The sequence below is a fragment of the Pleurodeles waltl genome, chromosome 12, assembly GCF_031143425.1.
Source record: "Pleurodeles waltl isolate 20211129_DDA chromosome 12, aPleWal1.hap1.20221129, whole genome shotgun sequence".
Classification (NCBI taxonomy): Eukaryota; Metazoa; Chordata; class Amphibia; order Caudata; family Salamandridae; genus Pleurodeles; species Pleurodeles waltl.
Window position 1 is genome coordinate 236,693,507 of NC_090451.1, and position 977,600 is coordinate 237,671,106.

Sequence of the window (977,600 nt, forward strand, 5' to 3'; positions counted from 1 at the left end):
GATCCCGCAGGCTGGTCTGTCGGCACCCTGACCTATGGTAACAGCATCCCTTACCCAGATCTTTCTAGAGCTGGGATCTCTTCTACTTCTCATGATTTTAGTCATTCGAAGCAGTTATCTTCATAAGTTGTGCTCTCATTTTTCACCTCTGGGTATTCCGCTGCTCTCTGGTAGTTCGCGTTGAAGTGATGCACAAAATCTTGGGAAATCATTCTTTTGATCACACAGAAATACATGTACACCTACTGTAAACACCAACATGGAAAGATACAGAGTAGGAGTCTTCAGGACATTCAGAGTTTACCTTCCCCACATGACTTTACATTTGATCCAACATGGGCAACTACAGCACCAAAGGCTCCCAGCGCATGGGCAGGAGTTGAATTGGTGCAATGATGTAGTGGCGTTACAGCATGTTCTAAATAATCTTATAGTCGTGCAACTGTAGACAACAGCCCCTGCGTGCTCATGTAGCTAAATATCGGGCTACAGTTGAAGTCTCTGGAAGTACACAACATGGTTGTCAACAAAGTTGCCAGAGGTTCAGTACTCAATCAGCTCTCATCGAGTGAGCCCCCTTCAGCCTACCGAAGATAGATGACTGCAAGGAAGTGAATCATGAGGACATGAGGGTGCAATGATTACATAAATGAAGAGCCCGTGGGACTCCTTCCAGAGGGGGCATGAGAAGGGTGTCACCAGAATGCATCAAATGTTTGCCACCGCATTTGCAGTCGCCAACTATGGACCAGATATTGACAACTCAAACGGTTAGGGGTACCCGATTCCCACAGCGGAAGCCATCCCTAGAGGAGGTAAGGAAACCTCAGTGGGAAAAAGCAATGGCACAGAGGATCAATGCCTGCTTGCCCAGAGTGTTCCCATACGGGAAAGTTTTTGTTTTTCATATTCACCTGTCCCTTTAATGGACACAAGCTGCTTTAAAAACAATTCAGTTTCGAAAAGCAAATAGAATAAGAGTGATCTTCCGACCCTTGCAGGCCACCGTCCTTACACTTGCAGCCGTACAGAGGGGGTCCCAGTAGTGGCGTTGTGAACCTCCCACTGTGGTAACAGGCGAAGGTGGCGTAGTGGCCTGATAGGCTGCCCAGCTTGATAACTCGAAATAAATTACTAGTTGAATGTGGAGGAAACCCCCTTCTACAAGCTGTGTCGCAAAATACTTTTGAGTACAGAAGACTTTTTAAGAAGGCAAAACACCTCATTTATGAACAAATAAATATGTACAATGTTTGCGAACATCAGGGGGGGTTAAGAATGAAAACAGATAATGGAAGGGCTGATGCTGTATTAAACACAAATTGTGAGAACGTTTGGAGGAGGTTTCTTTGCCCCTCTTATCCTGGCCTAGGGGGTCAGGAGGGCTTTGTGTGCCACCCCTGTCCAGACTTGGAGGATGGTGTTTGAATTTCCAGGGCTTGCCCAGAGGCTGAAAGCATCGAGTGAGCCATGGCCCATTAGTATAGTGTGGGGGAGGGCGCTCTTTGCCACCCCATCCTTGTCTATTGGCTGGAGGAGTGTGATGCCTCCTTCCTTCCACCAGATTGGGCAGGGTGTGTGCCAGCTTCGGCCTTTTAGCGAGATGGGCTCTAGCAAAGACTTGCCTGCCTTCGGGCTAGATAAGGAGCGTAAAATACCCCCCACTATGGTACAAGGTCCAGGGTCAGTGTCATAGGACACTGTGAATGGGGAATGAGTCTGTGAAACTGACTCTGAAAGCCCCCCCCAGAGAGACAGGACACTTATCACGTCATCCATTTCACTGGAATGTAATACTACCCTGGCACTGATGATACGTCATATGGATGGAAGGGTGGGCCACTTCAGTTGGGATGACACAGGAGAAGCAAACACTGAAGATCCAGTGGAAGAAGGAAGCATTTTCTCACAACTTACACCAGACTTCTATAATGAAGCTCGAGTCAAGAATAGCTCTAGTACTGATCTCCCAAATCTAACAAACCATACAAGACGATTGATTGCTATTGCACTCACTGTAGCAAAAATTTGTATATTACGACATTAGAGAACACCACAACGTCCTACACATGATGAATGGCTTATTGAAATGTATAACATGGCATCATTTGAAAAGCTGATTTACAGATTGCAAGATAATGTTGGGATTTTCATCCAAATTTGGAAACCCTTTCTAGCTATTACATATTCTATTAATATTCACACGTAAACGTTTTCTCATTCTTTGTCTCCTATCTTTATTAAGACATTTTTATTATTGTTTTGAGTCATGCTGTTATTAAGACAGTTGACATCTCACCCATTAACACTGTTATTTTAAGTAGGGCTTACTGTTCACCAATTCAACACTGTTGAATTGGCAGGAATATCTGCGTTTGAAATGTTATATATGTGGATTTGAATGATATTACTATCTCAACTGTCTTCTAATAACCTACAATATATGGTTTAATACATATTGCATAATTCTTTCTTTCCATATTTTCTGTTATAGGTCTACTTCTAAGAGTTAATGCACAGTTGGATGCCTTATAAATAATCTTATATATTGCATTTATTGATATATGTATAATGTTTTTTTTTTTTTTGTGTTTAGAAATCTGAGAAGTTAATATTTCATAATATTTTTCATATATGGCCATAATTTGATGTATTGTTTCTCTATTTAACACAGTCTGTATATTGACATGTACTTCTCAATAAACATATACAAAAAAAAAAAAAGAATAGCTCTAGGACTGAAGTTTCCAGGTAGAAGCACTATACAAAGACCGCACAACAAGTCCTTAGGAGAAGCGTTAGAGAACTGGACTGCGCTCGGATACCCCCTCCTTGTTTTCACAGGGCAAGATAGGGTTTCCGATATACGCCACCCTAGTGAACAGTATCCCTGCTGGATACTGGGGAATGCTAATACCTAGTTGCGCTTTTTATGTGCAACTGGACGAGCCTGTGGGGAAATAGATTTGACTGTCTTCAGTGTTAATGTAGAACTCAGGAGAGGTCCATTGAACTGTGAAAGAACCTCCCATCTCTGCAGCGGAAAGGATTGACATAATACACTGTGAAAGGTGAAACTAGAGTCAAGGACAACCCTGCCCTTGAAGCCTTTATGAGGAAATAAAGGACTCGGGGGAGAAACTGTAAAGAATCTTCAAAGAAATACTGCTTGCTTCTGTCCTGTCTGACAAAGAGAATAAAATCATGTCCTAGCGAGTACATCTTATATATCTTTACCTGTCATTGCTTCACAGCCATTAACATTTATTTCAGCATGGGGACATTAAAGCCAAACAGCAGGGCAGGCCAGGGCAGCAGATCCTAAGCAGGACCACTGCCTTAGTCCTCTCTAGGAAAAAATGTCCAGCATACCGGCTCCCCACTCCACTGTTATCTGCGCCTCCTGAGCTCCAACAATGTGCAGTGAGCTCCACGGCAGCGCCATCTTGTATCTGCAAAGGTGGGCAGTAAAGCAGATGCCAGGGCCAGATTACCAAATAGGCAATGTAGGTACCGGCCTATGCACCCCACTCCTTTTAGGGGCCCGCGACAAGCGATCAAAATAATATTGATTAAATCTTGAAAGAAAATTACAATCAAACTTTCTTAAATTGTTTGCAAAAGATAGAAAAAATGAATCAACTCAAAGAAACGAAAACTTTATATTAAAGACTCTATAGAGTTGTATTAATGTAATGTACCCATTAACAACTTAAAGTACATAAACCATAGACATCAGATTCACATAACAGCTTGCCTCTTAAAAGCTCATCTTCTGTCAGTCTGTAAAAAACAAATCGGTGCAAACTAGTACGTGTAATGTTTAGTTTTGTGTAATAAAATTGGTTGACTATAAATGTGGGTTAGTAAAATTAAAAACGTATTAGAAAATAATTTGCGGTGGCGGCCCCGAAATTTCGGCTGCCTAGGGGCCACCACAGGGTTTAATCCGGCACGGGCGGATACTCTCTGCCGCTCAGCGCCTAGCGCATCCTTATGAGGCTGGGTCAGCCTTTCCCTCCTCCGGGACATGTCTGGGAAGGATGTTAGCCCATGAGTTTACCTGAGGTAAACCCCAATGGGGGTTGATGAAGCAGAAAATGAAGGTTTTGATTTATTAACGCATAAACGTAGTGCTGAAATAATCATGGGTGATATTAACCGAATTAATGTAGATTGTACGGGGACAAAATGTGCCCTCAGAGTAGTTTGCCATCATTTATACGCGTGCTTTATATAACGTGGTGTATTAGAATTGTGCTAGTCCGACATAATCATAAACGAGTGCTACGATTTGCTTATTTGAAATGCCTTAGCTTAGCATTACTTTAGCGGAGGCTTTGGCCTAGTTGCCTGGTCTCACGGTTTAAATGTTCGTATTTTTCCACTGTGCTATTAAACGTGTATTTCTGCTTGAAGCTGTACTTTTCCACAGAGACTGTTCGCATGCTTATCTTAAAGTTGGTGCCAGCATGGCATATTTTCTCTTAAATTCAAGGTCGGCTTGCAGGTGCGGACAATGGAGCCTCTGAGAGTAAGCTAATCGAGAAACAATGTTGCAAATTGCGTACCCATCTCCAAGGATAATGTATGCTTAAGTAAAAGCTTGAGAACTGTCGTTTTTGATTGGTCAATTTGAAGCTAACCTATGAACCCTCCAATGGAGACCCTACTGGACTTGAACTGTTGTCTATAAAACCCAGGTGCACGAGAGGGGAGCTCTCTCTATCTTCGGACATCCCGCCATTTTGACTTCGTAGCTACTATGACCCATTTTGCTGCGACGCCATTTTGAGAGATTTTGATGCTTTCTCTAGTCGAGAGAAAGAGACTTTAATGATTCTTGCCCTACAGACTTTAACTTTGATTTGCCCCTTTGCATGAAGTAGTAATCTTATCTTACCGCCGTGAGGCAATTGCCCCGTTCACCCCTGCCCCCTTTGTCCCGTCCCATGCTGATCGAGAAACGGTACCTGTGAGACGAAGACTTCATAGATTGCTGATTGGAATTGGTAATTATGAAAGGAAATTGTAAAATTGCATTGTGTTTCTTTTAGGTAACCAACTGCTGATTTTGATAAGGACCCTAGCTAGGAGTTTTCTAAATTGATGTTGCCAAATCGTTTTTTGCATGAAGTCCCACATGCTGATGCTAATTTGAGGTTAGACGAGGATTCCATATGTCACACGATGCAATTGTAGATCTTGTTATGCTGACTAAATGTACGCAATTAGCCCATTACAGATTATCGTATTAGTGCTTTGCATTGCCACTATCGAATGCCTTGTGATTCAAATGCTACATAGATTACACTTGTTTCGACGATATGGACAGCTATTAATGTTCATTTATGTTTATCATTTGGTGTTGAGACACATCTATATTGTGCTAGCTTTGTTAATATAGGGAAATACATTCACTAACTTTGCAATAAACTGGTGTGGTTATTCCTGACTGAAAGGTCAGGGTTCGCCGAAATGTATTCTGGATTAATTGTTAAGTGTTATGTTGTTCAAGGTGTTGCTTATGTTCGTTATTGATTATCGATAAGGGGGGATTGATCGATTAAGAGTACAGAGAGTTCCCACATAGCCAAAAGATTCATCGACCTAAAGAGCATCCGAACGCAGGTAAATTGGTACCACGTTCCGCTCTATCAGTAGATGGTAGCAGAGGACGGTTTCGTCTTTTGGGACCCTGTACCATTAGAGTACATGGTGTCGAATTAACGGTTACGCATTTTGAGACCCCATTCAAAAAATTGAATTAGATTTTCCTGGATAAAACTGATTGACAAGATGATGATGGGCTAGGTCCACCGCGACTTTCCCGGGATCTCGAAGCTTGCGAATGGAGAGAAAGGAGATGTGGAATCAGCGTTGGCGGTACTAGTGATGGTATGAGTGAAGTTAGGGTTTTGCGCTTGCACAGCTTATTGCCGCAGGGTGTGTGAAAAGGTTGCGAGGTTTTTTAAGGATAGCGGAGGTGCGACTCCGAGTGTAGAAGTAGAGAAGTCGTCGAACTTCATAGAGTTAGCGGAGGTGCGGCTCCGAGTGTGAGAGTAGGGAAGTCGTCGAACTTCATGTGCGTGTGGCGCTTTGTGCATAAAAAGGTCCACGTGGTTGTTGTTGTTGAGACGGGCCCTGCGAGGTCAAGAGACTCCGGAGTATGTTGATCCATGTTGTGGTCTGGGCGGTTTAGTAGGTTGATCGGGCGTGGTCAACGAGTGGGTACGTGTGTTAGGGAGTGAGAGGAACTTCGACTTCGGGCTTTGACAAGATTCTAAGTGCACTAGAACAGATCATTGACAAGTTGAGAGTAGGTCTGCGGGTCAGATTTGCTTGCGAATGTGGGGATTGAGAAAGACGGAATAGCGGCCGAGGCTGGTGAAAGAGATCGAATAGTGGCCGAGGTTAGTGAAAGGTCCCTAAGGTCCTGAAGCGATTATGTTACCCTTCCTGTAGTAAACCGACAGATCTGTTTTAGTTTTTGGTAGCTCGCGATACATGCAAAAAGTTGTTACGGAGGAACTGAGTGAAGGAGGATTAGCCGCGAGGCTTTGTCAGCCGCAGTGTGTGTGAGTGTGACGTCACTAAGAGCCGCGCTGGGATAGGTTGGTTGGAGAGAAGGGTCGCGCACGGATTGGACGCAGTCCGTGGCACTCGATTGGAAGGGGAAAGGCAGGTGAAGAGTATTCCGGGAATTAAAGTCACCTATTGATTACAAATCTTGTGGAATAACAGTGATCTATTGATTATAAACTTTGTGAATTAAAAGACGAGAAAATGAAATTCCTTAAAGCATTTAGGAGTGCGATGAAGGGGGAGACTTACATTAAAGCGAGCGTAGGAGAGGAAACGCCGCCCGAGGGTACACCAGCTTACATTGTAATGGAGGAAAAAGGGGTAGCTCCGTGCCTTTGGCTAAAACAATGGCACAAGTGGACAGAGAAACATGGGAGCGTAGCATTCCCGATACATGGGACATTCAATATAAGGGTCCTAGAGAATTTGAGATTCACGATGTATGACATGAAGGTACCTCCAAGGCCAGCACAGTTTGAGGCTCTAGCAATATGGGAACTCATGGCTAGGCAGCAACAGAAAAACAAGTTTGAAACAAGGATGAGGAAGGTAGAAAAGACACTAGCGGATGCTAGGTGGGATAACGCGCAGAAGGTGTGGAGGTCAGATGTATTGCAGGGAATAAAATTGTTCCCCGCAATTACTAAAGATGAAGAGGAGACAGGTAAGAAAGCTACCTGTAAGACAGACAGGAAGTGTTCCAAGGACAGAGAGGACGAGGAAAAGTTGAGAAAAGAAGAGGAGCTAGAGGATGAGGAATTGATAATGGAGTTGCTGAACGACCGTCCACCACCTTATGCAGAGAATGGACAAGGTCCAAGTACCAGTTCTGCCCCTCCGGCATCGGTACAGAACAGGGAAACGCAGAATACAGGAGTACCATCAGGATCTAAGGATCCGAGCTTACTGCTCACTCCACAGATACCGCAGGTCAGGAGAATGTATCCAGATGTGCCCGTGTTGAAACCAGCAGAACACTATCAGCCGCAGATGTCAGGGTACTACAGCAGTGATAACAGTGGAGGAATGATTCTAGATCCAACCGTAAGGGGCGTACAGAATGGTTACAACCCAACAATGGCACAAGCTGAATCAACTCAGTTTATGATGCCTCAAAAGCAGATGCAGGGAGGAAGTGTTCATGCTCAAATGACGGGGAGTCAGATGGGCATGCCGGCAATGATGGCCCATAATATGGGGATGAACATGCCTCAGAATATGGGAAATGGACAAAATCCAGATGCGATATCACTACCCATTACTGTAGGTCCAGTGGTACCTTTGTATAGTCAGCCTAACTTAGGTATGAGCAGTCAGGGACAGATGCTGCAGAATGGGACAGAAAGAAGGTGCATAGAAAACATTCCAGGGATACCTCCGATAGCAGCTCAGCCAACTGGGTCTGGGTCCTTGATGGAGTTTAGTCCCGTATGCGCTCAGTCAACACTGGTGAGGTCGAGCCCCCCACTGATAATACCATTAACATCGAACACTGAAAAGTTGCCACAACCATCGATGGCAGTCGATGTGAATGCTACACTGATGGGGGTAAATGCGCAACAGCTGACACAGTGGTTCAACAGTTTAAATTCCACACAAAGCTCAGACAGTGGGAATGGAGACGATTACTTGAGCAGGATGAGGCTGAACATGGAAGCACAAGAATTGGTAGAAGGGAATATGGGTGTGAACAGGTTAGAATCCTACACGGAAGAGGAATTGAGGTATCTATGTCCAAAGATCACGAAAGAGGTAAACAAGGTACATAAAAGTTTGCAGGAAGTAGCAGACAGGAACGGGATTGACATAGGCAAGACGAAACACTTGAGCAGGAGCTACAGGTTGGATTTTGGGACCACAGATTTTGAACACATGAGATCAGCAGGCATGAAGGCACACCTTAGAGAATTGTTGCAGAGTGCCCAAGTGTGGAGGTGCTTAGACAAGTGGGAAAGCAGATGGGTAAAGAGGAAGGACAAGAGGAGGGACAGTGTTACAGAACACAATGAGAAAAGACCACAGAGCAGCGAGACCGTAACCATGTTACCAATGAGGGAGACAGCAGGAGGAAAGTTAGTACATGTACCATGGCACAGGAGTGATATTCAGTCTTTTACGAATGATTTTCCCAAACTGAGGGAGAAGCCGATCGAATGGTATCAACAGACTGATAGGTTTGTGAAGCTTGCCAAATGTCTCTGGGAAGACCTGAACACTTTATTCGAGATTGTGGTTCCGGCAGATTTGTGGGAGGATTGCAAAAGGGCTGTAGGTTGGCCGACAAGTGAACCAGAGAGAGACAGAGAGACGGGTGCGCCATCGCCTATGGTGATGTGTCTGTACTATAAGGTGATCGAACATTTGAAGACGAAGGTTGCCGCCAAAAATGTGGATTGGCAGAAAATTGATCGAACTGCCCAAGAGGCTAAAGAATCGATTCATAGTTACTATGAGAGGTTGTTGAAGGCGTTCAAGAATTACAGTGGCACGGAAGCAATCGAGGCGAAAGATATGCTTCATTTTGTGTTCAGATTTGTGGAAGGGCTGAGACCAGATATAAGTCAGATGATAAAATCTCATTTGATCTGCTGGCAGTCGAAACCGATTGATGAAGTATTGACTTATGCGAAATACTGTAGCGACGAAATTGAGGTGAAACAGAAAAAGCTGAAAGAGAAGGTGATGATGATGCAGCTTAAGGCGGCTCAGACAGGCTTGCAAGGTCTGCAGGGACTGCAAGGGTTGCCAGGGATGCAAGGGTTCCAACAGCAGGTACCGCAACAGCAGCCGCAGTTGCAGGGAGGCATGGTGTTTCAGCAACAGCAGCCGCAGTTGCAAGGAAACATGGCGTTTCAGCCACAGGGCAGAGGCAGAGGTAGAGGAGGTTTTGTGAATAATGGTCCGGATTTGAACACTGTTGTGACAGGTGTGCAGGCAATGAAGAAAGTGATGCCGTGTCACGCGTGCGGAAACGTAGGTCATTGGAAACGCGAGTGTCCGATGGTGGTGCAGGAAGGTGCAGGTGCAGGTGTAGGTGTTGGTCAGCAAAACAATGATGTCAATGCATTTCAGACAATGAGAGGACCGAAAATGAGAGGTCTAAACCCAAATTTTCAGACCATGAATCAATTGCAGGGATTACAACATATGCAGCCGCAGCAGATGCAGATGCCCCGTGTGCAGATGACGCAAATGCAGCCGATGCAACAGCAGTTACCCTTGGTACCTAATCAGCAAATGCAAATACCTTTGGCACCAATGAGTCAGCAGCAAATGATGGTTCCTCCACAGGTAACGGGTCAGGTAATGAGCACAAATGGCACAGTACAACAGTTCCCATTACACAGTGAGAGTGGAATAAACAATGTATGGGAGAGTGAAAGCTCAGAAGAGGAAGGAGATTGTGTGCTTGCGGCATCCCTAGAAGTTGATCAAAAGGGTCCGTACGTAGAGGGAAGAGTAATGGGTCATCGCGTCTCATTCCTGGTTGACACGGGAGCCACACGTTCAACTGTTAAGAGCAGTGAAGTACCAAATTTGCCACTCTCAGGAAGGACAGTTCAAGTGGTGGGAGTAGCAAACAGGCATCTGACGAACCCAATAACAGATCCGATACCAGTCAATATTGGTAACTATCAGGGGGTACATCAGTTTGTAGTATGTGACTCAAGCCCGATTGCACTGTTAGGAAGAGACCTATTGTGCAAGTTGGGTTGTTCGATAATGTGCTCGAACGAGGGAATAACAATACAGACGAGCAGTGATGGGGAAGAAGAGGACAGTATAGAGGGCGATGAAATAGAAACAGTTGACGAAGAATATCCTCTGATTTGTCTTTTACCAATGATAACTGAAGAAGATATCCCAGCAGAACTACGGGAAACAGTCGGAGAAAAAGTGTGGGACATGACAGGGAAAGAGGTGGGATTGATGAAAGGAGTAGAACCAGTAAAAGTGATGGTAAAACCCAATGCGATCTTTCCCCAGACCCCACAATACCACATGCCACAAGATACCCTCATGAAAGTTGCCCAACTTATTGACGAATTCGTGAAGCAGGGAGTACTGAAAGAAGTATTAAGCAGCCCATGTAATTCACCGATAATGGGACTAATAAAGCCAAGTGGGAAAGTCCGACTTGTACAGGATTTGAGGAAAATAAATGACATCATAATAAAGTGCTGCCCTGTCGTACCGAATCCAGCTGTGATAATGTTTCAGATCCCTTGCGAAGCTGAGTGGTTCTCAGTCATCGATTTGTCACAAGCATTCTTTTCTGTGCCTCTTCATGAGGACAGCCAATTCCTCTTTTGTTTCAAATTCCTAGACAGAGTGTACAGTTGGTGCCGAATTCCTCAGGGGTTTTCTGAGTCACCGTCGATATTCAATCAGGTTCTAAAGAAAGACTTGGAAGAGTTAGAGTTGCCATTCGAGTCAACCCTAGTACAGTACATTGATGACTTACTGGTTGCATCAAAGACAGAAAGTGGCTGCACAGCCGATACCATTGCTCTGTTGAACCATTTGGGAGGGAATGGACACAAGGTGTCTCCTTCCAAACTGCAGTTCTGTCAGAAGAAAGTGAAATACTTGGGTCACCAGATAGAGAAAGGGTCACGGAAAATAATGTAGGAAAGAATTACAAGTGTACTTCAAATGAGTCCACCAAAGACAAGGAAGGAGGTGAGGAAGTTTTTGGGAATGGTGGGATACTGTCGCCAGTGGATTCCCAACTTCTCGTCTCTAGCAAAGCCTTTACTGAAATTGACCCAGAAGGATGCCTTGGATCAGATCGAACTGAAAGGGGATGAGATGGATGCTTTTGTTGAATTAAAGGAGTGCATGTGCAGGGCTCCAGCTTTAGGTATGCCTGACTACACGAAGCCTTTCACATTGTTTTGTCATGAACGTGATGCATGTTCTTTGTCTGTCTTGACTCAAGCCCATGGTGGCGTAAACAGACCAGTAGCGTATTTTTCAGCTACTCTGGATCCGGTTGCAGCAGCACTCCCAGGGTGTTTGCGCGCCGTAGCAGCAGTTGGTATCAGCCTCACTCAGAGTGAAGGAATAGTGATGGGACACCCAGTAACAGTCATGGTCCCTCACTCAGTTGAGATACTTTTGACCCGCTCCCGAACACAGCACATGACTGGAGCAAGACTCACAAGGTATGAAACGACTATTCTGGGCTCACCAAATGTGCAGCTGAAAAGGTGCACTACGTTGAATCCAGCTACCTTGCTTCCTGGAGAAAATGCTGAAATTGAGAACGCTGAAGACGTCGAGCATGACTGCCTTCAGGTGACTGAATTTTGCACAAAACCCCGACCGGACATCAAGGATACAAAACTTGATGAAAATGACCAAATTCTTTTTGTGGATGGTTCATGTCTAAGAGATGGGGTGGGAATTTTGAAAGCAGGATATGCTGTATGTACTGTGACAGGGGTCTTGGAAGCGGGATGGCTCCAAGGAGTTTATTCCGCACAAGTAGCAGAACTTGTAGCCCTTACTAGAGCATGTCAATTGTCTGCATTGATGAAAGTCACCATTTACACTGATAGCAAATACGGGTTTGGGATTGTGCATGACTTTGGACAACTGTGGTCACAGAGAGGTTTCCTGACTTCTTCAGGATCCCCAGTGAAAAATGGGGAGAGAATAAGGGAGTTGTTACATGCCATTCAAGTACCAGCTGAAGTTGCAGTGGTAAAGTGCAGTGCTCACACGAAAGGACAGGACTATGTGTCTCTGGGAAACGCCTATGCAGATCAAGTCGCAAGATTTTGTGCCTTGAACTGTATATTGTTAAGGGATGATTGGAATACAATAAGTGAACCAGAACTCGAACCAGCTGAAGCATTTGCCTTAAAGGTCGTAGATACAATAGAAGAACTAAAAGCACTACAAAGTAATGTCAGGGAGGATGAAAGAGATTCCTGGATTAAATCACAATGCATAAAAAGACAAGACGAGCTATGGGTTTCACATGAGGGAAAATTTGTTTTGCCAAATAGTCTCTTATCACAGCTTGCGCGGTTCTATCATGGGCAAGCTCACCTAGGGAGAGATGCCATGATAAGATTGTTCAAAACTGATTGGTTTAACCCCAGATTTCGCCAAGCTGCGGAAGCAGTTTGCCATCGATGTGTCACTTGCCAACAGATGAAGCCAGGAAAGGGAACAGTTGTGAACGCGAGCCACATTGGTAGGGCAAGCGGTCCTTTTAGCCGAATGCAGATGGACTTCATTGAGATGCCTGTGCATGGAGGTTTAAGATATGTGTTGGTGATTGTGTGCATTTTTAGTCATTGGATTGAGGCATACCCCACACGTAGAAATGACAGTCTTACAGTTGCCAAGCTATTATTGAGGGAGTTAATACCACGTTTTGGATTCCCGATCTCTTTAGAATCAGATAGGGGAAGTCACTTCAATAACGAGGTGATGAAGTTACTTTGCGAAGCACTGAACATTGAGCAAAAGCTGCACTGTAGCTATCGCCCTGAGGCATCAGGACTGGTGGAGCAGATGAATGGTACGCTGAAATCGAGAATGGCAAAAATATGTGCATCAACAAATTTGAAATGGCCTGACGCATTGCCCTTAGTGCTAATGTCAATGAGAAACACTCCGGATAGAAAAACTGGATTTTCTCCGCACGAAATTCTCATGGGCAGGGCTATGAGACTTCCTGCAGTTCCCGCAAACATGCTTTTGAATATTACCGATGATATGGTGTTAGACTACTGCAAAGGTCTGGCTGACGTGGTTCGCTCTTTCTCTCACCAGGTGGAGGCGACCACCTTGCCACCGATCCAAGGTCCAGGACACGCCCTGAAAGCAGGTGACTGGGTCGTGATAAAGAAGCACGTGAGGAAGTCGTGTCTGGAACCCCGTTGGAAAGGCCCTTTCCAAGTGATCCTGACAACAACTACCGCTGTGAAGTGCGCGGGGGTTCCCAACTGGATTCACGCCAGTCATACAAAGAAGGTGTTGTGCCCCACAGATGAGGAAGTTGAAGCGCTGAAACTACCAGTGCCTGATAAAACGGTGCCGAGTGCTGAGACAGAACAAAAGCGAACTGAAAGCGAACAAGCAACAGCAGGAGAAAAAGAGATATTATTGGAGAACGAAGAGTCCGACTCACTTGGGGAAGACCAAGGAGAAAGTTCAGACAGCGACGACGAAGCTGCAGGTGACAAAGAGCCTGAAGCAGCTGAGGGTAGCAAAAAGCCTGAAGCAGCTGAAGGTGACAAGGAACCTGAAGCAGCTGAAAGTGATACAGAGCCTGAAGAAGGTAACGGTGACGAAGGGCTCGAAGAGAGTGAGAAGGCAGGAGAGCCTGAGCAGAAGGGGGCTTTCCCAGAAACAGACGATACAGAAAAAGAAAAGGAAAACGTGACTGATTCCCCTGAAGGTGGGGACAAAGAAGAGCAGAACGAAAGAGTTCAAACCTCTACAGAAAAGGTCGCAGGTCCATCAAACGGACACGGTGCAAAAAGAAGACTAAGTATCTCACCGATAAAAGAAAAGGGTAAAGAAGGTTTGAACGAAGGAGGAAGGCCGAAAGTGAAAGAGAAAAGAAAGGAAGTGACTGTCGTGGAACAATCGTCAAGTGAAGAAAAGGACTTGGCGAAGGAGGAGAGTGCCAGCGAAGCAGAATCAAAGAGAGAAGCAAAATTGAAAAGGAAAAGGATACCAAACAAGAGGTATTCCGGTCCTGAATGGGCATATGCAGTCAATGATGATTGGACTGATGAGTTTGTATCTCTAAGCATCGAGAACGAAGAAGAAGAAGAGATACAAATAGAAAAGAAAAGTTTCATAGACTCTGTTGATTGAAACGGAAGTGAATGGTATTGCTTGCTGCAATATAACGTGAGACAAACAACCAGCTGAGACATTGCTAAACCGAATTGAGACAAATGCTACTAACCGAAAAGTGACTGGCCTTTTAAAGAAGACGGTGTGAACACTGTGCTCGTTCAAGCTTTGTAACTGAATTGCTAAGTAGTTTCATTTATAAGTGCTTCTAGCTCTCTGATTCTATACAGATCATGCCTGGGTACGCTATGCAAAACAATAGAAAGAAGTATTGTAAATACGTGTGTATAGGCTTAGTACTAACATGTGTACTAATAATAATGGCAATTGTGTTTGGAATGCATGGAAAGGGTGAGAATGAGACTATTGCTGCTTCTACTATTGTTCCTGTTACTGTCACTGAACTAACACCATTGAAAAGGCTAGCAATGGATGAGAGGCTCTTGCATGATAAGAAAGAGCTTTCGTATAACGTTTTCTATCGCTTACTAACAGAGTATGTTGAGACTATGGATGCGAAAGATTGTTATGTGTGTACCCAGATACCGACATCAGTAAAGGAAGGGGTGACTTATCACCACATGCCTCTTACATATGGGATTACATGTAGTTTAGTAATGTCTAGGTTTTATGGTCAATCTAACATACAGTATTTTTTCTCAAATTATGATGTTACCTTTGCTTATGTTCCTATAATAGCGCAGCTAAGCGAGACTGCAAAATATTGGGATTACAAAATTATGAGGGACTTTTTCGAGCCAATGCAACCTTTTGAAACGGCTCATGCTCATAGGGAGAACCTTACTTGCTCCGTCTCTGCTGTAGAAATAAGCTTTTTAGATCGCACAGATGATAGAAGGGCTCAAATGAAGGCGAAGTTAGAAAAAGAACTGCATAAGAGGACTTCAGTAGACAATTATGATTTTGCTGCTATAAAGACACAAGGGAAAATAGCTTTAGATGCTTGGCATGTAGGGAAGTTTTGTATATATCGAGGTGAATCTTACTATGACAATATTTTTGTAGGAGCGAGTGAATGCAAACATACGTTTATTTTTAAGGCCAAATGGACATTCATGATGGACGGACTTGACCCTGTCATTCCAGGGGTGTATTACATTTGTGGGCATAATGCCTATTATCGTCTTCCAAAGGGATGGTGGGGAAGATGTTATTTGGGTATAGTGTTTCCAAAGGTTTATCAACTGGATGACATATCGATGATTGAAAAGACACCTGGATCCCATCGTATCCAGAAAAGAGAGACCGCAGCTGCTGTGGTAGGTGATATATTTGGAGCCATGATTCCTTCATTAGGGGTTGTGCTGAATTCCATCAAAATAAGAAAGTTGTCTACTATAGTGGATAACATGCTGACAAAGTTTTCAGGTGCTATAATCCTGATGGATGCTGAACTTGCAGCGGAAAGAGCTATGACTCTTCAAAATAGGCTTGCTTTAGACATTCTTTTAGCAAAGGATGGAGGCGTTTGCAAAATGATTGGTGCACGTCACTGCTGCACCTATATACCCGATAATAGTGTGAAAATTAAAACTATGCTTGCTAATCTAACAAAAGAAAGTGCAGATTTGAAGGAACTGAAAGAACCAGGAGTGTGGGAAAAGGTTGGAAAGGGACTTGCTTCAGTGGGACATTGGATTGGGGGAATTTGGAACGGAATATTATTGAAAATAATAGAAGGGATATTAATAGTGATAATTTGTGTATTTGGAATTTGGGGAATAAAAAGGGGAATAATAATGATTATGGAGAGAATTAAAAGGAGAAAGGAGGAGAAAATAATGAAAAGAATGGCAGAAGAATACAAAGAGCAAACTAGGGGAACTAAAAGGAAAAGGGAGCTGACAGAATTTTAATGGGATAAAATTTGTGGGCTAAATTTGTGTGATGACAAGTAGTCATCAGAGGAGGGATTGATGAAGCAGAAAATGAAGGTTTTGATTTATTAACGCATAAACGTAGTGCTGAAATAATCATGTGTGACATTAACCGAATTAATGTAGATTGTACGGGGACAAAATGTGCCCTCAGAGTAGTTTGCCATCATTTATACGCGTGCTTTATATAACGTGGTGTATTAGAATTGTGCTAGTCCGACATAATCATAAACGAGTGCTACGATTTGCTTATTTGAAATGCCTTAGCTTAGCATTACTTTAGCGGAGGCTTTGGCCTAGTTGCCTGGTCTCACGGTTTAAATGTTCGTATTTTTCCACTGTGCTATTAAACGTGTATTTCTGCTTGAAGCTGTACTTTTCCACAGAGACTGTTCGCATGCTTATCTTAAAGTTGGTGCCAGCATGGCATATTTTCTCTTAAATTCAAGGTCGGCTTGCAGGTGCGGACAATGGAGCCTCTGAGAGTAAGCTAATCGAGAAACAATGTTGCAAATTGCGTACCCATCTCCAAGGATAATGTATGCTTAAGTAAAAGCTTGAGAACTGTCGTTTTTGATTGGTCAATTTGAAGCTAACCTATGAACCCTCCAATGGAGACCCTACTGGACTTGAACTGTTGTCTATAAAACCCAGGTGCACGAGAGGGGAGCTCTCTCTATCTTCGGACATCCCGCCATTTTGACTTCGTAGCTACTATGACCCATTTTGCTGCTACGCCATTTTGAGAGATTTTGATGCTTTCTCTAGTCGAGAGAAAGAGACTTTAATGATTCTTGCCCTAGAGACTTTAACTTTGATTTGCCCCTTTGCATGAAGTAGTAATCTTATCTTACCGCCGTGAGGCAATTGCCCCGTTCACCCCTGCCCCCTTTGTCCTGTCCCATGCTGATCGAGAAACGGTACCTGTGAGACGAAGACTTCATAGATTGCTGATTGGAATTGGTAATTATGAAAGGAAATTGTAAAATTGCATTGTGTTTCTTTTAGGTAACCAACTGCTGATTTTGATAAGGACCCTAGCTAGGAGTTTTCTAAATTGATGTTGCCAAATCGTTTTTTGCATGAAGTCCCACATGCTGATGCTAATTTGAGGTTAGACGAGGATTCCATATGTCACACGATGCAATTGTAGATCTTGTTATGCTGACTAAATGTACGCAATTAGCCCATTACAGATTATCGTATTAGTGCTTTGCATTGCCACTATCGAATGCCTTGTGATTCAAATGCTACATAGATTACACTTGTTTCGACGATATGGACAGCTATTAATGTTCATTTATGTTTATCATTTGGTGTTGAGACACATCTATATTGTGCTAGCTTTGTTAATATAGGGAAATAAATTCACTAACTTTGCAATAAACTGGTGTGGTTATTCCTGACTGAAAGGTCAGGGTTCGCCGAAATGTATTCTGGATTAATTGTTAAGTGTTATGTTGTTCAAGGTGTTGCTTATGTTCGTTATTGATTATCGATAAGGGGGGATTGATCGATTAAGAGTACAGAGAGTTCCCACTTAGCCAAAAGATTCATCGACCTAAAGAGCATCCGAACGCAGGTAAATTGGTACCACGTTCCGCTCTATCAGGGTCCTATGTCAGCTGACCTTGTACCGTCCCGCCATGCAGCCTAGAGGCAAAGAAGAGAGCAGAGAGAAGGGCCGGGGGGAGCGCGTGCCTTCTGCGTGCAGCTTGCGCGCGCCATTCTTACATTAACGTTAATGTTCATGAACAGTTCCCGGGAACGTTCGCGAAGCTTCCACCAGTGGCGACCCGCAAACGTCACATTTATTAACAAATAAACGAACAGAAAAGGGTCCGGCCCGGGTCAGCACTGGTCAGCTGGACTTCGGTTTACAGAGAGAGTACAGTAGGCAGCTCCCCTTGGTGGCACTAGGCGGCCCCAAAACTGTGCTTAATGCTGCCATCAGCTAGGGTTCAAAGGAAGGAGGTTAAGGGGGCTCCACCTATGAGATGAAGGATTGCTCGACCAATGGCCGTTTCCCCTCCGAGGCCCCACCTGAAGGACTGCCCCGGGGAGCACGGGTTGGTAGCCGAGGAGCTGGGGAGTGCCGCGGAGTTAGTGGTTCCTCGTTTTTTTTTTTTTTGCCAAACAAAAACTACAAAAGAAACGTCAAGGACAAAGAGGAAAAATCCATCTTCCCCCAAATACTGCGCCTACGTGTTTAGAACCGGGACACATTCATAGTCCCCTATTACCGTACCCCCGTTTTACCCCCATCTTGACCCCTGTTCTTTTCTCAAACTTCCCACTTTCGTACTTTCTCTCCGACCTGTCAGGGTGTGGACAACCTCACTCGTGCCCTTATTCTCCGATCCTCGTGTTTACCCCACCCCTCCTCCTTCACCGACCTCTTTTAATAAGGCATCAGGGCCCCTAGAAGTAGACAAAAGATGACAAGTCACACAAGGGAATGAGTGTGTTTCTGCAGTAGTTTTATCTGTGATGTAATTTTATTTTTTGTCTTTTTTTATGGGTGAGCACAAAGTGCTCCGTCCATTCTGTAATCCCTCTTTGGGCTTGAAACAACGCCCATGTCACCTCAGTCACTTACATTGGTTCCTGGGCTTGCCTTTCAAAATCCCCTTGCTTTCATTTGTGAAAGGCATGCATAGGTCATGCCTTTTCCGGTGTTTAGCCCACCTACACAGCACCGGTAAAGTACCAAAAACATACGAGGCTCCGTGTTTTCACTCTGGAGTCAGCGCTGCGTTTTTTTTGCTTTACAACGCTAAAAGCTCTAACTCGAACAAATGCGAGACCTGTTGCATTGAAAATGCTTGTTTGCTGTATGCCTTACAAACTGGTCTGACTGTACCTTGTATGTGGAGGTGCAGCATACGTCAGCACAGGGCTGCGTGTTTTTCTCTGCACTGTAGTCGTTCACTTCTTTATTATAAACATATGATTGCATCCATGTCTTAGTATGTACTGTTGTTTTGTCTAGTCTCTTTGTGTATGGAGATAAAAGTACAAATATAGGTATTTCATGTAAATGTTTCTCTTGTGGCTGCCTTTTTCTATGCATGTGATTGTGTGCTTGCATGAGTTGTGGGTGTGATTTTCTGTGCTTTGGCGTGGACACGAATATCCTTATGCTGGTGGGTTTATGCTCGGCCTGTGAGCATTTGCCTCTGTGACTTTGTGTGTCCGTCTGTGTTATAATGTTGTGCCTTTGTGTTCATGGCTATGTCCGTGTTAGTCCTTGCAGTATACGCCTATGACTAGACTTCCATGTCCTTTGGCAAATAAACCACTCCATGGAGTCCATCCCTGATTCAAAGGACAGGTGTCCCTCAGCCCCCCTTGATTCAGTTTCTGTGGCTTCTTTAACCAAAACAGACCTGAAAGGAAAGCCTGAATGAATTCAGACCTTGTTTATTTGTCAATTAATGTACTATTCGACAGTAAACAAAAGACATTTTGTCGGGAGGAGGATGTCCAAACAAGGATAGGCTTTCCACTCTTTATAGGTGGCCTAAAGAACAAACACAGGCCACCATGCTTCATGAATGGTAGAACGCCATCCCTGTTTCAGAGGCCTTTTGTGTGCGCCCAGCTGCTGCCGCAAGTATGTGCGGTATTAGTTTCATTGGAGGTTACCTGGACAGGTCCTCACAAGGTCAGAGCTCTCAGAGAAACAAAGGCAAGGCACTGGAGTCCAGGAGTCAACTCATATTTAGAAAGCTCCTACTCTAGAGCGCAACGATGAATGTTGGTGGTGGTACTGTGTTTTTTTTCTGGATCAGCCAACTGTTTATTGAAGGTTGCAATGCAGTTTCGTGTTTGGAGCATCAGAAGATTGTGGCCAGGTCATGTTATGAGTTTGTGAGGCGAAAGCTGGACTTCAGCGAAGCACAGATTTGGTGTGCTGAGAAAGGGGGGAACTTGGCTCTGCCGCAGAGTCTGCAGCATCAAGACGCTCTTAAGAGGCACCTGGAAGAAGACGAAAGGTGGTGGATCGGGTACACGCAGGAGTCAAAGGCACGTCGTCGGAGCAAAAGAGGCCACGGTAAGAGAGAGTGCTGTCTTCACTGGAAACAAAGGGCTCAGGGTTGAGTTTACAAGATGACTAAATTTCATGGGGCATAAAGCTTCATTCTATTTCGTGTTTCTTCAACCCATTAAAGTATAGGGGTATAGAGCAATTGAGGTGAACCAGGACTACAACTCCCAGGATTCTTTGGCATGTTAGGTAGAAAACTAACCTGCGACGTAGTACCTCTGATGATGGTATGGAAAAACGAGAAAGGGGTGTGCACAGCAACGCCGCAGGGCATGAGGCGAAGTGCTTGTTTCTACCGACAGAGAAACATATATTTACTGCCTAACCGCATTTGTTTCTCCCTCGTATTTTTCATAGGCAAGTCGGCCACTTAGCCTCTAACTGAGTTACGCCAGTGTCTAATAGTTACGCCACAGTTTCTAATGGAGTTACGTCACACTTATTCTCTGAGTTACGTCACAGTGTCTAATAGTTACGTCACGGAGTCTCTAACCGTGTTACGTCAGAAAGTCTCTAATGAGGTATGTTCAATGAATCCCGTTCTGTTTTCAGAACTTGTTAAATGGCGCAATTTTACACCAAACCTTACATTGGCTTACTGTTTTGGGAAAGAGTGACCTTGTGGTTCTGCCTTCAGCAAATCCAGAAGGCATGCGAGTTACAAAACTAATGCCAAACAAGTTGTACAAGCTGTGGTCGACAATTAGCAATTACAGCCTGGTCGTGGGGTTTAAACTCAGTATATACAAAAAGGGAGCAGGCGAGAAGCCGCCGTTCTGGGAACAGAGTGAAAAACAAAACATGCGCCAGCCTAGGCACCGCCTTCCCACACGGAGAAGAGGGGGCAAGAGTATTACTAAACTACTGAACGCAGTTCTATAGCGCCCTCCTGCGGCGCAGCCTTTCCTTTCAAAGGTCGACGAACAGGAGAAGCAGCAAAAATCCCTTCAACAGGTTTGTAAAACAGCCTGCCCACCCTTTCTGACCTAATGGTAGAGGTCCATGCTCCTCCAGTCACAGGTTGTGTTAAGTCAGGTTTGTGATTTTTGCTCTTAAATAGTTTTTATAAGTAGACATTACATTCCGGGTGAAATCTTCTGTATCCCCCGCACACGTGATTCCAAGGCAGGAGATATTTGCCCATTTGTTAATTGGACATGTGCTATTTGCATTACGTGCCCAAAATATTTGACCGCAATTGTTTTACGAGTATAACCTGGCAAAACTCTTATTGACAAATCGAGCGAATTTCCCCTTTTGCACAACATAGGAGGTGATTCCATAGTATGCAGTGTGGAATTTTGCACTTTGGAACACGTTCCAGGATGCACAAATAGGAATTCCACATTATTTACCACGGAGATCCGCACTGAGTTTTATCTGCCACACATTTGTGGGCGGATACTGTTATATAATTTACACAGGAGTGAACAAGACATGTGTCATTAGCGCCTGGACAAATGCCGCCTGACTTGGAATGTGCCATGGATGACATGGAGTGAAGTGTCCATCCGATGTCTGAGGCGGGTAAGAGTAACACAACATCTACAAAAACCCTTTCTGTCCGCTCCACGTGGTTCCATATGTGCACCAGCGAAGCCGTCTTCACACAAGCCAAGGTCTCGGGCGATACCAGTAGATAGAAGGAGTGAAACGAAGCTGAGCCCTGCGTGAAGACTTGCAGCGTCTCGTGCATTCTGTCACAGAACTGTCGGCATCTGAGCTCCATATTAAGGCTAATGGTGGGTGTTGATCGAGGTCTGCGCTCTCTGTGGACATCCGAGTGATCTGCTGGCTGCGGTGTCCGATATCTGCGAAGGCCTACTCAGCCTTCATCCATCAGAGGTCCGTAGACTGGGCACCATAGGAATGGGAAGCTAAGCCCTGTTCCAATAACATCCTTAAGGCTACTGTCCTAGCCCGCTGTAAGCTTGTAAGATATCTGCTGGTTACGGGTTCTGCCACTCGAAGCCCTGGTCAGCCACTATCCTTCCAAGGCTGAGTAGCATTACATGGCAGTCATAGCCCGGGTTCCATCGCACACCCATTAATGGTACTGCCAGCATTCTGTCTTGCACGGAAGTACTAACTCAGTATCCCCAATAAGAGGGCAGACACTGCATACCTTATGGAAAGGGGGGACATTCCTACCCCAGCATGAAGATGCCTGTTTATCAGGGGCGGCTGGTGTTCAAGGGCTAGGGGGCTGCGCCCCTAGCCTTTTCTGGCCTCTCTAGTGAAGCATATATTTAATTACATGATGAAAGTAAAACATTTTCTGCACAACATTTTCGGAGTTAAAGTTGTGCACTTTGAAAAGCCCCACTGCGCCTGCGTCAGTATGTGGCTGAAAGCTGCACAGTAGGGCTGGTAGGGCTTGCCCACGCAAAGCCCTTACGTTTTCTCAGAACGCAGTGACGTCCCTGGCTTATCTCCTTCTCCACCAGAAGCCCTGATAGTAAACAGCCTGGAGCATTTTTTGTTAAGCCTGGGTTTCTGAAAACTTCATGTCACTCCAATATTATTCTCCACCCTTTCCTGTTTACTCAAATGGTGGGGTGTGATCAGAAGGGTCTAGGTACCAGAGGTCACATTTTATTAAAGGAATGTGGCATTGCGCAAAGAAAATCCCCTTTTCCTGCATTACAAGCAGTCTGTGGCAGAGAAATGGAATAAATACAATAAATAACTCAGTCTAGGGCTCTCTGGGGGACAGGAGTGTGACCTGAAGACCTCAAGTCATAAATATGCCAAAGACAACCCTGCACACAAGTAAGTTGGAGCTCTATCTTTTTTAAAGACAATAAGAAAAAAATCTGTTCTCTCAGCTCTCATCTCCTTTCACTGCCTCTGTAGGTGATTTCGTCTCTCAAAGGCAGTAATGGTTCCAGTAATTTATCATGGCTAGTTATTGTTTTATTTCTTCTGCAGACTAATGACATGATATGTCATATTAAACATGTAATCTGCAGCTCAAGTAAACGTGTACCTTTTATCACTGAAACTGCTGGATACTGGATGGGTGAGGCAATGTGTGTTTGTTTGAACGTGTTTGCAGGGCTTGACAGAGTAGCTGAGAAAATGTGGGTGTCTGTGTGTAAGAGTTGTGTGAATGGCAGTGGATGACAATGTGGATGAGTAAATGGGTAGGTGACCAAAGGCAGTGGGTGAGTAGGTGAATGGAAATACGTGGGTAGTGAGGCTCTCTCACAAGGTGCAATTCCGTTTTGTATTTGTGCCCCACCACTGCTTCCAGTCACCTGCCACCACTGCTGTTTATCATGCTTCATGCCCCACACAAGACTGATTTCAATGGGTTATCCTGTCACCAGGTGTGGGATGTTGTGTGACTGGCTGACTGGGGAGCGCCTCCAGTCATAAATATAGGCGCCACTTGTTTCTTACACCCACAATGGTGGAAAAGATGCATTCGTGGTCAAATATGCTAATGTCAGATGGAATTGAAAAAATACTCAACATTGGAGACACTATCTTCCAGGGAGAACTCTGATGCTTAGCACAGAGGAGCTTTGTCAAATGAATGCTGCGTCCTGATTAATAGATACATTCCTGGAGGCTTATAATGTAAGTCAGATTCTGATCGGTCAGTTGCTCATCTCTATCAGCCTCTTAAGGTACCCAGAAATATCTCGTATTGGGATTCATGTGGATCAGGGCAGACGCTTGCAAGACTGCAAGTCCTAGAATCCGGCACCTGAAGAATACCAACTTTACACCCGGGTCTTAAAGAAAGCCAAGCTACACTCCAGAGTCTAGATGCTTATCGAAAAGTAAGAGTTATTTTATAAATATCAAAATCCACCAGCATACATTGTGTACCATAAAACATGAACTTTAGCAAAACTGACACTAAATCAAACCAACTACTGAAATGAATCCAGGTCTGAATACAATGGGTGTGTGGAAGAACCCGAACCTACATGCCACCAGTAGAACCCTGGAGCTCTGGTACACCAAGCTTGACCCGCAGTGCACCCTGAACTGTCCCTGCCACTCCTGAGGTGGGGTCCCAGGGCCCAGTTCATGAACCTTTGCTTGTCAGACCCAGAAATAAAAAGAAACCTCGAAGGTGGGTTGTACTCGCTTGGATCGTACTCAAAGGCAATTATGAGAAGGATGTACAAGCTTGACCTACACACGACACAAAAGCAGCACAGGCGACAGCAAGCTGCAGGTCAGGTGGCTGCGGCAGCAGTGCAACGATTTATTAGGTCCAATCTAGTGCTTAATTTGTAAATAAAAAGGTGCCGGTGCCTAAATCCCTTGTCGTAAACACGCGGCTGCTGCAATTAAACGTGGTAAGACGGAATACTGAGGCGGCGTAAACCTGAAGCCATCTCGGGCGTTTTTAATCCATATAAAGCCACTCCTTGCCCCTTCTGCTCACTCTTGCAGCTTTCTACTTTCTCCCTTTGTGACGCTTTCTCCGTCTTTCCTATATCTGTCTTTGCTCGCAGCAAATGCTTGAGGCAGAAGAAGCCCCGGCCCTCAAAAATAAGTGCCGGTGCTCAGCACCGGAAACAATAAGCACAAATTAAGCACTGGTCCAATCACATACACACACAACAGGCACAGCACAGGTGGTTGCAGTGTGTACATCCAGCCACACACACAGCTGGTAGAACGTGCAACTGCAGTCCTAGCTTCAGGTGTGGTGGCAGCAGCGCAAAGATTTATTACATGAAACACACACACACCATAGATGACAGCACAGCGCACATTCTGCCACACAGAGAACAGGAAGAACGTGCAGCAGCAATACAAGCTTCCCTCACATACTTAGTAATGGATGCGGTAGCAACTCACACACACCCACCCATCCCCATACCCACGTACAGCGTCAGCAATGCACACCTCGCTCTACAGTTCCGAAAGTGTACTTAGGACTTGAGGGTCTATACGTTTTTACATGTAGGTTTACTCACATCTAAATCTATCAGTGCACCTAGTTGTAAATCTATATGTTCATTTACGAGTGTAGATTTATACCCAAGTGCAACCCCGGTGGAGCCCCCTACACAGGATTTAAGAATGTAAAGATCTACTGGTAACTTTTCACACATAGATGGAGATTTCTGCCACCGTGACTAAGATCTGTGGGAAAATATAGGGAAAAATATGAAAATGTGTATTTCTTTGTAGAAAATTATTAAACGTGTTTTAAAATAAATGTAAAATATGTCTTATAAATCTAGACATTTTAAAATAGATATTTACAGCACATTAACTCATTAAATTATAAGTGTATTGATAATTAGCCTATTAAAATGTAATTATTTAATTTATAAATATTTCTTCAAGAAACATTTAAAAAATCCCACCCATTCACATTTTTATTTTTACTCAATATGTATTACATTTTGTAAAACGTTATACACAGAATGTAAATATTTTTTTAACAAAAGTTTAAAAGTTTAATTTTATTTTAAATAACGTTTATTATTAAAAATTAAAATAATTATTTAATAGTTATCTGTATTTTCTAAAATATGTATGTATTTTAAACGTGAAAATAATGTATTTATTTAACCATATTTCCTAGAGGGTGTTATTTTAAGTCCCTGCCTATATTATTTTCTATAGGAGAATGTTGCAGTATCTGTGAGATACTATCCGTGGTGCTCGATTTACTTCAAGGCTGGAGTACATTTACTACTGTTTGCCACCTTTAGGGACGTGGTATCTTTAGATGTGTAGTCTGAAAGGTTCTTTAAATTGCAAGTCTAAATATTCCCATTTTCAGGAGTTTCCTAAAATGTAAATTATTGGATTCTGACTACACAAAGAGGATGTGTGTTCCATAATCTCGGACTATGCCTCCTGGGGATCTACCTTCATATTTCTTCTGCTAGAATTAGTAGAGATGGGCCCATCAGCCAGCCGATAAGTGAAGTTTTCTTGCTGGGGTGTACTACCACAGAGCTAATTTTTGCAGGCCCTTTGAACCTTTTTCCCAGAAAGTTGTATGAGTGATACAGAGATACCTAACTTGCTCCCGGTTTGACTAGAAGCCAGTATAGAGCTTTCAATGCAAACTTGAAATGGTCTGGCTTGTGAAGATTAAGGCACATACTAGCTGCCTGATTTTGAAGCCTTTGTAGCCTGACAATGAACATTTTGAGGCAACTGGTGTAGATAATGTTACAATAGCACAATAGGGACAGGACATGGGCCCTGGTCAATTTTACCCGGTCGCCTTTTTGGAGTTATAGAAGTATTTTGCATAGTGGTTGATGCCTTTGACCAGAGCATTGACACAAGGAATGCACTGTTCTGAGTCAGGGTATGCCCAGGCTGCCAGACTGGAATGTGGTAGAAGGAGGGGGTCCTGTGACATGAGGGCAAGTTGAAGGGTAAAGAGAGGGGCTCACCATTTCCCACTAGGATGGCCTTTTTTCTTGGTCTATACATGCAGAGGAAGGTCTCATTCATCCAGTGGATGAAGAGATCCCAGGAAGTGATGTTTGTAGTGTTTGGGATGTTGTCTAGCGGTAAATGTATTTCACTGTCATCTGCACACGTCTGAAAGTTTATTTAGTACTTCTCAAGAGGCTGTGCAAGAGTGCGTACATATACATGAATGAGGAACAAATGTAGCTTAGGTGTGGTCCATGAGAAATGTGGAAGATATTCCTATATTGATTGATAGACTGCGGCTAGAAAGGAAGCATTTGACGGAGGATAAAACAATGCCGACTATTTCAGCCCATTTTTTTACCTATAAAGCAGTTCAGTGTGGTCCGCATTGCCATAGGCCACAGATAAATTGGGGAGTATGATTTTTTTTTCTTATCTATATTTTACTTACCCCCCTCCCCCCCTTAGATCATATAAAAACATGACCCGGGAGGGAGGGAGAGAGACTGGTCTATATTTCAATAGGGAACAGACATAATCTCCCTATAAGGAAAGAACCAGCACACCAGTGTATCCTGTGCCCGTAGTACTCCCTGTGACTGGGTCCAGAACAAGGGGGCTAGATCTCACGAATAACAATTTTGTTTTTTTGTTGGACCTTCAAACGCTGTATTAGTGTCAAGCTTCATCCTCTGGTCTCAGCCTGGTCCCTATAAACCAGGAGGGGCGCAGCCATTTCTCAGGGGGCATTTTTTGATATTGTGGAATGGGAATTAAGAGAATAAAAATACCTTGATCATTCCAGTTCAAATGGGTATCTTGGGGGAGATTAAAAATACAAGTTTATAAGGTGTCTAAAGGGAATTAGTGCCCCTACACCTCCCTTGTCAACATGTCTCAGCCTTTTTAATTGGCGTCTTAGGGTCCTAGGCTTTCATCAGGACGTTCAGAAGACACTGCGTTATGAATTATCACGCAGTCCTGTCCCTAAAGTCTGGGCGAGCAGAAGAACAACTATTAACATACACTGTCATGCAGGCTTACTTTCCCTGAGAAGTCGCGCACACCCCAGTGCCCTAAACATATCTGGCTATTTGCCTCATTTTTTGGAAGGCGGGCAGATATGCCCCTAGAATCAAACCTCCACCAAGGGAACCATTTCACTTATTAAGCTACTGCCAGTTGTGCAAATCACAGAATTACGTATCAGTGGTTTGCGACTGTAGCTGCAGGCATAAATCATTACTTAAAAACCGACACCCTTCACGGGAGGGTATGTTTCACAAAGTGGAAGCTTTCTGTTAGAGACTACAGCTTCTACTAATATTGACACACACAGAATTTAGGGCCATAAGTACGAACACATTTTCCCATAGACACAGAATGGGTAAAACCCTTTGGTACATTTGGGCCTTAATTCCCCAACTAATACCTGATGCACAGTGTGAAACTGGATAAGTAAATGCCAGGAAAATTATTCTAGCAACACAAATTCTAAAACTGACTAGAATCCAGAACCAACGATCATACTTAAGATTACACTGTTGGGTATTAGCACTCCCTTTACATTCAATCCTAACTTACATCAGTCAGTGCACGTTTATCTACGAGGGGCAAGGATCACTTTCACATCTCCTTCTCGGGGAAGGGTCAGGAACACGAACAGAAGAGATGCTGTAGAAAGGGCCGAAAAGGTATGAACCTTAAAAAGACAATGAGGGAAAGCGCCATGGCTGTTAAACGAACCACTTATGACCCATCAGCATGCCAATGCAATGACTGACCGACGACTGTCTTCATATTCAGAAATGTCTAAGTAGAAGGAATATATTTTCAAATGTACTGAAAGTAATCTACTAGTCTTTACAAACTGAATTTAAGCATATTGAGGCATCACATTCAGCACTGTAATGAACAGCAGCCAATACTATGGCCCAGTGTTTCCTGACAGCACTTAACTATGGCTGCAAAAGGACAGTAGATCAGAGAACTAATCACTGAGCTTTCACAGAAAAGCATCTGGAATGGTGTAGCTCGAGTAGCAATGTGCTTTGTTCGTGGGTTGTATGGTGGGAGACTGGCCACCCAAGCGGCCTGACCTTGCACGGACCTTTATTCTCGTGCACCGAGCCTTGTTGGAGGTTCATATTGACCCTGTTCTGCAGCTGGACGCACCCCGAGCACAGTCCAAGAGTATCAGTGACCTGCAGTATCAGGCATAGTGCTTGTTTTTCGGTGAGCGACCCCAGGTACAATACAAGTACGTTGAGTTAATATTCTATCGCAATCATCCCTGAATCACGCTACGGGTCCAGGGGCGGTAACTGGATTACACAGAGGTATATTTCCTTGGCTTCCCCTGGTCCTACCGTGGCTTGAAATCTTTGTAGGCCGAAATATGTCAACAGCTGTTGGAGAAGCCCAACAAGAATGATCAACAACAGATTAAGGCATAGGTAGGAGGATTAGCAGGTTTTTGGTCCTTCTTCCCTGTAATGCGAAGGACTACCTTTAGGTGGATTGTGCATCAAAAGCTTTGGGACAGTCACCTTTGGTATATAAACACAGGAAGCATCAACGAAATCGATGGAACATAACAATGTTTGTTGTTTACATTTGTTTGTATTTTTGTGATGACGAATTGGATTAACACAAGCGCTGTATATAATATGTGTGATTTGGATATACAAATGTTTTGAAAAAAACATGATGTCTGGTGGCAATTCATGGTGTCATTGTTGAAAAGTAAAAAATCCAATAGATCCCCTCTTGTTTCATTGGTTATTTGTTCAGTTTCAAAGGGGTTATGTAGGCAAACCTTATATGGTAGTAGCTCTAGTAGCATTGCAGCAGATCTTTGCCAAGGTAACGTTTCTGAGAACATGGTGAAGGCATCTTGACAAAATGTTCTTTTAACAATAGAAGCCCCCTTCACCTTGGGCATCTTGTCTCTTCCATGATAACTGTGTAAAGACCCAGTGGAACTGACCTATTGGGGGTTGAGAGGCAAACTTGAGCCAGTTTTGAGAGCCACCACTGTAGATAATCAAGCTGATGGCCTCAACTATATTATTCTATGTGAAACAGTACCCAAATCCCAGTACAACTTATTTGTGATTGTGCTTCAGAGACCAGCAGATCTCAGTGTATCCTTTCATGACCAAGTATGTCCTTGCAGAGTTTAGCTGCATGAAACTTAATAAAATCACTATTATGCATGACAATGATCCCTTAAATTGTATTGAAAGACATTACAATAGCCAAATACCAAGTATCTTTAGTGTAAAACGTTATCATTTTTGCAAAACATTTCACCTTCAAAAGCTGCTTACTTCTCCTGTTTACCGCCTCAAGATTCATCCTACCTCACTTCCACATCGCACCTAATCATTATGAGATCATATCTCGCAGATAAACCGGAGCAATCTCTATAAGGATACGCCAACAAACACACATGCCACACTCTCAGGTCTGCGCGCTTCCCATTGTCTAGTCCCCCTACCCACTCCACTATTAAAGTGGGATTTACTTCTTTTCAACTTTTGAGCTCCTACCTGTGTTGAGGTGATAACATGTTCTATATATAAGATCAAGGTATTCAGCCTTTCGGGATTCTTTTGGTGTTTGTTCTCCAAGGGGCGGTTGTGTCCAGGTCACCGCCAGGTGGCGTGTGTTGCTCGGGCAGTAAGAACGCCCAAACCTGTGGAGGGAAGCCAGACACGAGACACAGACAAAGGAGGTAAAGAGGCAGCCAGAGTCGTGCCCAAGGGGCCGCAGTATGGCAGATACGCTGGGGCCATACTGGGGATGCTCACATTACAGTGGCAGGACCTTCACAGGTCACAGGAGGAGCTCCCTGTCCTTCACACAGCGTTGCTACTACGGTGGCGTGTTTGCTAGTTTGTCGAAAGGAGCAGTAGAAGCAGGTCTGAGTCTGGACCATAATTCACAGATAAAGAAAATATTGAGACCGCACATGTATGTGCGCAGCAGGAACAAAACAGTAACGGCTTTCTCCGCCCTGCGTCCAGCTTACTGTTAATAAGTTAGAACCAAGGGCCACACTCATGGATGAGGCAGGGAAAAAGCAGAGAATACTTACCAGAGGAACTAGCAAGCAATTGTTGAACAAAGGGACTTATATAACAAACCGGAATAGAAAGAGCACGAATCTAACCAGGAAATCCCAAGAAATGAATAGAAACGGCTTTGCTCTGTTTCAGACTGTATTTTTGTCCAAGACTGCAGACAATGTTTGTGCCCTTTACCACTCTGCCTTCAGAAGTGTCACCCGCTGAGCCGTGCACTCCGTGTTGCGCCTGCGTCCTCTGTGATCTGTGGCGCAGCTCCCAGCGGCCGGCCATCTTGACACCAGCAAGCAGATACTATTATTATTGTCAACAGACTACCTGCATATACACTTGTTCATTTGTCTAATGCATACTTGTGCTTAATTGGTATTGTAGTGTGCACTTAACTGTTTGGAAAGGGAATATTGCAGACTGGTGTTCTCTAAGACTGCGCCCAGAGAGGATCTGAAGAGGCCCAGAATCCCATGCTCTCTTTTTTCCTTGTCCCAGTATTTCACTCTGCTTTAGCATCTGTCTCTGTACCAGCAGAACCACACTCTGAAGAGCGAGCGGATTATCATCACTCTCTGCTAAACATTTAATGTGAATCCTAATATCTGTGAAATGAAGAGAACGTCTGGATTTTCTAAACGTGTATCTTGCTTTTCACTCTGCAGTTTTATCAATCAAATCAAGATCGAATTAAGCTGCGTTACCTTATCAGTTGCCTTATTGGACCTTGCCTGGCGTAGGCGGTCTCTCCTACCATAAACTCGGATGTCTAGCCTGACTCTTCTGACTTACTTTTAAGAAGTTTGAACGCACTGCTTTGGCGGACGCTGCCGGAGAAGCCTTTTGTGATATTCAGCAAGGCGGAATGGATGTTGTCACTTGTGTGACTTGTTTGCGTCAATTGACAGCTGTAACTAGAGTTGGAAACCTTAAAAGACACTGTTTCATCTAGGGCTAAACGAGGAAATAAAGGATTAGTTGGTTCATTAGAAACAACATTTATGAACTTATTGATCAAACATTGTTAATTGAATATAAATTACAAGCGAGACAAAAAGAAAGAAGGAAAGAGGGAGTTACCTTGCGTGGCCGTTCAGAGTTTACAATGGATTCTTTGCTACCAGACAAACTATTACAAAGAAGATCTGAACAAGGTCCATAGACTAACAATAAAAAGGAATGTTGCAAAAGTCTGGCTGATGTCTCTATTGTGGTTACGCAAGACATAAGATTTAGGGCATGTTTTCCATTTTGGCAGATGGGATACTCCGAACAAAGGTGACGGATACGCCGCCTGCCATATTACAAATGCATTATATCCTATGGTACTTGTAATACGGTGGACGGGATATCTGACACGTTTGGGATGTATCCGATCAGCCAAATGCCAAATCAGGCCCTTAAACTGGTGCAAAAAAACCTCAGAAGCGTTTAGGAATAGTCCAATAATCTCCTGAGAAGGAGAAGAAATCAGTGCTTTCGCTTCATTATATTGGATCAAACATGAATGTTGATAATCATTTGTACCTTTCAGTGACTTTTTTGAAAATGGGAAAGTCATTAGCATTTCAGCATTATTGGCTGGTGGCTGTGGAATATATATTGATCAGGAATGCCATAACGCATAACATTCTAAAAAGATCAACACAGCTCATGACATTATTCAAGCAATGAATAGTTCTTTCATTTCAGGCCAACACGGAAAGCTCCGTCACCATTACAAGTCGCCTCTCTAGATCGTACGGAAGTGTTATCTTTTGAAATCATTGCCTCTCCTGATTATGCAGTTATTGTACAAGAGGCACTGCCCATACATTAATTATGTACAAGAATGATATCCTTGTCATTAAAGCTTTGTCAGAGTCATTGGTATGATTCTAGGAGTTACTGGTCACCTAATGAGTGGTAATGTTAACTGCTGCTAATCTTTCTTAAGTGCCACGTATTTGCCACGCCTGTTCTGCAGTCTAGGTTTACCTCACCCCCCCCCCCCACAGAGGATCACATTGCTATATTCCGAGGTGGGCACAATTGCTTCCTTGGCAGGTATTTCTTCTGTAATGGTAGGAGAAAAGGCGACCCTGAAAGAAAGTTTCAAATCTACAGGGGCGTGGAGGCGAAGATTCTGCTGAACTTCCACCCACGGCTGCCAGGAACAGTAGAGACTGCATTACTCAAGGGCGTGAGTGTAAAAGAAACTGCAGGACATGGCACTAAAGCCCCAATAGTAACACCTCTAGTCCAGAGGACAAGCTCTGCTAGTAACTCTTCCTCTGCGAGACCAAAGCAGGCGATCTGGATGCGCTGCCTTCTGAGCTCCTTCACAACTACTCTCCTCCACCGTAGATTATTGTTTCTCCTCTGCAATTGTTAAAATGAGAAACCCACTTAAACCACTCCCCTCTTTGTGCCTGCAGTACAGTAACAATAACTCATTTACATACATGCATATTTCATTTAAGAAGTATGATCACCATGTACGGCCAAACCATCACACGAAGTAACCCACGCATGTATGCACTGCAGCTCTTTACATTCGTACAGCATCCCAACTGTGCATCACAGTGAATTCTATAGTTAAATGTCTCAGGACTCAATGAGGGAGCGATGGACATAGTGGAATAATCTTTGCCTCTATTATGTCCTTAAAAGAATGTTAACTTTCCTTCACAACAGCTAGGGCATTTTTCATTCTATGTCATAACTAGAGACTCCGATTATGCTTATTCAAAGCTTCTATACCGGCAAAGTAGCCATCTCTGGTTCATCGTGAGCCCCTTGCTTTGGCAGCATCAGCAAGGTTGGGTCTCTATGGGCCTCTTCTTTCTGCAACTCAGCCGTCAACATCTCATAATCAACACCATGGAGGAATACAGTGCCAATAGAAGAAAAAGAGGGAGCAATAAAAAACAAAAGATGGGTAAATAGTAAAGGAAAGAAGGAAGCAATATTGAATATAAGGAATGGTGAGAAGAAAGGGAAGAGTGGAGGAATGAGTGGGTGGATGCATGTGTGGGTAGATGGATAAATGGGTGAACCTATGAGTGAATGGATAGGTGGACTGAAATGTGAAAGGATGGATCAGTAGATGGTTGACAGACGGATTAGTGCATGAATGGGTAAGTGCACAGAGAGGTGAAAGGATGGCAGAGTAAATGGATGGATGAATAGCCAGATGGACAGGTAAAAGTCAGAGAAAACGGATGGATGGATAAGTGAGTGGGCAGATGTAAGGATGGCAGAGTAAAGGGATGGTTGGTGTGGGTGAATAGTTGGGTAGAGGGTGAAGGGATGGCAGAGTAAAGGCATAGATGGATGTGAGATGCACAGGTAAAAGGTGTCAGAGTAAAGGGCTGGCTGGATCGATGGATGGATAGGTAGAAGGATGGCAGAGTAAAGTGGTGAATAGGTGGATGGACAGGTGAAACGATGGTATAGTAAAGGGATGGATGAATCAGTGGACGGATAGGTGGAAGGATGGCAGAGTAAAGGGATGGATGGGTGTATGTATGTATGGGTGTATGTTTGGATGAATAAATAAATGGAGAGATGGATGGCAAAAAAAGATATACAGGTGGATGGACGGGTGAAAGGATGATAAAGGGATGGATGGATGAACAGGCAAAAGGGTGAGTGAATGGGTGTAAGAATGAATGGGCGAGTGAAAGGATGGCAAAGTAGATGGATGGATGGCAGAGTGAATGGAAAGATAATGGATGAGTTGCATAGTGCATGAATGGGTGGACTGATGGATGGCAGAGTGGATGGATGGATGGGTGAATGGCAGAGGAGATGGATGGATTGATGGATGGCAGAGTGGATGGATGGATGGAAAGGGGAAAGATTAAATGATGATTAAAGAAACATGGATATAAAAATATAAAGGTGAAATAGTGGATGTTAGCGGGTAGATTGAAGGGTGAAAGGATGAAAGGCTAGATGCCTGGATATAGTGGGACACACTTTAATTTTCTGGCTACTCCCTTGGTTTAATGTAAAACGTCTTGAAAATATAATCAGAAGAACAGTCTGCTGATTTAAAATATCTTCCAGTCTAGCTCCAAGAGAAGGTGCTTTTGAAGACAAGGCACTTCTGGTAGAGTAAGCACTAAACTTTGATGTATCAATCCCTGCCTTCTGCATCACCTGATGACCCACCTAGCTAAAACCCATGATGATACTGCTTTATCAGATTCTATGACTGAAATTAGTAACTCAGGGCCTAAGGTCTCTTGATGCATTCTCATGCATTTGTAGGCATTGCACTATACATAACTTTGGGTTTCTAGGGAATGATGGATAAAGAACTGCCCGAGTCTTGGGCTTGGTACACCTAGTGATGGTAAACAAAACTCTTTTAGTGGTGAATGATCACCATGATATGTCCAGGCTGTTCTGTACCTTTTGTGAGCACTAAAAGCCCAGAAGTGTTCAATGAAGAAAGAAGTCTTCTCCACAAGCCAAAGCAGAAGCCCTTGTTGCCTAGCCATGACAGTCAGTAGACTACCCACAACCATGGGATAGAACTCCCTGCTCAGACCTTCGAAGGATGGTCCGGTGGGAGGGAAGCATGACATTAGGTCACAAGACATCTCCAGAGGAAGGGGAAACCAGGGTTGTATTTTCCAAATTAGGGTCACCAAACTCAGCTCCGCTTGTTGATTTCTGGTCTGATTCAATGCTCTAGTTATCAGTATGAAGGGGGAAAAGGGACAGTTGAGACCTCTGCTCCAGTCCTCTAGAAACATATCGACTTGATCTCTGGGTCTGATCTCCAGCTGAAATATTGTGGAATTCATGCATTCAGTCTGTAAGCAGATGAATTTCTGACCGGGACACCCAGTTTGCAGCATAGTTGACGAAACACCTGAAGTTGGAGAAACCCATTGCTAGAGTCCCACAGAAAGCATGAATTCCAGTCTGCTACTGTATTAGATTGCTCTGGGTTATGAACCACTCTAACACACACTTCCTTCTCCAGCAGTAGTGCCAGAACTCCTTGGAAAGGTCCTTCAGAGTCTGGGATCTGGTACCTCCTATCTACAGCAGGGATACTGTCCATCTTCAGGAGGTTGCAACAATTTTATCTCTTGTTTGCTAGACTGGTTTGGGAAACAGTCTTTCCAGCTGTTCCAGACAACTGATGTAGAGATTCAGTTCCTCTTGAGACCATCCCAGACCCACCATCTGACATCTGATTCTAATATGATATCCAGAAATGAACCAAAGATTGCCCATTCCATGCCTCCATGAGATTCAGCAACAAAATAATTAGCACTAGGTGGAATTTTAATTCTGCAAGTGTAATTGGGGAATTTTGATGACTTCATAAATCCGCCAATCGCTGAGTGGCTGAATTTGTTTTCTTTCCAGCAACACAATGACAATATGAACAGCACAAGGCTTTGGCATCCTGGCGTCCTGTATTATGATTTCCGGTCACTAGGAGGACATCCAGGGAGATATTAAGAACACAGGTCGTTGCAGTCAAAGGGCTGCTTCCAGAGTAAACTTTCTACTCAATCTGATGCAAAATCAACTTTCAACTAGTTTTTCAAGTAGGTATTCTACCCGAAACCCTCGTTCACGTAGTTCTTCTTAGCTTGAAAAACATCTTTAAAATTGTACTTTACTTCTTTAACAGGAGGAAGTGCCATAGAGACTCCAACTTCCTCTTCCTGTCCAGAAGGCTCTTCCTACTCCTTTGTACATCCATTCGTCACTTTTCATTAGGATTTGGAGGGAAAGGATCACTCTTTTTGTCTGCAATCCCTGTGCGAGCACGCATCCACACCCACACACACATATAGTGATTTTTAATTTTCTTTGTGTGAAAAAAATCAAGCAAGTTAAAGAATTTTTGCAAAGTTTGTTGTTTGTTGGAGGGCATGCACCAGTATTTTTATTTTTACCTTTTTTGTTCCATTTTTAATTTGATTATGGGTAGCCTGGAGCTGCAGAGGGGGCCTATTGTGGTTTAACCATTTTAATTTCTTTTGAAGGGAAAACATTTGCACTTGTTTGGGAGGTTTAAAGTACTTTTTCTCAATTTTCCTGTGTGTTGTTTGGAGCTCAAGCGTCACAATGTGCATTTTCTGTCTCTTGGTGTAACTTCTCTGAATCTTGCGGAGTTTGTATGTAACTCTGTGTAATTCCTCAGAATGAGATTCCACGAGTTCTATCCAGGCCTACAAATCACCTCTGTCTTGGCTTCATCCCACAGTGGAACCTCCTCGAGTAAGAGAGGCCCTTCTAAAACTTTTTCAGCTGCTGGTCAGTGCTGTAATGTAACAGACCTGGAAAAATAGCTTGTATGGAAGATGAGAAAAGCCCTGCTGTCTTGGCGATTGTGAGAAAAAGGCAATCCCTTTTCACCACAATCACCTTCCTCAATTTCTTCTTCATTGAGGTGTTCTTATGTAGAGGCAGGTCCAGATTCACTGTCTCAAGTCTATGTTGAAAGCAAGAAAGTTCATCTTTTTCATGGGATCTAAGTCTGGCTTCTCCAGGTTGTAGGAAGCTGGCTTGCTGTGTGGTGGGTACCTAAGATATCTACACCTTCTATCAGGTCCAGGTATCCCCTCTTAGTGAAGTGTAGGCAGTGTTTAGAAGCCAGGCTCTCTAGAGGTAGCTGTGAATGAGCAGCCAAGGCTTATCTAGGAGACATGCAAAGCTCATACAATACCACTGTAGTCACACAGCACATAACCATGAAAGAAAACACTCAGTTGTACAAAAATAAAGGTACTTTATTTTTGGAACACAATACCACAAATTACTATAAGGGCATCCCTCCAATAGGAGGTAAGGAATACACTAAATATATACACTAGTAGTCAGACACAGGCATAGAAAAGGTTAGAAATCAGTGCAAATAGCAATAACCAATAGTGACAATAGGGGGAGCCCAAACCATATATTAACAAAATGGAATGCGAACACAGGACCCCCCACCTAGGTAAGTGGGATGTGTAAAGGCGATCTGGGAGTACTAGAAAACCAGAGAGGGAAGTAACAGGGTACCCCTCAGCGACCGGGAAAGCAGGAGTAAATCACTGGATCTTCCCCAAACCACCCAAAAGGAGACAAAGAAGAAAAAGAAGACACCCAGACAAGACTGCAAGAAACCAGCAGTGGATTCCTGTTGAGAGAAGGGACCAAGTCTAAAAGTCACAGTGGAGCCCAGGAGGAGTAGGAGCTTCTGCCCACCCAGCTGTACTTGCAGGAGTTGGTCGACGGTGAAGGAAAACAAGTCAGCACTGCAGCCCTGGAGCCGGAGAAGAGTTCCTGATGGATGCAGAAGATGTCCCACGCTGGAGTGAAGGTTGCAGATGGGTGTCGGTGCAGGAATTCCACCAACTAGCCTTGGAAAAAACAACATCGCGGTTAGTGGGAAAGTGGTGATGCCAGGGGCCAGCAAGGCCAGGGAGATTCTACCCAGGAGGGGGAGTCACGAGAGACCCCAGCATCACAGAGAGTCCACAGGAGCAGAAGTAGCACTCACAGTAGTCCCACAGGATGGGGGCACAGAAGTTGCCGAAGGAGCCCACTCGGCACTAGAGGAAAGGATCCCACGCCGCAGAAGAACCACGTAGAGGGCTGAGTGTCACAGGAAGGAGTGCTGGGAACTGGAGCTACACGTCGCCTGAAGATCACTTGGAGGAAAATGCAAACAAGCCTCAACAGCTGCAAGAAACGCGGTGCATGGGGGTACTGTCCTGCGTGGGAAGGGAAGGGCTTACCTCCACCAAAATTGCACAGCCAGCAGAGAGGACCAAGAGGACTACTTGAGACCACCACTCGTGATGTAGGATCCAGGCAGCTGAAGATGAGGGGAGATCCATGCAGCCGGTCGTCGTTTGCAGTAGGTGCCTGCGGATGCAGGGGAGTGACTCCTTCATTCCAAGGGAGATTCCTTCTTCTTCTTGTGGAGGCTGAAGAGTTGCTGTCTTCTAAGGATGCACAGCTGGAGAAATGTTGCAAAGTTGGCAGGAGCCGTGGAAACAAAGTTGCAGAAGAGTCTTCCTCATTAGTTGCAGCGTTGTCGGTTCCTGGTGGGTCCAGTCACAGTTCCAGTGGCCAGAAGTCGAAGTGGAGGTTGCAGAGGAATCCTGCTGGAGTCTTGCTAGCCGAATCTGAGGACCCACCCCAGAGGAAGACCCTAAATAGTCCTGAAAACGGGATTGGTCTCCTAGCCAAGTAAGCACCTATCAGGAGGGGGCTCTGATGTCACCTGCCTGGACTGGCCACTCAGATTCTCCCAGAGGTCCCTGCCAACATTGGATTCAAGATGGCAGAACCCAGGGAGCCTCTGGAGGAGCTCTGAGCAACCCCCCTGGGGAGGTGATGGACAGGGGAATGGTCACTCCCCTTTCCATTGTCCAGTTTTGTGCCAGAGCAGGGACTGGAGGTCCCTTAACTGGTGTGGATTGGTTTATGCGTGGAGGGCACCAAATGTGCCCTTCAAAGCATACCATTGGTTTGGGGAGGCTACCCCTCACACCTATTTCCAAAGGGAGAGGGTGTTACCTCCATCTCCCAAAGGAAATCCTTTGTTCTGCCTTTCTGAGCTTGATCAGATCAAGCAGCAGGAACGCAGAAACCTGTCTGAGGGGTGGCAGCAGGCTTGGGCCAGAAAACCCTGTAAGACTGGTAGTAGCAATGCCGTGGGTCCTCTAAGGAGCCCCCAGAGTGCATGGAATCATACGTCCAATACTTGCAACAGTATTGGGGTATGATTCTGACATGTTTGATACCAAACGTGCGTAGGTTCAGAGTTACCATTGTGTAGCTGGACGTAGGTAGTGACCTATGTCCAATACACGCTTAAAATGGCATCCCCACACTCACAAAGTCCAGGAAAATGGATCTGGAGTTTGTGGGGGCACCTGTGCTAGTGCAGGGGTTCCCTCACACACAGGTACCTGCACCCTGCCCTCTGGGCTGAGAGGGCCTATCATAGGGGTGACTTATAGTGACCCGGTGCAGTGACCTGTAGAGAAAACGGGTGTATGCACCTGTTTCATGCAGACTGGGATGGCAGGCCTGCAGAACCCTTTGCATGGGCTCCCTATGGGTGGCAGAATAACTGCTTCAGCCTATGGGGATCCCCTGGAACCCCAATGCCCTGGGTACCACGGTACCATATACTAGGGACTTACATGGGGGGGCCAGTATGGCAATTGTGGGAAGAAAAATGTACAGTTACCAAGCTAGAAGGTAGAGAGCATAACCACTGGGGTCCTGGTTAGCAGAATCACAGTGGACACAGTCACACACACTGACAACAGGCAGAAAATGGGGGTAACCATGCCAAGAAAGAGGACACTTTCCTACAAGGGTTGATTAGGAAATCCAAATCTTTCAAAAGAGAAATTACCTTCTGTGCCTGTTACAGTCTGTGTGTCTGGTTTGTGCAATGAATATGATGTCATCTAGATAGATGATCAATCTGCAACCTTATGATAGTTAACCATGCCATTACCGGTTTGAGGGGTTTTAAGAAACACCATAGTCCTGACAAAAGGCTGAATGGGAGAATCTTGAATTCCCATATCTGATCTTTTCAAATAAACTGAAGAAAATGTCTTTGGGGGTAGAAATATTGAAATCATTAGGTAGGCAGCTTTCAGATGCAGCTGGATCAGCCAATCCTCCTTCCTGAAGGCATGCCTTAAGAGATGGATTCCTCTATCTTGTAATGCCTGTAGACCAGTCATCCACTGCACTCCCACAGGTTTATGACTGGTCTTAACCCATTGCCTTTTTCCTGGCTAAAAAGATGTTACTTAAAGAACTTATTGGGTGTGAAAATGATTCTTCTATAGCCCCCTTGGCCTTCAGGCTTTCGAGTGTTTGATCTATTGGGGAACTGGCGTCCTCTGAGAAATCTTTAGGTGTTGGTCTCTCTGTTTGAAAAGGAGAGCCCCAGAACTCTATTCTGAATCTCTGAAGCACATAGAAGACACATGCACCTGAATAAATCTCCATCTGTCATTTGTACAGACATTCTGCTGTCCTTTCCCATAGTTTTATTATGGAAGACTATGTAACTCTTACCTGTAGAGGCTGTGGATCCTCTGGGGATACCTGTGCCAGCTTAGCCTCAATTGTTTTCTCCTTATTGGGAAGACTGGAGAGTAGTTTTTTGTTAAGAACAGTTATTTTTTCTTTCAACCTAGGATCCTCTGGAAAGAAAGGCCAGATGAGCATCCGCATACATGTACAGCCCAGCCAAAAACCCTAGAGGAGAAGACCCACTTCAGGGAGGATTGCATTTTTCCAGTGCCACGAAGACTTCCACAGATGTAGACAGGTCTTTTACGAATGCCTCCTCGAATAAGTTGCCTTTTGTTTCAGGTCCTGCCTCTGATGAGGCTAGCTCACGCAGCTTGGAGTTCAATCTAAGCAAAATTGCACATTCACGCTCTGTAGACAGGGCGCAATTGACATTGACCAACAGCTGGGTCCAGCTTAACAGAACCTCTAGATCTACTGTCTCTCCTGACTGCTCTGTCACCTTGTTCAACTCTATGTCTTTGAAATCAGATAGGTCCTTATGTTGATCCCAGTCTTTGGAGGGAATTGCTGTGCGCCTTTCAGTCTTTCTGGCGCCACCAGTCCAAGGGATGCCAGACCCTCAACCACCTGGACTCTCTATCAGAGTCATCTGATGTCAGAGGAGCAGTATGTCTCTGGTTGTGGTTTGAAGCCATGTCAAAAAAGGCCTCTCTGGTTGCCAGACACATGCCACTGGTACCTGCCACCTCCTCCAATAGTCCCCAGGACTAAGCATAGGAGCTTGCCAAACAATTCCATCTAATTTGAGGGTCCTTCAACCCTGGTTCCTGGAGAACCCATCTGCACTTGTGGGGTACATCTCAAAGGGAACACTCTACAAACCATGTTTGGTTGAGGTGGAGTGCCTTGCAAATTACTGCAGACTTTTCAAGGCCGACTTAACCAAATTCAAAACCACCAAGTCACTCATCAAGGCTAAATCAAAGTCCATACCATAGGATTGAAGAAGCCAAAACTGACTCAGGTGGGTGTAACATGGAAAATGTGCAAACAACGTATTAGAAATAAGGTCTCTAGTTGGCAGTGGCTTTCACCCTGTACAAGTAGGAACCCTCACTATAGTCAGGGTAAGGGAGTCAGACAGCTAAAATAATCCCTGCTCACACCTTGGTAGCTTAGCAGAAGCAGGTAGGAGGTTGGGAGCACACAGCCTCACATCCCAGCACAGTTTGCCCCTTTGCATCCTGGTAAATGCAGTTCAGAGTTAGCGCTTACTTGAAAATTATCTGCAGTTTTGCACCAAAGGTGGTGCAGACATTGCTGTACATTTCTAGACACATCTTTCTGGGTTTAGCCCTTCATCAGTAGAGAGTAGAGAACAAAGAAAATTGATCTGGGGTTGATGGAAATGCCGCCAAAATCCTCTCAGGTCAAATACCACTCACAGGCACACAAGTGCATCTCCAAAGCTCGTCAGCTCACTAGCTCAAGGGAGCCTTTTAAACAGGTAGGGTGTTGGGAGCACACTGCCTCACATCCCAGCACTGTTCGCTCCCTTGCATGAAAATTTCTGGGAAGGCAGAATTTAAAGCCAGCAAGAGGCTCAGTTCCGCAACACAAAAGACTAGAAACAGCAGCAGGAGCAGCGCACAAGCCAAAGGGAAAAGGAGGCAGGATCTGTAGGGCACAATGTGCTTATACCTTTTTAAAGCAACCAACAGTGGCTGTTATTGATAAGTGGTGGGGAGGGGTGGGGTGATGTGGGCGGTATATAACAAATAAGATATAAAAGTACTTACCTGCCGGCCACCGTCCAGCTTTATCTGCTCTGGTCCTGACTCCTGATTCCCCAAGGACTGGCACACACTGCGCAGGCTCACTGATGCCACTGTTCTCATGCTGGTAATACTGTTACTAGCATGATAGCAGCACCGTGGTTGGCCTCCGTAGTCTAGTTTAACGCTTGCTCAGGCCCTGTGCCTCTTCTCTACTAGGCTATGCAGCACAGCCATTTGGAGAGAGCCAAGTGCGCATCTCCGTTTGGCTGTCCTTGGACAGCTGGCCAAACCGACATGCACATTTACTGTATGCACTACTCCTCTCCTTGCTGTCATAATGACCCCGCCCCACCCTAGACTCGGCTGGCTCTAGCCCTGTAAGAAGAATAAAATGATTAAATGGTTTTATTATTTTATTTTTCACTTTTCCCTCTACTGGCTTTCAGCAGGGTGGACGATGCTCCTCTGTCATAACAGAGGAGCCCCCGTTAAATGTAACAAAAAACAATTCCCTGGCTTTTTGTTAAAAGACAGCTAACCTGGGAAGGTTAATTCTGACTGCTGAGATGCCTCGGCTAAAATAGAAGGGAGGGAATCTCCTGTGCTATGATGCCATGGGAAGGTGAGATAGCACAACAAGCCTTCTTGCCAGGGTCCTTGCTGCCTGAAAGAAATGTGAACCGCCAGATGCCATACTGGTGGTCAGTGGCGGAGGTGGATGCTGCTCCACCATCACTGCCACGTCAGCCAGACACCGCCATGCCTATTATGATGCAATAATAGGTGTGGCGGTGTATAGAGACGAAGCTCTGCCGGCGGAGCAGCATCCAGGGAGCCCGTTCCCTTCCAGAGGAATGACACGGAAAAGGTAAGTGCTGTCCGAGAGGGAAGGGGTGGGTGAAGTCCTGAATGGAGGTGGGGGGGGGGGATGCTGAGGGGGTTTTGGGGAGGGTCTACAGGGAGGTCAGGGGAGGAGAGGTGGGGTTTTGATTTTCAGGGTTCGGGGTGGGGGGTCTAGGGGCTTGGGGGTGTGGGTGGGTTTGTGTCAGTGGTGGTGGCTGACGTGTACATACTGGTGACAGGAATGAGAATTCCTGTCACCAGTATGCTTTCCGCCAGGGATTACCTGGCGGGGTATCCCGCCATGAAATCCCTGGTGGAAATGAGATCATTATCACACCGGTGCACTATGGTCGACCACCGGGTCGAAGGTGGCTACCTTCAGCTTGGCGGTCGACTCAGCCCTGGTGATGGGTGGTAGGGAACTGGCTGCTTTGCAGCCAGTTCACTACTTGCATCATTATATGGCGGTCGAGCACCACCATGCCGTCGGTGGTCATACCGCCACCGCCGGCGTGGCAATGCTTGACCACCAAGACCATAATGAGGGCCTAAGTGATTTGTCCAGAATTACAGTAGGTTGAATCGATGCCCAGACTCAAACCTGGCTCCCCAGTTCTACAGCTGGCAGCTCTGAGCTTAACGCCTCATCCTGGGTATAGGGAGGGAAGCAAGTAAAAGCCACATGAAAGCTCGGCTCATTATGGGCTTAAGGCTCCAACTGGACTGCGTGCTGAGCCAAGCTTCAGGCTCGAGCTTGGATTGAGTTTTCAGTAACCCGGCCACCTCTTTTAAAAATACACACACTCTTGCCCACTGCACCAACCAGGATTCAATTCTATGTCTCTCTGGTTACAAACACAGACATTTGCATTGATCACATTAACCAACAGAGGTTTCATAAAGGTAAAATAGGACATTTCCCACTTATTAGTTTAACTCTGCATTTATTTTTATATAAGGTGCGTGTTGTTTTATATGCAGATACCTGAAGGTGAAAGACCAACAAAAAATAGTTACAGAAAGTGTTGCTCTTTTTGGCCACGCCTTTGTCCCTGCCCCCGCGCTCACTGCCCACCCCAATGTACTCAGAATCAGTGTCCCCAGACTATTTTTTAATGCACTTCGACCGCTGGACGATACACAAGTCGGAACAACAGCAGCACTAAAGCCTGAGAGCGCAGCAACGCTACAGCAGAGTAAGAGAGTAACCAGGGCTGTGCAAGCTCAAATTGGTCCAATCACAAAGGGGCTAATGAACTCATCTTCTTCCAAAGCTAAATGTCTAGGTGTCACGGGCGATAATAAATCCCTGTACCGGTTAGTGGTCAGATGGCGCCACCCAGTGTTCAGTTCACAGACGTGACCGATTGAGGTTTGTTTTCAGTGCATTATGTTTGCTTGGTTGGTAAAGTCTGATTAAGCTCGTGATATTAATGTCGAGAACTGACTTCAGTTTTCATACGTCATCTACTACTAAAATTCCTGTCCCATATTTGAATTTTTGCTTGAATTTCCATGAGAGCGTGGCTGATAGTATAACAGCTCCATAGTACAGCGCTTCTGCTCTCCCCATATTTCTTCCAGCATGGCTGGGATGTATCTTAGAAAGTTACTTTGAACATGGCATGGCCGATGACATATTTATTTATGTTAAGTATGTTGAGTGATAGAACACACTTGCAATGACTGAACCACATTTCCCACAAATCCATACCCGATAGCGTAAAGGAGATTAGTGGTGCAATATTTTCTCACATGGCCTCATTACGAGCGCACAGATGTACTGCGCTTCAATAACTGTTACATAGCGCAGTTCTCAACTTAGAGCATCATCACCCCCCCTAAAACTGCACCAACATCGGCCTGAAAATCCCCTAAATTCCCAAATAAAAACAAGAACTGACCTTCCAGATTTTCTGCACCAACAACAGAGCTCAGCCAGAGCCCATTTTATTTCACCCGGATTGACACTGTCACATCCAAGATACATTTAGCCAAGATTTCAGCCCAAGGGACTGTTTCCTGATGAAATAAAATTGCGGCCGCAACTCCGTTTGGCTGTCCTTGGACAGCAGGCCAAACCGACATGCACACTTACTGTACGCACTGCTCCTACCCCTGCTGTCATAATGAACCCCCCCCCCACCCTAGACTCGGCTGGCTCTAGCGCTGTAAGAAAAATAAAAATGATGATGAAATGGTTTTATTATTTTATTTTTCACTTTTCCCTCTTCTGGCTCTTGGCAGGGGTGGACGACACTCCTCTGCAATAACGGAGAAGCCCCCGTTGAATGTAAAAAAAACAGTTCTCTGGCTTTTCGTTAAAAGACAGCCAACCTGGGAAGGTTAATTCTGACTGCTGAGATGCCTTGACTGAAATAGAAGGGAGGGAATCTCCTGTGCTATGATGTCATGGGAAGGCGAGATAGCACAACAAGCCCTCTTGCCAGGGTGCTTGCTGCCTGAAAGAAATGTGAATGTGTGCATTTGGTTTATCAGGAAGGCTCCTTGGAAGCCGGTTTTTGGCTTTAATTGTTGGAGCCACTTGAAGCTTTTGTGGTGGCAAAGGTCTTTTCTTCTTGAAAGGTATTATAAGAGTGCTAAAGGTTGAGCTGTGGAGTGTGTGCTTTTAGGGAAACTTACTAAAAATATTTGCACTAGTTAAAGTCAGACTACGCATTACTAAAATCTATGTTTTGAAAGATTTTTTTAACATTTAAATCTAGTTTCTTCTGTGCTTTTCTGTCTGCCAAGTTCATAATGTGTGTAATACAAGTTTTACATAATGACTTACAAATTCATAGTGCTTTCATCACAGGCTGGTTCCTTGTATCACTAAAAATTAGAAGTGGGAGAGCTAACAAATTAACAGGGATAATCAAGCCAAAATCCGGTCAAGGGTCAGGCTCAGATCTTAGAGCCCATGCACGAGCCAAGCCCTGAAAATATTTTCTACGTAAATCATAAAACAAACATCATATAAAATATGAAAAAGTTTCTTCACATTTCAAAAATGTGTATTTCTTTAACATGTGGAATCTTTGACATTAACAGGACAAATTATAGCACTGCACAGAGAAGTTTTGTACAACTGGTAGTCTAAACTTACATATTTTAAATTGTCTTTACATGAGATAATGAAGGAAAAAGTTTGGCATAATATTTTTTTTTGCCCAAGATCACACAATTTACGCAGGAAAGCCACAATTTATTCAGGTTTTACTTTGTACAAATCTGCCAGTAAATGGGCATTGATTTGCCTTCCTTATGTTAAGGCTTTGCTTTTACTTCCTAGTACATATCTTTGTAGTTAATAAATATAGTGCAAACTCAACCCAAATTCTGCGTGCTTCACAGAAGCCCCAGTTACATTTCCAAATAAGAGGTCACATGCATTGTTTATAGGCATGGAGGAGATTAAGGCCCTTATTATGATCTTGGCGGTCCAAACAGTGGACCAGTGAGCTCACCACCATGGCAGGACCGCCAGTGCCAGCGGTTCTATGACCGCCATATAATGGCACTTGGTGGCACATTGCCATTGATGGCGATGTAAACCGAAAGACGCCATAGTGGCAGTCAGTGGCAGAGGTGGATGCTGCTCCACCCTCACTGCCACGTCAGCCAGACACTGCCACACCTATTGTGATGCAATAATAGGCATAGCGGTGTATGGAGAAGAAGCGCTGCCAGCGGAGCAGCATCCAGGGAGCCCATTCCCTCCCGGAGGAGCGCCACGGAAAAGGTAAGCGCTGTCGAAGAGGCAAGGGGAGTGGGGGTCCTGAACAAAAGCCACATGAAAGCTCGGCTCATTATGTACTTGAGGCTCCAACTGGACTGCGTGCTGAGCCAAGCTTCAGGCTCGAGCTTGGATTGAGTTTTCAGTAACCCGGCCACCTCTTTTAAAAATACACACACTCCTGCCCACTGCACCAACCAGGATTCAATTCTATGTCTCTCTGGTTACAAACACAGACATTTGCATTAATCACATTAACCAACAGATGTTTCATAAGGTAAAATAGCGCATTTCCCACTTATTAGTTTAACACTGCATTTATTTTTTTATAAGGTGCGTGTTGTTTTATATGCAGATCCCTGAAGGTGAAAGAACAAAAAAAAATAGTTACAGAACGTGTTGCTCTTTTTAGCCACGCCTTTGTCCCTGCCCCCGCGCTCACTGCCCACCCCAATGTACTCAGAATCACGGTTCCCAGACTATTTTTTAATGCACTTCGACCGCTGGACGATTCACAAGTCGGAACAACAGCAGCACTAAAGCCTGAGAGCGCAGCAACGCTACAGTATGAGTAAGAGAGTAACCAGGGCTGTGCAAGCTCAAATTGGTCCAATCACAAAGGGGCTAATGAACTCATCTTCTTCCAAAGCTAAACGTCTGGGTGCCGCGGGCGAAAATAAATCCCTGTCCCAGTTAGTGGACAGATGGCGCCACCCAGTGTTCATTTGACAGACGTGACCGAATGAGTTTTGTTTTCAGTGCATTATGTATGCTTGGTTGGTAAAGTCTGATTAAGCCCGTGATTTTAATGTCGAGTCCTGACTGCAGTTTTCACACTTCATCTACCACTAAAATTCCTGTCCCATATGTGAATATTTCCTTCAATTTCCATGAGAGCTTGGCTGATAGTATAACAGCCCCACAGTACAGGGATAACGCTTCTGCTTTCCCCACATTTCTTCCAGCATGGCTGGGATGTATCTTAGAAAGTTACTTTGAACATGGCATGGCCAATGACATATTTATTTATGTTAAGTATTTTGAGTGAAAAAACTAAAAACACGCTTGCAACGACTCAACCACATCTCCCACAAATCCCCACCCGACAGTTATATATCCCATTTGTAAAGGAGAGTAGTGGAGCAATATTTTCTCACAGGGCCTCATTACGAGCGCAGAGATGTACTGCGCTTCAATAACTGTTACATAGCGCAGTTCTCAACTTAGAGCATCATCACCCCCCTCCGACTGCTCCAACCTCGGCCTGAAAATCCCCTAAATTCCCACATACAAACAAGAACTGACCTTCCATGGCCTTCCAGATTTTCTGCACCAACAACAGAGCTCAGCCAGGGCCCATTTTCTTTTACTCGGATTGACACTGTCACATCCAAGATACATTTAGCCAAGATTTCAGCCCCAGGGACTGTGTCCCAATTAAATAAAATAGCGGCTGCAACATTCCTTTGAGGTTGAGACCAGCCAATCAAATCTTCCCTGTGGCGCGTGAATCTGCGAAAATCCACAGAAAATATGTGGCGCTAGATATCTATATTTTTTGGCCCTAAATTACCCCAAAACTACTGAACGGATTTACATCAAAACCAAAAAAAAGCATGATGTATGGAACAGAATCTAGTTTCATGCCAAATTTGGTGTAATTCCGTTCAGCAGTTCGGGCTGAAGGCGTCTAAAGAATTGAAAATTCCCATGGACACAAAATAGAGAAAAAGTGTTTTGGGACCCCCCCCCCTTTATTTCAGCCTCCCAATTCATGGATCACCCTGAAACCTTTAAGACAGCAGCTGAACTGACCAAAGTATACATTTTGAAAATTTCGTGAAGATTCTTCAAGTGGTGCTAAAGTTATACATGGACTGGGAACTGGAGTTCTAAATGTAGGAAGGTGGCTCTCTATATAGTGCACAAAAATGAAGTACACTGTGCTGAGAGTTCAGTGGATCCCCAAAGGTTTGCAGAGGCAGCAATGGATAGGTCTAGTGCTGTTTTTGTACCAATTTGGAAAACTAATACTTGCTTTTATACATGCTTTGAACCGAATAACTTTGTTATAAGGTAAGCATTTTTTAAATTACAAATACTTTACTGTTTCCAAAATCTACACTCAGTGCAATTTTCAGAGTCTTCAGTGTTATCCTATGGGAGGAAAACAAGATTGTGATTTCACAGGAGAGTACACGACTTACGATCCCAGTCTTCAGGGTTTTAGACAAGCACGGGCAAGGTGCAGGTTTGGTACCAAGAGTGCAACCACAGCGGTAAGAGGGTGGCTGGGTGCAGAGATCAAAGTTGAGGTCGGTGATCAATGTTAATCAATGCAGACTGGGGGGATGATGGCGTGCTGCTCCCAGGTAAGTACAAGCGGTGTGATGGGTTGGTTTCCAGGTGTTAAGGCAAGCACCGGAGAGGCCACAAGGCAGCCCCAAACTTACACCCTCAGCGGCACAGGGGCAGACGGGTGCAGAGTGCCAACACAGCATTGGGTGACCAATGGTATCCAATGGAGACATGGAGTATCTGCTGCAGAGCTGCTTACCTGTGATTAAAGCGGGGTCAAGAGTCGATCTTCTGGAGTTGAGGTAAGTACAAGGGGGGCCACAAGGCAGCACCAAACTTACACCCTCATCGGCACGGGGCGGCCAGGTGCAGAGTGCCAACACAACGTTGGGCGCCCAATGTTGTTCAATGGAGGAGATGACTTTCAGAAACAGACTGCGGACTCTAGCCCGTAGAAGTCAACTCACAGCTGCCCAGATAAGTTGAGATGCCAGGGGTTGTAGGGGCACAGACGATGAAGCTCTCCAAGGCCCAGGGGCTCCAAGTGCAGAGGTGACGTTTGGCGTCTGAAAAAGCTTACCAGGCAGGTCGCGGTCAGGGGAAGTCCTCGGATTTAGGCTGTAGGCGTTGATGTGAAGTCCGGCAGGGGTCACCCCACAATGGACTCTTTTCTTTTTTTTAAATCTTTTTATTGAAAAGACAAAACTGATGCTCAGTATACAATGCATGGTTTGAGATACATAGGATATGGTCAGTACAATCGAATAACATAGTGGCCCTAACAGGTATAACAACGTAAGATGACCTAGGCACTTAGAACTTCCCACAGTGCGGATTAATCTGTGTAGGCGGTCGGCATCCACATCCTGGAAATTCCTCCTCCTGGAGCCCCCCTCTCTCCTCGGTTAACATTCTGTATTTCTGTATGACTCCCATCCCGACCATACCTTCTCATATTTCTTTGGCAACCACGATTCTCGTAAATGACCCGTTCTGCCAGCTGACACCAGTCCATATCTCTTTGCCAGTCAAGGATCTCAGGAGACCCATTTCCCCCCCAAAACCTTGTAACATTTTGCTTAGCCACCCCGCCGCCATGCACATCTGATGCTTGGGCCATATTTCCTCCCCTGTAATATGTAATAGCAGCCACCTGGGTTCCAGCGGTATCTGCAGGCCCGTTACCTTGGACATAATTTGTGTTATTTCCCTCCAGAATTTCTGTATCATGGGACATTCCCAAAGGATATGGAAAAAGGACCCCATCATGTCACATCCCCTGGCACAGTCGTCCGAGGTGCACCTCCCAGGCGGTTCAGCAGTGTCCTGGAATAGTATGCCCTGTGCAGGACTCTCAGTTGTATTAAACTGAAACGGGCCCTTATGGCGATTTCCCTAGGGCTCTGTGTCGCCTCTGCCAATCATCATTCTCAATAAGCCCAATATTACCTTTGCAGGCCGTCCTGAGATTCTGCATGGGGTATTGAGGATTGTTGAGCAACTTCTTATAGCTTATGGAAATGGCCCCAGTCACATTGGGTTCCTAGAGGAGCACTTCCTCCACTGGTGCAGACTCCTGAAGATGCTCCCCCTCTGGGATATGGCCTCGCAATGCTTGTTTTAGTTGCAAATATCAGAAACTTTCGGAATCGCTCATGCCACATTCTTTCTTCAGATTTACAAAAGGCAGAAGCGATCCCCCTCTCCAGATGTCCCCCAAATAGTCTATGCCAATCAGCCCCCATCACCTAAATCCTTTCAATTTCCCTACCTCGGGCAAAAGACTGCTGCACCAGATAGGCATGCGGCTTGTCAGCTTGTCCCCCCAGCCACCCACGGTGGACTCTTGGTTAGACGTGCTGGGGAACATTCACTGGACTGGTGGGCCACTTGGATATGGGCCGGGGTGTCAGGTGCAGAGGTGGTTCCAGGTGGCGGTTTACCGGTTCCTCAGGCAGACTTCTTCTTCTTTGGAGATGGTTTCTTCTGGACAGGTGCGCTGTTCACAGCAGTTCTTGGTCTTTATTGAAGGAAAGCAGTCCTCCCAAGGCTCAGGAGGTTGCTGGGCTGCAGGACATTGGTCTTCTGGGTGCAAGCTTTTTTGAAGGCTGCAGACAGGCCGGTTGGGCTGGGGCCATGTTAGCTGGCATCATCAGCCTTCTCTGCTGGGCGTCTTCTGTTTCTTCTGGCTCTTCTTAGGTCGACAGGAATCTAATTCTAGGGTTTGGTGCCACTTAAATACTGAATTTAGGGGCGTTACAGGGAGTGTCAGGTGGTAGCCAATGGGCTACCCACCTTTAGGGTGACTAAACCCTTCCTATGACTACGTCCTTTGGGAAGTGGCATAGCCCTAACCCTATTGATCTAATTCCATCCATGCAAGATAATGGAATTTAAAAAGTGGTGTCCACTTCATCTAGGGGCACTCCTAGTTTACTTATTTTTCCTGCCAGTCAGAACTGGAGGTCGGTCCTCCACCATTTGGAGAGGCCAGGGTCACATTTCAAAGGCAGCAAGTCCTTTAAAGCTCCCTGTCCAACCTGCCTGGGAAAGGAGGTCACATTTCTGCCCAGAGCAGCCTTTCTTCTGACCCTCAAGAGCATTGACTCTCACCTCATGGAGCCAGAACTCTGTCTGAGGTGGCTGTAATGGTTTTGACCAGTCAGTGCTCACACTATGAGGTTTTCAGGGGGCACCTCTAAGGTGCCCTCTGAGTGCATGTATTAATAAATCCATCACTGGATTCAGTGAGGGATTATTAATATGAGATCTTTGGTACCAAACATCCCTATTGTCAGTGAAGCCATCATGTAGCTGGGGAACATTTAATGACCAGTGTCCAGCACACGTACCAAAATGGCTTCACTGTTCACTTACTATGTCTGAGAATCGATAAAGACATAGCAGGGGCACATCTGCTTATGCAGTTATGCCCTCCCACGTGATATAAGGCTGGAAGGCCTGCTAGAGAGGGGACTTACACATATTGGATGCAGTGTAAAGGAGACACGGTACACAGGCTGTGTGCCATGTTGTGTTTTAGGTCTGCACCAAGACACGCAGCCTGTGAAAGCATCACTGGGTGCAATTAGTGAGGGAGTCTCTGAGGGTGGCACAATTCATGCTGCAGCCCCCTTGGGCCTTCCTTTAGTAGCCCATGCCCTAGGTACCAGGGGTTCCATTCATTAGGGACTTCTAGTGGTAGCTAAATGTTTGCCAATTGGGAAAAACGACTAAGCAGTCTTAGGGAAAGAGATCTGGCACTAGGAACCTGTTTAGCAAGGACCAAATACACTGTCAGTCGAAACTGCACCAGAAACCAAGCAAAAAGTGTGTGTGTAGGGGGATAACCACGTCAAAAGAGGCACTTTCCTACACTAAAGAAATGGATGTGGAGTACTAAAGTCACTGGGAGCTGAATTACTAAAGTCTCCATTCACTAGGGGAGTAAATACTGAAGGCATGAAACACTGGAGAACGGGAACAGGTAACTGAAGGACTAAAGAAATAGGGAGTTGGAAAACTAAAGTTACTAGGAAATTAAGTCCTAAAGGCTGGAGTATCCCATTCTCTCAGAACTGGATTGTTAGATGAACATGAAACTGGAGGAAAACAGGGGGACTGGAAAGAGAAATGCTCAAAACACAGCATCCAGCTCTAGGTAAAAGTTTCAGGGAATGTAGATTTTAAAGCCAGGTAGAGGCTCATTTTGGCAACACAAGAGACTAGAAGCAGCAGCAGGAGCGGCACACAAGCCAAGGGGCAGCAGGACAGGGCCAAAGGGAAAAGGAGGCAGGATCTGTAGGGCACAATGTGCTTATAAATTTTTTAATGCAACCAGCAGTGGCTGCTATTGATAAGTGGTGGGGAGAGGTGAGGGATGTGGGCGGTAAATAATAAATAAAATATAAAAGTACTCACCTGCTGGCCACCGTCTGTCTTTATCTGCTCTGGTCCTGATTCCTGATTCCCCAAGGGCTGGCACACACTGCGCAGGCTCACTGACGCCACTGTTCTCATGCTGGTAATACTGTTACTAGCATGACAGCAGCACCGTGGTTGGCCTGAGCGGGCTAGTTTAACGCTTGCTCAGGGCCTGTGCCTCTTCTCTACCCGGCTATGCAGCACAGCCACGTGGAGAGATCGAAGTGTGCATCTCCGTTTGGCTGTCCTTGGACAGCTGGCCAAACCGACATGCACACTTACTGTGTGCACTACTCCTCCCCCTGCTGTCATAACGACCCGCCCACCCTAGACTCGCTGGCTCTAGCACTGTAAGAAAAATAAAATGATTAAATGGTTTTATTATTTTATTTTTTACTTTTCCCTCTGCTGGCTCTCAGCAGGATGGACGACGCTCCTCTGCCATAACGGAGGAGACCGCGTTGAATGTAACAAAAAAAAATTCCCTGGCTTTCTGTTAAAAGACAGCCAACATGGGAAGGTTCATTCTGACTGCTGAGATGCCTCGGTTAAAATAGAAGGGAGAGAATCTCCTGTGCTATGATACCATGGGAGGGAGAGACAGCACAACAAGCCTTCTTGCAAGGGTGCTTGCTGCCTGAAAGAAATGTGAATGTGTGCATTTGGCTTATCATAAATGGCTCCTTGGAAGCCGGTTTTCGGTTTTAATTGCTGGAACCACTTGAAGCTTTTGTGTTGGCAAAGGACTTTTCTTCTTGAGAGGTATTGTAAGAGTGTTAAAAGTTGAACTGTGGATTGTGTGCTTTTAGGGAAACTTAATAAAAATGTTTGCACTAGGTAAAGTCAGACTACATATTACTGAAATCTAGATTTTGAAAGCATTTTTTAAAATTGTAATCTAGTTTCTTTTGTGCGTTTGTGTCTGCGCATTTTATAATGTGTGTAATACAAGTTTTACATAATGACTTAGAAATTCATAGTGCTTTCTTTCACAGGCTGGTTCCTTGTGTCACTAAAAATTAGAAGTGGGGGAGCTAACAAGTTAACAGGGATAGTCATGCCAGAGTCAGGTCAGGGATCTGGCTCAGATCTTAGAGCCCATGCACGAGCCGAGCCCTGAAAATATTTGCTATGTAAATCATATAACAAACATCATATAAAATATGATAACGTTTCTTCACATTTCAAAAATGTGTATTTCTTTAACGTGGAATCTTTGACATAAACAGGACAAGTTATAGCACTGCATGGAGAAGTACTTATCAAAAGTGATAGCTTTGTACAACTGGTAGTCTAAACTTACATATTTTAAGGTGTCTTTACATGAGATAATGAAGGAAAAGGTTTTGGCAAAATACATTTTTTGCCCAAGATCACACAATTTACGCAGGGAAGACACAATTTTTTCAGGTTTTACTTTGTACAAATCTGCCAGTAAATGGCCATCAATTTGCCTTTCCTTATGTTAAGGCTTCGTTTTTACTTCTTAGTACATATTTCTGTAGTTTTTAAATATAGTGCAAACTCAACCCAAAGTCTACGTGCTTCACAGAAGCCCCAGTTTCATTTCCAAAAAAGAGGTCACATGCATTGTTTATAGGCATGGGGAGATTAAGGCCCTTATTATGATCTTGGCGGTCCAAACAGTGGACCAGTGAGCTCACCACCACGGCAGGACCGCCAATGCCAGCGGTTCTATAACCGCCATATAATGACACCTGGTGGCACATCGCCATTGATGGCGGTGTGAACCGAAAGACGCCATAATGGCGGTCGGTGGCAGAGGTGGATGCTGCTCCACCCTCACTGCCACGTCAGCCAGACACTGCCACACCTATTATGATGCAATATTAGGCGTGGCGGTGTATGGAGACGAAAAACTGCCAGCGGAGCAGCATCCAGGGAGCACGTTCCCTCCCGGAGGAGCGCCACGGAAAAGGTAAGCGCTGTCAGAGAGGGAAGGGGGGTGGGGGTCCTGAACGGAGGTGGGGGGAGTGGGGGATGGTGAGAGGGGGATGGGGAGGGCCTACAGGCAGATCAGGGGGAGGAGGTGTGGGGATTTGAATTTCGGTGTTCAGGGGGGAAAGGGGGTCTAGGGGATTGAGGGTGGGTGTTAGTTGTGTCAGTGGGTGGGGGGGCTGGCGTGTCACATACTGGTGACAGGAATGAAAATTCCGATCACCAGTATGCTTTCTGCCAGGGATTACTCCTGGTGGAAATGCGATCATCATCCCACCGGTAGTCTATAGTCGACCACTGGGTCAAAGGTGGCTACCTTCGCCCTGCGGTCGACTCAGCCCTGCCGGTGGGTGGTAATGAACTATCCGCTTTGCAGCCAGTTCACTACTTGCATCATTATATGTTGATCGAGCACCGCCATGCCATCGGCAGTCATACCGCCACGGACGGTGTGGCGGTGCTTGACCGCCAAGATCATAATGATGGCCTTAGTGATTTGTCCAGAATTACAGTAGGTTGAGTCGATGCCTAGATTGAAACCTGGCTCCCCAGTTCTACAGCTGGCAGCTCTGAGCTTAACGCCTCATCCTGGGTATAGGGAGGGAAGCAAGTAAAAGCCACATGAAAGCTCGGCTCATTATGTACTTGAGGCTCCAACTGGACTGCGTGATGAGCCAAGCTTCAAGCTCGAGCTTGGATTGAGTTTTCAGTAAATCGGCCACCTCTTTTAAAAATACACACACTCTTGCCCACTGCACCAACCAGGATTCAATTCTATGTCTCTCTGGTTACAAACACAGATATTGCATTGATCACATTAACCAACAGAGGTTTCATAAGGTAAAATAGGACATTTCCTACTTATTAGTTTAACGCTGCATTTATTTTTATATAAGGTGCGTGTTGTTTTATATGCAGATACCTGAAGGTTGAAGACCAACAAAAAATAGTTACAGAACGTGTTGCTCTTTTTAGTCACGCCTTTGTCCCTGCCCCCGCGCTCACTACCCACCGCACCGCATTGTACTCAGAATCAGGGGGTCATTCTGACCCTGGCGGTCATGGACCGCCAGGGCCAACGACCGCGGAAGCACCGCCAACAGGCTGGCGGTGCTTCCTGGCCAATTCTGACCGCGGCGGTAAAGCCGCGGTCAGAAAAGGGAAACCGGCGGTTTCCCGCCGGTTTTCCCCTGGCCATAGGAATCCTCCATGGGGATTCCGACCCCCTTCCCGCCATCCTGTTCCTGGCGGTTCTTACCGCCAGGAACAGGATGGCGGGAACGGGTGTCGTGGGGCCCCTGGGGGCCCCTGCACTGCCCATGCTACTGGCATGGGCAGTGCAGGGGCCCCCTAACAGGGCCCCATAATGATTTTCAGTGTCTGCTTAGCAGACACTGAAAATCGCGACGGGTGCCACTGCACCCGTCGCACCCCAGCAACTCCGCCGGCTCCATTCGGAGCCGGCTTCATCGTTGCTGGGTCTTTCCCGCTGGGCGGGCGGGCGGCCTTTTGGCGGTCGCCCGCCCGCCCAGCGGGAAAGTCAGAATGACCGCCGCGGTCATTTGACCGCTGTGCGGTCTTCTGGCGGGGGAACTTTGGCGGGCGGCCTCCGCCGCCCGCCGAAGTTGGAATGACCCCCTCAGTGTCCCCAGACTATTTTTTAATGCACTTCGACCGCTGGACGATACACAAGTCGGAACAACAGCAGCACTAAAGCCTGAGAGCGCAGCAACGCTACAGCAGAGTAAGAGAGTAACCAGGGTTGTGCAAGCTCAAATTGTTTCAATCACAAAGGGGCTAATGAACTCCTCTTCTTCCAAAGCTAAATGTCTAGGTGTCACGGGCGATAATAAATACCTGTCCCAGTTAGTGGACAGATGGCGCCACCCAGTGTTCAATCCAGAGACGTGACCGAATGAGTTTTGTTTTCAGTGCATTATGGATGCTTGGTTGGTAAAGTATGATTAAACCCGTGCTATTAATGTCGAGTCCTGACTGCAGTTTTCACACTTCATCTACCACTAAAATTCCTGTCCCATATGTGAATTTTTCCTTCAATTTCCATGAGAGCTTGGCTGATAGTATACCAGCTCCACAGTACAGGGATAACGCTTCTGCTTTCCCCACATTTCTTCCAGCATGGCTGGGATGTATCTTAGAAAGTTACTTTGAACATGGCATGGCCAATGACATATTTATTTATGTTAAGTATTTTGAGTGAAAAAACTAAAAACACGCTTGCAACGACTCAACAACAGCTCTAACAAATCCCCAGCGACAGTTATATATCCCATTTGTACAGGAGAGCAGTGGAGCAATATTTTCTCCCAGGGCCTCATTACGAGCGCAGAGATATACTGCGTTTCAATAACTGTTACATAGCGCAGTTCTCAACTTAGAGCATCATCACCCCCCTCCGACTGCTCCAACCTCGGTCTGAAAATCCCCTAAATTCCCACATACAAACAAGAACTGACCTTCCATGGCCTTCCAGATTTTCTGCACCAACAACAGAGCTCAGCCAGGGCCCATTTTCTTTCACTCGGATTGACACTGTCACATCCAAGATACATTTAGCCAAGATTTCAGCCCCAGGGACTGTGTCCCAATTAAATAAAATTGCGGCTGCAACATTCATTTGAGGTTGAGACCAGCCAATCAAATCTTCCCTGTGGCACGTGAATCTGCGAAAATCCACAGAAAATCAGTGGCGCTAGATATCTATATTTTTTGGCCCTAAATTACCCCAAAACTACTGAACGGATTTACGCCAAAACCAAAAAAAAGCATGATGTATGGAACAGAATCTAGTTTCATGCCAAATTTGGTGTAATTCCGTTCAGCAGTTCGGGCTGAAGGCGTCTAAAGAATTTAAAATTCCTATGGACACAAAATAGAGAAAAGTGTTTTGGGACCCCCCCTTTATTTCGGCCCCCCAATTCATGGATCACCCTGAAACTTTTAAGACAGCAGCTGAACTGACCAAAGTATAGGTTTTGAAAATTTTGTGAAGATTCTTCAAGTGGTGCTAAAGTTATACATGGACTGGGAATTGGAGTTCTAAATGTAGGAAGTTGGCTCTCTATATAGTGCACTAAAATTAAGTACACTGTGCTGAGAGTTCAGTGGATCCCCAAAGGTTTGCAGAGGCAGAAATAGATAGGTCTAGTGCTGTTTTTGTACCAATTTGGAAAACTGATACTTGCTTTTATACATGCTTTGAACCGAATAACTTTGTTATAAGGTAAGCATTTTTAAAATTACAAATACTTTACTGTTTCCAAAATCTACACTTAGTGCAATTTTCAGAGTCTTCAGTGTTATCCTATGGGAGGAAAACAAGAATGCGATTTCACAGGAGAGTACACGACTTACGATCCCAGTCTTCAGGGTTTTAGACAAGCACGGGCAAGGTGCAGGTTTGGTACCAAGAGTGCAACCACAGCGACAAGGGGGTGGCTGGGTGCAGAGATCAAAGTTGAGGTCGGTGATCAATGTTAGTCAATGGAGACTGGGGGGATGATGGCGTGCTGCCCCCAGGTAAGTACAAGCATTGTCAGGGGTTGGTTTCCAGGTGTTAAGGCAAGCACCGGAGAGGCCACAAGGCAGCCCCAAACTTACACCCTCAGTGGCACAGGGGCAGACGGGTGCAGAGTGCCAACACAGCATTGGGTGACCAATGGTATCCAATGGAGACATGGGGTATCTGCTGCAGAGCTGCTTACCTGTGATTAAAGCGGGGTCAAGAGTCGATCTTCTGGAGTTGAGGTAAGTACAAGGGGGGCCACAATGCAGCACCAAACTTACACCCTCAGCGGCACTGGGCTGCCGGGTGCAGAGTGCCAACACAACGTTGGGTGCCCAATGTTGCTCAAAGGAGGAGATGACTCTCAGAAACAGACTGTGGACTCTAGCCCGTAGAAGTCAACTCACAGCTGCCCAGATAAGTTGAGATGCCAGGGGTTGTAGGGGCACAGACGATGAAGCTCTCCACGGCCCAGGAGCTCCGAGTGCAGACGTGACGTTTGGCGTTCGAAAAAGCTTACCAGGCAGGTCGCGGTCAGGGGAAGACCTCGGATTTAGGCTGTAGACGTTGATGTGAAGTCCGGCAGGGGTCACTCCACAATGGACTCTTTTCTTTTTTTAAAATCTTTTTATTGAAAAGACAAAAACGATGCTCAGTATACAATGCATGACAAACAAGATATGGTCAGTACAATCGAAGAACATAGTGGCCCTAACAGGTATAATAACGTAAGATGACCTAGGCACTTAGAACTTCCCAAAGTGCGGATTAACCTGTGTAGGTGGTCGGCATCCGCATCCTGGCAATTCCTCCTCCTGGAGCCCCCCTCTCTCCTCGGTTAACATTCTGTATTTCTGTATGACTCCCATCCCGACCATACCTTCTCATATTTCTTCGGACAACCACGACTCTCGTAAATGACCCGTTCTGCCAGCTGGCACCAGTCCATATCTCTTTGCCAGTCAAAGATCTCAGGAGACCCATTTCCCCCCCAAACCTTGTAACATTTTGCTTAGCCACCACGCCGCCATGCACATCTGATGGTTGGGCCATATTTCCTCCCCCGTAATATGTAATAGCAGCCACCTGGGTTCCAGCGGTATCTGCAGGCACGTTACCTTGGACATAATATGTGTTATTTCCCTCCAGAATTTCTGTATCATGGGACATTCCCAAAGGATATGGAAAAAGGACCCCATCATGTCACATCCCCTGGCACAGTCGTCCGAGGTGCACCTCCCCAGGCGGTTCAGCAGTGTCCTGGAGTTGTATGACCTGAGGAGGATTCTCAGTTGTTGTAGGAAAGTACCATCTTGCCTGGCATGTTACCCCCATTTTTCACTGTATATATGTTGTTTTAGTTGTATGTGTCACTGGGACCCTGCCAGCCAGGGCCCCAGTGCTCATAAGTGTGCCCAGAATGTGTTACCTGTGTTATGACTAACTGTTTCACTGAGGCTCTGCTATCCAGAACCTCAGTGGTTATGCTCTCTCATTTCTTTCCAAATTGTCACTAACAGGCTTGTGACCAATTTCACCAATTTACATTGGCATACTGGAACACCCTTATAATTCCCTAGTATATGGTACTGAGGTACCCAGGGTATTGGGGTTCCAGGAGATCCCTATGGGCTGCAGCATTTCTTTTGCCACCCATAGGGAGCTCTGACAATTCTTACACAGGCCTGCCACTGCAGCCTGAGTGAAATAACATCCACGTTATTTCACAGCCATTTACCACTGCACTTAAGTAACCTATAAGTCACCTATATGTCTAACCTTTACCTGGTAAAGGTTAGGTGCAAAGTTACTTAGTGTGTGGGCACCCTGGCACTAGCCAAGGTGCCCCCACATTGTTCAGGGCAAATTTCCCGGACTTTGTGAGTGCGGGGATACCATTACACGCGTGCACTACACATAGGTCAATACCTATGTGTAGCTTCACAATGGTAACTCCGAAGATGGCCATGTAACATGTCTATGATCATGGAATTGCCCCCTCTATGCCATCCTGGCATTGTTGGCACAATCCCATGATCCCACAGGTCTGTAGCTCAGACCTGGGTACTGCCAAACTACCTTTCCCGGGGTTTCACTGCAGCTGCTGCCAACCCCTCAGACAGGTTTCTGCCCTCCTGGGGTCCAGCCAGGCTTGGCCCAGGATGGCAGAACAAAGGGCTTCCTCAGAGAGAGGGTGTTACACCCTCTCCCTTTGGAAAAAGGTGTTAAGGCAGGGGAGGAGTAGCCTCCCCCAGCCTCTGTAAATGCTTTCATGGGCACAGATGGTGCCCATTTCTGCATAAGCCAGTCTACACCGGTTCAGGGACCCCTCAACCCTGCTCTGGCGTGAAACTGGACAAAGGAAAGGGGAGTGACCACTCCCCTGACCTGCACCTCCCCTGGGAGGTGCCCAGAGCTCCTCCAGTGTGCTCCAGACCTCTGCCATCTTGGAAACAGAGGTGCTGCTGGCACACTGGACTGCTCTGAGTGGCCAGGGCCAGCAGGTGACATCAGAGACTCCTTCTGATAGGCTCCTTCAGGTGTTGCTAGCCTATCTTCTCTCCTAAGTAGCCAAACCCTCTTGTCTGGCTATTTAGGGTCTCTGCTTTGGGGATTTCCTTAGATAACGAATGCAAGAGCTCATCAGAGTTCCTCTGCATCTCTCTCTTCACCTTCTGCCAAGGAATCGACTGCTGACTGTGCTGGAAGCCTGCAAAACTGCAACAAAGTAGCGAAGACGACTACTGCAACTCTGTAACGCTGATCCTGCCGCTTTCTCAACTGTTTTCCTGGTGGTGCATGCTGTGGGGGTAGTCTGCCTCCTCTCTGCACTAGAAGCTCCGAAGAAATCTCCCGTGGGTCGACGGAATCTTCCCCCTGCTACCGCAGGCACCAAAGAACTGCATCACCGGTCCCCTGGGTCTCCTCTCAGCACAACGAGCGAGGTCCCTTGAATCCAGCAACTCTGTACAAGTGACTCCCACAGTCCAGTGACTCTTCAGTCCAAGTTTGGTGGAGGTAAGTCCTTGCCTCCCCACGCCAGACTGCATTGCTGGGAACCGCGACTTTTGCAGCTACTCCGGCCTCTGTGCACTTCCGGCGGAAATCCTTTGTGCACAGCCAAGCCTGGGTCCACGGCACTCTAACCTGCATTGCACGACCTCCTGAGTTGTCCTCCGGCGGCATGGGACTCCTTTGTGCAACTTCGGGTGAGCACCATTTCACTCCTCTTTGTAGTGCATGTTCCGGCACTTCTGCGGGTGCTGCCTGCTTCTGAGAGGGCTCCTTGTCTTCCTGGGCGCCCCCTCTGTTCCCTGACGCAATTGGCGACATCCTGGTCCCTCCTGGGCCACAGCAGAATCCAAAAACCCTAACCGCATGACTTGCAGCTAGCAAGGCTTGTTTGCGGTCTGTCTTCAGGAAAACACTTCTGCACGACTCTCCACGGCGTGGGGGATCCATCCTCCAAAGGGGAAGTTTCTAGCCCTTGTCGTTCCTGCAGAATCCTCAGCTTCTACTGTCCAGTAGCAGCTTCTTTGCACCCACAGCTGGCATTTCCTGGGCATCTGCCCACTCTCGACTTGATTGTGACTTTTGGACTTGGTCCCCTTGTTCCACAGGTACTCCAGTCTGGAAATCCATTGTTGTTGCATTGCTGGTTTTGGTCTTTCCTGCAGAATTCCCCTATCACAACTTCTGTGCTCTTTGGGGAACTTTAGTGCACTTTGCACTCACTTTTCAGGGTCTTGGGGTGGGCTATTTTTCTAACCCTAACTGTTTTCTTACAGTCCCAGCGACCCTCTACAAGGACACATAGGTTTGGGGTCCATTCGTGGTTCGCATTCCACTTTTGGAGTATATGGTTTGTGTTGCCCCTATCCCTATGTGTCCCCATTGCATCCTATTGTAACTATACATTGTTTGCACTGTTTTCTAATACTATACTGCATATTTTTGGTATTGTGTACATATATCTTGTGTATATTTGCTATCCTCATACTGAGGGTACTCACTGAGATACTTTTGGCATATTGTCATAAAAATAAAGTACCTTTATTTTTAGTATATCTGTGTATTGTGTTTTCTTATGATATTGTGCATATGACACTAGTGGTACTGTAGGAGCTTCACTCGTCTCCTAGTTCAGCCTAAGCTGCTCTGCTAAGCTACCATTATCTATCAGCCTAAGCTGCTAGACACCCTATACACTAATAAGGGATACCTGGGCCTGGTGCAAGGTGTAAGTACCCCTTGGTACTCACTACAAGCCAGTCCAGCCTCCTACAGTTGTACACAACTGAAACGGGCCCTTATGGCGATTTCCCTAGGGCTCTGTGTCGCCTCTGCCAATCATCATCCTCAATAAGCCCAATATCACCTTTGCAGGCTGTCCAGAGATTCTGCATGGGGTCTTGAGAATTGTTGAGCAACTTCTTATAGCTTATGGAAATGGTCCCAGTCACTATGGATTCCGAGAGGAGCACTTCCTCCACTGGTGCAGACTCCTGAAGATGCTCCCCCTCTGGGATATGGCCTCGCAATGCGTGTTTTAGTTGCAAATATCAGAAACTTTCGGATCGCTCATGCCACATTCTTTCTTCAGATTTACAAAAGGCAGAAGCGATACCCCTCTCCAGATGGCCCCCAAATAGTTTATGCCAATCAGCCCTCATCACCTAAATCGTTTCAATTTCCCTACCTCGGACAAAAGACTGCTGCACCAGATAGGCATGCGGCTTGTCAGCTTGTCCCCACAGCCACCCACGGTGGACTCTTGGTCAGAAGTGCTGGGGAACAGTCACTGGACTGGTGGGCCACTTGGACATGGGCCAGAGATGTCAGGTGCAGAGGTGGTTCCAGGTGGCGGTTTCCCGGTTCCTCAGGCAGACTTCTTCTTTTTTGGAGATGGTTTCTTCTGGACAGGTCCGCTGTTCACAGGAGTTCTTGGTCTTTATTGAAGGATGGCAGTCCTCCCAAGGCTCAGGAGGTTGCTGGGCTGCAGGACATTCGTCTTCTGGGTGCAAGCTTTTTTGAAGGCTGCAGACAGGCCAGTAGGGCTCGGGCCATGTTAGCTGGCATCATCAGCCTTCTCTGCTGGGCGTCTTCTGTTTCTTCTGGCTCTTCTTAGGTTGACAGGAATCGAATTCTAGGGTTTGGTGCCACCTAAATACTGACTTTAGGGGCGTTACAGGGAGTGTCAGGTGGTAGCCAATGGGCTACCCACCTTTAGGGTGACTACACCCATCCTATGACTATGAGGGTCATTCTGACCCTGGCGGCCGGTGGCCGCCAGGGCCACCGACCACGGGAGCACCGCCAACAGGCTGGCGGTGCTCCAATGAGCATTCTGACCGCGGCGGTTCAGCCGCGGTCAGAAGCGGAAAGTCAGCGGTCTCCCGCTGACTTTCCGCTGAGGATTCTGACCCCCCCTACCGCCATCCAGTTCATGGCGGGAAAGCCGCCATGAACAGGATGGCGGTAGGGGGGGTCGCGGGGCCCCTGGGGGCCCCTGCCGTGCCCATGCCAATGGCATGGGCACGGCAGGGGCCCCCGTAAGAGGGCCCCAAAATGTATTTCACTGTCTGCCTTGCAGACAGTGAAATACGCGACGGGTGCAGTAGCACCCGTCGCACCTTCCCACTCCGCCGGCTCGATTACGAGCCGGCATCCTTGTGGGAAGGTCGTTTTCCCCTGGGCTGGCGGGCGGTTTAACTGGAACCGCCCGCCAGCCCAGGGGAAAACTCGTAATACCCGCCGCGGTCTTTTGACCGCGGCGCGGTAATTTGGAGGGCGGGATCCTGGCGGGCGGCCTCCGCCGCCCGCCAGGGTCATAATGAGGCCCTATGTCTTTTGGGAAGTGGCAAAGCCCTAACCCTATTGATCTAATTCCATCCATGCAAGATAATGGAATTTAAAAAGTAGTGTGCACTTCATCTAGGGGCACTCCTCCTAGTTTATTTAATTTTCCTGCCAGTCCTGCCGTCAAAAGTGGGTTCAAGAACTGGAGGTAGGTATCCTCCACCATTTGGAGAGGCCAGGGTCACATTTCAAAAGCAGTAAGGGCCATATGTACGAACACTTTTTCCCATAGACACAGAATGGGTAAAAACCTTTCCTACATCTGGCCCTAAGTCCTTTAAAGCTCCCTGTCCATCTTGCCTGGGAAAGGAGGTCACTTCTCTGCCCAGAGCAGGCCTTTCTTCTGGGCCCTCAAAAGCATTGACTCTCACCTCAGGGAGCCAGAACTCTGTCTAAGGTGGATGTAATGGTTTTGACCAGTCAGCGCCCACACTAGAAGGTTTTCAGGGGGCACCTCTAAGGTGCCCTCTGAGTGCATGTATTAATAAATCTATCACTGGATTCAGTGAGGGTTTATTAATATGAGATGTTTGGTACCAAACATCCCTCTTGTCAGTGAAGCCATCATGTAGCTGGGGAACTTGTAATGACCAGTGTCCAGCACATGCACGAAAATGGCTTCACTGTTCACTTACTATGTCTGAGAATCGATAAAGACATAGCAGGGGCACATCTGCTTATGCAGGTATGCCCTCACATGTGATATAAGGCTGGAAGGCCTGCTAGAAGGTGGACCTACACATATTGCATGCAGTGTAAAGGAGACACGGCCCACAGGCTGTGTGCCATGTTGTGTTTTAGGTCTGCACCAAGACACGCAGCCTGTGAAAGCATCATTGGGTGCAATTAGTGACGGAGTCCCTGAGGGTGGCACAATTCATGCTGCAGCCCTCATGGGCCTTCCTTTAGTAGCCCATGCCCTAGATACCAGGAGTACCATTCATTATGGATTTATACTGGTAGCTAAATGTTTGCCAATTGGGAAAAACGACTAAGCAGTTTTAGGGAAAGAGATCTGGCACTAGGAACCTGTTTAGCAATGTGCCAGTGCATTGTCAGTCAAAACGGCACCAGAAACCAAGCAAAAAGTGTGTGTGGGGGGGTATAACCATGTCAAAAGAGGCACTTTCCTACACTAAAGAAATGGATGTGGAGTACTAAAGACACTGGGAGCTTAAGTACTAAAGTCTCCATTCACTAGGGGAGTAAATACTGAAGGCATGAAACACTGGAGAACGGAAACAGGTGAATGAAGGACTAAAGAAATAGGGAGTTGGAAAACTAAAGTTACTAGGAAATTAAGTCCTAAAGGCTGGAGTATCCCATTCTCTCAGAACTGGATTGTTAGATGAACATGAAACTGGAGGAAAACAGGGGGACTGGAAAGAGAAATGCTCAAAACACAGCATCCAGCTCTAGGTAAAAGTTTCAGGGAAGGCAGATTTTAAAGCCAGGTAGAGGCTCAGTTTGGCAACACAAGATACTAGAAGCAGCAGCAGGAGCGGTACACAAGCCAAGGGACAGCAGGACAGGGCCAAAGGGAAAAGGAGGCAGTATCTGTAGGGCACAATGTGCTTATACTTTTTTTAATTCAACCAGCAGTGGCTGCTATTGATAAGTGGTGGGGAGAGGTGAGGGATGTGGGCGGTAAATAACAAATAACATTTAAAGTACTCACCTGCTGGCCACCATCTGTCTTTATCTGCTCTGGTCCTGACTCCTGATTCCCCAAGGGCTGGCACACACTGCGCAGGCTCACTGATGCCACTGTTCTCATGCTGGTAATACTGTTACTAACATGACAGCAGCACCGTGGTTGGCCTGAGCGGGCTAGTTTAACGCTTGCTCAGAGCCTGTGCCTCTTCTCTACCCGGCTATGCAGCACAGCCACGTGGAGAGATCGAAGTGCGCATCTCTGTTTGGCTATCCTTGGACAGCTGGCAAAACCGACATGCACACTTACTGTGTGCACTACTCCTCCCCCTGCTGTCATAATGACCCCACCCTAGTCTCGGCTGGCTCTAGCACTGTAAGAAAAATAAAATGATTAAATGGTTTTACTATTTTATTTTTCACTTTTCCCTCTGCTAGCTCTCAGCAGGATGGACGACGCTCCTCTGCCAAAACGGAGGAGACCACGTTGAATGTAACAAAAAAAAATCCCTGGCTTTCTGTTAAAAGACAGCTAACCTGGGAAGGTTAATTCTGACTGCTGAGTTGCCTCGGCTAAAATAGAAGGGAGAGAATCTCCTGTGCTATGATACTGTGGGAGGGAGCGACAGCACAACAAGCCTTCTTGCAAGGGTGCTTGCTGCCTGAAAGAAATGTGAATGTGTGCATTTGGTTTATCATGAAGGCTCCTTGGAAGCCGGTTTTCGGCTTTAATTGCTGGAGCCACTTATAGCTTTTGTGTTGGCAAAGGTCTTTTCTTCTTGAGAGGTATTGTAAGAGTGTTAAAAGTTGCACTGTGGAGTGTGTGCTTTTAGGGAAACTTACCAGAGTCGGGTCAGGGGTCTGGCTCAGATCTTAGAGCCCATGCACGAGCCGAGCCCTGAACATATTTGCTATGTAAATCATATAACAAACATCATATAAAATATGATAAAGTTTCTTCCCATTTCAAAAATGTGTATTTCTTTAACATGTGAAATCTTTGACATTAAGAGGACAAGTTATAGCGCTGCATGGAGAAGTACTTATCAAAAGTGATAGCTTTGTACAACTGGTAGTCTAAACTTACATATTTTAAGGTGTTTTTACATGAGATAATGAAGGAAAAGGTTTTGGCAAAATACATTTTTTGCCCAAGATCACACAATTTACGCAGGGAAGCCACCATTTACTCAGGTTTTACTTTGTACAAATCTGCCAGTAAATGGGCATCAATTTGTCTTTCCTTATGTTAAGGCTTTGCTTTTACTTCTTAGTACATATTTCTGTAGTTTTTAAATATAGTGCAAACTCAACCCAAAGTCTGCGTGCTTCACAGAAGCCCCAGCTACATTTCCAAAAAATGCATTGTTTATAGGCCTGGGGGATATTAAGGCCCTTATTATGATCTTGGCGGTCCAAACAGTGGACCAGCGAGATCTCCGCCACGGCATGACTGCCTATGCCAGCGGTTCTATGACCGCCATATAATGACACCTGGTGGCACATTGCAATTGATGGCGGTGTGAACCAAAAGATGCCATAGTGGCGGTCAGTGGCAGAGGTGGATGCTGCTCCACCCTCACTGCCACGTCAGCCAGACACTGCCACGCCTATTGTGATGCAATAATATGCATGGCGGTGTATGGAGATGAAGCGCTGCCAGCGGAGCAGCATCCAGGGAGCCCGTTCCCTCCCGGAGGAGCGCCACGGAAAAGGTAAGCGCTGTCCAAGAGGCAAAGGGGGTTGGGGTCCTGAACAGAGGTGGGGGGAGTGGGGGATGGTGAGAGGGGGTTGGGGAGGGCCTACAGGGAGATCGGGGGGGGAGATGTGGGGATTCGAATTTCGGTGTTCAAGGCGGTAGTGGGGTCTAGGGGCTAGGGGGGTGGGTGTTAGTTGTGTCACTGGGTAGGGGGCTGGAGTGTCACATACTGGTGACAGGAATGAAAATTCCTGTCACCAGTATGCTTTCTGCCAGGGATTACTCCTGGTGGAAATGGGATCAATATCCCACCGGTAGTGTGTGGTCAACCAGTGGGTCAAAGGTGGCTACCTTCGGCCCTGCAGTCGACTCAGCCCTGGTGGTGGGTGGTAGTGAACTGGCTGCTTTGCAGCCAGTTCACTACTTGCATCATTATATGTCGATCGAGCACCGCCATGCCGTCGGCGGTCATACCGCCGGCGTGGCAATGCTTGACCACCAAGACCATAATGAGGGCCTAAGTGATTTGTCCAGAATTACAGTAGGTTGAATCGATGCCCAGACTCAAACCTGGCTCCCCAGTTCTACAGCTGGCAGCTCTGAGCTTAACGCCTCATCCTGGGTATAGGGAGGGAAGCAAGTAAAAGCCACATGAAAGCTCGGCTCATTATGGGCTTGAGGCTCCAACTGGACTGCGTGCTGAGCCAAGCTTCAGGCTCGAGCTTGGATTGAGTTTTCAGTAACCCGGCCACCTCTTTTAAAAATACACACACTCCTGCCCACTGCACCAACCAGGATTCAATTCTATGTCTCTCTGGTTACAAACACAGACATTTGCATTAATCACAATAACAAACAGCGATTTCATAAGGTAAAATAGCGCATTTCCTACTCATTAGTTTAACTCTACATTTATTTTTATATAAAGTGCGTGCTGTTTTATTTTTAGCCACGCCTTTGTCCCTGCCCCCGCGCTCACTACGCACCTCACCCCAATGTACTCAGAATCAGTGTCCCCAGACTATTTTTTAATGCACTTCGACCGCTGGACGTTACACAAGTCGGAACAACAGCAGCACTAAAGCCTGAGAGCGCAGCAACGCTACAGCAGAGTAAGAGAGTAACCAGGGCTGTGCAAGCTCAAATTGGTCCAATCACAAAGGGGCTAATGAACTCATCTTCTTCCAAAGCTATACGTCTGGGTGCCGCGGGCGAAAATAAATCCCTGTCCCAGTTAGTGGACAGATGGCGCCACCCAGTGTTCAGTTGACAGACGTGACTGAATGAGTTTTGTTTTCAGTGCATTATGAATGCTTGGTTGGTAAAGTCTGATTAAGCCCGTGATATTAATGTCGAGTACTGACTTCAGTTTTCATACGTCATCTACTACTAAAATTCCTGTCCCATATTTGAATTTTTGCTTGAATTTCCATGAGAGCGTGGCTGATAGTATAACAGCTCCACAGTACAGGGATAACGCTTCTGCTTTCCCCATATTTCTTCCAGCATGGCTGGGATGTACCTTAGAAAGTTACTTTGAAAACGGCATGGCCGATGAGATATTTATTTATGTTAATTATTTTGAGTGAAAGAATACACTTGCAACGACTGAACCACATTTCCCACGAATCCCCACCCGACAGTTATATATCCCATTTGTACAGGAGAGCAGTGGAACAATATTTTCTCACAGGGCCTCATTACTAGCGCAGAGATGTACTGCGCTTCAATAACTGTTACATAGCGCAGTTCTCAACCTAGAGCATCATCACCCCCCTCCGACTGCTCCAACCTCGGCCTGAAAATCCCCTAAATTCCCACATACAAACAAGAACTGACCTTCCATGGCCTTCCAGATTTTCTGCACCAACAACAGGGCTTAGCCAGGGCCCATTTTCTTTTATCCAGATTGACACTGTCCCATCCAACATACATTTAGCCAAGATTTCAGCCCCAGGGACTTTTTCCCGATTAAATAAAATTGCGGCCGCAATATTCCTGTGAGGTTGCAGTCAGCCAATCAAATCCTCCCTGTGGCGCTATATCAGCAAAAATCCACAGAGAATCCGTGGCGCTAGATATCTATATTTTTTGGCCTTAAATTACCCCAAAACTTCTGAACGGATTTACACCAAACCGAAAAAAGGTGTGATCTGTTGAACAGAATCTAGTTTTGTGCCAAATCTGGTGTAATTCCGTTCAGCAGTTCTGGCTGTAGGCATCTAAAGAACTGAAAATTCCCATGGACACAAAATGGAGAAAAAGTGTTTTGGGACACCCCCCCTTTATTTTGAGCCCCCAATTCATGGATCACCCTGAAACTTTCAAGACAGCAGTTGAACTGACCAAAGTATAAGTTTGAAAATTTTGTGAAGATTCGTCAAGTGGTGCAAAAGTTATTGGCAAAAGAAAAAACGTTCCATCTATGGAAAAAATGGTCCTGACTATAACTACATTGTGGCGACCACCATTAGGTAATATATATATACATACTGCATTCACTAGTTGATCCATTTATCATTTGTGCTATGTGCGTTACAATACTACCCCAATTACTCGTTACTGCTGCATCGCCTCCTGTTTCCTAATAATACATCTCAGGCAGACCCCATGAACCACAGAGTTCTGCACCTCTAAAAAAACTTCCATACTATACTAAAATTGGCCTCTGTAAAATGCTGGGCTGTTCCTTGGAGTACCTAAAATGAAACACCTGACTATGCCTGTGGCAACCCTGAAAAAATTTCAAACCAATTTAAGGTTTTTGGTATTGGATAGAGTACACTGAGATGTATGGTATATCAGCTATTAAGAATAAATAGGTGCCTATGTTTTCTCTGTGCATTCCCAAATACACCCACACAACTGTGGAAGTCAAAGTCATGCACCTGCCCTAATCCACCTTGTCAAAATATTGTGTGCAACAGCCATTAAATATTCTCTATTTTGATTTATTTTTAAATGTTCTTTAATTGTTGTTCATAATAACACTAACAAAACATTCAAGCGAATATGTTCTGTCCCCCCCGAGGCCCGGCATGCTACAAAAATTGTACGTATATTTGTCACATAGCAGAGTGCCCAGATGTATAACAGCACGCTCTTCTTATGCAGCCCAGCATACTGAGAAAGTGCATCTCTGTGCATTGCTGATGACCAACTCGCACCACACTTGAACAGTTGCTCCCCCCAATCAGGGGGTTCTGTTATTCAAAGGGCCCAGTAATGTAGCAATCATTTCCCCCCACTCCAAGTCCTCCTTCACTTTGTGTGTCTTCTCGTCAGCTTAATGTGTTGTTCATCTGCCAGGGCCCAATCCTGTAAATCTTTTTGTCACCTCCCAAACTCAGGTCGTCTTGGAATAATTCTCCTCCTTGACCTTCGTCCATGACCAATGAATCAAGCAACCTATAAGACAATTCTTTAAACTTTACTATGAGCAAAAACACTTCGGAACATATTTCCCTTTGTAGTTAGTATCTGCTAAAAAATAAACATGCAAGAGTTCTTAACTTAAATACTTTCCATTATTACTGCAAAGAAAACTCCATCTCATGCTTGGTGGATCCTGTAAGGTGTTTATTGAAGAACCTAATAGTGGGTGAATAACAGTTACTACCAACAACAAGATGCCCCATATACCAGGAAAGGAGACATGCTCTCCAAGGAGAGCAGAACTCAAATACACTCTATCACATGTAGTTTCTAGTATCAATCACATGACAATATTCACAGAAAAAAAATACGAGGACATGCCTAGCTGAGCTCACGAGTAGTAGTAGATGGCTTTCATGAGTAACAAAAATGTAAAAGGTCTTGGCTGAGAAAGCTGCTTTGCAAATTTCACATCTCGGGTATCCAGGTGCAACACACCTGTCTTGGAGGCAGACACATCCAGAAGGAAAATTAGCATGAGCATGAAAACATGATTGCAGCAGGTTACAGTTATGGTAGTCTGAAATAAAGCAATGGATTCTCATCTCACAGGAGATACCTCTTAAAGAAATGAGAATTGATCAACCCTTTTTGATCCAATCATAAATGGAACTGCCACTAACCTCTGGAGCCTTTAGTCAACTTTGTACTGTAGTAGGTGCTGTTAAAGGTTCTTCCATTATAGGACGCCAATCATAAGCAACGCCTCTCCAGTTGGTCTTCAGCACCATTTATGTTTCCAAACATGGATACTGTAATTCTCTTAAACAATAATTGCCCTGAATGCCTCGAAATTCTTACACTCTTTTGGCCTCCTGGTAAATACCTCCAAATCCTTACTGGTTCCGACTGGAACTCACCTCTGGCACTCCAGTATTCCAATGAAACGCCTCTCCTTCAATTATTTGAGATTTCACATTTCCCTGCTCCCTGATCTCACAAGACACCTTAACCTGACCCCAGTGGCCACCCGAATGAAAACTGACTTCCAGACCTGGGCGCGGCTTCCCCTGCACAGGATGGGTTGCATTGCCTTCTTCAAAATTATGATATTCCCTCACTTCTTATACATATTTCAGCATATTCCACTCTGGTTTCTCCCAGAGCTGGTTCCATGTGCTTAACTCCACCCCCCACTCTTTTCTTTGGAAGGGGTTGTCACTCCCAGGTGGCGTTCCTTAATGGTTGCCAGTCTTTGTACGACGGTGAGCTAGAAATGTTGGATCTTCGATGCTACTACCTGGCCGCCCAATTAATCATTGTTAATGAATGGTTTAGGGGTGGGTGGGATGAGCCCTCATATCATGGGGAACTTTCCTCCCTGGGATTTGATTACATTTTGGACATGTTGTATGGCGCCCCAATACCTTGCAGCTTGCCTGACATCACTTGCATGAACTTCCTTGTTGGCGATCCGCATTGCGATTTGTAGGCTGGAATTTAAGGTTGACGGGGATGACTCCTCTCTGGAGGGGGCGCTGGCTTTACCACTCATCCGGCTTGGAGAGCTTCCATAAACGGGGCCCAATATGCATCACGGTACTTGGAGACGTAGTTTTGCTTCGCTAATGACTGAGCTGAAACACTCATGCACTGACAAAAAATCTCTGGAATGCGCTTCTTAGTCTAAGGAAGACATTTATCACTTCACTTCACAAGGTTCATAAAGGAATTTCAGCACACTGAAGGCACACATTTAAAAATGGTCACAGCAATGAAAGGAAAACATGTACAAATGATTCTCCAATGTAATATACACAGCAAATATATGTATCTATATGTATGTGTGTGTATATATATATATATATATATATATATATATATGTGTATATATATATATATATATATATATATATATATATATATATATATATATATATATATATATAAATAATATATCACAATGCAAAGCAGATAACAAGAATTAAAAAGTATGCATCACCATGAGGCAAGGGCACATTTGCTTCATCTCCCTCCTATCAGCATCAGATCGCCAGATCCCAGATTCGATCGGGGAGAGAGAGAGAGATCAATTATCCGCTTGAGAAGAATGACACACCCCAGCGTCCTGAGCATGTCTGAGATCTGAATCACTCTCGGTCCCCGGTCCATCTGGTCTTGGCCTCTTATACTTTGAATAAACAAGAGAGGGAAATTCTAGAACCTCTCTCTCACTGCAGACGTTTATTATTAAAAAAATGCTGATTACTTTAGACCAGCTTTGAAAAGAACACGTAGGGACTTGGCCACAATCCCAAGGTGCCCCTTCAAAACAAGACTGTTCCCTGCCGTCTTAGTACATTCTTATCAGCCTAAGTCCTTAGTGGGAAAGAACACGAAAAATAAAAACATGAGCAAATTGTACAACATGGAAAATTACTTACTGCTTTTAACGTGGTGGTGGCTTATGCTAAAATAAAGTCAATAAGCAAAATGAAGCTGGTGGTCACTAATGTGATGTGTGCTGCTTTGCTAAGTGCAACGTGGAGTCAGTGGTCAAAACACGAATAGCATTACAGACGTCTGGGCCGGGAAACATATCTTGTCCTTCAAGACCTGCAGACTCGCTACAAGCTTAATCAGACACAATTCCATAAATATCTGCAACTCCGCCACACACTCTTGGCTAACATTTCACCTTGTACTAAGACACCAGAATTTAGTCCCCTAGAGGCTAATCTGTTGATGGACCATCTTAGGGGTGGTGCTACCTCCAAGGTCTAGTAGGCCCTTATTGAGAATGCCCTGCATGGTTTTGATGCGCTCTGGCGGGAGATGTGGGTAGGTGAGCTTGATGAGGCAGATTGGAGGGAAGTTAGTTTAGCCCCGTGCATGTTGTCCATCTTCACACGTTTTCGGCTGATTCTGCTCAATTATCTTCATACCACCTATCTGATTCTTATGCGCTGGCACTGCACTTGCAAGATCTCTCATCTGGCATGTTTTTTGCTGTTCTGAAACACTGGCTTATTTTTACAATGTTGTCTGAGCCTGCTCTGTCATCTCTGTACTGGCAGCGTGTGCACAGTGAACTCTTCAAGGTTCTGGAGCACAAGCTTGATCTGATCCCCAGGGTGGCGTTGATGGGCATAGTTGATAAGGTGGGTGGTTCATGGGCCGACCGCACATTCGTGGACGTTGCCACATTGGTTGCCAAAAGAGACATTGCCTGACAATGGACTTCCCCCAATGCCCTGTCTTTGCTGGAATGGAGAGCGAGAGTGGACTGGTGCGCCCAACTTGAGAAGTCCATTTACATTGCCCGAAAAAATATGACAAGATGTGAGGAAGGTGGGGGCATACTATGGTCTGGGACTTTAAGGCACCTTTGGGTGCTCTGTGCGAATGTGGAATGTGATTGTCACTGTACTTTGGTGGATCCAAATGTAAAACTAATAAAAATAGTGCTAACCAATAAAATATTCGCTCCGAATATCTGCATTAACAGGCTTTTTTAACTGTTTGATCATCAAGTCACCTCTTGTTGAAGGATTGCTCAGCAACAGCACTCTTTCAAACTGTTTGATTTTTATAACACCAAAACGTTCTTGTACTAATTCACTTAAAAAAGCAAAAACATGATGGATCAGCATTCCAGTACATAATTATTTTACTCTCATCAGAGATCAACATAATCCTTCTCCAACAGAACAGTCCAGCTTGAACTGTCCAATGTCAAAGTCCGGTCTAGATTTGCTTGTGTTTCTGACTAAGATTGATATGCATATGAATGCTTACCATTTGTAGTGGTGCAGTATGCAAAAAAATAGACTGGAATGCAGCTGAGCGACGAGACCTTTTGAAATCATACCACCCATCACCTTTTTTTTTTACTGTTGTGCTAATTCAACATGTTCTTTCTCTCACCTCAGTAGCTGGCATTAACTGACTCCCCTTCGCCAAGAGTCAAGTCTCTAGCAATGATTCCTCTTTCACTGCTGAAGAGGCTTTCATGCTAAGCTCCTCCTCTCAGGGCATTCCTCATGTACATACTTTCTAATCTTTTGGGTAATTTCATTTGACCTCAGAGACTTTTGTTCATTCCTGCTCTGTTTATACAACATCTGATCCTACATATACTACACCATCATCACCCTCTTCTCTCTCATCCAAAAGCTTTAAAAAGCAGTGCATTCCATGACATTTGACCTTTACTATACATACTTTACATTGCCCATATCATCTTACACTTTAAAGTTTTCTTGGCATTTTGTCCAACCTTTGTAGATACAAAAGTGAAACTCTCTTCTGTAGACATATTGACAATACAACCTTTAAGAAGAGTGATGCCCCTACCCCAGGTGGGTTCCAAAAGAGCCACGATGGCAGTCAAATGTAAATGGCAACATTATAATTTTCAAGAAGGATAGGGTCTCCCAATAAGGTCAGAAGTTGCATTTAAATGAAGCAGGAACATTTCGAATATGACTATGGAAATGACTTTGTTACCAAGATTATGGCCCTTGTAATAAAAGGTAAATGTTGTGTGAATCACTGTTCAATCATTTTGTTGGCCAACAGACATATCACTATCATGTCCTGTTTCTCTCTCAGGTATGAGCCACTGGTTCAGAAACACTCGATACCTGATCCACGCGCGCTGCAACCAAATCTTCAAGAAATCCTCCACCCTCCTGCTCAATTTTGACATGTGTTCACAAAAATACTTTTTCATCTGCCAGTTTGGTAAGTTATGGTCTGCACCAGCGCTAGCTTTTAAGGCGTGAAGATTAATTCAAGAGTAAAACTGTGGGTGTGTGGCTGGCGACAGTGCTGGATGCCTGTCATGACTAATCTTGAAGGGTTGTCAATTGTGAACATTATTACTGCTTCTGATTGTGCTAGAAATCAGAACCAATGCGCAGAAGCAGTAGAATGGGTGAGATGTGTATTTATTATCCGATTTCTTCAGATGACGAAAATATTGAAGCAAGGGATTGATGATGCGTCAACGTAATGCACTCTAACTCGCTATGTTAAAATAAAAGCTACTCCTCACCAAAATAAGGGATGCACTTCATATGCAGTCAACAGCCCCTAAATACTCGTTGAAGGATTGTGTCCAGTTGCCCCATCCCACAGAACCACGCCCATTATTCGATGATGTCACCCCACTCCCTCCACAAAACGCTTCCAAGAATGATGAAAGCCACTCACTTCCATGTGCATACATCAATTTACATCCAAACTGCACTTTCCAATACAGGCACCTCACCACTTTATGAAAAACAACGTGCTGTATCTAACCAGGGTGGCATCATTACTTAAAGGTTCATGTCCTAAGAATCACCTCCAGAACGAGGCAGCTGGGTAGGGATTGGTGGAGCCCCAGTGAAACGGCATGTTGCTACCTCCCTTTCCTGACAAGGGGCCGTGACTCAGACGGCTAAGGGCGTGCAATGGACAACGCCTGATAGTGCCCTGCTACTACAGGTGCGTAAAGTAGCACCTTTTTCCCATGCAACATTGCCTGAACATTATGCAAAATTAAGCATATTATGTGAAATGTCCTCGGCTGGTATCTCACGAGCAAACTGTAAAGGAAGGAATATCTCACATACAAACGTCAGGTGAGATAGTGGGTGGAAGATAAACTGTTTCTTGGATGTGCCTTTACTGTTCCTATGAGACGTTTTCTGCTGGGCCCGGTCTCCTATGGACAAAAATAACACAAAATTAAATTCTAAATACATTTTTGGAAATTGGTGCAATGCTTGCCCGCATAAATTGATTCTCCTAGCACTACTTGTTAGTATTGACATGCTAACGCGTGGAGACAGAAAGCAACTGAGCAATGTAACCAGCTCTGGTGTGCACGGATTAAAAACCTTCGCTCGTCCCATTGTACCCAACTCTGTTACTGCTGACTGCCTAACTGGTGCACCTATAAAGATGTAATGCTTGCTCAACAGCACTACATGTTCTACGTATGACAAACCTATAAGGAGATAGTATATGCTAAGGCAAATATTATCACTGTTCCTAAAACACACCAAATACCGAACAATTTAGAAAGCAAACTACAATGTGTATCTCCAACTTGTGCTCCGTTGCCATTAAGGCTAAGACGGTGCTAAATACATTTCGAAAGAAAATAAATAAATTACTTTGTACCCCCAAAACGGATGTCACATGAGGCCAACAAGGACTCATGTATCTACTGTATAGTGTACTCACATCCGGGGTGTCTGCTGGAATTTCTTCGATGAGCAGCTCAATTGAACCAGTCAAACGAAGGTTGCAAAAAAAAAAAAAAAAACATCTATCCCTCCCAGACATCTAGGGCCAGATGTAGCAACATGCAAAATTGCGACTTGCAATTTGCGAGTCCATCCGACTCGCAAATTGCAAGTCGCAATTTGCTATGCAGTACGGTGTCTCAGCCACCGACTGCGACTCGCAATGGGGTCGCAATGACCCACCTCATCAATATTCATGAGGTGGGTCGCAATTTGCGGCCCCATTGTGAGTATAGGCACTCGCTATCATGGAGGCCTGCTGACGTCAGCAGACCTCCATGTTCGTGACCTGCTTTTAAATAAAGCAGTTTTTTTTTTTTTTAAGTGTAGCCCGTTTTCCTTCCTGGAAAACGAGCTGCACTTAAAAAAAATCCGAAACCTTTAGTTTCGGTATTTTTTCAGGGCAGGGAGTGGTCCCTTGGACCACTCCCTGCCCTGAAAAAATATTTTTGGGTCCAGTCACAAACTGGAAGGGGTCCCATGGGGACCCCTTCCAATTTGCGAGTGGGTTACCATCCACTTGAAGTGGATGGTAACTGCGATGCCATTTGCGACTGCGTACGTGGTCGGAAATGGTATTGCATCCCACAGCGACTCACAAATAGGAAGGGAACACCCCTTCCTATTTGCGAGTCGGAAATGCATATTGCGAGTCGGTAACGACTCGCAATATGCATTTCTGCATGGCAAACCCACGTTTGCGACTCGCAAACGGCGATTTTCGCCGTTTGCGACTCGCAAACGGTTTGCTACATCTGGCCCCTAATTCTTAGAATCACGCGAATTAAGCACTGACTCATGAATCCCATCTCTAATGGTATCTACATTACACGCTCCGTTTGTATATGAAATCTTGACAGCAAGTAAAATAATCCAATGGATGAAGATTACAATGGATGAGAGATTTTATGTATGACTATCATGACCAATTGGGGATGAATTGGCAGAGATCTCTAATGGGGGTAGAAGAAGACCTTTTTAGGAGTAAATGGATGAGCTGACGCAGTGTGCAGCCAGCACTTAGCCTGAGTTGTCTTTTTTATATATACGTGGTGTACCGGGTACTGCCAACAATAAATACTTGCAGTATCTATGCCCAACCTTAAACTCTATACCTTTACAATTAACAAGGCCTATTTTCACAACTGGAGTTTTTTTTGTCCTGGCATTATACCAATGCAAAATGTCTAATACTAATCTCATATTAACAGAGATCCCTCTGTCAAGTCTTTCTGGCAGAGAGTGGGAAGAGAACCACTGGTGCAGCCATCTCTCACGTTTTGTTCATGAATTAAATTAAATTAACGAATGAATGAAAATGATATTTGATAAGTGCACGGTTACCCCAAACAGGGTATCCTGGTACTAGTCCAAAAGAGCAAGTACCATCCCTCGTAGACTGCTCAATAAAGAAGGAAGCAAGGATGCTAATAGAAGGAACGCCTATGTGAAGCACAATAACAAGGTCTTAAAATGCTTCCTAACAATCGCCTCATTTTCCACTCGTCTTAAGAAAAGAATGAGCTGATGTTGAGCTCTGGCTCCTAGAACAGAGAATGGTCTTCCACCTCTGGTAACCAATCTGAAATCGATGATCCGTAAATGTATGGTATTAGTGGGTCTTCAGATAGTTTGGGTCTCATACTGTGTGAAATGGTCAGAAAGATATTTCAGACCAGTTTGATGAAAGGCTCTGAAAACAATACTCTAAGATTTAAGCAGGATCCGCTTCTGCACTTGCAGCCAATGGAGTACCCTCAGCCACTCGGATGTGAAACTCCTACCAGGAAGTTGGAGCACCACTCGAACAGCAGCATTCTGCACAACCTGCAATCCCTTGATTAAAATATTTGGGGATTCCCAAATAGCGACTGTTGCAATAATCAATCCTAGAAGTAATTAAGGCATGCACAACATTCTTCCTGGCCACTAGAGGGAGAAACTCAAAGAGTTTTTGAAAACTTTGCTAAGAGAAAAGCCGGTTCCAGACAATGCCATAACTTGATGACGGAACAATAGATCAGTGGCACTTCAGGTAACAGCAATTTATTCAACTGATGACTTGCGTAAGACAGTGTTTAAAATTTAATACAGAACCGAAAGAATTCTTATCTAGGGACAGGATCAGTTGAGTATTGTTTGCACATGAAGTAGTGGTGATTAAAAAAGAGTCAATGAAAGAGGCCGGCAGAGATATGTATTCATTGACTGAAGTAGGGCTAAGAGATGAGCCCTGAGGAACTCCATACTTTAGCACATTTTCTCCTGAAATAGTGACCATCCTGCTTCCTATCTTCCAGAAAAGATTTAAATCATGACCAACACAACCATAAATTCGGATGTCAGTGAGGCGCTGCAAATAATCGTGTGACACAGTGTTGAGTGCTTTATGGAGAGGGAGGTACTGGAGATACCCTGTGAGGTCTCTCTGAAAGGACACAATGTATGGGGAGTAGAACTAGCAATGTAGACTAAGCAGAATAGAAATGAATGACAGATTTATCAGTCTGAAGAGAAGAGTTCAATAGAAGACTCCAAGATGTGTCTTTGAGACACGGTTTAGCCAAAAGACCATCAGTAAGACATCTCCATTTAAACCTTACATCCACAAGGCATGGAGTGCGGAGACAGTACACGGCAAGAGAAAAAAATATTAAATCAAATGGATATCTCTGTGAAAGGGTTTTAAGGGGATAAATACATCAACAACATTAATAAATATTAATATGAATAATTATAATACACCATTCTAGTTTTCATTATTCTTGATATATATCATCATCATAATATATGTCATCCGAGACACTTTGTTCCAGTCCTAAGCATTACATTCTTAACCTAATCCATTCTTGGAGTCATATAGGTGGCTCACCTTAATTACACCAATATGATGGAAGTTCCAGGGAGGTAAGGGTTGAAGAAGAAAAACTGGGCCTAGACATGATGTCCCTAATGGCAGGTAATGATCTAGAAACCACAATTTGCAGCAGTCTCTGACCTGGTTATATTGGGGAGAGGGGAGCACTTTTGGAGAGTAATCTGAGATGGATGTGCTTTGATTTGGAGAAGAATGAATGAGTAATACAGAGGTCGAAAAAAGGACTAATATGGCTAATCTGCTACGGATCTCGCAGTAGGTTTATGAATTGTTTGCATGGTTTGGTTTACAGTGGTATTGCCAGTTTGTCTTTTTACAATGTTGGACATGCAACATCAGACTTGTTTTTTTAAATAAGCAAGTTGGGCTGATGGAGCTGTTACTTCATTAAGTCTGAAGGTCATTGACTATAGACAACTGACGGTCTGGCAATCTATACAAACGACTTGTGCATCAGAACACCCCCATGCAGACTTGCCACAATTCAAATTCCAGACTGATATAATAAATGTGGCCACACGCAGATGTTTCCAAAATAATAAATGTTTTCCTTTCCTTTGTTTATTCTTTTAAGCACCTGCTGACCCTGCGTTCGAGGCCGCTCCCTCTGTTCCAGCACCAGTGCCAGCAGCTGGACATCAACCAGGTGAGCGAATGCAGATCGTTTAGCTGCTGTCAGTTACCTACTCTTGGTAAACCTGCCCAATAACGTCCTTTTACCAACTGAGCAGTGTGTACCACTCTAGTTTTCAGGCACAATGGAGCTTTTTGAGGCACAGAGCAATGACTGAGAACCAGTGGCCTACTACTGTGGTCCCAAACCTGTGGTCTGGGGACCCCTGGGGGTCTGCAAAGCCTTCTCAGGGGGCTTGTGACTGCTTAGAAAATTAAATAATATTGAGTTTAGGTCCCCAGCGGTCAGTAATAACACTCTGGGGGAGGTTCCCTGGGTTCCAGTAATGATAAAGTGGGGGTCCACAGAAGTCAAACGTTTGGGAACCGCTGGCCCACTGCATGTCAGTGCAGCATATTTAGGGCCAGCATATTTGCTGACAGATCTCGTTTTCTGCTCCCCCTTACTTAAAACCTGGAAGACCTGCTCCAGCCATGCTATCTTCAGGCCAACACAACATTACCAGGACAACCACAACTCTGAAGATATGCTTTAGGAAATCACATCCCGCTGGTCAAAGAAAGCTTAAGGTACAAACGCTTTACATCCACTAAGCAAAATATTATATCGATGGACATGCAATGAGAATATTAACATTGGTTAAACCCAAATATAAAATGGGAATAGTTCATTATTTACTTGATTTTTTTTTTAGCTACTCCCAATGTTGCCTTTAAAGTCCTCCATGGCATGTCCCGTTCTGGGGTCTATTTCTATTTTTTAGCAACACACTTAATTGATTTTTATGTTACCACAGTAAACATAACATGTACAACTATTCCCAACATAGAAATAGGAAGAGCACATTGCCTCGGAATACCCATCATTACACAGAGTTATCTGGGTCAAGATGAGATCGAGGGACATCACTAAAAATGTTGTTTTCATTTATACTGGACATGTTTTCGTTTCTACAGTTATTTACTAGACTGATTTATCTGAGATAAAACTCACATGCTATACTCAGTGATAAATGAATCGTTATGATATGGATGAACTACACACAGTGACAGGACAGCTGAGGGAAAATTGAGCATCCTTAAAACAATGTCCCAGATATTCAGTCATTTTGCCTTGTCGCTCCTAAGTCCTGCTACCCTTGGCCCATTTTTGTAAGTCTTTGTCTACTGGAGACGTCTCGTACCTAATGAGACTCAATACTCAGGGGGTGATTCTAACCCTGGCGGTCGGTGTTAAAGCGGCGGCCAACCCGCCAACAGGCTGGCGGTAAAAAATATGGAATTCTGACCCTGGCGGGAACCGCCAACACAGACAGCCACTTTAACACTCCGACCGCCACGGCGGTACAAACAAACAGCGCGGCGGTCACCGCCAACAGCCAGGCGGCAGACAATGTACCGCCCACCCTATCACAACTCACCAATCCGCCACCTTTTCCGGGGCGGGAGCACCGCCGATAAAAACACGTCGGAAACAGACTACGAACGGGAAAACGCTCACCACTACGCACTCCAGGAGGAAGGAGGACAGCATGGAACCCGAATTAAACATCCTACCTGCTCTCGTCTACCTTCTCATCTACCACGAGTACGAAGTCCGGCGCAGACGACAACGGTGAGTACTGCACCTACGACACACGGGAGGGGGGAGGAAGAAAGGTTACGGGCACACACATATGCGCCCCCCCCCAACTATGTACACACCAATGCAGAGCAACAAGTCACAGTGACACCACCCAAACACCCCAGAAAAATGCTAGGACATAATCAAATTTGGAATAAATATTTATGTACCAAAAAGGTCCTGAAAAATATCGTACAACCATGAAAGATATTCACAAGAAAACAAATGACATACACATCAGTGTATAACTGAAGTAACAAGTCCTGCACATCCTACGAATTCATCATGTCCGTGGGCCAAAGTTTTGAGAAACAAGGGCAAAGCCCACACAGGAGACCTGAGTCCTTTGGAGAGAACACTGCAGGGGCATCAGATGTAAAAACTACAGGCACCTCAGGGGGAAGGGAAGGGGGGGGCACCACAGCCACATGAGTCCACGACGCCAGATCCACGAGGAGCCACCATGCCCACTGTACCATCCTGGGGAGTGCAAAGCCACAGTCTCTCAATGTCTCTACAGTGGGTGGGCTGCCCACTGTACCATCCTGGGGAGTGCAAAGCCACAGTCTCTCAATGTCTCTACAGTGGGTGGGCTGCCCACTGGACCATCCTGGGGAGTGCAAAGCCACAGTCTCTCAATGTCTCTACAGTGGGTGGGCTGCCCACTGGACCATCCTGGGGAGTGCAAAGCCACAGTCTCTCAATGTCTCTACAGTGTCTGGGCTGCCCACTGTACCATCCTGGGGAGTGCAAAGCCACAGTCTCCCAATGTCTCTACAGTGGGTGGGCTGCCCACTGGACCATCCTGGGGAGTGCAAAGCCACAGTCCATCAGGTGGATGACAGTCTCCACTGGTCAAGGAGGAGGCATGGTGGGCACAGTGAACCATAAACAGAGATTGAGACGACGGTGCCCAGCGGAGCGGTGCTTCACAGGAAGGGCCCAGCGGAGAGGTGCTTGAGAAGAAGGGCCCAGCGGAGAGGTGCTTGAGAAGAAGGGCCCAGCGGAGAGGTGCTTGAGAAGAAGGGCCCAGCGGAGCGGTGTTTGAGAAGAAGGGCCCAGCGGAGAGGTGGAGAGACAGCGGTGCCCAGCGGAACGGTGCTTGACAGGAAGGGCCCAGCGGAGCGGTGTTTGAGACGGCGGTGCCCAGCGGAGCGGTGCTTGAGAAGAAGGGCCCAGCGGAGCCGTGCTTGAGAAGAAGGGCCCAGCGGAGAGGTGCTTGAGAAGAGGGGCCCAGCGGAGCGGTGTTTGAGAAGAAGGGCCCAGCGGAGAGGTGGAGAGACAGCGGTGCCCAGCGGAGCGGTGCTTGAGAGGAAGGGCCCAGAGGAGAGGTGGAGAGACAGCGGTGCCCAGCGGAGCGGTGCTTGAGAGGAAGGGCCCAGCGGAGCGGTGCTTCAGACGGCGGGGCCCAGCGGAGCGGTGCTTGAGATGAAGGGCCCAGCCGAGCGGTGCTTGAGAGGAAGGGCCCAGCGGAGCGGTGCTTCAGACGGCGGGGCCCAGCGGAGCGGTGCTTGACAGGAAGGGCCCAGCGGAGCGGTGCTTGAGACGGCGGGGCCCTGTTCAGCGGTGCTCTTCTCCACGGCGGGCCCTGTTCAGCGGTGCTCTTCTTCACCGCGGGTCCTGTTCAGCAGTGCTCTTCTGCACGGCGGGGCCCAGTTCAGCGGTGCCTATCTTCACCGCGGGCCCTGTTCAGCGGTTCTCTTCTGCACGGCGGGGCCCTGTTCAGCGGTGCTCTTCTTCACCGCGGGCCCTGTTCAGCGGTGCTCTTCTGCACGGCGGGCCCTGTTCAGCGGTGCCTATCTTCACCGCGGGCCCTGTTCAGCGGTGCTCTTCTGCACGGCGGGGCCCTGTTCAGCGGTGCCTATCTTCACCGCGGGCCCTGTTCAGCGGTGCTCTTCTTCACCGCGGGCCCTGTTCAGCGGTGCTCTTCTGCACGGCGGGGCCCTGTTCAGCGGTGCTCTTCTCCACGGCGGGCCCTGTTCAGCGGTGCTCTTCTTCACCGCGGGCCCTGTTCAGCGGTGCTCTTCTCCACGGCGGGCCCTGTTCAGCGGTGCTCTTCTCCACGGTGGGGCCCTGTTCAGCGGTGCTCATCCAGCAGGTCAAGGGAGCCAGACCTGGCCTGGACTCCCTGCTCAGTCGCCCTCGGACCGTGACATTTCGGGACCCTTCGGGGACGGACTCCTGGCCTCCTTAGTGTCCTCCTTCCCAGCTGGGATGTGGCATGTGGGGTCCACCTTCTCCGCGCTCCTGCTGCCCTTCCGCTCCTTTGATGGGGCTCTCAGGCCCTTGCCTCCCCTAGATGGTGTGGCTGGTGAAGTGGCCGCACATTGCTCCTTGGGGGCAGCCCTGTTGGTCCTCGCACAGCGGCCCTTGTTTTTGCGGGTCCTCTTGCCGGGTGGGGGGCTGGACGTGTCCTTGCTGCTGATCGATGTGTCACTGCTGGCAAAGGGTGGGCTCCAGAACCCATGCACAACAGTGACACCCGAAGCTGGGCTGGTGGTGGCTGCGGTGCTCTTGGGACTCTTTGAAGATGGATGGGGGAGCTCATCGGGGGGAAAGAGGTCAAGGTTAGCCATGAAAAGTTTTTTAGGGCCAAGGTAAAGGGTAGGAGAAGTGGAGATGGAAGTGGAGGTAGAGGAGGTGGTTGGAGGAGAGTCAGGTGTGCTGTCATTGGGTGAAGGTTCTGGTGCTGTAGGCTGTCGTGAGGTGGATGGCTGTTGGGTGGGTGTCTGCCTGCGTTTGTGTGTCTTGGAAGAGGGGGTGACAGACACAGTGGGAGAGGACACAGGGGACGTGTAAATGGCAGTGGGGGTGGTGACTGCACGAGTGTGGACTGTACTGGAGGGTGAGGTGGTGATGGAAGCACTGGCTGATGTTGGGGTGCATCCAGGTGTGAGTGTAGACGTCACAGGCAGGGAGGAGGGAGACGAGGAGGAGGGGGACACAGGGGTGGCAGTGGCTGTTGGCATGTCTGCATCTGGGTGTTGCTTGGGTGAGTGTTTGTGGGATCTGTGGTGCTTGTGTTTGGATGAGCTGCTCTTGGGTGTTGAGGTGTGTGCAGGCTGGTCTGATGGTGTGGATGGGATAGGCTGAGGAACAGGAGACAGAGAAAGGCTGGAGGCAGTAAGAAGAGGGAGGCTGGAAACAGGGACAATGGCTGCCGTCAGTGCTGAGGCCAGAGCAGTGAACGCTCGTTGATGGGCAGCCTGACCCGAATGAATGCCCTCCAGGTACGCATTGCTCTGTTGCACCTCCCTTTGCACACCCTGGATGGCATTCAAAAGGGTTGTCTGCCCAACAATGAGCGTCCTTATCAGGTCAATGAGCTCCGCACTGAGGGCAGCAGGGGCAACAGGGGCAGGGGCTGAGGTGCCTGGGGCGAAGGAGACGCGCGCCTTCCTGGGCGAACGGGCACGGAGCGAAGACTGAGGGGCTGCTGGGAGGGCGGGGCTGGTGCGCTGGGTGGCGGCTGTACCTGTAGAGGCGGCGGCACGGATGTTGCCGCCACCGCTAGGGAGCTCCCATCCGAGGACGTGTCGCTTTCGCTGCTCTCACCAGCGGTCCCCGTCGTGGTGCTCCCCTCGCCCTCCGGATCACTGGTGCCCTCGGTGTCTGTTCCTGGGACCACCGGGGCATTGTGTCCTGCAGCTCCCTCGTGCTCCGATGCCAAATCTCCTCCGCCTGATGATGCTAATGCACACATGCACAAGAAGATGAAGAGAAAGGGTGGGGGGAGAAAAAAGAAGACCAAGGTTGAGTGCATGCAATGTCAACACCGTTGGCGGAGAGGACAGACACAGGAGCCTATGGCACTAAGCCGCGCATTCGGGGTACACTACTCAGTACTACTGACTAGGACAACAGGCCAAGAGACGTCAAAAGCGCACATGGGAGATGCTGGGCCTTCAATGGCTGTACTTGTCACCCTACCGAGGTGGGGGCCGGGGGCACAGGGCCATGCCTAAGGGAGAGGACTACACTACAGAAAGCGCCCTGGCCTAATGTCACCCACAGCCCTCCTCCCCCACCCAGACGCCTCCACTGCGCAGAAAGATAGGAGAATGTGCTGATACTCACCCCCTTGTCTCTGCTGTGATGTCTTAAAGCGCCCATCCAATTCTGGGTAGGCCACCGCCAGGATCCGGGACATCAGGGGGGTCATGGTGCGACTGGCACCCCTCCTAGGTTGGGAGGCCATCCCCAGCAGTGTTTCTGTGGTCTTCCTTGTTCCGCAGCGGATGTCCTCCCACCTCTTGCGGCAGTGGGTGCCCCGTCTGTTGTGGACCCCCAAGTTCCGGACTTCCTTGGCGATGGCACGCCAAATCTCGATCTTCTGATGGGCGCTGACCTATTTGACATGTACAGGGTGGAAAGGAGGAAATCATCAATGACCTGCATGTTAGATGTGATTGGCCCCCCCCACCAACTTTGCCATATGGCACATGCTCTCATCTGTCGTGCGTTGCACTCCTCATTCGCCCCCCACCCCACCAACTTACATCCACCCCAATCCACACAGGCATAGCCCATTCTATGTGCACCCGGTGTACTCACTTGTTGGTCTGGAGGACCGTAGAGTAGCGCATACTGGGGGAGGACCCCCATCCACGAGCTTCTCCAACTCTTCAGACGTGAAGGCAGGGGCCCTTTCCCCAGTCGCAGCAGCCATTGTATCTTCCAGACCGAGGTCACAGCAGCACTTGCAGTATAGGTCCTCTCCTGTGGATGATCAGGTCTCGAGTGATTAAGCAGATAGAAAATGGCGGTCACGCCCGCGGCGGTGCGTACCGCGGCGGTGCGTACCGCGACCGCCGGCGCACTTCGTCATTGGCTCCTGAAACCCATAGGCTTCAATGTTAACCAATGCGGCTTTGCGCCGCGGTCTTCGACCGCCTACCGCCACGGTGTGCCCCGCCAGCGCATTGACCTCACATCCCATTGTCCCACTTTACAGGTCAGGCAGCCGCCATTTCAAGGGCCTACATGGCTTAATTTTGACTGCGACACACAGGCCTAGGCCTTGCATTGCCACACATACACGCCTTTCAACCCATTGCCATTCTTTAACTGTGCAAGCTGTCTGTACGTACCTGTGGTTTGGCTGACTCTGTGCTCCATGTTGTCCTTCCTAGGCACCGTCCGCTGGGACTTGGGATGAGAAGGAGGAATCCTCGCGTGTACCGACCGCTGGTGGACCTGTCGACAATGGAAGAACGCCATATAATACTTCGATACAGACTTGACCGTGCCACTATCCATGAACTGTGTGCCCAGCTGGAGCCATCCCTGATGTCCCCCATCCGCCAACCCACAGGGATTCCCCCTCTGGTGCAGGTTTTGTCAGTCCTCCATTTTTTGGCAACTGGGTCATTCCAGACCACAGTGGCCATGTCATCTGGAATGTCTCAGCCTATGTTTTCAAAGATCTTGAGTAGAGTGTTGTCTGCCCTGATGAAACTCATGCGAGCTACATCATTTTCCCAGAGGAGGGTGACTTGCCTACAGTAAAGGGTGATTTCTATGCCCTTGGACATATCCCCAACATCATTGGTGCCATTGATGGGACCCATGTGGCTTTGGTACCCCCAAAAGACGATGAGCAGGTGTACCGAAACAGAAAAAGCTATCATTCGATGAATGTCCAGGTGGTCTGTTTGGCTGACCAGTACATCTCCCATGTAAATGCCAAGTTCCCAGGGTCAGTGCATGACGCGTATGTGATGCGAAATAGCAGCATCCCCTATGTGATGGAGCAGCTACAGAGACAACGTGTGTGGCTAATAGGTGACTCTGGTTACCCCAACCTGCCTTGGCTACTGACCCCAGTAAGGAATCCCCGGACCAGGGCAGAGGAACGGTACAATGAGGCCCATGGGCGAACTAGGAGGATCATCTAAAGGACCTTTGGCCTCCTGAAGGCCAGGTTTAGGTGCCTGCATATGACTGGGGGATCCCTGATGTACTCACCAAAGAAGGTGTGCCACATCATCGTGGCCTGCTGTATGCTTCACAAACTGGCATTGCGACGTCAGGTTCCTTTCCTGCAGGAGGATGGTGCAGATGGTGGTGTTGAAGTAGCTGTGGAGCCTGCGGAGAGTGAAGAGGAGGAAGACTCAGAGGACGACACAGACAACAGGGACAGAGTAATTGAACAGTATTTCCAGTAGCACACAGGTAATAATCACCCATGCCATTTTACATTTCCTGAAAGCCTCCTGCATCTCAACTTTGTCGGTTTCCCCCCAGACCTATGAACATGATGTTTGATTTTCCCTTCCCTTTTCTGTGCTGTATGAGCCACTGCGTGACCTCGGCTTGGTTGGCCCATGGACTAATGCTAAGTTACCTCGGTATGTGTAATTCACAATGTTCACAATACGTAATTGATATGTAATGTGTCATACATTTGTAAATAAGACAGGCTGAGTCCTGATTGATTTCAGTGCAATGTGTGATTTATTATTAGTGCATAGAGATTGGTACATGATAGTGAAACAGTGATGGGTGGGGGTGGAGTAATGTCCATGGCGGAGTCCAGTTCTCAGTCTCACAGGAGCATTGTCCATATGCCTGTGGCAGGATGGAGCAGGGGCAGTTCACGGTTTGACAGGGTGGCAATGTGGGACAGTGGGAGGACTTCAGGGGGTATGTGATGCTGGCGGGTGACTTGACATCCTACTCTGTCGGTTTTTTGGATCTCAGGCTCCTTTTGCGGGGCGGTTGTTGTTCAGCAGGAGGTGGGGTTCTGGTGGCCTGTCGTGGTGGTGGGGCCTCCTGTCCACTAGCGCCGGCGGAGGTGGTAGGCTGTTCCTGTTCCTGGCTAGTGACAGGGGCCCTGTGTGATGCCACATGGTCCCGAAACGTGTCCTCTATGCGGTTCAGGGCCTGGACTATGCTCCCCATAGCGGTTGAGATGTTGCTGAGTTGGTCGCTGAACCCCATGTAGCGTTGCTCCTGCTGTGCCTGGATCTCCTGGAACCTGGCCAGTACCGTCGCCATCGTCTCTTATGAGTGGTGGTAGGCAGCCATGATGGTGGTGAGGGCCTCTTGGAGAGTGGGTTCCCTGGGCCTCTCCTCCCCCCCCCCTGTCACACAGCAGCCCTCCGAGTTGCCCTGTTTCCCTGGGCCTCTGTCCCCTGGACGGTGTGCCCACTCCCACTGCCCCCAGGTCCCTGTTGTTGTTGGGTTGGTGGGTTACCCTGGGGGCCCTGTAGTGGTAGACACACCGCTGCTTGACCTGTCCTAGAGACAGAGGCATGGGCCCGCTGGGTGGGAGCTGTGCTGTTGTTCCCAGAGGGGGTTGGGTCTGCAGTGGCCTGTGTCTGGGTGAGGGGAACCGACTGCCCAGAGGTCCCCGATGGTCCGGGCTGGTCGTCAGGTTCCAGGTCGACAGAGCTGCTGTCATCACTAGTGGCCTGTTCCGGGGGTGGGATGGACATTTCTGGTCCCTCCTGACCGGTGTGTTGTCGTTCGGGTCCTGCATGGGGTAAGAGGGTATGGTTATTGTTTCTGTGTGTGCATTAGCTTGCGTTTTATGGGTGCCCTTGTCCCCCAGTGCTGGCATTCCCTTGGGGGAGGTGTTGTGAGGGTGTTTTGGGGGGGGGGGGGTTATGGGTATGTGCAGTGGTCATGCTTAGGTGATGGGTGTCCATAGTTTGTGGGTGGCATGCAGGGGTTGGTGTTGGGTGGGTTGTGCTGGGGAGACATTCTCAGGGAGGATGTGTGCTGGGGGGTGGGGGTGAGGGTGGGGGTTAGCATGCTGGGGGGGGGGGGGTGAAGTGGTTGGCCTTGTACTTACCAGAGTCCATTCCTCCGTGTACTCCAGCGAGGCCATCAGGATGCAGGATGTTGAGTACCTCTTGCTCCCATGTTGTGAATTCGGGTGGAGTGGGTGGGGGTCCCCCGCCAGTCTTCTGCACTGCGATGTTGTGTCGCGAGACCATCGAGCGCACCTTCCCCCGTAGGTCGTTCCATCGTTTGCGGATGTCCTCTCGATTTCTGGGATGCTGTCCCACCGCGTTGACCCTGTCCACGATCCGCTGCCAGAGCTCCGCCTTCCTTGCTATGGTGGTGTGCTGGACCTGTGAGCCGAAGAGCTGGGGTTCCACTCTTATGATCTCCTCCACCATGACCCGGAGTTCTTGGTCCGAAAAGCGTGGGTGCCTTTGTGGTGCCATGGGGTGGTGTGTATGAGGTGTGGGGTGGTGTATGTGTGATGTGTGTGTTGGTGTGTGGTGCTTTGTGCTTCTATGTGGTGTGTGTGATGTTGCGGTGTGCCTCTGTGTGTCTGGCTATCTATTCTCTGATGTGTCTCTCTCTCTCCTTCGTCTCTGGTTTTTGTTAGTAGGGGTTTGTGGGTGATGTGGGTGTGTGTTTTATATGGTATTGGATGTGTGGGAGTGGTGTGTGTATGTGTTTCAGGTGTGTGCCTTTCAAATTGTCCAATGTGGTAGGGGTTTGTAAAGGTGTGTGTATTTTGACCGCGGCGGTGTGTACCGCCAATGAAATACCGCGGTTGAATGACCGCCGCGTGGATTTGCGGGTCATAATGGGATGGGCGTATTTCTGTTGGCGTGGCGGTGGAGGTTTGGTCTTCTCCAGTTTACCGCTGGCCACTGATGTGGCGGACTGCAGTGGAGGGCGGATTTTCGGAGGTTTTGCAGTTGTGGGTCAGAATGTCCGTGGCGGCTGACCGCGGCCGCGGCGGTATTGTGGCGGCCTTCTGACCGGCGGTAAGCGGCTTTTACCGCCAAGGTCAGAATGACCCACTCAGTGTGATACACTTCCCACTGACATCAATATTGTGTTTGTAAATGATGTAATTCAAGAAGGGGGCATCCAAACTCTCTGTATACGTTTGTGGTAGATCAGTTACAGTCTACTGTTCCAGAAATTGTCGAACAAGAGCTACATGCCCTGTTCTCAGGGCTGGTCTAAGAACCAAAAGCACCCTTGACAGAAAGGTTAAAAAACAGCACACATTTTGCTTTTTCCCTCTCTGAATCTTTCTCTCTCACTCCTTCCTACCTGCTGTGCTTGATGCCATAAGCCCCGGGGATCCGGAGAGAGTGACTCATGCAGCAGCATATGCCTTAAAGCTGGCCTCCAATTGCTCCAGCCCTTTGGAGAAATGCCTGCTAAGGTTAATGGCCAGTCCGGCCCTGCCTCTTCTATTTTGCACCCTCCATTAGTCATCCCATATCTATTTACCACCAATTCTTTATCTTGCCTATTGCCTTAATAAGGTCCTGCAGACAATGATTAATGAAGTGTGAGCTTTAACAAAGTTTCTAATGCTTACTATTACTTAACGTCCACAGTGCAGTGTCTTGCAAGTTTTAGGACTGAACCCTTTTGGCTCCAAATGGACTACGTAGCAGTGTGAAGCAATCACTAGAATAGAGGTACACGCAGAGCAATAAAGACGTGTGATTTACAGCTCCGTGTGTGGCATAGCCATTGGTGGATACTTAGGTTGGGGAGGAGGTAGGGGATAAGTAACCCAAAGAAGGACGGTGCTCTCCCAGAGAGTTTGTCATGGTCCAAGCAAACTGGCTGTGAGTGCAATGTGTGCCTTCGTCAAAGTGGCGAGTCGACGGTTGGCGTATGTGGAGTCAAAGGTCAACTCCAGCCTTTGTGAAGCTTTTGAAGATAAAGGAAGGTTTACTGAGAAATCTATGCATATTTGGTCAAGAAACTATGACCAAGGCCATACTAAAAGGTACAGCACTGTCACACAAAATAAAGTTATACATAGTATGGAGTGTTACCGCTAAAAGTGGATACAATCAAGATTACTACGTGCAGTTAAAGACAAATATAATTCACCAAAGAAAGTTGCAAACTGAAGCAAGGCAGAGATCAACCAGGTGTAAGAAAATGCAAACTGACGTGTAGAGAGGAGGAAATAAATAACTCACCGAGCATGCTAAAGAGAGTCATCATACCACAGCATTCGACGGAGTGGCTCAAGGAGAAATGCTCAGGGTTGTACTTACAGAGCTGTCCATACTCGAAGCAGTTGCCTACCAGGCTGCCAAGTGGTGCTCAGAACAAATTCTTAGGTCTTCAAATAACAAAGAGTTAAAGGCAGCAGTATGATTCATTAAAAATGTAATCATGCAGCTAAGAAGACACATTCCCAATTAATGTCAAAGAGGATCCTGAGGCCCACATGTCAAAGGACTCCAGAGAAACTTTGCCTAAACATGATCATCAAACAGCACCAGAGAGCATGCTACTTTCAATGTCAGTAAATTCCACACTAGTTTACAATGCTGACTCCTTCCTGAAACCCCCACCACCATTTGATACCGCCGAAAAGCAAAATATTGGCAAAAGATGGACGGCTTGAAAGTGACATTTCAGGATTTTATTGATGCACTTGAAGAAACTGATAACAGAAAGATTATCGATTATCTCAAAAATCTTGCTTTTGATGGTGTGAAAGAAGTTATAAAGAAAATGCTGAGAACTGATGAATAAGTCACATACCATCAGATTAAAAATGGTCTGAATATCAAGTTCAATCCAGCAAAAACACGGAGTGTATCTAGTCTTTCCAGAAATTGATTGATGGTTTCACCAAATCTTTGATGTTCTTTACTGAAAACATATCTTTCAATATCAAACACTGTAAGTTACATTAATTTAATGACGAAGAAGCTATGGGTCTTAGAGTTATTGATGGACACTTGTCAGATTCATTCAGACGATGAATGCTGAGAGAAACTCTTAGTCTGGAACAAGTGCTGATGGCTGCCAGAGCTGAGGAGCGTGCTGAAAGACAAGCTGCTGATATGGAGGCCGATGGTGCCCAAAGCGAATCAGTCATAAGTGTGAAATGCAAGCCGAAGCAAAAGGCTGAAGGACACAAAGTGATGTCTACACGTAAAAAGAAGTTATGTTTTAGATGTGGATTTTCATTGCCACACAAAGGTAAATGTCTGGCTGTTGGACAGATATGTAAACCCTGTGGGAAAGAGAACCATTTTGTGACAATATTTAGAGCAAAGGAAAAAGTAAGTGTGTCATGACACAAAGACAAAATGGCCGCCAGAACGTTCCCAAATCAATATTCAACACGCATCCACAAGGACAAGTTGCAACATCAGTCGCTGCAAATTGATACTAAACAAAGTTGATTGTCATCTAAATCATCGTCAAAGAGTTCTTCTGCCTCAATATCAAGTGAAAGTGAAGAACATGGTCGTGCTATGTTGATGGTTACCTCAGAGAAACGTATGCATGTTGGACTGGTTGCATGTGAAGGAAAATGTCAGTCAAAGAATAGTCGAGATGCCAAAGGAACAAAATCATACAAACACTAAAGATTACATTGAAAATAAATGGTTGTTCAGTACAAAAGATTACATTGAAAATAAATGGTTGTTCAGTACCTTTCATTATTGACAGTGGTGTGTCGACAAACATCATGCCTGAGGAGAAATACAATGAGCTATCTCCATTAGCGTGACTTACATTGAAGCCAAATTTTATACATGGGCTGCATCGAAGCCCCTAAAAAGTCAATGCTAATTAATAGCGACAGTGAACCATAAGAAAATGAAAGTGAAAGCAACAATCCAGGTCCTTCAGAGTGCAGCGTCAACTGCCTGTTTACTCAGCTTTAATACAGCTGCTAATTTCTGTGAATTACAACATGAATGCTCATCACAAAATAGTAAGTCAATTTCCTTTGTTGTTTCATGGTTCAGGAAAGCTTAAGACTATGAAAGTAAAACTGCATAATAATGAAGATATCTGTCCTTTTGCTCAGAGACATAGTCGAATTGCTTTCCATTTAGAGAAAGATGTTGAAAAAGAACTTGAATTGTTACTTAAACGTGTCTCCCAAAGTGGTAGTGCCCAAAAAGGACAGTGAAGAAGCCGTATGCATCTGTGTTGACATGCGTCAAGCAAACAAGGCGACTGAACGACAACGACATCCAGGTCCACACATTGCTGACATGATAATGCAATCGAATGGTGCAAAGATCTTTTCTTGCCTTGATTTAAATAAAGGTTCTCATCAGTTGGGACTTGAAGAAAGTTGCAGGTACATTACTACCTTTTACACATGTTGGTTTGTTTCAATACAAAAATCGGCTGCAGAACTTTTTCAAGACATCATTTGACATATCATACCACCTGCTGTGAATGTGTTCAACTATGGTAATAACATTAGTTTTCAAAGCTACATAAAAGGAGCACAATAGAACTCTCACATAGTATGTTGTTTACTAAGTGACGCAGGATTGACTTTGAATGCAGACACGTGTGAGTTCAACAAGACAAAACTAGAATTCTTTGGCCATATCTTCCCTGATGAGGTTATGACACTGGATCCTGCAAAAGTACAATCTCTGTCAAATGCTGATCCCTCACAAGATATTTCAGTGGTATGTTGGCGGGGCTAACTACTGTTCGAGATACATACAAGATTTTACCACTGTTAGTGCTCCATTACTAGAGTTAATGAAAAAAAAAAGCTTTTTTTCAATGGCCACAAGAATTTGAGAGAAGTTTCAAGAGGATTAAACATTCCATTGAAAATGCTACTGAACAAGCACACTTTAATTCAAAGCTTCATACAGAGGTTGTTACTGTTACCAGCCTGGTCTAATTAGGTGCTTTCCTTGCAAAGCATAGTGGACATCCAAATGTTTGACAGAACATTGTGACCTATGCTAGTAGAAGTTTGTCCCAAACAGGACGTGCTTACTCACAGCCTGAGAAAGAAAGTTTAGCCGTGGCATGGGCTTGTGAACGTTTCAATGTATTCTTATACGGAAAGCCTTTGAAGCTGGAAACTGATCATCAAGCTCTACTGACCATCTTTGGCAATCCAAAAGCGAAATTGCCTCTTTGCGTTGAACAATGGGGACTCTGATTGAAAGAATATGATTATACGATTGTACATTGACCAGGAGAGGATCAGAATTCTGTTGACTACTTTTGGAGACTGCCTATACAAGGTCACAATTTTCCATCCAAGATGGCTGAAGCCTGCATTAATTTAATTGTCAAGTCAACTTCACCAGCTGCTCATTTCGTTAGCCCAGATTATCACTGCCATGAGCCATAATAGTGACAAGAAGTTGAAGGACAGAAGCAACTGCCTTTCTACCCATCTTACTCAACATACTCTGAACATGTCAGAACTCCCTAACCATGCATGGGAGAGAATAGCCAACAATTTTTTCAGTCCAGTAGACAATGGATATCAACTGATGATGATTGTTGATGAATACTCGTGGTTCCCTTTAGTTGAAGATCTCTCATTGAAAATGAGATCAGTCATTGAAAATGTTGATGGCATCTCTGTTATTTGGACATTCTGGGCATTGTGAAGTCTGATAATGGCCCACCCTTTAACAGCAAAAATTTCAAAGAATTCATGGAGCATCTGAATATAAAGAATCAAAAGAGCACAGCGCAGGACTTGTTGAATGTTTTATGAGTTACGGTTGGCGTATGTGGAGTCAAAGGTCAACTCCAGCCTTTGTGAAGCTTTTGAAGATAAAGGAAGGTTTACTGAGAAATCTATGCATATTTGGTCAAGAAACTATGACCAAGGCCATACTAAAAGGTACAGCACTGTCACACAAAATAAAGTTATACATAGTATGGAGTGTTACCGCTAAAAGTGGATACAATCAAGATTACTACGTGCAGTCAAAGACAAATATAATTCACCAAAGAAAGTTGCAAACTGAAGCAAGGCAGAGATCAACCAGGTGTAAGAAAATGCAAACTGACGTGTAGAGAGGAGGAAATAAATAACTCACCGAGCATGCTAAAGAGAGTCATCATACCACAGCATTCGACGGAGTGGCTCAAGGAGAAATGCTCAGGGTTGTACTTACAGAGCTGTCCATACTCGAAGCAGTTGCCTACCAGGCTGCCAAGTGGTGCTCAGAACAAATTCTTAGGTCTTCAAATAACAAAGAGTTAAAGGCAGCAGTATGATTCATTAAAAATGTAATCATGCAGCTAAGAAGACACATTCCCAATTAATGTCAAAGAAGATCCTGAGGCCCACATGTCAAAGGACTCCAGAGAAACTTTGCCTAAACATGATCATCAAACAGCACCAGAGAGCATGCTACTTTCAATGTCAGTAAATTCCACACTAGTTTACAATGCTGACTCCTTCCTGAAACCCCCACCACCATTTGATACCGCCGAAAAGCAAAATATTGGCAAAAGATGGACGGCTTGAAAGTGACATTTCAGGATTTTATTGATGCACTTGAAGAAACTGATAACAGAAAGACTATCGATTATCTCAAAAATCTTGCTTTTGATGGTGTGAAAGAAGTTATAAAGAAAATGCTGAGAACTGATGAATAAGTCACATACCATCAGATTAAAAATGGTCTGAATATCAAGTTCAATCCAGCAAAAACACGGAGTGTATCTAGTCTTTCCAGAAATTGATTGATGGTTTCACCAAATCTTTGATGTTCTTTACTGAAAACATATCTTTCAATATCAAACACTGTAAGTTACATTAATTTAATGACGAAGAAGCTATGGGTCTTAGAGTTATTGATGGACACTTGTCAGATTCATTCAGACGATGAATGCTGAGAGAAACTCTTAGTCTGGAACAAGTGCTGATGGCTGCCAGAGCTGAGGAGCGTGCTGAAAGACAAGCTGCTGATATGGAGGCCGATGGTGCCCAAAGCGAATCAGTCATAAGTGTGAAATGCAAGCCGAAGCAAAAGGCTGAAGGACACAAAGTGATGTCTACACGTAAAAAGAAGTTATGTTTTAGATGTGGATTTTCATTGCCACACAAAGGTAAATGTCTGGCTGTTGGACAGATATGTAAACCCTGTGGGAAAGAGAACCATTTTGTGACAATATTTAGAGCAAAGGAAAAAGTAAGTGTGTCATGACACAAAGACAAAATGGCCGCCAGAACGTTCCCAAATCAATATTCAACACGCATCCACAAGGACAAGTTGCAACATCAGTCGCTGCAAATTGATACTAAACAAAGTTGATTGTCATCTAAATCATCGTCAAAGAGTTCTTCTGCCTCAATATCAAGTGAAAGTGAAGAACATGGTCGTGCTATGTTGATGGTTACCTCAGAGAAACGTATGCATGTTGGACTGGTTGCATGTGAAGGAAAATGTCAGTCAAAGAATAGTCGAGATGCCAAAGGAACAAAATCATACAAACACTAAAGATTACATTGAAAATAAATGGTTGTTCAGTACAAAAGATTACATTGAAAATAAATGGTTGTTCAGTACCTTTCATTATTGACAGTGGTGTGTCGACAAACATCATGCCTGAGGAGAAATACAATGAGCTATCTCCATTAGCGTGACTTACATTGAAGCCAAATTTTATACATGGGCTGCATCGAAGCCCCTAAAAAGTCAATGCTAATTAATAGCGACAGTGAACCATAAGAAAATGAAAGTGAAAGCAACAATCCAGGTCCTTCAGAGTGCAGCGTCAACTGCCTGTTTACTCAGCTTTAATACAGCTGCTAATTTCTGTGAATTACAACATGAATGCTCATCACAAAATAGTAAGTCAATTTCCTTTGTTGTTTCATGGTTCAGGAAAGCTTAAGACTATGAAAGTAAAACTGCATAATAATGAAGATATCTGTCCTTTTGCTCAGAGACATAGTCGAATTGCTTTCCATTTAGAGAAAGATGTTGAAAAAGAACTTGAATTGTTACTTAAACGTGTCTCCCAAAGTGGTAGTGCCCAAAAAGGACAGTGAAGAAGCCGTATGCATCTGTGTTGACATGCGTCAAGCAAACAAGGCGACTGAACGACAACGACATCCAGGTCCACACATTGCTGACATGATAATGCAATCGAATGGTGCAAAGATCTTTTCTTGCCTTGATTTAAATAAAGGTTCTCATCAGTTGGGACTTGAAGAAAGTTGCAGGTACATTACTACCTTTTACACATGTTGGTTTGTTTCAATACAAAAATCGGCTGCAGAACTTTTTCAAGACATCATTTGACATATCATACCACCTGCTGTGAATGTGTTCAACTATGGTAATAACATTAGTTTTCAAAGCTACATAAAAGGAGCACAATAGAACTCTCACATAGTATGTTGTTTACTAAGTGACGCAGGATTGACTTTGAATGCAGACACGTGTGAGTTCAACAAGACAAAACTAGAATTCTTTGGCCATATCTTCCCTGATGAGGTTATGACACTGGATCCTGCAAAAGTACAATCTCTGTCAAATGCTGATCCCTCACAAGATATTTCAGTGGTATGTTGGCGGGGCTAACTACTGTTCGAGATACATACAAGATTTTACCACTGTTAGTGCTCCATTACTAGAGTTAATGAAAAAAAAAAGCTTTTTTTCAATGGCCACAAGAATTTGAGAGAAGTTTCAAGAGGATTAAACATGCCATTGAAAATGCTACTGAACAAGCACACTTTAATTCAAAGCTTCATACAGAGGTTGTTACTGTTACCAGCCTGGTCTAATTAGGTGCTTTCCTTGCAAAGCATAGTGGACATCCAAATGTTTGACAGAACATTGTGACCTATGCTAGTAGAAGTTTGTCCCAAACAGGACGTGCTTACTCACAGCCTGAGAAAGAAAGTTTAGCCGTGGCATGGGCTTGTGAACGTTTCAATGTATTCTTATACGGAAAGCCTTTGAAGCTGGAAACTGATCATCAAGCTCTACTGACCATCTTTGGCAATCCAAAAGCGAAATTGCCTCTTTGCGTTGAACAATGGGGACTCTGATTGAAAGAATATGATTATACGATTGTACATTGACCAGGAGAGGATCAGAATTCTGTTGACTACTTTTGGAGACTGCCTATACAAGGTCACAATTTTCCATCCAAGATGGCTGAAGCCTGCATTAATTTAATTGTCAAGTCAACTTCACCAGCTGCTCATTTCGTTAGCCCAGATTATCACTGCCATGAGCCATAATAGTGACAAGAAGTTGAAGGACAGAAGCAACTGCCTTTCTACCCATCTTACTCAACATACTCTGAACATGTCAGAACTCCCTAACCATGCATGGGAGAGAATAGCCAACAATTTTTTCAGTCCAGTAGACAATGGATATCAACTGATGATGATTGTTGATGAATACTCGTGGTTCCCTTTAGTTGAAGATCTCTCATTGAAAATGAGATCAGTCATTGAAAATGTTGATGGCATCTCTGTTATTTGGACATTCTGGGCATTGTGAAGTCTGATAATGGCCCACCCTTTAACAGCAAAAATTTCAAAGAATTCATGGAGCATCTGAATATAAAGAATCAAAAGAGCACAGCGCAGGACTTGTTGAATGTTTTATGAGCATGCTAAAGAAAGCAGTAAAGAACGCAACTCTTGAGAAGCTCAGTCTGAAAACAGTACTAAGTTCTACTCTACAAGCTCATCGTTCAACACCTCACTGCACCGCAGGTGAAAGTCCTGCAATTTTGATGTTTGGGAGAGCAATGGCAACCAAGTTACCTCAATGGACCACCAAAAGGGACTTAGTTAACAAGCAGAAAATGAGAGCTTACGCTGACAAGAGGTGACATGCAAAAAACATAACATTTAAAAAAGGTAATTGGGTGATTGCCTGATAGAAGCGTGTAGGAAGCTGGCTCTGTATATACTATATCAAAATGAGATATAGTGTGCACAGAGTTCAGGGGTTCCCCAGAGGCCTAACAGAGGCTAGAGTAGATAATACTAATGCTCTCTTTTGTGGTATAGTGGTCGAGCATTTAGGCTTATCAGAGGGTAGTGCAAAGCATTTGATTTACACACACAGACAATAAAGGAAGCACACACTCAATGACCAACTCCAGGCCAATGGATTTGTTTATAGCAAAAATATATTTTGTTACTCTATTTCTAGAACCACAAGATTCAAGTTGCAGGTAAGTACATATGCAAGTAAGAATTCAACATATGTATCAATGTCACTTTGTTTCAAATTGACAGGTTATACGTTTTTCGAACAAATAGCAATAATCTGTTTTAAAAGTTGACACTGCAATTTTCAGAAACAATTCCTTGGGGGAAGAAATGTTAGTACAGTTTTGAGGTAAGTACAAGACTTACAGTTCCAGTGTCCGAGGGTTAGAATGTCCACAGTTTGGTGTTCAAGTTAACCCCAAACACCCACCACCAGCAACATGGGGCCAGCCTGGTGCAGAGGTCAAAGTTGAGGTTGATTTAACATGGGCTCCTATAGAGATTTGGGGCGGTCAGAATCAGGCCTTCTTCCAGGTAAGTACCCACGTCTTCAGGGGCAGACCTGGGGGGTTTAGAGGAGCACAGGGCCCACAGGTCAGCACCAAACACACACCCTCAGCGGCGCAGGGGCGGCCAGATGCAGGGAGAAAACACAGCGTCGGGCTCCCAATGCTTTCCTATAGGGGGACCCTGGAAGACACAAAGATGCTGCAGGTGAAGTTCAGGGAAACAAGAGGCTGAACAAGGAACAGGGCTGTCTGCTGGGAGTTACTGCACCCAAGGTCGTATTCCCCAAGGCCAGGGGGCTTCGGGTGCAGGGGCACCTTTTGGCATTGGGAATCTTCGTCCGGATCTGTCACGGTCAGGGAGGCCCTCTGGATTCAGGCTGCAGGTGTCGTCATGTTGGACAGGAGTGGTCAACCCAGGGTCGACACTAGGTCAGAATCGCCTGGGGACCAGCTCTAGTCTGTTGTACCACATGGACACGGGCCATGGGCACCAGGTGCAGAGTGGGCAGGACTCGCGGATTTGGGGCTGTTCTGGAGTCCTTTGCTGGTGTTACTTTCTGGACAGGGCCGCTGTCCACGAGAGTTCTTTGTCCTTTGAGGTGCAGGCAGTCCTCTTGAGGCTTTTCAGAGGTCGCTGGTCCTGCAGGATGCGTCGCCTTTTAGTTGCAGGGCTTCTGTAGTTTGAGACAGGCCTGTACGGATGGGGCCAAGTCAGTTGTTGTCTTTAGGCTTCTCTGCTGGGGGTCGGCTTAGCAGTTCTTCTTCTTTTCTTCTTGTTTCTTCTTGAGGTCACCAGAAATATGACGAGTTAGGTTAAGGGAAGCCCTTAAATCCTGGATTTAGGCATATTATAGGGGTCAGAGGGCAGTAGCCAATTGCTACTGTCCCTGAGGGTGACTACACCCTCCCGGTGTCCATTCCCTTTGGAGAGGGGGACACAGACCTAACCCTATTGGTCCCTGTCATCCAAACCAAGATGGAGGATTTTGCAAGGCAGGGGATCACTTCAGCTCTGGACACCTTAAGGGTGGTCCCGGCTGAAGTGGTCACTCCTCCTTGCTTTCCCTAATTTTCCCGCCGGACTTGCCCTGAAAAGTGGGGCTTCGTCCAGGGGGCAGGCACCTCTACTAGCTGGAGTGCCCTGGGGCACTGTACCAAGAGGCCTGAGCCTTTGAGGCTCACCACCTGTTGTTACAGTTCCTGCAGGGGGAAGATGTAAAGCACCTCCACCCAGTGCAGGTTTTGTTTCTGGCCACAGAGTGCACAAAGGCTCTTACCCCAGGTGGTCAGAAACTCGCCTGGAAGTGGCAGGCTAGCACAGACTGGTCAGTCCTGCACTAGACGTATGGCTGAAATACAGGGGGCATCTCTAAAATGTCCTCTGGGTGCATTTCTCAATAAATCCAACACTGGCATCAGTGTGGGTTTATTGTGCTGGGAAGTTTGATGCCGAACTTCCCAGACTTCACTGAAGCCATTATGGAGCTGTGGAGTTTGTAATGACAAACTCCCAGCCCATACACTTTATATGGCCACACTGCACTTACAGTGTCTAAGAATTGGACTTAGAAACTGTAGGGGCATATTGCTCAATCAGCTATGCCCTCACCTGTGGTATAGTGCACCCTGCCTTAGGGGTGTAAGGCCTGTTAGAGGGGTGACTTACCTATGCCACAGGCAGTGGTTTGTAGGCATGGCACCTTGAGAGGGGTGTCATGTTGACTTTGTCTTTGTCTCCAGACCCATCACACACAAGCTGCAAAGGCAGTGTGCATGTGCATGGTTAGGGGTCCCCCAGGGTGGCTTAATACATGCTGAAGCCCTTGGGACATTCCCTGGCCACAGGGCCCTTAATACCATGGGTACCTTTTACAAGGGACTTAACTTTGTGCCAGGGGTCTGCCAACTGTGGAAGCAATGGTACACATTTTGGGAAAGAACACTGGTGCTGGGGGCTAGTTAGCAGGATCCCAGCACACTCTCAATCAAGTCAGCATCAATATCAGACAAAAAGTGTGTGTGGGGAGGGGAAGGCAACCATGCCAAACGGGGCCATTTCCTACAATGTGCAAAAGAAAATCTGATGCTCCATATAATCCTGAACCATTTCAAGGGGTGGCTATCAAAGGAAACATGGTGGCTGCCCAGCGTCCTGGGAAGTTGGTTATCAGAGACTCTTCTTACTTCAGGCCTGTGATTAATCGGTCTTCAACTCGATATATATCAAAACAAATCCCTTTCAGGGTTAGTGTGCTGCATAAATTATGCAAAAAAGAATTGAGAACTCTGGGTAGTTCCCAGGTTTAGGTGGAGAGCAGCTCCAGTAAGGAGCACCCTGCAACACCAGTGACACTCTAGATTTGCTCACCTCAAATGTCTGTTTATCTAGCAAAGTTTTTAAGCATAGGATTAGCACAGTGCTATCCACGCCGAGCTAGATAAGGACAAAGGCCCATATTTATACTTTTTGACGCAAACCAGCGCTGGCTAACGTCATTCCTACGCACCATGCGGGCGCCTTAATTAGGATTGACCTTAGCCGGGGCTGCGGGCTGGTCAGAGTAAAAAGAAATGACTCAAACCAGGCAGATCGGCGTAGGGGAAAATGGGAGTTGTGCATCAAAAAATGGTGCAAGTCAGGTTTGAGTCAAAAATCATGGCTCAAATTGGACTTGCGCCATTTTTTGACGCACAACCCCCAATGAAATGACTCCTGTCTTAGCAAAGACAGGAGGCATGCCACCTTGCCCAATGGCCATGCCCAGGTAACTTCTGTCCCCTGTCCATGGCCATTGGGCACAGTGGCATGTAGGGGGTCCCAAATTAGGCCCCCTATGCCACTTTAAAAAATAGAAAAATAATACTTACCTGAACTTACCTGTACTTACCTGGGATGGGTCCCCCCATCCATGGGTGTCCTCCTGGGGTGGGCGAGGGTGGCAGGGAGTGTCCCTGGGGGCAGGGAAGGGCACCTCTGGACTGCTTCCATGGTCTGAGACCATGGAAGTGAGCCCACAGGTCCCTTAACGCCTGCCCTCACCCAGGTGTTAAAAAACAGCGCACATCAGGCTGTGCGCCGTTTTTTAAGTCCCGCCCCCTCCTGTGCATCAAAATGGCGCAGGAGTATAAAAAAGGCACACAGGCCTTAAAGTCATTTTTTGGACGGGAACGCCTACCTTGCATATCATTAACGCAAGGCGGTTTCCCGCATCCAAAAAATGATGCACACTGAGGTTTTTTGACGTCCGCTGGGTTGGGCGTCATAGTTTAAATATGGGGCAAGGTTTGCGCTGAATGTGCGTCAACATTTTTGACGCACATTCAGCGCAAACAGAGTATAAATATGCCCCAAAGTCTTTTGCCTTTTGTACAGCAAAGTCTTTAAGCATAGGTTTGACACATTGTCAACCTTGCCAACCGGTAAAATGACAAAAGCCATTTACCACTCCAGGCACAGTATTACAGCTTTGGACCGGTAAAATACCATCCAAGCCAACCTGGAATGAGTAAAAGGAACCCCTGACACATGTTTCGCTTTCATTAGAGCTCATCAGAGAGATTTAGCTTTGTCCAGACACAAGGAAGCACCCAGTATAAGTCAAAACAAATCCCTTTCAGGGTTAGAGTGATGCATAAATTATGCAAAAAAGAATAGAGAACTCTGGGTAGTTCCCAAGTTTAGGTGGAGAGCAGCTCCAGTAAGGAGCACCCTGCAACACCAGCAACACTCTAGATTTGCTCACCTCAAATGTCTGTTTATCTAGCAAAGTTTTTAAGCCTAGGATCAGCACAGTGCTATCCACGCCAAACTAGATAAGGACAAAGGGCCAGATGTATGAAAGCATTTTGCATTCGCAAACGGTGCGAATGCCCGTTTGCGAATGCAAAATGCCATTTCAGAATGTATAAAATACATTCTGAACGCAATTTTAAGGAATCGCTAAAATAGCGATTCCTTAAAATTGCGACCCTGTTTAGAGAGTCGCAAATTGCGACTCTCTAAATTAGAAATCGCAAATAAGGATTCCTTATTTGCGATTTCTTAGCACATGTATGAATCCATTCCTAAATGCGATTTTGGCATTTAGGAATCGCTAATTACCACCAAGTTGAACTTGGTTGTAACCATGTGCAAAATTTAAAAATGCATTTTTAAATTGTACATGTAAAGCACACATGCCCTTTTGGCATGTGTGCACCTTACATGTCCCCCCCAAAAAATCTGGGGTGCAGCAGAAGGGGCCTTAGCCCCCCAGCACCTTGGGGTTTTGCATTTCCAAAATTGCGATTGCTGGTTCAGAAATCGCAATTTTGGAAATGCAACAAATTCGCAGACAAGGGCCAATAGGCCCATAGCTGCGAATGGGGCCGGTATCGCAATTTGCAATTCGGTAATAGCATTTGCGATTTTTAAGAAATCGCTATTACCGATTCGCAAATGTGATACATGGCACTTTGCGAGTCGGAAATAGCGATTTCTTAAAAATCGCTATTTCCGAATCCCAAAGGGCCGTGATGATACATCTGGCCCAAAGTCTTTTGCCATTTGTACAGCAAAGTCTTTAAGCATAGGTTTGACACAGTGTCAACCTTGCCAAGCTGCAAAATGACAAAACCCATTTACCACTCCAGGCACAGTATTACAGCTTTGGACTGGTAAAATACCATCCAAGCCAACCTGGAATGAGTAAAAGCAAACCCTGACACGTGTTTCGCTCTCATTAGAGCTCATCCAGGTTGGCTTGGATGGTATTTTACCAGTCCAAAGCTGTAATAGTGTGCCTGAGACTTTAGGCTCCGCTTAATAAACCTAATGACTTTCTTTTCTTCAGCATTCTGGGAATTGAAGTACAAATAAATGGACAAAGGCACAAGTGGAATTTCTACAATTAGTTCAGTATTCTAGTGCGATTCTTTTTTTGCTGCTTCTTGTACAGTAATACAATCTGCCATATTTTCATTGGACAATATATTTATAATTAATCTTTAAAAAGAATGTAATACAAACAAATGCAGGTTATTATTGTAGCTTATTTAACTATTCATTATTTTAGTTTGTTGTTTATTTACTTTTTTGGGTGTTACTATGACTGTCGCCAGCATGCCTGAACCTCCACTATTTGTATTAAATGATGAAGTGAAACCCTCACCCTTCCATGGAAAGAATAGATGAAGTTGATTAATTCATATTTAATCGCAATTAATAAAGAAAAATGTTCCCCTTTAAGAAAAAAGCATGTATTTACATAATTTAGGAGTAGAATTTTTTTTTGAGAATCTTCAGTGACCCATAGAAGGAGGCAGAGGGGAAACACGGACTTTCTACCAAATCACGCACAAAAAATGGAGGCTCATTACGGGGCTGCAATAATATATTTTTAGAAAGGTATACTTTCTTGAATATGTTCCCAGAGACCATGGCTGAAATGGCCACTCCCACCTCGTCAGCTGGTAAAGGTTGATCCATCGTTTGGGTCTCCGAATGTGATAGTCGAGCGAGGGGCATTTCATGCAGGAAGTGAGGGTTGGGCTCAGCCTCTAATCTAGGGGCTGCAGTATAAAGGCGGCTGTAGTATTCTGTGAATGTTTGCACAATACCCTGAAGGGTACGGTGGGTATAGCTGTGCTAATCTGTTATTTCTGGTATTACCCTATTCGCCTGTGCATGAGAGGCCAGCCAGTACAACTTACCATTTTTACCTCCCCACTGGTACACCTTAGACATCGAACCGCACCACATTTGTTTTGCTGCCTCAAGTGACAGGAAGCAGATCTCTTTGTGCACTAGTTCTAGTTGTCGGGGATGTCTTCATGGAGGTCAGCAGGAAGGTGTACCTCTCAGCGAATGGCACGGGCCTCGAGTTGAGCTATCTGTTAGGAGCAAAAGCGCTCCTGTTCTCTAACCTGGCCTTTGGCGTGGCCCCTAATAACGGCTTTACTGGCCGCCCACAAGGGTCCAACTGATTGCACTGATCCCTTGTTGGTTTGGAAATAGGCTTTCAGTTCACTTTTCAGTTCCTGTGAGTATGACTCATCCTGGAGGTACCAAGCTTTGAGACGTCACATGGGGCGTGGATCATCTTTGGGGGAACCAATGTGGAGGAGAAGAGAAGCATGATCTGAGATTCCATGTGGGAGGTTGTGGACCTGGGATAACATGAGGCAGTCAGCATCCGGCATAAAAATAAGGTCAGTGCGGGAGTGGCTATGGTGCACTCCGGAGGTGTGAGTGTACTGGCGATGTCGAGGGATCCACAACCTCCAAACATGGCAGAGATCAAAAGCACAGGGTCAAGTCTGAATGGTGACAAGCACCAGCCTGGCGGGAAACAGATGGAGCACCTGTAGCGTCCATGTCCGGTACTGTATTGAAGTCACCTCCAATCACCGTGAGCCCTTCAGGGAGGGCCAACAGCACCTTGGAGAGGTTCCCAAGGAGGGCATTTAGGGCTGTGGGAGATGCACATGCACATACACGGTTAATAGTTCATCACTCAACAGCCCAAGTAAGGGCAAGGTATTGACCCCGTGTGTCTCTCACCTCCTGAGTGACAAACAACCGAAAGGAACAGCGTAACAGTCACTCCTCGAGAACCTCCTGCTTGCCCATAATGATAGACTTTTTCATAGCCCTGGTGCGCTAGGAATGGACAATGATTCCCTATCAAGTGTGGCACGCGTATCTCAAAACCACAGCACGCTTCATGCAGTCTAGTAGCCCATTAACATTCCAGCACAGTACATGTAAAGGTCCCATGTCTGTGTAGGGATATTTCGCGTCCCGGCCAGGAGGGAGAGTCATCCAGGTCAGTCACCCATTACATGTGTTGAGTGATAATGTACCAAAAGTGTGCTGTAAGAATTGCGACCCAGTTGAGTAACTGACTGTTGCAGAATAAAAGCTCACAAAGGAACAGAAACCAAAACATAACATTACGCAAATTCATCACCCCATCAATTTCTCCCACCCAATACTTCCACCCCAGAAGCATCTGTCGCATGACCTGCAGAGCGGCTGTTCCTCAGTGAGCCATGTCCAGGACTCCCCTGAGGTGTCAAAGAAGTGGGTTTTGCTGGCATATTCAAACCTAAGTCGGGCCGGGAACAACAGTCTGTAGGAGAGGTTGAGCACCTGGAGTTTCTGTTTGACTGCAGCATACGAGAAACTCTGCAGTTACACCTCTCTGGTGTAGTCTGGAAGGATGAGTACCTTTGCATTGCGACATCTGAGGTCCAGGGGGGAGTGGGCTTCCTGCAAGATGAAGTACCTGTCTTTGAAGTTGAGGTTACGGGCGATCATCGGTGTATGTGCCATAGGTGTCAGGGCCCTCTGTGCCCTTTAAAGGTCAAACCAGGGTGACAGTTGATCTGGAGGAATCCAAGATTTGATCCAGGTTTCGATGAATTTGGCAGCCTGTAGTGGGCTCCAGCCCATTGGGTATTCCCACAAAGCATAGGTTGTTACGCCTAAAGCGGATTTTGGCATCTTCAGCATGGCAGTAGAGTTCCACCATGTGCGAGAGGAGTCAGGAGACCTTGGACTTCAGGTCAGATTTGTAACATCATCGTCTACTGTGGGCAGAAGATTCTCGGCCTCTGTAATTCTACTGCACAAGTCTTGATGTAAAAGGGCCACATCGACATGCACCTCTCCGATCTTAGTTTGCATGGCTGCCTGAGAGGTATGCTTGGGAGCTATGAATTGCTTGAAGAATTGCGGCCAGGTCACCTTCTGATGACAGCATTTTATCAAACATGAATTCTGGCACATCAAAATGATTGTACAGAATATTACAACAGAGTCATGGGAATTAAAGAGACTTGTTTCCAGACTGGTAATGCAGTTTGGGCCAAAAGATCTGAGGTTTTTACTCAGGCTGACTCTGAGTTTAGGGGACCCTTTATGGTTGCCCAGGTAAGAAAAGAAAGTTGGAAAATGGGCAAGCGTTTTATGAACCGGGTCAGTCATCATCAAGATCTAATAAGATTTAAAACAAACAAAATCTAAAGATGGGTAGAGAACACAGAATGTTTATAACATCATAGCAAGCAAACTGAATTGTGCAAGAACTATATCATGAAATAATGTGAGTATAATCTAGCTGACCTAGGTGAATGTCTTCCACATGCATATTGTTATAATCCTTTAAAGCCTTAAATATCTGTCTGTTTGATTATCAATTAATTTTGTTATATTTTTCTGTTTGCTGGTGTTTGGACTGGTTAACAGATGTGCTATAATCTTACCATTTCCTTCAGTTCTTTCTCTTTCCGGAAACTCCCTTCCAATTTTAGAATGTTAAAAGTTCTGTAAAGTGGTTAGGTGAGTGATTAGGGTGTTGTGAGGAATTAAGACAGGACTATCTTGGTGAGCTGCAATAAAGCACCCTCCTTCATGTGTCAAAGTAATTACTAGTCCTTAAATCTAGACAAATGTGAGTAGGTAACAGGTCTATTTTTCTATGTGGTAATGGTGGAAAGTTCAACAGAGATAAGGGAACAATTAATGTCCTCACCAGGTTTGTAGTCTGGTCCTTCCCAACAAAAATAACCATGGGACAGCTTACCGAGTTCAGGTTTCTATTGAGGCTTATTTTGGGATCCACAGCAGTTGGCTTCAGACTCCACTTCATCAGTCCTTGTCCATGCTCCCAGAACTGGCACTCAGAAGATATGGTGTTGGCACAGACTGACAGAGAGGAGACTGTTTATTAAGTAATTCAACTAAATTTAGGATTGTTTGGGAAAGATCTATGTGTCAGGCAGTTCTCTGTCTCATGTGATGATCGTAGTCCGTTGCTGAAACACAAGTTATCCCTGAAGAGGTGTCTTGTTCGAATGTTTACTGAAGAATGTGCTCTTCAGCCAACTGCTCATTTATAGGTAGTTTGCCCTTTGAAGGGGAGTATATAGGCTTTCAGAGTTCTTCAACTGTGTTTGTTCCACCCTTCTGGCTGTTGAAGGACCACGTTGCATTGGCTGCACCTTAGTTTACAGCCTTTTTTTCCTGGAGGTACTTGTGATCTGCCCTCAGAAGGTCCTGTGTATAGTGCACAGCATTTTAATGCTAATTTACTGTTTCCCCTGAGTCAGTGAAGAACTTTCAGAGTAGGGGTTGCGTGGTCTTGCTTCCTTAGGATACAATAGTTACTCCTTGTATTGTATGCAGTGAAAATGGCTTAAACAGTGCTGACGTATTGTAGTGGAGGGAAGATGAGAGCCCTGGTTAGGTAGACACAGTGGTTGACCTGGAATATTGTGAGGATCTTTCAGTGCAGGATTGGTAGCTTGTTCTTTCACTGCTGCAATGAATTGTTGGAAATGGAAAGTTAATATTTAATAAAAGATTCTAAGGTTCTCATGGTTGAGGAGTAGAGCACCTTCCTCAGACAATATTCTCTTTTGCAAGGAATTCACTTTAACCATGTCCTTTTTCAGGTCTTCCAAAACCCCTTCGACAAGTCAGAGATGACAGTGAGCAATCATCGAAGCTAAGTAAGGTGAGTATGATGACCTTATGCTATTATAAAATTAAACAATTTTAATACATAAAATACTTGTATTCAAATCCAAATCAATGAACTGCAGCCTGTTTAGGCCCTTGTAATGAGTGGCCCAGTATTTGGTGTGATATTTATTGCATCTAATAAAATCCAGTTCCGTTGGAGTCGAAATTTATTGGGTCTCATAAATAGAACCTGTTTCAACTTTTTAGGGAATGACATGCAGGTCTCGGTGCACACAGCGCCAAACTCTGTATGCTCCAGTAATTAAATGGCATTTTTCTTCTGCTAAATATCCTAAGGTCTCACCTGCAAAAGTTCACCTGGGGAAACCTCTGGGAATATGGTGTAAGCTACAAATTTATAATTCCACTAAGGGCTTTCACAGGAGTTACCATATGTATCGGAATTATACTGACCACTTGTTATTGGGGCACTAGTCTAATATTTAAATCAGTGGTTCCAAACTTTTTACTTCTGTTGACCCTCACTTTATCATTATTGGAATTTGGGCACCCCCCTAATGAGTCATAACTGAAAGCTGGGGACCTAATCTGTTAATATTATTTAATTTTCTAAGCAGTCGCGGACCCCCAGGGATCGTCAGACCACAGGTTGGGAACCACTAAATTAAAGGAAGACTGGCCCAACATATCAGCCCCTACAAGGGACTGCAACAAAATGTCCAGCAGGAACAGAGCTGGACAGATTGGACTTAAAAGAAAGATAAATGCTCTACATGATTTACTAGATTCAACAGGTCGTCCTGTGTTTATGTGAGTCTTCCGGATCATTCTCCTACAGCCACCTCTTGAAATGTATAAGGAGCATACTCATTAACTCCCGATTAAGCAGGACTGGAAAGACCATTCCACCTCTGGCATTCCCCCAGGAGCTGGACGGTTACTCGTTCTCATCCTTAAATCCATGCACAGAGGCGCTCTCCTCGTTACCATTCTGTGTGCCTTTGCAGGCGCTCTCTTTTAAAACTTATCTCTTCATATAAAATTCTTATTGACCTCCTCTGGGCTCTCCACCATTAGAGGCCGAATGCTTCCCAGACGTGTCCTGTGGAACCATCTTCCTCAATACCAGAGTCTCATTTTAGAGCGCCTTGCATTCAGGAAAACCCTAAAAAAAACGTTTGCTTGAGAAAGACGAGAAATAAGTTGTGTTCTTATGTTCTTGTCTTCCGTTTGTCCCTATGTTCTGGGAGGCTAAAGCCTTATGCTGCCCATTACAAATATCAAAAATGAATATATAAATCAGTCATGCTTCTTTATTCTTACGTTAGGGTCGGACACTTATTTTTTACCCTAGGCTTGCCTGGGACCGTGGCAGCGCCATGATCCCTGCTTCTTCACCTTCCCTCCCCAGGGCTGTCCCTCAGCTGCAGTCGCGCACGCGCACACCGTCACCCGCTGCCGCGAGCTTTCGTCAGCAGAGAACCGGTGATGCCTTGCTCTGCCAAGTGTCCGGGATTGCACGCCGGGCCACGCACAGGTTTAAAGAGGTGGGGCAGCCCATGCCTGTTGCCCCCCAGCCCAAAGGTATACCGGGGGTAACCCGCAGGGCCCTGCAACACTATTTCCTAAAAATCCGGTCATGAACCGGTACGGACAGGCCATAGCTAGGCCCACGAGCTGCAAAGAATGCGGGGGCACAACTTACCTGCGAGAACCAGGTTCCCGGGTCCTATCACGTTCATGATCTGACAGTGTTGGGGCGGCAAAAGAGGGTGACCTTTCAAGTCATTTTGCCTTGTTTTGTGTGGCTGGCAGGCCTAAAGGTTATTCCCACATGAACACGTAAGTTATTCATGGTAATAAAAGTGTACATTTTTATTGTTCCAATGTTGATAAGTTATAAATTCAGTAGAGTTAAGAAACGCATCACGCCCACTTATCTGAAATAATTGGATGAGGCACCATTTAATCAGAAATGTTGAGGGTGGACAGGATGCGCACGCTGTGTGGTGTCTATCCTTTGGGTTAAACAAATTCGTTCTTGGAAGGAAGCTTAAATGGCACTATAGAGCTTTCCTCTTGGGTGGGCAGAAAAACGTTTTTTGTAAGGAAGTAGGACCTCGGTGACCATGCCGTGACTCAACTTGTCACTTCTGGAATGACCACAGACACCGCTGCTGTGTGGCACTGACTGCCAGTCCCACCACAGCTCCTGAAATAAATGCACAGCCTGCTGGAACACTGTAATACCCTGACTAGGCCTGCACAGTGGGTGCTGCGTTGATGGGTGACAGAGTGAATAGCATGTCTCTCCACTTAACACTCTGGGAAAACGTTAGTCTCTCCAACCTTTTAACTGGTTGAAGCAAATAGACTAGGCCTTGGATTTGGTTTCAGATTCTACCTCAGGCTCCGAGAATCAGGCTCCATATCAGGTCTGTGGTAGCATCAGTGATCAATTTTTCCTTATCCAATGGATGATGTGGCTGCTTTGAAGGGTCTGGGCTCTCATGACCAGGCTTGATGACGTTAATGATATCTTAGCTCACTCCTGTTCTAAACCCACCTCGCCATCATGTTGAGGTGGCGATTGGAGTGATGGCTTTGTTTCATTGTTTATGATCTGTGATATTTGTTTGATCATGAAAACATTCATCTTGTCTCTAGCTCCTTCTGGGTAATAATCATCCCTTCTCCTAAGCAGTGTGGAACTTCCATCCTGGGTTTTGATCCATGACCAGAACCAGATCCTGTATGTGCACCGTTATGTATACTGGTCTCTGGCTCCTCTGTCATTATCCTGTTTCACTTTTGTTTCATGCTCCAGTATAAAACAGCAGTGATTGGCATTGAGGGACATCTGGGATGTTGTCCCACTAGCTGCCTTCCAAACAGCAGTGTCGCAGGAGTACATGACACAGTGCAGTGAGATATATTCTGAAGAAATTGTGCATTGATCAAGTATCTCATTTTCGTTTCTCACAACTCCTATCTCAAGGGCTTTGTTTAAGGTTCTCGTGTATTGTTCAACCTCCCCGTTGGCTTGGTGCCATGAGGGTGTGATCTTTCTGTGGTGAACCCCAAGGTGCTGTATCTAGCTCTGAGCATCACTGCTCTGGAATTGCAGACTGTTGTTCGTTTTTAGGTCAAGCGAAAGTGTACGACCTCTTGTATACTTTTAAGTATACTTCTTCTGTGGGATGCCAGCTGTTTCTTTCATTAGTTTCAGTGTCATTTAAAAATTCTTGTTTGCTGGTGATCAGTCATGCCTCTTTGACCTGCCTTCTTCTGTGTGGGAACGGGGACCACCCACTGTATAATTACGCTTTGTCATGTTTATCTGGTCTGTAGGGGACTTTTTAAACTTTATTTCCTGCTCCTATAGAGGGCAGAACATTCTTCCTCTGAGCTTAGCTGTAAACAAGGCCATAAATCAGGCTGTTATCATGGTCACATTTGGTCTTTGTGGGCACTCTGCACCCCCCCCCCTTAGCTGCCTGGCTCCCGCCCTTCCTTGGCTTAGATTTTCACGAAGTGTGCCTTCCTGTGTGCTGAGAGCAAGGATGGAGGATCGCTTGTAATTGCTTATCGCCTAGGCACCGAGCTCTACCAGGGCTCTGCAATCCTTAGAGACAATGCCCACTTCTACTCCATATTGGGATCCCACTCGTAGCTTTATCAGTGCACCCCAGTTCACGGAGCGCAGCTGCATCAGCACACTGCAGTTCACACACTCCTAGCCCTCAACCCTGCCAGAGCCAGGAACCCCACACACGCTGTCTGCCAGAGCACCTCAGTTCATGCATTCAGAACAATCTGCTGCTCCAATACTGGGACCTCAGGTGCAGCTCCATCAGTGCAGCACAGTTCACACACTTCAAGCCCTCATCCATGCCAGGAACCCCACACACGCTATCTGCCAGAGGACCTCAGTTCTCGAATTCAGTACACACTGCTGCTCCAGTACTGGGACCTTAAGCACTTCTCCAACAGTGCATTGCAGTTCACACACTCCAAACCCTCAGCCGTGCCAGTGCCAGGAACCCCACACACGCTACCTACCAGAGCACTTCAATTTGCGCAGTCAGTACACTCTGCTGCTCCAGTACTGGGACCTAGGGCACAGCTCCATCAGTACACCACAGTTTACACACTCCAAGCTGTAAGCCATGTCAGGAACCTCTCACACGCTGTCTGCCAGAGCCCCTCAGTTCTCGCAGTCAGTACACTCTGCTGCTCCTGTACCGGGACCTCGGTGCAGTTCCATCACTGCACCGCAGTTCACACACTCCAAGCCTTCCGCCATGCCCGGAACCCCACATAACGCTGCCTGCCTGCCAGAGCACCTCAGTTCTCGCTGTCTGTACACTCTGCTGCTCCAGTACTGGGACCTCAGACGGAGCTCCATCATGCACCGCAGTTCACACACTCCAAGCCCTCAGCTGTGCCAGTACCAGGAACCCCCCACATGCTGTCTGCCAGAGCACCTCAGTTCTTGCAGTCAGTACAGTCTGCTGCTCCAGTACTGGGATCTCGGGCGCACCTCAGTTCACGCACTCCAAGCCCCTCAGCCGTGCCAGTGCCACAACCCCACACACGCTGAATGCCAGAGCACCTCAGTTATTACAGTCATTATACACTGCTGTACCAGTACTGGGACCTCGGGCACAGCTCCATCAGTGCACTTCAGTTCACACGCTCCAAGCACCTCAGTTGTGCCAGTGCCACAACCCCACACATGCTGTCTGACAGAGCACCTCAGTTCTTATAGTCATTATACACTGCTGTTCCAGTAATGGGACCTCGTGCTCAGCTCCATCAGTGCACTTCACTTCACACACTCCAAGCCCCACAGCTGTGCCAGTGACACAACCCTACACACGCTGTTTGCCAGAGCACCTCAGTTCACTTTGCTGTTCCAGTAATGGGACCTTGGGTGCAGCTCCCTCAGTGCACCTCAGTTCACACACTCCAGGCCCTCAGCTGTGCCCGTGCCAGATCCGCACACACACCGTTTGCCAGAGCAACTTAGTTCTTACAGTCAGTACACTCTGCTTTTCTAGTACTAGGACATCGGACGCAGCTCTATCATTGCACCTCAGTTCCACCTCTGCGAGGTCACTTCTTTTCCCATATTGGCCCGCTGATATACAGTTCCATCACAGCAGCTCAATTCTAATATTCAGTTCCACTGCCAAGCCAATACTGGACCCAAAAGAGTAAAATACAGCTCAGCCAGTGCACCTCAAGTCTATCATCCAACACCACTGTTAATGGGAACCATCACCGCTCCCCCAGAATCCATCAATTCTAACATTCAGTGAACATTTCTTCTTAGTACTAAGGCTCACACACACCTTTCAGGACTCCTCGCTTCTGTGGTTCAGAGGCAATGCCACTCCCATATTGGTCCCCACTTGCAGCTTCACCAGGGCACCTCCAGGTTAACACTAGGCAACACCGGTGCTCCAATACTAGGTTCCACACATAGCTCCATTAACATACCTCACTTCTGACTTTGGGTGCCTGTTACTATTCCAGTACTGCAGCCCAAATACAACTCTGTCAGTGCACCTCAACCCTAACCTGCAGCGCCCCATTATTCCAATACCAGGAATTACACAGCGCTCCGTTTCTCATTCCTCACCCACCCACTGCCGTTCTGTTATTCCAGCACTAGGCCAGGGCACAGCTCTGTCTATACCCCAATCCTGATCTGGAGCGTCCCAATATTGCTGTATTGGGGTTCACATACAACTCTGCTAATGCACCTCCTGCTGTTCTGCAGTGCCCCTTGCTGTTCCACACTGACTTCTGTTTGAGGATGTGGGGAGCCAACTAACGAGCCAGTTAACTCTATTCCTAACTGCCATCTTTATTTGGGAGGGTCTGTTTCACCTATCTCACTCGCCGTTCTTTCCTTTAATCTGTTTACACTCAATGTTTTCTTTCTTCCCCACTTTTCTCTTTCCAACTCTTAATATCCACACATTAACAGTTTTGCTCTTTCTTTTAACTGTTTATTTCAAGTCCTCTCCTTTTTTTATTTCCCTCTTCCTCTTCCTCTTTCAAACTCACAAAAACTTGGTTATTTCTTTCCTTGTTTCTTTCCTCTTTTTTTTTGTCTTCATCAGGCGTTCATTCTTTCACAATTTTTTTTCTCTTCCCTTCACTCTTTGTTTGTCTTTTTTATTGCTCTGTGACTCGGTATGTGTCCATTCACTTTTTTTTTTTAGATCTTTCTTTCTTCCTTTCTTTGGTGTTTTTCTTATCTTTATCTGTCAATTCACATTTTACTATAAAACTCTCTTTTTCCCATCTGTATATGGAAGCCACAAGTTACTTGTCGGAACCAGAAGTGTCAAAGTGGTTTTCCTATTCTGTGTCTGTGGGAAATGGGTCAGTACATGCATGCACTGGTTCTTTTGTTGCTTGTTTCTCTCACCAGCTCTCTTTTTTCTCTAATGTTCATTCTTCTCTTTCTTTTCACACTTCTTTCATTATTTTCTCTTTTTCTTTCGTCCACTAGCCTTCTTTCCTTTTTTCTTTTGCCTCACACGTTTGCTCTATTTCTTCCTTTAGTTGTGTTTTCATTTTCTTAATCTTTCTTTCCTGTCTTTTGTGTATTTCTTTGCGACTCCTTCTCTTTCTTCCTTTTGTCTGTTGTATTCCTTTTGCTCCTCTTTTTCTGCCCCATCCCCTTTCTCCTCTCTGAGGCCTAGTTACCAATGGAACAACAGGTACAGTGGCACCAGGTTCCAATAATGATAAATCGGGGTCCACGGAAGTCAAAAGGTTGGGAACCACTGGACTAAAGGGAAAGAATACCGTCTGGGGTGATCCGGGTAAACAATGGGAAGTAAGTGGAAGAGGAATACAAGGATTTGATCTATTTTTTCACATGTCAATTCGATGTTTCTAAAAGTAGCTTGCCTCTAGGAGAGCTGATTCACTTCAGTTGCTAAGTATGCATGTGATGGTTCAGGATTATCATAACAAAGGGGGATGTGCTGATTCACAAAGCTAATTGTACATTTAAGTTTGACACAACTTTCCAGGAGTACTTTTTGGACACATTTTTGAATTTCTATTTCTGACAAAGTAGAGGTATGGCTGCATGCAAAATTGCACATATTGTACAATTAGTCAGGGCAATGGCCATCACCTTCGTAATGGGACTTATTTCTGTTTTTTTTAAACGTCCATGGCGATAATGATATGTTTCCACGTAAAAATTGCCTTCCTTTACACCCCCATTATCTTTGGAGGACTTAATTACCTCTTCCAAGCCCATACAAATATTTATTTACTTCTAGCGTTGAAGGTGTGCACAACCTAATAGAGCATTCCAGATAAACAATGACCACTCTCCATCCACCCTTTTCTCTGGCAGTGCAACAAAAATCTATCAGTGAGTAAATGCTTTTAGGAGTGAAAAACCTAGGTGTGCGAATTTACAGGCAAACATAGTATTTTGAATCGGCCCCAATGAATCTAAAGTGAAGCATATACGGCATGCATCCAGTAGTTATCCTGAAAATCTAGCATGGCCCTGGCTTTCATAATTCAGAGTGGAACGCCCCGGTGTATTGTTTGTTCTTCTTGGTTTTAACTGGCTGTCATGGAATGGGGTTTATTTGCGTTTCAAGCCATACGATAGATTGCTGGTCATGTGACCAAGATGAGGTCTCAGGTTTGGGTTTCCTAGGCACGTGCAAAAGTAGCTCATACAATCCAAGCTTTTATCGTTGCGTTCTGGATCGTTTTGTCAAGATTTAATAATAAACTTTAAAAAATACTATAAACAGTGCCGAACTGGGACCCGAAGTCAGCCTTGGTAAAAACTTTAAAATCAGTCCTGGTCGTTTCCTCCTCGCCCGCTTTCTCCTCGCTCTCTTTCTCCTCGCTCTCTTTCTCTCGTGAAGTCCCACACGTGCCTGGTATAATTAATTACCTGTGGAAGCTGGAGAAAGCGACAGAGGCAAGAGCTGCGCCCCCTTTCCCCAAAACTGTCCTCCAAAAGCTCTAGCGCACCAGCGAAATTCCTGGTGGAAAAACAGCCAGTCCGGGTCTGCCTACAAATCCCAGAATGCAAAGACAAACCTGAACTGGATGAAGCTACTACCTGAGAGCCCTTAACGGGAAAGAAGGGAACCCTTTGCAACAAAAGACATTGATCCTTGTTTACCATGTTTAATTGAACTTGTTCTTGTATTTTTCCCTAAATAGTCTAATTGGAATACTCAATGGAAAAAATGCAGAAGTTTGTACTGTCGACCCCCTCGATCAACAGTCTCCGATCCTGACCTGAGCTCATTTCAGGCCAGCATTCAAATTCCTTTCGTCACCGGAAATGCACAAGAGGCCCTTCAGGTAAGGCTGCAACCTGCAGTACGGCACCAGGCTTGGGATGCGCATTGGGGTAAGGAGGTGTGGAGTACGTCGGACCCAAGCTGCAGAGGAAAGAAAGATAGGTGATAGGAACGAAGAAAGTTAGTGGGAGAAGTGGGAAACCTAGTTGTATGTCATTTCATAGAAAAAGGTATACATTAAATAGCATTACTGAGAATCCTTTTCATGTAAACTGTTCAATGGAAATTTGCAGGATAAATGGCATTTACCCTTCCATAGAAACCGATTCAAAGAATGTCTTTTTTTTCGAAACTGAATTCTGCATGATTATCTTTTAATGTGTAAGTAAATGTAATGATCGAAGATCTTACTTTCAGAAACATTTTTGTCTGAGCTATTTAATTGCGTGCTTTACTTTAGAAAACAATGTTTCGGATTTATATATTTTGTATTGTCAAACAAATACTTCGGATGATTTAATTTGTTAACGTTCCACATAGAGATAGATATACTTAATCTTTTGAAGGTCTACCTAGTGCCAGACCACCCCTTGGTATAATTGTGTGCTAAATAAATACAAGATTAATTAATTAATTCATTCATTTATTCCAGTGTGTTTGCTATTCTTCTAGATTGTTATTTTAATACCAATAATTTTTACTTTTGTGTTTTTCTCTTATTCGCTATTTCAGTTTTTGGTTTATTTTCATACACTATAGGTTACAATAGTTCTGTAGTTGGTGATGTTTCTATTGTAGGCCCTGTTTTATTAGGGACTCAAGGGTCAAGTCATCTGCGTAGAACACACAACTAATCTTCGTAATGTCTAGTAGTAGTCCAGGGATGGTGGTTCATCTGAGGTGACTACCAGGACATTAATGTTTAAGTTAAGCAGTGTGAGAGTAAGGCAGCTGTTGGAAGTAATACGCCTCAACGAGGTTGTAACAGTAAATTTATTCTTCTAAACTGGTACACCATTAAGCACCCTCTAGCCGTCCGCTGCCATTCTCCATTTGATCCATACTAGAACCCTCAGAAATATAAGGGGCATATTTATACTCTGTTTGCGCCGAATGTGCGCCAAAAAGTTTGACGCACATTCAGCGCAAACCTTGCCCCATATTTAAACTCTGACGCCCGACACTGCAGACGTCAAAATCCCACTGTGTGCGTCATTTGTTGGAGGCGGGAAGCTGCCTTGCGTTAATGATATGCAAGGTAGGCGTTCCCGCCCCAAAAATGACTTTAAGGCCTGTGCGCCTTATTTATACTCCAGCGTCATTTTGACGCACAGGAGGGGGTGGGCCTTAAAAAACGGCACACAGCCTGATGTGCTCTGTTTTTTAACGCCTGGGTCAGGGCAGGCGTTAAGGGACCTGTGGGCTTGGAAGGAGTCCAGAGGTGCCCTTCCCTGCCCCCAGGGACACCCCCTGCCACCCTCGCCCACCCCTGGAGGACACCCATGGATGGGGGGACCCATCCCAGGTCAGTACAGGCAAGTTGAGGTAAGTATTTTTTTAATTTTTTGAAAGTGGCAAAGGGGGGCCTAATTTGGGCCCCCCTACATGCCACTGTGCCCAATGACCATGCCCAGGGTACAGAAGTCCCCTGGGCATGGCCATTGGGTAAGGGGGCATAACTCCTGTCTTTGCTAAGACAGGAGTCATTTCAATGGGGGTTGTGCGTCAAAAAATGGCGCAAGTCCGGTTTGAGGCATGATTTTTGCCTCAGACCTGACTCGCACCATTTTTTGCCGCACAACCCCCATTTTCCCCAACGCCGGCGCTGCCTGGTTTGAGTCATTTTTATTTTTTACTCAGACCAGTCCGCAGCGCCGGCTAACGTCATTCCTTAAATAAGGCGCCCGCATGGTGCGTAGGAATGGCGTCAGCCGGCGGTAAAATTTTTGGTGCAAACCATTGCTGGCGCTGGTTTGCGTCAAAAAGTATAAGTATGCTGCTGCATGCCAGTTCCATATCCCAATCTCCTGCCCCTTAAAATGCAAGTAAACCACAGTAGCAGCTTTTGTTTCACATCTGGGTTGTTTGAAGAGGTCTGTCTCTGTCTTTTTTTTGTGCTACATTCTGCCTGGGAGTGCATTCCATTGATGTAAAGATATTCCTTTTTTATGGGTGCCTGGGATTCAGCCTGTCTGGCCAAGTTTTTGGGGAACATCCTGAGTAGACGAACACGTTGAATCGAAGTTGTAGTTTGAAGATGCTGTTTCTAACTTTTTTGTTGTGATCAGGGCTGGCTTTAGTGCTGGTGGCACCTGTGTGACAATCGTGTTTGGCGTCACCCACCATTGACCTTCTCCACTTATTCCATTAATACCACCCTCCACCAGTGCCCCTCTTCTCTCCATAACCTCTCTCTCACATACATTTAATTTGTTATAGGACACTGGTTCGGGGTTGGCTTTACTAATAAGAATGTGCATCTACCCAAATGAACCATTTTTAGCAACATTAAGAATAGATAATGAAAGACTGGGTAAAAAAACATAACGTCCTAACCTATATAATGCAGTTTGTGTGCAGCTCTTTAATGCCAGTTCATAAGTCACTGGTCTATATCAGGATTGTAACTATTGAATGCTTAACAAAAGGATCTCTTTGACAAAAGCAATAACCCACTGAGCTATCCACATAAAATACAGCCCAGTGATCTGCATGGTACCGTTCTTCGCTGCAGGCATGTTATGCACTACTTAATGAGACAAACAGCCACTAGACATAACTCCATCTCTCTCTAGCAGGAACATTAATCACCAGAGTTATCTTGACATTTTTATAGCTCCCTGAAAACTGCTGGACGCACAAGGAGCTCTGCAGCAGGCGATTTTGAACCCACAAGGTATTCAGAGAAAAAAACTCATTGTGTATTTCTTGAAATGTTAAGGACTTGAAAGACAGGGCCCAGTAGGCGCCTATTTCTTTTTTAAACAATACACCCAGTGCTTAATGCCTATCCCACACAAAGTCACTTCTCTCACACGCTCACATAAATACACACTCTCTCTATCTCCCTTGGAACATACTGCCCATTAACAGGACAGGACCTCTCTGGTACTGTTTACACACCACTCAACACTAATGAGTTGTCCAAAAGAGTCCAGGTCCCCTGAAATGAGTTCCGCTGGAGCCCATCAGTACAAATTAACCGCTGGTTTTTAGCTGAGGATATTGGTCTACAAGATGTTTTTCTTTTCCTTTGAAGGTCGATGTTTATTTCTGTATCTTATCTTTCATTTAGATCTCTGCCTATCACAACATTTACCCAGACTTGGAAAAAACAAGTTTCTGACTTGAATGTGGAAGATCTCCTTGGTGTAACTGAGGGATTCATAATACACACATGTTAATGGCTGCTTATTGCTGGAAAGTCCAACGATAATGTAATCAACGTATAGGTCTGGGCTTCTTTTATCTAATGTTGGGTGCATGGGATAGGAGGAAAGCTAATGATCTGACCTTTGTTGCTTATGTGTTGTATTGAATGTCGTATAATTGAAGAACTGGTTAATGATGTTGCATTTGTTGAATGAGTTGAGATTATGATCAGTATCCGGAGTAACACAACCTTTCATGATTTCAAAGAAGTGGTTCCATTTTAAGTTAGTTATGTGAAAGGTTTCTTTGTGGTGTGTTTTTCTTGACTGAGGGTTGAGGCAGCTGACAGGTGCCCCAGTGTACTGGTAGCAATTTTAGCTTGACACCAGGGTAGCTGTCATGTGCTTTGGTCCTTATTTACTCACATCATTTTCAGGGAGGAAGATGACTGACACAATTCCCATCTCTCCGGATCTCCTGTTTGCCATTGTGAACAGGACACTGGGCAGCTACCATTTGCCTCAGTTCTTCTCCTCCCAAGAAAGGATGTGTGAGAATAAGAACCGGGACAGTTAAATGTTTACTTGGGGAGATCCATGAGAGGTTACACGTAAGGTTTTCAGGGGCCATCACAACTGCTCCCAGGTTTTGGGGACAGCAAAGGATAATGACCACCACCTTACTCTTGGCCAATATCACAAGGGAATCGATAATAGGATGCCCCAAGGTCCCTTGTGCATGGCTGGGGTGGGGGTAGGTACCACAGCTCTCCCTACCACTAAGGGCCAGGATAGGGTTGGTTCCCTGCTATGTGGTGGGCAGATCCAGCACAGCCATCCTTCCTCTGCCCTCGCCCCTCATCTTGAACCAGGTCAAAGGAATTTGTTTGTACCAGCAGTCCGCATCAGATGAGGCTGACATACTTTGAAGCTCCCTGGTCCTGGCCATGCCTTAAAGATTGGAAGCAAAGCCCTATTACCTGTTTTAATCAGTCCCTGCGTGCTGTGACAGGCCAGGTATAATTTGTGCACAAGTAAGAGGGGCGAAAGACCACCTACTTATCGAATGTGCAGCAGCGAGTTTGCTTTATTACAAATGAGACCCTTCTCCCTCATATAAAGAACATGCTACTCCATGCCTACCAGTTGTGACTGGTGAAGTGTGTATTGTTTGTAGCGAAACAATTAATTTCATTTGCTTTCTCATGCTTGGTCTGTGAGAATCTTGAAGTTTGTGATCACGTTCAAGGAAAACAAATTGGCACATTTTTCAGAGGTATGCCAGTCAGTCACCAAACCTGATAATGCATCAAGTTCTTTAGGCCTTCTGAATTTGATTGGGTTTTCTTTCACCAATATAGAACATTTTCTTGATACATTTTTATATTGAAATTCCTTTGCAAACCATTTATACTATTAATGTTTCTTTTGTTTGGTTTGGTCAAAGTGGTACAAGGTATTGGTAATTGAAAAAATGGTTTTCCCTATAGACTTTGACCACAGAGGTTAATGCCTGTGGGGTGCATGTGTGCATGTGGCATACATTTTTTATGCATTATACTATGTTTTAATTTACTGACAGGCAACCGAACAGCTGATTACTGACTTTAGCGATATTGCTGTAAGTGTGAGATCGGTGTCAGCAATTGAGGAAGCTGCCGGCATCCTGAAAAATCTGACAATCAATTCACAGGATCTTTCCCCTGATGCACAGGTAGTGTATACTAACCTACTATATAGACAGAAAGCCGGATTCTGACTTGCAGTTAACTCCTTCCTGCAAACTCAAGTGGAATAGATGCACTTTTGTTAATGTTGCACAAAAACATTTTGAACTTAATCAAGTGTGCAAGCTATCAAAATGTAAACTTCGGCAGTTTAACTGGGCAAATTGAGGCAGGGCAGGTCTTTATTGATATTTGATGTGTGCTTCATTTTGGGTAATATTTATAGCAATAGCTCTATTTAAAAAAAAAAAAAAACATACAAATCACCATGAAAATCATGTGAGAAAATAAGACACTTAGTGATTTTCTTGGGACTGCATATTGTGAGGCTTTGTTCGTTTTTAAACATACTTAACACTGTGTTGTAATTAATGCATGTATTGAGGCTTTCAGGGTACACACCCTCCTAGGATGCTAAAGAGCAGTGGTTTTTAACCTGTGGTCTGGGGACCCCTGGGGATCTGCGATGCCTACTCAGGTGGTGAGTGACTGCTTAGGATAATAAAAAAAATAACAACAGATTAAAGTCTATTAAATTTAGAAAAGTTCCCACCTTACAATTAAAATGAAAATTTAGAATATTTATGTTTGCTTGTGAATTAAATGAAATATTTCATGATTTGTGTATTTGTTTGATGAATGCTTGTTTCTGTATTTTTGTGTATTGTTTGGAGGTTCAAACCATTGAAGTTGCTTAAGCTGCATTCCCCGGCTTCCATTAGCTGGTTTCCATTAATGACTTAGGAAGGGTCACTGGATTCCATTAATGATTCAATGGTAGTCCCTGGATTCCAATAATGATTGAGGGGAGCGTCCATAGAAGTTAAAAGGTTAAGAACCACTGCTGAAGAATAATGCATATTTTGAGGTGGAGGTAATATTTCAAGCTAATGTGGATGGTTTGGGAGGAACAATGGAAGGAGGAGAGAACTTCAGATTTCGAACCAAGTGCAGGAGAAGCTGAGGGGTACCTTATTGGTGGGGAACAAGATTTTCCCTGCAAAGTGGTAGAGTGCATGTTAATAACAGTCTGGGTCTAATTGAGTTTTAGGATGCAGGGCGCTTAGCCTGAGAAGGCTTGTCTTTTTTTCTTTCCTTCATTGCACTTTTTGATTTCTATTCTGATGATATCATTGTTTTGTGTTTTGCAATGCCACTTGTGATGGAAATGATTCCTTCAGGTATTGTTGTGTGCTAGGTGCTACCCCATTAAAGGTAAAACACCAGATTCTAAGTAAAATGAGGATCTGTGGAGATAGCCAGTGCATGTCCACCAGAATGGGTCAGAATGGCTGCAGTGCGGTCCTACTACTTTAAACTTTTGAGTCTGCTGTCGAGTTGAAAGTTGGCGATGCCAATGAGTAGGCTGTTGGCACTATGCGGTCTAGGTTTTCTTTATTATGTGAGTTACGATGAAGGTCCATGTTGATGATCAAAGCAAGTCATAGGCCGTATAGGAAAAGTTGATTGTCAATCCATTCTCTTTCCTGACAGAAAGACAATCCTGATATTAGGTGTCTTTTGGTGCTTTTGACAATGAGGATGAATTTGATGTTTGACAGTTTCTGTTTGAGGCTGGCAATCTATATACCCAGGTCTGGATGAGGGTCAGTCAGCCTTTGGGATGACTAATATTTAAGGTATTGCATACATAGCAACATTTTAGGAAAGTGGGAGTTTAAAAAAAAATACTTGGGATAAACAATTTTCCCCATTGACTTATATTCAAGCAGAGGCAGTCTGCCTGAATCCGGTCTGTTGGTGTGTATGGTGACAATCAGCGTTTCATTTTTGGCAGTTTAATAACAGCACAAACAAAAACAGAGTTCTAAACTCTGTTTTTGTTTGCCCTATATAAAACCGCCAAAAATAAAATGTTGAAGCCTGTCAAATACTCCGTGTCCTCCTCCAAGAATTAAGGACAAAGTATTAACCTTTGATGTCAGATGTAATTCTTGGAGGTGGAGATTGGAGCGTCCGTGACAGGCATTAATTAACATTTTATTTTTGTCATTTTTACAATACCCCGAATCCGGTTTCTGCATGCAGAAATCGAGAGATGGGAGACTAGCCTTGCAATCGGTAGTCCCCTGCCTGAACCGGGAGGGTTGGCATGTATGGTATTGACATTTGCAGATAGTGTTGTTTGTCCTCAGCATACTGGTGACTTTAAATTTAGTGATTGCCTAAGATCACACAGATGTTCCATGTAGATGTTACTGATCATGGGGAGAAGATGGATCTTTGGGACGCTCTGCAAGTTCTTTTCATATCCTGTGGTTTGGAGGTATCCATCTGAAGGACTGGGTGTCTGTAGAATATCAGGCCTTTGGTTCTCAAAGAGGCCTTACATCTCACTTGAGGAACTCCCTGTATCGGGGTGTAGTGGACCAAAGAGCATGCACAGTGAAAGTGGCTTTTGAATGACAATAAGGTCTGTCATCTTTGCAACCCAAAAGTTTTCTTTTCTATGCTGCTTCTTTTCTCATAAAAGGATGAGATGATGTGCGGTGTTAAAATAATGCATTATGTATAGTAGGCAGCTCCTGTCACAGTACTAATGAATATGTGCCCTGACTATGTTATAATGCACCTCATTTTGTATTTGTTTGCAAGGTTGAAAGCAGCCAGACCCTCCTCTCCCTAGCTAAGCAACTGACCAAGGCGCTGACCCTAAACAGCAGTGTGTTGGACCAGGCTGCCCCAGCCGCCACAGAGCTCTTTCATTTGTTTGACAACATAATGAAAGCTTTCAGTATCAACTCAAGTAGCTGGAATTCAGATCAGGTAGGAATCTACAGATGGCACGGTATTCATATGATGTATAATGCAGATCTGTCTATGCACATAGTGCTGTTTTATTGTGGCGTACAGAGCAAGATTACAATACTAGTCATAGACAAAGAAACATGACAATCATTTTTATTCTTCAGCACTGTTCATGAGATATGAAAAATAGTGACCAGGAGAAAGAAGTGCCAAGTTCTGCCAGGTGTGCAAGTTGAAGGGGAACAACAGAGAGGCATAAAGCCTTCCTCCAGCAAGCCAACATTACCATAGACCTGTGGATTCAAGGCCTTAGTAAAGTCAAATGTGATTGTGGAGCAGTATGTACCTGGTTACTGTACGCTGTAGATGCTGACTGGAAAAAAAACAGGAGGCATACCTAGAGAAAATAATCTTTTAATACTCTGCTAACCCAACCTCACATGCTCCTGTTACCACTCAGAAGTGTTTACTATTCGTGTGAACATTAGTGAAAATGGGTTTAACTTCCCTAGAGTTGGCATACATGGCAGCTTGGTGGCTTTGTTCTTCAGGCAAGTCTTGCAACCATGTGTTAAAGGGTCATTGTTAGGGAGAAGATTAGATGGATTTGTTTTCATTGTTTATTACGTTTTCCACTTTAGTGTAGATCTTGTACTAAGCAATGCATTTGGGCTCACAGACATTAAGGGCTTAACTTGGTCTGTGGTGGGTCGGTTTCCAAGCTGCTGGAGCGGCAGATGCACTGCCTCTGCCAGTCCATCAACATTTTAAAAGTTTTGTGTCGTGTCAGGAGGAATATTCCCCAAAAGTGGTTCTGCCAACACAGCAGGAGCATTTTTTATGAAACTGTCAGTGCCGGACTGGTGGGCATGTCCTGTTGGCCAGGTCTATATTAATAAAAATAAATTGTCAAACAGAGGTTTGTTCAAAATAAAAAAAAAGAAACAGCAATGGTCTGAAGAGAATCTTCTGGTCACAAAAATCTACCAGATAAAGTCAAAATCGCCAGCTCTGCTACCACCCGCTGTGTCCGGCACATGCAGAAGATCGCCTCCTCAATTAAGTCAATACATTTGATACACAAACGTTTCAGCTACTCACAGGCTGTTGTGACGGAAAAATGCCCCTCTCATGGTGACGGACATGTATCCCTGCCCTGAGTGCCCTAGATGTAATGATGTCTGGATCTCTGGTACAGATTTTTTTGTCTGGATCCCTGGTACTGATTTTTGTTGTCATGGGTGAACACAGATCATGCGTGTGGGCCATGACATAGGCCTGTCTCCAGGATTTTGGTCTCTTTTGGACCGGGAGGGGTGCCCAGAGCACTACCCTTATAGTGGTTAAAGGCCACTGCCTTTGCCAAGAGTTAGGCAGCATGAGCGTGGTTGTGGCAGCATATCGTGTAGTAGTCTGTAAGAGTGAACAAGCCCTTTTTACTTGTGTCACTGAAGTGAGGCCTATGGTCTGCTGCTGTGTGTTTAACTCACCCTTGGCCTACATCAAGTTAGTATGTAGTGCTGAGCTGTGCTTTTGTGTTGTCTATGCATGTGCTGGTTGTGTGTGTGCCTGTGAATGATACAATATATGGAAGATTGTGGGTTCCATTTTGGGAGACCAAGGGCTCACTTGAGGAGCATGAGAAGGTAGAGGAATTCATCCAGACAGATTTGAGGATTGCTGGGATTCTGTGAACTGGGTGGTACACACCCTGGAGAAAGGAGAGCCAGGCTCTTCAGTAAATTTCAAAGAGTGCTCATCTGACAGATTGCTTACCTTGGAATAGTCCCCATGCATTAGACTGGATCTGGACGTTTTGGAGCAATCCCTCTGCACGAGGGTAGGTGGCTTCACTCTACTTTGCATGGCACAGTTGATGTCATCCACGCTGGAATTGAAATGTGCACACAGCCTATATGGGTGAAACCCCAACTTGCTGACCTCAGTTCCTTCTTTTCTGCGCCATCAACATGGATCCGAAGGCCCCCATGAGTGCACCATGAAACTGTTGGCTGCTTGCCATGCAACATCGTGCCACCCCAGGTCCAGTTCGAGAAGGAGGTCTTGGGACAGCTCCCTGAGTCTCTTGTGTCGATCCTCATCATGATCCTGAAATTTTTCTGATAAGTCTCATAAGAAGCGCTCTTCAACTTCTTCGCGTCGATCCCACTCTTCGGACAACATGAGGAAATGATGCCACAAAGCCAAGCCCTACTCACAGGCTGTTCCTACGCAGCTGGCTTCTAACACTTGGTCTGCTCTGCACTTCCGAAAGTTTCCCAGAGCAAGGGTGACCCCTACCCAACTACAGGAATCCTACGTGGACATGAGCCTCATCTTTGAATGGCTGATCCCCTCTGGAGCGCTTTTGGGCTCCATGGTTTCCGGAGAGCCTACGACTGGAGCTCCGCTAGCAGGTCCTCTCTCAGCACCAGTCGGCTCCTCATGATCTGTTGGTGGATCCGGATTGGCCCTGGCCGCTGCTTCGTGACCTCCTCTGGGGACCATTCCAGTGACGCTGTTCCCAGCACCATTGATGACAATGAACCCATAGTGATTCTGACTCTGATACAGAGCTGGACCAGTGTCGCTCAATGTCGGCTCCGGTGCTGGCTTGGTCCACATGGCCTGAATTGGAGATAGAGCTGTATTTCTCTGAAGGGCATACTGAGGAACACAATTGAAGGCGATCCGAGGAGCCCTATGGCTATTTCTAACCCCTAGCAGAGTCCATGGCTGATGCCAGTGGTCTGGACACTGCAGCAGACAGTAGCCTCCTCTCTCCTCCTACAGTGGCTATGGAGGAAGGGGCTTCTTTCCCGATGATGGCTCAGAGGGTGACTGAAGTCCTACACCTGATGTTGTCTACGCTTGAGGGCAAGACTAACTTCTTGACAGAGTTGCTTCAACCCAAGGTATCCGCCTCAGAACCCTTGCCACCCTTTATTGAAGCCTTCACAGATGTCCTGCATCGTGTCATGGGCCAAGCCATGCACAGGCACTCCAATGCATAGGACGATTGCTTGCCGACATCACCTTGCTACCAAGAATCCAGCCTTTCTCTCCTAGCACGCCACTCCTGAGAGCCTGGTGGTCTGTGCTTCAACCTCCAGAATAAATCCTGGTGGCTTCTCAACCTCAACACTGGATAGGGAATCCAAGAGGCTGCATACCTTCTGTAAGAAAATGTTCTCTTTCACCAGCCTAGCACTGCGGTCTATGAACACCACATGCTTGTTGGGCCATTTTTCCCACATGGTGGGGGGTTTGGTAGCGCAAGTGCTGCCCATTCTCCTGGAGGCTTGGGTCATATTCTCTCAAGATATCCCTGATGGGAGAGATGTGGCAAATTTCACAATTGGATGCAGATTTAATATGACAGACTCACTTGGCAGAGCCATTGCTTCATTGATGGTGCTTCGATGTCATGCCTGGCTGAGGACTACTGGCTTTTTGGGAGATGTCCAGGCATTCCATATGGACATGCCCTTCGAGGGCACTTGCCCCTATGGACATGCCCTTCGAGGATCCTTGCTTGTCCTTCTTTGTAACGATTCAAAGACAGTAGTGCCACTGCCAGGTTGTTGGGGTTCACCATAGCCCCACAAGAGCTACAGGACGTCTTCCATGGCTGTGGCTATCACTCCATCCATTTCCCCCCCAGCCACCGTGACCAGCAGGCATTGCAGTCCTTCCATGGCTGCGAACACGGCTCCCCCAAACCTGTGGGAACTAGAGCCAGCGGTCGACCCAATCTGCCCCCCCCCTCCCACCCCAGGAACTACAACTCAAAACCTCTTTAGTTTGCTATTTTTCCACCACGGGCACCCGGTTTGTGGCAGGATTCAGTATTTCAAATCATCCAGCAGTGATAAGCACTCCCATTCCAAAAGACTAAGCCACCCATGCCACCGTCCTTTGATCTGCTGACAGAGGACCACCTCTTGCAATAGGCAGTATTGGCTGTTCTGGCCAAAGTAACCATTGAGAGGGTACTGGCATCAGCAGCAGGTCGTGGTTGCTATTCCAGCTACTTTCTGGTGCCGAAGAAGGATGGAAACCACAGTCCCCTAACAGACCAACGCCCAATCAACTACTTCCTGAAGAAGGAAAAATTCAAGATGCTCACCTTGGCTCAGATCGTATCTGCCCTCGACCTTGGAGACTGGATGGTAGTGTTGGACTTGCAGGATGCTTACTTCCATATTACTGTACTGCCTGCCCACAGACGGTACCTGTGGTTCATGATGGGTAATGAACACTTTCCGTTCGCCATGCTCCGCTTTGTCCTCACCAGTGCCCCTCTGATGTTCACCAAGGTGATGAGGGTGTTTGCAGCACATCTGCGGAGGTTAGGAGTTCCAGCCTTCCCCTACCTCGATGACAGGCTGTTGAACACGGGATCGCCCCAGGCAGTCACCTCCCACCTCCAGACTACTGCAAACCACCTGCATTCAATGGGGTTTACTGTAAACATGCCAAAGTCACACCTGACTCTCTCTCACATGCTCCCTTTCATCTGAGCTATTCTGGACACAGTTCAGTTTTGGACCTATCCTCCTGAATGGCGAGTCCAGGATATTCGGGCTATGATTTTGATGTTTCAGCCCCTATCCTTGCTTTCAGTGAGACTGATTCTGAGGCTGCTGGTCCTCATCGCCTTCTGCATCCTGCTGGTAAAAAATGTCCATTGGCATATGCGGGCTGTGTAGTGGGATTTAAAGGTCCAGTGGGCACAGCATCAGGGGAATCTCTCCGACTTGGTCCAGATATCGGAGTGAACTGCAAAAGATCTGCAGTGGTGGTTCACGGACCACAATTGGGTCAGTGGCAGACCTTTCTCCTTTCCTTAATCAGAGCTCATAGTGGTGACAGATGCATCATTTCTTGGTTGGGGTGGCCATCTGGGAGAGGTTGGAGATGAGGGGAATCTGGGGTCTGGGCCTGTGTTCACTTCCCTGTACCCCCGGCCCCTTTCAAAGAAGGCTTGGGCTGCTCAACACCACACTGCCACTGGGTGTCAAGTGCTGAAGGGGTACTTGGCTAAGTTTCTTAGGATCCATAGAATGTCGGGTCCTAGGACATCAGGAGTAAAAGATGTCAACCCCCACAATTGGGCCAGTAAATCCAGGTTCCCCCCTAACCCTTTAAAAGGGGTATTGACACAGGCAATACATGCAGCACTATTCATTATTCATTGTCAACCAAATTCTTGGTAGGTTGGCTGTAAGGTCATAGTAGATGCTTCTTTTAAATTGCATTCAAATTGAGTTAATGATATCAGTCTCCGGTAGAGTCACTTCTGTGCCAATTAGCCTTTGGAAAGGAATGGCCATGTATGTCATCCGCACTGTTGCATCATGCACAGCTTCTTAAAGATACAACTTTGAAAATATACATAGACAACAGCTATCTAGTACATAAATTCGGAAGCTAGTAAAACCCAATGAAAATTTCTACTTTTTCATCAACAAGATCATAAGGGTCACCATGCTTCTGACATTCAACTCTGGTAGTCACAGTTCATATGACTACCCAAACCAAGGCTGCCAGGTGAATTCTCAGCCTCAATGTCTTCATGATGATTTGCTCCAGAAAGAAAGCAAATCAATCAAAGAGCCTAATTCAGCTTCACACCACCCTCCCAGGACCCTGTGATCCAGCATGCCCACTCTCATCACTAACCCAACCACAAAAAAAATCGAAATTCATGATCACTGTCAGAACCCCTTTGAGAGTGCCAAAGGGCACACAGGGACTACTGGGCCCAACCGTTGTGGTTGAGACCTTTTAATCTGATTTCCCATGGCCTGACCTACTATGAATGCTGTGCAACTGGGCCAAGTACCCCCTCTGTACTTGACTCTCAGTGGTAGCTGTTAATGCAGGAGTCAAAGGCTCCCTCTGGGTGGAAGTGTAGATACAGATTAATTAACACAACTCATAACTCAAATGCATGCAGTAATATCAATAAATTAATCTCCAATCAAATACTTGCTTTTCTATGAAAAAGAAGAATTTTATTTCTAACTCTGCACAGGCAAAGAGATAATGACATTCGTGAGCAGCAAAGTCCCCTTGAAGTTGGGGCTCTAGTGTTTGTCAGGCAAGTCCCTGTCCAACCTTTTCCTTGTAATGTGGACAGGGTTATTAATCATTCACCGGTAACCACCTCCAGGGAATGCTCACTAGTAGACCGTACTCAAGAGTTCCCCTTTGACTCTTAGGAATTAATCCAACGTATAGGAGTACCTCCAGCAGTGAGCCCAACAGGCTGGATCCGAGTCTATCCCACTCCTGCAGCACAGAGGCGTTCATGTTGTCAGTGGGTGCCCTGATCCTAACCAAACCCTTGCAAACTCTGATCCTGTTCGGCGAAGTTGGGCTCGTGGCAGCACCCATCAGATGCAGGCTTTCTCCTGACCGGCACTACCGGCTTTCCCCAGTGATCGGAGATGCTCCCAGTCTGCATAGACATGGTCAGTCAGTGTTTCCCAAATGTGGTGAGTGGGTTGGTCTTCTAGCTCGTGACCCAAGCTCGGCAAGGGTGTGAAGTCTTCCTTGACATCCTCGAAGATCCTCTGAGTTTGATCGGGGGCAGATCTTGATGCATGGGCTTGACCTGCTGATCACAGCCTCCCTCTTGTCCCAGGCAATGGCCCGAACTATTTGGCAACTTAGTACAAGTCACCCATTCTGACATACGGGGTTGCCACGGTTCCTGTGAACACAATCCAGTCTCCTTCAATGCAGTCACCCACACCATGGCGGCCCCTTTTGGCATACGGAGTCGCCACTAAGGTGTTCACGAGTTCTGGCACGCTGGTCAGACAGTTACTTCAACTGTGGCCCTCTGACATACTGGATCACCACAACAAGGCATTCCAGGTTTGGGACTACCTGCACAGCGCCCAATACATGGCACAGTCCATGCAGCCCTTTTCTGACATACGGGGGTCACTGGATCAATCCTTTACATGGGCACAACCTGTTCAGTGCATAGATGTATCCTCACACCTTGCACAGTGAGTCCTCTTGGTAGAGCTTCCCACTGGACCTCACTTCCTCCAACACTCACCTCTTCCTTACAGGGCGTGTTAGAAATGGGGTTTTTGGTTGGCAGTTAGGTTGCCCTCTGTCCAAGCAAGAACCCTCACTCTAGTCAGGGTAAGTCACACACAATCCAAAGTCAGCCTGTGCTCACCCTCCGGTAGCTTGGCACGAGCAGTCAGGCTTAACTTAGAAGGCAATGTGTAAAGCATTTGTGCAATAAATCATACAACACCATAGTATAACACCACAAAAATACACCACACAGTGTTTAGAAAAATATAGAATATTTATCTGGATAATTGTAGGTCAAAACGATCAAAGTTGCAATACGAATTTGTAAAGATATCACTGAAAAGTGATATTAAGAGTCTTTAAGTCTTTAAAAGCAATAAAGTGTCTTTCAAGCACAGAGTACCTGGTTTCTGGTGGGAAATCTCCTCCGAGGGCCACAGGAGAAGAGATGCGTGGAAAAAGGGGTGTGTGCGTCGTTTTCCGCTCAGCACACACAGACTTGCGTCGTTCTTTTCCACGCGGGGAAGTCGGGCGTCGTTTTCCGGCGCGCAGACAGTCTCTTTTTGTGGATCGCGAGGATTACCAGATGTCCCGGGTCTGTGCGTGGGTTCTCCTGCTTATTTTCCGGCTGCGCGTCGTTCTGCGGGGCTGCGCGTCGAAGTTTCGATCTCACGGTAGGCGTCGCGTCGATTTCTCCTTGGAAGTCGGGCGTCGTTTTCCTTGCGAGGCCGTGCGTCGAAATTTTGGTCTCACGGCAGGCGTCGCGTCGATTTCTCCTTGGAAGTCGGGCGGCGTTGTCCTTGCGAGGCCGTGCGTCAAAGTTTCGCACTCACGGTAGGCGTCGCGTCGATTTCTCCTTGGAAGTCGGGCGGCTTTGTCCTTGCGAGGTTGTGCGTCGAAGTCTCGATCGTCCCGAGGGCGTCGCGTTGATCAGCGTCGGTGTGCGGCGTTTTTCTTGCCGCGAAACAAGCTGTGCGTCGAAATTTTCGGCGCACGGAGCGTCCACGTGAAAGGCAGAAGTCTTTTTGGTCCTGAGACTTCAAGGAACAGGAGGCAAGCTCTATCCAAGCCCTTGGAGAGCACTTTTACAGCCAGACAAGAGTTCAGCAAGGCAGCAGGCCAACAGCAAGGCGGCAGTCCTTTGTAGAAAAGCAGACAGGTGAGTCCTTTGAGCAGCCAGGCAGTTCAGCAAGGCAGCAGGCCAACAGCAAGGCAGCAGTCCTTTGTAGAAAAGCAGACAGGTGAGTCCTTTGAGCAGCCAGGCAGTTCTTCTTGGCAGGATGTAGTTTCTGGTTCAGGTTTCTTCTCCAGCAAGTGTCTGATGAGGTAGGGCAGAGGCCCTGTTTTATACTAAGTTGTGCCTTTGAAGTGGGGGTGATTTCAAAGAGTCTCTAAGAAAGGCACCAAGTTCCCTTTCAGCTCAATCCTGTCTGCCAGAGTCCCAGTAGGGGGTGTGGCAGTCCTTTGTGTGAGGGCAGGCCCTCCACCCTCCCAGCCCAGGAAGACCCATTCAAAATGCAGATGTATGCAAGTGAGGCTGAGTACCCTGTGTTTGGGGTGTGTCTGAGTGAATGCACAAGGAGCTGTCAACTAAACCTAGCCAGACGTGGATTGAAGGGCACAACAAGTTTTTAGTGCAAAGAAATGCTCACTTTCTAAAAGTGGCATTTCTAGAATAGTAATATTAAATCCGACTTCACCAGTCAGCAGGACTTTATATTACCATTCTGGCCATACCAAATATGACCTTCCTGCTCCTTTCAGATCAGCAGCTGCCACTTCCACAGTGTATGAGGGCAGCCCCAATGTTAGCCCATGAAGGGAGCAGGCCTCACAGTAGTGTAAAAACGAATTTAGGAGTTTTACACTACTAGGACATATAACTACACAGGTACATGTCCTGCCTTTTACCTACACAGCACCCTGCTCTAGGGGTTACCTAGGGCACACATTAGGGATGACTTACATGTAGAAAAAGGGGAGTTCTAGGCTTGGCAAGTACTTTTAAATGCCAAGTCGAAGTGGCAGTGAAACTGCACACACAGGCCTTGCAATGGCAGGCCTGAGACAAGGTTAAGGGGCTACTGAGGTGGGTGGCACAACCAGTGCTGCAGGCCCACTAGTAGCATTTAATCTACATGCCCTAGGCACAGGTAGTGCACTCTACTAGGGACTTACAGGTAAATTAAATAGTCAATCATGGATAAACCAATCAATAGTACAATTTACACAGAGAGCATATGCACTTTAGCACTGGTTAGCAGTGGTAAAGTGCTCAGAGGTCAAAAGCCAACAACAACAGGTCAGAAAAAATAGGAGGAAGGAGGCAAAAAGTTTGGGGATGTCCCTGTCAAAAAGCCAGGTCCAACATGACCCCCCACCAGCCTAAAGCCAGGGGAGGACAATCACTATCCTGATGTACTTCCCTGTTTGAGGCGACAGAACAAGGACCCAGGCCCACAACAGCAGGGGCATGCTCCAGTTCTTCGCCTTCCTGACTCCAATTGGATCCCTCTGTCCATACTCTCAGGGCCCACTAAGCCCATCCATGGGGAACCTTTCTCCTTTCCTGCGGATCCCATCTGTGCAGCACCTAACCTTACTTTGCTCACAGATGTATCCCAGGAGCAGGATAGTACCCCCATGACCAACATAGTGGTGTTGCCCACTCTACCCCTGGGGTGTGACATTTGTCCCCTCCCCAGGGATAACTCTGTCCACCCGGACAGCAAGCCACAGTGATTACTGACAGCTGCCAGGGATGAGAGCCAGGCCCCAGGCCTCTCAAAGCTCTCCAACCACTGTGGCTGTGGAGAGTGGGGGGCGGTAGCCCCAGGTGCTGGGCACCCTTTAACCACTCTCCCTTCCACCAGGTCAGGGATGACAGCCTGAACCTGGTCCTCCCCTCTGGGGCTTTGTACCCTCCTTCCTGGAGCGGTACCCCCAGAGTCCAACATGGCCAGGGGGCTTACAGAAGTCGCCCTGTACCATTCCTCCACCAGTGCAGGGCTGTTAACCTGCCACTGGCCCTCCAACCTGGGGTCTGTACCTTCAGGTGGGACTAGGGCCCGGGGTGAGGCTTCCCTCCCCCTGCCCTCCCTTCTGGGGTCCAGCACCCTCCAACTAGGAGTGGCCTCCTCAGAAGACAACATGGTAGGGGCACTGTTATCAGTAGCCCCTCCCTCCAGGTCCAGGGGGACACCCTGAACCTGGTCTTCCAGCCCAGGGTCTGTACCCTCAGACTGGATCACCGCCTGGCAAACCAGGACTTCCTGGGGGGCACACCTACCCCCCACCAGGTCAGAGTTTAACCTCTGCACCTGACCATTCAACTCAGAGTCACCACCCTGAAGTTGAACAATTGCCTGGCACGCCAGGACTTCCTGGAGGGCACACTGACCCTCCGCCAGGTCAGAGTTTAACCTCTGCACCTGACCATTCAACTCAGAGTCACCACCCTGAAGTTGAACAATTGCCTGGCACACCAGGACTTCCTGGAGGGCACACTGACCCTCCACCAGGTCAGAGTTTAACCTCTGAGCCGGGTTCCCCAACCCAGGGTCACCGCCCTGAGGTTGGGCAATTGCCTGGCACGCCAGGACTTTCTGGGGGGCACACCTACCCCCCACCAGGTCAGAGTTTAACCTCTGAACCTGGTCATCCAACCCAGGGTCAACACCCTGAGGTTGGACAATTGCCTGGCACAGCAGGGCTTCTTGGGAGGCACACCTACCTCCCACCAGGTCAGAGTTTAACCTCTGAACCTGGGTATCCAACCCAGAGTCAGCACTCTGAGGTTGAACAATTGCCTGGCACGCCAGGACTTCCTGGAGGGCACACTGACCCTCCACCAGGTCAGAGTTTAACCTCTGAACTGGGCCATTCAACTCAGAGTTACCACCCTGAAGTAGAACAATCGCCTGGCACGCCAGGACTTCCTGGAGGGCACACTGACCCTCCACCAGGTCAGAGTTTAACCTCTGAACCTGGTTCTCCAACCTAGGGTCACCATCCTGAGGTTGGACAACTGCCTGGTACACCAGGGCTTTCTGGGGGGCACACCTACCCCCCACCAGGTCAGAGGTTAACCTCTGAACCTGGATATCCAACCCAGAGTCACCACCCTGAGGTTGAACCATTGCCTGGCAGGCCAGGACTTTCAGGGAGGCACACCTACCTCCCACCAGGTCAGAGTTTAACCTCTGAGCCTGGTTCTCCCACCCAGGGTCACCACCCTGAGGTTGAACCATTGCCTGGTATACCAGGACTTTCTGGGGGGCACACCTACCCCCCACCAGGTCAGAGTTTGACCTCTGAACCGGGTTAGCCAACCCAGAGTCACCACCCTGAGGTTGGGCAATTGCCTGGCACCCCAGGACTTTCTGGGAGGCACACCTACCTCCCACCAGGTCAGAGTTTAACCTCTGAACCTGGCCATCCAACCCAGAGTCGACACCCTGAGGTTGAGCCATTGCCTGGCATTCCAGGACTTTCTGGGGGGCACATCTACCCCCCACCAGGTCAAAGTTTAACCTCTGAACCCGGTTATCCAACCCAGAGTCACCACCCTGAGGTTGAATCCTTGCCTGGCATGCCAGGACTTCCTGGGGGGCACTCTCACCCCCCACAAGGGACACGCCGTCCCCAAGGGCCACACAAGAGTCTGGTTGGCGCAGGTCTCCCGACCTCTGCCCATCCGGCAGAGTCTGGGTTTCCCCCAAACCAGAAACGGTCTCACCTGGGTCATTCCTGGGGGGCTCTGCTCTCAGAGCTGACCCCTGACTTTCAAGATCCTCCACTGGGGTCTGCCACCCCCTCTCAACCCTATGTCTGGACTTCTGCACCCCCTCACTAGGAGTGGTACTGCCAGACACCAGAACTGTTGGGATGCTGTCTACCGTCATCCCCCCAAGTTCTTCTGCCACTGCGGGGCTTCCCTCAAAAGGTGGCCCTACGGTACAGGTTAGGCTCTGAGACCTACCTGGGACACTATAATCCTTTCCCACCTCACTTGGTCGGGAACCACCTAGACCACTCCCTTCAGGAGCACCCCCAAATGCCTCTTCAGACTCTCTGGTACTCACCCAAAAGTCTGCCTCCACTGTAAGTTCCCTGGGGTCAGAGAACTCACACTCCACCTGGTGTTGGCGTAGCTCTGGAAAATAAGGACCAGACATATGCTCTCCAGCAATTACATCACTCTGCCCTTCACATGTATTAACCACAGTACCCTTCACCCAACCACCTAGTAACTCAACCTTGGAAAAGCACTCTACTTCACCCTCCTGAGACTGGTGAGACAGTATCTGACTGTCCCTGACACTCAACCCAAACTCTTCTGGGATGTCTCTACACTCTATGTCCAGGACGTCCACCAGGGGGGAACCCTTTTCTCTGTCACTCTCTGCTAGAGTCAGTAAAGTGTCCCTCCCCCCAGTAGGAATATGACTCCCTGTGCCAGTTCCCCAATCCTTCTCAGGGACCCTGTGCATAACGGGAACTACCTCATACCCTTGAACCGCCTGGGGTGTGTCAACTCTCTCCTTCAAGTTGGGTACCACATCTCTGGGCTTGTGCCCTTCTTCAGCAGTACTAGATGCAAGATTTTTGCTGCCACCATCTGAACTGGACTCAGCCCTTCCGGCCTCCAGTTTCAGCTCTTTACAGCTCAGCTCTTGAGCTGCAATCTTTTCTTCTTCCAGGGCTAAGAGACTTGCTGCCTCAGCCCTTTCAATAAACTCATCTAGCTCTTCCATCCACCGTGCTTGAGCCATGAGCCATTCTTTTTTCACTGGGTCTCTTTCCTCATCTGAGTCGTCCTCCTCCTCCTCTGAGGGGTACTTAGTCATTTGGTTTCTTGCTGCCTCTCTCTCTGCCCATCTGTCTTCCTCCCAGACTCTGTAGGCACGTAGCATCTCTGCTTTAGTAGATCTCTTTGCTACAGGAAGGCCACATTCTCTGCAAAGCTTCCTTAGGTCAGCCTTAGTGAGGTGGTCAGTAGGCAAAAAGAATAAGTAGGTAAGCGATCCCATTCTGATAGGATCTTACCAGCAAAAACCAAAATCCAAAGTCCAAAATATCAATAGTATATCCAGGAGGACATCAGAGACCAAAAGTCAAAAAAGAGATAAAAAATCAAGTTGACCTTCAACTGTGGGTAGGTAGTGAAATACTTAGCTACTGTATGTCACTGCACAAACACAAGTCCTATCCTCACCGCTGATCACCAATGTTAGAAATGGGGTTTTTGGTTGGCAGTTAGGTTGCCCTCTGTCCAAGCAAGAACCCTCACTCTAGTCAGGGTAAGTCACACACAATCCAAAATCAGCCTGTGCTCACCCTCCGGTAGCTTGGCACGAGCAGTCAGGCTTAACTTAGAAGGCAATGTGTAAAGCATTTGTGCAATAAATCATACAACACCATAGTATAACACCACAAAAATACACCACACAGTGTTTAGAAAAATATAGAATATTTATCTGGATAATTGTAGGTCAAAACGATCAAAGTTGCAATACGAATTTGTAAAGATATCACTGAAAAGTGATATTAAGAGTCTTTAAGTCTTTAAAAGCAATAAAGTGTCTTTCAAGCACAGAGTACCTGGTTTCTGGTGGGAAATCTCCTCCGAGGGCCACAGGAGAAGAGATGCGTGGAAAAAGGGGTGTGTGCGTCGTTTTCCGCTCAGCACACACAGACTTGCGTCGTTCTTTTCCACGCGGGGAAGTCGGGCGTCGTTTTCCGGCGCGCAGACAGTCTCTTTTTGTGGATCGCGAGGATTACCAGATGTCCCGGGTCTGTGCGTGGGTTCTCCTGCTTATTTTCCGGCTGCGCGTCGTTCTGCGGGGCTGCGCGTCGAAGTTTCGATCTCACGGTAGGCGTCGCGTCGATTTCTCCTTGGAAGTCGGGCGTCGTTTTCCTTGCGAGGCCGTGCGTCGAAATTTTGGTCTCACGGCAGGCGTCGCGTCGATTTCTCCTTGGAAGTCGGGCGGCGTTGTCCTTGCGAGGCCGTGCGTCAAAGTTTCGCACTCACGGTAGGCGTCGCGTCGATTTCTCCTTGGAAGTCGGGCGGCTTTGTCCTTGCGAGGTTGTGCGTCGAAGTCTCGATCGTCCCGAGGGCGTCGCGTTGATCAGCGTCGGTGTGCGGCGTTTTTCTTGCCGCGAAACAAGCTGTGCGTCGAAATTTTCGGCGCACGGAGCGTCCACGTGAAAGGCAGAAGTCTTTTTGGTCCTGAGACTTCAAGGAACAGGAGGCAAGCTCTATCCAAGCCCTTGGAGAGCACTTTTACAGCCAGACAAGAGTTCAGCAAGGCAGCAGGCCAACAGCAAGGCGGCAGTCCTTTGTAGAAAAGCAGACAGGTGAGTCCTTTGAGCAGCCAGGCAGTTCAGCAAGGCAGCAGGCCAACAGCAAGGCAGCAGTCCTTTGTAGAAAAGCAGACAGGTGAGTCCTTTGAGCAGCCAGGCAGTTCTTCTTGGCAGGATGTAGTTTCTGGTTCAGGTTTCTTCTCCAGCAAGTGTCTGATGAGGTAGGGCAGAGGCCCTGTTTTATACTAAGTTGTGCCTTTGAAGTGGGGGTGATTTCAAAGAGTCTCTAAGAAAGGCACCAAGTTCCCTTTCAGCTCAATCCTGTCTGCCAGAGTCCCAGTAGGGGGTGTGGCAGTCCTTTGTGTGAGGGCAGGCCCTCCACCCTCCCAGCCCAGGAAGACCCATTCAAAATGCAGATGTATGCAAGTGAGGCTGAGTACCCTGTGTTTGGGGTGTGTCTGAGTGAATGCACAAGGAGCTGTCAACTAAACCTAGCCAGACGTGGATTGAAGGGCACAACAAGTTTTTAGTGCAAAGAAATGCTCACTTTCTAAAAGTGGCATTTCTAGAATAGTAATATTAAATCCGACTTCACCAGTCAGCAGGACTTTATATTACCATTCTGGCCATACCAAATATGACCTTCCTGCTCCTTTCAGATCAGCAGCTGCCACTTCCACAGTGTATGAGGGCAGCCCCAATGTTAGCCCATGAAGGGAGCAGGCCTCACAGTAGTGTAAAAACGAATTTAGGAGTTTTACACTACTAGGACATATAACTACACAGGTACATGTCCTGCCTTTTACCTACACAGCACCCTGCTCTAGGGGTTACCTAGGGCACACATTAGGGATGACTTACATGTAGAAAAAGGGGAGTTCTAGGCTTGGCAAGTACTTTTAAATGCCAAGTCGAAGTGGCAGTGAAACTGCACACACAGGCCTTGCAATGGCAGGCCTGAGACAAGGTTAAGGGGCTACTGAGGTGGGTGGCACAACCAGTGCTGCAGGCCCACTAGTAGCATTTAATCTACATGCCCTAGGCACAGGTAGTGCACTCTACTAGGGACTTACAGGTAAATTAAATAGTCAATCATGGATAAACCAATCAATAGTACAATTTACACAGAGAGCATATGCACTTTAGCACTGGTTAGCAGTGGTAAAGTGCTCAGAGGTCAAAAGCCAACAACAACAGGTCAGAAAAAATAGGAGGAAGGAGGCAAAAAGTTTGGGGATGTCCCTGTCAAAAAGCCAGGTCCAACAGGGCGCACTGGTCTTGGCAAGCAAACAGGCTCTGGTGCTGCAGGCTCCAGAGTAGGTGGTCTTCGTTTCCCTGGGTCAAGCCACCTCACCCAGCAGGGAGACTAGCAGGCCATGGCCTCAAGTCCTGGTCACAAGCAGAAGTTTTGCAGATCTTTCCCTATTCACACAGTCCGTCTGGCCACTCAGCAGTTGATACATTTTGGGGGTGTCAACCTCCCCTTCTACAGTCCATTTTCAGACACCAAATGTGATTCAGGGTCTGAGTCTTTAATGTTTTATGTCTGGGCTCTGCTTCTTTTGAAGTGTACACTTTTCTTTCTCTTTCCTCTTGAAAGGCTGTCTGCCACAGCAGGAGAGACTCTGAAGATGATAGTCCAACAACACAGGCTATGGGAATGACTAGACTTCACATCTGGATGTCACCCACAGTGATATGTGCAGCAAAAGATTAATCATTGCCTCCCAGTCCCATTCTTTATGATTCTTATCAGCCCCAACTACTTCATGAAATGTGTCCAGGCCCCTTACTTGTGACCCATCAGGAATCAAAGAGCACCCTTATGAAGTGTAAAGGGGAAGTCTCTTTCTCCCTTCCTCCAGTGTGTCCCACCCAGCTCACAGGAATGCAGCAATACACAAATCTGTCTTCACCAGACAGGCCATGGCTTTCCAAAATGGAACCCAGGATCCTTCATGTAATTTACCACTACAGCCATACATGTACTTAGTATGTGTGCAGGACACACATACTGTCCAGCACTGTTACCTCATGTATTGCACCACCTCAGACACATACATTCAGCGCACACATTCAGTCTGTGTTCATTGTTCAGCACTGTAGCTTTTTGTACCGTACCATAGTGTGCTATTTGAAAACAAACACACTTTCAGAACAATCATTCAACATGTGCACACTGCTCAACTTTTCACCCTGCTTGTATAGTACTTCCTGCAAGCACAAATAAACCCAGCACATGCTGTGCAGTGCTGTACAACTACCTGATGTAGGCCAAGGGCGAGTGAAACACAAAGCAGCAGATCTTTATAAAGCTGAGTGAGCCTGTAGACCTCACTTCTGACACATGGTAAAAAGTATCTGTTCACTCCTACTGATCACTACACGGTATGCTGCCACTACATTGCGTGTGCTGCTTAATTCTTGGTGAAGATGGTAGCCTTCTCCCACCATGAGGGCAGGGCTTAGGGTTCACCCCACTATCCATCGAGACTGCAGTCCGTGACACAGACCTGTCTCATGGCACTCACGCATGATCTAGGTTTGTCTATGACAACAAAAATCAGCATTAGGGATCTAGACAACTGTCCAGTTGCACATTCAGGGCAGGGGTACACGTCTTTTACCATGCAGATGACTTTTCTGTCCCAACAGGCACAAAAATAGCAATGTTTTCTGAAAGCTGTGGAAGTCCCTCCTCTCCTTGTTAAAGTCACTGACGACCATCCTACTAACTGGAAACATTGCCCCTTTCAGTATTGTTACGAAATCTTATCTTGATCACCTTTGCCCCCCCACCTTTCTATTTTTCTTCTGATCTGGCACATTGCTGGAACACTGTTTAAAAAGGGATAGAATGTCTCCCGTTTGTTAACCTGATCTGTGAGGACAAAGTTGATTTTATTTCTGGGCTAAACTAGACCCCCAGGTTCACCGGTTTTGGTTTCAATTCAGAGTGGAGGGGTTATTTCACAATGTGAGTAACTTGACTTAACCTAAAACACTTTTTTGACACAAAAGTTGTTATTTGCGTAGATGATATTTACAAGATTTTGTGTATGTTGTTTTAATTTTTCCTGCATTTTACGGTAATAGGAAATTGTTAGTAAAATCATTGTTAAGAGAAATATCCGCACAGTAACTGGTGCCATTAATTTGTTATCCACACCTTACTCGATTAATGTATGTTTTATGATTTGTAGATTTAATTTTTAAAACAGCGTTATCACTGAGGTATGATTTTGTTAGTATTGTTCTGTGAAACTTTACTGTTAAGTAAATTCCCTACTGATCTCTGTTTTTTCTGTAAGGCAACCCATCTTTCAGGATTTAGCATGCTCTGAAGTAAACCTGTGTAGTAAATCCAAGATTACCAGGGCAAACATACCTGCATTTAGAGCAACTATGCACAATGGAAGTGTTTCTGGGAACGTCTTCAGAAAATGCAAAGATTTATGTTTTAGTGCAAAGAGAAGAATCTTGAAAATTAGAGCGCTAGGCAGGGAAAGGGTGGTGTGAGCCTGGTACATGTGTGGTTTCCTCTATGTTAACATGCACTTTGTTCGCTTCTGCTCTGTGATGCAGGTGGAGCAATTGCTGCATTCCTCACTTGAGGCTCTGGAATATATCGAGGCAGCATTTCTTCTGCACAGGGGCAGTGAAGGACCATCCCTGACAGTTGCTTCGTCCATTTCCAGCATGATTGTCAGCAGGTAATGCAATACGACTTTCGCCAGTTACACAAAACCCAAGGCACTTCAAGCAAATATAACAAGCACCAACTCACAACACTGTGTTCATACCTGAATTGTACCAGCAGTCACCCAGTTTGAAGAAAATGATGAATGGTTAATATTCACTGAGATTTGACAATCTTCACCAAACAACGCACTGAATAAATAGGACAAATTAGTCCCTGCAAAAGATGCCAGCAAGCCATGATTAAGATTAAAAATCACAGATGCTATAAAAGCAGACCATGCAAACCAAACCTTCTTTGCACCCAACAAAAACATTATCAGTGAGTAACACAAAAACAAGCTCCTAAGTCAATAGGAGTAAATGCATTGAATGGAAAGGCAAAGTAATGTCTCCAACTAATGTGATATGTTAGTGTTTAATGTAGATCCACACTGCTAGCCTCATACAACATTTCTGTGAGTAGATAAAACAAATACTTGCACAGATCCAATCAAATCACACTTTGAGTTTGGGCTTCATTTAATGATGGACAGTACCAAAAATTGGCAGATGCCTCACCCCCTACCTCTTGGCTTCCCGTTCTAATTTAAAGGTGAAGGAACTGATTTGTTTCTGATACTGGAGCCTGAACCTTTTTCGCCTTCAGCAGCACATTTGCAGCAGGCTTGCCACTGCAAAACCCATAAACGCAGTGGTGATCGAAGCCTGAAAAAAATATTCTCACGTAAGCCTGTATGTGTGACTCATTGATCTTTATAGCCTTCACCATAAACCTAGCTTTTTCAGGTCCCCGTACCATTCACTATATTAGCGACACTAGCCAGCCTCCCAAAAGATAAAAAACAAAGGTTGAAATGTCCAACACCACAACAATCTATAACATTACCTAACAACCCACACTCCGCACTAGATAATGTAACCACCTTTGCCTTCAGTAGAGAAAAGCGAGCATGTATCACAACCCTATCTACCCGGCAAATGAATACAATTGAGTGTATGATCATTTTTCCACAAAAGGCAGGTTTTGTGTTAACACAACACTTTGCACACAATTCATCATATTTGTAACATCTTTATTGATTATTGTTTTCCACAGGGAGAAAGAAAAATAACAGCTAGGCACCATTTTTCAGTATGCATGATTACATCCATTTGTAGTATATTCATATGCATCCTATTACTTTTCGTTACTTTATTGTCTTGACATACTTTCAGCAACAACTTCCGTAATCACATACCGCTTCTCAGATTGATCTGTTCCACAAACTAGGGCCTTAATGTGCTACTATGCCACCCCGTATATTTAATGTCCTATTTGTAGTTCACTCTTCAATTTCTAACAGCGTTCTTACTTTTTCCCTGCAAAGGGGTCTACACTTTTAGCCCTTTCCATTCCCCTAGAAACTATCATTTTAGCTTTTTTTTAATTATGTTTCAGGAATTCTTGTGTCACAGGGCATTGTCAAGCTTTGGAGGAGTGCTGCTAATGTATTAAGTCCTGTACTAGTTTGTTGTCCCTCCAGATTTTTTTAATCAGTCCCTCTTCTGCCACTGCCCATTCTTGCCCGTCTTTCATTCACGCATTCACTGTTGGCCCGGTGTGTAGCTATATGACACTTACTGATTATTGTCCGAAGTTTCAGAATGTTTTATTTCATTTTTTGTCCCCTTTGGTATGGGAGTCACGCCCATTAGCCTTTGTTTAATTACGAGAGTGGGCAGGCCTCCAGTCAGTGGATGCACTTTGTCCATCACAACTGACTCTCCATTATTTTGTTATTACTCTAGTCTCCTACATCGTATGTAAGAAACCTGATCCTGTTTCCCTACATCTAAGACATGTTGATGCTTTACCAGGGCTTATTCTCCCTAGCTTCGCAATAAGTAAGTATATTCTATGGCAGAAATGGAATTGCATCAACGTAAACCATGCATTTCTTGACACCTTTTTAACACACTGGCCTACTTTGATGCCGTTTAAATGTGTTTTTAAATGTGAAAGTCCTTCTCAGGATCCTCCCTGTCTTGAACTTTCCTTACTGGTTAGATATAAAAAACAATACTCAATTACTGAGGCTGAAATATGAGAAAATGTATTTCATTCTCCCCAAGGTCGCCTTGATCCCTCATCCACAAGGAGTGAAGCGGGCTACACCACTCTTAATGAGGATCAGCCCATCATTTCTATTGCTGCTTTACTCTGATTACCAGTGTCTCCTGAATATATCACAAAGCCCTGTGTACGCCACAAAATCAGAAAAAGCTCTAGCACTCGCCAACCCACTGCCCTTACCATCATAGATTATGGACAGCTCTCTCCCAACTGTTCTCCTCCACTGAAGCTAGTCTTGAAGAAATGCTTCACCTCTTAGGAGGCCGAACACATTAAAAGGACTGTCCACTCTTCCCACTGGCCATCACAGCAATCTAAGCAGAGATCCTGGCCACTCCGTATCCCAGCAGCTCCCTACTGACAAGTGAAGCCCTTGCAACCCAGACACATTCACTGATCAGATCGCCCCTGTATCCTATAAAGGACTTTTGTGACCCAACTGCCCCTAACCATTGCTGTCAAATATCGAGACCCACACAGGAAAGTTTTCAGTGTTGGTGGTTCACTTACTTTACTTGTAAAGTAAGTGAACAAAGTGAGAGAGGCTTTGCTTTCTGTGGGATAGCTGCGTGGGTGCCTGGATTACCACGTTTAAGTAATAAACAAATGTTGTTTAGTGTGAGAAGAAATTCTGATTCGTTGAGTCTTTATTGAGGCTTTTTTTTATTTTTTATTATTTTGTTTACGAGCAAGTTGTGTTTTAAATGTGAAAATGTCGATTAACTTTTTTTATAACACTTATTTTTATAAGAAATGCTGCTGCCGTTTTAACCGTTAAGGGTTAACAACAAATTAAAATAGATGCTTTGCATAACAGTTAATTTCAAACAAATACAGTACACTATAAAACTGTACAACAAACTACTGAATACATCTGCATGTTTATTTGGTGAAGGTCTGATTTCTGAACTTGTCTGGTGATGGGTTAAATGAAATTGGGAAAACAAGTATTTCAAATACTGAATTAGTTTAGTACTGCCAATAAATATGTTGCTGCCAAGCACTCAAATGTCGCTTTGTAGTAACAATTTGGTCAATATATTGCTTCCTCTCATAGAGGTGTGCTCCATTACAACAATCCACCTTCTCTAGCACAGCTCCCACCAACACCTCCTCTCCGATGGTATAGTCTTCGCTAGGTGGTCACACAATCTCCCTAGGGCAAGGATTCCCAGAAGGCCTTTGAGTAACACCCAGTGGATTTCTCCCACATGGTATGGATTTCTCCCACATGGTAAAAGCCCTGCCTGCCCCTTACAATTCAAAGACATCTCAGACAGAGTATTTGCCTGGTGTACTCCCAGATACCTGATAATACTGAAGGGAGAGCAGAGGTTGAATCCTATTTGAAAATATGGGGTTATTACAACCCAACACTAAGGCCCTGATTCCACCTATATGGCAAATTCGATTTTGTGTGCAAACATCTATTTGTATCCAAAACAGGATTCCTAGTCGGTGTTGCTCATGCACTAACTGCATATGCTAAGCTGTATTTGCCCATGTGCAAATTGATTACCGCCTGTTACGTTCTCACATGTTGTGGGCAAGCAAGATCGGGCAAAAATCTTGTTGGTAAAAGCTGTGAAATTCTAAACTGTGCACCCAGGATTGCTCTCCAGGAAGCACAAAACAGATTTTCGCTCCAGTGCAAAAACGTGAACTCTGTGCTATTTGACAACAAGGTATAAACCATTTTTTTACAGTAGTAAACCTGTGAGCAAATAGCTCGAGGTGAACAGTTTGCACATAGACATAAAGCACCTAGGCAGTTATCAGCATGGCAAATATTGTTCAAAGAGGAATACAGTTTTAGGGTACCAACAAGAGTTTGCACTCAAAACGGAATTAGCCCTGTAGTTGTACGAGACCCTATATGTTTCCTATGAGCTAAGTCTTCTCCATGTATTCTTATTAGAACTGTGCACTCTTACATCCTCGCTTTCTGCCTGTTTATATATTTGCAAAACACTATAAATATGGTTCACTTACTCTGCATTACCTTTACTCTTTTATTATCCAATGTGCACTAGTTCCTCAACATCTTTTAGCTCAGATGTTTTTTACACTCCATATCAACTCTGAACACTGTGAAATAGATTATGCCCCAAAATGTACCAACCTCCTCAATGCTTTATTTGCCCTCAAAAATAAATGCAAGAGCCCAAAGCACTTCTTAGGAGCCCACTACCAGTGCTGCTAAATGCAGCGACTGCCGATTATCAAACCTGCTTAGTCTGGATTACCTCCTCATTATCCTTCCTCGTCCCATTCCTAACGTTATGGAGTGGATATGCCCATTCACTCCTCATGTCACCATTCGAAAGCTACTTCTTCCCTTTCCATGAAAGGGAAGAAGGACATGGAGCATACATCCACTCCCATCCCTGAGAACTTTCTGTTCTTTTTTTGTGCCCACTCGTGACCGATGCAACTTATGAATATACAGAGGGGCTAGATATGTGTATATAAATATATATCTATATATCCTAAGTGACAAATCAATTAATCACTGGGGACAATTATTGTCTTTCTCATTCCAAATATGAATTAGTTTTTTGTCTCTCTTTGTCTTACTCTTATAAATGAAATACAATTTAAACTTGACAACACTATACACATGACTACGTTTCAAACATTACACAAATAAACATATACAATTAGCAAACAAAATTATAAAACAATACTAAAAAAGAAAGGAATAATTTTTTTAGCACTGAAATCTTTCCTTGAATAAGCTGCTGAACCTTTTTTCGGCAAACAGTCTTATAACTTGAGGTAATGGTATTTAGTATTGTATTTTCTGAGGTTCTTTGTTCCTACTACTTATACACTATACCATCTCATTTTCATTGTTTCATTATTCCATAATTTCAAGAACATTCCTCAAAAGTGTGGTCGACGCGTTTCGGCCTTTCGACTTCTGGCCTCCTCAGGACATCAAAACCAGTGCCTTGTCTTTAAATGTGGAATTTCCTTTCATAGGGCTTTTACTCAAAGCAATTGCCATTCCTTTGGAATCTTTCTTCCGTTTCAAGGTGGTACTCAGTATTGCTTTGGAAACGGGCATCAAACGCATGTAAAGCAGTGCTTTTTAGCCGGTGCTTCCTGGACCTTACAAGTCGACCGATGGGCAGTAGTGGCTGCTTGGGCACCCTTCCGTTCATATGGCGTTAAAGTATGTGTTTTTTTCTAACTTATACTTTTCCTATCTTGATGCCGGTGCGGCTGCATAGGTGCAGCAGTTTGTCTCTTTATTTGTTTTGCAGCTGCTTGGGCACCATGTTTCTATTTTTCAGTATGTGCTGGAGAGGGGTGTCCGGGTGGGCTGTGCCCTCAGGCGGTTTCCTCCCTGCTGGGCCTGGTTGCAGTTCCTTGTAGCCCTTGGCAGGGGGATTACCTCTTGGCCTGGTGGCTACCTCTCCCTGTGCTGAACTCAGAGGAGTGCTCTTGCTCATCTGGATGGCTGCATTGGCGCACCTCTGTATGCTTCCCTGGGGTTGTTTTGGCAGCTCTGGGAGGCCTTTTGCTTATTAAAATTAATGTGCCGGAGAGGTGTCAGGAGGGCTGTGCCCTCGGGTGGTTGCCTCCCTAATGGGCCTGGTCACGGCTCCTTGTAGCCCTCGGCAGGAGGATTACCGCTTTGCCCGGTGGCTGTCTCTCCCTGTGCTGGGCTCAGTGGAGAGCCCATGCTCATCTGTGTGGCTACGTTAGCGCCGCCTCTATATGCTTCCCTGGGGTTGTGTGACTGCCGTGGCGCCATTGTTGGTCCCCTGAGGCCTTTCACTTTTTTAGCCCTGTGCCTTGCGTGTGTTATGACACAGGTACTGGTTTCAGGGGGTAGTTCCTGTCGTGTCTGACCCTCAGGTCTTTGCTCATGCTATGCTCTGACACCACGCACAGGGCACTACTAGGCAACATATTTTGGTTTGGTCAGCTGTGTTGGGAGTGGCCTCCAGTGGGTTCCTTTTTCTTACCCTGTGGGGTTAGGGGTTGCAGTCTGGCCTCCTCCTTCTGCCCTGGTCCCTGTATTTCCCTGCATTTTTGGTGAGTGCGCTGGTGCTGTATTTTCTTCTTGGCCACTTCCCTGGAGGTTTGTTTTCTGTGCCCATGGTGACTCCTTATCTGGTGGCAGGTTACAGGTTTCCTGCCTCTTGCCAGGAGTCACCTGTGGCCTAATAATTGAGGTCACATACCCTCACACTGATAGTTATGGTTTCTACTCCAGGTGTGTCCATGGTCGTTCTCCTTCTCCTTCTTTATGTTTGGGGTGCTTCCGGCTTCTGGTGAATGCTCCCTGGGTCCCTTCCTCCTGGTGTTATCTTCTTCTGTAGCTTTCCCTCAGGAGACTCACACTCAGAAGTGACACCGTCTTTCACCTGCCTTACCCCCCTACAGGGGTGTGTGATGATGGGGTTCGGAATCGTCACCCACTGTTTCTGGTGTTCGTATCCAGGCCATGGTTTATCCGCTGTGGGTCTCTGCTGGTTCTGCCTGGTCTGTTTCTTCTCTCTCCCCTGTGTCCTCCAAGCAGTCTCGTGATTATGTTGGTGTTGATCTCGGGTTCGCAACTTAAGCTTTGGCTAAGGGGAAGTATATTCTCAAGGAGGACTTGACTTCCATTCTGCCTCTGTATCTGGAGCAACCTTGCACTAGTGGGGTGGTTTTGTCAATTCCAGCGTCCTTACATTCCCAACCTTTCAGTTATCCCTACTGTTCACTCCTTGTTGCGGCATAAATGACTGGATCATGAGCTAATCACTGTTTCTATTGATAACAGGTGGAGGCTGCCCTCAAGGGCTCTCACACTGGCCTCTGTCTCTCCTTGCGGTGTTTTCAGGAGTTTGTACTTTTCTGTCTTTGGTCACGGATTTCCACCCCTCTGCCATTTGGGACGGTGTTGATTTTTCAGATTTGCTGTCCTGTGTGGAAGTACTGGCTAAGTTCTTTCTGACATTGCCTTTGTTCCCTTTGGGGTTTGGCTATGGCCACTGACAGTTCTGTTTTGGCGCGTTTAGGAAAGTACCATCTTGCCTGGCATGTTACCCCCATATTTCACTGTATATATGTTGTTTTAGTTGTATGTGTCACTGGGACCCTGCCAGCCAGGGCCCTTGTGATCATAAATGTGCCCTGTATGTGTTCCCTGTGTGATGACTAACTGTCTCACTGAGGCTCTGCTAACCAGAACCTCAGTGGTTATGCTCTCTGATTACTATCTAAATTGTCACTAACAGGCTAGTGACCAATTTCACCAATTCACATTGGCATACTGGAACACCCTTCTAATTCCCTAGTATATGGTATTGAGGTGCCCAGGGTATTGGGGTTCCAGGAGATCCCTATGGGCTGCAGCATTTCTTTTTCCACCCATAGGGAGCTCTGACAATTCTTACACAGGCCTGCGACTGCAGCCTGGGTGAAGTAACGTCCACGTTATTTCACAGCCATTTACCACTGCACTTAAGTAACTTATAAGTCACCTATATGTCTAACCTTTACCTGGTAAAGGTTGGGTGCTAAGTTACTTAGTGTGTGGGCACCCTGGCACTAGCCAAGGTGCCCCCACATCGTTCAGGGCAAATTCCCCGGACTTTGTGAGTGCGGGGACACCATTACACGCGTGCACTATACATAGGTCACTACCTATGTATAGCGTCACAATGGTAACTCCGAACATGGCCATGTAACATGTCTAAGATCATGGAATTGTCACCCCAATGCCATTCTGGCATTGGGGAGACAATTCCATGATCCCCGAGTCTCTAGCACCGACCCGGGTACTGCCAAACTACCTTTCCCGGGGTTTCACTGCAGCTGCTGCCAACTCCTCAGACAGGTTTCTGCCCTCCTGGGGTCCAGCCAGGCTTGGCCCAGGAAGGCAGAACAAAGGACTTCCTCAGAGAGAGGGTGTTACACCCTCTCCCTTTTGGAAAAGGTGTCAGGGCTGGGGAGGAGTAGCCTCCCCCAGCCTCTGGAAATGCTTTGATGGGCACAGATGGTGCCCATCTCTGCATAAGCCTGTCTACACCGGTTCAGGGATCCCCCAGCCCTGCTCTGGCGGGAAACTGGACTAAGGAAAGGGGAGTGACCACTCCCCTGACCTGCACCTCCCCTGGGAGGTGCCCAGAGCTCCTCCAGTGTGCTCCAGACCTCTGCCATCTTGGAAACAGAGGTGCTGCTGGCACACTGGACTGCTCTGAGTTGCCAGGGCCAGCAGGTGACGTCAGAGACTCCTTCGGATAGGCTCTTACCTGTGTTGCTAGCCTATCCTTCTTCCTAGGTAGCCAAACCTCCTTTTCTGGCTATTTAGGGTCTCTGCTTCGGGGAATTCTTTAGATAACGAATGCAAGAGCTCATCAGAGTTCCTCTGCATCTCTCTCTTCACCTTCTGCCAAGGAATCGACCGCTGATTGCTCTGGATGCCTGCAAAACTGCAACAAAGTAGCAAAGACCACTACTGCAACCTTGTATCGCTGAACCGGCCGCCTTCTCAACTGTTTTCCTGGTGGTGCATGCTGTGGGGGTAGTCTGCCTCCTCTCTGCACTAGAAGCTCCGAAGAAATCTCCCGTGGGTCGATGGAATCTTCCCCCTGCAACCGCAGGCACCAAAAGACTGCATCACCGGTCCTCTGGGTCCCCTCTCAGCACGACGAGCGTGGTCCCTGGAACTCAGCAACTCTGTCCAAGTGACTCCCACAGTCCACTGACTCTTCAGTCCAAGTTTGGTGGAGGTAAGTCCTTGCCTCCCCACGCTAGACTGCATTGCTGGGTACTGTGTGATTTGCAGCTGCTCCGGCTCCTGTGCACTCTTCCAGGATTTCCTTTGTGCACAGTCAAGCCTGAGTCCCCGACACTCTAACCTGCAGTGCACAACCTCCTGAGTTGTCCTCCGGCGTCGTGGGATCTTCTTTTGTGACTTCGGGTGAGCTCCGGTTCACTCCTCTTCGTAGTGCCTGTTTTGGCACTTCTGCGGGTGCTGCCTGCTTCTGTGAGGGCTCCATATCTTGCTGGGCGCCCCCTCTGTCTCCTCTCGCAATTGGTGACATCCTGGTCCCTCCTGGGCCACAGCAGCATCCAAAAACCCTAACCACGACCCTTGCAGCTAGCAAGGCTTGTTTGCGGTCTTTCTGCGTGAGAACACCTCTGCAAGCTTCTTCACGACGTGGGACATCCATCCTCCAAAGGGGAAGTTCCTAGTCCTCTTCGTTCTTGCAGAATCCACAGCTTCTACCATCCGGTGGCAGCTTCTTTGCACCCTCAGCTGGCATTTCCTGGGCAGCTGCCCAATCTCGACTTTGTCGCGACTCTTGGACTTGGTACCCTTGTTCCACAGGTACTCTCATCCGGAAATCCATTGTTGTTGCATTGCTGGTGTTGGTCTTCCTTGCAGAATTCCCCTATCACGACTTCTGTGCTCTCTGGGGAACTTAGGTGCACTTTACACCTACTTTTCAGGGTCTTGGGGTGGGCTATTTTTCTAACCCTCACTGTTTTCTTACAGTCCCAGCGACCCTCTACAAGCTCACATAGGTTTGGGGTCCATTCGTGGTTCGCATTCCACTTTTGGAGTATATGGTTTGTGTTGCCCCTATACCTATGTGCTCTCATTGCAATCTATTGTGACTGTACATTGCTTGCATTGCTTTCTATTGCTATTACTGCATATTTTTGGTATTGTGTACATATATCTTGTGTATATTTGCTATCCTCATACTGAGGGTACTCACTGAGATACTTTTGGCATATTGTCATAAAAATAAAGTACCTTTATTTTTAGTATATCTGTGTATTGTGTTTTCTTATGAAATTGTGCATATGACACCAGTGGTATAGTGGGAGCTTTGCATGTCTCCTAGTTCAGCCTAAGCTGCTCTGCTAAGCTACCTTTTCGATCAGCCTAAACTGCTAGACACCTCTTCTACACTAATAAGGGATACCTGGACCTGGTGCAGAGTGTAAGTACCCCTTGGTACCCACTACAAACCAGGCCAGCCTCCAACAGCGTGGCATCGTCTTCGGAGTTGGAAGGTTGTTTCCTCATGCATGCCCTTCAGTGTTTATAAACACTTTGGGGATGCACTGGTGGAGATCCTTGGGAAGTCTTTTCAAAGTCTGAAACGTGTTCACGCCTTCTGTCAGGAGCCTAAGTCCTGGGATGGTGGTAGGAGGCATATGGATCTGTTTAGGGCACATTGGCCTGATTCTTAGGCCCCTTGATCCAGGTTTCCGAATAAGGGACCTCAGTCAAGGTGTATCCCCCATCATTCTGGTGTTCTGAGAGGTCCTGAACATCCTTCATGACTAGTCCACCTCCCACCCTTTTTGTCCAGTCGGGAGGCGTCTGAGGCTGTTTTTTCATGTTTGGGGAGTTTCAGTCACTGTCATTTGGGTTCTTCAGGTGGTATAACAGGGTGTTTTTCTGGTCTTTCTCCAGAGTTCTGGATCCTCACTTCCTTTGGACTACCTAACCTGGGGGTCCTGCGTGGAAGTTGACAGTGGCGGATGGTTTCACCTCCCTGGTCCTGCAACAGGCCCTTCTTGCTGTTCCTCCTCTGGTGAGGGGTTGTGGTTACTATTACCATGTCTTCTTGGTCAGGAAGGCCACAGGGGATTTTCAATTGATCATCGACCTGCTGTTCTTGACTCGGTATGTCCCGACCCTTCACTTCCAGATGACCACTTTGCATCTGGTGAATTTGCTAGTCTCTCTGGGGGATTTCATGCCCTCAATCGATCTTCAGGATGCCCGTCACCACGTTCTGGTGACTCCGGCTTCCCAGATGTTTCTGAGGTTTGCCAGGGGTTCCCTACACTGGCAGTCCAGGGTACTTCCGTTTGGCCTGCAGTGATGCCCCGCCTTTTCCCCGAGGTCCTTGCCTGTGACTTCTTCGTTCCCGGGGTATCTTGGTCCATCTGTATGTCAACGTTCTGCTCCGTGCCCTTCTCTGAAGCATTCTCTGGCGGACATGGCTTCCACAGTGTCTCTGTTGCAAGACTTCAGTTTCTGTTTCCTCCCTCCGAATCTTGCCTGGCTCCTTCTCTACAGCTGAAGTATGTTGGTGCCTTCTTCAATACGGCTCTGGGGGCCGTGTCCCATCCTGCCTCCAGGTGTGCCCGGCTGCTTCTGTCTCTTCGGCATCTACTGATGATGCAGGAGGCCTCTGCGAGGGTATGGCTACAACTTCAGGGTCTAATGGTAAGGTGGGGTTTTTTGTGAGGGTCAACCCTGTTTTTTCTTTTTCTTTACCTGTTTGTTGCTTGTCCCTGTTGTTGGTTTCTGTTGTGCTACTTTGTTGCCTCTTTGTTTTTCTTTTAGGTGCCAACCTTTGATGACGTGCCTGGGGCGCATCTTTCCTGGGCCCGATTGTGCATCGTGTCCTGCTTCACTAGACCTCTGTCAATGGCAACTGCACAGCCATTATTGCTGTTTCTGCTTCCATTAGCTTGGCTCTCTGCGGGTGTTTGCATCCGCCTTCCCTGGACCGCGGCTTCCCTCTTCAATCTCTGGTTCCTCTGGCCCTCACTGCCGATGCCAGCAGCCTGGGCTGGGTGATGGGCTTTGGGGACCCTTACTGCTCAAGTTCTCTGGACTGTGGAGGAAGGCTTGTTGTCTTTCCTCGACCTCCTTGTCTGCCTCTTGTGTCTTGGGTGGAGTCCATTCTCCTCAAGTTCCAGGCTGTTCACTTTGGAAAAACCTGTAGTCTAGCGGTTCTTCTGAGTCAGGTTTTTCCATATTCCCTGGAGTTTTTTCTTCACTCCTTAGGTGTTCACACAGCTTTGTGATCTCTGGGGTGTTCGGAGGGTGAATCTCTTCACTACTCCCCTGAATGCCTTGCTTCCCCTCTTCTTCTTGTTGGTCACTCTGGGCGCTCCGGGGACTGATGCCCTCTCTGGTCCTTGTCCTATGGGTCTTCTTTACGCATCTCCTCTGATTTCCCTGATCCCGCGGTTTCTGACTCCTCTGCTGCAGGACAAGGTGGAGGTAGAGACAGTGTTGGTCCTTCCTTTCTAGCCTCTGGGGCCTTGCTTCCCTCTTATCTCTCTCCTGGCTGTGGAGCCGGAGTGGTTTCTTCCTCTGGAACCATCCCCTCTGTCCGTCCCTCTTCTTCCTTTGCTGTTTCTGGCCCTGTTGCATCTCTCGATTTGGTGGTTGAGTGGATGGATCTCGTCTTTCGGTTCTTTCTCTACAGGTGTTCCCTCCCACCTGTCTTCTAGATGGGTCTCCGCTGACTAGGCATATGCGCTTCATTGGAGCTCCTTTGATGCTTGGTGCCGGGTGAGGTCTTTGTCTCCTGGTTCTGCCCTTGCCTGCTATTTGCAGTTTCTTCCGGTGGGTTTTGATTCTTTCCATTACTGCTCTGGAGCTTCAGTGGTTGTCTATTGGGAGTTTTTCGGGATCCCTGGGATGATTTATCCTCTACTGCATACCTGGCCGCTCAGTTGTTTAGAAGTTTCTGCCTTCCTCATCCTCCAATTCTGGGCCCCTTTCCCCCTTGGGAGCTTCACCCTGTGTTTCCCTTTTAAAGTCCCCTCTGTATGAGCCCCTGGAGTCAGTGTCCCTTAAATTCCTGCCATTACCACTGCCAGCCATTTGGGGAAAGTTTATAAATCTGGTTTACCATCATCCTTACCTTTTGTGTTTTTGATGACCAGGCTGTCCTTTCTTTGGATCCTCAGTTTTGGCCACAGGAGGCTTTGGTCTCTGTTCCTTCTTTGTCTCTTTTGGATGTTGTCTGTGTTTGACGATTAACTGGCTAGGTCTTTCAAGTTTCACCTCTCTGACCTCCTGTTTGTCGACTGTAGTACCGTTAGGAAGAGCGAGAAGCCCTCTCCCTCTGCTTAGTTTTGTTGGATTAGGTCTGTGATTTTTTATTTTTTTTCTCGCTTACCATGCCCTGGGCAAGGAGGCTGCAGGGGTGGAGTTGCGGCCCATTACACAAGCAGTGGGGCTCCCTCGTGGTCGGAATGGTCCGGTGTTCCACTCTGGGACATTTGCGACACTGCTACGTGGTCCTGTTCCTCCGCTTTCGTTACCCACTACGGCTTGCATGTGGCTCAGGGCTCCAAGTTTTCCTTTGGTTTGATACTCCTGGTGTCTGCTAATTCCCTCTCCTCACTGGGGTCCTTTAGGTTGAGTCTGTTCCTGTCCCTGAGGGTAGTATATGTTTGGCTCCTGGTTTTTTGCTCTGTTGGTTCACTATCGTTGGTGTTGCACTACTTTGTGTCCCTTGAGGTTCCTCGGGGGCTGCTGAAAGTGGTCTTGCTTGGGCATTCCTCCATAACATTAGGAATGGGACACGGAAGGATGATGAGGAGGTAATGCTCGGATTACTTACCAGTAATCTTCATTACTTTGATTCTTCCTTCCTCGTCCCATTCCGTACCTCCCTCCCTCCCTCCATGTACTTTCATGTGCCGGTGATGTGGTGCCTGGTGATACACAGGAAGTTCTTAGGGATGGGAGGGGCTATAAGCTTCTTGTCCTTCTTCCCTTTCATAGAAAGGGAAGAAGTAGCTTTCTAAAGTTGATGTGAGGAGTGAATGGGCACATCCACTCCATAACGTTAGGAATGGGACGAGGAAGGAAGAATCGGCGTAATGAAGATTACCCCTAAGTAATATGAGCACTCCACCTCACGCCTCTTTATTTCACTGTCCTACCCATTCTCTTTATTTCACACATACAGTGTAGGAAGCTGGCCTGGTGTGTGGTGTGTACCTGAAGTACTTGCACCTTATACCACGTCCTGGTATCCCTTATTAGTGTAGTGTAGGCAGTGTCTCAAAGCCAAGCTTTCGAGAGGTAGCTGTGGATGAGCAGAAAAGGCTTATCTAGGAGGAATGCAAAGCTCATGCAATACCACTGTAGTCACACAGCACTTTCACACATAAAAGAAAACACTCAGTGTTACAAAAATAAAGGTACTTTATTTTAGTGAGACAATTACCAAAAAAAGTACTAGAGAGGCAACTCTACAATAGGAGGTAAGTAAAACACCAGATATGTACACTAGTAATCAGCAATAGGCATAGAAAGTGATAGAAAACAGTGCAAGTGCAGATGGACAATAGTGTCCCTAGGGGGAGCCCAAACCATATACTAAAAAAATGGAATGCAAACACAGGTCCCCCACCTAGATAGGTGGCATGAATGGAGGCGAGCTGGGGGTACTAGGAAATCCCAGAGGTAAGTACCACAGTGCTCCCTAGCGACCAGGAGGAAAGGAGTAAATTACTATTTTTTCCCAAACCACCCAAAAGGAAGAAAATGCAACACCCAGACAAGACTGCAAGAAACCAGCAGCGATTTCCTAAACAGGAAGACCTGTGGAAGAAGGGGACCAAGTCCAGAAGTAACAGAAGAGTTGAAGAGGAGTGGGCGCTACTACCCACTCATCTGTGGATGCAGGATTTGATCAACAGTAGGACGAAGGCGGTCAGGAATGCAGCCTTGGAGCAGGTGGAGAGTTCCTGGAGGATGCAGTTGATGTCCCACGCCAGATGAATGATTGCAGTCGGTTAGTGGCGTGGAAAAGCCACCAACAAGCCTTGGCAAAGGCAGAAGTCGCAGTGAAGCAAAAGTGCAGCTGCTGGGGACCAGCAAGGTCCAGGAGGACTCAACCCACGGTGGTGAGTCCTAGGAGGACCCTAAGCAGGGCAGAGATTGTAAAGAAGAGGAGGCAGCCTCCACAGGAGACCCACTGGATGAGCAGAGGAGTCCTGCTGGAATCTTGCAAGCCAAATCTGAGGACCCACCCAAGAGAGAGACCCTAAATAGCCCTGAAAGGGAGATTGGTCACCTAGTCAGGTGACCGCTTATCAGGAGGGGGCTCTGATGTCACCTGGCTGACCTGGCCACTGAGATGCTCTCAGAGGTCTCTGCCATCCTTGGATTCTAGGTGGCAGAACCCAGGGGCCCTATGGAGGAGCTCTGGGCACCACCCCTGGGGTGGTGATGGACAGGGGATTGGTCACTCTTCTTTCCTTTGTCCAGTTTGGTGCCAGAGCAGGGACTGGATGTCCCTGAACCAGTGTAGACTGGTTTATGTACGGAGGGCTACAAATGTGCCCTTCAAAGCATACCAGTGGCTTGGAGAGGGTACCCCTCCCAAGCCATGTAACACATATATTTCCAAAGGGAGGTGGTGTTACCACCCCCCCACCCCCTCCCCCCGTCCAAAAGGAAATCCTTTGTTCTGCCTTTCTGGGCTTAATCTGTTCAAGCACCAGGAGGGCAGAAACCTGTCTGGGGGGGGGGGGGGGGGTTAACAGCAGCTTGGGCTGCCCAGGAAACACCAGAAGGCTGGTAGGAGTAATGCTGAGGGTCCTCGAAGGAACCCCCAGAGTGCATTGAATCTTACTTCCAATACTGGCATCAGTATTTGGGTATGATTCCGACATATTTGATACCAATTATGCCTAGGTTTACCATTATGTAGCTGGAGATAGGTAGTGACCTGTGTCCAGTACACGCATAAAATGGCATCCCCGCACTCATGAAGTCCAGGAAAATGGAACTGGAGTTTGTAGGGGCACCTCTGCTAGTGCAGGGGTGCCCTCACACACAGGTACTCCTCTGGGCTAGGAGGGCCTACTATAGGGGTGACTTACAGTGACCTGGTGCAGTGACCTTATTGAAAAGGTGCATGCACCCTTTCACGTAGGCTGCAATGGCAGGCCTGCAGATACACTGTGCATCGGCTCCCCGTGGGTGGCATAATACATGCTGCAGCCCATGGGGATCCCCTGGTATCACAATGTCCTGGGTACCGTATACTATGGACATACATGGGGGCACCAGTATGCCAAACGTGGGGTGTAAGTAACAATGTTACTAAGTTAGAAGGGAGAGCGCATAATCACTGGGGTCCTAGTTAGTAGGATCCCAGTGAACACAGTCGAACACACTGACAACAGGCCGAAAATGGGAGTAATCATGCCAGGAAAGAGGGTACTTTCCTACATACAGGGTCTGTTTAATCCTTGTTCTCTCCCTTTGTCACTATTTCTATCATCCTCATCTGTTCTCCTATTTCCTCCTTTCTTTTTTTCCTGTGGGGCAAAGTCTAATGATGAAAAATAAGCCCTGGTTCCCAAAAATGAGTGCTGGGTCCAACCACCAGCAGCCGCCAACTCAGATTAAGCATTGAGGCTTAGACAGAAAAGGACCTATGGTGAAGAACTCTGTGCCTATGACAATATGATTTGCTGTAACGGACCGTGAAACTAAATAGTATTTTCACTTCCGACAGGCATTCAGTCAACAGTGGATGAAAAGCAAGACAAATCAGAGAAGCTACATTATCGAAAATAATAACACTTATGGGAAGTATAGGGAGTCCTTGACCTCGAAGAATAATTGATGACCAAAAACATGACACAATATTAGCTAAAAGAGCTACGTAAAGTAAAATAAGGCTTATATACAGGAAACACATGGATGGTCCTTTGCTGAGGACTCTGTAGCCGTCTGGTGCTCAGACTGGGATGTATCAGTGTGTGGGAAGTGTGATACACTGATGTGGAAACCACGAACAGCGTAAAGCCTTTGAGCTGCCATTCGCTCCGTACAACATTAAACACATGCTCTAGCATTGGGGTACACTGTTATATTGTCCTCACTTTCTTTTATTTGTCTGTAAATTATGAACGAATCTGAGTGTTAGAAAGAATGAATCACAAGAAGTTCATTGTCACGTGTTTTGATCTATCCTGCAAAACACTGATCTGCTTTTAAGAACCTTCACCAGGTGGTGCAATTTAATTAATTACAACTCCTCTTAAAGATGACATTACTCAAAGGTGTAATGCTAGATTACTCAAAGGTGTAATGCTAGAAAGTGGAAACTTTTACTTATTATGGGTGAAATATGCCTAGAAATTAACAAGCATAGAAATTAACTGTTTGTTCCCAGTGCCACAGGATTTGGTTCAAACCTACGTAGACTATGACACAGTTGTCAGTGCAACATCTTGAGCGTGATTAGTTGATATTTGCCACAACGTATTTCATAGGTGAGTCTGCAAGAATTTGGGATGGCATGGAGTGACTCCTGGCTTTCGTTTGGAAGGTTTCACTATACTTGGCAGCATTCCTGCCATGTCTGTGGGTCAGTTTGCTGCTGTGAACTTCTAGGAACCGATAATAAAATTTTCCTCTGTGTCAAGAATGAGTCTGGCACAGGATAAAGTGAGGGGAAGGCAGGACATTGGTTGGCAAACACACGTAGGTTTAACAAATGTAAATATTAAAAGTAAATAACACAGTGGGTACTTAAAAATCCGACCAAATATAAGGAAATGTTTTTTTTCATAGTAACAGAAAATACATTGGCTTATGTGCAATTGCTCCATTTTATTTTTATTTTTCGTTTACTTTGGAAAAATAAGCTTTTGAAATAATGACCTACCTGCACCTCCAAATAACTGTGAAGAAGACTCATACATTTCTTCTACTTTACCTAAGAGACCTTCCACGTGGATAAACAGGGGGCTGATGTTTCACCAGTTGATCAAAGAAGGAATGAGTTGGTTGTTGGGTCTATGTTGCCCTTGTGCACACACTGAAGTAGAGAAAATAGTAAAGGACACATAATCAAACTTTTTCTGTTTCAGGCAGAACACATCTACGTTTCATCTTCTCCCATACAGAACTCCAGAACCAACAAACTGTCGGGTCTCCTTCCCAAGCAGCTCAACTCTGAGAAGCCTGCTAAGTGAATATAATGAAATTGAGGTTCGGGTAAGTCAAAATTCAGACAAATTTAGCCAAGAGGGAGATGTACACTTTAAGGTCTCCCTTTTGTCCATCCTAAGGTTGGAAAATAATATATGGCTGCTCTCAGCCTTTGACCTTCATCTACGAAGTCCTTTTCTTTGAAGTACAGGAGTGGTGTCTGACTTTTATACATGAATGCCGAAGTCAGGAAAGATTTCCAAGTTAACAGTGGCTTTGTAAATGATCCTCTTTACATAGATTGCATGCAAATTGACCACAGGAAGATATCCTTGAACCAAATATGATTCTTGCTCTTTTTAAGCGATGTTGGGAACTCCTGAAGTAGCAGAAGCCATAAAGTTTTTTGGTTTGCAGGTCAGTGATATAACTCAGCAATGTGATCAGAGGTGGTGTGGTCTCTTTCTCCTGTGATATTTGCAATGTGGGCTTGTGAGCGATATGTATATATGCTGTACAGTCAGCAGATGAATCCTAACTGGAGACAGCTAGAGCTCAACATATCAGCAGTGAGATCATGCTATATCATGGACAAGAAACAACAATCATTCAAATATATATGTGAAATCCTACACAATAGGAGATTACAATTCAAATGTTTCTTGACACTAGTACAGCTACATTTCAGATTAGAAAGAAACCAACTACATTTTAGTATGGGAAAATCACCCCAGGGCCAGCTGTTCAAACATTCAGCTAGACGTTACAGAGTGGCAATTTCACGGGCATTCATAGCATATTTATCTATTTATGAAATTTACATTTACATAGCCAACTAATCATTTACAGGTGCTGTCAAGTGAAGTAAAAAAAAAAAAAGGCAGTTATAGGATAAAGTGCAAAGTAGAAATGGACCCGGTGTGTGATGGGCTCTAGGCTAGCATTATGAGATGATACAAATTCAGACAAACCAAAATCTTATTCAAGACTGTTCCCCTGGTGGCAGGTGTACTGTTAGTTTGCTGAATAAATTGCAGTAGATGTGATCATCCTTCTTTAAAATTTAGCCCATGGCAAGAGCATCTCTATTAGATGAATATCCTATTTCCGAGACTTGGATTATCTTTTGTGTTAAGTAACACATACACGCCCAGACACTGCAAAGGGGGAAGTTGAAATAGTAATGTAGTTTTAAATAGACAGAGGAATGGACAGAAAGCCACAAATTCCTTTCTCAGTAAGACGCTCAAGCAATTTGAAATCCCACAGGATGATGACCTTTTAGATTTAGGGTAATGGTAAGGACTTCTGTAGCATAGTATAGTTGGCATATAGTTTCCACTGGATCACACCAGAATCAACTTTGGCACCTCACTGTATTGCTGCACAGTGCATGGTGGGTGTGATGGAGCAGTCAACATTCTAGTAGCAAATTGCAGCTAGCCCCCTTCGTAATTGGCATCTCTGTTGTGGAAGAAGATTGATTAAGTGTGAAAGTACTTCAGTAATTGTCCTCGAGTTTCGTAATGCTCCATTTCAATAGGTACCAAGATCTCAAAATGAAGAGTTTGAAGTAAATCCTGCACTTTGGAAATGTTTCTGGTAGTTAATAGGGTCCTAAGATCAGTTTAGACATAAGGTTGAGATGCTTCTATAAGCTTTTTCTCTTGTTTTATGCATAGGGAATGCATGAATGTTTATGAGGGATTTATGGCTAACATGGCTGAGGCTGATTGTGGCATCACTATACTTTGTGCTTGGCTATAGTGTTACTCTGTCTGCTTTGTCGTATTATCTTTGCATAATGGTATCTGTCTGATTTTGTTTATGCTTTTACTTTCAGTATTTTGATAGTTCCCAGTGGATAAGATAATTTTCTGAAAGGTAGGGGTCTCTCTCTCCCTCTCTCTCTCTCTCTCTCTCTCTCTCTCTCTCTCTCTCTCTTTCTCTCTCTTTCTCTCTCTTTTTCTCTCTTTTTCTCTCTCTCTTTCTGTTTGGGTTTATGTCCCAAGGTTTGGAGTGCATGCCTTTCAAGGTCTTAGCATGGTTAATAATGAAGTTACTATGTCATTATATGGGAAGCAGAAGGATTGTTGGTTGCCTGTTGAGTTTTCAAACAGTTAGGGTCCGGTCAATGCCAGTTGTGCTCTTTTCAACAAGTGGTCTAAAAGGCATAGACCAATGTGGTTAGAATTAAACTATTGGGTTGGGTAGAGACGAACTAGCCATTTGACACTTGGGGTGGCTTCTGGTCATAATTGTCTCTTGATAGAATAGTGTGACTAACATGGTGAGGATTATCATGGTGGTTGCTATTACAGAGAGTATGAGTTATAGCACAGAGAGTATTTTGGCATGTGAGGGGACCATGGTCTGGGATCTGTCAAAGGAGTCCCTTATTTTGACTACTGCTTCTTCCTGACTTAAAAACCTTAAATAATCTTGCAAGTTCTATCGGATAATTTACCTTTAATCCAAGCCTTTAAAAATTGCATTCATGTATGCTTTCCTTTTCAGTCTCTGCTCACCTCTTCCCATCAATTCAAAACCATTCCACCAGAAAACTTTCTGCTGGCAGCCCTTTTCATCAGGACTGAAAACTGGTATCCCATTTGATGCCTCAGCATCAGTTAACTAATGAATGGCGTTGTCCAAATAGGTACTTTTTTATCCAGGGACCTCCCAAAAATGTCACAAATTCACCATAATTGGGTTTGACCATCTATAGGCCTTTGCTGCCTTTTGGCTTGGTTTGCGCTAATGGCATACCATATGCATACATCCATATACATACAAATGTTGGTACAACACCAGCTTAGATGCAATTGTAAGAAGGGACTCTGCATATTTAGGGGCATATTTATACTCTGTTTGCGCTGAATGGGCGGCAAATGTTTTGACGCACAATCGGCGCAAACCGTGCACCATATTTTAAACTTTGACGCCCGCGGATGTCAAAATTCCTCAGTGGCGTCATTATTTGGATGCGGGAAACTGCCTTGCGTTAATGACATGCAAGGTAGGCGTTCCCGCCCAAAGAATGACTTTAAGGCCTGTGCGCCTTATTTATACTCCTGCGTCATTTTGATGCACAGGAGGGGGCGGGCCTTAAAAAACAGTGCACAGCCTGATGTGCGCTGTTTTTTAACGCCTGGCTCAGGGCAGGTGTTACAGGACCAGTGGGCTCACTTGCATGGTCTCGGACCATGGAAGGAGTCCAGAGGTGCCCTTTCCTGCCCCCAGGGACACCCCCTGCCACCCTCGCCCACCCCTGGAGAACACCCATGAAATGGGGGACCCATCCCAGGTAAGTACAGGTAAGTTGAGGTAAGTATTTTTTTTTATTATTTTAAAGTGGCATAGGGGGGCCTAATTTGGGCCCCCTACATGCCACTGTGCCAAATGGCCGTGCCCAGGGGACAGAAGTCCCCTGGGCATGGCCATTGGGCAAGGAGGCATGACTCCTGTCTTTGCTAAGACAGGAGTCATTTCAATTGCGGCAGTGCGTAAAAAAATGGTGCAAGTCCGGTTTGAGGCATGATTTTTGCCTCAAACTTGACTTGCACCATTTTTTGACGCACAACCCTCATTTTCCCCTACAACGGCGCTGCCTGGTTTGAGTCATTTTTTTTTTTTTACTCAGACCAGTCCGCCGCGCCGGCTAATGTCATTCCTTAAATAAGGCGCCTGCATGGTGCGTAGGAATGGCGTTAGCCGGCGGTAAAAGTTTTGACGCAAACCAGCACCGGCGCTAGTTTGTGTCAAAAAGTATAAATATCAGCATCATCTTCACTGGCCAAATTCAGTATTGCTTGAAGTAAACAACCTGGCAATTTCATAACAGTAAATGGACCTTAGAACAATTCGACCTTTTTATTTTTTAATATCCAATTGAAAGATGATTAAGGATTTCCTAACAATAGTTGCCACATTTAAACAAGCAAACGTCTTCAATTCTTTTTACAGGTGGACTACAAGTAATTTTGCCACCTTTGACGGGACAGTTCCAGAAACTTGGTCGTGTTCGGTGATTTCCTCGTCAACCTCTTACCTCTTGATGTAGAACCAGACATGATTGTTTCCTTACTTTGCCTCAGGATGAAACATAATATCAGCCAATAACATGTCTTGGGCATTGCTAATATGTCCATCGTTGTCTAAGATATCCTTAAAAACAGATACATAGATTGAGATCTAAACATCTTGATAAAATATTCCTTTCCTAAAGTATGCTTTCTGCATTTGAACTTAGGCTAGCATACAAGAGGGATCATTGGTGCGTGTCATACTTCAGAGGTTTATCAGATCACTTCCACTCAATCAGTCAAGGCTAAGTTCTGTTTAGTGAAGGGATTCTGGTTGTACATTTTACTGTTAAAAAGGAAACTCAACACACTGCTGGTATCCTACAGCAGAGGGAACAACACAATATCAGTTTCCTTATGTTAATTTCCTAATAATCATCCTGCCACTGCAGCCTACTATGGCCTATATTTAAGGTTGAGAATGTTTAATACTCTCAAATAGCTTTTGTTACCAATTTAAAAACTGCAATTGATTTTTTAAGAGTTCTATTGTATCATAAATAATTGTTTTGAGCTTTGCTTTTTTGTTTGGGAAACCAGGGATTATTAGCATCCATGATCGATGACTATGCCTCCAGTGAATTAGAGTTAAGGTGACATAAATATCTACACATGTCTGTTTCAGAGTTATTTATGAAAATATGTTAGGTTCTCAGGTGGATGCGTTCATTACTCCTTGTTTAATCTGTGCCCTTTGGGCAATCAAACCAACACATTCTTACTTGCTAATTGGCGCAAAAACATTGGCAGCAAAACAGTGAAGCAAAGGGGAGCACAATTTTAAAACTGAATGATGTTTATCCTGGACAATCTTTATTGATCTCTAATACAGAAAACAGTTTTCCAAGGGCATTCCACACACCCAGAGTGAACAGTTTACAGGATTAAAATTTCTCTCTTCCTCTCCGTGGACTGTGCAGTTATCTGCTAGCAGCAAATCAATTCCCTCATGGGGTTATGGAGCTTAAATGTGCAGACGCATATATCCAACTGCACTTGCTAAAGCAGATCAAGGTTTATTGATTAATAACTGGTAAGAAATGGGGGAGCTAGGCTGACTGGAGACGAGGATGTTGGTATCTCCTGGGGTCTTTTGAAGGTGGCTCTTAATTTCTGCATCTCAGTACTTCTCCAGAGGGCATTTAAATGCTAGACTGTGAATGCCCTGGGTGTTCACAGTAGAGCTTCGAATGGAGCACTTGGTAGTCTGCTCTAACAGTGTCAGGGTGTGATCACCTTGCTAATCTCTGATGTATCAGCATGAGTACGAGAGCTTAAGTAGGTGATGACTGATGGTGACGACCCCATAGCATCACTGCATGGAGAGAGAGAGTCCCAGTGACGTGGAGTGTGACTGTCTCAAGTGATACCAGCAAGCAACCAGTGAATTGTGAAACTTTAGAGTGCCATGGCTGAACCGGAGTTACAGCATCTTTAAAAGAAAAATAACACACAAAATATGTGAGGAGCATAAATCATGCTGAAGGAGTTGTAATGCTGACCTGAAAGGCTTTATAGCAGCCATAAGCTACCCTGACCATTGGTTTGTTTATTTCTAGGGTTACTATTTCTCTGAGTACCCAGTGCCTGTAATTTAAAGTGTACCTCAAGAACTGCAGAACGTATTGTGCCACCATGAGGGTGACAAAGCAGAGCAAGACTCCTAGCCTGCCATTTCTGGATGGCAGAGCAGTTGTTGAACTGCTAACTCAACTTTGCCATTTAAACTAATAAAAAAGTCCAAACTTCCTTGTTAATATATTGGTCGGCCTTAAAGTAGGCCTATAGAGCCCTAAGACAGGGTGCTAAATATATTTTTAAAAAGTAGAATATGTGGTTTACAAGTTCTTACAAAACCCCCAAACTGTAGTAAAAACTGCCCAAATTGTCGTTTCTACCATAGAAAGGCTAGTGGCCCCATTGGCTAGTGCAGTGATAGACACTGACAACATAGCTGTGCTAAATTCTAAATGAGACTACTGAAGTTGGTATTTCAAGGTTTCAAAAGAATCATTACTTTAAAGCCAACTTGATGTCCAAGTCGAATTTAATGTAACTTCTAAGTGAATGGCCACTTAAGAAAGTTGGCACTCAGTTACCCAAGTTTTCAAGTGACCGTTTAGAGTTGCTGTCCTCGAGTTAGCCTTCTGCCCTCCTAGAGAGATGCGTGAACGACTGTCGGCAAGGGACACAAAAGGCCTGCTGTTGGAAGAGGTGTTACCTCTCCTTGGCAGGCAGACCAAACAGGGGGTGAGCCCAAAAGTCGAGCTTCGAAGGGGAAGCCACCTTTATAGAGCAAACACTGGATACATGCAAATGGGGTGTGGGGGGAGGGAGGGTTCGGGTTGGCTGCTCTTTTGTTCTGGTAAACAAGTTGGCATTGGGGACAAAGAGGAGGAAACAGTTGCCAAACAAGTTTTTGCTTGGCTGTATAGCTCTTAGGTAGCTATAACTCTAATGTGGTACCAATCTCCATACACTGTAGAGAATGGTTCTACCATATTGAGAGTAGGCAGAATATTGCATTCTGGGATAGCTAGATGCCACACTTTGCAGGAAGTAGTCATCAGGCAAGAAGGGAGCCGATAGCCCATTGGCTAATAGTCACTGCATCCCCAAGGGCAAGTTGTGGGCATAAAAGTGGCACCCTTCGCACCCAGACCTCAGATCACATCTGCACCAGAGAGAGGACCGAAGAAGGACTGCCCTCCTGTTTCCTGGACCCAGCAAAGAAACGCTGCGCCAAAGGCTGGACTGGCATATGCTAATCCTGAGGCTAGCAAAGAGGACTGTGCCTGTGGTGCTGTGCTCGAGGAAAGGTGCCCGAGTCCCAGACAGAAGAGTTGATCTCCAAAAGTCAGTTGGCTTTACTTCCTGTTACATCTACAGGACCACAAAAGCTGATGAAGCCTGCGTTGGCAAGTTGGTAGCCACAATCACTTGATCACCACTGGCAGCTAAAGTGCAGCCTGAGAAACAGAATCTGAACACTCAAAAGTTGCACCCTATTCTGCTGGGCCTGGGAGAGTCATTGGAGTGCAGTTAGGTTGCCCAAAAGGGACATAAGCCTCAGTTAAAGGGAACCGTTGGTTTCTCTGTAACCGGAGACCAGTAGACCAGTAGCAAATGTTTTTTGTCTGAACTTCCCCCAGATTTTGAGAGGATCAGCCTCTGTGGCCAAAGTCACCCCACCATGTTTGTGGACCGAGGTGTGGCCACAGGAAAACCCATGTCAACCAGATCAGCATACTCTGCATCTTTCAGCATCTTGTATCCCTTGTGTCAGGACCACTCAATTGAAGTCTTTGCTGGTTAGCCAAGGAGCCTGGAAATAGACCTGAGGCTGCTTTGATTGCACGGTAACTGTGCTGCCAAGCCTTATTGCCCTTGTGACTTATTTTTCCTCCCTGCTGGGGTTAGTTGCCTAAAGCGAGACAGAGTAACCGAACATAACTTTACAATAGTTTTCAAACTAAAAGCAGTAGTTGCCAATGCTTACTTGTGTTTTGAGTGGAAGTAAATGATGTATGTTTTGCTTAATGATTTATATCTCAGGAACCCTTGGTTTACTCGTTTTGGTGTCCAAAAGTTCATAAAAGTAAGATCTATTTTTATAAATTGGTGTTGGATTTATTCTGTGTCCCTTTTCTTTCTTGTACAGCTGTTATGGTTCTTCTAAATGCTTTAAATGTGTTTCTTTGTTTAAGTCTGCTCAAAGCCAGAGCTATTCAGGGCTGAGCTTAGGTTTTACAAACGAGCATTGCTGGACCCAAGACAGGTTTGTGAGTTTACTACACAGTAAAGATCATACAGTCACACCAAATACAAAGCCGCTTTCCTCACAAATGTATGTTTGTTTTGAGAAGAGATGATAATAAAGGTTTAAACCTATAGGTTAACAGGCGTGCTGCATTCAAAACAGTCCTTTGGGAAACAGGATGTCTGACCTCACCAATGAATATAAAATAGGGTCTTTTTTTAAACTGGTTAAAAATTTGGGCATGAGGCTAAGACATTGATGAAAGAAGTTCGAAATTTGAAGGTCACAAACAAAAACTCAAGTGTGATTTTCTGAAGAAAGTGCCTTGTGGTAAAGTTCATCATAGCTAAAGAGAAAACATCTGTTATACTGTTTAGCTCAGGCTTCTCCAGTGAGTAGCTCATGAGCTACTGGTAGCTTTCCAGCTATCTTGGTAGTTCTCGTATGTCTAGACCAGCCTACTAAAATAGATGCTTTTGCTTGGTTGTATATACATAAACCAAAATAGAGAATCTATATTTGATAGGAAAATTGATTTATTTTCATAGCTCATCTGATATTTAGGGACGAATGGTTACAAAAGGTATTACCTTGCATATGGTAATCTTGCATATGGTGGCAACTAATGTTTTCTTTTCTGATGTGGTCACCGTCAGAACATTTTAGTAGCTGCTGATGAGTTTCACTAGCATAAGTAGTTTGTATTACAGAAAAGGTTGGAAACTCCTGATGTAGCTGCTTTTACTCCAAATCGCCAACACCTCATGCTTTCTCTTTCCACAATACTCAAATTGCGGGTACGCTCAACCCAGTGAGTGACTTCTGGTCACCCTAAATATCTATGTTGGTCTGATTTTAGTAGGCTTTGCCTTTTTTAATTAGCCTTACACTGTCCAGTCTAATTATAGGTGTCCAGTTTAACTTGAAATTTTACGCGACAGTGTCTGTGTCCTTGGAGTAACACCCAGACTGTGCTCCTGAGTGAATTCTCATCCAATGATTCCACATGTCTGACCCACCCATAGCTCAGAATAGCGGAAGCCTCCCCTATGTTTTTTCTTCAGTTAGGTGTGACTGGCTGGTACATCTTCCAGTGTTAATTGGTGCTTTCTGACCTAGTTATCATGTTTTGTTTTGAAGATGATCCCAGGGTGCGATTGAAACATCAACAGTAATGGTTATGAGTAGTAATTTGTTCTGTATCACTTGTGAAGAGCTTTAAATCAGTGACTGAACAGGGTGGAATATTTCTAAGGACTCCTCAGTATCTTTATTGCTTATAAGCACGCGTCTACACCCACTGGTTTATTTCAGTGAAGCTAAAAATTACTGACTGATTTTATTCCTATAAAAACGTTACCCCAGCATTTATCCATGTTTGCAGAGTTCTGTTTTATTTTTCTTCTGTCTTGATGTGAATCCAAGTATTCCACTGTCAACCTATAGATTTGTTATCTTCTATCATATATGGCTCCTAGTTCATTGTGGTTGAAAAGAAAGCTTCTGTTTGGTGAATTGGACACATACTCACCCAAGAAATGTTGTGGGCATTCTAACTATGTACATCTGGACCAACTATCCTCTACAAGATGTAATTAGATAAAGATCTCAACAGCTTTATACAATATTCCTTTTGCCTTAAAATACTTTTCTGTTGCCTACCATAATTGGGGCTGTTGGGTAGTATCATACATACAATGCTTACCATAATCAGTGTAGGAAAGTACGTTCTTTTTTGGCATGGTTACCCCACGCTAACCAGGACCCCAGTGACTGTGCGGTCTCCCTCTAAATTTGGTTGCTTAGGACTTAGCACACCCCACAATTGGGATACTGGTGCCCCCTTATAAGTCCCTAGTATATGGTACTTAGGTACCCAGGGCATTGGGGCACCAGGGGTTCCCTAGGGGTGGCAGCATGTATTGTGCCACCCATGGGAGCCCATGCAAAATGTGTCTGCAGGCCTGCCATTGCAACCTGCGTGAAAAGGTGAATGCACCCTTTCACTACAGGTCACTGCACCAGGTCTCTGTAAGCCACCCCTATGGCAGGCCCCACTAGCCAAGAGGGCAGGGTGCAGGCATCTGTGTGTGAGGGCATCTCTGCATGAGCAGAGGTGCCCCTACAAACTCCAGCTCCATTTCACTGGACTTTGTTAGTGCGGGGAAGCCATTTTACCCGTGTTCTGGACACCTGTGTCCAGCTACTCCATGGTAGCTCCTAACCTGGGCATGTTTGGTATCAAACATGTCGGAATCACACCCCAATACTGTTGCCAGTATCGGTTGTATGATTCGATGCACTCTAGGGGCTCCTTAGAGGCCTCCCAGCGTTGCTCCTACTAGTCTTCTAGGGTTTTCTGGGCAGCCATCGCTGCTGCCACCCCTTAGACAGGTTTCTGCCGGCCTGCTACTTGACCAGCTCAAGCAGAGGAAGGCAGAACACAGGATTTCCTGTGGGAGAGGGAGATAACACCCTCTGCCTTGGAAATATGTGTTACATGGCTTGGAAGGGGTAGCCTCCCCAAGCCACCAGTATTCTTTACAGGGCATATTTGGAGCCCTTCTTGCATAAACCGGGTTTCAGCAGTCCAGGGACTTCTGGTCTCTGCTCTGGCATGAAATTGGACACTGAAAGGGGAGTGACCACTCCCCTGTCCATCACCACCCTAGGGGTGGTGCCCAGAATTCCTCCAGGTGGCCACTTGATTCTGCCATCGTTAATCCAAGGTGGGCAGAGGGTCCTGGGAACATCTGAGTGGCCAGGTCAGGCAGGTAACGTCACAGCCCTTCCTGATAGGTGGTCACCCTGCTAGGTTACCAATCCCCCTTCCTGGGGTATTTAGGGTCTCCCTCTCGGGTGGGTCCTCAGATTCAACATTCAAGATTCCAGCAGGACTCCTCTGCATCGTTTAGTTCATCTTCTGGCCACTGGACTGAAACTGGACCCTCCAGTAACCGTCAATCTGCAACTCCAGCGACGACACCGCTCTGCAACATTGTTTTTCCTGCTCTTTCCAGCAACTGCAACATTTCCTTGGCTGTGCATCCTCTGACGGTGATGAGTCTTCAGCCTGTACAAGAAGTAAGGAATCTCCCTTGGAGTGAAGGAGTCACTCCCCTGCATCCGCAGGCACCAGGAAAGTAGGCCAGGAAATCGTACTCCTAGAAAATATGTGTGTACTGCATTTTAACTTAAGCACGTATGCATGTGTAGATTTGCTCATGCAAAAATCTGTTGAGCATTTACTAGTTCACTTTCCCCTCCAACTGCTTTTTTCCCCATCCCTGGAAGAAGTAAATTTCCAACCTTTCTCACTATGGGAAATTATAGAAGAGCTGGCAGAAACCCTTAAAACATGCAAGTTAGTAGTTTTGCACAGACTCAAAAGGACATTCCAGCCCTGTAACTATTGCGTACCGCTACCTCCAGCCCCAGTATGTAGATCTGCAGAAAGGTGGCCAAATATGGAAATTGCTAGTATTCAAGCTATTCTATTATATTAGCAATGACACAATAAGAGAGGCTATTATCAGAGCTCTTATATAATGAGATTGCTGCCATAATGTGTCGCCGCACTTCATGGCACCAAAGGGACAAGTACATTTTTTTTTACAGGACAAGTACATTTATGAAGCAAACTGATCCATGGACAATTTGATATTTTATTAAATTCCACACCCCTGTTAAAGCACAAAAACACAGTTTTCCTAGCAATGTTCCATATCAAGCAGTTTCACCTGAACATAGAGTAAAAATGCTCTCAGATTTACCAAAAGAACCAAACGCTCTGCATAATGCTGCCCTTCCTCCAACATGGAGCACCCCCCCCATTAACAGTTGTATCTAATAGAGACTTCTAGCTTCAGATTCCTTACCTTAGAATTTCCTGGCATCAGCTTGGAATCCGGAAGTTTTGCTGAGCAATACCCTTGTGCATGCCATCAGGTGGCATTGTTCGGATCCGCTTGGCGTTGTTGGATTGGTCTGTGATTTCACAGCATCTATAAAGGTACCACCCAGGCGTGTCTACATCAGTTCTTTCCCTTTCATGCCGGTTAAAGGCCAGATCCGTAATCGAGGTACCTTCTGTCTTTTGCAATAGGACTTTTTTTTCTTTTACAAAGATTTTTCCAGTCCGTGCAAGATGACATATAGAAAGACTGGGTTCAAGCCGTGCAGCGCCTGCCACTGCGCCATGTCGGTGATGGACCCCCTTAAGGTATGTCTCTGGTGTTTGGACCAAGACCACGACTCAAAGTCGTATTCCGACTGCTGGGCCATGCCTCCGAAAGCGTTGAGGGAGCGGTCCCTAAAGCTCATGGCAGCCCGGCAGTCGACATCGGCTGGCGCGACTCTTCAGAGGTCATGTGCCTGGTATAGAAGGAGGTCGTGGGACTGCTCCAGGAGCCCAAAGTCCCACTCGAGGTCCTCCGGGCACTTGGGGAAGAGGCACAAGAAGAAGAAGAAGAAGAAGTCAAAGCGGACTTCACCTTGCTCGTCAGCGGATGAGGCAAGTCTGGAACGTCGATGTTCCAGGCATGGTTACACAGAGCCAGGGAGGACTTCGAACCTCCCCCCGTTTCCAGAAGCCGGAGCGACCCTGCTCAACTCAGTTTTACAAGCCCATGTGTCTTGTATTTTAGCAGGCTGGCCCCGCCTGTGTGCTTTTGGGCCCGTGGGGTCAGCAGGGGCCCCATCAGGTTTCACGCCGGCAGATTCGGCCTCTGCGTCAATGGGGTTGGATCTGGAACGATGCAGAGTCCATACAGTCTGCCGCCCGTGGCATCGCTCCCGACATCGGCGTTTCCTGCGCCGCCAGCGAGCGCGAGCCCCATTTTAATACCTGATAATCTGGAGCCGGAACAGGGTCGTACGACGGCGCTAACAGTCACCAGATCATTCCCTAAGCCTTTCTATGATCAGCCAGACATTGGTGAGGAATGGGTGGGGTCTCGGACCCTCTGGAGTCTCAGTTGGAGCAAATGGACTGGTATGAGGAGTTGGGAGAAGCCAGCGGCCTGGACTTCTCTCTAGATGTTGGCATGCTCTCACCTCCTACTGTGGCTACGGAGGAGGGAGCATCATATGCTATGGTGGTGTGTAGGGCAGCTGAGGTCCTGGACCTAGATCTGCCTACGGTGCCAGTCAGGACTAACCTCCTGACTGAGGTGCTTCAGCCAGGGGTTTCCACATTGGAACCGATGTTGCCCTTTAATGAAGCCCTCACGGATGTTCTGCTGGGGGCGTGGTCCAAACCCAGCACAGGGGTTCCTGTAAATAGGACAATTGGCCACTGTCATCGCATAGCTCCAAGTGATCCTAGCTTCCTCACACAACACTCCACCTCGGAGAGCTTGGTGGTCCATGTCCCATGGCGCCTTCCCTTCTACTTCCCCAGATAGGGAATCCAAGAGGATGGACCAGCTTGGGAGGAGATGTTTTCTTCCTCCAGCCTTGCATTGAAGTCCGTAAGCGCTTCATGACGTTTTTTCCCATACTTTATGAGATATGGTGGCGCAGGTGCCGCCTCAGGTCCTGGAGGGTGTGCGGGACACTCTCTCACAAGCAGTCAAAGATGGGAGAGATACAGCCAAGTTTACTATGAGGTGTGGTTTGAACACAACTGACTCGCTGGGTAGAGCAATTTAATCGATGGTGGACCTTCGTCGCCACGCCTGGCTTCGTACATCTGGCTTTGCGGGGTATTTCAAGGCAAAGGTGGACTCTGCGCTAGAGCGCTTCATGGATTCAGCCAGGTCCCTTGGCCACCCCTCGTCAACAGTCTGTCTTGCGTCCCTTTCAAGGCTTTGGAAGAGGTGGGGTACCACGCCAGCCACCGTACTCCGTCAGGTTAGCATCCTGTGCGGGGACAAGATTCTGGTACTTTCAGACCCAGAGGGTCTGGCCAGAAGTCATCTACCACCCAGCCTCCCTCCTCCACCACACCCAAGTCCTCCTATTGTGATTCTGCAAGACCACATGTGTCCAGTTGGAGGGAGGATTCAATTTAATCTCCCTCACTGGTGGTCCATAACATCGGACAAATGGGTCTTATAGATCATACAGAAGGACTATTCCCACCCACCCCAGTCTTTCCCTCCCTCTATGCCTCCACTAAAACAACGGCTGATGGAGGATCACATAGTCTTGTTCCGTGAGGAAGTTTCGGCTCTCTTGGTCCAGGGAGCCATAGAAGGGGTCCCGGTGTCAGAAGTAGGCTTTGGTTGTTATTCCCACTACTTTCTGATACCCAAAAAGAACAAGGGTCTTCAACCTATTCTAGATTTGCAGGACGTAAATCTCTTCCTCAAAAAGGAGAATTCAAAATGCTCACTCTGGCTCGGCTCTTATCTGCCCTTGACCAAGGAGACTGGATGGTAACGTTAGACTTGCAGGATGCTTATTTTCACATCCCCAACATGCCTGCCCACAGGCGTTACTTGCGGGTCACTGTGGGTGTCACAAGCACTTTGTGTTTACTGTGCTCCCCTTCGGTCTCACCAGTGCCCCTCGTGTGTTCACCAAAGTGATGGTGGTGGTAGCATCTCATCTGCTCAGGCTAGGGGTTTGTCTTCCCCTACCTCGATGACTGGCTGTTGAAGGCTCCTTCGCACCAGGCTGTCGTCACTCACCTTCAGACTACAGCGAACCTCCTGCATTCGCTGGTATTCAATATGAACGTGCCGAAGTCACACCTGACTCCCTCTCAGAAGCTCCCTTCCATTGGAGCTGTTCTGGACACCGTGCAGTTTCGGGCTTATCCTCCCGAGCAGCGAGTCCAGGATATTTAGCTTACGATACCGATGTTCTGACCTCTATCCTGGATTTCGATGAGTCAGACTCTGAGGCTGTGGGGCCTCATGGCCTACTGCATCCTGTTAGTCAGATATGCCAAAAGGCATATGAGGGCTTTGCAGTGGGACCTGAAGTTTCAATGAGCACAGCATCAGGGGAATCTCACCGACACAGTTCAGATCTGGGAGGGAACTGCAAAAGATCTGCAGTGGTGGTTAGTGAACTGCAGTTGGGTGAGAGGCAGACTTCTCTCCCTTCTGCATCTAGATCTCACAGTAGTGACAAATGCGTCACTTCTGGATTGGGGCGGCCATATGGGAGAGGTGGAGATCAGAGGCTTCTGGTCTTTGGCGGAATCTGGACTCCATGTCAACTTACTGGAGCTCCGGGTGATCCGACTAACATTGAAAGCATTTCTTCCTTTTGTAAAAGGGAAGATGGTGCAGGTGTTTATGGACAACACTACCACGATGTGGTACTGCAGCAAGCAGGGCGGTGTGGAGTTGTGGACCCTTTGTCAAGAGGCCATGCATCTTTGGACATGGCTGGAACAGAAGGGCATAACCCTGGTGGTTCAACACCTGGCAGGTTCTCTGAACACCAGGGCAGACTGACTCAGCCGTCGATGCCTAGCTGATCACGAGTGGTGTCTCCATCCAGAAGTGGGACAAGGACTCTTTCAGCAGTTGGGAGAGCTTTGGTTAGATCTGTTCACCTCCGCAGAGAATGCACAAAGTCAGCAGTATTGCACGTTGGAGTTTCCAAGGCGGCACTCACTCAGCAATGCTTTTCGTCTTGAGTGGAGTTCAGGCCTCCTGTATGCCTTTGCACCCATACCACTTCTGCCCAGAGTTCTCAAGAAGATCAAGAACGACCAGGCCCAAATAATCCTGGTGTCCCCCGACTGGGCAAGGAGAGTCTGGTATCCAGAGCTTCTGAAAATGAGCATTGATCCTCTGATCAGGCTGCCCCTTCGAGAAGATCTTCTGTTGCAGTAGCAGGGGAAGGTTCTCCACCCAAACCTGTCAACTCTGCACCTTCATGAGTGGAGATTGAGCGTCAACAGTTGACAGCCTACGACCTTCCTCCTGGAGTCTCTAAAAGTTATTCTGGCAGCCAGCTCTCCCTCTGCTACAACGGTATACACCTGCCGTTGGAAACGATTTGTAAATAATTGTACAGAAAGATCTATTGATCCTCTTTCTGCTTCTCTCTCAGAAATTCTTATCTTTATCTTATCCCTTGCCCAGCAGGGCTCTGCCTTGGGCACTCTCAACAGCTATCTTTCCCCCACTATTGGCTTTCCTTCGGCTGCCTGATCAGCCTTCATTATTCAAGTCACCTATTGTACATAGATTTTATTAAAGGACTTGTACATATCTTTCCCCCTATGCCCTTAGTTATGCCTCAGTGGGACTTCAATCTAGTTCTCACATTTCTGATGTGTGCTCCCTTTGAGCCATTACATAACTGTCCTCTCCGGCTGCTCACCATCAAGGCAGCCTTCTTAGTGGCAATTTCATTTGCCACGAGGTTGAGTAAGATGCAGGCTCTCCCAGCTAAGCTGCCATATCCCACCATGTTCCCAAGCAAGGTGGTACTTGGAACTCGTGCCTCTCCTCCCCAAGGTGGTGACCATAGTTCCCCCGAGTCAAAATATCACCCTGCCCACTTTCTTTGCTCCACTCCATCTCTCTAAAGAAGAGGAGCGACTCAACTGGCTGGACCAAAAAAAGACCTTGACCATACAAGATTTCCAGGTGGATGACCAACTCATTGTGGGGTATGTGGAAGAAAAGAAGGGTTAGGCAGTGGAGAAACTAGCCATTCCGCGCTGGGTCATTGCAGTAAGCTGGCTCTGTATATGCTATATCAAAATGAAGTACAGTGTGCACAGAGTCCAGGGGTTCCCCAGAGGCTTAATAATGGCTAAAGTAGATAATACTAATGCTCTCTTTTGTGGTAGTGAGGTCAAGCAGTTAGGGTTATCAGAGAGTAGTGTTAAGCATTTGTTGTACACACACAGGCAATAGAGGAAGCACACACTCAATGACTAACTCCAGGCCAATGGTTTTTATATAGCAAAAATATATTTTGTTACCTTATTTCTAGACCCACAAGATTCAAGTTGCAGGTAAGTACATTTGCAAGTAAGTATTCAACATATGTATCAATACCACATTGTGTCAAATTGGCAAGTAATACGGTTTTCACATAAATAGCAATAATCTGTTTTAAAAGTTGACAGCAATTTTCTGAAACAGTTCTAGGGGGGGAGAAAGGTTAGCACAGTTTCGAGGTAAGTACAAAACTTATAGTTCTAGTCTTTAGGGATTAATTGTCCACAGGTTGGGGTTTAAGTTAACCCCAAACACCCATCACCAGCAACACGGGGCCGGACGAGTGCAGAGGTCAAAGTGGAGGTTGATTTAACATGGGTTCCTATGGATGCTGGGGGCACTCGGAATCAGGCCCGCTTGCAGGTAAGTACCTGTGTCTTCGGAGGGCAGACCCGGGGGGTTTAGAGCACCGAGGGGGGCCACAGGTCAGCACCAAACAAAAACCTCAGGGGCGGCAGGGTACAGGGTGCAAACACAGCATTGGGCTCCCAATGCTTTCCTAGAGGGGGACCCCAGGGGACACAAGATGCTGCAGGCTAAGTCCAAGGGGTTGGTTCTGGGAAACCAAAGGTTGGACAAGGAAGAGAGCCGCCTGCTGGATGTCGCTAGACCGGTGGTCGGATTCCCCAAGACCAGGGTTCTGTGGGTGCAGTGGTTCCCTTGGGCGCTGGGTATCTTCATCCGGTTCTCTCACGGTCAGGGCAGTGCTCCGGATTTAGGCTGCAGGCTTTGTGGTGGTTGACAGGAGAGGTCAACCCATGGTGGACACTAGGTCAGAATCACCTGGGTTTCGGCACCTGGACACGGGCCATGGGTGTCAGGTGCAGAGTGGGCAGGACTCCCTGATACCGGGTGGTTCTGGTGTCCTTTGTTGGAGTTTCTTTTTGGACAGGGTCGCTGTTCAAGGGAGTTTTTGGTCCTTTTGGGTGCCCGCAGTCCTTTTGAGTCTTTTAAGAGGTCGCTGGTCCTGCAGGATGTGTCGCCTTTTGGTTGCAGGGCTTCAGAAGCTGGAGACATGCCGGTAGGGCTGGGGCCAAGTCAGTTGGTGTCTTCACTCTTCTCTGCTGGGGGTCGGCTTAGCAGTCCTTCTTCTTTTCTTCTTTCTTCTTCTTGAGGTAGCCAGGAATCTGACAAGCTAGATTCAGGGGAGCCCTTAAATCCTGGATTTAGGGGTGTTGCAGGGGTCAGCGAGCAGTAGCCAATGGCTACTGTTCCTGAGGGTGACTGCACCCTTCCGGTGTCTTCTCCCTTTGGGGAGGGGGACACAGACCTAACCCTATTGGTCCGTGTCCTCCAAACCAAGTTGGAGGATTTTGCAAGGAGGGGGTCACTTCAGCTCTGGACACCTTAGTGGTGGTCCCAGCTGAAGTGGTCAGTCCTCCTTGTTTACCTGATTTTTCCGTCGGTCTTGTCGCCAAAATTAGGGCTTTGTCTGGGGGGAGGGCATCTCCACTAGCTGGTGTGCCCTGGGGCACTGTCCTTAGCCTTTGAGGGTGATGGCTAGGTGTTACAGTTCCTGCAGGGGGAAGGTGTGAAGCAACTCCACCCCGTGCAGGCTTTGTTTCTGGCCATAGAGAGCACAAAGGCTCTCACCCCATGTGTTCAGAAACTCATCTGGAAGTGACAGGCTGTCAGACTGGTCAGTTCTGCACTAGAAGTTTGGCTAAAACACAGGGGGCATCTGTAAGGTGCATTCTGTGTGCATTTTTCAGTAAATCCAACACTGGCATCAGTGTGGGTTTATTGTGCTGGGAAGTTTGATAATACGCTTCCCAGACTTAAGTGAAGCCATTATGGAGCTGTCGAGTTCGTAATGACGAACTCCCAGCACCTATACTTTATATGCCCACACTGCCCTTACATTGTCTAAGAATGGATTTAAACACTTTAGGGGCACATTGTTCAAGCAGCTGTGCCATCAACCGTGGTATAGTGCACCCTACCTTAGGGCTGTAAGGCCTGCCAGAGGGTTGACTTACCTGTGCCACAGGCAGAGGTTTGTAGGCATGGCACCCTGAGAGGGGTGCCATGTGGACTTTGTCTCCCCACCAGCACACACAAGCTGCAAAGGCAGTGTGCATGTGCTTGCTGAGGGGTCCCCCAAGGTGGCATAATACGTGCTGCAGCCCTTATGGACCTTCCCTGGCCACAGGGCCCTTGGTACCATCGGGGCTTTTTCACAAGGGACTTAACTGTGTGCCAGGGAGATACAAATTATTGAAGCAATGGGTACAGATTTTTGGAAAGAACACTGGTGCTGTGGCCTTGTTAGCAGGATCCTAGCACACACTCATTAAAGTCAGCAGCAATATCAGGCAAAAAGTGTGTGTGTGTGTGTGTGTGTGTCAGGGGGGTGAGGGGGTTAACCATGCCAAAAGGGACAATTTCCTGCAGTCCTTCTGTGCATTACGATCTGCTATGCATTGGCCAAAAAGCAGCCTCAGAAGGCTCATCCCACCTGGAACAAGGCTGCTACCACTGTACTAGCACGAGGTGTTCCAGTCGTGGTTCTCTGTAATGCAGCAACGTGGGCATCACTCCACACTTTTGCAAGACACTACTGCCTGTATAATCAGGTCTGTAGAGGAGGGCATTTTCTACAGTGCATTCTAGTATAAGGAGATTTGTCCGCAGCCCACGGCCAGGAGGTTATGGCCTAGGTATCTATTCCAAGGTAAGGAATTTGCAGCTAGAAGTCTCTATCAGATGAACAAGGTACTTACCTTCGCTAACACATTATCTGGTAGAGGCTCTATCTAGCGGCATATTCCTTAAACCCAGCCATACCTCCCCGCTCTGCGGTCACATCTGATAGGGTCCGGGATTGTCCCTTTCAAGGACCTATTTTTTGCACAGACAAACTGTTAGTTCTTTGTATGACTCTGCACTTCTGGTGTGGGAGTTAGTGGAAAAGGAACTCACGTACGCGTGCCTGGGTGGTGCCTTTTATAGGTGACTGTGACATCACAGACGGCTCCAACAATGCCACAAGGATCTGAACGACGCCACCTGACTCCGCACGCAAAGGTATTGCTCAGTATAAGTTCCGGATTCCAAGCTGACGCCAGGAAATTCTAACTAGCTGAGTAATCTGCAGCTAGTTAGTCTCTACCAGATAATGCGTTACTGAAAGTAAGTAACTTTTTCATTGCACATGACCTCTTGTCCATCATACACCTGCTAAAATCAAGAATTTCTCAATATATCAAACTAAGGGCTTAGTTTGCTAAAGTTTTGCAAGGGCACTCGTGGCGCAGAAGATAGCATCAAATTATTTACCCTTCTAAAGGTCTGTGTGCTCCACACTACATTGTATTGTCTTGCATCAGCATCAGTAAAAAAGGCCCTAAATATGGTCAGTCACTTAGGCCCTCTGCGGCCATCAATTCCCTAGGTATTTAGTACATATTTCAGTAAATTCATTGCACCACGAAGTGAATTTTACGAGTAGAAATTTCAGATGGGGCAAGTGTTTGGGCAATATAGTGTGGTAATATAGTGTGGTACTCCCTGCAAAGTAGATGATCACAAACAAACTGATTACTTTTTGCTATTCTCATACCACTTGCAAGTTGTTCCTAACTTAGAAATGCTTGAAATAGTACTCTTGTCAAGGGCCGTATTGAGAGAGTTTCCCTTCTTCAACTGGAGAACCTATATTCCAATAACTTTGAGTGGTGGGGAAGGGTGTTCTCAAACTCCGTATTTTCTCCATATAGAAACAAAAAAAGATGTCCAGTGTGGTCGTGCAAAATCCTGTTACATTTCTGAATGCTGAACTTTTATTTGGTGTATATTTTGCACAAGTGCATATGGAAATACCTACGGGTAAGATTTAGACACTGAAGGGTGCCCCCCCCCCCAATCTATCAGGGTGGCAGTCATCGCCTCCCCTTCCCTGGTCCGACTACCACACACCTAGCTTCAAGATTACCGCCAGTCTGTTGGAGATCTCTTTTTTTTCTGGGAGTCACCATCCATAGATGCACTGAAAGTTTGATGCACGGCCGCGTCTTTTAGGCTGATGTGCACCAAAGGTTTTTGTTTTCACAAACAAACTCCCAAATCAGGAATACGTTTATGAAAAATAAAAATAGAATGGCCTCTACACTGTGGGAAATTTCTTCCAGGGTATTGGGCTCATTATGTGTTTTTACTGTTCGTGACTGTCAAGATTTATGTGGTAGTCAGGGACAGAAAGAAAGACATTATTTCATCATCTCTAAAAAGGATGGGTGGTCCTGATGCCCTTACACCGACAGCCACTATTCTGTCAGCCCGTCAGTGTACGTTTTCCAACAGCAGAGCCTGTGGGGAGACCTCCATTGGAAAACAGATAGTCTGCCCAGCATAAAGTAGAGAATGGGGACCAAGTGTTTGGTTGATGGTATACTCCATTACATTTGTGGTGGAATAACTTGCCTGCCAAAATTTAAATAGGGCTTCAGTTGTTGTTTTCCAGGAGTATTTCTTGAATTCTTTGAGAATTCAGTGAAAGTGGTAAATTTGCTAGAAATATAGGTGTTATCTTATTGGAGCAAAGTAACTACTATTTTGTTGTGCCTCTTGGGAGTTGGTCCCCATGTTGATAAGCACTGATGTTTCCTCTCAACATACTCTTTTGTATCTCAAATTGTAGTTATTCTTCCTTTTTTTCTTGACTTTTGCATATTACACTCCAAATGCCCATATACCCTCGCGACTTGCAGCAGTATATGTAAACGACTTACAAAAATGTACATTGTACCCCACTGCCAATATCAAGGAATCTGGGTCCACCTTTCAGACAGATTGAAGTGTTGGTGTATGGGAAGGCCAAGACCGAGACAATGATGTTTGTCAGAACATGAAGGTTGTAGTCAGTCTGGAATCTACTGTGAACACCATGATTGCCTCCATTTTATTTAGCTTATTTCTACTTTATAGCCTGACTTCAGTCTTTTATCTGTAACAGAACGTTTGACATTTCTAGTGACATTCAAAAATTCTAAGTTCACCATGGCTGCCTACTATCTAAGCTGACGTGCTTTTGTCATTTTCATCATTAACCACATGGTACCTTACCAGTGTATACTTACCTCCACAATATTTTGGTTGTCAGTATTTTCATTAAAATATTATTGTAGTGCAATATTTGTGTAGTCTGTTTTCTAATGTTCAACCATTGTGGTACCTTTTCTCAGGTTTTATAATCTGGTGTTTGATGATATAAGGAGTATAAGCACTTTTTCAGTCTGGATGAGTACTTGGCAAACATGCTGGTAATACGTTCAATGTCTCAGACAGACTATGTTGGAATGAAGTCCACGCCTCTCAGGTGCTATCTCTTTCTCCTCCAGGTGACTGCTCTGAACTTCAACCCCTTCAGATATGTCAGTAAGAAGGAGATTGTGGGAAGTGTCGCCGGCATAGCGCTCAGCTCAGAAGAACTATTCATTGAAGTCCCCAGCATACCAGAAGCCATTGAGGTGTGTTTAGCGTCCGGGTAATCTGAGGGTGGCTGGGATCTGTAGGGCTAGACGTGATCTTGTTGTTTATGAGGCCCAGAAAGTTGCTCTTGAGCGTGAACTCTGATCTTTCCTGTTTCCATTGCCTACATGGTTTACAAGCACAGGTACCCGTGTGTCTCCCACCTACCTATTGATTAGGAAAATAAAGAAACCTTACTTCTATCTAGGCAGTACCTGCTTCCTTTTACCTCACCTCAGCATCTTCCTTCAGAATTGGAACCCTGGTCTTTAATTTGATGATAAAGGACATATAATTCAACTGGCATTCATAAGTCATGATACTGTATAGCGATCGCATCCCATGAAAATGGATATCTTCGTTTGTGGCTTACTCTGTGCTGTATTACATATTGTTCCTGTAAGGAAATCCTTGATAACATTTACTTATTTGGTGGATATGTTACCAGACCCAGTATTCTTGTATATGATGTCTAGATACCAGGGGAATTCCTAGATGCTGTGTGAAGATGAATGTGTTTCTCCTGTTCAGACTGCCTCTTCTTCCCTTATATGGCAATTTATTCCCTTAGATGACTGCTCTACTCCCATGTGAGTGATTGGCTTCCATGTGATTAATCAGTTCCTGTGATTGCCTTTCTGTCAAATGTCAATCATGCTATTGTTACGTTTAGGCTCCTGTGTGACTGCTCTTTTCCAGCATGATTACTCTTCTTCTTGTGTCTACTCCACTCTTCGGCACTATCCACCTTATGTGAAACTCTTCTTCCCTTTCATATATGACTTCTTTTCTGCTATGCGACTGATCTCCTCTTAAATGACTGCTCTTTTCCTCTGGTGAGACTGCCTTTGTCTTCTGTGACTCCTCTCCTCCTATGTTGCTGTACTCCTTTCTTGTGATTGCTTTCTTCTCACATGACTACCCTGCCTTTGTGAAACGGCTTTCCCATTGTGTGGGTGCTCTCCTTTCCTGTGACTGCTTTTCTCTCATGAGACTACCCTGCCCTTGTGAGACAGTTCTCCTCTTGTATGACTGCTATCCTTTTCTGTGATACCAGTGCGCCCTGTGACTGCTCTGTTTGTAATTGCTCTTCCCACTGTCCTCTTCTGTGACTGCTCTCCTTGTGTGTGACTAGAGTCATCTCAGCTGACAACTAAACTTGCATGGTTGTAGATGTAGAAATGATGTAGTGCCAGAGCAGCTGACTCTGGAACCTGGCGACCCAGGTTTCAATTCTGGCCTCTTCACTTGATTCACTATTATATCATTCTGAGTACTCTGTGTACCCAAAAAATGAATTTCATGTATGAAATATATCTGTGTAATCTCCACTTGATGTACATGATCTTGTAAATTGTCTCCTAACACCCAGAGTAAGGTACAGCTCTCCGTTGTTTCCTAGCTAGGTTTGCGCTATGTAAATACCAATGTATACATATAATAATATCATAACACTTGCACTATAACTGACTTCTTCCCAGTTGGCTCAGCTCACCACATGTGACTGCTCTCATTTGACTTTCCAGATTATATTAGCCAGAAATGAAAGCACTTCTGCCTCTCCTGCATGGAGACGTGTCCAGATTGATCAGCTATTAGAAGTTGGCGTGAATGTGACGTCGGAGGAAGATTCTGTGGTCGTCCATATAGAGCCAGAGCTGCTTCTTCCAGTTGTACTTTACCTGGGATTCCAGTATGCACCCAATAGCACCCACTATGACGTATATGACACATTCCCTGATAATGGTAAGGAAGGCCTATTTTAGAGAATGCATGCTTGTATCATCATAAGTGGTCTGATTTTTCCATTGTCAGCAAAGAAAATTTGCTGATCTTAATTTTTAATTAATTGCTGTTTTCAGTATTGCTTACTGACCCAGACACTGTTTAATAATGAAACAGTATGAAATAAGAGAGAGGTTCATGCAACAACCAATCACTACCCTCAAAAGTAAGCTTCTGGCTGGGCTGACCTCATTCATCTGTGTGGATAATTATCACACCACACTCTATGAAGGTTTATCTTTCACACTAAAGCACATAACACTGTTTTCAAGGTCATTGTGCTCAAGCATCCATTTTAGCATTCTTGCCGCATAATCTAATCATAATCTCCACTTTTTTGCATGTCACAGCATTTCAAGTTTCATTTTGGGCAGAGTAACAGGTATAACTCCAAACATCATGTCCACCTTGGGGAAAAACTCTCACACGCACCGCTGCCCCCACTCCATGGTCTGCACCTTTAGAAGACAAAACCATTCCATCTGCTTTGTGTAGATTATGAAGATGCCTTCCATAAATGCCCACACTGCTCTGCAAAAGACTCACTTAGTATATCCATCTGATACAACAACAATCAGCCAGTCAGCAGCATCACTTGAGTTCCAGAGAACTTGCCCAGTGCAAGGGCTCATGTCTTGAGTTGAAGCATATGCCCTCAGAAACTGCCTCCCACTTGAGAACACCTCCTTGTCTTCCATTTCCCGCTTTAGAAGAAAATAAAACTGAGCCATTCATGGAGTAACCCCTTGATTTTTTTTTTTTTTTTTACAGTACCATATGAATTGATGTATGGTGAAAATATCCTTAAAAATGCTTATAACTTAAAATATAGCACCTTTGACACCTCATCAGAAACCTCAAACCCCAAATGTTAGGCTTACGAAACTCTTCTTAACAGCCATAAATTATCATTTGCTCGCGCAAGAATGTGAAGCTGTATACCCCACTGAGAAATAAATCTCATATGTGCCCTATCTTTTTTTAACGGGAATCATTCCAACCCTTTTTGGTCCTTTGTACATATAGGCTGCAGGTATACACTTAGGTCCACTCTGCAACATTTTAGAAACTGAAAAGCACACAGGGACTGAGTGGCAGGTATCCGCACTTTCAGACCTATTCAGGAATATGCTTATGGATTAGCTGGGTACATACAAGCAGCATTGTCTTTTGAGAGGCAATTCAATGTGAGCTACAGGGACTTTGTGTTTGACTCACCATGACTTGTTAGATTTGCTGCCTTCGTACTAGGAAAACAAAGGATGCACAACGGCATTCATTCTTAAGAGGTTTTGTAGGGCCTCTAGCAGGATATCTACAGCTGACTGTAAAATTGCATTTACCACAAATGATGTGTAGGGAAGAAGGGATGAGAGATTCAACTGTATCACAGACGATAAGGGAAGAATGGAAGGCGGAGTGAGATTTCGAGTTCAGAAGTGTAATGAAGTTCACCAAATCGGGGCCTGAAGAAAGTAAACTGTTAAGTGATTTAAAAAACTTTCATAAGACACAACAAACTGATTTAGGATGGTATGCTGATGCACGTTGACAACATTTTCTCTCCATTTGGCTTAAGCAGGAACATTTTTCAACAATGTCATGAAGCACATTAAGGTATGTCTGCAACTAAAAGGTTTATCAGAAATATTGGCGGCCAGCAATGGATGATTGTGTGGATGGTTTGTAGACACTACGTCAAATGTTTGAATAGCGGCACAGACATCTGAGGCATGTAGAGTAAAATCTAAATCAGTGGAAGTGCCAGAGGTTCCATAGAGTCTAGTGAGGGTGAACATCAATTGGCAATTTGCGATAATTTTTCTGTGGTAAAGCACGTTAGGGCCTGCTTGGAACCTCCATTTTTAAATGCACATTTTAACTTATAATTTATTTTTTGTTCGTAACCTTTTACATGGCTTTTCATTCATATAATAATGTACTGAGAAATCACTGTACATTGCTAGTTTCTTGTAAGCATTGATGACATCTAGTTTGTACACTCCGTCTAAGGCTGGGCAATGCCCTAAAAATTCTGATTGTCTATGGAGGCAGCTCCATGTCATTGTGTCAAGCCTGCACCTCTAACACAGTGTGGCACCCATGGTACTTGTGGTATACAACTGCCTCTACGCCATATTCATCAGAGGAGCACTTATGCTGGGTTTATCCTGGAAAGTGGCATGCAGTGCACAAGATGCAGCTTGGCCAACACTGATCCTGATTCTGACCTCTACCCGGCACAGGAGAGAGAGCCTGCACTACACTAGACCGGTTTCCTGGCTTCCTGGTACATCTTGCCCAGGTATGGGGTTTGGGCTGTCCCAATAGAACTGACAGAGGGTACTCCCACTATGCTCTCAATAGTGTAGGTAGTAGCAGATAGGAGTGCACCAACACAATAATATAACCATAGTTGACCTATTTATATTTTTCACCATTTTTGTAATGCTGGTTTCCATGCTTTGTCTAGTTTACCTGATAATGAAGCTCATATTTTTTATGCAAGAATAATATTGTTGCAATAAATGCTCTAAAATAAATTTTCGCATCTTTCTTGTGTCTCATCTTGGGTACATTAAGTGACAACGAAATGATAGATCCGTTTCTATTGTTTCCTTGGTAATCTAAGTAGTCATGTTTGAGGTTGCAAAACCTATCTGGTATTCTAGTGTGTTTAGGGAATCAGACAGGGCACTGTGAGCTAGCTCGGTACCGTGTCTACATTTCCTGATGGTATACTGAGACTTTGTCCCTATACTCTGACGTTTATGTTGATCAGATAAACAGTCCTACTTGATTTGTAGGAACTGTATAATATGGTGGTCAGGGTGATGAAGGAAATCTTTTGGGATTGTGTTAGTGGTGGATTACTTTTTTGAAATAGCTGGAGATAAGGATTTTAGAGAACATGACTTCAGACATAATTATTGAATTTGTGGATGATGTGTTTTCAAGTGAAGGGTTTCCTGAATGCATTGTTATATGCAATTTTGGAGCACTTGCATGAGGAACTATGTTGATTGATTAGGCATAGTGCATAAGAGTTTCCATTTTCCATTCTGAGGCTAAAGGTGAGGTGTAAGATTCAACAAAATTCAATGATAGCGTTCAGTTGATTCACAGTAATGTTGAAGTAAAGGTTTCCAGGCAATGTTGCTATCATGCCGTACCACCAGCCATCTGGTTACTGGATGTTTGCCATTCCAGTAATTAAGCATATATCTGGATCAAAGTCCTATGCTTTGTGGTTAAGAAACTTACTGAGAAGGTTGCTCAAGCTGCTGTCCGAGAGCAGATGGAGGCTAAAAGGAAGATGAAGCAACAGAAGTGTAAAACTAAGGGGAAAGTAACAAAGGTGGATTTTTGTGTTGGACCGTTGTGCAAGCAGGGAAACCATAAAGTTGAGGTAAAGTAACTTCAGAGTGGTCATCTCCCCAGGAGTGTGTGCAGCTTCTTAAAAGGGCTGTCAAAGGAAAGAGGGGCCAGGTGTGGAATTTGTGAAGAGTCTTCTTATTCAAATGTGAACTGATTGATTTTAGATAACTAGGAGGAGGATGGATGTAATATGCTGGATGTGAAATTTCTGGTGGAAGGCGGCAGTGAAGGGAGAAATGGAACAGGTATGAGTGGATCTGTGGGTGTGTCAACTGGGGCTAGGGAAAGGACTAAGTGAACATTTTCTGGATTTCTCCCCAGAATACAACCCAAGAAAGGGGTTTCCAAAGACTTAGTCAGTGTACCAACATGAGATAGAGAAGTCGATGGGCTGCAACCTCTCACAACTCACTGAGCATAGCATAAGTAAAATGTGCATTATATAACTATCAGTGCTTTGATGCGCACATTAATAGTTAGTGGAACACAAACCCACTTTCATCATGAATAGACACACTCAAGAATAGTAGGAAGCAAGAATTATATTTTAGAAATGTACTAACTTCAAAAATATAGTCCTAGTGCACACAAAATGTTACTACATAAACACACAATACAGAGGCAAGTATATCACTAGGCAGAGCAAAAGAAAATATTGTAACATGATGGTATTTTCAAATTTCTCCACTTTGCAATCCCCAACCTCTCACTTCCCTCAGCTAACTAAGCTATTCTTAGGACAAAAAGGTTTCATAGGTGATCTTGCATACTTTTTCAGATTAAAAGAAAATTTGTTCAATAAGGAGACATCTGTTGTTCTTGTCTCTGTGCCACATAGACTATGTTGCCCTCAAACAGGCTGTTAAGCCTGTCTGAAGACTCGGTGTGCATTTTCTGTAGCCTTCAGCAAGGAAAGTTGTTAAAACTGCTGTGGGACTCCCAGCCTGGAGTCCCTGGATCAAAGTTACATTCTGTCTAATAGTGTTTTATTCCAGTTTATATACTCTGTGTGAACACTGTTGAATATTTTTAAAATAAACAATAAAAACCCCTTCTGGCATTTCACATATGTATATTCCATTAAGCACCATTTGCTGCTTAAAAACAATAACAAGAAGTCAAGGTATACGTTTCTGTGAAACCTTGTAGACTGCTTAAAAACAATTTCTGATGGATACTTCTAGTTCCAGATTCCTCACCATGTGAATATCCTTCAGTTGACTGACTGGGAGCATGAACTTTGAAGTAGTACTCCTGCGTGCTGGCAGATGGAGTCGTGTGGCTCCTCACTAATGTCGTTCTGCTCTGAGAGTAATGAGTAAAGCCATATATAAGCACCATCCATGCGTGCTGCTGTAATTTCCTTTCTTCGTGGGCCTTCAGATGTCGATCCAGGGCTTTCCTTATTGTTAAGGCTACAAATTTCATAAAAATGTACTAGTGTGTAAGGGAAAATATCACCCTCTAAGACGACAGGGTTCAAACCATGTAGGGACTGATGCAAACAGATATCTGTGGCAGACCCTCACAAATTGTGTCTTTAGTGCCTGGTGATTATAACCCACTATATGACGAGGATAACTGGTATGAAGAACTCCAAGATGACAGTGGTCTAAATACTTCTCCAGATACTGGACATCTATTTCCCTTGGTCCTGCTATGGAGGAAAGCACCTCGTTCTCAGTCTTTGGGCCTGATTTGGAGTTTTGCTGAGCAGACTACTCCATCACAAATGTGACAGGTATCCCATCTGCTGTATTATGGTTCCATCAAAGCCTATGGAAATCGTAATGTGGCAGAGTAACCCCTCCGACAAGCTCTAAATCAGGCCCTTTATGAGGAGCCAAGCTTTCGTCCACCAGTTAAGAGGCAGGTTGCTTGTCGCCATCATCTGGTACCAGATGACCTAGCTTTTCTTATGCAACATCCAATGCCAAAGAGTTTGATAGTACAGGTGTCCACCAGCAAAGTAAATCCCAATGACTTTCCTACCATTCTGCCTGATTGTAAGTTGAGATGGATCGAGACATTTGGCATGCAGATTTTTTCCTCTACGAGCTTTGCTCTAAGGTCAGTAAATACTAGCTCTTCCCCTGCTCCTTGGGTCACTGTGGCACCAGTTACCGGCTATTGTACCTTACTGGAGGTAAACCTTCTGGCGGGATGTTTAAACACCAGGGCTGCTGAACTCAGCTGCCGTTGCTAAGCAAATCATGAGTGGCAGTTGCACCTGGAGGTGGAACAAAGCATCTTCCAGCAGTGGGAAAAACCCTTGCTCAATCTTTTTGGCACCACCACCAAGGAGCAATGTCAGCACTTATGCAAGTTTAAGTTTTTAAGGCAGCTTTCGCTCAGAAAACCTCCTGTCTAGAGTGTAGCTCTGAACTTTTGTATGCCTTCTCTCCACTGACTCTCTAGCGCTGAGTTCTAAAGAAGATCACAAATGATCCGGCTCAGGTTCTAGTGGCACCAGATTGGGTCACAAGAGTGTAGTACCCAGAACTCCTGGGCATGGAAATCTGTCCTCTAATTAAGCAGCTGCGTCTGGAAGATATTCGGTCACAGCAGCAGGGCAGGGTACTGCACCTGAGCTTGCATAATTTCTATCTTCATGTTTAGAGATTGAGCTTTGCTCGTTGCCCTCCTTCAACCTTCCTCCTGAGGTTATTGATACCATCTTTGCAGCGAGGCATCCTTCCAAAACATCAGTGTTCGTCAGTCATTGGAGAAAATGTGTGGATTGGTGTGCCACTTGACAAACTGACCCATTGCAATAGTTGTTGTCTAAAGTTTTGTTGTTTGTTTTGTCCCCGGCCCACCAATGACCTCTTCTGGCCACTGGTAACAGTTACTTATTATCCCTTTCAGTCTTTTAGTGGTTTCCCGATCAGCCCTCTTTATATAAATCGGCTGTTGTAATGAGATTTGTGAAAGGTTTGCAGCATTTATTTCCCCCCAGATGTTTTATGATGCCTCAGAGGGACTTGAATTTAGTCCTCACATTTTTTTATGTGCCCTCTCTATTAGCCCTCCATTAAGGCTTCCGGTGTTGAAAACCATCTTTCTTATCACCACAACATGGAATCGTGAGAGAGCGTCAGTCTCTTTCTCTTAACCGTCCTTATACAGCATTCTTTCTGGATACGTTGGTGTTAAGTACCCTACCTTCCTTTCTACTGAGAGTGGTCACTCTGTCAGGCAGGCTATCAACTCTTCTTAAACTTTTAAATAGATCGCACCAAAGAATGTTGGGTGGACAATAATCTCTTTCTAGGGTTTCCTAGAACCAAAAAACGGCAAGGTAATGCAAAAATGGACCATCTCTTGATGGATTGCTCTCTGCCTAAATATCTGGTTCACATTAGCTAAGGAGCAGCCCCCAGAAGGCTTAAGGGCTCATTCCACCAGAGCCAAAACTGCCGCCACTGTGTTGGCATACGCAGTGCCTGTTCTGGATAATTGTCAGACATGGGTGTCTGTACACACGTTCACAAAGCAGTACTTCCTGGCAAGTCAAGCCTATCTAGAGAGGCATTTTGCCCGCTTGGACCTGCAGAACTTTTTGATTTGAGACAGTTCACAGACCCACCATCTTGGGTGGTAATTCCATATCAAATCATTAACATTTATAAAGCACGCTACTCACCCGTGCGGGTCTCAAGGCGCTAGGGGAAAAGGGGGTTACTGCTGCTCGAAAAGCCAAGTTTTTAGGAGTATCCGGAATGCGGAGTGGTCCTGGGTGGTCCTGAGGCTGGTGGGGAGGGAGTTCCAGGTCTTGGCCGCCAGGAAGGAGAAAGATCTCCCACCCGCCATGGAGCGGCGGATGCGAGGGACGGCAGCAAGCGCAAGGCCAGAGGAACGAAGGAGGCGGGTGGGGACGTAGAAGCTGAGGGGTCGGTTGAGGTATTCCGGTCCCTTGTTGTGGAGGGCTTTGTGTGCGTGGGTGAGAAGTCGAAAGGTGATCCTTTTGCTGACTGGGAGCCAATGCAGGTGTCTCAGGTGAGCGGAGATGTGGTTGTTGCGGGGTACGTCGAGGATGAGGCGGGCCGAGGCGTTTTGGATGCGTTGCAGGCGATTTTGGAGTTTGGCTGTGGTCCCAGCATAGAGGGTGTTGCCGTAGTCCAGGCGGCTCGTGACGAGGGCGTGGGTCACGGTTTTTCTAGTGTCGGCGGGGATCCAGCGGAAGATCATGCGGAGGGTGAGGAAGCAGGCGGAGGACACGGCGTTGACTTGCTTGGTCATGGTGAGAAGAGGGTCCAAGATGAAGCCGAGGTTGCAGGCGTGGTCTGTGGGGGACGGTGCGGTGCCGAGGGCCGTGGGCCACCAGGAGTCGTCCCAGGCGGACGGGGTGTTGCCGAGGATGAGGACTTCCGTTTTTTCAGAGTTCAGCTTTAGCCGGCTGAGCCTCATCCAATCTGCGACGTCCTTCATACCCTCTTGTAGGTTGGTCTTGGTGCTGGCGGGGTCCTTGGTGTATCATACCATAGTATCTATTCACAAGGTGAGGAATCTGTGGTTACAAGTATCTTTCAGAAGAACACATTCCTTACCTTTGGTAACCATATTTCTGGGGTATAACCTATCTAAATGCAGATTCCTCACCAACCCTCTCACCTTCTCGTTCTGTGATCTGGAGTCTTTATCTCTAAAAAGGTCCCAATTTAGAGATCTCCACATGGATGATGCCAATCCGCCAATGGGCTCTGTGCCTGAGGGTGCAGACAGCCTGCCATTAGCACGTGTGGACGGTGCTTATATACAGCTCCATTTATCACTTCCAAAGTGAAATGACATTGGGGTAGAGGCACATGACAAGACTTGCCTGCACACAGGAGCACTGCTTCAAAATTTCATATTGAGTCTGTTGCCTCTGGAATACTCGGAAGGTGAAGACTATGCAGCTCTATAGGGTGACCACCAGAAACATTGTTACTGAAGATAAATAAATTGTTCAACTAGAAAATCGAAAATTCATGATAATGTTAAATTAAGCACAAATGTAAACAGGCAAGGTAAAATATCAGATTGTAATTAAACAAATATTTTAACAACATTGATAATTACGCATTTGTATTTGAAAATAGGCATCTAAGTAAAGAACATGTATAATTCAAAAGGGGGATACCGAAAACAGAGTGATAATGAAGCTTTTCACAAATTATATCGTGTATGATAAGCTAAACTATGAATATATATATATATATATATATATATATATATATATAATATATATGTTCGATGGCATGTGTAGCTGCAGATACACATGCTTTGCACATCCCACCATCTAGTGTTGGGCTCGGAGTGTTACATGTTGGTTTTCTTCGAAGAAGTCTTTCGAGTCACGAGATCGAGGGACTCCTCCCCTTTTGGCTCCATTGCGCATGGGCGTCGACTCCATCTTAGATTGTTTTTTTTCCGCCATCGGGTTCGGACATGTTCTTTTGGCTCCGTGTTTCGGTTCGGAAAGTTAGTTAGAATCTCGGAAAAATCGACGGTATTGTTTGCATTCGGTATCGGGTTAGTTACTACAGATCGACACCGATTTTTGAAGAGCTCTGGTGGCCCTTCGGGGTTTTTTCGATCCCCCGTCGGGGCCTGGTCGGCACGGCCACGTGTCTCTTCAAGACTGATGGAACGGACCCCATTCCGATTGTGCCCAAAATGTCACAACAAGTATCCGTATACAGATCAGCACCTGGTCTGTAACTTGTGTTTGTCTCCAGAACACAAAGAAGAGACGTGTGAAGCCTGTCGAGCGTTTCGGTTGAGGAAGACATTAAGAGACCGAAGAGCAAGAAGACTGCAAATGGCGTCGGCGCCAACAGGACAAAGGCATTTGGAGGAGGAAGAGGAAAGCTTCTCCATCCAGGAGTCGGACTCGGACGAGCTTGATCCCGAAGAAACACCTAAAAACGTGAGTAAGACGTCGAAACATAAAACTCACGAGAAGACCACGAAAGCCCAGGGGACGCCACCGCCAACAGGCTATGGCTTAACCCGTAAAATAGGTGACCGACCATCAGCACCGAAAAAAGGCACGCTTGTGTCGAAGTCATCTGACTCCGGTCGAGATACCGGCACACAGCAATCTCAAGCCCGAGACAGCGGCTCCGAGCAAGTTCGGCACCGAGACAGTGGCACCGAAATGGGTCGGCACTGAGAGATCACGACGCCGAAAATAAAGAAAGTGTCGTCGGAGCCGTAAAAAGGCTACCGAAAAGGTTTCCATTCCGAAACATCCAGCATCAGAACCGAAATCAGGTTCCTACACAGAGGAACAGGGATTGTCCTCCCAAATGCAAGGACATAAGTTCGGACAAGAACTAGAATCAATGGAGCCAGACTACACTCAAAGGAGGCTCCACATTCAAAAGGACACAGGGAAGATAAGCACTCTTCCCCCAATTAAGATGAAAAGAAGACTTGCCTTTCAAGAAAAGGACAAGCAGCCACAGGCAAAGGTGGCAAGACAGACAACTCCGCCACCATCAATGCACACATCACTGGTAGACACTCCACCACTGATGCAATCCCCAATGCATACCGCAATAAGTCAAGACGATCCAGACGCATGGGACCTTTATGATGCGCCAGTATCAGATAACAGCCCAGACTGTTACCCAGCGAGACCATCCCCACCTGAGGACAGTACATCCTACACGCAGGTGGTCTCAAGGGCAGCAGCTTTTCATAATGTCACCTTGCATGCAGAACCGATTGAGGATGACTTTTTGTTTAATACACTATCCTCCACTCATAGCCAATACCAGAGCTTACCTATGCTGCCGGGAATGCTAAAACACTCCAAACAGGTGTTTCAGGAGCCTGTGAAGGGCAGGGCCATAACTCCAAGGGTGGAGAAAAAGTACAAGCCACCGCCTACAGATCCTGTGTATATCACGCAGCAACTAACACCAGACTCTGTGGTAGTAGGGGCAGCTCGCAAGAGAGCAAACTCTCACACCTCGGGAGACGCACCACCTCCAGACAAGGAGAGTCGCAAATTTGATGCTGCAGGGAAAAGGGTTGCAGCACAAGCAGCAAACCAATGGCGCATTGCCAACTCACAAGCACTTCTGGCAAGATACGATAGGGCTCATTGGGACGAAATGCAGCATTTCATAGAACACTTACCCAAAGAGTTCCAAAAAAGGGCACAACAAGTGGTGGAGGAAGGACAAAGTATCTCAAATAATCAGATACGGTCAGCAATGGATGCAGCAGATACAGCTGCAAGGACAGTAAATACTGCAGTAACAATAAGGAGACACGCATGGTTGCGTATGTCAGGATTCAAGCCGGAAATACAGCAAGCCGTGCTGAATATGCCTTTTAATGGACAGCAGTTGTTTGGGCGGGAGGTGGACACTGCTATAGAAAAACTTAAAAAAGACACGGATACGGCCAAAGCCATGGGCGCACTCTACTCCCCACAGAGCAGACGCACATTTCGCAAAACACAGTTTAGAGGGGGGTTTCGAGGACAAGCTACAGAACCCACAACCTCACAAACAAAGCCCACTTATCAAAGTCAATATCAGCGGGGAAGTTTTCGGGGACAATATAGAGGGGGACAATTCCAAAAGAATAGAGGGAAGTTCCAAAGCCCCAAAGCTCCTCAAAATAAGCAGTGACTTCCAAGTCACAAATCCCCAACACATAACACCTGTGGGGGGGGAGACTAAGCAATTTTTACAAACATTGGGAGGAGATAACAACAGACACTTGGGTACTGGCAATTATCCAGCATGGTTATTGCATAGAATTTCTGAAATTCCCTCCAAACGTTCTACCGAAAACACACAATATGTCAAAACAACACATGGATCTTCTAGGACTAGAGGTCCAGGCATTGCTACAAAAAGGAGCAATAGAATTAGTACCAATTCAACAGAAAGGAACAGGAGTTTACTCTCTGTACTTTGTCATACCCAAAAATGACAAAACACTGAGACCTATATTAGATCTCAGAACATTTAATACCTACATCAAATCAGACCACTTTCATATGGTGACATTACAAGACGAAATCCCACTGCTCAAACAACAAGACTACATGACAACACTAGACCTAAAGGATGCATATTTCCATATACCAATACATCCTTCACACAGAAAGTACTTAAGATTTGTATTCCAAGGGGTACATTACAAATTCAAGGTGTTGCCATTCGGAATAACAACTGTACCAAGAGTTTTTACAAAATGCCTGGCAGTAGTAGCTGCGCATATCAGAAGACAGCAAATACATGTGTTCCCGTACCTAGACGATTGGTTAATCAAAACCAACACACTAGAACGGTGTTTACAACACACAAAGTACATCATAGAAACCCTACACAAACTAGGTTTCTCAATCAACTACACAAAGTCACACCTTCACCCGTGTCAAACACACAATACTTAGGGGCAACAATCGACACAGCAAAAGCGATTGCCACTCCAAGTCCACAAAGAGTACAAGCATTTCACAATGTAATACAGGTCATGTATCCAAACCAAAGAATACAAGTCAAAATAGTAATGAAACTCCTAGGCATGATGTCCTCATGCATAGCCATTGTCCCAAACGCAAGATTGCACATGCGGCCCTTACAACAGTGCCTAGCATCACAATGGTCACAAGCACCGGGTCAACTTCTAGATCTAGTGTTGATAGACCGCCAAACATACACCTCGCTTCAATGGTGGAACAATATAAATTTAAACCAAGGGCGGCCTTTTCAGGACCCAGTGCCTCAATACGTAATAACTACAGATGCCTCCATGATAGGGTGGGGAGCACACCTCAATCAACACAGCATTCAGGGACAATGGGACTCTCAGCAAAAACAGTTTCACATAAATCACTTAGAACTATTGGCAGTATTTCTAGCGTTAAAAGCATTTCAACCAATAATAAGCCACAAACACATTCTTGTCAAAACAAACAACATGACAACAATGTATTACCTAAACAAACAGGGAGGAACACACTCAACACAGTTGTGTCTCCTGACACAGAAAATATGACATTGGGCGATACACAACCACATTCGCCTAATAGCACAGTTCATTCCAGGGATACAGAATCAATTAGCAGACAATCTCTCTCAGGATCACCAACAGATCCACGAATGGGAAATTCATCCCCACGTACTACACACTTACTTCCAAAATTGGGGAACACCACAAATAGACCTGTTTGCAACAAAAGAAAACGCAAAATGCCAAAACTTCGCATCCAGGTTCCCACAAGATCAGTCTCTGGGCAATGCGTTATGGATGAGTTGGTCAGGGATATTTGCATACGCTTTTCCCCCTCTCCCACTCCTTCCATATATAGTAAACAAGTTGAGTCAAAACAAACTCAAACCCATACTCATAGCACCAACTTGAGCAAGACAACCGTGGTATACAACACTACTAGACCTCTCAGTAGTGCCTCATATCAAACTACCAAACAGACCAGATCTGTTAACTCAACACAATCAACAGATCAGACACCTCAATCCAGCATCGCTGAATCTAGCAATTTGGCTCCTGAAGTCTTAGAGTTCGGACATTTAGACCTTACACAGGAATGTATGGAAGTCATAAAACAAGCTAGAAAACCAACCACTAGACATTGCTATGCAAATAAGTGGAAAAGGTTTGCTTATTATTGCCATAATAATCAAATTCAACCCTTACACCCATCCACTAAAGACATCGTAAGCTATTTGCTACATTTGCAAAAGTCAAAACTAGCTTTTTCATCCATTAAGATACATCTTACCGCAATTTCAGCTTACCTGCAAATTACCCACTCATCTTCACTGTTTAGGATACCAGTCATAAAAGCAATTATGGAAGGCCTAAAAAGAATTATACCACCAAGAACACCACCAGTTCCTTCGTGGAACCTCAACATTGTCTTAACACGACTCATGGGGCCACCATTTGAACCCATGCACTCATGCGAAATGCAATATTTAACATGGAAAGTTGCATTTCTAATTGCCATCACGTCTCTAAGAAGAGTCAGTGAAATCCAAGCATTTACCATACAAGAACCATTTATTCAAATACACAAGCATAAAGTAGTTCTACGGACAAATCCTACATTTTTACCAAAAGTCATATCACCGTTCCACTTGAATCAAACAGTAGAACTACCAGTGTTCTTCCCACAGCCAGATTCTGTAGCTGAGAGAGCACTGCATACATTAGACATCAAAAGAGCGTTAATGTACTACATTGACAGAACAAAACAAATTCGGAAAACAAAACAATTATTTGTTGCTTTCCAAAAACCTCATACAGGTAATCCAATTTCAAAACAAGGCATTGCTAGATGGATAGTTAAATGCATTCAAACCTGTTATCTCAAAGCAAAAAGAAAACTGCCTATTACACCTAGGGCACACTCAACTAGAAAGAAAGGTGCTACCATGGCCTTTCTAGGAAGCATTCCAATGACTGAAATATGTAAGGCAGCCACATGGTCTACGCCTCATACGTTTACCAAGCACTACTGCGTGGATGTGTTAACAGCACAACAAGCCACAGTAGGACAAGCAGTACTACGAACTTTGTTTCAAACAACTTCAACTCCTACAGGCTGAACCACCGCTTTTGGGGAGATAACTGCTTACTAGTCTATGCAAAGCATGTGTATCTGCAGCTACACATGCCATCGAACGGAAAATGTCACTTACCCAGTGTACATCTGTTCGTGGCATGAGACGCTGCAGATTCACATGCGCCCACCTGCCTCCCCGGGAGCCTGTAGCCGTTTTGAAGTTGATCTTCAACATTCGTAAATTTGTAAATATATCACTTTAAACTACATTATGTACATAAATGTTTACTCCATTGCATGGGCACTATTACTATAATACACAACTCCTACCTCACCCTCTGTGGGCAAAACAATCTAAGATGAAGTCGACACCCATGCGCAATGGAGCCGAAAGGGGAGGAGTCCCTCGATCTCGTGACTCGAAAGACTTCTTCGAAGAAAAACAACTTGTAACACTCCGAGCCCAACACTAGATGGCAGGATGTGCAAAGCATGTGAATCTGCAGCGTCTCATGCCACGAACAGATGTACACTGGGTAAGTGACATTTTCCATATATATATATATATATGTTATTTATGTGTAATAATGCTCAAACAGTCTCAAAAAATGAATCTGAAAGGGATTAAAAAGCACAAAGCTAAATATTTATATAGACAAACAGTAGCTGCTTCAGATTATGGCCCTCGTTATGACAATTGCGGTAAATACCGAATACCGCCGCAGTGACTGCTGCCAACATTCAGCCGCAGAGGCGAACCTCCGTCCACCATATTATGACACACACACACAAAACTGACAGAAACCAGCCACAACCACAAGACCGCCACAACCACTGAACGCCATAAACTGTCGGAACTAGCACCCATACCGTTACGCCACCAAAATAACGCCCTCCAAATAATGACCTATGAATCACCACAGTGGACATTCAACGGCGGTAAACCATTGGCGGTGGGAATGGCTACCCAGATACAAAACAAGACAACATTGGCCAGAGCAAAAAAACAAACTTGACACAATTACACACACCCCACACACCAACCAACGACACTAAAAAACACCCCCACAACACTCACAAACCTTTACAAACATGAGAAGACTGCCACAACTTGCCACGCCAATCCCATAGACAACTGCACACACATACCACAACTACCCAGTCATCCGTCACGCACCACACACCCCACCACATCACCCTCTGCACAACACACACACACCGTACAACACCCATGTCCCCACAAAGGCACCCCCGTTTCACTGTTGAGTTGCGGGTCATGGTGGGGGAAATAGTCAGGGTAGAGCCACAGCTGTTCGGAACACAGGTACAGCAAATCTCCATTGCAAGGAAGATGAAACTATGGCGGAGAATCGTGAACAGGGTGAATGCTGTGGGACAAAATCCACGCACGAGGAATGACATATGGAAGAGGTGGAATGATCTACATGGGAAGGTGCGTTCCATTTCAGCAAGGCACCAGCTCGCCATTAGGAGCATTAGTGGTAGACCCCCACCTCCTCCTCCACAGTTGGCAGCATGGGAGGAACAAGTCTGTGCAATTCTGCATTCTGAGGGACTCACTGGAGTAGCGGGAGGAATGGACACTGGTGAGTCACCATTTACAACATATCACCCCTCCATACATACATGCCATTTCACCCTGACTCCCTTCATCCCACTCCATCTCACACAGTGCACCACCCCAATTACCACACCTAAATGGCAACCCCTGCATGCCATACCCACTGCAAGCACATCCCTTCCAGCTCTGCATGCACACCCACCACTAATGCATGCACAGCATGTAGAATTACCAATCCCACAATCGATAACCACACACTACCAAAGGTGGGAGGACAACACCAATATCATTGTGAAAGCTAGGAATGTGGAATATGTCACAGACAAGTACCCTAACACATCATTTACATCCCCACAGGTGCCCCAGCCAATGTCAGCGGCGAGGAGGTGCCACAACTACCCAGTCCCCCACCAGAAGATGCCCCTAGTGATGACAGCAACTCAGGAGGTCTGGATGAACTCCCTGGCCTATCTGCCACCACTGGTCAGTCGGCTACCCCATCCTACAGCCAGACCACTGCAGAGCCCCCTGCCACCCCTCTGAATCTAACACCACAGCAGCCAGGCGACGCCCCCAGACCTCTGTCCCCATGACACGTCAATCTATAATGTGCCTACCTGTACGGGGACGTGATTCGACAACACGCAGGCAACACAATGAGGGTCCTGGTGTCAGCGGGAGTGGGCACACCATTTAGAGGACACGGGCACAGGGAGCCAGGGACAGGCGGAGGACAGCTGCGCACCATGGGGAGGACAGGCCCAGGGAACCAACTGCCCAGGAGGCACTCACAAATGTTCTGGGGGGCACACCAACAATCCCAGGACGGGATGGGTCAGGTGCTCAACATCATGCAGGAGAACTAGCAGCTGCAGGGGCAACACTACGAAGAGGACAAGCAACAATTGCAGGCCTTAAATTACACCATGGCCTCCATTGCAGGGGTGCTGGGTGACATGGCCAACATCATGCAGGAGTACACAGCACACCAGTGGGCCCCTACCACTAGCCAGTGTACTGATCAGCCCTCCATATCTGCTGCAGCTAGTGGACAGGAGGCCCTGCCACAGGACCCACAGGCCACCAGAACCCTTCTCCCTGCAGAAGGTGAACCACCCCACAAATGTTCCCTTGGACCCAGACAGGCACCAGAGACAGTTACCAAGACCACTGCCAGGAAATGAGCCCCTCCAGAATGTCCCCCTTCTGTTCCACTGTCACCATGTCCAATTTGAACTGCCATTGCTCCTCTTCATATGGCCCACTGGACCTGTGCTACAAACAGACAGCCAGTACATTGGACTTTTTCCAACCATCACCCCACCCTATTGCACTTTGCATTGTATACATAATTTATTAATGAACAACCTTGGACACAACTTGAGTAATGGTGCTCTATCTGAAGGAAATGTACAATGTACTTAACTGCATTGAACTGCATGATCCTGTGCAAATGTCCTGTAATGTGTTCATCCATCCTACATATGTGTCTCAGCAGTCTGTACACATCACAGCATTACACTGTTGTAACCACACCAACATCTGCAATAAGGGAAGGCACAGGTGACAGTCAGTTGGGATTCAAAGGTAGTGACTGGCATTATCCTACAGCCACACAGCACAACACTTAAATGGAGAAATTCATGGTTCAACAGTCTTACATGAGTGTATTTGGAAGTACTGCTGTATGATGTGTCCTGTTGTCGACATCCTCCTCTTCCTCTTCCTCACTGTCCTCCGTGTCCACTGCTGCCACAGGTGCATTGTCACCCCCCTCCTCCTGCAGATAGGGAACATGGTGTCTGAGGGCCAAGTTGTGCAGCATACAGCACACCACAACAATCTTGCAGACCTTCTCAGGGGAGTAGCATAGGGATCCATCCATCAGATGGAGGCACCTTAATCTTCCATTTAGGAGAACAAAGGTGCGTTCAACAATCCTTCTGGTACGCCCATGAGCATCATTGTGCCTATTCTCAGCCCCTGTTCTCAGATTCCTAACAGGGGGCAAGGGCCAGGACGGGTTTGGGCAGTCGGAGTCACCTGCAAGGAGTGAGGGACACACATTAGCCTTGCACAATGGCATGAGGTTTGACTCCTGTTTGCATACACTGACATACAATGGGTGGGGACTCAGGCTCTCCTATAAGCCACACTCTGTTCCTCTGTCGTCGTGCCATCACCGGTGGGACACTGCTATCATTCAGGACAAAGGCATCATGCACAGACCCAGGATACTTGGCAGTGACGTGGGAGATGTACTGGTCAGCAAGGCACACCATCTTTACATTGAGTGAGTGGAAACTCTACCTATTCCTGTACACCTGTTCATTGCCCCTGGGGGGACTAAGGCAGTATGGGTGTCTTCAATGGCCCCAATCACATGTGGTATGTGTCCCATAGTGCAGAATCCAGCCTTCACAGTGGGCAAATCATCAACCTGGGGAAATGTGATGTAGCTGCACATGTGTTTGAGCAAGACAGCCAAAACCTTTGCAAGCACAATCGAGAACATTGGCTATGACATTCCTGCAGCCAAGCCCTCAGTCACCTGCAAATAACCTGTTGCCAAGAAAAGGAGCACTGATAGTACCTGCACAAGTGGGAGTAATACTGTGGTGCAACAGATAGCAGGTAGCAGATCTTGCTCCAGTTGTGCAACCAGCTCTGTGATTGTGTCCCTGTCCAGACAATAGCTGAATATGATGTGCCTGTCCTCCAGTGTAGCCAAGTCCACAAGGGGTCTGTACATGGGTGCTTGCCTCCTCCTCCTATCCCTCTGCAGTGGTTGCTACCTTAGAGACCCAAAAGTAAAAAAGGAGTGACAACAGGGCCTATGGACACACAACATCAGTGTACACAGAGCATGCATGTATGTTGGACACTAGAATTGTCTAGGTGTGTACAGTCAACACCAATTAGGCACTTTTAAATTCAATACACGAGTACTAGCAGTAGGAAATGGCAACCGCCTGACCTGTATGCAGGGACAGGTGGAAGTGACCTCACTCTGCCAGCGTTAGGCCTCATGGCGGAAGGTCGTCTGCACCTCCGTGCAATTCCTAACATGGGTCTCTGTTGAGTACAGGAACCAATGATGATCAACGCCAGCAGTGACGGTGTTCACCGCAGCAGACGTGGCCACCATTTTCTTCCGACTACTTCACTTGATTCCTGACTTTCCACTGGACTACATCTCTATTGCGTGTGCTGCTGTGACCTGTGTCTGGTACCTGCCATTGCCTGTGCTACAGGGGAAAGGGCCCCTGCCTTCATGTCAGAGGAGTTGGAGAGGCTAGTGGATGGGGTCCTACCCCTGTATGGGCAGTTGTATGGGCCTTCAGACCAACAGGTGAATAAATCATGGGTACGTTGCATGCAACATGGCTGCATGTAGATATCTGTGTGTGCTGGCAGTGTGTCATTTGGGGTGGGTATGGCTGCAGGCAATGTGAATGAGGAGGTATGGGCATGTGTGTGCTTGATGAGGGGCAAATGCTGTTTGTGGGCCATATGTGTGAGAGGCTGGATTGTATGGTTCATGGTGTCCCTCTGTCTGTGTTTGCTCTGCAGGTCGTCACCCATCAGAAGAAGGGGTTGTGGCGTGCCATCGCCAAGGACGTGCAGACCCTGGGGGTCCATAGCCGGCGGAGCACCAACTGCAGGAAACTTGGGAGGACCTGAGATGCTGGGCCCAGAAGATCGCGGAGGCCCAGCTGGGGATGGCCTCCCAACGAGGGAGGTGTGCCCGTCGGAGCCTGACCCCCCTAATGGCCCGCATACTGGCGGTGGCCTATCCAGAGCTGGATGGGCACTTGAGGGCAGCACAGCAGCCATGAGAGGGTGAGTATAGTGTGTGCCATTCATCATTTGTTGCCTGGCATGGGATTTGGGTGCAGGTTTCTAGTCAGTGGATGCCCCAATATGCTGGTTTAGCCATTCCTGCATGGTCCAGCTTAGGTATATTGGGTGGTATTCATGTTTTTATTAGCTAGGTAGCTGGCTTTCTATGGCAGACAGGGCTTAGTTGGTCCCAGTAGGTGTGCAGATGGCAGTGTTTGGCTCCTGCCTGCTGTAGTACCTAGCCAGTGGTATGCCAGTGTGGTCCAAACTGCCCATTCTTAGTCCCAGTGAGTGATAGTGATGTGTATGCCTTCTGTTCTGTTGGTGCTGTCATTTACCCTGTGCTCTTTCTTTCTCCCCTCCTCTCCTTTTGTCATCCTTTTCATGTGTGCATTTGCATCATCTGGCGAAGGAGCAGGGGAACAGGTGAGTGAGGGAGCTGCAGCCCACGGGTCTCAGGATACAGAGTCCACCGATGCCGAGGGGACCAGTGGGTTGGAGGGTGAGGGACGCACCATCGGGAGCTGATGCAACTGACTCTGATTCATCCTCCGATGGGAGCTCCCTGATGGTTGCGGACCCCTCTGGGACCACCCCAGCAAATTCATCTTCCACCTCCTCCTGTACCAGCACTGCCCTCCCAATAGCCCCCCACCGAGTTGCCCGTGCCCGCTTACCCAGGAGGGTGAGCATCTCCTTCGCCCCAGGCACCTCAGGCCCTGCTCCAGTCAGCCCTGCTACCCTCAGTGAGGAGGCTATTGACCTCCTGAGATTCATCTCTGTAGGGCAGTCAACCTTGGTGAACGCCATCCAGGGGCTGGCATCCCACATGCAGCAATACAGTGCCTTCCTGGAGGGCATTCACGGTGGCTTGGCAGCCCTACAGAGATCGTTTCAGGCTCTCGCCTCCTCTCTAACGGCAGCCAGTGTCCATGTTTCTTCTGTTCCCCCCCCTCCACCTACCTGTTACCAGTTCCTGTCTCCTCTCCCCCCAACCCATGCCACGCACACATTCTGACAAGCATGCATCCAAAACAACAGGCAAGACTCACACAGACAAACACAGGCAGCACACTTCAGTCCACAAGCACACACAAACCCAACACACAGATGCACACACAACATCAGCCACTGCCTCCATTGTCTCCCCCTCCTCCCTCCCAGTCACATCTGCACTCACACCTGCATGCACAGCATCAACAGTCCCAGATCCTGCCACCTGCACAGCATTGCTGACAGTCACCATGACAGCAGACCCGCAGACATGCACACCACATGCGCAGTCACCACCACCTCATGCAGCACACCCACCTCACTTGCAGACACCACCACAACATCCATCCACACGTCCTGTTTGACCTCCCCCACCCTGTCTACCCCCCAAAGTTACACAAATGCTCCCATTCAGACCCTCAACAGCCATCAATCTCACACACGCACACTGTCCATGCACCTGCACCCACGTCCAGTACACCTCCTCCTCCTAAAACCACTCCCTCTACATCCACTCCCATACCTCCTCCCACAACCTGCCCCATTGGTCCTAAGAAAGTTTTCCTTTCTCGCCTTGACCTCTTCCCTCCTCCTCCCTCCCCCCATCCTGCCTGTAAGAGAAAAGTCTTCCCCCCCCCAAGCCCAGTACTGCCAGCACAAAATCAAGCCCTGTTCCTCCCCCTGAGACTTCAGCTGCCACTAAGGGGCAAAAGAGTGGCAATCCCGCCCCAAGCCCACTCCTCCGCCCCCGAAACGGAAGGGCAAGGACCTGTCCCCTCCCAAGCCCAAGGGCCCGTGCGAAAAACAACCCACCCAAACCTCCCCCTGCCCCCTGAGGTGCCTGCCTACCGTTATCATGATGCCCCTGGCCAGTGAAGTGACTGGGATGTCAGGAGTCAAGTTGGGCCTTGGACGTTGCCCTGTGGCATTGTGCTTCACTTGGACTGGCCCATGGCCTTATATGTAAATATTTGCATTTGCAGACCAAAGGTATGTGTCAGATGGTTCTGGGTGTGTGGTCTGTGTATATTGTGTGTGTGTGTGTGTGTCACTCTCCCCTCCCTCCCTTGTCTGCTAGGCGGATGTACTCACCGTCGCCGTCTTCGTCGGCGTTGATGCTCCTGGACTGCCATTGTGTTGTACAGCATTGGGAAGACTTCCAGTTTTGGTTCCATGGCGGCTCCTGACTCCTCTGTGTCCCTCGAGGTGAGTGTCTCCTTTTATATGATGTGTTTCCACCAGGCTTTTGGTGGCGTTGCTGCCGCCCCGGAAATCCTGGTGGCCTGCTATCTCATAATATGGTGGGCAGATCTTTGTCTTCCGCTTGCCTGGAGATTGTAGCGCACTGGCGGTTGGGGTGGTTCATTGGCTGTCTATGGGAGGGATCGCCACCATGGTCATAATTTGGCACTCATTACCCCCGGCCTGGCGGCGGTACTACCGCCATCGCCAACATGGCGGTAAGCTGACCGCCAATGTCATAATGACCACCTAGGTCTTTTAGGTTCGCATGGTTCTAGGAATACATGGACATTGCTAAGCTTAAATCTCTGAAGAAGACAATATAGATGATAATTCTTCTTGATGATATACTTTAGTGATGATTTATGAGTTTATGATGATGAAGAAATCAAAGAAATCATATGTCTCCCAAAAAATGAGGACATTGAATCTATAGATGAATATGGTGTCAAGGGTGTCAATGACAAAGTTGAAGCATTTTTCAAAACAACACCAATTGAATCTGAAGACACAGAAACTGTCAGTGATCTGATGCTTACTAAAGTAGGCCCAGCAAATGACACAAGTAGTGGCACTTCAGCATTTTGATTATGGGCAACTGCATTCCAGTATGGTATGCTTTGGAGGGCCAGGCTACGTCTTGTATGCATTCTGCTGCTCAAATAATTTCCCAAATGACAAGAGACATTACTGGTGGTTGGTTCCAGTGGGCTATCCAAGTAGAGTATTTAATAACAATTCATATGACAAAAAAAGCAGGTCTCACATGAGGAACTTAACGTTTGTGAACTGACAAAGTTCATTGTTTGCATACCCTGTTCAACAAGTCTCCTCCAAAGTGGAATGCCATTCCTTCACAACATTGGTGTTCAGTTTGAAGAAAGTAATTTTCATTAACTTTGGCATTCATGCTGGTTTAATTTCTTCACTAAGAAAAAAATAAGAATTGCACAATAGACTATAGGAAGTGTAGTTGCCATTCCACCAAACAGTTTTGAAAACAAAGAAATCAAGAAGTGAATAAATTCAAAAGCTAGTTAATAGGCCAGTTCTTATGATCATAAAAAACATTGACTATTCCTATTGTGACACAATCTAGGCGCCCTTCTAAAGCCACATGGTTAGGATTTCTAAACTCCCGAAGCAAGTAAACAGTCAGTACACCAGTACAAATTAGAAATCCAATTTGACTGCAACCCATACACAGCACACTCAGCGATAGTGCACTGGAAGTGTTTGTGTTAACGATCAGTCCCACAAGATTAGTTCACGTACACTGGAACACCAAACACTCTTTTGTTAATGAATAACACACTAAAAAAAGCATTAAGAAGCAGGAGAGGTACTTTAAAAATGTTATTTTAAAATCCTTCTCTAGTGCATAAATATGAACAGTAACCACACCGAATGCACAGAGAAGTGCAGCAGTGCATATCTTGGCCAGTGGAGCAGCAATAACATTTGTAACACGGTTAAACGAGTTCTTAATATCTTAACACTCTAAAGCTAATTTCTAGGTGCTAAGCTAAATTTTAGCCGACACAGTAAATAGCAAGCCTGTAGTTTGAATTTCGTAAAATGAGTTTACAGCATATCATACCTAATTTCCCTAAGAACATAGCAATTCCTCTGTTCTCTGTCACAGTGCCTGAGACTGAAAAACAGTGCTAGGCTGGAAGTCACTTGTCTGCACTACGTCCGGAGTCACCACCGACTAAGGCTGGTTGGCAGTGCTGGTCTGGCTTGATCATCCAAATGCAAAGTTCCTCTACTCTGTGGTCATATACCTGAGTTTATGGTATCTAATTCCCAACGTACCCTTATATTTATATAACAAAATTGCTTTTGCAGACGCTAAAGTATTATCTAGGCTAAACAGACATGGCAATAAATGCATCCTCTCGATTTACATGCTGCTTATAGGCTCCTATATTTAAAACCACGTCAGCATGTACAGTGAGTGCCCATGATGTAATGGCAGTGTCCATAACTGAAAACAATCAAATATGTCCGCCTAGACAGTAAGCAAACATGATGCCAACATTTCTATGCGTATCTAAAAATTTCGCATTTTCTAAAAAGAGATAAAGGAATCTCAAAGCAAGCACAGGATTAAAATAACAGAGGGTTAAATTGGAAGTATCATGGTGTTCTCAACTTCGGTGGATTAATTAGGAAAAACGCATTTTGAGACAATGACAACATCATAAAAAAATGTGTAGCAAATCTTAAAATTTACATATGAATTGATATGTAAAAATCCTGCATATAAAAAGAAAACTCATACCATTGTATGTGCATCAATAGACTAGAAAGCAAACCGGGCAAAGCATGGTATTTCTGACTAATGTGGCTGGGTGTAAACTAAATAAAAATAGGAAAACATTACAAGGGTACAAACTGTAATTTTTGCACACACTTTTATTTCAGAGAGGCAGGAACAATTCTTTCTCTTTCATGCTGGAAAGTGCTTTTAACTTTGTTCTTTTTTTCCCATTCAGTCATGGGCTCCTGTTGTCTCCATATCCAGGGGTCTTTCTCAAAGATGTCGTGGCACCTTAAGTGGCATAAAAGGGGTCAAGACGACAACCCTTTATTTTCGGTGTGGCAAGTGCTGGTGCAGGAGATGGGCATGTGCACTGGAACAGCTCGTATATAGCCAGGAATTCTAGAGAGAGTGACAATTCCTGTGGATCAATTCCTGTTGGAACAGATGGCCCATCGTATTGAGCACACTTTGCTATTGGCAATGTCAAGATGGGTTCTTGCAAACAGTTTATGCACCAAAAATTGGTCTCACTTGCGAGGCATTTACTTTACAGAATCTTAGAGCCCAGTGCTTACAGTCAGCCACTCATATCCAAGTAGAATGCCTGGTTTTGCTTTTCATTTGATAATCGAAAATTCATGTTGTTGATTGAATCTGGCTTTTATTTCACAAGTAGAAGGAAAATTAGATTTCCTCAGCCAATGAACCGAAGAGGATTTGGAAATTTGCCAAGCATACTTTGAAACAGTGAATGGAAGAACAAAGGAGTAGATCCAAAACAATCTTAAACAAGGTAGTATGCCAGATTCAATGCTTTAAAAAATGCACTATGCCATTTGTGTTTAACAAATGGAAGGTGATGCGCATAAAATCTGCGAAATGAAAAGGATACTGAGTTTGCAGTAGTTTTTGAACCTTTCATGCAGAGTAGGCTGTTTTAGTCAAAGGTTTCTGCTCCTGTGGGTAGAAGGACCTCTTTCTACATTATCACAGCAAGTTTCTTTAAGCTTATCAAGATGCATATTATCAAGATCTATTTTGAGCCAAGGAACATTTTCAAGAACCCTACTGGGGGTCTGGGGGGAGGTGAATTCAAGGTTATACCACAATATTTTGGGTTTTTTGCTACAATTGCTACAGTTAGCAAATATGGTTGGCCACTGGCCAATCTACAGCATGTTTCATTTGTAATTAACAAATAGGAACCATTATTTAGGATTGTGTTGTGTGCTGGAATGGATGAAACGTGCATCTAATAATTTACAGCTTAAGCCTGTCTTCAAAAGGTTACAGACTCTTTGTAGAGTAATGGAATCGTAGAGGAGTGTGTGATTTGGAGGAGTGGAACATCCAGCAGTATTTATGAATTTGAGATTGTCATGGTGAAACAGTAAATGGCAACTCCTACACATGGTGAAGGAAGGTTTTGTGCTGGTCGTAAAAGACATAAGCCTTTATTTAGAGGTTCGAGGGCTGATGACATTACAGTGCTTAAAGCTTATGGTTATTTGGAGAATGTTTGCATGCCATTGACAGTAACTTTAAATGAAGCTTGCATTATCTGTCAACTTCTCTAATTCCTTCAGCAGTTTTTTTCTGACTGTTTCTACGTTTCATTATAAATAGCGTAACCTGCTGCAAATATAAAATGTTTCATTTTAACCTGAATGAAAACCCAGGAGGAAATCATTAAAATCCATATGCTCACTAATTATGGTCAAGTATTCCTTCACAGCCTCAAGGCTGAAATGTACTAGCTACCACTGGCACAACTCACATACACTGTATGTAGTAAGAGTAATAGATGTATATTTATTTTACCTTGGGTCTAGGTGGTTACCCGCCCCGTTAGTCTTGGAAATAAATCTATGCATGCATGCATCAATATCAGTTGGCCATTGGGCTAGTCATTCGGGGTGTAACCGGGTCAAAATATGAGTACCATTCTGGATCATGTCATTTAATTCAGCATCTGTAATGTTTTCTTCCCTTCCCAGTTTGGAAACTATGTTTAATTGACTTTTGGAATTGAGATTATCTTTAAAACTCTAATGGTTCTAATTCCCAGACATGTTGTCTGCTGGATGGTTTTGTTCCAGAAAATATTTTTTCTGGGGATTACGCATGTCCTAAATAAGGCTTCTTTGCCTGGATTTGCCAAAACATTTGTTATTAATTTTTTTTTCAATACTTATAGCCTTGTATATTGTGATTTTCAGCAACTTTATGGAAATATATCAATTTGTGATTAGTAATCAGTTTTTTTTAATGTCTTTGTTTTATTGTGTATAATAAACTGATGGATTTGATCTATCAGCAATATTTTGATAATTTGGATGGCTATTTTATATATATATATATATATATATATATATATATATATATATATATATATATATATATATATATATATATATATATGTTCGATGGCATGTGTAGCTGCAGATACACATGCTGTGCACATCCCGCCATCTAGTGTTGGGCTCGGAGTGTTATAAGTTGTTTTTCTTCGAAGAAGTCTTTTTCGAGTCACGAGATCGAGGGACTCCTCCCCTTTCGGCACCATTGTGCATGGGCGTCGACTCCATCTTAGATTGTTTTCTTTCCGCCATCGGGTTCGGATGTGTTCCTTTTCGCTTCGCGTTTCGGAAAGTTAGTTAGAATCTCGGAAAATTCTACGGTATTGTTTGCATTCGGTATCGGGTTAGTTACAACAGATCGACACCGAATTTTGAAGAGCTCCGGTGCCCCTTTGGGGTTTTCGATTCCCCGGCGGGGCCTGGTCGGCCCGACCACGTGCGTCTTCATGGCTAATGGAACGGACCCCATTCCGCTTCTGCCCCGAATGTCACAACAAGTATCCTTATACAGATCAGCATCTGGTCTGTAATTTGTGTTTGTCTCCAGAACACAAAGAGGATACTTGTGAGGCCTGTCGAGCGTTTCGGTCGAGGAAGACGTTAAGAGACCGAAGAGCAAGAAGACTACAAATGGCATCGGCGCCGACAGGACAATAACACTTGGAAGAGGAAGAAGAAACCTTCTCCATCGAGGATTAGGACTCGGACGAGGTCGATCCCGAACAGACGCCAAAAACCGTGAGTAAGACGTCAATACACAAAACTCACGGAAAAACCACTAAAGCCCAGGGGACGCCACCGCCAGCAGGCCATGGCTTAACCCGAAAAATAGGTGACCGACCATCGGCACCGAAAAAGGGCACGCATGTGTCGAAGTCATCCGACTCTGGTCGAGATACCGGCATAGAGCAGACTCGACCCCAAGACACCGGGTCAGAGCAATCTCGGCACCGAGAGGGCAGCACCGAAACGAGTCGGCACTGAGAGATCAGTACGCCGAAGATCAAAAAAGTGTCGTTGGAACCGAAAAAGACAGCCGAAAATGTTTCCATACCGAAACATCCGGCCTCGGAACTGAAATCAAGTTCCTACACAGAGGAACAGGGCCTGTCCTCAAAAATGCAAGGACACAGATTCGGACAGGAACTAGAGACAATAGAGCCAGATTACACTCAAAGAAGGCTCCACATTCAAAAAGACACAGGGAAGATCAGTACTCTTCCCCCAATTCGAATGAAAAGAAAACTTGCCTTCCAAGAGAAAGACAAGCAGCCACAGGCAAAGGTGGCAAGACAAGTAACCCCGCCACCATCTCCACAACGCTCACCACAACCATCACCGGTAGCCACTCCACCAATGATGCAGTCCTCAACTCATACTGGAATGAGTCAGGATGATCCCGACGCATGGGATCTTTACGATGCACCGTTATCAGATAACAGTCCCGACTGTTATCCATCGAGACCGTCACCACCTGAGGACAGTACAGCCTACACACAGGTGGTGTCAAGAGCAGCGGCGTTTCATAATGTCACCCTGCATGCAGAACCTATTGAGGATGACTTTTTATTTAACACACTATCGTCCACACATAGCCAGTACCAGAGTCTCCCTATGCTACCGGGAATGCTGAAACACTCCAAACAGGTGTTTCAGGAGCCTGTGAAGGGCAGGGCCATTACTCCAAGGGTGGAGAAGAAGTACAAACCGCCACCAACAGACCCTGTGTACATCACGCAGCAATTAACACCAGATTCAGTGGTAGTAGGGGCAGCTCGCAAGAGAGCGAACTCACACACCTCAGGAGACGCACCACCTCCAGACAAGGAGAGTCGCAAGTTCGACGCTGCAGGGAAAAGGGTTGCGGCACAAGCAGCCAACCAATGGCGCATTGCCAACTCACAGGCCTTGCTGGCTAGATATTATAGGGCTCATTGGGACGAAATGCAACATTTCATAGAACACTTGCCCAAAGAGTTCCAAAAGAGAGCACAACAAGTGGTGGAGGAAGGGCAGAGTATCTCGAACAATCAGATACACTCAGCAATGGATGCAGCGGACACAGCTGCTAGGACTGTAAATACAGCAGTGACCATACGGAAACACGCATGGCTGCGTACATCGGGATTCAAGCCGGAAATACAACAAGCGGTGAAGAATATGCCATTTAACGGACAGCAGTTGTTTGGGCCGAAGGTGGACACTGCTATCGAAAAACTCAAAAAAGACACAGATACGGCCAAAGCCATGGGCGCACTCTACTCCCCAAAGAGCAGAGGCACTTTTCGAAAATCACAGTTTCGAGGGGGGTTTTGGGGACAGAGCACAGAACCCTCAACCTCACAAACAAGGCCCACTTATCAGAGTCAATATCAGCGGGGAAGTTTTCGGGGACAATATAGAGGGGGACAGTTCCCAAAGAGTAGAGGGAAGTTCCAGAGTCCCAAAACTCCACAAAATAAACAGTGACTTCAACGTCACAAATCCTCAACACATAACACCAGTGGGGGGGAGACTAAGCAAGTTCTACAAACACTGGGAAGAAATAACAGACACGTGGGTCCTAGCCATTATCCAGCATGGTTATTGCATAGAATTTCTACAATTCCCTCCAAATGTCCCACCGAAAACACACAACATGTCCAAACAACACATGGAACTCTTACAACTGGAGGTCCAAGCGTTTGTGGCAAAAAGATGCTATAGAGATAGTACCAATTCATCAAAGAGGAACAGGAGTTTACTCCCTGTACTTTCTCATACCCAAAAAAGACAAAACTCTAAGACCTATATTAGATCTCAGAACACTAAACATCTACATCAAATCAGATCACTTTCACATGGTGACACTGCAAGACGTGATCCCACTGCTCAAACAACAAGACTACATGACAACACTAAACCTAAAGGATGCATATTTCCATATACCTATACATCCTTCCCACAGAAAGTACTTAAGGTTTGTATTCCAAGGAGTACATTACCAGTTCAAAGTGTTGCCATTCGGGATAACAGCAGCGCCAAGAGTTTTTACAAAATGCCTGGCAGTAGTGGCTGCTCATATCAGAAGGCAGCAAATACATGTTTTCCCGTACCTAGACGATTGGTTAATCAAAACCACTATGCAACAACGGTGTTCACAACACACAAAGTATGTCATAGAAACCCTTCACAAACTAGGTTTCTCACTCAAATACAAGTCACACCTACAACCGTGTCAAATACAACAATACTTAGGAGCAACAATCAACACAACAAAAGGGATTGCCACTCCAAGTCCACAAAGGGTACCGGCATTTCAAAACGTAATACAAGCCATGCACCCAAAAGAAAAGATACAGGTAAAATTAGTGATGAAACTACTAGGCATGATGTCCTCATGCATAGCCATTGTCCCAAACGCAAGATTGCACATGCGGACCTTACAACAGTGCCTAGCATCACAATGGTCACAGGGTCAACTTCAAGATATAGTGTTGATAGACCGCCAAACATACACCTCGCTTCAATTGTGGAACACTATAAATTTAAACAAAGGGCAGCCTTTTCAAGACCCAGTGCCTCAATACGTAATAACAACGGATGCCTCCATGATAGGGTGGGGAGCACACCTCAACCAACACAGAATCCAAGGACAATGGGACACTCAGCAGAGACAGTTTCACATAAATAACTTAGAACTACTAGCAGTATTTCTAGCGCTGAAAGCATTTCAACCTATAATAACCCCCAAACACATTCTTGTCAAAACAGACAACATGACAACAATGTATTATCTGAACAAACAGGGAGGAACACACTCGACACAGTTGTGTCTCCTGGCACAGAAAATCTGGCATTGGGCGATTCACAACCACATTCACCTAATAGCGCAGTTCATACCTGGAATTCAAAACCAGTTAGCAGACAATCTCTCTCGGGATCACCAACAGATCCACGAATGGGAAATTCATCCCCAAATACTAAAAACGTACTTTCAAATGTGGGGAACGCTGCAAATAGACCTATTTGCAACAAAAGAAAACGCAAAATGCCAAAACTTCGTATCCAGGTACCCACAGGCTCACTCTCTCTCAGGGCAATGCGTTATGGATGAGTTGGTCAGGGATATTTGCATACGCTTTTCCCCCTCTCCCACTCATTCAATATCTAATAAACAAATTGAGTCAAAACAAACTCAAACTCATACTAATAGCACCAACTTGGGCAAGACAACCTTGGTACACAACACTACTAGACCTCTCAGTAGTAGTGCCCCATATCAAGCTACCAAACAGACCAGATCTGTTAACTCAACACAAACAACAGATCAGACACCCAAATCCAGCATCGCTGAATCTAGCAATTTGGCTCCTGAAGTCTTAGAATTCGGGCACCTAGACCTTACACAGGAATGTATGGAGGTCATAAAACAAGCTAGAAAACCAACCACAAGACATTGCTATGCAAATAAGTGGAAAAGATTTGTTTATTACTGCCATAATAATCGAATTCAACCATTACACGCATCTGCTACAGACATCGTCAGCTACCTACTGCACTTACAAAATTAAAAATTAGCTTTTTCATCCATTAAAATACATCTCACCGCAATTTCAGCTTATCTGCAAATTACACACTCAACTTCATTATTCAGGGTCCCAGTCATAAAAGCATTTATGGAGGGTCTGAAATGAATTTTACCACCAAGAACACCACCAGTTCCTTCGTGGAATCTCAACATTGTCTTAACACGACTTATGGGTCCACCTTTTGAACCCATGCACTCATGTGACATACAGTACTTAACATGGAAAGTAGCTTTTGTGATAGGTATCACATCTCTCAGAAGAGTAAGTGAAATACAAGCATTTACTATACAAGAACCCCTTATTCAGATACATAAGCATAAAGTAGTTCTACTAACAAATCCTAAATTCTTACCTAAAGTCATATCACCGTTCCACTTAAATCAAACAGTAGAACTCCCAGTATTGTTTCCAGAACCAGATTTGGTAGCTGAGAGAGCATTACATACATTAGACATTAAAAGGGCACTAATGTACTACATAGATAGAACGAAACAAATTCGCAAAACAAAACAATTGTTTGTTGCATTCCAAAAACCTCATACAGGGAATCCAATATCCAAACAAGGCATTGCCAGATGGATAGTTAAATGCATTCAAACCTGTTATATAAAAGCAAAAAGAGAACTGCCTATTACACCAAAGGCACACTCAACTAGAAAGAAAGGTGCTACCATGGCCTTTCTCAGAAACATACCAATGACTGAAATATGTAAGGCAGCCCCATGGTCTACGCCTCATACATTTACCAAACATTACTGTGTGGATGTGTTAACAACACAGCAAGCCACAGTAGGACAAGCAGTATTACGGACTTTATTTCAAACAACTTCAACTCCTACAGGCTGAACCACCGCTTTTGGGGAGATAACTGCTTACTAGTCTATGCACAGCATGTGTATCTGCAGCTACACATGCCATTGAACGGAAAATGTCACTTACCCAGTGTACATCTGTTCGTGGCATGAGACGCTGCAGATTCACATGCACCCTCCCACCTCCCCGGGAGCCTGTAGCCGTTTTAAGTTGAGAAAAATTAGACTTGTACATTTGTAAATTTGTAAATATATTACTTTTAAACACATTATGTACATACATATTTACTCCATTGAATGGCCACTATTACTATATACAAAACTCCTACCTCACCCTCTGCGGGGAAAACAATCTAAGATGGAGTCGACGCCCATGCGCAATGAAGCCGAAAGGGGAGGAGTCCCTCGATCTCATGACTCGAAAAAGACTTCTTCGAAGAAAAACAACTTGTAACACTCCGAGCCCAACACTAGATGGCGGGATGTGCACAGCATGTGAATCTGCAGCGTCTCATGCCACGAACAGATGTACACTGGGTAAGTGACATTTTATATATATATATATATATATATATATATATATATATATATATATGTATATATATATGTTTGATGGCATGTGTAGCTGCAGATACAAATGCTGTGCATTATCCTGCCATCTAGTGTTGGGCTCGGAGTGTTACAAGTTGTTTTTCTTCGAAGAAGTCTTTTCGAGTCACGAGACCGAGGGACTCCTCCCTTTCGGCTCCATTGCGCATAGGCGTCGACTCCATCTTAGATTGTTTTCTTTCCGCCATCGGGTTCGGACGTGTTCCTCTTCGCTCTGTATTTCGATTTGGGAGAGTTAGTTAGTTATCGGAAAATTTGACGGTATTGGTCTCGTTCGGTACCGGTTTAGTATTAGCACATCGACAGCGAAGAAAGAAGCGCTCTGGCGGCCCTTTGGGGTTTCCACTCTCCAGCGGGGCCTGGTCGGCCCGACCGCATCCATCTTAAACCTCATGGACCAGACCCCCTTCCGCTTCTGCCCCAACTGCCACGCAAAGTATCCTTATACAGACCAACACTTGGTCTGTAATCTGTGTTTGTCTCCTGAACACAGGGAGGATACTTGCGAGGCCTGTCTGGCATTTCGATCCAAGAAAACACTACGTGATCGAAGAGCTCGAAGACTCCAGATGGCATCGACACCGGCCAAGCACATCGACGTCGAGGAAGAAGAGAGATTCTCCATTCTCCATTCGGACTCGGACGAGTCCGAAAGTGAGCAGCCGAAGACGCAGCAACAAACTGTGAGTAAACCAGCCACGGCATAGACTCACTCAAAGATAATCAAGGCCAAGGGGATGCCACCACCAACAGGCCATGGCTTAACCTGAAAACACGGTGACCAAACATCGGCACCGAAAAAGGCCTCCCAGCAGCCGAAGACATCCGACTCCGGTCGAGATACTGGCTCCGACCCAACTCGGCACCGAGAGTTCGGCACCCCGAAAGTCAAGAAGGCTTATTCGGAGCCGAAAATGACTGTTCAAAAAGCTTTGGTGCCAAAACATGCAGCCTCGGAGCCGCAAACAGGCTCCTATACAGAAGAGCACGGCCTTTCAACACAATTACAAGAGCACAGATTTGAACAAGAACTGGGCATGGGAGAGCCAGACCATACCCAGAGGAGGTTGCACATACAAAAGGACACAAAGATCAAACGCAAGCTCGCATTCCAGGAAATGGAAATGCAGCCAAAAGTGAAAGTGGCTAAAGAGAAAACACTACCAAGGTTCTCGCCACAGCAATCTCCATTAAATTCGCCACATCTGTCCCCGGTAGCAACCCCACCAATGATGCAGTCGCCGACACACAGGGGGATGACCCAAGATGACCCGGATGCATGGGACTTGTATGATGCACCGGTCTCAGACAATAGTCCCGATTGCTACCCGGCAAGAGCAAAGGCACTTTTAGGAAGCCTCACTTTAGAGGGGGGGTTTCGTGCCCAAACCACAGAGCCTTCCACCTCACAAGTCAGACCCACATATCAGGGCCAGTATCAGAGAGGAAGTTTTCGAGGACAGTATAGGGGTGGATAGTTCCCTAAAGCAAGAGGGAAATTCCAGAGCCCAAAAACCCCACAAACCAAACAGTGACTTCAATGTCACAAACCCCCACCATGCAACACCTGTGGGGGGGAGACTTACCGCATATTACCACAACTGGGAACACATAACTACGGACGCATGGGTCCTAGCCAATATCCAACATGGTTATTGCATAGAATTCCTACAATTACCACCAGATGTGCCTCCAAGAGCACACAATATGTCCAAACAACACATAGACCTGTTACAACTAGAAGTCCAAGCATTGTTACAAAAAGAAGCAATAGAACTAGTACCCAACCATCAAAAAGGAACAGGTGTCTACTCCTTGTATTTCCTAATTCCAAAGAAGGACAAAACACTGAGACCCATATTAGACCTCAGAACACTGAATCTTTACATCAAATCAGATCACTTTCACATGGTGACACTTCAAGACGTGATTCCCTTGCTCAAACAACAGGACTACATGTCAACATTAGATCTCAAGGATGCATATTTCCACAAACCTATACATCCTTCCCACAGGAAATACTTAAGGTTTGTAATCCAAGGTGTGCATTACCAATTCAAAGTGTTACCATTCGGCATAACAGCCCCAAGGGTATTCACCAAATGCCTTGCAGTAGTAGCCGCTCACATCAGGAGACAGCACATGCACGTTTTCCCTTACTTGGACGATTGGTTAATAAAAACCAACACTCAGCAACAGTGTCTTCTACACACACAATACGTCATAGAAACCCTACACAAACTAGGGTTCTCTCTAAACTACCAAAAATCACATCTACAACCATGCCAAATACAACAATACTTAGGACCAACAATCAACACACAAAAGGGGATTGCCACTCCAAGTCCACAAAGGGTACAAGCCTTCCAAAATATAATGTTAAACATGTACCGAAACCAACACTATCAAGTGAGGTTGATAATGAAACTCCTAGGCATGATGTCTTCATGCATAGCCATTGTCCCAAACGCAAGACTAAACATGCAGCCCTTACAACAGTGCCTAGCAACACAATGGATACAAGCACAGGGTCAACTTCAAGATCTAGTGTTGATAGACCGCCAGACACACTTCTCGCTTCAGTGGGGGAATCCTATAAATTTAAACCAAGGGCGGCCATTCCAAGACCCAGTGCCTCAATACGTGATCACAACAGATGCTTCCATGATGGGGTGGGGAGCACACCTCAACCAGCACAGTATACAGGGACAATGGGACGTCCACCAAAAGCAACTGCATATAAATAATTTAGAACTGTTTGCAGTGTTTCTAGCATTGAAAGCATTTCAACTACTAATAACCCACAAACACATTCTTGTCAAAACAGACAACATGACAACAATGTATTACCTAAACAAACAAGGAGGGACACACTCATCACAACTGTGTCTCTTAGCACAAAAGATTTGGCATTGGGCGATTCACAATCACATTTGCCTAATAGCACAGTTCGTCCCATGGATTCAAAACCAGTTGGCCGACAATCTCAGTCGAGATCACCAATAAACAAACGAATGGGAGATTCATCCCCAGATACTACAAACGTACTTACTACGCTGGGAAACACCAGAAATAGACCTATTCGCAACAAAAGAAAACGCAAAATGCCAAGACTTCGCATCCAGGTATCCACACCCTCAGTCCAAGGGCAATGCGTTATGGATGAGTTGGTCAGGGATATTTGCTTACGCTTTCCCCCTCTCCCACTCCTTCCTTATCTGGTAAACAAATTGAGTCAAAACAAACTCAATCTAATACTAATAGCAGCAACCTGGGCCCGCCAACTGTGGTATACAACACTACTAGACCTGTCAGTAGTACCTCATATCAAACTACCAAACAGACCAGATCTGTTAACTCAACACAAACAGCAGATCAGACACCCAAATCCAGCATCGCTCAATCTAGCAATCTGGCTCCTGAAGTCTTAGAATTTGGACATTTAGGGGGTCATTCTGACCGCGGCGGATGGCGGTCGCCGACCGCCACGCGGTTCCCGCCGAAAGACCGCTCCGCGGTCAAAAGACCGCGGCGGTCATTCTGGCTTTCCCACTGGGCTGGCGGGCGACCGCCGAATGTCCGCCCGCCAGCCCAGCGGGAAACACCCTTCCCACGAGGACGCCGGCTCAGAATTGAGCCGGCGGTGTGGGAAGGTGCGACGGATGCAGTTGCACCCGTCGCGAATTTCAGTGTCTGCTAGGCAGACACTGAAATTCTTTTTGGGGCCCTCTTACGGGGGCCCCTGCAGTGCCCATGCCATTGGCATGGGCACTGCAGGGGCCCCGCGGCACCCCCTACCGCCATCCTGTTCCCGGCGGGAGAACCGCCAGGAACTGGATGGCGGTAGGGGGTGTCAGAATCCCGCGCTCCGCCGCCATGGAGGATTCTCAAGGGCAGCGGAAAGTCGGCGGGACACCGCCGACTTTCCGTTTCTGGCCGCGGCTGAACCGCCGCGATCAGAATGCCCAGCGGTGCACCGCCAGCCTGTTGGCGGTGCTACCGCCGACCATCGCCATGGCGGTAATTACCGCCAGGGTCAGAATGACCCCCTTAGACCTTACACAAGAATGTATGGAGGTCATTAAACAAGCTAGAAAACCTACTACAAGACATTGTTATGCAAACAAAGGGAAAAGATTTGTTTATTACTGCCATAGTAATCAAATTCAACCACTACATGCTTCCGCAAAAAACATTGTAAGCTACTTATTCCATTTACAAAAATCTAAACTAGCATTTTCTTCTAATAAAATACATCTCACAGCAATATCTGCCTTTCTGCAGATTACACATTCAACATCTTTTTTTAGAATCCCAGTCATCAAAGCATTTATGGACGGTTTAAAAAAAATCATACCCCCGAGAACACCACCAGTTAAAGGCAGTAGGATTGGACAAACCTAAAGAGCAACGCAGGTCCTTCTGTCCTTTTCATCGCTGCTACGCCATGCAGAGGGTTCAAGCCCCTCAATGGGCCACTAAGAGGCCTCACCAGCAGTACCAGCGGCCCTACCAGCACCAGCGTAAGGTGCAGAGGGGACGATCAGCCTATCAGTCCACTCAGAGCACCCGACAGCCTACTGCCTCAAAGCCCTGAGAATTTCCTCCCTCCAACTTCGTTAACCACTCCGGTGGGGGGGGGGGGGGGGAGCATCACCAATTGCCTGGTAGAGTGGCAAAAGATTACAACAGATGCTTGGGTCTTAGGCATTGTACAGAATGGATATTGTCTCAGATTTTCATCACCACCTCCGGCCATCCCGCCAAAGCAGACGACTGCACACCTTGATCTCCTAAAGGCGGAAGTTTCCATCCTCCTCGAAAAGAGAGCAGTGGAATCGGTTCCCCTCAGCCAACAGGGGAAGGGTATCTACTCAAAATACTTTCTCATCCCAAAAAAGGACAAAAACGAATTCAGACCCATTCTAGACCTCAAAACGGCCAACAAATGGATCCGAAAGGAGAAGTTCAGGATGCTATCCTTACACCAGATATATCCTCAGATTCGGCAAGGAGTCTGGCTTTGCTGAGTGGATCTACACAATGCGTATTTCCACATCCCCATCGCAAAGAAGCATCGGAAATTCCTGAGGTTTCTGGTAGGCCAAGATCACTTCCAATAGACAGTCCTACCATTCGGTCTCAAGTCTGCTGCCAGGACCTTTTCCAAGTGCATGGTGGTAGTGTCAGCTCACCTTCGGAGGAAACGAATCTTCATATACCCGTATCTCAACGACTAGTTAATCAAAGCGTCCACTTATGCAGAACCAAAACGGCATTTCCAGATGACCTGCGACCTTCTGTACCGATTAGGTCTTCATATCAACTTCCAAAAGTCAACGACAGTACCTGTCCAGAGGTTACATTACTTAGGAGCTACCATAGACACGCTGCAGGCAAAAGTGTGTCCTTCAGAGGAACGACGCTCATCTATTCTCCGGAAGTGTCGGGATCTCCGATCAATGCATCACCCAACAGTGCGGACAGTCTCTTCACTTCTCGGATCCATGGCATCCTGCATTTACCTGACACCCAACGCTCGCCTCCGCATGTGTCCGCTTCAGGAATGCCTGGAGGACCAGAGGAATCAGTGGTCGGGGAGCTGGGAAGATCTGATTCGCCTCTCCACTCATGCAATCATATCTCTAACTTGGTGGTGCTCTCCAACCAATCTCTTAAAGGGGATGCCATTCCTGGCACAACCTCTGACACAGACTATTGTGACAAATGCCTCTCTCCTCGGATGGGGAGCTCATATGGATCACCTACAAATACAAGGCTGATGGACACAGAAAGAATCGTTATATCACATCAATCTCCTAGAACTACGAGCGGTGCACCTAGCGCTCAAGGCTTTCCTACCCTCAATCACAGCAAACAACTTGCTGGTGCAGACAGAGAATACCACCACTATGTTCTATCTGAACAAGCAGGGGGGCACCAGATCCAGAATCCTGTCTCAGGAATCCCAGACAATATGGCACTGGCTCCTAGCCAGGAAATTGAACATAGTGGCTACCCATCTACCAGGAGTTCAGAACAGTAAAGCGGATGCCCTCAGCAGAGTTCTAGAAGAGAACCACGAGTGGGTGCTCAACGAAGACGTCACTCGAGACATTTTCCATTTGTGGGGCACTCCTTCTATCTACCTATTCGCCACAGAAGAAAACAGGAAATGCCGTGACTTCGCCGCCAGGTTTTACCACCCACAGTCGCAGGGCAATGCTCTGTGGATAGACTGGTCCAACAAATTTCTGTACGCCTTTCCACCGATTCCACTGATCCCAGCAGTCCTCCTCAAACTGTCGATGACATTAGCCACAATGATCCTCATTGCACCAGAGTGGCCGAGACAGTGGTGGTTCCAGAATCTTCTTCAGAGATCACTCCAGCCCCATCTCAGGCTACCCTGCAGACTGGACCTCCTGACGAAGTTCGGCAGTCGAATGAGGCATCCCAATCTCTCATCATTGAATTTGGCGGCATGGCTCCTGAGCTAGTACAGTATGGTCACCTCAACCTGCCACAGGATTGTATGGACATTTTAAAGGAGGCGAAGAGGCAGTCTACTCGTTCGGCGTACTCTTTCAAGTGGAAAAGATTCTGCATCTGGTGTTCTTCTAAAGGGATAGGTCCTACATCTTGCAAATAAGGTGTCATTCTGCTTTACTTGTTGCATCTGGCACGATCGGGCCTACAGCTGTCTTCCATAAAAGTGCATTTGGCAGCCTTAACTCTTTAGAATCCCAGTGATAAAAGATTTTCTAGAGGGGTTAAAGAAGGTCTTTCCTCCAATTAGACGCCCTTCGCCACCATGGGAACTTAATGTGGTCCTTTCACGTTTAATGCAGCACCCATTTCAACCCATACACAAGGCATCCCTCCAACACCTCACTTGGAAGGCAGCCTTTCTAGTAGCGATCACTTCAGCGCGAAGGGTCAGCGAAATCAAGGCCCTCTGTGCTCACGAGCCTTACACAATATTTCATTCTTCCAAAGTAGTCTTACGGACACATCCGAAGTTTCTACCTAAGGTCATATCCGACTTCCACATTAACCAGTCAATTTCCTTGCCCACGTTCTTTCCAAACCCTTCCACCCCAGCTGAGAGGGCTCTCCATTCTCTAGATGTTAAGAGAGTATTGAAATTTTACCTAGATAAGACCAATCCTCTACGGAGAACTACACAACTGTTTGTTAATTACGGATCTGTATGTACTGGTTTAGCCACCTCCAAGCAATCAATAGCGAGGTGGATAGTCTCTTGTATTTTATTGTGTTATCAACTAGCTAAGAAAACCTTACAGGGTAAGCCTAGAGCCCATTCCACCAGAGGAAAAGCGGCTACCACTGCTCTATTGCGCAATGTTCCTTTAGCCGAAATTTGTAAAGCTGCAACTTGGAAATCAGTTCACACCTTAACTAAACATTATGGTCTAAATTCGGACGCTAGAGCAGATGCTCAAGTAGGCCAGGCTTCTCTTAGAAACCTTTTTGCTTGAGAACATATACATAGATTACTCTAACTTCTCCTCTGCGAGTTTTGGGATGGGCTTGGTATTATATTCTAAGCTTATGACTATACATGGAAATCCCCTACGAGAGAAGGTATGGTTTCTTACCTGTAACTCCAGTTCTCTCGTAGGGGTATTTCCATGATAGTCATAAGCAACCCTCCCTCCTCCCCGGGGGAGCAGTTAGATGTCATGATTACGTTTATTCCGATGGTCAGCCAGTGACTACCTGCAAAAAGAACTGAGGTAACAGCCTCTCTTTAGGCATGATGGAATACTGGAGGACTGGCTGCTCTTAAAGGCACAGTATCCTTTTTCTTCATTACTAATGGTAGCCTATGGACTACACTGTTCTGCACTCCTTCTTAGAGGTTTTGTGAAATAAAATAAGTTTTTGGAAGTAGTTGGTCTGGAAAATGACTTTCTTTGTCAAGCATTTAATGTTTTTATTTCAAGGACATTCTGAATGAAGAAGCTTGAACACTGTAGCCCTTCCTATAGGGTGCTTGGGAACATTCTTAAGTGTCTTGACAAGCCTTCCTGAAGTAAGGCGAACAGGGACACTTAAGAAGTGATATTGGATAAAGTGCTTCGGGGTCCCCGCAGGCGGGTGGGGAATTATTCTACGCATATGACTATCATGGAAATAACCCCTACGAGAGAACTAGAGTTACAGGTAAGAAACCATACCTTCCTCTTTTCCTTGTACCCACGTTGGTTGCAGCGGCATCCTCCCTGCCGGTGGCTCTTGCAGAGGCTGTTCTTAGAACTAGCTTCTTAAGGTTTAACTGCCACTCAAGATGGTGGCCACAGATCCTTGTGAGGTCAGCGCTCTATGTGTCTACCTTAGTCTTGTGCTGAAGCTTCCCCTTGAAGAAGCTGAATTGTTTCCTTCTTCCAACAACTGGCTTTCGGCTTTCTGAGGAGAATTTGTTTTGGCTTAAAAGAACCTCAAGCAACTGCAGTAAGGAATCCTTTTGTATGATTTCCAGACTTGCCAGTATAAATATGTACATATATATTCAAGAACTCTTTTCTTTGCAGACTTGTCAGTCTTAGAGACAAACCTCAGTGTTCAGACTAATTCCTAGAGACTGTGATTGAGAAAACTGAACCTTGAGAAGGAGTTTTCGTTTGCTGTAAAATACATTATTAGTTTGTATATTTGTGAACTTTTGCACTGTTCTCCAGAGAACCTTGGAAACCTCGGACTCCTGGAGAAAAGAAGATATTAAGTTAACATTGTTTTCTTAGAGCGAGGCTAGTCTCTCAAAAAATCCAGATTAGGAGAATGATAGAATTGGGTGAATGTGAATGGCTGAACGGTTGAATGCACAGTAGGAATATACTTATTTATGCTCTTATCACCCAACTGCAGGTCCTTCCTTTAAAGAAATCCCAATAAGAAGAAAGGTGCAGGTTTTCAGAGAGACACACTGAATAACCTATCTTCAAGTGAGAAACACAGGCTGGATCTGAATCTGAAGGCGGTCTCTCTTTTTCTAATCCCATTCCCCTTTCCCCCTAGCGGATGCAGAGCTCAGATAATCAGTTAAAGTCTGAGCACACATCTGATGGAGGGAGTTGGGTAAAAGGCATCTGCACCTGTGGAAATTTGATATAATGGGTAATCTTCTGACAAAACCATTACCTTTAGCACATTAATGACTGGAGCGCAGGTTCTAAGTGAGAACACAGAGTGTTGCAAAATATTTCTGGTAGACTGGACCTCAGCCCCATTAGGCCTTGTATATAGTACCGGGGCCTTAATTTTTAATCATATAGAGCACACAGTATTCTTGAGGCATGAACATTAGGAACAGGACAGGTGTTCACCAAGGCCCTTTACATCAATGCGCCAATTGTACTCTTGGCCTCTATAGATGATTTGGGGTTATTTATGCTGCTAAAGTGTCTTCATTCTACAAACAAAGCAGGCAATCAGGACGTAGAGGGCCCTCCATGTAGATACTATAGTAGTTGAGGAAGCCCAAGTGTCTCAAATATAGGACTTCAAAAACATTGTTAGGCAAACCCTCACCCACCAACCTAGGTAACTTGCCTCATCATTTTGGTATGCCACATGTATCCTAAATTATTATAGGGACAAACAGGCTATCTGTTTTTCAGGGACTACTTTTTGAGGTGAAGGATGGGGTCCAATAAATTGAGTTAAAAATCCCAGTAGTTGTTCCAGATCATTCTTTATTCTTAAAACTAAAGGGGTGGTTAAAACACTTTATCGGGTATCCTGTAGCCTAAATGCCTTCTTGCAGACGGTCAAATTCATGATGCACACGTAGGCCCAGGTTCTGTTGGCCCTGGATCCAGGTGATTGGATGGATCTGCAGGGAACCTACTTTCATGTACCCGTCCTGCAATTAGACAGATGCTACTTGTGTTCAATGGAGACCAGGAGCATTTCCAGTTTGCTTTGCTCACCTTTAGCTGCACCACTACTACTCAGATGTTCACAAATGTGATGGTTGTAGCACACCTTCAGAAGTTGAGGATTACAGTTTTCCCTTACCCCCACAACATGCTGTTGAAGGCAGGATCGTAGACCACCTCCAGCCATCAGGAAACAACCTGATAGCGCTAGGGTTCACTATCAACATGCTGAAGTCACATTTAACTCATCTGCAGGGGGTCCCTTATTTTGTAACCACCCTGAATATGATGTAGTTGTGGGCCCTACCTCCACCACAGGCCTAGGACATTCAGGCTATGATTCTGATGTTTCAACCTTTGTCCTGGGACTCTGCGAGTGGTTCCGTGGTTTCAGGGCCTCTTAGCATCTTGCATTCTGCTTGTCAACTATACCAGTTGGCATATGCCAGCTCTGCACCCTGAAGTATCAGTAGCCACTGCCCCAGGGACACCTATCTAATTTCATCCATGTTTCAGAGGAGACTGCAAAAGACCTGAGGTGGAGGTGGCGGCTCAGCCACAGTTGGAATGGCAGCAGAAGCCTCTCCCTGCCTCACCCATTGTATGGGGTGGTGACAGATCCATCACTACTGGGATGGGGAGGTTATCTTTGAAAGATGGTGACCAGAGGTCTCCAGATCAGAAGGGTTGTGAGCTATTGGCCTGGTGCTGAAAGCCTTTCTATTGTACATGAAAGGAAGGCTTGTTCTGGTTCTCACGGGCAACATCACTGCCATGTGCTGCAATAAGCAGGGCAGGGTGAGTTCCTGTGTCCATGGCAGGACTTGAGCTGGTTGGAGAAGGTTCCTGCACCTGTACTTGCACAGTCTGCACTTCCATGCATGGCAATTGTGTGGTGGAAATTAAATGAATTTGATTTCCCTTCTGAAGTAGTGACTGCCAGGTGTCCTATTTAGTCTATTCTGTCGGGTGTTGGATCAAGTTTGTAGCCTGGTATGGCACCTGCAATAATGATTTCTTGCGGGCCACACTGTTGGATGTCCTTTAGTTCTAGCCGAGGAAGGACTTTCATTGAGCACCGTTAAAGATTATCTGTCGGCCTTTTCAGCATTTTTATGTTTACTGGACCAAACATCCTTGTTCAAAATACCCTATTTGAGGAGATTTTAAAAAAGGTTTGACTTATTACCTTCGAAACCCTTTGTGATGCCACTGTGGGATCTTAATTTGGTTCTTTCTTTCCTCATGTGCACACAATTTGAACCATTACTTAGCTGTCCGCTATGTCTTGTGACTCTTAAGACCATTTTTGTGGTCACAGTGACTTGCTCGCCTTTTAAGTGAACTCCAAGCTTTCTCTGTGTAGCCGTCATACACCACATTTTCCCATATAAAGTGGTGCTGAGGACCAGGACAGACTTTTTATCAAAAGTCGTGACTGCATTTCATGTTGGCCAGTCCATTACTCTCCCAGCGTGCTGTGCTCCTCCTCACCCCTCAAAAGAAGAGAAGGGACTGCTTCGCTGGACCGCAAAAGAGCTTTAAACTTTTGCATTAATCGCACCAGAGGCCACTGGGTGGATGATCAGGTTTTAGCGGGATTCTCTGAAGCAGCCTTTGTAGGGATTATGGTCTTACTCTGCCAGGGCAAATGCGGCTACCGTTGATCTTGCATGCAGAGTGCCTGTCCTTGACATCTGTCAGGCTGCAGTGTGGGTATCGGAATACACGTTCACAAAGCACTACTTCCTTGACAGTCAGGTCCGATAGTATGAGAATTTCACCTGTTTGGTTCTGCAGGACTTTTTGATCTGAGCCATTCCTCAGGCTCGCCACCTTGGGAGGTAGTGCGTTGGTATCAATTCTAAAGGTGAGGAATCTGTAGTTAGCAGTATTCTTTAGAAGAACAAATTGCTTTCCTTCAGTAATGCTCTTTTAGGTGAATACTGTATTTATAGACAGATTCCTCACTGCCTTTCCGGTGCCCCATTCTGTGGAATGGTCTATTTCCATTTTAAAAAGTCAAAATGTAGGAGTCTGCACACTGGTACCTCTGTATATTGATGAGATCTGCGTCCAAGAGCATGGGCAAGGTCAAGCAAGAAACTGGCAATGATCCATAGTGGTGGTGCTTGAATGCGGTTCTGTCGTCACTTACGGGACAACGAAAAGTCAAGGTGTAGTCACACAGCGGCAAATCTAGTCTGCTTCCTGGGGATAGCCCAAAGGTGAGAAATCAGTGGCTAGATAAAGTATACACTAGAGAGAGGGTGACACAAGGTAAGTAACATTCATGTGAACATATGGAACAGAAAAGCAAATTTCCTTCATCATCATGGTCACATTTTGAAAATATCCCAGAGAGACTATAAACTTCTATAAGGAATATTACTTAAATATTTTTGAATAAATGAATTAAAATCAGCGAAAGGAAACTGGATGTAGTAATTTCCTACTGTGGTGTACAAATACCTCTAACAAGAGCTAAAAAAAAGAAAAACTGAATTCACTATACAAAAATATCTGCTCTATTTCCAGAGCAATGTAGTCCTCATTTTCTTTGTAGACTGGCATACCTGTCAGCAAATTAGGTAGGCCATCCAGACAAAGGAGTGGGTGGTGACAAAGGTTGACACGTAGAGGCTTTCGACATTTACAGCTACGTTTTGCTCATGCTAACTGTGGAATAACTTACTCTTTTATTGGTTATGTTTGTTGTGAATCGTTCTCTCTGCTTGAGAAGTTTTCACATTCACAGCCCCGGACTATGCTCCTGCAAAAATGACTACAGCTGCTACCTAGCTGGCTCCAGCTTCCTTGAAGGACCAACTAGGCCAGTGCTGGATGCTTTCACCATCCTGCAAGGGTTACAGATATATGTCCTATACACGTTGCCAAGCGTTTTAGTCATTCAGACTGTGCATTTTTCTCTGTTTGAAACATTTCGTGTGCTGCCCGAGAATGAGCCGTAGAGGGTGTCAAGAGTGCATCAGGGTTCCGAGACACCATGTTTCTTGGGTTGGTCCGTCATTTCGGAACCCTATTCATTGCCATCGTCCTTCGTATTTCCCGGGGGACGTCACTGACCATTGCCTCATGTTTGCTCACAGCAGGAGGATACACCTGGGTGCTCTCACCCGCGCTGCTGCGGAATGGGACCGGGTACTACACCGTGACAGCTCAAGTGACCAACAGCAGCAGCCTGGGAGAAAAGACCCTTGTGAACTACTCCATCAGCACCTTCGCCACTCAGTGTGTCTTCTGGAACTCGACCCTCGACATTTGGGAGCACCAGGGTTGTTCTGTAAGTAAACACGATTACTCGCCAACCTGGTGTCTAAGTGGGAAAAGTCCTGGCTGCCCAGGGGAGGATTTCTTTGGTGAAAATAATTTTGTTCTGCTGTGTGTGAGTTAGCTGGCAAGACATAAGGACGAGAGTATGCAGAGGTCTAATGCATTTTTGCTAAGCTGTCACAATTTCTACATCTATTAGTTAACGGAGGGTGAAAGGCCTCCTCAGGGTATACCTAAAGTCAATGTTTTGACTAGGGAATACTCTTGAAAATGCCGTACACGCTAGCACTTTTTTAAGTGTAAGTTTGGAGAACCACAAACCGCAATCAACATGGATCGAGTTTCACAACTGAGTTTTGTCAACAAATCAAGCACTCAAATAACGTGAAGTACGTTGAGCTCTGCAATAAGAATAGATAATTAAGTTTCACCATGATTGTTTATTACAAGTTAATTTGGTTTACAGAAGACAACATCGGGTTAGTAGCAAATCAGGATAAGAATGTGTATGCTTTGTATAACATGCAAATCAAAATTTATCAAAATCATATAATCCAGAGGATGATCCACTATGGAAAGGACAAAGGAACGTCAGTTCTCTCTTTCGGGAGAGTACTCCAAATATCTTACTCCTCACTGCTCTAAGCTCCATCAACGACTCCCTGAAATCCGATCTACAATGTATGAACTTAGAACACATAATTCTAACATTTACACTCCTACACACAGTTCTCATAAGGCTATCCAATCAGGTTAAAGCAAGATGATACAATTATGTGCTCATTAAGTTCCCAGGTCTTTTACAAATACAGGCTTCTATTAGGGTTCTTCAAACTTACACTATCTGTAACAAGATGAGATACATGAACCAAGCTATTCTAAGCAGGTGTCACCTTGAATCCGCCAGTCATTAAAACAATATATGGTTTTCGCAAAGAAAAGAAAACATTTCTTCACATGGCAAAGAAGGTGAAAGACTCCAACTCGCCTAGAAATTGTGTTCATGCTCATGTGCCACAAAGCAATGTTAAATTCAGGTCTACTTTAACTGTAGCCAATCTAAATGTGATTAAACATAATTTTTCTCCTAGAAATAACATTTGCCTTTCTATGTGTTAATGTTATGTTGATGCAAAATATTTAATTTAAAAACCCTTTTCACAAATGCTTCGTCTGCCTGTCTGTCCATCTATATAACTACGAGTAACAGTATAGATAGAAAACGTTTCTCTTAACTGAATCACTTTAATGTTTCTTGATTTCTGTTCCTGTCACCTCTAAAAGCTGTCAAGGTCAGCTAACTCTAAGGTCCATACAAGGGTAGCGATCAAACATTTTGATTTCTAAACTCAAATTCACTAACAATGTAGGAGGTGAAAAGTAGAGACAGCTTAATAAAACAGACTTACACATTCTCGAAAAAATCAACCTGAGCTTTTAGGAAAGTGACTGATGTTCCATTAATGTCTATTAGATTTTTCAAATGCATCAAAACCTTTAAAGTGCCTGCATGGTTCTATTTTTTAACAGGAGCTCGATTCTGGGGCACATAGACTAGGTATATTTTTTTCATCTCTTGTCACAATCTCACCCCTTCATTTGGAAGGGGTCCTATATGTCCCAATCTAAAACCTTTAAGTTTAATTTTATTTGTGGGCTATTTCTTTATTCTGTTATATATTTTTTCTATATATGTATTATACCCTATCCGTAAATTTTTGTAAAGCACGTCAGTGTAAATGACTAACGACTAACTGCCTCATAAAATAAATACATATGTTTCTCAACTTTGAGATTGCCTTAAGCACAAGTTTAATTATTGGAATTGAGTGAACTTCCCAGAGTTCCCTGGGGTGGCATTCCTGTGATAAGGTCCAATAGGTCTGAAGCATTTAAACCTAAATTGAGAGAGATTGTAACTGACGGAGTGCACGAAAAGGCATTGCATAGATGTTTTAATTAGCGGCAGTACTAGGAGGATTTGGCCACAGTTTTAATAAGCATCGGCAAAGCCAATTGGTCTCTGGTTCATTGTGCTTGCGCCTGTGAAGCCAGACAGGTGCAGGTTCGCATTTGTGCATGTAGCCACAAAGAGCTGGCAAATGGAAAGGCAGGAAGATGGAAAACAGCGTCCCCTGAATTTTTATGCATTTATACAATTGGAAGTGGAAGAATAGGTAAAAAAGTCAATAGCACTAGATGAAAAAAAATACTCCTCTTGGCTAACCACGTTCTAGTTCACAAAGGTAGCAGCCAATGAGTGAAAGGGGCAGGTTAAAAAAGGGCAGACCTAAAGCACTTTTGTAGGTATACTAGAAACAGTCAGTCTGGACAGACATCTGCGTTTTCAAACCCAATCCTGAAAAGCCTGTTATGAAGAGTGTGAGCAGTGCCTAATGTCTGGCAGCCAACTAATGGTAGTAAGGAAAGAAAGGTGGGTGCCTGGGAAGGTTAAAGAATGTGAGTGTGGCACAGTTGCTGATTTTGCTCTGTAGGTGAAGAGGACTACTCTTGGAGACCTAACAGCAGGTTGTTGCAACATTGCTTATGAACAGTGTAAATATATGTTTAATACATAAATCAATTGGCCTGGAGTTAGGCATTGAGTGTGTGCCTTATTGCGTGACTGTGTGTATACATCAAATGCTTAGCACTACTCTCTGATAAGCCTAACTGCTTGACCACACTTCCACAAAAGAGAGCATTAGTATTATCTACTTTAGCCTCTTTAAAGCCTGTGGCGATACACTGGACTCTTTGCACACTATGCGTTACTTTGGTGTAGTATATACAGAGCCAGCTTCCTACATTGGTGGATTGGCGGTGGGGTCTACAACTTTGCATTTGCTGGGCTACTCAACCAACATCTGATTACATGACTAAATTCCAAAATTGCCTTCAGATTCAAATGATTTTTTAATTGAATTTTTTTTCAAATTTAAAAAAAAGTCCTGCGAGGGCCTTGGTTAAGTCCCTTTTAGCGTTTAAAAAAATGTTTACAACGTTATTATAGTTAGGGGTAAGTAACTAGAAGTAGTTTTAGTTACTGAAAGAAATCCTTAACCTTAGTAACATAGTGAGCAGCTTAGAGGACATGGTTTTGGACCTCAAACTCACCCCTTACCTCCATCTCTAAATGAAAGAGTTAAGGTCTCTCTGCAGTCTCAAAAAGATTAAACCCGGTTCCAACCCTACCAAGATTCAGCTCCAGGAGCTTTTGGCAGAGTATGCAAAGGAACACCATACCAAGAAGGATGATCTCCTCTCAGATGGGGAAGAAATTAGGGATCAGGAGGTTGACTCCCTAACCTACCTCCTAATCTAAATAGGGAGGACAGGGCCTCAGTGCCCCTGACTCCACGGATAGTGCTCACAGGGTGTGGGTCTCCCATAGGGAAGTCTGGTTCCTCTGGGAACACCGAAGGCAGCCTCAGTGAAGAGGACCTCCTTTTAGCAAGGATGGGCAAAAGACATGCTTTGGAGAGACTGCTCCTGGCTAAACAGAGGGAGAGAGCAGAAATATGTCTAGTACCCATTAATGGTGACAGCAACCTAATACCTAGGCCAAGAGAGCAATCTTGTGACCCTAAAATCCCCAAAGGGATTGCCCCAGAGTATGAAGATGGTGATGATATCACCAAATGGTTCACAGCCTTTGAGAGGGCCTGTGGAATGAGGAAAGTGAAAATTTCTCACTGGGGAGATCTCCTTTGGGAACGGTTCACTGGTAATGTAGGGATAGACTCCTCACACTCACTGAAGCAGATGCTGAGTCCTGTGACCTTATGAAGGCTAACCTGATTGAGGGCTTTGGACTCACCTCTGAGGAGTATAGAATTGGGTTCAGGGGGGCTCACAAAACCTCAAGTCAGTCCTGGGTTGATTTCATAGGCTACTCAGTAAAACACTAAATGGTTGGTTAACTGGCAGTGAAGTATATGGCTATGATGGGCTCTATAATTTGTTTATGAGAGAATGCATCTTAAGTAAACTCTTTAATGAAAAGTTGCATACATTTCTGGTAGACCTAGGTCAATTTCTCCCCAAGAATAGGGAAAGAAGGCAGACCATTGGGTAAAGACAAGGGTGACCAAGACTTCCACTGGTGGGTCACCAAAAGAAAGGGGTTATAAATCCCCATCGGGGAAGGGTGGTGAGACACTTAAGGATAAAACTAAAGAGTCTTCTAAAGGCCCCCAAAAACCTGCTCAGGGGGTTTGGCCCTGAACCTCTTCACCATCCACTTATGGCTACAAAGGTAAAAACATTGATCCTAAAAAGTCCTGGTTTTTCAACTGAAGACAGAATGGACAGCAAACTGGAGACTTGGCCTGTCCAAAAAGGAACCCCCCTAGTGCTGCACCAGCTAGCACTGATATAGCCAGTCTCCAGGTGGGATCTACAGTGTGCCCAGAGCAAATCAGTATTCACACTGAATCTATTTTAGTCACTGAGGGTGGGGTAGATGTTGCAGTTCTTGCTGTCTGGCCCCCTAATATGAACAAATACAGACAGCATACCTTGATTAATGGGACTAGAGTAGAAGCCCTGAGAGATTGAGGTGCCAGTGTCACCATGGTGACAGAAAAACTAGTTTCCCCAGAACAGTACTTGGCTGGACAAACATATCTAGATACCAGTGCTGACAGTGTGACTAAGGTCCATCCGATGGCTATTGTGACCTTAGAATGGGGAAGGGTTACTGGCCTGAAACAGGTGGTGGTCTCTTCTGCAATCCCGGTTGAATGTCTGCTAGATAATTACCTTGAGTCCTCAGCCTGGACTGAGGTAGAACTCAAAACATGTGAAGCCATGCTTGGAATCCCTTGTAGGAGGCTGGCCTGGCTTGTAGTGGGTACCAAAGGTACTTACACCTTGTGCCAGGTCCAGTTATCCCTTATTAGTGTAGAATAGGTGTTTCTAGCAGCTTTAGGCTGATAGAAGGTAGCTATGGCAAAGCAGTTTAGGCTGAACTAGGAGACATGTAAAGCTCCTACTATACCACTTGTGTCATATGCACAATATCATAAGAAAACACAATACACAGAAGTACTAAAAATAAAGGTACTTTATTTTTATGACAATATGCCAAAAGTATCTCAGTGAGTACCCTCAGTATGAGGATAAGATATATACACAAGATATATGTACGCAAACCAAAATTATGCAGATAATAGCAAAAGGAAGTAATGCAAGCAATGTAAAATTACAGTAGATTACAATAGGAGCACATAGATATAGGGGCAACACAAACCATATACTCCAAGAGTAGAATGCGAACCACAAATGGACCCCAAACTTATGTGAGCTTGTAGAGGGTCGCTGGGACTGTAAGAAAACAGTGAGGGTTAGAAAAATAGCCCACCCCAAGACCCTAATAGGTAGGTGTAAAGTGCACCTACTACCCCCAGAGAGCACAGAAGTCATGATAGGGGGATTCTGCAGGAAGAACAAACACCAGCAATGCAACAACAGTAGATTTCCAGACCTGATTACCTGTAAGACAAGGGGACCAAGTCCAATAGTCGCGACAGTGTCGAGAGTGGGCAGGAGCCCAGGGAATGCCAGCTGAGGGTGCAAGGAAGCTGCCACCTGTTGGAAGAAGCTTGGAGTTCTACAAGAACGAAGAGGACTAGGAACTTCCCCTTTGGAGGATGGATGTCCCACGTCGTGAAGAAGCTTGCAGAGGTGTTCCCAAGCAGAAAGACCGCAAACAAGCCTTGCTAACTGCAAGGGTCGCGGTTAGGGTTTTTGGATGCTGCTGTGGCCCAGGAGGGACCGGGATGTTGCCACTTGGATGAGGAGACAGAGGGGGCGCCCAGCAAGTCAGGGAGCCCTCACAGAAGCAGGCAGCACCTGCAGAAGTACCTGAACACAGGCACTTAGAAGAAAAGTGAACCGGAGTCCACCCGAAGTCACAAAAGGGAGTCCCACGACGCCGGAGGACAACTCAGAAGGTTGTGCACTGCAGGTTAGAGTGTCGGGGACCCAGGCTTGGCTGTGCACGAAGTATATCCTGGAAGAGTGCACAGGAGCCGGAGCAGCTGCAAATCATGCGGTACCCAGCAATGCAGTCTAGCTTGGGGAGGCAAAGACTTACCTCCACCAAACTTGGACTGAAGAGTCACTGGACTGTGGGAGTCACTTGGACAGAGTTGCTGAGTTCCAGGAACCACGCTCATCATGCTGAGAGGGGACCCCGAGGACCGGTGATGCAGTCTTTTGTTGGCTGCGGTTGCAGGGGGAAGATTCCGTCGACCCACAGGAGATTTCTTCAGAGCTCCTGGTGCAGAGAGGAGGCAGGCTACCCCAGAGCATGCACCACCTGGAAACAGTCGAGAAAGCTGTCAGGATGAAGCGATACAAGGTTGCTAGTAGTCGTCTTTCTACTTTGTTGCGGTTTTGCAGGCGTCCTGAGCAGTCAGCGGTCGATCCTTTGGCAGAAGGTGAAGAGGGAGATGCAGAGGAACTCTGGTGAGCTCTTGCATTAGTTATCTGGTGAGATCCCCAAAGAAGAGACACTAAATAGCCAGAAAATGAGGTTTTGCTACCTAGGAAGGAGGATTGGCTACCAAGATAGGTAAGAGCCTATCAGAAGGCACCTCTGATGTCACCTGCTGGCACTGGCCACTCAGAGCAGCACAGTGTGCCACAAACACCTCTGTTTCCAAGATGGCAGAGGTCTGGGACACACTGGAGGAGCTCTGGGCACCTCCCCTGGGAGGTGCAGGTCAGGGGAGTGGTCACTCCCCTTTCCTTTGTCCAGTTTTGCGCCAGAGCAGGGCTGGGGGATCCCTGAACCGGTGTAGACTGGCTTATGCAGAGATGGGCACCACCTGTGCCCATCAAAGCATTTCCAGAGGCTGGGGGAGGCTACTCCTCCCCAGCCTTCACACCTATTTCCAAAGGGAGAGGGTGTTACACCCTCTCTCAGAGGAAGTCCTTTGTTCTGCCTTCCTGGGCCAGGGCTGCCTGGACCCCAGGAGGGCAGAAACCTGTCTGAGGGGTTGGCAGCAGCTGCAGTGGAGACCCCGGAAAGGCAGTTTGGCAGTACCCGGGTCCTGTGCTAGAGACCCGGGGGATCATGGAATTGTCCCCCCAATGCCAGAATGGCATTGGGGTGACATTTCCATGATCTTAGATATGTTAAATGGCCATGTTCGGAGTTACCATTCTGACGCTGTACATAGGTAGTGACCTATGTTCAGTGCACATGTGTAATGGTGTCCCCGCACTCGCGAAGTCCCGGGAATTTGCCCTGAACGATGTGGGGGCACCTTGGCTAATGCCAGGGTGCCCACACACTAAGTAACTTTGCACCCAACCTTCACTAGGTGAAGGTTAGACATATAGGTGACTTATAAGTAACTTAAGTGCAGTGGTAAATGGCTGTGAAATAACATGGATGTTATTTCACTCAGGCTGCACCGGCACCCCAATACCCTGGGTACCTCAGTACCATACACTAGGGAATTATATGGGTGTATCAGTATGCCAATGTGAATTGGTAAATGTAGTCACTAGCCTGTTAGTGACAAATTTGGAAAGCAGAGAGAGCATAACCACTGAGGTTCTGGTTAGCAGAACCTCAGTGAGACAGTTAGGCATCACACAGGGACCACATACAGGGCACATACTTATGAGCACTGGGGCCCTGCCTGGCAGGGTCCCAGTGACACATAGACTAAAACAACATATATACAGTGAAATATGGGGGTAACATGCCAGGCAAGATGGTACTTTCCTACATCCCTGAGATGGTGTGTGTAAAGACTAGATCACAAAGCCAAACAAAGGGTGAAAAAGATGTGGTGGAGCCTGGAATAATGGCCCAACCTTCCAAGAGAAAGGACAAAAAGACCGGAGGACCAGCTTCTCAACAGCAAAAAGCTCAAGACTCCTTTACTCAGGAAAAAGTCTTACCAAACCCAGAGGGAACTGAGCCCACGGACCTTGAACCTTTTCAGGTTGAGCTCTTGGGCCCAAGGTGACCCTTTAGGGACCAGCTGTACCAGGGACAGATAACCTGTCTCTCTCTTGAGGGCCTGCATCAGCAAACTGCTGCACAGTGGCCAGAGGCGCGCCAGAGGCAAGCCCGTCTGCGCCCGTCCGCGCCTGGCCCGCGCCCAGCGCCACGACCCCTGGTCCCCAGCTCCCCCAAGCCCCGCTGATCCGCTACGACCCCACCACCCTCCACGCCCTCAACCCAGGGCGCTCCAAAACCTGCTTCCTAGCTCACCCCAAACGCACCCATGGACCCTTCGCCTGCAACTCCTGCAAACGCATCTTCCACCACGCAACTACCACGACCACAAGCCCACGCGCCATCAACCACCTCAAGTGCATCCTGATCAACGCTCGTTCCGTCCACAAGCACGCCGTTGAACTTTGGGACCTCCTGGACTCCACAGCCCCGGACGTCGCCTTCATCACGGAGACATGGATGAACGCCTCCTCTGCTCCAGACATCGCTACCGCCATCCCCGAAGGCTACAAGATCTCCAGAAAAGACCGCACCAACCAAGTAGGAGGAGGTGTCGCCATCGTCTTCAAAGACTCCATCAGCGTCACCACCTCCACTGAAGACTCCCCTCTCGCCGCTGAACACCTGCATTTTCAGATTCGCACCGACCCAAGGACCACCCTCAGAGGATCCCTCGTCTACCGTCCTCCCGGACCTCGCGCCTCTTTCAGCGACGCCATCGCCGACTTCATCTCCCCACACGCCCTCGCCTCACCGGACTACATCCTCCTAGGCGACCTCAACTTCCATCTGGAACAAAACAACGACCCCAACACCACCACCCTGCTCGACAACCTCGCCAACCTCGGCCTCAAACAACTGGTGAACACCGCCACCCACATCGCCGGACACACGCTCGACCCTATCTTCTCCGCCAGCAAACACATCTTCTTCAGCCACACCTCTGCCCTACACTGGACCGACAACAGCTGCGTCCACTTCACATTCCGACGCGAGACCTCCCACCTCCGCACTCAACCCACCCCTCGTCGACAGTGGAACAAGATCCCGGAAGAGCAACTCTTCTCCGCTCTCGCCGCCAACCAACCCACCCTCACCACCGACCCCAACGACGCAGCTCTCAACCTCACAAACTGGATCTCCAACTGCGCTGACAACCTTGCTCCCCTCAAACGCACGCATCGACAGACCAACACCAAAAAACCTCTCTGGTTCTCTGACACCCTCAAAGAATCAAAGAAAACTTGTCGTGCCCTTGAGAAGGCCTGGCGCAAGGACCACACCGCGGACAACATGACCGCCCTCAAGAACGCTACACGCGAACACCACCACCTGATCCGCACTGCCAAAAGGAACTTTTTCACCGACAGACTAGACAAAAACAGCCACAACAGCTGAGAACTCTTCAGCATCGTCAAAGAGTTCTCCAACCCCAGCGCCAGCGCCAACGCCGTCACGCCCTCACAGGATTTGTGCGAATCCCTCGCCACTTTCTTCCATCGCAAGATCAGCGACCTCCACGACAGCTTCGGACACCAGACCCAACCCTACACCACTGAACCCGCTTCCCCGGACATCACCCTCAACAACTGGACCCACATCAACACGGAAGAAACCAAATCCATCATGAACTCTATCCACTCCGGCGCCCCTTCGGACCCCTGCCCGCACTTCATCTTTAACAAAGCCGACGACATCATCGCCCCGCACCTCCAGACCGTCATCAACTCTTCTTTTTCTTCTGCTACCTTCCCCGAATGCTGGAAGCACGCTGAAGTCAACGCCCTACTAAAGAAACCTACGGCTGACCCAAGCGACCTGAAAAACTTCCGCCCCATCTCTCTTCTACCTTTCCCAGCCAAGGTAATAGAAAAGACCGTCAACAAACAGCTGACCACCTTCCTGGAAGACAACAACCTGCTCGACCCTTCACAAACCGGATTCCGAACCAACCACAGCACGGAAACCGCCCTCATCTCAGTCACAGACGACATCAGAACCCTGATGGACAACGGTGAAACAGTCGCCCTCATTCTCCTCGACCTCTCGGCTGCCTTTGACACCGTCTGTCACCGCACCCTAATCACCCGCCTACGCTCCACCGGGATCCAAGGCCAGGCCCTGGACTGGATCGCCTCCTTCCTCGCTAACCGCTCCCAAAGAGTTTACCTCCCTCCGTTTCGCTCAGAACCCACCAAGATCATCTGCGGCGTACCTCAAGGCTCATCGCTCAGCCCGACACTCTTCAATGTCTACATGAGCCCCCTCGCCGACATCGTACGCAAGCACGACATCATCATCACCTCCTACGCCGACGACACCCAACTTGTACTCTCCCTCACCAAGGACCCCGCCAGCGCCAAGACCAACCTACAAGAGGGTATGAAGGACGTCGCAGATTGGATGAGGCTCAGCCGCCTAAAGCTGAACTCTGAAAAAACGGAAGTCCTCATCCTCGGCAACACCCCGTCCGCCTGGGACGACTCCTGGTGGCCCACGGCCCTCGGCACCGCACCGACCCCCGCAGACCACGCCCGCAACCTCGGCTTCATCTTGGACCCTCTTCTCACCATGACCAAGCAAGTCAACGCCGTGTCCTCCGCCTGCTTCCTCACTCTCCGCATGCTCCGCAAGATCTTCCGCTGGATCCCCGCCGACACCAGAAAAACCGTGACCCACGCCCTTGTCACGAGTCGCCTGGACTACGGCAACACCCTCTACGCCGGGACCACCGCCAAACTCCAAAACCGCCTGCAACGCATCCAAAACGCCTCGGCCCGCCTCATCCTCGACGTACCCCGCAACAGCCACATCTCCGCACACCTGAGACACCTGCATTGGCTCCCAGTCAGCAAAAGGATCACCTTCCGTCTTCTCACCCACGCACACAAAGCCCTCCACAACAAGGGACCGGAATACCTCAACAGACGCCTCAGCTTCTACGTCCCCACCCGCCCCCTCCGCTCCGCTGGCCTCGCACTTGCTGCCGTCCCTCGCACCCGCCGCTCCACGGCGGGTGGGAGATCTTTCTCCTTCCTGGCGGCCAAGACCTGGAACTCCCTCCCCACCAGCCTCAGGACCACTCCGCTTTCCGGAGACTCCTAAAGACTTGGCTGTTCGAGCAGCGATAACCCCCCCTTTCCCCCCTAGCGCCTTGAGACCCGCACGGGTGAGTAGCGCGCTTTATAAATGTTAATGATTTGATTTGATTTGACAGTAACAGGAAGATGTCTGTGGCTCCCACAGGGTCTATTTTGAGGAGGTACTCCTGTTCACTCAGGCCAGAGACCCCAAACGTGGTGCCACTAGGCTAGTGGTAGTGCCTCAGCAGTTCAGGGAGTTCATCCTCACACTAGCCCATGACATCCCTGTAGCTGGACATCTGGGCCAAGCCAAAGCTTGGAATAGGTTTGTCAGCCATTTCTATTGGCCCAACATGTCACAAAAGATGAAGAGGTTTTGCAGCTTGTGTGTCGCCTGCCAAGCCAGTGATAAGGCAGGTGGCCATCCAGAGCCCCCCCTAATTCCACTACCAGTGGTTGGGGTTCCCTTTGAAAGGGTTGGTGTGGACATAGTGAGTCCACTTGAACCACCCACAGCCTCACTCAGGAAATCAGTATATACTGGTAGTAGTGGATTATGATACCAGGTATCCTGAAGTAATTCCCCTTAGGTCTACTACAACACCTGCAGTACCCAAAGCCCTCATTGGTATTTTTAGCTGGGTAGGGTTTACTAAGGAGGTGGTTTCTGACAGTGGTGCCGGCTTTATGTCAGCTTACCTGAAACACATGTGGAATGAGTGTGGGGTGACCTACAAGTTCACCACACCATATAATCCACAAACCAATGGACTTGGTTGAAAAGTTGAACAACACATTGAAGGGCATGATGACGGGGCTCCCTGAAAAACTCAAAAGGTAATGGGATGTCCTTTTACCATGCCTGCTTTTTGCCTACACAGAGGTGCCCCAGAAGGGAGTAGGGTTTTCTCCCTTTGAACTTCTGTTTGACCATTGTGTTAGGGCTCCACTTCCTCTTGTGAAGGAGGGTTGGGAGAGACCTCTCCATGAACCTAAGGAGGATGTAGTGGACTATGTAATAGGCCTATGTTCTAGGGTGGCAGAGTACATGGAGAAAGCATCCAAAAACCAGCCAACGGCTCCAGAAGCAGTGGTATGACCAAAGGGTTTCACTGGTGGAGATTAAACCAGGGCAGAAGGTGTGGGTTCTAGAGCCTGTGTCTCCCAGGGCACGTCAGGACAGGTGGAGTGGCTTTTACCTTATCCTAGAGAAGACAAGTGAGGTCACCTACTTGTTAGACCTGGGCACTTACAGGACACCAACAGGGCTGTTGTAACCATACTGATGTTGAAAATCTTCAGATGGATCCCGGCCGACTGCCGCAAGATAAGTCACCCACGCCCTAGTCACAAGCAAGCACGACTACGGCAACGCAGTCTACACCAGCAACACGACAAATAACATCAGGAAACAAAAACTCATTCAAAACACCACCGCCAGACTCGTCCTGAACCTCCCCCAACAGGAACACATCTCCCAATACCTGAGACTCCTCCATTAGCTCCCGGTAGAAAAGCGAATCAACTTCAAACTACTCACCCACATCTACAAGGCCCTTCACAACATCGGACCGGCCTACCTGAATCGCATCTTTTTCCATAACCCCGCCAGACTCCTCTGATCCGCCCAGCAGGCCCTAGCCACCATTCCATGCATCCAAAAAAAACACCGCCGGAGGAAGATCTTTCACCTACCTCGCAGCCAAGAGCTTGAACAACCTACCCCGCACCTCTGACAAAGCCAATTATTCACCATCTTCAGGAAGAACCTTAAAACGTGGCTCTTCGAATGAGGCCCAGACCCACCACCTGCGCCTTGAGACTCTCACGGGCGAGTAGTTGCGCTTTATTAAAACTGATTGATTACTGATGAGGATCAGGAAGCAGAGAGTGAACCTCTCCATGACCTTCTCTTTCACAACCCTAAAGATGGGTCAATTGATGGAATTGTCTACTCAGACACCCTCACTGCCCAACAGCAGGCTGACTGCAGGCAGGTATTGCAACAGTATGCATAGCTCTTCTCCTTAACCCCTGGACAGACACACTGGTGTACCCATGATGTGGACACTGGAGACAGCTTGCCTGTCAAATCCAAGATCTAGTGGTAGTCTGACCCAGTTAAGGAGAGCATCAAAGTTGAAGTGAACAAGATGCTGGATTTAGGGGTTATTGAACTGTGTCACAGCCCCTGGGCTAGCCATGTGGTCTTAGTCACCAAGACCCATCCCCAGGGTGGAAAGAAATTAGGCTTTGTTTGGACTACTGAGGTCACAACTCTGTCACAAAGACAGATGCTCACCCCATACCCAGGGCTGATGAGCTTACAGACAAAAAAAGGTGCAGCAATGTTTCTTAGTACCTTTGATTTGACTGCAGAGTACTGGCAAAATTGCATGGCACCAGGAGCAAGAGAAAAGACTGCATTCTCCACCCCTGGTGGTCATTATCAGTTCACTGTTATGCCCTTTGGTTTAAAGAATGCCCCTACCACTTTCCAAAGGTTGGTGAATCAGGTCCTTGCTGGCTTTGAGTCCTTTAGTGCAGCATATCTAGATGGTATTGGTGTCTTTAGCTCCTCCTGGCAGGATTACCTGGTCCACGTGGGGAAGGTTTTGCAGGCTTTGCAATCTGCAGGCTTCACTCTTAGGGCATCCTAAGATAGGGCAGGGCACTGTTGTATAATTGGGCCACCTTTTAGGTGGAGGCCAAGTGCAACCCTTACAGCCCAAGATCCAGACAATTCTCGACTGGGAGGCTTCTACAACCTAGACTCAAGTCAGGGCATTCATTGGCTTGACTGGATATTACAGGAGGTTTGTGAAGGGGTATGGATCCATTGTGACCCCCTCGCAGAACTTACCTCTAAGAAGATGCCCAAGAAAGTTAACTGGACGGTTGTCAAAAGGCCTTTGACATCCTGAAAGAGGCAGTGTGCTCAGCACCAGTTCTCAAAGCTCCAGACTACTCTAAGCAGTTCATTGTACCGACAGATGCCTCTGAACTTGAGATAGAAACAGTGCTGTTCTAAACCAACGATGATGGCCATGACCAACCTGTTGCTTTCATTAGCAGGAGGTTACTCCCCAGGGAACAGCGTTGGAGTGCTGTTGAGAGGGAAGCCTTTGCTGTGGTTTGGTCCCTGAAGTAGTTGAGACCGTACTTTTTTGGTACTCACTTAATTGTTCAGGATGACTACAGACCTCTCAGATGGCTTATGCAGATGAAAGGTGAGAACCCTAAACTTATGAGGTGGTCCATCTCCCTACAGGTAATGGACTTTATGGTGGAACATAGAATTGGGACTGCCGATGCCAATATAGATGGACTTTGCAAGTTGTTCCACTTAGACAATGAAGACTCTCTTGAGAAAGGTTAGTCTCATTGTCTTTCGTTTGGTAGTGTGTTGTGTAGGGAAGTGCCCCTTTTGGAATGGTTATCCCCCACCCCCACTTTTTGCCTGATATCTGATGCTAACTTGACTGAGTGTGTGCTGGGGTCCTGCTAACCAGGCCCCAGCACCTGTGTTCTTTCCATAAACTGTACCATTGCTTCCGCAATTGCCACACCCCTGGCACATAGGTAAGTCTCTGGTAAAAGGTACCAGTGGTACCAAGGGCCCTGTGGCTAAAGGCTGCAGCATGTATTTTGCCACCCTAAAGGACCCCTCACCAACCACATGCACACTGCCATTGCAGCTTGTGTGTGCTGGTAGGGAGAAAAAGGTATAGTCAACATGGCATCCCTCTGTGGGTGCCATGCCCACAAACCGCCGCCTGTGGCATAGGTAAGTCACCCGTCTAGTAGGCCTTACAGCCCCAAGGCAGGGTGCACTATACCACAGGTGAGGACATAGCTGTATGTGCAATATGCCGCTACAGTGTCTAGGTCCATTCTTAGACATTGTAAGTGCAGTATGGCCATATTGAGTACATGGACTGGGAGTTTGTCATTACGAACTCCACAGCTCTATGATGGCTTCCCTGAAGACTGGGAAGTTTGGTATCAAACTTCTCAGCTCAATAAACCTACACTGATGCCAGTGTTGAATTGAGTGAAAAATGCACATAGAGGGCATCTTGGAGATGCCACCTGTATTTCACAAAACACTTTAGTGTAAGACTGACAGGTCTGTGCCAGCCTGCCACTAACACAAGTTTCTGACTCCATGGGATGAGAGCCTTTCTCTCTGGTGTCAGGAAGAAAGCTTGCTCTGCAGGACCTGCAACACTTGGCGGTGAGCCTCAAAGCCTCCTTCCCTGTGTTACACTGCCTCAGGGCACTCAAGCTAGTGGAAGATGCCTGCCATTGGCTACTGCCCTCTGACCTCTGTAACGCCCCTAAATTTAGTATTTAGGGGTACCCCTGAACCTTGCTCTTCAGATTCCTTGTGACCAGAAAAGGAGAAGGATTAAAGAGCCGCACCAGCACGGAAGACTCTAGAAGATAACTGACTTGGCCCCAGGCCTACCGGCCTCTCTGAGGCTTCAAGAATCTTGCTACAAGAAGATGACTTGTCCTGCAGGTCCAGTGACCTCTACAACCCCCCAGAGGACTGCATGCCTTCCCAAGGACCAAGATCTCCAGAGGACAGCAGCCCTGTCCACAAAGAAATCTCCAAAAGGACTCCAGAACCACCCCAGATCTGCAAGTCCTGCCTACTCTGCACCCTATGCCCATGGTCCGTGTCTAGATGGCCTACCGGTCCAGAGAAGGTCCCCAGGTGATTCCGACCTTGAGACAACCCTGTGTGGACCCCATCTGACCAACATGACAACACCTGCAGCCTAAATCCAGAAGATCCCCCTGACCTCTGCCTGCTCCGGTTTTCCTGACTCCTAAAGGTACCCCTGCATCCACAGCCCTCTGGCCTTGGGGAACCCAACCGACTGTCCAGCAACGTCCAGTTGGCTCTCCACTTACCTGTCCAGATGGTTGGTTTTCTTCAGTTAACTCCCAGGACGACACCTGCAACATCATGTGACCCCCCCAGGGTTCTCTCATTGAAAAGCATTGGGTGCCCGATGCTGTGTTTGCACCCTGCACCCGGCCGCCCCTGTTGTGCTGAGGGTGTGTGTGTGGTGCTGACCCATGGTCCCCCCACCCCCGTGGTGCTGATCTAAACACCCCAGGTCTGTACCCTGAAGACGCAGGTACTTACCTGCAAGCAGTGTCTTTCTGAGCTGCCCCATCTCCATAGGATTCCATTGGGCGCCCGACACCAACTTTGAACTCTGCACCGGCTGGCCCTGTGTTGCTGGTGGTGCACCCTTGGTGTGTTCCTAAGCTTTGCCCTGTGGACACCGTAACTACAGAAGACTGGGATTGTAAGTCACGTACTTACCTGTGAAATGTGTTGTTACTTTTCCTCCCCTAGGACTGAATTGCTTTCTATGAGAAATTGCACTTTGTCTACGTTAGAACATGAAAAGCTTTACCTACCTGTAAACTTTTTTACTTGTGAAGTCTAAACAAAGTGCATTTGATAATTGAAAGTGATACATTCTTGAAACTGTTCTTACCTGCAACAAAGATCCCTTTGGTTCTTGAAATAAAGTAAAAAAGTATATTTTTGATTCATAAAAGAGTTGTCCTGGAGTTAGTCATTGAATGTGTGCCTCATTTCTTGACTGTGTGTATACAACAAATGTTTAGCACTACCCTCTGATATGCCTAACTGCTCGACCACACTTCCACAAAAGAGAGCATTATTATTATTATCTACTTTAGTCTCTGTAAAGCCTGTGGGGAGCCACTGGACCCTGTGCACACTATACTGTACTTTGGTATAGTATATACAGAGCCAGCTTCCTTCAACCTGGTCACTAATGTTGGGAGGTAGCTGTCTGAAAATGAAGGCAGAGCAGATTTTCCTAATATTCAGTACCCATAACCTGGTGTCTAGGGAGATTATAAGAGACCCCAGATACATGGTGGACTAACACAGCACTCCAAGGTTGATGATGGAGGAGTCTTTATTACTTTTGGAGGAAAGACATGAGTCATTTGATTATTTGGGGAAATATTTAATTTTGCTAGGATGTCAGCCTGAGTAAAGGAGGCTTACCGAACCCTGATATCTGTGCCTTAGTGGGATATTGTCGATTGACGGTGGGATTAGTAAGGACAGGAAGGAACTAAAGATGTGTCTGTCATCACCAAATAGCAGCGTAGAGGGAAAAGAGGAAATGACCCTAGAATGCAGGTGTCAACTACTGGAAGGTGTATAGAAGGGAAGTGTGATGAACACTAAGTAGCCTAGTCACAAACTGCACTGTGTATTATGTTTAGGAGTACATCAATGGCATTACTCACTTACTACAAAATGCTGTTTGCAAACCTATGTGCAGAGTCCTCTGCCTCACCAATCTTTTTCATGCAGCGATCACTACCACACATGTGGAGCTCTCCGCACTCACTGATATACACTTTAGCAGTAAATGTGGGTTGAACCTAGATGAATGACTGGAAAATGCTAAATACTTACTGCTAAATAGTAGGGTTTAGAGAGGAGTAAAGAGAGGTTTAGGGCGAGCTAAGCAGGGGTTTAGTGATGGATGAGCGCTGTAGGAAAGTAGCCTCTTTCTAGCCTTGTTACCCCCACTTTTGGCCTGTTTGTGAGTATATGTCAGGGTGTTTTTACTGTCTCACTGGGATCCTGCTAGCCAGGACCCCAGTGCTCATAGTTTGTGGCCTAAATGTGTTCCCTGTGTGGTGCCTAACTGTGTCACTGAGACTCTGCTAATGAGAATCTCAGTACTTATGCTCTCGCTCCTTTTAAAATTGTCACTGCAGGCTAGTGACCATTTTTACCAATTCTGATTGTCACACTGGAACACCCTTATAATTCCCTAGTATATGGTACCTAGGTACCCAGGGTATTTGGATTCCAGGAGATCGCTATGGGCTACAGCATTTCTTTTGCCACCCAGAGGGAGCTCAGACAATTCTTACACAGGACTGCCACTGCAGCCTGAGTGAAACAAAGTCCACGTTATTTCACAGCCATTTTACACTGCACTTAAGTAACTTATAAGTCACCTATATGTCAACCCTCACCTAGTGAAGGTTAGGTGCAAAGTTACTAAGTGTGAGGGCACCCTGGCACTAGCCAAGGTGCCTCCACATTGTTCAGGGCAATTTCCCCAGACTTTTTCAGTGCGGGGACACCATTACACATGTGCACTATATATACGTCAATACCTATATGTAGCTTCACAATGGTAACTCTGAATATGGCCATGTAACATGTCTAAGATCATGGAATTGTCTCCCCATGCCAAATCTGGTATTGGGGTGCCAATCCCATGCATCCCCGGGGCTCCAGCATGGACCACCCCGGGTACTGCCAAACAAGCTTTCCTGGGTTTTCATTGCAGATACTGGTGCAGCCAACCTGCAGACAGGCTTCTGCCCTTCTGGGATCTGGGCAGCCCAGGAAGGCAGAACAAAGAATTTCCTCTGAGAGAGGGTGTTACACCCTCTCCCTCTGGAAATAGGTGTTAAGGGTCAGGAAGGAGTAGCCTCCCCCAGCCTCTGGAAATGCTTTGAAGGGCACAGATGGTGCCCTTCTTGCATAAGCCAGTCTACACCGGTTCAGGGATCCCCCAGCCCCTCCTCTGGTGCGAAACTGGACAAAGAAAAGGGGAGTGACCACTTCCCTGTCCATCACCACCCCAGGGGAGGTGCCCAGAGCTCCTCCAGTGTGTCCTAGACCTCTGCCATCTTGAATGCAGAGGTGTGTGGGCACAATGGAGGCCTCTGAGTGGCCAGTGCCAGCAGGTGACGTCAGAGACCCCTCCTGACAGGTGCTTACCTGACTAGGTTGCCAATCCTCCTCTGATGGCTATTTAGGGTCTCTCCTGTGGGTTTCTCTTCAGATAACGAATGCAAGAGCTCACCAGAGTTCCTCTGCATCTCCCTCTTCGACTTCTGCCAAGGATCGACTGCTGACTGCTCCAGGACGCCTGCAAAACCGCAACAAAGTAGCAAGACAACTACCAGCAACATTGTAGCACCTAATCCTGCCAGCTTTCTCAACTGTTTCCTGGTGGTGCATGCTCTGAGGTCTGCCTGCCTTCACCGTGCACTGGAAGCCAAGAAGAAATCTTCCTTGGGTCGACGGAATCTTCCCCCTGCTAACGCAGGCACCAAACTTCTGCATCACCGGTCCTCTGGGTCCCCTCTCATCTTGACAGGTGTGGTCCCTGGAACACAGGAGCTAGATCCAAGTGACCCCGACAGTCCAGTGGTCCTTCTGACTAAATTTGGTGGAGGTAAGTCCTTGCCTCCCCACGCCAGACAGTAATCCTGTGTACTGCGTGATCTGCAGCTGCTAGGGCTTCTGTGCACTCTTGCAAGGAATCCTTCATGCACAGCATAGCCCAGGTCCCCAGCATTTCATCCTGCATTGCTAAACTCGCTGAGGTGACAACCGGCTTCGTGTCACCCTCTTTTGTAGTGTTGAGACGACCGCCGTGCTCAGATTGCTTGAACACCTGTTCAAGTGCTTCTGCAGGTCCTGCCTGCTTCTGCGTGGGTTCTCTGTGCTGCCGAGGGCCCCCTCTGTCTCCTCCTCCAAGGGGCGGCCTCCTGGTCCTTCCTGGGCCCCGGCAGCACCCATTTTCTTAAACTGCGACCTTTGCAGCTAGCAAGGCTTGTTTGCGGTCTTTCTGTGTGGAAACAACTCTGCATCCTCCAGCACGCTGTGGGACATCTTCTGTGCAAAGGAGAAGTTCCTGGCATCTTCTGTTGTTGCAGAATCTTTGGCTTCTTCCACCCGGAGGCAGCCCTTTGGCACCTTCATCTGGGGTTTAGTGTGCTCCTGCCCCCCTGGACACTTGCATGACTCTTGAACTTGGTCCCCTTCCTTTACAGGTCCTCAGGCCCAGGAATCTGTCTTCAGTGCTTTACAGTCAGTTGTTGCCTTTGCAGAATCTCCTTTCATGACTTTAGTGTTTTTCTGGGGAAGTAGGGTAACTTTACTCCTAATTTTCAGGGTCTTGGGGTGGGGTATCTTGGACACCCTTAGTGTTTTCTTACACTCCCAGCGACCCTCTACACACTACACTAGTCCTGGGGTCCATTCGTGGTTCGCAAGCCACTTTTAGAGTATATGGTTTGTGTTGCTCCTAGGCCTATTGCATCCTACTGTACTCTACAGTGTTTGCACTATTTTTCTAACTGTTTACTTACCTGATTTTGGTTTGTGTGTATATTGTGTGCATTTTACTTACCTCCTAAGGGAGTATATCCTCTGATATATTTTTGGCACATTGTCACTAAAATAAAGTACCTTTATTTTTAGTAACTCTGAGTATTGTGATTCTTATGATATAGTGCTATGTGATATAAGTTGTATAGTAGGAGCTTTGCATGTCTCCTAGTTCAGCCTAAGCTGCTCTGCTATAGCTACCTCTATCAGCCTAAGCTGCTAAAACACTACTAATCTACTAATAAGGGATAACTGGACCTGGCACAAGCTGTAAGTACCATCAGGTACCCACTATAAGCCAGGCCAGCCTCCTACATTGGTGGTGCAGCAGTGGGATAAGTACTTGTAACTGCTTTACCACTTTGTCATTGGTGCTTTTCATAAGAAAAACATATACCGAATACTTCAGAATATACACAGTTAACCTAAACAGTTTAACTTTCTTTCTTTAAACTTTCTAAAAAGTTTTAGAAAAGTTTTGAAAAGTTTTAAAAAGTTTTTCTCTTTAAAAAAAAAAAAAGTTTCTAAACTTTTTTCTCTGTGTCCTAAACCCTTTCTAGCAGTCATGTTTGCAGTAGAACTTATTCCCACAGTTGTCCAGGCAACCTATGGTAGTTTAAACTTTAAAAGTTTGAGGGGTCTCTGCATTGAAAGAGGTTTAAGCATTGCTAGAACCAGTCTGGCCCATCCCAGGATCAGGAGGTAGAGGAGTGGGGAACCCAGCAAGACTCAGAGGAGTCCCCCGAGGATGCTGGGGAGGGTTCATCCAAGGACCTGCCATCTAACGGGCCATCTAGTGACACTGGTAGTGGGAGGGGGTCACCTTTCACTCCTAAAGGCCAGGTTACTAGAGTCCAGCCAGTTAGAGACAGGTCACACTCTGCCAATTCCCACATTTCTTCTGTGTCTCAGAATTCCCAGGCCTCCCCCCCCCTGAGGATAACTCTATGGAAAGGGAACTCAGAAAGCTGAGGTTGGAAGAGGCCAGGCTGAAGCTAAGACAGCAGCAGCTGGCCTTAGACAGGGAATCTCTAGATGTAGAGAGAAAGGCAGACGTTTGGGTTAGTTCCCCATGGTGGCAGCAGCAGTGTTTTGATAGCAATCCTGTGAGAGAACAAGATTCCAGAAACCTGCATAAGATAGTCCCCCCTTACAAGGCGGGGGATGACATTAACAAGTGGTTTGCTTTACTTCAGAGGGATTGTATGGTACAGTTGGTCTCTCAAAGGATGTGGGCTGCTATCTTGTGGCTATCTTTCACTGGTAAGGGTAGTGATAGGCTCCTTACTGTCAGATAAATTGATGCGAATAATTACAGAGTTTTGAAGGATGCACTCTTGGATGGATTTGGCTTAACCACTGAGCAATACAGGATTAAGATCAGAGACATCAGAAAAGAGTCCTCTCAAGACTGGACAGACTTTGTAGACTGTTCAGTGAAGGCCTTGGAGGGTTGGTTACATGGCAATAATGTGACTGACTGTGAAAGCCTGTATAATCTAATCCCGAGAGAGCATATTTTGAACAATTATGTGTCTGATTTGTTGCACCAGTACTTGGTAGATTCAGATCTGACCTCCGTCAATTGGGAAAGAAGGCAGACAAATGGGTCAGAACAAGAGTGAACAGAAAAGTTCATACAGGTGGTGACAAGGATGGCAAAAAGAAAGATGGTGAAAAATCTCAGGATAAGCATGGGGATAAAGGTAAACCTAAAGATCCTTCTTCACATCCTAAACACTCCTCAGGGGGTGGGGATAAATCATCTTCTTCCTCTTCTTCACAACACACACACACACTAAAAAGCCTTTGTGCTATGTGTGTAAAAATAAAGGCCATACGCCAGGGGATAAGTCCTGCCCAGGTAAACCCCCTGAGCCTACCACCACTAATACATCAAACTCTAGTGCCCCTAGCAGTAGTGGTAATAGTGGTGGGACTGCTGGCAACAGTCAAAATAAGAGTGTAGTTGGGTTCACTTTTGGGTCCATCATAGAAACTGGGGTAGTCAGTCGCAAGGCAGTTTCTGTCACACCTGGTGACATTGACCTAGTCTCCCTGGCTGCTTGTCCCCTTACAATGGATAGGTACAGGCAGTCAGTTTCAATAAATGGTGTTGAGGCTCAGGCCTACAGGGACACAGGTGCCAGTATCACTTTGGGGACTGAAAACCTAGAGTCTCCTGCACAACACATCATTGGACAACAGTACAAAATTATTGATGTCCATAACTCCACTCAGTTCCTCCCCCTAGCCATAATTCAGTTTAGTTGGGGTGGAGTTACTGGCCCTAAGCAGGTGGTAGTATCACCTAGCTTACCTGTAGACTGTCTCTTAGGTAATGACCTAGAGACCTCAGGTTGGGTTGAGGTAGAGTTTAATACACATGCACGCATGCTGGGTATCCCTGAGGAATTGCTTCCTCTCATTTCAGCTGAAATGAAAAAGCAAAGGAGAGAAAAAGGCCTGAAAACTCAGGATCGTTCTCCAACAACAGGTAAAAAGGGCATCAAAGTATCCCCTACCCACCCTGCCATTAAGAATACCATTCCTGTGGTGGGAGAAACCTCTCCTGGGGTGACACCTGTACCAAGGGAACCATCAGCTAGCACAGCTGTACTCCCTGAGGTAAAAGTACCTCTCTGTTGGATAAGTAATATTGGTGAGAAAAAGTGCACCATTTTAGTTAACATGGAGCATCCCTCCAACCCTCCCAGGGAAACTTTAGTGCAGCAACCCTGCACTGCCTCACAACACTTAGGACAGCAGCCCTGCCCTAGTGTGGCGCTTATAGGACAGCAGCCCTGCCCAGCTCCAACTCAAGAGAAACAGCAACCCTGTTCTCTCTTACAGCCATATGGACAAAGATTTTGCCCAGCTATGGCTTTATTGAGACAGCATCCCTGTCTGGCATTCACATCACTTGATATAGGCCCAGTGGACAATCCCCACTGCTCTTAACTAAAACATACTAATAGAAACTCTGAAAATATAACTTCACATTGTTGGCTAGCTATAAAACTCCAACAGGGTGGTTTACATCCCGACAGGGAACAAACCATATAGTGGATTGTTGGAAAATGGGTTATTGGTAAGGGCAGGTAGGTACCTACACTTAGCAATAGGCCACTAACCTCCACTAAGGTCCAGTTAGGTCTCAGTAAATTAAACCCAGCTCAACCCTTGGTAGCTTGGCAACAAGCGACAAGGCTTAACTTAGGAGACAGAGTGTAAAGCATTAAAATATCACAAAACAGTAATTAAATAAACACAGGAAACAGTTTAAAAACCCAAAACCAATTTATAAGAATAGATTATATTTTTATCTTTAAAATGATACAAAAATGAATCAAATCGGATAAGTGGACCCGGAGATATGAATTTTTAAAGAATTATTGTTTTTTTAGCACCTAGAAACAAAAAGCGCCAATCAAGTCATCTGGTTGCACCTCGACCGGGGCAAAGTCAAAGTTTAAGGCCGACCACGATGGAGCCCTGCTCGGCTACAGCTCGCGGGAGGCCTCGGTCAAAAGTTTACCTTCGGGCTTAGTCTCTTTTCTGAAAATGTATTTTCTTCAGCGGGACAAACCTGCCAGTCCAATCTGACCTCCTGGAACTCTTCTCCGGATACGCATCGCGGGAGCCCTCGGTGGAGATTTTTACCTTCGGACTTAGTCGTTTTTTTGAGGTGAAAATCCTTCGACCGGGGCAAACCTGGATCTTGATCCGATGTCCCTGGAGCCCTCCTCGGATACGCTGGCTGGGAGGTCTGGGAGGTTCTACCTTCTGACTTAGTCTCTTTTTTGGTGATTTTCTTCACCGGGACGAACCCACAAATCAGGCCGGGTCGCGGTTGAGGCAAGCTGGCTAGAGTTGCCGCTGCGGGTCGGCCCCTCTATGGAGCTTTTTTTCAAAAGTTCTCCAAACTTCTGGATCTTCTCCCAGATGTTCCTTTAAGGTTCTTTTGGGGTCCACAGCTCACCCCAACAGTCCAGAAGCTCTGAGATGATCCTTGGGGGTGTGGACTATAACTCTCAGAATGCACCTGGCGCAAACTCTTTTTTGGCCACTGGGCAGTGGTCAGCTGGTTGATTTCTTCAGGAGTTGGTGCAGAGGACTCTGGTTAGCAATTTTTCACCTGTAGCAAACAGGGAGTCCCTCCTTGAACCAGTTGAAGCCAGGCAAAGTCCTTCTTGTGGTGAAGCCCAAGTGTGCAGCTGGTGCAGTCCTTCTGAGTGCAGGTTCCAGGTGCAGGCCAGGGGTCCAGAAGGGCAGTCTTTCTTCTTCTGTAGTTCTTCCTTGTTGGATGTGGTAGGGAACTGAGGTGTGGGTGCAGGTCTGCCAGTTTTATCCTTGCTCCTGGGTGAAAAACAGGGGGGTCCTGATTCTCCAATCAGGTGCAGGGTCCTTCCCCCTGTGATGGCCACTTCCTGGGAAGTGTGGCAAAAATCAAACCCAGGAGGCAACATTCTTCAAAAATCCATCATGGCTGAATCTGATTTTTGGAGGTTACATCTGGCTGAGCCCACCCGCTGGTGTGGCTAAAAATCATAAACACACCACTCTCCTGCCCTCTCCTAATCTAATCAGGGGGGCACCTGGTTGTCTGGGGTTGCAGGATGTGGGGGTGTTGCTGGGGTGTGCCAAATGTCCTTCTCTGCCTTTGAAGACCAGTTTGGCAGCCCTCCCCCTTCCTGCCTCACCATCTGCTGAGGGGAGATTCCCTCCCACAGGCACATCTCTTTGTGTGAAGCCAGGCCACTTCACACCTCACCCAGAGGCTGGCCAATCAGAGCACAGCAGCAAAAACAATGCAGGGTTGAACTTGGCAACTTTTCAGGTAAAGTTTAAAACTCTTTACCTGAACAAGTTATATTAAATCCCACAACTGGAAGTTGTGGGATTTATTATAACAATTAATTTGATACCAAACTCTTGGTATCCATTACTTAGGGCTTTTAAAATTAAAATAAAGTCTCCCCATTCTAGCCTATGGAGGCCATTCACTACAGTGAGGGAAAAACTAATTTTGCCTGTTTTTCCCACACCAGGGCTTATAAAACTATTTTTATAAGGTCCCTGCTTATAGTTACATGCATGGCACACAGCCCCAGTGGCACATAGGGCACACCTTAGGGGTGACATATATGTAAAAATAAGGTAGCTTAAGACTTTTGAACTACTTTTAATTCCAACGTCGAAGTTGCATACAACTTTAACTTAAAAGCAGCCAGCAAGGCAGGCCTGCCTTTAAGATGACACTGGGCACCTCAGCAGTGCACCACCTATGCTGTGGTCCCTAAATCTGCATGCCCTACCATATACTAGGGACTTATACGTAGGTTGACTTAGCCAATTATAATTAGCCTAATTTGCATATTGATTTTACACAGAGCACAGGCCCTGGGACTGGTTAGCAGTACCCAGGGCACCATCAGAGTCAGGAAAACACCAGCAAAAAGTGGAAAATGGGGGCAAAAAGTTAGGGGGCCGCTGCAATCAGCCCTGTTTTCTCACATGGATGATAAAGGGAGTAACCAATCTATTGCAGAGCTACTCTTCACTTATCACCACTTAGACAATAAAGACTCAACTGGCCAAGGTTAGCCTTATTGTCCTTCGTTTGGGTGGGGGGGTTGTGTAGGAAGATAGCCTCCTTCTAGCCTTGTTACCCACACATTTGACCTGTTTGTGAGTATATGTCAGGGTGTTTTTACTGTCTCACTGGGATCCTGCTAGCCAGGACCCCAGTACGCATAGTGAAAACCCTATTTGTCAGTGTGTTTTATATATCTCACTGGGATCCGGCTAGCCAGGACCCCAGTGCTCATAGTTTGTGGCTTAAATGTGTTCCCTGTGTGGTGCCTAACTGTGTCACTGAGAATCTGCTAACCAGAATCTCAGTGCTTATGCTCTCTCTGCTTTTAGAATTGTCACTGCAGGCAAGTGACCATTTTTACCAATTCTGATTGGCAGACTGGAACACCCTTATAATTTCCTAGTATATGGTACCTAAGTACACAGGGTATTGTGGTTCCAGGAGATCCCTATGGGCTGCAGCATTTCTTTTGCCACCCATAGGGAGCTCAGACAATTCTTACACAGGACTGCCACTGCATCCTGAGTGAAATAACATCCATGTTATTTCACAGCCATTTTACACTGCACTTAACTAACTTATAAGTCACCTCTATGTGTAACCCTCACCTAGTGAAGGTTAGGTGCAAAGATACTAAGTGTGAGGGCACCCTGGCACTAGCCAAGGTGCCTCCACATTGTTCAGGGCAATTTCCCTGGACTTTGTGAGTGCGCGGACACCATTACACGTGTGCACTACATATAGGTCAGTACCTATATGTAGCTTCACAATGGTAACTCTGAATATGGCCATGTAACATGTCTAAGATCATGGAATTGTCCTCATGCCAAATCTGGTATTGGGGTGCCAATCCCATGCATCCCCGGGGCTCCAGCATGGACCCCGGGTACTGCCAAACAAGCTTTCTGGGGTTTTCACTGCAGCTACTGCTGCTGCCAACCCACAGACAGGCTTCTGCCCTTCTGGGGTCTGGGCAGCCCAGTCCCAGGAAGGCAGAACAAAGACTTTCCTCTGAGAGAGGGTGTTACACCATCTCCCTCTGGAAATAGCCTCCCCAGCCCCTGGAAATGCTTTGAAGAGCACAGATGGTGCCCTCCTTGCATAAGCCAGTCTACACCGGTTCGGGGATCCCCCAGCCCCTGCTCTGGTGCGAAACTGGACAAAGGAAAGGGGAGTGACCACTCCCTGTCCATCACCACCTCAGGGGTGGTGCCCAGAGCCCCTCCAGTGTGTCCTAGACCTCTGCCATCTTGAATGCAGAGGTGTGAGGGCACAATGGAGGCCTCTAAGTGGCCAGTGCCAGCAGGTGACGTCAGAGAACCCTCCTGATAGGTGCTTACCCGACTAGGTGGCCAATCCTTCTCTGATGGCTATTTAGGGTCTCTCCTGTGGGTTTCTCTTCAGATAACGAATGCAAGAGCTCACCAGAGTTCCTCTGCATCTCCCTCTCCGACTTCTGCCAAGGATCGACCACTGACTGCTCTAGGACGCCTGCAAAACCGCAACCAAGTAGCAAGACGACTACCCGCAACATTGTAGCACCTAATCCTGACGGCTTTCTCAGCTGTTTCCTGGTGGTGCGTGCTCTGAGGGCTGCCTGCCTTCACCGTTCACTGGAAGCCAAGAAGACATCTCCCTTGGTTCGACGGATTCTTCCCCCTGCTAACGCAGGCACCAAACTTCTGCATCACCGTTCCTCTGGGTCCCCTCTCACCTTGACGAGCGAGGTCCCTGGAACACAGGAGCTGGATCCAAGTGACCCTGACAGTCCAGTGGTCCTTCTGTCCAAATTTGGTGGAGGTAAGTCCTTGCCTCCCCACGCCAGACAGTAATCCTGTGTACTGCGTGATCTGCAGCTGCTAGTGCTTCTGTGCACTCTTGCAAGGAATCCTTCGTGCACAGCATAGCCCAGGTCCCCAGCATTTCGTCCTGCATTGCTCAACTTGCTGAGTTGCCCACTGGCTTCGTGGGACCCTCTTTTGTAGTGTTGAGACGACCGCCATGCTCAGATTTCTTGAATGCCTGTTCAAGTGCTTCTGCGGGTGCTGCCTGCTTCTGGGTGGGTTCTCTGTTCTGCTGAGCACCCCCTGTCTCCTCCTCCAAGGGGCGACCACCTGGTCCTTCCTGGGCCCCGGCAGCACCCATTTTCTTCAACCGCGACCTTTGCAGCTAGCAAGGCTTGTTTGCGGTCTTTCTGTGTGGAAACAACTCTGCGTCCTCCAGCACTCCGTGGAAAGGAGAAGTTCCTGACATCTTCTGTTGTTGCAGAATCTTTGGCTTCTTCCACCCGGAGGCAGCCCTTTTGCACCTTCATCCGGGGTTTAGTGGGCTCCTGCCCCCCCTGGACACTTGCGTGACTCTTGGACTTGGTCCCCTTCCTTTACAGGTCCTCAGGTCCAGGAATCCGTGTTCAGTGCTTTGCAGTCAGTTGTTGCCTTTGCAGAATCTCCTATCAAGTCTTTAGTGTGTTTCTGGGGAAGTAGGGGAAGTTTACTCCTACTATTCAGGGTCGTGGGGTGGGGTATCTTGGACACCCTTAGTGTTTTCTTACACTCCCAGCGAGACTCTACACACTGCACTAGGCCTGGGGTCCATTTGTGGTTCGCATTCCACTTTTAGAGTATATGGTTTGTGTTGCCCCTAGGCCTATTGCATCCTATTGTTTTCTACAGAGTTTGCACTACTTTTCTAACTGTTTACTTACCTGATTTTGGTTTGTGTGTATATTGTGTGTATTTTACTTACCTCCTAAGGGAGTATACCCTCTGAGATATTTTTGGCACATTGTCACTAAAATAAAGTACCTTTATTTTTAGTAACTCTGAGTATTGTGATTCTCATGATATAGTGCTATATGATATAAGTGGTATAGTTGGAGCTTTGCATGTCTCCTAGTTCAGCCTAAGCTGCTCTGCTATAGCTACCTCTATCAACCTAAGCTGATAGAAAACTACTAATCTATTAATAAGGGATAACTGGACCTGGCACAAGGTGTAAGTACCATCAGGTACCCTCTATAAGCCAGGCCAGCCTACTACACGCGCCCACCCACAAAATAATAATCCCATTGCTATTCACAAAATTAACTTCTAAAGTTACTGTGGTTGAAAAGGTCCTAGAGCAGTCGGAAATATTCCAACCCAGCCACAGAAGGCCACTAAGAGGTCCTGCATCAGAACTCTATAGAAAACAATGGGGGAAGGGACTAGGTTAATAAATAACAATATATATATATATATGTGTGTGTGTGTGTGTGTGTAGTTTAATGTTCACAATTTGTATATAAATAATAATAAATACTTATTATAAATTGTTTATTAATACACAGATTTTCTCTTTAAAAGAATATTATTTTTTTTAATGAAAAATATTTTAAATTAGTTCTGTACAAATATTTTAATCATTGTTATTACAAATGAAATATAAATCATTTTAGTGCATGGGATTTTTTAAAAAATATTCTTTGAAATATTTATTAATTAAATAAGTTTAAATCATTTATTTCATGACATGGTAACAGTGTGCTGTAACACTTTATTTTATTAGTTTAAGATTTAAACTACATTTTATAAATTATTTTACAATTCTATGTTATAGTAAATATTTGTCATTTTTTAAAAGTTTAATACTCTTTTTTTTAAATTTGCCCTAAAGTTTCCCTAGTGGGGAAGGTCTCTGTCTGCATTTGAAAAGTTTGCACGTGTAAATCCTGTTGTAAGATTCTCCACTCCCTGAATTCAGGGGGTGGAGACATCTAGGTCTACACTTTGGAGTAATTGTCACTCGGAAATGGTGAACAGCGAAAAAAGTGTCAAATTACTTCAAAGTGCAGTAGTAGATTTACATGTGAGTACACTTAAATATGTGAATTTACCTTTGTGAATAGGGTTCTTAGAGATGAAGCATGGGCAATCTAAAATATGAGAGAGAAGCAGAGTTGGCAATATCTTGGGAAGCCAACATTGTGTAACGGACCATGTCATGCACATTTGAAAGATCGAAGCATTGGAGGATTCATTAATGTGGACAAGGTTCTAAAGCTGGACTTTCTCCAATTGGGGTGCTTATAACCAGTTGGCATATGAACACTAGCTTGTTACACTTAACTACTTATGAACTCAAATTCTGGGTGTTATATGTCAGCAAAATGTTCATGCTCTCCCATCATTTGATGTGATGTTGATACCTTATTCTTGATCTGCAGGTTGGACCGAAGACCACAGCGAATGCCACTCAGTGCCTGTGCCACCACCTTACCTTCTTTGGTAGCACATTTCTCGTCATGCCAAGGGTGGTGGATATCAGAGACACAGTCCAGTTGTTTGCCAATGCTGCCAACAATCCTGTTGCAATTATTTTTTTGGGGACCCTTGCAGGCTTGTATATCCTTACTGCCATTTGGTCGTACATGAAAGATAAACAAGACAGGACCAAGGTAAGAAAGTGTGTTGATGGCTGTGAGTTCTACAATGCACATGTCTCACTTGATAAGTGCTGGACTGTCCCAATCATTTCTCTCAATGCATGTTAACTTTCAACTCAGCGATTCTCAAACATTGTCATTTTCCAAGGGATATGCTATGACTAAACATGATATGTTTATCTTGTTTACCAAGCCTGAAAGAGAAGGTCCTCATATTCAGCATCACAAATTCTCCGTTAGGTCTGTGGACGTACCAGGGTTTAGGAGTAATAAATATGTGATGGTTGCATTCTCCATTCAAATTTTACAGAGAAATATCAGTGACTTAATAGGCGTAGAGAATGGATTTCAACCACAGTGAAGGTCTTTGAAGAGGAATACATAGGATTCAGTTTGCATGGTAAAGGGAAGTCTTACGTTGAGATAGTCTTTCAGATAAAGCAGGAGATGGACTTTGGAAGCTTGTGCGTCACTCATGCATACAATGCTGAATCCTTTAACTCCAAGGTCAATGGTGCGTATACATGGAAAATGAGTTATCTTTGTACTTCTAATATTGCTGTTACGCATGTGGTGGACTGATATTATCAGACCACATTTTGTCAGCCAGCAGTCTCTTCCCATTCTCCAATGTACTCAGATTACGATCTTGTGCATGGCTAATCAAACCTTCTTTGCGGAAACCTGATACATTCTGCAAAACCTTTTTATTCCTTACTATCCCTCTGGGCATCTGTGCTCTGGCTCTAAACTAGTGCTAGTCATGCGTGAGGCAGTGGCTAGGCTCCTCATGTCCTGGTTTGAGAGTTTAAGAACGATCTTCAATTTCACCTGCTTCAAATAACTTTGTCCTTGAGAAGGCGCTCAAAACTTACCTTTTTCTGCTAACCCCATTCACACATCTTCTTTTCTGAACTGCCAGATTTTCTTTCACTCATCCTGCTTTTTTCATCTCAACGCCTCACAGAGTCCAGTCCCCTTGTGCCATAATGTCCAGCAGTGAATCAATGTATTCTTTTGCAAATACACAAATCAAGTCTAATATCGCAGCTAGGAACTGGGTAGTGATTAATGTAAGATGGCCATTGTTTCCAGATCACAACTACATTTTATTCCTAGTTCTGTAAAGGTTGATGGAAGTGCATCAGACCATCGATTGATGGTTGAATGGGCTTTGCTTAGGGGTTGCCAGGAGTAACAGCTGCAACCCTTGTCCTGCCCTTTAATGCCCATAGCCCTGCTCTTGTTACTTCTGATCAAGGGCCATCAAGGCAGTGACAGAAACAGGAATTAAATAGAGCTTTAGGAGCCCTGCTTTTTCTCCTGTTTTCACTCTTTACCCATCTTAGAGTCCCCAGCAATAAATAAGTTGCTGTTTAGTGGCTACAGTTGGGTGAAGGAATTACCCTGTGATGCCTTAGGAAGCAAAAGGTCATATAATGAAATTTCTGGTACACTAAGCATTATGGTGAATTAACATGCATGGATGGTTACAGTCAATCACAGTTATACAATTCTAAATATAATAGTTCAGAAAATCTTCCATCAGTTTAGGCGGTCTGCGTACACCTGTACCAGTCATTTTGTAGTGAGTGATTTCCATGACATAAACATGGAAGTCACCATTTAGGTGAAGTGTCCTATGGATTCCTTATGTTTTATATATTTTTTTTATTTCTAAAAGAACAATGGAAGATGGCACATATATGTTCATGGTCAAGTATGCGTGGAGCATCTTGGATCACGTGAACAATGATAAGTCTGAAAGTAAAGTCATAGCCTGTCTTATGCAGTGTTTCTTGGTTATTTTTGTATAATGGATTACCACAAGTTTATCCAACATTGGTCCATAGCAAATCAGTACTATATTCCCAGGCTTGCTGTTGGCTAAACATGCCATTTCTGTTTTGCTTAATTGTTCTGTAAATATATCTCATATGGTTATCCTGAAGCTATGCATTGGCCCACACCAGACACCATTGGCTTACTACATTCCATCTTAGTTTGCTATTTTTGAGTTTAGTTGTGTGAAGCACAGTTTTTGGGGGAATATTGTTGCAATAATAACAAGAGTGTGTGGTATTATCAAAATAAAATTGTTTAACTGCACAGTAGTGAGGTAACTGCATGGTTTAATGTGCCTAACCTGTAGGTTGCAGGTTTAAATCCAACCTGGTTCAACTAACTTTTCATCCTCTCCAACATGATAAAATAAGTACAGTTGAATTGGGTATTCTCAACATGTGTTGCCGGGGTAATGCAGGGCTACATAAAAGCATTCTGATATAAATATGATTAATATTGAAATAAAACGTAATGTGAAAGAAACAAAAAGAGAAAGCTCTTCCAATGTAAGTCCAGGTACAAAGGGATCCTAAGCCATTTAATGGTGAGTTCTCATCCTTAGCCTCTGACACAGTTATCTGATAGAGATTTCTAGCCACAGATTTGTTGCCTTAGAATATTCCCCAAGCATCAGCCTGGACCTGGCAACGTTTCAAACAGTACCTCTGCTCCCTAGTACGTGGCATCACAGTGCTCAGCATCTGCATGTCAGCTTCACATGAAGTGACACATGCGGTGCCTATATAGGTACCACCACAGCGCGCTGACATCAGTTCTTCTTTTTCCGGTCATGACGAAGGTCCCGGGCCTGTGCGCAGAGTTGCTTCGGCCGCTCGGCATCATGCCCAAAGTCGTCAGGTAAGTTCTATAAGAAGTCGAAGTGCTCATCAACTTCACCGCACCAGTCGAAATCTTCCGATGAGATGTGAGAATGGCATCACTGTAAGCTCCACTTCCATGTGGAAACTACCTCTGTCGAAGTAAGCCTCAGCAAGGCCTACTAGTGCAAGGGGTTTGCCATTCTCTGCACAAAGTGCTCAGACCATATAGGAAGAAGTTGGCACAGAAACTGAAATAAAAGACAAAGTTTATTAAACCTCATGAGGTGGTACCACAGTTCAAACAGCACCACTTCGGTAATGTTTGAAGTAGCACACTGACCTAAGAGAGCATTGTCCTTTTATACCCACGCAGGGGCTAAAAGAAGGTGGTACAATTATAGAAGCAAGACTTATATACATATAAGGTCATATGGAAATGCACAGTCGACAGGTAGGAGGGGCTAACAGTTTTCAAGGACTAGTAGACACATTACTGTTGGTTACTAATTACTAACAGCTGCAGACCTTACTGGGCATGTGCAAAGTGGGAGATGCTAAATATAACTTGTCACTAGACAGATTTTCAAGAGTAGTTAACAGGAAGGTAGGGCAGAGCACATGGCAGCATGTGGCAGAGAAAATGGCTGCCGTGAATACAAAATGGATTCCGCAAAATGTTCACAATAGTTGCTAAATACAAGATGTCTTCTGCTAATGCTTAATCTAATCGCTACTAAATTACAACAGACGACCCTTTCAGCATTAGCTGAAGACATTTGTCTTTCTGGGATAATCTAAATATTAATCTTGTATATTTATGCTCATCATTTCAGCTATTTCCTTATCTAACATGTGTTGTGCTTTCATTTCTGTAATATTTCTTTTGGTAGGCATACAAGCAGTAATACACATGGAGCAGAACATTGGACCACATTGAATACAGATACAGCATGTGAAAAATATTGTAATCATTACACACATCATAGTCAGTAGTTTTCAGCCCCAAGCGGAAACAAGAGCCCAAAACCATCCAGAAAAAGTCCAAGTACCAGTCTCTGTGTGAATTTCTGCAGAAATTTTATGCAATTTAGATATTGCATCATATACTGAAGGTGAGTGATCTGGAATGAAAACATAGCAACTACTACCGATGATGCGACATGCACCACCTCGATCAGCTAATATCACATTTAGTACCATACGATTTTGGAGCGCTACAATCCTCGCAATTTGAAGCTCCTCAGTAATATTCCTAAGTGCCAGAGCTGCCTGATTGGTAACAGCTTCCACAACCCTAGTCAATCGTCTCACTTTCCTACTGTTTAACGCAGCACCCACAAAGTAGAACAACCCTAAATTAAAATCAACATATTGTTGCAGGCTAGTGTCCGTTTGGTCTACCTCATTTGTACTTATTGTCCTTTTATATCTATTTTTAATGATGTAATTGACCAGTTTAAAATCTCGGTGATATGATGCAGGTGCCAAAAACACAGGGGGTACTAGAAAAGATACATAACACACACCTGACCACCCAACAGGTAGTTGGTAATATCCATAGTTACCACAAACAAAATATGTATTATGTGAAGCTGTACAACTACGATTATTTACACCATCAATAGTTAAAATCAAGGTACAATCGCTTGTCCCCACTGGAATTCGCCCAATGCTATGTATACATAAATCTGCTTTAGTTTTTGTAACAGAAATCACAAATTGTTCTTTCTTGTCAGAGTCTCTTATATTTGTGAAGACATATGGTATTGAAACATTGTCCGGTTGATACTCTTCCCATTCCCATTTAGTTCCTTTGGCTTGGGGATACCCATCTTTGTTTTGGTAGCATGTTTTATTAAGGCGAAAAAGAAGTCTGCCCTCTGTACGTTTTCCAGATGCAAACAAAAGAGTATACCAAGCTTGACAAGAACCATTGTGTGAAAACAGAAGAGGAATGAAAGGTGTTCCTCCTCTCTTTTAATGCGCAGGTATCATTCCACATACCCAACAGTTAGTAGTATTTGTAGCATTATGAGTATGATATAACATCTGAATGAAAGTATTATTGAAGTACGATTGACGGTGCTTCTGCTCCTGATAGGGAAGCAAAAAGTAATAGTGATCCTCTGGTACTGGAGTAGTGGCAACAAAAACTCACGAGCAGGAGCCTTCTTTTCAACAAACCAGGTGATTATTGCTATAACCACCAAAACAACAACAAACCCCATAGTACTAATGATCACTTTGTTATTCATTTTAGCAACAGTGATAATCAACCCTTCCAGAAATTTATTAAAAACAATCGTTGGAGCTCTTATCCCTGGGCAGCCGCTGATTTCTTCACCATGGGCCAAGGCGGGTGTCACTACTCTAATGCATGACTGATCCCCCCCCCCCCCCTTGCCACATTGGCTGTCCGTTTCACTAACCCAGGGCAGTAGCTCAACCAGTTTTTTTTCAGCACTACATATTCTTTCCTTGGTCTCAAATTATATTGCGATACTCCAGAAATCGTATGGTCCGGGACAAGCTCCGCAGATTCATCAGGTTTTATAGCACGGCCTTTCTCCGTAGTCAAGATCTCTCGATGCTCGGTCAGCACAGCAGGTTCTTCTTTCGGATTGTCACTCGAACTGCTGTCCTTGTCACAAGGAGCACCTGCTCTGGGCCTCGCCACCTTGGTTCCAAGCTGCTTGATCTTTCAAAGGACTTAATCATCACCTGGTCACCAGGTCGGAGTTCATGGCCTTCACCTGTAGATCTGTCAGGAAGTGCTTCTCGAACCTGTTGATGAATAGAAACCAAATTGTCGGTTAACTGTGCCAAATAATCATTCATCAGGAACACAAGGTACATCATATACAGAATTTGGCTTAGGAACTCCCCAAATGTTCATTGGCCTTCCAAATACTATTTCATAGGGGGTAAGGCCTGTTTGAGAGTGTGGCACTGACCTAATAGACAATAATGCTAACAGTAATGCATCCGGCCAAGTTAAAGATGTGGAAGCCTGTATCTTCGCTAACTTCAGCTTCAAAGTAGCATTATACCTTTCCACCAACACTGCTGATTGTGGGTGGAAAACCGCGCAGAACTTCTGTTTGATCCCTAATCCTTTCAGGACATACTTAATAACTTCTCCAACAAAATGAGGTCCGTTATTCCATAAAAGTCTGCAAACATCAAAATTCTTTCAAAAGCACCTTCGCTGTGGTAATGGCAGTATTATCCTTTGTGGGGTACGCCTCTATCCATTTACTAAAGACACATACCACCACCAAGACATACTTTAAATTGCAGCATTCAAGCTGAATATAATCCATTTGTAGAACTTCGAAAGGTGCAGTTGGTGTAGCAAACCCTCCTGCAGGAGTTTGTGTCCCTTTTCCAGGATTGTATTGTAAACAGATCAAACAAGACTTTACTACTCTCTTAGCTGTACTGGAAATTTCTGGATGCTCCCAAACTTGCGTAAGCAACTTCGTTATTGTTGAAGCTCCAACATGTGCCAGCCCATGTGCCATCTGAACCATAGGTTGTACAAAATCTATAGGCAATTTCCATTTATCCATGTGACAAAACTATCCCTTCACTCTGACGTATTGACATAGCTGTTGCCGCAACTGAACGAAAACACCCAGGCAACGCTCGAGCGACCGGATCAAGGACTGCTGAAAAATATGCACAGTGACGCTGCTTATCGCCATGTGTCTGTACTAAAACTGACAATGCACGTCCATCTTTCTAATGTACGTAAAGTGCAAAAGGCTTTGTGTAATCTGGAGTACCTAACACTGGTGCTGAACAAAGGGCTTGTCGTAGTTGCCGGAAAGCAGTCTCACATTCATCTGTCCATGGGAGGGGCATTGGAGTATCTTTAGTCAAAATTGCTAGCAAAGGTTTGACCATGTGTGAAAACCCTAATATCCATTGCCTACAAAAAGAAGTAAGACCAAGGAATGCACGAATATCTTTCTGAGTAGAGGGTACTGGTGTGTCTAAAATAGCTTGAATACGATCTGATGTAAGTGCACTATCCTGCTTAGACAAAAGGTGACCTAAATAGATTATCTTTGGTCTACAATATTGCAATTTCTTTTGTGATACTTTGATGGTGTGAAGCAAGAAAAGAAAGTAAGGACAAAGTGCACTTTTCACATTGCTCAGGGGTATCAGCTGCCAACAAAATATCATCGACATATTGTATGAGAGCCACACCTTCAGGCAAAACAAAAGAATCAAGTTGTCGTTTTAACGCTTGACTATAATTACTAGGACTCTCAGTATAGCCTTGAGGAACTCTGCAAAATCTATATGATCATTTATTCAAAGTAAAATCAAACACATATCAGCTGTGAGGATGAATAGGGATCGAAAAGAAAGCATTCTTCAAGTCTATCACAGAGAACGTAGTTGCTGTTGGGGGAACCAAAGTAAGAAGTGTTGTGATGTCAGATACCACAGGATATTGTGGTACTACAATCTTATTCACTTCTCGTAAATCAATAATGAATCAGTAAATCCTAGTATTAGTATCCTTTTTCAGAATAGGAAGAATCGGACTGTTACAAACTTTATACAGAACTTCCTCAACAACTCCAACCGCAATAAGATCAAGCACAATTTGTGTGAGTGCTTCTTCGCCCTCCTTTGAAATTTTGTATTGAGGCAAACGTGGCAATACAGCTCCCTCCTTGACACTAATATGTACCGGTGGAATAATCATTTGGCCCACAGCAGTATCTGAAGTAGCCAACAAAGTACTAGGGAGTGAAGCTAATGCAATATCCTCTTTAACAAGACAAACTCTTTCCATCACAGGATGATTAGCATTCAAAATAACACGCACCCCTTCAGGAGAGCATCGTATTGTAGCCCTGAAATACTTGAGCATATCAAGACCCACAATATTGTCTGTTGAGTTTGGAGAAAGCAAAAATGGACATGGAGTAGTAAATTTATCAACATGGAATGCAAGTGGTTGTGACAATGGGCTAGAGGAAGGTGTTCCATCGAAACCTATCGATGTAATGGTTAAGCCAGACAGGGGAGCCCTTGGAACCAATTGTTTAGACAAGGCGCTACGAGTAGCTCCTGTATCAACCAGAAACTGATCAGTAGAACCCAAAACATGTGCTGTAACAAAGGGACCCCTCTGATCTACTGGAACTTCAACTGATTCCTTACCCCATCCTAGGCAATCCTATGCATAAGCAGAATCTTGGAAATAAGGCTGCACATAGTTAGACATCTGGTATTGGTTCCGTCTATCAAAAGTGTTAAACCCATCCTGCCCTCGTACATTAGCATCAACCCTTGCATGATCATTTGTGCTTCTTCTAGGCCCTGAATATCCTGAGCGATTCCTCATTTGTCCCCGACCACGTGAACACTGCTGAACACGTAGTGCTGGACATTTGGCAGCCCAATGCCCAAATTTCTTACAATACACACACTGATCAACAGACAAATTCGAACGAGTGTAAGAAGAACCATAAGATCCACGTCCACCTCTATCACTACCTCTAAAAGGCGGACAATAAGCTTGAGCCAACTTAACCTTCGTCTTTAATTCTTTAATCTTTTTATCCTTGCTACCTTTTGCTTCTAATTCCTGATGTTCATAATACTGAGCCATAGTCAAAAGAGAAACCGGAGTAGAGGTAGTCCATGAACTTTCACTAGGTTTTAGACGACTAGCTATTCCTGGTAACAGATTTGCGACATATTTATTGACAAACAAATGTCTGCCCGTATCATCTGACAGTAACTGGCCGCTAAAATCATGAAATGGTTCTTCAAAGCTTGTAAAGAAATCAGAGACCGATTCATCTGCCTTTTGCTTACAAGACGCTAAAACAGTAGAATCTATCTTTTTAGGGGAAATAATCGTTTTTAACTTAACTAATATGGCTGCAGGAAGATCTAGAATCAACTGATACGGCTTCTGCGCAGGTTCCCTATCCCGTCCATCTGTTCTAATTCTTTCCATGACGCCTGAAAAACTACACGATCATCAACTTTACGAACAGTTCTCCACATATCTGGCGGTAATATCAATCCGAAAAATAAATCAATGTCAGCCAAAGTCATAGTACTAGAAATAATTGCTCCCTCAACTTCCTCATAAAAGGCGGCTGGATTTTTCTGCGGGTCAGGTAATGCTGTTTTAAGTGCCATTACATCTGCCCTATTCCAAGGAGTATACACCCAATTATAAATAAAATAACCCTTAGCATCAACAGAAGTTTTATCATCACTTGTACCCGATCCTTTAGGAGGAACATAAAAAGGCACGGCCTCCCGCATTGGTTTTGCGTGAACTATCATAGTCTTATCTGTTCCGAAGATGGAAGCTTGCACCCTGCCGGTCTGAGATGTCCATGCAACTACGTCCACGGCCCTTTTCTCGTCTTGCAAACGGACTGCCACAACACATAATTTCACCAAACGCCTGATTGCATCAGCCACCTGGGAGAAAACAAACAGAACATCACGCATTTGCTTATGATCAGCTGCTACATCATCTGGCTCTAACTCATCAGAATATTTCCGAAATAGTTCAATAACTTCTGTGCCAAATGTCTCAGTAAAATATAGCTGCTGCTTTTCCATCCACCCTTTCATGTTGTCTAAAAGTTCAGAAGCAGAGACAACGCTATGAATTGCTTTACGAACAATAGATCTAAGCTCAGACGCACGGTCAGCAGGCAACATAGAGCGACTGTCTCGTATCTTCTGTTGCTCCGAACCGGAGATCTCAGCTAACTCATGAGGGACAGAAGGAACGACATACAGAGGTGGAGGGCGATCTAGTAACAAAAAATCATTGTGCGGTTTATTAAGGATAGGATAGAGAGGTTGCCGAACAGTGTATTGGCCAATTACCTGTAATTTACATTCTTCCTCTTCTATCTCCTTTAAATCGTTTATTTCTTTCTTTCTCATTTCCAATGCTTTCACATATACATTCTTCCGCTGTTCTTTCTCAAGCAGGGCTTGCTCACGCTTCATTCGTCCACGCACTTCCTTCTCCCACATTCGTACACAGTCAAACATATCTTGCCTAGACCTTTGCTTACACATACATTGTTCCACATACTCAATCTTTCGCAAATCAAATGACCCATGCATAGGCCAACGAAACTCAGGATCAGCACAAGTGTATTTATTCCATAATGTGCTGTACATTATAGAAGAAAGACCATGTTTAACGTACATATCTCTATTGGGCCGGTTGCGATTCTTCCAAATTGGTACCATTACAAAAGCAACACATCCTACGAAGTGCGCTAAAAACAGGCATGCCAAAAATAGTGCAGAATATGCAGTATTATAATCAAAGTAGCACTTAAGGTGCCGTTCAAATCAAAATTAAATTGGAGAAAATTCTCCTCATTACCTGCCTATGTAAATTGCAATTTATATATCAATTCAAAGGACACAAATTGACTAGTCACCCAAAACACGAGAGCCACAGTAAGCGGTGAAACAAAGGCATCAAAACCCACAGCAAGTGCCATAAAACGGCTCTTACCAATCAGAGGGCGTCCAGGTTCCAACTGCCAAGTTCTAAAATCGACCAAATGGTCACTGCACGACGAATGAACAAAAAGGATCTTAGTCGAGGACGGACACCACCTGGATGGTCAAATCAGAAAGAAGGGAAAAACGCCGTGGTTGCCAAGACTCGGGTCTCCTCAGGCATTGATCGTCTGCAGCGAGATCCCAATCCTTCGTCGCGACCAATCCGTCAGGCGTCCGAGTCGCCGATGAGTCCCTGTTTGGTAGCCAATTTGTCGAAGTAAGCCTCAGCAAGGCCTACTAGTGCAAGGGGTTCGCCATTCTCTGCACAAAGTCCTCAGACCATATAGGAAGAAGTTGGCACAGAAACTGAAATAAAAGACAAAATGTATTAAACCACATGGTGAGCACATGGCAGCATGTGGCAGAGAAAATGTCTGCCATGAATACAAATTGGATTCCGCGAAATGTTCACAATAGTTGCTAAATACAAGATGTCTTCTGCTAATGCTTAATCTAATCGCTACTAAATTACAACACCTCCAAGAGTTTCCTGGAGCTGGAGAGACCCCAACTCTCTATTTCTATGAGGCCATGTACATCATTATTGGGCAGGCTGACCCCTCTAGAACACCTTTGGTTCCTGTGGATTTGGCAGATGCTAAACTGGATTTAAGTCAGCGGATACGCCCTCTGTGCCATTGATCTGGTTCTGAATCTGGAACAGTTTGATCGCAAGACCACCTCCTTCCTCAGAGCCTTTTCCAGTGACATAATACCTGGCACTTCCAAAAGCCCACAGCACTGCTGACCTTATAATCAAACCTGACTTAGATATAGAGCTGGATCAGCATTGGCCGACATCAACTCCAGTGACAGCCGGTACTCAACATTAAGAGTAGGAGCCAGCGTCACCTTTCTTTGACAGGCTTAGAGAGGAGTATGATTGGGAGGGGGTCTGAAGATCCTTATGGCTACATCATTCTTGAGTAGACAGAAGATAACTGTATCAGGGACTGGCCGATGCCAGTGGTCTGGACACCTTCCTAGACACTGGTCTTGTCTCTTCTCTTTACGCTACCTTTGTTGGCAGTCAAGACAAATGTCTTGACAGAAGTGCTTCAGCAAGTAGTCACCCCCACAGAACCTCTTCACACATTCATTGAAGCCCTCTCAGATGTCCTGCTTGGGCCTGGGCCAAATCCTGCACAGGAGCACCTGCACACAGGACTATTGCCCGTGGCCATCGCTTCACTCCCAGCTTTCCTCACCCAGCAGCCAAGCCTGGATGTCCACCTTTAATGTTTCCGCCTCCAATGCAATTGTACTGCAATTGGAGACAATTGCAGTGTCTCCACCTCCAATGTTAACCCTGACACGTTCCCTGACACACCACCGAATAGGGAGTCGGAGAGGATGGACTCCTTTAAGAAAAGGATGTTCTCTTACACCAGCCTTACACTGCTGTCAATGAAAATTGTGCGCCTTTTGGGCCAATACACCCACACTGTTTGGGATTTGGTTGCAGAAGTGCTGCCCATGGGCTTAGAGGAGGCCCAAGCCATACTGACACAGGCTATTGTTGATGGCATGGATGCTGCAAAGTTCATAATTCGCTGCAGACTGGATGTGAAAGACTTGCTAGGCAGAGAGATTGCATCGTCAGTGGCACTTATATGCCACCCCTGACTGAGGTCTACTGGCTTTTCGGGCGATGTTGAGGGCTTCCCTCTTGGACATGCCCTTAGATGGCACCCACCTCTTCGACGCCAAGGCAGATTCCAAGCTTGATCACTTTAAGAACAGCTTGGCAACTGCTCGATCCTTAGGCCTCTCCATAGCCCCACACCAACACCATTCTGCCTTTCTCCCCTGTGGGGGATACCACCCGTGTCCATTCATGCCCAGCTGCCAAAGCCAAATGGTTCCCCATTCCTTTTGAGGCCGTAGGCGTGGCTCCCACAAGCCTTATGGGACACACAGCCAGAGTTCTCTCAATTCCACCACCACCCTTGCAGCCACAGCCTCGAAACCACTTTACTTTGCTCTTGTTCTATCACAGGCAACCATTGGGTAGTAGGATCCACCATCACCTGCCCCTCTGACTGTCCATAACATCGCATAAGTGGGTACTACAAATTGTTCAGCAGGGTTTCCTCATCCCTTTTCTAAGAAACCATGCCTCCAATGCCACCATCCTCAGACCAGCTGATGGAGGACCCCCTCTCCCTGCTCGGTCAGGAAGTTCAGGCTCTTTTGGTCAAAGTAGCCATCGAAAGAGTGCCTCTATAAGAAGTAGGTTATGGTTGTTATTGCTGCTACTTCCTAGTGCCCAAAAAATGACAGAGGCCCCTACCCTGTTTTAGACCTGCACCCTCACAATTTCATCCTGAAGAAGGAAAAATTCAAGATGCTAACATTAGTTCAGGTTCTGTCTGCCCTCGACCCTGGAGACTAAATGGTAGCTCTGGATTTACAGGAGGCCTACTTCCATATTCCTGTCATGCTGGCCCACAGGCTTTACCTTCGGTTCATGGTGGGCCACATTATCAGTTCACTGGGCACCTTTTCAGCTTTACCAGCGGCCCCCTCCGGTGGTCATCAATTTGATGGAAGTGGTTGCAGCTCTCCTCTGGAGGTTATGGGGTTGCAGTCCTCCCCTACATCGACGATTGGCTGTTGAAGGTGGGCTTGCTGCAGGAAGTTGTTTTCCAAACCCAGACTACAGCAAACTTTCTGCGTTTGCTGGTTCACTACAAAAGTGACGAAATCTCACCTGACTTCTTCTCAGATGCTCCCTTTCATCCGAGCTTTTCTGGATACAGTAACGTTTTGGGCCTATCCTCCGGAACAGTGAGTCGAGGATATTTGGGCTATGATTCTGATATTTCAGCCTCTATCCTGGATTTTGGTGAGACTGTCTCTGAGGCTGCTGGGCCTCATGGCCTCCTATATCCTGTTGGTAACACATGCCTGTTGGCATATGCAGGCTCTGCAGTGGGACTTGAAGTCCCAGATGGTGCAGCATTTAGGGAATCTCTCCGACTTGGTCCAGATATTAGAGGGAACTGCATAAGATCTGCAGTGATGGCTGAACCACGATTGGGTCAGTGGCAGAACCCTCTCCCTTCCCAAATGCGTCACTCCTATGATGGGGCCGCCATCTGGGAGAGGTGAAGATCAGAGGACTTTGGTCTCCCTGAGGAGTCTCAGCTCCACATTACCTTGTTGGAGTTGATATCAATTCACCTGGCACTGAAAGCATTTCTTCCTTCTCTCAAGGTAAGGCTGTTTCAGTTGTTCAAGAACAATACCACTGCCAAGTGATATTGCAATAAACAGGGCAGGTTGTGGGTTCTCTGTATCTCTGGGACATGCCTGGAACATCAGGGAATTTCGCTGGTGGTTCAACATCTGGCAGGCTCTCTGAACTAAAGAGCGGACAAACTGAGTCGTCGATGCTTAGTAGATTACAAATGGTGTCTCCATCTAGAGGTTGTGTAAGGTCTCTTCCTCAAATGGGTGAAACCTTGGTTAGATCTGTTGGCACTTCCAAGAACACACTTCAGCACTTCTGTGTGCTGGAGTTTCCAAGGCAACTCTTGAATTTCATCTCTTGTGGAGTTCAGGCCTCCTGTACGACTTTCTGCCGAAACCACTCCTGCCATGAGTTCTCAAGAAGATCAGGATAGAACCGGTATTCAGAGCACCTGAGCATGAGTATCTTTCCGATCAGGCTGCCCTCGCAGGAGGATCTCCTGTCGCAGCAACAGGGGGTTACTGTACCCAAACCTGCGCACACTTAAACTTCATGCATGGAGTTGGAGCAGTGGCAGCTGACAGTTTTTGCCCTCCCTCCTGAAGTCTGTGATGTCATTATGGCAGCCAGGCGTCCCTCAATCAAGACAGTGTAGGCCAGCAGTTTGGACCAGTTTGTGGCTTAGTGTGCTTCCAAAAATGTTGACCCTCTTTCTTCACCCATGTCTGAGGTTTTGTTGTTTGACCTTTTGTTAGCCCAGCAAGGCTTTGTCCTAATCACTGTTAAAAGGGAACCTTTGAGCCATTTCAGCATTCTTGCGGTTGCCGGATCAAACCTCCCTGTTCAAGTCACATGTTGTGACTTGGTTTCTGAAAGGATTACAACATATGATTCTCCAATACCCTACTTTTTTATATTTCTTTGTTGGAATTTTAAAAGTACAAAAGCAGGTCACATATAAGGCAAATAGAGAGTCAACATTGTGGTCCACAGCAAAAACATTTATAGATCCATATTATACCATTGTTGCAGGCAAAGTGTCGATAGAATACAGTAAATGATGACGTGTTGCACCAATAAACCATCATAGCAAAACAAGTCAAGCCACTACGATACGTGCATTAGAAGAGTATGCAGTAACATATACAAACTGAAACATTAACAAATAATTATAAACATCTGACTTGGGCCAGAAAGGCGGCAGATGAGGCATGGGCAAATCATTGCAATGTAGGTAATACATGTAGTAGAGACATCAGGGTGGTGAGGGGTGTATGGGGGGTGCGGGGGCTACAAATCAGTTTATCCAGATTCCCTCTGTTAAGTGGGAGAGGAGGAGAACAAGTTCCCTTGTGCAACCGCTACCAGGGCCTTCAGCAATCTTACGCCGACTGGCATAGCAGATTAGGGAGCTGGTCGGTTCATTTGTCGAACAATTTGAGTACATATGTATCCCAAAGTGTAGTACCCCCTTCCCCTCCTCTAAGCTGTTGGTCACATGCCATAGCGTCCGCCTCGGCTACTTCCCACTTATGAGCCACCTGGAGCCAACAAGTGACTGTGAATATCTGCACAGCTTTCCAAGCCATTGCAATCAAGTGCTTAAACAGAGTCAAGGCCAAGCCAACCAGTTTTGTTTTTTTATTCTTTTTATTTGCAAACAGCGTGAGCTCAGCATACAGTAAATACACGGTTGTAAGAATGGCAGGACACTTACATAAGAAGGCCCAAAAACAATTTCAAGCATAGACATATCACTTGTCAGACAAGAACATAGGCATAATATAGGTGGTCCATCCAACCACCCCTGGCTCTCCTCACCCCCTCCATTCAAACCTCCCAGTAACTGCACCAGCTGCCCCAAACCGTGTCCCATTTCTTGGTGCAGCCCCTACTTTGGTAGACCACCTGCTCCTCCGTTTGACACCAGTCCATGTGGGACTCCCAATCTTCAATGCGTGGTGGAGCAGAGGTACCCCAGACCTTCGCTACATTACACCTGGCCACAGCTGCCGCTACCGCCAACCAGAGCAGCTGATACTTTTGACAGGGCTCCTCTCCTGTAATATTCAATAGAACTAGCTTAGCCTCCGGGGGACTGTTTTCCCAAGGACTTTGGTCATAATCTGTAACACTCCAGTCCAGTAGAGTCATGTAGATTGACATTGCCACAAAATATGGTAAAAGGTGACTTCCTGCCAACAGCCCCTCAGGCAGAGTGCTGACTCCCCCCTTTCCACCCTAAGTATGAGCACCCTGGAGTAGTAAGCCCTATGGAGAATCCGTAGTTAGACTAGTCGAAAGCCTGCTTGGATCGCTACCTCTCTAGGGCTTTGTACAGCCTCTGTTAATTCATCATCCTCCAAGATTCCAACGTGCCTTTTTCATCCCTCTCTCAAGGGGGTGAGAGGGACTGGGACGTTATTCATTATTTTCTTATAGGTCATCGAAATGGCCCCTTCCCCCAAAAGGGCTGACAAGTGGCGATTCTCCAAGGATGCTACCTCTGGCAGCTGTTCTCTCTCCAGTATGTGGCATCGGAGAGCATGTCTGAATTGTAAGTAGCTGCAGAGTTCAGTCTTCACCATGTCATACTCCTGATGGAGGACCTCAAAGGTCACCATTTCATGGCCCTCCAGACATCTCCAAGGTGTTCCAGACCTATCAATGCCCACAGGAGGTCGCCATTCCACAATGGAGTCTGTTCTCAGTTTTATTTCTCCCAGCCCAAATATTTTGTGTCCTCCTGCCATACCTGTATCACTAGCTGGGTGTGGATTGGCAAGACTTGCACAAGTGAGCCAGTTTCATATAATATTTGGTGAGTTTTATTTGCTGTGTTACCCCCAAGGAGGCACAGAAGGAGATCAGGGAACAGTTGTATATCATCTTGGACACGTGTTCCATTACTTGTACCCATACTCGCACCAGTGGCGGGCACTCTCACACCATATGTTTAATGGATGCATTGGGGGTGGCTGCACTGTGAGCAGGCTGGAGTCACCCCCGGGAACATTCTGTGCAGCCGGTGCAATGTAGGTGGGCATTGCGTTATATGCGCTTCACCTGTTCAACTACCATCCCCCACTGTTTCCCTATTAGTGCTGCACCTAGACTGTCCTCCCTTCGGGGCATACCACATCCCCAACCTGTTGTGCTTTGTAAAGCACCATGATTGCCCTTCAGCCCAACTCATGTGTGAGGAAACATTGTAGCCCAATATGGAGTGCTGGGTCGTCCTGCCCCCAGCCCACGTACTTCTGACTGCTAGTACTAGTGCATTGTAGGCCAGGAAAAGGCTGGCTCCTAGTCCCTAGGTGTCTTGCATATCCTGGAAGATCGTAGAGTGCCCTCATTGTAAAGATCACAGAATCTGGATACCTCTGCCTCCCACCATGGGGGCCGATCGCGTGCCTTCTAGCAGCGCTCTTGCTGTGGCTCTACTCCACAGTGACACCTGCATGGGGTAGGGAATATGCCCATGCCTAGATTTGATATATCTGTTCCAGCAGAGCTTAGCTACTTGCGCTAGTTTGCCTGGGTCCCCTAGTCGTGCCCCTGGGATAGAGCAACCAGTCCAGTATTCCCATATCTCCCAGTTCTTCATAAATTGACCTACTGTCTCCCAATAGGTCTCTAGCCAGCCAAGGCATGGGCCATTGCAGCTGTGCTGCTTCAAAGTAAAGCTCAATGCCCGGTGCCCCAAGGCACACTCCTGGAGTGGACACTGAAGTATGTGGATCACGACCTGTTTCCACGCTCTGCCCCATACCAAGTCAGATTCCAATCCTCATAGGTCTTTAAAAAAGGTTCTAGTCAGCATTACTGGTATCCCCGCAAAAAGTATAAGAGCCGCGGGAGAACAACCATCTTCGCAATACATGCGTGGCCCATGGGCAAAAAGGGCAAGCACTTCCAAAGGCTCAAGGACTGATGTATGGATGTCAGGGCACTACCACTGTTAGCATCAGGAGATCTTTATCTTTGTGATTTATATTCAACCCCAGTTATCTGAAAGTTTCAAAATGCTAAGTGAGCTGACCAAGCTCCAGAGCTTCCTAGTTATTGTGCTCCATCTGACACTGGGGAAAGATACAGAGCTTTCCCCACTTATCACTAAGGGCCGCTGTATTGCTGAAGAGGTCTAGTAAGTTATTGAGGGCTGGCAGTGTACGCACGTGGTCCCATATGTACACCAGTATGTCATCTGCGTAGAGGGAGACAGTGTACCATTCTGAACCTACGGGTATACCTCAGTCAGGCCCCCTGGCTCATAGCAGTGCGGCAAGGGGCTCTATGGCCAGTGCAAAAATTATGGGTGAAAGGGAGCATCCCTGTCGGGTACATCTCCCTGTTTTAAATCGGCGTGGTATATGATGCCCAGTAGTCATCCCCCGCTTGTGGTTCTGTGTAGAGCAACGTAACCTAGCTGAGAAACTCAGGATCCATTGAAATGGCTTCCATCACCAGCATCAAATAAGACCAACCAAGAGTATGGGACGGAAGGTCAGCAGTCCCTGCCAAGGCATCTATCATATGACATAACCGCTGTGTGTTGTAGTAGGTTGTTCGTTGGGGAATAAACCCGCACTGATCCTGGTGGACCAAAGAGCGGAGCATAGCAAGCAGCCTATTGGCAAGTACCTTGCTTAATATTTTATAATTAATGTTCAACATTGATAATAGGTGGTAGAAGTCCACCTTAAGGGGATCCCTGCCAGGCCTAGGTAGCACTACTTTGAGGGCCTGTCATAGGGAATCAGGGTGTGCACCCGGTTGATGGGCTTCTTGGTAGACCTCGAGCAACTGAGGGGCAAGGGTAGCTCGAAATGTTGCATAATATTCCGCAGGGAAACAGTCTGTCCTAGGGGTGTTGTTTCAAGTCATTTGGCTGGTCGCCATTTGGATCTCCTCTATCTGCAAAGGGTGCTCTAGTTCCAGTAAATGCAAAGGTGTCAGGTGAGGGAAAGCGGTCTTGCAGATGAAGTCCCTCATGCCAACTGAGGGTGTTACAGGGGGGAGAGTTCCCCTCTTCATAGTATTGGACAGAAACCTGATTGATGCCCATCTGGGTCTTTACCGTATGTCTAGTGGAGTTGTGAATCACACCCATCTCCAAAACCTTCATCATGCCCCAATGAGGCCTAAACCTAGTCTTGGCTTTCCTTATGTGCACACCGATTGAGTCCTTGCACACTTGCCCTCTTCATTTCTTGACCATTAAGACAGCCTTTCTTGTGGCCATTACATCAGCCAGGAGGGTTACTGAACTGCAAGCACTTACTGTGCATTGCCCTTAAAGGACCTTTTCCCCCCCCTAATCTGGTTCTAAGAACACGTGCCCTTTCCTGCCAAAACTGGTAACACCTTTTCATGTCTGCAATACCATCATATTGTCTACCTTCTTTGCTCTACCTCACCCTTCCAAGAGGTGAGACTACACCACCTGGACCCAAGAAGAGCATTGTCTTTCTACATTGATCATACCAAATAGTTCGGGGTGGACAGTCAAATCTTCATTGGGTTCATTGGCATGAAGAAAGGAAAGGCTGTGCAGGAAAGATCCATCTCACAATCTATTGTGTTGTCCATTAATTTCTGCTATGCATTGGCCAATAAGAAACTACCCAAAAGCTTGCATGTTCTTATTACCAGAGCAAAGGCTGCAACCCCTCCTTTAGCTTGCGGAGTCTCTGTCCTGGACATCTGTCAGGTGGCAGCGTGGGTGTCTCTGCACATGTTTACCAAGCACTACTGCCTAGACAGTCAGGTCCATCGGGATGGGCACTTTGCCCATTCGATCCTCCAGGACTTCCTGGCCTAAATCTGTTTGCAGATCCACCTCAGGAGAGGTATAGCTTAGGTATCTATTCTAAAATCTGCAGCTAAAAGTCTCTGTCAGATAAACAAGAAACAAAACCGTAACTGATGTCAGTGTGCTGGGGTGGCGCTTATATAGGCACCGGGCACATCACTTCTGGTGCGGATGACAATGACACAGAGCAGAATGACACCACCTACTAGTACTCAAAGGCACTGTTTGACAAGCTTCTGGATCCAGTCTGACGCTTGGAGAATATTTTAAGATAAGGCCAGAAAATGCGTTTCCGAAGTTAAGTAACTTGTTCTTCTCGTCTGTACAGGTGAAGGTCACCGTTCTTGCTGACAATGACGCAGCCCATCATTCCCGCTACCTGGTTAAAGTTTTTACTGGATATCGCAGAGGTGCCTCCACAACTGCTAAGGTTGGTACAGTTAGTATCCCTTCTCACCCATTCTGTTTGCTCTGGTCCACAGTGTGACAGAGTGGAGATTTGATAGAATGTTTTGACAAACCGACCTCAGCAGCCGTAGGAAAGTAGATATCACAGTATACTTTTTGCTGTTACAGGAGAATCTTCGCCATTTTATTGTCTCTGGCCTCTCTTCCTGGTGTCAGCTGGAATATCCATTGACATCTGTCTTTCATGTTTTCCAGGTGTCACAAGCAGTACTATTTCTCCATGTGACATAAAGTGGGTTTCTCAATCTGTGATGGGGCAGATCCACACCACATTTTGAGAATAACCACTGGCTATGTAATTAAGTTCTATTTTAGATCAACTGTATGTGTATCTCATGAAAAAATAGTGTATCTGAAATGGCGTAATTGTTATTAGTAGTATAAGGCAACTCTTATGTTTCATCACATAAATAGAACCATTCCCCATCTTCCTTTTAGTGCTTCAGTTCAATCTGTTGGCTAGATTTGTGGGAATAGTTTTTAAATGAACATTTTGCTGCTTCCAGGTCATTGTTACACTTTATGGTGCAGAAGCACAAAGTGAACCCCACCACTTGACTGATCCTGGGAAAGCAGTCTTTGAGCACGGAGGGGTAGACATCTTCCTCCTCAAAACTTGCTTCCTGGGTGAGCTGCACAGCATTAGACTTTGGCATGACAATTCGGGACTGAGCCCTGCCTGGTAAGTGTCACTTTCTTCTTTCATGTGCAAGTGGTTTGATTTTGCTCCTATTAAATGACCTGTATTGGTATTGCTTTGGTTTTTGTTGGTAAGGCCTGTTGCAGGCCATAAAGGACAACTACAAGTAGTCTATGAACAGATGAAGAAGTAAAGTGTGTAGGGAATTGCCTGCCCTATCTGCATATACTGGTCTTCTCTGAGTGGGTTAATCAATGTGGGACTTGGCAGCTACATTAGGATCTTTGATGGATGGAATGAGGTTCTATGTTTAGCTGTGTAAACCCCACCGTGGCCTATCCCTTTGGTCACACTTTCCCTTGATGGACTCTCTCTGTTCATTGATCTCTTCATTGTCCTTTGGAGTGTGCCAGTTCTGCCAAGTGTCTTCCAGACATAAATGGCAAATCTATATTCTGTTCTGAAATGTGTATTCAGTAAATGCAAGTTCTGATGGGCACTTCTAATTGTGGATTCCTCACCTTGTGAATACTTCCAGGCTCCAGACTGGATCAGGAGATTTTTCTCAACAATTTCCTTACACTCCTGTAAGTGGTGTAGCGTGGCTTTGGTTCTGTTGTGTCTTGGAAGGCACATCGGGCCACAAATAACTGTCACCTTCATGCTTTGATGTCCTTTTCTTTCTTTCTGCACCTTCTGACGCAGATTCTGAGCTCGATCCCTCAGATTATGTCACTTGACAGAATACTTTTTCAAATTTTTTTCCAGTGTGCAAGGGACTTACAATCTTATGGCTGCTGCGCTGAGATAAATCCGAAAGTCATCTGGGACCATGAGGCCAAGCCTCAACCAATACACTGCTGAGCATCTCAGGAAAGCTCCCAAAGCCCGGTCAAAGTCAAGGACACATTCTCGCTCTGAGGCCGTTACTGAGAGAGGTTGTAATCCCACCCTGGATGTTCAGGTAAAGTAAAAAATCAGAGAAGAAACATAAGAAGTCAAAGTGCTAGACCCTTTCTTCCCATCACTCTTGTCAAAAGAAGCTGCACCGATGTCGGGGGACGCCTCGGTCTTGATCTCCAACCATGAACAGATTCTCTAGCTAGCACCGATTCAGCCCAAGTTCCTGGGGCCACCGGTGATACTGCAGATCTAGGCCTTCAAAGGGTCTTTGTTGTGGATTTTCGGTCCCCTACCATATCCCTCTGATGTGCCTTAAGGCCCCACGCATCCAAGGATGCCTCCATTCGGGTTATCACCAGTGGATCCGTCCCTATCACCAATTTTGCTTCTCAACCCCATTATGGGTCTGCCCTGATTCCACGACCAACGCATGCCCTGACTTCTCATACAGCACTGAGGCCTGCACCGGCCCCTTATGCATTGACATGCCTTTCACTGGAGGAATAGCCTGTAGTCCAGTGGGAGTCTGAAGTGAATCCCACGACGATTATTACAGATATGACGAATTGCAACTATATAATGAGGAGAAATTTGCTTTGGACGTCCCGGAGGCTGTTTGCATGGATGCTTCTCATGTTACCACCTGGCACCTCCGAGTGGTGTCTGTATCTTTTGCAATGCTCATCAGGAGGCCCGCATAAGCCCTCGTCCTCCAGCTACCTTTAGTGGTGGTAAGAAACAGAGTCCTCACAGAAGTCCTGCATTCAGGGCAGATCTCCTAAGAGCTGGTCTTCCCATTCAGTGAAGCCCTCACGGATACTCTCCTGGTACCTGGGGAAAGCAGGATCTTGCAGCCCTCCTCTTCCAGCAGTAGACACATTGACAGACAACACAGGATAGCTCCAGGGGAGGGCATCCTTTCCTGTCTAGCACCCAACACTGAAGAGTCTAGTAGTTCAGACTTTCAGAAGGAGACTAAACTTAAATGCCTTTTCCACTGCCCCTCCAGACAGAGTCCAAACACTTGGAGGCATTTGGAAAACTGATGGTCTCCTCTACCAGACTTATCTTCAGGGCTGTGAATTCAAGTTTACTCCAGGGGCGCTACTCACACTTATTATGGGACATGGTGAGTAACATTTTGCCCACGGTCCAGGACGATCTCCGAGCCAACCTCCAGCAAATGATACTTCTCGGTCAAGATGCAGCGAAGTACGTAATTTGGTCAGGCTATTGCTAAGAGTCTGGTGCTTTAGCACCATGCATGGATTAGATCTACAGGCTTTTCAAGCAATGTCCAGGCATCATTAATTGACATGTTATTTGTTGGCACATCATGGACAATAGAGACTTTGCCCTTGAGTGCTTTTTGAAGAGTAAAGCTAATGCATGCTCCATTGGTCATGCACCACCCATACAGCAGTTTCCCCAGCAGTATCACCCCTTTGAGGGTTTAGAATAAGCATCCACCAGAGGCAATGTCCACACCTGCCTCCGCAACAGCAGAACCCGCAAGCCTTTCAAGGTAGAGGCCGGGGATCTGTCCGATAGTGTCCAGGCCCAAAGGGGCAACGCTCTACTCAGTCCCTCCCTGACCAAACCAACACCCCCTCGCCTCCAAACGTTTGCTGCTGAGAGACCCCTGAAGGACATTATTCAACTTCTCCCCGAAGAACACCGAAAGAGAGCTCTGCAGGTAGTAGAGGAGCGACAGGCAATAACAAATAACCAGATAAGTTCAGCACTAGACTCAGCTGACACAGCCGCAAGAACCATAAATACAGCAGTTACCGTTAGGTGCCATGCATGGCTTAGATCATCAGGTTTTAAACCTGAGATCCAACAGGCTGTCCTCAACATGCCCTTCAACCAACAGCAGTTATTCGGCAGACAGGTGGACACAGCCATAGAAAAAATGAAAAAGGATGCCGACACGGCCAAAGCGATGGGAGCGCTTTGTTCATCCCAATACAGGGGGACATTTCAGAAACCTCAGTATAGGAGGGGTTTCAGACCACAGCCCCAAGAGCCATCCACCTCACGAACAAAGCCCTCATACCAAACACAATATCAAAGAGGGGGGATTTCGAAGGTCCTTCAGGGGGCAATTTCCCAAATCCAGGGGAAAATTCAAATCTGCAAAGCAAGCCACTAACAATAAACAGTGACTTTGCCATCACCTTCCCCCAACACACATCCCCTGTGGGAGGAAGACTGAAAATGTTCCACAATCAATGGTCAAACATCACAACAGACACATGGGTACTATTAATTATCCAACATGGTTACTGCATAGAATTCACACATTTTCATCCAGATATTCCTCCCAAAAGCGCACAAACTTTAATCGCAACATCTGGCAATGTTACAAACAGAGGTGCAGGCACTGTTAACCAAACAAGCCATAGAACTAGTGCCTCATCATCAAAAAGGAACAGGGGTCTATTCCCTGTACTTCTTATTCCCAAAAAGGACAAAACGCTAAAGCCAATATTAGATCTCAGGACTCTCAACCTCTACATTCAATCAGAACACTTCCACATGGTGACACTACAAGATGTAGTCCCATTTCTGCAACAGGGAGAATACATGTCAACACTAGATTTAAAAGATGTGTATTTTCACATACCCATCCATCCAGCTCACAGAAAATACCTCAGGTTTGTTATACAAGGGAAACATTACCAATTCAAGGTATTACTGTAGGAAGTTGGCTCTGTATGTGCTATTTCAAAGTAAGGAATAGCATGCACAGAGTCCAAGGGTTCCCCTTAGAGGTAAAATAGTGGTAAAAATAGATAATACTAATGCTCTATTTTGTGGTAGTGTGGTCGAGCAGTAGGCTTATCCAAGGAGTAGTGTTAAGCATTTGTTGTACATACACATAGACAATAAATGAGGTACACACACTCAGAGACAAATCCAGCCAATAGGTTTTTGTATAGAAAAATATCTTTTCTTAGTTTATTTTAAGAACCACAGGTTCAAATTCTACATGTAATATCTCATTTGAAAGGTATTGCAGGTAAGTACTTTAGGAACTTCAAATCATAAAGATTGCATGTATACTTTTCAAGTTATTGACAAATAGCTGTTTTAAAAGTGGACACTTAGTGCAATTTTCACAGTTCCTAGGGGAGGTAAGTTTTGGTTAGTTTTACCAGGTAAGTAAGACACTTACAGGGTTCAGTTCTTGGTCCAAGGTAGCCCACCGTTGGGGGTTCAGAGCAACCCCAAAGTCACCACACCAGCAGCTCAGGGCCGGTCAGGTGCAGAGTTCAAAGTGGTGCCCAAAACACATAGGCTAGAATGGAGAGAAGGGGGTGCCCCGGTTCCGGTCTGCTTGCAGGTAAGTACCCGCGTCTTCGGAGGGCAGACCAGGGGGGTTTTGTAGGGCACCGGGGGGGACACAAGCCCACACAGAAATTTCACCCTCAGCAGCGCGGGGGCGGCCGGGTGCAGTGTAGAAACAGGCGTCGGGTTCGCAATGTTAGTCTATGAGAGATCTCGGGATCTCTTCAGCGCTGCAGGCAGGCAAGGGGGGGATTCCTCGGGGAAACCTCCACTTGGGCAAGGGAGAGGGACTCCTGGGGGTCACTTCTCCAGTGAAAGTCCGGTCCTTCAGGTCCTGGGGGCTGCGGGTGCAGGGTCTCTCCCAGGCGTCGGGACTTTAGGTTCAAAGAATCGCGGTCAGGGGAAGCCTCGGGATTCCCTCTGCAGGCGGCGCTGTGGGGGCTCAGGGGGGACAGGTTTTGGTACTCACAGTATCAGAGTAGTCCTGGGGTCCCTCCTGAGGTGTCGGATCTCCACCAGCCGAGTCGGGGTCGCCGGGTGCAGTGTTGCAAGTCTCACGCTTCTTGCGGGGAGCTTGCAGGGTTCTTTCAAAGCTGCTGGAAACAAAGTTGCAGCTTTCCTTGGAGCAGGTCCGCTGTCCTCGGGAGTTTCTTGTCTTTTCGAAGCAGGGGCAGTCCTCAGAGGATGTCGAGGTCGCTGGTCCCTTTGGAAGGCGTCGCTGGAGCAGGATCTTTGGAAGGCAGGAGACAGGCCGGTGAGTTTCTGGAGCCAAGGCAGTTGTCGTCTTCTGGTCTTCCGCTGCAGGGGTTTTCAGCTAGGCAGTCCTTCTTCTTGTAGTTGCAGGAATCTAATTTTCTAGGGTTCAGGGTAGCCCTTAAATACTAAATTTAAGGGCGTGTTTAGGTCTGGGGGGTTAGTAGCCAATGGCTACTAGCCCTGAGGGTGGGTACACCCTCTTTGTGCCTCCTCCCAAGGGGAGGGGGTCACAATCCTAACCCTATTGGGGGAATCCTCCATCTGCAAGATGGAGGATTTCTAAAAGTTAGAGTCCCCTCAGCTCAGGACACCTTAGGGGCTGTCCTGACTGGCCAGTGACTCCTCCTTGTTGCTTTCTTTGTTCCCTCCAGCCTTGCCGCCAAAAGTGGGGGCCGTGGCCGGAGGGGGCGGGCAACTCCACTAAGCTGGAGTGCCCTGCTGGGCTGTGACAAAGGGGTGAGCCTTTGAGGCTCACCGCCAGGTGTTACAGCTCCTGCCTGGGGGAGGTGTTAGCATCTCCACCCAGTGCAGGCTTTGTTACTGGCCTCAGAGTGACAAAGGCACTCTCCCCATGGGGCCAGCAACATGTCTCTGGTGTGGCAGGCTGCTGGAACTAGTCAGCCTACACAGACAGTCGGTTAAGTTTCAGGGGGCACCTCTAAGGTGCCCTCTGTGGTGTATTTTACAATAAAATGTACACTGGCATCAGTGTGCATTTATTGTGCTGAGAAGTTTGATACCAAACTTCCCAGTTTTCAGTGTAGCCATTATGGTGCTGTGGAGTTCGTGTTTGACAGACTCCCAGACCATATACTCTTATGGCTACCCTGCACTTACAATGTCTAAGGTTTTGTTTAGACACTGTAGGGGTACCATGCTCATGCACTGGTACCCTCACCTATGGTATAGTGCACCCTGCCTTAGGGCTGTAAGGCCTGCTAGAGGGGTGTCTTACCTATACTGCATAGGCAGTGAGAGGCTGGCATGGCACCCTGAGGGGAGTGCCATGTCGACTTACTCGTTTTGTCCTCACTAGCACACACAAGCTGGTAAGCAGTGTGTCTGTGCTGAGTGAGAGGTCTCCAGGGTGGCATAAGACATGCTGCAGCCCTTAGAGACCTTCCTTGGCATCAGGGCCCTTGGTACTAGAAGTACCAGTTACAAGGGACTTATCTGGATGCCAGGGTCTGCCAATTGTGGATACAAAAGTACAGGTTAGGGAAAGAACACTGGTGCTGGGGCCTGGTTAGCAGGCCTCAGCACACTTTCAATTGTAAACATAGCATCAGCAAAGGCAAAAAGTCAGGGGGCAACCATGCCAAGGAGGCATTTCCTTACACAACCCCCCCCCAAACGAAAGAGGATGAGACTAACCTTTCCCAAGAGAGTCTTCATTTTCTAAGTGGAAGAACCTGGAAAGGCCATCTGCATTGGCATGGGCAGTCCCAGGTCTGTGTTCCACTATAAAGTCCATTCCCTGTAGGGAGATGGACCACCTCAACAGTTTAGGATTTTCACCTTTCATTTGCATCAGCCATTTGAGAGGTCTGTGGTCAGTTTGAACTAGGAAGTGAGTCCCAAAGAGGTATGGTCTCAGCTTCTTCAGGGACCAAACCACAGCAAAGGCCTCCCTCTCAATGGCACTCCAACGCTGCTCCCTGGGGAGTAACCTCCTGCTAATGAAAGCAACAGGCTGGTCAAGGCCATCATCATTTGTTTGGGACAAAACTGCCCCTATCCCATGTTCAGAGGCATCAGTCTGCACAATGAACTGCTTAGAATAATCTGGAGCTTTTAGAACTGGTGCTGAGCACATTGCTTGTTTCAGGGTGTCAAAGGCCTGTTGGCATTCCACAGTCCAGTTCACTTTCTTGGGCATTTTCTTGGAGGTGAGTTCAGTGAGGGCTGTCACAATGGATCCATATCCCTTCACAAACCTCCTGTAATACCCAGTCAAGCCAAGGAATGCCCTGACTTGAGTCTGGGTTTTTGGAGCTACCCAGTCCAGAATAGTCTGGATCTTGGGTTGGAGTGGCTGAACTTGGCCTCCACCTACAAGGTGGCCCAAGTAAACCACAGTTCCCTGCCCTATCTGGCATTTGGATGCCTTGATAGAGAGGCCTGCAGATTGCAGAGCCTTCAAAACCTTCTTCAGGTGGACCAGGTGATCCTGCCAGGTGGAGCTAAAGACAGCAATATCATCAAGATAAGCTGTGCTAAAGGACTCCAAGCCAGCAAGGACTTGATTCACCAACCTTTGGAAGGTGGCAGGGGCATTCTTTAAACCAAAGGGCATAACAGTAAACTGATAATGCCCATCAGGTGTGGAGAATGCTGTTTTCTCTTTTGCTCCAGGTGCCATTTTTATTTGCCAGTACCCTGCTGTCAAGTCAAAGGTACTTAAGAATTTGGCAGCACCTAATTTATCTATGAGCTCATCAGCTCTTGGAATTGGATGAGCATCTGTCTTGGTGACAGAATTGAGCCCTCTGTAGTCCACACAAAACCTCATCTCTTTCTTTCCATCTTTGGTGTGAGGTTTGGGGACTAAGACCACTGGGCTAGCCCAGGGGCTGTCAGAGCGCTCAATTACTCCAAATTCCAGCATCTTGTGGACTTCCACCTTGATGCTTTCCTTAACATGGTCAGACTGTCTAAAGATTTTGTTTTTGACAGGCATGCTGTCTCCTGTGTCCACATCATGGGTACACAGGTGTGTCTGACCAGGGGTTAAGGAGAAGAGTTCAGGAAACTGTTGTAGGACTCTCCTACAATCAGCTTGCTGTTGGCCAGAGAGGGTGTCTGAGTAGATCACTCCATCTACTGTGCCATCTTTTGGGTCTGATGACAGAAGATCAGGGAGAGGTTCACTCTCTGCCTCCTGATCCTCATCTGTTACCATCAACAGATTCACATCAGCCCTGTCATGGAAGAGCTTAAGGCGGTTCACATGGATCACCCTCTTGGGGCTCCTGCTTGTGCCCAGGTCCACCAGGTAGGTGACCTGACTCTTCCTTTCTAGCACTGGGTAAGGGCCACTCCATTTGTCCTGGAGTGCCCTGGGAGCCACAGGCTCCAGAACCCAGACTTTCTGCCCTGGTTGGAACTCAACCAGTGCAGCCTTTTGGTCATACCAAAACTTCTGGAGCTGTTGGCTGGCCTCAAGGTTTTTGGTTGCCTTTTCCATGTACTCTGCCATTCTAGAGCGAAGGCCAAGTACATAGTCCACTATGTCCTGTTTAGGCTCATGGAGAGGTCTCTCCCAGCCTTCTTTAACAAGGGCAAGTGGTCCTCTTACAGGATGACCAAACAGAAGTTCAAAGGGTGAGAATCCTACTCCCTTCTGTGGCACCTCTCTGTAAGCGAAAAGCAGACATGGCAAGAGGACATCCCATCTCCTTTTGAGTTTTTCTGGGAGCCCCATGATCATGCCTTTTAATGTCTTGTTGAATCTCTCAACCAAGCCATTAGTTTGTGGGTGATATGGTGTAGTGAATTTATAAGTCACTCCACACTCATTCCACATGTGCTTTAGGTATGCTGACATGAAGTTGGTACCTCTGTCAGACACCACCTCCTTAGGGAAACCCACTCTGGTAAAGATACCAATGAGGGCCTTGGCTACTGCAGGGGCAGTAGTCGACCTAAGGGGAATAGCTTCAGGATACCTGGTAGCATGATCCACTACTACCAGGATATACATATTTCCTGAGGCTGTGGGAGGTTCTAGTGGACCAACTATGTCCACACCCACTCTTTCAAAGGGAACCCCCACCACTGGAAGTGGAATGAGGGGGGCCTTTGGATGCCCACCTGTCTTACCACTGGCTTGACAGGTGGGGCAGGAGAGGCAAAACTCCTTAACCATGTTGGACATATTGGGCCAGTAGAAGTGGTTGACTAACCTCTCCCACGTCTTGGTTTGTCCCAAATGTCCAGCAAGGGGAATGTCATGGGCCAATGTTAGGATGAACTTCCTGAACAGCTGAGGCACTACCACTCTCCTAGTGGCACCAGGTTTGGGGTCTCTGGCCTCAGTGTACAGGAGCCCATCTTCCCAATAGACCCTATGTGTTCCATTTTTCTTGCCTTTGGACTCTTCAGCAGCTTGCTGCCTAAGGCCTTCAAGAGAGGGACAGGTTTCTTGTCCCTTACACAGCTCCTCCCTTGAGGGTCCCCCTGGGCCTAAGAGCTCAACCTGGTAAGGTTCAAGCTCCAAAGGCTCAGTTCCCTCAGAGGGCAGAACTTCTTCCTGGGAAGAGAGGTTCCCTTTCTTTTGCTGTGTTGTAGTTGGTTTCCCAACTGATTTTCCTGTTCTCTTGGTAGGCTGGGCCATTCTTCCAGACTCCAGCTCTACTTGTTCACCCTGTGCCTTGCATTGTGCTCTTGTTTTCACACACACCAGTTCAGGGATACCCAGCATTGCTGCATGGGTTTTTAGTTCTACCTCAGCCCATGCTGAGGACTCCAGGTCATTTCCAAGCAGACAGTCCACTGGGATATTTGAGGAGACCACCACCTGTTTCAGGCCATTGACCCCTCCCCATTCTAAAGTAACCATTGCCATGGGATGTACTTTTCTCTGATTGTCAGCGTTGGTGACTGTGTAAGTTTTTCCAGTCAGGTATTGGCCAGGGGAAACCAGTTTCTCTGTCACCATGGTGACACTGGCACCTGCATCCCTCAGGCCCTCTATTCTAGTCCCATTAATTAAGAGTTGCTGTCTGTATTTTTGCATGTTAGGCGGCCAGACAGCTAGTGTGGCTAAATCCACCCCACCCTCAGAAACTAGAGTAGCTTCAGTGTGGACCCTGATTTGCTCGGGGCACACTGTTGATCCCACTTGGAGACTAGCCATACCAGTGTTACCTGGATGGGAGTTTGGAGTGGAACCTTTCTTGGGACAGGCCTTGTCTCCAGTTTGGTGTCCATGCTGTTTACAGCTATGACACCAGGCCTTTTTGGGATCAAAGTTTTTACCCTTGTACCCATTGTTTTGTGAAGAGGCTCTGGGCCCACCCTCCTGTGCAGGTTTTTGGGGGCCTGTAGAAGACTCTTTACTATTTTTATTTTTGGTTGTCTCATCACCCTTCCCCTGGGGAGTCTTTGTGACCCCTTTCTTTTGGTCACCCCCTGTTGAAGTCTTGGACACCCTTGTCTTGACCCAATGGTCCGCCTTCTTTCCCAATTCTTGGGGAGAAATTGGTCCTAGGTCTACCAGATGCTGATGCAGTTTATCATTGAAACAATTACTCAATAGGTGTTCTTTCACAAATAAATTGTACAGCCCATCATAATTACTTACACCACTGCCTTGAATCCAACCATCTAGTGTTTTCACTGAGTAGTCAACAAAGTCAACCCAGGTCTGGCTCGAGGATTTTTGAGCCCCCCTGAACCTAATCCTGTACTCCTCAGTGGAGAATCCAAAGCCCTCAATCAGGGTACCCTTCATGAGGTCATAAGATTCTGCATCTTTTCCAGAGAGTGTGAGGAGTCTATCCCTACACTTTGCAGTGAACATTTCCCAAAGGAGAGCACCCCAGTGAGACCTGTTCACTTTTCTGGTTACACAAGCCCTCTCAAAAGCTGTGAACCATTTGGTGATGTCATCACCATCTTCATATTTTGTCACAATCCCTTTGGGGATTTTTAACATGTCAGGAGAATCTCTGACCCTATTTATATTGCTGCCACCATTGATGGGTCCTAGGCCCATCTCTTGTCTTTCCCTTTCTATGGCTAGGAGCTGTCTCTCTAAAGCCAATCTTTTGGCCATCCTGGCTAACAGGAGGTGATCTTCACTGAGAGCATCCTCAGTGATTTCAGAAATGTGGGACCCTCCTGTGAGGGACTCACTATTTCTGACTAACACAGTTGGAGACAGGACTTGAGGGGTCCTGTTCTCCCTATTTAGGACTGGAGGAGGGACATTGGCCTCCAAGTCACTAATTTCTTCCTCTGTGATGTCATCATCAGAGGGGTTGGCTTTTTCAAACTCTGCCAACAGCTCCTGGAGCTGAATTTTGGTAGGTCTGGAGCCAATGGTTATTTTCTTTATATTACAGAGAGACCTTAGCTCCCTCATCTTAAGATGGAGGTAAGGTGTGGTGTCGAGTTCCACCACCTGCATCTCTGTATCAGACATTATTCTGCTAAGAGTTGGAATACTTTTTAAAGAATCTAAAACTGTTTCTAGAATCTAATTTCAAACTTTTAACAAACTTTTAAACTCTAAAAGACAATGCTAAACAGGGACTTAACACACAAGGCCCTAGCAGGACTTTTAAGAATTTAGAAAAATTTCAAATTGCAAAAATCAATTTCTAATGACAATTTTGGAATTTGTCGTGTGATCAGGTATTGGCTGAGTAGTCCAGCAAATGCAAAGTCTTGTACCCCACCGCTGATCCACCAATGTAGGAAGTTGGCTCTGTATGTGCTATTTCAAAGTAAGGAATAGCATGCACAGAGTCCAAGGGTTCCCCTTAGAGGTAAAATAGTGGTAAAAATAGATAATACTAATGCTCTATTTTGTGGTAGTGTGGTCGAGCAGTAGGCTTATCCAAGGAGTAGTGTTAAGCATTTGTTGTACATACACATAGACAATAAATGAGGTACACACACTCAGAGACAAATCCAGCCAATAGGTTTTTGTATAGAAAAATATATTTTCTTAGTTTATTTTAAGAACCACAGGTTCAAATTCTACATGTAATATCTCATTTGAAAGGTATTGCAGGTAAGTACTTTAGGAACTTCAAATCATAAAGATTGCATGTATACTTTTCAAGTTATTGACAAATAGCTGTTTTAAAAGTGGACACTTAGTGCAATTTTCACAGTTCCTAGGGGAGGTAAGTTTTGGTTAGTTTTACCAGGTAAGTAAGACACTTACAGGGTTCAGTTCTTGGTCCAAGGTAGCCCACCGTTGGGGGTTCAGAGCAACCCCAAAGTCACCACACCAGCAGCTCAGGGCCGGTCAGGTGCAGAGTTCAAAGTGGTGCCCAAAACACATAGGCTAGAATGGAGAGAAGGGGGTGCCCCGGTTCCGGTCTGCTTGCAGGTAAGTACCCGCGTCTTCGGAGGGCAGACCAGGGGGGTTTTGTAGGGCACCGGGGGGGACACAAGCCCACACAGAAATTTCACCCTCAGCAGCGCGGGGGCGGCCGGGTGCAGTGTAGAAACAGGCTTCGGGTTCGCAATGTTAGTCTATGAGAGATCTCGGGATCTCTTCAGCGCTGCAGGCAGGCAAGGGGGGGATTCCTCGGGGAAACCTCCACTTGGGCAAGGGAGAGGGACTCCTGGGGGTCACTTCTCCAGTGAAAGTCCGGTCCTTCAGGTCCTGGGAGCTGCGGGTGCAGGGTCTCTCCCAGGCGTCGGGACTTTAGGTTCAAAGAATCGCGGTCAGGGGAAGCCTCGGGATTCCCTCTGCAGGCGGCGCTGTGGGGGCTCAGGGGGGACAGGTTTTGGTACTCACAGTATCAGAGTAGTCCTGGGGTCCCTCCTGAGGTGTCGGATCTCCACCAGCCGAGTCGGGGTCGCCGGGTGCAGTGTTGCAAGTCTCACGCTTCTTGCGGGGAGCTTGCAGGGTTCTTTCAAAGCTGCTGGAAACAAAGTTGCAGCTTTCCTTGGAGCAGGTCCGCTGTCCTCGGGAGTTTCTTGTCTTTTCGAAGCAGGGGCAGTCCTCAGAGGATGTCGAGGTCGCTGGTCCCTTTGGAAGGCGTCGCTGGAGCAGGATCTTTGGAAGGCAGGAGACAGGCCGGTGAGTTTCTGGAGCCAAGGCAGTTGTCGTCTTCTGGTCTTCCGCTGCAGGGGTTTTCAGCTAGGCAGTCCTTCTTCTTGTAGTTGCAGGAATCTAATTTTCTAGGGTTCAGGGTAGCCCTTAAATACTAAATTTAAGGGCGTGTTTAGGTCTGGGGGGTTAGTAGCCAATGGCTACTAGCCCTGAGGGTGGGTACACCCTCTTTGTGCCTCCTCCCAAGGGGAGGGGGTCACAATCCTAACCCTATTGGGGGAATCCTCCATCTGCAAGATGGAGGATTTCTAAAAGTCAGAGTCACCTCAGCTCAGGACACCTTAGGGGCTGTCCTGACTGGCCAGTGACTCCTCCTTGTTGCTTTCTTTGTTCCCTCCAGCCTTGCCGCCAAAAGTGGGGGCCGTGGCCGGAGGGGGCGGGCAACTCCACTAAGCTGGAGTGCCCTGCTGGGCTGTGACAAAGGGGTGAGCCTTTGAGGCTCACCGCCAGGTGTTACAGCTCCTGCCTGGGGGAGGTGTTAGCATCTCCACCCAGTGCAGGCTTTGTTACTGGCCTCAGAGTGACAAAGGCACTCTCCCCATGGGGCCAGCAACATGTCTCTGGTGTGGCAGGCTGCTGGAACTAGTCAGCCTACACAGACAGTCGGTTAAGTTTCAGGGGGCACCTCTAAGGTGCCCTCTGTGGTGTATTTTACAATAAAATGTACACTGGCATCAGTGTGCATTTATTGTGCTGAGAAGTTTGATACCAAACTTCCCAGTTTTCAGTGTAGCCATTATGGTGCTGTGGAGTTCGTGTTTGACAGACTCCCAGACCATATACTCTTATGGCTACCCTGCACTTACAATGTCTAAGGTTTTGTTTAGACACTGTAGGGGTACCATGCTCATGCACTGGTACCCTCACCTATGGTATAGTGCACCCTGCCTTAGGGCTGTAAGGCCTGCTAGAGGGGTGTCTTACCTATACTGCATAGGCAGTGAGAGGCTGGCATGGCACCCTGAGGGGAGTGCCATGTCGACTTACTCGTTTTGTCCTCACTAGCACACACAAGCTGGTAAGCAGTGTGTCTGTGCTGAGTGAGAGGTCTCCAGGGTGGCATAAGACATGCTGCAGCCCTTAGAGACCTTCCTTGGCATCAGGGCCCTTGGTACTAGAAGTACCAGTTACAAGGGACTTATCTGGATGCCAGGGTCTGCCAATTGTGGATACAAAAGTACAGGTTAGGGAAAGAACACTGGTGCTGGGGCCTGGTTAGCAGGCCTCAGCACACTTTCAATTGTAAACATAGCATCAGCAAAGGCAAAAAGTCAGGGGGCAACCATGCCAAGGAGGCATTTCCTTACAATTACCCTTTGGGATAACAACAGCCCCCAGAGTATTTACAAAATGCCTCGCCGTAGTAGCAGCATACATAAGGAGACGACACATGCATGTATTCCCACATCTCAACGATTGGCCAATAAAGGCCAACACTCAAAAACAGTGTCAATATCACACACGTTATGTAATAGATACCCTACACACACTAGGGTTTTCGTAAATTTATCAAAAATCACACCTACAACCATCCCAAATTCAGCAGTACTTGGGAGCTACACTCAACACTCAAAAGGAGCTTGCAAGTCCTAGCCCACAAAGGGTGCAATCATTCCACACCATGTTGCCAAAAATACAGCCAAATCATCACTACACAGTTCGATTTGTGATGAAACGCCTAGGCATGATGGCATCATGCATCACAATTGTCCCAAACGCACGGTTACACATGCGGCCCTTACAACAGTGCCTTGCAAAACAATGGTCGCAGGCACAGGGTCATCTACAACATCTAGTGTTGATAGACCGCCAAACACACTATTCGCTTCAGTGGTGGAATCCCACAAATTTAAACAAAGGGCGGCCTTTTCAAGACCCTGTGCCTCACGCCATTCTCACAACAGATGCATCAATGATTGGGTGGGGAGCACACCTCAACAATCACAGTACACAGGGACAATGAGACAGCAAGCAAAAGCAGCTACACATAAATTACTTAGAGCTGCTAGCAGTCTCTAGCATTAAGAGCCTTTCAACCTCTTCTGGCTCACAAACACATTCTTGTCAAAACAGACAATATGACAACAGTGTACTACTTAAACAAACAGGGGGGAACACACTCATCGCAACTTTGCCTCCTAGCACAAACAATTTGGCATTGGGCAAATCACAACAACATTCACCTAATAGCTCAATACATTCCAGGGATTCACAATCAATTAGAAGACAACCTCAGTCGAGATCACCAGCAAACTCACGAGTGGGAAATACATCCCCAGGTACTACAAAAACACTTTCGTCAGTGGGGGACACTAGACATATATCTGTTCCCCACAAACCAAAACGCAAAATGCCGAAATTTCGCGTCCAGGTACCCACACCCTCAGTCCAAGGGCAATGCTCTATGGATCAACTGGTCAGGGATATTTGCTTATGCTTTCCCCCTCTCCCACTCATTCCATTTCTAGACAACAAACTGCGTTAAAACAAACTCAAACTAATACTTATAGCACCAACGTGGGCACGCCAACCATGGTACACCACACTGTTGGACCTCTCAATAGTACCTCACGTCAAGCTCCCAAACAGGCCAGATCTGTTAACACAACACAAACAGCAGATCAGACACCCCAATCCAGCGAAGCTCAATTTAGCAATCTGGCTCCTGAAATCTTAAAATTTGGCTATCTAAACCTTCCAAATGAGTGTATGGAAGTCATAAAACAAGCAAGAAAACCTACCACTAGGCAGTGTTATGCGAACAAATGGAAAAGATTTGTTTTCTATTGCCAAGCAAAACTCATAACTCTCCATTGGATGTGTCCATACAAGACATCGTAGGATATTTACTCCACCTACAAAAAGCAACTCTAGCTTTTTCATCCATCAAAATACATCTCACTGCAATTTCTGCTTATTTGCAGAACAAACTAACAAAATCCCTATTTAGGATACCAGTCATTAAAGCATTAATGGAAAGTCTGAAACGAATCATACCTCCAAGAACTCCACCAGTACCCTCGTGGAATCTTAATATTGTACTTACATGACTTATGGGCCCACCATTTGAACCCATGCACTGTTGTCAGATCCAGTTCTTAACTTGGAAAGTAGCATTTCTAGTGGCAATCACTTCAATATGAAGAGTTAGTGAAATACAAGCTTTCACTATTCAAGAACCATTTATACCAGTACACAAACATAAAGTTGTACTACGCACAAATCCCAAATTTCTACCAAAAGTCGTCTCACCATTTCATTTAAACCAAACAGTGGAACTCCCAGTCTTCTTCCCACAGCCAGACTCAGTAGCAGAAAGAGCACTGCGTACATTAGATATAAAAAGAGCTCTAATGTATTACATCGACAGAACAAAACCATTCCGTAAAACCAAACAGCTGTTCGTCGCATTCCAAAAACCCCATACTGGTAACCCTATAGCCAAACAAGGCATGGCCAGATGGATAGTGAAATGCATACAAACTTGTTACCTGAAAGCTAAAAGACAACTGCTCATTACACCAAAGGCACACTCTACTAGAAAGAAAGGAGCAACAATGGCCTTTCTAGGGAACATACCAATGACTGAGATCTGTAAGGCAGCCACTTGGTCCACACCTCATACTTTTACCAAGCATTACTGTGTAGATGCGTTAGCAACACATCAAGCCACAGTAGCACAGGCTGTGCTAAGAACACTATTTCAAACAACTTCAACTCCTACAGGCTGACCACCTCTTTGGGGGAGGATTACTTCTTTGTAGTCTATGCATAGCAAGTGTATCTGCAGCTACACATGCCACCGAACGGAAAATGTCACTTACCCAGTGTACATCTGTTCGTGGCATGTTCCGCTGCAGATTCACACGCGTCCTCCCTCATTCCCAGGAGCCTGTAGCCATTTAAGTTATAATTAAAAAAAATTACATTTGTATATAAACATTCCTTTACTTAAACTTTGTACATACATCTCTATCCCATTACATGGACATTTTTCTATTCTCACTCTATCACTCCTACCTTACCCTCTGCGGGAAAACAATCTAAGATGGAGTCGATGCCCATGCGCAATGAAGCCGAAAAGGAGGAGTCACTCTGTACCGTGACTCGAAAAGACTTCTTCGAAGAAAAACAACTTGTACCACTCTGAGCCCAATACTAGATGGCAGGAACTGTCCATAGCATTTGAATCTGCAGAGGAACATGCCACAAACTGATGTACACTGGGTAAGTGACATTTTCCATTTCTGCATGAGCACGCAAAACAACTTGTGAAGCTGAAATGTCACAGACATAGATTTCCATGATAGAGTATTATAGACAGACATGAGAGAGAAAGTGTTACCCTACTACTTCTTCGCCCCCTATCTCTCTCTCTTTCTCCAGCTCTCCCTCTCTTTCGGTATAACATGAGTCCCTTTGCTCTCAAGGTTTAGTACTGGAAACATTTTCCTATACACCTTCATACTGAGATAATTCCACACTCTACAGCACTCACACGACATTGTCGTAGACAACGTTTAGATGAACTCCTAGTTCTTATAATCCTTCATTTGTATCTCCACCCCCTTAGAATTCCAAGGTTATTTGATGATGTTTTAGATGCCTTAAAATCTTGGTGCTTTCACCTAGTTGGTAACGTGACTGCTTTGTATTCTTCCTTTCTAACATGACTACTGGACTCCGAATCACACCAGGATTGTTTAAGAAAGGTATTCAAACCCTAATTCACTTGGGGCCAGTCCCTGACGAGCCACCCTAAATACCCCACCATTTTGCATTGCTGAATTTGCCTACATGGCTGGGGTGACCTTGAAGAATGGAAAGCTCTGACTAAGGCACAAGATAGTTGTCAAGTGCACCGAGAGGCAAAAATCTCTTCATGATAGGCTTAATTACTGACTGGAAACATATCTGTGCCTGACCTTTCATGCTTCAGCAACTATAAGACCTTCAGCGATTGCTTCTAATTCAGTAATCAGGGTCCCTCCCTTGTCTTCTGATGCCCTCTATCCAATGATTTGAGTTGTTCTGATGGTCAGGTCTTACTGCTGTGACTTGGCAGCCCCAAGAAAAAAGCGTGGATTGCATCATCAAAAAGGCAATAACTAAACCAAAGCAGGCCATAAGAGTCTATCTCTACAATTGTTAACCATCAAAGAAAGTCTTGTGGTCATATACTTATTGCAGTTCTACTAAAATTATTTGTCAAACAACCAGGTTTTCTGGAGTCTGCGAAAAGGCTCCTATGTTAGATTCATGGAATGTGATTTCCACTATTTGGAGCCATATAGAAACAGACCTACCACGTCATGCCCAGTATATCATTAAGGGAACCCAAACCTACAACTTGCCACTGCAGTGTAAAGTTCTCAAAGCAATGGAATGTCCAAATGTGTCTGCCAGAAAGGAGAAAAGGTTTGATGAAAAACCTGATCCTTAAGTGCACTGCTTTAAATTGAATTATGTTTGTGACAGTCAACCACAACCATTTTAAGGTTTTAATTTTTAAGAGACCAGTTCAGTTTTTCAGACAAAAAGGATTTTGGTTGTCCCATTTTGACTATGCATGCTGCACCATGGACTCTGTATTTGCAGAAAGACCTGTATCAATCTACGTAATTTGAAACTAAATTGAATAGGTGTTATCCATGTTAAGAATATATGGGGCGTTCTGGGTGGGGCAAGTTTGGCGAAGATGTTTTAAATGGAAGAAGTGCATCTTTGTAACAGTTTAAAGATTCCAGGAAAGACCTGGACCCAATTGAGCACAAGCATTTTAATAACAACAGGGATGAATCTGTAAAAAATAAGAGCAAAGGTCCAAAGTTCTTCTTAGGATCCGGCTGCTTTTGCTTTCTCAGCAACTTGGCTGGAACAGGCATAAGGGAAATGGAAGAAAGCTGTCTGGGTTATTTGCATGCCTACATTTAAAACCATTTGTACAGTGTGGGTGAATAATTCCAGACGTGCCAGAACAAGACCTGATATCAGGTAGAGTCACGGAAAATGCCTGGCCTTTAAATGCCTTCTCCAGGTCACAGAAATGGTTATCCACACACTTTTTTCAGGATTAAAGGCTTTAATAAAGAGATTCACTTAATGAACAACTTCATATAAAACAAATTATAGCAAATTAATACCATATCCTTAAAAGTGAAACAATTATATTTTAATTTATCATGTACTAATACGTGAATCAGAACAGTTTAGTTAAGGAATAGGAAGCACCACAAATACAAAGTTCATAGTTGAAGCATATATATAACAAGCATTGGTTTAGCCGATAGGTCTCATCTTTTGGATGTGAATGCAGGTTTACTATTTTTGCCTTTTTTGTGTTATTGTTTAGCATCTTGCATAAGCAGACAGATATCCTGGTACAGAGCAATACACCATAAATATTTTTATTTTTGCAGTTTTAGGTAGTGCAAACTCGACTCGAAGGTATTGGAGCGCTTCACATGAGCACCAGTTACTTTACACAAGGACATAATAATTTTTGGTAGGCACGGAGAGTTTAAGTGGTTTGCCCAGAATCATGGGATATTTGGCATAAAAAGCATGATCTCATTCAAGAAAATGTTAAGAGTGCTGTGGGAACCAACACTTTGTGTTTCACACACCTACTCCCACATGGCTGTCTACTGCTGTAGGAAAGTACCATCTTGCCTGGCATGTTACCCCCATATTTCACTGTATATATGTTGTTTTAGTGTATGTGTCACTGGGACCCTGCCAGCCAGGGCCCTAGTGCTCATAAGTGTACCCTGTATGTGTTCCCTGAGTGATGACTAACTGTCTCACTGAGGCTCTGCTAACCAGAACCTCAGTGGTTATGCTCTCTCCGCTTTCCAAATTGTCACTAACAGGCTAGTGACCAATTCACATTGGCATACTGGAACACCCTTATAATTCCCTAGTATATGGTACTGAGGTACCCAGGGTATTGGGGTTCCAGGAGATCCCTATGGGCTGCTGCATTTCTTTTGCCACCCATAGGGAGCTCTGACAATTCTTACACAGGCCTGCCACTGCAGCCTGAGTGAAATAACGTCCACGTTATTTCACAGCCATTTACCACTGCACTTAAGTAACTTATAAGTCACCTATATGTCTAACCTTCACCTGGTGAAGGTTAGGTGCAAAGTTACTTAGTGTGTGGGCACCCTGGCACTAGCCAAGGTGCCCCCACATCGTTCAGGACAAATTCCCCGGACTTTGTGAGTGCGGGGACACCATTACACGCGTGCACTGTACATAGGTCACTACCTATGTACAGCGTCACAATGGTAACTCCGAACATGGCCATGTAACATGTCTAAGATTATGGAATTGTCACCCCAAGGCCATTCTGGCATTGGGGAGACAATTCCATGATCCCCTGAGTCTCTAGCACAGACCCGGGTACTGCCAAACTACGTTTCCCGGGGTTTCACTGCAGCTGCTGCTGCTGCCAACCCCTCAGACAGGTTTCTGCCCTCCTGGAGTCCAGCCAGGCCTGGCCCAGGAAGGCAGAACAAAGGACTTCCTCAGAGAGAGGGTGTTACACCCTCTCCCTTTGGAAAAAGGTGTCAGGGCTGGGGAGGAGTAGCCTCCCCCAGCCTCTGGAAATGCTTTGATGGGCACAGATGGTGCCCATCTCTGCATAAGCCAGTCTACACCGGTTCAGGGATCCCCCAGCCCTGCTCTGGCGCGAAACTGGACAAAGGAAAGGGGAGTGACCACTCCCCTGACCTGCACCTCTCAGGGGAGGTGCCCAGAGCTCCTCCAGTGTGCCCCAGACCTCTGCCATCTTGGAAACAGAGGTGCTGCTGGCACACTGGACTGCTCTGAGTGGCCAGTGCCAGCAGGTGACGTCTGAGACTCCTTCTGATAGGCTCTTACCTGTGTTGCTAGCCTATCCTCCTTCCTAGGTAGCCAAACCTCCTTTTATGGCTATTTAGGGTCTCTGCTTTGGGGAATTCTTTAGATAACGAATGCAAGAGCTCATCAGAGTTCCTCTGCATCTCTCTCTTCACCTTCTGCCAAAGGATCGACCGCTGACTGCTCAGGACGCCTGCAAAACCGCAACAAAGTAGCAAAGACGACTACTGCAACCTTGTATCGCTGATCCAGCCGCTTTCTGGCCTGTTTCCTGGTGGTGAATGCTCTGGGGGTAGCCTGCCTCCTTTCTGCACCAGGCGCTCCGAAGAAATCTCCCGTGGGACGACGGAATCTTCCCCCTGCAACCGCAGGCAACACAAGACTGCATCATCGGTCCTCTGGGTCCCCTCTCAGCACAACGAGCGTGGTCCCTGGAACTCAGCAACTCTGTCCAAGTGACTCCCACAGTCCAGTGACTCTTCAGTCCAAGTTTGGTGGAGGTAAGTCCTTGCCTCCCCACGCTAGACTGCATTGCTGGGTACCGCGTGATTTGCAGCTGCTCCGGCTCCTGTGCACTCTTCCAGGATTTCCTTCGTGCACAGCCAAGCCTGGGTCCCCGACACTCTAACCTGCAGTGCACAACCTTCTGAGTTGTCCTCCGGCGTCGTGGGACTCCCTATTGTGTCTTCGGGTGAGCTCCGGTTCACTCCTCTTCCAAGTGCCTGTTCCGGTACTTCTGCGGGTGCTGCCTGCTTCTGTGAGGGCTCTCTGACTTGCTGGGCGCCCCCTCTGTCTCTTCATCCAAGTGGCGACATCCTGGTCCCTCCTAGGCCACAGCAGCATCCAAAAATCCTAACCGCGACCCTTGCAGCTAGCAAGGCTTGTTTTCGGTCTTTCTGCGTGGGAACACCTCTGCAAGCTTCTTCTCGACGTGGGACATCCATCCTCCAAAGGGGAAGTTCCTAGTCCTCTTCTTTCCTGCAGAATCCACAGCTTCTACCATCCGGTGGCAGCTTCTTTGCACCCTCAGCTGGCATTTCCTGGGCATCTGCCCAATCTCGACTTTGTCGCGACTCTTGATCTTGGTCCCCTTGTTCCACAGGTACTCTCGTCCGGAAATCCACTTTGGTTGCATTGCTGGTGTTGGTCTTCCTTGCAGAATTCCCCTATCATGACTTCTCTGCTCTCTGGGGAATATAGGTGCCCTTTACACCTACTTTTCAGGGTCTTGGGGTGGGCTATTTTTCTAACCCTCACTGTTTTCTTACAGTCCCAGCGACCCTCTACAAGCTCACATAGGTTTGGGGTCCATTCGTGGTTCGCATTCCACTTTTGGAGTATATGGTTTGTGTTGCCCCTATACCTATGTGCTCCTATTGCAATCTACGGTAACTTTACATTGCTTGCATTACTTCCTTTTGCTATTACTGCATATTTTTGATATTGTGTACATATATCTTGTGTATATTTGGCATCCTCATACTGAGGGTACCCACTGAGATACTTTTGGCATATTGTCATAAAAATAAAGTACCTTTATTTTTAGTATATCTGTGTAGTGTGTTTTCTTATGATATTGTGCTTATGACACCAGTGGTATAGTAGGAGCATTGCATGTCTCCTAGTTCAGCCTAAGCTGCTCTGCTATAGCTACCTTCTATCAGCCTAAGCTGCTAGAAACACCTCTTCTACACTAAAATGGGATAACTGGACCTGGTACAGAGTGTAAGTACCCCTTGGTACCCACTACAAGCCAGGCCAGCCTCCTACACTTGGTTTCTTTAATTTTGGCAGAACATACATTCCTGACTCTGCACAACGTATGAAGCCACTATATGACTTAATATGCCCTGATTTTACTAGCAGACACTTGACAATTGAGCGCACATGCATCCTTAGAGAATTGCAGCAGGACATGCTAGAAGCCAATCACTTGCACACCCATGACAACTGAATACAGGGAAGTTTGTTATCAAACTTCTCAGCACAATAAACCCACACTGATGCCAGTGTGGGATTTATTGAAAAATGCACACAGAGGGCATCTTAGAGATGCCCCCTGTATGTTAACCCTACTGCTAGTGTACGGCTGACCGGTCTATGCCAGCCTGCCACTTCCAGACGAGTTTCTGACCACATGGGGTGAGTGCCTTTGTGCACTCTGTGGTCAGAAACAAAGCCTGTCCTAGGTGGGAGTGCTTCACACCTCCACCTCCAGGAACTGTAACACCTGGTGGTGAGCCTCAAAGGCTCAGGCCTGATGTTACAGTGCTCCAGGGCACTGCAGCCAGTGGAGATGCCCGCCCCCCTGACGAGCCCCCACTTTTGGTGGCAAGTCCAGAGGGATAATGAAAAAAACAAGGAGTCACCCCCTCAGCCAGGACCACCCCTAAGGTGTCCAGAGCTGAAGTGGCCCCCTCCTTGGGAATTCCTCCATCTTGAGTTGGAGGATTAGGACCAATAGGGATGGGGATGTGTCCCCCTCCCCCAGAGGTATTGGGCACAAGGAGGGTGTAGCCACCCCCAGGGATAGTAGCCATTGGCTACTGCCCCCTGACCCTAACACACCCCTAAATTTAGTATTTAGGGGTGCCCCTAAACCCACCTCTTCAGATTCCTGATGACATCAAGAAAGAAGAAGGACTGTTGAGCTGAAAACCCTGCAGAGAAGAGAAGGAGACAACCACTGACTCTACCTCAGCCCTACTGGGCTGTCTCCTGCTTCAAAAAAGCTGTAAAAGACGAAGCAACGGGTTCTGGAGGACCAGCGACCCCTGAAAAGCCTCCAGAGGACTTCCTGGATCACTGAGGACCAAGAAACTTCTGTGGACAGCTGTCCTGCCCATCAAGAAGACAAACAAACCATCTTTAAAGGAACTCTCACCTCACTACAGAAGTGTGAGTCCAACCTACTCTGCACTCAACGCCCCCAGCCTGTGTCCAGAGAAACTAACTAGCCAGAGAGGATCCCCAGGTGATTCCTACTACATGTCCTCCTTGGGCTGACCTTACCAGACCCCCACAACGACGCCTGTAGAGGGAATCCCGAGGACCCCCCCTGAACACGAATGCCCAGGACAAAGATTTCTGTCTCCTGGAGAAGCACTGCACCCACAGCCCCCAGGCCCGAGAGAAACCGACCACCAGTGCAGCAACGACCAGCAGGCGTCCCTCACCCTTGCCCAGTCGGTGGCTTGCCTGAGGAGCCCTCCTGTGCCCTGCCTGCAGCGCTTAAGTGACCCCCGGGTCCCTCCATAGAGTTCTATTGAGAACCCGACAACCTGTTTGCAAACTGCACCCGGCCGCCCCTGTGCCGCTGAGGGTGTGGTTTTTGTGCCTACGTGGGGCCCTAACAGTTCTCCTTCAAACCGCCCTGGTGTGCCCTCTGAGAACATGGGTACTTACCTGGAAGCAGTTCGGAACCGGAGTACCCCCTGTCTCCTTAGGGGCCCACATTATTTTGGCTCCTGTTTGACCTCTGCACCTAACCGGCCCTGTGTTGCAGAATGTTTGGGGTTGTCTTGAACCCCCAACGGTGGGCTACCTAAGCCCCGGAGATTGAACTTGTAAGTTTGTTACCTACCTCGAAAACTGTATTTTACTTACCTCCCTCAGGAATTGTTGAAAATTGCAGTGTCCACTTTTAAAATAGCTTTTTGCCATTTTAAAGAAAACTATGTACATTGTTGATTCCATTCAAAGTTCTAAGTATTACTATGCAAAGTACCTGTCATTTAATGTACTTACCTGCTAAATGAATCTTGTGGTTCTAGAAAAAAATTAACAAAATAATATTTTTTTACATAAAAACCTATTGGTCTGGAGTTAAGTAATTTAGAGTGTGTTTTCACTTATTGCTTGTGTGTTTACAACAAATGCTTAACACTACCCTCTGATAAGCCTAACTGCTCGACGACACTACCACAAATAGAACATTAGTATTATCTATTAATGCCTCTGTCAAGCCTCTTGGGGAAACCCTGGTCTCTGTGCACACTGTATCTCATTTTGATATAGTATGTACAGAGCCAGCTTCCTACATCCGCTCCTCTAGATGTCCTCCCCTTGACAGATATTGTGCTGTCATTTACAATGATGGTTCAGCACAACTAGCTATAGGTACCAAGCATCAATATTCAGCTGCTTGCGCAGCTGTGAGCGGAGTCATGAAGGATGGAGTTTTCCACCCTCACAATACCTACATGCAGACCTTAGGGAACTGCACAGCTCAGCTGGCTGAACTCAAAGACCTTATCTTAGCGCTAGAACACACAGAGCCAGGATTACTGACTTTGATAATCTGTGACTCATACTACTGCTTCCCTTCCTACAATGATTACCTTAATCATTGCTGATTGAACGGGTTTAGAGACTCCAAAGGGAACACCATAAAACACAGAACTCTGTGGGGGAGGGTGGCTGATCTCAAGAATAAGCTACCTTGTGTCCATGTAGTGCATACATTGGGCCACCAACGTGTAGGAATACATGTTATTGGCAACACGCTGGCTGGCGAAGTGACCAAATTTGCAGTAGCTACGGCTTCTGTGGCTGCACTGACTCGTTTTCAGATGAGATTGGATGATGAAATTCTGACTGGCATGAAAGCTTCGGCTGAAGGCAAGCCTCTTCCAAAAGCTTACCCTACAAAATACTCTTACAACATCAGTGCACATAAAGTTGCCTATGCAACAATTCCTGGAGTTGGAGATCGAGCAATCGAGAGATTAGATCTAATAAAAGCAGCACAAGAGGGTGTTGCTTCTGCTCATGCTGGTATTTCAGCCACAGTAACACTCTCACAGAAACGCTTCTGGGGGCCAGGTCTATACAAACAGACAAAACAGTATGTCCTCTGTTGTGACATTTGCCAGCAAATTAAGGGGTCCAACATCAAACGCTCACCGCAGACATCCCTGTTAGTGTCCAGCAAGCCACTACAATGTGTGTACCTGGACCATTGTGGTCCCCTTCAACTTGATGGTGCATTCAAATACATCTGAGTCGCTGTCGATTCTTGTTCAAGATTTTTGTGGGTATGGCCATAACGGTCAGCTGATGCTCGAAGTGTTATAAAAGACTTGCTGATCTTTATCAGTACATACGCAGTTGCGTCATTCCATTCGAACGAGGGCCCTGCATTTGCCTCTAAGGCATTCAGGGACACCATGGGGACGATGGGTGTCGAACTCCATTACGCCTCACCATACCATCCCAAGGGAAATTTGGTTGTGGAGAGGAGGAACAGTGATTTAAAGCAGTCCTTAACAGCTAGAGTATTAGGTTCTGGCTGCAGTTGGCTTCATCACCTATATGGGGTCCAGAGAGCACTGAAGAATCTGCAAAGACGGTCCTTGTGCGGGGGGTGCACTCCATATGAGGGTCCCTTTGGGATACCTATGTATGTCCCAGATCTTGATGGCCCTGGTTTGGTGGTAGCAGATACACCTTTTGACATAAATGAACGTCTGACTGTCTTAGGGTACCAGAACTGTAATCTTAACACTGCTGCCTGGTTCCAAAGCAAACTGATTCATTTCCATTGATGACGTCGAACTTCACCACGTGGCCGATCTTGCACAGTAGACCCAGAGGTCCCTTGGGTAGTTCCCGATTCCCCTTTCACTACCCAACAGAAATAACAACATTACTTCTGACTACACAAGCATGTCCAACGATGCTACAAATACCTCCTCAACCGTGGGGAGGGCGAAAAATGAACTCTTGCAGATTCCAGCTACTAAATCAATGACAAATCCTATGCAAGATTTGGCTGTTTTCCACACTGACACAACACAGACTGACAACCCCGTCTACTATGAACCTCCTCGCGTTTGCAGAGACTGCTTCTGGTTACTTCATCGACATAGATGATTTTTCTTCAGACTCATCCACTCCTGTGATTGAAAATGTTTCAAAGACACGTAAGCTGTACCTATGGCTTACAAATAACTATTTAATTCACCCATGGAAATATTTATGGTTCTGCTGGATACTTTTAGCATTGTTTCTATGGATTGGATTTGTGACTGTGTTCTTTTTACTTATAAATGGCCATTACCTTCCTGAACGCTCCTCTGTTGAGCCAGTGGATGAAGCCTTAACTCTGTATCATTCCTCACATAAGGTCCGAAGAGGCTCGTCCCTTGTGTACATTTCAGCTTTACCTATTCCTGATGGGATTGTATGGGACAACATTTCGTTTGATGTATACTGGCCTACTGAGGTCATTCAAATTCCATATTTCTTCAAAATGTCTGACTGATGTAATTACACCTAGCGTTGTATCTGATGATTGGGATGTCCAGACAGTTGATTCTATGTTAACTGAAATTAAGGACTATTTAGTATTTGAAAGTGATGATGTTTACAGAAGTAAAAATAATTATGGGGAAATGTTCTGCTATAACAACTGGGAACATTACTACCTGCACAGTGCCACTAGACATAGACCAGTACTTAACTACACACAGTGGGAACACTGTTCGGCACCACCTGTGAGGAGCCCAAAACAATATTCAGATAAATTTGCTTTTTTTTCTGGGCATGACACACAACATCCATAGTCATATTATTTTATATTACCTCCTTCAAAAATTAGGAAGATTCTGGTAACTGACACAAAACTGATTTATTCAGATTCCTTTGTTTCCCATCTTGCAGTTGAAGGTTAAGAAGACTGGAAGAACACTATTGATTTAAAGAGTGCATGGGGAACACAAGATTGGCAAATACAGGGTAAGGAAGCTTTGTTTAGGGCGTGCCTTATTCCTGTGCAAATTATCTTTTTGAATGACACCATTCAACAGACATCCTGTCTGGGGTTAGCAAAAATAAATGTACACGCTCAGTATCCCCACACAGGCAAAGTTTAATAATTGGTGATCCTTCCTGAATGTCACTGAGGAAGAACTGGATGCAAAGGTCCAGGCTAGTACCGATAACTCTTCACTTTCCAGTCCCGGCGGGTGATTGATTCGACCAACAGACACAAATGGGTGTCAGGCATGTTTTGTGAATTCCTCAGGGGGTTTCAAGATTAGCCTGCCAAACCCTTGCTTTGTCTCGGGTCAACACACAGGTATAGTTACAACATACAGCGTGGGTAAACTGTGCTAACAGTGGGTACAGGCTAACACATTAGCCACAGTTAAGGAACATCTTAAGACTCTTTCTGAAGGCGTAGACTTGCAGGACTTCTTGTTTGGTCCTAGAAAGCCACGCTCTAAAAGATTAATCTATGTCATATGTAATGAGATCTGGAAGCTTTCTCAGATAGAAGCTGCTGGGCATTAAAGGCAAATAGATAAGGAAAACGTAGAAAAGGCTTTAGCTTTTGTCGACAACAACATGAACACTCTGTCCAGCAGGATTTATTCCCTGACAAACATAGTATTGTCTGCGATAGATATCATTCAGACAGACATGTCCCTTTTAAATCATGGGCAAAGTCAGCTGCGTTCCATCATGCAGTTTGGTTGGACGTTACAGACTTTGAATAATGGCCGATTTCAATGGAAGTGCATTAACGGTAGTGAATTGTTCACTTCTTTTAATTTATCCAAGGAACAACAGACAATGGCTAAAAGGGAAGTGAGTTTCACCATGCTCCATATAGAGAAGTTAGAGAAGTTGCCTTTCACAGTTGCAGAGAGTCCTGCAAAAGTATGGCTCCTACATGGCATTATTAATCTGCCCATTTCCACTTTTCATTTTTCGATACAAATGTCTGAACGGCGAAACAGAGGTCTTTCTTAGCGGAAGCGAATGCAAGACTACTGTTAGTCATTCAATGTTGACGACTGTTTGTTATATGTGCTAAATGACACATATTCACACATCAAAAATGCACAGCATACTGGAGATCATATATTGTTCATGCCAGGCCTGAGTAGCTCATCTAGTCATATTTTACTCCCTGGCATTCTGGGGCTTTCTTGCACTTAGGACTGAAAACAAAACTACAAATACCAGATTGTGGTGGTTAAAATAAGCAATCTATAAATTACTGTTGTCTGACACAGAACAACTTAGGTGGTCTGGCAATGATATGTCTCATTTGAAGCCATACCATTTAAACCGGAAAGGGTAGACCCATTTTAACAAATCGTGAACTCGTGGAAAAGAAAGATGATGGTTTCACGAACAAAGCATACCACCGGCCCTGCTAGAAAAAAGCCACATTACATTTTTGAAGAGTTTAAATATGTAGTAAGCATCTTCCTGGCTGTATGGCTGGTGGCATTTCCTTGTGTATGTCAATATCATAAACAAGGGTAAGTTATCAGTGTCCATGTGAGCCCAGAAGCCATGTGTCATGTGAGACATATGTAACCAGTCCTGACTTTTTTGACATCTGCACTTTACATCTTGTGTGTTTTTTAATTATTAGGACCTCAGCACTCCAGCAAAAGTATAAAGGACATAATTGATGATTTTCCAAATATTTAGTAATTGTGGACCAATCTTTAAAGAAAACAAAACAAGTTCCTTTAACGCCAAGAGCTGACACTTTGCTAACCATACAGCAGATGTAGGACTTATCATGGTCCTGTAAACAGCTATTATTGCTGTATACTTTTGGAGTTTTGAACTCGTCCATATTGGGGACATAACAGAAGAGATGGTCTTTGGACCATGTGTAATGACTGATGTCTACAACATACATCTAAAACACAGCTTTCTCACACATGACTGATTTACATCCAAAAGGACTCATCACTTTAACGTTCTCTACCTTGAAAAAGTCACTTTGTGACGAAACATGTGTTGGCTGTTATTGTATGGATTGACTATGAAAAATTATTACCAGTGGCTTTATGTGAATGAACAAAGTCATAAAGGACTTTCATTGACATGAATAAACCACAAGGTCACAACAAGAGAAGATTTGCGTTTTATTTTCTCTAAAGACTTGTCCAAAATTACTAAATATTTGGAAAATCATTAATTATGTCCTTTACTTTTGCTGGAGTGCTGTGGTCTTAATAAAATACATGCATGTTGTGTAGTCTTGTGATGCATACTGTTTTGTCTCGAAGAAGTAAGTCAATTTGACCACTTAGCACCACAAAATATTTCCTTATCTCAACGAGAAGTGCTTCCACGTTACTATTACTACCATCATCTTTTGTTTTTTGATGCAACGCTTACAATGTTGAGATCCAAATAAGTCCTCGAATGCGAAACAAGTCCCCTAATGCAGTGAGCCGCTGGTTAAAAGCAGGGTTAAGTTGTCACCCGTGAGAAGGGCCCTTGGAAGAAACACATGTAGTGCCCATTAGATCTCTCTCCACCTCCCTGCTCCCTCGTTTTGTATGGTGAGTCACTGCCAGCATCTGAAAGACCCAAAAGTGGTGGGATGGGAGAATGAGTGACAGCATATACTCTGAGCTAAGGATACTTAGTTGCTAAAGTGCGCAACACTGCTTTCTTCTGCAAATGGAGGCGTGGCAAAGCAAGAGAAACTCTACGGGTGGAGGGCACTGGAAAAATGTGCAGTGTACTACAAACAGGAAGCATCCCTCCCAAGTGGAGGTAACATTTCTGGTGCGGTAGGGGAAGTAACTGCAGATCTGGCTGGCAAGTCCAAAAATTTAGAACACAGTTAAATGTGCACAATAGGACATCTTTGCCCCACAGTCCTCGAAACAATACCACTCCTCTGCAGAACACTACCACACAAATGTCTTGTGCTGAAACACACTATTGCAGCATCAAACTTCTCCGAATATCCAAAGTCCTTGCAAATGCCTCAGTTAGATACTTACACATAAGAGTCCTGGAAGTGCATATGCTGCAATCGAAATCCCAGTAAAAAGGTAACACACACGAGAATGAGAATCAGATGCCTTCTGGGCAGTGGCGGCTGCCTCCAATCAAGTGTGATGGGCAGGGGGATGTGGCAAACTGTTGGGGTGGGGGAGATAAAAATGAAAAATAAAGACTTACCTGGCGCTCTGGTTCTGTCTGCCTCAGTGCTCCTCGTCGTCCTGGCTGGCCACCACTGGGGCAGAAGTACAGGCTTCCAATCCAGACTTTGCTCTCATGCTATACCAAGCATGAGAGCATTGACAGGATTGGCCTGAGTGGGCTGGTTTGATACTCGCTCCGGCACTGGGAGCCTATGCCATTTCTCCAACTGGCTGTGCAACACAGCTGGTTTGGAGAAATGTAAGTGTGCATTTCGGTTTCGCTGTCAGTGCCCACCACTCCTCCTCCCTATGGTACGCCCTAGACTTCCATGGCTCAATCAGACAGTGACAGATAAAATGATCATAAAATTATGTTATGATCATTTTATTGTCACTACCTGAATCTGAGGAGGGTGGCGACACTCCTCCGCTATTACGCTTCTGGGATGAAATACAGTAAATTCTGGGCTGAATTTGTCACCATGGTTCAAGTTCCCATTTTCCCCATGTCATGCAGTTTACCTTCACTGCGGCAGGGCGCTCACGATCCACTTCTTTCTCTCCGGGCTACAGAGAGCATCAGGAAGCCCCCTCACCATCCTGCAGAAAGGGGCAAATCCACCCAAACACTGCACAATCCCACAAACATGTATGCCCCAGAGGTGGCCTCGAAGCACTCCAAAACTGAAGCAAGCAGAGGGCAGTTCACAGGCTCCAGGTGGGGGTAAGCTGGACAGCGACATCATGGCATGTGTTGGTAGGCACCAAATTCATGCTACTGATAAAAATGCACCTGCGATGAACAACAATGTAAAGAATTCTTCTGAGGGGAGTGACAGTGTGAGAGAGTGAGAGGGAGGGATGGAGGGACAGAAGGAAGCTGCACTAGTACTGGCCACACTGCAGAAAAATATATATTTATTTAATGCCCTAACCAAACAAAATGGCGATCAGAAACTAAATAAACAAGCAACAGTGGTAGGAGGGTGATTGTGGGTTGGGACCACAAATGAGATAAGGACATGATTTACAGCCATGACCATGTTTGCTTCGGAAAACCAAGAAATACAACATTACTCCTACATGAGCTGAGGCAGTCAAAAAAAGTAGTGCAGCGAAATTAACTTAAATGGCCAGAACTGAAATGAGACATGTAACAGGGCCAGTTTCCAGGGAGGAATCAACACACCAAAAGGAGGGACAAATAGTAACGATCCATCACTAAAAAGCAAGGAATATCTAAAGTCACATGAAGGAATGAATGAATAGTAGTGGGAGTGGTAAAAAGTCCACATAGCTAAAACAGCATGTCTCGAAGACAAAGCGCATGCGCTGTCTAGGTGAGACCTAACAATTACCAAGACTTAATAATTTTGAACAAAAAGAAGAAAGATGGTCTTTGACATCGTTAGACAATAACAGAGGTCTCCGAAGTAACAAGTGTGCAGAGAAGTCTATCACGATCCATAGGCTGATAGCAGACTAGAAAATTATCAGAAACTGATAATAGTCTTAACTTATATATAGAAGAAAGAAAAAGGCTCAGCCAGACTGGCCAAAGTTTGATTATTTTGAAAAACGTGCACAAAGTCCAAGTGTAACACATTTCAGGAGAAATGCATCAAAATGAGGGTGAATCACAGAGCAGCAACCAATAAGATTGATGCGCAGGCAGGAAGGGTGGATGGCATCCAGCTCAGGTTTCGTAAAATTGCTGGCCACTGTATCCAGTGGTGCTGGTTAAGCCCAACCTTTTCATGCATTTCCTGGTTGAAAGAGCTTGTTTGCTCAGTGTTACCTCAGCTCCTGGAGCCTTCCCCCATATTTTATTCCTATTTAGCTCAGCATTTACCACAATGAGATTTTTCCAGCTACAATAGCCATGGGTGAAATCAAGTACGTCTGAACTATACTCAAGTTTTTTTCGGATTTCTATCATACTGTAAGGAAGGCCAGATACTTTTTTGATAGGATGAAACGCATGCTCAGGCAGAAAAGGCACCTATATACAATGAAATTTACTGCCAAGAAATGTTGTAAAATAGGATGGGATTTTCAAGGTTATGCTCACCTAATTATTAATATTCATGCAGTACTTTTCAAACTCCACCACTTTTCTATGTGACAACTGCCATACAATCCATGATACCAAGATTGTCTACGTAAAGCAGGCACAATATGTGGAAAACATCAATTTTAGGAGAAAATAAGTAATTAACTGATAGTGTTTTGGGGAGGTCGGCAAGATAAAGAGCGAAAATAATTGAGGCCATCATACAACCTTGCCAGAACCCATTGTTAATGCTGAAAGGTTGCCATCGGTATCCAACTCTACTCTGGCCCAATATCCACTGTGGAGATATTTTCATGTCCCCAATAAAGTACCCAGAATTTCCATACTTTACAGTTTGTCCGACAAAATCTCTCATTCAAAGGTAGCCTGAAAGTCTACAAATCAAGTATAGAAAGAGCCCCAGTTTATAATGCTTTTTGGGCAACAGCCTATAGGATAAGACTGTGATCTATAGCAGAATGCCTAGGCTTAAAGCTGCTCTGTTCCAATGGGAGCAGATTCAGCTCTTCACACCATTGTGAGAGTGCCCGAAACAATACTTTGCTAGAAATTCTGGCTCACACATCCATTAAACTAATTAATCAGTAGTTTTTCGGGTCTGCTAGATCACCCTTTTTAAAGATTTGTTGTATTATTGCCTTTTGACTTCTCAGGAAAGGTCAGAGCAGATATACATTTGTTAAACATAACTGCATAGAGATTTGCCCACCATTTATATTAGTCTTTATTGTGAGTGCCTGCTGATCATCCAGTCCTGTGGCTCTAGCCAGTTTTGGTTGCATAATAATGTAATTGCAGGTTCTGAAAATAAGGAGAGTAATTTGGGTTAAAGTCTTCCTCATTCCTGCATTGTCTTTCCCTGCATATACTGACGTTCAGTGTTCTACCCAACCCCCTCCAGATACCATACTTTCTGTTCTTACACAACCCAACTATATTATTGTAATTTTCTATATTTAGCATTTGCAGGACACTCTATTTCTAATCTCCAGTGTCTTCAAAATATGACTGTGAGATTGGTGTTGGCTCTCCAGAAACTCTATTGTATCTTTCAGAGTTGGCAGAACCTGAAATGTTACTCGTTAAACAAAGAATTCACTTGAAAGCACTCAACTTAATTCATTGAGCGTTTTATAACTCTGGTCACATTTCTGTCCCGCTTTGTGGTCTCTTACAGACTAACCAGATGTATACACTGTAGCTCTTCAATATTCCTAGACGTTTCCTGCTTCAAATGCTAACAATGTGATTGTAAACCATTCTGGGTTCCAGGGCCCGTCCTTTGGACGACCTCCTACGGAGCCTCTAAGGTTTTCCACCTTCTTCATGTTCTCCATGCATGGTTACATTTCACTTTTTGTAATGCTTTAAAGTATTTTTTAATTTTTGAGGTTTAGTTAGTTTCATCTTGACTTCTTCCTTCCATATTCCATTTTCGTTCCCAGCGCCACAATGACGCTGTGTATGTGCTCTTTATAAATAATAATAATAACAAATAATAATAATAGCGTCCACTCCTGATACTCCCTTGACCTGATTCCCTGACTGGAGTACAGGTCCCAACGAGCTAACATTATATCTGGGTTTTCTTCAATCAGTGGGTAAGTTTCCATCTACCGAATTACTTCTGTACATAATTTTTGTGTTGGTTTGTATTAACGCTGACATTACTCATGTCCACATATGGATTCCGGGTACAGAGCTGCTTGTATGTTGCCTTGTCTCAGACTGCAAATTATATGTCCAGTTCCGCAAATCGTCAGGTCTGTTTTTTCTCTATTTTTCTTCCTCCATCTTACAGGTACGTGAACAGGATAATGGTAATTGACTTGGATGCTCAGCAGAAGTGGCATTTCCTGTGTGATTCTTGGTTAGCAGCAGACATTGACGACTGCCAGCTGGATAGGGTCTTCCCAGTTGCTTCCCAGAGGGACATCATGTCATTCAGGTAGAACTTACTGTCCTCTTCCCTTTTGGGTGTGGAGGCTGACATTCCCATAAACTGATTGCTTCTTTTACGCCTATGGTTGCCACTGCTTTAAAATATACAGAGCAGCTTTGGCTCTGTGCAGAGCAGAAGTTCTCTCCTACCTCATGTTACAGGCTGTTTTAGATATTCTTTCACATCTGATGGAGTACCTGTATTAAATGAACCTTCTCCAGTGAGTAGCTTGTGAGCTACTGAAGGCTGTCCAGCTACCTGTAAGTAGCTCCCTTGCATGTACCCCACCCTACTAAACTAAAAGTTTTTACTTTGATATATATATATATATATATCAATCAAATTTTAAAGTGTGTATTCGAGATGGAAATGTGTGTATGTGTATATTTCCTTACCTACTAATCAAAAAAACTATGAAAGTGTTGTGATATGAAATTGACTTACTTGCCGTAACAAAATGAAAGCATTCTCATTATACATTTGCAATTTTCATCAATAAAAGGCAACCGTACTTAGATTCCAACTTAAATACATTGGCAAAGAAGCATTTTTATATTTTAAGCTTTTTCATATTCCATTATTGCAGTTTGAATGATCTTGAAACCCAGGATAACAATAGAAAATGCCCCTAGTTTAATTTATTTTCTGAAACAGTAGAACACTTCTTTGCCTATGCCCCTCAGTATTGGACTTGAGAAATACATCTCTGTAACAACTTTTTCTACGTGCGGGCGCAAGGTCACTTAAAGACTCTATGCAGTTCTGTTTTGCTCAGGAGCGCCAATAAATCCATTGGGTGTTTAATTTTTTTTCATTGGTAGAGCTGCGTCTAAAGGGCCAGTTCAAATAACCCATCTTTCGTGCTATATATACATTATGAACATGGATTTGAATTATCATTCATGAATGATTGATAATATTTTTTTATATTATTGGAATCATTAGGTTGTTTTGTTATTTAAGATATTGTATTGATTTTTACCTAGCTACCGACTAGATGTTTACACATTAAATTCTTTAACTCATAGCTTAATTGGATAGAGAAAATAGTATTTTTTTTGATTTGTATTTTACTGCAGCAAGCTCTTTTGAAGCTTTTAGTCATTGCTCAAAATGCAAGCCAGGCCTCCCTTGTTTACACATAGTTTCACAAATTCATCCACCAAATTTAGTACCCGTAAGTTGGGTAGTGTGCCATTAATATGCATTCTTTATGTGGGATTTTCATTGTCTTCTTCTCTTGTTGACCACTTTTTGGACTAAATCCTAGAAAAAAACACAGTTGTGGAGAGTTTTCCCTTTGATCCAAAGTCTCTTTGGTGCTGTCCAGGTTTTTGAGAATCTTCCACATGATATAGCGCTGGAGCGGTCTACCTTTCCACAATATGAAATCGGTTGCGATGTTAGAAAACGGAATCACTTGTACTTAAGCACATCTTTGTGCGCTGATCTGAGAAACTGGGTAATGTGGATTACTGGCAGAGCTCATATTCTCCACCTTTGGCTCATATAACACAAATAACTACAGCCGCTCTAGGGCTGTTGATCCTGCCTTTTAATGAATACCCTGTGTTACAATGATGCAATTTTGAAGTCTCATAGATTGACCAACCATTGCAAAATATTTCTTTTGCATTTGTCATTAGGTGAAAATGTCATTATTGCATGTAATTTGGTACAAACATTACTGTAAAATTGCACCATGGCCAATGCACTCTATCTTTTAAAAAAATAGCAACACAGAATTGTACAAGGAATTTTCCATTTATGGTGATAAAAAAAAAAAAAAAAAAACTCTGGCATCATCGCACACTTCGTAATCCTTAAATGTTGATGGAAAATTGCACTGTAAATGGTAGAATTAATGTGATGCAGAAATGTTGGTGGAAAAATACACCAGTGCTACGTATGTAGTATAGAAATGTTAGAGCAAGTTTTCATCAACATTGGTGCAATCTGTGTAACCCTACCTTTAAGGTTCGGTGTGTACATTACATCTTATCTGGGCACCTGTAACCTTGTGTTGTGTTTTCCTTCTCTAGTTACTTGATGTCCTCAAATTCAGTGGAAAGGCTGATGAAAGATCACCTGTGGCTCTCAGTACTGACCCGATGTCCTTGGAGCCCATTTACCAGAGTCCAGCGGCTGTCTTGCTGTATCACTCTTCTGATCTGCAACATGGTCATCAACCTCATGTTCTGGAACATGTCTTTGGACAATGATCTGCCGGGTAAAATATCTGTGGTGTGTGCACCCAGGTCCTGTTGTCTAATGTCTATCTGTATCAATCTCCCAGAAATGGACAAAGCAACTTAAAAAAAATCTCTAATTAACAATTCATAAACCCCCTGTTTAATTTGTACTTAAATGTACTTATTACATTTTAAAATTAAAAAAATAAAGATATTTACTTTTTAACACTAATTACCTACTTTTGGTCGCCAGTAGGTAGTTATAGTTAGGACCATGTTTTCATAGAAAAAGTGTTTTTTGACTTGCCTACATCTTTAGCACCGTTTGTCGAATCTTCACAAAAGTTTCCAAAAAAAGAGTGCCAGTGATTCTTGTTGTGCACGGAACGTTTGGTGGTAACCCGTCAAGCGGGAGCCGAGAAAAAGGAGGGGAGTTAAAAAAGTTGCGTTTCCCATGTTAATTCCCAAAGGACCTTTAGATACCACTACAGCCCAAACCGCTGGACGGAATACACCAATTTTGTCAGTAGGCTACCTTTGGGTACACAGATTATACTTTCGCTTATTTAGTATGAATCTGTACAGTAGTTTTGGAGATATTAAACAGTGGCGGCTCCTCTGTTTGGGCAGAGGAGCGTTGCTTGCTGCCAGCAGCGGCAGCTGCAAAACCTTTTAAAGAAAACGATAATGAACTATGTTAATTATCGTTTTCTTTGAAAGGGACGAGGCCACGGGGTGACGTGCACTGAGTGGGAGTGCTCAACTCTCCCCTGTCACAGCGCATGTGTATTTCGCCAGCTGTCTTGGACCGGACAAACACACATGCATTGTAAGCTGTGTTGCTGGGCTTGAGAGAGTCTGCACAGGCTCCCAGTCTGCCTGGGAGCGCCCTGGCTTGGAGCTCCCTGCCAATCCTGACGCTGCTCTGAGCAGCATCAGGATTGACGCAGGGCAGGCTGGGAGTCTGTGCCTGCAGCGAGGAGTGTCGAGGGACAGAGCAGCGACGTAGGAGGTGTGTGATTTTCTTTGTTTTTTAAATTCAATTAAATGTTTATTTCCCCGCCCCTCCCTTGGCCCGCGAGCTGCTACTGATATTAAAGGGAAAACAAATTTGTATATCTGAGACTGCGACATGTTAGTGAGACTTGCAACATATTCGTGAATGCACGCGACAACAAAGATGCTGTGACTGGCTGGCAGCAATCTGACTAGAAAGGTGCGGCCACCAACTTAGAGAACAGGTTACAGTCCCCAGGGCTGAAACATGGCATGAAAACTGGCATAAGTTGTCAAGGTGGGGTTACCCTGACACCAGGGCTGTTATATAGAGGACTATGGAAGTCCAATTATGAGCTTATAATAATATTTGTTGCGGCTTGCAATGTTTGCGAATACATTGCAATGGTCAGCGCAGCCCCCGTCTAACGTTGCAACAAAATCACGAATATCGGTGACAAAAAAAGAATTCTGTCATACATACACTTATTAATTCAGTCACAGGAATACTCCGAGGGTCATGCCCCCTTCAAAGAACTACTGAGAAAGGCCCAGTAGCAATCTAATGCACCCATTCATACTCTAAAACACCCATTTGTAGACCTAGTCACACTCATACACCCATTCACAGATCCATTCACACCCTGACGCTCCCATTCACAGACGCAGTTACACCGTCATGCACCCATTTTCATTCACTCACACTGTGACGCACCTATTCACAGATACACTCACGCCCTGATGCACCCATTTTCAGACTCACTCATACGGTCATGCACCCATTCACAGATCCGCTCACACCCTGACGCGCCCATTCTCAGACCCATTCACACCCTCATGCACTCATTTGCAGACACAGTCACATTCTCACACACCCATTTGCAGACCCAATCACACTTTCATGCACCCAATCGCAGATCCACTTAGACCCTCATGCACCCATTCGCAGACCCAGTCACACAGTAATGCACCCATTCACAGACCCAGTCACACTCTAATGCACCCATTCCTAGACCCAGTCACACCTTTATGCACCCATTCACAGACTCAGTGACATCCTCACACACACATTCACAGACCTACTCACACTCTCATGCACCCATTCACAGATCCAATCACACCCTTATGCACCCATTCACAGGTCTAGTCACGCCCTCATGCACCCATTCATAGATCCACTCACACTCTGATGCACCCATTCGCAGACGTAGGCTCACTCTGATGTTACCCGTTCACAGACTCACTTACACCCTCAATCACCCATTCACAGATCCAGTCATACCCTTACGCAACTATTTGTAGACCCAGTCACTTTCTCACGCACCCACTTACAGACCCACTCAGACTCTCATGCACCCACTCACAGTCCCACTCAGACCCTCATGCACAGACTTTCACACCCAGACACTCTCACACCCAGAGACACCCTCTCAGACCGCGGCCAGGCGGAGTACAGAGGAGGCCTTGGATTGTCCGTCTCGGCTGGACTTTCTTCCCAGTCCGTACCCTGGGCAGATTCTAAGGCCAGTTGGACCCCCTGGCGTGAGCGGCCCTGTGACTGGGGGCGGTGTGGCCCGGCATGCCCTGCTGCACTGTTTTTGGAGGGGGCCTGAGTTGCTTCCCCCTTTACTGGCGATCGGCCTAAGATTGGGGCATGAGGCGGCATCGGAGGATGGTGAGGAGTGGGGGCCCGGGTGCCCAGCATTGAATGGTTGGCTCTCGGCTGCTGTGGAGTTGCTGGGGCCGGCCCGGCAGACTGCAGCACTTGCTGGAGGTGAGACGACGGAGGTCTGGCACTGGTGGAGAGTTTTCTGCAGCCCGGGTGCGGAATTGTGTGGAGGAATCTGGAACCTGTGATGCAACATATATCTAACATGCCTGAGACGCATGAGGTTTGGGCTGGTGGCAGGAACACATGGACATCATAGTGGCCCGTTGTTGTACTTATTTGGGGCCAGGTGATTGACTTGTATTACTTGAAAGGTGTTGCAGTCCAATGGTGCTTCATCTCTGCTCCTCTCCGTCAGGTACGGTGTTCATACATCCTATTATTTCTAAGTTGAAGGTGAAATGGGGCGGCATCGGCAACCTACTGCATCGCAGGGGGATACTATGGAGCAATACACTACACCTACCCCATTGCCGCAGTGCCAGACTTGTTTAGGAGGGTCTGGAGAGGTCCTGGACACAACGGCTACTGCAGAGGAACCCTCACGCGCTGAACTTTTGGCTGCTATACAGGGCTCTTGGGTAGCTCTTCAGGGTAAGATAGAAACAGTGGCTGTGTTGCAGCCTGAGAGGCTATATAAGGTATTTGTGGTGGAGCGTGCGCACATGGCTCTGGTTTCTCTCCCTAGGCCTGGTGCTCCTCCATGGGCCATCATTGCACACCTTTTGTAAAGATAGGGTTTTTATCCTGCGGACTGCTCGTGAAAATGACAAAGCTGTGCTTGAGAATTGCAAAATCTCCATATATCCAGACTATACGAACAAGTTTCAGACCTCTAGAAAGAGGTTTTTGGAGGTTAAGGCCAAGCTTCACGCCATGAATATCTGATATATGTTATTGTATCAGTCACACTTGAAGGTGCTGTCCAGGGGCAAATTGCACTTTTTTGAACGGCCTGAGGAGATCTTGAGATGGCTGGAGCTGTGGGACAAGGTGGTCTGGGACGTTCTGGGCGGTCTGGCCTGGGGGCTGCTTGTGCTTCTGGTGTGGATGGCACAGACTGGAGGAAGCGTGGGGGGAGCTAGATGCAGGCTTCTGCGCAGAGGAGCATCGATTCTGACAGTAGAATTGAAATTCAGCAGGATGGTACTATGGCTGTGGTGGTTCCTGAGCTGGCTGCCGAACTTACTGTGGCGTCTGATCAGGGAGTGGAAATGCTCTCTGTTGACACTTGATGTTGTTGGTCGTCAGTGGATGCTGCTCTCTGAGATACCACTGGGGGGGGGGGGTCTGTGCTCGGGTCTGAGGCGCTTGCCTTTCATAGTAAGGGGTATTGAGATCGCAATCTATATGGCTTCAAATGGGCACTTCATAAATCTGTATTAAATGATGGGGGCAGTGCTTTTCTTAGGCTATGAATGGTTAGGTTTACAGGCACGGCATATTTTGTATCCGGGGTGGGGGTTACTTCCACTGTGGTGGTAGGGTCCTGGGGTGTTGGGGCGTAGGCTGTTGTCCTGGCAGAATTTGCACATATGGATCTACAGTATGTTTTGATATATCTGTTTTACTGTTTATCCGGGGTGGGCATAGGGGTTTAGGGTTACCACGTTCATGCAGGTTTGCATGTGTTTGATGTTTATGGCAGTAGTGCATGGTTGTATGTGGGATATGCAGTAAGATCTTGTCTTGTCTGCTCTTTATGGGAGGGAGGAGGTGCAAAGGGGACGGAAGATATGAAGCCTTAACATGGGTCGACAGATCAATACACTGACATGGAATGTCAGGGGGCTGAAGAGATACACTGTGCACTGTAGGGTGCATTCCTTCCTAAGGCAACATAAGGTTCCTATAGCTTGTCTCCAGGAAACTCACATGACAGAGGAGGAATCGCACAAACTGGCTAAGAAGGGGCATGGTCAGGTGTTCTCCTCGTCCTTTTCCTCGTATGCAAGGGGTGTGATGATATGGATTGCCCCCAAAGTCCCATTTACACACGTCTATAGTGAAGCAGATGTGGAGGGGAGATATGTACTTATACAGGGCAACGTGCCTCTTAACATTCTTAACACATATGCACCCAACATAGATTATCACTCTTTCTATGATACTGATACCTGAGGTGCTGGGGGAGGGGGTTGATGCTCCTCTAATATGGGTGGGAGATTACAGTTGTATATTGGATGGTGAGAGGGACCACTATCCGTCTAAATTGGACACTGAACCATTGATGTTGAGATCTCTCACAGAGGTAATGCACAGTTTGGGGCTTTGGGATGGGTGGAGGGAACTCCCATCCATCCACCTGTCACTCTAAGATGCATAATACATATAGGGCCTGATTACAACTTTGGAGGAGGTGTTAATCCGTCCCAAATGTGACGGATATACCACCAGCCGTATTAATAGTTCCATAGGATATAATGGACTCATAATACGGCTGGTGGTATATCCGTCACTTTTGGGACGGATTAACACCTTCCTCCAAAGTTGTAATCAGGCCCATAGTCGGCTGGGCCGTTTCCTCCTGGGTGGAAAGACTTGTTCACAGGTGTTGGATGTTAAGCATCCGGGGAGGTTTTTGTCTGATCATGCAACGGTATTGATACAAGTGCTGTGGGTATCTGATGCCAGGGTGACACGCAGCTGGCACATTCCTATGAATTTCCTGACGGCTGCTGACTGTTGTGATAAAATGGCGATTGCCCTTATGGACTACATGGACTTGAATTGGGGCACGACCAACTCTAGGGGAATGGAATGGGAAGCCATGAAGGCTGTACTGAGAGATGTTTGCATAGGCACTACCTAGGGGGTATCTTGCTAGAATCCATGCATCAGGGCATCGTCTGCTTAATGTTTAAGCCTGGGAGGGACCTTTGTGACCCCTCCTCCTATCGCCTGCTCACCATGCTGAAAAGTGATGTCAAGATTCTGTGTAAAATATTAGCTACTCGGTTACTTGGAGTGATCCGGGGCTTGGTGCATGACGATCAATGTGGTTTTATACCTGTTCGTAGTATGACTTATAACTTATGTCGCTTGGCACATGTATTGCATGAAACCAGGGGGGCGAAGTGGTGCTAATATCGTTGGGCCTAGAGAAGGCTTTTGATACAGTGGAGTGGGGCTACTTAATGGCGGTGCTGCGAAGAATGGGATTAGGCCCCCATTTTTGTGCCTGGGTCTGTTTGCTGTACACTGCTCACTCTGCACGCGTATGGGTGGGCAGAGAACTTTTGGAATCCTGGTAGATTGGAAGGGGAACCAGGCAGGGGTAATAAAAATAAGAGTACACTGTTCTAAGCAAAGCAATAACGCAAGGAGACCTGTGGTCTCAGGAGCTAGAACCCTCAAGCATCACATTGGATGGCTAGCATCATCATTGGGAATTGCTCCTCACCAGGCTGGCACTGCAATGCCTAGTGGGCACCCCAGTGTGGGGGGGCGCTCAGCCAAAATAACGTGATGCTCAAAGTCACCATCAAAAATGTGCTAGAAAAGATTAAAATTGGTTATTCATCCATAAAACACCATCATTTAATCAGACTAAGATACCATGGATGAAGACCAAGATTAAAAAATAAAAAATCGAAAGACAAATGAGGATAATGCTCAAAGTCTTTCTAAGGTGAATGATCTAATCAAGGATCCTTGAAACTAAAAGGACCTCAATTTCACTGGTCGACATGTTTCGCGTCTATTGGTCCAGCCGGATCCATTGACGCTTCATCAGGACCTATACAGTTCATTAGTGGAAGAGAGTATCACAAACAAGGATACAAAAATATCCGTTAACTTCAATTAAAGTTAACTGGTTGACACAGGTAACCTAGGAAACAAAAGAACAATAGACAAATGTCGAAAAATCGAATAAATTACATAAAAGAAACAACTAGACAAGGGGCACCACACATCAACATATGCTTACCGATCCCTAGTCGAGATCAGGCTCCAATGGGTGGTGCATTTCAGAGACTCAAGGTGACGCTACATGTGATTAATGACAACAAAATGTTAGGTTGGTAGATGAACCAAACAAGGCAAATGATATCTTGTTATGCCAAAGTGGTCAATCACATAGGAAGTAGTCGTATTATGGGACAAGAAGTGGAATAAAAAAGTAGAAGAGGTTACTGCTGCATATTGTCATTACCGCTGAAACGTGACTGATTGATAAATTGAAAAAAGTAAAGATCTATCAGTGGTCGGTCCATTTATACGCTATGTTGGATGTTGCCCTCCAAATGGCATATATTCTTATAATGTCGATTAGCCAAATGATCAAATGCGAAAAATACAGATCTATCAGTGGTAAATCTATTTTAAACAGTATTCATACACGTCCACGTATCCAACGTGATTACACCAACCAGAAGACACTCTGGGGCCTTCCTCCTGGGGTGGGCCACCATCCCTGTGGGAATTGCAATGTATGTTGTCTGACCAGACATTTTACTAAGCTGGATTTTGACTCCATTGGGCCTTGGTATCTTAAAAAACATACTAATTGTAATACCAAGAACTGTATTTACATGATATCGTGCCCGTGTGATTTACGTTATATCGGGATGACGTCCAGATCGGTCAAGACACGTATCAATGAACACAGGAGTAACATTAGATGTAAAAAGATCACTACCAAACTTAGTGCTCATTTTTTGGAGATCAATCACTCCCCCGACGACCTGTGGTGGGTTGTCATTGAGGCACCAGCAATTCGCCCCGATGACTCGAGGGCATTGTTTAAGATTGAACAAAAATGGGTTTTTAAATTAGGGACACATTTAAGGGGTCTCAATGATGACATCCCTTGGACCTCCTTATCATCATGAATTTTAGGTGACTCGCTATTCATGTATAACTCCGCCTCTCACAGTGACCCTTTCATTAATCTGATGAGATTGTAATTATTCTTTCCCCTTCCAAGTCATGAGACTTAGACCAGGAAGATAATTATCTAACATGACGTAGCAGTACTTACGTCTTATACATGGATTATTTCCATCAGTTGTATTCATATCTCTTCATAATGAGACTTTGTCTAGTTAGTTCACCGGTATGCTGCCTCGCAAATTATAGCGTACTGGATAGCACTATTTATAAAAAAATTTAGTACCCTTCTAATATGATGTCCTGCCTAACAATGTTGCGCGGTCGGCCCTTAGCTATTCAGCACCTTTATTACATTTCCATTATATGCTTCGTTTTTATTGTTGTTCGTTTTTTAAACGATTTTCCTATTTGTGTTCTGTGTGGCAGCCCATTACCTATGGGCGCCATTACATAGGGATTATTGATCAGTCACTCGCTAATTTCAATAATATAATTTTTTCCTTCCCCGATAAATTACTTCCTCATGAAAGAATTTGGCAGCCCTCTAATACGGACAATCAAAAACAGTCCGTCTGAGGATGAAATGGATGACTATTAGGCTCCCTTAATAATAGTCCATTGTTCGTCCCTGACACGGACGCGGCCCTCGGTTGTCCTTCGTCTATTTTTACGAAGTGACGTGTTCGTGAGCAGGCTTTGCCGCCTCCATTTAAAGCCCGGAGAACGTCCGATCCGGTTGTTTACCGGGTCGCGCGTTTTCAAGGCTAGGTTCAACAAGCTGAACCAGGGACGACTGTGTGAGTAGTTCACTTAATAAACAGCATTATTTGGTGTGGATTATTATTAACTATTTAACGCCCATCCACTGTTTTTATCGATCACTTCATGGACACACCCCGCTCACCTTATGAATTTGCTATTTCGGGGTTTATGAATGAGATGCAATCTCAAATTAATTGATTTGTACCTATCTTGTTCCTAATGAGTTTTCTCCCTTATCCTTTTTCTCCATAATGTTTTTGTGGGCTATTCAATATTTCTAAGAATATATGCCACTTGTAGGGCAACATCTAATACTGTTTAAAATAGATGTTCGATGGCATGTGTAGCTGCAGATACACATGTTGTGCATAGCCCGCCATCTGGTGTTGGGTCGGAGTGTTACAAGTTGTTTTTCTTCGAAGAAGTCTTTCGAGTCACGAGACCGAGGGACTCCTCCTCCTTTGCTTCCATTGCGCATGGGCGTCGACTCCATCTTAGATTGTTTTCTTTCCGCCATCGGGTTCGGACGTGTTCCTTTTCGCTCCGGGTTTCGAGACGGAAAGATAGTCAAAACTTCGGAAAACTACGTCAGTATTGTTGCGTTCGGGATCGGGTTAGATAGCATCGACACCGAATCGGGAAGAGCTCCAAAAGCCCTTCGGGGTAATTTCGATCCCCCGTCGGGCCTGGTCGGCCCGACCGCGTGTAACGTCGACACTGATGGAACGGACCCCGTTCCGATTCTGTCCTAAATGCCACAATAAATACCCATATACAGACCAACACTTGGTCTGTAACTTGTGCCTGTCGCCCGAGCACAAGGAAGAAACTTGTGAGGCCTGTCGTGCGTTTCGGTCCCGAAAAACGCTCCGTGACCGGCGAGCCAGAAGATTACAGATGGCGTCCACGCCGACAGGACACCGAGAGTTCGAGGAACAAGGAGAAGAAGAGGAAGCCTTCTCCATCCATGAATCGGACTCGGAGGAATTCGACGTCGAACAAACTGTGAGTAAGACGTCGAAACAAGCACAACACAAGAAAACAGACAAGGCCCAGGGGACGCCACTGCCAACAGGCAATGGCTCGACCCATAAAGTAGGTGACCGTCCATCGGCACCGAAAAAGGCCGAACTGGTGCCGAGATCGTCCGACTCGGGTCGAGACACAGGCACGCAGCAATCTCGGGACCGAGAAAGTGCTGCCGAAAAAGATCGACGCCGAGACAGCGGAACCGAAGCTGCTCGACGCAGAGACAGCAGCACCGAGGAAGATCGACGCAGAGAAAGCTCGACGCCGAAAAAGAGAAAATTCGCCTCGGAGCCGAAAACAAGCAGAGACACAGTTTCGGTGCCAAAACGACCAGCAACCGAACCAACTGCCAGCTCATATACAGAGGAACAATCACTGTCCTCTCAAATGCGCAGACACAGATTTGAAGAAGAGTTACAGACCACTGATGTAGACCACACACAAAAGCGGATCTTCATACAAAGTGGGACAGGGAAGATCAGTACTCTTCCCCCAATCAGGAGAAAAAGGAGACTTGAGTTTCAGCAAGAACTAACACCACAAACAAAAGTGGTGAAAAAGGTAACTCCGCCACCCTCTCCTCCACCTGTAACTCATATATCACCGGCACAGACTCCGTCCCACTCACTGGCCCACACCACCATGAGCCAAGATGACCAGGACGCTTGGGACCTATACGACGCCCCGGTATCAGATAATAGTCCTGAATCGTACCCTACCAAGCCCTCACCACCCGAGGACAGCACAGCGTATGCACAGGTGGTAGCTAGGGCAGCAGAGTTCCATAACGTGTCATTACACTCAGAACCTGTCGAGGATGACTTCCTTTTCAACACCCTCTCCTCCACCCATAGCACCTACCAGAGCCTGCCTATGCTTCCAGGAATGTTGAGGCACGCAAAGCAGATCTTCAACGAGCCGGTCAAAAGTAGGGCAATAACTCCAAGGGTGGAGAAAAAATATAAAGCACCGCCCACAGACCCTGCTTTCATCACCTCGCAACTGCCACCAGATTCAGTTGTAGTAGGGGCAGCTCGCAAGAGAGCAAACTCGCACACATCAGGCGAGGCGCCACCTCCGGATAAAGAAAGCCGCAAGTTCGACGCAGCTGGAAAAAGGGTCACAGTACAAGCTGCAAACCAGTGGCGCATCGCAAACTCTCAGGCGCTCCTAGCGCGATATGACAGAGCCCATTGGGACGAGATGCAGCATCTCATCGAGCATCTACCCAAAGAATTTAAAAAACGGGCAAAACAAGTGGTTGAGGAGGGACAAAACATCTCCAATAACCAAATACGCTCCTCTATGGATGCAGCGGACACAGCTGTAAGAAAAATAAACACCGCAGTGACCATAAGAAGGCACGCATGGTTGCGCACATCTGGCTTTAAACAGGAAATTCAGCAAGCAGTGCTCAATATGCCGTTCAATGAAAAACAATTGTTCGGACCCGAAGTGGACACGGCAATTGAGAAGCTGAAAAAGGACACTGACACAGCCAAGGCCATGGGCGCACTCTATTCCCCGCAGGGCAGAGGCACTTTCGGAACCTTCCGCAAAACAACCTTCAGAGGGAGGTTTCGGGGTCAGGCCACACAAGCCAGCACCTCACATTCAACACCGTCCACCTACCAGGGACAGTACCAAAGGGGAGGCTTTCGGGGCCAGTACAGGGGAGGACAATTCCCTAGAAACCGGGGAAAATTTCAAAGCTCAAAAACCCCTACAATCAAACAGTGACTCACAAGTCACTCAACCCCTCCACACAACACCAGTGGGGGGAAGACTAAGTCAATTTTACCAATCTTGGGAGGAGATAACAACAGACACTTGGGTCTTAGCAATTATCCAACATGGTTATTGCATAGAATTTCTCCAACTCCCTTCAAATGTCCCACCAAAACCACAAAATATGTCAAAACAGCATTTAGACCTTCTGGAACTAGAAGTCCAAGCATTACTGCAAAAGGACGCAATAGAATTGGTACCATGTACACAACTAAACACAGGAGTTTACTCACTGTACTTCCTAATACCAAAAAAGGACAAAACACTGAGACCAATCCTAGATCTCAGAACACTAAACACCTACATCAAATCAGAACACTTTCACATGGTCACGCTACAAGACGTGTTACCACTGCTAAAGCAACAAGACTACATGACAACCTTAGATCTAAAGGACGCGTATTTCCACATACCGATACATCCCTCGCACAGGAAATACCTAAGGTTCGTATTCAAGGGAATACATTACCAATTCAAAGTGTTACCGTTCGGTATAACGACCGCACCAAGAGTATTTACAAAATGCCTAGCAGTAGTTGCTGCACACATCAGAAGGCAGCAAATACACGTATTCCCGTACCTAGACGATTGGCTAATCAAGACCAACTCCCTAACAAGGTGTTCACACCACACAGATTATGTCATACAAACCCTCTACAAACTCGGTTTCTCCATCAACTATGCAAAATCACACATTCTGCCGTGCAAAACACAGCAATACTTAGGAGCGACAATCAACACAACAAAGGGACTAGCCACTCCAAGTCCACAAAGGGTTCAAAATTTTCACAAGGTTATACAAGCCATGTATCCAACACAAAAAATACAGGCAAAGATAGCATTAAAGCTCCTAGGCATGATGTCCTCATGCATAGCCATTGTCCCAAACGCAAGACTGCACATGAGGCCCTTACAACAGTGCCTAGCATCACAATGGTCACACGCACAGGGTCACCTCCTAGATCTGGTGTTGATAGACCGCCAAACATACATCTCGCTTCTATGGTGGAACAGTATAAATTTAAACAAAGGGCGGCCTTTCCAAGACCCAGTGCCACAATACGTGATAACAACAGATGCTTCCATGACAGGGTGGGGAGCACACCTCAATCAACACAGCATCCAAGGACAATGGGACGTGCATCAAACAAAACTGCATATAAATCACCTCGAATTGTTAGCAGTATTTCTAGCGTTAAAAGCATTTCAACCCATCATAACTCACAAATACATTCTTGTCAAAACAGACAACATGACAACAATGTATTATCTGAACAAACAGGGGGGAACACACTCGACACAGCTGTGCCTCCTGGCACAAAAGATATGGCAATGGGCAATTCACAACCACATTCGCCTAATAGCACAGTTTATTCCAGGGATCCAGAATCAGCTAGCAGACAATCTCTCTCGAGATCACCAGCAAGTCCACGAATGGGAGATTCACCCCCAAATCCTAAACGCTTACTTCAAGATTTGGGGAACACCTCAAATAGACCTATTTGCAACAAAGGAAAACGCAAAATGCCAAAACTTCGCATCCAGGTACTCACACAGACAGTCCCAAGGCAATGCTCTATGGATGAACTGGTCAGGGATATTTGCGTACGCTTTTCCCCCTCTCCCTCTCCTTCCATATCTAGTAAACAAATTGAGTCAAAACAAACTCAAACTTATACTAATAGCACCAACATGGGCAAGACAACCTTGGTACACAACACTACTAGACCTGTCAGTAGTACCCCATGTAAAGTTACCCAACAGGCCAGATCTGTTAACACAACACAAACAACAGATCAGACATCCAAACCCAGCATCGCTGAATCTAGCAATCTGGCTCCTGAGATCCTAGAGTTCGGACATTTAGACCTCACCCAAGAATGTATGGAAGTCATAAAACAAGCTAGAAGACCATCCACTAGACACTGCTATGCAAGCAAATGGAAAAGGTTTGTTTGCTACTGCCATAATAATCAAGTTCAACCATTACACGCATCTCCAAAAGATGTAGTGGGTTACTTACTACACTTACAAAAATCAAATCTGGCCTTCTCTTCCATTAAGATACACCTCGCAGCAATATCTGCATACATGCAGATTACCTATTCAACTTCTCTATTTAGGATACCTGTCATTAAAGCGTTTATGGAAGGCCTGAAAAGAATTATACCACCAAGGACACCACCTGTTCCTTCATGGAATCTCAACATCGTTTTAACAAGACTCATGGGTCCACCTTTTGAACCCATGCATTCTTGCGAAATACAATTCTTAACCTGGAAGGTTGCATTTCTCATTGCCATCACATCTCTAAGAAGAGTAAGTGAAATTCAGGCGTTTACAATACAAGAACCTTTTATCCAAATACACAAAAATAAGGTAGTCCTAAGAACCAACCCTAAATTTCTACCAAAGGTTATTTCACCGTTCCACTTAAATCAAACGGTAGAACTACCAGTGTTCTTCCCACAGCCAGATTCTGTAGCTGAAAGGGCACTACATACATTAGACATCAGAAGAGCACTAATGTACTACATTGACAGAACAAAAGAAATCAGAAAAACAAAACAACTGTTTATTGCATTTCAAAAACCTCATACAGGAAACCCAATATCAAAACAGGGTATAGCCAGATGGATAGTTAAGTGCATCCAAATATACTACCTTAAAGCAAAGAGAGAGCTGCCCATTACACCAAGGGCACACTCAACCAGAAAGAAAGGCGCTACCATGGCCTTCTTAGGGAATATTCCAATGCACGAGATATGTAAGGCAGCCACATGGTCTACGCCTCACACATTTACTAAGCACTACTGTGTGGACGTGCTATCCGCACAACAAGCCACAGTAGGTCAAGCCGTACTAAGGACTTTATTTCAGACTACTTCCACTCCTACAGGCTGAGCCACCGCTTTTGGGGAGATAACTGCTTACTAGTCTATGCACAACATGTGTATCTGCAGCTACACATGCCATCGAACGGAAAATGTCACTTACCCAGTGTACATCTGTTCGTGGCATTAGTCGCTGCACATTCACATGTGCCCACCCGCCTCCCCGGGAGCCTGTAGAAGTTTGGAAGTTATCTTCAACATTTGTACATTTGTAAATATATTACTTAAACCTTAATTGGTACATACTTATTCATTCCATTGCATGGGCACTATTACTAACACAACTCCTACCTCACCCTCTGCGGGGAAAACAATCTAAGATGGAGTCGACGCCCATGCGCAATGGAAGCAAAGGAGGAGGAGTCCCTCGGTCTCGTGACTCGAAGAAAAACAACTTGTAACACTCCGACCCAAACACCAGATGGCGGGCTATGCACAACATGTGAATCTGCAGCGACTAATGCCACGAACAGATGTACACTGGGTAAGTGACATTTTCCTTACCACTGATAGATCTCTATTTTTCGCATTTGATCATTTGGCTAATCGACATTATAAGAATATATGCCATTTGGAGGGCAACATCCAACATAGCGTATAAATGGACCGACCACTGATAGATCTTTACTTTTTTCAATTTATCAATCAGTCACGTTTCAGCGGTAATGACAATATGCAGCAGTAACCTCTTCTACTTTTTTATTCCACTTCTTGTCCCATAATACGACTACTTCCTATGTGATTGACCACTTTAGCATAACAAGATGTCATTTGCCTTGTTTGGTTCATCTACCAACCTAACATTTTGTTGTCATTAATCACATGTAGCGTCACCTTGAGTCTCTGAAATGCACCACTCATAGGAGCCTGATCTCGACTAGGGATCGGTAAGCATATGTTGATGTGTGGTGCCCCTTGTCTAGTTGTTTCTTTTATGTAATTTATTCGATTTTTCGACATTTGTCTATTGTTCTTTTGTTTCCTAGGTTACCTGTGTCAACCAGTTAACTTTAATTGAAGTTAACGGATATTTTTGTATCCTTGTTTGTGATACTCTCTTCCACTAATGAACTGTATAGGTCCTGATGAAGCGTCAATGGATCCGGCTGGACCAATAGACGCGAAACATGTCGACCAGTGAAATTGAGGTCCTTTTAGTTTCAAGGATCCTTGATTAGCTCATTCACCTTAGAAAGACTTTAAGCATTATCCTCATTTGTCTTTCGATTTTTTATTTTTTAATCTTGGTCTTCATCCATGGTATCTTAGTCTGATTAAATGATGGTGTTTTATGGATGAATAACCAATTTTAATCTTTTCTAGCACATTTTTGATGGTGACTTTGAGCATCACGTTATTTTGGCTGAGAGCCCCCCCCCCACACTGGGGTGCCCACTAGGCATTGCAGTGCCAGCCTGGTGAGTTGCAATTCCCAATGATGATGCTAACCATCCAATGTGATGCTTGAGGGTTCTAGCTCCTGAGACCACAGGTCTCCTGGCGTTATTGCTTTGCTTGGAACAGTGTACTCTTATTTTTATTACTACTGTTGGCAGGTTGTACACTGGACCCGAATACTCCCGGTCCCTCTTCTCTTTGTTTAGAACCAGGCAGGGGTGCCAACTGTCACCTCTTCTTTTCACCTTAGCAGTCGAGCCACTGGTGGTCTGGCTTCGTGAGGAGTTGGTGTCCTGGGGTGTTCGGGTGGGACAGGTTAACCATATTGTCTCGCTATACGCCGATGATGCATTGATATACCATTGATAGAGCCATGTGTTTCGGTGTCCTTGTTGCTAGGGGACTTTGGGGCTCTATCTGGTCTTCAGGTTAATAGGAAGAAGTCGCTTCTGTTTCCTTTGGGGTCATTATGTGGTGCCCTGTTGATGGATTTGCTGGTGGTGGGGCTCAGGTGGGAGCTCAAAAGTTTTAGATACCTGGGTATCTGGGTCACTCATACTGTGTAGGTGCATGTAAGTCATAATGTAGAACAGGTGGTGACTGGTCTGGAGCGTTCAGTTTCGTTTTGGAATAAGCTACCTCTCTGTGATGGGGAGGGCAGCTGTGGCCAAAATGGTGTTCTTGTAGTCGTGCCTTTACCTTGTACAGAATTTCTTGTTTCCATTAGCTGCTCAGCTCTTTGATCATCTGGACAGCTTGTTGATCTCATTGGTTTGGGCTGGGCATTGTAGTAGGTTGGTGTTGTCCATGCTACAGAGGGACATGCTAGACGGAGGATTGGCTATCCCTAATATCAGGCGCTATTATGCAGCACACTTACAAAATGCTGCAAAGTGGATGACTCAGTTGAACCACTGGGAGAAGCGACTACTTGCAGGCATGGTGGGAGGTAAGGCGTTGATGAATGTATTGATGACGGGTTGTCGGTCGGAGACTGCTGTTCCTTATCTGGTCAAAGCTACTGCATGGATTTGGGAGCAAGCTGTTGAGAAAGTGATTTGAATCGCCCCATTTGATAGGGAATTGAAGATTTGGGACTTAGCCCCCTTTAGAAATATGGATACTTTAATTCCAATGGATGCTTGGAGAGTGGGAGGCTGTCTAGTGGCGGGCGATTTATATCCCAATGGGGAGTTTATCTCCTTTCAGGAGACGTAGAATAAGTTTGGATTGCGTGTTGGTCAGTTTTTGCAGTATGCCAAGATGGAGAGTGTGATTCGGGAAGTCTGGTCTGGATTCCCGGTGGCCCCACCAACATCTAAGGTGTTGAGTGGGCTGATAGATTGGGGCATTGAGTCTCACTTGATTACCCTGTTTTATAAAGCACTTCGAGGTGATTAACCAGATATTGTGTGTGCAGCGCCCAGGGCTTGAGATTGAGAACTGGAGGATGCCTTATAAGACGTGGACTGGGATATGGCGCTATCGCTGGGCAGCACGGTCTCTTGTAACAACAGGTTTAAGCTATTGCATTTTAATTTTGTGCACCGTGTGTATCTTATACCTGCTTGCCTTAATAAGATTGACCCAACTAGAGAGGCCGGTTGCCCCAGATGTGGGGAGATATGTCCTTACTTTCTCCATTTGGCTTGGTCCTGTAGGCAGGTGCAGTGATTTTGGTGGGAGGTGGTTCAAAGGGTTGATAGGATCATGTGGTTGGGGTTCGTAGCAACACCTCTGACCTGCCTTTTAGGTGTAGTGCGAAGACCACGAGGTAGGCATATCCATTATAGACTTGTGCAACTCGCACTGGTGCTGGCTAAGCATAGGGTGGCTATAGGCTAGATGAGTGATCGGAGCCCATCCATTCCTTACTGGATCCGGGATGTACTGGAATGGGGAGCTGCTGAAGAGCAACACATGAGGATGAGACGCAAGGAACAGGGGACACTGGTGGACTTAATTGCCTGGGAACACTATTGGAACGCTTCACAGGCGTGGAGGGATCTAGTTCTGATGGGAGCACTGATGATGATGGTGACTAATGGAATGTTATGTTGGTCATACCAGGTGCCAACCAACTGTGGGGATGTTGCAATGCTGGTAACTATTATATATAAACAAATTGGTTACATAAGGATGTCCTTGGGTAGGTGAGGCTGGGGGTATCTGCTAATGTAATGATTGGTTTTGCTTCATGATTCTGTCTGTATATGTCCTTTGTCCTCCACTCACGGGATAATCAGATACTGTGATGTCTCGCAATGATATGCACTACACTGTTTTTTGTTGATTATGCATATTAAACTCAATAAAATAGTTATAAAAAGAAAAAAACAAAGGTTACAGGGACATTATAGTTAGGCTTGCATTTTAAATGTACAAAACCATAGAAATTCAACTGTTAAAGTTACTTGAGATAACTATAATTCGTGCCCTAATGTGACTATAGCTCGCTCCCTCTCTATGGGCTACTAATTACCCCACAAATTACGACACTCATGCCATCTTTAATAACATCATTGATAATACCAATGTAGTATTTGCAGTAAAATTTTGGACAAAAAAAAAAAAACTGCATGGCGGGTCTCGATTTATAATTACATTAGGGCATGAGTTACTTGAGGTAACTAGAACAGGTGAATTTCTATGGTTTTGTATGTTTAAAATGTGAGCCTAACTATAAGGACCCTGTAACCTTTGGTTTCTTTTTTTATATATATATATATATATATATATATATATATATATATATATATATATATGTTTGATGGCATGTGTAGCTGCAGATACACATGCTTTGCACATCCCGCCATCTAGTGTTGGGCTCGGAGTGTTACAAGTTGTTTTTCTTCGAAGAAGTCTTTCAAGTCACGAGATCGAGGGACTCCTCCCCTTTCGGCTCCATTGCGCATGGACGTCGACTCCATCTTAGATTGGTTTTTTTCCGCCATCGGGTTGGACGTGTTCCTTTTCGCTCCGTGTTTCGGGTCGGAAAGTTAGAATCTCGTAAAAATCGTCGGTATTGTTTGTGTTCGGTATCGGGTTAGTTACAACAGATCGACACCGACTTTTGAAGAGCTCCGGTGGCCCTTTGGGGTTTTTTCGATCCCCCCTTCGGGGCCTGGTCGGCCCGGCCACGTGTCTCTTCAAGGCTGATGGAACGGACCCCATTCCGCTTCTGCCCAAAATGTCACAACAAGTATCCGTATACAGATCAGCATCTGGTCTGTAACTTGTGTCTGTCTCCAGAGCACAAGAAAGATACTTGTGAAGCCTGTCGAGCGTTTCGGTCGAGGAAGACATTAAGAGACCGAAGAGCGAGAAGACTGCAGATGGCGTCGGCGCCGACAGGACAAGGGCGTTTCGAGGAGGAAGAAGAAACCTTCTCCATTCAGGAATCGGACTCAGACGAGCTTGATCCCGAAGAAACGCCGAAAACTGTGAGTAAGACGTTGAAACATAAAACTCAGGCCATGGCTTAACCCGAAAAATAGGTGACCGATCATCGGCACCGAAAAAGGGCACGCTTGTGTCGAAGTCATCCGACTCCGGTCGAGATACCTGCACACAGCAATCTCGGGCCCGAGACAGCGGCTCCGAGCAGATTCGGCACAGAGACAGTGGCACCAAAATGGGTCGGCACCGAGACACCACAACGCCGAAAATAAAGAGGGTTTCCTCGGAGCCCAAAAAGGCGACCGAAAAGGTTTCGGTACCGAAACATCCAGCCTCGGAACCGAAAACAGGTTCCTACACAGAGGAACAGGGATTGTCCTCCCAAATGCAAGGACATAAGTTCGGAGAAGAACTTGAATCAATGGAGCCAGACTACACTCAAAGGAGGCTCCACATTCAAAAGGACACAGGGAAGATAAGCACTCTTCCCCCAATTAAAATGAAAAGAAGACTTGCCTTTCAAGAAAAGGACAAGCAGCCACAGGCAAAGGTGGCAAGACAAACAACTCCGCCACCATCTCCACCACCATCAATGCACACATCACCGGTAGCCACTCCACCACTGATGCAATCCCCGACTCATACTGCAATGAGTCAAGATGATCCCGACGCATGGGACCTTTATGATGCTCCGGTATCAGATAACAGCCCAGACTGTTACCCTGCAAGGCCGTCGCCACCTGAAGACAGTACATCCTACACGCAGGTGGTCTCAAGGGCAGCTGCTTTTCATAACGTCACCTTGCATGCAGAACCAATTGAGGATGACTTTTTGTTTAATACACTATCCTCCACTCAAAGCCAATACCAAAGCTTACCTATGCTCCCTGGAATGCTAAAGCACTCCAAACAAATATTTCAGGATCCTGTAAAAGGCAGGGCCATAGCTCCAAGGGTGGAAAAGAAGTACAAGCCACCGCCAACAGACCCTGTTTATATTGCGCAGCAATTAACACCAGACTCTGTGGTTGTTGGGGCAGCTCGCAAGAGAGCAAACTCTCATACCTTGGGAGACCCACCACCTCCAGACAAGGAGAGTCGCAAATTCGATGCTGCGGGGAAAAGGGTTGCAGCACAAGCAGCAAACCAATGGCGCATTGCCAACTCACAAGCACTTCTGGCAAGATACGATAGAGCTCATTGGGATGAAATGCAGCATTTCATAGAACACTTACCCAAAGAGTTCCAGAAAAGGGCACAACAAGTGGTGGAAGAAGGACAAAGTATCTCCAATAATCAGATACGGTCAGCAATGGATGCAGCAGATACGGACAGTAAATACTGCAATAACAATAAGGAGACACGCATGGTTGCGTACGTCAGGATTCAAGCCGGAAATACAACAAGCCGTACTGAATATGCCCTTTAATGAACAGCAGTTGTTTGGGCCGGAGGTGGACACTGCTATTGAGAAACTCAAAAAAGACACTGATACGGCAAAAGCCATGGGCGCACTCTACTCCCCACAGAGCAGAGGCACATTTCGCAAGACACAATTTAGGGGAGGGTTTCAAGGTCAACCTACAGAAGCCACAACCTCACAAGCAAGGCCCACTTATCAAAGCCAATATCAGCGGGGAAGTTTTCGGGGGCAATATAGAGGGGGACAATTCCAAAAGAATAGAGGGAAGTTCCAAAGCCCCAAAACTTCTCAAAACAAGCAGTGACTTCCAAGTCACACATCCCCAACACATAACACCTGTGGGGGGGGAGACTAAGCAAATTTTACAAACATTGGGAGGAGATAACAACAGACACTTGGGTACTGGCAATTATCCAGCATGGTTATTGCATAGCATTTCTCAAATTCCCTCCAAACGTCCCACCGAAAACAGACAATATGTCAAAACAACATATAGATCTTCTAGGACTAGAAGTCCAGGCATTGCTACAGAAAGGAGCAATAGAATTAGTACCAATCCAACAGAAAGGAACAGGAGTTTACTCTCTGTACTTTCTCATACCCAAAAAGGACAAAACACTAAGACCTATATTAGATCTAAGAACATTAAATACCTACATCAAATCAGACCACTTTCACATGGTGACATTACAAGACGTAATCCCACTGCTCAAACAACAAGACTACATGGTAACTCTAGACCTCAAGGATGCATATTTCCATATACCAATACATCCTTCACACAGAAAGTACCTAAGATTTGTATTCCAAAGGGTACACTACCAATTCAAAGTGTTGCCATTCGGAATAACTACTGCGCCAAGAGTCTTTACAAAATGCCTGGCAGTAGTAGCTGCGCATATCAGAAGGCAGCAAATAAATGTGTTTCCATACCTAGACGATTGGTTAATCAAAACCAACACACTAAAACGGTGTTCACAACACACAAAGTACGTCATAGAAACCCTACACAAACTAGGTTTCTCAATCAACTACACAAAGTCACACCTTCAGCCGTGTCAAAAACAGCAATACTTAGGGGCAACAATCGACACAACAAGAGCGATTGCCACGCCAAGCCCACAAAGAGTACAAGCATTTCACAATGTAATACAGGTCATATATCCAAACCAAAGGATACACGTCAAAATAGTAATGAAACTACTAGGTATGATGTCCTCATGCATAGCCATTGTCCCAAACGCAAGATTGCACATGCGGCCCTTACAACGTTGCCTAGCATCACAATGGTCACAGGCACAGGGTCAACTTCTAGATCTAGTGTTGTTAGCCTGCCAAACATACACCTCGCTTAAATGGTGGAACAATATAAATTTAAATCAAGAGCGGCCTTTTCAAGACCAAGTGCCTCAATACGTAATAACTACAGATGCCTCCATGATAGGGTGGGGAGCACACCTCAATCAACACAGCATTCAGGGGCAATGGGACTCTCGGCAAAAACAGTTTCACATAAATCACTTAGAACTATTGGCAGTATTTCTAGCGTTAAAAACATTTCAACCAATAATAAGCCACAAACACATTCTTGTCAAAACAGACAACATGACAACAATGTATTACCTAAACAAACAGGGAGGAACACACTCAACACAGTTGTGTCTCCTGACACAGAAAATATGGCATTGGGCGATACACAACCACATTCGCCTGATAGCACAGTTCATTCCAGGGATTCAGAATCAATTAGCAGACAATCTCTCTCTGGATCACCAACAGATCCACGAATGGGAGATTCATCCCCAAGTACTACACACTTACTTCCAAAATTGGGGAACACCACAAATAGACCTGTTTGCAACAAAAGAAAACGCAAAATGCCAAAACTTCGCATCCAGGTACCCACAAGATCAGTCTCTGGGCAATGCGTTATGGATGAGTTGGTCAGGGATATTTGCGTACGCTTTTCCCCCTCTCCCACTCCTTCCATATCTAGTAAACAAGTTGAGTCAAAACAAACTCAAACTCATACTCATAGCACCAACTTGGGCAAGACAACCTTGGTACACAACACTACTAGACCTCTCAGTAGTGCCTCATTTCAAACTACCAAACAGACCAGATCTGTTAACTCAACACAATCAACAGATCAGACACCCCAATCCAGCATCGCTGAATCTAGCAATCTGGCTCCTGAAGTCTTAGAATTGGGACACTTAGACCTTACACAGGAATGTATGGAAGTCATAAAACAAGCTAGAAAACCAACCACTAGACATTGCTACGCAAATAAGTGGAAAAGGTTTGTTTATTATTGTCATAATAATCAAATTAAACCCTTACACGCATCTGCTAAAGATATCGTAAGCTACTTGCTACATTTGCAAAAGTCAAAACTAGCTTTTTCATCCATTAAGATACATCTTACCGCAATTGCAGCTTACCTGCAAATTACCCACTCAACTTCACTGTTTAGGATACCAGTCATAAAAGCCTTTATGGAAGGCCTAAAAAGAATTATACCACCAAGAACACCACCAGTTCCTTCATGGAACCTCAACATTGTCTTAACGCGACTCATGGGGCCACCTTTTGAACCCATGCACTCATGTGAAATGCAATATTCAACATGGAAAGTTGCATTTCTAATTGCCATCACATCTCTAAGAAGAGTCAGTGAAATCCAAGCATTTACCATACAAGAATCATTTATTCAAATACACAAGCATAAAGTAGTTCTACGGACAAATCCAAAAGTTTTACCAAAAGTCATCACCGTTCCACTTGAATCAAACAGTAGAACTACCAGTGTTCTTCCCACAGCCAGATTCTGTAGCTGAGAGAGCACTACATACATTAGACATCAAAAGAGCGTTAATGTACTACATTGATAGAACAAAACAAATTCGGAAAACAAAACAGTTATTTGTTGCTTTCCAAAAACCTCATACAGGAAATCCAATTTCCAAACAAGGCATTGCTAGATGGATAGTTAAATGCATTCCAACCTGTTATCTCAAAGCAAAAAGAGAACTGCCTATTACACCAAAGGCACACTCAACTAGAAAGAAAGGTGCTACCATGGCCTTTCTAGGAAACATTCCAATGACTGAAATATGTAAGGCAGCCACATGGTCTACGCCTCATACGTTTACCAAGCACTACTGTGTTGATGTGTTAACAGCACAACAAGCCACAGTAGGACAAGCAGTGCTACGAACTTTGTTTCAAACAACTTCAAATCCTACAGGCTGAACCACCGCTTTTGGGGAGATAACTGCTTACTAGTCTATGCAAAGCATGTGTATCTGCAGCTACACATGCCATCGAACGGAAAATGTCACTTACCCAGTGTACATCTGTTCGTGGCATGAGTCGCTGCAGATTCACATGCACCCACCCGCCTCCCCTGGAGCCTGTAGCCGTTTTGAAGTTGATCTTGAGCATTTGTAAATTCGTAAATATATCACTTTAAACTACATTATGTACGGACATGTTTACTCCATTGCGTGGGCACTATTACTATAATACACAACTCCTACCTCACCCTCTGCGGGTAAAACAATCTAAGATGGAGTCGACGCCCATGCGCAATGGAGCCGAAAGGGGAGGAGTCCCTCGATCTCGTGACTCGAAAGACTTCTTCGAAAAAAAACAACTTGTAACACTCCGAGACCAACACTAGATAGCGGGATGTGCAAAGCATGTGAATCTGCAGCGACTCATGCCACGAACAGATGTACACTGGGTAAGTGACATTTTCCATATATATATATATACACATAATATTGCACATACCCCAGCCTCACAAAAACCTCCTTATGGCCCTTCCGATGTTGGTACGTGTAAGGGTGTGAGGAACCTGTGTATATCCAAAAAGCCAGCAGCCATCCATCGAAGAAATATGACACCAGAGTTTATGCTGAAAAACAATTTAATACAATCTAGGAAGAATGGACGAAAAGCAAGTCACCAAACAAGTTTCGGCACATGGTCTTGATCACCAGTGTTGGTAACAGTACAAAGAATTTAAAATGCAGAGTCGTAAAACTAACAAAGGGTTGAGAAGAAAAACAAAATCATTAAAAATGGGTACCATCTTGGAAAGTACATAAAGGCATCTAGTCATCTATGGGTTACATATACATGTGGCTTGTTGTGCAAGTCATTTAACAGAACTAATTCAAGTAGTACATCAAATCACAATATTCCCATAATCATGTTCCAAGCTGTTTATGTCCAGCAGTGTAGGTCACCCACACTACATTAAATGGCACCAGTATCGAAAACTAACAAAGAAGTGAAAAGAACATACAGCTCATTAGAATTGGTGCCATCTTGTAAAATAGAAATAGCATCATGTTGTATATGGGTTTACACAAATATATGCATTACTGTGCAAGGTATTTCTAAAATTCACACAAGGGACATGATGTTTTTGTACATTACATCACATTCTGCCCAATAGTCAAATTTTATGTTGTTTGCATCTAGCAGTGCTTGCCCTCCATACTCCACCAGTGTAAACAGAGAAAGTAAGCTTGAGGTCATATGTTGAAAGACCTTTTGTTTACTGGGCATATAGAGCTCTCAAAGTTCTGGTATTCACCAGTGCAAACTAGCACCTACCTTACAAAATCTGAATGACAAGTGATACATTTCGTGAAGGCTTTAGGTTTATTAGTCATAGGCATACTGTATTTACTCATGTTTGCACTTATTGCACGCTTACCTTTCTTACATTTGTAGAAACCATTTTTCTTGGTTGTAGATGCCACTTGCACATCAGTAATCTTATTATTACTTGGTTTATCTCTGAGAGAGCTATTTATCCTTAAAACAAAATGGAATGATTCATAATACACGTAGCCAATTGATTATCTGTTTTTAAATGTTACCAGTTGGGTGAAATGGGGTGTATCCCAGACCACCGAGTCTGTTCAGTGTGTGAAAAAGGTTTCTCTATTGAAACAGGTTCACATCACAGGCATGTCGCCTTAGAAAACTACAACCTCACTATTCATACAATCACCTACACTTCTTACCCTCACCCCTAAGCCCCACCCCTTACACCTATAACCATCAAAACTCTACATCATGATCTACTGCACTCTGTAATTGCATGACTTAAAATGTTCCTTCCTTCTTAACAGTAAATCTGTTAACATCTAATAAACTTAAACTTCTTGTGACCTCTGACTTTCTGTAAGTTTTCGGTTTGGACTTGTTCAGACCTTCTCACACATCCTGTTGTGCCAATGACAACAAAAATAAACTTAATTAAAGCTCTGCAGACGTTTGGGCCAGAAGAAAACATCCCCTGACTGTATCTGCCTCCCGCTGTCTATGCTGTGTTCCCTTCTCTACGTTCTTAAGGATTTGTACAAAAACTCTTTCACTTCCAACAGGTATAATTCTATACCATACGTTGAAAGATGAACTCTAGTGTCCATAAAAAAAACTCCACTGTCTCATATCAAAAACGTCTCATTTCTGTGTTTACTTTTCTCCTGGCTTTATCTGTAGTAGGTGGTCTACAGGCCCCTCTCCAACACCTCCTAGGAATCAACTCAGTCCTGGCCGCACAGCAAGCTGACCATAATGCCTTCATTTCCTTGAAGTACTTCAAGTCCTTTTTCATTGCTTTGATCAACCCTAATCATTTTTCAATCAATAAATCATTTTCCCAAAGATGAATGATCAAACTGTCCGGGCACATTCTGTGTCGCTTTAAGCGGTTAAGAGTGGGCAGCAGTTCAATCCACTGCATGCCCCCTTTGCTATGCCATGTTACTGATAATGAAGAGGTGTTAAAACCAAGGTTGCATCCCCCAGTACTTTTCCCAGCTTCCCGATCTGCCCATTTGACAGAAGAATGACCCACGATCAACACTGCCAGTCTGGCAGTCAACGGGCCTGGAACCAAACCTAAGAAAAGAAAATGGTGTAAACAGCAGGCATGGGAAATTATAACACATTACCAGCATCCTGCCTCGTATATCTCTGAGAACAATCAGATGACCATCTCCCCAAACCCATAATTTGTTCCCTAGGTTAACCCTGCCTACCCTCTTCTATCACTGCCCCTATATGGAAGGAGTCGGAGTCATAACCTGTACGGAGCAAACCTAGACCCCTAATCACTATTCTCAGCACCACCAATAGTTGAAAATCTGTGACCCACTCTCTTTTAGCATGAATGAATGATGTAACCGGCATATGAGCCTGAAGCTTTGTCCCCCACGCTACTATGCATCCTGTCTCCATGCCAAGTGCCAGCAACCTGACCGTCAACCTTTAACCTCTCTGGTCCGTTTTGAAGCAATATAATTGGATTTATGCACCTTCTGGTCTCAAAGTAGCATCTTCCCACAACAGTCCATTGGTACTTCTGCCCACCCCCCCCCCCCCTCCCCAAAGCTTTGTTGCTCTAAATGCCCAGAAGAACATTCACATCATTAGTGTGGAAAACAAGATGCTTTTGCTAGTTGATGAACAAACATCCAGCACACTATTCACCGCCCTGCACAAAACTGCCATATACCTGGTTTCCTTTTGCACCCTCAGCATCCTTGTTCCCTTGCCCAACCTTCCAACATCTTCTTCGACAATTCCCCTGCCAATGGTGCATAACCCCAACGTAGCTTGCCCATGAATGCAATACCTGTAAAATTTCCCTCCAATTGATATTCTAGACAGACCTTTCTCTGTAAGGCACATGTATGAATTGTACTACATCCTCCACCCTTTCCCACTGCCCCGAATTACGGCATGCCCCCTATCCCAAAAATTCATCCTATGCCTGGTACTATGCTTTACGGGTAGACTCAGCCAAAGACCAGACCTCCAGCTGAAACATCTTCTGTCTCCTACATTCCATAACTCCGGGGGTATGCAAATTCTGTCCATGTCTGCCTTAATGGCCAGTCTATAAAACCTCTCCCACTGTGAATGAGACAAAGAACCACCAGTGCCATTGCCCACACCAGGCACTGCCTTGCATTAAACAAAATACCCTGCTTCAAACATTCCAACACAAATACCCATAGAAGTTTGAGCACCTGCTCATCCATAGCAGATTGTCTATTTACTAACTGAACTACTGCCATATTGTCCAATCTGAAAACCACTTTCCTGTGCTGCAACAAATTCCCCCACAGAATCGCCACCACCACCAATAGAAACAATTCAAGGATTGCAATGCTGCGGCCCCCTCTCTTTCAGTGGTCTGGCCTCTTTTCAGCACACCAGTGTCCCTGCCAGAATTCACCGAAAATGATGCCTCCTGAAGCATCAGAATAAATGTGCACATCCCAGTCCACCTCCTGTTGTGCCATGATAGGAATTGAATGAAAGAAATCCAAAATGAAACACCACATCCTTATATCCCCCTTCACACTTGCTGACAAGCGTGAATGATGATGTGGCAGGGACTGTCCTGATAACGCTAATACTAATCTCCTACAAAAAGTCCTCCCTGTCCTGATCACTCTGCAGGCAAAGTTTAAGTGATCCAATAGCACGTGAACCTCATGGACCGTGTCTTTTGGTTTGGCCAACATTATGTCCAGCAACATCTGCATTCATATTTCCATGGTATGCGGCTATAGGTCTGAATCTATTTTATCTTAAGTGGATAGCATTGTGTGCCCCTAGTGGTTTGTTTACTCCCATGTAGGGGAGTTTTTTGATCTTCAATTTCTTACTCTCCTTACCAACCCCTCCTCCTTCTGCTTTACGCTTGTCCCAAAGGCCTTCTGTTACACCACCTTCAGTTGATGTGCTTGGCACCTCTGGCTTCTCTTTTTCCTTCTCTGTCATGCTGATCTCTGTCACAGTAATCTTTTTCTCCTTCTGAGGAAGCATACTCTCGCCTTCTGTCCCCACCCCATGTCTTTGACATATCTACCTTGCCTTGACCTTGCTTCTCCCAGCTGTCGCCCACACCCCGCATTCCTCCCCATTCACACCATTACTAGGCCCTGTGTGTATGCGTTCTCGTGCTCTTACCAGACGGTAAGGTTGTTGCCCACTCCAAAGCCTGTCCCCTTGCCAGTGGAAGTTGCCTCTGTGCCCCTAAGATGTCAACGGACCTGATGGATGCCTTATAAGGTGCTGGTAAAATATTACTGGACATTCATTTAACCTAACCCCCCTCTTGTCCAATCCGCCCCTCTGCTTTACTCCACCCACCCTGACCCAATGCACTCTGCCACTCCAGTTCCACAATCTCAACCTCTTCGATATCAGCCTCATCATAATCCAACTCCAATTGCTCCTACCACACTGACCCTTCAGTACGTTAAATGCATTAGCCACACCCTGTGGCACTTGTCGCCCTAGTGTTGGGCTAAATTGTACCTGCTCCTGAGGGGCCTTACCAAACCCTCTCAGAGTGTCTCTGGAAGTGGGCCACTGTGAATCAAGAAGTCCCCTTTCTGAAAGTCCGATGTCTCTCCATAATTCCCTTTGGCAAGGCCTCCCAGTACCTTTGTGTGCCACCCTGGGGCAGGTCCAATGACTCTGTCCGGCTAGCCACCTCGTGCCATGCCTTCTTTTGTTCTCAGGGTGGGTGAGCCAAACTAAGGTCTCCTGAGGCTGCCGTACACGTCTGGTGGGTACCTGCAAAGCATAAGGTAATTCCGGTGTGCAGCGCCATGAAGTCTGAATGCCTTGAGACTAAGCATGACCCCCAAGTCCCTCCCTGCCTGACATATGTAGGCCACAATACCCCCCTGAAACTGAAAGGGAAAGACCTTTTGTAACCCTTTTCTTGTTCCTGGCATATATTTTGTGCAGCCTTGACACTTCTTCGACTTCCTCCACCTCATCCTCCTTGTTGCTCCCCTCTAACATGGCAACGACCAACACTGACGCCGGGCCCCTTTGCACCATGGTATTCTGTGTGTTGGGTAAGTCTTGAGCACGTCCTTCCCCTTTACATCCGCAGTTTGGTCGTCTTCCTCCCTTCCCAACACCATGTGTTGCCATTTTGACTGCATGCCTCTCCCCCCATCCACCATGACCTCTCAGTTGAGTGGGAGCCACTCTGCGACTCCTTACATCTACCTGGGCTGTGGATGCACCAGGTATACGTGCATGAGGCAGGGATCATGCCAGCACTGCCATGGCGACCCCTCCTGCTGTGTGCCTCGCCGGCCAGATCACCTGAGCAGGTGCGCCGCCTCCTGCCAGATGATGCAGGCGCCCGGCCTCCCGCAGAAGTTTCATTGCCTGCTGAACTTTTGCTTCCATCGTGAGTACTCTATCTCTAAGACTGCCAGACTAAACACCACTAGCTTTACCCTGCACTGACCAAAGTTACAAAGTTGACTTAAGGCTAACAGGAGCCAAAATGACTCCATATAAAACCCTTGGGGTACATAGTTTAACAGATGTAGCCCACACAGCACAGTTCACTAGATCGCACTGTATTCCACCCGTGCCCCGAGGGACAGACCTCCTTGCCCTCTGCTGTCCCCCAAAAAAACGATTGTAAGAAATTGGGGCATTAGATGGGTGGCATGAATACCCATGTCAAGTAAAAATCCCAATCCTTGTCAGGGTGAACCCCATAAAGTCACTAAATTAATCTGACTTCAACCCCATGGTAACTATGGCACAGAGCAGATTGGCTTAATTGGGGCCATGCTTAAAGTATTAATGTAGTACTAAACAGTAATAAAGATCCTAAATTGGATTAGAAAACTAGAGTAAAATTTAATAAACAAAATTACAAAAATCTAACAAGGTGAACTGGAGATGTGAATTTTTTAATTTTATGTAGAATTAGCACCAGGAAGCACAAAGTGCCAGTGGTAGTCAATGGTCATGGTAGATCAGGACAAGGTGCAGTTTGACACTACCCACCATGAAACACAGGTCAGATACACTAACCTGGTTCATCTTAATTAAAGTTTTTACCTTCTGACTATAGTCCTTTAAGTACCAATCAGTCACAGGTGTATACTTCTAAAGGTCCCCATGACCTCAGGGGAGGCACTTAGAGACTCATAGTTTGGCAGACAGAGGCCAACAGGAGGGTCCAGTTGTTGTTGGCCATCTGGGCAGGAAAAGGCATCTTGTAACTTGATGTGTCCCTGTAGCTTGAACAGGAGGTCAGTCTTATGACTCTTGGAGTTCACTCATTTATCCTGAGGACAAGGAGAGCAGGTTTAGTCTTCTATGGTCTTCTCAGGTCTCACACAGTAGTTTCAGTCCTCTTCTGATCTTCTACAGGTCCAGTAGTGTTCCGAAGTTAATGCGTGATGATGCCACACTCATATCTGGTACGACCTAATGGGTGAGAATGACCCCTGGTGATGCCTAAACATGGGGTAAAGGTTTCTGGGGCCATCCCTGCCCATTTCGGTTATTTTCCCTTGGGCTTTCAGGACTGGGGCTGGAGGGGAGCGGGGCTGTACTTTATTAATCCTAATGCCATCCCACACCTAACACTAAAATCCAGTTTTAGGCAGTCCCTGTATCCCAACAAACCCAGAAACACAGCTATGGTAGGGCAGAATTGATCTTTCAGCAACCAGATAATGGATACACTTTGTTTTGGCATTCTGTTTCTCTCTATTAACATGTGCCACCAATGTCATATGAAAATCTCCAGCAGACCCGTCAAGCAGGTCGCAACACTCCTGAGGAAAATACCGATCCCCATGCTGAAACGCTGTTAGGAGCCGCCTACCTTAGACGTGCCATAAAGGCACCACATACACAGGATCCATACACCACATGCACTATAATGTAGACCAAAACTGGAAAAGTTACAACCTGTTGTTTGTAAGCACTGTGATACTTTATCTGCTCACCTGCGTACCTAGCACATTCAGGAAACAGTACCACAGGAGGAGAGTGTTATACACATACAGGCGATGCAAGAATGTATTAGACGTCATGTGCAATGCATATAATAAGCGGAATATCATGGCAATGCAATGTGATATGACACAACGTGCTGTACTGCTGCACCCTGCATTGTTATATCATGGATTCCACTAACCTGTGCTGTGATGTGTACTATTTCATATGCAGAACCCAATAATGAAAGTATTTTTTAAAAAGCAGGTCTTGACACTTCAGCAGGATCTAACACTGTGATTTCAACAAGAGACCCCCTATGATGATGAAAGCTGGTCTGGGTGAAACGACAAAAAAAGGATGTAGTCCTGGGTGTTAGCTACATCTGCTACTGACAGAGTAGGCCTCTTCAGAATTAATCAGGTCCTTGGGCCAGTCCACTAGCCCCACAACTGAGGCCGTTTGTCTCTCGCCTGGGAGCAACTTCACCCCTCATCCCCGCCCATTGGAATGCTAATTTGTGGCTGGCAGAAAGGAGTGAGCAAAATGCAGAAAAGGCAACTTTCTCACACCAGTGTTTCTGTAAGAGTCTTCTGATTTTCCCTACTTCTTTATGTGGTGACATTCAAATTTGTCTTTTTATCACTCTTTCTAGGGATATTGGGCATTACCAGAAAGTTATTACTCTTCTCTGTACCGACTAGCTGTTCCTGTTCAAAGAGTTCATCTGAACTGCTTTTTCTCCTGGCATTGAGCAATTTCTACCCCATGACGAATACTGTGAATCAGACTAATAGGGTGACTGCTATAGGCATGGAAACAACTATTAACTGCAGACGTCTTTCTGAACATGCAAGCCACCAATCTGCCTTTGACTGTACTTACTTATAAATTAAGAAAGTCAACAGATTCTCTGTCAATTGTCCTTGTGAACAGCACATTCAAATCATTCCCATTGAGTAAATCCAGATAATTATATGCTTGCTGTGTTGAGCCCCTCAGAGTAAAAAAGGTAATCAATATACCAAACCCACATCACAACATGCTCATTATCATCTCAGATTTACCTGCAACCTCCTTCTCCCACAACCCTTGATTAACTTTGCATAGCTGAGCACAAAGCATGTCTCCATTACTGTACCCTTGATCTGTTTGTTTTTGTTGCTGTTAAAAGAGAAAAAGGTTTTTAGTCAAACAAAAATATATCATGTCAATCAACATCTCAATGGGTAATAATAAGGACAAAGGCCTTGCTCACAAAAAGTGTGTACCGGCCCAAATACCCGGGTGATGGTTGATGCTCATGTGCAGGCCATTGGCATATGATGTCATGAGTAGAACTTCTTCCCAAGTGATACCTTCAACATGGGATAGAAAATCACCGTTGTCCTTGATATAAGATGGGAGAACTGATACAAAGAGCCAGAAAAAGAAGTCTATGCACTTTAGGTATTCTCCAGACCACTTTACCCTGGAGAAACAATGGGTCTCAGTAGGTAGTTTGACATGTTCTTGTGAAGATTGGGAAGAAGATACAGAATAGCTAGCTTGGGATAATCAAGCCTAAGGAACAGATATCCTTCCCATTCTATCAACCCCCTGTCTCTCCCTCCCAACAGTAATTCACTGTACTGTTAGTATAAGAGGCTTCGGTTTTACTAATATGTAAATAGCAGTTCACGTTCTCCAGGTGTCTGAGACTTTCTTCTAGATACACCACCTTGGGAATAATCACTGTGTTCCCTCCCTTGTCAGAGGGCCTGATGACTGTAGCATACACGTTCTGTAGCATTCGAAGTGACCTGCATTGAATCCAAGATAGATTATCTGTAGTTGGCCTTCTGAACCTTCTTAGTGTGTTTTTTTTTTTTAATTCTGGACTACTACCTCATGATAGGAGACTATAACATCAATATAACTCATAATATAGCTCACCTTAGAACTATACAATTTTTTCAACTTCAGTTTTCGTATAACACGTAACAGATCAATGTGACTTTGGGTATAGTCAAATTTTGCCATCGGGCAGAAAAGTAAATCATACAACAGTTCATTCTGTGTATCATCACTCAGTAATGTTTGAGATACTTTTATCGCCGTTACTTAAACCCACCATTCATTTTTGTTTGTCTCTGACCCTTTATTTCTAATCCTGTGGAGGTTTTCTGCCTCAATCTTGTCTTGTCTCCTTTTTTTGTTTGGCACCACTCCTTCATTTTGGATAGTGTTTGTTGTTAACCGCTGCCTTTGTTCATGGCTCAGAATTTGTCTAAGATAAATGTTTCTCATTGTAATCTTATCAGGTATGCAGATGGTGCTCCCTTCAGACATATCACTGTCACCACAGATTCTGATCCTAGTTTTGTGATCGCTATATCTTGTCTAAGTTGGTTGATGTTTTTCTTGCCGTTCTTTGTACACTGTCATATTTTTACTGAAAGTAAGGATCCTGACCATCTGATAATCCTTTAGGTCGTTCATAAATGTTCTCATTACATATCAAACATCTTTATTCAGCATGTGCCGTAAAACCATTTAAAACATTTCAATATACTTGCTTGTAATTATTATATACAATAAATTGATATGGTATAAAAATTCCATATCAAGCAAATTCAAACAGGATGCATCAAGTGCATATAGAAAGATCATAATTAAAGATTCTACAGAAGTTTCTTACAGCTCTAAAACAAGACCTAAAAGTGTTATTTTTTATAACATCAACTACTAGATATCTGAGTATAAACATTTGCTGCATAAATCCATTTAATACACTGCTTTAAATGCTCATACCGTTTCCTAATGACTAATGTGCTCTTGATGGAGTTTAGAACTGCATAACATATGTCTTCAGAAGGCAATTTTTGTAATACTCCAAAGCTGTCAGGAATTGTCTGATTTTTGCCTTGCGTAACACAGGAGCTAAAAAGGAGGTTCTTGGATCAGAAAATAGTGGGCAGAATAGCATAGAGTGACACTGCTCTGTTCCACTACATTATTACAATGACAATGGGGTAGTTCATACTGCCAAACACATTGTATCGGGCAACCAACCTTAAAATGTACTACATTTCATCTAAAAAATTTAAGATAAGATCGGTAGGTAGAATATTCAACCCATAATAAATAAGATTCTGCGTTTTTGACAGGTGACACTTTTAGATAGTTCTCATTCAAGCAGTTCTCAAGAAAACATCATTTCACAATCTCCTTCGAGTTTATGCCAAGGTTTTGTGGATTGGAAAACATTTCTTTTAGAGCCAGTTTCTGGAAGGAGTGAAAGCAGTCGCCGCCTGGATGAAAGATATTTGCCTCAAACTGAACTCAGACAAAACAGAAGTCCTCATCCTCGGCTCCACACCCTCCGGCTGGAACGAGTCCTGGTGGCCCTCTGCCCTCGGAAATGCCCCCACCCCCACTGACCACACCCGCAACCTCAGCGTCATCTTAGACTCATCGCTCTCAATGGACCAACAGGTGAGCGCAGTCCCATCGGGTTGCTTCCACACCCTACGCATGCTTCAAAAATCTACAAGTGGATCCCCACCAAAGCCAGAAGGACAGTCACCCAGGCCCTTGTCAGCAGCCGCCTCGACTACAGCAATGCTCTCTACACCGGAACCACTGCCAAGACCTGGAAAAGACTACAACGCATCCAGGATGCCTCCACTCATCTCATCAAGAAGGCCCCACGACACAGCCACACCTCTGCCCTCCTTAGAGACCTATGCTGACAAGAGAGTCACCTTCAAGCTCCTGACCCACACCTACAAGGCCCTACATGACGCCAGACCAGCCTACCTCAACTACAGACTCTTCTTCTAAACTCCCGTCAGACAACTCCGCTCCGCCAACCAGGCCCTCTCCAAAGTCCCCTGCATCCGGAAAACCACAGCCGGAGGAAGATCCTTCTCCCTCATTGCTTCCAAGACCTGGAACACCCTCCCCATCCACCTCAGGAAATCTCCCACCACGTCTCAGTTCAGGAAGGACCTCAAGACCTGGCTCTTTGACTGATTTTCTTCACCACCTCCCCACCCTCCCCCCACTTCCCTTCCTCCCCCAGCACCTTGAAACCCTCACTGGTGAATAGCCGCGCTCTACAAATCCCTGATTGATTGATTGATTGAAGGATGTTTTAAATATGCAAACCAAGGTATATTATTTACATTGTCTAAGGATAGGCAATCTGAAATACATTTCCTCTCTAGCCCCGCATCTGGGTTCTGCCAACATTTAATCCACAGGAGGAGTGGAGGAGTGGGGCTACTCCTATCAGATTCTCAACATGAAAGGAACACCCAAAGCCTTGTGACAAACAAAATTTGCAGAACTCTTTGGAACAGCAAGCAACCTACGTATAAAACCATTTTTCATACTTTGTTGGACACCAACTTTGCATGACCCCCACACTTCTGCCCATACAGAGCTGTTGAGATACATTCAGTTTTATATAGGGTTGTCAACCCTGCTATCAGTTTATGTTTTAATTTATGAGCAAAACAGATTCAATAATTCTGCCAAATTGTTGAGTTTTCACTAAAAGAAGAGATTTCCACAAAAGATGACCTAGATGTTTGCCCTAATTAATAAGAATTGTCTTTTCACTGGATAGTCCCCCCATTTTAAAATGCTTTGTGTAAGTACTTGGGGCCCCAAATGCCATTATGTAGGACTTATAGTAATTCGCTTTTAAATCCAGGTCCAGCAAAAAATCCACAAAATGATCCAACAACCCCTACAAGCCATTTTCTGTTCTGGAGATCTAAACCACATGGTTTGCGTATAGGAGGATTAGAATCAATTTGGCTCCCATTCTTGGCAGATCCCTTCCTAGCCCTAATAAATGTTTCTTGATTCCATTTATATAGAGCAAAAAGAGAAACAGGGCTAGAAGGCATCCTTGTCTTACTCCTCTTAATGAGTCTATGTAAGATGTTTTCTCACCCTTTAGTCCATAGTGCACCATTATTTTCAAATCATAATGAAGTTGGCATATTAAATTGATGCGTTCTAAATTATCCCCCATATTCTGCATTATTTTTCACGATCGACTAAATCAAATTAACTCGTTAAATCGATGAAGGCCGAATGTGGAGCCCCCTTTTTACTGTCACGTATTTAGTTACTACAAGGTGAAGATTTAATGCTTGTTCAACTGTACCTATACTTTGTTTAAAACCAAACTGGACTCTTGACAGGCTATTATTATCTTCTGCCCAAGTCCCCAATGGATTTGAAATTACTCACCCCCAGAATTTTTACAGTTGGGTCGATAAGGGAGATTGATCTATAGCAAGCTGGTGTTGATTTATCTCCTTTTAAAAAAAATGGAGACTATAATGGCTAATCTCCAGGACTCAAGAATACAGGCAGACACAGCGCTCTGCCAAACATTTGTTAACACAGGGTCCCATAATCGAACATTTGATTTGAAAAGGTCAACTGGTACCCCGTCTGGGTGTGGCACTTTCCCTGGGGTGGACTGATTGATGGCCATAACTCTTCATTTCAGTCTATAGGAATGGTAAGAGTCTGTGAAGTTAGAACTAAGGGGGGGCATCTGCTAGGGCCATCACTAGCCTGTGGCCATCTTTCATGTGGCTGAAAAGAGTAAAATGTCTTGCCCATTCACCTTTTGGAGTCAAACATTCCCCCTTTGGGGTATTATGATCAGAAAAGAAGGGGTGATTTCTTACCTCCCAAAACTTAGTACTATCCTTTAGTGTTGCCCCGGCTAATAAATCCTCCCAAGCTTTGGTTCTTATCTTCCTTTTCTCTTCTTCTAGAGTTCTCTTGTAATGGTGCCTTGCCTCTTGTACATCAAGTAGGGATCGGGAGTTTGACTTTAGAGTAGATTTCAGGTGGTTGTGTGCAGCAGTATAAGCCGTACTAAACCATTGGTGTAATGGCAACTGATGCTTAGGTCTTTTTTATGGTTAATTTGTCTGCAATTGCTCTGCACAAATATTCAAACTCCATTAGTATAACAAAATAGCTTGGTTTTTCTGATAAACAGACCCAGATAGATTTCAAAATTTTAAGAACCAACTTTATCCCACTTCACTCTTAACCCTTTGTTTTTTTAGTAAATTAGCTTGTGATGTTTGTCCTCTGAAGTTGTCTTTAAATTCATTTTTTATTTAATAGTCAGCGGCTTATGGTCGCTGAAACATTTTCAGACAATATTCAAATCCAAAATTAGTAGGGAAATTTCTGCAGATATTAATACAAAATCAATAACGCTTCCTGAAGAACAACCTGTAAATATCAGGATAGTTTGACCATTCCTTGGTAAAATATCATGTGTAAAAATTAAATCATATTTTAGTACTAGGTCATTCAAAGCGTCCCCCAGCATTGTGTTTGTCCTACTGACACCATTTTCTGAAGGAAAACCACATATGTGTCTGTCTCCCACAGAACATACTGAAATGTTAAACCTCCCCCCGCAACAAAACAACTTCCCTATTCTAGTACAAAAAGAAATTCTCGCAAAAATTAGCCAGATCATCTATCATATCACACAAACGTTGGTTAAAAACATTTAAAAAATGAATCAACAAAATATCACTCTCCCTGTCAAGGGGTATATGAGAGAGCTAAGATAATACAGTGAAGATGATTTGTGTGAAATTTGGGGAGTTGTCATTTGAGTTCAGAAAAGAATAGCTAAGCCCCCCCTTAACCCCCCCAGCCAGTGAAGGAAGAGCTGGTTAGAACAAAGCATAGTAACTATCTATGTAAAAGGGCTCAGTCATCCAGGATTCTTGAACACATATGATGCAAGTGGACACGCAACTTATACAAATGTTTTTTTTTATCTTGATATGAACACCTACAATATACCAGGAGACCAGAGTCAAACCTTTAGAATACACATCTAGGCCAGAAGATAAAATATCCAAGCGGGCATATAATTGTTGTTGCTGGCAGCAGATTTTATCTCCATGTCAGCTACCAGAGTTTTAGACTCAATAGGAGAGGGGAGTCAATCAATTATGGCCAGGTCACTCACTGCTTTAAAACTATTAGATATGGGAAGGTTTGGCTGATGCTGGACATGTAATGGAATGGCTTGCGTACTCTGAGCTGTTGGGCAGTTAAATTGGCTTGGAAGTGACTGTTTGTGTAAGAAACCAAGAGACTGAGCTCGGGCTCCCTCACGGCTGTTGACAAGGTAATTCAGGTGGTGTAACAAAAAATGAACATAACCTGAATCTTTAAAATGAATCACAATGCAGTCTTCCTTTGAAGTTTTTCTTAAATATCCGACCCAGCTCACCCTCCGAGCATACACAATGTTGTTGTTCAGGTCTCCCTGAAGCCTAGATTTTATACTTAAACAATGTGCAGTCTTGCAAATTAGTTCGTCAGTATCTTCACTTTTCCCTGGGGGTAAAAGTGGAGCATTTTCCAATATCACCACATAGGGGGTGCTCTCGGGTGGCAGTTGCAGGGTTCCTTCTTGTTCACCTACTTGAGCGTTTGCATAATTGTGACCCCTTGCCCTAGGCATATCCATAGAGTTATCTCCCAATGTTTACTGGGTAGGGTGGAGAGCCATGCGCTGTGTTTCTCCACCAGGAGCCATACCTGCCCTAAGCTTAAATAGTTTGTTAGAAGAGTCCCAGATTACTTCTGTTGGTTCCGCACTTTGGCAACTATGTGTTTTTGCGAGAGACTCTTGAGAGAGATTACTAATGGTTTGATCCAACTCAGCCTTGATAAATGTTGTGATCTGTCCCTCCATTTTCCTATGGAAGTAATTTCATGAGAAGTCCAGTTTAAAAAGGAAATCTCTCAGTAAATCGTCCCCCAAAGACATATGGCTTTGTATTTTTGAGGTGTTTTCTTGGTTTTGTTTAACACTATCATGATCACTGGTTTTACTCCCTTTTTGCCCTGCAATTGTTTTTGGTTTATTCTTTACTTCCCTTTTCTTTTTTTGATGGTGGAAGGCTTGTTATCAAAGAAGACCCTCCATTTATAGGGTCTTTGTTAATACCCGTTGAGTGTATACGAGGGTAAAGCGCTTCATTTGGTGCTGATGTGCCATGAGCGGGTTGCACAATGTCAGAAGAACTTGAGGTAGAGTGTAAAGTTTTTTTTGGGGGGGGGGGGGGGGAGGTAAAGGGGTTTTCATTTTGCTATTTTGAATAACCACAATTGGCTCTAAGGCAGTTGTTAAGCCAGTTTCTGTGGTGGCATCAATTCTTTCTCGCACTTGTTCTAGCTCTGATGATATAACTCCCATAACCATAGTAGAATAGTTTGTAATTGTTCCCTGGGGGCACTACCTTTGTTCATAGAAGGTGCAAATTTCCTTTTGCCCGTAACGAATAAGTCCTTATAAAAGCCCTAACTTCTTCACTAATATCAAAATCCCTCTGCCAGTGTTTCAATTTTTCGGCACAAAGTAGGTGGGCCAGCCTCTTCTGGACAATGACAGGCAAAGGTGGACCTGCTCTTGGCCCGGTCTTTGCCCGGGCTCGTGCCTGGGTGCGTCCTTAGCCGCAGGTGCCTTCAAGTGCTTTTAGAGTATCAGTGTAGGTGTGCAACCTCCTTGGTGAGTGGAATCATGGGGGATGAAGTCCCATCCCAGGAATTGCCAGGAATGTGCATTGTGGCAGGAAAGTAGTGCAGCCCTTGTCCCTGGTGCCCTCAAGTGCTTTTAGCGCATCAGTGCAGGTGTGCCCGCCACCTTGGTGAGTGGAATCCTGGGAGACGAAGTCCCACCCCAGGAATTGCTAGTAATGTGTAGTGCGGCAGGAATGAAGCAGGTCCCGCGCTTCAGGTGCTTTCACCACTTTTAGGGTGTCAGGCAGGTGTGTCCACCTCCTTAGTAAGTTGGATCCTTGGGGCCCAAGTCCCACCCAGGAATTGCCAGGAATGTGCAGTGCAGCAGGAAAGTAGGGCATCCCATGCTGTGGGTGGCTTCAAGTACTTTTGGTGCATCCGTGCAGGTGTGCCTGCCTCCCTGGTGAGTGGAATCCTGGGGGACGAAGTCCCACCCCAGGAATCTCCAGGAATGCGCAGTGCAGCAGGAAAGTAGTGCCTCAGTTTAACTTCCTTTGCCTTGTCCAGTCTTTTATTCATCCTATCCATAAATTCATCAATACATTCTTTGTTGTCACTTTTCTTTAACTCCACAGTAATTTATTCTATCGCTTGTAGTATTTTGTCTCTTTCTCTCAACACATATTTCACTGAGGTTTTTAGCATATATTTGGACCAGTTCTCTGATTTGACAGCCCACTAGTTAAGAATTTCGGCATCAGGGTTATTGTATAAAGGATTGGTGGTTATTTGCACATTTACAGCATCCACCTGTGTCGCTGTAAAACATAGGCTTCAGGAGTAGGACTGTGCCCTAAGGCTGCAGCTTATAAAACTGCAATAACATTGTGCAAAGTCTGTTTTGGCATGAGAAGGACCCTCCTTTATACGTTATGTCAGTCACCTGTAAATGTGCGTTGTCACACAAAAGGCTGGTGCTTAATATAAAAAGTGAGACATTTTAAATATTAAGTATAGTATGCTTTGCAGTTATTAGCTACAAAGTGCTATTTTTCAATCTATAGGCTAATGTTTTCCCTTTGATGAGATCTAACTGCAAAGAAAATTACTTTTTTTAAACTCTGGTCAGGAAAAGGCCGGAAGATTAATTCAGAGTTTATTTTTTAAATTAATTGACAATCTGATTCAATGATAAAGGTAGATTTTTTGCTAAATATAGTGTAAAAGTATCATTGGTGCCTGAAGTCTGGCATTAGTAAAGCAGTTCCTGTGTTTATTTCCTCCAGTGACACTAAGTGGCAACATAATGGGGCACATAAAAAGGTCTTCCATTTAGAGAACAGAGGATCTTTGCCACCAGGAAGTCTAGAAGGAGTAATTATTGATCACTTATCTTGGGGTGGCCAATTTAGGAGTGGAAAGAAACAGATGGTATCACAAAGGAACAATCTGAGTCCGACATGACACATGATTATGCTAAACATGGGGTCTAGTGTGAGAGAGGACGTGAAACTGACATCCTTCTAAGAGTTTTTGTCTCTACTACCAGTTAGGTGGAAAACCTGTTTCCAAAACAGTTACAGAAGGATTTGCAGGAGTTGACTCTTAGCAGTAATATTTTTGTCTATTTTCACTTTTGGAGCTCTGATTGGAACCCCCCCATGGAACTGAAAGTGTTTGCGTGTGCCTGTACCATTCAGACTGTGTGCCCATAATCAGTTGTTACATTGTCTTGCTTTAGGTGAAGTTAAATTGACTGTGACCCAACTCCTCATCAGTATACAGACATCTGTCATCCTTCTACCGGCAAATCTGATAATTGTATACATGTTCCATCTCATCCAAGTACATCTGAAGGAATTCAAGCACCTTCGCACCAAGATTAGTGTCTCTGTGTGCCCAGAACCCATGCCGGAGGTACCTGCAATAGAACGACTTCAAGAGGTGAGTCTACACTGCCTGGTGGTATCGACAAAAGTTTGTAAACCACGAGGAGGATGAGTGACTCCCTGTAAAGATAAAGAATTGTGAGAGAGGAGCAACCCCTCACTAAAAAGTACAATATATATAATTGTGAAGAATAAACATTTATAACTTGGAATATTAGAGGACTGACTTAAGGCCTTACTTCAGGTTTGGTGTACGGAGTACAGTACGTTAAGATGGTCTAGGACATTACCTCCTCCACCCTAACAGACTAACCATCTGCCAAATTTAGAGATGACCGCCGCCTTAGAGATTATCTCCATATACTGATTGAACTTTGATTAGAGAAATCTGGACTTGGACTTTGGATCATAGCAATCTTGGAACAAAAATCAATTAATTCTACTATTTGGATTTGGACAGTGATACTGTAATTGGGGATTATGTTGGAAATAATCCTATTAATTTTCAGAAATATATGACAAAACATTACCTATGTATACTGACTTATGAGTACTATTATTTTTCATGTTATAATGAGTGCCTCTTGTACTTTATATACTGAAAAGAACTGCTGTCATTGTGTTTCCTTTCAGTGTACAAATGTTTGGTGGATGACTGCCGTCTGTTTTGATGGCCATTCACCAAACTTTTCAAAGGTTTTTGTGTTTCAGAAACAAACTTGCAAAGCGCGAGCCTTGTTTAGGACTCGATAGGCCTGCCTTAGGTGTGACTTTTATAAATTAAAAAAACAGATGGTCTGAACTTTTAATTATTTTAAATGGGTAAATCGAGTTAGTTCAGAAACTGCTTTGCCAGGCAGCAACAGCAGGCTGGGGGTCATGCTTTGCTTTGTCACCCTTGCGGTGGCACAGTAAATGCAGCAGTCCACATGGATCACTTTAACTTACAGGTCCCTAGGTACCACTGGTGCTGTAACCTGGAGCTATATGTAAGTTACCTTATGTCAATAGTGGTTGAGCCAACCAGACATAAATGTTTTAAGGGTCAGAGCAGTGGCACTGAGGCTTGTTTAATACACTCTAAATCGAAAAACCAGCAACATCAGTCCAAACTTTTGAGGGTGATCAAGCAAAAAGAGACAATCTCTTACACACTTTTCACCCTAGATAGGGTGAACAATGTAATGACCTTTCTCCAATGCCACCACCTCCGTTGAGCTTTTGAAGGAATTATTCTGTCACCCAGGCCAACGGAGCTCAACTGGCAGAAAACTTAAGGTCCACCTGTCTCTAAATGAGGGGAGCAGACCTAGGGTTTGGACGACAGAGTTCTTCGACACGTTTGCTGCAGAATAACCTGTACACCAAACTATAAAGCAGACTCTCAGATTTTCTCTTATGTTAAGTTACTGATTATTTCTATAGCCGGGTGTAAGGAAATTCCTCTTTGGCATGGTTGCCCCCTGACTTTTTGCCTTTGCTGATGCCAAGTTATGATTTGAAAGTGTGCTGAGGCCTGCTAACCAGGCCCCATCACCAGTGTTCTTTCCCTAACCTGTACCTTTGCCTCCACAATTGGCACACCCTGGCATCCAGGTGAGTCCCTTATAACTGGCACCCCTGGTACCAAGGGCCCTGATGCCAGGGAAGGTCTCTAAGGGCTGCAGAGTGTCTTATGCCACCCTGGGGACCCCTCACTCAGCACAGACACACTGCTTGCCAGCTTGTGTGTGCTGGTGGGGAGAAAACAACTAAGTCGACATGGCACTCTCCTCAGAGTGCCATGCCAACCTCACACTATGGCATAGATAAGTCACCCCTCTAGCAGGCCTTACAGCCCTAAGGCAGGGTGCACTATACCTTAGGTGAGGGGATAAGTGCATAAACACTATGCCCCTACAGTGCCTAAGCAAAACCTTAGACATTGTAAGTGCAGGGTAGCCATAAGAGTATATGGTCTGGGAGTCTGTCATACACGAACTCCACAGCACCATAATGGCTACACTGAAAACTTCCCAGTACAATAAATGCACACTGATGCCAGTGTACATTGTATTGTGAAATACACCCCAGAGGGCATCTTAGAGATGCCCCCTGAAAACATACCCGACTTCCAGTGTGGGCTGACTAGTTTTACCAGCCTGCCGCACACCAGACATGTTGCTGGCCACATGGGGAAAGTGCCTTTGTCACTCTCTGGCTAGTAACAAAGCCTGTACTGGGTGGAGGTGCTTCTCACCTCCCTCTGCAGGAGCTGTAACACCTCGCAGTGAGCCTCAAAGGCTCACCCCCTTTGTTACAGCGCCACAGGGCATTCCAGCTAGTGGAGATGCCCGCCCCTCCGGCCACGGCCCAACTTTTGGCGGCAAGGCCGGAGGAGATAATGAGAAAAACAAGGAGCAGTCACTGGCCAATCAGGACAACCCCTAAGGTGTCCTGAGGTGACTCTGACTTTTAGAAATCCTCCATCTTGCAAATGTAGGATTCCCCCAATAGGATTAGGGATGTGTCCCCCTCCCCTCAGGGAGGAGGCACAAAGAGGGTGTAGCCACCCTCAGGGCTAGTAGTCATTGGCCACTAACCCCCAGACCTAAAGTATTTAGGGGCCCCAAGAACCTAGGAAAACAGATTCCTGCAACCTAAGATGAAGAAGGACTGCTGACCTGAAGCCCTGCAGGGAAGACGGAGAAACCAACTGCTTTGGCCCCAGCCCTACTGGCCTGTCTCCCCACTTCGAGAGAAACAGCGACGCGCTCCCCAGGGACCAGCGACCTCTGAAGCCTCAGTGGACTACCCTGCATCTAAAAGGACCAAGAACTCCTGAGGACAGCGGCCCTGTTCCAAAGAAACCAAAACTTGCAACAAAGAAACAACTTTAAAAGGACTCCATGTTTCCCGCCGGAAGCGTGAGACTTTCCACTCTGCACCCGACGCCCCCGGCTCGACCTGTGGAGAAACAACACTACAGGGAGGACTCCCCGGCAACTGCGAGCCCGTGAGTAGCCAGAGTTCACCCCCCTGAGCCACAGCGATGCCTGCAGAGGGAATCCAGAGGCTCCCCCTGACCGCGACTAGTAAAGACACTGCACCCGCAGCCCCCAGGACCTGAAGGAAGGATCCGACCTCCAGTGCAGAAGCGACCCCCAGGTGGCCCTCTCCCTTGCCCAGGTGGTGGCTACCCCGAGGAGCCCCCCCCTCCCCCCCCTTGCCTCCCTGCATCACTGAAGAGACCACTGGGTCTTCCATTGAAACCTATTGCAAACCCGATGCCTGTTTGCACTCTGCACCCGGCTTCCCCCGTGCCACTGAGGGTGTACTTTTTGTGCTGACTTGTGCCCCCCCCCCCCGGTGCCCTACAAAACCCCCCTGGTCTGCCCTCCGAAGACGCGGGTACTTACCTGCTGGCAGACTGGAACCGGGGCACCCCCTTCTCCATTGAAGCCCATGCGTTTTGGGCACCATTTTGACCTCTGCACCTGACTGGCCCTGAGCTGCTGGTGTGGTAACTTTGGGGTTGCCTTGAACCCCCAACGGTGGGCTACCTTGGACCCAACTTTGAACCCTGTAGGAGGTTTACTTACCTGCAAAATTAACAAATACTTACCTCCCCAGGAACTGTTGAAATTTGCACTGTCTAGTTTTAAAATAGCTTATTGCCATTTTTGCCAAAACTGTACATGCTATTTTGCTTATTCAAAGTTCCTATAATACCTGAGTGAAGTTCCTTTCATTTGAAGTATTGATTGTAAATCTTGAACCTGTGGTTCTTAAAATAAACTAAGAAAATATATTTTTCTATATAAAAACCTATTGGCCTGGAATTGTCTTTGAGTGTGTGTTCCTCATTTATTGCCTGTGGGTGTACAACAAATGTTTAACACTACCCTCTGATAAGCCTACTGCTCGACCACACTGCTACAAAATAGAGCATTAGAATTATCTATTTTTGCCACTATCTTACCTCTAAGGGGAACCCTTGGACTCTGTGCATGCTATTTCTTACTTTGAAATAGTGCATACAGAGCCAACTTCCTACATCCAGCTCTTGCCAAATACTGAGGGCCTCATTGCGAGTTTGGTGGTCCGACCGTCGCCTTCCAGACCCATGGGGAGGAGACCTCTGCGAAGCTGGAGAACTCCCCCCTGCCCTTTCACAATGTTTCCACGGGGCTGACTGGCAGACACTTCAGTATTAGGAGGTTTCTACTGGTCAGCCCAGTGAAAACCGTGTGACAACACTGAGGAGCCGAGGCTGATCCCGTCTCACAGAGGGTGCCCCATCACCCTCAAAATCTGCACTGTCTGCTGTAGCAGACAGTGTGCATTCAGAGGCTGCTGAGCAGGGGAGCCCCTCCCCTACCCACAACATGGTTGTGGGAAGTGCAGGGGCCCTCCTGTGGCCCCCAGCACTGCCTTCCTGCCAGCCTTTTCATGGCAGTGACCCCACCATTAAAAAGGCCGGCAGAAAGGGAAGTTGTGATCAGTACAGCGGTACTGAACTCCGAGCCACTGTGGCTGACCACAGCTTTTGACTGCTGCCAACCTGTCGAGATCCGCAATCCTGTCAGAGGTGGCGGTCTTCTGCCAGTCTGACTGCCAGGGTCGTAATCTGGCGGTCCGACCTCCAGAAGTGCAGCAGTCTGACCGCCACTGCGAGTTTGCCGGTCTCATGATCACCAAACTCGTAATGAGGTCCTTAGTCTCTTGCCACTTTGTAAAGACTTTGGTCTGTAGTTGTGATTCATCTCCGCTGTGGGATTATTACTGGATCACATCTTGAGATGGATGGTTTGATTTGGACAGTATGGCCTAGATCCTAAAAAACATCACCATTTGCAAGGGGGTTATACATAGCTATGGTAACAAAAGTTTAACTTACTAAAACAGGTTATTGTTGTCAACCATTCAGAACTAGCACTAAACAAATAGTGTTAACGACGTACCCACAACTTAGGATAGAATACTGAGAAAGTAGCTAATATATGTACAGTACTTATGTTAACTTTACTTTTATCAGCATGGCTCATAAACCAACATATTTCCGGTGGGGAACAGGTTGGTTAGGGCAGTACTACTGTGAGTAAACGAAGTTAGTGAATACATTGGCATTGTTAAATCACTCAACAGCTGTCTCATATTAAGCATAGAGAAGAACAAAAGCTAAATATTCTGTTGTGCACTTGACATTCTACCTATCCTGTAAACTAGCAGCTCTGAGATGAGATCTGCAGGCTAACTCCCAACAAGCAACATAGGTTTACATTTTCAGAGTAATGGGAGGCTGGTGGGAAAAACACTCTTTTGTCTAAACCTGCCCCTAAGTATGCTGATAATTCATAATCAAGTACGACACTGCTTTTTACGGGGTTTCTCTGGTGTTTTTTTTAGCAGTGGCATTGACACTCATGTCCACGAAGGGCATGAGTTTTAACCCAAAGAAAAGTTAGTGGAAAAAAGAAATGTGCATGTTTCTCGGCTTCTGTTGAGAATACAAGCCTTGTCTGCTTCCAGAAAGTAATAGCTTAGCTCTGTAATTTAAGGCATTTTTAAATGTTGTATCCTATCTTTCCTCTGCCTGCATCCAGGATCTGCGGGAGACGGTGCACTTTCTCTATTTGTATGTGGTTCAAGTGCTGGGTGTGACCCCGGAAGGCGTGGAGAGCTTTGACAGCATACCTGAGCTCATTAAGACATTATCTTACCTTATCCATTGTCACATCACTGTCGACGGTACATCTGGGGAACAGCCGCAAATAGACCCCCTGCAGTTGAAAGGTATGTTTTGGCTCATCATACTGACATCTGGGTACCAGCATGCCATGGCAAAGGGGCTGAGCTCTATTCGCGTGCCAGTAACACTACATATAACATCACTGACTGCCACAGTGGAATTAGGGTGGGGGCATGTGATTCTGGAAAAAAAGGATGATATTGGACAATATGAAAAATACACTGCAGGGGCGGAAGAAAGAGAATCAGACCTCCAGGAACAGAGGTACAGGGAAATACCAGAATTGATTCAGGTAGAACACTGCTCAGAATCCCAGGAAGGATTAGAGCCCAGTAACTGATCTACACAGCACAGTCACTCCCCTGTGTAAGGAAAAGAGAAGGCCACACTGCTAAAATACAAGCTAAAGGCTCTTTAAAGAGCATCTACACATGGGATAGTATCAACATACATCACCTCCACCAGCCAGACAATCACCCATCAGTGCAAAGGAAAGGCGGTTAACGTCCTGTGAGGTATGGGGTCCGTGGGGCCCCAGCGTATGGGCTACATCGCATGGGTGAGTCGGGTAGTTGGAGTTTTAGAAGACATACACCTCCATTGTGATGTACCTTTCAGGCATAACTTACATGGGTAAGGATGGGCGGTCACAAGACTCCACTCCCACCCTAGGCTCATTTCACAACGCACTTATTCATTGGGCCAAAACATGTCCACAGACATCCCCTCAGGAAGGTAGGAAAACCCACATTGAGCGACAAGCTTGCACCAAACTGTTATGAGGTCAAGAAGTTATTGTCAACCATGCGCTGCACTACAACAGCATAACAAAAAGTACTAATAAGCTGCTATGTTGCTCTTGCTGTTGCTTATATTACAAGCCAACCATACCTGGAATAGTTATTTCCTTCAGCCTGTCAGGGTTGTAGGCACCATTACTGCAGTTGGTGCAGTCGTACTAGGTCCAGGGGTGGAAGGGACTCACTCCATTTCAATTGTGGCAGTCTTTTACTCGCCAGTCTAAGGATATGAGGTCCATTTTCCTTGATTGCATTATAGGGCTAATGATATTCCTGCTGATCCATTCCAGCCTGGCAGTCAACCCAACGGTTAGGGTATTTACACTTACAACATTAAGGATGGGCTTGACGCAATTATACACTTGTGTATTCAATTGTTCTGTAGGGTCCATTTAGTGCGATAACCAAAGGCAGGGCAAGGAAACGTTGTTGTCTTTGCCAAGGAAATGGAAAATGGCACCTCATGGACTCTCAGTAGATCAAAATTGTAGCTGAGAATCAATGAAAAATTGTGATGTGATTCAGTGTTACCCTGGCATAGACTCTATTGGGCTTTTCCCTTCATGTGTTTAGTAGGCATTAGGATCATAGTTTGGTGTGGACTCCTGGGTTTGTATTAGAGTAAGTCTCCTGGGGAGAGGGGGCCAAAGAGCTACGCCACATGATGGCTACCTCTGAGTGAGGTTCCGTTGTTGGGTACATTATCCAACATCATCTGTGTAACTTGGATAAACTTTCACTGACCACTTCTACCTACTGGATTCCCTGCTGGTGTGAACCTCCAATGGTAGACGTTGTGCTGAGCTGTGGCTGCATTAGGGCAGACTGTGGTGCCTCTGGAGGAGTAGGAGCAGAGCCATTTTTGGGCCTCTGCGGCCCATTTTTTGACTGCCTGCCAGTCACTGAGCTGGGAAAGGCTGTGGCTGTGCGACTGAGGGACACCTGATCGATCAGCGCTGGGGGAGCTTGTTATGAACTGCCTCTGTTGACTAAACTCTCTGCTGGAGCGAACAGCCACTGGTAGCCATGGGCTTTGGACGCACTAAAGTGGCCACGTCTAGAGGTGGGGGAGGAAGGCTTTCTCTTGGCCCATGCAACCCATGTATTGAACAACCACCTGGGCTTTGGGCTTAAAGAGGCACAGCAGCTGTCATTGGGCAGCCTGCAGCACCTGAATAGAAAGTCCCTTTGTGAAATTTCAAGATAGCTCTTTTCGAAGTCTGATGAGGTGAGGTGACGGTGGGCACGCTGCAAATATAGCTGCTGTTTGACCTATTGGCCTCAGGGCCTGGAATCAGGAGGAGCGAAGAGAGGGACACCTATGGCCTGGCTCCTGCAAATGTGGATATGCAGGGGAGATCCAGTTGCCCTGGGGGCCCACACACCGAACAAACTGTTGTCTGCTGTAATTTTTAAACCTCGCCTATGTTGGTCATCTAGCAGCGCTTCATGTTGCACCTACAGCCAGGTTGCATCCTGCTAACACGGCCTGCTCATGCCACCCTGGGTGCCTTGAGGTGAGGCAGGGCCTGACACTCCTTTGCACAGGGCCAGTGGCCCAGAGCCCAAGGTGCTGCTCTGTCAGCGGTGCCCCAGCTGTTGATCTGCTGGCCTACACTTGCGATGGTGAAACTCAATTGCACCCAGGCTAAAGTGTTTGACAAAAAGCACCCCTCCAGGCCTCTGAGTGCTGTTGTCGGGCCAAATGTTTGACCACTTATGGCCAAAATTATGGACATCAAATCACTGCTGGCTGATATGCAGCGCAGCCCTAGCACCATAGATTCCAAGATTGACATAATAACACATCGATCAGATCTCATGGGTGACAGGAAAGACAAACTTGAGAATAGACTCATACAAAGAATATCCAACACTGAAGATAGTGCAGCCACAGCACTGAGCAGTTCCTCAAGTTGGTATACAGCATTTAACAAGATTGAGGTTTATGTGGAGGGCATGCTTAGATTCCTCTTTCATGATCAGCTAGCTGACTCCAATGTTCTATGTGGAGCACACACCGGTCCTTCAACCCTCATCCCCAGCACACCCAATTATTGCCCATCTGTTGCATTTCTATGATTGCAATTCCATCCTGCAACTGGTGAGGGAAAAGGATGCCTTGCACTTTGAGGGCAATAAGATCTCGCTGTTCCCTGATTATGACTTGACTGTACAGGCTGCATGACTAGCCAAGAGATTATGACTACTAAATGCGGGCCTGTCCGACCCCATCGCCCACCCACTGACGTTCCAAATAAATGTTGATGTAAAACTCAAATTTTCATTGTCCCTAAACCTGCCCTGAAGTTCTTCCACAAGCATTCACCTAAATCCCTGGACAGGCAGGTGGCTGAAGAGCATGTTCCTGTTGACCAGCTTAGCAACAACAACTAGCCCTGACTGCCGTCATGCCTAAATATTCAAACTTGCTGGCTATGACACTCTGGCTGCCTGCCTTCTGTAAGCGCTTGGGTCATGTAGTTCGTATTTCATTGTCTGCTGCGGCCTGCCCTGGGCTGAGTAAGCTGTGTTCACATGTGATTTACCTGCTCTCTGTCAACTCACACGTTCACTTGTCATCCAGCCCAGTTGGGTTGTTCACCCTGCTCTCTGAGATACCCCCAAGATTGTTCCCACCTAGATAAAGGAGACTTCAATTCAAAGTGTTATTCTTTTCTGGTTGGGTTTTTAACAGGAGGAATACTTCTTCAACAGTTTAGGGGTGTTTAGGTGGTTGGGTGGGGGAAGAAGGGGATCAGGGGGAGGGGTATTTGTTGGTTGTGCTACTAGTTGTTCTTCCAGGCCAGAATAACATAGACCATTCTCTCATGATGTTCATGTTCGCCCCTTTGGAGACCATGTCTAGACAGCCGCGGGGCACCATGGCGACTAACTGGCATCAGGGTGACCTCTTACCAGGCAACCCAAGATGACAGGGACCACAGTGCTGTCTTGGAATATCCAGGGCATAAACTGCTGCAAGAAATACACCTCACATAACACACGACCAAGAGACTGAAAAGAGGGATAGATTGGAGAAATACATATGTCCACCTATGCTTGTGTCATCGCCACTGTGGTCCGTATCAGAATGCAGTGGCGCACCTTTGATTCAACATGTGACCATGATGACTAATATGTAAATATCTGATACAGACTTCTAGCTGCAGTTTCCTTACCTTAGAATTCCCTGTCGTCAGCTTCGAATCTGGAGTTTTTTCTGAGCACTACCCTGCGTGCGCGCAGTCGGGCGGTGTCATTCGGATCCGCGTGCGTCGACCAGCTCCGCGTGCGTCATCAGCATCGTTGGAGCCGTCTATGACGTCACGATTGTCTATATAGAGGCCGTCTCGGCGCGTGTACGTCAGTTCTTTTCCTTCCGCACCGGTTAAGCGCAGTTTTATAAAGAGCTACCCTGCTTCGACGGTTTGTTGACGCTTTTTTGACTGTTTGAAGTCATGTCTTCGAGAAAGGGAGGATTCAAGCCATGTGGTGCGTGTCATCGCACCATGTCGGTGACAGATCCGCCCCGTGTTTGTCTTTGGTGCCTGGAGAAGGACCACGATTCCACCTCATGCTCCGACTGTCGGGCCATGGCGCCGAAGGCCTTGAGGGAGAGATCCCTTAAGCTTCTTGCGGCCCGACATTTGTCTTCGGTCAGCGCGACTCCGCGAAGGTCACGGTCCCGCAGTAGGAGGAGGTCGCGGCACCGCTCTCGGTGCCCCAAGTCCTCTTCCTCGCATTCAAGGTCATCCGAAGGTAAGAGGCACAAGAAGAAGAAGAAGTCCAAGCGGACTTCGTCTTCGACACACCCGTCGGCCAACGAGGCGTCTAGGGAACGTCGACGTTCCAAGCGCAGTTCTGCAGAGCCGTCACCAGGGTCGACTCTGCGTCTTCCCCCCTTTCCGGGGACCGGATCGACCCCCGCTCAAATAAAAGAGTTTTATGAGCCCATGCGTCTCGTTTTTGAGTGGGCTGCACCCTCGGTTGGGTCTTCGGGCCCGCACGGTCAGCAGGGGCCCCTTCGGATTAGACGCCGGCGGCTTCGGCCTCGGCGCCGTTGGGGACCCCAGGATCCGATACCGGATCCGGACCGGCGCCGGTCTCTCACAGTCGACCTCCTTCGGCGCCGGGTCCGACATCGACTATTCTGCCACCGGCGCCCACCGGTGGCAGCCCCATCCTTATTCCGGATGATCCGGAGCGACGTCGACTCCGACTTCGACGGAGACAGTTCGGCCCAGATCATTGTCTGAGCATTGTTTAGATCAGCCAGGCGCAAGAGAGGAATGGGAGGGGTCTGAGGACCCTTTAGAAGCTGGATTGCAACAGGACTGGTATGAGGATCTAGGGGAGGCCAGTGGACTGGACACGTCTCCAGATACTGGTATGCTCTCTCCTAATGTGGCTGCGGAGGACGGTGCTTCTTTCGCTATAGTGGTGCGTAGGGCAGCTGAGGTCTTAGACCTAGATTTGCCTATGGTGCCAGTCAGGACGAATATCCTGACAGAAGTGCTTCAGCCGGGGGTGTCAACAACAGAGCCGTTGTTGCCCTTCAATGAGGCTCTTACAGACGTCCTTCTGGGTACGTGCTCCAAACCCAGCACAGGGGCTCCTTTGAATAGGACAGTCAGCCGCCGCCATAGGCCTGCTCCCAGCGACCCTAGTTTCCTGACTCAATACCCCACTCCTGAGAGCTTGGTTGTCCAAGCTTCTACTTCCCGTGGTGCCTTCCCTTCCGCTCCCCCAGGTAGGGAATCCAAGAGGCTGGATCAGCTTGGGAAGAAGATGTTTTCTTCCACCAGCCTGGCATTGAGGTCCGTAAACACCTCTTGGGCCATTTTTCCCATACTTTATGGGATACGGTGGCACAGGTGCTGTCCCAGGTCCCGGAGGGCGTACGGGACACTCTCACCCAGGCTGTCAAGGACGGGAGAGATGCAGCCAAGTTTACGATCCGGTGTGGTTTGGACACGACCGACTGGCTGGGCAGAGCGATTTCATCGTCAGTGGCCCTACGTTGCCACGCCTGGCTACGTTCTACTGGTTTTTCAGGGGATGGCCAGTCCAGCTTGAAGGACATGCCCTTTGATGGCTCTCGCCTTTTTGGTGAAAAGGCAGACTCCGTGATTAAGAGGTTCAAGGATTCTCGAGCCACGGCCAGATCCTTGGGCCTTTCAGCGCCAGCACGACAGCAGTCTGTCTTTCGCCCATTTCGAGGCTTCGGAAGGGGTGTGGTACCACGCCAGCCACAGTTCAGCCACCGTCCTCAGGCTTCACAGCATCCCGGAAAAGGACGTGGTCGTGGTACCATAAGACCCAGAGGGTCTGGCCAGAGGTCGGCAGCCACACAGCCCCCCTCCACTGCGCCCAAGCCCTCCTAGTATGGTTTTGGGGGATCATGTCCGTCCAGTTGGAGGAAGGATTTGTTTTCATCTCCCTCACTGGCTTTCCATCACTACGGACAAGTGGGTCCTGCAGATCATACGGAAGGGCTACTCCCTTCCCTTCCAGTCTTTCCCTCTTTCTATCCCTCCGACAAAGGAATGGCTGATGGAGGACCACCTAGCTTTGCTCCTCGAGGAAGTTTCAGCTCTCTCGGCCAAGGGAGCCATAGAAAGAGTCCTGATATCAGAAGTAGGCAGTGGTTGTTATTCCCGCTACTTTCTGATTCCCAAAAAGAACAAAGGCCTACGCCCTATCTTGGATTTAAGGGACGTCCGTCTCTTCCTCAAGAAGGAGAAATTCAAGATGCTCACTCTTGCTCAGGTTTTGTCTGCCCTAGACCAAGGAGACTGGATGGTAGCGTTGGTTTTGCAGGATGCGTATTTCCATATTCCTATCCTACCAGCCCACAGGCGTTACCTGCAGGTTCAAGGTGGGCCACGAGCACTTTCAGTTTACTGTGCTTCCTTTTGGCCTCACCAGTGCCCCTCCGGTGTTCACAAAGGTGATGGCGGTGGTGGCAGCTCATTTGCGCAGGTTAGGGATTTCAGTCTTCTCCTACCTAGACGATTGGCTGTTGAAGGCTCCTACGCCCCAGGCTCTCGTCACCCACCTCCAGACGACGGCGGGCCTCTTGCATTCGCTGGGGTTCACTATAAATGTGCAGAAGTCACACCTGACTCCCTCTCAGAAGCTCACTTTCATCGGAGCTGTTCTGGACACAGTGCAGTATCGGGCTTATCCTCCCGAACAGCGGGTCCAGGATATTCAGGTTATGATACCGATGTTTCGGTCTCTATCCTGGATCTCGGTGAGACAGACTCTGAGGCTGCTGGGACTCATGGCTTCCTGCATCCTGTTGGTCAAGCATGCCAGATGGCGCATGAGGGCTCTGCAGTGGGACGTGAAGTTCCAATGGGCACAGCATCAGGGAAATCTTACCGACGTAGTTCAGATCTCGGAGGGGACTGCGAAAGATCTGCAGTGGTGGTTAGTGAACTGCGAGTGGGTCAAAGGCAGACCCCTCTCCCTTTCCCAACCAGATCTAATGGTAGTGACAGATGCGTCACTTCTGGGATGGGGCAGCCATCTGGGGGAGGTGGAGATCAGAGGTCGCTGGTGTAAGGAAATGCCTCCTTGGCATGGTTACCCCCTGACTTTTTGCCTTTGCTGATGCCAAGTTATGATTTGAAAGTGTGCTGAGGCCTGCTAACCAGGCCCCAGCACCAGTGTTCTTTCCCTAACCTGTACCTTTGTCTCCACAATTGGCACACCCTGGCATCCAGGTAAGTCCCTTGTAACTGGTACCCATGGTACCAAGGGCCCTGATGCCAGGGAAGGTCTCTAAGGGCTGCAGCATGTCTTATGCCACCCTGGGGCCCCCTCACTCAGCACAGACACACTGCTTGCCAGCTTGTGTGTGCTGGTGGGGAGAAAACAACTAAGTCGACATGGCACTCCCCTCAGAGTGCCATGCCAACCTCACACTGCCTATGGCATAGATAAGTCACCCCTCTAGCAGGCCTTACAGCCCTAAGTCAGGGTGCACTATACCACAGGTGAGGGCATAGGTGCATGAGCACTATGCCCCTACAGTGTCTAAGCAAAACCTTAGACATTGTAAGTGCATGGTAGCCATAAGAGTATATGGTCTGGGAGTCTGTCATACACGAACTCCACAGTGGCTACACTGAAAACTGTGAAGTTTGGTATCAAACTTCTCAGCACAATAAATGCACACTGATGCCTGTGTACATTTTATTGTGAAATACACCCCAGAGGGCATCTTAGAGAAGCCCACGGAAAACATACCAGCTTCCAGTGTGGGCTGACTAGTTTCGCCAGCCTGAAACACACACAACATGTTGCTGGCCACATGGGGAGAGTGCCTTTGTCACTCTGTGGCTAGTAACAAAGCCTGTACTGGGTGGAGGTGCTTCTCACCTCCCCCTGCAGGACCTGTAACACCTGGCGGAGAGCCTCAAAGGCTCACCACCTTTGTTACAGCACCACAGGACATTCCAGCTAGTGGAGATGCCTGCCCCCTCCGGCCATGACCCCACTTTTGGCAGCAAGGCCAGAGGAGATAATGAGAAAAACAAGGAAGAGTCACTGGCCAGTCAGGACAAACCCTAAGGTGTCCTGAGCTGACGCGACTCTGACTTTTAGAAATCCTCCATCTTGCAGATGGAGGATTCCCCCAATAGGATTAGGGATGTGCCCCCCTCCCCTCAGGGAGGAGGCACAAAGAGGGTGTAGCCACACTCACGGCTAGTAGCCATTGGCTACTAACCCCCCAGACCTAAACGCACCCCTAAATCGAGTATTTAGGGGCCCCAGAACCAAGCAGGACAGATTCCTGCAACCTGAAGATGAAGAAGGACTGCTGACCTGAAGCCCTGCAGAGAAGACGGAGACACCAACTGCTTTGGCCCCAGCCCTACTGGCCTGTCTCCCCACTTCAAGAAAAACTGCAGCAGCGACGCGTTCCCCAGGGCCCAGCAACCTCTAAAGCCTCAGAGGACTACCCTGCATCTAAAAGGACCAAGTACTCCTGAGGACAGCGGCTCTGCTCCAAAGAAGAAACAACTTTGCAACAAAGAAACAAACTTTGAAGGACTGCACGTTTCCCGCCGGAAGCGTGAGACTTTCCACTCTGCACCCGACGCCCCCAGCTCGACCTGTGGAGAAACAACACTACAGGGAGAACTCCTCGGCGACTGCGACCCTGTGAGTAGCTAGAGTTGACCCCCCCCCAGATCCCCCTCAGCGACGCCTGCAGAGGGAATCCAGAGGCTCCCCCTGACCGTGACTGCCTGCTTCTAAGAACCCGACGCCTGGTAAAGACACTGCACCCGCAGCCCCCAGGACCTGAAGGATCTGACCTCCAGTGCAGAAGCGACCCCAGGTGGCCCTCTCCCTTGCCCAGGTGGTGGCTACCCCGAGGACCCCCCCTTGCCTGCCTGCTTTGCTGAAGAGACCCCTAGGTCTCCCATTGAACTCCATTGCAAACCCAACGCCTATTTGCACTCTGCACCCGGCCGCCACCGTGCCGCTGAGGTTGTACTTTTTGTGCTGACTTGTGTCCCTCCCCGGTGCCCTACAAAACCCCCCCTGGTCTGCCCTCCGAAGTCACGGGTACTTACCTGCTGGCAGACTGGAACCGGGGCACCCCCTTCTCCATTGAAGCCTATGCGTTTTGGGCACCATTTTGACCTCTGTACCTGAGCGGCCCTGAGCTGCTGGTGTGGTAACTTTGGGGTTGCCCTGAACCCCCCATGGTGGGCTACCTTGGACCCAACTTTGAACCCTGTAGGTAGTTTACTTACCTGCAAAACTAACAAATACTTACCTCCCCCAGGAACTGTTGAAATTTGCAATGTCTAGTTTTAAAATAGCTTATTGCCATTTTTGCCAAAACTGTACATGCTATTTTGCTGATTCAAAGTTCCTATGATACCTAAGTGAAGTACCTTTCATTTGAAGTATTGATTGTAAATCTTGAACCTGTGGTTCTTAAAATAAACTATATAAAAACCTATTGGCCTGGAATTGTCTTTGAGTGTGTGTTCCTCATTTATTGCCTGTGTGTGTACAACACTACCCTCTGATAAGTCTACTGCTCGACCACACTACCACAAAATAGAGCATTAGAATTATCTCTTTTTACCACTATCTTACCTCTAAGAGGAACCCTTGGACTCTGTGCATGCTAATTCTTACTTTGAAATAGTACATACAGAGCCAGCTTCCTACAGCTGGTCTCCGGCGGAATCCAGGCTCCACATGAACTTGCTGGAGCTTCAGGCGATCCGGCTAGCATTAAAAGCATTTCTTCCTGTTGTGAAAGGGAAGGTGGTGCAGGTGTTCACGGACAACACTACCGCAATGTGGTACTGCAACAAGCAGGGCGGTGTGGGGTCGTGGACCCTTTGTCAAGAGGCTTTACGTCTCTGGACATGGTTGGAACAGCAGGGCATGACCCTGGTGGTTCAACACCTGGCAGGTTCTCTGAACGCCAGAGCAGACAGACTCCACCGAAAATACTTAGAGGTTCACGAATGGTGTCTCCATCCAGAGGTGGCGCAAGGACTCTTTCAGCAGTGGGGTGAGCCTTGGTTAGATCTGTTTGCCTCCGCAGAGAACACGCAATGTCAGCAGTTTTGCACATTGGAGTTTCCAAGGGGGCTATCGCTAGGCGACGCTTTTCGTCGCGAGTGGAGTTCAGGCCTCCTGTACGCCTTTCCGCCTATACCACTTCTGTCCAGAGTTCTTAAGAAAATCAAGAACGACCAGGCCTAAGTAATCCTAGTGGCTCCGGATTGGGCATGGAGAGTTTGGTATCTAGAGCTTCTCAAAATGAGCATCGGTCCTCCAATCAGGCTGCCTCTTCAGGAGGATCTTCTGTCGCAGCAGCAGGGGAAGGTTCTCCACCCTTACCTGTCAACTCTGCGCCTTCATGCGTGGAGATTGAGCGGCGACAGTTGATGGTTTATGACCTCCCTCCCGAGGTCTGTGACGTCATTCTGCCAGGCAGGCGTCCCTCTACTAAGTCGATCTACGCCTGCCGTTGGAAACGCTTTGTTTCGTATTGTACAGAGAGATCTATTGATCCTCTTTCTTCTTCTCTGTCTAACATCCTTTTGTTTATATTGTCTCTCGCCCAGCAGGGTTCCTCCTTAGGGACTCTCAATGGCTATCTTGCAGCCTTATCGGATTTTCTTCAGTTGCCCGATCAACCATCTCTGTTTAAATCACCTATAGTACAGAGGTTTTTGAAAGGGCTTGTGCATCTATTCCCGCCTGTGCCTTTCGTTATGCCCCAGTTGGATCTTAATTTGGTTCTTACCTTCCTTATGTGTGCTCCCTTCGAGCCCTTGCATAACTGTCCTCTCCGGCTGCTTACTATTAAGTCAGCCTTTTTGGTGGAAATTACATCTGCCAGGAGAGTGAGTGAGCTGCAGGCTTTATCTTCAAAGCCACCGTATCTCACGATATATCCTGACAAGGTAGTATTAAGAACTCGTGCATCTTTCCTCCCCAAGGTGGTGACCCCTTTCCATCTTGGTCAAAACATCACCCTGCCCACCTTCTTTGCACCACCGCATCCCTCTAAGGAAAAGGAGCGTCTCCATCGGCTGGACCCAAAAAGCGCGTTATCATTCTACCCTGACCGCACAAAAGAGTTCCGGGTGGACGACCAACTCTTTGTGGGGTACGTTGGTGCAAAGAAGGTTCGGGCAGTGCAGAAACGATCCATTTCGCGCTGGGTCGTTCTCTGTATAAAAATCTGCTACGCTTTGGCAAAGAAGCAGCCTCTTGAGGGCTTGAGAGCTCATTCTACTAGGGGGAAAGCTGCTACCACTGAGTTAGCACGTAGCGTTCCGGTGGTGGACATCTGTCAGGCTGCAACGTGGGCTTCTTTGCACACGTTTGCAAAACACTATTACCTGGATAGTCAGGTGAGAAAAGAGGGGCATTTTGCCCGGTCTGTTTTGCAGGACTTTCTGGTGTAAAAATCTCCTTCAGACCCACCGTCATGGGTTATAGCTTGGGTATCTATTCTAAGGTAAGGAAGTTGCAGCTAGAAGTCTCTATCGGATGAACAAGTTACTTACCTTCGGTAACGAGGTATCTGGTAGAGACTTTATCTAGCTGCAGATTCCTTACACCCGCCCAAGCCTCCCTGCTCTGCGGATATTTTTCTTATGTAGATTATATATATATATATATAGATATGTATATTTTTGATCTTGGTATTTTTGCCTTTCTTAAAGGCATGAAAGAATTTTTGCTTCAAACAGTCAAAGAGGTAAAATCCATAATGGTTGGTTCTTTCATGACTCTGCGCGTGGGAAGTTGTGGAAAAAACTGACGTACGCGCACCGAGACGGCGTCTATATAGACAACCGTGACGTCATAGACAGCTCCAATGACACTGACAGCGCACGTGGAGCTGGTCGACGCACGTGGATCCGAACTATGCTGCCTGACGGCGCGCGCGCAGCGTACTGCTCAGAAAAAACTCCAGATTCTAAGCTGACGCCAGGGAATTCTAAGGTAAGGAATCTGCAGCTAGATAGAGTCTCTACCAGATACCTCGTTACTGAAGGTAAGTAACTTGCTCTTCTGTGGCATCCTTACAGGTAGTAGGGTAACTATTGCGAGGGTGTAGGGACAAATATAGTCTCCCCTGACTACTTCTTAACCGTATGCCATAAAATCCTTAGTATGGGGACTTTCTATGGTTATCTGGGGCTAGTGACTTCAACTCTGTACTCAACCTAGACCTTGAGGTCTAGAGGTTACGGAAGGTGCTCCTGAAGCTAAAATGAGAGAATATTTTCTGTAAATCACACTATCTTTCTCAACTATTTGAGAATGAAATCAGACATTCTCAGTAAAACATGTAGGAGCCGATCGCCAGTAGAGTCCCATGTGCTCTACTGCAGCCTGCAGAGAACAACTAGAGTGTTAACAGTCTTACTTATGACCGAAGTGTGGCACACCTGAAGCCACCTTAATTGAATCAAACTGGTAAAACTTAAAACATTTAATTTAGAAAGGAACAAATGAGGCACTTCATTTCGTCATAGAAATTGTGATTAGTGGTGTAGAAAGAAAAAATATAGGAAGGTTTGAGTTCTAAAATAGCTTCCTGTTGTACTTCCATTTAATTTAGAAAGGAACAAAATGTGGGCGTTTAATTTGTCATAGAAATTATGGTTTGAGTTGAAAAAGTAGCAACATTTAAGTGAGTTCTCAAATATCTTTCTCTTCTGTTTCATTAAAACATTCTGACATGCGGACTGAAACATGTACTTTAAACACCACCAGCAGACTACCAGTTAACTCCTTGGTGATCAGCAGCTTACAGTGTTCTAATGAGCAACCAGTGTTCTAATGAACAACTAGAGCGCTAACATTCTGAATTTACGCCAAAGTGTCCCACATCTGAATGCCTTCTTGATGGAATTGAAGTGGAAAACTGAAAGGATTTTCTACTGAGGCTACTGCAGGAAATTAGGGAGCCAGGCCCTGCCTCCAAGGCCACCCCTACATGCATTACAATGGTCATCTTACTCAACGTTAGAAATCCCTAGAAATTCACTGTGAAGAAAACAAAGGTTACCGGGGTGTCATAGTTAGGAGATAAAATTAAAAAAACCTCCGAAATTCACTAAAAAAAGCAAAAGTTACAGGAAATGTATAGTTAGGTTCAGATTTTACATGCACAAAACCATAGAAATGCATTTAGTTATTTCAAGTAACTATAACTCATGCCCCAAGGTAACTATAACTCATACTCGTACCCCAGATATTACATCATTAATGACATTTTCTATTACATGATTGTTAATATCACTGTAACATTTGCAGTAACATTATTGAAGAGAAAACTGTTGTAGTGGGGAAGCAAGTTATAGTTACTTTAGGGCACAAGCTATAGTTGCTTGAAATTACTCTAACAGTTGAATTTCTGTGGTTTTGTATGTTTAAAATGTGAGCCTAACAATAACGTGCCTGTAACTTTTGTTTTCTTAAGTGAATTCCTATGGTTTTTAAATTCTGTTTCCTATCTATGACATCCCTGTAACCTTTGATTACACGCACACACACACTTCAAGGGTACTTATTTCATCGGAAACAGGGCAGAAAATTAAAAACGTTCTCTTTGGTGATGAGGTGTGTAAAGGCATTGTTGAAAAAGCATAAACCCAGAATGTCTGGCATTTTATACATTGTTTTCAGAAACTTATTTATAAAAGAATCAGTTGAGAAGGAGGCAAAATATATGGAAGGATGCGTGTTTGAATTGCTTTATGGAAGCACAGCATGTGTTGTTAAATGTTTTTATTGTATTAGTAAAAGCAACAGTGTTGCATACAAATGTAGTATAAAGTAATACTAAATACAGTAAAATATCTAAACATTTGGTATTATAATATATATTTAGCATTATATGTCTTTGATAGTATGTTATATATTAAAAGTGGTAGGTCGTATGGTAAACTATTTATGTACAAGTCTATTTGAAAAGTGCATGTTAAGGTGGGAAAAATATAGTGGGTTGAAAGATGTTCACAAACTTGAGAAATATACAGAAGAGATGGCACAAAGGTAATAATAAGTGATGCTCATTTCTACCCCTGTTAAATCGTGTACTGGTGCTGCATGCGGGGTACATGTTGTTGAGTCTACTGTGAGGTTGCATATGATGCTGCTGTGTATCCTGAAACTGTCTTTGTGTCAGGGAAGCTTACACTGTTGCTGCCAAAGCTATTCCTGCACTGTATGTTAATGAGGCTTTGTGGGCACTTAGGCCCTGATTTATACTTTTTTTGCTCCGCACTTGCGTAATTGTTTGACGCAAAAGCGGCGCAAACATACAAAATGCAATTATATTTTGAATCATCACGATTAGTGCTATGAATGAGGAGGGGACGGAAATTGCAATGGGGAGGGTGGGTTGAAAGGGAAGAGCTAAGGACCAGTCACAACAGCAGTGTAACATTCCCTCACACACAGGGTTGTGAATGTATGTCTGTCCTTGTTTTTTCAGAGTGCATGGGTGTCTGCATGTGTGGTGGTTTGTGTGTACACACAAAAGCCTATAATAACTTTGTTCTCTTTGCATGTGTATTAATATCAACCTATGCGCATCAAATGAACAATAGCCAAACCTTGTTGGTTTTGTCATTGCTTGTTGAGACATGATACAGAGGTCTTTGCCATTAGGGTCATTAAGCCTTTTCCTGACAGGTTCCCTGCCCTTCCTGAGCTGCACAGCTGATAAGTGAATGACTGCCTTAGGCCTGCTGGCCCGCCAGAGGTGAACCTAGCATGTGACTGACACTGCCCTAGCGCTCCCTGTCTGTCAGGATTGGTCTTGTCATGTGACTGACCTTATCTGAGCCCCTTTGGCTTGCCATAGGTTCACATGACTGACTCTGCGCCAGACCTACAGTTGGGCACAGATGTTTGACAGTCAATTGACTCTGTCACAGCACCTTTCAGAAGAGCATCTGACCCGTGACTGACAGTCCCACGGCCTGAAAGGAGGGCAACTAACGTTTGAGAGTGATTAGCCCTTGCCATTCAGGCCTACCAAAGATGTAACAAAATTTAGAGGAGTTCATGCACCTGCTGTTGGAAAAATACACAGCTTTAAGATATGAGGGTCGGCGCCCAGCGTCCTCTCGATCTAACATCGCTATATGGCAGAGGTCTCCAAACTGGGGTGCCTCAAGTGACTCCAAAACAGCTGCCTATTCTATAGAAAGCAAAAACCAACCAGTTGGAGTGGGAGGTAAGCCTGAGATGGCACATATTTTGAGGAATCAGCACCCAAAGAGATTGAAAGAACAATGACAAAGCCAATAAATCTCGCCTATGGAAGAGCTAGTGCCTTTGCCAATGTGTTTCAGCCATGTTGAGCTCCAGCGTTGCTGCTGTTCAGCATAGCTAATAGTTAGTGCCACAGAGGGTAGGGGAGTGTCGTAGAGTGAAGTGGAATAGAGTGTTGTGTACTGGAGTGACACAGAGTGGTGTTACATAAAGTGGCAACACTGTGTTCTCTCCGCTCACTTCATGTACTACAGTTTTAACACGTTATAATTGAAATAGATTCTCGTGTGCTGTCTTGAGATGTGCAATGTCTCAACCTGCACTTAATCAAAACCAAAACTACATGCTGATGGTGTAACCACTGATCAGCTTCCTGACACACTGTTGCCGCAACCCAGCGGGTTCACTGTGTGTTAATAGTTCCACAGGGTTTAAGAGGTGAGTGGCACCAAATATTTGGCCTCAACTGTACATAGTTTTGGTTTTGTGAAGTAGCTTGCAGTGGAGTGGCATAGAGTGGACTGGTGTAACGTGCATTCATGTAGAGTGTTATAGTTGTGTAGAGTGCAGTGAGAGAGAGCAGCGGCATATAATTCAGCTGTGCACAATGCAGTGTTATAGAATGCAGTGGCATAGATTAGAGTGTTGTTTAGTAGAGTGCAGTAGCATAGAGTGCAGTGTTGCAGAGTAGAGTGGCATAGAGTGGAATGGCATGGAGTGGTGCACAGTAGAATATAGAGTGCAGTAGCATAGAGTGTAGTGCTGCAAAGTGCAGTAGTGTAGAGTGGAGTAATGCAGAATAGAGTGGCATAGAGTGCAATGGCATTGAATGCAGTAGTGCAGACTAGAGTAGCAAGGAGTTCAGTGGTGTAGAGTTCAGTGTTGCAGAGTAGAATGTTGTATAGTAGAGTGGCGTAGAGTGTAGTGGTGTAGAGTGCAGTAGTGTAGAGTGGAGTAATGCAGAATAGAGTGGCATAGAGTGCAATGGCATTGAATGCAGTAGTGCAGATTAGAGTAGCAAGGAGTTCAGTAGTTCAGTGTTGCAGAGTAGAGTGTTGTATAGTAGAGTGTCGTAGAGTGTAGTGGTGTAGAGTGCAGTGGTGTAGACTGGCATAGACCACAATAGCATAGAGTACACTAGTGCAGAGAAGACTGTGATGAAGTAGAGTGCAGTGGTTTAGAGTAGAGTGGAGTAGAGTACAGTGTAGTAGAGTAGATTGTTTCAGATTGGGGTGGTGCAGGGAAGAGTGCAGTGGAGTAGAGTAAAAAGGTGTAAAGTACAGTGACATAGACTGCAGTAGATTAGAGTGGCGGGCAGTGGATTGGCGTAGAGTGCAGGTGCAAAGAGTTGAATGGTACAGAGTAGAGTGCATTGGCGTAGAGTGAAGTGGCGTAAAGTGCAGTGTTGCAGAGTGGCGTAGAGTGGAGTTGTACAGAGTAGAGTGGAGTGGTCTAAACTAGAGTGGTGTAGATTGCAGTGACGAATAGTGCAGTGATGTGGAACAGAGTACATTGGCTTAGAGTAGAGTCCTGCAAGTTACAGTAGTGAGGTGTGGAGTGGTGTAGAATGGAGTAGAGTGCAGTGGCGCACAGTTCAGTGGCATCTAGTGGTTTAAAGTGGAGCGGTGAAGAGTACAGTGCAGTTGCGTGGAGTGGCGTAGAGTGGAGTGTGCAGGGTTTGATAGCACACTGCCTTTCCATAAACACATTTTCAATTGAAATGACCATAACTTTTGCACATATACAGTTTCACTAACAAAACTATACAGTTTATAAATACTTGCACAGTTCATTTAGGTATTTTTATATGCTAGAAAAAACCTTTCCTACCCCAGTATCCAGCAAGATTGTCACATAAATTCTCTCATGTTGAAGTCAGAGAAAGAAAAGTAAACACCAAGCTCCTTTGGAAGACTAAGCCTGACATTTGACCTCTATCTTTGAATGCACAGCACATTTGACAGTATAAGAACAAGATTTTCAGGCCTGTTTACAGAAAGGAGCACTTGTGGAAGAATGCAAGGACATGTAGCTGTTTTGCTCCTTAGGAGAGACACTCACTCTGGACAGCCCTAAACAAATAAAGCCAGCAATTCAAGAGCCAGAAAATGTGACTTACAAACCACAAAGCCAATGGTAAGCAACAGGTGGAATGCATTCCCAGGGAAGCTCTCTGAATGGCCCCAAGATGTCTTTAGCAAACCAGACTGCTATGCTGTCTGGTAGACTTTGACCTAAAAAGCAGCTGTGTCTAAAGCCGTTGCCAAGTGGTCTTGGTGGGGATGAATGCAGTTAGGCCACACCTGCATGTTACACTACAGCCCCCATTTTACCCTTCTTCTCTTTCCATTTCTCTTTTTGTCAGCTTGGTGCCCCATAATCCTTTACCCTAAGACTTTTCGCAGCAGCTCACAGGAGTTAGCAAAACCGCAAGCACACACTCTACAAGTGCACAGAACCAGACTGAAACATTATGGCCCCCATTAAGAGTGTGGTGGTTGGACCGCTGTAGACAGGGTGGTCCGACCTCCCTATTATGACCGCTGTCTGACCGCCAGCACGTCAGGTTGCCGCATGTCAATTGCCTGGCAGGCTTGGGATTCGCAATCGTCCAGGGAAGCGCTGCAAGCAGCGCTGCCCTGGGGATTAAGAGTCCCCTTTCTGCCAGCCTTTGCATGACGGTCTCGCAAAGGTTGGCAGAAAGGGGGTTTCGGGGGCCCAATAGAGGCTCCTGCACTGCCCATGCACTTGGCATGGGCAGTTCAGGGGCCCCCATGGACAGCCCCGTTGCACATTTCACTACTGAATTACGCGCAGTGAAATGCACGATGGGTGCTGTCGCACCCGACCCACCACAACATTGCCACTGGCTTGATTACGAGCTGGTGTCAATGTTGTGGTGAGTTTTCCGCTGGGCCAGTGGGCGGAAACGCTGTTTTTGCCCACTGGCCCAGCAGAAAACTCCTAATGTGGCGGGCAAAAGACCTCCATTACTGGTGGTCTTTTGCCTGCTGCAGCTTCGGCGGTCCTATGAAAGGACCGCCGAAGTCGTAATGAGGCACTATGTGTTACCAAAATATGCAGGAGGCAAAGTAAACCCCATCTGCATGCTACATGGTGCATTATGGGCCCCTACCTTTATGGCTGCGTGTGTCCTGTGCCCAGGGCTAGATCCTACTATCTATCTGCAGTAGGACCAGAAACCTGTTCATGAGATATGCTGATGCAGGGCTCTTGGTGCTCTGGATCTGCCCTTTTACCGCCACAGCACAACACAGAAGCAGAGGGAAAGACATTCTGTCTTATCCCTTTATGGGCTGTAGCATTACTTACAGCAACAACATCAGATAGAGCAAATATAACTGTTTTTAGAAAAATGCCCGAAACTAGAATAATGCACAAAATTATTTTGATAACCAGTGAGCATCATAGGTCTGTATACCCACTGACAAACACAAAAGGGTCATTGTCTCTGCTTCTCATTAAATAGGGCCACAGTCACATAAGCATTTTGAGTATGTTAAACAGTGCCCCAGTGGTACTACATCAGATAGAGAGATCTAGCCGCAGATTCCTTACCTAAGTATATCCCTAGGCGTCAGACTGTACGTGGAATTTTTTTGAGAAGTACCCCTGGGCACCAGTAGGTGGCATCATTTGGTTCTGCATCAATGTCATCCATGCAGAAAGTGATGTGTGCCGTACTTATATAGATGCCACCTCTTTACCTGACGTCAGTTCTTTCCTTTCTGCACCCGGTAGCGCGGACCCGATCTGATCTACCCCTCAGTCACTTTTTGACTGGATTGTTTCAATGTTTTGACAAACTTTTTTGAGAATTTTCTCCTGGTGTGAGTTCATGTCACCCAAGAAACCAGCTGGTCACGGGCAATTGTCGGTGATAGACCCCTACTTAATGTGTTTGGGGTACTTGAAGCGGGACCACAACTCCAAGGCCTGGGAGGACTGTCGCACCAGTAGGTCTCGGGAAAGTTTCCGGAGCCCATCACGGCGTTTATCAGCACAGTCAAAGTCGGCAGAGATTGGGTATGTCGTACAAGCACAAGAAGTTGAAGAGGTCTTCAACTTCACCGTGTCTGTTGAAGTCTTCCAATGAGACACAGGAGTGTTGCCACTGCAGGCCCGCTATTCTACAAAAACTGAACGCAGGTCAGCTCCCCGCTTCCTTGATTTTGCCAGAGTCAGAGCGACCCCTGCCCAGCTGAAGAAGTTTTATGAGGCCATGCGCCTCATATTTGGGCGGCCCGGCCCCTCTGGAGCTCTTTCAGGCCCCATGGGCATGGGAGGGGGTATTGGACCCACGGCAGAAGGTTCACCATCAGCACCAGCAGATCCCATGGATCCCTTGCTTGTTATGGAGCAGAGCTGGCCATGAAACAAGGCGTTCCTCGGCATCCGCTCCAGTGCCAACGCCCCCAGTGTCGCCAACACCCCTAGGCAGAAACATCCCCATTGTTATTCCTGACTTCGACATTCAGTCTGATGGGTGTCATCCAGAGCTTAGTGGGAGACGAGTGGAAGGGGGTCTATGGACACTTATGGTTACCAGCACCCAGTAGAAGAACAGGAACAGGACAACCTGTATGAGGAACTGTCAGAGGCCAGTGGGTTACACACCTCACCTCACCTGACACTGGCCTGGTCTCTCCTCCCACTTTGGCTATGATGGAGGGAGCTTCTTTTGCAATGCTGGTATGTAGGGCGGCTGAGGTCTTGGACCTTCAGTTGCCCATGGTAGCAGTCAAGATGAACATCTTTACTGAAGTTCCTCAGAAGGGAGTCTCCTTTTCTGAACCTGTACTCCCCTTCATTGAATCCCTTACAGACATCCTACTCATGGCCTGGTCCAAGCCCTTCTGTCCCCTTCCTTCTCACAGGGGACAGGAGTTGGCGTTTCCTGATGGTCTGGTGGGACTGATTGAACATATTCGAATGAGATGACCTGCGCTGCCACAACAAAGACACAAGTCTTTGCGTCATCTGTTTTCTCATTCTGCTTTAGATAACGGTCCACGAGCAACATCAATTTGCATGGGATCTTCTTCTGTGGAGGCTGGTTTCTCTGGTTGGTTTTCTTCAGGGCGGCGTGCAGAAGAGCGCATTGCTACTGGTTGGGACTGAAATTGGACCTTCGTTTCTGCAATCTACGTTCTCGTAAACGGTAATCAATATTAAGTGCCCGGTCCATCAGTTATTTCAATGATTCTACCTAGGTGGAATGCACTAGTTCGTCCTTTATTTCGTCTCATAGCCCTTGACGGAAGAGTGTCACAAAAGTGTGTTCAACCCATGTGGTTTCAGCCGCTTGTTGTTTGAAATAGGTTATGTAAGTCAGGACATCCTGATTCCTTTGTTGTATCTCATATAACGCCTCTTCTGCGGCGGCTTCCAGTCCAGGTCTTTCGAACATCTGTTAAAAGGCTTGAAAAAAATCTGAATAGTTGTATGATAAAGAGTCATTGGCAGCTACCAAGGGGGTTGCCCAGGCTAAGGCTGGGCCAGACAGGGAACTTATCAAATAACCAACCTTGGTCTTATCCTTGGTAAACTGAGAGGGTCGAAATGCAAAATACACCGTTAAAGAGTCCAGAAATCCCTTTAACTTGCTGGGATCTCCAGTATAATGTGGTTTTGAGGCAGAGATGGTAGGTACATCAATGGATCGAGACACCAGAGCTTGTCTCAGAGCAGTATTTTTGGCACGCAGTTGTTGTAATTCCTGTGCCTGTTGCTGTATGGTATAAAGTATAGACTGTGCAGTTTTCACAACATCTTCAGGTGGTCCTTCCATGGTTCCAGAGCAACGCAGAAATGTTTGCGTTGCAACCTGTCACGACCTGAATGCTTCTTGCCGCTTTAATCTGCCAGTCTCTGGGCACCACCAGGTTTCTTGCTTGTTCTGGATTGACCAAGGTAGGGGTGACCCCTGTCCACGCCACCCACCATGGAACTTACAGCCCCAGCCACCACCCTCAACACCTGGACCCCCATCAGCTTCGAAGAGACCAGAATCACCATGAACACCATCCACTCCGGCTCCCCCTCGGACCCGTACCCCCATCACATCTTCAACAAAGCCGACGCCATCATCGCCCCCTATCTCCAGAGCATCATCAACAGCTCATTCGCATCTGCCACCTTCCCCGAGAGCTGGAAACACGCAGAAGTCAACGCTCTCCTCAAAAAACCCACGGCTGACCCCAACGACCTGAAGAACTTCCACCCCATCTCTCTTCTCCCCTTCCCAGCCAAGGCCATTGAGAAATCTGTCAACAAGCAACTGACCAACTTTCTTGAAGATAACAACCTGCTCGCCCCCTCTCAACCTGGTTTTCGTGCCAACCACAGCACGGAAACCGCCCTCATCGCAGTCACCGACGACATCAGAACCCTGATGGACAACGGAGGAACAACCGCCCTCATCCTCCTGGACCTCTCGGCTGCCTTCGACACCATGTGCCATCGCACCCTAATAACCCGCCTCCGCTCCACTGGAATCCAAGGACAGGCCCTGGACTGGATCATCTCGTTCCTCTCTGACCGAACCCAAAGAGTCTACCTCCCGCCCTTCCGCTCAGAACCCACCGAGATCCTCTGCGGCGTTCCACAAGGCTCCTCGCTCAGCCCTACCCTCTTCAATATCTACATGCGCCCCCTCGCCAACACCGCTTGCAAACACAACATCAACATCATCTCCTACACCGACGACACCCAGCTGATACTCTCCCTCACCAAAGACCCAGCCACCGCCAAAGCCAACCTGAAGGATGGAATGAAAGACGTCGCAGAATGGATGAAGCTCAGCCGCCTGAAGCTGAACTCAGACAAGACGGAGGTCCTCATCCTCGGACACTCCCCATCTGCCTGGAATGACTCTTGGTAGCCCACGGCCCTGGGCACCTCACCAACCCCTTCAGACCACGCACGCAACCTCGGATTCATCCTGGACCCCCTCCTCACTATGACCAAGCAAGTCAACGCCGTCTCGTCTTCTTGCTTCCACACCCTTCGCATGCTCCGAAAAATCTTCCGTTAGATCCCCGCCGAAGCTAGAAAAACTGTTACCCATGCCCTCGTCACAAGCCGCCTGGACTACGGAAACACCCTATACGCAGGAACCACCGCAAAGCTACAGAAACGTCTCCAGCGTATACAGAACACCTCCGCTCGCCTCATCCTCCACATACCGCGCCACTGCCAGATATCCGCCCACCTGAAACACCTGCACTGGCTCCCCGTCAACAAAAGAATCACCTTCAGACTCCTCACCCACGCACACAAAGCCCTCCACAAAAGGGGCCCCGAATACCTCAACAGACGCCTCTCGTTCTACACGCCCACCCGTCAGCTTCGCTCAGCCAGCCTCGCACTCACCACCGTCCCGCGTATCCGCAGAACCACCGGGGGAGGTAAATCCTTCTCCTACCTGGCGGCCAAGACATGGAACTCCCTTCCCGTTCACCTAAGAACTACCCAGGACCACCTCGCCTTCAGCAGGCGCCTCAAGACTTGGCTCTTTGAGCAGCAGTAACCCCCCCCCCAGCGCCTTGAGACCCTCAAGGGTGAGTAGCGCGCTCTATAAATGCCTTGATTGATTGATTGATTGACTACTACATCATTCATACACAACATTTACAAATCACATCCTAACATCTCAGTCTGGTTTAAATGTTCAAAATTGTAACTTAGCTTGCATACACCCATCTTCATGAACACATTCATGTACTCCTAGACTCATTTACAACATTATTTTTATTTAATTTTTAAACAACACTATGGATTCTTTTAAATCTACATCCCTTGTCCTTTATTATCATACTTATTTAATCCACCTTAATACCACATTTCTCAGCCTTTACAGTGTAGATGGAGAACTGTATAACATATATGAAGAACTCTGTGGTAGGAACAGAGTTCTCTGTCTACTGCGACAAGCGAGATATCACATACAGGAAGTAATCCATTCCCTAGCCATCCAGGGACTGCTAAACAATCCTCCATCCTGCGGCTGCTTTGAATCCAGATTAAGCTACCCCCTAATAAAAATTCAAATGTTCACCAAACAAGTAAAGGCAATCCTCACTCCAAATAAAGTCACTAGGTCATGATATTCAGCCTGAATATAATTAAGTTGTGATCTATTGACTCAATTTTTACCTATGAAAATGAAGTTGTGTATATGCTTGGTGGGTTAATGTTAGTTGTTAGTTGGTTAACTGATTTGGATCGGCCTTTCATTGGCTTATGATAGGCCTCTTATATCCTGCAATCTTGTTTACAGATATATTACTTTCCAGTGTATTTCATTTGCATTTGGACTGAGGATTTACTTTACTTGTTTAGTGATCATCTGAACTTACTATTTGTGACAGGGATTCTATAACGTATTCACAGGCATGTCACTTTGTCTCTGTGCTGAGGCTCTTGAACACAGTAATTGATGATAATTGAGTACATGAAATGTTCTATTACAAATATTTGCCATGACGTGCATATAAATCACAAGCAGTGCTATTATAATAGGTAATCAAATATTGAGCTTCCAGTCATGCATATTCTCCGTTGTGGCACCAGGAGATAATGATGCTATGTTGACTTTGTTTTACTATGTATTGGCTTCCTATATATTTTGGTGGCATTTCTGTTTTCATATCAAGCATACAAATATTAGTTTGAAAAGTTGTGTGTCTTTTGTGTTTTTGGTAAGCATTGTAACCACTGTTAGAAGAGTCAGCTTGATTTTTAGATGCATGTTTGAAAAGGGGATTTGCTATGTGACATTGTAATGCATTAGTATTTTATATCAGATATTTCATTTACGTGAAGAAGTGGACATATTCACTTATTAATGTGTTTTAACTTTCCTTTTTCAGTTGGCAGCCAAGGAGCAAACAGTGATCAACGAGCCCCTGGGCACAGCAGAAGGTGGGCCTCGTCCACCAGACAGACACAAGATGGCAATAACAGCACCACCACAGAGGAAGAGGGAGCAACAACTAGCACAAAAGGTACAACTGTTTTGAAAGTCACTCAGTCATAAGCCAAGAGCCTCTGGGCAAGGCTGAAGAGCCATCCAGGGACTGCTAAACAATCCTCCATCTTGCTGCTGCTTTGAATCCAGATTAAGATACTCCCTAATACAAATTCAAATGTTCACCAAACAAGTAAAGGCAATCCTCACTCCAAATAAAGTCACTAGGTCATGATATTCAGTCTGAATATAATTAGGTTGTGATCTATTGACACCACGTGGGGGTCATGTAGCTGGCCACCACATGCCAGCATCAAGCAGACAAAGGCCTTGGCCAACAAGATATACAATCAGGAGCACGCCCTCCATCATTGTGTGAGCAAATAAGTAGTCCCAAATGGACTGTAGATATCCCTAGACATGTATTTTTAGCCTTTCAAAAAAATGCGTAAGTGACCAAGGTAGGAAAACTATTGTTCCCTAATTCAGAACTGGTAGGCAGTAAAACAGCTGAGCAGGAGAGTAGATTATACAGTTTCAAGGAAATGTTAGTGAGTACCTCAGAGAAGCAACAACACCAAGTGAGTCACTGGCAACAATGCCAAAAAGATCAGCCATGTTTCTTATAATCAATGGTCTTGTGACAGGAGGGGAGCTGAACAAAGAGAACAGGACTACACTTACAATGCAGAACTCACCTACAGATTATTTATTCTTGCCCTCAACCCTTACGCCTATCCATTGCTGGCTGCTGTGGCTGCCTTATACTTAAAACCTCATGCTGTGCTCATCACTATGCTAGGTAAAATGCTTGAAGTCTCACTATTGTATAGGATCACCCTAAAGATTTTTTTGATGTCAGAAAGTATCGCTCACAAACTGTACTAATGGTATTTGCACTTTGTTGGGCCTTTCCGATATGCCAAAAATAGTAAAGATTACATTATAAAATATTGACATGTTTTGCTGCTTTCTGTTTGTGTATTCATCAGGACAAGCATAACCTGGGGATTTATCAGATTACCCTTTCAAATACTCACAAAATGTTTCATTCACTGTGTGGGTTTTGGTAAGGCTTGATACGCTACAGTTTGATGAAAACAGAAAAACAAATTAGTAAATCATTACTGTCAATCTCTCTCAGATACTTCAACGGCCAGCTTGTCCTTCCAAGCCTTAGCTTCAGTGACCATAAACAGCGGATTCTTAGAAGAGCACCTTAATCTGATAAATCTGTGATTGATATCTCATACCCACGGGGAACTCAATCTATATACCACTTGGTGTGTTAGAGGCTTGCCGTCTTCATGTTCCATATATCCAATAATTATTGTGCTCTATATGCATTTGCCTATGGGGTATAGGTGGATGGAACTGAAGTCTCATAAAAGTCCTTGTTTAAATCCAAATGAGAATATCTTCAAATTAATTGTTTTTTTTTTACCATATTATGCCCATTGTCTTCTGTATGAATAAAAATAATAAATTAGTTGTGGTCACATTAACCTTAGACCTTCCTTGTATAATAGGTTAGCATATTCAATACCTTTTAAGAGCATTGTCTCAACTCTGTGATGAAACAAAGAATGTTGTCCCATTAGTGATGTAAAGCTCCTCGCTCACAATTATAGTATGGCATTATGGTGAAAAATGAAGATTTACATGTGGAATAATATTGTTAAGAACCGTTTTGACTCCTATACTTCAGGCATCATGAAAGACCCAAGAACATAGTAGGAATGCACCATCTAGGTGCAGGAAGTGAGAAGGACCCCAAAGGGGGGTCTTAAAAAAATGTGGGCCAGGGTTCCACCAAGCAAGAGGTCTGTAAGTCCTCAGGTGGAAGGTTTGTATGTGCTGCAGGTAGGTTGTTAGTGGGGTTTGTAGGAGCAGAAGGCCTTTCATGTTGCAGTTGAGAGTCACATGCCTTAGTCCTGCACCGGCACCTGTGCTTTATCCTCCATCGAGACATGATCCTGGTGCATCTTTGCTTTAGCTTAGACAGATGTTTGGGTGCCTGTAGGCTTAAGTGCAGTTTGAAGAGAGTTCTGTGTAGCCGATACAAGCATCCGTGGATTAGTAGCTGCAGGCTGAGAACTTGCATTCTGTAGGAGTTGCCTAATAGGGAAGCTGCAGTCTGCCTTAAGATCTTTTCTCAATTATCCCGGGTAGGATTTAGTCTCTCCTCCTTCTCCTTTTGTACTGTGGAGGCAATAGACAAGGCAGCTTGGAGGAGACTGCCCACCGTCCTCTGCTTGTGGTCGGTAGGGCATTATTGTGAGCCTCTTAATCCCTGGGGGCGAAAAGGAAAACATTTAAATTAATAACTCCCACATTAGAAATTGTGTATATCCTGAGAGATTATACATTATTTGAGATCAATAGATGACAGTTTATCATATGTAAATCAATAGATGACAGTTTATCATATGTAAATGACCGATAACAATATTAGATATTGTTAATTATTGGTTATTATATGACCAAAGACGTAATATAAATATCTTACTTGCCTCTGCCACAGATGTTTCCTTTTTGATGGAACCTTAGTTGTCATCAGATGAACTGGGGTCTTCCACAACCGTGACAGACATGTTCCCTAGATTCATCAGCTATTGTTAAAAAAGGAAATAATTAGATTAGTTTCAGTGTGATTGAGATAAAAAAAAAATGTTTACAATAATTTTCTCAAATCAGTAAAAACTTTATAGATGCAATACATTTTGTTAAGAGAGAGAAATTGGTTAGTGGGCAGCTATTAGCTAGAAATGGCAAAACATTTGTTTTGAAATTGCTGCAGATAAAATTTCATGCATTGTTATCACAGACGTACTTGACTAAAAGACAGTGGCTGTTGGTGACATACAGAAATGGTGGGGCGCTGTACAAGCAGACATTAAATTACAAAGCAAAAATAAAAGTTTGATTTACCTTGCCCTGCAGCACGTCCTCAATCTTCTCCCTGGCTCTTGACTCCTCCGAGCGCGAGGTCCCCCAACAACTCCCTTATCCAATCTAGACACTCCTCTCATGCTGTTAAGCAGCATGAGTGAAGCTTCTGGATTGACTGGAGTGGGCTGGCTCAGCGCTGCTGGAGGCCTGTGCCTGCTCTTCACCTAGCTAAGACAGCTAGGTTGGAGAGGTTTGAATTGCACATATTGGGTTGGCCGTCGCAATATTGCTGGCCAGACCAACATGCGCACTTCAGACTGAAGTGTCCACTTGTCACTGTTGCCAATCAGCAGCAATGACCCACCGGTCCCACCGTCACACTCTGTTTGACTGGCAAAGAGTAATAAATAAAATGGTAACAAAATCATTTTATTATCATTTTATTTTTTACGATTTCTGCACAGCAGTGTGTGTGTGGGGGTAATGCTCCTATGGGGGAACCGCCGCTGCTGACAGATGGACAAATTGCTGCTTGCAGGATGTCCCCTGATGTTTGATGGGTGGGACATAATGGTGACATTGAGGGCTGTTAGATCACTGAAGCTATGAAGAAAAAAAATATACAGATACATATTAAAAGTGTACACCAACAGTATCAGTGTATTTTAAAATATCTGTCATGCACATGACATAAAGAAGAACATAGAGATATCCTGAATCACAGCTAGTGGGATATGGTGGTTGTTATTAGGCATATGCTGACATGAGATAAACTGCAGAGTAACATGTGTTCAAAATATAACTTACCAAATGTATGCAATGCAGACTTGGGTGGCTAGAGTCGGTGATAAGGGACACATAGGAAATGGTTATTTACTTTTAGTCCTGATTCTATTGAGAATGAATCTTCATTGAGGTCCTAAACAATAGAACAGTACTAGCAGCATGCAATGATCTCACAAATATATATATATAATATATATATATATATATATATGTTCGATGGCATGTGTAGCTGCAGATACACATGCTGTGCACATCCCGCCATCTGGTGTTGGGCTCGGAGTGTTACAAGTTGTTTTTCTTCGAAGAAGTCTTTTCGAGTCACGAGACCGAGGGACTCCTCCCATTTTGACTCCATTGCGCATGGGCGTCGACTCCATCTTAGATTGTTGTTTTTCCGCCATCGGGTTCGGACGTGTTCCTTTTCGCTCCGTGTTTTGGGTCGGAAAGTTAGTTAGAATCTTGGAAAAATCGTCGGTATTGTTTGCGTTCGGTATCGGGTTAGTTACAACAGATCGACACCGAATTAAGAAGAGCTCCGGTGGCACTTCGTTTTTTTTTTCGATCCCTGTCGGGGCCTGGTCGGCCCAGCCACGTGTCTCTTCAAGGCTGATGGAACGGACCCCATTCCGCTTCTGTCCAAAATGCCATAACAAGTATCCATATACAGATCAACACCTGGTCTGTAACTTGTGTTTGTCACCATAACACAAGGAGGATACTTGTGAGGCCTGCCGAGCGTTTCGGTCCAGGAAGACACTCAGGGACCGAAGAGCAAGAAAACTGCAAATGGAGTCGGCGCCGACAGGACAAGGGCGTTTCGAGGAGGAGGAAGAAACATTCTCCATCCAGGATTCGGACTCGGAGGAGATCGATCCCGAAGAAACGCTGAAAACCGTGAGTAAGACGTCGAAACAAAGAACTCACTAAAAGACTGCCAAAGCCCAGGGGACGCCACCGCCAACAGGCCATGGCTTAACCCGAAAAATAGGTGACCGTCCATCGGCACTGAAAAAGGGCAAGCTGGTGTCGAAGTCATCCGACTCCGGTCGAGATACAGGCACGCAGCAATCTCGGGCCAGAGAGAGTGGCTCCGAAAAGATTCGGCATCGAGACAGCGGCACCGAAATGGGTCGGCACCGAGAGGGCACTACGCCGAAAGCAAAAAAGATTTTGTTGGAGCCGAAAAAAGCAGCCGAAAAGGTTTCGGTACCGAAACATCCGGCCTCCGAACCGAAAATTAGTTCCTATTCAGAGGAACAAGGACTGTCCTCACAAATGAAGACACACAGATTTGAACAACAATTAGAGACAATAGAGCCAGATCACACGCAAAGGTGGCTCTTTATTCAGAAAGATACAGGGAAGATCAGCACTCTTCCTCTAATCAGAATGAAACGAAAACTTGCCTTCCAAGACAAGGACAAACAGCCACAAGCAAAAGTGGCTAAACAAGTAACACCACCACCATCCCCACATCACTCTCCACAACTATCACCGGTAGCCTCTCCACCAATGATGCAATCCCCAACACATACGGGGATGAGTCAAGATGACCCTGACGCATGGGACCTTTACGACGCACCAGTGTCTGATAATAGTCCTCAATGCTATCCCTCGCCACCAGAGGATAGTACAGGCTACGTTCAAGTGGTATCAAGGGCAGCAGCATTTCACAATGTCAGCCTTCACTCAGAACCCATTGAAGACGACTTCCTTTTTAATACACTGTTGTCTACGCACAGTCAATATCAAAGTCTGCCGATGTTGCCCGGAATGCTAAAACACTCCAAACAAGTGTTTGAGGAGCCTGTCAAAGGGAGAGCCATTACTCCAAGAGTAGATAAAAAATATAAACCGCCACCAACAGACCCAGTGTACATCACACAACAGCTATCACCAGACTCTGTTGTAGTCGGAGCAGCGCGCAAAAGAGCCAACTCTCATACTTCAGGAGACGCGCCACCTCCAGATAAAGAGAGTAGAAAATTCGACGCAGCAGGCAAAAGGGTGGCGGCACAGGCAGCAAACCAGTGGCGTATTGCAAATTCGCAAGCTTTGCTAGCCAGATATGATAGGGCCCATTGGGACGAGATGCAACACCTTATTGAACACTTACCAAAGGAGTTCCAAAAAAGAGCGCAGCAAGTGGTAGAAGAGGGACAAAATATCTCCAATAATCAAATTCGATCAGCAATGGATGCTGCAGACACAGCTGCTAGAACTGTCAACACAGGAGTAACAATAAGGAGGCATGCATGGCTGCGTACATCAGGATTTAAACCAGAGATACAGCAAGCTGTGCTGAATATGCCATTCAACGGACAGCAGTTGTTTGGGCCGGAGGTGGACACTGCAATAGAAAAACTTTAAAAAGACACTGACACGGCCAAAGCCATGGGCGCACTCTACTCCCCGCAGAGCAGAGGCACATTTCGAAAAACACAATTTCGAGGGGGGTTTCGAGGGCAAACCACAGAAGCCACAACCTCACAAACATAGCCCACTTACCAGAGCCAGTATCAGCGGGGAGGTTTTCGGGGACAATATAGAGGAGGACAGTTTCAAAGAAACAGAGGAAAGTTCCAAAGTCCCAAAACTCCTCAAAACAAACAGTGACTTCAAGGTCACAAATCCCCAACACATAACACCTGTGGGGGGGAGACTAACCAGGTTTTACACACATTGGGAGGAAATAACAACAGACACTTGGGTCTTAGCAATTATCCAGCATGGTTATTGCATAGAATTTCTCAAATTCCCTCCAAACGTCCCACCGAAAACACACAATATGTCAAAACAACATATAGATCTTCTAGGACTAGAAGTTCAGGCATTGCTACAGAAAGAAGCAATAGAATTAGTACCAAAAGAACAATTAAACACAGGAGTTTACTCACTGTACTTCCTGATACCCAAAAAAGACAAGAGCCTGAGACCGATACTAGATCTCAGAACATTAAATACCTACATCAAATCAGACCACTTTCACATGGTTACTCTACAAGACGTAATTCCACTGCTCAAACAACAAGACTACATGACAACACTAGACCTAAAGGATGCATATTTCCATATACCAATACATCCTTCACACAGAAAGTACCTAAGGTTTGTATTCCAAGGGATACATTACCAATTCAAAGTGTTGCCATTCGGAATAACAACTGCGCCAAGAGTTTTTACAAAATGCCTAGCAGTAGTAGCTGCACATATCAGAAGGCAGCAAATACATGTGTTCCCATACCTAGACGATTGGTTAATCAAAACCAATACGCTAAAACGGTGTTCAAAACACACAAAATATGTCATAGAAATCCTACACAAACTAGGTTTCTCAATCAACTACACAAAGTCACACCTGCAGCTGTGTCAAACACAGCAATACTTAGGAGCAACAATCAACACAGCAAAAGGGATTGCTACTCCAAGTCCACAAAGAGTACAAACATTTCACAATGTAATACAGGCCTTGTATCCAAAACAAAGAGTACAAGTCAAAATAATAATGAAACTACTAGGCATGATGTCCTCGTGCATAGCCATTGTCCCAAATGCAAGGTTACACATGCGGCCCTTACAACAGTGCCTAGCATCACAATGGTCACAAGCACAGGGTCAGCTTCTAGATCTGGTGTTGATAGACCGCCAAACATACATCTCGCTTCAATGGTGGAACAGTATAAATTTAAACCAAGGGCGGCCTTTCCAAGACCCAGTGCCACAATACGTGATAACCACAGATGCTTCCATGACAGGGTGGGGAGCACAGCTCAATCAACACAGCATCCAAGGACAATGGAACATACAATCAAAAACAGTTTCACATAAATTACCTAGAACTGTTAGCGGTATTTCTAGCGCTGAAAGCATTTCAACCCATGATAACCCACAAATACATTCTTGTCAAAACAGACAACAATGTATTACCTAAACAAACAAGGAGGGACACACTCAACACAGTTGTGTCTCCTAACACAGAAAATATGGCATTGGGCAATTCACAACCACATTCGCCTAATAGCACAATTTATTCCAGGAATTCAGAATCAATTAGCAGACAATCTCTCACGGGATCACCAACAGATCCACGATTGGGAGATTCACCCCCAAATACTGAACACTTACTTCAAAATTTGGGGAACACCACAAATAGATCTATTTGCAACAAAGGAAAACTCAAAATGCCAAAACTTCGCATCCAGGTACCCACAACATCAGTCTCAGGGCAATGCGCTATGGATGAACTGGTCAGGGATATTTGCGTACGCTTTTCCCCCCTCTCCCACTCCTTCCATATCTGGTAAACAAGTTGAGTCAAAACAAACTCAAACTCATACTAATAGCACCAACATGGGCAAGGCAACCTTGGCACACAACACTACTAGACCTGTCAGTAGTACCTCATGTCAAACTACCAAACAGACCAGATCTGTTAACACAACACAAACAACAGATCAGGCATCCAAATCCAGCATCTCTGAATCTAGCAATTTGGCTCCTGAAATCCTAGAATTCAGACACTTACACCTCACACAAGAATGTATGGAGGGCATAAAACAGGCTAGAAAGCCTACCACTAGACACTGCTATGCAAATAAGTGGAAAAGATTTGTTTATTACTGCCATAATAATCAAATTCAACCCTTACACGCATCTACAAAAGATATAGTAGGATACTTACTACATTTGCAAAAAGCAAAACTAGCTTTCTCTTCCATAAAAATACATCTTACTGCAATTTCATCTTACCTGCAAATTACGCACTCAACTTCATTATTTAGGATACCAGTCATAAAAGCGTTTATGGAAGGCCTAAAGAGAATTATACCACCAAGAACGCCACCAGTTCCTTCATGGAACCTCAACATTGTCTTAACATGACTCATGGGTCCACCTTTTGAGCCCATGCACTCTTGTGAAATGCAATACTTAACGTGGAAAGTTGCATTTTTAATTGCCATCACATCTCTAAGAAGAGTGAGTGAAATTCAAGTGTTTACCATTCAAGAACCATTTATTCAAATACACAAAAATAAAGTTGTTCTACGAACAAATCCTAAATTTTTACCAAAAGTAATCTCACCGTTCCACTTGAATCAAACGGTAGAATTACCAGTGTTCTTCCCACAGCCAGATTCTGTAGCTGAAAGAGGACTACATACATTAGACATCAAAAGAGCACTAATGTACTACATTGACAGAACAAAACTAATTCGAAAGACAAAACAACTATTTATTGCCTTTCAAAAACCTCATATAGGAAATCCAATTTCAAAACAAGGCATTGCTAGATGGATAGTTAAGTGCATTCAAACCTGCTATCTTAAAGCTAAAAGATAACTGCCTATTACGCCAAAGGCACACTCAACCAGAAAGAAAGGTGCTACCATGGCCTTTCTAGGAAATATTCCAATGAACGAAATATGTAAAGCAGCAACATGGTCTATGCCTCATACATTTACCAAACACTACTGTGTAGATGTGTTAACTGCTCAACAAGCAACAGTAGGGCAAGCTGTACTAAGAACATTATTTCAAACTACTTCAACTCCTACAGGCTGAACCACCGCTTTTGGGGAGATAACTGCTTACTAGTCTATGCACAGCATGTGTATCTGCAGCTACACATGCCATTGAACGGAAAATGTCACTTACCCAGTGTACATCTATTCGTGGCATTAGTCGCTGCAGATTCACATGCGCCCACCCGCCTCCCCGGGAGCCTGTAGCCGTTTAGAAGTAGATCTTAAACATTTGTACATTTGTAAATATATTACTTTAAACTTCATTATGTACATACGCATTCACTCCATTGCATGGGCACTATTACTAGCATACATAACTCCTACCTCACCCTCTGCGGGGAAAACAATCTAAGATGGAGTTGACGCCCATGCGCAATGGAGTCGAAATGGGAGGAGTCCCTCGGTCTCGTGACTCGAAAAGACTTCTTCGAAGAAAAACAACTTGTAACACTCCGAGCCTAACACCAGATGGCGGGATGTGCACAGCATGTGAATCTGCAGCGACTAATGCCACGAACAGATGTACACTGGGTAAGTGACATTTTCTATATATATATATATATATATATACATACCCAACACGTAGTTTCCACTCCTCAGCAGGCCAAATTGTGACAGGCGTGGAAGAGCCTGTAATCCATTTTAAAACACCAGCATTCTCCATACATAGAATACCACACACGAGCCCAAGTACGTCTGGGAGGTGATTTATTTGGCTGCAGCCAAAGATTGCCCAACGTGTTTTACGGACCACTTACCCTTGCGACACGGGATGATGAATCTTCACGAAATTTTCCTCAAAAAAAGTGTGCCCAGGGATCTTGTTGTTCATGGTAAGTTTTAGGGTGATCCTTCATCAGGGGGACCGAGAAACAGGGGGGGCAAAAAAAGTACATTTCCAATTTTAATTCCCACAGGGATTTTGAACTTGACCACAGCCTGACCTGCTGTACGGAATTACACCGAATTTGGCAGAAAGGTAGCTTTTCGTCCAGAAAAAAAAGCCTTTTTGTTATTTGCTATAAACCCATTCATTAGTTTTTCAAATAATAAAAAAAGCCAAATTTGTAAATCTGGAGGTGCAAAGGCTTTGTGAATACTCAACATCTTTTGTAGAGATTCGATTGGCTACCAACACTTCAAACAGGAAGCACTGGCAGACATTTTGAGACTCTGCTTCAGTCAAGTCTAAAAAACAAACATTAAAAAACAATGGGGCCGGGTTAGGGATACCCTGAGCCCTTAGCCTTGGTGCAGGGGTCCTCCAGGGACAAGGCTTAAAAGCATATATTTTTTTTTAAGTCACAAGTGAGTTCTCCTGCACTTTTTATTTTGCCCCCAGCTGAGCCAGGTTCTGGGGGCATTCCTCCCTGACCCCACCAGAAGCAGCCCCAGGATTGCCACCTCCCCAGGGCAAATGTACTTAAATAAATGTGGGGGACCCGCTGTGCACCCCCCTCACAGCCTAAGGGCCACGATCTCCCCTGGGCACTGCAAATTATCGGGCAGACCCGCTCGGACCACCCACACCCCAGGGACTGCCCCCTTCCCGGGGCAAAAGTTGTTATATTAATGGAGGGGGGGACCCGTGCAGCCCCACCCGTCCTGAGGACTGCCACCTCCCCAGGGCTGAAATAAAATAGGGGGTCTGTTACGGACCCTTGGCTGTAGGGACCACTACCTCCCCAGGGCTAAATTAAAAGATGGAGGGGTGTTGCACAGCCCCTCTCGTGAAGCCATTTATGGCCCTGGGGACCACCACCAACTAAGACCAGCTCTCACTACCTCCAGAGATGCCCACCTTCAGGAGGTAATGATTTGCTTTTGCTTAGTGGGAGCTGGCAGCTCCTGCCAAGCAAAAGCAAACATAACTCTGCTTTCAGCAAGCGGGAGCTGTACAACAGCTCCCGCTTGCTGAAAGCGGATTTTTAATCTCTTTTCCTGCACACAAATATGTGTACAGGGAGGAGCTATGTCGGCTCCTGCATGACTTAGGAGCTGGCTGAGACCATAGGGAGCATTGAAACTTCACACCCCCACGGTCCCCCAATTTAAAAAAAATAAATACATTTCTCTCGTAGGGGATTTCCATGTATAGTCATAAGCACTGAATAGTTCCGCACGCCTACGGGGACCCCGGAGCACTGTTCTGAAGTGTGTACTTAAGTGTAGATGTTTGCCTTTCTTGAAAAAGGCCTGTAAAGTCACTTAAGAATATCAATGTGCAGCCTAGAGGAAAAGCTACAAAGGCCAAATTGTTCATTCTTTTGGTTGAAAAAAAGGAAACTGTAGTACAGATATACCTTTAACACATATTTATTCTAGAAATGTAGTAGAAAACATCTTTTCCAACCTTTTTTACAACTTCAAAATGAGGATGAAACAATGCAGGGCAGTGTAGCCCATAGGCTGCCATTATACAGAATGTAAATAGAGCTGTGCCTTTAAGAAGAGAAAGTCTTCCTGTATTCCATCATGCACATCAAAAGGCAGTTGCCTCAGTTCTTTTTGTAGGCTTGTAATATGACATGAAGAAATCTGAATATCTCTTTCATTAACAATATCATTATTATTATTATAGTTATCATCATGTCAACTCCACCGGGGAGGAGGGAGGGTTGCTTATGACTATCATGGAAATACCCCTACGAGAGAACTGGAGTTACAAGTAAGAAACTATTCCTTCTCTCGTAGGGGATTTCCATATATAGTCATAAGCACTGGATAGATTAGCAAGCCCATCCCAATAACCGCTGTGGAGTAGACAGAACAATAAAGAAACAATAAATCACGCAAAGAGATTCTTAAGAGAGGCCTTTCCAACCTGAGCATCTGTCCTAGCATCTGAATCAAGACAGTAATGCTTAGTAAAGGTGTGGACAGATCTCCAGGTAGCCGCTTTGCATATTTCTGCTAAAGGAATGTTTCTCATCAAAGCAGCAGTTGCTGCCTTCCCCCTAGTAGAATGGGCTTTAGGCCTGCCATCGAGGGATTTATTTGCTAACTGATAACTGAATATGATACATGAGACAATCCACCTGGATAAGGATTGTTTGGAGGTGGCCAGGCCTGTTCTAACTGGGCCATAGTTAATAAACAGCTGTTGTGATTTGCGCAAAGATTTTGTTCTATCCAAGTAAAATTTTAAAACCCTTTTTACATCGAGAGAATGTAGGGTTCCCTCAGCAGAAGTAGATGGATTTTGGAAGAAAGTTGGTAAGGAGATGGTCTGGTTTACGTGAAAGTCTGAAATGACTTTAGGCAGAAATTTAGGATGTGTTCTCATTACTACTTTTGAGGAATGAAAAACCGTATAAGGTTCCTGAGCACAAAGGGCCTGGATCTCACTGACCCTGCGAGCTGAAGTGATTGCAACCAGAAAAGCAGTTTTCCAGGTAAGATGCTGGAGGGATGCTTTGTGTATTGGTTCAAAAGGGTGTAGCATCAGACACGAAAGGACTATATTAAGCTCCCATGGATGAGATGGCTGTCTAATAGGAGGAAAAACCTTTTTTAAACCTTCTAGGAAATCTTTTATGATTGGAATTTTAAAGAAGGAAGATTGGGAAGGACCTTTCCTATATGCCGTTAGAGCTGCCAGGTGTACTCTGATTGATGACAACTGTAAGCCAGACTTCACCAGGTTTAACAAATATGGAAGAATAGCTTCTTCTCCACATGTTATTGGGTCACAGTTCTTGTCCAAACACCACATGCAGAACCTTTTCCATATATATATCCGTACATATCCATCCATACATATGAAGAGTCCTTCTAAAAGCCTATCACAGCGAATATTGTCTGAATTTTAGACAGCATGTAGTACCAAAAACCTCTTCCCAAAATAACACTGTAGCATCTATAGCACAAAGGGTGTATGGGGGCAGACTATGTAGTTCCCTGGAATGATCACCACAAAGATAATAGAAGTGTGTTCTCAGTGACGTTCCTCTTACTCTTGAGTGAGCTGACTGCATTCCAGAGGCTGGATCTGTAGGGTAGGAAAGGCAGAGCGTAGGAAATGGGCTATGCTTATGTACTTGCTGGATTGTTGTGAGTCAGAGGTCAGGTGAATGCTGTTTCCCTATACCTTTCTATTCATAGTTTTCCATAGCAGAGGCGGAGATCTATGGCTAAAAAAATCCGGCTGTAAAGTTACTATAGCAACTTTACAATGATACTGCCTTGCGCAAAGGGGTGCCGACTCATACATTCTAAAACTGGGCAGAGAAGTCCACCTAGAATTGAACTGTGCCTCTGGGTGAAGATCTCTGCATAGTGATAGATAGAAATCTACTTAGGCGTAGATCTTCAACAGCCATCAGTGCAAGGTTGGCACTTTACATCTCAAGAATGACAGGCCCTCCTTACAAACTCTGAGTTACATTCTGATCCCTGAACCAGAGTTTGCACATGGATCAGAATTACGCATTGTGTGATTATTATCATACCTTTGCAGTTTTAACTCTGGTGGGTTCTGACATTTTTCAGGGGAAGAGCCTTTGAAAAGGAAAACCATGCGGAATTTGCTATGCTTACGCCAATACTGCATATAATGCATATAATGACTCATGTCACACTCGCAGTGGGGTAGAGGTATTTACCACATGTAATAAAATATCACATCCTATTTCAACCAACTTGTTAAGAGGGCCTAAGAGTCAACCAGTGGTGTGTGCTTATCAATATACGAATGACACTTGCAAAAAATGAAACCTTAGTGGGATTACTGTTTACGCTTCCTGTGTAAATAGCATTAGCTGTGTGAGATACTCCCTTAATGATGGTCTCAAGTGTGAACTTTCAGCAGTCAGTGTTAATATGGTGGGTTGCTAGCTAGCATAGTTCATACTGTGTTCTAATCCAGATGCCAAAACTACAGCAACATTTTTTTTAATGTAATTTCAGTGGTCAGTGCTCGGCATCATCACTTCCTTTGTTACCTTAAGAGAGCACTAGAAATGCTGCATTCGGATATCCAAAACGTAAATCCAGCCAGGATGCAAATCGCTTCCAGATTCGCCCATTTCAGCAGCCAGCTTGCGAAACTCACGGAGGACATTAGGAACAAAACCCTGCTGCCTGATATTCCATCAACAAGGTAAAGAGATTGCCCAAAGAACTTGCATTGAATGCCGACCCACTGCTATGTTTTTATGCTCTGCACGAGCTCCTGTGCTCTCCCATGAAAGTCTGCCCAAAGATGTTTTAAGGCATGGCCAAAGTGGGCTCTGGCCCAGGGGCACCACCTTTCTAGGGGCCCCACCATTAAGCTTTCGGGACAGTCCCAGATTGTTAAGTTTTAACCCCTTCGCTGCCAGGCCTTTTCCCCCTCAGGTGCCAGGCCTGTTTTTTTGGCTATATGGGGCAGTTTGCGCTTAGGCCCTCATAACTTTTTGTCTACATAAGCTACCCATGCCAAATTTGCGTCCTTTTTTTCCAACATCCTAGGGATTCTAGAGGTACCCAGAGTTTGTGGGTCCCCCCAGTGGAGACCAAGAAATTAGCAAAAATACAGCAAAAATGTAGTTTTAAAAAAGAAAATGGGGGAAAAGGGCTGCAAAAGAAAGCTTGTTTTTCCCCCTGAAAATGGCTTCACAAAGGGTTTGCAGTGTTAAAATCACCACCTTACCATCTTTCAGGAACAGGCAGACTTGAATCAGAAAACGACATTTTTCAACACAATTTTGGCATTCAACTGGGACATACCGCATTTTTACTATTTTTTGTGCTTTCAGCCTCCTTCCAGTTAGTGACAGAAATGGGTGTGAAACCAATGCTGGATCCCGGACAGCTAAACTTGTCTGAAAAGTAGACAAATTTCTGAATTCAGTAAGGGGTCATTTGTGGAGATCCTACAAGGTTTTCCTACAGAAAATAACAGCTGAAATAAAAAAAATATTGAAAGTGAGCCATTTCCCTCCACGTTTTAACTTTTTCCTGCGGTCAGATTTTCAAAAGCAATATACTGTTACATCTGCTGGACTCTTCTGGTTGCGGGGATATATAGGGCTTCTAGGTTCATCAAGAACCCTAGGTACCCAGAGCTAATGAAGGGGCTGCACCTTGCAATAGGTTTTCATTGTATACCAGGTATACAGCAATTCATTTGGTGAAATATAAAGAGTAAAGAATCGGTATCAAGGAAACCTTTGTATTTCCAAAATGGGCACACGATAAGGTGTTGAAAAGCAGTGGTTATTTGCACATCTCTGTATTCTGGGGTCCCCATACTAGCATGTGAATTACAGGGCATTTCTCAAATAGACGCCTTTTTTTACACACTGTCTCACATTTGGAAGAAAAAAATGTAGAGAAAGACAAGGGGCAATAACACTTGTTCTGCTATTCTGTGTTCCCCCAAGTCTCCCGATACAAATGGTACCTCACTTGTGTTGGTAGGCCGAATGCCAGCGACAGGAAACGCAACATGGACACACCACATTTTTACATTGAAATCCGACGTGTTTTTTTCAAAAGTGCCCAGCTGTGGCTTTTGGCCTCTAGCTCAGCCAGCACATATGGAAACCTAGCAAACCCATACATTTTTTAAAACTAGACACCTAGGGGAATTCAGAATGGGGTGACTTGTGGGGCTCTCACCAGGTTCTGTTACTCAGAATCCTTGGCAAACTTCAAAATTTGGCAAAAAACACATTTTCCTCACATTTTGATTATGGAAAGTTCTGGAATCTGAGCGGGGTCACACATTTCCTTCTACCCAGAATCCAGCCAAGTCATTGACAACTGCTGTGTTTTTTGGAAAGTGCCTAGCTGTGGATTTTGGTCTCTAGCTCAGCCGGCACCCATGAAAACCTACCAAACCTCTGCATTCTTGAAAACTAGGCACCTAGGGGAACCCAGGATGGGGGTAACTTGTGACGCTCTCACCTGGTTGTCTTACCCAGAATCATTTGCAAACCTCAAAATGTGGCAAAAAACTATTTTCTCCTCACATTTCGGTGATAGAAGGTTCTGTAATCTGAGAGGAGCCACAGATTTCCTTCCACCCAGCATTTCCCCAAGTCTCCCGATAAAAATGGTACCTCACTTGTGTGGGTAGGCCTATTGCCTGCGACAGGAAATGCCCCAAAACACAACATGGACACATCACATTTTCTCAAAGAAAACTGACCTGTTTTTTGCAAAGTGCCTAGCTGTGGATTTTGGCCTCTAGCGCATCCGGCACCTACGAAAACCTAACAAACCTGGACATTTCTGAAAACTAGACACCTAGGGAATCCCAGGATTGGGTAACTTGTGGTGCTCTCTCTTGTGTTGTTACCCAGAATCCTTAGCAAACCTCAAAATTTGGCACAAAAAACACTTTTTCCTCACATTTTGGTGCTACAAAAATTCTGGAATCTGAGGGTAGCCACAAACTTCCTTCTACCAAGCGTTCCCCCAGGTCTCCCGATAAAAATGTTACCTCACTTTTGTGGGTAGGCCTAGTGCCCGCAACAGGAACTGCCCCCAAAACAGTACGTGGACACATCAAAATTATCAAATTCTAAACTACCTGTTTTTGCGGGGGGAACCTGCGTTTTTGGTCTTGGGCTCAAAAGTGGTCTAGGGAAACCTACAAAACCCATACATTTCTGAAAACTTGCGCGGATCCCCCAGTGTTATTTTACCCAGAATCCTCAGCAAACCTCACATTTAGCTAAAAAATCACACTTTTCCCACATTTCTGTGTGGGATCACCGCAACGGCACAAATTTCCTTCCACCCAGCGTTCCCCTCAGTCTCCCGATAAAAATGATACCTCACTTGTGTAGGTGGGCCCAAATGCCTGTGACAGGGAAGAGCCAAAAGCATGTCAAAATGAAGGGGGAACCAAAGTTGGTCCAAAAGGGCAGTTTGAAAAAAACGTTTAGGATGACAAGTGGGGCAGACTTTTTATCGGTATAGATGCAATGGTGCTGGGTGGTAGGAATTTTGTTGATTCCTGCAGATTCTAGAAGGTTCAATCACAAAAATGTGGGGAAAATGTGTGATTTCAAGCAAAGTTGGAAGTTTGCAGGGCATTGTGGGTAGGAAAATGGTGCGGGTTGCATGTGAAGCACACCACCCTGGACTCGCCAAGATGTTTTGTTTTCAGATGTGTCTAGGTCTTGTAGATTTATCTACATGGCAGTGTCCCAAAGTCCAAAAAGTGCAGCCCTCACCATTCCAAGTGGGATGATTTTGAGAGGTGAGCAAGCTCTCATGGCCCAAATGTAAAACCAAAACCCAAAATAATCAAATGTCCTCTTGCCTGCCATGGGAAAATATGTTTTAGTGTGCAAGGGAGAGCTGAAAGACCGTTACCCCCTTCAGTTGGGGGTGGGGGCATAACCATGCCCATGCTGGTTGGTAGCCACCACCCTACTATTTTTATTTTTTTATTTTTTTTTATTCCTAGGCATCTAGAAGGCTTTCTGCCCCCTCTGCAAGTGGTTGGGGTATGGAGGGGGGGGGATAATTGCCGTATTTGCCTACCGGTGGGCGAACAGCTTTGTCCCCATTTATTTGGGTTGGGGATATGGCCATATCCCCACCCTCTTTTAAAAAATAATAATAATCTTACCTGATCTCTGCTGGGCTTTCTGCCCCCTTTAAGGGTAGATTGTCTTTACCGTTGGCCATTTCTGCCCCCTTTGGGGGCAGATCTGCCTATTTGTGTAATAATGTGTCCCCATGGGGAGTGACCTTTGCCCAAGGGGCTGCCCCCAAACAAAAAACACACACACAAACCAGTCCCTAGTGGCTAAGTGGCTTCTGCCCCGCCCGGGGGCAGATAGGCCTACCAGCTTGTGTTTACCATAGGATGTTAATTATGCTACGGCTGATACTTCCTCTTGACTCCTAATGAGATTTCAAACACAATTTAAAATACTTCTTATGTATTGGTTTCTATACAAATGTACAGATCAATAAAATAAAGGAAAGCATCCCGCAAATTAATCCTCAAATTTATCCTCTAGTGACTGTACAACACAACCAGCATATGGATTGGCAATAGGAGATTCAGCACAAATAGACTCAGTTATATGTAACACATATTCAAAATAGCTAATTACAAATGACCTTATAAGTTATAGCTTAGAATAAGTATTTTTGCCTAATTGATTTCAAAACAGGAGTGACTGTTAGAACCCCTCCCCCCCCCCCCAAATACTCTACCAGCTCCTTTTAGGCATTAGGTAATTTGTGAAGAACTACTTCTGGGAAGTCCAGATCTAGGCCCTTACTCTGTGACACAGCTGTAGTGGTGCATGCCAGTATTTCCTTGTGTGGATCAGACACTGTTAATAAAAGAGTGACCTGAGAGAAAGAAGGTGGTAATCTCTTTTCTCGCAGAAACTACCCACCCTGCATTTGTCTCTCAAAGAGTGTACCTTGAAGTCTTATTTTGCTATGCCCTGATTCCCCTCACAATCAGCCTTCATCCCCCTTGAAGTCCACCACCTCTACCTCCCCTCTTCTGTTTTCTTTCTGCCTGCTCTGCGCCCTCTTGCCTCACTTGGCTGCTCAATAGATATGATATCTACTCACAGCACACTATTTCTCTAGTGACCTTGTTATATACTGGAGAAGACTGTAATCCACCAGGCTTCTTCTTCATTCCCTTTTCCAGGTCTGTCTTCCCTCACCTGTTGCCCCTTTCCGGTCCACCCTGCCTCTCTTGTGTGCATTGAGGTGACCCTATAACCCACTCATACCTGGATGGAAACCCAAGCAAAACTGATGAGAGCATTGCCTGTTGAGGAATTCAGGAAGTTGGGATACATTTGCCAATGGTACGTTTCAGGCACACCCCACCATTGCCACTAGAATATGCTCATGTGGGGTGAATGAACTAGCATGCATTCAAAAAGTTATCCTGACAAGAAAAATGCACATTTTATCAGAGACTGATGAGGAAACAGAGTGAATCAGTAGGAAGGAGGAACAAACTTCTTTATTTGAGAGTTTGGGGAAAACGAATCTGGGAGGAAAATGAGGTGGAGGGTAGAGTTGCCATTGTTTTACCTGATGTCTCAGTAGACACGCTGCACCTTTCAATCTTTCTCTGTGCCCTTTGTTTGTCTTGACTTCAGTCATTGATCCATGCCGCATTTCCTCTACTTCTTTAATTTGTAAGATGGTCTTTTCTCTTTCTTGCAGTTTGAGGACTGGATTCCCGATTACAGATTATACAGGGAGTAGGTCCCTCTCGAGTCGACTGCCTGAATGGTTTTCCTACATTTGCTGGTTCATCCTGTTTTCTATCAGTGGATTTTGTGCATACTACTTGATACTGCTGAGCATGACTTTGACCAAAGAGAAAACCACCAGTTGGGTTATCTCCATTTTGATGTCTCTCTTCCAGAGTATCTTCATCATGCCACTAGTCAAGGTAAGCAGTCGAGCAGACTCCATGTGTACTGGCAAAGCTAATATTATCTTCCTTCCCACAACAGTGAAAATGTGTTGAAGTGTCAATGTATTATTTGGGCGAGTTAGTTTAATACATCATGTTCACTAGGAAGCCCTCAGGCTCTGCCCCACAAGCTCTGAGGGTGGCATTGTTGGTTTAGTGTCACAAGTACAGTAATTTCCCTGGATAATAAGAATTTCCCTTCCCACTTTTAGCTGCTCGTCTACCTGTGGCCTCATAGAGTTCACCTTGTCACCATACACATGCTGCTAGGGATGAAGAGGTACTCCATGAATTAAGAAACAATAGTTTCCTATAATCTCTTCAGGAAGGTATCCACCAAAGCAGTCAGCGCTAACCTCATGTCATTGATCATGAAAATCCATTCTTTGTGTGTCAAACAAATGAAACCAATGTATTTCTTTACCTATTGCATGTTTGTAATACCTTGACAGAAAGGCGAGTAAATAAATGTTGCTGGGTACAGCTTGATTACATGAAATTTGACATTGTAGACGAGGTTCCAATTCACTTTTCAATCATGGTATTACTTACACACCAAAAAACAACAACAAGGAGTGGCAAATGTGGGAGATTCGGAGGAAGTACTCCTGGTCCCGTGTGTAAAGCTCCCGACAGTCAATAAATCAAAAAAGGTACACACGGTTCCAAAAATGCCAGAAGGTTTCTTTCAAACTACGTGGTTCTGCATTCAATGGAAACCAAAATATTCGAAGCAAGGGCCCTCACTCACCTTCCGGTGACATGCTTCATCATAGGGCCAACCTCCTTGTCAGGCCGGCACTGCAATGCCTGACGGGCCCCACACAGGGGCTCTTTGCCGGAGATCTTTTGGAAGTGATGCACAACCGGTCAAAAACATTGTGAAGGATTGGTGTAAGAATGGTTAAAAATGACTAGAGGTAACAGATTTGTAAATTTATTCTAATGCTGAAACCTCTGACATGATTAAAAACAATACACAGGGATATGGTAGATTAATGTCTACACTCCCCATATAAAAGTAAAGTAGTATAATTACTAAGTCTCATGATCGAGAGTAGTAAAAAAGGAAGTAAACACAGGATCCCCTGTGTTACTCAATATCATAGGTCAACATGTTTCTCGCCTTTTTTTAGTCACTAAATGATCTTAATGCGATTCTTCAGGACCTTAGTACATACCTAATCCTTTAAGCAATTCGGACTTCCACAATACGGAAATCCAAAAACCTAGTAAAAACAGGAAAGAAAAAAACCAAAGTCAAAGCATCTCACAATAGTCAGAGGTGGTGTGTTCACAATATCCAGAGATATTACCCCACACATTTGTGAGGAATCCCAAAAGGTGCCATGGGACGGAGGTACAACATTAGTAAAGTAAGAGAACCAATTTGGCAAAGACATCACAATGCTTGCCCTCCAAATATTAAAGGTAGGGCCTCATCGGGGAGACTTCAGGCTTTGAAAATCCACTATGGTCTAAATATATACACAAATATATACATGAAAGAACCACACAGAGTTACAAAAATAAAGGTACTTTATTATGGTAACACAAATACTAAAATACTGTATAGGCAATACTCTACTAGCAGGTGAGTAAACACACTAATATATACACCTTATTTATCAGGAATGGGCATAGAAGGCAATAGAAAACAGTGAAATAACCGTAAACAATACAGGCCCTTGGGGGAGTCCAAACCATATACTAAAAAAACGGAATGCGAAAAGCAGACCACCACCTTGGTAAGTGGAATTTGTAGCAGGGAGCTGGGGGAACTAGGAACCCCAAAAGGTAAGTACCAGAGTGCCCCACCAGTGACCAGGAGAGAAGAGGTAGGTACCTGGTTTTTCCCAAACCCACAGATAAACTTTGTAAAAGGACTGTGCAAGACCCAAGCAAGATTGGAAGAAACAGAAGAGGACCTGCAAATGAAGGGGACCAAGTCCAGTTCCAGTTGGAGTGTCCGGTTGGGGCAGGAGCCACTACACACCCTTCTGGAGATGCAGGACCAGGTCGACGGTGAAGACCAGGAGTCAGCTATGCAGCACAGGAGCAGGACAAAATTTCCAAGAGTGATGCAGTCGATGTCCCACATTGGAAGAAGAGTTGCTGTCCGTCAGTGGTGTGGAAAAACTACCAACAAGCCTTAACAAATGAAAGAGTTGCAGAGCTGCTGGGGACTAGGAAGGTCCGAGGGGACTCAGCCCAAGAAGGGCAGTTCCAGGCGACCGTCAGCAGTGAGGAGAGCCAGAAGTTGTGGACGCAGCCCCCACAAATCACAGGCAGCAGGCACAGAAGTTGCAGTGAGGCCGACTCAGCACACCTGAAAAGGAGTCCCACTTTGCTGGAGCAGCAGGCAGGAGGCAGTGCTTTGCAGGAAAGAGTGCTGGAGGTCGGGGCTACACGAAGCCTGAAGATCCCTTGGAAGAAGAGACAGCGAGCCTTGGTAGCTGCAAGAGCTGTGGTGCACAGGGATACTGTCCTCCAATCAGAGGCAAAAACTCACCACCTCCCAAGTTGGACAGCTGGTAGAAGGGACTGAGGGGACCACTCAAGTACAACACCTGTGTCACAGGATCCATGCAGAGTTGCAGGAGAGAGGATCCACACGGCCTGTCGTCATTGCAGTTGGTGCCTGCAGATGCATGGAGTGACTCCTTCACTCCAAGGGAGATTTCTTCTTGCTTCTTGGTGCAGACTGAAGACTTGCCGCCCTCAGAGGATGCACAGCTTTGTAAATGTTGCAGTTGCTGGATGGAGCTGGAGAAACAATGTTGCAGAGCGAAGTCGTCGCTGGAGCTGCAGACTGTAGGTTCCTGTGAAGTCCAGTTGCGGAACAATGGCCAGGAGTCGAAGTAAACATGGTAGAGGAGTCCTGCTGGAATCTTGCATGTCGAATCTGAGGACCCACCTTGAGGGAGACCCTAAATAGCCCTAAAAAAGGAGCCCGGGAAACCCCTTCAAACTGGTAGGAGCAAAGCTGGGTGTCTTCTAAGGAGCCCCCAGAGTGCCTGGATTCATACAGCCGATACTGGCAACAGCATTGGGGTAAGATTCCTACATGTTTGATACCAAACATGCCCAGGTTCGGAGTTACCATTGTGTAGCTGGACATAGGTAGTGACCTATGTCCAGTACAAAGGTAAAATGGCTTCCCTGCACTCACGATGAAAATAGAGCTGAAGTTTGTGGGGGCACCTCTGCTCATGCAGGAGTACCCTCACACACAGGTACTTGCACCCCGCCTTCTGAGCTAGGAGGGCCTGCCATTGGGGTGACTTACACTGACCTAGTGCAGTGACCTGCAGTGAAAGGGTGCATGCACCTTTTCATGCAGGCTGCAATGGCAGCCATGCAGACACATTTTGCATAGACTCCCATGGGTGGCATAAGACACGCTGCAGCCCATCGAGAACCCCTAGTGCCCCAGTGTCCTGGGTACTTAGGTACCATATACTAGGGACTTACCTGGGGACACCAGTATGCCAATTGTGGGGTGTACTAGCCAGGAACAACCACATTTAGAGGGAGAGAGCACAGTCACTGCTGTCCTGGTTACCAGAATCCCAGAGAACACTGTCAAAAATACAGCAGGGTACTTTCCTACAGTCCCTAAAGCTTCTGGTGGGCTGGCGCTCAGTCGAGAGGAAGGTCCAGAGAATGGTTGCGGAGCCCCCGTCGTCATCGGCCCATTCCAAGTCCTCAGGGTGATTGGGTAAGTCAAGGTACAAGAAGATGTAAAAAAAGAATAAGCATTCTTTGATTTCACCCCGTCCATTGGCCAAAGAGGTGTGGGTAGGGAAGCATCTTGAGGATGTCTGGCTTTTTGGGGGATGGCCAATCCACCCATTTGGACATGTCCTTTGATGGCACCCATCTCTTCTGAGCGAAAATGGACTTGGAGCTCGAGCGCTTCAAGTATCCTTGTGCTACGGCCAGGTCCATTAGCCTTGCGCCTGCTCTTTGTCCCCCTCAGTCTGCTTTTCACCCATTTAGTGGCTATGGAAGGGACGTCCCGCCACGTCCTTGTCCCTCTAGTCACCATGTCACACTTGCTGCCCAGCCTCTGCGTGGCCGGGGATGTGGAATTCCACACGGCCGCCCTGGACCCAGGAGACTGGATGGTAGCGTTGGACTTGAAGGACGCTTACTTCCACATTCCTGTACTGCCTGCCCACAGAAATTTACGATAGGCCACGAGCACTCTCTGGAATTTCTTGGGTATCTATTTTAAGGTAAGGAATCTGGAACTAGAAGTCTCGATCAGATGAACAAATTACTTACCTTTGGTAACTCCTTATCTGGTAGAGACATATTCTAGTTGCAAATTCCTTACCGATCCACCCACCCTCCCTGCCCTGTGAACTGATTTCTAGGAGCAGGGACTTCTCTTTCAGGGCCCTAGTTTTGATGCACCAGTGGTCGGTATTCTTCATGGCTCTGCGCTATTGGCATGGAAAGTCATGAAAAGAAACTGACATCAGTGCACTGGGGTAGTGCCTATATAGGACTCATGATGTCCTATCCGGCACACACGACAATGGTCTTGGAGCCGACCAGTGCCACCTGATGGCGTGCAGGGGTACTGCTCGAGAAAAATCTCCATAACCAGACTGACGCCTGGGGAGAATTCTAAGGTAAGGAATCTGCCTTTGCCAGACAAGGCGTTACGGAAGGTAAGTAACCTGTTCTTCGTAGGTTCACTGTTTGAGTCATTCACTGACATCGAAGTAGAAGTCCCATTGTACCATTAAATAACAGTATAGAACATCACTATAGGAGGCATTGTTAAAGGACATTCACTTCAACAGCTTATCACATCATTAGAAAAAACTCAAAGTCTAGCCAATCAGGCGACAGCACCCTTTAGAACCCTCATCAGAGAGGCTCCAGTCCCTCAGATTGTCTACTGCACGTTGTGTGAAGGGAGTCTACCTGAGCTCTGCTCAATTATCTCCATTCTGGTATTGTAAGAAATACATATTTGTGATCTTATGTCTGAGACATCTAAACAGGGCTCTGTAGACATTGTAATTCTTGTGGGAGGAAAATACTTCACTCAGAGGACCCCCACCAGGATTTTATTTACTGCCTCTACCCTCAGCATAAGGTGAAAGACTGTAAGATCTGTTGCACCTTCTTTACAAAAATGACGATGAGGGAGGCTTCTTCTGTGGCTTCAGAAATTTAAATCCAAAAAGACTGTGAGTTTTCAAGAGGACAGGGACACTTGGTCAACCTCTCATCAAAGGTCACATAAGAGGGAAAGATCCTAGGACCATTAGCCTTCACAGAACCTAGAAAAGTGTCCACAAATACTCAGCATGAGTCTGTCAAGGACACTTCTAAAAAGAGAAAAAAGCAGAAATCTCCTCTGAAAAACTTAACATCCTTTAAGGTCCGCCGCTGAACCGTCGATGGTGAAACCTACTGCTATACTAAAATTCTAGTCAATGAGTTTGTCGTCGATGGCACCTCCTTCGATGATAACAAAGACAGTTGCTACACTGACATCTATGATGTCAGCAACGACTACTACATTGACGTTGGCTTCCAATTTGGCATTGGCGTTCATTCTATCGATGAAGGTCTTGTCGATGAAACCACTGTGGACACCGCAGAGACAACCATCAACAAAGGCCCTGCTGCCGACCTCGATGATGACCCTGTCGACAACGGCCTCGTCTACGAAACCTCTGCCACCACTGAAAGCTATGAGGGGCTCACAACGAAGTCGTTGACAACAATAAACATTTTTTAAAAACTCCTCATACTTCAGAAAACACCTCTCCCAGCAAGATGTCTTCACTTTCTCAAAGCCACCTTTTAGACTTAGAGGAGTCAGAGGATGAGGGACCATATGGGGCAGTTCACAGTCCTTCAGAGCTCAAGGTGAAGTGCCAAGACGAGGATGAGGAGGAAGAGCAATATTATGATGACTACTACAAACGACCAAGGTGTTCTGACAGATCCAGCCACCACAAAGAGCACTTTGATCTCTGTGACCAGTCTCCTTTGCAGAAAGAGATTATACAAGTGCCTCTATAATTGTTGCAGGACCTGCAATGCAGGTTGCAAGACTATCAGAGATGGTTTCCAGAACCTGCTCAACCATTTTCACCTGAGCAGTTTACTGCTCCACTTCTGCCTCCATCGCCAAGGACCTCTGGGCCTATTCCGCCGCCAATAATGCCAGGATGACCCCGGCATCCAACATTGCGGCTCCTGCAAGAGAGGATCCTTCGTCATCAGAGGACGATCAGGAGGAAGGAGAGATTCCTGATGTGCTTTCACACCTGGAATAGGACTACCTAATCCCTACACAGTCTCTGTTGCCCCTTACAACCAGTAGATTCCGCTCCTGAAAATATAGATTGATTCCATAACTGATAGAGAGAGCTGCAAGGAGGTTCCAACTTCCTATGACCATCAGTCGGACTGATTTCTCTAAGACTTCAAAGAGCCAGCAAGAAAATATATGCATGCCATTCTTATAGTGGACTACATCAGGGAAGAGAGCACAAAGCTAATGCAGAATCCAGCTACTGCGGCGGCTGTCTTACCAAGAATTGCCAAAAATACAAGGCCCAAAGGATTTACCAGTCTGTTTAGTGGGCCATCCAAAGGTGGACTCTGTTATCGCACAGGCAGTTCAGCTCCATACGAAAAATCCTTCTACTCCTGTTGCAGACCCACGGGAGGGAGACGCCTAGATAACATATGCAAGAGATTCTCATTGATGTCTGCAATCACAGTCTGTGCAGCTAACGCCTTTTCCTTGTTGGGTCGGTACGACCCGCAGATGTGGTCTGACATTGGAGCACTGATAGATCTGATGTCAGAGGATAGAATATTTGAGGCAAGAAAAATCCTTCAGGAAGGAGAGAGGACGTCTTCAGAAATAGACTATGTGATGGACATTGCATCTACTAGATTCCGGCAGCTAGCAGAAGAGGCAGTCTTGAGGGGGCAAAGATGTTTAAAGGCGACCTCATTCAGGCCTGAGATCCAATAAAAAATACTTGACATGGCTTTTGAGAGGGAATCCCTTTTTGGCAAGCATGTCAGCGAGCTGTTGAAGACCATCAAGGTGGATGCGGAAACGGCAAAGTGGTTAGGGATACTACAGTTCTATGAGGTGCCCTTTCGAGGAGCATAAGGTAGAAGGCTCTCTACTTATTGAGAAAGTTATCAGCGCTTCCAACAGCCATATCAGCAACAATACCATCTGTATTATCAACAGCAGTCCTATCGTCCACCACCTGCAGCAAACTACAACAAACAATGACCTCACCAAAAGCAAGCCCTTCAAGGGAAAGAGGCATGCATGAAGCAGTAACCTTTCTCGACTGTCGGCTACATCCAACCTCTCATCACCTGTGGGTGCAAACATGACCAACTTCTTCCATCACTGGTGGGAAATAACAACAGACAAAATGGTATTAGACCTTGTCATCTATGGTCATACCCTAGAATTCCTCAAAAGACTGCCAATAACTCTTCCAAGGGAGTGCACCCACCTCGTCTTTACTTACTTTGGAAAGAAGCCCTCACCATGGTGAGCAAAGGGGCAATAGAAAAGGTGTCCCAATCTCAAAAGGGAAAGGGTTTCTACTCCCATTTTTTTCTTATCGGGGTTAATGACAACCAGTTCTAGATCTCTGGAAGTTAAACAATGCTTCTGTATTGTCACTATTCCGGACATCCTGCAACTCCTAAACCACGGAGGCAATATGAAAACTCTGGATTTACAGGATCCGTACTTCCACATCCCAAACATCAAAAATTCTTGAGATTTACAGTAGCTGGCACTCATTTCCAACTCAAGGTTCTTCCATTTGGCCTCAAGTCAGCCCCACACATTTCCTCCTGTGGTGGCTTCACTGAGAAACAACAGATATCAGGTATTCCCATACCTAGACGACTGGCTGATAAAGGCACCAATGGCAAGACAAGCTTTATTCAGCAAACTGTGAATCACTGTCAGTCATCCCAAATCAAAGACTACTCCATCAACAACCATAGTGTTCCTTGGAGCAGCTTTGGATACCATCCAAAACAAAGCCTTCCTATCACAAGATGAACAGAAGAAATTCCAGCATTTGGCCCTAGAACTGCGAACAAAAAAGTCAGTTTTGGTGCATCTGTACAAGTCTCTCCTAGGGATGATGTCTCCCCTCGCCCTCCTAAAGATGAGACCTCTTCAAGAGGAACTGGACAAGCAGTGGAGACAAACAATCGGATCATTCGAAGACCTGGTAAAGATTACACCAAACATGATAGCAACTCTGAAGTTGTGGTCACGACCAGACCATTTTTTCAAAAGCCTTACATTCCTGCCTCAGGTTCCCGACTATGTCATTACCACAGACGCTTCCCTAGAAGGTTGGGGCAGTCATCTTCAAGACTTACAAATTCGAGGAAAGTGGTCTGCATTTCAGAGGGCCATGCACATCAATCAGCTGGAGCGCAAAGCAATTTATCTCAGCCTTCAAGCATTCTTACCAAGAATAACATGTGCCTCTGTGTTGGAACCCACAGACAATATCGCCAGCATGTCAACAAGCAAGAGGCACAAGATTGTTACCTCTTTCCAGGAAAGCGCAGGAAAACTGGAAATGGACAATAGCGCACAGAATATCTCTCAAGCAGAACACGTTCCTGGAGCAAACAACATCTTGGCAGCCGCGCTAAGCAGGATGAAGGACACCTGCCACGAGTGGGAGCTGGACCAATTCACACTCAACAAGATCTTCTCTCTAGAAGGCAAACCAGCATTGGCTCTGTTCACGACAAATGAGAACCACAAAGCCCAGTTCTTTGCAAGTAGCCATCCACATCCAGGGTCATGGGGGAATGCCTTTTCCATCTGATGGTCCAGGATTTATGCATACGCTTTTCCCCCAATACCACTCATACTAAACGTTCTCAACAAGATCAAAGTGAAGAAGTGTTGAATTATCCTCGTAGCCCCCAGGTGGCCCTGGCAACATTGGTTTCTCGGAAATCCCCCTTGTATTGGAATCCACCCACATTTGTCTGAAACCATCACAAATGCTCTTAACAATGTCCAAGGCCAGGTCCTTCATCCAGACCCGACTTCTCTCTACTTATGCACATGGCTCCTGAATTCCAGGAATTCCAACGCCTAAATATCTATCAGTAATACGGGAACATTCTCTTGAAGGCTAGCGTGGATGCTACGACAAAGACCGAGATTTAAATGGAAACGTTTCTGCATTTGATGCTGGGAATTAAACCTACATTCTCTTCAAGCAATACGGCCATATCTCCTTTCATTGGCTCAGTCAGGTTTGGTGCATGCCTCTATTAAGGTGCTTCTTGCTGCAATATCAAGATACAATGTTCAGCACACTGTCTCTTTTTGTGCTTCAACAGGATCATCAAACAATTTATGAAGGGATTGTTTAGAGTTTTCCCCCAAGTGGGAGCTCTATTACTGGACTGGCACCTGAACATAGCCCTTTTGCAGCTCATAAAAGCTCCTTTCCAACCCATACACAGAGCAGATCTTGAGTTCCTCACCTGGAAGATCGCTCTACTCTCAGCTCTGACGTCCACCAGAATGGTTCGCGGGATACAGGCTTTTACAACTCAAGATCATTCCTTTCGCTTCATAGATAATGCTGTAATTCTCAGGCCCAATACAAGGTTTATCTGCAAGGTGCCTTTGGATTTTCATCTCAACTAGCCAATAATATTGAAAACTTTCTTCCCGAATCCAACATCACCGGAAGAGACATCTCTGCATATACTGGATATCAAACGATATCTTAACTTTTACTTACATCGAACAGAACACATCAGGATGACAGATCAGCTGTTGATCTCATATAAAAAGTAACCATTGCTTGATGGATTTCAGCCACAATCCAGTTTTGCCACTCAAAGGCTGGTAAGCCTTTGTCAACTAAAATCAAGGCTCACTCAACCAGAGCAGTGTCCACATCAGCTGCTTTGTTCGTGGCAGTGCTTTTGGAGAAAATATGTTGTGCTGCGATGTGGAAGAACGTTCATTCATTCATGCAGCATTACTGTTTGGAATCGGCTCAGCGCAGTGATGCAGCCGATGGACAAGCAGTGCTTCACTTTTTTATTAAGATGAGCCTCGGTTAGTTTAATGTATTTCCTTCTCTAGCTCTATGTAGTTAAGTATGTAATAGATTATTATTATTATTGTTGGGCGTGTCTAAATAGATTATGTTGCCCACATCCGTAAATTGTGTTCATGCTATAAGTACAGTAACTGCTTGCTACTCGGATTTAAGCATGTGTATCTATGAAAGATGCAATAATGGAGAAGAAAATGAGTTGTCTGTAACTGTAGGTCTCCGGGAATTGGTATTTTTCATCCACCATCCTTTCCTGAGAAGCTCCCCTTAGCTCTCATCGGTTTATATCACACTTGTGCTGGAAAATCTGAGGGACTGGAGCCTCTGTGATGAAGGTTCTAGAGGATGCTGTTACCTGATTGGCCAGGCTTTGGGTCATTTTCAGTGATGTGAATAAGCTGTTAAAGTGACTGTCCTTTAACATTGACTTCTATGTAGATGTTCTATACTGCTTTTTAATGGGACCGCGGGACTTTGTCTTTGACGATGAGCAATGTTTAAAATATGTGAATCTATGAAAGATACCAATACTGCAGAACTGCTGTTACAGCTAAATAACTCATTTTCTTCCACATGTTCCTTCATCCTTCACTGACCACACACAACACAATAAGTTGGACATATGGATGTTGATTCCCCAAAATACTATGTGTAGCGGAAGTGACATCATATGCCCGTCAACCCTCCAGATTACTCTACGGGAAGTAACTTCATATAGACTTTGACCCTGGAGACATCACAGGAAGTGAGGTCACGTGATTTTTGACCCTGATGGCATTACTAGAGTTGCCTCCACTGACGTTAAAAACCTATAATATGTGATAATGAACTAGCTTACGTCAACCACATACACCTCATATTTAACATACAGCTAGCCCCATGTCAGCTATGTGCATGTAATGCAGTGCCCTTTTATATGTGGGCACAAACCTATTTCTACCAATCCTCCTCGCACCTGTATAAACTGATTACTCTTGCACTTATAGGCCCACGCTGTACCTCATTATAGCTAGACTCCACTCACCTTGAACACTTTGCCATTTCACATAACTCACACATGTTCCGGGCAAGGTTACAGCCACTATTCTTTACACACACAGCCAGGCACACATTTGTGCCACAACACATGTAACACACACAAGCAGGTTCCTAACACAGGCACAGCCAGGCACACATTCCTAAAACACACGGTCAGACGTATAGACCTTAAACAGACAACTACACACACAGGTCTAGATACACCTTTTGAAGGCTCCTAGCAGCTCACACTTTCCAAAGAAGCACACATTTGTTACACAACCAGAACAGTTAAACATACATTCCTAGTAAACAAAGAGGCACATAAAACAGACACAGATCTAATATGCACACATTCTTACCACACGCAGGCATAAACATGTTCCTAACCCACACACACTACTTACACTGTCAGTATGAGACATATGCACCCATAGCAGGAGAGTCAGACATTCTTTCTCTTCATTTCCCTCATTCACATACACACACGCGTTTTCTCCATAAGCCTTCAGGTATCTTCATTCCATGCATGAATAGTTCATTCATTTCAATTTTTTTTTTAATTGTGGCACTTGTAATCATAGATTTCTTCTCTCTCTCTCTCTCTCTCTCTCTCTCTCTCTCTCTCTCTCTCTCCCTCTCTCTCCCTCTCTCTCTCTCAGGTATTACTTATATGAGGGCCATAGCCAGCAGTATAGGTTGTGTGAAATATGGTCCGAGGAATGATAGTACCATGAAAGTAGAGTCTACAATTCTGTCTCCCGAAAATCTAGGAAACATTGTGCAATATTATGACAGTTCAAGTACACCATACATATTTATGAGTGTATTCTTTCTTGAGGAATAATTGGGCATATGTGTGGCCAACGATGAATTTCAAAGTGTATTGGGCCAATATCATTGGCATTCCTGAATATAATGTAATTACAACTTTATAGGGTGGTATTGAAGAATAAGGTGCGAAAATTCGTGCACTTGTTTACAGATGTTAACGTCAAACACACTGAAACTGTTTCATTGTTCAAAACAGGCTAACATTTAAAATAACTTTACAGAAACCTCGGTGAGGGGGAAGACAGCAGGGTCTCTTCAAAATTATTTATTATCAGGCGTTGCTGAAAACTGCAATTTTATACCTGATCAATTCAATTTGCCAAACCTGCCTGCATTTTTGACATGACTCGCTCAGGATCCAAGTTTATTTTAGACAGATAGGTTTGTTTGTATTACCCGAGTTTCAGAAACCTCAAATTCAGAACAGCATTGACCAGCTTGGGACGGGGCTGCTGCTGAAACTCATACTTGGGAAAGCAGAAAGGTGGGGGAAAAAACTATTTGCAATCATTTAAACATTACACAGTGAGGGATAAATTGTAAGAACTCAGGCAGGAGAGAGGCCTTTATTCTAAAGGCATTCTCTCCTGCCTTTCTTTAGCACTCTTGCACTCTCCGCTTTACACTTCCGTGTAGAGCATTTATTTATTTTCTCCTCGAGCATATTGTAGGCCAAAGTTAATCTTCTTACTGAGTGGGAGAGGAGCCACCAGTGCCTTACTGCGCCCACAAGCTTCCACGACCTTTAGGTGTTCCTTGGCTCTCAAATAAACTCGGCTTCATAGCTTTGGAAGCCATTTGAATGCATTTCTGTATTTGCAGGGAACCTTTGCTTTCTCTTGACCTTCTGCTGTCAAAAGTCGCAAGGATGGCACCAGGGTTCGCAAAGGGGAAGCCAGGGGTCACAAGTGCAGCCCCTGGCAACCCCTAAATGACGCCCATGCTTGGACAATAGTGGACACAGCTAAAAGGGTTTGGAACAAGTGAGAAAGTAGAGACACAAGATCTCACCACGCTGCTTCTTCCCTCTGCTGGGCACTGACGTCGGGGGGTTGCAGTGGGTACCTAAAGGTACCAGAAGATGACTCAATGCCCTGCCATGGGGGCACTGCATCTAACCTTAACAGTACAAATATACGTAAAGATACTCCTGTGTGACCAGCTCCTTGTGTTCTTTGTATGAAACTGAAGAATAACATCAGAAGTGATTGTTGAAGTGCTCTTCTGCCCTCATCTGTAGGCACAATAACAACCTCATGCTTCTTTAACATGCCCCTTCTGGCGCTGAAGAACTTTAATCCTGACTTGTCTCTTGTACAACTGGAACATAATGAACATTCATAAATATTCTACAGATCCTAATATAACAGCACACGAATCACTTACTCATTAGCACTTGTACCCAAATGCACTTTCATATATATGCATGGCATGAGCAATGACAGCGTTATGGAAAATATTTCCATTCCACTTCAACCCACGGTTTATAATGTTGTAAATCCCCAAAATCTGAAACTACCAAACCAAATGTCCAAGCGTTAAGTTACAGTTCCTTATCCAACACATCTTGATTCCAGAATAATTCTCTGTATCAGAAATACTCTTCACAAACATTTTATGGAATTAAATATTCTCCCGAATAATCACAGATCCAAAGGCAAGGGTCCAGGCTGCAGCAGCATGGTTGCACGGTTGCCCAACAAGAACACCATGAGACACAAAGAAAGGTATAATCCACATTCTAAGATAGCTGACGCTATCTCCAAACATTGTGAACATTTAAGGAATCCTCAGAAACAAAGTGTTGTTATTTGGGGTAATTGCGTACTGAAATCTCCACAGGTCAGACACAAACCCATTGGGGTGGGAGTACCTTTTTACAGTCAAAAGAAGAGAGTGCGCTAGCGAAGTGTGCCACACTCAATAGTGCTAAGCTGGACATGTGCTGGTTCTTGTTTGTCTGTAACAGTGTGGGCCGATTCTGCTGATTTTGAGGAATAATGCTCTGGGATGCTGTGGTAGTTGTGGAAGTTAAAATGTGGCATTTGTTGAAAGAAACCCACCCCTAACACACTCATGCAAAGTCAGATAGGGCAATCAGGCGCTCTGACGGATCAATGCGTGGGCCGTTTGTGAGCCTATTTTATAGTCTGATGGGCCGGTGTATGCTGTTGTTTTCTCTGGTATTAAAAGAAATATTGTCTGCAGCAAGCTAAAATTCATGCAGTGTACCATACATTGCAAAACACTTCCACTGCTTGCCATCACAAGTTCAAAACCGCCCAAGTTTTCAAACATGGGCTTTTAGCTATAGAATTCACTGAGGGGGGCGCTTTTATTTTTGAGCCCAGGCCTACTTTCTGTCCCTGTCTGACCATTTTAGCCACTATGCATGCTTGGTACAGTATGAGGATGCCAATACAACATTTTCTAGGGCTGTTTCTTTGATTTCCAGTCTTCCTCGGCTTGCCAGCCTCAACCGCTCACATAGACATTTTGTAAACACATAGGGGTATTTTAACGACTGTATTGAAACAGGCATTGCTTCGCGATTGTTGTGCATATATCACTGTAAAATGTGGATTTCCAGTTGTTTACATATCTTTCAACCTGACCCCAGCTTTGGCAGACAGGGGATATGAGGAACAGGAACAAAGTATCATCATGTGGGGTGTTTTATGCTGTAAAGATCCCGCATGGTATCCCAGTGTTCAGCACTCCATTGCTCCCTCGTTAGATCTGTTCTATACAAATACCATCATATTTCATAATCAGCTTGTGCATATGTTGCTAATGGACATGAAATTATTTTTCCTTGTCCACAACATTTTGTTAAGCAGGGAAGGGAACATTGATAGGTCACCAATAGCCAACATAACACAATTTCTTCCTCATTCCTTTTCCCCTAGTATACAGTGCACCTCAGCTTGCATTGCAAAGTAATTTGCAGTCCTCACTCAAGAAAATCATAACACGAGTCAAAACATAGAACTAATCCTTCCATTTTACCACACAGACGACCGCTCTGACAATCATCCAGATTCGAGTGCTGAAGAAAGAAATCATGGAAGACGCTGGAGAAGAGCAGCAACTTCAGGAGGTTCTCGCAGTGCTAGGTATTGCTCATGATTTCTACGTCTTTCTTTGTGGCCATCATTCAGTTATCAAATATACAAGGTTAACTCTGAAGGCACCCTAAACTTGCCTTCGAATTTCCTTAACAAACACTCCTTGCCATCTCAACTCACTATTAGTCCATCACAGATCTCTCCACCCAATGGCAGAGAATTAATCACAAATGTCTCAACCGATGAAGCTCGCACTCATCACATTACAGATCTCACTGTTCAAGTGCCGCACAATTCAGTAGAACTGCAGTCCATTACTACATCTAGACAGCAACATGTTATAATCCATAATAGATATGCTTTCTACCAAAGCAGAATAATGCCACCATCTCCAGATCACTCTGCATCTAATCTTGACCGTCTAACAATCTTTGATTTGCTAGAAATAACCACTCAGTACAGCTGAGATCTTCTCTCTCAGATTTTTCAGTCTTCTCCAAAGGCATTTAGCCATCATACCCCTGTCTATGACAGTTTTTGTCAGCCCTTTACATGTCCATCCTATACACATTTATATAGTGTCAATATACAGTTACTCCTGAACTTGCCCTTACACATTTCACTTAAAGATGCAATGGGCTGAGATGCCCTGTTCCATCAATTGCCTGTATTCCAACCATCTCAGCATATTAATTCACTTCAGGTCCCTCAATCAATCAATCAGTCAATTCATGTTTGTATAGCGCGCCACTGTGGCCCCTAGGGGTACTTGGGCGCTGCCGGTGCACTCTCTCTGTCGAAAAGCCAGGTCTTGAGTTTCTTCCTGAAATCTGCCAGGGAGGGTGCTATACGAAGATGGAGGGGTAGTTCGTTCTAGGTCTTCGCTGCGATGTAGGAGGGGATGATCCCCGCTGTGGGTGCGAAGGATGTGGGGGGCAGGTGTGTATAGGCTAGTGAGGCAGAGCACAGGTGTCTTGCGGGTAGGTGGAAGTTCAGTCGATGATTGATGTAGGCCCATCCTTGATCATGCAGAGCTTTGTAGGCTTGTGTGAGGATCTTGAACTGGCCCCTACATCAAAATCTCTGCAATAAAGTTCAAACTTTTACCCATCAGCATAGCTTACATTCACACATGCCTAGCATGACACAGCACACAAGCTTCATAAACTATAAGCCTCAACTACCCGTACTAAGCATCATTGGAATCATGACAATCCAACATCCTTAAACCCACAAGTGCCCTCACAATCACTCAAATTCTAACACACCTCAGTCCACAAAAAACTTGTCACAAACCACCAGCATGCCCTCCATTCCACCACACTACAGTTTACCAATTTACATCAGATAAGACCTAATCAGTGGAACAGGCCACACTGTACTAGAAAGCCATCCATAACTAACACTTCAGCAGACCTGAAACCTCCTTTACTCAAACCATGTAATTAATCACGAACCTCCCTCCAAAAACGCATTACAATCCACGAGAAAGACTGACGTCTATGCATGTCTAACGTTTTGAGAGTTTTGGGGAGTTGTCGAACAAAGGAAGCATGATTCAAATTCCAGAATGCCTACGGATTGATAATGAATGGCACCACATTTTGCCATTTTACTTTAAAGGCAGAGTGCTGAAGTGAATTGTGGAAATGTGACCATGTTACTTTTTTAGTGTGTGTTTAAGGTTATGGGTTCATTGACACAGGCGTCTCTGGTAGCACCTGTAGCTAAAGGAAAGGTATTATTTAGGGATAGTTAGAAATTGAAGGAGTGTAAATGTCACATATGGGAGGAGGTGCTCTCAGCAGTTCTATATAAAAAAGTTATTCTTAAAAAAAAATAGGAACAGAAAATGTTGAATCTTTAAATAAAGGTATGGATATTTGCTTTTATTATTTAGTGGCAGTTTGTGAAACCCTTGTTTGCAGTATACTTTCACTTTTTTGTGCTTCCCACTCTCCTACCTTGCCAACGCACACTGATTTGTGCTACTAATTCGGCAGTTTAGGTGCAATGTTCATTTCTTTTTTTAAGGCTTGTGACCTTGGTTTGTTTTTCCTCATAATGCCCGGCACTTAGAAATGCAGCATGCAGATCTTGCTTCCTTCAGAATCAGGGAGATGGCAGTAAGGTGCAGCTGTGGGCTGACAGATGCAGTGTGGTGAACACCACCGCTGAATATCTCTGTTGTACAAGGGGGCTTGCAGGGTTTTATGGCGCTTCCTCTGTATTCGTGATAAACCCGTAATTTCTATAATCTTGAAGGATGGTACTTTAAAAGCACCATTTATTTAAAGGATAGTTGTTTTACGTATTCTTCTTTTTTAAGAATCTGTTAGTCCATTTTTGTTATAAGCATATGTCCTGTCATCTACATTTAGTAACCGCAAAATTGTTAGTAATCTATGGTGACCAAGACATTATGTAACCATTGAAAGATGTGTTTGGATATGAATTGTTGATGCATTTGATTTTTGAACAGGTGGGTTAAAAGCCCTAGGTGATGTTATTTCATGCTGCTGGAAAAGAAGTCTTAGGGGCCTATTCAGAGACATAAATTTACTCATGTGTAAATCTACACCTGCACAGAAGTGTAAATGTACACTTTTGCACTATTTACCATTTCCAAGTCTAGATTTACACCTAATTGTAAATTTACATGTCTCCACTCCTTCAGTTCAGAAGGTGGAGATACCAAATACCGAATTTAGAAGTGTAAAATTACTAATAGTAACATTTTGCATTAGGTGATGATTTTGGCCACCGTGGCAGAAACCTCCTTATTGAAAAAAAGGAAACATTTAAACTTTTATCATTTTTTGAAATATTAAAAATATTTTTATGTTAAATATAATTATAAAGAAATTTAAAATATTTATTTTTATCCTAGAGAAGATAAAATATTAGAGCACAGTAACTGTTTAAAAATACATGTTTATTAAATATTTAAGTAATTTAAACATATTCATGTATTTCATAAATATTATTTTTAAACAAACTGAAAAACATCTTAACCTCCCTAGCATTCATATTTTAAAGTAATATTTAGTACATTTAAGTAAGCCGTCTTTAATGAGGCTTTTTACATTTTAGTAAGTTTTAATTTTAAAAATGACATTTTTATTGAATAAGGTAACTAATAATTTTTAAAATAAAATATGTAATTATTAATTTTGTACATCAATAACACTAAAAATGTAGTTATATAATTAAAATGTTTAAATAAAATTTCCTATAAGGTGTTATTTTAATTGTCTACCTCAAATATTCTCTATGGGAGTGTGTGGCAGTACCTATGAGTGGCCATGTGTGGTGCTAGATTTACTCCAAAACTAGATTAGAATATATGAATGCTTATTTTGGGACCTTTAAGAATGTAGTAACTTTAAAAGTGTAGTTTGTGAATAAAAATGGTATTACTCTTTTGTGAGTATGTGGTTGTATCAGTGTGTCACTCCATAAACGCCACCTTAATTTTCCTACACTCCTCCCATTTTAGAGCACGTACTCCCTATGTACTATGACTCCCACTGGCCCCTCCCACATTTATACTTTAATCATATACTTAGAGATGCAGAGAACTCCGCTACGTTTAGGGGAGATTTCTGCATAGAAAAGATAGACGAGGCATAGTTCTTCGCACATAGGTTTGTGAATAGCATTTTGTTGTATGTGAGTAATACTACTGTAGTACTACTTAAGGTATTAAAAAATATACTTTGTGAATGGGCTATTTTTTTTATTTGGAGGCAACTTCTTGCGTGAGCTAAGTATTTTTATTCTACGATGAAATTCTTGGTGTGTTATCAAGGCATTCTTCAGCCGTACACTCCGGACACCCTAATATCTGCTGAATTTAGTGCTCTGCTTCTGAGGATCTGGAAAGTTGTCTAGAGCCTTGAGGTGTTTTGTTGATGCAATATGAGAAAGTATATATTTAGGAGCAGCTTCTTGAAGAAAGTACCACTCTTTAGGCTAGTTATTTTTGGGTGTATCTGTCCACAGATAGTGTTAGCACTGCCCATCCCATGGAAATCTGATACCCATTTCTAATTAGGTGACTGACTAATTACCAGATAATTATGGTTTTGTATATTCAGGAAATCTGTAGCGAGCTGGTCGTTAATTTGGCCTCAAGAGGATTATATGTGGGAATATCTGCAACAGTAGTAAGTTATATGAGCCTCAGTTGCAATCAGAACAGTTGATTGGACAGTAGCCCAAATTCCTCTAGAATTTTGCTAAATGTTTTGAACAGATTAGTTCTTATGTCACCTGGGTATGTTATTCCCAAAGTATTACACCCATGAACCCCTTGGTGTTTTGTAACATCTGACAGAAGAGCACCCACCCACAGAAGCGGATATTCATCGGAGACATGATTTCCATCAGACACATGCCGGTGATGAGTCATCAATCACTTCTGATGATTGATATGAAGGAATTCTGGTGATGAGTCATCAGACATATGCTGGTGATAAGTCATCAAACACTTCTGATGCTTCATATGAAGGAATTTGATGTCTCCATAAACCACTTGGCACACAGTTCACAAACGGAGCAACACTTACTTTTATCAATATAAACAAACATGCAATGTAGTGTTCATCACAAGTTAAAGGGACGTGCTGTGCTGTAAACACATTTATGACATATTTCATTGTTCTTCATACATGCTGATTAATTTTGTGAGGGTGCAACAAGAAGCATGCGTGTGTGAGTCCTAACAACCACAAGGAATGGAAGAAAGTATAGACAAATTTGTGTCAAGATTAGGTGAACTGTCTACTAAATACCAATTTGGAAGAATGACTCAGTTAATACAGGAACCAATTGTCCGTGCAGTGTTGAAGCAAAAAAATGCAAGAAAGGTTATGGGTGGCAAAAAGTCCAGCGTTAAAAGATTCTATTGAAATAGCGAAGATAGTGGAACAGTCTGAACACTACATGAAGGAAATGGAAAAGAAAGACAAAGGAAATGATTATAAAGTTGATGTTACTAGCTTAAGTAAAGAGGGTAGTGATGTGGTAGCAAGTACTAAGGGGTATACGTAAATGTAATAACAAAAGTGCATATATCAATAACAAAAGTGCATATAGCAATACGGACAAATCTTTTAGTAAGTTGTGCACTAGGTGTGGAAGCAAGTTTCACAACACAGTCGAAGGCGTGTTATGCTTTAGGTAAGGAATGCATAAAATGTGGGAGAAAGGGGCATTTTGCACGTATGTGTAAAACCAGATCTAACTCTAGAGTTGGAGTTGTTCATGAAGAATGTTTAACATTGGAGGAAGAAACAGATAGAGTTTTGTCAGTGGATAACAAGATAGAAGGGAGTAACGATTTGGTCAGGCCACCCAGACCGAAGGCAAACTTTATGGTGAGGGGGTGGAGTATCCAGCTAATGGTAGATTCAGGGTCATTGTATACCATCATACCCAAAGAAATGCTTATGCTAGTTGGCCTAAGGGACGCCTTCTACCCAAAGACATCAATCCAGGTGGCTACCAGGGTGAAAAGATATATATAATTGGTTACATGTCGGCAAAGGTTGAATTTAAAAAGAGACAAGTAGAGGGAAGGATTTATGTAGTGACCAATGGCCCACAATATTTGGGATGGTATCACCAATACGACCTACACATAAAAGTAGGCCCAAGAGCGCATAATAGGCTTATGCTAGAGAGGACATCACTCTTGATAAAATTTTGGAGGAAAATAGGGAGGTTTTTACTGACAGATTAGGAGAACTTAAAGGTTATGTACATAAATTGTGGTAAGAAAGGATGCAGTTCCGATTCAACACAAGTTGAGGAAAGCAGCTGTTTCGGCTCGTGAGGAAGTACAAAAAATGATTTTAAATATGGCACAGGAAGGTATATTCAAACAGATTTAAACATCTAGTTGGAGCTCTCCGGTTGTCATTACGGAAAAATCAGATGGTAGTTTGAGACGTTTGTGTTGATCTCCGTTCACTCAATCCAAATATTGATTCACTCAATCATAATATTTTAGTAGACAACTATCCTTTACCTAACATAAATTAATTGATTGTATTGTTACAAGGGGGAAAATATTTTTCTAAATTTGATCTTCGGCGTGCTTACCACCAAATTAAATTACATGATGATTCCAAAGAACTTACGGAATTTATTACAATGGAAGGTGTTTTCCAGTTCACGAGGTTGCCAAATGGTCTTGCCTCAGCTGCGGGGGCATTTCAGAGGATGATGAGAGAAGTATTTAAAAGTGTAGACAATGTTATTTATTTTCAGGTTGACATTCTAGTTTTTGGTGACAAAATAGAGAAACATAACAGCATCTTAAAGTGAGTACTGGACAAAGTCAAGAGAGCAGGCCTTAGATTAAAGAAAGAGAAATGTACATTTTTGGTTAATGAGATTGAGTAGCTGGGTTATACTCTGTCCGAACAAGGGGTGAAAAAAAAATAAAGTTTGTTAGAGGCAATCAGAAACGTCCCTTTCCCCCAGGACAAAGATCAATTAAGGTTGCTTCTAGGACTTATTGATTATTATTTGAAATTCATAAGGAACTTTGCTGACAAAACAGAAATTCTAAGGAAGCTTTTGCGCAAACCAAGATATAAAAGAGGATATGTGCGAAGCAAAGGTGCTGGTACCATTCAATGTGAATTCAAAAACTATTGTTACAGTTGATGTAAGTGTTATTGGTTTGGGGAAATCTTGTCACAGGTACACAGTGTAAAGGAAAAACAGTAACATTTTTGTCACGATCATGGACTAAGAAAGAAACTACTCTGTAATTGAAAAAGAAACTCTTTCTGCTGCATGGGGTATCGAATATTTTAGAACCTTTGTGTGGGGTCAGAGAATTATACTTCACACGGACCATTAACCATTATTAAGGGTGTTTTTGCCGGGAGATAATGGCAAATTGTTTGCATGGTTAGCCAGATTAGCTTCACGATTGCAGGAATACCAATTTACAATTGAGGTAAATACCAAATTACAATTTACAATATTCCAGGGTGGCGCAATGTCCAGACAGACTGTTTATCTCGTCTAACACAAGATTGGCAGAGGTAGACAAAGAACGTGTGCAAGAATGTGAAAAAGAGGAGTGGTGGCGAGTGTTGAGGATGTAATGGAGTGTACCCAGGGCATATTGTCACATGAAGAATGGTGTAAGAGTACGGAAGATGATGAGGGTATGAAAGAAGTAGTTAAAGTGATCAAAGAAGGAGGAAAGAGAGAAAGAACAGTGAGTGTTCAGACTCCGCCTTTCTTAAAGGTGTTGGAAGAATTGTCATTTATTACAAAGGATATTATTGTGAGGGAGGACAGATTTATTCCTCCTGAAAGTGTAAGACACAGATTAGCACATGAAGGACATTTAGGCCATACTCTAACCAAGAGAAGATTGAAGGAGAATTTTTGGTGGCCTGGTGTTGTGGACAACTGGGTTAAAAGATGCATAGATTGTAAGGCAAGTGAGAAAAGATTGAAAGTAGGGAAGCAAAACACAATAGGAGTACATCCAGACCCTGGAAAAGCTTGGCATACCATATGCATGGACTTTTTTTGCTCATTAGGTGGAGTTGTACCTTAATTGAAATGTGCACTAGTAATGGCGGATGTCCACTCTTAATGGTTCACTGTTAAATTCTTGAGGGAGATCACTACTAGTAACACTATTAGAGCAATGCAAGAAGTATTTTGGGAGGAAGGGTGCCCTGTAAAATGTATTACAGATAATGGGACAAAATTGGTATCAATCGAGATGGAAAGATTTCTAAAATCTTGTGAAATATGCCATTCTTGCACCTCTTTATATAATCCACAGGCTAAACAAATATTTGAAAGATGTAATCGGATGGTGAAGGGTGTTATTCAAATGCTTTAAGCAGTGGAAAAAATATGCACACAATGGTGAATGATTTGGTATGGGCTTATCGCACTACTAAAACTGGTGTGACAGGCATGATACCATTTGAGGTAATGATAGGTAGGAGGGCAAGCACGAAAATCAATCCTGCTTGGATGTATGCATTGCTTGACGGGGAAGGTGTAATTAAAGGTGAGGTGGGGACACCTACCTTGAATTTGGGAGGGGTTATAAAAAAAGGGATTTGGTGAAACTAAGATTTGGGCGTGTAGAAAGTGGTCTTAAGAAATTCCGTGGACCATACAAAGTTAAGGAAGTGCATGATTTTCGTGTTGTGTTGGACAATGATGAACGGTGGAATAAAAGGAGAGTAGCCCTATACAGTAGAGGTATCAGTGGGAAAGAAAGGGGAGTTGATAGAGTTGATTGTGAGAGATGTAGCAGCTTTTTTACTTAAGAGTGATGAAAAATTGTTAAATGGTAAGGAAACAGCAGGAGAGAGCTGTAGTCAGACACTGAGTATCAGTCATGGAACTCAAACCAGAGAGGTGAATTCAAGGTGTTGTAAACTTCTGAATTACTTGTATGATTATGTTATATAATTGTCAATTCATACAAGAGTGGTGAACCTAAGTTGTGTTAGTGTAGTATAGATAAGTTTTGTAGCTGGTCAGAGGAGTATGCATGTTTCTTAAAGTGTTATAACTTATGTAGTGGTTTATTGATATATGCATGTTATTTTTTGCCATGTGGGCTGGCAAGGGAGCTTCTTTATTCCTGTGCTCCACTTAAACTTGGAAAATAAAGCAAAAGAACAACACCTACCTTCGTTTGGTATTTTGTGTGAGAAATTCTGGATCTTGACAGTGTGTCAAGTTATTATTTCCTCTCTGTAAAACGCTTTCCATCTGTTTTGTTGTTAATAGCATCCAGTTAGTGCTATGAATAGCATTAGGGTAGAATTGATTCCATGAGCCCGGGTGCAAGGAAGGAACATGGCCCTTTGACTCAAGATACACCAATTTACAGGGTTCTCCGCAGGCACCGGACATGGCTCCGGTGCCACAGAGATGTCCTTACAGAATTTTCCTGTGTTAACATGCGGCATCTGGCACATAATTGTTAGCTTTAGGACCTATACCTATAATGGGCTAAGTCGGGACTATTTACATCAGTTAACAATGATTGCCTTTAATTAGTATTGCGTGGAAGTGGAACATTCGAATAAGTTTGACACAAATCTGGCTTATGTTGCTGAATGCCATTTGAATTTCATTACGCTGCAGGACGTTGCAGCTGCACAGGTACCGAAGTTTGGAAGTGCTTTCTGCCTGGCATGAAGTGTGCGCGGCTCGCTCAAATGTTGGGGTACAATCTCTGCAGCCAGGACTTGCTGTCTGAAGTAAATGTGCCCAAAGTAAACATATTTTACCAAGTATTAACCCGCAACATTTGGGGCTGCCAGTGCTTAATTTGTAAACAAACGTGCCCGTGCCCAAAGCCCTCCTCTGAAACACGCGGCTGCTGCAATTAAATGCGCTAGCACGGAATACCGAAGCAGCGCAATCCTAAAGCCACGGAGGGGCTCTTTAACCCCTCTACACCCACCTCCTGCCTCCTGCCCCTTCAGCTCACTGTCGCAGCTTTCTGCTTTCTCTCTTTGTGACGCTTTTTCGTTTTTCTCTTCCTCCGTCTTTCTCATCTGCGTCTTTTACTTGCAGTAAATGCTTGAGGCAGAAAAATAAGTGCCAGCCCTCAAAAATAAGTGAAGTTGCCGCCCCCCCCCCGTCTCCCCACCGGAAACTACCGGCTCAAATTAAGCACTGGTGGCTGCACATGCAAGTGACTGGATGTAAACGCAGACTTGTGAATAGAGACACATGTAGCACTGAAAACCCTTTCCCATTCTCTACAAGCCAATGCTTCTTGTTCAGCTTCATGACTCGTCAGGCACCTCCAGTGACTGATCTGGCAATCCGTGTTTTGTCACTGTGACTCTGATTTCACACGTGAAGCTTATTTTGATGTGTGGCTTCCTCTTCTGTTAAATATGTCCATAGCAACGCGCTATCGCGCAGGCTCTTCTCTTTATGAACTGTGACAGCGTGGCTTTTTTATTCCAGCTGGCAGGAAGCCTGACATCTTTCCTATAATGAACCGGTTTCAAAGTAATGCCGTGCTGCTGACAGAAAAATACATGCAGCGCTGTATGGTAGCATTGTTATCAAATTTACTTCCATCATCTTATTCGTCATTTCGGTGGGTGGGTGGGTGGGTGGTGGCGCCGCTAAACGCCGCCATATGGTGGAGTGGATTTTTTGCTGCCAAACTCGACCAAGCGGAGCATTGACTTCACTATAACTTCAACAAAACTTTGCAAACTTCACCAGCGGAGTGGTATTTTACCTCCAGCCCTTACTTATAACCCCCTCATTTATCTAATTTGTTAAGAATCTTTCATATTTGGCTGCCATGAACATTTCCAATAAATATTATGCAAGGATAGATACATTGTTTTGTAGTATTCAGTAGTAATACCAATGGTTTCTGGGGTTTTCCTAGACTATAATTGTCCGATGGCTTCTACTTTCTTGTCCGCAGTAATGTCCTGATTCAGACCATTGCGTTCCGTATTTTGTGACGTGCTGACAGGAAGTCCTCTCAACATGTTTCTGCAGGTCCAAGTCAATGCGGCATGAGGATTTTCACTCTCTTTGGTCTCCCAGCCTAGGTAATAGTTTTTGGGATACATTTGTTTCCTCAAGTCCAGCTTCACCTTTCCATAGATTTTGTGATTCTATAGGCTGTCTCGTGCCCCTGGGCCGTTGTTTGGCATTTCTTCATGGATCCTGAAATTGTGGACTGTCATGTTCTTGGCCTACAGTCCTCCATCTCTCCAAGCAGCCTTAGATCGTTTTGGGTGAGAGAAAGGGCCATATTTTCACTTCAGAACTTTCTGTCTAGCTAGGAAGGCATAATGTGGTTAAAGTTATGTTTTCCAAGTTCTTTCTTTACCATTTTGAATGTACATCTTTGTTGTTTTACTAATTGTGTGAAACATGGGAACAGAAGCACTCTTGTATTATCCGGAAGGAGGGGTCCTGGGCATAGGCAGCCCTTTTGTATGTCGTTATGTCACAGATGTTGAATGTTTATGTAACTATTGTCATTGACACTACACCTGGAATCTGGAGTGGCAGTCGGGTTTCTGATTATCCGTTCTGTATAACAATCTGGTGAACAGACATTGAATAACTCATTACTTAGTTTACCCTCACCGAATCCTGCCTATCTAACACATCCCTTAAATTGAACCGCATCAAAAACAAACTAATCTTCATCACCAGCAACTCAAAGAAGCCTAAATCCTGGCTAGCTCTCTGAGATGAAAATGGAGGGATTCATTTACTAACTGTCTGCCAATACAGAAATCTTAGTATTCATTAGAACATCAGAAGCAGCTACCTCTGCACCAGGAAGATGAAAACTGCATGATTATCAATTCTCAAAAACTTCACACCATACTTCCCCAAAGCCAGCAACTGAGCCCTAGCCCTGTCCAAAACTCTACAAACTCTGGTAATTCTGGCACTCAGCTAGTTTCAGTGAAGACTATTTCACACACCACTGCCTGTCCCCCTCCCCCAGTGGCCAAAAGAAAGAAAGCTATGTCCCCCAAAACTGAGGATCTCTGCTCGCTACCCCATTAGCTTGCATCTTAATCTAAACCTGTTGCATCACATGTAAATCAGTTACAACCAATAGTCCCCCCTACCTAGCTACATGAAAACACAACTTTACAGAAGGCCACTGTAACACAAGAAGTCACAGCTTTGTTGCAACTACGCCAGATTGGAAATCAAGAAGAGTAAGAAACCACACTTTCTCATGTTATGCACCAAGAACATGCAGCAACATGCCAATGTGCATCATGTTTACTCTGTTGATTCTTCATGCAGAAAGGAGCTAAAATACATCTCTTCGAGGAATACTTAATAATCCTCTGATAAAGGAACACAAGCTTCCCATGGGCCTAAATGTAAAACATCTGCCTCCTAAATTAAAACCATCCTAAATCATCCCCACCACTCTACTTTGATTAGTGCATTGCTTGCATGTCATATTCGTACTGTTCAATACATACCGGGACCTTATGCAGTTCTGGTAGCATGTACTATTATAATGAAACCTGTTTGACTTATACATATTGTCAGGGTTTCTGATCTTGTGGGTACTACTTTGTCCCTTGCCTGTCCTAGGTCCCTCTGTGCCCGAAGGGTGCTAGAGGGAGGTGCCTCACGTAAACTCAATGTGTTGGTCTGTTCTCAGGTCATGCTTCTGTATGTTATAGCTGTGGCTGTAACAGAATTTGCCACCAAAATCTGGTGGATCTTGCAAAAAAGGAAAATAGGAGGAGAAGGTGGTATGTTTTCCTTGAAACCGCAGCATCACGCAGCAAGCATGGCTTCAAAAGCCTCTTTTTATATAAATTAAACCAGGAAGTATCTAGAAGCACCATTATTGTGACATTTTACTATATTAACAATAAAAATCATTGACAGTTGATTTTGATTATAAATATGACAAGAATGACTTTTACAAATATTGCTAACTCACTGCCTATTACAAGCAGTTTGCTGACTTTTTGTTAACTCAGCTGATGCCAGTCCGGGGACCACTAGTCACTTTTGGCACCCCTTTTTGCAGCCCAGCGAGGAGGTGACAGAAGATCACTGATGGAAGGTGTGGCCACACAAAGAACAGACAGGCTATCTCTATTTATGTTTTGGGAAACACTTGTCAGAGTAAGGGAGAGGGAGAGACTTATCAAAACCAACACACACAGAGACATCCTCTGTTTTGTGTCAAAAAGTACAAGGGACACAGCCCCACTGAGTGCTTTTGAAGCAGCGAGGCACCTTACTACTTTGGGAGGGATGACGAGTGACTGGAATGAGTCTGTTTCTCTTTGACCATGAAGGGACTAGAAAAGAATGGTGCATGAGAAAGTTAGGAAATGGGAGGTTAGACAAGACATTACCATTTTGAAAGGCTGTGAAAGAGAGCCTTATGAAATTGATTTTGTCATAAGTCTCGAGAACTCTAGATCCTCCTTAACCAGTTTTTAGGTTTGGCCTGCACAGCGCCTGCGCTGTACTTGTGACAAAATTTATATTTAATATAAATCACAAAAGGGGCTTACATCCCGCCCTCGCTTTTCCGTTATCTGTGTGCTTGCCACTTACTTTTCCTCTGTTTCTATTGGCTGTAGCATACTATTCCCTGTAGATCCTCTGTGTGTTTCTCTCATCAGTTTCCTTTTGGCCAAGTACTGTGTTCATCCACTTTGGTGGCACTCCTTTTAACCGTCTCAGCCTGCTGTCACTACAAGACCTACACCCTTGCTTTAAAGTTACAGCACTGGCCAAGTGCCACGGGCTCAGCACGTGGAGATCTCATGATCCCAGTTCTATGTGATGGGAAGCCAAGCTCTGATCACAACAGCACTCACCAGTCTCCCCGGGTCAAAGCACACTCACCAGTCCACCTGGGGCCGAAGCAGGCACTCACTTGCTTGTTTCGAATCTGTTTGCCTCCTGCAAAATGTGCTTATCTTGTTTCTTCTGTTTGTGTTCAGAAAAATAAGCAAATATGATTGAACTCCCAACAAATGTGCTGGACATGCTTCAGGTACTTCTGGGTGATGTAAATCACACATTCTGTTCTATCTTAAGATTTGAACAGATCAGCATACAGGATGGCTGGCACTCCTTTGGAACGCACAATTAAAATTCATTCTCATTATGCATTCCAAGGCAGTGCCTGCCATTTTGTTTGATTCCACTGTAGCCTGTCACTGTAAAATCTCATCATCTGTTATTTTGTAGCAAAAACATTCTGAGGTGCGAGACACGGCCGCACCAGGCCTCCTCGTTGCTTTCACCTAGTCAGATGAACGAATGGGCGGGGGACATTAGGGTTTTAAAACTGCAGTGCGCTTTCACCACCTGAGTGAAAAAGTTTCTAGCTTACGGGTCAAGAATTTTCAATTCTATTAAGGACACGGAGGAGAAGATTATGCTTTCTCTTTCTTTACTGAAAATTCACAGCAGCCAATTAAAACACAATAAACAAAAAACTTAATCTCCCAAGATGCTCTAGTCCTTGTATCACGTGCACCAATCACAGTATGTGACCTTAGTCTATATAATGCTTAACCCCAAACGTCATATCCTCTTTCTTTGACTAAACCAGTAACTTTAACTCCTTTCTCAACAACCTCTTCTGCAATGGATGAATCGGAACCTCAACCTGTAACAGAACGTCCAACGAAGGAAAAACCAGGTGGAACGTCAAGTCGACTTCCCACTCATGGAAAAGAGTGGATCTTTAACACAACGATATCAGGATGCAAAGACCATCAAGAATTCTTCTGATCCGATCCTGGAAAAAACAGTAAATACAGGCCGGTAATATTCTCATAACGATGGAATATATTAACAATCATAAGAATATTATCATTTTAAACCGCAATATAACCCACTGGGAGGGTCTAAATGAATAAATTTCAAAACATAAAATATATAAACATCATCATTATTCATTATAGGGTGGGATAATCCTCGCCTCCGTGTCCTTAATAGAATTGAAAATTCTTGACGCGTAAGCTAGAAAATTTTTCATTCTATATCAGGACCGGAGGCTCGGATTATGCTAGTTCAAAGCTGACCCATAACAACAGAGGCCACATCTAGCACCGGTTTAAAATAAAACTTACGAAAAGTATCCTCAGACGACCAGTCTGCTGATTTCATAATGTCTTCTAGGCTAGAACCTAGAGAAAAAGATTTAGATGCCATGGCTCCTCTAACTGAATGAGCACCAAAATGACTAGTATCAATGCCTGCTTCATTCATAAGCCACCTTATCCACCTCGCAAGAGTGGCAGAGGATACTGGCTTGAATGGTTTCTGTAATGCAATTAAAACCTGTCCATTCATGTTTTGCCTAAACTCTTCTGTAACCACTTCATAATCCTTAAGACACTGTACCACACATAATTTCGAAATTGTCTGGAAACCAGGGATAGGATACTGACCTGCAATTATTCTTAGTTCTTCTGGAAATATTAAATGTTACACCTTCTGGAGAATAAATTCTACCCGATAAGTCTAATGCTCTAACATCTGACACACTTTTACAAGAGACTAAACATAGCAACATAGTTAATTTGGCTGAAAGCTGTTTACGGGATAAGTATTTATTACTGGGCCAAGAATCCAAGAATTTTAGCACAATGTTTACATCCCAAAGAACTGAATATTTGGCTTGAGGAGGGTTTGAAAAACGAATACCCCTCAAGAGCTTGCATACCAAAGGATGTTCACCTACTGGTTTGCCGTCTATTTGTGTATGACCCGATGAAATAGCAGACCTGAAATTATTAATGGTCCTATAGGCCAGTCCAGAAGAAGCTAATTCCGCTAAAAATTGATAATTAAATCAATACTTTACTCCAAGGGATTAATACCCCTTCCATTGCACCAACTATCCCATCTACGCCATGCAGAAGCATATCTCTTGTGGGTGCTATTTGCCCATGCTCCTTTGATATAGTCTTTAGCTTGTTGCGAAAGTCCTGGGGTTTTCCATCTTGACCTGACACCCTCCATGCCATCAACGTTAATCAAGGGATGTTGAATGCCTTCCGGACTCAACAACAGGTCCTGACGAGGAGGAATGAGCAATGGAAGAGCACACGCTAATTGGAGTGCAATAGGCAATCAAGGCTGAGACCTCCACAATGGGGTCACCAGGATCAGGTCTGCCTTCTGCCTCCGCACTTGAGACAGGACTCTGGGAATCTAGAGGAAAGGGGGGAACACATAACTCAGGACAGAGTGCCAATTCTGTAAAAATGCATCCGTCGCTTCTCCAACTGTAAAACTTCGGGATCTGAGTGTTGAGGCGAGACGCAAACAGATCTATCTCGCAGCAACCCCATTCCTGGACTATCTGTTGATAAATCAACGGATCCAGTTTCCAATCGCTGGGATCCGACAGATATCTGGAGTTCCAGTCTGCTACTGTGTTCTGAGCCCCTGGAAGATATTCCGCCATTACCACTAATCTGTGACTCAGACAGTAATACCAAAATTCCTTGGCTATCTCTGCAAGAACTCTGGATTTTGTTCCTTCCAGCTTGTTGACATAATGGACTGCCGAAATATTGTCCATTCTCAGAAGAATGCAGCAGTCTGTCTTGCTCGGGGATAGACTCTTTATTGCAAAGGACCCCGCCAGGAGTTCCAAGCAATTGATGTGTAGATCCTGTTCCCCTCTTGACCAACGTCCCCCTGTCACTAAATAGCCGCAGCAAGCTCCCCAACCCCACTGACTGGCGTCTGACTCTATGACAATTTCTGGGTGAGATCCGAAGATGGCCCTGCCATTTCATGCTTCCATGTGGTGAAGCCACCACTGAATCTCCTCCTTGACCTCTGGGGTCAGAGGAATCAGAGCCGAGTAACTCAACCCTTGTCTCAAGTATTGGATCTTCAGTCTCTGGAGAGCACGATAATGCAATGGGGCCGGAAAAATTGCTTGAGTGGATGAGGCTAACAGGCCCACCAAACGAGCAATATTCCTTAGAGAAATCGTCGACCTCAGTAGAGCCGATCTCAACTCTCTCTTGATGTTGCGAATCTTCAACGCAGGAAGAATCAACTGAGAAAGAATCAAATCGATCTTGAAACCCAAAAACTCTATCACTTGTGCTGGTTTCAACAATGACTTCTGCGCATTGATAAGGAAACCTAAATCTTGTAACAGACTGATTGTCCAATTCAAGTGTGTCAACAAAGTCAGGGAGTCTTGCGCCATCAGTAGGATGTCGTCCAAATATATGATAAGAAGAACACTCTTGGTTCTCAACCATTCCACCACTGGTCTTAATAGCTTTGTGAAACACCATGGTGCCAAGGATAGGCCGAAGGGGAGAGCTGTGAACTCCATCCAATGACCCTTCCACTGAAATTGAAGGAACCTCCTGTGAGGAGCAAAGACCGAAATTGAGAGGTATGCATCCTTTAAATCTAACCGCACCATCCAGTCTCCTTCTAGAAGGATATCTCTCAGCATGTGAATCCCTTCCATCTTGAAGTGTCTGTACACTATCCAAGAATTGAAGTCTTTTAAGTTCAGTACCAGTCGATGACCTCCTCCCTTCTTGTCTACTACAAAGATGGGATTGCAAAACCCGGAAGGGTGAGGGGTTGCATAGATTACTGCTCCTTTGTTTAATAAAGTTTGAACCTCTAAATCTATAAAATTCTGATTTTCTTGGGAAAAAATAGGAGGGGATACCTGGATCGGGGAGCTGATAAATTCCAGGTGAAAGCCTGTCACAGTCTGAATAACCCAAGGATCCCCAGAGATCTCTTTCCATTTGTCCACAAACAATCTCACTCTTCCGCCAAGCGTAACTTGTGAATGGTGAATAATGCTTACCGGTATAGGAGGAGTCTTGGATAGCTCCTTGTTGTCTACGATGTCCCCTGCGGAATCTGGAACTCCCTCTTCGGGGACTGGAAGGGTAGAACGTGGTATCTGTTTGGTCTCCGGACCAATTACCTCTACCTCTTGGTTAATAGTTTTGGGGTCTGTTGAAACTACCTCGGCCGGGCATTCGTCCGCCATAACGCCCAGCCCTGATAAAAAGGCCTCTTCTGAAAACTTTTTTGAGGGATAACTGAGCTTTATCGAGCGTGGAAAAAGTCTAACAAAATTTTGCAGTTCTTTAATGAAGGACGAGCCAAAAAGAGACCTTCGGCTGACAGACCCGCTTCTGACGAGGCCAAGTCTACTAATTTAGGGTCCATTCTCATGAGTATCGATTTTCTGCGCTCAGTGGAAATAGCACAATTTGGGTTACCCAAGAGACATACTGCCCTCTGAGCCCAACCTAAGAGGACATCCGTGTTAACAGGGGTGTCTGACTCCTTGGAAGCGACAGCCAAATCTAATATTTTTGTTAAGGGTCCTGACAAATCCAGTAATTTATCTTGGCAGAGGCGCCACGATCTATCTAAACCTTTCTTGGGGTCTTTCGCGTATTTTTTCAGAAATGTAATCATGGTAGGATCAATTTCTGGAGTGTTAGTCACATTATTGTCCAAATCTGGTCTAGGACATTCTGCCTTAAGTCTAGAACGAACCTCTTTATCAAAACTTTTTCTTATGTTTGCGTGCACATACTGAGCAACCTCCGAAGATGGGACCCAATTAGAAGACCTAGGGTGCATAATATCCGAAGGATCGAAGTCTAAAAATTGAAGGGCCGTGGGCTGTTTTTTGGCTTTTTTACTGGCCGCTGGTTCGGTTAAGTCATCCGAATCGGGGTCATCAGAATCCCCAGAGGAGGAAGAATCCTGTTGAGTGCTGTAATTATGTTCCGCACTCCTTTTCCTACGTAGTTTTTCAAACATATCTGCATGTAAATCACCAGCAGGCTCGTCCCTTATCAGGTTTTTAGATTTAGACTTGGACTTAGAAGGTGCCCTAGGAAGTACTTCTTCCACTATGGAGGATGCATTGCCAGCCATCCAGCCCTGGGATTGGGCATATTCTAATAATTGCCCTGAAAATGGGCCAAGCGCTCTCACCATGGCATCATTAACTGACTGTTGCACTCTGGAGTCTAGTGCCTCAACCAAATTCACCTCTAATTGGTTGTCAGTATCCTCAGGGTAATACCCTGCATCCTGGTCACTCCACTGAGCCATAGATATTAATAATAAATTCAATTTAGTCAGAAAAATACAGGGGGAGTGGAAAAACCCCTACAGGCACTTACACTGTATATAAATATATATATATATATATATATATATATATATATATATATATATATATATATATATATATATATGAACAGGCATATAGCAAAGGTATAGATATATAAATATATACAAGTCAAATAACAGTAAATAGTGGAGGAAGCTGCCTATATCCACCACTCTAGGCAAAGCCTTGATTTGATTTTACAACCCAGCAAGGATTTAAGCTGGGCGTCAGGGGGTGCTGAAAGTCTCTGTATTTCTTTTACTGCAATCACGATGCCTCGCGCGCTGGTCAGAACGAGCCGATCTCCATGAAATACACCGGGAAAGGAGATCGGCTTGTCAGGATCGCGCGCATTGCAACCTTCATTGCAATAGAAGACAGACTACGCGTTTTAGCGCGTAGAACACTTCCGCTTCGCTCCACACTTAATCGGTGGATGAAAACACCGTCAATACTCGGTGAGAAGCCGAAAGTACATTAAATAACACAGTGAAGCGAGCGGAAGCGCGTCGCTATAAAGAATTAGCATACAACAATCAAATACTGTATGAATACTTTACAATAAAGTGAAACGAGAGATAAATGTTACTTATCTGCTGCGAAGCAGCAAAGAAAGAGGATATGACGTTTGGGGTTAAGCATTATATAGACTAAGGTCACATACTGTGATTGTTGCACGTGATACAAGGACTAGAGCATCTTGGGAGATGAAGTTTTTTGTTTATTGTGTTTTAATTGGCTGCTGTGAATTTTCAGTAAAGAAAGAGAAAGCATAATCCGAGCCTCCGGTCCTGATATAAAATTGATCTAAGCCTTCAATCTGTGGCGGTTTACTGATCCCTTGAATATTTCATGCAGTTCTGTGTCACAGCTGTGCAAAGGTTTGTTGCCTTATGTTTTTTCTAGTAGGGCAGAACTAGCTTTATCAGTGGTACGTAGTAAACTAGAAGAACGAGTAAGCAGAAACGCTTTGTGTTGTGAATGGGTTATTCATTTCAACCTCTGCTCCGCTCCTTAAATCGATTCTGTCCGCAGCTTAGCTTCAACAGTAAGCTCCACCTCTCTTGGAAACGAAGCAGTCATCACATTCCGAAGACGCTCGAGAAGGCAAAGCAACACTACATAAGCCTTCCCTTTTAACAGAAATATTTGGCAAATTAAAATAAAATCTGAATCTTTGAAATAGATATTTTTTACCAAATACTTGTCATTACCAGTAAAAATCATTGATTGAAAGAAACATCACCTTCATTTATTGTGTCACTATGAAAAGAACAAACACAATTCGTTATAAAGGTGGGACTTGAACCAGGATTGTGGACCATAGTTTAAAAAAATCCCATAGGTACTTCTTAGTTGTGAACCAAAAAGTTTCGAAAACAGACATACTGAGAACTTCACGCACACACGCCTGTGTTCACTGACATTGTTTCCCCACTCTCTCGGCTGACGAAAACTTGTGTTATTTCTGCACATTTAAAAACGTGTTTTCACAAGTGCACAACCACCATTATGAAGGCCCACGACTCATTCCGTACAGAAGCACTCTCCGAATGATATACCATCTTTTCTGACTACAGAAGTTAAGAATGCAAAGTTGAAAATGGGTTTGGAAAGAAGGTGCAATGTACCTGCTGCTCATGTAAACCGCCCCGGTACCTTCGATTCTAGTTCCTGCTATATATGAAAAAAAATGCCCTCGGAGACCTCAACACTCCATTTGTCCCTTTAAGTAATTTCCCATTTAATGAAGCACTTTGTTTCTGCACTAAACCCACACCAATCATCATGCTTTGAGGCACTTTCACCCTGCACTCACACTTATCTACCTTTATTCAATCCCTCACACTATTCTACCTGCACTCATACACTGATCTCACACCGCCTAATGTAATATTAATCCCATAGGCGAAACCTAATGCATTTATCATAGGCCTGTCATTGTTTTGGTGTTTGTGTAATCATTTGGTTGTATTCTTTTAATCTAAATTGACTGATTTATTTTAACTGATGTATTTCATAACGTTAATGATCTACTTGGCACCATTAGTCACATGCAGCATGTGTATTCTCTGCGAAAGAAGCCGTTTCTGCTTGTGCCCGGTGCAAAGGGTGAGCTCATGATTCTTGACAAAACCTAGTGTTTACTTCTAGGTAGAATATGACTTTACTTGTGTGGGATCTCAACCGCTGCTCACATCAAGATGAGGCCACTCTCTCTCAAATGTTACCAATTCACCTTGAGCCACCTGGATTTCTCGAGGGGATATTTTGCTTTGACAGCTTCCACAAAGGTGAAACGTTGATTTGGGTTTGTTTCAGTGAGGACTAAGATAACCTTAAGCAATGGGACTACTCAGTCTCAACCACGTCACTAAAATATTGGGTCAGGCTACCTACTAACCCTTACATCCATTCTTGCATGTAGTCCACTGACCCCTCTCCACCTGGCCTTGTTGGCTGACTGGTCCTGTGTCTGTCACCCACAATGCTGCAGCTCATCTCAGTTCTGTCTCTCATGAATCTCCCTAGTTAGCAAGGAGACACCCCCGTCAAGAGGAAGTTGTAGTGTTTGGAGATTTTCCCCTGAGAAGGCTTAGAGAGGACCCCAGATCAGGATCTTTCCCACTTTCAACCCTCAATTACAACCTGGGAGGAGGTCCTCTCAGTTCCCCTCAATTTCCAGCTGGAGACCTCCTTTCAACGTGCCAGTCTTTCAGTGGACACAGCACATTTGATCACAACACGTGTATAATGAACTGAGCATATATTTGTACTACATAATCAGCCTAGTTTACATTCGATAACATGCTGAAAAATTCAAAATGAGTAGAGTGCATTATGGTAATGGCTAAGAGGGAATTTCATTTGAGGCACTTTTGTTTAACAGCCCCTAAACCCCCCCCCCCCCCCCCCCCCCCCAGCAGTCCTTTGCACAGCTCACTATCATCACCTGAAGTACAAACATGCCCAACTTGCTGTCTCTTAGTCAGAAACCTTTTCACACCGTTTCACAAGAGCTCTTCCTCAAAGATGTGCCACATTCAACCGACTCTAAATGTTTATTAAAGACCTCACACATCCAACACCCTACCAGGTTACATCTGATATGTCCCATCACACTTCATTTGAAAAATCCCCCAGGTAGAGTTTATTTTATTTCTATCATAAACTTCTCACACAACCAACTAATTACTTCTGCCTCACGAATATATATCACTTTCTCAACAGCTGATACAGCATTAAATCCAGCACAAACCACATCATAATTCTTCAGCACCCATTTCTGACTCCAGTTTCAGGCTCTCCCACATCTCATTATCGCTCAATCTGCCATAAACCTATGAGGGGTGGGTCAGACAGGTCTTGAATTATGTGTTTCCTATATAAAGGAGACGTGGCCTTGCAGTTTAGATCGGATACTCCTTTTGAGGCAATTTGTTTGTGGTTTTTGTCTGTCGCTAGGGCTACAGTGAGTACAAAATGAAGGAGTATAATGAGCCCCAGAATAATTACTGGATATCACCTGGTTATCTTTGTTCTTCCACGTCCGGTTTATAGGCAGTGGGTAATATCGTTTGAAGCACTGCGAGTACAAGGGTACATTCTTCGCAATCTCAACTTGCTCGACTGCAGTTTGAGATCCCCAGTGGGTAAAAGTTGAAAAATAAAGGGTATTGAACATGGGTCTGTTTGGTTGCACAACCTGAATTGAGACCAGGAGAATGGGATTTGCTCCTATTCAGCGTTGGATAAAAAGTGATCCTGGCATTATTCCACACCCACTGCCGGACCTACTTTTTCACTTATTATTTTTCAGCTCCATAATTTTAATTCCTTCTACAACTGGGGCTGATGATTGTTTCACTTGGGATGGACATCGTAAACACCTGTGCAAAACTATTTTTATGCAGTTTATAACTCCCCACAAACTATTTGATGCACATTAACATTTCTCTTTTTTTTCTTTTCGTTCCTATTTCCTTGCCCTATGAAACGGCTGTATATGTGATCTATCTTGTGTGTTGCTTTCTCACAGCCAAACATCCTGACTGGGAACTATCTGGTTGGAGAGACCCAACAAATCCTATCTACCGACCCCCTCCTATTGGCAGCTTCATTGATCGCAGAAAATTGGCCCAGAGGGAGAAGGAACTGTACCGCTTCATCCGGGACTTCGTTGGTATGGCAAATTATTTTTTGCTTTTGGTTGAATGCCTGCTCAACCTCTGCCATGTTAGCGCGTTGGACCTTATTTGATTTCTTATCTTTCATTTATAAGGGGACGTTTTAGAGGTTCGGTGGACCTTTTGACTACACTAAGAGTGGTTCCCACCATGAACCCCAAATTTAACAAAATTTAATCTATAACTTAAATAAACCACATCAGATATCTTTGGCGTCGGTAATGCCAAAAATAACCACACCTTATATAAATCTTAGAATGTTTATTTCCCTATATTAACAATGCTAATGTCATGGAAATTAGTCTCAAAACCAACTGATAAGCATTTAAAAACAACACTGATTGACCAAATCTTCTAAAGAATCTCAATTTAGCAAGGACATTGATTACTAAACATTCAACAGTCACAGTACAAATTAAGAGCAAGAATAACTGTGCAACAGAGATTTCATACATTTAGATTCAGCAAAAGTAATGACATCAATTGTTACTGATAAAATTGCAAACATTCTCTGTGGGTCTCCCTAGATAACCTTCTGATTAGAAAAGCTTGTTTGGGCTTCATGTGAAAATATATTTTGTCAAAGTTAATTTGGAAAACATCTAACTATGGCTCTATCAGAACAGCGGTTGGTACCTAGAAACAAGGAACATAATCTACAACAAATACATTAGCATTTTGTTACACCTCTCCTCAATAAGGATCAGCATGCTGTGAATCTCTTCGTCAGTCGGACATCAGCTCAATCAACAGCAGCAATCGGACAGTGAAAGGGGAATGTTCAGAATCAGGGACTCTAAGCTCTCTGAACCATTTAGCATCAAAGTTAAGGAGTAAAGTTAAAGACAGGAACTATCATCAGGAACTTGTTCAGCTCCTCAGACAGAATAAGAACAACTCTCAGGAAAAGTCAACGTAGGAAGTCAGTAATGACAGTAGCAGGAATGCAATAATACTGTCTTCCCTAGGTGCAGTCAGGTTGAGTTAGAATCACCTAAAAGGTTTTTCACGCTCCTATTGGTCAAAGAATCGTACATTTACCATTAGTCCAATGAAGGTAGAACTTCAGATGTGAGATATAACTAAACTATTGTTCACAGGTCAGTGATTGGCTTCTCTTCTCCTGCTCCCAAGGTCAGACTCGTCAGGTAACAATTTTTGTATCCATCCGTATTCCAGTCAGTGCATCCATTGTTAGCTCCTGGGAACATCACTGTCTCACGCTTCAAACTATACATTGTTTCTATCACTAGGACAAGATTTTCTAGCAAGCATTTCTCATGAGAAAGTTAAAAACATCTGTTAACGTTTGGTCAACTGAGCGCATATAATACATGTATTAATTTCTTCATGCGTACATTTCTCACTGTATTATTTTTATTAAGCAGTGGAGCTTAACGTGAGGCTGTGCAAGTAGGCCCAGACCTCGCTAACTTAAGGCCTACAATTTATAAAGCAAGATACATAACATGCAATCGTTAATATAAACCTCTAATACATTTGTGTTAATACGAATACTTCAATTATTTTTTTTAATATGCATTTTAATAATAACGCTTCGTGATTATTGGTGGCCACTCAAGTGGGCACATTTTCCAAGTTGCACGATTTTCTATGTTAGCCAATTGCTATACAAACTCTTAACTCAAAAACTCAAAATACATCAATATGTTTTTAGTTATAAACTCAGCGCTCACAGCCCCACACATCTTTGCTATAGGGATTGTCAATATTCATACTATTTATGTTTTCAATTTGTGCTTGACAAACACTACTTCGTTTTTCATGAAAGTGTCTGCAGTTTAGTTTTTTGGGATATTGGTGGTACTCTAGCTCTTAATAGAACATATAGCTCAGGTACCATGAAACGATACTGACATATCAAACAATGGAAACCTACCTTGCATATCAGGAAGTCAGTGAAGCTGACACGACACTCTAGTAGAAACCTACATGAAACACCATGAAGTAAGTGATGCAGACATCACACTCATTGAAAGAAACCGATTAGATACCATGAAATAAGTGATGTTAACATCATACTCAGTGAAAGAAACCGACCAGATACCATGAAATAACTGACACTGCCATCGCACAAATGAAACGGGCTGATTAAATGCCATGAAGTAAGTGATGCTGACATCACACTCATTGGAAGAAACTAATTAAATACCGTGAAATAAGCAAGGCTGCATAATGCTGGGTGAAATGCCCTGTGGAATCAGCTATGCTAATCTTCACAATGAATGACTAGATATAATTAATGAATGGCCTATCAAATATTTCATGAAATCTGAAAAGCTGGCACAACAAGTATTCCAATGCCTAGCGCTCAAATCAGTGGAACTGATTACCCACTTTTACAAAGCTCTAAATCAACAAGCATTGGCAATGCCAATAGGCCTGGCTTTAAAGGTATGTTGTATGGTAATGTGAAGTGTTTCAAACAAATAGCATGTGAATAGATATGTATTTGTGTGGAAGCAAAGAACAGTAGAAGAACATTAGTGTAGGTTGAAAGGTCATGTGACATTTGCACTGTCAAGCCAGACCTAAAATTTCGTGTAGGTTAAATACTGCCCTTCTCCCATTTGTGCTGTTGACAGAGAAAAATACAAATAAATTATCTAGTCATCTAAGACACTTAATAGCCTTCCAATATCGTGTGTGCCTATGAAAGTTCAAACTCTGGCAGCTGGATAAATAAACAAATAATCACAGCTAGTGGAGGGCAAGCGCTTTTTTGTAGGAGCACACATCTTTTGCCCAATCAAAACATTTACTCATGGCTCACGACATGTGGGTGGAGCCAAAGCTGGTCAGTGTCAAACCAGACCTTAAAGTCTGATATATCATCAGAGTTACTGATGTACATGATATATATATATATATATATATATATATATATATATATATATATATATATCCCAGCCAATATTGTTCGATGTAAAACATCTCAGATATCATGAGACCTGAGATGCAGTTTTTCAATATCACGACTCTCAGTGCACTGTTTTTAATGGTACGCATCAGTCTTTCTGCCCACTTTTAACTGGCTCACTCGACTATGTGTCTCAGTGCCGAAACTTTTAAAGCCTAACCTCTCTCCATCTCTCTTCCTCTAAGTGAGCAGGTTTTCAGCAACACATCTCTGTCCTCTTCTCTTATTACTCTATATTTCGATGGCTGAGCTCTGGCCTTCGCTCTCAGTACACTGCTTTAGAATGTGCCCATTACTTACCGATAATGGCATTACACCTAGTCCTACTCCCTCGCCTTCCTTACAGTTACTAAGGAAGGCAAGGGAGGGACGGGAGGTAATGCACGTGTCCATGTTTCTCATTGCGCAGTTCATAAATGGAACACTGATTGACATTTCTCTCAGTGCACTGTTTTTGAATGCCACAGCGTTCTCCAACTCACTCTCTTGCATACATTTTTAATCAAACCTCTCTGTCCATATCCCTCAGAGCACACTTTTAAATGAAGTTTCTCTCCCAGTGCGTAGCTTTTCAATGTACATCTTTGTCCATCTCCACAAGTATTTGAATGGTACCTGGCGGGCCTTCGTTTTCAGTGCACAGATTTTGAATACTACATCTCTGTCCAGCTTTCTCCATGCGCACATTTTCAACAGCAGACTTATTTTAGCTTTATTGGTGCAAAGTTTTTAATTGGCGGAAGTACCTTTGTCTATCCATCTCAGTGCACAGATTTTTAATGACAAGTCTCAGTGCAAAGGTTTTCTCTCATTGAACAGTTGTCAAATGGCACGTCTCTGTCCATCTCTCTCAATGCACATTTTTGAATGGTGCCCCTCTGTTCATCTCTCTCGCTCACAGCAGTTTTTGATGTCATGTCTTTCGCCATTTCTCTCAGTACACTGATATAACACAGCTTTTTCATTTCACTCTTAGTGGACAGGTTTTTCAGGGCATGTCCCTGTCCATATCTATCCGTGCACACTTTTTAAGTAACACACATATCTCTCAGTACACAGCTTTTCAGTGACATGTTTCTCTCCTCTCTTGGAGCACAATCCTTGAATGGGTATGTCTGTCTTTCTAAGGGCACAGTTTTTGCACGTCATACATGCACCTCAGTGCACAACTCCTGAATCTCACATCACTCCCCATCCCAGTGCACAGTTTTGAGTAGCATATCTTTGTCCATCTCTCTGTGCAGTTCTTGATTAGCTTGTTTATGTGCACCTCTTTCACAGAGCATAGTTTTTCATTGGCGAGTCTGTGTTCATCTCTCAATGCACAGTTTTTGAATGTCACGTCTCTTACCATTTTTTCTCAGTGCACATCATCTTCCTGGCTGTCATAATGATCATTGCGTACGCAGAGAAGAGTCCTAATGGGTTCTACTTGAACCGGGCAATACAGCAGAGCTTCACCAGCAATTTTGACAAGGTCTTAGACATCGACAGCTTCTATAGTTGGGCCAACAGCACCCTCTTTTCCAACCTCTACGGGACCTATCAAGGTATGCCACCTCATCTTGACTGTATGCCTGGTGCTTTTGGGAGGCATGGTTCGACTCACCTAGAGGTAGTTATGGTAATATTCGAGACCTTTATCTTGTCGTTTTTAGTCCTGCCCATTCTTTTCATTTTCATTCCCTCTGATTCAATTAATACGACAGTTGATCTTCCAAAAGGGCATTTTTTTCCATCAACACCTTTGCTTCTGTTTTGTGCTGTTTACAAATCAGTGTTTAATGACATGCTCCATCCTTAAGTTTTATATAAGCTGTACAATCTTCGACCCTTCAGGCCAAAGGATTTGTGATGTCAGTTCCTGTGATATCATGGAAGCTGTAGTGAAAGGGTGCATGAAGTAATTTCCTGGTGAAATCCTGCCACTATGCTTAGCAACGTTTCAATGGTCTTCGAGTTTTAGGTCCCTGGTTCCCATACAGCCCAAATCATTAGCAATTACACAAATTCTAATTGCCTTGCCCGTACAATGTGAGAAGAATCAAGCCATCAAAGTGCTGAAGTGCACATCTCACCAAAATACATGTTCACAATTGATACTGATAGATGCTGCTGTTCACAACCGTAACAGAGGAGAGAGGTTGAAAATGTTTGGCTGTACTAGGTACCTAGCCTGGTAAAGCTCGCTCGTGCACACAATTAGCAAATTGCTGGTGGGCAGTGGGAAATGTTGCACCACTGATAGGTGTGCCTGACTAACATGAGCAGTGAAAGTCATACACTATCAACACTATGGCCCTCATTCTGACCTTGGCGGGCGGCGGAGGCCGCCCGCCAAAGTCCCGCCGTCAGGTTACCGTTCCGCGGTCGAAAGACCGCGGCGGTAATTCTGACATTCCCGCTGGGCTGGCGGGCGGCCGCCTTCAGGCCGCCCGCCAGCCCAGCGGGAAAGAGGCTTCCACGATGAAGCCGGCTCGGAATCGAGCCGGCGGAGTGAAAGCTGTGCGACGGGTGCAGTTGCACCCGTCGCGTATTTCACTGTCTGCGCAGCAGACAGTGAAATACATTTAGGGGCCCCCAGGGGCCCCGCGACCCCCCCTACCGCCATCCGGTTCCCGGCGGGCGGACCGCCGGGAACTGGATGGCGGTAGGGGGGGTCGGAATCCCCTCGGCGGCGCAGCTAGCTGCGCCGCCTTGGAGGATTCCAATGGGCGGCGGTACACTGGCAGGTGACCGCCAGTGTTGCCGGTCCGACCGCGGCTTTACCGCCGCGGTCGGAATGCCCATTGGAGCACCGCCGGCCTGTCGGCGGTGCTCCCGCGGTCCTCCAACCCGGCGGTCATGGACCGCCAGGGTTGGAATGACACCTATATTTTCCACTAAGCCCCTAAAATGCCTGCTGAGGAGATTGCTTCTTTTCTCATCAGACTGATGGAGCACATTCAGAACTACAGTTTCAACAACTTGAATTGTGAAGAAGCCCTTCGGTCTCAAATCATTGCAGGTTGTACGTATGTCACTTTTCTTCAGAAACTGCTACAAAGCCACGAAAGCTTGGCAAAATTCTAACCATGGCCAGAACACCATGCACAGCTGAGCATCAAGCTGAGATTATGCGCTGGCACAAACATCGCACTCTATGAAATGAGTCAGTTAACCATGTAAAAGAACAGCGGTATGAGACGTTTTAATCCAGATACGTGCTTTTGTTGTGGTTTCCACCTCACACATACACAGGCCTGCCCAGGCATTCTAAGCACATGCCAGGGCTGAATAAAGATTGGTTGCTTTCAGAGTGTCTCATAGATTCAAACAAGAGGGTTACCTTCTAATAAAGCTACTTCCCCACCGTGAACAGTCAAAACTCACAAGCGCAAGAACAAATCTACTTCTCAGTCACCGTGTAGAGTCAGAGAGATTCAATGACAGGACCAGAGACTTCGGATTATGCTTTCTCTTCCTTTACTGAGAAAAACACAGCAGCCAATCATTGTTAAACATACAAAAAACTATGTATCCTAACATTCCCAGTAGTCCATAACATGCCCAATCCCAAGCCTGCCCTGCATATAAATGTCTCTGCCTCCTTAGTCCTTTCTCTTTCTTTACTGCTCGCAGCCAGAGAGAAGTACCCAACATTTTTCACTGTCATATGATCTATATTTTAAGTGATTTTATTGATTTAAATGTACGACAGTGGAGCAGGAGCGGGGTTCTGAATAGCACTTCGCTGAGGACTCTGTTCCTCCAATTATCCACTCTCTACATGCTTTGCATACGCCTTTTCTGTTGCGAGGTTTCTCCCTCGGATCGGCGTTTGCGTGTTCTGGCATAACTGTATTACCCAAGCACACCCGCTGGGTGCTCCGTACTTTTTGAGAGTGTGGCTGGCCTCTCGTTGAGGCCAGACGAGTGCTGGACTGAGAGGCTTGTCCTCTCTCTATATCTATACATGCGCATCTGCAAGACGAACTCTGAGGTCCTTTTCTCTCTGAGTTTCGTCAGTTGTGCAGCGTGTCATGTTCCTCCGTGATTAATACAACCTGAGCGCCCGGTCGGGCACAAAAACGATTCAAGGCTTTGCCTTAGGGGAATTTAATGTGCAGGTGTTCCCTCCACTCTGATGTGGATAGTTTTGAGAGTTTGTGCTCTCTTTTGTGATTAGGAGTTTCTTCTCATTTAACCTGCAAGGTTTAAGACCCTGAGCACCTCCAGTATCTCACCATGCCTCAGGGGTGAAGGAGAGGTGACAGTTGGTTCACAGTTAGGTCAGTACTTTTTTACGGTGACAACGCATCCAACAGATTAGATAGATGGTCTGTACTGCACTTCTAGGAGACTTGCGTCCGGGGAGGAGGGTGGGTTGTTTATGACTTTGATGAGGGCACCCCTGGAAGAGAACTAGGATTTACAGGTAAGTAACATATCCTTCTCTTCCAGGGGATCCTCATCAATAGTCATAAACATTGAATAGATTAGCAAGCCCATCCCTTATCTCTGCGGACTGTCTAATAGAAGTGCAGGAAAAAGATATACACTATGCAAACAAATTTCTCAGAGACGCTTGACCAACTTGAGCGTCCGCTTTGGCATCTGAGTCTAAACAGTAATGCCTAGTAAACGTATGTACAGATTTCCATGTAGCAGCTTTACAGATTTCAGAGATTGGAACATAATTAAGGAGGGCAGCAGTAGCCGCTTTTCCTCTTGTCGAATGAGCCTTAGGCCTAGCCAATAACTGTTTGTTAGCCAATTGATATGCAGCAACAATACATGAAACAATCCATCTAGACATGGTTCGTTTTGAGGCTGCATCGCCTGTTCTCATATGTCCGTAATTTACAAACAGGTGGTGAGATCGTCTAATCAATTTGGTCTTATCCAGGTAAAATTTTAGCACTCTTTTCAAATCCAGGGAGTGCAATGCTTTCTCCGCTGGAGTATCCGGATTGGGGAAAAAAGTTGGTAGTGATATAGTCTGATTGATGTGGAAATCCAACACCACCTTCGGTAAGAATGATGGATGAGTTCTTAGAACAACTCCATTTTCATGGAAAACCGTGTGCGGTTCCTTGGAGGACAAAGCCTCCATCTCACTGACCCTCCTCGCCGAAGTAATAGCTACGAGAAAAGCTGTCTTCCACGTAATGTGTTGCAAAGAAGCTTTGTGGATAAGCTCGAAAGGAGGGCCCATGAGTCTAGATAATACTATGTTCAGTTCCCATGGAGGCGAGGGTTTTCGAATGAGTGGAAAAACCTTCTTTAAACCTTCTAAGAAATCCTTGACTACTGGCATTGTAAAGAAGGATTCCTGAGAAGGTGACTTACGATAAGCTGTAATGGCAGATAAATGTACCTTAATAGATGACACTTGCAGACCTGATTTCCCCAGATGGCGCAGGTAAGACAATATGACCGCCTCCTGAGCCAGAATAGGATTCTGACCCTGCTGACGACACCATATGTAGAATCTTTTCCACTTGAACGCGTAAGAGCGCCGCATGGAAGGCCTTCTGGACTCCTTTAAGATGTTCATGCATTCAAGCGAGAGCCCTAGATGCCCATACTGCAGGAATTCAGGAGTCATGCCGTCAAGCTCAGAGAGGGTAGGTTGGGGTGAAGAATCTTGCCTCCCAGCCTGCAAAGAAGATCCGGTCTGCACGGCAGCCTCTTGTGCGGTTGTTCTGACAGGTTGAGGAGATCCGTGTACCAGAACTGACGAGGCCATTGAGGGGCTATGAGAATCATTGTGGTGTTGGATCTGTAGAGTTTGTTTACCACCGCTGGTATCAGGGGAATCGGTGGAAAAGCGTAGAGAAATAACCCTGACCAGTCGATCAACAGGGCATTCCCTCGAGACCCCCGACAGTAGAACCTGGACGCGAAGTCTGGGCATTTTTTGTTTACCTCGTCCGCAAACAGATCTAACTGAGGCTGACCCCATTGAACGAAGATGTCTTCGACGACCTCGTCGTGAAGAACCCAGTCGTGGGCATCCTCAAGGGTTCTGCTTAGGAAGTTCGCCTCCACGTTTTGCTGCCCTGGGAGGTGAATTGCTGTAAGAGACATTCCCCTCGCTATGAGCAATGCCAAATGGATTGAGACTCCTGAGACAGGAGCTGGCATCTCGTCCCTCCTTGCTTGTTCAGATAATACATTGTCGTCGTATTGTCCGTCTGCACCAGGAGAGACTTTCCCTGAATCGATGGAGCAAATGATTTGAGAGCCAGATGAACCGCTCTGAGCTCCAGCAGGTTGATATGGTACGACTTCTCTTTTCTGGACCACAAGCCCTGAGCTTGAAGGGAACCCAGATGAGCTCCCCTGCCCTGAAGCGATGCATCCGTTACCAGAGTGTCGGAAGGGATTGGATGGCGAAAAGGAACTCCTACTGACAGGTGATGACTGCGCATCCACCATTGTAATGATTGTCGCGCTCCTACCGGAAGAAGCATTCTGTCCTCCCAGTGGCCTGTGTGTTGATTCCAGTTTTCCCCTAGAGCCTCTTGAAGACGTCTCATATGCAATCTGGTGTTCGGGACAATGAAAATGCAAGAGGCCATGGAGCCCAACAGAGATGTCACCTGACGGGCCGTAGGCGCGGGGGAACCAAGAAGATCGCAACACCGCCTCCTTATTGATAAGTTGTTCCTCCGAAGGATACACTCTTTCGAGCTCTGTATTCAGTATCGCTCCCAGGTAGTGGAGGGTTTGTGTTGGGATGAGGGTGGACTTTTGGAAGTTGACTTGCAGACCTAGAGATCGGAAAACACTGAGCACAATGTCTAGATGTTTTTTCGCCTGTTCCTGAGAGGAGGCTTTCAGTAGCCAGTCGTCTAGGTATGGCTAAATGAAGATTTCCTGCTTCCTTAAATGCGCCGCTACCGTTGCTACACACTTGGAGAATGAGCAAGGGGCAGATCTTAGGCCGAAAGGAAGCACCTTGAACTGATAGTGTTGGGAGGCTATCACAAATCGTAGGAATTTCCGATGTTTGGGAATGATCGGGATATGAAAATACGCATCCTGCAGATCTATGGAGCACATCCAGTCTCCTCGATGTAGTTTAGGGAAAATCTGATGAAGAGCCAGCATTCTGAATTTTTGCTTCCGTATGAATTTGTTCAGCAGCCTCAAGTCTAGAATCGGTCTGAAGACTCCTTCCCGACCCTTTTTTTCTACTAGAAAATAGCGGGAGTATACCCCCTTTCCTCTTTGAGTGGCTGACACCTTTTCTATTGCTCTTTTCTGTAACAGGGCACAAACCTCTTTGCGTAGTAAGTTCATGTGAGCAGGTCTCAACTTGGTTGGTGGCAAATGAGGTGGAGGTTGTTGGAAAAGAAGAGAGTATCCACTCTCTACAATGTTCAGCAACAATTTGTCTTTTGTTATGCCATGCCACTCGTGAGCAAACGCTGTGATACTTCCCCCAACCGGAGTGGTTTACGGTATTAAGGGAAGCGAACCCTCATTGTTTTGTGGGGGCTTTGAGGGTAGACTGCTGAGGTCTGCTTGATCCTCGGTCTTGTGTGGCCTTGCGAGACTGGAAGAGAGGACGTCCTTGCTTTTGTTGAGGTCTTTGGGACCATTGAAGGGTTTGAACCTTCTGTTGGAACGGGCGCCTTTCGTAAGGCCTGTACCTCCTTCTTTCGAGGCCCACTGCCCTCATTGTGTCGACCTCCACCTTCATACGTGCCATCTCATCATCCGTGTGTGTTCCAAATAACGAGTTTCCAATAAACGGAAGATTCATGATACGCTGTTGCGCTTCCTGCTTTAATCCTGTGAGCCTCAGCCAGGAAGATCTTCTCGCGCACACCCCATGCGCGTATCCATGTGCCGCCAAGCCTGCACTGTCTGCTGCTGCACTGATGATTTGATTGGACACCAGACTTCCCTCCTGAAGGATCTTCTGAAAGTCCTGCCTGTCCTCTCTAGGCAGCTTTTCCGCAAATCTGCTCAGCGAGTCCCAGAAGGATCGATCATATCTGCCTAGGAGTGCTGAGGCGCTGGAGACCTTCATCATCGACGCCGCTGTGCCACACATCTTCCTCCCCAGAGTCCAGATGTCTACTCTCCTTGTCCGGTGGAACCGTAGAGAATGACGCCACTGAATGCGTCTTGCAGGCTGCGGCTAATATGACTGAGTCTGGTGATGCATCAGCCCTGAGAAACAAAGGATCCTGATCAGGGGCCTTGTATTTTTTCAAGTTCCTAGCGGGAGCTGAACGGAGTTTTGCTGGCGTTAAAAAAGTCTCCATGGTTGGCTGGAGAAGACCAGGCACGAGTGGTAACAACTTCTTTCAAACCGTCCTGTGTTGCCGGGTTTCAAAGATTACTGACGAGGAGGTTGAAGGTTCCGGGACATCAATATTAAGCTTTTGTGCTCCCCTGAGCAGCACCTCATTGAATGTTGTTATGTTATCCACCGGGGAAACTCTATCTGGTGGAGAATCCATCAGAGTCGGGGAGTAACCTCTTATGGAAGACCTCGACGATGTGGACTAAGAAGGAGACCTTCTGTGATGGTGCGACCTTGACCTAGACCTCCTCTGGGAGCGTGACCTGCTCCTAGATCTTGTTGTAGTGCATCTATTGGCTGACTGGCGAGACGTAGAACGAGCCCGTTCTTAATGCACCGTTGGCGATGGTGTCCTCGGAAGCGATGCTGAATACATCCGCAAGTATTGAAAGTCTGGAGAAGCAGGCGCCTTGTTAAGACTCTCCAACCACCTTGGCGATAGGTTTATGGGCGAGATGTGCCCTGACGATGTGGCCCTTGACCGTCTAGACGATCCACTCCTTATGGAGACCACTGGACTTGGTGGAGTGACATTCTTGTCAGTCGGTGGTTGCTGACGCCCTTCCCCTTGAGAGATAGGCAGTACCTGTCTCGACGTCGAAAGGTGTACCGACGTCGAAGGAAGTCCCGTGGTCTGCTCAGGTGTCGACGTCGAGCGCCTCAATGGTGATCAATGGTCCCTTGAATGTGCGTGGCTCGACGTCGTATGCTTCGCCGTCGAGTGATGGACCGCTGACGACGGAAGCCTCTGCTATCCCCATTGAGGTGATCTTGATGTCGTCTTCCATGCCGTCGAGGGGTGTGATGCCCTCGACGGCGTACGAGCACAGTGGTGCTGGCTCAACGTCGATCAGTGGGTTGCCGTGGACAGAGATCTGTTGCGATGATGGCTGTGCGCCTTCGACGTCGTATCCTTAGACGTAGGTCGGGTCGCCGTTGACGGCGATATGCGATGATGCGAGGGTGGCAGCAATGACGTCGACGGGGAACAGACAGGTACCTTCTTACCAGCTGACGTCGATCTAGCCTGTCTCTCCTGAGAATTGATTGACTGCCTGGGAAGCGAAGAGGACGATGTTTTCTGCCTCTCATGAAGACCATGAAGTCTGATTTTCTCTCTGTCCTTCAGAGTCCTTTTGGACATGTTTTTACAGTGCCTGCATGTGTCAGGGAAGTGGCTCTGAGGCAAACACACAATACAGAGAGAGTGTGGATCAGACTGGGCCTTCTTCTTCCCACAGGAAGGGCACTTCACAAAAAGAGAAGGCATTTTCCAGTCAGGAAAAAAATCCCCTCACTCGAGTGAAGGTAGAAAAACAATGTTTTTGAATATTTTCCTGTGAAAAACTCAGAAAAATTGAGAGCTCAATGCTCCAGGATCCTCCCAGAAGAAGCCGGAAAAAAGAACTGACCTAACTGGGAACCATCTGTCACCTCTCCTTCACCCCTGAGGCATGGTGGGATACTGGAGGTGCTCAGGGTCTTAAAGGCACGATGCCAAATTTTGTGGTTCTGCTGTATTAACCTGCATGCAGCCTATGGGCTAATAATGCTCTATTGTTTTCAATGTATTTTTTTCTCTTTTTTTTTCACGTGTTGCTGGTACTTCTTTTTCTGTGCCCGGTTATGGGGCTTTGGAATGTTTTTTTCTTGTAATTATAAAGGAGAGTGTTTAAAAAAAAAAAAATAATCCATAGAAATAAAGCATTTTAGCCTGTTTATCAATATAGTCTGCATTGCCGTTATACACATGTATACATGAATCTGGTATGAAAATTGTCTACTAAAAAATGCTATATTTTTCATATATATTTCATACTTATACATGTGTGTTTTTGTATATGCTCCGGGATCCCCGCACAGGGGCGGGAATATTCAATGTTTATGACTTTGATGAGGATACCCCTGGAAGAGAACTAGGATTTACAGGTAAGTAACTTATCCTTTTGGGGCACATTCTGTGCACAGTGCCGTGGCTTCCAAGTCGTGTGGTGCTGGTTCTCGTTTAGAGGATATTATGGCTGCCTCAGATTGGTCTTCTGATACTACATTTAAGGTCTTTTATCATAAGCTTATTGTTGATGTAGGTTGTGTTATAGTTATCAACTTTAAACTCGTATAATCCGAAGCCCCCGGTCCTGGCATAGAATAAAACAGTTTTCAGCTATTGCGTCACGATTTTTCAATTCTATTAAGGACACAGAGGGGAGGATTATCCCACCTTTTTGAAGATAAGAATTATTAAATGTGTTCATAATTAAGATATTACTGTTATAATTCATATATGATCATTTTGCATGTATTATTGAGATGCCCACCCATGTTTTTTTTCTTGATAGTCAATGGCAGATTATTAGCACTGTTTCCTTTCATTAATAGGATCGGGTAACAAGGGCGCATGAGTACCAGGAGGGATGATAGTGGCATGAAACGCACACCAGGGTTCAGTTGGTGGCTTCAATTCATTTTCTGAATTTGAGTAGGAAGAATCCAGTTCTTCCAGTGCAGGTTATCTTGTTCAGTTATTGCAAAGAAAGAGGAAGGACTAAGGAGGCAGAGACATTTATATGGAGAGCAGGCCTGGGATTGGGCATGATATAGACTACTGGGAATGTTGGGATACGTTGTTTTTTTGTATGTTTAACATTGATTGGCTGCTGTGTGTTTTTCAGTAAAGAAAGAGAAAGCATAATCCTCACCTCTGTGTCCTTAATAGAGTTAAACATTCTTGACCCTATAGCTAGAAATATTTTTGTTGTCACCCTCGCAAGCTCTTCGTCCGATTCAGTGTCATCAAAAAATAATCTGTCACGCAGAGCCACGTTATTCTTTATCAGAGAGAGTGTCCTCACAGTTTAAGAAAACTAGTTCACAGAACTCAATTTTGATATTGGAGTGAATTTGTGCCATTATTAATGTCATGACAGACATTTGTTTGCAAAACTACCTGACAAACCTACTTTTGTCATCTGATGTGCGTATTTATTGCTGGGAGCATGGGGTGATAAAATTGCATGCACTCGTTTCTAATTCAGACTACTTTGGTGTCTATGTAGGTACTGGCACAGGTGCCACCTGAGTTTCAAACCTGCCATCAAAGTGGGCCTTCATTTCTTTGCCAACTAACTGTGAGTGAGTGAGCTGTCATAGAAAAAAAGTTCAGTGGTGTGCCATTAATTATACAAAAACAAGTACAGAAAGTGAACTGCAAGTTTTTTCAAATTGAATATCATTGCGACTGTAGAGGGATCCATACAATGGGGATCCGCCATTGTTCTGGTATTGAAACACTAGGGTGGATGCAAGATTGGTATGTGTGGACATGCATCAACCTAATCTGCTCATCCAGCTTGTGAGACAAGTGATTCTGCATATCTAGGACATGATATATCAACAAAACAAACTCACATGGTCAGAGAAATTACCATATGCTTTTGAACTGATCTTGGCTGAAATCACAAACTGAGTACCTGGCTTACTTGGTTCAAACTCTCCACACCAGAATTCTTGGGGAAGTGAATCTTCTTGTTCTTGGAGGTCTTCTTGCCCATCAGGACACTAATTTTAAAGGCTTGCATAGGAGTATTGCTTATGTGAACCACAGTCTGAAAGAGCGGAAAAAGAACACCTGACAGCATGAAAAAGAGAGTCTGGTGGTAGTATGGACCTGTGAATACTTCCACTTCTTTGTGTATGGCAACCTATTCACTATTGTTAAGGATCATCAAACTCTGCTTCCCATCTTTGGTGACCAGAATGCAAATATACCCCTTTGGATAGAAAGGTGCGGTCTTCACCTGCATGAATAATTATCCATTGATAAACCAAAGACACAAATGTGACTGTTTTTGTCTCCAGAGTTCCCCTCACTGGATCAAATATAATTCCTCCAGTTACTGAAGAATACCCTATCTATGTCATCAAACAAGCATAACCTTGTGCCTTAAACAAAAGAGATATCATTTGTGCTTGGCTAAGGGACCCAACCCTGCAAGCTGTGGCTGATTTAAATGAATCGCAGAAATGAATAAACATTGCCAAACTCACAAGATGCACACACAGACATTTGAGAGATCTCATGAATGTTTGATTTTCTAAACGGTGAGCATGCTATCAAAATTGACTCCTTCTGAGAAGGACTCATCAGATCACCCCATCTCCCTTCAAAAACAAGTAGTAGCACTGGCTCCTGAGAGCGGCAGAGGGATAAGTGGTAACAAAGAGACTTCCATCTCACAAGGTCTAGCTCCCATTTCTGGAATGCCTGTCAAATCCCGTGGAAAGAGAGAGTTCCGTATCTCGTGCCGGGAAGGAGGCTGCAGTTGACATTTTTGCTCCCATTGCCACAGGACAATATCTACTAATTGTATTGGATGAATGCTGGCACTTTGTGAAGGTGATGGCAGTCTCAAGTACTGAAGCAGATGTAGTAATACCTGCACTTAACATTTTTTCCACTTTGCCATTCCAGCCATTGTGAAATCAGACCGTGGCCCCCCTTTCAATTAAAAATTATTCAAAGATTTTGTTAGTCACTTAGGCTTCAGACCAGTAAATTACTCTGATTTGACCCCAGTCTAACATCACTATAGAGCTCTTCATGGTGACAATATAGAAAGCACTTCAAGTAGCAAAAATGACCAAGTTTCCAGTGTCTGAAATCACCTGTTAGACACTTTGTGATACCGAGATACTCCACACAGTACAACCAGTGCTTTGCCAACCAAACTCATGTTGGGACAGAAAATACAAATTAAGATACATCACAGAAAACCCTGATCCATGTCTGCAGCTGGAAGTATTACCTAAGATACTGCAAGAAAAGAAGAGATGAAACCGTTTGCAGATAGGTGAAAACAATCTCAACTGTCTTGTTTGTGCTAAGGGGATTCAAAACTTGCCAAGTACAAGACTTCTTGCAGAGATGGACCAAACTTCGACCTGCAACCATCTGTGGTGACAGAAACAAAATGATCCGTAGTCACTGCCTGCATTGAGAGATGGACTCGTCATCACCTGCACCTCCTCATACTGTTAAACTTTACAGGGCAATCCCTGTGAACTGTCCGCATTAGAAAAACGTTCAGATGCAGATTTGGAACATGAATATTTATCCGACTTACAAACATAAAGTGATGCTAAGACTCCACCTGCTCATGTTTCCCCAATTTCCAAGATTTACTCTGCTTCTCCTGCAGTCTCTTCTCTTGCACTCTCTTTTCGTCTGCCTTTCATTCCCTAAAGTGCATCTGCTTTCTCCGCAGGAACACCAGGCCTCCAGAGTGACTCATTACCACCATGGGCTAATGTAAATTTGTATATATGTTGTGTTTGGTGGTGTAATGTCTTGGTATTCTGCCTGGCCTGGCGTCATTTCTGCTGTGCAAGGGAAACATTTCTCTGGTGAGTTGAAAATGACTGAGAGGCTAGAGAAAGAGGTGGCTGAGGCGTAAAAGATCTCCTAAGGTCCTGCCGATGAAACCAGTGCTCACCTTATATTCAAGTAAAGATCTCTGAGACGTTTTTTAAAGCCTCTGTCAGTTAAAAGGAACCTCTCCATGAAAATGAATAAAATACATTAATGTGGAAACTGCCTAGCCTTTCTTGTATTTACTAAATGAGTTGGGGTTTCCTACAGCCCAGTGCATTTAAAGGCAGGTACTGTCTGGTGCTGAGCACCTGCACCTTTGATGGATACTTCTCCCTGTGGATCCTTCACCTGTAGCCTGTAGCAAAACCCCCAGGCATCAGACTGGATTCAGAAAACTTCAAAAACATGGTGTTGCAGGTAAAGGGTGCTGGACTCAGTCGGGACCAGAAATGATGTCATGCGATGCTCTAAGACCATAAAGCTCCAGAGCATCATCGTCAGTTCCCTTTTTGCCGCGCCTCTGAATCGGATCTATAGCTTCAATCTCTGAGGAATTTCTGCATACAAACATCACTAAAATCAGTACCACGTCACCTATCAAAAAGTCAGGTTTTAAACCCTATAAAGATTGAGAGGGACAGATGTCCATCACAGACCCCCAACTCAGTCTGTTTGTGGTGTCTGGGGGTCTGACCATGATTCCAAGGCCTGTTCCTCATGCCTCAGCCTCAACTAGAAGGCCATCAAGGAACAAGAGGTCAAGCTCTTTAGGCTAGGGTGAAGAACGACCGTCAGCATCAAAAGCGTTCTCAAATTTGTTTCCACTCTCCATCCTCCTCATCCACCAAGCAGGGAAAACACCATAAGAAGGCAAAAAAGCACTCAAGAGGTAAGTCTCCCATAGGCTATCTCACAGGACCTTTTCCCACGTAACTGGAGTTGGTCAAGAGACCACCTGAGGATCCTCAGCACAGCCTTGCCATTCCACTGGGGCCAGCTCTGGGTAGACAGCCACAATGTCCTGTGCCTTTGGTGCCAGTATCCATGCTTGAGTTTCCGGTGGTGCAATTCCCCAAAATTCCAGGCTCTGGGCTCGGATCTATCAGTATTTCTGAGCACCATGTACAACTTGTTCACAAACGGGTCAACGCTATATGGATTTCCTTCTGGTCCTTCAGCTCTTCAGTGCCACAGCTGAATCCATGGAAGACACCATCCCACCACGATGTCCATTGTTGCCTGCTCCACCACCTTCAAATCTGGAGCCACCGACGTTGAACTTTGGATCCGGAGGCACAACGTTTGCTTGAAGAGGAGGCTTATAGTGCATGCTTCTACAAAAGCTTTGGCACAGGCTCTGACCCTGTGCAATGTCTGCCCTGTAACAACCCAGACTAGGACCCCCTCCAAGAATTTTAAGTGGCCTGGATATCTGATGGATATCTCATCGGAATTGGCCATGAAATTCCCAATTGGTCCACCAACACCTGAGGTCGTGTCCCTCCATAAAAAATGCTAAAGGCTGCCAAGACTTTGGATTTGCAGCACTCTTTAGCTCAGACAAAGACTAGCATTCTTACGGAGGTCCTTTTACCATCAGCAGCCACATCAGACCCCTTACTGCCCCTCTATCAGGCCTTGCTGACACCTGTCCTGGTGGCTTGGTTCGGTACCAGGCAGCCTACCATTTCTCTCCATGCACCCATCACCAAAGAGCCTGGTTATTCAAGCTTCTTGCTCCAGTACACAATTGTGTGGTGCATTCCCTAGAGCACCTTCCGATAGGGTGTCTAAAAGGCTAGAGGCTTGGGGCAAGAAAACCTCAGCAGAATGTATGACACTGAAATCATTAGATGCCAATTGCCATCTCGCCTGTTATACCATTGCCTTATGGGGCATGGCCCAAATGATGCTGCCCACATACCCGCAGACATGAAGGAGCTTTTTCATGAGACCATCACACGCTTCTAACAGTATCATTAAATCAGGGCTTGACATAGCTGACTCTATAGTCGTGTCATGGGAACCACCATTTCCATTCATTGGTATGCTTGGCTCCAGACTTCCAACTTCGCCTAAATGTCCAATCCAGTTTTATCGACTTTCCCTTTGACACAGTACTCCTCTTTGGTCATAAAGCGGATTTGACGCTGGAGTGTCTGCCACCATCTAAGGACTTTTGATCATTTTGCCCCTTTCATTTCTTTAGCCGAGGTTCTGCCTTTCGTCCCAGGAGGCAGATCTATAGAACGGGGCAATGGATCCACATTACAACCTTCCTTTTTCTATTCCCCCTCACCGCTATCTAAACAGACCTAGTTTGTTTCTCTGACCTCATACAGAGCCTGCAGGAAGGTGGGTGTCCTATTTTCTTTCGGCCTAGAAGGCCATTACTTAAGAGAAGCAGATCACAGAAAAGGGTTACACCCTTCTTGTTCTTCAGGTTCCTATATCCATTACACCGTCTCACTCTTCCCCACCTCAAGATAATTTGACCCCTTTCCAGCAAGAGGTGGTAGCTCTCCTACTGAAAGGGGCAGTGGAGTTTCTGCCAGGCTAGGAAAAAGCAAAGGAAGCTACACGTGTTACTCCTTTGTAGACCTCAGGAGCCTGAACTTCTTCAAAAAGGAAAAGTTCAAGATGCTGACCCTAGCTCAAGTTCTACTGGTGTTGGAGCTTAAGGACTGAATGGTGTCACTGGACTTGAAAGATCAGGATGCATACTTCCACATTTCTATCCTGCGGTCCCATTGGAAGTATTTGTGGTGGGTTCTAATCATCTCCAATTTGCAGTACTGCCCTTTGGTGTGATATAGCTACGGTCTTCACAAAGGTGATGGCAGTGGTTGCAGCCCATATCTGAAGGCCAGGCCGACCGATTTTCCTGTACCTGGACAGCTGGCTCATCAAAGCCAGTTCACCGGAGAGGGTGTTGCATACTTTGCAGTCAATGAGGTCTCTGCTACTCGACTTGGGCTTTTTTTATCAGAGGCCAAATCTCACCTGTGGCCCTCCCACAAACTCCAGGTCATAGGGGCGGTATTAGACACCAACCGTCTCTGGGCCTTTCCTTCCCACAGTCACTCAATCAGTGAATTTCTAAAGAGCATGGCTACTCAAAAACTTTCCCAGCACTGAAAGGTGAGGGACAGCAATAGCTTAAAAGAGACAGGTTTTCAACAATCTACGGAAGTCCAGGAAAGAGGTACAAATTCATATTTTTAAAGGGAGAGAGTTCCATAAAGTAGGACCTACCTCCCAGCCTTTAACATTTATAACTAGGTATAATAATTAATCGTTGACTTCCAGAATGAAGGGGTCTTTTGGGAGAATATCATTGCACCAGTGTTCTAAGGTAATAAGGGCCACCATCATATAAAGCCCTGTGTATAAAGCATTAAAATGGATCCGCTTCTCTACAGTCAGCTAATGAAGGGAAGAAATCTGAGTGACAACAGAGGAATGCTTAGGGTCACGGCAAAGTAAACGTGCAGCAGAGTTTTGTACAATTTGAAGTCTGTAAAGTTTTTTTAGGGGCACCTACATAAAGCACATTGCCATAGTCCAGCCTAGATACAATTCGAGCCTAAACTACTGTTTTTTATGCAGAACTAGGGAGGAGTCACATCATTTTCTCAAGACACTTAAGAAATCAGAGACATCCAGGAGATGGTTCTGTTCTTCCAACAAGCTGCAAGAGTTTCAGTCCTGGGAGTCTTAAGATTCCTAGGTCTGCTGGCTTCCTTCATTCTCCTGGTCATGCGCCAGTGTGGCACATGAGGCCCTGCAGTGGTAGCGCTGAAGGCATTGGCTCCAGTATGGGGGAAGACCTTTCCGACTCCATCATGATCTCCCTGTGCTATGGCAGAAGAGGCTTGGTGGGGGGCAGAGGTGAACCTGACACATGGGATGGCCTTTACTTCCTGTCCCCCCATGACAACAGTAGTGACTGATGCCTCCACCCTGGGGTGGGTAGCTCATTTGGAGGATCTAGAGATCACAGGCCTCGGGTCACTGGAAGAGCAGATTTTTCAATATACTAGCACTGCAGGTGGGAGCAGTTGGTGCTCAAGGCCTTCCTCCCCTCCATCATGGGTTACTCTGCCCAGATCTTGACAAGCAGGGAGGAGTGGGGTCTCACCTTCTTTTACCTGAAAGTGTTAAGACTGTGGTCTGGGGCACACCGCCAGGGGCTCTGGCTAACTGCAAAATACCTGTAGGGGTCTTTGAATGTCAGAGCTGACAGCTTAAGCCAAGTTATCTTGCTGATCATGAGTATTATCTTCTACTGGAGGTAGTCCAGAAATCTTTCACCTATTGGAGTACCCCTCCGGTGGACTTGTTTGCCTTCTCAGAAAATGCTCAGTGCCAGCAGTTCTGTATCTGGTGAGGGGAGCCTTTGTGAATGCTTTTCAGTTGAGGTGAAACTTTGAGCGGTATTACATGTTTCCCCCCATATCCTTGATTCCTAGGGTACTGAGGAAGGTTTGCAGGACAAGGACTTTGACATTGTACTGAAATGGCAAAGAACGGTATGGTATGCAGACCTCCTTCGTGTCGCCATGTGTCCCCCACTTCACCTGCCATTCAGCCCGGATCGTCACTCCCAGTCGGGAGAGAATGGTATTGCATTCCAGTTTTCAAGGCCTACATGCTTGGAGATTAAGTGGGGACAAATGAGTTCCTTTCAGCTGCCAGCAGATGTAGTAGACGTCATTTTATCGGCGTACCGCACATCCACTAAGTCACCTATTCCATCAGGTGGAGCAACTTTGTTGGTGTATGGACAGTGGTGTGGCTCGGGTGCAGGTCAGATTATCCCAAGTGATGCAATTTCTACTGTCCCTGGCTCAGAGGGGATGTACCATTGACTGTGTGAAGGGCTATTTAGCAACCTTGTCTGCCTTATTCTGTCTTCTAGATTAGCCATTCCTGTTCAGTTCCCTTGTTGTCATGCCTTTTCTTTAGGACCTGACTAGCAGTTTCCTCCATCTCCTTTTGTGGTTTATCAGTGGGACTTTGGTTCTTCCGTTCTTAATGGAGACTCCGCTTAAACTTCTATATAGTTGTACAGTTCACATGTTGACCCTCAAAATCGTATTTTTGGTTGCAGCCACATCTGACAGACGTGTCAGCGAGTTACTGGCCCGTCTGTCATGCTTCATTCACTACCTTCTTTCCAGATAAGCTGGTGTTGTGAACTAAGGCTCCTTTCCTCTGAGGTGGTCACTTTCTTCCACCTTGCTCAATCCATTACACTTCCGACCTTCTACCCTTTTCTCATCCCATGAAGGAGGAGGAAAGTTTTCATTGGTTGGATCCTAGGCGGGCGGTTGATCACTACCTAGACCGCACTGAGAAATATTGGTCAGATGACCATCATTTTGTGGGTTATTGTGGAGCCAAAAAAAGGGAAAGGCGGTTCAGAATTAGGTTCTGTCTGCCCAGATCATACTATGCTCTAATACTTGTTACATCCTAGCCAAGAAGGACCCGCCTGACGGGATCAGGCCCCATTCCACCAGGGCTAAGTCCACCACTTCTGCACTAGCTCTGGGTGTCCTGTTGCTGAAATCTGTAAGGTGGAGATGTGGGCTTCCTTGAAAACCTTTACTGCCGTGATGCAGAAGTGTGCAGGTACAGACACTTTGCTATATCCTCTTGCAGGATTTATTTGTTTAATTCCTCCATCAACCCTCCTAGGCAGGGCATTGCTGTGAAGTCTGTTCTACAGGTAAGGAAATCTGCAGGTAGAAGTATTTATCAGAAGAAAAAGTTACTTATCTGTGGTAACGATCCTTCTGGTGTGTACTCTATCTACTTGCAGATTCCTCACCAAATCTACCCTCCTCCGCTTGATGGATGACCTATAGGGAAAGTTAATAAGATCCAAGTTTGCAGTACTCTGGCAATTTCTCACAATTGAGTCTTCCTGTCACCAAGAAAGATTGGAAAAAGTGGAGGAAAACTGACATGGATGCTCTGGGTCGGTCTCTTTATGTCCTTTGAGGTGTCGCCTGATATCACTTCGGACCCAACTTAGTCCAGCAAACGCTATCAGTGACATTGTGTCTTTGAAGTTTTCTGGATTCAGTCTGACACCTGTGTGTTGTTCTGCAGGTAGATAGAGTATCCACCAGAAAGATTGTTACCACAGGTAAGTAACTTTTTCTTCTCAGCAGATGTTCAATACTTTTAATGGGAGAGTACCCACACTTTTATGTAGTAAACAGCTACTCTGGGATAGTGAGTACCTACACTCCCATTTTTCCATTTCAAGCTCTGTTGTGGTCCTAAGATCGAAATTGATTCTCCACCCTTGACAATGCTGCCTCTCTCCTTGGCAGGATTTATCGCAGATGGGAATTCGTTCCTGCTTGGAGGTGCGCGAATTCGACAGCTTCGAATTATCGATGACCCCCGTTTCTTATTTCACATATATAACATTGAGGATGAAGCCGACTATGGTCCAGGGTGGACCTCGTTACCTCTGAACAGCACAAATGAAAGTTTGATATGGCACTATCAGACTGAAAATGAGCTCGAAGGGTACCCCATCTGGGCAACGTTTGCCGTTTACTCTGGGGGAGGATACGTGGCCGAGCTCGGTGCAAATTGCAGCACTGCAACCAGGTGAGAAACAAAAATAAAAGGTCAGTCACAACGACACCAAAGAGCGGGTGAAACTAGCAGAGTAGGAAAAAAACTAATACTGTGGGATGAGTGGGTAGATTGGGTGATACAAGGCCTTTGAACTGTATGAATCGTAGTCCGTTCCCAAGCCCTTCTGATTTCAGCAGATTAGAAAATTAAGACATAAGAAGGATTAAAAGGATTTGATGAGGATCACACAATTATGGCTAGTTAGAAAAGCCAGTATACAAACACATCTATTACCCATCATCTGTCTTCCTCGTCCCACGCCTTATGAGTTGAGAAGCCTCTGTCTCCCACATAGAGGTACTAGCATGTATAATTAAACTGAAAAGAACAACATCTTAGTCCTATATTTATGCCTATTCTCCCATCACATATACCTTCATTTCCCTCCACCCTTCCTGTTTTGTTTACTGTCTTTCACAGGACTGCAAGGTACAGTTTGTATATATTTATTTCACTGTTCTTTGATTACTGTTTTTGAATTTTATTTGTAGCCCCTCTGCTGAGCATTGTAGTATCAGTGCGCTCCCCATTTATGTGCTGGGCCTGAGGTGGGGGGACTTTTATCGCACTGATTTGCAGGCAGAGGGGGGACCACATGGTGTTGGTGCTCCTTCCCCGCTTAAGTGTGTCTAGTTGAGCAATGCATGATGGGGAAAGGCTGCATATGCTGGAATTGGAGACCAAACTCTTGGGTGATTCAGGATTTACTCTCCAGAGCAACAGCATAAAACAGGACCTATCTGCTGCGTTAGCATGCTTATTCTTCCTGAAATTAGTATGGAGTTGCACAAAACTATTTGCAAGGCCTATAATGTGGTTCCTCCTCAAGAGGAAATACTGCATGTTTCAAGGGATGATTTAGAGTCCATTATTAAGCAGCAGTGGGTTCTGCCTTAAAGAAACCCTTAACAGGAATGTTGATTCAGATAGTGATATGGATGCAGGTCCTAAAGGGACACTCTCCATTCCCTGCTGTTCCCCGCTTTCTCAATATAAGGTATCAGATTGACCATTTTACTGCTCAATTTCTGCAAGTTCTGATGGTGAACGCTATTTTGTCTTCAGTGGCATCCACCTCTAATCTGGCTTTGGAGGATGCTTTTCTTCCTGATGTAGCATACAGAAAAATATGTTTACAAAAAAAAAAGAGTGTATGTGAAGGCTAATTTCTTGTTAGGAGTAACACTTATGCAGCATACACATCTCAAGTTCTTCTTAAGGACTTCCAATCCATTAAGGGCTGACTTAACTAGGGTTCTGGTTACCTTCGTATTTTAGCTAACATGAAGGTTCTGGTTTACTTGTTGTTAGATGTGTCTTTCGACTCTGTGGTCTGTTTCCTCTTCTGCTAGAGCACCAGTTCTGGGTAGAAGATTACTTTGGCTGAAGCCTTCAAAATAAAATGGAGGCTAAAGATCACTGGTACAAAAGGTACAATTTACAGCAACACAGGAAGTGCAGGAATTATTTGGAGAAGAACTGAAAGACTGTCCATAAATCAGTGAATGAACATATTCTAAAACCATTTCAATTATTTTCTATAAAGAAATCATTTTTTTGCAAAAGAGAATCCTGCAAAATCAGAGAGAGTAAAGGACTCTTGGCTGGGGACTTAGTTTGGAGCAAAATTGTAGCTTCAAACCCCACAGTCAGAAGAACATAAAAGTGACTATATGGAAGTAGGGGAAGGTTAATGAATTTCCATAATGGGCAACAATATTTCAGGATGCTTGGGCCCTCTAAATTATAAGAGATGGATATTGGAGCAATTTATATTCAATGTTCCCTGAACTTTTAGGTGGATGTGTTAAGCCACGATCTCGTGTCCTCAGTAATATTCCATCTCTCTCAATTCTAATTCAATCAGATAGCTCCTCTTTGGAGTTCTAACAATGCTTCCTTATTTCTGCATGGAGATCTTGTATTCACAAGCCTATGAAGTAGAGGCCTTCTCAAATCTATGGCTAAGGGAGTTAACATGTTAATTTCCCATATTTCTGCTCTTCCAGGAGATGCTTCACAAGATTCAGGAGGCGAGACTAACAGTGGCTCTGATAACCCCATTCTGACGCCTGTGGTTCTCTCAGATACTGCAGATGGTGGAGGACCCATTTTGCCTTCCATTAGATTCTTCTCTTTTTCAATTTCCGAGCCTATTCCTGGAGGTTTCCAGGAAATCAAGCTTGATGACTTTGAAGTTGAGTGAGAAGGTTAGAATCTTTAGGCTGCTCTAAACAAGTTGCATTAGAAATTCAGTCATCCAGAAAATCATCAACATTAGCCTCATATGATAAACATTGAAGGTCATTTAAAGGCGATGTTCAGAAAATGTTTCAATCCTTTTGGACCTGGCCTCATCGTCAGTAGCCGTCCAGTGGGCAGCATTACAAGCTTTCAGGTGACAGATGATTTGACTAAAGTCATTCCTCTACTTTCTGATCTCCTGAGACATTTCGGACCAGAAAACCAGTAGTCCCTAATTCAATACCAGCTTGGGATCTCTCAGCTATTTTGAAGGGTGTGCAGTAGACACATTTTGAGCCATTATAGACAGCCACGTTTCCATAGTTATCAGCTAACATACCCTTTTTATTAGACATCGCCTCAGCTAGGAGTTTAAAAGAGTTAGGCTTGCTTGTAATTATCAGGAAAGAGTATTAAATATGGATAAATAGAGTGGAGTCGGGACCATACCCAGAGTTTGTGCCAATACATTTTCTAGGGTGATCCTTTCTCAGGAGACAGTATTACCAGTTTTTGAATCAGCAGATGTTACAACAACTGCATTAGACGTCAAGAGTTTTTTTTTTTTTTTAACATACATTGAATGTAGCAGATCCTTTAGAGACTCTAGTGCCCTTTGTTGTTACTTATGATGCTGCCAACAAAGGCAAAAAAATCAAGTAGGTTGGTGAAGCTGGCAATTCTGCAAGTAGACAAGTCAGCCAATGTTGAGCCCTCACTAAATGTCCAAGAATTATGTACCAGGTCAGTCTTGGCATCTTGGGCAGAAGCTGGTGGAGCATCCTTGCTTGAAATATGAAGGGCAGAGACTTGGCCAAACCCTCAAACATTCGCTAAACATTATAGAGTTGATTTAAGTCAATCCTCAGAGAGAAATTTTGGTTCTGTGATCATGAAGTCAGCAATGAATTAAAGTGATATATTTATAAATATATACTTTTTCAGCATAATTTTTTTAGTTGGTGCAAATTATTATGCCTATGGCATCCTCAACTCTTAAGAACTGGGACAGATGATGGATTAACCGCTAACTGCAGCCTCACAGGGGATCCAGTCTGTCAGACAGTCAGGGGAGCTGATGTGATAAGCTGTGCCCCAACTTTACTCACATTTTAGCTGGTAGTATTGGGATATAGTCCTGCCACCCTGTGTCATAATCTCATGATTTCCCAATCCACCCTTTCTCAGAAGAGTGTCTGTGTTCAAAGATGGCTCTCTTTTTTAAATGACTGACTATAAATCTCTGTATCTGCTGCCTTTGTGCGTCTCTGAGTTACTAATCAACCTCTATTACTCTTGCCTTCCGCTTGTTGTTTTCCAGTGTTCTTGGCTATATTAAAGAGAGCGCCTGGCTGGATCGCCTTAGCAAGGCAATCTTTGTAGAGTTCAACATTTATAACGCCAACGCTAACCTCCTCTGCGTCACCACGTTAATACTGGAGACCAACGGCATTGGTAAGTGCATTGCCAACAACAAAGCTGATCCTGTTGTGCCCAACGCCTAAACCACACTGTACTCTGCCAGGGTGCAACGCAGGTCCCTGCAGCCCGAGAGGTGTGTCTGTTGGCAGCAGGTGATGGACTCATCAGGGTTCCCCCTTGAAACCAGTGACTGTGAATTTCCTTGAGATATGGGAGACTCAGGCTTCCCTCATCACATTCTGCAGGGTGGATCTATCATTTTGCATAACGCCTCTGTCCTCAGTCCTAAACATCAATATCTTCTCCACAGTTTCACTCATAGAACCCGGAATTTGTAACACCACATGCCTAAGCAAGAGCCCACCTAGTTTTATGTTATGCACCCAGTCTAAACTTTTAGTTCTGTGTACATTTAAATGTAAGTGGTTATCCGTACTGTCCTATGCACTAGATACATAGAGCAGTACTGTGAGGTAGGTCATACAGAGACCTACAGAGCAGACAGAAAAGGAGGTCTCAATTTCTCACCGAGGTGAAGTGTGTTCTTTGAACTTTTTGCATGCAACTGCAAATCTTGGTGTCTGCGTACCTAAATACAAAATCTTTATCTAGATTTAATGTACATACAGTTTCTTACTCCAGATGTCTCCACCATGCCTAAGTCATGCTCCCCGTATAGACAGACACATTCCTATATAAAACATCTCAGTCACAAATAATGTTTCAAATAATTCTGTGTGCACTATTCCATTCTATTATTTGAGTGTAGGCAAACGTTTTAGAGTTGGCCTGTTGCTCTGTAATTCATTAACTACTCATAAAGGTCCTCTCCAAGTCTCATTTATTTTGTTCATGATTCCAAGAAGTAGATATCCACCCACATTCTTAATTTCATAAAGAGCATTAATATTTCAGTGCAGTGTGAAACCCTTTTCATGATTTTAATAGCTTACCTTCACATATACCTCTATTTTCACAGACATTGACACCAACAGTGTCCATAATGGCAGATTGCCTTTTCACTGAATTCTAGGGTTCCTTGCTCAGTGAACAGTTTTAAAGACATCTCACCAGCATTTCAGTGAAGCTTCACATGATAGAATTACTACCCCCTTAGCCTATTTTAAGCTCTCTGAGCCATTACCACGCATGCCATTATCACACATGTGATATAATATGTTGTAAAGTAATACACTACATATTGCATAACATAATGGATCTTTACCAAGCATTTTTGTGGTAATTAATATGTAAACATATATTACAGGGGACATTGACAGGGGATGGTGCACAATGTCACCGAGGTCTGCTAACCTCTGTGCAACATGTTCTCTCTTCTTCAGTACATCCCAACAAAGGCATCAGCATGCTTCCAGAGTGTGAGTTCTTGTTTATTCCAAAGGCCAAAAGCTCAGCGTGTTCCAGCTATATACTAGCCTTGATCACGATAGCAGATCCCACGTTGAGTTTCCCTTATGCACACCACCCCATGATGTTTCCCTCTGTGGAGATGGAAAAAATACTTAAACAATTAATATTTTTTCAAGAATTTCTTGTGGTCTAAATGATGGTCTGCTATATATATAACAATTCTCTTTTCCAGAGCCTTTGAACAAATTGATGTGGGTTGCGCACTGGGGTGTTATTCATGATGTGCAAATTGTTAGTTTTGTTCAGTCAGCATTTGAAAAATTCAACAAGTACAAGGTGATCTGCCAAATTAGAATGTATTCAGGAGAATGTAACTGAGACTGCAAGAAATACTTGGAAAAACTATGAGTTGTTTGGAGTTGTTTGAGTATTCTTTCTATTTCTACTAAGGGAATGATCACATGATGTTGCACATAAGGGAAACCCAGCAGGGTGTCTGCCATAGTGAGCAAGGCTGATGTATAGCCAGAAAGCATTGAGCTTTTGGTCTTTTGGAATAAACAAGCACTCACACTCTGGAAGCCTGCTGATGCCCTACTTGGGACATATGGAAGGAGAGTGACTATATATATATACATATATATATATATATATATATATATATATAAAACACCTGAAAATTAAGGGATGTTATAGTTAAGAAATATAATTTTTTTTAAAGCATCAGAAATTTACTGAACAAAAACAAAGGTTAGAGGAACATTATAGTTAGGCTCGGATTTTACACACACAAAACCATAGAGTTTCAGCATTTATAGTTGAGCTAACCATATCTTGCACCCCTGTAATGCACTGCTCACATATTACTTCACTCGTGACATGGTCAGTGACATCACTGATGACATCTCCAATGACATCACTGATGACATTAATGACATCATTTAGTAAGGATAAGTGATCATAAAAGTTTCTGAGACTTAAAAGATATATACTCAGCTACAGCATAAGTTACATTACTATTCTTTCTGTGCTACTAATGAGTGATAGTATTTCTAAAATATGTTATCTATAAACCCATTTTTAAAGCGGTTGCACTGTTTATGAGCAAACTAGCCTCTACACAGACACGTGTCCCATGCTGATATATGTGAAAGGTAGTGCTTTGCGACAGTCTAAGCTGTTTATTGAGACTTCACTTCACAGTGATGGCTCATTATAGTTATGCTTTATGACCTGTTTCCTTAGCCCTCTCTCCTTTGTGATGAATAACTGTAGTAGTAGAAGACTGCAATAAATTCATCTGTCACTAAGACCTTTCTCTAGTGTGATGACACTCATAACAGCCTGACTTCTCTCCTCACTCCTTTCTTCAGGATAAAGAATAATTTTACTAGTGGTTTGTGACAGAGTGGCCTGTCTGGTAAAACCTCTTTACTGATCGTATATTGTAGTGGTGTAGGAAGTTGGCTCTGTATGTACTATTTGTACAAAGTAAGAAATAGCATGCAATTGTTCAGTGCAGGGCTGACTGGTCTGTGCCAGCCTGCTGCTGAGAGACGAGTTTCTGACCCCATGTGGTGAGGGCCTTTGTGCTCTCTGAAGACAGAAACAAAAGCCTGCTCTGGGTGGAGGTGCTTCACACCTCCCCCTGCAGGTACTGTAACACCTAGCAGTAAGCCTCAAAGGCTCAGGCTTTGTGTTACAATGCCCCAGGGCACTCCAGGGCACTCCAGCTAGTGGAGATGCCCTGGACACAGCCCCCACTTTTGGCGGCAACTCCAGGGGAGATAATGAGAAAAACAAGGAGTCACCACCCACCAGTCAGGACAGCCCCTAAGGTGTCCTGAGCTGAGGTGACCCCTGCCTTTAGAAATCCTCCATCTTGATTTTGGAGGATTTCCCCAATAGGAATAGGGATGTGCCTCTTTCCCTGAGGGAGGAGGCACAAAGAGGGCGTATCCACCCTCAAGGACAGTAGCCACTGGCTACTGCCCTCCCAAACCTAAACACACCCCTAAATTCAGTATTTAGGGGCCCACCAGAACCTAGGAAACTAGATTCCTGCAACCTGAAGACGAAGGACTGCTGACCTGAAGCCCTGCAGAGAAGACGGAGACACCAACTGCTTTGGCCCCAGCCCTACCGGCCTGTCTTCCCACTTCAAGAAAAACTGCAACAGCACCACGTCCCCCAGGGTCCAGCGACCTCTGAACCCTCAGAGGACTACCCTGCATCTAAAGGACCAACAAACTCCCAAGGACAGTGGCCCTGTTCCACAAAGACTGCAACTTTGCAACAAAGAAGCAACTTTTAAAGACAACACGTTTCCCGCCAAAAGCGTGAGACTTTGCACTCTGCACCCGACGCCCCCGGCTCGACCTGCGGAGAAACAACACTACAGGGAGGACTCCCCGGCGACTGCGACCCTGTGAGTAGCCAGAGTTTACCCCCCTGAGCCCCACCAGTGACGCCTGCAGAGGGAATCCAGAGGCTCCACCTGACCGCGACTGCCTACTTCAAAGAACCAGACGCCTGGTAAAGACACTGCACCCGCAGCCCCCAGGACCTGAAGGATCCGACCTCCAGTGCAGAAGTGAACCCCAGGTGGCCCTCTCCCTTGCCCAGGTGGTGGCTACCCCGAGGAGCACCCCCCTTGCCTGCCTGCTTCGCTGAAGAGTCCCCTGGGTCTCCCATTGAATCCCATTGCAAACCCGACACCTGTTTGCACTCTGCACCCGGCCTCCCCCGTGCTGCTGAGGGTGTACTTTTTGTGCCGACTTGTGTCCTCCCCGGTGCCCTACAAAACTCCCCTGGTCTGCACTCCTATGACGCGGGTACTTACCTGCTGGCAGACTGGAACCGGGGCACCCCCTTCTCCATTGAAGCCTATGGGGGTTATTACAACTTTGGATGAGGTGTTAATCCGTCCCAAAAGTGACGGTAAAGTGACGGATATACCACCAGCCGTATTACGAGTCCATTATATCCTATGAAACTCGTAATACGGCTGGTGGTATATCCGTCACATTTGGGACGGATTAACATCTCCTCCAAAGTTGTAATAACCCCCTATGTGTTTTGGGCACTGAGCTGCTGGTGTGGTAACTTTGGGGTTGCCCTGAACCCCCAACGGTGGGCTACCTTGGACCCAACTTTGAACCCTGTAGGTGGTTTACTTACCTGCAAAACTAACAAACACTTACCTCCCCCAGGAACTGTTGAAAATTGCACTGTCTAGTTTTAAAATAGCTTATTGCCATTTTTGTGAAAACTGTACATGCTATTTTGCTAATTCAAAGTTACTAAAGTACCTAAGTTAAATACCTTTCATTTGAAGTATTACTTGTAAATCTTGAACCTGTGGTTCTTAAAATAAACTAAGAAAATATATTTTTCTATACAAGAACCTGTTGGCCTGGAATTGTCTTTGAGTGTGTTCCTCATTTATTGCCTGTGTGTGTACAACAAATGCTTAACACTACCCTCTGATAAGCCTACTGCTTGACCACACTACCACAAAATAGAGCATTAGAATTGTCTCTTTTTGCCACTGTATTACCTCTAAGGGGAACCCCTGGACTCTGTAAGTACTATTTCAAAGTAAGAAATAGCATGCACAGAGTCAACTTCCTACACCCTGCATGCAACAACAAAGCATGGACACCCATCACCAAAGCATGGCCACTGCACATACCCATACACCCCCCCTAAACCACCATCACACAAGGTCCCACACAGGAATGCAAGCACTGCGGTACACGGCCACCCACCGATTGCACACCATGGCACACACAGATGTAATAAACATCCTTTTATACCCCTGCAGGACCCCTACCCAACGTCACCGGACAGGAGGGTCCACACATGTCTACACCAGCAACAGAAGAGGCCCACAGTGATGACAGCAGCTCTGTCCAACAGATGACCAGCCCGGCCCATCGGTAGGCTCATGGGAGCCTACCACCAGTCCCAGGAGACGATGGCAACAGTACTGGCCAAGTTTTAGGAGACCCAGCGCCTGCAGGAGGAACAGTATTTGGGCTTCAGGGAGGAACTCAGATCCATCAATTCCACCCTGGGCACCATTGTAGGGGTGCTGAAGGAAGTACTCAACACCAGGAGGGACACTGTGGCACAACAAGGGGCCCCTGACACTGGCCTGGACGATGAACTGCCCACCACCTCTGCTGGCGTTAGTGGACAGGAGGCACCGCCACAGGACCACCACACCAGCACCCCACCCCCTGCAGAGGGAGAACCACCCCGCAAACGGTCCCTGAGATCCAGGACAAAGACAGAGAACGATTCCAAGACCCCCGCCAAGAAATGAGACCACCCTGAATGTCATCTTTCTGTCCCACTTTGTCACCCTGTCCATCCTCAAGCTGCCCCAGCTCCACTTCCTATACCCATTTGGGAAATGCACCTGTGAGACTAATAGACTGGACTCTGCCATGGACATTTCTCCACCATCACCCCTGACCATTTTAAACCCCCTCCAATATTGAGCACTTAAATAAACACCCTTGACGCACAAAACAATCTAGAGTCAGTCTGTGATTTCGAAATAGTGTATTAACAATTACAGTGGCAAAATGCTATATCAAATGTAATGTCAACATACCTATGTCACACAGCTCTAGTCCATGAGGAAACAAAGCAGATGTCACCCAGTGGGACCCACATCTGTGAAATCGTAAGGAAAAGTGACAACTCAGTGACCATACACTGGGTGAAAAGGACAGACAGTAGAGAGGTAGTAGTGTTCAAGTACATGTAGTAGGCAGGTTTGTATTCTTACCTGTGTCTCACTGGAAATATTGCAGGATCACCGAGTTCCTGTTGTCGATGTCCTCTTCTTCTGCTTCCTCGTCTTCACTGTCCACAGGCTCCACAGCTGCAACAACACCGCCATCTGGACCATCCTCCTGCAGAAATTTGGCCTGTATGAGTGTTGAGGCAAGGCCTAGGTATGTGTGACGCAGTTAAAAATTAAGCCATGTGGGCCCCTGAAATGGCTGCTGCCTGACCTGTAAAGTGGGACAATGGGATGTGAGGTAACTTCGTTTGCATTGTACACTGTCGCGGTAGGCGGTCGAAGACCGCGGCGCAATGCTGCATTGGTTAACATTGGACCCTATGGGTCCCAGGAGCCAATGACGATGTACGCCGGCGGTGACGGTACGCACCGGCGTGGACGTGACCGCCATTTTCTATCTGTTCAATCACTTGATACCTGATCTTCGACAGGAGAGGACCTACACTGCAAGTGCTGCTGTGACCTCGGTCTGGAAGAGACAATGGCTCATGCGTCTGGGGAAAAGGCCCCTGCCTTCACATCAGAGGAGTTGGAGAAACTCGTGGATGGGGTCCTCCCCAGTACACGCTACTCTATGGTCCTCCAGGCAAAACAGGTAAATACACTGGGAGCATGCTGTATGGGCTATGCCTGTGTGGAGTGGGGTGGAAGAAAGATGGAGGGGGGAGATTGAGGCGTGCATGAAACGATGGTGAGTGCATGTGCATCATGGCAAGGGTAGGGATGGTGGCCAATGACTGTGACGGTGCAGTTGGTAATAACTTTTCTTTTCCCCCTGTACAATTCATGTAGGTCAGCGCCCACCAGAAAAAAGATATTTGGCGTGCCAAGGACGTCCGGACCCTGGGGGGCTACCACAGACGGAGCACCCACTGTGATAAGAGATGGGAGGACATTCGCCGCTGGAGCAAGAAGACGGTGGTAGCCCAGCTGGGGAAGGCCTCCCAACGTGGGAGGGGTGCCCATCGCACCATGACCCCCCTGATGTTCAGGATCCTGGCGGTGGTGTACCCGGAGTTGGATGGGCGCTTGAGGGCATCACAGCAGCCAAAAGGGGGTGAGTATACTCTCATTCTGCTGATTTTGCACGCTGTGGAGGTGTCTGGGGGGGGGGGAGGTAGGCGGTGGGATTCCCTAGGCCAGGGCAAGTGTGCTAGTTAGGTCCCATTGTTCTGGCAGACCCTGTGGCACCCCACCCCACCTGTGTACAGTGCCAAGTACACCTAGTCAGGCTCCTGAGTCATCCTTGTGTGCAGATGTCGGCCATAGCCTTGTAGGCCATGTCCCAGGGATTGAACAGTGGACACCAAGTGCGCGGCGTAGTGCAGGGGGCTTCTGTGTCTGTCGTGTCCGCTAACGGTAGCGGGAATGCATGCACTCAACATGTCTTTCCTCTGTCGTCGTCCCCCTTTTTGTGGTCTCCCTGTTCTTGTGTACATTAGCATCATCAGGTGGAGGAGCAGTGGCACCGGAGCAGGAGGGAGCTGCGTCCCACAAGGCCCTGGAGGGCGACACTACGGACTCGGAGCTCACCAGTGGGACGGCGGGTGAGGGGAGCTCCACGGCAGGGACAGGAGCTGACACCAGTGACACAGACTCGTCCTCTGATGGGAGCTCCCTTGTGGTGGCGGCAACATCTGTGCCCCCCGCATCTACAGGTACAGCCGCCACCCCCCCCTACTAGCACCGCCCTCCCAGCAGCCCCTCAGCCTTTGCCCCGTGACCGCTCACCCAGGACTGTGGGCATCACCTTCGCCCCAGGCACCTCAGCCCCTGCCCCAGTCACCCCTGCTGCTCTCAGTGAGGAGGCCATTGACCTCCTAAGGTCCCTCACTGTTGGGCAGTCTACCATTTTGAATGCCGTCCAGGGTGTAGAAAGGCAGTTGCAACAAACAAATGCATTCCTGGAGGACATTCATTCTGGTCAGGCGGCCCTTCAGCGAGCTTTTCAGACTCTGGCCTCAGCACTGATGGCAGCCATTGTCCCTGTCTCTAGACCCCCCCCTCCAACTTCCTCCAACCAGACCCAATCCCCTGTACCTCAGCCTATCCCAAGCACACCTTCAGACCAGCATGCACACACCTCAACACACAAGGGAAGCTCTGGCAAACATAAGCACCACACATCCCACAGGCACTCACGCAAGCATCACACATATGCAGACACACCAACCACCACTGCCTCCACTCTGTCCCCCTCCTCCTCGTCTCCCTCCTCCCTCCCAGTCTCATGTACACTCACACCTGCATGCACTACATCTACAGCCACTACTTCCATCACCAGCACACACACCACCACACCCCGCTCATGTGCAGTCACCACCCCCACTGCCATTCACACGTCCCCTGTGTCCTCTCCCAGTGTGTCTGTGATGCCACCTCCTAAGATACACAAACGCAGGCACACACCCACCCAACAGCAATCCACCTCACGACAGCCTCCAGCGCATGCTCCTTCACCCAAAGTCACCAAACAAACACCTCCTACAACCTCTTTCTCCACTCCCAAACCCCCTCCAGCTACGCGTCCCAGTGTTCCCCAAAAACTTTTCCTGTCCAACCTTGACCTCTTTCCCTCACCTCCCCCACCCCGTCCGTCTCCTAGGGCCCAACTCTCCAGGTCCCAACCTAGCACCTCAGCCACAACATCTCCGGGACCAGTGGTGCCTGTAGTCACCGGAATCTGGAATGCACCGGCCACCAGGGCAGCCAGTGTGGCACGGAGCCACAGCACAGACAGTCCCCCACCTGTCAAGCATCAAAAGTTGGCCAGTGCCCGTCGGGAGAGGGGGAAGACTCCAGCCACCAAAGCCGCTCCCAGGCGTACAGGTGGGAGTGTGGAGTCAGCTGCGACACCTTCCAAGGTGGGGAAGGGCCACAAGAAAGTCAGCAAGTCTGGGAAGAGCAGCACGGCGGAGAAGACCGCCAGCTTCCCCGCTGCCCAGGAGGCCACCGCCACCAGCCCTGCTGCCCAGGAGGCCACCGCCAGCACCAGCCCAGCTGCCCAGGAGGCCACCGCCAGCACCAGCCCAGCTGCCCAGGAGGCCACCGCCAGCACCAGCCCTGCTGCCCAGGAGGCCACCGCCAGCACCAGCCCTGCTGCCCAGGAGGCCACCGCCATCATCCCCGCTGCCCTGGAGGCCACCACCAGCCCAGGTGCCCAGGAGGCCACCGCCACCAGCCCTGCTGCCCAGGAGGCCACCGCCAGCACCAGGCCAGGTGCCCAGGAGGCCACCGCCAGCACCAGCCCAGCTGCCCAGGAGGCCACCGCCAGCACCAGCCCAGCTGCACAGAAGGCCACTGCCAGCACCAGCCCAGCTTCCCAGGAGGCCACCGCCAGCACCAGCCCAGCTGCCCAGGAGGCCACCGCCAGCACCAGCCCAGCTGCCCAGGAGGCCACCGCCACCAGCCCTGCTGCCCAGGAGGCCTTCGCCAGCACCAGCCCCGCTGGGCCATGAAGGACCGCCAGCACCAACCCCGCTGGGCCATGAAGGACCGCCAGCACCAGCCCCGCTGGGCCAGACAGGACCGCCAGCACCAGCCCCGCTGGGCCTGACGGGACTGCCAGCACCAGCCCCGCTGGGCCAGACAGGACCGCCAGCACCAGCCCGCTGGGCCAGACAGGACCGCCAGCAGCTGAGTCACTGCAAAGAACCCCGCCGTAACAAGCACCGCTGAACAGGGCACCGCCCCCACAAGCACCGCTGAACAGGGCACCGCCACCACAAGCACCGCTGAACAGGGCACCGCCGCAACAAGCACCGCTGAACAGGGCACCGCCGCAACAAGCACCGCTGAACAGGGCACCGCCACCACAAGCACAGCTGAACAGGGCACCGCCGCAACAAGCACCACTGAACAGGGCACCGCCGCCACAAGCACCGCTGAACAGGGCACCGCCGCCACAAGCACCGCTGAACAGGGCACCACCGCCACGAGCACCGCTGGCCCATGAGCGCCAAGGGCACTGACGCTACTGAGTCCGTCACGAGCAGGATGAAGCACTCTGGGCACAAAGCCCCCTCCAGAACCAGTGGAGTATCACATCCACTACCTCTGTCCTTGGCAGGATGAAGCACTCTGGGCACAAAGCCCTCTCCAGAACCAGTGGAGTATCACATCCACTACCTCTGTCCTTGGCAGAATGAAGCACTCTGGACACAAAGCCCCCTACAGAACCAGTGGAGAAAGGCATCCACTTGAGAGACTGTGGTTTTGCACTCCCCAGTATGTAACATTGGAAAAACCACCCACTGTAGAGACTTGAGAGACTGTGGCTTTGCACTCCCCAGGATGGAACAGTGGGCAACCCACCCACTGTAGAGACTTGAGAGACTGTGGCTTTGCACTCCCCAGGATTGCACAGTTGGCAACCCACCCACTGTAGAGACTTGAGAGACTGTGGCTTTGCACTCCCCAGGATGGAACAGTGGGCAACCCACCCACTGTAGAGACTTGAGAGACTGTGGCTTTGAACTCACCCAGGATGGAACAGTGGGCATGTGGCCCCCTCGTGGATTTGACGTTGTGCACTCAACCAGCTGAGGTGCCCCACCTTTCTCTTCCCCCTGAGGTCACTGTTTTATTGCTATCTGATGCCCCTGCAGTGTTCTCTCCGTCATGTTCGGGGATTGAGTGTGGGCCTCGCCCATACCATGTGGGCCCAGTGTTCCACGGACTTCAATGGAGCACTACCTGGACTACTATTCTTGGTGTATATTTTGCTTATAGTGTGTGTGTATATATATTTTTGCGTACTGGGTTTTAATATATTACAATGGTTTCACTCATTTTCTTTGGTCTTTGCATTCTTCCGGGGTGGGTTGCGGGGTGTAACTGTTATGTATCATGCTGTATTAGTGTGTGTGTTGTCGTGGGTGGGGGTGTTGCGTATTGCGTGTGTCCCTGTTTTTTCCCTCCCCCTCCCCTGTGTCGTAGGTGCAGTACTCACCGTGGTCTTCACCGCCGGCGTTCGTGCTCCTGGTAGAGGAGCAAGAAGATAAGGGCTGGCAGGATCTGGAGCTCGGGTTCCATGGCGTCCTGATTCTTCGTGGGGTGTGTAGAGGTGAGTGTTTTCCCTTCGAAGTCCTGTTTCCGCCGTGTTTTTGTCTGCGGTGAATCCGCCCCGGAAAATATGGCGGGTGGCGGATTGGTAGGTTGCGATACTGTGGGCGGTACATTGTCCTCCGCCTGTCTGTTGGCGGTGACCACCAAGCTGTTTGTTTGTACCGCTATGGGGGGTCTGAGTGTTAAAGTGGCTGTCTTTGTTGGCGGTTTCCGCCATGGTCGTGATTCCATTTTTTTCCACCGGCCTGTTTGCGGTTTTATCGCCGCTTTAACACCGACCGCCAGGGTTGCAATGACCACCATAATGTCTCTTCATAATTCAACAAAATGTATTTCATTAACATGTGGAGGCTTTGACCTTAATATGTCACATTATGAGCGCATTGAGAAGTACTTATTAGAAGCGATAATTTTTAAACATAAACTGGAACAAGTTACTTAGCTTTGCTAATACCTTATCTAGTAGAGACTATCAAGCCACAGGTTCCTTACTTGCGAACTTTTTTGGTGAGCAGAACCCCTTCATGCCAGTAGGTGGCATCGTTCAGCTCTGTGCTGCATCGTCAGTGCTAGATGTGAAGAGTACAGTACCTACATAGGGGCCACTCAAGCAGTCTGCCGTCAGCTTCTTTTCACTACTTTCCACACTAGAACCACCGAGCTGCGGGAGATACTGACCACTGGTGCGGTAAGCTAGGGCCCTTAGAAGGAGAGCAACCCTTAAGTTTGAAATCTTTCAGAGTGGGTGGTACCACCACTTGATGTTGGTGGTGCCAAGGGCACCAGAACTGGATTGATCGCCAGTTAAAGTGGAGGTTGATCAACCAAAGTAGTTCCAGAACTGTTAATGGATCCTTGGGACCGGACTGGCTCCAACAGTGAACCCACCAGTGGAAGCCCAGTAGTGCCCTGTAGGAAGTTGGCTCTGTATGTACTATTTCAAATTAAGAAATAGTGTGCACAGAGTCCAAGGGTTCCCCTTAGAGGTAAAATAGTGGCAAAAAGAGATAATTCTAATGCTCTATTTTGTGGTAGTGTGGTCGAGCAGTAGGCTTATCAGAGGGTAAGTGTTAAGCATTTGTTGTACACACACAGGCAATAAATGAGGAACACACACTCAAAGACAATTCCAGGCCAATAGGTTTTTATATAGAAAAATATATTTTCTTAGTTTATTTTAAGAACCACAGGTTCAAGATTTACAAACAGTACTTTAAATGAAAGGTATTTCACTTAAGTACTTTAGGAACTTTTAATTATCACAATAGCATGTACAGTTTTGGCAAAATTGGCAATAAGCTATTTTAAAAGTGGACACAGTGCAAGAATCAACAGTTCCTGGGGGAGGTAAGTAAATGTTAAGTTCACAGGTAAGTAAAACACTTACAGGGTTCAGAGTTGGGTCCAAGGTAGCCCACCGTTGGGGGTTCAGGGCAACCCCAAAGTTACCAAACCAGCAGCTCAGGGCCGGTCAGGTGCAGAGGTCAAAGTGGTGCCCAAAACACATAGGCTTCAATGGAAATAGGGGTGCCCCGGTTCCAGTCTACCAGCAGGTAAGTACCCGCGACTTCGGAGGGCAGACCAGGGGGGTTTTGTAGGGCACTGGGGGGGACACAAGCAGCCACAGAAAGTACACCCTCAGCGGCACAGGGGTGGCCGGGTGCAGAGTGCAAACAGGCGTAGGGTTTTCAATAGGAATCAATGGGGATACCCAGGGGTCTCTTCAATGATGCAGGCAGGCACAGGGGGTTCCTCGGGGTAACCACCACCTGGGCTAGGAAGAGGGTCGCCTGGGGGTCGCTCCTGCACTGGAGTTCAGTACCTTCAGGTCCTGGGGGCTGCGGTTGCCGTGTGGTTTCCAGGCGTCTGGTTCCTTGAAGCAGGCAGTCGTGGTCAGGGGGAGCCTCTGGACTTCCTCTGCAGGCGTCACTGTGGGGGCTCAGGGGGGTCAACTCTGGCTACTCACGGGCTCGCAGTCGCCGGGGAGTCCTCCCTGTAGAGTTAGTTTTCCGCAGTTCGAGCCATGAGCGTCGGGTGCAGAGTGGAAAGTCTCACGCTTCCGGCGGGAAACGTGTGGTCTTTAAAAGTTGCTTCTTTGTTGCAAAGTTGCAGTCTTGTTGAACAGGGCCGCTGTTCTCGGGAGCTTCTTGGTCCTTTTAGATGCAGGGCAGTCCTCTGAGGCTTCACAGGTCGCTGGTCCCTGTTGGATGCGTCGCTGTTGCAGTTTTTCTTGAAGTGTGGAGACAGGCCTGTAGGGCTGCGGCCAAAGCAGTCGTCATCTCCGTTTTCTCTGCAGGGCTTCAGGTCAGCAGTCCTTTTTCGTCTTCAGGTTGCAAGAATCTAGTTTCCTAGGTTCTGGGGTGCCCCTAAATACTGAATTTAGGGGTGTGTTTAGGTCTGGGAGGGCAGTATCCAATGGCTACTGTCCTTGAGGGTGGCTACACCCTCTTTGCGCCTCGTCCCTGAGGGGAAGGGGGCACATCCCTATTCCTATTGGGGGACTCCTCCAAAACAAAGATGGAGGATTTCTAAAGGCAGGGGTCACCTCGGCTCAGGGCACCTTAGGGGCTGTCCTGACTGGTGGGTGACTCCTCCTTGTTTTTCTCATTATCTCCTCTGGACTTGCCGCCAAAAGTGGGGGCTGTGTCCAAGGGGAGGGTATCTCCACTAGCTGGAGTGCCCTGGGGCATTGTAACACGAAGCTTGAGCCTTTGAGGCTCACTGCTAGGTGTTACAGTTCCTGCAGGGGGGAGGTGTGAAGCACCTCCACCCAGAGCAGGCTTTGTTTCTGTCCTCAGAGAGCACAAAGGCTCTCACCCCAGGGGGTCAGAAACTCGTCTCTCAGCAGCAGGCTGGCACAGACCAGTCAGTCCTGCACTGAAGGATTGGTTAAAATACAGGGGGCATCTCTAAGATGCCCTCTGTGTGCATTTTTTTAATAAATCCAGCACTGGCATCAGTGTGGGCTTATCATTCTGAGAAGTTTGATACCAAACTTCCCAGTATTCAGTGTAGCCATTATGGAGCTGTGGAGTTCGTTTTTGACAAACTCCCAGACCATATTCTGAATATGGCCACACTGTACTTACAATGTCTAAGAATAGACTTAGACACTGTCGGGGCATATTTCTCATGCAGCTATGCCCTCACCTGTGGTATAGTGCAGTTTTTCTAGAAGTGGGGAGACAGGACGGTAGGGCTGGGGCCAAAGCAGTTGGTGTCTCCGTCTTCTCTGCAGGGCTTCAGGTCAGCAGTCCTTCTTCGTCTTCAGGTTGCAGGAATCTATCTTCCTAGGTTCTGGGGGCCCCTAAATACTCAATTTAGGGGGGTGTTTAGGTCTGGGAGGTTAGTAGCCAATGGATACTAGCCCTGAGGGTGGCTACACCCTCTTTGTGCCTCCTCCCTGAGGGGAGGGGGGCACATCCCTAATCCTATTGGGGGAATCCTCCATCTGCAAGATGGAGGATTTCTAAAAGTCAGAGTCACCTCAGCTCAGGACACCTTAGGGGTTGTCCTGACTGGCCAGTGACTCCTCCTTGTTTTTCTCATTATCTCCTCCAGCCTTGCCGCCAACAGTGGAGCCGTGGCCGGAGGGGGCGGCATCTCCACTAGCTGGGATGCCCTGTGGCGCTGTAACAAAGGGGGTGAGCCTTTGAGGCTCACCGCCAGGTGTTACAGTTCCTGCAGGGGGAGGTGAGAAGCACCCCCACCCAGTACAGGCTTTGTTACAAGCCACAGAGTGACAAAGGCACTCTCCCCATGTGGCCAGCAACATGTCTGGCGTGTGGCAGGCAGGCAAAACTAGTCAGCCCACACTGGAAGTCGGGTATGTTTTCAGGGGGCATCTCTAAGATGCCCTCTGGGTGTATTTTACAATAAAATGTATACTGGCATCAGTGTGCATTTATTGTGCTGAGAAGTTTGATACCAAGTTTTCAGTGTAGCCATTATGGTGCTGTGGAGTTCGTGTTTGACAGACTCCCAGACGATATACTCTTACGGCTACCCTGTACTTACAATGTCTAAGGTTTTGCTTAGACACTGTAGGGGCATAGTGCTCATGCACTTATGCCCTCGCCTATGGTATAGTGCACCCTGCCTTAGGGCTGTAAGGCCTGCTAGAGGGGTGACTTATCTATGCCATAGGCAGTGTGAGGTTGGCATGGCATCCTGAAGGGAGTGCCATGTCGGCTTAGTCATTTTCTCCCCACCAGCACACACAAGCTGGCAAGCAGTGTGTCTGTGCTGAGTGAGGGGTCCCCAGGGTGGCATAAGACATGCTGCAGCCCTTAGAGACCTTCCCTGGCATCAGGGCCCTTGGTACCAGGGGTACCAGTTACAAGGGACTTACCTGGATGCCAGGGTGTGCCAATTGTGGAAACAAAGGTACAGGTTAGGGAAAGAACACTGGTACTGGGGCCTGGTTAGCAGGCCTCAGCACACTTTCAAATCATAACTTGGCATCAGCAAAGGCAAAAAGTCAGGGGGTAACTATGCCAAGGAGGCATTTCCTTACACTGAGGATAGCGTGGGGTCCTTCTCTGTGTTTTCGATCATGACTACCACTGCCTCTCATAGGGAGGACGGCGGCGTGCCGGACTGTAATGCCTTGTTACAGACCTCATGTAGTCTCTTAGCTAGGAGATCTGTATGTTTGTGGTAAACTTCCGCAGGCAACCTATTACTGCCCAGGGTTTTTGCTGTCTTTTGGGGTTTAATCGCCACCATTACCTCTTCTTTAGAAAGCGGGGTGTCCAGCGCGTCTCTGGAGTCCAAGTCTATATGAGGGAGTGGTATATTTTTCAGACATTCTGATATAGTCTCTGGTAGTGGAAGTGATCGCTCAGCATATACTTCACATAGATGGGTGTAGAACGCCTTGTTAATTGCTTCTGGGTTTGTACTTGGGCTCCCGTGTCAGCATGGAGTGACAATACTATAGGGTTGGGGATTCTCTCTGGACTACTCTAGCTAACAGTGCTCCTGTTTTATCTCCCTCCGTGTGTAGCTGCTGCCTATAAGCCGCGTACTGGTGTTTCTCGAGGCAGCAACAATCTTCCAGTAGGTTGGTGCACGCTGTATGCCTTGCCATACGGGGCAAGGGGGAGCGCTGACTCTAAGCGACCCAGCTCTTTGTCATGCACCTTGATGTCCTGCTCTAATTGACGTTAAACCCCACAGGACGTGGAGACGCAGACCAGGACAGTTTTCATGGCTTCTCATTTGAGGGTCTGCTGGCGGTTGAGCCCCAGTTGTCGGTGGAGTAGTAGGAATGTGAGTCTTGAACCGTCTGTCCAGATGGGGAATCTGCGAGGGCCTCCACTTTGAGCCGCCACAAGGTTATGCCCGGTGATCTGGTTCTCCACCCAGGTTCAGCAAAAGAGGCGAGTGGTCTGAGAGGTACCTGAGCAAATATGTGACATCTGTCATTCCCATTGCTAACACGGAGGGCACAAAGCAGGAATCTAGGTGGCTAGATGTACGTGTCATTGGAGTGTAGCAAGAAAGCAGTTACATCGTAGGGTGCCTCTCACACCAGATGAACGTGGAGACTCAGGCCATCTATTACATCTCAGACTGTTGCGGTGAGACGGAGTTTCTTATTAAGGTGGGGGTTCCCAGTCAAGCTCCCCATGCAGGACACAATAACAATCTCCTTCAAGAACCACCTCCGCCCCTATGAAGTGTGCCGCCTTAGCCAGGACGTTGGGGAAAACGTTTGAGCACTCATTATTGGGAGCATAAACATTGATAAAACATAGTTCCTGACCATCTAGGGTCCCATGGAGTATGAGATATCGCCCTTCCGGGTCCACCAAGTAGGTTAGAAGTTTAAACGGCACCCTGGGGCTAGCCAGCTAAGCGTCACGGGTGCATAGCCGGAGTACGAGATGGCATAAAGTTGCCCCCTCCAGGGCTTACTCAGGTTGGGGATACAATCCCCCCCATACATGCGTCTTCTGAAGGAATGCAATGGCAATCTTGTAGCGTTTCAAATAGGCGAACAGTCATCTACGTCTCTCAAATTGGGCTAGATTCCGAACATTCCAGGTAATCAATTTATTTGTAGCAACAGCCATGCTCTGTCCAGTTCAGCAAAACTCCACTCAGCCCACCACAACTGTCCATCTCTCAGCCACAAACATGCAGACTCCATCAATCCTCCCCAGTGGTTGCAGACATACCAAGGCAGTACCAAATTACCCAACAATATTTTAACAGCATGGCTAACATGTTCCCCTAGATCCCCCCCACCCTGTGGGCAAAGTGTCCCACACACCCAGTCTAAACCTAGACAAGATGGGTGTTAACAAATCCCTCCCCATACCTTAACGTCAATCAGGTGAGACAAACAGTAAATAAACAACACTCCCACCCAATCACATGTTACATCTTGTGCTCCACAGGAGGTTAGGTCATCAGGGGAAGGTGTAAGGCCAAAGCACTCAAGCCCGCCCCTGTGTCACCAGCCTCTAAGAAGCGGCATCTCCGTCGGCGCATACATGTTGGTTAAGAAAAGATAAGAACACATCATTGCAACAAGAGGAAAAGTCAAGACGATCAACTCACAGTGCATAACTATTCTCTGGAGCTATAGTATTCATCATGGTCGAACTGTGTCTCAGCACAGGGAGGCCAAGGGGAGATGCAGGCAGATCACGGACATAGGCTGTTCTCTGACCCACAGTGAGTTCTGCGTCAGCCAAGGTTTAGACCCGGGTCCAGTTTTTATCGCCTGGTCCTCTTGTCAGTCCTGGGAGTTCTCCAAAGAGTCTGGTACCACCTCCACAGTTTGCAAAGTACCATCAGGGCCTAACACTGTTCTCTCTGATCCCCGACCTCCATCAACATTTCTCCATCTGCCCCAACGTCACCTGGGGTGAGGTAAGTGGTCTTGTGTGGCAGTCTGAGATGAGTCAATCTGGGACGGTTCTTGAGTGAATCTGTTTCCCTACGAGTCTAGTCAGCCATTGACATTGTCCGTGGAAATGAAAAAGAGGGCCTTCCCCTCGTATTGGACTCTCAATTTTGCTGGGAACATGAAGCTGTATTTCAGGTTGAGGGTGTGTAATCGATTCTTAATGGATATAAAGGTTTTCCTCTGTTCATGCACACTTTGGGTGTAATCACGGTAGACAAATATAAAAATGGCCCTCGAACAACAAGGAACCTCTTATACAGGTGTTCTGAAGGATTGTGTCTCTATCACGGAAGTTGAACATACAGGCGATGAACGCCTGTGGCGGTGCCGCAGGTCTTGGTGGCAAGGCAAGTGTCCTATGTGCCCACTCAATTATGAAAAACCTTGACAGCTTTTTGGTAAGAACTGTTGTTGTTATCCTGTCTTCCAAGAATAACTCAGAGGATTCTCCCTCTGCCTGCTCTGGAGACCCCACAATACGTAGATTGTTCCGGGGGGGGACCCTTCCTCTGAGTCTTCCATGCGATCATCCAAATGTGTTGTCTGTTTTTGCAGGAGTGCTAGAGTGTCTCTGAGGGTACTGACCTCCCTCTGTGGGTTACTTACATCCTGTTTCGTAGTAGTCACTTGTTTTGTCACTTTACATAGGTCAACCCACAGCAAGTTGATATCGATAGATACAGAGGCAATCTTATGTGCCAACTCTTCATCGGATGTTTGAACAGGAGCCATGAGGTCTGTCCGAGAGGGACCTGCCTCTGGTTGTATCCCTGCACCGGCTGGCCTGGTCTAATCACACATCTGGTGTTCTACAGGGGGTGGCTGCGTGTAATTGAATATTTTATTTGTCTGGGAGGCTTAGTGTGCCGCTTTTTCCCCATGATGGAATGTTTCTGTCACTGTGGTTTAGAGGCCCGGGTGCTCCCAGTCCGGGGGGGATCGGTGATTCCAACAGTATTCTCTGTAGTAGGATCGGCTGGATCAACTTGTCTTGGCATATCGCTCTCGCTGACCACTGGGCCCCAACCCTCTCAGTGACCTTCAGCCCACAAAGTTCCTAGGAAGCCATCTTGCGATTTCCATGCCTATGCTGTGCACTCTTTTTAGTCCCAACAGAACGTCCAGCAGCAGGGGTCAGAGACCCAGAGGGAAGGCCCCACAGGGTATGGGTGCATGAGTCTGTCCTGCTGAGCTCCCCAGGTCCTCATGGACATTCAAAGGCGGTTCACAGGCCCCCGGAAGTAGGCCACACGAGCCTAGATGCAGAGGGCTGTTGTTACGATGGGGCCCTAGGCTGTCAGTGTTCCTCATGCACGCTGCCACTCTGGTGTCCAGGATATGGGACCTGTCCGGCTAGCCGGGGTCGCTGGGCTCCTGGTGCTCACCATGAAGCCTATGGATCTCCCTTCTGGTTCCGGGCACATGCCACCCTGCTCCCACTGGGCACACGTAGAAGCTCCTGGTCTATTCACCTGCCGTCCCTCTGCTGTCACTATGAGGAGGGCGTAGCATGCAAAGGTAATCAGTTCCATTATGGTGTCTGTGGAGCCCCTCCGTCTAGTGGGGGGGGGGCTCTTGCACTCACCCTCCCGCACCACTCGGGCCTGTACGTCTCCTGGGCTTCTCAGATGCCCTGTACTGGTACTCACCGGGGTTCACCCCAAGATCCATGGTTCATCCTTCTTGGTTCTGTGCACCAGCAGCCCCACACCCACTGGGCACATGTAGAAGCCCCCAAGGAACTCACCAGGCCGTCACTTTGCTGTCACTGTGGGGAGGGTCTGCCATGCGAAGGGACCGAGAATGGTGTCTAAGGGGTCCCTGCAGTGAGGGGGGCCTCCTGCGCTTACCTACTGCAACATATGGGCCTGCATTGGCTCCTGGCCAGGATCGCGCGGTCTCGGGCCTGCCACCTCATACAGCAGCCTAGTGATTGCCCTGTTTCTCTGCCTTCTCTGTTGTTAGCGTCTCAGATCGGGTCGGGCGAGGATGTCCGGGAGCCCTCTTCAGTTGTCACGCTCTGTCTTGAGCGGACCAGCAGCCCCCGTTCCCCTTCATGGCATCTCGGCAAGTGGGGCCATTGGGTCTCACTGAGCCCTGGTGGGGCGCCACTACTCCACTGCAGGTCCACCATCCCACCCCCCACCCAACTGTTTGGGGAGCAGGCCTACCTCTCACAAACTCAAACTCAGGCCCGCTCAGTCCGTCCATGATAAGTTGGTGGCTGGGGCCTTGCCCGAATCATGCATGAATCAGCTCCGACCCAGAGTCAGAGGGGTCCCTTGCAGCACTGGGTCTGGAGGGCAATGCCACAGAGTCTGGGGGTCGATTCCCCTTAGGATTATTCAGGATAAGGGCAGGATATATTAGATGCCAGTGGGAGCGTCGAGAGAAGCGTCATAAGTCAGCCATTTTGCTTGGCCAGCCCCACTTGGGACAGTCAGCCAGATTCAGTATAGCCTCACAGGATTCACTACTACAGATCCATCACAGATGGAACAGGAACCTACTCCCTGTCTTGCCACCCTCATTTCACCGTAGGTGGAATGGTAGGCTTAGTGATACTTGTAGTGACAATATGATTCTACAAACAAAACAATTTACATTAAATGCTTGTATCTTTCGAAAAAATTGTGTTCTCTAATTTTAGCTGTTTTTTTCGTAGTATTTTACTGCTGTGTATTTTACCCTTGTAGGAAGTTTCACCAACTCAGCCGACTTGCAGGTGATGCAACTATATGACGACTACACAACATTCAGCAAGATTTTTAAGATCAGCTTTGGGCTGCTAATTCTCTACTACGTCATCCTCCAGGTGAGTTGTTGTGTCTGAACCGCAGCGACACCTGATCACAGACTATGGTGGACCTGCCCACTAAAATGTATATTTGTTTTCCTGTCTCACCCCACTTATCCCAGTGTACATGTGGTTGTCCTTGCCATCATGAGAGCTTGGGTCTTTCAAGACAGATTATGGATTTCACCATCCTTTTGTACTAAACGTGGGTTAGGCTGAACAGTCTTAAAAATGTATTTGCCACATATTTTTTCCTCTTTCTGGGCTTTATTCTACTTCACTTGTAAGGATTGTAATGAGCAGCAGTAGGACTATATTTATTGAGCATTACCACTAAAGAATCTAGAGAATACAGAAACATTTCATTGTCAGATGAGGAACTTTGAACAAAATGTTATAGTAGAAGGTAAATATGCTAGCATCAGCTGGTAACAGTCGTAAGTAGGTGAAAACATTGTGATCTGCCTGCGGAATCGGCATGCATGAGAAGGGACATGGAGGCCCTAAATCTGGCGCCCATACACAAGAGTGAATGATGTGGCATGGGAAAAAGTCCAGGGATGGGTGTAACGGGAGACACAGGGAGGAGGGTGTAAATAAAGACTGGGTCGCTAGGAAAACCAGAGGCCCACAGTAGGTTATCAGGCGGATTGACATAGATTTGCTTAGAGGCAAAAATATAGAGAACCAATGTGGATCATTTCTGCTGCTTGCACAATAAGGGAGTTAGCATGGCTTTACTTGATGATGTTTTGTATCGAGAAAAGCAGTAGCGAAACTGGTTTTGACTGTTGTGTTAATACATAAAGGTGCTGAGTGAAGTACGCTTTAATAATCCTTCAGTCCGTGTCTTTTGTCTTGTTGCATGGACCTTACTGACATCTGTGGGATCAAACTTGTTTTGTTTCACCAGTGACATCTCAGTATAGTGGTGTTGCAGGGGGGAGATGAGAGGTGCCAAGCAAACCTTCAGTTGAGACAAATTGTCCCCTTAAACATGGTGAATGGTGACACTGTAGGACTTGAAACCTAACCTGACGTCATCAAAATATGCAAAATTCACCATCCACATTGGCGGGGATCAAGAATGGATAAAAGGAAACGTATTTTTTGTTGTTGTTTTTTTTAACTGGGTGGCCCATGTACCCAGGAGCCTTCTGTGACCAGTAGAAGCAACTAGCAACCTGGGCAGAAACAAAGGTTTTATAGTAATATATTTTAGAAGATGCCTGCCTTTGGGATGGAGGCTGGTGTGGAGCTTGAACAAACTGCAATGAATTGATGGATCTTTGGTAGACCTTGTAATGAAGTGCAGTTATCCACCTTGTATTGTGTCAGTGAATCTAGTATACACCCTGATTGACGACAGTCAGAGGCATGTCATGTGAGATTCCTCTAACAACCCCAAATTTACACAGGGAGTCCATCTGAAGGAGCAGAAATGGAAATATTTCTTGAAGAAAATGAATCAGCTGGACCTGTGCATTATTGTGATTGGCTGCTGCATGTGCGGCCTTTACGTAAAGCGCATCGCACTGCGGAAAAGGGATATCGCTCGTTGCCAGCAGAACCGGAGCAGGTGAGTGGAAGAGTAACCTTCACACTGTGAATTTCTGAGACAGTGGGAGTGAGTATCAGGGACCCAAGAGCCATGCAAAACCTGAAACAAGATTTTGAATACTATAGGTTGTTATTGGATAAAGTTCACAACTATGAAAGCTATTCACAAAAGCTGTGAGAGCCAAGAGAATATACAACCAGTAAATCTGCTCTAGACACTTAACACTTTGGATAGCATCTAGAGCAACCTCAAAGGCCTGACCCAAGCATAATTGCAGACTCCAACCATTGACGTTTTTGTCTCTTGCTCTTGTAAAGTGTATAGGGACAAAAGAAAGGGTGTTTTAGTTGCTGGGTACTAGAAAGTACCAAGATTATTGGACTGCACTGTGTTCTGCATCCTCTCCCTTCCCCCTCTGAGTACATAACGTGTTGCCTATTCCCCTCTTGTGATTGACACAGTCCCTACTCATGGTGTGGAAATGGGTAGACTGCTTTCTCATACTCTGGCTCCTTTCCTATGTTTCTTTGACATTTGTATGAAAGAGATGTTGCTGCCACCCATAATATTGCTCCTACGCAATGCTTTTGGAATTTTCTTTTCTTTTCATAAACCGATCTAATAAATAATTATTTTTGGAAACAAAAATACCTGTACATGGAAACATCCAGTCTAACACTCACTTACTGAAAACTTTTGTACCAGCACTGAATAATTTATTAAAACAAATCGTAGTAATAATCCTAGAAGTCCAGAGTCTTAAGAGCCCACAGCGAGGGTGAGGTTGCCGAATACCAGAGTTGTCTATTCCTAATTTCACCTCATGTATCTTTCTTCCACCACCCTACACTCCCTATACTCTTTATTTCACTGTTCCAAATTCTTTTTCATCACATATATTTCACGTTGTCACTGTTTTTCTTTCTCTTCATCTCTTTTTTTCCCCCGTTTCGACTCTCTTGCTCTGGGTTAAAGTTTGAAGATGAAAAATAAGTCTCAGTCTCCAAAAGTGCCTGAGTCCCTTTTCCTTATTGTAATTTTACTTATGTGGCTCTTACTACCCCTGACGAGGCGATACAATGCTTTTCTGCGAGTAGCACACTACTCCGGAACCCAAAAAGGATTCATGGTGGATTTATGTAGGTAAATATGAGGATATGTTACAGTCAGGATTACAAGTTGTGAAAGTCACATGCCCTTCATAGATAACTATACTATATTGAAAGGGTTGCAATTTATGAACTGCACATAACATCAGGATCTGTGTTAAAATCAGTAGCATAAATCTGTTATCTGCTTTTACAAGGTGTGCTTTGCAAAAAACACATTAACCCTCTGTGCTACTTTGAGTCAAAACTGTGACCAGACAAAACTTTGATCACTTCAGCAAGCACATTAACCACCAGTGTTATCTTACCATTACTGGTATTCCATAAGATTTACTGGACACACAAAGATCTCTGCAGCATGTGCCCTAAGCCTAATAAGATATTTTAAAATGTGGTCTTTGCTACCAGTTAAGCAAGAACAGATTTACTGTCACGTTTCTACCTGTTGTTAATTTTTCTTGTTTTTTTAAATGTATAGGTTGACTGGTAGACTGGTTTCCTTGACTCCTCCCTGGTGAATTGTTTGACAAAGTAAAGATTTTCCAACTCTGTCACTGCTTTAAGGATTAAACACAGGGCAGTAGCAACGCGCAAAACTTTTTCAACCCTGGGACGTAGCTTTAAGGGGGTGCTCCATCCCATTACCCACCCTCAATCATTTTGTAGTCCGGTCTTGGCTGTCACGTACCCCTCACCTCAAATAAGAAGTCTGCGGTAGTGAAGAGAGTCCACCCCAATCACCTGTCAATCAACCCTGACGCTCTGCAAATACACCAAGCATCATTGTTTACTTCTCAGGGGAAAGGGAGGAAAGGGGAGAAGAAAAGAGGGTTCCCTGGTGTTCTATGACTTGGTAGTGCCTATATTCAAGGATGCTTTGTTTCAGACGGGTAACAGTTTAAGGGGATGGATATCTTCAACTCAAGAGACCAAGCAAGTCTTATGCATACAAAGACACATAGGACAAGGGTAAGAAATATAACCAAGGTATTTAATAATGGCACTTCACCCTTTGCCAGTTACCTTTTGTGGATTTTTAGGTAGTCTCCAAAAGTAATTCCCAGGATAGGAGTGCTTGTGTGAATAAGTATGAAACTCCTCAGTTACGGACATGCGGGACTCGAGTGGAGAATGATAAGCAAAGAAAAAGTAAAAAAAACTAAGGTCCAATCCTTTGCATGATAATGCAGGAGGCCATATGTCAGGATAACAGCAGTGACAACACAACAAAGGAGGTAATAGAGCGTCTTGGCAAGGTGGGAGGGTTGGACGCTTGGCACACTACTCAGAAGAGCTGGGGCGTAAAATTGGATTGATACTGAAAGTCGAATCGACCTTCTTCAGCAACAGTGACATCAGACTAAGTTTTGATGGGTGAGCCTCTATATTAACAGGGAGAGCTGGGCAAAGGGTGTGGTTTGGTTCTACGAGCCTTGCATGAGCAGAGCCATGAGAATATTTAAATAAATAAAGCTATTTAAAGTATGATAAAGTTGCATTGTAGGAAAGTACCATCTTGCCTGGCATGTTACCCCCATATTTCACTGTATATATGTTGTTTTAGTCTGTGTCACTGGGACCCTGCCAGGCAGGGCCCCAGTGCTCATAAATATGTGCCCTGTATGTGTTCCCTGTGTGATGCCTAACTGTCTCACTGAGGCTCTGCTAACCAGAACCTCAGTGGTTATGTTCTCTCTGCTTTCCAAATTGGTCACTAACAGGCTAGTGACTAAATTACCAATTCACATTGCCATACTGGTACACACATATAATTCCCTAGTATATGGTACTGAGGTACCCAGGGTATTGGGGTTCCAGGAGATCCCTATGGGCTGCAGCATTTCTTTTGCCACACATAGGGAGCTCTGACAATTCTTACACAGGACTGCCAGTGCACGTCCACGTTATTTCACAGCCATTTACCACTGCACTTAAGTAACTTATAAGTCACCTATATGTCTAACCTTCACCTGGTGAAGGTTGGGTGCAAAGTTACTTAGTGTGTGGGCACCCTGGCACTAGCCAAGGTGCCCCCACATCGTTCAGGGCAAATTCCCCAGACTTTGTGAGTGCGGGGACGCCATTACACGCGTCCACTGTACATAGGTCCCTACCTATGTACAGCGTCACAATGGTAACTCCGAACATGGCCATGTAACATGTCTAAGATCGTGGAATTGTCACCTCAATGCCATTCAGGCATTGGGGGGACAATTCCATGAACCCCCGGGTCTCTAGCACAGAACCCGGGTACTGCCAAACTGCCTTTGCGTGGTCTCCACTGCAGCTGCTGCTGCTAACCCCTCAGACAGGTTTCTGCCCTCCTGGGGTCCAGGCAGCCCTGGCCCAGGAAGGCAGAACAAAGGACTTCCTCTGAGAGAGGGTGTAACACCCTCTCCCTTTGGAAATAGGTGTGAAGGTTGGGGAGGAGTAGCCTCCCCCAGCCTCTGGAAATGCTTTGATGGGCACAGATGGTGCCCATCTCTGCATAAGCCAGTCTACACCGGTTCAGGGATCCCCCAGCCCCGCTCTGGCGTGAAACTGGACAAAGGAAAGGGGAGTGACCACTCCCCTGACCTACACCTCCCAGGGGAGGTGCCCAGAGCTCCTCCAGTGTGTCCCAGACCTCTGCCATCTTGGAAACAGAGGTGTCTGTGTCACACTGGACTGCTCTGAGTGGCCAGTGCCAGCAGGTGACGTCAGAGGCTCCTTCTGATAGGCTCGTACCTCTCTTGGTAGCCAATCCTCCTTCCTTGGTAGCCAAACCTCCTTTTCTGGCTATTTAGGGTCTCTGCTTTGGGGAATTCTTCAGATAACGAATGCAAGAGCTCATTAGAGTTCCTCTGCATCTCCCTCTTCACCTTCTGCCAAAGGATCGACCGCTGACTGCTCAGGACGCCTGCAAAACCGCAACAAAGTAGCAAGATGACTACTAGCAACTTTGTATCGCTTCATCCTGCCGGCTTTCTCGACTGTTTCCAGGTGGTGCATGCTCTGGGAGTAGCCTGCCTCCTCGCTGCACCAGGAGCTCTGAAGAAATCTCCTTTGGGTCGACTGAATCTTCCCCCTGCAACCACAGGCACCAAAAGACTGCATCACTGGTCCTCTGGGTCCCCTCTCAGCACGACGAGCGTGGTCCCTGGAACTCAGCAACTCTGTTCAAGTGACTCCCACAGTCCAGTGACTCTTCAGTCCAAGTTTGGTGGAGGTAAGTCCTTGCCTCCCCACGCTAGACTGCATTGCTGGGTACCGCATGATTTGCAGCTGCTCCGGCTCCCGTGCACTCTTCCAGGATTTCCTTCGTGCACAGCCAAGCATGGGTCCCCGACACTCTAACCTGCAGTGCACAACCTTCTGAGTTGTCCTCCGGCGTTGTGGGACTCCCTTTTGTGACTTCGTGTGGACTCCGGTTCACTCTTCTTCCAAGTGCCTGTTCAGGTACTCCTGCGGGTGCTGCCTGCTTCAGTGAGGGCTCCCTAAATTGCTGGGCGCCCCGTATGTCTCCTCCTCCAAGTGGTGACATCTTGGTCCCTCCTGGGCCACAACAGCACCCAAAAACCTCTACCGCGACCCTTGCAGCTAGCAAGGCTTGTTTGCGGTCTTTCTGCGTGGGAACACCTCTACAAGCTTCATCGCGACGTGGGACATCCATCCTCCAAAGGAGAAGTTCCTAGCTCTCTTCTTTCTTGCAGAACTCCAAGCTTCTTCCAACAGGTGGCAGCTTCTTTGTACCCTCAGCTGGCATTTCCTGCGCTCCTGCCCACTCTCAACACTGTCGCGACTATTGGACTTGGTCCCCTTGTCTTACAGGTACTCAGGTCCGGAAATCCACTGTTGTTGCATTGCTGGTGTTTGTTCCTCCTGCAGAAACCCCCTATCACGACTTCTGTGCTCTCTGGGGGTAGTAGGTGCACTTTACACCTACCTTTCAGGGTCTTGGGGTGGGCTATTTTTCTAACCCTCACTGTTTTCTTACAGTCCCAGTGACCCTCTACAAGCTCACATAGGTTTGGGGTCCATTCGTGGTTCGCATTCCACTTTTGGAGTATATAGTTTGTGTTGCCCCTATACCTATGTGCTCCTATTGCAATCTACTGTAATTTTACACTGCTTGCATTACTTTTCTTGATATTACCTGCATAATTTTGGTTTGTGTACATATATCTTGTGTATATAACTTATCCTCATACTGAGGGCACTCACTGAGTTACTTTCGGCCTATTGTCATAAAAATAAAGTGCCTTTATTTTTAGTACTTCTGTGTATTGTGTTTTCTTATGATATTGTGCATATGACACCAGTGTTATAGTAGGAGCTTTACATGTCTCCTAGTTCAGTCTAAGCTGCTTTGCCATAGCTACCTTCTATCAGTCTAAGCTGCTAGAAACACCTCTTCTACACTAATAAGGGATAACTGGACCTGGCACAAGGTGTAAGTACCTCACCTCTGGTACCCACTACAAGCCAGGCCAGCCTCCTACATGCATTCAGAATTTTTAAAAAGTGTATTTTTGTAATATGTGGAAGCTTTTCTCCTTAGTACTTCAGATTACACCACTGCAGTTCTTAAAAAGTAATAGTTTGAAAACATGAATTTAGAAATATTGAGGGATCCCCCATGCTGATAGATCCACTAGCGAAATCACACTGAAGTATACGAAAAAGTGATGAATAGAATGCTTGGAAGTACTCTGGTGGTATTGATTCCAGGGAAAGCTGTCTTTTGACTGGACTGCTGAGATATAGTTATGCCAAGAATAAGAACATGAGAATATCTCCTGCTAAATGTCAGTGTCAACCTTTTGAGGGCATTGTGTGCGTCTAGCTTCTAGCATTTAGTGGTTTATCTACTGTAGTTTGTGAGAGACAAAACTTCATTCCCATTTGGGCTCTTGAGTTCCATGTCTAAAAGATTTAAGTAACAGGCTTAAGTATTGATCAGCTTTCATTTGTTACATCACAAAAAGTGCTCAAATGTACTCATGATAGACCGGCTAAACATACGTATGAGGTCTTGAGAGCTGATGTCACTTCTTAGGATGTCACCTCCTGTAAGGTCATGGTTTGTTATGTCACTTCCTTTAATGTCATGCTCCATGTCACGCACCATGATATGACTTGCATATTGCCTTACTTGGTTTTAATCCACCCCCCTTCTGTTTTTGAGACTTGTGCCCTGAACAGATGGCTGGTATTTTTCTCTGGCAGAAGTGGTAAACCTAAGGACAGATATGGCATTTATGATTTAATAAATTCCCATTTTCTTTTTCACAGCTTCCATCTAAGGTCCCAGACCTAAGCACCCTCATGCAGATACCCCATTCTTAGAAGACTTAGATTAATAACATTCATGGGTTTCTCTGCATTCCTCACAGCGTCTGAACAATTGATTAATCTCCTGTTTTGAGCACAGTATCTGAGCTGTGTTGGCCAAATCCAGCATAGCACCAATTAGCTGTTTGTTATGAGTTGTAGAAAATTAGGGCCTGATTCTAATGTTGGCGGGCGGCGGGAGCCGCCCGCCAAGCGGGAACCGCCAGAAGACCGTACCGCGGTCGAAAGACCGCGGCGGTCATTCTGGGTTTCCCACTGGGCTGGCGGGCGACTGCCAAAAGGCCGCCCGCCAGCCCAGTGGGAAACAGCCTTCCCACGAGGACGCCGGCTCCGAATGGAGCCGGCGGAGTGGGAAGGTGCGACGGGTGCAGTGGCACCCGTCGCGTATTTCAGTGTCTGCTTAGCAGACACTGAAATACATAGTGGGGCCCTCTTACGGGGGCCCCTGCGGCACCCCCTACCGCCATCCTGTTCCTGGCGGGAGACCCGAGGATGGCGGTAGGGGCTGTCAGAATCCCCCGCGCCATGGAGGATTCTCAAGGGCAGCGGAAAGTCGGCGGTACACCGCCGACTTTCCGTTTCTGGCCGCGGCTGAACCGCCGCGGTCAGAATGCCCAGCGGTGCACCGCCAGCCTGTTGGCGGTGCTACCGCGGTCATTCGCCCTGGCGGTTTTTACCGCCAGGGTTAGAATGACCACCTTAGTTTGGTTAGTATTAGTGAGAGGTGGGTAATTGCCTATTTGGTAATGGCTGCAAATGCAGGGATGGAAGACTGCAAGGAACAGAAGACCACTTTAGCTGGCATTCATTTTCGCAATGTTCTGGCATTGTGATGACTGTCCATTCTGCAGATCACTGCCAAAATAAATGGTATTTTGTAAAATAGGATTTGGGGTTTAAAGAGCTCTTACGGAACCGCTAAATGCCCATTGCCCTGTGGAAGCTGGATTGTGAGAGCGCTAGCGGTTATACATATGTATATACTTGTGTAAGGAAATGCCTCCTTGGCATGGTTACCCCCTGACATTTTGCCTTTTGCTGATTCCAAGTTATGATTTGAAAGTGTGCTGGGGCCTGCTAACCAGGCCCCAGCACCAGTGTTCTTTCCCTAAACTGTACCTTTGTCTCCATGATTGGCACAACCCTGGCACCCATATAAGTCCCTTGTAACTGGTCCCCTGGTACCAAGGGCCCTGATGCCAGGGAAGGTCTCTAAGGGCTGCAGCATGTCTTATGCCACCCTGGGGACCCCTCACTCAGCACATACACACTGCTTGCCAGCTTGTGTGTGCTGGTGGGGAGAAAATGACTAAGTCGACATGGCACTTCCCTCAGAGTGCCATGCCAACCTCACACTGCCTATGGCATAGATAAGTTACCCATCTAGCAGGCCTTACAGCACTAAGGCAGGGTGCACTATACCACAGGTGAGGGCATAGGTGCATGAGCACTATGCCCCTACAGTGTCTAAGCAAAACCTTAGACCTTGTAAGAGCAGGGTAGCCATAACAGTATATGGTCTGGGAGCCTGTCATACACGAACTCCACAGCACCAAAATGGGTACACTGAAAACTGGGAAGTTTGGTATCAAACTTCTCAGCACAATAAATGCACACTGATGCCAGTGTACATTTTATTGTGAAATACACCCAGAGGGCATCTTAGAGATGCCCCCTGAAAACATACCCGCTTTTCAGTGTGAGTTGGCTAGTTTTTGCCAGCCTGCCACACACCAGACCTGTTGCTGGCCACATGGGGAAGAGTGCCGTTGTCACTCTGTGGCCAGGAACAAAGCCTGTACTGGGTGGAGGTGCTTCTCACCTCCCCCTGCAGGACCTGTAACACCTGGCGGTGAACCTCAAAGGCTCACTCCCTTTGTTACAGCGCCACAGGGCATCCCAGCTAGTGGAGATGCCCGTCGCTCCGGCCACTGCCCCCACTTTTGGCGGCAAGGCTGGAGGAGATAGTGAGGAAAACAAGGAGGAGTCACCCCCCAGTCAGGACAGCCCCTAAGGTGTCCTGAGGTGACTCTTACTTTTAGAAATCCTCCATCTTGCAAATGGAGGATTCCCCCAATAGGATTAGGGATGTGCCCCCCTCCCCACAGGGAGGAGGCACAAAGAGGGTGTAGCCACCCTCAGGGCCAGTAGCCATTGGCTACTGCCCTCCCAGACCTAAACACACCCCTAAATTAGGGGCTCCCAGAACCGAGGAAGATAGATTCCTGCAACCTAAAGAAGAAGGACTGCTGACCTGAAGCCCTGCAGTGAAGATGGAGACGACAACTGATTTGGCCCCAGCCCCACCGGCCTGTCTCCCTACTTCGAAGAAAACTGCAACAGCGACGCATCCAACAGGGTCCAGCAACCTCTGAAGCCTGAGAGGACTACCCTGCATCTAAAGGACCAAGAAGCTCCCGAGAACAGCGGCTCTGTTCAAGAAACTGCAACTTTCTGCAACAAAGAAACAACTTTTAAAGACCACACGTTTCCCGCCGGAAGCATGAGACTTTCCACTCTGCACCCGACGCCCCCGGCTCGACCTGCGGAAAACTAACACTACAGGGAGGACTCCCCGGCGACTGCGAGCCCGTGAGTAGCCAGAGTTGACCCCCCTGAGCCCCCACAGCGACGCCTGCAGAAGACATCCAGAGGCTCCCCCTGATCGTGACTGCCTGTAACAAGGAACCCGACACCTGGAACCAACACTGCACCCGCAGCCCCCAGGACCTGAAGGAACCGAACTCCAGTGCAGGAGCGACCCCCAGGCGGCCCTCTGCCTAGCCCAGGTGGTGGCTACCCCGAGGAGCCCCCCCTGTGCCTGCCTGCATCGTTGAAGAGACCCCCGGGTCTCCCCATTGATTCCTATTGAAAACCCGACACCTGTTTGCACTCTGCACCCGGACGCCCCTGTGCCGCTGAGGGTGTACTTTCTGTGCCTGCTTCTGTCCCCCCCCGGTGCCCTACAAAACCCCCCTGGTCTGCCCTCTGAAGTTGCAGGTACTTACCTGTTGGCAGACTGGAACCGGGGCACCCCTATTTCCATTGAAGCCTATGTGTTTTTGGCACCACTTTGACCTCTGCACTTGTCCGGCTCTGAGCTGCTGGTGTGGTAACGTTGGGGTTGCCTTGAACCCCCAATGGTGGGCTACCTTGGACCCAACTTTGAACCCTGTAAGTGTTTTACTTACCTGTGAACTTAACATTTACTTACCTCCCCCAGGAACTGTTGATTTTTGCACTGTGTCCACTTTTAAAATAGCTTATTGCCATTTTTGTCAATACTGTACATGCTATTGTGATTATTTAAAGTTCCTAGAATACCTGAGTGAAATACCTTTCATTTAAAGTATTGTTTGTAAATCTTGAACCTGTGGTTCTTAAATTAATAAACTAAGAAAATATATTTTTCTATATAAAAACCTATTGGCCTGGAATTGTCTTTGCGTGTGAGTTCCTCATTTATTGCCTTTATGTGTACAACAAATGCTTAACACTACCCTCTGATAAGCCTAGTGCTCGACCACACTACCACAAAATAGAGCATTAGAATTATCTCTTTTTGCCACTATCTTACCTCTAAGGCGAACCCTTGGACTCTGTGCACACTATTTCTTACTTTCAAATAGTATATACAGAGCCAACTTCCTACAACTTGCATGCAAGTTCCATAATTTAGGAGACGCCTTTTATCACCCTTTATTGTGCGCAGTGCCTGCCACTTTGCCCAGCACATGCTTTAGACACCCACAATTACCTTTGTGTATCTGGCCGAAAGATTTTTCCCTAGCCAGGGATACACCTTTTTGGTCATGACTAAAAAAGTCCTTAAAAATGTTTAAACAGAAGTTCTAACAGCTAGATTCCTAAGTATCATCTCTTACCAATCATCTTAGGCTTTCAAGGCTTTGAAAGGGAAGGAGCGTTTTTTAGCTAACACTTTTTTTAAGGAGGATTCAGTTCCAAACTCAAGTATACCACCTCCTCAAAAACGTAAAAAAACTCTACATGGCTCAGTTTGCGGGACTGTAGTTTCGTAGCGTGTGAGCCTGTAGATAGATGCTTATGCTCTGCATACTCCTGCCATCTAGTGTTGGGGGTCTGACGTTTACAGCTTGTTTTTCTTCCAGCAAGTCTTTTGAGCCATGAGTTATAGTGACTCCTTATAGTTGGTAACATGCATAGGCACGGCTCCATTGTTAGATTGTTTTTTCCCCATCATATTACATATTTGGTGCCGGAAGCATCAAAGGAGTTTGCATTCGCAAACGGTGCGACCCGGTAAATTCCACCGCTTGCGAATGCAAAATAGCCTTTCACGATGTATGAAAGGCATCACAGTCCAACCTAGGGAATTGCAATTTCAATTCTGTAAAATTGCAACTCTGAAGAGGGAATCACAATTTGCGATTCCTTAAATAGAAAATCACAAATAGGGAATTCCTTGTTGCGATTCCCTATGCAAATGTATCTAGCATTTCCTAAATGCAAACTGGGCATTTAGGAAATGCAATTACCACCATGCATGTGTGCGCTTTACATGTGCACAGTTTTTTGTTTTTTGGGGGGGGGGGGGGGGGAGTTGCATCGAAGGAGGCCTTAGGCCCTCAGCACCCTTGGTTTTGCATTTCCCAATTTGCAAATTCCTAAAAGGAATTTGCAAATTAGGAAATGCAAAACCATTCGCACTTATGGGCCTTCAGGTACATAGGAACGAATGGAGTATCATTCACTAATAGCGATTGTGAATTTTAAGTAATTGCCATTAGGGAATCAATATTTTGTTACATTCCAATTTGCATTACCTAAATAGTGATTACCTAAACTTTGCTGTTTAGGTAACGCATAATGGAACTTTGATACATCTGGCCCTTGATGCCTAACCGCGCTTACCACTGGGCCCATTCATTCACTCGACTCATGTTATCAGAAGGATTCCCTGTGTTGGATCTTTGATCCAGTTTCCTTTTTCGTCGACACCCATTAGACAACGAAATCCCTGCTCTATTGGACAGATCAGAGCAGGGGCCTTGGCACCTGCCTGGGGCCTTCCACCCTGTGCCAGCTGTACCTGGCTGAAGAGCCCTAACTAGGGAGAAATTCGTCCTAGGTTGCTTTTGTTCTGGTTCAGGAATGGCCTGGATCAGCAGTTCAGGCTGGGTTGTTCACATGAGGAGCTGAGTCCAGACCGATTTGCATATGGCTGGGTCCAAACTGAGATGGCATGGTGAGTAAAAAAGGAGGGATTGGGACGCGACACCAAGTGATTGCCAGTGGCTGAGAATATTTAAAGCATTCCATCCATAACCTTGTTTTTGCATTTGCTGCCTTAAGTGAGAAAGGTATGCCCTGATGTAGGTCCTGGGCTCACTGTGACACTGGAACCAAGCCATACATGGCTGAAGAGCCCTAACTAAAATGCCAGAACGTCTCCCAGACCCCCCACACCCACAATCCATGGGCAATGCTCTGTGGATGAACTGGTCAGGGGTCCTTGCATATACTTTTCCTCCTTGCTTCTCCTTCCACGTGTGGTCTGGAAGTTTCAGGAAACATCATTCATTGTCATCCTGGTGACTCACTGTGGGCCAGACAAATCTGGTTCTCAACCCTCCTTGAGATATCCGTTGTTTCCCGCAAGAGGCTTCCCAACAGGCTAGATCTTCTCACTCCGAACAAAGGCAGGATCAGGCACACCAACCCAATAAACTCAATTTAACACTATAGGCCTGATTCTAACTTTGGAGGACGGTGTTAAACCGTCCCAAAAGTGGCGGATATACCACCTACCGTATTACGAGTCCATTATATCCTATGGAACTCGTAATACGGTAGGTGGTATATCCGCCACTTTTGGGACGGTTTAACACCGTCCTCCAAAGTTAGAATCAGGCCCTATGTCTCTGGAGGTCCTAGAGTTTGGTTATCTCAATCTTCCTTAACAATAGATAGACATCCTGAAAGAAGCATTGAGACCCACTATGCCATCCTGTTACACAGCTAAAGGGAAGAGGCTTGTCCATTACTATATGTTTAAGCATCTGAGCCCTTTGGAACCTACAGTCCAGGATATTATGTATTACCTTCTCAATTTGCAAAAATCAGGCCTGTACACTTCCATTTGACTTCACTTGGTCGCAATTGCTGCCTACATGCAGAACAGGGAACACTCTTCTTTATTGAAGATCCCATTTATTAAAGCTTTCATGGAGGGACTTAAATGGTGTATGAGGTTGGCCTGGCTTATAGTGGGTACCTTGTGGTACTTACACCCTGTGCCAGGTCCAGTTATCCCGTATTAGTAGAATAGAGGTGTTTCTAGCAGTTTAGGCGGGTAGAAGGTAGCTATGGCAAAGCAGCTTAGGCTGAACTAGGAGACATGCAAAGCTCCTACTATACCACTTACATCATATAGCACTATATCATAAGAAAACACAATACTCAGTTACTAAAATTAAATGTACTTTATTTTAGTGACAATATGCCAAAAGTATCTCAGAGGATACCCTCACTTAGGAGGTAAGTAATATACACAAATTATATGTACACAAACCCAAAACAGGTAAGTAACAGTAAGAAAAGTAGTGCAAACAACGTAGAATCACAATAGGATGCAATTAGGTAGACATAGGTCTAGGGGCAACATAAACCATATACTCCAAAAGTGGAATGCGAATCACGAATGGACCCGAGACCTATGGGAGATTGTAGAGGGTCGCTGGGACTGTGAGAAAACAGTAAGGGTGTCCAAAATACCCCACCCCAAGACCCTGAAAAGTAGGAGTAAAGTTACCCTACTACCCCAGAAAGACACAATAGTCGTGATAGGGGATTCTGCAAGAACCACAAGCACCAGCACAACACTGAAGACGGATTCCTGGACCTGAGGACCTGTAAAGGAAGGGGACCAAGTCCAAGAATCACAAAAGTGTCCTGGGGGGCAGGTGCCCACTAAATCCCGGATGAAGGTGCAAAAGGGCTGCCTCCGGGTGGAAGAAGCCGAAGATTCTGCAACAACGAAAAGGGCTAGGAACTTCTCCTTTGGATGGAAGATGTCCCACGGTGTGTTGGATGTTGCAGAAGTGTTTCCAGGCAGAAATACTGCAAACAAGCCTTGCTAGCTGCAAGAGAAGCAGTTGAGGTTTTTGGGTGCTGCTGGGGACCAGGAAGGACCAGTATGTCGCCCCTTGGAGGAGGAGACAGGGTGGGTGCTCAGCAATTCAGAGAGCCCCAGCAGAAGCAGGCAGCACCCGCAGAAGTACTGGAACAGGCACTTAGAAGATCTGTGAACTCAGAGTCACAAAAGGAGGGTCCCACGACGTCGGAGTCCACCTCAGCGGGTTGAGCACTGCAGGACGGAGTGCTGGGGACCCAGGCTAGGCTGTGCACAAAGGAATCCTTGGAGAAGTGCACAGAAGCCAAAGCAGCTGCAAATCACGCAGTACACAGGTTTGCTGTCTGGCGTGGGGAGGCAAGGACTTACCTCCACCAAATTTGGACAGAAGGGCCACTGGACTGTGGGAGACACTTGTACCCAGCTCCTGTGTTCCAGAGACCACGCTCATCAGGATGAGAGGGGACCCAGAGGATCGGTGATGCAGAAGTTTGGTGCCTGCTTTGGCAGGGGGAAAATTCCGTCGACCCACGGGAGATTTCTTCTTGGCTTCCAGTGCAGGGTGAAGGCAGACAGCCCTCAGAGCATGCACCACCAGGAAACAGTTGAGAAATACGGTAGGATGAGGCGCTACAATGTTGCTGGTAGTCGTCTTGCTACTTTGTTGTGATTTGCAGGCGTCCTGGGACAGTCAGCGGTCGATCCTTGGCAGAAGTCGGAGAGGGAAGTGCAGAGGAACTCTGGTGAGCTCTTGCATTTGTTATCTGAGGAATAGCCCAGAGGAGAGACCCTAAATAGCCAGAAAAGGAGGTTTGGCTACTAAGAAAGGAGGCTTGGCTACTGAAAGAGGTAAGCACCTATCAGGAGGGGTCTCTGACGTCACCTGCTGGCACTGGCCACTCAGAGCAGTCCATTGTGCCCCAACACCTCTGAATCCAAGATGGCAGAGGTCTGGGACACACTGGAGGAGCTCTGGGCACCTCCCCTGGGAGGTGCAGGTCAGGGGAGTGGTCACTCCCCTTTCCTTTGTTCAGTTTCGCGCCAGAGCAGGGCTGGGGGATCCCTGAACCTGTGTAGACTGGCTTATGCAGAGATGGGCACCAGCTGTGCCCATCAAAGCATTTCCAGAGGCTGGGGGAGGCTACTCCTCCCCAGCCCTTCACACCTATTTCCAAAGGGAGAGGGTGTTACACCCTCTCTCAGAGGAAATCCTTTGTTCTGCCTTCCTGGGACTGGGCTGCCCAGGCCCCAGGGGGGCAGAAACCTGTCTGAGAGGTTGGCAGCAGCTGCAGTGGAGACCCCAGAAAGGCAGTTTAGCAGTACCCGGGTTCTGTGCTAGAGACCTGAGGATGCATGGAAGTGTCCCCCCAATACCAGAATGGTATTGGGGTGACAATTCCATGATCCTAGACATGTTACATGGCCATGTTCAGAGTGACCATTGTGACGCTACATATAGGTAGTGACCTATATGTAGTGCACGCGTGTAATGGTGTCCCAGCACTCACAAAGTCCGGGGAATTTGGCCTGAACAATGTGGGGGCACCTTGGCTAGTGCCAGGGTGCCCACACACTAAGTAACTTTGCACCTAACCTTCACCAAGTGAGGGTTAGACATATAGGTGACTTATAAGTTACTTATGTGCAGTGAAAAATGGCTGTGAAATAACGTGGACGTTATTTCACTCAGACTGCAGTGGCAGTCCTGTGTAAGAACTGTCAGAGCTCCCTATGGGTGGCAAAAGAAATACTGCAGCCTATAGGGATCTCCTGGAAACCCAATACCCTGGGTACCTAGGTACCATATAGAAGGGAATTATATGGGTGTTCCAGTGTGCCAATGAGAATTGGTCAAATTAGTCACTAGCCTGCAGTGACAATTTTTAGAAAGCAGAGAGAGCATAAACACTGAGGTTCCGGTTAGCAGAGCCTCAGTGATACAGTTAGGCACCACACAGGGAACACATATAGGCCACAAACCTATGAGCACTGGGGTCCTGACTAGCAGGATCCCAGTGACACATATGAAACACACTGACAACATAGGGTTTCCACTATGAGCAGTGGGGCCCTGGCTAGCACAATCCCAGTGAGACAGTAAAAACACCCTGACACATACTCACAAACAGGCCAAAAAAAGTCGGGGTAACAAGGCTAGAAAGAGGCTACCTTCCTACAAATGGTTTATCCCACCCAGTGTATCACCTGCCCCTGTATGGAACCTTAATATTGTCCTTACCAGATTCATGGGCCCTTCTTTCAAACCACTACAATCATGTCCCTTACAGTTCCTCTACTGGAAGGTCGTCTTCCTTGTCCCTCTTACATCCTTAACATGTGTTAGCAGGCTGCAGGCCTTCACTTTACAGAAGCCTTTCTCACAAGTTCATAACAATAGCCTCAGGACTAACCCCAAGATTCCTCCTAAAGTGGTATCCCTCTTCCACCTCAACCAGACCATCGAGCTCCTTGTCATTTTCCCTCAGCCACAGTCCGTGCCGGAAAGGGTCCTTCACAACCTAGATGTCAAGCATGGTCTCATACATTACACTGATTGAACCCATTCCTTTCGCAAGTCTCAGCAATGTTTTGTTGTTTTCGCCAAACAGCACGAAGGCAATGCTGTGTCTAAGGTGGGCATTGCCAGATGGATTGTTAAGTGTATCCAAACCTGCTAAATTAGGGCTGAAAGAGCTTTTGCAGACCACTCCCAGGCTGCCTTTGACATGAGAGAAAGGATCCACTGTGGCTTTCCTTGGAAATATTCCCACAGCTGACATGTAAGGCAGCCACTTGATCTGCTCCACACACGCTCACCAAGCATTACTGGATGGATGTTCTAGCACACTATTGGACCTGGCCCTTATTGCAGGGTCATCCCCAAACCTTTTGGCCTCCTCCTCCTCCTATTTCTCTGACCACTTTTTGTTGGTTCTAGGACTCTGGGCACTTTATCTCTGCTGATCAGTGTTAAAGTGCATGTGCTCTTCCTTCTAAATTTGATATGATTGGATTACACCTGATTGGCTTATTTAATTTACCTGTAAGTCCCTTGTGCAGTGGTATCCCTTATACCAGTGGTTCCCAACCTTTTGACTTCTGTGGACCCCCACTTTATCAGTACTGGAACCCGGGGACACCCACTGAATCATTACTGGAATCTGAGGACCCCCCAGTGAGTCATTACTGGAAGCTGGGTACGTAATCTGTTCATATTATTACATTTTATGAAGAGCCGTGGACCCCCTGAGGAGGCTTCGCGGACCCCCAGGGGTCCCCGGACCACAGGTTGGGAACCACTGCCTTATACCAAGGGCCTGTAAATTAAATGCTACTAGTGGGCCTGCAGCACAGCTTGCACCACCCACAGAAGCATCTTTGCAAATCTATCTCAAGACTGCCACTGCAGGGGCTGCTTGCACAGGTTACTGCCACAGGGAGCTTGCATCTAAAGTTACTTGCCAGTCCTGGAACTCCCCTTTTACTACATATAAGTCACCCCTAAGGTAGGCCCTAGCTACCCTTGTAGGCAGGGTGCTGTGTAGGCAAGAGGTAGGGCATGTGCCTAGTTGTGTGGCCTGTCGGGTAGTGACACACAGCCTATTTGGTTTCTCACTTCTGTGAGTTCTGCCTTTCTCATAGGATTGCATTGGAAGTACCCTTTCATATGGCTAAGTGGTATTTTCTGATCTATGAGGGGTTGCATGGGCATGTTTGGTATGGATGGAATGGTAGTGAGAAATGCTGCTTACCGGTGTAGGTGGATTTTTTATTACCATGGTAGAAATGGCACTTTTTGAAAGTGGGCATTTCTCTGTGCTTATAACTGTGGTGTTTTTGCAGCTTCACTCCGATCCACATCTTGGGTAGAGTGATAGCTGGGCTTTGTGCATACTTTCCAGACAGCCATCACAGAGGGAGGGTGGAGGTGTAATAGGAGTACATCTGCATACTGAGTGGCCTTTCTGGGCTGGGAGAGGTAGTGGTGGGGCGCACTTGCATTTATATAGGTTGTGCCCTGTCCTGACACAAAAGGCTTGTTTACCCCTTACTGATGTCTGGAGCCAGTGTAGAGGAGAAGGGGCATTCCTGTAACTAGTTAGAGCTGGTTGGAACTGTCTCCTCACTTCTAGAAGCTGGACAAAAGGAGTATAAGTATAGTGGTTGTTCCCCATGTTTTTTAGACACTGATGGACTTTGATAGACTGGGCACTAGGTGCTGGAAGGGCTTGCCAGAACCGCCTTGAGACTCCCCTGCTGTTGTGCTGACCTGTGGCCTGCTTGGTCACTTAGAAGAACTGCCACTGCTTTCTCTGGACCCTTGTGCTGGCCTGCTTGTCTGGGCCCTTCAGCCTTGTGCCCCCATAGTGGTCTCCAGGGGCTGGCGATGACCCCCTTTTCCTCCTGCATTCCTATCCTTAAAGCTCTTGACAGGCGCTTTATAATTAATAGCGTGTCTAGGAGCGTGAAGGGCGCTCTATTTGGTCCCTCCACCACGTAAAGGGTGCTGTTGCTGTGATTCAGTCAGCTTGGAGGTGCCAGGAATCGACTGTGTCATCATGGCTGTGAGCCCCTCCTGACACAGGATACTCTCTGGCAGCCTCTCATTGAGGGCAAACGAAGTGCTCACCCCCCAGGGCACAAGCGCGCACTTCCTTCTGCTGGTGTCACTGCTGTGACCCGGGCGGGTGAGTGGAGCCCAGCGCCTGAGCGAGGAGGCATGTCCTGCTGAGCCGTGTCGTTCTATGAGGAGACGTGCAGTCTTTGACAATGGAGGAGAGAAGGAGCTGACTGGAGTCGCCCTTCCCTCCCCTGACAACACCGGAGAGCCAAAGAAGGCTGACCTGTGCCCGCGAGAGTCGTGGACTGGGTGGGGGGACCTTTTTCCTCCCCCTGATGTTGCTCATATTGGGAGGGGAGTCCTTGACTTTGAAAGATCAGCCCTCGAGGCATTGTTTGTGGGCAGCATACTACGGCTGACAGAACGGAAGGAGAACCTCTACAGAGGTCTCGTGCTTGCTCAGCCACCCTTGATTACTGCATTACCCCTAAGAGGAGCCAGGATCTCCTGGATTGGGACAAGTTTGTCCCTCTTTTCCCTTATTATTTTTGTATTGTTCGCATAACCTGACTCGCACTATGTGTCATGCTTACCATGTTGGGGGGACGGGTATATGTTTAGAAGGTGTATTGCAGAATTGGTGTACGCCCTTAATTGTTGCAGACGTTCAGTTCTTTAGTTACATTCTTAAAATCTTTGTGTATACATTTTTGCATTGTCACAATAATTTCCTATCCACTGCTCCTTTTCTATGCTCATCCATTGTGCAGAAAATAATCTAACAGTGGAGCTGGTGTTCAGGTGCATTATCAACTAATCGAGAAAGCACTATACTTTGGGATTCGAAAGACTCTGAAGAAAAACGGGTTTTAAACATCAGAGCCCTACACTAGATTGCAGGAGTATGTAGAGCACGTGAATCTACATCATTACATGCTGTGAAGAGATGCTTACAGATTAAGGAACTTAGGGCCAGATGTACAAAGCGTTTTGCATGATGCAAACAGCGAATTTCGCTGTTTGCGCCATGCAAAACGCGCATCACGATGCTCATTCACATTTTTTGAGTCGGTAACCTGGTTACCGACTCGCAAGATGGGAATGCGACTCGCAAATAGGAAGGGGTTTTCCCCTTCCTATTTGCGATTCGCATCGTGATGCAGAATTGCTTTGTGACCGCGAACGCGGTCGCAGAGCAATTCGCAGTTAGCACCCATTTCAAATGGTGCTAACCCATTTGCAAAAGGGAAGGGGTCCCTATGGGACCCCTTCCCCTTTGTGAATGGCTCTAAAAAGATTTTTTCAGAGCAGGCAGTGGCCCTGTGGACCACTGCCTGCTCTGAAAAAATAGAAGAAAAACGTTTCATTTTCTCGAGTGTATTGCAACTCGTTTTCCTTTAAGGAAAATGGGCTGCAATACAAAAAAAAAACTGCTTTATTAAAAAGCAGTCACAGACATGGTGGTCTGCTGTCTCCAGCAGGCCACCATCCCTGTGAGTGCAGCGAATCGCAAGGGGGTCGCAAATTGCGACCCACCTCATTAATATTAATGAGGTGGGTCTTTGCGACCCCTTTGCGATTCGCAGATGGTGTCAGGGACACCATCCTGCAAATGGGTTTGATTCGCAAACCCATTTCTTGGTACATCTAGCCCATATTCCTTTATTTACATTGTATTAATCAAGCAACACTCATTACAGCAGAGCGCTTTTGCAAAGACCACTAAAGACCAGACGGTTTTAAAAGTAACCTCAGGAGGACCCACCTTAGACTTTTTTGAGTTCCACGTGCTCTACCATCAAAATTTCTGAAATCATGTCCAGGGCTTCAGCCTTTAGGACCACTGAGTAGGGGGCTAGAGGGACTAGAGCAAGAGAAGAGACTGTTTTTATTCATGCACACTATTGTCCTCCAAAGAGCTGAATGGTCTTACCCAATTTTTCCTGATGGGCAATTTTCAAATTAGTATGGGCACAGATCCTGGAGGTGTTGCATGAAGGGGACTGGTTACCATCTACAAACCTCTAAAATACCTATGTTTGTACTCCCGTAAATAAGGAGCATCAGGATACCTCAGTTTTGACTTTGCGGGTTCCCCAGTGAGTTCAGACAACTCCCTTTGAGTCTTTGTTCAGCTCTATGAAGGTATTGTCTTTAGTGGTATACCACCATTGCCTGTAGGTGTACACACATACCCTAAACTCAATGACTAGCTATTATGAGCATAAACTCTAATGGATACAGTCAAAACCCTATAGCACCATTAATAACTACTGTTCATCACTAAACATCAGGAATCTCAGCTAGCTCTAGCCAAAGACCTGGGTTTAATGGAGCTGTACATTTCTCCTCTCCCAAAGAGTGTAGATTTATTGAAGCACCCTCAAACAAAGATCTCAAACATCAACATGGGGGTTACTGAGGCTCCAGAGATTCCTGGCATCTCGCGTCCTTGTGGTTCTACTAGTTGGATAAACACATATTGCAACTAGGGCTTATTTAGTTAAAAGGAATACGTGGCAGGGTCCGCTGTTAATGCCTGCCTACAAGTTATTTCACATTCATTGGCTCTCTGTAAGTTTAAGTGCTGCAAAATGCTTGCATATGAGTCACAGGGCTTATCATGCCAGCAGCATCAGTTAATTTACACTGAATGTTTAACCACAAGAACCTGTGCAGAAAAAGCATGTCCGGCAGGTAGCGTGCATTTAAGTTCCTGCATCGGACCATCAATTACTGTCCCAATAAGCTATGCAATTTTGGCATGTTACTCCTCCTTCTCCATGATACTTCTCCTTCTCTGTGCACCCTTTCACGTTTTACCGCTGAATTCAAATGTATTAAATTCCAGCACTGTTTTTATTTTGTCACTGATGGATGAGGAATGATGCCTCCAGACAGATCGGCCATTAACGTATCAGATATTTGGTCGTACTTCAGCAGACTCTATTTAACTCTAAGCCTGCTGTGTGTTCCAACCGAATCTGGACCATGGCAGTCAAGTTTAAAATTCATATTTGGTATAAGGAGAGATCTCTCAGTGGTAGATAACAAGGGGTCATAATCACTCTTTACCCTTTTTTGTACCTTTATATTCCTTGCAAAATGCAAACGATCTACGTTGACAAGTGTATAGTCAATCATGCTTGCCTGTTTCCCATGCCTAATACCACTGAAGCAAAAATATCGGAGAGAGTTTGACCATTCAGAAATCCATGCCCTATTTGGAATCACATCTGAGAAGCGTCTTCCTTGTTTGGAACACCTGCCTATAATAACATGAGAAGAGGAGGAGCCCAAACCTCATATACAGCTATATAGGCTGGGTGGCATTTGTTTACTGAGAGATTTGCTAAATCCCGGATATGGAGAATTGTTTGTTCTAAAACTCCATTTACAGAGACTTCCCTCATTATGTTTTTAGGGGGTGGGAGAGGCAATAGATATTCAAAATTTCTAATGGCTCAAGAGTTCCTTCTATTTTGGTTGTTGGGGCCAGTCTCACATGTTGAGTATTGTCAGCAGCTGTCTTCAAGGTCATTTGTTGCAATGTTCATTCAGTTAAGGTAGATATCCAAATTAGTAAACTACCACTAGACTTTCCTGATTTTGTCCATATTGCTGTTAGGTGGTACGTCTTCATTCAGCCACCTCTCTTGGAAGCAAAATATATCACAATGTGCAACAAATTCAAGCCACTTGTGGGCTCTTACGTAGATTTTAGACCATAGGTATGCCACAAAAGTAGAAAAAAATAATTTTCCTTCTAATGAACTAATCCTCCATTTTCTGCTCAAGTGGCATAGCCTTGGTGGTGTTAAACCTCAGACCACGAAGATGTTAAGCCTTTTGAGCACAGAGCAGACAGAAGCCATGACCACCCATTATTATTGTTGGGGATCTCTGTTGTGTCTCCTGTAGCATTTTGGATTTTAACAAATCTCCTGTAATATTTTTACACAACAGTAAACAATGAATCATAGCTATGCGGGAAATGACAAACACAGTCAGGTTTGTGCTCACTGATAATACCAATGCTCATTATTTGAAACTGGTCTGTATTTTCTATGATTATTTTGTCCCCTATCTGGGACTTGATTTAAACCTCTGTAACCTGGGGTCCCCCCTTGTCCCAAAGGTTTCTTTAAGGTTTGACTGGTTCAATACCATCAGTACTTACCAACTTTAAAGATGGAATTGAAAGATGATACTAAGGCCCATATTTATACTTTTTTAGCGCCGCATTTCCGCCGCTTTTTGATGCAAAAATGGCACAAACTTACAAAATACAATTGTATTTTGCAAGTTTGTGCCGCTTTTGCGTTAAAAAAATGACGCAAATGCGGAGCTAAGAAAGTATAAATATGGGCCTATGTAGCTGTGACCTATTCAAAGAGTTGCATTGAGTTTCATCCCTTAAGAGATATGTACATTCAGTCAGGCACAGTTGTTACTTTTGCTTTCTGTAAATCTGTTGTATTCTCATCTCTTGCAATGCTTGTCACAGATTTAATTAATGGTCTTGACATAGGAGTTAGCTTACATGATGGTGTCTGGCAAGGACATACATTAGATGAAACATTAGCCCTAACTGAATTTTGACTAGTCTGGCCATTTGGGAACACTAAATTAATGTTGCGCCAGGTAGCTGTTTTGCTAGAAGCTCCATCCTAGTAATTGGCTCAGGCATGGTTGTTACCAGTGGCAAACACATCTCAACTTGTGGTCACGTGTGGAGTTACTTTTAGTAGCCTCTCTTAGGAATAATGGGTATACCTGAAGCAGTTGCATAGGTTATAATTGTATTGGAACCCTGCTATTTGCCCCCTGGTTTATACTCTTCAGTGGCAGTTAATCATTTGCTTTTTTCCTTCATTGTATCCTCAAGCACAAGTTGATAATCCTGAACTTATTGCACTAACTGTCTCCGTGCATATATTTCATTATCAGCTTCTTTTATTCCCCCACACCTTTCTTCCTAATTCCTTTTCTTTCAGGAATTAACCCTAATTTAGTGCTTAGTGAAGTCTCCTTACATTTAATTTCTTCCTAGTCACCTGCCCACACCTAGGCGCAACACCTTTGGCAATATGGAAGGCGTGTTGCACAATTCAGATTTACGCATCTTGATCTGTACTGCCAAACCTCTCTCTGATCCAGTGCTAACTAGAGATTTCAATATCAAGGATAGTATTGTTAACACGTAATATCATCCTGACAATGATTTTTCCAGTAATGACAAAAAAGAACAAAGTATATTCTGTAGTGTTTAAAAGTTCTCAGGTCCTGTGCTTCCAGTCGTGATACAGATGTATCCTTTGGTACCGGATAGTCCAACAAATCGAGTGTTTAATTACTCAGGGAAGCACCTAACTGTGAGTTAGTGGCCTTTTTTCTGCCTCCCCTCTAGTGTATGAAGGTGAGTTTTCTAAACCAGCCATGCACTTCCCTCTGTCCATTTGACAGCAGTTAGGACTAGTAGATCTGGTAAATGAGGGAGGGCGTACTCTGTAATTGGGGAAGATTGTACTAGGGGGAGAATGGGATGGCACTATAGAGGGTGGTGAGATTGAGAGGGCTACAGAGGCACTCTTCTGATAGACTTCTAACTGCAATTTCTTCACTATAAAATTCCCCAGGCATCAGACTGGATCTGGAAAATCTTTAGCAGTACCTCTAAGTGCTGGTAGGTGGCATTGGTTGGTTCAGCACATCAAAAGTGACATTTCTACACCCATATGAGCGCCACCTTGGCACTTTGACATCCGAGATTTTCTTTCCACACCAATAGGTGGATCCAGAGATCTACCCTGGTAATGTTTTGAACACTTTTTACGAGCTTTGGTCCCAGTGTGCGAGGGACATGTCAACGGGGTTTAAACCATGTGGAGAATGTCACTGTCAGATGTCTGTTTCTGATACACACTTGGTTTGCTTGTGATACCTGTGGGCGAGCCACAATCCCAAGGCCTGCTCCAGCTGCAAGTCAGTGAATCCGAAGGTGGTTTGCGAGCGGGTGAGGAAGCTCCTGATGGCACGACCGAAGAAGGCTCCATGCTGATTACGGTCCATCTCCTGTAGGAGTCGTTTCCGCAGACATTCGGCTTTACTGTCTAAGACTTCTTCCTCCAAGTTGGGACGCACACAAGAAGAAGTTGAAGCGTCATTTGGCTTCCTCGTCCAAATACTGTGGTTCTAGGGCCCGCTCCTGTGCACGACCACCAGATTCGAAGTACAGACCTTCTCCGTGCTACCCTGAATCCCCCGAAGCCAGAGCAATTCCAGCCCAAGTTAAAGAATTCTACAACGCCATGCATGCCATATTTAGGCCACCGACTTTCTCTTGTGAGCCATAAGGCCCCATGGAGCAAAGAGGTGCCCCTTCTGGGATACTGTCGACAGGTTTGCCCCCAACACCAGTCGGGCACTCTAGATCCCACCCCATGTTCTGGACTGACAACATCCCGGATGCCTTCTTCCACCCTGGCTCCTTCCATTCCGGTGCTGCCTCTGACACCTCTGGTGCCTCTTGATGATGTATCCATCGTTATTGCTGACTTGGAACTGACACTGTCCTGGTGCCATTGGACGGTGATGCCAGCACCCCCCTAAGCACTGCCTGCCCCTGGACTTAATGCCCCTTGATCAACCATACCTTCCTGAAGGGGAGATGAGAGGTAAGGTTTGGTCCTCTACATAAGGACTCTGAAGCAGCAGAAAACTGTTATGAAGAGTGGGTGATGCTAGTGGTCTGGACACCTCACAGGACTCTGACATGCTTTCCCCTCCATTCCCTGTGTCAAAGGATGGCACATCCTTTGCCGCAGTTAAGTTCAGGGGAGCAGTGGTCCTTGACCTTCAGCTGCATGCTATTGAGTTCAGGACCAATGTGTTGATGGTGGTGCTTCACCCAGGAGACGGTTAGGCTGAACCACTGCTTCCATGTAATGAATTCCTCACTGACGTTCTCCTGTGGGCCTGGGCCAAACCTTGCACAGGGGCTCCTGTGCATCGCATGATTCCCTGACGCTGAGGCCTTGCCCCAAAAGACCCAGCCTTCCTCTCACAACACAGCTCCCCACAGAGCCTGGTCGTTCAGGCCTCAATGTCAAAGGCCAACCCTGATGAGTTCCCTTCCACTTCCAGGAACAGGGAAGTGTATTTTCTCTTCCACCAGCTAGGTTCACGGTCAGTTAACACTATATGCCTCTTGGGCCAGTTCTTCTATTCATTGTGGGTCTTGGTTGCATGCTTTCTGATGAGGACCAGGCTATCCTCAACCAAGCCTTATTGGATAGTCGGGATGCAGCAAATTTTGCCATTTACTGTGGTTGGGATACCATCAACTGACTTGGCAGAGCCATGGCTTCTTACCAGCGACCTTCCGGTGTTCATGAAAGTGATGACGATGGTGCATCCCATCTGCGGACGTCGGGGTTCCAGTATTCCTCTGCCTCGACGACTGGCTGTTGAAGGTGAGCTCGCCGTAGGGCAGTCATCAATCACCTCCAGACTATGACGGACCTCCTGCATTTGCTGATGTACACTATCAACGTGCCAAAGCCACACTTTCTCTCAGATTCTCCCTTTCATTGGAGTCATGCTGGACACAGTGCCATTCCACACTTATCCTCCAGAGTGACGAGTCCAGGATATTCAGGCTATGATTCTGACATTTCAGCCTCTATCTTGGATTTCAGGTGACTTACTCTGAGGCTGCTGGGTCTCATGGCCTCCTGCAGGCTACTGGTGAAGCATGCCTTATGCCACATGTGGCCTTGAAGAAATCTCTCCGACCTGGTCCAGACAATGGAGTGGACTGCACACGATCTGCAATGGTGACTGCGGACCCGTGATTGGCCCAGTGACACACCCCTCTCTCTTCCCCACTCAGAGCTGACAGTGGTGACTGACGCATCACTTCCGCGCCACCTGAGAGAGTTGGAGATCAGGGGACTCTGGTCTATGGTGGAATTCCAGCTCCACATCAACCTCTTGGAGCTGAGGGCGAATCACCTGGCATAGAATGCCTTCATCCCATCCATCAAAGGAGTGTTCATCGACAACACCGCCACCATATAGTATTGCAACAAATGTCGTGCGGTGGAGCTGTGGATGCTTTGCCAGGAGGCCCTATGCCTCTGGATTTGGCTGGAGTGCCAGGACATCTTCCTGGTCCTGCAGCACCTGGCAAGCTCACTGAACACCAGGACGAACATACTCAGCTGTAGGTACCTCATGAATCATGAATGACAGCCACATCTGGGGTGGCACAATTTCTCTTTTGTGCAAAAGAAGACCCTTAGCTTGATCTGTTCTGCTCTGCCAAGAAAGTGAAATGTCAGTACCTTAGCATGTTGGAGTTTCCAATGCGTTTCTCAACCTCAGATGCCATTGTCTTGAGTAGAATACGGGACCACTGTAACCCTTTCTGCCAATACCACTTCTGCTCTGAGATCTCAAGAAGATCAGAAGTGACAGAACCCAAATCATTCTATGGGCTCCATATTGGGCATGGAGAGTTTGGCATCCTGACTTCCTGAGCATGAGCATCGGTCCTCTGATCAGGCTGCTCCTCCAGGAGGATCTCCTGTTGCAGCAACAGGGCACAGCACCCTCCAACTTTATGCATGGAGATTGAAAGGCGACAGTTAAGTTTTTCATCTTCCTCCCGAGTTCTGGGATAGGTTTGTGGCTTGGTGCTCCTCATTCCAGGTGGACCTCTGTTGGAAGTGTTTTGTGTAAGAAACTGAGCTCTTTGCTCATGCACTTTGTTTCCCCTTTTAGACTACTGATGCTGTCGTTTTTCATCTGAAAGTGCACTGAGGCCTGCTAATCAGACCTCAGTGCCAGTGCTCTTTCCCTTAAATTGTACAGTTATTTTGTAATCCCAGTTGGCAAGGACCTTACCATCCATGTAAGGCCCTGGTAAATGGTACCAGTGGCACACAGGGCAGGGATGGTAAAGGGGACACCAGGGCTGCAGCACTGATTGTGCCACCCTGCTTAGCCTAAGTAAAAGCAAAGCCTGCAGAGCTGCCATATCAGCCTGCATGAGCAGTTTGTCTGCTTGAGTTTGACTCTGCCCACACCAAGTGCAGGCAGAGTCCCTTCACTGCCCATACTACTGGTCAGTCATCCATAAGGCAGGCTTCCTATAGCCCAAGAGGCAGGGTTGCACTGTGTTATGAATGAGGACATCTATGCAAGAACATATATGACCGTGTGGTAGCATTTAAAACGTAATACTATCACAAGTGACTGGCGCCTTATAGGATAACATGGGCTTGTACCTGGGTAAGCCCCAGATGTCTAGCTCCATGATGACCCAACAGATTTTCCCCATGTCTGGAAACAAATACCATCCTTTTTAACCTTGAGCACGATTCTCATGGCGAAGATTAGCCAGCATGGACCCTGGTGGCGTCCTTAGAGGATGCCCACCAAGTTGCCCACTTTCTCTTGCCTTGACAGGCTCCCCTGAGCCATTTGATTCCAAGACAACAGTCTGCCCTCCTGCTAGTTGTGCTAACACTTCCCCCAAGGCGGAGACAAAGGAACTGAGCAGGGGGAGGAGAGGAGGTCACACTGCCACCTCCCAGGATGGCTGTGCTTACAGTAATCAAGGAGGTGAGCCTGAAAGGCTTTTACTGCCCTTGATATGTAATCTCTTGTCTCCCACTCAAGGACAAATCCCTTCCCGCCCTGTCCAGGCTGACAGGTGGGATAATTAGTTATGCAGGAGGCGTACACCTTTAGGGTGGGCTAGGAGGTCTGTACAGCCAAGGAAAGGTTCTGCCATCTTGGCAAACCCTGAATTAGTGGGTTCTGAAAAGTGACATACTCCCACAGGAAATCATCACTTCAAGAACGGACTAACCACAGGGACCAGTAATCATTGTCCCTCACACCCTTAACGCCCCCCAAAAACAGGATTTAAGGGGCTCCCCTGGCACTAGAACCTCAGTTCTGACTTTGGATCAGAGAAGAGGCACAGAGAAGATTCTTTCACCAACAACAGGAATTTGGACTCCACCGCAGCACAAAGAGAGGACACTTAAGTGCCCTCTGGGGACCAAATACTGGAACTGTGTGTTTGACATGTGCACGTGGCAAAAGCTCGTTGCCCGCAGCAAGAGGGACTCCAGTGGACGTCAGAAACTGAAGCAGACTCCCCTGACTGGTGGAACCAGAAACCTGCAAACTGCAGATGAATTGTCGTGCTGTGTCACAAGAAGTGCAGCCTGTCAGGCCCCTCTTGTGTGAGTCCAAAGAAAATCAGTGACCTGCACCCAGGGAGCTGTAGTGAGGCTCACGCCAAGTTTCAAGCCACTACACCATTCCTGTTGACCTCCAGCCAATGAAGTACCCGTGGATTACTTTTGCAACTGCCAAGGGTTGTTGGTCACCAGCCTGGTAACTGATCCATCCCCCAGATGTCACCAACTTTAGAGCACTCCCAGCAATAGTGACTGACATCTGCAACAACCCCACTGCTGAGATCCTGCATCCTGAAGAAGGCCACTTTGACTAAGTGACCAAGCATCTTTGGGGCGACCCTCTCATGATTGACAGCTGTAAGGCCACCTCTGCACTCAGAGCCAACAGACGTGGTGGTGGTGGAGTGCCAACTGTGGAGCCCAGGACCTGGGACCCCGAAGGCCTCTACTTGCCGAGGGTAGAGTGTACCTCCATCTCCAAGTATGGTTTTGCGGAGTGCTACAACTTTGATTGACAGCACTTGTGGTTCCCAGTCTTTTCTAAGGACAGCAAGGCTACCTCTGCACCCGGACTGCCTGGGCGAGGCAAAAAGGTACTGTCTATAGAAACTTGGTCTAGGGACCCCTCATACCTTAACCCAGGTGAGTCCCATGGAACTCACCCCACAAGTGACCGATTGCACACTCTTCTTTCCCCCATTGACTTCAGTGGTATTTGTTTGACAACTAAAAGTGAATCTATTTTTAAATGCTTTAAAAATCCACAACTCCAGTTGTATGTAATAAATCAAAGTTCGTTTTGGTGTCTAAATTAAGATAAAAATCTGCTTTATTGTTCTAAATTGGTGTTGGATTTTTCTGAGTCGTGTCAATTACTTATTGTCCATGTTGGTGTTGTGAAATGCTTTACACATGTTCCTCTAAGTAACCCTACTGTTCTTTACCACTCTACCAGGACTGAGCTAAGGTTTACTGTTGTGAACCTGAGTTCCTCTTCTGTGTAATGTGTTAGTATTACATGGTAAGACCCCCGCGGTCATACTACATAATACTGCCACCTTGCTACATTTTGTCTTTAGCCTGGCAAGGCTTTGCCCTGGGCACTGTTAAGGGGTACCTGCCGGCCATTTCTCGTTTCTTGAACATGCCAGATCAACCCTCCCTGTTCAAGTCACCTGGTGTGACTTGCTTTCTGAAAGGCTTGCAAAACTTGTTCCCTCCTATCCGTTTTCTGATCTTCAATGTGATCACAGTCTGGATCTCACATTTTGCATGTGTGCCCCTTTGGAGCCCCTAAGCAGTTGTTCTATGTGCCACTTAACCATCAAGATGGTCTTCCTAGTGGCCATTACTTTGGGCAGGAGGGTCAGTGAGCCTCAAGCTCTGTCGGTTCTCCCTCTGTATATCAGCTTTTTTGCTGACAGACTGGTCTTCTGGACATGTGCTTCCTTCCTGCTGAAGATTGTCACCCGCTTTCATGTCAGCCAGAGGATCACTCTACCTTCCTTTTTTGCTCCACTTCATCCTTCCAAAGAGGAGGAGAGATTCCATCTTTTGGATCCTAAGCGATCTCTTTTGTTCTACATTGATCACACTAAAGACCATTGGGCGGACGAACAGCTCTTCATCAAGTTAATTGGAGCCAAGAAGGGCAAGGCTGTGCAGAAACATAATGGATTGTACTCTGCATTAACATCTGCTACACACTAGCTAACAAGCAGCCTCCTGAGGGTTTGCGAGTCCATTCCACCAGGGCCATGTCAGCCTCTACTGCATTGGCACACTGGGTGCCTGTCCCTGACATCTGCCAAGCCTCCTTGTGAGTGTCATTTCACATGTTCACAAAGTACTACTACTTGGACAGCCAGATTTGTGGAGATGGGCATTTTGCCACTCGATCCTCCAGGACTTTTGGTTTGAGCCAGTTCGCAGGCCCACCTCCGGGGAGGTATTGCTTGGGCATCTATTTTAAGGTGAGGAATCTGTGGTTATAAGTCTCTACCAGAAGAACAGGTTACTTCCCTTTGGTAACACTTTTTCTGGTAGAGACTCTATCAAACCGCAGATTCCTCACTGATCCTCCCGCTATGCAAAATTTGCTGTTCACCCTAATTATTATCTCAATAAATACTGCACACTGGCCAAAACTTTGTTTTTTACACGGCTCCAGGTTTTTGACGTGGGAATAGTCTCAAAAGAAATTAATGTCAGTGTGCCAGGGTGGCACTTACATGGGTACTGTGATATCACTTCTGACATGGACGATGCTGGAGCCTAGCCAATTCACTCCACCTAAAGAATTTCTGGATGCGGTTTGACTCCTGAAGAATATTCTAAGATGAGGAATCTTCAGTTAAATAGTCTCTCCAACAAAAGTGCTACCCGACTGTAAGTAACTTTTTCTTCTGGTTGTGTATGATACTGGACGTACTCTGTATGGCCTACACATCCGATTTGATTCATCTGAGTTGATAATCTTGCTCCCTCTCACTGACACACGTTTTATACATGTGCCCTCCACAATCCACTCAGTTGCGTGTACTAAAACCTTTGAACCCTCTACACACTACCGTACCCCTGCATATGGTCCTTTTGGTCAGTGTTAGCTTTATAAAAGTTTGTAATCTGCCTGTAACATCTTTGCTATTCTTTACCACCATGTAGCATAGCTGATACTTTCACTAGTCGGTCTAACAATCGGTTTGATGTATTGCCTGGGCATCAGTTTGGTAAATACTCTTAGAGATCTTCTAGACATTGTTGGTCGAGATTATGGGTTCCACACTGTCAAGTTACTTAGGATACTGCAGTATAAAAAGATAGTGCAGGAAAACATTGGTAAATGCAGGTTGTACAAATGCAAATTGTTTGGAAGCTCAAATGCACATGAGCACAAAACTACAGCTATATATGTACTTGAATATGCCTAGAAATAGTCATGCTCTTGCTAGCGACCCTTAAAGCCACTCAACCCCCCTAAATACCTCTGTTGTACTTAGTCAAACACAATAAGGTACCTTTCTTCCCAAAAAAGTACAGTTATAGGCATTCTTTGTTGTATCTCTTAAATTGCAACTAAGCATAAGGGGTGAAAGGGTTTAAAAACAAGGGCAAACATTAAAATCCAGTGCTCAGGGCAAAGGGCTTACATATTAACAGCCGTTGTGATCACGGCACTCTGCATAATAGTGCATTGTGGTGCTATTCCTTGAGTTCAATTTCCTTGAGTTTGAGTAAATGACTCTCTTTTTCTTTTGACTTGCTAGAAGGGGTCTTTTCCCCGTTCCAGCTTTAACTGCCCAATAGAACGGCAACTTCCATCTGTTGTTCCAGCAGCTTGGCATATCTCAGCAGCACTAAAGCACAACAGCTTTTTGGCTTATCTGGAATCAGTGGCTCAGCAGCTCAACTCAACTCTCCAGCCAAGCCACAAGCCTCTCCTATGCCACCTTCTTTCCTACATGGCTGATTGCCTCCCCCCGGGCCACACGGTTATCTCACACAGCACCACTGCGGTGTCTGCTTCTGCCTCCCCCCGGGCCACACGGTTATCTCACACAGCACCACTGCGGTGTCTGCTTCCAAGCACTAGCTCCCTTCCCTGGGTGGTACCAATCTGAGGTGCCATGGTAGGAAAAGAACAATGGATTGAAATGCTACTCTGATCAAGTGGTTAGACGTATTACAAGTATTCCTCTCATCACCTTTTGTGTCTTTAATGTGACACTCTAAGTGGCTGAGGGTATGCCCAGACGTGGGTCCCGTGCTCACGGTGCCAGTGGAACCAAGCTACACCCAACTGAAGAGCCTTAATCAGGGTGAAACCAGTCTTCGCTTCCCTGTGTTCTGGTTCAGACAGGACCTGGACTCACAGATTGGACTGAATTGTTTCTTTTGGAGCAGGGTCAAGACTGATTTGCATATGGCTGAATCCAAACTGAGGTGACGTAGGCAAAAGAAGTGTGGTTTGGATAAGCTACCCCAAGAGATTGGCTGTGGGTAGGCTTATTACAAGTATTCCTCCCATCTCCTTTTATGTGTTTGATGTAACACCCTAAGGGGCGCTGCTCCTGAATGAATATCCCCAGTCAGGGCAAAACCGGTCATGTGCTGTTTGTGTTCTGGTTCAGGTAGGACCTGGCCTTGCAGTTCGGTTTGAATTGTTCCTATTGGAGCAGAGTCAAAACTGATTTGCCAATTTGGAAGTCCAAACTGAGGAGGCATGGTGGGCAAATGAAGGATGGGTTAAATGTTACACGGAATGATTGCCAGTACTTAGATTTATTGCAAACATTCCTCCCTTCACCTTTTGTGTTTTTGATGTCCATTTCTGACACTATCCCTTCCTGTCAGGTGGTTCCTCTTCTGTTAGTGTATAAAGAAAGTCTGATTAGTGTACCAGTGCATTGCAACTCCTGCGGCTTGCAGCTGCTGTTAGACTTTTTGCCCCTGGTACAGTTCTGCTCCACTCCTGCCAGTTTCAGGTCTGCTCCAGTTCTGGTTTTATCAAGAACCAAATATTCAGCCATGCAAGAACTGTCCTAAAATTGAGACATAGAACCTTAGACGTTTTTGTGTACCCATAGGCGTTATCCTCCTGGTGCTGTCAGGCCCTAGCCTCTGTATCCTGTGTCATTCCCGGAACTGGGGGCCAGGCTGCCCACAGGAGTCACACTTTTTTCATAGCCTCGAAGAAGGGATGCAAAGGGCCAATCCCAACACTCAGGCATTGTCAGTACCATAACATACAGTACAGTGACGATACCTTTTGAACCTGCAAGAAGGTACACAGTTGAACTCCTTATGCAAGCTAGCTGTTCAGCTGGGAAAATGATGCTCAAAATGACAAATTCTAATTAAATTAATAAATTCATATAGATACCCTTGTCGGGTTGCACCATGTTTCTCAAAAACACAAGAAACATCCTACTATACTTCAGTCTGTCTGAAACGCAGATGTGCTTGTAACCAAGAGCTACCACTCATTCTCACAAAATGCTTCCTGTCTGGGTGAGCAGATGATTGCTCAGAGGATGCTCTCTATCTGGATAGTTCAGAGACATTCACGTATTTTCTTCTGCCAGACTTCAATCACATGACTCTCTAGAAGCTCATAACTTCAACAACTCGGAGATTATCCTTACACCTCCATTCAGAATGCACTAACCGTGTGCTCAGAAGCAATGACCTTTTCTGTCTGTCATCACCTATACAGGGGTATAAGAGCCAGTGGTAGGGGAAGATAAAAGAGATGGATAAGAGAGAATACAGACACCACTCTGCCTCACCACTGTTGTTGATCAAGGATGGCTGCATGATATAGTGGGTTGCTGCAAGGCAAAGAGATACCTTTAGTAATGTGTCAGAGAAGGTTCTTTGCTTAACTGTAAATGTGAAACCTTAGCAATGTCTCTGCAGGCACAACTCTCAGTACTTGATATGGTACTTGTAATTCCTGAAAACTAAACACATACAAACTGGGTAACTCAATTATTGAATGAATGCACCAAGTTTTGTCACTATGCATTCCCTGTGGAAGATAAGTTAGAGTTTCTGCTTCACTCTTCTAGAACTGCAAGGTTACCACAAATGGTAATATACTGCGGTTTCACAGTCTCGGCAATTTGTATGCACTTACTAGAACTCTGATACCTTACTTGACATTCATTTGTTACATGAACAACATGGTCACACTTCTTCCCTTTTGGTCAGGGGCTATCCCTCAGTAAATGTAGCAACCACCAGTCTTAAAAGTGTTCATGTATATGTTCAAATACTTCTCTATGTTCCTGATGTCCGTCCTTCCATAAACATTGAGAGGAAAATATAGGTCTGAGCAAGGAAATCTGAGATCTGTGGACCTTGGTCCCAGCAGCAGCAACGTTGTATCACAATTGCCTAGCAGAGACACCATGGTTTACAAGAGAAATAATACCCCACTATCCAAGATGGTCATTCACTCTCAAGACTACACAAGAATCCAAGGCCTTCTGGGGATTGTAGGTCATTATACAATAGCTGCCCCATAGTACATCCTCCGCATGTGCATCTTCAGGCCAGACAGCGCCAACACTTTGCGAAGACAGTGAACCTTTTCTTCATCTAAAGAAACTTTTAGCGTGAGCTGGTTGGCGTATCGCTCCACCTCATCTTCTCCTATTCTTCAAATATACAATAGAAGCAGTAAGCTATGTCTAAAGCCGCTGTTTCCTGAGACCTCTAGTGGGTCCAAGAGCAATTTGAATTGCAGTCAGCATGTAGACACTTTGATGTTCTCCTCCTATTTATGTCCTCCCACTGGAAATCCTGCTGCACGGTGGGATTTTAATTTAATCCTTGCATTTTTAATGCAAAAGCCATTGAACTTGTGGTATAGCATGCCATTCCGCTCTTGGCATGGAAAACAGTCTTCATAGTCACTACAGAGCTGCTGAACTTCAGTTGCTCTTTGAAATACCCATAGTTAGTGTTCCATTGCTTATATGAGTGTATTAACAATTCCTTCTATTCATTTTAAAGCCTGACCCTGCCTATCTGAACAGCCGCATTCACTTCCCCCAACCTTCAAGACACTTCTTCTCTGCCAGGCTCTCACTAGCACACACCCCACACATACACCAAAGTAGAGCAGGGGGCAGCGCCTTCTTGTACCTGGCCCCAGTAGCTTGGAGCGACCTCCCACAACACATCAAAGCCTCCTCCTCTCTCTCCTTGACTTTAGCAAGAAGCTGAAGATCTGGTTTTCGAGTAACACCCCAGGGCTGGTCTCTCACACCTGCTTCAGAGTGCTTGGATTCCATCATGGGTGATTAGCATGCTATAAAAACACCGATAACATAACACGACAATGACAGAACTTCATCTTAACTGGGAAAGCATATGTTTCATCTTTCCATAAAGCCTTCATGCTACCTTAGCTAGTTAAACTCTACACAATCTAGATCTGCCGGGTACCTTAAATTCTCTTTGATAAGAAGTACCTTTAGGAGTCCAGGGTTGAATTTAGCCAGACAACAAAGCAGCAAAGGCCACTTCTGCTTAATGGCTATCTCTCATGTGAGGAGGGAGATGGAAAACTACTCGGGAACTCTTGTGGCCATCCCACTACCGTAAAAATTCCAGTACTTGTTCCTTTCTGGAATCCCCCAATAATTTTGTGCACAACTGCAACACAGGAGGACTTCAGCTGACTCTGACACTTCATACTTATTCCACCAGAGCTAAGGCAGCAACATTAACTTGTCAGCTTCATATGCCCAAGGCAGAGATTTGTAGGGTGATTATCTGGAATATTTGCACGCTCTTAGTCAACATTACACACTGAATGCATCTTTCTCCCAGGAATCTTTACATAATCAGTTAACCTGAAGCCTACATATGTGGTCTCCTACTTCCTGCATGTTAAGGTCTGTGAAAATAATTTCCTGGCAAGCTGGTCAGAAGGTAGAATGAGATTAGTAAGAAAACATTACTTTACTATGGATTTTATTACTCAAAGACTTTGTTGTTCCTCTTTACATCCCGCCATCGAACCCTCCCACCATTTTGTATATGTGCTTCAACCATACATGGCATGAGAAATATGTGAAAGCTGGGCTCCGATGGTTGGGGCACCTTGGAGGGGGAGGAGCGTGCATATTTATACTGGTTCCTATTGGGAACATGTTTCAGCATTTTATAAAGAAGCTTTTTCCAGAAATGCCTCGGTGAAGGTATTGCCAAACAAATGTAAAAGAGATAAGTAATTGTAAAAGATTCCAGAACTTACTTTTCACATTGTTTTGTCTGTCATTTTCCTACTTCTGTTGATGCAACTCATGCTCCTTGAGTTGAGCTTTAGTAGAAAAGTGAAGATGTATAATACTAAAACCACATTCAATATTCATTGTATCCCTTCTCTTTCAGATTTGTTAGTTTCTATGAGACTGGGACTGTGGACTCTGCTCTAGGTTACACAATAGCTTTCGAAGTCTCAGTGGCAACAGTGAAGCTCTGGAACCTTCTGAATGTCAATCCCAGACTGCACCTAATCACTTCAACGCTGTGCAAAGCCTGGGATGAAATTAAAGGGTTTCTTGTCGCCATTTTCGTGCTATTGGTGGCATATTCCATTACGGTAAGATGCAAGCACTTCAGGGATTGTTTTCAACCGTTTATTCAGATGTGTGCCATCAACACCGGAAATGTGCCTTCCCACTGATCTATCTGTCTCAAATATATTAAATGTTCTTACATAGCAGTTTTCCAGTCATCTAGCAAGTTGCATGTCTACATCAGTTTGTGTTTCTGGCTCCAACTTTATATATTGATTTTGCCTGTGTTCATCTTCCTGTGTCCAAACTTTAATTGGGCTTTCTCCATCATCTCTGTGTAATGTTTGACTTCTGTATCCTCTTTATGTTCCTTTCAGTCTCGACCTCCTCTCTCCAACTTTCAGTGTACTTATGTTCCCAACAGCTACTCTGGTCGATCTCCACTACTCCCTGTCTTTCTCCTGCTCTTTGCTGGGTTTATTTTGTCACGTGCAACAGATCCAGATTGGGACTCTGCACTTTTTGGTCTGTGTCTAGTACCACAACTGTAATTTTCTCTACCCAATTATCATTGTTTTCAAAAGAGCTTTTTCATATTGCTGATTAAGCATTCGCCATTCCCTAACAGTGTTGAGCTTCAACATAAATACAATCTGATCTGTTCTTACCAAGACATTCACCTGATATGTGCCTACAGTAATTATAAAACCTAATCTTTACTTTCTCATATCATCCTTAAGCATCTTCAGTTCCTGGTTAAGCATTTGCAAAAAATATGTAGCTTCCCTTTCCGAGTATCAGACCCAGAAGAAAAAGTTACCTGCCTTTGGTAACAATATTTCAGTTGAATACTGTATTTTCCTGCTGATTCCTCACCATATGAATAGCTTGGATAGGAAACCTTATCCTCACGAATACCTTTCCAATGCCATGCAACTGCAGGTATTTTCGTATGACTGAAGTTTGGGCTCTGCCCATCCAGGATGTGATGACACCGGCCTGTATACCACGCCACCTGGCACACTGGCATTGGTTACATTTCCCTGCACCGTATATATGCATGCAATGACGAACATAAAAGTGACTAATGATAGTAAAATGACAGAGCACTAATTGAAACACTTCAAATCTTTTTACGAAGGTCACTATTTGAGAATGGGAGGAGGAAGTGTGGTGTGTATAGCTTGCTGCACTAAAGACTTGCAGGAAGTCAGACATCTCTTTGTATTGCTAATCAATGTAATTGGCATCGTGGAGGTGCTGACCTTCTCCCTCTTTACTGTTCAATAAGTCAGGTGGAGGCAGTGATTTTAACTTGAAGATAGTCTCCTTCACTTCTTTATGCTTAATATTGTTGAAGAAAGTTATTTGGACACTATATACATATATCCAGTCAGACAGAATTAACATGTGATGCTTGTATTTATTGAACACCGTTGCAAGATAAACTTGAACTTGAAGCATTGTCCTTTGGTGGCAGTGGGGCAGAGAATGAGATATTCACCCAGTGGTTGAATAGCACAATGTGTAACTGGGAAAACTGGGTTTAAATCCCAACTTCCTCTCCTAACCAAACTGTATGATCTTACATCACTCATTTTAGTTCACTGTAAATGTCAATTGAACATCAAATATGAGGCTATCTTGATGTAATTCAATTCATGTTGTGTGTGTCTGCTATATAACTGACCCAACGTAATGTCCATGTGTGTAAGTGATGCACCTGAGGATTGGGGTGTAAGATGCCTGCAGAAGCAGATCTATTCTGTTTGAGAGAGGATGAGTAGGCTGAAGATTGTGCCAAATACCCCTCACCCTATCTAGAGCAATGAGAGACAACATTATTCGATTCTCTCACACTTTCTGCAAAATCCTTCTAATTAGTGGAATTGGAGGGATTGCATAATGGTAGTCCCTACTACCAGTTGAACTGGAAGGCGCTCCCCTAGGAAACGTGGCAGGAACTGCTAGGAGAACAACAGAGGGGAATTTCCTGTTTGTTACCATAGCAAAGAGGGCTATGCATGAAATTACTATTAAGGAGAAAATCATGTCCTGCATCAATGTTTATATCTCAGAAGTAGAAACAACGGACTCCCTGGTAAATTTCTAATGTTTTGGTTTTTGCATAAAAAGTAGATCTTTCATTTGGTAACGAGTTTGAGATATTTTATAGCTCAGAGAAAAAAACAAATTAGAATCCGAAGCGACTAGACATCCTTTGAGTAACTAAAGTAGTCAGGAGTAAAGAAATTTGGATTCGTCTTATATTCACTAATACATGTATTTGAATAGTAGTACAATATCTGTATTGATTTCTTCTGTTTAGATACAAGTCTGTTCTGTGAGCATCTTCTAAAAACTTGGATGGCAGTTACAGTTTAAAAAAGATGAAATGGAAAGCTGACCTCTGACTAGAAGTCCAAGTAGTGTCATAGAACTATACCAAGAGCCATTAATCTTCCCGGGAGATAAGTCATCAATCATCAAATAGTGCGTTAAAAATAGTCAAACACTTTCCATTGTTTGAGTTACATAATTGGCAGGAATGTATTTGTTATTGTAGATGACTTCTTTGCAAAAATCATTTAAATGAAGCATGGAACGAGCCTTTGTTGGATGCAGCATAGTTAAACAGCGAGAAAGTGCTGTTATCAGTTCGCCATCTTGACCATGTCCCAGAATAAACCTTTTTATTATGTTATTACGCTTTTCTTAATAAAATAGATATATTTAGAAATAGTGTCATTTAAATTAACAGTAATCCTTCAGAATTACTAGGTTAATTTTCCTATGACTACGTAGCCGTTCGGGATAAGGCTGGCGCAGATGCAAGTTGCTTAGGTTGTACTGAGGCTAGTGTGAGGAGATGGTGCTACCACTGTGCCATCTTGACTATGCCCCAAAATTACCCTTGCTGTATTATTAATACACTTACTAGGTAGTGAATCAGGCTAAGGCTGACTCAGTCAGTCAGCAAAAAGAAGATGAATGTAAATCAGTCTTACCCAACCAAGGTCATCGTTTTCTAGTTTAGCTGCACTGGCGCAGAACATGACCAACCATATCCTGATCACTCTGATGCATAATTGCTAACGCTGCACATCACTGCACTTGAGACTGTATGTAGGAGTGTTGTTTGAAGTCAAGGGCAACCAGTTTTCATGTTTATTTTTTCCAGTGAAAAAGCAGGCCCATCCCCATGTAGCATACATATTCTTTGGCTGCCAGTTTGTGGTTCAATTCAGTTTTATACGTTTCTACTTAACACATACAATTGCCTACATTTGCTAAATGATAGGGCATTAATTCAGTCCTGGAAACATAAACCTTCCTCTAGTCCCTGTGGATGTGTCATTCACCTTTTCTTGTGATTTGAGATACAGGCAAATGCAGTGGAGGCCTCAGTGTTTCTAGTTAACTTTATAATTTTCTGTCCTCTGTGGTTCTGTCAGACCTAACGCTCTGAGGAACTCGAGGAATGATAATTATTGACATTCCTACACCAGGAAAGAGTTCTGGGGGTGGACCCTATTTCCTAGAAGTGATTTTCTCATTGATCTAGCACCATAAAGACTGTTTCAATGCCTAGTAGTTCCCACTTACAGTGTAGCCAGCCCCGATGCTCAGAGATAATGTCTGTCTGCCACAACACCATCATACCATGATTTGCCGCACAGAATGTTAGCGAGATGGTTTCCAACCTGGGTGATCATTAGGGGTATCTCAGTAGACCTATGAGTATATATGCTTGTTATCTAGGAAATGTAGTTCAAACAGAGCAACTACATCTCTGAGAACATTCTACCAATACATTTTCAGTTTTGGTGCCTTGCCAAAGTAGATGAGGCAGTGTGCCTGACCCTTCACATTTCCCCCAACAATCTGCTGATTTTAAGGCATGAATATGTGCCAGTGTGTGTTACTAGTGTCACCCAGGTTTAGCAACAGGTTATTCCGCTCTTTACTTGTTAGTATTCCACATGGTTGTACTTCCCATCTTTTCTGTGATGGTAGTCGATCCACCTGTGGGATGAATGGAGGGAGCTTATATATTTCAGATAGCTGATGTTTGTCACCTGTCTTCATAATAAGCCATTTCTCAAATTGTGCTTGGAGCCTACTAGAGTAGGTTCCAACTCTTTTATATGCTACTTAGCGACGTATCTGGAGGTATCTACAGTCTCTCTCCTTTTGGGATCCCATCGTCTTTTTTAATTTAGTCGAAGGTCTTGAGGCCTTTGTCGTCCTAAAAATCTCAGATTCTTTTGCAACCTGCTTTCTGCCATTCGTTGTTGAATTCTCCATTTAATGCATGGGAGTTTTGGTTGTTTACAATAGGCGTTGATGGTGAGGGGGGTCGTTGTTAAGCTTTGTCCCATGCTGTTACGTGGCGCTTGTGACTAAGGGTAGTGAAAAAGAAAGAGAAATAAATATATGTTCGATGGCATGTGTAGCTGCAGATACACATGCTGTGCACTGTTCCTGTCATTTAATGTTGGGCTCGGAGTGTTACAAGTTGTTTTTCTTTGAAGAAGTCTTTTCGAGTCACGGGACCGAGTGACTCCTCCCTTTCGGCTCCATTGCGCATGGGCATCGACTCCATCTTAGATTGTTTTCTTTCTGCCATTGGGTTCGGACGTGTTCCTCTTCGCTCCGTGTATTCGAATCGGAAAAAGACTAAATTCACCGAAAATCGTCGGTATTGTTTTCAATCGCGAAACATCTTGCATCGACACCGGCGAAACACAGCTTTGGTTGCCCTTCGGGGCTTCCGCGCCCAGCCAGGGCTTGGTTGGCCCGACCGCAGAAAAAATTGAAGCCTAATGGACCGGACCCCGTTCCGTTTCTGCCCACAGTGCCACGCTGTAAGGAAATGCCTCCTTGGCATGGTTACCCCCTGACTTTTTGCCTTTGCTGATGCCAAGTTATGATTTGAAAGTGTGCTGACGTCTGCTAACCAGGCCCCAGCACCAGTGTTCTTTCCCTAACCTGTACCTTTGTTTCCACAATTGGCACACCCTGGCATCCAGGTAAGTCTCTTGTAACTGGTACCCCTGGTACCAAGGGCCCTGATGCCAGGCAAGGTCTCTAAGGGCTGCAGCATGTCTTATGCCACCCTGGGGACCCCTCACTCAGCACAGACACCCTGCTTGCCAGCTTGTGTGTGCTAGTGGGGATAAAACGACTAAGTCGACATGGCACTCCCCTCAGAGTGCCATGCCAACCTCACACTGCCTATAGGTATAGATAAGTCACCCCTCTAGCAGGCCTTACAGCCCTAAGGCAGGGTGCACTATACCATAGGTGAGGGCGTCAGTGCATGATGAAAACCTTAGACATTTTAAGTGCAGGGTAGCCATAAGAGTATATGGTCTGGGAGTCTGTCATGCACGAACTCCACAGCACCATAATGGCTACACTGAAAACTGTGAAGTTTGGTATCAAACTTCTCAGCACAATAAATGCACACTGATGCCAGTGTACATTTTATTGTAACATACACCCCAGAGGGCACCTTAGAGGTGCCCCCTGAAACCTGACTACCAGTTTAGGCTGACTAGTTTTAGCAGCCTGCCACACACCAGACATGTTGCTGGTCACATGGGGAGAGTGCCTTTGTCACTCTGTGGCTAGTAACAAAGCCTGTACTGGGTGGAGGTGCCTCTCACCTCCCCCTGCAGGAACTGTAACACCTGGCGGTGAGCCTCAAAGGCTCACCCCCTTTGTTACAGCACCCCAGGGCACTCCAGCTAGTGGAGTTGCCCGCCCCCTCCAGCCACGGCCCCACTTTTGGCGGCAAGGCCGGAGGAGATAATAAGAAAAACAAGGAGGAGTCACTGGCCAGTCAGGACAGCCCCTAAGGTGTCCTGAGCTGAGGTGACTCTGACTTTTAGAAATCCTCCATCTTGCAGATGGAGGATTCCCCAAATAGGGATAGGGATGTGCCCCCCTCCCCTCAAGGAGGAGGCACAAAGAGGGTGTAGCCACCCTCAGGGCTAGTAGCCATTGGCTACTAACCCCCCAGACCTAAACACACCCCTAAATCGAGTATTTAGGGGCTCCCAGAACACAGGAAGATAGATTCCTGCAACCTAAGACGAAGAAGGACTGCTGAGCTGAAAAACCTACAGAGAAGACAGAGACACCAACTGCTTTGGCCCCAGCTCTACCGGCCTGTCTCCCCACTTCTAAAGACACTGCTCCAGTGACGCGTTCCACAGGGTCCAGCAACCTCTGAAGCCTCAGAGGACTACCCTGCATCTAAAAGGACCAAGAACTCCTAGGGACAGCTGCTCTGTTCCACAAAGACTTCAACTTTGCAACAAAAAAGCAACTTTGAAACAACACACATTTCCCGCCGGAAGCGTGAGACTTTGCACTCTGCACCCGACGCCCCCGGCTCGACTTGTGGAGAACAAACACCACAGGGAGGACTCCCCGGCGACAACGAGACCGTGAGTAGCCAGAGTTGACCCCCCTGAGCCCCCACAGCAACGCCTGCAGAGGGAATCCCGAGGCTCCCCCTGACCGTGACTGCTTGCTTCAAAGACCCGACGCCTGGTAAAGACACTGCACCCGCAGCCCACAGGACCTGAAGGATCCGACATCCAGTGCAGGAGCGACCCCCAGGTGGCCCTCTCCCTTGCCCAGGTGGTGGCTACCCCGAGGAGCCCCCCCCTTGCCTGCCTGCATCACTGAAGAGACCCCTTGGTCTCCCATTGAACCCTATTGCGAACCCGACGCCTGTTTGCACACTGCACCCGTCCGCCCCCGTGCCACTGAGGGTGTACTTTATGTGTTGACTTGAGTTCCCCCCCCGGTGCCCTACAAAACCCCCCTGGTCAGCCCCCTGAAGACGCTGGTACTTACCTGCTGGCAGACTGGAACCGGGGCACCCTCTTCTCCATTGAAGCCTATGCGTTTTGGGCACCACTTTGACCTCTGCACCTGACTGGCCCTGAGCTGCTGGTGTGGTAACTATGGGGTTGCTCTGAGCCCCTAACGGTGGGCTACTTTGGACCCAACTTTGAACCCTGTAGGTGGTTTACTTACCTGCAAAACTAACAAACACTTACCTCCCCCAGGAACTGTTGAAAATTGCACTGTGTCTAGTTTTAAAATAGCTATTTGCCATTTGTGTGAAAACTGTATATACTATTTTGCTAATTCAAAGTTCCTTAAGTTCCTAAGTTAAGTACCTTTCATTTAAAGTATTGTTTGTAAATCTTGAACCTGTGGTTCTTAAAATAAACTAAGAAAATATATTTTTCTATATAAAAACCTATTGGCCTGGAATTGTCTGAGTGTGTGTTCCCCATTTATTGCCTGTGTGTGTGTACAACAAATGCTTAACACTACCCTCTGATAAGCCTACTGCTCGACCACACTACCACAAAATAGAGCATTGGAATTATCTCTTTTTGCCACTATCTTACCTCTAAGGGGAACCCTTGGACTCTGAACCATGCTATTTCTTACTTTGAAATAGTACATACAGAGCCAACTTCCTACACACGCCAAGTATACCTGCACAGATCAACACCGGGTCTGTAATCTGTGTTTGTCACTGGACCACCGAGAAGATACTTGTGAGACCTGCAGATCCTTTCGATCGAAGAAGACTTTGAGGGATCGGAGGGCGAGGTGACTGCAAATGGCGTCGAAGAGTTCAGAGCACCTCGACGTCGAGGAAGAGGAGATGACTATCTCCATCCAAGGTTCCAATTTGGACGACTCCGATGCAGACCGACCACCTACAGCAGGCCAGCACGTGAGTACACCTGCCCCGACCCAAGACCAGAGTCAGTCCAAAACAAAAATAAAGGCCTCGGGGACGCCAATGCCGGAAGGCCATGGCTCGACCCATAAGAAATCAAGTGGTGACCAAGCAACACCTTCAGCAACGAAAAAGGCCAAATCCGCGCCGAAGTCTTCGGACTCGAGCCGAGAACCTGTGACCGAAAAAACGCGACATCGACTCGAGTCGTCAAAGCCTCGAAATAGTCTTTCGGAGCCGAGGCCTATTGTCAGCGTGGGCATTTTGGTGCTAAAAAAAATGGCTTTGGAGCCGAAAAAAGCCGCGTACCCCGAGGAACATGGACTCACAAAACAACTAAAAGAGAGACACAGATTTGAGGAGGAACTTCACCAAATGGAGGAGTTTGATGAAACACAGGCAAGGATACAGATCCATAGGGATACTGGGAAGATCCAAACAGCACCTCCTCTCAAATTCAAAAGGAAACAGGCTTTCCAAGGACGTTCAGACACTGAACAGCCAAAAGCTAAAGTGCCCAGAGAAAAATCTCCATCACGCCAATTTTCCCCAGAACATTCTTCTCTGCAAAGAACAATTTCACCTATTGCAACGCCCACCACACAGTCACCCACACACACTGTGCAATCGCAAGAAGATACAGTACCCCTGGCACCTCTACGATCCCCCTGTGTCGGAAAATAGCCCTGAGTGCTATCCTTCTAAACCCTCTCCACCCGAAGATACCACCTCATACACTCACACAGAGCCATTGGAGGACGACTTACTCTTTAATACTTTGTCCACGACGCATGCTTCCTATCAAAGTCTTCCTATGCTCCCAGGCATGCTTAAACATGGCTAACAAATTTTTCAGGAGCCCGTGAAAGGTAGAGCCATTACACCACGAGTGGAAAAAAAATACAAGCCACCACCGTCAGACCCAGTGTTCATTACACAGCAACTGCCCCCAGACTCGGTAGTGGTTGGAGCTGCGAGAAAGAGAGCCAACTCGCAATCATCTGGAGATGCACCACCCCCAGATAAGGAGAGTAGGATGTTCGACGCAGCAGGAAAGAGAGTGGCGTCACAAGCTGCCAATCAGTGGCGCATAGCAAACTCCCAGGCTCTTCTTGCACGATATGACCGAGCTCATTGGGACGAGATGAGCGATATCATCCAACATCTCCCCAAGGAATACCCGAAAAAGGCTCAGCAAGTGGTAGAGGAGGGACAAGCAATATCTAATAATCAGATACGATCTGCATTAGATTCTGCCGACACTGCTGCAAGAACAGTGAACACTGCAGTGACAATTAGACGCCATGCTTGGCTGAGATCCTCAGGTTTCAAACCAGAGATTCAACAAGCTGTCCTTAATATGCCATTCAATCAGCAACAGCTATTTGGCACACAAGTAGACACGGCCATTGAAAAAATGAAAAAGGACACGGATAGGGCCAAAGCAATGGGAGCGCTCTACTCATCCCAATACAGAGGGACATTAAAAAAAACGCAGTATAGGGGAGGTTTTATACCATAGTCATCAGAAACATCCACCTCTCAACCAAAACCCTCCTACCAATCACAATATCAGAGAGAGGGGTTTCGCGGGTCCTCTAGGGGTCAATACCCAAGGTCCATGGGAAAATTCCAAACCACAAAGCAGGCCACTAATACTAAGCAGTGACTTGCCCATCACCCTTCCCCAACACACATCCCCGGTGGGAGGAAGAGTGGGAATGTTCCACAATCAATGGTCAAACATAACAACGGACACATGGGTTCTATCAAATATCCAACATGGTTGCTGCACTAGAATTCACACATTTTCCTCCAGATATTCCCCCAAGAGCGTACAAACTGTCGTCGTAACATCTAACACTGTTACAAACAGAGGTGCAGGCATTATTGACAGAACAAGCCATAGAACTAGTACCTCATCATCAACAAAAAGGAAGAGGGGTCTATTCCCTGTACTTCCTTATTCCCAAAAAGGACAAAACACTAAGACCAATTTTAGATCTCAGGACTCTCAACCTATTCATCAAATCAGAACACTTTCACATGGTGACACTACAAGATGTAGTCCCATCACTGAAACAGGGAGAATACATGTCAACACTGGATTTAAAAGATGCGTATTTTCATATAACCATCCATCCATCTCACAGAAATTACCTCAGGTTCGTTATACAAGGAAAACATTACAAATTCAAGGTATTACCCTTTGGGATAACAGCCCACAGAGGATTTACAAAATGCCTTGCCGTGGTAGCGGCATACATAAGGAGACAACACATGCATGTATTCCCATATCTGGACTTTTGGCTAATAAAGGCCAACACTCAAGAGCAGTGTCAAAATCACACACATTACGTAATAGATACCCTACAGACACTAGGGTTTTCCATAAATTACCAAAAATCATACTTGCAACCATCCGAAATTCAACAATACTTAGGAGCTACACTCAACACTCAAAAAGCGATCGCAAGTCCAAGCCCACAAAGGGTACAATCATTCCACACCATGGTGCCAAAAATATGACCAAATCAGCATTAAACAGTCAGATTTGTGATGAAACTCCTAGGCATGATGGCATCATGCATCGCAATTGTCCCAAACACAAGGTTACACATGCGGCCCTTGAAGCATGCCTTGCAAAACAATGGTCGCAGGCACAGGGTCAACTCCAAGATCTAGTGTTGATAGACCGCCAAACACACTATTCACTTCAGTGGTGGAACCCCGTAAATTTAAACAAAGGGCGGCCTTTTCAAGACCCTGTGCCTCACGCCATTCTCACAACAGACGCATCAATGATTGGGTGGGGAGCACACCTCAACAATCACAATATACAAGGACAGTGGGACAACGTGCAAAAACAGCTACACATAAATCACTTAGAGCTTCTAGCAGTCTTTCTAGCACTAAAAGCTTTTCAACCTCTTCAAGCCCACAAACACATTCTTGTCAAAACAAACAATATGACAACAATGTACTACTTAAACAAACGGGGGGAACACACTCATCACAACTCTGCCTCCTAGCACAAAAAAATTGGCATTGGGCAATTCACAACAATATTTGCCTAATAGCGCAATACATCCCAGGCATTCACAATCAATTAGCAGACAATCTCAGTCGAGATCACCAGCAAACTCACGAGTGGGAAATACATCCCCAGGTACTACAAAAATACTTTCGCCAGTGGGGAACACCAGACATAGATCTGTTTGCAACAAAACAAAACGCAAAATGCCAAAACTTCACGTCCAGATACCCACATCCTCAATCCAAGGGCAATGCTCTATGGATCAATTGGTCAGGGATATTTGCTTACGCTTTTCCCCGTCTCCCACTCATTCCTTTTCTAGTCAACAAACTGCGTCAAAACAAACTCAAACTAATACTCATAGCACCAACGTGGGCACGCCAACTGTGGTACACTACACTGTTGGACTTCTCAGTAGTACCTCACATCAAACTCCCAAACAGACCAGATCTGTTAACACAACACAAACAACAGATCAGACACCCCAATCCAGCATCGCTCAACCTAGCAATCTGATTCCTGAAGTCTTAGAATTTGACTATCTAAACCTTTCAAATGAGTGTATGGAAGTCATTAAACAGGCAAGAAAACCGATAACAAGGCATTTTTATGCTAATAAATGGAAAAGGTTTGTTTCCTACTGCCAAGCAAACCAAATCACACCGTTAGATGCCTCCATACAAAACATTGTGAGTTACTTACTACACCTACAAAAAGCAAATCTCGCTTTTTCTTCCATCAAAATTAATCTCACTGTAATCTCTGTTTACCTGCAGATTAAACACACAAAGTCACTTTTTAGAATCCCAGTTATTAAAGCCTTTATGGAAGGACTAAAAAGGATCATACCACAAGAACCCCACCAGTACCCTCGTGGAATCTTAATATTGTACTTACACGACTCATAGGCCCACCTTTTAAACCCATGCATTCTTGCCAAATCCAATTCTTGACTTGGAAGGTAGCATTTCTAATAGCCATCACTTCACTACGAAGAGTTAGCGAAATACAGGCGTTCACTATCGAACAACCATTTATACAAGTACACAAACATAAAGTGGTTCTCCGCACAAATCCAAAATTTCTGCCAAAAATCATTTCACCGTTTTAGCTAAACCAAACTGTAGAGCTCCCAGTCTTCTTTCCACAGCCAGACTCAGTAGCAGAAAGAGCACTGCATACATTAGACATAAAGAGAGCACTAATGTATTGCATAGAACAAAATCATTTAAAAAAACTAAGCAATTGTTTGTTGCTTTCCAAAAACCCCATGCTGGTAACCCTATATCCAAACAGGGCATAGCCAGATGGATAGTCAAATGCATACAGACCTTAAAGCTAAAAGAGAGTTACCCATTACACCAAAGGCTCACTCCACTAGAAAGAAAGGAGCAACAATGGCCTTTTTAGATAACATACCAATGACAGAGATTTGTAAGGCAGCTACTTGGTCTACAACTCATACGTTTACCAAACATTATTGTGTAGTTGTGTTAGCAACACAACAAGCCACAGTAGGACAGGCTGTACTAAGAACATTATTTCAAACAACTTCAACTCCCACAGGCTGACCACCGCTTTGGGGAGGATTACTGCTTTGTAGTCTATGCACAGCATGTGTATCTGCAGCCACACATGCCATTGAACGGAAAATGTCACTTACCCAGTGTACATCTGTTTGTGGCATGTTGCGCTGCAGATTCACATGCACCCTCCCACCTTATTCTATTGCATGGACATCTTTAGTATCCTCATTCTACCACTCCTACCTCACCCTATGCGGGGAAAACAATCTAAGATGGAGTCGATGCCCATGTGCAATGGAGCCAAAAGGGAGGAGTCACTCGGTCCCGTGACTCAAAAAGACTTCTTCGAAGAAAAACAATTTGTAACACTCCGAGCCCAACACTAGATGGCAGGATGCCAGGGAAGGTCTCAAAGGGCTGCAGCATGACTTATGCCACCCTGGGGACCCCTCACTCAGCACAAACACACTGCTTGCCAGCTTGTGTGTGCTGGTGGGGAGAAAACGACTAAGTCGACATGGCACTCCCCTCAGAGTGCCATGCCAACCTCACACTGCCTATGGCATAGATAAGTCACCCCTCTAGAAGGCCTTACAGCCCTAAGGCAGGGTGCACTATACCACAGGTGAGGGCATAGGTGCATGTGCACTATGCCCCTACAGTGTCTAAGCTGAGTGAGGGGTCTCCAGGGTGGCATAAGACATGCTGCAGCCCTTTGAGACCTTCCCTGGCATCAGGGCCCTTGGTACCAGGGGTACCAGTTACAAGGGACTTATCTGGATGCCAGGGTTTGCCAATTGTGGAAACAAAGGTACAGGTTAGGGAAAGAACACTGGTGCTGGGGCCTGGTTAGCAGGCCTCAGCACACTTTCAAATCATAACTTGGCATCAGCAAAGACAAAAAGTCAGGGGGTAACCATGCCAAGGAGGCATTTCCTTACAGAAAGGAAAATCCAAACTGGGCATTTCAAAGGGGGCAGACACAATGCGACTACCCTGTGGGGACTCGGAGGCCGCTCATAATCCATTATGCATCAAAATCACGTTATTACCCACCTCAAGTGCTTCTTACCTCACATACTCCACGTACACCTCCCCGGTGACCCATACCCAGTCCCCTGTATAAAAACCACGTACCTGATACCAGACTTCTGTATTTGTTCCTCCCGAGGCACATCGGTTGGGGTCTTGACCAAGAGGCTGTCCGTTCCATGCCAAGTAGCTCGTGAGGACTGAAGAACCGACCTACAGGGATTAAAGAAAGAGAGACCATCAGTGAATTGTAACTATCTATATCTCAAACCCCTGAAATAAAAGCAATCCTTAAATACCATGTAAAGATATTAGTAATTCCTCTTACTTATAACCGAAACCTCGTACACTTGTTTTGTCTCTTCCATTAAATTCTTATTATTCCGGTATTCTCCATAAGAAGGGCAGAAGTCACCTCCTAGCTTCTCTTTGGGGACCCAAATGTGTAACTACTTGTGGAAACACAGTTCTTAGCTTGGTCTTGCTTTCTTCCCAGTCACTCTCCTTAGAAACGTGGTGGTGCCTGGATTGCTAGCTTGATATTTGTAGCTCTCCGGAGACCCAGAGTAATGCTCAATGCCCCCCAACAGTGTGCTTCAAGCTTATTCTTTAGATTTTTTTTGTTACACTGTGCATATGTCTTCCTTTAGTCTGACTTGGTCTCAGATTGATATATTTTATTGGCGGTTTCTCTGACAATGTCTGTCTGGGTCGTGGATCTTTGTTGATACTCTTACGTTATAGTCAGCAGGCATTGTCACTCCATATATACTACTGCCCATTTGTGACACGGTCCTTCTGTCAAAAGATGGTTTTGTTGTTCCAAATCAGTGACTTAAAGCATTGTTGGCATGTGATTGTAGGCTTGATGGCTCATCAAACATTTGCTTACCTTCCTAAGAGATACATTGGTAAGAGAGCTAAGGGACATGCAACAAGTATGTCTTGTTGGTCATTGCTCAAGGGTTCCAGTTCAAGACTTCACACTGCTTGAAATATTCCTTATTAAGAAGGATAAAGCAATAATATTCTGGTTAATAGGAATTCTAATTAAGCTGGGTCCTCTCCTCCGTTTTTGCAATCTTAGTTTCCCTTCCTCCCACCCTCCTAATCTCTTATTGAACATTTTTGTTCTACTCGTGTGTTATAAGGTGGGCATCTGGGTGAAAGGTCATGTATTTATGGTTTCATGTCACGAGAAGAGATTACAAATATTTTTGCCTGTTTCCTATGTATGACTGACTCATTCTGTTAGGATTGTGATGAGGAACAGTGGTTCAGTGAGGGTCATAGGTACGTTTTCACAAAATGTTTCCATTGCTGGGTTTTTTAATCCTGTACTGATGGTTTCTTATCGTTTGCAGAGCCCCCCTTTTGCTCTTTTCGAGCATTCTCAGATCATTTCACAAAACACCATTTGCATTTTCTGACATGCCCACAGATGGCTGTCTTTTTTGTCACTTAACTTCTGTGTCTCTTCCATTTTCTGTTTTTCCTGATTCACTCCTTTATGTTTTTTATTTTAGGTCTCATCTCTGTTGGTTGAGCAATTTTACTGAGATCGCTATGGTTTTTTTTTTTGGCACTTCCTTCCCACTTCTATCACTGATGTGCTTTTTAATGTTCCTTATTGCTTATTTCTTGGTTGCTATCATGCGCAGGGCCTTTTCGACTATTAAACTAACTTATTGTTTTTCTCTTATACCTCTCTGGGTTTCTCTCCTTTGCCTTGCTTAATGCTGTGGCTTTCTGAACCTCTTTTGGTTTTGTCTCAGGGGGTCTCTCCATTCCGCTACTACCTGTCCCACCTCTGTATCTAATGCTGACTTTTGCAGGTTATAATATGTATCAGTACAGCTTCTCATGTTTAACAATTTTTATCTTACTTTGCTTAAAATTATCTCAGCTATCTACTGTTTTGTAGAGCAAATCTTCTTGTTTGCTGTTTGACCTTTGTGTTTCTGAAGGAACTCTCTCTTGGGTATCCTTTATTTACCTCTGTCAGCCCTTTTATGCCTTTTCCTCCCATGTTTCTAATCAGTTTCACCATTTTGTCTTTAGTGTAACATGCTGTTCGGATGGAGTATCTACAACTACAGAACCTTTTTCAGCACAGCAGTGACCATAGTCAGCCTTATGATTGGAATATTTAACTACGAGGAGGTAGGTGAAGACCCAAACCCTTCTTCCACACTCTACCAGAGAGGGTGTGATACACTGCATAGTATAGAAGAACAAATTTGCTTATGACTTATAATATTGAAGCTTCTAGGTTTTGTTTATTATATCGAAGACTGAGATGCTCGATGAAGTCAAAATATAACATAATTTTATCATATGTTGCATAACATATATTTCCAAAAAGGGCGTTAGATGTTTTACACTTTTAACTGACTCCCCACTTTCATCCTTACATTTTGTAACATGTTTTATTGGCATTTACAGAAAATCTTTCCAACAACAGCATGAAATGGGGTGATACGTCAAGGGGGGGGCATAGAGTGGGGAAAGGATAGATCTAGAGGGGCATTCAGGGAATTGCCATGAGTACATAAATTTCATCAACTAGACAAAAAAACGCTGATGTCAGTCGGCAGGAGTGCTAGAGTACAACATAAGCTCAAATTGTCCATGCCTGAGCTAGAAAGAAACAACAGGGAAAATTACATATATCCATTGAGAGACATACATATAACTTGCAATGGGGAGCATTGGAGAACAGGCACTGCCAGATACGTAAAGGCACAGTGTGATACAACAAGCAACACAATGAGACAATCTATCCACACCCGTCTCCAACAGATTTTGTATCATCCCTGACTGTAACCAATGTAGGTGAGTTAGAGTCTCTGCTGTGGAGAAAGGTGGTTAAAGGCTCCCAAATGTCTCTGCGTCAGGAGTGCAGTGGCATGAGCTCCCAAAGGTTAGATAGTTGTTTCTGACAGTATACCGCATCATTCAGCCTTGCCTTGGAGAACAGGGTGGGTTTCCTGCTCTCAATGCATGGCCACTCTGTGTTTAGTCAGCAGGAGGAGCATGGCTGTGAGGTTACGTCATGAATCAGGTTTGTCTTTAACATAACCCAGGAGGCCTACCAGTGGGGTAAAAGAAGTTGAGTGACCGGGGATCTCTTGGATGATGACATAAACTTCAGTCCGAAAGGTTGGCACCCTCGGACACTGCCAAGCGAGGTATATGAAGGAAGCGGAGGGGAAACTGCATTGCGGGCATCGGGAATCTGATGCTAATCACATTTTGAAAAGCTGTAGTGGGGTGTGATATAAGCAATGTCGAAATTTAAAGTGAATAAGACAGAGTCTGTAGTTGGGGGGAAAGCCTTTCCGGTTGACCACAGCAGAAGGACCATCACACATCCGAGAGAGGTGAGGCAATATCCTCATGCCAAGCCATTGTTGCTTTCGGAACTGTAACTGAGGAGGAGCATCGCATTGTGTTGTAGAGTTGTGTGATCGGTTTTCGGAGGTATGTTGAAGTGAGGAGGTATTTAAAAGCAGGGAGAGGCGGTAGTGAGTAGGGGAAGGTGTCATGTAGGACGCAGTAGGTGGTGCGCAATTGATAATGTAGCATAGTGTCGAGAAGGGTGGGGGGTATGGGTAACACAGCATCGAACTTAGGGTAGAGGTCCGAGAAGAGTCTGAAATCTAGATTTGTGATCTCGATTGATAGCGCCCTTGTCCTCAAATGAAGGAAGTAAAGGGTTGTTAGCTAGAAGAATAAAGGGAGCATATACGAGCAGCACACCCGCTCTCTTTCGTAAGCCCTCCCATGCCCACCACATTTTCATCCTTACATTGCATGGGCTTTCGTTAGAGTAATACATATGTTGGATACCACATTAAGTAACCAGAAATTTCACCTTTTTAAATATTCTGCAAGGTTATAGTAATTTAAGGTCATAGTATATCTGTGATACTAATTGGTACTCGCAAACATTTTCTCAGAGGCCAAAAAGTATGGTTTATGTAGAGGCTGAGGACTGCATTGACGGCAGCAGAGTGGGGATCTGTGGATAGGTGGCCGTATATGGAGCGAAGCATGTACATGGAATAGACTGTGAGTTGTGCAGTTATTTTGAGGGTTTCATTCCATACTTCCCTCTAAGTTATGCCCTTATTCCCTAGAAGAGACACAGATTTGACAATACTGTGCTATGCTTTATCGGAGTCTGTGTCCCTCTACCACACCCTGGGGTAAGCCTTCCCTGCCTGCTATAGCTACCTATAGGGAGTCAAATGTGCAAAGGAAATAACTTTATTATTGAATTGGAATATAAGAGAATCTTATGCCTCACAATCTCTTTATTCTATTAGTCTGTTATCTGTAAACTTTAGGAATGCTTAGAAACAGGCTCAGTTAGAATAGGAAGCGCTATAAAACTCTTTGAAATAGTACATACAGAGCCAACTTCCTACAGGATGGTTTTTGTCAAAGTAAGAAATAACATGCACAGAGTCCAAGGGTTCCCCTTAGAGGTAAGATAGTGGCAAAAAGAGATAATTCTAATGCTTTATTTTGTGGTAGTGTGGTCGAGCAGTAGGCTTATCAGAGGGTAGTGTTAAGCATTTGTTGTACACACACAGGCAATAAATGAGGAACACACACTAAAAGACACTTCCAGGCCACTAGGTTTTTATATAGAAAAATATATTTTCTTAGTTTATTTTAAGAACCACAGGTTCAAGATTTACAAGTAATACTTCAAATGAAAGGTATTTCACTCAGGTATCATAGGAACTTTGAATCAGCAAAATAGCATGTACATGCACTCCCCAAACTGCTAATTCCAGCATCCATGACATGGGCATGAAATTGAAGGATATCTTTTAAGTTATGGTGTTGGTAAAAAAGCACTTAACAAAATAAAAAAGCCTATAGACAGAACATTGTTCTTCACAGGCATGCATGGTTGATGAACTTGTAGTGCCAGACATAAGTAGAATTAGTCAAGCAGAAATGCAGGAGGCAGTAAACACTTTCAAAGGAACACAGCATGTTTACTGCACCAGCTGCTTTGTGAACAAGCGTACCAGAAAGACAGCTGAAGACGTGCACTCTCATGGAGTGTATCACAAAAAAAAGAAAAAAGAGTTCCAGGAAAGTGAACACTTGTGGAAGAATACAAGCCGCCAGTCATAGTGGGGGGTAAACAGGCTATGCTTCATGGGAGGGACAAAGACATTCTGGATGGACTAAAACAAATAGTCAGCAAATAGAAAGCAAGCAAATGTGAGTTACAAAACACAATGCCAATTATAAGCAATGGGCGGAATGGATTCCTAGGTAAGCTTTCAGCATGTCTCCGATATGTCTTAGCTGCACTGTCTTGTAAGCTTTGACCTAAAATTACTACTTCTATGTTAAAAAGAGAAAAACAAACATAATTTCTTAACAGCCTCTGTTGGCTTCTCGTTTTATGTCACTGCAGTGCCTTGCAACCTATAGCTTTTGGCTATAAAATCAGCAATAAATGTACCTTTAACATTTCTCCACTTCATATATATTCTAATTTGTAAATATTTATCATAAGCAAGCCATCCCACGATGCACAGAGCCTTAGGCTTGGGAAAGGGACTTTAACTTTGGGTGAGGTAGGGTTTATGGGTTGCTGTATGGCATAAAGTGGGTCTTTGGGACCAAGTGATGTAGGTTTTACCTTATTCATTGTTCCTTGGTCAAAAGAGTCACTGTAGGTGCAGCATTATAGTCATCATCTTCTGAAAGATGGGTTTTCTTCTCTCTGTGCAGTCTCGTGAGGAATCCTAACATATCTATGCCAAAACCCAGAGGACATCTCACTGTGAAATGCAGATTTGTATGACAACTCTGCACTGAAGCCTTCTCATTCTTTCTCTTCCTATAGGTTACTAGCTTGGACCCCATCTTGGGAGCATTACTGGTCACAACATGTGTTGTCTTGCTGATGTTTGTAATCATTAACCTCTTTTTGTCCGCCATGCTGATGGTGTTTTCCAAGCAGAGGCAGTTATCAGAGGTATGTGCATCTGAGTCATTGTGCTTAAGATTTATCTTTTCTTGGTAACCTCTGAGCTCCAGTGTGTAGGGATAGGTTTGAACTTGAGTCCATACAGGTCAGGACCAACATTCCTCAGCTTATGTGTTTCTGATCTTCTGTTTGTGGTAAATGTCAGCATCTCAAATGTGCTTAATAAATTGGGGTTATATTTCACTTCGCTTCTCAGATGTTTAATGAAGCACATTAATATGCATACATCAAAAGGTAATTTGTGAACAAATGATAGTTTGAAAAATGTAATGCAGCTAATAAGAGTGCAAAAGGGGAATGTAAAGGCAAGAGGAGGGAGAAGGGAGCCGTCAACTGATATAAATATGATAAACATTCACTTTAAGGTTTGCTACAGGTAGGTCAAGCAGAGATGTGGAGAGTTTACCTCATTCAGTGAATGAAGACAGAATTACAGGAGAAAGGTGTGTGGTGAAACAAATCATCTTGAGAAGGGCAGGCATATTGCCAACCCACCCCTAGTAGGCTTATGGTGGACCAAAACACCATCTAGTTTATGGGGTAACTAGGTGGTCAAATGTCCAGAAACACTACTAGAATACTTATGCGAAATGTGATTTGTGGGTTTGGAATGTGCCAGTTGTCTGAGTTTTGACAAGCAATGACTATTTGGATATTATGCTATGTGATTTCTTTTGTAATTTTTGTCATGCAAGCTTCAATAGTGGCTCCTCTATAGGCATATAAATCTTTGCCTTGTATCTGGAGATCTCTAAGTATTGTGGGCACTAGTGCTTCTGAGCAGCAGAGATCATTTGCTTTAGAGCTGGCCGTCATACTTGGCGATCCGGTGTTGGCAGTCTCAACAGTTTAGGCCCTGATGCCTTTTTGCATAAAGTTCTCTATAAATGTGCTGCGTAGTTTTGTTTTCTTAACCTTTGGTGAGCCTGGCTGTCAGGATTGCTTTCCGTTTTGCATTGGGGGCAGCCTATAGCCCATATGTGTGTCTCTGTGAACTGAGTTGTAACTTCTGAGTCTCAGATGAATGAAGGAGTCCCAGCCCTGGCTACTCTGCACTCACCCAATCTTATCATGGGCTTTGCCAGAGAAAGGCTTGGTGCAAATTTATTATGATAGATCTGCCCTTGACCTCTACAGGGGCAGGCCCTAGCAGCAGAGAACACAAGGGAGACAACACCTTGGGCACATAATCCCAGTGTCTTGGGTCACCACTTGAGTCATGGAGTCCTCCTCAGAAGGGGGCGGGGGGCAGAATGCAGTCGAGAGATAGAGGCACTGAGGTCAATCAGAAGAGCAAAGAATAACATGTCCTCACCAGTTCCCACAAACCACACATCTAACATAGTGCTGCGCTGTATTACGCTCTGAATCCTGCTTGTAGCTGGATGCAGAGATGGGAGCCAGAAGCTGCAAAGTAACAATAGGGAAATGAGTAGTGAGACAAAGAATCCAGATGTCCAGTATCAGAAGCACTAGAGTTCTCCATACTGTGTGAATGCTGGCGGCAGAATTTATTTGATCTTGAACAAATTGCCTGACCTGGAAAATAGTCATCACAAAATTCACTGATAACATCAAATATGGCAGGAGTGGCACTTTGTTTTATAATCATGTGGTGGGCCTGGAAGAATAACAAGCAGTAGCAATGCCAATGGTTCTGGCTTGTTGATCAAGTACATGAGACGTGGTTTTTACTCATCTGGGTCACTATGTGTTGGAAGGAAATTGGGTGCATATAGCATCACTTTTGCTTATTCTGCTGAGGTCCTTACCCCCTTATCTTATCCATTTGCCTAATGGTGTCATCGAGCAGTTGCAGGAATAGTAGGAACAGGGAACGAGGGCATCACTACCTTGCCCCTCTATGAATTGGGTAGGTCCGGGGACCTGTGCCCCCCCGGCCCCTCCCTCACCCCAAACAAAGTTAGTTTGTGCAATCAGGTCTGTATACAGCCATTATATTTTAGCTAGGAGATGTGGACCCATGCCCTCTCTTTCGAGGGTATGGAATAGATATCCCCACTCAACCCTGTAAAATGCCTTTTCTGCAAGAAGTTATAATAACTTCTTCCTCAGTCATTTCTCTTCTGCCCCAGGACATTGACCAACAAACGCATATGGTTCAGCGATGAGCGGCCTGGCACAAAGCCCACCTGAGATTCATGAATTAGTCTTAGTAGAATCCATTTCAACCTGTTTCCCAGAACCTTGGCCAGCACTTTCATGTCAGTGTTGATTAGTGATATTGAAGATAGCTGGCAACGGGGTAGAATGCTTACCCTGCCTTTAATAGTACATGAATTAATTACAATATCAAACCCTTAATCTGTCTGTCCCTTCTGCTTCCTTAAAGACTTTCTATAGAAGGGAAGTCTCTGCTGCTTCCTTAAAGACTTTCTATAGCAGGGAAGCTACTGTCAATTTGTTCATTATGTAAAACTCATTGGGAACCCCATTGGCACCTGAGACTTTGTTGAATAATAGTTATGGGATAATTTCAGAGATCTCTTCCAAATTTAATTTTCCCTCTTGTAACCTTATGCCCTCATCAGGTGGGGAAACATACGTTTCAGAAACGCCTATTCAACATGATTATGTTCAGGACCTTCTGAGAGGTACAAGTCACTTAGGAGGCGTGCAAAAGTATCCGCTATTATGGCTGTATGTGCTTCTTTCTGCCAGAACTGCATCACCAAAGGTCAACCTGCCTTTTCTCCCTGTTCATAGTGCAGTCATTTCAGACATATCAAGGTGTTTTCCTTCTGAGAAGTAAAATGAGAATTTGTCAAATTTTACATTTTACATTTGTTGTAATAAATGGGCATCGCTTGTTTTGTAGGAAGTTGGCTCTGTATGTACTATTTCAAAGTAAGAAATAGCATGCACAGAGTCCAAGGGTTCCCCTTAGAGGTAAGATAGTGGCAAAAATAGATAATTCTAATGCTCTATTTTGTGGTAGTGTGGTCGAGCAGTAAGAGGGTAAGTGTTAAGCATTTGTTGTACACACACAGGCAATAAATGAGCAACACACACTCAAAGACAATTCCAGGCCAATAGGTTTTTATATAGAAAAATATTTTTTCTTAATTTATTTTAAGAACAACAAGTTCAAGATTTACAAACAATACTTTAAATGAAAGGTATTTCACTCAGGTATCTTAGGAAATTCGAATCAACACAATAGCCTGTACAGTTTTGGCAAAAATGGCAATAAGCTATTTTAAAATTGGACACAGTGCAAAATACAGTTCCTGGGGGAGGTAAGAATTGGTTAGTTTTGCAGGTAAGTAAAGCACTTACAGGGTTCAAAGTTGGGTCCACAGTAGCCCACCGTTGGGGGTTCAGGGCAACCCCAATGTTACCACACCAGCAGCTCAGGGCCAGTCAGGTGCAGAGGCCAAAGTGGTGCCCAAAACGCAAAGGCTCCAATGGAGAAAGTGTGCCCCGGTTCTATTCTGCCAGCAGGTAGGTACCCGCGACTTCGGAGGGCAGACCAGGGGGGTTTTGTAGGGCACCAGGGGGGACACAAGTCAGCACAGAAAGTACACCCTCAGCGGCACAGGGGCAGCCGGGTGCAGAGTGCAAACAGGCGTCGGGTTCGCAATAGGTTTCAATGGGAGACCCAGGGGTCTCTTCAGTGATGCATGCAGGCAAGGGGGGGCTCCTCGGGGTAGCCACCACCTGGGCTAGGAAGAGGGCCACCTGGGGGTCGCTCCTGCACTGGAGGTCGGATCATTCGGGTCCTGGGGGCTGCGGGTGCAGTGGGTTTCCCTGGCGTCGGGTTCTTTGAAGCAGGCAGTCGCGGTCAGGGGGAGCAAAGAGAGAATTCTAATGCTCTATTTTGTGGTAGTGTGGTCGAGCAGTAGGCTTATCAGAGGGTAGTGTTAAGCATTTGTTGTACCCACACAGGCAATAAATAAGGAACACACACTCAAAGACAATTCCAGGCAAAAGGTTTTTGGATAGAAAAATATATTTTCTTAGTTTATTTTAAGAACCACAGGTTCAAGATTTACAATCAATACTTCAAATGAAAGGTACTTCACTTAGGTATCATAGGAACTTTGAATCAGCAAAATAGCATGTACAGTTTTGGCAAAAATGGCAATAAGCTATTTTAAAACTAGACAGTGCAATTTTCAACAGTTCCTGGGGGAGGTAAGTATTTGTTAGTTTTGCAGGTAAGTAAACCACCTACAGGGATCAAAGTGGGGTCCAAGGTAGCCCACCGTTGGGGGTTCAGGGCAACCCCAAAGTTACCACACCAGCAGCTCAGGGCCGGTCAGGTGCAGAGGTCAAAGTGGTGCCCAAAACGCATAGGCTTCAATGGAGAAGGGGGTGCCCCGGTTCCAGTCTGCCAGCAGATAGGTACCCGCGTCTTCGGAGGGCAGACCAGGGGGGTTTTGTAGGGCACCGGGGGGGACACAAGTCAGCACAAAAAGTACACTGTCAGCGGCACGGGGGTGGCCGGGTGCAGAGTGCAAACAGGCGTCTGGTTTGCAATGGAGTTCAGTGGGAGACCCAGGGGTCTCTTCAGCAAAGCAGGCATGCAAGGGGGGGGGCTCCTCGGGGTAGCCACCACCTAGGCAAGGGAGAGGGCCACCTGGGGGTCGCTTCTGCACTGGAGGTCAGATCCTTCACGTCCTGGGGGCTGCGGGTGCAGTGACTTTACCAGGCGTCGGGTTCTTAGAAGCAGGCAGTCGCGGTCAGGGGGAGCCTCTGGATTCCCTCTGCAGGTGTTGCTGGGGGAGCTAAGGGGGGGGTCAACTCTGGCTACTCACGGGCTCGCAGTCGCCGGGGAGTCCTCCGCAGGTCGAGCCAGGGGCGTTGGGTGCAGAGTGGAAAGTCTCACGCTTCTGGCGGAAAACGTGTAGTCCTTTAAAAGTTGTTTCTTTGTTGCAAGTTTCAGTCTTTGTGCAACAGGCCCACTGTCCTTGGGAGTTCTTGGTCCTTTTAGAAGCAGGGTAGTCCTCTGAGGCTCCAGAGGTCGCTGGACCCTGGGGGACGCGTCACTGTTGCAGTTTTTTCTCGAAGTGGGGAGACAGGCCAGTAGGGCTGGGGCCAAAGCAGTTGGTGTCTCCGTCTTCTCTGCAGGGTTTCAGGTCAGCAGTCCTTCTTCATCTTCAGGTTGCAGGAATCTATCTTCCTTGGTTCTGGGGGCCTCTAAATACTCAATTTAGGGGTGTGTTCAGGTCTGGGAGGATAGTAGCCAATGGCTACTAGCCCTGAGGGTGGCTACACCCTCTTTGTGCCTCCTCCCAGTGGGGAGGGGGTCACATCCCTAATCCTATTGGGGGAATCCTCCATCTGCAAGATGGGGGAGTTCTACAAGTCAGAGTCACGTCAGCTCAGGACACCTTAGGGGTTGTCCTGACTGGCCAGTGACTACTCCTTGTTTTTCTCATTATCTCCTTCGGCCTTGCCGCCAAAAGTGGGGCCGTGGCCGGAGGGGGCGGGCATCTCCACTAGCTGGGATGCCCTGTGGCGCTGTAACAAAGGGGGTGAGCCTTTGAGGCTCACCGCCAGGTGTTACAGTTCCTGCAGGAGGTGGTGAGAAGCACCTCCACCCAGTACAGGCTTTGTTCCTGGCCACAGAGTGACAAAGGCACTCTCCCCATGTGGCCAGCAACATGTCTGGTGTGTGGCAGGCTGGTAAAACTAGTCAGCCCATACTGGAAGTCGGGTATGTTTTCAGGGGGCATCTCTAAGATGCCCTCTGGGTGTATTTCACAATAAAATGTACACTGGCATCAGTGTGCATTTATTGTGCTGAGAAGTTTGATACTAAACTTCACAGTTTCCAGTGTAGCCATTATGGTGCTGTGGAGTTCGTGTTTGACAGACTCCAAGACCATATACTCTTATGGCTACCCTGCACTTACAATGTCTAAGGTTTTGCTTAGACACTGTAGGGGCATAGTGCTCATGCACCTATGCCCTCACCTATGGTATAGTGCACCCTGCCTTTGGGCTGTAAGGCCTGCTGGCGGGGTGACTTATCTATGCCATAGGCAGTGTGAGGTTGGCATGGCACCCTGAGGGGAGTGCCATGTCGACTTAGTCATTTTCTCCCCACCAGCACACACAAGCTGGCAAGCAGTGTGTCTGTGCTGAGTGATGGGTCCCCAGGGTGGCATAAGACATGCTGCATCCCTTTGAGACCTTCCCTGGCATCAGGGCCCTTGGTACCAGTTACAAGGGACTTACCTGGATGCCAGGGTTGTGCCAATTATGGAGACAAAGGTACAGGTTAGGGAAAGAACACTGGTGCTGGGGCCTGGTTTGCAGGCCTCCGCACACTTTCAAATCATAACTTGGCATCAGCAAAGGTAAAAAGTCAGGGGGTAACCATGCCAAGGAGGCATTTCCTTTCACCCATATTTTGTTTGACTCTGGTGTCTGGAGCTGGGCCACAACTTGAAGAACTGCAAGGATTGCCATTCCATGAACCCGAAATTGCTTTGGGAACGGTCCCTCAAACTTCGTGGTGCTCTCGATACCCGTCACGGAGAAGGTACTGAGACCTATTGCGAAGCCACTCCTGACGGTCCTCGACTCGAACCCCGTTAATTTGGTAAGTAACATAAAAAGAAGTCTTAAAAGTTGAAGCTCTCTTCAACTTCTTCACCAGCCATCGGATTCTGCACGAGAACATTAGGCTTCCCAGAGTTTCCCGGAGCTAACCCCGCCCAACCAAAGGAGTTTTAATGAATCACTGCACCTCATATTTTGGCAGCCCAACCACTGTAGAGCACCTTCAGGCCATACGGGGACGGACCACTACTGGTTCTGTTCTGGTTGGTTAGCCCTCGGCGCCAGTCACTTGCCTTGTATCCAGTGCTGGATCAGGAGTGGCACTGCTCACAAAACTATGACCTTCTCTGGTGCCCATTCCAATGCTGTTACTGCCAACACCCTGTGTCAGCACAGCCCTCATCATTATGCGGACTCTGACAAGGAGCTGGATGGGCATCATCCAACAGTGGCTGCTGCACTGACCTGCTCCATGCCTGCCCAATCGGACCCAGTGCCTTTTCTTTCAACACGCTTAGAGAGAGTTAGGATTGTGAGAGGTCAGAGGACCCTTATGGTTACGATCACCCTCGGATGATAAAGAGGAAAACTGGTAAGCGGAACTAGTGGATGTCAGTGGGTTGGACACCTCACCAGACACTGGCCTGGTCTCTCCCCTTACTGTGGCTACAGATGAGGGAGCCTCATTCACACTGGTAGGGCGGCTGAGGCACGGACCTTCAGCTGCCCATAGTGGCAGTCAAGACAAATGTTTTGACACAGGTGCTTCAGCTGGGAGTAGCCCCTGCTGGGCTTTTACTCTCATTCCGTGAAGCCCTTACTGATGTCCTCCTTGGGGACTCGCCCAAGCTTTACACAGGGGCACCTGTGCACAGGACAATTGCCCGCTGCCACTGCCTCGCCTGTGAGGACCCCAGTTTCCTCACTCTGCACTCCATTCCGGAGATGCTTGGTAGTCTAAACCTTCACTTCTAGGACCAATCCCGGCATGGTCCCTACCACTCCATCGGATAGGGAGTCTAAAAGGCTGGCTATATTTGGTAAGAGGATTTTCTCTTCCTCCAGCCTAGCACTGCGGTTGGTGAACACCATGCGCCTTTTGGGCCGATCCCAACACAGTGTGGGATTTGGTTGAGCATGTGCTGTCCATGGTCTCGGAGAAGGCCCCAACCACACACTCAAGCAATTGTTGATAGGGGCGATGCAGCCAAGTTCACCATCAGATGTGGTCTTGACACGAACAACTCATAGGGGAGAGCAATTTCAACGTCCGTGGCACTGAGACACCACGCCTGGTTGAAAACCACCATGTCCAAGCCCCCCCTTTGATGGTTTTTGCCTCTTTGGCGAGAAGATAGACTCAACAATGGAGCGCTTCAAGGATAGCAGAGCTGTGGCCAGGTCCTTGGGCCTTTCCACGGCCCCTAGCCAACCTCAGTCTGCGTTTTGCCCCTTCCGTGGCTATGGTAGGTGCAACCAACAGAATCCCTTCTGTAATGATATGTGAATTTTGACCGCTGAATCCACGTTACACTTAGCCTAGCACTACACTGTCACATTAGTTACCACCAGCTTCATTTTGCCTGTTGACTTTATCTTAGCATTGGACACTGCTACGTTAAAAGCTGCAAGTAGGTTTCCAAATTATACAATGTGCACATGTTTTTATTCTTCATGTTTTTTCCCACCGAAGCGTAGGCTGATAAGAATGTACTCAGACGGCAGGGAACTTACTTGTTTTGGATTGGCACCTTGGGATTGTGGCCACATCCCGACGTGTTTTTTTTTCAGCATGCTAATCTCCTTTTAGGAACCTTACGTAGTGAAATAATAAATGTCTTCTTTGGACTAAGAAGCGCATTCCAGAGATTTTTGTCAGTGCATGAGTGTTTCAGCTTGGTCCTTAGAGAAGCAAACCACCTTCCCGCCCAGCACCCATGACCAACAGGGTTCCCAGACCTTTCATGGCTGTGGATGCTGTTCCCACATGCCAGAGCAATTTCACTCCGGTCACTTGTGACCACTAGACAGAGTTAGGGTCAGTCCACCACTCGCTTTACAGCCGCAGCCTCCAAACCCTTTTAGTTTATCCTCTTACCAACATGGGCACCCAGTGGGCAGCAGGATCTGCCATCATTTGCCCCACTGGAAGTTGATAACATCTGACAAGTGGATTTTGAAAATCATCCAGAAGAGCTACTCCATCCCTTTTCTGGAAACCCATGCCACCCACTTATGATTGGCTGACGGAGGGCCATCACTCCTTGCTCTGTTAGAAAGTGAAGCCATCAAGAGGGTGCCGCCATCAGAAATAGGTTGTCGTTGCTATTCCCCATATTTTCTGGTGCCCAAAAAGGACGGAGGTGTTCATCTCATCCTAGATGTGCACCTTCTGAACTCCTTCCTGGAAAAATAAAAGTTCAAAATGCTCACCTTAGCACAAGTTCTGTCTGCACTGGCCCTGGATGCTAAATGGTGCCGTTGGACTTGCAGGATGCATATTTTCACATCCCCGTCTTGCGCGCCCACAGGCCCTACACCTGCAGTTTACAGTGGGTCCAGAGCAAGTTCAATTTGCTGTGTTCCCCTTCAGCCTCACCAGCGCCCCTTAGGTGTTCATAAAAATGATGGCAGTGGTTGCAGCACATCTGCAGAGGTCAGGGGCTTCAGTCTTTCCCTACCTCGACGATTGGCTGTTGAAGGTGGGCTCATCCAAGGCTGTTGTCTCCCACCTCCAGAATAAAGCAGACCTCCTGTATTCGCTGGGGTTCACCATGAACATGCTGAAGTCACACCTGACTCTCTCTCACACAGGGCTTTTCTGGAGATAGTGCAGTTTTGGGCCTATCCTCCTGAATGGCGAGTCCAGGATATTCGAGTTATGATTCCACTGTTTCAGCTTCTAGTCTGGATTTTGGTGAGACTAACTCTGAGGCTCTTGGGCCTCATGGCCTCCTATATCCTGCTTGTAACATATGCCTGTTGGCATATGAAGGCTGTGCAGTTGGACCTGAAGTTTCAGAGGGCACAGCATAGGGGGACTCTCTCCAACCTGGTCTCCTTTCTCTAACCAGACAAGCCATCATGGCTCACTATAGTGACAGATACGTCACACCTGGGCTGGGGTGGCCATGTGGGGGAGGTGGAGATTAGAGGACTCTGGGCCCTAGCATAGTCCAGACTTCCCATCAGCCTGCTGGAGCTCTGGGCGACGATCTGGTTGGCATCGAAAACCTTTCTTCCTTCGATCAAGGGAAGGCTAGTGCAGGTGTTCGTGGCCAATACCACTACCATGTGCGCACTGCAACAAACAGAGCGGAGTGGAATCGTGGACCCCTTGTCAAGAGGCCCTGTGCCGCTGGACACGGCTGGAAAGTCAAGTCATTTCTCTGGTAGTTCAATACATGGCAGGATCTCTGAACGCCAGGGCAGATGAACTTAGCCTACAATGCCTAGCCAGTCACGATCAGTGTCTCCATCCAGAGATGGTGCAAGGTCTCTTTCAAGAATGGGGAGAGCCTTGGTTAGATCCATTTGTTACTGATGAGAACGCACAATGTCACCAGTTTTGCCTTCTAGAATTTTCAATGCGGTTCGGAGACAGTTTTCGTCTTGACTGGAACTCCGGCATCCTGAATACCTTTCCGCTGATACCACTCCTACCCAGAGCTCTGAAGAAGATCAGGAATGACCGGGCCCAAGTCATTCTTGTTTCCCCAAGCTGTTGAGCATGGCTGCCAGTCCTGTGATCAGGCTGCCCATTCAGGAGGACTTTCTGTTGCAGCAGCAGGAGAGACTTCGGCACCCGAACTTGGGCGCACTCTGCTTTCATATGTGAAGATTTTGCAGCGACAGTTGACAGCTTTTGACCTTCCTCCCAAAGTCTGTGGTGTTATTCTGGCAGCCATGAGTGCCTCTACCAAGACAGTATTTTCCTACCGTTGGGACACATTTGTGCCATGGTGTATGTAAGGAAATGCCTCCTTGGCATGGTTACCCCCTGACTTTTTGCCTTTGCTGATGCCAAGTTATGATTTGAAAGTGTACTGAGGTCTGCTAACCAAGCCCCAGCACCAGTGTTCTTTCCCAAAACTGTACCTTTGTCTCCCCAATTGGCACAACCCTGGTATCCAGGTAAGTCCCTTGTAACTGGTACCCCTGGTACCAAGGGCCCTTATGCCAGCGAAGGTCCCTAAGGGCTGCGGCATGTCTTATGACACCCTAGAGACCCCTCACTCAGCACATGCACACTGCTTCACAGCTTGTGTGTGCTGGTGGGGAGAAAAAGATTAAGGGGGTGATTCTCACCCTGGCGGGCGGCGGAGGCCGCCCGCCAGAGTTCCCCCCTCCAGAATACCGCACCGCGGTCATTAGACCGCTGCGGGTATTCTGGGTTTTACACTGGGCTGGCGGGCGACCGCCAAAAGGCCGCCCGCCAGCCCAGTGTAAAACAACCTTCCCACGAGGACGCCGGCTCCGAATGGAGCCGGCGGAGTGGGAAGGTGCGACAGGTGCAGTGGCACCCGTCGCGAATTTCACTGTCTGCAATGCAGACAGTGAAATTCATTGTGGGGCCCTCTTACGGGGGCATGGGCATGGGCACTGCAGGGGCCCCCAGGGGCCCCACGACACCCCATACCGCCATCCTGTTCCTGGCGGGCGAACCGCCAGGAACAGGATGGCGGTATGGGGTGTCTGAATCCCCATGGCGGCGCAGCGAGCTGCGCCGCCATGGAGGATTCAGAAGGGCAGCGGAAAACCGGCGGGAGACCGCCGGTTTTCCACTTCTGACCGCGGCCGAACTGCCGCGGTCAGAATGCCCTGCGGGGCACCGCCAGCCTGTTGGCGGTGCCCCCGTCATTTTAGCCCTGGCGGTCGACGACCGCCAGGGTTAGAATGACCCCCTAAGTCGACATGGCACTCCCCTCAGAGCACCATGCCAACCCCACACTGCCTGTGGCATAGGTAAGTCACCCCTCTAGCAGGCCTTACAGCCCTAAGGCAGGGTGCACTATACCACAGGTGAGGGCATAGCTGCATGAGCAATATGCCCCTACAGTGTCTAAGCAAAACTTTAGACATTGTAAGTGCAGGGTAGCCATAAGAGTATATGGTCTGGGAGTTTGTCAGACATGAACTCCACAGCGCCATAATGGCTACACTGAAAACTGGGAAGTTTGGTATCAAACGTCTCAGCACAATAAATGCACACTGATGCCAGTGTGCAATTTTATTGTAAAATACACTCAGAGGGCATCTTAGAGATGCCCCCTGAAAACATACCCGACTTCCAGTGTAGGCTGACTAGTTTTTGCCAGCCTACCACACACCAGACATGTTGCTGGCCACATGGGGAGAGTGCCTTTGTCACTCTGTGGCTAGTAACAAAGCCTGTACTGGGTGGAGGTGCTTCTCACCTCCCCCTGCAGGAACTGTAACACCTGGTGGTGAGCCTCAAAGGCTCAGCCCCTTTGTTACAGCGCCCCAGGGCATCCCAGCTAGTGGAGATGCCCACCCCTCCGGCCAATGCCCCCACTTTTGGCGGCAAGGCTGGAGGAGATAATGAGAAAAACAAGGAGGGGTCACCCACCAGTCAGGACAGCCCCTAAGGTGTCCTGAGCTGAGGTAACCCTTACTTTTAGAAATCCTTCATCTTGTGATTGGAGGATTCCCTCAATAGGATTAGGGATGTGCTCCCCTCCCCACAGGGAGGAGGCACAAAGAGGGTGTAGCCACCCTCAAGGACAGTAGCCATTGGCTACTGCCCTCCCAGACCTAAACACACCCCTAAATTCAGTATTTAGGGGCACCCCAGAACCTTGGAAACTAGATTCCTGCAACCTAAAGAAGAAGAAGGACTGCTGACCGAAGCCCTGCAGTGAAGACGGAGATGACAGCTGATTTGGCCCCAGCCCTACCGGCCTGTCTCCCTACTTCGGAGAAAACTGCAAAAGTGACACATCCAACAGGGACCAGCGACCTCTGAAGCCTCAGAGGACTGCCCTGCACCCAAAGGACCAAGAAGCTCCTGTGAACAGCGGCTCTGTTCAAAATCCTGCAACTTCTTGCAACAAAGAAACAACTCCAAGGACTTCTCGTTTCCAGCCGGAAGTGTGAGACTTTCTACTCTGCACCTGACGCCCCCGGCTCGACCTGCGCAAAACCAACTCTACAGGGAGGACTCCCCAGCAACTGCGAACCCGTGAGTAGCCAGAGTTGACCCCCCTGAACACCCACAGCGACGCCTGCAGAGGAAACCCAGAGGCTCCCCCTGACCGCGACTGCCTGTAACAAGGGACCCGACGCCTGGAACCAACACTGCACCCGCAGCCCCCAGGACCTGAAGGAACCAAACTCTAGTGCAGGAGCAACCCCCAGGCGACCCTGTGCCTAGCCCAGGTGGTAGCTACCCCGAGGAGCCCCCCTGTGCCTGCCTGCATCGTTTAAGAGACCCCCAGGTCTCCCCATTGCTTTCTACACAAAACCCGACGCCTGTTTGCACTCTGCACCCGGCCGCCCCTGTGCCGCTGAGGGTGTACTTTCTGTGCCTGCTTGTGTCCCCCCGGTGCCCTACAAAACCCCCCTGGTCTGCCCCCCGAGGACACGGGTACTTACCTGCTGGCAGACTGGAACCGGTGCACCCCTGTTCTCCATTGAAGCCTATGTGTTTTGGGCACCACTTTGACCTCTGCACCTGACCGGCCCTGAGCTGCTGGTGTGGTAATTTTGGGGTTGCCTTGAACCCCAAACGGTGGGCTACCTTGGACCCAACTTTGAACCCTGTAAGTGTTTTACTTACCTGTGAACTTAACATTTACTTACCTCCCCCAGGAACTATGATTTTGCACTGTGTCCACTTTTAAAATAGCTTATTGCCATTTGTGTCAAAACTGTACATGCTATTGTGATTATTCAAAGTTCCTAGAATACCTGAGTGAAATACCTTTAATTTGTCATATTACTAGTAAATCTTGAACCTGTTGTTCTTAAAATAAACTAAGAAAATATATTTTTCTATATAAAAACCTATTGGCCTGGAGTAAGTTTTTGAGTGTGTGTTCCTCATTTATTGCCTATGTGTGTACAACAAATGCTTAACACTACCCTCTGATAAGCCTACTGCTCGACCACACTACCACAAAATGAAGCATTAGAATTATCTCTTTTTGCCACTATCTTACCTCTAAGGGGAACCCTTGGACTCTGTGCACACTATTTCTTACTTTGAAATAGTATATAAAGAGCCAACTTCCCACAGACAGGGAATCCAAGAGAATGGACCAATCTGCTAAAAAGGCATTCTCTTCATGCATCACGGCCCTTAAGTCAACAAATGCTATCTGTATCCTGGGCAGGTACATCTATGCTCTGATGGACGAGGCCAAGACACACTCTGGATTGCTTCAGGAGGTTCTTAACCTTTTGGTTGTCGCTCAGGCGGCGACGACCCAGGTTATCCAATCTGGGCTTGACACATCAGACTCCGTGGCCAGGGCTATGGGCACGTCCATAGCGACACGACGGCATGCCTGGCTACGGTCTTCAGGATTCTCTCCCGTTGTGCAGACAACCCTACTTGATCTGCCCTTTGATGGGGATAAACTGTTTGGGACAAACGCTGACTCTGCCTTGGAGCGGTTCAAAGAGAGTAGGGCCACGGCAAGATCCTTGGGCTTGCAAGCTTCCACCTCTACTCCCTTGAGATCGTTTAGGGGGTTTGGGCGTGGATTTTCCTTTTGGGAGAGATTCCAGGCATCAGGACAGCAACCTACTACTGCTCACCCCTGTAGATCATTTAGGGGAAGGGGTAGGGTTCGTACCAGAGGGGCCACCCAGCAGCACTCTGCCTCTTCCTCTGGAGGGGTGCAGCAGGGAAAGCAGCCTTAGTCCTCCATCACTCCCTTTGCATGCATCTCCTATAGGGGGGAGATTGTCTCAGTTTCTCCACATGTGGGAGTCAATAACATCGGACTTCTGGGTCACCGATATTGTGGGGAAAGGTTATACTCTTCCCTTTTTGGAGTTTCCCCCTCACATCCCACCCCGCCCATCCTTCTGTTCTTATTTTATTACAACAGGAAGTTCTAGTCCTTTTGTCGAAAGGTGCGGTAGAGTTGAATCCAGAGCAGGAGAGGGGTCAGGGCTGCTATTCAAGATATTTCCTGATCCCCAAAAAGGATGGTCGGTTGAGGCCAATCCTGGACCTGAGGATTTTGAATTGGTTCCTCAAGCAGAAAAAGTTCAAAATGCTGACCCTAGCACAGGTTCTTTTGGCGTTGAACGAAAGGGATTGGATGGTGTCTTTCGACTTGCAGGATGCTTACTTTCATATCGCGATCCTCAAGTCGCACAGGAAGTATCTCCGGTTTGTGGTGGGGTTGCAGCACTATCAGTTTGCGGTCCATCCGTTTGGTCTTACTTCAGTATCTCGAGTCTTCACAAAGGTGATGGCGGTGGTTGCAGCAGAGCTCAGAAGGAGGGGGAATAGCAGTATTCCCTTACCTGGACGATTGGCAGCCTCCTCGGCCTTAGCTAGAGGTGTTCCTGTGGTTGACATCTGCAAGGCCGCAACTTGGGCATCCCTCCACACATTTGCTAAACATTATTGTTTGGATTCTGAAGTCCGGAGGGATGGCCTCGGTCATTGCTACAGGATTTCTTGGTTTGACCATTCAGGCAGCCACCACCAAGTGCAGTACTGCTTTGGGACTCTATTCTTTAGGTGAGGAATCCACAGGTAGTTATATCAATCAGAAGAACAAGTTACTTACCTTCGGTAACACCTTTTCTGGTGGATACACTAGCTACCTGTGGAGTCCTCACGGTCCCACTCGCTTCCCCGTCGCCTGGCTGGTCTTACCATGATTTCCTTGGGTGAGCATCTGTATGTTATTTATTTATATGTATATACTGATGCAATGATTTATATATGTGTATATAATCGTTGGTATATATATATATATATATATGTAGATATTATTCATATTGTAGATCTGTAAACAGTAGGATGTTTATTTCCACTTGTTATGTTCTTATTGGTTGAATTAAATGATGGTATATACGTTTTGATTGATGTGTTCATGTCAAATATGTAGTGTCAATGTTCACCTGTTAGCCTCAAAGGCATTTAAAAATGGTGATAACTGACGTCTGAACATCAACGAGGGCTTCTTATTGCCTGGATGACGTCATACGGCGTCGCGTGGGAGTCAGGCAATTGTGACGTCATCGTCGACGTGCAGAGCTAGAAGAAAAGAATTCCGTCGGATGCTGCCGCATGGTGGAAAATTCTTTAGGTGAGGAATCCACAGGTAGCTAGTGCATCTACCAGAAAAGGCATTACCGAAGGTAAGTAACTTGTTCATCTGGCATAGTCTTCGAACTATGACCTACTGGGAACTCACTCTAGAGGTTTAACATTCTCCATATGGCTTGAACGAGAAGCAGAAACAGGGAAGTTATGTGTTGATGGAGACATGGGACCCAATTTAGCGTTTGGCAGACAGGGCACTCCATCACAAACGCAACAGAGTACCCTGCCTGTCAATCTCTCTGCCTCGCTGCCTCAGTTAGAGACAGGCAGACCTTAAGTATTCTGTTGACTGAGCCCTTGTTGCCTTGATAGACAGAATATGTCATCTGACTGCCCAGTGGAGTAGAGGCCTTCAGAGGGGGGACATTTAGGATGCAAAGTGTAATACTTTTTTTCTGTCTGTCACAGCTTGAAAAAACATAGCAGTGAGAGACAGGAAAAATCCCAGTAATGCCCCCCACACTGTGAGAAAACACTCCCAGGATATAAGGGTCATTATTTTTTTGTTTTTTAAACACAAGATTCCCCTTGCTGGAGTTGAAAAAAAAACAATAGTTTGGTATACGACTATCAAACCTGTTGTGGCCATACACCAAAATTTACGGTTATTGAATGGAATCTCTATGATGTTCCTTACTTTTAGGGAGTAGTACTGTTAAGAATACTACCTAGAAGTGACCCCTTACTTCCTGTCAATCAATCAATCTATCAAACAGGATTTGTAAAGCGCGACAAATTGCCCTCGAGGGTATCCAGGCACTTGCAGATCTCAGCGGCTCATTTGAGTAGCTAGGTCTTGAGGGCTCTTCTGGATTTTAGATGAGATGTGATGGTCCAGAGATGCGTGGGGAAGCTGTTCCAGGTTTTTGCTGCTAGTTCTGCTTCAGTGGATGTGTAGAGTTTGGGCAGGGGATAGGGAGGTGGAGCATAGTCTTCTTGATAGTTGGTAGAAATTCAGTTAGTTGTTAATGTAGGCGGGTCCTTGGTTGTGTAGAGCTTTGTGTGTGTGTGTGTGTCTATCTTTAAAACGCTCCTCTTCTGCACAGGGGGCCAGTGAAGTTCATTGAGGTGTTATGTGATGTGGGATCATCAGGGAAGGTCAAGAATGAGTCTGGCTACAGCATTTTGTATGGTCTGAAATCTTTGTAGGAGTTGCAAGGCGATTCCTACGTAGAGGGCATTGCTGTAGTCTAGTCAACTGGTGATGAGGGCTTGAAGATCTTACGTAGCATGCACAGAGTGAAGAAGCAGGTGGAGGAGATGGTGTTAATCTGTGATTCCATGGTAAGCCTGCTGTAAATGATGATTCTGTGGTTTCTAGCATGTTCAGAGCAAGTGGGTGTGGACCCTAGTACTGAAGGCCACCAGGAGTTGTTCCTTGTGTTGCTGCTGTTGCCAAAGATCAGAGCTTCAGTCTTGTCTGTGTTTAGCTGCAGGCATGTTTCTTTCATCCAGCTGGCAACGCTTGTCCTGGGGAAGTTGGTTTTGATGGTGGTGGGGTCGTCAGTGAGTGAGAGGATGTGTTGGGTGTCATCTGCATAGATTATGTTAAGCCTGTGGGATGTGACGATGTTTTGTAGCGGGGTCATACATGTGTTAAAAAGTATGGGTCTGAGGGATGATCCTTTGGGGACCCTTCAGGTAATGTTGGTTCCAAGTTGAAAGGAGGTAGGTGAATCCTCTGGGTTCTTCTGGTGAGGAAGGAGGTGATCCTTCTGAGTGTGTCCCCTTGGATGCCTATGTGGTGGAGTCTTTTGATCAGCGTGTGGTGGGACACATTATTGAAGGCTGCCGAGAGTTCGAGGAGGCTCAAGGCTGCTGTTTCTCATAGGTCGAGAAGAGTACGGATGTCCTCCATAGCAGCGATCAGGGCCATCTCAGTGATGGGATGGGATTCCTGCGGAAGCCGGATAGGGAGGCTTTGAGTTGCTGGTTCTGCTCCAGATAGGTTATGAGTTGCTTGCTGATGATTTTTTGGAGTACCTTGGCTGAGAAAGTGAGCAGGGAAATTACTGGCTTTTGAGTACGCTGGGGTCTTCGTGTTTTTTTTTTTTTAGTTGTGGTTTGATTTAGGCATGTTTCCAAGCATCGGGGAAGGTTGCAGTGGTGATGGAGGTGTTGACTAGAGTTGTGAGTTCCTGGCCGATCCTTTGGTTTCAAAGATTGAAGATGTGGTGCGGGCAAGGATCTGTGGGAGTTCCAAAGTGAATTAATTTAATGGTAAGGTAGTGTCCTCTGTGGAAAGAAGGTTCCAGGTGGTTAGTCTGGTTGGTGTTGGTTGTTGTGGTGGCGACTCTGTTGATAAAGTCCTTAGTTGTAGGTTGGGGTTTGATATTCCTGTATATGCTTTCAATCTTGTTGAAAGAAATCAATAAGGTTGTCGGACAGCTCCTGTGAGGGTGTGATGTTGTTTTCACTAGCCGCTGGGTTGGAGAATTCCTTAACAGCTAGTGCCGCCTCATTTGCTCTCAGCAGGCAGTGGTAGAGGCTGAGAGAGGTCTTGAAAGCTGCCCTTTTGGAGGTTTCTTTGCTGGCACACCACTTCCTCTACAGCTGTTTCTGTCTTGTTTAGCTTTTCTGGGTTCAGGGGTGTACCAGGTAGTCTTTTTGGTGGGCTTTCGCTAGATGCTGCTTTTGATGGGGGCAATGCGGGTTCAATGGCGGGGCTCGAGGTGTTGAGGGCGTCAGTTCAGTTGGTCTCTGAAACTTTGGTCCACTCCCAGTGGGAGGCACTAGATGTCTTGGGGGTGTCGTTGCGGGGAGGTGGAGATGTTGAAGTGGACAACAGACTGGACAATCCATGTGAGTTCAGTGACATGGCTGTATGTGACACAGCTGCATGAGGTGAAGATGGAGTGCAGAGTGTGCTTTGCGGTGGGCTTAGGGTTGTGGATGATCTAGATTAATCCGAGCCAACTCATACTGTTGAGGAGATATGCAGTGTTGTGTTTGTTGGGGTCATGAGTGTGGAAGTTAAGATCTTGCGGAGGAAGATGTAGTCCTTGGATTCTAATGCTAGTGGCACTATGAAGTCTGCAATGGTGTTGCAGAACCTGGCGCACAGGCCTGGGGGTCAGTATGTTAGGGTACCTCTGATGGTAGTCTTGTCATCCGTGCGGAGCTTGAATTTGAGGTGCATCATTGGGGTGGTAGCATTGTTCGTGGAGGTGGTACATCGTATGGTTTCTTTGTGTACTATGGTTGTTCCTCCTCCTGGCTTGCTTTTGTGGCCTTCATGAGTGATTTATATCCATCAGGGATTGCTGTGACAATGTCTGGGGCACACATGGGTTTGAACCAGGTATTAATGAGGAAGAGAGTGTTGAGTGTGAGGGTAGTGATGAGGTCCCACAGTTTAGTGGAGTGCTTGTACATCGAGCGTGTTTTGAGGAGCAGGCAGCAGAGTTTGTGTGTTGCTTCTGGTGTGTTGTGGTAAGAGTTACGAGTGGAGCTGTGCGGCGTTATGGTGGTTGTGCAGGAGAAGGTGCTATTGCGTGCAGGAGAACAGTCCTTCCATTGAATGCAGTGCCTCATGGCAGCAGCATTCGCTGGGTTGTCCGGTGTTTAGGGCATGGAGGGTGGTGGCACCAGCATCATAACAGTGGGTGGGCTGGAGATGAGGGGTCCTAGGGCTGGACGCAGACAGACTTGCCTTTGGCAAACCTTCTGCATGCGTGCCCGCACTGTGGCCTCCATTAAGTAGATCCTGGGAGGACGGAGTTGTGCTGGGAGGCAGTGGACGGGGCTAGGCGGGAGGCAGTAAATAACGGGCAGCAAGTGTAGGAAGTTGGCTCTGTATATACTATTTCAAAGTAAGAAAGTGTCCAATAGGTTTTTATATTGAAAAATATATTTTCTTAGTTTATTTTAAGAACCACAGGTTCAAAATTTACAATCAATACTTCAAATGAAAGGTACTTCACTTAGATACTTTAGGAACTTTGACTAAAAGCAATATCACATACAGTCTTTGAAAATAGCTTATTGCCATTTTTACAAAGTGGACACACTGCAAAAATCAACAGTTCCTGGGGGAGGTAAGTAAAGGTTAGTTTTGTAGGTAAGTAAAACACTTACAAGTCTCAAAGTTGGGGCATAGATAGCCCACCGTTGGGGGTTCAAGGCAACCCCAAAGTTACCACACCAGCAACTCAGGGCTTGTGAGGTGCGGAGGTCAAAGAGGTGCCCAAAACACATAGGCTTCAATGGAGAACAGGGGTGCCCCGGTTCCAGTCTGCCAACAGGTAAGTACCCATGTCCTCGGGGGGCAGACCAGGGGGGTTTTGTAGGGCAACCGGGGGGGGGACACAAGAAGGCACAGAAAGTACACCCTCAGCGGCATAAGGGGCAGCCGGATGCAGTGTGCAAATTTGCGTCAGGTTTTAGATTGAAAGCAATGGAGGGACCCGGGGGTCACTTCAACGATGCAGGCAGGCACATGAGGCTCCTCGGGGTAGCCACCACCTGGGCTAGGCCGAGGGTCACCTGGGGGTCACTCCTGCACTGGAGTTTGGTTCTTTCAGGTCCTGGGGGGCTGCGGATGCAGTGTTGGTTCCAGGCATCGGGTCCCTTGTTACAGGCAGTCGCGGTAAGGGGGAGCCTCTGGATTCTCTCTGCAGGCGTCGCTGTGGGGGCTCAGGAGTTCGCAGTCGCTGGGGAGTCCTCCCTGAGGTGTTGGATTTCTGCAGGTCGAGCCATGGGCATCGGGTGCAGAGTGGGAAGTCTCACGCTTCCAGCGGAAAACGGGAAGTCTTTAAAGTTGCTTCTCTGTTGCAAAGAAGTTGCAGGTTTTTGAACAGAGCCGCTGTTCACTGGAGTTTCTTGGTCCTTGGGTGCAGGGCAGCCCTCTGAGGCTTCAGAGGTCGCTGGCCCCTGTTGGATGCGTCGCTGTTGCAGTTTTCTTCGAAGTTGGGAGACAGGCCGGTAGGGCTGGGGCCAAAGCAGTTGTCGTCTCGGTCTTCTCTGCAGGGCTTCAGGTCAGCAGTCCTTCTTCTTGTTAAGGTTGCAGGAATCTAGTTTCCTAGGTTCTGGGGTGCCCCTAAATACTGAATTTAGGGGTGTGTTTAGGTCTGGGAGGGCAGTAGCCAATGGCTACTGTCCATGAGGGTGGCTGCACCCTCTTTGTGCTTCCTCCCTGTGGGGAGGGGAGCACATCCCTAATCCTATTGGTGGAATCCTCCAAACTCAAGATGGAGGATTTCTCAAGGCAGGGGTCACCTCAGCTCATGACTCCTTAGGGGCTGTCCTGACTGGTGGGTGACTCCTCCTTGTTTTTCTCATTATCTCCCCTGGTCTTGCAGCCAAAAGTGGGGGCTGTGTCCAGGGGGCGGGCATCTCCACTAGCTGGAGTGCCCTGGGGCATTGTAACACGAAGCTTGAGCCTTTGAGGCTCACTGCTAGGTGTTACAGTTCCTGCAGGGGGGAGGTGTGAAGCACCTCCACCCATAGCAGGTTTTTGTTTCTGTCCTCACAGAGCACAAAGGCCCTCACCACATGGGGTCAGAAACTCGTCTCTCAGCAGCAGGCTGGCACAGACCAGTCAGTCCTGCACTGAAGGATTGGGTAAAATACAGGGGGCATCTCCAAGATGCCCTCTGTGTGCATTTTTTAATAAATCCAGCACTGGCATCAGTGTGGGTTTATTATTCTGAAACGTTTGATACCAAACTTCCCAGTATTCAGTGTAGCCATTATGGAGCTGTGGAGTTCGTTTTTGACAAACTCCCAGACCATATACTTAATCTGGCCACACTGTACTTACAATGTCTAAGAATAGACTTAGACACTGCAGGGGCATATTGCTCATGCAGCTATGCCCTTACCTGTGGTATAGTGCACCCTGCCTTAGGGCTGTAAGGCCTGCTAGAGGGGTGACTTACCTATGCCACAGGCAGTATTTTGTGGGCATGGCATCCTGAGGGGGATGCCATGTCGACTTTGCCTTTTTCTCCCCACCAACACACACAATCTGCAATGGCAGTGTGCATGTGTTAGGTGAGGGGTCCCTTAGGGTGGCATAGCATATGCTGCAGCCCTTAGGGACCTTCCCTGGTCACAGGGCCCTTGGTACCACTGGTACCTTTTACAAGGGACTTATCTGTGTGCCAGGGGTGTGCCAATTGTGGAAACAATGGTACATTTTAGGTGAAAGAACACTGGTGCTTGGGCCTGGTTAGCAGGGTCCCAGCACACTTCTCAGTCAAGTCAGCATCAGTATCAGGCAAAAAGTGAGGGGTAACTGCAACAGGGAGCCATTTCCTTACACTCTGTATATAGCCTCCAGCATAACCAGAACAGAACCAATACCATCAGAGCAGATAAACAACCGGTCTCCGCCCAAACCCAACATCTTGGACATACAACATCGTAATCACACATTCTGATTCTCCATTAGTAGGAGAGTGGGGTAGGCCAAATCACACAAGGAAACAAACACTCACTAAGCAAGTCAACCCGGCCATGTTGGATAACAAGGGGGGAAAGGGGGCAGCGAATGGCTGCAGTCAAACAGTAAACGGAGACAGCTTCAGTATCAGCAACAGCCCGCTCAGCCTACCAAGGAGAATTTCCCATGCCTGGCAACCGGGCCAACTATCAGTACATGCTAAGCAATATATCCTCTTTGTAGTTCAGGCAGCCCATTACTCCAAGCAGATAGTTACAGCATTGCCGGGCCAGCCAAATCGTCCCCCTGCAGGGCCTAGAAAGGTTCGTCCGCAGTGGCTGGTGTCCCAGACGGGCACTCCGGAAAGCCCAACTCCGAGAGCCTATCTGGCGTAGCAGGTCGGTCACTGGGAGGCTGTGAAATTTCAGTTTCCGACTCAGACGCCGCCGGAGAGGCACTAATGGCCGCAGCCGAGTGTATCGCCTCACGATGCTCCTGCATGAGCTGTTCCAGGTCAGGAGCATGAGTCGCGACCTCTACGGTCGCACCACCGCCCTTACGGCCACGCCTTGCCCGATTGCGTCTGGTCTTCAATGTGGGTGGGTTTCTTTCCACTGCACGGCCTGAAGTGCGGCCCGTTGACTCCAACCACTCCCACGCCGCTTCTGGTGTGGTGAAGAAGCGCAACTTATTCTCAGCCACAATGCGGAGCTTGGCGGGAAATAGTAGAGAGTATTCCAGGCCCAGAGCTCGGAGTCTACGCTTCAAGGGCATGTAGGAGCCTTTTGTACCGCCAGAGTATAGTCCGGAAACAGCATTATTTGCGCATCGTCCACTCGAGGCGGCGGGGAGGATCTCACAGTTTTAAGTATGATATCGCGATTCGCATAGTGGAGTAAGCGAATTATAAAAGGACGAGGACCACTTCCTGGAGGCCTTGGCCGCGTGGGGATTCGATGAGCGCGCTCCACCAAAAAGGGGGGGGGTTAGTGTACCAGCTGGTACCAGTCCCCGAAGCCAGTTCTCTGAGTATGCCACTGCATCTCGGCCCTCCGCTCCTTCCGGTAATCCAACCACCCGTATGGTATTTCTCCTGGTACGGCCTTCCGCGTCTTCCACTCGACGCTCCAGCTCCGCCACACGTGTCAGAGCATCCCCTACCGCAGACTCCAAGCGGGACGCCACTGGCGTCAGCTCATCGACTCGCACCTATATCGTACCTGTTTTATCCACCAGGTTGCGATCGTCAGTGTGTAGTAGGACAAGGTCGCTAGCTACCTTGTTGATCTTAGCTTTCAAGGATGTGCGAGCCCGCTCCAATGAGTCACCAATGCGTTCCACCGCAGCCAGCACAGCATCCAACTTCTGGCTGTATTGCGCTGCAGCGTCTTGCGACCTCAAAGCTCCAGTGCCGGAGCGAAGACGGCCCGTCCCCGCCATGATCAAGGACGCTGCGGGTTCCGGCCAATGCCCCTCCACTCACCAGACAACACACCACCAGCTTCGGCAGTCTAGAGCCCTGTAACGCACTCAGCTTGCGCAGAAATATCCGGCCAGGAGACCGTTGCAACCAATGCGGCAGTCCCATAGCAAAATGGGCCCTCCAGGGCATCCTCCAGCTCCACACCGCCAGCTATCACACCGGCTTGGTTCCTCAGCACAAGATACCAAAGGGAAACGACTCCCTGCCGCTAACTTCGTGGCCGGCAACAAATCCGCCACCCAGCCACCTCCAACGATGATCAGATCAACACTTCACCAGCAGCACGAGCAGCCCAGCCCTCGGTTGCTCCGGTTCCTTCTCCCCACCACCTGCCACCAGGTCACTGGGCCTCAATTCCAGGTTTCTAGGGCCCCAGACAAACACCTGAGGCGGGGACAGGCCAGCAAGCCAGGCTGCGCGGTCAGCGGGCCCAGCCCTTCCCCCACAGCACCAGAGCGCTCCACGCGGGAGGCCGGCACCCCTAACCTTGCGCCTCCCAAAGTTTCAGGCTCTTCGTCACCCCCCATGGGGCACCATCTCCTTGGGGGCCCACTTCAGGCAAGCTCCTGTGACCGGGCCCAGTCGCGCCGGGGCGTATCCGTGCCTGCCACTCACCGAGCTCAGCGGGCCACGGACCCACGTAGGCCTGGCCCAAATCCACTCTGCACTGCTCCGGAGAGCCAGCGCCCGGTCCCGCCGCAGCACGGGGCCCTTCCACCGCCCAGCACCTACTCTGGCCTGGCGCTGCTGGCCTCCGGACCCCGTGTCGCGTCAGATAAGCCGAACGAGACGCCCCCCACCATTGCTCCCTTGGCCAGGAGAGATGTAACTTCCTCTCGGAGAAGTGCCAAGTGATCCTCCATCATCCGATCGTAGGATGGTGGCATGGAAGTTGGGGTAGCCTTGAAGGGGAGGGAGTAGCTCCTTAGGACGATCTGCAAAACCTACCTGTCTGACGTGATGGATTGCCAGCGGGGCAGGTGATGGCGGATCTTCCTCCGACTTGTCCCTTGTTAGGTAGAGTCAGGAAAGGAAAGTTTGAAGGCAGCTGCAGAGGGGTGGGGGCAGTGGACTGGCTGGACTGCTGGTACCCTGATCCACAAGGACAGTGGCTGGATGGGAACAGACGTGGCTAGGCACCCCTTCTGTAGCTGCAAAAAGCAAACTGTGGGGGATGAGGAGCCATCAAAGGTCATGTTCATAAGGTTGGCTTGGACATTCCCCCCCCCTCCCTCCTCAAATAGCCAGACGTCCTCACCAAGGCATGGCACCTTAGGGGCACTGTCAATGCAACTGCTCTGCCAAGTCAGTCGGTCGTATCAAGTCCACATCGGTTTGTGAACTTTGCTGCATCTCTCCCATCAGCAACTGTTTGGTAAAGTCCAGCCTGGGCCTCCTCCAGGACCAGTGGCAGCACTTTCGGAACCACATCCTAATTTAATGGATGGCAATGCCAGACTGGTGGAAGAAAATATCTTCTTCCCAAGTGTGTCCAGCCTCTTCGATTCTCTACCCAGGCGTGCAGGAGGGAAAACGCCATGGGAGGTAGAGGCTTGGATGACCAAGCTCTCAGGGGTATGGTGTTGCATAAGGAAACTTGGACGTCCAGAGCAGGGCAATGGCGGTGGGCAGTTGTCCTGTTCACAGAAGCCCCTGTGCTAGGTTTGGACCAAGTATCCAGTAGGACATCTGTAAGGGTTTCATTGAAGGGGAGCAGGGGTTTGGAAGATAAAGCTCCAGGCTGAAGCACCTCTGTCAGGAGTTTATTCTTGACTGTCACTGAAGGCAACTCAAGGTCCAGGACCTCGGCTGCTCTTTGCACCACCATAGAATATGAAGCACCCTCCTCTGTAGCCACTGTAAGAGGAGAAAGCATGCCTGTATCTGGGGAGGTATCCAGACAACTGGCTTCACCAAAGTCCATCTGCTAGTCCATGGATTCTTGGAGCTGGTATTCTAAAGGGGACTATGATCCCTCCCGTTCCTTACCATAACCTAGCCCATAGAAATAAGGCTCAGGATCCGACATAAGGGGCAAGGTCCCTGTTGGTACCGGATTTAACATCGTATTACGGCCATCTGGCTTCATGTCAGAGTCTGTAATGAGGATGGGAAAGGTGTTGCCCAGGGAGCATCGGGACCAGCCCTGGTTCCGGATCCAAGTATGGATCCCCGGGTGCCCCTCGGAGCAGAGGCCGAAGCTAACAGCGTGGAACCAGGATGGGCCCCTTCCAACTCCGTGGGGCCTGAAGGTACGCCAGTGGTGTCAGACTGCCCAAAAATGAGGCACATGGCCTCATACAATTCCTTAAGTTGGTCAGGGGTCACTCCGGCTCCCGGAAACTCGGGGAGGCGAGGATTTGGGCCAGACACAGGCTCCACAGATGGAAGCCTAGAGCAATGATGCTTCCGCTCCCTCGTTGGCTGACGGACAAGGTGAACTTGAAGAACATTTCGTCTTCTTCAACTTCTTTGTATGCCTCAACTTATTCGATCCGATTAAAACTCAGAGCACTACTTTGAGCCGTTGTCGCGCTTCCAGCACCATAGGCACACATGGTATGGATCCGTCACGGACATCCTCTGATGACCGGAACCTCAGGCCTTGAAACCGGTCTTCTTCAAAGACATCCCTCAATGCATCAGGAGTTAAACAACAAAAAGTAAAAAAAACACCAGTCATAAAATGACTGAGAAGTTTCTCTTTCTTTGGATCAGCGCTGGCTGGAGTGGAAAAAAAAAAAAAAAAAAAAAGAACTGATGCCAGAGCGTCGGAGTGGCGCCTAGATAGGATCTGCAATACCATATCTGGCGTGGACGATGCTGACAACAGACGTGGAGCTGATCAACGCCACCTAACCACGTTCAGCGGTACTGCTGGAGTAAAATCTCCAGAGCCAGACTGATGCCTGAGGAAATTCTAAGGTAAGGAATCTGCAACTAGATGTCTCTATCAGATCATAGATCTAAATGCAATACAAATCAGTGCAAATAGCAATAAAGTGCAATAATAGAGACAACCAGTAAGGCAAGTTCACATTAAACCAACAGATGACTTTACTCGATGAGTAAAAGATAGTGTAAGCTAAAAAAATTCAACTGATGCATACTGCAAATAGCAATAAAGTGCAGTAATGGAGCAACCAGTAAGGCATGTTCACATAAAAACAAGTGGCTGTGCCCAATATGCTGAAAGCAGGAAGACAAAACATTCAATTAAGGCATACTGCATTAATACAGCAGCTCACTGTTCGAAGCAAAAACTTTCAAAGGTAAACTAAAAGTGCAGTACAGCTTGTAAAGTGCTAGTACATATACAGGTAATAATTCATATGATCAATCCACTCAGTTACAGGCGACCTGATCCTAACTCCCCGTCTCTGCGGCTTTCACCTCTTACATGAATATAAGTTCATCTCCATATTCTGTGTTGCCAAGATCTGGGACCTCCATTCCACAAAGGTGGGTGACTCTGGGATTAGCCAGGAAGAGGCAATCCACAACTGTGCAACGACCAAAGCAATAAATAACCCCTAATAGCATCATTGCAGGGGTGACTTGAGACTGTTCACCTATAATCAAGTCAAGAAAATTCACAGTCTCCGTATAAAAGAGTTAAATAGAGAACAAGAAAAAAAAAAACATATGTACAAATCTCCACCTGCTGTGCCCCACACTGATGACAATTACCGTTAGGCCTCCTGCCCCATTTGTACAACTTGGCCGGAAAGTAGTAGTGTTGAAATATTGTCTCTTTATCCCTGTTGTTACATGGATCTTTCCAATGATATCTAATGGCTCCTAAAGCACTGGCCTCTTTACCCCAAGCAGAGTTCCCCATTTGCTATTTCGAGCCTCTAAATCATCTGGCAGAGCTTGAATCAATAAATCCACCTGAAAATGCATATGCTTCAGTGTCAGGGCAGGTTGGCCAGTCCTTTAGTTTTCAATGTTCTCCCTTTATCATTTCCTTTTCACTTCCCTGCTTCTCCTCCTTTTATTTTAACAGTTCTTAAGGTGATACTACAGCTGTCCAGGTTGGTGCTAAAGGGTCACTTCCTTCTGCTCATTTCATCAGCAGTTTGCTGCATCCCACATGGTCACTTACTCCAAACCAGGAAACCATTATGAAATGCTGTTGTCCATAGTGTACCATTGTTTTACCATTCCAAGATGACCAGCAGGTGTGTTTTAAATGTGGTGCCCATGCTAGAACTTTAAAACAGCAATGCACTATTTACAATACCTCTGCAAGACGGACACCCACTGTTAGCTTTAGTTTCGTTGCTGCAAGCATGTGCCCACCTTGTTTAAATGGCAGCATGTTTTCTTTTTTTCACTTATATTTTCTTAGTTTATTGTGGATTGTTGTTGCGGGTGTGTGTTTTATTGCCAGTCAGAAACACAAAGACACTTCCTTTCATAAGCCAGACCTCTTGGCTTTGCCAGTGCTTGTTATGTAGTTGCCATTTATATAATGTACACCTACCCAAAAGGCAGTAAAGTGCTGCATAGGATGAAAGGCAAAGATACAGTCAACAAATGATTGAAGAGTATCCGAGTTCTGGGAACATAAGTGGACTGTAACTATATCATGACTTAGGCCCTAATTCTAACCTTGGCGGACGGCGGAGGCCGTCCGCCAAGGTACCGCCGTCAGAACACCGCACCGCGGTCGAAAGACCGCTGCAGTGATTCTGACATTTGCCCTGGGCTGGCGGGCGGCCGCCAAAAGGCCGCCCGCCAGCCCAGGGCAAATCAACCTTCCCACTAGGATGCCGGCTCAGAATTGAGCCGGCGGAGTGGGAAGGTGCGACGGGTGCAGTTGCACCCGTCGCGTATTTCAGTGTCTGCTACGCAGACACTGAAATACTTTGTGGGGCCCTCTTACGGGGGCCCCTGCCGTGCCCATGCCATTGGCATGGGCACGGCAGGGGCCCCCAAGGGCCCCGCGGCACCCCCTACCACCATCCTGTTCCTGGCGGGCGAACCGCCAGGAACAGGATGGCGGTAGGGGGTGTCAGAATCCCCCATGGCGGCGCAGCAAGCTGCGCCGCCATGTGGGATTCTAAGGGCAGCGGTAAACTGGCGGGAGACCGCCGGTTTACCCTTTCTGGCCGCGGCTGAACCGCAGCGGTCAGAATGCCCTGCGGGGCACCGCCGGCCTGTCGGCGGTGCTCCCGCCGACCCTGGCCCCGGCGGTCTTGTACTACCGGGGTCAGAATCACCCCCTTAGTGTTCTTTAAAGAGTAGCTCTTTTATGATTTGAAGCAGAGTTTGATACAGGGATATTATGCTAGATCCTGAATACATAGATGGGCCAGTTGCCTTGTTTTTTAAACAATTTTTACAAATCTTTGCTTCTAATGTCATTGCCCTAATTAGGGTGAAATTGGTCCTGGGTTGCTTTTATTCCAGTTCAGGGAGGAACTGTCCTATCAGTTTGAGCTAGACTTTTCCAGTTTCAGCACAATAAGAACTGATTTTCATATGGCTAGGTCCAAACTGAGGTGGCATGCTGTGCAAAATAACGATGAACTGGGATGCGACCCAGAGTAACTGCCATTACATGAGATTAATTCAAACTTTCAGTCCATCACTTTTTTTGTATACTTTAGTGTGTCACCTCAAGTGAGACGGGTTTGTCCAGACGTGGGTCCCATGTACACTGTCACACTGGACCCAAGTCATACCTGGTTAATGAGGCCTAGCATTAGTGAAACCAGTCTTGCCTTGCCTGTGTTTCAGCTCATGGAGGGCCTAGCCTAGCAGTTCAGGCTGGACTGTTCCCATTGGAGCAGGAACAAGATTGATTTGCATATGGCTGGGTCTAAACTGAGGCAGCACGGTGTGTAAAATAAAAATGGACTTAGATACGACCCTAATTATACCAGTGGCTGAGATTAATTTAAACATTCCATCTATCCCATTTTTGTATACTTTTGTTTGTCTCCCTCCTTCATCTTCTGCTTTTATCATTTTATCCTTCAGCTGTTTAGTGCTATCCTGCCTTGAAGCAGCAAAGTTCCCCCTCACTTTTCTAAGCCAGAAGGACACCCCTATCTACTGTGGGGACAAAAGCTTGACAGCCCCACATGAAAGGGCACCACACACTGGGTGAGTCTTACAGCAAGGTTGGGCACAGATTTGAGTGCATGGGCAAAGGCAAGGGAACGCCTAAGCACGACCAGGCTCTTCCACAGCTGGGTGGTCTGCAAAGGGGCTTGGCTCATATGCTTTGTTGTCAAAACATTTCAACCAAAAAAAGAACAGCACAGCTCCCACTACTGTGCTGTGTTGGCAAGCGCTCAAAATAATCTAAATTCTGTGGGTAAGTAAGGGTTTAAAGATTAAAACCAGCAGCCAAGACGGACACATTGTTTGTCCTTTGGTGTCTTTTTTGCTTGCTTGCACTTGTGCTCTCGCCTGCAGTTAGTTCAGAGGCTCCACCAAAAATACCTAGAGAGCAGAATTTGAATGTGATACAGGTCGATAGGAAGAGCTGGTGGAGTTACGTTTTAAATGGTTGGCACTCTTCCAGCTGGCAACATAGACAAGAACACAATAGGACTGGGTCTAAAGAGAAGACTTATTGGATTCTTGGTTGTGATATACAATAAACTGCTTTTTGTCAATATAAAATAACTGAAATCTGTGCACTCTAGTAAGATGCATCAAGGGACTTAACATTAAAGTGGGCCGGGGCTCCAGGAAAAGACTGGAACTTCACAAGAGACTTCCCATATGAGAAGTAGTGTAGTGCTCAAGAAACCGGTTGTTGCTTGTCAATCATCAAAACAGAGACAGATGAGTTGAGAACAGAATAAACCAACCACTCTCCAGTAGTCTAAATGGACAAGTTACTTACCTTCGGTAATACTCTTTCTGATAGAAACTCTACCAAGTAACTTTCTTTACTGCTACACACTTCTAACTGCAGATTCCTTACCATTTGAATAAATACTGGAGCAGTACCTATTAGGAAGCGGGGCTATGAATTGGCTCAACCCAAGACATTCTTCTCAGTGAACCTGGCTGTCCAGACAGTAGTGCTTTGTGAATGTAATAAGCAATCTTCATATAGCCGCCTTGCAGATGTCCAGCATGCCACCTCAGTGGTAGCAGCATTCACCATGGGGGAATGGGCTTACAGACATTCTAAAGGATGCTTTTTGGCCAATCCTTACCAGATCTTAATGCATAGTACAATCCAATGGAGATGGCCCTCTTCTGCACAGCCTTGCCTTTGTTTGCACTAGTGAGCCCTACAAAGAGCTGCTCATCCACCTGGTGTTCTTTGGTATGATTGATGCAAGAAGCTCAGCTCTCTTTTGGGGTCCAAACAATGGAGTTCCTCCTCTTTCATAAGGGCTGAGGTGCAGCATAGAATGCAAGCAGGGTAATGGGTTGACTGAAGTGGAATGGCATCACAACTTTTGGTAAGAGGGATAATCGCATCCACAAAACCAGTTTGTCTAGGAAGGAGGTGGTGTACAGCAGATTAACAGACAACCTGATGCTCACTCACACCACCCTGATTGTTGTAATACCACATGGTGATGGTGTTGTCCATAAGCATTTGCACCAACCACCCTTTGATGGATGGAAGGAAGGCTTTCAATGCTAAGCAGATCTCCCTCATCTCCAGAAAGTTAGAATGGAACAGGCCACCTGCCAGAACCCAGAGGCCTTTGAGCTCCACTTCACCGAGACAACCCCCTCAACCCAGAGAGATGTATCAGTCATCTCTGTCAGCTCTGGGTGGATAGAGAGCACTGGCCCAATCACAATCCAGAAACCACCTCTACAGATCTTTAGCAGTCTCTTCCAAGAGATGGACGTGGTGGGAGAGGTCCCATGATATTGGGCCCACTGCATAGCCCGCATAAGCCACCTGGCATGCTTGATCAGTAGAATGCAGGAGACCATCAGACTCAGTAGCCACAGAGTCGACCTCACTGAAATCCAGGACAGAGGCGGAAAGATCACAATCATAGTCTGAATGTCCTGGACTCTCATTTCCAGGGGAAAGGCACCAAACCAGACCTTGTCCAGAATTACTCCCAATGAAGAGAAGCATCTCTGAAGGAATCTGTGTGACTTCGGCACGTTGATAGTGAATCCCATAAATAATAGTAGGTTTGCTGTAGTCTGGAGGTGGCTGATGACTACCTGTAGCGATCCCGCCTTCAACAACCACCCTTCAACATAGGGGAAGTCTGGAACTCCAGAACTCCGAAGGTGTGCTGCTACTACTGTCATCACTTTTGTGAATACCTAAGGGGCACTGATGAGACTTAAGGGGAGCACAGCAAACTGAAAATGTTCCTGTCCCACCAAGAACTGCTGGTAGCGTTGATGGACCTGCACAATAGGTATAGGGAAATAGGTGTTCTGCAAGTTCAAAGCCACCATCCAGTCTCCAGGGTCAAGGGCATAGAAGAGCTGGGCAAGTGTGGTCATCTTGAATGTTTGCTTCCAGAGGAAGGCATTGAGAGGGTGCAGGTCTAATATAGGGCAAAGGCCTTCTTCCTTTTCCTTCTTCAGCACCAGAAAGTAGCAGCAATAAAAACCACCACCTACTTCAGGCACAGGCACCCTCTAGATGGCCCCTTTGGCCGAAAGGGCCTGCACTTCCTGCCATAAGACAGGTAGATGGTCCTTCGTCAGCCACTCTGAAGGTGGAAGTGCAGCAGAGTGGCAATGAAAGGTACAATTCACCACTTCTGGATTGTCTGCACGACCCACATGTTCAACGTGATGCTCTGCCAACCAATCAAGAATTGTCAATCCTGCCTCCAACTGCATGGCTGTCCTTCATTAAGGTTTGGCAGGTGAGGCTGGGGGTGGCACTGGACCGTGCAGCCAGCTTGCCCTGACCGCCAGTGTGGTGCTACCACAGAATTGTTGTGTACCTTGCTGAGGCTGACTTGGTGGACGGTAGGGGGTCACTCTACTGAAGCTGCAAAGGCTGATTAGGCTAGCATTGGGGGGGGGAGAGGGTGTCTAGAAGCTCAGAGAGTGTGCAGTGACCATGCTGTCCTTGAACCACTCTAGAGCAGAATCAGCTTTTTCCCCAAACAGAAGAGTCCCATCAAGGTCTATATCCATAATGGATGATTAGACATTGCCTGAGAAGGATGTTGATCACAGACGGGCATGGTGGCAAATGGCAATACATTTGCCAACGGCTCACCCGATTAAATTGGTCATGTCCGAGCCAAATGAATTGTGAACTTGGCCGTATCACAGTTGTGCTGTATGGCTTGGGTAAGGACAGGACGGGGGTCTTCTGGGACACCTGGGAAGACTTGAGCCACCGAATCCTAAAGAGCATGAGAATAGCAGACCAGGAGGCAGATGACATTCGCAGACCAGAGGGCCAAGCTGGTGGAAGAAAATACCCTCTTCCCAAAGGTCTCCACTTGTTTGGGCTCCCTATCGGGAGAGTAATCAGAAAGGTGTTCTAGTTCGTCTGATTTATAGGTGCCTGCACTACCAAATTTTCAGAGGAAGGGTGCTGAGATGAAAATGTATGGTCACCCAGGGCGGGGGGGGCGACATCTCACAATCTGGTGAGTGATTAGTGGGACCAGAGCAAGGTTTCACCCAAAAGGGTATTCATAAAGGTCTCATTGAAGGGCGGGAGGGGCTCAGTAGATGTTTGCCCTGGCTGGAGCATTCCCGTTAAGACACTGGTTTTAACCACTAAGGTGGGGAGCTGGAGGTCAAGAACTTCAGCCGCCCTATTCATGCCCTTGGTGTAAGAAGCACTCTCCTCAGTGACAAGAGGTGAAAGCAGGGCAGACTCGGGGGAAGTATCAATGCCACTGGATTCTTGAAGGTCATTGTAGGAAGTTGGCTCTGTATGTGCTATTTCAAAGTAAGGAATAGCATGCACAGAGTCCAAGGGTTCCCCTTAGAGGTAAAATAGTGGTAAAAATAGATAATACTAATGCTCTATTTTGTGGTAGTGTGGTCGAGCAGTAGGCTTATCCAAGGAGTAGTGTTAAGCATTTGTTGTACATACACATAGACAATAAATGAGGTACACACACTCAGAGACAAATCCAGCCAATAGGTTTTGTTATAGAAAAATATATTTTCTTAGTTTATTTTAAGAACCACAGGTTCAAATTCTACATGTAATATCTCATTCGAAAGGTATTGCAGGTAAGTACTTTAGGAACTTTAAATCATAAAAATTGCATGTATACTTTTCAAGTTATTGACAAATAGCTGTTTTAAAAGTGGACACTTAGTGCAATTTTCACAGTTCCTAGGGGAGGTAAGTTTTTGTTAGGTTTACCAGGTAAGTAAGACACTTACAGGGTTCAGTTCTTGGTCCAAGGTAGCCCACCGTTGGGGGTTCAGAGCAACCCCAAAGTCACCACACCAGCAGCTCAGGGCCGGTCAGGTGCATAGTTCAAAGTGGTGCCCAAAACACATAGGCTAGAATGGAGAGAAGGGGGTGCCCCGGTTCCGGTCTGCTTGCAGGTAAGTACCCGCGTCTTCGGAGGGCAGACCAAGGGGGTTTTGTAGGGCACCGGGGGGGACACAAGCCCACACAGAAATTTCACCCTCAGCGGCGCGGGGGCGGCCGGGTGCAGTGTAGAAACAGGCGTCGGGTTCGCAATGTTAGTCTATGAGAGATCTCGGGATCTCTTCAGCGCTGCAGGCAGGCAAGGGGGGGGTTCCTCGGAGAAACCTCCACTTGGGCAAGGGAGAGGGACTCCTGGGGGTCACTTCTCCAGTGAAAGTCCGGTCCTTCAGGTCCTGGGGGCTGCGGGTGCAGGGTCTCTCCCAGGCGTCGGGACTTTGGATTCAAAGAGTCGCGGTCAGGGGAAGCCTCGGGATTCCCTCTGCAGGCGGCGCTGTGGGGGCTCAGGGGGGACAGGTTTTGGTACTCACGGTATCAGAGTAGTCCTGGGGTCCCTCCTGAGGTGTTGGATCTCCACCAGCCGAGTCGGGGTCGCCGGGTGCAGTGTTGCAAGTCTCACGCTTCTTGCGGGGAGTTGCAGGGTTCTTTAAAGCTGCTTCTTAAAACAAAGTTGCAGTCTTTTTGGAGCAGGTCCGCTGTCCTCGGGAGTTTCTTGTCGTCGTCGAAGCAGGGCAGTCCTCAGAGGATTCAGAGGTCGCTGGTCCCTTTGGAAGGCGTCGCTGGAGCAGAGTTCTTTGGAAGGCAGGAGACAGGCCGGTGAGTTTCTGGAGCCAAGGCAGTTGTTGTCTTCTGGTCTTCCTCTGCAGGGGTTTTCAACTGGGCAGTCCTTCTTCTTGTTGTCGCAGGAATCTAATTTTCTAGGGTTCAGGGTAGCCCTTAAATACTAAATTTAAGGGCGTGTTTAGGTCTGGGGGGTTAGTAGCCAATGGCTACTAGCCCTGAGGGTGGGTACACCCTCTTTGTGCCTCCTCCCAAGGGGAGGGGGTCACAATCCTAACCCTATTGGGGGAATCCTCCATCTGCAAGATGGAGGATTTCTAAAAGTTAGAGTCACTTCAGCTCAGGACACCTTAGGGGCTGTCCTGACTGGCCAGTGACTCCTCCTTGTTGCTTTCTTTGTTCCCTCCAGCCTTGCCGCCAAAAGTGGGGGCCGTGGCCGGAGGGGGCGGGCAACTCCACTAAGCTGGAGTGCCCTGCTGGGCTGTGACAAAGGGGTGAGCCTTTGAGGCTCACCGCCAGGTGTCACAGCTCCTGCCTGGGGGAGGTGTTAGCATCTCCACCCAGTGCAGGCTTTGTTACTGGCCTCAGAGTGACAAAGGCACTCTCCCCATGGGGCCAGCAACATGTCTCTGGTGTGGCAGGCTGCTGGAACTAGTCAGCCTACACAGACAGTCGGTTAAGTTTCAGGGGGCACCTCTAAGGGGCCCTCTGTGGTGTATTTTACAATAAAATGTACACTGGCATCAGTGTGCATTTATTGTGCTGAGAAGTTTGATACCAAACTTCCCAGTTGTCAGTGTAGCCATTATGGTGCTGTGGAGTTCGTGTTTGACAGACTCCCAGACCATATACTCTTATGGCTACCCTGCACTTACAATGTCTAAGGTTTTGTTTAGACACTGTAGGGGTACCATGCTCATGCACTGGTACCCTCACCTATGGTATAGTGCACCCTGCCTTAGGGCTGTAAGGCCTGCTAGAGGGGTGTCTTACCTATACTGCATAGGCAGTGAGAGGCTGGCATGGCACCCTGAGGGGAGTGCCATGTCGACTTACTCGTTTTGTCCTCACTAGCACACACAAGCTGGCAAGCAGTGTGTCTGTGCTGAGTGAGAGGTCTCCAGGGTGGCATAAGACATGCTGCAGCCCTTAGAGACCTTCCTTGGCATCAGGGCCCTTGGTACTAGAAGTACCAGTTACAAGGGACTTATCTGGATGCCAGGGTCTGCCAATTGTGGATACAAAAGTACAGGTTAGGGAAAGAACACTGGTGCTGGGGCCTGGTTAGCAGGCCTCAGCACACTTTCAATTGTAAACATAGCATCAGCAAAGGCAAAAAGTCAGGGGGCAACCATGCCAAGGAGGCATTTCCTTACAGTCATCATATCAGTTTTTCTTGTGGTATGTGTGGGAAACTGGCCTGGTGTGTGGAGAGCATCTATGATGTTATCACCTTATACCATATCCAGGTATCCCCTATTAGTGAGGTGTAGGCAGTGTCTAGGAAGCCGGGGCTTACTAGAAGTAGCTGTGGATGAGCAACTAATACTTATCAGGGAGACATGAAAAGCTTATGTAATACCACTATAGTCACACAGCACTTTCAAGGTAACACAACCACTAGAATACTGAATAGGCAGTTCCCCAACTGGAGTTAAGTAAACACACTCTTATATACTCATTAGCAATCAGTAAATAGAATAGAAAGCAATAAGCATTAGTAAAAGCAATAGCAACTAGTAGGGGGCCTAGGTGAGGGCCAAACCATGTACTACTAAAGTGGAATGTGAAAGGCAGTCCCCCACCGAATGAAGTGGAGTCTGTAGAAGGTAGCTTGAGGAACTAGGAACCCCAAGAGGTGAGTACCAGAGTGACCCACAGCGACCAGGAGAACAGAAGTAAGGACCTAGTTTTCCCCAAAACCAACAAGTGGACTTTGGAAAAGGATTCTGCAAGACCCAACCAGGAATGGAAGAACCAAAAGGTGGATCCTGACAGAAAAGGACCTGCAGAGGAAGGGTACCAAGTCCAGTTCGTGATGGAGTGTCCAGTTGTGGCAGGAGCCCCTACCCACCCTTCTGTGGATGCATGACAAGGATGACGGTGGATGAAGAAGGCCAGCAATGCAGCCCTGGAGATGAAGAGGAGTCTCATGATTAATGCAATGGTGTCCCTCGTCGGCGGTCGTGGTGCTGGAATACCACAAACAAGCCTTGGCAAATGCAAGAGACAGAGAAGAAGGTTTGCAAGGATGAAGATGACCAGCAAGGTCCAGGGGGCTTGACCCAAGAAGGGGAGTCCGGGGGGACTCTCAGCAGCTGGGAGAATCACAAGAAGAGACGGCAGCCCCCACAGGCAACACACTGAATGTGTCCTTCAAAGCAAACCGGTGGCTTGGGGAGGCTACCCCTCCCGAGCCTTGTAACACCTCTCCCACAGGAAATCCTTTGTTCTGCCTTCCCCTGCCTGAGCTGGTCAAGCAGGAGGAGGGCAGAAACCTGTCTGAGGGGTGGCAGCAGCATGGGCTGCCTGGAAAACCCTAGAAGACTGGTAGGAGCAATACTGGGGGGGTCCTCTAAGGAACCCCCCCAAAGTGCATGGAATCATACAATACTGGCATTATGCCCTGCTCATGCAGGGGTGCCCTCACACACATGGACCCGCACGCTGCTAGGAGATCCTACCATAGGGGTGACTTACAGTGACCTGGTGCAGTGACCTCTGGTGAAAGGGTGCATGCACCTTTTCATGCAGGCTGCAATGACAGGCTTGCTGACACATTTTGCTGGGGCTCCCCTGGGTGACACAATATATGCTGCAGCCCATGAGGGACCCCTGGTGTCCCAGTGCCCTGATTACCTAAGTACTGTATACTAAGGACTCATAAGGGGACACCAGGTCGTAGGCAACCAAATTTAGAGGGAGAGAGCACAATCACTAGGGTCCTGGTTAGCAGGATCCCAGTGAGACAGCCTAAGCACACATAGCAGGCAAAAAGTGTGGTTAACCATGCCAAAAAGAGGGTACTTTCCTATAGTCGCGTATTGGGGTGGCAGAGTGGAGTCGCATACAGTCAAGTGGCTTAGAGTGTATTCTAGAGTATAGTGGCGTACAGAGCAGAGGCATATAATTCAGCGGTATACAGTGCAGCATCACAGAATGCAGTGCCTCAGTGTTGCGTAGTAGAGTGCAGTGGTGCAGAGTGGAGTGGTGGGGAGTTGTGCAGAGTACAGTAGCATGTAGTAGAGTTTAGTGCTATAGAGTGCTGTGGCGTGGAGTGATGCAGAAGAGTGGCGTAGAATGCAGTAGTAGAGAAGAGTGGCTTAGAGTGCAGTGTTGCAGAGTAGACTGGTATAGAGTGCAGTGGTGTAGAGCAGCAAAGAGTGCAATGGTGTGGAGTGCAATAGAGCGCATTGGTGTTGAGTACAGTGGTGCAGAGTAGAGTGCAGTGGCTTAGAGTAGGGATGATGTGTGGAATACATTGACGTAGAGTGTTGCAAAGTATAGTTAGACCTTCCAGGATTTCACAATTTCGAGATTTGCAAAAGAAATTGTGAAATCAGCAGTTTTGTACAAAGGCCGTGCTTTTTACAAAACTGCCTGCCAAATATGGAGCACGAGGACATCTTGTGGCCAGGAATGGGAAAAGCACCACCATATTTATTATAAATTAGGAGAATTCGCAAGTGTTAACAATAAGTAAACTATATTTCACACACAGGCTGGGGTATACTAGCAATTGTTACACAGCACGATGGGATCACTTCAAAGCAAAGAGAATTCCTTTCCACAGAAAGGCCAGTGATTACATTTCAACAATATCTAAGAACGAAAAACTCGTACACCAGCTCTGCTAGTTGAAGTGTAAATTGTAATAATTTGTTTTCTCAAACTAGCACCACTCGTCTTCAGAACAATTTCCGTGGTGGCTATTATTTTATAACAAACAGCCCCCGGTACATAGCTACAATTTGAAACGTCATCTCATTGAGGGCTTATTAAAATAGGAGCATGCCTTTTTTTCTGATGGCTGCTGCTTTGCTTGGCAAGGTTGCTCCATTGAGGGACTCATCTTGCTGTCTCAACACACATTTTTCTTTGATTGTGCTGTTTCAAAAGCCGCAACACAAGAGAACCGTTGATTTCAAGGAGGGATGTTTCCAAATGAAATGGTTGCTTTATGCTCCCCATGCCTGTCATCCCAATTAAATGACGTATTGTTAGAGGCAGAGCTATGTGACTGATTTGTGGGCGTCTGAAGTTTAGTGTTCTTGCCAGGGAAGATGGAAGTAGGTCTCAATGCACAACGAAATAGACAACATGAAGCTGATGTTAGGCAATGTGTCTTATAACAGTATTTGCTTAGTTTTAATATTCTTGATTAAAAGCTTTACTGCTGCTTTTCATCTGTTAGTCAGACCCTCCAGGATGTTGTGGTTTGCAAAAAGATTGCAAAATATGCACTTATGTAAAAAGCCTATGCTTTTTACAAAAGTGCCCACGAAATTTGGCAAATGCCCCTTGGGCCCAGTGCGCCGGGCCCAAAACATGCTAAATATTAATACCTCCTTTGCTACTGCACTCAAAGCACCTGGGGGGCATTCATTTGTATCAGGTTTTGGCCCCACAGGGCACACAGCAGGAGCAGGTAGTGTTTATTTTTTTTAAAGGATTGGGGCCCATGGGGCCCGCTGCGGACCCTAATCATAAAAAAAAATATATATGCCCCTGGGCCCACCACCCACGGGGGAACCCAGGAAGGAATTAGTTGTTATTAACTTTGTAGCCCATCGCCCATGGGGCATGTGCCAGGCCCTATATGAAAAGGAGTGACAACTTTTGGTAGGAAAGCCGCCCTGGTTTTCAGCACCACTTTATCTGGAAAAAACAAGGTAAAGGGGGTTTAACAGAAAGAGCCTGAAGCTCACTGTAAGGAATTGCCTCCTTGGCATGGTTACCCCCTGACTTTTTGCCTTTGCTGATGCCAAGTTATGATTTGAAAGTGCTGAGGCCTGCTAACCAGGCCCCAGCACCAGTGTTCTTTCCCTAAACTTTACCTTTGTCTCCACAATTGGCACAACCCTGGCATCCAGGTAAGTCCCTTGTAACTGGTACCCCTGGTACCAAGGGCCCTGATGCCAGGGAAAGTCTCAAAGGGCTGCAGCATGTCTTATGCCACCCTGGGGACCCCTCACTCAGCACATACACACTGCTTGCCAGCTTGTGTGTGCTGGTGGGGAGAAAATGACTAAGTCGACATGGCACTCCCCTCAGAGTGCCATGCCAACCTCACACTACCTATGGCATAGATAAGTCACCCCTCTAGAAGGCCTTACAGCCCTAAGACAGGGTGCACTATACCATAGGTGAGGGCATAGGTGCATGAGCACTATGCCCCTACAGTGTCTAAGCAAAACCTTAGACATTGTAAGTGCAGGGTAGCCATAAGAGTATATGGTCTGGGAGTCTGTCAAACACGAACTCCACAGCACCATAATGGCTACACTGAAAATTGGGAAGTTTGGTATCAAACTAGTGTACATTTTATTGTGAAAATACACCCAGAGGGCATCTTAGAGATTCCCCCTGAAAATATACCTGACTACCAGTGTGGGCTGACTAGTTTTTGCTAGCCTGCCACACACCAGACATGTTGCTGGCCACATGGGGAGAGTGCCTTTGTCACTCTGTGGCCTGGAACAAAGCCTGTACTGGGTGGAGGTGCTTCACACCTCCACCTGCAGGAACTGTAACACCTGGTGGTGAGCCTCAAAGGCTCAGCCCCTTTGTTACAGTGCCACAGGGCGTCCCAGCTATTGGAGATGCCTGCCCCTCCGGCCACTGCCTCACCTGAGAAGGGGGTGCCCCGGTTCCAGTCTGCCAGTCAGAGAGGGTGTCTGAATAGATCACTCCATCTACTGAACCATCTTTAGGGTCTGTGGAGAGGAGATCAGGGAGAGGTTCACTCTCAGCTTCCTGGTCCTCATCTGTTACCATCAACAGATTCACATCTGCCCTGTCATGAAAGAGTTTGAGGCGGTTCACATGGATCACCCTTTTGGAGGTCCTGCTAGTGGCTAGGTCTACCAGGTAGGTGACCTGACTCTTTCTTTCTAGCACTGGGTAAGGGACACTCCATTTGTCCTGAAGTGCCCTGGGAGCCAGAGGCTCCAGAACCCAGACTTTCTGCCCTGGCTGAAACTCAACCATAGCAGCCTTTTGGTCATACCACATCTTCTGGAGTTGTTGGCTGGCCTCAAGGTTTTTGCTTGCCTTTTCCATGTACTCTGCCATCCTGGAACATAGGCCTAGTACATAGTCCACTATATCTTGTTTAGGCTCATGAAGAGGACTCTCCCAGCCTTCTTTTACAAGAGCTAGTGGTCCCCTGACAGGATGGCCAAACAGACGTTCAAAGGGGGAAAATCCTACTCCCTTCTGAGGCACTTCTCTGTAGGTGAAAAGCAGACATGGCAAGAAGACATCCCATCTCCTTTTGAGCTTTTCAGGGAGCCCCATGATCATGCCTTTCAATGTTTTGTTAAATCTTTCTACAAGGCCATTGGTTTGTGGATGGGATGGGGTGGTGAATTTGTAAGTCACCCCACACTCATTCCACATATGTTTCAGGTATGCTGACATGAAGTTGGTACCCCTGTCAGACACCACCTCCTTAGGAAATCCCACTCTGGTAAAGATACAAATGAGTGCTTTAGCTACTGCAGGGCCAGTAGTGGACCTAAGGGGAATTGCTTTAGGGTACCTAGTGGCATGATCCACTAGGATATACTGGTTCCCTGAGGCTGTGGGAGGTTCGAGTGGACCAACTATGTCCACACACACTCTTTCAAAGGGGACCCCCACCACTGGAAGTGGAATGAGGGGGGGCTTTGGGTGTCCACCTGTCTTACCACTGGCTTGACAGGTGGCACAGGAGACACAAAACTCCTTTACCTTCTGAGACATGTTGGGCCAATAGAAATGGTTAACTAACCTTTCCCAAGTCTTGGTTTGTCCCAAATGCCCAGCAAGTGGAATATCATGAACTAAGGTTAGAATGAACTCCCTAAACTCCTGAGGCACTACCACTCTCCTAGTGGCACCAGGTTGGGTTCTCTTGCCTCAGTGTAGAGGAGTCCATCTTCCCAATAGACTCTGTGTGTTCCAATGATCTTTCCTTTGGTCTCTTCAGCAGCTTGCTGCCTAAGGCCTTCAAGAGAGGGACATGTTTCTTGCCCCTTACACAACTGTTCCCTTGTGGGTCCCCCTGGGTCTAAGAGTTCAACCTGATAAGGTTCCAACTCCTTGGGCTCAGTTCCCTCAGAGGGCAGAACTTCTTCCTGGGAAGAGAGGTTATCTTTCTCTTGTTGTGTTGAAGCTGGTTCCCCAGTCTTCTTTCCTTTTCTCTTGGAGGGTTGGGCCCTTTTTCCAGGCTCCCACACCACTTTTTCACCCTGAGCCTTGCACTGTGCCCTTGTCTTGACACACACCAGTTCAGGGATACCCAGCATGGCTGCATGAGTTTTGAGTTCTACCTCAGCCCATGCTGAGGACCCCAGGTCATTTCCAAGCAAACAGTCTACAGGGATATTTGAGGAGACCACCACCTGTTTCAGGCCATTGACCCCTCCCCACTCTAAAGTTACCATAGCCATGGGATGTACTTTAGTCTGATTGTCAGCGTTGGCGACTGGATAAGTTTGTCCAGCCAGGTATTGGCCAGGGGAAACCAGTTTCTCTGTCACCATGGTGACACTGGCACCTGTATCCCTCCGGCCTTCTACACTAATCCCATTAATCAAGAGTTGCTGCCTGTATTTTTGCATATTAGGAGGCCAGGCAGCCAGTGTGGCTAAGTCCACCCCACCCTCAGAGACTAATGTAGCTTCAGTGTGAACCCTGATGTGCTCTGGGCACACTGTTGATCCCACCTGGAGACTGGCCATTCCAGTGTTAGCTGGAGTAGAGTTTGAAGTGGAACCTTTCTTGGGACAGGCCTCCAGTTTGATGTCCCTGCTGATTACAGCTACAACACCAGGCCTTCTTGGGATCAAAGTGTTTACCCTTGTACCCAAAAATGGATTGTGACGAGGCTTTGGACCCTCCCTCCTGAGCAGGTTTTTGGGGCCCTATGGAAGACTCTTTACTTTTTCCCTTGGATGTCTCAACACTCTTCCCCTGGGGAGTCTTTGTGACCCCTTTCTTTTGGTCACCCCCTGTGGAAGTCTTGGTCACCCTAGTCTTGACCCAATGGTCTACCTTCTTTCCCAATTCTTGGGGAGAAATTGGTCCTAGGTCTACCAGATCCTGATGCAGTTTATCTTTGAAACAATTACTTAACAGGTGTTTTTTCACCACTAAATTGTACAGCCCATCATAATCATTTACACCACTGCCATGAATCCAACCATCCAGTGTTTTGACTGAGAAGTCAACAAAATCAACCCAGGTCTGGCTCGAGGATTTTTGAGCCCCCCTGAACCTAATCCTGTACTCCTCAGTTGAGAATCCAAAGCCCTCAATCAGGGTAGCCTTCATGAGGTCATAGGATTCTGCATCTTTTCCAGAGAGTGTGAGGAGTCTATCCCCACACTTTCCAGTGAACATTTCCCAAAGGAGAGCACCCCAGTGAGATCTGTTTACTTTTCTGGTTGCACAAGCCCTCTCAAAAGCTGTGAACCATTTGGTGATGTCATCACCATCTTCATATTTAGTTACAATCCCTTTAGGGATTTTCAACATGTCAGGAGAATCTCTGACCCTGTTTTTGTTGCTGCCACCATTGATGGGACCTAAGCCCATCTCTTGCCTTTCCTTTTCTAAGGCTAGGATCTGTCTTTCCAAAGCCAATCTTTTGGCCATCCTGGCTAACAGGAGGTCATCTTCATTGAGGCTGCCCTCAATGCTTCCAGAGCTGTTGGACTCTCCTGTGAGAGAAGCAACATCTCTGACTATCACTTCTGGAATCAGGGTTGGAGAAACCCTGGGCTCCCTATCTAGGACTGGAGGTGGGAATTCCTCCACATCACTAGCATCCCCCTCTGTGAGGCCATCATCAGAGGGGTTGTTTTTAGCAAACTCTTCCAAAAGCTCCTGGAGCTGTACTTTGGTAGGGTTTGAACCAGTCTTTATCTTTTTGATTTTGCAGAGAGACCTTAACTCTGACATCCTAAGATGCAGGTAAGGGGTGAGGTTGAGTTCCATCCCTATCTCTTCTGCAGCAGACATTACGTTTCTAAAAGTTGGAATACTTTTTAAGAATCTAAAACTATGTAAAACTATCTCTAGAACTTAATTCGAACTTTTACAAAACTTTTAAACTCTAAAAGAAATTCTAACAGGGACTAACACAAGGCCCTAGCAGGACTTTAAAAAAATTAGAAAAATAGCTCAAATTTCAAAAATCAGTTTCTAATGACAATTTTTGGAATTTAGTTGTGTGATCGGGTATTGGCTGAGTGTAGGAGGCTGGACTGGCTTGTAGTGAGTACCAAGGGGTACTTGCACCTTGCACCAGGCCCAGTTATCCCTTATTAGTGTATAGGGTGTCTAGCAGCATAGGCTGATAGATAATGGTAGCTTAGCAGAGCAGCTTAGGCTGAACTAGGAGACGAGTGAAGCTCCTACAGTACCACTTAGTGTCATATGCACAATATCATAAGAAAACACAATACACAGTTATACTAAAAATAAAGGTACTTTATTTTTATGACAATATGCCAAAGTATCTCAGAGTGTACCCTCAGTGAGAGGATAGGAAATATACACAAGATATATATACACAATACCAAAATATGCAGTAATAGTCTTAGAAAACAGTGCAAACAATGTATAGTTACAATAGGATGCAATGGAGACACATAGGGGTAGGGGCAACACACACCATATACTCCAAAAGTGGAATGCGAACCACAAATGGACCCCAAACCTATGTGACCTTGTAGAGGGTCGCTGGGACTATTAGAAAATAGTAAGGGTTAGAAAAATAGCCCACCCCAAGACCCTGAAAAGTGAGTGCAAAGTGCACTAAAGTTCCCCAAAGGACATAGAAGTCGTGATAGGGGAATTCTGCAGGAAAGACACAAACCAGCAATGCAACAACGATGGATTTCCAGTCGAGGGTACCTGTGGAACAAGGGGACCAAGTCCAAAAGTCACAAGTAAGTCGGAGATGGGCAGATGCCCAGGAAATGCCAGCTGCGGGTGCAAAGAAGCTGCTACTGGACTGTAGAAGCTTAGGTTTCTGCAGGAACGACAAGGGCTAGAGACTTCCCCTTTGGAGGACGGATCCCTCATGCCGTGGAGAGTCGTGCAGAAGTGTTTTCCCGCCGAAAGACCGCCAATAAGCCTTGCTAGCTGCAAATCGTGCGGTAAGCGTTTTTGGATGCTGCTGTGGCCCAGGAGGGACCAGGATGTCGCAAATTGCGTCAGGAGAGAGAGGGGACGTCGAGCAAGACAAGGAGCCCTCTCAGCAGCAGGTAGCAACCGGAGAAGTGCCAGAAACAGGCACTACAAGGATGCGTGAAACGGTACTCACCCGAAGTCGCACAAAGAAGTCCCACGTCGCCGGAGAACAACTTAGGAGGTCGTGCAATGCAGGTTAGAGTGCCGTGGACCCAGGCTGGACTGTGCACAAAGGATTTCCGCCGGAAGTGCACGGAGGCCGGAGTAGCTGCAAAAGTTGCGGTTCCCAGCAATGCAGTCTGGCGGGGGGAGGCAAGGACTTACCTCCACCAAACTTGGACTGAAGAGTCACTGGACTGTGGGAGTCATTTGGACAGAGTTGCTGGATTCGAGGGACCTCGCTCGTCATGCTGAGAGGAGACCCAAGGGACCGGTAATGCAGCTTTTTGGTGCCTGCGGTTGCAGGGGGAAGATTCCGTCAACCCACGGGAGATTTCTTCGGAGCTTCTAGTGCAGAGAGGAGGCAGACTACCCCCACAGCATGCACCACCAGGAAAACAGTCGAGAAGGCGGCAGGATCAGCGTTACAGAGTTGCAGTAGTCGTCTTTGCTACTATGTTGCAGTTTTGCAGGCTTCCAGCGCGGTCAGCAGTCGATTCCTTGGCAGAAGGTGAAGAGAGAGATGCAGAGGAACTCGGATGAGCTCTTGCATTCGTTATCTAAGGAATCCCAAGAGACAGAGACCCTAAATAGCCAGAAAAGAGGGTTTGGCTACCTAGGAGAGAGGATAGGCTAGCAACACCTGAAGGAGCCTATCAGGAGGAGTCTCTGACGTCACCTGGTGGCACTGGCCACTCAGAGCAGTCCAGTGTGCCAGCAGCACCTCTGTTTCCAAGATGGCAGAGGTCTGGAGCACACTGGAGGAGCTCTGGGCACCTCCCAGGGGAGGTACAGGTCAGGGGAGTGGTCACTCCCCTTTCCTTTGTCCAGTTTCGCGCCAGAGCAGGGCTAAGGGGTCCCTGAACCGGTGTAGACTGGCTTATGCAGAAATGGGCACCAAATGTGCCCATGAAAGCATTTCCAGAGGCTGGGGGAGGCTACTCCTCCCCTGCCTTCACACCATTTTCCAAAGGGAGAGGGTGTAACATCCTCTCTCAGAGGAAGTCCTTTGTTCTGCCAACCTGGGCCAGGCCTGGCTGGACCCCAGGAGGGCAGATGCCTGTCTGAGGGGTTGGCAGCAGCAGCAGCTGCAGTGAAACCCCGGGAAAGGCAGTTTGGCAGTACCAGGGTCTGTGCTACAGGCCACTGGGATCATGGGATTGTGCCAACTATGCCAGGATGGTATAGAGGGGGCAATTCCATGATCATAGACATATTACATGGCCATATTCGGAGTTACCATTGTGAAGCTACATATAGGTAGTGACCTATATGTAGTGCACGCGTGTAATGGTGTCCCCGCACTCACAAAGTCCGGGGAATTGGCCCTGAACAATGTGGGGGCACCTTGACTAGTGCCAGGGTGCCCACACACTAAGTAACTTAGCACCCAACCTTTACCAGGTAAAGGTTAGACATATAGGTGACTTATAAATTACTTAAGTGCAGTGTAAAATGGCTGTGAAATAACGTGGACGTTATTTCACTCAGGCTGCAGTGGCAGGCCTGTGTAAGAATTGTCAGAGCTCCCTATGGGTGGCAAAAGAAATGCTGCAGCCCATAGGGATCTCCTGGAACCCCACTACCCTGGGTACCTCAGTACCATATACTAGGGAATTATAAGGGTGTTCCAGTAAGCCAATGTAAATTGGTAAAATTGGTCACTAGCCTGTTAGTGACAATTTGAAAGAAATGAGAGAGCATAACCACTGAGGTTCTGATTAGCAGAGCCTCAGTGAGACAGTTAGTCACTACACAGGTAACACATTCAGGCACACTTATGAGCACTGGGGCCCTGGGTGACAGGGTCCCAGTGACACATACAACTAAAACAACATATATACAGTGAAAAATGGGTGTAACATGCCAGGCAAGATGGTACTTTCCTACACTGAGTAGTCCAGCAAATGCAAAGTCTTGTACCCCACCGCTTATCCACCAAGGTAGGAAGTTGGCTCTTTATGTACTATTTCAAAGTAAGAAATAGCATGCGCAGAGTCCAAGGGTTCCCCTTAGAGGTAAGATAGTGGCAAAAAGAGATATTTCTAATGCTCTATTTTGTGGTAGTGTGGTCGAGCAGTAGGCTTATCAGAGGGTAGTGTTAAGCATTTGTTGTACACACAGGCAATAAATGAGGAACACACACTCAAAGACAATTCTAGGCCAATAGGTTTTTGTATAGAAAAATATATTTTCTTAGTTTATTTTAAGAACCACAGGTTCAAGATTTACAATCAATACTTTAAATGAAAGGTACTTCACTCACGTATCATAGGAACTTTGAATCAGCAAAATAGCATGTACAGTTTTGGCAAAAATGGCAATAAGCTATTTTAAAACTAGACAGTGCAAATTTCAACAGTTCCTGGGGGAGGTAAGTATTGGTTAGTTTTGCAGGTAAGTAAACCTCCTACAGGGTTCAAAGTTGGGTCCAAAGTAGCACACTGTTGGGGGTTCAGGGCAACCCCAAAGTTACCACACCAGCAGCTCAGGGCCGGTCAGGTGCAGAGGTCAAAGTGGTGCCCAAAACACATAGGCTTCAATGGAGAAGGGGGTGTCCCGGTTCCAGTCTGCCAACAGGTAGGTAGCTGCGACTTCGGAGGGCAGACCAGGGGGATTTTGTAGGGCACAGGGGGGGGGACACAAGTCAGCACAAAAAGTACACCCTCAGCGGCACGGGGCGTCCGGGTGCAGAGTGCAAACAGGGGTCGGGTTTGCAATGGAGTTCAATGGGAGATCCAGGGGTCTCTTCAGCGAAGCAGGCAGGCAGGGGGGGGGTCCTCGGGGTAGCCACCACCTGGGCAAGGGAGAGGGCCACCTGGGGGTCGCTTCTGCACTGGAGGTCGGATCCTTCAGGTCCTGGGGCTGCGGGTGCAGTGTCTTTACCAGGCGTTGGGTTCTTAGAAGCAGGCAGTCGCGGTCAGGGGGAGCCTCTGGATTCCCTCTGCAGGCGTCGCTGTGGGGGCTCAGGGGGGTCAACTCTGGCTACTCACAGGGTCGCAGTCGCCGGGGAGTCCTCTGCAGGTCGAGCCGGGGGCGTCGGGTGCAGAGTGGAAAGTCTCACGCTTCCGGCGGGAAACGTGCAGTCCTTTAAAGTTTGTTTCTTTGTTGCAAAGTTGTTTCTTCTTTGGAGCAGAGCCGCTGTCCTCTGGAGTTCTTGGTCCTTTTAGATGCAGGGTACTCCTCTGAGGCTTCAGAGGTCCCTGGACCCTGGGGAATGCGTCGCTGTTGCAGTTTTTCTTGAAGTGGGGAGACAGCCCGGTAGGGCTGGGGCCAAAGCAGTTGGTGTCTCCGTCTTCTCTGCAGGGCTTTCAGGTCAGCAGTCCTTCTTTGTCTTAGGTTGCAGGAATCTATCTTGCTTGGTTCTGGGGGCCCCTAAATACAAGATGGAGGATTTCTAAAAGTCAGAGTCACCTCAACTCAGGACACCTTAGGGGTTGTCCTGACTGGCCAGTGACTCCTCCTTGTTTTTCTCATTATCTCCTCCGGCCTTGCCGCCAAAAGTGGGGCCGTGGCCGGAGGGGGCGGGCATCTCCACTAGCTGGAATGCCCTGTGGCGCTTTAAGAAAGGGGGTGAGCCTTTGAGGCTTACCGCCAGGTGTTACAGCTCCTGCAGGGGAAGGTGAGAAGCACCTCCACCCAGTACAGGCTTTGTTACTAGCCACAGAGTGACAAAGGCACTCTCCCCATGTGGCCAGCAACATGTCTGGTGTGTGGCAGGCTGGCAAAACTAGTCAGCCCACAGTGGAAGTCGGGTATGTTTTCAGGGGGCATCTCTAAGAATGCCCTCTGGGGTGTATTTCACAATAAAATGTACACTGGCATCAGTGTGCATTTATTGTGCTGACAAGTTTGATACCAAACTTCCCAGTTTTCAGTGTAGCCATTATGGTGCTGTGGAGTTTGTGTATGACAGACTCCCAGACCATATACTCTTATGGCTACCCTGCACTTACAATGTCGAAGGTTTTGCTTAGACACTGTAGGTGCATAGTGCTCATGCACCTATGCCCTCACCTATGGTATAGTGCACCCTGCCTTAGGGCTGTAAGGCCTGCTAGAGGGGTGACTTATCTATGCCATAGGCAGTGTGAGGTTGGCATGGTACCCTGAGGGGAGTGCCATGTCGACTTAGTCATTTTCTCCCCACCAGCACACACAAGCTGGCAAGCAGTGTGTCTGTGCTGAGTGAGGGGTCTCCAGGGTGGCATAAGACATGCTGCAGCCCTTGGAGACCTTCCCTGGCATCAGGGCCCTTGGTACCAGGGGTACCAGTTACAAGGGACTTACCTGGATGCCAGGGTGTGCCAATTGTGAAAACAAAGGTACAGTTTTAGGGAAAGAACACTGGTGCTGGGGCCTGGTTAGCAGGCTTCAGCACACTTTCAAATCATAACTTGGCATCAGCAAAGGCAAAAAGTCGGGGGGTAACCATGCCAAGGAGGTATTTCCTTACAATCATCTAATGGAGGGTCTTCATCCCCTACTTTACTCACAAAAATAACAGAGTCGGTATCATGATACAAGCACCTGTTCTGAAGTTCATCCAGCACCCTGTAAAGCTCTAAATGAGTGTGAGCGGTTGTGAAACATGCTATAAAGATGTTTATATTGTTATATTATGGGGTTCTCTTTTGTGAACTTACAACACAGAGCTGCAGTCTCATCATCGATAAACTCGCAACTGGACACCTCATAACACGGGGCAAAAAGGTACTTAAACAACATGTCAGGATCTGTTGTTATGTTGTGTTTGACAAGTTTGTACGCTGTGCGAATTTTCCCCATAAGGAGTTTAGGCAAAGCTTGCTAACTGTCTGCAGGCCGGGTGGACCTCAATGAACTAGGGTCCCAATCTTATACCCTCATGAGTGTAGTATTCATCAATGTACTTTTGCTGAGAGGTCTCATTAACATACCATTGTGGAAACCCCCAAAGCCTCCTGTTTGTCTCTTAGAAACAGGTTGATATAGTCTGAAAAGAATCGGGTTGTCGTCCTTTCAAAGTGCCATATTTCCACTATTTTTTCAAGTCTGTATCATTTCTCAAGGGCCTTTTGTACCTCAGTGCTACACCAGGTACTGGTCAGTATCATTTGCTTGTCACTGTGTCTGTACTCGCTAATGTCTTTACTTTCAGCGCATGTACGACATAGTGGAACCATTAGCTTACCATTGACTCTGTACAGTAGCACCGGGAGGTAAAGTCGTCGGGAGTAGATTTGGCATTTAATGAGCCCAAAGTATTCGCCTATGGGCTCAAAGTCCCTATACATGATGGTGGGGTGACCTACGGGTTATAATTTCTGTTTGCTCACAGACTGATACAGACTTGTGAAGTTGTAATAGTGTATTTTCTCACCCTCGCCCGCAGCCCGGTACAATTGTATAGCGTTTGTACACCCCCGAATAAAGCTTTGCGAGGCTCCATAGGCTCCATAGGCTCCGGTAACTGGCGACTCTTAATTAAAGACACGAGTTCTGCATCCAATGTTAGCATATCTAACCACTCATGCTCCCAAAAGGTTCTCAGGACTAAGCCGTAGTTTTCAACATAATGCACCTTCATTGGAGTACGACGGTGTAAGTGTTCAAACTTGGTACCTAGCAGTCTGTTAAACTCATGGGGTTTGTAACAACGAGGACAACTGTGGTAAAAGCCCCCGTTGTACTCAAAAGCCGTGGCACACCGTTAATTACAATGTAACCATCTAGATAATCAGTCAATCAATCAGCGTTTATTAAGGGCAACTACTCACGCGCAAGGGTCTCAAGGCGCTGAGGGTAGGGCATTTAGTGTCCATCAGTGAGGTGGTTCTCTGAATAGTCATGTCTTCAGCTCCTTTGTTAAGTTGAGGAGGGGGGTAGTTCATCTGAGGTGGAGCGGAAGGGCGTTCCTGGCTGTGGCCGCGAGGTGGGAGAAAAATCGTCTCCCTGTTCTTGTTTTCCTGATGCGGGGTACTTCTACGAGAGAGAGCTGGGCTGACCGTAAGGCCCTGTGGGATACGTGGAAGTGTAGTCACCTGTTCAGGTAGGCTGGTTCGGTGTTGTGGAGGGCTTTGTATTGATGGGTGAGGATCTTGAAGGTGATTCTTTTCTTTATGGGAAGCCAGTGTAGTGTGCACAGGTGTTGAGAGATGTGGCAATGTCGAGGCAGGTCGAGGACCAATCTGGCGGCGGCGGCGTTCTGTAGTTTGCGGGTGAGTTTATTATTGATCCGGGCGTAGAGCGCGTTGCAGTAGTCCAGTCTGCTGGTAATGAGGGCGTGTGTGACTGTCTTTCTGTGTTTGAGTGGGATCCATTTGAAAGTCTTGCAGAGGGTGCAGAAGCAGGTGGATGTGACTGGGTTGATTTGGTGTTCCATGTTAAATTTGGAGTCCAGGATGGATCCCCAGGTTGCTGGCTTGGTTTGTGGAGGTGGGCGGGCTTCCAAGGGGGGGTGGACACCAGGAGTCGTTCCACACGTCAGGTTGAGGGCCCATGATGAGTACTTCTGTCTTGCTCACACTGAGTTGAAGGCAGCTGCTTTTCATCCAGTTGGCAACTGCTCCCATGTCTTCGCGGAAGTTGTGTCTGGTCGTGTTGGGTTCGTTGTACAGGGAGAGGATGAGTTGGGTGTTGTCGGCGTAGGAGACGATGTTGATTCTGTAGCTTCTGACAATGACCGCCAGTGGGGCCATGTAGATGTTCAACAGTGTGGGGCTAATAGAGGATCCCTGGGGAACTCCGCAGGTGGTAGGTGTGGGGTCCGAGAGGAAGGGGGTGCGTCTCACTCGTTGAGTTCTGTCTGAGAGTAAAGATTGGATCCAGTCGAGGGCCTTGTCTCTGATGCCGGCTTCGTGAGGTCTGCCTATCAGGGTGTAGTGGGAGACTGTGTCGAAGGCCACCGAGAGGTCTAGTGTCTCTCGCGTGTCCAGCAGGGAGCGGATGTCATCTTTAGCGGCCAAGAGGGCTGTTTCGATGCTATGTTTTTTTTCTGAATCCGGATGTGGAGGCGTTGAGGAGGTTGTGGTGTTCGATAAAAGCGGCGAGTTGGCTGTTGATGGCTTTCTCGATGACTTTCGCTGGATATGGGAGCAGGGAGATAGGCCTGTAGTTCTTGAGGTCGGTGGGGTCTGCCGAGGGTTTCTTGAGGAGGGGGTTAATCTTGGCGTGTTTCCATTCATCGGGGAAGGAGGCGTCAGCTAGGGAGCAGTTGATGGTGAGGGGGAAGCATGGGGGGCAATGGTGTCAGCATGGGTCGGTGGGGGGCCCAGAGTGTATGGAATTCATTGTCTTCAGTGTATCTTTGGTAGTGAGGGGGTCCAGTTGGTGATCGTTGGTTTCTTGGTGTCAGGTTCCGGTGGAGGGGGTTCTGCACGTAGGTTGTTCTCTTTGAAGCTGTCATAGATGGTCTTAATTTTGCGGTGGAAGTAAGTGTTGAGTGTCGCAGAGGTCCTGTTGGGTTTGACGAACTCCTTGATGATGCTGAAGAGTTCCTTGCTGTTGTGTGCGTGTGAGGAGATTCTGTCTTGTATTGCTTTCTTTTTGGTGCTTCTGATGAGTTGGTGGTGTGCGGTGGTGGCAGCTCTTAAGTTGCTTTGGGCTTGTGTGGATTTGGGGTTTCTTCTCGAGGTGGCGACAAGTGCACCTGGATTCTCTGAGTTCTGCGGTGAACCAACTGGCTTTCTTGGCATGTTGTTCTTCTTGGTGTTGGTGCAGTCGGCGATCCATTTGTGAAAGGTGCGTGCTGCTGTGTTCAGGTCATCGTTGTGTGCAATGGAGGGTGGCGGAGTTGGCGAGGGTTGCGGTGAGCTGGTTGTCCGTGATTCTTGCCCAGCCTCTACGAGATGGTTGGTGCTGGGGTCCAAGGACGGTGGGTGTGTTGAAGGTGAAATGGATGCATCGGTGGTCTGGCCATGGAGGCTCAGAGGTGTGACTGAAGGTGACAGAGGTTCCTGTTGTGAAGATGAGGTCAAGGGTGTGTCCCGCTGAATGCGTTTGTTCCGTCACGATCTGTCGGGCCCTATGCTGGGGAGGTTGTTTAGGAGGGATGGAGTGTTGGGGCCTTGTAGGCTGTAGAGGTGGAAGTTGAGGTCTCCCAGCAGGGTGTAGTTGGTGGCTGTGATGGCTTGTGCCGTGATGCAATCAGTGATGGAGTCGGCGAAGGGTGCGCGGGGTCCAGGTGGGCGATAGATGAGGATTCCCCTGAGGGTGGATGTCGTCTGTTCTGTAGTTTGAAATGAAGGTGGAAGGTGTTCCATCAGGCTTGTGGAGTCTTCAGAATGTGTGCTCAGAAGGATGTTAGACTTGTAGACAATGGCGATTCTCTCCCCCCGACCCTGGGGGGCGGCTGGGGGCGATCTTTCCAGGTGATCTTGTATCCTTGGGGAAAGGCGATGGCTATGTCCGGGACTGTGGTGGTGCTGGTCCAGGTCTTGGTGAGGAAAGTGACATCCGGTGTGGTGCTGTCAAGGAGGTCCCAGTTTTCTGTAGCATGTTTATGGAGGGAGCAGATGTTGAGGAGGATGCATTTCGAAGTGTTGTTGTGGGGGGGGGGGGTTGAGCTGGGTCTATGGTCTTGGTGGTGGTGTAGGATTGGAGGCAGCTGAAAGGTCCTTGGATGTCGGCTGGTGATGCAAGCTTGCAGTTGTTGTTGAGTCCTGGGTTGAGTGCGAGGAGAGCTGCTGGAGTGTAGAGGTGGCGGGTGGGAGGTTCAGGGGTTCTGGTCGCGGATGGATAACAACAAACAGAGTGGCTGTGTAAATATGATGCGCACTTCCAAAGTTTTAAGCTAATTTATAACTAAAGAGTCCATGGTGGTAAAGTCTATGTTGAAGGCAGGAGTGCCCAAGTGGTTTGTCACCCAGCCACAGGTTGTCGCCTAGAAAGGCCACAGTCCGAGTATAAAAAGAAAAGAAACCACGGCACATCAACAGTCTGTGGAGATTTCAATTTATTCCTCTATGGTGTCTCGGAAGAACACATCACTTGTTCCAGTAGGGTAGAAATGTGCATGCTATCAAAGAGCCAATACATTTCTCATGTTCGAAAAACAGCCGACACATGTTTCATCAAACTTGACTTTTTCAAGGCTGTGGACATATACAGATGGAGTATGTCAGTTACAAATATTACTGATGACATCAAATATTATATTGCCAAGTGTGATCTGAGGTAGAGGAAAGGATTGGTGAATTAAAAAAAAAGGCCTGTTATCTTATTTGTGCTATAAATGAAAGTAAAGCCCTTCAGTGACCCCAGCGAGATTGAATACATACCTATAGCTGGTATGTGAATGAAATAAAGAAGTGCCAATGACAAAGTGAGAGACAATGTGCTAGCAGGTAGGGAGACAATTGAAGTGTCCAATCCAAAATGCAGGGAAAGAATGAAGAGAACAGAAACCCATAAAAACCCAAGGTTCATTCCTTATGTTGAATTTTTTTTTTTTTAACAAGCTTTGTGTGCCATTGACATGGTAAAAAAGGGAAATTGTGTCTATAAGAATTAAAGGTTGAGGAAAAATAGGGACATGCAAAGGAAAGGGGCAGACATACCTCTAACTTTTCAGAATAACAAATTGCGTATGTGGAAGTCCTAAGGTCAATATTGTATACGAAGTAGCATGGCATGAAATAGAAAGATTATCCGAAGACCATGATAAGTCTGAGCTGTAAGCGGGGAAAGAAAGTATTTAGAAAAATAGAAAAATGGGAAGGAAATGGGAAGCTGGTCGCGGATGGGCTTGCCTTTATGCCTTAATGGCGCGCCACCGGCATGGCCGCCATTAAGTAGTGAGAGGGGGAGGAGGGGACAGCTGGGAGGTGGAAGGGGAAAAATGGTGTGAAAAAGGGGGGCAGGGCAGCAGCGGCAGGGAGGGGGGAGAGAGCGATGGGGAAAGCAAGAGAGAGCGAGTGGAAATCAAAATGAAAGTAAAGTACAGATAGAAAAAAGCGCAGAAAGTGCAAATGCACAATGCAATAGTCAGAAGAGCACGAAAGGGGAAATTCAGAGAAAGAGGAGGAGGGCTGGTGGGCAGCCTAGCAGAAGAGCAAAGCTCTCCCACTAGACACCAGAGATGAGGCGCAGGAGCCTGCGGGTGGAGGAGGGCCTCGAACTTCTGACTGGGATAATAAGGCCCCTATCGGTATTCACCACCCTGTGAGGCTTGTCGAATGAAAATATATTCCTTATCAGAGACGTACATGAGCCATTGGATAGAAGGTGTTAAATAACGCTTCTGTTTGCCATTATAGAGGTCAGGCAGTACTAGAGCTATGCTGTTGGGTTTCAAAAACATGTTTGTAGATAGACATACACATGGAACCCAGCGTAATATTTTGGAAAGGGTCTAGGTATTCTAGGGTATTAGTTATTTGGGGTGTGTTGGGCTTCAAAACCTTCACCTGTTTAGTCATTTCCACCACTACGTCTGTGAAAAGGTTCAGGCTTTTCAAAAGATCATTACATCAGCTGGACAGTATGCTTTCAACTCTGTTTGAAAATGAAAGTTAATTTCACAGTTTTCCCCGTACAACTGTAGAAAGCCCTCTTTCTCAGCAGGCATCATATACTCAACACTGTAGCTCTCGGGCGGAGGCATGGGTCCCTCATAATTCTGATTAGCCCACGTGTTAAAAAAGTGGGGGAAATAACCTTTACACCCTAGAAAACCAAAAGCTTTTGGTAATTTGCTCAGTTTCATGGGGAGAAAATTCACAGTGTCGAACCTTATTTGTAAAGGTACAGCCATTAACATCATCAGTTTGGAGCCTTTGGTTATACGTTCTAAAGGCATCTTTTCACGAATCATGTTCTGCAAAAAAAAAAAAAGGAGTTGCACGCTTTCGAGTTATGAGCCATCACAGTATACCTTTTTAATTTTGGCTCAATGAAAGTGCTGAGGAAATCGCTCATGCATGTGCAATCTTCAAACTCCCAGTTGTGATCGGAAGTTAGATGATGAGCATAAATATAGTTAGGCTGGTGTACATTTGTCCCCTGTGTACACTCTATATCAAACACTATGTAGTCTTCTGTTTGGTCGGGGGCCACCCTTTAACCATGTAAAACTTGTGTTCTGTCCCCGTCTGAAAAGACACCTTACATCTGGGCCATTTCATGCCTTTGCGTGTATGTTCATCGGGTACGTAACGCCCACATTCCCTGCAGTCTGTTTTAAAGCAGAAACAAACAAATTTGTTGTGTTTGCTCAAGCAGTTTAGCAAGCAACAAAACAGATTACATGGGCAACACTGCACCTTCTGCTCAGTGAGTAGAACGCAACCATCCCTCTGACACATATTAGAGAGATTTTCACAATGGGGAGTTGCCTGTGTGTTGTAGATATGGTCACAATGGGAGAATACGTACTTGGCTCCTAGAAAACCCTTCAGGGTTCAAGATGCCATAACAGGGATTTTCATGATGGAGAACATAAACTTCGGACGCTCCCGGGTTGTGAAGTACTTCCAGGGACCGTTGTGGTAAAGAACTTTTACTGTAACGGCAAAATAGTGCTAGGTCCCCAAACCCTCCCATTTGGTTGTGTGGCATTTCAAGCACCGCATGGGCTTCAGCCGCTATAGACATATGAGCATCGGGTGGTGTGATCCATCAGTAACCCCTATTTGCTAGCTGCCAGACACGTGTTGGATGCCTTGTCGTTGAAGTTGAGCAACCAGTGTTGTTTCTTACCAATGATTTTACTATACAAGATACTCTTTAATGGTCTGGAAACACCCCCCTCACGGCCCGAACAACGAGGGCGATGACTTTGGAGGTCCCATTTGCTACTACTTCTGCCCTAATCTGTAACAGGTTTTCTAGAAATTCCACAGCATTTAACACATCGCGGGCGTTTTTTGGGTGAACAAGGGACTGTCAATGCTCTGCCCCTGGAAGCGCAATTGGAAGAAATCATTAGGACCCACATCATGTAACAACCTTTCTATGAGCATTTGTACAGCTTGGTGGATAGCTAATCCCCATGATCAGAGGAGTTTATACACTCTAGGTTAACAAGCCTGAATTCCTCGTAGTGTTCTGTAGCTCTAAACCGTTCTACAGTACAACTATACCTTCTAACACTCTCTAAAAACACAGGTTCTGAATTCTCAGCTTGAGTATCGATATTGGATGATGCGCTCTCAGGGGAATCATTTTGGGTCAGCTGACTAAGGGTCTGAGCAGGTGTATTTTTAAACCTCGTTGCAGCACATAGTCTGGCTTTCTTAAATTTCTTCTTTAAGTGCCTATGTTGCCTAGCGCTATTAGCCCACCTCTGTTTCTTACAGACCCAGCTGTTTTAAGGCAACCTCCCACAGCCGATTTGAACACTCGCAGTTGTATTTGCGAGCCTTGTCTTTGCAACTTTGCCTACTACAACCATGGCAGAGGGCCCTTCAGTGTGTTTGTGGTATTCCAATCTCTGAACTTTACCCTGTGAGGGCCTAAAACACCCAATGCTTGTGATGTTCTCTCCTAAATGTATGTTTTGAGGCCTTGCAGGGATCATGTTATATGACACGGTCACTGTATTTGGGGGTTGTAAACCGCTGTTGAGGGGTTCTAGCAGCTTTTTGTTTTTGAGCACGTGTAAGAACTGTAGGGCTTTAGTGAGTATATCTTGGGTCTTCTTTTTCTATTTAGACCTCTGGACGCTATTATTAATAAATGGGTATCTGGCACTCTTTAGGATGCGCCGCAGGCCTAGCCAGGCTGGTATAACGCCTATGTATGCGGCGGCTGATTCACAATATTGTACCACCTCCCTTCTACACCTTTTCAAGCTCTGAATTATTTCCCTCTTGGTGCCCCTGAAGGACACTTTCACTCCCCGCCTTGCCCAGTTTTAAGGTTTTGGAGTTTAGTTTGGATTTTAGCTTTCTAACAGCCTGCTGTATTTCTTTCATTTATGTCTCTGGTACCGGGCTGTGATTCAAAACATCATATATTACTTGCTGCATTAAGGGAGGGGTGAATATTACCACGAGGCAGCCCTACTACAGTTCCTAGTTTAACATCAATAACCTCTTTCTGAAGGGTTGGAACAGGATGGGTCAAAAACAAAGGGTCTCCATGCTAACACCCTGGTGCTTCGGAGGACTGTTTCTCACTAGACGCCGTTTCAAAACTCTGATTTTGAAACCCACTACGGCCTGTACTGCTGTCAGTGTATGTTGAGGTTGGGGATGGCACATATGCACTTGATGGTGGGCTGGTGGGATCGTATGCTCCCAGTGGTGTAATCAGAGATATTGACAATGGGGAAGTTAAACAGTGGTCGTAATAGCTCATGGCAGCAGAGGTATAGAAAGAGCTGGGGCTGGGAACAGGTGATTGCTGAACAGGGGATTTCTTTCCATCGGGGTTTACACTAGAAGGTCCATTGTGCGTGACGGCTGCTGTTGTTTCAGACCTCTCCACCACCCCCACCAGTGCCCTTAGAAGCCCTAAACATCCAGAATAAGTGTCTACTATGGGGTGCTCAATTACAAATCTCGTGTCCAGAAGACTATGCAAAGTAGTTATAGGCGGTTTTGGGACCTGTCCTTGGGAAGCACTTCTGCATTAGGCTCCTCAAACATTAAACATTTAAACCTTTGCAGAATATGGGGACCTGCCTGCGGCATAACTTTGTTTTTAAAAGATAGGTCTAAAGGAATTATTAGTAGCTCAGGGGGTTGTCTGCTTCTTCTTCCAGTTCTTTAAGGGAAAACATTTTGTTTTAGGATTTTTGCACTGCTTGAGATACCCTTCAATGGTTTTACACAGTACCTGCTGAAGTGTGTCTGCAGTTGTAAGTGCTCCACTGATGATGTGTCCAACCCCTTGCACACATGGAGTTCCTGTAGAAGTATTTAGCGTACTGGTTGTAGGCTTCATTTGTAAAAGGGTGTAGGGGTTAAGGTCTGTACCTGGTCTATGACTGTAATTTGCAGAGCCTGCACATGGTTTGTCCTGATGCACAGCATTGATCTCTGCGGATGTTGATGTCTTTATGCTTTGAAGGATCCCAGTGCTGTCCTTTAGAGGGGTCGATGATCGATTAAGCCTTACGCAGGACTCCTCCAGAAATCTTTTGTGACAGCTCTTCGATGTAAAAATAAAAAAAAACATTGTGTTGCTATAACTACTATATCCTAGAGGAACAAGCTGCTTGAGAGAAAAAGACATTAGGATTCTTTTGACTTTGCACTTTGTAAAAACACAGACCTGATGTGTTCCTTTGCGATGCCCCTTTCTTTACAGGAGGACCGACTTTAGATGCTGTAAACTTCCTTTTTGGATCCCCTTTTTAACGACCCATTCTAACTTTTGCAGCAATGGCATGCGGTCCTTGTATGCCGCCAGGAGGGTCTGAAAAAAAAAAAAAAAAGAAGAAATGTAATTTTTACAAGTTAATACACTGACTATGCAGGCTCTATGAGGGTCCCATCTATAGGGCCTTTTTGGGGCTTTTTGGACCATCAAGGTGGATGTTTACATAGTGTAGCAGGATACAGCTTTTGTAAATAAATAAAATGAGCCCTTATGTAAACACTATGACCGTTGCAGCTAGAGCCTCTAGTATTTGCTATAGAGCATTGACTGCCAACTGTAGTTTGGCATCGTAGCCTGTAAAAAAAGCAAACACAGGAAAACATAATTAGACAATAAAAAACAAAATAACAAATAAGGCACTGTTGTTCAGGGTGGAGGTTGACATGGTTCTCTGAACTATAACGTTTCAGACATCTGTACCTTGTTGAAAGGCAGCCATGTCCTCGGGGGACAGCGTTAGCTCTTGGGGATCCTGCGTACAGAAGAGACAAACTTGAATTTTAGACCATAACGCCTTTTACCCCATATTTTATAATTGCCTGCCAACCAGTCATTTTAAATTATGTACTAGTCCTGCATAATATACAGCTAAAACCATAACGCAACAAACTGGAATAAACATCCATTCCAGGAGACACTGCTAAGCACAACAAATGAAAATATAAACGTAAAGGGCTCTAATTACCGGGCCTATTTACACTATTTGTTCAGAACTGCAATCATGTAGTTTGCACAAAAAGTTCCACATATAAACACACAGCCCTTATAAAGTTCCTTTTAACTGTGGTTTTTAATTAAGACCCCGTCTAGACCCCTGTGCTGTACTTACTTTTTCTGCTTAACAGCTTTACTGTACGCATTACAGACATATTAACAAAGACTATAACATTATACAAAAGGCTGTAAAAGTGATTACTCAACTAATTAAGTGATATATCGCCACTCCCTCCTAATGAATGTATTCTTGATTAAATAGCAAGGTACACATAATTTCAGAGGTATATGCTAAGACGGTTGTCGAATTTAACCAGGAATTTTCACATACACAATTAAGAGATAGAAATCATTTAAGCATTCTCTCTCATGATGCTGTTAACACTCATCTACGCCATTACAGTGCTCTGAAAGTTCGACAAACAAAACTTGTTCATGTTTCTCTAAGAACCGTGCATTGTTTATCAAAAAAACACAAGATGGCACTGCTGCCCAACATAAGGCTCTACCACACACGTGTATTGATCATCCCCCTCCACAGCCATTGAACAACTGTAGGCTGTGGAGGGGGCATGGAGGCCCAAGCATTGTGCTCAGAGCCCCCCTGGACATCAGGGCCCCACCCCAAGGAGAGTGCACATAGGGTTGGGGGCTCAAACCGGGCACTCAGTGCACCCACCATTGAGGTGCTGTGTGGCAGGGAGGGGGACTACAGGGCAGAGGACACAAAGGTGGTCATTACAACCCTGGCGGACGGTGTTAAAGCGGCGGTAAGACCGCAAACAGGCCGGCGGAAAAAAAAGGAAATTATGACCGTGGCGGAAACTGCCAACAAAGACAGCCACTTTAACACTCCGACCGCCACAGCGGTACAGACAAACAGCGCAGCGGTCACCGCCAACAGACAGGCGGGAGACAAAGTACCGCCCACAGTATCACAACCTACCAATCCGCCACCTTTTCCGGGGCGGATTCACCGTGGATAAAAACACAGCGGAAACAGCCATTTCAATGGGAAAACACTCACCTCTACACACTCCACGAGGAAGGAGGACACCATGGAACCGAAACTCCAAATACTCCCTGTGATAGTCTTCCTGCTCCTGTACGATCATCAGCAACGCCAGCGACGAAGACAACGGTGAGTACTGCACCTATGACATAGGGGAGGGGGGAGGCAAAAGTCAGGGACACAAACACGCAACACCCCCACCCCGACCCTCACCCACTACAACACACACCAATGCATATCCAAACATTACAGTAACAACCCCCAAACCCCCCGGAAGAATGCAAAGACAAAAGGAAATGAGTGCAACCATTGTAATATATCAAAATACAGTAACCAAATATATACAGATATATATACACATTAAACAAAATATACATCACGATTAGTAGTGCAGGTAATGCACCATTCAATGTCCGTGGACCACTGGGCACAAAATGCATGGGCGAGGCCCACACACGATACCTGAGCAAAACGGAGAGAACACTTCTGGGGCATCATATAGAAATACAACAGGCACCTCAGGGGGAAGGGAAGGGAAGGGGGGGCACCTCAGCCGGATGACAGCACCACGCCAGATCCACGAGGGGGCTCCATGCCCATTGATGTATCCTGGGGAGTGCAAAGCCACAGTCTCTCAAGTCACTACAGTGGGCGGGTTGCCCACTGCCATATCCTGAGGAGTGCAAAGGCGCAGTCTCTCAAGTCTCTACAGAGGGTGGGTTGCCCACTGTTCAATCCTGGGGAGTGCAAAGCCAGAGTCTCTCAAGTCTCTACAGTGGGTGGCTTGCCCACTGTTCAATCCTGGGGAGTGCAAAGCCACAGTCTCTCAAGTCTCTACAGTGGGTGGCCTGCCCACTGTTCAATCCTGGGGAGTGCAAAGCCACAGTCTCTCAAGTTGATAACAGTCTCCACTGGTTCTGGAGGGGGACTGGTGCCCAGAGTGCTTTGTCCTGTTAAGGACAGACGGAGTGGATGCTGTTCTCCACTGGTTCTGGAGGGGGACTGGTGCCCAGAGTGATTCATCCTGTTAAGGACAGACGGAGTGGATGCTGTTCTCCACTGGTTCTGGAGGGGGACTGGTGCCCAGAGTGCATCACTCTCCCCGTGACGGTCCCAGTTCCGTCACTGCCCCTGCCGCACATGGGCTAGCGGTGCTTGCCCTGTTCAGCGGTGCTTGCCATGGCGGTCTTTGCCCTGTTCAGTGGTGCTTTCCCTGTTCAGCGGTGCATGCCATGGCGGTTTTTGCACTGTTCAGTGGTGCTTGACTTTGCTGTCTCTGACCTGTTCAGCGGTGTATGCCATGGCGGTCCTTGCCCTGTTCAGCGGTGCTTGACTTTGCTGTCTCTGACCTGTTCAGCAGTGCATGCCAAGGCGGTCTTTGCCCTGTTCAGCGGTGCTTGACTTTGCTGTCTCTGACCTGTTCAGCGGTGCATGCCATGGCGGTCTTTGCCCTGTTCAGCGGTGCTTGTCCTGTTCAGCGGTGCTTGACTTTGCTGTCTCTGACCTGTGCATCGGTGTTTGCCATGGCAGTCCCTCATTGCCCAGCGGGGCTGTGGCTGCCGGGGCCCTCCTGGGCACTGACTCTGGCGGTGGCCTCCTGGCCAGTGACGATGGGACTGCCCTCCTAGGCACTGATTCTGGCGGTGGCCTCCTGGCCAGTGACGATGGGGCTGGTGTGGCCTCCTGGGCAGCGGGGATGGGACTTCCCTCCTGGGCACTGACTCTGGCGGTGGCCTCCTGGCCAGTGACGATGGGGCTGGCGTGGCCTCCTGGGCAGCGGGGATGATGGCGGGCTTCTCCGCCGTGCTGCTCTTCCCAGACTTTGGCGCTTTCTTCTGCCCCTTCCCCACCTTGGGAGGAGTCACAGCTGAGTGGACAGTCCCCCCGGGACCCTTGTGAGTGGCTTTGCCGGCTGGAGTCTTCCCCCTATCCTGTTGGGCACTGTCCGACTTCTGGTGCTTCACAGGGGGGGACTGGCTGTGCTGCGGCTCCGTGTCACACTGGGTGCCCAGTGCACTCCACATACCTCTAACAGGCACCACTGGTACCGGAGATTTTTTGGCTGAGGTGCTAATACGGGACCTATGAATTGGAGGGGGGGGGTGGGAAAGAGGTCAAGGTTGCTCAGGAAAAGTTTCTGACGAACACTGGGACGGGTAGCTGGAGGGGGTCTGGGAGTGGAGGAAGAGGAGGTGGTTGTAGGAGGTGTAACTTTTGTTGATTTGGGTACAGGTGCATGCGCTGGAGGCTGTCGTGAGGTGGATGGATGTTGGGTGGGTGTGTGCCCGCGTTTGTGTACTTTGGGAGGGGGCGTCACAGACACACTGGGAGAGGACACAGGGGACGTGTAATTGGTAGTGGGGGTAGTGAGTGCAGGTGAGCGGGGTGTGCTGGTGCGGGACATAGTGGCTGTTGTGGTAGTGCATGCAGGTGAGAGTGTAGAAGACACTGGGAGGGAGACGAGGAGGGGGACACAGTGGAGGTTTCTGTGTCTGTATGTGTGTGATGCTTGCGTGAGTGCCTGTGGGATGTGTGGTGCTTATGTTTGCCTGAGCTTCCCTTGTGTATTGACATGTGTGCAGGCTGGTCTGATGGTGTGCTTGGGATAGGCTGGGGTACAGGTGATTGGGTCTGGGTGGAGGAAGTTGGAGGGGGGAGGCTAGAGACAGGGACAATGCCATCAGTGCTGAGGCCAGAGATTGCAGGGTTCGATGAAGGGCAGCCTGACCAGAATGAATGCCCTCCAGGAATGCATTACTGTGTTGCAACTCCCTTTCTACACCCTGGATGGCATGCACAATGGTAGACTGCCCAACAGTGAGTGACCTGAGGAGGTCAATGGCCTCCTCACTGAGGGCGGCAGAGGTGACAGGGGCAGGGGCTGAGGTGCTTGGGGCGAAGGTGATGCTCATCCTCCTGGGTGAGCGGGCACGGGGCGAAGGCTGAGGGGCTGCTGGGAGGGCGGTGCTGGTAGGGGGGGGGTGGCGGCTGTACCTGTAGAAGTGGGGGGCACACATTTTGCCACCACCACAAGGGAGCTCCCATCGGAGGACGAGTCCATGTCGCTGGCTGCTGATCCTGTCCCTGCCGTGAAGCTCCCCTCGCCCTCCGTCCCACTGGTGTATTCAGAGTCCGTGTTGTGGCCCTCCATGGCCATGTGGGATGCAGCTCCCTCGTGCTCCGGTGCCACTGTACCTCCGCCTGATGATGCTGATGCACAAAAGAACATGGAGAGCACAAAAAGGAGGGGGGGACGACAGAAGAAAGACAGGTTGAGTGCATGGCTTACCGCTACCGTTGGCAGACAATACAGACACAGCAGCCCCCTGCACTACGCCGCGCTGTTGGGCTCTACTGATGCAGTTCCTGGGATATGGCCTACATGGCTATGGTGGACATCAGCACACATAGATGACACAGGGGCATGTATACCTGTACTTGGCACTCTACAGAGGTGGGGTGGAGTGCCACATGGCCTGCATTACAGAGGGGCCTAGCCTACGGAACTCACCCTGGCCTAGGGAAACCCACAGCCCTCCTCCCCCTTCCAGACACCTTCACTGCGCGCAAAGTCCACTGAATGATGATGTACTCACCCCCTTGTGTCTGCTGTGATGCCCTCAAGCGCCCATCTAACTCAGGGTAGGCCACCGGCAGGATCCTGAACATCAGGGGGGTCATGGTTCGACGGGCACCCCTCCCACGTTGGGAGGCCATCCCCAGCTGAGCCTCCGCCGTCTCCTTGCTCCAGCGGCGAATGTCCTCCCATCTTTTCCAGCAGTGGGTGCTCCGTCTCTAGTGGACTGTTAGGGTCCGGACGTCCTTGGCGATGGCACGCCAAATATCCTTCTTCTGGTGGGCGCTGACCTACATGACATGTACAGAGGGAGAAGAGAAGTCATTAGCAACTGCACCGTCGAAGTGAGTGGCCCACATCCCTACCCTTGCCATGTGGCACATGCATTCACAGTCCTTCTTGCTCGCTGAACTCTGCCCCCTTCCTTCTTACAACCAGCCCTCTCCACCCAGGCATAGCCCATACAACTTGCTCCCAGTGTACTCACCTGTTGGTCTGGAGGACCGTAGAGTAGAGTGTATCCACGAGCTTCTCCAACTCCTGTGCAGTGAAGGAAGGGGCCCTTTCCCCAGACGCATGAGCCATTGTCTCTTCCAGACCGAGGTCACAGCAGCACTTGCAGTATAGGTCCTCTCTTGTCGAAGATCAGGTATCGAGTGATTCAACAGATAGAAAATGGCGGTCACGTCCGCGGCGGTGCGTATCATCACCGCTGACGCACTTAGTCATTCTGTTTATTTTCAGCCTTGAGAAAGCCCCGGCAAATACATAGCCAGAGGGGGCGAAACACGTGTTGGCTGATTCTCCTTTTTCCTTGGTTACTATATAATGTTTGGACCTTGGACCGCACTTTGTGTTTTGTTAACCAGTGACTGATTGTATAACTGGGCCTGCATTGTCGGCATAACAATAAAAACAATAATTTTCCAAGTGGGACTTCACCTTCTTTGCATACTGTTTTGACTTAGAGGACGTGGGTCCCTGTCCTCTGGTTAAGTCCCCTACTCCACAAAACAGGCATCTATACAGGATACTAGTGGTTCTAGGGCCCTTCCATTTTTGGAGCTGCTGTTTGCACTTCGTCATTGGCTCCTCGGACCCATAGGGTCCAATGTTAACCAATGCAGCATTGCGCAGCGGTCTTCGACCGCCTACCTCGACGGTGTACAACGCCAGCGCAGTTACCTCACATCCCATTGTCCCAGTTTAGAGGTCAGGCAGCCGCCATTTCAGGGGCCCACATGGCTTCATTTTCAACTGCGTCACACATATCTAGGCCTGGACTCAACACACATACAGACAACTTTTTGGATAATGTTTCGTGTTCTGTGTAGCTGTGGGTACATACCTCTGAGTTGCTTGACTCTGTGGTCGCTGTTGTCCTTCCTAGGCACCGTCAGCTGGGACATGTGAGGAGATGGCGGAATCTTCCGGTGTACCGACCGCTGGTGGACCTATTGACAATGGAGGAGCGACATTTAATCATCTCCTACAGGTTTGACTGTGCCACAATCCAGTAACTGTGTACCCAGTTGGAGCCTGACCGGATGCCAGCTATCCGCCATCCCACAGGGATCCCCCCTCAAGTGCAGGTGCCATCAGTGCTCCATTTCCTAGCAAGTGGGTCTTTTCAAACAACAGTGGCCATGGCATCAGGGATGTCCCAGCCTATGTTTTCCAATGTGTTGTCCAGAGTGTTGTCTGCCCTGCTGAAACACATGAGGAGCTACATCGTTTCCCCTCAGGTGGAGGATTTGGCTACTGTTAAAGGTGACTTCTATGCCCTTGGACATATCCCTAACACATAGGTGCCATTGATGGGACCCATTTGGCTTTGGTCCCCCCCTTACAGGAGTGAACAGGTGTACAGGAACCGGAAGAGTTATCATTCGATGAATGTACAGATGGTATGTTTGGCAGACCAGTACATCTCCCAGGTAAATGCTATGTTCCCTGGCTCAGTGCATGACGCCTACATCCTGCGGAATAGCAGCATCCCTTATGTGATGGGTCAACTCTAGAGGCACCGTGTGTGGCTATTAGGGGATTCTGGTTACCCCAACCTGTCATGGCTACTGACCCCAGTGAGGAATCCCAGGACCAGGGCTGAGGAACGCTACAATGAGGCACATGGGCGGACTAGGAGGGTGATCAAACGCACCTTCGGCCTCCTGAAGGCCAGGTTCAGGTGCCTCCATATGACAGGTGGTTCCCTATTCTACTCACCAAAGAAGGTGTGCCAGATCATCATCGCCTGCTGTACGCTTCACAATCTTGCTTTGCAACGCCAGTTGCCTTTTCTGCAGGAGGATGGTCCAGATGACGGTGTTGTGGCAGCTGTGGAGCCTGTGGACAGTGATGAGGAGGAAGCAGAGGAAGAAGACATTGACAATAGGGACTCAGTCATCCAGCAATATTTCCAGTGACACACAGGTGAGTACACTTTCTTGCCTACTACAAGTACTTTCACACTTCTACCTCTATCCTGTCTGTCAATTTCAAGCAGTATTTGGTTACTGAGTTGTACATTTCCATTTCGGTTTCACAGGTGTGGTTACCAACGTGTGTCATCTGCTTGCATTCTTCATGGACTTGTGATGTGTGACATAGGTATGTTGACATTACATTTGAGAACGGATTTTGTCACTGTCATAGCTAATACACATTTTCAAAACCACAGACTGACTCCAGATTGTTTTGTGCTTCAAGGGTGTTTATTGAAGTGCTAAATATTGGAGGGGGTGGTAAAATGGTGAGGGGTGATGGTGGAGGAATGTCCATGGCATAGTCCAGTCTATTAGTTTCACAGGTGCACTGCCCATATGGGCATAGGAAGTGGAGCTGGGGCAGTTCCAATATGGACAGGGTTACAAAGTGGGATGACAATCAGGGTGGTCTCATTACTTGGCGGGGGTCTTGCCATCGTGCTCTGTCCTGTTCCTGGATCGCAGGGACCGCTTGCGGGGTGGTTCTCCGTCTGCAGGGGGTAGGGTGCTGGTGTGGTGGTCCTGTGGCGGGGTGTCCTGTCCACTAGCGCCGGCGGAGGTGGTGGGCAGTTCATCGTCCATGCTAGTGTCAGGGGCCCCTTGGAGTGCCACGGTGTCCCTCATGGTGTTCTCTATGTCCTTCAGCACCCCTACGATGGTGCCCAGGGCGGAGCTGATGGTTCTGAGTTCCTCCCTGAAGCCCAAATACTGTTCCTCCTGCATGCGCTGGGTCTCCTGAAACTTGGCTCCTGGGAGTGGTGGTATGCTCCCATGATGGAGGAGAGGGCCTCGTGGAGAGTGGGTTCCCTTGGCCTGTCCGCCCCCTGTCGCACAGCAGCCCTCCCAGTTCCCCTGTGTTCCTGGGCCTCCGTCCCCTGGACCGTGTGCCCACTACCACTGCCCCCAGGTCCCTGTTGTTGTTGGGGTGGTGGGTTATCCTGGGTTCCCTCTAGTGGTGGGCACACAGCTGATTGACGTGTCCTGGGTACGGAGGTATGGGCCCGCTGGGTGGGTGCTGTGCTGGTGTTTCCAGAGGGTGGAAGGTCTGTGTTGGGCTATGCCTGTGCGAGGGGAACAGACTGTCCCAAGGCCCACGATGGTCCGGGCTGGTCATCTGGATCCAGTTGGCCAGAGCTGCTGTCATCACTGTGGGTCTCTTCTGTGGGTGGGGTAGAGATGTCTGGACCCTCCTGTCTGGTGACATTGGGTAGTGGTCCTGCAGGGTTGTTAAACCATGATTATTGCATGTGTGTGTGTCATGGTGTGCAATGGGTGGGTGAGCGTGTACCCCAGTGCTGGCATTTCAGTGTGGGGGTTTGTGTGATGAGGGTTGGGGGGGTGTTATGGGTATGTGCAGTGGGCATGCTTTAGTGATGGGTGTCCATGCTTTGTTGTGTCATGCAGGGCTTGGTGTTGGGATGTGTGGTTTGTGTTATTAGTACATTAGTGAGGAGTTGGAGTGATAGGGGAGGGGATGAGTGTGGGGGTCTGTGATAGAATGCAGGTAGGGTGGGGGATATGATAGTTAAGATTTGACTTACCAGAGTCCTTTCCTCCACCGACTCCTCCGAGGTCCTCAGGATGCATAATGGTCAAGACCTGCTCCTCCCATGTTGTTAGTTGTGGGGGAGGAGGTGGGGGTCCGCCGCCAGTCCGCTGTATCACTATGTTGTGTCTTGAGACCACGGAACGCACCTTCCCCCCATAGGTCGTTCCACCTCTTCCTGATGTCCTCCCGATTTCTTGGGTGCTGTCCCTCTGCGTTCACCCTGTTGACTATTCTTCGCCATAGCTCCATCTTCCTAGCTATGGAGGTGTGCTGCACCTGTGATCCAAATAGCTGTGGCTCTACCCGTACGATTTCCTCCACCATGACCCTGAGCTCCTCCTCGGAGAACCTGGGGTGTCTTTGCCGTGCCATGGGGTGGTGTAGGTGATGTGTGGGGTGGTGTATGTGGTGATGAGTGTGGTGATGTGTAGTGGTGTGTGGTGTTTTGTGCGTGGATGTTATGTGGGTGATGGTGTTTGCCTCTGTGTGGTGGGGTTGTCTATGCTGTGCAGTCTTTCTGGCCTTTGTCAATAATTTTTGGTCGTAGGGGTTTGTGGGTGATGTGGGTGTGTGTTTTATATTGTGTTGGGTGTGTGGTGGTGTTTGTATGTGTATCAGGTGTGTGTATTTCGAATTGTTGGTGTTTTGGAGATGTGTGTGTATCTTGAGCGCGGCGGTGTGTACCGCCAATGGAATACCGCGGTTGAAAGACCGCTGTGTGGATTCGTGGGTCGTGATAGCATGGGCGTGATTCTGTTGGCGTGACGGTGGAGGTTTTTTTTCCGCCAGTTTATCACTGACCTTTGGTGTGGCGGACTTGTGTGGGTGTCTGAATTTCTGCGGATTCCGAGATATGGGTCATAATAGCTGTGGCGGATTTCCGCTGCCGCAGCGGTGTATTGTCAGTCTTCTGCACAGCGGTAAGCGGCTTTTACCGCCAATGTTGTAATGACCCTATAGCCTTGCGCTTGGTGTCCAGACTGACCCCGCCCACTGAAGTTTTTTTTTTTTTATAAGAGGCCAGTGGGCCATGGGGTCCCAAGCCTCATGCTCGGGCCCCAGGCCCTAACCATTTGTAAGGTCTGGGGTGACGGGGGAGGGGCCGCTAGCCATGCGCCCGACGCCTCGCTGCTTTGCTGAAAAAGACCCTCAAGGCAGGGGCACGCTGAGCAGAAGGCCTGCGACCACCACCTCAAAGAGCTGTGAGGTCTGGGGGCTGCAGGGCTCAAGGCTCGTGCCCGGCAGTCCCCAGAACAACGTCCATGTTAGGCTGATGGCAGGGGGTCCGAGCCACGCGCTTGACACGCTCCTGCCTTGAAGGCAAAGAAGCTCGGGGGGAGGGATGCCGAGCACATGCCGCACGGCCTCTGCCCCGAAGAGCTCAGAGGTCTGCATTGTGCAATCCTTGAGCCCTGCAGCCCCCAGAGCGCTGTCCCTGTCAGTTTGATGGCATAGAGGTCCGAGACTCGTGCTCAGTGCCCTGCCCTGCCTTGAAGGCAAAGACCCCCGGGGCAGGGCACGCAGAGCGCAAGGCTCGCGACCCCGACCCTTAAGAGCTTAAAGGTCTGGGGATGCAGTCTTGCGGTTTGCGTCCTCCAGCTCCCGATGCACTGTTGTCCTTGGGGATGTTAGGGCTGATGGGACAAAGAGCATGAAGCTCGGAGCAGCTGCAAAACACTGGCCCCCCAGGAGGGAGCGTGGGGCTCGGTGCTCCCTACCCCATGATCATGGGTACCTTGGGGTGCTGGGGCAGGGGGTGGGTGCGGGATCCTCGCACTGGGGCACCTCTTAACCCCCCCCCCCATTAGAGTAATGGTCAACTGTGGAGGGAGCGCATGACTCGTTCCCTCCCCAGGTGTTTATAGGTCTTGGGGAGTTGGGGCAGGAGAGCACGATTCTCACGTTGGGCACCACCCTTTTATAAAAATAAAGCATAATTTACATAGAAGTACAAGGCACACATCACGCTCTGCGGCCATAGGTGAAAAGGCTGGGGATAAAGGAAGGGTGAAACTACAATACAACATATACAAACGCCACACAGTTACTTACCTTAAGTAGAAGCTGATTTGCATCACCAGTTTGGGTTCTGCCCTTCATATGTTTCTCCTTGATGGTCTGGAGGAAGCACTGCTCACTACAAGTTTTATATAGTTCAAAAAGATCCTTGTGAATGTTGTGGGCTTTTATACTTTTTACAACATGCTAATTATGCACAGACCGCAGAAATATACATCTGTGATGTAGGTTTTAATTTCACGGAATCTGTCTGTTTCATCTAATGATTGTTGGGTCATTTTATACTTTGACACCTGCCGATCACCTTTGAACCCTCTCCTGGGAAGTTTGGAGCAAGCATCTGTGTTTTAGGTTTTCATTTCATGACCTCTGTCTGGTTCAACCTTTGATTGTGCAGTCACTTTATACTTTGACATATACTAAAAACCTTTGAACCCTCCCCTGGGAAGTCTTGGGGCATACATCTGTGTTTTAGGTTTTCATTTCATGGCATCTGTCTGTTTCAGCCAAGGATTGTTTGGTCACTTTATACTTTGACATCTGCTGATCACATTTGAGCCCCCTACTGGGAAGTTTGGAGCAAGCATCTGTGTTTTAGGTTTTGTTTTCATTTCATGACCTCTGGCTGTTACAAGTGTTGATTGTGTAGTCACTCTATACTTTGACATCTGCTAATCACCTTTAAGCCCTTTCCTGGGAAGTTTGGAGCAAACATCTGTGTTTAGGTTTTCATTTCATAAATTGACTAGCTGGCTTTAACAAAAGACACTTTTATTTTTTAAAGCCACATTTGACCAGCCCCCTTTTTGGATTAGACAGCAGTGTGAAGGTTTGGCTGTGCATTTCCACCTCTTTCGGTAAGGAGGCACACAATTGCCAGCCACAGGGTCCTGCCTGACTGAACATGTCCTGGCTTGTCCTCTGAGGCGCAGAAACATGGCGCACACCTATAGGGCCATCATTTTACACAGCCCATAGACCTAGACACTATGGCAGGGACCCCGTCATGTGACTAACACATGATCACATGATGTCACAACCCATGTGACCCACCTACACCTATGTCAGTTCCGGGGTGGGGTCTTTGGGGGACCAGAAATCCCGTAACGATAGGGGAGGGGGGGGGGAGCTGTCACTTTCCAGTTTGAGGAGGAAAGGTATACCCATATTCTGCTTGAATGGGTTGGGGCTAACCTTTAAATGATCTTCAAACATAAGTTTTAAAAAAAATCTGCAGTTGTCCCTGGTAGCAGCGTTATCTTTTTTCTATATAAAATAGCTTTCAAATCTAAAGGCTTCTTTAACAAAAACCACGTCTCTCTAAAATAATTTGAAGCACACGATGTGAGTCAGTTTAGACAAAGACCTCTGTGCGGATTGGAAAAGCTGTGCAGCACTGCCTTGCTTCTTTTTTCGGGCCTGCTATATGGTCTGGACTGAACTCAATCTGCAGTCCATACTTTTTACTGTTCTGTTCATGAGCACACCTAGGTACTGCTGACAGGGGTGAGTGACATGGTTCACTCAAAGCAGACACCAACCATGCGTCAAGGTGAGGTCAGTACCCCCTGCCCCTCCCCACCCCCCTTTAATTCCAGAATAGCAGGAGACTTGAAGTGATACCAGCAGATCCAATTGACAGGCTTTTTTTTGTTATGTACCTCTGGTGGAGAGATAGTCTTCTGGCTTTCCAAGATAGTGATCAGTTCAGGCCCTGACAACCTAGAATCCCTTGTATATCCTTATGCGTGGGATGGGTGTACAGTGAGTGTGTCATGTGAGTGTTATTTCAGTAAGGGTATCTAGTAGGTGTCCGCTGGGACGCTAAAAAAGAATTGTTGCACAAAATGGTTCTCGTCCTATGCATATATTTTTGTCCACATCAGACATGCCAGCTGGCACATCCCTGTGTCCAGGACACCTTCATCTTTCCTTGAAGATGCATTCAGAGTAGTACTTGCAAAAAGCACTCATATTTATACTTCTTTAGCGCCGCATTTGCGTCATTTTTTGACGCAAAATCGTCGCAAACGTATAAAATACAATTGTATTTTGTAAGTTTGCGCCGTTTTTGCGTAAAAAAACGACGCAAATGCGGCGCTAAAAAAGTATAAATATGGGCCTAACGGTCTATCGTGTTGCACCCTTCAGATGTCTGTGATAGAGATACAGATCTCTGGAAGTTCAGGAATGCTGCATTAACTCTAGTAGAATAAACAAGAAGTTTCGGAGGAATCTGAACCTTTAATAACATTTATGGAAATTGAAGAGTATCCAACTGGCCAAAGTGGCTTTAACTGCTTTCCCACTTAGGGTTGTTTTCCTTCAGGCAACAAATGCTCAGAAAATCGAACAGATTTGCTCTTTCCAAATAAAACTTTAGAGCGCTGTAGAAATTTAGACTGTGTAACGTCTCTTGAGGTACAGAGCACGTGGTTTAGGATGAAATACAGGAAGGACAATTACTTGATTTAAAGTGTAATTATTTTAATAATTTGGAGCTCAAAGAAGGGACAAAACCAAGAATAACTTTGTTCTTGAAGAACATAATGAAGCTAGTCTATCTTTTTAGCACAGGTGATCACCACATAAATGTGGTCGTAAAAGTGAGGAAATGCTTTTCATAAAAAGTTCATTGGTTCAAATGCCTTATGTATGAGTAAAGTTAAAACTCAGTCTGGATCCTACCGAGGGAAAAGAGCCCTAGTAGAAGGATGGCTATATTTAAGAACATGAAAACGGCGTTTCAGAAGCTTATTTTCTGAGGAACATGCTTCAGAAATGTATTCAAGTATAGTAGAAAAGCGGATAACTAAGGAATTTACTTTGATATCTGTAGAGGCCATTTGCGAAATAAAGAGACAAGGTGTTGCCAAAAGAGGCTTTCAGTGGCTGTAAAGATATTAATAAGGCTCACTAAATTAATATTACACCTGTAAAATCCCCCCTCACTGCACACGAGTACTGGTTTCTTCTAATAAACCGAAATGTGGGAGGCTTGAGTTCACTGATCAGAGGGAGAAATGGAGAATCAGTTTACCCTCTCAACTAGCACTAGCAAGTTGCTCTTTGAAAGGAGTTTGTGAAACCTATTTAGCGACGCTAAAAATGGGCATTCTGAATTAGCCTGGACTTGCCGAACAGTCTTTAATTTCGGTGTCAGGTGAACCTGACAAAACGTAAATAACATTTTTCAACAACAATCTAGGAGCATCTCATGAATGCATTTCCCGCTGTCAAGTTCTGTGATGAAAAAAATGTCCACAGACCAGCCCCATATCTGAACAGTAAGACTTCCTTAGGGTGGGACCAGGATCTCGTTTGTATAAGTAAAACATAGCAGTGGTATTGTTTTAAAAGACTTGAACAACTTACCCTTGGAGAAGAAGGAACCATCGAGTCCCCCCCAAAAATGGTTAGGATGTTCAGATGATGGAGGCATGTATCCTTCATGGAGACCCTAGAGATAATGAGTGTGATGGCCCCCTCAATAAGCTATCCATTCAGGAATCTGTAGTCAGTGTGATATAGTAGAACGAGGCCCTACTTTTGAAAATAAACTCCAAAGTCCACTAATGAAAAGAACAACACTAGGGCGGATGTCTAAACTGTCTTGGACTGATAACCTCCTCTAGTCCAGAACTAAATCTGGCTTGTGGCTAAGGAATTCTCTGCTAAAGCTAACAGGATAATGGGTGCCACTAGCTGCTCACTTGAACTGCTTTGTGGCCCCAGGAGGCGGCCATTTTCAACATCACCTGCTCCCACTTGCCATTTCCAACAAGCGCTATAAAGTGCGAGGGGGCACACCCCTGCACGGGAAGCGTGCAAGTCGTGCCTGGGCAAAGCCGTCCACACCGGTCGGAGCCCGGAGGAGGCTGTGCTGGGCCTGCCCTCTTGGTTTTGGCTCCCGCCTAATTTTATCATTTATGTTTTGTTGTGAGGTATAAGCAAATAGGTGGGCCTGCCCTCCCCATAAACTCATTCTTATTTACAGAGAGGTGTATTGAGGCTTTTAGAGCCCTAGGGTCACAATATGGGAAGACGCAAACTGCAGGACAGTAAGGGAGCATCCCTAAAACCTCAAAAGGGATCTACAATTGACTCCTTCCTAACCCAGGCTATGGGCGTGATTGCCAAAGAAATCAATTTGGCTGAAGAACAAGTTACATACCTTCGGTATCGCCTTTTCTGGTGGATACACTAGCTACCTGTGGATTCCTCACCTAATGAATTTTCCCCATGCGCCAGCATCCGACGGAGATTTTCTTCTAGCTCTAGACGTCGACGAGGACGTCACAATTGCCCGACTCCCACGCAATGCCATCTGACGTCATCCAGGCAATAAGAGGTCCTCGCCGGCGTGCTGTCGTCAGTTTTCACCATTTTTTTACGTGCCTTTGAGGCGAACGGGTGACTACCAACAATACATATTTGAAATGAACTCCATAATACTATATACAGAACAACAAAACTATATATATATATATATATATATATATATATATATATATATATATATATATATATATATATATATATATACATACATACATATATCACATATATAAACAATGGCAACAGTATATACATATCAATAATATACAGATACACACCCAAGGAAATCTTGATAAGACCATCCAGGCAACGGGGAGGCGGGTGGGACCGTGAGGAATCCACAGGTAGCTAGTGTATCCACCAGAAAAGGCGTTACAGAAGGTAAGTAACTGGTACTTCTGATGGATACAACTACCTGTGGATTCCTCAACTAAAGAATAGAGTCACAAAGCAGTACCGCACTCGGAGGTGGGTGCCTGAATGGTGAAACCAAGAAATCCTGCAGCACGGACCGTGCAAAATGGCCATCCCTTCTGACTTCAGAATCCAAACAATCATGCTTAGCAAAAGTGTGGAGGGATGCCCAAGTCAACCTGACCTCTAGCCAAGGCTGATGAAGCCGACTTAGCCCTGGTGGAATGGGCTCTTATCCCAACAGGAGGTTCCTTCTTCGCCAGAGAATAACACAATTTGATGCAAAGAATGACCCACCTGGATATTGTTATCTTGTGGACCGCCTTGCCTTTCCTCTTCCCCACATAACCGACGAAGAGCTGATCTTCCAGTCTGAACTCTCTCGTCCTGTCGACGAAGAAGCTCAGTGCTCTTCTTGGATCTAGTCGGTGTAGTCTCTCCTCCTCCTTTGACGGATGAGGCGGAGGATAGAAGGAGGAAAGTGTAATGGACTGTCCTACATGAAAGGGTGTAACTACCTTCGGTAAGAAAGCCGCCTTGGTCCTCAACACCACCTTGCCCTCATAAAAAGAAGTGTACAGGGGCTTCACGCTAAGTGCCTGCAGCTCACTCACCCTCCTAGCTGATGTAATGGCAACTAGAAAAAACGTTTTTAGAACTAATAACCTTAAGGGACATGAATGCATTGGTTCAAACGGTGAACCCATCGGAAATGTTAGCACTAAGTTCAAGTCCCACTGAGAAATAATAAATGGAATGGGAGGGAAACTGTTAGTTAGACACTTAATGAACCTCAAAACTAATGGGGACTTAAACAAGGAGGGTTGGTCAGGTAGACACAGAAAGGCTGACAGCGATGACAAGTACCCCTTAACAGTCGCCACTGCACAACCCCTCTGCGCCAAGGATAGCGCAAATGACAAAATGTCCGATAAGTGGGCACACGTAAGGGATCAATTTGCCTCTCTCCACACCAAGTCACAAATTTAGCCCACCTGCTAGGATAGATAGATTTGGTGGAGTGTCGCCTGGCCGATAAAATAACGTCCACCACTTCTGGCGGGAGAGAAAAGGAACTCAGATTGCCCCGTTCAATCTCCAGGCATGAAGGTGCAGGCTATGGAGGTGGGGGGTGTAGAACCTGCCCCTGCGAGAGGTGGTCTGCCCTGTAAGAGAGACGGAGCGGAGGGCACAGAGAGAGTTGGAGAAGATCTGAGTACCATACCCTTCTTGGCCAATCCGGAGCTATCAAGATAACTTGGGCCCGGTCTTGGCAAATCTTCCTCAGTATCCAAGGGATCAAGGGTAAGGGGGGAAATGCGTAAAGCAACTGGCGGGACCAGGACCTCTGAAATGCATCTCCAGCGCTCCTTGCACCGGATACTGGAGGCTGCAGAACGACGGGCACTGCGCGTTCTCTTGAGTGGCAAACAGGTCTCTCTGTGGATACCCCCACACCTGGAAGATGTAAAAGACCAGGTCTGGATGAAGACTTCACTCGTGATCGGTCGAGATGAGCCGGCAGACTGTCCGCACTTACGTTCAGAACCCATTTGCCATTAAGCAAATCCGATGGTCCTCTGCCCAGGACCAGAGTCGCAGAGCTTCTCTGCAGAGAAGGTACGACCCCACTCCTCCCTGTTCGTTTATATACCACATCGCGGTAGTGTTGTCCGTCAGGACCTGGACAGACCGACCACGAAGGGAAGGGAGGAAGGCCTTGAGAGCCAGACGTATCGCCCGCAATTCGAACAGCTTGATGTGAAATATCTGTTCCACTGGAGACCAATGACCTTTGATCTCCAGGTCCCCCAGATGAGCTCCCCACCCTTGAGTGGAAGCATCTGTTATCACCGTGGCCACTGGAGGGATAGCGAAAACAGCCGTCCTTGGGAAAGGTTGCCGCCCGCAGCCCACCATCGTAGATCCGCTGCAGCATCTCTGGAGATCTTTATCGACTCCTCGAGATCCCCTGTGTTGAAACCACTGCCTGCGGAGGCACCACTGAAGAGCCCTCATGTGCCAGCGTGCATGAGTGACCAACAGAATGCAAGAAGTGAACAGACCGAGCAGACTCCATTCTGAAACATTGGAATCAACGCCTGAATGTCCTGAATCCGCTGAGGCGGAGTAAAGGCCCGACTCAATGTTGTGTCCAGTACTGTCCCTATGAACAGGAGGCGTTGAGAGAGCTCTAGGTGAGATTTGTGCACGTTCACAGAAAAGCCCAGATCGAACAACTGGGTTGTCATCTGCAGATGGTGCAGCACGAGCTCCGGAGACTTGGCTTTGATTAACCAATCGTCCAGGTAAGGGAATATCGCTATCCCCCTCCTCCTGAGTTCTGCTGCAACCACCGCCATCATCTTTGTGACGACTCGAGATGCTGAAGAAAGACCAAACAGAAGGATCGCAAACTGACAGTGTTGCGATCGCCGACAAACCGGAGATACTTCCTGTGCGACTTGAGTATAGGGATATGAAAATAAGCATCCTGCAAGTCGACAGAGACCATCCAATCTCCTTCGTTCAATGCCAAAAGTACCTGCGCCAGGGTCAGCATTTTGAATTTCTCCTGTTTGAGGAACCAATTCAAAATCCTCAGGTCCAGGATTGGTCTCAAACGACCATCCTTCTTGGGGATCAAGAAATATCTCGAATAACAACCCTGACCCCTTTCCTGCTCTGGAACCAAGTCCACTGCACCTTTTGATAAAAGGACTAGAACCTCCTGTTGTAACAACAGGAGATGGTCTTCCGTACAGAAGGATGGACGGGGAGGGATGGGAGGAGAAAACTCCCGAAAGGGAAGGGCATAGCCTTCCCCCACAACATCGATGACCCAGGAGTCCGATGTTATTGACTCCCCCATATGGAGAAAATGCAACAACCTCCCCCCTACAGGAGATGCATGTGAAGGGATTGATGGAGGACTAAGGCTGCTTTCCCTGCTGCACCCCTCCGGAGGAAGAGGCAGTGTGCTGCTGGGTGGGCCCCTCTCGTACGAACTCTACCCCGCCCCCTATATGACCTATAGGGGTGAGCAGTATTAGGTTGCTGGCCTGCTGACTGGAATCTCCCCCGAAAGGAAGAGCCACGCCCAAACCTCCTGAACCTCCTAAATGATCTTAATGGAGTAGAGGTGGAAGCTTGTAAGCCCAAGGATCTTGCGGTAGCCCTACTCTCATTGAACCGTTCCAAGGCAGAGTCTGCTTTTGTTCCGAAGAGTTTGTCTCCATCAAAAGGTAAGTCTAGGAGGGTAGATTGTACATCGGAAGAGAATCCCGACGCCTGTCTTCTGGTCGCTATGGATGTGCCCATTGCCCTGGCCACCGAATTAGATGTGTCTAGTCCTGACTGGATGACCTGAGTTGCTGCCGCCTGTGCATCAGCCAAAAGGCTCAGAACATCCTGTGACAACCCAGTCTGTGCAGTCTTGGCCATTAGGGCATAGATGTACCTGCCCAAGACACAGGTGTAATTTGTCGACTTTAGGGCCATACTACATGAAGGAAAAGTTTTCTTGGATTCTCTGTCTGACAGGACCCCAGGAAAGGACCCGGGAGCTGTACGCGAAGAACATGAGGCTTGCACCATTAAACTCTCCAGAGTTGGGTGTTTTGAAAGAAATCCTGGATCCCCAGTATGGGAAAACAGGGCTGATTTCAGAGGCCACCTAACGTTTTGCCCCCATTTTCTACTTTTTGGTTGTGTTTTCCTGACTCTGATGGTGCCCTGGGTACTGCTAACCAGTCCCAGGGCCTGTGCTCTGTGTAAAATGGATATGCAAATTAGGCTAATTATAATTGGCTAAGTTAACCTACCTATAAGTCCCTAGTATATGGTAGGGCATGTAGGTTTAGGGACCACAGCATAGGTGGTGCACTGCTGAGGTGCCCAGTGTCATTTTAAAGGCAGGCCTTCCTTGCTGGCTGCTTTTAAATTAAAGTTATATGCAAATTCGACTTTGGAATTAAAAGTAGTTCCAAAGTCTTAAACAACCTTATTTTTACATATAAGTCACCCCTAAGGTGTGCCCTATGTGCCCCTAGGGCTGGGTGCCATGTAACTATAAGCAGGGACTTTATAAAAATAGTTTTATAAGCCCTGGTGAGGTAAAAACAGCCAAATTCGTTATTCCCTCATTGTAGTAAATGGCCTTCATAGGCTAGAATGGGGAGACTTTATTTTAATTTTTAAAGTCTCCTTAAATGATGCATACCAAGAGTTTGGTATCACATTAATTGTTGTAATAAATCCCACAACTTCCAGTTGTTGGATTTAATATAACTTGTTCAGGTAAAGAGTTTTAAACTTTACCTGAAAAGTTGCCAATTTCAGCCCTGCATTGTTTTTGCTGCTGTGCTCTGATTGGCCAGCCTCTAGCAGCCTAGCCCGGCTGCCATGATGAGGTGTGAAGTGGCCTGGCTTCACACAAAGGAATGTGCCTGTGGGAGGGAATCTCCCCTCAGCAGATGGTGAGGCAGGAAGGGGGAGGGCTGCCAAACTGGTCTTCAAAGGCAGAGAAGGACATTTGGAGCAACCAGCAACACCCCCACACCCTGCAACCCCAGACAACTAGGTGCACCCTTCATTGGATTAGGAGAGGGCAGGAGAGGGGGGTGTTTATGATTTTTAGCCACACCAGTGGGTGGGCTCAGCCAGATGTAACCTCCAAAAATCAGATTCAGCCATGATGGATTTTTGGAGAATGTTGCCTCCTGGGATTTATTTTTGCCACACTTCCCAGGAAGTGGTCATCACAGGGGGAAGGACCCTGCACCTGATTGGAGAACCAGGACCCCCCTGCTTTTCACCCAGGAGCAAGGATAAAACTGGCAGACCTGCACCCACACCTCAGTTCCCTACCACATTCAACAAGGAAGAACAACAGAAGAAGAAGGACTGCCCTGCTGGACCCCTGGCCTGCACCTGGCACCTGCACTCAGAAGGACTGCACCAGCTGCACACTTGGGCTTCACCACAAGAAGGACTTTGCCTGGCTTCAACTGGTTCAAGGAGGGACTCCCTGTTGCTACAGGTGAAAAATTGCTATCCAGAGTCCCCTGCACCAACTCCTGAAGAAAGCGACCAGCTGACCACTGTCCAGTGGCCAAAAAGGAGTTTGCGCCAGGTGCATTCTGGGAGTTGTAGTCCGCATCCCCCAAGGACCATCTCAGAACTTCTGGACCCTTGGGGTGAGCTGTGGACCTCAAAAGAACCTTAAAAGGACATCTGGGAGAAGCCCCAGAAGTTTGGAGAAGTTTGCACAACTTTTGAAAAAAAGCTCTATAGAGGGACCGACCCGCCGCAGAAACTCTAACCGGCTTGCCTCAACCGCGACCCGGCCTGATTTGCTGGTTCGTCCCGGTAAAGAAAATCTCAGAAAAAGAGACTAAGTCCGAAGGTAAAAAGTTGACCGGGACCTCCCAGCCAGCGTATCCGAGGAGGGCTCCATGGACGTCGGATCAAGATTCAGGTTTACCCCGGTCGAAGGATTTTCACCTGGCAAAAACGACTAAGTCCGAAGGTAAAAATCTCCACCGAGGATTCCCGCATCGCGTATCCGGAGAAGGGCTCCAGGAGGTCGGATTGGACTGGCAGGTTCGTCCCGCTGAAGAAAATCTTCGAAAAAGAGACTAAGTGTGAAGGTAAACTTTTAACAGAGGCCTCCCGCGGCCTGTAGCCGGGCAGGGCTCCATCGCGGTCGGCCTGAAACTTTGACTTTGCCCCGGTCGAGGTGAAAAAAGATGACCCGATTGGCACTTTTTGTTTCTAGGCGCTAAAAAAATAATAATTCTTTAAAAATTCATATCTCCGGTTCCCCTTATCCGATATTATTCGTTTTGGTGTCATTTTAAAGATAAAAATATAATCGGTTTTTATAAATTGGTTTTGGATTTTTAAACTGTTTACTGTGTTTTATTTAATTACTGTTTTGTGATATTTGAATGCTTTACACTCTGTCTCCTAAGTTAAGCCTTGACGCTCGTTGCCAAGCTACCAAGGGTTGAGCTGGGTTTAATTTACTGAGACCTAACTGGACCTTAGTGGCCTATTGCTAAGTGTAGGTACCTACCTGCCCTTACCAATAACCCATTTTCCAACACCCAGGAGCCACCCTGTATCTTCTCGCTACAGACCTATTCACTGCTGCAGAAGACACAGGCTTTTTCCACACTTCCAAGATTGGATCCATGAGCGCCTCATTAAAGGGGAGAAGCGGTTCCGCCACAGCTGAAGCAGGGTGCAATACCTCAGTGAGGATGTTAGTCTTAACTTCAGCAGCGGGAAGTGGAAGGTCAAGAAAATCCGCCGCCTTCCTCACCACTGAGTGAAACGATGCAGCCTCTTCAGTGTGCCTCCCCCCCACCCCCAGAGAAGCCAAGTCCCATTCCGGGGAAGTGTCCAGACCGCTGTCGGAGTACAAGCCCTGTAGGTCCCCCAGGGGCTCTCTGATGTCACCCTTTTCCAGGAGCTGTCTCCTATACTCCTGCTCTTCAAGTAGTCAAAGAGCTTTTCTCCTGGAGTGCAGTCTGGCCTCAATTCTCGGAGTCGACAAGGCGTTTATCGATGCCGAAGACCTTGGTTGGCGTCGATCATCGGATCCATCCGACGCCAGATCCATCAGCACCGTGGGTTGATGGACCACCCTCTCCAGCGTCGATTGAAGCTGAGGCGAAGACATCGACGCCGGGGCAGCAGAAGTCATCGGCGTCACAGGCCTTCTAGGCGACGCCAACGGTACTGGCGCCAAACCAGCACCTCCCACAGGCCAGAAAGGCATGAGGGCGTCGGTCTGCACAGAGCCAGAACACCCAAGTCAAATGCCATAGAACCCGAAGTTCCAGCAGATCCACCGCCCGGGGCCATGTTGGCGAAGATATTAAACATCGCATTTAAAAATGCGGCTGGATCCGTACCTGGCGCTGGGAACGCCGGGTACTCCTGCGACGCCGGTGCTTGAGGTGGAACCGGCGTCGGCTCGGGCACCTCGGATTGTGCTGGTGAAAAGGCCAGACTCTGATGAGGTTCGACCTCAAACAGATGGCGACGGAGAAGCAAGAGGTGTCGACGGTTGAGGTGTCAAAGTCGGGCCAACTTCCCAACTCGTACAGCGCCGAGCCGCCGGCGACCTTGAGTGGGACCGGTCCTTACTCAACCGACGTCATGAACCATCCTGGCGCTGTGAGTCATGACGACGCCTCTTATGAGACTTCGAAGATTTAGAAGATCTTCGATGATGTTTCTTTGCCAAGAATAACCTAGCATCCTGCTCTTTGAGTGCTTTGGGGTTCATCCGTTGACATGAAACTCATTCCTCGACATCATGATTGGAACTGAGACACCACAAACAATCGTTATGTGGATCCATAACTGACATACGGCCACCACACTCCCTACAGTGTTTAAACCCAGATTTTTGTGGTTGAGACATTATTAACTAAGTATCACTATACAGAGATACAGTTGCTCCCTGGATCCTCGAAGAAATAACCATTACTCGAAGGCACAGAAAAAAAGGGAACTAACGTCAGCACGCTGGCGAGGACCTCTTATTGCCTGGATGACATCAGACGGCGTCGCGTGGGTGTCGGGCAATTGTGACGTCCTTGTCAAAGTGCAGAGCTAGAAGAAAATTTCCGTCGGATGCTGGTGCACGGGGAAAATTCATTAGGTGAGGAATCAACACTTAGTTGTATCCATCAGAAAGGAGGTTATCTTTGAAGCCGGGGAAGGGCCCGAGTGGTGGGCCACTTGAGTGTCCTTCCACGGTCCCATGTTCCCTCCACTCCTCCCTAGGGTCCTCTGATATTTCCCCTTTAAGACCCCCTGATGACACCCACCCAAGAGAGGTGGTAGCTGGGAGGGATTACTTGGTGGACTCTTTAGTACAGACCCCACCCATAACCAAAAAGAGTGCTCCGCCAGTAAAAGGGAAGTGACCGCCCAAGCAACCAGAGGGAAGAGGTTTTATGAGCAGCAAGGTGGGGGTCCTGGATGCCAGCCAGGAGTGGGATCATGTACTGGATAAATTTAAAACATTGTTGAGCAGTGTCTGGCTCCAGTCCTAGAAAAGTTATCCAAATTGGAGACACTGATCTCCACTTTGAATATGCCAGGTCCCGCGTTGACAGTCATGGGTCCCCTGTGCTGGAGGAAATAAGATGGGAGGATAGTCACTTGCAGGGAGAAGCCTTTAGTAATCCAGATTTTAGGGAGGGGGGCGTCCTTTCTCAGGGGTTCTGCCTTCAGCACCTTCTAATGTTCAACCCTAACAATCTCGTGCAGCGGGCTCCTCATTAGGTATTATAAGGGGCCCCTTGTTTCATGAAGTTGGGAAGGAAATGGTGAATCAGGGGCAATCCACAGAGGGGGGTCCCTAGAACTAATGGGGGTAAGGATGTGCGCCATCCAGAAGACTGCCCTGTCTGAATCTGCTGCCTGAGTGCTGCCCATTTGTGGCAGTATTTGCTGGTTCCCCCGGCCCCCCCTTTGAGTTTTCCCACGGTGAGTCAACTGAAAACTTGTAGAATAATGTTTGTCACTGGCTAAGCCAAAACACTACGTTTTACCCCATGGAATCTAGGAATATACTATTTGTGCAAAGAGTTGAGGGGATTGGACCTACAAAAAAGTCCATAAAGGGTGACTGTGTGGTGATTAATTGTAGAACCCCAGATATGGCGGGAGGTTGATTTTCACTGCCAGGCAACCTTCTATGATGGGACCTGTCATTAGGATTTTTCTATAAGCCCACCACCCCGTCTAGCTAGGGTTTTTAATTATCTGTAGCAGAAATTAGGGCTGTGCTACGCTCTCACGATGCCCACCAGAAATAGGTTCATCCCCCTGTCTGATCTTGGTGCATTAGATTGACAAAACTATCATAGTACCTATGGGGGTTCCGGCTGGGGTTAAGCCAGATGTTTGCGGCCCTCAGGAGGGTATTCCAACATGCGCACCCAGGGAACTAAGTTTTGTTTCATGGAACTGTGCGGGTCTGGGGAATAAAATCTCTGACCATCAGTGGATTACATTCATCTCCCAGTATGACATCATATTACTTCAAGAAACAAGGGCACAGGAGCTGTTTTCTTCTAGAGGGTTTTTAGACACAGGCTGTATTAGAAACTCCCTCACAAGGGTCAAGAGCTAGTGGTGGTTTGGCTCTATTATTCTGTGTAACTGCACTGCTGTGAGTTGTTCCAATCTCTCTTAGGCACAATGGTATACAGATATCTTGGGTTGTGGTTTCTGAAAAGTTGCATTTCTTTGCTGTAAATGTTTAGAACCCAGTTTATTACTTGGGATGTCAGATCAGGTCTCTATTCCAAGCACTTCTGATCTTAGAAGAGAAATTCCAGTCTGAAGAGTGCTGCAATAGTCAAACTTGTGCTGGATTAGTGAGTGAAGAGGATTTAGTAACTAGAATGCGTGAGCATTCACTGTACGCACAAATTAGTCATGTTTGCATTTCATTGTTTGTTAGGTTCATCACTGAACAATCACTAAAACTATTTACAGAATTGATAATGGTGCCATATCTGCTCCAAGTAGTTTTTTATTTCTAGTCTAGGAGCCCCCAATACCAGACGACTGAAAGATGTAGGCACTCTCGGGAATACCAAGATAATAAATGGTTATGTACAGTGAGGCTACACATATGACCTAGATATGTATGGTCTGCAGTGGCAGATGATTATTCAGATGTCTTAGAGCTGTGCAAGAATGGAGTATTGTTTGGCAGAGGTGTGCTGCTGTAGTATTTTTGGACTAGGAAACTATAATGTTAGGAGGTTCTTCATAGAAAAAGAGGTAATGGTTGAAACTATGTGGTGTATGATGACACCGCACTCCGCAGTACAAATGAATTGTCGACAGTTAACCTTTTGTACTTTAGAAAAAAGCATTCAACAGGCAATAAATAATAAGAAAAGATACCCTCAATGGACTAGACTTTAGAGAGAGTTGGGATTATCCAACCCCTCTCGGATAGAGATCCTAGCGGTCAAAAAGAGTAAAAATGTATTATGCCGTTCTTTGTGATTTATTTTTATAAACATAATTAATCATTTCTTTCAGCACACTTAAGGCACTTGTGGTGTTTAAATTGTAACATTGATGAAAAATGAAAACAGAGTTGTATGTAGATTGCAATGCAGTTCAAAGACTATTGATAAAATGTTAAAGGGACGTATTAAGCCATCTCTTTTCAATAGAGACATATAATCTTGAAATAATGCAGCTTTTGCTGGAAACATGAACATGCAGTAGAACATAGGACAAATAATGTATGTTCTTAGTTGCTGAATTTAGGTTTTGATACTTTCCTTTACAAATATCCTGACACATAGCCTAATGATACTTAGAAGCCACACCTCAACACATCTATTGAGGGGACAACATGAATGGCCATTGGGGCATGAACTGAACTGGTCCCGTAGACAGCTGTCTGCTTCCTATGATGCTTGCCGTTGCCATTCACACACTGCATTGTGCCCCTCATGGACTGTTTCCACTTTGTGAGCGAAGGCAGGCTGGTGTCTGCAGTTGGGAATCTTTCAGTAGTTTGCTACAGCTTTTGATATATGTCATTGAGAGTACCAAGGAAGAAGGGCTCTTTACCACCTCGTTTTCCATGCAGTTTCAAGTACAATAAGGCCTGTCAATTTGCACAACACTGGCTTTGCAATTGCAAGACTCATTCACACATCAAACTCGTCACGCTCAAAATATGTAGGTTCCATCTGTCTGCATCAAATTCACGTCTTGTCTTCCATACACAGAGCAGTATCACCTTTCTCACACAGGAACTTACCACTCCTAATACCATGTGTTTTTTCTATTTATTCAGCTTTCCAAACAGGAAGAAATAGTGGAACTGCTGCTCCTGAAGCTTAGCAGCCTTTTAGGTATCAGGAGAAAGACGAAGATGTGTTTACCTACAGCAGCAGAGAAGAAAGACGATGAGAAGTAACCACTGCTTCCTGGATTTAGCTGGAAAATTCATCTTTACGAACAGACAGCCGCTCCAAGAATTAGTTACCTGGTTATTATCTTTCAGGATGTTTAGTAAATAACAGCATACACAGATTATAATGGCACCTGCATTCAGACCGAGATACGCAACCAAAGAACATACATTCATTTTATTATAAAATATGCTGGCCATGTTTTCATCATGTACACCTAGAGCTCAAAGGCACCTGAGGTCCATTAGGGCAATTAATCTGCAATTTTCAATTCCTACTGTACAAACCGCTGCTATTACTTTATGCCAAGATTTATTATCATTGCTTTTGCTGAGATAGCTGATCTCCCAGTGCTGGCCTTTAGTTCAGCAAGTCACAATCTATTCCTGTAAATACAGACTTCCATGCAGCTGTTCAGCCCATTATTGCACGGTAAATTTCCTAGTTTTCAAATCCACATACTGAAAGAAAAACGCATTTTGTACTGTACCTTTCTGTTGTGCATTATGAAGTCTGCCAAACACCACTTGCTCTCCCCTTTACCCTGCTGGTAAAGGACATACTTGGATCACAGCAGCGTTTTAAAGCAGATGCGATGTTGCACTCTAAAATTTAATCTACCAGCAATTGACAAACACTTTGGGTGTGACTGGATATTTTTGGGTATGGTTTGGAAAAAAAGGTAATGGAAATTCTAGGTCTTGAGTCTATACTGGACTTCACTTATGAAGTAACACAGTTTGGTATTTTCGTAAAATAAAATAAATGCCTTTCAGCTTTCCTCAGTCTCCCAACTTCAGACACTACTCCAAATCTTTTGTCAAGCAGGGACACCATCCATCAGTAATCCATAGTGCATTGGGGCTCAGAGGATTCACATAAATCGTACCAGTTGACAAGTGCCCTTCAGTGGATCCTACTGACAGCACATGCTACTTTCTATTAGCTATCAAAGGGTTACTAAGCCCAATCAACAATGTAAACTGGCCTTTCTCGAGCTAGTAGATCTACTGTATCGATAGCGAGGATGGTTTGTCGATTTTACATGGATATACACAGATTCAGCAGTGAGGACATCACCTCAACTGAACACTACAGTTATCACTTCTACATCTCCTTTCCAAGATTTTTGCAGACAGTAACACAAGTAAGCAGCAACATGTTGTACGTCCTCAAATTTATTTGGAATTAATTTTAAAGTAATAAAGTACTCGAAAGAAAAACCTGACAATTTCCTTGTAAATATTATGTACACAATTTTTTTTTCTTATTTAAAAAAAAAAAGATCTATAAGGGAGTAGGATCAGCTATCAGTATTCATGATGTATTCGACTGGCCACAGTGGCACTGAGACCCCTACTAGATGAGTGTCCCCGGAAGGCAAAAATAGACCTAAGTATATGAATCAATCGAGGGCTGTGGGACTACTCCGGCCAGCAAATGTAACACATTTTAGTAAATAGACCTCGGGCATATTACCAGTATACAACCGCTTCAGCTGACCAGGGTGCAACCAGTGGCCAGCTGTGAAGATGCTTCAGGTAACAGAGGAGTACTAACTGGACTCAAACACAGCATACTATTATGGACTCTGACGTACAGTATTATGGAAATTAGCTGATCTCCGAAAAATATCAAATGGGGGCACTTTGAGGTTCAGGGTCAATCAAGAAGTGTGCTTGCAAGTAGAGTACAAAGCAACATAGCACAGTAGAAGGCAGCGATATACTACATTTGGAAAGAAATTTATGCAATTAAGGTGCACAGCATAAAAGGAGGCACTGATGGCGAAGGGGAAAGGCACAGGCAGGGAGGCTATTATGAGGTACACCACAAAGGGAGCTACTACAAGTCAGGTTACAGGACCCAATGCTGAGAAACATGGCACACAGCACAGCAGAGAGGAAGATTGACAGCTAGCTTGGGAAACGGCAGCGCGGGATGAAAACCAACTATAGTCACTGACAGGCAAACTGAAGAAGAGTACTGCAAAGCACACCTTAGAGAACATGGCAGACATTTTGGGCGGTCCATCAAAGAGTGCCAAAATAACAGGGTATGGCAGTCTGAAATTAGTTAGGGAGTAAGTAAATTATGACAAGTGCAGTCGTCAGTCAGCTCTGTTGCCAATTTATTTCAAGCAGATGGCTCATCCACAAGATATATGCTGTACTGCAGCTAAATGACCAGCTGCAAGAAAAGTCTATTCTAGCGTCGATACCTGGCTCTGCATCGAAGGCCACTCTAAAGGCCTTTGTTTGTATCCCTTGTGGGTATCTGCAGTGTCTAACCATGCACTTTGTAGAGGCTGAAAGAGAACCGCTTTGATGTCAATGCTTAAAAGTTCCACGACAGCTTTTTTGAATATCCTATGCTTCTCCTGAGAGCAGCCATTTTATTACACTGTTTATTTCAAGTGGAGAATTTGACAATCCGAAATCAAACATTTCATAGTGTCCGTCCTATATATATATATATATATATATATATATGGAAAATGTCACTTACCCAGTGTACATCTGTTCGTGGCATGAGACGCTGCAGATTCACATGCTGTGCACTGTTCCTGCCATCTAGTGTTGGGCTCGGAGTGTTACAAGTTGTACAAGTTGTTTTTCTTCGAAGAGGTCTTTTCGAGTCACAGGACCGAGTGACTCCTCCCTTTCGGCTCCATTGCGCATGGGTGTCAAGTCCATCTTAGATTGTTTTCCCTGCAAAGGGTGAGGTAGGTTGGAGTGTACATAGCGTGTAGTAAAAGAATATTTATTTACATATTTACAATTTTCTTGCAACTAAAAACGGCTACAGGCTCCCGGGGAGGTGGGAGGGCGCATGTGAATCTGCAGCGTCTCATGCCACGAACAGATGTACACTGGGTAAGTGACATTTTCCGTTCAATGGCATGTGTAGCTGCAGATACACATGCTGTGCATAGACCACAAAGCAGTAATCTCCCCAAAAGCGGTGGTCAGCCTGTAGGAGTTGAAGTTGTCTGAAATAATGTTCTTAATACAGCGTGTCCTACTGTGGCTTGTTGTGTTGCTAACACATCTACACAGTAATGCTTAGTAAATGTATGAGGCGTAGACCAGGTGGCTGCCTTACAAATTTCTGTCATTGGTATATTACCAAGAAAAGCCATTGTGGCACCCTTCTTTCTAGTGGAGTGTGCCCTTGGTGTAATGGGTAATTCTCTTTTAGCTTTAAGGTAACAGGTTTGAATGCATTTAACTATCCATCTGGCAATGCCTTGTTTGGATATAGGGTTACCTGCATGAGGTGTTTGGAAAGCTACGAACAATTGTTTTGTTTTACGAAATTGTTTCGTTCTGTCAATGTAATACATTAGTGTTCTTTTTATGTCTAATATATGCAGTGCCCTTTCAGCTCCTGAGTCTGGTTGTGGAAAGAAGACTGGGAGTTCCACAGTTTGGTTTAGATGGAATGGTGATATGAATTTTGGTAAAAACTTTGGATTTGTACGGAGAACCACTATGTTTATGTATTTGAATAAAGGGTTCTTGAACAGTAAATGCTTGTATTTCACTAACTCTTCGAAGTGATGTGATGGCTATTAGAAAGGCTACTTTCCAAGTTAGAAATTGGATTTGACAAGAATGCATGGGTTCAAATGGTGGGCCCATGAGTCATGTTAATACAATATTAAGATTCCACAAAGGTACTGGTGGTGTCCTTGGGGGTATGATTCTTTTTACTCCTTCCATAAAGGCTTTAATAACTGGGATTCTAAAAAGCGATGTTGTATGTTTACTTTGCAGATAAGCAGATATTGCAGTGGGATGGATTTTAATGGAAGAGAAAGCTAGATTTGGCTTTCGTAAGTGTAGTAAATAACTTACAATGTTTTGTGTGGAGGCGTCTAGTGGCATAATTTGATTAGCCTGACAGTAGCAAACAAATCTTTTCCATTTGTTCGTGTAACAATGTATTGTTGTGGGTTTTCTTGCTTGTTTAATGACCTCCATACACTCTCATAAAGGTTTAAATATCCAAATTCTAAGACTTTAGGAGCCAGATTGCTAGGTTGAGCGATGCTGGATTCAGGTGTCTGATCTGTTGTTTGTGTTGTGTCAACAGATCTGGTCTGTTTGGTAGTTTGATGTGGGGTACTACTGATAAGTCCAATAGTGTTGTGTACCACGGTTGGCGAGCCCACGTTGGTGCTATAAGTATTAATTTGAGTTTGTTTTGACTCAGTTTGTTGACCAGATAAGGAATGAGCGGGAGAGGGGGAAAAGCGTAAGCAAATATCCCTGACCAGCTGATCCATAGAGCATTGCCCTTGGACTGAGGGTGTGGATAACTGGACGCAAAGTTTTGGCATTTTGGCCCGTATTTATACTTTTTTTGCGCCGCATTTGCGTCATTTTTTGACGCAAAAACGGCGCAAACTTGCAAAATACCATTGTATTTTGTAGGTTTGCGCCGTTTTGCGTCAAAAAGCGGCGCAAATGCGGCGCTAAAAAAAGTATAAATACGGGCCTTTGCGTTTTCTTTTGTTGCAAATAGATCTATGTTTGGTGTCCCCCAGCGGTAGAAGTGATCCTGTAGGATCTGGGGATGTATTTCCCATTCGTGAGTTTGTTGTTGATGTCGCCTGAGATTGTCGGCTAACTGATTTTGAATGCCTGGTATGTATTGTGCTATCAGGCGAATGTTGTTGTGAATTGCCCAATGCCAATTTTTTTGTGCTAAGAGACACAGCTGTGAAGAGTGTGTGTCCCCCTGTTTGTTTAGATAATACATTGTTGTCATATTGTCTGTCTTGACAAGAATGTGTTTGTGGGCTATCAGTGGCTGAAACCCTTTTAATGCTAGAAATACCGCTAGCAGTTCCAAGTGATTTATGTGAAGTAGTCTTTGTTGATTGTCTCATTGACCTTGTATGCTGTGATTGTTGAGGTGTGCTCCCCACCCAACCATGGAAGCGTCTGTTGTGATAATGGCGTGAGGCACTGGGTCTTGAAAAGGCCGCCCTTTGTTTAAATTTATAGGGTTCCACCATTGGAGCGAAGTGTGTGTTTGGCACTCTATCAACACTAGATCTTGTAGTTGACCCTGTGCTTGCGTCCATTGTTTTGCTAGGCACTGTTGTAAGGGCCGCATGTGTAGTTTTCCGTTTGGGACAATAGCTATGCATGAGGACATCATGCCTAGTAGTTTCATTACAAACCTTACCTTGTAGTATTGGTTTGGTTGCATTCTTGATCTTACATTTTGGAACGATTTAACTCTTTGTGGACTTGGAGTGGCAATTGCTCTTTGTGTGATGAGTGTTGCTCCCAAGTATTGTTGTAGTTGGGATGGTTGCAGATATGACTTTTGGTAATTTATAGAAAACCCTAGTTCGTGTAGAGTTTCTATGACCTATTGCGTGTGAAATTGACATTGTTGTTGAGTGTTTAGCCAATCATCCAAATATGGGAATACATGCATGTGCTGTCTCCTGATATGAGCTGCTGCTACTACGGCTAGGCATTTTGTAAATACTCTAGGGGCTGTTGTTATTCCGAACCGTAGTACTTTGAATTGATAATGTTTGCCTTGTATTACAAACCTTTGGTATTTCCTGTGAGATGGATGGATGGGTATGTGGAAATACGCATCCTTGAGATCCAGTGTTGTCATGTATTCCCCCTTTTTTAGTAAGGGAACTACGTCCTGAAGTGTTACCATGTGGAAATGATCCGATTTGATGAAGAGATTCAGTGTTCTGAGATCTAGGATAGGCCTTAATGTTTTGTCCTTTTTTGGAATAAGGAAATACAGGGAGTAAACGCCTGTTCCCTTTTGGTGATAGGGTACTAGCTCAATTGCTTGTTTTTGTAGCAGTGCTTTGACCTCTATATGTAACAGGTCTAAGTGTTGTGGAGACAGTCTGTGCGGTTTTGGTGGCACATCTGGAGGGAGTTTTGTGAATTCTATGCAATAACCATGTTGGATAATTGATAGGACCCATGTGTCTATGGTAATATGTGTCAAATTGTGGTAGTATTTGGTTAGCCTCCTCCCCCACTGGTGACAAGTGTTGGGGTAGTGTGACATTAAAGTCACTGCTTGCTAGGGCTTGGTTTGGCGGGCTGGAATTTTCCTCTTCCTCTTGGGAATTGTCCTTTATAGGAACCACAAAACCCCCCACTTTGGTATTGTGACCAGTAGGTGGGTTTTGTTTGGGAGGTGGATGGTTCAGATGTCTATTGCCGAAACCCCCCTCTAAATTGTGGTTTCCTAAAAGTGCCTCTGAATTGTGGGGAGTAGAGCGCGCCCATAGCTTTGGCCGTGTCTGTGTCCTTTTTCATCTTCCAGATCGTTGTATCGACTTCCGGCCCAAACAACTGATGTTGGTTAAACAGCATATTTAGTACCGCTTGTTGTATTTCTGGTTTGAATCCAGAACTCCGCAGCCATGCATGCCTTCGAATAGTTACAGCCGTGTTGACAGTCCGTGCTGCTGTATCTGCAGAGTCCAATGCAGACCTTAACTGATTGTTTGATATGGCCTGTCCCTCTTCAACTACTTGCTGGGCACGTTTTTGGTGTTCCTTGGGCAAGTGCTGGAGGATGTCTTGCATCTCGTCCCAGTGTGCCCTGTCGTAGCGTGCAAGTAGGGCTTGCGAATTTGCAATTCGCTATTGATTGGCTGCTTGTGATGCCACTCTCTTGCCCGCTGCATTGACCTTTCAACTCTTTTTGTCAGGTGATGGGCACCCCTGACTGTGAGTTCGCCCTTTTCCTTGCAGCCCCTACAACCACTGAGTCCGATGTGAGTTGTTGGGTTATAAACCCTGGGTCTGTCGGGGTGGTTTATATTTCTTTTCGACCCTAGGCGTGATAGCTCTTCCCTTTACAGGCTCTTGGAAGACCTGTTGTGCATGCTTGAGCATGCCCGGTAGCGTTGGCAGGCTTTGATAGGATGCGTGGGTGGATGCCAGAGTGTTGAAAAGGAAGTCATCCTCCACTGGTTCAGAGTGCATTGTTACGCTGTGGAACGTAGCTGCCCTGGCTAGTACTTGCGTATATGCTGTACTGTCATCTGGTGGTGAAGGCTTGGTTGGATAACACTCTGGGCTGTTGTCCGATATTGGTGGATCGTATAGATCCCATGCATCAGCATCATCTTGGGTCAGCCCAGTATGTGTGGGTGACTGCATTATCGGTGTTCCCACTGGTGACAAATGGGGTGAGTGCAGTGGGGATGGTTGTGGTGAGACCTGTGGTGGTGGTCACTTGTCTCGAACCACTTTGGCTTTTGGTTGCATCTCTGATTCTTGAAAGGCTAGTTTTCTTTTAGATTTGAGTGGAGGGATAGTCTGAATCTTCCCTGTATCTTTCTGAATTTGCAACCTTTGTTGCGTTTGGTCCGGTTCTTCTATATCCAGATCTTGCTCAAATCTATGCCTTTCTTTGAGTTGCATCGAAAGTCCTTGCTCCTCAGTGTATGATGATCACATTGGCTCCGAGGCCGGTTTTTGCGGTACCGAAATTCCTAATGTAATTGTCTTTTTCGGTTCCGAGGAGCTTTTTCTGGGCTTGCTTGATTCGACAACTCAATGGCGAAATTGTTCGGTGCCGGAATCTCGTCCGGAGTCGGAAGTCTTCGGCAACCCTTTGGCCTTTTTCGTGCCGATGTTATCTGGTCACCTTCCCTTCTGTGGGTTGAGCCATGGCCTGCTGGCAGTGGCGTCCCCGTGGCCTTGAGTTTTTTGGTGTGACTCTGGGTTTGGGACGTGGCAGGTTTACTCACAGTTTGTTGCACCGTCGAGGGTCGTTCACCTTTGGATTCATCTGAGTCCGTTTCTTGGATGGAAATTCTTTCTTCCTCCTCAATCTCAAGATCTTGTTTCGGCTTCGATGCCATTTGTAGTCTTCTTGGGTGTCGACCTCTCAAGGTTTTCTTCTATCAAAACGCTCGGCAAGCTTCACAAGAATCCTCTTTGTGTTCGGGTGACAAACACAGGTTACAGACCCGGTGCTGTTCTGTATAAGGATACTTGGCGTGACACTTAAGACAGAAACGGAAGGGGGTCCGGTCCATTAGTCTTGGATGACGGGTGTGGTCGGGCCGACCAGGCCTCGATGAAGAGTGGAAGCCCCGAAGGGCCGCCGAAGCAGTCTTGATGTCGGTGCCGATCCACTAACACTAAACCAGTACCGAACAAGAACAATACCAACAAATTTTCGATACTTAACTAACTTTCCCGATTTGAAATATGGAGCGAAGAGGAACACGTCCGAACCCGATGGCGGAAAGAAAACAATCTAAGATGGAGTCGATGCCCATGCGCAATGGAGCCGAAGCGGAGGAGTCACTCGGTCCTGTGACTCGAAAAGACTTCTTTGAAGAAAAACAACTTGTAACACTCCGAGCCCAACACTAGATGGCAGGAACAGTGCACAGCATGTGTATCTGCAGCTACACATGCCATCGAACATATATATATATATATATACACACACACACTCCAGTACATGTGCTTATTTCTATCTATTCCACTGGCTGTAGGTGGCCCCTGTTTGGAATTCCAACTATAGCATCCTTGCTCAGCTCCTTGTTGAAGCCTCTCCATTGCCACTTTCCTCTGTAGAAGTGGCCACCTTAAAGACTGTGCATAGTTGTCCATCTGATGGGCACAAATCTGCGATTAGGCATGAGTGCACATCTACTCCAGGTAAAGTACAAAGCAAAGCCTGCATCTCCTCAAACCATTCACCAAAGTAGAGCAATAGCTGCTCTTCAAACTGTCCCTTTTCTGTGGTATGGATCTACTGTTTATGTTCCCTGTCAAAACCAACATTTCTCATATTCCGAGGCTTACACAAAGAATCAATCTGGCAAACACAAATCTCCAGATTTTGGGTGGAATTAAAGAGATTCACACAGTTTCATACACTAAAGGAAAACAGAGCTGAAATACAGTTAGTTTTTTTCAGAGCATTTTATATGTTGTATGCGAGCCGTGTGACATTTCTTGACATAAAACGTTCGTACCCTCAGCACCAGGGCAGTGCCTACTCAAATGCCCTCCAATAGCAGTGTTATTAAACAATGTCAGAACACACACTTCAGCCACACGAGAGGGATACTGATATAACTATCCGAAATGTATGTTGGAGTGTTAAGGTAAATTCAGAACTCCTTTCCCGCAAATCTAGAGGATATTTCAGTATTACAAGTATTGCTGATCAAAGCTCACCCAGTGTTAAAGGAAAAACCTTTCTCCGATCGAGGGCTCAGAGCCCATGCTTTGCTGCAGGCTTCTAACGCTCGCATGAAATCTTGGAATGCAAGAACACTGCAGCACGCTGAAGGAATCGGGTAAAGCATTCATAGTGCCTTTTTGTTATGTTATAGAAAAACAGTTCATTAAAGGACGTCAAAAGTCAGAGAAATGCAGCTTCATGTTCCACCTTAGTGAGGACCTGCTCCAATAGCTGTTAAAATTCAGGAGCCCACAAATAATCTACTTAGGTTTTCTTTTTTAGTTCCTCAAATCTGCGTGACAGATCATCAAAGTCAATGTCTTCAGAGGCTGTTGTGTTTGCTCCTACGGACGTTGCTGGCAAAGTATCAGGCACAGATGGTAAATCTGGAAGCACAAAGTTGTCATAGTTTCCTGAGACACCAGCAGAAGGCTTTGTAAACTGCTCCGGCTTCGCTCCTGGGCCTGTTTACAATAAGAAATTACATGTTAAGAGGTGACAATAGAAAGCGTGCCCCGTCAATATAGAACCCAGCTTGTGGTCTGAAAATAAGTTAATAGAAACTGATACCGTGTAATTAACATATCACAAAGGCTGCAATGGTAGCCAGGGTAACTAAATAACTTCAAAGGAAAAGTTACTTGCCTGTAATCCTAATTCTACTCCAAAGAGATCTTCTTTAAATACACTGAATAGTTCAACTCTGTGCAAAATATTAGTGCACATTCGTTGACACATAAATACATTTGGACACTATTCAGAAAAGTAATTTTTTTTTAGACAATTTATATAAATGTATTTTTTAATTTTCATGGTCCATTCGCGTCAGTCAGTATTTTTGCATTACGTCCGAAGGTCATAGACAATGTTTTACGCTGATAGCAGGCTAAGGCCATCCATTTACACAGGCAGCACTATCGAACATATCCTATCTAAAATGATGCTTTCAAATAGACCACCAAGCCGAGTTATATTTCAGTTTATGCATTTTTTTTTAACACACTGTACAGAATTACACAGTAAAAGCAGTCTAGGAATGCCACCTCTAAGCTAGAGACAAGTACAACTCTACCTTATTTCCTGAAGCTCTGCAGCTGAAGCTACAATGCTCGTTCAGGCACTGAACATATACCTAACCCATGGGCCCCTCCTAAAAATTTACAGCCAACTTATTTTCTTAACACAACTCAAATCCTTTTCAAAGATGGTTTTGTGACTCTGACCTCTCTTTAAAAATAAATAAATAAATAAAAAAAGACAATGAGATGGAAACCTTGGGCTCGCAAATTCCCCTCTGCAAATCATGTCAACTGTTTAGGTGTAACTGTTAAATGTAGTGCACATACAGGCTTTATGGAGTATTTCTTCCTATTCATTAATGTTTCTCAAATTCAAATTGCCATTTGAAAACTACTGTGAAATAAATTCCACATAGCTTAATAAATGAATAGATGGTTGTACTGCCCATCTGTGGTGAAAGTGATTGGTTCATTGATACCAATAGAAAGTATATTCAAAAAAAGGTTTTTTGTTACATTTGTACAAATATAATATGAGAAATTACATTCCCCTTTCATTCTCTATTTACTGACCATAAAGGTATGTATTTTCCACCCAGTTCCTCATAGCCCTTAGAGTGCAACGCTGTTTGGCTTGTGAACAACCCGTTACCAATATATGAAAACATTAGTGGATTTCATTTGTGAAATACGGACTGTGTATTTTGTACACATTGTGTAGTTCGAGGAACATCTTGGGAAGTCACAGTGCTCACATAGCATTCAGCCTATATAAATACTGACTCCCCTTGGCCCATAGAAGTACAATATATACCTCAATTGCCATCCCTACCTCACATATGATTTTGACAACCTACATGAACAACTAATTCACAACCCTGTTTTAACAGGAATTCTGAATGAAAAGGGCAATGTAATGGAGAGGCAGCAGAAACAGAGGCTGAAAAACCAACACAGATTCTTTAAGGAAGGACAGTCCACCAGATATCAATCATGGACTGTCAGTAGCCGTTAAGTCACGTCTCCTTTTACTGGAACTTAGGATGCGGAAAATTAAGCAGCACATTACTTGGCCACTTCTTCTAAGAGGAGGAGGGAGGATTTCTTATAACATTTAAAGAAGGTTTTTATAGGGGGGGGGACTAGGATTACAGGTAAATCACTTGTCCTCTTCAATAAGATCTTCATTAATAGTCATATGCACAGAATAGAATAGAAAACCTTTCCCACATAAAGACAGAGAAAAGAACAAAAGAAAATATGTGCCTTAGCCAAAGAGGTTACTGAATGAAGACAGACCTACTTGTCTGACTGAATACAGCAGTGCCTAGTGAAAGTGAGGACATCATTCCCAGTGTATGCTTTGCATAGCTCCAAAAATGAGGATGTTTCTCTGTAATGCAGTAGCAGCTACTTGATTTGTACTAGAATGGGCCTGAGGCCTAGGCACATATGGTTGTATTAACATTTTTGTACCACCCTAAAATGCAAGAGCCAACCGACTGAATAACGAACCTCTTTGTTATGGCTAAACCTGTTAAAAGAAGACCCTAGGCTGTCATGATTGGCCTTGTAATTATAACTTAGCTCCATTTTGACATCTAACAGGTAAAGAGACCTTTCTGCTGGCAAGAAAAGATTCTGAAAATGGTAAGCAAAGAAAAGGTGTTATAAATACAGAAATCTGACACTACCTTTGAAAGGATACTGGGCAAAAATAGTCATGACCAGCCTATTACTATTAAACACAGAGTACGGCTCATGAAGCAAAGAACGTGGATCTCCTTATCTCTGCTTTCTGAGTTGAAACTTTGAGGCAAGCAGACTTCCATGGTAAATGTTGCATGGATGGTTTGTAGATGTTAGACCTGACAGCCTTAGGGTGGTCATCCCTCAACCATTTGCCTGCCTCCCTCCATTTTTCTAACCCGGTTTTTGCTGGTTTTAGGACTCTGCGCACTTTACCACTGTTGTCCAGTGCTTAAGTGCACATGCACTCTCCCCTAAACATGGTAACATTGGTTCCTACCCAATTGGCATATTTAATTTACCTTTAAGTCTCTAGTACAGTGCACTACATGCACCCAGAGCCTGTAAATTAAATGCTACTAGTGGCCCTGCAGCACTGATTGTGTCACCCACATAAGTAGCCCTTTAACCAGGTCTCAAACCTTCCATTGTAAGGCCTGAGTGTGCAGCTTCACTGGCCCTTCGACTTGGCATTTAAAACTACTTGCCAAGCCTTAAACTCCCCTTTTTCTACATATAAGTCACCCCTAAGGAAGGCCCAAGGTAGCCCATAGGGCAGGGTGTTATGTAAGTAAAAGGCAGGACATATACCTATGTGCTTTACACGTCCTGGTAGTGAAAAACTGATAATGAAAATGTCACTTACCCAGTGTACATCTGTTCGTGGCATCAGTCGCAGTAGATTCGCATGTTCTGCAATAGCTCGCCATCTGGTGTTGGGCCGGAGTGTTACAAGTTGTTTTTCTTCGAAGAAGTCTTTCGAGTCACGGGACCGAGTGACTCCTCCTTTTGTCTCCATTGCGCATGGGCGTCGACTCCATCTTCGATTGTTTTTCCCCGCAGAGGGTGAGGTAGGAGTTGAATTGTAGTAATAGTGCCCATGCAATGGAGTGACTAAGTATGCACCTATTTAAGGTTGAGATGATACATATATAAATAATTGAAGGTAACTTCCAAACTGCTACAGGCTCCCGGGGAGGCGGGTGGGCACATGCGAATCTACTGCGACTGATGCCACGAACAGATGTACACTGGGTAAGTGACATTTTCAGTTCGATGGCATCTGTCGCTGTAGATACGCATGTTCTGCATAGACTAGTAAGCAGTTATTTCCCCAAAAGCGGTGGATTAGCCTGTAGGAGTGGAAGTAGTTTGAAATAATGTCCTTAATACGGCTTGACCTACTGTGGCTTGTTGTGCGGATAACACGTCTACACAGTAGTGCTTGGTGAATGTGTGAGGCGTAGACCATGTGGCTGCCTTACATATTTCTTGCATTGGGATGTTTCCTAGAAAGGCCATGGTAGCACCTTTCTTTCTGGTTGAGTGTGCCCTTGGTGTAATGGGCAGCTGTCGTTTAGCTTTAAGGTAGCAGATTTGGATGCATTTAACTATCCATCTGGCTATACCTTGTTTTGAAATTGGGTTTCCTGCATGAGGTTTTTGAAATGCAATAAAGAGTTGTTTAGTCTTTCTGATGTTCTTTGTTCTGTCAATGTAATACATCAATGCTCTTTTGACATCTAATGTATGTAGTGCCCTTTCAGCTACGGTATCTGGCTGTGGAAAGAACACTGGAAGTTCCACTGTTTGATTTAGATGGAACGGTGAAATAACCTTTGGCAAAAATGTAGGATTGGTCCTTAGGACGACTTTATTTTTGTGTAGTTGTATAAAAGGTTCCTGTATAGTGAACGCCTGAATCTCGCTTACTCTTCTCAGGGAAGTAATGGCGATGAGAAATGCCACCTTCCAGGTTAGGAACTGTATGTCGCAGGAGTGCATGGGTTCAAAAGGTGGACCCATAAGTCTAGTTAGGACAACATTTAGGTTCCATGAAGGAACAGGTAGTGTTCTTGGTGGTATAATTCTCCTAAGGCCCTCCATGAATGCTTTAATGACTGGTATTTTATATAGGGAAGTTGAATAGGTAGTCTGCAGGTATGCAGATATTGCTGCAAGGTGAATCTTAATGGAAGAGAAAGCTAGGTTAGATTTTTGTAAGTGAAGCAAGTAACCCACTACATGTTCTGGAGTTGTGTGTAATGGTTGTATTTGATTAATATGGCAGTAGCAAACAAACCTCTTCCATTTACTTGCATAGCAGTGCCTGGTGGATGGCCTTCTTGCTTGTTTTATGACTTCCATACATTCTTGGGTAAGTTGTAAGTGCCCGAATTCTAGGATTTCAGGAGCCAGATTGCTAGATTCAGCGATGCTGGATCTGGGTGTCTGATCTTTTGGTTGTGCTGTGTCAACAGATCTGGCCTGTTGGGCAATTTGATGCAGGGTACCACTGATAGGTCTAGCAGCGTTGTGTACCAGGGTTGCCTTGCCCAAGTTGGTGCTATCAATATGAGTTTGAGTTTGCTTTGACTGAGTTTGTTTACCAGGTAAGGAAGGAGAGGGAGAGGAGGAAAAGCGTAAGCAAATATCCCTGACCAGTTCATCCATAGGGCATTGCCTTGGGATTGTTTGTGTGGGTACCTGGATGCGAAGTTTTGGCATTTTGCGTTCTCCCTTGTCGCAAACAAGTCTATCTGAGGTGTTCCCCAGAGTTTGAAATAAGTGTTCAGAATTTGGGGGTGAATTTCCCATTCGTGGACTTGTTGGTGATCTCGAGAGAGATTGTCTGCGAGTTGATTTTGTATCCCTGGTATAAACTGTGCAATTAGGCGAATTTGGTTGTGAATTGCCCAATGCCAAATTTTTTGTGCTAGCAGGCTTAACTGCGTGGAGTGCGTCCCTCCCTGCTTGTTTAGATAATACATTGTTGTCATGTTGTCTGTTTTGACGAGAATGTATTTGTGAACTATTATTGGTTGGAAAGCTTTTAGTGCTTGAAAAACTGCTAGAAGTTCTAGGTGATTGATATGCAGTTTTGTTTGATGTACGTTCCATTGTCCTTGTATGCTGTGTTGATCGAGGTGTGCTCCCCACCCTGTCATGGAAGCATCTGTTGTTATTACGTATTGTGGCACTGGGTCTTGGAAAGGCCGCCCCTTGTTTAAATTTATGTTGTTCCACCACAGAAGCGAGAGGTAAGTTTGGCGGTCTATTAACACCAGATCTAGAAGGTGACCCTGTGCTTGAGACCACTGTGATGCTAGGCATTGTTGTAATGGCCTCATGTGCAGTCTTGCGTTTGGGACAATGGCTATGCATGATGACATCATGCCTAGGAGTTGTAATACCATCTTTGCCTGTATCTTTTGTGTTGGATACATGCGTTGTATGATGGTGTTGAAATTTTGAATTCTTTGTGGACTTGGAGTGGCTACTCCCTTTGATGTGTCTATTATGGCTCCCAGGTATTGTTGTACCTTGCGTGGCAGAATTTTGGATTTTGTGAAATTGACGGTGAACCCGAGTTTGAAGAGGGTTTGTATGATCTGATTTGTGTGATTTGAGCACTGTATGAACGAATGGGCCTTGATTAGCCAGTCGTCTAGATATGGGAACACATGTATTTGCTGCCTTCTTATGTGTGCTGCGACTACTGCTAGACATTTGGTAAAGACTCTTGGTGCGGTTGTTAATCCGAAAGGCAGTACCTTGAATTGGTAATGTATTCCTTTGAATACAAACCTTAGGTATTTCCTGTGCGATGGGTGTATTGGTATATGGAAATAAGCATCCTTGAGGTCTAAAGTTGCCATGTAGTCGTGCAGTTTTAGCAATGGCAATACTTCTTGTAGTGTGACCATGTGGAAGTGGTCTGATTTGATGAAAGTGTTCACTACTCTGAGGTCTAGGATTGGTCTCAGCGTTTTGTCCTTCTTTGGTATCAGAAAGTACAGTGAGTAAACTCCTGTGTTTATTTGTGTGTTTGGCACTATTTCGATTGCATTCTTTTGCAATAGTGCCTGCACTTCTATCTCCAGGAAATTGGAATGGTGTGTTGTTAAATTTTGTGCTTTTGGTGGTATGTTTGGAGGGAATTGTAGAAATTCTATGCAATAACCATGTTGGATAATTGCTAGAACCCAAGTGTCTGTAGTGATTTCCTCCCATGCTTTGTAATAATGACCTATTCTTCCCCCCACTGGTGTTGTGTGGAGGGGGTGAGTGACATGTGAGTCATTGTTTAGTAGTAGGGGTTTTGGGGCTTTGAAATCTCCCTCTATTTCTAGGGAATTGCCCTCCTCTATATTGTCCCCGAAAACCTCCTCTATACTGTCCCTGGTAAGTGGACGGTGTCGCTTGTGAGGTGCTGGCTTGTGTGCTTTGACCTCGAAACCCCCCTCGAAAGGGCGTTTTACGGAATGTGCTGTAATTCCCTCTGCTCTGCGGGGAGTAGAGTGCGCCCATGGCTTTGGCAGTGTCCGTATCTTTTTTGAGTTTCTCAATCGCTGTGTCCACTTCTGGACCGAACAGTTCTTTTTGATTAAAAGGCATATTGAGAACTGCTTGTTGAATCTCTGGTTTAAATCCAGACGTTCGGAGCCATGCATGCCTTCTGATAGTTACAGATGTATTAATTGTCCGTGCAGCTGTATCTGCAGCGTCCATGGAGGAACGTATCTGGTTGTTGGAGATGGCCTGTCCCTCCTCAACCACTTGTTTTGCCCTATTTTGGAAGTCTTTGGGCAGATGTTCGATGAGATGTTGCATCTCGTCCCAGTGGGCTCTGTCATAGCGCGCAAGTAGTGCCTGGGAGTTCGCGATGCGCCACTGGTTTGCAGCTTGTGCTGCGACTCTCTTACCAGCTGCATCGAACTTGCAGCTTTCTTTATCTGGGGGTGGTGCATCTCCAGATGTGTGAGAGTTGGCCCTTTTCCTAGCTGCTCCTACAACAACAGAGTCTGGTGGCAGCTGTGTTGTGATGAAAACCGGGTCCGTAGGAGGCGGCTTATACTTTTTTTCCACCCTTGGTGTGATTGCCCTACTTTTGACTGGGTCCTTAAATATGTCTTTTGCGTGCCGGAGCATACCAGGGAGCATAGGCAGGCTTTGGTATGAGCTGTGGGTGGAGGAGAGTGTGTTGAACAAGAAATCATCCTCGACCTGTTCTGAGTGGAGGCTTACGTTGTGAAATTGTGCTGCTCTAGCCACCACCTGAGAGTACGCGGTGCTGTCTTCTGGTGGAGATGGTTTTGTAGGGTATGCCTCCGGGCTGTTATCTGACACTGGGGCGTCGTATAGGTCCCATGCGTCCTGATCTTGGTCACCCTGGCTCATGGTGGTGTGAGCTGGGGAGTGTGATGGCGTTTGTGCTGGTGAAACGTTAATTACGGGCGGAGGAGAGGGTGGTGGTGTAACTCTTTTCACCACTTTTGGTTGTGGTGCTTGTTCCGTCTGGAACTCCAACCTTCTCTTTCTCCTAATGGGGGGAAGGGTGCTTATTTTTCCTGTCCCCTGCTGAATGAAGATACGCTTTTGCGTATGGTCCACTTCAGTTGCTTGTAGCTCTTCCTCAAACCTATGCTTTTGCATTTGGGAGGTTAGCGAGTGCTCTTCTGTATAAGAGCCTGAAGCTGGGTCGCTTGCAGTTTGTTTCGGCATCGAAACTTTGTCTGCGTGTTTTTTCGGCTCCGAGGTGACTTTTTTCCTTTTCGGGGCCGAAACCTCTCGGCGTCGATCTGTTTCGGTGCCGCTGTCTCGGCGTCGAGCCGTGTCGACACCGGCATCTCGGTGTCGAGGCTTGTCTCCAGCACTTTCTCGGTCCCGAGAAGGCTGCGTGCCTGTGTCTCGACCGGAGTCGGACGATCTCGGCACTGTTTGGGCCTTTTTCGGTGCCGAAGGTCGGTCACCGAATTTATGGGTCGAGCCATGGCCTGGTGGCAGTGGCGTCCCCTGGGCCTTGTAAATGTTTCTTTGTGTGGTTTTCGACGTCTTACTCACGGTTTGTGTATCGTCGAATCCTTCGGAGTCTGAGTCTTGGATCGAGAAGGAACCTTCCTCTTCTTGTTCCTCGAACTCCCGTTGGGCTGTCGGTGCGGACGCCATTTGAAGTCTTCTGGCTCGACGGTCTCGGAGTGTTTTTCGGGACCGGAACGCACGACAGGCCTCGCAGGTGTCTTCGCTGTGCTCAGGTGACAGGCACAGGTTGCAGACCAAGTGTTGGTCTGTGTAGGGGTATTTATTGTGGCATTTGGGGCAGAAACGGAACGGGGTCCGTTCCATCGGCGTTCTTCAGCACGCGGTCGGGCCGACCAGGCCCCGACGGAGGATCGAAAAACTACCCCGAAGGGCACCGGAGCTCTTCGATCTTCGATGCGGTGTGGAATCTAAGTACGCCGATCCCGAACGCAACAATACCGACGAAAATCTTCCGAAATTAACTAATTTTTTCCGTTCCGAAACTCGGAGCGACAGGAACACGTCCGAACCCGATGGCGGAAAAAAAACAATCGAAGATGGAGTCGACGCCCATGCGCAATGGAGACAAAAGGAGGAGTCACTCGGTCCCGTGACTCGAAAGACTTCTTCGAAGAAAAACAACTTGTAACACTCCGGCCCAACACCAGATGGCGAGCTATTGCAGAACATGCGTATCTACAGCGACAGATGCCATCGAACATTCGTTTTCCACTACTGTAAGGCCTACTCTTATCACAGATTACCATTAGAACTGCCCTCACATACGTTTAAGTAATAGTTTCTGATCTGGAAGGAGGGGACCCATCATGTTTAGTATTGCCAGAATAATAATAGAAAATCCTACTTGCTGGTGAAGTTGGATTTAATATTATTTTTAGAAATACCACTTTTTAGAAAGTAGGTATTTCTCTGCACTTTTTCATCAGTGCCTTACTGCCGGTCTCCAACCCACGTCTGATCTGTGCTAGTTGACAGCTCCCCTTGTGCATTTCACACAGACAACCATAAACACAGGACACTCAGTCACATCTGCATACTGAATGGGTCTGCCTGAGCAGGAAGGATGGAGGGGCTCACACATTTCAAAGGCCAGTGGCCTGCCCACACAAAGGACTGATAACCACCCCCAAAGGGATCCTGGCAGACAGTATATGTGTATATAAACTGGGTCTCTGACCACACCAAATCAGACACTTCTGGACCTACACCTGCACTGTGTCAGAGGAACTGCCAGGGTGCCCAAGGATTCATCTGGGCTGCTTTGCTGAGAAGGACTGCTGCCCTGCTGGCCTCTGACTCTACTGGAAGGACTCTGCCTTTCTCCTGAAGTGCTCTCCAAGGGTTTGGATCGAGCTTGGGTCCTGTTTCTGAAGTCTCAGCACCAACAAAGACTTCACTTCTTCAAGAAACTCCTTGTGCTCGAAAATCAACGCAATGCCTGCAGAAATTGACGCAAAGCCTGCATCGTGGCTGGGAAATCAACGCACCGCCAACCAGAACGATGCAGCACCAATGGAAAATTTTAAGCTGCGCCTGCCTTGCATCGGATCGACGAGGGACCTGCTCCTTCTACCAGCGCATCAAGGATTTTCAATGCATCGTCCCTGGGTGTAAAAATATCCCTGCATAGCAGTGAGGAACCAAGACTGCACACCTGAGAAACAATGAATCCCTTGCAGCGTGAAAACAAATGGCACATCGTCTGTGCCGCACCGGAAAATCCAATGCTACACCTTATTTTTCCACAGATCTCCTCCTTTGCGGTCTTTGCGGTCCCGGTGCACCGTTATTTCTGACGCATCCCAGGTGTGTTATAAAGCAACAACTATTGATATCTAAGGATTGAGACTTTAAAACCTTTTAAAAGTGATATTTCAACTTGTGCATATTGGATTTTTGTCTTTTTGACCTTAATTTATTCAGATAAATATTATCTACTTTTCTAAACCTGTGTGGTATGTTTGTGGTGTTCTCAATGTGTTACTGTATGATGTATTGCACAAATACTTTACACACTGCCTTCTAAGGTAAGCCTGACTGCTCAGTGCCAAACTACCAGGGGGTGGGCACAAGATAATTTGGATTGTGTTGTGACCTACCCTGACTTGAGTTGTGGTCCCTACTTGGACAAGGGTGTATATCTCTGCCAACTAGAGATCCCATTTCTAACATTGGTGATCAGCAGTTTGTGCAGTGCCATACAATATCTACGTGTACTCTACTTACCCACATTTAGAGGTCAACTTGATTTGGTTTCTTTTTGCTGCAGTTTCCCTTGACATTTTTTTAATCAATCCTATACATCATGTCTCTGGCTGGATCCACAAGTGAAGCTGGCGAGTTTGATCAGGCTAAGCTGGAGCGGATACACAGTTAACCAGCAGAAGGGCTTTTGCAAGGGGATGGGGGTACCTACCCGTGGAGCCACCAAGAAGGAGGAGTACCAAAAGGCGCTGAGGGCCTGCGTAGAAGCCCGCTCACAACAGCATAATGAGTTGGGGGCGCAAGTCGATGGCTCTCCAGAGGAGCTGCCAACAACAGTGGGGGATGACCCTCCTGAATTTGTGCCCGCTGCTAAACCAGGAAGCAGTCTCTGAAGTCACGGCCTGACCGCAGAGGAAATGAGAGAGAATTCAGGCTGCAGTTGGTAAGATTAAAAACAGAGGCCGATGATAGGAGGGCAGAGAGAGAGGCACTGAGAGTCTTGGCAGAAAAGAAACTACTTCTGGCTCATGAACTGAGCCTAAAAGAGCTGGACTCCAAGGGAAGGCAGTCTGAGTCCAGCAGTAGTGGTGGCAGCATACGTAAAGTACCTGATGAAGACAGTTCGTATACCCAAGGATTTGGTGCCCAGTTATGTAGTGGGAGATGACATTGACAAGTGGTTTTCTGCTTATGAAGTTGCACTGAGGGCACATGGGTTTCCAGAAGAGCACTGGGGTGGGTGGGTCTGTAGAAGCGCGTGCCTAAACTTGGGAGGGACACACTTCTGACAGAGGTTGGAGACCAGAACAAGTACACTCCCATGAAAACCATTTTGATGTCAAATTGCCAAATTTGGACTGACCCCTGAAAACTATCGCCAAAGATTCAGGGACAGTGGCAAGCTCCCCAACCAATCCTCTGGAGACTTCATTGATTTTTCCAGTAAGGCACAGAAGAACGAGTTACTTACCTTCGGTAACGACTTTTCTGGTGGATACATTAGCTACCTGTGGATTCCTCACCTGATGAATACTCCCATGGCGCCAGCATTTGACGGAAATCTTCTTACTAGTCTCTGCACGTCGACGAGGACGTCACTTTAGCCCACGCGACGCCGTCTGACGTCATACAGGCAATAAGAAGTCCTCGCCGACGTGCCGATGACAGTACCAACATTTTTTACGTGCATGAGAATAATAATAATAACCCAATGCAATGAAAGAGCAAAGCAACATCTCTTAATATTGTAAATCACACAACATTGCAATAAAATAGCTATAGATTTAATATAACTTTTTTTTTTTTTTTTTTTAAACAAATAAATATATTTATACATACGAACCATGTATATACCCAATATATATATAGATTTATATATAAATATACACATATATACAAACATCATACATGCAAAATGTATTGCAACTTTGAATACCAAAAGGAGCACACTCAAGGATTGCTTGGAGAGACCAAAAAGGCAACGGGGAGGCGGGTGGGACCGTGAGGAATCCACAGGTAGCTAATGTATCCACCAGAAAAGTCGTTACCGAAGGTAAGTAACTCGTTCTTCTGATGGATACAACTACCTGTGGATTCCTCACCTGATGAATAGAGTCCCAAAGCAGTACCACGCCCGGCGGTGGGTGCCTAAATGGTCAAACCAAGAAATCCTGCAGCACTGACCGTGCAAAATGACCGTCCCTTCTGACCTCAGAGTCCAAACAGTAATGTTTCACAAAAGTGTGAAGGGACGACCAAGTTGCGGCCTTGCAGATGTCAACCACAGGAACACCCCTGGCCAAGGCCGAAGAGGCCGACTTAGCTCTGGTGGAGTGAGCTCTAATGCCCTCAGGCGGATCCTTCTTTGCCAAAGAGTAACAGATTTTAATGCAAAGAACAACCCACCTGGAGAGTGTTCTCTTGTGGACTGCCTTTCCTCTCCTCTTGCCCACGTATCCGACAAACAGCTGATCCTCCAGCCTGATATCCTTCATTCTGTCGATATAGAAGCTCAACGCCCTTTTTGGGTCCAGGCGATGTAGTCTTTCTTCCTCCTTTGAAGGATGAGGCGGAGGATAAAACGTGGACAAAGTGATTGTCTGAGCCAAATGGAAGGGTGAAACAACCTTCGGAAGGAAAGCAGCCTTGGTCCTCAACACCACCTTATCCCCATAAAACGTTATATAAGGGGGTTTAACCGATAAGGCCTGCAACTCACTCACTCTCCTTGCAGATGTTATAGCTACCAGGAATACTGTTTTAATAACCAAATACCTTAAGGGGCAAGAATGCATAGGCTCAAAAGGGGACCCCATAAGGAAAGTCAGGACCAAGGACAAATCCCATTGAGGCATAACGAATGGTTTTGGAGGATATTGATTCAGAAGACCTTTCAAGAATCTGAGAACAATAGGGGATTTAAATAACGATGGTTGGTCTGGAAGACAAATGAAGGCTGACAAGGCCGACAAATAACCCTTAATGGTAGCTACTGCACAACCTTTCTGCGCTAGAGACAGTGCAAAAGACAAAACATGTAACAGATGAGCATGTAAGGGATCCATCTGTCTCTCTCCACACCACATAACAAATTTAGACCACCTATTAGCGTAGATAGATTTAGTGGAGTGTCGCCTGGCCGCTAAGATAACATCCACTACATCAGGCGGGAGAGAGAAGGAACTCAGGTTGCCCCGTTCAATCTCCAAGCATGTAGGTGCAGACTCTGGAGGTTGGGGTGTAAAACCTGCCCCTGCGACTGCGAGAGGAGGTCTGCCCTGAGAGGGAGACGGAGCGGAGGGCACAGTGAGAGTTGGAGAAGGTCGGAGTACCATACCCTCCTTGGCCAATCCGGAGCTATTAAGATGACTTGGGCCCGGTCTTGGCGAATTTTCCTCAATACTCGAGGAATCAAGGGTATGGGGGGAAACGCGTAAAGCAACTGGTCGCACCAGGTTATCTGAAACGCGTCTCCCAACGCTCCCTGCATCGGATACTGGAGGCTGCAGAATAACGGGCAATGCGCGTTCTCCCGAGTGGCAAACAGATCTATCCGAGGAAACCCCCACATCTGGAAGATTAAACAGACTTGATCTGGATGGAGACGCCACTCGTGGTCTGCCGAGAATTGGCGACTGAGACTGTCCGCACGTACATTCAAGACCCCGGCCAGATGATTTGCCACCAAGCAAATCTGATGGTCCTTTGCCCAGGACCATAGCCGAAGAGCTTCTCTGCAGAGAAGGTACGACCCTACTCCTCCCTGTTTGTTTATGTACCACATCGTGGTAGTATTGTCCGTCAGGACCTGTACCGACTGACCACGAAGGGATGGGAGGAAGGCCTTGAGAGCCAAACGTACAGCCCGTAACTCCAACAGATTGATATGAAACACCTGTTCCTCTGGAGACCAAAGCCCTTTGATCTCCAGATCCCCCAGATGAGCTCCCCATCCTAGGGTGGAGGCATCCGTTATTACCGTGGCCACTGGTGGCGACTGCGCGAACGGCTTCCCCTGTGAAAGATTGTTGCCCGCAATCCACCACTTCAATTCCACAGCAGCATCTCTGGAGATCTTGACAGTACCTTCTAAATCTCCCTTGTGTTGAGACCACTGCCTTCGGAGGCACCACTGAAGAGCCCTCATGTGCCAGCGAGCATGCGTGACCAACAGAATGCAGGAGGCGAACAGACCGAGCAGACGAAGGACCTTGAGGACTGGAACTACCGCTCCATTTCGAAACATTGGAACCAATTCCTGAATATCTTGAATCCGCTGAGGCGGAGGAAAGGCTCGACTCAATGTTGTATCCAGTACTGCCCCTATGAACAGGAGGCGCTGAGAGGGCTCCAGGTGAGATTTGGGCACGTTCACCGAAAAGCCCAGGTCGAACAACAACTGGGTTGTTGACTGCAGATGATGCGACACAAGCTCCGGGGACTTGGCTTTGATCAACCAGTCGTCCAAGTAAGGGAATACTGCTATCCCCCTCCTTCTGAGCTCCGCCGCAACCACTGACATCACCTTTGTGAAGACTCGAGGTGCTGAAGTAAGACCAAACGGGAGGACCGCAAACTGATAATGCTGCGACCCTACCACAAACCGGAGATACTTCCTGTGCGACTTGAGTATCGGGATATGAAAGTAAGCATCCTGCAAGTCGACAGACACCATCCAATCTTCCTTGTTCAACGCCAAAAGCACCTGTGCTAGGGTCAGCATCTTGAACTTTTCCTGTTTGAGGAACCAATTCAAGATCCTCAGATCCAGGATTGGTCTCAACTGACCATCCTTTTTGGGAATCAGGAAGTATCTTGAGTAACAACCTCGACCCTTTTCCTGCTCTGGGACCAACTCTACCGCGCCCTTTGAAAGGAGGACTTGAACCTCCTGTTCTAGCAACAGGAGGTGTTCTTCTGAACAATAAGATGGGCGGGGCGGGATGAGGGGCGGGAACTCCCGAAAGGGAAGGGCGTAGCCTTTTCCCACAATGCCGAGAACCCAAGTGTCCGTTGTGATAGACTTCCACTTGTGGAGAAAACGCTGTAATCTTCCCCCTACAGGAGAGGAGTGAGTGGGAGACGGTGGAAGCCTAAGGCTGCTTCCCCTGCTGCACCCCTCCAGAGGACGAGGAAGAGGCAGAGTGCTGTTGAGAGGCTCCTCTGGTACGGACCCCACCCCTCCCCCTCCCTCTAAATGACCTATAGGGGAGGGAAGAGGCGGGTTGCTGGAACCTCCCCCGAAAGGAAGAGGAATAAGAGCCACGCCCAAATCCCCGAAACCTCCTGAAAACTCTAGAAGAGGCAGAGGAAGAAGGAGCTTGCAGTCCTAACGATTTGGCTGTGGCTCTGCTCTCCTTAAATCGTTCCAAGGCTGAATCTGCCTTGGCTCCAAACAGTCTGTCCCCATCAAACGGGAGGTCCAGCAGGGTCGACTGCACATCCGCAGAGAACCCTGAGTTTCGGAGCCAGGCCTGTCTTCTTGCCACCACAGCCGTGCCCATCGCCCTGGCCACCGAGTCGGTCGTGTCCAGCCCAGACTGGATAATCTGGGTCGCGGCAGCCTGGGCGTCCGAGACCACATCCAAAAGACCCTGGGGAAGCTCCGTGAATGAAGACGAAATATCATCCATCAGCGCATGGATGTACCTCCCCAGAATGCACGTGGCGTTGGTGGCCTTCAACGCCAAACTGCATGACGAAAATATTTTCTTGGACTGCGCATCCAGTTTCTTGGAGTCTCTGTCTCCAGGCACCGTCGGGAAGGAACCAGGCGCTGACTTTGAGGAACAGGAGGCTTGCACCACCAAGCTCTCCGGCGTAGGGTGTCTAGAGAGAAAGCCAGGGTCAGATGGTGCAGCTCGATACCTCCTGGCCACAGCCCTATGAACGGCCGAGGAAGACACCGGCTTCTTCCACACCTCCAACACCGGATCCAGCAAAGCCTCATTAAATGGCAAGAGAGGCTCAGCTGCAGCAGAGGCCGGATGCAATACCTCTGTCAGCAAATTCTGCTTTGCCTCTGCCACCGGCAAAGGCAGGTCCAAAAAGCTCGCTGCCTTCCTCACCACAGCATGAAAGGAAGCAGCCTCCTCCGTATATTCCCCTGGAGATGAAAGGTCCCACTCAGGGGAAGTGTCCAGCCCACTGGCTGTATCCAGACCATGCAGTCCGTCTCCAGAGTCCTCAATCTCTTGCTCTTCTAAAAGACGGAGAGCACGCCTCCTCGAATGAAGTCTCTCCTCGATACGCGGAGTCGACATGGCCTCCGCCGACGTCGAAGAACGGCGCCGATCTCCAGAAGCATCTGACGCCGCGTCCGGCGCCACAGGCAGCTTCGGCGCCGCGGCAGGAGCCGATGGACCAACCGGAGTCACAGGGCAAAATCCTGACTTCGACGGAGGGGCAACCTCCGGGGCCGAAACATCCGAAGCCACCGGAGCGGCCACCGACGCCGGCACCGGCGCCGAGCCCACATTCCCAAAAGGGAGAAAGGGCATAAAGGGTGCCGGCCGAAGAGGCGCAGGATCACCCAACGAAAAGGCCAAGGGCCCCGAAGGACCAGCCGGAGCAGCTCCTGGAGCCATCTGCTGAAAGATGGTATACATCGCATTAAGAAACGCGGTACTATCGGCTCCAGGAGTGGGAAAAGCCGGATACTGGGGTGCCTGGATCGAGGGCGACCCCGACTCCGGCCTCGACGTCTGCGACGCCGGAGAAAACACAAGAGGCTGCACCACCTCAATCACTGACGCCTGACCAGGTGAAGTCGGTGACGCCGGAGAGGGCAACGGCGTCGATGGATGCGGCGTGACCGTGGGGCTGACCTCCCAAGTCCTCCGACGCCGAGCCGAAGGTGACCTCGAACGAGACTCCTTGCTGGAGTGGCGTCGTGAGTCTCTACGGCGCCGGGAGTCTCGATGACGCCGGTGAGACCTTGGCGAAGAAGACTTCTTATGATGTTTCTCCTTCTTCTTTGACTTTGCCATGAATAACTTGGCCTCGCGCTCTTTGAGGGCCTTCGGATTCATGTGTTGACATGAATCGCAAGTCGAGACGTCGTGGTCGGAGCTCAAACACCATAGACAGTCGGAGTGAGGATCTGTAACTGACATCTTGCCCCCACACTCTCGACAGGGCTTGAAACCCGACTTCCTCTGAGACATTGTTACCGCAGAGAAGACTACGCAGCAGACAATACACTGTAACCACGAAGGTAACAGTAACTCCCTCGAAGATAACCGTTTCGAATGCACGGAAAAAAGGGAACGGTCATCGGCACGTCGGCGAGGACTTCTTATTGCCTGTATGACGTCAGACGGCGTCGCGTGGGCTAAAGTGACGTCCTCGTCGACGTGCAGAGACTAGTAAGAAGATTTCCGTCAAATGCTGGCGCCATGGGAGTATTCATCAGGTGAGGAATCCACAGGTAGTTGTATCCATCAGAATGGCTGGGTGTGGGGCAGCAAAGTCAGTGATTATGTTGGGTTGTACAATTTAATCCTGAGAGAGCATATGCTCAGTATTTGTTTTACAAAGTTGTGCCAGCACCTAGTTGACAGTAAGCAGACTGATCCCAGGCAGCTTGCTGAGGAGGCGGTCCTCTGGGCTAGCACCGGTGTCCAAAAAGGTATTTTGGGGGGGGGGGGGGGTCATAATTTCAAGAGCAACCTACCAGTGGCTCCTTTGAGTTGGGGGGGGGGGTGCTCTGGTACTCTGGAAGTAGCTGTGAGTCCTGCCATGCCTGTAGATTGTCTGTTAGACAATGACCTAGAGCACACTACCTGGAGAGAGGTAGAGCTCAGGTCTCACTTGGAGATGATGGGATTGCCTGAGTGGGTCTGTATGACGACATGATCCATGGCTGCCCGGGAGTGAAGTCAAGGGCCTCTGGAGCCTAGAAGAATGGCCCAGAGAGCTTCCAAAGAGAGGGGCAAGGACTGCTGGAAACTGGTCCCAGAAGTTCCCACGGTGGAGGTTGACGGGGTCCCTGAGGAGGAGGCCCCCCCGAGTCAATCGGGGGAGGACACTGCCGTCCCAGGTGACCTACCGGAGCTAGCTGGCTGGCAAGGTGAGGGTGGGCCCACCAGGGAGAAATTCTCCAGAGCGCAGAAAGTGTCCCACTCTTGAGGATTTGAGGCAACAGGCCTCAGCTCATGCAGCATGTGAAGCTTCTGGAGATCTCCTAATTTACTGGGAGAATGAGCTATCTTGCCCTAAATGTCCTGTCAGGAATGTCGGGACATTTAGGGCAAGACAAGACCTTTGCCAGGCTTGTAACCCATTGGCCCCGAATGAGGATAGCCTCAGATATATTCTTCAGGGCCTGTCCCACATGCCAGGCAAATGAGAAGTCAGGGAAAGCGCTGAAGGTTCCTCTGATCCCACTTCCAGTCATTGGCACCCACTTTAAAAGGATGGGCATCAATGTCATTGGTCCATTGGACCCAAAGACAGCCCTGGGCAACAGGTCCATTCTAGTCTTGATGGACCATGCCACCCGCTACCCAGAGACAATCTCTGAGGATGGAGACTGCACTAGGGGTGACTAGAACCTTGATGGGGATCTTTACCCAGGCTGGGTTCCCCAAAGAGATTGTGTCTGACAGAGGAACTAACTTCATGTCGGCATACATGAAGTCCATGTGGGATGCGTGTGGGGGTAACCTACCGGTTCACCACACCCCATCACCCACAATCCAATGGTTTAGTTGAGAGGTTCAACAAGACCTTGAAGGGCATGATTACAGGCCTACCTGAGGCCATGAGGCATAAGCTGGACGTCCTCTTGCCATGCCTTTTCTTTGCCTACAGAGAGGTGCCCCAGAAGGGGGAATGGTTTTAGTCCCGTTGAGCTTCTCTATGGCTACCCTGTCGGGGGGCCTTTTCATTGTCAAGGAGGGGTGGGAGAAAGCTATCAGCACAACCCCCCTCCTACCACCTCCCCTAAGGATGTTTTCAGCAACTAATTGGTCCTCTGCAACTAGATGAACCGCTTCTGGAAAAAAGCCAAAAGCAACCTTGAGGCCAGTCAAGAGGTAATGAAATGCTGGTAGAACCAGAAGGCCACTCGGTGGAGTTTCAACCTGGAGACAAAGTATGGGTCATGGAACTAGTAGAGCCCAGGGCTCTCCAGGATGGCTGGACTGGCCCATATGAGATTAAGGAGCGTAAGGGGGAGGCCACTTACTTGGTAGACCTTCAGAACCCTAGGAACCCCCTAAGGGTGCTCCATGTAACCAGACTGAAGCCTTACTATGAGAGGTCTGAAGTCAGCATGACAGATGAAGGTGTGGAGGAGGAGAGTGAACCTTTCCCTGACCTCCACTCTGCACAGGAAAGTGATGGGTCAGTGGAGGGTGTCAACCTCTCCGACACCCTGAATCTCGATCCGCAAGTTGACTGTTACCAGTTACTGAAACAGTTTTCCTCCCCGTTTCACCTCACTCCTGGACCCCCACATCTGTGCGAACATGATGTTGACACAGTAGATAGTCCCCCTGTAAAGAACTAAATTTACAGGTTGTCAGACAGGGTGAAGGCTAGCATCAAGGAGGAAGTTGCCAAGATGCTAGCTTTAGGGGTAACTGAAACCACTAACAGTCCCTGCTCCAGCCGAGTGGTGCTGATACCGAAGGCTGCCCCACAGGGCACCAAACCAAAACTTTGGTTCTGTCTGGACCACTGAGGTCTCAATTCCGTCACCAAGATGCACACCCCATCCCCCGAACTGATAAGCTCACTGACAGGCTAGGCGCTTTCTTGACAACCTGATATTGGCAGATTGCCTTGACTGAGGGGGGCAAAAGAGAGGTCAGCTTTCTCAACCCCTGAGGGACATTACCAGTTCCGGGTGATGCACTCTGGCTTTTAGAATGCCCCTGCTATCTTCCAATGGTTGGCTAACAGGGTCCTGGCTGGTAAGAAGGCGTTCAGCGCCTGCTTCTTCTACCAGGGTGTCAAGGATTTTCAACGCATCGTCCCTGGGCGTCAAAATATCCCCACATCACAGTAAGGAATCAAGCCTGTGCACCTGAAAAACAACGCAACCCCTTGTAGCGTGGAAAGAACACTCAGAGCTGAAGGTACACAACTTGCTAGTGTACAGTGTATAAAAAAAAACATCAGTGTTTTAAAACACTGACACAAGCCTAAGCAGTAAAGGGCTCTTACCAGTCTAAAGATATCCTTTCACAGGACCAAGGGAGATGGGCCCTGCCTCTTCCTGGTGCAGAATAGGCTTGCCCTGGCCCGGGCTTTGCCTGTGTGCGTCCCGCACAACGGGAATCCTTGTGGCGCTTCGTAGCGCCTGGTGCAACTCTCCTAACCCTTGCAGGCGTGGCCACAAGGGCGCCTCCTGGTGCAGTGAGTCCTGGGACCTGGACTCCCTTGCAGGCAATGCTGGTCACTTGTGCAGGCGTCCCGCGCAGCGGGAATCCTTCTGGTGCTTTGTACTACTTGGTGCAGGACCCCCACCCCGCAGGCATGGCCACCAGGGCACCTACTGGGTGGTAAGTCCTGGGATCTGGAGTCCCTTGCATGCAATGCTGGTCACTTGTGCAAGTGGCTCGCTCAACCGTAATATTTCTGGTGCTTTGTAGCACCTGGTGCAGCTCTTCTCCCACCTGAAGGCTTGGCCACCAGGGCGCCTCCTGGCACAGTGGGTCCTGTGCCCTGGAGTCCCCTGCAGGCAATGCCGGTCACTTCTGCGGACGTTGATTAGAATATTGCATGAAAACCAATTCTAAACTTAACTTATGCTGCTCCCAAAGTGACTGAGATTAAAATATAATAACGTTGTCTAAATATTGAAGGAATGGGACATTGTCATATCCCTTGAGCTCACTTTGGCAGTTCTTTCAACAGTAAATGTTTTACCTGTTAACACTCTATAAACCATTTCTCCTAGTATTACAAGTTGTCCGTAGATCTTGCACATAAGAATGTTGGGTAACACTGTTGCTACAAGTGTTCCGTCTCAAAATCTTTATCCTTTACAAGCTTACATGTGGAGATTATTCCCATCACTCAATACGGTACCAATTATAATGAACCTCACAGCAAAGGTAAATTTGTTTCAATACAGCGATTAGGGTCACAGGAAAGTGGTAAACAGGATGCAAGTGCAGAAGTCAAATGGACTAAAGGAGAAAACAAAACATCAATGATGAGAAGAGGGATGAAAGCAACTATTATCCATCATGAAGCGCATGTACTCACCAACATCCTGCTGAGAAGAGACATTTTTGTCAGCTTTAAGATCATTAATCTGAAAAAGAGCACATATTACTGCCTGTGAAAAATAAAAAGCATAAGTCTATACATCTTACTTGGACCACTCTTAACTTAATTCTTTTCTCTGAGATGGTTCATCTGTCACAATAAATACAAATGCACAAGACAAGGGGTCTTATAAGTGCTATATCTTTGCCCCTCCCACCAAATGATCCCATGCCTTATAACTTCATCATCCTTCCCAGCTTGAATACCAGGACCTGTGAGCTACCTTTATTCCCTTCACCACATCCACAAACCTGTAGAATTAGCAACCTAACATTACCTTCCAAATGCCTCTTTCTGCTCTCAAATCCTATGCTTGGCACTATAGCGCCTCCCCTTCCCCAACGGATTCTTAGGAGCTAAACATGATCACTTTAAAAAGCAAGCAATTCTTGAAAGGTTACATTGCCCACTGAATAGAGCCCATGCATAAAGCTGTGCTAGTAAACCAAGACAGACATCAGAAGAGGCAAACGGCATAAAGCTTAGAACACAGGAGACAGCATAATTAAATATTAACCGTGGGAACAATAGTTCACAGTAATTAGAAAGGGCACATTACAAAAAGAAACTACATGAAGGGGTACAAAAAACAAGCTGAAGATGAAGCATGAAAGGGCATAGAAGAAAAAGCGTTTTAGTTCAAAGATGGACAATGAAGTGGAAGCAGAAATGGGGGGCCCATATCCACCAAAAGCAAGAAATCTTTTAAGCATGAAAATGTTCTCAAGCATGCTGGGATGCAGGTATCAGTTCTGTGGTACAACCCGAGACATACTCGTTCCCCTAAGTTATGAAAACTTTGTTAGTACGGGAATGTTAGTGAGTAGTGGTAGAACACATTTGTGAAATATAAAGGATCCTTAGCCTTCCCTGAGCCCTGTTTCCGTTTCCTCTCTGCTGCATGATGGGAAGCTCAGGAACTTACAGACTCGTATGTTGGGGGATTGCTGGGGATCAGTGGCGCGCTTCCTCCCATCTGAGGTGGATGGAAGTTACCGAAGGGCTGGTAGATACCCACCGCTGGACCATTGAATGTGTCCTGTGGAAGGGAATTCACAAAGCATTGATATTCAGTACTTAAATATTTTAGGCATCTGGGACAAAAAATATTATATCATGCGCTAAAATGCACCCACATTTCAATTACTCCAAAATCAAGCATTAAAGTTGGGATTTCGAAGCTATATCCGTTTTCGCAACAATACTTGCAAAACAAATCAAAAGAGGAAACCCGAGGGTTTTCTAGTTTGTATAAATGTTCAAAATGCAGAGCTCTGCAACCAAACCGTTCAAAAGCCTACAATACTCGACAAACCCTTGGTGAGAGTTAGAAGGTTCTTAAAATGGGACGCCTTAAAAATGCACAATGCAGAACTACCTGGTCCTTCTTCATCTAAAGACATTCATGAAAAGCAAGTGATGACCAGCATTTGCAATGCAATAGGTCTCGCACATTTTGAACAAGTTAATTATCATCTTTAGACAACAGCGCTCACTAGCAAAAACAAAACAAGCATTTGCAATGCAATAGGTCTCGCAAATGTGAGAGTTAGAGGTATTGGCGTTGTAAAAGCATAACTGGACTTTTCTCGCCACATAAATTGGTCAACCCAGCTTCATAATTTGGTCCTCTCTGCCACATAATTTCAGTGGCCCTGCATATAACTAAAGCACTTCCATTTACCTTCTTCCTTTATCTGCAGCAAAAAGTGAAAATAGGGCCAAATATCGCAAAACCATTCCCTTTGACAGCTATCATTCTCGCAAATAAAAAAAGTAGATGGGTTATCAACTGCCCATTAAGGAGGATGTTGTGTGATGTAGGAATAAAAACGATGCCATCTAGTAATGAGCTGGATATCCAAAACTAAAAAACGAATACAAGATCAACAGGTGATCTTGAAAGCATGGGCGCACCAATGTAAAGATTAAAATGTCCAATTGTGGGATTCAAATGAATATCTTCACAAGGAGATTATGCTATTCCTGTGATCAGTGGCAAGACAGCAAGAATGTGGAAGAATTCCACCCCCTTTTAAAAACATGACGTATGCATGCCTTTCACAAATGAAAGCAAGCGGATTTTAAAAGGCAAGCCCCCGAATCAATGGAAGTGACTGACGTGACATGGCGTGGTTGGAAGCCCAAAGAGAGATTATAGAATGGGACGGAGCGCTTTGCACTCACCCATAAAAAGGAAAATAAATATGTCCAGTAGAGTACCAGGTAAAAGAGTTGCCCCACAACACAATGCAGTTGCCAGGCCCTGGAAAAAGAGGAAATATCATGACAAGAAGATGGGGAGCAACAGAGAAGGACGCGTAGAGCAGGCTACCAAGACGCTAACACTTAGCAGGCGCAAAAGATGTTGGATTGGAGGGGCAAGGAAGTACATTTTGAAAAATTAGAGAGTAAAAAGAGGTTAAGCAATGTCAGGGTACACAGAGCAAGGGGATGGGAAGGAAGGATTTGAAGGGGAAACAGCAGGGAGGATGCACGCAAAATAAATAAATAAAAAATAACACATGCACCCCCACCTCCATGGGGCGCATAGAGAGTAAAAAAGTATTTTCATAAATGTGAGCAGCGGAAGCGTACAATTCATCTAATGAAAAAGGTTTTAAGAAACTATGCCTCAGGTGAGGGGCAAACTTGAAGGGGAAAGGAGAATAACTGAAAAACAAACAAGTAAGTGATCTAGATAATAAAAGACAACCGGACAGACCGAAACCCCACTTAAATATTATCATTTTCCAAAGTAGGTCTTCAACAACAAACTGCTTAAAGCTGTCTGTAGACGAGATGTAATTACAACATATCTGATGAGTAACAAAAAAGAAAAAAAACTCCACCCGACACCTTATCACTTAAATACAATGATAACTGTGGTTGTGTTAAATTTAACCATAGTTAAGGCATATTTTTTCTGTAAATTGTAAGTTATTTAATTGACGTACATATCTGACGTCCATTTGAAAAACAATCCCTCAAATTGGAAAATTGAAGACACCATTACTTCCCCAAATAAGACTGGTCGGTATAAAAAGTGGTAGGTAAAGAGATAAGAGTATTTCATATAGATCCGTGTCACGTAATCTAGATGCGCTGTATTAACATTGAAAACCATTATAACAAAATATATATTTTTTTAAATACTTTGAAAGGAAGTTATTGAGTTTAATTACTACTTCTAAAGCAATACAGAAAGTGCAGCTCATGACGTTGTTTTAGAAAGTGCGTCATTTTGCTGTGACTTTTCATAACTGGGCTTGCAAAATTCTGATATTTAGATCAGTAATGCGAGTGTATAAGGGGTTCAAACTTTTCACTGCGGGTGCCACATCTAACAGGACACATGTGTCGCCCACATTAGCTATAAAGACAAACCGATCGTGACTATATTTCGGCAAATAACTATTTGCAGGCTAATTCGCACACAGTAGTTAAAACTCTTCCCTGGTGATCGCTGATGTGATGAATTTTATGTATAAATGCATGCGACTTGGGTGGGAATGCAGAATTTCAAAAAGATCTGCTCTGCCCACTAAATGGGCGCTTCGAATAAGCATTTCTACGCTTTTCCGTTACTCAAAAGGGGCTCACACTTCCACTTTTTTTCCTTACATGGGTGATGCTTTCCTTACAGTAGTGTCGGCCACAGGCTAGACTTATCAAACATAGTGGCCATATTTAAATTCTGAGTAACTTTTACGGGACTGACACTAAGATTTTTAAGAATGTCATCAAAATCCGTGAACTTAATTTCTGTGTGATTTCCCATACTTATCTAGTTTGCATTCAACAATTCAAGGAATAGGTTTGGTTGCTCTAAAAATAGTTTCTACAAATAGACTGCTACACATTTTGAAAGGGAACATGAATGTTCTAAACGGTCAAATAGTCCAGTTTGGTTTGTCTATAGCAACACATTGTATACGTATAGACGGATGGCCTGATCATCGTTCCTAGTTGACCGATCAGGTTACTAGGGGATTGTACTGGTAGAGGCTGCAGCTGTGGGAGTCTTTCCTCTATGTCTTTCATCCGGGTGGAACCCGCACATATTTCAGGTTTGGTCTCATCATTCACCGGGTAAGATCAAAACAGATGCTGGTCTTCACAGCTGGTAAATTGTGAAAGGAGTGGCAGGAAATCAAGCTTTGTGCCAGTGTGAAAAGCGCATCACAAGACTAAAAACGAGCATTTTCAATGAAACGGTGTTGCATTTGCTCGAGTTAAAGATATTACCGCTGTAAAATCCTAACTGGACTTTTCTTGCCACACTAATGAAAAGAAGAAAAAAAACCTCAGTGCGATAGAGCTGGGGTTTACATAGCGCGATCGCGCTGCATATTTTTTTCATTTGTGTGGCCGAGATCAGCGACGGGCACCGAATGAGCAGGAAACAATTTTAAAAAAGCATTTGGAATGAGATTCTCTTGTGTTTGCTCGAGTTAGAGCTCCTAGCATTGTAAATTACTGAGTGGACTTTTGTTGCCACACAGACTGAAAATAAAGAGAGCGAGGGCGAGCTGGCCCTGAAAAAGCCCCCCTCTGCTGTTGGTTTATGTTTACAGAGGGAGTTGGTGGGGAGGAGGGACTGAACAAGCACCCACACTGTTGAGGTGAAACAGACAAATGCCAAAAAAAAAGTCCCTTACAGAAGAGATAAACAGGACATAGCGCAATTACACAGTACTGTGTGCTGCTCCCAAAGTGAAAAAAGGCAGGACAAAGAGGCAGAACTGACCACTAGCAAGCAAGGATTTTTGAAGGACACTGCAACTAACAAATCAAAACGCTGGAACCCACTCTATTGTATACTTTACTATACAGCAGGCTGAATGCTAATGCTCAACCTAAAAATGAGTGGAAACTGAGAAAAGAAGACAAAATAAAATTAAGTTAGCTTTAAAAAAAAAAAAAAAAAAAAAAAAAAAAAAGTTGCAATTTTGTTTGTCCTGATGGGCAAGTTTTTGTGCCAGTCACAAGGTTTCTGTTTGCAGGGCACTAAAAATTATAACAAAATAGTACCTCAATCACGTTGGGAGCAGCGGACGGGCACTAATTGAGTTATATCAATTAGTGCTTGACCCCTGCTCCACACAGGGGAACGTGCCTTGACGAATTACGCGGCTGTAAAGAAGAGTGCTATGCAGGCCAACAAAGGGTGAGCGGCAGGCCCTTCACTGAACACAACAGTGAGATGCATGTGCTAGCGCATGCACTCGCAGGCTCGACCACAAAAATGGCTTTACACCATGCAAAGACAAAAACGCACTATACAGCACCTACCAACCCTTAATGCAAGAATAGGAACATGAACAACCTTTCCTGTCTCCACCAAAAGGTCGCCATGTTCAATCCCAGAAGAAATCTAGTACAAGATGTATTGAAAGACTGCCTAGAGCAAACATACAACTGAAGCACCAGACAAGGTGAAAGTGAATCCTTTGCCTTCCATGCAAAAAAAGCAAATCTAAGTATTTCTAAACTAAATGCCTCCTAAAGCAATGAAGGTGTATTACATTTTGTTGGTGAGAAATCATAGATATCGAATTTCCATAATTACTCTGGGTTTTCTTCCACCTCCTCGCCAGCGGGCTGGAAGTATATAAGAAATTGCCTTCTTTTAGGTAAAAGCAGCTACAGTACGTAATCCACTTCCTCCACCCCGCGTCACAGAGACAAAGATATATCCCAAACTACCAGTGCTGTGAAAGGTAGTAAATACCTGCTAAATTCATAACGGATGAAGGTCAACACCAAGCAACTGAAAGAGCTATCTGCCATCACAGTAAGGGCATGGGCCCACACAGCCGACAGTAATTTCCACCCTGAACTTGGGACCAAATCTCCTTTAAGGATGGTATGTGCTAGCAAGCAAGCATGTGCGAAGTTATTTCCCACTCTCCTCTCATTGTTCTTTGCTCCACAACACACATAAGCATTGCTACACATTTGCAGCGACATGGTATGGGCAGTCACAGCCACCCAAATCTCAACATTCACCGCATAAACCATACTGCATATCATCATACTTCCAACCAACTGGAATACCTTCTAAACTTAAGCTCCGTATGGCCACTTTGTTCACAATAAAAGAACAACTCTGATCACTACGTACAACACTGCACCTTTCTTACACAGGCCATTCTACAAACCAAGTCCCTTGCAATTAGGTACTACAAACAGAGGAGCATGTTACACGCCCACAAATCTCTTTAGTATTGTTAGGGGAATAAAGTGCTATATAAATGCATTACAACACAATCATATCATCCCTGGATTAGATTTTGAAAGTAAGATGCATCTGTGTGCAGTTAACGTGCTGCAACATCACAAGGGTATCATTCAGATGTGTAAAAGACAAAGCATACCAGTTCATGCCTTGCCCACTAAGCCCCTCCCTACACAATATTGCGGAGTCAAAAAGCTCCAAGGTCATTAGCACAACATATGAAGAACCTTGCCTGACAAACAGTGGCACAGTAAGTCATTTATTTAAGTCTTCATATAGCAAGAAGCAAGCACAGTAGGCTTCATGACTGTGACACACAAATATGTAAACAAAAACTATAAACTGTACATTAGCATAATGATATAAAAGACCCAGAACCATTACAAACTATACAATGGATACAGGTCAAAATACTCACTATTGAGCATCAAGGTTAATTTAAGTAAATGGGCAATGTGATGTGAAAATAAAAGTACGCGAAATTAACAGAATCCCAGTAGTCAATAAAAGGTGGTTTGTCAATGGGGGTGCGGAGCCGGAATAAAACAACATGATAATATTTGAGTAAAACATTAAGACAGAATCGGTACCCAACGGGACAGAGGGCAAATATTTAAAACACGAGGGTTCAGCTTAAGGAGACAAAGGGTGAGGGCAAACCCCAAGGCAAAGGGGTGGGCAGAAACGTGGGAAGGAGCAGGCGTAGAGTGGGGAAAAAGTGAACATTCGGTTGCTGATAGCCAGCATCAGACCAGGTGCAGTAGATTTGGGAAAGCAAAAACGGACTAGGCTGAAAAATGGCAAATACCACAAGTCATCTAAAGTGTTTTCGCAGATCAAGAGTGATGTAGCCAGACAGGATTCTTGGGGTAGCAAGTTCCAGATTTTGTGGGATTGGCCCAAGCTTTATTTTATTTTTTAAAGCAGGTGTATCTAGACACATACTATGTGTGATATGTAGTGGCCCCTGAGATTACTAGTTTTTCAGACTGGTACTTTGGGGGATTTAAGAGAAGAGTTTACACAGGATACAGGCCAATTTACAGTCGTGGTACCAATGGGAAACCACTAAAGTGAGATGAGGACTTTACAGCTGGAGACAAGATAGCTTACAAAATGAATAAGAGCTCGAGTGCAGCAACAGAGAAATGGGGAAACCCAGTAATTTCAGTATTCAAGTCTTGAAAGAGATAAATGTTGGCCACCATTTGGATGTCGGTCAATGAGATAAATTGAGGTCTTTAAGGAACCTGCGTTGAAAAGCTGGCATTCATAGCCATTATGATGTTATGCCATTGAAGTGAGAGCTCAAACAAAACACAGATCATAAAAAGTATTTACTGTTTCAGAGCTGTGAAATAGGCAAAGCATAATGAACTGATTCTAGGTCAATTACTGGAGTCAAATGTACTAGGACTGCAATAGATCTTGCAATAACCTACCTTGTGAAATAAAGATAAGAAATTCAGATAGTAAAAATACAAGTTACTCACCATAGTTGATCATATATAGGTATTCCTAAGTCCTCCATACCCAAGGAATATCCATCCACTAGGAAAGGAGGCTAAAGTGCCAAGAAGCCGCCACATAACAGACCAGAGAAGAGGTGAATAATAAACTAACATCTACAAGTGAAGGTGGGCTCAGTGAGGACTTATATCAGCACACCCACTTCCAGTGCTAATGTTTGCATCCGTGCACAGGTATGCTCTGCTTATGGACTCACACAGACTGATGGAGCTCCTGGGGCAGACAGCAGTCGGTCCCCATCAATACTTATGTTTGGGTCTAGAGGATTCCTGGCCTAATAACTTTGAATGCTGCGCAGCAAGACACCTGATTATGCTGTGATAGGCTCCTATTTTCAGATAAATGGTGCACCAATCGTAGCATGAATCTTCATAAGATCTTCTGGTTTTTGGTGATGGAAAGAATTTCTAAAAGAAAATGTTTGTGCGATATGGAAGACCTCGGCAGAAAGGACACCTTAATCTGTACAAACATATACAGTTCTACAAATAGGAGACTGAAATCTCACTAACATAAGGAAATGAGCATCAACACAAAAAATGCAACATTTCATGCCAAAACTTTAACATCAGTGGAGACTAAAATATACAGATCTCAGCAGAAGGTGTTTTATTGTTTTAAAACTTCTCTCAACTTTCTCTAAATAGACGTCTTAACCGTTTCAGTTCTTCCTTTTGGCTTGTTCAAGCGTGTATTACATATAGGTGGTCATTCCAACCCTGGCGGTCCATGACCGCCGGGTTGGAGGACCGCGGGAGCACCGCCGACAGGCCGGCGGTGCTCCAATGGGCATTCCGACGCGGTCGGACCGGCAACACTGGCGGGCTCCCGCCAGTGTACTGCCGCCCATTGGAATCCTCCAAGGCGGCGCAGCTAGCTGCGCCGCCGAGGGGATTCCGACCCCCCCTACCGCCATCCAGTTCCCGCCGGTCCGCCCGCCGGGAACCGGATGGCGGTAGGGGGGGGTCGCGGGGCCCCTGGGGGCCCCTGCAGTGCCCATGCCACTGGCATGGGCACTGCAGGGGCCCCCGTAAGAGGGCCCCTAAATGTATTTCAATGTCTGCTGCGCAGACAGTGAAATACGCGACGGGTGCAACTGCACCCGTCGCACAGCTTCCACTCCGCCGGCTCGATTCCGAGCCGGCTTCATCGTGGAAGCCTCTTTCCCGCTGGGCTGGCGGGCGGCCTGAAGGCGGCCGCCCGCCAGCCCAGCGGGAAAGTCAGAATTACCGCCGCGGTCTTTCGACCGCGGAACGGTAACCTGACGGCAGGACTTTGGCGGGCGGCCTCCGCCGCCCGCCAAGGTCCGAATGAGGGCCATAGTGTGCATCAACTCCCTTTGCTTATCTGACAGGCAGAAATTTGAGGTTGCATTCGTGCAACTGAACAAACAGGGCCATTGGCAGGACTAAATTAAGCTCCCTACGAGGCATGTTTTAAGGTGAACATCTTTTCAGTCCCTTGCAAGAAACATAAGTCATGACATAAAATACCCAAGTGAGGAATTTATTGTCAGCAATGATAGCTAGCAGATGGGCCCAAACAGAGCCAGACTGGAGTCCAGGATTAGTTTGAGGAATTAACTATGGCAAGACGATTTCTTCACCAGTCAAGGGATTATCTTATACAGAATCCTTTCTGCTTCCTGGCATCCTAGGCTAGGCCTCTACATGGGTCCGCATACAGGCCTCAGGGAATTTGAAAAACCCATTTTGCATGGGAGCTTGACTGTGAATTGAAGGAAGTTTGGGTGCCATTATGGGTCCCCTCTTTGTTTCCAAATAAGAGATATAGTTCTCTGTGGTAGTGTCAAAGGAAATGGTACAGACAAATGCAAAAGAGTGGAGTACTATATTTTCCTTACCAACTAGGAAGCTGTAAGAATCACCGTCAAATACTAGTTTCTGAATTTCCACCATTTACATTTAAAGATATGAGCGGACAAGAGTTCATCAATGTCTTGTAGCAGGCTTATTGAAGGGACAATCTTGAAGGGTGTAGGGTGTGAATTACTGGATGTGCAGATTCTGCATTTGATGTCTTTGTGGAAAACAGGCTTACTAATTGTTCTTCCCTGGTGCCAAACAAACGTGGTAGTATGCAATAATGCAGCATTTATTCTTGTTCTCCAGAGCACAGGTTGCTTGGACTCGTGGTATATTTTAAACCATCTATTTTAGCATATGACAAAATGCCCTAGAATAAAGGTGGACCAATTCTGGACATTTCCCTTATTCTAGGTCACTTCTGCTTCCTGACATAAAACATGCAAGTCATATTGTAAGTCTGTATTAGAATGGACTTCTACTGAAGAACTTGAAGAAACTTATGGCGAGCTAACTACTGATCTCTATTGTAACACATGTATGTGGTAAAGAGAATCTTGAGGAGTCCATCAACCTTGTGTTGAGAGATGGTTCAAATGTGCTCCCACCCTTTGAGAGAAGCATCTCTCAGGAGTACGTTTTGGTGAACTGTAAGGCACAGGAAGGAACACCAAATTAGAACTGCCCTCTTCATCCAAGTCAGAGAATGAGACGCGTGGGTGGAAACTGATCTTGTTGCCTCTGAATGCCTGAAATGAAGGCCTGCTGAGCATTAAGCTACTGCAGCAGTGATTTTATTGGAAGGCACACTAATGAGGGATTGGGAAGATAAAAGAAGGTATGAGGCACAGATGGGAGGCCACTTGCCTCATTGATTTCATGACCTGCAGCAGTTCCAGAATCATCTTCTGTAACTCAAATCATCTCTTTGGCAAGGGGTAAAACTTAATAAGCTGATAGCTTTAAAAAACGGACCTCACATCTGCAGGACCAACAACGATTTTCAGTAATTGATTGAGAAACCAAGATAGAGGAGCAGGTCATGTGCATGCTGGTCTCTGACAGAGCTTTTACAACCCACTTAACTAAACAGAGATAGATGTGGAAGCCTGCTAGTCTTGACAACAGAGATGGGTTGCCACAACTACCAGGCATTCAGTAAGCTGTCTGTGCAGACTTCATACAGAAAGGCAGGATACTGGGTGTACACCTCAGAGACTGACTAAAACACTGGTTATGCACAGGTTTATGCAAATCCTGCATCCTGAAAGTATATCAGAACCATAACATCGCTTTGGGAGAGGAAGGGAGGGATGAACAAAGGAAAAAATATTTATTTTTTCTTCACCAATGTATTTGTTAAGGTTCAAGAGATGTAATTGGGGCCTTTTCTTGTCTTGCTCTTTCACAAGGAAAGATCTTGAATACACTTTTCCAAATTTGATGTTACAAAGGAACCTCTTTTATTACTCCTTTCACAAAAAGGTTCCCACAGTAGCAGGGCAAGATTTCAAGATGGTGGTATGACAGTCAATGAAATTTGAAAGAACCAAAGCTAAACTAGTAGAACAACAAAGTTTCCATAACACCTATGTGTATTTGATAGTCTCTCGTTAGAGAAGCAATAAATGTACCTTGGCTCCTTCCCGTATGTGGGGAGATGAAGCACTAAACTGACTCAGGCCAAAACTGGTGCTGCTGGCTGTGCTGAAATGTCTCTTTGTTCCAGTGACTTGAACTGGTAGTAAAGCTAGAGGTCTTCATAGATCCTGAATTGCTTCAGTTTCCTTTATCGTACTTTAGGTGATCTCATCCATGTGACATCTGAACAAGGATGATGCACTGAAGGGTAAATTGAAGATTCTAATTTGAGCATCAGCTTAAGATGTCCAATAATGTCTCTGAAAAGCCACACCATGCAACAACTGCTTTGCTGCAACACCAGTCACACCATCTGAATCTTGAATAAGGAAATTCTTGAACCTTTAGTCAGTAGGGACAGTGCCTGGATTTGTTTGTCCTCTTGTAAATATTCAAGGAACACTTCTATTGAGTCACTAGACAAGATCAGCATAGCTCAAAATGCAAGTTACACTAGGTGTTCTAATTGAGACTGCACCAGAAATACACCTTACCCTCCATAGAATCAATCCCAACTTCGGTTTTAATCAGAAACCTGAGGCGACTTAACACTATAGAAATAATCACAGATAGACAACTGCAATGGCTCATTTGATTTTAGGAACCCGTAAAAGAAAATGACCTGCTGATTAACTGGTTAAACAGATGAAAACGTGGGGAACTCTCTCATGTCACTAATGGCCTTATGCACCAGCCATATGGATTGGATTTGAATACCAGGTGCTGTTAAATAGGAAACAGACGTAATGAGGATACTTCAAGTGTACCAAAGTGCCATCAGGGTATTCCCAGAATGATTTGGGCATCTGCATTATCAAGGTACTTTATGCAACCATAGCAGCTATACGAAGTAAGTTGGAGCCAACCACTAAGGCATAGAGGACCTGTTTCAGGGGCCATGCTTTTTACCCACGAACCAATGGAAACTGCTTTAGTGGACACAGTTGCCAAAATAAGGGATTATCCTGTTCCAGAAGGTCCTGAGCTGCAATTGCAAATCACCATGGATTTAACATTCCCTTGCCAAATACTTATCCATGTTTAGTAAATCTGGGGAAGACAAGAGACCATTAAGATGCAATTCCTAATAAGGAATGTCCTGTGGAACTCATTCCTATTCTTCTAGTGCCCCCACCCCAATGTATATCACATAATAACATCAAATTGCCAAGAACATTGCCTACAAGAAAGAAGTTTGCATCAGTCTACTGATGATTCGGTAAAGATATTCTCATACCGTCAATTAAGTTGCTGCACTTTTCTTCTTTTAAAATAGCTCATTAGCTTCTGAACCTCGAACCTCTCATCGCCAAACCTGGCCAGTGAAGACCACTCAGGTCCAATAGTTCCCACAATGCAAGGAGGACAAGCATTCAAGGGACCATAGCAGACGATGTCAAGACTGGATCTAACCATTATCACAGGTGATTAGTACATACTCTGTAAGGCTTGTTTTGAGAAAAGCAGAGTACACAGCAGCACAAAGTGCCATCTGTCTTTCTGAGATAACAATCGAGCTCATTTTAAAACAATGCAGGCAAACAGATACATCATCCATATATTTATGTACTGGTACTTATACGGGAAAACCCCACCTACGACGCAAAAGTGTGCTGTACATGATGCGAGGGGTTAGGAGACTACCTACAAGAGTGTGTACATCAAATGGGTTTTTACAAATACATTTTAAACAAGTTATATTTTTAGGCAAAGGGAGATTAAGTGATCTGCCCAGAATCGCACGGTTTTGAGCCAAGCACACAGTCCTAGCGGGGCCCTTAAGTTCCAAAGGCACCAGTTCCATCCACAAAGCCATATCTCCTCCCATTATGGACCATTGGTAAGGGGTATAGACACCTGTAGTCACCATCTTAATCTGACAACTTTCCACCACACAATGAACAGTATTTAAAGAATTCCAAGCCTCTTGGCAGAAAAAGTCTGACCACAATCTCATCTTCAAAAAGCACTGCCACACAGCTTTTCCTTAGCAAAACAGTCAATGAGGTATCTAAAAATCAAAAGTGGTTGGAAAATAAAACACTGCAGAAATGAGAAACGTGGTGTAAAACAACAAAATTGTGTTCCTTGGTCCTTTTCTGACAGAGAGAAGAAAAACACAGAAGATAAATGTCTCCTCGTGCTGAGAGCTCTGAGCCAATGTAAGCACTACTCATTAAAGTACAGAAAACCTACCAGGATTCACCATTTTGTTCTACAGCAGCTTTAGTTCAGAATATTGTTTTCTTTACTTTCCGATTAGTAATTCATACTTTTAAAATGAAAGGAGGAAGCGAGTGTTCATTTATTGGAAAAATGCTTAAAAATATTTTGTGGGTTACCAAAGTCCACACTGGCAACTATGGATTATTCTACATAATCCAGGGAGAATCCCATTCCTTGCTGTAGAACCCTGCGTTCCCTGGACATCAGGGGAGACCATCTACTTGACATACACATCATCTTTTCAGCGTCTTAAAACCAGTTTGTTACATACAGGACTTCTTGTTAAGGTTAAGAGCGTGAGGTGACCTATCTCAACATAACATTTTGCCAAAGTATATGAAACAAGAGAAGAAAGATCATTCAGCATCTGTCAAAGAGAACAACTCATGCTGTGGCCACAATTGGGTTGAATTACTAGTAGCGGCCCAAGTCACAAATGTTACTGTTCAATTTCTTAACATTATTGGGGACTCACAGGTTGGTTGGTGAGGGACTTGAGTCTTCAACTGAATTTCAGCTTTAGATATTTTCAATTCTATTATCACAAAGTTTTTGCACAGCTATTCCTGCAATCTCATTTATTGGCAATGATTTGTCATTGCTTTACACATGTTCAATTATTTTGTGTATGTTATTTTATTTCGCTTTAGGACAATTACCTGGCTTTCTGGGCTACTTGGGGGCTCGGTTCTATCAGCCTTCAAAGTTTCCTCTGGGCTATGTTTTATCATTATGTGGGTAGTCCCAAAAGACGGTACACACCCTGATATTCTGATTCCAGGACAGTCTGGCCTACGCTGCCAAGGCTCTGCAGACCTGACTATAGCCTCCCCTGTAAGGCACCTGTTATGGGGCAAACGGGAAGCACATTAGGTATATTGCAAAGGTGTACCCTTTTATGTGCCCCCTGGAAGAGCAGAAGGCACCAAGTTGCTATGTGGGTCACAAATGTTTTTTAACACAAACTTTTTTAGAAATAAATTATCATTTCAAGCCATCTTCCAGCACGGGCTACACAGAAAATTAGATACTGCCACTTTAAGATGCCAGGCTTGCGGGATCTAGATTGGCCTACACCACCTGAGACATCGACCATACTCTTCTATAACCTATGCAATTCTGCTTAAAAAAAGTGGACTAATCTTTATGTTCACCAGGACAGACATCAGAAATGGTTTAGTACTAAACAGAGTTGTTCCCCATCAGAAAGCATCTCCAGGCCTGCTTGAAAGATAGCATTTAAATAAACAACAAATAAAAGTAAATATTCATCTTGTGAGGCTTAGATAAGCACCTTCAGTAGCGCATGAGACAAAGTTCTTTTAAATACCTTAGTCTTGCCTCTGTAACAGTCAAATCATACAGTAGCATTCAGTGATAACTGGGCAGGTATCTCCAATAAATCCACTCGCACAAGAACAGGGCGATTGAAAATAAACTTGGAAAGAAAAAGCTGAAATATCATGCATTACACAAATACATACTGAAATTATGAAATTCTTTATGTTCTGAAAGGGTTACTCCGATGCTACTGCTAAGGACATAGCCTTCCACAAACTTTGATATGATGGAAAAGTGAAGGCACCGTTTTTCAAGACAGATGGAAATACATAAATAATTTTCTTTATAGAATGCAGGATATTAGGAAAGCTAGAAGAAATCAGCTTTCAGAATGGAGACAATTTTCATACAAATTACTGCATATGTATGTGGTGGTATTTGTATTACAAAAATCAAACAGCAAAGCAACAGAACAGTGAACATGATGCATGGTCATTTATAATAAGATAGGTTGATCTAGACTGTGAGTGAGTACTGCATTTTTGAAAGACGAGTTTTCAGTTACTTTCAGAATTCAAGGAATCTAGAAGCCATTGTGAGGATGAAGGGGATGATGCTCCAGATCTTGGGACTATAAATGTAGAAGGCCTGCATTCCGATCTTTCCTATTCTGCATGTCACCTTCACACTGGTTATTTCCTGGCGTCAAGTTTGGCACTTAATTTATTTCATTTTAGTATTGAAAATCACTGTTGTGGGGTTTCGGTCCGATTATTGCATTGCAATGTTATGTACAACAACTTTACTGCACAAGATGCAATAAAGAATGTTATGAAAAAATATTTTACAAATCACATCAAATGGAAGTTTCTTTTAAAGATCTTTTTTGATATTGCTGCAAGGTTGAACTTTACAGCAATATAATTGCAGGACAAATTAACATATGAAATCCTCTACACTTTGGTGGACAAAAAAATACCCTGTCTCCTAGCAGTTTTAGTGCTAATTTGACAATGCTTGGATTTAGCCAGCTGTTTCAAGGATATTCTTGATGATGCTGTAGCTGGTTCAAAATGTGTGTAGATGGCAGGCTTTGACACCCTGTGCTGAAGACAACGTGCACTTCATGTGATTCTTCGACTTGAGGAATGCTTTGATGGAGAAAAATTAATGCAATACTTCAAAAGGTGAGGACTATTCTTTCAGCATTGAAAAGTAACACAAAACTGAGGCCATCAGTGAGGATGGTCTCAACACTGGAGTGCGAGATAAAAAATCCAATAAAGAGAAAATGGATTACTAAATACTGCTTTTCAATAGTGTACCGCAGACCAACTAGAAGTCTGCTAATTATCTGAGTGGTTATCATGCAATGAATATTCAATTGGAAATTTTCTTCTCTACTGTTTTCCTTCAATGACTCCAAGATCGAAAAGGACTCCAAAATAAAGTCCATGCAAAACAAAAATTATATCTTCATTGCTCTAGACTGGCACAGTTATTGGTGTTAATCAGACCTCTTCACACAAGCATAGATGAAGCTTCCTTACAGGCAGGATCCTATATCCAGGAATTCAGGCAAGTATCTCCTACCGAGCCTTTCACATGGAGGTTACGAGCCTGTCTCCTGGGTACTTATATGATAGACAGATGACTCAATTAAAGTAATATCATGTAGGAGGTGATTCACGCTTCCAATACAAGTTCCTATCTTTCAGGTGGAAAACATTCCTCTTCTGGTGTCTGAGGATGCACATGACCCAATGATGTGCCAAGCTAAAACTACCTTATCTACTTCATTTGTTACACTCAGGCCTCCAGTTTTAGTAGTATAAAAAGTACATTTGACTGCTATCAGAGCCTATTGAATGCACCCTTCATAGACACCCTTTTACAGGTTTGCAGTAAAATAAATGGACTAGAATGAAAAACCTCCATAGAAAAATACAATTTGGAAAACGCCTCCAAGAGAATAATAGTAAATATAAAAGCAGGGTTTGCAAAGAAATTAACAGGAATTTAGAGATGGTTCTTTTTTCAGGAAAGTGAATTGTGTTTTGTGGAAGTTAGTACCCTCGTTTGAACCCACATACAAGTCCGACCTCAAGCATTTATAGTGGACAATGGCTTCATTGGTAACTGTAACTCCAGCAATAAGAGTGAATGTGCTACTAGTTCTTTTATGGATGAGCTATATATAGTCTGCCACCTGGTGAAAGAACTAAGAACACTGCCTGCCTTTTCCACAAAATATTTTTTCACACTACCATATTTTTCATACAATTTCACTCCCCGGTTTTGGTCTTCCAATCCAACATATCCATCAAAAAGATCTCTTAGCGTACTAGATGTTTAGAGTCCTCCAAAATAATACATAGATAAGACTTGGGAAATTTGAAAGTCAAAAAAACATACAGAGTTGTTCACACTAGATAACTTCAACTAAGCAGGCCTCAGCTTCACGGGTAGTCATTTGCAATATAACTTGCTCTTAAAAAGAGAAATGTCTGTCAGGTAAACCAACAGCACGTTCCACCCAGGGTAAGGAAGCTACTGCTGCTCTTAGAAAATGTTCAAATCCCAGAAAGGTTCGGACCTTGAAATCAGTAGACATATTGCAAGAAATTATTGTTTGGATTGCAAATTCTAGAACAGATACACTTGTGGGTTAGGTCTCTCTGCATAATCTATTTGTATTAACAATAGAATTTACTAAATTTTTGGTTCCATGCCCCAGAGCTTACTACTTTAATGCACTGGTCATAATTAACATGATGGAGAAGGAAAACCTATGATAAAAGCCAGTTTTCTCACATGTATTCTCTCTGAATTAAAAAAAACAACCCCTAATCCCCCTGCCCCACCCCCTCCTCCCAATTCACAAACCTAACCCAAATGGTAGTCAACACAGATTCTTTATTTCTTCAATATGTCATTCAAAAACTACCTTACTGACTGTCCAGGGCATAGTGGAGCAGGACAGGTCAATCAGTAAGATCCTAATTTTAAAATGCTGTCTAGGAAAGTGTTTTCTGGGAAATGTACTCTGTCATTAGTGATTAGATGTGAACTGGCTACATTAATAATTATGCTGTTAATAGGTATAGTTTAAAGTATTTTAAATTTGAAAATATATACTTGAGTTCCTGCTGGGATTGGCTGCAACAACGTGACCTTTTCAAAGTGAAAATTAAATAACACTAAGTATTTTTTGCAATATGTACATGAGCAATATCAAGCATAACATTTGAATAGAAAGTGACAAAAGTCAAGGAAGGTGCCAACAAGACAATGGTTTGAGGAGGAAATGTCTCTCAGCTGAGGTTTGCTGCTCTTCTCAAATCATTGTCCCACAGGCGAAAGGCAAGGTCTTGTGCCACTGAAATGCCAATACATTCTGCTAAATCTGCCTAGAGCAAAATATGGATATTTCACTCACTTAATGAAAAAATTGTCTGAGCTTATTTTTTGCAGAGATATTCTACTATTGATGTGCATCAGAGAGGATCCCATCATAGAGGAATTATTTGTATTTATACAGGGCATTACTCTGCGTGTATGTAAGAATAGGGATGAGGCCATCGTAGATCCACAATAATGAAGGCTACTGCCAAGTAATCAGACAAACACTGCTGACACATTTGCAAGATTACTGTAAACTATGGAGGACAGAAAAATCATGGACAACATATGTACATGCACCAGAACGAAGATAGAGCATCCTCAGTCTTCCAGTAGCTAACAAGAAAAACAATCACTTACTGGGCCCTGAGGTGCAGGGTACGAAAATGGGGGGCTTGTTGGCATTGGCACTGCTCCTGGTGGGCCTCCAAAGGGCACTGTGAAGCCGCCGCCACCGCCTCCTCCTCCTCCCGGACCGCCTTTCTTGACATCGTCAGTAAATCCAATATCAAGTCCAACATCAATAAGATCAGACTCCTCTCCCTTGGGAGCTTCAGCCTAAAGAGGGAATACATTTGTAATATTTGATGTGTGAACATAGTCAGAATACACAGTGCAACAAGGTAGTAAAAGAGAAAGGACCGTGAGTAGGTGGCAGTTGTTTCATCTACACAGTCATTCAAAAAATGGACATCTAAGTAGGGGCAAAATGTAGACCTTAAAGCTGACAGATAGGCAGATAGCAGGTAAATATTACATCTTTGATACATGGGATCAGAGACAGTAACTTAGGAGAAAAAAACGCACATTAAAACTGTACGACAGGAGGACCAGGAAATGGGGCACACAATAGATGTAAATTCCACTACTTGTTTTCTTGTGCTTTCCTGTCCATCAACTGCTCAGTGTTAAATGCATCTATCACTGTACAGCGGATAAACCAGAAAAACTGAAACAGGGGGAAGATACATCTGGCAACAAAACTATCATGTAAATAGCCGAATGGTATCTTCCAACTTGTAATCTTATTCGGTCTATTTTCATTAAATTAGAACATCTCAGATCCAGGAATACAGTTTAAAAAAAAAAAACATGTTTTCAAATTAAAGCATAATTTTTCTGTGTTTGTATTTTCAAAATAGAATACAATTAACCCATTGGTCATAATAAAGTAAAAATAAAAAAATAAAAAAGACCCCAGAAAAGCGCTTATCAGACAATGAAACCAGCAAATGGTTCTCCTACGGGCAGACACTACAAGAGAAAATAATGACTGCACTTTCAACAACTGTGTCAGCCCCTCCTCCCAAGATCCCATCATCCATAGCAGGAATGCAGCATATTTTTGAAGCTCAGATTGATAAAGCATTTAAGACATGCTTCAAAACGTTGTTACTGATCCAAGGGGAAGTGGGTGGCAAGAGTATAAACTGCCAACATGGAAAGCCAAACTTATGTAACTGGTCACCTTTTCTTTCTGCATCACTGGATGCTTTTCTATTTAAAAAAGGCAAAACAGAATAACAAGTTTAACCAAACATCAGTAGCGTAGAAGCAGAGGCAATGAGGGGAACATTAACCCAACACATTATTCAGAGGACACCAACTCTCATGGACCCTCCTTTAAAGGTGATCAGATTTACCTAGTAGTAAAATACCTCCATGGTAAAGCTGTTACAACACCTAGAGTTTAGACCTGAGGGCTGTTTTAATGCCCTAGTTACCAAGGTAAGAAAGAAGGATAACTTTTGGAACTGGTTAGCTCATTCAAATTCCACACACACCCCCCTTCCAGAGAAATATTCTGGATAACACTTGAGTTTAAGGATTTAAGAATGTAGAATTTGATTTGTACATTAGTACTGGAGACACCCTTTAAAGGACTTCAAACACATTGCGATTATTTCACAAAAGGAGCTGTAGCAATCCGCATCTTGTACAGAGTTTGTTTAGGACTTTAAATCACATAAATGTATTGAGGTATTGCCAGTAGCACAGAAGTGAATTTATATTTATAGTGAAAGCACAATTGTAACATGTATTCATTATGTTACAGTTGAATAACTATGTACATTGGGAATCATTCAGCCCACAGACTTCATTTAAGATTCACTGAATATAGTTATCTAAATAGGAATTTGTATTATCATTCAGATTGTTTAGTTAATCTACTAGAAATGTGTTGTTTGTCTTTCAGCTCTAGGAAGTAAGAGCTTTCCTCGGCTGAAGAGAGGTAGTTACAAGGTATATCATGTGTCACACAGAAATAGTGACATCAATATCACTTCTTTTGCAGTGCAAGTTGTCCCAGCAAAAAAGACAGGAGAAGCAAAGATACATTGGATCTCTTTCTCTCGTCTTTCCTTGATCTACTGCTGAACAGTATAAATATCTTTTACTGGGTCATCAGTGGACTCCGGTCTGGATACTAGCATCGCTCCTGTTGCACCTGATTATCAGGGAACTTCAACCCTAACATAAGGTTCTTTTGAGTCTATGTGTACTGCTCAGCGAAGGTAGGGACAGATCTCCAGATGGTGGCCCGGCAAATACCTGTAATAGGGACTTGGGCCTTGTGGAGTGGTCCGTGGCACTTCCAGTCTTTTAGCAGGGTATGAAGTAAGAGATTCTATATCTAAATTAGGATATTTTTGAATAGGTCAATCCTTGTGAACAGCACCACGATTTAAAACGAGCTGCTTGGAACTTTCTTCACATTCAGTGTGAGCAAGGATCTTTGTCTCAGAATGGTGGTATATAGAAAGAAGCCCACAAAAAATAGTTTAATTGATGTACATTACGTAGATAACTTCAGAAAGATTAAAAGATGGGTTTCAGATAAACATTCTTACAGTGAACCACTGTATAAGGTTGTTGGTTGTGTTTAGCTGGAGCCCACTCAAGCTTCAGATAAGTTATACAAACTTTACAAGTCAGTTTATGCAGATCTACAATGGGCATATGATCAATATATGTTAAAGTTTCAATACTTTTTTATTTAAAGATGTTAAGTACTAAATGAAATAACATAATTAAGGCACAACTACAAACCAATCATTCAACTTCCTAAGAGCCAGTTCCCGCCCACCCCTCCACAAAAAGGGAAACCCTAACTAGAGTGTCTACCCTTCTTCACATCCTTTCCAGACACATTGTTATATTTCAGCAGTTCCTATTCTGATGCTGTAGTCTAATCAATTTGATTCTCACAGCAAACATCCGTTGAACCAAAGCTTTGGGAAGGGCATCTATCCAAAATCCTGTTTGATCAACTGCAAACCAGGGCCAGAGTTTGAGAAACACCAATTGTTGGTCTTGGGTTTTGTGTGCCAGCTTCCCATGGGCTGGCACATGCCATACTTCCCATGGGCTGGCACATGCCATACTTCCTGCAACCTGAGACCCATTGCCAAAGCCCAGTCTTTCCTGTTATGATAATATCTCATGTTTCGCTGGAAGGAGACAGTTGGAGATGGTCTAGCCCTTTATACAGCACCTATGCTTTCTGAGGCACATCTCAGTAGAACCACCTCTGGGCACTGGTCAACGTCTCTCCCTGTGAGCGGAGCTATATCTTCTAGCAACTGTCACTAAAACCCTGCCAGTTTCATAAGTGCTGCCTTACCACACCGCCTCCAACATCAGATGGGTTTCCTATGGTCCATTTTATATAATCTGGTGGCTGCGTAATCCCACTTGGAAATAACTTTATTTAACACCTGCAACCCATGGGCATGCCTGGAAAAAATGATTTTCCCTTGAAAGATCTCCTTCTACGATTCCATATCCAAAGATACCACCAACTCCTTCTCCCTCTGGTGCTGGGATAGGTATTTGTCTTTGATAATCTGTTTGTTTGGGTCTCACAAATAATGAAGACCAGATGTGATGTGGATTTAAGAACCTTCTTGAATAGTGTAAGCTCACTGGGAGCCCCAGATTTGACCGTCGGTAGCAGCATCCAGTGTCTTAGATGTTGGTATTGGAAGCATTCTGTTTTAAGGAGTGTAAAGTAGTGTTTCACGTTGGTGAATATTTTAATGGACTTATTACATACAACATCCTGTAGCCGAAATCACTCAACCTACTGCTAAGCTTTGAATGTCCTTCTTCGAAGCTCTGGACAGAAGCCAGTTTTACACCTGTCAATCTGTTTTTAAGGAAACATTGATCCAAGACCTTCAGGGTTACTCCTGTACCGGGGAAGCATACAGCCTGTATACCACCTGTGCTTTGGGCACTCAAAGTAACTTGCCCCTAAGGCTGTTTTGCTACATTCTGGTCTAAAAAGTGCCAGGGTTGTTTTTTTCTCCGCATTGCCATTCTATCATAAATTGAAACTCGGACACTTGATAACGCAAGGAGGAAGGTTATCCCCAACTCTTCCTTTCTTGGATGTTTGGTGCACTGTTTCCAGCTAGCACTTCCGCTTCATCTCCCAGATCAATGTTTTTCGTAGGTCTTGAAAGCACTCAATATCTTTGGGCTCTAATGTGAGTAGCACGGCCTCGAACATGTAAAGGATTTTCAGCAGCAATGTTAACTTCAGGGCCGCTATATGGCTCACACAAAGAGCATGCAAGTGTGCCAGGATGATAGTCCCATTTTAACCACTCACTGCACACCTGAAAGACCCTCAGTTGCACACATACACAAAATTGGGTAAATTACATTCCAAAATAATGGATTCACTCAGTAGTAAACTGAAAGGGATTATGCACCTTCAACTCCTCCTGCAGATGGGTCCCATCAGTCAGCAACAGTCCTGATTTATTGACATTGTTTTGAAGGATGAATATTTAGTTCCAAAAACATATCCCTGGGGACTGAATGAGAGATGTCAACACCACAAGGATTTAGTTGATGAAGACAGTGGAATTGAAGATACCTTGATAATCATGGTGGTGGGATTGGCCCTAATCTTTTGTACTACTGGAGAAAAATCAGAGTACAGAGGAAGAAGCCTTGTCTAAAGACAGCAGAATTGCTCTGGTACTCCTCCACCTCACAATGCAAGTAACATATGTGTTCTTTCATTTTATTCCCTGAATTAAGACTTTGTATAAGGCCCGCCAGGTCTGCAAGAATCAATGAGGGTAGTGCATGGTACAGTCCACTAGTCAGGACCTTTGTAAAAACATCAAGATTCAGGACTGTGATGGAGTGGTAAAAGGAGCATTGCATAGGGTTTTTTCTAGGCGTATGAACAGGAGGACTGTTATTTCCTTCAAAGAAGAGGTCAGTTAGAGTCTTATTAAACCTGTTAGCTAACTATATCAGGAGTTGAGTCAACTGAGGGGTGAAGGCTGTATAGACAGCAGTAGTGAATAAGCCTGGCCCCAGGATTTAGCTGGTTTCAGGCTAAGAGCATCTTCTGTTTAGATATCCAAATGTTTAGGAAGTCTGCGTTAGCCTTACACATCAACAGTCTAATTAGTGCTGTCTAACACAGCTATTAAAGCTCTCCGTAGTGTACAGTGACTGCCAGAAATCTTGAAAGCATTTCATTTTTTTCATTTCTACAAAACGGCAGACCACTCTTTTGTTCTTCACCTCAAGCATAAGTCTACAGCTAGCCATGCTCGCAGGTTTGTTGCCAACATCTTACTCGTCTTATTTCCCACTCTATGAAACTTTGCGGCAGAAAAAAACGCACATCTACAAATAATGATAGCCCTGCTAAGGGGGTCACTTTAGTGATGTGAAAGGCAGGTAAGAAAACTGGGGTCATCTGCATGATGGGATCTAGTTCCCTGCCGAGCTGTTACATCATTTAGGCTTCCAACCCGTCTACTGTTCCACTTACAGGACAGCTTAGTTCTAACTGGTACCAGGAGTGCTCTCTTACCTTTTGCCTCAGAAGTACTGAACCCCCGTATATCAGATAAGAGTCCTGGTCATTGTCAGGGTTCATGCTTATTTTATATAGAAATTCATTTGCTCTTTTTGTTTTGCTTGCTATTATTTATACAGTGTTTTGTGCACCTTCGGTTTCAGCAACAGATAACATGTTGCCCTCTCCCCCAACTTTCCAGCTGAGAGTGGTCATGTTTGCATTATAGTCAGAGTTTCGCCTCAAGGTCATTGTAGGAAGTTGGCTCTGTATGTGCTATTTCAAAGTAAGGAATAGCATGCACAGAGTCCAAGGGTTCCCCTTAGAGGTAAAATAGTGGTAAAAAATAGATAATACTAATGCTCTATTTTGTGGTAGTGTGGTCGAGCAGTAGGCTTATCCAAGGAGTAGTGTTAAGCATTTGTTGTACATACACAAGACAATAAATGAGGTACACACACTCAGAGACAAATCCAGCCAATAGGTTTTTATATAGAAAAATATCTTTTCTTAGTTTATTTTAAGAACCACAGGTTCAAATTCTACATGTAATATCTCATTCGAAAGGTATTGCAGGTAAGTACTTTAGGAACTTTAAATCATCAAAATTGCCTGTATACTTTTCAAGTTATTGACAAATAGCTGTTTTAAAAGTGGACACTTAGTGCAATTTTCACAGTTCCTGGGGGAGGTAAGTATTTGTTAGGTTAACCAGGTAAGTAAGACACTTACAGGGCTTAGTTCTTGGTCCAAGGTAGCCCACCGTTGGGGGTTCAGAGCAACCCCAAAGTCACCACACCAGCAGCTCAGGGCCGGTCAGGTGCAGAGTTCCAAGTGGTGCCCAAAACACATAGGCTAGAATGGAGAGAAGGGGGTGCCCCGGTTCCGGTCTGCTTGCAGGTAAGTACCCGCGTCTTCGGAGGGCAGACCAGGGGGGGTTTTGTAGGGCACCGGGGGGGACACAAGCCCACACAGAAATTTCACCCTCAGCAGCGCGGGGGCGGCCGGGTGCAGTGTAGAAACAAGCGTCGGGTTTGTAATGGAAGTCAATGGGAGATCTCGGGATCTCTTCAGCGCTGCAGGCAGGCAAGGGGGGGGTTCCTCGGGGAAACCTCCACTTGGTCAAGGGAGAGGGACTCCTGGGGGTCACTCCTCCAGTGAAAGTCCGGTCCTTCAGGTCCTGGGGGCTGCGGGTGCAGGGTCTCTCCCAGGTGTCGGGACTTAGGATTCAAAGAGTCGCGGTCAGGGGAAGCCTCGGGATTCCCTCTGCAGGCGGCGCTGTGGGGGCTCAGGGGGGACAGGTTTTGGTACTCACAGTATCAGAGTAGTCCTGGGGTCCCTCCTGAGGTGTTGGATCGCCACCAGCCGAGTCGGGGTCGCCGGGTGCAGTGTTGCAAGTCTCACGCTTCTTGCGGGGAGCTTGCAGGGTTCTTTAAAGCTGCTGGAAACAAAGTTGCAGCTTTTCTTGGAGCAGGTCCGCTGTCCTCGGGAGGTTCTTGTCTTTTCGAAGCAGGGGCAGTCCTCAGAGGATGTCGAGGTCGCTGGTCCCTTTGGACGGCGTCGCTGGAGCAGGATCTTTGGAAGGCAGGAGACAGGCCGGTGAGTTTCTGGAGCCAAGGCAGTTGTCGTCTTCTGGTCTTCCGCTGCAGGGGTTTTCAGCTGGGCAGTCCTTCTTCTTGTAGTTGCAGGAATCTAATTTTCTAGGGTTCAGGGTAGCCCTTAAATACTAAATTTAAGGGCGTGTTTAGGTCTGGGGGGTTAGTAGCCAATGGCTACTAGCCCTGAGGGTGGGTACACCCTCTTTGTGCCTCCTCCCAAGGGGAGGGGGTCACAATCCTAACCCTATTGGGGGAATCCTCCATCTGCAAGATGGAGGATCTCTAAAAGTCAGAGTCACCTCAGCTCAGGACACCTTAGGGGCTGTCCTGACTGGCCAGTGACTCCTCCTTGTTTTTCTCATTATTTTCTCCGGCCTTGCCGCCAAAAGTGGGGCCTGGCCGGAGGGGGCGGGCAACTCCACTAGCTGGAGTGTCCTGCTGGGTTGGCACAAAGGAGGTGAGCCTTTGAGGCTCACCGCCAGGTGTGACAATTCCTGCCTGGGGGAGGGGTTAGCATCTCCACCCAGTGCAGGCTTTGTTACTGGCCTCAGAGTGACAAAGGCACTCTCCCCATGGGGCCAGCAACATGTCTCGGTTTGTGGCAGGCTGCTAAAACTAGTCAGCCTACACAGATAGTCGGTTAAGTTTCAGGGGGCACCTCTAAGGTGCCCTCTGGGGTGTATTTGACAATAAAATGTACACTGGCATCAGTGTGCATTTATTGTGCTGAGAAGTTTGATACCAAACTTCCCAGTTTTCAGTGTAGCCATTATGGTGCTGTGGAGTTCGTGTTTGACAGACTCCCAGACCATATACTCTTATGGCTACCCTGCACTTACAATGTCTAAGGTTTTGTTTAGACACTGTAGGGGTACCATGCTCATGCACTGGTACCCTCACCTATGGTATAGTGCACCCTGCCTTAGGGCTGTAAGGCCTGCTAGAGGGGTGTCTTACCTATACTGCATAGGCAGTGAGAGGCTGGCATGGCACCCTGAGGGGAGTGCCATGTTGACTTACTCATTTTGTTCTCACTAGCACACACAGGCTTGTAAGCAGTGTGTCTGTGCTGAGTGAGGGGTCTCTAGGGTGGCATAAGACATGCTGCAGCCCTTAGAGACCTTCCTTGGCATCAGGGCCCTTGGTACTAGAAGTACCAGTTACAAGGGACTTATCTGAATGCCAGGGTGTGCCAATTGTGGATACAATGGTACTTTTTAGGTGAAGGAACACTGGTGCTGGGGCCTGGTTAGCAGGGTCCCAGCACTCTTCTCAGTCAAGTCAGCATCAGTATCTGGCAAAAAGTGGGGGGTAACTGCAACAGGGAGCCATTTCTTTACAGTCATCCACAGAGGGAAATTATCAATGTTTCCCCTCCTACTGGAATAGGAGTCTGAAGAGGTGATCCATCTACATGGGACGTCTTTCCCTCTTAGGTGGCATGACAAGTTTGAAAGTGCTGCATTTCACCAGAGTGACTGCTGACAGATCCTGAAAAGGCTTCTTTTGGTTGCAGGCTGTTGTATGAAGTAGCTCTTCCATGCTGTGCCTTGGTAGTGATTAACCTGGTCTTGAAAAAGTAGAGCTATAAGCCAAATATCCACAGCTGAAGTACTTGCCTGGGGAAAGTGGTGCCGTTCTGTATGCTCTCATTTACTCATCTGTCCATTTTGGTACGGCATCAGAAAGTCCCAGAACATACCAGTCGAAGTGGTCTACCTCCGGAGGCACCCTGAAGATGGTGGTTGTTCCTCCTTGATCTGTTCTTAAGGTCTTCATATTTCCCTTGAAGGATGATGTGCTATTTTTCCCCAACTCTAACATGTGCGCTTGAAGCCACTCACAGTGGTCTACTTGTTCATCAATGCATTCTAACAAAGTATCCCTCCCTTCCCCAGTTCAGAGCCGTGCTTGCTGTTCTTCAAATCCTGGCTGGACTGCTTTAATTTTACTCTTGAGTTCCTTGAACATTTGGACCACAAATCATTTGGCGAGTGCTGGACAGCTCTTGGGGAATCCCCCTACACCTCGTACATACAGATTTTCTCTCATAACACCTTCTGCTGGAGCACGTCTTTAATAGAAGGACCTGTTTTGTTGTGGGCCTCAGTCGTTGGAGCAATGCAGAGGCCTCACTGTAGGTTTTGGTCACTCAGGGCTGCTGGCTGCCAAGTGATGGAGTCTCTTATGTCTCTGGCGCGGTCACACAAGGGTATTATGAATTAAGAGTCTCAGACCAGATGCTAGACAAACATAAATGCCTTCAGAGATTATTTCTCCCATAGGATGGGTAGGAAAATTGTATTAAGTACATACATATGGATTCCACTGCATGAGCTCACCACAGCATGACTCACCTAATCTACTCAGAATGAGTTCATGTTGGCTATGTGGTGTTTCTGCATCATGGTTGTCAGCTGTTTAGCTAGGGTATGTCAGCCTGTAAGGGGAGCTAATCCCACCATGCCATTCAGTCTTCTGACAGGGGTTAGCCTCTTGCAGCAATCACTGCACTTCTCCTGAGCGGGAACGTGGCGGGTGTTGAAGGCTGGTCATGCTTAGCTGCAGCAAGGGGACAAAGGAGTCCGTAGTGTTTCACTTTGTACTTTGAGTTGTGAAAGTGCGCAGATGACCTCATGCTTTATAGAGCCCATGTTGTTCCCTGCCTTCACTCCTTTCACAGTGACCATCTGCAAGGCAGGAAAGGTCGTGCCACCAGAGGGGTCTTCTAATGGGGTGACCCCTCTCCAACCATGATAGGACGCCTTTGGCAACAGAATCAAATTCAGTCAGCAGACCTTGCTTCCCATTAACTAAGGAAACTTTCCACAGCTCTGCATTCAGAATCATGTGTCAGAGATGCCAGAAATAATACAATACAGAGCGTGACTCTGAATTACGCATCTGCTATATTGCCAGACCCCACAACACCCTCCCCCCACCTTCCTTCACAACCCTCCACCACCTTTTTCCCCCTGCAATCAGACCTACATATTTAATTCCCCTGGAGATGAAGGTTTGCTAAGTGGAAGAAAAAACATGTCCTCTAAAAAATCTTTAATCACTGGATCTATTAAAAAATGTTGCCCGGAAAGGGCACGTATAATAAACTGTAATGGCAACCAAATATACTTTAATAGAAGTCTTAAACAAACCACACAGCTGGGGAGATCAAGTAACATTTATAGTGTTCAGTTACGCTTTAAACTACTTGTACAACAGTTATAAGATCTTTTGATCATTAAATTTATTTTTTTAAATAAAATCTGCAACGTATGTGAGAAATGAAACAACTTAGTTTCCCTGAAAAAGCCACAGCTGTGACATCACTCTTCTTTTTCGCCCTAAAAAAAGGCACTAGCTGAAAAGAGGAGTGTTGTGTTTAACCAAGATCATTTTTCTTGTAATGGGGGAAGTTCACACATCAGGTGCTCTACGTAGAACAGTACAGTGTGTGGGGTCTGGGTGCAACCAAACTAGGACTTGATGAGGAGTTTGATTGGAACATGATAAGGCAGCCCACAATCCAGAGAGTGTTTTATTTTATTGTAAACATATTTAAACTTTTTACATCATAAAGCTTTACAAGTACAAGAAATAAATATCATCACACAAATTTTTCCTTGGCTGTTGAAGTCAACTTTATAATCCAAACCTGCCAGTTGCAAAGCCAGCCATTTACATTCTACTAAAGACCACTGGTCCAAAATTTGATGCTGGCTCCAATGGTCAGAGACCCCAGAGCCTTGTGGCTGCATGCCTGCAAATTAAAGTGCTCCTTGATCCCGCAGTGGCTAGCCAGTGTGTTCTCGTTCTTAGTTTTAAAGAAGGAAATAGAGTACCTAGCCGATGTTTGAACTGTTATGTACAGCAATAGTCAGAGTTCAGTGGGCCGCTAAGGGCTCAGGTCCCCGGAGTCGCTGCACCTGCGGTGCCAACAGAAGGTACACACTTGTGGTCTGGGGCCATTGATCTCTTGGTTACAACATGTGGGCACCAAATGAAAGTATTTTCTTCCTGTGATTCTCTGACCTCGAAGCTCCAGAAAGCTTTGTAGCGCCAATGGGCTGCTTCATTTCAGTTTTTTCAACAGCTACAATCTTAGAAAGGAATGATGGCTGAGATTTTCCTTAACAACTAACATTCAGTGTTTTACCACTCTCACAATCAATGGGGAGAGTCAATGCTCTCCCACAACTCTTTACTTACACACGGGCCTTCTCAGAACTATGACGTTTTGAGAATTTGTAGGGGTGAGAACCACCATGTTATAGGACATCACATGAAGTAATGTGACACAAACATTGAAACCAATGATAACCAAGTGGTGGCCGGTGAAATCAAAAATAATTGAAATACATGTAAAATTAATAAACCAGCCACAATACTTCAGTCTAGGCTTCCAAAATAGTGGAGCTGGGCTCTAATATGTCCAGATTGTTTACTTGCATTAACTAAAGAAGGTTTCCATTGCACTGGAATTGCCTCCCAATATCTTTAGTTCCTATTAGTTACTCTGCACACAGCAGAACTTTGAAATGAGGAGCATTTAGAATTCAAGTTCTAGCCCTTCTAACCAAGTGTGACAATTAGCCTGTTGTGACATGTAGGCAGTTGTGAGACTCGAACCGACCTCTGAATGTATGAGTCTCTCTTGCAGTGAGTGAAACTGAGGTCGCTGCATGCTGGTCCATGCCGAAACTCCCCGTAAATTTCCCTGTCCTGGAAAAATGTCTCAGCACTGTACATTCAAAGGAATGGTGTAGTAGGAAATCCCCAGTGACATTAAAGATGTTCCATGACAAATTTTGCCCTGGAATGGAATTTCCTCAGGACAAGCCCATAGAGAGAGTGAGAGAGTGAGAGAGTGAGAGAGTGAGAGAGTGAGAGAGTGAGAGAGTGAGAGAGAGATCCTAGCAGCCCATGCGGAGCATCTGCATATGAAAGAGGAACAGGTGCTGCTATAGTGGGTAAAAACAGTCTGCATTGGAATTATTGAAATATTTATGATTTTTTAATTGGAGTGGGGGGTTAAATGTTTATTTTACTCAGATTTGTTTTTTTGAATTATTACGATAAATACCTTGCATCACATTACTGTTGGAGCTGCTCAGTAAATCAGTACAGTGCACTTACAGGGCTTGCACTAAAAATAAAATTAATTTTCACACCATGTAAGAAGCTGGCTCTCTATATGGTGCATTAAAAAGAAGTGAACCGTGCAGAGTCCAGTGGATCCCCAATTGGTTTGCAGAGGCAAAAGTAGATAGGACTAATGCTCAAACACTCAAAGAATAAATCCAAGACCAATTCAGAAAAATAATACTTTTATTTATATATACTTTAAACCCAAGAACTTCGTCATGAGATAAGTACGTTTTCAAGCACAAATCAACAATGTTCAGCAAACACCTAGTTAACAACGACTTACCAGGCCAATCTCAGAGAGTTAAGGTAAGTACTGGGCTCTGATCAGAACCCCAGCAGCAGGTCACTCCAGGCAGCACTGGGGCAGCCGGGTGCAAGGAGGCGTTGTGTGCCAATGGTTTTCAATGGGAAGTGATCTTCATGAAAACACAGGGGTGTAATTTAATAGAATATCTACTTGTCCATGGAACAGGTTGCTTCTTAAATCTACTTGCCATGTAAAAAAAAAAAAAACTTGTCCTTGTGGTGCCATGCTGTGTGGAGACAAATTATGGCAGCAATCTCATTATGTCAGAGCTCTGATAATAGCTTTTCTGATCATGCCATGGCTAATACTATAGATAGCAGGGCTTAGAAACTTGAAATTTCAATCCCTACCATAGCAATTGCCTTCTTTAGCTACCTTTCCGCAGATCTACGTACCCGGGATGGAGGAAGCAGAAAGAACAAGTTACTTACCTTCGGTAACGCTTTTACTGGTGGATATAATAGCTACCTGTGGATTCCTCACCTTATGAATTCACCCTTGCGCCAGCATTCAACGGAAAATCTTCTCCCAAGCTCTCCACGTCGATGAGGATGTCACAATTGCACGGCTCCACGCAACTCTGTCTGACTTCACCATGCCAATAAGAGGTCCTCGCCGGCGTGCTGATGTCAGTTTCACCCATTTTCTACGTGCCTTTGAGGCTAACAGGTGAGAACCTACTCCAGAATAACTCCGATAAATACATATATACATAAAACTACCATGATGCAATATAATCAAAATCATCATTTATATATACAGGAAAAGACATAAATATATACATACACCTATACAGCCACATATCATAGTGTAACCAGACAGGCAACGGAGAGGCGGGTGGGACTGTGAGGAATCCACAGGTAGCCATTGTATCCACCAGAAAAGGCATTACCAAAGGTAAGTAACTTGTTCTGATGGATGCAAACTACCTGTGGATTCCTCACCTTATGAATAGAGTCCCAAAGCAGTACCGCACTTGGAGGTGGGTGCCTGTCTGCAGTCCAAGCAGTAATGTTTTGCAAAGGTATGGAGGGACGCCCAAGTTGCTACCTTGCAAATTTCCACCACCGGAACCCCCCAGCCAGTGCCGAAGTAGCAGACTTAGCCCTGGTGGAATGAGCTCCGATACCCTCAGGGGAAACCTTTTTTGCCAACGAGTAGCAGATCTTGATACAAAGGATAACCCACCTGGATATTGTTCTTTTATGGACTGCTCTGCCCTTCCTCTGTCCAATGCACCCCACGAACAGCTGATCTTCCAGGCAAAAGTCCTTTGTCCTTTTAATGTAAAAACTAAGTGCCCTTTTATGGTCCAACTGGTGAAGCCTTTCTTCCTCCTTCAAGGGGTGAGAAGGAGGGTAGAAAGATGGAAGGGTAATGGTCTGCCCTATATGAAAAGGAGTGACAACTATTGGCAGGAAAGCCCCCCTGGTTTTCAACACCACTTTATCTGGGAAAAACAAGGTAAAGGGGGGGTTTAACAGAAAGAGCTTGGAGCTTACTAATCTGCCTAGCCGAGGTTATGGCAACAAGAAAAACTGTCGTAAGCACTAAAAACCTTAAGGGGCAAGAGTGCATGGGCTCAAAAGAAGACCCCATTAAGGTGGTCAAAACAAGATTTAGGTCCCACTGAGGCACACAAAAAGGAATGGGAGCAAACTTATTAAGTAAATCCTTAAGAAACCTAAGTACAATAGGTGATTTAAACAAGGAGGGCTGATCCGGGAGGCAAAGAAAGGCTGACAGAGCAGCTAAATAACCCTTAACCGTAGCCACTGCACAACCCTTCTTTGCTAGGTCCAATGCAAATAATAAAATGGCAGAAAGGTGGGTCTTCAAATGGTCAATTTGCCTTTCTCCACACCAAGCCACAAATTTTGCCCACCTACCGGCATAAACAGTCTTAGTGGTGTGTCGCCTGGCCGATAAAATAACATCCACTACATCCAGTGGGAGAGAAAAGGAACTCAGGTTGCCCCGTTCAATCTCCAGGCATGAAGGTGCAGACTCTGGAGGTGGGGGTGTAGAACCTGCTCCTGCAACTGGAAGAGGAGGTCTGCCCTAAGAGGTAGACAGAGCGGAGGGCACAGCGATAGTTGGAGAAGGTCCGTGTACCACACCCTTCTTGGCCAATCTGGGGCTATTAAAATAACCTGAGCCCGATCTTTGCAAATCTTCCTCAGAACCCGAGGAATCAAGGGTATGTGGGGGGAAATGCGTAAAGCAACTGGTTGCACCAAGAGATCTGAAACGTGTCCCCCAAAGCTCCTTGCACCGGATACTGGAGGCTGCAGAAAGACAGGCAGTGCGCGTTCTCCCGAGTGGCAAACAGTTCTATCACCGGAGTAACCCACATCTGAAAAATGTCCAGGACCAGATCCGGATGGCGACGCCACTCGTGATCGGCCGAAAGGAGCCGACAGAGTCTGCACGCATGCTGAGCACCCCAGCCAGATGATTTGCTATCAAGCAAATCCCATGATCCTGAAGCCAGGACCAGAGATGCAGAACTTCTCTGCAGAGAAGATACGACCCTACTCCTCCCTGCTTGTTTATATACCACATCGGGGTAGTGTTGTCCGTCAGGACCTGAACCGACTGACCGCGAAGGGACGGGAGGAAGGCCTTGAGAGCCAAGCGTATCGCCCGCAATTCCAACAGATTGATATGAAAAGTCTGTTCCACTGGAGACCTACAACCCTTGATCTCCAGGTCCCCCAGAAGAGCTCCCCACCCAAGAGTGGAAGCATCCGTCATGACCGTGGCCACCGGCGGTGGCAGTGAAAACGGCCTTCCCTGCGAAAGGTTGCCGTTCACCGCCCACCATTGCAAATCCGCTGCAGCGTCTTTGGAGATCATTAGCAACTCCTCGAGATCCCCTTTGTGTTGAAACCACTGCCTGCGGAGGCACCATTGGTGAGCCCTCATCTGCCAACGTGCATGAGTGACCAACAGAATGCAAGAAGCGAACAGACTGAGCAGGCGTAAGACCTTGAGGACCGGAACAACAGCTCCATTTCGAAACATTGGAATCAATGTCTGGATATCCTGGATCCGCTGAGGCGGAGGATAGGTCCAATTCAATGTTGTGTCCAGTACTGCCCCTATGAACAGGAGGAGTTGAGAGGGGTCCATGTGACATTTGGGTACATTGATCGAAAAAAACAGCCTGAACAACAACTGAGTTGTCATCCGCAAGTGACGTAACACAAGCTCTGGAGACTTTGATCAACCAATCGTCCAGGCAAGGGAATACCGATATCCCTCTAACTTCTGAGACTTGCTGCCACCACTGCCATCACCTTTGTAAAGGCTCAAGGTGCTGAAGTAAGACCAAATGGAAGGACCGCAAACTGGTAGTGTTGCGACCCCACCACAAACCGGAGATACTTCCTGTGCGACTTGAGTATAGGGATATGAAAATACACATCCTGCAAGTCGACAGACACCATCAAATCCTCTTTGTTCAACGCCAGAAGCACCTGCGCTAGAGTCAGCATTTTGAATTTCTCCTGCTTGAGGAACCAATTCAAAATCCTCAGGTCTAGGATTGGTCTCAACCAACCGTCCTTCTTAGGGATCAGGAAGTATCTTGAATAACAACCCTGACCCGTTCCTGCTCTGGGACCAACTCCACCGCACCTTTTGACAATAGGGTCTGAACTTCCTGCTGTAACAGGAGATGGTCTTCTGAACAAAACGATGGATGGGGAGGGATGGGAGGAGGAAACTCCTGAAAAGGGAGAGCATATCCTTTTCTCACAATATTTAGAACCCATGAGTCTGATGTAACTAACTCCCACTCGTGGAGAAAAAGACGTAATCTTCCCCCTACAGGAGAAGTATGGTCGACAAAGGGGAGAAAACTAGGGCTGCTTCCCTTTCTGTTGTCCTCCAGAGGAGGAGGATGACGTAGGGTGCTGCTGGGTGGCCCTTCTTGTTCTAACCCTCCCCCGCCCTCTAAAGGACCGATATGGGAGGCTGGTAGGCTGCTGGACTGAGGACTGGGGTCTCCCTCAATAAACTGCCACACGTCCAAACCCCTTGAACCTCTGAAAGGCCTAAAAGGGGTGGCATGGCTATTTTTAAGGCGCTCTAGGGCAGAGTCCGCTTTATCTCCAAACAGTTTTTCCCCATCAAATGGCAAATCCAACAAGGTGGTTGTACATCTGAAGAAAACCCAGAGGACATTAACCAAGCGTGCTTCCTGGTAGCAATAGATGTACCCATTGCCCTGGCTACCGAATCCGTAGAATCCAGGCCAGACTGAAATATTTGTTTCACCGCAGCCTGCACATCAGACAGGAGTTCCCCAAATGGTCTCTGTATATCTTGCGGCAGATCAGGAACCATGGCTTTCGCGGAGTCCATGAGGGCGTGGACATACCTACCCAGCACACAGGTAGCGTTGCAACCTTGAGAGCCATGCTGCAAGACGAAAAAGTCTTCTTTGCGGATTGTTCCATCCGCTTGGATTCCCTGTCAGATGGAATCACAGGGAAGGAGCCCGGAGCAGACCTCGTAGAGCAAGAGGCCTGGACCACCAAACTCTCCGGGGTAGGATGACATGATAAAAACCCTGGATCACCAGGCGCCACTCTATATCTCCTTGCCACAGCTCTATTCATCGCAGGAGATGGTACAGGCTTCCTCCAAAGTTCTAATATGGGTTCAGTAAGAGCCTCATTGAAAAGAAGCAAAGGGTCTGCAGAAGCCGAAGAAGTATGCAGCACCTCTGTTAAAAAGTCTGCTGCCTTCCTGATCACAGAGTGAAAAGAAGCTGCCTCCTCTGTAAAGTCCCCCGGTGAGGACAAGTCCCATTCCGGGGAAGTATCCAGCCCACTAGCCGACTCCAGGCCCTGATACTCTCCCAAAGGCTCGACAATCTCTCCTTCCTCCAACAACTGCTTTCCTGCGGCACCGCAATCAAGCCTCCAACCTCGGCGTCGACATGGAATTTGCCAGGCTTCGACATCTGACGAGGAACAGGAGAGGTAGGTTGACTCCGTTCGAATCCATCACCCGGGTCAGGCACCGGAACGGATGCGAATGGCTCTGCAGATGCATGTGTTTCCACCATCGGCACCGGCTGACGGCGTGATGATATTGGTGCCACAGATCTAGAAGGCGACGTCATGGGATTCACAGGACCTCGAGGAGATGTCATCGGCGCCAGTCCGGTACCCTCAGCCGGATAGATTGGCATAAACAGCGCTGCCTGGTACGGAGCAGGGCAGCCCAACGAAAATGCCAATGGACTCGTGGGACCAGCCGGTGCACCAGGGGCCATGGCGTTGAACATGGTAAACATGGCATTCAAAAATGTCGCTGGATCCGCTCCAGGAGCCGGGAAGGCAGGATACCGCTGGTCTCCCTGTTGCACCTGTGCTTGTTGACCATCGGACTCCTGAGCAGCAGGTGAAAATCGCAGACTGTCCTGAGGTGCCACAACCTCAAAAACGGACAGCGCCGGAGAAGCCTCAGGACTCTGGGGTTGAGGAGTCACCGGACTCACCTCCCATGTCACCGAAAAGATGGAGACCTCGATCATGATCGGCTCTGAGCCAAACAGCGCCAAGAGTCATGACGGTGCCGTTTCTTATGCTTCTTCGAAGAAGCGTGGGAAGAGGACCTTCCATGGGTCCTATGACCCTTCTTTGCCTTGGCCAAAAAGAGTTTGGCCTCCCTTTCCTTTAAAGCCTTAGGATTCATGCTCTGGCAAGACGCACACTCTTCGACATCATGCTCAGAGCTAAGGCACCAAAGACAATCCTCATGATGGTCAGTGACCGACATGTGACCCCCACACTCTCTGCTAGGCTTGAAACTGGACTTCCTAGGGGGAGACATTGTAACTTCAAAGAGCAACAAGATGAAACCTTCAACAGAAGCAAGAGCTTTGAGAAAAACTGTTAGCGTTGAAGGCACGGAAAAAAGGGAACTGACGGCAGCAACCCGGCGAGGACTTCTTATTGGCACAGTGATGTCAGACGGAGTCGCGTGGAGCCGTGCAATTGTAACGTCCTCATCGACGTGGAGAGCTGGGAAGAAGATTTTCCATCGAATGATGACGCAAGGGTGAATTCATAAGGTGAGGAATAAGGTGAGGAATCCACAGGTAGTTTGTATCCATCAGAAGTAATAGTTCCAGGGCTGGAATGCCTTTGAGTCCGCAAACCTACTAACTTGCATGTTTTAAGGATATTCACTAGCTCTTCCCATATCTTTTCCCATACTAAGAAAGGCTGGAAATTTACTCCTGACAATGGCAGAAGTAGAAGTTCTTCCAGGATTAGGAAAAAAGTGGTTGGAGTCAACGTGAACATGTGAAAGCTCAATAGATTTTCGCATGAGCAAATCTACACATGTATATTTGCTTGTGCTATAATACAGTGCACAAACATTTTCTAAGAGTATAATTTCCTGGTCAACTTCTGTAAGTGTTTGTGAATTCATTAATGCCACTAGTTCAAAGACATATAGCATGGATGCACTTTTGTGACTTTCTTTAAGAATTGGGTTTCTAATTAGGTCTGGTGTTGACCAAGACATTTTGTTTTTATTAAAATTCTAATTATCTACCGGCTGGGATTACTGTGACTGATGGCATTCTGCTGTTCCGCAAGGAGCATATTGGCACACAACGTAGTTTTGGTCAGTGCCAAGAACTACTTTGGCAATCAGTGGAGTAACTAAACTGGAGGGCCCTTCTACAAGAAACATGGAGTCCCCTCTTACACGCAGGGCAGGTGCTTGATGAAGGGGGTTCCCTGGAGGGGTCCCCTCTTTCCCCCAACACCGCTGGGGCTGCAGTGGCCTTTGTTACGCCACTGGTGGCAATGTGTGCTTTTTGAGACAAAAAAAAACTTGTTTTGCTTTTTGCCAGTGTTCGTTACAAAGGTGAGGGCCTGGCAGCTTCCACAACAATAAAGTGTTACAAAAGCCATGTCAAAACAAGGCATGCATTGCCAAAACCAAAAGACTTGCAACAAATGTCGTATCGGTTGGCTTTGCCAGAGCTTGTTTATTTTCATGCTTCCCATAAACTTGTTGAAAATGGTTACACTGATTTTCCATTAGGAATATTTTTGGGAGATACTAGCATGCACCAACTCATTTTACTAAATGGCGCTTCAAGGAAATAGCACCTAAAAGTTCATAAGGGCGAAATGTTCTTTTCCTACTTGTATTTTTTCCTGAACATTTTATTTTGAAAGCAAAGACTCATCACTCTTGCTTACAAGCTCATGCAAAAATTTACATACTGGGAGCATTATACTTAGCCTCATATTTTTTAACTTTTCAAATGTGGGGACACTTTTTGTTTTTTTTGTTTACTGGAATCACTATCAGTAATGCACTGTAACCTTAAAACGTTTATTTACAGCGGTCAGCCTAATAATAAAGGCTTTTCAATAATGAACCATAAATACAAGCTTGAACACCATTAACATATGGTCACATTACCTCAATTGCAGTCAGTCCCTTCTCTGTAAACTGGCAGCCAAAGGGTTTGTGCTGCATGGGGCTGGGCCTACTTGTCCCAAAGACAAAATAAACAGGAAAACTTGTTGCCCTTGACCCCAAACAATAGTCCTGAGCGTAGGGCAATAGTTATGACACATCCCTGAAACAGGATGCAGACTCTGGCTAGGAAGCCAGTTGGGACAACGAACAGGTAGGTTGTAGATGTGGTGTGCTCAGGGAAGTAGGTGCACCTTTGGTCTTTCTCCAGGGGCGAAGGATGCAGCACGATTAATAGGCGTTGGGTTTCTCCATCCAGGAGCACTCGCAGTCTGGGGGTCCTGTGTGTTAAGGCTGCAGGTGGCATCAGGGAGTCCAGCAGGGGTGAAACAAGGGTGGACTTGAGCTCAGGGTTGCCTGGGGATATAATTGGCACCAGTGACCAACCTCAGATTGGGTTGTGGGCGACCGGTGCAGTAGTTGCTGGAGGTGTTGGGTTTTCTTCCACCACAAGGACCACAAGGCCATGGGAGAGGGGGCCCGCGTGCAGAGGCTGCAGGCAACTTGGAGGAGTCCAAGAGGGGTGAAACCCAGGTGGACTTGGACTCTGCACAGCTGGGGAACCTGGCTGGCATCCTTGGTTTGCTTCACCTAAGGTCGTGGAAGTCGGTGCAGTGGTCACTTCAGGTGTCTGGTCTTTGCTGTTCAGGAGGCTGCAGAGTCCTTTTTGAGACTTTGTTGCAGAGCAGATCCGCTGCTCACAGAAGTCTTGAGTCTTTGTGGAAGGCAGGCAGTCTTTCTGGGTTTCTGGAGGCTCAGCTGCAAAATGAGTTGTCTTTTCAGACTGAGTCAATGGAGGTCAGCAGGCAGGCCGGTGGGGCTGGTACCAGGTCAGCTGCTGCTTCTTTTCCTCTTCTGCAGGTGTGACTCCTCTGTGTCCTTATCTTCACAGGTCGTCAGGATCCGAGTTCTAGGGTTCAGGGGTGCCACCTAAATACTGAATTAAGGGGCGTTGCAGAGAGTGCCAGATGGCAGCCAATGGGCTGACCACCTTCAGGATCACTACACCCTTTTTATGACGACTCCTACTGGGAAGTGGGTATAACCCTAACCCTAGTGTCCTAATTCCTTCCAAACAAAGATTGAGGAAACTGAAAGGTGGTGTCCACTTCAGGTCGTCCACCTTAGGGGTGGGACTGGCATGAAGTGGGCACACCTCCTAATCTAATCCTAATTTTCAAGCCTGTTCTGCTGCCAAAAGTGGGGTCAGTCATCTCCGCTATCTGGAGAGACCTGGGTTGCATTACAAAGGGGGCTAGGCCTTTGAAACTCCCCACAATGGAATGTCCATCCTGCCTGGGCAAGGTGCTAACACCCCACCCAGTGCAGGCTTTTCTCTCTGGCCCTCGAGAGCGCTGGCTCTCACCTTGGGGGGGCCAGAAATGTGGCTAATGTGGATGAACTGGTCAAGACTAGTCAGTCAATGCACTATTAGCTGGTAGGTTTTCAGCGGGCACCTATACGGTGCCCTCTGGGTGCAGTTATTAATAAATCCCTCACTGGAATCAGTGGGGGGTTTTAATCTGAGATGTTTGATACAAAACATCCCTATATTCAGAGAAGCCTTCAGGTAGCTGTGAAACTCGGAGTGACCAGTGTTCAAGACATGCATTTGAAATGGCTTCCCTGTTCACTTATTATATTTAAGAATCAACAGAGACATTGCAGGGGCATATGTGCTCTTGCACATATGTCCTCACGTGCCAGGATGCACCCTGCCTTGGGAGTGAATTACATCTGGCATATGCCGTGTTAGGTGACCTCGCACACAGGGGTGTGTGATAGGTCATGTTTTCAATTGTGTCCTGCAATAACACGCACAGTCTGCAATGGCAGCACTGTGTGGGTTTGGTGAGGGGTCTCTGGGGGGTTGCACAACTGGTGCTGCAGCCCTTGGGAAACTTCCATAGAACCCCTAGGTACCAGGGATACCATTTACTACAGACTTACAGTGGGTGGCAAAGTGTGTGTCAACTGTGCAAAACAATGGTGCAGTTTTGGGAAAGAGCTCTGGCACTGGGGACTTGGTTAGGAAGGACCCAGTGCACTAACAGTTGAAATTACCTTGAGTTCCAGGCACAAAGCGTGGACTAACCATGCCACAAAGGGTACTTTCCTATACACAATATATCCAATATTTATTCATTGGTAAATCATTAATACATCTCTTTATTGGATACAGAGGGGAGCAGACATGGCCTGTGACTTTTAATCAGTCCCGCCTCAAAAAATTTACTAAGTACAACATCCGTTGTAAGCAGAATAACATCATAGGCCTAATTACTTTAGAACTGCAACACAAGAAAAAGTGCTATGCACTTCAAAGATTCTTGTACCTTTGAACTCGGTCATCATTGCTCTGTGTCAAGATGAGCGGCCTGGTTCAACTTTAGCAAACTAGCACTACTGGCATGATTATTGGTCTTTGGCTCGCAGGCACAACCCTAAAAGTAATTTCAGATACCATTACCGCATGCACAGTGCATCTTAATAGAGGAAGGCACAGAGGATGTGGAAACATTTTATTATATGAATTTGCAGCATCTTTCTAACATGAAAACTATGGACATCGTTCACTATGAAGCATACGCAGTCAATTAGCAAATTGATATTTTGACTGTTAGAAATGGAGTCTCTAGTTGGCAATCGATTTGCACTCTGTCCAAGTTGGGAACCTCACTCTAGTCAGGATAAGGGAGATACCTGCTAAGACAACCCCTGCTCACCCCCTTGGTAGCTTGGCACGAGCAGTCAGGCTTAGCTCAGAAGCAATGTGTAAAGTATTTGCACATAACACTACAAAAGGACACCACACCTGTTTTTTAAAAATAGCCAATATTTATCTATATAAAACAAGACCAAATACGATAAAAATCCAACATACAGTAATTAAAAAATATGGATTCTGCAAGATTTACTCAAAAATAGTTCCTTAAGTCGATAGCTCCACCTGGAGCTATCACAGAGTGATCACCAAAACCAACAGTTCAGGCTGGCCGTGGCAGAGCTGGCCAGCAACAGTGTCGGGAAGACACACAAACAGTACCTTTGAAATTGCAGGGCATTGTGATCCTCGCAGTGAGCTCCGGAGAGCAGCATCACTGGTGTCGGTTCCGGAGTAGGTGCAGGGGTCTTCGGGCCCTTGAAGTCACACGCGTTGCAGATCGAATTCCGGGCTGATGAAGTCAGGGGCACTGGCGTGGGTGGTGCCGGGGCAGAGGTGCAAAGTGGGACGATGCGACATGCGGTGCCCACAGGTCATGGTGGAGGCAGCAGCTTGGTGACGCCATCCAGCAACCCTGGTGAAGCCAGGGCTGCAGTGTGAAATGGGGCGGTGCAACATCCGGTGTCACCAGGTGCAAGCAACAGCGTCGTTGCTGCTAAAGCGCTGGTGTCAGTAAACACAAGCCAGCAGTGCGGGACGGGATGGTGCTTTGTGACCTTCATGATCGGTGTCCACTGGCCATGGTGCGGGCAGGATGCCTGGTGGCGACACTGGAGTCGATGGTGCTGGCATCAGTGGACTGGGGGTGCGGTGCGAGACAGGTCGGTACTTCATGTACCACACAAGCGGTGTCCACAGGCCACGGTGCAGGCAGCAGGAACCTCAAAGGTCAATCCATTATACAAAATATCTAGCATCCTCTGCCCTTTGTTGACCTCTGACAAGAAGGGGAGTAATTGAAAGTGTGTTCTCCCATCAGAGAACTCTGTGGCGGTGGCAGAATCGTAGAGTTTTTTTCTTTGATGCTTATGGAACACTTCTGCAGCACCACATTGCCAAGTCTTGCCTTTTCATCTTAACAGAAGACTTGAGCATTTCAGCAAACAGTCCACTTTTTCTGTATTTCATCAAACGTGTGATATTAAAAGGGATGAATTTGTTAATGAAATGAGCACTGCTGCACAAAAAAGATCAGTAATTTGTGGTGGCAAGTTTGGCTGTGTCCTTAGCCACGCTAATGACAATATCAGGCACTATTATGTCTTCTTAAACAATTTCCTGCAAATCCTCTGTCTCTTCCCTGGTAAGATGTTTGCCCAATTGTTCTTATGAATCCAACAAAGGAACAAAGCAAACACTGAGGAACTACAGTGTTTTAAAATGGTACAAAATGTAAGGAAAACCCTCTAATGCAGTGGTTCCCTAGCCAACCTTTTGACTTCTGTGGACCTCCACTCTATCATTACTTGAACCTGTGGACCTCTACTGAATCATTATTGGAATCTGGGTGACCCCACCCCCCACTGAGTCATTACTGGATGCTGGGGACCCAGACCTAAACATTGTCAATGATTTGAACGATAGAAGAACGATAAAGGAATACCTACAAAATACAAAAACCAGCATTCCATCAAACACGTACAAAAATAATACATTTTATTTCATTTGCAAACTTTTTGTTGTTTCTAGTAGAACGGCTGGAGCTTTTCTAAATTGAATTGAAGCCACACATCATCCATACTATATTCTGTTTCATACACCTGCACCGCTCCCACAAATCAAAGCGAGAATACTAAATTAATTTTTATCCTCCAATTACAAATTCCTTGAACTTTACAATCCGTTTTAAAATTTTCAGCTGTGTATTTAGTCACTTTATGTCAGTCAGTCAAAGAATCTTTATTCGGCGAGTGCCATAAAAGTACAATGCGTTTCAGGCTAAAAATTTAAATAGTTAAAATACAGTACAAATATTAAAAGCAAGTACAAAAAACCATCCACAATCAACTTCAACACAAAATTCTATACATAGCCATAATCAGTCAACCCTACAACCCTATAAAATACAAACATGTGCAATACAAAAATAAAAGCCCAGCATCAAAATGAAATCATACATTGCCAAGTTATACTAATGTAGGTCTACTTCAATCAATTCATATAGTTTCCTAATGGCCATAGCAGATTTAATGAAGCTTAAAACGGGACGGCACAATTGTATTGAGGAGAGTTTTTGAATATTAATCAGTGCCTCCTGATAAGATGTAGTTTGCTATTTGCGTAAAATTGGCAAAATAAAAATTTGTCTAAGTGCAGAGTAGAGTGGACAGAATAAGAAAAAGTGACACGTGCTTTGTTTTGAACGGTTGTCACAGGGGCAGTTTGGGAGCTTATGCCAAGTGCATTTCTTTGGAAAAGCCAATCTAAAATGTATCAAATTTAATCTGAATAAAACAAAGAGAGAATATGATGTGGAGCTCGAAAACCTATTTAAATATGGTTCTAGCGCCGTGGAGGTAGAAATTTGAAAGTAGGATTCGAACGTTTTCAATCTTGCTGCCTCTTGATATCTGCATTTTGCAGCATACTCTATGTATTGTAATTTAAGCACTTCCTTTGCATTAGTAGGTAAAGGCCCTGGATTAGTAAACATATTCTCTAACCCTAAAGTCCGAAAGGAATTTTGAACATAAGTAAGCCACGGAATTTTAGCTGATTGGATACAATCTACAATGCAATCTTGTACCAAGCTGGCCGCAGGTTTTCACCAAACCTTTAACCATAACAAAAGTGGGGCAATACCAACCAAATCCTCAATATACCGTACTCCCAGCTCCTCATGGCAAATAATATTTGCTACATTCTTAGGTACCAAAAGCAGCCTGTGCAAAAATGTATTCTCAATTTGTTGTAGGCGGGCTGATTTGATGTAACCCCAAAGACCCGCCCCATACATGGCTGCAGAGATGCATTTAGATTTATAAAACATAATAATCTGAGGAACTGGCCTATGACCAAGTTTACGGATAAAACGAAAGATCGCCTCTATATTTCTCTCCATTTGTTGGATCTTGAAATTAAGATGGGGGTACCATGACAAAGAGGAGTTTAAATGTAGTCCTAAATAAAAAAAATGTTTCACTTTGGTTAAAATATTTCCATCCATAGTAAAACATCTAGTATGTGTGTTTCGAGGGCATATGTCATGATGTTTGACTTTGCAAAATTTACTTTCAGATCAAGATCCTGCATTAAAGTAAAAAAAAAGGTCTAATAAATTCTGGAGACCATTTGCTGTACGGGCAATCAAAACAGCATCATCAGCATACACTAAGACCGGGAGTTGTCTAGATCCCATCCTAGGGAAATCCTTGTCATTTTGTACTAAAAAACTATAAAGACCATTGATGTATAATAAAAATAAAAGCGGTGCTAAAATACAACCCTGCCTAACTCCTCGTAAGGATGGAAAAGGAAGAGTTCTCTCTCCATGCTGGCCATATTGAACTGAAATTGTAAGGTCAGTGTATAAACATTTAATTAATTCAAGCACATCCTGGTCAACCTTCATTATGTCCATGAGTTGCCACAATTTCTCTCTGTTCACCAAATCAAACGCACTCGATAAATCAATAAAGGCTAAGTGGATAGATCCTTTCCTAGTCACTTTATGTATATACACTTCATTAATCTGTTAATATTAATATTTTAAGCAGTCACGGACCCCCTGAGGAGGCATCTAGGACCCCCAGGTGTTCCCGGACCACAGGTTGGGAACTACTGTTCCAGTGCAAGGAGCCATATGCCTGCTGTACTCTTCCTGGGGTTTGTTAAAATGCAGCTGAGAATATTGTACTTCATTTTGTGGCACTGATCACCAAAGATTCAGGTGTATTGGTTTGAGCAGGTCAGGAACCAACAGTACTGTAAGCTTTGCCTGTTTTTGTCTGCATAATCGCAAACATGACGAAGGTTTAGACTAACAGAGTGAAGGTGTTGATACTGATTGTCTTAACCATACCAACAGTAACTTTGCTAAGACAAGGATATTGTTCTTTGATGTGACATTTGAAAGGTTGGTATTTGGCAGCTGAGTGAACAGAGCAAGCAGTAAATCTGAATTCATGCCCTCATTGGTGATGTATCCAAGGTGACTTTTCTCTGACTCTTTTCACTATTCTCTAGAACCCAGCATAGGTGCTCATCCCTTAGACATTTCTTTCTGATATGATCTGTTGTTGGTTGTTCCTCTCCAAGTCTCATCTGATGTTCACATTTGTCTCGCAACAGTTCATACTACAGGTGTTCCTTGCTTAAGTGGCTGAGTGGAAGGCAGATACATTGGGAGAGCAGAAATGTGTCACAGATGGTGGATGAGCCACTGCAACAGTATCAGACATGATGTTTGACATGGAAGCAATTGGTTATCATCATCTGAAGCTGGAGTAGATGTGAGATCGTCAGCCAGGAGTGCTAGTAGGTTGGGAGAGACCAAACGTATTAGACTCCTCCCAATCTAGTTTCAGAACCAACCACAGCACTGACGATTGCGGCTTCAGACGACATCTGCGCCCTTCTCGACAGAGGAGAATCTGCCGCCCTCATCCTCCTCGACTTATCCACCGCCTTCGATGCAGTTTCCCACTGCACACTCATCCACTGTCTGCGCCAGATACGAATAACCAGTGACACGTTCAGATGGATGGCATCCACACAGGACGTACCCAGAAAGTCCACCTCCCCCCTTCACATCACATACCAAGCATAATATCTGCAGTGTTCCTCAGGGCTTGTCTCTCATCCCCACACTCTTCAACATCTACATAGCGCCCTTCGCCGACATCATCAGATCTCATAATAACATCATCATCATCTCCTATGCCGAAAATACCCAGCTTGTCCTGTTGGTCCCCGCCGACCCAACTTCAACCAAGAAGAATTTCCGCAGCTGCATGAAGCGTGTTGAAACATGGATGAAGTACAACTGCCTAAAGCTGAACACAGACAAGATGGAAGTTCTCATCTTCTGCAAACACTCCACCCTCTGGAACGATTCCTGACAGTTGGTGGAACTCGGACCAACTCCCACACCAAAAGACCACACCCACAACCTATGCATCATCCTAGACAGCAAACCCTCCATGAGATATAAGGTCAACTCTGTCACTTCAGCCTGCATCCACATGCTTCGCATGCTCAGAAACATTTTCATGTGGCTCCCCATCAATACAAGAGAGACAGTTGCTCACTCTCTCTTACCAGCTGGCTCGACTACGGCAACGCACTCTATGCAGGAACCGACACCTAACCCATGCAAAGGCTCCAAACAATACAGAACGCTGCAGTCAGACTGGTTCTCGAATTGCCCAAGACAGCCCACATCTCCCAGCACCTGAAAGACCTCCACTGGCTCCTGGTCCAGAAGCAATGCCACTTCAAGCTCCTCACCCATGCCTACAAAGCCCTCCATGACTAAGGACCTGCCTACCTGAACCAGCGCCTGCACTTCCGCCACCCCAGCAGGAACCCTTGCTCTGCACACCAGGCCCTTTCACAGATCTCTCGCACTAGTCACTGCCATTCCGGAGGTTGCGCCTTCTCCTTACTTGCCGCCAAGACCTGGAACGCCCTCCACCTCAGTACCACCCTTTTGCTGATAAACTTTAAAAAAAGTGCTCAAAACCTGGCTTCTGGAATGAGACCTATCTTAGCGCCTAGATGCCCTCGCGGGTGACAAGTCACACTTTACAAATACATGATAGATTGATTGGGAGACAGAGGTAGTCTTGATCTGCTTCCATACACTCTAGCTTGAGCTAGTGGCAGGATGAGCCTGACTACTGAAGGCGCAGAAGAAGTGGAGTATTCAACCAAGAAATGGATCTCAATGTCAAAGGTATCAGATCATCAAGAAACAATGCTCCAAATCTTTTGACATAATAAATATTGAGCACCCCAGCTTCGACTGGGAGCAGTAGTGATCTCAAGTTTTCCAAGTCAGTTCTTGGAGTTGTGTGTGTTCTGGTCATTTCAGTGGGATATGAGAAAGATGTTGGCACTCCTGCACTCTCAGAAGAAAGGGCACTCATAGAAAAGGTTTTGAGCATTCCCCCATCTTTCCCTGCTTGGGTCTAAAGTAAAAAGGACTCTTGCCTCTGTTCCCCTGCCGACTGCTAGACATCTTCTGATACAGAACAGTGCTTGAACGTATGTGAATCACAAATTCAAACATGTCAGGTTCCTCCTTCATGGACATTCTTTCACTACAGGAAGAACATCTGTCAGAGACAGCAGGAATAATGACTTGGAAACAGATAAAGTGAGAAATAACCCTCAGAAAAAAAATTAAGAGCTTCAACTTTTCAGTCACCAAAAATTATAAAAAGGCCGTAGTATTATAGGATCTTTGTTTAGTGAGCAGAAAAAACTTACCTGAATGACTTCCTATGTACACTATAGGACAGGACCGGTTTCCGAGTTCTTAGAGAGACCTTCTCAGTAATAAATTAACTCTTGAACAACTTAACTATGGGTGGATCATTCCTTGTTTTTTTGTTTTATAAGCAAAACGGTAGTGCAGTGTTTCCAGTCAAACACATTTCATTATGACTAATATATCTAAAAGGCAGACACTATTGCCATGTATGCATTTAGTTCTTGCCACAATTAGCTTCAATAACGCAACAAATATTTTTTAAATTGTGTCCCGCGACAAAACACATTTACAGAGAAATTCCATTTACGATTTCAGAGATAATCATATGATGGAGAACCCAGGTCTACAAGGAGTTGAGAAGGAGTTCATACAACTATTTAGATATATCACATTTGTTTGTCAATACAGTAAGGCTTGGTTAAATAGAAGAAGGTTAGATCATAGATTTTGCAGAGGATTGTGAGCAAGGTATTGCTGCTGTCACTAACAAAGAGAGAAGAAGAGGGTGGTGAAGAGAGAAAAACTATACACATAAAGACACTATTCTCTACAATAAGACTTACCAATTACTCCTATTGGGCACATTAGCAAAAAGTTGTCTGAAGGAGGGCCAAAGAGTAAGTGAATTATTGAAAGACGCAAGGTGATGGAAGAGTGTTAGTTTTCAATGCTATTAAAAATAAGCCATTTTCACTAGCAGTGAAATCAGTCACAGCCACAGCTTGCACGACAAGTTAAGGTGAGGTCTTACATGGGAAGAGAGCACTAATTACTAAAGCAATGCTGTCCAACGGAGGATCCCACTTGAAAGGAAGCCAAGATCAAGTGCACAATTATGGCCAACCCTAACTGACTTGTGGAATCCTTCCTTCTAATTTGCTGCACCTCAACCACCTAATGCAACATTGTACTTGTATTTGGTTATAAATCTTGTCTGTCTTTGGTCTGATGTATTCATATTGTTCTGACATGAGTTAGAGTGCCTGAATAAAGCTCTTACAGTCTTACATTAATCTGGCAGGATGGTAATCAGACAAATGGATACAAAAGTAGCAGAAAAATGATCATGGTAAACCTGGCTGTGGTGCAGCAGAAATGGGAAAAAAAACAAAAAACATTTCACTCAGATGATGGGCATTTCAGAAGCTGTACGCACATCAAGTAAAATGAATATAAAGACGTCAAAGCATGTAGCAGTGGGCATGGCTAGCAAAATGGCCAACAGGACTTGTCTCTAAAAAGCACCGAACCCTAAATCCTGCACAATCCTGACATTGTTAACGAAGTAAATGCCCGACAGACCCAAATCCTTCCTTTTTAAACACCACCAGGTACATTATGTGCTTGAAAAACTGTGAAACACCAGCATTTGGCAGAAGGAGACAATCGGGGACCACTATGGCTTATGCGTGGAAGTATAGCCACAACTTCAGCTGTGAGTGGAATGCTATACTTGCACGGGGGAGGGACGTCACTATGTGGTGAACTGCCTGAACCAGACAGTATGGTCCGGAGCGAAAAGTCGTACGGTGAGGCGGCCCTGTCCAGTCCATGCTGCCTGGGATAGGGCAGCACAGTGAGCGTGGGAAGCACTGAAGGGGAGTGGCTGCCTGGAGAGACAATCGGGCCGTGAACGGTTGGTGTGGCCTTGTCGCGGAGAGACTGCGGCCGAAACCACCTGCAGGATCGGCCTCCAACCTGTGCAAGAAAATGAGCTTGGCAGGGCTGCCGAGCCTGAATCGGGCACAGAGTCGGGACTGGAGAACTGGCCCTGCGACACAGAGGGAGGTGAATGCGGCTCTGGCCCATGTAACAGACTGATACAGCGTGGGCTGTGGGGTGCAGTATGCCGCTGCCAGCGGTCTTTGTGGGCGCACCATCAAGGGCTGCAGAAACTTCGCATTTTAAGACACTGCCGCATAATATAAAGGTGAAATATTCACCAGCGCCTCTCCTGCTCCCAATTAATGAAGATTTGCCCACAATGCACTACACTTGAAAAATAGGGGCCCGAAGTGCTCTTGAGCCTTAAATCCACCTCCAGGCGGCTTCCACACCCACGAGATTGGCACAGAAGGGGATACCAGTCCTAAATAGGTATACCATTTAATGCAATTATGGGGAGACTGACCGGAGGCAAATCAAGGGCGAGCTGGACTGAGTGCTTGTGGACACACTGGTGGTGGGAGTGTTGTGTCCCGACGCAGGCCCCTAACATGATGGAAGAATGGAGGAGTACCTATGCATACGTCTGTGAGCAGGATTGGCATCACACCATTAAGGATCCCTGCTCCTCAAGCGCTGCATGAGAGAAGAGCCCCTATTTATACAGAGAAGTTGCCAACAACACTCGCCTGACATCGGAATATATATATCTCTGCACAACAGGAGTGCTAGGGGTCCTGGGATTGCGCCCCGCACTGGCTGTGAGTAAAGATCAGAATCATAAGAGTAGAGAGGAACGTGCACTGCTTGTTCATCCTTGCATGACTCAGAATAGGCTGTGCATAGGAATCTGCAGGAAAGACACATTTCTTTCAAAACCCCGAAGATGTGTGGTCCTGACTGGATATGACAGGGGCCTTGTAGAGACGCCCTCTTGCAGAGGTCCAAGCCTTCCACACTGGCAGAAAACAGAAGGGAGCAAAACGGAATTGCACGACCAAAAACACACAGGAGTTGGGAGGCTCAGGCCAAGTGGTCATACACGAGGATGGCACTATGGCGGAGTGACCAGCCAATATACAAACAAGGTAAGAGTCACATGAAGACAGAAACTATGTCACAGGAGGAGAGTTGGCTTTGCTGGGGGGCTCAGATGACAAAGTACAAGATACAAGAAACTGAAACTCGGAGAGTACCTTCTGTTACTGTCTCACACTTGGATGACATTGAGGGATCACTTGCAGTGGGTCTGGTTGAAATGTACTAGTATATGAATAAACCACTCCGTGATGGAGCACTAGCTCTGGCCCACTTGATGGAAGCACCACAGTGATGGGAATGAGGGGAGAGCTCTATCATGTGACACCACCACAGACATTGCCCGTGGGATTGAGGACTGCATGTTTATTTCCTAGGTACTAACCAGGGGACACATGCATCCACAGTACTGACAATAGTGCTAAAGCTCACTCACTGGTGCAAGTGGGATTTAGGAATGTGACTTATTTTATGCTGATGGTTTGGGGCGGGGTTCTATTATTAGGCTTAACGAAAGTAGACCAGAGCTGGCTTGTTAAAGGGTTATTATGATACTTGTTCTGGTGCATCTAGCAGGGTGGACAAGTATGCAGTTAGTGTTTGCTATTTCACGTCCTTGGTGGGGGGGGGGGGGGAGAAGGAAGTTCTGTTAAGTTGGTTAAATGGTTGAAGGGTTGCATTCACTGCCCGACTGACATGCAGAGGCTTAAGGAAGAGAAGTGATTATGGGGAACTACCTATAACAAACATAATTAAGTTTAAAGTCCTGCCATGGAATGTGTATGGCTTGGGCACATCACAAAAAGATATAGAGTATTATCCCTGCTTAAACAGCATGGAGGGAGTGTTGAGTGCATTCAGGAAATGCATCTTACAGAAGACAAGGATGGAAAAGTTGCAAAAATGGAGAGGTCAGGTGTATTTTGCTAATTATTCCTCATATTTTCTTGGGGGGTCATGATATGGTTTACCCCGGGTGTTCAGTTTGGAATGCCGTATATGAAGGCAGATGTAGAGGGAAGATACGTAGTACTGCAGGCAAGACTAGATGGCACAGTTGTGACGTTTGTAAATTCATATGGCCCGAACATAGATAATGACTCCTTCTATGACGAGATCAGAAAGAGGTGGGATATCCACAGCAGCCGATACTGGCATGTTTTGGATGGGTGATTTTAACTGCATAGATGATGGCGAGTTAGATCGCCATACCGCACGCCAGAATACCAAACCATAAATGACAGCACAGTTGCGTGGAGCTATGACACATTTGGGACTGTGTGACATAAGGAGAGAGACACACCCAACTAAGTGAGAACACATCTGTTTCACTCCAACACATTATACATTTAGTAGGCTAGATCAGTGGTTCCCAACCTTTTGACTTCTGTGGACCCCCGTTTTATAATTACTGGAACCCGGGGACCCCCACTGAATCATTACTGGAAACTGGGGACCCCGGACTAAACATTGTTGATGATTTGAAGCTCAAAGCAATACACAAAAATACAGAACTAAGGATTCATCAAACACATACACAAATTATAACACATTTTATTTAATTTGCAAACAAATAAAAATAAAACAAATAGAAAATGTAATTATAATAGGAAGTTTGGACCTTTTCAAAACTCAACTGAAGCCGTAGATCGTCCACACTATATTCTGTTTGAGGCACTTGCACTGCTCCCACAAATCTATCTGAGGATCCCAATTCAATTTTTAGCCTCCAATTTCAAATTCCTTGACATTTACAGTATGTTGTAAAATTTTAAATTGTACATTTAGCAACTTCATTTATATACACTTTATTAATCTGTTAATATGTTTTAATTTTCTAAGCAGTTGTGGACCCCCCCGAGAAACCTTAGCAGACCCCTAGGGGTGCCCGTCCACAGGTTGGGAAACACTGGGCTAGTTTGTATCCTAATGACTGAACATGGGGACCCCAGGGTTACGGAGGACACTCACTTATCACAGTTCTTATTGAACCATGCTTCAGTCATGTGTACACACTAATGGGATCGTAGTCAATGATCACCATATACATGGTGTTTCCTAATGGAGATATTGCAGGACAGTGTAGGGAGGTAAATGCTTGCAGAGGCTTTGAACAAATACTTTGAGACTAACAGGATGTCCAAACAGAGCAGCGCCACAGATTGGGAGGCGATTAAGCCTTTTTTGAGAGGCCAATGTGTGGACTGATGTATACACTCACAACTTGATATAATGAAAACACTCAGGGAACATCTTGAGTTGGTGTATACCAGATGGGGAACGGATTTTGGCTTGCCTGGCAGGCTTACCGCTTCCACAGGTGGAGGAATAGGCAGCAATGATTTTACACTATGGGAGGTGAGACAGGCTTTGGTGTGCCTCCCTGGAAGCAAATCTCTGGGTAGCGATGGTTTTCCATCAGAATTTTATCAGGCTTAAACATCAGAACTAGAACAAAACCTTCTAGAGGTATACCTTGAAGCAAAGGAGGGAGGAATACTGTGTCCCACTATGAGAGAGGGATGTATCATCATAGTACCAAAAGCCGGGATCTGAGCAGTCGGAACCTTCTTCCTATTGTCCACTCCCAATGATAAATATGGACACCAAAGTACTATGCAAAGTTCTTGCCCTCTGTCTAAGGCCAGTGATCACCCACCTGCTAAACTCGGATCAGTGTGGGTTCCTACCGGGATGAAACACGATTATGAATTTAAGGAGACTGATGCAAGTAATGCATGAGGTGGAGGGGAGGAACTAGTGGTAATGTCAGTTGAAACAGCCAAGGCCTTTGACACTGTGGATTGACAATACTTAATGACAGTGCTACAAGCGATGGGATTCGGACAACAGTTTAGGGCATAGACAAGGTTGTTATACACCAAACCGATGGCTAGAGTCCACCCTGGTCGAATATGTTCGACCTCATGGTTAGTGGGTAGGGGGACGTGACAGGGTTGTCCCCTGTCCCCCTGCTATTTGTGATAGCATTAGAACCCCTGGTGATACAAATCAGAAAATAAATGGCAGAGTAGGATTAACGGGTCAGAGACATGACACATTTAGTGTCACTCTATGCTGTCCATACATTATACTATCTTAAAGCCCCAAGGGACTCACTGCCCCTACTATTGCGATGCCTTGACACCTTTGGAGACCTAACTGGGTTGAGGGTTAACCCACGTTAATCTTTGTTATTTCCACTGGGTGGGGGTGGGGGATTTTGGGAAAGGAAATTACTGCATTACCACCATTGTCATTAAGATGTGAGACTAAACAATTTGGGTACTTGGGAATAGTGATTGCCCCTACTCAGTGAAAATAGGAACAATACAATATAGATAGAATAACAGAGGGTCCTCAGCATCAGTGCAATTCTGGACTTCCCTTTCACTATCCGTGATGGGGTACGTTGCAGTGGCACAAATGGTCTTCCTGCACGATGCCTGTATACCCTACAAAATGCCTTTGACACACTGCGACGGGCAACCTTCAGACATCTGCACTCAGAACGCTTATCTGGGTGGGCAGAAGAAGCAGCAGAGCCAGAGAGTACCTGCACTAACCCACGACGGAGGGCGGCCTTGCTGTTCTGAAATTATATTATCTTGCATCTCAGCTGCAGCACGCGGCCCACAGGCCTGTGGAAGGGGCAGTGGAAGGGGGAGAATTAGAGGGAAAGCCCTGTTGGCAGATGCAATGTGATACACAACACTCCTACACCTACTACATTCTGGTGGACGGGATTCAAACAGGGTCCCATATATTATCAAACATACAGTATCAGTATGGGAACGGCCAGTGCAGGTACTGTTGGTGAAGGCACCATGTAAGGAAATGCCTCCTTGGCATGGTTGCCCCCTGACTTTTTGCCTTTGCTGATGCTATGTTTACAATTGAAAGTGTGCTGAGGCCTGCTAACCAGGCCCCAGCACCAGTGTTCTTTCCCTAACCTGTACTTTTGTATCCACAATTGGCAGACCCTGGCATCCAGATAAGTCCCTTGTAACTGGTACTTCTAGTACCAAGGGCCCTGATGCCAAGGAAGGTATCTAAGGGCTGCAGCATGTCTTATGCCACCCTGGAGACCTCTCACTCAGCACAGACACACTGCTTGCCAGCTTGTGTGTGCTAGTGAGAACAAAACGAGTAAGTCGACATGGCACTCCCCTCAGGGTGCCATGCCAGCCTCTCACTGCCTATGCAAGTATAGGTCAGTCACCCCTCTAGCAGGCCTTACAGCCCTAAGGCAGGGTGCACTATACCATAGGTGAGGGTACCAGTGCATGAGCATGGTACCCCTACAGTGTCTAAACAAAACCTTAGACATTGTAAGTGCAGGGTAGCCATAAGAGTATATGGTCTGGGAGTTTGTCAAAACACGAACTCCACAGCACCATAATGGCTACACTGAAAACTGGGAAGTTTGGTATCAAACTTCTCAGCACAATAAATGCACACTGATGCCAGTGTACATTTTATTGCAAAATACACCCCAGAGGGCACCTTAGAGGTGCCCCCTGAAACTTAACCGACTGTCTGTGTAGGCTGACTAGTTCCAGCAGCCTGCCACACTAGAGACATGTTGCTGGCCCCATGTGGAGAGTGCCTTTGTCACTCTGAGGCCAGTAACAAAGCCTGCACTGGGTGGAGATGCGAACACCTCCCCCAGGCAGGAGCTGTAACACCTGGCGGTGAGCCTCAAAGGCTCACCCCTTTGTCACAGCACCGCAGGACACTCCAGCTAGTGGAGTTGCCCGCCCCCTCCGGCCCCGGCCCCCACTTTTGGCGGCAAGGCCGGAGAAAATAATGAGAACAACAAGGAGGAGTCACTGGCCAGTCAGGACAGCCCCTAAGGTGTCCTGAGCTGAGGTGACTCTAACTTTTAGAAATCCTCCATCTTGCAGATGGAGGATTCCCCCAATAGGGTTAGGATTGTGACCCCCTCCCCTTGGGAGGAGGCACAAAGAGGGTGTACCCACCCTCAGGGCTAGTAGCCATTGGCTACTAACCCCCCAGACCTAAACACGCCCTTAAATTTAGTATTTAAGGGCTACCCTGAACCCTAGAAAAATCAGATTCGTGCAACAACAAGAAGAAGGACTGCCTAGCTGAAAACCCATGCAGAGGAAGACCAGAAGACAACAACTGCCTTGGCTCCAGAAACTCACCGGCCTGTCTCCTGCCTTCCAAAGAACTCTGCTCCAGCGACGCCTTCCAAAGGGACCAGCGACCTCTGAATCCTCTGAGGACTGCCCTGCTTCGACGACGACAAGAAACTCCGAGGACAGCGGACCTGCTCCAAAAAGACTGCAACTTTATCCAAAGGAGCAGCTTTAAAGAACCCTGCAATCTCCCCGCAAGAAGCGTGAGACTTGCAACACTGCACCCGGCGACCCCGACTCGGCTGGTGGAGAACCAACACCTCAGGGAGGACCCCCGGACTACTCTACGACTGAGTACCAAAACCTGTCCCCCCTGAGCCCCCACAGCGCCGCCTGCAGAGGGAATCCCGAGGCTTCCCCTGACCGCGACTCTCTGAAACCTAAGTCCCGACGCCTGGAAAAGACCCTGCACCCGCAGCCCCCAGGACCTGAAGGACCGGACTTTCACTGCAGAAGTGACCCCCAGGAGTCCCTCTCCCTTGCCCAAGTGGAGGTTTCCCCGAGGAAGCCCCCCCTTGCCTGCCTGCAGCGCTGAAGAGATCCCTTGATCTCTCATTGACTTCCATTGCGAACCCGACGCTTGTTCTAACACTGCACCCGGCCACCCCCGCGCCGCTGAGGGTGAAATTTCTGTGTGGGCTTGTGTCCCCCCCGGTGCCCTACAAAACCCCCCTGGTCTGCCCTCCGAAGACACGGGTACTTACCTGCTGGCAGACTGGAACCGGGGCACCCCCTTCTCTCCATTGAAGCCTATGCGTTTTGGGCACCTCTTTGAACTCTGCACCTGACCGGCCCTGAGCTGCTGGTGTGGTAACTTTGGGGTTGCTCTGAACCCCCAACGGTGGGCTACCTTGGACCAAGAACTGAACCCTGTAAGTGTCTTACTTACCTGGTAAAACTAACAAAAACTTACCTCCCCCAGGAACTGTGAAAATTGTACTAAGTGTCCACTTTTAAAATAGCTATTTGTGAATAACTTGAAAAGTATACATGCAATTGAAATGATTCAAGTTCAGTTCAGTTCCTAATGTACTTACCTGCAATACCTTTCAAACAAGATATTACATGTTAAATTTGAACCTGTGGTTCTTAAAATAAACTAAGAAAATATATTTTTCTATAACAAAACCTATTGGCTGGATTTGTCTGAGTGTGTGTACCTCATTTATTGTCTATGTGTATGTACAACAAATGCTTAACACTACTCCTTGGATAAGCCTACTGCTCGACCACACTACCACAAAATAGAGCATTAGTATTATCTCTTTTTACCACTATTTTACCTCTAAGGGGAACCCTTGGACTCTGTGCATGCTATTCCTTACTTTGAAATAGCACATACAGAGCCAACTTCCTACACACCATTTGCCCACATATTTAACTTTTGGGACCTACAATCCTTTCAGCATCTGGCTGATATTGTAAATGTTGCAATATGGAGGGAGGGGATTTGGGTGGAAAAGGCCGCCTGCCAAACTCTTGCAGTCAGGAGACTGCTAATGCAGTCTCCTTCCCGCTGGCCCTATTATGAGTTTCACGCTGGGCCAGCTGGAAACGCACAACATTGATGCCAGCTCGTAATAGGCCGGCGGCAATGCTGTTGTGAGTCGAGTGCACCGGCACCCATCACGCAAATCACTGTCGGCAAAGCAGACAGTGATTTGCGCAATGGGGCTAATCAGGTGGGCCCATGTCAAGTGCATGGGCAGTGCAGGGGTCCCCCTGGTGCCCCTTGGCACCCTGTCTTCGCCAGCATTTACATTGCTGTGAAACTGCCATGTAAACGCTGGCGGAGAGAGGGGTTGTAATCCCCAGGATAGCACGGCTTGCAGCGTTGCCCTGGCAGATTGGGACCGCTGGCATCGCCAGGCCGTCTGGCGGCCGAAACATGTCAGTGCTGGTGGTCGGACTGTGGCGCTTTCGCCGCGGTTGTAATATTGCGGTCAGACCGCCACTTTGGCAGCGATCTGACCAGGACCCTGGTGGTCTGGCGACCGCCAAGATCATAATGAGGCCCTGAGTGACTTATACTCAGATGAGATGTTTATCACCTTTGAGACGGGACAGGAAACATTCACATTGGGAGAGCATAATTTCCTAACATATTGTATTACTGCAAACACAGCCAAGAATTACAGCCTAAATACCCAACTACCCGTCCACCTACACTTCTGTTTAAGGCCATATTGAAACTGGGGAGGGGGGACAAGACACCTGTTCTCCCTATTATACACAGCTATGCTAGTTGATAAACCTAAAACAGTTTCTGGCCAGAGCTGCCTGGGAAGAACTGGGGACACCAAAAGAGGATACACACTGGCAGAGGGTGTGCTCCCTGATTGGCACGGTATCCAGTAATGCACAATTTAAACTTGTGTACTTTAACTATTTACATCCCATAAATATTATCCCATCCCTTCTGCACTGAATAAACTTTGACAGAAATGGCTATTGTCACAGTTGAAAGGGAGGAAAACGCTACCTTTTTGCATTTAGCATGGCATTGCCCACTGGTAGCAACATTCTAGACCACAGGGCTACTGAACTTGTCTAAACACTGTGATATAACTATTCCACAAGAACCACTAGTATGCTTACTGGGAGACATTAAGCCACGTAAGGTTAGGATGATGATGCAAAAATTCAGTCAATTAGTACTATTACTAGCTAAACGAAGGGTGGCCATTACATGGTTAGGTCCACTGGGCCCACGTATGGAAGGAAAACATGTGTTGCAGAATGGATGATGGCAGAGGAAATTCATCTGAGAAAATGTAAACAAGATGACAAGGCAGCAGAAAACCTCCAAATATGGGAGACATTAATGATGAATTCTGAAGGGAGGGAAAGGGAGACACTGGAGAGCACAATAGACAAAGAGGGGTCAATGCAAAGATGGTAAGACCAGAGCCAGCTCATGTGGAGAAGAGAACATAAGGAAATTACAAGCAAGATTCACAGAAGGTAGACTATCGCTTCATAAATTGGGATGTTATGTCTAGTATGATCATGATGACCTCATATGTAAATTGTACAGCGATGGCAGGGATTGTTCTGTTCTTTCCTTTCTTTCTATTTAAGGCATTACTGCAATGTTTCATATTTGTCTTGGATTTAAAGAAGACAGACAATAAATACAAATAATCTCTAAAAAAACAAAAAAACAAAATGAGTATGAGTGAGTAAAATCAAAATGGAAAGGAATACAGTCTGACTTGTTTATCACTAATGGGAGAGTAATGCTGCTGCTGTGGCAGACAGGACAACAAAGTGACTGGGGTAAGCAAGACTAGACTACGGGCCCCGTCCCCTCCTACTTTGTACCACAAGACCAACGCAGGTCCCAGTTGAGATCCTGGCTTGCATTTATTAGAAAAGAACAAGCACTACACTGTTAAGCCTCAGCAGGATCCTAGACCCACCCATTCACTTTCACTTACCATAACAACAGAGTCCGCTTCATAGGGCACATTGTAGTTTTTTGCTATTTCAATCAGGTACCTCTCCACCAGGATTTTTGGAGGTGCCTCCACGCTCAACTTAAGCATTAACTAAAAAAAAAAAAAAAAAAAAAAAGAGGGAAAAGAACAAATATTTCAGTTAAGCATTCTGAAGAAGGCATAATCCAGGTATGAAGGACATTTTTTTCAGCAAATTGTATAGCTGCATTTAGGCCCAAGCATCATCTGCTGGAGAAATTATACATAAACCAAATGCTTAAAGACAATAAGGAAACAGAATGCAGAAAGGGCAGAAGAACTACTATGGCTCCTATGTGTAGCGAAGAGGTATTCAAGCAACTGAGAATTATGAACGAAGAGTGGGAGAAAATAGCCATGAAATGGACCAGAGCACTCTGCAGGGACTTGGTGCAAGTTTTGGCTACAGCATTGTGCAATGGCAGGTAACAAGAGCAATAGATGTTGCAGGGCCAAATTTAGAGTTTGACTGACACAGTAAAAGAACCCTGGGTGGCAGAGAACTTTTTATTCACCACCCTCCATTTACTCCGCTCACAAAATTTAGAGTTCACTGCCAGACTAGCGGTGACCTCTATGGGTTTGTATGAATTGCCATCACAGCTGTTCATACAATGCCATTTTAAAGTTTGGTGTATGCTGCTTACACCAAACCTTGAAAAGTTTTTACTTTTCCCAAAACAAACTCTCAAACCAAGTGTAAGGAAATGGCTCCCTGTTGCAGTTACCCCCCACTTTTTGCCTGATACTGATGCTTGACTGAGAAGTGTGCTGGGACCCTGCTAACCAGGCCCCAGCACCAGTGTTCTTTCACCTAAAATGTACCATTGTTTCCACAACTGGCACACCCCGGCACACAGATAAGTCCCTTGTAAAAGGTACCAGTGGTACCAAGGGTCCTGTGACCAGGGAAGGTCCCTAAGGGCTGCAGCATATGTTGTGCCTAAGGGACCCCTCACCTAACACATGCACACTGCCCTTGCAGATTGTGTGTGTTGGTGGGGAGAAAAGGGCAAAGTCGACATGGCATCCCCCTCAGGATGCCATGCACACAAAATACTGCCTGTGGCATAGGTAAGTCACCCCTCTAGTAGGCCTTACAGCCCTAAGGCAGGGTGCACTATACCACAGGTGAGGGCATAGCTGCATGAGCAATATGCCCTTACAGTGTCTAAGTCTATTCTTAGACATTGTAAGTACAGTTGTGGCCATATTAAGTATATGGTCTGGGAGTTTGTCAAAAACGAACTCCATAGCTCCATAATGGCTACACTGAATACTGGGAAGTTTGGTATTAAACTTCTCAGAATAATAAACCCACACTGATTCCAGTGTTGGATGTATTGAAAAAATGCACACAGAGGGCATCTTAGAGATGCCCCCTGTATTTTACCCGATTGTTCAGTGCAGGACTGATTGGTCTGTGCCAGCCTGCTGCTGAGAGACGAGTTTCTGACCTCATGTGGTGAGGGCCTTTGTGCTCTCTGAGGACAGAAACAAAAGCCTGCTCTGGGTGGAGGTGCTTCACACCTCCCCCTGAAGGAACTCTAACACCTAGCAGTGAGCCTCAAATGCTCAGGCTTCGTGTTACAATGCCCCAGGGCACTCCAGCTAGTGGAAATGCCCCCTCCCTGGACACAGCCCCCACTTTTGGCGGCAAGTCCAGGGGAGATAATGAGAAAAACAAGGAGGATTCACCCACCAGTCAGGGCAGCCCCTAAGGTGTCCTGAGCTGAGGTGACTTCTGCCTTTAGAAATACTCCATCTTGATTTTGGAGGATTCCCCCAATAGGATTAGGGATGTGCCCCCTCTCCCCACAGGGAGGAGGCACAAAGAGGGTGTAGCCACCCTCAAGGACAGTAGCCACTGGGTACTGCCCTCCCAGACTTAAACACACCCCTAAATTCAGTATTTAGGGGCACACTAGAACCTAGGAAACTAGATTCCTGCAACCTGAAGACGAAGAAGGACTGCTGACCTGAAGCCCTGCAGAGAAGACGGAGACACCAACAGCTTTGGCCCCTGCCCTACTGACCTGTCTCCCCACTTCAAGAAAATCTGCAACAGCGGCGCGTCCACCAGGGTCCAGCGACCTCTGAAGCCTCAGAGGACTACCCTGCATCTTAAAGGACCATGAACTCCCGAGGACAGCGGCCCTGTTCCAAAGAAACTGCAACTTTGCAACAAAGAAGCAACTTTTAAAGACCACACGTTTCCCGGCGGAAGCGTGAGACTTTCCACTCTGCACCCGACACCCCCGGCTCTACCTGCGGAGAACAAACACTACAGGGAGGACTCCCCGGCAACTGCGACCCCGTGAGTAGCCAGAGTTGACCCCCCTGAACCCCCAGAGCGACGCCTGCAGAGGGAATCCAGAGCCCCCCCCCGACCGCGACTGCCTGCTTTAAAGAACCCATCGCCTGATAAACACACTGCACCCGCAGCCCCCAGGACCTGAAGGATCCAACCTCCAGTGCAGGATCGACCCCCAGGCGGCCCTCTTCCTAGCCCAGGGGGTGGCTACCCCGAGGAGCACCCCCCCTTGTCTGCCTGCATCGCTGAAGTGACCCCTGGGTCCCCCATTGAAACCTATTGCGAACCCGACGCCTGTTTGCACTCTGCACCCGCCCGCTGTGCAGCTGAGGGTGTACTTTCTGTGCCTGCTTGTGTCCCCCACGGTGCCCTACAAATCCCCCTGGTCTGCCCTCCGAAGTCGCTGGTACTTACCTGCTGGCAGACTGGAACCGGGGCACCCCTATTTTCATTGAAGCCTATGTGTTTTGGGCACCACTTTGACCTCTGCACCTGACCGGCCCTGAGATGCTGGTGTGGTAACTTTGGGATTGCCCTGAACCCCCAACGGTGGGCTACCTTGGACCCAACTTTGAACCCTGTAAGTGCTTTACTTACCTGTGAAACTAACAAATACTTACCACCCCCAGGAACTGTTGAATTTTGTACTAAGTGTCCAATTTTAAAATAGCTTATTGCCATTTTTGCCAAAACTGTACATGCTATTGCGATGATTCAAAGTTCCTAAGATACCTGAATGAAATACCTTTCATTTAAAGTATTGTTTGTAAATCTTGAACCTGTGGTTCTTAAAATAAACTAAGAAAATATATTTTTCTATATAAAAACCTATTATCCTGGAATAAGTCTTTGAGTGTGTGTTCCTCATTTATTGCCTGTGTGTGTACAACAAATGCTTAACACTACCCTCTGATAAGCCTACTGCTCAACCACACTACCACAAAATAGAGCATTAGAATTATCTCTATTTGCCACTATCTTACCTCTAAGGGAACCCTTGGACTCTGTGCATGCTATTTCTTACTTTGAAATAGTACATACAGAGCCAACTTCCTACACCAAGTATTTGTTCTTTTATTTTTACTATTAGTCACTGGCAGGAATATGGAATAACCTGGCAGTGACGCACAGTATTAAAAAAAATATCTAACCTCCAACTCAAAATAGCGAGAATGGTCCTTGACCTACAGTCCATACTCTGTCAGGCTGTCGGAGGAAGGTTTATGATACTGAATAATTTTAGTCCGTTAGCGTAAACCTGGTGGTCCAACTCACACAAAATCGAGCGGGTGAACCAAGAGCTTGGTGGACAGGGTTCTCCATGTTACTTTGCGGCCACAGTGATGGAGCACCTTGTTCACCAAACTCTAAATTGGACCATTCATTATTCTAGGAAGTGATGACCAATAGACATGCATGTAAAAAAAGAAAAGAAAAAAAGAAAAAAATGGAAGCCCAGCCATTTCCTCAGTATTTATACGCTAAAGCACGAATGGGCCAACAATAATCTGCTAGTCATTAACAAAAATAAACACGCATTAGGAGCTTGCAAGATAACATGATGGAAGTAAAGGGCCAAAAAGCATATGCACTACATGGTAAGCTTGGTAGAGATTGTAAACTTAAAACCTATAAAATATTACAATGTTCATTTTCAGAATACTACACACACATTAAAACATAAAAGGAATTTGAAAATCAGTTGCTGGAAAAGCTAACAATAACTCTGCTTCCTACAATCTCAATTATTTCAATCTAATTTGATATACAATCAATAGTTATTTAAGATTCATTTAAGTGTCTAAAACCCTTTCATGCGTCCATCTGGTCCACACTTCCACCGACATCACAGACCATATCTTGGACTGGAAACAAAATCATAGAAATCTTTCTGTCAGATGAGAACTGACAATAGCCTGAAAGGGTAGCATTCTCTGCCAAGCAATCACAAACAAAACCGTCACTAACAAATCAATTTCACAAGACCCAAAAAGAGCCAGATGTTCTTTCAACCTTTGATCAGAGCATGCTTCCCTATATAACGTCAGTAGACACTGACAAAACTACTGAGGTATTTTACATATCCAGATTTCAAAAGACCACTGATAATTCAGCACACTTACTTAAAAATTATACCAAACCCTCAAGAAAGAAACACTAGTGTGTAATAATTGATACAGATACTAACACCAAAAAACAACTTATTATTCTCCTACCAGAACCAGAACTCTATGGGGACGTATAGAACCTTTTCAAAAGCCACACCAACCAAGTCACTGAATATGCTTAGAAAAACAGCACTCAAATTACCACATTCAGCATCTTAGTGAAGTCTCCTTGTAACCAGAAAAAATACCCATCCCTGCCCACAGAAACCCTGTAGTCTTTCTTCCCCAACACCATTACTGATGAAGTTGAGCAACAGCACAAAATCCCATTGTCTGCCCTGAGGATCCATACCATGGTAATATAAAACTGTGGGCATCGAAGAGCATACCAATCATAATCAAATTATGATGTACAACACATTCAAAGAAGCATCAGTTCCCTCACAGTCATGATTCTCCACCAAAATCGAGAAGGCAATATCCTAGCCAGGCAGACAACAGCCTCCATATAAGTATATATTGGAAGGCATTACAGCATGCTCTATGTTAAGTCAGATCTAGTTAACTGAACAGAAATTGCCAGCCCTCTCCAAGAAACAAATAGGAGAACTAAACTCTCTAAACAGAGAAAAAGAAATAATACATGTTTCGAATAGACTAAAAAACAAGTATAAGCAGCTGGACCGGATGGTATCACAGATGAGGTGCATAAAGGGCTAACAACTATTCTGTTCCCCGTTTTAAAAGAAATCTTTAATGCTATCCTTGTTATTGGGCAAAACATCGGCAGCGAGGAAACAACTGTGCTTATTCTGAAACCAAATAAAGACCCAAAGACATGTGAATCTTATAGTCCTATCACACTACTTAATAGTGATAAGATTTTCATCGGAATCCATACTGGGAGATCAAGTATTATCACTGGACACTTGATCCACAAAGATCAACAAGGCTTCATCCCTAGGAGACAAATCCAGAAAGTGACTGAATTGTTAATTTGATCTATCGACTTTGCATAACAAACTCAGACCCCACTATCGATAATCTCTCTCAACGCTGTTAAAGCCTTCGATAGGGGAAGCTGGCTGTACCTAATGGCAGTACTAAATAGTTTGGTATTAAAAGGAACTTTGCCAGAAATATCCAGATTCTATATAAGGCCCCCATAGTTAGATTTCTAATAAAGGGAAACTTTAACAACCAGTTTTAGAATAGGAAGAGGAAAGATTATTAAACAGAATCAACCAGATAACCAGGGCTTTTGGAATAATTTCAGGATATAAGGTTAAGGAAGAAAACCTAAAATCATGAAATGGAATATGGACTATAATGAAGGCTTAATAACAAGACATTAAATACTTAGGCATTACCATAGCTCAGAAATCTACAGATATCGCAACAATGAAACGTGATAGGAGATTGGTAAATGTCTTAAGAGATGAGATAATATTCCACTAACAAAATATCAGAGAGTGGATCTTGTCAAAACGTTTATCCTAACAAAGACAACTTACATTTTAAACTGCATTCTGCTAAACTTCTATATGAAAGCTCTAGGCAAACTACAAACTAAAATTATTAGTTTTATATGAACCTCAAAACTAGCAAGGGTGTCGTGGAAAAAAATAAGGAAGGAACAGACTAACAGCAGATTAGGTCTCCCCAGCTTTCAGTTCTACTGATGGTTTTTTTCAGCTCAAGAATTTTAAGCCTTTAATCACTTTCCCGGGTGACTCAAGATGGACCCATTATTTCAAGAAATGTTAGAAGGACTAAGTGAAGCAAATTTCCTCTGTCAATTTGGTACACCAACACATTTTTTAAAGTTTAGGTGAGAGGTCCTAAACAATGCAGCAACTCTTTTGTACGGGTAAGGAAGGGATTCCATAATATGCCATCCAACAACAATCTGGGACTCCCCAGGATCTGCCATTGAGAAACTATCTAAATCTTGCCCTAGAAAGGGGTAATATAGTTAGGTGGGACCGGTTTATAGAGGAAAGGATATTACTTCCATGGAACAAACTAAGATCTCCAACTCTATTAACATCATGGTGCTCTAAACGAAGGTGGACTCAAAAACTATATTGGAAATGGAAATGATACACTACAGAATCTGTCCCCCAGAAGAAAAGCGTCTCACCCGGTGTATGGCTGCACATATATAATCATATTAATTAGGGATCCACACATAGCCCAGTGAAATGCCCCAGACCTGTTCTTTGGCCCATGAATGGGCAGAAACATGTCAGCAATACAAAGAATGAGTGAGCCATTATTCCCGTAGATAACCTGTAATGTCTTTTATTCATATTGAAGGTACCACCCATTTAAGGAAATTCCTTGTGATGTACCCTAAGGTATTTTTAACCAATTTCTTAATCTGGATTCCTGTAATATCCAGGATTTAATCATTTCTAAGAACTTCCTCACAAGTAAGGTTGTGTCTGCCCTCATAGTACCACCTTACCAAGAATGGGTGAGGTAGTCGATGATGCTGCATTATGTGGGTGAGACCACCTTGTAATGGATTTTTTTGGAACGCTCAATAATGGATTTTTTCTGAACCCTTGGTAGAAAATCATTTTGTCCTGTAAAGGGAGCCCACTGTACCACTTCTCAGTGGAGGCTCCCTCTACGAGGTCCCATGGACACTTTAGCCTGACAGAAAGGCTGTTCTATATATTTCCCTGATAACAGCACCAACCCTGACAGTCTGGGATAGACTAGGAATACAAAGTGGGTTACCCACATTCCCCTTCCCATTCATACCCAAGTCGAGGCACAAGGGACTACCAACATTGGTGGGACAGAAGTTGTGCAAACTAAAAGATATGTTCAAGGGAGGAAAAATACAACTTTTCAACCAAATTAAAGATTAATTCTGGCTCCACAAAACTGACTGCTTATGTATTTCCAGGTGCAACACTGGGTGATTCAGCCACACAAAACAAGGGCAGAAACATTCGACCTCACCCCATTTGAAAAACACCTAGTTCACCATAATAGTGAGAAGAAAGTGATTTCTGGGACATACCAGTTAGTGAGAAAATTACCAGCAGGCAGGTATTTTCCCTTACAAGATGCGTGGGAAGATAAGTGTTGACGGATGAGAGAGTATAATTACCTGAGGATTACCACAGATAGCCACACTGGCTGTTAAGAAACTGCTAAAAAATATTATACCAATGTCATTACACAACCACTAAAAAGAATGCCAAGGAACAGTCCCATTGTGCTCAATGCTGAAGACAATGCGTAGGGCTGGGGTAACTCACCTAGGTGCTCTAGTCCTGTCCAAGACTTCAGCGCTACTGGCAGTCCATTCTCAAAACAATTGAAGAGGTGACAGGACACAGCTGACACTTTGCCTAGAGGTTGTCCTAGCTGGATCCTCCAGAAGAAATTTACTCCATGTATGATAGGAAAAGCAAAATTATCTCCCACCTACTACTAGAAGCAAAGCATTGTGTCCTGTCAATCTGGGGTTCAACTCAGGTCCCTGGAGTACTCCTCAACAAGAGAAAAGGAAAGTGGACAACTATCATAACTGACTGTTTTTAGCAAGGCTCTCAGCATCAGCTCGTAATGTGCAAAAGAATTTGGTAATGTTGAGTGAGGTGACAGAGGCTATTAAATGCAAATCAGCCAGGAAAGGCCCAGGAAATTATGGCTTCAGTATTAGTTATTTTAAAGAAATTCTGTCTTATTGGCTCATGCTGGCCTTCTTACTTATTTGGTAAAGTACTTATTACCACCAACGATAAAAGCCACTATTTCAGTCAACGTTCCCCTTTACAGCCCAAATTGTGTTTAAATATTGATATCAAGTTACTTTTTAAGGTTTTAGCATCCTGTGTGGATAAATTCCTCCATATATTTATTCACAAGAACCAGGAGGGTTTTGTAGGGAAGGAGCTCAATCATTGTAGAATTGAGTTCTTACTGCTCCTACTGATAATGCTAGGAGAGTAATCAATTGCATACACTTGTCACAGGGAGGATAGGAAATTAGGTAGCACTCCTTGCAGTCTACACAGAAAGGTGTACTCTCCGGTCAAAACTCCACTCTTTAGAACGCTTAGATGAAGTGGTTCTGGTCCAAATAAAACTTAATTAGAACTCTACATCAGGCTCACTTTTCAAATCATGGCCAAAACGGTGTCCCTGAGCAATTTCATCCTGGAGAGGGTAATGAGAAATAGAGGCACATTGCCCCATTTTTTGTTTGCTCCCAATTAGAAGGCCTGCATTTCCCTGGCTGATTCCACTAACAGATCATTTACAAACTTCTTGGAGTCACCTCTGCAATTTCTGTAATCAATCTGTTCATTTCTGTCTAAAATACTCTGGTGTGGTACACCAGTAGCACATGTTAAAGTATGTATTGCTCTCTGGGCTATTTCTTAAACTGAGGCCTAATGGAGCTCCATACATTTTAGACAATCTGTTGTGGTGAAGGTGCCAATAATAGAAAATATTAAAGCTCATTGTCACTGTATGGACGGAATCCAAACTATGAAAAAAAAAAAGTACATATCTTAATTTATTGCTTCCATATCCAGTAACAATAGAACAACATAGCTTGTAGCAGAGCACAGTATCTCCATCTTCATTACAATTCAGTCAGTGCATATCATTATATCTGGCTATCTGGCATTACATCTTGTGGTTTGGGAGAGGCATAAGGCTTACATTTTGGTAATCAATCATCAATCCACAATCTAAAAACAGTGTACACATCATTCCCCAACTACATTCCCAGACACTGTTTCAAAGCAACCAAACTATCACAAATTCAATTTAAAAACCTCTTCCTGTAACTTATTCAACGGTCATCTAAGGTCACTCGACCAGCTCCCTCAAATCACAGAGGTCACCCTCCCAGATTAACTGACTCATGATCATGCTCATAGTATGAGCCAGTGGAGTGCAGACAAAAGAGTTGCCCAGAAACCTCAAAGTCATTCTCGGACCCAGAAGGTTAGGGTGGTTCTAAGCTCTTGAAAAACAACAGAGACTAACAAAAGATGAATGGAGAGTAAAAATTTGGGAAGTGTGGAAGATGGTTAAGTTGACTTTGTTTACTAATGATGGAAGACTTGTGAAAGACGTGGGTGTTCATCTCCAAATGTACTAAAGAAAATACCCACACAAGCAGAACCCATCTGTGGCAACCTTAACGATCAGAGGGAGAAGCAAGATCTTTGGAAATGAGGACACTGTGCTTGGGAGATATGTCTTTGGGAAGGGAATAAAGTCATATTCTAAGGAGACCCCACTCCATCTCGCAAGTTTGTTTATTTGTATTTCATTTAATTAACAATTTTCTCCTCTTTTAACTTATCCTGGTTAATTTCAGTTATGTTCAGTTAGGTCACAACTCTTTTATACCCAGGCTATACGAGTTACATCTGCATTTGATTGGAAAATTGGATACATTTTGGTGCTATCTCCTCAAATTATATTCCTTCCTTGTTTAATCCTCCCCCAACCTTCAACTATACAGGGAGTGCAGAAATATTAGGCAAATGAGTATTTTGGCCACATCATCCTCTTTATGCATGTTGTCTTACTCCAAGCTGTATAGGCTCGAAAGCCTACTACCAATTAAGCATATTAGGTGATGTGCATCTCTGTAATGAGAAGGGGTGTGGTCTAATGACATCAACACCCTATATCAGGTGTGCATAATTATTAGGCAACTTCCTTTCCTTTGGCAAAATGGGTCAAAAGAAGGACTTGACAGGCTCAGAAAAGTAAAAAATAGTGAGATATCTTGCAGAGGGATGCAGCACTCTTAAAATTGCAAAGCTTCTGAAGCGTGATCATCGAACAATCAAGCGTTTCATTCAAAATAGTCAACAGGGTCGCAAGAAGCGTGTGGAAAAACCAAGGCGCAAAATAACTGCCCATGAACTGAGAAAAGTCAAGCGTGCAGCTGCCACGATGCCACTTGCCACCAGTTTGGCCATATTTCAGAGCTGCAACATCACTGGAGTGCCCAAAAGCACAAGGTGTGCAATACTCAGAGACATGGCCAAGGTAAGAAAGGCTGAAAGACGACCACCACTGAACAAGACACACAAGCTGAAACGTCAAGACTGGGCCAAGAAATATCTCAAGACTGATTTTTCTAAGGTTTTATGGACTGATGAAATGAGAGTGAGTCTTGATGGGCCAGATGGATGGGCCCGTGGCTGGATTGGTAAAGGGCAGAGAGCTCCAGTCCGACTCAGACGCCAGCAAGGTGGAGTACTGGTTTGGGCTGGTATCATCAAAGATGAGCTTGTGGGGCCTTTTCGGGTTGAGGATGGAGTCAAGCTCAACTCCCAGTCCTACTGCCAGTTCCTGGAAGACACCTTCTTCAAGCAGTGGTACAGGAAGAAGTCTGCATCCTTCAAGAAAAACATGATTTTCATGCAGGACAATGCTCCATCACACGCGTCCAAGTACTCCACAGCGTGGCTGGCAAGAAAGGGTATAAAAGAAGGAAATCTAATGACATGGCCTCCTTGTTCACCTGATCTGAACCCCATTGAGAACCTGTGGTCCATCATCAAAGTGAGATTTACAAGGAGGGAAAACAGTACACCTCTCTGAACAGTGTCTGGGAGGCTGTGGTTGCTGCTGCACGCAATGTTGATGGTGAACAGATCAAAACACTGACAGAATCCATGGATGGCAGGCTTTTGAGTGTCCTTGCAAAGAAAGGTGGCTATATTGGTCACTGATTTGTTTTTGTTTTGTTTTTGAATGTCAGAAATGTATATTTGTGAATGTTGAGATGTTATATTGGTTTCACTGGTAATAATAAATAATTGAAATGGGTCTATATTTTTTTTTGTTAAGTTGCCTAATAATTATGCACAGTAATAGTCACCTGCACACACAGATATCCCCCTAACATAGCTAAAACTAAAAACAAACTAAAAACTACTTCCAAAATATTCAGCTTTGATATTAATGAGTTTTTTGGGTTCATTGAGAACATGGTTGTTGTTCAATAATAAAATTAATCCTCAAAAATACAACTTGCCTAATAATTCTGCACTCCCTGTAGTCGTGGTACTACCCACAGGCAAACAGGAATCTTCCTTTAATGAATCAGTAATCCTAGCATATAAAAAATGTATTCAACAGCACATTTTGCTAGGGTCCAGTTCATAGTGAAATGAACCAATCATGAAATGAACCAATCATGTGATCACTTTAATTCCATTGCAGTGGAAATTGACGTTAGTCTACCATTTTTAGGTTTCAGTCTATTTTGTGAGCAGAACTACACCACCTTTCACCAGTCCTTTAGGAAACACTCTGCTCTACTAAACAAATTAGCATTGTACACAGGCCTACTTATGGATGCTATCAAGTTTCTTCAATGTCCAATGAAGTATCCCCTCTGGCTTTCTCGTTTAACTTTAGTTTTCCTGAGTTTTTATATTTTACACTTATTTAGATGGCTGCCATCTAGACCATTTGGGTGTGTTCTTGTGCTGCTCCAATCACAACTATTGCCAGAGAAACATTACAGGTTATGCAAAAGCCATACTTCAAGACACTAAGAATGAATCTTCCTTTTTTTCAAATCCTCCCACTCACTGGATATCTGTACACACTGTAAAGAGATCCTCATATTAAGCCACATACTGCTTACTCATCATTGCTTCCAGCAGAATATTCCTACAGGCCACAGATTGTGTATCTTTTACCAGCAAGCCATGCATGATTTACTCAGCCCAGGTGGTTTATTTGAACTGGTTACATGCAACTGTTTTCTTACTCTTTCGTTAACAGTCCCGATCTGGTTTGTTCTGCACAGCTTCCCGTATTCCTTGCTATACTTTGCACACAGCTGATCTGCCACCTGCAATAAGTAAAAAAAAATTAAAAAAAAGAGGCAAAGCTTTTTAAATGTGAAAACGTACCACTTTCCCCCACTTTCTCTAGTCAAAAATGTATACAGCTATATCCTGGGTATGCAGTCACCTCATGGTCGTATGTACAAATTACATGAGGCAGAGTCTTGCTGTAAAATCACACACAGACAGGCACACACACATTTCATTCAGTAATACACCCAGCAACCACTGTCTAAAGCAACAGATAAGCGTTTCTATAATAAGCAATGTAATAACTGATTCCATCTTATTACATTTCAACCTGAATTACAGACATGATTAACACAGGACAAGCAGTTTAAATCTCACAGTCAATATTTTGAATATGTTTTAAGACATAAATAAGGATGTCACTGGTGAAGAGCTTGGGGTTCAAAATTGCTTTAAACAAGATGAGTGTTAGGGTTTTACTCAACAGATCTCCTTAATGTTGTGTTCATTTGTGAACACCTTATTACTTTAAGATTGGTAGGTGCTTAAGTGAACAGGCTTCAATTTTTTGCTGAAAACAAACAAGTATGGAGTTTTTATCCCAGCCGTCTGTTTTTATCAGATCACAGTCAGATACCTTGAAGAGTTCCACAAGCATCTATGATGATCAAACATACAAGAGCGTTTACCAGACAACAACTGATATGTTTAGCCGAACTCGTACAGTACACTGGTTAGTATTCTGGAATACTACTAAACAGTTACAATCCCTGACTCAGTACAAGTAGGATTCTACTACTTAGATGATATACAAGGCTGTACCCTACAAATGACCACCCTCTTATTCTCCCTCCCTGACACCACCTCTACAAAAATGTATGTTTCCTCAATATGAGAGAGAGTAAAGATTTCACTACATGTTTAGTACAACCGAAAGGGCTGCACTACACTGAAGATAAATGTTAATCTTTGCCTCTCCAGCACAGCACAGGAAATTATGGAGTACGTGATAAACAGTCAAACAAGCAGTAGAACATAGAAACATATCTATTTAGTAGCTTCAAGCATTTTTTTAACAATGTTCTCAGCCGTTGTAAGAGTTCATGATGATGATGTTGTGGTAGTCATTTCTCATATGGTATACATCTTTTCCTTATCATGAAGAAAGGAATAAATGGATGAAGAAACATCTTACTTTACCTTGCTTGGATATAAATTAATATTTGTATAACTTGTCAGATCATAAAAAATATAATATATGATTAAAGATTTAGTGTTCAGACATATGGAGCAGACAACTAGGGGGATATTTACATTCAGAACCCCCGGCAAGTGGATGGCTTTCAATCCTGCCATGCTTCAACTAGTTAAATCCTTTAATAAATCTAAATCTTCTTCTTATGATAAATATTATAGGTTTGACTTGCAACATCACTAATTAAGAATTTTTAAAAAATAGTCTTTTAATGGTTCCCTTAAAACCTCAACTGAAAACTACAGCTACAAGGCTCCAGCTACAACTCCGGACACATAACTGAAGTATATTAGGCACCAACCAACACTTTATAATTTTTCCAGGTGTGCAGAGAGGAATTGTGCGAGACTCGGCAGGGCCAAATACAGCATCTAATATGTTTGCATACTCTGATTAATAAAATCCCTAGAGTACTAGCTCATCAGGGAGGAGAGAGGGCAGTGAGAAATATGTTGGAAGATATTATATATTGTTACTGGAGGCAAATAACCTGCACTTCTGATGGATACTTCTTGCTGAAAATTCCTCATCTTATGAATGAGTCCCAAATCAATCCTTTTGATAGGTGGGGGTGAGAAGTGATGGTTTTCAAAGCACAAAATGTAACAACTCAAGCAAATGTACCCTGAGGCACAAGGCAGTAGTGCCTGGCAGAAGTATGCAAGGACCTCCACACAGATGCCCAACAGATGCTGCCAACCAGATGACAACTTAAAATTGTAGTGGAAGCAGCAATGTCCTTTGTGGATTGAGCATGAATGCCCTTAAGAGGAACTTTCCTTGAAAGGAAATAGCATAACTTGATGCAAGACCACCCAACGGTAAATAGTGTGTCAGATCACCATCCTACCCCTTTTTGCTTCAATGAAGCCCACAAAGAGCTGATCGTCAACTATACCCTGGTGTTTGTGGACTACATGTCTCAGACCCAGCATGTGCAGCTCTTCTTCCTCCTTGAAGGGATGCAGAGAAGAGAAAAAAATATTGAAGGCTGACAGACTCGCCCATATGAAATGCAGATGCCACTTTGGGTAGGGAGGATGGACAGGTGCGAAGAACCACATTATCCAGGTGGTAAACTGAAAGGTTAACTAATCAGGAGGGCCTGAAATTATCATGCACTATGAGGAGAAGTAAATGCCAACAACTGAGCTGTTTTTTGAGTAAGAAGCCAAACCAGGCCACTGTGTATCAGCTCCAAAGGAGATGCCACCAAGAAAGTTAATCAGAGATTCAAAACCCACTGAGCAACAATAAACAGAGTGGGTTTGAATTTCAGAACACCATTAAATTCATATGGTGCTGAACAGGAAACAAACAGCTTAAGCTAAATGCGGCCAAAACCTGTCTTTTCAGAAGGTAATCGATATTTGCTCCTGTGATTGCTGTACTCTTGTAGCTCCATTTGCACCAAGGTACCTGAATAGGTATTTGCACATTTTAAAAAGGATTTAACATAACAAAAAAAATCTGTGATTTTAAACAATAAATTTGATCCCTGGAATAACCACTATTGGCTCTATAAGATGGGAGATCCGCCTCAGCCAAAGACATCAGCTAAGAACCTCGATTCGTGGTTAAGAAAAATCATAATTTAAACGCTTCTCCGTAACTTAAGATCCTCTAGCGCCAACCTCCTTAGGATTTCCAGATATACTAAGAAATACATGGGTGGCCAGATCATCTCTGTCCAGCCACCCACTCTATGAAACTCTTCCTGATCATCTGAGATCCGAACCCTAGTTCAAAATCTTTAGGAAAAAGAAAATTCGCAAAACCTGGATGGTTAGACAGGCTTCCTCTTGTTAGCAAGGTCCTTAGTTTCTTTTCTGACCTTACTCTTCTTTTGTCTTTATAGCACCACAAAATCATTAGTGAATGTGTGGTGTATTAAGTTCTGTTACATAACATAACAAATAGTGTTGCCAGGTAGCCTTCCACTGCGGCCATTGTTAGACCCTGCAACTCTTAGGCCATCAGACAGGTGAGATTTAAAAAGGGTTTGTGCATTCTGACATGCATCACCAGAAGCTTGCATAAATGGAACTGGTAGCAGACGTCTTGACAGCCAAAATGATGACTACAACCTCACTGGAAGGCAGAAGTATTCTAGATGGTACTCCTCAATCTCCATGCATACAGGCACAGTGCCTGGGGTGGAGGATTTGACCGTTCTGCTGCAAGAGCAAATCCATTCTTTGCTGGAGGGAAGCACTGGATGAGTGCCAATAGATCAGATCCTCCTTGTGCCTTCTGAGGTGAGAAGAGTCATCTTCAGATGATCCGCCTGCACTTTCCAAAAAGGTTTGAATAGTGGAATAATCAGAAATGCATACAGCAGACCCAGAAGCCAAATCAACCTAAAGGCATCTCCAGGGACCCTTCCTTTAGGAAGTGTATTGCATAAGTAGATGTTCTGTTCAGTTGAAAAGGGGAGGGGCAATAAAAAATGACTTTAAATCTTGTTCTTATGTCACACTTGCCCTGTGTTCACAGACAGAGGTGAGGTCAAAAGTCAGTTTTTCTTACAATTAATTTTCCTTCTGACTGCAGAGTTTCAGGACTTTGTAAGGTGAAGTGTGTGACCTGCTGCTTAGAATGTAAAAAAAAAAAAACAATATAGGGTGTCAGGTTTTTCCTAACAAACAACATTTAAATGAATAAGTCAACTGTGCAAACATTTAAAAATGTATGTCAGTAGTTGTGAAAGCCCTTTTTTTATATTTCTGTGTGATGAAAAAATATGTTAAAAGGATGAAAACAAATCAGAAGGTTTACATGTTGATATGCAAAGGATATGTTTTCTGAAACCCAATTTTCACATATTGTTAATACACTATATAGTTTTATCAGTAAAGCTGCAAGTTAGTGGTGAGGTTTTTGGACATTTCTTGGAAAGTTACTGTGTGTAGATGACAGTATTACCACATCATGGTTTAGTAATATATTTATTAAAATTGAGTGTTTAAACAAACTGAGAAACACTCCTGCAATGAAGGCAATGTTGTTAGCAAACTAAAAAGTCCTAGGTTATGTGGGCTACATCTCATGGGATATATGGGCTAGATTATTGTAATGCATACAGCAACCTTTAGTCTACTTAAACAAACAAAATAGTTTTTTTGGTACTGCAGAAATGCTGAGCTCACATATTTGAAGGTGCAATCATATGTGAGAATTAAGAAAAGGACGACTCTGTAAACTATTTGCCTAGGATCACACAAATTGAGACCCGTTTATGGGTCAAGTACATTATAGTTAGGTCAAGTAGATTATTTAAGTTACTCGACCTGTAGGTCTAGTAACCTTTTTATGATTTTTCGAGCCCTGATAAGATTCAAGGCATTTCCTGTTCCTGGATAGAGTGAAGAGATACACAAATGGAAATCCAGTCTGGAGAAGACTCTCTTCATCACTTGGGGATGTAACTCCCACTTGTGGTCCTCCAAGGAGAGATGACAAAACATCCACTCTCACACTGAGGGAGCCTGGAAGATGGGCCACCACTAAGAAGACTCTGTATTGCTGTGCCCATGTCCACAGGTGAATTGCATCTACGCATAAGCTCCATGGCCCCATATCTTTCTGTTTGCTGATACAATGGAGGGCAATGCCATTGTTTAATACAATCTGGAAGCTGCCCCCTGAGATAGAAGGAAGCAAGGCCATTAGGGCAAAATAGAACGCCTGCAACCAGAGCACATTTATGGGCAGTCTCTGCTCCGAGACAGACCAAGGGCCCCACACCGTGGGGATCAAAACAGCACAATAAGGAGGCATCTGTGTCCATGGCAGCCTTGCAGGGTGGAATGGGCCAGTCCTCAGAATGACTGCTAGCACCTTTGTGAAGGCATGGGACGCTATCATCACTCTCAATAGGAGGACCACAAAATGAAAGTATTGGGAAATCTCTGACTATGAAGTGGCACCTTTGGGCCAAGAGAAAAGGACAATGAAAGTAGGCATCCTGGAGGTCCAGTGAAAAAAACTGATCTCCTGTGTTCAAGGGCAACAGGACCTGGCTCAGGGATGATATCTTTAACTTTTCCTGCAGGATTAACAGGTTCAGAAGACCGAGATTCAGGATATGAATAAAGTGCTTGTTCTTCTGGGAACCAAGACGTAAAGAGAGTAAAATTCCATGCCCCTCTCTTACGAATGTACCACTTTTATGGCCCGGCCCTTTGTCCAACAAGGAAAGGACTTCATCCTCTACGACTGAGACACGAGCTGATGAGCATGCTCTGAGGATTGGAGAAAAATCTCAGAAGCGCAACTGGATCACCGAGGTCTGTCTAATCTCCCATCAAGTGACAAAATGTCAATGGGAAACGGCATAAAAACTTCAAACTGTTCTGGAAACGGGTCTGCTTTCTCAAAAAAAGTATTCTCCTTCCTATGGAGTTTTTGGTGTTTTTATTTATTGAGAAGATCTTAGGAGAACATTTCCTAGAAAGTGACTTATCTTTGAAAAGACTCCTATGGGCCTTAGCTAAAAATAACTTGGTTTCCAGGTGGCCTTCAGGTGTGTGGAGGTCAGGAGTCACAGTATGTAGCCTCGTGCCCTGACCTCAGACACCACATACAGTTACTGGTAGGGTCTGAAAGGGCCATCTTCATGCAGAACTGTCAGCAAGGGTTAAAGCCAAAGGTCATTCAAGGAGGTAGGTGGCACAGTCATTGTTGAAAGATAAGGAATTTCTCAGTGAGGCCCTGAAAGAGAGCTCTGCATCACGTTGATGAGGCGAAGAAAGACAACTGATGCAAGAGCTCTGGAGTGGTGCCTAGTATTCTCCTGCAACAACATATCTGGAGTCACAAATGGGGCCACGTGGAGCAATCTTGCAGAAATAGAGAATCATTCCTCGTAGGGTTGGGGTGGTGGGGGTGGAATAGGTATTTTGGACCTTTCTTGATGACATATTCCTGAGGTGAGGAATCAGTGGGAATATTCTTCCAGAATTACCCTGACTTCACAATTTTGTTTGTCTAGAAGACACTTCTGTAGTAGTATCATCCCAAAAGATGGAAAAGCACCACAGAAAGAAGCAAGTAAACCTAGAAATGATATGTACCAGTGTTTAGAATTACAAAGTTAAACACCCAAATAATTTCTGAAGGGAAACTTTTTCGACTGAATGCTGTTCAGCACCACCCTTACAAACTGAATTGACATTTTGTAATCAGCGACAATGGTGTATCCTCTATAAACAAAAAGTCTATGTCATCTCTTGTCTAACACATCATCGGTACATTCATGTATGCTTTTTGAAATGAGAAATCTCTAACAGCAAACAATGCATCAATATGGATACCTTTTTTTAAGGGAATGCTGAAATAAGCAACATGTATTTTAACATCATTCAGTCTCATTCAAACAAAAATGAGGAAACTGAATTGTGAAAGATAAATCCTATTAACAAATTTCATGAAATCTCAGCATTAATTTCAAAAACACATTTGTACACAAAAATATGTATCCTTTGTGTCCATTGATAATATGTATGTCTATCAGATAGATAGCTACCCTTTTTCCAAAGAATACGCAAACTGTTGATGTGTCACCATGAAAAGAACTTCACTCTTTATGCATATTTGTTCATGAATGAAAAGATGTAGCATCTCAAGACAGGAGTGATTTTGTTAGTCAATACAGCAGGAAACTGCTCTGTCTGGTGTCACTCTGATTCTGGTATCCGATTCCGCTGCTAGATTCTGGGATTTCCATATTTGTTGGACGCATTGTAGGCGTCAATTTTGCAGTGAAAGAGAGAGTTCAGGAGACATCCCCCTCAATGAAATCTGCTTAAACTGAGCCAAAGAAAAATTTGTTAAACATGGAAACATATAGGCTTAAATGGGCCACTATTCAAGATGGTTTCGTGAACGTGGAGCGCTCTTCTAGCTGCTAGAAAATCTGTCACAATCCTCATCCCTCACCAGCCATCCTAAGAAACACTGTCTCACAGAAATTGCTCTAATCCGTACACATTGCTGCTAAGAAATCTGTTGCACTTAATGACTTGTCTGCTCGCATACACTTGGGTAGTTGATGGAGCAATACGGCCAAAGGCTGCAGAAAAAAACAGGAAAGGGCCTGAGGAGTGGCCACTGTTGAGATAAATAGGCCCCACCAAAACTCAAGTAATGAGTCATCACCCCAGATGTGAAGGGAGACATGGAAGGCCCAGGATTGACAGTACAGAGGAGTGAGCAGGTGCTTGGGAGCTTTACTCGGCAGCCAACCTAACCGCCCGATTTGAAGAAAAATGGAGACAGGAGCGGGTACTGTTGTGCAGTGGCAGCTTGCAGGCTGTAGAACAGTGACAGATGGGAGGGTGCTGCAGAGGTGCCAGTAGTCCACTCAGATGAGTGCCTAGGATGCTCCTTTTCTCCCCGCAGCTGCTCTATCGACTTGCTGCTTCTGGCTACCATGGGTGAATTCAAAGACGCTAGTGCATAGTCTAATTGAGAACTGAGTGAAATTGAGGATTGTGAGGGTATATTGGGCAACAATGGCAGCTGTTGTACTGTACAACTGTAACACTTCTATATACAAGTGCCATACATTTTGTAGATATTACAGAGCCCTTCATTGGTCTAAATAGTGTAATACTGCTGCCCACATACCTTCACTGACACAGACACCATTTAATTATGGGAAAGCAAAACCTAAGCAGGGACAAATGCACCTTTAAGCATGAAATGCCTCAGGCATTCACACCACCACACAACAAGCTTTGAACCCAGGCAAAACCAAAAAACCAAGTGCAACAAGAAGACAATCTTCCTCAACAAAGTCAAAGAAATAGACTTCATCATAGGTAGGATAGCCCATCTTCCTCACAGGTCAGACAGTCCAGAAGGACAAACTAGATAAACAGAAGTCACATGTGGATGCAGCCGATGGAAGAATCTCAACCTGAAAAACAGATCCACTTCTTCAATTGAATTCATGCTGCATCCTGATAAAGTGTCTTCTGCAATAAAAGTGAAGAATGAAGACCACCAGTCAATGACACATATTATTTTTTAAATCTTTGGCATGACTGAGTCTATGGACATGAGAAAACCTGCTAGTGGGTAAATCTGCTCATCAATATATTCGGCAGGTCCCAGATTTCCGCCAAGGACATTACAGAACCAGCACATTGCTCGCTGGTACCAACGTCCATTCCTGAAGCTCATTGAGGCCTGGGATGACAATATTTTAAAGTATCATGCTAGAGATTTGGTTCGGAGGTTGCCCAGGGAAAAGGATAGGCTGAAGTAACAGACCACCACTTTGTCAATATTCCCATACTATACTACTACTGCACAGGAGGCCAGATGCACATTTCAGAAAACAAAAACAGCCTTGTAAGCTGGAGATCAAATATGAATGATTTATGTAGCCGGCAGTGAGTTCAGTTTGATGGGACAGTATGTAACTTCTATCCAAGGACACAGGCATATTCAAAGCCAAGAGCATGAAGAAATGGGGTGCAAGATTTCACAGTCCCCATTCCCGGCAGCTGCTGAGTGCCCTAGTGACAATCATAAGAATACAAGTGATATTGATTAAGATGACAGATTGAGCCTGTCTTCACGGTGCAAGGAACCAGCAGCAGTGTCCATATACATAGGAACAGACACCTTGATACTGAGTAATTATGGGCCAGTCATGATATATTTGAAGATGCAAATAGACCGCTGGATCAAGCTACCCTTATTAACTGCAGGTACAACAGCAACCATTAAAATAGTTGTACTACCTAAACTTTTGTGTCTATTCACCACCATCCCAATACCACCAGATAACGATTTCTTCTCAAGCCTGAAAAACAGTTCTGACTAGATTGATATGAGTTAAGGAGCAACCCCCCTTGAGCTGGGATAGCCTCACTCTTTCTTAGAAAATGGGAGGTGTATCAGTGCAAGACTTGGAGGCATATCATTTAGAAGCTCAGTCACATTTCTCAGATTTTTGGTACCACAACATATGACTCACTTGACTATTAACAGAAATAAGGTTGTAGAAGGCACCTTACATTGACTAAGTGAGTGAATGAAAAAATCACCTCAATAGTACAGCAGCTGCCGTCAGAGAGGCATCCTGGTGCTTAAGCAAGAAATAAGAGGCAACTGAATAAAAAATGAATTGCTGAACAGTTACGTTTTCAATATCTTTTTTCAAAAGACTATGATCCTACGAACACCTGAGCCAAAAGGTCATATAAAAATAGTCCGTAGTTCGGCATGATGCCTGTGGAAGGTCAAATCTTGACAAATTATTCTCCTTGTTCCTCCACTATTAAATAACTATGCACTCCCACTGAAAAATACTTTCTAACTCTAGAACAATTTGAAGGGGGCATACTATTTTGACAATCGACCTCAACACTGACAATATTAAGCATCATCATATTTGCTTAATTTTGGCTCACACAGGGCCATAAAAGGCATCGAGCATACATTATTATGAAAACAATATATACATTTACAGAAATAAACTTGATTTTTTTTTTTAAACGTTACTAATTTAAAAACAAGTGTAGTTTCTAAGTCGACATGTAAGGAGATTAGTAAAGTCCTATAATTACAGTGATCTTTAGTCTATAAGCAAAAATCTTTGACCCGATATACCATACTACCAGTAAAAATAGGACAATTGAAAACACAACCGGGCTGCTGGTGTTGGGTTTACATACCCTCAGGGCTGAATGGCGATCCTGGGGGTCCATAAGTTTACAAAGAGGTTTGATTCAGCGACCTCATTGCCTTTTGCAAATAATGCAGAAAAATAAAATAAGATTGATGGTCTCCACTGCATCACAACCCATCTGCAGGGATGTGGAATTCCTATCACCCGACGCCCAGGACATATTGTTTGGGGTCAAGGGCAACAAGTTTTCATATTTATTTTATCCTTGGGACACGTAGGCCCAACCCCCTGCAGCACAAACCCTTTGGCTGCCAGTTTACACAGAAGGGAACTATCTGCAGTTGAGGTAATGTATGCCCATTTGTTGATGTTGTTCGAACTTATATTTATGATTCATTAATGAAATGCCTTCATTATTAGGGCGAGCACAGTAAATAAACGTTTTAAGGTCACAGTGCACTACTGACAGAAAAAAAAAAAATAATAATAATAATTAAAAAGTGCATACACGTTTGAAAAGTTTAACAATATGAGGCTAAGTGTAATGCTCTCCGATTAGATGCACATGTTTGCAGAAGCTTGTAAGCAACAGTGATGATGCTTTGCTTTCAATATAAGACGTTCAGTGAAAATGCAAGTAGGAAAAAAAATGTTGTTTCGACACTATGAAATTTTAGGTGCTATTTCTTTAAAGCATCATTTAGTCAAATGTGTTGATGCATGCTAGTATTTCCAAAAAATATTCCTAATGGAAATTCAGTATAACCATTTTCAACAGGATTATGCGAAGCATGAAAATAAACAAGCACTGGCAATGTCAACCAATCTAACATTTTTTGTGATTCTTTTGGTTTGTCAATGCGTATCTTGCTTGGACATGGCTTTTGTAACACTTTATTGTTGTGGAAGCTGCCAGGTGCTCACCACTGTAACAAACACTGGCAAGAAGAAAAAAAAACATGATTGGTCTAAAAAAGCACACACTGCTGCCAGTGGCCTGAAAAAGGCCCCGCAGCCCTCCTCCAGGTGGCCCCCTCAGCACGGCACAAGCCCTAAGTTAGTCTGGAAAGGGGTGGGGGCCCCCCCATGTTCTTTGCAGGGGTCCCCCCCCTCCAGTTTCGGTATGCCACTGATTGGCACAATAGTCTCTGGCACTAAACAAAACTACTTTGTGTGCCAATATGCTCCTTGTGGAAGATCAGATTGCGATAACTCACAGTAAAGCCAACCGATATAGAAATAGAAGTTTAATAAAAACAAAATGTCTCTGTTAACGCCAGACCTAATTAGGGACCCAATTCTCAAAAAAAGTCACAAAAGTGCAACCATGGTATGTCTCTGAATTAGTGGCTTTCATGAATTCCCAAGACATTACGGAAGTAGACCAGGAAATCGTACTCCTAGAAAATATTTGTGAACTGTATTTTAGCACGAGCAAAGACGCATGTGTAGATTTGCTCTTGTGAGAATCTATTGAGCGTTTACAAGTTCCCTTTCCCTCCAACCACTCTTGTCTCCCAACCCTGGAAGAACTTCTACTTCTGCTATCGTCAGGAGTACATTTCCAATCTTTCTCATCATGGGAAAAGATTAGAGAAGAGCAGGTGAAAATCTTTAAAACATGCAAGTAAGCAGGTTTGCAGACTCAAAGGCATTCCAGCCCTTGAACCATTGCTTACTGCTTCCCCCAGGCCCAGTATTTAGATCTGAAGAAAGGTGGCAAAATAAGGAAATTGCTATAGTAGGGATTGAAATTGCAAGTATTCAAGCCCTATTATAGTAGTAGCTCTGGCATAATCAGAGAAGCTATTATCAGAGCACTTACATAATGAGATTGCTGCCATAATTGTTTGCTGCACTACATGGCATCAAAGGGACAAATAGATTTTTTTACAGGACAAGTACATTTAAGAAGCAACCTGTCCCATGGCAAGTAGTTATTTTATTAAATTCCACACCCCTGAAAAAAGGTAGCATCCAAGGGTGGAATATGTGCTTGAAGCATCAATAGAATACTCCTAGGTGATTCTGCAAAATCCCCTAAAAGAGAGGCAAAACACTCTGAACAGAGGGATACTCAAGGTTTGTTCCCCATCACCCCATGGCCTTAGTATGTGACACACTGTTTAAGCCTGGACCCTCTGATTCTCGAGCCAATTGTAACTAATATATATCCTTGTAGATAGAAAGGTACATCGGGACATTAATTCACAGTTTCTAGCAGCTAATGGCCTATTATCTAGTTTTTAGAATTGGGGGTAGTTACCTTTTTATCTGATAAAAGTATTCTGGGATCCAAAATCAACGCATCATGTTTACAAATATTAATGAAAATCACATGTAGACGAACCGGAAGGTCCACAATCTACAGTATTACACCGCCATGCTCTACAATATCAAGCACTCTAGACTAGTAATGTTTGGTCTCCTTCCCCTCTCTCATGCTAGTTATTCAGACCAATTTCTATATTTGCTCTTGCTGAGAAGTTACGATTTCTTTTTTCTTTTGCCTAGAATTCCCTTTTCTCTTATCTGTTTAGCATGCTTCTGGCAACCTCTTACTGCCAAGAAGTGTGATCTGCCACTGCTATTTGTGGATGCAAACTCTATGTCAATGTAGGAGTTTTAAAAGAAAAGCACTCTGGAAGACAAGGGTGAGTTAAAAAACCTGCACTTACAGAACAAAATGCTGTGGAACACGTGTAAGGGATACCGCATTTGCCATGCAGCTGAAGGTTAGCTTCAAGTTCAGGTCCTGCAATGTGCATTTGAACATTGGAGAATTTCTATACTGTATGGACATAGTCAGGCTTCTGACTTCCAGGAATCACTACGATATAGACTGGGGTGGACAACCTCGTTCCAGATGAGTGTCATCCAGACCAGCTTATGAAGTTACAAAAACATACGTGTGCATACAATGAACTGAAATAGAAACCACACAATGACCCAATGAATGGTTATCCTGAAAGCCTAGTATGGATACGGCCGTCCTGGATTGTTAATAGACATCCCTTTAATAAATGGTCACAAAACATCTCTCCAATGTGCTACAGAATCCAAGGCATACATTTTCATACACCAAGACAAGAGTGTGGGTTACAGCCTCAGTAAAGAGTTACTGGCATTGAAATGCATCTCAATGGCCAAATAATTCGTGGCTCTCCCTTCCCCAAAGCAAAATATACTCACAGAACTTCCAAATCATGCTTACATGCATCCACACCACCTCCTAGCAGCAAGACAAATTACCAAAGCATCTCATGTAAATGTGCAAAGTCCACCATCTTCATCTGTTAAGGTTTGCAGGCACCCACTACGAGTATTATCAGTAGGTGTCTTTAAATAGAATTCAAATATTTTTTAGCCAAGCCAATCAAATGAACCACAAATATCGCAAACCTATGTTTCTGGGATCATTACTGAGAATTAACCACAAAGCATTAGTTATTCTGTTTCCTCCTTGAAAAGAACAATTATTTAATCAATTTGCAATACCACTCATTACCCCACAGAGTGAAAGTATTTGCTAAACAAAGACAATTAAGAAACTTTTCTTGAAGATCACATTCTCAAGTATACAGTAGAAGTCACCTAAAAACTACTCTCTCCTAAAACAAACATAGAACAGGCATGCTAAAATGAAAGAAAAAAAAAAAACACTCTACTCACTATTTTCAGCTCTGATACTTCTGCCTGTAGTCGTGGTGCCGCCCAGATTAGGGTTGAGACAGCTTCTGCCAAACCAGGATCTAGTTCTCTAAGCAGATGAATAAACAATACTTAATATTAAGAGAAATTAAAAAGTGGAAAGTATTGTTATCAGTAGCTCCGGAAGCACAAATAAACTCCAACTTGAACAACTTAATGTAAAAACCTCCCACGCCTTTCTTGTACTCAGCTGCTTTATTGAATATATACATGTTAGTGTCTGCTGAGAACATTCTACACTACGTCACCCTTTCCACAGATGTATGCATAAGTCGAAAATCTCCAGTTCACCAAGATGTTCTTTATCCCCAATTGAATACCAACTCTGGTATCTGCCCCACCGCTGAATGATATCCCCCTGCATCTATCTAGAATGATTCATTGTTGTGTTGGTGTATGCCCCCCTCATGCACTTCCTGAAATTATTTTTCCTTTTCCCTCCATAATTTCCAAACATTAACTTAGTAACCGGTGGAGAGGAGGTTGTAAAAGCCAACAAATGGGTCCCTACACTGCACAAAATATATGAAACAATAGCAGGGAGGAAAACAAATATGCGTACATTTTGATACCCAAGAAAGTAAACAATGTGTAAACAGCTATGCAACCCGTGCCTGTATCCCCTCTCTTGCTCTTATAGTAAAATTAGCAACATTTGCACATTTCCTTATGTTCTAGATGCCCTTTGTCCTTTCAGTCACTCTTTTTATACATAACTCTCAAACTGGTTGGTTTGATCCTATTTGACAGACATGAGCAAGTTCAAGTTAAAAGGGTCTCACAAAACCAGCAGGTTCTTTAAAATCACAATGATACTTAGCCATTCTGCCAAGGAGACGGATCGGTAAATGTTCCAAGGCATCAAGGGTCTGAGGTATTCAGAAAAAAATTAAAAGGGGGAACACATTTGCAATGGAAGTTTTAAAAGTTGTAAAGATTGTTGTATAAAGTAAGCAAGGCAGGAGGTGAACTGATTTTCTAATCAACAGGAATACGATTAATAGCCATTATTTAAGAAGAGGAGTGCAGGATCATGGAAGACCTGTCAAGTTTACTTAGGTGGATATGAAATGTTGGGGGAAAGAGTTTATAGATCATCAGAAAAAACGCTGGACATGCATTTTATTCTGGTAGCGTTACCAAACGTACATGAATACATCCTCTTGGCTACCGATGACCATTATTTGGTCTGTTGTTGGGGGGGGGGGGGGGGGGGGGGGGGGGGGAGACATCTCTTCCTGGAAGGGCCAGGGGCTTGATAAGGGTATTCTGCACTATAAATACTCCTATCCCTGAAACAAAATTTTTAAGCTCTTACTTCATAGATTGAATCAATCCATATCGAGCCAAAAGCAGGTCACAGTACAGCTCTAATATCTCCATGGCCTCCACTAGGTAGTCTTCTCGGATGATGTGCTCAACGCGTATCCTAGCTCGTTCATCCTTACCACTTGACAGATAATCTGCTATTTCTTTTCTTGCTTTCTGTGCTAACTCAGCTGTAAAAAGAAATAAAAACAGATTGAGATCACTAAAGGAATGAGAAGAGTCCCACTAAAAATACAGGTCAGTGTGAGCAACTGCGTAGAAAGAGCAGAATAGGCATGCCTTACAATAACTGATCCTAAAAACAGACAGAAAACCAGCAGCAGTGACCAATGCAGAGAGTTGACAGAACCTGAGAAACGGCCAACTACAAAAATAGCAAGTTACACTTCCTTAGTACACTGTAATGAATATTCCCAATCACACCTGTTGCATTTATCCTTAGTCAAGAATAATGGTAGAAACAAATCCTCCAAGTTTCAAGCCACTCCATGTCCCATTTTTTCATTAGAGCTGCAGTGATATTGATATAAGGCCTGGTATATTAATTGCTGTTTGCAACCCACTACAAGCAAATTATACAACAAATGGTTTGCAAACAGGGACATAATTTGCAATGTGACTTACGTAGAGGTCCCAATGCAAACTGCTTTTTTAAATTAATATCCCCTTGTGACTGGATGAAAGGAAGTGGTGGTGGCCAGCATGGGTCAGCAGACCGCCATCCCGGAGGTTGCATTTTCAATCAATTCTTTATTAAACAAACAGAAAAAACCATCTTGTGTGAAGCTCTCGATCTATGTTGGATACCAGTGTTAAGGGGAGCCCATACAGATAGTCCAGATGATCCTTATTGGTTTACAGGGGTTAAAAGTAATAATCCCAAATGCTCTCTTTTGGGGTAATATGGGCGAGCAGTTTAGGCTTATCCGAAGGTAGTGCTAAGCATTTGTTGAAGACACAATCAATAAATGAGACAGACACTCAAAACTAATGTTTGGAAAACTATAGTTGTTTTTATATATAACGTTTCAACACCAGATAAGACTTCAAAGAAGGTAAGCACTGTTGCAGCATATTGATTTTTGCAAGTAAGTAACAAGTTAACTCAAATGCGCTTTTCGGTGGTAAAGATTTTCTTTGGATAAAGTACAGTTACTGCACAGGTGTCTTTGCAGTCAGTTCTTGGTTGCCCCCTGTAGGTTGAAGACTGCTAGGGGAGCAAGGTCACTAAAAACACCAGCAGTACAGTTTTACCTGCCCTGGAGTGTCCGAGTGTAGTGGTGCCCGATGGGTTGGGTGCCTTGTTCACTGCACGGTTGGCATGGGAGGGGGGTGGGGGTTTGGAGGGGGCAACCTGGAAAAGGACTGTAAATGGGGGCAAATCTGAGGAGTGGGGTGGTAAAGAGTTAGTCAGCGAGGGTCCTTAAAGCAAGGGAATACTGCTGGTTGTTGTGAACCCAAGCAATGGAGCTAAGGTGCAGCAGGTTTTGATTGCCGGGTGCTCCTGTGCCAAGGCACCAAGGCTTCTTGGATGGACCTGCAGGAAGGGGACAAAACAGGGCAACTGCAACAGTCTGTGTGATGCCCACTGCGTTGCTGACGTCCCTTGACGGTTGGTCTTCGGTTTTGGTGATGGAGTCCGAATTGGACTACAAACAACTGTTGGTTGCTGCAAGGGGTCCGGTGGGTCTTTATGTCTTCTCACTTGGTGGGGAGACGGATCCGACCTACTGGAGCATGGTGACCTCCTCTTGGATGGCTGCTGTGTCGGTGGACCTCGTGGTCAGCAGAAGGGTAAACTGGATGTTGTGGTTGGTGCCTGCAGGTCCAGGGAAGTGGTTCGTCCACTTTGTAATGATATTTCTGTTTTGACCACTGACTCCACGTTGCATTTAGCCTAGCAGCACACCGTCACATTAGTGACCACCGACTTAATTTTTCTTATTGACTTTATTTTAGTATTAGCCACCGCCACGTTAAAAGCTGCAAGTATTTTTCCACGTTATACAATGTGCTCATGTTTTTATTCTGCGTGTTTGTGTGTTCTTTCTCACCAAGGGCTTAAGCTGATAAGAATGTAATAGGAAGGCAGGGAACGGTTTTGTTTTGATAGAGGGCACCTTGGGATCTTGGCCAATTCCCGACGTGTTCTTTTCAAAGCTGACCTAACGTAACCAGCATTTTTTGAATAATAAACTTAATGCAATGGGAGGGAGTTTCTAGAATTCTCCTCTCTTGTTTGTTCAAAGTATAAGAGGCCAAGACCAGATAGACAGGGGAGTGACTCAGATCTTGGACATGCTCAGGACGCTGAGGTTTGTCATCCATCCCATAAGGATAATTGATCTCTCTCTCTCTCCACGATTAATTTTGGAATCTGTCGATCGGATGCTGATTGGGGGGAATGGGGGGAGGAATGAAGCAGATCTGCCCTTGCCTCATGGTGATGCATTTTTTAATTCATCATTTGCTTTGCATTGTAATATAGATACATATATTTGCTGTGTATATTGCAGTGGAGAATCATATGTACATGTTTTAATTTTATTGCTGTGACCATTTTAAATTGTGCATTTTCAGCATGTTAATGAATTATTAAATGTTCTCTTTAGACGAAGAAGCGTATTCCAGAGATTTTTGTCAGTTCATGAGTGTTTCAGCTCGGTCATTAGTGAAGCAAAAACACTCCCAAGGAGACACTGATGGCTTGGTGAAGTGCTGGAGGCCCTTTAAGGTTTTTGAAGGATCACAGTTGCAGGACGAGTCAGGTTGTCGCCATAGTCGGGCCAAGAGCGGGTAGGCAGGGAGGGGTTCACACGAAAAGACCACCAGTAGTCCGCAGTTCTTGCTTCTTCTTGGTCCTTCTTTTTCTTGGGTCAGACAAATCTGTTCTTCTGGTGTCAGGGGCCACCTAAATACTCAATTTAGGGGCGTTTAGGGGACCGTAGAGTAATAGCCAATGGGCTACTTCCCCTTAGACTGAATACACCCCCTATATGATCACTTTCTGTGGGGATTGGGCATAACAGTGCTCCAGAATTCCTAATTCCAACAAAAACAAGGCGGTGGAACCCTTCTTTCATGGAGCACATCAGGCTGCCCACCTTCAGAGTGTGATTAGCCTGGTAGTGCACCACGCTTACATGCATAGCTCATTTCCCACCTGTCCTGGTGCCAGAAGGGGCCTTATGGCTACGGGGGCACAACTCAAAGGTTTGGGGAAAGCCGGGGTCACATATCCGAGACAGCAGGGACTTTGAAGTCAGTGGCCTTGGCATGCAGATGCACTTTACTACACATATCATAACTCTTAAACGGGAGAACAGTTTCTATAAAAAAAAAAAAATGTTTTCCATTTAGGAAGACATTTGTGGGGGTGGGGCTGGGGGTAGTGGTCACCTGAACCACTGCTTTCTCCCTCTGAGGCAACCTGACATGATTGCTAAAGGCGCAGCTGTCCTACAAGCTTGCCCATGTAAATCAACTACTATCCCAACTAGGTACTGGCATTTAGATCAATGGTTTGCGACCACCTAACACACTTTTGAGGGCACAAATTGTGTGGTTTGGTGAACCTCAGGTTTTGGAACCGCATAAATGTATTGTTTACCAGGCTCATATTATGTCCAAGGATTTGATAGCTGAGATATTCAGGGAGATCATGCATGAAATATCAGACGCTCACCTGTGGACGAGAGCAAACAAGTTATCCAGAGCAAGTTGATAAAGAGCGCTGGAGTAAGACTGGGGGCTGTGATACTAGAGGTATACTCAGTGAAATAGAGAGACACTGTACTATCTGCAGTGATAAGAAAAAGGTAGCAATACGGGAGTGTAGACATCTCCTGTTTTCACAGAACTGAACCTGTTTTCAGGCAGGAAAACAATTGCTACTATAGATCAAGCGAGAGCTTGAAAGCGATTGTGGCAAGTGGTCTCACAGCTTCATAGTATAGATACTCTGTGAAAATGAAGTGAAACTGCACACCTTTTCACAGGCCAAGTCAGCTAAGGTCTCATAAAAGAACCTAATGGTGAAGTCTGTCTAATTGCCTCTCCATTGGACAAGTATTCTGTTTTGAGGGCTTGGTTCTGAGGGGGGAATGGGAATTCTGAACTCGAACAAGAAAGATTGGGCTTTAGGAAGAGGTGAAATGCTTTGTCCTCTTACATAGGTTTTCCTTGAAGCTTCTGTCTTCCCTTTTTGTGATTCTTGTGACAGTCTAAGCAACAGCTATGAGGCCCTTCTAGTGTTGATATTATTTTGAAAAGATTATGCAATTTATTTGGATGCTTAGAGCTGGACAGAGCAAGTGTGAACTACTGTTTCATTTGTTACTAAGAATTTAATGATTAAAATAAAAAACACGAGACCTTAAATTCCTTCATTTTCTGAAAAATTGATTGAAGCTTCTCCTCTGAAAGAAGTATGTGTTTTCCAATCTTGTGTCTAGCACAAACAAGAAAGTAAATTGGAGTTGCAACTGGAATCTTACTTGGTTACAAAGTCTCAATGTACCAAAGTCAGTTGTAGACTTCGGATGCTCACTTCTCCTCTGCAACATTTAATAAGTCTGGCATGTTATGGTCAGAATATCAATATGACCAAGTTATGTGAGTGTGGACACATATGCAGTATGACTACTGTTAAGAGATTAGTAAACATCTTACAAGCTGAAAGGAGCTCAGAGGGAAACTCTGCAATGGACTTTGGCCTAAACTGTACCTCAAAATATTTTCGGGCTCTAATTTGATAAGAATTTGGAAGCTGTTGCCATGAGGGTCGAAAGCACACATCCAGTATTTTCTTCATTAAAAGATAATCTGCTGTGCAGGAGTCATTCTACAGTTTCAGAAACTGAGTTGGCGCTATGAAACAATCTCATTTTGAGGCTGACTTTCTTTGTGATAGGGAAACAATGAGACATGAATCTCCACACGGTCTGCCAAAATGGCACTACATCTTTAGCTTTCAGTTTTAACAGAGTACAGATCTTACATAAGCAAATAACATATTATTAGCTCCTTAAACACCTATTCACAAAAGTCACCAATCTAATCTAATAAAATTCCTTACCATTACTGAATTATAAACTCAATTTTGAAACCACTGGGGACCAGTGAAAGACATTAATATGCCATTATTCTCACATCTAGAATTGTAGTGGCATAGTGTTAGTTGGCCCAAATCATCTTCTTTTCAGAATAGGAACTTGGTCCCCTCTCATGGTGAAAACACGTTCCAAGTCAGTACAGGTTGGGTGGGTATTCGATTATTCTTGATGATAAATTGCTATACTGGCAATGAGGAACCATTAGTCAGCTATCAAGATCTCCCTATCAAGAAAGCAGATGGACAATTTAATCCAAGAATAGCAAGAGGCCACAAGAAGGATGACTAGCATTTCTCCTTGCCAAGACACAAATGCAACAACCTTAAACATTTAAGTCTTCTCAAAGAACACCCGGGATCTCTGTTCTTAACATCAGTATACAAAATCACCTGATGTCCTTAGTTTCCATATACTCCTGAATGCTCACCTAAGACATCAAGGGAACCCTCACAATAAGCGTAGGGCTTCCAGCCCACAAATGAGGACTACAATTGCATCAGCACTCTATCATCCTTTTAATTCAGCCTGATTTCCTGGGGACAGTGGTTCCCAAATACCATTGATGGAGGGTTCTGTTGTTTAATCACTGGCATTGCATGGCATCTGGCACTATCAGACTCCAGCTACTTCCTTTGCATGCTTGCCCCTCTAAATAGTTGCTAGGTCATAGTTTATACTTACTTAGCAGGTTGAAAATCAGACACAGTGCAACACTATAATCACATATAACAAAGTCAGTATATTATGCGAGTAACACCTTTAATTCATAGCAATGTCTTAGATTATCTGAAGGAAATGTAGTATAGTAACGATAGGGATTAACACAAAAAAGTAAAGGATTCTAGCCCCTTTTGGGCCTGTGCTTTGCCCCCAAAGACTTTTATAGTGGTTCTTTATTTACCAACTAGCAAAAGCCTTACTTATGAACTGCAGTTAAGGGTATGGAGTCAGTGCAAACGAAAAGACTTTCACAGATTATTGAGGAGACCTAGAAGATATTGCCTATGTGCATATGTTTACTATTGTTGCCCACAAAATTAAGCAAATAGGAGTACAAGGTCAGCCACAGGATGAGTGGGTCAACTCAGTACTTAGGTCTGAAGTTCTCAGGAGCGGGTCGCCCACTCAAAAATACAAAATAAAAATAGGCATGTGAAATTGCATCTACACCCATCCCCAGAGGTAGTCGTTGTCTCTACTGACACAGTGCAAGGGCCATCTACAGATTAAACAAAAAAAATATGATAACTGGAAAACAAAAAAAAGTCTCATCTTCCAAGAAATCTGAAAATATAGTTTTAATGTAGTCAAAGCTGACCTCTTCCTCAGTAACGATAGACAGTGCTGAAAAAGAAGTTAGAACAACTGCTCTTTAAAAAGGCAATGTGTACAACCATAAGTTACAGGGGAAGACAGATCTATGTAGCTTTTCAAGTCCGAAGCAGTTTTCCTCCTTTTACAACACCTGATTTTAGGGTTAGGTTTCCAAACCCAACCCCAAATTCTCAAACATTACATGTCCCACATCAGTTAGCACATGATACTCAGTATAATTTTATACCCTCTTTCCATACTCACTTTTTTTCTTCTCAAGCAGCTTCAGGCGGTTGATTACAAGGCGCAGGTTGACACGAAGGCGCTCAGCCTTAAATCCTGAGCCAAGCATTGTGTAAGTCTCCTAAAAAGAGACACAAAACAGGATGATTAATGTACAATACTTGTAAACATTTACTAATGAATCCTGTAACATGAAGGGGCATTATGCATTGGTTTACAAAACTAGAATGAACAAAAGAATGTCCACCAGACTTAAAAAGCAGAAAACACTTGATAGTAGTCTTGAATGTGCAATTAAGTAATCATTACTTCAACCCACAACTGCATTACATGCAGTCAATAGGTGTATATGTTTTGTTGTGCTTAACATAGACACAGGTCTTTGGGTAGACAAGGTTCCTTGGAAGGTGATATTTTTTACTTAACATGCTAGAGAGAATGTGCCCCTCAAATGTGCAAGAGAGTTCTTCCATCAGTGTGCAATGAGATAAATCAACTGCTGCATCCCAAAGAATGGTGATCAATATGCAACAGAGGAAGCCCGCCATCATGCCACTGAGAAGACCCACAATTAAAACAGTGAACACACCGACTACTATGTCAGAGATCACAGCTACCACTGTGCAAAAAAACAAAGATATTGTGACAGAAAACAAGCCTATCATTGTATCATGTGATTAAATACATCGTCCTATGCCAGATAAGTCTGATTACTGTGCCATGAATACACATACCTTTGTCAGGATGTTGGATTCCCTATGGAAGGGAACATTCTAGTCACTGTACCATGGGATATGGTCAGTGTGCCAGGAATTTAAATTGTTATGACAGAATTATTCACTTCTATGTCTCAATAAGAGTAGAGGTACTTGGTAATTACAATATTCATGTTTACTTGGTAATAAGTTTTTTAATGAAATTCCAATTTGTGAATATAAATTTCCAGGGGCAAAGGGACATGTCTACATGTTCATCTGAAAGGAAATCTTACAGACAAATAAATTAAAATGGCATGAAATGGCCATCCTACTCTACCCCCTAGGAAAAAAGGAAACCTGGCCTACTAAACATCCAAATGTCTCTGATTTGATCTAAATACAAGACCAGAACCCAAAAACATCTGCCCAGCTTGCAATTTTCAACACCCCTAAGGCCACTTAGTAAGCACGCCTCTTTTGGCTACACCTCTTAAATGCCTTACCTCCACTATATTTCATAAGCCTTAAATTACCTTTATTTAAACTTTTGATAAATGCTATACCTGGTTTTTCAGTTGCCTCATTGTGCTTTGGAAGGTACATAAGGAGAGGTTCAATGGAAGAAACATTGGAATGGTTGAATAGGAGTCATGCCGAAGGACAAGCTGGTTGATTGACGGGAATAAGTGTTCAATCTTCAAAGTATTAGTTGGTAAAGTCTTCTGAGAAAGAAATAGTTCTAACCACACCACACATCTCCACAGAATTTGTTAAAGTGCAAATCTGGATGGCTTTGGGTGCCTAATGAACCTGTGCAGAGTTGGCAGTGCTGTTCATGTGGAAGTTGGGTCACTAATATGAGAGGATGATCATAAGGGCTGCCTAGGAAACGAGCTCTGGCGGCCACCTTACCTAATCCCCCATCCAACCGCTTCATTATCCACCCTGCAGCCAGACACAACATTCCCCTATGTCGGTTGTCTCTGGGGATCCAAAGTGATGATTGCATGCCACCAGACGACATTCGGTGGCAGCGCAGTGTTGTGATGCCTACCGCATTCACCAGAAGCTGGGGCCTCACCTGAGTGATTTGGGCTGGCACACCGATCTCCTGCTCCGAGGCAGAGTGCTGTTCGGCCCCGCCACCCAGCAAGAGTCATTATCTGCGGACACCCCCTCACCCAACAGCAACTCTGGCATGGGCAGCAGCACCTCTGTGCCACCGGGAGGCGCCCCTTGCCTGAACGTGACCACTTTGGATGGCCCATCGTGGCCTACCTGAGCACTGGCTCAATTCCCAGTGAGGCCTGAAGCAGCATCGCCGCCACTCCTTTAAGCTAAGTCATGGGCAAGGCGTGCCCTGCGGTGGGTGGGGCTGTGTGCACGCGAACAAGTTTGAAGACCTGGCAGTTCACAACAGGGCCCAGGAGACACGCAGGGCTTCCCTACCTGGGCCTCCAACTTTAAATGAGGGACTTCACTACAGCCGATCTATGGCCATAAGCGGTCTTTCCATATTTCATTGTTACCAGCTGTTAAGTGATTTCAGCCGCCTTGGAAACTCTGCAATCCTTCCAAAGCCTTCACAACTTAACCAGGGCCCGCCATAGGGACATATGCCCGCTCCAACTTTCCCCTTCCTGCTGGAAAACTCTCAACCGATTACTGGCACTATAGAGGAATCCTGAGGCAGAAGACGCTACCTCTCCCACAAACGACCGTCTAAAGTTACCTGAAAAACCCAAAGCAGGGCCACACACTGACTACTTCCTCTCTGCGTACTCACTTTCAGCACAGGACATTTTTACCACTAGCGACTCACCAAAGAGACCCTCGTTAAATGCCAGTCTTCAGGAGTGCACCATTCTACCATCCCACTTTTGACACAAACAACTGAACTACTCAAAAAGCAGCCATGACGGGAAGTAAAAGTGTGAAAGGAGGGCACCAGACAAAATTATACAGGTTCACCCAGCCCAAAGACAGTATGGGGACCCCTGCAGCAAACAAACTGCACTCTGACTAACCCAGCTCCCCAGACAACTACAATCTTACACTAAAGGACATACTCTCAGCCATACAAAATGTCTCTGGCTCTCTCTAAATGAAAATCGACATGGTCTTGATGGAAGTAATGCTCATGAGACTAGATATCCATAATTTGGGGGATAGAGAGAAGGAAACAGAAACAACCTTGATGACACTAAAGGAGGAATCTGCCACTCTCAAGGAGAAAGTTAGAGTGCTCAAAAGCACCACTGAAGCACTTGAGGAGAAACTCGACGATCTAGAGGAGTGCTCATGAAGAAACAATAGCCACATTACTGGCATTCTGGGAAAAAAGAGGGACTGGCTGTTGATCTCTTTTTAGAAGACCTGATCCTAAAACAGCTACAACCATGTGGACTCTCCAATTATATTTCTGTGGAAAGGGCTCACCGCATACCAGGCACCCCACCTAAACCCGGGGCCTCACCCCAGCCCATAATAGCACAAATGGTCAACTTTCTGGACTGCAATGTTATTCTTCAAACAGCTCATATCACTCCACCGCTCCACATTGGGAATGCAACTGTCACTTTCTTCCCTGACTTCACTCTGTGTGTACAAAGGCTAGGACACAGTTTCCTTGAGGTCAAGAAATTCCTCAAAGAAAGGGGCTTCAAATATTCTATGCTGTTTCCATCCCAACTTCGAGCAGTGGCCAATAGCAAAACACACTTCTTTTCCATTCCTGAAGTGGTCTGGGTCTGGTTGGAAGGATGGCAGAAAGTTGGCGAGATGAAACATTGTGGTCGATTTAAAAAATCCTGAGGAGAAGGCACCGGATCACAGCAGGACTCCAGAAAATCGAGCACAAGACAACAAAACATGTTCAAGACCTGATGATCATCTTCCCCACCAGGAACGAATCCAGACAACGCAGAAAGACTGGTTTGAACCTGCAGATTGAAAACACAAGTATGGTGCAGATCCAAGGGCGCACCATCCTGAAAAATGCCAGACTACCCCCATTTACTGCCTTGCCTATGATGTCACAGAGACATTGTGGCAGCAGATCTTTGACAATTAACTTGGTAATACCATTCTTGTTTGGGGATTAGATTGGAGCCCTCGGGCACCGTCATGCTTCCCTATAAGTTTAATGTTTTGTTTGGGCAACAGGTGCTCTGCACAGTTGGGGTGGTGGGAAGTTTTAAGTCTGCATTGCAGTTATGCAGGGTGGGGGGAATTTGTTACATAGGGAATGTTATTTGTGTTATACTGCAGTTCATACCAAGGAGGGTACACTCTGCTTCGTGCAAACACACAGGCATACTGTTCCTATGCCACAGTAGAGTGGGCTCCTTCCACAGGCAGCCACATACCATCCCCTCCCTGTACAGCACAGACAGACTGCATTTCCCTATGCCTGCCCAAGTAAACGCAGCTACGCTACACATTCTCACCTGGAATGTTAATAGTCTAGGAGACAGACTCAAGCGAGGTATAATTCCTCAATACAAAAAAAAACACACTCCCCAGACGTGGTCCTCCTGCAGGAGACCTACCTCCTGGGCAACTCATGTCTCGCTCTCGATTGATGGGTTTACAAAATGATTGAACACGCAGGGTATACCACCACCTCCAGGGGGGTGGGTATCATAGTGAGAAAATCTCTCCCACTGTCCGTCCAGCAGGTAGAACCAGACAAGAAGGGACAATATGTAGCTCTCTCAGAGTGCTGGGAGGGAGCACTCATCAATACACTCTCCACATATATTCCACCTCGACTACATGACTACACACTCCCGGCTTTGACCACCCTGCCGCACAAACTCCCATTAGGAGACCTGATAATTGTGGGAGACTTTAGCGTGACATTAAACTACAACAGACTGCCACCCCACAAAAACATCAACCCTACTGGCAGGCCATTTGCCGACTTCCTCTAAGCCCATGGGCTAAAGGATGTGTAGCGTACTCTCAATCTGACTTCACACTATTATGCATTCCACTCTAGTGTACACGGTAGTCTCTCCTGCAACGACTACTTCATTGGGTGAGAAACAATGCAGTGAATACATTACCTTGAACCCTTGGTACCTTAAGATGTCAAATTTCCGGGAGGCCACGGTGGAGGCTATGGAACGGTATAGGAAGCCTACAAGGCAGGTATCAAAGGGGTGGGTTTTTTCCTGATAGTGGGGCAAAAGACAGAAAAAAGGGGCAGACTAGAGACACTCGAGTGGCAAAAACAGACACTAGAGACCACCATACTAGAGCAGAAAGACTCCGATCTAGCCCTTAAACAGTGAGAATACCATGATATAGCGCAAGAAGAACCCAAAGCTCCCTACAGAGCAGTACAACATTGCCTTTATGAAATGGGAGACACAAATGGGAAACTCTTGGCCTGTCTGGACAGGAGGAAAGTTGCAGATAGATGGGTGAAAGTCATCCAAACAGAATTTGAGGATTCAGTCAGTGACAGAGCAGAAATAGCAGAGGCCTTCACACAGTATTATACTAGACTCAACTCCCCAGGTGTCACCACTACTGAAGAAGAACCTGCAGCCCTACTGGCAGATGTCTTCTTCCCAAACCTACCCATAGATGACAGGAAATCTCTGGAGTGGGAGATTTCAGAGGAGGAGATAGTGGGATCAATCAGGGACTTGAAATCGGGCAAAGCACACTAGGCACCAATGGGATCCCAGTAGAGTTGTATAAGCTAACAGTCATAAGACTAGCCCCCACCTGAAAAAGATGTACGTGTGTACTGCCATTTGATAAAGTTTGTTTTGACCAATGACTTTGTGTTTCACCACTGCGCATATTAGTTGCTCAATGTTCACCAGTAGCACATGGTATGTTTTGTTCAGTTGAGCCGCCTATGGGCTTTGACATGGCATTAGCCATTACTTTCTGTATTCAATTTAGCTGCCTATTGACTTTGACATGCTATTAGATATTCTGCCTATTGGCTTTGACATGATATCATATATTACATTTTGTATTCAGCTCCGCTGCCTATTGGCTTTGACATGATATTAGACATTGCATTTTGTATTCAGCTTAACTGCCTATTGGCTTTGACATGATATTCAGCTCCGCTGCCTATTGGCTTTGACATGATATTATACATTGCATGTTGTATTCAGCTCAGCTGCCTATGGGCTTTGACATGATTTAAGATATTGCATTTTGTATTCAGCTTAGATGCTTATTGGCTTTGACATGACACTAGACATTGCATTTGATATCTAGGTTAGCTGCCTATTGCCTTTAACGTGGAGTTAGACATTGCAGTTGAGAATCCAAGCTGTATTTTTCCAAGCTGTGTTTTTGCACAAGAGAACCAAGATGTTTTTCTCACAGTAGACTAGACATGATAAGAGAGAGTACATGGGTGTTGTTCTCTCTGCTTGAGCTTGGGAACAGGAGTAGTCTTGGAGACCTGGCCAGTCTCCAAAAGGCTTGCTCAGTTTCCCAGGTCTGAGAGGAGGGGGCACACCTTTGTAACGAATGTAACAGGCTGCAGAGAGTCAGATTTGAATCTGCCGGACCTCGTGCTGGAGCTTGGCGCAGGCTGCCAGCAATCCCGTGTGGGTAGATGAATCTCTCTTTCTCGCGGCTGACAGGGGTCATCAGCTTGCAGACCTTAGAAAGATGAAGCTGTAGATAGTTCCCACACGGTGAAGTATTTGTTTTGCTTTGCATTCAATATCTTATAAATATAACCTGCTGTGTATATTGCAAACTGATATATTTTGTTTGATTAACGCAGACTTGAAAGCTACTAATTCGTCATACATAAAATATTGTGGTTGGGGAAGAATTAACAACAATAAAAGTCTTCTTTGACCTCAGAAGTGCATTTCTGTTGTGTTATGTTAGTGCTTAGAAACTAGATAAGAGGAAAGCACTACAATTGGTACCAGGAGTCGTGGGGTCGGTCATTAAGAGGTGATTAAGAGGGTGTTGACGAGTTGGTAGATTTCTAAGTGCACACTTTAAAAGTGTAATTGTTTTTTTTGTTGTTTGGAGAATTACAGAAATTGTTTTCTGTTTGGAGAATCACAGTAGCACGGCAGACCATGTCTGAGAATACATGTGTTGATGAACTGCCTGATGGTGCTAAGAAAAACTGTGAATTGTTTTCTGTTTGGGGAATTACAGAAGAAAATGCATGTGTAGCTAAAATGCCTGATAATGCTTGTACATATGTAGAAAACGTGTGTTTTGGAAGTAATGATGACAGAAAGGTCTGGATACCTTTATCTGCTTACAGAGAAATGCAGGAAGTTGGAACATGAAAATAGGAATTTACGTGAGCAAATTAGCCCGACTGAAAGTTATAAAAGGGCTGTTTTTGAAGAATCTTTCTTGTCCCATTCCAGTAATGAGGGGGTTAAGACAGCTCCGAGCTGCACTGAGTTTTCGTGTGAGCCAGGGTTTTTGGCAGACAAAATGCATTCCTTAACTGATAACATGGACGAGAGAGACCAGAATGTGATTTACGAGTTACCGTTGCAAAATGCACAAGTAAAACGAAAGATTTTAGAGAAAGAGCCGACTTTCATTAGCTTGTTTGATTTTTGGAAAAAGAATAGCCCTCATTTGAGTGAAATCCTAACACTTTTGTATATGGTCACTGTGAAAAATTATATGCAGCTGCGCGCTTGTGATTTGGCAAATGAAATAATGCAGACTTTAGGTTTCTGCGCAGTGCAAGAAGGAAATACTTATGTACATGTAAATCAAGAACAAGGAAAGAAAATAGTGCCCCTAGCTAGAATCATACAATGGATCTGGTACTTGCAAGACAGGGCTAGAGTACCACAGGTAAAAGAATTACCGGTGAAATTGTGTGCACCATTTGAATTCGTGTCTACTGAAGATAAAAAGCATGTTTGTTTTACTAATGATTCATTGACTGAAATGTTGTTTTCTGGCACCGTAGAAGGAACAGCGTTGTATAATGTGTGTCAGATTTTAAAGCAAGAGCTACGTGAGATGTGTCATTTTTACGCTGATTTTTGGTCCATTGCTAATGTTTTAGCACCTAACTGGTTCAATTACCTTGCAGATGTTAATGAGAAAAATTCAGAGAGAGAAGTGTTCACCCAGAATTCTGCCTTAGTGGGGATGGCTAAGTGGGTGCCCCAGAAATGTGAACAGCTGAGAGAAAAAGCCACTTACAGGTGGGCAGAGATGCACATTTCCCTAGATTTGATAAAAACTGTGCATATACGCACAAAAGCAATTTGTCATGCAAGCAGTCACAGAGCAGTTGGGGAGAGGAAAGTTACCAGAACAGAAATGGCAAATTGATCAGGTTTTAGGGAGAGTGATTGCTGCAAATTACCAAGGAAAAATCGAAATTATGCTGATACCTAGAAAAGAATCTGATTTATTCATACAAATTGGAGACAGAATGGCCCAAATTGGCAAAAGTGCAGTGAATGGAGGTTTGGTAAAGAAGGAGTCTGCCCCAGCCCTTCTGACAGTGCAAGAAAAGGGAAGCTGTGGTGCAGCAGATAAAAACCTCAGTGCTGATGTGTGGGCTGAAGCCCCAAGTGATCCTCCAAAACCTGCAGAAAATATAACAAAGGGCCCCAAAAACGTCCTCCTGATAATAAAACAGGGAAAGAAAGAGAAAGGGTGCAGTTTAAATGAAAAATGTTATTTGCAAGAAAAGTCATACTTGTTTCTTTTGCAGATCCTACCACGTTTCGCCACTGTCCCCGAGTGTGCTGTGTGGTCCCCCTTCCGGTGTGTGCGTGTGGGGTCGGGGAAGGGACCGAACCCCCAACCTGAACCTGGCTGAGTAAAGTGCCAGCACCATGGATCCATTTTGCGCAAACTGCGCCTTCAGTTCAAGTTCAACTTGTTTGATTGCATTCTGTGTTTTTTTTTTTTTCCCTCTCGTATGGAACTCTGACTTTTGCTTATCTTCCAGCAAACCTTTCAGGTGGACCGTGCACCTTTACATGAGCAGAACTCATGCCACATCAAATTGCTAACACTGTTGAATTAGAGACTCACTCAGAGTATAAAAATTGCCCAGTCTTTTCTGTATAGATGTATCTGATGTGAAAGGTTATGAAATCAATGTGTTAATTCACTTCTATTGCTTTACAGGGATTGCTTTGATCATTCAAATATAATGTTTTTTTTTTTGTGCTGATGTTTTTTGTTTTTGTTTGAAACAAGAGATATGTGAAACAAAAATTCATTGGTCAAAGGGCGGAATGTACTGCCATTTGATAAAGTTTGTTTTGACCAATGACTTTGTGTTTCACCACTGCGCATATTAGTTGCTCAATGTTCACCAGTAGCACATGGTATGTTTTGTTCAGTTGAGCCACCTATGGGCTTTGACATGGCATTAGCCATTACTTTCTGTATTCAATTTAGCTGCCTATTGACTTTGACATGCTATTAGATATTCTGCCTATTGGCTTTGACATGATATCATATATTACATTTTGTATTCAGCTCCGCTGCCTATTGGCTTTGACATGATATTAGACATTGCATTTTGTATTCAGCTTAACTGCCTATTGGCTTTGACATGATATTCAGCTCCGCTGCCTATTGGCTTTGACATGATATTATACATTGCATGTTGTATTCAGCTCAGCTGCCTATGGGCTTTGACATGATATAAGACATTTCATTTTGTATTCAGCTTAGATGCTTATTGGCTTTGACATGACACTAGACATTGCATTTGATATCTAGGTTAGCTGCCTATTGCCTTTAACGTGGAGTTAGACATTGCAGTTGAGAATCCAAGCTGTATTTTTCCAAGCTGTGTTTTTGCACAAGAGAACCAAGATGTTTTTCTCACAGTAGACTAGACATGATAAGAGAGAGTACATGGGTGTTGTTCTCTCTGCTTGAGCTTGGGAACAGGAGTAGTCTTGGAGACCTGGCCAGTCTCCAAAAGGCTTGCTCAGTTTCCCAGGTCTGAGAGGAGGGGGCACACCTTTGTAACGAATGTAACAGGCTGCAGAGAGTCAGATTCGAATCTGCCGGACCTCGTGCTGGAGCTTGGCGCAGGCTGCCAGCAATCCCGTGTGGGTAGATGAATCTCTCTTTCTCGCGGCTGACAGGGGTCATCAGCTTGCAGACCTTAGAAAGATGAAGCTGTAGATAGTTCCCACACGGTGAAGTATTTGTTTTGCATTCAATATCTTATAAATATAACCTGCTGTGTATATTGCAAACTGATATATTTTGTTTGATTAACGCGGACTTGAAAGCTACTAATTCGTCATACATAAAATATTGTGGTTGGGGAAGAATTAACAACAATAAAAGTCTTCTTTGACCTCAGAAGTGCATTTCTGTTGTGTTATGTTAGTGCTTAGAAACTAGATAAGAGGAAAGCACTACAACGTGGAAAGCCAAAAACAAAGGGTACTCACACTAGACCAACGCCTATCCTCAACAGTGATCATTCACAAAGATTAAAAGCCTAAATGTGACTGTAGTTCCTATCGACCCACTTCTCTCCTCAGTGTTGAAGAGAAAATACTAGCAAAGATATCTGCCTCCTGACTTGGCCCAATAATCCACAAACTAATCCACCCAGACCAATATGGCTTCATGCCAGACCGTAACACAGTGCTCAACCTTTGCAGACTACACAGTGTCCTCGGCCACACTGACACGATTCAGGAAGAAGCAATAGTTCTATCACCCGATGCCCATATGGCTTACGACACTGTAGAGTGGCCATATCTATTTGCGGTATTGGAGAGAATGGGTTTTGGTCCTCAATTCATAGCTTGGGTGCACCTCCTCTACACATCTTTACTGGCCTAAGTAGTGGTGAATGGTACAAGATCCCGACCGATCACCCTTTGACGTGGCACTAGACAGGGGTGTCCACTATTCTTTCTCCTTTTTGCCCTGGAGCCTCTGGCAGCTTCGGTGAGACTGGATCCCCTGATCCAGGGTCTCCGTTGGACTGCACAGTGGGAGAACAGAATATCACTCTGCTCTGACCATATCCTACTATACACAGCAGATCCCCCCTCTGGTATCCTTGACTGAATAATGCATTTAGTGACCAAATTTAGACAGTATTCTGGATACACAATAAACTGGGCAAAATCCACCATCTATGTTCTCAGAGGGAAGGAGCCCAGACTGCCTCTTGACTGTGAAGCACAAATAGTGACTGATGGCTTCATAACCACTGACAACACACTTCTATTGCTGCAACTTGCTCCCCCTTTTGTCCCAGTTAAACAAAATGTTCAGCACTGGAGAACTCTCCCATTGTCACGATTGGGGAGAGCCACTCTTTTCAAAGGTGTCCTGCAGAATATATTCTACCTCGCCCCCCCTCCCAAGCTACTACTACCCTATAGACAGCAAGCTTAGGACTATTATGGGGGGGGGGGGGGTTAGCGACAATAGCACTGACCAAACTGACTAAAGAATAGTACGATGGTGGGGAATGCCCTTCCAGACATCCATAAACACCACTGGGCATCACAACTTACTACCATAAATTACTGGATACATACTCCCCAGGATGAACCCGCTTACTACATGGATAGATGTCAAAGGCAACAGGTAAACTACTTGAGAGCTATCTATGGGTCCCTGTAGGAAAGTGCCTCTTTTGACATGGTCACCCCCCCCACACACACTTCTTTCCTGGTTTCTGGTACAAATTCAAATGAAAGTGCCCCGGGTCCCTGCTAAACAGGTCCCTAGTGCCAGATCGCTTTCCCTAAAACTGCATAGTTGTTTTTCCCCAACTGGAAAACCTTTAGTTGCCACTGTAAGTCCTGAGTAAATGGTCCCCCTGGTACCTGGACATGGGGTACCAAAGCAAGTTCCCTGAAGGCTGCAGTCACTTAATGTGCCACCCTCAGGCAGTCCCTCACTAAGTGCACACAGTACTGCTTTTGTGGGCTGTGTGTCTTGGTGCAGACCAAAATGAAAACACAATATGGCACACAGCCTGGGTGCCCTGCCCCCTTTGCACTGCATGCAATATATGCAAGTCACCCTTGTAGCAGGCCTTCCAGCCCTAAAGGCATGGTGCATTATATTACATGTGAGGACATACCTGCATGAGCTGATATGCGCCTTCTATGTCTTTGTCAATTCTCAGACATAGTAAGTGAACAGTGAAGCCATTTTTAAGTACATGTGCTGGACAATGGTCATTATGGGTTCCCCAGCTACATGATGGCTTCACTGACAATAGGGATTTTTGGTATCAAACATTTCGTATTAATGAACCCTCACTGAATCCAGTGATGGATTTATTAACTCACTTGGAGGGCACTCCTATTGTAGGCACTGACTAGTCAAAACCAGTACAGCCACCTTAAGACAGAGTTCTGGTCCTCTAAAGTGAGAAAGAGTGCTCTTGAGGGCTCAGACCAAAGGCCTGCACTGGGCAGAGGTGTGACCTCTTCTCCCAGGCAGGATGGACATTCCAGAGTGGGGAGCTTCAAAGGCCTGCTACCTTTAAAATGCAACCCAGACCTCTTCAAATGGTGGAGGACGCCAAACCCCAGTTCCTGACCCCACTTTTGGCAGCAGGACTGGAAGGTAAACTAGGAGGAGTGCCCACTTCATGCCAGCTCCACCTCTAGGGTGGATGAGCTGACGTGGACACTACTTTTTAAATTCCGCCATCTTGCATGGAAGGAATTAGGCCAATAGGGTTAGGGTTTTGCCCACTTCCCAAAGCAAGTGGTCATAGGAAAGGTGCTGTCGCCCTCAAGGTGAGTAGCCCATTGGCTACCACCTGGCACTCCCTGTAACACCCATAAATACAGTATTTAGGGGGCAACCCTGACAATCAGATTCCTGTCAACCTAAGAAGAGCCAGACACCACGAAGTCGCACCAGCAGAAAAGATTGAAGACATCCACTGACTTGGCTCCAGGCCTACCGGTCTGTCTCCAGCCTTCAAAAAACCTGCACAAGATGACAACTTGTCCTGCAGCCCAGCGACCTCCACAGGTCTGCCTGCCTTCAACAGAAAAGAAGAACTTCCGTGAACAGAGGACCTGTCCAAAAGAAACCACCTCTAAAAAGAAGAAGGAACTGCGAAACTGCCGCCTGGAACCACCTCTGCACCTCAGCACCTGACTCCCCTGGCCCGAGCTTAAGTGGACAACCAGTCCAGTGAAGATTCCCCAGCACTACTGACCAAGAGTCCACTGTGGGCTGACCCCTGTCGGACTCCACAGAAATGCCTGCAGCCTAATCCTGAGGACTGCCCCGACCGCGACTGGCCTTGGGAAGCTGGACAGCTGATGTCCCTGCAACCCCTGGAATCTCAGATTACCTGGTCAGCTGTGGGTTGACCTCTCCCAGCCTTGTGGCCAGAGCCTGCATTCTGTTTCTGAAAATCATCTCCTCCATTAATAACACTGGCCACCCAGAGCTGTGTTGGCACTCTGCACCTGGACACCCCTGTGCTACTGAGGGTGTAAGTCTGGTGCTGCCTTGTACTTACCTCAACTCAAAGAGATCAACCCTTGACCCCGCTTTACTCACCTGTAAGCAGCGCTTCAGCGAATACCCCCTTCTCCATTGGACAGCACTGGGCACCTGACTCTCTGTTGGCATTCTGCACCCGGCTGCCCCTATGCCACTGAGAGTGTGAGTTTGGTGCTGCCCTGTGCCCCCCCCCCCCACCCCTTGTGCTTGCCTCAACCCCCGGAGACCAACCTCTGACACTGCTTGTACTTACCTGGGAGCAGCGCATCTTCATCCCCCTCCCAGTCTCCATTGATTAAAATTTGGCACTTACTCCGACCTCTGCACCCAGCTGCTCCTGTGCTGCTGCGGGTGCACTCTAGGAACCAATCTGAACCGTGCCGGGTGCTAGTCTAAAACCCTGAAGACTGGAACTGTAAGTCCTGTACTTACCTGTGAAACTACATTCTTGTTTATCTCCCGTAAGTTAACACTGAAGACTCTAAAAATTGCACTGAATCGATTTTTGAAACAGCAAAGTATTTTTAATATAAAAACTGCTTACCTTATAACAAAGTTCTTTGGTTCAACGCATATATAAAAGCAAATGTTATTTTTCTAAATCAGTTTTTGTAGGAGGCTGGCCTGGCTTGTAGTGGGTACCTAGTGGCACTTACACCTTGTGCCAGGTCCAGTTATCCCTTATTAGTAGAATAGAGGTGTTTCTAGCAGCTTAGGCTGTTAGAGGTAGCTATGGCAAAGCAGCTTAGGGTGAACTAGGAGACATGCAAAGCTCCTACGATACCACTTATATCATATAGCACAATATCATAAGAAAACACAATACTCAAGAGTTATAAAAAATAAAGGTACTTTATTTTAGTGACAATATGCCAAAAGTATCTCAGAGGATACCCTCACTTAGGAGGTAAGTAATATACACAAATTATATGTACACAAACCCAAGACAGGTAGGTAACAGTAAGAAAAGTAGTGCAAACAATGTAGAATCACAATTGGATGCAATAGGTAGACATTGGTCTAGGGGCAACACAAACCATATACTCCAAAAGAGGAATGCGAATCACGAATGGACCCCAGACCTATGGGAGGTAGTAGAGGGTCGCTGGGACTGTGAGAAAACAGCAAGAGTGTCCAAAATATCCCACCCCAAGACCCTGAAAAGTAGGATTAAAGTTACCCTACTACCCCAGAAAGACAGTATAGTTGAGATAGCGGATTCTGCAATAACCACAAGCACCAGCAAAACACTGAAGACGGATTCCTGGACCTGAGGACCTGTAAAGGAAAGGGACCAAGTCCAAGAGTCACAAAAGTGTCCAAGGGGGGGCGGCAGGAGCCCACCAAACCCCAGATAAAGGTGCAAAAGGGCTGCCTCCAGTTGGAAGAAGCCGAAGATTCTGCAACAACGTAAAGGGCTAGGAACTTCTCCTTTGGGTGGAATATGTCCCACGGCGTGCTGGAGGTTGCAGAGGTGTTACCGCAAAAATACCGCAAAAAAGCCTTGCTAGCTGCAAGAGTCGCGGTTGATGATTTTGGGTGCTGCTGGGGACCAGGATGTCGCCCCTTGGAGGAGGAGACTGAGGTGGCACTCAGCAACGCAGAGAGCTCCCGCAGAAGCCGGCAGCACCCGCAGAAGTATCGGAACGGGCACTTAGAATATCTGAGGACAGCGGTCGACACAGAGTCACAAAGGAGGGTCCCACGACATCGGAGTCCAACTCAGCGAGTTGGGCAATGCAGGACGGAGTGCTGGGGACCCAGGCTAGGCTGTGCACAAAGGAAGTCCTCGAAAAGTGCACAGAAGCCAGAGCAGCTGCAGAACACGCAGTACACAGGATTACTGTCTGGCGTGGGGAGGCAAGGACTTACCTCAACCCAATTTGGACAGAAGGGCCACTGGACTGTGGGAGACACTTGGACCCAGCTCCTGAGTTCCAGGGACCACGCTCGTCAGGATGAGAGAGGACCCAGAGGACCGGTGATGCCTGTGTTGGCAGGTGGAAGATTCCGTCGACCCACAGGAGATTTCTTCTTGGCTTCCAGTGCAGGGTGAAGGCAGACAGCCCTCAGAGCATGCACCACCAGGAAACAGTAGAGAAAGCCGGCAGGATGAGGCGCTACAATGTTGCTGGTAGTCATCTTGCTACTTTGTTGCAGTTTTGCAGGCGTCCTGGAGCAGTCAGCAGTCAATCCTTGGCAGAAGTCGAAGAGGGAAATGCAGAGGAACTCTAGTGAGCTCTTGCATTCGTTATCTGATGAATAGCCCAGAGGAGAGACCCTAAATAGCCAGAAAAGGAGGTTTGGCTACTAAGAAAGGAGGCTTGGCTACTGAAAGAGGTAAGCACCTATCGGGGGTCTCTGACATCACCTGCTGACACTGGCCACTCAGAGCAGTCCATTGTGCCCCAACACCTCTTAATCCAAGATGGCAGAGGTTTGGGACACACTGGAGGAGCTCTGGGCACCTCCCCTGGGAGGTACTGGTCAGGGGAGTAGTCACTCCCCTTTTCTTTGTCCAGTTTCGCGCCAGAGGAGGGCTGGGGGATCCCTGAACCGGTGTAGACTGGCTTATGCAGAGATGGGCACCATCTGTGCCCTTCAAAGCATTTCCAGATGCTGGGGGAGGCTACTCCTCCCCAGCCCTTCACACCTATTTCCAAAGGGAGAGGGTGTAACACCCTCTCTCAGAGGAAATCCTTTGTTCTGCCTTCCTGGGTTGCCCAGACCCCAGGGGGACACAAACCTGTCTGAGGGGTTGGCAGCAGCAGCTGCAGTGGAAACCCCAGAAAGGCAGTTTGGCAGTACCCGGGTTCTGTGCTAGAGACCCGGGGATGCATGGAATTGTCCCCCCAATACCAGAATGGTATTGGGGTGACAATTCCATGATCCTAGACTTGTTACATGGCCATGTTCGGAGTTACCATTGTGACGCTACACATAGGTAGTGACCTATGTGTAGTGCATGCGTGTAATGGTGTCCCGCACTCACAAAGTTCGGAAATTTGCCCTGAACAATGTGGGGGGCACCTTGGCTAGAGCCAGGGTGCCCACACACTAAGTAAATTGGCACCTAACCTTCACCAAGTGAGGGTTATACATTTAGGTGACTTATAAGTTACTTATGTGCAGTGAAAAATGGCTTTGAAATAACGTGGGCGTTATTTCACTCAGGCTGCAGTGGCAGGCCTGTGTAAGAATTGTCTGAGCTCCCTATGGGTGGCAAAATAAATGCTGCAGCCCACAGGGATCTCCTGGAACCCCAATACCCTGGGTACCTAGGTACCATATACCAAGGAATTATAAGGGTGTTCCAGTGTGCTAATGAGAATTAGTAAAATTAGTCACTAGCCTGCAGTGACAATTTTAAAAGCAGAGACAGCATAAACACTGAGGTTCTGGTTAGCAGAGCCTCAGTGATACAGTTAGGCACCACACAGGGAACACATATAGGCCACAAACTTATGAGCACTTGGGTCCTGGCTAGCAGGATCCCAGTGACACATATCAAACATATTGACAACATAGGGTTTTCACTATGAGCACTGGGCCCCGACTAGCAGGATCCCAGTGAGACAGTAAAAACTCCCTGACATACTCACAAACAGGCCAAAAGTGGGGGTAACAAGGCAGGAAAGAGGCTACCTTCCTACAGTTTTGGATGTATTGTTTGTGTGCCTCATTTATTGCCTCTGTGAGTACAACAAATGCTTAACACAACTCCTTGATAAGCCTAACTGCTCGTCCACACTACTGCAAAAAGAGCACCAGACCTATCTATTTCTGCCTCTGCAAACCTTTGGGGATCCACTGGTCTCTCTGCACAACGTACTTCGTTTTAGTGCACTATATAGAGAGACAGTTTCCTACAGTCCCCTAGATCACAGCACATTTGCGGACCAACAACAGCAATAACTTGGAATACCTATAGAGGTAACCTATGCGACACTCCCTCTTTTGCGCACAATGACTAATCTGATAAACTCTCCTTCAGTTCATCTTTTGGGGTTTAGATGTGGGGGAGGAGCAGGAGGAGCAGGGGGACCCGGGGGGGGGGGGGGGGACCTCCACTCGAAACTTGTCATGAATGCTGCGTCTTTCATCTCACTCGATAAACACTGATGTATGCTGTGTACACTTGCCTCGATGTAAATAAAAAGTATATATATATATATATATACATATATATATATATATAGATATATATATCTGTATTAGGACTCATTAGTCATTAAAGATGAGGTATGTCTTTCGTCCAGTACAAAACCTTGATGTTTTAGTGTGAGTGATTGATTACTTACTCCAGAGCACTTTGTGGCAAGCCATCTCTGAACTGAATACAAGAGTCCATCCATCGAAGTTTTCAACTAATGTGCTTAATGCCATCTTTGCCCGAGCATGGCCCACTAAAGAACTGTCGTCAACCTCACCTCCATTTAATGGTTATCATGCAGCAAAGAAAGCCTGTGCTCTGCATAAGCAATGAATGCTCTAGATGTCCAAGTAGTTGTCTGTGTGCCATTTGAAATCTTTTGTGCCGCAAGTGGAAATAAAGGGACTACTTTACTGCATGTCTTTAACAAAGACCTACATTTTTGATTCACCGACTAGTAAAAATCTACACTCGCTCCCACAGAACACTGCTGTCCTGTTAGGCACACTGCCACGTTCCTCCACCCAAAACGTATCTTTCTCCAGTCTGGACTCATGAACCCCATACAGGTTTCCTTATCTCATTTCACGCTGATCTTCTTCTGATCAATACCTCTTTATAAGATAAAAATGTACACATATTAAGAAAAGGCGCACAAAATAATAGTGCTAAACAGTGTTGCAAACACAAAAACTGGGGCAGTTTACATTTATTAAGGAATGATAGTCGAGACTCGCCTCTGGCTGACTGTAAAGAGTAATAAAAAGCAAACGTTTGCTTTTTTTTTGGCCACACACTTCCTCGTTCCACACCTGTCACCTGCTCAGCTGAGACGTAGGTTTGTACCTCATTCCGGTCCCACCCTTACCTGCTCACGAGGCGGCTCGAGTACTCGAGCTTCCGCTGTAACTCTAACCTCTGTTGCTACCTTCCAGTCACCACATCAACACCCTTGCCATGCCATGGGTTTAGAGCCTGTTCTCTGCTCAACGACGCCATGCTCTACATTTCCAACTAGGTGTATAATATGTGCCATCTGAAATATTTTATGCCGCTGATGCAAGTCACAATAAAGATTTCGAAAGGTAAGCATGAGTAAATCATATATACCTCGATTGTACATTAATAAAAGATCAATGTGTGAAGGACTTACAGCCAAGCTATGTATTTTTTTTAAATCAGGAGGCTGGAGGCAACTAAAGCTGTCTCTATGTCATTCCTACAAATGCAGCAGATTGTCGGCAAACGTGGACCAGCTTAAAGGCACGACAAAGAGCACAGAAGTCAAACTGACTCTGCCCTCTTAAAAACACTATACATAACCATGTTAATAATACTCTCATGCAGGGTGGAAATCACGACAAAAGACAGGCATAACCAATTTCAAAAAGAGAAGTGACAGAGAATCGTTTTGGATTTGCATAGTAACAATTCTGTAACTTGCTTCAATAAAACACAACACAAGTCCATCAAGGACAGCATCTTCCAAAACAAAGAAAAGACAGGTAGTTAACAGATCAAAAAATAGCTACACGGTGTAGCAGCAATTCAAGATTCCCTCAAGTATACAGAACGGTTAGAGTAGAGCCGACACCAGTTGGCATTTCTCCTGAACATCTTTGAGTTTGTATATTGTAAAGCACGTGATGGCCTGCAAAATCTGCTACACTTTTCTTAATCAATCAGGAAACACTAAATCACCACTGAGACTGGTGGCTGTGCCTAGCTCTGGTTGGATGAGGCGAACCAGGCTGTAGATGTTCTGTGCAGATACGCCTGATACGAGGTGGCAAGATGTCACTCCTCTGACCCTTTGGCTCTCCACAAACAGTATTTGCAAATTTTAATCAGACAGAACTGGACTATTTCCTTGGATCTCTTTCACTACGGAGTTATAATTTCATGATGCCTTAATCGTTCTCCCACAGGCGTCTGAGGAGCTAAAAAAAAAAAAAAAAAAAAAAAAAAAGGGAGTTCCTAAAATAAGAACTATTACATCACAAATGAACATTGTACATGATAAAGCTAGAAACAGCAGTGTGCGTTGTTCCCCAAATATCTCAGAAAGAAGATCCTAAGACTGTCCCACAGAATAAATTTACACACTGAAGCATGGGTCCATTAAAATCCACCTAAAACCTAAAGTAACTGCTGAGACTGCCCCTGTTCAGAGACTGGTCACTGGAGTGTAGGAGCCAAGAAGGGTTAGCATGGATGAAGTCAGTCAATACAGGAAACAACGGGGTAAGGCTCTTGTCTAACCCAACAGTTTGGGCTCTGACAGAGAACAGTTGGCTGAGTACAAAAGCATGTCTGGCGCTCACAGAGATCATCTTCATCAGCTGCCCACTTTATGCTCTGCCAAGCACTATCTGGACGTCACAAGGTCACCACTCGGGATTCTTGTGCTGACTCCCTGTGAAAGCATAATTATTTGATCAATTGGTTCCTGCACTTAAACACTGGCCACGTAAGGCAGTAGACTGTAAATGTTTGAACATCTAGCTAGGATCTACAACTGCATCACTGAAAAACATCTGACAAGCCTAGGAACCAGTGGCTAGACATGAGCAGACCCTGACCAAGAAGAAAAGAAAATCTGTAGAATGAACCTTGCTTGTAGAGCATCTCAAGGTACCAAATCACCCAGTAGTCATTAAAACAGTGTCCAAAAGCTGGTAAGAACCAAACTGAACACATATGCTTCAGAAGAGAATTGAGAGCTCACATCAAATATTTCACAACTGACTGGTGATGCTCAACATGACCCACATCCATCACAGTCTGACTTTGTGGGAGCTCATTGGCACTCCTTTTCCAAGCATGATTTGGTTAACGAAGGCTTTTCTTTCGCATTAGGGTGCATGGTAGTGCGACACTTTCTTTAGCCAGTGTCACACTGGCAAAAGAAAATTACCATGATTACCGAATTAGTGTTCTACTACAATATCGAATTTTTATATTGACCTGAACTTAAATCAACTGCACAATATTGAACACCACCATATTGTCATGGTAAGTATATATGATGTAAGGAATAATTAATCTATATTTCCTTATGTTTGCTTACCTTGGCAATACGTTGATAGTTAAAATTCTTGAGTCCATGTAAGAGCAGGCCGATATTACTGACCAGAGTGTTTTGACATACAACGCTGGAATAATTTGGTTCAACTGTGCAGATTAAAGACAGAATTGGACACTAACCTTAAATGCGACTTCCAAAGCTGCTACAAGAAACTAGTGGGCCAGAGTCTGCCCCAAAGTAAAGGCACTTCTTTTAGGACAAACTCAACGAAACAAAAAGAACAGCTCAATCACTATTATTTAAGAAACTTGAGCTAACAGACACAACATGGCAATTGGCCACAATGTACAAATTTGGAAACTCAAAACAAAACCAACAGCAGGTAATAAGACCTACAAGTAAACTGAACAACAGATCGAGTCAGCTCATATCTATACTGGGCAGCAAAGTAACCTTGTACAAAGATCAGGAAAACAACATTTTCCATAAGCAGTACCTTCTGAAGACCTCTACTGAAAATGTTCGCTGTACCTGTCCCATATACCCTATGCACTGTACTGTACCAAAAGCATGTGGTAAAAATATACAAAAGCATCTGCAGTTTTTCGTAAGACCTGGTCCAACTAAATGCTCAAAAGTGTTAATATTTCAGACATACGTTGGAAGTAGTCTTTGGTCTACGGCCACACTAAATTATGTTACAGTAATCAATATAAAATTAGCATAGTGGGTCAAGTCTGATCTGCGGGGGCAAAATCCCTTGAGGAATGATCCAGTGGTGATCGAGTATGTGGTTGAATGCCTTTCTGGGGGGCTGTGGACCTATGGATCAGTGATAAATCAACACTGAGGGCCATATTCATACTTTTTGACGCAAACCAGCGCTGGCGCTGGTTTGCGTCAAAACATTTACCGCCAGCTAACGCCATTCCAACACACCAGGCGAGCGCCTTATTTATGGATTGGCGGTAGCCGGCACTGCGGGCTGGTTAGAGTAAATAAAAATAAAAAATGACTAACCGGGCAGTGCACGCGTAGGGAAGAATGAGGGTTGAGCGTCAAAAAATTCTAACCAGACTTGCACCATTTTTTGACGCACAACCCCCATTGAAATGACTCCTGTCTTAGCAAAGACAGGAGTCATGCTCCCCTGCCCAATGGCCATGCCAATGGGACTTCTGTCCCCTGGACATGGACAATGGGCACAGTGGCATGTAGGGGGGCCCAAGTTAGGCCCCCCTATGCCACAGAAAAAAATTAAATAAAAAAATACTTACCTGGGATGGGTCCCCCCATCCATGGGTGTCCTCCAGGGGTAGGTGAGGGTGGCAGGGGGTGTCCCTGGGGGCAGGGAAGGGCACCTGTGGACTGCTTCCATGGTCAGAGACCATGGAAATGAGCCCACAGGTCCCTTAATGCCTGCCCTCACCCAGGTGTTAAAAAACGGCGCAAATCAGGCTGGGCGTCAAAATAACACCGGAGTATAAGTAAGGCGCACGGGCCTTAAAGTCATTTTTTGGACTGGAACACCTACCTTGCATGTCATTAACGAAAGTAGGTTTCACGCATCCAGAAAATTACGCATAGTGATGAATTTTGACGTTCGAGGGGTCGGGCGTCTAAGTATAAATTTGGTGTTAGGTTGCGCCGAATTTGCGTAAAAAATGTTGACGCAAATTCGGTGCAAACAGAGTATAAATATACCCCTGAAATGTGCTCTTCGGGTTACAAACATTTTGAGACAAAACAAGGACGTCTTATAATACTGCCTCTGTATAAGACTTGAGACAGCTTTACTGCATTGTTATTAAGTATCAAAAACAGCACTGCTGCCTAACCACAAAAATCCTGACACATTTACCAACTCACTAATAATCTGTAATATCAGCGTTTTCCAAGGGAGGAAAAATGCCTTGCAATGTAGCCATATTAGGTATAAATATCTGAGAAGCCATTTAGCATTTACAAAAAAAAACTCCAAAGGATTAAGGTGAGGGATCATATTTTGGAGATTAGTGTCTTCATTACTTCGCAGCACACCGTTACCCCACAACAATCACGAGGATAATCACTCGTGCATTCATTAAACTGTGGTGCTAACTAAGGACACAGTCTCAGGCATAACTGAGAAATTTTACAAATACTTCAACATATCTGATGTTAGGCAGAGACAGCTCCAGTGTGTGGCTGAATAATTTGGGGAAAATGTTTGTGGAAAACATTTGTACTGTAGCAGGAGCATCCTTAACATGAGATGCAGGTTATATAGAGCAACACGACGTGTGCGAACTGGTAACCGATAACAGGATGAGACTTGAGGTAACACTAGTAAACACACTGGCTTGTTTCACATTATTTAAAATTTGTTTCACAAAGAGATAGTGTGACGTGCCCAGAATAATACAATTTTGGTACAGGCCCCACATTCATTAAGTACTTTGTTTTGGTTCCCCTAAAATACTTAAAGCCAAAGATTCATTTTAAAGTGCATGAAATATAAAATTCTTTCAAATCATAGTATTCGTTGCATGGTAAACATAGACAGACACTGGCTGCACATATAAAAAAGTCACGCATCTGTCCTGTAGAAAAATAGAAAATCCCGAAAGTTCGGTGCAACAGCAAGACCAGTCGTTCTTGGGCAGTCAGGAATTCTGCCTCTGGGGGCAGAAAGGGTAATACAGCTGAACAACAAAGGACAACAACCTGCGGCTATGGAAGAATAATATATACGTTCAACCCCATTCCACTCTACCGTCCTGAGGTCCTCTGGGAAGTTTCAGGCTAAAAAAAAAAAAAAAAGACATAAAAGTCTTGTAGTGTAATTTCTGCTAATGGTTGCAGGTACTCTTTTTTTTGTGGACTGGACGTATTTGTAATCATAGGACGTTGACCACATCAAGAGACCTGAAGACAGAAAGGAGGACAAGAGAACGTCTACGGTACAACCAGGAAGAGAAGCAGTGCTAGGCCCATCGAGGACACGGGGGTTTCTCCCTCACTGACAAGAGTGTATTTCACGCTGTCTCCACCCGGGGTACCGAATTCACCTGCTACGCGTTACGCCTTCCGTCCGCGGATGGACCGGCGGACTCCTGTCTGCTCGTCTTTGTCTACGCGGGCCCGAGGAAGTAGCTTCAATGATCCAAGCCGGGCGGAGTCGATTAACAAACGTTCTACAACAAGAGCCACCCGGCCTCTACCTAACGTCACCACACGTTACTTCCTGCTACGCCCTCCCGTCCTGACACTTCTGTAGTCTTCAGTCACGAGTGAATGACTGTAAGGGAGTACCCCGCGTTGGTTAATGTTTAGCATCACGCCGGTCTAGTATATTACCTACCTTTCAGCTATGCTTGGAAACTTGCTTTATTCTATATTTGGTATCCCGCAAAATGTTTGGTGATGCATACCTTCTGAAATCTGCGCTCGTGGCCAGCTCCGACAACCACACTGTAGCGCCGCCACTCAATGGGAGGCGCAGCTCAGCCTTGCCTGTGCAAGAGCGGACAGAAGCGGGGTGCAGACCACAAGGTTATCGCCGCCCCGACCGGGACTCACTGCCGGTGTGACTGACTGACTGTCTAGCGCTGAACCTCCGGGTTCGGTGCACACTATCCAACTCCCTATCCAAATATCCAACTCCAACTCCACTATCCAACTCCCCCCCCTTCCGTTCATACCTCCCTAATCCCTATGGCTCCTCACACTCCTCCCCTCTCCTATCGCCCCACCGCCCCACTCCTCTACTATCGCCCCATAGTTCTGCCCTTAATTCCTATCCTTCTTGCAACGCCAACAACGACAACTCTCCTCTCACCCCTGGTACACCAACTCCTGCTCTCACCCTAAACCTTTCCCCACCTCTGAACCCTATACCCCTACTCCCCTCCCGTTCCCCCACCTCTTCCTGCCGTACACTGCCTAGTGCACCCCCTCCTGTTTCCATCGAGCCACCCATTACGCCGTGCTCTTCCTTACTCTCTCTGGAAAAAAAGCTAGGCTCTCTAATCACCGCCATCTCCCAACTTGAAGCTACCATTTTAGTTTTAAGCTCCAAGATCTCGACTTTTCCACACACCTCAATTCCTTTGGCTAACACTCACCCTTCCACGAGATGCACCTCACCACCACACCCCACTATAGCTAAACATAGCCAGTCGTCTGCAAATCCACACAAGCACTCGAACGCCACTCTTCCTTCACTTCCACTTCCCAGTAACCCTGTAATCTACACTATTCCGACCATCTCCTCTGTCAGAACCACTCGCCCACCTAAATCCTCCCGAGCGCCCTCATATAAGCACAATATCCCTATCACCCCTCATAGCCCAAGTGCCCCCGTCACCAAAACAGTTGCGTCAGAGCTGCGCTGTCTGCTCCACAACTGCAGATCTGCAATAAAACACAAACTTGAAATCTCCGATACCATCAACCAGCACAATATTGACATGATCTTCCTCACAGAGACCTGGTTCAACGATACCTCTCACTCTATGTTTGATCTCCTTGTACCCACAGGCTATTCTATACTTAGAAATGACAGAATTGACAAAGTGGGGGGAGGTGTTGCGGTCATCTTTAGAAACTCCCTTCAACTTAAGGCTCTTCCTAACAGCTCCTGCCACACTTTTGAATGCCTATCACTTGAGCTTCAATTGCACCACCGCTCACCTCTCAGATTCCATGCTATTTACCACCCGCCTGGTAGCAGCCCTTCGTTTATGGAGGAACTCTCGGACTGCATCAGCGACCAATTCACGCAAAGTGACAATCAGATCTTCGTGGGTGACTTCAATGTCCACTGGGGCTCGCCTCAAGACACAAATGCGAATTTGCTGGCCACCTTCCTCTCTGCAAACGATCTTATCCAACACTGCACAGAAACAACACACTCTAAAGGCTCAATCCTAGACCTTGTCATTTCTAAAGCAGGCTTGCTGACTATCGCTACCCCTATTCATGTAGACTGGTCGGACCACCTCCTCATCCCATTCTCTCTTCACCTATCACACTCTATAACTCTGGGCCAGCCTATGAGGGCTACTTCCTGGTTCCGTGACACTAAAAATATTGACCTCAGTACCCTCTGTAATTCTGCCTTGCTATCACTTCCAAGGCTAGACCCGGACCTAGAGGTCAACGAACTCACCTCCCAATGCCTCACAGTCCTTGCAGTCGAAATCAATAATGTCGCTCCTCTCCAAAGCAAAAAGAAAAGGCCCACTCCCTCAGCACCTTGGTTCAACAAATCCCTCTATGAAGAAAGGAAGCTCATAAGAGCCCTTGAGAAACAATGGAGACAAGCACCCTCCACTGAAAATTTGGCCACGCTTCGTTCAGCAAGATCCAAGTACCACAATCTCATCTTCCTTGGAAAAGCGTCGCACTACAAATCCCTCCTTGACTCAGCCAAAAATAGACCCAAAAAACTATTCGACCTCATCAAGAACCCTAACAGCTCTCCCCCAACCTCCAAATTGGAAGATTCCACAAAGAAAGCAGCGGAATTCGCTATATTCTTTGACGAAAAGGTAAAATCACTTGTAGATCAGGTCATTCATCCTACCCCCACAGAGGAGTGCAAATCCTTAACCATTTGGCAAAACTTTGACCCCATCTCTGACGATGCTCTCCTTAAATGCATCCTCGATACAAAGCCCTCTAACCACTCTCTTGACCCCATCCCTAGTGCCATTCCCATTGACTTCTATACTAATTCTCTTTCCTACTGGACCACTCTGGTCAACCTCTCCCTCAGTCAAGGCTCCCTTCCTGTGTCCTTCAAAACTGGGCAGGTCACCCCTCTGCTAAAAAAACCCACTGCTGATGCGAACGACCTCAACAACTACCGTCCCATCACTAACCTACCCTTTCTTGCGAAAATCACAGAAAAATGTGTAGCGAAACAACTCTCTCGCCATATCAAGGAAAATGATCTTCTTGACAATTTCCAGTCTGGCTTCATTCAAAACCGCAGCACTGAAACAGCCCTGCTGCTAGTGATTGATGACGCGCTGCGGATACTCGATTCAGGGGAGTCTTGTCTTCTAATTCTTCTTGACCTTTCTGCAGCCTTTGACACTGTCAATCACAACACTCTCCTTAACACTCTTCAACAGAGAATGGGCATGGAGGGCACTGTGCTCAAATGGTTTGCCTCCTTCCTCTCTGATAGATCCCAAATGGTCAAAATAGCTAACAGTCTTTCAGCTCCTGTAGCAGTCAGTCAAGGTGTTCCTCAAGGCTCCATACTTGCACCCACACTGTTCAATCTCTATTTAGAACCGTTGGGAAATCTGCTGAGTAAATCCGGGATCCACTATCATCTATATGCGGATGACACACAGATTTACCTTAAGGTGGCCTCCAATCACGATCTCTCCTTCCTTAGCTCTACCCTCGACTCCATTCAAAACTGGATGGTAACTCATCAACTGATCCTGAATCCCTCCAAAACAGAATTCCTCCTCCTTTCCTCCTCCCTTTCTCATCCCCCAGTGCAAACATGGATGGATCAGATCAATCTAATGAACAATAAGCCCATCATTGTTGAGAGCGCAAAATCCCTGGGTGTCACTCTAGACAAAAAACTTAATCTACTCTCCCACATTAACTCCATTGCAAAGTCTGCTCGACACCAACTGCGCCTTCTTTGGGGGATTCGTCGCTTCTTCCCGGAGTACGACCTTAAAACCCTGGTCCAAGCGCTGGTTCTCTCCAGATTGGACTACTGCAACTCTCTTCTTACTGGCCTTCCCAAATCCCACCTTTCCCCCCTGAAGTCTATTCTCCATTCAGCAGCTCGTTTCATATATGGGGCCAAAAGAAGCGACCACATCACACCCATTTTATCCACCCTCCGTTGGCTTCCCATAGAGGCAAGATCTATCTACAAAACTGCATGTATCACCCACAAAGCCTTGCACTCCTCCTCCCCTCGCTACCTGGTGAATAAACTGAAACTCTCTGGGGGCTCCAGACCATCACGTAATGCAGAAAAGTTATTGCTTGAACCTCCCATTTTCAAGAAGGAAAGATTGATGGCCCAATCCTTTTCAGGCAACGCGGTGAGAATCTGGAACTCACTTCCGCCTCAGCTTCGGACCACCACCTCTTCCCAGGCCTTCAAAACTGACCTCAAAGCTCTCCTCCTTCAAAGACACTTCCTAAGTTAATTCAAGCCCTCTGTTTTCAGAAGGAAGTCCTTCCATTATAGGATATTCTGTTCTCCATGCCTATAGAAGTGCCTTCCCAGGGTGTTTTTGTGTTTTGAGTGTCTGCCATTTAGTGCAGTATTTTATCTCTACCTGTATCTTGTACTCGTTTGTAACATGCACACGGCACCTTTCCTTTTCAACGTATCATTTGCTACCTCTTATATCTTGTTTGCTTTTGATACATGCACAACGGCCACCACTGCCTCATGTAACGTAACTATTGTTTTAGTGTTTTGAGTGTCTACCATTGATTGCAACTTTTTTACCTCTATTCGTACTTTATTTACTCTTGTAACCTGCACACGTCACTTTTTCCTCTCATAACGTATCGTTTGCTACCTCGTTTATTTTTTGCTCTTGATACGTGCACAATTATCACGATTGCCTCTTGTAATGTAACGCTTGTTTTTGTAACAGGCTCACTTGTAATTTGTCTCCTCCTGTATCTTTACTTTGCCTATTGTGAAGCGCTCTGACACCTTCGGGTAAAGTCCGCGCTATATAAAAACGCATTAAATAAATAAATTATAGCAGTGTTGTAAGCCAGACTGTGCAAGGAAGCAAAACAGGTTACAGGCTTTAGTCTCAGGTTCAAGGGACACCATCAAAATGCAATCGGCCCTAAAACCATCAGGTTTCAAATAAAAACGAACGGAACCCACTGCTTTCTTAGAATACCTGAACCTACATATTCCAACACCCCGTCAAAGGAACGTGCGCCATAACACGTCCTCCTAAAAAATAATCACAATACTAGGCATTCTGAGCAACAGTGGAAAGGAAACATCATTTTAGTTATGACTACATTCAAGATTAAGAACAAGGATAGTGGACACATCCCGTGACTACTGGACTGAGTGCTGCAATTTTATGTCAAGACTGAATTCTAGCATTACCCATTATATCTTTCATTTTACTACTCTGCAGCACATTTAAAGAATACCGAACGGCAGAACTTTAATGAACACACAATAAAAATAGAACTCTCCAATAGTATGAATTCCTTCTGTAGCTTTAGTCCTTCTTTTCTGCTGCTCTGCAAGAGATTAGTATACTTGTGTTTTCACATATTGAATACATTGTGATGTGTTAATAACGTATAGAAATTAAAAAAAAAAACGTTTGTAGGTCTCACGAATGTAAGGGCCACATACTGCGGCATCATGTTGATTTGTACGCATATTCTGACCCCACGTTGAAGGTCACGGGGAAATAAAAAGGTTAAAGCCCTGCCCACACGCAATCATGTGGTGTAGTTTGAAACACGCTTGTAGGAGGCTGGCTTGGTATGTAGTGGGTACCTTGGGTACTTACACCTTATACCAGGTCCAGTTATCCCTTATTAGTGAAATTTAGTAATGTTCTAGCAGCTAAGGCTGATAGAGGTAGATGTAGTAGAGCAGCTTAGGCTGAACTAGCAGACACGCAAAGCTCCTGCAATACCACTATAATTACACAGTACTTATACACAAGCAAAGAAAATAGTCAGTGTTACCAAAAATAAAGGTAGTTTATTTTAGTGACACAAGGCCAGACATATCTTAGAGACAATACTCCTGGAGGTAAGTAATATACACAATATATACACTAGACCCCCAAAAAAGGTAAGTAAATAGTCACAGGATAGTGCAAACAATAGGAAATGGTATAGAATGCAATAGGAGCAAAGAGGTTTAAGGGCAACACAAACCATATACTAAGAATGTGGAATGTGAATCACAAATTCCTCCCTAGACAAGTGTAATGTGTAGAGAATCGCTGGGAGAGTAAGGAAACCACAAAGATGAGTAAAATACCCCACCCCAGAGGCCAGGAAAGTAGGAGTAAAGTACTACAAGTTTCCTTAGGACACACTACAAGTCATGATTAGCGTTATTTCAAGAACCAAGCAAGACTGCAAGCAACAAATGGTAGATTTCTGGACCTGAAGACCTGTAAAGAGAGGAGACCAAGTCCAGAAGTCGCAGAAGATTCCAGCAAGGACAGGAGTCCTTGCCAACCTAGAAGATGGTGCAAAAGAGGATTCTCCGGTTGGAAGAAGTCTGCAGAAGAGCACAAAAGAAGTTGGCTGCGGGTTCCTTTGTGAAGCAAAGGATGTCCCACGTGGAGATGTTGGATGCAGGCGGGTTGCAGTGCTGGAATCGTCCACCAAGCCTTCGTTCAAGCAATGTCGCAATTAGGACCCAGGAGGGACCTGAGGGCCTCAACTCGGACTGAGAAGGCAGAAGGGGCTCCCAACACTGGAGGAAACAACAGATAACCAGGCAGCACCCATGGAGGTCCCAGGACACAGGGGCAAAGAAGGTGCAAATTGCGGTTGTTGCAGCACTACAAAAGAAGGTCCCACTTCGCCGGAGAACAACTCAGCGGGCTGAGCGTTGTAGGATAGAGTGCTGGGGACCTGGGCCAGGCTGTGCATGAAGGATTCTTGTAAATAGTGCACAGAGCCATCAAGAGGTGAAGATGACGCGGTGCACAGGGGTACTGTCGCAAACGGAGAAGGCAACCTCATACCTTCTCCAAATTTGGACAGCAGGACCTTAGGACAGTCTGTGTTGAAGGGGTTTACCACCTGTGTTCCAAGGAGCACGCTCGTCGCCAGGAGAGGACTCCAAGAGAACCGGTCGTCATCGTAGAAGGTGCCTGCTGGAGCAGGGAAGTGACTCTGTCACTCCACATGAGATTTCTTTGGTCCTTCTGGTGCAGGGTGAAGACAGAGAGTCCTCAGAGCGTGCACACTGTGGAAACTGCTGCAGTTGCTGGCTGGAGCTGAAGTTGCAGAGTAGAAGTAGCCCTTCTGGATACTTTGTTGCAGTTACAGTGGCTACTGGAGCAGTCTGCGGTTGATCTGAGGTCAGAGGATGAAGTAGTGGTTGCAGAGGATTCCTGATGGAAACTTGCAAGCACAGTTTGAAGAGAAACCCACAGGAGAGACCCTAAATAGCCCTGAGAGGGGGATTGGCTACCTTATCAGGTATGGACCTATCAGGAGGGATCTCTGACATCACCTGCTGGCACTGGCCACTCGGAGCCCTCCAGAGTGTCCCCAAACCTTGGAAAACAAGATGAAGATGGCTGAAGTCTGGGACACACTGGAGGAGGTCTGGGCACCACCCCTAGGGGGGTGATGGACAGGGGAGTAGTCACTCCCCTTTCCTTTGTCCAGTTTCGTGCCAGAGCAGTGACTGGGGGTCCCTGAACCGGTGCAGACTGGCTTATGCAAGGAGGGCACTATCTGTGCCCTTCAGTGCATTTCCAGAGGCTCTGGGAGGCTACCCCTCCCAAGCCTGTGACACCTATTTCCAAAGGGAGAAGGTGTAACACCCTCCTCCTTCCAAAGGAAATGCTTTGTTCTGCCTTCCTGGGACTCAGCTGCTCAGACCCCAGGAGGGCAGAACCCTGTCTGTGAGGTGGCAGCAGCTGTAGCTGCAGTGCAAGCCCCAGAGAGCTGGTTTGTCAGTACTGGGGGTCCATGGTGGAGCTCCCAGGATGCATGGAATTGGCTCCCCAATACCAGATTTGGAATGGGGGACAATTCCATGATCTTAGACACCTTTATTGGCCATATTCAGAGTTACCATTGTGAAGCTACATATAGGGATTGACCTATATATAGTGCACACGTGTAATGGCGTCCCCGCACTCACGAAGTCTAGGGATTTGGCTCTGGACAGCGTGGGGGCACCTTTGCTAGTGGAAGGGTGCCCTCACACTTACTAACTTTGCACCTAGCCTTCAGTAAATGAAGGTTAGACATATAGGTGACTTATAAGTTACTTAAGTGCAGTGAAAATGGCTGCGAATTAGTTTGTGCACTATTTTACGCAGGCTGCAGTGGCAGTCCTGTGAAAGGGTTCGTCTGAGCTCCTTATGGGTGGCAAAAGAAATGCTGCAGCCCATAAGGATCTCCTGGAACCCCAATACCCTGGGTACCTAGGTACCATATACTAGGAACTTATAAGGAGGGTCCAGTGTGGCAGTTGGGATTGGTAAATGAAGTCACTAGCAGCCTATAGTGACAAACTGAGAAGCAGAGAGAGCATAAGCACTGAGGTTCTGGTTAGCAGTGCCTCAGTGACACACTGAAGCACTACTGACAACACACACATTAGGCCACAAACTATGAGCACTGGGGTCCTGGCTAGCAGGACCCCAGCGAGACAGGCAAAACACACTAACATATAGGGTTTTCACTATGAGCGCGGGGTCCTGGCTAGCAGGATCCCAGTGACACAGTAAAAACATACTGACACACACTCACAAACAAGTCAAAAGTGGGTGTAGCCATGCTAGAAAGAGGCTACTTTTTCACAACGCTGCATAGCTCTTTCCTTCTGTATGTCAACAGTGATCTTCGGGCTTAGCATGGCTTCAGCAGCAATGTGCAGTGCGCACTGACCTCATCACTCGCATTGAGGCAGAAAGTAATAAAACATTTTCTAGCTGTTGCGTCAATAATTTTTCAATTCTATTAAGGACACGGAGGCGAGGATTATGCTTCTCTTTCTATGCTTTTAATTTTTAGCAGCCAATCAGAAAACAAAACAAAACATCACTTCCTGTGACACAGTATCACATGACTACCATAGAGCCTAGCCCTATATAAACCCCTTAGGGATACAACTCCTCCTCTTTCTTTGCAAGAGTCCAATAACAATAAAAGTCTCAAGAACAATCCCCAACGGGAGAAAGAAACTGCAAACCATACAGGACTACAACGTTCCACCGAAGATCCAACCAGCGAAGGGACCAACCGACTGGGTCCAAGACGGAGATCTCTGATGACATGAAGGACATCAACTCAGAAGAATCAGGAGTCACTTGTCTTCATTGCCTAGGAATAAACAAATCATGCCATAAACACTGGACTATACTCTTTGACATTACATATCATTTCAAAAGGAAGGGTAAGAAAAGGAGCACAACATGAAATTAAGACATATCAATAACGTGTGATACAATTATATAAAAACACTTTTCCAAGGAAGGGATAATCCTTGCCTCCGTGTCCTTAATAAAATTGAAAAATTCTTGACGCAACAGCTAGAAATTGTTTTATTCTGTGTCAGGACTGGAGGCTCTGAATATGCTAGTTTAAAGCTGATCTAGAACGATTGTTGCGATGTCTAAAATGGGCTTGTAGTGAAAAGCTTTAAAGGTCGACTCAGACGACCAGTCAGCCGCTCTCAAAATGTCTTCTAGGCAAGAACCTAAAGAAAATGCCTTAGAAGTAATGGTGCCTCTCGCAGAGTGAGCCCCAAACCGAGTGATATCAATGCCGGCCTCACTCATAAGCCACCGCATCCGTCTAGCCAAAGCGGCTGAATATACTAGGGTGTACTTACCTCATAATCTTTTAAATATTGCACAACACACAACTGAGAATTATCCTGGAAACTAGGATAAAACACAAACATATTATTACATTTGGTACGGTGAGAAATAGTAAAGGACACTCCCTCTGGAGAAAAAGCTCTACCTGACAGGTCTAAAGCCCTTACATCAGAAACTCATTTACATGATACCAAACACAACAGCATAGTATGTTTAGCAGAGAGCTGCTTCCTGGAAAGGTATTATTTTGCCGGCCAAGATTCTAAAAAAGTAATACAAAATTAACATTGCAAAGGGTAGAATAGCGCGGTTGAGGAGGATTAGAAAAACGAATCCCTCAAAGGAGTTTACACACAATCGGAACCTCACCAATAGGCTTCCCCTTGATAGGAACATGACCTGCTGAGATGGCCGATCTGTAATTATTAAAAGATCTGTAGGCCATACCTGAAGCAGCCAAATGAGATAAGAAATTGAGTATCAGAGAGCAATCAGCTGAGAATGGATCTACACATCGCTCACTGCACCAAGTACGCCAGTGTTTCCAAGTGGATGCGTAACGCTTGTGATTGCTCGGGCCCAGGATCTCGCGATGAAATCATGAGATTTGCGCAAAAGTCCTGGGAGAGACCATTGTTCCCTGAAATTCTCCATGCCACTAGAATCATGGAGTGCGATTGTACTAGAGAATGGGGAAAACCCATCTGGTCTAGTAATAGGTTCCAACGATGCAGAAGTATAACTGGAGGAGAGCAGGTCATCTCTAGAACTACAGGGAACCAGGCTTGACCTCTCCAGAGGGGAGTCACAAGTACCAACCCTGCTCTTTGTTGAGGAATCTGAGCGAGAACTCTGGATATCATCATGAATGAAAGAAAAGCGTATCCCAGGAACTGAGACCAGTTCTGCAGAAATGCATTGGTTGCCTGAGCCTCCGGATCTAGATGCCAACTGAAAAACCGATCCAACTGCCGGTTGAGATGCAAAGAGGTCTATTGCAAACGGGCCTCACAGGTGTTAGAGAGAATAAAATATTCTCGGGTGAAGTCTCCAATTGCTGAAGTCCCAAAGGTAATGAGACTGCCAATCGGCCACTGTATTGCTCTGACCCAGGAGATACTCTGCAACTACCGAAATCCGATGTTGAAGGCAAAAGTGCCAAAAGTCCTTGGCAATCTCCACTAGGAGGCAAGATCTTGTCCCGCCCAGCCTGTTGACATAACAGACTGCCGAAATGTTGTCCATCCGGAGAAGGATGCAACAACTGGACTTCTCCGGGTAAAGGCTGTGAATCGCAATGGAACCCACCAAGAGTTCCAAGCAATTGATATGAAGGTCCAGCTCTGCCCTTGACCAACGACCCCCCGTAACTATCGGGCTGCAGCGGGCTCCCCAGCCCCAGCGGCTGGCATCGGATTCATTCACGATCTCCGGAGACAAGCTAAAGATTGCTCTGCTATTCCAAGCATACATATGATTGAGCCACCAATGGATCTCAGTCCTGGCTCGAATGAGAGGGGAACTAGGGCAGAATAGCAGAGGCCCTTTTGGAGATGGGAGATCTTCAGACGTTGAAGGGCCTGATAATGGAGGGGACCCGGAAATATAGCCTGAATGGACGAAGAAAGGAGACCCACCATCCGAGCTAAGCATCTCAAAGATACCATCCGTTTAGACAACATCCTCCTCAACTCCTTCTTTATGTTGCAGACTTTGGAAGGAGGAAGGATCAATTGAGCTAGGACAGAGTGTACGTGAACGCCCAGAAACTCCAGTCTCTGGGAAGGAAGGAGGATGGATTTCTGACTATTGATAATAAAACCCAAATCCTGAAGGAGGGAAATCGCCCACTGCAGATCGGTCATCAGAAGAAGAGGGCACTGAGACTTGATGATAAAGCCATCAGGATATATTATCAGATGAACCCCTTTGGCCTGAAGGTATTCTGAAACTGGATGCATCACCTTTGTGAAGGTCCAAGGCGCTGAAGACAGGCCGGAAGGAAGAACCCTGTATTCGTAACAAGGGCCCTGCCATAGGAACTGCAGAAATCTCAGATGAGGAGTCAAAATAGGAATGGTCAGGTAGCATCTCTTAAGTCTATGCGGACCATCCAATCTTTTTCTCTTAGGATGTCCATTAGTAAGTGTATGCCCTCCATCTTGAAGTGGCAGTAAATGATCCAGCCATTGAAATCTTTTAGATTTAGGACCAGTCGGGAACCACCCCCCTTCTTTTCTACCAGAAAAATCGAACTGAGAAAACTATGAGAATGAGTATAGGAGGCCATTATGGCCCCTAGGCTAGAAGAGCTATGACTTCCAATAAGATGAACTCACGATCTTGTAGGGAAAAAAACATTTCCGGAGGAAATACCCTCAGAATAGAGGAATCGTAAAATTCCAGTTTGAAACCCTGGATAGACTCCAGGACCCATGGGTCCTGAGTGATCTTTTGCCAGTTGTGAACAAACAAAGCCATCCTGCCCCCAGAATCACTTCTGAAAATTAAATAAGTCTCACCTGTAGTAGTGGGCTCCAAATAGGTGGTGTAGGATCCCTTAGATTTTCCTCTCTGGAATCGATTGCAACCTCCACGGGACCTGGTTGGGTAGAAGGTGGAGGAGGAATCCTGATATCCCCCCCGGGGTGTTGGTAGGAGCCTCGTGGGGGGCCTTGATAATAATTCTGGCCGAAGGATTGCCCCCTGTATCGTCCGGTCCTAGAAAAAAGTGGGCGAATAACCTTTTTTATGGAGCTTTGGGCCTTGTCAAGGTTGGCATAAGTGGCGGCCAACTTTGAAAGTTCCTTGGGGAAAGAAGATCCAAAAAGCAGTCCCTGCGCCAAAGGACCTGATTCAGACGAGGCCAGATCAGTCAGTTTGGGATCCATCTTGATGAAAATGGAGCGCTGCCGCTCACTGGAGATGGCGCAGATTGCGTTTTCCAGAAAGCACAAGGCTCTCTGGGCCCAACCAACCAGAACTTTGGGGTTAACAGGAGCACCTGATGCCTCAGCCTGAAAAGCCAGCTCCAAGATCTTGGCGAGAGGGCCTAAGACATCCAGGGGTTTGTCCTGACAACCTCGCCAGGCTCGATCAATGCCCTTTTTAGGGTCCTTGAAGAATTTCTTAAGATAGGTTACCAAGGGTGGGATCTATCTCCGGAGTCTCAGTAACCTTTGAGGGAAAATCAGGTCTAGGACATTCGGATCTCAGCCGAGACCTGACATTTTTGTCGAAACAATGGCAAATGTGTGCCTGAAAGTACTCGGCCACCTCCGAAGGCACAGTCCAGGAGGAAGATCTAGGGTGGACGATATCTTCCGGTTCAAAAGTGAGTACTTTCAGAGGTTGAGAAGATGCTTGAGTGTGCCGAGACTTGGCTTTACGCTTACGAGGAGGAGAATCAGAGTCCTTATCTGGGTTGCTAGAGGAAGACGAAGAATCTGAATCCTCCTTACTCTCATCTCTTAGATGAAGCGACTGTGAGGATGAGTAACCATGCTCCTTAGTCCAAGATTGTACAAGTTGTTCAAAATCAGCTTGGTGAGGGTTAGCAACAGAACTTGAGCTGGCAGGATCTTTCAAAAATGGCAGCTCTTCCTGGCTGCTAGAATGTGGGACCCAACGCTGCTGCTCAGTGAAACCCTGTTAGAAATAGGGTTTTTGGTTGGCCCCTGTCCAAGCAAGGACCCTCACTCTAGTCTGGGTAAGTCACACACAGTCCAAAGTATCTTGTGCCCACCCTCTGGTAGCTTGGCACTGAGCAGTCAGGCTTAACTTGGAAGGCAATGTGTAAGGTATTTGTGCAATAAACCACACAATACCACAATATAACACCACAAAAATACACCACACAGTGTTCAGAAAAATATATAATATTTATCTGAATAAATGCAGGTCAAAACGATTAAAGATGAAATAAGCAAATGTAGGGATATCACTGAAAGTGATATCAAGTGTCTTTAGAGTTAAAAGATTACTGTAAAAGCAATAAAAAGTGTCTTAAGTTCTCCTCGAAACAACAAGTGTCTCTTGCAGGGCAAAGTACCTGGTTGCGTTGAAAAATCCTTGCAAGGGACTGCAGAGGAGGAGATGCGTGGAAAACGGTGACTGTGCGTCGGTTTCACCCCTTCGCACACGGACTTGCGTTGTTATTTTCTACGCAGGGAAGGCGTTGCGTTGTTTTCCGGCACGCGGACTTGGATCCTATTCGGGTTGCGGGGTTTTCAGACGCCCCAGGGTAGATGCGGGGAATCCTGTGCTTGCGGAACGAAGTCACAGCGGCTGCGTCGATTCCGGTAGGCGATGCGTGGAATTTTCTTCCGCACGGCAGGCGCGGCGTTGATTCCTCTCAGGAAGTCGGGCGGCACCATTCTGAGTCGGCTTGCGTCGATCCAATAGGGCTGTGCGTTGAAGTTCCGGTTGCGTCACTGGTGCTGCGTTGATCTTCTGTTGCAAAGTCGGGCTGCGTCGTTCCAGACTCGGCGTGCGGTAACATTTTCACCGTGAGCAGGCTGTGCGTCGTTCTTGGCAGGCGGTGCGTTGAATTTTCGCCACACGGGGATTTCGGCTGCAGAAGAGAAGTCCTTTTGGTCCTGAGACTTCAGAGAACAGGATGCAAGCTTTATCCAAGCCCTTGGAGAGCACTTCTGCAGCAAAGCAAGAGAGCAGCAAGACAGCAGGGCAACAGCAAGGCAGCAATCCTCTTCAGAAAGCAGTCAGGTGAGTCCTTTGGGCAGCCAGGCAGTTCTTCTTGTCAGGGTGCAGGTTCTGGTTCAGGTTCCTTCTCCAGTAAGTGTCTAAGGCGGTAGGGCAGAGGCCCTGTTTTTATACCCAAATGTGCCTTTGAAGTGGGGGAGACTTCAAAGAGTGGCTTAGAAGTGCACCAGGCCCCCTTTCTGTTCAATCCTGTCTGCCAGGGTCACAGTAGGGGGTGTGGCAGTCCTTTGTGTGAGAGCAGGCTCTCCACCCTCCCAGCCCAGGAAGACCCATTCAAAATGCAGATGTATGCAAGTGAGGCTGAGTATCCTGTGTTTGGGCTGTGTCTAAGTGAATGCACAAGGAGCTGTCAACGAAACCCAGCCACACGTGGATTGTGAGGCACAGAAAGATTTAAGTGTAGAGAAATTCTCACTTTCTAAAAGTGGCATTTCTAAAGTCGTAATATTAAATCCAACTTCACCAGTCAACAGGATTACCATTCTGGCCATACTAAATATGACCTTCCTACTCCTTTCAGATCAGCAGCTACCACTCAAACAATGTATGAGGGCAGCCCCAATGATAGCCTATGAAGGGAGCAGGCCTCACAGTAGTGTAAAAACGAATTTAGGAGCTTTACACTACCAGGACATGTAAACTACACAGGTACATGTCCTGCCTTTTACCTACACAGCACCCTACTCTAGGGGTTTCCTAGGGCACACCTTAGGGGTGACTTATATGTAGAAAAAGGGGAGTTTTAGGCTTGGCAAGTACTTTTAAATGCTAAGTCGAATTGGCAGTGAACTGCACACACAGGCCTTGCAATGGCAGTCCTGAGACAAGGTTAAGGGGCTACTGAAGTGGGTGGCACAATCAGGGCTGCAGGCCCACCAGTAGCTTTTAATCTACAGGCCCTGGGCACATATAGTGCACTCTACTAGGGACTTATAAGTAAATTAAATACCCCAATTGGGTGTGATCCAATGTTACCATGTTTAAAGGGAGAGAGCATAGGTACTTTAGCACTGGTTAGCAGTTGTAAAGTGCGCAGAGTCTAAAAACCAGCAAAAACAGTATCTCAAAAGTGGAGGGAGGCAGGCAAAAAGTTAGGGGTGACCACCCTAAGGCTGTCAGGTCTAACAAACCCAATAAGTGATGCTTAATTGGCTGGATAGCTTGGGCTAAAGCCACATTGACAGTGTGACGAACACCAGCAAAGAAGGCATACAAAGTCTTGCTGAAACGACCCCACAGAGTCATCATAAAAGGTACCTTCCCCAGATTCTCCTTCATAACCAGCCATGGTGTAAAGTATCAGGTCACAAATGTGAGAATTTTAAAAATGGGCAGAGGAAACTGCCAATAGGAACTTCAAATGAAGTGGGGAGGAAAGCTGACAACTTCAAAGCAGGCTAATATGCTCAAGGAGGGCCCCAAGCCAGTAGTAAAGTGTGGAGGGAGGCCCACTTAAATAGAGAAAATTCCACTAATAAAGTGTCATTCCAGCAAGGCAAAGCCTAATAATAATTATTACAGCCCAATAGCAACAGTCAATCGAGCGTATGACGAAGAGCAGTGTGAAAAAACCTGCAAGAGACGAAACACGTCTCACTCGTGTTCCAATGACCAGGGGAATAAGCTGACTGATCAGACCCAAGCACGCATGGGCACTAAGCAAGCACACCAAAAAAAGAAAGAGGACAATGCGTCAAGCAAGACGCGCTGTCCTCGCTCTCCTTGCTCCCACTCCACTTTTAATGAAAGGTGAGGGTTAAGAAATCCCTCGCCAGGAAGTAAACGCTCTCACCAAAGACACGCAAAATGAACGCACGATGAGGATCGCCAGCGTCCGATTGTAAAAGCACAAATGTACAACACAGAAATGAAACAGGAGCGCGGTGCGGGTGAGCGCTTATGAAATTACAAAAGTGCTCAAACGTGGCACGCGTCCTGCAGCAACAACACATTCAAATATCGATAAGAGACACGTAACTGGCTGCAAAGCAGCAAAGAAAGAGGAGGAGTTGTATCCCTAAGGGCCTAAGAGGTTTATATAGGGCTAGGCTCTATGATAGTCATGTGATACTGTGTCACAGGAAGTGATGTTTTGTTTTGTTTTCTGATTGGATGCTTAAAATGAAAAGCATAGAAAGAGAAGCATAATCGGAAACATAGGGGGTCATTCTGACTCCCGCCGGCGGCGGTAACCGCACGCCCGGCGGGAGCCGCCGAATGACCGCACCGCGGTCAAATGACCGCGGCGGCCATTCTGGCTTTCCCGCTGGGCGGGCTGGCGGGCGACCGCCAGAAGGCCGCCAGCCGGCCCAGCAGGAAAGCGCCTTCAACGAGGAAGCCGGCTCCGAATGGAGCCGGCGGAGTTGAAGGCGTGCGACGGGTGCAGTGGCACCCGTCGCGATTTTCAGTGTCTGCTTGGTAGACACTGAAAATCAATGTGGGGCCCTGTTAGGGGGCCCCTGCAGTGCCCATGCCATTAGCATGGGCACTGCAGGGGCCCCCAGGGGCCCCATGACACCCATTACCGCCATCCTGTTCCCGGCGGTGAAAACCGCCAGGAACAGGATGGCGGTAAGGGGGTCGGAATCCCCATGGCGGCGCTGCAAGCAGCGCCGCCGTGGAGGATTCCCTGGGGCAGCGGGAAACCGGCGGGACACCGCCGGTTTCCCGTTTCTGACCGCGGCGGTACAGAATGCCCATGGAAGCACCGCCAGCCTGTAGGCGGTGCTTCCGCGGTCGTTGGCCCTGGCGGTCGGTGACCGCCAGGGTCAGAATGACCCCCATAGAATCCTTTACCCTTCTCAGCAAAGTAGCATTGGCACACACATCTCCTCAATGAAAGGTGCCTGACAATGCATTGTGTCGCCACCCACCGCCAAGTCTTCCTCACCTGCACCTTCTCGTCCTGACGCCTAACCTGTTCTTCACTACATACAATTTTGAGCAATACCAGACAACTACTGTGGTGCTCAGAGCCCTCAAACTATCTGTGCAAGTCCCAACCGACTGACGCTCATTCCGCTCACGCTTGGCACGCATCAAGAATGCTGCCCAACAAAACAACATGCAAGCTGCACTCCACCAGCATGTTCTACTCCTACTGCACGCTTAGGTGCCATCACTGCAAGGCCTCGTGCCCGCCTATGCCATTTGGGGTGTGTCAAATCCTTTGCCATTGTTTAGTGACCTCAGTGACCCAGCAACTGTTGCCCAGCGGTGGCATACATTCGTGGCATGCCTTAACAACTATTTCAAGGCCTCAAAGGAGACTGATGATGAGACGAAAAGGTCCATTCAACCTGCCTGGCACTGATGCTAAAGATAGAATACGGAGGGGCCATAACAGCCCACTTCACATACTTTGAACCCAAAGTGAACCCTGATTTAAATTACGCCAAGCCTGGCGAGTCTATTGACTTTTTTTATGCCTGCCTTAAAGAACTTGTCAGCACCTGCACCGCTGATGATGCCAGAAGGAGATACATGCTCAAATCTTTCAAAACTGCAGGCACTACATCTTTCATCACTCCAACATGCTGCTAGACGATACCCCGACACTAGCCTGTTCCCACAAACTAGTTTGACAGAGAACGCCACACCATATTGTAAAAGTCAGTCACTAGGTCGCTGTGGCAAGGGCATGAAGTAGATGCACTGCGGTACATATATCCTATGCACTTCAGGGTGAGGTATGTGTTGTGCAGTACATTAAACTAACTGGATGCATTGCAGTCTAGCATTCATGGAGACCCCTAGTCCTAAACGCAGACACCTCTCCCATGTGACAGGCATTATTTCTTGCCCTATTTGCTTAAGTAACTCAATAGTACCCTCCATCCACTGCATTAGAACTTTATATAAATATGTGACAGTTTTCTTTGATGCCCGTCAGTCAACAGCACCGTCAGCAATGGCTCTGGTTCATGCACATCTTGTATGTATCCCAAATCTGCCTCATCACCTGCATTAAAACCCCGTATAACAGACAATGCTCTGGGCTCATCTCACAGGTATCTCTGAAGTTCTTAAAGGACACATCCTGTCGCCACTTAAAAGAACTGAGTGCAGCAATTTCCAAATCACCCCACACAGTTGCACCCGCCTCTATCCAGCTATTAGTCCGATATGATGTTTTTAAAACCCTGTTTGGGTTAGTGATCATATAGGTAAGGTGGGGGGTTTAGAGTTGACCCAGGGTGCTTATAAACATATTTATTCCAGCACCACTGTAACACTTTCAGAAGCTTATTATCTGACATTGCACCCATAGTTTCCCCCATTAGGTGTTCCATCACTCTGTTCCCTTCAAATCCAGTCATCATTTCTTCTCTTTCCAGGTTTTCACCCTCTGCCAGCTAGCACAACTAGCACTGAAGTTGAGCTGCAGCATAATATAATTCGTAGTTAGGAACCACTAAGTCCCCCTCTTCAGGGGCAGCATACAATTTCAATAGTGCTACTCTGCACCAGCACACCCCCCAGTTGAAGGTTATAGGTATACCCTGTAGTTTCCTAAAACTGAGGTGGTCAAATGCTTACCGCCACGCTGACAGCCACCAGCATACCGCCGCAGTGGCGAATATCCATTCACCATATTATGACACACACACACACCAAACCGACAGAATACAGCCACATACACAAATCTGCCAGCCCAAAGGTCAGTGGTAAACTGTCGGTACCAACACCCATACCATTACACCAACAGAACAATGCCCACCACATCAAGACCCACGAATCACCACGGTGGACATTCAATGGCGGTAAACCATTGGCGGTACACACCGCCGCGCTCAGAATCCACACCCAAATACTAAACTACACAACATTGGCCAATTAAAAAAACACCCACCTGACACACATACGCACACCACACCCACCCACCCACACCACTATAAAACACATACCCACATTACCCACAGACCCTTACGAATCCAAATCATTGTCACCAGACAGACAGCGAGACCACTGCTACAACTGCACACACACTCATACATCCCTCACACACTCCACTATGCACACCCAATCACACTACCCAACATCCACACACTTACACACATCACACAACACCCATGGCCCCACAAAGGCACCCCCGTTTCACAGATGAGTTGAGGGTCATGGTGGAGGAACTAGTCAGGGTAGAGCCACAGCTCTTTGGAGCAGAGGTGCAGCAGATATCCATTGCAAGGAAGATGGAGCTTTGGCGGAGAATCGTGGACAGGGTGAACGCCATGGGACAGCATCCAAGAACAAGGGACAACATCAGGAAGAGGTGGAATGACCTACGGGGGAAGGTACGTTCCATGGCAGTAAGGCACCATCTCGCCATACAGAGGACTGGCGGTGAACCCCTACCTCCTCCCCAACAGCTCACAGCACAGGAGGAGCATCTCTTGGCATCACTGCATCCTGAGGGACTCACTGCAGTAGCCGGAGGACTGGACACTGGTAAGTCAACATTTACCACTTATCACCCCCTCATACCTGCATGCCATCTCACACCCTCACCCTCACTCCCATCACTCCGCTGTATCTCACACACTGCACCTACACATATGACTAACCACAATGCCAAGCCCTGCATGCCATACCAATGCACGGACAGCCCTCTCAGCCTTGCATGGTCACCCATCACCAAAGCATGCACAACATGGACAACTAACTATCACACAATACACAAACAAAGGTGGCAGGGCAAAAGCAACGATAGAGGGGAAGATAGGGATGTACAATATGTCACAGGCATGAATCATAATACATCACTTACATCCCCACAGGTGTCTCAGCCAATCTCAGTGGAGAGGAGGTGCCATGACTATCCAGTCCCCCAACAGAAGATGCCCCCAGTGATGACAGTAACTCCAGATTTCAGAATCATGATCAACAACCTGGCCCATCACCCAGCCACCACGGCCCACTCACAGTCCACCACAGAGCCTCCCCCATCAGTTACCAACACCACAGCACCCACCCAGCATCCCCAAACCTCTGTCCCCAGGACACATCAATCAGTAGTGTGCCCACTTGTACAGGGACCCCAATCCACACCTCATATCCAAGAGACCTGGGGTCAGTGGCAGTGGGCACACCGTTCAGGGGACACGGGCACAGGGCAACAGGGGCACTGGGAGGACCGCTGTGCACCAGGGGGAGGACAGGCCCAGGGAACCAACTCTCCAGGAAGCACTCACTAATGTCCTGGGTGCCTACCAACAATCCCAGGACATGATGGGCCAAATCCTAAACAACATGCAGGAGAATAAGCGGCTGCAGGAGGAACACCATCAGGAGATCAGGGAGGACTCGCACACCCTCAACACCACCATGATCCCCATAGCAGGGGTGCTGGCTGACATGGCCAACATCATGAGGGAATGGACTGCACAGCAGCAGGCCCCTACCACTAGCCAGTCTATTGAGCAGCCCACCACATCTGCTGCAGCTAGTGGACAGGAGGCCCTGCCACAGGACCCACAGATCACAGCCCTCCTCCCCTGCGGAAGGTGAACCACCCCGCAAACGTTCCCCGCAAACCAGACAGAAGCCAGAGACACTTGCCAAGACCAAGACCAAGACCATCGCCAGGAAATGAGACTTTACTGATCGTCCCCCTTGTATCCCACCCTGTCACCTTGTCCACTTTGCTCCCGTTCCTATGGCCCCTTGGGCACTGGACCTATGCTACAAACAGACTGGAATAATACCCTGGACTTTCCTCCACCATTACCCCATTCCATTGCACTTTACTCTAATTGTTATAGCACTACAATAAACACCCTTGAACACAATTTGAGAAACACTGTTTTATGTTTTTTAAATGTGATGTGTGGGAACAGTCACATCGAGTGCAAATGATCTGAACACTGTGACAGCATACAAATAATGACATGTAACTGTTTGTAGTGATTACATCAGGACATTGTTGTCATATCACCAACATCTGGAAAATGAGAAGCCATAGGTGACAGTAAGTTGAGATGCAAAGGAAGTGAATGCCATCATGCTACAGCCACACAGATGAATCAATAGTCAGAGTAATGGGCAGTTCCACTGTCTCACCTGTGTGTCATTGGAAGCATTGTTGTATAACTTTTGTCCTCATCCTCATCCTCTGCCTCCTCATCCTTACTGTTCTCAGGGTCCACTGCTGCCACAGGGTCATCTCCACTCCCCTCCTCCCGCAGAAAAGACACATGTCGTCAGAGGGCCAGGCTGTGCAACATGCAGCATGCCACTACTGTCTGGCAGACCTTTCCAGGTGAGCAGCACAGGGATCCACCTATCAGATGGAGGCACCTGAGCCTGGCCTTCAGGAGGCCGAAGGTCCACTCGATTATTCTTCTGGTTTGCCCATGTGCCTCATTATAATGGTCCTCAACCCCTGTCATTCCTCACAGGGGTCAGCAACCACAATAGGTTTGGGTAATCAGAGTCACCTGCAAGTATTGAGGGACAACATTTAGCCTTACACAATCCTATGGGGAGAACACCTGAAGGCATGCACTGACATAGAGTGGGTGGGGGCACTGGCTCACCTATTAGCCAGACCCTGTGCCTCTGTAGTTGGGCCATCACGTTTGGGATGCTGCTATTCCTCAGGGCGAAGGCATCATGCACCGAACCAGGATACTTGGCAGTGACGTGGGAGATGTACTGGTCCGCCAAGAACACCGTTTGCACATTTAGTGAGTGGAAACTCTTACGATTCCTGAACACCTGTTCATTCTGGCGGGGGGACTAACGCAAAATGTGTACTGTCAGTTGCTCCAATAATATTGGGGATATGCCTCATTGCATAGAATCCTGCCTTCACAGTGGCTAGATCTTCCACCTGGGGGAAAGTGATGTAGCTGCACATGTGTTTCACCAGGGCAGACAAGACCCTTGCCAGCACGATAGAAAACATTGGCTGTGACATTCCAGCTGCCAAGCCCACTATCACTTGGAAAGAACCAGTTGCCAGGAAATGGAGCACTGATTGTACTTGCACAAAAGGGGGGATCCCAGTAGGATGACGGATAGCTGATATCGGGTCAGGCTCCAATTGGGCACACAGCTCTGTGATTGTGGCCCTGTCCAGTCTATAAGTCAGTATAATGTGCCTGTCCTCCAGTGTAGCCAAGTCCACAAGGGGTCTGTACATGGGGGTTCTTCTCCTCCCATTCATCAGCAGCGGTAGGTATCTAAGGGTCACAAGAGTGAGTAGGCTGTCACAATTTGAACAATGGAACCACAACCTCAGTGTACATGTTGCATTTATGTGATGGGACAATGGGAATGGCAAGGTATGTGCTAATCGAGGCAGTGACGCAATAAAGGTTAATCTGACCGTTGTCCATCACCATGACATGGCAACCACCTGTCCTGTATGTAGGGGCAGGTGGAAGTGAGGTAACTCCGCTGACATTGGGCGTTGTGGCGGAAGACAGCCTTGCAGCGCCATGCAATTCCTCATTGGATAATATGGGGCTCTATGGAGTACAGTGGCCAATGGGGATCTGCACCGGCGGTGACGGTGTACACCGCCGTGGTCGTGACCGCCATTTTCTATCTGATTCCTCACTTGTTTCCTGACCTTCAACAGAACACCTACACTGCGTGTGCTGCTGTGACCTGTGTCTGGAATCTACCATGGCCCATGTGACCGGCAAAAGGGCCCCTGTATTCACTTCGGAGGAGTTGGAGCGATTGGTGGATGTGGTCCTACCCCAGTACAGACTGCTGTATGGGACTTCAGACCAACACGTGAGTACACTTTGGGTACGATGCATGTGGGAAGGATGCATGGAGATGTGTGTGCAAGCATCGTATCATCGGGGGGTGATGTCATGCACTGGTGTACATGGTGTGCGCCAGGCGATGTGTGTGCCAATGTTGAAGGAAACAGGATTGGTGGGCCGTATGTGGATTGTATGTGTAATGGTATCCTCCCGTCTGTATCACCTCTGCAAGTCAGTGCCTATCAAAAGAAGGGATTATGGTGTGCCATCGCCAAGGACGTGCGGACCCTGGGAGTCTATGGCAGGTGGAGCATCCACTGTCGGAAACGGTGGGAGGACCTGAGACGCTGGGCACAGAAGACTGCAGAGTCCCAGCTGGGGATGGCCTCCCAACAAGGAAGGGGTGCCTGTCAGAACCTGACCCCCCTGATGCCCCGCATACTGGCAGTGGCCTACCCAGAGCTGGATGGGCACTTGAGGGCATCACAGCAACCACAAGGGGGTGAGTACAGTGGCTGTTACAGTATTAATTTTTAGGTGACATGGGATCCGGGTGGTGGGTGTCAGTTAGTGGGTGCCCCTTAATGCCAGGCTAGATATTGCAGCGTGATCCAGCTCCAGGGTAATAGTTGAAAGGGAAAACAAGGTAACCTAGCTAGGTTGCATTCCATGTCAGACAGGGCTTAGTGGGTCGCAGGAGGTGTGCAGTTTGCAATGTTTGGCCCTCATCTTGCTGTGGCATCTACCCAAATTAATGGCAGTGCAATTTATAGTGCTCAATCCTGATCCCTGTGTATAACGGTGCTGTGTATGCCAACTGTGATGTTGGTGCAGCAATTGACCCAGTGTTCCCTTTCTCTCTCTCCCCCTTTATCTTCTGTCATCCTGTTGATGTGTGCATTAGCATCATCTGGCAGAGGACCAGCGGCACCGGCGACAGAGGGAGCTGCATCCCACAGGACCGAGGAGGCAGAGTCCACCGATGTCAAGGGAACCAGTGGGACAGAGGGCGAGGGGAGCACAACGGCGGAGACAGGAGGTGGCAACACTGACTCATATACCTCCTCCAATGGAAGCTCCCTGGTGACACCTCTGTGACCACCCCAGCTTCAGGTACAGTCGCCACCCCCGTACCAGCACCGCCCTCCCAGTAGCCCCTCAGTGAGTTGCCCGTGCCCGCTCACCCAGGAGGGTGGGCATCTCCTTTGCCCCAGGCACCTTAGGCCCTGCTCCAGTGGGCCCTGCTGCCCTGAGTGAAGAGGCTATTGACCTCCTGAGATACATCTCTGTAGGGCAGTCAACCATTGTGAATGCCACCCAGGGGCTGGCATTGCAGATTCAGCAATGAAGTGCATTCCTGGATGGCATCCACGGTGGATTGGCGACCCAACAGAGATTAATTCAGGCTCTGGCCTTCTCTCTGATGGCAGCCAATGTCCCTGTCCCTACCAACCCCCTCCAACTACCACTTCCCAGTCCCAGTCTCCTCAACCCCAACCCATCCCATGCACACATACAGACGAGCATGCACACAAGACAACACACAAGAGTGGCGCAGTCAAACACAGGCACCACACTTCAACGCAAAAGCACTCATGCAAACACCAGATAGTTGTAGACAAAACCACATCCACTGCCTCCACTGCCTCCACTGTCTCCCCCTCCTCCTCCTCCTCCACCTCCCTCACAGTAACGTCCACACTTACACCTGCATGCACTGCTTCAACACCCACCCCCAGCATCACCACACCAAGCAGCACACACACCTCACTGGCAGACGCCTCCACAACATCCATGCACGTGTCCCCTGTGTCCTCTCCAACCCTGTCTGTCCCCACTCCTAAACGACACAAACGCAAGCACTCAGACACCCAACAGCCATCTACCTCACATCAGCACACTCCCCAAGCACCTGCACCCAAGTCCAGCAGACGTACTCCTCCAACAACCACTTCCTCAACCTCCACTCCCATCCTCCTCCCTCTTCCTGCCCCACTGTCCCTAAAAAGCTTTTCCTTGCCCAACTTGACCTCTTCCATCCCCCTCCCCTCCCGTCCTGCCCGTAAAGCAGGGTCCCAATGACTCAGCCCAGCACCTCAGCCAAACAGTCCACACAGACAGTGGAGATACCTCCTAGTCGTGGAGGCAAGACAGTGATGGATCCCACTCCACCAGCCAGGAAGGGTAAGGATCCCACAGCCACTGCCATGAACGGGAAGAAGCCCTCGACTCCTGCGATGAGGGGGAAGGAGGCCGCACCTCCTGCCATGAAGGGGAAGAAGCCCTCGACTTCTGCCATGAAGGGGAAGAAGCCCTCGACTCCAGCAGAGGCTGGCAGGATGACACCACCACCACTGTAGGAAGGTAGCCTCTTTCTAGCCTTGTTGCCCCCACTCCTGGCAGGGTGTTTTTACTGTCTCACTGGGATCCTGCTAGCCAGGACCCCAGTGCTCATAGTGGAAACCCTATTTGTCAGTGTGTTTTATATGTCTCACTGGGACCCTGCTACAGTAGTTTGTGGCCTGTATGCGTTCCCTGTGTGGTGACTAACTGTGTCACTGAGGCTCTGCTAACCAGAACCTCAGTGCTTATGCTGCAGGCTAGTGACCATTTTTACCAATTTTAATTGGCACACTGGAACACCCTTATAATTCCCTAGTATATGGTACCTAGGTACCCAGGACATTGGGGTTCCAGGAGATCCCTATGGGCTGCAGCATTTCTTTTGCCACCCATAGGGAGCTCAGACAAACCTTTACACAGGACTGCCACTGCAGCCTGAGTGAAATAACATCCACGTTATTTCACAGCCATTTTACAATGCACTTAAGTAACTTATAAGTCACCTATTTGTCTAACCCTCACTTGGTGAAGGTTAGGTGCAAAGTTAATAAGTGTGAGGGCACCCTGGCACTAGCCAAGGTGCCCCCACATGGTTCAGGGCAATTTCCCCAGACTTTGTGAGTATGGGGACAACCATTACACACGTGCACTACACATAGGTAAATACCTATATGTAGCTTCACAATGGTAACTCCGAATATGGCCATGAAACATGTCTAAGATCATGGAATTGTCCCCCCATGCCAAATCTGGTATTGGGGTGCCAATGACATGCATCCCCGGGGCTCCAGCATGGACCCCGAGTACTGCCAAACCAGCTCTCTGGGGTTTTCACTGCAGCTACCGCTGCTGCCAACCCACAGACAGGCTTCTGCCCTCCTGGGGTCTGGGCAGCCCAGTCCCAGGAAGGCAGAACAAATAATTTCCTCTGAGAGAGGGTGTTAGACCCTCTCCCTTTGGAAATAGGTTTTAAGGGCTGGGGAGGAGTACCCCCCCCCACCCTCTGTAAATGCTTTGAAGGGCACAGATGGTGCCCCCCTTGCATAAGCCAGTCTACACCGGCTCAGGGATCCTCCAGCCCCTGCTCTGGCGCGAAACTGGACAAAGGAAAGGGGAGTGACCACTCCCCTGTCCATCACCACCCCAGGGGTGGTGCCCAGAGCTCCTCCAGTGTGTCCCAGACCTCTGCCATCTTGAATGCAGAGGTGTGAGGGTACAATGGAGGCCTCTGAGTGGCCAGTGCCAGCAGGTGACGTCAGAGACCCCTCCTGATAGGTGCTTACCTGACTAGGTGGCCAATCCTCCTCTGAGGGCTATTTAAGATCTCTCCTGTGGGCTTCTCTTCAGATAACAAATGCAAGAGCTCACCAGAGTTCCTCTGCATCTCCCTCTTCTGCCAAGGATCGACGCTGACTGCTCCAGGACGCCTGCAAAACTGCAACAAAGTAGCAAGAAGACTACCAGCGACATTATAGCACCTAATCCTGCCGGCTTTCTCAACTGTTTCCTGGTGGTGCATGCTCTGGGGGCTGTCTGCCTTCACCCTGCACTGGAAGCCACGAAGAAATCTCCTGTGGATCGACAGAATCTTCCCCTTGCTAACGCAGGCACAAAACTTCTGCTTCACCGGTCCTCTGGGTCCCTTCTCATTGTGACGAGCGAGGTCCCTGGAACACAGGAGCTGGATCCAAGTGACCCCAACAGTCCAGTGGCCCATCTGTCCAAATTTGGTGGAGGTAAGTCCGTGCCTCCCCACGCCAGACAGTAATCCTGTGAACTGCGTGATCTGCAGCTGCTAGGGCTTCTCTGCACTTTTGCAAGGAATCCTTTGTGCACAGCACAGCCCAGGTCGCCAGCACTCCATCCTGCATTGCTCAACTCACTGAGTTGTCCACCGGCTTCGTGGGACCCTCCTTTGTAGTTTTGAAACGACCGCCTTGCTCATTTTTCTTGAACCCATGTTCAAGTACTTCTGCGGGTGCTGCCTGCTCTGTGTGGGCTTTCTGTGTTGCTGAGCGTCCCCTCTGTCCCCTCCTCCTCCAAGGGGCGACCTCCTGGTAGCACCCATTTTCTTCAACCGCAACCTTTGCAGCTAGCAAGGCTTGTTTGCAGTCTTTCTGCATGGAAACAACTCTGCATCCTCCAGCATGCTGTGGGACATCTTCTGTGCGAAGGAGAAGTTCCTGGAATCTTCTGTTGTTGCAGAATCTTCAGCTTCTTCCACCCGGAGGTAGCCATTTTGCACTTTGATCCGGGGTTTAGTGGGCTCCTGCCCCCCTGGGACACTTTCATGACTCTTGGACTTGGTCTCCTTCCTTTACAGGTCCTCAGCTCCAGGAATCAGTCTTCAGTGCTTTGCAGTCAGTTGTGGTCTTTGCAGAATCTCCTATCACGACTTTAGTGTGTTTCTGGGGAAGTAGGGTCCCTTTACTCCTACTTTTCAGGGTCTTGGGGTGGGGTATCTTGGACACCCTTAGTGTTTTCTTACACTCCCAGTGACCCTCTACACACTACACTAGGCCTGGGGTCTCTAAGTGGTTCGCATTCCACTTTCTTGGTATATGGTTTGTGTTGCCTCCAGGCCTATTGCATTCTATTGTATTCTACAGTGTTTGCACTACTTTTCTAACTGTTTACGTACCTGATTTTGGTTTGTGTGTATATTTTGTGTATTATACTTACCTCCTAATGGAGTATATCCTCTGAGATATTTTTGGCACATTGTCACTGAAATAAAGTACATTTATTTTTAGTAACTCTGAGTATTGTGATTCTTATGATATAGTGCTATATGATATAAGTGGTATAGTAGGAGCTTTGCATGTCTCCTAGTTCAGCCTAAGCTGCTCTGCTATAGTTACCTCTCTCAGCCTAAGCTGCTAGAACACTACTAATCTACTAGTAAGGGATAACTGGACCTGGCACAAGGTGTAAGTACCATCAGGTACCCACTATAAGCCAGGCCAGCCACCTACAACCACCACCAGTGGTCATGGAGCTCTCACCTCCAGCTGAGGCAGGGCAGTCCACTCCTCCAGCAGAGGCTGCACCTTCACTTTCTGAGACAGCGCAGCCCTCACCTCCAGCAGAGGCTCCTCAGGAGGCACCTTCACCTGCTGACACAGTGCAGCCCTCATGTCAGGCAGAGGCTGGCAGGGTGACACCACCACCAGTGGTCACGGAGCCCTCACCTCCAGCTGAGGCAGTGCAGCCCACTCCTCCTGCAGAGGCTACACCTTCACCTGCTGACATAGTGCAGCCTTCACCTCCAGATGAGACAGTGTAGCCCTTGCCTCCAGCAGAGGCATGTAGGCTACCCTCCAGGGACTGCTATACAAGGAGCCCCCTCCAGAACCAGTGGGCAAGTCACCCCCCTGAGAGACTGTGGCCTTGCACTCCCCAGCACAGAGAAATGGGCATGGAATCCCCTCCAGAACCAGTGGGAAAGTCACAAACCTGAGAGACTGTGGCCTTTCACTCCCCTGCACAGAGAAATGGGCATGGAGTTTCCTCCAGGACCAGTGGGAAAGTCACCCACCTGAGAGACTGTGGCCTTGAACTCTCCAGCACAGAGAAATGGGCATGGAGCCCCCTCCAGAACCAGTGGGAAAGTTCCCGAATTTGGCTCAGGTGCCCCCCCCCCCCCACATACCCCTGAGGTGCCTGCCCACTTGCAAAACAATGCCCCTGCCCAGAGTTCTGTGCGGATGATGTCAGGAGACAAGTTGGGCCTTGGACTGTGCCTTTGGCCATGTGGGCCCTTTGTACTTTGTACTGGGCATTGACCCTTTGTGGACAGTTGTACATATCTGGTTCATGTGGTGGCTTTTCCCTTGCTAATACATTTTCAGTACTTCTGGAATCTGGTCCTTGTTTTATTGTGCTGTGTGTCGTGTGTGATTGGTTTACGTCTGCAGCTGGTTGTGTGTATGTGTCTAATGTGTGTTGTGCGTGTGTGTGTCACTCTCATTTTTCTCCCTCCCTCCCTTGTGTGCTAAGCGGCTGTAGTCACCGTCGTCGTCTTCGTCGGCATTGATGTTCCAGGTGGAGCATGGCGTAGAGGAGCATCAGTGTAGGAGACTGGCCTAGCTTGTAGTGGGTACCAATGGTACTTACACCTTATGCCAGGTCCAGTCATCCCTTATTAGTAGAGTAGTAGTGTTCTAGCAGCTTAGGCTAATAGAGGTAGCTATAGCAGAGCAGCCAAGGCTGAGCTAGGAGATATGCAAAGCTCATGCAATACCACTTGTATCATATAGGTACTATGGCCCTCATTATGATCCTGGCGGTCTGGGCCATCATGCCGGTGGTGGCGGTAAATACTGCCATCCGGCATGGCGGCCTGACCGACATATAATGACCCGCCCTAAACCCCACGACGGAATACACCGCCACCACCAGTGGAAACAGTGGCGGGGCGGTGTATTCCAATCCGACAGGGCAGCGCTGCCGGATAATGACACCACCAGGGAAAGGCTGGTGGAATGGGTATGTTGGGGTGATTTGGGGGCATGGGCAGTGCAGGGGCCCCTGTGCAGTGCCCCATCGGGCAGGTCACTGCCCGATTTACAGGCAGTGATCTGCGAACGGGTGCAGCTGCACCCGCCGCACACCAACATTGGCGGCGGCTCCATTTGAAGCCGCTGTCAATGTTACGACCCTTTTGCCCGCTGGGCGGAAACACTGTTTCCACCCGCCGGCCCAGCAGGGAAAACATTATATGGCCGGCGGGGGGGTAGTCGCGCTGGCGGTCATCTATTGACCGCCAGATCATAATGAGGGCCTATATCATAATAAAGACAATACTCATGGTTTCTAAAAATAAAGGTACTTTATTTCAGTGACAATGTGCCAAAAATATCTCAGAGGATATTCTCCCTTAGGAGGTAAGTAACATACACAAAATAAACACAACTAACCAAATCAGGTAAGTAAAACAGTCAGAAAGTAGTGCAAACACTGTAAAACACAATAGGATGCAATAGACCTAGAGGCAACACAAACCATATACTAAGAAAGTGGAATGCGAAACACGAATACACCCCTAGGCAAGTGTAGTGTGTAGAGGGTCACTGGGAGTGTAAGAAAACACTAAGGGTGTAAAGGAGACCCTGGAAAGTAGGAGTAAAGTACTACTATTTCCCCCAAAACACACTAAAGTTGTGATAAAGGTTTTTGCAAGGATGAAAACAGACTGCAAAGCACTGAAGATGGATTCCTGGACCTGAAGACCTGCAAAGGAAGGCGACCAAGTCCAAGAGTCGCTTAAGTGTCCGGGGGGAAGAGGAGCCCACTAAACCCCGGGTGAAGGTGCAAAAAGGCTGCCTTTGGTTGGAAGAAGCTGCAGGTTTTGCAACAACGAAAGGAGGCAGGAAGTTCTTCTTTGTGCAGAAGATGTCCCACGGCGTGCTGGAGGATGCAGAGTTGTTTCCTTGGCAAAATATCACAAACAAGCCTTGCTACCTGCAAGAGTTGCAGTTGAAGAAAAATAGTGCTGCCCGGGCCCAGGAAGGACCAGGATGTCACCACTTGGTAGAGGAGACAGCAGGGGCCCTCAGCAATGTAGAGAGCCCATGGACAGGAATGAAGCACCCGCAAAAGTCCTTGAACACGGGTTCAAGAAGACTGAACACAGCAGTCATCTCAACACTGCAAAGAGAGGTCCCACTACACCGGAGGTCAACTCAGGGAGCTGAGCATCACACGACGGAGTGCTGGGAACCTAGGCTCGGCTTTGCATGCAGGATTTCTTAGAAATGTGCACAGAAGCCCTTGTAGCTGCAGATCACATGGTGTACAGGATTACTGTCTGGGAACGGGAGGCAAGGAATTACCTCCTCCAAATTCAGATAGTTGGACCTTTGGACAGTGTGGGCCACGCTCATCAGGATAATAGGGGACCCAGAGTACAGATGAAGCTGAAGTTTGGTGCCTGCTGAAGCAGGGGGAAGATTCCGTCGACCCACAGGAGATTTCTTCATGACTTCCAGTGCAGGGTGAATACAGGCAGCCCCTTAGAGCGTGCACCACCAGGAAACAGTGGAGAAAGCCGGCAGGATTAGGTGCTACAATGTTGCTGGTAGTCTTCTGGCTACTTTGTTGCAGTTTTGCAGGCTTCTTGGAGCAGTCAGCGGTCGATCCTTGGCAGAAGTCGAAGAGAGAAGTGCAGAGGAACCCTGATGAATTCTTGCAAGTCGTCATCTGAGGAAAAGCCCACTGGAAACGCCCCAAATAGCCCTCATAGGAGGATTGGCCACCTAGTCAGGTATGCACCTATCAGGAGGGGTCTCTGAAGTCACCTGCTGGCACTGCCCACTCAGAGGCCTCCAGAGTGCCCCCACACCTCTTGAAACAAGATGGCAGAGGTCTGAGACACACTGGAGGAGCTCCTGGCACCACCCCTGGGGTGGTGATGGACAGGGGAGTGGTCACTCCTCTGTCCTTTGTCCAGTTTTACGCCAGAGCAGGGACTGGGGGTTCTCTAAACTGGTGTAGACTGGTTTATGCAAGGAGGGCACCATCTGTGCCCTTCAAAGCATTTCCAGAGGCTGGGAGAGGCTACCCTTCCCCAGCCTTTAACACCTATTTCCAAAGAGAGAGGATGTAACACCCTTCTCTCAGAGGAAAGGCTTTGTTCTGCCTTCCTGGGACTGGGCTGCCCAGACCCCAGAAGGGCAGAACCCTGCCTGGGGGCGGCAGCAACTGCAGCTGCAGAGAAAACCCGAGAGAGCTGGTTTGGCAGTACTAGGGGTCCATAGTGGAGCCCCCCGGATGCATGGAATTGGCTCCCCAATACCAGATTTGGCATGGGGGGACAATTCCATGATCTTAGACATGTTTCATGGCCATATTTGGAGTTACCATTGTGAAGCTACATATAGGTATTTACCTATATGTAGTGCACGCGTGTAATGAGGTCATCGCACTCACAAAGTCTGGGGAAATGGCCCAGGACTATGTGAGGGCACCTTTGCTAATGCAAGGGTGCCCTCACACTTAGTAACTTTGCATCTAACCTTCAGCCACTGAAGGTTAGACATATAGGTGACTTATAAGTTACGTAAGTGCAGTGAAAATGGCTGTGAAGTAACGTGTGCGCTATTTCAATCAGGCTGCAATGGCAGTCCTGTGTAAAGGTTTGTCCGAGCTCCCTATGGGTGGCAAAAAAGTGCTGCAGCCCATACGGATCTCCTGGAACCCCAATGCCCTGGGCACCTAGGTACCATATACTAGGGACTTATAAGGAGGGCCCAGTATGCCAATTGAAATTGGCAAATGTAGTCACTCGCCTATAGTGACAGATTTAAAGGCAGAGAGAGCATGAGCACTGAGGATCTGATTAGCAGAGCCTCAGTGACACAGTTAGGCACTACACAGGTATACACATTTAGGCCACAAACTATGAGCACTTGGGTCCTGGCTAGCAGGATCCCAGTGAGACAGGCAAAAACATACTGACATACATGTAAAATTGGGGGTAACATGCCAAGAAAGATGGTACTTTCCTACAATCAGGAAGACTTGAAGTTCCAGTTCCATGATGGTGGAGTCCTCTGTGTACTTGTTGGTGAGTCTTTCTTTCTGTGTTCTGTTTCCGCCAGGCTTTTGATGTAGTTGGTGCCGCCCCAGAAATCCAGGCAGTTGGCTGTGTCATAATATGGTGGGCAGTACTTTGTCTTCCGCCTGGCTGTTGAAGGCTGTCTATTGGAGTTCTCACCGCCATGGTCATAATTTGGTAGTAATTACCGTCAGTCAGTTGGCGGTATTTCTGCCACTTTATCGTTTACCACCAATGTCATGATGAGGGCCTGAGCGTTTTAGCACCACTGATAATGCAGCAATAAAGTACAGTAAACCGAGGAGAACCAACATCCTAGATAGCGCGACTCTTCCCATAAGTGATAGTGGTAGTAGCGTCCAAGTTGGCAGAGACTGCAGACTCAGTGGTAATACCTTTCCCAAGTTCCCATCCACAAGATCAGATTCCACATGATAAACTTTAACCCTTAAATATTTTATAGTATCCAGCACCCATTGAATTTGGGTGCTCTGTAGTGTCCCCGTATGCTCCTCATGGATTTTAAGCAACAGGAACATACATGAATTGTCACAATTAATTTTGAGATCCAAAAGCCCACCAAATTCATCAGAAGGTCTGTCAGCATCCGGACGTTAGTACCAGTGGCGCATACAAATATGAAGGCGTTGTCTGCAGATGATGAGATAAGTTTCATGTTTAATTGTTAGCCCCCTGTTAGATTCCTTGGATTTCACTAAGCAGGCTAACACTTCTAGAGGCAGTGCAAAAGTAATGGATGGCAGAGGGCACACCCCAGCCTGTTGCCGCTCGTAATACATAGGAGAGAAACAATCACTGCATCCGTATGAACAAGGGTTGTTGGATCAGTATACAGTAATGGCACCCACTTCTGGAACTCAGGGCCACCCCTAGTTCATCCAGCATTGCAAAGGAAAAGGGGCCAGCTCAATGTATTGAGTGCCTATTTGACATTGAGGGACTCTCCCCAGTGCTTGTCGCGATAGAGCCATGTCCTATCCATTATACCGAACAATCATCACAGGTTGAGGAATGTGTTCCTTCCTGGGATGCACCCGTTCTGGTCAGGGGTGTAATCTAAATTCAAGTGTAATAGAGGCCCATGTGATTCAACATTCAAGGGATCTCTACCAGGTTTAGGGAGAACCACTATTAGTTCTTCTCTCATGGAAGACAGTAAGCTGACTCTAGTCCTGGCCACCATCAATACCCATAGTAGGCGCTGCACCAGTCCAACAGTATAGTCTGCATAATATTCAACTGGAAAGACATTCATGCCGGGAATCTTGAATCTTGCTATCTGCTTGATGCTAACTTAATCTCCACTAATGTGATTGGAGAGTCCAGTTTCAGCACTGCATAATATTTACAGACAATAAATTATGCCGGTCCTAGAACTGCCTAGTTGTGTCATGATGTGTTCTCATGGGGCCTCATGGAGGAGTTTATAGTAGGTTTTAATTACTTGCTTAATTTCTAGTGTGTTGACCAGAGTCACATTCTGAGCACATATGACAACTTAGCAAGCAAAGTCCTCACGTTGTCTCAAGTTGTGTGTTGACACCCCATGTACTCTTTATAATCCAGGCGACACAACCTAGAAAGTGCCTCCTTGTACTCCTTTCTCAGTGCACCCAGAGCCATCAGTGACTCACTATCAGTCACACTTTTGATTTCTATTTTTCTTATGCATGTCTCCATATTTTTTAATTCTGCACATAACACCATCTTTACACCATAGATCGATTTCAGGCATATCCATCTGAGCACAGTCTTAACTGCAACCCATTCCACGGCCTCATCTGATGCTTTACCTACATATTCAGTAAAATACTTCTGTCTCCATTCCTATCTGGCCCCAAAATGCTTGATCTGCAATGCCTTAATTTGAAAACACCACAGGGGAATCTTGGGACGCAGCTTCCCTGTACAATAGTGATCTTTATTGGTCTATGGTCTGATAGTTTCCCGGACAAATACTCTGCATCAACCACTTTGATACATACCTCCTCTGTGCAGTAGTCCATGTCAATCCTTGTGTGTAGCATGTGTACACCTTAGCAGTGGGTATATTCTTTGGCTTCTGGTTGCATTGCCTTCTATACGTTTGTCACCTGTTTGTGGACTGTCCATTTTTGTAACATACAGAGCTTACAAATAATTGGTAGCTTGGTAAAGGTGGATTGGATCTATCCAGATCCGGTACACAGTTGAAATCACCACACCACACAGTTGGTACCTGTGCGTTTTATAGGAGCGCAGGTGTCAGTGTGGAGAAAAAAAGGAAACTAGAAATGGATAAGATATTAAAACACTAGACTGATGATAATATGTTACCAGATGATGATTGTATGTGGTATAAAGTACCTCCTGCCTTACATTATAAGGATATTGCAAGCCACAGAGGAGTTTTGTGGCCATTGGGCAAGGGGGCATGACTCCTGTCTTTGCTAAGACAGGAGTCATGTTAATGGCGTCTGGGCGCCCAAAAAAAATGGCGCAAATCGGGTTAAGACGATTTTTTTGCCACAGCCTGACTTGCCCCATTTTTGGACACCCAAACGCCATTTTTCCCTACGCCGGCGCTGCCTGGTGTACGTGGTTTTTTTTCACGCACACCAGGCAGCGCCAGTCGGCTAACGCCGGCTAACGCCATTCAATAAATACGGCGCCCGCATGGGGCTTCAGAATGGCGTTAGCCGGCGCTAATTTTTTGGGCGCAAAACTGCGTTAGCGCAGTTTTGCGTCAAAAAGTATAAATATGGACCTTGATTTCTTCGTTTTCAGCAAAAACGTTAGCCTGAAAAGAAAGTAAGACATTTGACATCAGTTTTTTAACTGAAGTAAGATAAGGCCCAGGCACCGGCATTCAAAAGCGTTTCACTTATCTAAGAGTATGCCACACAAGTACAGTAAAAACGTTGTTTTTCAAATTGCATGCACGTGTTTACGCTCACCTCAAGATTATTTCACATTGTGTAAAGTCCTAAAACCAAGAAAAGAGACATTAACAAGGAGCTCGTTTATAAAGAAAGACTTACTGTAAGAAAGTTACATTGTTTTCAGGAGGAAATTATTACTGTTAATTATAGAAAGTTTTTTTAATCATGGGACAGAATCTTAACCCGACTAGGTAAATCAACGTTTGTTCGTTTTCAACACAGCAGTGTTCAAATTTTAAGCATAAGTGCTTCATGATTAGATCTTGAGTGAGGCTAATTTAAGTCAGTAAGACCCTTGTTTTCCTAAGGAAAGAAAAGGGACATTAGTGTTGTGCCACTTCCTCGCCTGCCGCCAATTTCGGAGGCGTGCTCGGGCGGGCAAGGCGCTCGATACACTGTCAGCGGGAAAAGTGATAGGAGGTCCGGCGGGCCGCCTTGCTTCTCGCATGCTCTTGCGACAGCAGCTGGTCTGCAGGCATGATCCAGTGCATCCCTGCTCTGCTCCAGGAGGGTTAGCTGTCTGAAGGCACCTCCAGTCCTTCCATTTTACCTAACATACTTCTTGCCATAATCCCCTTCCGATGATTCTTGGGATATATTTTACTTCCCAGTAAAAGTTGTCGACTGTCCCTAGGTTTTCATCAGGCCTTCAATATCCATCATGACAAATCCTATGCCTGATGTCATTTCCTGAGGTTTTCTCATTTCCTGAGGTTTTCCGTAAATAACGAGGGCGAAACACATCATCAGTCCTGTCAATAATTTCTTAGCTCCCATTCTGTTCCCAGTGTTCCTGGTTTCAGTTTGGCTGTTATTCTGTTTTTCGTCATTCCTTGTATTTCTTCAGTTCTGCTTCTGGGCGCTGCGATTGCTTCTTGGGTTCCAACACTTGCTCCTGATATTCCAGTGCCATCTGGAGGGTTTTTGGCCACCAGGCTCTTTCCTCTCTAAGGGGCTTATTCTGAAAGGCACTATCTCCTTTTGCACAACCTAGTGTCAGCAGCATTGTGCATAGTGGAAGAGGTCACCCATACCTCTGGCAGACCAAGAACTTAAAGACAATGGCCCTCATTACAACCCTGGCGACGACCACGGTGAGTACTGCGCCTAGCACACAGGGGAGGTAAAAGAGAGTGACACACACACGCGACACGCAACACCCCCACCCTCCACCCTCACCCACAACACCATACACAACAACACATCCAACACATTACAGATATACCCCGTAACCCCCTGGAAGAACGCAAGGACAAAAGGAATTGAGTTCAATCAGTGATATTTTGGAACATGCAGATACAGCAAACAAGTTTAAAAAATCAGTATATACAAATATTTACATTATGTACAGAAGGCCGTACACTGTCCCTTGTAAATGTCCGTGGACCAGTGGGCCCAATAACCATGGGCGAAGCCCACACTTGACTCCTGCCTCAAAACGGAGAGAACACTGCAGGGGCATCACGTCAAAAACACACAGGCACCTCAGGGGGAAGAGGAGGGAGGGCACCTCAGCCGGAAGATGGTACTACGCCACTGCTCCTGGAGGGGGCAACATGCCCACAGCGATGTCCTGGGGAGTGCAAAGCCACAGTCTCTCAAGTGGGTGGTTTTCCCACTGTTTGGTCCTGGGGAGTGCAAGGCCACAGTCTCTCTAGTGGGTGGTTTGCCCACTGCTTGGTACTGGTAAATGCAAAGCCACAGTCTCTCAAGTGGGTGGTCTGCCCACTGCTTGGTCCTGGGGAGTGCAAAGCCACAGACTCTCTAGTGGGTGGTTTACCCACTGCTTGGTCCTGGGGAGTGCAAGGCCACAGTCTCCCAAGTGGGTGGTTTGCCCACTGCTTGGTCCTGCGGAGTGCAACGCCAGTCTCTCAAGTGGGTGATTTTCCCACTGCTTGGTCCTGGGGAGTGTAAGGCTACAGTCTCTCAAGTGGATGGCTTCTCCACTGGTTCTGGAGGGGGCTTTGTGCCCAGTGTGCTTCATCCTGCCAAGGATTGGGTGAGTGGATGCCTTTCTCCACTGGTTCTGGAGGGGGCATGGTGCCCAGTGTGCTTCATCCTGCCAAGGATTGGGTGAGTGGATACCTTTCAACACTGGTTCTGGAGGGGGCATGGTGCCCAGTGTGCTTTATTCTGCCAAGGATTGGGTGAGTGGATGCCTTTCTTCACTGGTTCTGGAGGGGGCTAAGTGCCCAGTGTGCTTCATCCTACCAAGGATTGGGTGAGTGGATGCATCTCTCCACTGGTTCTGGAGGGGGCATCGTGCCCAGTGATGCTGCACCTGGGGTGTGGCAGTTCCCATTCCCTCACCTGGGTGTCTGAGGCACGAGATTTTCAGGGAACAGGTAGCATGATACTCAATGGAGGCAGAGCCACACTCCATTTTGCAGCAACTTAGGCTGAAAACTGCTGGTAGTGTCAGTGCTGGTGGTGGTGCCACATGTGGTGTGTGCAGGGTCCAGGATGTCTGCTGCTGCCTCGGACGGCTGCCCACTGGGGATGCTGCTGATGTCCGATGTAGTGGCATTGGCTGGGCACGTGGTGGTGCAAATGGCGGTGCAGGTGGCTGCGGTGGTGTCTGCGGCGGAGATGCTGCTGGTGCTGCCAGCAGTGCAGGTGTCTGTAGTAGTGGAGGGAGACACCAGTTCATCTCCAGCAGCCTCAGACGGCTGCCCACTAGGGATGATGCTGGTGACTGTAGTTGTGGCAGCGGCGGTGCAGGGAGTGGTGAAGGTGGCGGAGCAGGTGGTGGTGCAGGTGGCGGTCATTGCGGCGGTGCTTACCGTGGTACAGGTTACTGGCCTGTCAGGAGAAATGGTGGTCACCAGTCCCTCACCAGGAGGCTCCGTGCCCTGAGGTGACTTGCCCTTGCTTTTGTGTCCCTTCCCCACCTTGGTAGTCGCTGCTGGGACCTTGGCACTGTCCTCTTTGGTTTTGGATGAGGCCTTGCTGGGTGGGTGGTGCGTCTTTTCCCTGCTGCATGCCGGCCCCTTCTTTACCTTGGCAGGTGGCGGAATCGGGTGGTCTTTAGCTTTGGTAGGCGGCACAGTGGAGCCCTGACGGGTGCCCCCTTTGATTCTCTCAGACTTGCAGGGACCACAGCGAATGCCGATTTGGTGGCTGAGGTGCTGGCCTGGGATCTAGACACCCTGGCCCTAGGGGAAGGACTGGGGGGGTGTAGGGAAGAGATCAATGTTAGCCAAGAAAAGTTTATTTGACACACTGGGACGGGAAGATGGAGGGTGTGTGGGAGTGGAGGAAGAGGTAGTGTTTGTAGGAGGTGTATGTCCCGCTGATTTTGGGTGAAGGTGCATGGGCTGGAGGCTGCTGTGAGGTGGACGGCTGTTGAGTGGGTGTGTGCCTGCGTTTGTGCACTTTGGGAGGAGGGCTCACAGACACACTGGGAGAGGACACAGGGGACGTGTGCATGGTTGTGGGGGTGGTGATTGCTCGTGAAGGGTGTGTTGTGATGGGCGTGCTGGTGATGGAGGCAGTGGCTGATGATGTAATGCATGCAGGTGTGAGTGGAGATGCTACTGGGAGGGAGGTGGATGAAGAGGAGGAGGGGGACACAGTGGAGGAAGTGGATGTTGGTATGTGTGCATGGGTATGGTGCTTGTGTGAGTGCCTGTGTGATGATGTGTGGTGCTTATGTTTTACTGAGCCACTTTTGTGTGTTGATGTGTGTGCATGCTGGTCTGAAGGTGTGCCTGGGATAGGCTGAGGTAGACAGGTATTGGGTCTGGTTAATGGAAGTTGGAGGGAGGAGGCTGGACCGAGGGACAATGTCCGCCATCAGTGCTGAGGCCAGAGCCTGAAATGCTCTCTGTTGGCCCGCCACGCCAGAATGAATGCCCTCCAGGTATGCATTTGTTTGTTGCAAATGCCTCTCGACACCCTGGATGGCATTCAGAATGGTTGACTGCCCAACAGTGAGGGATCTCAGGAGGTCAATAGCATCCTCACTGAGGGCAGCAGGGCTGACTCGGGCAGGGCCTGAGGTGCCTGGGGCGAAGGAGATGCCCACCCTCCTGGGTGAGAGGGCACGGGAAACACACTGAGGGGCTGCTGGGAGGGCGGTGCTGGTAGGGGGGGTGGTGGCTGTACCTGTTGTTGGGGTGGGCACAGAGGTGTCCGCCACCGCCAAGGAGCTTCCATCAGAGGAGGAGTCGCTGTCACTGGTATCCCCTCCTGTCCCTGTCGTGGATCTCCCCTCGCCCTCCGTCCCACTGGTGCTTTCACCCTCAGTGGGATTACCCTCATGGGCCATGTGGGATGCAGCTTCCTCCGTCGCCGGTGCCTCTGCTTCTCCACCAGATGATGCTAATGCACACAAGGACAGGGTGACAAAACAACAAGGGGGGGATAGACAGAGGATACACATGGTCAATGCCAGCAACACCTCTATCGTTGGCGTACACAACACACTCTGAGCTGCCCTATGCACTAGGCCATGCCCAACCACTCACTAAAGTAGTTACCAGCCCATGGGCTACAATGCCTAACGCCAGCACCTGCACACCTGACATCCACAGGAAACTGCCCAGTAGTAGTTAGCCACTTGTACCATTGGGGTAGGGGTGCTTCAGAGCCTGCAGAAAAGGGACCTACCCTGGCATGATCGCCCTGGCCTAGGGGCACCCACAGCCCACATCCCCCACCCAGCTAGTTCCTAAAGCGCACAAAGTCAGCTTTCTGAAACGGTACTCGCCCTCAAGCGCCCATCCAACTCCGGATAGGCCACCGCCAGGATGCAGAACATCAGGGGGGTCATGGTGCGACGGGCACGTTGGGAGGCCAGCTGCAGCTGGGCCTCCACCGTCTTCTTGATCCAGAGGCGCAGGTCCTCCCATCTCTTGCAGCAGTAGGTGCTCCACCTGTGATAGATCCCTAGGGTCCGCACCTCCTTGGCGATGGCACGCCAAATACCCTTCTTCTGGTGGGCGCTGACCTAGAGGGAAAAGACAGCGGAAAATGTAATTACTCACCCTTCCGGGCCGTCATACTCATTGCCCACCAGCTCCCACCCATGCCCTGATGGACATACACTGACCACCTCTCATGCAACATTCAGGCCAGGACGCCTCAGCCCCCACTACATGTGGCTTACATACACAGTACTCCCTACATTCATGGCCCATGCATCATGCTCACAGTGTACTCACCTGTTTGTCTGGAGGATCGTAGAGTAACGTGTACTGGGGGAGGACCCCATCCACCAGTTTCTCCAACTCCTCCGCAGTGAAGGCAGGGGCCCTTTCCTCAGATACTCTAGCCATTGTCGCTTCCAGACTCAGGTCACAGCAGCACTTGCAGTGTAGGTCCTCTCCTGTTGATGGTCAGGTAGCAAGTGAGAGAATAGGTAGAAAATGGCAGTGACGTCCGTGGCGGTGCGTGGTGGTGCGTACCGTCACCGCCGGCGTACATCGCCATTGGCTTCTGGAACCCATAGGGCCCAATGATAACCAATGTGGAGTTGCGCTGCGGTCTTCGACCGCCCACCGCAACGCTGCACAACGCCAGCCCAGTTACCTCATTTCCCATTATCCCTCCTCACAGGTCAGGCAGACGCCATTTCAGGGGGGGCACATGCCATGGCACCTAACTAAGTCACAGCACATATTGGCACATATACTGACTCTAGATTACACACACTGCTTCTGTGACTTTAATGCAAACACAGTTGTGCTATCTATATGCAAAATGACCTTCTGCTCACTGTTCTCTTCCATAGGCTACAACCGCTGAGGCAGATGATGAGATGGCGGTATCCTCCGGTGTACAGACCCCTGGTGGACCTGTCGACAATGGAAGACAGACACATTATAATCACATACAGACTTGATTGTGCCACAATCCAAGAACTATGTGCCCAATTGGAGCCAGACCTGATGTCAGCTATCTGCCACTCCACCGGAATCCCCCCTCTGGTGCAGGTCCTGTCAGTGCTCCATTTCCTGGCAAGTGGCTCCTTTCAAACTACAGTGGCCGTGGCATCAGGAATGTCTCAGCCAATGTTCTCTAATGTGTTGACCAGAGTGTTGTCTGCCCTGCTGAAACACATGCGCAGCTACATTGTGTTCCCCCAGGTGGAGGATTTGACCACAGTGAAAGCTGACTTCTATTCCCTGTGACATATCCCCAACATCATTGGTGCCATTGATGGTACACATGTGGCATTTGTCTCCCCGCAGAAATGAACAGGTCTACAGGAATCGAAAAAGCGATCATTCGATGAATGTGCAAATGGTGTGTTTGTACATCTTCCATGTGAATGCCAAATATCCTGGCTCTGTGCATGACGCCTATATCTTGAGAAATAGCAGCATCCCTGATGTGATGGCCCAACTCCAGAGACACCAGGTGTGGATAATAGGTGAAGCCAAGGTCCCCACACAGTATATGTAGGTGTCTGGGTGTGGGGTTGTCCCTAAGGGTTAGTGTGTGTCTCACTATTGTCCCTCGATATTTACAGGTGACTCTGGTTACCCCAACCTGTCATGGCTGCTGACCCCAGTGAGGTATCCTAGGACAAGGGCAGAGGAACGTTACAATGAGGCACATGGGCGAACAAGGAGGATAATTGAGCTGACCTTCGACCTCCTGAAGGCCAGGTTCCGGTGCCTCCATCTGACAGGTGGATCCATGTATTACTCACCGAAGAAGGTATGCCAGATCATCGTGGCATTCTGTATGTTGCACAACCTGTAATTGAGACGCCAGGTGCCTTTCCTGCTGGAGGATGAGCCTGGTGATGGTCTTGTGGCAGCAGTGGAGCCTGTGGACAGTGAGGAAGCGGAGGCAGATGAAGAAGATGTGGAGAACAGAACAAACATTATCCAGCAGTACTTCCAGTGACACACAGGCAAGAGACTGTAACTCCTCTTCACGTTTCAGTATACATTAGGACATTGTACATGGCATCCTCTTACTCTCTGTGTATGGCCACTGACTGTTCCCTTTGGGTTTCCTTTTTTCAGATCTGTGTACCCCATTCTGGCTTCTGCTATTTGTACTGCTGCCCACCAACTATCATACATTGCTATAATTAATTGAACAGGGACGTTGCAATGCTTTGAGAATGTTGTAAGAATACATCTTTCCAATCATTACACTGACTCCAGTATGGTTTATATTTCAATGGTGTTTATTTTTTGTGCTAAATAGTATGGGGGTATGGGCAAGGGGCTAGGGTGATGGTGGAGGACGGTCCATGGTAGAGTCCAGTCTCTTGGTATCACAGGTGCATTGTCCAATGGGGCATAGAAAGGGGAGTAATGGCAGTTCAAGGTGGACAGGAGAACTGAGTGGGACAGAAGGGTGACATTCAGGAGAGTCCTTTTTCCTGGCAGGGGTCTTGGTAATGTTCTCTATCTTCTGCCTGGATCGCAGGGACCGTTTGTGGAGTGGTTCTCCTTCTGCAGGGGGTGGGGTGCTGGTGGCCTGTTGGTCCTGTGGCGGGGCCTCCTGTCCACTGGTGCCGGCGGATGTGGAAGGCTGTTCCTTGGTTTGGCTAGTGTCAGGGGCCCTTTGTTGTGCCACTGCCTCACTGATGGTCTTGCCCATGTCAGCCAGCACCCCTGCTATGGTGACCAGGATGGTGTAGATGTTTTTTAGGTCATCCCTGATCCCCAGGTACTGTCCCTCCTGCAGCCGCTGGGTCTCCTGCAACTTGGCCAGTACAGTGCCAATGATCTCCTGGGAATGGTGGTATGCTCCCATGATGTTTGAGAGTGCCTCATGAAGGGTCAGTTCCCTTGGCCTGTCCTCCCCCTGTCGCACAGCAGTCCTCCCAGCTTCACTGTTGTCCTGTGCCTCTGAAGCGTGTGCCCACTGCCACTGACCCCAGGTCCCTACTCGTCCTGGGTTTGTGGGGTTGCTTGGGGTCCCTGTAGTGGTGGACACACTGCTCATTGGCGTATCCTGGGGACAGTGGCATGGGCGCTCTCGGTGGGTGCTGTGCTGGTGTTTCCTGAGGGGGGAGGCTCTGTGGTGGGTTGGGACTGTGGCAGGGGAACCGACTGTCCAGAGGTCCCAGATGGGCCAGGTTGGTCATCGTGATCCAGGCGTGCAGAACTGCTGTCATCACTGTGGGCCTCTTCTGTGGGGGGACTGGATGTAGCTGGCACCTCCTCTCCTGTGACGTTGGGTAGGGGTCCTGTTGGGATGCAAATGCATTGTTATTGTACCTGTGTGTGCCATGTTGTGTGATGGGTGTGTTTCCCTTATATAATAGTGGTTTCCCTGTCGCATTGGCCTTGTGTGATTGCTGATTCTGGGTTGGGTGAGTCTCTCTACTGGGCATGCTGTGGTGATGGGTGTCCATGCATTGGTGTTGCATGCAGGGCTTGGTATTGGGATGTGTGGGTTGTGATGGTGAGAAAATGTACAAAAACTTAATCATACACCATAGCTGCTAGCCATCTGTTTATCTTTATTATGTTGCCATGTGCTCGGCAAACCTTCTGAACTTTGATGGTTGACCTTGTGCTCGCAGCCTTGGGCTGCAATCTGCTTATCGCTGCCATTTACTTTTTCCAATCACAGTTCCGAGAATTGTCGTGCTTAATCAGTAACTGGCAGAACAGGTTCGTACAGGTCGTTGCCACCTCCTGCCAGCTGCATCTGTACCTTCTCCCACCACACGTGTATCCCTGAAATATTCTGAAGGCCGCAGAGGACTTTGAATACGCCAGGGGTGGATTTGTCCTCTGACTAAGCAGTTTTGTGTGTATATAAGGTTGGGTGCCCCGGAGTGAAGGGGCAGCCTCCGTTGGATAGTCACTTGACTGTCCTGGGGCTCTGTATTAGCTCGAGCTATAATCCATGTAATAAACTTCTCTTTATTCCTCCAGTTGGTGACTCCGCCTGATTTGTGTACTCTCTGCTAAACGGACCCTGAGGACTAGGGTGTCCCTCCATCGCTGGGAAGGAGACCCCGGGTGGGGGTCTAATCTTTCCTGGTTCCTCAGTTGGCGCCCGAACAGGGACCCGAGTCAGGCATCCAGGGGACCGGCCCGGTGACGGAGGACTCACGATTGGACTTCCAAAGGAGGCGCCCCACACCAGATTCTGAGCTCCGTTCTCTGTCGTGGACCTGCGGATCTCCACTGTGTGTCTGCCAGCCGGCTCGACTTCTCATGGCGCTGTCTGAATTCGGGTCTCTGTTTCATGTGAACTACTGGAGTCCCCAACTGTCGGACCATAACAGAAGTGTCAGGTAAGGACGGGAGTTGAAAGATTCCTGTCTAAAATCGGTCTGTGAGTATTGTACCGTTTCTATTGCTCTTTGCAAAGATCGACGTCAGTGGTAAGACTGACCCTAGTTGTCATTTAAATATATAGGAAGCAAAAGGCATATTTGCCATTTATTTGGTGTATTTAAACCACTGATGTAAGTATTTGTAAAATTTTAATCCAAAAAAAATGCCAGCGTTCAGTTGTTTCAGGAAATTATGTTGTTGTCTTTGCAGTACGGACTCCCGCCTGGAGGAAACATGCCCTGCTCCTCCGGCCGGGACTCCGAATCATGATATATATGTTAAATATGGCATAGGTCCGATTATCTGGTCTGATATATGGAGAAAAAGAACCAAAGGTAGTGCTGATTTGCAATGGCCTATTCACGGGACGTTTGATAAAGATAAGTTAGACTATTTACAGGAACGTTTATTTGTGACAAAAAGTAGACCAGGGATGTTTGACTCACTACGGACTTGGCAGAAAGAAGCAGACCAAAGACGTAGGAAGGCAGAGAAAGAATTACAGAGACATAAGACCAGGACGGTGACTGAAAAGGTATATGACTCTGACGTAGCTGAACATCAACAGAAAATTTTAGAACATGACCGAAGGCTTCACTTACAAACTGATAAGTGTTACCCTTCTAGGACAGTAGTGGATAAGCCACCTGAGGAAGACCCGCTTTTAAACGATATGTTAGATAAACCCCCGTTATATACTCTACCAATATATCCTACACTACATCCTCAACCTGCACCAGGTGACCCTATTGTGCCACCCCCGGTTGGATCTCAGGCGAGTGCTCCGCCACCCACCACCACCCCTCCTGTCACCAGACCTATAGAGGATACACCCCGCCCGACTGTACCCACCCCTCGACTGGCCCCCGTTTGGCCCACCCCTGACTCCTGTCCGGACACCACACATACCCCCGTCCCATGACCCCGCGAAAGCGCACCCTGCGCGGACACTTGTTCTCTAATTCACAAGAGGAAGATGTCATTGAAGAAATGACACGGTGGTGGATGACTAATTGGAATGACTATGGGGTCAGGGACATTGTCCACACTATGGAACAATGGGATGGTTTAGTTCAGTTACATGCAGCTACCCTTATGTGCAACATTATAACACAAGAATATGAGGACGATAGTTCCTCAGCTCCCTCGGGACTGGTGGACCTCCGAAAACGCGCCTCTACTGGACTGCCTTTTGGTTGTGGTCTGCATGATTATGTTGTTACTCTCCTCGCATATAGGGACCGCCTGTGGATGTGTAGACCTTCTGTAAAGGCATCCATGTTTCCCATGAGAGAGGTTCTGCCGGTTTGGCGAGAGCCGGTGATGGATGCCGCTGGCCAAGTTATTACAGCAGGACATTTTCAACAAATGTGGGTACACACCCCATGGAAAAGATCTGAAACATATACCCGAAAAGCCGCCTTACCTGACACCCGTAAGAATCCTGCAGGATATTATAAAGAACTGCAACAAATTCTTGAATCCTGTACTATGACGTTGTCCGATATTGACATGTTAATGGCAGCAGTAGTCCCGCAGGAAGTATGGTCAAACAACCGGAGGCACGACCATGCTGAACTAGGGGGCACATGGGACCAATTGCAAGCAGCAGAAAGGGACAGGATTGGGGGAGCGAAACCAGACCCACTTATATTGGCTCTCCCACTGCGTATTTTGGATTTAATGAAGACCATACTTGCACCACACAGGATAAATTGGGATAAATTGGCCGCCTGTAAACAGAAAAAGGACGAGGGTGTTTCAGACTTTTATACAAGGTTTGAGGGTGTCTTTTCTGATTACAGCGGCCAAGATATGACTACTGAAGGGGGGATAAGACTCTTTGTTGACAAATTTGTGGACAATTTATTGCCAGACATAAAGGGAAAATTGAAATTGTGTGAAAGCACGTGGCCGTCTCTACTGCAACTGGAATACTGACAATGGCCCAATATTATGAGAACAGGGAGATAGAAGAACAAGAAAAGAACAAGAAAAAAACAAAGGAGTTGAAAACGAAGGTGTTATTTCAGCAGGCCTACCCTCAGCCCCGTCAACAGCAGTCCAGATCAAGGTCACAAGGACCACCCAATGACAGAAGGCAGTCCCAACGCCCTCCCCGTTCTTCCCTCTCCTACAATCAGTGCGCCTATTGCAAGCAGGAGGGCCACTGGAAGAATGACTGCCCCAATAAGGACAACTCTACAGGCCGTCCCATGCCCCCACTGCAACAGGACAACAGACCAAGCGGTAGGTCTGGTCTTGCAGACAGACCCCGCCAGCAGGCCCCTCCGCGGTCCCACAGTACCCCCCGCCCGAATTATTTTGATGCTTCATCCCAGCGTCAATATTTTAATGACGACTATGATGCGTATGAAGGTCAGGGGTCCTCCTTTGACTAGGACAGCCTTCGACAAAGGGGGGTGGGACCAGTTTCTATTCCTGTTAGGCAGAATGGCCCTCACGTTGAGGTACAATTAGACAGTACTTCACATGATTTTTTGGTAGACACTGGGGCCACCAAAAGTTCTGTTAAACGGGAAGAGGTCCAAGGGGTCCCTCTGTCTGGCAATATTAATGTCTCTATGGGTTTTTCTGGTGTTCCGGTGGCTAACCCCGTCTCCCAGCCGCTGCATGTTGCTATAGGTCCTTACACTATTAGCTCCCCTCTCATTCATACTTCGGCCTGTAGTGAGAATTTATTGGGTTTGGACCTATTAAAGAAATTGTACGCCACCATTTATTGCTCTCCGGATGGAGTGCATGTCACTTTAGGTCCCAATATTTCCCCGTCACAATTTTTGTCAAAACCACTTCCACCCGAACTTCAAGATTTGCCAGACATTTTATGGGCCACACATAAAGACGATGTTGGATGTCTGGACATACCACCGTATGTCATACGCCTGAAAGCCAATGCCAAATTACCTCGTCTTCCCCAATACAAATTATCCCAACACATTGAACAACAACTCAAAAATATTGTGACCCAGTTGATTGATTTGGGTGTCATTGAAGAAACGCCTGGTAATGATTGTAACAGTCCTGTCCTTCCTGTTCATAAAAAATTATCTGATGGCACCACGTCTCCAGGACTCCGATTTGTTATTTATTTACGGGCGGTCAATAAGATTGTAATACCCCAGTTCCCTGTTGTTCCTGACATTACAACATTATTAACAATGATACCTGCCTCCGCTACTTGGTTCTCTGTTATCGATCTTAAGAATGCATTCTTTAGCATTCCTATTCATCCAGATAGCAGACACATCTTTGGGTTTTCACTGGGTGGTCGCAGTTTCTGGTTCTGTCGCACTCCACAAGGCTATACTGAATCGCATAGCCTTTTTAGCCAGGCCCTCAAGGGTCAATTGGATACCCTTGTTTTTCCTTGCTCCTCGACGCTGGTTCAATATGTGGATGACCTTTTAATAGCATCCACTTCAGAACAAAATTGTAAAACAGATACTGTAGCCTTATTGAAACATCTTGCACACCATCACCATAAGGTCTCCCTCTCCAAATTGCAATATTGTAGACAGGAGGTTATATACCTGGGACACCTCCTGTCTAAGGAGGGACGTAAGTTGACGGCTGAGAGAATACAAGCTATACAAGACATACCGGTTCCAAGGACACAGAGAGAGGTTAGGGCCTTTATAGGTATTACCTCCTTCTGTCGTCAGTGGATTCCTAATTATTCTCTTTTGATAAAACCGTTTTTGCATCTCACCCACAAAGATTGTCCTGAAAAAATTGAATGGAATGACGATTTTCAGTTTGATTTTGATGAACTGAAAAATACACTCTGCACAGCACCTGTACTGGGTACGCCTGATTATCGTAAAGATTTTCAGTTATATGTGAGCGAGAGAAATGGATGTTCACTATCAGTGTTAACTCAAGGGCATGGTGGCAAACAACGCCCCTGTGCTTATTTTTCGGCCCTACTGGATCCAGTGGCCCATGCACTCCCGAGCTGTCTACGGGCAGTAGCCGCTGCAGCGGTCGCAGTGCGCCAGTCGGCCGGGATAGTCATGGATTCACCCCTCACCCTGTTGGTGCCACACACTGTTGACGCATTATTGAACAAAACAAAAACACAGCATCTTACTAATGCACGAATAACTACTTATGAACTGACACTTTTAGCAAGTCACATAACATTAAAAAGGTGCAACACGCTCAATCCTGCCACTTTATTGCCAATTACTGAAAAAACTGAAGATTCCTATGATGACATACATGACTGCATCCTCCGGACGGAGGATGAAACAAAAGGGAGAGTGGACTTACAGGACACTCCACTGAAAGACCCTGATGGCATATTATACGTAGATGGCTCATGCATCAAGCTACCCGATGGCACTACCTCTGCAGCCTATGCAGTTACAACAGCTACCACTGTAGTTGAAACAGCTAGAATACCACACAACTCTGCTCAGGCTGCAGAATTAATAGCTCTAACACAAGCCTGTGAGTTAAGTAAAGGACTTAATGTGAATGTTTACACGGACAGCCAGTATGCATTTGGCGTAGCACACAATTTTGGTCGCTTGTGGGCAGAACGAGGATTCCTCACCTCACATGGGACATGTATTCAACATGGGACCCTTATAACTAACTTAATTTCTGCCCTGGCATTGCCCAAAACAATGGCTATCATGAAGTGTAGTGCACACAAAAAGGTGACAGATGAAACTGGACGGGGCAACGCCCTAGCCGATCAGACAGCAAAAGATACAGCGCATGCAAAGACAGGACACATGTATGTGGTAGATAGTACAGAGAAGGTTCGTCCCCATGAAATATTTGGGAACACGGTAGAGAGTGTCAGGAAGATACAGGATGAGGCAACTGAACAGGAGAAAAAGGAATGGGAAGAAGGGAAGGCCCAGTTAGATGAAAATACGCTGTACTGGACAGATATGTCACAGAGGGAAAGATGGATGCTACCCGATGCATTCGTTCTACCAGTAGTGACTATGGCCCATGGTCCTGCACACGTTAGTGCAAAAAGTATCTGTGATTTGCTTGATCCAGTTTGGTCTAATAAAAATATCAGAAGAGTAGCTGACCAACTGGTCCAATCCTGCATGATTTGTTTACAACATAACATAGGGAAGGGTGCCTCAGTCCCCGCTGGGCATTTTTCACCACCAACGTATCCCTTTGAAGTACTACAAATGGATTATATTGAGATGGAAAGGTGTAACAACTTGAAATATGTCTTAGTTGTGGTATGTATGTTTAGTAAGTGGGTAGAAGCCTACCCTACTAAAGATAATACTGCCCTTACCACCGCAAAGGTACTTCTGAAGGAGTTCTTCCCACGGTTTGGGGTCCCAAGGTGTGTCTGGTCAGATAATGGGAGTCATTTTTTAGGGCAGGTGATGAAAAGGGTGTGTGAAGGGTTGGGCCTCCGACAGAAGTTTCATGCAGCTAACCACCCCCAGTCAGCAGGAGTAGTTGAAAAATATAATGGCACACTTAAATTGAAGATGTCAAAGATATGCGCAGAACGCGGTATACGGTAGCCGGACGCGTAGCCCCTGGCTTTAATGTCTGTCAGGATGATGCCTCACTCTAGATCAGGGTTGTCACCTCATGAGATAGTGATGGGAAGGCAGGCAAATGTCTGGGGGGTCCCTCGACCTCACAAGTACTCAGAACTAGAACATCCTGTTTGGATGGACTCTTTAAATGAACTCACTAATTCTTTGCGTTCTATTCACCAACAGGTGCGTGAAGCACTTCCATCTGTATCCACTGATCCAGGTCACAAGAAACTACCTGGCGACTGGGTTTTCACAAAGAATTTCCAGTGGAAAAAGAGTCTCGAACCTCGATGGAAAGGTCCGCGACAGGTCCTTCTTGTTACTCGAACAGCAGTTAAAGTCGAGGGAGCTAAGAATTGGATACATGCATCCCACTGTAAGAAAGTACCCTACTAGTACCCTCTGATGAAATAAAAAGTGGTGACCACCCGACGACTGGGGACCATTTCAGCAACACGACGCGGAGTGATAAAAAAACAGAACGACAGTGTGCTGCAGGAGGTTCCCTCAGATTTTGGTCACACTGAACAATTGTTTCCTGACCATACCATACCACAGTCCACAAGATACGATTTCCGCCCACGAAAATAAGAAAATGAACAATGAACTGATTGCTTGTCCCCTGTACTAAGTCTGACGATAGCTGCAGGGCCGTGATTTTGTCTGTTGGGGCGGACCAGAGTGTGTCAATAGGACTGCTGGTATCACCCCACAGTGAAGCAACCACCAGTCACGGGCAGCACTTAGGTCGGACTGAACTGCTAGTGGGACAATCAATAAACAGAAATGGGTATTATACAAGAAGACAAGAGGAACAAGAAGAAAATAAGTAATTTAAAAAGACTATTAGGCCCACGTATCGCTTGTCTCACCATAACAATACTATTTTTGGTACTTCTGTCCTGCATTGGGTGGGTAATACATGATTCTGATTCAGAGGTCTCACCAACTACGCCACCGCCTTCAGAACACAGCCATGTTTCCCTACCACCCCATGAGGAAGGACGACGTAAGGAATATGAAAACAATACCTTCATATCTATGTTACATCAACATCAGCTGGCTGTAAATAGAACAAATTGTTGGATATGTGGCTTGCTACCGAGTTCCGTGCAAAGAAGGTTGCCATATATTTAATTCCCTTTTTCTTTTGATGGCTCCTGCAGCACCTGGTATGAACTATCAGCCATTTGGGCTACTTCAATGGATGCTACTAATCCCGGACTATTGGTCACCCACCTATACCGGTTATGCTGGCCCACAAAGGAAGAAAAGTAAGAATATGCTGACCGACGAAATAGGTCTACTGACATATATTTTTTATCCTTTAATACCACACCCCGGATTGGCCGAAGATTTTTTGTAACACAGGTCAAGGCTCCACTTTGATTTCAGAAAAGTGGTAATAGAAGTGTAGGTGTCAGTAACTGTAATGCTACAGTAATATTGAATGGAACTAATTGGCCTACCGTGATACCATCACGAAACTCGTATTTTGTTTATGGTAATAATGCCTACACCTCCTTGGTACCCACCTGGACCGGCACGTGTTACATTGCTTGGTTACTACCACCAACTTACACAGCTGGCCCTCAACACCACAGGACTCGGAGAGGGGTAATATCTGCAGAAGATACCTCAGCACAAGAAGCATTGGACTACTTTAAAGGAGTCCTTCCATTTTGGGGCCCTATGATGAACAGTAGGGATATCAGACATCTCACACGAGTCGTGGAAGCAGCAATAAATGAAACAGCAGGAGCTCTGAGTAACATCACTGTAGAGCTCGCTGCTGACCGCCTTGTTACTCTTCAAAACAGAATGGTTCTTGACATCATCTTGGCGGAACGTGGTGGAGTTTGTACTTTGATCGGATCGAGCTGCTGCGTTTATATTCCAGACAATGCCCCTTCAGTGTATAAAGCTATTCAAAGGTTGCATACGATAGCTTCGACAATAAACCAAGACGAAGGAACATGGTCCCTGACCGACTGGTTTTGGGGCTTGATTTCCCAATGGGGCTGGAAGATACTAATATTCCTTTTTGTGCTCGCTGCTGTATTCCTCACCTGTTGTCTTTGTGTACAGTGCCTACCTGCTTTGTGCGGTTGCTGTATGGCATCCCTTGCCCCCTGGCCTGTCCGCCCTCCTAAACACACGGCTATGCTGTCCCTTGAGCAGGAGATAAAAGACCTTATGTCTATTAACATAGACACTGAATGACATTCAAACTTGCCTCACAATGGCAAAAGGAGGGATTGAGAAAATGTACATAAACTTAATCATACACCATAGCTGCTAGGCATCTGTTTATCTTTATTATGTTGCCATGTGCTCGACAAACATCCTGAACTTTGATGATTGACCTTGTGCTCGCAGCCTTGGGCTGCAATCTGCTAATCACTGTAATTTACTTGTTCTAACCGTAGTTCTGAGAATTTTTGTGCTTAATCAGTAACTGCCAGAACAGGTTCGTACAGGTCGTTGCCACCTCCTGCCAGCTGCATCTGTACCTTCTCCCACCACCGTGTATCCCTGAAATATTCTGAAGGCCGCAGAGGACCTTGAATACGCTAGGGGTGGAGTTGTCCTCTGACTAAGCAGTTTTGTGTGTATATAAGGTTGGGTGCCCCAGAGTGAAGGGGCAGCCTCCGTAGGATAGTCACTTGACTGTCCTGGGACTCTGTATTAGCTCGAGCTATAATCCATGTAATAAACTTCTCTTTATTCCTCCAGTTGTTGACTCCGCTTGATTTGTATACTCTCTGCTAAACGGACCCTGAGGACTAGGGTGTCCCCCCCACCGCTGGGAAGGAGACCCCGGTGGGGATTCTATCTTTCCTGGTTCCTCAAGTAGAGTATAGTGGTGTAGAGTGTAGTGGTGAAGAGTAGAGTGGGGGTAGAGTGTACTGGCATAGAGTAGAGTGGTGTAGAGTAGGGAGGTGTAGACTGTAGTGGCACAGAGTACATTGGCATAGACTGATGTGGAGTAGAGTGAGGCAGAGTATAGTGCAGTGGCGTTAAAGGCAGTGACAGAGTGCAGTGTTGCAGAGTAGACTGTCATAGGGTGCAGTGGTATATAGTAGAGTGGCATAGAGTGCATTGGTGTAGAGTGCAGTGCTGTAGAGTAGAGAAGTACAAGTGGCGTAGAGAGCAGTGGCATAGAGCACAGTGGTATTGAGTGCAGAGGCCTAGAGTGTTGCAGAGTACATTATAGTGGTGTAGAGTGCAGTGCTGCGTAGTACAGCGGGTGTAGAGTGCATTGGCATAGAATAGAGTGTTGTAGAGTAGAGAGGCGTGGAGTGTTGAGGTGTAAAGTGCAGTATCATACAATCCATTGGTGCACAGTAGGGTGGCATAAAATGGATTGGCCTAGAGTGCAGTGGCATAGACTGTAGTGATGTAGAGTGCACTGACGCAGAGTACACTAGAATAATGCAGGGTAGAGCGGTGCAGAGTACAAAGCAGTTGCATAGAGTGCAGTGGCACAGAGTAGAGTGCCATTGAGTTCAGTGGCAGAGAGTGCCATGTTGCAGAGTAGAGTGTTATAAAATGTCATCCAGTGGTTGAGAGTAGAGTGGCGTAGAATGCATTGGTGTAGAGTGGAATGAGGCAGAGTAGAGTGCCTATGGTCTAGTGGCGTACAGTGCATTGGTGAAGTGCAGTAGAGTGGTGTAGAGTACAGTGGTGCAGAGTACAGTGCAGTGGCTTAGAGTGCAGCTGTGCAGAGTAGAGTGGCTCAGAGTTCAGTGGCAGAGTGTGCAGAGTGGCGTAGAGTGTAGTACAGAGTGGAGTGGTGCAGAGCAGAATGTAGTGGTGCAGAGTAGAGTGCAGTGCCACAGAGTGGAGTGATGCAGAGTAGAGTGGTGTGGAGTGGAGTGGCATTGAGTGCATTAGCTTAGAGTGGCATTGAGTAGAATAGGGCAGAGTAGAGTGCAGTGGCGTGGAGTGCAGTGGCATAGATTGCAGTGACAGAGAGTGCTGTGGCAGAGAGGGCAGTGACAGAGAGTGCAGTGTTGCAGAGTAGACTGTTGTAGAGTGCAGTGCTGTAAAGTAGAGTGGTGTAGAGTGCATTGGCATGGAGTGCAGTGGCACAGAATAGAGTGGCATAAAGAGTACTGGCACAGAATGCAGTTGGCTTAGAGTGGTGTGGCGTTGAGTGTTGCAGAGTAGAGTACAGTGGTGCAGAGTAAGGTGCAGTGACATAGAATAGTGTGGTGCAGAGTAGAGTGGAGTGGCGCACAGAAGAGTGGTGAGTGGGCTGGCACTGAGTGCTGTGGCATGGAGTAGATTATTTCAGAGTAGAGTTGTGCACAGAAGGGTACAGTGGCATAGAGTAGAGTGCAGTGGTTCAGAGTAGATTAGAGTGCCATAGAATGGATTTGCATGGTGTGCACTGGTGTAGAGTGCATTGGCATAGAGTGGAGTGGTGTAGAGTGCAGTAGTGCATAGTGGAGGAGCGTGGGGTAAAGTGCATTGGCATATAGTAGAGTGGTGTAGAGAAGAGAGGTATAGAGTGGAGTGACATGGTGCAAAGTAGAGTACAGTAGTGCAGTGCGGAGTCGCATAGTGTGGGGTCTTGCACAGTAGAGTGTAGTGGCATAAAGTGATGCAGAGTAGAGTGGGGTAAGGTGAAGTATGCGTGGTGTGGTACCGTACTGTCATTCCAAACAACATATATTCAATTGAAATGACCATAACATTTACACAGACATACGGTTGTACTGATAAGAAGTATACTGTGCACAAATGATAATGTGTGGAATTGCCATCACCTAGTGTATTGATTTGTTTTGGTCATATAAAAATATTTGTTTCTACTATACTTTAGAATTACCAAAAAATGTGCTTCATTTGTCCTGTCCTAATGCTGAAATATTTGCACAATTAATGTACAGACATATAAATATTGTTGTGTGCTAGAAAACAAATATCATACAGCCTTCCACAAGCAAACCACCAGTAGCCAACCTGATTGTCACATAAATCATCTCAGTTTGAATTCAGGGAAAGAAAAGTGAACCCCAGGCTCCCTGGAGTACAGTGCCTGCCATTTGACCATACAACAAATATTAGAGGATAAGAACAAGATTTAAAGGCCTGTTTATAGAAATCCAGTACTAGTGGAGGAATGCAGTCAATATGGTTTGGGCAAGGGAAGGGACAAACTCAAGCTGGACGGCCTAAAACAAATAATGCCAGCAAATAGAAAGCAAGCAAATGTAAGTTACAAGCTGCAGAGCCAGTGGTAAGCAATAGGCGGAATTCATTCCCAGGGAAGCCTATAAAAGGATTATGCTGGTCAAGATGTGAAATAAAATCCAAAGCAAAATGAAAGATTTAGATATACAATTTGTCCAGAGTCTCATTGTTGGGTCAAAACAACCATATTTTTAGCTCGCTTTTTTCAACATAGGTCTTACTGCAGAAAGTTCTTATAGAATGGCATAAATTTCCTTGATAAAATCTTAATGAATGTATATGTTTTCTTGTCATTAATGATGGTGTTTCTCTGGCTGCTTTCTTTATTATGACAAGGTGATGGGGATGAAGATATTTGAAGACCATCTGCCTTAGCTTAAACTGGTTGGCTTTCTGATGAGATAGTGAGCAATGCACTTTATGTATTTCAGACTTCTGTGCAAACTTTATATTCAGAAGTTTAGGAATCAAATTCTCTAAATATATTCTGCAACTTTGAACTTCTTCATTCTCAGGTAAATAAAAAAAATGGAGGTTCAATCAATCAATTAATCATAAGATTTGTAAAGCATGGCTTCACACCCGGGGGGTATCCAGGCGCTGTGGGTTTTTCCTGCGAACTGGTAGCCACTCATCAAAGAGCCATGTCTTCAGCTTCCTCCTGAAGGGTGTGGGTGGTATGCAGGAAGGAGGGGCGGTCGTTCCAGATCTTGGCGAGGTAGGAGAAAGAGCGTCCATCTCTGCGGCTGCGACAAACTCTCTGGATGTGGGCGAGGGCGAGAGTAGTGGAACAAAGTTCCCTTGTGGACTGGTGGAAGGAGAGTCTGTGGTTGATGAGATAGAGTCTGATGTTGTGGAGGGCTTTGTAAGCAAGGGTGAGAACCTTGAATTTGCACCTTTTGTGCACGGGCAGCCAGAAGAGACCTCTGAGGTAGGGGTGATGAAGGTCAATCTGGGGAGGTCCAGGACGAGTCTCGCTGCTGTATTCTGGATGGTCTGGAGGCAATGGAGGAGCTAGGTGGGGGGTCCAACGTAAAGAGCATTTCTGTAATCTATCTACTCTGCTAGCGATGATGACTTGGGTTATCCTCTTTCTGATTTCTTTCTAGTTTGTATTACCTATTCAGTTTTCTAGATCTAGAAGAGACTGTGGGGGTCATTCCGACTCCCGCCGGCGGCGGTAACCGCACGCCCGGCGGGAGCCGCCGAATGACCGCACCGCGGTCAAATGACCGCGGCGGCCATTCTGGCTTTCCCGCTGGGCTGGCGGGCGACCGCCAGAAGGCCGCCCGCCGGCCCAGCGGGAAAGCGCCTTCAACGAGGAAGCCGGCTCCGAATGGAGCCGGCGGAGTTGAAGGCGTGCGACGGGTGCAGTGGCACCCGTCGCAATTTTCAGTGTCTGCTTGGCAGACACTGAAAATCAATGTGGGGCCCTGTTAGGGGGCCCCTGCAGTGCCCATGCCATTGGCATGGGCACTGCAGGGGCCCCCAGGGGCCCCACGACACCCGTTACCGCCATCCTGTTCCTGGCGGTGAAAGCCGCCAGGAACAGGATGGCGGTAAGGGGGTCGGAATCCCCATGGCGGCGCTGCTTGCAGCGCCACCGTGGAGGATTCCCTGGGGCAGCGGGAAACCGGCGGGACACCGCCGGTTTCCCGTTTCTGACCGCGGCTGTACCGCCGCGGTCAGAATGCCCATGGAAGCACCGCCAGCTTGTTGGCGGTGCTTCCGCGGTCGTTGGCCCTGGTGGTCGGTGACCGCCAGGGTCAGAATGACTCCCTGTATCATTGTGCAACATTTGAAATAACTGATGTAATTTGACTAACTGTAGTCTTATTATCCCTTTCATTATCTGACATTCTCATGGTAAGATCAGCCAAATCATAGTGAATATGTTTCCTGTCTTTGCTAGTATATATGGCATCTAATAATATTTTGCCCAATGAAGGATCCTATGTTTCCACCATTTCGGATTTTGTGGGAGGTGGTGATCGAGCATGTTTCCTCTTGTTTGATGTACCTTGCTTAATATTAGAAAATTCAGCAGATATTTTACACAGGATGTTAGTCAACCCCAAGTGGCTGATACGACCGCCCGAATATATGCAAGTGTAAAACAGCTGAATGTTAATTTACGGGAGATAGCAATGAAGCACACTATTGAAAAGAAATGTAATTGCTCTGTGTTAAAATCTGCTAACATTTAAGAAGTATCACAAATGTTGTATTCTCCCTTTATAAAATATAGAGGAAAAATGAAAGGACCATGCAACAGCTAAATTCAGAGGTGGGTGATACTAAAAAGACTTTGCCACACATGCAGTAATGTATTCCCTGAGGTGAATGTGATAGGTTGAGTGAAGCCTCCAGTACACCGAACCCACCAGACAAGTCTCCTGCTTAAGAGCTCCTCTGCCTACACCAAATCACTACTAAGGCCGAAGGTGAGCTTGGGAGTCACAGAAAATGACCCTACACCGTTTTTATTTGCTCACTGTCATGCAGGGCAAACTGGAATTTACCACGCTGCTGCCATCTTGGTGCACATGAGTCCAGGCCCCTTGAGACAGTCTGCTTTTGTGCACCCCTTTATATTATGTACATAAGACAATGATTCAGTTTACTAAGGTGGGCAGTTGACACTACTTCCTCTGGTTGTACTGCTGGCCCCTTGCAGTTAGCCCCCCAAATTTTCTTTCTGCCCCATTATACTCACTTGTTTTACAATAATTGAATACATTTAAGGCTTGCTATTAACACATATAGACATTCTTTTTATAAACTTAGGTCTCAGCAACAGAGGTGAATTAAGTATTACCTGGTGTTCAAATCATATCTGCAGTCAGACTAAGGTACCAAGGTCCTGAAAATAACTTTACTCAAAACAATAGTGGTGAAGGCCTGATAAAATACCAAAGATTTGCTTATGCCACTATCTATTAGGCAATCATATGAAGACCTGCAAAATGTATATTTAGAGGCTTACAACAATCCCTTTATGTGGGAAAGGTTCAAATATATGTGATTTGTTGAGATGCCATCAATAGAGACCATGTTTACAGTTGTTGAAAACAGTTTGAAGTCCGAGAAATTATATGCATACTGCAGTTACTGCAATTGCAATGTATGGGTTAAAGAATGCTGTTTTTAGCAGTGGGGCAGTTGACATATTCTTGACGCATACATGGCCATCTACATCTTCATTGTGTCTCTGAAGTTCCACAACCTCTGCTGTGTTATAGATTAAACAATTTAATTTTCAGAATAAATCCCTGTCCAATAGATTGACTGGTTATGAGTCACATATCACAAATTGGTGCTCCTCTTCGACTGGGCCTTAGTTTTACAGGGACCTTAGTCGAAACTGGCTTTGTACTTTGTGTATTTGAAATGCCTCAAACTTGGGCCCTCATTATGATCTTGGCGGTCAAGCACCGGCACGCCAGCGGTGGCGGCATGACTGCCGATAGCATGGCGGTGCTCGACCACCATATAATGATGCAAGTAGTGAACTGGCTGCAAAGCAGCCAGTTCACTACCACCCACCGCCAGAGTTGAGTCAACCACTGCGGTAAAGGTAGCCACAGTTGACCCAGTAGTCAACCATAGACCGCCGATGGGATAATGACCCCATTTCCACCAGTGATTTCCTGGCTGAATACCCCGCCAGGTAATCCCTGGTGGAAAGCATACTGTTGATAGGAATTCTCATTCCTATCACCAGTATGTGGCACACCAGCCCCACCCCCCCACTGCCACAACACCCCCCACCCCCCAAACCCTGAAAATCAAACCCCCACTCCTCCTCCCCCCAATCACCATGTTGGCCCTCCCCAACCCCACCTCACCATCCCCAACCCCCCCACCTCCGTTCAGGATCCCCACTCCCACCTCCAAAAAACATGCACGCATCCACACATGCATACACTAATTCACAGACATACACACACACATACATACACGCAGACACACATCCCCCCTTCACACATACACGCACTCAATCATTCCACACACACCCCCACACCCCCTTCCCTCTCGGACAGCACTTACCTTTACCGGGCACTGCTCCGGGAGGAAACGGGCTTCCTGGATTCTGCTATGCCAGCAGCGCGTCATCTCCATACACCGTCACACCTATTTTTGCATCATAATAGGTGTGGCAGTGTCTGGCTGATGTGGGGGTGAGGGTGGAGCAGCATCCACCTCCACCACCGACCACCAGTATGGGGTCTGGCGTTCACACCGCCATCAATGGCCAATGTTTGGACCGCCAAGATCATTATGAGGGCCTAGGACTTGTTTCCAGAGAAGGGTAGGTTTGGGACCTCCACTGTTCCAACAGTTGAGTGGGTACCTCCAGGATCAATCAAAAATTATACGGGGTGGACATTTACCTCTCCATCTACAAATGGCCCGCTCTGTTCTCCCTCTAGAAATGTGCCATATACTCATTCCTCTTCCACTGTCAGGCTCCGTCATTGTGACTGATAAGAATCATGTCCAGTGGGACTGTCAAAAACTATGGACTGTTGGAGATTTTCAGCAGTCATGAAAGGGTTCTGTTGAATTTTTGGGGTTGGATTCAGATTATGGGGGTCATTCCGACCCCGGCGGTCAAGGACCGCCGGGGCCGGGGATGCGGGAGCACCGCCAACAGGCTGGCGGTGCCCCGCAGGGCATTCTGACCGCGGCGGTTTGGCCGCGGTCAGACCAGGAAAACCGGCGGTCTCCCGACGGTTTTCCGCTGCCCTGGGAATCCCCCATGGTGGCGCAGCTTGCTGCGCCGCCATGGGGGATTCCGACCCCCTCACCGCCATCCTGTTCCTGGCGGTTCCGACCGCCAGGAACAGGATGGCGGTGAGGGGTGTCGTGGGGCCCCTGGGGGCCCCTGCAGTGCCCATGCCAATGGCATGGGCACTGCAGGGGCCCCCATAAGAGGGCCCCACTTTGAATTCCAGTGTCTGCTCAGCAGACACTGGAATTCACGACGGGTGCAACTGCACCCGTCGCACCTTCCCACTCCGCCGGCTCCATTCGGAGCCGGCTTCCTCATGGGAAGGGGTTTCCCGCTGGGCTGGCGGGGGGATGCGGGAGCACCGCCAACAGGCTGGCGGTGCCCCGCAGGGCATTCTGACCGCGGCGGTTTGGCCGCGGTCAGACCAGGAAAACCGGCGGTCTCCCGCCGGTTTTCCGCTGCCCTGGGAATCCCCCATGGCGGCGCAGCTTGCTGCGCCGCCATGGGGGATTCCGACCCCCTCACCGCCATCCTGTTCCTGGCGGTTCCGACCGCCAGGAACAGGATGGCGGTGAGGGGTGTCGTGGGGCCCCTGGGGGCCCCTGCAGTGCCCATGCCAATGGCATGGGCACTGCAGGGGCCCCCGTAAGAGGGCCCCACTTTGAATTCCAGTGTCTGCTCAGCAGACACTGGAATTCGCGACGGGTGCAACTGCACCCGTCGCACCTTCCCACTCCGCCGGCTCCATTCGGAGCCGGCTTCCTCGTGGGAAGGGGTTTCCCGCTGGGCTGGCGGGCGGCCTTCTGGCGGTCGCCCGCCAGCCCAGCGGGAAAGCCAGAATGGCCTCCGCGGTCTTTCGACCGCGGAGCGGCCATATGGCGGTTCCCTCCAGGCGGGCGGCTCCCGCCGCCCGCCGGGGTCTGAATGACCCCCTATATCTTTGTTTTCCCATATGTTGTTTCATCATTTGGGGTTGGAGCATATTGGCATGATATGTAATTTGAACTTGCATATTCTGCATCAGCATTGCGTTGATATTTGGTAAATAAACATCAATTTCATTTCCAATGGGCATCTTATTATAAATATGATGAGTAGTGGTTTTCCTCAACATGTCTATGTCCATTCCTGCATTTTGATGAACAGCCATTCCTCGGACTCTACCTCGCAGACCAAAACTCCCTGTCAGTGATATCTGACCACTGCAATGGTTACCAACTTCCTGCATTCCTGCACTAACATCGGGGATGAAGTTATAACCTGACTCTGTCACAAACTGACTATTCTGACATCCTCACTAAGCCAATTTTGTCTGCCCCAATCTGAATTTCCCCTAATCTTTTACTCTTCTTCTGCTTTGCTTTCAAATTATCACCATAATATTGAACTTTTGGGTAGTTCTGGTTATCTTGAGACAATCAACCTCTTTTTTGGTGATCTTTATTTTCAAATGAGGAATCACCTGGTTATACTTGTCCAGTAGGGGAAGGCTTGTTCATTTTAGCATCTCTTTGTAGCTCAGCGTTTGGCCAGTCCACAACCACCTTACATTCTGCCCACAAACCCTTAGGGACTACTTTGTCAAAAAAGTATTCACATTTTCCCAAAGCACTTTTGAAATCTTCATAATCCTGTCCAAAACAGTATAGCATTGGTCAGGAATCGAAATCGATTTGTGAATGTAAAAGGTGAAAATTCCCTCCTTCATGCACTTCTGTCAATGGGTATTCCACAACATCCGTATCACTCACACTCGCTTTCCTTTCTAATGCTCCACATCCACTTTTCTTCTCATCCCACTTTGGCCATTGATTCATGTATTATATTTTTGTGCCCCCACTCTCTAATGCATTCTACCAGTTCTTTAATGTGCTCCTCAAACTAGATGATCTCATTTTGTGTAATGCCTCCTCAATCCTGTGCAACCTTAAATTCTTCTTTAATTTCTGACTTTTAGTTAGATCTTGCCCCAAACTCGTCAGGCAGCTCTTTTATTCTGCCAAACACGTAGGGGGTCATTACGACATTGGCGGTAAAAGCCGCTTACCGCTGTGCTGAAGACCGCCAACACACCGCCGCGGAATTCTGCACAGCCATTATGACCCACAGCTCGGAATCCACCAAAATCTAGACACCCACACAAGTCCGCCACACCAAAGGTCAGTGATAAACTGGCGATAACGAAACCTCCACCGTCACGCCGACAGGAATACACCCACACTATCACGACCCACGAATCCACGTGGCAGTCTTTCAACCGCGGTATTCCATTGGCGGGAAACACCGCCGCACTCAAAATACACACAAATTTACAAAACACATCCACATTGGACAAATCGAAATACACACACTTGATACACAGACACACACACCACTCTCACACATCCAATACAATATAAAACACACACCCACATCACCCACAAACCCCTACGACAACAACTGGGACAGAAGGCCAGAGAGAGACACCACCAGAAACAACACTAGCATCCACAGGCACTCAACACCATCACTCACACAACATCCACGCACCTCACACAACACACCTTTAAATATCACCCCACACATCACAACCCACACCACCCCACACATCACCCACACCAACCCATGGTACCACAAAGACACCCCAGGTTTTCTGAGGAGGAGGTCAGGGTCATGGTGGAGGAAATCATCCGGGTAGAGCCACAGCTATTCGGATCACAGGTGCAGCACACTACCATAGCTAGGAAGATGGAGCTATGGCGAAGAATCGTGGACAGCGTCAATGCAGTGGGACAGCACCCAAGAACTAGGGATGACATCAGGAAGAGGTGAAACGACCTATGGGGGAAGGTGTGTTCCGTGGTCTCAAGACACCAGATTGAGGTACAGAGGACTGGCGGCAGACCCCCACCTCCTCCCCCAGAACTTACAACATGGGAGGAGCAGGTCTTGGCTATACTGCATCCTGAGGGCCTCGCAGCAGTAGCTGGAGGAATGGACTCTGGTAAGTCAAACCTTAACCTACCATATCCCCCACCCTACCTGCATGCTATCACCTACCCCCACCCTCACCCCCATCACTCCAACTCCTCACACATGTCCCACTATCACAAACCACACATCCCAAACCCAAGCCCTGCATGCAACACCAAAGCATGGACACCCATCACCAAAGTATGTCCACTGCACATACCCATACACCCCCCTAAACCATTATCACAGAAGGTCCCACACAAGAATGGAAGCACTGGGGTACAGGGTCACCCACCCATTGCACACCATGGCACATACAGATGCAATAATCATGCCTTTACACCCCTGCAGAACCCCTACCCAACGTCACCGGACAGGAGGGTCCATACATGCCCACTCCACCCACAGAAGAGTCCCACAGTGATGACAGCAGCTCTGTCCAACTGAATCAAGATGACCTGCCCAGCCCATCTGGGACCTCGGGAAAGTCAGTTCCCCTCACACTGGCACAGGCCACTACAGAGCTTCCCCCCTCTAGAAACACCAGCACAGCACCCACCCAGCGGGCCCATACCTCTGTCCCCAGGACACGTCAAGCAGCAGTGTGTCCACTACTACAGGGAACCCAGTCTAACCCACCACCCCAACAACACCAGGGACCTGGGGGCAGTGGTAGTGGGCACACGGTGCAGGGGACAGAGGCCCAGGAACACAGGGGAACTGGGAGGGCTGCTGTGCGACAGGGGGAGGACAGGCCCAGGGAACTCACTCTCCACGAGGCCCTCTCCAGCATTATGGGAGCCTACCACCATTCCCAGGAGACGATGGCAATGGTACTGGCCAAGTTTCAGGAGAACCAGTGGCTGCAGGAGGAACAGTATTTGGGGTTCAGGGAGGAACTCAAATCCATCAATTCCACCCTGGGCACCATTGTAGGGGTGCTGAAGGAACTCCTCAACACCAGGAGGGACACTGTGGCACAACAAGGGGCCCCTGACACTAGCCTGGACGATGAACTGCCCACCACCTCCGCCGATGCTAGTGGACAGGAGGCACCGCCACAGGACTACGACACCAGCATCCCACCCCCTGCAGATGGAGAACCACCCCGCAAGCGGTCCCTGAGATCCAGCACAAAGACAGAGAACAATGCCAAGACCCCGCCAAGAAATTAGACCACCCTGATTGTCATCCTTCTGTCCCACTTTGTCACCCGGTCCATACTTAAACTGCCCTAGCTCCACTTCCTATGCCCCTTTGGACAATGCACCTGTGAGACTAATAGACTGGACTCTGCCATGGACATTCCTCCACCATCACCCCTGACCATTTTACACCCCCTCCACTATTTAGCACTTAAATAAACACCCTTAAATCACAAAACAATCTGGAGTCAGTCTGTGCTTTCGAAAATGTGTATTTGCAATAACTGTAGAAAAATGCTATATCCAATGTAATGTCAACATACCTATGTCACACAGCTCTAGTCCATGCGGAAACAAAGCAGAGGTCACACAGTGGGACCCACATCTGTGAAATTGAAAGGGAAAGTGACAACTCAGTGTCCATACACTGGGTGAAAATGACAGACAGATGAGAGGTAGAAGAATTAAATCAGATGTAGCAGGCAGTGTTGTCTTCTTACCTGTGTCTCACTGAAAGTTTGCTGGATCACCGTGTTCCTGTTGTCTATGTCTTCTTCTTCTGCTTCCTCGTCTTCACTGTCCACAGGCTCCACAGCTGCCTCAACACCTCCATCTGGACCATCCTCCTGCAGAAAAGGCACCTGTCGTCGCAAAGCCAAGTTGTGAAGCATACAGCTGGCCACGATGATCTGGCACACTTTCTTTGGTGAGTAGAATCGGGAACCACCTGTCATATGGAGGCACCGGAACCTGGCCTTCAGGAGGCCGAAGGTCCTCTCTATAATCCTTCTAGTTCGCCCATGGGCCTCATTGTAGCGTTCCTCTGCCCTTGTCCTGGGATTCCTCACTGGGGTCAGTAACCATGACAGGGTGGGGTAACCAGAGTCACCTGCAAATGGTGAGGGACAACTGTTACACACACACTAACTTTTAGGGACATCCCCAGACCCAGACACCTAGTCACACTATATTGGGTCCATGTCCTCACCTAACAGCCACACACGGTGCCTCTGGAGTTGCCCTATCACATAAGAGATGCTGCTATTCCCCAGAATGTAAGCGTCATGCACTGATCCAGGAAACTTGGCATTTACATGGGAGATGTACTGGTCGGCCAAACACACCATCTGCACATTTATAGAATGGTAACTCTTCCGGTTTCTGTACACCTGTTCACTCCTGCGTGGGGGGACCAAGGCCACATGTGTCCCATCAATGGCACCTATGATGTTGGGGATATGTCCTAGGGCATAGAAGTCACCTTTCACTGTAGGCAAATCCTCCACCTGAGGGAAAATGATGTAGCTGTGCATGTGTTTCAGCAGGGCAGACAACACTCTGGACAACACGTTGGAGAACATAGGCTGGAACATCCCTGATGCAATGGCCACTGTTGTTTGAAAAGACCCACTTGCTAGGAAATGGAGTACTGACAGAACCTGCACTAAAGGGGAGATTCCTGTGGGATGGCGGATAGCTGACATCAGGTCTGGCTCCAACTAGGCACACAGTTCCAGGTTTGTGGTACGATCAAGTCTGTAGGTGGCAATTCCATGTTGCTCCTCCATTGTCGACAGGTCCACCAGCGGTCTGTACACCGGAGGATGCCGCCATCTCACCTGCCCCAGCGGACGTGCTCTATAGATGAGAACAGCGAGCAGAGGGTCAGCCAACACTGAGGTACGTAAACACAACTTAATAGGAAAATGTTTGAAAATCGACATATGGCTGTATTAGTGTTTAAGCAAGGCCTAGATATGTGTGACACAGTCAAAATTAATACCATGTGGCCCCCTGAAATGGCAGCTGCCTGACCTGTAATGTGGGACAAGGGGATATGAGGTAACTGCGCTGGCGTTGTACACCGTCGCGCTAGGCGGTCGAAAACCGCCGCGCAATCCTGCATTGGTTAACATTGGACCCTATGGGTCCTAGGAGCCAATGACGATGTACGCCAGCGGTGACGGTACGCACCGCTGCGGACGTCACCGCCATTTTCTTTCTGTTCAATCACTTGCTACCTGATCTTCAACAGGAGAGGGCCTACACTGCAAGTGCTGCTGTGACCTCAGTCTAGAAGAGACAATGGCTTGTGTGTCTGGGGAAAGGGCCCCTGCCTTCAGCACGGAGGAGTTGGAGAAACTAGTGGATGGGGTCGTCCCCCAGTACACGCTACTCTATGGTCCTCCAGACAAACAGGTGAGTGCACTGTGAGCATGCTGTATGGGCAATACCTGCTTGGAGTGGTGTTGATGAAAGATAGGGGGGGTGGGAGAATGAGGTGTGCATGATACGACGGTGAGTGCATGTGCGTCATGGTAAGGGTAGGGATGCGGGCCAATGACTGTGACGGTGCAGACGGTTATATGTTCTCCTTCTCCCCTGTACTATTCCTGTAGGTTAGCACCCACCAGAAGAAGGATATTTGGCTTGCCATCGCCAAGGAAGTCCGGACCCTGGGGGTCCACCACAGACGGAGCACCCACTGCTGGAAAAGATAGGAGGACATTCGCCGCTGGAGCAAGAATACAGCGGAGGCCCAGCTGGGGATGGCCTCCCAACGTGGGAGGGGTGCCCGTCGCACCATGACCCCCCTGATGTTCCGGATCCTGGTGGTGGCATCTCCGGAGTTGGATTGGCGCTGAGGCCATCACAGCAGCCACAATGGGGTGAGTACACTCTCATTCTGCTGATTCAGCGTGCATTGTAGGTGTCTGGGTGGGGGAGGTGGGCTCTGGGCTCCCCTAAGCCAGGGCGAGTTTAGTAGGCAAGGTCCCTTCTTGAGGCAGGCCCTGTGGCACCCCACCTGTGTTCAGAGCCAACTAAACCTAATCAGGCTCCTGTGACTTCCATGTGTGCAGCAATCGGGCATAGGCCTTGTAACCCATGTCCCTGTGATTAATTAGGGAACTTTAAGTGCACGGCGTAGTGCAGGGGGCTTCTGTGTCTGTAGAGTCCGCCAACGGTAGCTGTATTGGATGCACTCAACATGTCTTCCTTCTGTCTTCCCCCCTTTTTTGTGGTCTCCCTGTTCTTGTGTGCATTAGCATCATCAGGCGGAGAAGCAGTGCCACCGGAGCACGAGGGAGCTGCATCCCACATGGCCATGGAGGGCCACACTACGGACTCAGAATTCACCAGTGGGACGGAGGGCGAGGGGAGCACCACGGCGGGGACAGGAGCTGAAACCAGCAACACGGACTCGTCCTCTGTTGGGAGCTCCCTTGTGGTGGCAGCAACATCTGTGCCCCCGTATCTACAGGTACAGCTGCCACCCCCCCTACCAGCACCGCCCTCCTAGCAGCCCCTCAGCCTTCGCCCCGTGCCCACTCACCCAGGAGGGTGGGCATCACCTTCGCCCCATGCACCTCAGGCCCTACCCCAGTCACCCTTGCTGCCCTCAGTGAAGAGGCCATTGACCTCCTCAGGTCCCTCACTGTTGGGCAGTCTACCATTTTGAATGCCATCCAGGGTGTAGAAAGGCAGTTACAACAAACAAATGCATTCCTGGAGGGCATTCATTCTGGTCAGGCGGCCCTTCACCGATCCTTTCAAACTCTGGCCTCAGCATTGATGGCAGTCATTGTCCCTGTGTCTAGCCTCCCCCCTCCAACTTCCTCCACCCAGACCCAATCCCCTGTACCTCTGCCTATCCCAAGCACACCATCAGACCAGCCTGCACACACCTCGCCACACAAGGGAAGCTCAGGCAAACATAAGCACCGCACATCCCACAGGCACTCACGCAAGCATCACACACATACAGACACACCAACATCCACTGCCTCCACTGTGTCCCCCTCCTCATCGTCTCCCTCCTCCCTCCCAGTCTCGTCTACACTCACACCTGCATGCACTACCTCTACAGCCACTACATCCCTCACCAGCACACCCACCAGCACACCCCGCTCACGTGCAGTCACCACTATCATACACACGTCCCCTGTGTCCTCTCCCAGTGTGTCTGTGACTCCTCCTCCCAAGCTACACAAATGCAGGCACACACCCACCCAACAGCCATCCACCTCACGACAGCCTCCAGCGCATGCACCTGCACCCAAAGCTACTAAACGTACACCTCCTCCAACCACCACCTCTTCCTCCACTCCCAAACCCCCTCCAGCTACCCATCCCAGTGTGTCCCAAAAACTTTTCCTGTCCAGCCTTGACCTATTTCCCACCCCCCCGTCCAACTCATAGGTCACGAAGTAGCACCTCAGCCACAACATCTCCGGGACCAGTGGTGCCTGTTGTCACAGGTATGTGGAGTGCACCGGCCACCAGGACAGCCAGTGTGGCACAGAGCCACAGCACAGCCAGTCCCCCCCCTGTGAAGCACCAGAAGTTGGCCAGTGCCCGGCGGGAGAGGGGTAAGACTCCAGACATCCAAGCCGCTCCCAGGGGTCCCGGTGGGAGTGTGGACTCAGCTGTGACTCCTCCCAAGGTGGGGAAGGGGCACAAGAAACCCGGCAAGTCTGGGAGGAGCAGCACGGCGGAGAAGCCCGCCATCATCCCCGCTGCCCAGGAGGGCCCCGCCAGCCTCATCCTCGATGCACAGGAGGCCACCGCCAGCCCCATCCTCGCTGCCCAGGAGGGCCCCGCCAGACCCATCCTCGCTGCACAGGAGGCCACCTCCAGACCCATCCTCACTGCCCAGGAGGGCCCCGCCAGCCCCATCCTCGTTGCACAGGAGGCCACCGCCAGCCCCATCCTCGCTGCCCAGGAGGGCCCCGCCAGCCCCATCCTCGTTGCACAGGAGGCCACCACCAGCCCCATCCTCGCTGCCCAGGAGGGCCCCGCCAGCCCTATCCTCGCTGCACAGGAGGCCACCGCCAGCCACAGCCCAGCTGCCCAATGAAGGACCGCCAGCCGCAGCCCAGCTGGGCAATGAAGGACCGCCAACTCAAGCACCGCTGAACAAGGCACCGCCAACTCAAGCACCGCTGAACAGGGCACCGCCAACTCAAGCACCGCTGAACAAGGCACCGCCAACTCAAGCACCGCTGAACAGGGCACCGCCAACTCAAGCACCACTGAACAGGGCACCGCCAACTCAAGCACCGCTGAACAGGGCACCGCCAAATCAAGCACCGCTGAACAGGGCACCGCCAAATCAAGCACCGCTGAACAGGGCACCGCCAACTCAAGCACCGCTGAACAAGGCACCGCCAACTCAAGCACCACTAGCCCATGAGCGGCAGGGGCACTGACGCAACTGGGACCGTCACGGGGTGAGTGAAGCACTCTGGGCACCAGTCCCCCTCCAGAACCAGTGGAGACATGCATCCACTCCGTCTGTCCTTCACAGGATGAAGCACTCTGGGCACCAGTCCCCCTCCAGAACCAGTGGAGACATGCATCCACTACCTCTGTCCTTCACAGGATGAAGCACTCTGGGCACCAGTCCCCCTCCAGAACCAGTGGAGACTGTCATCCACTTGTGAGACTGTGGCTTTGCACTCCGCAGGATTGAAGAGTGGGCAACCCACCCACTGTAGAGACTTGAGAGACTGTGGCTTTGCACTCCCCAGGATTGAAGAGTGGGCAAACCACCCACTGTAGAGACCTGAGAGACTGTGGCTTTGCACTCCCCAGGATTGAAGAGTGGACAAACCACCCACTGTAGAGACTTGAGAGACTGTATCTTTGCACTCCCCAGGATTGAACAGTGGGCAAACCACCCACTGTAGAGACTTGAGAGACTGTGGCTTTGCACTCCCCAGGATACATCAATGGGCATGGAGCCCCCTCGTTGATCTGGCGTTGTGCACTCATCCGGCTGAGGTGCCCCCCCTTCCCTTCCCCCTGAGGTGCCTGTTGTATTTCTATCTGATGCCCCTGCAGTTTTCTCTCTGTTTTGATCTGGTATCGTGTGTGGGCCTCGCCCATGCATTTTGGGCCCAGTGGTCCACGGACTATGAGTGGTGCAATACCTGGACTACTGTTCTTGGTGTATATTTTGTTGATAGTGTATATATGTATGTTTTTGTGTACTGCATTTTGATATATTACAATGGTTACACTCATTTCCTTTTCTCTTTGCATTCTTCCGGGGGGGTTGGGGGTGTAACTATAATGTTTAGATATGTATTAGTGTGTGTGTTGTAGTGGGTGAGGGTGGGGGTGTTGCGTGTGTGTGTCAGTTTTTTCCCTCCCCCCTTCCCTGTGTCGTAGGTGCAGTACTCACCGTGGTCTTCGCCGCCGGCGTTGGTGCTCCTGATACAGGAGCAGGAAAACTATTACAGGTAGGATTTGGAGTTCCGGCTCCATGGTGTCCTCGTTCCTCGTGGAGTGTGTAGAGGTGAGCGTTTTTCCTTCGAAAATCCTGTTTCTGCCTTGTTTTTATCCGCTGTGAATCCGCCCCGGAAAAGGTGGCGGATTGGCCTGTCATAATAGTGTGGGCGGTACATTGTCCTCCGCCGGTCTGTTGGCGGTGACCGCCGCGCTGTTTGTTTGTACCGCCATGGCGGTCTGAGTGTTAAAGTGGCTGTCTTTGTTGGCGGTTTCCGCCACGGGCTAAGTGCAATTTTTTTACCGCCGGCCTGTTGGCGGTCTTACCGCAGCTTTAACACCGTCCGCCAGGGTTGTAATGACCACCTTAGTCTGCTGTAACTGCATCCAAAAATGGACAATGTATTTCTAAACTGCACTCTACATTGCACTAGTTGAAATCACACAGTTCTAACATTTGTTACACCTAGACACAGTTTCCATAAAATATACCTGGACACAGTTCCCATAAAATAAACCAATCAATTTAAAGTTAAAAGATTCAATTTAGAGCTCATTAGCTCGTTGGAATCGTCAAAAATACAGCATCTCTGCCTTTCTGACTTGCTTATATATGAAAAAAATACAAGATACATTGGACCAGCCTGCACTGTGCAGGTTAACTTTTGCAAACAGTTATAACATTCCATAATTATTATGGTAAAATAAAACATTTCACATGAAAACAAAAGCAAAGATCATTGAGTTGTTAATTTAGACTTTAGGTTTGCCTAGAAATACAAGTTCACATTGTTTAATGCAGGCCTATGGTAAATCCAAATCCAAACATGAATACGACACAGTTAATATCATTTGCATGTTTATATATTAATGTAGATATAATGCACAAACATTTAGGCCCTCATTACGACTTTGGCAGTCTTCTTAAAGGACCGCCGAAGCCGCTGCAGCCAGCATACCACCAGTGCTGGTGGTATGCTGCCCGCCCTATTAAGAGTTTCTGTGTGTCAGTACCATGAGGGATACTCCAATGCCTGATCACAACTGACCCATGTGTTAGGTAAACAAGTTTTAAGAATTGATTGAGAAAATCGCCTGGCTGCCATAAGCCCTTAAATGTTATTTCAGAGAGTACTGTGGAATCCCAGACTTCAACTATGGGTTGAGATTGTATTTTAGTTGCAAACAGGGTAGGGTGACCAGACGTATTGGATTTTGCCCACAGTCCTGGTTTTCACTAGACTCTCCCGATGTCCCAACGCTTTTCTTAATTTTTGAATACTTGTCCCAGTTTTAAGGACAAAGGTCAGTTCATTCTGCAAAGCAGACTTAAAAGGTATTCTCTCCTTTCACAGGCGCCTCTGAAGACTGAATACGTTTAAGTAACTTACTTATTTCTGTTGGGCAGCACAGGAAGTCCTGCCATAGATAATGTTAAGTAAATGTAAAGTAAATGCAGCCTTGTAAATGTGTACCTATATATATATGTATTATTATCAAACAGAAAATGCGGCACTCCCCGAGGCTTTAAGTAGCAGATTCCATTTATTCACAGAGTAGCATATCAAACACCACAACCGTTTCACCATTCACCAACCGTTGCCATTTGCAAATGTAAAGGGATCCCCAAGGGACCTCTTCCCCTTTGTGAATGGGGGAGCCAGAAATTTTTCAGACCAGATAGTGGTCTCACGGACCACTGCCCACTCTAAAAAATGAAAAGAAAACTTTTCATTTTTATTTTTGCAATACATTCTTTTTTCCTTTTAAGGAAAACTGGCTGCATTCTTTTAAAAAAACTGCTTTGTTTAAAAAGCAGTCACAAACATGGATTCCAGCAGGCCACCATCCCTGTGAGTGCCAGCCATTCTCAATGTGTCGAAATTGCGACCTGCCTCATGAATATTAATGAGGCATGTCCCTTGCGACCTATTTCAGAATCGCTAACAGTGTCTGAAACACTGTTGTACATCAGGTTTTGCGAGTCGTAAAACCTGATGTTTGTACATGTGGCCCATAGAGTGAAATGTTGTAGAGTGCAGTGGTGCACAGTAGATTAGAGTGGTGTAGAGAGTAGAGCCATGCAATGGCATAGAGTGCAATGGCGCAGTGTAGAGCGTAGAAGAGTACAGTGTTGCAGAGTAGAGTAGAGTGACATGAAGTGCATGGATGTTGAGCGCAGTGGCATAGAGTAGAGGTTGCAGAGTACGGAATAGTGGCATACAGTGCAGTGACATAAATTGTATTGGTTTTGAGTAAAATGGTGTAGCCTACATTGGTGTACAGTGCAGTGGTGTAGAGTGGAGTGGCATAGAGCAGAATAGAGTGGTGTAGAGAGCAGTGGCATAGAGTAGATTTCTTCAGAATAGAGTGAAGCGACATAGAGTGCAGTGGCCTAGAGCAGAGTGCCATAGAGTGCAGTGGTGCAGAGTAGATTAGAGTGGTTTAGAGTGCATTGACGTAAAGTGCAGTGACATGGATTGGAGTGATGCAAAGTAGAGTGGCATAGAATGTAGTGGCACACAGTGCATTGGCATAGAGTGCAGTAGAATGGTGTATAGTGCAGTGGCATAGAGTGAAGTGGTGCAAAGTAGAGTGGCGTAAAGTTAATTGACAGAAAGTGCAGTGATGCAGAGTAGAGTGGTGTGGCATAGAGTGGAGAAGGTCAGAGTGGAGTGGTGCAGCGTAGAGTGGAGTGATGCAGAGTAGAGTGGTATACAGTAGAGTGGCATAGAGTATAGTGGCATAGAGTATAGTCGTGCAGAGAGTATTGACATGGAAAAGCGTAAAGTACAGTGTTGCAGAATAGAGTGCAGTGATGTGGATGCAGTAGCGTAGAGTAGAGTCCCGTAGAGTGCAGTGGCGTGGAGTGCAGTGGCATAGAGTGTTGTAGAGTATAATGGCATAGAGTGCAGTGGTGCAGAGTAGTTTGGCATTGTGCGTAGTGATGTCGGGTGCATTGGTTTTGAGTAAAGTGGCGTAGAGTGCATTGGTGCATAGTAGAGTAGAGTAGGGTAGAGTGCCTTGGCTTATAGTAGAGTGATGGAGAGTAGAGAGGCATAGAGTAGAGCACTGAAGTGTGAAGTGACATAGAGTAGAGTGCAGTGATGCAGTGAGGCACGGTGTTGAGTGGAGTGGTGTAGGGTGGAGTTGTGCAGAGTAGAGTGCAGTGGTGTGGAATGGTGCAGAGTAGAGTGGAAGTGATGTCGGGTGCATTGGTTTTGAGTAAAGTGGCGTAGAGTGCATTGGAATAGAGTGCAGTGGTTAGATTAGAGCGCAGTGGAGTAGAGTGGCACAGAGTGGAGTGGTGCAGCATAGACTGCATTGGCATAGAGTGGAGTGCTGCAGGGTAGATTGTTTCAGAGTAGAGTGAAGTGGTGTACATTGGAATGGTGCATGGTAGAGTGCAGTGCTGTAAGGCAGAGTGCAGTGGCGTAAAGTGCAGTGGTGCAGAGTAGATTAAAGTGGCATAGACTGATGGTAGATTGCACTGGCATAGAGAAAAGTGGTAAGAGTAGAGTGGATTGGCGTAGAGAAGAGTGACATAGAGTGCAGGGTTGCAGAGTGGAGTGGCATAGAGTGCAGTGGTGCATAGTAGAGTAGAGTAGGGTAGAGTGCCTTGGCTTATAGTAGAGTGATGGAGAGTAGAGGGGCATAGAGTAGAGCACTGAAGAGTGAAGTGACATAGAGTAGAGTGCAGTGATGCAGTGAGGCACGGAGTTGAGTGGAGTAGTGTAGGGTGGAGTTGTGCAGAGTAGAGTGCAGTAGAGTGGAATGGGGTAAAGTGGGTATGCATGGTGTGGTAACACACTGCCACTACTGACAAAACATCTTCAATTGAAATGACAATTACATTTGCTCAGACATACAGTTTTATGGATTTTTTTCATATTTGTCTTATTAATTTTTCATGTCATAAACGTCTTTACTTTCAGTACAGTAGTTTCACATAGTTACTTTATATAAATGCGTCAAAAATATTATCATCTAGCCATATGAAGCTAGACAGTATTTCTAGACACATATCATGTATACATATACCAGTCAGCAAAGACATTAAAAGAAAGAAAATAGAATGAGAGGAAATGGGTGAACGTAACCGTAATCCTCTATGTTGCATACATTAAACCAGCATCTTAGACATTAGCATGGCAATTTGTTGACACCTTGTCTAATATTGAAGCATTATTCTCCATCCACATTAAGCGTTCATGAATACCAGTAGATGGTGCAGTTACTTGGTTCTAGTTCGTAATATGTCCCATACTAGGGCTGCAACCGCTGTTGTTTTGAGTGGGCTTTACTGTGCAAACATGTCTAGTGTTCAAACATTTAACTGTTACTCCTTTTAGTCTAATCTCAGAGAAGCCGCTCATCATTTTTAGCTTCTAGTTTCGCAACAAAAGCATCCCAGTATTCCCCTCCCTGTATTGGTATCCCCTTTAATTTCATGTTGAAATAGTAGGCAGCCTCAGCGCGCGTCCAGGCCAGAAATGATTTTAATCACACTGTCATCTGCGGAGCAGTTGAACTTTTCCAGTGCATAGCTATTTGGCGTTTAAATATGACTAAAGCTAAATCAATAAATCTATGAATTTGTATTGGCTTCAGATTGTGTGCTCGGATCCCCAAAATGCAGGACTCCAGTGTATGTGTCAAGCCATGTTCCGTGATTTCACTAATAGCTCTCACTATTATGTCCTAAGTATGTTGGCGAGTAGGGCATTCCCATACCATGTGGTAAAAATTCGTACCAGGGATGAACATCGAGGATGTCGGGTTCACCATTGGAATCTACAGTTTTATGGAGAGCAGTATACATCACATAAACGGTAATTTGTAGAGATGTCACCGCCTGGTGTATTGATTTGTTTTGATGGTATTCAAATATTTGTTTCCACCTCACTTGCGAATTACCCCCCGAAGTCAGCATGATTGTCACACCAATCCTCTCACTTTGAAGTCAGAGAAAGAAAAGTAAACACCAAGCTCCCTGGGAGACAAAAGCTGACATTTGATCTCTGCCTTGGAATGAACAGCAAATGTGACAAGAGAAAAACAAGATTTAAAGGCCTGTTTACAGAAAGGGTGCACTCAGAAGTATATTGTAACTGAGATTTGGGCAACAGGAAAGGCGAACTCAAGCTGGACAGCCTAAAACAAAGCCAGCAAATAGAAAGCAAGCAAATGTGAGTTACAAACCAAAAAGCCAATGGCAAGCAACGGACGAAATGTATTTCCAGGGAAAATTTCGGAGTGCCCCCAAGATGTTGTTAGAAAACCAGAGGCTTCGATCTAAAAAGGGACATGCCAGATACAGTAATAAGACTAAAGGCATTAGTCCTACTTTTATGTCTGGCCTGTCCTGGTTTTTGCTTCTCAAAACTAGTCACCCTGAAACAGGGACAATGAGCACTGAAGAGAGGATAAGTGTGCATGCGCAGTGTGCTGTTTTCATATACCAGACGGTGTAATTGGATATGTTATGTTCGTATACCAGTAGATGTAATTGGAATGTTGGTAAGAGGATTACAGCTCTGCGTACTCTGGATGAACACATGGATGTCAACTAGAGGTCCTCAGTAGCTACGCACTGGAAGGCCCCACACGTCCCATCCCACTCCGCTTGGCTCCGTGACTTACATAGCCGTGCACAAGCCGAAGCTCAGACACTACGCTCATTACAACACAAAGGCCTGCTGCAGGATGGCCCTGAAGTCTGGGACACTTTTGTGGTAGCAATGGAAGCTAGGGATGACAAATACCCACCCTAAACTAGTAATTGTACATGTATTATTTTTCTTGCTCAATATTTATATCACATTGCTCTCAGCTGTCCCACCAGTACTCACCCTTTGCATTAACTTCCTCATTCCCCCCCCCAATACAACAAAGTAACACTTCAGTGTGCTTCCCCCACGATTATGCTCTTACGCAATCCACGCCTAGCCTTGCTTATTACCAGCCTGGTTCTGAGCCCCTTCCTGTCATACAATTCATATCTCAACTATGTCTCTCCGCCCCTATACACAATAGATGTATCCTTCTTCTCCCCCTCCATACCCTCCAAGTGTTGTAGCCAACGACAGGTGTGATATTAGCGGTGTTTAGTTGTGACTTTATTTATTTTTTACATAGTTTCAAGTTGCATCTTTCGCACTCCATTGCGCAATTGCGCTATACCAGTTCATAATTGTGTGCAAACAGATCGCAAAACAATTAATAGTAAACTGTAATGTTGTGTGTGCATAAAGTTTAATAAACAGATTTTTTTTTTAAACTAGAGGTCCTCAGGGGTACAAAGCAGACACACCAGACCGACAGATGTGAGCTGTGGGGTGGGGGGTTGGAGGGAGGCGGGAGGGGGGTAACACTTGGATGAATCTGGAAATTAATTTTATTTAAAAAACAGCAAAAACAGCATAAATATCAGGTAGAACCCTCTTTTGACATTTGAGTGTAAGAGGAACATCACACACATTTAGAATTAATTCAAATTGAAAAGTTTCTAAAGAAAGATCAAGCGGGTCTAGGTTTCGTTTTTCTAGTGAGCAGGTGCACGTGTTACACTGTGAGAAGCAGAGAAACTCGGAGGAAGAGGTCCTCAAAATTATTTGTGCAAGAACAAGGCTCTTACAATCGCTGTGCTCAAGGGCACCCCAATGAGGAAACAAATAGAGGACACAGCAAAAGTGGTCATGTACTATATCATTAGGAGCTGTTGAAAACCACACATTACCCCATGGCATATTTAGCACAAGACGTGGAGCCACAAAGCAGATGCCCACCTGCCAGTGGAAGGGCGGTTCGGCTTCCAAATGCACAATAACAAAGAAAATGGTGAAAGCTGCATTATTCGAGGACATAGGGGGTCATTACAACCCTGGCGGTCAGTGTTAAAGCGGCGGTAAAACCGCCAACAGGCCGACGGTAAAATAAATTGAATCATGACCGTGACGGAAACCGCCAACATAGACAGCCACTTTAACACTCCGACCGTCACGGCGGTACAAACAAACACCGCGGCGGTAACCGCCAACAGACAGGCGGAAGACAAGGTTCCGCCCACTGTATTACAACAGTCCAATCCTCCACCTTTTCCGGGGCGGTTTCACCGTGAACAAAAACACGGCCAAACAGGACTTGGAAGGGAAAACGCTCACCTCTACACACCCCACGAGGAACCAGGACGCCATGGAACCCCGAGCTCCAGATACTCCCAGCCTTTGTCTTCCTGCTCCTCTACCAGGAACATCAAAGACGGCGGCGAAGACCACGGTGAGTACTGCACCTATGACACAGGGGAGGGGGAAGGAACAAAGAGTGACACACACATGCAACACTCAACACTCCCACCCCCACCCTCACCCACTACAACACACACACAAGTACATGTTGATACATTACATTTACAACCCCCCTGGAAGAATGCAAGGACAAAAGGAAATTAAGGAAAGGAGTTGAACGTTTGTAATCTATTAAAACACAGTAATCAAAAATATATATACACACTATAAACAAATATATACACCAAGAATACAAGTCCAAGATATTCCACCATTAAAGTCCGTGGACCACAGGGCCCAAAATGCATGGGTGAGGCCCACACTCGATACCCGATCAAAACGGAGAGAACACTGCTAGGGCATCAGATAGAAATATAACAGGCACCTCAGGGGGAAGGGAAGGGGGGGGCACCTCAGCCGGATGAGTGCACGACGCCAGATCCACGAGGGGGCTCCATGCCCACTATTGTATCCTGGGGAGTGCAAAGCCACTGTATCTAAAGTCTCTCCAGTGGGTGGTTTGCCCAATGCTGTATCCTGGGGAGTGCAAAGCCACAGTCTCTCAAGTCTCCCCAGTGGGTGGTTTGCCCACTGCTGTATCCTGGGGAGTGCAAAGCCACATTCTCTCAAGTCTCTCCAGCGGGTGGTTTGCCCACTGCTGTATCCTGGGAGTGCAAAGCCACAGTCTATCAAGTCACTCCAGTGGGTGGTTTGCCCACTGCTGTATCCTGGGAGTGCAAAGCCACAGTCTATCAAGTCACTCCAGTGGGTGGTTTGCCCACTGCTGTATCCTGGGGAGTGCAAAGCCACAGTCTCTCAAGTGGATAACAGTCTCCACTGGTCCTGGAGGGGGCTTTGTGCCCAGAGTGCTTCATCCTGCCAATGACTGAGGTAGTAGATGCCTTTCTCCACTGGTTCTGGAGGGGGCTTTGTGCCCAGAGAGCTTCATTCTGCCAAGGACTGAGGTAGTGGATGCCTTTCTCCACTGTTTCTGGAGGGGGCTTTGTGCCCAGAGTGCTTCATCCTGCCAAGGACTGAGGTAGTGGATGCCTTTCTCCACTGGTTCTGGAGGGGGCTTAGTGCCCAGAGTGCTTCATCCTGCCAAGGACTGAGGTAGTGGATGCCTTTCTCCACTGGTTCTGGAGGGGGCTTTGTGCCCAGAGTGCTTCATCCTGCCAAGGACAGAGGTAGTGGATGTAAATCTCCACTGGTTCAGGAGGGGGCTTTGTGCTCAGAGTGCTTCATCCTGCCAAGGACAGAGGTAGTGGATGTAAATCTCCACTAGTTCTGGAGGGGGCTTTGTGCCCAGAGTGCTTCATCCTGCCAAGGACTGAGGTAGTGGATGCCTTTCTCCACTGGTTCTGGAGGGGTTTGTGCCCAGAGTGCTTCATCCTGCCAAGGACTCAGGTAGTGGATGCCTTTCTCCACTGGTTCTGGAGGGGGCTTGGTGCCCAGAGTGTTTCATCCTGCTCATGGCGGCCTCAGTAGCGTCAGAGCTTTTGGCGCTCATTGGCCTGCGGTGCTGGTGGCGGCGGTGTCCTGTTCAGCGGTGCTGGGGTCGGCGGTGTCCTGTTCAGCGGTGCTGGTGGCGGCGGTGTCCTGTTCAGCGGTGCTGGTGTCGGAGGTGTCCTTAGCAACGGTGCTTGTGGCGGCGGTGTCCTGTTCAGCGGTGCTGGTGGCGGCGGTGTCCTGTTCAGCGGTGCTTGTGGCAGCGGTGTCCTGTTCAGCAGTGCTGGTGTCGGTGGTGTCCGTGGCAGCGGTGCTTGTGGGGGTGGTGTGTCCTTGGCAGCGGTGCTTGTGGCGGCGGTATCCTGTTCAGCGGTGCTAGTGGCGCCGTTGTCCTGTTCGGCGGTGCTAGTTGCGGCGGTGTCCTGTTCAGCGGTGCTGGTGGCGGCAGTGTCTTGTTCAGCAGTGGTGGTGGCGGTCTTGTCCTCTGTGCAGGTTTTCGGCGACTTGCCTGTTTTTCTGTGCCCCTTCCCCACCTTGGATAGTGGCGCAGCTGTCTTCCCACTCCCAACTGTACTCCTGGGAGAGGCTTTGGTGGTAGATGTTTTGCCTCTCTCCCGCCGGGCAGTGGCCAACTTTTTGTGCTTTTGAGTTGGGGGACTGTCCGTGGTCTGGCTCCTTGGCACACTGGCTGCCCTGCTGCTTGGCGCACTCCAGAAGCAGGTTCCTACTGGCACCACTGTTCCTGCAGATGTTGTGGCTGAGGTGTTGGGTTGGGACCTGGAAAGGCGGGCCCTAGAGGACTGAAGGGGTGGGGGAGGTGAGTGGAAGAGATCAAGGTTGGACAGGAAAAGTTTTTTGGACACACTGGGACGGGTAGATGGAGGGGGTTTGGGAGTGGAGGAAGAGGTAGTAGTTGTAGGAGGTGTACGTTTGCTGACTTTTGGTGAAGGTGCATGGGCTGGAGGCTGTCGTGAGGTGGATTTTGGGTGGTGTGTGGCTGCGTTTTTGTACCTTGGGAGGTGGGCTCACAGACACACTGGGAGAGGACACAGGGGATGTGTGAATGGTAGTGGGGGTGGTGAGTGCAAGTGAGCGGGGTGTGGTGGTGGGTGGGCTGGTGATGGAGGTAGTGGCAGAAGATGTAGTGCATGCAGGTGTGAGTGGAGACGAGACTTGGAGGGAGGAGGGAGACGAGGAGGAGGTGGACACAGCGGAGGCAGTGGATGTTGGTATGTGTGCATGTGTATGATGCTTGCGTGAGTGCCTGTGGGATGTGTGGTGCTTATGTTTGCCTGAGCTTCCCTTCTGTGTTGAGGTGTGTGCATGCTGGTCTGATGGTGTGCTTGGGATGGGCTGAGGTGCAAATGTTTGGGTCTGGGTGGAGGAAGTTTGAGGGGGGAGGCTGGCCACGGACAATGGCTGCCATCAGTGCTGAGGCCAGAGTCTGAAAAGATCACTGTTGGGCTGCCTGACCAGAATGAATGCCCTCCGGGTATGCATTTGTCTGTTGCAACTGCCTCTCTACACCCTGGGTGGCATTAAAAATGGTAGACTGCCCAACAGTGAGGGACCTGAGGAGGTCAATGGCCTCCTCACTGAGGGCAGCAGGGCTGACAGGGGCAGGGGCTGAGCTGCCTGGGGCGAAGGAGATGCCCACCCTCCTGGGTGAGCGGGCACAGGGCACACGCTGAGGAGCTGCTGGGAGGGCGGTGCTGGTAGGGGGGTGGTGGCTGTACCTGTAGGTGTGGGGGACACAGAGGGGCCCGCCACCGCAAGGGAGCTCTCATCAGAGGAGGAGTCAGTGTCGCTGGTTTCAGCTCCTGTCCCCACCGTGGAGCTCCCCTTGCCCTCCGTCCCACTGGTGGCTTCTGACTCCCTAGTCTCACCCTCCAGGGCCGTGTGGGATGCAGCTCCCTCCTGCTCCGGTGCCACTGCTCTTCCGCCTGATGATGCTAATGCACACAAGCACAGGGAGACCACAAAAAGGAGGGGGAAGACAGAAGAAAGACATGTTGAGTGCATGCAATACTGCTACCATTGGCGGACACCAGAGACACAGAAGCCCCCTGCACTACGCTGTGCACTTTGAGTTCCCTAATTAATCACAGGGACATGGGGTACAAGGCCTATGCCCGATTGCTGCACACATGGAAGTCACGGGAGCCTGACTAGGTGTAGTTGGCTCTGAACACAGGTGGGGTGGGGTGGCACATGGCCTGCCTTAAGAAGGGACCTTGCCTACTAAACTCGCCCTGGCCTAGGGGAACCCACAGCCCACCTCCCCCTCCCAGACACCTACAATGCGCACTGAATCAGCAGAATGAGAGTGTACTCACCCCCTTGTGGCTGCTGTGATGCCCTCAAGCGCCCATCCAACTCCGGATATGCCATCACCAGGATCCGGAACATCAGGGGGGTCATGGTGCAACGGGCACCCCTCCCACGTTGGGAGGCCATCCCCAGCTGGGCCTCGCCGTCTTCTCGCTCCAGCGGCGAATGTTCTCCCATCTTTTCCGGCACTGGGTGCTCCGTCTGTGGTGGATCCCCAGGGTCCGGACTTCCTTGGCAATGGCACGCCAAATATCCTTCTTCTGGTGGCGCTGACCTACACGAATAGTACAGGGGAAAAGGAGAAGATATAACCGTCCGCAGCATCACAGTCATTGGCCCGCATCCCTACCCTTGCCATGACGCACATGCACTCACCGTCGTTTAATCATTCCCCCCTCCTATCTTTCATCTACACCACTGCACACAGGCATTGCCCATTCTGCATGTTCACAGTGTACTTACCTGTTTGTCTGGAGGACCGTTGAGTAGCGTCTACTGGTGGAGGATCCCATCCACTAGTTTCTCCAACTCCTCCGTGCTGAAGGCAGGGGCCCTTTCCCCAGACACATGAGCCATTATCTCTTCCAGACTGAGGTCACAGCAGCACTTGCAGTGTAGGTCCTCTCCTGTCGAAGATCAGGTATCAAGTGAGTGAACAGACAGAAAATGGCGGTGACGTCCACGGCGGTGCGTACCGTCACCACCGGCGTACATCGTCATTGGCTCCTGGGACCCATAGGGTCCAATGTTAACCAATGAAGGACTGCGCCGCGGTCTTCGACCGCCTACCGCGATGGTGTACAACTCTAGCCCAGTTACCTCTTGTCCCCTTGTCCCACCTTACAGGTCAGGCAGCCGCCATTTCAGGGGGCCACATGGCATTAATTTTGACTGCGTCACACATATCTAGGCCTTGCATAAACACTAATACAGGCATATATCGATTTAAAAAAATGATGGAATAAAGTTGTGTTTTCGTACCTCAGTGTTGGTTGACTCTCTGCTCGCTGTTCTCCTCCATAGAGCACGTCCGCTGGGGCAGGTGAGCAGATGGCGGCATCTTTCGGTGTACAGACAACTGGTGGACCTGTCGACAATGGAGGAGCGACATGTAATTGTCACATACAGACTTGATCGCACCACAATCCTGGAACTGTGTGCTCAGTTGGAGCCAGACCTGATGTCAGCTATCCGCCATCCCACATGAATCCCCCCTCTAGTGCAGGTCCTGTCAGTACTCCATTTCCTGGCAAGTGGGTCTTTTCAAACAACAGTGGCCATTGCATCAGGGATGTCCCAGCCTATGTTCTCCAACGTGTTGTCCAGATTGTTGTCTGCCCTGCTGAAACACATGTGCAGCTATATTGTGTTCCCTCAGGTGGAGGATTTGCCTACAGTGAAAGGTGACTTCTATGCTTTGGGACATATCCCCAACATCATAGGTGCCATTGATGGGACACATGTGGCCTTGGTCCCCTCCCGCAGGAGTGAACAGGTGTACAGAAACCGGAAGAGTTACCATTCGATGAATGTGCAGATGGTGTGTTTGGCCGACCAGTACATCTCCCATGTGAATGCCAAGTTTCCTGGCTCAATGCATGACGCTTACATTTTGAGGAATAGCAGCATCCCTTATGTGATGGGGCAACTCCAGAGGCACCGTGTGTGGCTGTTAGGTGAGGACATGGACCCAATACAGTGTGACTAGGTGCCTGGGTCTGGGGATATCCCTAAGAGTTAATGTGTGTCTAACAGTTGGCCCTCTACATTTGCTGGTGACTCTGGTTACCCCAACCTGTCATTGCTACTGACCCAAGTGAGAAATCCCAGGACAAGGGCAGAGGAACGCTACAATGAGGCACATGGGCGAACTAGGAGGATTATAGAAAGGACCTTCGGCCTCCTGAAGGCCAGGTTCAGGTGCCTCCATATGACAGGTGGTTCCCTATTCTACTCACCAAAGAAGGTGTGCCAGATCATCGTGGCCTGCTGTATGCTTCCCAACTTGGCTTTGCGACGACAGGTGCCTTTTCTACAGGAGGATGGTCCAGATGGAGGTGTTGAGGCAGCTGGTGAGCCTGTGGACAGTGAAGACGAGGAAGCAGAAGAAGAAGACATAGACAACATGAACACGGTGATTCATCAATACTTCCAGTGAGACACAGGTAAGAAGACAACACTGCCTGCTACATCTGATATAATTCTTCTACCTCTCATCTGTCTGTCACTTTCACCCAGTGTATGGACCCTGATTTGTCACTTTCCCTTTCAATTTCACAGATGTGTGACTTCTGCTTTGTTTCCTCATGGACTAGAGCTGTGTGACATAGGTATGTTGACAATACATTGGATATAGCATTTTTCCACAGTTATTGCAAATACACATTTTCGAAAGCACAGACTGACTCCAGATTGTTCTGTGATTTAAGGGTGTTTATGTAAGTGCAAAATAGTGGAGGGGGTTGTAAATTGGTCAGGGATGATGGTGGAGGAATGTCCATGGCAGAGTCCAGTCTATTAGTCTAGCAGGTGCATTGTCCAAAGGGGCATAGGAAGTGGAGCTAGGGCAGTTTAAGGCTGGACAGGGTGACAAAGTGGGACAGAAGGATGACATTCAGGGTGGTCTCATTTCTTGGCGGGGGTCTTGGCATTGTTCTCCATCTGCAGGGGGTGGGGTGCTGATGTCGTGGTCCTGTGGCGGTGCTTCTTGTCCACTAGCGCTCGCAGAGGTGGTGGGCAGTTCCTCGTCCAGGCTAGTGTCAGGGGCACCTTGTTGTGCCACAGTGTCCCTCCTGGTGTTGACAAGTTCCTTCAGTACCCCTACAATGGCACCTAGGGTGGTATTGATGGATTTGAGTTCCTCCCTGAACCCCAAATGCTGTTCCTCCTGCAGCCGCTGGGTCTCCTGAAACTTGCCCAGTACCGTTGCCATCGTCTCCTGGGAATGGTGGTAGGCTCCCATAATGTTGGAGAGGGCCTCGTGGAGAGTGGGTTCCCTGGGCCTGTCCTCCCCCTGTCACACAGCAGCCCTCCCAGTTCCCCTGTGTTCCTGGGCCTCTGTCCCCTTAACCGTGTGCCCACTACCATCTCCCCCAGGTCCCTGGTGTTGTTGGGGTGGTGGGTTAGCCTGGGTTCCCTGTAGTGGTGGACACACTGCTGCTTGATGTGTCCTGGGGACAGAGGTATGGGCCCGCTGGGTGGGTGCTGTGCTGGTGTTTCCAGAGGGGGAAGCTCTGTAGTGGCCTGTGACTGTGTGAGGGGAACCGACTGTTCCGAGGTCCCAGATGGGCCGGGCTGGTCATCTAGATCCAGTTGGACAAAGCTGCTGTCATCACTGTGGGCCTCTTCTGTGGGTGGAGTGGACATGTCTGGACCCTCCAGTCCGGTGACGTTGGGTAGGGGTCCTGCAGGGGTGTAAAGGCATGATTATTGCATCTGTATGTACCATGGTGTGCAATGGGTGGGTGACCCTGTACCCCAGTGCTTGCATTCTTGTGTGGGACCTTCTGTGATAATGGTTTAGAGGGGTGTGTGGGTATTTGCAGTGGCCATGCATTGGTGATGGGTGTCCATGCTTTGGTGTTGCATGCAGGGCTTGGGTTTGGGATGTGTGGTTTGTGATAGTGGGACATGTGTGAGGAGTTGGAGTGATGGGGGTGAGGGTATGTGATAGCATGCAGGTTGGTGGGGGATGAAGTAGTTAAGATTTGACTTACCAGAGTCCATTCCTCCAGCTACTCCTGCGAGGCACTCAGGATGCAGTGTAGCCAAGACCTGCTCCTCCCATGTTGTTAGTTCTGGGGGAGGAGGTGGGGGTCCGACGCCAGTCCTCTGAACTGCAATTTGGTGTCTAGAGACCACGGAACGCACCTTCCCCCGTAGGTCTTTCCACCTCTTCCTGATGTCATCCCTAGTTCTTGGGTGCTGTCCCACAGCGTTGACCCTGTCCACGATTCTGCTCCATAGCTCCATCTTCCTTACTATGGTGGTGTGCTGCACCTGTGGCTCTACCCGGATGATTTCCTCCACCATGACCCTGAGCTCCTCCTCAGAAAACCTGGGGTGTCTTTGCGGTGCCATGGGGTGGTGTTGGTGATGTGTGGGGTGGTGTGTGTTGTGATGTGTGGGGTGATATTTAGGGGTGTGTTGTGTGAGGTGCGTGGATGTTGTGTGAGTGATGGTGTTTAGTGCCTGTGGATGCTAGTGTTGTTTCTGGTGGTGTGTCGCTCTGGCCTTCAGTCACGATTGTGGTCGTAGGGGTTTGTGGGTGATGTGGGTGTGTGTTTTATATTGTATTGAGTGTGTGGGAGTGGTGTGTGTATGTGTATCAGGTATGTGTGAATGGCTTGTAGTGAGTACCAAGGGGTACTTACACCTTGCACCAGGCCCAGGTATCCCTTATTAGTGTAGAGGGGTGTCTAGCAGCTTAGGCTGATAGAAAATGGTAGCTTAGCAGAGCAGCTTAGGCTGAACTAGGAGACGAGTGAAGCTCCTACAGTACCACTAGTGTCATATGCACAATATCATAAGGAAACACAATACACAGATATACTAAAAATAAAGGTACTTTATTTTTATGACAATATGCCAAAGTATCTCAGTGAGTACCCTCAGTATGAGGATAGCAAATATACACAAGATATATGTACACAATACCAAAATATGCAGTAATAGCAATAGAAAACAGTGCAAACAATGTATAGTCACAATAGAATGCAATGGGAGCACATAGGGATAGGGGCAACACAAACCATATACTCTAGAAGTGGAATGCGAACCACGAATGGACCCCAAACCTATGTGACCTTGTAGAGGGTCGCTAGGACTGTAAGAAAACAGTGAGGGTTATACAAATAGCCCACCCCAAGACCCTGAAAAGTGGGTGCAGAGTACACCTAAGTTCCCCAAAGAGCACAGAAGTCGTGATAGGGGAATTCTGCAGGAAAGACCAACACCAGCAATGCAATAACAATGGATTTCCAGACGAGAGTACCTGTGGAACAAGGGGACCAAGTCCAAAAGTCACGATCAAGTCGGGAGTGGGTAGATGCCCAGGAAATGCCAGCTGTGGGTGCAAAGAAGCTGCCACTGGATGGTAGAAGCTGAGGATTCTGCAAGAACAACAAGGGCTAGAAACTTCCCCTTTGGAGGATGGATGTCCCACGTAGTGAAGAGTTGTGCAGAAGTGTTTTCCCGCAGAAAGACCACAAACAAGCCTTGCTAGCTGCAAGGGTCGCGGTTAGGGTTTTTGGATGCTGCTGTGGCCCAGGAGGGACCAAGATGTTGCCAATTGCGTGAGGAGACAGAGGGGGCATCCAGCAAGACAAAGAGCCCACTCAGAAGCAAGCAGCACCCGCAGAAGTGCCGCAACAGGCACTATGAAGTGGAGTGAATTGGTGCTCACCCGAAGTTGCACAAGAGAGTCCCACAATGCCGGAGGACAACTCAGGAGGTTGTGCAATGCAGGTTAGAGTGCCGGGGACCCAGGCTTGGCTGTGCACAAAGGAAATCCTCAGAGAGTGCACAAGAGCCGGAGTAGATGCAAAACATGCGGTTCCCAGCAATGCAGTCTAGCATGGGGAGGCAAGGACTTACCTCCACCAAACTTGGACTGAAGAGTCACTGGACTGTGGGAGTCACTTGGACAGAGTTGCTGAGTTCAAGGGACCTCGCTCGTCGTGCTGAGAGGAGATCCAGAGGACCGGTGATGCAGTTCTTTGGTGCCTGCGGTTGCAGGGGGAAGATTCTGTCGACCCACGGGAGATTTCTTCGGAGCTTCTAGTGCAGAGAGGAGGCAGACTACCCCCACAGCATGCACCACCAGGAAAACAGTCGAGAAGGCGGGAGGATCAGCGTTACAAGGTCGCAGTAGTCGTCGTTGCTACTTTGTTGCAGTTTTGCAGGCTTCCAGCGCGGTCAGCAGTAGATTCCTTGGCAGAAGGTGAAGAGAGAGATACAGAGGAACTCTGATGAGCTCTTGCATTCGTTATCTAAAGAATTCCCCAAAGCAGAGACCCTAAATAGCCAGAAAAGGAGGTTTGGCTACCTAGAAGAGAGGATAGGCTAGCAACACCTGAAGGAGCCTATCAGAAGGAGTCTCTGACGTCACCTACTGGTACTGGCCACTCAGAGCAGTCCAGTGTGCCAGCATCACCTCTGTTTCCAAGATGACAGAGGTCTGGAGCACACTGGAGGAGCTCTGGGCACCTCCCAGGGGAGGTGCAGGTCAGGGGAGTGGTCACTCCCCTTTCCTTTGTCCAGTTTCGCGCCAGAGCAGGGCTGAGGGATCCCTGAACCGGTGCAGACTGGCTTATGCAGAGATGGGCACCATCTGTGCCCATCAAAGCATTTCCAGAGGCTGGGGGAGGCTACTCCTCCCAGCCCTGACACCTTTTTCCAAAGGGAGAGGGTGTAACACCGTCTCTCTGAGGAAGTCCTTTGTTCTGCCTTCCTTGGCCAAGCCTGGCTGGACCCCAGGAGGGCAGAAACCTGTCTGAGGGGTTGGCAGCAGCTGCAGTGAAACCCCGGGAAAGGTAGTTTGGCAGTACCCGGGTCTGTGCTAGAGACTCGGGGGATCATGGAATTGTCCCCCCAATGGCAGAATGGCATTGGGGGGACAATTCCATGATCTTAGACATGTTACATGGCCATGTTCGGAGTTACCATTGTGACGCTATACATATGTCGTGACATATGTATAGTGCACTCGTGTAATGGTGTCCCCGCACTCACAAAGTCCGGGGAATTTGCCCTGAACAATGTGGGAGCACCTTGGCTAGTGCCGGGTGCCCACACACTAAGTAACTTAGCACCCAACCTTTACAAGGTAAAGGTTAGACATATAGGTGACTTATAAGTTACTTAAGTGCAGTGGTAAATGGCTGTGAAATAACGTGGACGTTATTTTACTCAGGCAGCACTGGCAGGCCTGTGTAAGAATTGTCAGATCTCCCTATGGGTGGCACAAGAAATGCTGCAGCCCATAGGGGTCTCCTGGAACCCCAATACCCTGGGTACCTCAGTACCATATACTAGGGAATTATAAGGGTGTTCCAGTATGCCAATGTAAATTGGTGAAATTGGTCACTAGCCTGTTAGTGACAATTTGGAAAGAGAATGAGAGAGCATAACCACTGAGGTTCTGGATAGCAGAGCCTCAGTGAGACAGTTAGTCATAACACAGGTAACACATACAGGGCACACTTATGAGCACTGGGGCCCTGGCTGGCAGGGTCCCAGTGACACATACAACTAAAACAACATATATACAGTGAAATATGGGGGTAACATGCCAGGCAAGATGGTACTTTCCTACAAGAGTCTTCTACAGGGCCCCAAAAACCTGCTCAGTAGGGTGGGTCCAAAGCCTCTTCACAGTCCTCATTTGGGTACAAGGGTAAAAACTTTGATCCCAAAAAGGCCTGGTGTCGCAGCTGTAGTCAGCATGGACACCAAACTGGAGACAAGGCCTGTCCCAAGAAAGGTTCCACTTCTACTACTACTCCAGTTAGCACTGGAATAACCAGTCTCCAGGTGGGATCAACAGTGTGCCCAGAGCAAATCAGGGTCCACACTGAAGCTACATTAGTCTTTGAGGGTGGGGTGGACCTAGCCACACTAGCTGCCTGCCCCCCTAACATGACAAAATACATGCAGCAGCTCTTTATTAATGAGGCTAGAGTAGAAGCCCCGAGGGATACAGGTGCCAGTGTCACAATGGTGACAGACAAACTGGTTTCTCCAGGACAATACCTGACTGGACAGACTTATCTAGTCACCAATGCTGACAATCAGACTAAAGTACATCCCATGGCTATGGTAATTTTAGAAGGGGGAGGCGTCACTGGTCTGAAACAGGTGGTAGTCTCTTCCGCTATACCAGTAGACTGTCTGCTTGGAAATTATCTGGAGTCCTCAGCATGGGCTGAGGTAGAACTCAAAACCCATGCAGCCATGCTGGGTATCCCTGAACTGGTGTGTGTCAAGACAAGGGCACAGTGCAAGGCTCAGGGTGAAAAAGAAGTGTTGGAGTCTGGAATAATGGCCCAACCTTCCGAGAGAAAAGGAAATAAGACTGGGGAACCAGCTTCAGCACAGAAAAAGAAGCAGAACCTCTCGTCTCAGGAAGGAGTTCTATCCCCTGGGGGAACTGAGCCTATGGTGTTAGAACCTTATCAGGTTGAGCTCCTAGGCCCAGGGGGACCCACAAGGGAACAACTGAGCAAGGGACAAGAAACATGTTCCTCTCTTGAAGGCCTTAGGCAGCAAGCTGCTGAGGAAACAAAAGGAAATGTCAGTGGAACCCACAGGGTCTATTGGGACGATGGACTCCTTTACACTGTGGCAAGAGATCCAAAACCTGGTGCCACTAGGAGAGTGGTAGTGCCTCAGGAGTTTAGGGAGTTCATTCTGACCTTAGCCCATGAAATTCCACTTGCTGGGCATTTGGGACAAACCAAGACATGGGAGAGGTTAGTCAACCATTTCTATTGGCCCAATATGTCCCAGAAAGTAAAGGAGTTTTGTGCCTCCTGTGCCACCTGTCAAGCCTGTGGTAAGACAGGTGGCCATCCAAAGCCCCCCCTCATTCTACTTCCAGTGGTGGGGTTCCCCTTTGAAAGAGTGGGAGTGGATATAGTGGGTCCACTTGAACCTCCCACAGCCTCAGGTAATCAGTATATCCTAGTAGTAATGGATCATGCTACTAGGTACCCTGAAGCAATTCCCCTTAGGTCCACTAATGCCCCTGCAGTAGACAAAGCACTCACTGGTATTTTTACCAGGGTGGGATTTCCTAAGGAGGTGGTTTCTGACAGAGGTACCAACTTCATGTCAGCTTACCTAAAACACATGTGGAATGAGTGTGGGGTGCTTACATATTCACCACACCATACCATCCACAAACCAATGGTCTTGTTAAGAGATTTAACAAGACATTGATGGGCATGATCATGGGGCTTCCTGAAAAACTCAAAAGGAGATGGGATGTCCTCTTGCCATGCCTGCTTTTCGCCCACAGAGAGGTGCCTCAGAAGGGAGTAGGGTTTTCCCCCTTTGAACTTCTGTTTGGCCATCCTGTTAGGGGACCACTAGCTCTTGTGAAATAAGGCTGGGAGAGACCTCTTCATGAGCCTAAGCAAGATATAGTGGACTATGTACTAGGCCTACGTTCAAGGATGGCAGAGTACATGGAAAAGGCAAGCAAAAACCTTGAGGCCAGCCAACAACTCCAGAAGATGTGGTATGACCAAAAGGCTGCTATGATTGAGATTCAGCCAGGGCAGAAAGTCTGGGTTCTGGAGCCTGTGGCTCCCAGGGCACTTCAGGACAGATGGAGTGGCCCTTACCCAGTGCTAGGGAGAAAGAGTCAGGTCACCTGCCTGGTAGACCTAGGCACTAGCAGGACCCCCAAAAGGGTGATCCATGTGAACCGCCTCAAACTCTTTCATTACAGGGCAGATGTAAACATGTTAATGGTTACAGGTAAGGACCAGGAAACTGAGAGTGAGCCTCTCCCCGATCTCCTCTCCTCTGACCCTAAAGATGGCCTAGTAGATGGAGTGGTCTACTCAGACACTGTCTTTGGCCAACAGCAAGCTGACTGCAGGCAAGTCCTCCAGCAGTTTGCTGAGCTCTTCTCCATAACCCCTGGTCATACACACCTGTGTACCTATGACGTGGACACAGGAGACAGCATGCCTGTCAAAAACAACATTTTTAGACAGTCTGATCGAGTTAAAGAAAGCATCAAAGTGGAAGTCCACAAGATGCTGGAGTTGGGAGTAATTGAGCACTCTGACAGTCCTTGGGCTAGCCCAGTGGACTTGGTCCCCAAACCTCACACAAAAGATGGCAAGAGAGATATAAGGTTCTGTGTGGACTACAGAGGGCTTAATTCTCCTTAAGTCACCAAGACAGATGCTCACTCCATTCCAAGGGCAGATGAGCTGATTGATAAATTGGGTGCTGTCAAATACCTGAGTACCTTTGACTTGACAGCAGGGTACTGGCAAATAAGAATGGCACCGGGAGCAAAAGAGAAAACAGCATTCTCTACACTTGATGGGTACTAACAGTTTACTGTGATGCCCTTTGGCTTAAAGAATGCCCCTGCCACCTTCCAAAGGTTGGTGAACCAAGTCCTTGCTGGCTTGGAGTCCTTTAGTGCAGCTTATCTTGATGATATTGCTGTCTTTAGCTCCAGCTGGCAGGATCACCTGGTCCACCTGAAGAAGGTTTTGCAGGCCCTGCAAGCAGCAGGCTTCTCTATCAAGGCATCCAAATGTCAGATAGGGCAGGATACTGTGGTTTACTTGGGACACCTTGTAGGTGGAGGCCAAGTTCAGCCACTCCAACCCAAGATCCAGACTATTCTGGACTGGGTAGCTCCAAAAACCCAGACTCAAGTCAGGGCATTCCTTGGCTTGACTGGGTACTATAGGAGGTTTGTGAAGGGATATGGATCAATAGTGATACCCCGCACAGAACTTACCTCCAAGAAAATGCCTAAGAAAGTTAACTGGACCGTGGAATGTCAACAGGCCTTTGACACCTGAAACAAGCTATGTGCACAGAACCAGTTCTAAAAGCTCCAGATTACTCTAAGCAGTTCATTGTGCAGACAGATGCCTCTGAACATGGGATAGGAGCAGTCCTGTCCCAAACAAATGATGATGGCCTTGACCAGCCTGTTGTTTTCATTAGCAGGAGGTTACTCCCCAGGGAGCAGCGTTGGAGTGTCATTGAGAGGGAGGCCTTTGCTGTGGTTTGGTCCCTTAAGAAGTTGAGACCATACCTGTTTGGTACTCACTTCATAGTTCAAACTGACAACAGACCTCTCAGATGGCTAATGCAAATGAAAGGAGAAAACCCTAAACTGTTGAGGTGGTCCATATACCTACAGGGAATGGACTTTATAGTGGAACACAGACCTGGGACTGCCCATGCCAATGCAGATGGCCTTTCCAGGTTCTTCCACTTAGAAAATGAAGACTCTCTTGGGAAAGGTTAGTCTCATCCTCTTTCGTTTGGGGGGGGGGTTGTGTAAGGAAATGCCTCCTTGGCATGGTTACCCCCTGACTTGTTGCCTTTGCTGATGCTAAGTTATGATTTGAAAGTGTGCTGGGACCCTGCTAACCAGCCCCCAGCACCAGTGTTCTTTCCCTAAACTGTACCTTTGTCTCCACAATTGGCACAACCCTGGCACTCAGGTAAGTCCCTTGTAACTGGTACCCCTGGTACCAACGGCCCTGATGCCAGGGAAGGTGTCTAAGGGATGCAGCATGTCTTATGCCACCCTAGGGACTCCTCACTCAGCACATGCACACTGCCTCACAGCTTGTGTGTGCTGGTGGGGAGAAAATGACTAAGTCGACATGGCACTCCCCTCAGAGTGCCATGCCAACCTCACACTGCCTGTGGCATAGGTAGGTCACCCCTCTAGCAGGCCTTACAGCCCTAAGGCAGGGTGCACTATACCACAGGTGAGGGCATATGTGCATGAGCACTATGTCCCTACAGTGTCTAAGCAAAACCTTAGACATTGTAAGTGCAGGGTAGCCATAAGAGTATATGGTCTGGGAGTCAGTCCTACACGAACTCCACAGCACCATAATGGCTACACTGAAAACTGGGAAGTTTGGTATCAAACTTCTCAGCACAATAAATGCCCACTGATGCCAGTGTGCAATTTATTGTAAAAATACACCCAGAGGGCATCTTAGAGATGCCCCCTGAAAACATACCCGACTTCCAGTGAAGACTGACCAGTTTCTGCCAGCCTGCCACACACCAGACATGTTGTTGGCCAAACGGGGAGAGTGGCTTTGTCACTCTGTGGCCAGGAACAAAGTCTGTACTGGGTGGAGGTGCTTCTCACCTCCCCCTGCAGGAACTGTAACACCTGGCGGGGAGCCTCAAAGGCTCACCCCTTTTGTTACAGCACCACAGGGCATCCCAGCTAGTGGAGATGCCCGCCCCTACGGCCACTGCCCCCACTTTTGGCGGCAAGGCTGGAGGAGATGATTAGAAAGACAAGGAGGAGCCACCCACCAGTCAGGACAGCCCCTAAGGTGTCCTGAGCTGAGGTGACTCCTGCTTTTAGAAATCCTCCATCTTGTGAGTGGAGGATTCCCCCAATAGGATTAGGGATGAGCCCCTCTCCCCACAGGGAGGAGGCACAAAGAGGGTGTAGCCACCCTTCAGGACAGAAGCCATTGGCTACTGCCCTCCCAGACCTAAACTCAGTATTTAGGGGCTCCCCAGAACCTAGGAAACTAGATTCCTGCAACCTTAACAAGAAGAAGGACTGCTGACCTGAAGCCCTGCAGTGAAGACGGAGACGACAACTGCTTTGGCCCCAGCCCTACCGGCCTGTCTCCCAACTTCGAGGAAAACTGCAACAGCGACGCATCCAACCGAGACCAGCGACCTCTGAAGACTCAGAGGACTGCCCTGCAACCAAGGACCAAGAAACTCCCGTGAACAGCGGCCCTGTTCAACAACCTGCAACTTTCTTGCAACAAAGAAACAACTTTAAAGACTTCACGTTTCCCGCCGGAAGCGTGAGACTTTCCACTCTACACCCGACACCCCCGGCTCGACCTGCGGAAAACCAACACTACAGGGAGGACTCCCCGGCAACTGCGAGCCCTGAGTAGCCAGAGACGACCCCCCTGATCCCCCACAGCAACGCCTGCAGAGGAAATCCGGAGGCTCCCCTGACCGCGACTGCCTGTAACAAGGGACCTGACGCCTGGAACCAACACTGCACCTGCAGCCCCTGGACCTGCCCGCCAGGGTCGTAATGAGGCCCTATGTGTTTTGGGCACCTCTTTGACCTCTGTACCTGACCGGCCCTGAGCTGCTTGTGTGGTAACTTTGGGGTTGCCTTGAACCCCCAACGGTGGGCTACCTTGGACCCAACTTTGAGACTTGTAAGTGTTTTACTTACCTGCAAACTTAACCTTTACTTACCTCCCCCAGGAACTATTGATTTTTGCAGTGTCCACTTTTAAAATAGCTTATTGCCATTTTTACAAAGACTGTACATGCTATTGTGTTCATTCAAAGTTCCTAGAGTATCTAAGTGAAATACCTTTCATTTGAAGTATTACTTGTAAATCTTGAACCTGTGGTTCTTAAAATAAACTAAGAAAATGTATTGTTCAATATGAAAACCTATTGGCCTGGAGTAAGTCTTTGAGTGTGTGCACCTCATTTATTGCCTGTGTGTGTACAACAAATGCTTAACACTACCCTCTGATAAGCCTACTGCTCGACCACACTACCACATAATAGAGGTAATATAGTGGCAAAAGTAGATAGTCCCAACTTCGAGGAAAACTGCAACAGCGACGCATCCAACAGAGACCAGCGACCTCTGAAGACTCAGAGGACTGCCCTGCAACCAAGGACCAAGAAACTCCCGTGAACAGCGGCCCTGTTCAACAACCTGCAACTTTCTTGCAACAAAGAAACAACTTTAAAGACTTCACGTTTCCCGCCGGAAGCGTGAGACTTTCCACTCTACACCCGACACCCCCGGCTCGACCTGCGGAAAACCAACACTACAGGGAGGACTCCCCGGCAACTGCGAGCCCTGAGTAGCCAGAGACGACCCCCCTGATCCCCCACAGCAACGCCTGCAGAGGAAATCCGGAGGCTCCCCTGACCGCGACTGCCTGTAACAAGGGACCTGACGCCTGGAACCAACACTGCACCTGCAGCCCCTGGACCTGAAGGAACTGAACTCCAGGGCAGGAACCACCCCCAGGCGACCCTCTGCCTAGACCAGGTGGTGGCTACCCCAAGGAGCCCCCCTCCTGTGCCTGCCTGCATTGTTGAAGAGACCCCCGGGTATCCCCATTACTTCCTATCTAAAACCCGACGCCTGTTTGCACTCTGCACCCGGCCGCCCGTGTGCCTCTGAGGGTGTACTTTCAGTGCCTGCTTGTGTCCCCCCCGGTGCCCTACAAAACCCTCCTGGTCTGCCCCCTGAAGACGCGGGTAATTACCTGCTGGCAGACTGGAACCGGGGCACCCCTGTTCTCCATTGAAGCCTATGGGCCTCATTATGACCCTGGCGGTAGAGAACCGCCAGGGCCAACGGGGGCGGGAGCACCGCCGACAGGCCGGCGGTGCTCCCTTGGGCATTCTGACCGCGGCGCTTTGGCCGCGGTCAGAAAGGGAAAACCGGCGGTCTCCCGCCGGTTTTCCACTGCCCCTAAGAATCCTCCAAGGCGGCGCAGCTTGCTGCGCCGCCGAGGGGATTCTGACAATCCTTACCGCCATCCTGTTCCTGGCGGCTCGCCCGCCAGGAACAGGGTGGCGGTAAGGATTGTCGTGGGGCCCCTGGGGGCCCCTGCAGTGCCCATGCCAATGGCATGGGCACTGCAGGGGCCCCCGTAAGAGGGCCCCGCTAGTATTTCACTGTCTGCGTAGCAGACAGTGAAATATGCGACGGGTGCAGTAGCACCCGTCGCACCTTCCCACTCCGCCGGCTCGATTACGAGCCGGCATCCTCGTGGGAAGGGAGTTTTTCCCTGGGCTGGCGGGCGGTCTTTTGGAGACCGCCCGCCAGCCCAGGGAAAAACTCATAATACCCTCCGCGGTCTTCTGACCGCGGAGCGGTATTATGGAGGGCGGCATCCTGGCGGGCGGCCTCCGCCGCCCGCCAGGGTCGTAATGAGGCCCTATGTGTTTTGGGCACCTCTTTGACCTCTGTACCTGACCGGCCCTGAGCTGCTTGTGTGGTAACTTTGGGGTTGCCTTGAACCCCCAACGGTGGGCTACCTTGGACCCAACTTTGAGACTTGTAAGTGTTTTACTTACCTGCAAACTTAACCTTTACTTACCTCCCCCAGGAACTATTGATTTTTGCAGTGTCCACTTTTAAAATAGCTTATTGCCATTTTTACAAAGACTGTACATGCTATTGTGTTCATTCAAAGTTCCTAGAGTATCTAAGTGAAATACCTTTCATTTGAAGTATTACTTGTAAATCTTGAACCTGTGGTTCTTAAAATAAACTAAGAAAATGTATTGTTCAATATGAAAACCTATTGGCCTGGAGTAAGTCTTTGAGTGTGTGCACCTCATTTATTGCCTGTGTGTGTACAACAAATGCTTAACACTACCCTCTGATAAGCCTACTGCTCGACCACACTACCACATAATAGAGGTAATATAGTGGCAAAAGTAGATAATTCTACTGCTCTAAGGGGAACCCTTGGACTCTGTGCACACTATTTCTTACTTTTGAAATAGTATATACAGAGCCAACTTCCTACAGGTGTTTTTTCCTATCTAGTCCTATTACCCCTTCCCAATCCAAGATTGCAGTTTTTTCATCTTCCTGTTTGTCATTTCCTGTCTAGGGGTATATAAGGGCATTGAATTCTCTTCTCTTTACGTTGCAAAACTTCTCCGGTGCTAGTCACGCTCCAGCTGGTCTTCTTTTTGGAATCCAGTTTTGGCTCCTGTTTTTTCATGTTCTTACTGCGTTTTTTCCTGGCTTCAAGATTCAGATTTTTCCTTGTGTCTCCTTTTCTTCCAGGAATTTCCCATCTGGAGTTTTTTTCCCTATGGGGGTTTTCCTCTGGGACTCCTTCTGGAGTGCACCGACTGTAGTGGTGTTTTACTGTCAACAGCACCGTGGCTACTGGAAGGAGTCGCCCCTACCTCGGCCAGAGCTGGACCTGCAAGAACCGAGGCCGCACACCATCTCCTTCTGGCCTGGACGGTATCTAAGGACAAAACCTGACAAGTCGTCTCCAATAGTCCGAAGCCACTCGTTAAGGAGTGCGAGATGGTCACGGAGTCGAACAGACCCGGGTACAGTATCTTGGAAAACAATGATGAAACAAAGACGTTGCACGGAGTTGGGTAGGTGAGGCATCAGTGGAGCTAGTGCAGCATCAGTTCCTTACTGCCACCAGGGAGGTGAGGTGTAGGTGCCTTATTGCTAGGGAAGGGGATGTGAGGTGCCAGTTCCTTATGGTTGTAGGGGAGGTGTGCAGCGTTGGCGGCGAAGCGTTGATTCTATATGACAAGGCGGGGTAGATGAATCCAGCAGGTCAGGGGGCGAGGCATCGACTTCATGGTGTCATGATCGCACCACGGGGCCAAAGGTGCTGCGGCGGAGTGCCATAGATGTCGGTGAAAGGGCGCTCTGGACTCGCGATGTGGCGGGACTTTGGAGGCACTGTGGCATTGGTTGCAGTCAGCAGGGACCACAGCTCCAGTACAGGCAGCAGCGCTGGATCAGAGAGTGGCGCCAGTTCAGAAGTTGTTCTGGAAGTCGATGCACTTGTTTCTTCCTTGGTACACCAGAACTCACTCCCAAGGGTCCAGGAAGTGAATTTGGCACCACTTGGCAAGTCAGGACTTTCAGCAAGAGAGTCCAAGTGCTGTCAGGTGAAGTCTTTGATGTCCCTGAGACTTCCTAACAGGAAGCAAGCTCAGTCCAAGCCCTTGGAGAACTTTTGGAAGCAGGATGTAGAAAGCTAAGTCCTGTCCTTTCACTCCTAGGACAGAAGCAGCAAGAAGCAGGCCAGCACAGCAAAGCAACAGGCAGAGTGTCAGTCCATCCTCCACCATCCAGCTCTTCTTCCTGGCAGAATGTCCTCAGTCCAAAAGGATTCTAACTTTGTGGTGTCAGAGGTCCAGTATGCATAGCCATTTCTGTCTTTGAAGTAGGCAAACTTCAAAGAGAAGTCTTTGTGGTTCCAAAGATCCTGCCCTTCCCTCTGACACCCACTCTGGGGTTAAAAACTGCTTTGTGGGAGGAAAGGCACAGAACTATACAGGTGTAAGTGTCAGTTACTCCCACCATTCTAGTTCAGGAAGATCCATCAGCCTGGTGGTGGGCCATCAGGGTGTGCAGGGCACACCTCAGTTCTCTTTGTGTGACTATCTAGAGAGCAAGCACAAACAGCCCAACTGTCATCCAGACCCAGACATGTATTCAGCAGACAGGTGGTTAAGCAAGAAAATGCCCACTTTCTAAAAGTGGCATTTTCAAACCTAATATTTAAAAAACAACTTAACTAAAAGAAGTATTTCAATTTGTGAGATGAGAGGCCCCAAACTCCATATATCTATCTGCTCCCAATGGGAAGTTATACTTAAAAGGTATTTAAAGGCAGTCCCTGTGATACCCTATGGGAGAGACAGGTCTTGCAATAGTGAAAACCAAGTTTAGCAGCATTTCACTATCAGAACACACTTAAAAAAACACCAGTACATGTCCTACTAGCCATGGGGCTGCCTTGGGATGACTTTAGGGGATGTCTTAAATGTAGTAAAAGGGAAGGTTTGGGCCTTGCAAGTGGGTGCACTTGTCAGGTCGAAATGGTAGTTTAAAACTGCACACACAGACGCTGAAGTGGCAGGTCTGAGACATGTTTACTGGGCTACTAAAGTGGGTGGCACAATCAGTGCTGCAGTCCCACTAGTTGCATTTGATTTACAGGCCCTGGGCAAACATAGTGCACTTTACTAGGGACTTACTAGTAAATTAAAAATGCCCAATATGGCTAAACCAGTCATCAATACAATTTAGATAGGGAGCTGATCAGTATAGGGAAAGGTGCGGAAGACATTGTGACGCGAAGGGTTAATTAGCTTGAGCAGTGTAGATGAGCGTGATGCCTGCTGAAACCCCCGAACGTGGAAAAGTTCATGATATTATTTTCAAGCTTGTTTGTGTAGGAGACTCCGTCTCAACCTTGAGAACGAGAGTACAGGGAGAAGATGGAATGAAAACAAAGGCTGGGGAAGGGCAGTGCAGCCAAGAGACAAGTGCTGATAACATAGCTAGAAAATGCCAAAAAGAGATAGAATCCAAGCTTTGAGTTATTTAAGCACTGAAGTGCGGGTGAGGAATTTGAAGCTCACAGATGGGATTGTGAAAGCTGCCATCTTCAGACCCAGTGCTGCCTCCCTGTTTGCTGTTCAGAGACCATGATGCTTGAGAGGGGGAGAGGTCCAAGCATGCGGTAGAGGGCTTCCCAGCATTTAGTGAACTAAGTTAAGTTCCACACAGGGATGAAAGGCCTTTGTTTCTCTGCTCTATTATTGTGATTGATTATTGTGCTTGCACTGTGTTTATAATCTGAAGTATTCAGCTCGTTTATATTTTGCTTTCTGAACATCGTAGTGTGAGCTTGCTGCAGTAATTAAAACATGCATTTTGGTATGCAGTTAATCAAAGCTAATCTGAAGTATTCAGCTCGTTTATATTTTGCTTTCTGAACATCGTAGTGTGAGCCTGCTGCAGTAATTGAAACATGCATTTTGGTGTGCAGTAAATCAAAGCTTATCTGAAGTATTCAACTCATTTATATTTTGTTTCCAGAACATCGTAGTGTGATGCATTTTGGTATACAGTTTATCAAGGCTTATACCTGTCCATGAACTCTTTGCTTATATATATATGCATAGATGCTCTTTGTAGTGTACTCATATATAAATAGATGCTTTTCATTGCTATTCTTATTCCACTATTGTTGACATGCTAAATGCATACATTTACCTGAAATTCTAATAAAGCTAAATTGTATTCATAATTGGCGTGTGGTCCTTCATTGAGCGTCCTTATTGACTTATACCGAACAGGTGTCACCCAGTCACCTGGATAAGACAGGAGCCCTTGCACTTTAGCGCTGTTCAGCAGTGGTAAAGTGCCCAGAGTCCTAAAACAAGCAACAATGAAAGTCAGCATAGGAGCAAAAACAGGAGGTCAGAAGCAAAAAGACAGAGAGAACCACACCAAGAGCTTACAGGTCTAACACAGGGCTAGCAGATATCAGGAAAATGTAGGTCCCTGTTATGTCATTCTCTTTAAAAGAATCAGTGCATTGTGGGAATTGAAGTCTTGTTCAAGCTGATCCTCTATGAGAGAAGGACTGTTGCTTGCCTTGAGTGTGGCTATAGGTGCGCTTGACTCTGCCCTTATTAGCAAGGCTCTGTAGATTTTCTATCTGGCTTTGCCATTTTAAGTGCCTTATAGCTTTCGATCTTGCTCTTTCTCAAGGCACTTAACTCCGATTACCAGAGTGCCTTGAGGTCCTTCTTTTAGTAATTTTGTGCATTAAAAGGTGCTTGTTTTGCCATTACATGCCATTCAAAGAGCACTGTTTTACTTTTCCATGTTTGTTTGCCTGGTTATTGCTTGATGTCAGCAGCGGGTGATAATAGCAATGCAATAAATACCAGACAAGCATAAATAAAGCAAAGTCACTAACCAACCAGTAGCCTTCATTAGCAGGAGGTTACTTGCACAGGAACAGATGTGGAGTGCCATTAAAAGTGAGGCATTTTAGGTGGTCTGGGCACTGAAAAAGCTGAGACCATACCTCTGCTCTGAAGCGTCTATCTGCACAATGAATTGCTTGGAGTAATCGGGCCCTGAGCACAGGTGCTGTGTACATTGCTTCCTTGAGAGAATCAAAGGCTTTCTGACAAGCCTCTGTTCAGATCACCAATCTGGGCTGCTTCTTAGAAGTCACCTCAGTTAAGGGGGCAAAAATGGTGCCATATCCCTTCACAAATCTTCTGTAATAGCGAGTGAGGCCTAGGAAGGCTCTCACTTTCGTTTGGGTTTTAGGTGGTAGCCGGGTCATGATGGTTTCAATCTTGGCCTTAAGGGGCTGCACTTTACCACCACCTACCAGGTGTCCCAAATACACCATGGAACCCTGCCCAATCTGGCACTTGCTAGCCTTGATTGTCAGGCCTGCCTGTTGCATGGCCTAAAGCACCTCTTTGAGGTGATGTAGGTGTTCCACCCAGTTGGCACTGTAGGCACCAATATCGTCTAAGTAGGCGGCACAGTAAGCCTCCTTGCCAGCCGGATCCTGTTAACCAACCGATGGAAGTTAGCAGGGGCATTCTTCAAGCCAAAGGGCATTACTCAGAATTTGTAATGGCTCTCAGGGTTTGAATGTGCTGACCTCTCTTTTGCTTCCTCAGTCAAGGCGATCTGTCAGTACCCTGATGTTAAATCAAAAGTACGGAGGTAATTGGCAGTGCCTAGCCTGTCAATGAGCTCATCAACTCTGGGGATGAGTGGGCATCCGTCTTGGTGATGGAATTAAGGCCTATGTAGTCCAAGCAGAACCGAAGTTCTGGTTTGGTGACCGGTGGGGCAGCCTTTGGTACCAACCTCACAGGGCTGGACCAGGAACTGCTAGTGGGTTCAATCACCCCTAAAGCTAGCATCTTGCAGACCTCCTTCCTAAATGCCGGCTCTCACCCTGTCTGACAACATGTAAATGTTGTTCTTTACAGGGGGATTCTCTCCTGTGTAAATATCATTGATGCACAGATGTGCGAGTCCAGGGGTGAGTGAGAACATGAGGCAAACTGTCCCAGCAACTGGTAACAGTCACCTTGCTGCTCAGGGGTCAGAAGTTAACACCCTCCACTGACCCATCGTTCACCTGTACAGAGAGGAAGTCAGGGAGGGGTTCACTCTCCTCCTCCACCACACCTTCAACTATCACAAGGAGCATGCTCACTTCAGACCTCTCAAAGTGAGGCTTGAATCTTTTGACATGGAGCATCCTTAGCGGGTTCCTAGGAGTCTGGAGATCCACTAAGTAAGTGGCCTTCCTCTTACACTCCTTGATCTCATATGGGCTATTCCAGCAGTCCGGGAGAGCTCTCGGCTCTACTGGCCCCATGACCCATACTTTTTAGCCAGGTTGAAACTCCACCAGAGTGGCCTTCTGGTCACACCAGTGTTTCATTACCTTCTGTTCTGCCTTCCTACTTATCTTGTATCAGAGCTTACAGAACCTCTCTGGAATGCACTTCTGAGTTCAAAGAAGACCTTTATTGTTGTTAATTCTTCCCCACCCACAAGTTCTTGAGAGACAAATTAATAGACTTCAAGCACACGTTCAAATGAGTAAAAGTAGTCGCAGCAATGAAAACAAAATATATCACAGTACTTCTCAGTTGCAATGTACACAGCAGATTATATATTCAATGCAAAGCATATAAATCAGAATGCATCACCGTTTGAGCAAGGCGGCAGGGCCTAACTCAGCTTCATCTTTCTGGGGTCTGCAAGTTGATGACTCCGGTCAACTGCGAGAAAGAGATTATCTACCCAAACGGAAGACTGGCAACTGGCGCCTAGTTCCAGCCTGAAGTCAAGCAGATTCGAATCTAAATCTCTGAAGCCCAGAGTCATCCTTACAAAAGCGTGCCCCCTCCTCTCAGACTCGGGAAAACTACGCAAGCCTTTGGAGACTGGCCAGATCTCCTAGACTTTTCCTCTTCCCAAGCCTGAGCAGAAAGGAAAACACCAAATGTACTCTCTCTTATCAGGTCTAGTCTGGTGTGAAGAAAATAGCTTGGTTCATCTTGTGGAAAAACATAGCTTGGAAAAATACAGCTTGGATTCTCAACTGCAATGTCTAACTCCACGTTAAAGGCAATAGGCAGCTAACCTAAATATCAAATGTAATGTCTAATATCATGTCAAAGCCAATAGGCAACTGAGCTGAATACAGAATGTAATGTCTAATATCATGTCAAAGCCAATAGGCGGTTAAACTTAATACAGAAAATAATGGCTAATGCCATGTCAAAGCCAATAGGCGGCTAAACTGAATGCAAAATGTAATGGCTAATGCCATGTCAAAGCCAACAGGCGGCTAGGCTGAACAAAACATATAGGGGGTCATTACAACCCTGGCGGACGGTGTCAAAGGTGCGGTAATACCGCAAACAGGCCGGCAGACAAAAAAAGGGAATTATGGCCCTGGCGGAAACCACCAACAAAGACAGCCACTTTAACACACCGCCCGCCACGGCGGTACAGACAAGCAGCGTGGCGGTTACCGCCAACAGACAGGCGGGAGACAATGTACCGCCCACACTATTACAACCCGACAATCCGCCACCTTTTCCGGGGCGGATTCACCGTGGATAAAAACACGGCGGAAACAGCTTTTGCTATGGGAAAACGCTCACCTCAACACATCCCACGAGGAACGAGGACACCATGGACCCCGAACTCCAAATACTCCCTGCGCTTGTTTTTCTGCTCCTTTACGACCAACAGCTACGTAGGCGCAGAAGATACCGGTGAGTACAGCACCTACGACACGGGGGAGGGGGGAGGCAAAAGTTAGGGGGACACCCACCAAACACCCCCACCCTTGCATATCACAACATACACTCCAATGCAGTCACAAAAATAACAGTAAGAACCCACAATCCCCCCGGAAGAATGAAAACACAAAGCCAAATTCGGGCAAACATTGTAATGTGCCAATATACATGTCATAAAAAAATATTCAGATACATAAATTTCAAAATCACTCTTATTTACACATACAATCCGAGAAGTAGAGCAGATATGTACACAACACTGTCCGTGCACCAACAGTCCAAAAATGCATGGGCGAGGCCCACAATAGATACCTGACCAAAATCGGAGAGAACACTGCCGGGGCATCAGATGGAAATAAAACAGGCACCTCAGGGGGAAGGGAAGTGGGGGCACCTCAGCCAGATGAATGCGAAGCCAGATCCACAACGGGGCTCCATGCCCATTGAAGTATCCTGGGGAGTGCAAAGCCACAGTCTCTCAAGTCTATACAGTGGGTGGGGTGCCCACTGTGCCATCCTGGGGAGTGCAAAGCCACAGTCTCTCAAGTCTCTACAGTGGGTGGGTTGCCCACTGGGCCATCCTGGGGAGTGCAAAGCCACAGTCTCTCAAGTCTCTACAGTGGGTGGGGTGCCCACTGTACCATCCTGGGGAGTGCAAAGCCACAGTCTCTCAAGTCTCTACAGTGGGTGGTTTGCCCACTGGACCATCCTGGGGACTTCAAAGCCACAGTCTCTCAAGTAGATGCGGGTCTCCAGTGGTTCTGGAGGGGGACTGGTGCCCAGACTGGATGAGTCTTCACATGAAAGTACCTGTCCTGTCACTGTCCCAGCTGCACATGGGATAAGGATGCCTGATGTGGCGGTCCATTCATTCCTACACGGTGCATGCCCTGTTCAGTGGTGCTTTGCAATGGCGGTCTTTGCCCTGTTCAGCGGTGCTTTGCCATGGCGGTCTTTGCCCTGTTCAGCGGTGCTTTGCCATGGCGGTTCAGGACAGTTCAGCGGTGCTTTGCCATAGCGGTTCTGGACAGTTTAGCGGTGCTTTGCCATGGCGGTTCAGGACAGTTCAGCCGTGCTTTGCCATGGCGGTTCTGGACAGTTCAGCGGTACTTTGACATGGTGGTCTTTGCCCTGTTCAGCGATGCTTTGACATGGCGGTCTTTGCCCTGTTCAGCGGTGCTTTGCCATGGCGGTCTTTGCCCTGTTCAGCGGTGCTTTGCCATGGCGGTTCAGGACTGTTCAGCAGTGCTTTGCCATGGCGGTTCAGGACAGTTCAGCGGTGCTTTGCCATGGCGGTTCAGGACAGTTCAGCAGTGCTTTGACATGGCGGTTCTGGACAGTTCAGCAGTGCTTTGACATGGCGGTCTTTGCCCTGTTCAGCGGTGCTTTGACATGGCAGTTCTGATACGGACATTGGTGTGTGGCGTGACGATCTCTACACTGGACATTGGTGTGTGGCGTGACGATCTCTACACTGGACATTGGTGTGTGGCGTGACGATCTCCACACTGGACATTGGTGTGTGGCATGACGATCTCCACACTGGACATTGGTGTGTGGCATGACGATCTCTACACTGGACATTGGTGTGTGGCATGACGATCTCTACACTGGACATTGGTGTGTGGCATGACGAGCTCCACACTGGACATTGGTGTGTGGCATGAAGTTCCATCATTGCCCAGCGGGCTGTGGCATCCTGGCCCCTCCTGGGCTGTGACTCCGGCAGTGGTTTCTGGACCAGTAACGATACTTGTGCCCTCCTGGGCTGTGACTCCGGCGGTGGTTTCTGGACCAGTAACGATACTTGTGCCCTCCTGGGCTGTGACTCCGGCGGTGGTTTCTGGACCAGTAACGATACTTGGGCCCTCCTGGGCTGTGACTCCGGCGGTGGTTTCTGGACCAGTAAGGATAGTTGGGCCCTCCTGGGCTGTGACTCCGGCAGTGGTTTCTGGACCAGTAACGATACTTGTGCCCTCCTGGGCTGTGACTCCGGCGGTGGTTTCTGGACCAGTAACAATACTTGGGCCTCCTGGGCTGTGACTCCGGCGGTGGTCTCCTGACCAGTAACGATACTTGTGCCCTACTGGGCTGTGACTCCGGCTGTGGTTTCTGGACCAGTAACGATACTTGGGCCCTCCTGGGCTGTGACTCCGGCGGTGGTCTCCTGACCAGTGACGACGGTGCTGGCGGTTGTGTCTGGACCGCCGGAAATTATGGCGCACTTCTCCGCCGTGACACTCACAACAGGCTGGGCAGACTTCCTCTGGACCTTCCCCACCTTTATTGGAGTTACTGCTGACTCACCAATCCCCTTCGATCCCATGTCACTTGTTGTCCCACCAGGGGTCTTAAGACGGTCCCGTCGTCCACTCTCCATTTTCAGAGCCTTTACAGGGGGTGGGCTGCCAGTGCCTTGGCTCCCGGTCCTACTGCCTGCCCTGGTGGACGGTGCACTCCAAAAACCTGGAACACGCACCACTGGTACTGGAGGCTTTTTGGCTGAGGCGCTACGACGGGACTGATGAATTGGAGGGGGGGGGGCAAAAAGGTCAATTTGACAGAGGGACAGTTTCTGACTAACACTGGGATGGGTAGCTGGAGGGGCTCTGGGAGTAGAGGAAGAGGAGGTGGTTGTAGGAGGTGTCACTTTAGCTGTTTTGGGTGCAGGTGCAGGTACTGGAGGCTGTTGTGAGGTGGATGGATGTTGGGTGAGTGATTGCCGGCATTTGTGTACTTTGGGAGGGGGCGTCACAGACACACTGGGAGAGGACACAGGGGACGTGTAAATGGCAGTGGAGGTGGTGAGTGCAGGTGAGCGGCTTGTGGTGCTGGGTGTCCTGGTGCGAGTCCTAGTGCCTGTAGATGTGGTGCATGCAGGTGTGTGTGTAGACGAGACTGGGAGGGAGGAGGGAGAAGAGGAGGAGGGGGACACAGTGGAGACAGTGGATTTTGCTGTGTCTGTATGTGGGTGAGGCTTGCGTGAGTGCCTGTGGTGTGTGTGGTGCTTATGTTTGCTTAAGCTACTTGTGTGTGTTGACTTGTGTGCATGCTGGTCTGTAGGTGTGCTTGGGATGGGCTGGGGTACAGGAGATTGGGTCTGGGTGGAGGAAGTTGGAGGGGGGAGGCTAGACACAGGGACAATGGCTGCCATCAGTGCTGAGGCCAGAGATTGCAGGGTTCGCTGAAGGACAGCCTGACCAGAATGAATGCCCTCCAGGAATGCATTACCGTGTTGCAACTCTCGTTCTACACCCTGGATGGCATTCACAATGGTAGACTGCCCAACAGTGAGTGACCTGAGGAGGTCAATGGCCGCCTCACTGATGGCAGCTGGGGTGACTGGGGCAGGGCCTGAGGTGCCTGGGGCGAAGGTGATGCCCACCCTCCTGGGTGAGCGGGCACGGGGCAAACGCTGAGGGGCTGCTGGGAGGGCGGTGCTGGTAGGGGGGATGGCGGCTGTACCTGTAGAAGTGGGGCGCACAGGTGGTGCCGCCACCACAGGGGACCCCTCATCGGCGGACGAGTCTGTGTCGCTGGTTGGTGATCCGGTGGCCGACGTGAAGCTCCCCTCGCCCTCCGTCCCACTGGTGCATTCAGAGTCTGTGGTGTGGCCCTCCATGGCCATGTGGGATGCAGCTCCCTCGTGCTCCGGTGCCACTGTATCTCCGCCTGATGATGCTGATGGACAAAAGGACAGGGAGAGCAGGAAAAGGGGGGAGACAGAAGAAAGAGAGTTTTAGTGCATGGCATACCGCTACCGTTAACGGACAAGACAGACGCAGCAGCCCCCTGCATTACGCCGTGCTCCTGACCTCTGCACATGCAATTTCTAGGACATGGCCTACATGGCAATGGTGGAATTCTGCGCACATGGATGCCACAGGGGCAACTATACCTCAACTTGCCACTCTGCTGAGGTGGGGTTGAGTGCCACATGGCCTACATTACGGAGGGGCCTTGCCTACCTAACTCGCCCTGGCCTAGGGACACCCACAGTCCACCTCCCCGACCCAGACCCCTCCACTGCATGCAAAGTCAGCAGAATGAGGTTGTACTCACCCCATCGTGTCTGCTGTGATGTCCTCAAGCGCCCATCCAACTCCGGGTAGGCCACCGCCAGGATCCGGAACATCAGGGGGGTCATGGTGCGACGGGCACCCCTCCCACGTTGGGAGGCCATCCCCAGCTGAGCCTCCGCCGTCTTCTTGCTGCAGCGGCGAATGTCCTCCCATTTCTTATGGCAGTGGGTTCCCCGTCTCTGGTGGGCCCCCAGGGTCCGGACCTCCTTGGCGATGGCACGCCAAATGTCCCTCTTCTGGTGGGCGCTGACCTACATGACATGCACAAGGAAAGAGGAACAATCATTACCAACTACACCGTCAATGTGAGTGGCCCCCTCCCTACTCTGCCCATGTGGCCCATTCATTCCCATGCATAACTGATCTATGTACTCTGCCCCCTTCCCTCTTCCACCCAGCCCTCCCCACCCAGGGCTAGCCCATACAACGTGCTCCCTGTGTACTAACCTGTTGGTCTGGAGGACCGTAGAGTAGCGTGTACTGGGGGAGGACCCCATCCACAAGTTTCTCCAAATCCTGTGCAGTGAAGGCAGGGGCCCTTTCCCCAGACGCAGCAGCCATCGTCGCTTCCAGACCGAGGTCACAGCAGCACTAGCAGTGTAGGTCCTCTCCTGTCGAAGGTCAGGTATCTAGTGATTGAACAGATAGAAAATGGCGGTGACGTCCGCGGCGGTGACGTCCGCGGCGGTGCGCATCATCACCGCCGGTGCACCTGTTCATTGCCTCCTGGGACCCATAGGGTCCAATGTTAACCAATGCAGCATTGCGCCGCGGTCTACGACCGCCTACCGCAACGGTGTGCAACACCAGCGCAGTTACCCCACAATCCCATTGTCCCAGTTTAGAGGTCAGGCAGCCGCCATTTCAGGGGCCCACATGGCTTCATTTACTACTGCGTCACGCATAGCTAGGCCTATACTCAACACACACACACAAGACTACACCAGACAAAACCCCTTCCTGTATAACTGTGGGTACATACCTGGAGGAATAGTGACTGGTTCTTCGCTGTTGTCCTTCTTAGGCACCGTCAGCTGGGACATTTGAGAAGATGGCGGAATCCTCCGGTGTACCGACCGCTGGTGGACCTGTTGACAATGGAAGAAAGACATATCATTGTCACCTACCGGTTTGACCGTGCCACTATCCAGGAACTATGTACCCAGTTGGAGCCAGACCTGATGTCACCGATCCGCCATCCGACTGGAATCCCCCCTGACGTGCAGGTGCTGTCAGTGCTCCATTTCCTTGCAAGTGGGTCTTTTCAGACAACAGTGGCCATGGCATCAGGGATGTCCCAGCCTATGTTTTCCAACGTGTTGTCGAGTGTTGTCTGCCCTGCTGAAACACGTAAGGAGATACATCATTTTCCCTGAGGTGGAGGATTTGCCTACAGTTAAAGGTGACTTCTATGCCCTTGGACATATCCCGAACGTCATAGGTGCCATTGATGGAACCCATGTAGCTCTGGTCCCCCCCGCAGGAGTGAACAGGTGTACAGGAACAGGAAGAATTATCATTCGATGAATGTGCAGATGGTCTGTTTGGCAGACCAGTACATCTCGCAGATAAATGCTATGTTCCCTGGCTCTGTGCATGACCCCTACATCCTGCGGAATAGCAGCATCCCTGATATGATGGGTCAACTCCAGAGGCACCTTGTATGGCTATTGGGGGACTCTGGTTACCCCAACCTGTCATGGCTATTGACCCCAGTGAGGAATCCCAGGACCAGGGCAGAGGAACGGTACAATGATGCCCATGGGTGGACTAGGAGGGTGATCGAACGCACCTTCGGCCTCCTTAAGGCCAGGTTCAGGTGCCTCCATATGACAGATGGATCCCTATTCGACTCACCGAAGAAGGTGTGCGACATCATCATCGCCTGCTCAATGCTCCATAATTTAGCATTGCGACGCCAGGTGCCTTTTCTGCAGGAGGATGATCCAGAAGACGTGGTGTGGCAGCTGTGGAGCCTGTGGAGCGAGTGGACAGTGATGAGGATGAAGCTGAGGATGAAGAAAACGACAACAGGGAGTCAGTTATACAGCAATATTTCCAGTGACACACAGGTGAGAACATTTTCTGGTTCAACATTACATTAACTTTCACACGTCTACCTCTATCCTGTACCTCCATTTCACTCACTATTTGTTAATTGAGTTGTACCCTTCCATTTCATTTTCACAGGTGTGGTTACCTACGTGTCAACTGCTTGCATCCTTGAAGGGCTTGTGATGTGTGACATTGGTATGTTAGCCTTACAATGGGTAACCCATTATGACACTGTAATTGATAATACAAAGTTCCAAATCATAGACTGACTCCAGAATTTTTTGTGTTTCAAGGGCGTTTATTTAAGTGCTCAAAAAAGTGAAGGGGGGTTGTAAAATGGGGATGGGTAATGGTGGAGGAATGTGCATGGCAGAGTCCAGTCTATTAGTCTCACAGGTGCATTGCCCATATGGGCATAGGAAGTGGAGCTGGGGCAGTTCCAATCTGGACAGGGTGACAAAGTGGGACAGTGGGGGGACAATCAGGGTGGTCTCATTTCCTGGCGGGGGACTTGCCATCTTGCTCTGTCCTGTTCTTGGATCTCAGGGCCCGCTTGCGTGGTGGTTGTCCGTCTGCAGGGGGTGGGGTGCTGGTGTGGTGGTCCTGTGGCGGGGCGTCCTGTCCACTAGCGCCGGTGGAGGTGGTGGGCAGTTCGTCGTCCTGGCTAGTGTCAGGGGCCCCTTGGAGTGCCACGGTGTCCCTCAAGGTCTTTTGAATGTCCGTCAGCACCCCTACGATGGTGCCCAGGGCGGAGCCGATGGTCCTGAGCTCCTCCCTGAACCCCAAATACTGCTCCTCCTGCAGACGCAGGGTCTCCTGCAACTCGTCCAGTACCGTCGCCATCGTCTCCTGGGAGTGGTGGTATGCTCCCATGATGGAGGAGAGGGCCTCGTGGAGAGTTGGTTCCCTTGGCCTGTCCTCCCTCTGTCACACAGCAGCCCTCCCAGTTCCCCGGGGTTCGTGTGCCTCCTTCCCCTGGACCGTGTGCCCACTTCCACCACCCCCAGGTCCCTGTTGTTGTTGGGGTGGTGGGTTACCCTGGGTGCCCTGTAGTGGTGGACACACCGCTGATTGACCTGTCCTGGGTAGGGAGGTTTGGGCCCGCTGGGTGGGTGCTGTGCTGGTGTTACCAGAGGGTGGCAGCTCGGTGTTGGGCTGTGGCTGGGCAAGGGGAACCGACTGTCCTGAGGCCCACGATGGTCCGGGCTGGTCATCAAGATCCAGTGGGGCAGAGCTGCTGTCGTCACTGTGGGCCTCTTCTGGGGATGGAGTGGTGTTGTCTGGACCCTCTGGTGTGGTGACGTTCCTTCGGGTTCCTGCAGGGGTATAGGAACATGATTATTGCATGTGTGTTTTTCACGGTGTGCAATGGTTGGGTGTGCGTGAACCACAGTGCAGGCATTCCTGTGTGGGGGCTTGTGTGATGATGGTTTGGGGGGTGTTCTTGGTATGTGCAGTGAGCATGCTTTGGTGAGGGGTGACCATGCTTAGTTGTGTCATGCAGGGCTTGGTGTTGGGATGGGTGGTTGGTGTCATGGGTAGATTAGTGAGGATTTGGAGTGTTAGGGGAGGGTGTGAGGGTGGGGGGGTGTGATAGCATGCAGGTAGGGTGGGGGATGTGATAGTTAAGATTTGACTTACCAGTGTCCCATTCTCCACCGACTCCTCCGAGGCCCTCAGGATGCATAATGGTCAAGACTTGCTCCTCCCATGTTGTTAGTTGTGGGGGAGGAGGTGCGGGTCTGTCGCCAGTCCGCTGCACCGCGATGTTGTGCCTGGAGACCGTGGAATGCACCTTCCCCCGTAGGTCGTTCCACCTCTTCCTGATGTCCTCCCTATTTCTTGGATGCTGTCCCACGGCGTTCACCCGTCTAGTGCCAAAGTTATGGAGTGTGCGCCATTTTTTGTACGTGAAAACCTACCTTGCGCTAATGACATGCAAGGTAGGCGTTCCCGTGCAAAAAATGACTCTAAGGCATGTGCGCCTTATTTATCCTCTGGCGTCAAAATGACGCACAGGAGGAGGCGGGCCTTAAAAAAAGGCGCCAAGCCTGATTTTCGCCGTTTTTTAATGCCTGGGTCAGGGGCAGGCATTAGGGGACCTGTAGGATCATTTCCATGGTGGGACACCATGGAAGCAGTCCACAGATGCACTTCCCTGCACCCAGGGACACCCCCTGCCACCCTCGCCCACCCCTGGAGGACACCTATGGATGGGGTTGACCCATCTACGGCGAGTACAGGTAGGTGAAGGTAAGTATTTATTTTTATTTTTTATTTTTAGGTGGCATATGTAGGAGGCTGGCCTGGCTTGTAGTGGGTACCAGTGGTACTTACACCTTATGCCAGGTCCAGTTATCCCTTATTAGTACAATGTAGTAGTGTTCTAGCAGCTTAGGCTGATAGAGGTAGCTATAGCAGAGCAGCCAAGGCTGAACTAGGAGACATGCAAAGCTCATGCAATACCACTAATGACATATAGGTACTATATCATAAGAAAGACAGTACTCATAGGCGGTCATTACAACATTGGCGGTAAAAGCCGCTTACCGCCGTGCAGAAGATCGCCAACACGCGGCCGTGGATTTCCGCCACAGCTATTATGACCCACATTTCGGAATCTACCAAAATTCAGACACCCACACAAGTCCCCCACACCAAAGGTCAGTGATAAACTGGCGAAAACAAAACCTCCACCGTCACGGCAACAGAAATATGCCCACACTATCACGACACACGAATCCACGCGGTGATCTTTCAACCACGGTATTCCATTGGCGGTACACACCGCCGCGCTCAAAATACACACACACGTACAAAACACTACCACATTGGACAATTCGAAATACACACATTTGATACACATACACACACCACTCCCACACACCCATTACAATATAAAACACACACCCACATCACCCACAAACCCCCACGACCAAAAATTCAGAAAGAATGCCAGAGAGAGACAGCACCAGCAAGAACAACAGCATCCACAGGCACACAACACCATCACCCACAGAACTTCCACGCACCTCACACAACACACCACTACATATCAGCACACTTATTACCACACAATCCACCCCACACATCACCTACACCACCCCATGGCACGGCAAAGACACGCTAGGTTCCCGGAGGAGGAGCTCAGGGTCATGGTGGAGGAAATCATCCAGGTTGAGCCACAGCTATTCGGAGCACAGGTGCAGCACACCTCAATTGCAAGGAAGATGGAGCTATGGCGAAGAATAGTGGACAGGGTCAATGCAGTGGGACAGCACCCAAGAAATCAGGAGGACATCAGGAAGAGGTGTAACGACCTACAGGGGAAGGTGCGTTACGTGGTCTCAAGACACCACCAGGCGGTTCAGCGGACTGGCGGCGGACCCCCACCTCCTCACCCACAACTAACAGCATGGGAAGAGCAGGTCTTGGCGATTCTGCATCCTGAGGGCCTCGCAGGAGTAGGTGGAGGAATGGACTCTGGTAAGACAAATCTTAATTATTACATCCTCCACCCTACCTGCATGCTATCACATACCCCCACCCTCACCCCCAGCACCCCAACTCCTCACATATGTCCCAACATCACAAACCACCAATCCCAACACCAAGCCCTGCATGCAACAACAAAGCATGGACACCCATCACTAAAGCATGCCCACTGCACATACCCATACAACCCCCTAAACCATCATCACACAAGGTCCCACACAGGAATGCAAGCACCGGGGTACACGGTCACCCACCCGTTGCACACCATGGCACACACAGATGCAATAATCATGCCCTTACACCCCTGCAAGACCCCTACCCAACGTCACCGGACAGGAGGGTCCACACATGTCCACACCACCAACAGAAGAGGCCCACAATGATGACAGCAGCTCTGTCCAACTGGATCTAGATGACCAGCCTGGCCCATCGGGGACCTCGGGACAGTCGGTTCCCCTCACACTGGCACAGGCCACCACAGACCTTCCCCCCTATGGAAACACCAGCACAGCAACAACAGGGACCTGGGGGCAGTGGTAGTGGGCACACAGTCCAGGGGACAGAGGCCCAGGAACACAGGGGAACTGGGAGGGCTTCTGTGCGACAGGGGCCGGACAGGCCAAGGGAACCCACTCTCCACAAGGCCCTCTCCTCCATCATGGGAGCCTACCACCACTCCCAGGAGACGATGGCAACGGTACTAGCCAAGTTTCAGGAGACCCAGCGCCTGCAGGAGGAACAGTGTATGGGCTTCAGGGAGAAACTCAGAACCATCAGCTCCACCCTGGGCACCATCGTAGGGGTGCTGAAGGAAGTACTCAACACCAGGAGGGACACTGTGGCACTCCAAGGGGCCCCTGACACTAGCATGGATGATGAACTGCCCACCACCGCCGCCGGCGCTAGAGGACAGGGCGCCCAGCCACAGGACCACCACACCAGAACCCCACTCCCTGCAGAGGGAGAACACCCAGCAAACGGTCCCTGAGATCCAGGACAAAGACAGAGCACGATGCCAAGACCCCCGCCAAGAAATGAGACCACCCTGATTGTCATCCTACTGTCCCACTTTGTCCCCCTGTCCATCCTTAAACTGCCCCAGTTCCACTTATTATGCCCATTTGGGCAATGCACCTGTGAGACTAATAGACTGGACTCTGCCATGGACATTGCTCCGCCATCACCCTTCACCATTTCACTACCCCCTCCAATATTGAGCACTTAAATAAACACACTTAAAGCACAAAACAATCTGAAGTCTGTCTGTGATTTCGAAATAGTGTATTAGCAATTACAGTGACAAAATGCTCTTTCAATTGTAATGTCAACATACCTATGTCACACAGCTCTAGTTCATGAGGAATCTAAGCAGATGTCACACAGTGGGACCCACATCTGTGAAATCGTAAGTGAAAGTGACAACTCAGTGACCATACACTGGGTGAAAACGACAGACAGTAGAGAGGTAGTAGTGTTAAAGTACATGTAGTAGGGAGGTCTGTACTCTTACCTGTGTCTCACTGGAAATATTGCTGGATCACTGAGTCCCTGTTGTTCATGTCTTCTTCCTCTGCTTCCTCGTCTTCACTGTCCATAGGCTCCACAGCTGCAACAACACCGCCATCTGGACCATCCTCCTGCAGAAAAGGCACCTGTTGTTGCAATGCCAAGTTATGAAGCATACAGCAAGCCACGATGATCTGGCACACATTCTTTGGTGAGTAGAATAGGGATCCACCTGTCATATGGAGGCACTGGAACCTGGCCTTCAGGAGGCCGAAAGTTCGCTCGATCACCCTCCTAGTTCGCCCATGGTCTTCATTGTAGCGTTCCTCTGCCCTTGTCCTGGGATTCCTCACTGGGGTCAGTAGCCATGACAGGTTGGGGTAAACAGAGTTACCTGCAAATGGTGAGGGACAACACACTAACCTGTAGGGATAACCCCAGACCCGGTGCCTCTGGAGTTGACCCATCACATAAGGGATGCTGCTATTCCGCAGGATGTAGGCGTCATGCACAGAGCCAGGGAACTTGGCATTCACATGGGAGATGTACTGGTCTGCCAAACATACCATCTGTACATTCATAGAATGATAACTCCTCCGGTTTCTGTACACCTGTTCACTCCTGTGGGGGGTGACCAAAGCCACATGGGTCCCATCAATGGCACCTATGATGTTGGGGATATGTCCCAGGGTATAGAAATCACCTTTCACTGTAGGCAAATCCTCCACCTGAGGGAAAACAATGTAGCTCCGCATGTGTTTCAGAAGGGCAGACAACACTCTGGACAATACGTTAGAAAACATAGGCTGGGACATCCCTGATGCTACGGCCACTGTTGTTTGAAATGACCCACTTGCAAGGAAATGGAGCACTGACAGCACCTGCACTTGAAGGGGGATTCCTGTGGGATGGCGGATTGCTGACATCAGGTCTGGCTCCAACTGGGTACACAGTTCCTGGATTGTGGCACGGTCAAGCCTGTATGTGATAATCACATGTCGCTCCTCCATTGTCGACAGGTCCACCAATGGTCGGTACACCGGAGGATGCCGCCATCTCCTCACATGTCCCAACGGATGGTGCCTACAGCGAGCACAGAGTCAAACAACTCAGAGGTACGTACCCACAGTTTACCCAGAACACCAATTATACACAAAAGGTGGCCTGTATGTGTGTTGAGTTTAGGCCTCAGTATGTGTGACGCAGTTGGAAATGAAGCCATGTGAGCCCCTGAAATGGCGGCTGCCTGACCTCTAAAGTGGGACAATGGGATGTGAGGTAACTGCGCTGGCGTTGTACACCATCGCGGTAGGCGGTCGAAGACCGCAGCACAATGCTGCATTGGTTAACATTGGACCCTATGGTTCCCAGGAGCCAATGACGATGTACGCCGGTGGTGACGGTACGCACCGCCATGGACGTGACCGCCATTTTCTATCTGTTCAATCACTCGATACCTGATCTTCAACAGGAGAGGACCTACACTGCAAGTGCTGCTGTGATCCCGGTCTGGAAGATACAATGGCTCGAGTGTCTGGGGAAAGGGCCCCTGCCTTCACATCGGAGGAGTTGGAGAAGCTCGTGGATGGGGTCCTCCCCCAGTACACGCTACTCTACGGTCCTCCAGACAAACAGGTATGTATACAGGGAGCATGTTGTATGGGCTATGCCTGTGTGGAGAGGGCTGGATGTAAGAAGGAAGAGTGCTTCGTGCATGAAAGACGGTGAATGCATGTGCCACATGGCAAGGGTAGGGATGGGGGCCAATCACTTTGACGGTGCAGTTGGTAATAACTTCTCTTTTTCCCCTGTACATTTCATGTAGATCAGCGCCCACCAGAAAAAAGATATTTGGCGTGCCATCGCCAAGGACGTCCGGACCCTGGGGTTCTACCACAGACGGGGCACCCACTGCTGTAAAAGATGGGAGGACATTCGCCGCTGGAGCAATAAGACGGCAGAGGCTCAGCTGGGGATGGCCTCCCAACGTGGGACGGGTGTCCGTCACACCATGACCCCCTTGATGTTCCGGATCCTGGCGGTGGCCTACCCGGAGTTGGATGGGCACTTGAGGGCATCACAGCAGCCACAAGCGGGTAAGTACACTCTCATTCTGCTGACTTTGCGCGCAGTGGAGGGGTCTGGCTGGGGGAGGTGGGCTGTGGGTTTCCCTAGGCCAGGGCGAGTTCCGTATGCAAGGCCCCTCCGTAAGACAGGCCATGTGGCACCCCAGCCCAGCTCTGTAGAGTGCCAAGTACACCTAGTCATGCCCCTGTGTCATCTATGTGTGCAGATGTCGTCCATAGCCTTGTAGGCTATTTCCCAGGAATTGAACAGTAGAGCCCAAGAGCGCGGCATAGTGCAGGGGGCTTCTGTGTCTGTCGTGTCCGCCAACTGTAGCGGTAATGCATGCACTCAACATGTCTCTCTTCTGTCTCCCCCCCCCTTTTTGTGGTCTCCCTGTTTTCAGACTCTGGCCTCAGCACTGATGGCAGCCATTGTCCCCGTCTCTAGCCTCCCCCCTCCAACTACCTCCACTCAGACCCAATCCCCTGTACTTCAGCCTATCCCAAGCACACCTACAGACCAACATGCACACACGTCAACACCCAAGGGTAGCTTAGGCAAACATAAGCACCACACATCCCACAGGCATTCACGCAAGCATCACACACATGCAGACACACCAACATCCACTACCTCCACTGTGTCCCCCTCCTCCTCGTCTCCCTCCTCCCTCCCAGTCTTATCTACACTCACCCTGCATGCACTACATCTACAGCTACTACGTCCCTCTCCAGCACACCCACCACCACACCCCGCTCACGTGCAGTCACCACCCCCACTACCATTGACACGTCCCCTGTGTCCTCTCCCAGTGTGTCTGTGACGCCCTCTCCCAAGATACACAAATGCAGGCACACACCCACCCAACAGCCATCCACCTCACAACAGCCTCCAGCGCATGCACCTTCACCCAAAGTCACCAAACGTACACTTCCTACAACCACCACCTCTTCCTCCACTCCCAAACCCCCTCCAGCTACCCGTCCCAGTGTGTCCAAAAAACCTTTCCTGTCCACCCTTGACCTCTTTCCCACACCTCCCCCACCCCGTCCATCTCATAGGTCCCGAACTAGCACCTCAGCCACAACATCTCCGGGACTAGTGGTGCCTGTAGTCACAGGAATCTGGAGTGCACCGGCCACCAGGGCAGCCAGTGTGGCACGGAGCCACAGCACAGACAGTCCCCCACCTGTGAAGCATCAGAAGTTGGCCAGTGCCCGGCGGGAGAGGGGGAAGACTCCAGCCACCAAAGCCGCTCCCAGGGGTACAGGTGGGAATGTGGAGTCAGCTGTTACACCTTCCAAGGTGGGGAAGGGCCACAAGAAAACCCGGCAAGTCTGGGAAGAACAGCACGGTGGAGAAGACCGCCATCATCCCCGATGCCAAGGAGGCCACCGCCAGCACCATCCCAGCTGCCCAGGAGGCCACCGCCAGCACCATCCCAGCTGCCCAGGAGGCCACCCCCAGCACCAGCCCAGCTGCCCAGGAGGCCACCGCCAGCACCAGCCCAGCTGCCCAGGAGGCCACCGCCAGCACTAGCCCAGCTGCCCAGGAGGCCACCGCCAGCACTAGCCCCGCTGGGCCATGAAGGACCGCTAGCACTATCCCTGCTGGGCCATGAAGGCCCGCCAGCAAAAGCCCAGCTGGGCCATGAAGGACCGCCAGCAAAAGCCCCGCTGGGCCATGAAGGACCGCCAGCAGTTGAGACCCTGCAATGGAGACCGCCATCTCAAGCACCGCTGAACAGGGCACCGCCGCCTCAAGCACCGCTGAACAGGGCACCGCCATCTCAAGCACCGCTGAACAGGGCACTGCCATCTCAAGCACCGCTGAACAGGGCACCGCCATCTCAAGCACCGCTGCACAGAGCACCGCCATCTCAAGCACCGCTGAACAGGGCACCGCCATCTCAAGCAACGCTGCACAGGGCACCGCCATCTCAAGCACCGCTGAAGAGGACACCGCCATCTCAAGCACCGCTGAACAGGGCACCGCCATCTCAAGCACCGCTGCACAGAGCACCGCCATCTCAAGCACCGCTGCACAGGGCACCGCCGCCTCAAGCACAGCTGAACAGGGCACCGCCATCTCAAGTACCACTGAACAGGGCACCGCCATCTCAAGCAGCGCTGGCCCATGAGCGGCAAGGGCACTGACGCAACTGAGTCCGTCACGGGGTGAATGATGCACTCTGGGCACCATGCCCCCTCCAGAACCAGTGGAGAGATACATCCACTAACTCAGTCCTTGGCAGGATGAAGCACTCTGGGCACAAAGCCCCCTCCAGAACCAGTGGAGAAAGGCATCCACTCCCTCTGTCCTTAGCAGGATGAAGCACTCTGGGCACCATGCCCCCTCCAGAACCAGTGGAGAGATACATCCACTACCTCAGTCCTTAGCAGCATGAAGCACTCTGGGCACCATGCCCTCTCCAGAACCAGTGGAGAGATACGTCCACTACCTCAGTCCTTAGCAGGATGAAGCACTCTGGGCACAAAGCCCTCTCCAGAACCAGTGGAGAGATACATCCACTACCTCAGTCCTTGGCAGGATGAAGCACTCTGGGCACAAAGCCCTCTCCAGAACCAGTGGAGAGATACATCCACTACCTCAGTCCTTGGCAGGATGAAGCACTCTGGGCACAAAGCCCCCTCCAGAACCAGTGGAGAGATACATCCACTCCCTCTGTCCTTAGCAGGATGAAGCACTCTGGGCATAAAGCCCCCTCCAGAACCAGTGGAGAGATACATCCACTACCTCAGTCCTTGGCAGGATGAAGCACTCTGGGCACCATGCCCCCTCCAGAACCAGTGGAGAAAGGCATCCACTCCCTCTGTCCTTAGCAGGATGAAGCACTCTGGGCACCATGCCCCCTCCAGAACCAGTGGAGAGATACATCCACTACCTCAGTCCTTGGCAGGATGAAGCACTCTGGGCACAAAGCCCCCTCCAGAACCAGTGGAGAGATACATCCACTCCCTCTGTCCTTAGCAGGATGAAGCACTCTGGGCACAAAGCCCCCTCCAGAACCAGTGGAGACTGTTATCCCCTTGTGAGACTGTGGCTTTGCACTCCCCAGGATTGAACAGTAGGCAAACCACCCACCGTAGAGACTTGTGAGACTGATGCTTTGCACTCCCCTGGATTGAACAGTGGGCAAACCACCCACTGTAGAGACTTGTGAGACTGTGGCTTTGCACTCCCCAGGATTGAACAGTGGCAACCCACCCACTGTAAAGACTTGTGAGACAGTGGCTTTGCACTCCCCAGGATTGAACAGTGGGCAAACCACCCACTGTAGAGACTTGTGAGACTGTGGCTTTGCACTCCCCAGGATTGAACAGTGGGCAACCCACCCACTTGTGAGACTTGAGAGACTGTGGCTTTGCACTCCCCAGGATTGAACAGTGGGCATGTGGCCCCCTTGTGGATTTGGCGTTGTGCACTCATGCGGCTGAGGTGCCCCCCTTTCCCTCCCCCTGTGGTGCCTGTTTAGTTGCTGTCTGATGCCCCTGCAGTGTTCTCTCCGTCATGGTCGGGGATCTTGTGTGGGCCTCGCCCATACCGTGTGGTCCCAGTGTAGGAAAGTACCATCTTGCCTGGCATGTTACCCCCATATTTCACTGTATATATGTTGTTTTAGTTGTATGTGTCACTGGGACCCTGCCAGCCAGGGCCCCAATGCTCCTAAGTGTGCCCTGTATGTGTTCCCTGTGTGATGACTAACTGTCTCACTGAGGCTCTGCTAACCAGAACCTCAGTGGTTATGCTCTCTCTTTGCTTTCCAAATTGTCACTAACAGGCTAGTGACCAATTTCACCAATTCACATTGGCATACTATGGTACTGAGGTACCCAGGGTATTGGGGTTCCAGGAGATCCATATGGGCTGCAGCATTTCTTTTGCCACCCATAGGGAGCTCTGACAATTCTTACACAGGCCTGCTACTGCAGCCTGAGTGAAATAACGTCCACGTTATTTCACAGCCATTTACCACTGCACTTAAGTAACTTATAAGTCACCTATATGTCTAACCTTTACCTGGTAAAGGTTGGGTGCTAAGTTACTTAGTGTGTGGGCACCCTGGCACTAGCCAAGGTGCCCCCACATCGTTCAGGGCAAATTCCCCGGACTTTGTGAGTGCGGGGACACCATTACACATGTGCACTATACATAGGTCACTACCTATGTATAGCGTCACAATGGTAACTCCGACCATGACCATGTAACATGTCTAAGATCATTCTGGCATTGGGGAGACAATTCCATGATCCCCCGAGTCTCTAGCACAGACCCGGGTACTGCCAAACTACCTTTCCCAGGGTTTCACTGCAGCTGCTGCCAACTCCTCAGACAGGTTTCTGCCCTCCTGGGGTCCAGCCAGGCTTGGCCCAGGAAGGCAGAACAAAGGACTTCCTCAGAGAGAGGGCGTTACACCCTCTCCCTTTGGAAAAAGGTGTCAGGGCTGGGGAGGAGTAGCCTCCCCCAGCCTCCGGAAATGCTTTGATGGGCACAGATGGTGCCCATCTCTGCATAAGCCAGTCTACACCGGTTCAGGGATCCCCCAGCCCTGCTCTGGTGCGAAACTGGACAAAGGAAAGGGGAGTGACCACTCCCCTGAGCTGCACCTCCCCTGGGAGGTGCCAAGAGCTCCTCCAGTGTGAGCTCCTCCAGTGTGCTCCAGACCTCTGCCATCTTGGAAACAGAGGTGCTGCTGGCACACTGGACTGCTCTGAGTGGCCAGGGTCAGCAGGTGACGTCAGAGACTCCTTCTGATAGGCTCTTACCTGTGTTGCTAGCCTATCCTCCTTCCTAAGTAACCAAACCTCCTTTTCTGGCTATTTAGGGTCTCTGCTTTGGGGAATTCTTTAGATAACGAATGCAAGAGCTCATCAGAGTTCCTCTGCATCTCTCTCTTCACCTTCTGCCAAGGAATCGACCGCTGACTGCTCTGGACGCGTGCAAAACTGCAACAAAGTAGCAAAGACGACTACTGCAACCTTGTATCGCTGATCCGACCGCCTTCTCGACTGTTTTCCTGGTGGTGCATGCTGTGGGGGTAGTCTGCCTCCTCTCTGCACTAGAAGCTCCGAAGAAATCTCCCATGGGTAGATGGAATCTTCCCCCTGCAACCGCAGGCACCAAAAGACTGCATCACCGGTCCTCTGGGTCCCCTCTCAGCATGACGAGCGTGGTCCCTGGAACTCAGCAACTCTGTCCAAGTGACTTCCACAGTCCAGTGACTCCAAGTTTGGTGGAGGTAAGTCTTTGCCTCCCCACGCTAGACTGCATTACTGGGTACCACGTGATATGCAGCTGCTCCGGCTCCTGTGCACTCTTCCAGGATTTCCTTTGTGCACAGCCAAGCCTGGGTCCCCGACACTCTAACCTGCAGTGCACGACCTCCTGAGTTGTCCTCCGGCGTCGCAGGACCTTCTTTTGTGACTTCGGGTGAGCTCCGGTTCACTCTTTTTCGTAGTGCCTGTTCCGGCACTTCTGCGGGTGCTGCTTGCTTCTGAGTGGGCTCCTTGTCTTGCTGGGTGCCCCCTCTGTCTCCTCACGCAATTGGCGATATCCTGGTCTCTCCTGGGCCACAGCAGCATCCAAAAACCCTAACCGCGACCCTTGCAGCTAGCAAGGCTTGTTTGCGGTCTTTCTGCGTGGGAACACCTCTGCAAGCTTCTTCATGACGTGGGACATCCATCCTCCAAAGGGGAAGTTCCTAGTCCTCTTCGTTCTTACAGAATCCACAGCTTCTACCATCCAGTGGCAGCTTCTTTGCACCCACAGCTGGCATTTCCTGGGCATCTGCCCACTCCCAACTTGAGTGTGACTCTTGGACTTGGTCCCCTTGTTCCACAGGTACTCTCGTCTGGAAATCAATTGTTGTTGCATTGCTGGTGTTGGTCTTCCTTGCAGAATTCCCCTATCACGACTTCTGTGCTCTCTGGGGAACTTAGGTGCACTTTACACCTACTTTTCAGGGTCTTGGGGTGGGCTATTTTTCTAACCCTCACTGTTTTCTTACAGTCCCAGCGACCCTCTACGAGGTCACATAGGTTTGGGGTCCATTCGTGGTTCGCATTCCACTTCTAGAGTATATGGTTTGTGTTGCCCCTATCCCTATGTGCTCTCATTGCAATCTATTGTGACTGTACATTGCTTGCATTGCTTTCTATTGCTATTACTGCATATTTTTGGTATTGTGTACATATATCTTGTGTATATTTGCTATCCTCATACTGAGGGTACTCACTGAGATACTTTTGGCATATTGTCATAAAAATAAAGTACCTTTATTTTTAGTATATCTGTGTATTGTGTTTTCTTATGATATTGTGCATATGACACCAGTGGTATAGTAGGAGCTTTACACGTCTCCTAGTTCAGCCTAAGCTGCTCTGCTAAGCTACCTTTTCTACCAGCCTAAGCTGCTAGACACCTCTTCTACACTAATAAGGGATAACTGGACCTGGTGCAGAGTGTAAGTACCCCTTGGTACCACTACAAACCAGGCCAGCCTCCTACATTGGTTGTGCAGCGGTGGGATAAGTACTTGCAACTACTTACCACTTTGTCATTTTGTACTTTTCATAAGAGAAAAATATACAAAACAAGTTCAGTGTATGTACACCTAACCAAAAAGTTTTGCTTTTCTTCTCTTACTCTATTGCTAAGTGCTGAAAAGTACCTCTAAACTTTCAAAAAGTTTCTTAAAAGTTGAAAAAGTTTTTTTTTCTGTTCCTTAAAAAGTTCTGAAACTTTTTCTTTCTTTTTCTGTCCCTTAAACCTTTTCCTATCATGTCTGGTACAGGTCAAACTCAGGATCTGGCCAGCACAGCTTATGACCACCTTAACTGGAAAGGTGTAAAGAGTCTCTGCACTGATAGAGGTTTAGGGGTAGGGAAGAATCCCTCTAGAGAATTGTTGGTTAATATGCTCATTGAACATGATAAGGCCATAGCTGGCACATCAGGTGACAGATTAGCTGATGGTTCACACTCTCATTCTGGGGCAGCCCCAGCAAAAGTGTTAGATGGGAACCTTCCCAACCTGCCCCTTAGCAGGCCACCTAGCATGGCTGGTACTTATGTGAGCTCTCATCACAGTAGGGATGTCACTCCGTTAGGACAGGTTGTTAGGGTGCCATCTGTTAGGGACAGGTCTCCCTCTGTTCATTCACACCATTCTTCTGTGTCTAAGCATGCCCAACCCACCCACCCTGATGACAGAGTGTTAGAAAGGGAACTCAATAGATTGAGAGTGGAAGAGTCCAGGGTGAAGCTTAAAAAGCAACAGCTGGTTCTAGACAGGGAAGCATTTGACTTAGAAAAAGAAAGGCAGAGGTTGGGGTTTGGACCCCATGGTGGCAGCAGCAGTATTACAGATAGTAATCCTGTAAAAGAGCATGATTCTAGGAATCTGCACAAGACAGTTCCTCCTTGCAAGGAGGCGGATGACATTAACAAGTGGTTTGCTGCACTTGAGAGGGCCTGTGTTGTACAGGGGGTCCCTCAAAGGCAGTGGGCTGCTATCCTATGGCTATATTTCAGTGGAAAGGGTAGGGATAGGCACCTTACTGTGAAGGAAAGTGATGCCAATAATTTTACAGTTTTAAAGAATGCACTCCTAGATGGTTATGGCTTAACCACTGAACAGTACAGGATCAAGTTCAGAGAAACCAAAAAGGAGTCTTCACAAGACTGGGTAGACTTTGTTGACCATTCAGTGAAGGCCTTGGAGGGGTGGTTACATGGCAGTTTCTGACTATGAAAGCCTGTATAACTTAATCCTGAGAGAGCATATTCTTAATAACTGTGTGTCTGATTTGTTGCACCAATATCTAGTGGACTCAGATCTGACCTCTCCCCAAGAATTGGGAAAGAAGGCAGACAAATGGGTCAGAACAAGAGTGAACAGAAAATGTCATACAGGGGGTGACAAGGATGGCAAGAAGAAGGATGGTAAGTCTTCAGACAAGGGTGGGGACAAATCTAAAAATGAGTCTTCATAAGGCCCACAAAAACACTCTGGTGGGGGTGGTGGGCCCAAATCCTCTTCTAATCAAGTAAAGAAACCATGGTGCTATTTATGTAAAGTAAAAGGCCATTGGACAACTGATGCCAGTTGTCCAAAGAAAAGCACCAAGCCCCCCACTACCACAACCCCTACTGCTACACCTAGTGCCCCTAGTAATAGCAGTGGTGGTAGGAGCAAACCTACTAATAGCCAATCCAAGGGAGTAGCTGGGCTCACTTTTGGTAACTTAGTTGGGGTTGGTCTTGTTAGGGAGACCACAGAGGCTGTATTAGTCTCTGAAGGTGCCATTGATTTGGCCACTTTGGTTGCTTGTCCCCTTAATATGGATAAGTACAAGCAACTTCCCCTAATAAATGGTGTTGAGGTTCAGGCCTACAGGGACACAGGTGCCAGTGTTACCATGGTAATAGAGAAACTGGTCCACCCTGAACAACACCTACTTGGTCACCAGTACCAAGTGACTGATGCTCATAACAACACTCTTAGCCACCCCATGGCTGTTGTGAATCTCAACTGGTGGGGGGTGCTTGGTCCAAAGAAAGTTGTGGTTGCCTCAGATTTACCTGTAGACTGTCTACTAGGGAACGATTTAGAGACATCAGCTTGGGCAGAAGTGGAGTTGGTGGCTCATGCAGCAGTGCTGGGCATTCCTGGGCATATGTTTGCTTTGACAAGGGTTCAGGCCAAAAAGCAAAAAGGACAGGGTGACTTGGATCCTGGAACAATGGACCAAGTGCTCCCTAAAGCTAGGGTTAGTAAAGGTAAAACACTACCTACTATCCCTCCCTCTACAGTGGATTCAACTTCTGAGGAAGAAGAATTTCCACCCTGTGCAGAACCTTCACCAGAGGAGCTGGAAGCAGACACTGCTGAGCTTTTGGGTGGAGGGGGGCCTGCCAGGGAGGAGCTGAGTGTGGCACAGCAGACCTGCCCCACACTAGAGGGTCTAAGACAACAAGCTGTCAAACAGCAAAATGGGGATGTCAGTGACTCTCACAGAGTTTACTGGGAGGACAACCTCTTGTATACAGAGGCAAGGGACCCAAAACCTGGAGCTGCCAGGAGATTGGTTATTCCCCTGCAATACAGAGAGTTCCTCCTAACTCTAGCCCACAACATTCCCTTAGCTGGACATTTGGGGCAAATGAAAACATGGGACAGGCTTGTTCCCTTGTTTCATTGGCCTAGAATGTCAGAGGACACAAAGGAATTTTGTAAGTCCTGTGTCACCTGTCAAGCCAGTGGCAAAACAGGTGGCACCCCAAAGGCTCCCCTTATTCCACTGCCTGTGGTTGGGGTTCCCTTTGAAAGGGTAGGGGTTGACATAGTTGGCCCCCTTGAGCCTCCTACTGCTTCATGCAATAGGTTTATTTTGGTGGTAGTGGACCATGCCACCAGATATCCTGAAGCAATTCCTCTAAGGACCACTACAGCTCCTGCAGTGGCAAAAGCCCTCCTGGGAATCTTTTCCAGGGTGGGCTTCCCAAAAGAGGTGGTATCAGACAGGGGTAGCAACTTTATGTCTGCTTACTTAAAGGCCATGTGGAAGGAATGTGGTGTAACATACAAATTCACCACACCCTATCATCCACAATCAAATGGACTGGTTGAGAGGTTTAACAAAACTCTCAAAGGAATGATAATGGGACTCCCTGAAAAACTCCGGAGGAGATGGGATGTCCTGTTACCTTGCCTCCTTTTTGCTTACAGGGAGGTACCCCAGAAAGGAGTGGGCTTCAGCCCCTTTGAACTCCTATTTGGACACCCTGTAAGAGGTCCTCTAACACTTGTAAAGGAGGGTTGGGAACAACCTTTAAAAGCTCCTAAGCAAGACATAGTGGACTATGTACTTGGCCTAAGATCCAGAATGGCTGAGTATATGAAAAAGGCCAGTAAAAACCTTCAGGCCAGCCAAGAGCTCCAAAAGCAATGGCATGACCAGAAGGCTGTTCTGATTCAGTACCAACCAGGGCAGAAAGTGTGGGTCTTGGAGCCTGTGGCCCCAAGAGCACTCCAAGACAAATGGAGTGGTCCCCACATTATTGTTGAGAAAAAGGGAGAAGTCCCCTACTTGGTTGACTTGGGCACTGCCAGGAGTCCCCTTAGGGTGTTCCATGTCAATTGCCTAAAACCCTACTATGACAGGGCTGATCTCACCCTGCTCATGGCAACAGATGAAGGACAGGAAGAAGAGAGTGAACCTCTCCCTGATCTCTTCTCTTCCACAGAACAAGATGCTCTAGTGGAAGGTGTAGTTTTGGCAGATTGACTTACTGCTGAGCAGAAAGACCACTGCATAAATCTCCTGGGTCAGTTTTCTGAACTCTTTTCTACTGTGCCAGGCACCACTTCTTGGTGTGAGCACACTATAGATACTGGAGACAGCTTGCCTGTCAAAAGTAAGATCTATAGGCAGCCTGACCATGTCAGGGACTGCATAAAACAAGAAGTTCAGAAAATGCTTGAACTGGGAGTGGTTGAGCACTCTGAATGTCCATGGGCCTCTCCTGTGGTACTTGTACCAAAACCTCATTCCAAAAATGGGAAAAGGGAAATGAGATTTTGTGTGGATTACAGAGGTCTCAACCAGGTAACTAAAACTGATGCTCACCCTATACCCAGGGCAGATGAGCTCATAGATACACTGGCATCTGCCAAGTATCTAAGCACCTTTGATTTGACTGCAGAGTATTGGCAGATCAAGTTATAAGAGGATGCTAAAGCAAAAACTGCATTTTCAACCATTGGAGGGCACTACCAATTCACAGTAATGCCTTTTGGGTTGAAAAATGCACCTGCCACTTTTCAGAGGTTGGTGAATACAGTCCTGCAAGGGTTGGAGGCTTTTAGTGCAGCATATCTAGATGATATAGCTGTCTTTAGCTCCAGCTGGGATGATCACCTGGTCCACCTATGGAAAGTTTTAGAGGCCCTGCAAAAGGCAGGCCTCACTATCAAGGCTTCAAAGTGCCAAATAGGGCAGGGGAAAGTGGTTCATCTGGGACACCTGGTAGGTGGAGAACAGATTGCACCACTTCAGGGGAAAATCCAAACTATCATAGATTGGGTTCCCCCTACAACTCAGACTCAGGTGAGAGCCTTCTTAGGCCTCACTGGGTATTACAGGAGGTTCATAAAGAACTATGGCTCCATAGCAGCCCCTCTTAATGACCTCACTTCAAAGAAAATGCCTCAAAAGGTATTGTGGACAGCTAACTGTCAAAAAGCTTTTGAGGAGCTGAAGCAGGCCATGTGCTCTGCACCTGTCCTGAAAAGCCCCTGTTACTCCCAAAAATTCATTGTCCAAACTGATGCATCTGAATTAGGGGTAGGGGCAGTCTTATCACAACTAAATTCTGAGGGCCAGGATCAACCTGTTGCTTTTATCAGCAGGAGGTTGACCCCTAGAGAAAAGTGTTGGTCTGCCATAGAGAGGGAGGCCTTTGCTGTGGTCTGGGCACTGAAGAAGTTGAGGCCATACCTGTTTGGCACTCACTTCATTGTTCAGACAGACCACAAACCTCTACTTTGGCTAAAACAAATGAAAGGTGAAAACCCTAAATTGTTGAGGTGGTCCATATCTCTACAGGGAATGGACTATACAGTGGAACATAGACCTGGGAGTACCCACTCCAACGCAGATGGACTCTCCAGATATTTCCACTTAGACAATGAAGACTCATCAGGTCATGGCTAGTCTTATTGTCCTTCGTTTGGGGGGGGGGGTTGTGTAGGAAAGTACCATCTTGCCTGGCATGTTACCCCCATATTTCACTGTATATATGTTGTTTTAGTTGTATGTGTCACTGGGACCCTGCCAGCCAGGGCCCCAGTGCTCATAAGTGTGCCCTGTATGTGTTCCCTGTGTGATGACTAAGGGGGTCATTCTGACCCTGGTGGTAAAATCCGCCAGGGCCAACGACCGCGGGAGCACCGCCAACAGGCTGGCGATGCTCCCTTGGGCATTCTGACCGCGGCGGTACAGCCGCGGTCAGAAACGGAAAACCGGCGGTGTACCGCTGGTTTTCCGCTGCCCTGGGGAATCCTCCATGGCGGCGCAGCTTGCTGCGCCGCCATGGGGATCCCGACCCCCATACCGCCATCCTGTTCCTGGCGGTTTTGGCCGCCAGGCACAGGATGGCGGTATGGGGTGTCGTGGGGCCCCTGGGGGCCCCTGCAGTGCCCATGCCAATGGCATGGGCACTGCAGGGGCCCCCGTAACAGGGCCCCACCAAGTTTTCAGTGTCTGCCATGCAGACACTGAAAATCGCGACAGGTGCAACAGCACCCGTCGCACCCCTTCCACTCCGCCGGCTCCATTCGGAGCCGGCATCCTCATGGAAGGGTGTTTCCCGCTGGGCTGGCGGGCGGCCTTCTGGCAGTCGCCCGCCAGCCCAGCGGGAAACCCAGAATACCCGCGGCGGTCTTTTGACCGCGCAGCGGTATTCTGGCGGGCCCAGCCAGGCCGGCGGCTTCCGCCGCCGGCCGGGGTCAGAATGACCCCCTAACTGTCTCACTGAGGCTCTGCTAACTAGAACCTCAGTGGTTATGCTCTCTCTTTGCTTTCCAAATTGTCACTAACAGGCTAGTGACCAATTTCACCAATTCAGATTGGCATACTGGAACACCCTTATAATTCCCTAGTATATGGTACTGAGGTACCCAGGGTATTGGGGTTCCAGGAGATCCCTATGGGCTGCAGCATTTCTTTTGCCACCCATAGGGAGCTCTGACAATTCTTACACAGGCCTGCCACTGCAGCCTGAGTGAAATAACGTCCACGTTATTTCACAGCCATTTACCACTGCACTTAAGTAACTTATAAGTCACCTATATGTCTAACCTTTACCTGGTAAAGGTTGGGTGCTAAGTTACTTAGTGTGTGGGCACCCTGGCACTAGCCACATCATTCAGGGCAAATTCCCCGGACTTTGTGAGTGCGGGGACACCATTAGACGTGTGCACTATACATGGGTCACTACCTATGTATAGCGTCACAATGGTAACTCCGAACATGGCCATGTAACATGTCTAAGATCATGGAATTGTCACCCCAATACCATTCTGGCATTGGGGAGACAATTGCATGATCCCCCGAGTCTCTAGCACAGACCCGGGTACTGCCAAACTACCTTTCCCCGGGTTTCACTGCAGCTGCTGCTGTTGCCAACCCCTCAGACAGGTTTCTGCCCTCCTGGGGTCCAGCCAGGCTTGGCCCAGGAAGGCAGAACAAAGGACTTCCTCAGAGAGAGGGTGTTACACCCTCTCCCTTTGGAAAAAGGTGTCAGGGCTGGGGAGGAGTAGCCTCCCCCAGCCTCTGGAAATGCTTTGATGGGCACAGATGGTGCCCATCTCTGCATAAGCCAGTCTACACCGGTTCAGGGATCCCCCAGCCCTGCTCTGGCGCGAAACTGGACAAAGGAAAGGGGAGTGACCACTCCCCTGACCTGCACCTCCCCTGGGAGGTGCCCAGAACTCCTCCAGTGTGCTCCAGACCTCTGCCATCTTGGAAACAGGGATGCTGCTGGCACACTGGACTGCTCTGAGTGGCCAGGGCCAGCAGGTGACGTCAGAGACTCCTGATAGGCTCTTACCTGTGTTGCTAGCCTATCCTCCTTCCTAAGTAGCCAAACCTCCTTTTCTGGCTATTTAGGGTCTCTGTTTTGGGGAATTATTTAGATAACGAATGCAAGAGCTCATCAGAGTTCCTCTGCATCTCTCTCTTCACCTTCTGCCAAGGAATCGACCGCTGACTGCTCTGGACGCCTGCAAAACCGCAACAAAGTAGCAAAGACGACTACTGCAACCTTGTATTGCTGATCCGGCTGCCTTCTCGACTGTTTTCCTGGTGGTGCATGCTGTGGGGGTAGTCTGCCTCCTCTCTGCACTAGAAGCTCCGAAGAAATCTCCCGTGGGTCGACGGAATCTTCCCCCTGCAAACGCAGGCACCAAAAGACTGCATCACCGGTCCTCTGGGTCCCCTCTCAGCACGACGAGCGTGGTCCCTGGAACTCAGCAACTCTGTCCAAGTGACTCCCACAGTCCAGTGACTCTTCAGTCCAAGTTTGGTGGAGGTAAGTCCTTGCCTCCCCACACTAGACTGCATTGCTGGGTACCGCGTGATTTGCAGCTGCTCCGGCTCCTGTGCACTCTTCCAGGATTTCCTTTGTGCACAGCCAAGCCTGGGTCCCCGACACTCTAACCTGCAGTGCACCACCTCCTGAGTTGTCCTCCGGCGTCGTGGGACCTTCTTTTGTGACTTTGGGTGAGCTCCGGTTCACTCTTCTTCGTAGTGCATGTTCCGGCACTTCTGCGGGTGCTGCTTGCTTCTGAGTGGGCTCCTTGTCTTGCTGGGCGCCCCCTCTGTCTCCTCACGCAATTGGCGACATCCTGGTCCCCCCTGGGCCACAGCAGCATCCAAAAACCCTAACCACGACCCTTGCAGCTAGCAAGGCTTGTTTGCGGTCTTTCTGCGTGGGAACACCTCTGCAAGCTTTTTCACGACGTGGGACATCCATCCTCCAAAGGGGAAGTTCCTAGTCCTCTTCGTTCTTACAGAATCCACAGCTTCTACCATCCGGTGGCAGCTTCTTTGCACCCACAGCTGGCATTTCCTGGGCATCTGCCCGCTCCTGACTTGAGTGTAACTCTTGGACTTGGTCCCCTTGTTCCACAGGTACTCTCGTCTGGAAATCCATCATTGTTGCATTGCTGGTGTTGGTCTTCCTTGCAGAATTCCCCTGTCACGACTTCTGTGCTCTCTGGGGAACTTAGGTGCACTTTACACATACTTTTCAGGGTCTTGGGGTGGGCTATTTTTCTAACCCTCACTGTTTTCTTACAGTCCCAGCGACCATCTACAAGCTCACATAGGTTTGGGGTCCATTCGTGTTTCGCATTCCACTTTTGGAGTATATGGTTTGTGTTGCCCCTATGCTTATGTGCTCTCATTGCAATCTATTGTGACTGTACATTGCTTGCATTGCTTTCTATTGCTATTACTGCATATTTTTGGTATTGTGTACATATATCTTGTGTATATTTGCTATCCTCATACTGAGGGTACTCACTGAGATACTTTTGCCATATTGTCATAAAAATAAAGTACCTTTATTTTTAGTATACCTGTGTATTGTGTTTGCTTATGATATTGTGCATATGACACCAGTGGTATAGTAGGAGCTTTACACGTCTCCTAGTTCAGCCTAAGCTGCTCTGCTAAGCTACCTTTTCTATCAGCCTAAGCTGCTAGACACCTCTTCTACACTAATAAAGGATAACTGGACCTGGTGCAGAGTGTAAGTACCCCTTGGTACCACTACAAACCAGGCCAGCCTCCTACACCCAGTGTTCCACGGACTTTCTTAGAGCACTACCTGGACTACTATGCTTGGTATATATTATGTACATGGTGTATATATATATTTCTGCCTACTTGCTTTTAATATATTACAATGGTTACACTCATTTTCTATTGTCTTTGCATTCTTCCGGGGGGTTTGGGGGGTGTAACTGTGATGTATTGATATGCATTAGTGTGTGTGTTGTAGTGGGTGAGGGTGGGGGTGGGGGTGTTGCGTGTGTGTGTCACTCTTTTTTCCCTCCCCACTCTCCCGTGTCGTAGGTGCAGTTCTTACTGTGTTCTTCGCCGCCGGCGTTTGTGCTCCTGGTAGAGGAGCAGGAAGACTATTGCAGGGAGAATTTGGAGTTCCGGGTCCATGGCGTCCTCGTGGAGTGTGTAGAGGTGAGCGTTTTCCCTTCGGGATTCCTGTTTTCGCCGTGTTTTTATCTGCGGTGAATCCACCCCGCAAAAGGTGGCGGATTGGCCTGTCATAATAGTGTGGGCGGTACATTGTCTCCCGCCTGTCTGTTGGCGGTGACCGCCAAGCTGTTTGTTTGTACTGCCGTGGCGGTCAGAGTGTTAAAGTGGCTGTCTTTGTTGGCGATTTCCGCCGCGGTCGTAATTCAAAAATTTTTACCGCCGGCCTATTGGCGGTCTTACCGCCGCTTTAACACCAACCACCAGGGTTGTAATGTCCACCATAGTTACTAAAAATAACGGTACTTTATTTTAGTGACAATGTGCCAAAAATATCTCAGAGGATATACTCCCTTAGGAGGTAAGTAACATACACAAAATATACACAACTAACCAAATCAGGTAAGTAAAACAGTCAGAAAGTAGTGCAAATACTGTAAAACACTATAGGATTCAATAGGCCTAGGAGCAACACAAACCATATACTAAGAAAGTGGAATGCAAACCACGAATGCACCCCTAGGCAAGTGTAGTGTGTAGAGGGTCACTGGGAGTGTGAGAAAACACTAAGGGGGTAAAGGAGACCTGTAGGAAGTTGGCTCTGTATGCACTATTTCAAAGTAAGGAATAGTATGCACAGAGTCCAAGGGTTCCCCTTAGAGGTAAGATAGTGGCAAAAAGAGATAATACTAATGCTCTATTTTGGGGTAGTGTGGTCGAGCAGTAGGCTTATCAAAGGAGTAGTGTTAAGCATTTGTTGTACATACACACAGGCAATAAATGAGGAACACACACTCAGAGACAATTCCAGGCCAATAGGTTTTTGTATAGAAAAATATATTTTCTTAGTTTATTTTAAGAACCACAGGTTCAAATTCTACATGTAATACTTTGCATGAAAGGTATTGCAGGTAAGTACTTTAGGAACTTTGAATAATCACAATAGCATATATACTTTTCAAATAAAACACATATAGCTATTTTAAAACTAGACACAGTGCAATTTTCACAGTTCCTAGGGGAGGTAAGTAATTGTTAGTTCTTGCAGGTAAGTAAACCTCCTACAGGGTTCAAAGTTGGGTCCAAGGTAGCCCACAGTTGGGTGTTCAGAGCAACCCCAAAGTTACCACACCAGCAGCTCAGGGCCGGTCAGGTGCAGAGTTCAAAGTGGTGCCCAAAACACCTAGGCTTCAATGGAGAAGGGGGTGCCCCGGTTCCAGTCTGCCAGCAGGTAAGTACCCGCGTCTTCGGAGGGCAGACCAGGGGGGTTTTGTAGGGCACCGGGGGGGACACAAGTTAGCACAGAAGGTACACCCTCAGCAGCGCGGGGGCGGCCGGGTGCAGTGTGCAAACACACGTCGGGTTTTCAATTGGAATCAATGGGAGACCAAGGGGTCCCTTCAGCGATGCAGGCAGGCAAGGGAGGGGCTCCTCGGGGTAGCCACCACCTGGGCAAGGGAGAGGGCCTCCTGGGGGTCACTCCTGCACTGGAGTTCCGATCCTTCAGGTCCTGGGGGCTGCGGGTGCAGGGTCTTTTCCAGGCGTCGGGATCTGAGAGTCAGGCAGTCGCGGTCAGGGGGAGCCTCGGGATTCCCTCTGCAGGCATCGCTGTGGGGGCTCAGGGGGGACAACTTTGGTTACTCACAGTCTCGGAGTTGCCGGGGAGTCCTCCCTGAAGTGTTGTTTCTCCACAAGTCGAGCCAGGGGCGTCGGGTGCAGAGTTGCAAGTCTGACGCTTCTGGCGGGAAATGCAGTTGTCTTTAAGTTGCTTCTTTGGAAAAAAAGTTGCAGTCTTGGGTGAACAGGGCCGCTGTTCTCTGGAGTTTCTTGGTCCTTTTAGAGCAGGGCAGTCCTCTGAGGATTCAGAGGTCGCCGGTCCTGGGGAAAGCGTCGCTGGAGCTGTTTTCTTCCGAAGGGGGGAGACAGGCCGGTAGAGCTGGGGTCAAAGCAGTTGGTGTCTCCGTCTTCTCTGCAGGGTTTTTCAGCTCAGCAGTCCTCTTCTTCTTAGGTTGCAGGAATCTGAGTTCCTAGGTTCAGGGGAGCCCCTAAATACAGAATTTAGGAGGGTGTTTAGGTCAGGGAGGGCAGTAGCCAATGGCTACTAGCCCTGAGGGTGGCTACACCCTCTTTGTGCCTCCTCCCAAGGGGAGGGGGTCACATTCCTATCCCTATTGGGGGGATCCTCCATCTGCAAGTCCTGACTGGTCAGTGACTCCTCCTTGTTTTTCTCATTATCTCCTCCGGCCTTGCCGCCAAAAGTGGGGCCGTGGCCTGAGGGGGTGGGCAACTCCACTAGCTGGAATGCCCTGTGGTGCTGTAACAAAGGGGGTGAGCCTTTGAGGCTCACCGCCAGGTGTTACAGCTCCTGCAAGGGGGAGGTGATAAGCATCTCCACCCAGTGCAGGCTTTGTTACTAGCCACAGAGTGACAAAGGCACTCTCCCCATGTGGCCAGCAACATGTCTCGAGTGTGGCAGGCTGCTAAAACCAGTCAGCCTACACGGGTAGTTGGTTAAGGTTTCAGGGGGCACCTATAAGGTGCCCTCTGGGGTGTATTTTACAATAAAATGTACACTGGCATCAGTGTGCATTAATTGTGCTGAGAAGTTTGATACCAAACTTCCCAGTTTTCAGTGTAGCCATTATGGTGCTGTGGAGTTCGTGTTTGACAGACTCCCAGACCATATACTCTTATGGCTACCCTGCACTTACAATGTCTAAGGTTTTGCTTAGACACTGTAGGGGCACAGTGCTCATGCACTGGTGCACTCACCTATGGTATAGTGCACCCTGCCTTAGGGCTGTAAGGCCTGCTAGAGGGGTGACTTATCTATACTGCATAGGCAGTGTGAGGTTGGCATGGCACCCTGAGGGGAGTGCCATGTCGACTTACTCGTTTTGTCCTCACCAGCACACACAAGCTGGCAAGCAGTGTGTCTGTGCTGAGTGAGGGGTCCCCAGGGTGGCATAAGATATGCTGCAGCCCTTAGAGACCTTCCCTGGCATCAGGGCCCTTGGTACCAGGGGTACCAGTTACAAGGGACTTACCTGGATGCCAGGGTGTGCCAATTGTGTAAACAAAAGTACAGGTTAGGGAAAGAACACTGGTGCTGGGGCCTGGTTAGCAGGCCTCAGCACACTTTCAATTCAAAACATAGCATCAGCAAAGGCAAAAAGTCAGGGGGTAACCATGCCAAGGAGGCATTTCCTTACAAGACCCCACCCCAAGACCCTGGAAAGTAGGAGTAAAGTACTACTATTTCCCCAAAAACACACTAAAGACGTGATAAAGGATTTTGCAAGGACCACAACAGACTGCAAAGCACTGAAGACGTATTCCTGGACCTGAAGACCTGCAAAGGAAGGGGACCAAGTCCAAGAGTCGCTAAAGTGTCCAGGGGGGGCAGGAGCCCACTAAACCCCAGATGAAGGTGCAAAATGGCTGCCTCTGGTTGGAAGAACCTGCAGGTTTTGCAACAACGAAAGGAGGTAGGAAGTTCTTCTTTGGGAACTGGATGTCCCATGGCGTACTGGAGGATGCAGAGTTGTTTCCTTGGCAAAATTCCACAAACAATCCTTTCTACCTGCAAGAGTCGCAATTGGAGAAAAAGGGTGCTGCCCGGACCCAGAAAGGACAGTATGTCGCCACTTGGGACAGGAGACAGAGGGGGCCCTCAGCAACGTACAGAGCCCACGGACAGGAAGGAAGCAGCTGCAGAAGTCCTTGAACACAGGTTCAAGAAGACTGAACATGGCGGTCGTCTCAACACTGCAAAGAGAGGTCCCACGACACCGGACATCAACTCAGGGAGCTGAGCATTGCAGGACGGAGTGCTGGGGATCAAGTTTGGCTGTGCATGCAGAATTTCTTGGAAATGTGCACAGAAGCCCTTGTAGCTGCAGATCACACAGTGCAAAGGATTACTGTCTGGGGAGGAGAGGCAAGGACTTACCTCCTCCAAATTCAGACAGTTGCACCACTGGACAGTCTGGGTCACTTGGGTCCACCACCTGTGTTTCAGGGGCCGTGCGCATCAGGATGAGAGGGGACCCAGAGTACCGGTGAAGCTGAAGTTTGGTGACTGCTGGAGCAGGGGCAGGATTCCGTCGACCCACAGGAGATTTCTCTGTGGCTTCCAGTGCAGGGTGAAGACAGACAGCCCCCAGAGCATGCACCACCAGGAAACAGTCGAGAAAGCCGGCAGGATTAGGCACTACAATGTCGCTGGTAGTCTTCTGGCTACTTTGTTGCAGTTTTGTAGGTGTCCTGGAGCAGTCAGCGGTCGATCTTTGGCAGAAGTCGAAGAGAGAAGTGCAGAGGAACCCTGATGAATTCTTGCAAGTCGTAATCTTAGGAAAAGCCCACTGTAGAGACCCTAAATTGGAGGATTGGCTACGTGGTCAGGCATGCACCTATCAGGAGGGGTCTCTGACGTTGCCTGCTGGCACTGGCCACTCAGAGGCCTCCAGGGTGCCCCCACACCTCTGGAAACAAGATGGCAGAGGTCTGAAACACACTGGAGGAGCTCTGGGCACCACCCCTGGGGTGGTGATGGACAGGGGATTGGGCACTCCCCTTTCCTTTGTCCAGTTTCATGCCAGAGCAGGGACTGGGGGTTCCCTAAACCGGGTAGACTGACTTATGCAAGGAGGGCACCATCTGTACCCTTCAAAGCATTTCCAGAGGCTGGGAGAGGCTACCCCTCCCCAGCCTTTAACACCTATTTCCAAAGCGAGAGGGTGTAACAACCTGCTCTCAGAGGAAATGCTTTGTTCTGCCTTCCTGGGCTGGGCTGCCCAGTCCCCAGAAGGGCAGAACCCTATCTGTGGGGTGGCAGCAACTGTAGCTGCATAGAAAACCCCAGAGAGCTGGTTTGGCAGTACTGGGGGTCCATAGTGGAGCCCTGGGGATGCATGGAATTGGCCCCCCAATACTAGATTTGGAATGGGGGGGGACAATTCCATGATCTTAGACATGTTACATGGCCATATTCGGAGTTACCATTGTGAAGCTACATATAGGTATTGACCTATATGTAGTGCACGCATGTAATGGTGTCCCCGCACTCACAAAGTCCGGGGAAATGGCCCTGAACTATGTGGGGGCACCTTTGCTAGTGCAAGGGTGCCCTCACACTTAGTAACTTTGCACCTAACCTTCAGCAAGTGAAGGTTAGACATATAGGTGACTTATAAGTTACTTAGGTGCAGTGAAAATGGCTGGGAAATAAAGTGTGCGTTATTTCACTCAGGCTGCAATGGCAGTCCTGTGTAAAGGTTTGTCTGAGCTCCCTATGGGTGGCAAAAGAAATGCTGCTGCCCATATGGATCTCCTAGAACCCCAATACCCTGGGTACCTAGGTACCATATACTAGGGAATTATAAGGGTGTTCCAGTATGCCAATTGAAATTGGTAAATGTAGTCACTAGCCTATAGTGAAAAATTTAAAGGGGGAGAGAGAATGAGCACTGAGGTTCTGATTAGCAGAGCCTCAGTGACACCGTTAGGCACTACACAGGCATATACATTTAGGCCACAAACTATGAGCACTGGGGTCCTTGCAAGCAGGATCCCAGTGAGACAGTCAAAAACATACTGACATACATGTAAAATTGGGGGGAACACGCCAAGAAAGATGGTACTTTCCTACAGCATAGGGGGGGCCGAACTTGGGCCCCCCTACATGCCACTGTGCCCAATGGCCAGGAGTCCCCTGGGCATGGCCATTGGGCAGGGTGGCATGACTCCTGTTTTTCCTAAGAAAGGAGTCATTTCCATGGGGGTTGTGCGTCACAAAATGGTGCGTCAGGTTAGAGCCAATATTTTTTACTCTAACCTGATTTGCACCATTCGTTGGCGCACAACCCCCAGTCTTTCCTTCGCCTCCGCTACCCGGTTACCGTAATTTATTTTGACGCTAACCAAGCCGCAGCACCGGCTACCATCATTCCATAAATATGGCGCCCAGCTGGCGCGTTGGAATGGCGGTAGCCGGCGTTAAACTTTTTGACGCAAATCTGCGCTAGCGCAAATTTGCATCAAAAAGTATAAATATGGGCCTAAAACTTTTCGTTTTCTCTCCTTGTCTTTCTCTCCCTAGATCTCCCTCTTTCTATTTCTACCTCTCCTTATCTTTCCTTTTGGTGACCCCACCTTTCTTTATTTTCTTAGATTCTATCCATATGTCATTATATCTTGATACATGAAGTTATACTGTTCTCTTTATGTCCCTCTACATCTCTTGAGCAGGGGTGCAGTTTAGTCAGCATGATTGGGGAGTGGTTAGCTTCAGATTTCCCGACAATCATGCTGACACAGGTTGTTAAAATACATTATACGACAAGCAAGGCGCACGAGAGGGGCTTAAGAGGCAGTGGAAAGAGAGAGGAATGCAGATTGGTAGGTGTACTAAGCAAGAGAATGTGCATTATTTTGTGAAATAACCAAAACTTCTCAAGTCTTTACAAACAGAGAGAGGGAGAGTGTGTGTGTGTTTAAACATTCTTGGTGAAATCCGACAGACACCTCACCAACATACCTGACTGAAAGCACCTGCACCCAACTATTTATCATAAAATATATTTATTAGAGGGGTGTAACACCCCACCTACTCCCCAAAGCTACGCCCCTGCTCTTGGATTGTACTTGGTTTTATTACTCTTTCGCAGCAGGGACGCATGTAACTTTCTAACCAGAGACGTGCTCACATATAAAGAGGAGTAGAGGGACAAGGCAGCGGAAAAGAATTAAAGAGAAAGTATATGAGGTTTTTACTAATGGATTGGTAAAAATCCTCAAAGGGAAACACTTTGATTTAAACAGCAACAAATATTCAGCACTAAAGCTACAATTTCAAGTACTATGTGTGTATGTCATACTTCAGTAATATACACTAATCTGCTAAACATCTGGCATCACGAGGCCTTGAAAGACCAGAAAAGTGGCAATAAAGTCAAGATTGCTCCAAACAAGGGGCCACAAAATACATCTTGCGCAGACCCCCACAAAGCCGCAAGATGCCACCGGTTCGAATGATTTGGAAAGGTTACTGTCGACTCTTAGTAACGCCTTTCGATTTGAGTAGGTGGCCAAAGCGTTATGTTTAAGTTATTTTCCTGATCAAACTTGAGGGGAATTCATTTTTAAAATGTCTGGGACACCTTGTTAAAGGTCTTCTTTGCATCCCAGGCAATTGCGATGGCCTAGGATCTAATACTGTGGCTTTTTCCAAAATGTGACATAATAATCTAATATTGTCGCATGCCATTCTGCCTTTGAGGAAGCCTGGTTGTGCGAGTATATTAATTGGTTAAGAACTTTCTCAGCTTGTGTTGCAAGAATCTTGGGGGCATATTTATTCTCTGTTTGTGCTGAATTTGTGTCAAACATTTTGACGCAAATTTGGCGCAAACCTAACACCATATTTATACTATGACGCCCGACCCCGCGAACGTCAAAATTCCTCCGTGTGTGTCGTTTCCTGGATGCGGGAAACCGCCTTGCGTTAATGACATGCAAGGTAGGCGTTCCCGTCCAAAAAATTACTTTAAGGCCTGTGCGCCTTATTTATACTCCTGCGCCATTTTGATGCACAGGAGGGGGCGGGCCTTAAAAAATGCCGCACAGCCTGATGTGCGCCGTTTTTTAAAGCCTGGGTGAGGGCAGGCATTAAGGGGCCTGCTGTTGTAAATCAGTAGCGATTAGATTAAGCATTAGCAGAAGACATCTTGTATTTAGCAACTATTGTGAACATTTCGCGGAATCCATTTTGCATTCATGGCAGCCATGCTCGCCATGTGCTCAGTCCTACCTTTCTGTTAACTACTCTTGAAAATCTGTCTAGTGACAAGTTATATTTAGCATCTCCCACTTTCGCACATGCCCAGTAAGATCTGCAGCTGATGGTAATCAGTAACAGACAGTAATGTGTCAACTAGTCCTTGAAAACTGTTAGCCCCTCCTACCTGTCGACTGTGCATTTCCATATGACCTTATATGTATATAAGTCTTGCTTCTATAATTGTACCACCTTCTTTTAGCCCCTGCGTGGGTATAAAAGGACCATGCTCTCTTAGTTCAGTGTGCTACTTCAAACATTACCGAACGGAAAGGTTTAATAAACTTTGTCTTTTATCTCAGTTTTTGTGCCAACTTCTTCCTATATGGTCTGAGGACTTTGTGCAGAGAAGGGCGAACCCCTTGCACTAGTAGGCCTTGCTGAGGCTTACTTCGACAAATTGGCGCCCGAGCAGGGACTCATCGGCGACTCGGACGCCCAACGGATTGGTCGCGACGAAGGATTGGGATCTCGCTTGGGACGATCAATGCCTGAGGAGACCCGAGTCTTGGCAACCACAGCGTTTTTCCCTTCGTTCTGATTTGACCATCCAGGTGGCGCCGGTCCTCGACTGAGATCCTTTTTGTTCATTCGTCATGCAGTGACCATTTGGTCGATTTTAGAACTTGGCAGTTGGAACCTGGACTCCCTGTGATTGGTAAGAGCCGTTTTACGGCACTTGCTGTGGGTTTTCATGCCTTTGTTTGGTAATGAAGTTTAGCACCACTTACTGTGGCTCTCGTGTTTTGGGTGACTAGTCAATTTGTGTCCTTTGAATTGATATATAAATTGCAATTTATATAGGTAGGTAATGAGGAGAATTTTCTCCAATTTAATTTTGATTTGAACTGCACCTTAAGTGCTACTTTGATTATAATATTGCATATTCTGCAGTATTTTTGGCATGCCTGTTTTTAGCGCACTTCGTAGGATGTATTGCTTTTGTAATGGTACCAATTTGAGACTGGAAGAATCGCAACCGGCACCCCCAGAGGGGATGCCCAATAGAGATATTTATGTTAGACATGGTCTTTCTTCTATAATGCACAGCACATTATGGAATAAATACACCCTTGCAGGTCCTGAGTTACGTTGGCCTATGCATGGGTCATTTGATTTGCAAAAGATTGAGTATGTGGAACAATGTATGTGTAAGCGAAGGTCCAGGCAAGATATGTTTGACTGTACGAATGTGGGAGAAAGAAGTGCGTGGACGAGTGAAGCGTGAGCAGGCCTTGCTTGAGAAAGAGCAGCGGAAGAATGTATATGTGAAAGCATTGGAAATGAGAAAGAAAGAAAGAAATGACTTAAAGGAGCTAGAAGAGAAAGAAGGTAAATTACAGGTAACTAGCCAATACACTGTTAGGCAACCTCTCTATCCTATCCTTAATAAACCACACAATGATTTTTTGTTACTAGATCGCCCTCCACCTCCGAATGTCGTTCCTTCTGCCCCTCATGAGTTAGCTGAGGTGTCCTGTTCGGAGCAACAGAAGATACGAGACAGTCACTCTATGTTGCCTGCTGACCGTGCGTCTGAGCTTAGATGTATTTCTCGTAAAACAATTTGTAGCGTTGTCTCTGCTTCTGAACTTTTAGACAACATGAAAGGGTGGACGGAAATGGAGCAGCTCTATTTTACTGAGGCATTTGGCACAGAAGTTATTGAACTATTTCGGAAATATTCTGATGAGTTAGAGCCCGATGATGTCACAGCTGATCATAAGCAAATGCGTGATGGTCTTTTTGTTTTCTCCCAGGTGGCTGATGCAATCAGGCGTTTGGTGAAATTATGTGTTGTGGCAGTCCGTTTGCAAGAGGAGAAAAGGGCCGTGGACGTAGTTGCACGGACATCTCAGACCGGCGGGGTGCAAGCTTCCATCTTCGGAACAGATAAGACTATGATAGTTCGCGCGAAACCAATGCGGGAGGCCGCGCCTTTGTATGTTCCTCCTAAAGGATTGGGTACAAGTGATGATAAAACTTCTGTTGATGCTAAGGGTTATTTTATTCATAATTGGGTGTATACTCCTTGGAATAGGACAGATGTAATGGCACTTAAAATAGCGTTACCTGACCCGCAGAAAAATCAAGCCGCCTTTTATGAGGAAGTTGAGGGAGCAATTAGTACTTGTACTATGACTTTGGCTGACATTGATTTATTTTTTGGATTGATATTACCCCCAGATATGTGGAGAACTGTTTGTAAAGTTAATGATCGTGTAGTTTTTGGGGCATTATGGAAAGAATTAGAACAGATGAACGGGGATAGGGAACCTGCGAAAAAGCCATATCAGTTGATTCTAGATCTTCCCGCAGCCATATTAGTTAAGTTAAAAATGATTATTCCCCCTAAAAAGATAGATTGGACTGTTTTAGCGTCTTGTAAGCAAAAGGCAGATGAATCGGTCTCTGATTTCTTTACACGCTTTGAAGAAGCATTTCATGATTTTAGCGGCCAGTTATTGTCAGATGATACGGGCAGACATTTGTTTGTCGATAAATATGTCGCAAATCTGTTACCAGGAATAGCTAGTCGTCTAAAAGCTAGTGAAACTTCATGGACTACCTCTACTCCGGTTTCTCTTTTGACTATGGCTCAGTATTATGAACGTCAGGAATTAGAAGCAAAAGGTAGCAAGGATAAAAAGATTAAAGAATTAAAGACGAAGGTTATGTTGGCTCAAGCTTATGGTCCGCCTTTTAGAGGTAGTGATAGAGGTGGACGTGGATCTTATGGTTCTTCTTACACTCGGTTGAATTTGTCTGTTGATCAGTGTGCTTATTGTAAGAAATTTGGGCATTGGGCTGCCGATTGTCCAGCACTACGTGTTCAGCAGTGTTCACGTGGTCGGGGACAAATGAAAAATCGCTCAGGATATTCAGGGCCTAGAAGAAGCATGAATGATCATGCTAGGGTTGATGCTAATGTACGAGGGCAGGATGGGTTTAACACTTTTGATAGACGGAACCAATACCAGATGTCTAACTATGTGCAGCCTGATTTCCAAGATTCTGCTTATGCATTGGATTGCCTAGGATGGGGTAAGGAATCAGTTGAAGTTCCAGTAGATCAGAGGGGTCCCTATGTTACAGCACATGTTTTGGGTTCTACTGATCAGTTTCTGGTTGGTACAGGAGCTACTCGTAGCGCCTTGTCTAAACAATTGATTCCAAGGGCTCCCCTGTCTGGCTTAACCATTACATCAATAGGTTTCGATAGAACACCTTCCCCTAGTCCATTGTCACAACTACTTGCATTCCATTTTATTTTTTTAAACCATATTTTATTGTCATTTTATTTTCATACACTGACAAAATAATTTTAACTTGTACAGTAGTCCGCATTAATTTTTGCCAACAGTTGTTGTATCGTTCCAATCAGTGTATTGTGTCTGCGTGATCGTGTTCGTGGTCTATGTAGTTCTCGATAGATATTCTCAATAACTATTTACATGATGGTTCTCCTGTTAAGTTTAATCTTAACTGTCTACTCAGGGTTTATTTGGTTGTGTGTGTGTGTGCTTGGTCTGGCTCTTGATAAGACTTATGTAGTGTTGCTTACTCCTATGTGGTTGCTGCCCTCCTCGGCTACCCTACACTTTGTGCTAGGTCTATTGATCGTCCCCTTCAGATCGTAATGCGTGTTTATGTGTTCTGGACTACCCAATCATTCCTGGCTGGATGGTGTCTCAGCTAATCTCCTTGTGTTTCCTCGTCACTATCTCGAGATTCCCACCCTCCTAATATTTCCTCCCATAAGGGGGCAATGGGTCTCTGGCGCAGTCCCCTCAATTCTTCGCGCTCCAATACCTGAAGTTCTGCTCTGGCCCATTTCGTGACTTCACGTCGACAAATTTCCAGTGGGGGGGAGCTAGAAGCCTTCCAGTTTAGTGTTATTTGCCTCCTATAGAGTGCCAGTGCCAGGTCCAGAAACCCGGTAGCCACTGCACCCAGCGCCAGCCCCGAGCGCAGTCCCAGCAGGAACAGCAATGGGGTCCGCGCCAGTTTGACCCCTAGTGATTTCCCCAGTTCGCCCAGTATCTCCTCCCAGGACCACCGAATATCCGGGCAGTGCCATAGCATATGGTCCAAGTCTGCATCCAGTTCGTTGCATCTGGGGCATGCTCTGGGGTCTCCCCCCTATATGATGTTTAGTCTATGCGGCGTGAGATATGTTCTGTGCAAATAATTAAATTATATATATCTCAAACGTGTGTTCCTAGTTACTGTCCTAGGGTATGCCATGGCTTTCTTCCACTCAGCCTCTGTCAGAGTATTACCCAGTGCCCTTTCCCATCTCTCACAAAGGGCCTGGAGGGGGGTCAGAATGCAGTCATTTTGGGCCCTGTATAGTTTAGCGACCAGGTGGGTATCCTCGCCCATGGTCAGGAGGATATGCAAGATATTGTGTGACTCTGGTTCTGCATTAATCGTTCCCCAGTTTATTTTAATACGGTGAGTCAGGTGTTGGTAGTTTAAGAACTGCCCAGTCGGAATTTTATTCCTTTCAACTAGATCCGTGAATGATCTCAGTACTCCTCCCTGAAAGACGTCTCAGAGAGTCCCAACCCCTTTACTCGCCCATATCCCTAGGCCACTGCAAGTCCTTGACCCGTCTAATGGGTCAAGCATTAGCCATTGTAATGGAAGAGCCGGGGAATATGGTATCCCTATTCCCACTCTACGTGAGCATCGCTTCCAGCAATGTAACGCAGTTTTCAGTAATGTACTCTCCACTTTGCATTTCACTGTTCGGGCGAGCATGAGCGCCAGCATCCAATTTCCGCCACCCCCCTCGCCAGCAATGAGTTCCCTCGTACATCCTCTCCCCGCAAGCCATCCGGCCACCCACTGCAGCTGACAGGCCAAGTAATAGGATTCGAAATCTGGCACCCCGAGGCCCCCCACGATCGCCAGCCTGCAGAGGACAGGGAGCGAGGCACGTCTGCGGCCTCCATCCCATATAAGCTCTCTGAGTAGGGTGTTTAGCTCGTGGAACCAAGTTGAGGGAATCACCACTGGTAGGTTAGTAAAGAAATACAGGAGGCGTGGGAGCATTATCATTTTTGATAGGGATGTCCTAGCTGATATTGTCAGTTTCAGGGATCTCCAAAATCCCACTGAAGAGCGGAGCGCCCGGAGTGCCTTACCTATATTACCCTCGCGTAAGTCTCTTAGGTCGTGGAACACCTGGATGCCCAGATATTTAAAGGTGTGTGGGGCCCACACAACGTCCGGAGGGCATGTCGATGGGCGCGCTCCACTCGCTTCCAGTGGGAAGACAAAGGTCTTACTTCTGTTTAATCGGAGCCCTGAAAGGGCTCCGAAATTGTCTAATGTCCCTAATGCCCAGGGCAGGCCCGTCTCGCCCTCCCTCAAGTATATTAGGACGTCATCTGCGTAAAGTGAGATGATATTTTCAGTTTGTCCTAGCATTAGCCCTCTGCCCAAGCCGGCGGAACGAAACTGGCCGGCCAGGGGCTCAATAGCCAGGGCAAATAATAGAGGGAACAGAGAACATCCCTGTCTAGTGCCCCTGTAAACTGGATATGCCTCCGAGACCGACTTTCTAGTCTTCACTCTTGCAAGAGGGGATGCATACAATAGATCCACCCGGCGCACCCAGTTTGTCCCCAGCCCCATTCGGAGCATCACTGTCCATAGAAAATCCCATCTTAGGGAGTCAAATGCTTTCTCAAAGTCTATTGCCAGTAGGGTTGCCCCTGGGGGCTTCTCAGTGTGTGGCATGTGTAAAATGGAGAACAGGCGCCTCAGATTTAAGGATGCATTCCGTGCTAGGATAAATCCATTTTGATCTTGGTGTATCAGGTTAGGGATATGATGAAGGATCCGATTGGCCATAAATTTACTGAGGATTTTGAAGTCACAATTTAGCATTGACAATGGGCGGAAGTCGGTCACCGAGAGCTCACCTGTGTCTCGCTTAGGCAGTGGGATTACCAGGGCCTCCCTCATAGAGCTGGGGAGCATACCCTGTTGGAATGCCTCTGTGAATGTTTCTACCAGTCTGGGAGCTAGCAATGAAGAGTACTTTTTATAGAAGTCTATCGGCAGCCCATCGGTACCCGGGGTTTTCCCAGCTGCTAACTGTGATATGGCTTCTTGTACTTCTTCCAGTAACACCGGGCCCCCGAGGACCTCCCTATCGCTATCTATCAGCATGGATGATGGTAACGGGTGTATGTATGCCTGGACCTGCTCTAGTTCGATTTGATCTGGTTGCCTGTATAGAAAGGTATAGTACTCTAGGAAAGCCTAGTTGATTTCTTTAGGTCAGTGGTGAATCCTCCTCTTCATGTCACGCACATTTACTATAGGCGCCCCTTTGCTTCCCGGTCTCACCAGCCAGGCCAGCATTCTCCCAGATCTACCTTCTTCTGCTTGCACTGAGGCCCAATATCTTCGTGCGCTATGTAATCTTAGCTGTTCTTCAATTCGGGAATGCGAGGACCTTGCCTCTTTTAATCTGTTACCTTCTGTTTCTGTACCATTACTGTTCCTTTCCACTTCATGGGTGGTCTTTTCTAGCTCAACCAGTTCCCTCTCTAGTGTGCGCTGGATCCCAGCCATCTGGCTCATGCATTGGCCTCTCACTGCCACCTTAAGGGTCTCCCATTCTATGCCTCTAGATGTTGTTGATCTAGCATTAAGGGTGACATGTTCTGCAATATGGGAGCGGAGTGACTCTCTGTATGCCTGGTCCTCCAGGGCAGATGGACGTAGCCTCCACAATGGAATGGGGGGCCTATCCTCAGTTGCCTTCCATACCAGTAATGAGGGGTTATGATCGGACAGGGTGCGTCCTAGGTATTCCGTGTGAGTTAAATTTTGTGTAGCCTGTGCAGAGCATAGGATCCTGTCTATCCTAGTATGTAGGCGGTGTAAGCTAGAGTAGTATGAATAGTCCCTGTCTGTCGGGTGTTGGGCGCGCCACGCGTCAGTCAGTCCCCAGCTCAGCATCCAATCTCTGGAATGGCTGGCTATTTTATGTGTTGTCGCCCTCTTAAGTGGCGGGGGTAGAGCGGTCCATGTCCACGTCCACCACACTGTTGAAGTCTCCTCCGATGAATAATTCCTCCCCGTTTCTACGTGTAAGATGTCTAGACAATTGCTGTAAAAAGGGGATTTGGTCCTGATTAGGGGCGTAAATACTGCATAGAGTAGTTGGGACAACATGAAGGAGGCCCCCACCTATCACAAATTTGCCTTCATGGTCCATATCGGTGGACGTAACCTAAAAAGGAACCCCTGCTCTTATCCACACTAGTGCTCCCCTGGCATAGGCTGAGTATTTAGTAGCGAAGACCTGACCCCTCCATCTGCGCTTCAATTTATCTATCTCAGTAGCTGTAAGATGGGTTTCTTGCAGCAGGCCGATATGTACCCCCCTCCGTTTCAAGTACGAGAGCACTCGATGTCTCTTAGAGGGTGAACCCAGTCCCCTGACGTTCCAGGTCAAGAATGAATAACTAGTCATGTCTGTGTGTGGTGAGCTGCATTGTTCCCCCCTTCCTTCCCGTGTCTTAGAGCCCCACCCACCTCGTTAAACTTAATGTGAATAAATCGTAACCCCAGTAACACCACCAATAAACTAAATTGTAAACCCCAACGCCCCAACCCCAGGGCACCTCTCAAACTACAGGTTGCCCAGTTAACATTGCAACAGTTCAGTAATAATAACAAGTCAGTTTGAGTTCCCACCATTCCGATTGAATGGCCGAGAAACCAGTTGAGGGGGTGGCTGCGAGGTCGTCGAGGCCTCATCAACAAAGCATTCTTATCCTCCTGTTCCAGTCGGGAGGACACTTATACCAGTTCATCCGCTGTTTGGGGGGTCACTCTAGGGGCGCCGCCGGAGCAGCTGGGGCCTCCTTCTGAAGAGACCGATGCCTCGTCCGAGTCTTTTGCACTATTGACCAGCGAGGGCGCACTCCCGCACACCAAGGCTGCCGCTTCCAGGGCCTCCATCTTTGCTGACTCTCTCTGGGCCCTGTTTGGTCCCACAAGCAGTCGATCTCTATTGCGCTGTCTCTTCTTTCCTCTGTGGGTGGCTCGTCCGGTCTGTCCGTTACAGCCCACCGTCAGGCCCCTCGACTCCAGCCATTCCCATGCTTCCTCTGGCGATTGTAGAAACACCGTTTTGCCATCCAGGACCACTCGTAGTTTGGCCGGGAAGAGGAGTGAGTACTGGATCCCCTCCTCGCGGAGGGCTTTTTTCACGGTTAAGAACGAGGCACGTTTCATCTGGACTTCCAAGGTGAAGTCCGGGAATAGCGTCACCGTGCCATTTTCAACTTCAAAGGGCCCAGCTTCTCTGGCTCTACGGAGCAGACAGTCCCTTTCTCTCTAATGCATTAGCTTCGCCACTATCACCCGCGGCGGCCTCCCTGGCGCCAGAGGTCTCGAGGGGACCCGGTGTGCCCTCTCCAGGGAGAAAAAGGCCGTAAGGTGGTCCGGCGCCACGACTGTGCGTAGCCATCCTTCGAGGAATTCCACCATGTCGGTACCCTCCACTCCCTCCGGAAGACCCACCACCCGAATGTTGTTCCTGCGGTTCCTGCCTTCTGCATCTTGTCGTAAAGTTATTGTTGTGTCTTCAATGGCCCCTAGGATCTTCTCCAGGGTTGCGCGAAATCTCCTATGGTCTCTTTCTGTTGTGTACTTTTACGATGCAATGTCTTGCTTCTGGTCTTACCCTTGGAAGACATTCGGGATTCGTGTTACTGTAGGCTAGATGACGAACAGGATGGTAGCCCCCTCGCCGACTGGGGATGACTGTATTCCTTTGGGTATTTGAGAGCTGAGGTAATCTCCTGTTCCGAAGCCGCGATGGAGTATTCTTTCCTCTAGTATACTGTCTGTCCCCTCGGATAGGCTCGCGCCGTGTCAGGGAGGAGAACAGAACTCCAGCCTCCAATTGTCAGGGCCACTGCCGGTCGGTCTCGGACTCGAAGAGGCTGGTCCTCAAGGCCCAGGCCACCAAGGCCTTCCAGCGGCGGATCCGCTTCTGTGCTCGTGCGTGGCGCCCTTTAGCACGCCTCCTCTTCCTACGGCCCTCATATTGGACCCCGCCGGGGCCTTCCCGGTAGGCTTCCCTCCGCTGGACTCGGCAGCCGGATCGTCGCTCTCAACCAGCAACCAGGGGAGTACCACGTCTCAGCCGCTGCAGGCAGCACGCAGCACGCAGCCTCAGCCTCACCCGGAATCATTCACTGGCGCCCGGCTCTCCTCACCTCTGCCCAACACTGATCATGCTTTGTAACTCCGGTCTGGCCCAGCCGGGGCCCTCCCGGCAGGCCTCCCTCCGCCGGTCTCAGCAGTCGGGTCGCAGCTCCCCCAGGAGCAACCAGGGGAGTTTCACGTCTCAGCCACAGCAAGCAGCTCGCAGCCTCAGCCTCAGCCTCTCCCGGAGTCACCCACCGGCGCCCGGCTCTCCTCACCTCTGCCCAATGCTGTTCGCGCTTCGTAACACCGGACCGGACTAGCCCAGGTCCGCACGAGCGCCGGGTTCCGGTCGCCTGGATTCATCTCTGCAGTTCTCCCTCTCGGTCCGGTGGTCTCGACAGCCCACCCGGCTCCGCAGCTTCAGGATCGCACCCCTGGCACCCGGGAGGATGTTGATTTTCACAGGATTAATTAAGGCCTCGACGGAGCTCTGAAACTAAGCGTCCGCCATGTTCAAATCAAATCAAATCATTAACATTTATAAAGCGCGCTACTCACCCGTGCGGGTCTCAAGGCGCTAGGGGGAAGGGGTTACTGCTGCTCGAAGAGCCAGGTCTTGAGGAGTCTCTGGAATACGGAGTGGTCCTGGGTGGTCCTGAGAATGGTGGGGAGGGTGTTCCAAGTCTTGGCCGCCAGGTAGGAGAAGGACCTCCCTCCCGCTGTGGAGCGGCGGATGCGAGGGACGGTGGCGAGAGCGAGGCTGGTGGAGCGGAGAAGACTGAGGCGGCGGTTGAGGTATTCTGGTCCCTTGTTGTGGAGGGCTTTGTGTGCGTGGGTGAGGAGTCGGAAGGTGATCCTTTTGCTGACGGGAAGCCAATGGAGGTGTCTCAGGTGGGCGAAGATGTGGCTGTTGCGGGGTATGTCGAGGATGAGGCGGGCGGAGGCGTTTTGAATTTGTTGCAGACGTTTCTGGAGTTTTGCGGTGGTCCCAGCGTAAAGGGTGTTGCCGTAGTCCAGGCGGCTAGTGACGAGGGCGTGGGTCACGGTCTTTCTGGTGTCGGCGGGGATCCAGCGGAAGATCTTCCAGAGCAGGAGGAGGGTGAGGAAGCAGGAGGAGGACACAGCGTTGACTTGTTTGGTCATGGTGAGAAGTGGGTCCAAGATGAAGCCGAGGTTGCGAGCGTGGTCTGAGGGGGTCGGTGCGGTGCCAAGGGCCGTGGGCCACCAGGAGTCGTCCCAGGCGGTCGGGGTCTTACCGAGGATGAGGACTTCCCTTTTGTCTGAGTTCAGTTTCAGGCGGCTGAGTCTCATCCAATCTGCGATGTACTTCATACCATCTTGCAGGTTAGTCTTTGCACTGGTGGGGTCGTTGGTGAGGGAGAATATAAGTTGAGTGTCGTCGGCGTAGGAGGTGATGATGATGCTGTGCTTGCGTACGATGTCGGCGAGGGGGCTCATGTAGACATTGAAGAGTGTCGGGCTGAGCGAGGAGCCTTGTGGGACGCCGCAGATGATCTTGGTGGGGTCTGAGCGAAAAGGTGGGAGGTAGACTCTTTGAGAGCGGTTGGAGAGGAAGGAGGCGATCCAGTCCAGGGCCTGGCCTTGGATCCCGGTGGAGCGGAGGCGGGTTATTAGGGTGCGGTGACAGACGGTGTCAAAGGCAGCCGAGAGGTTGAGGAGGATGAGGGCGACTGTTTCACCGTTGTCCATCAGGGTTCTAATGTCGTCTGTGACTGAGATGAGGGCAGTTTCAGTGCTGTGGTTGGCTCGGAATCCGGATTGATAGGGGTCGAGAAGGTTGTTGTCTTCAAGGAAGTTGGTAAGCTGCTTGTTGACGGTCTTCTCTATGACTTTGGCAGGGAAGGGGAGGAGCGAGATGGGGCGGAAGTTCTTCAGGTCGCTTGGGTCAGCCGTAGGTTTCTTCAGTAGGGCGTTGACTTCAGCGTGTTTCCAGCTTTCGGGGAAGGTAGCAGACGAAAACGAGGAGTTGATGATGGTCTGGAGGTGCGGGGCGATGATGTCGTCGGCTTTATTGAAGATGAAGTGTGGGCAGGGGTCCGAGGGGGCACCAGAGTGGATTGAGTTCATGGTGGTTTTGGTTTCTTCTGTGTTGATGTGGGTCCAGGCATTGAGGGTGATGGCTGGGGGTGTGGGTTCAGTGTTGGTCGGCTGGGTCTGGTGTCCGAAGCTGTCGTGTAGGTCGGTAATCTTACGATGGAAGAAGGTGGCGAGGGAGTTGCACAGGTCTTGTGAGGGCGTGATGGCGTTGGGGTTGGAGAACTCTTTTACGATGCTGAAGAGTTCTCTGCTGTTGTGGCTGTTTTTGTCCAGTCTGTCTGTGAAGAAATTCCTTTTGGCTGCACGGATCAGGTGGTGGTGTTCGCGGGTAGCGTTCTTGAGGGCGGTCATGTTGTCTGCGGTGTGGTCCTTACGCCAGGCTTTCTCGAGGGTGTGACAGGTTTTCTTTGATTCTTTAAGGGTGCCAGAGAACCAGAGAGGTTTTTTGGTGTTGGCCTGTCTTGGAAGGCGTCTGAGGGGAGCGAGGTTGTCTGCGCAGTTGGTGATCCAGTTCGTGAGGCTGAGGGCTGCGTCGTTGGGGTCGCCGTTGAAGGTAGGTTGGTTGTCGATGAGCGTGGAGAAAAGCTGTTCTTCGGGGATTTTGTTCCACTGTCGACGAGGGATGTGTTGAGTGCGGAGGTGGCGGGTCTCGCGTCGGAAGGTGAAGTGGACACAACTGTGGTCGGTCCAGTGTAGAGCAGAGGCGTGGCTGAAGGAAACGTGGCCCGATCAGCCACGCCCCACAACCACTTGCATTCCATGTTGATAAATGTACTGCTCCATGTCCATTTTTGCTTTTTCCAAATACACCAGACAATATTGTGGGTCTTGAGATGCTCAAGTATTTCAGGGCTACAATACGATGCTCTCCTGAAGGGGTGCGTGTTATTTTGAATGATAATCATCCTGTGATGGAAAGAGTTTGTCTTGTTAAAGAGGATATTGCATTAGCTTCACTCCCTAGTACTTTGTGGGCTACTTCAGATACTGATGTGGGACAAATGATTATTCCACTGGTACATATTAGTCTCAAGGAGGGAGCTGTATTGCCACGTTTGCCTCAATACAACATTTCACAGGAGGGCGAAGAAGCACTCACACGAATTGTGCATGATCTTATTGCAGTTGGAGTTGCTGAGGAAGTTCCGTATAATGTTTGTAACAGTCCGATTCTTCCTATTCTGAAAAAGGATACTGATACTAGGATTTACCGATTCATTATTGATTTACGAGAAGTGAATAAGATTGTGGTACCACAATATCCTGTGGTATCTGACATCACAACACTTCTTACTTTGGTTCCCCTGACAGCAACTACATTCTCTGTGATAGACTTGAAGAATGCTTTCTTTTCGATCCCTATTCATCCTGACAGCCGATATTTGTTTAGTTTTACTTTGATTAAACGATCTTATATATTTTGCAGAGTTCCTCAAGGCTATACTGAGAGTCCTAGTATTTATAGTCAAGCGTTAAAACGACAACTTGATTCTTTTGTTTTGCCTGAAGGTGTGGCTTTCATACAATATGTCAATGATATTTTGTTGCCAGCTGATACTCCTGAGCAATGTGAAAAGTGCACTTTGTCCTTACTTTCTTTTCTTGCTTCACACCATCATAAAGTGTCACAAAAGAAATTGCAATATTGTAGACCAAAGGTAACCTATTTACGTCACCTTTTGTCTAAGGAGGGCCGTGCACTTACATCAGGTCGTATTCAAGCAATTTTAGACACACCAGTACCCTCTACTAAGAAAGATGTTTGTGCATTCCTTTGTCTTATTTCTTTTTGTAGGCAATGGATATTAGGGTTTTCACACATTGTCAAACCTTTGCTAGCACTTTTGACTAAAGATACTCCAATGCCCCTCCCATGGACAGATGAATGTGAGACTGCTTTCCGGCAGCTATGACAAGCCGTTTGTTCAGCACCAGTGTTAGATACTCCAGATTACACAAAGCCTTTTGCACTTTACGTACATGAGAAAGATGGATGTGCATTGTCAGTTTTAGTACAGACACATGGCGATAAGCAGCGTCCCTGTGCATATTTTTCAGCAGTACTTGATCCTGTTGCTTGAGCGTTGCCTGGGTGTTTTCATTCAGTTGCGGCAACAGCTGTGTCAGTACGTCAGAGTGAAGGGATAATTTTGTCACATAAGCTATTGGTGTTAGTACCCCATGCGGTTGATGCTCTGTTAAAGCAAACAAAGACGCAACATTTAACTAGCGCTCGCCTGACAGGATATGAATTGACATTGCTGGCTCCTCACATTACACTGAAGAGATGTGCAACACAAAATCCAGCCATTGTGTTGCCATATCCGGTGACTCAGCCTCAGTCACAAGAAACACATGATTGTATATTCCTTACCGAAGAACAGACAAAGGGTCGTATTGATTTGCAAGATACGCCCCTTCCAGATGTAGATGGGGAATTGTGGGTTGATGGGTCTTGTTTGAAGTTGCCAGACGGTACGACCTCAGCTGCATATGCAATCACCACAATACACACGGTAGTGGAGACAGCTCGTATACCACAGAAGTCAGCTCAAGCAGCTGAACTAATAGCTTTGACATGAGCATGTGAGCTTAATACTGACTTATGTGTGAACATTTATACAGACAGCTGCTATGCTTTTGGAGTGGCTCATGATTTTGGTTTGCTTTGGAAGGAGAGAGGCTTTCTCACATCCCACGGGATGCAGATAATGCACGGAGAATTAGTGCATAACCTCTTGACTGCATTGACATATCCAAAGAAAGTAGCTATTGTGAAATGTAGTGCACACAAGAAAATGACCGATAAGATAGAGCAAGGTAATGCCCTTGCGGACCGCGTAGCACGTGAGACTGCGATGCAGCGAAGTACTACTTCTATGTATGTAGTGAAGTCACAAGCTGACCATTGGCATAATGCTAGACAAGACGTATTAGATTTACAGAAATCTGCTTCTGTGAAAGAACGTGAGCAATGGTCTGAAGAAGGAGAATTGGATGATGAGGGCTGTTGGCGGAATAAGCAGATGGATAACTGGAAATTGCCTATAGCTTTTGTACAACCTATGGTTCAGATAGCACATGGGCTGGCACATGTTGGAGCTTCAACAATAACGAAGTTGCTTACGCAAGTTTCAGAGCATCCAGAAATTTTCTGTACAACTAAGAGAGTAGTACAGTCTTGTTTGATCTGTTTACAATACAATCCTGGAAAAGGGACACTAACTCCTGCGGGAGGGTTTGCTACACCAACTGCACCTTTTGCAGTTCTACAAATGGATTATATTCAGCTTGAACGCTGCAACAATTTAAAGTATGTCTTGGTGGTGGTATGTGCCTTCAGTAAATGGATAGAGGCGTACCCCACAAAGGATAATACTGCCATTACCACAGCGAAGGTGCTTTTGAAAGAATTTTTCCCTAGGTTTGGTGTTTGCAGACTTTTATAGAATAATAACGGACCTCATTTTGTTGGGGAAGTTATTAAGTATGTCCTGGAAGGATTAGGGATCAAACAGAAGTTCCATGTGGTTTCCCACCCACAATCAGCAGGGTTGGTGGAAAGGTATAATGCTAAAATGAATAACAAAGTGATCATTACTACTATGTGGTTTTTTGTTGTCTTGGTGGTTATAGCAATTATCATCTGGTTTGTTGAAAAGAAGGCTCCTGCTTGTGAGTTTTTTGTTGCCACTGCTCCAGTACCAGAGGATCACTATTACTTTACGCTTCCCTATCATGAAAAGAAGCACCGCCAATCGTACTTCAATAATACTTTCATTCAGATGTTGCAACATACTCATAAGGCTACAAATACTACTAACTGTTGGGTATGTGGAATGATAACTGCGCATCAAAAGAAAAGAGGAACACCTTTCATTCCTCTTCCTTTTTCACACAATGGTTCCTGTCAAGCTTGGTATACGCTTTTGTTTGCATCTGGAAAACGTACAGAGGGCGGACTTCTTTTTCGCCTTAATAAAGTATGCTATCAAGACAAAGATGGGTACCCCCAAGCCAAAGGAACTAAATGGGAATGGGAAGCGTATCAACCGGACAATGTTTCAATAGCATATGTCTTCACAAATATAAGAGACTCTGACAAGAAAGAACAATTTGTGATTTCTGTTACAAAAACTAAAGCAGAGATATGTATACGTAGCATTGGGCGAATTCCAGTGGGGATAAGCGATTGTACCTTGATTTTAACTATTGAGGGTGTAAATAATAGTAGTTTTATAGCTTCACATAATACATATTTTGTTCGTGGTAACTATGGATATTACCAACTACTTGTTGGGTGATCAGGTGTGTGTTATGTATTTTTTCTATTACCCCCTGTGTTTTTGGCACCTGCATCATATCACTGAGATTTTAAACTGTTCAATGACATCATTAAAAATAGATATAAAAGGACAATAAGTACAAATGAGGTAGACCAAACGGACACTAGCCTGCAACAATATGTTGATTTTAATTTAGGGTTGTTCTCCTTTGTGGGTGCTGCGTTAAACAGTAGGAAAGTGAGACAATTGACTAGGGTTGTGGAAGCTGTTACCAATCAGGCAGCTCTGGCACTTGGTAATGTTACCGAAGAGCTCCAAATTGCGAGGATTTTACAGCTCCAAAATCGTATGGTACTAGATGTGATATTAGCTGATCGAGGTGGTGTATGTCGCATCATCGGTAGTAGTTGCTGCATTTTCATTCCAGATCACTCACCTTCAGTATATAATGCAATATCTAAATTGCATAAAATTGCTGCAGAAATCCACACAGAGACTGGTAATTGGACTTTTTCTGGATGGTTTTGGGCTCTTGGTTCCGCTTGGGACTGGAAACTACTGACTATCCTGTGTGTGATGATTGCAATATTTTTCACATGCTATATCTGTATTCAGTGTGGTCCAATGTTCTGCTCCATGTGTATTACTGCTTGTATGCCTACCAAAAGAAATACTACAGAAATGAAAGCACAACACATGTTAGATAAGGAGATAGCTGAAATGATGAGCATAAATATACAAGATGAATATTTAGATTATCCCAGAAAGTCGAATGTCTTCAGCTAATGCTGAAAGGGTCGTCTGTTGTAATTTAGTAGTGATTAGATTAAGCATTAGCAGAAGACATCTTGTATTTAGCAACTATTGTGAACATTTCGCGGAATCCATTTGTATTCCTGGCAGCCATTTTCTCTGCCACATTCTGCCATGTGCTCGCCATGTGCTCTGTCCTACCTTCCTGTTAACTACTCTTGAAAATCTGTCTAGTGACAAGTTATATTTAGCATCTCCCACTTTGCACATGCCCAGTAAGGTCTGCAGCTGTTAGTAATTAGTAACCGACAGTAATGTGTCTACTAATCCTTGAAAACTGTTAGCCCCCCCTACCTGTCGACTGTGCATTTCCATATGACCTTATATGTATATAAGTCTTGCTTCTATAATTGTACCACCTTCTTTTAGCCCCATTTGTGGGTATAAAAGGCCAATGCTCTCTTAGTTCAGTGTGCTACTTCAAACATTACCGAAGGGTGCTGTTTGAACTGTAGTACCACCTCATGAGGTTTAATAAACTTTGGGGGTCATTACAACCCTGGCGGATGGAGTAAAACCGGCGGTAAGACCGCCAACAGGCTGGCGGTCTTACCTTGGTGTATTATGACCATGGCGGTTACCGCCATGGTCATCCGCCGGTTTTCCGTCCTGCCCGCCAGGGTGGAGACGACCGCCGGGCTGGAGACCTGTGTCCCCAGCCTGACGGCCGTCAGTATACCACTGGCGGTATTTGGACCCGGCTTACCGCCATGGATTTCCTGCGGTTGGAACCACCATGAAATCCATGGCGGTAAGCACTATCAGTGCCAGGGAATTCCTTCCCTGGCACTTATAGGGGTCACCCCCACCCCCCACCCCCACCCCGACTCCCTCCCCTACACCCCCCACCACCTCTGCCACCCCCCAAAGGTGGCAGGGCCCCCCTCCCCACCCCGACCCCCAACATAACATTACTCACACACACCCGACATGCATGCAGGCACCACCAACACACACATGCACACACCCTGACATACATGCCTACATCCACACACACAGTCATGCACGCACACCCACATTCAAACATACACACACACATCCATACAGACATACCCAAAGACATACACGCACTCATTCCCATACACACAACAACCCCGCAAGCATACACGCACTCACCCCCCCTCTACATACACACACACACACCCACATGCACGCACACAACACCCAACACCCCCCCACCCCCCTCCCCTAATGGACGATCGACTTACCTGGTCCGTTGATCCTCCGGGAGGTGACGGTAACCATGGGGGCTTCTCCACCGATACCACACCGCCAACAGAACACCACCGCGTCGAATCACAGGACGTGATTCGGTGGGCGGTGTTCTGTTGACGTGGCGGTGGAGGTGGAGCAACCTCCACTTCCCTGCCGCCCGTCACTATGGCTGTTGGCAGCTCTCTGTCGGAATAACGACGGAGAGCAGCCAACAGTCATAATACGCCGAGCAGCAAACTGCCTGCACAGGCGGTCTTCCGCACGGCGGTCCCTCGGCGGTCTTGCAAAAAGACCGCCGAGGTCGCCCTTTGTCTTTTATTTCAGTTTCTGTGCCAACTTCTTCCTATATGATCTGAGGACTTTGTGCAGAGAAGAGCGAACCCCTTGCACTAGTATGCCTTGCTGAGGCTTACTTCGACAGTGTGGCGGACTTGTGTGGGTGTCTGAATTTTGGCAGATTCCGAGCAGTGGGTCATAATGACCGTGGCAGAATTCCGCTTCCGCGGCGGTGTGTTGGCGGTCTTCTTCACGGTGGTAAACGGCTTTTGCCGCCAATGTTGTAATGAGGGCCTATATTACTTCACTTTTGGCAGTTTGTAGATATAAATTATGGAGATGGTCCAAAAGGCTTTGTGCACAACCTTTCTCCAGCCATCAGGACGAGGGACTTTCTCCATTTTTTAACTATGGATTGCCTTGAGTATTTCTGATTGTGAATTATGTTTATTTATAAGTACTTTTGAGTCATTAACCAGAGTGGAAATGGAGAAATATTTCTAATAAGTGGGACAGTCTTCAATTTTAATGACACTTTTAGTCTGTGGGCGGGAAGGGTGACTCAGAGGCGCCCCCCATTGCCTCAGCGGCTGGTTCTGGGCAGGACTGTGACGACCAGTACCTGCCTGGCCTGAGAAGAGGTGAGGAGCTGGTGGAGTGTGACGTGGAGTGGACGAACGTGAGCGAAGACCTGAGTGTGCTGATTCCTCCCCGCGTTGCCTCCACCAGCGGTAAACAAGTGCAGGCCATCATTGGTGCGACAATCATGCTGGGAGGGGAGGGGCCCTGCTCCCACCTGCCTCCTCCCAGTCTCATTGACTGGTCTGCTGATGGGGAGGCTGGGGCCTTGAATTTATGCTGTGCTACAGCCCCATGCCCCCCAGCTCTGCTGTGAACTTGATCGCACCGGGGGGCCTGTGTTGGAGACGCATACGGGAGGGTCGCCGAGATGAGAAGGAGACGCGAGGGACTACAGCGATGCAGAAAGGGGCCTGGATGGCTGGCGGCAGCTGTCAAAAACGTTCGGAGGTTGTGGTCTGGATGCTCATTTAATCAAGGGCCTTACACTTGAGAGATCGTAGCTTAAATAATCTATATTAACATGAAATGTTTATGAACTAATGTACAATAATGCTGATTTGAAACTGTATTATATGTTTTGCTAAAACGTGCACTTGAAATGTGCCCACGGGGAGTGGCCATCAATGTATACGGGGACTAATAAAAATGACTAATGTTGATGAATTATTACATTTAAAGATAGTTTTACACTAATTATTAATGGTTATGTTATTAAAGTTTTGCCAATAAATCTTTTAGGCCTTAGTTACCATGAGTCGAGGCCTAGCTGCCTAACTCTCATATTAAATGTGTTTTTCTCTAAACGTGCAGTGTGCTGACTTGCTAAAGGACATGAACTCTTGTTTTTTCAAAACTAGAAGCTGAATGTAACTATAGTAGATCCGTTCTCATGTAGCTCGTCTTGCTTGTATAAATATGTTAGCTAAATGCAACAGTGTAGATCAATGTTAGGTACAAGGTTGCCTAAACCGGTACAGACAATGGAGCCACTGACCGAAGATGCGCAAAGAATTACAAAAGGATGAAATCATACCGGACATTCTACCCCTAAAGACGTCAATCATAAGGACCAATAAAATGCATGAGAACTGTTATGGGGTGACAAATTCAATGACCTAATGTAAAGTTAATTGGTTAAAGATAGTGGGGTGCAACCCTTTGTCCAATCAAATTTTAGGGTAATGTACAACGAAAAGGGGATAAAAACCCTTGACACCAGAAAGTAAATCAGAACTAGGGAGTAGGAGACTAGGAGAGGGAGAGATGCTGATACGATTTGCTATGATCCAGACACTTTGGGGGTCATTCCGACCCCGGCGGGCGGCGCCCGCCGGGCGGAAACCGCCCAAACACCGCCCCGCGGTCAAATGACCGCGGGGACCATTCTAACTTTCCCGCTGGGCCGGCGGGCGATCTTCAAAAGATCGCCCACCGGCCCAGCGGGAAAGCCCCAGCAAAGATGAAGCCGGCTCCGAATGGAGCCGGCGGATTTGCTGGGGTGCGACGGGTGCAGTTGCACCCGTCGCGATTTTCAGTGTCTGCCAAGCAGACACTGAAAATCTTAATGGGGCCCTGTTAGGGGGCCCCTGCACTGCCCATGCCAGTGGCATGGGCAGTGCAGGGGCCCCCAGGGGCCCCACGACACCCGTTCCCGCCAGCCTCTTCCTGGCGGTGTAAACTGCCAGGAACAGGCTGGCGGGAAGGGGGTCGGAATCCCCATGGCGGCGCTGCATGCAGCGCCGCCATGGAGGATTCCCCCAGCCGGGGGAAATCCGGCGGGAAACCGCCGGACCCGGCTGGGCGACCGCGGCTTCACAGCCGCGGTCGGAATACCTGATGTAGCACCGCCAGCCTGTTGGAGGTGCTACCTCCGGCCTCCACCCTGGCGGTCTATGACCGCCAGGGTCGTAATGAGGCCCTTTGACACTTTGCTTAGTGACACGATAATTTTAGTTTAGAAACATCCTTGTCCTTAGATTGCCCATTTACACTTTACCTCCTTATGAGGGAAGTGCTCCTTTTGCCTGAGCTGAGTTCCTGACTGATGGCGAATCAACTGATGTCCTGAAGACGAAGACCGAACCTGAGTCTGAGTGCTGCCTAAACTTGAAGGGTAACTATATGACAATTAAATTGTGATTGTCCGTTTGCTTTCCCTTTCAAGGTACCAACTGCTTTTCTTTTGACAGAGACCATAGCTAGATGTTTTCCAAACTGGTGTTACTAAATTGTTTTGCATGAAGCCCAACATGCCAATGCTAATTGGAGGATAGTTAAGGGTTCACTAAACTGACGCAAATAGACAAATGACTGAATCAATGCTTTGTTGAATAATGTACTAATGATACTATGCAAAGGATAGCCTATGTTCACGCCTTGCTATGTTCTGATGTTCGTGATTCTTGCTTTGATGAAATCTTATCAGAGTTGCCATATTGTGACTATGTTAATGTGTTTCTTAGTTTTGAGACTACAATTCTACTAATAAGTTTATTAATCAATAGGGAATAAATATCACAAAACTCATACTAAACTGGTGTGGTTATTCATAACTGAAAGGTCATGGTGGTGTCTTGAGTTTAATTAAATGTCATTGACTAAGGTGAAATGCATTGTTGTGATAAATATTGCTGACATTATTGACGTATTGATTGATATGTTGATTAGCTATCTCGTCCTAAGGTGTCTTCAATCAGGGTCAAAAGATTCATTGGCCTAAAACGAGTCCCAATGTGTAATAATTAGTCATAAAGGGACGCGTTAACACTCTTGTTCTCACTTACTTGAACTACTGGGGCTGTGGAAGCTACCGGCTGACCGGCCCGCACGCCTGACACACTTTTGGTGTCTCACGTGGACTGTGCCTTACCAACTGATTGTTCTGCTGTTTTGCTGGTGTTAGCTGACTCATCGTCAATCTTGCAAACTCACAATGTAATCACCTCTGGCACAGCAACTGGCCCTGAGCACATACAAAGGAGAGGCCACATCCTGTCACCGTTTTTGGGGGGGCTGCTCGTGCTGCTGCGTGTTGGGACCTGCTCACTGTGCACGCAAGCAGGCCGCCTATGCAACTGGCACTTAACAACACGCCCCAGTGGTCACAGAGACGTACAGTGTCTCAATGAGCTTAGCACGCCAAGACCCTGGACTAGCCGATATGGGCAGTCTATGCTCTGGCATGGGGCCAAACAGACAGCACACAAGGGCAGGTCTCTGGACACTACAGGCAACAAGCTGGACGCGGTGCTGGCGGTGGTGGAGCACATCGGGGCCTCGCTGGATCAGGCCCGAACCTCACTGGAGGGTAAGATTGACATGGTAGCTAGTGATTTCACTCTGCTCTGCACCTACCATTGCAAACTAGTGGACAAAACCTGTTCTCTGGAGAGCCGCATCGCCGAAATTGCCCCTCAGACGTCTCATCTGGAGACCTCCAAGCAGGAATTGGAACGCTGCAAGGATGCTGAAGGAAACTCCAGAAGAAACAATCTCCGCGTCGTGGGTCTTCCGGAGGATGTAGAAGGCACGATGCAGTTGCCTATTGTAGGAGGCTGGCCTGGCTTGTAGTGGGTACCAGAGGTACTTACACCTTGTGCCAGGTCCAGTTATCCCTTATTAGTGTAGAAGAGGTGTTTCTAGCAGCTTAGGCTGATAGAAGGTAGCTATGGCAAAGCAGCTTAGGGTGAACTAGGAGACATGTAAAGCTCCTACTATACCACTGGTGTCATATGCACAATATCATAAGAAAACACAATACACAGAAGTACTAAAAATAAAGGTACTTTATTTTTATGACAATATGCCAAAAGTATCTCAGTGAGTACCCTCAGTATGAGGATAAGATATATACACAAGATAGATGTACACAAAATATATGTACACAAACCAAAATTATGCAGGTAATAGCAAGAAAAGTAATGCAAGCAGTGTAAAGTTATAATAGATTGCAATAGGAGCACATAAGTATAGGGGCAACACAAACCATATACTCCAAAAGTGGAATGCGAACCACAAATGGACCCCAAACCTATGTGAGCTTGTAGAGGGTCGCTGGGGCTGTAAGAAAACAGTGAGGGTTAGAAAAATAGCCCACCCCAAGACCCTGAAAGGTAGGTGTAAAGTGCACCTACTACCCCCAGAGAGCACAGAAGTCGTGATAGGGGGATTCTGCAGGAAGAACAAACACCAGCAATGCAACAACAGTGGATTTCCAGACCTGAGTACCTGTAAGACAAGGGGACCAAGTCCAATAGTCGCGACAGTATCGAGAGTAGGCAGGAGCCCAGGAAATGCCAGCTGAGGGTACAAGGAAGCTGCCACCTGTTGGAAGAAGCTTGGAGTTCTGCAAGAAAGAAGAGAGCTAGGAACTTCTCCTTTGGAGGATGGATGTCCCACGTTGCGATGAAGCTTGCAGAGGTGTTCCCACGCAGAAAGACCGCAAACAAGCCTTGCTAGCTGCAAGGGTCGCAGTAGAGGTTTTTGGGTGCTGCTGTGGCCCAGGAGGTACTAGGATGTCACCACTTGGAAGAGGAGATAGAGGGAGGACAACTCAGAAGGTTGTGCACTGCAGGAAGGAGTGTCGGGGACCCAGGCTTGGCTGTGCACGAAGGAAATCCTAGAAGAGTGCACAGGAGCCGGAGCAGCTGCAAATCACGCGGTACCCAGCAATGCAGTCTAGTGTGGGGAGGCAAGGACTTACCTCCACCAAACATGGACTGAAGTGTCACTGGACTGTGGGAGTCACTTGGACAGAGTTGCTGAGTTCCAGGGACCTCGCTCGTCGTGCTGAGAGGGGACCCAGAGGACCAGTGATGCAGTCTTTTGGTGCCTGCGGTTGATGGGGAAGATTCCGTCAACCCACAGGAGATTTCTTCAGAGCTCCTGGTGCAGAGAGGAGGCAGGCTACCCCCAGAGCATGCACCACCTGGAAACAGTCGAGAAAGCTGGCAGGATGAAGCGATACAAGGTTGCTAGTAGTCGTCTTGCTACTTTGTTGCGGTTTTGCAGGCGTCCTGAGCAGTCAGCGGTCGATCCTTTGGCAGAAGGTGAAGAGTAGATGCAGAGGAACTCTGATGAGCTCTTGCATTCGTTATCTGGTGAGATCCCCAAAGCAGAGACCCTAAATAGCCAGAAAAGGAGGTTTGGCTACCTAGGAAAGAGGATTGGCTACCAAGAGAGGTAAGAGCCTATCAGAAGGAGCCTCTGATGTCACCTGCTGGCACTGGCCACTCAGAGCAGTCCAGTGTGCCACAGACACCTCTGTTTCCAAGATGGCAGAGGTCTGGGACACACTGGAGGAGCTCTGGGCACCTCCCCTGGGAGGTGCAGGTCAGGGGAGTGGTCACTCCCCTTTCCTTTGTCCAGTTTCGTGCCAGATCAGGGCTGGGGGATCCCTGAATTGGTGTAGACTGGCTTATGCAGAGATGGGCACCATCTGTACCCATCAAAGCATTTCCAGAGGCTGGGGGAGGCTACTCCTCCCCAGCCTTCACACCTATTTCCAAAGGGAGAGGAAGTCCTTTGTTCGGCCTTCCTGGGCCAGGGCTGCCTGGACCCCAGGAGGGCAGGAACTTGTCTGAGGGGTTGGCAGCAGCAGCAGCTGCAGTGGAGACCCCGGAAAGGCAGTTTGGCAGTACCCGGGTTCTGTGCTAGAGACCCGGGGGATCATGGAATTGTCCCCCCAATGCCAGAATGGCATTGGGGTGACAATTCCATGATCTTAGACATGTTACATGGCCATGTTCGGAGTTACCATTGTGACGCTGTACATAGGTAGTGACCTATGTACAGTGCCAGCGTGTAATGGTGTCCGCGCACTCACAAAGTCCGGGGAATTTGCCCTGAACGATGTGAGGGCACCTTGGCTAGTGCCAGGGTGCCCACACACTAAGTAACTTTGCACCCAACCTTCACCAGGTGAAGGTTAGATATATAGGTGACTTATAAGTTACTTAAGTGCAGTGGTAAATGGCTGTGAAATAACGTGAACGTTATTTCACTCAGACTGCACTGGCAGGCCTGTGTAAGAATTGTCAGAGCTCCCTATGGGTGGCAAAAGAAATGCTGCAGCCCATAGGGATCTCCTGGAACCCCAATACCCTGGGTACCTCAGTACCATATACTAGGGAATTATATGGGTGTACCAGTATGCCAATGTGAATTGGTAAAATTAGTCACTAACCTGTTAGTGACAAATTTGGAAAGCAGAGAGAGCATAACCACTGAGGTTCTGGTTAGCAGAGCCTCAGTGAGACAGTTAGGCATCACACAGGGAACACATACAGGGCACCTACTAATGAGCACTGGGGCCCTGCCTGGCAGGGTCTCAGTGACACACAGACTAAAACAACATATATACAGTGAAATATGGGGGTAACATGCCAGGCAAGATGGTACTTTCCTACACCTATGCTACAAACTGGCTTTGGGCGCTGGTCCCTGAGGGCTCACTGACATCCTTCTTCTCTGTGGAGCGCACCCACCGGGTGCCGACAAAAGCCAGTCCGCCAGGCATGGGGTCCTGCCCATTCCTTATCCGCCTGCTACATTTCGCGACAGAGACAGCATTTTGTGCAAGGTGAGATCGTTCCCGGCACTTCATATAGACAATGTGCAAGTCATGATGTTCCCGGAGTGTACCGTCGCTGTACAAAAACAACTAGCATCCTTCCTGACGGTGAAACGCAAACTTCACGCCCTTCATCTAACATAGTCCCTTCTCTTCCCTGTTAAGTTACGAGTAGTACACCACAGAAAAATGCTCTTCTTCAGCACTCCAGATGATGCCTGGGAGTGGTTGGAATCAACAAACCTGAGCAGTCAACAAGAGGCAACTGAGGAGAGTGTCAAGCGAGAAAACTCTCACACATGCAGGCGGAGAAACAGCAGACAAAGTGAAAACCCCCTCCTGGATGCCTGCCATGCTCCCGATGTAGAGAAGATCATACCAGAACGTCGGCAGGCGCTACAGAATGTGGCAGCTATCAGTGAGCCACCGACTACACCTGACCCAGACCTGGAGCTGGCGGACTCAGATGAAAATGGCTCCCTCACTGACCTGCTCTCAGACACCAGCTCACCAGCTCCCTGTGTGATGAAACCGCAAACTGAGGACAACGTTATCTGAACTGCCATGTCTAGTGTGTTTGAACACTCTAGTCCATTGTCAGACATGCAGTGACGCTGTGCAGCGCGCTCTAGGAAATGCACGGTGTCACATGTTTCGTTTGTCCCTCATGCAAACTGGTAGGGCATTGATGTACTGTGCTGCTTTTCACGATTGCTCAGGAAGTTATAATGGGTTCCCGTGTGAATTGCTTATTATCATGCTTGATGCCATGCAGCACGTTCATCCGCCACCCACAACCACAATATGTTTGGGGCCTCCAGCTCCTTAGGCTCCCTAGCCGATATTCAGCCACCTCCCCTCACATTCTACCTGTTGTTAGTGGGTTTTCCCTGCTTATACTAGTGATGCCAACAGGCAAGTTACGTAGTTTGGGCGGATACCAGGTGTCCCTCCGCTCTGATAGTATTTCACAATTTTTTAATAGTTAAGACAGCAGTCGGCTCTGCACTGCACAAGTTAGGTTTTGATTGGAGCCTGAGGTTCACTCACTTTTGTCCCCCTCCCCTGTGCCCTGCTCGGTGGCTGCGCGGGTTTGACCCCCCCGGGCCCTAATATCTAGCGCTTTACTCACCCATCACACAGCATGACCTCCACCAACATCCTGGCATGGAATGTGCGCGGCATACACACGCCAGTGCACAGATATTCCATATACTCATACCTTAGGAGACACTTAATTCAAATAGCGCTCTTACAGGAAACCCACCTCACGCACCCGGAGGCTGCGCAGTTGCAGAGGTGCTGGGGAGAGCAGCTATTCGCGAACAACTACTCTTCCTACGCCGGGGGCCTTGATCTGGATTTGCCCGAGTACTCCATTTGTGGCTGACGCCTGTGAGATTGATACTGAGGGACGTTATGTGTTCGTACGTGGGCGACTGCGGGGCAGGATGATATTGTTGGGGTCCATTTATGCCCCGAATGTGGTTCAGGCTTCTTTTCTCAGGAGGCTCTCTGGCCCTCTCTCTAGATGGAGTGACCTCCCCTGGCTGTTGTGAAGAGACTTCAACAGTGTCCTGGACCTTCAGATAGACCGCTCTTTCCCCTGCTACCTGTTGTACCTACAGTGACTCCTGCACATGCTCTGCGAGAATGGCTCAGGCACTGGCGGCTGCTGGGTATCTGGCACCAGTGTAATCCGATGCTAGAGTCTGCTCGTTCTTCTCGGCCCCACACCAGCTTCATGTGAGACTTGACAGATTTCTATGCACTTCCAACCTAAACTCTGCGGTCTTGGGAACAGGTTACTTAGGCCGCACTCACTCTGATCATAACCCACAACTCCTACAGCTTGGGTGGGACTTATCTCCCCTCTCGATCCCTACGTGAAGACTGCTGCCAGAGTTACTAGAGGATACTGCGTTCAGGGCAGCACTAGACAAAGCGATCTCTGAATATCTTGAACTCAATGCCGGTTCCCCCTCGTCTAATCTCTTTGAGTGGGAGGCGTTCAAGGTCTCTATACGAGGGCATTGTCTGGGTGCACAATGGAACCTGCGCAAATCTGTTGAACATGTCCTGGTACGGGTGGAAAAACCTCTGTTATCACACAAAGGGTCGTACAGTGCCCAACAGCCACCTCGGGGCTGGCAAATGCCCAGGCGGAGCATGTTTCCCGTTGGAAAGGTTGAGGTGTCTTAATTATGCAATGCATTCGGCCCGCACACACTCCGCGGCTGACCGGTCAGGCAGACTGCTGGCCTGGCTGATCCATCAGGAGCAGGATCATGGCCCTGTGGTCGAGCTGCGCTCGGTGACAGGCGTGTCGCTCCATACCCCAGGTGAGCTACATGCCAAATTCACCCAATACTACACAATCTTATATTTCTCTTCCACGGTAGCTACCTCAACTGACTACAATGAATTATTTTCCCTGAACACTCTTCCCTGTCTGACGGATGAGCAACGCAAGGAGCTGGATGCGCCTCTAGCACTCCTTGAGCTACAAGACAGCATCCGTGAGTTGACTACAGGCAAAACTCCTGGCCCTGATGGCCTTCTGTCAGAATTCTATAAGGCATTCTCCTCCTCCATCGCCCCTCGCCTTCTCTACCTTTACGAGGAGGTGTTGAGAACCGCGACCCTGCCTGCATCGCAACAGGCAGCACTGTTGGTATCACTCCCCAAACCTGGTAAGGATCCACTGCTACTGGGCTCTTACAGACCCCTTGCAAAGCTAAATACAGACTATAAAATTCTGGCCAAAACTTTGGCGACTCGATTAACGCCCCTAGTAGCCCAGCTGGTACAACCGGACCAAAACAGATTTGTGCCGGACCGTGGCACGTCCCTGAATATCAGGCGTCTATTTAGGGTCATGAAGCACTCGATTCAGGACTGGCCCCGGACGAGCTGCCTAGTGCTTGATCTTGAGAAGGCCTTTGACTTCCTGGAGTGGCCCTATCTGTTTGAGGCATTAAGGTGCTTCGGACTTGGTCCCTGCTTCTTGCGCCTGATGAGACCGCTACACACTCGACCACAGCTCAGAGTTAAAATCGTCGTAAAAATCTCTGACCCCATTGAGGTAGGCAGAGGGACCCGACAGGGTTGTCCCCTCTCTCCGTTACTATTCTAACTCGCCATGGAACCCTAGGCAGTCGAACTTCACTGCAGGGGGGTAGCCTGGGGCAGCCCGTTGGGACATAGCTCCCACATTGTGTCTTTATATGCGGATGACCTCCTTTTATATTTCAGAGATATTGAGAACATCCCAGCTGACATTACGGATATTCTACAAAACTTTGTCACACTTTCTGGACTGCGGGTCAACTGGGCGAAGTCATGTCTTTTCCTTTCACCCTTGACAAGCTTGACCCCGGCCTCTGCTTTTCTGGTCTGCCTACCCCCTGGCAGCCTAGAACATTCCGTCATCTTGGCATCAACACATTTCACACGGATGATGACCTACATGATGGCAACCTTAAGCGGGCGGTGACCACCATTAGAACTCAGAAGACGTTCTGACAAACCCTGCCCCTCTCAGTGATGGGTAGAATTGCCCTCCTAAAAATGGTAGTTCTCCCCCTGGCTGCTCTATTATTTCTCTAATTTACCCTATTATGTTCTGGCTAAGTTCTTTCAGGAGCTGGAGACTAGAATTAGAGAATTCCTTTGGGGTAAGAGCCGCTGTAGTGTAGCACTGAGTAAGATGTACTTGCCCCTGGACAGGGGAGGCCTGGCAGTTACGAACATGGAGCAGTAATACCTGGCCTCCCAGCTTCAATGGGTGGTGCGGTGGCTAGGTGGCAGTCAATTGACGGACACAGCGACTAAAGCACCACCCTGGCCAAAGCCCGAAATTCTACACCTCCTTACAAAATCAAAGCCGCCTGAGGCGCCCTTGCTGGGCGTAGCACACCAATGCTTCCGCAGAGGCCTATACCTCATGCGCTTAAACACCCCCTACGCACCTGCTGTGGTGCTACTGGGCACACCACGTGGCTTGCAATACACCAGCAACACTGAGCTGAGACTCTGGCGCGCAGCAGAGATCCATACATTAGGCGATCTATATGAGGAGGGCACGCCTATCCCATTTCCCACTCTGGTGGCGGAGACGGGTCTGTCTACAGGACAATTCTTATTGCATAGCTCCCTGATAGCGACATTGAAGAGACACTGGGGGGACATAACAGTCGAACCACCAATTATGGCGCGATTGACGGATTGCACGTCGCGCCCACTTCCATCCACATGGGAGGCTTGCCTCCTAGGTTATACCCCAGGGCCAAGAAGCATAAAGCCTCATCTAGATTTCTTGACCTTGGGCTCCTAACCGCTAGGCGTCTCATCACCAGGGGCTGGATAGCCACGGTCCCACCCACATTAGCGGCATGGGAGAACTCCTTTGTGGTGTGGGCGGAGGCGGGGGTAGTGGCGCTGTGTAGGGAGGACAACCTAGGTCTCCGAAAATATCCCTTGGCCATTAGCTGGGATGCGATGCTTGATAAACTGAGGGAGGCGGGCAGCCGACAAACCTGGCACCACTGCGGCCAATGATGCACTGCCGACCACTGGATGCCATGTCCATACATAGGGTCTGATTACCGCACTCGCTGAAGCACGTGTGCACTACCTTCGTTCCAGCTTGTGGGGACCAACCTGACTGGGGGGGTGGGAGTGGCGGACCTCCCATGGGCTGGTGGAAATAGATGTTGAACACGTGAGATTTGCTGGGACTGGGGGGGGACTGGGTGAAGGCACCCGAAATGGACTCCAAGTTGTTACCTGTTGTTGTAATTGCACTGTTATTGCACTCCAGTTATGCTGAATCTCCACCTTGAAATGCAGTTATGTGACAAAGCTGCTTGTAATGCATATGTCCTCTAAGTCATCATGTATTGTACTGTAACCTTGAATTTAAAACTAATACAATAAAAAGATTCAAGCAATATCAACTGTAACTCACATTGAGCATTTAAGCAACATTGAATAAACATATTCTATAGAAATAGAAACTGAGAAAAAGAAGAAATATGTGCTTTGTGGAAGCAGTAATTGGTCCAGGGTACATGGAGAGTAGCATATAAAAAATAAGACATAACAACCAGGAGAAGAAAGGCAGCAAAGGGAGTTTTGGTGACATATACTAGTTATTTCCAACACGTGTTAACAATTATAACTGAACCACATAGGATGTAAACATCTGTATGGTAAAATAACTTGGAATAAATTGTCCACCCTGGCAAAAAGCTTTGAGTATTTGTAGACACAAAGGGGGTGATTCTAACCCTGGCGGTCGGTGATAAAGCGGCGGCCAACCCGCCAACAGGCTGGCGGTCCAAAAAATGGAATTCTGACCCTGGCGGGAACCGCCTACACAGCCCGCCACATTAACACTCCGACCGCCACGGCGGGACAAACAAACAGCGCGGCGGTCACCGCCAACAGCCAGGCGGCAGACAATGTACCGCCCACACCATCACGACCCACCAATCCGCCACCTTTTCCGGGGCGGGAGCCCCGCCGATAAAAACACGGCGGAAACAGACTACGAATGTGAAAACGCTCACCTCTACGCACTCCACGAGTACGGAGGACAGCATGGAACCCGAATTGAACATCATACCTGCTCTCGTCTACCTGCTCATCTACCACGAGTACGAACTCCGGCGCAGACGTCAACGGTGAGTACAGCACCTACGACACACGGGAGGGGGGAGGACGAAAGGTTACGGGCACACACATATGCAACCCCCCCCCCCCAATATGTACACACCAATGCAGAGCAACAAGTCACAGTGACCCCAACCAAACCCTGGTAAAAAATACAATGACATTTCAAAATTGACAATAAATATTTATGTCCAAAATAGCCTCCGATAAGTATTGGTCAACTAGCCAGAATATTTACATTTAAAAAGTCTATATACACAGCAGTGGACAACTGAAGAAATCAGTCCTGCACATTTTACGTATTAATGATTTGTCCGTGGGCCAAAGTGTAGCAACACAAGGGCAAAGCCCACACACGAGACCTGAGTCCTTTGGAGAGACACTGCAGGGGCATCTGATGACAAAACTACAGGCACCTCAGGGGGAAGGGAAGGGGGGGCACCTCAGCCACATGAGTCCACGACGCCAGACCCACGAAGGGGCCACCATGCCGACTGCCATATCCTGGGGAGTGCAAAGCCACAGTCTCTCAATGTCTCTACAGTGGTTGGATTGCCCACTGCCATATCCTGGGGAGTGCAAAGCCACAGTCTCTCAATGTCTCTACAGTGGTTGGATTGCCCACTGCCATATCCTGGGGAGTGCAAAGCCACAGTCCATCAGGTGGAGGAATTGCTCCACTGGTCAAGGAGGATGCATGATGGCCACAGTGAACCGTGAACTGTGTTTGCAGGAAGGGCCCAGCGGAGCGGTGCTTGACAGGAAGGGCCTAGCGGAGCGGTGCTTGACAGGAAGGGCCCAGCGGAGCGGTGCTTGAGACGGCGGGGCCCAGCGGAGCGGTGCTTGACAGGAAGGGCCCAGCGGAGCGGTGCTTGAGACGGCGGGGCCCAGCGGAGCGGTGCTTGACAGGAAGGGCCCAGCGGAGCGGTGCTTGACAGGAAGGGCCCAGCGGAGCGGTGCTTGAGACGGCGGGGCCCAGCGGAGCGGTGCTTGACAGGAAGGGCCCAGCGGAGCGGTGCTTGAGACGGCGGGGCCCAGCGGAGCGGTGCTTGACAGGAAGGGCCCAGCGGAGCGGTGCTTGACAGGAAGGGCCCAGCGGAGCGGTGCTTGAGACGGCGGGGCCCAGCGGAGTGGTGCTTGACAGGAAGGGCCCAGCGGAGCTGTGCTTGAGACGGCGGGGCCCAGCGGAGCGGTGCTTGACAGGAAGGGCCCAGCGGAGCGGTGCTTGACAGGAAGGGCCCAGCGGAGCGGTGCTTGAGACGGCGGGGCCCAGCGGAGCGGTGCTTGACAGGAAGGGCCCAGCGGAGCGGTGCTTGAGACGGCAGGGCCCAGCGGAGCGGTGCTTGACAGGAAGGGCCCAGCGGAGCAGTGCTTGACAGGAAGGGCCCAGCGGAGCGGTGCTTGAGACGGCGGGGCCCAGCGGAGCGGTGCTTGACAGGAAGGGCCCAGCGGAGCGGTGCTTGAGACGGCGGGACCCAGCGGAGCGGTGCTTGACAGGAAGGGCCCAGTGGAGCGGTGCTTGACAGGAAGGGCCCAGCGGAGCGGTGCTTGAGACGGCGGGGCCCAGCGGAGCGGTGCTTGACAGGAAGGGCCCAGCGGAGCGGTGCTTGACAGGAAGGGCCCAGCGGAGCGGTGCTTGAGACGGCGGGGCCCAGCGGAGCGGTGCTTGACAGGAAGGGCCCAGCGGAGCGGTGCCTGAGACGGCGGGGCCCTCTTCAGCGGTGCCTGTCTTCACGGCGGGGCCCTGTTTAGCGGTGCCTGTCTTCACGGCGGGGCCCTCTTCAGCGGTGCTCTTCTGCACGGCGGGGCCCTGTTCAGCGGTGCCTGTCTTCACAGCGGGCCCTCTTCAGCGGTGCTCTTCCAGGAAGTCTAGGGAGCCAGACCTGGGCTGGACACCCTGCTCACTCGCCCTCCGACTGTGCAGTGGCAGGCCCCTTCGGGGACGGAGTCCTGGGCCCTTTGCTGTCGTCCCTTGCAGGCGGGATGGGGCTTGCGGGGCCCTCCAGCTCCGCGCTCCTGATGGATGACCTCTCCGCCCTGCTGCCCTTTCGCTCCTTAGATGGGGCTCTCGGGCCCTTGCCTCCCCTGGCTGTTGTGGCAGGTGAAGTGGCCGTTGTTGGCTCCTTGGGGGCAGCCGTCTCAGTCCTCTCACGGCGGCCCTTCAGTTTACGTGTCCTCTTGCCTGGGGGTGGGCTGGATGTCCCCTTGCTGCTCAGTGAAGTGTCACTGCCGCCAAAGGGTGGACTCCAGAAGCCATGCACCACTTGGACACTCGAAGCTGGGCTGGTGGTGGCTGAGGTGCTCTTGGGACTCTTAACCGATGGAGGGGGTGGGTCAGGGGAGGGAAAGAGGTTAAGATTAGAGAGGTAATATTTCTTAGGACCAAGATAAAGGGTAGGAGTAGTGGTGATGGAAGTGGAGGAAGAGGATGTGGTTGTAGGAGAGTCAGGTGTGCTGTCTTTGGGTGCAGGTGACTGAGGCGTAGGCTGTCGTGAGGTGGTTGGCTGTTGTTTGGGTGTCTGCCTGCGTTTATGTGTCTTGGAAGAGGGGGTGACAGACACAGTGGGAGAGGACACAGGGGACGTTTAGATGGCCGTGGGGGTGGTGACTGCACATGTGAGGACTGTAGTGGAGGGTGTGCTGGTGATGGAAGCACTGGCTGATGGTGGTGTGCATGCAGGTGTGAGTGTAGACGTCACAGGGAGGGAGGAGGGAGACGAGGAGGAGGGGGACACAGAGGTGGTAGTGACTGTTGGAATGTCTGCATCTGGGTGTTGCTGGGGTGAATGCTTGTGTGTCCTGTGGTGCTTGTGTCTGGATGATCTGGCCTTGGGTGTTGAGGTGTGTGCAGGCTGGTCTGATGGTGTGGATGGGATAGGCTGAGGAACAGGAGACAGAGAAAGGGTGGAGGCAGTTAGAAGAGGGAGGCTGGAGACAGGGACAATGGCTGCCGTCAGTGCTGAGGCCAGAGCAGTGAACGATCGTTGATGGGCAGCCTGACCCGAATGAATGCCCTCCAGGTAGGCATTGCTCCGATGCACCTCCCTTTCCACCCCCTGGATGGCATTCAAAAGGGTAGTCTGCCCAACAATGAGCGTCCTCACGAGGTCAATGAGCTCCGCACTGAGGGCAGCAGGGGTAACTGGGGCAGGGGCTGAGGTGCCTGGGGTGAAGGAGACGCCCGCCTTCCTGGGCGAGCGGGCACGGAGCGAAGGCTGAGGGGCTGCTGGGAGGGCGGAGCTGGAGCGCTGGGTGGCGGCTGTACCTGTGGAGGCGGGGGGCCCGGATGTTGCTGCCACCGCTAGGGAGCTCCCAAACGAGGACGTGTCCGTGTCGCTGGTGTCTTCACCGGTCCCCGTTGTGGTGCTCCCCTCGCCCTCCGGATCACTGGTGCCCTCGTGTCTGTTCCAGTGCCCACCGGGGCCTTGTGACTTGCAGCTCCCTCGTGCTCCGACGCCAATTCTCCTCCGCCTGATGATGCTAATGCACAAGAAGACAAAGAATAGGGTGGGGGGAGAAATAAAACAAAGTTGAGTGTATGCCTTGTCAATACCGTTGGCGGAGAGGACAGACACAGGTGCCTCATGCACTAAGCCGCGAAATTGGGGTACACTACTCAGTACTTCTGACTAGGCCAACAGGTCTAGGGACAACAGACGCGCACATGGGTGATGCAGGACCATGGATAGCTGTACTTGGCACCCTACAGAGGTGGGGGGCGGGGGCACAGGGCCATGTCTAAGGGAGGGGACTACACTACAGAAAGCGCCCTGGCCTAGTGTCACCCACGGCCCTCCTCCCCCACCCAGACGCCTCAACTGCGCTTAAGGATAGCAGAATGTGCAGGTACTCACCCCCTTGTGTCTGCTGTGATGTCCTCAAGCGCCCATCCAAATCAGGGTAGGCCACCGCCAGGATCCGGGACATCAGGGGGGTCAGGGTACGACTGGCACCCCTCCTAGGTCGGGAGGCCATCCCCAGCAGTGACTCGGCGGTCTTTCGGGTTCCGCGGCGGATGTCCTCCCACCTCTTGCGGCAGTGGGTGCCCCGTCTGGTGTAGACCCCCAGGGTCCGGACTTCCTTGGCGATGGCACGCCAAATGTCGATTTTCTGATGGGCGCTCACCTGTTAGACATGTACAGGGTGGGAAAGAGAAAATGTGAAATTTCGGCATGTTTGGAGTACATGCCCCCCCTCCCCAACCTTGCCATGTGGCCCATTCTCTCATCTGTCGTGCGTTGCACTCCTCATTTTCTCCCCACCCCAACAACTTACATCCACCCCACTCCACACAGGCATAACCCATTCAATGTGCACTCAGTGTACTCACCTGTTGGTCTGGAGGACCGTAGAGTAGCGCATACTGGGGGAGGACCCCATCCACTAGTTTCTCCAACTCTTCAGATGTGAAGGCAGGGGCCCTTTCCCCAGTCGCAGCAGCCATTGTCACTTCCAGACCGAGGTCACAGCAGCACTTGCAGTATAGGTCCTCTCCTGTGGATGATCAGGTCTCGAGTGATTAGGCAGATAGAAAATGGCGGTCACGGCCGCGGCGGTGCGTACCGCGGCGGTGCGTACCGCGACCGCCGGCGCACATCGTCATTGGCTCCTGAATCCCATAGGGTTCAATGTTAACCAATGAGGCTTCGTATAGCGGTCCTCGACCGCCTACCGCCACGGTGTGCCACGCCAGCGCATTGACCTCACATCCCATTGTCCCACTTCACCGGTCAGGCAGCCGCCATTTCAAGGGCCCACATGGCTTAATTTCAACTGCGTCACACAGGCCTAGGCCTTGCATTGCCACACATCCAAACATAGCCATCCATACCTTTTCGTGTACTGTGCATGCAGTGGTGAACGTACCTGTGACTTGCTTGACTCTGTGCTCCATGTTGTCCTTCCTAGGCACCGTCCGCTGGGACTTGCGAGGAGAAGGATGAATCCTCGCGTGTACCGCCCGCTGGTGGACCTGTCGACAATGGAAGAACGCCACATCATACTACGATACCGACTTGACCGAGCCACTATACATGAACTGTGTGCCCAGCTGGAGCCAGCCCTGATGTCCCCCATCCGCCAACCCACAGGAATTCCCCCTCTAGTGCAGGTTCTGTCAGTCCTCCATTTTCTGGCAAGTGGCTCATTCCAGACAACAGTGGCCATGTCATCTGGAATGTCTCAGCCTATGTTTTCAAAGATCTTGTCTAGAGTGTTGTCTGCCCTGACGAAACACATGCGGCGCTACATTGTATTCCCTGAGGAGGTCGATTTGGCCACTGTGAAGGGTGATTTTTATGCCCTTGGACATATTCCCAACATAATTGGTGCCATTGATGGGACCCATGTGGCTTTAGTACCCCCAAAAGACGATGAGCAGGTGTACAGAAACAGGAAAAGTTATCATTCGATGAACATTCAGGTGGTCTGTTTGGCTGACCAGTACATCTCCCATGTGAATGCCATGTTCCCTGGGTCAGTGCATGACGCGTACATCATGCGAAATAGCAGCATCCCTTATGTGATGGAACAGCTACAGAGACAACGTGTGTGGCTAATTGGTGACTCTGGTTACCCCAACCTGCCTTGGCTATTGACCCCAGTGAGGAATCCCCGGACCAGGGCAGAGGAACGGTACAATGAGGCCCATGGGCGAACTAGGAGGGTCACTGAAAGAACCTTTGGCCTCCTGAAGGCCAGGTTTAGGTGTCTACATATGACAGGGGGATCCCTGATGTACTCACCAAAGAAGGTGTGCCAGATCATCGTGGCCTGCTGCATGCTTCACAATCTGGCATTGCGACGTCAGGTGCCCTTCCTGCAGGAGGATGGTCCAGATGGTGGTGTTGAAGCAGCTGTGGAGCCTGCGGAGAGTGAAGAGGAGGAAGACGAAGAGGACGACCCAGACAACAGGGACTGAGTTATCCATCAGTATTTTCAGTAGCACACAGGTAGGAATCACCCACGCCATTTACCATTTACTGAATGCCCCCTGCATCTTTACTTTGTGTATTTCCTCCCAGTTCTTTTAAACTGAAGTTTACTTTTCCCTTCCCTTTTCAGTGCTGTATGACCCACTGCGTGACTTCTGCTTGGTTAGCCCATGGACTAATGCTTATTGACATCGGTATGTTGTCCACACATAAATAACAGAACATTATTGATAAGTAATGTGTTATACATTTGTAAATAATACAGGCTGACTCCAGAATGATTTATGTGCAATGAGTGATTTATTTTTAGTGCTATATTTTGGTACATGATATTAAAACGGTGAAGGGTGAGGGTGGAGTTATGTCCATGGCAGAGTCCAGTTCTCGGTCGCACAGGTGCATTGTTTTTTTAAAAAAAAATATTTTTTTATTAACATTTTATCATTCAATAAGCAGTATTATGTTTACAGCACCATCTTGTTTGCTTCGTGTTAGTGCATAACAGTGTTAATATCACTACTGTCTACATTGTTTGAATGTTCTACTTCATTAATTATTCAAAAACCTTTATACTTTAAACGTATGCAAGAATAGAACATCAGTGGCGCTTCTTCTCGTATGGGTTGCCCAATTGGCCTAGTGTAGCAGGGTCATGTTTTTCTAGCTATTATACAACACCTTTAACTCGTTTCAAACATTAATTAACTTAAACTTAAACACGATGGCAAAGTAGGGTGTGGAGGCTGCTAATGCAGGGGGATGCCATTTCTTGGCTTTTCCAGTATGTATGGTGTCATTACTCATAGACTTGTCTGGTTTCAGGTGGGTGGGGCGTCTACCGGGTCCAGCCTGTCTGTTAATCAATGTCATGGGCTCTGTCCCCTGTTGCCCGCCTTTTGTTTAATCTCGGCCTTATCGTGTCTTCCCTTATCATGTCCTAGAGGGCGAGGCAACATTTCCTCCCTTCCTATGTTTATCCAGTCTCCACTCCTGTTGGAGTGTCTGCGTCCGCTGTTCTCAATATATTGTCCCAGCCTGTCATTGCTACTTCCCATTTATGTGCTATAGGGTGGCGACGCAGTCCCCTCCCCTCCTCGCTCTTCAGGACCTGGAGTTCGGCTCTAGCCCATGTTGTAACGTCTTGTCTCCACCCAACCCTGGGTGGCCGAGACTGTGCCTTCCAGTTCTTTGTGATCTGTCTCCTATATAATACCAGTGCCAGATTCAGAAATCGGGTCTCCACTCTTCCCCGCGGCAACCCATTCCCAAAGCCCATCAAACATCTGTCAGGGGTCGGAGTCAGGTTCATATTAAGGAGTCTCGATAGGTCGGACATCGCCTCTTCCCACCCCAGTTGGATCTCTGGACAGGTCCATAACATGTGGTCAAAATTTGCGTCTACATTTTTACATCTGGGGCACACCCTAGGAACTCTCCCATAGATTACTGTTAGCCGATGTGGGGTGAGGTACGTTCTGTGGAGATAATTATATTGTATATATCTCAGGCGCGTACTGCGAGCGACGGACCGGGGGTAAGCCAAAGCTCTGTTCCATTCCGCATCTGACGGTTCCCTACCGACTGTCCTCCCCCATCTCTCTCTCAGTGGCCGCAGGGAATCTAGTGCATCCTCAACTTGAACTCGGTATAATTTAGATATCAGATGGGACTCATCTCCTGATGTCAATAGGAGATGCAGCACCCTGTGGGTGGCTGGTTCCGTGTTGACCGTGATCCAGTGCATTTTCAGCACATGTATCAGTTTATGATACATAAGGAACTGACCCGGGGAGACTCCACTGTCAACAAGATTAGTGAAAGATCTCAACACTCCCTCCTGAAACAGGTCTCCCACCGTTTCTATTCCTGCTCTCCTCCAGGTTCCGAGGCTCATGCCTCCCAGGTTCCTCTCACCAGCCTCGATCGTAAGTACCGCCAGGGGTAGGGCCGGAGAGTACGGGGGGACAGTGCCATCCCTTTTCACGCACCTCTTCCAACATGCTGACGCCACTTTTGTCATCGGGCTGTGGATGTGGGGATTAAGTTTCCTATTTGTCATTCGAGCAATGAACTGATTTATGTCCTCCACTACTCGGTCGGCGTACCTCTCCAGGTGACCCTTACCTGTGAGCCACCCGGCAACCCATTGCAGCTGGGATGCCAGGTAGTAGGCTTCAAAATCTGGTGCTCCTAGACCCCCCTTGTTAGTTGGCCTGCATAGTATCTGGAGCGAGGTGCGTCTACGGCCATCATCCCATATAAGTTCCCTGAGTAGGGTGTTAAGTTCACGAAACCACGCTGTTGGAATCAGAAGGGGCAGGTTAGCGAAGTAGTATAGAAGCCGGGGCAGCATTACCATTTTGGACAATGCTACTCTGGCCATTATCGTCAATTTCAGCGATCGCCAGAACCCCACCGAGGACTTCAGAGATCGTAGAGCTCTGCCCAGGTTACCCTCGCGCAAGTCTGCCCTGTCGTGAAACACCTGTATGCCCAAGTACTTAAAGGTTCGAGGGGCCCAAATCATATCCCCAGGGCATGTTGTCGGGCGTTCGCCGCCCGGAGCCATAGGGAACACGCATGTCTTGCTACGGTTGAGGCAAAGTCCAGATATGTTCCCATAGTTCTCCAGCACTCCCAGCGCCCATGGGAGATCCTTCTCTCCGTCCCTAAGGTAGACAAGTATATCGTCAGCATATAGCGAGATGATATGTTCTTGGTGTCCCCATTCCACTCCTCTACCCACGCCCTCCCGCCGCATCTGGGACGCCAGCGGCTCGATGGGCAGGGCGAATAACAGAGGGGACAATGGGCAACCTTGTCTGGTTCCCCTGTGAATTGGGTAAGTTCCGGATACTGTTTTACCTGTTCTCACTCTTGCCAACGGTGACATGTACAACAAGTCCACCCATTTGACCCAATCTTCACCCATTCCCATACGGAGCATCACTGCTCTCAAGTAGTCCCATCTGATCGAGTCAAATGCCTTCTCAAAATCCACCGCGAGCAACACCCCTGCTGCAGGTTTCATGTCGCTAGGCATATTCAGGACCGCAAAGAGACGTCTCAGGTTTAAGGAGGTGCTGCGATTCGGGACGAAACCATTCTGGTCTACATGTACCAGAGTTGGTACAAGAGGGAGTAAACGGTTGGCCAAGATCTTGCTTAGTATTTTAAAATCACTGTTTAGCATTGACAGGGGGCGGAAGTCAGTCACCGAGGGTTGCCTAGATTTTGTCTTAGGGAGTGGGACTACCATTGCCTCTCTCATGGTGCACGGCATTATCCCATTCTGTAGCGATTCTGTATACATCTCTACCAACTGGGGGGTCAGTTGCTTCTCGAATTTTTTATAAAAGTCCATGGGGAGGCCGTCTGTTCCCGGGGTCTTCCCTGAGGCTAATTGAGCTATAGCTTCACTGACCTCCGCCACCGTCACTGGGCCCCCCAGCCTATCCCTGTCTCCGGCCATCAGGCTCGTTATAGGTATATGTTGTAGGTAATTATCAAAGACCTCCGTACTGATTTCAGCCGGTTTTCCATATAAAAAGGTGTAATATTCCTTGAATGCATCATTTACAGGGCCTGGTCTACTTCTGCATGACCCTTCCTTATCCAGCACATTTGAGATGGGCTCAGCATCTCCACCCGGCCTCACCAACCAGGCTAACATTTTCCCAGACCTACCCTCTTCAGATTGTAGGGAGGCAAAGTATTTTTGTGTGCTGTGGCATCTAAGTTGTTCTTCGATCTGGGAATGGTCTCTCTTTGCCTGAGTATATTTCTCATTTACTAGTGTGCCAGTCCCCTGAGTAAGTTCTCCCTCATGTATTATCTTCTCTAGCGTAGTCAGCTCCCTTTCAAGTGTGCGTCTCACTCCGGCCGATTGTCCAAGACAAAAACCCCTTGTCACCACCTTGAGGGCCTCCATTCCGTAGATCTAGAGGTGGTGGATCCACTGTTAAATTGAATATGGTCAGTCAGATGCTGTCTCAGGGCGTCTCTATATGCTGGGTCCTCAAGTGCTGTAGGGGACAATCTCCAGGCCGGAATGGGGGGCCTAATCTCTGCTGCCCTCCATGTTACCAATAGGGGGCTGTGGTCGGACAGTGTACGGCCCAGATATTCTGAGTGAACCATCCCACGTGCAAGGTCTGCCGTACACGCCACCCTGTCGATTCTGGTGTGGAGTCGGTGAAGGCCCGAATAATATGAGTAATCCCTGTCGTGTAAGTGTTGTTCCCGCCATATATCCACTAGCCCCCAGTAGCTCATCCATTCACTAAGTTTCCCAGCTATCTTACTTGACATTGCACCCTGTAGTGGGGGGAAGGATCTATCCAAGTCTACATCTAATATACTATTGAAGTCCCCTCCAACCAAAAGCTCTCCTCTCCTCTGGCGGGTGAGGTGGCTCGATAATTTAGTCAAAAAGGGGATCTGGTCCTGATTTGGGGCATACATGCAGCACAGGACAATCGGTGTGCCGCATAGCTGTCCCTCCAGAATCACGAACCTCCCCTCACGATCTATGTTGGAAGCTTCTATCTCTAGGGGAACCCCTGCACGGATCCAGATCATTACTCCCCTTGCGTACGCTGAGTACTCTGTTGCGAACACCCGCCCCCTCCACCTACGTCTCAATCTCTCAGGTTCACCAGCCGCCAGGTGGGTCTCCTGGAGCATTGCTACCTGTATATTCCTCCTTTTTAAATAAGCCAGTATATTGTGTCGCTTGGCGGGTGACCCCATCCCTCTAACGTTCCACGTTAAGAAATTGTATTCTACCATGTTGGTGATTTTTAAATTTACATTGGCTACTCTTTGCTACTTTTACCGTCTGCTGTCCCCTGATCCTTAGTGAAGCACTGTTGTTACGCAACCATTCACCACCCCTTGCCATCCTAACTAGTAACTGCTTATCCCAACTCCCCCTCCCCAGGGCACCTCTCAAACAGTAGGCTGCCCAAAAACAGAAAAAACACCCGTGCAACAGTGCAGCATGTTTCATCTTTTAGTTGCAGTTCTCGCCAGTCCACCTGTACAGGCGAGATTCCAGTAGGGGGGTGGCCCTGCACGGAGGGGCCATTAGTGCACCATTTGCGCCCGCCCCGGGGTATCCGGTAAGCCTCTGGGCCTCAGAGGTCATCTGCAGTTTATGGGGTCACTACCGGGGCCTGCACCGAGCTGCTCGAGCCCCCCGCCGATGACATCACAGTCTCGTCAGATTCACCGCCAGAGTCCTCCCGGGGGGTCCCCTCTCCGTTCACACGGGCCGCTGCCTCCAGTGCTGCTCTTCTGCCACTTTCTTTTTGGTTCCGGGATGGTGCCAAGCGTGGGCGACTTCGGGTCCGTCTTTCCCTGGGGGGCCGGCGCGGTCCACCCCCGGTCGGGCCCCCCCTCCCGAGCCGCTCTGTCTGGGTCCCATGAGTTTCCAGCCATTCCCATGCCTCCTCCGGGGATTGAAGAAATGTTGTTTTACTGTCAAGCATTACTTTCAGCTTAGCCGGGTACAGCAACGAATATTGTATACCTTCGTCCCTTAGGGCCCTTTTGACTGCCATGTATGAGGCACGCTTACTCTGTACCTCTACTGTAAAGTCCGGAAACAGCGTGACTTCGCCATTTGCTACCTTAAATGGGCCCTCTTCTCGCGCCCTTTGTAGCAAGATGTCCCTGTCTCTATAGTGTAGTAATCTTGCGATCACCACTCGGGGGGCCTGCCCGGCGCCAGGGGCCTCGCAGGCACGCGGTGCGCTCTTTCCAGAGTGTAGAATGAAGTCAGCCGGCCCGGTGCCACCACTGTGCTCAACCATTTTTCCAGGAATTCTACCATATTTGATCCTTCTGCCCCCTCCGGTAGGCCCACCACTCGCACGTTATTCCGCCGGCTTCTCCCCTCTGCGTCCTCAGCTCTTCGCTCTAGTCGCATCACTCTATCTCTGAGGTGCGACATTTCGGCCTGCAGGTCTTTTTGTTTTGGTGCGATGTCGGCCAGTGTGGTTTCTGTCTCTTTGACTCTGTCCGATAATTTGTGATGGTCAGCCCTCAAGAGGCCCAGTTCAACCGCGACCTGATTGATGTCGTGTTGCAGTGTTAACTTAGGGCCTCATTATGACCCTGGCGGGCGGCGGAGGCCGCCCGCCAGGATCCCGCCCTCCAAATTACCGCGCCGCGGTCAAAAGACCGCGGCGGGTATTACGAGTTTTCCCCTGGGCTGGCGGGCGGTTCCAGTTAAACTGCCCGCCAGCCCAGGGGAAAACGACCTTCCCACGAGGATGCCGGCTCGTAATCGAGCCGGCGGAGTGGGAAGGTGCGACGGGTGCTACTGCACCCGTCGCGTATTTCACTGTCTGCAAGGCAGACAGTGAAATACATTTTGGGGCCCTCTTACGGGGGCCCCTGCCGTGCCCATGCCATTGGCATGGGCACGGCAGGGGCCCCCAGGGGCCCCGCGACCCCCCCCTACCGCCATCCTGTTCATGGCGGCTTTTCCGCCATGAACTGGATGGCGGTAGGGGGGGTCAGAATCCTCATGGCTGCGGAGCGCGCTCCGCAGCCATGGAGGATTCCAATGAGCAGCGGAAAGTCAGCGGGAGACCGCTGACTTTACGCTTCTGACCGCGGCTGAACCGCCGCGGTCAGAATGCTCATTGGAGCACCGCCAGCCTGTCGGCGGTGCTCCCGTGGTCGGTGGCCCTGGCGGCCACCGGCCGCCAGGGTCAGAATGACCCTCTTAGTGTCTTCTATCGCACCCAATATTTTGTCCAGGGTGTCCTGTACATCGACCTGCAATGGACCCCGCACGTCCCCCCCCCCGCGCCTGGGGGTCGCTGTGCCGTCCATGACTTTAGCCCTGTGGCGGTTCTTAGGGGACATCGATTACGTAGGAGATCGTCCCCCCCCAGTGGCGAATCCGACCACGTTGCGTTAGCTCAGGGGATCCCCCATCTAGGACTTCCGTCTCAACCGCAGGGGCCGCCAGGTAGAATCCCATCAGCACCAGAGACCTGTGCTTTCTCGCTCAGGATCTCTGTGGACTCGGGGCGCGTTGCACCAGGACACGAGGCACCACACCAGTTCGACCACAGTAGTCGCCACTTCAGGGGCCGGACCGGACCGGTCAGGCAAGGCGCCCACTATCGACCATCCCCTGCGGTGGGCCACCGCGCGGAGTACCGCGGACCGCTCCCATCCCGTTTCGGCAGGCGAGCCCTGCTAGGCAGTTCATCCACTCTTAAGGAGGCACTGCAAAGCGCCGCTTCGCTGTGCCTTACCCCCGGGCCACCGGCCGGCCGCCGTTACTCAGTTCTTCGATTGGCATGCCCCAGTCGGGGTCACCCCGGGATTCTCATCTCCCCAAATGCAGCCGGGCGATCCTTCATGCTCTGTGGCCCGGGGCCCACCATGCTAGTCCCAAGCTCAGGGGCCAGCGCTCCGTTCGCGCAGTAGGCCACCACGGGCACGACCATCCAACAGGGGGCCCCTCTATCCGCCGATCGTCTCGCTCGGCCGAGGGTCCGGTACTTTCCTCCCCAAGGGCGGCCCTCCCGGGGCCCGGCCCGTTCCGCAGGAGTGTGCCGGTGCTCAAAGTGGGTGTCCGCTACACCAGAGGCCCCTTCCGCCAGACACAGCGTGCCGCATGCAGGGTCGGCGCCACGGCAAGGCTCCCGGCAGCCGGGCCCCCCGCCAAGCCCAGGGGCTCCGGTCGTTTCTCCTTACTTGCGAGGGTGTCGCCGTCACACCGTCCTCCGCGGTCTCGGGAACACAAGGCTTTCCACGAACAGCCCTGCAGCAACCCCCAGGCAGGAGGGGGGCCGCGGTCGGCTGGCTCCCCCTCAAACGGCGCGCGGTCCCACGCCCAGCCGCGTATTCGCTCACTCGCTCAGTCCGGCTCCCGACATTAACGCGGCGACAGGCCCAAGGCTGAGGGGCTCGCCGGCCGCCTCCAACGGGCTCCGCCAGGCTCGCTCTGGGCTCCACCGGTGCTCGGGTCGCCCACACGGGTCCCCGAACTCGCTCCCCGTCAATTTGCCCCGGGGGGGAGGCCCAGGATAACAGGAGAAGTTTAGGCCCCTCCGGAGCAGACGGATCAAGCGTGCGCTATCTTTGGCTTCGTGGCCACGCCCCACAGGTGCATTGTTCATATGGCTGTGGAAGGATGGAGCAGGGGCAGTTCAAGGTTGGACAGGGTGACACTGTGGGACAGTGGAATGACATCCGGGGGGATATTAGACTGGCGGGGGTCTTGGCATTCTACTCTGTCTTCCTTTGAGATCTCAGGTTCCTCTTGCGGGGTGGTTGTTCTTCTGCAGGAGGTGGGGTTCTGGTGGCCCGTCGTTCTGTGGGGGCCTCCTGACCACTAGCGCCGGCGGAGGTGGTAGGCTGTTCCTGGCTAGTGACAGGGGTCCTTTGCGGTGCCACATGGTCCCGCAATGTGGTTTCTATCCGGTTGAGGGCCTGGACTATGGTCCCCATTGCGGTAGCGATGTCCCGGAGTTCATTGCTGAACCCCATGTACCGTTCCTCCTGCTGTGCCTGGATCTCGGTGAACCTGGCCAGTACCGTCGCCATCGTCTCCTGGGAGTGATGGTATGCTCCCATGATGGTGGTGAGGGCCTCTTGGAGAGTCGGTTCCCTGGGCCTGTCCTCCCCCCCCTGTCGCACAGCAGCCCTCCCAGTTGCCCTGTTTCCCCGGGCCTCTGTCCCCTGGACGGTGTGCCCACTACCACTGCCCCCAGGTCCCTGTTGTTGTTGGGGTGTTGGGTCAGCCTGGGTGCCCTGTAGTGGCGGACACACCGCTGATTGACGCGTCCGCGGGACAGAGGCATGGGCCCGCTGGGTGGGAGCTGTGCTGGTGTTCCCAGAGGGGTTTGGGTCTGCTGTGGCCTGTGTCTGTGTGTGGGGAACCGACTGTCCAGAGGTCCCTGATGGTCCGGGCTGGTCGTCAGGTTCGAGGTCGACAGAGCTGCTGTCCTCGCTGGGGGCCTGTTCTGGGGGTGGGATGGACATCTCTGGACCCTCCGTGGCGGTGTGTTGGCGTTCGGGCCCTGCAGGGGTGAAGGAGTATGGTTATTGTTTCTGTGTGTTCCATGGCGTGCATTTTGGGTGCCCTTGTCCCCCAGTGCTGGCATTCCCTTGTGGGAGGTGTTGTGAGGGTTTGGGGGGGGTGTATGGGTATGTGCAATGGTCATGCTTTGGTGGTGGCTGCCTATGGTTTGTGTTGGCATTCAGGGGTTGGTGTTGTTTAGGGTGGGTTGTGCTGGTGAGACATTGGCAGGGAGGTTATGTGCTGGGGGTGATATTGGGGGGGGGGGGGTTGGCATGCTGGTGGTTGGGGGGGTGAAGTAGTTGAGATTCGACTTACCAGAGTCCATTCCTCCGTGTATTCCAGCGAGGCCATCAGGATGCAGGATGTTTACCACCTCTTGCTCCCATGCTGTGAATTGGGGTGGGGTGGGTGGGGGTCCGCCGCCAGTCTTCTGCACAGCGATGTTGTGCCTGGAGATCATCGAGCGCACCTTCCCCCGTAGGTCGTTCCATCGCTTTCTGATATCTTACCGATTTCTGGGATGCTGTCCCACAGCGTTGACCCTGTCTACGATCCTTTGCCATAGCTCAGCCTTCCTTGCTATGGTGGTGTGCTGCACCTGTGTGCCGAAGAGCTGGGACTCAACCCTCATGATTTCCTCCACCATGACCCGGAGTTCTTGGTCCGAAAACCGTGGGTGTCTTTGGGGTGCCATGGGGTGGTGTGGATGAGGTGTGGGGTGGTGTTTGTGGTGATGTGCGTGGTGATATGTGGTGATGTGTGCGTAGATGTGGTGTGGGTGATGAAGTTGGGTTCCTGTGTGTGTTGGGGTTTTCTAATGCTGTGCTCGCTATCTCTATCTCTCTCGCTCTCGCCTTCGCTCCGATTTCCAACTAGTGGGGGTTTGTGGGTGATGTGGGTGTGTGTTTTATAGTTGATTGGATGTGTGGGAGCGTTGTTTGTATGTGTCTCAGGTGTGCGTATTTCAAAATGTCCAATGTGGCAGTGTTTTGGTGCTGTGTGTGTATTTTGACCGCGGCGGTGTGTACCGCCAATGGAATACCGCGGTTGAAAGACCGCCGCGTGGATTCGTGGGTCAGAATGGCATGGGCGTGTTTGTGTTGGCGTGACGGTGGAGGTTTGGTCATCTCCAGTTTTCCGCGGCCCGCTGATGTGGCGGCCTTCCTTGGATGTCGGATTTTTGGCGGTTTCACAGTTGGTGGTCAGAATGACCGTGGCGGTCTACCGCGGCCGCGGTGGTAGTATGGCGGACTTCTGACCGGCGGTAAGGGCCTTTTACCGCCGAGGTCAGAATGACCCTCAAACTCTGTAGAGGTCAGTGTAAGTATATGAGCTTGAATGACAGAGGAAGTGTTGAAAGGCTGTCACATGCAGTAACATCAGGGGCTAATAATGAAATGTATGTAGAGTGTGTCAGGGTGGCTTTATTGTTTAGAGCAATAATACCTAATTCAAATAAGCTTATATTGGCATGACTAGGATGCCGACAGCTTGCACTGACATCTATTCATTTTTGCAGAAAGAAATGTGCACTTTTATTTTATGTGAATACGTTTTTCCACCTGTATTTGTTTCTCTGTGTGCTTTTCCATTTTAGAAAATCAGTGAAACAGCCTAATTCATGGTCTCTGTATTGAAAAATTGTATTAAATTGTGTTACTCTTAAGGAAGTCATGGCCAGGATGTTCCTGTCTTTGTAACATTCAAGGTCCTTTGCTTGCGCTTTTTTTATGGATAAAACATTTGTTGGATTGTCTATTATATTTCTGTATAACATAAATGTTGTGTCATTTTCTACCCATGCCTCATTCATATACATGCGGTAGAACTAGGTGTTTCTAGATGTATCTTATTGAATGTGTCTTTTGTAGTAGAATATTAATTAGCTTATTAGAATGATATATTGCTAGTTCAAATCTAGCATGGCACATCTCCCCACTGAATATGTATGGCTTTTATGTTTACAACCCTATAAAAAGATACTTTCCTGGGATATGTGGTAGACTTTTCTTTGCCTTTCTAACGGTGCTGACTGTACATTAATCTGTCATTTGATTTATAGCTGGTCTTTTCTGCCTTTCCTTTGAAGGTAGGCTATATGTCGGTCTTCTCGCTGAACTCTTCGGAGGTAGATCCTCGTACATTATTTAATTTAGGTTTACTATTGAGACATTGATAGCTATTGATTAACTTACCACTTGTTGCTTTCTGTAATCATCTTAATATGAATGACCTATAAAGTAAGTCAACTTGGAACTCTGTCTCATGTAAATTTATTTGATTGCCTTAGACTCAGTCTTATGAAGACTCGGATAATACCGATCCAACATATCAACCCTCTTAATTACTTTAATTAGAGTGTTGACAGGTGTTGTGGCAAGAGACTAACAATCTGGTTTAGCATGATCATCAATAACTATCGTAAGTCTCAAGCAAAGTTTATATGTTTTTCAGGAGACTGTCAGGAAGCACTGAGCTTACTTATGTCGAAGGAACCAAGGAAATCTACTAGCTAGTGATCCAAATCGGATTGGCAGATGCTTGGTATGAATGACGATAGTGGGGTTCAATGGAGAATCTGGGGTTTCCATTAAAAACAATTTTGAAGTGTCATGGTCCCACAAAGGAGCATTTCATAGAAAGGTCTTGGAGGTTCTTCTCAAGTTCAAGAAAGTATTTTCTGCATAAAGCAGTTTATTTTGCGTAGGTCTTTGCAATTCCAGTTGTAGTACTATTCCACACAATCAGTAGTTTTTTTTCTTCATTTGGTTTAAGATTTCCTCTGCATTTTTATATCTTAGTAGTCTGAAGATCATTGCTCTTGGGTATTTTATCTCCCTGAGTGATTCTGTCAAATTCTTTCCTGTTAGGACTCTATCGCAGCGGTGGTTTCTTTCTCGAGTGTAGTGGAGCATCATCCCCCCCCCTCCGCTGTGAGCAGATTTCATTGACATTTTATTTTTACCGGCACAGCCCAGAGACATGCTGGGCGTGTCCTCTGCTGCACTAGAGCAGTGGCT

The 977,600-nt window shown here is 46.8% G+C and overlaps 2 protein-coding genes across 2 annotated transcripts; one reads left to right on the forward strand and one right to left on the reverse strand.

Annotated features, from left to right (window-relative positions):
* The first annotated feature begins 119,037 nt into the window (after window positions 1-119,037).
* Window positions 119,038-641,784, forward strand: LOC138267111 (polycystin-1-like protein 3). Its single transcript, XM_069215961.1, has 28 exons — window positions 119,038-119,173; window positions 123,897-124,028; window positions 126,658-126,828; window positions 144,766-144,893; window positions 162,614-162,740; window positions 184,777-184,905; window positions 186,433-186,652; window positions 231,909-232,102; window positions 262,177-262,407; window positions 281,988-282,089; window positions 282,634-282,809; window positions 317,174-317,320; window positions 319,357-319,544; window positions 360,774-360,976; window positions 401,114-401,276; window positions 405,352-405,544; window positions 410,593-410,824; window positions 425,855-425,954; window positions 448,658-448,801; window positions 453,111-453,296; window positions 471,770-472,055; window positions 475,651-475,784; window positions 496,627-496,745; window positions 498,146-498,306; window positions 534,532-534,742; window positions 550,096-550,197; window positions 553,916-554,047; window positions 640,773-641,784. Exons 3-28 carry the CDS (start codon window positions 126,784-126,786, stop codon window positions 640,893-640,895), a joined length of 4,176 nt encoding a protein of 1,391 aa, XP_069072062.1. The 5' UTR covers window positions 119,038-119,173; window positions 123,897-124,028; window positions 126,658-126,783; the 3' UTR covers window positions 640,896-641,784.
* Window positions 641,785-649,828: 8,044 nt separating this feature from the next.
* IST1 (IST1 factor associated with ESCRT-III) lies at window positions 649,829-788,187 on the reverse strand. The gene is made up of 10 exons (XM_069216798.1): window positions 788,020-788,187; window positions 764,641-764,740; window positions 757,938-758,118; window positions 756,581-756,668; window positions 742,961-743,044; window positions 730,717-730,827; window positions 690,198-690,395; window positions 672,616-672,729; window positions 671,628-671,676; window positions 649,829-650,576 (listed from the first exon to the last, which is right to left on the reverse strand). Exons 2-10 carry the CDS (start codon window positions 764,726-764,728, stop codon window positions 650,377-650,379), a joined length of 1,113 nt encoding a protein of 370 aa, XP_069072899.1. The 5' UTR covers window positions 764,729-764,740; window positions 788,020-788,187; the 3' UTR covers window positions 649,829-650,376.
* Between the last annotated feature and the right edge of the window lie 189,413 nt (window positions 788,188-977,600).

Bases quoted from the DNA above. Each gene is read 5' to 3' on its own strand.
- LOC138267111 (XM_069215961.1), top strand. From the start codon at position 126,784: ATGAAAGCTTTCAGTATCAACTCAAGTAGCTGGAATTCAGATCAG. The intron at 232,103-262,176 runs GTAAGTAAACAC...CTTGATCTGCAG, and splicing joins GGGAGCACCAGGGTTGTTCT to GTTGGACCGAAGACCACAGC. The intron at 472,056-475,650 runs GTGAGAAACAAA...GTTGTTTTCCAG, and splicing joins AATTGCAGCACTGCAACCAG to TGTTCTTGGCTATATTAAAG.
- IST1 (XM_069216798.1), bottom strand. From the start codon at position 764,728: ATGCTTGGCTCAGGATTTAAGGCTGAGCGCCTTCGTGTCAACCTGCGC. The intron at 743,045-756,580 runs GTGAGTAGAGTG...TACTTATTGCAG, and splicing joins AAGTATCAGAGCTGAAAATA to GTGGCAGATCAGCTGTGTGC. The intron at 671,677-672,615 runs GTAAGTTCCTGA...GCTCTTTTTCAG, and splicing joins ATCCCCCAACATACGAGTCT to ATTAATGATCTTAAAGCTGA.